Here is a 1,153,433-nt window from a genome sequence, read left to right as displayed (position 1 = left end):
CGCTTTGACCCTTGCATTCACCCCTCCCTTCTCACCCAGCCCTTTGATGCTCTGCTCGATTACTTTCACTTTCGCCGCTTTGATGTTCGATTTTTATTGCCTTTGTTTATATGACGGAGATCCATTGCATTTGGCAGAACATTTCTGGGGCTGTATTGCATGAAATACACCAGGTGGCGCTAACGTGTTTTACAGAGGACCATACAGCATTTTGTTCTGCGTTAAAAAGAAGACGCTTTAGGAGCGGAAAGGAGCTATCCCTTTTACTTGTATTAAAATGTATTTTTAAAGGTGTCTCAAAGGATCCTTAACATAGTTTATACTAACATGCTCCAATACTGTCCGTATTTCACTCCTGATTGCACTGGCCTTCCAGGTCCTAAGACTCAGACTCATGATTTTACTGTTATTTCAAAACCAATCTAACACTTGTTTTGTTTTAGGTATTACCTTAGTAAAGCATACCTATGTGATCTTACTCTCCTTGGTCAGTGTTTTATTATGGATGACAAGATGTTTTCTCATTAGGACTCGCACCATAAGCCTCTTTCATTCCAAACATCTGGAAACGCATTCGTCTCTGTAACTATATAGTAATGGCTTTCAGTTACAGCTGGCGGAAATTATGCTACACACTTATTTATTGCCTTCACCAAACTATTCTGCTTTCACTGGTGTGACCATAACTTGCCAAAATATTTTACTGATGCTTTCGGCAGTGTCTCCACTTCTGTCTGATCACTCCTCAAATGACACCTTCCTTAATCCCACCCACAAGCAAGGTAAGCCACTCAATTTTATGCTCATTTCAAACACTTTATCCAAATCTAAACCCATCATCGCTCCATCTGACATCACACATTTCACATGCAAATCAGTTCGCCTCCTTGTAGATCGCTCTCTCATGTACCCATCTGCTGTAGAAAACAGGACCCCACTGCTCTCACTGCTTTCCACGTGATCTTCATAAAGACCTCACTTCAGTCTTGCATTACAGCTCATACAACTGCTTCATTATCCACCTTGTACCAAAGATAGGCCTCAGCCATGAATTACACTTGAAATAAGAGCGCATAACAGTAAATGAGGGCAGCAGTACATAAATGGCGAAAGCACATATTCACTGCTAACTTCTTGGTTAATAAGCAAGCCCTTCATACACTGCATAATGATCTAGGAGGTGTCAAATCTATCTATTTCCAGGACCTCATTACCTCACCATCCACAAGCGCTCTGTGCAAACCTTCAGCTCTTTACTCTCGCCATCATCTTCAATTATCAGTATTCTATTGTTCATCCTTACCTGCTCATGACTTCACCCTGCTACATCTGCTCCAAGATTAACACTATAATTAGTCCACAGTGCTCAAGTCCTCACTCGCCTCAACCCTGCGCAGTTACATTATTACGATTTAACACAACATCCTCCTAACAAACGTTTCCTCTTATGAAAGTAGCTAATCCACCCTGTGCCCCCCCCCCTGTAACCATTTCATCCTCCCTTCATCAAATCTTTGCCTCTTTCATCCAACAGTTTCCCCTGCGTTTCCCTTCGCAGTGACTGCCTGTCCTGTAACCGACTACTCAACCCTCTCCTGTGTTCGGGACCCTTCATTCCACTATCCTATCCTCTCCTCTGTTCTTGTCTTTGCTCATACTCTTAGATCGTTCTGCCTCTCCTTTGATATTTCTGGTCACCCCACACTTTTCTCAATGAGCGCACGGGGCATTAGCTGGGTACCAGCCCTGATGCTCCTCAATAAGCAGCAGCAATCGTTGCAGTTTCACCAAGGTGTTTTTAGTAAAAGTTTATTTTACTACTTTCGACAACTGGTGCCTTTCGCAAACCGAAAAGGTAATGACAATGTATGGCACATTACAAGATGGCATGTTTTCATACTAGGGCTTCTGATTATATGCATAACGTTTGATCTAGCAGACATGATTGAACATATGGTGAGACCCTTAAATGAAGGCTTAGGGCTCAAATCACAAAGGGACTAATATGCAATAAAGTTACGTGTCTCTTCACTCATGGCAGAATCTCCGCACTGCACTCACTGCAGTGCGCTGGACAGAGAGGCAGCCCAGAGTGCAGAGACTCCACACTTGTACCTTTACTACACGTAAGTCCCTTTGCAAATCAGACCCTTAACCTCTACTTCTTTGTGATTTTTAAAATAAAGAGAGGGAAGCATTTATAGTAAAAATGGAAAACTCGTGTCTCTATTTACAATGCAGTTATTGGTTGTTTTTAACTTTCAAGAAAATAACACATTTGTTCTTAAACGACATCCATATCTTAAATCACACATTTTATGATTTTGACATTTGGAATTTCATGTCATACCCTTCACTTGTGCCCATTCCCGACTTCTTATACCCTTGTTATCTAGCAGTGCTTTCAACACCACAGGCCATCAAATTCTGGACGGAACGGCCCTTAACGGTTTCACCCATACCTCTATAATCACACTCAAATGCTAACAAGCATTGGCATAGCTAATAGGTCTCGCCTTTGGGACCGTTTAAGTGTTTAGTTATCCAGCACAATATCCTTGGTGCAGTAACATTAACTGTTGCATGGCTAAACACTTATAAGGTCCCAAAGGCGAGACCTATTGGCTATGCCAATGCTTGTCTACTTTGTTGAAGATGTACAACTAGAACATATTCGCTCTCCAACACACAAATAAATACACTCAGTCACCCAAACAACTGTTTCTACATGCACTCTTAAACCTATGCACCTAGTCAATCAATCATTCACACATCTATGCATAGTTACACACACCCCATCCAACCACACACAAACTCAGTGTCCCATACAAATACTCACCCAACTAATCAATAACTAATATACACACTCATGTAGTTAGTGACCAACTGGTGCAGCATGTTCTACAACAGAGACAGTGATGCACACATTCACATAGTTTAGTTACTAATCAATGTATTAAGTGAGACACTTTTAATTACTCACTTAAAAAGACAGTCAGACAGCTACTAAATCCTCCATCCAGACAGTTCTATATCCACTCAATCTTCAATACAGATTGGTATATATAGAATACATATTTAAATTTCAAACTAAACCACATTCACTGGATGATGTCATCAGTGATGTAATCAGTGATGTCATTTGAGATGTCATCAGTGATGTCACTGACCATGTCATGAATGATGCAATTTGTGAAATCATCAGCAGTGCATTGCGGGCGCGCGAGTTATAGTTAGCAGAACTAACTATAACGGAGGAATTTCTATGGTTTTGTACGAGTGAAATGGCCAGCTAACTTTAAGACCCCTGAAACCTATGGTTTTTCTGTGAATTTCTAAGATTTTTTAAATGCTAATTTCTAATGCAGACCCCCCCCCCCCCCCCCCCCCCCCCACCGTACCGACAGCCGCGTTTCGACGTTGAAGCCTTTGTCAATGTCAGTGCCCAAAACCAAGCTCTGGCTCAAGTATTCAGCCAATGGTGCATGTGACAATACCTAAAAAACAAGTAAAAAGTGGTGATGGACTAGCCGATAATTATAGCGGCCGTATTGTAACGTGCAAAGTTGTGTTAAACAATAAATTATTATAATAAAAACAAGGTATTTACAAGTCAAACGAAGGACAAAGACCTGTGTAATATAGTTCTTTCGTTAACCGTATCACACAATTGAAAGAATGTGTTTATCTGAATACGCATTAATAAAGCTTGTATAAAAACATTAGGTCATCTGTCTCTCCTAGTAATTGAGCCCTGAATGGGTATGGGTATGTGTGTGTGTGTGTGTGTGTGTATTTATGTATATATGTGTGTGTGTGTGTGTGTGTATATATATATATATATATATATATATATATATATATATATATATATATATATTCACTTAAAAAACCATAGGTTTCACACATGTTACAGTTAGCTGGACATTTCACTCGTAAAAAACCAATGAAATTCCCCCGTTCTAGTTAGTGCAGGCAACTATAACTCGCGTGACCACAATCCTCTGCTGATGACGTCAGATATTACATCACTATATTTAGACACTTATTTACCCATGTCTTCTTCCATTAATCTTTAGCTATACATATATTACAAATATTTATTTTTCATAAAGACACATATGTCATCAGTGATGTAATATCTGACGTCATCAGCAGAGGATTGCGGTCGCGTGAGTTATAGTTGCCTGCACTAACTATAACAGGGGAATTTCATTGTTTTTTTACGAGTGAAATGTCCAGCTAACTATAACGTGTGAAACCTATGTTTTTTTAAGTGAATTTGCAAGGTTTTTTAAATGCTAATTCGTAACTATAACGTGTGTGAAACCTATGTTTTTTCAGTGAATTTGTACGTTTTTTTAAATGCTAAGTTATTTATTTATATATTTTTTTTCAGGTCTTTCACCGTGCGCGCACCGTGAAATGTTTTTTTTTTTTTTTAAATCGCGATGTGCGCGCACCGAGCACCCACGGTTCGCTGTGCGTGCCGTGCGCGCACGGTGCGCGCACCTCACGATTTAAAAAAAAAAAAAACATTGTTGTTTTCTCCCTTTGGGGTCCTTCTGTGACCCCCTGACCAAGGCTAGGGGGTCAGGAACTGTCCACTCTGCCCCCTTTTCACGTTCTCCACCTTTTTTTTTCACCCCCTCAGACTGCGAGAGACAAAATGGCGGCCAACACTTCCTGGTTTCGACCGATTCGAATGTTTACCGACATCTAACAACCAATCAGAATTGTGCTCGCGCACGGCAGGGTGCGCGCACAGTGCGCGCACGGTGCACGCGTATAGATATTGATATGCTTTTAAATGCTATTTTCTCAGGAAATACTGAACAGATTTACACCAGACGTTCGGGCTGTAGCTGCGACTAAAGGTCCTATGGAAAAATGCATGGGGATAACTCGTTTTGGGACCCCCCTTTTTCTCGGCCCCCGCTTGACGAATCACCCCGAGACTTTCAGGGTAGGAGCTGAGCGGAGCGCCCCATTAGTTTTGAAAATTTTGCGAGGATTCGTCAACCTGCGCCAAAGTTATTCAAAATAGAATTTTGAGATTTCCTATGGAAACACGGTCCTAACTATAACTATCTACTGGCGACCGCCAGTAGATAATATATATATAATCTATATATTATATTATATATAAACAAGTTTTCCCCATGCATTTTCCCATAGGACCTTTAGTCGAAGGTACAGCCCGAACGGCTGAACAGAATTACTTGAAATTTGGCAAAGAGGTAGTCCTCAAGTCAGGGAAGTGCCTTTTGCAGGTCTGGTGTCAATCTGTTAAGTATTTCCTGAGAAAATTGCATTTAAAAGCACATAAATATCTATAAGCGCGCACGGTGCGCGCACCATAACCTGCGCGAGCGCAATTCTGATTGGTGGTTACATGTCAGTCAACATTCAAATCGGTCGAAATCAGGAAGTGTCGGCCGCCATTTTGTGTGTTTGGTGTGTGACAGTGAAAAAGAAAGGTGGAGAACGTGAAAAGGGGGCAGGGTAGAGAGTTCCTGACCCCCTAGCCTTTGTCAGGGGGTCCCTGAAGGGTGAAAACATTTTTTTTTTTTTTTTTTTTTTCAAAAATTCGCGGGGTGCGAACTCAGTGCGCGCACGGTTAAAAATCTTTAAAAAAAAAAAAACATTTTAAACGAGCCATTCCATATTACAGGATACAGTCAATCTATAACTATATACATAGGTAGTTTATTGTAAAATAAATATATAAAAAATATAATACATACATAACTTAGCATTTAAAAAAACCTTACAAATTCACTTAAACCATAGTTTTCACACACGTTATAGTTAGGAATTAGCATTTGAAAAAACCTTGCAAATTCACTTAACAAACCATAGGTTTCACACATGTTGTAGTTAGCTGGACATTTCACTCGTAAAAAACCAATGAAATTCCCCCGTTATAGTTAGTTCAGATAACTATAACTCGCGCGACCGCCACTCTATCACAAGGATGATGTCATCAGTGATGTCATGAGTGATGCCACTGACCATGTCATGAGTGATGTAATATGTGACGTCATGAGCAGTGGATTGCGGGCGCGCGAGTTATAGTTATCTGAACTAACTATAACGGGGAATTTCATTGGTTTTTTACGAGTGAAATGTCCAGCTAACTACAACATGTGTGAAACCTATGGTTTTTTAAGTGAATATATATATATGTATATATATGTGTGTGTGTGTGTATATATATGTGTATGTGTGTGTGTGTGTATATATATGTGTGTGTGTGTATATATATGTGTGTGTGTGTGTATATATGTGTGTGTGTGTGTGTGTGTGTATATATATATATATATATATATATATATATATATATATATATATATATATATATATATATATATATATATATATATATATATATATATATATATATATATATATATATATATATATATATTCATTCACCAGTAGATAGTTATAGTTGGGACCTATTTTCCATAGGAAATCCGCAACATTCTATTTGGAATAACGTTGGTGCCGATTGACTAATCTTCGCGAAATTTTCCAAACTTTTGGCCAGCTCCGGTCCGCTCCTATCCTGATAATTTCACGTTGATTCTTCAAGCGGGGGCCGAGAAAAAAGGGGGGTCCCAAAACACGTTTTCCCCATGCATTTTCCCATAGAACCTTTTGACGCAGCTAGCGCCCGAACTGCTGATCGGAATTACACCAAATTTGGCAAAGAGGTAGTCCTCAGTTCAGACTCGTGCCTTGTGCTTAAATGGTGTAAATCCGTTCAGTAGTTATTGAGAAAATTAGAGGTAAAAGTACATATATATCTATGGCCTCGGACGATCCGCGAACCCTCCCCGCACCCAGCACACACTCTGCCGTGCACAAGCTGTATTCTAATTGGCTGTCAACACTCCAGATCAGGTGGTGTTGGAAGGCCGAAAATAAAAAAAAAGAAGCGCGGGCTCACGCGCTTCTTTGGGAATTGGCCCCCGGGGGGGACCAAATCCTGGGGGCAAGTTATGTAAAGGGGAGCCCAGAGGGGCCCCCCAGCCCTGGGACCGCCACCCCCAGGCTTATTTCAATCGTGTGGGGGGGCTCGCAGGCCCCCCCAGCCCCGGGGACCGCCACACCCCGGGGCTTCTTGATATTCATTGGGGGGGGCTCTCAGGCCCCCCCAGCCCTGGGGACTGCCACCCCCCCCGGGCTTAAAAAAATGAATGGGGGGGCTCGCGGCCCCGGGGACCGCCACCCCCGGGCTTTATTTCAAAAAAATATATCCTGTGTGGGGGGGCTCAAGCCCTCCCACTCGCCCCGGGGACCACCATCCCCGGGGACCACCACCCCCCGGGGCTTTGAAACAGGTGGGAGGGGGGCCGCGCGGCCCACCTCCTGGAGCCCTTGATGGCCCTGGGGACTGCCACCCCCCAGGGCCGGCTCCTGCAGTGTCCTGGGGTGCCCACCCCCGGGACACTGCTGTTTGCAATGACAGGGCGGGAGCCTCGCGACTCCCACCCTGTCATTGCAATCTGGTTTGCTATTTGGAAGGTAGAGCAGGAAACCTGCTCTCTCTTCCAAATAGCAAACCAGATTGCTTTTCCACATGGGGAGCAGCATGTGCGGGGAGCCGGCTGGGACCGTGGGGGGATTGGGGACCCCCCACGGTCCTCAACGGAGTGGGCCAACCCCCGGGATGTAGTCCCCAGGGCTATTAGTGGCCCAGGAGGGGGGGCCACGCGGCCCCCCTCCCCAAAATGATTTATTTATTTTTTTAAATAAAAAAGGGCCAGCCCCGGGGGATGGGGTCCCCGGAGCCATAAGTGGCCACAGGAGGGGGGTCAAGGCAGCCCCCCGGCCCCCTTCCTGATTTTTATTGTTTTTTTTGTTTTTCGTTTTAAATAAATTTGAGGGAAGGCCCTTTGGGATGGGGTCCCCAGGGCCAATAAATTAGAAAAAGAAGGGGGGCTACACAGCCCCCCTTTTTAAAAAAAAAAAAAGAAAGAAAAGAAAAACGGCCCCTTCTTGCACCACTCTGCAAACGCGCCCCCTGGCGTGTTTGCAGCTGGGGAACACATTCCCCTTGAATACTGGGGGTCCCTGGGGGCCAACTAGCCCACCAGATACCTCCCAGTATGTGCAAGGGAGCTGTGTTGCAGAGAGGTGTTCTCAGGCCACGCCCCTTTTTACACCTCTCTGCAACGCAGCTCTGTGGTGCTTACTGGAGGTAGCTGGTGGGCTAGTTGCACCCCAGGGACCCTCAGTATTCAAGGGGGGTTAATCCCCCAACTTAAAACGTGCCACGGGACGTGTTTGCACAGTGGTGAAGGGAGGGGGCGGGGCCTGAGTTCACATGTGTGCAAACACGCCCTGTGGCCCGGTTTAAGTTGGGGAATTAATTCCTTGTCAATACTGAAGGTCCCTGGTGGTCAACTAGCCCACCAGGTACCTCCAATAAGCGCCACGGAGCTACGTTGCAGAGTGTTGTAAAAAGGGGCGTGGCCTCTAAGAACCTCTCTGCGACGCAGCCTCCTGGCGCATACTGGAGGTATCTGGTGGGCTAGTTGGCCCCCAGGGACCCACAGGATTGAGGAGGAATTAATTCTCTAACTTAAAATACGACACAGGGTGTGTTTGCAGACATATCACCTCAGGCCACGCCCCTTTCCTTCACCACTGTGCAATTAATTCTCTTTCAATACTGAGGGTCCCTGAGGGCGAAATAGCCCAACAGGTATCTCCAGTATGCGCCAGGGAGCTGCGTTGCAGACAGGTGTTCAGAGGCCACGCCCCTTTTTACACCTCTCTGCAACGCAGCTCTGTGGCACTTACTGGAGGTACCTAGTGGGCTAGTTTGAACCTAGGGACCCTTAGGATTGAAGGGGACTTAATCTCTCAACTTAGAACGGTGACAGGGCGCGTTTACACAGTGGTGAAGGGAGGGGACGGGGCCTGACAGGATGTGTGCAAACACGCCCTGTGGCGCATTTTAAGTTGGGGAAAAAATTCCACTTCAAACCTGAGGGACCATGGGGGCCAAGTAGCCCACCAGGTGCTTCCAGGAAGCACCACTGGGCTGCGTTGCAGAGAGGTGGTGCAGGCCGTGCCCCTTTTGACATCTCTCTGCTACGCAGCTCTGTGGCGCTTACTGGATGTACTACGAATTCCGATTTACTCACCTGTTATCAGGAGAGACCTCAATGCTGCATCTTTGAGCCCAGTACTGATCCTGAAAAGTAATTCTAACCATACTTACCAGTAACTTGAATTTCCTTCCATAGGCTAACATTGACTGGTTTCACTTGGAAATTCTTCTAAGTGTGGAGTTTTGGAACTTTAAAATATTCCTATAAAATCAGCAGAACTACGAATTCCGATTTACTCACCTGTTATCAGGAGAGACCTCAGTGCAGAATCTTTTAGCCCAGCAGTGACCCTGAAAAGTAATTCTAACCGTACTTACCAGTAACTTGTATTTCCTTCCATAGGAATCCGTTGTCTGGTTTTCGGCAGAAAAGTTTCTAAGTGTCTATTTTCACAAACTAAAAATATTCCTTAAAAATCGCTTGTATGACTTAAACACATTCTTTCAACTGTTTACAGGAGATGCACCAGTGCTGGATCCAGGATCCACCACTGAGTAAGAAAAAGTGACGATAACACTACTTACCTGCTAAGTGAATTTCCTGCCATAGGATAACATTGGTGATTCTATGTGAAAAAAATTCCAAGTGTCAACTTTTAAAATACAATAATATTCCTTAAAAATCACTACTGTAACCAAAACGCTTTTACTCAACTGTTTACAGGAGACGTCCAAGGACTGAATCTAGGATCCAGTCCTGTGGTTAGAAAAGTAATACATAAAGTAACTAATTGCATTTAACTAGAAATTCACATTGAGCTCAATGGTGCATTGTGTTTGAAATTGTGTTGCCCATTGCAACTACTGTAACTACTGTACTTAAGTCTATTGCCTATTTGCAAAGTATTTAAACTAAAGTAATACATTCTGAGAAAGTATATTTTGTAATGTAATGTATAATGTAATTATAATGTAATTTAAAAAATAAAATATCTAAAAATAGTTTAAAAAAATGTAGGAAATCAGTATCAAAAAAATCAATGTAACAATTAATACATTTAAAAATTGTCATTTACAAAACCTTTGAAATGCACTAAAAAACGATAGGTTTCAGGCATGTTATAGTTAGGAATTAGCATTTAAAAAACCTTAGAATCTCACTGAAAAAACCATAGGTTTCAGGTGCGTTATAGTTAGTTGGAGATTTCTCTCGTACAAAACCATTGAAATTCCCCCGTTATAGTTAGTTCAGCCAACTATAACTCGCGCGCCCGCAATGCACTGCTGATGACGTCGCATATCACATCACTCATGACATGGTCAGTGACATCACTCATGACATCACTGATGACCTCTCAAATGACATCACTGATGACATCATCCTTGTGATAGTGGCAGACCTCCTCTCACCATAATAGAAAATTTGATACACACACTCAAAAATATAAACTAATATTTTCAAATGAATGGACCAAGCAATACCACTTACAACACACCAATTCAGTAATTCCAAGATCTACACACACATCCACTCATTCACCAACAGTCCTATACAGTCACTCATACATGTACTCACTCATCATATGTACTCATACACCTATACATCCTGTTACACAGTGACACTCATCCATTTACTCAGACACATAGTCACACATGCAAACAAAGTATCAAACATCCATTAAATTGCATATATACAGTTACACACACACACCACCACACTTACTGCTACAGAAACTTACACATACTTACTCTATTAAACAATCACTTCTAGAAACACAGACTAATTTATACAGGAACTCTTCCAATCTCTCACTCTCACATATACTCACCTATATACACCAATACTCACAGATACTAGTTTAAAACATATGTAGTTGCTCATCAAGACACTATTGAGACAGTCATTCACTCACTAACACACCCATACACACACTCATCCATCCATACAGTGCTGCACACATACTGTCTTCAACACATACAAAAAGGGAGTCACTCATTCATGCATCTATGCACTATGTAATAAACCCCACCGAACCATACAGACACTCGGACACTCCTACTGATACTCAAAAAACCAACTAATAACCTAGATAGACACTCATGTAGCTACTCAACAACCCATGCAGCCACTTGTACACAAAGTGAGAGACTGATACTGATATTTACATATTTAAAGATTACTTACTAACCCATGTATTCACTAAGATACACTTAATCAGTCAGTTATTGAATCAATTTTCCCCCAAAAAATTCATCCATTTAGACACTTATATACCCATTTATTCTTCCATCGACCTTGAGATATACATATTTAAAACATATTTGATTTTCAGAAAAACACACATTCAGTGGAGGACGTCATCACTGATGTCATCTGAGATGTCATCAGTGATGTCATGAGTGATGTCACTGACCATGTCATGAGTGATGTAATATGTGACTTCATCAGCAGTGCATTGCGGGAGCGCGAGTTATAGTTAGCTGAACTAACTATAACGGGGGAATTTCAATGGTTTTGTACGAGAGAAATGTCCAACTAACTATAACGCACCTGAAACCTATGGTTTTTTCAGTGGATATATATATATATATATATATATATATATATGTGTGTGTGTGTGTGTGTGTATAAATAAATATATATAATATATATAATCTACTGGCGGTCGCCAGTAGATAGTTATAGTTACAACCTAGTTTCCATAGGAAATCTCAAAATTCTATTTTGAATAACTTTGGCGCCGGTTGATGAATCCTCGCGAAATTCTCAAAACAAATGGGGCGCTCCGTTCAGCTCCTACCCTGAAAGTCTCGGGGTGATTTGTCAAGCGGGGGCCGAGAAAAAGGGGGGGTCCCAAAACGCATTTTCACACGGTGCGCGCACGGTGAAAAACCTGAAAAAAAATAATTAATAAATACATAACTTAGCATTTAAAAAACCTTGCAAATTTACTTAAAAAACCATAGGTTTCACACATGTTATAGTTAGCTGGACATTTCACTCGTAAAAAACCAATGAAATTCCCCCGTTATAGTTAGTGCAGGCAACTATAACTCACGCGACTGCAATCCTCTGCTGATGACGTCACATATTACATCACTGATGACATGTGTCTTTATTAAAAATAAATATTTGTAATATATGTATAGCTAAAGATTAATGGAAGAAAACATGGGTAAATAAGTGTCTAAATACATTGATGTAATATCTGACGTTCTCAGCAGAGGATTGCGGTCGCGTGAGTTATAGTTGCCTGCACTAACTATAACGGGGGAATTTCATTGGTTTTTTACGAGTGAAATGTCCAGCTAACTATAACGTGTGAAACCTATGGTTTTTTAAGTGAATATATATATATATATTACCTACTGGCGGTCGCCAGTAGGTAGTTATAGTTAGGACCACGTTTCCATAGGAAATCCGCAACATTCTATTTTGAATAACTTTTGCGCCGGTCGACGAATCCTCGCGAATTTTTCAAAATAGGTGGGGCGCTACGCTCCGCTCCTACCCTGAAAGTCTCGGGGGGGATTCGTCAAGCGGGGGCTGAGATAAAAGGGGGGTCCCAAAACGCGTTTTTCCCATGCATTTTTCCATAGGACCTTTAGACACAGCTACAGCCCGAACGGCTGAACAGAATTACTTGAAATTTGGCAGAGATGTAGTCCTCAGGTCAAGGAAGTGCCTTTTGTAGGTTTGGTGTAAATCTGTTCAGTAGATTCTGGGAAAATAGCCTTTAAATCAATATATATATCTGTGACAGCTTACGGTGCGCTTACCGTGCGCTTACGGTAAGCTTACCGTACGCGTACGGTGACGTGCGCGAGCGCGATTCTGATTGGCTCTTAGATCTTAGTAAACATTCGAATCGGCCGAAACCAGGAAGCTGCGGCCGCCATTTTCTCTCTCGCACTCTGAGTGGGGCAGCATAAATGAAGCCCAAAAATGTGTAAAGGGGCAGTATATTGAGATAATAATCACCCAGCAGTGATATACGGACCATTTGTGCATGGCATATCATTTAAATGAAAAAAATAAACAAAACATTTCCCAACGATGCGCATAATATGTCCCCCATGTGCGCACGGTGCGCGAAGCGCATCGTGCGTACATGGCCCATCCCGCATAATGTGGGCACGCGGTGCGCGCAGCGCACCGCGTGACCACCATGCGTGCATGGCACTAACTGCGTAAAGTGGGCGCGCGGTGCGCGAAGCGCACCGTGTGCGCACGGAACGAACTGCGTTAACTGGGCGCGCACGCCACGAATGGCGTAAAGTAAGTTAGCATTTAAAAAACCGTACAAATTCACTGAAAAAACCATAGGTTTCACACACGTTATAGTTAGGAATTAGCATTTAAAAAACCTTGCAAATTCACTGAAAAAACCATAGGTTTCACACATGTTATAGTTAGCTGTACATTTTACTGATAAAAAACCAATGAAAGTCCCCCGTTATAGTTACTGTAGGCAACTATAACTCACGCGACCGTAATCCTCTGCTGATGACATATGTGTCTTTATGAAAAAAAAATATTTGTAATATATGTATAGCTAAAATGTAATGGAAGAAGACATGGGCAAATAAGTGTCTAAATACAGTATTAGCATCAGCAGAGGATTGCGGTCGCGTGAGTTATAGTTGCCTACAGTAACTATAACGGGGGAATTTCATTGGTTTTTTATCAGTAAAATGTACAGCTAACTATAACATGTGTGAAACCTATGGTTTTTTCAGTGAATAGATATATAGATAGATATTCTCCATATCCTCTTGTATGTATAGTGGCCCATTCCTTAAATTAGTTGGTTCACATGTATTGTTTTCTGTGTTGTGGTTCTTTTCTTATTCTTACTCATTGACACTGTCTGGCTGTCAGTACTTGTGCGGGCACCCCTGTAGGTGGCATGTTTGCCTGCTGTAGATGGCACGTTTTATCGCTTCGCCCTCCCAAATGGAGGCACAAACACGGCGAAGCAATAAAAACACTAGGAAAAGGATTTCACTCTCATAAAATGAGGTACAGAAAACGACTGTTTTCAGAATAAAACATGGGGATTTATTTGTGCAACACTCTCAAAAAGGTATTGCCAGATGTCAAATGAACATTCAAATGTATATGGATACATATATGTGTGTCTGTGTGTGTATATGTGCAAGCAATAATATCACACTTCTAAGTAGGCAAATGCAACTGTTAAATGCATGGAATAAAGTACATGAAGCCAAATGCAAGCAGATAATAATATTGACGCCCACTGCAAGAAATCAGATGATTAGAATCACTGAAGACTTGAATGTGCACACAGACACACACACATCACAAAGTCAATCAAAAATAAAACACCTCACCCACTGCAAACACTGCATCTTAGCCCACTCCAGACTGGGGGATTCATAGCTGGGTTTAAGAGCCTCAGCAAGCCGGGTTCCTCCACTGAAGTAGACGCGTCCGTCTCCATTCAGATTAAAAAATCCCGGTTTCCAAGTCCACAAACCCTAGTTTTATAATCTCAAAGCACTAGAAGTTTCCGAAAGGCCCTCCTTCGCCAAGGGAACTTACTGAAGCTGGCCACTCTTCATGCAAGCATTCCAAAGGCAAATGAGTTCTCACGTATCCTTCTATGCTCTCACATGTTCCAGCCCCTTATCTTAATGTAACTTCTCCAACAGTACAGAAAACAATCTCCAAAAATATTCTTGAATGTGAACAGCCTAAACAACTTGAGTAATCTGGGGGCCTGCCTGTGTGCGCAAAAGCTCAAGCTAGACCGAGTCAGAATTCAAGATGGCATGTCAAAGTCAATAGTAAGAACTTCATAATACTTCCCAATGTAAAACACAATGCACATTTGTGCACCACTGCTTATAACACTGCACTCCGAGACCAAGAAGTACATTCCACACGTCTTTCTCTCATGCTTTCAAGGGCATATTCCACACGTTCTGTTCTTGGCAAGGCTATTCTACTCTGTGAAAGCACTCCGCCTCTGCAGCTAGGAGACACAAAAGAAATTTTCACTGAAAAGTGCACATGCAGGAAAAATAATGTCGTACATTTAGGCTAGGGTAAAGTAAAATACCAAAAGTCAATCAAAACAATGGTAGCCAAAGGTCATCACGAGGTCCCAAAACATGGGAGTGCCTCTGGCACTACACACGTGCAACTGCTGTCTAGCAGGACCCTGGTGGCCTATCCTGCTTCTGGGGTTTCCAAGTTATGAACCGACACACACTTTTGTTGTGTTTTTAGTTCCCTTATCTTGGTTGCCACATGACAATGCTGTAACCTTACACTGCGTTTGCATGCTCTTTCTCCTTTGGAGTAATATACTGCTATGCGTTTCTCCGACTCCTTTTTCTGGAGCATTCATTCCTCTATTGGGCTTTCTATATGGCTATGCTGGTTGCTTCACCATTACCCCATCAGGCAACTGCTTCTTGCGTGCTTTCACTTTCGAGTGGTGTAACGCTTTGGGTTACCGTTCTTGCCCCCCTTTTCCAGGAGCGCAAATTCCTCTATTAGGAATTTTTCAGGCTAGGATGGTGTGCAGAACCACTGTCCGACAATAGTTAGACACGCTAGCCTTCAGATTTTTACAACTGGTTACTTCCTCCTCCTCGTCTTCTTCTCTTCTCTCATTCAGGCTCTTGCCCCTCTGGGAACGGTTCCTTTCTTGTCTTGCCTCTGCTGCCGATAGTTGGGACTTGATTTTATTGGTATGGTCCCAGTTTGCCTATATATGGCATGGTTATTTTTTTTATTTTTATTTTACAGAGTTTTATATAGCGCGAACTTGACCCGAAGCGGGTATCGGAGTGCTTTACATAGCAACAGTTGGATTACAGGAGGACACATTCATTTTTTGTTAGGCACGGGCGATTAGGTGATTTGCCCAGAATCACAGGATGTTCCGCGTCATTGCGGAGACTCGAACCCAGTACCCCATATTCGAGGTCGATCACCCTAGCCGTTAGATCAACTCCTCTTCCCAATGCTTCTGTACTGGCTGCCTTGTATTTTACATGCCTGCCAGTTCATTCCTTATGGATTCATTGCTACAAAATCAGTCTTCTGTTTCTTCTGCGATCTGGAAACATTGTCCTGCGTCATCTGGTCGCTTCTATTCGCAACATTTGTGGTCAAGTATGACTGCACTTGAGGTCCAGCACTGCATTGTGTCCTGGGGGTTCCTTCAGTTCCACCCCTTTTTCCTTTTTATGTTACCTCCTTTTTTGGCGGTTTCCATATACCTTTCTCTCCCATTCGTGACAGACATAAGGTTGTTTTTTATGTACTGTCCTACTCCATTTTGCTATGTTATCATATCGGTGCTTTGTACCATTATTTCTGTCATTCTCCATATTATTAGTATGTCTTTCCCTTGGGGTAGCGTAAGCTTTCTTGAACTCGTTTTCCTTTATTCCAGGGGGGGTGTATGTGTGTATTATTGTGATTGTTTCTACTTCGTACCATGATTACTCTGCGATATTAGTAGGTTCCTCAGTGACTTTTCAGAGGTTCTGTGTGAGCTGTATGATCACTATGGCCTTCTTGGGTCAATTACTGGCATTTCTTCTTGTCATTACTAACTTCTCATCACACTGCGGGTGTTATCTTGTCGACCCTGTGGTTGTTTCAGTTTTAGTCAACTTATATACCTGGGACAGATGCTGTCAGTGGTCGAAACTTCTTGTTTCTCCTGTTGTATTTCTTTTGACATGCTGGGCAGGTCAACAGGCATTCTCCTCCCATGGTTTTCAGTGAACAATTCTTCGACACCTGATCCCTTATGCAGGACTTTTTTGTGGCTAAGTTATTGTGTGCTGGGCTTGTGTGACTGAGTGCGATACTCTCCTCAGTCATCCCCTTTCCCCTGGTCTCTTGTTTTCTGACTGGGTTCATATTACTTGTGCATTCTTGTAGATTGTATGGTCATGGTAATTGATTCAAAAGTAAGGAATCTGCGGCTATATATCTCTATCAGATGAACAGGTTGCTCACCTTAGGTAACAATGTATCTTGTGGATAGAGGATCTAGCCGCAGATTCCTTGCGCCTCTCCCGTCCTTCCCGCTCTGCGAACTATTTTTCATTCTTCTTCCTTCATATTGAGCCTGTGTTGGGATGTATTCTTGCAGACATTCTTGTTGTATTGTAGGCTCATGGGCTGTCCTCCCTGGGGATATCATTGGTGTGTTGCAGGTTCGTTCCTTCTTCATTTCTGCATACTCCTCCGTTCAGTACGGTAGTACCTTTGGTGGTTATGTCTATCGTTTAGAGGGTCAGAAGAACATTGCTGTTGCTGTTTTCTGTCCTGAGTCTTCTTGGACCTCTTGCATCCTTGACTGCTTCCTTTTTTCTTTTGCATTCAACAGATATGTGACACATGGTGTCTGTTGTCTTGGCCCACTGTTACAATTGGCAGTTTCGGTATGTGGCTCCATGTTTTGAGTGCGGACTATAGTCCCGAAGAAACGGACGTCAGTGGAGGGGATATACGGACGCGCGGATGTCACATCCAGGGACGACGTTGATGCGGAGCCACTCTACGCCCTCTGCCGGTGCGCAGACGTACTGCTAGAGAATAATTTTTCCGGATCCAGTCTGGTACCTGGGAAGGATTCTAAAGTAAGGAATCTACCAGATTCATCATTACTGAAGGTAAGTAACTTGTTCATTACGGTTGAGTGTCTGTACTTTACTTGTTGCCTTGTCTATGTGACATGTACATTATAGTCTTTTAATGCAGGAATTACCAAACTGAGCTGCATAATATTTCAGGGATGTTTTCTTACCGTTTTTAGGGTGAAAAGGCATTTTTTCTTTGCCATTTGTATAGCGCACACAACGTAAGCATTGGAAAGTTGGTTTCTTCCTGGGAACTTGCATTATTTTCCTATTGCGTAAGCTAAATTTCTCTGCTATACTATTATCAATAATAGGCACCTAGGTATTTATACGTGAGGCATTGCACCACAGACTTTATACTATTATCAATAATAGGCACCTAGGTATTTATACGTGAGGCATTGCACCACAGACTTTATTTTATTCTTTTAAGACTGACCAAGTCACTGTGGCAAAATCTTTGCCAGACACATTATGGCAGCGACTGTGGCTTTTGGAACTGTGTAAGACATTGTGTTATAGCATTGGCGTACAACCAGCACCCATGATATCTGCAGTCGAGGTGCAATCCTTCTTTTTGGCCTAAGATATTGGCATTGATAATAGGGGGTTTATGTCCTGGAGAAAGGCACATAAAACAGCCCAAAGAGTTGCTGAGAGGTGGGAATAGCTTGTGACCCTTGCATTTGGGAAGACTGAACTATGTCCACTCAGGTGGAAATGGTGCGAGTGTTCCACTATCTTCTGCGATGAAAGTGGTACACAGTCGCCTACTTCTAGCCTTTGGGAGGGGGTGGGGCAGGAGTGATGAGGGAATGCAGCGCTTCATCTACTTCTAAATGCTGGGCTTTATCACTACAAGCTACCCAACTGCGTGGATCGAAGCCCCCCTTTTTCATATTAACTGTTGGCACTAAGGTGAAACCATATGAAGCGAGCCCCAATGGTTGTTTCCAGAGGTTAACTTGGCCTGAACTTTTTGAATTAAAAATATAATTTATAATTGAGGTCCTTTAGATCGTTGCTCATGGCTATTTTGGAATACTCTTTTTTTTGAATCCAGCGCTTCCTCCTTGCCGCTAAAAAATAAACATATTGCTATATAAAACCAGTTACAATAGAATCTAGCAGCACTTTTTCCTGCAGGATGAGCAAAGACATTCTTGCATATTATTTATGTTGGAATGCTCAGTTACTAAAACACTGTACTGAAATGGGTGTAAAGCATTCTGCTATGTATTCAAAACTTTTAACAGCCACGCTCTATAATAGAAAGGTCAAAGTGTCTGCTTTACATGCATCTTTAAACTATAATTTTTTGTTTAAATCACTCTAAACTGCTTATACTTTTATACTCTAATGTAATATTCTTACAGTTAGTTTTGGTCTAATTTAATGGTTTATTTGAAATAAATATCTTTTGTAGTGGATGTGTAATTCCGTACTAGTTGCTGCCATCCAAATATTTTCTGAATTCAGTTTGTCGCCCTCCAATATTTTCTTTTTTCCCATACTATGTTGTGATTACTGGTTAGTTACGGGAACCAGTTTTCCTTGAGCGTTCGGTTTCTCTTATCCGCATTCTATAATAAGGATTACGCATTCCCGACTGCCATCAAACCAACGATAAACGGAAAATACCTTGGATTCATGACTATCCATCTGGGTATGTATGAGGAAAGTGGTGTATTTTATGGTGTGGTTGTGCGACATCACCTTGTGGTACACTAACAATACTGACTCATGGGGGGATCCAGACAGGCTCGTTTGCTAAACCTTAGCTCAACCTTGGGTAGCTTTGTTGTCGAGCAGTCCGAATTAAACAAAGAAACCAGTTTATAGCATTTAGAAGCACCAAAGCAACAAAATACGGTGTGACAGCCCCCCAAACATTTACACCAATTTGTAAAAATAGATTTTATTGTTAGGAATATTTAGACACCAAAATGAACAAAATCAACAATAGGGTTCCTACGATATACATTTTTAAGTAAATTGTAAATCACAGGGGCCCTAGAGAGCCCATGGCAAGATGGCCACACAACATCTTCTCTTTGGAGAGCATATAATCTAGGGGGCACTCTACATTAAATTGACGGGGCAGATGGCTGAGTGAACAGGAAGGCTGTGTCGGAGTGTTCTTGCGACAAGAAAATGGTGGCGCCTAACCATTGGATCATCGTTGGCGGACATGCGGCCCCCAGTTTAACGATTAGTTCTACAGGTTGAGACAAGTGTAAACTACAATATCAGTGACTGATATGGTTAAGTGGTCGTTGGCGGCAAGAGATCTACTCCCTGCGGACTCTGCTCTCGCGCCACAGTACTCGGTTAAGCAGAACAGCACACATTCTAGGTGAGGATTGCGAAGGCCGCGTGTGTGGAAGGCGGGCACACAACTGGCAGCGAGAACAGCTGCTGCTGCTAGCTCTTATGAACAAACCCCAGATGCTCTTGATTGCCTGCCCAGACTGAGAGGAAACCTGCGCTGTGTGGGGTAGGTTAGAGCTGCTTGGCAGCACTCTGAGCTCAGGCTGGTGCGCTGGTGAAGCAGGAGTTGGACTTGAGGGTCCCAGAATATCCGAGGCTGTGCATGCATGGCCTGCATGACCTGCATGATGGAATGAATGCAGTGAGCTTCTTTCATCAAGCTGATTGTCAACGCAGCAGATTCCCCCGCATTGCTTGTGGAGAGGCATGCCATTAAGTACTGAGTGCTTCATACTGACCAACCTAGCTGAATTTGGTGTTGCAGTCTTTACTGCAGCCCTTCAGGTGGTATTGGCACTGTTGCAGTAGCTGAGTGGCGGGGAGAGTAGATTCTGACCACTGGTGCAGCCCTCTTGGTGCCTCTGGCACTGCATTAATGTGCCCCCCGCTGCAGGTGGAGGATTTGTGGGCCTGGACAGAGCTGATTGGTGCCTGGTTGAATATGAAACAACTCCAATTTGAGATGCTGAGGTGCTCCCTTATCAGGCGCTGCCCCACCCTCCCCACACTCTGAAACATACATCTCGGCAGGGCCTTGACCATTCACTTTAGCAGACAACGTTGGTGCGGCGCTTGGGACACAGTTCTTTAGGCTGCATCTGCCTGATTGACTGTTGTAGCATTCCTGGCCATGGGGCTCGCGGCTGCATCATCGCAGCGGGCCTTGATGCTGTAATATCATCAGCCTAGGAGTGAATAATATCACAGGAGCGGCTTACATTGTCGTTGTCGCTGTTTGGAATTGATAGTGACCATTAGCTTATCTGTGGCGAGGTCACATAGTCGCTCATAATAGTTACTGCCATACCTGCATCTCTAGCAAACATGGGAAAAACAGACAAACAGGCGTGATTCGCTTGGAGTCCAAACGAGCAGCCAGACCACCACATCATGTCTACAATCGATTGATGGGAAAATTGACGCTTTAAATATTACAATGGACAATATGGCAGCCAAACCTGATAAGTATGCACCCCGCTTGGCCACGGCGGAACAGCACATATCTGGTACAGAAAATGATAATAGACACTAACAACCAAACAACTAGACATGCACAAAGTATAGGCAATAATCCTGGCTAACAGCTTGCTCATGTCGCAGTAATCTTCGCATAACTAACTAGGATTCCGGAATCTACCAATCTTGGTCACCTAGAAAACAGTGTGGAATCCATGTTGAAAGAAATATTTGGATTCAAGGAACTATCCTCAGTGTTAATTGTGGAGCGAGCTCATAGAACACTGCAGGCGCAACCTCCTCCACATGGCAGATTATAGCCAAGCTGTTAAACTGTCAAGACAGCGATACAGGACTTCGCCTCTCCAGAGAAAAGGCTCTATTCAATATCAGGGCAATAATGTTGCTTTTTACCCCGATTTCTCTATGGCAGTGCAGGTTGCTAGGCGAGAATACTTTCAGGTCAAAAAGACACTGCAGGCGGTGGGATTTCCCTATTCTATGCTGTACACCATCTGCCTTTGAGTGGACCATGGTGGCACACAAAAAAATTCTTATTGTTGATAGCGGCTATGGATTTTGAACGATTGATGAAGCTTGCAATTTGACCTTCATCAATAACGTCATGTGTTGTAATGCATATGCATGTCATCTGATTTCTACAAGATGTTTAAATAATATTAGTGTCCCCAGATGTAGCCCCCCAAACAGTATATACTTGTGCTGACTGTTTTCAGATTCCTGGTCACCTCCGTCCACCTGGATGGTGTTTCGGCCTCTAGCTGCCCTCTGAGGGTGTACATCGTCGAACTACAACACAGTCCACAAGTTTAGTTTGGATTATACTAATTGTTATTTGATAAAAATGTTTGATATTTCTTCTCAAAACTGGGATGGCTTTGGCATATTTTCAAAGCTGGATTGGGTGGGTATGTAAGCTGGTTGAGATTCCATTCACAGGCCTCAGTCACGATGGCCCATGTGCCATAACCCCACGCGCCTCTGCTCATCTACATGTCCTTATGTGGTTGGATCAGTGTGAGATGGCTCATCGGGTAGGCCAGATCAACCTGCTATTATCTTTATTAATTTATATGGGCCCAATATAGATGACCCTGACTTCTTCACTAAAATATGGAAAGCTTACATAACCTGAATCCCTCTGCTTTTCTCTGGGGAGAGGACTTTAACATTTATTAAAACCCTGTTTTAGATAGGTCTGCTACTGCAGATTGGCAAGATAAACACTCCACTCAGATACTAAGGGAAGGTATGGAGGACTATGGCCTCATAGATTTATGGCTTGTACGTGTCCCAGAGGAACGAGAGGGCACTTTTATATAGACTATACATAATATGTAGCGAGACTATATTCTATACATAATATGGTCTAGCTCGGATTACTGTTAGGTGACAAAAGAGGTGAGCGCATGGGTTGTAGGTGTACGTCACCTGCCAAGAACGCGCTCAGACCACTCCCCAGTTCTGCTGTCACTCGCTTTTCCGACCTACACACCTAGGCCTTTTCAATGGCGGCTTTAAGCCTCAGCCCTATTAGATGCAGTGTTCCGGGATGCTTTACGCATGGCAATTATACAATACTTTGAAACCAACAAGGGGTCTGTAGAAGAGGTGGTCATATTATAGGAAGCTTTTAAAGTTACTAATCGTGGGGCATGCATCAGACTTTAGGCTGGAATACTGAAGTTTATCCACTCTCGCCTTCATTATCTTGAGGCCAGCTTACAAACTCTACAAACATCCTGTGAAGTTCAGCCCAACCTTGCGACGTTAGAACACAACTAACAGACTACACAGACACCGCAGACGAAGAGGTGATTTGGCATATGTCCAGATGTTGTGTGGCAAGAACGTACGGGGAGGGAGATCGCCCTGGACATAGCCTAGTAGCTAAGATCAAGGAGCCCTGGGCCTGCACAAAGGTTGTGACCAGTACTGCTCCTAATTGTAATATGTATCCTGATACCCCGTCTATTATAACCAGCTTTGTGGAGTTCTACGCTAAACTGTACAGTGCGCACTCGTCTGCATCAGAGCAAGAAACAGCAATGTATCTAAACTATGTCAATGGATTTAAACAATGTTGCACCTGTCTGGATCTCACCTGGGCACAGAGAATTCCTTGTCTAAGCAATATCTGAAAAGGAGATAAAAGATTCCGTACGCATGCTCCTAAATGGAAAGGCCTCTATGAGCGATGGGCTACCTAGTAAATTTTACAAGACGTACTCCAATCTACTAGTGCCCCACCTTTAGAGACATGTATCAGGAAGCCTATGACAAACACACGCTGCCACCAACATTAGGGGAAGCTCTACTTATAACATTTTTAAAGCCTGACAAGGCGCCTGAGAGTTGTGACTCATTATCGCCCGTTGTCATTATCAAATACATGTCAAAATTCTTGTGAAAATTCTTGCGGCCTAACTACAACCTCTACTGCCCTCGCTAGTACTGCCAGATCTGTCAGGCATTATCCCTTCCTGATCCACAACTTGCGTACACTTTTCACAGTCCTTCATCAAATGGACCCTCGGTTCGGGTGGCATCGATATTCTTGACGCCACTAAGTTATTTGATTCTATACAATGGCCTTATATGTTCAGGGTTCTGTCCATGATGGGTATGCAACAGGCCTTTTTGCGATGGATCCGTATGCTTGTATAAGGATCCAGTGGCATGTGTCCACGTTAATGGCTTTACGTCGGAAGCACTATTCATCTATAGAGGTACACAGCAGGTCTGTCCATTCTCATCAATTTAATTTGCTCTGGCACTGGAGCCGTTGGCCCGTGTAATCCGACAAAGACCTGCTGCTGCCTTGCGCTTCCGCCAACTCCCTTAAGTCATACCATTATATGCGGACGATATGGTGATATATGTATGTGACCCAGATACTAATTTGGCCCAGCGATCCAAGAGTATATAAAATACGAATGGTACTCCGGACTGAGTATAAATTGTTCTAAATTGATCATCTTTCCCTTAACCCAATCCACGAAACCCAACGTTCTGGAGTATCCACTAGAATGGTGTGCAGATTCTATGAAATACCTGGGGGTGTGGGTGCTCAGAGACCCTGAGCTAGTTATCCAACAGAACTATGGCTCTGCCATCTTGAAACTAGAGAACCAGGTGACTCGATGGACAGGTCTTCCTCTGTGCCTGGCTGTCAGATTGACCATTATGAAGATGGTTGTATTTCCCAAGTTCCTATATTTATTAATCTATATCGCAATCCCTCCGACTCGGGCCTTCTTCAAAACACTGAAATCTTGTATAGTAATGGTTGCCTGAGAAGCAACCTTGGATTCGCTGGCAAACGCTCGCGCGCCCATACATACAGGGGTTTTGGTGCACCTGACCTTTACCTATATTATCTGTGTGCACAAGTGCACTGTGCTCGTTACTGGTATCATCCCCAATGATACACACAACATACAGGGATCGAAAGTGATGCCACCCAACCTATCCTTTTACCCCATAAATGCACTGCTACTGCATCCACAGAGATAAATACAATCCATAGCACAACAAGAGTCTAGCAGGCACTTACTACACGAGCGTGTAAGACCCCACTATACGCCCCAGGGATGCTGCTATTGCACCATCTGGCTTTGTCGGTCAATCAATAGCTAAGAGCGCTTTCTATATCAAATGAGGCAGGTTGGAAGACTATGGGCGATGCATTCCCAGGGGGGACATTTATTGCACGAAGTGACTTCCTGGGCACTCACACCCACTCCGCCTTTCATAGGTTCATATATAACAGACTACAGATGGCTATGAGGGTTCTTTAACCCTTCTTTCTACAAGAAACGGCAGTTCTGAGGTCCTTGCAAATCCTCCTCCTCACCTGCGCTGACCGCAAGAAACTCAACACTAAGTTATACAATGCCTCGCAGCATGAGCAGGTCAAAACCATGAACTCTGCATTACATAAATGGAATTCTATTTTAGAAAATCCGCTGACACCTGCCGATTGGGAATTCTGCTGTGTCCGGATGAGTAAACTAACCTTAAATTGTAATTTGAGGATTATCTACTTCAAATACCTACAGCCAGGTATATTATCCCCCCTTCAATTAAAAATAAATCGGTTGCAGGTGGTCTCGACATGCAGCTGCTGCGGTGACCCTGCTGCAGATTTTTTGGTCTTGTTCTGCGGCCCTATATCCCATTATTCGAAGCAGGTCACACAAACCCGTTCTGACATGGTGATGGAGCGTGTCGATTGTGCCCCTCAGTTGTCTACTGAGCCTTAAGTCTCTCCGACCAGCCAATAGAAACTTGCTTCAGTGGCCCTGTTACTTGCCAAACTTAAATTGTCTATTCACCAGGGGCGGGCGGGGTAGACGGGATCCCTAGCCTTCGAAGTGGCTTAAAGATATGTCATATTGTAAAGTCCAACTAGATACTTATGAAGAGGAGCTCCCATGGGCCTCAAGACCGAAAGACTTTTGGGGCCCTTACACATCTTATTAACAACTCTTACGGTGGCTCACAGAGCGCTGCATGGTTTGGGTCCGGTATACATAAGGAAGCGGTTTAGCTTTTATGTCCCCAATAGAGCCTTACGATCAGCCACCCAAAACTTGAGGACCATCCCCCGTTTTTGTAGGTCCTGGCTGGGAGGTCAGTCCATTTCTGTCAAAACTGCGCTGGCCTGGAATTCTCTCCCTTTAGAAATTCGGAGTATTCAGGAGCTCGGACCCTTCAAGAAACGACTTAAAACCTTTCTCTTTAATTAGCTGATTCAAACTTCCCGATCTCTCAGGTTCTCCGATAACTGCTCGCGCCAGGACACTCTCGAGTAATTGAGCGCGCTATAAAATCCTTTATAACATAACTTCAAATGATGATCTGGCTTGAGTATTGTTTTTCGTTCAAAATTAACAGACTTCCCTTTTTTATACCCACGGGAAAGGGTTGGACAGATTCAAGGGACCCTGCTAGGGAAGGGACAGGTCTGAGGGGTGGCTACACCCATGTCCTTTGTCCAGTTTCTCACCAGAGCAGGAGCCAATGGCTCCCAGAACTGGTTTGAGCTGGACTATGCACAGGGACACCAAATGTGCCCCCAGTGCAGACTTTCTGGCACTCTGAGTGCTCCCGCCCAGCCCCAATACACTAAACCCTGTCTGGTAGGTGGTTACACGTCCCTGTGACAGGATGCCTATTGTCATGCCTTCCTCTGCTTGAGCTTGGCTCAGCAGCAGGAGAGCAGAATCGTGTCTGTAGCTGCCAGCATCCATTTTGTGCTGCCCGGGTCGAGAAAGCCGGTACCAGGTAGACCGACGACCCATGAATCTAGTTTCTGAAGGGTGGAATCATACCTCCCACACCAGTTACTGGTGTGGAGGTATTATTCCAAGGTGTTTGACACCAAACACGACATGTTTCTAAGCAGCCATTTTAAAGTTAGCATTTACCACGAGGTTATAATGCAACTTAATCTAGATGTCTGGCTGCATCACACACAACCCGGAGAATGGTCTCCGAAGGCTGCAGAGGGGCCCTACTCATGCAAGGACACCCTCTCATGTAAAACCCAGAACCCTGCCTTCAGGATTTAAAAGGCCTGCCATAGGGGTGACTGATAGGTTTTTAAGTGTAGTGATTTAGATAGATATAGTGAACCTATATCTCAGTAAGTGGTGCAAGCACTAGCTTACACAGGCTGCTGTAGCAGACCTGTTGTGTCATTTTGAATGGCCTCTCATGGGTGGCATAATACATGCTTCAGCCCATGGGAAGCCTCTGGGGTACCTATGCCCTGGATACATGTGTACCATATACTAGGGACTGATAAGGGTACCCCAGTATCCAATCTGGAGTGTACGTAAAGTACATACATTGCAATTTAAGGGAGGAAGCAGACAGACTGGGGTCCTGGATAGCAGGATCCCAGTCAGACTAGTCCAAAAAGAGTGAGACATCAACAAAAAGTGGGGGGAAACCATAAGAAACAGATACTACTTTCCTACATAAAATTTAGCCAGGAGCACCTTCACTTTGTAAAAACTGCCCTCACCCACAACAAGTTGTGGCATGCTTCATCGTAGGGCTGCTGCAAAACGCCTCAGCGCAGAACAACGCTAGAGGCGGAGCAATAGGGAGGGGTAGACGATACACACAAATAAGAAAGGAAAAGAAAAGGATCCTAAATGGGGCAGACGATGAGTGTTAAAACTGACTAAGGTATATCGTCATAACATTTTTATTCCTAGATTCTCTTGTCCGGATTAAAAGAGGGTGACAAAACACACCAGGATGGTGGTGGTGTGAGTTATGCACTCTCCACCCCTGCGTTCTGCATAGAGGTCAACCTGTTTCTGACAGATTCCGTCTCTCTACCGGCATTCATCAGCACAAGAGGGATGCCTGTACCTAATTTCCTTGTTGTCACATATACCCCTGGTGTTACCACTGTACTAAGTGTTACTCCACCTGTTAGTATGGTGCAGTCCAGTACACGTACTCATCTATGGAATCTGTAAGTGGAGAGAATAAAAACAGTGAAACCAGTCCGTACAGTAGTAAGCAGCCAAAAAACATAAATAATACAAGTGAAGAAATTGTGCTCTCAGTGATTACCTTATAAAAACAAGCAATTTGTTGCGACACGTGCGTTCTGTAAAATATGAATTATACACCCTCTTTCTTGGGAAGACAATGGCCCTATTCTATTAATTCTGAACACTCAGTGCGAATGTCAAATGTACAAACATTATGCTCTTATATCTAATTTCTGTAGTGAACACATCTGTATAGAAATGGTTGCGGTGGCAAACCATGCCCCAACCGTACACATAATCTTAGGCGTATCCTTAAATGTGCTTAGGATCATACATCTCCCTCCACTCAGCACACCTTACCAAGTTTGCTGAGATGAGCGCTAGAAATGGCACGGGACTAGAGGGCGACCCCCTGTAGTCACACTCTGTGAGTAGAGATAGTCTTAAGGTCAATAATGGTAAAAGCACCAGGCGCACGCTTACAAAACCCATGGTACATCAATGGGGAGTGCCTTTGCCCCTAGCTTAGCGGGGTTTTATGTCTCGGCTTTTGAGCAGAAAAACATCTTTGATGCTGGTAATCCATGGGCATGGAACATCCGGATCCGGAAACGCTTCATAGATGACGTCATCCTCATTTGGAAAGGAGATGAGCAATCCATGCCAGATTTCATGCAATGGTGGAATACACGTAACTGCTTCCTACACTTTGCCACCACCATCATGAAGGAGGGCCTCCCATTTCTGGACCTAGTAATTTTTCCACATGAAGGGAAGTTATCCACAAAGGTCTATTATAAACCCACAGATAAAAATGGACTGTTACTGTTTGGGAGCTTTCACCCTAAATCTCTCAAGGAGAATCTCCAGGTGGGGCAGTTTCTGCGCTTGCGCAGGAATTGCTCGGATCCTGACAGTTTAAGAGAAGAGGCTGCCCTTCTATCAGAAAAAACTGCGTAACAGGGGATACCCAGCGAGAGTGGTGCGACGAGCACAGAAAAGAGCATGGAATTGCCGTAGGGAAGCTCTTTTGTAGAAGATACAGAGACCGGAGAAGAAGAACACTGTCTGTCACTACATGCAACATAGCCTCTACCCACATAAAACGCATCATCCTGATGAAGCATGCCACAACTTGTTCTGGGTGTTTTCACAAAGTGAAGGTGCGCTTGGCTATTCAGGGCCACTTTTGGTGACCAACTCCAGCATGGATGTCACGGGGCCAGTAAGCAGTTGTAGGACAATTACCTTGTCACCAAAGCAGTCTTAAGTCCAGTTCCAGGTTCTATGGGTGTACTGCCATAGGCTTCAGCAGAGTGGTCCTCAAGCAAGTGATACAGAAAGATGCTAAGGATGATGTGCAGGTCAAATGTGGTCTTCCTGGGGCTACTCTTCGAGCCATGGTCCAGGTGGGACAACTTTGGCAACAGTGGTTAATGTCCTTCTAAGTCTTCTTCTGTCCAGCAAAGTCCAGTTTCCACTGGACTGCTGGTCTCAGCGAAACCAGCAGATCCCTTTTGCGAAGGCTAGTGGCAGTCGTGGGTGACCAAACTGCACTCCATTGACTCTCTCCGGTCCAGCGGACTCGTGTGCAACTTTTGGGCTTTGGGGACTTGGTAGTTCGGGTTGCACATCGGCGGTTAGAGACGATCAAGTGATTGTGGCTACTGACTGGCCAGAACAAGCTTAGTCCGCTTTTGTGGCCCTGGTGCTGTAACAGGAAGTCTGCCAACTCAGTCTTGTGGTTCACTTCTGTTTGGTGGCAACTTTCCCACGAGCCAGGCACCACAAGCACATGCCTGTTTGCTAGCCCAAAGATCAGCAACAGTCCAGTGGTTGGTGCAGCCTCTCTTGCTAGGGCCAGGTAACAGCAGGCAGTCCTTCGATCCTCTCTCCAGTCCAGATGTGATCTGAAGTCTGGGGGTCATATTTATGCCAGAAAGTGTCCTCTGGGTGGGGGGGGCAGGATGCAGCGGTCACTAAGCAATGGGCTTCCAGGTGCTTCCCCGCCCAATAACGTTTATATGCTGTGTGTGGCGTCCGCTATCCCAGAATGCACTATTCTGCCCACTGCCAAGATGGCAGAACCCCTCTCTGTTTGTGAAGCTTGACAGCTCACCCTAGAGGTGTGACTTCCTGGCTGCTACACACCCATGGAAAAACTGGTTTGTCAACTGGTCTGCCCTCCCTGTCCTTGATGCCAATCAGTCTAGCTGAGCAAAGACAGTCTCATGTGTGTCCACCATTTGCCCTTCAATGGCTGCTTCCCACTTGAAACTCTGCGAATGGCTACTGGAAAACTAGGGCAACAGTGTGTCAACTTTCTAACGTTGCCTTATACTTAAGTTATATTAACTTTAACTTGATCATCAAGTTGAGTTTAATGTAACAATTATTTTGATACTTTGAAGTACCAATTTCAGTAGTCCCTTTCTGAAGTTAGCACAGCTGAGTTGTCAGTGTGTAAGTAACCCTGTACTCGTCAATTAGGCTATTAACCTTTCCTCAGTGAAAATGACAATTCTGGGTTTTCACTGTGAAGACATATGAAAGCACAAGACCTACATTTTTTTGTGTTGCAATTCTTTATTGAGGAGTAGTAAGGATACACAACATGATTAGACTTCAAGCAGATACAGTAACTATATACGATAATAACATGGATGGTAAGTACATTATATTTAACAATAAGATAGGGAGTGGTGGGGTTGGGGGGGGGGACGGAGACTGGGGAAGAGGTACCCGCCTAAAATAGGGAAAGGAGCGAATATGTGGGGAGTGAGCTGGGTGCACACTAGGTTGGTGCTTGCCTATATACAATCCCGGGCGGCATTAATGACCACTGAGGAGAGGGTATGTGGTCTGGGTATTTAAGCAACCATCCGCAGGTGATGGGTTACCTGGTATACCGTGTCCATGCCTCTGATAATGGGCCGTTCTCCCATGTCGCCATCGGGAACCTCCTAGGCAGCACCTGTTCACGGTCTAGGGGACGGGGAGTGTATTTCTGGGAAGACAAACTTGTGTATAGTGGGGTGAGAATACTGGGGTAGTGGCGGTATATGTGGAGTTGAGTACTTTTGTGTAATTGTGGGGTGTGTGGTCGAACGTGGAGGTGTGGTTGATGGAGAGCAGCCACCACTGCCATGTCCACCACCATTGATGTAGGCATAAGTCAGTGCCGAAATAGGTGCGGGGGGGTTTAGGGGGGGCGGTGGGGTGTGCTATACTATCCGGCAGTGTCGGTGGTCTCCTCCGCTGTCATCAGGGTGAAAGAGGGGATCCCTTTACCAAGGGCCTGCGTGACCGGGGGGGGGGGGGGGGATTGTGAGGATTGTAAGGAGGAGAACACAGTTGGAGGTATAGGGGAGGGGAAGCAAAGAGAGTGGGGCTAATGCTAGGAATGACACAAGTGACAGGGCGACACGATGGAGGGGAAGTGAGGGGTGATAGAGGCAATCTTGGGTGTGTGGTCGGCGCTGGGTGCGCAAGGGAGGGGGGTCATGTGGAAGGGTGTAAGCTGACTAGCACGGGAGGGGGGTGGACTGGTGTTTATAGTGGCGTTTCTCAGTACGGTCCGCACGTCTTTTGGCTGTTGCTGTTACTGTGGAGGGGATGGAGGTGGGGATGTGTGGGAGAGGGGAGGCCCAAACCCCCTGGTGTTTGGCTTCCACCATCGTCATCCTCTGCATTCAGGAAGGGTGCCCATGTATGTAGGAACAGTTCGGACTGGTCTTGTAGGTTGGAAATGACTTGTTCATGTGAGGCAGTTTGGTTCATGGCCACTAGCCAGGCCTCCTGTGATGGTGGTCTCAGAGACCTTCATTGTCGGAGGATACATATTTTAGCTGTTGCCAGTGCCGCGTGGAAGAGATGGTGTTTCATCTTCAATAGCTCAGGCGAGTGCCGGTCATGGAGAAGAATAGCTGAGGGGGTGAGCGGTAGGTGGAGGGGAATAGAGGCGCCCAGGACTTGGCCTACACAGGACCAGAAGGGCTGTATCGATGGGCATTCACATAATGTGTTGTGTCGCAGCGGTTATTCGTGCATCTCCAACAGTTTGCATGTGGGAGTAGGCCTGCTCTATTTAGTTTCATTGGTGACCAGTGCCAGTCATGCAGGGTCCTAAAAAGGCAAAACTTTAGTCATGCTTCCCTGGTACCTCTGTCCAGGGCCTCTAGGATGTCCGCCCATTCATCCTCCTCATAGGAAACTGATAATCGGGCATGCCATCTGATACAGAGAGCTTGTGAGTGTCTTTTTTTTTTTTTTAAGGTAGGAGGAGAGTACACCATATAGTGCAGACATCACCCCTTTGTGTTTCCCCCCCACACATGGAGCTATGGCACCACTGGTGAGGCTGTCAGGGACCACAGGCGTTGGCCTAGGCATTTCCTCAAACAGTGTTGCAGTTGGATGAATCGCCAGGATTGTGGTGGGGGAGGCCAAACTCCTCCCTTAGATGTGTAAACAATTTGAGGTATCCATTATGGAGAATCTGATCAATATTGTATATACCCGCTGCCTTCCATTGGGGCCAGGATAGACTCTGCCCATTGATGAGTATGCCAGCATTCCCCCATAGGGGGGCTTTCTTGTGGAGCCGTAGATTCGACCCTAGCAAGCCATGTACGCGCAGCCAGGCCTTGTGCATAGCGGATATTACCGGGTCGGTGGGGGTCCTGCTGTCATGTCCCTGTCCCGTATAACGCAGAGAGACCTATGTATGTAGATAGGAGGTGCTGTTCGATGTGCACCCATTGTGGCAGGTCTGGGACCCCCAGCAGCATATAAGCGAATTGGGAGAGAAGACCTACATTTTAATATACAGCACCCTGACATAGTACTAAATAGTAGGGGTAGGTGAAATGTTCCGCCTGCGGAATTGGTGGAATTTTGGTGACTCCGCGTTACTCTTGTAACTGGGAGCTCCAGCCAAATTCAAGCAACAGCCGTGTGGCGATGTTTTTTATCGCAAGCAGCTCCAGAAAGGTAAGTTGGTGAGCGAGGTTTAGCGTCCCCTAGCGCGCTTTTGCATTGCTAAGGAGGATATCAGGCAAGATTTTTCTAACGCAGGCGGTCGTGCACAGAAGGCTGCCGCTCAAGTAGAAAATCTGCTTGAGCGGCAGCACAATCAGTTCTAGTAGCTCTGCCCTCTGGCCCGCTGCGTGGTGCAGTTTGGGAACCCAGCGCTTAATCACAGCCCAACATGCCTAGTTGCGCCCACCCCTACTCAATAGACCTGCTATAGAATAATATATTGGTTGGTTGGTTGTGTGCGTGCGTGTGTGTGTATATAGATAGATATATCGATATATATAGATTCACTGTAATAAACCTAAGGTTTTAGGGATGTTATAGTTGGGCTCAGATTTCACCCCTAAAAAAAACATAGAAATGAACAGTTACCTAAGCTAACTATAATTTACTCCCCTGCAATGCATTGCTTAGGACCTCACATATTCCCTCACTGATGACCTGGTTAGTGACATCAGAGAGTTCGGCTTCGGCGACCACATCTCCTGGGTCCTGGCTGCATTTGAATGGACGATTTTGGCCCCGTTAACCCCATCAACTGGCTCAGTCGTAATTCAATGGGGGAGGGGGCCGCAAGGCCCTTGATTTCTTTCTATTAGCCCCTGGGCGGTGGAGGTATGGGGGTGCGCAATCTCTTTACCCCTCCATAATAGAAACATAAACCCCAGGGAGGAAGTGGTCCCCGGGACATAAAAATGCCCATGAAGTCGGTAGGCCTCCAGGACCTAGCCCACCCATGGGCTTAATTTGAAAACAAGGATTTTTTTTCCATCTTCAAATTTGCTGCGAATTTGCAGATCCACTTGGGATTTCGCAGTAAAATTTAAAAAAAAATTAAATAAATGTTTGTTTGCACTTGCAAAAACACCAAATGCATTAACTTCGCATCCAGGTTCCCACACCTCAAGGACAACCCACTATGGATGAGTTGGTCAGGGATATTTGCATACGCTTTTCCTCATTACTTTTCCCAACATTACTGGACCTCTAAGAGGCCGCACGTTCTCGCTCAGAACCATGGAGAAATCAGGCACCCAGATCCCAAAATTCAGAACTTTGCAATCTGGCTCTTGAGGTCATAGAATTTGGTTACTAATATCTTCCACCTGAATGTATGACCATTCTTAAGGAGCCCGCAAGCCTACCAATCAAGCATGTTGCGTGGCTAAATGGAAAAGGTTTGTTTATTTACTATTGTCATTTAAAAAAAAGTGATTCGCTCAATGCCACAACTCAGAATATCGTCTGTTACCTGCTTAATCTACAAGTCTGTTTTAGCATTCACCTCCATAGGATTACATCTCGCTTCAATCACTGCCTACATACATAATAGGCAACACATATCTTTATTAAAAAATACTTGTCAATAAAGCCTTCAAGGAAGGGCTTAAAAAAGAAATTCCACCAAGGGTTCCACCTGCACCCACATGGAACCTTAGCATTGTCTTACACGCCTCATGGAACATCTTTTTGAGCCCATGCATAACTGCCCCCTTCAATTTCTATCCTGGAATGTGGTATTTTTAATTGCCATTACCCCACTTAGACACGTTAGTGAGCTTCAAGCATTAACCTTCATGCTCCACAGCATTTCTTCCAGCTCCACCGAGACATGGTGGTCCTTCATACCAACCCTAACTTTCTCCAGAAAGTTGTCTCACTTTCATCTTATTCAATCCATTGAGTTATAGGTTTTCTTCCCTCAACCGGACCCGGTTGCAGAAAGAACTCTATGCGCAGTAGATGTCGAAATAGCACTAATGTTCTACATTGATAGAACTAAAACGTTTTGGAAAACTAAATAACTATTTATTGCTTTTTCAGCACCTTATAAAGGAAACCCTATATCCAAATCAGATATTACCAAATGGATAGTTAAGTGCATTCATAAAAAAAGGAGCATCCATGGCCTTCCTGGGAAACATTCTTGTGGCTGACATATGCAAAGCAGGTTCATGGTCTAGACCACGCAGTTTCACGAACACATTGTGTGGATGTTTTAGCACGCCAACAAGCTAATGTAGGACGACAGTGCTGTGTACACTCTTTCAAACAACTTCAACACCCACAAGTTAGCCACTGCTTCGGAGGAGGACTGCTTTATAGTCTATGCAAAGGATGTGTATCTACAGCCACACATGCCTCGAACGGAGTAGGTTACTTAACCTATAAGCATCTGTTTGTGGCTTGTAGTGCTATAGATTTACAGGCACCCACCGTCCTCCCCTGACACTTGTGGCCAATTCAGTCTACGTCTTATGCACATGGACATCTCTTTACTTACACTTCTTCTACACTCCATTCTCACCCACCTGCGGGAGAACAATCTAACAATGGAGTTGATACCCAGGCACATTATCACCAAGAGTAGGATTTTATCTACCTAGTGACTTGAAATACTTATTCGAAGAAAAACAACTTGCACACATCTGGACACAATATTAGATGGCAGGAGTATACAAAACCTGTGAATCTACAACACTGCATGACCCGAACAGATGCTTACAGGGTAAGTAACCTATTCCTTCTGACACTTATTTCATTTCGAATCCACAGCTGTTAAAAAAAATATTATTTAAATAGTGGACGTGAGCCAAAGTTATAACTTGTAAACTGTTGCAAAATCATTACAATTTGGGAGGAAGAAGCCATATCCAGGTGAGACAGTGCTGAAAAACAAAAAACTATTTAAAAGTCATCTTTGGCTGTGGTTCAGAACAAAAATACACCCCGGAATGGGCACTGACAAACTCAAAACAGTTGCAGATCCTGAAATAACTCTCAATTACTGCTCGTAGCTCTACAGCTTGGGTATCCTCCAAAACATTGTTCATTGAAATGTACTATTTTAAGGTAGCAGCATCAAGTTACCCTCCTTTGTTTTAACAATTTGAAAGGGCGCCTTTGTTTTCAAAGACCTTACATCTAGGAAAAATGTATTTTGCCCAAGCCCTCCCTTGTAATTACCAAGTGCAGTTGAGTTGTTTGAATCTCACAGAACGTCAGTGAAAATTATTGGCATCAAGCCTTGTGATGCCAACCGAGCAGAACACTTCATACGAGAGTGCTTCATATAGCTGAATGTGGCCAAATCAGAAAGTAAACCTATAATCCAAGTAACCTGTCCGCTTTCTCACTGTACTTTGAAAGAGCAACCTGGGTTTGAACAAGGGCAATATATGCGTATGCCTGTGGGTTACAATGTTATCTGCTAGCCACTTGTTCTACTTAGTCTTGGATTTGTGGTTTGCTGTATAATGTTTGATGATCTAATTGAAGTGTTCAGTACCCTGGGGGCTTGCGGATGCTCTTTGGAAAGCACCTTCCATCTTCCGGACGTGTATGCACAATGTTTAACATTGTATTGGTTTTGTAGTGCTAATACTCTGCTTGGTTCATTAGAACTATGTTTACATGTATAAAAAGAAGTTGGGTGATATCAGAATGCACTTTTGCCATTAAAATTCTATTTGTTTGTAGAACACTGTAGCTATTATTGCTCCCGGAGCTCATTTTAATATTTCTCCTACTAAACATCCACATTTTAATGCTTTTAGAACATTTCATTTTTGCTCCTACCTACTAAAGTTGTGGAGTTCAGAATGCTTGAACCATTTGTTTCGGCATAATTTTCGCAGCATCCTGTAATGCTATGGTTACTTTTTCCACAGCAAGGAAACTTTAATAGTTCTGTTGGTCCAGATGGATACATGCTGTCGTCGCTGACATGTGGGATGTCACCAGTCACCTCCATCACCGAGGGGCTCCAGCAGGTTTGAGCCCACTTAGTTTAACTTCATTTACACCTGCACTCTCTGATGATCTTATGCTATCATTCTCTTTCTTGTCTTTTCTTGATGTGTTTTCCCACATAACTTTCAAGAGATGGGTTAATTGAATTTCTAATCTCATTTGTTTCAGCATCTTCTGTAAGTATTTTATGTTAAAGTGTACAACTGTTAGCAGAGGCTCTCTATTGCTGAACCTCACAAGGCATATATCGTCCATCTTTTCTGTTTTGCACAAAGAATTACTAAAAAATAAATTCTGCTAGCGAATGTTCAAATTAAATGCCTCCAGCACCATAGGTGACAGTACACATTAATTTAAGGTACCAGAAATTTCCTTTAAGTAAGAACGACCTCGTATCTGGGAATGTACCGGGGTACTACGAAGTATGAAAACTGAAGAGTTTGTCTTAAATGAGCCGTCATTTATTAAATTGAGCTCTCAAAGTATGAAAAATGATCTGCTCTCTTTCCAGTCCTCTTTCAGTAATCCAGTCCATCATTGGTTTGGGCTTCTCTCAAAGATGTTTTTCCTTTTTGAAATTGTTTAGAAAGATAATTTGTTTCTCCCATTTTCGACGCAATGGACGGTTGTACAGGCAGTTATCAGGCCGAGATTGGATGATGGCAACACACTATGTGGGGGCGGATAAAGCCTCCATTGGACGGTCATGGATGGGAGGGCGCTCTTTTGCATCTCTGGGTCCCAAGTTGTGGAACTCACGCCTAGAACAGTTCAGACAATGTCCCTTACTCTCACTGTGCGCTTTATATAAAGTGGATAAGGAAAAGTAGTGCCAATTTAGACAGTTTATGGTCTAATCAATTTTTTTTCCAACAGTATCAGTATACATTTTTCTATTGGATAGGACTTCCAGTGGATTGCTTACCTTATGAATTATCATTCCATGCTTCAGACTAGTCAGGAAAAGCTTTTCCCAAGCAAGGTTGCTCTATCACATCCAGGTGGTGCTGTGTGGCCCTACCTGTAAGTCCTCTTCATTACATGAGTAAATTACGTACCAACCAGTTCTTTGATGTCAGTTCCTGTTTTCCTGCATCTCATCAATGCAGGTCTTTGAGCGATATTGGTGTTTCCCTGAAATTCATCAGTATTTTAACAGCATTTTAGCAAAAGCTTCAGGCTATAAACCTTGTTGTTGGTGCTGCAAGAAGATATCTTCTTAGAATCCCCGTAACATCTGCTTGTACTGCTTGGGGACTGAAGCATAATGGCACAGCCTAATACTCTTGTTTCTCTGTGCACCCAAAAACCATCAGTAACTAGGAGGACAAGTGATTATTGGCTAAGGTCTGTGTGGAGGAGACATTGTTTTTCTCTTCTTAGAGGCGAGTCAGCCATCAGATCTTCCCATAAAAGAAACATAAATTCTATCAGAAGGAGAAGTCCTCTTCTTCCTTGAGGAAACTGTCCTGCTCTCAGGACCATTGGATGTCTAGACCGTGTGCGCCCAGCATCAGTGCCTTCCTTGCGATCAGACAGCACTCTGGAGTTAAAAACGGTGAGACTGGAATTTCAGGGTCTATCAGCTAGTTAGTGCTGTGTTTAATAAGATTCCAAGGTATGCATACACCATGGTCCTGATTCACAAACTGCATTTTGTAGTTTGGAAATTAGTACTAAAGTAGTACTACTTACTACAGCATCCAATTTACAGACCTGCGAGTGTAAATCTCCACCTTTCCTATCTTTACCATGGGGAGATAGATCCTCAAAGCAAACACAAGGAGATGAAGAACGGAGTGCTGAAACTTTTCAGACACTCACCCCCAGTCACAGATTTGGGTTGAATCCATCATCGTTCTTTAGCTCACTTCTTTAGTTCAGACCCAGCTATATGCAAATCAGTCTTGACCCTGTGCCTCATGGGAAGAGTCCAGCCCAAACTGCCAAGCCAGGTCTTCCCTGTACTGGAAAAAAGCATCCTGAGATAGATCCTCATACATGTAAACTTACTACTTTGTAGTAAATGTGGGAGGGACGAGGGTGAGTGCATGAAAACGTGTTAGTTACTACTAAATGGGAGGGGTTTAGGGTGTAGTAAGGAGGGGTTTAGTGATGCTGGGGGTGGGGGGGCTATGGAAGGACAGACAAAAAAATGAATAAGCTAATTGCAATAAACAAACTGCACTTCTGAATTTACTACAGCCAAAATGTACCGAAACCAGTAGTAAATTTACTCCAGCTCATACCTGGAACTAGTCCGGGACCATGCATGGCCAACCTCTAGTATTGCAGCACTGTTCCAAAGAAAAGGCAGGGACTTAAAATAGAACCCTAAAGGAATAACGTTCTAATTACTTTATATGGACTTCTTTAAAAAAAAAAAAATGCAAAATTAATTTAATGTTACAAAAATGATGTGTAATAGAAAATATTTTTGGGAACTTTTAATAAAAAATATTAATTTCAAAATATATGTAACTTTAATTTTTATTAAGAAATATTAATAATTATATACATAAATTAATAATTATAATACATAATAAATATAACATTTAACTTTTGGTGGGATTTGGTTTTGTTCAGAATCGGTTTATTAGGTTTTCAACAAACAGTACAATACAAGAACAAAGCAGTAAAAGGTTTGATCTTTGTGTCAGTTCATAAACCAGCTTAAGACATATATGTGCAGTATAATGGCATCCGTCTCCACCCATGCCGTAAATGCAGCAAATCAAGCAATGAGCAGCTACAGAGGCTAGGCGCAATGTGATTCAACCCGGGAAGGGGCCATGGCACACCAGGCAGTAGGCAGTTCAGGAACTAAAGGGAGACCCCCGTGTTCACTTTAATCAGGCTTTAGGTATGTGTGTTGGTCTGCTAGAATATGCTAATTCCCCTTGCAAAGTCTGTGCTCCGCACCTGCAAGGGAGCGCCACCAAAGGGTCAAGTGGGCACTGCCAAACAGAACTCACACAGGGGGTCAAAGGGCCAACGGGCTCACTCGAAAAAGAGGGAAACAAAGAACTAGCTGTGGGGGGTGGGGGTGGAGTTCTCCAGCTATGCGACATCAGTAAGCACTCAATGAAAAATCTGCAGGGGGCGGCTGGGAGTGGGCACCGCTCAAGTGGGGTGAGTGGAGGTCCCAGTCCCTGTAACTGTCCAGCAATGGCTATTGTTTCACACTGTTAGCATAGGGAACCTGTAGACCAACAGGTGGAGGGCCTGGAGCCTAGGAATCTAAAAGCATAGCTATTCCGTGTGAGACATATAGCCAGAGGCGAGCGAATTCCCATTCAGTAAATGCCAACTTGTGCAACATCTGTTCCATAGCCATAATGTGCCGTAGCAGAGTAAACTAGGTCACTGCTGAGGGGGCAGATGTGGTTTTCCAGGCCAGGGCTATGAGTTGCTTCGCTGCCCCAGTCATGTGGTGGATAAGATACTAGTCCGGGTATGTCGCTGCCTCTGATGTGACCGGTTGGAACCCCAGGATAATTATGCAGTAATCTGCTGATATGGGGAAATCCTGTGTATTCTTGACATGTCCCAGGATTTCTTTCCAGAATATAGTGCGGAATGGACACGACCACCAAATGTTCTGGAAGTCCCCAACCTGCGTGTCATGCCTCCAATAAGTAGCAGAAGTGGCAGGGAACATGGTGTTTAAGCGTTTAGTAGTATATTACCATTGTAGCATTCATTTATATGCCGATTCTTGTTGGGATATGCTCCTGTGGGTCTTAGGAATTTCGCACCAAAGGATCTCCTATTGTTTATGGGAATATGCCCAAGGTACTATCCAGTTCCCATGTAGTTTGGTATGGGTGTTGTGGGAGTAGGTAGGAGTTTTGTAGTACGCTATAAGTCTTGGAAATAAGTCCCTTGAATCCCTTGAAGCCGCGCACTAGGGTTTCAGACAGGGTAAGAGAGCGGGTGGCACCTGCTACATAAGGAGGGTTGTGGGGGGGTGAATAAGGCCTATTGGCAAAACTAGAAGTATTGATAGTGAGATTTAGCAAGGACCGCAAAATCAAGTTTACATTGCTCAGAGGGCTTGATAATCGACCCTTGGAATAGGTCCTATATTCAACCTTTTTCCAGTCTGGGAAAGACCCAGGCGGAAGGGCTGGTGTAGAGTCCAGATTACGGGTGATTGGGGTGTTTCTGAAGGGAAGGGATGAGGCTTCCCTCGATTGCCAGTCTATTCCCAATCTCAACGACTGTGCATGTCCGGGTCGCCAGATATGAGCTCCAGGGGGAGGGGGGTGGGGGGTGGTATTGCAGGAGCCAGCCCATGCCCCATAGTGACCTGCAGGCCACGACCTGGTCCATATGTAGCCAGTGGTTCTCCCTTTCCCTGACCACCCATTCAGAGATAAAGAAACTGCAGGCGAATATTAGTCCAAGAAACTTGGGACGCACTAGTCCACCACGGTTCCGAGGCAACATAAATAAATTGTTCGAGATGAGGGTTGTTTTCCCTTCCAGAGGAAGGATCGTAGATCCTTCTGCATGGACTTGATGTCGTCAATTGGAATGTGCATAGGGAGGGACTGAAATAGGTACAGCAGACGTGGGTGAACATTAATCTTTGCCATATTTACACGTCCCAGCAAAGAAATATGGAGGGGCTGCCATCTTCAAAAGTCTCCAATATGGCCCTCCGCAGCGGCATCCAATTGGTGCGGGACCAGGTCTGCAAAGAGGAAGTGATGGTGAGGTCAAAGTATTGTATGGATCTCAAAGCCCACTGGAAGGGAACAAATTCTGCTAAGTGGCAAACATGCAGGGGTGGGATGTCCAGGTTAACTATGGGAGATTTAGTCATATTCATCTTGTAGCTCAATACCTTTTCAAAGGCACGCAGACACCGGACCACCGCTGGTAGAGAAGTCTCTGGCTGCGATAGTGTTTGCAACGGATCGTCAGCAAAGAGAAGGGCCTTATGTTGTCGACAGCCGAAGGGAATGTTGGCTATAGATTGATCTTGCCTTATCCGGATAGCTAGGTGTTGCACCACAAGGGCAAAAAGCAGGTGGGATAATGGGCACCCCTGTCTGGTGCCCCAATGGAGGGCGAAGGAGCGGGTTACCTGACCGGTCTATTCTCTCTGATAGCAGCTGTGGGCGCGACATATGGGGCCATGATTTTTCTTATTGTGGGGCCCAGACCTATCTTATGAAGAATGGCTTGGTAGAGGCACAATTGGCTATGTAAAACGCCTTCTCCGCATCAAGTGAGAAAAGTCAGGCTGGGATGTTATAAGCCCGAATTTTCTCAACCAGGTGGGCGAGATGCCTGATGTTATCAGCGCCCTGTCGTTGTTTAATAAAACTGACCTCGGCAGGGTCAATAATCCTTGGCAGGAGTGTTTCCAGGCAATCAGCCAGCAATTTGATATAGATTTTGGCATCTGTATGAAGTCAAGCGATTGGCCGATAAAGGCGCAAATAGTTGGCTTAGGGATGAGCGTTTTCTCGCGGGCTGACATTGTCAGTGTGAACCCTGTAGTACGCATAAAATATTTAGAGAGTTAACCATGTACTGCTTAAATTAGGGGAAAAGGGCACTGATACGCTGTTGGGCCCGGAGTCTTTACCACTTGAAGCCCCTGAAGAGCACAGCTCAGTTCGGCTGCCATATAAGGTCCTTCAAGCTTCTGTGCAGCCTGAGGATTCAAGGGAGGCCAGGAACAATGAGGAGGTAAGAGTCGATTGCAGCCTGGTCATCCTGGTCACTGAAAGAGAAACTTAAAGTAGGTCCGAAAGGCCTCCTGTTTGTCCATTTCTTGAACAGCCCAGTAGGTGTTCGTTCCCCTGTATTTTGAAGATATTGGAGTGGACATGTTGTACCCACAGTCTGCGGGCCAAAGGGATGCCCGCCTTGTCTCCCTCGTCGTAAAATTTCTGTTTAAGGACCAGGAGGGATCTCCCTCCCTTATTAACCCTGTGAGCCCACAGTTGGCCTCTAAGCACAGCCTGCTGCTGCTTGGCGCATGCCGTGGGATGCTGTTTACGTGCCAGCTCTTAAGTCCAGATTTACTCAGTGAGGTTCGCTTTAAACAGGCAAGCTTCACAAGCTCTAGCGGTTGATATAGAGGAGATAACACCCCTATTGGTTGCCTTAAAACCATCCCAAAGCAAATGTGGAGAGGTTCCAGCAAGGTGTTGTGATCGAAGTATTCGGTGATGGCCTCTTTGATGGAGGCCACAGCCACCGGGTCCTGTAAGGGTTGCGGTTGCAGGCGTGTTGGGAGGGGTAGGGGTATTGCGCGGTCTCGGGCAGTGTCCATGCAAGATTGATACGGGCCTGGTCTGATGCCAAGATGTTGGAAATCTGAGCTGAGCCGATCCGATGTCCTTTAAGAGGGAGTATGTGAGGAATCTATAGTCCATGTGTGAGTAAGACTGATGTGCGTGGGAATAAAAAGAATAATCCCATGTATCGGGATGTAGATAGCGCCATGCATCAACCAAGCCAGTGTCCTTGAACTCCTGTCGAAGCTGTCCAAGCATGGCCCAGTGACCTGAAAGTGTGCTGTAGTTCTGTCTAAATCGGGATCTCAAACTAAATTAAAGTCCCTGCCCACTATTCCGGTAGATCCTAACTGGCTGTTGAGTATCCCGCGTTGAAACGGATCTTGTGCTTGATTCGGAGCATATAAGTTGAGTAGAGTCACGGTTGATCTCTCCCTTTCAGCCGTTGGGGTTAGGAACTGCCCTCCTGGGTCAGGAACCGCCCTCCTGGGTCCTGGGACGTTTTCAGTGACTTGGAATAGAAACCTTTCTTAAAATAGCTACCCCGCTGTTCCGGAATCGGTGTTCGCTCAGTGTTGGCAAGGATAGCGAGGGTAGGCATTTGGGTGACGGCCTTCTCTAAGCAGGTGGATTTCTTGTAAGAAAATATCAGGATCCCGCTGAAGAATATAGCTCCAGACTTTCTTCCTCTTACTGGGGGAATAAAGCCCTTTGGCATTTAGGGATACAAGTTTATTGCTGGTCAAGGACCCAATGATCTGTATGGTGTGGGTGGTGTCACTAGAAGACTGGGCAGGGCCCTATATGCCCAATATAAGACCCAGCAATCTGCCCCCCTTCCCCAAATCGCACAGGATGCGCATCTAGTAGCAAGGTGGAGAAAAAGGGGGCTAAACCTGGATGAAACGAGCAGGCCAACAGGGTCAAACGCGGTGTACTTCTCAAACCGAAGACGGGTAAGACAACTCGTCCATTCCTATAGAGGAGTCGCCCTCATTGGAGCAAGGCCCAGTAGACGTGGGGGAAGTGGCGACTGGGATAACAATGCTACAACCAAACCCTGTGGGAAAGGGTGTGAAAATATATGAGGCTAGTAGGGGCAATATTTCTGAGATGGCGAGAAATGTTCAGGAGTGTCCGACTCCATGTCTGTGCACCCTGAAAAAATAAACGGGCATCAGGTTAACCGGATAGAACCTGTGTGTGCAGTGATTATTTGACAAGGAGGAGTTCGGCAAGGAGCATCAGTGGAGACCTGTGAGCGCTCTTGCTTCATATTTTGCAGAAGCGAATTCATATCTTTGGCTGCATGAAAGGCTTTTGCTTTTGAGCAGTGATCCGGTTTGCGGCCCTGGACCATCTGCCAGGCAAGGTGCCACCCGTCTGGCCTTTCAGGTTGGGGAGGGGTGGGTTGGGATGAGGTGGGAGTGGGGGGTTGGGTGCGAGGTGCCAGAATTGGAGATTCATAAGGCGGAGCCAGCAAGCGTTTAGCTTCAGTCAGCAATCTTACAATTAATTGCCTGCCCACCATCGGAAGAGGAGACCGAATGGGTGGGCCCATGGATACCTGAGTCCCCAGTTCACAGTTTCCCGCGATTTAAATCCCTTCTCCTTTTGACCATCTGGTAGATGTCTTGAAGATCTGTACAGTGTGGCCGTTGAAGAGGTCAGCCTTTCCTCTCACAGCCTTCAGGATGGCCTACTTGTACTGTAATAAATGGACCCTAGTGAGAATGTCAGGGGCTCCATCTAAACAGCCAGGGCCACAACACGACTCACCCTGTCCAGGGTGAGTGGCTGATTCTCCGGCCTGCCCCCGCCCCCCCTTGAATGGCTCGCAGCAGATCCCTGGTAAAGATCCTGATGGCCTCCCCCTCGGCACCTCTGGGACCCCTCAAATATGAATGTTAAGGCGACTGCGGTTCTCAAAGTCCTGCTTGGTCGCAATTAGATTTGTTGCTCTTCTGGCATGACCATGTGGCGCCAGAGCAATTCCTGATCCGCACGAGATTTCATTGTGCGTTCCAGAATGTTCTCACACATACTGAAGTGGTGTCAGTGCGAAGCTTCTGGATACAGCTCTTAAAGTCAGATTTGAGGGAGCCAATTTCAATCTGTATGTCGCGAAGACATTTTTCCATGTAGTCTTGCGTGATGGGAAGAGCTGAAAGGGTCCCCGGAAGCTGCAAGGAGGATTCGTACTTGCCACTCGTATCCTCTCTTGGGGTTTTGGCCCAGAGGGAGACAACAGATGTGTCCCTGGATGCCCTGCCTCTGGGCATAGCAGGGCGAGGAGGGCTCCCAAGGCAGCAGAGTCCTCAGATCTAGGAATGTGTGGACTACCACTATTCTCTCGCAGGAGTTGTCGAACGGCTGGATGCACCAGCGAGGGGTGACGAGTACCCATGCCACAGGGTGCGTAGAGGATGGTAGTCGGTGATCAAGAGGCTTCAGTCGCATGAATGCGGGTGAATCACTATCAAAATGGATGCCTTCTGGTAGAGTCTAGCAATCGTTGCACGCAACTACCCCCGAGTTCCCTGCCAGGGCGTAGAGCAGGGCCATCTCATGTCCGTGATCAGCTCACTCTTTGGGAGTTGCTACCCTCTTGTCGCCAGTGACTCTTGGCACTTCCAAGATAGTGGACAGCCCCCTCATCACTCTGCCGAGGGCAGGGGTGTTTGCTACTGCAGTAGGAAGGGGGGCTATCAGCTTGCTGGACAGTCTTGGGGCCTGATTTAAATCTTGGCGGATGGGTTACTCTGTCACAGTGGTGACAGATATCCCATCTTCCTAAATATAAATCCTATAGGATATGATAGGATTTATATTTCTACCAATGGGATATCTGTCACCTTTGTGACAGAGCTATAATGTTTCACTCTGGCCTCCTAGCATCCCTTTCTAGTGCGGAGGGCTAGGCTGGAATTCTTGCATATGGCAGCCCTCCTAGGGTAAGGCAGGACGGGGCCCTGTGCTCTTCGGCTGCAGGCAGGCACTTTTAGGGGGTAGAGTGTGGTGGCCCACAGAGGCCAGGTGAATCACAATATCCCAGTGCCAGTGTCACCCCTATTGTAGGTGCTTCTCAGGAGAGTGCTCGAACCTCAAAATGGCGGCTGGGACCTCCACAGAGCTGCGTGGGCCTCCCAGCCTTATGGAGATGTCAAAGTTTGTTAAAAAGGGGTGCCCGCCTTGCTGGGATGGGGTTTCCACCGCCTAGGCAGAGGTCAGTGCCACCCAAAGTGCAGCCAGCCACACCATGAGGGCCGTACCTGAGCAACAGCTGCAACACGATTCTTGCAGCCACAGTCTACCGGAGCCCAGACTTGGGGGGGCAGAAGCGCTCAAGCTCTCCTGTGATGGGGGGGAGGGGGTTACCGCGCAGATCGAAGCCCCCACCATGATCACCGCCAACTGGGGAGGAGGGAGGGGGATTGTCACTGGCCACTGTGGCCCCCCACACAGCACCAACGGTGCTACAAGCAGTGTATCACGGCCCTTCTTTGCAAGAATGCGGCTGGTCTCTGGCTTGCGGGCCTCGGGCGAAATTGCTGTCAAGTCTCTCCAAGCAGCCTTTAGCCTGGAGCACCATCGATCACCAAAGCCAACCTCCTCTCATTTCCACAAATGGGGCAGCTGTGTCTCGCTTTAAAGTGCTGTAGGGCTCACTGAAATCTGGCAGAGAGTGTACTACTCCAAATCCAGTCTGTCGGATTATTTTTTCTTCATTTAAAAATAATTTACATTGAATATATTTAAATTAAATATTTAATTAAACATGTAGTTAATAGCAAAAATGTGCTGCTAAGTATAAGAGTAAATTTGCATGTGTTTAACTCGTGAAAGTTTACCTTTGTGAATAGACCCCTAGGTGTGCTTTGTAGGTGTTGTTTCTCTGTATTTCCTGCTGCGCCCCTCGGTGGGTCACGGAAAAGGTATCGGGTACTGATATCAGCACACTAGTTTGCACCCGATGTACTCCGGTTTTGCCATGTGTGGAGGTAGAATTGCAACTGGGACTGCATGGCTCCACTTGGAGCTGGAGAAACATTGCTTGGAAAAGCTCTTCCGGATTAGTCTGCAGCCTGGCAGGAGAATTTCATAAGGTGAGTAACTTTTTTCTATTGTAAGTCACCACTAACATTAGAAGTTTTCTGTCTTAAGGTGGTTTTTCATCAGTTTGTGCCAGCCCATCTATGCATCTAGAAAAACACAAATTCCCCACTGAGTTACTGATTGAAGAGGCATTGAAGACCATTATGCATGATCTGAATCACTCTGGCTTACACAAACGATAATCTCTTCCTCCCTCTTATCCAGTAAAACATTTCTCTGCACATTCTAGAGAGCACTTGGGCTCATGCAGTTGCAACTCTCCAACCAATATAATCATTAAATGCTCTTCTCTACATCATTTTCAAGGGCCCTCGTGTAAAATCAATTCTCTATAACCTTTTCAAGTTTGAAATTTCCATTTTAATTAGCTCGTTGGAGTTTGGAGCCATTGGTTGATATGCAAAATATTCTTCAGTATTCTTTCTTTTCATAGCTATGTTATCTGCCTGGTCCTCAACTTTTTTCCCACTGATTTATTTGGGCAAAGAAGTTTGCTTTCAATGGGAATGCTGCCACTATTTTATGCTACAACATAAACTGTTGTATCGATTATTAGCGGACAACAGCTCATGATCTTGTCCTTGAGACACATTTTGATTATCCCTATGTACAGGATTGAAGAATTTGGAAATAGACTGCTTATTTTATCTTGCTCCATCCAAATGGGAGCTGAACACAAAACCTTCAGAGGACCCGAAGTGCTTGTGGATCTTCCCTGTACAAAATTAGCACGTTGTATTGTGGGTAGGGGTCAGAAATCACTAAGCTGACTCTCTAGTCAACAGCTGATTGTGAGTAAACGGTGGCGGGAAAGTAAAGCATCAGAGTGATGCAGATGCTCAGTCCTATTCTAGTGTTTTGATGCTTATAGATTTTAGTACAAAAAAAGTATGAATAATATAATTTGCAACAGATTATTATACGTGCAATACCTGTAGAAAAGTAGATCTTTCTTACATGGTTGCCCCCACTTTTTGCCTGGTGTCAGTGTGGTTTTACTGTAGTGCATTGTGATCCTGCAAACCAGGACCCCACGGTCTGTGCTGTCTCCCCTAAATTGACTGGTAAGTACTTTTACACACCACAATTGGCATACTGGTGTAACCTTGTAAGTGCCTAGTATATGGTACCCATCGCATTGGTACGCCAGGGGTCTCCCATGGGCTGCAGAATGCATTATTCCACCCATGGAAGCCCATGCAACCTGTCTGCAGATATTCCATTGCAGCCTTCATGAAAGGGTACAATCACCTTTCACTTCAGATATAAGGTTTACCTTATATCCCGGTCACTGCACTTACAACCTAAAGGTCACCACTAAGGTAGGCCCATCATCCCAAGGGCCGGGTGCATTGTTCTAAGTGTGAAGAAGGATCCGCTGCAAAACTTGTCTTCAGTATCCTCCCAAAAAGACTTTTCTGCTCCTGGATACCGGACTCTGCTGTTGGCTGTGTTGAACTCAAGACAAGACTGCTTGTGGTAGAAAGGCTCCTACTGCAACTTAGTCTCTGTGCTCTGCAACCATCCTGCAACATCTGTGGCTGGGCATCCCCCAGAATCACAAGAACTCTGTGTGCATCAAGGACAGCTGGAAAGAATCTCCCTTGGAGTGAAGAAGTCACTCCCCTGCAGCCGCAGGCACCTCAACGTCAAAGACCGGTCTGTGGGCCCTGCTGTCCCACGGACTCTTTAAGGCTTTACAACACAAGTGGTGGTTTGGTAGTTCTCCTGAGGCCAGACCTACTTTATGTACAATTTGTTCGCCTTACTGCCTGTACCACTCCTGCCCAGAGTTCTCAAGAAAATCAGGAACGACCAGACCCAAGTCATTCTTGTAGCTACGGCCTGGGCTCGGAAAGTTTGGTATCCCGAACTGCTGAGCTCGATCAGGCTGCCCCTTTGGAAGGATCTTCTGTCACCGCAGCAGGGGAGGGTTCTTCACCCGAACCTGTCAATGCTCCGCCTTCTTGCTGGAGCTTGAGTGGCGACATTTGACAGCTTTCGACCGTCTGTCCAAAGACTGCAGTGTTATCTTGGCTCCCAGGCAGCCCTTCACAAAAACATTATACACCTTCCACTGGGGCACGTTTGTGGCATGGTGTGCAGAGAAACAGTTTGACCCTCTTTCTGCTTCCCTCTCTCAGGTCCTCTTTATCCTTTCCCTAGCCCAGCAGTGCTCTACTCTGGGCACCTTTAAGGGCTATCTTTCTGCTGTCTCAGCCTTTCTGCGATTGTCTGACAAACCATCATTTTTCCGATCCCCCATTGTACATAGGATCTTGAAAGGTTTGCAACTTATGCTTCCTCCTCCCACTCCCCCCCATCCATCATCCCTCAGTTGGACCTTTAATTTACTCCTGGCATTCTCGATGTGCACTCATTTTAAGCGCTTGCACAACTGTCCTCTCAGGCTCCCTACTATCAAGACTGCCTTATTGGTGGCAATAGCATCTGCCTAGAGGGTCAGTGAGCTTCAGGCTTTGATTTAAGCCTCCATATCTGAACAACTTGGTACTTCGCATTAGAGCTTCTTTTCTGCCAAAAGTGGTCACTCCTTTTCATGTAGGCCGGTCCATCACCCTGCCTACTTTTTACGCTCTGCCGCTTCCCTCTAAAGAAGAGGAGAGGTGCGACTCCACTGCCAGGACCCAAACTAAGTGTTTTCTTTGACTGCACAAGAGAGTTCTGGGTGGCCGACCAAACCTTTGTGTGGTATGTCTGATCGAAGAAGGGAAAGTCTGTCCTGAAGCAGACCATATCCCAATCGATTGTCCTTTCCATTTAAAATCTGCTACACATTGAGCACACAAGTCCTCAAGGAGTTGCTTATTGGCCAATCTGCCAGGGCCAAGGCTGGGACCTCTGCATTAGCACACGGAGTACCGGTCCTGGACATCTGTTAGTCAGTAACATGTGCCTCTCTGCACACGTTTACAACACGCTACCGCTTGGACAGTCAGTTTGTTCTGAATCAACACTTTGTCTGCTGGGTCTTGCAGGACGTTTTTTTGTGTGAAATTGTTTCGCAGACCTACCTCTGGGAAGGTGTTACTTGGGTATCTAATCTAATTGACGCTAGAAGTCTCTATCAGATTAACAAGTTACTTACTTTCTGTAATGCCGTATATGGTAGAGACTCTATCTAGCCGCAGATTGTTTATTGACCCACTCATCCTCCCTGCTCTTCTAATTGATTTCTAGAGTCAGGGCTTTTACCTTTGAGGGCCTCACTTTTCCACACAGTGTCCGTGTTCTTCGTGACCCGCTCTTCTGGCATGGAAGTCGCTAACCGAAACTGACGTATGTGCGCTGGAGTGGTGCCTATATAGGCACCATGCACATAACTTCCGGTGCAGATGATGCCTCGCAGAGCCGAACTGCACCTGCCCCTGTGCAGGTGTACTGCTCCCGAAAAAAAATACGGATTAAGTCTGACTCCTAGGGATAATTCCTAGGTAAGGATTCGGAGGCTAGAAGTCTCTTTCGGATTCTTCTGTTTAGGCACTGTCATTTCAAATGCAGTTTTGAAATGATGCCAGATTGTTAGTAAAAGAAATGGTCTACGCAACACTTGGTCAATCATTACATACAAGATTCACTGTGTTTGAAACTCAGTGGTGTTTAGCTGTGATCAATAGAAGTGTGTGTATATATGACAGTCTTTAGCACAGCAGCTGGACATATATTCACTCGACGTCACAAGAACTAATCTACAAACATTGACTTGTACTATCTAGTGTTGGCTAGTTGTTTTTCTTCGAAGAAGACTTTTAAGTCACACGGTCAGATGACTCCTCCTCTTCGTTATAGTGCGCATGGGCATTGACTCCATTGCTAGATTGTATTCTTTTCGCCGTCTGGTTCAGACGTTTAATACAGCGCTCCGGTTTGAGACCATTTTCGGGATCCTTTGTGTGTGTAATCCACTGTACCCTCGTCTGTATTGTTTTCAATCGCTTTTTCCATCCCTCACGTATCAAAAATCAGAAAACTCCGTCTGGTCAGAACACTACAATCGCACCCTTCGGGCCTCGCCCGTCCGGACTACCTTACACTCATTCGACTGCATCAATGATACTCTGCTGATGGAATGGACTCCGTTTCGATTGGGCCCTCTGTACCATTCCAAGTACCCGCAGACCAAGAGACTAGCTGCATTATCGCAAACAGTGCATCAGTGCCTTTTTCTAATAGGCAAACTTCTTTCCAACAGTACATTGAGCTCCCAATACCTCTAAAAAAAGAAGAAAAAGGACAAAGCTAACACTCCACTGCACCCTGTTCCTCCTTCTCATTCTCATATACCACCACCACTTATTCCTCCAGTACCTCATTCACCACACAATCTTTTCAACATTACTCCTCTGGTTCTCCACATGCAGACCCAGATGCAGATGTAAGAGTTGACAATTATGGAGAACCACCACCAGACCCCTGGCAGGATTATGATATCGATCCTCCAGGAAGTTTTAATTGACAAGATAGCGAGTTTGAATGATCGTAAACACATCAGGCACAGTTTAGTTTGATTGGAGTGCTACATTACTTTTAATGCCAGTGATTGGGTGCTTAGCGCTGTGCATCGATTTTGCATCCAGACTGCTTAGGCAAAAAGAAAGATGTTCTACCTCCTCAGGAAAAAAATGTTTGCTTGCATTTATCCAGTTGATAGATGTTATTCTTTGTTATGGTGCAAGCAGTTCCCTCTTGCCACTAAACATTACCCAATAATCAATATTTTGAAAACAGCAGCCACAAACGGGAACACTTGGGAATTTTGCACATAATATGTGCCAGGTAACATGAACGTGAACGCATATTTTGTTTCAAGGTGACCCATTGATTCAGATAAGCAGGATATGTCAGAAGACAAAGAATATTTGTCTCACTTGACTTATTTGACAATAGTACTCATGTAAAAAAAATTCTACACATAGTGTGGTATAGGACCATGCAATATAATTACACAATTAGATTGTCATGGCTATCTGTCAGCTAGCTGAGGATACGCTAGAGGGTGGGTCATGTTGGTGTCGCTAAATATATAAAATCTGTAGCACATAGTAGTCTGCCATGAAAAAAGATTTTGCTGAAAGCTACAGGTGTAGTTAATGTGGTAATTGTAACAAGTACTATAAAACTGAGTGCCTCCCTTAATAGGCCTTGGGTCAGTCACAGTTGATTTCTTAAGACCATACCATGTGCCCCCACAAAGTGGGTTGACGTTACATTTGTGCCAGAACACTTAAAAATTGGGTTGTTTCACAAACTCACTTAAAAGTGTGGAAAGTAGTATTATAGAAGTATTTTATTTACATCATATTACATGTCTGTCCTTTTTTTATACTAACTATATGAATATTGCTATTGTAGACCCATTTTAGATGTTTGGGGTCCAACTACAAAAGGACATGTAATCCTGGTAGAATTTGTCCACTGTTTAATCTGAGGGTGTATCTAATGATTAGAGACTTGTATAAACCGGTCATTCCATCCCTCGGATCTCTCCTGTGTTCCCATGGGAACACACCCCCATTAAAGTGTGGTCTGCTCAGATCTGTTGCGGGAACATTTTGTCAACAATGACATCGATGAATGCTGAAAGAACAGAGAAAATGTTCCCTTAGCAGTGCGTGGTAGAGTAGTGTGTGATACAGCAATGTCTGATGGCGCTGCCAATAACATTAAGGTTTGTCAGCCTTACCCCAGATTGAGGAGCTCCACTTGCACTCACAAATTCATTGTAGGGGCCAGAGAGAGTGTCAACTCAAATTCTTACATGTACCAAATGAGATATTAGTTGATGGGAGTAAATACATACCTCAAGAAATAATCACAATCCTCGTCAGGGTGAACCCTTAAAGTCACTAAATTAACCCTAGTTCAACCCTGTGGTAGTTATGCCGCAGAACAGACAGGCTTAACTTAGAAGATGTGTGTAAAGTATTTATGCAGTACTAAAACAGAAATAATGCAAAAATGCAAAATAATAAAAATACCAGAACAAATTAGGAACCGAGTACAATGTAATAAACAGAATGACAAAAATCCAACAGTGGGAACTAGATATATGAATTTGTAAAGTTTTAAGTAGAAATGGTGCCAAGAAGCTTCAAGTGCCAATGATATTCAATGGTCGTGGTAGAACAGGACCTAGGCACAATTTGATGCTGACCGCGATGGAGCGTCTGTCGAGTTCACTAACTAGGTTTATCCTGTTCAAACGTATTACTTTCTGATGCTTGTCCTTTTAGTCACAATCTACCAGAGGAGACCTCTAAAGCCCCCCAGGGCCTCAGGGAGGCTCTTACAGACTCACTGGTTGGCAGGTAGAGTCCATTCCATGTCCAGTTGGAACTGATCACCTAGGCAGTTGCACCAAAGGACTTGTGTAGCTTGATGTATCCCTGTAGCTTAAACTGAAGGTTCGCCTTATGACCCGTGGAGTCCACTTCTTTGTCCTAGGTACAAGAGGGAGAGCAGGTCCAGGCTATTCTCTGGTCTTAGGCAACAAAGTAAGTCCTCTTCTGATATTCCATAGGTCCAGGAGTGTTAAGACGTGGGTGCCTGGAGGTGCCACATTTATGCCTGGCACAAGCTGGTGGGTGGGAATGACCCCTTGGAAAGCCCTAATGAATGGGGAACGGGTTCCTGGGGCTAACCATACCTGCTTGGGGAACTTTCAAACTTGGGCTGTGGGTGTTTTTAGGGAGTGTACTATGGTAATCTTTGTGTCCTCACACATCTAATACTAAAATCTACTTTCAAGCAGCCCTGTGCCCCGAACTAACTCAGATACACACCAAGTGTTTTGATATTCTGTCACCCTCCTTTGAGTTGGGCCCTAAATGTAATATGTAAACCCAACAGGCCTGTCAAACAGGCTGCAAAACTTCAATGGTGGCAAAAGAGTCCCACAGTGATTGAGCCTGCCTGGCTGGGAAAACAACTGAAGGTCCTGCCTAAGTCAGCTAACATTTGTCTATTGCAAGGGAGGCCTCTTTGAATTGTACCTCAACTATCTTCATATTCTATCCAGTTCAGATGTGTCATCTCTGCCTATTCAGGTCCGCCTGTTGCGTAGTCCTGGGAGCAGTTCACATCTCACCACAATGGAACCATCATGCTGGCAGGTAGTGGTTGAATACTTGCAGAAAGGCCTCCAGAGGCGTTAGGCATGCAAGGTAACATTTGTAAAATACCTCTTCTGTAATAATTAGACACAATACAACTTCACTATTATGGTGAATTCTGTGTAACTATTCAAAAGATCCCTTGAAATATTTCTTTAGCTGTTTCCTAAGCTGAGATTACATTTATTAAACGTAATATTGTATCCCAATACTTGCCTATGGAACAGCCAACCCTGCTACAGTGAAAATAGCTATGAGGTGCTAGTCACTGTAAGTACGTGTTTCAGGATAAGTCAGTTCTGGGGTTTCCAACAAGGTTTTTATCAGTTGTCATTTTCCATGAATTGAATTTTTTTTTAACTTGGGCACTCTTACTTTGGGGAAGCAGATGTTCGTCCTCCAGGCATAACTTCTGCTCCTCACAGCTCAGTTTAGACCCTTGGCGGTTCCCGTAGCTAGAGGGGGTCCGCCATCTTTGAGGCTACCAATGCTCTTATCTTTAGCCTCATAAAAGGAGCAGGAAGGTGTGCCAAAGGCAAGCATGTCCGCGCCTGGATGGCGTCAAGGGCCAATCCCCCTGGTAGTTTTAACCAAGAATGCTTGTGGTACTCGTTGGATGAACTATGTTCCTGGAATGCGGGGACTAGCTCTTACTGCCGTCATTCTATAAATATAGCCTTAGGACAGGAAGGTGGCTGCCCCTTCTCCTTCCTCCTGAAATCTTGAGCGAAGATGGAGAAGCGGAGTTCCTGCAGCTCCCCGGCGACCGCCCAATGATTTCTGTTAAATTGCTGGTCCCTCCCCAAACTCAAAATTGAAATTGCTGCCCTTGTGTAGGAGCAGCAGCCTACTGCGCTCTTTTTGGTTGAAACGTGGCTCCATTCCTAGTCCGCCCGGACATCTTAGAGGCTGTCCCTTCAGGCTATGCGATTCTAAGATTAGATAGACCTTAAGGGATACGTGGGGGACTGGTGGTGATATATAAGCAACACTTGAGCTGCAGTCTGGCTGAAGTTCAGTTCTGCCGATCCGAGGCTGCCTTTTTCTCTCTCTCGCTAACAGGTTGCTGCTCTCTTAAATTCTTTCTAATTTATTGTTCCCCTGCGCCTGCTTCCCCATTTATTACAGCTTTACTAGACACTATTCCCCTTTATGCTCTGCAGTATGCTAATCTCCTTGTCTTAGGCAACTTCAATTTACATTTTGATGACCTAAAATGCCATACTGCCAAAAGCCTTAGTGAGGATTTTGGGTCATGCCCTATTCAACAGCTAGTACATAACTTCACTCACATTCAGGGCCACATTCTTGATCCCATAATTGCCAATTGAGCTTTGATCAAGGTAGCTCCCCCCGAGTCCTATCACCTGGTCATTTCACCTTCTCATTTCCTTTCAGATCCTTGATTTTGCTCTCTTGACTAGACCGCCACCGGCTTACCCCATTAAGGCCTGCAAATGACCCCTGTTGACTCCAGAGGCCTTTACGTCTGCCCTGAACCGCAGGTCTCCATGCCTAGATTCCTGCCTGCAGGTTGCTAATCAATATGTCCTGGCATGGACTGAGGAGGCCCTCAACCCCTTTGCCCCCTGAAAGACACAGAATATCACTTCTAGACCTACTGCAGAATGGTACATGGAGAGCCTTTTTTGTCTAAAGAAGGTCCTCCATGTACCATTCTGTGGTAGCTGTCATACCTCGGATAGAAGCACATATCTACAATAGCTTAGGGAATACGACAGGCAGATCAGGCTCTCTGGACTCAATTTTTCATGCAAAAGATAGATGAAGCAAATAATTCTCCTCGTGAGATTTTTAGAATAGTTAAATTTCTCACGTCAATAGATTCCATGGCAGCAGTCAGGGCCCCTACTCCTAACAACTGCAATCAGATTGCTCACTTTTTTTCAGATAAAATTTCTTCTTTGGATGCCTCCTTCCCAGAAGAAGCAACAAACTGAAGTTTTTCTCCCCCTAGAGCATTATCGGGCTCATTACCAGAAGGCCCCTTTGGCATTAGAAACACTATTGTAGAATAAATTTGCTCTCTTGCTGCAAAGGTAAAGTCTGGCTCCCTGCAAAATATGGCCTCTCCGGCCATTTTGGAATGTGGGCTTATGACTCTTTCCAACTTTATGTGCACACCTCAACCACTTTTGAAGTTGGACAACTCTGAGATGAGTGGAAATAGGCTAAGGTGGTTCCTTTCCTCAAGAAACCCACTTTGGATACTTCTAAACCTGAATACTTTCGACCAATTTCGATGCATCCCTACTTTGCAAAAATTGCTGAAAAACATGTAAACTCTCAACTTATGAAGTTCATTGATGAAAATGACCTTCACAAGACGCATTCCGGTTTCAGGCGCGGTATAGCACAGAATCCGCCCTCCTATTAGCCTCAGAAATGCTACGTACGCTGGGTGACGAAGGCATGATGGATGCATTAGTCTTGCTAGACCCAAGTGCGGCTTTCGATACCATATCACACGGTCTGCTCCTGGAACAGATGTGGCTACTAGGCATTAAGGGAAGAGCCTACAAATGGCTTGCCCATTTTTTGGACAATCGCTCGTTCCAGGTGTTTCAGAAACCACACACCTCTGATATTATCACCTTACAACATGGTGTGCTACAAGGATTGTCTTTAAGCCTGACCCTGTTCAACTTTTATCTCTGTCCTCTAGCTGACTCGATTGAATGCCAAGGTGTGAGGATCATGTCTTATTCTGATGATAATCAGCTGATCATCACACTGGCTCAAGATGACGGGAGGGCTGCAGACAAATTAAAGTCCTGTCTTGTGGACCTGGGGCATAGATGAACGGCAGCTGTCTTAGACTGAATGCAGACAAGACAGAGGTCCTGGTGATCGGGAAGCAGCCTTTGGTCAGGTCCTCTGCTTGGTGTTCCTGTGAACTGGGCCCCACTCTGGTCCCTAAACTTAAAGTGAAGAACTTGGGTGTCACTTTTGATACAGCTTTAGCAGGCCTCTCAACATCCTAAAATCTTTAGTAGTCCTGCAGGTCTATTGATTTAAATAATCTACTCGACCTAATTATAATGCTCTTAACCCATAAACTAGATTCAAATTAAGTGATCCTGTGCAAATATTTTAATTCACTGAGACTCCATTTTCTTCTTTTCACATATAAGAGCACCTTCAAATACGCAAGTTGAGCATGTCTGCTGTACAGAAAACTCTTTTGTTTGATTCAATAGACTAAACCTTTGCTCCATATATAATACAAATCTAGCCAGATATAGGGTACACATGACCGCTTACTTGCCTCAGTTCATTAACAGCATTGTCATCGGGGCAGGAATGTTTATCAACTCATGTTTAAAAACTCACTTTTATTAAATACACAACTAAAGCATAAAGTAGCAGCGCACTGTCATTTGCAATCAGCATATTTTACATCAAAATGCCCACAGAATTTCCCACTGACGTGGTTTTAAAACTATATAGAGTATGTCTGGAAATCAAGTTTCTGCAAATATTTGTTATTTGCACATCACCAAGTAAAGTGTTCCAGTTTGTTTTGCCCTTATGTAAATCTTTGTTTGCATCACACTTCTGAATTACAAAAAAAATTATTTCATAATTCCGGATATATTTTTCAATAAATGTTGAGTTAGAAAAACAACTGACATTTTACAGCCTATTGTTTCACAATTATTGCCAGATAATTCACTTGACAAAAAACACTAACTATATAATAACAGAAAGAAAATTAAACACCATTTTCCAGGAACAGATAAGCAACAATTAGTAAAAAGACAAACTGACATTTGACCTCTGTCCTTGAACAGACAGCAACTGTGTCAAGACAAAAACAAGATTTACAGGCTTTTTTTTATTGTTCATTCACTTTTTGATTGAACAGAACACCTTTTCCTTTCAGCTTAAGTTAACTCACCAGCAGAGACGACTAAATGCTGAAAATAGCTCGACCTAATAAAATCTCACTCGCAATTGCAAGTGGATTTTTCGAGGTGTGGCTATCTTTTGATAAGCAGATCTCAGCTACGGTCAGTGCGTGTCAAAAATGGTACGAATAATCTTGCAACTATTACCCGAATCCGTGAAGAAAACCATAATTCAGGCTTTGCTGGTATTTCACCTGGATTACTTTAATGTATTCTACCTGGGGGTCTCCAAAGACAAGCAGGGGATGCGTCAAAGGGTACAGAACACTGCAGCATGGCTACTCTTGAATATCCCAAACTGGGATGGCATACTGGAAAAAAGAACGATGGATTTAACCCAGATCTCTTGACTGGGAGAGAATGTTTGAATCATTCAGCATTCCGTCCATCATTTGATGCAGTTACTGTTGGGAGGCCTGCAGTCATTGTGCTACCTGCTGCAGTGATAGTGCAAACATGAGTGCTGCAGCCCACAGTTGACATTTACCTCGCAGGCCTTGTAGGGAAAGTAAATATGCCAATGCTACTCACTGACTTACATCTCTGTGCACACAGCCGGCTTCTGGTGGTAACGTTGGTGCTATGTTCTTCCCCTTGGTTTCTTGAGCTGCCATTTTTCACAAGCCTGTCTAATGGAATGTCCCTCAGGTGGTCCTCTCATCTAACTCCATTTTGTGTTGGCCATGAACCTTAACAGCAAGTCCTGTCTAACATTGTTGTGGCCCCGTCCAGGGCACCCTGCTAGCACAGGGAGCCTCTGCCATTCTATAATCCCAGAGAGCTTTGATTCAGCATGGCCAGAGGACCCATTTTGTCTGCAGCCAGAGCGACAAATCCCGGACTACATGTTTGCCGCCATGCTGGCCAAAGCCACGGCTTAAGAGCGTCATATTAGGACTTTAAATACCTGTATGCAATTCTGTAGCACTTCTGTCTTTCAGTTGCTACCTTGCGCTGCATACTCAGTGATTGGAAAATGTACTTTTTGATTATTCTGACAAATATTGTTTTATATTTCTTTTTTGTATATAACATGAAAACCTATGGTGGCATTTTCACTGTACTACTGTTCTATATCAGTAGCTTCTCGCAGGAAATACATAACCCCTACCTAAATACCACATATTTGGTCATATTCTAGTCATCATTCAAGAAAATGAACTCTGTCCTTCAAGAAAACAGTATCTGACTCAAATAATATGAAATCAAAGCCGCCCCTAGTAGTAGGGACATCCTACAAGGTGAACAATTACACCCTGCGTGTAAGATAGCATTTTAACATGTCAGCTTGCTCGACCCTTTAAAGTTGTACTTTGCACAGGACCGTAGTGGGCACCTTCAACCCCTAAAAATACTTAATTAAAACGGCCTATTTTGAAGGTTGGGAATATGCTGGGGGGGTCCGGGTGTTTTATCTTGTTTTGGCACTACTTGAGTTTTTAATTTTGAGTGTGGTGCAATTTGTGTTTGTGCTCCCACCTCCTTAATGGCCATCTTAATCAGCCTGCATTTTCGGAGCAGTTAGCGCTTCAGTTCCTGACTTCCTGCTCCCGGTCACTACTTAAGGGTGGCCTTGTTGCGAATGCGCCAAAAGCACCCGAAGTGATCCAGGGGCCAGATATGCTGCCCCTTTCAATCTTAATTAAGTTATCTTTTCTGCCAGACAGCTCAAGGTGCTCTGCCCCACCTGTCTTGAGGTATGTCTCACCTATAGACCGCTCAGAGAGATCCATGATGTGCAACTACTGAAATTGTTTGATCCCCACTGACATTATTATTCATTGACCTCCATGAAAAGTTTGTTTTCTCCCTCAAGATCCCCAGGGAGGGACTTTTCCTTCTAAGACACCAGCTGTCATTCCCTTCTTAAGCATCAAGCACACCTCTTCAACTCTCTTAGGGACAGTGCACCAGATGCACGGTTTCTCACTGAAACACAGTGAGGCCTTCTCTACAGATATCATTGCTGCTTTTCCATCTAATTACCTCTTAACACAAAGTTAGACGTGATTGGGCGCATAAGAAAGGAAGTGGCATTGCAATCTTTTTAAAGTGCATTACTAACGTAAGGCACAAGATCTTCCTATTTCAGATTGTGAAGCCTGGTTCTTCGCCCTCTGCCTTTCACCTAATTTTACTGTCAGGCAATTTGATCAATTCCCCTCCATGCTATGCAAGTAATTGGTGCTCTATCTTACTGGTTATCCTTTTCCCTTTAATCCTTAAATGCGCCAATATCAATGTGTTGGGTGATCTAAATATACACTTGGAGGATAGCCCTTGTGGCTTTGCATCCTCCTTGATAGAGGACCTTAGAGCTTTGAATCTTCATCTAATTAACACTGCCCCTACACATAATGCTAGTCCTCCTTTACTCAAATCTTAGGGGTCTTACAACAGATTGCCCGATCCCTTTACTTTGGTCGTATCATCATGCGGTACCCTTTTCTTTTTTGACATCTTCGATCAACGTTTTGCCACAGGACCACCTACTCTCTCCAGAAAGTGGTCTAAACTTGATCTTCTTTCAACTCCCAGCTCCTAGAAACTTTACCCAGTCTAGAGCAGTCTGTTGACCATGATCAACCTAAGGTTGACACCTAGATTCGGGGCTCTCTTGACTCTGATCTGCAAGCCAAACCCATCACCCCAGCCAGACTGCATACTCCCGCCCCCTGGTTGAATGATAATCTCGGGAGGGGAAAAAAGCGGTGTAAGCATCTGGAAAGGAGCTAGATGAAATTCTATGATAAGGAAGATAAACTTAAAGATCAGCACTAAAAGAATACTATATACTATGCAGAACTACTCATGCTACATTCTATTCAGATGAAATAGCTGGTGCTCAAAAGTGCCCCAAAACTATTTTTATAGTAGTTAATGAGCTATCTGACCCTAGTAAATGGTCTCCTCCACCGTTCCTCTCACAGCCACAATGTGAAGAACTGTCATTTTTCATTGGAAAAAAAGAAAAAGGTGACAGATATTCATCATGCGCTTTCTACTGCCCTGATTGTCAAGCCTCCGATGGATGTATGGTAAGACTATTGACACCTCTCTATCAATCGCTCACAGTGAATCGGACACTGTCAATCCAGCTACCTATTTCCCATAACAATGCCTAGATTTGTTTACTTATATGGATGTTTCTCTTATTTGTGCTTTATTTCAATCCAAAACGTCGGGCTCTCCCCTTAGACCCCTTTCCACGGCCAAGGTACGTAAACTTGGCCCAAAACTACTACAGATTTTGACTACTCTACTTAATTCCTCTCTACAAGAGGGTCGGATTCCCAAGTACAGAAGTATGCTATGGTCTTGCCCCTATTAAAAAAATGAAACCATCTGGATACCATCAGCTGGTCTAATTATAGTCTAATATCGCTACTTCCTCTGCTCCCTACGATCTTAGAAAAGCATGTTAACTAGCAAATTTCCTCTTTGATGGAGAAGATCATGATATTTCACAAGTCACAGTGTGGCTTCAAATGAAAAAGGAACAATTGTTGGACAGAGAGCTGCACAATGTCAAACATTCACCCCAGTACAGAGATCTGGACCTAACTCCATCGTTTTTGCTCCCCACGCCTTTCCAGTTCTGTCCCAGCCATATGCAAAAAGGTCTTGACCCTGTTCAAGATGAGAACAGTTCAGCCCGAACTGCCAGGCCAGGTCCACCTTGGACTGGAAACAGGCACCCTAGGACCGGTTTCGGCGCATCACCCCTCATCAGCCAGGCTAGCTTGACTCCAGTGTTATGGAAAGAACGGGACCCACATCTGGGCATACCCGTCCGACTCATGGTGATAAATGCAAAAAACAATTGTTGGCCAGAATGCTGCACAATGTCAAACTTTCACCCCAGTACAGATATTTGGGCCTAAACCCATCGTTTTTGTGCTCCCCATGCCTTTCCAGTTAAGACCCAGCCATATGAAAATCGGTCTTGATGCTGTTCGCAGGGGAACAGTCCAGCGCAAACTGCCAGGCCAGGTCCTCCCTGGACTGGAAACGAGCATCCTGAAATCAGTGTCGCCTACATTCCAGTCTTGCCTCATCCAGAAGCAGTTGCTGCTGGGCCAGGAGCAGCTGACGTCACACCTCCGCCCCAGGCTCGCCACGAGCCCTCTCATCCAATGCCTGTATCTGGGACTCAAGCTCTACTGACTAGTGCATCTTATGATGATGCTCGCCCACACAGAAACTAATATTCACCCCGCGTAAGGTGGGCTTAAGGGCCTCCCAGAGGACATTTCCAGAGGGACCGAGGGCGCATTAAGGGACATATATTCAGTTAACGAACAATATAATAGTAACCAATACTTGGTTCTGTAGGCGCCATGGAGGCATTCTCCAGTGGAATGGGTATCGCTGTGGGCCAATAAGTAGTGATAGTGTCACAGGTGAATGATCTGACAATCCCCTTGGCAAGATCTCTACTGCTGATACTCTGTGTAGGTAATGACCGTAGACCTGAAAATAACCCAATATGGAAAAGGACCCATGAACTGCTGAAAAAAAAAGTGTAGCCCATCAGTACTTTCAATTTGGACTCTCCTATTCCCACCAATCCGCCAGTGGCATGCCAGCGATCAACCTCTGGAGTCATCACATAGTTTCAGTCCCCTCCCACCTTGAACAGATCCCTGGGCAACTCGCCCCAGAGACGATGAAAACGGTCTATAAAAATCTGCCCTAGTTGGGGGGGGCGGGGGGGGGGGGGGGCATAAAATACTGCCCATGGTGATTGTGTCCCCATGAAGCGTTCCTGTCACTAGAGTATTTCATCCACCCGTATCCGTCCAGACGTTGGTGGGCCTAAAGGTAATCCTTCGGTGGACCAAAACGCCCATCCCCCGGGAACCTCCGGCGAACCCGGAGTGGAACACCTGAGTATATCCGAAGTGCAACAAGCACGGCACTTTTTTTGCCTAGAAAATGAGTCTCCTGTAACAACAACCTACTTGCCTATATAATACCTCACTGGCCATCTACAATGAAATAGGCAGATGTGTGGGATCTGAACCCTTGGACCTGGAGTGTGTATGCACCTGTGCCAAACTATCCCACAACAAAGAACTCCCTAAAACAGTAGGCTGCCACCCCCCTCCCGTCCCCCACCCGAATATCTCAAGAAACCTAGAAGTATCTGTTGCAGGAGATAACCCACCAGAGGCCCCGGGGTAGGTCTCGCCACTGGATCCCCATATACTTAACCCCAATAACGTCGCCCACAGAACATAAAGGACCTCAGTCATTGCTCCAGAAATGCTACCATCGAGGAGCCTTCATATCCCTCTGGGACCCCTACCAGGTGGAGGTTGTTGCGGTGGGCATCCTCCACTCGGGCCGCCAGCTCCTTGCTCACCACTGTTAGGTGTTAATTGTCTGTTGGAGGGAATTCACTGCATCCTCGGCCGTGAAAACCCTAGTCTCCACCTCAGTAAAGCGATCCACAGCCTTCCTAAAATCCTGATGCAGCAGGGTAATCTCTGAACCCACCGCACCAATCTTTGCATCCAGCATATCACAAGATTGTGTAATGGCAGGTAGTAATGTGGCGTTATCAGGACAAGAGCCAGTATTAACCCCTCAATCCTCAGCCCCTGCATTAGTATACTGATCCTTGGTGCCCTGCTTGGTCATGTCATGAGGATAGACAGCTTATCCTTTGTCACTGGCCCCAAGAACACACCCGGTCGCCGCAGAGACAGAGGCCCCAGACTTTTCTGGCCTCCCTTCTGGCACGGTAGGCCTCTTCACTGTCTCCAATCCCACCCAGACCTTGGGATGGCCACAGGCGGGCCCGGTAGCCACCACGTCATCTGGTCGTTAGATAATGCCGGAGGGCCTTGGGCAGGACAGCCGTGGCCCAGATACTTACTGTGCCCACGACGCCAACTCTGTATGCAGCTGCCACGAGAACCGGCCTCCCCTGCTCCGTGATCCCCCCTCAGGTCTGGCCGCCATAGACTTCGGGCCCTGGCTGCCAGTCCAATGTAGATCAGCTCCTCAGCCACTCCAAGAGAGGCCACAACTTGCTACTGGCACCTAGAGATCCTGTACTCTTCAGGCCTTCCGTCCAGTTCGGGAGGCCACCTCGCGGTCAATAGTCCCCCCAGGACAATTGTACACGGGCCGCGGCTCTAGTATTCACTACGCCCCCACAGCACACTCAGTGCGTGGCTGCCACGGTATACAGTCTCCTTTGCTTCATGGGTCCTCTCGGGTCCGGCCGCAACTGCTCTCCAGCCCGGGCCCGCAGTTGGACCTCGATCTGCTCCTAAGCTGCACCAGGGTGGCACAACTGTATTGCATGGGACACTTCGGGTGGCCTTCCCAACCCCAGGCCTTTGTCATGGACCTTGGCCCTCTGTAAGCCGGATGTCAGCGACCGCACCTCTAGGCCACTGGGCCAACTCCCATCTAGTGACCAGGCTTCCTCGCCTCCAAAGGATCTCCCGACACCACAACTGGGCATCAATTGGTCTGCAACCATCTCCGCAGCACTCAATACAGCAGTAACTCCAAATTAATGTGTTGCCGGCAGGATGATGCCTGATTTTGAAACTGACTGCCGGGATGCCAGCTAACACGCGTCAGCCATGTTGGCCCACTAGGCCATGGCCCCGGGATGATTTAGCTTTCATCAGAAAATATGGTATTGAAATACCGTTGTGCAAATGTAGTTTGCCAGCTGTTCCAGACATTTTTATACTCAATTTAAAGCTTTGGGCTAAAAGTGGAATGTAACATGCATTGTGGTCTTTGCACCTGTGTTACTTGATTAATCGGCTGATTCTCAACTTTTTTTTGTTAAAAAAACAAAATTCTGTACAATAGTATTTGACAGAGACTTCTAGTTGTAGATTCCTTACTGAGAAGGTCAGGGAAGTGCAGAGTGAACCACAAGGACCCACCCAGTTGAACAAATTCTATGAGGCCATGCACCTCCTATTTGGACAGGCCGGCCTCTCTGCGAAAAGCCTTTAGGCCCCACAGGCTCAGGAGGGCTGCCACTGAAACTTCACCAACAGGTTTGCCCTCTGAGCCAGCCGAGCCCTATGGATCCTATTTTGGATCCGGAGTGGAACCGCCTGCAAGACAGAGACCACCTTCGGCAGCCGTTCGTGTTCAGACGCACCACAGCGGCCCCATCCAAATTGTTTTTCCCTACTCCGCCATGGAGCCAGACGGGCATTGTTCAATGCAAGTTCAGACACCGATTTTGGACCATGCCCTCCTGGTTGGAGCCAGTGCCCTTTTCATTTGACAGGTCTGTAAAGGGAGATAAATGGTAGGACCATTTTGGATGCAGCATCCCCAAGAAGATACTGAGAGCAACTGATATGAGTAAAATGCAGACACCAATGAGTTAGACAACTCATGGGACACTGGCTTGGTCTCTTCTCACTTACGTGGCTAGAGGAGGGTGCCTCATTTGCTATGGTGGTGCGTGGGGCTGCTTAGGTCCTAGACCTTCAGTTGCCCTCTGAGGTAGTAGAGACTAACCTCTTGATAGAGATACTTCAGCCGGGAGTCACCCAATCTGAACCCTTACTCCCCTCTAATGAAGCCCTTACCCCTATCCTACTCAGGGACTGGTCCAAGCCGTGCATAGTGTCTCCTGTGCATTAGAAAATGTCCCACTGCCATCACCGTGCTCCTGGGGATCCCAGATTCCTTATCCAGCACCCTACCCCTGAGAGCTTGGTGGTCCAAGCCTCCATCTCATAGGCTAGGGTTATCCCATGTGCGTTCCCTACCACTCCACCCAATAGGGAATCCAAGAGGCTAGATACCTTTTTAGTAGAGGATTTTCTTTTCTTCCAGACTTGCGCTCCGGTCTGTGAACACTGCGTGCCTTTTGGGCCGATATTCCCATACAATCTGGAATTCGGTTGTTCAAGTTCTGCCTGTTGACTAGGAGGAAACTCGAACCATACTCTCTCAAGCTATTGCTGATGGGAGAGACACGCAAAGCTCACCATACACTGTGGACTGGACATGACAGACTCGCTGAGTAGAGCGATTTCGGTGCAGCGCCTGGCTAAGAAACACTAGCTTTTCAGGGGATGTCCAAGCCTCGCATATATACCTGCTCTTTGACGGCTCTCATTTTTTGGAAGATAAGGCGTACCAAGAGCTGGAGAACTTTAAGGATAGCAAAGTTACGGGCTGGTCCTTGGGCTTCTCCATGATCAACTCAAGTCCACCTTCTGTCCCTTTCATGGCCACGGAAGGGGCTTCCAACTGCATCCATACCTTCCCAGCCACCATGGCCAACAGACTTCACAGCCTTTTCTTGGCCGAGAACGTGGGTCCCATAAACCATGTGGGAAATGTAGCCAGAGGTTTGACCAGTCCCACCCCCGGCAGCCGAAGCATCCAGACCCCTTTAGTTTGCCATCCTGCCATCATAGGCATTGAATAACGGGCAGTATATGCCACGACCTGCACCACTGGAGGTCAGTAACATCAGGCCATTGGATTTTACAGATTGCCCAAAGCGGCTACTCCATCCCCTTTGCGACCACTGACCACCCATGGCGCCCACTTACGACTGGCTGATGGTGGACCACCTCTCCTTACTCCATCAGGAAGTGCTGGCTCTCTTGGCCAAGAAAGCCATCAAGAGGGTGCCGGCATCAGAAGTAGTTGTGTGCGATTTCTGATACATTCTAGTGCTCAAAAGGATGGAGGCCTTTGTCCTATCCTAGACCTGTGCCTTCTCAATCTCTTACTGAAAAAGGAGACATTCAGAATGCTCACACTTTCTCAAGTCCTGTCTGCCCTGGACCTGGAAGGCTGGAAGGTAGCGTTGGACTTGCTGGACTCATTTTTCCATATCCCCATCCTGCCTGCCCACAGACGTTGGCCTTACCAGCACCCCTCAGGTGTTCACCAAGGTGATGGCTGTGGTTGCAGCTCATCTATGGAACTCAGGGATTCCAATCTTCCCCTACCTCAACGATTGGCTGTTAAAGGCTGGCTCACCACAGGCAATCCTCTCCCACCTCCAGACTAGAGCAAGCATCCTGCACTTTGAGGTTCACTATCAACGTGCCAAAGTCACACCTGACTCCCTCTCAGATTCTCCCTTTCATCTGTACCTGTTTTGGACACAGTGCAGTTTCGGGCCTATCCTCCCGGTGGCGAGCCCAGGATATTCAGGCTATGATACTGATGTTTCAGCCTCTATCCTATATTTCAGGGAGAATGACTGAGACTGTGGAGTCTCATGGCCTCCTTCATCCTCCTTGTGGCACATGCCCATTGGCATATGTGGGCTCTGCAGTGGGACTAGAAGTTCCAGTGGGCACAGCGCCTGTGGAATCTCCCCAATATGGTCCAGATCTTGGAAGGAACTGCAAAAGATCTGCCGTGATTGGGTCAGTGGCAGACCCCTCTCCCTTCCCCAACCAGAGCTGACTGTAGTGACAGATGTGGCACTTCTGGGATGGGCTGGCCATCTGGGTGAGGTGGAGATCAGAGGACTCTGGTCTCCGGCGAAGTGTGGGTTTCACATCAGCGTGTTGGAGCTTCTGGCGATCCACTTGCCATTGAAAGCCTTTCATCAAGGGATGGCTGGTGCCAGTGGTCAGGAACAATACGCAACAAACAGCGGAGAGTAGGGTTGTGGGACCTTTGTCAAGAGGTCGGCGTCTCTGGATATGGCTGGTACATCAGGGCATTTCGCTAGTAGTTTAACACCTCTGAACACCAGAGCGGAAAAACTCCGCTGACGATGCCTAGCAGGTCATGAATGGAGGCTCTATCCAGAAGTGAGCAAGGTCTATTTCTAGAGTGGGAAGAGCTTTGGCTAGATCTGTTCGCCATCACCGAAAACGTACAATGTCCACAATTTTGCGTGCTGGAGTTTCCAAGGCAGCTAGCGCTCAGATGCTTTTCATCTGGAGTGGAGCTCTGGCTGCCTGTACGCCTTTCGCCAATACCACTCCTACCTATAGTTCTTAATAAGGTCAAGAAAGACCGCGCCAAAGTCATTTTTGTGGCTCTGGATTGGGCATGGAGAGTCTGGTTTCCCCATCGGTTGAACATGTGCATCATTGCCCTGATCAGGCTGCCTCTTCGAGAGGCTCTTCTGTTGCAGCAACATGGGAGTGTCCTGTGCACCCTTCACCTTCATGCCTGAAGATTGAGCTGCAACAGTTGGTAGCTTTCCTCCTTCCTCCCAAAGTCTATGATTTTATTTTGGCAGCCAGGCATCCCTCCACCAAGGAGGTATACACCTGCTGCTGGGATACATTTGTTGAATGACGTTCATCCAGGGACATCAGTCCTCTTTCTGCACCCGTTTCTCAGGTTCTACAGTTTGTTCTATCCTCGGCCAAACAGGGCTCTGCTCTGGGCACATTTTAAGGCTACTTATCGGCCTTTTCAGCATTTATGCGTTTGCCAGACCAACCTTTGAGGAGCCTAGCCACAACAGGAGACATGAACAAACGTTCGCAACATAGGTTCCCTCCCAGGCTATTTATCATGCCACCAGTGGTACTTAAACCATGTACTGACTTTTCTAATGTGCACACCCTTTGAGCCACTACACAATTGTCCTCTTGGGTTATTGTCCATCAAGACTGCTTTTCTAGTGCCCATTACATCGCCAGGAGGGTCATTGAATTGCAGGCACTTTCAGGCCCCCCTCTACACCACCGTCTCTCCGGGCAAGCTGATACTCTGGGCATGTGCCTCCTTCCTTCCGAAGGTTGTTGCTCATTTACATGTAGGCCAGAACATCACTCTGCCTACCTTCTTTACTCCGCCTCACCTTTCATAAGAGGAGAAGAGTCTACTGTCTAGACCCCAAAAGAGCATTGTTATTCTACTTCGATCGCACTAACAAGTTCTGGGTGGGCAATCAACTCTTCGTAGGGTATGTAGAGGCCAAGAAAGGGAAGAGAGTGAAGAAACGGACCATTTCAAGATGGGTAGTACCCTGCATAAAGATCTTATACACATTGGCCAAGAAGCAACCCCCTGAGGGCTTGCATGCTCTTTCCACCAGAGCCAAGGCTGTGATCACTGCTTTAGCTCACAGAGTACTTTTCCAGGACATGTGAGGCAGCAATGTGGCCATCTCTGCACACGTTTACCAAGCACTACTGCCTGGACAATCAGGTCGGTCATGACAGGCATTTGGCCTGTTAGGTCTGGCAGGTCTTTGAGGTTTAAATCGGTCTTGCAGACCCACCTCGGGAGAAGTATTGCTTGGGTATCAACTCTAAGGTAAGGCAACTAGTAGTGTATAAGATGAACACGTTACTAATCTTTGGTAATGTTTATCTGGTAGAGACTCTATCTAGCTGCAGATTCCTGGCTGACCATCCTTCCCACTCTGCATCCTGATTGTAGTGTAAGGGTTCGCCTTCTAAGGGCTTTAGAATTTCGCACCAGTGTCACACTTCATCGTGGCTGTGTGCTCCTGCCATGGAAAGTCGCAAAAGTAACGGACGTCGGGGCGCCAGGGTGGCGCCTGTATATGCACTGTGCACATCATTTCCGGTGCTACCGACACAAAGCCAAACTACGCACCTACTTGCGTGCAGGGATACTGTTAAAAAATGTCCAGATCCAGTCTGATGCCTGAGCAGTATTCTAAGGTAAGGAATTTTCAGCTACATATTCTCTAACTTTTAAGTCACTACCAAAAGTAATTAACTTGTGCTCTCTGTCTCTGGAAGTTGACTCTTATGTCTTTTCTATTTTATGCTGTTTTGTCTTTATGCACGTAAAGTTCTTCTGTTTTATCTGCCCAACTAATTAGTTGATTATTTCAAACCTACACAGACTAAATGTGATCTTCTTAATCTCTTTCCAACTTGATTTGACTATGAAGGAATTGCGTGAAAGATGGATATCTTATGTGAAATATAGCATGTCTCTTCTGTTCCTTCTCCACAACTGATACCCAGTCTACGTTTTTTTTTCTTCGTCATTTTCCCTTTGGTTACATGTACTTTTAGGTCTCATCTCGTTTTCAAAGACCTCTTGTGGTCCTATTGTCACTCATTTGTTTGCTTATGTCATGGCTTGCCTTTCACTCATTATAATTGTCCCTCCGCTGGAGTTGAGATTCAGTAGCATCCTTTGGAGTAGCTGACTTGTATCCTTCCAGTGCTTATGTATAGGCGACTCATTTTTTGCTAGTTAATTAAGCACTGTCAGAATTTGTGTTCTTGTTTGCTCTCGTGTGCTGCTTCCACCCTCTCAAACAGTTTCCTCCTCTTACCCTTGCATTCCTTTCACCCTTCCACCAACGCTCCTTTGCTCCCCTAAACCTCACAGTATTTAAAAAATGTTTAGTTATTTTAGAGGGCCCAGCAGTTTCCCTTTGATGCTAGACCACTCCACATTACAGGAAGCACTTTTGTGTGCTTCTGTTGATACCTTGCTCCCCACTTATTCCTCCATTGCTTCCCCACACCTAGCAGTCTTTGAAATAAAATGTTTTAGTTTAAATTTTTTGGAGGACCTGACACCTTCCATTTTCTGCTAGGCTGCTCATTCCAAAAAGTACTTTTGTGCAAGTTTTTTTTTCTTCTTTTTCTTTTTAAATTTACTGAGCCAAGTGGCATCTGCCATCATGGGTCTTTAAAGTGAAAAGGGAATAAAAACACACTCCATCATTCCATACGTGCACATGTGTGGTGACGCATGCATGTTCCTCTGACATGACGTGGTCGCATCATCATCACCTTTCTTTTCTTGTTCGTTTAATTTGTCAATACTGCACAGCATCTGCAAAAGGCACTGTCCTTGCCAATGCTTGTTTAACTTGGAGCTTTTTTTAGGTGGAATGAACGCTTAGATTCTGCACACCAGATAGTAATAGATAGCGGATTGTTTGGGTGCAAGTCCCTCGGGAAATATATTATGCCAATGTTATGTTTTTAAAGCTTTTGTAAGATAGATTGCCAGTGCCAGAATTTGGCTTTGTAGATATGGGGCAAATAAGAAACCAGAAAATCAATAATTGTGTTAATTGCAGAATGAAGTGCTTTGTCTTTTTACATCTGAGCATTTAATATGTGGGACATTGCCAGTCTGCTTGTGAAGTTGAAAAAACTACTTTCAGCTCAATGTGCAAATGTTCTATTTAAATATAATTATTTAATTTTTTTCAGGTTGTCACCATGGGTCTTTTTCGGACCATAGCCTTGTTTTATTTAGGAAGCTTTGACAGCATCGTTCGACGCTGTATGATACAGAAAGAAAAGCCTGAACACACACACAAAGCTGAATAAGAGCCTTCAAACCTTGAGAGGACATGACCTTTTGAACAGCTTGCTGCTAAACAGGCTGCACCTTCTTCCACCACAGACTCTTTCTGTCAGCATGCTTGGATGTCCATCAGGCTCTTTTACCTCCTCTGACAGGTACCCGACAGAGGGAGCGAACGTGACCCCTTAGGAGATTCCAACACTATGCAAAATGGAGCATGGTGGAGTCCTTTCATATGTGGTTGGAAGCGAAGGTGTTTGAGGGAACATTTGTATGATGAATACAAATTTTGAGAAAGTCCACAATAAATTCCATTGTGAAAGTGGGGAGAAGTCGTTCGTAGACTATTGTTGGTAATTTGTCAGATTTTAACCTAGGAGTGCAACTCTAAACTTGACCTGCCCGTTACACACCGCATTCCCATCCCCAAAAGAACTATACGGAAACCAATCACCAAACATATGGCACATGTGTTTTTATTAGGTGACTCTTACCAATCATTTAGTTACTTGGCAACAACATTAGATTTTTCTTATATTCCTGATCCATGCGAGGTTAAGCCAAAATTAAAAAATTCTGTATCTTCAATTTAAGTTAAAAAAAAAAAAGGCGTTCATCTTCATTTGTCCGACCCAGCGCCCTTCATTGCAGACACACATCTGTTAACCCCGTTAATTTTCGTACAGCGTCTTTAGTCTTGAAAACTGGACATGTTGTGGGTTATTGAATATTGATGTGGTTTACAGGCAAATGAGCAGAATTGCTTTTACCTTAAGAATACCAGTTTTCCTTCTGTAGTTTCTCAGGTTGTGAATAAGAGTAACCCCTCAGAAACCAAGGAGATAGGATTTTTCAAAACCAAAGAGTTAAAGAAAATATATTTAATCACAAGCTCTATGTGGTTGTATTCACAATGTTTCAGAATAAACAGCCCTGCTGGTGGCGACAAAGAGGGTGAACCGAATGCAAGAGTTAAATGGTGAATGGACAAGGCTTGTGATTAAGTATATTTTCTTTAACCCAGGGGGAAAAATCATTCACTTTGTTGTAGACCAGTTTCACCCTTGATGTTAATACAGAACAATATTTAGTCATTTGGGTGTTGTCTGCAGGCAGATGTAACACGCACATTTATCCACCAAGACTGTTAATCCTGTGTGCTAGGTAACTGAGGTTTTTGCTAAAGTTTTGTGTTGCTTAACAGTGTTTGTGTCACAATTCTGTTATGTGGATAACTGAGATGGTACTTACTCTAAATCCTGTTGTTAAATCTGCATACATGGTCTACAAACCAAAAAGGACTTGCACTGTGCTCAGCCAAATGTAGTATTTCGAAGAGATGAATCATTTGTGTTTGTAACAGTTTTTTGGGGGGTTTTAAAACAACCACACATTTTTGTAGGCCACAGAATGCTAGCTGGTCAGAGAGAACATTCTTGTACCAGTTCACGGTTTAAATAAATATTCATTAAAAACTAGTTGATAAAGACCAATTACACAGATTTCTAAGTGCCAAGCATAAAAGGGGGTACAACATGTTATTCAAAGCAAGTGCTGTATCAGTGAAAAAAATAGTTGGATTAAAAAGAAATAAGGGAATCCACCTGATGTTACGACTGACATGAATATACAGCTAGGAAACGTGACTTTTTTTTATTGATATTGGAAGTTCTGATATTTTTCAGCATTCATGGTGCCTATTGAATGAATTAGTGTAATCTAAAGTATGAGTCGCAGTAAATTCAAAAGTGAAAAGTATTTCGCTTTCATTTTGCTAGAGAAGCAGCTTTGTGTTGGGTGGGAATCTGCAAACTTGTCTTTAAACGGAACATTCTGTGGCACCTTACTCAGAACCAGCGGCGGCCATCGAAGGTAAGCGCAGTGGGCGGGGTGGAATGGGGGGGAAGTCGACGGTATAGGTATTAAATAAATAAATAATACCTATTGTGTCGCTTGTCTGCTCCCTCCGCCCCCCGCCAGGCCCCGCCCACCCCAATGTGATTATTGTGCCGGTCGCGGCTGCACAAAACTTATGTGGCTCGAGAAATGGCAAATCCGACCTCAGAACTAATTGCCTGGTTTCCTTGCTCTATGACGAAAATAAATTTTACTAAATTTCTAAGGGAAACCTCTGGATTGTCATGTTTTTATTTCTGTTTCGAATTTGTCTTAAGGGTAATTTGACTGTGGCTTTGAGAAATGCTCCAGTCTTCATTGTACTAACACCTCAAGGAGTTTTTGGATGGAAAACGTTTGTCCTGTGTCTTGGAATTAGGTTCTCAGTCTAAAGAATAAAGATGGCAGGCTGTACGAACCTCAGAAAAACGTTCTTTAACCAAGAGACCCAGTTTAACCATATATTTGAGTCTTAAAGTACACTTTGTGTGGTAGGCATCTGTCAAAGTGTTGATAGAAAGGAAGAAATTTATTCCTATGGCTAATTTAAACATGGCACCACAATCTGCCCTCTGAGCCTTTTAAGGCATGATTGGGATTTGCAGGTAAGCCTTAATTGTCGAGCTTGAACAGTGCTTTGAAAGCATTTGTGGGAAATAATGCTAATACTAGGTGCTGCTCCTTGTTCACGCTTAGTTTCTGCAGTTACCATCACCATGCAATATTAGTGTTTTTTTTAAACCATGACAATAAGTTGATACACGTGGTGTACTTTTAATAGATCTCAGTCAACCTTCATTTGTCAAATATCAGATCACTGATATGCCTGATTGCCTCCATTTGCTTCTCAATATATGTTTTCTTTATTTTATATTCCTTTTATTCTGCTCTTATCCCCTTCATACTTGAACCTGCCTTTACCGTGTATCTCAGAACTTTCTTTCTTAAACATTATTCTTCGTATCATGAATTGAAGAGCATGCAGGCTTTGTACTGGGCTTTTTTTTCTTATTTTGTTTACCCACGGACTGTTAGCCGCCTGCCCTGCAGCGTCCAATTAAACAGAACTGCAGTTGAAGATGACGAAATGCTGTAAGACAGATTGGGGGAGGGGAACAGGGACACGAAGGGGCACCACATTATAAAAATAGATAATTAATTTATTCAACAAGTAGTCCCGGTGGGACAATCACTGGTGTCAAGAGTGTTTGTTTGCCCCACATTTAAATTTCCGTAAATGTCCTTCAAGTGCCCTCTGTCTGATTGCGGACCCTCCCTCCTAACAGGTGATAGCACATCTCTTTTGTTCTTTGACAGTGTGGTCGATCAGACATGGTTGTATTACCTTGAAACCCATAGGAATGAGAGCTGCTTATCCAAATGCCCACAAGAAAATTAGAGTCTATTGTACAAGAACCGTTGGCAAAACAGAATATGCAGTTGCACACAGACTGGTTCTAATAGGTGAGCATTTTGCAATGCATTTATACTAAGAGTATATCTGTAGGGGGTTGCAAAACGACTGGGCTCATGAAGATCAAGTAGGGAGCGCAATTTGTGACCCCCTGTGATTGTCTGCTATTGCAAGGACGATGCCCTGCTAGGGATGATAGACCACCATCCTTGCATTTAGACCTTTTTTAGGTCTCGCCTGACCCAGCGCATGTGCTGATCTGGCGAGACATTTAGTAGGTGGGTTTTGAAAGTGCTACCTGCATTTTTGTGCTGGCAACAAGCTAGAGTGCACAATGGTGTGCACGCGCACAGCTGCTCCCCGCATTCCCTCCTCCCTTCTCGCCCAGCCATCTGCCTTTCCTGCGCCAGCCTTCAGCACCATGCCCCTCCCCCGCTGCTGCGCGCGCATCCCTACAACAGATGTCACGGCCGCGTTTGTTCCTTATAGTGCGCACGCGCACACACACCACTCGCGTGCCGGTTCTCCTTTTATCTTGTTTATTACGCATGTTGTCTGTCACCTTATTATTTCCTTTTCATGTTTTACTGCTAATCTATATTTTCCTCGCGTTTCATTTTCTGCCTGCTCCCCCGCCCTCTTCATTTCCCTCTCTGACAAGCACTTTTCCCATCTCCGCGCCTTACCTCCTCAGCCCGCACGCAGCCCCGGGCTCCCGCCTCTGGCAGATCTTATCTTTGGGTCTGCGCACCTCAATAGGGAAACACAACTTTAAAGGCAGGACTTCAGGGAGGCTGAGACAGAGATGGCTCATCAACTAAACGAACAACATATTCAAATTTCCGCTGAGTATAACAGAGCTGTTCATTTCATTTTTCAACTCTAACACGGGAAAGATGCGTGTCTGGTTGCGTTTAGCTTTATTAACTGTGTTGAAGGATCACTGAGTCAGCACATTAAATGGCTGCTATGGAATCGCATGCAGACATATGCAACCATACAGATGAAAGGTACTGAAAGGAAACAAATAACTCAATCCTCGTCTTTGCTGGGTTCGTTTCACGCAACCGTACTGTAATGTTAAACTTGCCTAGCGTAGTTCATTGATTTAGCCCACTCCAGAAAGCTAACTGCGCAGCTTAAAGCATATAGAATTCATGACTCATGAGCTCAGAATAATATATTACCTAGTTCTAAAAAGCAGCTGATAAGACGTGTACCTATCGGGCTCAGCATATTTGTCCTCCCCCATCAGGGTGAAAAAAAAATCTTAACTCTGCAGCAGTGCCATCCTTCACTGTCTTTGATGTATCTTCGAAGAGAATCGTTTTAGTTCTTTCACAGACTCATTTCAGAACTGAGCATTTTTCATTATTATATGCAAAAAAGCCATAGTTGTTGCTTATTTATCTTGCGCAACTAACAACCATTGCCAATAGTTTTATCTGCTATTATAGTAGAGTGCTGCTTGGTGGAGCAATTGCGAAACTCCTCGTTTTTAACTGCATTTTTATTTTAAATCTTAAATTTTTTTTTTAAATACAAGTTTATCGATGTTGGGGCAATTTCAAGGAAATTAAATGTGTTTTTAGTCAACGAAGCCCTGAGCACTTTACACAATCTGCAAAACTACTCAGTTTAAAAAAAATCTGCATTCTTATCTTTGAATCTTGGCATCTTTAAAAAATTTGCTTAATCTATTTTGGAGGCATTGTGAGGGAAGTGAATGTGGTTTTAGTTCTATAGGAAAACCGAAGCGCTAAACACTTTGGCCATACAGTCCTAATCATGGAGTTGCCTTGGGTGGTTGGTGCTCTAGTGGTGGGGACTACTCATTATCAAAATACCTTATTTCGATCACACAGATCAACAAAGTAAACAAGAATTGGCATAGCCAATAGGTCTCGCTCTTGGGACCTTGACGTCACATTGCAGGTGTTATTTGCTAATCCAGCCTGTGGTTCTGCGATGATAAGGGGCTGCCAGTATGCCGTTCCCGTTAAAGCACAATAAACATGCAGTTCTACACTTACAGTGAGATCAAACAATCCCATCTCAGAGGGTGCTGCCTCGTAAGGGTCGATAGATCTCCTCAGCCTTCTGTCAGCAGAGCCCTCGGTAAAACAATGGCTCTGTTTTGCGATTGCTCAAACAGTGAAGTGCGCTTCAGCTTAAGATGTTCAAAGCTAGAGCCGAGGTGCCGTGATTGTAACAAAATAAAACAAATAGGAAAAAATAGGGGCCGGGCATTTTTCTTCTTCTATTTATTTACTTTTGTTGCAATGGCGGCACCCGTGCTTTAGCTTTAAACATCTTAAGCTAAAGCATGGGTGCAGCGATTAGTTCAAGAATTAAAGAAATAGAAAACAAGCATTGGCATAGCCAATAGGTCTCGCTTTTGGGACATTATAACTGTTTAGCCATGCAACAGTTGATGTTGTTGCACCAAGGATATTGTGCTGCATTACTAAATACTTATAAGGTCCCAAAAGCGAGACCTATTGGCTATGCCAAGGCTTGTTTTAAAAGCTGCCTGTGTCCATTAAAGCAAAAAGATGCAACATAAAAAAAATCCTGCTTGGTAACCGACCTGGGGAGCAGACCGTGGTGCCCTGAACCACTGCTTCTTCTCTGAGGTGGTCCGACATGAGGCCCAAATGGAAGCTGTCCCACAAAGGGGACAGCTTCCCTTTGTAATTCAAAAACCACCCCCTTTAGGGGGCTGCATCTCACCAATGCTTTGCAACTGCAGTAACTTTTACAAAGCATTGATACATTTCATCGTGGCTCTCAAGTAGGAAGGGGGACCGATTTCCACCCGTCCTATTTGTATTTGTGATTCTTAATGGTTTGTAAAACCGCTTGCACGAGTTAAACACTGTTTCGACTCATACGAGGGGTTTTGTAGATCACAAAATCATCTTTTGCAGTTGTAAAGCTTGCTTTTTGCAATTTACAGGCTTTGCAATGATAGAAGGGTTTTGCACATGTGGCCCTTACTCCCCTAATTCTTTAATTGCTCAAGCTTATTACTTTTTTAATGTCTACAGGTCTCTGAGATGCAGGTACGATGGACACTGTGAAGAAAGAGGTATCAAAACCATCATTAATCTGTTCAGATTTAAAAATGGTAAGCACAAAAGTAGAGGTACTAGAAGGCTGGGTGTGCAACCTAAACTTGCTGTGGACTATAAAGCAAATCTAGAAGGTAACCAGGTCTTAAGGCATAAATCATTATGCGGCTGTGATACAAATATATCCTAATCTGAAAAAAGGAATACCAGAATCGGTCACATCTGTCATTTTACTTTTTATGAACAGCATCCTAACGGGGACCTTGTGACAAAACTATTATATAAAAAAAAAAAAAACTGAAGAACTTGCAAGCAAGATGGCAGCTGCACAGGAGATTGGTGTCTGGGCTCTCATGCAGAGAACTAGCTGCGGGTGGTATTACTTCTGCCCCAAAACTCCGTCCGTGTAAATCTGAGGGCATGGACAGAAACAAGGAGTTCTGTGACATGAAACAATGCAGAGCATCTACAGAAGGCGAGACCAGATGGAAAGATTGAGTCTGATAAGCAATATAGTAGAGATGGTCAGAATATAGGAGAAGCAGCAGAAGCTTTTTATGTGATTGGTGGGATGGGAAGAGAAGAGCTACCAAGCAAGGGTCAAAAGAGTTTCCTCAGAGATCCATTAGTTAATGTGAACATTGAGCATGCACTGGAAAAATCATTGAGGAACCTGGTATAGCTGTGCCCAGGGAGTAAGCACTTGATAATTTTTAGCACCCAATTGTATTGATGAGAATCTTCCCAGGCATTGCCGTCTTGAGAGTAGTATACACTAAGGCACTATGACAATTCTACAAACGTAATTCACTCCATCTGGTGTCTATACAATCTCTTATATACATATGGAGAATTAGAGAAAAGTTTGATCATACCACACTAGACAGAATATAAAACCAAAAACACATAATTGTTCTCACACTACCTTTCGTGTAATGACAAGAAAATTGAAATTATGCAGCAAGTAATAGAACGGCTTGTTATGCACCTGAGAGAGGTAATTTGTCCATATTGTTAAACAACAACGAATAATGTTAGATGGCACTTGCCAAGCTTTATCAGTCAACAGACCGTGGGGGCCTAGCAGTGCCTAACTTTGAGCGATACCATTTGGCGTTCCAGCCCCAGTGGGTGGCGCAGCGGCTTGCCAATTTACATTTAGCTGACACCGTCACACTACAACCTGCTTGTAACCTAACTGATATCTGCCAACTATTTCACCCCTGTGACCTTCCATTGCCGCCCCCAACCCACGTTTCTGCTGGTTGCACATTTATATTTCACATGCAGCCTCTACCTCACAAGGCTGTTGGTCCCTTATGTGACCGCTCTAGCACTGCTGGGAACACCACATGGCCAATGCATTATCGACATGGCGGAACTGGCAGCCTGGACTGCCACGTGAATTCAATCAGTGGGAGAGATCTATAGAGACTGTGTGCTCCTGCCTTATGAGTCACTGGTGGAAGAGGACGGACTTCCCCCTCTGGATAATTTCTCTTACACGCGTCCTTGATAAGGGCACTGGAGCGCAGTTGGGGTGACCTGACTATCGAGCCCCTCACACACATCACTATACAGTATCTTCACATTGGGGGCATGGCCTAGCATCATGGGCGTGTAGACACATCAGCCGGCGTTCCTGCCGACAAGCGCTGCCTCCAGCATTATCCTGAGGTTTAAGAGTGGCACCAACCAGAAGGAAGCGGAAATAATCAGGAACCTGCAGGGGCTTGTCTGCGCTTGAAAAAAACAGCGGATGGTGGCCCAGACAGTGCAGCGAACCCCGGAGTGGCTGAGGCCCTGTCAGGCAGCAGTGCTATTTTGAGAGCTGCGAGGAGGGAGGCCTAAAGCTCTTGAATAGAGTCCTGGAACCACCGGATATTCTGTGGAGGCAAAGAATCTAGCGTTTGCTAAGAGGCCGGCATAACCGTGGGCTACCGGTGAGTCCCGCTGTTGACCCAACGAATGTTTGCCTGAGAAGGCTCCGACCTGAGGAGCCGGGAACTCCTGCCTGGGGTGCACCCACAGGGATACCAGGCCTGCCGAATCAGAGGGACGGCTGGCACCGGAGAATGACTGAGGCGGGTTGCGGCAGAGTTCTTGGGTAGTGAAACCAGAAACGAGAGGGATCTGGCCTGGCGGTCCAGCCCAGAAGTGTGACGGTTGCTGTTGGGCTGTAGGAGGAGGCTGAGCGAGGGAAGAAGAACGCTTTAACCCTGCGGACGGAATACTAGAGGAAGGTCTCGACATTGCACACCGGGGAGACAAAGGAGGCAAAACGCGGCCAGAGTGAGGACCTGTAAGGTGGGGTTGTCTGGAGGTTCCCCTGCAAGACGGGATGAATGGGGAAAGTTCTAAACTGGCCTAAGAAGTATTTTTGATATCTAATTTTATTGCCATTTTGTAAAAACAAGGTTACCTTAGTAACAACTGTATCCCTGTGACATTTCTAACATTTCATTACATATCCAAATATCTCCCCCACAGTTGCTTAAAAAAGATAAATAGAAAAGGGCCCGCCCTTAGCGCTAAGAGTACTTAGTCCAAAAGTCCTGTCCATTTGCCCCATATTCGGTCGTATTTGTTCAGGCACCCTCTTGCCTCACAAACCGCTTTTTCTTGGACAGCTCACCAATCAACTCCCCTCCGCCATTTCGTGACTGAAGAGGACTTTGAATCCTTCCAGGCAATTGCAATGTCTCTTTTAGCAATCAATATGGCTGTTGCTAGAAACAACTTGTCTGCTTGGGAGCCGTCCATTCCCTCCATCACCCCCGGAAGTAGAGCAAGTGGACTAAGGGGAACCTCCCACCCCAATATGCCACTTAATTCAGCTGTCATTGACTCCCAATATTTAGATATGACTGCGCGGGACCAGACCATATGAAAGAAGTTGGCTGGTTCATCGTCACAGCCTGGACATTGCAGGGCTGGGAGAAGACCAGCTCTGTGTAGTCGTGCCGGTGTAAGAAATGCGCAGTGGAGATAATATATCTATATAAGGCGAAGCCTGGCAGATATGGTGAGAGTTCTGGGGGCCATGAGAGTGTCCATCCATACTTTGTTCTCTAGAGGACCCATCCATCTTTCCCATCTGGTTCTAAGAGGGTCTAGTGTGGATGGAGTATTGTTCATCAGGGATCGTATATTTGTGATATCCCTCCCTTCCTCAGGTCTCCCATGAGAATTTTGGCCTCTAACAGGCTGAACTCGAGGAATGATTCCTGGTTAAGGATGTGAGTGGAAAGGGCGTGACTTAGTTGGAGATAGTTAAAGAATTGTGTGTAACGTAAGGAGTATGTGCTTTGTAAGTCCTGAAAGGAGGACAAGTGTGCTCCCTTCCAGACAGCTCCTAGGTAGGTGATGCCTATTAGGTCCCATGCCTGAAAGCCTGTCAGAGTACCTATCTCCCGCAACCAAGTGCCATGCCACAGTGGAGTTTGTAGTGTGAGTCTGTTGTTCCATTGGATGTGCCTCAATGCAGACCGCCATGCTAAAAAAGCTGTACGAGTGACTACTGGTAGGGCCCGAGGGATTTGGGCTCCGTATAGCATTGCCTGGGCCTGAGAGAATCCAAGACGTCCCAATGCAAGCCGATATGCTGGATCATCCCCGTTAAACCAATCGTGGATTATCAGGAGGCGAGTGGCGAGATAATATAAAAAGGGATTCGTCAAGCCCATTCCTCCCTCTTACATGGTACATTGGCAAGTCGTGAGAAGCCTAAGGAGTATTAACCCACCAATTACAGATACACTCTGAGAACAGGGCCCAGTGTGATTGCCTGGGGGAGGCCCCCTCCGAGCGTGGAGAAACCTTGCCAGATCCACACTGAGCGGCGGCTCGAGTTAAGGGCCAGAAACTTATTTGGGACAGAAGTCCCCCTTTGGAACAGCGGTGTCTTGAATAGATCTCCAGAGGTTGGTACAAGATGGTGAAGGACAAGGGAGGTCGGACGGTGCAAACAGTTTTAAATTGCTCACAACCACTACCCCATGATCCTGGGCTACAATAGAACATGCTGGGGTATAAGAATGTGTAAGTGATTGAGACGGGGCGGCTGCCCCTCGCTGCAGGATGTACTGGCGATGATCCAGACGAGAGACAATATGGTACATAGGATAGACTCTGTGTCTATTGAGGTCATTCTCCTGCGTACGGATTTGCGCCGGGTCTCCGAGACGGTGACCACCACGGAACACACTAATGTAGACACGCTCCAGACGGAGTTCAAAACACTTCGAGACACAGTGCAGGCAAAAGTAGTGCAACATGATGACCGGGCCGAGGATTCAGAACGTAGATCGCGACGGAATAACCTACACTTCGCCACAGAAGGCGGAGGGCCCCTCAGCAGAATACTTCCTAGAGGATTGGATTGTGAAAGTGCTAGCCCAAGATGTGTTTTTTTCAACGTGGAAAGAGCGCACAGAGCCCTGGCTCCCCCTCTGAGACCTGGAGCATTGCCCAGGGCCATGATTGCCCGACTTTCCAACCACAGGGACCATGACGCTATCCTGCAGGCTACTCACACCAGGGGACTGGTGAGGTTCAAGGGGCATTCCATTGCAATATTACCGGATTATACGCAACGCATCCAAGACCAGCGGAAATCGTTTATGGCAGTCGAGCAACGGCGAAGGAACCTCATCAATAAGTACACTCTTCGCTTCCTGGCAAAAATGTGCATAGAATATAAAGGAAGGGCTTTGTTTTTCTTCTCAGTGATGGAAGTCAGTGACTGGCTGGACTCTCAGGGACAATCGGATGCATGCCTGGTGCCCTCGACTGGGACGTCCCAGGCGACGAATCTGTCCGGCCACGATCAAGAAACCACGGATGCGGCGCAGACCCAAGCAAGGTAAGAGGAAGCTCGGGTTGAGACAGTCTGCCCGGTTGGGACGTTGAGGGTGTCGGAAATGACTCTGGACCCGGATGAAACCACACAACACAAGATCAGGTGGTGGGCCCAAGCCTCTCTGAAGGAGAGGGAAGCTGAAAAGACGCTGTATGGACACACCTGAAGGGGATAGATAAGTATGCAATTAGGCAAATGTATTATTGGATAAAAAATGTAACCCCAATGTTTAGATGATACACTGGGTGTGCTAATCTGAGAATTCACTTCTATATACGCTATGTTTGTCGGCCGGAAGTTCCTTCTTAGGGAATGGGCACGGTGTTAGGGGAGCCAGAGGTCTCGGCCTCACACCCCACCAGTCGCCCAACCACTAGCATAGCATGTGGCTTATTCTACAGTGTTAACATGGAAATGTGGACGTTTGTTTTATTAACTTTTGGGTTGGGGAAGGGAATGGGGCGGTAACCACAATTCTTGGGTCAGTGTGTTTGGGAGATGTCCGGGTTAGGGGACCAGCCCAGGGGGAGGTGGGACGTTGGGATTGTTTCAGATGCATTAGTTTAGAAATGGTTTGATTTAATTTGGTTACTCCTTTGTCGAATGGTACAAAGACAACCACAGTGGGGCTCCTGGGGGAGGGTGTAGTGACTGGGCAGGGAAGAGTCCCGGGGATGGTGATGGCGTTTGGAAACATGGCTCCCCCCATCATGAAAATAATCACATGGAATGTCGGGGAATGGCACAATTTGATAAATGCAGGTGTGTGTTGGCCTATTTCAGACATTATGGGTTGGCCATTGCATGTCTACAGGCGACCCATATATGGGGGGGGGAATTTATTGCCCTGTATTAAAGAGGTGGTGGAGAGGGCAACTTTGTCACCTCTCATTCAGGCTTTGCACGGGGACACTTATCTAGGTGGCACCAGGGATCCATTTTAAACATCTTCGTCACTTAACAGACCCAGAGGGGAGCTATGTCGTCCTACATGGTACACTAGATGGAAGGGAACTATGTGTTCTCAATATATACGCCCCAAATAATGACTACTCGTTCTTCCCAGAGTTGATGGCAGTGACCGCGCCCTGTCTGGCAGCAGCTGCCATCGTAGCGGGCGACATGAACTGCATAGTGGATGGAAACCCCCCCTTGCAAATACTCTGCCCCAGATGACGGAAACTTTAACATCTCAGACAGGTTGCAACTGAGGGATGTGGGGAGGGATTGTAACCCAGGCAAAAGAGCGTTCTTGTGCTACTCCCTGGCAATGGGGACCTTTAGCCAACTGGACTATTTCATTCTCTCGTCAGACCTTACCACAAAGGTGGACGGGATAATGTACTTGCCTAGATATATTTTGGATCATTCCCCTGTCCTACTAAGTCTTGGGGGGATGCTGGAGCGCCCGGCAATACCATCCTGGGGATTATGTGCGAAAACGCTATTGGACCATCCTCTGTGCCAGTGGTTACTGAGATGCTGACGCATAATTTCGAAGAAAATTAGGGGTCTGCCTCAAGCGGGGCAGTGAAATGAGAGGCCATTAAGGTTGTCTTTTGGGGAGTTTGTATTATGACAACCTACAGTGTATGACGACAACTAGAAAGCGATATAAAAAAATCAGGAGCAGGAGTTGAGTAGATTGGAGGCCAAACTCCACATTAATCCTCGGGACATGAGGGTCTGGGGGCCGGCCTGTCGGGTCCTACTGTAGAGCTGGGGTAGGCTAGACAAATTCACATTCAAGGCCTATCGCCAACATCTGCACATGGAGGGGGACAAGATAGAACCCCCTCTGGCCCTGCTTTTCAGAAACTAATCCCCTATCACGCCCATATTGAAACTCCAGAGAGATGACAGGCAACTGGTATACACACAAAAGGCAATTATTGAAGTCCTAGCAAAGAACTTAGCCAAGATTTACGAGGAGCAGAAATCGTTTCCACCAGAGATGGTCCTGAATTTTTTGGCTAATCTCAACCTGCCACACCTTAGCCTAGAGGTGAAGGAAGCTCTTGGAGCACCTATCACAAGAGACGAGGTGCTAACGGCTATCAAGCACCTGAAACCAGCAAAATGTCCATGTACAGATGGTCTTCCAACTGAGTTTTATCAGAGGTTTGCAGTCTAATTGGTGGATCCCTGTTGGAGGTTTATTCAGAAGCTTGGAAGACTCGGACCCTCCTGGCTTAAGTGAGGCACTGGTAGTTATGATCCCAGAACCAGACAGAGACCCTGAGTAGCCCAGTTCGTACAGGCCGATCTCTTTTGAATCTTGATATGAAAATGCTCATCGGGGTCTTGGCGGCGCGTCTTCTCCCACACGTGCCCTACATGATCCATGCTGATCAGGCTCGGCTTATACCGAGACAGAATACCACTCACAACCTGCGATGCCTGGCACATATCAGGCATGCCCTTTGGAGGATGATTCTATAATGGCAGTCCTTGCTATAGAGCAGGCTTTCGATTCAGTCGATTGGTCCTATATGTGGTCGTTGGTACCAAGTTTAGTACCAGGCTCAGGTTTTCTCAGGTGGGTGCAGTTGCAGTATACTGCCCCTGTTGCCCAGGTGTGCGGTCTGGGGGCTGATCTCAGGGTCATTTAGGTTGAATCAGGGCACACATCAGTCGTGCCCCCTGTACCCACTCATCTTTGCGGCCGCCATGGAGCCTCTGGCGGCCACTCTGCAGAGCCAGTTAGCTCGGTGGGGAGGGCATCTCGGGGAGACAAACCATGTGGTATCTCTATATGCAGATGATGCAGCAGTGTATGCCAGACTACTGAGGCGGTAGGCAAAGTCCTTCTTAATATCCTGCAAGACTTTGGGACCTTCTCAGGGCTCCATATAAACCTAAAGAAATCTAAATTCGTCCCAATGGGAAGACTAGCGATGGGGCAGAAGAAGGAGCTGGCCGAAGTAGGACTGCCCTGGGCGACTGAAGGGACAAGGTATCTAGGAATCAAACTAGCATACACAGACCTCTAGTACTTGAACCGTAATATAGGTTAAGTTGTGGAGGGTCTACAAGGCTCTATTCGATTCTGGAGGGATCTGCCTCTATCCCTGATAGGAAAGATTGCAATTGTGAAGATGATTATCCTTCCAAGGTGTCTCTATACAATGTAAAATTCCCTTTATGAAATCCCCACTCGATACTTCCGGACATTGCATGGGTTGATGGTGGACCTTTTGTGGAGGTCCAAACGGAAACCGGTACGGTTGCAAACACTGCAAAGGGCATTGGGTGGAGGTGGACTGGAGATGCCCCGCTTTGAGCTTTATTATATGGCATCCCAACTGCAACATGCCGTCCACCGACTGGATGATGCTGAGAACTTTGAAAAACCACTCCTGCTGGGTACGTATGCTGACAGACTCTTACCGGAACTCTTAATACTCAGGTCTCTGGTTCCTCCCGATGTCCCCCAGATTGTGCAACATGTCACCAGGATAGAGTAAAGGGCGGTACGCAAGGTAGTGAGGAGTGCACCCTACGCCCTGTACATACTGTTATGGGTGGTGAAACCATTCAGACAGATGGACTCTATGTCGGTGCGTAGATGGCAAGAGGGGGGATGTCACCAGATCGGGGACCTTTATGACATTAGGCAATTCCTTACAAGGGCAGAGGCAGAAGCTGCCTTTGATTGAGGGAAGGGCCAATACTTGCAATATGGGCACATTTCGAAAGTGGCACGAGAACTTTGGCTGTCCTTTCCAGCGGAACCCCCGTAGCAATTTACTTCAAATAAAAGCGAACTATGGCGCATGGCTGACGCTTGATTTCACATCTGTACCTTGCGCTCTGGGATGATGACCTGGGGGAACCCCTTCCCTCTCAGGCAAAATGGGAGACCATACTGGGGGAGCCTCTGACCACCCGACCTGGAAGAAAATTCATGAACAGGTTAAAGTTGCGAACACTAATGCATGTTTTAAACTTATCCAATATAATTTTATACAGCAGAGATATCTTACCCTGTGGATTCTGCGTAGAATTTATCTGGATTGCTCAGGCTACTGTCTTCGGTGTGGAGCTACAGATGCAGACTTTAAACACAAGGTGTGAGTGTCCCGACAGCCGACCACATACTGGGAGATGGTGCTCACTAGACTGAGGAAAGCTACTGGTTGGGTAGTACCTCGAGAGATACGAATAGTGCTGCTATGACTGCTTCCAATACCCCAAAAAAATATGCAGAGCAGGAAATTTCTTCAGTTGGGATTGGTCTTGGCGAAAAGACGGGTTGCAATGACATGGTGACGCACTTCACCTCCACTTGCAGAGAATTAGTTGAAGGATATGGAGGAATGGGTTGCTGCCGAAGCGTGTCCACAAGGACGATAAATTAGAGGCTTGAACAATGATGATGGTGGATTTACAGAGCCCTCCTGCTTTAGGAGGAACAGACACCCGGGATCAGGACCAAAGGATGGCTCCCCTAACAAATAGTTCTGGATGTCTTCCAGGAGGACCCACAGGGACCCTCTCTGATCGTTAAGGGAGGGCCTACATAAGATGAGATTCACATTCACACACCTCGACACAGGAAGGGGAGGCTGGGAGGGGATAACTGAGGTAAAGGTTAAAGATTGACATGCAAATGAAAAATGAGCATGAACGTTACTGTCCCCTCACTACATGAAATATATGGTAGTGGCTTGCTTTTGGCAGGTACAAGTGGTGGTCGGCGGGAAGGGAACACAACTGCCATGCTATTTGATCCTATTATGCATATGTATGTTTTTTTTATAATTGAAATGTCAAAAACAAATTTAAATAAAATAACAGTAACTTCACATTCTCGGTTAAGGCAAACATTTAGTGTGTTAGCTGGCTGGGTCACTGCTGTTCACATGGCACCAACGCTTGCGTCCCTTAGCGGATAGTGGGAAACCGATCTCAACCGCCCATGTATGGATAGGGAATGGTCCTCTTTATTAGAGAGCCCCACCTGCATCCCACGCAAAACCCAATTTCGATTAATTCAGTTCTACATCCTGCACATTACCTACTTCACCCAGCCAACATATTCTGGTATTTTCATTGCACTGATGCCTGCCCCCTTTGCGCCTTGTAGATGCCAATATAGTACCTATGCTCTGAGCGTGTCTCTGCCTGCAGTGCTACTGGAAGAGAGCGTTGAGCTGCCTTGTTCATTGCACTGATAGAGCTCTTTTAAACACATGGGAGATATGTGTGCTAGGCCTATGTCAAAGGAGCAAGAAGCACAAGGTCACATTCGGTTTATTGAATCTGAAAGAAACACGTTAGTTAGATTCCTCACCTTAGAATATCCCCAGGCGTCAGACTGGATCCGGAAGATTTTTCGTCAGCAATACCCCTTGCGCGTCGCTAGGCGTCGTCTGCGGCTCCGCGTCCGTCGTCGGCGTCGTGCGCCGGGATGACGTCGTCGGAGTACTTAGACGCCGCCCTCGCGCGCTGACGTCAGTTCTTCTTTTTTCCGCGCCAGTAAGCGCAGATCCGGGAGAGCTACCCCTTTTAGTCTTTTTTGACTAAATCTTTTTTGATCATTTTTGATCCTTGTCTGTCGACATCTGGTGCCGGTAGGATGCCTGGGTTCAAGGCTTGTGAGGATTGTCATCGTCTGATGTCGGTGACCGATCACCACCGCCGGTGCCTCTACTGCTTAGGCCCCGACCACGACGCGGAGTCGTGCAACGACTGTCAGGCCCTGACTTCGAAGGCTAGGTGGGAGCGGTCCCGCAAGCTTCTCGAGCTTCGCCACTCGGCTCCGCGTCGTGCGCGATCCCGGTCCAGGAGGAGGTCCAAGGATCGCTCGCGGAGCCCTAGCCGACGCCATCGCTCGTCCGGCTCCAAGTCGTCGGGTAAGTCCAAACGCTCAAAGAAGTCCAAGAGGCGACATCGCTCTTCGGACTCCCCTCGCCGGTCGCGCGACTCGGCCGAGGGTCAGGGTGGTTCCACCCCCGCGGCTCCGGCGGAGCCGCAGGTGCCGCGTCCGCCCCCATACCTTCCGGTCCCTGGGGCTGACGCGGCGCCGGCGGAGATCAGTGCCTTCCTCTCGGCCATGAGGAGCCTGGCCCCGCCGTCGACGCCCGCTGGCGCGCCTTCGGGCCCCGCGGACTCGACTGGGCGACCTCGCGTGCCGGCGGCTCCGGCCCCGGCGCCGTCGACGACTCCGGTCTCGACGCCGCAGGTCCCCGCGGGGCCCTTGCCTGGGCCCCAGTCGACGCCGGTTGACCTGGTCACTCCTCCACCGGCGCCGACGCCTGAACCACCGCCGCCGACGCCTGTGACGCCGACTCCCCGGTTTAGCCCTCATCCGGACCCGACGCCGGCACGGCGTCCGCCGACGCCGCATCCGGCGCCGCTTGAGTCCTACCATCTCTACAGTCCGGTTCCGATCATTCCTCCTGTTTATCAGGAATCGGAAGTAGGAGGCGACTGGGAGGGGTTCGAGGACCCTCTGGCTGTTCAGTCACAGCTTTCTCAGGACTGGGCAGATGAACTGGGGGAGGCCAGTGGGCTGGACACCTCGCCAGACACTGGATTCACTTCTCCGACCGTGGCTTCGGAGGAGGGTGCAGCATTTTCTGTGGTGCTGCGCAAGGCGGCCGAGGCCCTTGGGCTCGAGTTGCCTGCCGTGGCTGTGAGGACTAACATCCTCACTGAGGTGCTTCAAACCTCAGCAAGCTCCACTGAGCCTCTGCTGCCGTTCAACGAGGCCCTCACTGACGTTCTGCAGGGCACCTGGTCCAAGCCCTCCACAGTTCCTCCTGTGGATAGGAACGTTGCCAGGCGCCACCGCCCTGCTCCGGGCGACCCCAGTTTCCTGTCCCAACACCCCACCCCCGAGAGTCTGGTTATCCAGGCCTCTACTTCCCAATCCTCCTTCCCGACCGCTCCGCCGGATCGGGATTCCAAGAAACTCGAGCAGTTCGGCAAGAAACTGTTTTCGTCCCTTAGTTTGGGCCTGCGGTCCTTAAATACCGCCTGTCTCTTGGACCGTTATTCCCATTCCCTGTGGGATACGGTGGAGGACGTGCTGCCCCTGTGTCCGGAGGAGGTCCGGACGCGTCTTACCCAGGCTTTGGCCGATGGGAGGGATGCAGCACGGCACGCCATACGATGTGGGCTTGACACCACGGACTCGCTGGGTCGGGCGATTTCCACCACGGTGGCGCTCCGCCGCCACGCCTGGATGCGGTCCACGTCATTTTCCGGGGATGTCCAGACCACCCTCATGGACATGCCCTTTGATGGCACTCGCCTGTTTGGTGAGAAGGCGGACAGTGCGCTGAACCGCTTTAAGGACTCCCGGGCTACGGCCAAGTCCTTGGGCCTCGCGGCTCCGCGGGCGCACACCTCCGCTTTTCGCCCCTTTCGTGGCCAAGGAAGGGGCGCCTCCTCACGTCCGCAAAGCCACCAGCCGCAGAACCAACCTGCGCGCGGTCGCGGACGTGGCTTCCGCCGTGGCGGAAATGGAGGCCGACGTGGTCAGCCCACATCCACCCCGGCAGCATCCGCCTCAAAGCCTTCCTAGTCCGAGCTTTCAGGCCCATACCACGCCAGTGGGCGGCAGAGTTCGCCATCACCTGCTCCACTGGCGGTCCATAACATCGGACAGGTGGGTGCTGCAAATCGTCCGAAGGGGCTACTCCCTCCCCTTCGAGACGACCCCTCCAGCCATGCCACCGCAGCACCACCGTATCTCGGGGGATCATTTGAATCTTCTCCGCGAGGAAGTTTCGGCTCTCTTGACCAAGGGGGCCGTCGAGCGCGTTCCGAGTCCAGAAGTAGGTCGTGGTTGTTATTCCCACTACTTTCTGGTTTCCAAGAAGGGCAAGGGGGGCCTACGCCCTATCTTGGACCTCCGGAACGTCAATGCCTTCCTCCGAAAGGAAAGGTTCAAGATGCTAACGTTGGCTCAGGTTTTAGCTGCCCTAGACCCTGGAGACTGGATGGTAGCGTTGGACTTGCAGGACGCATATTTCCATATCCCCGTCCTGCCGGCCCACCGGCGTTACCTGCGGTTCACGGTGGGCCAAGAGCACTTTCAGTTTACCGTGCTCCCCTTCGGCCTCACCAGTGCCCCTCGGGTGTTCACGAAAGTGATGGCGGTGGTCGCAGCTCATCTGCGCAGATCAGGGGTTCCAGTCTTCCCCTATCTCGACGACTGGTTGTTGAAGGCGGGCTCGCCCCAGGCAGTCGTCTCCCACCTCCAGACTACGGCGGATCTCCTGCATTTGCTGGGGTTTTCCATCAACGTGCCGAAGTCACACCTGAGTCCCTCTCAGAAGCTCCTCTTCATCGGAGCGGTTCTCGATTCGGCGCAGTTCCGGGTCCATCCACCGGAACAGCGGGTCCGGGATATACGGGCCCTGATTCCCATCTTTCGGCCTCTATCCCGGGTTTCGGTCAGGCTAGTGTTGCGGCTTCTGGGGCTGATGGCCTCCTGCATCCTACTAGTGCATCACGCCAGGCGGCGCATGCGGGCTCTGCAGTGGGACCTGAAGTTTCAGTGGGCCCAGCATCACGGCAACCTGTCCGACCATGTCTTGATCTCGGAGGGCACTGCACAACAGTTGCAGTGGTGGCTCACGGACCGCGAGTGGGTCAAGGGCAAGAGCCTCTCCCTTCCCCAACCGGAGCATGTCGTAGTGACGGATGCGTCCCTCCTGGGATGGGGTGGCCATATGGGAGAGGCGGAGATCAGAGGCCTCTGGTCTCCGGCGGAGTCTCGTCTCCACATCAACCTGTTGGAGTTGAGAGCGATCCGGCTTGCACTGAAGGCCTTCCTTCCCTCTGTCAGGGGAAGTGTCGTGCAGGTGTTCACGGACAACACCACCGCCATGTGGTATTGCAACAAACAGGGCGGGGTGGGGTCGTGGACCCTTTGTCAGGAGGCTCTGCGCCTCTGGACATGGCTGGAACACCAGGGCGTCACCCTGGTGGTTCAACATCTGGCGGGCTCTCTGAACGCCAGAGCAGACGAACTCAGCCGCCGGTGCATGATGGATCACGAATGGCGTCTGAACTCCGAAGTGGCGCAAGGCCTCTTTCAGCAGTGGGGAGAGCCTTGGTTAGATCTATTCGCCACCGAAGAGAACGCGCAATGTCAGCAGTTCTGCGCGTTGGAATTTCCAAGGCGGCGCTCGCTCGGCGACGCTTTTCGTCACGAGTGGAGTTGCGGTCTGTTGTACGCCTTTCCGCCTATACCACTTCTGCCCAGAGTGCTGAAGAAGATCAGGCACGACCGGGCCCAAGTCATCTTGGTGGCTCCGGATTGGGCACGAAGATACTGGTATCCCGAGCTACTCAGTCTGTTGACCGATCCCCCGATACGTCTGCCCCTTCGGGAGGATCTTCTGTCGCAGCAGCAGGGGACGGTCCTCCACCCGAACCTGTCCAGCCTCCACCTCCATGCGTGGAGATTGAGCGGCGGCAGTTGATGCCATTTGACTTGCCTCCTGAAGTCTGTGATATCATTCTGGCAGCCAGGCGTCCCTCCACAAAGTCGGTATACGCCTGCCGGTGGAACAAATTTGTGGCATGGTGCACAGCAAAGGCTGTGGATCCCCTTTCCGCCCCTCTTTCTGAGGTTCTCCTCTTCCTTCTTTCTCTGGCCCGGCAGGGCTCTGCCCTGGGCACCCTGAAAGGTTATCTTGCTGCCATCTCCGCCTTCTTGCGGCTTCCTGATCAGCCTTCTCTTTTCAAGTCCCCTGTGGTTACACGCTTTCTCAAAGGCATTACACACACGTTCCCTCCTGTCCCTTTTGTAATGCCTCAGTGGGACTTGAATCTGGTATTGACATTCCTGATGTGCGCTCCCTTCGAGCCTCTTCACAATTGCCCTCTTCGTCTTCTAACTCTAAAGACTGCTTTTCTGGTAGCCATCACCTCGGCTAGACGGGTGAGTGAGCTCCAGGCTTTATCTTCAAAGCCTCCTTTTCTATCTGTTCATCCGGACAAGGTTGTCCTTCGGCCTCGTCCCTCCTTTCTTCCTAAAGTGGTGACTCCATTTCACCTTGGGCAGTCTGTCACCTTGCCCACCTTCTTTCCGCCTCCGCATCCTTCCAAAGAGGAAGAGAGGCTCCACCGTCTGGACCCAAAACGTGCGCTCTCCTTTTATCTGGACCGCACAAAACAGTTCCGGGTGGACGACCAGCTTTTTGTTGGGTACGTGGGCGCTAAGAAGGGGAAAGCTGTGCACAAACGGACCATCTCTCGGTGGGTCGTTTTGTGTATAAAAATTTGCTATTCCTTGGCTAAAAAGGACCCTCCTGTTGGGCTGCGCGCCCATTCTACTCGGGCCACGGCGGCTACTACTGCCTTGGGACGGGGAGTCCCTTTGCAGGACATCTGTCAGGCGGCGACGTGGGCTTCGCTACACACGTTTGCCAGGCATTATTGCCTTGACAGCCAAGTCCGGAGGGATGGCTTCTTTGGCCGTTCTGTCCTCCAGGACTTTCTGGTGTGATCTTGGTTCGCAGACCCACCACCGGGGATGGTATTGCTTGGGTATCTATTCTAAGGTGAGGAATCTAACTAACGTGTTTCTTTCAGATGAACAAGTTACTTACCTTCGGTAACGATGTATCTGTAAGAAACATTAGTTAGTTAGATTCCTCACCGACCCTCCCATCCTCCCCGTTCTGCGAACTGACATCTAGGGTTAAGGTTGTCCTTTCAGGCCCCTAGATTTTATTTTTGGCACCAGTGTCGGTCTTTGCATGGCTCTGCGTTCCTGGCGCGGAAGGCTATGTACAAGAACTGACGTCAGCGCGCGAGGGCGGCGTCTAAGTACTCCGACGTCATCCCGGCGCACGACGCCGACGACTGACGCGGAGCCGCAGACGACGCCTAGCGACGCGCAAGGGGTATTGCTGACGAAAAATCTTCCGGATCCAGTCTGACGCCTGGGGATATTCTAAGGTGAGGAATCTAACTAACTAATGTTTCTTACAGATACATCGTTACCGAAGGTAAGTAACTTGTTCTTTGGGTCCGCTATTGGCCAAAAGACTTGTGACCCATCAATGGAAATATCCTGATCCCCTGCACCTCAAATCCTGGACACAATCGCTCATTACCTGGGCACAGAGCATTGCCCTGCACAGGGAGGATGCTTTGGGACTCCATAAACACCCAATAACTAGTAGCTGGGACGCCCTTATGGCCGACTTACACACTGACATACCTGAAGACTCCCCATTACTGGATGCCCGCTTGACCTGTGATGCGGTGGTGGGGGAAAGATCGTGAGAAGCGTTCCTGCACCATCCCCTGGCATGTCCGTTGTAGTAGTGATACATGCTCATGCTAAGCCCCGTCTCAGTGGTGAGACCAGTAGAAACGAACACAATACATTTACCCTAATAGCTGACTGGTGTTGCTAGTCGGAGGGACTGGTGTGGGGGGGGGGGAGTGGGGGTAAGGGCTAACGCATTAGTTAATGTTACTAACTCATTTTCCTTTTTTCAACTGTCTCTAATTGAGTTTGCAACTGTTTGCCTTCTGTTATTGCAAAATGTCAATTACTGTGCAGGAAACATATCCTCACTTCTTGGACATTCTCATTTATGCTGATGTACCCACCTTTGCTTGACTGAATGTATGACTTCCACTTGTTTCTCTTTGATTGATGATGTGTGGCACACTGGGATATGCATTGGATCCGTGCAATCGGCGGCTGCTTCCACAGTCTGATCTGAGGACCTTGCTCTTGCCATAGCATTTAGCCTTGCTGTAAGTTGGCATTGCCATTGTACGATATAAGATTTCATTGACATTTATATGCTTGTAAGTGTGCAAAAACAAATGAACCAAAAAGCAGGTAAACAGATTTAAACAAATGACTTGATATGACTTGGGTATTTGGGGAATGAACACCCTTAATAAATTGAATAAGGTGATTTACACGTGAGCTTCCATGCCATCTTCTATGATTCTATGACCCCAGTGGGACCTTGCCAAATATACCTATATCTTGATTGGCCAGCGGGCTCGTTTGTTATTTTATCCTTATTGAGCTCTTCTCAGATTGGGAAGCCTCCTTTAGGCATTTTCTTTTTGATTATGTCGACATTTGTGTGGTCACAATAGTTATTAGGCTACCTCGTACCTCCTTTTTTTTTCTTCTTGAAGATTAGCAGTTACCTTTTTCATTTACTGTTGGCTTTGATTACCCCCACACAGTGGTGGGGTTCTATCAGCACTCCGCCTCGCCTTTGACTGCAGTTGTAAGTAGTTTTTATTGTCACGTTTTCCATTTCCTCTTAAGAGGTCTCATTTGTCCCGGCAAAAGACAAAGCAGAGCAGCCTTGCACTGTTTGTCATCATAAGAGGGAAGGGGCTTTACCCTTGGTGAGACTCTGATGACATGAAAACCGAAACAACCACTTTTACAAATTATGTTCTTAAACACTGTCTGGCCAAATTGAGAGCTAATTTTGACAAATCGTTATCACACCTCTGTAAGAGATGTAGTTGACACAAAAGTAAATGTGCAAAATGTAATCTTAGACTAGAACAGCAGAAGGGCAGTTGCAATTGGCTGTTAGTTGCTTGGCACTGTAGAATACCGAAACACAGAAGGTCCTTTCGCCTTCCAACTCTGCATCTTCACTTGCCACACCGCCACAACCTCACCAATGACCCTTCCCACCACCGACCCCAGAACCAGCTAAATTGCATGTCACGGAAATTTGGGAAGCACTGCAACTGCCAAACCAGATGGAGTCTTCATCACCAAAACATGGCTCAAGCAAGCCTCTGCCCCGGACATAGTCACCGCAATGCCCAACGGTTGCAAAATGATCCACAAAGACAGCCCATTCAAACCCGGAGGAGGGATAGCTATCATCCAAAAAGACTCCATAAGACTCGCCACGAAGGAGGAAAACGTAACTCCCATCATGGAACGTATCAACTTCCAGATGCACATGAACACCAACACAACCGTCAGGGGCACCCTGGCCTACAGACGCCCGATCAGCATTCTGCAACACAGTCACCAGAATCATCGGCCCCCTCGCCATCAAATCAATACATTTTCCTAGGAGACCTCAATGTCCATCTCGACGAACAGACCGCCTTACACGCCGCCAACCTCCTGGAAAACATGCACATCAACAGCCTGATACAAACCATTACCAGCACCACCCACAGCGCTGGGGACACCCTTGATCCAATCTTCACCACCAGCGACAGTCTGTTTCAGCCACACCTACAAAGTCACCTGGTCGGACCACAGCATCGTCCATTAAACCATCGCGGAAACACCCCAGCACACCGCCACACCATATGTCCTTGTGCAACGCATCTGGAACAAAGTCACACAAACCCAATGGACTACCCCACTCAACTCCACACCATGAACGACGTGAACCAGGCTGCCCAAAGTTTCTCAGACTGGATCACTGCCAGCGCAGACAGCATCGCCCCCATCAAACCACCCAATACCAAGAGACAAACACGCCACCTGGTTCACCCCAGAATTCCTGTCCTCTAAAAGAGAATGCAAACTAATAAAGATGATGGCAGTCCAGCAAAAACCCTACAGACCACTCCGTGCTGAAATCTGCCCTCGGGAACTATCACAGCTCCCTCAAAGAAATCAAAAAAGTCACCGTAGCCACACGCCTCGAAACCAGCAGCAAATACTCTAAGGAAATTTTCAACATCATCATGGAATTTTCTGCCATTGAAAACACAACCCCAGCCACCTAGGACCTCTGCGACGCCTTATCTAAGTACTTCCACAACTAGATATACATCTGTAGCAATTTCGATCCTCAACTGACAGAGCTCAATCTTCCTTCGACATCCTGCCCAACCACCTTTCCAACTGGACACCCCTCAACACAGACTCTGGTGATCATCATGATCTCATACACTCTGGCGCTCTGATGGACCCCTGCTCACTCCACGCCTTCAACTTAGGATGAGACGAGATCTGCCCTCCACTCACGCACATCCTCAACTCGGCCATCAACTCTGCCACCTTCCTGGAAGCACGCAGAAGTAAGACCACTCCTAAAGAAACCCACCGCAGACCTTAATGACCTCAAGAACTACCACCCCATCTCACTCCTCCCATTCCCGGCACGGGTTTTTGAGAAAGCCATCAACCCTCAGCTCACAGACCACCTGGAGAGAAACCACTACTGAACACTCACAATTAGGCTTCCGCTTGAACCTCAGCCCGAAACAGCCCTCGTAGCTGCAATGGATGACATCAGGACCATCCTCGACCGTGGAGAATCAGCTGCTCTCATCCTCCGTGACCACTCCACAGCCCTTAACGCCATATCCCACCACATCCTGGTCAACAGATTGCATCACATAGGCATCAGCAGCAACTGAATCAAACTCATCACCTTGTTTCTCACAGGACGCACGCAAATACGCCTCCCACCCTTCACCTCCGAACCCAAAGACACCATCTGCGGCATCCCCCCGGGCTCCTTGCTCAGCCCAACCCTCTTCAATATCTATCTACGTGACTTCACTGGCCACTATCGTTCGCAGCCACGGACTCAACATTATCTCATACACCGATGACACCCAGCTCATCCTCTTACCGAAGAAATCTCCACCCCCAGAGTAAAATTTCAGAATGCTATGACCGATGTCACGAACTGGATGTAGACCAACTGCCTAAAACTGAACATAGACAAGACTGAAGTGTTCATCTTTGGTCGAACCCCTCCCCTGGGATGACTCTTGATGGCTCTCAGCCCTCAAACCTGCTCCAACACCCACCACCCCCGCCAGGAATCTGGGCATCATACTGGACTGCGAGCTCTCCATGAAGCACCAGGTGAACACAGTAACCTCCACGTTTCCACATCCTCCGAATGCTCTGGAAGATCTTCAGGTGGATCCCACCCAGTACCAGGAAAACAGTAACACAGGCCCTCATCACCAGCCGACTGGACTACGGGAACGCCTCTTCGCTGGAATCGAAACATAACTACTGAAATGACTCCAGACCATCCAAAACACAACCACCAGACTCATACTGGTCAAGCAAAACTCCTACCTCGGAGACCTCCACTGGCTTATAATCATTTTTAGGTCTCGTCTGGCGTTAGCAGCGCATGCGCTGCTCTCGCCATGCGAGGGCTTTTGGAATCCATACGGATTAAAAAGCGTGCACACAGACTGACAGAAGATGTGCACACGCGGCGTTGGATTACACGTGATTCGAGGGCGGGTACTTTGAACGTGGCTCTAGTGAGCCGTCCATGCAATGCAATAATGTCCTCTATGTGAAATGCATTTCAATACTGGTGCCTCAGACCAGACCGCCTCTATCTGTCCCTCACACCCACCCTGCACAAATTAAATTCAAGCCCTAGCAGAAATGCGTGCAAATGTCTCCCTGAAGTGCCATCGTGATCCCCACAGGCAGAATCCACCAATCACACAGTATCCTTCGGTTTCTGTGTCCTTCCATCACACAGGCCTTCGTAGGGATCACGCACACTAGCACTATCAATGAACCAGTCCGTCTCCCCCCACCCCCCGCACAGTCACTGCTCGCACAAGAGAGAGCTGCTGTGTACTCTTCATTAAGGCAGACAAGATTCCCACGACATACGTGCCCTTTGGGAGACTCATGACGTGCCCTCACACAGACAACCACAGGGTATCTGTGACTGCACACTAGCCATAAACTCTACAACACCACTGCGGTCTCCTATCTCCAAACGTTCTAATGACCCATACTAGTGTTTATATCTACCTCTGACTCTTCTGTGATTTTGCGCCCTTTTTCACACAGAAGGAAAGTTACGCCCCCTCCCATCCTCGTATTCCCTCAGTTAACAATAGTTTCTAATGAGTTGTGCTGTCTTCATCGATGGCTGTGGAGGCCGGAGAAGGAGCGCCTACTCCGCAACATGAAAAATGCGTTCTTGGGCAAAACTCTATCCTTTTGTCTCGTTATTCTTATCTACCGAAGCTTGCATCATTTTAATCTCGTTCATAGGCTCGCTCTAGGCTCTATTTAATAACAGAACGCTTACATACTTCAAGTGTTCTATGCGCCGTTTACATCTCTGCTTGAATGACTCCTCAATCTTTTCAAACGATCGCGTGCCCGATCACCCTCGCGTCAGCCCAATGCATAAATCGTATGCATACATGCTGTACAACTTAAGTACCATGTATGCATCTCTTGCCATTCGCCACTGTGTGCCCCCTGCGTACTCTTTCCAGAGTCAGTGACAGTCTTTACCCAGCAGGCACACTGGCACCGTTCACCACCTTCGTGCAAACACCTTGGCACAGAGAGCACAGTATTACAGCTCAACCTTCTCGCGCAGACACAGTTACACAGGCCACCACCCTCGGGCAGACACAAAATCTCGGTTTACCCCATTCGTGTCAGCACAGTGACACATCTCATTAACCTCACGCAGGTTCAGAGGCACAACTATGCTCGTGCACTCATGCAGACACAGTGTCATAGCTCACCTTCCTCGTGCAAAGTGTTACAGGTGACCACTCTCTCGTGGCCACATTGACATGCCTAAAATGCCTGCCTAGACCCCGCAGAGAGGGGCCTGATCCTGTGCGCACTTGGCGGTGCCAGCCAGCTCAATGTTACCACAACTTCTACTTTTTAGCACAGTTGGGTTGCTCTGCTCTTCTGTGCACACCTGGAGATATTGTGACATATAATGTTCAGATGCCTTCCAATATCGTATATCTGAAACTATCTTCACATATTGAGACGTACTTCGTCCTAACCACCTGGTCATGGAACGTGCAGTTTTAGAACGTCTCTCGGGGTCTCTCCAAGGGTCATAGCCGATGTAATTAAGGGCTTGGTTTAAAACACGTAAGGTATCAATCTATGCTAAGCATAGTGTGCTGCCCAGCTGGTATTGTGCTTCTTCTGTCATTGCATCCTTATATATGATACAAGAAACATTACACCAACTGACCAGGACTGTTGGCTTTTTCAATGGTTTTTAGTTGCATAAGATAACAAGCATTGAAAATGCAATAGGTCTCGCCTTTGATTAAGTTAAAGCCATTTGCTTTGCTAATGGTATTGTATAGCAAAGCAAAGGGCTTTATCTTAATGAAAGGCAAGACCTATTGCATTTTTAATGCTTGTTTTTTTTTGCAGTCTGTTTTTATTAGGTTTTTCAATTTTTCATCAACCATACACATATATAGTACATGGATCACTTGGCGATAGGCATGCAGTGGAAATTGCGCCAGTGAGTATTCAACATCAAAGGTACTTACAGTTGTGACCTGAACTGTGAATTACAGCATATATAAAGCAGGAATATTTATATGGGAGTAATATTATACAACTGCGACCCAACGGCGGACTGTCCAGCCTGCACCTCACGCTTTAATACTGTAGACAATAGAATGTCTTGTGCACAAATCCTCCGGCACCTGCCGTTGTTCATTGCCAATGTTCAACAGATCCTGGCTATATGAAGCATATGGAGGTGCACCAGGTAAAAGAAGTCTAATCAGATATCTCTGTCACAAATTCTTTATTTTTCAAAAATCATGTCTTTGTATTTACACAAGTTGTCCAGCCAACACGTTTCGTTCCACAAAACACTTGGAACTTCATCAGGGCTTAATTTCTTGATAAAATCAGAGGTTTCCCGAATTAATGCAACAAAGAAGCTCTAATTTCCCGATGTGTGTTGTGCGGTCTGTCCTTTTGAAAGGACAGACCGCACAATACACATCAGAAAATTGCTTAGCAAGGTATCTGACGTGTGCACCATGATGCCATTTGGGAATTTCTTATCTCCAACAAATTTGAGCTGGAGCTTTTTTGTTGCATGAATTTGGGAGACCTTTGATTTTATCAAGAAATTAAGCCCTGATGAAGTTTGCTGGGATATCTGCAGCATCCCTAAGACTTGTAGGACACTTGTGTCCCTTGATTTTCATAGCATTGCAGTCTACATGTGATCCTTCTAATCAAATGCGAAATAAACTTTTTTTTGTTAGTTTTGAGAAAAGCCCGCCTGCCAGACACGATTATGGAATACAAAGAAAGCAAAGGGCAACAGATCAAAATGTATACAAAGAAGATCTGTTCAATACGATTCCCAGTATATGTCACAGGCTCCAAATTCTAACGAATAGTCTTCTGAATTCTGTGCATAATTATATTGTTGTTGATACCAAGTCTGCATGGAGCCCCATATTGTGTTGAATTTTCCCAAACAATTTTTTTTTTTTTAACCCTTTACCTGATATAGAAAGCTTTTTATCTCCTATGTTATTCAATAAATATTCTGTAATTATTCTGCTTGTGGTGGTTCACGACCTATCCATTGTATTCGAATGCACAAGTTGGTTGAGACTACTGCGATGAATAGTAAACTTGTGATAAACATCAGGGTGTGCACATCGAAGCCCACCATAATTGTGTCAGTTTGTTTGTAATTACTACCTATTGTCCTGTTAATAAGTTGATGACGAGATGCATCATTTCAAAACGGTTTTACCTCTTGAAATTTGGCAAAGATATGAGCATATCCCTTATCACTTCTGGGGAAGTAAGTTCAGCTGCGTTTCCACTTGAAGATCTACAAGGTAGTAAAATATAAATTGTTGATAGTTTTAAAGTTTTGGAATTTCAAGCATGCAGCCCAAAACACCTTAAAGAACAGTGTTAATCGAATGTGATGTTTCATTGGAGATCTCAGTCTTCAAGTCCCCACAACTCCATTGAGATTCTAGCAATTCTATACCATTGCCCAATGTATTTATAAACATCTGATACATTGAACAAATAGTAACCGCTTTTGACCCCTTACATGGGCTATCCATTAATGATTAGATTCAAAGTTAATTCCCTCAGGTCAGATGCTTTTAAAATGTGCTTGTTTGTAGATACTTTAAAAAAAAAAAATAGTTTTGGAGGTTTTTAATTGCTTTGTAGCTCATCGAATGAGCAAAACATGCAATAGTTATAAAGATCCCCGAGAACCATAATCCCTCTGGATTCCCAGTCATATCAGTAGTTATCATAAAAAATGCTAGAGAATGACGGGTTTTCCCATAGAGCAGTATGCTAAGGTAGATTTGTGAAATTAAACTACTTCGCAAGGCTTTCCATGTGGCAGTTGCAGATTTAACCATCTTGAATTTAACTCTCTTGTTAAAGTTTAAATAGATAATCTTCCAAAAACAACCACTAGTGTCCTTTCTCAAGCCAAAACGCTACCTAGAAGGTGCATTAACAGCTGTATGTTGTGCTTCCCAAAGCGTCAGTTATTACCTATAGATTCCGAGTAATGAAACTGGAAGTCGGGGAGTGCCCATCTACCTGTCCAGTGATACTTCACGAAATCTGATCACTCACCTGCTTTTTTTTTATAGCCACATATAAAATTATTTGTAAATTAAAGTTTTGTAAAGTGTGTGGAACAAGTAATGAAGTGGAATGAAATAAGGACTTGAGTAGTACCATCACTTTGAGTTGCATAAGTTAATCAAATAAATAGGTGACAATTGTGCATAAATGTTGTGCAATCTTGGAGTAAGATCCTAGTTATTCTTAAATATTTTTTCTACTTTGACGAGTCTGAAAATCAAGATACATGGCTTCTTTAGTCACTCAGTGTGTGTGTGTATGTATATATATATATATACACACATATATATATATATCACTGCTGTTGTTATTATTGTTTTAGAAGAATTAAAGTGGTAACCGGACACTTTAACATAACATTGAAGCTGCTTCTTCGATTTCTCTAACTGCTGTCTTAGCATTACTAGTGTAAATGGCTGCATCATCCGCATATGCAGAGAGCTTTAAAGTGTACCCATTAAACAATCCTTACAGTATATCAGCATTTTTATGTGTCTCAGATAAGGCAAACAAAAGCGTGGAGAACAGGCATCCTTGTGTAGTATGTATGTGATCTTTAAATATTGAGACCTTTACATTGGGTATAATTGTAACTCCAAAATTGATATAAAGTGTATGTAAAAGCTTTATATATTTGGGACCACATTCAAATTTCTTACATTATTCTCTAGAAGTACTTCCAGGACACCTGGTCAAACACCTTTTCAGCATCTAATCGGACAATAGCAATGCATTTTTGCAATATACTGGTGACATTGAGTATAGTAATTACCATATTCATATATTCTGAGGCGTCAGGACTGGGCTGGGTATGGTGTCATTTATTACCATCACCAGACGTGTAGCTAAGTTTTTGCAGTATACCTTCACATATGACATAATTAGGAAACTGGTTGATATAAACATCTCTCTTTTTGGGGTTTCCTTTGTTTAAAAATAAATAAATGTATTATTTGCCATAAAGTGGTATTAGTAACTCATAAAAAGATGTTGGTGCAATGGAGCCAGCATTTCAAAATAGGTTTTATATACCTCAATGGACAATGACTCCTCCACTGCTGCCTTCCCACTGGGCAGAGTTTTGATTGCCCTTTAGATCTCATCTTAAGTGATTGGCTGTACTAATCTGCATGCATCTTCAAAAGAGACTTTGTAATCCATGCTTGTTGACATAAGGCTGCCAACTCTCCTGTAGTAACATCATTGTTATCCTTATATAATCTTTCATAGTCAAATTTTAAATTGATTAAGTGTGTTGCTTGGAGTTCATTCACCAGTTTTCTTTCAACTTTTGAAATAGTTCTGTTCCGGCTAATAGTTTGACTAGCATACAAAGTTAGAAAGTAACAATCAATCAATTAAGACATTTGTAGAGCGCGCTACTCACCCGTGAGGGTCTCAAGGCACCTGGGGGGGGGGAGAGCAGCTACTGATCGAACAGCCAGGTGTTGAGGAGTATCCTGAAAATCAGCAGGTCCTGGGTCTGCCGTAGGTGGGCGGGGAGGGTGTTCCCCGTCTTGGTGGCAAGGTGGGAGAAAGAACTGCCGCCGGTGGTTGTTCGGCTGATGCATGGGATGGTGGCTAGGTCGGCGGAGCGAAGCTGGCGGTTCGGAGTGTAGAAAGATAGTCGATCGTTAAGGTATGCTGGTCCGGCGTTGTGGAGTGCTTTGTGGGCATGGGTGAGGAGCTTGAAGGTGATCCACTTGTTTACCGGGAGCCAGTGCAGCTCTCTCAGGTGGGTGGTGATGTGGCTGTGGCGAGGGAGTCCGAGGATGAGGCATGCAAAGGCGTCTTGTATGCGTTGGAGTCTCTTCTGGAGTGTGGCCGTGGTTCCTGTGTAGAGGTAGGTCTTTCATAACATGCGGAGCATGTTGGAGGAGGAGACGGCGTTAACTTGCCGGGTCATAGAGAGCGTGAAGTCCAGGATGAAACCCAGGTTTCGTGCGAGGTTGGTGGGTGTTGGGGCAGCTCCCAGCGTGGCCGGCCACCAGGAGTCGTCCCATGCGGAGGGGGTGGATCTGAGGATGAGGACCTGTCTTGTCCGAGTTCAGCTTCAGCCAGCTGGTCTTCATCCAGTCTGCGACGGCCTTCATTCCCTCGTGGAGGTTGGATTTGGCGGTGGCCGGGTCCTTGGTGAGGGAGAGGATCAGCTGGGAGTCGTCAGCATAGGAGACGATGCTGAGGTGGCGTGCTCGGATGATGTTGGTGAGAGGTGCCATGTAGATGTTAAAAAGGATCGGGCTGAGGGATGATCCTTGGGGTACGCCGCAGGTGATCGTGGTGGCTTCGGATTGGAAGGGGGAGGCGGACTCTCTGGGTTCTGCCGGTGAGCAAGGAGGTGATCCAGTCCAGGGTTTTGTCTCGGATTCCTGCGTCGCGGAGGCATGTGCGCAGGGTGTGGTGGCAGACGGTGTCGAAGGCAGCCGAGAGGTCCAGGAGGATGAGGGCCGCGGTTTCGCCGGTGTCTAGTATACGTCCAACAGGCTGACAATATTCATATACTTTTTGGTGACATATACTGTGCCACTACTTTCTCTTGTATCGCTCAAACTAATTGAGACTTATTAATTTTTATCTAAGTAAAACATTTTTAACGTGAAATATTCTCCTATCTTAGGACATTGGAATGTGCCATTTCTAATAGCAAGATACTAGCTCAAATAAAGTATTCTTTTTTTATTTTATTTTTTAATTCACTGAACCTTATAATTGCCTGTTGTACTTTTGGATTTAATGAATCCCAGACAATATTAGGGTCAGCCTTGCCCTCATTGATTGTGATAAATTCTATGAACTGTTGACACGTGTACAGATTGTATTCTGGATCCTTAATTATCCCTCTTTTGAGTGTCTATGTTGCTCCCTCTTGACCTTGAACCAAATTGTAATACATAAAGAAATATGATCAGTGATTGTTTTGGAGAATGTTTTATTTATTTTTTTAGAGGGAATCATGTCAATGTGTGCAAAGGATAGATCAATACGAGAATATTGTTTGAGTGTACATAAAATGTGATACCTGGGATGTTTGCACTACTACTCCTCCAAGCGTCAACTAAATCAAAGACTTGCAAAATATGACGAATAACTTCATGGACATTTTGCATATGATATACTGAGTGGGCAATGAGTAATATCTGTTTTAGGAGTCATTATGCAATTAAAGTCACCGCAAAAGGTGATAGAACTAGACAAGCAGCAAGCTTCATAGAGTTGGTAATTAAATAAAGAGTCTATTCACAAATCCTCCACACTCCTATCATTGACTATGAAATTGCCTGTAAATGAAAAGAATCATCCACATGATTAGATCACATGGTCTGATCAATTAGTGTGACAGTAAAGAGACACTCTTTGAACATATATTATCTGCAATGCTTCTAAAGAGGAAATCAGGAGTGGCGGAACTGGACAAATGCCAACTTGGCTATTGATGGATGTTTTGTGGAGGCATGCGGTGCAAATGGAAAGGAAAATAGATATCAATTTCAACTATAGAAGAAGGCAAAGGGCATACTGAATGTCTCTGACAAGGCAAAAACAACTTGCCCCTGGATATAAATGTAAACAGACACACGCTACAGGCGATGGGAAAACCAGAAGGTTCAGAAGAGAGTAGATAAACTGCTGGGACAATACCTCTATCATTGTTAACATTTTCATTATTGAGTTTCGACATTCAAGACACATTATCTGTATTGTCATAATCCAACCACAGATCACTGTTACAACCGTTGGTACCCTGGAGTTCACAGTCTTGTGATCTTTCCATCAATGTGCATTTGGCAAACCTACTCATGTGCCAGACTTTACCATCACTTCGTTTGGCAGCATTGCGATATAGTTTACAAATCCGCCAAGGACAAGTGAACCTACTTTCACCCTTTCTATTTCGTTTTTCCAAACTAACTTTGGCCAGCTCACCACATTTAACCACATGTTTTTTATCATAACACTCTTTGTAGCACTGCTGTGCCAAAGCTATTTTTTTCTCACTGTGTCAGGTGATCTTTCAACTTGCTTTGATACAGGCATCCAACTAAGGGGCATATTTTCAAGAAACGGTGATAACATTATCGCCCAGTTGTTCTGGTGTCAACATGGGCTTCTATTGGAATTCTCTGCGGCATATTATCAAGCCCATTATCGCCGCTTTAGCTGCAGTTTTCTGCTGCTAAAGTGGCGATAATGTTAACGCCGTGCTTGATAATATGCCCGAAGATCTATCCTCAAAGCCTGTCTATTCCTCATCAAAATGAAAGGACTTTTGCAAGTGATGGCACTTGGAGTTATTCTGTAAACCCAGATTAAAAATCTCTTATTCCCAGGTGAGGTTACTGTTCCTGTACAATTGAATACATCCTTTAAGCACTCTGTTGAAGCGCTCAACAAGTCAGTTCCATTCTGGATTGTAATGTGAAGTGGTGTTGTGCTTGATACAATTTCTCTCAAGAAATGTCTTGAAGGATGAGGACGTGAATTGAGTGCCATTGTCGGTTAAAATACATTTAGGTAACCCTTCGCTCATGAATAGTATTATGTAGGAAATAAATTATGCATGCTCAATCAGCATGCCGCACTATTTTTATTTCCGGCCAGAGAAATGATCCACCACGACCAATATGTATTTTATTCCACCATCATGAGCTTTTACTGGTCCAACAATGTCCAATCCAATTCTCTCCCAAGACGTACTGGGACACTCTGTAGGGCTCAACTGAACTTTACAGGTTTTAAGACTCTTGTCTGAATGATTGCAGGCGATGCACTCCCTAACTAAGACTTCAATTTGTTTATCAAGGCCAGGCCACCAATAGTTGCATTTAATTCTTTGTTTAGTTTTCGAGATGCCAAGATGTTCTTCGTAGGAGAGTTTAAGTATCCTTTTCCTTAAACTGATTGGGGGAATTACTTTACCTAATCTGAACAGTAAATATTTTCAATGCACAACTCATTTCTGATTTCCCAAAAGATTCTTTAATCCGAAATCAGACTTTTGTAATCTGGCCATGCAGTGCCAACAAATTCACAAATGCGCTGTAAATTACAATCCCTGAACATGTGATCCTTCGATTTAGACAATGGAATCCCTTCTAACTCTTCACTGAAAAGTAAAGCAACCTTGTCACTGTCATGCTGAATTTGGTATTACCCTCATCATAAGGTAATGGTAATCTGCAACTCTGTTATTGACTCCAGGCCAGTATTCCAGATCATATGTGTAATTTAATAACTTCAGACATTTTACTAATTCTTGGTGAAGCATTCTGTAGACCAGCAGTGGACAAAACTTTGACAAGAGGTTTGTGGTCTGTACGTAACAGTACATAGTAACCCCATATATACGGAAATTATTGCTTGCCCATGCACATGCTAATTTTTCACGCTCGATCACAGAATATTTTTCTTCTGCAGAAGTGAGAGAGCATGAAGCGAAGGCTGCCACCCACTCATTATGATCATCATCTCGTTGTGACAGAACAGCGCCTAAGCCTTTGTTGCTGGCGTTATTGGTTACAATTGTATGCGTAGTGGGACCAAAACCCTTCAAAAAGGGTGCATTGCAGCTTTTTTTTTTTTATATTCTCAAAGGATATATGGCATACCAAGGACCACTCAAATCTAACCTTGTTTTTGAGGAGCTGTTGAATGTGGTAAGTTTTCTCAGCAGTTTTTTGAATGAACTTGGAATAGTATTCAGTTAAACCAAGGAAAGCTCCGACATCTTCCTTACTGGTTTGAGAGGGTGCCTTAACAATAGCCTCTACTAAACCTTGCTTAGGTTTGATCCCATTCTTACTTATGCTGTGACCTAGATACACAACCTCACTCTGCAAAAATGAACACTTGTGAAGCTCGACTGTCAAACCTTTTTCTTTTAGGATTTCAAAAACCTGCCTCACCCGTGCATCATGTTCCACCTTGCTTCTACCCATGACCAAAATGTCATCCTGGAAAAACTTCACACCAACAACCCCTTTGAAAATGTTTGATATTATTCTCTGGAAGAGGGCATGGCAGATGCTAAACCAAAGGGTACACAGGTGAAACAGTAGCAACCAAATAAAGTTATGAATGTGGTGTATTTTTTGCTATCTGCATGCAACGGTACCTGGTGGTATACAGATTTCAAATCGATGGTGGAAAACCAATGGATGTCTTTAGTGACATTAAACATCTCATTAATCCAAGGCAGCGGAAACTGATCTACAAGTAACTCTAAGGTCAATGCAGAGGCTGACCTTACTATTGGGGCGTTTCATAACAGCCAATGGTGAAACCCACGCAGAGGACTCTACCTTTTCAATTATGCCATCAGAAACTAATTTTTTAAGTTGGTTGTGTACATCTTCTCTAATGGAGACTGGTAAGTGTTTTAATGTGGGTATGCAGGGTTTATCATTGTGTTTCAATTCAATCCTGTGTTTGAAGTCGTTTAACAGACCTACGGTGTCTGAAAACACTTCAGAAAAATCTTTAAATAAATTAGAGCTATCCTTGTTTATCTCATTTATAGACAGAACTGGATCATCCCAATTGGAATTCAGAATAATGCCCAGTTCACCTTGATCACTCCAGCCAAGGACAGAAGGTCCCTTTTTGCCACAAAAACTTTACAAATCGCTGTCCTGTCTTTAAATTCGAAGTTAAGTTTTCTTGAACCAATAAAAACTATGCAATCACCAGTGTATCTTTTTGCAATAACATTGGATTTGTCAAGACATGTACCCACTTTCTCAATAAAGTGCTGTTTCCAAACGTCTTCGCTAACAATTGTAAAGGGTGATTCCGAATCAGCAACCACATTCAGCAGCACACCACCAATGTTCACTTCACACATAGGTTTCTTAATCTTAATTAAATTAACATCTAAGATGTCATAGTCTATGCAAAACACATAGTTAACATTTGAGGATTCTGAATCCTCAGATTAATCGGAGTTCACTGCATTATCCTCATGCACATGTTGAACCAACTTCCCTCGCTTAGTATTATTCTTTTTACAAACTTTTGCAAAATGTCCCACCATGCCGCATATTGCACACTTTTGATATTTAGCAGGACACTTTTTGTAATTAGCAAGATGTTGACTAGACCCACAACGATAGCATTTCCTGGCACACTGATAGTAAGTAGCTGATTTCCAAATTAGCTTCCTTTCATCACTAACATGCCTCCCGTGGAGTACATCTGAAAGAAACACGTTAGTTAGATTCCTCACCTTAGAATATCCCTAGGCGTCAGGCTGGATACGGAAAGATTTTTGTAGCAATACCCCTTGAGCGTCGCTAGGCGTTGTCTGTGGCTCCGCGTCCGTCGTTGGCGTCGTGCGCTGGAATGACGTCGTCTGAGTACTTGGACGCCGCCCTCACGCACTGACGTCAGTTCTTCTTTTTTCCAGTTCTTCTTTTTTCCGCGCCAGTAAGCGCCGATCCGGGAAGAGCTTACCCCTAGTCATTTTTTGACTAACTTTTTTGACTTCTTTTGGTCTATCGACTCGACTCTTTTGCCGGTAGGATGCCTGGTTTCAAAGCCTGTGACGCCTGTTATCGCCTGATGTCAGTGACGGATCACCATCGCCGGTGCCTTTATTGCCTGGGGGCCGACCATGACAAGGAGTCGTGCCTTGATTGCCAGGCCTTGATGTCGAAAGCTAGGCGGGAGCGGTCCCGTAAGCTTCTCGAGCTTCGGCACTCGGCTCCGCGCCGCTCTCGGTCCCGGTCCAGGAGGAGGTCCAAGGACCGATCGCGGAGCCACAGCCATCGTCATCGCTCGTCGGGGTCTTCGTGTAAGTCGAAGCACTCCAAGAAGTCCAAGAGACGACATCGCTCTTCGGACTCCCCTCGCGCGACTCGGCTGAGCGTCAGGGTGGTCCCACCCCCACCCCCACCCCCGCGGCTCCGTCGGAGCCGCAGGAGCCGCGTCCGTCCCCATACCCGCCGGTCCCTGGGACTGACGCGACTCCGGCTGAGGTCAGTGCCTTCCTCTCGGCCATGAGGGGCCTGGCTCCGCCGTCGACGCCTGTAGGCGCGCATTCGGGCCCCGCAGGTTCGACTGGGTGACCTCGCGTGTCGGGCACTCCGGCGCCGTCGACTGCTCCGGCCCGACGCCGCAGGTCCCCGAGGGATCCAGGCCTGGATCTCGGTCGGCGCCAGTCGACCTCACGACGCCTCCTCCGCTGACACCGGTTCCACCCCCGACGCCGTCCCTGGACGACGTCGTTCCCCAGTTTAGCCCCGGTCCGGGCCCAACCCCGGTGCCGATTGGTGAACGCTTCATCTACTGCCCGGCTCCGATCATTCCTCCTGTTTATCGGGAGTCGGATGACGAGGGCGACTGGGAGGGGTCTGAAGACCCTATGGCCGCTCAGGCCCAACTTTCTCAGGACTGGGCAGAGGAATTGGGGGATGCCAGCGGTCTGGATACCTCCCCGGACGCTGGTTTCATCTCTCCTCCGACTGTGGACTCGGAGGAGGGTGCTGCGCAAGGCGGCCGAAGCCCTAGGGCTGGAGTTGCCTGCTGTGGCCGTGAGGACTAACGTCCTCACAGAGGTCCTTCAACCGACAGCAAGCTCCACTGAGCCTCTGCTTCAGTTTAATGAGGCCCTCATTGACGTTCTGCAGGGCTCTTGGTCCAAGCCCTCCACAGTCCCTCCTGTGGACCGGAACGTTGCCCGGCGCCACCGCCCTGCTCCCGGCGACCCCAGTTTCCTCTCCCAACACCCCACCCCCGAGAGTCTGGTTATCCAGGCCTCGACCTCCCAATCCTCCTTCCCGTCCGCTCCTCCGGATCGGGAATCCAAGAGGTTGGAACAGTTTGGCAAGAAACTGTTCTCGTCCCCGAGTTTGGGGCTGCAGTCTTTAAATACCGCTTGCCTTTTGGACCGTTATTCCCACTCTCTGTGGGATACGGTGGAGGACGTGCTGCCCTTGTGCCCGGTGGAGGCCCGGACACGACTCACTCAAGCACTTGCTGATGGTCGAGATGCAGCACGGCACGCCATACGGTGTGGACTTGACACCACGGACTCGCTGGGTCGGGCGATTTCCACCACGTGGTGCTTCGGCGTCACGCCTGGCTGAGGTCCACGGCATTTTCGGGGATGTCCAGAGTTCCGTCATGGACATGCCCTTTGATGGCACTCGCCTTTTTTGTGAGAAGGCGGACAGTGCGCTTGCTCGGTTCAAGGACTCCCGGGCCAAGTCCTTGTGTCTTTCGGCCCCGCGGCCACAAACTTCCGCCTTTCGTCCCTTTCGTGGCCAAGGAAGGGGCGCCTCCTCACGTCCGCCCAGCCCCCGGCCGCAGAACCAACCTGCACGCGGACGTGGATTCCGCCGAGGCGGTACTGGAGGTCAACGTGCCGGTCAGTCCACATCCACCCCGGCAGCATCCGCCTCAAACCCTTCCTAGTCTGAGCTTTCAGGCCCATTCAACGCCAGTGGGCGGCAGAGTTCGCCATCACCTGCTCCACTGGCGCTCCATCACGTCGGACAGGTGGGTGCTGCAAATCGTCCAAGGGGCTACTCCCTCCCCTTCGAGACGCCGCTCCAGCCATGCTGCCGCTGAACCACCTTATGTCGGGGGATCATTTGCATCTTCTACGAGAGGAAGTTTCGGCCCTCTTGGCCAAAGAGGCCGTCGAGCGCGTTCCTGCTCCAGAAGTAGGTCGTGGTTGTTATTCCCACTACTTTCTGGTTCCCAAGAAGGGCAAAGGGGGCCTACGCCCGATCTTGGACCTCAGGAGCGTCAACGCCTTCCTCCGGAAGGACTGGTTCAAGATGCTCAGGTTCTGGCTGCCCTAGACCCTGGAGACTGGATGGTAGCGTTGGACTTGCAGGACGCTTATTTCCACATCCCCGTCCTGACGGCCCACCGGCGTTACCTGCGGTTCATGGTGGGTCAGGTGCACTTTGTGTTCACCGTGCTCCCCTTCGGCCTCACCAGTGCCCCTCGGGTGTTCACGAAAGTGATGGCGGTGGTCGCAGCTCATCTGCTCCGATCAGGGGTTCCAGTCTTCCCCTATCTCGACGACTGGCTGTTGAAGGCGGGCTCGCCCCAGCAAGTCGTCTCCCACCTCCAGACTACGGCTGACCTCCTGCACTCGCTGGGGTTCTCCATCAATGTGCCGAAGTCGCACCTGAGTCCCTCCCAGAAGCTCCTTTTCATTGGGGCGATTCTCGATTCGGCGCAGTTCCGGGTCTATCTGCCGGAAGAGCGGGTCCGGGACATTCAAGCCCTGATTTCCATCTTCCAGCCTCTGTCCTGGGTTTCGGTCAGGTTGGTGCTGTGGCTTCTGGGGCTGATGGCCTCCTGCATCCTGTTGGTACCTCACGCCAGGTTGCGGATGCGGGCTCTGCAATGGGACCTGAAGTTTCAGTGGGCCCAGCATCGAGGCAACCTGTCCGACCATGTCTTGATCTCGGAGGGCACTGCGAACCAGCTGCAGTGGTGGCTCACGAATCGCGATTGGGTCAGCAGCAGATCCCTCTCCCTACCCCAACCGGAGCATGTCGTAGTGACGAATGCGTCCCTCCTGGGATGGTGGGGCCATATGGGAGAGGCGGAGATCAGAGGACTCTGGTCTCCGGCAGAGACTCTGCTCCATATCAACCTATTGGAGCTGAGGGCGATCCGACTTGCACTAAAAGCCTTCCTTCCCTCAGGCTGGGGAAGTGTTGTGCAGGTGTTCACGGACAACACCACCGCCATGTGGTATTGCAACAAACAGGGCGGGGTGGGGTCATGGACCCTTTGTCAGGAGGCTCTGCGCCTCTGGACATGGCTGGAACATCAGGGCATCACCCTGGTGGTTCAACATTTGGCGGGCTCAGCCGCCGGTGCATGATGGATCACGAATGGCATCTGAACTCGGACGTGGCGCAAGGTCTCTTTCTGCAGTGGGGAGAGCCTTGGTTAGATCTATTCGCCGCCGAAGAAAACGTGCAATGTCAGCAGTTCTGCGCGTTGGAATTTCCAAGGCGGCACTCGCTCGGAGACGCTTTTCGTCGCGAGTGGAGTTGCGGTCTGTTGTACGCCTTTCCGCCTATACCACTTCTGCCCAGAGTGCTGAAGAAGAGCAGGCGCGACCGGGCCCAAGTCATCTTGGTGGCTCCGGATTGGGCACAAGGGTACTGGTATCCCGAGCTACTCAGTATGTCCATCGATTCCCCCGATACGACTGCCTCTTCAGGAGGACCTTCTGTCGCAGCAGCAGGGGACGGTCCTCCACCCCAACCTGTTCAGCCTCCACCTTCATGCGTGGAGATTGAGCGGCGACAGTTGATGCCATTGGACTTGCCTCCTGAAGTCTGTGATGTCATTCTGGCAGCCAGGCCTCCCTCCACAAAGACGGTATACGCCTGCCGGTGGAACAAATTTGTGGCATGGTGCACAGCAAAGGCTGTGGATCCCCTTTCTGCCCCTCTTTCTGAGGTTCTACTCTTTCTTCTTTCTTTGGCCCAGCATGGCTCTGCTCTGGGCACCTTGAAGGGTTATCTTGCTGCAATCTCTGCTTTCTTATGGCTTCCTGATCAGCCTTCTCTTTTCAAGTCCCCTGTTGTCTCACGTTTTCTCAAGGGCATTACTCATATGTTCCCTCCTGTTCCCTTCGTAATGCCTCAGTCGGACTTGAACCTTGTTCTCACTTTTCTGATGTGCGCTCCCTTTGAGCCCCTTCACAACTGTCCGATTCGTCTACTGACTCTGAAAACTGCCTTCCTGGTGGCTATCATCTCCGCTAGGCGGGTGAGTGAGCTCCAGGCTCTGTCAGCTAAGCCTCCCTTCCTTTCGGTTAATCCGGATAAGGTTGTCCTCCGGACACGTCCTTCTTTTCTTCCTAAAGTCGTGACTCCCTTTCACATCGGGCAATCTGTCACGCTGCCCACCTTCTTTCCGCCTCCGCATCCTTCAAAAGAAGAAGAGAGGCTCCACTGTCTGGACCCAAAACGTGCACTGTTCTTTTATTTGGACCGCACAAAACAGTTCCGGGTGGACGACCAACTTTTTGTTGGATATGTAGGTGCTAAGAAGGGTAAAGCTGTGCACAAGCGGACCATCTTGCGATGGGTCGTGTTGTGTATTAAACTCTGCTATTCCTTGGCAAAAAAGGTCCCTCCTGTTGGGCAGAGAGCCCATTCCACCTGGGCCACAGCGGCGACAACTGCCCTGGGACGGGGAGTCCCCGTGCAAGACATCTGTCAGGCGGCGACGTGGGCTTCACTGCACACGTTCGCCAAGCACTATTGCCTGGACAGCCAAGTCCGGAGAGATGCCCACTTTGGCCGTTCTGTTCTCCAGGACTTTCTGGTGTGATCTTGGTTCGCAGGCCCACCTCCAAGGTTGGTATTGCTGGGGTATCTATTCTAAGGTGAGGAATCTAACTAACGTGTTTCTTTCAGAAGAACAAGTTACTTACCTTCAGTAACGATGTATCTGTAAGAAACATTAGTTAGTTAGATTCCTCACCGACCCACCCAGCCTCCCCGTTCTGCGAACCGACATCTAGGGTTAAGGTTTCTCCCTTTCAGGGCCCTAGATTTTTTGGCACCAGTGTCGGTCTCTTGCATGGCTCAGCGTCCCTGGCGCGGAAAGCTATGTATAAGAACTGACGTCAGCGCGCGAGGGCGGCGTCTAAGTACTCAGACGACGTCATTCCGGTGCCGACAACGGACGCGGAGCCGCAGACGACACCTAGCGACGCGCAAGGGGTATTGCTACAAAAATCTTTCCGGATCCAGCCTGACGCCTGGGGATATTCTAAGGTGAGGAATCTAACTAACTAATGTTTCTTACAGATACATCGTTACCGAAGGTAAGTAACTTGTTCTTCTGTGCTATTAGTGCCCTTGATATCACTCTTTTTGAATTTGCCAGGATTAGATCTGCTAATGAGTTTGACTTCATTGGACTCATCTAACAAAGCTTTGGCACATCTACCTGTGACCACTGCCTTTTTAACCAAAGCTATGACCTCTTTGAGCGGAGACTCGCCATTAATCGACAGTTTATCCTGAATGTTTGGGTTGCTTGTGTGCATAATAATTTGGTCGCGGATAAATTATCTTGTAGATTTCCAAATCTACACGTCCGTGCCAAAGCTCTTAAGGCAGATACATATTCATCCACGTTTTCTGTTTTCTTTGGAAAAACTTAAATCGGTATACAGCTACAGATACTTTTGGAGAAAAATGCACGTGTGAATAATTCATCACCTTTACGTGGTTTCTTTTCAATTTGATTATAAGTTTTATGTCTGCCTGGCCCTAAACCGTATAATGAAACTTTTTTCTTTTTCTCCGGTGTAAAATCCTGATCATCGAAAGTGTCTATGTAATTGCAAAAGTATTCCTTCAACGGCATGGAAGGCTCACCCTTAGAAGGAAGGAAAGGTTGACGATTTGTTAAGTTCATTTGATTCAAGGCACACAAAGCTTGTACTTACAAACTGTTGTGAGGGGAATTCAGAAAATGACACCAAAGTTTGTGCCAGTTCAATGAATCATTAGATTGATTTAATGTAAAACAATTTCTTTTTTTTTTTTTTTACTGCAAGAAACTATTTCAGTATAGTTGAAATTTAAGTATGCCAAATTCAAGTTGTCTCAAATAGTGAACTCTGTGTCCCTTATTGTATTGATAAAGTATGCGATCCTAAAGGTCTACAAAAAAACTGTCACCAGTTCATTTGCAAATCTAGACTGTGCTTGGTAAACATCCAGGCTTAACAAGACTTGTTCAAACTGCAAATTACTCCTAGGTGAGTTACAATTGAGTTGTGTGTTGGATTCCTCACTAGCAGTGGCGTGACTTACCACAAACATTTCCAGCACTTCCAGTCATGCGTGCACATCAAATATGGCTGATGCACGTAAGTTTACTTTTTTTTCTATGGCCGGTGGGCACACACGCAGGTTACTTTTACATGCAGCAGAATCTACATATGACGTGTGAAACACCACATCATCCTTTTAATCTTGCTCTTGCCGTATGAACATGTGGGGAAACTCACGTTCAGGGTTCAGTCGGCAGCGCAATTTCTCTCTCCAACAGAAATTTACTGAACTTCAGGGCTGGAAGTGTGTCCCTTCTTCGTCAATCCGGCATCAAATATGGAACATTGATCCTGAAATTCCTCTCAGCCTGTGATAGTTTGACTGTTGTAATTGTGGGTGTTTATGTACATCGCACGCTGGTGGCGTCTTCCGCGTGGCCAGCGCGCGATACATGTTTTACCATGTTATCTTCTATGTGTTCCTTTAAATGTAGTTCCGAGCTCTAACATGGAGCGTCGTTTGGTGCAGAGTTCGGGTAGTGGAGTCAGTTACTATCCGGACGGCAGGCCGACAGGACGCTCCATGTGTCGGGTGGAAGAACATGAGAATAAACTCCTTTTCTTCACAAGACGCATCCTTCTGAAGGACGTGAGCACACTGTGGCATTCGCGTCCAGAGCTCTTAAACATTTTGAACAGCAATACAGCACGATCGAGCGTGAAGCGTTAGCGTGCGCTGTTCAGAAGTTTAAGATGTACATCTGGGGGCGCAAATTTGAGTTAATAACAGACCATAAACCTTTGGTGTACATTTTTAACAAAGTCAACACTTCTAGTATGTCTACCAGAATAATGAGACTTGTATCAAAACTTCAAGAATATAACTTTGTAGTTAAACATATACAAGGTGGGAGAAATTTCAGAGCGGACTGTTTGTCTAGGTTACTTATGGACAAGGATGATGAAGAGGACTTCACATTGGAGGATATTGAGTGTGTTGCAGTAATAGACGCAGTACATGAATATGATTCTGTGTTATCCGAGCGTAATTGGAAAACAGCTTGTGAGAATGATGGAATTTAAAAAAAAGTAATCGATTATTCAACTCATGTTTTTCCTGAATCTAGGTGTCTGAATGGTGATTTGCGTGTTTTCGCCCAAGTGTCAGACAAGCTATCCGTTGAAAATGGTATTGTTCGTCGGGGTGATAAGTTTGTCCCGCCCGCGGGGGTGCGACCTTTGATTATCAACAAGGCACACATCGGACACCTAGGTTCCACTAAGACTATAATGAAAGTTAAACTTCACTATTGGTGGCCCTCTTTGGACTCACAAGTCAAGAGTGTTATCGATAGTTGCCCTGAATGCCTCCTGTCTGATAAGCATTGGCGGACACTTAAGACACCTTTGCATCCTACTGAATTTCCTAAAGCTCCATGGGATAAAAATTGGTTTGGATTTTTCAGGTCCTTATTCTACCACAGACCAAGATAAGAAATATGTTATACTGGCAGTTGATTATTTTTCTAAATGGATGTACCACTGTTTTGTTGAGTCCCCTGATACTGAATCTACGATTTCATTTTTAAACAAAATATTTTCGTTGGAGGGTTCTCCCAAGACCATTGTAACAGATAATGGCACACATTTTGTTTCTGATAGGATGTGCAAATTTCTGAACAAATTAGACATAACACTTTAAAGTAGCTCTATATTCCCCCACATCAAACGGTTTAGTTGAACGGGGTAACAAAGTAGTGAAAGAAGGTATTCAGACTGCGTTAGCTTCAGGGTTAGATGTAGGTGAATTCATTGTTCAAAAGTTTGGAGTTATAACACATCTCCTCTCTGTACGACTGGAATACCACCTTTTACATTGTTGAGGGGTAGAGAGTCTCATACTACTTTGTTTCCAACTTGGTTAAGTGTAAGTGATATGTCTACTGGTTCAAGGGTCGATTTCGAGGATGTTTGTCGTAGAGTTCACACCAAGCAGTTACATATGAAAGAGAATTTCGAAAAGAAATGTCGTTCGAATGGTGAGGATGTTGTGGTCGGTGACTGGGTCCTAATTAAGAAACCTGCCATGGTTAGAAAAGGAGAGTCAAAGTTTTTGACTCAGGGACAGGTATACAAGGTCAGTAAAGGAGCTGCTTTTGTTCGAAATAAAGGTTGGTGGATCAAAAGACAAGTTGTTAAAGATTCTCCCAAACAAGCTAGGATATTGCAAGGGAGACGAAGAAATTGCAAAGATGAACTTGATTGGTGTCACTGGTTAGTCCCTGAAGGATCGACTAGTTCTCACAATCTGATCTCTTCACCTCAAGTCGCAAGTACGAGTCAGTTAGCTGTTAACATTCCCACTCAACCCGTCAATATCAAGGGAAACATTAGTTCTTCCAGGGGCCGCACTTTAAATGTTCCAAAAAGATTTGTGGATTTTATTAGTCCTGTTCATTGTAACTTTTGTGTTATTTTGCTTAATCGTTCATTTTTGGCTTTCTTTTAAGGGGGAAGGTGATGTGATAGTTTGACTGTTGTAATTGACGGTGTTTATGTACATCGCACGCTGGTGGCGTCATCTGCGCAGCCAGCGCGCGATACATGTTTTACCATGTTATCTTCTTTGTGTTCCTTTAAATGTAGTTCCGAGCTCTAACATGGAGCGTTGTTCGGTGCAGAGTTCGGGTAGTGGAGTCAGTTACTATCCGGACGGCTGGCCGACAGGACACTCCGTGTGTCGGGTGGAAGAACATGAGAATAAACTCCTTTTCTTCACAAGGCGCATCCTTCTGATGATTTCTACTTTTATTTCACAGCCACAGATTCACTTTCTGCTTTAGTCTATAGATGTTGTGCCTCCACTGACATCGTAAAGGGCTATTGGTCCACTTGTTGCCACATTGTAGAAATCAAGAGTAGGCGCATGGAGAAGTTGTAGAAAGTAAGTTTATTCTTAGAAGCCCCAAACACGTCTTGTACAAGGGCTGGCTCTCAGGGAACTTCCAGTTTAACAATAATAACGGAACTAATGTAATTTGGGGTATGGGGTGAGACAATGTGCCAATGGGGAGCCATAGAATATAGATGCGTCATAAAGGATGTGGCTCATGCCACTTACACATCATCACAACAGGGGGCATGGCCTGGCAAGATGGCCAACATGACGTAGCTGAGTTTGGCTCCCGTCCTGCTATGCCCGGCCTAATCCTATGACATCTCGCCCTGATGCTGCTGCTTTCAGACAGAAGAGAGTGGCATCCTCTTTCCAAAACTTCTGGTAACTGAGGGAGAAGACTGAGCCAGTTGGGGGTTATGATGGCTTTGTAATTGGCAGCCTAGGGGAGCCCGGAGAAAGCCTCGAGGTGTGGTTTGGCCTGGCGCTGTTACGTGCTGTTGAAGTAGGTCTACATGTGGCAGAGGACTGGGGCATGCTGTCACACCCGGCGGACGGTGAGAGATCATTAAGACAGAGGTAGGCCAGGTCAGGCCCGGCGCGGTGTGCCCCAGCAGAAGCGCGACCCATTTGTGGCCGGCCGGCTGGGCAGGAGGTTTATTATTTGGCCAGAGCCAGCAGATTCTGAGTCCAGAGAAGCGAGGGCTGTTGGGCGTGGAGAAAAAAGGAGAGTTGCTGCGGTGGTGTTGCGTTTACGGATTGGTCCCGAGGGCCTGCTGTCTGTACATCCTGGGTGCCACCGCTGGGGAGATCTCGCCTGTGGAGTTGGTGGCTGATGGCTGGCCTGCCAGAATGGAGTCTGTCTTTTGTTGACTGGTGCGGGCCCTGACCAGGCCCATGGCCCTTTGCTTTTGCTGCTTGGCCCCCAGTCACAGAGAGAGACGCTTTGGGAGACATCAAGGGGGCAGTTGAGCCAGCACAGCGTGGTTGGTGAGGCGAGCACTGAACGTTGAAATGATCAGGGGTGCCCCTGCTTATCTGGGCAGGATCGGATTGGGATCACAATTTGGCCTGGGCACTGATGAAAAATGTGGCCCTCATTCAAGGTGAAGATGATGTGAGTTCACAACATCACCTGGCCCCACAGCGAGAACCATTCTTCCTCACCCACCATGCCCTGAATGAGAAGGGCTGTGGGTGAGGTGTCAAATGCAAACACTGTTTCTGGGCTTCATGGGCTCCAGGGGGGCCGGGTGACAATGGCTCAATGGCCTGGGCAACACCTCGCCCCCAGGGAGGCCGATTCTGGTGCACAATCACCCACTCCCTAGTCCACCATCAGTGTGATTGCTTGGCAGGGCAGAGGGTCAAGAAGAGGCCATCATTGAAAGGCCACATCACATTGCCACCCAGCGAGGCTGCTTTACTTTCCCTGACCAGTGCCCTCTGTGGACTGGGAAAGGAAAAAAACAACAACCCACAGAAGGCACTGAGACACCGGCCCTTTGGCCAGTGCCTGCAGTACCAATCCGTCCCTGTATCTGGGCCCAGAAGATGAGCATTATTGCAGCCCTTGACTGTACGACATGGAAATCCACTGCATAGAGGGGCCTTTCCTTGAGAGTGGAAGGAGAGCAGCGGGGACAGGCAAGCTTCCAGCTCCTTGCAGGTAAGGCCTTTGGGTGGCAGGAGTGGGGGTGCCCAGGGGTCTTGGCCTGTGGGGGGTGGCCCAGTCTGGATCCAGGTAATCCCTGCAGGAAAGGGAGCTGTGCAGGAATACTAGACAGTGAGGTGGCGACCGGAAGTGGATTAGGTGGCGCAGGCGGTCTGAGAGTCTCTGGAGACCTAGTGGATACTGAACTGATCGATGGAATAATCGTTTGGGGCCCCTGTGTTGCTGGATTGGGAGCGTGCCCTTGCACAGCCTTGGGGATCCTAATGAGATTGCCGGTGCTGGCTTGGGACAGAGATCCTCAGGGACTTATTGTTTTGACCAAAACCCATAGGGACCCAGTCGTAGCTGCGGAGCATTGTGCACTGTGGGGAATGGGAAGGCTGCTCGCTCGTACACCACTAACACTATCACTGAATGCTGCACGTCGAGGCAGCTGTCCAATCGGATAGCGCAGAAGTACCTCGCCACAGGGGATGGTTACCACTCATCTGCTGACCTGCAGGTGGCAATTCAGGGTTCTCGCACAGTATTTGAGCACAAGATTGAGACAGTTTCTATTGACGTCAATCTGCTTAGAGCTGACCTGAGAAAAGTGGCTGACAAGGTGACCGAGGCAGAGGGTAACATTGAAAGTTTGCACGGGAATGTCTCACAGGTTAAAAAGCAAATAGCTAAGATGATGACTGTAACTTGTGAGTTGTAACAGAGAGTGGAGAAGGCAGAGGGTTGTGCTTGCTGCAGTAACACCAGGGTGCTGAAATTCCCAGAGAGATTTAAAGAGGTGTCTGTGAAGGAGTTTTTTGGAGGGCTGGGTGCGACAACAACTGCAGCCACAAGGACTATCTGAGTTCTTTGCGGTTGAGCGGGCCATAGGGTGCTGGCACAGATGCCTACTGGTGCCCCGAGGGTGATCATAGCCAAAATCCTGAGGTATTGGGATAGAGATTGTTTATTGTGAGCTTTAGGGAGCAAGAGGTTCCATTGTTTGAGAATAATAAGATTGCGATCTACCCTGACTACACCAGGAAGGTACAAGAACAGCACAAATCCTTTCTGGCTGTAAAGCAAAAGCTGAGAGCGATGTAATTGAAATACATGCTTTTGTACCTTTCCAAATGTAAAGTCCTATTTCAAGGAAAGGCACATTTCTTTGAACACCCGAATGAGGTCTGGGACTAGATTGAGGTATGGGATAGATCCTCTCTGGGATGCTGGATAGAGTGCAGCTGCCAACAGCCACCTGTGGGGTCTGTGCGGGGCTCTGGAATGGGCCTGCCCCACTTGAGTCAGATGACAGCTGTGTGCCAGGACATTTATAGATTTACTGTTCAGGAGGATGGAATTGTGCAGATGATGGCAAGGGTGAGCTTTCTCCTCTCACAGCTGGGCCCCCTGCGGATGATCGCCCGGGGCATGGCCATTTTCCCTGAAACATTGTTGACTGCCCTGGAGAGCTCATAGAGACTTCTGATGATAAAGGTTTCCTGACTGCAATTCTTGGCTTATGCAGGGGTGCTGGAGGCGTCTATATGAGACATGTTTACAGTTCTTTCGTTGTTAGTGGCTGCTGGTGGAAGTGTAAGGGTAGTACATCAGCTCCTGCTACAGGGCATCCTTAGTGGCATTTATGGTGTGAGAGAATGGTTGCTTTGGGCTGTGCCGAGGGCCCATACACTGTGATTGGTGGGAGGTTCTTGCCGCCCTCCATCTTGGGGAAGGAGAGTCCGGGTGTTTCATCCTTTTCCCCCTCTTTTTTTCTTTTCCGCCTTTTTTCTTAGTCTTTGTTTATAGAAGCATTGGCTAAACTGGAATGTCAGGTGTTTAATTATGCCGATGACACTCAATTAATTGTGTGTATTGACAATTCCTCTCAGGCACAGCTCAAGGTACAGAACATCCTCCGGTTTAATATGAACTGGATGACCTCTAATTCACTTAAGGTAAATCCAGACAAGACAGAGGTTTTTGCTATCGCTACAGGGGCTAACCCCATGTCAAGTCTCTTCTGGCCACAAGAGCTTGACACCACTCCGATACCGGTGCCAGCGGTGAAGAGCTTTGGGATTAGGTTAGATTCCAAGTTAATGATGGAGAATCAGGTAACTGATGTAGTGGTGAGCTGTGTGGGACTGGTGAGGAAACTGGTACCTTTGTTGTCATTTGCCACCATGCGTACCTTGGTGTCGGCTCTAATCCTGTCACGCCTGGATTATGGTAACGCAGTATACATAGGGCTCCCCGATAAACTCTTGGGGAAACTTCAGGTGGTTCTAAATGATGCAGCAAGACTGTTCCTTAAACTGCCGAGAAGAACACACACCTCACCCCTGCTACAACAGTTACACTGGCTCCCTATTAAGCAGAGGGTCAGGTTTAAGGGTCTGTGCATTGCACACAAAGCTAAGTATGGAGCAGATCCTAGTTACATCAAAGACCGTCTGAAGCTGTATGTGCCTGGTCAATGCGTTCGCTCATCAGAGACACACCTGTTGGCCTGTCCGCGTTTTAATAGAACCACCTTGTGGGGGCATGCCTTCTTGGTTGTGATTCCCCAGCTTCGGAACAAGCTACCGGAGAGTTTACGTGGGGAAGCCGCTTTACTCCCATTTAAGAGGAAACTTAAGACCATCTTGTTCACTGAGGCGTTCAGATGAGTTTACCCCAATTTTGCCCAACCAGCAAGTAATATGGGATCCCTGGGTTCATGGTCTGTAGCGCTTGGACACCGTTGGTGATTTGGCGCTCTACAAATATAAATTAACATAACATGCTGGCTGGGCGGGTTGGGGCTAAGTGTCAGGGCCCTGTCCCTGTTGGACAGTGTGAGAGGGTACCAGTGTTGTCCTAGCACATCTTTGAGTGGACACATGTAGGCATTATGTTTTACTATACTCGTGACTACGTGGTGGGCAGTTTATGGTTGGGGTTCTGTTATTTTGGTGAGTGTTGTTGCAGGTGCACAGGATGGTTATGTATTGCCAGCCGTGGGGCAGTTCCTTGTAGTACTACCTCAATTACGTATGAGATGGGTACACAGATTCTTGACTTGGAATGTCTGGGGAATGAGAACTTACACCAAGCGCTACAGGGTGTTATTTTTCCTGAAATGTCATAAAAATAATGTGGCTTGTCTCCAGGAGACTCACTTGAGTGATAAGGAAGACGAAAAAATAGCTAATGGAAAGGTCAGATGTATCATGCCTCTTACTCCACATATGCTTGGGGAGTCCGGATTCTAGTGGCCCCGGGGACTCCATTTTTCCTGACATACTTGTAGGTGGATGTCATGGGCCAATATGTGCTAATACAAGGCTCATGAATGGGCTGGACATCTCCCTCTTAAATACCTATGCACCTAATACAGATGACCATGATTTCTTTTATGGTGTTCAAGAGCTGCTTAATCAGGATGTGGATGTACCTCTACTTTTACTGGATGACTTCAACTGTGTGTTGGATGGTGATCTGGATAGGCTTTACCCCGACAGGGTGCAAAGCCCGCATGACTGCTGCATTGGAGGTGGTGATTCATAACCTGGGGCTTCTTGATGTGTGGATGTTGTATTTCCCATATCTGCAGGTTTACACTTGTCACTCCCTCACACACAGCACGTATAACAGATTAGATCTGCTGATCGCTGGGCTCCTGTTGGACGAGAGAATGTTTGTGTCCTACGTGGCTGGGTTTTATCTGACCTGGTTGCTGTGAAGTGAGGTGGCGTGTCGCCCCGGAGCAGAGAGTGTTCTTCATAACACAAATATGAATTGTATTATAAGTGATATCATCTTACTGTATTTTTAATTGATTCATTTATTTTTGTAGATTGGAAACACGAGAGTAACAAAATCCATTGTCTTGAGAAAGAAGGTTTCATATAATTATTCCTTTGAAACGCGTCAATGCTTTTTGTAACCACAAACCTGGGTGTATGAACATTTCCCCAGATATACAACAATTAGGGGATATCGGGGTTTATGTGGTTAAATAGATACACCAGTTGTGGCAAACAATGACAAAGAATATTGTCTAAGCAGTATAGTCTCATGTAAAATATGTTGTAGATAATAACTTGATGAGTTGGTTTTTAATATTGATTACATTGTAATTGTTTTACGGTTTATTGTGTTTTATTTTGATAAAATTGTATCTAATTGTGGCAAGTCTGAGGAATAAATTGCTTTGATATATTTTTGGGTGTATTAATTTCAAATATTTGTGCCAATACGTAATAGACTCAGAGAGGGTTAGTTGTATGAATGAGATACGGAACACGAGTGAGGACGAAGGTGTGGTTGATCAATTCCCCCAGAGGACACTTCTATTTCTAAAATACTATAGAGATTCTCAACAGAGGTACTCTCAGATGCAGAGGGAAGGGAGGCACTAACTCAGTCACTGACAGAGTACATGAATCATAATTGGGGTAGTACATCCTGCAGGGCCAGTGAATGGGTGGATATAAAGGCAGTACTGATGTGTCAGTGTATGGGATTGACATGCAGGGTGCAGCAGCAACTGGGGAGTAAGTAAGTATAGCATGAAGGGTGCCTTATGTACAAGGCAGCATTAAGCCACGCTAAGTGGCTTAATGCTGCCTTGTGAATAAGGCGAAGCCCGTATCGCCACCACAGCACAAAAAAAGTGACGTGCTGGTGGCGATAGGGGCTTGTAAATATGCCCCCAAGTTCTTTAACGTACAAAGTTGAGTTTAGGTTAGGTCTAAACAGTCACATTTTGGCAGAGACACCCTTATGCATTTGCTCAAGATGCCAGATTATTTCAGAAGATTAAATAAATACAATCATGATACAGTCTAGGTGGCCTATGTTGTTAAGCTTAGGAATCAATTCAATAACCAAAGCTTATTAAAAATAAACAGTACACGTAATCTTAAAGACAATATTCTTCATGTCACAAAATTTGAGTTAGTGATCCTTCTAACTGGCTGATGCGGCACCCTGCTACGCACATTTAATATTTTCTCTACTCCAGATACAAAGTGCTTTGGATAATATTTAGGACCAACATACCCATCTCGACTAAAAGAATCTTTGGTCCACAATAAAACTTTAAAAAACATTTTATGAGCTCAGTACAAAGAACTGCCATTTTTATTTCTAAAACATTACAATCACCTTTTACAGTACTTGGACTTATCATGAGATTTGTCCTCCCTTGTTCATGCACCATTTCGAGCCAATTACTTAATCTCAACTAAATCCAAAAGTTTGAAAGATGAGGTGCCAATGAGTTAAAAGCTCCCCAAAAATTCGGGTAAATTATGTCACAGTGAATCTTTTTGTGAAAACATGAGTGAACAATGACTCTCTATGACCCATTTAAAGAGGGGATAAACTTTAAAAAATATTGGCCACTCTTCTCCGTAAGAGCCCTCCTGCAAATAACTATTTGCTCAAGCTGTAGACTATGTTGGGAGATGTATCACTTTCTAAAACCCTAAATCCTTCTATTTTTTTTTTAAAACAAACTTTATTGTCTTTTACATGTTAACAGTATGTCCGCTGACCGCGGCACAAGTAGATACAAAGCATGATCATTTTAATGCATCACATTTCACACGCTGCTTGGTCTAATAACCATGAGTCCTGATTTTATCCATCGCATGTTCGGTCTGGTATCGCTACTGCACACAATCTGGAAGATCCCCCCCTCCCTCCTCCCCTTCCCCAACATATAACTGATCCCCTCCCCCTCCCGCCCCGCACTGCTGTCTCCCTAATAGAAACTAATCAAGCTAAACTGGGCATTTTGAGATACTTTGGTGGTCCGTTCTAAAATATTGTCCCAGTCCTTGTCTTCTAGCGGTCTGTCAATGTCGTCCCCCCATTTGTGTCTTAACCGGCCCAACGGTTGTATGGAGTCTCGCCCTATAGCTCTGTAGAGGCATGCAACAGGTTTGATAGTTCCCCCAGCCAGGCTTATATATTCGCAGGTGGCGTGTCATGGTGGTTCCGTCGTACCTGTTCCACAGTGTTGCCACATGGCCCTGTGACTGGGCCGTGGAGCAGAAAATGCCCCTGTGGTATTTCCCAGTCAGCGCAGAAGTCCTCGAAGGAGAGAAGCTCCCCATCCCAAAAAAGATCTCCCACTTTCGTTGCTCCTGCTTGTACCCAATCGTCTATTCCCCGCCATTATCATCCGTGGGGAAGGGCCCCCAACAACAACATCGCCATTTCTGGCGAATATGGGCATTTGTTCTAGTTTTCTGCAGGCATCTGCCCCAGCAGCGACGTATCACTCTATATTCATTACTGCGTACCTGCTGAGGCTTGGCAGTCCCGAGCAGGGTGTGGAACACACCGGCTTTATCCGGGGTGAAAGGTGGCACCCCCCTGTCCGGCTCCCTGCTCCCCGCCACCCACTGCATGAACCTCTGCAGCTGTCATGACAAATAGTAGGCCTCCACATCAGGCACAGCCAAACCACCCCCCGATGTAGGCTGTTTCAGAGTATTAAGGGCTACTCGTCTGCGTCCTGTCCCCCATATGAACGCCGACAGGCAGGAGTCCAGCTCCTGGAACCATGCAGCTGATATCCACACGGGAAGCATGACAAAGAAGTACAGCAGTCGGGGGAGAGCCACCATTTTAAGCAGTGAGATGCGACCCATTACTGAGAGGGGAAGCTTTCCCCAAAATTCCAGTGTCCTTGAGTGAGCGCAGCGCCCTCCCTGTGTTGCCTTCCTTCACATCCTCCATGGTGTGGAAGATGTGCACTCCCAGATAACGGAAGCAACGGGGTTCCCACCACAGATCACCTATGTTCCCAGGTGGCTGCATGTCCCTCACTAAAGTGAATAATCTGGACTTTTTCCAGTTCACTCGCAGGCCCGACAATGACCCAAATCGTTCCATCATAGTCTTTGCTTCTGGCAGTTCTTCCCCCGTATCGTTTAAGAATAGTAGGAGGTCATCTGCATATAACGCTATTTGGTGCCTCTGCTCCCCCAACTGGAGCCCTTGGTAAGCCCCTTCAGATCGCGCTATGCAAGCTAATGACTCCACAGCCAGAGCAAATAGTAGCGGGGAGAGGGGACACCCCTGGCGTGTACTCCTCTCCACCCGGTATTGCTCTGATATTGTGCACCCCGTGCGGACTCTCGCCACCAGATCTGTACATAGTAGCTGCACCCAGCGCAGAAACCCTGGTCCAAGGCCTATTTTGTTCAACACAGCATATAGGAACCCCCATTCAAGGCTATCAAATGCCTTTTCCATGTTGAAGGCAAACACCGCCCCTCCCTGGTCCGTTGTCGTCCCAAGTTCGATAATGGACAGCAGTTAACGAATATTTAAAGTTGTGTTCCGGCGGAGAATGAAGCCTGCCTGGTCCTGGTGCACCAGAGGCATCATGTAGGGGAGCAACCGCGTTGCCAGCACCTTACTTAAGATTTTAAAGTCGAGATTCAGCATTGACAAGGGTCTGTACGCTGCGCACTCCAAGGGGGACTTATCAGGCTTCAACAGTGGGATTACCACCACCTCCCTAGTAGTACCCGGTAAGTGGCCCTTCTCCCTTGCCTCCCCATACATCTCCACCAATTTGGGGGAGAGTTCTCCCATGTATGCTGCATAAAATTCCTTGGGGAGCCCATCTGTGCCCGGTGTTTTCCCTCTTGCCAGTTCCTTAATAGCTACCCGAATTTCGCGTTCTGAGATTTTAGCTCCTAAGTGCTCTGCGTCCTCTTCAGTTATAGTATGTAACGGGAGGTTTGCCAGGTATTCCTCTATTTTCCCTTTCCCCGAGGTTCTGAACTCTTATAAAGTCCCTCATAATAGCTGCGGAACCTGTTGTTGATGTCGTCCTGCTGGTATAGAAAGTGCCCCTCCGAGTCTGCTAATTCTATGATCGTATCTCCCCTGCGGGTGGGATTAGCATGCCATGCCAGCAGTCTACCCACTCTGTCTCTCTCAGCATGAGTCCTGTCCATGTATGCTTGATAGTCAAAGCACCTTAGTCTCTCTTCCTGCACAGCCACCTCCTCCTTTGCCTCAAGTAACTCCTGGTGGAGTTCTGGATTGTTCGGGCATCAGCGTTCTACCTCCCTCAGTGCTCGATCGGCCCGTTCCACGTCAGTCAGTAGTGTACGTCGTACCCCTATTGACTGCGCCATGCAACACCCCCTAATTACTGCCTTAAAGGCCTCCCATTCTGTCACCCTGGAGTCTGTGGATTGTCTGCAAAGTATGTGATTATTTGTTCCCTAATCTCATGGTGGAACACTTGGTCTTCTAGTGCCTCAGGCTTGAGGCGCCAGGTGGAGATGGGTTGCTGCGTGATTCCCCACCGTAGCTGAACTAATAAGGGGTTGTGGTACTACACTGTTCGAGTGAGGTATTCCACGCTGTGGAGTTGTGCGTGCATATCCGGGGACCATAAAAAGGTGTCCAGGCAGACGTGTAAGTCATGTACATGGGAAAGGTGAGAATACTCCCTATCTCGTGGGTGAGTGTGTCGCCACGTGTCCACCAACCCCCAAAGAGACTGCCACTCCCTGAACGTCCTGGCTATCCTATATACTGGGGCATCCCGAAGTGGTGGGTGGGAACGGTCCAGGGACAGATCTGCAATACAATTAAAATCTCCCCTCATAATAATTGACCCCATCATGTATGGCACCAGAGACCCAGATAATTGCTCAAAGAATGTTCCTTGGTCTGTATTCGGGACGCAAATATTTATCAGTGTGACGTCTTGCCCGTCTAGGTGCCCTGTGACCACCACATATCAGCCCTCCAGATCTACTTTGTGGCCGGTGTGCTGGAATGAGACGCCCGCCCTGATCCATATCAAGACCCCTCTGGCGAATGCTGAGAACATAGTATAGTATGCCTGGCCTCTCCATCTATGGTGTAGTGCCGCCCCTTCAGAAGCCAATATGTGCGTTTCCTGCAGCATTGCTATGTGAACCCCTCGCCTGTTCAGATGTGAGAAGAGTTTGTAGCATTTGTGCATAGAGTGCATCCCCCGAACATTCCAGGAAAGGAGTTTATATTCCCTCTGATTGAGCATTACAGATCAGCCTTTCCACCTCGGTCTGGCCCCCTCGGCCCCATCCGACTCCCAGCGCCCTATGTCGCATGGTAGGAACCTCCTCGCAGCGGTTCTTAACCCAAAGTAAGGATAGCAGTGCCCCCAACTTAAAACAATAGAACTCTCCCAACTCCCCCTCCCCAGGACATGTGAGCAACTCTCTCCCATCCAAACTGCTCTCTGGCAAACAAACAGGCTAGAGCCCAACTTTCGGGTGGTGGCTAGACTAATGCTCGCTGGGAGGAAAGCCTTCCCCTCTGCCCCACCGGGTCCCGCCATCCAGTGGTTAGCTTGCATAGTGCTCATCCTGAGCCCCTCTAGCTCTCGGTCCAGTCTCTGGTCACTGTGCCCTCTCCCCCCGAACCACAATGTCCAGAAGGTACTTGCATGTCAGGCATCGGTTAGATCAGGTCGTCCGCCATTCTGGGAGTCACCTCCGGCATTGTCTGGCTGGTCTCACCCACCGTGCTCGAGCTGGTGTCCGAGTCTCTCTGTACCTCCCTAAAAAATGTGGTCTTCTCTGCGTGTGCTATCCGGAGTTTAGCTGGGAACACCATTGAGTATGACACCCTCATTTGGCGCAGTTTCTGTTTGGCCGTAGTCAATGAGGCTCGCTGTAGCTGCACATCTCGGGAAAAATCCGGGAAAATCCGCACAATGCTATTTTCAATTTTGAGTTGTCCTTTGAGTCGCGCTTGACTCAGCACGTGGTCTCTGTCCTTGTAGAAGAGAAGACAAGCCACCACTGGTCTCGGCGGCCTCCCAGGTGGGAGTGCCCGTGCAAGAACTCTGTGCGCCTGTTCAAGGGCGAAGTATGGCGATAGACCCTTCTCAGCTACTTCTGTGCGGATCCAGTTCTCAAGGTAGGCCACCATATTTTTCCCTTCGACTTTTTCTGGCAGCCCAGTGACTATAATGTTGTTCTGTCATGCCCTATTATCAGCGTCCTCGGCTCGCAGTCCCAACACTTGAACTCGTTTTTCAATGTCTGTGAGTTTGCGGGTAGACTCGGATACTTGTGGTATCAGGTCTCCGACGTCCCCTTCCACCGATGTGACGTGGTCCGCCAGCTTCCTGTGGTCTGCCCGCACTAGGCCCAGATCCCCTTGAAGCGTGTCAATTCTAGATACCACTGCTGTCCTCGACGCCTCTATGGCCTGCAGGATGTCATGTAGGGACGGATCGTCTTGGGCTGCCGCCTTTTCGTGATGGGATCCCGTGTGTGGTCGCGCCCCTCAAGCGTCCTCTCCCTCTGGGTCCTGCTGCTCCGCCTCTCGCCTTTTGTTAACGCGCCCCATGGTGAGTGTAGCCCCCGGGGGAGGGCTCTCGGTCCTCCTGCCTTTCCCAGTCTGTGCACGCTCAGGGGTAAAGGTTCTCGCTGCGTCCCCCAGTCGGTCTCAGCTGTGATCTGTGGCTTCTGCCTATGCCCCTCCTGTTGCCGGCTGTGCTCTGGTACCCACTGTGCCCCACAACGGCCCCTTAAGAGATATGCAGCAGGCGGTGCAGGCTACAAGGTGGGTCGCTCAGGCGGCAGTACTGACTGGAGCGTCCCTTCTTGCCGTCAGGAGTATTCTAGGCTGGTGCTGTGGGACTTGGTTGGGCACCGGTGTCAGCTGGTTGGGTAGTGTTGTTCCTAATAACCCTTGCGGGTATCTGTGGCAGTCGAGACAAACCTCACAGGTGTGGGTGCCCCATAGGTCCCAGCAGGCGAGTGCAGCCCGCTCTGGTATTGCCCTCCTGAATCAGTGGCGGTGACCTTGCCGATGCTGTGGATGGCTGGGCCAGGCCTCAGGCAGATGGCCTGGGCAATAGCGCTGGGGGCCAAAGTTCCACAGCCCTCCTCCTTCAGACAGAGCCCAGGGGCACGTAGTAGTGGTGAGGGTCGCCGGCGAAGCGCCCTCCTGCAGAGGCCCCAGGTGAAAAGCACGGTGGGACGCGGGAAGCAGCCCCCTGGTCCCCAGGGGCACCCCACGCTGTCCCGGGCAGCTCCCACTCACTGGAATGGGACACCGCTCCTGTAGCGAGAGGTGAGCACTCTCTGGAGCTGACACAGTCCACGGCTGCACTGGTCCTCAGGCCGCAGTGTTCCCAGCAAGTAGTCGTTTGCGCTCAGTTAGGGAGAGTGGAAAAGTTCTCCTACACCTCCGCCGTTGGGGCCCTCCACCTTGGTACCTCCCTACACTGCTTGGTGCTCCGTTCAGGCGACAGCCCGGCTCCTCGTCTTCTCGTGCCCGCTGGCAGCCTTCGATCTCTGCTAGTGTTGTAGACCCCGGGCTGCGGGCACCATCTTGACTGGCCGCCTCACTCCCTCATTGCAGCCGATCTTTTCTACCAGGCTTGCCTTGTCGCCTGGGAATCACGAGTCCACGCCAGCCCTGTGCCCCGCCGCCTCGGGCCCTCCCCTGCCTCCGTTGCACAGGTCCGCCAGCGTCTGGTCAGGCCTCGGGAGAATGTTTCAGGTTGTTGGCGCCATCTTGGTGAGCCTTGCAGGTCCCCCGTCCGGAGCGATTATTCGGCAAGGACGTGCCTTATTGTCCCTTTTGCCCATCTTCGCTGGTTCTCTTGCCCTTCAGGGGTCAGAGGGTTGGCAATTAAATAGGGCTCCCCTTTAGCGGGCAGGATAGACTGAAATGGCGGATCACCGGCAGGAGCTCTGGTTCAGGCGCCCTGCTCCATCGGCTTCCGGCCACGCCCCCCAAAACCCTAAATCCTTCTAATTATTTCCTAATCTCAAGTTGTGGCAAAGGGGGCTGATCGATTTCTTTTTGTGGCTTGTGTATGCAGGGCAAAAGAATAAAACATGCACCAGATTTTACTTAACAAGTGGCACAAAGAACAGTCACCAGTGTCACTGTTTTCAATTTTCCATTTGAATGTGTGTGACCTGATTTCTAAGGTGTCATAGCAAAACTTTATCTAACGTCTTTTGGGAAGCTGAGGTTGTAAATCATCCAGGAATGCTTCAAAGTATGACAGAGGTTTGATGGCAGAAAATTGTGCTGACGACCTCCCCTTCCCTTTTTCGAAAGTACAATCAAAGATTGAGGATCACTCCAAAAAAGATCTTGGGCCTAGTTTTAACAAGCCATAACAACAAGGAGCTAAAGGGGAAAGAAAGAATTGGGTCATCCCCCACTCAAAGCAGTTTCTTCAACAAAAGGACCCAATCTATTGAGTACAGCAAGAGTTTTTCTACACTGTGTAAACACAAGGAATCGAGAGGTATCAAATTCGCCTCTTCAAAACCACCTCCAATTATTTAAATATGTGGGGTGGATCCCCAATTTACCAGAATCTGTACTAGTATTTTTAAAAAAGGCTCGGCAAGAACACAGTGTAGAAAAACTCTTGCTGTACTCAATAGATTGGGTCCTTTTGTTGAAGGAACCTAGTTTTAATAAGCCAAGATTCAACGTGCTGGAACCATGGGAAGCTGAAGGGACTTATCTTGCTCCAGTAGTTGCGTCATACCCTCCCTATAAGGAGCGAGCTCCTGTGTTGACCAATGTTTCACGCAACAAAGCAGAGGTCTCAGGACTGCCACTTGCTCTACTCTCTTAATGGCCACGTCATCAAACAAAGGTGTGAGAGAAGTACTTTTAGGGAGGTGTAACAGGGACCGTATAAAGTTATTTTCACCCAAAATCAACTCAATATTATTTGCCCCCCATAGTTCTGCTCCATAGAAGGCAGCTGCCTGGGCCTTGGACTTGTAAACTTCAGTAGCGAGGGAAATAGCTCTAGATGTCATTGCCTGTTGCTTTTTAAATATTGCCATAGCACTATGAAGAAGAACGGCTCTTGGACGACAGCTTAGAATCAAGCGTTATAACAAATGCTCAAATTTGGTTACTCGTTCTAATCTTTCCTGTCGCAACCCTATATTTCCTCTGAAGGTCTTGAGAGTCTTATCACCATATATTTAGTTTATTGACGTTTATTTATAATCCCTTGATTTCGCAGTAACTAATAAAGTTGTTGAGGAACATCTGTAAGCCCATTGGGGCGTGTGACAGCAAACAAAAGTCATCTGCAAATAATAATGCATGCACTGGGGCCCCTTCTACCCTGGAGGAGTCGTGATTACACTCCTGAAGAGCTTTTATGAGATCATTTACAGAGATTGAAAAGAGTGTTGGTGCAACACGCAACCTTATCTCACTTCCCTATGTTTAGAGATACGATCAGTGACTTCATCCTAGGGGCTACAATGAACTTTGGCGTCATTCCCCTGATGCAATCTTATTATCTGGATAAAGAAGTCTTCAGGAACTCATGAGGGACTACCATAAAAAGCCCCTTGAGACTAGATCAAAGGATGCCCTTATATCAACAAATGCAATGTATAGATGACTTTCCTTCAATTTTATATACTTCCACCCAATGCTAATAATCTTGAACACCTCGTCTGATGTACTGACACCTGACCTAAAGCCAGCCTGATATGGTCACATAATCATATTTTCCTCTATCCATTCAATACGTTTGTTCAAAATCTGTCTAGTGTATAGCTTCTGAAGAGTATGCAGGAAACGTATTAGCCGATAATTAGGCGGGTCGTGACAATTCCCTTTTTTAAAGATGGGAATTATTTTGGCTCCTTTCCAGGTGCTAGGGACCAGGTCTCTTGAGGCTACTGAATTACATAAAAAGTTGACATAAGGGACCCAAATCAATATATTATGCCTCAGTAAATCTCCTGCGATATTGTGTGGGCCCTGAGCCCTACCAGGTTTAATGAACTCTATGGCCAAATTGGTCTCTTCCATAGTAAATTAAGGTTGGAGTACCTCACCACTAATTGGATGACAGCTATGTTGGTTATGTGAGACCAGGTGTAATACGCTATCATCATCAGTACCATGTGAGTAGAGATTGGAGAAGTGTTCAACCCATTTACTTGGATTTAAAAAGCAGTCAATTTGTGTGTGAGAATCCTTACTCCCATGGGCTATGATTTTCCAGAATGTTGTAGTGTCGCCAGTCTTTGCTACTTCCATCAAATCTGTCCAATTGGCATTGTCCCAATTCCGTTGGGCTGATACTAATGCTTTCTTCTATTGTGCCCTACCTGCTCGGATGACCACAGAGATTTAGATGTTATGGCCTTATCTAATACATTCTTGGCCAATATGCAATCCTTCGTGTACCAAGGGTTTCGTGGACAGTTCTTATTCAATCCACATTCTAATTTGTTGGATGATGGCTTTAGTTAAGTGTGGTTTTAAATTTGTGGCAAGGATGTTATGGGTATCTGCTATAGGAATGTCAGATAGCGGAAGATAAAGAAATGAGGTCAGAACGTTCAAATAGACATTGTATTTCTTGGTTAAGGTATCCGTGTGGGCCAATATTGATGGCCACTTGATGGATTTATGATGATTTCCAACAGTTGGTATTACAGCAGAAGTATTAGTGAGCAGGCTTGCCTCCTCAACGAGAAGACCTAACATCGCTAGATATAAGGGGAGGTGATCGCTGTTGAAACAAGGGTCTATTTTAAAATCTAGCATTTTATCCCTTAAGGTGACACCAATCAGTAAATAAACAATTTTAGACCTGGATTTACCTCTCTTGGATGTATATGAACTAGGTTGTCCGATTTAGACCTGGTATTGAAAGCCTGCAGCTCACGCTCTAGGGTTAAGAGTGCCACCTGTGTGGCAGCCATGCTGCATGGAGCTGTAAAGCTTCTATCAAGGAAAAGCATACCCCGTATTATATCCTTCTCCTTTACTGTGACTGACTCAAATCCGGCTATAGGCTCGTACATAATATTAAAATCCAGCCCTATAATTATCTGAAAGTTTTTCAATAACCCTAAAGTGGGGATTCCATGTTTCTCCTCCTCAGTCCAACATAAATGTTAAAAACCATATGAGTGCCCATTTTGTGTATGTATTCCTAGCCCTAGAATATCAGGTGAGTCAATTGTGAGTACGTCTATAGTGACGTTAAGCAACATTTTTACCCATAGAACAAGCCTACCATTAAAGGAGGGTGAGTTATTTTCATATAATGTTTTATAGCCTGGTTTATAGGGTGGTTCTATTAAGCAGGTTTTCTGTAGCATGCAAATGAGAAACTGTTCAATGTAATCTTGGCACTCTGGGTCAATACATTTGTTCCTTAAGCCGGCAATGTTCCAGGAAAGTAGATATAAAGACTCACTAGGTGGTTAATCATTTTGTATAAGAGGCAGAGTACCAATTTATACATCCATAGGGAGACCTAGATGACTATCTTCAAGGCCTTGAGTCACCATTCTTGATTCCGCTGGGATAATGGGGTATACAATTGGTACAGATTGGTTAGGAAGATCCTTATCTAGGGCTTCTGCTTGCTGAAAAGGCAGCTCAGGCCTGGAGAGTAAGTCATCAGTCTCCAGGTTGACCAGAACATGATCTTTGTTGAATGTGCTAAGTGGTGTTACAGGTTTTCCGGATTGCCTTAGATCACGCTGGTGTCGTGGAGTATGTAAGTTTCATTTGAACTGAATTGGCTAATGTATAGGTGAGGGAGACCATAAGTCCATTGGACTCAATCCATCCACTATGTCTTTGGTTCTAAGGAGAAGTCTAACATTGTCATAATCTCTGCTTTCACTAGTGATTCGCTTTGCTTTTAGTACGTCAGAGCGCTCTACCAACAAGTATTGCCATTTATGCCTAATCCAGTGTATACTTTTATTTGTCAGTGATTCGCCATCCTCTCTTTGTTCCGCTTTAGTTTGGGCACACTTGTCATAAACAGGGTTTCCTATGCACAAGTGAGTACCTTTGTTATTTTTTTTCCTTAGAGCAATGTGGAGAAATGAGTCCTTTCAATGAGGGAGTGGATGGAGAGAGACTCAATAATTTCTGTAGTGGGCAAAGCATGGGGTTGTCTGTTGCGTCGAGGCCCTAAAGAATACCTGGACTTGATGAATGCCCTAGATCCTATTTGAGTTGTATAATCAGTGCCAGGCTCACTGCTGTTCATTGGGCTTCTCAATCTCTTCTCATATGCTTGAATAGTCTGACTGACTACTCAAAAATTTGAGGAGAGCTGGGAAGCCCTTGGGGGAAGGGGCAAAGCACATTTTTCTGGCACTTTTTAGTGTTCATATTATGTGATTCAGTCATCGGTGTGCATTTTGTCTGGTGACTACTACACAATTCCGCCCCGTGTCCTTCATAATGTAGTAACAGGGATTTAACTATTCTTTTTAGATCAATGAGCTCTTTTGTGAGAGAGACGACTTTTAAACTGAGATCTTCATTGTCAATTCTCCCTGGCTTCTGTTAGGCAGATTAACAGCTCTTTCGCGTGAACCGGTGGACTCCACTGATATCAAAGAAGAGGGTCAATTTGTTCAATGGGTGGGAGAATCTACTCCAGCTACACCGGGAAGCTCAGGAGGGGCTAAGGGAGAAAACCTATTAGAAAAGGTGATAGTGGGATTCACTTCAACTGCTCGAATGGCAGTTGATCCAGCTGAATATTTTGTCTTGATATGTGTGGACATCATTGCCTGGGTGGAGTGGGAAGATGCTTGCCTCCCAGACCCTCATCTTGAGAGCCGTAAAAACGTGTTATTTTAGGGTTTCGCGTACCTTCCGTTTGTCTCTTATCGCCCAACATAGTATCAACCTCTTCAATCTCCAGTATAGTACAATTATCCCGAGCGTTCTTTCTGATTTTAGGAATTTTGCACTCTCCAAGTGGTGCCTCTGATCCCTTCCGCTTTACCATTTTTGCAGATTGAGACAAACTAAGCCTTACAGACAATAATTGTTCTTCCCAAAAATACAAAATAATACTCAGTTAGGGCAAGAGTTGTTGCACTAGTTCTCTACTTTTTTTTAAATTTACAAAAACATACCAGCACTGTACCACACTATTTGCAAACTATAAGCAGGGGCCTTGCTGAAAGAAAGCCTCTTTTTCTGTTCGAATTATCTAGAGTGGGAGGGACCCACTCAATTTACTAAAATTCAATCAATATAAAACACTCATAAGTGATGTGAACGATCTGATTACTAAAAAGACATACTATCGGGAGGAGCCTAGCGCGCAACCAAGATGGCCGCGTAGGTGTGAGGCTCCCGAGGACCTCCGCGACCTCCTATCATTATCCTGAACATATCCTGTCCCAGATGAGGGGACTGTGTTGGTGAGCCCGAGCTGAGGTGGCGCCCGTTTTCCGCTTCCAAATCGGACCTCGGGCACCGACTTTACCACCGATCAAGGTTTGCGGCCTTCTCCTAGCCGAACCCCGGATTTGCGTTGTGGGGCGATCCAGTGACGAAGTGAATAACAGCGGCGGGCAGGGCTTGGTGGCTCGTGGAACCCGCACTTTCACTTTCGCTTTCGTACCCTCCTGGCTGTCTATGCGAGGTTGGGTCACGGGGCTTTGTGTGTTGGTGTGGCATCTCTGGGGGACCCCGCCTGCCCGCCGGCTGTGATCCGCCCTGCAGATCGGGGGTGGCACCCCCCCGGGGCCCGTGGACCGGTTTGCCTGCCCTTCACGACGTTGCTGGTGCGATCGGGAGACTGGGACCATGGCCACGAAACAAGATGGCGATCGGGCAAAGGTAAAATCGACCCGGCGTGGCGCAGCCCAACAGTCCAATAGCATGGATCGCTATACCCTCCAGAAGGGATCTCCTGAGGTGCCCCGCAAGTCCCCTGAGGGCCCTACTGATGCCCCCGATCTGCCTACGGATCTGACTCTGCGAGATGTCATGGGCGCCATCGCCGAGATGAAGGCCTCTGTGGGCCAGCGCTTTGACACACTGGCGCAGAAGATCGACTCGGTCCTCGTAGATGTTGGCCTGATAAGGGCCGATCTCTCCAAGACAAACGACCGAGTTGATTCTTTGGCCCACACCGCATCGGGCCTTACGACGGATGTGGCGGCCCTGCAAACGGAGGTGCGCCGACTTGCTCGGGCGAGTGCGCTAATGGATCGTCGCCTGGAGGACTCCGAGAGTCGGGCCCGGCGCAACAACATCCGTATCATCGGGGTGCCTGAGGGACGTGAGGAAGCGGCGGCGGACCTTTTCGTGGAAGACCTGATCGTCAACCATCTCCAGCCACGGGGGCTGAGTAAATTCTTTGCTGTGGAGAGAGCCCACAGGGTTCCCGGGGGACGGCCTAAGGTCGGAGCCGCTCCGAGACCTCTCATCGCCCGGATTTTTAATTTTCGGGACAGAGACGCTATCCTGCAATCCTCCAGACTACAGGGACCGCTTAGACTTGATAATATGGATATTAATTTTTATCCTGATTTCACCCCTGCGGTCCAGAAACAGAGACTAAGCTTCCTTGGTGTCAAGCGCCGTCTTCGGGACCTAAACATCAAGTACGCCATGCTCTTCCCCGCTAAGCTGCGAGTGGAGGTGGAAGGTCACACACACTTTTTTGAACGTCCCGAAGCGGCCGGGGACTGGTTGGATACTCTGTCTGGAGATCGGGATCGGGGTGGCGGGGGGGGAGCGGCCGGGGGAGAGGGCTCGCCGGATCAAGACTGAGGGACTAATATTAGGCCTCGCTCGGGACAAAAATGATGCCACTTTTTGACTATACGTCGGATTGTTTAATTTCCCCTCCTATGGAGGTTGTGTGGGGTCTCTTGGGGGTTCTCCCTCCTCCTCTGGGGGTCTAGTTAGTTTAACTATCTATGGGGCGACAGGCACACTGCACATTGGGGGGGCTGTTTGGGCTCATGCAGGGGTGCAGTGAGGGGGGAGTTTTGTTGGGGGGGGTGGGTAGGGATGGGGCGTTGTTTGTTATTTCCACAAGGCAACCCTTTTTTTGTGTAGGCTCTACTGTGCTCTTGGGGGGACAAATGATGGTCTTTGTGTATGATGGGGGGTAGGGAATTGACTTTGTTGTCTTGGAACGTTAATGGACTGGGGGACAGGATCAAACGAGGTGTGGTCCTGCAGTATCTGAAGCGACTCTCGCCTGATGTGGTCTTCCTGCAGGAGACACACCTTATTGGCAATTCCTTCTGCGCCATGAATCGGCGTGGTTACCGCCTTGTGGCCCATTCGGGCTTCACGTCAGGCTCGAGGGGTGTGGGTATCATGGTAAAGAACTCGCTCCCGTTAGAGATCGATGAGGTGCTCCATGATGACAGGGGACGTTACACTGTCTTGGTGGGGAGAATGGAGGGCAAAGTGATTGTCTTTGTGTCAGTGTACGTCCCACCGGGGTTGCAGTCGACCACCTTTGCAGATCTGGGGCGCCTCCTCCTTGGCCTTCCGGGGGGGCTTCTGGTGGTGGGGGGGGATTTCAACGCGGTGGTTTCTGGAACTGTGGATCGTCACCCCCCTAGGGACCTCCCCCGGGCACAGGCGTGGCTATCCGGCCTCTTGGATACACTGGGATTGGTGGACTGCTGGCGCCTCAAACATCCCACACAGTTGCAATACACTTTCCACTCGGGGGCCCATGGTAGTCTCTCGCGGCTTGATTATGTCCTTGTCCCGGCGGCCCATGCTGGGAGGGTGGGGGAGGTGCGCCATTTGGCACGGGGTATCTCGGACCACTCCCCGCTATTGTTGCATGTTGATGTCTTTCCGAGGGCTGAGAGCAGGGTGGTCCCAATTAACTCCTGGTACCTGCGCGACCCCACCATTCGCGCTGACTTGATTAAATCCCTCCAGCGCTATTTTGAGGAGAACGTGGGGTCGGTGCCTTCAGCTATCTCCCTGTGGGAGGCCTTCAAAACAGTACTTAGAGGGGAGGCCCTATCCCTTATTTCCCATGCCCGGAGGCGTGAGCGGGAAGAGGTGACCCGGGTGGAGGCTGAAATAGCGGAGCTGGAGGGTAATCTAGAAGATGGGGTGACGGACGCGGCACTACATGTCCTCCAGCTCAAACAGGCGGCGTATAGGGCCCTCGTTACGGAGGCGGCCAGGGGCCTTAGTAGAGAGCAACAGGGGCGGCTGTATGATGTGGGTGATAAGGCTGGTAAACTGATAGCGTGGTTGGATAAAAAGGAAAGAGCGAATCGTGTGGTCCCACTGATTGAGAAAGCGAATGGTGTGTGTGTAACTGAACCAGAAGAAATTGTCTCCTCCTTCGCGGAATATTTCCGCGAGGTGTATTCCCCGGTCTCTTCTTGCTCGGAAGAGGATTCCCGTGCCCTGCTCAGAGATATTGCACTGCCTTCCCTGTCCGAGGAGGACAGGGTGTTGCTGGACGCCGCTCCCACCTCCGACGAAATTGCCCTCGCCATACGCTCGGTCGCTTCTGGCAAGGCCATGGGCCCGAATGGTATCCCTATCGAGCTGTACAAGCTGCGACCGGATACATTGGCGCCTCATCTCCGCGCAATGTTCCTTGCGGCCCACTCAGAGGGCTCCCTCCCGCTTGACCAGCGTCTGGCTACAATCGTTGTGATTCACAAGGAGGGGAGACCTCGAGATCGGGTTACTTCTTATCGGCCTATCTCACTACTGAACGCGGAGCTTAAAATTCTCGCTAAGGTACTTGCCAATCGGCTGGTCGGTGTGGTGGGAGATCTGGTTCATCAGGACCAGTCTGGTTTCATTCCCCATCGCAATACAGCCCTTAATCTTCGGCGTTTGCATGGGGTGCTTGCGCGTGTCCCGTTCATACGGGAACCGGCCATTCTGGCGTCCTTAGACGCCACCATGGCGTTTGATACGCTTGAGTGGCCATACATCTGGGCGATGCTTGCTAAGTTCGGGTTCGGCCCAGGATTCATCAGTTGGGTCAAATTGCTGTATGCGGGCCCATTGGCACAGGTGGTCGTGAACGGAAGAATATCGGCCCCGTTTGAGCTGGGCCGGGGCACGCGGCAGGGCTGTCCCCTGTCGCCGCTTCTTTTTGCGCTCGCCTTGGAGCCCCTGGCTGAGTGGCTGCGGTGGGAGCCTTCCATCCGTGGTCTCCGTTGGACCCCCGAGTATGAGGATCGCGTATCCCTATACGCTGATGACATCCTTCTGTACCTAGCCTCCCCACGTAAATCACTTATAGTCCTAGTTGATGTTTTACACTCGTTTGGTCGTTACTCCGGCCTCGTCATCAATTGGGCTAAATCGTGTGTGTATGTTCTCTCTGGGGAGGCTCCTATTCTCCCGCGGGGCTGTCCGATCCAGATCGCCCCGCAGGGATTTCGGTACCTGGGTGTCTTCATCACTCTGGACCCGGAGGCCCGATATGAACGGAATCTGCTTCCCCCCCTCCAGCGTCTGCGGGTAGATGTCGCACGATGGCGGCGCCTGCCGCTTTCGCCGCTCGGCCGGGCGGCATTGTTCAAGATGATGTCTCTGCCGCGTTTTCTATACGCTTTGCAGAACACCATGGACTTGGTCCCGGCGCGCTATTTCCGTGAGGTGGAGAGTCTGCAGCGCCTCCTGTTCTGGGACGGGAGGCCGCGCATTGCTCTGGCTAAGCTGACGCTCCCATGGTTTGACGGGGGGATTGCCCTCCCGGATATTAAACGGTACTACTGGGCCTCCCAGCTTGCTGCCATTAACCATGGCCTCTACGGGCCCGCCCTAAACCCGGCCTTTGAAATGGACAAGATGCTCCTGCCAGGTGGCGACTACCATCGAGCGCTCTACTCTAGCGCGCCCGACGCTCGTCTGACGGGCCCCACGCGTGTCATGGTGCAAGTCTGGCACGCGGCCAATGCAGCTATGGGGTGGAAGGACCGTTTGACCCGGGCATCACCACTATACGCGTCTGAGCGGTTAGGTTCCCTGTGGACCTCTAAGGGCTTTGAGAAGTGGGACATGATAGGTATCAGTACAGTGGGGGATCTCTGGACGAGGGGAGGATTTAAAACGTTCGATATGCTGCAGACGGAATTTCAGTTGCAGGGCAGTGAATACTTCCGGTATTTGCAGGTCCGTCATGCGCTGGGTTCCGTCTTCACGGATGTTGCCTCCATCCCGGAATATTCCCCCCTGGAAGATAGAGTGCTGGATGGGCATGTCCCGGACAGCACGATCTCACTTATATATAAAAAGCTGATAAACGACCGCTCGGGCCTGTTGACTGCCCTTCGTGCGGCTTGGGTTGCTGACGGGCTGGAGTTGGACGACGAGGACTGGACCTCCGCGGTGGCCTCCCCGAAGGAGGTGGCCATACCAGCTCGCCTTCGCTTCGTCCAGCTCAAGATACTCCACCGGGTCTACATGACGGGGCCGAAGCTTCTGCGTATGGGCTATGCCGGAGATGGGTTATGTAAGCGTGGGTGTGGTGCTTTGGGGACCTTTATGCATATTTTGTGGGAGTGCCCGGAGATAGAGGGGTTCTGGCGTGGTGTACATGAGGTGCTGCGTCTGGTTACGCATGTGACGCTGTTGTCTGAAGCGAGGAGATGCTTGTTGAATGTGTGGGAACCGACTGATTACTCAGCGCCGCAGACGTGGTGGGTGACTCTGGGATATATGGTCGCCAAGCGTGATATTGCTCAACTGTGGGGATCCCAGAGGCCCCCGACGGTCTCGGCCTGGAAAGAACACATGGACTGGTGCATGTTTCGCGAAAAAGTGGTGTATGTGGCGAGGGGTAAGCCTGGGACATGGGTGAAAGTGTGGGGCCCCTGGAACGCCTACCGCGGGGGTATCTGTGCACCACCGTTGCTGCCTGATACCTCGCCAGCCCCATCCCCCTAGCCGACTCGTTCCCCTGCTGCCGGGCATTGGGTTCCCCCAGTTTTCGCTCTGCTCTCTTCCCCCTCTCTAGACTTTTACGGATAGTTGGGATCCCCCCTCTAGGGGAGCACATGCTGCTATTTTCGATTGTGGGTGGCCTTGTGGGTGTGGTTTTCTTGTTGTTCTTAATTTAAAATGAAACCGCATAATGGGGCCTGGATGATGTGGTTTTTCGACATTGCTATCTATTGAGAAATGATCCTCCTGTAATGCCACGTGTTCCATGTATATATGTCATGTGTTCCTACTATTGCTAGCGGCCGGCCGGAAGGTTGTGGGCCCATACTTGTATATTTTTAAGACCTGTAATAAACGGTTTAAAAAAAAAAAAAAAAAAAAAGACATACTATCAAAGGAGCTTTAAAGCAAAAGATAAGTAAGTAGTGTTCTGAAATATTTCAATAAAATATAAGTAAATTAAAATGAAATAAAAAGGTCTCAGAATAAAGTGGAAATAATCTAGTGGTAGATTCTGGCAAGATCAATACCCAGTATGAGACCAAATGTAAATATTATAATTAAGTAATTAAATACAGAAAAGTAGGGCAAATACCAGTCGTCCTTAAAGCCGTCCAAAGTTCAAAACCAAAGGGGGTGGCCCAGCCTCTTCCGGGCTATGACAGGAGCAGCAGGGATGATAGTGGTGCTTTCTAGTACTGCAGGGGGTTCTCGCTCCTACACCCCCTCCAAAACTGCCACTGGCGCCTCCCTTGTGCTTGGGATTGTGGGGCCTGGAGTCCCCTAGCAGCGTGACTGTCTCCTGCATAGCGGAGATGGTAGTGGTGCTTTAAAGAACTACAGGGGTTCTTGCTCCTCCTTCCCCTCTGTTGGACCTGTCATCCTTTGGGTAGTCTTCCCTCAAACGTTTTTAGCTGCTTAGCTCCTCTATTTGCTGTAGTTTTAAAGCTGTAATTCCTGATCAGAAAGAAGTAGCTCCATCATGTTTTATATCTTTAGAATGGTAATGAGAAATCCTCTTTAATGGTAACGATGGATTTAACATTACTATTTTAGGAACGCTACTTTTAGAAAGTGGGAATTGCTTCAAAACTCTTTACATCTATCCTGACCACTAGGAAAACCAATCAATGGTATACAATAAACATTGAATACCATACAGAAAATAAATGACTCAAAATGTGACCAATATATATAAAAAGTCATATATCAGATAAAACACTACATATACAAATATGTAAAATCACAAGACTGTTCAGAAACAGATATCATTACATACATAAATATGTGCCATATTAATACATAGAACACAACCCAAACATTTGACATTCACAATACCCATAGAAGTAAATACTTAATTTTGCATCCGTATAGACTTAGCATGTACATAAACACATATAGCCTTATTCTTCTGCACCGATATGTGGAATACTAGTACGGAGTGCCTGATCTGTACATCGACATTTCAACCCCTATTCAAAGAGTGTTATTACAGGACATCACCCAGGGTCTTCTTCAGGGCCATGAATATATTTCAGAGAAGACTGTAGGCCTAGCGGTTGTTACAAGGAGAGGAGGGACCCCAATAGTCTCGGAAAGTCCTCCATATGTACCTGGAAAATCCAAAGCAGATAAGTACTTCCCTGCGTGGCCTCATCAGAGGATAACTTATCTTTCTAGAAATCCGTTTGACTGGGAAATCATCACACCTCGAGTTCCTGTTTACGTTAGGAAAAAAGAGCTGAATGTGCTTCAAGAGTCCTCTAGAGTTCTGTATTGCTGGTCAGCTGCAGTGGTTGGCCTATTGGCTGGCTGGGAAAAACCTGTTTGAAATCGGGTACACCCTGGCCCAATTAGCGCGTGGTACATTGCAGTCGTTGTTGTGCCCTGGCACCCCTAGGCTATTAGACCCCCCGGCCCTCCTGAACATAGCGCTACAGTATTGGAGAAGGGCATGTAAATATGCCAAAATCCAAAATCCATATGCTTCCAATATACCACTGTGTGGCCTCCCCACGAGGCGGGGAATTCTGAGTGCCAGTCGGGTACGGCCTTGGATGCAACAGGGAGTGGACACAATAAGTGCCTTCTTCCAGGACGGCGAGCTGATATCCCACGAGGACTTTGTGAGGGTAAATATGGTACCTGATACCCAGTTTCTGCTGCATGCGGCGATCTCCCGGTATATTCGGGCACAATGGCGAGGAACACCGCTGGAACCCCCGACATTTCATCTCCTGCGCTCCCTCCATATAATGGGACATGGACGCTACCTTGTCCGTTGGCTGTACCGGGGCCTTATGGAACACACCCGGATCTCCTTGGCTCCTCTCCGGTTGCGGTGGGAAACAGATTTGTCCCGAGCATTTAGTGACAAAGAGTGGACCTATATGCTGGAATACCCTAAGAAAGTGTCCCGCAATTGTAGATTGAAAACTATTCAGTTGTTTGTCCTCCATAGGGCTTACCTTACACCCCATACACTAAGTAAGATGTATACCACAGCAGATGCGGCCTGTCCGCGGTGCCCGGCACAAGATGCCGATTTATTGTACATGATGTGGCTATACCCGGCGCTGCGGGGATACTGGGGTAGGATAACGCATGTCTTAAATATAATTACTGAACGCCCCTCCTGGGACACGGCAGAGGCTTGCCTATTGGGTCTGCTGCCGCTCCCCCTTAAAGCGAAACTGTTGCGTCGTTTTGCCAATTTGGCATTGATGCTGGCAAAGCGCCTGATAACCCAGCGGTGGAAGTCTCGAGCCCCGCCGCGGGTGGATGTCTGGGGGGAGGAGGTGTTGAGGTGGTCGGTGGCGGAGCGAGAAGCGTTGCACCGGGAAGAGAGTCGAGGGCTGCTTAAGCGTCCTATATCCCTAGAATGGGCACACCTGACTGAGCTATTTAAGGGTGAGGTGGAGGAGAGTGAGGAGAGTGAGAAGGCTGCGGGGCACAGTCCCAGGAGTCCCCCAGCATGAGACAGGGTATATGCCGGCTGATGTGTCTGGTAGTGGCTGGAACCAGTCCTCTGGTGCTGAGTGTTGAAATTTCCCGTCTGGCTGAGGCCTTTTCCTGGTGGGTGTTGATACACGCCTTTCCCCCCCTGTTGCACTTGTCCGTAATCATCAAGGTCCCCTCCTGTCCGCTGTACTCGGCCTCCATCCTTCCCCTACCGCACGCTAGAGGTGTGGTTTCCGTCCCCTCCCTTTCCCCCTCCCGAGAGAGATGATCTGCGACCCTCAGACTGAAATTCGTGGCACGTTTGGGTTAAGTGGGTGGGTTAGGGTGGGTTGGGAGTTGGAGGGTTGTTCGGGAGGCATTTCCCCCATAGATACAGAACCTTGAAGGTTGGAAATGTAACACATAGCCATGGTCGGATACATAGTAATGTGCTGGACTGATGTACTTCCAAGCTCTCGTATGTCATATTTGGGGTGCATCGACAACTCTGTGGCACCATTTGTAAGATTGCACAAGATGTCTGTGATATATCCTTAGACCTATGTATAAGTACTGTGTTTAATGCAGATTGTAACTCATTGCTCCTTCCTATGCAAAAATTGAAGTAAAATGTGTTTAAAAAAAAATAGTCCTCTTGAGTTAGAACATTTCTTCAATGACGGTGTAACCGCATTCGTCTGTCCCTGCCTCCCGACTTGAGTCTACTGGGGGATAGAACCAACCATTAGCATACACTGTTCTAGTTCCCCAGATTCTGAGAGATACTGGGTTACCCCATTAATCTTTAATACTTTTAGAAAGCAGGCATTTCTCTGCTCCTACTGCTCTGTGTGCTTGCAGGGTGCGCCAATACACGTATGGGGTGGGTGACAGCTACACTTTGTGCATTCCCACTAGACAGCCACAAACACAGGAAGGGTAGGTGTGACGGTAGACTCATCTGCATTCATTTGCTTTCTGATAGCTCTTCCTGTGCAGTAAGAGAGGGGGAGCTGACACTTACACCTGAATATGCAGTGCTCCGTTTCCCACACAAAGGGCTGATTGCCCCCTGCTTATAGTCTGGAACAACGACTGGGAAGAAAGGGACTGTGTACACTTCGAAGACTCTTCTCTAAAGTCACTCTCACTTCAAAGGCACAACTGGGTATAAGTACTGGGCCTCTGACCCTACCAAGACAGTACACTACTGGATCTGTGAAGAACTCTGCCAGGAGTAAAGGCTGCTGTGCTACAAGGATTGCCACTCTGCTCGACTGCTGCTCTGGAAGAACTGATTTTCTGCTTTGCTGTGCTGCCGTGCTGATCTCTCCCTGCTGAGGACAAGGACTGGACCCATCTCACTTGAACACAGAGTGACTTCAAGGACTTCCTGGCTTGCTCCTGTTCTGAGGTCTGCAGGCCATCAAAGGCTTCCTACAACTCTGAAAAAGCACCTGGACTCTGCTATCTGTGTGTTCTGCCCTGCCAAGAGGTGCCAATCCAGTCCTGGGTCCTTAAAAATGAGATTCTGCTGTGCAGAACTATCAAAATAGACACAGTAATGACTTTGCAACTGTTGCGAATCACCGGAGGGGGCTTGAGGACGACGTAACCGTCTGTGAAGCGCCAGAACAAACTACAATTCCCAGAATTCTCGGCGCGCTGACGTCACGCCGTCAAAACGCGCCCGAGGCGTGTAATAGAAAAAGCTTCCCGGGCAGCATAACGCTGCCGCTTACTTCATCCCTGAGGAGCCGTGCAGAGAACTAGAGGCGGGTAAGGGTGCCGTGTGCACCGCATTTCAAGTCCTACCTTTACGCAGTACGTTCGCTCAACTTACCCGAGTGGCAGTCTAGAGGGTCCGCTCTTGGCTTTGGGAGTGCTCCATTGGTGGAACCAATTGCCGGTTCCTTACGGTCGCATGTCCCGGCGTTTCCTCTATCAGACATAGACAGACATATGACTTTGGGATTACCTGGATTGCGTGCTCACTTCATCCTCCCTGAATGGGGAAAGTGATACAAACAGTAGTTCTACTCGTTTTCCCTGTTGGCGAGTCGCTTTCGGCTCTTGCAGGGGAAACCCTACCTTATTCATTCCCTGTTGGCGAACCACTCCGGTTCATGCAGGGAAAACGTTTATGGGTTCATAATACCGCTTTTCCACTGCCAAGCAGTATTGGCGGTCCTAATCTTTTATCGTTTATTTTCATTGGATGGTGATTGTGAGAAACCAAACTTAATTCGCCTCTGAACTATCCTTGGTGTTAAAGGGATAAACCCCAGTGCAAGATGTATATATTATGTTGTCTCTGCGTGTGAATACAGCCTCTACCCAAGACGTATTGGGGACGGGGGCCCGACAAATGCTCCGCTATTGCTGGTACTGTGCTATTTGTGAATGTCATGTGATCTCTTTATGTGTCCTGCAGCAGGGGTATTGAGAGGGAGCCGAGGACAGCTCTTCCACACCCCTGTCTCAAACTTCAGGATTGTTCCATGGTTGAGTTATAGCGAGCAACAGCCAGTAACCTTGCAGAATAGACGAGGCGGTGTTTCTTTCCTTACAGGTATTACAGGTAGAACTCGGGGTGAAGATACCGTGGGACCCGGGTAGAATAGGAAGGAACGGTACACACGCTCTGGTGTTTTATATTACTGTTATTGTCTTTCCAGGTCTCCCTCCCTGACTGTCCCCTTCCTTCCCTTCCCCCGCTTGACCATTCCATGGAGTCTGTGTTTATCTACATTCAGACCATGGTGGTGTCGAGAGGTGGACCATTCTGAGCAACGTACGATCCTGAGGAGTCTCGGCCACAACAGCAGTGATCGGAACCGATGCGTTGCCCTCCGAGGCTGACGCAGGAGCTGATCGATGACATGGCTTCGACAGCCTGCAAAGCTCGACGATGATGGAGAGAACGGCTTGAAGAGGATGGACGGCACGGCTCGCCGACGATGCAGCACCTGCATCGTAAAGGGGTTTATTGACTAAGCCACCATCATCTGTGCAGATCAGAACCGACACATCGAGTCTTCAACGTCAACGCTTCCTCTATCTAAGTTACCTTTTTGGCAGGACCATCATGAGTCCTGTAGCCTGCCTGCCCTTCATCGCATTCGGCCTGAATCTTTAAAAAATCATACCTTTGTTTCTACTTGTTGGATTTATGGCGTTTTGGTCTTGTTTTACTCATAAAATTATAATTTATTTTTCGAAGCCTGTGGGGAGTATTTTTGTGGTGTTTTCATTGTGTTACTGTATGTGTGTGTTGCACAAAGACTTTACACATTGCCTCTTTAGATAAGCCTGACTGCTCTATACCAAGCTACCGGAGGGTGAGCACAGGTTATTTTTTTGGGTGTATCTATTTTACCCTGATTAGAGTGGTGCTTCCTGCCTGTATAGGGTGCATACTCTGACAACCAGAAACCCCAGTTCTAACATTGCTCTAAAACTGCCACTCATGCCTTCCTGGTGCTTGGGAGTGTGGAGCCTGGAGTCCCCTAGCAGCGTGTCTGCCTCCCACACAGATGGTAGTGGTGCTTTATAGTGCTGCTGGAGTTCTCACTCCTCCTCCTTATCCAAAACTGCAACTGGCGCCTCCTTGGCGCTTGGGAATGTAGGACCTGGAGTCCCCTAGCAGTGTCACTGTCTCCTGCGCAGCGGGAACGGTAGTGGCGCTTTATAGTGCTGTGGGGGTTGTCACTCCCCCTCCAAAACTGCTGCTGGCACCTCCCTGGCACTTGGGATTGTGGTGCCTGGAGACTCCTAGCAGCGTAACTGTCTACCACACAGCAGAGGATGGTCTCGCTCCTCCTCCCACTCCATAACTGCCGCCTCCCTGGTCCGTGGGAATGTTGGGCCTGGAGTCCCCTAGTAGCGTGATTGTCTCCCATAGAACTCATAGTTGAATGTACTTATTTCATAACATTTCTTTTGTGACAATAGTAAAATCCCCTTTATTAAGAACACTAATTTTCATTCATTTATCAAAATTATGTGCACAAGAGAAACCCGATTCAAGCAATTCATATACCTCAAGTGCGTGTTCACCGTAGTGCCTGGTAACAAACGTCGTAGCATACGAATTTCAAATGAGAAAGGCGAAACTCTTTTTTTTTACCCAGCATATTGCATAATCAACATGGCTGACATCACGTGTATCATGCTCAGTGCGTGACACTATCTCCTTGCTAGTTTTTATGGTTTCTACTTATTTAACATTTTCTTCTCAAATGTATTTCTTGTAAACCCTCAACCACAATATATTTCTTTTAATCAATTAACAGCAGACAAGGATTGTTCATGAGTGTCTTAAATGCCTAAATATTCCATGTCAAACAATTCAAAATAAAAAATGTCTTCAGTACTATACCGTTCATTATAAATGGCTTCTATGTTAGATACCACCTATATGGTATAAACATTTTTGTTCACAACTACCACATCTATTACACTCTTTATAGTTAAATTCCAAAAGTGTATTTCATTGATCTGTAGAACCATTTAACCTTAGTAAGTCAAAGTATAGCAGTACATTCAGAAGTATTTTGATGGTTTTCAAACATGAATTTAGAAACATTCATGCTTCCCAACCCCTCACCCAGACAACAATATCATTAGTGATTACATCCAGTCACAGGAGATGGCTTTCTACAGCGCACTTCCTGAAATCATGCATTTTGCGGTCCTCATATGTGCTAATGAAGAAAAAGGAGGGATATTTAAATAAAACAATTACCCAGGATCCATCCCAGGTTTTCTAGTTTCACATTGTGCAATTGAGTTCAGCCACTAGATATAAATGCTTCACTTCCACTACATATAATATATCAAAAAAAGTGAAGTTCTCAGGGCTTAACAGGTCCAACATACGTGCCCCAAATAGTATGTAACAAAAGAAGGTACGTTGTTCCTAAAATGGGTCATAGAACAGAAGGGGAATAAAGTGCTATGTACAAGGACCACTATGAATACAGGTAATCCTGCTGATGTTATACTGCAGGAAAATTGTTTCCTTTGGAACTAGGGCCCTCACACACCCAGCCAGCATGTGTCATGCTTCATCATTGGGCCTGCTCCTCGTCGGGTCGGCACTGCAATACCCAAAAGGGCACCCAATGATGGGCTCTTTGGCGGAGATCTTTTGTTCCATGCCGTATGGTGTTGTGGGGGTGAGGGACCTATAAGGTGTAGATGTGATGTGTTAGTGAGTGCAGAGGTTAAAACAGGTCAGGAAGTCCAGTGCGAACCTTTTTTTTCCGTGTTGGGCTCCCTACCTGATTAAAAAAATAGAGAGTGTATGGCAGCTATATGACCATAGTGGATCAAAAATGTTTGCGCCCTACTCTTGCTATCAGGGTCCACATGTTTCATGCCTAATTGTCAGGGGGATCAGTGGCAATTCTTCAGGACCATGGTGAAAACTATCTACACACTGTGATCAGGTGGAATCACCTACCTATCACATGAAGAGACCGCGGGAAAAACATTTACCCACAGGTATAGAGGACAATCTGGAAAAAGAGAAAAAATCATACTCAAACCCTAGTTGGTTAGTACCGTATAAACATAATGGCAGTAAAAGGCTCTCTCAACACCATGAACTATATAACTATAACCCATAGTGTGCACAGATGTGCATAATAACATCACTCAACATTGATAATGTCATCAACACGAAACTATAGTAATGACTTAAGTAGAAAGGTTTAAATGAGCACATAGTCAAATATCATAAAAACGGGAGTCACAAAAAAACACAGAATGGCGAAGGGGAAGGCAAAAGGACTCACCTAGTCTTTAAAAGAGTTATGCCTCCGCAGTTGCCGGCTGATCAAGGACACACATGATGGAGTGTCCTAGAGAACAGAATAATGGCCGGAAGATCAGATGATTGAATTTATGAAAAGGAGTCTACACCACCCTATTGCTCAGGACATACCAATGGTAGATAACTGGGAAGGTAGTTGTCTAATCTGGCACTTATCCACGCACGTTGAGTTCAAGGAGGAAGGATTTAAGTGAGCACCGTAACACTGGAAGACATATCTCTCCCCCGTAGGCCTGCCAAGGAAAACCCAAAGGATAGTGAGTGAACCTAGCGGCCGGGGGAGAAGCGTGTCCCCGCGTCCATAACCAGCTCAACATGTAACTGACTCCGTGGGGTATAACGTGCCGACTGTACTAGATCAACCGTCTCACAGCCCATCCTATTACCTCCAGTGTCACTGACAGCATGGGCTGAGACCGCTTGTGCTCTCCTAAGCCTCACCTTGTTTGCAGTGGTTTCCGTACTGTGGACCTACCCTTACATCGCCGGAACCGGTCGGTGGTGTCCAACTACGTAGGGACGTTTAAGATCTCCCCCGGTTCCTGGTTAAGGCGGGGCTAGAAGTCAATTGGTTACAAGTGGGTGAGTCATAGGCAACCTGATTTAAGGGACGCCTACCCAGGGGATTCTGTGTCGGCCATCTTAGAACATGCAAAAAGCTAAAACATACTATATGTATGGCTTAATTTGAAACCGCTCAAGTGGGAGATATTAATTGAATGTATATAAAATTGCTAAACAAGGCTCATAAAGAGAACGATAGGGGAATTAACAATGGTGCCTGTTGATAGTATGTGATAAGGGCTTATCCGTTGATCAGGTCCATGATCTTGTAGCAATATTGACCATGTATATTGCAAAGCAATCCAGGTTTATCACAATGGTATAATGGCCCTGTAAGTTTGGTATACAGAATAAAAGTCACTCATTCCAAGTTGACAAAATTCAAATCAGTATACAAGTGCCACGGCAGTAAAGTACTACCGTCCCATATGTATGTCGATGTGTAAATGTGAACATGGCAGAATATCATATATCAACGTACCCAATATATAAAGGCTTAAACAAACAAGTCCATGGAGTTGCCCCAATAGCCAACCTCACTGGTTCGCTGATTTTGCTACTATGTGTTTTGGTATCCCAATTGTTAGATTGGAAAAAACAATTATTATTAAAAGTATGCATACATTTTATACATACAACTAAAATGGGCCAGTAGAAGCAATTTGACCTCTCTGGTAACCTGCTATTGTCCCACGGGGGTTACCCGTACATGTAATATATCAAAAAAAGGGGAAGTTCTCAGGGCTTAACAGGTCCAACGTACGTGCCCCAAATAGTATGTAACAAAAGAAGGTACGTTGTTCCTAAAATGGGTCATAGAACAGAAGGGGAATAAAGTGCTATGTACAAGGACCACTATGAATACAGGTAATCCTGCTGATGTTATGCTGCAGGAAAATTGTTTCTCTTTGTCTAAACACATGCTCTGGCGATTTAACTGATGCCGAGCATAAGCTTCGTGAAGTGAAAGATTTTTTTGCAAGGATTAAATTTGTTGTGAGGGTCGTCGAGCCCCCGTCCCGTCCTTTTTTTCCACCCTTGCTGTCTTTCCCGATACGAATGATCATCAACTCCGTAATATGCCCACAATGTTAGTTCCCCGAGATTCGGTAATCTGCGCATGCGCGAAGAACTAACACAGCGTTTGCAGCTTCTGCGCATGTGCAGGCATGAGCGGTTCTATCACCAAGCATACCGGCTCCCGCGAGTGCGCAGTAGGTTTGTTCTACGCTGACCAGCCCAGCTGCATATGCTTAAACATAGAGTGGTGGACTATTTAAGGCGCATGACCCGTCGTGTAGCTCACCTCCTGTGGTCGGCTCTAGACCGTGTGGAGTACCGACGGATAGGAGAGTGTTTACAGGAGCGCCATATCCTTTATACAGTTCTGGGGTTGTAATAGTCTTTGTTTTAAGGGAGTTAGCGAGTGCTGTGGGAGGGTCCCAACTTCCTGACCGTGTTTGATGTTTTCAATAACAATCTTGATAGTCTTAGCAAGAGGGTCCCTACTTCCTCACTGTGTCTGATTTTTTCAGTAACAAGTCTGATGTTTTTAACAACAACTTTGAGAGTCTGAGAAGGGGTAGTCACCATGAAGTATCCAAAATAAATCCTTGACTATTCTTGTGGTCTTGTTTAAGATACTTTTCATTTTCAGTCTGTATTGTGTCAGACTTTTTAGGTCTTTGAGACGTGCCTAGTTGGGGAAAGTATGTATTTAGACATGCCTCCATGATTTTTTATAGGAGTGATATTTCACCCATAGACATAGGAAGGACCATGTTGTAAATTTGACTATGTACACCGTTCCTTTTTAGAGCGGTGCCCCTTTCCTGAGCGATTGCCAGGCTGAGGTTGGTTTAAATACCCAGCAGAAGCGGGTAAGATTTTTTCAATCAGTATTTTGTCTAAGTTTGATTAAGTCATAGTTCACAGCTTGGAGAAATATGTAGAATATTTGACTTATTCTTTTATATTGTTTTACATTTTAGGTAGATTTTCCTCTTCATTCCAATGATTGCCTGAAGAGCGTTTTGGATATACTGGAACATTATACTCTGTATCCTTTGTTCACACTGTTTTTCACGTTTGTTGCAGTGTCACTTGGTTTGGTCCTGATGAAAGCCTGCCCCACTGATGGGCTGTTAGGCTGAAACATGTCGACCGTCTTTTTATTATCACCAGAGCGGTTTTAAATCTATACCGTTGGTGCACTGTTTTTTAATCCTGGCAAAGGGTGTATTTGAATAAATATTGGTTGATACAACCCTTATCCAGTTTTACACCACATTTTTTGCACCTTCACACATTCAAACAACTTTGTTTGTGCTGCGCCTTCATTCACACTTATACTGCTCACCTGAGGATTTAGGATATCCTATTTATTAGGTTAAAACATCCCTGTGCTCCTCTCTCGAGTTGAGAGAGTTGTAGCCCTCCAAGGAACTAGGTTTCCTTGGAGAGGAGAATCCCCATGATGAAGCATGTCACCTCTGTGGTGAGTGAGGGATTTAGTCCTTATAAGGGATATGCCCTTTTGGCCTTTATAAGTATTTTGTTTTGAATTGTGACTTTGTCCATCAAGCTTAGACACTTATCTGTTTGTAGCCTTTACTGCACAAAACATTTTTTTGAAACTTTCTCTTGAGACCCGTGGATTTCGTATTGTTATTTACCCTCACACACCCAGCCAGCAGGTGTCATGCTTCATCATTGGGCCTGCTCCTCGTCGGGTCGGCGCTGCAATACCCAACGGGCCCTAGTTCCAAAGGAAACCATTTTCCTGCAGTATAACATCAGCAGGATTACCTGTATTCATAGTGGTCCTTGTACATAGCACTTTATTCCCCTTCTGTTCTATGACCCATTTTAGGAACAATGTCACTTCCACTACACCCACTTTATACCTCCCTCACCCAGCTGGTTTCAGTGCGGCCCTCCGTCACACTAAAGACCAAACATTGCGCCCCCCGGGAAAATATTCCCATGGACTACAGACTAGAATAAACAACGTTTTATCCACTAGGCAGGTATTGTTTATTTTTACTTCTGACAATAGACCCCCCCACTCCTATTTTTCATAAATGGTATACATCTATAAGTGCTCCCTTGTAATTCGTATGTCGCAGCACGCCCCTTTCGGCAGCGGAATGGGATGGACCCGATGATGAAGCATGCCACCAAGGGCTAACTCGGGTGGGTGAGATTTATATAAGAAAACATAGCATTTTCTTTATCTTGTGGAGGGTTAGTCCATATAAAGCGGATGGGGTCTTTTCGGTTCTGATACATATTAGTAGGAGGATGAGCCCCTCTTATTCTTTTCCCTATTTCTTTCCTCCATTTTGGAAGGCGTTATTCTTTAGACAGTTGTACTTCATCCAGGTGGTGACCTTGGTCATTCAGGTGGTGAAATTTTCCTTGTTTTGGGTGTTTTGACCTCCACTTTTAAGAAGCTAACCAGCCTCCGGGCTTACTGATCTCTTTCCAAACCCTTCCATATCACAATAATCTGCAGATGTGTTTACTTTAAGGAAATGAAAATAGAAGGCAAAGTCACTGATTACCGTGTATTAAAGCCACCAAACACATGGATTCATGACATTTGCACTGCGCGCCAAACAAATCTAAATTTATGAGTTGTAAAACTAGGAAATCACAATTCAGAAATGAAGGTCCATATTAATATTATTATTTCTTTATTTATAGAAGTTTTGTATAGCGCGAACATGACCCGAGTGGGTATCAGTGCGCTTTACATGACGAGAAGTAGGGTATCAATTGGACTGGTAAACAAAATGTCACATGCGCAAGAGAATAACATATATGAAAGTAGAAGGAGTAAAAAGCTTGATGTCCATTATGGTCAGAAATAAGATGGTTAATCATTGTAAAGAGGTTAGTATGGATACATTTTCATAGGCACATATATATTGTCTTTGGGTAAAAACATAGCCAGCAGAAAAGATTTAGCTTCTTCTTTGAAGGAGGTGGTAGAGGAGATAAGGTGAACGTCCGGTGGTAGAGCGTTCCATATCTTATTCTTTCACGCAGTGCAATGTAGAAAGACAACTTGCTGGTGGTGACCAACACATTTCCCCTCCCAAATATAAACGAGCTGTTGCTTAAGGGTGGTAGGTACTTTTCTAAGCTTGACCTGAAAAGTGCTGACTTTCAGATTAGGCTACATGAAGATTCTAGAAATCTTACAGCATTTATCACCATAGAGGTTACGTTTCAGTTTACGAGGATGCTGTTCTGGTTATCCTTGGCTGCGAGAATTTTTCAAAGAGTCATGTCTGAGGTTTTCAGGGGTTTGGAAAATGTAAAGAATGTTCAAGGTGATGTTCTGGTTTTTGGAGGGTCCATTCAAGAACACAACAATATCTTGAGGGATGAGTTGGGTAGGCTGAGGGAGGCAGGCCTTATCTTGAGGAAGGACAAATGTAGGTTCCTTGTGGATGAAATTGAATACCTTGGTCATATATTTCAGGGCAGGGTGTGCGACCCAAAATTGATTTGTTGGAGGCTATTAGGTCTGCACCTGTTCCTCATGATAAAGACCAGTTCAGGTCATTTATGGACCTTATTGAGTACTATGCCAAATGTGTTCATAATTTTGCAAGCAGGACTGGAGACCCCAGAATATTGCTGTGGAAGGGGTGTACTTTTGCTTGGAGCGATGGTCAGCAAAGAGCATTTGACATGGTTAGGAAAGACATTTGTGAGGCTGGTATCCTTGCCCCATTTGACACCCAACTCAAGAAATTTTTAACTGTGGATACCAGTGTGTGTGGTTTTGGGGCAGACTTATCCCGGGTACAAGAAGGTACTGAGAAAACTGTAGTTTTGCCTCACGTTCTCTTACAGAGTGTGAGAGCAACTATTTGGTCATTGAGCATGAAGCCCTGGCAGCAGCATGTTTGGTCGAACGTTTTAGGACCTTTTTATAGGGTTTACAGTTTTGCATTTGCACAGACCATAAACCCTTGGTCAAAGTTTTGAGTCCTGGTGGAACTGGGAAGGGTTCGGCTAGACTGGATAGACTGGCTTCTAGACTTCAAGAGCATCGGTACCGGGTTGCCCACATTCCCAGTTGGAAGAAGACACAAGCTAACTGCCTTTCCTGAATCTCTTTGGAATAGTGGGGGGTAAATGAGCATGGTGTTTTGGCATGGGAACAAGAAGGAGCGATGGCTTCTTTGTGTGATGTAGAAGAGTGCATTGGTGGATCGTTCTTGTCCGAGGAGTGGCGCAAGTGTGTGGATTCGGATTTTTTCCTTAAAAGTGTTGGGCAGATGGTGGTGCCTGGTGAGCATAGGGAGAGTACGGTAGCTCCTGCTGTGAGACCTTTTGTGAAGATTTTGGATGAATTGACTTTGAGGGATTCCAAAGTGCTCATGAGAAATGATAAGTTTGCTCCAGTTAAGAGTTTGAGGTGCAAGATCATTATGTTAGCCAATGAGGGTCATCTAGGGCAAACCATGACTAAGAAACGTGTGAGAGAGAATTCTTGGTGGCCAAGTATGGATGACATATCATGTCATAGGTGGTGGATTGTCACATGTGTAAGGAAAGTGAAAAAGACTTAAGATCGGTGTCCATGCAGCACAAGGGCATATCAAAGACCCTGGTACACCTTGCAGTACAGTATGTTTGGATTTTATTGGACCACTGTAAATCCTGGATGATGGAATGAAGAATGCCATGGTGTTGATGAATGTCCATTTCAAATGGTTGGTTGTAAAATGTATGGCTGATATCACCACCAGAAGGACAGTGGAAACATGGAAGGGTGTGCTTCTGGAAGAGGCCTTTCTCACAGATAATGGAACCCAACTCCTTTCACATGAAATCTAAACATTTCTAGATAGTTGTGGTTTCACCCACCATCGCACAGCACTTTATAACCCAGCGTAAAGCTGTCAAAAACACTGTGGTGTCTGTGGGCGATTGGGTTAAGATCAAAACTCCACGCTAGGGTAAAGGGAACTCGAAATTTAGCAGACCTTTCAAGGTAATAAAGGTTTTTAAAAATGCCATCAAAACCAGCGACCACAGGGTGTGGAATTTAAATAGAGCGGCCAGATGTCTTCCCACTGATGTGTTTGAACATTCTAGTTCAACATCTGAGTCCGCTTCGCAAGAGGAGGTCCCTAGGCCTCATAGGATGGTTACACATCCTATTAAATTGCATGATTACATTTGAAATGCTATGTGCTGATGTAATTGATATTTTGGATTATTATATTTAACCTCTTCCGTGCTCATGACGTCTCCCGGCCGTCATGAGTCACGATGGGCGTGTGCGGACGACGGCCGGGAGACGTCATGACCACGCCCGCGATCGGAATGTCAGCACCGCGGGAGCGCTGCGGCGGAATTTGCGCCGCAGCGAAGAGGTTAATATGCAATGTGCATATCTGTTTCCACCTTGCAAAGGAAGTTCGTTAGGTCTCATAGGTTCAGTAGGTGTCTCGTTATATTGCATTTTTGTTTTTTTATATGTTTCAAAATGTTTTTCCTTCACTTTCTTTTTTTTTGTTAAGTATTGAGGGGAAGGTGAAGTAGTGGCTTAGTTTAGTGATGGGGTGTTGCCCTTAGTTACAAGCTGACCATTCTTGGAATGTGGAACCTGGGGGTTGCCTGGAGAGACTGGTGAACTTGTCAGTTGACAGTTGTCAGTCTTGGGTGCTGGATGGGGTCTTTGTAATCCGAGTCTTAATAATGACTATATCAATCCTACTACGGCCTCCAGCTCTACCCTTCCTGGTGTGAACTGGATCCTACATCATGGCTGGTAGCAAATGGGTGTGTGCTGGGGACTGGGTCAAAATAAGGCATGGGAGACTATGCAAAGGTTTGTCTAAATGTTGGTGCCTGTTCAAAGTCAAAGAAGTTTCTGACAGCTATGTGCTGTTGGACAATGGCAACATGTGGAGCAAATGCAAAGTGGCATTGTACCAAAAAAGGGGAGTTTGTGGCCGTGAAGTGGTGAGTCGTGAATGTGTCGGGTGGCGTGTGGGCCTGAACTGGTTCATGCTGATGAGTGATGACGGTTTGGCCAAAAATAGGGATGATGCCAGGGATGTTACTAGGGTTGAGCGTGGGACTGGTGGTGCCTGTGCTTCCATGCCAATGGCCTTGGTCCTCACAATAAGACCAGAGGATTTCACTCTACCAGGAGTCTTAGACCTCCTCATTATCTGGAGGATTATGTGGCAGTAGTCTGAATTTGTTTTACACATTGTATTCATTACTGGTGGAGGTTATTAACTTTTGTTGCAAGTGTGTTCATTTTATCTGCCTTATGTCTCCTAACGTCTTGTTATTATTTGAAGGTTTAGATATTATCGTTAATCCCCATTTTACCTTTCTTTTCTATTATGGCTTCATAGTTGTTTTGGTGGTTGGGTAGAAGGGAGGGGGGGGTGTGGTAATGGGGGCTTAGAATGTTTGTCATGTAATACTGTGATGTTTCATCAGAATGTAGTTGGTGCATGGATTCTACCGGAGTCAGTTATGCTGTGCCTGGCGAAGGTAGATTCACGCCATATCTGGTGCTCTTGAAAAAAGTTTTATAACACCTTTATTAGCTGTGTGGAGATGTCACTTCAACAAATAGCTCGAAAATAGATCATTCTATGAATTCTTTCCTAGACTGCTTGTGCAGTTAAAAATATGCATGCTTCTCTGAAATGCCTGTTGAGTTGCAACACCTAGGGGCATATCATCAAGTGCAATATCGCCGCTTTAGCGGCACTTTTTGCTGCTAAAGCGGCGATATTTTTATCGCCCTATCAGCAAGCTGTCGCTAACAGCTGTTAGCGACAGTTTACTGGCAATAGCGCCCGTTGTCAGCATGCCTCCCATCGCATCGCTAATGAGATTCAAAGGAGGCATGCCTGACAAGACTCCCCTGGGAAAATATCGCTAACCCAGCTTCGTCATATTGACAATGAGGGTTAGCGATATTTAAAATCACGTTAAGTATGCCTTAACGCAGGAATTTAACGTCTGGTAAATTCCCGACTAAGGCATACCTAACATGGGGGGTGGATTGTGTGGCTAAGATCACAGGCCCTATCATCTAGGATATCGCTGTTTTCCACCATGGAAAACTGCAATATCCCCACTATCTCTGGAATTTTAATTGCCTCGGCGATGCGCGTTGTTGATAACACGCTAACCGGGCGATAAATTCAAGAGATAGCTGGCGATAAATATGTTAAGCGCTAAGCGCGCTTTGCGATATTTATCGCCGGCCCTTGATAATATGCCCCAAAGGAGCATATTAACGAGGGCCTTATCTCTGCTTTTTTGGCCTTAAAAGCCAAAAAAACTGAGATAATGTTTTCGCCCTATTTACAAGGCAGTGCTAACATGCATTAGCGCATGTTAGCAGCCTTATTACCGACGCCTCGCTTTGCATCTCTAATTAGATGCAAAGTGGGCTTTTCCTACTAACACAACACGGGAATCAAGGAGTTACAGCACTACTCCCTATCAACAAGCTGTCTCAGGACACCAATACCGACGTTAGAATCCGCGCTAGCCGCGGATAACGCCGAAAGCTTACGTCTGCTAAAAAGCAGACTTAGCTATACATATGATGGGAGGTGGATTCTATGGCTGAATCCGCATCTCCCTATTAGCAAGGATTACCTGATCGCTTCGGTTGTAGCGCTGGATTTCCAGCGATGTGCGTGGATTTTGCCGCTATCGCCGGATTTAATATCGCCGTGGAGATATGTGTTGTTAATAACGCGACATCTCAGCGATTAAATCCGGCGATAGCCGTCATTATACTAATCCGCACTAAGCCTGCTCAGCGATGTTTATCGCTATTCTTTGTTGATATGCCCCCTAATTCTAGAGAGAAGTGTAGCGATGGTTGGACACTAAGCAAGATTGCACTACATTTCATAAAACATTATACATTACTGTTGCCGAGCTGACACTGACCACATTTTCTCCACACTTGAGTCAAAGTGCCCATTCCATCCTTCTCAGCACCTCCTCATACCCTATAATAAATAACCTCAGAAACAACAGCAGGTCAATGGCGATGTAACAGTGCATCATCGGCCTGGGTCTTTGGTGAAGCAAACATTTGGCATACTAAAATCAAGATTTAAATGCCTGCAAAAAGAAGAAAGGGCGCTGCTGCGGGGGCAAGATACAGGTTGCAAAATACATTGTTACCTGTGAATTATGGTACAGCGTTGCAACTTGTTAGGCTCTTAATCTTGAACTGTAAAGATGATGACCTGATTCTGAGGATCCCCTGACCTCCTCGTGTTCAAGATGGAGCAAGAGCCCATAAAAGAAGAGCTGGCGAAGTTGATGCAACAAACAGCTACTTCTTAGATCAATTAAACAGCATATTGAGGGACAAAGGTGGTTCGAAGTTACCTCTAGTTGACTCTGAAAAATCAGTGAGGTCTCTGTCTATAGTCACCTCTGTAAAGCTTGTGAATTATTTCCTAGTACAATTACCAGCCTCCCGAACCTTTGAGGTAAAATAGTGAGATTTATCAATTTTAAAATCCATCCTATATTGCTGACGCAGTTTATTAATCACCCCTTTGTTAAGAGTCTAGACTGGACTTGTGCCATTTAATGGTAAAGGAGCAAAGCCAACATCTAATTGAATTCACTTCCTTTGTGAACTATTTTTGGAGAGACGGCGGGCATATTTACAAAAGGATGGCGGAGCACGGCGTGAAGCCAAAATAGCTAATGCTGCGCTCCGCCATCCTGAAAATGCAGGGATGCACTGTATTTACAACAATACGATGCATTCCTGCATTTTCCCTAGCGCTGACGCTGATCTCAGCTGCATAGCGCCAACGCAGGCACCCTTGCACCCAGTGGCGTAGGAAGGGGGGTGCGGTGGGTGCGAGCCGCCCTGGGTGTCATCACTGAGGGGGTGACAAAATGGGAAAAGTATGTGTTTTAAACACATATTTTTACAATTTTGTCAAGGCGGGGGTGACAAGAAATGTTTCGCACCGGGTACCACCTGACCTTGCTACGCCACCGCTTGCACCATAGTGCAAGGGTGCCTCCATTAACCCCTTCAGCGCGGCGCGGATTTCCGCGCCGCGCTGAAGATTCCGTGCGCGGGCGGGGCCATGACGGAGCGGTTCCGTCATGCGCACAGCGCAACCGACGCACGTGACGGAACCGCTCCGTCACAAGCGTCGAACGGGTTAAGGGAATGATTGTTTGCATTGTGCAGCACACATAGAAGTTGCAAATTATAATTTTTTTTATGATTGATTATGTGCAGGAATGGGCACCTTCCTGCACCTTGAACAACCATTCATGACGTTTTGCTGCACAATGCAAACATAGAAACAGCAATAAAGCATTTCTCCTCATTTCACCATTTTAAGAACAGGTTTTCCCTGATCTTAATTTTGGCACTGCCTCCTATTTACTCCACCCTTGTAAATAGGGAGCAGCATCAAAATCAATGGGTGTTGCGATGGAACGGCCACTGACACACCCATGGCCCACCCCTTTGACGCTAAGTATAGCGTGAAAGGGTGCCTTATTTACAAGGCGGCATTAAGCCACATTAGGTGGCTCAATGCCACCTTGTAAATAAGGCGAAGCCCCTATCGCCACAGGAACTTCAATAAAAGCGACGTTGCTGTGGGGATAGGGCCTTGTAAATATACCCCAGCCTTTCTCAAGGTTCCCACGGCTTTGGTCAGTGCTAAGTGGTCACCCACATAAACCCATAGGAAGACAGCCATATCAATTGTATGCCAGGATTTTGTTTAACCCTTCTACAGTGTAGTCTGTTTTACTTCATAGCTCAGTTGACTGTGTAGGATGGCACAGTCCAAGGTTGATGCAGAGCAGGATATCATAAGGGTACAGATTATAGGTGATATGGAGCCGGCCTAGATTGTCACCCTTGTCATCGGTAGGCATATTAGTCCATTACTTGACTGCCAATGCTTCCAAATGCGTCAGAAATGATTTTATGTTGTAGTTATCTTCCTACAAATTTGAATTCCGCATAATAACTAAAGGCCTTAATTAGAGTTTGGCGGACTGGGAACATCTGCCAAAAAGTGGCAGATAGCACTTCTGGTCTATTTAAAGTGCACTGGGACCTTATACACTCTAAGTATGGGGATTTCAACATCCTCCTCTTTTTGGCGCATGTCCTACATCCACCAAACACTAAAAAGTTCCCTAAGTTCTGATTAGGACCCAACAAAGATCTCAGTTGTTCCAACAGGTCTCCATCAAAGCAAGGGTTATGTTCTGGTGATCCCTTGGTGTCAGACACACTGCTTGCAACCGCCTCAAAATGAATTAAAAATTGCTGAATTAACCTCCGTCACAGAATGATCTGTGAGTCAAATAAGGATAGCACAAGCACATCCCATCTGTCATCATACACTCTGTCTCAAGCCGAAGTAAGGACTTGAAAGAAAGTTATCCAGCTCTGGTATTTCAGGAGGCTCATGAATCACCCGCAGGGATCTGTTTACAGCATACAGAGAGAACCTTCATACTTATACGCTGTCGTCTATATATTATCAGACCTTTGATAGGCACAAAAAACATACGAATATGATTCTGGATCTATCAAGCAGATCATTCCCTGGGCCTCGGCAAACACACTGGTATGTACTATCACTATACATTTAACATCCAATCCTCCACTAACAGTTACCTTCAGTGCTTTATGAGGCTGTGCTACAGCTATGTGATATATAAATGCAAACCTTTTTTACCTTCTCTAACCCTCCACTATCCTTTACAATCCAAATAACTGACTAACATATCCACCACTCAAATCACTTTCATATTTTTACTATACTAATTCACCACTAATCCTTTATGGGTTCCGGAGTAGCTTGCTACTCGCTGAAAAAGCGCTTCATTACCCCATCAAGGGTAACAAGCACTATATAAATGCAAACCTTTTTCCCTCTTCTATCTTTCCACTCTCCTTCTCAATCCAAATAACTGACTAACATATCCACCACTCAGATTACTTTTATATTTTCACTATACTAATTCTCCACCAATCCTTTGTGGGTTCCGAAGTAGCGTGCTATTCGCCGATAAAGCACTACGATGCCTCGTCAGGGTTAGTAAGCATTGTAGACGTTTATAATGGAATCTAACCTAAGCTGCTTGCTTAAACTTGTTGAAATTTGAATCCACGCTATGATTGTTGGTTAAAGCTCGATTGCCAGTAACACTCAGGTCCCGTGACAGAACCCAGTGACTGTTCTATATATGACTGATATCAACATGGTCGTCCCCATACACGCCATTATATATTTATTCTTAATACACCTCATAGATAATTTTATGGTGAAATCTCTTGACATTGAGTTGTTTTTTGTAACTCATTATGGTTTAGGTTTTTTCAACCTTCACGAATTGTATTTATTTATTTATTTTATGGAAGATGTACATTTTGTTTTTGATGTTGTGTTTGTCATTTATGGCGTTTACCTTTGAACTGTGCAGTGAACTTAATGGTCCTGTTTCATTTGTTATAGACCCCTGAAGAAGGGTCAGATTTGATTGACCCGAAATGCATTGGGTGGATGTTTAACGTTGAACACAAAGAATGATTTACTTTGTCAGAAGATGATTATGGATACAACATTCAAGTGATCCATGAACTGATGAATTTTCGAAGTTTAACCCATGGAGGAATTGTCTGTTTCAATCAATAAATTGAACTATGTGAAGAAACCCTAGTGTTTCATTGAATACAGTGCGCACTTGTTCAGTGGGAAGGTGACACTCCCCACAACATTCTCCTCAGTTTAAGACACGGTTGGACTCCGTGTGACACAAGGGGCGCCAACACGAGTTTTTGAACCACCAATCACATTCTGAGTGCAAGGGGATAATACAGTTTTGCATAAATGCAATTACAACACAATACAATACCATAGATTCTTACCTGGTCTTGAAGCACACCTCATCTACTGTAGAGCATAAAGGGAATGAGTGGACAATTGTATTTTCTTTCACCGGTGACTCGCCAGAGGAATTGCTTAGCCCCCTTTCCCCTTCCTTTGTTCTCCAGAGAATATCCCTTTATAATACATGGGATTCTGTAGTCCCTGTATAAATGACTGACACTAATTTTGTAATGGGCGTTTTGTGACGCACCCACTCTCCGATTATAAAGAAAATACGTCAGAACTTGACTATTATAAGTCATTACAGTTGAGTTCTGACATCACAATGCCTGCTACCAGAGCTAGCAGCTGAGGTGAAATGCAGGTCAGGCTTAAGGAGCATAATTGAAGCAGCTGTTTAAAATACCAAAAATGGACCTGGATTTTCATTCTTCTGCTCTATTTTAATAGCTTGCTATAACAGGCTGAGAGATGTTTATTTTTTGCTCTCAGTAGATAGAGAAGAGCTAGACACATTCCGAGCTACTGCTGCTTTTAAAATTTTAAACTGACTTGTATTGAACTGTTTCTAATATGTGTTTGCAACTGGTTTTTGATGTGTTTAATTTTGCACTGGAGGTTTTATTTTTATTCTTCATGTTTGCAAACATGCTTGCTCCGTCATATGAAAAAGCACTGCACCAAGGTTTTAAGTGGTTTGTGGGAAAGGTGAGGGTGTGACCATGTATTATTTGGGATAAAGTACCCCCTAGCGTACATGATACAGATGGTATAAGTCACCTCAGGGTTTCATAACCTTATAAAGGAACTCGGCCTTCAGCCTCTTTCCTCCATATGGTTAATGGAACTCCTCTGTGACTCCCAATATCATTATAATGTACGGTAGGGGGTGATTTATCTCTTATATCCTAGGCTGGTGAAGAATTCATGAGCCCTGAGGCTGTGAGAGATGACTTGTAAAATGCTTCATCTCAAGGACTCTAATCGACCCTAATGTACATACATGATGGTACATGATACTGCGGAATGCGTCATTTCTGCAGGAGGTCGACAGCCGTGGTCCCTGCAGGTAACAGCGGTGGGACCGCGTGGAGGGGGGGGGGGGGGGACGATGCAGAGGGAAAAATAATTATTTATTTAATTTTCGCTATGCATCGACCCTCGAAATCCCCCCCCCCTCCCCCTCCCCCTCCACGGACCGCGGCTGGAGGTAGGCCCTACATGGGGGTTGTTCAAAAGTTAATTGTTAGAGCCTGCCCCGTACTGATCGGTCCCTCTATGCTTGCCTGCTGGCTCAATAATTCTGTATGGCTTGGGGCTTGTGTTTATCAATATGTACGCTGTCTGTGCATCACTGTTTGTTGGCTTGTTTACATTGGGTAGTGCGCTCTTCTGACATCTCTCTGGCAGTGTGCCATGTTCCCTAACTTTACATCCGGGCACTTTCTGTTCCAATCTTAAAACCCCTTGATTGAAACCACCTGTCCCCTACTTATATCGCCAACCAGACACACAGTATACTACCATCTCGATAAAGAGTGTTCCCTTTTCAAAGTCCCTAATTAATTCCCCTTCCTTTCCTGTGGCTGGTACCTTTCCACTCTTCTGTCACGCCTAGAACCTTTAGCAACCCCACATGCAGGACATACAATCATACAAGCAATCAATATGACATGATACATTTGTAGTGGTGGTGGTGGGGAGGTGCGGTGTGTGTGCGCGCGCGTGCGTGCGTGCGCGCGCTGATCCGGACGTCTGGAGGTGTGTTTCCCTGCTGTGTGTCCATTGACGTCTGTAGGTGATTGCACATGCCATCAGTGTCAAATGTGTGCGTGTTTTTGAACATTCACTGCATAACGTCAAACTTTATCAATGTATGATTAATGTGCAATTTAAAAGACAACTTCGCCCATTGGGGTGTACTGTATGTACATGAAACTTCAGTTGGCAAATGCAATGCAATTACCAAATATCAACCAGTGGGTGGCACTCGATCATACGTTTTTCACACGAACAAGGTGCCTCTGTTAAAAAGACCTGGTGAGGTTTAAAAATAAAAAAACAAGAGAGTTGTTTACATGGATAATTCTCATTGCCTTCTCTTAGTCAAAGATCATGAAAATAAATTCAAATTACAAGGCTGCACAGCTCCTACTTACGGTAGTAGGAGGATGCACTTATGTATGCTACATTGGCCTTTAGGAAAATTGTTAGACAAAATGTTCTAGTGTGTAAATGGAATAAGTCACTACAAGCTCGCCATTCCAAAACAAGAGCGCGACATTTTAGATAAACAGAACAACGCTCTTTTTTTTTTTTACAAAGGAAGCTTCGGATAACATCAATACAATTTGGGAAATTTGTAGAAGGTGGTCTTGTGTCTTCTAGGCGCCCTTGCTACTATTAGCGAATGGGACGTATTGCTGTGCATTCAACATCTTACTGGCAGAGTGGGAATGATTCACTGCTGACTGGTAGGGGGTGTGCATGGTCTGCAGTATCAGCAGAAGGAGATATCACATAGAGGTATGCGTGATCTGCTGTATCTCATGTAAGACACATCCTATGGAGTATGCATGATGTGCAGTATCACCAGAAGGGGACATCCTATGGAGTATGCATGATGTGCAGTATCATAAGTAGGTCCTATACCAAAGAGGTTTGCATGCTCTCCAGTATCATCAGTAGGAGACATCCTGTGGAGGTATACATGCTCTGCAGTATCACCAGTAGGCAACATCCTATGGAGGTATGCATGGTCTGCAGTATCATCAGTAGGAGACATCCTGTGGAGGTTTGCATGCTCTCCGGTATCACCAGAAGGAGACATCCTATAGAGGTATGCATGCTCTCCAGTATCACCAGAAGGAGACATCCTGTGGAGGTATGCATGCTCTACAGTATCCCTGTTAGGAGATATCCTATAGAGGTATGCATTCTCTCCAGTATCACCAGTAGGAGACATCCTATAGAGGTATGCATGGTCTGCAGTATCACCAGAAGGAGATATACTGTGGAGGTTTGCATGCTCTCCAGTATCAACAGAAGGAGACATCCTGTGGAGGTATGCATGCTCTACAGTATCCCTGTTAGGAGATATCCTATAGAGGTGTGCATTCTCTCCAGTATCACCAGTAGGAGACATCCTATAGAGGTATGCATGGTCTGCAGTATCACCAGAAGGAGATATACTGTGGAGGTATGCATGCTCTACGGTATCCCTGTTAGGAGATATCCTATAGAGTTATGCATGCTGTCCTGTATCACCAGAAGGAGACATCCTATAGAGGTGTGCTTGGTCTGCAGTATCACCAGAAGGAGATATCCTATAGAGGTATGCATGGCCTGCAGAATCTCCAGTATCACCAAAAGGAAACATCCTATAGAGGTATGCATGACCTGCAGTATCACCAGAAGGAGACATCCTATTGAGGTATGCATGGCCTGCAGTATCACCAGTAGGAGACATCCTGTGGAGGTATGCAAGCTCTACAGTATCACCGATAGGAGATATCCTGTAGAGGTATGGATGCACTCCAGTAGTACCAGTAGGAGACATCCTATAGAGGTATGCATGGTCTGCAGTATCACCAGAAGGAGATATACTGTGGAGGTTTGCATGCTCTCCAGTATAAACAGAAGGAGGCATCCTATAGAATTATGAATGCTTCCCTGTATCACCAGAAGGAGACATCCTATAGAGGTATGCCTGGTCTGCAGTATCTTCAGAAGGAGACATCCTATAGAGGTATGCATGCTCTCCTGTATCACCAGAAGGAGACATCCTATAGAGGTATGCATGCCCGCCTGTATGACAAGAAGGAGACATCCTATAGAGGTTGCCTGGTCTGCAGTATTTCCAGAAGGAGACATCCTATAGAGGTATGCATGCTTGCCTGTGTTACAGATCAGGGTATCAGAAATATGCCCACTACCACAGATAGAGTAATTTCACAGTTACACGCACATACATTCATCATACGCTAGGGCCCATTTCACTAACATACGCTCCAATACTCTACCAGCAGCAAACCTGTGGGAAGAAAACTCCTAAAGCACCCTGCATCTATATCTAGGCGATAGGACCAGTTTAGTGGTTGCCTAACATAATATAAACAATCTATAAACAATAATCATAAAGTCTTCAATAAACGACAAGGAAAGAAACAACCAACACCATGTTTAAAAGTTATATTGCTTTATCTAAAATTAGTCAGAGTAAATCAGAATAAATCATTTCTCATAGTTACCTATTCTAACTAGTGTCAGAACGGGTCAGGACCAGTCTCTCAAAAGTCTTTTCAGGATAAGGTCCTCAGCATCAGTCCTCAGCAACGCAAGTTCACGCAGCAAGGCGACGAAAGAAAGTGTGGGGAGAGCCCTCCCTAAGCTAACATTTTATAATGCAAAATACAATGAAAACCCACATGAATTCAACAAGTAAAATTGTAGCACTGAGCAGAACGAGAAGGAAGGGATGTAACTTTGCAACATCTTGAAATCTCCGCTCAGGAAAAGTCATAATACACAAACTTCGGAACAGGAACCAAAGATTAGAAACTATTAAAGTTCATTTCCCTCGGCAAACCGGCTTTAGCACAGAGTTCTTTCTGAGGCTCTTTGTTTACCAAGGACAAATCATTTCTTTTGGAGATCCTCCAAACTTGCTGATGTCCTCCCGGAAATTTCCATATAAGGACTACGGTCAGTTGTCTGTAACCGAATTCCAGCAGGGGTCTCCCTTGTCACATCACAGATTTCGCCTGCACCAGAGCTCAGCCAGGCTTCAAATTATTCTCAGTTATTTTCATGAAAGCCTCCATAGGCCACAATAGACCATCTTTAATTAAAGAGACAAAATAAAGATTACTACATCATAATGATTAAACAGTGTTAACCCCACTAACACCCTTATGTGTATGCATTTATCTAGCTTTGCGACATATAGAGCATTAATTCAGACAGCATTTTGTGCTCAAAATAAATAGCACACAGCAACGTTTAAACATAAAAACTTGCACGTTATTGTGAATACATAAACAGCACACACATGCTAACCCTCGTGTAACCTTCTCTTGTGTTAGGACAAACAGGTTGATTAGTGAAACACACTTGCACAAGACAAATAATTAGTTGTTAATTATTAATAAATTAATAAAACGCATAGACATGCCAGAGCTTCAAAAGCCCCAGAATTTTCTAACAGAAAACTCTGCTCCAGCAATCCCCCCTTTGGTGATTTTATCACCAAATAAACCCAAAAAAAAAATTAGTGAAAATGTAGTCCCATTTTAGGAGAAATCAGAAATGTCTTTCCCCTTACACAACATTAAACACCAGTCACTCTTTCATCATCTCTCTTAGTCTCTAAATAAACACTCTCCCTCAATTCTTCTAATTCAATCTCTTCTGGTTCTCTTTTCGAATTTTTCGAATTCTTATTTTTCTTTTCATTTTTCAATTTCTCTTTCCCTCTCCTGTTTTTACAACACACACACACTAATCTCAGTATCAGCAAAGCAACAATTATACAAGACAAGGGAAACAATATTCTACCTATAATAGTACTACCTATTTTTGCAATAAAATCCTTAACAGCTATCATCTTATTAGCTAGTTTAGTCCATAAACTCCCAGTTTCAAGTGGTACTAAATCTTCATGCAAATCAGTAATATTTTTGATATAGATCTTCAGGTCTTTACTTTCATCAGGAATGTAAGTGCAACAATGTTGAACTTTCAAAATTCCACAGACTCCACCCTCCTTGGCCAAAAGAATATCAAGGGCAAGTCGATTTTGCATAGACATGGCACGTACGGCACTTAACTCCGTATTTACCAAAAGAAATCCTCCTGCGGTATTTGTCGATAAACGATCAACCACTGTGGACAATTTCCGAATTCCATAAGCATTTAACGAAATTCCCACTGCTGGAATCAAAACCCCAAAAATATCACCCACAATTTCAGACCAAGTTTCTCTCTTAAAACGTTTTAATAGGTTAATATCTTCTACATCACTTATTTTATCTGTATGAAAAATCTTAGGAAAAACCAAACCCACATAACATGTGCCATACCAATGGTCAGGCAACTTGTAATAAGCCTTGTTCCCACACACATAGTACACTCCTGGAAAAATAGTATCTTCTCCACCTCTGAAACCCCAACCAGTCGCAACGAAGTATGTATCATGGCACTCACTAGTCCCCACAAAATACGTATCATATTGGGATTTCCTTCTGGTAATGCATAGTTTACCCTTCTGCGGTGCATCTAGAGCCAAAGTTGGACTAGCCCCATTTCTCAACTCTTTTCCCATTTCAATGTCCCAAATTGTCTCACTCACTTCATATTTCCCTGCTTTCTCATGCATGTTCACTCTCCTTTCCTCTACCATATCCAGGAAAGCTTTCTCCTCTTCTTTCAAACTGCAAGTTAAATTATTCTTAAAAATGTAATCTAATGTTAGTCCTTTTTCTTCAATAAAAATCTCACCAAAAGTGTTAGCTTCTTTAGCTGGATTCAGCTCTTTGTTCATTGGCAAGTGCCCAAAAATACTATCCCTGTTAGACATGTTATAATCTATTTTCCCTAACAAATAGAAAACACTACTTAAAAAACTACAAGAAATACCATATGTAGCTGGTAAATGATGATAAGTAACACCCTCTGAAACGGATGCAGGTAACTGCATGCAGACATAGCAATCCCTTACTTCCATTGTCTTCACATATTCATATAACAGTTTAGAAAAAACATTACTAGAAAAATTGTTAATTGACCTATCTTTGTGTATGTAACTATTTCTAATTGGAACTACTTTCTGTGAATTCTTCTCTATATTAGTCATATTTTCTGTATCCATCCCAAATTCAACCTTAAAAGTAACTAATAAAACTAAAACACCCCATAGAAGCATTATTATTCCAGTACAACAGCAGCACATCTTGCACCACCTTTTAAAGAAGGCACATCTATTTTGATTATTCTCTATGTTAGCCATTCTGCTTTAACTTCTACTACTCCACTACTGTAATTAGAACTTTTCAAATCTCCAACGTTTGTTCCAAACTCTTCAGCTTCTTCAAAGATCCTTCTGTTCACTTAGTCCAAGTGAATCCTTCTTTTACTCAGTTTGGATACTCATCATTTTTCACTCCAATTTCCTCAACATCAAATTGTATCAGATCTCCAACGTCGGAATCCTCAGTACTCGACTCTTCTCCAATGTCAGTCAAGAGTACTTTCAGAATTTCACCAGTATCTTCCTCAACCACTTTTCTCAAGACCACTTCCGGATTATCTTGAGTCACTGTTTCTTCTTTTCCTTCTTCAGACAGTGTCACATAAGACCATTCCGGTGATCTGTACTTTTGGTTGGGTCTTTTAACTCTTTTTACTTCTACTGGTTCTTTTGTTCTCTTTGATTCTTCTTCTTCAGCCTTTGAAGTTTGACTGGATACCTCATTCACTTGTTCAGCTCCCGATGTATTTGCTTTTATTATCCTGTATCTCAGTCTTTTCACTCTGTTGTTAGGCCAACGATCTCCTTTCACAACCTTTTTCGGCTTTTCTTTAACACTCCTTTCTCCAATCGAAGTTCTCTTTCTCAGAACTCGACCTTCTGTTTGTTCATTTTCATCATCCGATTCTGTTTCAATTGCCTTTTGCTTTCGTTTCTTAGCAGTTTTCTTTTCTTTCACAGATTCTTTCACCATTATTTGAGACTTCCCTACTTCTGTCCCTCCTCGGGTCTCCGACACGCAATCTTCTTGCTGTCTATTTGTCCCTTTACCTAGCTCCTCATCAATGTTCCCTACACCTCCTCGGGGGTCTTCCGCAATCTGTCCCTCTCTATCTTCTTCTGACCCTGTTTCTTCAAGAATAATCTCAAGTGGCTCTTCAATCTCCTCCTCTTCTGATTCAGGAGTAGTCTCAATGTGTTTTCTCTTTTCTTTTCTTTTTCCTCCACTGCTACTCGAAACTTCAGGCTCTTCCACAGAATCAGAATCTGATCTTCCTTCTGATACTCGCAGTGAATCTCTTGAAGCTCTCTCTGCTTCTTTTCTCACTGATTCTGTATCTTCAGGATCTTCACCATCACTGGAATCTGACTCTTCATAATACTCTTCACCAGTTCCCTCTCTCGGACTTGGAATTCTCAGAGTATGACTTGCATGTACCCAGTGTCTCACTCCAGCACACTTTACTGCAGTCGTTGTAGTCAGAATAACTTGTCTTGGCCTTCCCCACCTTGGAATCAAGCAATTTCTTCGTCTGTGCACCTTAATCCTCACCCAGTCTCCTGGACTCAGATCATGGGCTTGCTTCTTCTCAAGTGTGGTAGCTTCTTCTCCAACCTGGTGAAACACAGAATGAACTGCGTCAGCCAGGCCTTTACAGTAATCCAAAATCATGTCATCAGTTATTGTCATCAATTTATTCACAGGCACGAATGCATGGCGCATTGCACGTCCCATAATGATTTCATGCGGACTCAATCCTGTAGTTCGGTCTGGAGTAGATCTCATAGTCATCAAGACTAGAGGCAGAACATCTGGCCATTTCATGCCAGTGGCTAAGCACATTTTTCCAATTCTGTTTTTGATTGTGCCATTAATCTGCTCAACCACACCAGAAGCCTCTGGTCGGTATGCACAATGTAGCTTCTGCTGTATTTTTAATGCTTCACAAATCAAACCAATGAGTTCATTTTGAAAGTGTCTACCTCTGTCAGATTCAACTGTGACTGGAAACCCAAACCTAGGAATCAACTCCCTCAACAGTAATTTTGCCACTGTTAATCCATCATTCCTCCTTGTCGGGTAAGCTTCCACCCACCTTGAAAACAAACAGACTACCACTAGGACATACCTCAGTCTGTTCACTTGGGGCATTTCAATGAAATCAATTTGCATCCTTGTGAAAGGACCTCCTTCTCTGCCAATTGTCCCTAAACTCACCACTGTCTTTTTCCCAGTGTTAAACTGCTGACAAATTAAACACCTTTGACAGATGCTTTCCGCAATTGTCCTAAACTTTGCATTGTACCAGGTCTGTTTAAAGGACCTAATCATCGCGTCCCTCCCCAGATGTCCCTGACCATGATACATCCTTGCCATTGACGACAAAATTGAGTTTGGCATCACTGGTCTGCCATCTCTGTAGACCCAAACATGGTCTGTTTCTCTTGGAGCACATCCTGCCTTAACCCAATCTCGTTTCTCTTCTTCTCCTGCCTCATCTTGTAACTGTTTCACTTCATCCCATGTTTCTAGGACATTAGTAAACATCACATAAGGGAAAGACATTTCCTTTTTTTCTCTTTCCCTGTTAATTGATTGGTTTAGTTTTGCACAATACTGTGCCACATCGTTAGCATATCTATTGCCAACAGTGATAAAATCCTCTCCTGCAACATGTGCTGCACATTTTACAACTGCTAACTCTTTAGGCAGCTGTATCGCCTCAAGCAATTTTCCAATCAGCTCAGCATTCTTTATCGGAGTTCCACCCGATGTCAAGAAACCTCTTTGTAGCCACAGTTGGCCAAAATCATGCACCACTCCAAACCCATACTGACTATCAGTCAACACAGTTGTTCTCAAATTTTTCCCAATCTCACAAGCTCTTGTCAATGCCACTAATTCAGCAACTTGCGCAGATTTTACTCCTTTCAATGGTGATGCTTCCATAACCTCTGAAACTTTGCACACTGCATATGCTGCACAAAGCACACCATTATCATTTCTCAGGCATGATCCATCCACAAACAACACATGATCATTCTCAGGCAAGGGAACATCCTTGATATCTGGTCTTGGTTTCGTACAGTACTCAAGCACATCCAAACAATCATGATCATCTTCCATCTTTATACCCACATTCTCAATATCCGGCAAAAGTGTCGCTGGATTCACATTCGTACATCTTTCAAGAGTCACATTTGATGCTCCCAAAATCACTTTCTCATACTTAGTCAACCGACTATTTGACATATGCTGAGTTCTGCTTCTTGTCAAAAGAATCGCCACATTGTGAGGTACGAATACCCTTACAGGATACCCCATTATGATCCCCTCACTCTGTTCCAGGCTTCTGCATGTTGCAGCCACAGATTTTAGACAACCTGGTAAACCCACAGCTACAGGGTCAAGTGTCGATGAGAAGTACGCAATAGGCCTTCTCAATTGCCCATGTTTCTGGATTAACACTGAAAGTGCACATCCATTTCTCTCACTGCAGTACAGTTCAAACTCTTTTTCATAGTCTGGCATACCCAGAGCTGGAGCTTCACACATTTTTGTTTTGAGCTCTTCAAATGCTGCCAATTGTTCTGCATCTAGATCCAATGGATCTGTCATGTCACTTTTTGTCAATTTAATCAATGGCTTTGCTATAAGGGAAAAATTAATTATCCACTGACGACAATATCCCACCATACCCAGGAACATTCTCACTTCTCTCTGGGTTTTTGGAGCTTTCATTTCTCTGATTATTTTGATCCTGTCAGTAGTCACTTTTCTCAGACCCTTCTCAATATTATGTCCAAGATAATGCACCTCTTTCTTACAAAACTGCAATTTGGCTGGGGATACCTTTAACCCTCCATCTGCCAGATGATTCAGTAAAGCTATGGTATCCACTTCACAAGCTTCACGTGTCTTTGATGCCACCAGTAGGTCATCAATGTATTGTACTAGCACTGAGCTTTCAGGCATGATCAGACTTTCCAACGATCTTTTCAATAACTGATTGAATATCGAAGGACTCTCCGTATACCCCTGTGGGATACGACACCATGCTAAAATACGCTGGCCAAACCTAAATGCAAAAATTGGCTGACTGTCATGATGCAATGGAATTGAAAAGAATGCATGACACAAATCAATCACTGTATACCACTCAGCATCATGTGGAATTTGATACAGAATCACCGATGGATTCGGCACGATGGGACAACATGCCACCACAATCTGATTAACCTTTCTCAGGTCCTGCACGATCCTGAACTTGCCATTAGGCTTTTTTAGTCCCATTATCGGTGAATTACACGGGCTACTCAATAGTTCTCTTAGGACTCCTTGCTGAATCATTTTCTCAATTATAGGAGTTATCCCTTCAATTATCTCTGGTGTCATTTTGTACTGAGGAATGTTAGGATATGCAATTCCCTCTTTCACTGCAATTTTCACTGGATCTACATTATTCATCAATCCCACATCCTCTCCTGTAAAATCCCAAACTGCTCTTTTCACTGTGTCTCTCAGCACTTGAGGCAGATCCTCCGGATTGAACACTGGAAATGTACCAATTAATTCACTTTCTCTATTTTCTAAAGTCATCCGGTAGAAAACATCATCATCTGGTGTCTCAAAAGCTATTCCATCTGGTGTACAGAAAATTGTGCAGTTCATCTTACATAATAAGTCTCTACCTAACAGATTCACTGGACTCGTGTCACAGACAATAAATCTGTGCATGTCTGAAAATTTCCCTATCTGTACTTTCACTGGTTCAGTAAGACGTGTTCTGATTTGTGTATTGGCTACACCAACTACTTGGATTGCTTCATCCGAGAGAGGAAGATTTCTAACATCTGTTGACCTGACAGTTGATCTTGTCGCACCTGTGTCTACTAAAAAAGTAACACCCTCTTCATTAATTTTCCCATCCACAAATGGTCCTGCCTGGTCTATTTCTAGAGTTGCACCAAGTATGCACTCTTCTTCCTCTCCTCGGCACCGTCAATAATCACCTTCAGACTCACTCCCTTCACTCTTTAACAAGTACTGTTGTACCTTGTTAGTACGTCTTGGTTTGTTTACCTGCTCATCATTGAAGAATCCCGAATCCTGACTGTACTTTTGTACCCCTCTATTCTGCGGTAAAGGTGGTTTTGGCTCTTGACTCTGCTGCTGTCTCACAACTTTCTGCTGTTGTTGCTGTTGCTGCTGGTTATTCCCTTCATTCTGCACCTGTTGATTTAAAGATTTGCCCTCATTTAATGGTGGATTAGGACATTCCGACCTCCAATGTCCCAGTTGGCCACAGTTGTGACACGGGAACTTTTTCTTTGCTTCCTCAAGACTTCCCCTTCCTTTTCCTGCAAACCTTGGTCTATTCCCTGTATTATTTCCTGGATTATTTGCCTGTTCCACTAACTGTGCTTCCTGTCTTTCTGCAACTTTCACCTGTGCCCACATTGCTTTTTCCTTCAGCTTTCTTTGTTTTGCTTCAATTTCATCACTGAAATATTTTGCATGTCTCAGAATCTCATCTACTTTCTTACTCTGCCAATCCACTGTGTGTTCACGAATTCTCTCACTAATTTCAGGTCTAAGACCATATACAAATCTGTATACAAAATGACTCAAATCCTTGTCACCCAGGTGTTCATCTCCACTGAATTGTTTAAAAGCCAGTATCAGCCTTTCGTAAAAAGCATGAACTGATTCTTTTGCTTCCTGTTGTGTTCGATCTATCTTAACCCAGTCTGTCTCTTTTGGAGGAACTTTACTCTTCAGGTATACCATCACCTGATCGTACTTCCTCATCACTTCTGGATCTGGTGCCCCTGTTCTCGGATCTCTTGGATATTCCTCACTAGGCCAACTCACAACTATTTTACACTCAGTCCACAAGTCTGCTGGAACAATTATATCAAACAGACTATTCAGGTCAACCCACAGCACTTTTGACAATTTCACAAACCTGTCTACCTGCCTATACCACTCAACAGGCTTTTCTCTCAATCGAGGGAAATCATTCGTAAATGATAAAATATCCTGTCTGGTCCATGGAACATGTACATATCCTCCTCCAGGTATTTCTCTCATGGGAAACTGCTCCACTGGTTTCTCTTTTTCTCTCACTGGAAATGCTGAGTAAGTTGTTCTATCTTCAGATTCATCCCTTTTCTTATACCACCTATCCTTCCACTTTTCCACATCACCCCATCTACGCAATAATGCCACCATTTCTTTAATTTGTCCTGTTCTACCAGAATTATTCAAATTCTCTATGTCCTTCTCTGTGAAATCCATCCTGTACGTTTTCTGTAAAGCCTTTACTTTATCAATGTCAACTCCTTGCTCATTTGCTATCGCTCTTAGTCTATCATGTGTATTTCTTGCCCTCCATGTTATGCTCTTGCACATGAACAGTAATTCACCATCATGATGACTTTTCAGGATTTCTGTCGGAACCGTTCCTGTCACAAGCTCTTCTAATTCTATACGTAATTTAACCACATCAACAACTTGTGAATCTTTATCCTTTTTCTGAAGAACCTTCATCCAGTCATTTAGGTCATCAACTGTTATTTCCGCAGTTTTTTTCGCTGAAACTATTTTTTTCTGCGGTTTTAAAATTGGCATCCCTAAACTACTAGAATCACTAACATCCATGAATTCACTACCTGTGTCATGTCTTGTTTGTCTCAGGTCATTTCTCCCTGTTCCTTTACCTGAATCTCCTGAAGGACCAGCTGAATTATTTGCAATATATGGAACTACCAGCCCATTTTCACTTGCTCTCTGTCCATCAAACATAGGAATTACTGGACCTATAGTAACAGGCACTGTAACAGCTTCCATATTCATCGTTAACTCTCTAATTTTCTCAGTCAGTTCTGTTGTCGTCTTTGCTAATTGTCTGGCATTTCTGGCATTTTCCTCTCTGAAAGAACTATTATTTCTTGATTCAGGTGTCATTTTTTCTTTCTCAACTGTATCTCTTATCGGAGAAACAACTGGTGTACTTTCTTCCGATTCTGATCTATATGGAGGTGGTCTCTTGTACATCATATCATTCAAGACCTCATCTTCAAACTCTCCATATCTTCTCCTATCTGTCTCAGAAACCCTTTCTTCTGAAGGAGCCGAAGCTTCAACTGTTCTCATAGGATATAATCCATCTGACATGGTAGCATCTCGCCATCTTTTCATTCGATCCTGATGTGTCTCACGATCATGTCTCCTCCCAAACATATACCTGTACTGACCTCCAGTTCTCTGTCTTTCTCGATTTAATACTTCTTCTTCCCATTCCACTAAAGCCTCGAACTGTGTAGGTCTCGGCTTCGGGTCCAGATGTGCCATCTTTTCCCGTAGATTTCTCAACACGGCCAGATTAAATGAACCATGTTCTGGAAATGCTAGAACACCATCTTCTTTAGTATAGCCAACCCAATTCTGCAACCATATACAGGTATGTAATCCATATTTCGCAACCATAAAAGATGCAGGTGTTTTCGCTGGAGGTAGCAACTCACCCTCTCTTGTCTTAACCTCTTTATCCTTGCTAAACCACTTCTTAACCTTTCCAAAGAACGTCTTTTTCTTTTTCTCTTCTTGATAATACATCTTAGCTAATACTTATTAAACTCTCTACTTTTAAGTCGAAAACTCAATTCTCGTTAACGCACCAGTCCTGGAGCGTCTACGTCACTAAGCAGCTCTTCCAATCCCTGCGCGACTCACACTAACGCACCAATCCTAGCGCGAACCCCTATTTTGAGTCACTATCCAATCAGTGCGCGAACCTTCTGACGTCAGTAACCGCTGCAGTCTCTGTCTCCTGTCTCTGTCACTCGTCTACCCCTCCTTTACTAAAACTCTCAGTAGACTTCGTGTGTCAAAATTTCTACAAAATCTATTAGTTACAACATGAAAACATCTCCATTGTCTGCTTCGCTAACCACAGAATAGTAAAAAGAGAGTCTATTTCTCAAGAGTCAACAATTTTACATACATCTCATAACTGTTTCCTCTAGGACGTATCCAAAAGAGTCTTACAATCAATAAATGTATATGCATTCACGCACATTCATACGAGAAAAATATAGTACATGCACACAGAATCCTGTTTCTTGAGAACAGCGCACAATCTGCCTCTGTACAGAATTATATCTCTCAACAACTAAGCAGCTTACCTCTGCTCAGTTCTGCAAACAAGCTCAGAGAATACCTATTACTCCTCCCGCAATAAGCTTTAACGGCAATCCTTACAGATCCCTGGGACTTAAGACCAGAGTTTCACAGATAACCTTCACTATGATTCACACTCCTTATATACTAGAAATGTCTAATAGTAACATACAACAATGTCACCGATTCCGAACCCAGACAATGTGAACGCGCAACTTCTATTGTCACACGTAATTCCTTACAATCCCGTCTTTCCCGAGAGCAGCATATACACCTTCCTCTGCCCTACTACGGAACTGCTTCCAGCTTCCAAGTTCCAGAAGCACTACATATAACTCAACATTACGACTCCAACATTTAGTATTAGTACATATACCAAAAACATCAAAATAAATCAATAATCAATAAGCTAATTTACAAGCAATCTTATCTTATCAGATCAAGACAACCATCTAAACCATCCTCTGCTACCAGAGAAATTGATACAGATCAGGGTATCAGAAATATGCCCACTACCACAGATAGAGTAATTTCACAGTTACACGCACATACATTCATCATACGCTAGGGCCCATTTCACTAACATACGCTCCAATACTCTACCAGCAGCAAACCTGTGGGAAGAAAACTCCTAAAGCACCCTGCATCTATATCTAGGCGATAGGACCAGTTTAGTGGTTGCCTAACATAATATAAACAATCTATAAACAATAATCATAAAGTCTTCAATAAACGACAAGGAAAGAATCAACCAACACCATGTTTAAAAGTTATATTGCTTTATCTAAAATTAGTCAGAGTAAATCAGAATAAATCATTTCTCATAGTTACCTATTCTAACTAGTGTCAGAACGGGTCAGGACCAGTCTCTCAAAAGTCTTTTCAGGATAAGGTCCTCAGCATCAGTCCTCAGCAACGCAAGTTCACGCAGCAAGGCGACGAAAGAAAGTGTGGGGAGAGCCCTCCCTAAGCTAACATTTTATAATGCAAAATACAATGAAAACCCACATGAATTCAACAAGTAAAATTGTAGCACTGAGCAGAACGCGAAGGAAGGGATGTAACTTTGCAACATCTTGAAATCTCCGCTCAGGAAAAGTCATAATACACAAACTTCGGAACAGGAACCAAAGATTAGAAACTATTAAAGTTCATTTCCCTCGGCAAACCGGCTTTAGCACAGAGTTCTTTCTGAGGCTCTTTGTTTACCAAGGACAAATCATTTCTTTTGGAGATCCTCCAAACTTGCTGATGTCCTCCCGGAAATTTCCATATAAGGACTACGGTCAGTTGTCTGTAACCGAATTCCAGCAGGGGTCTCCCTTGTCACATCACAGATTTCGCCTGCACCAGAGCTCAGCCAGGCTTCAAATTATTCTCAGTTATTTTCATGAAAGCCTCCATAGGCCACAATAGACCATCTTTAATTAAAGAGACAAAATAAAGATTACTACATCATAATGATTAAACAGTGTTAACCCCACTAACACCCTTATGTGTATGCATTTATCTAGCTTTGCGACATATAGAGCATTAATTCAGACAGCATTTTGTGCTCAAAATAAATAGCACACAGCAACGTTTAAACATAAAAACTTGCACGTTATTGTGAATACATAAACAGCACACACATGCTAACCCTCGTGTAACCTTCTCTTGTGTTAGGACAAACAGGTTGATTAGTGAAACACACTTGCACAAGACAAATAATTAGTTGTTAATTATTAATAAATTAATAAAACGCATAGACATGCCAGAGCTTCAAAAGCCCCAGAATGTTCTAACAGAAAACTCTGCTCCAGCACCTGTATCACCAGAAGGAGACATCCTATAGAGGTATGCATGCTTGCCTGTATCACCAGAAGGAGACATCCTATAGAGGTATGCCTGGTCTGCAGTATCACCAGAAGGAGACATCCTGTAGAGGTATGCTTGCTCTGCAGTATCACCAGAAGGAGATATCCTATGGAGGTTTGCATGCTTGGTCCAGAGTGTGCCAGAGTGGTGAGTGCATGCAGGGTGATTGTGGATGGCATTGGTTGTGCAATGATCTGTTGTCGCTGATGTAAGATCACTGTGCAACAAATTCAGCCCCATCTTAATGAGCACATCCGATCAACACCACAGAACGGTGCTCAGCATGCCGGCTGTGAGCTCTTTGAATTCTTTGGCACATTGTAGCCCCAGGGTTGGGAATGGCACCTTGGAAGGGTTGCTACTTCAAATGTACTATGCTGCTCAGAAAGCCAAAGATCAGATAATTGACCGAAATTAGATGCCGTCATCAATTTATCACAAACGCTACTAGAATCTGGGCCACACTTCTCATATGAAAATGCAATCACAGATTTGAACACTCGTTTTGTACCAATAGCCAAGTCTGTATAGAGATGTTTCTTGTTATTCTTACTATTGCAAGCCAAGCGAGACTCAGAGGAGTTGATCGTCTATTTTCATGTGCGCCTTAAAGGCCTGGTGATAGGGTCACCACCAGTCGTAATTTTCATGGACTGTCCCTGAATCAACCCTAATGTCCGTGATGAAGATTTAAACGGACTGCATTTGTCTGTAATTTTAGCCTTTGTGCTAAAAGACCTAGGGCCTTATTTATGAAGACCTTGCAACACTTATGCTACACCGTTGCGTCACTTTTCTTGATTCAGCGGCGGCGTAAACAATGCATCACATTACGCCATATTTACAAGGTGACGCATCTCGAAAGATGTGTCACCCTGTAAAGCTCTGCGCCACATTATACCTGCGTCAGGTATAATGTATGCAGGGTGGGCGTTCCCATGTAAAACAGGGTCGTTTAAGTGTTGCAGTGAAATCTGTGCAATTTCACTGTGACACTTCTAGGACGCCACTGCATCAAAACCTTAAGTCTGCCTCATGGCAGGCATAAGGGTGACGCAGTGCCATAGGCACAGGCCTACTCTATGCATTGCTGGAATTGCATCATGCTTGCAACAAAACTACAGCAATGTGTGACTTTTGCGCCAACAGATACGTCAGGATTCCTGACGTATCTGTCATTCCTTGCAACATGGAGCGCCATACATTAAATACGGCACATCCATAGTGTCGCAAGGTGGGCACATCGCTGTTTTATCGCAACCCTGCAACAGTTTTCATAAATGAGGCCCCAAGGGTCTTATTTATGAAGGCCTTGTGACACATTTGCGCCACCTTTGCGTCACTTTTCGTGATTCAGCGGCAGCGTAAACCATGCGCCACTTTTTGTCATATTTACAAGGTGACGCAGTTAGGCAGATGCGTCACCTTGTAAAGCCCTGCGCCACATTATACCTCCATCAGGTATGCAGGGTGGGCATTCCCACGTAAAAAAGGGTCGTAGAAGTGTTGCAGTGAAATCTATGAGATTTCACTGTGACACTTCTAGGACGCCACTGCGTCAAAAACCTTACATCTGCCTCATGACAGGCGTAAGGGTGATGCAGTGCCATAGGCACAGGCCTACCACATGCATTGCTCGAGCAATACATGCCTTTTACGCCAACAAATACGTCAGAATTCCTGACATATATGTCGTTCCTTGTGACAAGGACTGCCATACATTAAATATGGCGCATCAATTGTGTCGCAAGGAGGGCGCAGTGAAAACTGTTGCTTCGCTGTTTTATTGCAGCAATGTGACCGTTTTCATAAATGAGGCATGTGTTACTGTTTAAATGCCTTGGCTGAAGTCGAAGGTCTCCAGTGCTGTGATCACAAGGGGGGCAGACACACAAACAAGAACCAAGCCTTCGTGCCAGGGTTCCGGCTGCCTGAGAAGAAATGTAGATCTGTGCAGTTGGTTAATTTGTAAATATAAAGGCTATGTGGGAGCCAGTAGAGGTTGCATTAATTGATGGAAACACTTTAAGCTTCCTGAAGACAAAGATTTATTATTTTTCAGATGTATTGTAGGGGGTGTTCCAAGCTGAGTTGTAGAGGGCCTGCTTTTAATGGACAGTTGTAAAACTGTTTGCACTAGGTGCAATCTCCATATCACTGAAATGTACACTTTGAAAACACTTTTCTGATTTTACCCTAAATGTATGTCCACATTTTGTAGCAGCCTATCTTATACTGTGCGAAAAGCAAATAAAAAAAATTGCTTACTGTTGGACCTGTCAGCCCTAGGGTGGTCTCCCCTTCTATTTTTGTATCGTGCCTCATTTTTTCCACCCTCATTTTTATGTTGGACTAGGTCTCCGGACGCCTTTTCATTGCCAATCAGTGTTAAGGTGCAGGTGCTCCCTTCTCCCAAGATGGCTGCCACCGACCCCTGCTACTGCAGGGTGGTCGTTTTTCATAGTAGCACCCTAGCTGCCAGGAGCTGGCTGGGACCCACAACAATGTTGCGACACCAGCCCGCCTTTTTGTCCCATAGGTAGAGTGGGGAAGCTCCTGGAACCTTCTAGAAGGGAGGTGGGGTTTTACTTTTGCCGCCTTGGTAGAGGTCACCTGACCTAGGGCTACTTAAGAGTGGGAGGGAAACTTTTGTGGTGAGTTGGCCATTGGGGTGAAGCAGAGCTGGAAGAATCCACCAGGAGTGTAGGCGGTAGGGCCTAGCCAGGGACTTATGCCTCTGAGAGTGACAGGATTTAGGTACTGCCTCTTAAGTGAGTGAGGTGCCCTGTGAATCCCACTGATCTTGCCCAGTAGTAGGAGGACCCAGAGACTCTCTGCCAGCCTGACTAGGAAGGATCTACTCGCCCTCTCCATTCCTACCCCCTGTAACAGAACCCCTTAAGGGCGCCAGATACATCTGCGCCACAAGACTTCATCTGTCCACTGGGAACTGAAACCCAACTGTAAGAACTGAGACTGCATGACAAGAGCGAGCTGTAAGCCTTGAATGCCAGAGCTGAGACTGCGTGTCCAAGCTGACCCATCAAACTAAATGCTAAGCCGATTGCCAAGCCACCGGGGATCGACCAGGTACTAGCGCTGTGACCCCCGCGCTCCCTGCCCTGGTCTGGGACCCCCGGCAGCGTGCTCCACTGAGCACCATATCCCCATCCTTAACTTGAGCCGCCCCTGCGACGACGAAGCCAGCGCACTCACCGCCGCGGCCTGGAGGCCTGGAGAAGTGCCCTGCTGTGTCGCGAGGCCCTGGAGAAGTGCCCTGCTGTGTCGCGAGGCCCAGGAGAAGCCCAGGGCCCCGTCGCTGCCGTCGCAGCCGTGTGAGGAGGTGCGCAAGGTCTGGGCCGAGTTCCCCCATCGTCGTGAGGATGGACGCCTGCTGACGCCGAGACGGAGGTAAGCCCGGAGGCCGAGATCCCCCCTGGTGCGCCCCCTGCTGGTCTGGGAACCACACCGCACTTGGCCCGGGTTGTCCCCTCCGTGGGAGTCCCCTACCCTGCCTGCGCGACGGAGAGACCCCGCCGAGGGATCCTGTCCGTGCCCCCCTTCCACGATACTGAGCGCGGTGCTCTGTGAACTGCACCGGAGCATAAGGACCCGCTCCTCAAGTCCGGTAACCCTCCCCGCTGGAAGCCGTCCCAAGTACGGACTGACATTACCCTCGTGTGGCGCTTCACACCACCGACTCCGCTTCCCCAGCCGGAGAGACCGGGACTGCGAGTAGCGTGTTATGTTATATGCTCTGCTCGAAAGTATTTACCTGCCGATGATCACGAGTAGCGTGTTATGTTATATGCTCTGCTCGAAAGTATTTACATGCCGATGACTACGAGTAGCGTGTTATGTTATATGCTCTGCTCGAAAGTATTTACCTGCCGATGATTACGAGTAGCGTGTTATGTTATATGCTCTGCTTGAAAGTACTTACATGCTAAGGATCACGAGTAGTGTGGTATGTTATATGCTCTGCTCGAAAGTATTTATATGCTAATGATCGCGAGTAGCGCGTGGTGGTATATGCCCAGCTCAAATGTATTCACAGGTAAATGATTGCGCGTAGCGCTTGGTTATATGCTTTGCTTCACAGGATTAGGGGCCATCGATTACGAGGAGCGCTCAGTTCTACAGGCTCCATGTTAATGTACCCGATGTCACCCATTACGAGTATCGTGCTGTGTTAGACGGCCTGTTCAGGGAAAGGCCTCATTTAGCGCGCACAGCGCTATAATCACCCGCACTTAGCCAACTGCCGTGGGTATCTGAATGAGGTTAGGCACTGCATAAATATCGCCAAGATTGCCGTATTTACTGATGGATGGTATTACGATGCATGTATCGCCTTGTTACTTCCTGAACTGCAACTGACCAGCTATACTTGGATAAACTTGAAGTATTTGCATAATTTAAACGGTGTGGCGTCACTTATTGTGTGTGTCCCTAGTCCATGAGGAGTGTGTGGTGTATGGTTGCTTAACACATAGACCTCTGGTTGCCCGACCGGCTCGCGCCACGTTACCGCCCATAGGGCCTGGTGACCCCAGGTTCCTACATTGTTGGCCAGCGGTGGGATCCTTGGGACCTGTGACCATACAGCACCGTTCCGTGAGGCGAAGGGCGCCACAATTAAACGCCTATTGTGTTCCAAAGCTCTAAAAACATTGATTGCTGCATTGTTAGTTCCACTGTCCAGGTTGAGAGTGCAAGAAGCCTGGTGAGCCGTTAACTGTTGCCTATACCCTAGGAATTTTTCTCCTTAGTGTCTAGGTCCCCACCTGCTAGAATGGAATTCCGGTTAGCTGACCTCGAGGGGTACACTGTGAAGCAACTAAGGGAGTTCGGGCAGGGGATGGGGGTGCCTGGGATGCGGAAGGCCAAAGGACCGGAACTCCGCACCGCCATTAGGGCATGGGTAGAAGCCCACCCAGAAGGGAGAGGGGATGAGGGGCAGGAGACGCCAGATGCACCTCAGGAGGAGAGCGCCCAGGAGGTGTTTGACCTCTTGAACGTGGATATGTCTGAAAATGTGCCCCCAGGGAGACATTCTGGGGCCAGTAGTAGGACATGGTCTAGTAGGAGCGCGTCTCCAAAGGAGTATGAGGACAGGAGGGAGGAGAGGCAGTTAAAATGGGAGCTGGCCAAACTGGAACAGGAAAGAGAGAATAAGAAATGGGCAATGGAGGAGAAGAAGCTGGCGCACGAGCTTCAGTTAAAGGAGCTAGAGCTACGCGCCCTCCAATTGAACGCGTCTAACAAAGACAATGGTGGCAGCATACCCAGGGAACCTAAAGAACCAAAATTCTATCTACCCAAAGAAGTCATAGCCAATTATACATTAGGGGATGACATCATGAAGTGGTTGGAGGCATACGAGGTAGCCTTAACGGCCCATGGGGTACCCGAGAGTAACTGGGGAGGTGGTCTCTACCGGTATATACCTCCCACTGTTAGGGACACCCTGTTATATTTGGCCAAGGCGGATCAGGTTAAGTACGCCCCCATGAAAGAGGCCTTGTTAAAGAAGTTTGGCCTTAACCCCGAGAAGTATAGGCAGAAGTTTCGTGGCAGCCATAAGCTGTCCACCCAGACATGGGTAGATTTTTTTGATTACGCGAGGAAGGCACTAGATGGTTGGGTGCGTGGCAGCGAGGTGCAGGACTACCAAGGGTTGTACGATCTTTTTTTAAGGGAGCACCTCTTGGATAAGAGCTTTCCGGAGCTGCGCCAACATCTGGTGGACCGCAAGCTGAAGGATCCTCGAGAGCTTGCGGAGGAGGCAGATATTTGGGTGAGCACCCGGGTGTCTCACAAGGGCCCCGGGGGAGATGGCTCGAAAGGCGGACAGGGTTTCCCCCAGAAGAAAGAGGGGGGAGATAAAAAGGTGGAGTTCTCGAAAGGTCCCCAAAATAAGTTTGGGAAGGGAGTAGGAACCCCACCCCCGTCCAATTCCACAAGACCCACTTACCCTGACAGGAGTCAGCAGCCAAGGATTGTGCGGTGCTACGAGTGTGGGGAGATTGGACACTACAGAGGAGATCCCAAGTGTCGCAAGCGACCACCAGCCCCATTGGGCGGGAAAAGTCCCAGGGTGAGTAGTATAGCGCTTGGGGTGGAGCTGCCCTTAGATAGGGAAGGGGAGTGGACAGGCCTGACGCTGGTTTCACCCGGGGATAGGGAAGTGGTCCCCGTAGTGTCCCTGCACCCGAACACTGCTAAATATCAGCAGAGGGTGAGAATTAATGGGGAGGAGGTGGAAGCTCTGAGGGACACAGGGGCCAGCATGACCACTGTCGTGCGGCGGCTGGTGTCCCCAGACCAAGTAGTCCCCGAGGAGTTCCATCCGGCCGTATTGGCTGACGGCAGTTTGAGTCACTATCCAGTGGCTCGTGTTCCATTCGAGTGGGGAGGAGTCAAAGGCCTACTGCGAGTTGCTGTGAGCCCTGCCTTGCCTGTGGGGTGTTTGCTAGGGAACGACCTGGAGCACACCAAATGGAATGACGTTGAGTTTCACGCTCACACTGAGATGCTGGGATTACCAGGGTGGACTTGCGTGAGCACGCGGTCCATGGCTGCCCGGCATGGAACTCACCCGGGGTTGGAGCCTGGAATTAGGGCCCAACCCACAGCCAAACGTGGAAAGAAGAAGGTGGTGGAAGACATGCCCCGTGAGTCGGATGGGGAGGCTTCAGAGGTGCCCCCGGAGTCCGCGGAGGTAGATGTCGTTCCTGTGGAGGACTTGCCGACCCTTGCTGACTGGCAAGAGGAAGGAGGGCCTACCCGGGAGGAATTTTGTCAAGCACAAAGGACGTGCCCCACTCTTGAGGGTATGCGGCGGCAGGCCGAAGCTCAAGTGGCCAGTCAGGAACTGGGAGGTTATCATATGTATTGGGAGGATGGTCTCCTATACAGTGAGCCCAGGGTGCCGATACAGGGATCTTCGAGGGCCATAGTGGTCCCCCAATGTTACCGGGCCTTCCTGCTGGAGTTAGCGCACGAGATACCCTTAGCTGGACACCTGGGCCAGGACAAAACCTTTGCACGGTTAGTCCCCCATTTTTATTGGCCCAGAATGAGGATTGCCTCAGACACCTTTTGCAAGACCTGCAAGTCTTGTCAGGCTAGTGGCAAGACTGGGACAAAGTTGAAGGTCCCGTTGGAACCGCTCCCCGTGGTTGGGACCCCTTTTGAGAGGGTCGGTATCGATATTGTTGGGCCATTGGACCCTCCGACCGCAGCGGGACACCGGTTCATCTTGGTTTTGGTGGACCACGCCACAAGGTACCCAGAGGCTATTCCTCTGAGGACCATCACTGCACCGGTGGTGGCGCAGGCACTGTTGGGAATTTTTACCCGAGTGGGATTCCCGAAGGTCGTGGTGTCGGACAGGGGCACAAATTTCATGTCGGCCTACATGCAGGCCATGTGGAAGGAGTGTGGAGTGACCTACCGGTTCTCCACTCCTTACCACCCCCAAACTAACGGACTTGTAGAGCGCTTCAATAAGACATTGAAGGGGATGATCCGAAGCCTTCCAGAGGGCTTGAGGCGTAAGTGGGACGTCCTCCTCCCCTGCTTGTTATTCTCCTATCGGGAGGTACCGCAGAAGGGAGTCGGGTTCAGCCCGTTTGAATTGCTCTATGGCCATCCCGTTAGGGGTCCCCTCAGTTTAGTGAAAGAGGGGTGGGAGAAGACTTCACAGAAGCTTCCCCGTGACATTGTCAGCTACATGCTGGCGTTCCGCAGCCAGATGGCCAAGCTGTGGAAGGCAGCCACAGAGAACCTGGAGGCTAGCCAGACCGTGATGAAGGAGTGGTATGACCGCAACGCTCGGACGGTCGAGTTGGACGTTGGACAGAAGGTGTGGGTTATGGAACCTGGGGAGCTTTGTGCCCTCCAGGACCGGTGGACTGGCCCGTTCGACATTGTGGAGAGGCGAGGCCAGACCACATACGTTGTGGATGTAAAAAAAAACCCGTCAGCCCCTCAGGGTGCTCCACGTCAACCGCCTGAAGCCGCACCATGAGCGATCGGAGCTTGCTCTCCTTATGGTGACGGATGGGAGCGAAGAGGAAGAGAGTGAAGCTCTTCCTGACCTTCTTGCGGTACAAGAGAAGGATGGTTCGGTGGAAGGTGTAGTCCTCTCCCCATCCTTGACCCCAGAACAACAGAGGGACTGTCGCCATGTCCTGGGACAGTTCGCCTCGTTGTTCTCCCTCACGCCTGGAATCACTCATTGGTGTACCCATGATGTGGACACAGGGGATAGCCCCCCGGTGAAGAACAAGTCTTACCGGCTCTCTGACCGAGTGAAGGATAGCATCCAGCGTGAGGTGGCAAAGATGCTGGAGCTGGGGGTGATAGAACCTTCCAGCAGCCCGTGGGCTAGTCCAGTGGTGTTGGTGCCGAAAGCGGCCCCACCGGGTACGACGCCAGAACTTCGGTTCTGTGTGGACTACCGGGGGTTGAACTCTGTCACGAAGACAGATGCTCACCCCATCCCGCGTGCAGATGAGCTGGTGGACCGGCTGGGAGCAGCCCGGTACCTCAGCACCATTGACCTGAAATCCGGATATTGGCAGATTGCCATGGCTGACGGAGCACGGGAGAAGACAGCGTTCTCCACCCCAGAGGGCCACTACCAATTTCGAGTGATGCCCTTTGGGCTCAAAAATGCTCCGGCCACATTCCAGCGGTTAGTGAATCAGGTACTATCTGGCCTGGAGTCCTTCTCAGCAGCCTACTTGGATGACATAGCTGTCTTCAGTAGCAGCTGGGAGGACCATCTGCAACACCTCCAGGAGGTATTGCAGGCGCTGCAACGCGCTGGCTTAACCATTAAAGCCAGCAAGTGCCAGATTGGACAGGGATCTGTCGTGTACCTGGGACACCTGGTGGGCGGAGGTAAGGTGCAACCCCTCCAGGCCAAAATTGAAACCATCTTGGCTTGGGAGCCCCCCAAGACCCAAACAGAGGTCTGAGCTTTCCTCGGCCTCACTGGGTATTACCGCCGGTTCGTCAAGGGATATGGTACCATCGTGACCCCCTTGACGGAGTTGACCTCAAAGAAACAACCTCGCAAGGTCATATGGACAGCCGCATGCCAAGACGCCTTTGATACGCTGAAAAATGCGAAGTGTACAGCTCCAGTACTAGCAACACCCGATTTCAGCAAGGAATTTATTGTACAGACCGACGCCTCAGAGCACGGCATAGGTGCGGTGCTCTCGCAACTCAACACCGAGGGCCAGGACCAACCTGTGGCCTTCATATCTCGAAGACTCCTCCCTCGGGAACGGCGATGGAGCACCATTGAGAGAGAAGCCTTCGCGGTGGTATGGGCTCTGAAGAAGTTGAGGCCATACCTCTTTGGCACTCACTTCCTTATCCAGACCGACCACCGCCCCCTTCGCTGGCTCATGCAGATGAGAGGCGAAAACCCCAAGTTGTTGAGGTGGTCCATTTCCCTACAGGGGATGGACTTTCGGGTGGAACATCGGCCCGAAGTTGACCACGCCAATGCTGACGGTCTCTCCAGGTTTTTCCGCCTTAGTGAAGAGAACTCCCTAGAGGTTGGGTAGCTCTCCCCTCTTTCGGCTGGGGGGGACGCATGTTGGACCTGTCAGCCCTAGGGTGGTCTCCCCTTCTATTTTTGTATCGTGCCTCATTTTTTCCACCCTCATTTTTATGTTGGACTAGGTCTCCGGGCGCCTTTTCATTGCCAATCAGTGTTACGGTGCAGGTGCTCCCTTCTCCCAAGATGGCTGCCACCGACCCCTGCTACTGCAGGGTGGTCGTTTTTCATAGTAGCACCCTAGCTGCCAGGAGCTGGCTGGGACCCACAACAATGTTGCGACACCAGCCCGCCTTTTTGTCCCATAGGTAGAGTGGGGAAGCTCCTGGAAGATGCTGGAACCTTCTAGAAGGGAGGTGGGGTTTTACTTTTGCCGCCTTGGTAGAGGTCACCTGACCTAGGGCTACTTAAGAGTGGGAGGGAAACTTTTGTGGTGAGTTGGCCATTGGGGTGAAGCAGAGCTGGAAGAATCCACCAGGAGTGTAGGCGGTAGGGCCTAGCCAGGGACTTATGCCTCTGAGAGTGACAGGATTTAGGTACTGCCTCTTAAGTGAGTGAGGTGCCCTGTGAATCCCACTGATCTTGCCCAGTAGTAGGAGGACCCAGAGACTCTCTGCCAGCCTGACTAGGAAGGATCTAGTCGCCCTCTCCATTCCTACCCCCTGTAACAGAACCCCTTAAGGGCGCCAGATACATCTGCGCCACAAGACTTCATCTGTCCACTGGGAACTGAAACCCAACTGTAAGAACTGAGACTGCATGACAAGAGCGAGCTGTAAGCCTTGAATGCCAGAGCTGAGACTGCGTGTCCAAGCTGACCCATCAAACTAAATGCTAAGCCGATTGCCAAGCCACCGGGGATCGACCAGCTACTAGCGCTGTGACCCCCGCGCTCCCTGCCCTGGTCTGGGACCCCCGGCAGCGTGCTCCGCTGAGCACCATATCCCCATCCTTAACTTGAGCCCCCCCTGCGACGACGAAGCCAGCGCACTCACCGCCACGGCCTGGAGGCCTGGAGAAGTGCCCTGCTGTGTCGCGAGGCCCTGGAGAAGTGCCCTGCTGTGTCGCGAGGCCCAGGAGAAGCCCGGGGCCCCGACGCTGCCGTCGCAGCCGTGTGAGGAGGTGCGCAAGGTCGGGGCCGAGTTCCCCCATCGTCGTGAGGACGGACGCCTGCTGACGCCGAGACGGAGGTAAGCCCGGAGGCCGAGATCCCCCCTGGTGCGCCCCCTGCTGGTCTGGGAACCACACCGCACTTGGCCCGGGTTGTCCCCTCCGTGGGAGTCCCCTACCCTGCCTGCGCGACGGAGAGACCCTGCCGAGGGATCCTGTCCGTGCCCCCCTTCCACGATACTGAGCGCGGTGCTCTGTGAACTGCACCGGAGCATAAGGACCCGCTCCTCAAGTCCGGTAACCCTCCCCGCTGGAAGCCGTCCCAAGTACGGACTGACATTACCCTCGTGTGGCGCTTCACACCACCGACTCCGCTTCCCCAGCCGGAGAGACCGGGACTGCGAGTAGCGTGTTATGTTATATGCTCTGCTCGAAAGTATTTACCTGCCGATGATCACGAGTAGCGTGTTATGTTATATGCTCTGCTCGAAAGTATTTACATGCCGATGATCACGAGTAGCGTGTTATGTTATATGCTCTGCTTGAAAGTACTTACATGCTAAGGATCACGAGTAGCGTGGTATGTTATATGCTCTGCTCGAAAGTATTTATATGCTAATGATCGCGAGTAGCGCGTGGTGGTATATGCCCAGCTCAAATGTATTCACAGGTAAATGATTGCGCGTAGCGCTTGGTTATATGCTTTGCTTCACAGGATAAGGGGCCATCGATTACGAGGGGCGCTCAGTTATACAGGCTCCATGTTAATGTACCCGATGTCACCCATTACGAGTATCGTGCTGTGTTAGACGGCCTGTTCAGGGAAAGGCCTCATTTAGCGCGCACAGCGCTATAATCACCCGCACTTAGCCAACTGCCGTGGGTATCTGAATGAGGTTAGGCACTGCATAAATATCGCCAAGATTGCCGTATTTACTGATGGATGGTATTACGATGCATGTATCGCCTTGTTACTTCCTGAACTGCAACTGACCAGCTATACTTGGATAAACTTGAAGTATTTGCATAATTTAAACGGTGTGGCGTCACTTATTGTGTGTGTCCCTAGTCCATGAGGAGTGTGTGGTGTATGGTTGCTTAACACATAGCCCTCTGGTTGCCCGACCGGCTCGCGCCACGTTACCGCCCATAGGGCCTGGTGACCCCAGGTTCCTACACTTACACATTCACAATGCATTCTGTCATGTGCATTGACTTTTTAGCACTAAAAATGCACAAGTCACTATTCCCTGCTGAGCCAAACATAATTCTGTTCTTTGGTCTTCTGGTTGCTCACACATATACATCTGCAGTGATCACATGCACCAACAAAGGTTTCATAACATAAAATAGTGTATTTTACACAGATTCATTTTAAACTTGCATTTACTTTTCATTTAAGGTTACATTATTTTATTTGCAGTTATCTGATGGTTAAAGAGAAAAAAATAGTCTCAGAATATTTTGTTCATTTTAGCTACAGCTATGATTCCGCCTCCACGCTTACTGACCTCATTCCCATTTCCCTCAAGATCACAGTATCCATACTTTTTTAATGCCCTTCGACCACTGCAAAAGCCAGTGATGTTAGCATATGTTGTTCAGCAGTCCCCTACCTTCACTATGTACATTTTTAAAAAACATCGGTGAATATTCACAAAGAGCTATCGCTGACTTAACGGCACTTTATCGCAACCAAAGTTGCGATAAATGTATTGCCCCATTCATAAGCTGGTGTTAGCGCACAGCACCAGTTTCCCCGCGATAGCAGTCTCAAAAAACATCATCACAGAAGACCCCCGCATCTATCGCTAATGAGATGCAGAGTAGGCGTTCCCGTGCCCAAAGATGCGACAACACCACTCCACAACGACCAGCCAGAACTGCGATAAGAACACAAAACAGACGATAAGGAGCGTTAGCAGCAGGAAAATAACACCTGCTCTGACCTGGTGCTGAGTCGGACCACAGCCTGCTCACACAAAAGAGAGCACAGCCCACAGCCACATCGGAAGGGCAACGGATGCCATGGAGCCACTGGTCATGCAGCCCGGCCACCCAAGAGGGCCACAACACCCACGGCCTCCACCCCAGGACCCCAACCGCCACAGCCCCCCCGACCACCACAGAGGCAGCGCAGACAAAGACAGCGGACCCCCAGGAAACACACCAGCCACACAGACCCAACACCTGACAATGTCATTGCCCACTACAGGCTCAAAAGGACAACCATCGTACACATCCTGACCAACAACGCCCAACAGGCCGACGGCACTAACACAGCGGACAACCAACATCCCACGCCACACAAAGCTGCTGGCTATGCTGCACCTGTTAGTCCCTGGTACCCCCCAACCAACACCCGCCACAGTCTGAGGAGTCACACAGCCAGCCACATCCAAGTCCCTCACACCTGACCTAGACATCACCATCAGCCTGTTACCCCAGTCCCTATACATCCAACACAATGCGCATGATCCGCTGGACACCAAGCAATGCCCATATGCCATAGCTGGATGCATGCACGTGTTGGGGGCAATGAACAGCACACATGTCATACCTGTGCTCCTTGCCGACACAGCACACAATCACCGCAACAGAAAGCACACGTCTCACATCAATGTGCAGGCAACAACCGAACACCGTGGAACCTCCACCTCAGCCACACACTAGCCCAATGTGGGGAGAGCTGGCAACCAGGCATGTGTGAAGGAGGCAGGAGAACCATGACTGGGAAAGCACACAATGTCAAGAGTGGCGGAGATGTGCTGAACAGACCGCAGTATGTAGAACACACCCCTATCCATGGCGACATACACCTGTGTTGTATGGAGTGTAGTGGACAGTGAACGCAACCATGTCACCCTGGCCAGTGGGGGAGTTCGCAGAAAGGTTGCGTGTTATGTCCCCCCCGTAAGCGTGAGCGGAGTGGGATGGCCTGGCAAACGCCATGCCAGCATAGGGGTGTGAATAAAAAGCACGTTTCCAGAAAGCCCAACGTCTCTGCCAGGGTGGCACCTCTCACCATGCCATGAGGCCGAAGCCGTCCTCGTGAGCGGAGTTGCCTGCGATCCCGTGCGCCTGCTGTGCCCCGGCCCTCTGGACCCCGAACCCGTCAGGCTCGCCCCTGCGCAGCCAGGCCACACTGATCACCTGCCGACACCTGCGTGTGTCAAGGAGGGTCCACCACGTGCCGGTGCAAGCTCCAAGCACCAGTTCCGTGACCTCTGCAGCCTCCCCACACCATCGCTGGCCCCCCGTCGCTGGCCCACATTACTCCTTCCTCATTCACATACTACACCGGCGTCCTCTTTGGCCCAGTAGGTCCCATATGTGAAACTGTGCCCTAGTCCTGAATGGCAGTGACCCAAAGCAGGGGCAGCGGCCACAGCACCGGACCTCCCCGATCAGTGAGGCATAGTTCCATATGGGCATCTTGTGACACGTGGTGCCAGTAACCCAGTTCAACGCCAGACGGCGACACATAGTGCCACTAACCCTGTTCAACGCCAGCCGGCGACACATGGTGCCACTAACCCTGTACAACGCCAGACGGCGACACGTGTATGAGGGACCAGGACTACCCTGCGGACCAGTAGGTCCCACATCGAGCACCTAGTCGCGAATCACGAATGGCAGAGTCCACACCAGTGGTCGCACGGAGAGGAGTAAGAGGAAGATGCGGCTCAATCCGGATGAAAGCCGGGTCACAGTCACAGAGGTGACCGAACACTAGCAACAACTGACCTGGTGCCATCAACCCTGTTCATCGCAAGTCCGCGTCCCGTGGTGCCACTGAACCTGAACTACGCAGGCCGGTGGGGTCATCCAACCTATGCCGGCAACGCTTGGTCAATAGCCCGTGCTGACCGCTGCCTCAGGCCTACACTGCGGTCCAGTAGGTCACACCTTGGTGGCGTCAGAGCCCATGGCCTGGTGGTTTTCTGTATCTTCTTCTGGCTGGACCGAACTTGGTGTCCGACATGTGTCTGTTCCATTCATCTCCAACATAGTGACTGTATCAGCGTGGGCCTGCCCTCTGCAGCCTGCCCTGGGGGTACAACTTCCACTGTCCATCGAGACACTCCGCGACAAGGCCCCTGGTCATCCCGTGAACCTGCTCTGCACCCGTGACCCTGCCCCAGTACACCGCAAGTCAGCGGCCCGTGGCGGCAGACCCATGCAGACACTGTGCAGCACAAATCATGGGGCCTTTATGGTTGTCCTTTACAATGTACACTGTTGTCGATTTCTGACCAGGCAGCCCTTGCCAGCTGGTGTGCACACACCCCACACACATCCAACACAGGTGTCACTCGGTAAGTGTGCCTGATAATAAATGTGGCCGTGCGCACGTGCCCGTAGCCATTCACACCATCTGAGCAAGTGTGTCCGTGTGTTCATTGTGTCAGCTTAATGGGCACGGGCCCTGCAACATCACAGTGTCCTGTCTTCTGCGTACGTTACCATGTCACCTCAGCGTTGGCAGTGACCCTGGACATGTAGCCCAGCACCTGCTCCCCTGCATGCACAGGCTGCATGTGCTGGTCCGGCAGGGGGGGTAGGGCGTGGTCCGTACCTCGCCCGGTGCAGGAAGTGCGGTAAGTGTGTCTCTGTTTTGGGGTGTTGTCGCCACCAGGGCCACTGTACATAATATTGCAATGTGACCTGTACCAGGAGGGCGGGCCCGCAGGTACGGGGTCATGTAGGAGCGCAAAGACGCTCAGGGTCTTGGCACATGTATGCCAGGTGTGATGTGTATCAGTCATGCTGATGCATGAGTCTGTTGCCTGGCCTCATTCGCAGCGTGATCCCAGCCAGCCATGGCTGTACACCTGTGTCCGCCCTGTCCGGACCATTGGCCTACACCCAAGTGGGCACACACCTTCAAAGGCCAGCGTCGCAGTGTTGTTGGCATGGCGCTGGACATGCACGGACAGGCATTAGATTGGTGTCCCGTAGGAGTGCACGTGATGCAACCATGCAGCGCACACAAGTGTGGGTGCCTGTGGCAGGGAGGAGCAGCTGTGTGGCAATGTGATACACAGTGAGTCCGCTCATGTGCATCGTGCTGGGCATATCATCCATGATTCCCAGGGTCGCAGACGTCCCACCACACCCACGACCGGCCTCTGTACGTCTCCTGTATGCATGCAGCTGGTGAAGTTACTGTAGGGACGAAAGGTCCTTTGTCTGTATTATCAGGTGGTAGCACATCTGCAGCTCCAAGTAGGAACTTGCATGTGCCCAGCACCCCCTAACAGATACGATAGCATTTGCTTGCGACTCCCACACTACTCACTGCCTGGCGTGAGACCAACGTGTACACACCCCACACGCAGTAGTCCTTGGTCGTAGTTGGCGTGAGAGAAATGGGCTTCACACCTACTCCCACCCCACCCAAGGCCTGCACCCGTTGCACGCAGACACTGTTCATTGCACCGAGCTGTGCCATTTCATCCACAGGACTGTCTCAGGGCAAGCCAGTGCCGCTTCAAGCAGAGCCACTGACGCAATGACAGACCATCCCAGACAGATGGTCTACTCCAGTCACGTGGAGCTGTACCATGCACGTCTGCTGCATGTACTGGGGGCACTGCCGTTGGAAGTACTGCGGATCAGTTACCGGCTGAGCTTCCACCTTGCGAACATCACCTGGGTGCAGCCTGTGTTGCATTGTCGCTCGTGCATATTTGAGTGGTCCATGGATATCTGCCTCTCCAAAGTAACGGTAGCTGACCTGGATTACGACGTGTGTGCGTCCCCTGTTGGCCCACGACCAGGAGTGTCACCAGGATGACCGCTTATGGCATGCATGGATGTTTGGCATGCAGGCTGGAAACTGGACCTGTGAGATTGCACGAGTCGTCGTGAGCACATTGAGCCACTACCCGGGCTTTGGTGCACATTGGGTCCAGTTGTTGGAGTCAGCACATCTGTCCGGGTCAGCTGATGGATTACGTCGATGACATGTCAGATGTGGTGGATGACGATCGCTCATTGGAGATGTTGGTCTACGCAGCTGCACTCGAGTTCATGGACGAGTGACAAGGTACCTGCAGCCACAACTGGATGTGAGCCATTGCACTTGTCACGACACATGGTTGTATTTTGTGGATATAGTCACATGTCCTGAGACGACAGTGGACATGGCTGCATTTGCCAGGACTCATGTTCCAGGCGCGGACAACCAACGCGGGTTGGCACTGACTTGTGTTGGTGAGGGACTCCCCTGAGGTGGACATGGGCGCTTTCCTACGTTCCTCATTCAGAAATGCTGCTGCATTTGTCTGCATATCATGGCACTTCTCTTGGCCATACTGACTCACACTTGTTGATAAAGTTTCCGCACTTTCACTTGTCTTCAACTGTGTTTTGTCTTGATTTGTATGCCAATGTGTGTGTCACGGGCTCTCTGGCTCCCTGCCATACGTGCATTGCTACTCCATCAGGACTGTGTGTTTGTACTTGTGCATTATCATGTCCCTGTTTCGTGCTTTGCCAGATGCGTTTGGCCGTTTACTGGCCACAGGCGGGTGCACTTGTGTCCTGTGTTTGGTTGTGCCCAAATTGGTGTTTGTACCACATTGTGTTGGATGTTGGGGTGCTCTGCTTCCTATGTGTGTGTGCTGCATTGTGTGTGAGATGTCCCTTCAGCTCTGATTTGTCTCACCGTTCTCCCTTTCAGGCGGTGTTGTCTTCACTTCTGTGTTTGTTCAGTGGTGTGACATTGCCGGGTTGTGTGACTTGTGCTCCTGGTTGGTGTTGTTACTTTTGGGCATGGTTTGTCTGCAGTTGTGCTGTGCTTAGTTGTGCATGTGTGCCATTGTGCCAATATCCCCCGTCCCCCAGTCCCTGCTGGTTCCTCTCCCTGTTGCTGTTGTGTCTGTTGTTTGGTTCAGTTTTCGGTCCCCGAGTCCTGCCACCTTCTCCAGACTGATGTGGTGGACACCATTTCCTCCATGTCATCCAGCTCCTGGTGTGGCGCTGGACTCCCACCTCCGTTGTGCATTGCTGCCTTCTTGTTGTTGGTATGTTTCTGCTTGTTTGTGCCTTACGCATCATTGCTGGAGTTCTGGTTTTCTGCCATTGTCCTCCTTCGCTCTCAGGCTGCATTTATCTTGTCCAAGTTGGCCTGCCATATACAATTTTTTTTGCCAATGGGTTTGGTGGGGTTGTCTGCTGGCTCGGGTTGCCTCCATTGTGGTTGGCTGTTGTTTTCTGTTTGGTCTGTCTTACTTTTTCAGGCTTTTGTTGTGCTTATTCCCGCCTGCCGTGTGTTTCGCGGTCCTGGCGGTGCGTATCCCTGCTTTCCTCATCGCGAATGGGCTCATCGCAAGTTTTCTGGTGTTGTGGTTTGTGTTTTTATCTCCGTCGGGGTGGTTGTATCGTGGACATTGGCCACGTTTTCGGCAGACTATCACATGCTACAGCCGTGTTGTGAATTCCACGTTTACACGGGGTTATTTTCCCGTGATGGGCTGCGATGTGTAAAGTTGTGTTAGCACGTTAGCATTTTCTGGTGATGTTTAGCACACGTTCTTGTGAATATACCCCATTGTATTGAGTTAACCGGTTTATTTATTTATTTATTTTATTCATAAAGTTTTATATAGCGCAGACATGACCCTTGTGGGTATCAAAGCGCTTTACAGTGTTTAATAAGATAGGGAGTATAAAGGAAAATATAAACATCAAGGACAGAACACCTTATTACAGAAGCCTCAAGAGAGACCACCACACGGTCCAAGATATACAAAAAAATATATAATCCAGAGAAAAATAAATGTGAACTTAACATGTGAGAGACAAGCATGGGTGCAATACTAAGCGCACATATCGTGTTTAGGATTGGAGAGCGTGAATTCTAAGGCAGAAATGTGTTCACCAGTATCACTTTAACTTTTTTCTTGAATGAAGGAGTTGACAGGATCAATCTGATTTTAGGTGGTAGGGTGTTCCGGATTCTTGGGGCAATCCCTGATAAAGCTCGGTTATATGTTTTCTTTTTATAGATCTGTGTTCTGTATTCACTTAACACTATTCATCTGATAGAATTGTACAAATACCCTGTCCTCTGGTGCCAAAGGATATGGAGAAAAAGAAAGTAATCTAGTCAGTTGCTTAATTGCACTTTGTGTGACCAGGAAAACTGGGTTCAACACTCCGGCTCACCTGCATGACTAAATTGTGTGATTTAAGTCAAATTAAGTTACTTTTACTTCATGTGTCTAGTCTACTTGATTGTGACATGTGAAAGCACTTTCAAGTAATTCAATTCAAGATGGATCCTGTGTAAAAACCACACTTATATATGCTTCAATAGCCTTAAATGTTCCTCCATCCACAAAAATAATATTGGCCATGACATAAGGGGTACCTGACAATTTGCAATCTTTGTTTACTCATGACTTTGTCAGGAGGGAGGGTTAACAAATATTTTAAAGTTCATGTTTAGAAAGTTTCAATTCAAATAAATGTCAATGCGATGTTATCTAATATACTGAATTGAAATTTACACATTTTAAAGTCTTTATCATGCTCTTATATTTTGTTTGATGTGTAATTTGTATCCCAAATATTTTTAAGGTTCTGCATGCTCTTTGGCACTTCGGGATGAGCCATTCCACTTGTTCAGGCTTGGCTCGGCTGCAGGGCCCTTTTAAGACATGGACAGAGTGGGCAATTGCCCAGGACCCAACATTCCAAGGGGGGAGGCCCCTACCCATCCTCCACAAGCACTAGCAATGGACCATTACACTGACAGAGTTTGCCAGGGTGGAAGGGTGATGCTTTATTTCTGCTGAGGCTACTCTACGCAATACTTTCCAGTACTTATGGAGGGCTTATCTGGTTTTAGCAACTGTCCAGCCTTGTTCTTCTCTTTCTTATTTATCTGGTATTTTGGCAATGACCCTTGGAATTCGTTGCTGAGGATCTCCCATCTGATCTTGACTTCAACCTGCTATTTACCTCTCTGTCTGGTGGTCGGGCTCCCAGTTCTGAGATAAGTATAGTGTCCCTGACGCACATCCTGATGCAACAGTTGGGCCTTATTGGTGTTGTGAAACTACAGAAAAGTTGTGGGTACCTCACATTATGACATTTGGTGTGAGACTGTCACCCACATCTGCTCTGCCTTATTCATGGGTTTAGGTTTAACATGTAGCGGAGGGTCACATGAGCCAGATTTGTTTGTTTAACTTGCCAAAACAGAAGGTGAAAAAGTCACTTACCTTAGTGTTTCCCAAACTGATATTTATATTGAACTGTTTAGAGACATAATCAAAATGTTACTGTTGCTTTCTCTCCAAGAAAGATTGGGTATATTAGGATAGGAGTGATGCCCTGGACACCGTGCTCAAGGGCATCAATTTACTATTGAACAAGAACATAATGCGCAAACTGAATGTAGCATACCTAGAAGCAATCTTGTACACAGCACAGTGAATAAGTAGTGCAATATAAAAAATAGTAAATAATTTAATTGATAAACTAGTGGGGTATGACCGCTCCTCCTTTTGTCCTGAATTTTTGTCCTGAATAGTGACCCTTTGTCCTGAATTGTTCACTGTCCAGTCCTGAATTTGGCTCCAAGCCGGGGGGTCACCCTACCTGGCAAACATGTGCATGCTACACGATCAAGCTAAAAAAAATTGCATGCAAACCATTCAAGGATGTGCCTCTGCAAAACCCAGACTCCTCATCTTTAGGGAACCTGAGATGTCACGTTCCAACATTTTAACAACAGACCACTAACTGGAACTATGAAATTCAACGGCATTGCACATCGAGCCACACTCAAGAACCCTGCAGTAAACCCTGAAGAAATTAATTGTATCTCAAAATCCACAATGAAAGCTACAACTTTAGCCACCATGCAGACTATCTGCAGTCACCACAATTGTGTTTGGCCCCCTCCAATGGGAGCCCCACACATAGCAAGAAGTGTTCAGAATGTGGGAAGATGAACATTTATGTGAAAGTCTGCAGTGGCGTAGCTAGACCTACTGCCACCCGGGGAGGACCCTACGTTTGCTGCCCAGTGCAGGTAAGAGTGGGGGGTCGCGGCTGTCAGCTGACTTGTTCGGGGGGAGGGGCTCTGGCGGCCGACGGATGGCTTTTTCTCGGGCGGGGGTATTGGTAGTCAACAGACACAACTTGCTCACATCCGCCGCCCCCACAAACAGTGCCACCCCGGGTGGACCACCACCCCCGGCTACGCCACTAAAAGTCTGGCAGTCCAACACTCCACAGCCCTCTCAACCACTGGCCACCGCTCTATATTAGAAGGTTTGTGCAGTCACATCCACACCTTTGTTGCCAGAATTGGAAAATCTTTGCAACAACCAGGTGATGAAAGAAGGTGCTGTACAAATGGAATATGTAACTGGCATGTATAAAGTCCATCGGAGGAAACTGCTAGGAACACATTTGAGGCCAGCCTGCTCATTGCCGATAGACAGCCTTTTAAGAGCTGACCTCTTGCAGAGCCCTCTGCCTACCTGGCCCGCCCTGGCAGCCCTTTGATGCCCCACAGGAGTCTGTAGAAAGCCTGTGTGGGCACTTGAACAAGCGGCTGACGTCTGGTGCTACCGGGTCTGTATTGCCACAGGATTTTACAATGTCCCTAATTAGCGAATTGCGCAAGTGGCCACTGAGGGGGCTGGAGTCCAGGAGGTTATTGTAATTCCCTATATAACATTGAGGGAGTATCAGTACCGGGGTGCAGACCTCAGAAAAAGGTGTAATGTGCACACTGAATCAATACTGGTGCCATCCAGTGCCATAATCCTTTCCCGTCTCGATTATGCAAATGCTTTGTATATGGAGATTCCAGGATACTTACACAATAAATTGCAGACTATACAGAATGCCGCGGCCAGACTCCTGTTTAACATCCCAGGTAGACTTAGCGTTAAAAAACAACTCCGCGATCTGCACTGGCTGCCTGTTTTCCAAAGAGTGCAATTTAAAGCTCTGACTTTGGCACATAGAGCACTGCACAACGCTGGCCCTCTGTATATTCAAAAGCGGTTTGCCTTGTATGTCCCGAATAGAGTGTTGCGTCGGGTGTCAATCCCACGCTTTTGCAGGGCTCGTCTAGGCGGCCAGTCTCTTTCAGTTAAAACAGCCATCGCCTGGAACGCTCTGCCCTTGAAGCTACGGGACATCCAAGATCTTAGGCTTTTTAAAAAACAATTGAAAACTTTTATATTTTTCAGAACCGCTCTAATGGCCTTTCCACTGAGTTCTTCTTCAGCTTTCTCGCCAGGACACTCTCGAGTATTAGTGCGCGCTACAAGACTACTATAACATAACATAATCAAGCCTTCTAGGGCTGTCTAAATAAGACCTGTAACAACTAGGCACCCTGTGTTTTAAAAACCTACATCAAGACTCCAATGGATCTTCCATGTGTTTACTAAATTGCCATTGACATTTGTTGTTAATTCTATCAACCTTTTGTATGTGTTTTTGGGTTTATTAAAACCGTACTGACTACTAACTCAGATAAAAGACACACCAGTGGTTGTGCTCTGTAATTCATATTTGCGTGTTTTAAGACCTGTTTCCCCTAGTAAAGTACCATGCAGAAATACCAAGAGGAAGAGTCCATTTCGGTCCTTCCCTTGGATGATGAATTCTGCGAGGCTGTGGACGCCTCAGTTCACCAGGCCGTAGCAGCAGCCATGGGGCCCTTTGTAAGACGCCTAATGAACTTGGCACATTCATATGCCAAACCCTAGGATCTGTCCCAGCTGCACCCGGTGCCCTACAGAACGCTACAACAAACAGGACTCCACAAGCGCAAAGAGGACACCTCCACGGATCTTAGTGCCTTTGAGAGGCTGAAAAGGCTTTCTTGGCGAGCACCAACCCTACAGAAGATGCTGAGGATGCCTTTGATACGCAGCTAGAAATGCGCTACCCCCATTCACCACCATTAGGGGAAGATGAGGAGTCCCATGGGGAATCTAATGTTGAGGCGGGACCCCTCCAGGCTCTGGCGCCCTTCTCCTGACCCTTCCCATGAGATCCCCTCAGACAGGCGGAAGATTTCTCTGACATGCTGGAACCTGATGATTTGGTACATCCACGGTCCGCAGACTGGTTCCCATCTGCCAAAGTAGGCAATTATGTGGCAAGCTGGCTAAGGAAACACCTAGAAAAGGAGGCTCGTGCACACTTTAAAACAGCATGCCCGTGAACCTCCCTTGCCGGCAAGGTGGCCCTTACACCTGAGATAGATTCCAGAATAGCTACTTTTCTTCAGAAATACATTCGCAACCCCAAAAAAGGGGTCAAAATATCATTGAAGTCCCATCAAGGACGAAATGCGGTGGTGTTTGACGCACATGGAAGCCTGGAACGGCCAGGCCTACTTTGGCTCAGATCCATATCTGGTCATTGAATCCAACGCGAGCTAGTCCGGATGGGGGGGCTCCCTGCGGGGACTCATTTATAGGCAGAAAATGGTCCGAACAGAAGCAGGCATTGCATATCAATTGTCTGGAACACATGGCGGGCTCATTTGAGGTCCAATGCTGGACCAAAGACAAAGTGACTTGTGTCCTGCTAAAGATGGACAACCACTCAGCAGTTCACTACATCAATCATCTGGGGGGCTCCAGATCGAAACTCCTGACAGATCTAGCCAAGGATTTCTGGGCCTTCGGCCTGTCCAACAATGTGTCAGCGACAGCGGAGTATCTCCCAGGCGCGTCCAACAGAGTGACAGATTAGTGCTCAAGAGAATGGTCACGGTTGAGGCTGTGGCACCTAGATCTGAAGATCTTCAAAAGGTTGGAGGAACGATGGGGCATGTTCACTGTCAACCTTTTTGTGTCCAGGTTAGATCACCAGGTCGCGAGGTACTCCACTTGGAAGCCAGATCCGTTAGCGGCGCCAACGAATGCCTTCCTCCAAGATTGTCTGTGGAACAGAGGTACACATTTCACCCCTTTGTGATGATCATGCGCCTCTCGACTCAGGTACGAGGTCAACAAGTGACTATGGTGCTGATCACTCCGCTTTAGTGATCGCAAGTGTTGTTTTCCGGTTCTTCTGGAACTTTCTTGGGATTTCCATTCCTTCTACGCCACGCTCGAGATCTTCTACCGGGTCCTCTGGGTAATTGTCACCCACTCATTCTGCAGCTGAGAGTGTCGCTCATGGAGGATTACATGGCATTCTGGCGAAACCAAGGCCTTTCAGAAGAAGCTGAAATTATGTTGGCCACCACCTGGGCAGTGGGAACCACAAGAAGATATAAATCTGCGTGGTCCAAGTGGGTGCGTTGGTGTCTTCAAATCTGTGAAGATCGTTTGGGGTGCGGCGTTGTCACCATATTGAATTCTTTGGCTTTGTTAAGTTCTCTGGCCTGGTTTATTGAACAATCAACTTGTATCATTCAACGATCTCAGTGGGTCATATGCCGAACCAGGGAGTGAACGTTGGAGAGTACCCTCTGGTGTGCAAGCTTATGAAGGGGATTCGGCTGGGTTTTCCGCCGGAGCCTTGCTACTCATCGTTGTGGGATGTTAACAAGGTGCTACTCCTCTTCAAGTCTTCGCAGCATAATGACTTTCTGTTACAAAATGCATTGTCTGCAAATTTGGCAATGTTGTTATGATTAATCTCCTATCGCATGGTTTCCGATGTCAGAGCCCTCAACGTTACTGGGCGGGATTTTACCCCTCAGGGAATTACCTTTAACATTTTGCAGAGAACAAACTCGAACTCCAGAGTGATATCCTATCTGGCTTTTGAAAAGTCTCCCAAGTTGTGTGTCATATGATGTTTGAAGGCATACGAAACTATGACGGAATAAAATCGCCCTAACAGGTAGCGACAACTATTGATCGCCTTAATGAAACCTTTCAAAGCAGTTTCTTCCCTCACCATTGCCCGATGGATCCGTTGGGTCATGCAAGAGGCAGGCATTGATGTTTTGTGATTTGGAGCTCACTCAGTGAGAAGGGCAATGGCCTCTAAAGCCTTTACTCTAGGGGCTTGACTAGAAGATATTCTTAATGCAGCAGATTGGTCTTCGGACTCGATGTTCCCCTGGCGCAATGCCCTGCACCATATTTACAAAGTGGTGTTAAGCCACTTTTTGTGACTTAATACTGCTTTGTAAATATGCTACCCTTTCACACAGGTATATGCGTAAAAGGGGAGTGCAATGGGTGTTGCTGTGGGTGTTCCACTGCAACACCCATTGCTTTTAGACGCTATCCCAGATTTACAAGGAGGTGTAAATCTGTGGCAGTGCCAAAAACTAATGCCATGCAAGAGTAGGCGTTAGAATGGCGCACGAGGAGAAATGCTTTTATTTTTCCTTGTTTTTGCTTTTTCTGTGTATGCTGCAGAATGAAAGGAAGAACAAAAAGCCATTAATGATTGTTTATGTGCAGGAAGGGACACTATCGTGCAAGGGTGCCTGCGCTGGCTCTAGGCAGCTAATTTTAGCACCAGTGCTAGGGAAAACACAGTGGTGCACCATATTGTAAATATGGCGCATCTCTGCATTTTTAAAAAAGTCGGAGTGCGGTGCTGGCAAATTTGGTGCAGCTCTGCGCTCCCACATTTTGTTGTAATATGCCCTTCTGCTCGCCCCTTTCATGCAGATACCTGCGTGAAAGGGTAGCATATTTACAAAGCAGCGTTAAGCCACAAGACGTTCCAGTTTTGATGGGGGCTTGTACATATGCCCCCAAGTCCTCCGTCCCCCCATCATCAGTATACGAAATGCACAGTTTCCTGAAAAAGATTATATATTGCATCAAGTTTTTGTTGAACCACTCCTTGAACTTTTTAATCCATATCAGCCTGAGAGTGGACTGGAGAGCATCAGCAGGCCTTTCAAGCAACAAAAGATGCCCTTTCAACGGACGCCACACTCCATTACTTCGATCCTAGCTATGAAACAGAACTATCCATGGATGCCATTCCCCTAGAATTGAGAACTGGCCTCCTCCATCAGAAAACTGTTGACTTGGCCCTAGCAGCATACACAAGCCAGAAAATCGACCACTGAGCAGAGGTATTCGCAAATCCATTAAGCAGCCAATGTCCTCCACTAAAGATTTTGACAATTCCATATCTATCTATACAGACCCGCCTTTGAAGAAACATCTGATCAGAAAAATGTGGTACCCACATTCCATAGGCCACCATCAAAGTCCCACCATGAATCAAAAATGGATCCTGCAGCTTCCGAAGTATTCACTTTATGTTACCTGCTGACTAGGATCTCGAAACCCAGCACATTGTGTCGCCGTCTTTAGCCTGTCACTGACCGAGGTTGAGATTGACGAAGAGGTAACAAATATGTCCATTGGGTTGGGAAGGCGTTGCTACCACTTCTGATGTCACTGTCTGACATCTAGTTAGCCTCTCCCTTGGATAACCACTTCCAACTTTCAATCCAAGCTGCCAACCAAGGTCCTTACACAACTGCCATCCACAATCAACCACCCGCACCATAGAAGCTCAACAGATTGTGTCATCTCTTCACCATGTCCTTAGGAGCTGCGGTGACTGCTAATCAGTACTCCTGAAGGGCAACCGTCTAGTCATAGCTATAGCTCTAGTAAAATTGTAGGGGATTATTCAGTCACCAAGATGCAGTGAAAATCATAGCGATTGAGAAAGGTCTGATTAGAGAGATTTTATAGTTGTCACTGATGACCACATCAAATATCCTGAAGTTGAGGTGGTATCAACCACATGGGCAGAAGAAGTTGTTTCAAAACCGGAGAAAGTTCTTGCTACTCTTGACTGTGGTTTGAACTATGCGCTGGCAGTGACCCACTTTTCAAATAAAGAATTTGCATTGTACCACAAATCAATCAAAATATGACACGAGGGTCTTAAAACTGCAGTCCGCTCCAGGAGGTTGATGTTTTTAGATTAATTTCAGTAGATTGATGAATTAGTACGCACCTCTGTCTTAATCTTGGTTTTGCTCATCCCAGCCTATTTTTATTCAGATTGTTGGCCATTAACATCCCAAACCTGATGATTTTATGTATTTTATTTGTGTGTTTTAAATAATTTGTATGTATTCTATTTCTATTTTGCACATCTTGCATGGTTTTATCGCTGTTGGCATCCGAATAAAGAGAATTCTGTTTTTGATTCTGAATCTAAGACATGAGGGTCACTTCCCCGTGACACCTAGCTAATGGCTAAGGCAAAAGATTTACACACACAATAGACAAAGTCCTTAGTATCGCCCACGACTCAGTGCACAACCCCAAAAGGGCTATCTTTTCTTTCTTCAGTGAGTACTGATACGTTCCTCAATGAACCACTGGATGCCCTCCCTTCCAGCTCTGAAAAAGGACAGAGGCTTTCACCATAACACACCCACCACCTGGTTTCCTACTCCCCATTGTGATGAGGTTACTATGCCATGGTGCAACAGCAACAATAACCACACCAGCAGTAGTCATAGCGCCAGTGCCTCAGACATCAACCGAGGCGATCAAGTGCTGGTGAAAGGCTAGAATCAAAGGAGCCCATGTGACAGCCCACTAACACCTAGAATAGATCTTTCTTCAAAGGGTTCCAAGTCCTATGGAGCCACTCAAGCTCAGAGACCATCACCCTGAGTTTGGTAACAATGAAAATGGTGGGAAACCACCATTATGACCAACACCTATAGGAGATTCTCATTTAGACAATAAACATGTCAAACGCCTATTTCCTCTTCTCCTTCAACCCAGTCTTGGGGGCCCTGCTCCCTTAACTCAGAGATACCCCAGAAGACATGAGACTCTAGGCCAATGCCTGGCACTCATTCCGAATCAATGAGGGCAAACAGGATGTAATCTGAGATCTCATCCAGGGCCCTCTCAGACAAACCATTAATGTGTGTGCTTGATTTTATTTTATTTTATATTTGTAAAGTGCGTACCAATGCTGCCCACACTAAACGGAGAGCACAGAGGCTGGAAGAGGAACAGAACACATGAGTAGGACATCTTACTGAATGAAAAGCCAGGTTTTGAGGGCATTCCTAAATGCTGGAAAATCAGAAAGTCTCTTCAGGTGGGAGGGTAGGGTGTTCCAGAGTTTGGAAGTGGAGGAGACAAAGCTCCTGCCACCCCACCTCTCGAGCCGATGCTCTGGCACTGTGCTAAACCCAACCATCTGTTTTTGAGGTTATGATGTGTTTCATTCTTTCATCTTTCTCCATAATTTGGGTATGGACTAGAATGTGGGGCTCCATCACGGTAGACCGGTTGTTGGTTTTACCTATGACGTGTTACATTCGTTAAATAAAAGGCTCTGCCCCACATGCCTCTCATTAGGAGTTTCAGAGACCGAATTGATAGCTAGTCTTCCTGTGCTCTTCATTCTAGTGATTCACCCGCTTGAACTTAAAAAAGGCAGGACTGACTATAGGTGGGCGAGCCACAGAAGGCTTGAGCCAAGCTCGAGCCTGAAGCCAGGCTCTGGCTTAACCCGAGGTTCTTTTGGAATCATGAGCCCATGAAGAGCCGAGCTTTCATGTGGCTTCTGCCTTCCACCCTCGTTGGTCTACCCTCATGTACAAAGAGGCAAAAACAAAGCATTAACATTTGAGGTAAAAAGGAGAGAAGCAGATACGCATTTAGTGGCTGATTTGTACAAAGTGTACCAAGAAAACCTGCATTTATCACAAATTCTCTGCTTAATCAAATAGTGTGATCTCCGGCAAAGATTTCGGCTCAGATTTTCAAAGAATCACAGAATGCAGTGCAACACCCAGAAATGCTGTGCAGGAGAGCACCATATTCACTGAGATATGGCACTCTTCTCCCCTCTCCCTAGCGTTGGCGCTGATTTCAGCCTACATGCGCCAGGCACACACTTTAGAGCCATAGTGCTAGGATGCATGCCTGAGTCTAACATAGGTTTTGGACAGAAGGGTCCCCAGGCCAGTATTTCATGAAAGAACGCGTAATTTTGTGAATTGTTTAGCATATCTTCAGTAAAGGGAATTACACACCTTTTTTTCCAGGCCTAATGTGAATTGTTTTGCATATCTTCAGTAAAGGGAATTACACACATTTTTCTCAGGCCTAAGCACAATGTTTGTGCCACTGCTAGACCCATAGCTCCAACAGATGACACAACAGGAGTCTGGGAAGGAAGGATAGCACGACCTGTGGCTTCGAACTACTCTCTCTACAGATGCTGGAAAACGGAGAATCTACAATGGCAAGTAAACATGGCATGGTTGTCCTGTTGCCTATTGACTGGCAGATAGCAGTGCTGCTTGAGGTACTGGTCTGAAACAATCTGAGACTTGGGGTAGGTCTCAAAGCAGATGATTAAGGGAATGGCCTGATTGAGAGGTGGGCAGTAATGGGACTAACCTAGCCATCCCATTGGCTCACCTCTGCACCCCATACCCTATTTTCAAGATGGCGCTATAGCTGCTCAGCTTTAAATCTGGCTAATGGTCAGACTACAGTGCTAGGCCATGATTGGTTACTTATGTATGTTGACCATCCTGACAAGGGGGCAAGGGTTGGGTGCTGCCTACAGTGAAATTGAGGCCCATTGGACCCCGCAGCTCTGTGTTCCTATGGATTGCCTCTCACCACTTTTTGTAATTCTCGAAATAGAGAAGTATATAGAGCCCTGAACTCACATGTTTAGGCGCTGTGGACCTCATTTACAAGGTTTTGGAGCAGGGCAGCACCTCAAGGACTCTTGCTACACTGGCAAACGTATCTATGAGATACAGCGCATTCCTGTCCTTTTCCCCTACGCTGGCGCACAATGGGCTACCAGGCCCCAATGCAGGCACCCTTGTGCCAATGCAGGCCCCCTTGTGCCATGGTGCAAGGGTGCCTACGTTGCAGGGCTGATTGAGTTTGTGCATGAAGGGACACCTTTTTCCACAAAATCAATCAATTGAGGTGATTTCCTCTTTCTATGTGTGCTGCACAATGCAGCACACATAAAAAGAGGTAAAAACGAGGAGAAATTAGTCAGAGGCTGATTCACATGCTAAAATGAACATCCACTTTTCCTGACCTATTATTCACCATACAAATGTTTGTTTGTGATAGGGATGCACATTGAATCTGCCACTTCACACAGCATCTGACATCACACTCAATCCATGCACTACACAATTAGCATTGACGACGGCACTCACTGGTGAAATTGGGGTCCTTGAAACCCTCCGCCTCACCAACTGTGTATGATGCAGGTCCACCTACAAGACATAACATGTAAAACAAATCAGTTAACTTATAACACATATATTGTACGCAACAGAAGCACAGTACATATGCATAGCTATTGGCTATGTAACCCTTCAGGTTTAAATGAATCTAATGGGACAGTTGACATGCCCTGTTGGCCAATTTGCAGAACCAGTTTTAAGCCTCAGAACTATTCTATTTCTCTATCGTAGCAGCCATTGATGAGTCTCTGCACCTACATAACTCACATACCATACTCAGCAAGGTATTGCAATATGCATGCCCTCTTCATTTTTACACCAGGAAATGGGTATGCAACATGCATCACACATTATGCGTACTTGTTCCTTAAGTTAAGTGAGATCAGTCCATGTCAGTGCTACAGAAGGCCAGTTATTATTTAGACATGTCACATTCATCCCCAATAATGATATTGGACAATTGAACACCAACATGTATGGGGTATGTTGAGATGTGTCAGATTCAGGTTGACATACCCTTGGATACAGTACTATGTGAGTGTGCTCCCCTCTGCCATACATTAGGCCTTTTTACAAGAGGCATGTACAACGGTAGTCTCATGTGTAAGGACAGCTCCAGTGGCTCTGGCCTCAAAATCACCACCACGAGGCCATGCTAAGCCAGCATGAAGAACTTGCAATGCATTCAGAGGTATGGAGTCAGGCAAGCAAGCGCAAAGCACAGCGTAGCCCTAGTGGACATCAAGGAGCCATACCTTTTAGATTGGAATTGCTGTTTAAGACCAGTGAAATGTGTTTTGCCACATTCTCAGATTAGCTAAGCTGTGTAAGCCATGGCAGCCCTCATTAATGCGTGACAACCCAGGGGAGGTATACCAAGGAGGATCATTGGCACATCACTATGTGTCAGTCAGTATGGTATGCTTGCTGTATTCCAATGCGCACATATAAAGGTTTTATACTATCTTAGCATTTCTTTGTGCTGAGAGCTGTCCCTTTCAGTACAATACCAATCATGTCAACATTGCACACACATGTGCACCATAGGTCAAGGGTGCGTGTGTATGCTACGAACACCAAAGGGCTAATTTGCAAGCCCTTTGCACCGCAAGGCCTCACTTTTTTACATATGAAAAGTTATGCACTGGCGCAGCTAGGGGCTTCAAAATAAGCATTGTAGTTGATAAGGTGGTCCTCTATAACTCAACGGACTGCCCCTTCGTCAATGACTTCTGCCCAAATCTGCATTTTCTTAGTCTTGCTGGCCAACACAAGGCAAATCCTAGTTGAGCTGTGCAGCACCATTACTTGTGATTTGCCCTCTCACAGTTTTGCTGACAATGTTTTGGGTAACGTATGTTCTGTAATGGCCTGTCACAACTGTACCTGCCAAGTGCTTATGGTGAAAGAAGCATCTCTGGAGCTGATCTGTACTACCTGATTTGTCATCATATGAGTTGTCTGGATGGGTTACAGGGATGTGCGTCAGCTCTTTGCTTCCCTGGGACTCCATTACATCACCTAATGCTACACTAACACTTGTGTGGTCCACTCAGTGTCACAGATAGCATTGGTGCACAGATCGTGCCAGTGCTATTGCCTTGGCATTTGCCTCATTTGTATGGTATGGGGGCATGGCTATTTTGTACAAAATGTTATGTGAGCATATTTACTGTTACCACTATTCATCAATGGGTAAATGAAACGCATAGGAAAACACACAAATCATCTGTACTTACCAACTTCTCCACCAACTTGGATGCCAAAGCAGTCTAGGAGGTCTGACTCACGGCCAAGCACATCTGCCCAGCGATATCTCAATTGAGGGATCGTCCGGTCGATGAAAAAGAGCCTCTCCGTCTATGCCCCCACTTTCTCCCACCATTGCCTTCGCAAAGCTGGGGGGTAGCCCAGGAGTACAGTCCACCACTGGCTACCATGTTTGGCAGGTGGAAGTTAACCAGCCACAGGAAGCTCCCAAACTCCTGGTCATTCATGGGTCATGCCCCACCCTTACTAGGCATGATCCAACCCAAACACACCTAAAATCCAAACAAAACAGAACCCCCAAAACCCTCAACTAGCCCATCACAATAATACCCCAAAAGACAAACACCTGACTGAACACAGGTCAATACACAACAAGATAGCACAAAAAAGAATTTAGGGGCATGACAGGGACGCAGACACAATTAAACAGCTCCAGACACACCAAAACACTCTCAGGTACAGCCAAGACACAACTACTTAGAAGCACAGACAGGTAAACTGTGATTTAAAGTGAAAATGAAAGCAACTTCACAGTTCCTGGATTGCAGCATGCATGATCCATGACATAATTTCCTGGGCGGATGTGCCACGTTTTCAGCAGATGCGTATTTTTTTTTTACGCTACCAGTCAAAGCATCAATTTCATACAAGGCCTGATAAAGCACCATGTGGTCATTCAGACACGTCAGCTAGGAAGGGTCATTTTCGGGTGATACAGTGGCTGCAAAATTCATGGGGCTTTTTGATGCAAATGTTTGTTTTTTTGGTGTATTGTGATGAGCAATGTATGCAACCATTTATAGGGATTGCTATGTTGGGTGTGAATAGTGGAGTAGACCTGCTTACTGTCTTTGCATGTGTTTGATGTGTGTGTTGACAGTGTTCATATGTGTGAGTTCATGCTTTTTAGGGATCATCCTACGCATATGGCCCAATCCCTCTGGTAGCACAAGGGCACACCTTTAAGAGGTGCCCTGTGTGCTAAATTAGAATTAGCACCCAATTACATTGCTTTAGCTTCCCCCAGGGATGCAACAAACAAGAAATGTCATAGGGTCAGTGCACCCACATCTACGACAGCACAGCCTACTGCCAGTCTGCGCCATGTGCCACAGTGCAGGCAGCAGGTTGTGGGGAACCTTGAGAGGGTTACATTTTCCCTTGCAGGCAAGTGCTGTGATTGGCTTCAACCACCTGGAAGGCGATGTATGGACAGCGCCATATGATTAGTTGAGTTTAGGCCATTCATATTCAAGGGTCATACTCCACAGGAAAGTGGCACTGTCATCATTTGTGGGCCACATGATTCTCACTCATGCTGATGATGCTGTGCTAGATCATTGTGCATGCCTTGGCGTGACCTCATACATATTGCTGACCGTAAGGCTGTGTTCATTACACAATAACTGCACTCTGTATCAAGGCGGTGCTGCTTGTGTGTAGCAGTGGGTGTTCACATGCAACACTCATGTAGTTTGACACTGTGACAGGTGAGGAGACTTACATGGACCTGACACAGTCCAAAACTTGACAGACATCCCCAGCATTGCCAGAACAAGGATGCATCAATTGATGTAACCTTGGCTAATCTATTTCCATATGTCCTGCATGCTGTTGCTCACATAGGCCATGTAGAAATATTGAATGGTTTATGAGACGGGAAGTGTTGAGAGAGTATTATAGCACACAAGAGGAGAGATAAAGAGCTCACGCCTGCCCTTAATTACTTCTCAATCCACAAAGAGGCGTGACGCCCTTGGATTTCGCTATAACCCCAGTTGGCTATTTAGCAAAACATAAAGGAGGACGTATTGACATCCCTGCTACCAATTGTACTCCCAGTTGCTAGGCAATTTCAAGAATTGGATGAGGATGGCTCCCATGTAATGTGACATGCTTCATCATTTGCCACCTCGTCCCACGCTGGTAAGATGGTACTACCAGGGCGGACTCAACCTCAGGCTGGGGCTGACCAAGGGGAGTTCTTAGATATTTCTTATCTTTTCTGGATAATGCTTTGATCCAGTTTGCTTGTTAAAAAAACCTTAGGATAAACCACAAAAGTGTCCTTTATTCAGGCAGTATCATAGGTTTATTAAAAAATTAACAACGGGTAAATACAGGAGGCCACTGATCTTTCTGGAACACGCATTGGTTCTAGTACTATACGATCTACACCCATGGTGAACACAAGCTCAGATCAGACTTAAGGATGTGGGAAACTCCAGCGAAAGTACCAGTAGGCGTGACATCAGAAGCATGTGCCAGTCAGGGAGTTACCGGAAACCAACCTGTCCTAGATGGCACTTTAGAGACTTGGCTGAGAAATCATAACAACAGTAAGGAAGGAGAAAACAGTGCGTCGAGTCAGGGAACGATCAAGGCTGCAGTAAAGGCAAGATTTTTGGATGTGATGAGGTTGAAGACTGAGGTAGACAAAATAATCAGTAGGAACTTGTGTTTGAAAAGATTAGAGACTTATGAGGCAGACAAACTGTTATTTGTAGCAAAGGATGTCACCCACAAAGCTAGACAAGCACATGAGAAGCTATTAGGCTCAGAGATATGATGTAGACCTATTTTCAATGAAAATGCTGCAGGGAAACCATAGGCTTAACTACAGTGAGCAGGAGCTAGAGAAGAAGAGAGTAACAGGACTGAATACGCACATCCAGACCTAATTATAGGGATACAGGCTTGGAATATGCTTGATAAGTAGGAGGAAAGGTGGTCTAAAAAGAAAAGCGTCAGGAGAATCACAGGGAAAACGCTAACTCCGGGAGAGGGCAACATGGGGAATTGAGGCTTATCCATTGCGAGAAGTACCTAGTGGAGGGTATGTGCATGTTCCTTGTAGTAGGGGTGATCTAGCTGCATTCACAAATGGTTTTCCTAGGTTGGGAGAGAAGCCTGACGAATGGTCTGTGCAAGTCGATCACTTTATTAAGATCTCGAAAGTGTTGTGGATCGATCTGAATACACTTTTTGAAATTGTGGTTCCTAGTGATCTATGGTCTGCATGTAAAATTGCAATTGATTGACCTGCTGCTGAGCCTGAGAGGGATCCTGTAACTCATGGTCCTTTGCCCTTGGTTATTAAAAAGTACAAACAGGTAATTACATGGTTGCAGTCCAAAATAGCCCCACAAGACATCGATTGGGTTGGGATAGATTTCACAACCCAGGAGCCTAGAGAGTCAGTAAATGTCTATTATGAAAGGCTTTTGCAAGCCTTCAAGTAATACAGTGGGTTAGATACACTTGACCCCAAAGACTTGGGCCAATATGTCTCAAAATTTGTCATTGGATTAAGACAAGAGATTAGCCTCATGATCCAGCAACATTTGATCTGCTGGCAAAATAAGTCAGTGGATGAAATTCTACGGTATGCCAGATATTGCAGTGATAAAGTGGATTCCAAACATAGGAGGATTAAGGATAAGTTGATGTTTGTTCAAATGTGGAATGCACAAAGGGTAGATCAGGCGCAAGCAAAAGGAGGAACAGTAGGTCGAAACCAGGAGAATGCCCAAAGAAGTGTTCAGTATGCTTTGGGTGCAGTTGGACAGGGAAGAGGGAAAGGTGTCCCTATAGATCCCAAAACAGGAATAGACATTGCCACGCTGAAAAAGACAACTGTTTGCCATTTTTTGGCATTGGAAGCGCGAGTGTCAATTTAATCCAGCTAATCAGATGCAGGAGGGAGACTTAGTGCAAGTGCCATATGTTGTAAATACAGTGACCTGGCCAAGATCCTACAACAGGGGGAACCAAAATAAATTAGTGTAACTTCTACAACCTCCGAGAATTTCGCAAAATAATTGAACATACCATCAGATGCCCTTTATGGAAGCGCTAGATGGATTCGATCAGGACTCGTCCCAATGACTGTGCCTAATGGGGGAGGAAGATTGTACTCTTGTAGCAGTCTTAGAGGTAGACCAGAGTGGACCTTATGTGGAGCCAGACGTAGGTGGTCATCTCTTTACATTCTTGATTGATACTGGTGTTACCCGTTCTATGGTGAGATCTGCAGTAGTCCCAAACGTACCCCTCTCTTTAAAGTCAAATCAAGTCATAGGAGTTGGCAACAAAGGAATGACAAACCCATTGACAGAAGAGGTGCCGGTGAAAATCAGAATCTTTCAAGTTCTTCTCCAGTTTGCGGTGTGTGATTCAAGTTAAGTCTGTTTTCTAGGGTGTGATCTTTTGTGTAAAATGTATTGTACCATCTATTGTATGCAAAAGGGAATTGAACTGCAGATGAACGACGATGACATTGCTTTCAAGTTAGCGAATCAGAACCATTGCATAGACATGTTTCCCTTACTGACAATGGAAGACATATAGCTGGGCTTGAGAGACACTGTCTCTCCAGTGGTGTGGGACTTCACAGGGTAAGAGATAGAACAGATTGGAGGAGTCGAGCCAGTCCGCATACTGGTTAAGCCAAATGCAGAATTTGTGAGAACGCCCCAGTACAACTTGACCCCGGAGGCAGGAATTACACCTGTGATTGACTCATGATTGCGCAGTCCATACTGAGGGAGGTCATAGGAAGTCCATGCAATTCATCTATAATGGGATTGCAGAAGCCAAATGGAAAGTACCGCATAGTTCAGGATCTTAGGAAAATCAATGCCATTGTGCTTCCATGTTGTCCCATGGTACCGAATCCATCTGTGATGCTGTTACAGATCCCTTGCGAAGCTGTTTGGTTTACTGTGATTGATTTGTGTCGAGCATTCTTTTCCATTCCATTGCATGAGGAAAGCCAATTTTTATTTGCTTTCCGTCAGGAGAACCGTGTCTTAACATAATCTTGTATCCCTCAAGGGTATACTGAAAGTGCAAATACAAAAACCGGTAGTGAGAGGGTCCACGTGAAAATTTTTAAAGACCTACAAAGACACTTTCTCACGAAAGGGGGTTGTAGCCCTCGGCTGTACTAGGGGTTACAGTCGGGAGGAGATCCGAGATGATGAAGCATGTCACCTTTGGTGAGTGATGGGACTCCGTTTCCCTTTTTGGGTTGCCCACTGAGGGCTTCACTTAGGCGTGTTTAGATACTGGTGAGCAGCGGAGGATGCCGTTGGGCGCCAAGCAATTCTGCAGACCTCTAGACAATTTAGTGTGTTTCATATACTGAAAGTCCATCTATCTTTAATCAAGTTTTAAAGAAGAACCTTGAGAGCTTGATTTTGCCCCAGAATTCTGTCCTAGTTCATAATATCAATGCCCTCTTAATTGCATCTGAGACACAAGAGGCTTGCAGGGACGATACTATTGCCTTACTGAATCACTTAGCTGACAATGAACACAAGGTGTCGCCAAACAACCTACAGTACTATTTGACGGAAGTTCAGTCATTGCATTGAGAAAGGTAAGAGGAAGGTGTCACCAGAGTGAGAAGACGCGATCATGAAAATGAATCTGGCTACCACACAAAAGGAAGTCAGGATGTTTTTAGGAATGGTTGGCTACTGTCGACAATGGATCCCAAACTACTCCTTGATGGTGAAGCCTTTACAGATGCTCACCCACAAACATGTGAGTAACTGGTACCCTGGGATAATGACTGCTTGATTGCCTTCTTGGATCTGAGAGAGTGCCTTTGTCGCGTTCCAGCTTTAGGAATGCCTGATTACAATTAAGCGTTTTTGCGGTTCTGTTGTGAGAGGGAAGGTTGTGCTCTTTCTGTACTGACCCAGATGCACGGGGTTTCCATAGACCAGTGGCCTGTTTTTCAGCTACATTAGATCCTGTAGCTTAAGTGTTGCCCGGATGTCTCAAATCTGTTGCTGCAATGGGTGTCAGTTTTGAGAGATGTGAAAGCATTGTGATGGGACATCCGCTTACTGTATATGTTACACACTCATCTGAGCTTCTGATGGCGAGAACCAAAACTCAGCATTTGACAAATAACAGGTTGACAAGATATGAGCAGATTTTGCTTGCAGCGGAGAATGTGACCTTAAAGCGGTGTTCTGTGTTAAATCCTGCTACCTTGCTATCTGTTCCAAATGTTGATGGGGAAGATTGTGAAGACCAAGACCACAACAGTGTAGATGTTACTAAACTTTGCATCAAACCAAGACCTGATATTGTCAATGAACCATTGACTGATCCTGACCAAGTCCTTTTTGTTGATGGTTCGTGCCAATGGGTCAATGAAGGCAGTTTGAGAGTAGCATTTGCTGTCTGCATCATTTCTGGAGTTGTGGAACCTGCTTGTTTACTCTGCACAAGTAGCTGAGATCATTGCCTTGACCCGTGCCTGCCTTGTGTCTGAGCAAATCCGAGTCACCATCTATGCTGATAGGCAGTATGATTTTCGCGTAGTTCATGACTTTGGACAGCTATGGTCACAGAGAGATTTATTAACGTCATCAGGATCTCCCATAAGAAATGGAGAATATGTGAGACAATTGTTTGAAGCGTTACAATTACCAAAGAAAGTGGCAGTTGTAAAATGCGCGGCTCATGAGAGGGGGGGATGCCTGTTCCACGTGTGCGCACTAGCCCTGTCTCCATCCCTCCGCTGCAGGTCCCAGCTCTGCTGTTGGTGCTGGTTCTCCTCCTTCCTCGCCAGTCACAGTTTACGCAGTAAAAATTAGAAAGAACGAACAGGAGAAATGAGGGATAGGAAACCAGAAAAATTCTATTACCTTGTTCTGCACTTCACTTGCCGCTCACCGCTGCCGCAAAGCCACCGAACCTCCTACTGGGGACTTCAACCCCCAGCAAGCCCTGTTGCGCGCCCAGAGGCGCTGACGCTGGTGTGTGCACCCGGAGGTGCTCAAATTAAACTCGCGACTCCTGCAGCGCTGGATGCGTGAGTGCATGCCCGGGCCAACTGTGCCCGTCAGAGCTCGGAAGGGGCTGGGCTACCCCCCTAAGGCGCATCCGTGTAAAATTACTGGCCCATGGAACTACTCACCCAGGCTGGAGTTTAAGGTTGGTGCCAATATATTTTATTTAGTATATGTCAATGGGGATAACCAATGGGCTACTAGACCCGAGTTACGAATACGGTACAGTAAAGAAGTGGTCAAGTAGCACAAATTGCTTATATCAGAAACAAACAATTGCTTGCATTCACAATACCGATGCTAGAAGTCAAATTTGCAAATTTGTGCAATTTATTTGCATTTAAATAGAGATTCTCGATAGTGGCAATGCAGTTTCTCTTTCATCTTAAGTGGAATCAAAACATTTGCAAAATTCGGTGCTCAGGTTTAGGGAATAAGGGATGGAAGGTGGTGGTGATTAAAGTGAAAACGTGGGGGTAGTGGACAAGGACAGGGTAGCGTGACATATATACATCATCAGCTTATGGTAGTACTGATCCGGCCTTAATGAAAGGTCAATTGTTCCGAAGGAAACACATAGCAGTCTATGAGCACTATCACATTGATTACAATTGTCCTGGCTTGTGTTCAGGTTGAAGTCGACGTTTCGACCCCTAATGAGTAAACTGGGTAAGTCCAGCCTTAGGGTGGGGTCTTCATCAGGACTAGCGAGGTATGGAGCACCTAGTTGTTAATGAATAACTTGCGTTAAAATAAACTACTCAGGGTCATAGGAATAATGAATGCGTATGTAATGGGGTAAAAAGTTTTACCTAATTTAACATCCAGCGTGTTCCTTAAATGCTGGAGGATAGTGTTGAGGTGGGGCTCAGCTGAGCTCCTAAGGACAGAGAGGACACCTATGTAGTCTAAGACAGTGAATGTTTGGCTATGGTAAAGGAAACACCCTAAATGCACAGTTGTCATTTACTCATAAGGTGGGTAAACGTACGGCCATCTGTGCGCGTACGAGCGAGTGGAAAATGCAGGTCAATAGATCACTGTCAAATTCTAGTTGAATCTAAAAAACGTGAAATGAAGTTGTTATACTGTGGGACTTGGGCATGAGCTGGGCATTAAAAACAATCTAGTTATTGTACGTGGCCTCAGGGGGGCCGCGCTCTCATGAAAGATACACTAAATGAGAAAGAAAGCGCTTCGACGGCCATCGAGCGTTCTAACTCATCCAATGGTACAATACACACAATTACGTTGCAGAGGCATTAGAGGTAAAAGGCCAGTCCTGAACATGTACATCGATATGGATGCAAAGCCTATCTAATAAACGCAAAGCGGGTGCCTTCTAATTTGTGAGTTGACCCGCGGGGTTTATGGAAGGGGGAATGAAAAAAGGAAACCCTTCGGTAGCCGCCGAATTGTGATATGGATGGTAGCTCCCTAAAGGAGATGACTTTACGCAGGCGGGTGCCCTGTCCTATACTTAGTGAGTCACGGACAGATTAACGCTGCCTAGCATCATGTGTATGGAAGAAATAACTTGAATGTTAAAAAACTGAACTGGAAATACAGCTTGTCATAAAAAAACAAGTATGCCTCCTAAATGTTAAAAGGGGCATTGGCGATGTGTGAGAAATCGTGTGTACATACCAAAAGGTTCTGCAAACTGAACGTATTATATTAAACGGTTGAAGGGGCATTACAAGAGGGCATGTCTCTCCTTAGCATATTCCGGTCAATAGTACTGAGGTTTAGCGTTACCTACACATGATAAAAGTACACGATAGCCTCGCACTAAGATGGAGATGGCATTTAGGAATACATCACGGACATAAGCACTCAGGGTAAAAATAGGGTTAACATTCAAGGTATTTCTTCCATACACATGATGCTAGGCAGCATTAATCTGTCCGTGACTCACGTCGCCTGACTTGCACGGATTTAGCTGCTGCACTTAACGTGCACGTATACATCCACGCTATTTAACTAAATGTCCAACCACGAGCTCACTCTCGATGCAGTAACGGAGCCGGGCGGTTGACACAAAGTGAGGCTATGTCTGTGGGTGGGCACATCCCCTAACCCACGTTTTCCACTCTGTACAGTCCAAAATTTAGTCCTAGACGAACGGACCTCCTTCCGTCCGAATTTGTTATTTTTTTCCCCGTAGACATCTCGGCTGCTCAAATGCGTAGGTTTTGGTTTTTTCAACTAAGTATAGGGCACCCGCCTGCGTAAAGTTATCTCCTTTAGGGAGCTACCATCCATATCACAATTCGGCGGCTGCCGAAGGGTTACCTTTATTCATTCCCCCACCCGCAAACCCTGCGGGTTGACTCACAAGTTAGAAGGCACCAGCTTTGCGTTTATTAGATAGGCTTTGCGTCCAAACCGATGTACATGTTCAGGACTAGCCTTTGGAACAACTGACCTTTCATTAAGGCCGGATCAGTACTACCATAAGATGATGATGTATATATGTCACACTACCCTGTCCTTGTTCACTACCCCCACGTTTTCACTTTAATCACCACCACCTTCCATCCTTTGTTCCCTAAACCTGAGCACCGAATTTTGCAAATGTTTTAATTTCACTTAAGATGAAAGAGCAACTGCGTTGCCACTATCGAGAATCTCTATTTAAATGCAAATAAATTGCGCAAATTTGACTTCTAGCGTCAGTATTGTGAATGCAAGCAATTGTTTGTTTCTGCTATAAGCAATTTGTGCTACTTGACCACTCCTATACTGTGCCGAATATATTTTAGTTGCCTTATTTTGAGCGAGGCTGGGCAGTTGCTTCTGCTCCTTCCGTCCCCTTTCTGTGGGTGCCTCTAACTGTCTGCAGTCCTTGAGTTGTTTTGGTTCTGTCCCAGCTTTTCCTTCTCCAACTGGAGTCATCGACAAGGTGGAACATGGAGTTTGCCTACTCTAACTACATTTAGCAACAATAGGGAAGCGTGTCTGTGCTGGGAAAAAACAAACTTTAATCATGCAATCCCCAACAACTCATCAGCCTACTTCTATTGACAAGATGCTTCAGATGGCTATAGGTGCAGTGTCAACTGAAATTGAACAGACGGAAAGGCGCTTATCATTAACACGGAACCTAGCCCTTACCCTGACTAACCCCGATATACAACCTACTCCGTCAATTGTGGACTTTAACTCCTCTAAGCCACAGCCTAGGACACGTGTTTGGTACACGATACACCCACCATGGACGTACACATAGAGAACATTCCTTCAGGCCCAGAAAAAAAGGGAAAACTAAACCTGTTACGAGGGTCCAAATGGAAGAAGGGCGCCACAGAACTCATAGTAAATAGCGACTTCGGGAAGGGAGGGACTGGCGGACATTCAATCGAAGGTACAGAACAGCCATCTTGGGTGTCAAACGTGATGATGGAACTCCAGTCACAAATAAGGGATATCATCAAAGACGAACTTAACACTTTAATCACCCGGGTAGACAAGCTCACAACCTTGGTAGAGACTTATGTGGGCAAGGTAGAAGCAAATCACAGGGTGGGTGACTCCCCTCATCGGCAAGTGCTACAAATTTCATCTCCCTATCGCAGGGTCGATCACACATCTGTAACCAACCTGAGCCCGTCCCTGCCAATTCAGAACAGCAAGGGGGATGTAAATAGACATGTGATTATTCCCAACAAGTCAACAGCTAAGGATAGTGCCCAGTGTCAGGTGCCTAGACGGGGGTGGGAGGTTGGTAATAAGCATAGATCTTACCCAGAAATGCCAACAGCTGGAGATAATATGCAGCGCTTGGGGTCAAAGCATAGAGTCAACGGAGGGCAAGATGTACGAACAGAAGCACCAGAGGTAAGACCAGCCCTACCATGTATCAACCTCCCCCAGACTCCACTCCATATGTCATGATTCTCACTGGAGTACCGGAATTAAGTATGGGGCAAAGGGAATCTCACTTCGAATTAAAAAATAAATGCATTTTTTGGCTGGCTAAGCAGCTTCAATTCTCGTATAAAGATGCAGGAGAAATTCTGTTCACACGAAGGGTGGGATGGGTGGGCCAGAGGCCGAAAGATATACCCTGTGATAGTATTGTGATTAATTTTAGAAACCCTCGGGTTGTAAGGGCCCTTTTATACCGCAATCAACAAAGGCAGGCGGATGGTATAAGCTCTCTCCCGTTGGGTTACTTCTACCCTCTGGGACCTGTGTCTGAAAATAGACTGTGGACTGTGCACGGGGTAGGGTCCAGGCAGCAGATAAAGCAAAGGACCATCTTGGGACAGGACCAACCAAGCCCATTACTTTTTAATTTACCACTTACAAACAGATTTGTGCCCCTTGAGTCAGTAGACTGAATAAAACCAGTACAGTCAACGATATTGGAATTAAAATCCAAGAGGGAGTCCTGGGGGGTCCCACAGAATCGATGGCACCGTCTTGGAGCCCTGTTCATCCCAGACAGGAACTAGGACAGGACACCGAGGGGGCTGATGGTCTGGGAAGTGTCCAAAGTAAGGGAGTACAAGGGGCTTTTAATATTCGAATCACATCTGGTTTACCCCCTAGGCCCACACAGGTATTTAAAGGACAACAGTGGGTGACTTTAGAACCTTCAAGCCCCACAGCCGAACACTCCACTGTCGGGAATGGCAAAAGGCCCTCTGCGAAGGAGCCCAGTTGCTCCCCTCAGCAAATCAATGGCACACCTATGTTCCAGGTATTATCATGGAACATCGCTGGCCTTGCCTCCAAACTGGACAATCCGGAGTGGGGAGCATTTATTGAGAAGAATGAAATCATTATGTATCAGGAAACCTGGGCTCGGGCGGATAGTGACAGACTATACGATGAGACCTTTAGCCGAGCAGCAACACATGGCGGCAAGGAGAGGGCCCGCAGGGGGACTGTGCAACCGGGTTGCTGTACACTTGGGGTGCACAGCAAAACAGATAGAGACAACATCTCGTGATATTCTTTGTGTGTTTTTTAGTTTTCCTGCAAAAATCAAAATTCCTCTGATCAATGTTTATTAATAATATTTTGGTGGTCCTTGGCATTGATTTCAATTGTCAGTATGAACCTCTGAATGGCCTGAATGCAGGTAACCCCAGTAAGGAGGACCAACATTGGGCCATTCCAGAGCATAATACTCCGTCAACCCGGGCTTGGACCCCACTGGTGCTCCAAATGAACACCCTCACACTGAATCATTCACTTAGGGCATGTAACGGGCGCACAAAATCTGACTCCCCGGCAAATTATAATTATAACAGACTGGGATGTGCCTCCATCTTAGACTATATCTTGGTGGACACAAAATCTTGGAACAGGGTAATAGACTTCAAGATCGTGCCTCAATAAAATAGTGATCATAACGCCCTGATTCTTGAGACAGTTTCACCATGTCCCAGGAGCGCACTTGAAGTCCAATCCCTAACCGTTCCTTGGATAATCCTGACTAGCTGCAGGAGGAGAGTCAGATGGGGATAATTTGCCAATCACAGAAAAAGTTAGCTTCCCTCTACCAAACCGCCATCCCATTCCTCAAGGCCGCAGATCAACTTAGCGGAACTGTTGACCCTTCTAGCGCCCTTCCCGAAGTTGCTGATAATCACGAAGGTTATATATCTACCATGGCAAAAATCTTTTTCCCTATCAAAAGAACAAGAGAGAAGGGACCCTCCGGGCACCCTTGGTACAGTGACGATTGTCGCAAGGCTAAGCAAGCATTTATCTTAGCCATCAAATCCAACGACAGGTCACTAATAAAAGACAATAGGATAGCTTACAAAAACACTACTAAATTGGCAAAAAGAAGTTGGGAAGGTGATAGGTGGAAGAGGCTGAGAAGTGCCTTAAGCACATGGGACATGACGACCTTCTGGAATCTAGTAAATACTGGCTGCCCAGAGGGTAAAATGGCAATAGAACCGAACATAGGGGCAGAAATCTGGAAGGCTCATTTCGAGTCCCTATATGTAAGGCAAGAGGGTGATGCTGGGCAAGTCACAAATGAGTGCCCTCGGTCCCAGTTAATTTGCTATGATGCTCCCACAATTACTCTAAAAGAGATAATGGAAGCCTTAAGCAGGGTGACTCCATCCAAGGCTCCAGGTTTAGATAAGATCCCTGGTGACCTCTTTTGTAATGAACCTAGTATTTGGGCCCTTTACCTATGGACCCTGTTTAATGCCATCCTGCAGGGAATGTTGATTCCTTCCACTCGGCTGGGGGTAGAAATCATACCAATTTATAAAAAGGGGTCACCACTCCTACCTGCCAATTATCGTCCCATCAGCCTCATAAATGTCAGCCAGAAAATATATGCCTGAGTGCTGCTGGCTACAGAGTTGGATGGAGGAGTATACTATCAGGCCGGTTTTAGAGCAAGAATGTCCACAATAGATCAAATGTTTAGGTTTCAAGTATTGCATTGGAAGACAGTGCATTTGGAGGGTGGCAGCCTCTATTTGATCTTTGTGGACCTAAAATCTGCATTTGATCTAGTGCCCAGGGACAAATTGTGGGCCATTTTATCAAACCTGGGGGCCCCTCCGTATCTCTGTTATCAGTTGAAACGGCTCCACGAATATAACTTTGCCCAAATCAGGTATGGAAAAAATGGTGAGCTTACTGATTCCATACCTGTAGACAGAGGTGAACAACAAGGTTGTGTGCTGGCCTGACCCTCTTTTGCCTTTTTATCAATAGTCTAGTGGAGGCCTTGATTGCGGGGAGGGACATAGACGCACCCAGGCTGGCGAACAGCAAGGTACCAGCCTTGATGTTCGCCAATGATACCCTCCTGCTATCAAGGTCTCCTATGGGAATACAGAGGGCCTTAGACACCTTTTTTTCTGTAAAAGTAGAGGGCTACAGAAAACCAAATATATGGTATTTAACGCAGGTAACAGCACACAACCAAACCCCCAGTTAGATGGAAAACCACTAGAGAGAGTGACCATTTTTGAATACCTGGGAATCACACTCACTGAAAAATGGACTGGGGTGTTCAAATAAAGAAGGCAAGTCTAAAGCTGGCACAAACAGGAGGGTTAGCTAAGATGCATAGGAAGTGCGCCCGTAAAACGGTTGGACCGGTGGTGGAAATTTATAAAGCACAAGCCAGGGGCGCGGCCTTGTACGGGGCAGAAATCTGGGGCCATCGGCCACCTGACCCTCTATCCAAAATTGAGAATTCCTTTGTCAGGCAACTTTTGGGTCTTTCCACAAGCACACTGCTCACTCCGCACCGAATGGATCTTGGGGTTGGACCAATTGCAGAGGATGTTGCCCTCAGACCCCTTCTATTCTGGCGACGCCTATGGAGCACTCCAGAATTAGCTGCTTACAGGGAAGAGCTGAAGGAAGTGCTAAGCTTACAGGGAGTGAGCAAAATCTCATGGCTGGCCGACATTAAAAACTATTTAGCAGCAATAGAATTGGGCGACCTGTGGGCTAGTGCTGAAGGAAGCTGTTTGACAATATCTAGGAAGGTCCTGACAAAGAGCTTCAGAGAGTACAAACTCACTCAATTACAAGGGAGCTCTGCGGCAAGTGCACTGACCGCAGTATTCTTAGCAATAAAACATCAATACAGGATAGAACCTGCCCTCTATGATATTCAGCCAGCCCTTGCCAAGAAGCTTTACTTACAGTTTAGATATGGGGTACTTCCATTACGTGCTTTCACAAACAACTGGGGGGGGGGGGGGGTACACCAACGCAGGGATGCCCGGCATGCAATAATACACCGGAGACGGTTCAGCATGTACTATTTTTCTGTCCGGGATATAAGAAGGAGAGACACCGATGGTTATTGCAGTTATGCAGAAATCTCGGAACAAACCACTGCGCACAGGCTTTTAGGATACTAAAATATGACACTAGTATGCCTATTGCGTATTTAGTTTCTCGTTATTTATTTTCCATTTGGTGTGCAAGTCGAGCTATTTTAAAGTTAGGTCCTGCCAGATCTGATCATTCTATTCCACCACTGTGATTGGTCTCTTTTAATTTCATTCTGTAATGTTTTAATGGTATAAGCATGCATTTTGTATTTATCCATTCTATTTCAATCTTTATTTTTATCAGGTTTTTATAAATAATACTGTAATGCACATGCACTTTATTAAGCTATTCGTATCGCGAATAATGAAAGTCATATTGCGATATTCGAAAGAATGAATTGTACTGTATTTTTGATCTGTGCTTTTATTGCCTTAACGGCCAAAATAAAGAATTTTTGACTGACTGACTGAAATGCGCCACTCATGGGAGGGGAGATGATTTTGTCACCGTGGTAAATCACTTGGCAGACAAAGTTGCTCGTTTTTGTGCACCACATACGTGCATCTTAAATGGGGAATATGTTGGCGAGAGAAGAGAGAAGACTGAACTCAGGATGATGCTAGCTTTGCAGATACTTGGGATGAGGTCAGGTGGTTACAATTGGAAGCAACAGATCAGGAACAAGCCAATTAGATCAGAGCAGGTTTTGAAAAGGGGAAAGATGACATTTGGATTTCAGCTGATGGTAGACCAGTGCTACCGTATTGTTTGTTGAGTCTAATAGCGAGACAGATTCATGGAGCAGCTCACATAGGGGGAGACGCAATGCTGAGGCTGTTCAGGCAGACTTGGTACAACCCGAGATTCAGTGTGATTGCTGACAGAGTGTGTCATCGGTGTGTCACATGTCAACAAATTAATGTTGGAAAGAAAACTGTGGTTGCCTTGAGTCACATCCGGAGATTAGGGGGTCCTTTCAATTGGATTCAGTTGGACTTTTTGGAAATGCCTTTGTGTACTGGATTGAGATACATCCTGGTTGTTGTGTGCATCTTTTCACGTTTGGTGGAAGCTTATCCGACTAGAAGGTATTATAGCCTCACAGAAGCAAGATTGTTGTTGAGGGAGCTTATTCCACATTTCAGATTTCCAACTACATTGGAGTCAGATAGAGGAACGCACTTACACAGTGAGATCATGAAGCTGCTGTGCACCACCTTAAATGTGGATCACAGACTGCATTGTAGCTACAGGCCAGAGGCATCAGGAATTGTGAAGCAGATTAATGGGACGCTAAAAGCGAGAATAGCAAAAATGTGTGCTTCAACATCCTTGAAATGGCCTGATGCGTTGTCTTTAGTTCTAATGAGTTTTGCAGTGTTCCTGATAGAAGAACTGGGTTATTTCCACATGAAATCCTCATGGGGAGAGAGATGTGTTTACCTGCAGTGCCGTCCACAGCACTAATTAACATCACAGAAGATTTGGTTCTTGATTACTGCAAAGGGTTGGCTGATTGGTTTGATCTGTGTCTGACCAGGTTGAAGCTGCAACTGCACAGACATTAAAAGACTTCTGCCATGACCTAAGCCCCGGAGATTGAGTGCTAGTCCGAAAGCACATAAGAAAGAACTGTCTTGACTCACATTGGCGTAGACCGTATCAGGTGATCTTGGTGACGAATACTGCTGTGAAGTGTGGAGGCCTGCCGAACTGGATACACACCTCCCACACCCGACGAGCTTCAGGGCCCTCAGAAGAAACAGCTCCTTTCCCAGAACTAACTCCATCCGAGGTCACAAGATCACCGGAGAGTGCAAGCCAAGCTGTGGGGGTTCCTGAAGAGGCTGGATACCCACCAGGTCAAGCTGAGGGGTTCAAGCTACACAAGGCCCAGGTGTAGACTCTGAGGGAGACGGTAATGTTGCAAGTGGCATAGAGTCTGACTCAGCAGAAGAGACTGGTGTGGAGTTTGGTTGTGTACTGTAAAGGAAGAAAGAGGTCGCAAACGAATCATGGCCTGTGAAACAGAAAAGACAAAACCTGAGATTTGCATCTGAGAAAGATCTTGCACCAATAACTGAATCATCTGAATCTGATCGAAGCGAGTCAGAACAAGCTCAAAGGAGCATGAGGAGATCAAAGAGAGTGAGAGTGCCTTGTCAGAGATACGCCTCTCCTGAGTGGACTTATTTAGCTACAAATGCCAGGGAGAGTGAGGTCCAGGACATCAATACTGATTATCGAGATCATGTTGAGTGTTCCTGGAATAGAGGCAAATGCAATTTTGTCATTGACTGTGCCTTATTCACCAAGATTGAGTGGCTTACGGACTTCGATTTTGGAAGACATCGAATTCCCGAGCTTTGTAAATCAGCCACCGCCTCAGGAGATTGCAGCATTCCGGGCTGAATTGTTACAGCGAGTCATCAATGAAATTGGCTCTGAACTCATAAAGCATGTAAACTGAACTTTGAACTGTAAACAAAATTTCATGCTTGAAAGAAGATAACCTAGGCCAGAGTGGAAAAAGAATAAAAATAGGTATTTTTCTTTAGAAGAAGAAAGAGGGCCGGGAAAGTCTTCCAGTCTGTGCAGATATTGTGCCAGAGACTGCTAAAGAATTTCGAAGATCCCAAAGAAGCCATTCAAAGACTTTGTTGTAAAGAAATAAGAAGCAAAAGAAAGAGACTTTTAGTTGATCCTCTTCGAGCTACAATCCTAGCCAATATGAAAATGGACTCTGGAAATTCAAACCATAGGCACAAATGTATAATAGGGACACTTATTGTAGGAGTAATTTTAGTGATAGCTGTAGTCATTAGTGAGTCCATTATAAGAGAACATAAGGCTGAGGTACTAGGACTGGGGGTACATGGGACATCCACACCTACCACTACCACCACCACCTCAAAAGAGGGTACATTAGGTTCTGAAAGAGGCTAAATCGAGCAAACTAGTTGCTTGCTATGTGTAGATTTGTCTAAAGGTCATTACATGCTGAATGCTTATGCGAAACTGTTGTATGAGTATGTGGACACTATGGGTGTGAGAAACTGCTATGTATGTATCCAATTGCCTGCTGCGGTTGAGAAGGGTATCAGGTACCATCACCTGCCCTTGATGTATGGTATTAGTTGCAGTCTGTTTTTTAGTATGTTTTATGGAAAAGGTCACTACGAGTACTATTTCTCAAATTATGAATTGGTGCTTTCAGAAGTTCCAGTTTAAAAACATCTGAACAAATATGATTATTACAGGCAAGAAGAGAGAATGGGAAAGTATTTTGTACCCACAGTTAAACTAGACATTGCTTATGTGCATAGACAAAATTTAACTTGCACACTAACAGATATAGAGAAGAAGTTTATAGATCAAGTAGAAGATAGACACAGGGGACTAATCGTTAAAATTAACAGTAGGGACGAAACTTTGGAGTGGACTAAGGAAAAATTAGCTCACAAGGCTAAGGGAAGCTATAGTCCTATAGCTCTAGATTAGGAACAACCAGGCAAACTTTGCATTTGACAAGCACAAACATACAATGATACAATTTTTGTGGGACAGAGTGCGTGCAAACACACATTTCTGATTGATGCTTCTTCAAAGAAATTCTTAGAGGAAGCTGTTCAAGTACTGCTAAGTGTGTATTTTTTTATTGTTTTATTTAAATATTTTATTGATTTTAAATTTCAATAATTACAGATCGTAGTTTGCACGTATTCCAATCCAAATATAACAATTTCTTACAACATAACAGTGCACAATTACTCAGTCAATCATTTCAAATAAGTGTCCCTCCCTTCTTGGCATTTCCATCTCCACAGTTGGAGAGACACATAATTCCCCTCTATGCGTATTCCACCCGCTCCATTTTTTGTCCCATTTCTTGGGACAGCGATTTATACACTTTTTTTCTGCGATCATACATTTGTCCATTTCCGCTGCCCAAACCTTAATCAATGGTCTTTCCGCTGCCCCTCATTTAATTGCAATTGCTCTTTTGACCAAAGTGTAACCCAGGGTGGGTAGTTGCTGTTTCACTTCGGTAAGATCAGTGCCCTCCCAAATATTGAGAAGCCCCATAGGTGGTGTTAAAGTAATTTGTTTCCCTAGTGCGTCCTGCATCTGCGTTGTTGCCCTGTCCCAGAAGGGTCATATTTGGCAGTCCCATAGAATGTGATAGAAGGTTTCCTCTTGGTGACAACCGCGCAAATAGAGCGCGTCTTGTCTCGTCCCTATTTTAGCTAGGGTAACCCCGATAAGGTACGTCCTATGTAAGGCCAAGTGTGTATTTTGAGTGACGGAGAAATTAATATGATCGACTCCTGAACAAATGGTATGGTACTTGTTATGTAGCTGTTGTGTTTCCAAAGATATACCAGGTGGAGGATTTGAAGAGTTTGGAAGGAGAGTCACCCCATATAGAGAAATGTGGAAGAGTGCTGGTGAAATTGGGGGGGTATATTTGGAGCATTGATACCTAGTTTGGGAGAGGTCTTGATTGACAGAAATATTAGAAGGTTTCAACTATTGTGGATAAGTTGCAGTTAATATGGCTCAGTCACTATTGCTTGTAGATGGAGAGATGGTTTCGATTGGTAATGCAAAACCGTCTTGCTTTAGATGTGTTATTACCAAAAGATGGCACAGTCTGTAAAATGCTGAAGGTCCAACAGTGTTGTACTTACATACCTGATAATAGCAAGGATTTGAGGAAATATATAAGCAACATCACTGAGATACACCATGAGATACACAATCTGGCAACTGAGGGAATTTGGGATAAGATTGGGAAAGGATTTGGAAAAGTTGGAAGTTGGTTTGCAAATCTTGGAAGAGGAAATCTTGGATATATCTTGAAGCCAATAGTAATTGTTGTGGTCTGTGTTATCATCCTGTTGGGCATATTGAGGACACACAAATGGCACAAGTCAAGACAGTCGGTGAATTCCATTAGAGAGAGAGAAAGGAGAATGGAAGGATAGTCACTATGAAAACCTTAAGCGTTTGGAAGAACTTAGACAGAGGAGATTAGCTATGACATCCGTTTAGATCGGTCTACTCTACAGGGAGTTAGAGTATTGTGATGACACAGGTCATCAGAGGGGGGACTGATGTAGAGCAAAATCCATTTTTCATTATAGGGGTGCATTATAATCACACGCGTAGACTGCATGCTCTTATAATGTTTTGTTGGGTTAACCTAAGTGTTAGGTCTTGTAATTTAATAACATGCTTGTGATGTGTGTAGGCCAAAATGTAGAATATGTGAAGAAGTAACGTCGAAGATCAAATGTAACCAGCGGAAAATATTAACTGAAATGTTCGTGTTTTGCAATTGACAATCATTTCATTATTGAATGTGCTTATTATAATCATGCCTATTTATATGTAGATGAAAATATTAACTGTATATGTCTCAATTTCTATATAATTGCGTAAAGCTCATGTTTCATTTCGCCTATGTTAGCTGAATATTGTAGGCCTGAAATGCATTTCCTTGGTAGCTCTCACATTTTAATTAACAGTCGAATTTCATGTGCATGTTAGATTCTGTTCTTTCTCACGTTTATGTTGCAGGTGGAAGAAGCGCCCTTGTTTGTGAGAATAATGTCTTTGTTTTAGGAGTTAGGCAAGGAGAGAAGAGGATACGTTGGGAGCAAATGCCGATAAGGAGAACTGTTGTATTTTCTCACCGGAGAGGGCCTGGGAATCAATGTGATTGTGTTACTGTTTGGGAGTAATCGTTGTCCCATGGAAAACTACCTGTGAGAATGTGGCCTGAACTGATGGTGTGACCTGAAAGAAATCATGGGAAGACACCTGTGATATTTGGAGTATTGTAAGTAGGGAAACAACCCACTTCTTCTCTGCCTTTGGGAGAGAGATTATCTTAGAATGAGCTCTGTCTAAGTAGCTTTATGCTACTTGACCCAACTGAGTTGAAGAGACTTCTGAGGAAGACTCCACACGCTGACACCTTAATCTATCCCGCTCTGAAGAAGGTTTAATTAGGGATGTCATGTTAGTGCTCGTGTAGGTATAGCTTAATGCTTTATGACTTATACCCTCAATGCAGGGGAATTTGGATTCCTATTTCCTGATCTTTTGCATCCTAATTCTTGAATTTTTTGTCTTGTGTGTGTTGCAACATCTCAATCTTATTCGTAGATGTGGCTTTATGTTGGTTCCAATGTACTGCTACACCCTCGTTTGAGGTGTCTGTATGTCCAGTTGTTTTTGGCTTTGAAATAAATCAACTAACCTTATTTAGTAGTCCGTGATTATTGTGTGCCTAGAACACTGGAATCTAATTGGTTGACATTGTTAATGAATTTCTCTCTCCTTCACGCTCTCACACTGAGAAAAAGTACCATCGACTTCAGGTTCTAGAGCAGATCTCGAACATGCTTTTCTGGCTCCGTCACTAGGTAGACACTGTTGCACTGTCAAAGTATAGTATGTAACATTTTTATGTGTGATATGAAATCTCCTAATTGATTTCAAATGTGGATACAGTTTTTGATGTAGAAAATGCAGACTGTAGGTTTGGAACTGTGTTCTCATGCCCATACTATGTGGATCACTACACAGTCATCATACTAGGAGTTGACTCTATCGTCCACAAGTAAGAGGCCGTACAAATGGCTAGCTGTATGAGATACACACACACACAGTCATAGCACACTTTCTACTTTACCATACCATGTTAATTGTGGTTGGGAATGGAGGTCTATTTGCTACAGGTAGTTGGCATGCACATTATTTTGTTCATACCAGATGTTGTTCAGTGCTGTTTGCTATACTTAGCTACATACATTTTCTGTGTGGCAATTAGCAGGAGTGATGTGAACGTTTTGATGTTTACTCGGACTATGAAATCAAACAGCATAACCAATGGTAGTGCTCATATATTTATTTACATATAAATGTACACAGTTCCATATAGTCATCATTTTGTGACCTCATGTAAGTCACTCATCTATCAGTGAAAAAAGCTGAATGATATGGTCCCTCCACCGTGTTGCTGCTACTGATGGAACAGTTTGTTGTGGCTCCCCATTTTCCTCATCCTCCGGTAGTTCCTGCTCCTCATCGGCATCAGCCCATGGTACATTTGTCCACACACAAATATTGTGCAATATACTGCAAACAAGTATTATTTTGCATAACTCTGGTGGCGAATAGAGCAATCAGCCCCCAGGCATATCTAGACTTCTGAAGCAGGATTTCAGTATGCCAAATTTAAGCTGTACTATGGAGCAGGTCCTGCTTAGGGCAGGATTGTACCTCTGATTGGGCTCCGACTTTATTTTTTAAGAAGAGGCATCACCCATGGCTGCAGAGCATATCCTTGGTCAGTAGCAAAGACAGGAGGGGTAAATTTAGTTAAGAGTCATGACAAGGGATGGCCCCACATTCAAGTACATTCTGTATGTGTCCTGAATTACTCCTACACTTTGCCTACTGTAAGAGAAGTGCTATGACATTGTGTGGCATACACACAAGTAGGAATTGGATATGATTGACACTGTGCTACACATACAGGTGTGCTGTTCTCTGTGATTCACTTATAGTTTGTCATACTTGTGAGCGCCAGTGCAATGAAGGCGATGTTTCACCAGTTAGGAGATTCAATTAGCCATTGAGTAGACAAATCTCTCACACTCGTCTATTGCGTCTGTTATTGACTACTATTGCCATTTCTGAACTGATACATGTCCGATGTTACAACCTGTAGATGAAGCTGTTGATGTTGCGTACTTCAGTCACACATATTTGGCAGTGAGATTTGGAGTTAATGTTGTTCAATATGTACCTCAATGGGGAGGGTAGTGAGTGGATATCAATGTGGGTCATGACAGTGTACACATGGTAGGCACAGTGTCAACTATGTTGACAGTACACAAGGTGTTTAGGTTATGTGGGAGTCTTGCGCTGTACAGTGCAACAAGTACACTAAACACACTACACTGCCACACTGCTTGGGGACAGTGTAGACATATTTTCTACATGATTCTGTGTCCAGGGTTTGGTGCCTGCACTGGCTGAAAATGTACAGCATTGCTCCAAGAAAGGCACATTATTCCCAAGATGACTGTGTTGTTGGCTGTCATGGGAGATGTAGTTTGTGCATGAGGCTGTACCTTGCTGCACAGTCTGGAGCCTTGGAGGACTGAAAGATTGATTTGTGCACTGCACAATGGTGTGCACATAGGATGGGATGTGTATTTGATGAGTAATGTAATGTAGCATGGTATACATGGTCTTGCAAGGTTAAAATATGATAACATTTCTCAGTTTCACGGGTCTGGGATATATCACATGCCTCATGACCATGGTATTTGCCTGTGGACACACAGACTAAAGGAAGGGAATCGCTTACTTCAACACAGTGTTTGGACACAGCATTTCACATTTCCAAAATAACTTTTTTTGATTTGACATAGCAAATCACAAAAGTATCAGATCATAAAAGTACAATCAAACAGAACAGAAACATCTTTAAAAATATTTCATAAAAAGTTAAAACAATCACATTCAAGAATGAGCGTGAAACACCCCTGATAAAAAACCATGACAAATAGCCGCATACATTTGGATGCTCTAAAAACTGCTAATACAATAAAGCTGGCCTTGCTTGTTTAAAGTTCAGAGGCAAAAGAAGAGGTTGTATGAACTTATATCATGATTTCACCCACTTAGGGACGGAAAATATCATATGTAAAGTGTTTTGTGCAGTAATCCCATCACATGAACAAATCGGAGGATGAGAAGCTTTTGCCATCCTGCTAATAATTGTGTAAACAAATTCAAACGGAAATAGGATAAAAGTGTTCTATTCTGGACCGGCATATCCAGTGTTAAATATAGTTCTATATTACTTGAGAGTTTCTCCAATGCATAATGGGCACATATGTTTTTAGACACAGACTCTAGCTGTTTCTTCTTGCCTGAGTGCCAAAAAGGCCGCCTTAACTCAGGCTATATCTTCTTTAGAGATCAACTCAGGATCGAAAAAAATTGTGGTTTACCGATTTCTCCCAAAGTGGTTTTTATATACTGCAGCCAAGATATAAGTACAGAATAATCTAAGCTCAAGCAATCCCTCAGGATCTTTCTGTTCAGTTAGAGATCTCCTTTTATCCAGACTGAAAACCACAAAAGTACAGGGCGGATTCGAATAAAATCTTCTATAAAACCCACACCCAATTCAGCATTTCACATAGTGTTGCATTAGTAAGGCTCTTTCAAACAACTGAAGGCACACACAGGGCCTTATTTAGCAGTTGTTGACACAGGGCAGCACTGAACGTCATCTGGCTGCGCTGACCTGCATCCAAGGTGAAGGGCTGGAATGTTCCATATTCCTAACAGACAGCACATCCATGGTTCGTCCGCATGCGCACCATCACATGCTAGTGACTAGCACCAACACCCTCACTTTGCACCATGGTGCACGTGTGTAAGCATTATAGCCTCAAATAACTTAGGGGCATATTATCAAGCCAGGCGATAAAATTATCGCCCCTTTAGCGGCAGAAAACTGCCGCTAAAGCGGCGATAATGGGCTTGATAATATGCTCTATGGAATTCCAATTGAAGCCCATGTTAGACGTCCTTCACATTTAACATGGGCTTCAATTGGAATTCCATAGAGCATATTATCAAGCCCATTTTCGCCGTTTTAGCGGCAGTTTTCTGCCGCTAAAGCGGCGATAATTTTATCGCCTAGCTTGATAATATGCCCCTAAATGCTTTAAGGGACACATTCCTGCCCCAAAAGCAAACAATCTATGCAATTTTCTCATTCTATGTGTCCAGCGGATGCAGGAAACATAGTAATGGGACATGACAAACAGAGATGTAATTATGTATCCTCATTTCACATCCCCTTGGGAGGCACACTATTTGAAGACAGTCCCAGGGTCCCTAAACATTGGATGTGTCGAAATGTGTGGGATCTTCATTGGTGTTGCATGAGAAAAAACACCGCAATGCCCATGGAACACATTGTTAACGTAGGGTGAATCAATGCTGAACTTTCCTCTGGCTTGCCTTACTGCAAATCTATGAGGCCATGCAAGGGCACGCAGGCTGACTTTGCATTGCCTCATTGATATGAGTTGGAGACCTGCTCCACCAGAGCATCATGAACAGTGATGCTCCAGCAGCACAGATCCCTTGTACATGCGGCCCACAGTGGCGTAGGTGGACTCAACATGTGTGACTTGTAGGGTTGTGTTGCACATATGACATGTAGCATGGTTCAGGTATATAGGCCTACACCTACAACGTATGCACTGTCTCATTCTGCCCATCACTAATACGGCAACGTATTCCAAGATATTTGACTGCCATGTGGTCTGTCTTGTGCTTCAGAAGTTCTTACCAACCAGTAGGCCATTCCCATATGTTCCATCTTGGAAGCGCTCATTGATGGAGGAATGACGGAAGATGAAGGAATCATGAGCACTGCCCGGGTGCTTTGCAAGGACATTGATGAAGAGGACCAGATGGTCCACGATTGTCTGCAACTTCATGGAATGTGTGTGCTTTCAATTGCGGTACAGGTGTGATGTAGCCACTGGAGGCACAAGTTGCACATGTGTGCAGTCCATTGCCCCCAGCACGTGGAAAACCTGAAATGGCATAAAAGCTTTGCTTGTTTTCCTGTTGTTTCTATGCTGCGTTGGGGAAGATGAGGTACTGGGGTGTGAGGTGTATGAAGGTTTCCAGGGCGGACGGGAGGAATGCTGAGAAGGATGGCTGGGATTCCCTTGGCACCATGCCTGTGGTGGATGGGAAAGTTCCAGCATGTGTAGGACAGCCAGTAGCTTGGCCTGCGGAGGGATGTTGGCCTGCGGAGGGATGTTGGTGCACCCCTGTGATGTTGGCTGCAGCCTTGGTGCAATCTGGTGCAGGAGGCAGACAATGGACTCCCTCCTTCCTGAGCCTGTAATGGGCAATGACATCCTCCTCCCTGAGGTCAATGAGGGTCATCCTCTGCAGGTATATCCGCTTCCTTCTCCTGCGCTGCCTCCGTGGTGATGGTGGTGGTCTTCTTGGTGCTCCGAGTTGCAGTAGCAATAGGTCCATGGTGCAGTTGAGCTTGCCAGAGTGATCTGGGTATGTTCTGCTTTTATACCAATGGACATGCGTAAGTTTTACACCTGGTTTGGCGTAGTGGTAAATTTTTGTTGCTATTGACACTCTGCGTGTCTTTTGCCAAAGCAGTGTCATTTTCCCAAATTGTTGTAAATACAGCAGCGTCAGTTTTATGTCGCTTTTTAAGGGGGAAGGCCTACCTTGCATATCATTATCGCTATCTGCCACATCCGGATCTGGAGATTTGAAAAATAGGTACAGGAGTGGTAAAAGTGATGCTAAAGACCACTAGCGTCACTTTCTAAATATGGTGCCAAAAGAAATGACGCAGAGAGAGCACTAGCTCCTTCCAAATATGCCCCATGGAGTGAGGCAATTCGGCGCAAGTCTTTGCATTGCCTGACATTGAGATGGGCAGTGGTGCCATGGGTGTTAATGTGGGTGTTCCCACGTAACACCCATCTCATTTGACACATTCCCAGATTTACAAGAATCTGTAAACTTGGGAATGCATAAAACTTTCACGCCTCCCCATGTGAGGTGCAATTAGGAGAAATATCTGTATTTCTCCTCATTTTTTCTTCTTCCTATGTGCGTTGCCTTCTGCAGCAAAGAATAGAAAAAGGAAAAAACCTCCATGGATTCTTTTTGTGCAGAAAGGGGTGCCTTTCTGCACAGAAACTATCCTGTCTGCGACGCAGGCATCCTTGCGCCATGGTGCAAGAGTGCCTGTGTCAGCCCTAGGCAGCCCATTGTGCACCAGCGCAGGGGGAGAGAACAATGATGTGTCGTATCTTGCAGATATGGCACATTTCTGCCCTTTCCCTGTGGTGCAGGGTAGCGCAGCAAGATCACTTGCTGTGCTGCCCTGTGCCACCGGGCTTGTAAATACGCCACTTATGTCTTTACTTCCGCTATGTACCAGCCAAGAGTTCAGTCCCCCTGCAAACGGTTTTAAACAGTGGAGGCAGGCATTTCTTAAGAAACTAAGATACACTTGGTCTGTATGACAGTTCTTCAAGCTCCATCTCTCCTCTCAACCACTGCCTCTTGATCTGGCAAACTCCCTGAATTCAGACTATTCACCTTAGCAATCAAGAAGAGTGATATTGAGGCCCACCTAAGAACTTCAAGCTGTACTCCATAAGTTGCTAGGGAGTGCTGAACTGCAGAGGAATAAAACTAGCACTCATTCTTTACGAAGATGAATCAATTCTATTAGACCGGACACAAAAAAAAACCTCCAAGCAGGGGCGTAACACAGGCCCCCACAGCCCCCGCAGTGCGGGGGGGCCCCCAAGCTCCACGGGGCCCCCTCAGGACAGCACTCTGGCTGCAGAGCTCCTGTTCGAGCCCAGAGGGGGCCCCTCCACCTGCATTGCAGGGAGGCCCCCTCCAGTTTTGTTACGCCAGTGCCTCCAAGCCGAACTGAGAGATATGGAATATTACCACAAAACGAACAAGCGGAAAATCAATTCATCCAAATCAAAAATCATGGTATGGGGCCCAAGGCAAAGTAAACATCTAATGAAACCATTTCTCCTAGGAGGACAGCCGATAAAGAAAAGGAGCACTGTCAAATATCTGCACGTAACCAGTCTCAGGTGGAAACCAAATATGGAGGTGTTCAGCGAAGCAGAGGTTGTGGCCAAAGCCATTGTTTGCTTCCAATTGAATAATTCAATCCACACCAAATCAAAACAAATCTTCTAGGACACAGGAAGAAGTGTGGAGCTGAGATGTGTGGCCAGTGCATTGGGACCATGTCAATGGGAAGGCTTAAACACCGTTTTGGTGCAAAAAAGCCAGGGTTTCCACAATCTAGTAGCATATGCATCTTAGAGGATGCATTGGGTTGGGGCGTGGCTTGATGCCCAATGAAGATGGCGGCTTCCCTGTAGTCCGCGGAGAGGCGGGCAGGTTGCCGACTTTTTTTTACAGACCCTGCTATCTACTGGCGAGCCGGCATATGGGTCAGACATGGCAAGGCACCCTGCGCTCGTCCTGTGAGGTCCGTAATCCTCTGCATGCAAAGAGCAGTGTTCTTTTAGCCTTTGGTGTCCCTTCCTCAGAAGCGGCCGCCATTTTGGGATGAGGCCGTTTCGTATTAAAGCAGCAAAGTGCTGAGGAAATGCTCTTGAATTTATTCACAGGAAAAAATGCCTGAAAACTTTAAGTTTATTAAAGATACACTCGCCTTATTATTTTAAAAGGAGCTTTTCATTCTCTTTTCTCTTTTTTTGGTCTTGTTTTCGTGCTCTAAACATTCTATCAGACTTATGGTATCTTTAATCCTATAAACCATATGTCTGCCACATCCAACTTTGTTTTCTTGTTTCTCTTCAATGTTTAAATAGAGAGTTGATTTGACACCTGTATCATTCTTGAATGATACTGGAGCTTCCACTTTAGTGTTACAACAGTAGTGGTCCAAAACCTACCCCTCTCAAGACAACAAGTCCAAGTTATAGGTATTGCAAACCAGCAGAGCACAAACCCAGTTTAAGCTAAGGTCTGGTACAAATGGGGCCTCTTGCAGAGGACCATCAGTTTGTAACATGTGACTCAAGTTCAGTCAATCTGTTGGGCAGAGATTTATTTCACATCGGGTGGTGTAGAACTCCAGACACACAATGATGATGTAGACATTAAATTAAAATCACAAGAAGCAGCAGTTGGGGGGTTCACAGTCCTAACAAAGGAAGACTTAACTCCTGACTTAAGATGTGGGGTGAATGAGAAAGTCTGGAATTTTACAGGCAAAGACATTGGTCTGATTAAAGATGTCGAGTCAGACAGAATCAGAATAAAGCCTATGGAGAGTATCTCCAAACATCCCAAAAAAACCTAACACCTCAGGTGGTGGCTGGAATTATGCCTGTGATTAAACCTATGCTAGAGCAGTGCAACATGAAAGAATCATTAGTAAGTCCCTGCATCTTACTTGTGATGGGTTTGCAGAAATCAAATAAGATAGTTCAAGACCTGAGAAAGGTGAATCAATTTGTCCCATCTTGTCCCATGGTACAGAATCCAGCAGTGGTACTCTTCAAAATTCCATGTGATCCTGAGTGGTTTTCTATCATCGATCTGTTACAAGCATTCTTTTCCATTCTCTTGCATGAGGATAGGCCGTTCCTTTTAGATTTATTACTTTTAGGGAAAACTCTGGCATGTTGCAGAGTCCCACAGTGGTATACAGAGAGCCTCAATCTTTAATCAGCTACTGAAGAAAAATCTAGAATCCATACAGCTATCATGCAACTTGATTCTGGTTCAGTACAATGATGACGTACTGGTGGCATCAATAATGCAAAAAGCTTGCAAGCAAGACCGATTGCATAATAGAATCACTTGGCAGAGCATGGACACAAGGTGTCCCTGCCAAAATTGGAGTGCTTTCAGAGGGAGGTTCTATATATGGGACATCACCTTGAGAAAGGAGCTAGAAAAGTGTTCCAAAATGTATCACTATAATTCTGAAGATAAACCCCTGTTTGACACATATGGAAGACAGGACGGTTTTGGGAATGGTGGGCTACTTTTATCAGTGGATTTCCAACTTTTCCCTGGTGGTAAAGTCCGTACAGAGACTTACACAAAATGATGTATCTGATCCGCTATCCTGGGACAACAACTCGTGAGTGCCTTCCTGAAGCTCAGAGAGAAACTCTACCGTGCACTAGCCCTAGAAATGCCTGATTATGAAAGAAAATGTATTATACTGTCATGAGCTTGAAGGGTGTTCGTTGTCTGCGCTGACTCAGAGGCATGAGGAAGCAAAACTGCAAGCGGCTTGCTTCTCTGCTACACTTGATTCAGTGACTGCTGTACTTCCTGGATGCCTCAAGGCAGTAGCTGCAGAGGGTGCCAGTATCCAACAGTGCGAGGACATTGTTATGGGCTACTCACTCGATGTAATAGTTTCACATTCAGTTGAGATCTTGTTGACACATACTCATACTCAGCACATTACAAATTGCAGATTTAGTAAATATGAACAAGTGGTTTTGGCTGCAGAAAATGTGTCTTTAAAATGGTACAGTGTATTGAATCCTGCTACACTTTTGCCATTTCCAGAGAATGATTCAGATGGTGATGACTGTCTATATGTTACTGAATTGAGTACCAAGCCAAGACCTGACATTCAAGATTTCCCCTTGGAAGAGCCTTATTTTGCTTTGTTTTTGGACGGTTCTTGTGTAAGTGATGGACAAGGAATTCTAAAAGCAGCTTATGGTGTATGCATCTTAGATGGTGTCATGGAAGCCTCATGTTTGTGCAATGTAACGTCCACACAGATGGCTGAACTGATAGCTCTTAACAGAGCATATTACATTTCTAACAGCCTGAGTATCACCATTTACAATGATAATCAATATAGTTTTGGTGTGGTCCTTGGGTTTGGATAGCTGTGGTCACATATGGGCTTATTTCTTGATGTTCTCTGGTTCCCATAAGAAACAGGAAATATGTCATAGACCTGCTTGAAGCACTGAAACTGCCTGGAGTTGTAGCTGTTGTACAATGTGCAGCACACAGGAGAGGATGGGATGTTGTGACTGCTAAAACCAACTACACAGATGAAATGGCAAGGTACTGCACTTTTGAATCCTGTAGATTCAATCAAGAAGACCCATGTGAATCTGAAAATGATGCTGTTCCTAAAATGATGTTGAGCACTATTGATGCTTGGGAGGAAATGATATGAAGCCCCTGAGAGAAGAGAAGGAAAAGGGGATGAGGTTGAGATGCATAAAGAACCAGGTTGAGATTTGTGATTCAACAAATGGAAGACCAGTTTTAACTGATGCTATGCTTTCACACATGGCCATGCACCTCCATGACCGCAACCATATATAGAGAGGTGCTATGATCTGTCTCTTCAAGACCTGCTGGCATAATCCCCCTTTCCATGTCACTGCACATAGTTTGCGTCACAGGTGCATTACTTGCCAGCAGTTAAATAAGGGCAGGAGAACAGTTGTGACCATGAGTCACCTGGAAAGATCAGGTGGTCCCTTTAACCAGATGCAGTTGGATTTTGTAGAAATGCCTATCTACAATGGACTACATCTTGATGGTGCTCTGTCTTTTTTCCTGTTGGGTTGAAGCATATGCAATCTGGAGGTGTGGCCCCCTCGCGGTGGACAAATTAATACTGAGGGAATTGGTCCCTTGCTTCGGCCAACTGTTTTTTGTGGAGTGAGATTGCAGAATGCATTTTAAGAATAGCTCATGAAGCTGTTTTGTGTGGCACTATAGGCTGAGCAAAGATTTCACTGTAGTTACAGGACTGAAGTTTCTGGAGTGGTGGAGCAGGTCAATGGGACTCTAACATCTCAATTAGCTAAGGTGTGCATGTCTGCTTAGAAATGGTACGATGCCCTTGCCTTCATTCTGATGAGTGTCCAAAGCACTCCAGATCAGGTGACCAGACTCTCCACATGAAATACTCATGGGGAGAGCACTAAGACTCCCTTTGGTGCCTGCAGCTGTAGTTCTGAAAATAATGGATGATATGATTCCTGAATACTGCAAGGGATTGGCTGATGTGGGGTGTTCTGTCTCTCACAAGGTTGACTTAGTGATTCCGCTACCATTGCAAGAACAATGCCACAACGTAAGTCCTGGAGATTGGGTTCTGGTGAAGAAACAAGCTAGGAAAGTCATGTTTGAAGCCACGTTGGTGAGGTGATCCTGATGAGGAACACTGCTATGAAGTGTAGGATTCTGTCAAACGGGATTCATGCTTCCCACACAAAGATGGTGAGACAAGAACCACTGATTGGCAGAGTCAAACTCCAGTGCAGACCAAACATTCACAGGGAGGAGACGATTACACACAAGTCTCAAAGTCAGGTCCAGACAAGAGCACAGCCTGTGCTGAATGAGCAAACAGGAATTGCAGTGAACCAAGCAGCTGAAACTGAGGGTGTATACCTCAAGCAGGAGGAAGGTGCAAGCACTTCAGCCAAAAGAGAGTAGAGGAGAGAGAGGTGACCGAAAACTGGTAGGAGACTGAGAGCTGTTGTGTCAGAAGAATGTATCCCAGAAATGATCATAGAGGAACCAGAGCCAATCAAACAAAGTAGCGTTGAGCAGCCGGAATTCAGAAGAACAAAAAGGCAGAGTGCTCTCTCAAAAGGCTTCTGACTGGATCTACTTTGCTAAAAGCAAGTCTGATCTGACAGCTTATGAGACTAATAGTCATCAACGAGTTTTCAAAAATACAAATGAATAGTGCTACCACAACAAAGATTAATTGCTATTTTTCATTGACTGAATTCAAGTAACACGTCCAGACATACAGGTCCATTAGCTTTATGAATATTCACTGAATATATTAGGTATATAGATTCCAGTAGAGCCCTAGGATGTCTGTCCCTTTAAAGTATCCAACGGTAGATGATAGGTTTCAAATCCTGAAATCAATTGAACTAACATTCTTACACTGAAACGGACTGATAGTTTTGCCAATTGCACAGTAGAATCAAGGAATAGATGTTCGATTTTCTTTTTCTTTTCGATCAAACTTGAGAGAAAATATGGTATCAAGTATACTGAAAAGTTTCAGAGTTCCTATGATGGCAGTAGTATTTACCATAGTCATATTAATGACTGGATTACTAGTAAGTCTTAACTCTTCTATTGAGCATGCTTCAACGGAAACTAAACATAACCTTTTTTTATTGAGTGGAGTTCCATCATTACAATTGTTACAGAAAATAACAGAAAAAGAAAAACTACACAGTTACATAGAACAACTCTTGTTCAATATATCAATCAATTCATAAATATATGGATAAAGTGCTAGTGTGATGAAGATAAAGTGCTAACAATAGAATCAAGATTGTAGTGCAAATATTGCAAAATTTGGAAAAGATCTGCATCCATTGTCAATTACATCGATAACAACAATTTACTTTATATCACATTTGAATCAAAGCAATAAAGTGCGTATTAGTGAAAAAAGGTTTGTTCCTATCTACAATACAAACTACATGGTAGAAAAGCTATATAAAATCCTAGGGGGTGTGGATATCAACAAGCATTTTCAAATAAATTATTAGAAAAACCCTGACCAGGTCGCTGCGAATCTACAAAGAGATCCTATGCTTTTTGCATATGCTTCCTCCCAAATATATGTCTTAGCCATCTTCTCTTGCCAATGCTGAATCGAGGGTATCTTATCGGACTTCCAATTCTGAAGAATTAGGGACATAGCCACTGCTATTGCTATAAAGCAGAAATATTGCTGATACTTTGACAAGTGCTGTACCTCTATTGAACACCCAAATAAAACTAATTTAAGAGAGGGGATAATATGAACTGCTAGTGCTAGTGATTGATTAATCCTTTGAAAGACGTCAGCCCAAAATTGGTGTAAGTTGTGATAATTATAACAAATGTGGTTCCAAGACCCTATCTCTAGATCCCCACATATAGAACAATACTTGGAGGAAGTTGGGAACATCTTATTTAGTCTTTTCGGTGAATAGTAGGCTAGCCATCTTGACAAAAAAGCCATTCTTTTATAGTTGGCTGCAAAATAATTTAATCTTTGGCATTGCCGCTAACAGAGGCACTATCTGATGATTGTTACGATTTTTTTATTGCCAAAGGTTCTATGAAAAGAAGAATAAAAGAGGGGACAGCGGGCATCCCTGTCTAGTCCTACGCCGGATCTTAACTATGCCTGCCTTTTCCTTCTTTATAAGGATTTTAGCCTCTGAACCTATATAAAGCTCTTTTAACATTTTAACCAACTGCTCGGGGAAACCGAACTTTAACAATATAAAAACACAAAGCCTGCCAGTCAACAAGGTTGAATAATTTTTCTGCATCAAGAATTAAGATCGTTGCCTTGACCTTGTTGGCTGAGAGGTAATCGATTGCTTGCGTCAGAAAGTATGTATTAGAGGCCATAGATCTATGAGGTATAAATCCTGTCTGATCCTGATGGATCACTTGTTGTGCTAGCTGAGCCAACCTTGATGCCCAGATTTTCATGAATATTTGATCATCTATTTTTAATAGACTTATAGGTCAATATGAGCCAGTAACAGTAGGATCTTTATCTTTCTTAAGAAAACAAACTACCACCGCTTCTTTGAGTTTTTTAGATCTAGGCTCACCGTTTTTATCGGATTATAAAACTTAGTAAGGAAGGGCAAAAGCAAGGGCTCAAAGGTCTTAAAAACTTCAACAGGGATACCATCATTACCTGGAGCTTTTGCATTAGCTATGAATTTCAATACATTACTAACTTCAATTTGTGAGATAGGTTTATAGAGGGAGTCACCCATACTCTTTGAGATAGAAGGCAATTGTAAAGATTCAAAATATTGTGTAAGTGAAGCTGGAGTAATTTCCTGAATCTCCTCATACATAGTTTTAAAATGTTGAAGAAAAATCTTAGCAATTTTATCCTGTGAATCTACAACTGTACCCGTATCCGGATCTCAGATCTGGGTGACTGTATTTTGGCTATTTTGGATTTTTGCAGCCTAGGCCAAATGTCGTCCTATATATTGACTCTCCTTTTATAGTTTTTGCTTATAAGCCTTACCTCCCTTAATTTTTTGTAGATTAAAAAATTGTCTCAGCTTGTCTTTAGCTGCTGCTGAGTCTTGAAGGGAAACCATTTTTTGAGATTCAAATCTAGCCGTCCTTAAGTTAGCGTTAGCTTTTTAGACCGCTAGCTGTAATAACAGTATCTCTTGGTATTGTAGTTTATTTGCCAAGGATGTATATGCTATTACCTGACCTCTGAAGGCTAATTTAAAAGCGTCCCAAGCAGAAATCACCGGAGCAGAACTCTCCTCGACCTCAAAGAAATGCTTGATAAAAGGCTGCATTACAGAAATACAATCCACCTCTTCCAGGAGGGATTTATCAAAATACCAGCGCTTGATATTTCTAGACCGTGTTTCATTGATCTGAATTCTAATGGAAGTAGCTCAATGATCAGACAAGAAGTTGGAAATAATATCAGACTCTCCTCTGGATAGCAAGTTGTCAATCAGGAAAAAATGTATTTGGGAGGCAGTCTTATACCTAGAAGAATAACAAGTATAGTGTGACTGCCCTGGAAGACTTTTACGCCAAAGGATCCAGTAAGGCAAATTCTTGTTTCAGCCTGTTAATCAATTTACTTGATTTAGGTTTTTGTGGCTTCTAGGCTGGATTTGAAGTATCTAACTGGATATCCTGAATAAAATTGAAATCTCCCCCCCAAAATTATTGAAACCTCAGAAAGAACCAATAAGTCATAAATTTGGAGCAAAGCCGAAGTGTCATCGAATATAGGACCATAAGAATTCAAGAGATCGAACACTACACCTCTAAGGTTGATTTTTAAATAAATCCATCGGCCTTGAGCATCTCGACTAATTTTTAGTACTTCACAGTTGCAGTTATTAGAAAATATAATAGCCACCCCACGAACAGACACATTTGCCGAAGCAAAATAAGCTTGATTATACCCCTTAGGAAAAACCAATTTAGGTGAATTTGATTTAAAATGAGTTTCCTGCAGGAGCAAAACCTGTGGAGAAAAGGAAAGCAGCCAAGTCAGCATTGTGCTTGTTTTTCTTGAGTTCAACAATCCATTTGCATTGCGCGAAATAATTGTGATACTATCCGTTTGTTATAGAAATACCAACTTTCATCACACTAAAGACACATGAGCTTAAATAGCGAAAACAGACAAGAATAGCAAAAAATATCTTTGATCCACTCGTTTTTTTCTGCTACCCCAACCAAAGCCCCACCCAGCCTACCCTACCCATCCACGTGGCGGGAGACCCCTTGCAACATGCCACACGGAATCCCTATCTGAAGGATACCATGGAACTGAATCGCCTCCCCCAACCACCACCCTGATCCGCCCACACGGCCCGCAGAGGAAAAAGAGAGAAATAAAAGAGGAGAGGTGAGAAACAGGAAAAAAAGAGAAAAAGGAGTTAATGTAGTTTCTAAATACATCTTTAGTTTTTGATTGATTTTACAAAGTCCTGGGCTTCATAAAGAACATTAAAGATCTTGAATTGTCCTTTCGAAAGAATCTTGAGTTTTGAACTAAAGAGGCTTGTGCGCCAATTGATCAAAACTCAAAGACTAAGTGTTGAAACGCCTTTCTGAGCCTAGCTTAAGTCACGGAAAGATCAGAAAAAATCTTCAAGGAGGCATTTTGCAGGACTGTAAACATTTTCTGCTGGATTGCTCTTGAGAGACCTTGTTCCCTGATCCAAAAGTCCGAGAAATTGACCAGAATAGTTCTTGGATATTTAGCCCAAGGTGGCTGATGAAAGGGAACTCTATGAGCCCGCATAATTGTCAAATCCTCAGGAGTAGATGGTAGGATATGATCTTTGATCAACATATTGATAAGCTGCGGAACTGACTGTATTTGATCCTGGGATTCACTCCCTTTCGGAATCCCCATAAATCAAAGATTAGAACATATTGCGTAGTTCTTCTGTGATTCTAATTTTATCTCCAATTCTGCGATTTTTGTGAATTCAGGTGTGGAACGAGATTGCAGAAGCATCAGTTTGTCTTTTAATGTCTAAAATTATTTGCCCTGCTACCTTTAGCTGCTTTGGAAGTACCAGCAGGGTCTTCTCCATCGTCAGCGGCCACCGGGCGTTTCCCCGGCGGGTTGCCATGATGGGGGCCGGTTCTGGCCCCTGTGGGCCGTTTTTGTTACTGACAGCTCGGCCGCACTCTCCCATCCCCTCCAGGGGGGCAGCCGAGCAGTTTGCCAGGGTTTTGGTTCCCAGTCCGGCCCTGTCGATCTTAGTAAGTCTTTGGTTTATTAACATAGGGCCAGATGTAGGTAAATTCAATTTTGCAAGTCCTTAATAGAGATTTTTACCGAATTGCTATTAAGGACTCGCACAATTGAATGTAGGTAGGAATCGCAAAGATATTTGCGACTCCTTATTATTCCTTAATTGCGAATTGCAAATTGAGATTCGTAATCAAGGAATTCCATCCCATTCATTCCTATGGGCCACGAGGCCCATAGGAATGAATAGGATTTGCGCCCGCAATTTGCGAGTCACCAAGAGGCACTTGCAAATTGCGGGTGCAATTTCAAGGGTGCAAGGGTTCCAAAAGGACACCCTGTTGCGCCCCTGAAATGTGCATGTGTGCACATGTGGCGCACATACATGCCCAAGGGCATGTATTTGTGCCACATGGCACTTTGTAAAAAGCCAAAAAGTGCTTTTTGAAATGAAATCGCAAAATACCACCAACTTGAAGTTGGTGTTATTTTACGATTCCTTAAGGCAAAATCGCAATTTGTGATGCCTACCAGCATAGCATTTAGGGAATCGCAAATTGCGATTCTCTAAATGCGTGCGCTAAATAAGGAATCGCAATTTTGCGATTCCTTATTTTGCGAGTAGGTTTAAACGTACCTACATTGCAAGCAGCCAAATAGCGAGCGCAAACGCTGACATTCACAGAATTTCAGCGTTTGCGCTCGCTATTTGGCTTCCTACACCTGGCTCATAGTGTCCAAAGCTTGCTGGACCATTAGGCTGCGAATCTTCACCAGAATTGTATCGAGCACCTTTTTAACAGACTCTGGCAGAAGCTCCTCTGACTCACTGGAATTTTTAAAACAGGATGCATTCAGAGGAGCATTGAGTTCAAAAGTAGCAATTTCTTGAGAGCTAGAGCTTTGTACTGCAGAGAGCCAGAGGAAGATTCATCAACAGTTGAAGCGCTACAGCTTAGCTTCTAAGTGTACCTAGAGTGTGTGTAGGTGTAGAGTCAAGAATCCCCCCAAAGGATGATCCAACCTCATTACCTGGTGCGAGAAAATATGGACCCGATCTTGGTCACGAACTGGACACCCCTCACGAGATGTCAGACTGCCGCATGGTGAATTCTCAGCATCCACGGACTTCTGGTGTCAGCTGGAGTGCCTCCTCTGCTAATTTATCGGGATGCTCCTCATTTATAATAGAAAGCAGCCTTGCGATGTGCGTATAGATTAGGGATGTTATGGATATGTAGATAGACCTGTGGATGAAGTTAGAAATGACATTTGTATATATTGCGAAAAGAGACCTTGTACTTTATGTTCATGGCATTGTGATAATGTTGTGCGAAGCTGGATGTGTAAAAAAGTTTAGTTTCAGTGAAACTAATCCAACATTGTCGCATACGCAAATATGTGCAAAAGGTTACTGCTGAAAAATAGGACAATATAAGAAATAAGCTGCTTTGTTTTATGGGCCTAACTCGGGAATATAACAATTGGGCTTATCAAGCTCCTATATACTGCACCACTATCCCACGCCAAGACAGACAGGTATATCTACAAGCATAATCGTGCAGGTTACAGCACCCTTCAGGGCTGCCCTCCTTACTTACTGGCTGTGGAACCCCTAGTGCATAAACTGAGAGCACAAGGGAAGAGACTGGTGGACCAAACAAACTAAATAATACTTATGCTCTATAGGATCATCGTCTCCTATTTTAAACTTTCACTCACTACACTACACACTCCAGCTCACATACCCTCACTCACCAAATGGCTTCATCAAAAGATTCCTGCCAAAGAGCCCCTTTGCAGGTGCTCGTCGGGCATTGTAGCGCCGGCTTGAAAAGGAGCACGCCCAATGATGAAGCAGGACACCTCTCGGGGTGTGAGAGGTCACTTCTTCTATTTGGAGGTTATTCCAGAGACCTGACCACCACTTATATCCTTAGGAACTGCACACCCACCTATTGAACTATTATTATTACCAGGGAGTACGTGTGCTGGACCTGACCAAAAATACCTGGTTCCTCTTTTTCAAGTACACAGTTTGTAAGTGCCACGTTGATTTGGCAAGTGCACACACTTGCCAGGCCCCAACCTTCCCTTTTCTTATATATAAGTCCTCCCTAAGGTTGGCCCAAGGTACCCCTGTGAGCAGGGTGCTGTGTAGGTTAAAGGTAGGGCATGAGCTAGTGTGTGTGACATGTCCTAGTGGTGAATTACAGGGTATCTCGTTTTTCACCACTGTAAGGCTATCTGTCCCATAGGGAGGAATGGGAGTTTTACTTATAACATCTTATAAGCATAACTTCCCATTGGGACAAAGTAGAGAAATGGAGTTTAGTATGCCTAGAGTTTAGTAGGCCTGGACTCAGAATGTAAAAATGCATCTTTTATCGCACTCCGCACCGCCTCGCTTCACTTCGCCATCCTGGTCTCACTGACGCCATTGCTGACTTCAACACCCGTGACTGCATCATGGCTGGGGGCACCGCTTGTAAGTTTCACAACGCACCACCTCGTCCCACACTGCAGTCTGGGCCAACCGACACCAGCTCCCGCTAACCGGCTTTGTCGCTTGCACCGCAACCTACCAGCACCGCCTCAAGCACCGCCTCACCCTACACGGTAAGCCTTGGGCTCATCGATGTCATCTGGATGATCGTCAATGAGCCTCTCCCTGCACCGCATCGGGAGATCACCGCACCCTGCACCGCTTCCATTTTACAACGTAACCGCAACGGTTGCCATGACTGGTTCGCACTAAAGTGTCAGCCGCCACAAGAAAGCTACTGTTACCGAGTCTGTCCACACTTTTGCATATACTGTGAAATGGTCATAGGACCTCGAACAGGGCATATCTGAAAGTACATGGATTTTAATTTGCAACAGGACAGGTAAGTTCTCCATTTGCACCCACTGTAAAGCAAGTGCATATAAGATTATTCCACAATGGTACTTAACTCTGATGCGTCTGAAGGTGATCTATAGAGGCTTGGATGAGAATGGCCGGGTTGTGGCGAGAGGGCACCTATGTGAAAATGTGATGGGAGCAGTGCTTAAATTGAAATATAAGGGCTGGTGCCAATCATTGTTTCTCAGATGCTGCAGCTAGTGCTGATGAATGTTGAGATTACCAAATACTAAGGCCCTGGAGCCTGGTTTCCACTTCATGCCTCTTTCTTCCCCAACCATCCACTCCCCTCCTTTTATTTAACTCTTGCATGCTCTTTTCATCCGTACTTCCTCTTTTTGTCTCTGGTTTTCTTTGTCTGCCCCCGCTTTTCGTCCATTTGTGTTTTTATCTCCATTGCTCTTGGTCAATGTCTGGTCATGAAAAGTAAGTGCTGGTCCCCAAAAATGACTGCTGGTGGGCCCCACCTGCAATCACTGGATCAAATTAATCACTGGGTGAGAGTGTGACTGTTTGAGGGCCTTATTGGCTGAGACCTCTCATGCATCAAGGATAGGGCTTCCGGTTTTATGATATTTATTTTTTTAACAATTCCATCTGTATTTATCCATATTTACTTTTTTAACGTCTCCATCTGTATTTATCCATAGTTATTTTGTGCTTTGGGAATAAATGGAGCTGTAAAATTGTATATTTCCACGTTTATTTAACTTTCGGAGATGCACTCATACATGGATGCCTGTCATGCTTTAGCAAATTAAGCAGCCACGTATAACAAAAGACTACACTTACTAGTGTTATGCTACAAATATATGTTAGAATATGCCTGTATTTGATGAAATCTCATCCTTTACTTTTAAACTCTCTGTGCTGTCTATCTGCTCAGCTGTTGTCTGGAATTCATGAAAGACAGCATGGAAAGTCTCTCAAAAGAAGCACCATTTTCAATATTTATTTGTCTGCTTTTACAATTAAATACAGACAGGAAACACATTGTTTTCTGACTGTATTTGTCTGTAAAAATCAGTAAAAACGGAAACCGGAAATCAAGGACAACAATAATTGAATTATAGATGAACCCTTTAACAGCCCTATTGGGTCTTACAAACAAGGAATGTCTTTTACTCTTTATCAACACCAATAGGTAAACTCATCACCCAGCTTTTGTTGGCAGCCAACCTGACCATCGCTGGGAAATGGAAAATTGCAGACTTTCCCACTCTTGATTGATGGTGGTCTAAGATTTGGAATCTATGTGATATGCAGAAGCTTATTGCCACTTTCACGGATAAAATGGCGAAAGCTGAACAAGATCGTAATTCCCTTTAAGACTTATATAAAAAGGGATGTATCAGTGATAAGAATTCATCAACCACATTTCCTGGTTCAAATGGCAGGAGTTTGTCCCTCCCCGGAAAGGACGTCTGACTGACGTGTCGCTTTGAACAGTGTATATAAGAGGAATTTCTCATGGACAAGGGTGTTTGGGGCTGCTATGGGAGACATAGGGCCGATCTAGGAACAAAATGTAGGATTTCGTTGTCATTTATGTTGTTAAGCGTCTACTTTCTACATTGTAATGCTGAGACAGCAATAAGTGTTCGCCTTCTCCCCAGTATAAGTTTAAATAAAGTTGTTAAAAACAATTGGAACTGAAATTGGATGTTGAACTGCTATGTCATCCCCTGGGCAGTTTATATGAACTGTTTTTACTGCCATGGCAACATGACAAATCTAAATCAGACATACATGGCTTATGAATCGGACATTCATAACTTATGACTAGGCACAGTATGCAAACTCCATATACTCATTATGTTACTCAAAGGTCATTCAGTCAGGAGGTGAATTAGACGACTCCTGGCCACTAAGCATGCAAAATGAGAAAAAAATGGATCGGTTGTGGAGGAAATGAAGGTGAGCATTGATGAGAGCGAGGATTCAGCGTCTTGTCAGGGGTATAAAGCGGTATATACATGCAACTACAGTACAATACAATACAAAGACATCCTGGGAAGAGTCCTGGTTTATTCCCACAAAAAGTGAGAATTTTTAAACTGTGGCCTAAATTGACCATCCTTCAATTATGAAAGTTCTGAGTGAAAAACTGCCTACGCTCACTTGAAAAAAAATGCACAAGTGTCACTGTGCCAGATTTACAAAGCAGCGCTAATCGGTGATGCCATCTGCAGCACAGGCATAAAAAAATCCTCTTTTGCTTGACGCAAAACCTTGCGCTGTCGCACAAAGGCAAATCATTGGTCTCCAGCATGGGATTTGTACTAGAGGTACACCCTCTAACACAATTTCTGATGCTCAGACATAGGCACAAATGTAAGCCCAGTGAAATGTGTGATTTGTGATTTTTGCGTAAGTTACAAGTAAGTACTTCACGCAATATACCACTTACCCCATGGTTTGAGCCTGGTTTGGGTTGATGTAAGGTTTTGAAACATATCAAGGCCAAGCTCCTTTAGCTTATCTGGCTTTGTGGCAAATGCAAAGGTTGTTTGTACTGGTCTACCCGACACATGACCCTTTTGAATAAATTAACAGCGGACTGACACTTGCACACACAAGTTTAATACTGTACAAGGGTCAACTTTGGTGCTAAAAAAGTAATATGGCAGGGAATGTAGTCTATCCTGCTGTTTGTGCTGCAAACACAGCTTTCCGTGGCTCACTCGCACAAACCTTCAGTTGATCTTGGCCCATGTCTACATTGTGATGACAAAAAGTTGGAATACCACGCACTCCGATTTACTCCAAAATGTAGTCAATTATCAAACAGATAATGGCGTGCTGGAAGAGGAGCGACCTCTAAACCAAGGTGGATAAATGACAATGAACGTTGCACTAACCCGTCAAGGGTAGTGTCCCTCTTTGAGCACAGCGCTGATGGGTAACGAAGTTACCAAATTCAAAATGTTGTAACACCAATGAGGTTTAAATCATGTTGGTTTAATCACAATAGAGCATACTTTGTGCTTAATTTGATATATCACATGTTGTTTCAAACGATAACGATTGTTATCGTTTGAAACAACATGCTACATTGTGATGACCCAACCAACACTATACTGAACTCAATCAAATGCAGGGTTATTGATAGAGCAAAGATGCCTTCCTTTTAACCCATTAGCAAATTAGCAGAAATGCATTACACAACATCTGAGTTTGTAAAAAACATATCCAGCTTAAAAACAAAGCCCACTCTTTTCTTTTTGAACATATTTGCAAATATTGCTACTCTTTGGCTGCAAAACCCTCAGGCGATCTCACATGTAATAATAGTGTTTGTGTTCTTGAAAACATCAACAAAAAGGAATCATAAGCAATAGCATATGCATTTTTTAAAAATCACATGAAACAGCATGTGATTTCTTGAAATAATAGTACCAGGAACTAGAGGAAAAAAATCTGGATGAGCTAACAGAAGAAGATGTTAATCAGGAACGTCTCAAGGATTTTGTAAGTGAGGGCAGGAATGTAATAAACATGGTGAAATAGGGCAAGGTTCTGTGCAGGTCATATGCGATATCAGGCGAGTCTAGAGGCTTCCAAACCAATGCCCAGATTTACTATGATTTTGCGTTGGATGTGCGCCACTTTTGTGAAAGAGGCATAATGAGGCGAAATGTCTTATTTATTTCTTATTTATTTATGTTTTTTGGTCAATAAAAACCATTACACAATCATTGATTCATTACATTTCATAAAATTTGATCATAAACTTATATTTATGACAAATCTTTTAGGAACGGTCATATAACTCCAAATTAAATACGAATAGATAAAAATTACATTAATTCAGGTCTTGTGTGGCCTCAATTTGAGAAGCTCGCTACTCAGTGCATTACAGTTTTTCTCAGGGCTTTCTGCAATTCCGTTATTCAATGTGCAGGAGCTGATGTTTAAAGTGCTATTGCGCTGAGGTACTTTTTAATTCAAGTGTCATCTTTCTCGTTATCCCGGATTTTAAAATGCATTGTCCTTGTTCTTTGGTATTAATTGCTCTTTTAACACTGATTTCTCTAAATTTGACCTTCAGTTCTTCAGCTCAGCGAAATTATTGTTCTTCCCTTGGATATTACGTAAACCCTTTGTTAAGGTGTAGATTCAATATACTTCCCAGTTAACGTACTTTATCAAAGTGCTAGTGCCCTAAATTAATTGCTGTAATGCTTTCATTATTACTTTTATACATTTTACTCCCTGGCATATAAGCGGTATAGAGTAGTCACCCAGCCAATGGGTTGCTGCTTGCCTGCAAGTTCGAATTTCTAGTTCTCTGAAGATTCTTTTCAGCATTATCTTTCTTTCTGTCAGGTGATTCGGGCAAACGCAGAATATGTGTGCAAGAGTTTCTTCCTTATATTTGCATGTCTGATTCTTCCATGAGGGCATTAGATCTTTTGTTTCCCATTTTCCAAACCGGTACTGCATAAACTGGAGTTTTATTTTCAGTGAAAAATGTGCTGTAAGGTAATCTTGGTGCCGTAATTTTTTATAGGAATTAATCAATGTCCAGGCATGCCATCTGAGTGCAAGGCTTGTCTTGTCTATTAAATATGAAAGATGCTTGTTAGCAGCTTTTATCACTTTATAAAAAGCCTGTGTCCCAATACTTGCAATCTGAGTGTCTTCTATTCCAAGATCCTCAATAGCCTGTTTTAGATATAGCCCCCAAGAATATTTTTTATTTTGATGTAATTGCTCCTCTATTTCCTTCCAGCACATATGGTTAATTGACCCTCTTTCTGACGCACGTAATCTCCAGCATAGGTTTATAAAGGCTCCTTTAAATTGGTATTTTTGATTCAGCAGCCCAAACTCCAAACGCACGTGTGGTGGAGATGCAGTTTTCGTGATGCTGAACACCGATTCAGATACTCTTGTTTGGATTTTATTTAAGATGCCTTCTGCGCGTCATTTTAATGTTTCCATGCCATAAGTCACTGCTGGAATTAACTGAGCAGTCATCACTGGTAAAAGATGGTCAAATGAAGGACAGTTGAGTTTCATTCTTAACGTTCTGAAGCCATAGTTTAAGGATTGCGCTTTAGCCTGTATTGTTTCTATGTGTTGTTTGCCTTTCATTTGATGCTCCACAATGAATCCTAAGTATTTGTATATCTTAACTACCTCAACTCTGGTCCCTTTCAAGAACCAGGTGTACTTCTTGATTTTTGAGTTTACCAACCGAACCACCTTGGTTTTCTTCAGATTTAGCTGTAGCTCATTTCTATCCATGTATTTATTTATTTATTTAAGAGTTTTATATAGCGCTGGCCAGACCCGAAGGTATCGGAGCGCTGTACATCATGATCACTTGTAAGATACATAGACATACTGTTATGTACAATGGCGCCAGACGTATCATAATAATATCGTCTAGAGCGCACAATGACACTCGCAGGGTATGTTATCACAATAGTATGTATACGGCCTTGACGTCAGAGAGAGCACAGCGACTCGTGACGGGATTGGCCTGGGAGGGTATGGGGGATAGTGAGGTAGAGTTCTTAATGTCAAAGGGTCTTGTGAGCTGTTGTGGGCCTGCTTCAATGGTTAGGTCGTGGCTATCCATACGAGAGAGATCGTTTGAGGAAGAGTTCTTTAAGCTGCCTTTTAAATTGTAGGTAGGAGGGGTTGGTCTTGATGTGGACTGGTGTGGAGTTCCAGATTTTGGGAGCATTTCCTGCGAAGGATCAGGATGCAGTTTTTTGTTTGCGAGTTCTTAGAGGGATAAGGAGTAAGATTTTGGTACTCCTTAGGCTTCTTGTCTGACCAGCCTTCTGGAGTTTGGCCGCCAGGTAGGCGGGTTTGCCTGTGTGCAGCGCTTTGTGCGTGAGGCAGGCGGTTCTGAAGTTGGTCCACATTTCGATTGGGAGCCATTTGAGCTCCCTGAGCGCAGGGGAGATGTGTTCATATTTCTTTACTTCAGTGACCATTCTGGCTGCTGTTTTCAAAGTTGATCTGAGGGGAGCTAGGTGAGATTTAGCTGATCCTGTGAGGGTTGAAATCCCGTAGTCCAGTCTGGACAGCACCAGGGATTGAGTAGCTTGTTTGAGGTTCTGAGGGATGAAGGTTTTTATTTTGTTGAGTAGTTTCAGGTTGAGGAAGGCGTTCTTTGTGGTGCGCTGATGTCCTATTGGCGTTTGGCTCAATAAGACAATATCGTCGGCGTACTGTAGATATTCCATTTTCTCTTGAGCCAGTATAGGCGGGTAAGTGTTGATGTTTCGTATGGTTTGTGCTAGGTCTGCTAAATATAAATTAAAGAAGAAATGTCTTTATTTCTCCTGGTTAGTCCCTTTTTCCATGTGTGCTGCATTGTGCTGCTCACATAGAGGAATATGCCTGTAAGGATAGTTTTTTGTGTGCAGGAAGGTGTCCCTTTCTGCACAAAACAATCCTGCCTGTAATGCAGGTACCCTTGCAAAAAATTGAATTTAAATTAGATGCTGAACTGCTACTTTACGATAATACTGGGCTTGGAGTTTTCAGATGGGTACGTGGACTTCTTCACAAACAGGCAATGGGACACCCTAAAATTCACTATGAATGTGAAAAATATAATACAATGAAGAATTAAGGGTCAACAATAAGTCCATGGGACCACCATGAGAAAAGAGGCAATGCGTCTACCAATCAGACATCAGAGCAACAGAGACAGGAAGTCACCGTGCTTTCGTTTGTGGCTTCCCTGGGGACCCATTGGTCGAAAATAGCCCTCGTACCAATGCTTATGGTTCCAGAATTCTTTATCCCTTCTATAATCAGGTTATCAATTGTTGCACATAAAATGTTTGTCACAGGGACGTTCTTTTACCAGGACAAGTCATTGTGATATCTGTGGGAAATCAGATATTTGGAGAAAACTGTTTGCACTCAATGTTAGATTTGACTAGAGCAAAACTACTGCTCTTCCTGTGTTCTTACTTCCATAAATTCTCCCGTGCATAACCTGGAGAAACGTGTGCAGGGAAAACAGGTTGGTAATGGTAAAAATGTATGCTTTTTGGGTGTGGTGAAAGGGCACCTGCACGTTATTTGCTAATCTGACCTATAAACTGGGAATGGGGTGGTTAATCAGGCAGAAGAATAACTTCAAGATGTGGTACCATGCAACAAATCCCTCCATTACTGATCACATTCCAGGGCCATCAACATTTAAATTACTGACCGGTATCGCTGCAGCAAAGTCTGTCCATTATGAGTATTATGAATCAAAAATAAAGTAAGATATAATTACAATTCCTAACTATAATGGCACTTTAACCTTTGTTTTTTTCAGTGAATTTCTAGTTTTTTTTAAATTCTATTACCATACATAACATTTTATTCCTTTAGTGTTTTATGTATACATAATATCTAAAGAATAGACAAACCTTTCGTAACAACCAAGTTTTGCATGTTTGACAATGCCCAAAAAAGTTATATTGTATATATTAATCCAGAAATTGTTCCAGGCTGCAAAATACTACCTAGTAACAAGCCTGAAGGCACTATTGTCACTATTATGAACCAATTATGCACAGCTACAAATGCCACCTAATAACGGGAGGTGGTGCTGCACCCTTGAAATTTAGTAACATTGCCAGCCAGATTTCCAATTAGTAAATACCTGCAATATTATATCTTAGTTATCCAGTGATGCAGCAGAATGCCTCCTAGTAGCAGCCTGTTGTAGTATGCCCTTGCCAGCTACCACAAAGTTAGGTCAAATCAAGAAGTAAATGCAAACAGGTCACATAGATCACAGACCCAAGACAGTTTCTTCTGTTAAAGTTGATTTCTTTAGTCACGATCTTCTTTCATTTTAAAAGCTTCTTCTTTAAAATAACATAGCCAACAAGTTTCGTCCCATCAGGGATGTCTTCAGGGCTTATTTAAATGCTCCTGCTGTGTATCCCGATGGCAGTACATATCTCCCAAAAGGAGTAAGAACAGAGTGCCTTGAGATTCCTGTCAATCAAAGGTATTTCTTAAGATGCTCCTATTGCGCAGTCCTCCATCCTGTGTTAAGGTCCAGAGAGTAAGATAAATCCAGCGTGGCATCTCATACCAAGAAAATCAGAATAGGTGCAATAGGAGGTTCTTAAGAAATAAACTTGATTGACAGTAATCTCAAGGCACTCTGTTGTTACTCCCTTTGAGAGATACGTACTGCCATTTGGATACACTGAAGGAACATTGACAGACCTGAAGAGGTCCCTGATGGGACGAAACACGTTGGCTACGTTATCTTAAAGGAGAAGCTTTTAAAATAAAAGAAGATCATGAATAAAGAAATAAACTTTTAAAGAAGAAATCTTCTAGAGTCTGTGCATTATGTGACCTGTTTGCATTTACATCTTGGCTTGACCTAACCTTTTGGTAGATTATTATGTAATACTTTTCATATTGGGTGCTAAGTCATTTATGTTTGTATAATAGTCATGGAGATTTTCCTGTGAGGAGGATTAAGAGATTAGTATTTGGACTCCAGTGCCATTTTTACCATCATAGGTAATAGGTGTGATATCTCTGAGCCCCAGTATCTCTATGTAAATAACTTGACAATACATGTTTGTATAAACGCTATCAAGACTCTTACCAGCACTATTCGTGCCATGATACCATTTATCTGACCATAGATTATTCCATTTCTCCTCCTGTCTTGTTCTCACCTTTGCCTGCTTCTATCAGTGTGTGACTACAGGAGAGTATCTCCCTGATCTGCCCAGTAATAACTGGAAGCACCCTAAGTTAAGGGTACATGCATGCTACACACATATTTATGAATATATACACCTAAGCATGTTTAAGAGTGGAGTGTGTGTTTAGGAGTGATCTTGCACGTGATTCACTTTTTCACCAAGATTGGTTCAACAGAGATTTGAATGGGGTTTTTAACTGCAGTATTTAATGAAACAAAAAGAAAGCATTGCAATGTCTACACACCTTGGGTGAGTGTTCTATCCCTATAAAAAAAAAAAGTCTCTTATGACTCTCCCTGTGTTGTAACGATTTTTTTCACATGTTTATCCCACTGAAGAGATCCAGAAAGGTGAGTGCATTAGCCTCATTTCACTGCATGGTATGAATGTGTAGTTAGGCAGGGATCATAGCAGTTCTGATGAAGGCTGGAAACTTGAATGGGCTTTATACACAGCCGAAACATGTGGGTGTAATTATAACAATGGATGAGTAATCTCATCCTATCTCCGTAACTGTAGTGTTTTTAATAATTTCTGTGATACCCACGATAAAGGATAAAACTCCCAGGTATACCACCAGCAGCAGCAGCCACCACTAGAGGCCACCAGGGCGCCACCCACCTAGATTTCAAAGTTATTTGGATGGTAATTACCAAGAGACATTACCATCCACATACGTTGCTTTTCAGTCAAATAGAGGCTTTAAGCCCATTCTGGGTGCTACCCTCAGTGCCTGACTGCCACTCGTCCTTGCGGAGATGAGAGCCAGGCAATCACTCTCAAAAGGGACACATGCTGTAGTGAGCATGTGCCACACGGCCAGCAGTTTCTTTTATTGTTTTAATTTCTAAGCAGACTACGGTCTGACCTAGCGCCAGCCCAGGCCTGCATTTTTTCTAAAACGACCTCCCGTAAATGACGCGCAGCAGCGTCATATTAAAAAGCAGGGCATAAGCCATGTATTCTTTGGACTGCCTGTCAACACCCCTGTGACAAGTGGGTAATGGGTGTTGCTTGCAGCCTCTGAAGGAGCAAATGGGTTGGCTGGTGCATTCAACGACATTATGATCCCATTTCAACTCATCTATTTCATGTTATTAACTATCTTTCAGAATTGTTTACATCAGGTCTATCTTATAGAATCGTTAACATTTATAGATCTGCTATTTCAGCTGCCCATTCTTTAATTAACGGTGTCTCCGTTGGCCAAACTCTTTTGACTAAAAAGACAATGAGAAGTATGAGAGTTATGAACCCTCTTTTTGCTAAATACACTACCCTCTGGGATGTTAATCCTCGTTCTATGGACTCTTTCTTCTTGGGGAGATAATACTTCCCTCTCCCTTAAACGCATCTCATATAAACTTACCGTTTTATTATGTCTAGTTTCTTTCAGAAGAACTTCAGATGTTAAAGCTTTAGATGTGTCTAGCAGGGCTTTCCAACCAGAAGGTGTTTGCTTTTATCTCAAAAAAAGAACCAAAACGATGTCTTCTTCAATCTTTTACCCTTTTTTTCCTCAGAATGAGAGACTGTGTGTGGTTAAATGTTTGAAAGAGTACGAGAAAAGAACTAAAAATCTAAGAATGAGTGAATGACATTTATTGATTTCCTACAGATCTCCTCATAAAGGAGTCTCTTCCCCAACTTTAGCTCGTTGGGTTAAAGATGTCATGCATGAGAGCGGTGTAGACATATCTGTTTTTGGAGCTCACTCCCTCAGAGGTGCTTCGGCTTCTAAGGCCTTTTTTCTAGGAGGTGGATTACAAGATATCCTTAGGGCAGCAGACTGGTCAAATGATAGTATGAGGTCACTGAGTTACAGTTCCGACATGCAGAGATCATGCGCCGAGAATGAGAAGACAAAAGCCATGTCACACCTACCAGGCAGGCATTTAAAAGCAAACCGTAAGTTTAAATGCATGTCCTGGAACATCATAGCTAGCTTATGTGAATGTATACGCTGACAGGAGGGAAAAAAGATAACAGAGGGAGAAAAAAAGAATTTGCTGTGCCCCAAATAAGCAATATTACATCTTACACGCAATAGGCATATTGCACAGCGTGCTCCATCGTTGTTTGTTAAAAAAAAACTATCATTTTTCTTGTTCTGTGCATTTTCAGTTGGAAGCGTGGTGGTAAGTGAGGCAGCATGCCCCTCTGAAGTGCGTCAAGTCAAAGGCCAATCAAAATACATATTTTAAATGACAATTTCTATAGCGCAAACCATAAAGTAAATTGTCATTTAGCACTATACTATTTTATGTTCATGTCAGCTAAGTCATTAACACTAATTTTTTAACAATAGTGGGAAGAAGACACTCTGAAATTCGAACCTATGAAATGCAGGTGACACTGAGGTCTCTACAGCAACAGGAAGAGACACTTTAGGGGCTCTGATAGTCCAGTTTTTTATTGTCCTGTCTGACAGCCCGTACAGAAATCAGAAATGTTTCTGAGGATGCGAATACAGCGTCTTGTATTTTATTTGGCGAAAACGGCAATGGAATGCACCATATTGTGAAATTCTTTGGAGTGTGTCTTTCAGCCCACAAAGTAGATGTTGATATGCAATTTGTTCTGCTTTTATAAACACATCAAGAACGGGCACAAAATGCACATTGTTGGAGTTAATTTTTAAACTCTTCTTTGGGAGCCATACCTCAGCTCTATGCTCATTATATTTACTGCTCTTAAATGATTGGTGAGAAAAAAAACTTTGAACGTTGAGCTCATACCAACAGAGTAAAACAAAGAATTAGATCAGGCCTCCAAGATGACTAAACTGATCATGTTTTTAATAAACTGGTCTGCAAAATGTATATTGCTGACCCATATAACTGCCTCCTAGTCCTTGTCGGAATGCGCATATTTATTCCTGAAGTAACCACAAGACAGCATTGATAAAAATAAAGATGAAAATAAAAATCATCCTTTCACTATCTGTCTCATCCTTCCTCTCTGACTCATCCTTAACCTCCAAACATCCTGCTCAAACTTTCCCCTCCTTTTTTTATTTTACCCATGTCACCCAACTAACATGGACACACAACCATTACTTGCAAAAACAACTTACTATTTCGCCTTCCAAATCCATTCCCATCACTCTATCCCTACTCTAAACTCTACTAAACATACAAGAAAAGAGGAGCACTAACCTAACAAAACTAATGCAGAAGGAAAATAAAAAAAGATTATTAATCTACTATTAACCTCTTTTCTTGGGTTTCGGAGTAGCGTGCTACTCACCGCAAAGCGCTTCAATGCTTCATCAGGGGTAGTAAACGCTATGTAAATACAATTTACAATTACAACATCCACATAGCCAGAGCTTTGATCACCAGCAAACCTTCAATTACCCCTCCCAATCACAAAGGGATTCCCCACAGGTTGAGGACCGATGCCATGGTAGAATAGATCCAGTCATTGTTGTGGGTGAAGGGTAACCTGCTGTGGGAGGGATGGGGACTGGAAGAGATACTCTCCAATTAAGTGTGTTGCAGCAGTGTCTACAAGTGCAGGTACTCTTTTATGTTTAAATCGTTTTTATTCAAATTATTTTAGTCAAACAGTGCCATTGAAAAAGGAGCAGAAATAGCAGTAATACATTGCATGGCATTTAAGAAAATTTAGAAAATAAATTTCCAATAAGAGTCCCAACTCCCTCCCTCCCATCCTCCGCCCTGACAGATGAAAAGGAAAAAAGGAAAATTCTATTGGGTTCAATTATAATATATGTCGCCACTTCCTCCCCCCCAATCTTTCACACTAGCCCGCCTAACATGGAATCTCAGCTAGCAGTTTGCCGCCTCTCCGCCTCCATACCTGGAGCGGCGGATGGAGCGGGGTCCTGTGTGGTTTCTAAAAGCCGCAGCAGACGCAGGTACTTGGGGCTAGTTAGTTCCCTCATCTCCGTACTAAGTATAGATAAGAATGGGTGCCAGTAGTCCGCAAACGAGGCTCCGTCACCCTGTAGTGTAAGCGTAATGTGCTCCATGCCCAGCACAGTCCATAATCTACCCAGCCAGACTTGGTGTGTTGGAATCCTATCTGTGCCCCAATGGGACAGTATGCTCTGAAGTTCTGAAGTGCCGCTCCCAGGGCCAGTCCCATTTGCCTGCCTTTACGAGATTTAAGAGAGAAAGTGAGCTTGTTGGGTAGGCCTAAAACAATGTTTGCTGGGAACCATGGAATTTGCGTGTTCAAGTTATTGTCAATGTCAGATAAAACTTTTTCCCAATATGCGGAAAGACGTGAACATTCCCACAGTAAGGGAGTCAGAGTGCCCTCCGCTACACATTGTCTCCAGCAATGTGAAGGGCGGCTGGAGTTATAGCTGTGCATTCTAGGTGGAGTAAGATACCAGTAGGTAGATATTTTAGTCATGGTCTTGATGTTCGAAACATTCCGTGCTGTACGGCGTGTGCCTTTTCGGCATTGATCGATATCATGACCCGGTCTGTATTTTGACACTGTGCTTAATCAAGGAGATGAAGTAGCCTTCTCGTATTGACGCTACACTGTCTAGTGGCTACAAAGCCAAACCGGTCAGGGTCTATCAACCCTGGCATCATAGGGCCTAGGCGTGCTGCTAATATGCCAGTGAAAAGCTTTAGATCAACGTTCAGGAGGGATATTGGTCTATAGAAGGCACAAAACCTAGCATCCTTACCCGTTTTGGGAATTACTACAATTGAAGCTTCGAGCATTGTGGGAGGGATGCCCCCTGTGTCTCCTATCAAGTTAAATAATCGGGGCCAATGATGCACAGAAAGTCTTATAAAAGATCTTAGAGAAGCTGTCTGGGCCAGGTGATTTGTGTAGTTTGAGGCGAGCTATGGCAGAGATAACTTCTTCTTTTCGGATGGGATCATCTAGACTAGCTGCTTGCTCCGGGGTAAGTTTTGGAAGATTAGCTCCTTGCACATTAGAGAGTGAATCTTGCTCTGCTAATTGTTGTCCGGCGTACAGTGTAGCATATAAATCCCTAAACACCCGTGTTATAGCTATATCGTCAGTGCACTCATTACCAGCCTCATCACACACTGTATGGACTGTGATCAACTGGCGTAGTGCCGGGGCTTGTTGGCTAGGAGGCGCCCGCACAGATTGCCCCCCACAAAGTAGGAGTGATGCAATCTCAGCGCAGCATATTTTGCTCTGTCTAAGGTAATGTCTAAGTTGTCGACAGGCTGCCTGTAACAGTTGCCGCACTTGTGAAGCCCCGGTCCGCTAGTGGATGCGTTCTAGTTCTTGTACTTGACGGGTGAGATCCCTTCATCTTTCCTTCCTGATTCTGTTATCAGCCACAGAGATAGTTATGAATTCCCCCCTGGTGTATACTTTAAGTGTTTCCCATAATGTGATAATTGAAGTGTCAGGGGTGTAATTAAAACTGAGGACTTCCTTTACGGCGTTGTCCTCGCGTTTTATCACATCCGAATGGTGCAACAGGGTATCATGCAGCTGCCAAGTGAATGATGGACTTTCTGGGGGGGGGGGGGAGTGAGAGTCACAGCCACGTGGTCTGAGTGTGAGTGCGGCTTGATGCCTGAGGCTTGTGTATAGGAGAGTAAGGAGCGGGAGTCGATAAAATAATCAATCCTAGCATACGTTTTATGTGCATGTGAATAAAAAGTGTAGTCTTGGTCTGTTGGATGAATGGAATGCCACATATCTACCAAACCCAAGTCTTGCAGCCACTCACCCCCCGCTCGTGTAAGGGCCCCAGTCGCACCATGATGTTGTGCCGAGTGATCTAGCTGGTTGTCGAACACTAGATTAATGTTGCCACCCAGTAGAAGTATCCGGTCAGGAGAGACAGCAAGGTCCATCACTGCCCTCTTCAGGAATGCCTCTTGACCCTTGTTGGGCACGTATATAGAGCCGAGGGTGTAATCGTGTGCGTTAATGGTGATCATGAGAGCTAGAAGCCTTCCTTTGATCTCTGCCTGCTGCGCCCCAACGTTGCCCCTAAAAGAGCGCAAAAAAAGAATAGCCACACCTGCCGTTTTAGTAGTATGTGAGGAGAAATATTGCTGAGGGAAAGCCCCCGATCTAAGCCGATGAGTGTCTTTGGCTAGGAGGTGAGTTTCTTGCAGAAGACAAATTTGTGCTGTCGAATGCTCTAGATAGGACAGGACGGCCCTTCTCTTGATCAGGCCGTTCAGACCCTTCACATTTAGGGTGAGGATTTTAAGCTCATCTAGCGCCCCTGTGGGGTTCCTGAAGATTCTGCATAGTGAACTGGTGGTCCCCCATATGCTCCCGTCTGGTGTGTTCACCTCGCAGGCGACCACTGCCTAAAATAGGACCAAAGAGGTCCACTACCCAGGAGAAAAAGCAAATTAGACAAAGAGAAAGTAGAAAATCCCAACAAGAAAACTCCTATAACAAAGTCCCAGAGGCCTAATGTCCAACATCTTGGAATGTGTGTGATCCGAGGCCTATGCCCCGGCTCGAAACATGGAAAGGGAAGCTGGAAGGAGTGCCCATGGCCAGTGTCTCTGAGCCCCCGACCGGACCCACCCGGTCATCTTTGTAGGAACTAAGCAAAGGTGTATGCACAGTGTCCGCTTGTTGCCTCCAGTTACTCCGAATGTCATTTGCCTGATGGCTCCCCTGTAAGGGACGCCAGGACTGCTTGGCGCTCCTTGGTCATGGTGGCTGAGTCTGGTTCCAGTGAGTCTGTTGGAGGTTTGATCCGAGTCCATCCGTGGCTGCTTCTCCTGTTTCTGTTTGGATTGCTTGGCGGTGTCTCCTCTTCCGTGGAGTCCGCAATGCTAGGAGCCTGGTGGCCTCAGCAACCAATCGTATTTGACGAAGTTCACAGTGGAGAGGGAAAATCAATCTAAATGGATGACCTCATGAGTGCGACACCCCAATGGATCGTAAGTGTGTAGTGATGGGTCGGAACGCCTTTCTTTTCAGTAGGTTGGAGGCAGCTAAGTCCTGATATAAAGTAGGTCTCTGATCTTTATATTTGAAGGTGGGAGCGTCTCTGCCTGCTCGTAAGATCTGCTCTTTCAGTTGATAATCATGGACGCAGGTTAAGATGTCGGCTGGAGGGGCCGAATTGCTTCTTTGGGGTCCTACTCTATGTGTACGATCAAGCTTAATGGGGAACTCTTCCGGCTCGCCAAGCAGCGCGCAAAACATGTCCATCACCATGGCCTCGATGTTCGTGTCCTCCAGCCCTGTTGCAATGCCTCTAATATGGATGTTATTGTGATGCAACCTGTTTTCAAGGTCCTCCGTATGCGCTGGGAGATCCAGGTTTTGCTCCTATAGGTGGATGACTTCCTGCTGTAGATTCTCAAGCTCTTCTGTCTTGTCCGACTCGCGGTCATCCAGGGAGTTAACCCTCTCTCCCAATAAGTCTGTCACGCCGCACCTCTCTCAAATCTGCGGACAGCTCTCACTTCATGGTAGTGAGGTCCTCCCTCAAGGAGGAGAAGAGGGACTCCAAAAAGGAGTGACTGACTGGTCGCTCTGCGTCTCCTCCCCCTGCCATCTTCGCAGAGGACCCCTGGGTGGGTGGGTTCTCAGACTGGGGCGTTTTTAAAAGCATGACCTTGACCGACCTATCTTTCTTTGGTCTGCCGGCTGCCATGACTGGGAGCACCCCAAGGGCCTCACCCCGACTCTCTTCGTCTTTTATAGTCGTAGGTCCTGAAGCTCTCCCAGCGAGCTATGGGCTTCGGCATTTGTATCCCGATCTCTTATGTGTCCAGCCTAGATGGGGGGCCCCGTTGCCTTCCTGACGAGTCCTCTAAATTCAGAGGTCCGCTGTGTGCTAGGCCGCTATTTCTCCTCCGCCACCTCTCCTCTTTTCACGTCCTGTGCTCTGACACTTGGCTAAGCAGGGCCCTGAATATCGTGGCAGGGGCTCAGCCCCACAGAGCACAGCTGCCTGCACTAGATGGAAGAGGGATCGATAGGCAATGGGTAATAAGCAGGGGGGCCAGTCCGCACCACCTCGCAGCACCAACCTCTCTTGCTGCGGGCCCCGACCCCTGGCACAACTCCACTCCTCGTGCTGTGTGCTGCTGCAGGGGGGGCGCACTGGCTCCAGGATTGCTTGTCCGGGGGTGCACTGCTGCTCAGCACAGTTTCCCCCGGGGGTGTGTTGTTGCAAAGCCCCCTCTGAGTGCTGTATAACTACCAAACTTGGCCAGGCGGGAGTGACAGGAGAACGTGTCCTACCGCTCCGCCACCTTGGCCACGCCCCGTACACTCCCTTTTAATGGAAAAACATGCAGGCTCTCAGAGCACCTAATGCACATTTAAATGATTCGGCTCCGAGGCTGACAATAGAGCCAAGGGAGCAGCTGAGTCCAATGGGGTTATGAGCTTTTCTCTGTGTGTGTTTTTAATGTTTCCTTCACACTTGTGAATGCTATATTGGGATCCCCTTTTTTCAACAATTTGCAGTACATATATGGTGTAAAATACACCATTTGAATGATTTTTTTTCAAAATGTTCATGTGGGGGGAGTAGCCCCCACCCCCACCCCCACCCTCCTTTTGTACTTCAGGATCGCTCATTATACTCAGGTGTAAAACATCTACCTCACCACTTTTAAAATTCACCAGCCGTCACTGACTGACAGATATTTGTATTTATAAGTGGTACCTACTTACCATGGTGTGGAAAATCCCCTATAATGAAACATGCCTCCAGAAGTTGTTAGTGAAGAGGTTTGCCCAAAATCTTTTGTTGATTTAGGTACAGCACTCTCCAGACTAGTTCCATTTTCTATGGATCTGGCCATTCTTAGTGTATGGTGTGTTTGTGTTCTGCTGGATGTGTGCGCAATGTTGGAGTATCTTGCGGAACTGAAGTTTTAGGTTGTAAATTCAGTCTCCATGGATACTTTTTGACATCCGTTTACATTTTAAGGTACTCCAGGAGATAAGGCCTGTTTTGAATTCCCAACAGGAAAGACACCTGTGCCTGCAGAAGGGCAGTAAAGCAGAGCCTTACCACTCTGCAGAGACCATAGTGCAAAGGAGATTTTTTTGCAGTGTGCTTCGCCACATGTTGGGAATTGACAGCAACAGATAAAGCAATGAAGGGGGCACACAGGGTTTTGGACACAATCACAGACGCTGGGCACAAACAAGTAAGAAGTGTTTAAATTTCTGAACCAGAAAATGTAAAATACCTCTTTTCTCCCCAAGTAGTGGAAGAGCAGTGGGTTACATCAAAAATAAGACCCCCCCTGTTAGTCTTGCTCATTAACACCTTTCAGGAAGCCCCTTGTGCTCTCTAGTGCCAGTCCCATGGGAGAATCTTTCCCTAGTTGCTTTTTGCCAAGCTTGCACGCACAGGCAGTTATATCATTGGTTATTGATAGATCTCTGTGCCTGAAATGACTCACCCACCCCACATTCACGTGCATCCTAACTTCTGTGAAGAGAAGCCAGGTATCCTTCACTTTTCAGAGCCACCGGCACTTTGGGTTCTTGACTGTCCATAGTACCTGTGCACTCATGCCTCGGCTACTGTGAATTGCTCCACACTCTGAAGGCCAGTAGCTGCCAGTTGTGAGGGAGATACCTAAGATCTGCCACTCTGAATTCCCCATCTGCCTGCAACATATTTCCTATTTGACGTCTTGCGACTTCCAGCGTTTTGTGCTCCAGGGCCAGCAGAGGCACCAGCTGAGCACCAGGGATGTTAGGAGCCACCTCTGGCTGTTTCAGAGGGTTCCTGGGGTGTGTTGGGGCTTGAGTTTCTTGTAAGCCCCATCTCTATTGGGGATCTCACAGCGTCATGTGTGGGTATGCTGCCCCCTTTTCACTAATGTACTTGTTGAATTCTGTAATCAGCAAGGTTACGTGGCTACAGCTACATCTTCTCCTTCCAGAGTTCACCTTACCCGATTCAGGGAGTTAGAGAAGCCGAGGAGCCCCAACTGGGACATCTAGGGGCTTCCCCCTTAGGAGATCCCACCCCTCGCTCCCTGCGCCAGAAGTGTTGAGAAGATCCGTGCCAATAGACAGCATTTTCAGACACTGAGGTAAGACTTTAAAAAAGTTCCTCCTACACGCTACACTAGCGTGTCAAGGGATAACTACTTTCTCTGCCCCCATATATAATCACATATAAAGCCATACCACTCCATTTGAGGGAAGTCTAACACCTTCTGTGCCATTACTCCTGGTTGTAATAGGTTTGGAGAATCTGCAGGCCTAAAAACCTGACTACATAGCCATCCACAAAAGTGCTCGGAGCTAAGAAATCCTTATTGACATCTTTACCATTGTTCTGATCACGCTAAGCCCTGTCTATGGCGAATGACCTTTACAACGCAGTCGTTACACCGCAATACATTTACATCGCGGTCATTACAATGCAAGTCGTTACAATGACTTGCGTTGGATGGCGCTATACACTAAGGAACAGTATGATTTACTATTCCAACACCTTCCCTACTGTTACGTAGCATGGAGTTGGAATAGTAAATCATACTATTCCAAAGTCCAGCGCCCTCCAGCGCAAGTCGTTGTAACGACTTGCGTTGTAATAACTGCGATATAACGTACCGCGATGTAAATCATCGCGTTGTAAAGTCACATATTCCCTGTCGATGCATGCTTCAAGTGTCGCTCTTGCGTATCACTGCACATCAAGGTGCAAAATATGTTCCTCATCCAACTAATGAAGTAGCACATCTATGGTCTAGCCTGTGTTTCCGAAACTCTGGTCCGCAAGCTGATTTTTGGTATGTCGCGAAAGTCCAAGCAATAATTAAAGATGTCTTTACATTCTGTATTTATCTTGTCACATTTGCTGCACTTAGAAGACAGAGGTCAAATGTCAGACTATGTCTTCTCACAAACTGCTTATTTTTTAACATGGGGTTTGATTTTTATAAACTCCTCTCACTTTGCAGTGAGAGTGAAAGGAAAGGCTGTAGGATGTCATTTTTTGTAACACACAACTAAATGTAAATACCTGTACACATTCGCATTTAGTGGCTATTCCAATGGAAAATGTGCTTTCTGGAAATGACAGTGCACTACCACAAGAGCTTTCATTACATTAAAAAAAATTCCCATCTCATGCCCATTAAAGCTAGGTGGGTGGCGAAAGTTTGTCCTTCTAAAATTTATGTTGTGATTCTAAATATTTAGGACTCTCTGGTCTGGGAAATTCTGGGCCTTGAGGGTGTCACCTGGCACTATCCCTTCAAGATGCTCAGGATGCTGCTCGGATCTTCCAACTATTTAATGCACTTATTAACCAGCTGCATGTTATGGTTGGTGGGCTCAATATGGGTGCACTACAGAAATATGCTGTGCATAAAAAGAAGGAACCATAAAAACAACAAACTTCTAAAAATGCTCAAAACTGAGTTATGAAACTGGATATCAAAATATAAAAGTATAGGCAATAACCCTCTTCAACATCCAACAGGCATATCTGCCCAGAATGTACTAAAGTCCTTGTAGGTGCTCTCGAGCTGTCATGGCTGAGTCTACTGGGTACCCATCATTGTTAGATGCAAGATAAGGACTTCTCACCATTGCAGCCAGATAAACCCTCAGAAGACTAATCAGCCCTTCATAAGCTCACCCAAGTGGAAGCTCATGTGACACAGTTTCAAGCCCCACTGTGTCCCTATGAAGAAGGAGGTGGTTGACAGGCGTGTGAATGTTATTCAGGAACTCTCAGGATCTAATTTCCTCCCATAAATGCCATTGGGCATGTTCAACCATAAAGTCATCAACTTCTGTGAGGATCATTTGAAGTGACTGAGATAATAAGCATGAAGTCCCTGCTCACTCTGTTCTTCTGCCTTCCATTTTGTCCTCTCAAGGGAAGGTGGGTTTGGGGCTCAAAAAGGGAGATCGGATTAAATAGAAAAGGATATTTGGAAAGGCGTAAAGGAAGACTGATTCTTATGAGCAAACAGAAGCTCGGCGAGCTGGCTGCTTACACTCTTTAGGCCATTCACTTGCTTGATGCATTCCTTATTTGGCAATGGGTATATTATGAACATTGCACTAGCCTTTTTCTGATGTGGACTGGATAAATATTTATTTTTACATATATTTGCCTATATTTTGGTTGCGTACCTGGTGTTTGCGTTCCAAGTTGAGACTATGCATTGAGGCCTACCGCTGAAGATTCAGCGTTGGTGTTAATGGGACACGCTTCACGTTTGTCAACATTGTCTCTGCTTCAACTAGAAGTATGCTGGGAGGTTTCTGATGGAAGCTGTCGTCTCGTGCAGGATTCCAGCAGTGCCATCGACAGCTCTGATAAACATCACAGATGATTTGGTCCTTGACTATTGCAAGGGACTGGCTGACATGGTCCATTCTGTGCCTCACCAGGTGGAAGCTGCAACTGCCTCGACCTCGAGAGACCTCTGCCACAACCTGTGTCTGGGTGATTGGGTGCTAGTTCGTAAGCACGTGAGGAAAAGTTGCCTTGATGCCCGTTGGAGAGGTCCTTACCAGGTGATTCTGTTGATGAATACAGCGGTGAAGTGTGGAGGCTTGCCGAACTGGATACATGCCTCCCATACTCGCAGAGTTTCAGAACCCCTGGAAGAAACAGACCCTCTTGTAGAGGGAAATCCAGCTGTGGCAGAGAAGCCACTTGAGAGGGCAAGCCAAGCTGTAGGGTTTGCTGACGAAGCTGGTCCACCAGAACAAGCTGAGGAGGGTTACGCTACACAAGACCCAGGTATTGACTCTGAGGGAGAAGGTAAGGTTGCGAATGGTATAGAGTCAAACTCAGCTGAAGTAACTGGTGTGCAAGTTGGTCAGGGGTAGAGGAGAGAAGCTGATGCCATAGAAGATTCGTGGCCTGGGAGACAAGGAATGCTGAATCTGAGACTAGCTCCAGAGAGGGATCTTGCTCCTGTGTCAGAGACTTCAGAATCCAAACTGAGTGAATTAGAGCAAGCTCAAGAGGGTCTTAGAAGGTCGAGGAGAGTGAGAGTGCCTAGTCAAAAATACGCCGCCCCGGAGTGGACTTATTTGGTAACAGATGCCAGGAGTGGTGGGGACCGGAAGACTGAGGTCTTCACGAGTGATCAGCAGAACGGCCAAACTGAAAATCGAGGTGGGATTGATAGTTCCTGGACTGGAAATAGAGAGACTGTTAACAATAACCGCTACGAGACCTCCACTATTGAGCAAAGTGCGGATTCTTATCCTTCAGATATTGTCTTTTCCGACTTTTCCTTATCAGCCACCAGTTCAGGAGATTGCAGCTCTTCGTCATTAAATACTGCAGCATGTGCTAATCGAAATTGGTTCTGAGCTTGTAAGAGACTGTGAGTGAACTGTGAACTGTAAATAAATGTCTCAAAGAAGATAACCTAGGTCCGAGCGGAAAAACAACAAATTTAGGGTCTTTTGCCTGTAGAAGAAGAAAGAGGGCTAGGGAAATCTCTTTGGACTGTGTAAATAAGATTAGAGGAACTGAACTGTGAACGAATTTCCGGAACTTTGATGAGCTGTGTTTGAACTGTTTGAGCCGCAATTTGAGGTGGAGAGAAGAGACTCTTGTGTATCCTCTTATTGAGCAGAACCAACAAGTTGAAGCTGGAGTCCGGAAGTTCGAACCGTACGTCTAAGTGTGTGATAGGTACATTTATTGTAGGAGTTATAGTAGCAATAATAGTAGCTGTTGTATCTGTAATCATTTCACACGATGCAGAAGTTGGGGAAGTGGGGGTACCAGGTACGTCCACACCTACTTCTTTTAGCACAAAAGAGGGTATCGTAGGAGCTGAGAAAGCTATGCTAGATCAAACTAGTCGTATGTTGCATGTAGATTTGTCTAAAGGTGATTATACGCTTAATGCATATGCGATGCTGCTATATGAGTATGTAAATACAATGGATGTGAGAGACTGTTATGTGTGTATGCAGATGCCTGCATCTGTGGAAGAGGGTATCCGATATTATCATCTTCCTTTGACGTATGGTATTACTTGTAGTTTATTGCTTAGTATGTTTCCTGACAAGGGCCATTATGAGTATTATTTTTCTAATTATGAATTATGATGTAGTGCTTTCCGAAGTCCCAGCTTATAAGCATTTGAATAAGTATGATTATTATAAACAGGAAGATGGAATAGGGAAGTATTTTATACCTACTGTAACCCTACATACAGATTATGCACACTGACACAACTTAACCTGTTCACTAACAGATGTAGAAAAGAAGTTTATTGACTAAGTAGAAGATAGACATAGACAACTAATAGGAAATCATTACAATAAAGGAGGTAAGGTTGAGTGGACCAAGGAGGAGTAAGCTCATAAGGCAAAAGGGAGTAGTGGTCCAATTGCGTTAGATTTCGAGCATAGAGGAAAGTTATGCGTGAGACAAGTACAGACTTACTATGATAAGGTCTTTGTGGGAGAGAGTGTATGTGATCATATTTTCACCATTGAGGCCTCAGCAAAGAAGTTTTTGCAGGATGCAATACAAGTGGTGCCGAATGTGTTTTTTGTGTGTGGGAAGAATGCCTATGTGCGATTGCCATTGAATTGGTATGGTACGTGTTATGTGGCAGTAGTGTTTACCAAGATATATCATGTTGAGGATTTGGACAATTTGGAAGGTGGATTACATCCTAGAAGAAAGCGAGGTGCGAGTGCAGGAGAAATTCTAGGAGCTGTTTTTGGGGGCGTTGATACCAGGTTTGGGAGTGGTGTTGAATAACGTCAAGATTAGAAAGTTGTCGACCAATATTGGACAAGCTGTCAGCAAATACAGCTCAGTCGTTGTTGCTTGTAGATGGAGAGATGGTGTCGATAAGGGCTATGGTGATACAGAACCGTCTTGCTTTAGACGTTTTACTAGCAAAAGAGGGTGGAGTCTGTAAAATGCTGAATGTCCAACAGTGCTTTACTTATATACCTGACAACAGTAAAGATTTGAAAAGGTATATAAGCAACATTACTGAGCTACACCACGATGTGCGTGACCTAACCACAGAAGGAATTTGGGACAAGGTGGGAAAAGGATTAGGTAAGGTAGGGAGTTGGCTTACGTCCCCAGGAAAGGGAATTCTTGGTTACATTTTGAAACATATTATTATAGTGGTGGTTTGTGTGATTTTGTTGTTGGGACTGGTGAGGATTTATAAGTGGCATAGGGCGAATAGAGTTGAATGATCTCTTAGAGAGCAAGAGCGAAGGATGGAAAGACTGCAGGACAGTCACTATGAGAATATTAAGAGTCTAGAGAAGTTCCAACAGGGAAAGATGGCTACCTGCTCTGTTTAGGTCGGTTCCTTCTCCAGGGATGCCACTAGTCATCGAGGGGGGAACTGATGGAGCGTGTTGGTGCTCTGACGTTGTAGGGGTGTAACATAATCATGGATAGTCCGCACCCGCATATATTCTTATGTTGTATTAACATGTGGTTATTAGAAATGTGGTGTAATAATGATGTGATATTTAACAATAGGAATGTATTTGTGCCATGCAAAGAGAAACAAATTGACATTTATGTCTAAATTCATAATCCTTGCTATGTTGCAGTTGCCTAATGAAAAGCATATGTGTAGTAAAATGCATTTTAGTTAAATGTGCACCAAGATGAAGATTGCACGAAGAAATAATGAGAGATGTTTAACGTGCAATAATTGTAGATGATTATAGTGCAAAGCATTAATAATTCAAGTGCCTAATTTGATGTGCAAAGGCCTAAATGAAATATTCACGTTGTAATATGAAAGGCCTATTTGTTTATTCTTACGTTGGCCAAAATTGTGTAGTCCCGAAAATTTATTTTCCTTGGTGTGCTCTCGCATTTAGAAATAGTCAGCGAATTCCATGTGTGTGTAAGGATGTTCTGTTCTCACGTTTCAGTTGCAGGTGGAAGAAGCTAAGCTGCCTTTGTTAGTTAGAACTAACGCCTTTTGTTTTAGGAGTTAGGCATAGAGGAGATGTGCAACAATGTAAACAGAGAATCGATAATTGGGAACCAGTGATCCTTCTCACTGAGGAGGCCTGAGAACCAAGGTCAACGGAATACACATGGAGAAGACGGTGGAAAATTACCTAGGAGAGATGTCCGTTAGCATGAGGTGATCTGTTGGCGTGTTCTACATTTTTGCATTTTGTATTAGGGAAAGTACCCCGAGAGAGGATGGTCAGAAAGAAACAGGATGAGTTAGGAGAAGGGGTTAGAGGATTGATTTGGGAAGAGTATCTTATAACAAACTCTTTAGTTTAGTCATCTAATTTTCATTGTGCATGTGCTTCTTAGGAAGTCTTCACAAGCTGACACCTTTAACCGACTTTGTCTGGGAAATGCTAAGTAGGGATGTCACTTTAGAGATAGTGTAGGGATAGTCTAATGTTTTCCACTTTCTTGCTACAGATGAAGTCTGACTTAAATGTTGGAGCAGTTCTCGCTTTTGTTCTATTTTTGGAGCTGTTTATACTTTTCATGATCCATCGGAGCAGACTACCCCGTAGGTTTGGTTTTGTATTAGTTCCTATGTATTTCTACAACCTCGTCTTAAGGTGCTTGTATATTCAGTTGTTGTTAGCTTTGTAATAAACCCCCTAAACTGAAGTTGGAGTCTGTGATCTGTTTGTCCTGGTTAGTACTGGAAGATCAATTGGGATGATGGACTGTTTCTCCCCTTTACACTTCTCAGCAGGTAAAAAGAGACAGCGACCTGAGATTCCTTGTTAAATTTCTGTAGTGGAACCCAGCCTTATCAGAATTATCAAGGCATGCGGTTCATATCTGCGCTTTAGAAAAACTATTATCACCTATCTCTTTTCTTTTCAAGGCATGCGGTGCGCGTCCGCATGTTAGAAAAACTGCTTTCACTTATCTGTTGTGTTTTCTTTCCTTTTCATAGGTATTGAGAAGCAGGTCCAAGACCAGCAGTTGCAGCATCGGTGAGGAGGCTAAGAATAGGGTCCAAAGGAAGGCGACTGGAATCCTGGTAAGCGGAGTTCTCGGGGATGCGATGCTTGTGTGGGAAGGAATGAGGTCAAGAAAAGGGCGGTGGCTGGGGCGTGGTTATATATACGTGCCTCCATCAAAATGGCTGCGAAGATACATGACCTTCTGTTGTCCCGCGAGAATGGCTTAGAAGCAGAAGGTGAGTGGAGAGGCACGGGGCAACATGGTGGTAATAATAAGCTCCAGACAATAATATGCACAATGATGGCCACAAGGCAATATTATGTACAATGATGGGCACAAGACAATATGGTATACCATAATGGTTTGCAGTATATTTACGTGTGCTATAATCAATCACAAGAGATGTGCAATGGTCCGCTCAGTCTCACCGCTCAGACCCTAAATGCTAAAGGTGTTCCACTGGGACCAACAGGAACGGGGACTGTAGGGACCCCTGTAAATTCTGAAAACTGGTAAAAAGCTTAGGAGCTACATGATTCACCAGGGAATCATGGGGTAACTGGCAGACAATACATGAGATGACGTGCATCATCTTGACAGCCAGCACTGTCAATGATGAATTTTATGGACTGTCCGTTCAACTCCAGGTGAACTACAGGACAGGTGCGGATAGGTTTCGGCAGGTGCAACTGGTGGATATAATCTTAGTCTTTGAATGTACATGCATGAGTCCCAAACTGGTGGAAGTGGGTAGGCAGAGGACTTTAGGGACTGGTGCTTGACAGTCTGGGATACAAAACATGGTGGGGGCACAGAGTCTCCTGTAAGTGAGGGAGGCTGTGAACTTCCCTATGCAGTGCATTGGTGTATCCTTGGCCCACACGTAGCTTATTCATCAAGTATCAGTGAGTTGCACACAATCCTGCAGCTCAGTTAGATCTTGCCTGCTGGTAACATTGACCAAAGCATCACTGGTGATGATGATCTTCATGGCGCGACTATTCAGTGCGAAGGTGATGGTGGGTTGCGGGATCACTCGTGTGTATGTTGACATCATCATGAGGTAGCCATCCTCTTCATTATCACTGAATGGTATGCATTGGATTGAGAGAAAGGCAAGGTGGGTGGCTGGCCTTTGGGCGCTGAGGTGACGTTCCGCACATGAAGTCTGGGTCTATTGGCTGATTTGTGGTGGTGTCGGCTCTTGCCGCTTGTTTTATCTCTGTGTTTGGGGCTGGGGACTCCCTTGGCGTGGCAGGCGGATTTCAAGTGGTCTTCCTTACCACAACCTATGCACACCTGTCCAATAGCTGAGCATTTCCCCTTGTGGAACATGTAGCATATTCTTACCGTTTTCAGGGTCCCTTTCTTGTGCGTGTGTTTGTGTGGCTGCTTCCTTTGGTCAGCACAGTCTCTTTTTAGGTCAAGCCATCTTCCATGAAAGGTGCTTGCTTGTCAGCGCGCTCTTCCATGTGCTCAGCATCTTATCAAGAGAATGGGTTTCTCAGAGCATGCGTTTTCTGAAGAATTCAGATTAGCAACCATCTATGATCCTGAGATGTATGGCTTCCTCATTGGAAAATTTGTTGAAACAGCAGTACATGATGAGGCTTTCCACGCACTATATGAAGCTGTCCATTGACTCTCCCGGTTTCTGGCGGGCTTTTCTGAATGTGTAGCGTTCATTGTCCACGTTGTTGGCAGGATCAATCTTCTTGGTGAGTTTGTCTTTCACCTTTTGATATGTGATGGCCTCTTCTTTTGGGATCTTCTTGAGGGCTTCCTTGACGCCATCTTCTGCAAGGTTCTTGAGGTATTGAATCATCTTGGTTTCATTGGGTTCGTCCAAAGCCTCAATAAAGTGATCAAATATCTCGATCCAGTCAGCCCACTAAACACCAATTTTGTGCTTCAAAAACATGGCAGCGTCATACGTGGACCATCTGTCAGTGGACATGGTAGCTGAAGATGTAGTGCGCACCTTACACCTTCAGTGCAGGTGAAGGGTATGCGGACAGTCACTGTGTCTGTCACTCACCTAAGTAAAGTGCTACCAGTGGGGTGCGGGCTCGAGGCAGGAAGCAATCAATAGGCCGTCCAAATCCAATATGGCTTCCAGGTGAGGACAGCTCAACAAGGGAATGGGAAACATCGTTTACAATGCACGCGTTACAACGCGTGTCATTACAACTAATGTTTTACAACGCGAAATCCATTACAACGCATGTCATTACATCGCATAATCCATTACAAAGCATTCCCCAAAGTAACGCCGCAGCGGAGTTAGAATAGTAATTGCGTTGTAATGGATTATGCGTTGTGATGGATTTTGCGATGTAAAAAATGTGTTGTAATGACACGCATTGTAACGCGTGCGTTGTGAAGTGTCATATTCCAAGGGAAGGCCTTCCCAAGCCAAGATGGCCACCAATATCACATGACTAACTATAGAGCCACTGCCCTATATAAGCCTTACACAGCTTCTCAGTGTCCTCTTTCTTTGTTCAGAAACAGTTAAGTCAATTCAAACTTACAACTCTGTAGAATCATTAAAATATGAGTCATGGCAAGGTAAATTAACTTTCTCCTATGATCCATAACAAGACCCAACAGGAGCCAAGCTTGAAAACTCCACCTGGGACCTGCTCTTCACCGAAGCCAGCTTTGTATAAGCCAAGAACATCCACTTCATGGAGACCACACTTGCCTTCCGAACCTGGGAGGAAACAAAACAAGGGAGACCATAACACTGGTCTCCCCACCCATGTCACAAATCAGTGATATTAACAAGAACTGGTGGTAAAATAATTAGAATTAGATTTATTATATCAATAAATTGTAGAACATCTTAAACTGGGTGGGATAATCCTCGCCTCCGTGTCCTTAATAGAATTGAAAATTCTTGTCACAAATGTTTGCAGATTTTTAATTCTATGTCAGGACCAGAGGCTCCAATTATGCTTTTTTTACAGCTTAGCCACCACAACAGAAGCCACGTTGACAATAGGTTCACAATAGAATGTTTTGAAAGTAGACTCTGTCGACCAGTCTGCTTTCATCATGTCAGTGAGACTGGTACCCAATGCAAAAGATTTGGAAGCCATGGCTCATTGAGCCGAGTGGCCCCCAAACAAAGAGACATCAATGCCTGCTTCGCTCATAGGCCAACGCACCTACCTCGCCAGAGTGGCCGAAGTCACTGGGTGCAAAGGCTTCTGTAATGCTATCAACAACTGACCATTCATATATGTATGAAATTCAGCGGTACTCACCCCATACGCCTTCAAACATTGGAACAAACATAATTTAGGATTATCCCGAAAAGTCGGATAAGAGACCGAAGATGTATTGCATTTAGTACGTTTAGAAATAGAGAATGTAACCCCTTCAGGTGAGAAAATACGTCCGCCATATCTAAGGAGCGGACATCTGAAACTCTTTTACAAGAAACGAGGCAAAGCAACATGGTCAGTTTGGCAGACAACTGTTTTCTCGAGAGATACTTATTGACTGGCCATGCTTCCAAAAATCGTGGAACAATGGACACGTCACATAGCACCAAGTACTTCAAACACGGAGAGCGGACAAGACGTGTGCCCCTCAGAAGTTTGCACACCATGGGGTGTTCACCAACCGGTTTACCATCCACTGCATCATGGCCTGCCAAAATGGCCGACCTGAAATTATAGACAGTCCTGTAAGCCATTCCCCTAGAGGCAAGTGATGACAGAAAGTTAATTACCAGCGAGTAATATGGTCCAATGGGATTAACGTCCCATTCACGGCACCAGCCACACCATTGTTTCCAACAGGAGGAACATCGTTTGTGTGTATTGGTTGACCAGGCCTCACTAATGAAGTTGCTAGCTTCCTTCGAAAGTCCAGGGACGCTCCATCTGTCCCGGAAACTCACCAAGCCACTAGGGCGAGTTGTCCCGACAATCTCAATGGATGTGGAAGGCCTCCCGGATCCAGAAGGAGATTCCACTGAAATGGGAGGAGGATTGGGGAGGCACACGACAATTCCAGGAGTACTGGGAATCATGCTTGCGCTCTCCAGGGTGGTGTTACCAACACCAATTCTGCTCTTTGGCGACAAACCTGCGCTAGTACCCTGGGAATCATTAAGAACGGGGGAAACGCATACGCCAGATTGGAGCTCCAGTCTTGGAGAAAGGCATCTGTGGCCGAGGCCTCTGGGTCCGGACGCCAACTGAAGAAGGATGGGACTTGACAGTTGTGGCGTGAGGCAAAAGGTCTATATGGCAGGGACCCCAGGGACGATTAAGCGGGTGGAAAACTCGTGGGTGAAGTCTCCAATCGCTGAAATCCCATAGATGCTGGGACTGCCATTACGCCACAGAGTTGTTGCTACCCTGTAGATACTCTGCCACCACCGAAATTCGATGTTGCAGGCAAAAATGCCAGAAATCCTTGGCTATCTCTGCCAGCACACGGGATCTTGCCACCCCCCCCCCGCTTGTTCACATAGCGAACCGCTGAGAGATTGTCCATTCAAAGCAAAATGCAGGAGTCCAAATTTATCGGTGACAGGCTGCGAATCACAAACGAGCCAGCTAGAAGCTCCAGACAATTGATGTGCATAGTCAGTTCATCCTGAGACCACCGTCCCCCATGAAGATCAATCCACACCTGGCTCCCAAGCCCCAGCGGCTGGCATCTGACTCGATCACTATCTCCAGGGTGGAGCCAAAGATGGCCCTGCTGCTCCAGGCTTCCATGTGGTCCAACCACCACGCCTTCTCTGACCTCGCATCCTCTGAGAGGAGAATATGCTGGGCATACCTGAGGCCTTTATGGAGATGCCGAATTTTCAGTCTTTGAAGTGCTCGATAATGTACTGGACCGGGGAATATCGCCTGTATGGAGGAGGCCAGCAGACCGACTTCTCGGGCTATCGATCGCAAGGATACAGTCTGCCTGCTCAAAATCAACCTTAGTTCTCTTTTGATAACCCTGACCTTCTGTGTTAGTAGCATCAACTGACACAAGAGTGAGTTGGTCGGGAACCCCAGAAATGTTATCGTTTGAGCTGGGATGGATCAGACTTGATTTTTGAGAATTCACAATGAATCCTAAACTCTGAAGGAGCGTAATTGACCACTTGAGATGAGTGACCACCGGCCAGGGACACTGCGCCATGATGATTATGTCGTCCAGATAAATAATTAACCGGACCCCCGAGCCCTCATGGACTCTACCACTGCACGTAGGAGTTTCGTGAAACACCAATGAGGAGAGACCAAAGGGAAAGACTTTGTATTCGTAATAAATTCCTTGCCAAAGCATTGGCAGAAAACGGCGATGGGGTGCGAAAATGAGAATGGAGAGGTAAGCGTCTTTTAAATCCAGACGTATCATCCAGCCTCCCTCCTGGAGGAGATTGCGGAGCAGATGGATGCCTTCCATCTTAAAATGTTGGTAAATGACCGAACCATTTAAATCTTTTGAATTCAAAACTAGTCGTGCTCCGCCCCCTTTCTTCTCTACCAAGAATACACTACTGAGAAAACCTAGGGGATGAGGTTTTGTGACTACTACTGCCCCTTTTTGTAGAAGGGTCTGAATTTCTGAGGAAATAAAGTTTTGATGTGGAAGGGAAAAAGAAATCCTTGGGGAAGGGAACCTTGTCTGGGGAGCTGTACAGTTCTATGTTGTACCCTTGCACTGTTTCCAGTACCCATGCATCCTGCAAAATCGTCTGCCAAACATGAAGGACGGACTAGATCCTGCCCTCCAACACCACCTCTGAACAGAGAATGAGTCTCCAGAATCCTGGGTGCTTCCTTGGTTTCCACCGTATCTACCCTTTCTGAAAAGGTTTCCATTGGAAAGTCGGGTAGGGTAGCGAGTGGGCTTGTTAGGGTCCTTGTAACCCCCACGTTGTTGCTGATAATAATTTCTTTGGAGGCCTTGCTGGTAATCCCGGCCAAACAAACACCCTCTAAATCATCCAGACCTTCCATAAAGCAGTTTGAAGGCTTTCCGGAGGGATCCTTGCGCTTTGTCTAGTCTGCGATTAATTTTGTCAGTTCTTTGAGAAAAGGTTGACTAAACGAGAGTCTTTCGCCCAGGGGGCCAGCCTCAGAAGTGGACAGCTCAGTGAGTTTGGGGTCCATCTCAAAAGGATAGATCATCTCCTCTCACTGGACATGGCGCAGTTAGCGTTCCCTAGTTGGCATATGGCCCTTTGCGCCCATCCTATTAGCTCTTCAGGATCAATTGCCATGGCAGATTCCTTTGCCCGGTAACCCAATTCTAGAATTTTAGTTAAGGGGCCGGTCATGTCAAGAAGTTTGTCCTGGCAGGAGAGCCAGGCCCTATCTAACCCTTTCTTAGGGTCTTTGGAATATTTTTTAAGGTAGGTAACCATTGTGGGGTCTACTTTTGAGGTGTCAGCTACCTTACCGTGGAGGTCCAGTGTGGGACATCTTGAGCGCAATCTAGCGCATGCCTCTTTATCAAAGGCCGGGCGCAAGTGATCCTGCACATACTCGGCCACCGCTTGGGGTGGCAGCCAGGTTGTGGACTTAGGGTGAACAATTTTCGGGGGTTTGAAGGTGTGTAATGTAAGTTGTGTGGGAGGGTCCACATGGCACCCTTCCTGTGTTTGCTCTGTCTGACAGTGTCTTCCTGGTTCGAGCTCTAGTGAGAAGCAGAATCCTTATTGTCCACTTGAAGTGGGTCAGGTACCGCAGCCTCCGAAGAGGCGCTGTAATCATGCTATGTAGCCATGCTACTGGCCAATTTGTTAAAATCTGCTGCTTGAGGTTCCTCGGGGGACTTCCACTTGGGTCTGGCCCGCAATGGAGGGGTAGGTATCCAGCCTTTTTGTTCTGCGCAGTTGTTCTGAGGTGGACGGAGCCGGAGGGCTTGTCTGCTCCTCTAGGCAGTGCCTATGCTATTATTATACAACCCTGCAAAGTCAGATCTACCGGGTGTCAAAGGGAGCTGCCTCAAGGATCAATCAGGATGGAGCAGTTATACGCAGCTCCCTGTGTTTGTCTAAGCCTCTAGGACTGTGAAAGGCAAAGTACGATGGCTGCCGCACATGCGCGGTGCCAAGTGCTCGAGAAAAAATAAAAAGAGGGCCGCACGTCCTTTAGACGCGCGTCCTTGCTCCCCTCTCCCACTCCACACTTAACAGGACGTGGGTGCCAGGCCCCCGGTCGGGAGGCGAAACGCTCCGAGTACACAAAGCAGACGTGCCGACCATGCAATGTCAAAGTGAAACTCGCTCAGCGCCGCACCACACAGGCTTGTTAAATGAATAAATAAGCACAGAGGTCAAACAAAGGAATGCACAATGACTAAAACAATATGGAGCGCGAATCACGCTGGTAACCTTAACAACAGACTAACACCAAACCGTCAATAAAAAAACAATTAATCTCTTAATCACAGATAAGACTGCAAGTGTACTTAACTGGCTGCGGAGCAGCAGAGAAAGAGGACACTGAGACACTGTGTAAGGCTTATATAGGGCAGTGGCTCTATGGTTAGTCATGTGATATTAGGGTATCATTGGAAATGTAGTAATGTTTAGACTTTTGTAATTGGCTGCTGTGTTATAAGTAGTAAAGAAAAGAGAAGCATAATGGGAGCCTCCGGTCATGACATAGAATCACTGCTGGCTACTGCAGGACATTTCAACAGCATTGGCCATGAGGTATTTTGGTTGGGGAGCCTGGGATAGAGGTCTGGACTGAGAGCTCAACACAGCAGTGGAATTTTTATTAAAACAAGCACCATACTGCAAGTAGCGAGAAATGCAAGCTAACCCAACCCTCATTAAGAATTTTTTTTTAAGGAGCTAAACAATTCATTGTGCTACTCAATGTTAAAAATATATTAGCTTAAAACTAAAAGCATATGCCACCCATTGCCCCTGCCAGCCCTGCCAATAACAGTACCAAAACAACTACTGGGGAGAGGAGTTGGCCTAACGGCTAGGGCGGTCAACCTCGGATCTGGGGAACTGGGTTCCAGTCTCGGAAATGATGCTGAACATCCTGTGATTCTGGGCAAATCACTTAATCTCCCCGTGCCTAAAAAAAATGAATGTGTCCTCATGTAACGCAACTGATGCTTAAATTTTTAAATTTTTATTGAACAGGCTGGTGAGTGAAAACATACATTAATACATATGTTTGTTTACAAAAAAGGGAGAAGAAAGAAGAGAAAAAAAAACCAAAAAAAAAAAACCAACCCAGTAGACAAAATTAAACACGGAGGGGGAGCAACACTATTCCATAAATGATCCCCAGTTCTTTACGTGTTTCATCAAAGACCGAGTCCCCCTAAGATTGGCTAGTGCCGCCTCCATTGAGTAGATCTCAGTTACCAGTGTCCACCAATCCCACACTGATGGCGGATCAGAGCGAGTCCAGGCTCTGGCGAGAGTTAATTTGGCACAAGACATAAGAATTGAAGCCAGAGCAGCCTGGGGAAAAAGAGTGGGATGGATATCTAGTAAAACCAAGGAAGCAGTAAATGGAGGGAGCTGAATTGACCTGATTTCGAGAACCTTGCGGATGTCAGACCAGTAATCCTTAAGGGTGGGACAAGAAAACAGCATGTGAACCAAGTCAGCTGCATGGGCAAAGCATTTGGGGCATTTAGTGTGATCATTGACAGAGTTGTTAAGAGACCATCTAGAGATGATTTCCGGTGTATAATATAGCATGCAAGTTGTTCTAAATTGCTGTAACCTCAGGCTAGAGGAGTGAACGCTGTTATTAATATTCGATGTGGAGCGTTCTATATCTTTTGATGTAACGTTTGGGCCTAATAGCCTACCCCATTTGACAGCTAATTTAGAGCAATCGTTTGGTTTAAAGTTGATTAAAAGACTATAAGTGTTACTTATTGCAGATTTAGTTGTTGAAGAATAAAAGTGTGCCCAGATATCGCAATCAGTAATCTCGAATAGTTTTTTTTTATTCACTAAATAATCATGTATCTGTCGATGTTTAAATCTCATAGCTTCGGGGAGGTCATAAAGAAGTTTAAGTGTGTTAAAATCTAAAAAGCCTTGCATGCCATATAAGTCCCCTAGCTGCCTAATACCCCATCTTGTCCAACTTTGGGAATTATGTTCGTTAAAGATTCCGGGAAGACCCGGGTTGCCCCACAGCGATAGTTTAGGGTGAAAAAAAGTAGTTTTACAAAAGGTGAGTATGTTATCCCAAATCTTTACTATGTCTCTTGCGGTCTTGAATTTGACTCTTTTAAAGTAGTTGGGGTCGTTGACTCGTAGTAAGAACATATTGGAATCATGTTTCAACATAAAAGAATGAAAGAAAAATGCTCCACCCTGGTTTAATAGAGAGCGAATACGAAAAACAAAAGCAGACCAAAAGTATAATTTAAAATCAGGAAAGTTAAGCCCTCCCAAATTGGTATTATTTTTCAAAGAGTTCAATGACCTCCTCGCTTTTTTGTAGCCCCAAATAAAACTACTAAATGCACCGTCTAGGTGTTTGAAAAACAAATTATTTAAAGCCAACGGAATGGAACGGAATAGGTACACGAATTTGGGTAATACCTACATCTTGATTAAGTTGATTCTGCCGATAATATTTAATGGTAGTCTGTGCCATTTTTTTAATAGTAAGATAGTAGATTTAACTAATGCACTATAATTTATGTTATTGATTTCTTGGATTTTAGCCGTTAGCTTAACTCCTAAATAGGTGGCACTTTTGCATATCTCAGGGACTGTGACGGCAGGAGTATGATTGGCTATGATTTGGGTCTTCTGTAGATTGAGTTTATAACCGGAAACAATCCCAAATTTTTCGGCCTCAGAGGCTATGCCTTGAAGTGCCACCACAATATCCTGTGAATAAACCGCAATGTCGTCGGCATATGCAGTTATTTTTAGCGTTTGAGTGCCTGATCTAAAAGGAACAATTTGAGTTTGTAACTGGAGGGCATGCAGAAATGGTTCCAATGATAGGGCAAATAAGAGAGGCGAGAGAGGGCAACCCTGGCGGGTACCCCGTAAAATTGAAAACTCTTGAGAGGACAAGCCCCCGTAAGATGTATAAGCTGTTGGATTATCGTACAAGGCCTGTATAGCTCGTAGAAATTGTCCCCCGAAGCCCAGCTTAGAGAGGACACACCAAAGGTAATCCCAACCCACTCGGTCAAAAGCCTTCTCGGCATCTAATAAGATCATGCCGAGTGGGGTGGATTCTATTTCTGCTACATCAAATGCCGTAATAGCCATGTTTACGTGTGCTGTTGTGTCCCTCCCTATTATAAACCCGTGTTGTTGAGGGTTAACAATTAGAGGAAGGAAGGGGGATAGTCTTATAGCTAATATTTTAGCAAATATTTTAGCATCAGTATTGATCAACGATATAGGTCGGTATGATCCTCTCTCCTCCTTTGGTTTATTCTTTTTCAGAAAAAATATTATTTTAGCCCTATTCCAAGATTTAGGGGCCTTTCCATTACGACCGATAACTTGCATTACCTCCAGTAACAAAGGTCCTAATTCAGCTATGCAGATTTTGTAAATCTCCAAAGGAATTGTGTCCTCCCCTGCAGCTTTCCCTACTGGTAATAGTTCTATTGCCCGATGTAGTTCGGCTCCTGTGATAATATCTGACATCGATTCTTGCATTGTGTTAGACTGTGGTTTGGTTAAGAACTTCTCAACATAGTCTTAGATTGCTTCTAAGTTGGAAATGCTTTCTGGGGTGTATAATGTGCTGTAATAATCCGCAAATTGTTCTACTATTTCTTTCTGCTGATTAAACATTTTACCGTCGCTACCCCGGATGCTTGTGATCAGTGTGTGGGCTCTGTCCTCGGCAACCCTATAGGCGAGGATTTTGACGATTTTATCTCCACTATCATATTGTGAGATCTTATACTTATGAATATTTGCGCTGCTCTTTTGGATAAATTTATTTTTAGCCTCGTTCTTAAGTGAACAGAGTTTAAGGCCAATCTCTGTGATCCCAGGTAAATTTAATCGGAGTGCAGAAGCCAAAATTTCTTCTTGGGTTGCAATTTTAGAGATAATCTGTGCCTTATGCTTTCTGTGTTCAATATTTTTCCTGATCACGTATGCTTGAGTGAAGCCCCTGATGCTCGCTTTGCAGGTGTCCCAGACCGTAAGACAAGGAGCAGATTCGACGTTAATATACAGAAATTCAGTCAAATGAGATTTAAGTTGTTTCACAAACTGTGCGTCTGAGAGTAAGTGTCTGGGAAAAGAAAATGGTCTGGGAGGGGTCCTAATATATGATGTAGTAATTACTAGAATTATAGCATTGTGATCAGATGAAATTCGAGGGCATAGGATCATCGTGCTATGTTTTAATAGATTGTCGCTAATTAATGCCATATCCAGCCTAGAGCAAGATCTGTGTGGTGCCGAATAATACGTATATCCTGGAGTGTTCGGATGTAGGTATCGCCAAGCATCCTTGATGTTGTGAATACGACAAATGTCGGATATGGATGACCTGGTTTTACGCATCCTGTAAGAATTTCCTGGGTGAGTTGAGTCTATTTTGTCGTCCATTATACAGTTGAAGTCCCCCATAATGATGGGTTCTCCATCCCAATCCAAGAGTTTTATATTCAGTTGATCAAAAATGCTTGGATCGTCTATATTGGAGCCGTATACTACACATAGGACATATGTATGATTTTCGAAGCGGAGTTGTACCAACGCCCATCTTCCGTCTTGACTGTGAAAGGTCTGCAATATTTCAGATTTGAATCTTTTGTCTGTAAGGATAGCCACCCCTCTTATAGAGAGCCCCAGAGTAGAACAAACCAGAATATGGTAGCCCAGTTGTTTAAGTAGTTTTTTATCCTTGCCGGCAATGTGCGTTTCTGAAAGAAGGGCGAAATGTGGATTATGTAGTTTCAGTTCTTCTGAGATCAGCATTCTCTTGTTCTTACTGTTAAGCCCTGCTACGTTCCAAGCCAAGATCTTTATTTCATGCATTTATAAATATTTAAATTTTTTAGCCTAAAGACGGGTATCTTAAAGTATTCGTTGTTGCTCAAAAATGAGGTCGTACATAAAGGCCGAAAGGCCAGAACTGGTTTGTCCTCAAAACATTCTTCCTCATCAGCCTGAAACACATTTTTATTGATTTTTCCCCAGCCAAAACCCCCCGCTCCTTCCCCCCACCCTGATTCTTGCCCCAAATGAGGAAGAACCACCCCTGAGTAACAGCTGCCGCTGGAAGGGCAGCGCACAAAACAGGACACCTAGGAATACCCCCCCCCCGAACCCTCTCCAAAGAAAAGAAGAAGAAGAAAAAAAGATAGCATAATCAATGTTTCTTAATACCAAGCCGTGTGGCCTGTAACATTTCTATACAGAGCGAGGCACAACTGGTGCCGACAAACTTGCTAGGGCAATATAAGATCTAGGCCGTGCCAAGTCTAGAGATATATGCTTCAGCTTCTTTGGCATCGTTAAAAAAATGAGTATGGCCGTTTTTGATAATCTTGAGGCGAGCCGGCTCCTGTAGGAATGCCTGGCCCCCGCAAGATTTAATGGGGTCTATCAATTTACGTAACATCCAGCGCCTGTCCATTGTTTCTTTGCATAGATCTGATCGAACAAAGAATGAGGACTCCCCTACAGTTACAGGGGCATTAGGACGGGCTCTCTGCCAGACAGCTTGGCGCAGTAGGAAGTTACCAAAAAAGATTATCAGGGGCCGAGGGAACTGGTTTTCTCTATTTCTATTTCTCATCGCCAGAGGGAGACGATGAGCGCGTTGGATTTGTGTATCCCAGTCCCAGTCTGCTAAATCTGGAAAAGCCTTTTGGAACACCCCCACTAAATAAGACCTCGGGTCAGACCCCTCAGAGCCCTCCGGAATTCCAAAAAGTCTCAGATTAGACCGTCTTTGTCGGTTCTCCAAGTCCTCAACTTTTGATTGTAGTGCCAACAGCTGGGTGTCGTGTTTCTCTGTTGCAGCGACTGTGTTTAAATTGGCCTCCTCAATCAAAACCAAACGTTGCTGAAGTCCCTCGATGTCTTGGGTGATCCCGCCTAGCTTGGCAGTAAGTTCTTGTAGTGAAGTGTGAATTTTGCTGTTATCCTCCCTCAATTGAATATAATGTTCTTTAGCTTCAGCACGTTGGTCTCTTAGTATCTGTAGTATAGTATCTACTGAAGCGGGGTCCGCTGGCACTTGCCCTGGCCCGGGCCTGTTTTTGGGAGAGGCACCGGAATGTTCCGTTTGATGAAGTAGAGGAGGGGCGGAAGTGGTGATAACAGAAGGGCTCTCAGTAGAAGGAGGCAGAGTATTTTGTATTAACATAAGATTCGGGGTTGGGCTAAATGTTGTATCTGCGCCCACTGAAGAGTCGACCCCGGGTATTTGAGTCAAAATTGATTCTTGATGAATTAGCCCTACTGATGACAGCTTAGGTGGAGCAGTTGGAGCATTGTTCTCAGCTGGGGCGAGAGTATCCGGAGAGGGGTGCGTTGCTGGTACAAGAGAAGAGTCTGGGGGCCCTGAAGCTTCGATTAAGCTGGCCCCTGATAGTCTCTGTGACAAGTTCTTGACCAAGCCTTTTGCTACAATCCAGTTTCTTAAGGGACTCTTGTCCACAGAAGTCTTCTTTTGAACCAAAGTGTTGTTTGTGAGGGGCCGGGTTAATAGAATTGTTTTGCGACCTCTTTTGACTCGAGTTTTATTTTTGAATTTATGGCCTTTCCCTGCTCGAGGTTTTATCTTGGAGTCACAGGGCCCATTTGATGATTTTTCCCCTAGGTCATCTTCGGACCTGGCCTCATCCTCTGTACTGATCTCAACATCAGAATTCTCAAGAGGATCAGTAATTGTAGTAACAGGCAATGAGCCCGTAGTGGGTGACGCTGAATCTAAATTACATATGGCTGCCAAAGTTTCTGGTGTAGCCCCGATCTTGGTTTCAGGCGCGGATTGCATAGGCAGCAAAGATAACTCAGTCAGAGAATTAGTGGATATCATGTTGCGATCCGTGGAAGTATCACAGATTAAAGATTTTCGGTGTATCAGTTGTTCAGCCACCTGCATGTTGTGGATTTGTTTGCTACTGGAGAATACCTCTTTAGGAACGGAAGAGGCGCTCTGAGCGGTGTATTCTAAAGCTGAGGGAAGTAAATGTTATGTTATGTTATGTTATAACTTTTTGTATAGCGCACAGATGCCGCAGCAAAGTGGCGTCCCGGCGCTGAGAAGACGGTAAAACATAACGGTGAGAAAATACTAGTCATAGATGAGCTAGAGGACCTAAGTAGTGGCAAACAGGAAGGTTTTCAGACATTTCCTGAAAGGAAAAAGGTTAGTGATAGAACGAAGCGAAGGGGGGAGGGTGTTCCAAAGTGAGGCGGCTAGCACCGAAAAAGAACATCCACCCATTCTAGCTCTTTTGAAGCGGGGAACAATTGCCAGGTTTGATCCCGCAGAGCGAAGCGCTCTGTTCGGGAGATAAGGGGATATTGTCTGGGCAAGGATAGGAGGAGTAGACAGCTTTAAAATTTTAAAAGTAAGGCAGAGTGCCTTAAATTTGATCCTCTGTTCCACCGGGAGCCAGTGCAAATTTTGGATGGTTTGACGGGCAGAACAAAATCGAGGCAAGCCAACCAGCATCCTGGCCGCCGCGTTTTGGATACGCTGAAGGCGGAGAAGCTCAGCTTTGTTCAATCCCAGTAGAAGCGAACTAGCATAGTCCAGTCTACTTAGGACCATAGCCTGAACTATGATTTGCCTGGTGGTAGGGTCAAAAAATTTAAAGATTGGTCTGAGACACTGTAGGGTGCCAAAACAGATCCCGGCCAGTCTTTTGGTGTAGGGAATGTAGGACAACTTATTGTCGAACCACACCCCAAGATTCCTGACCTCGTCAGCAGGCGCCGGAGCAGGGCCAAGCTCCGGGGGCCACCACTGGTTGCCCCAGAGGTCGGTGTTTTTTCCGAAGATTAAAACCTCGGCTTTTGAGGCATTCAGCTGCAACTTGTTGTCCGACATCCATTCCATGATCCCTCGCAAAGCGACCTGAAAGGCAGCAGTGTCCATTGCGGACTCACCATTAAGTGCCACCGCCAGCTGGGTGTCATCGGCGTAAGACACCATGGTGAGACCGTATCTCTGGGCTACCTCGGCCAGGGGTTGGACGTATAGATTAAACAAGGTTGGGCTGAGAGCCGACCCCTGAGGAACACCTTGCAAAATGGAACGAGAGGCGGAAACAAAAGGCGGTGTGGATACCTGAAAGGATCGGTCAGTAAGAAAAGACCGAAACCAATCGAGTGCAGTCAGGCCAACCCCAGCTTCAGAAAGCCGTTGAAGAAGGATGGAGTGGGAGACGGTATCAAAGGCAGCGCTGAGATCCAACAGGATCAGCGCTACCGTTTGGTCTCTATCAAGCAGCTTTCTGATTTGTTCCACTACCGCAAGGAGAGCGGTCTCAGTGCTGTGATGCGCTCGAAACCCGTTTTGAGAGGGGTCGAGGATGTTAGCTTCCAACAAATGGGAAGACAGAACGTGGTTGGCATGAGATTCCGCTAGTTTGGAGATCCAGGGGAGGAGGGAGATGGGACGGTAACTCTCAGGAAGAGAGGGGTCCAGGGAAGGTTTTTTCAAAATGGGTACAACGGTTGCCTGTTTCCATTTGACTGGAACACTTCCTGTTTCAAAGGATAAATGAATAAGATCAAGGATCGCCGGAAAACAGCACTCTTCGAGCTCTTGAAATTGTGTAGGGCGCAAAGGGTCCGTAGGGGAACCTGACCTAACTTTCCTAGTTAGTTCTTTAAACTCCTCTGGATTAGGGCCACGAATGGAAAAAAGTTGTGGGGTGGTGAGAAGCTTGGTACTAGACGGACATAGAGCCCGAGATTCTTGGGAAAAAGATCTATAAATTGCCTCAACTTTTTCTACAAAAAAAGTGGCTATTTTTTCGCATTGAGTCAATGTAGCTTTAACAGGAGTCGCAATCTGTTTACTGGTTAGCTCCTTACAGATTTGAAAAATGATCTTAGTCGGATTTGGGCTATTTTTAATTTCCATCGCATAATAGGTGGCTCTAGCTTTACAGATAGCCTGATGGTAGTGCCTCGTACAAGATCTGTAGGCTTTTTTGAGCTCAACGTCATACCTTTTGCGCCAGGCACGCTCCGCTTTTTTACAGGCGGATTTGAGAATTCTGAGCGAGTCCGTATACCAAGGACTCGAGGGACTAGATCTAATTTTAGTCCACCTGGCAGGTATGAAGGAGTCAAGAGCTGACGTAAGCCATTCACAGAAGCTATCGTAGCTACAAGTAATTCCTGTAGAAAAGGGAGCGCGGTGTGTCAAGAGGAACTGCCGAAATTCCTCTAATTGAAGCTTCTTCCAAGGGCGTTTAAAGACGCTTAGAGAGAAAGGTTCGAACACAGGGGACGATAAAGTAATATGACCTTGTACTAAGAAATGGTCTGTCCAGGCCATGGGTGTAGGAGCGCTAAGTAGAACATTCGGAATGTTCGTAAGAAAAGGGTCGAGTATATGTCCTCCGCTATGAGTCCCCTGGTCGACCAGCTGGACAATTTTAAGGGCCTCCAGATCGGCTAGTAAGGTACCAACTGAACTGGTGAGTGGTTGATCCATATGGAGGTTGAGGTCACCGATAATCGTAAAATTGGCTGTCTTCAGAGCTAGAGACGCCACTACCTCAGGAAGACTAAGGCGGAAGATTCCATCAGGACCAGGAGGTCTGTAAATAAGTAGTCCAGACAGCGTAAAGTGAGGGGATAAGGTAATACTAAATTGCGCGCTTTCACAAGCTGCCACTGAACTTTTCTGCCAGACACACGGGTAACAAGATTTTACAGCGGCTGCTATGCCACCTCCTCTGGAATTTCGATGTAGGGTATACATAGTATACCCTCTAGGTAAAGCTAAATTAATAGACACCATAGCCTGGTCATGTAACCATGTCTCCGTAAAGAAGAAGACGTCTGGTTGTTCGTCCTCTAGCAAAGCAAAGACTTCCATACAATGGCAGACGAGCGATCTGACATTTAGGTGAAATACCTTAAGAGAGGAACAGCTTGTGCCATCGGTAACCACTGTTCTCGCCCTAGACGCGTAAATGACTATTTTTGCCTATTACAGCTGCTCCGCTTTTGTCCGGGGGCTTGGGCAGACTCGAAGCAGGGTTTCGACTAGACCCCTTGGGGTAAGAATCAACAAACAACATCGACGATCTCGGTACCTGTTTGCTTGCGTTCTCCCTTTCGGTCATTGCAAACTCCGAGATGGGACAGCCGTTGCTTGTAGATCCATCGACGTCAGCGTTGATCATGGTAGCTTGGGGAAGCTCGGAGAACGTCGCTCCTGCCTCCCGAGCAGCTCCGGCCCCAACTCCGGCTGGAGGAGCTCATGTCGGTTGCTTGTTATGTCGGGTTGTACGAGGTTGATTTCTCGAGGGCATCTTGCTCGTCTGAGAGGTCGGGGAGTAAGGACGAGTGTCAGTCCGAAAATACAGGCTCAACCAGTTGAGCCCCGAGCTCCGAAGCAGTCCTTGTGTGATCCGCCGAAAGAATCGTGTCGTCCCTAGGAGCTCTAACATGAAAGACAGCCTCTGTTTTTTCTCCCGTAGCTGTGTAACAATGTTGCGGTGTCCACGAATACAGTATATGCAGGTTTGAGAGCGCTCTGCGTTTAGTCTTGAGTATGCGCTACGCCGAGTAGAAACAAATTCGATGAAAGTTTACAGGCATTTCGATAGAAGGAGAGAGAAAGAAGGGGAGAGCCTCCCGGTATACTGCTCGGCACAGATCCTCACTCCGCCATCTTGGATCCCACCCGTAACGCAACTGATGCTATGTAAAGCGCTCTGATACCCGACTCGGGTCAAGTTTGCGCTATATAAAACTTAGAAAAATAAAAACTACTGATCATCACACTGCTACAAGTGTGACAATTCTGACTATTCCAGTCCCCAAAGCTATAGGAATGCCTTGGGAGGCAGGTATTAGGCATTTTGAACGTGTATTGAAATAATAACCAGTTGTTGTTGTGTTCATCTCTAAATTAGACAAACATCGCCACCATGTGTCAGCCTGCCATAAATGCCGGTGCTGACAATTATGTGCCGGTACCGAGCACCGGAAAACACCAGCTCAAATTAAGCACTGAACTCGGCGGGAACAAGGGTGGTAAATGCTTATGATTATGGGATTTGGGGGGATAACATGGGGTATTTGATGTTTCTGAACCAATTACAACATGTTTCTTTCTGGAATTTAACCTCGAGATTTTGACTATTTTAGCAGACAAACTCTCCATGTAAAATACTCCTGATCTGAAGAGTAATTACCATAGATACATATTTTTTGGGGGCCAGTAACTCCCATTTCCGGCTCCATTGTGATTTCGGGCGACTTCAAATGGGTTCCCGACTCGACTACCTGAAAGAAATATGTGCAAATATCAGAACACACAACCCGGAAAACAGCGCTGCATCTTCCGGCCAATCAAAGGCTAAATGGGCAGCCAGCCAAGCCTTGCAGATCTCCAAAACAATATGGCTGATATACTCAGTCACAATTGGGAGGCTGCGTTCTCATACTGACTATTAAAAAATATATGTAAAGTGCCTGGTAGTGAGTAATACTTCAAAACACAAAACTGATGCATAAGAATTCAGCTAACAGAACTGCAACCCATGTGTCCGGGAGTAGAAACTTAACACCTACTCTGCTTCTCATACCTCAGCTCTGGGAACTCTACACTGCTAAATCTTCGATCTCACCTACACATACTCCTTTGAAACCAGTTGCCGGGTTACCTTAGGTTGAGGAAATACACTCTTAGCCTTCTGTGATCAAACCTATTGTTCATTGGCTATCCTGCTGCAGCATAGTGCCAGTTCAGGAGACAACATACCGTCCTACCTGTCGTGCAACCTGGTGGTAAATGCAAAATGGGGGATTACGCTGATTCACAGACGAAACTCATTTGAGGTTGAGACTATTAAATATCTTAATCCAGAAGACTGACAAGCAAAAGCACAACCTATTGTAAACCTCAGACGTGGAAGGAGAACATTCGAAAGCATGTAAAATCCTCTGTACGTTTTGTCAATAGTTACAGATGGGATATTTTACCTTAGTATACTTTCATGCCCATCTGATCACGTGACTAACCTAGAATATGAATTGAAACGTTTAAATAATGTGGCAAGCATCTCTTCACATAACATTGCCCACTAAAGAAATACTAATGCCCTTGTGAGGTTTAAAGCAGATTCCAAACAACATTTTAAAGCATCCACATAGAAGTTGATGTGAGGATTGGAGCACATATTCTAGCCCTCTAAAGCTGCACAGATGGCACTGGGCACGGTTGGCCATTCCAGAGGTACTTGGTGGCAGGCCAGGCCCCTCACAACCCTTACTTTGGCGAGAATGCTGGCATCTTTGTACTTCAACATGCATGGGGTTGAGTGCGGTTCCAAGTGCGTGCGTTCTTTGTGAAATGGCATGATCCCACACCAAATCGTGCCAAATTCCAGAAGAAATAGTTAGTGGCGATTTCCTCTCTTATTCAAGTAAAAGGGGAGTACTTTCTGGGGTGTATCTATTGTTCAGTGCATACAGCACCTCATCCTGTCTATTTAACATGGCGGAAAGACCTAACTAACCAATTTCGGATGCAATGCACAGAAAGTCATTGGTAGCAAATGGAGTTTAGAAATGACATGAACTGTTGTAAAGAAAATTCCTGTTGCTTACAGCTGTATCTTGCAAGAGGTTATCGATGACCAGTGCTGTCTTTTGCTTCCTGGATTTTTCTGATTTACACATATAGTCCAATGTTAAAAAAAAACTATATCTGCAACTGGATCCAGTAACAACTCAGGTACAAATTGAACAGGGACATCTTAAGGGTTCAGAACAGCTTTGAATTTATGATCCATTTTCAGCTCTTTCATTCCTTCTTTGGCCAGTCACTGGCAGTGCACAGGGACACTCGTCCAAATTCTAAATGTGCTTGCGTGTTATTGTTAGGGAAATTTGATGTGTGTTTTCAATATTCTAACACAGCGGCACCTCACCAATATTTCTGCAAATAATCTCTGTGGCACCCTTCATTTCTCATATGTGAGGTTCAGTTTTGATTTAAAATAAACTTTTTATAGATGTTGCATGAAAGAAACACATTTCTCTGCAAAATGTCTGGACTGGACTCTCACACATTACCCACATTAAAAGTAAATTAAAGGAAAACAGTATTTAAAACAAACTATTAAAAAAATATTCAAGGTCATTAGGGCAAGACTGTGCAGAACAGAGCTGGCTCTATTAGGGGGCCCTCTGAAAGGCTGGGTCCCTGGGTCAGAGCCCACTTTGCCCATGCATTAAAAATTGAATGTCTAGAGGGTAATTTCCCAGAGGACAGCTGCAGGATACCAGAAGAGATAATATTACCAGCTCCCAGTTGCAGGAGGGACAAATACAATATATTAAGGAGTTTTTTTACAACCCTTGTATCATCTGATGACAAAATTTCCATCTACCGAAAGCTGACCCTTCTGTGTCCTATGCTTCACCACCAGTTGTAGCAACTACCTCACTAGCTTACTTAAGTCTTCTTTGCTAACTCTCCACAAACAAACCTTTGTCCTAACTGAATTGTGGTGTGGTGGTAATGACAGAGACTGAAGTTACCGGGGAATGCCATGGACGCGATTTTTACATGGATCGTGGGCCAGCAGCTGTGAGTAAGATGGTGCGGTCTTCATCTCTGCCTTCCTTTGATAATCAGTGCTTCGCGTGTGCACTGCTGATACAGGCCAATCGGCAAAGCCATCTTTTATCACAGGTGAGTGTGCGAGACCAAGATGTAGCGCAGCATTATATAAAAGGATCTAGGTTTGGGCAGCTATGGTATGTTGTCCGAACACAGCAGTTTTGATTACAACATGACAAATCGCCTTCCTGGTTGCCCCTTTGTTCACGTTTAGCCTGAAACACTAGAGTGCACACGCAATCTGTCCTACTGGAAGTCTAACTGTCCCTTGACAAACAAGGGCAGCCAGCTTAATTGAGGAGACTTTGGGCCCGATGTAGGTAAAACAAAATAGTGAGTTCTTAATAGCGAAATTTACAGATTCGCTATTAAGAACTCGTTATATGCGATGTAGATAAAAAATCGCTAAAAGTTAGCGATTCGGTAAAATTCGATATTAAAAATACTGAATCCTCATTACCGAATCGGTATTACGATTCCATATTACTGAATTGGTAATTAGCTAATCCAGTATTTCATAAAATCGCAACGCTGTGAATCAGCCAATCCTGTGCTTTCTGATGACCTCACAACCGGGAAGTGGCCACACCCATGCAGCTACACTGTTCCTGAAGCTGTTGGAGAGGCAGGGAGCAGGAGCAAAAGCACAGGAGCTGCACAGCTACCACCTAACTGATACCCCAAAACAGAACCATGGACTCACAGGAGAAGGGGAAGGATGCTGGAGAAAGAAAGCGTAAACACAAGTTCAGTGAGAGGGAGTTGGAGGTCCTAATAGAGGAGGCGGTGAAGGATCACGACCAGCTCTTCGGGAAAAAATCTCTGCATGTCCCTGAGTCACAAAAACTGACGATTTGGCTAATGAACCAGCAGAAAATCAGTGACATCGGCGTCCCCCATCGCTCAAAAGAGGACCTCAAGAAGCGCTGGTACGATCTCTGGAAACGTGCCAAGGAGAGGGTGGCCGAACGGCTCAAACAAGCCAGAAAGACAGGTGGGGGGACATCAACAGCGCCTGCGCCGACTGTATTGGAACAAATGGTGGAGTCCACCCTCCAGCCGGAGAGCGTCAGTGGCATTGAAGACGTGGACAGTTGAGCCACAGGGTCCAATAGACAAGGTAAGATGCATGCACAGCATGCTGTGCCCCCCTCCCTAACCCCAATCCCCCTGCATGAATCCCACTCTAGACCATGTTTTGCCTAAAATCAGCAATACATCATGAGAGATGTAGTAATAGCATATCAGTCAGTCCACAAAAGGCATATGCATGTCACACACATCAATAGATAATATAGCGGGGGACAGACAGCTAGATTGGCAGTCATGAAATGTATTTGTAGGCAAATGCTGCCAAACAAGCGAGTAATAGCACATCCTGTATCCACAGGCGAAACATCGCGCCAGGCTGCAGAAGGGGAGACAGAAGAGGCTTCCAGGGAGCAAAATACACTGGAGGAGGATGTCCAATCACCTACTGACGTCACACCACCATCACCACGAGCCAGGAGATATACAGTGGGTAGCCTCCAGGAGATGGAGGGCACAGAGGATGAGAGCCAGGGAGCACAACAGACCCCGCAGGATGATGATGTACACGCATCTGTAACACAGTCCCCCATGGAGGTTGCCAACACAGCTGCACAAAGACACCGACAAAGGGCACACAGTCCTGAGGCAGAGGAGTCCAGTGTCTTCTCTGGTCTGGAGTGGAAGATACTTAAAGTGCAACGCCAGATGGTGGCAAACAATAAAAATATTAACGATATGAAGGAGGCCATATACTGCCTCAACAACACCGTGGCTGAGGGCATGAGGGAGATGTCTGATGCTGTTAGGCTGCTATGCAGCAAGATTGATAGCGACCATGGTGCAAGGCGCAGGACCAGACAGAGACTGGAAGGGTACACTAAGGCAGTTAACAGGCTGTGCAATGCCACCCATGTTCTCAACAGGCGCTCGGTGGCCATGCAATTGGAGATGGCCAAGTGCAGCTGTGATGTCACTCAGGGGTTGGTAACAGTCACCAGTGCCTTAGAGGTGCTTCAGACCAACCAAATTGCTGCCACAGGATTGGGGGATGGGGCTGAGAGTGAGGAGGCAACCAGCCGCAGCAGCATCACCCCCCATAACAGGAGACCAGGAGGCGCAGGACACAGCCGCAGGACACAGCACTGGGGAGGACAGTGTGCCTGCTGAATGCAGCAGTGCTGCGCGTGGGCGCAGAAGATAAGCACTGCCATCACATTCCATTGTGTGGTGGGTGACGTAACCCATTTGACACAATGATGGGAGTAGGGATGTTGCATGGTGGAGTTACTATGCCATGTTTGGCTTGACCAGGCACTGCGAGGCCATCATAGTGTTGCGGTGTGCTGTCCAATTGCCTGACTGAAGGTCAATTAAACGTTGTGTGTGATCTCTGCCCGTCTCTGTCTCCCATCTGGTGCAGCTGCGACACCTGCAGCGCTGTGCTGTGGCTGGGGACATTCCTCATCCTCATCCTCTGATTCACTGATTTCCATGGGTGTCCTCCTCTTTGTGGCAAGGTTATGCAGCATGGCACATGTAGCTATTATTTTGCAGCAGATCAGGGGCCGGTACTGCCGGTACTGCCTGCACCTCCACTTTTGTGGAGGCAGCGGAACCTGCTTTTGAGGAGTCCAAATGTACGCTCCACCACATTGCACATAGATTTATGTGCCACATTATATCTCCTTTCACTTGGGGTAGATGGGTTGAGGTATGGAGTTAGGATGAAAGCACGCACCGCATATGAGCTATCACCTAAGTGTAAAAGAAAGGAAAATTATTCACAGTCAGCAATCGTTGCATCAAATGTATGCTTCAGGGTGTGTCACATGGATTTACCTAGCAGGTAGCCTTCTCCAAATTCACCCCCAACAAGACGGGTATAGATCCCACTGTTCCTGAAGATGTAGGAATCATGCGTGCTCCCTGAGAATTTTGCAACTATGTTGGTGATGATGTGAGAAGCATCACATATAACCTGTACATTGATTGAATGTGTGGATTTGCGGTTGCGGTAGATGTACTCAGTTGCAGAGGGGGGGCAGGTTGGTATATGTGTCCCGTCAATGCACCCTATGACATGTGGGAACTGGACCTTCCGATAAAAGTCCATCTTTGTCTTATGCAGTTCTGCCTGTGTTCTGGGGAATTGGATATAGTGTGGCATCCTTTGCAACATGGCATCCAGGAATGAATTGAAGAAACGTGACAGGCAACTCTGTGAGACTCCACCTGCCGCAGCTATTACCCCCTGGTAACTGCCGGATGCCAGCAGGCGCAGGCAACAGTGTACCTGTACATGTGGAGGTATTGCGTGTGCCCTTGATATCTGGTGCTCCAGGATTGGGTGCAGGTCCCGTATCAGGTCCAGGATGGTGTTTGGGTGAAGCCTGTAACTCTCATGGATTTCAGCCTCTGTGAGTTGGAATAAGGTGATGCGCAATCTGTATACGCATTCCTGTTGTCTCCAGATTCTTTGTGCTGCAGCTCGTATCTCTAACCGCCTTACAATGACTTAGAGGGCTGCCATTGTGTTCAGGCTGATGCATTCTGGGGCTGTTTATATGCTGTGCACCTGGTTACCACCTGCTTTGAGTTCGTGGTAATTTGCAACTCTTAATTTGCGATTTTTTAAGGATTCGGTAATAACGAGTTTATGCACATTGCTTAGCGAATTCTTTTAGTGATTTCTTATTTGCTAATCGCTAAATAGTGAGTCGGTGTGGCATTTTCACTACATAAGGAACTGCTAGTTGTTTTCCGTTGTTTTTAGCAATTCCTTATTTAGCAAATTGGTGTTTCTGCCTCTACATTTCACATGGTTTATTAGCGATCGCAAACACTGAAATTCTGCGAATTTCAGCGTTAGCGATTGCCATTTGGTCACCTACATCTGGCCCTTAGTGAGCTCCCTGCTCGCTAAACTGTGTAAACTGTTCACAGTCTAATGAAAAACAATTTCATGGGAATGATTGATTTTTAAGTCAGTAACTACTGCTAGGTGGCATTGTGTGTATTCATTCCTACTCTTCAAACAACAAAGGCAAGTGCTTTAAAACTAAGGCAAAGTGTCTTTACTCCTTAAATGTGGAGTGCCTGAGGGCCATTATCAATATGAATTTGGAGCACAGGCGGTATGCACTGTCGGTGCTGGGGGGCACTACAGAAACTGAACAGAGCCAGGTAGCGTAATAGGCAGCAGCAGTGGTCGTGGTGCCCTAAGTACCATGGTGGCTGCAAAAATCAGCGTTAGGACCTTCCAGATTCTGATAGGAACAGATGGGCAGGTGACTCGACTGCAGTACATGTCGTTTGAAACCTAACCTGCAGCAGGTGCTATCCAAAAGCCAGGCAGAGGAGCATGGTCACATGAGCGCGCGTCAGTTGGATGGCGATGGGTGCTCTGGGCACACCATGGCATCACCTGGGGGAAATATGCACAAGCAAAGTCCCTCAGGCCCACAATATGGAGGGCAGATGGAGAGGCAAGAGGCATTGTTCCATCTCACCAGCGAGGCATTCCTTTGCTTCTTGTGGCTACTCAGGCAAGAAAAAGGAAAAATGGCATCAGTCATGATGACTGACAATTTAAGCACTCAATAGCCATCCTGTGGACTGACTGAAAAACGTGAACAACACTTCCATCAAACCAATGGCAGAAGGTAGATGGCCCATTGCTCCTCTCTATGCTGAAATGAAAGCTGGTCCAAAAAGTGCCAGACATTTCCAACAAGCAATGGCTTTAAGGAACTGACCTAAACCCCTCTCTATGTATGTTCCTCCTTTGCTGACAGAGCATTCACTGTCACTGCGAGGGTTAATATTTACTATAAAGGGCTTTGAGCCCGCCCATTGTTTATCATTCATAGGTTTCATTGTCACTTTTCTTTGCTACCTTCTAATTGGCCAGCACATGCCAGCTGCACTTCCTCTTCTTTTGGAGCATGGACCAACTACTGATTGATTTAGCTTGATTAGTGTCTTTCCGCTGTCCATCCACTGCTTACACTGTGATTCAGGTACTATTTTCTTTATTTACTTCTTCCCCTTCCCCTTCCACCCCCAACCCGTTAACCGTGTAGTTTCTTTCCCTCCCACCCCACTCCTGTCCATGTTGATTCTTCCCCTCCCATCCCCCTGTTCATGTTGCTTCGTACCCTTCCACCCCTGCTCTGTGTTGCTTCTTCCCCTCCCATCCGTGCTGTGTTTCTTCCTTCCCTTCCATCCCGTGCACCTGTTACTTCTTACCCTCCAACCCCACTGTGCTCTTGTTGCTTCTTCCCCTCTTACTCCCCCCACTCCTGTTGCTTCTTATCCTTGGACACCCCTGCAACCCTGTTGTTTGTGTTGCTTCATTCCTCTCAACCATATCCTCCTATTGTCTGTGCTGACTTCCCCACCATTGCAATAACAAAAAAAGAGCTATGATTCGGCCAGTACTGACCACATGATAGCACTTTTTTTTTACCATCCCGTTACCTCCCTCCCACTCTCTCTCCCAATGTCTGTTTTGCCAGTTCCCTTCCTCCACCATCCCGTAGTCCATCTTGCCCAACCCCACCCCCCAGAAGAAAAAAAAGCACTATGGCCCATCCAGGGCTGACCGTTTCATAGCATTTGTTTGTAACTTTAGTTTTAGCCATGCTGCAAAGCCACACTGCCTACAACATGGCTATAAGACATTGGCAAAACTAATAGCTCTTGCATAGGCAAGACCTTCTGGCTTAATCAATGCTTGTTAGACACAGTGACCTCTAACAGTAGCGTAGTGTGGGTTGGATCACAGGGGCGGTTTCCCCATGTGCAAAATTCTTAAGAGCGCAAAATTTTAAAAGACAAAAAAATTTGTACTACAAATTTTGGTTTTTACATTTTGCTCCAAGAAGTGTGAAATAGGGTAGCCGTCACACCACAAAATGTCAAGATTGCTAATATGGTGTGCCTCACGGACGACTTCAGCAGCATACCAGCCGTGTCGCGAAAACGTCAGTCACAGGGTGCCGCTTCTGGAGAAAGGGGGGAGTGTGCAAGACGGGGAGAGAGAGAGTCTGACAGGACGCAATGACGCAAGAGATGAGGAGTCCCGGGTTGGTGATATTCAGTGTGAGGTGGTGTCTTTACCGGTGAAAACCAGAACCGAGGAAGAGAGGAGCAATACAGCGGAGTTGCGGCCAATCTTCCCAGCAGTCCCAGGACACAGGAGGATGCTGAGGACACCGACACCATGCTCCAGGAGGGTTGTGACCGAGGGCAAGTCATGAGAAGGGCAGGGGGCATCTTGGGGTGGTGGGCAGGGCTACGCTCATGGCACGATCATGTGTAAACCCTTACACCTCACTTTTTTTGTTGCCACTTGTACATGGCACTGGGTAATCTGAGCACGGTGACGTACACTAGAGAAAGGGGATTGATCCCTCCCACAACCAAGAACTGAATATCATTTAGCCAGCCCTCAGGGCACACCAGTTTCCACACTCACTCGTAGCTAGACTAACCCTGGGCATTTCACATGGCCTGGGCTGCATAGCCTGGTGCGATTATTAACACACACCATAATGGAATAACACCGTATCTAGAAGCCCTCCATGTTAACATTAAGCATGTCTGATTACAGAGAATGTGCGTAAAGTATCAACCTGACTGTCATGTATTACTATTGCCATAACTGTTCACACATTTTGCTGCCAACAAGTTATGTGATGACTTACAATTACTCCCAAGAATGTAAATACTTGATGATATACATAAAGTTTTTCAAAGTGGAAAAAAACAAAAACAACAGGGGATTTAAATTATTGGTGAGCAACACAAAAATATAGCCACCGGGCCCTCTGCTACTACTTCCTTTGTTGGGTTCGGTGTGACATAACGGTTGAATATCAAACCCTCTCAATCACTAATTCGCTCTCAAGCAAGTGCGTTACAAGTCCTGTTCCAGCGAGACTGCTACCTGCAGTCACTATTCAGTCCACAAAAAGACAGTGCAAGAAGCTAAAAAAAAACCACAATAAACAAATTGATAAAAGCTCCTCAAAGGTACCGATTAAACAAGTCTATTTTATCTTTAGACTGCCTACTAAATCTCAAAAGGTTTGAGTGAAGAAGAGGGCTTGCCTGGAGAAACAAATAACGTCAAAGAAACTATTGTTCACTCAGGAACTCCCAAACCATTACCACATCTTGTGACAGGCTTTATTAGGACTCTGGGCACTTTATCACTGCTAATCAGTGCTAAAGTGCATATGCTCTCTGTGTAAATTGTGATATGGATTGGTGTTTCCATGACTGGACATTTGATTTACTTGTTAGTCCCTAGTAAAGTGCACAGAGTGTGCCAGGGCCTGTAAATCAAATGCTACTAGTGGGTCTGCAGCACTGATTGTGCCACCCACGTGAGTAGCTTTAAAAAGGTAACTCCGACCTGCCATTGCAGAGTCTGCGCGCAGTTGATAACTCACATGTCGACTTGGCGAGTGCACCCTCTTGCCAGGCCCTAAACTTCCCTTTTCTATATGCCAGTCACCCCTAAGGTAGGTCCAAGGTACCTCTGTGGACAGGGTGCAGTGCATGGGAAAGGTAGGACATGCCCTGGTGTGTGTGGCATGTCCTGATAGTGAATTACAGCCCATTTCGTTTTTCACTATTGCAAGGCTACCTTTTCCCCATAGGACAGAATGGGAAGTTTGTTTATAACATCTTATAAACATAACCGGCCCTGGGAACTAGGTAGGAAAATAAAATGTAGTATGCCTGAACTCAGAATCTAAAGATGCATCTTTTAGTAAAAGTGATTTTTACATTCTGTGTTTGAAAATACCACTTTTAGAAAGTAGGTATTTTCTTGTTGAGTCATCCCGTGTGCCTCTGCTGGAATGTGGATTGCCTGTCTGGGTTTTGGATGACAGAAGGCTGGGCAGCAGGAGTGGCTCCAGATAGTCTAGGTGGGTCAGGAAAGGGCTGAATAGACCTGGGCTGCGATGGGGGAAGGGGGAGGAGATTTCCTTCCACCTCAAAGGGCCTGGTCTGCCCCTGACAATAACGTCTCCACATCCTGCCAGGAAATCACACCAGAGAAGGCAGAACTGGTTCTGGCTGGGCTCAGACACACTCTGCCTAAGAGATCAAAAGATTTTGGGATATAAATATTGGGCCCAGATCCCTGAACTTTAGAACTCTTTTGGATCAAGAAGACTGCCAAGAAGAAGAGCTGGAGAAGCTGTGAGGAGGACCTACCACTTTGCTGTGTGCTTTGCTGTGCTGGCCTGCAGTGGCTGCTTCTGACTGGACAGAACTTTTTGCAATCTGCTTTTTGAGTTTCTCCAAGGGCTTGAGGTAGAGCTTGCCCCCTGTTCACGAAGTCACAGAAACAACAAAGACTTCAAGCTCTTCTGCCTGCAGCACTAGGGACTGTGTGTTTTGTTTTGCAACAGAGGAAAAGCAACTCGACGATGTCTACGACGCCGCTGCCGACTCCGTGTCCTGACAGCAACTCAGAGGGCACTGTTGCAACGCGACCTTGGTCTCACCGCCGCCGCCTGCTGACGCCGCCTCCAAGCCGCTGCTTGCACTGCGACCTGTGGGCACCGCACTCCGCACCACCTGGCTTCACAACGACACCTTGGTATCCCCGACAACGCCGCCCCATGCCGAAATCGACGCAACTGCTTGCACCGTGGTTCGAGGGCACTGCTTGTAAAGTTACACAACACACCGCCCTCATCCCACACCGCAGTCTTGGCCTACCGACGCTGGTGCCATTGACTCCAGTTCGTCAGCCGATGACAGCGCTTCAGCAATAAGGACGACGCTGCTTGCACCGTGACCTGCCAGCACCGTGACGAGCACTGCCTTCATCTCGCACCGCTACCCTGGTCCCACCGACGACGCCATCTGACGCCGCCACCGAGTCGCCGCACCGCTGCACTTCGCACCGCAGCACACGACGCTTGCCGACGCCAGCGCTCCTGACTCCAACAGAGAGGAGATCGACCTGCAACGCGTGTGTCTTCGAGGGCCCCGACGACTCCTGCACCGACCTCCGGAACCGACGCCGGCGGATGCAGTGTTTTCGGAAACTCAACGAGAGGTCGCTGGCGCCCAGTATTTCTAAAAGGTACTGTTTTGCGGGTCTTCCCGACACTGTAGCTGGCCCTCGACTCTGCGGTCAGCCAGAACTGTTTGGATTTGTTTGCTCACGACGCCGTGATAGCCCCGGACGGAGCTATCGACATCAAGGAACTGTTTTTAAAGCGTATTTTGATAACTGTAGATTTTTAAGTACTGTATTGTAGATTTTTATTGTTTTTGGTCTTGTATATAAAAATATTGGATATTTTTCTAAACTGGTGTGGTGTCGTTTTGTAGTGCTTACACTGTATTACTGTTGGTTATGTGCAAATGCTTTACACACTCCCTCTAATATAAGCCTGACTGCTCGTGCCAAGCAACCCAGGGGGTGAGCAGGGGTTGTTTAGGAGTGTAACTCCCTTATCCTGACTAGAGTGGTGGTTTCTGCCTGGCTTTGGCACATGCCCTAGCCTGCCAAAAATCCAATTTCTAACAGTCTGGGCATAGTCTATCCTCCAATCATGCATGACATACATGCCCTTAAGATAGACATTTATGTTGTGGAGGCCACAGCAGGCACTGTGTTTTGTGTTTAAATCAAATTAGAGCTCCTGAATGTCCTTTGTCAAATATTTGACAAGGTTTCTGGAGAAACAACTCATGTCTGATTTAAAACTTGGCAGAGGGTCACAAACATGACGGACATCCAGTCCGCCATATTACGATCGTAATACCGCAGATGGCATATCCGTCATATATGCGACGGAGTAATCAATTCGCTGAGATATAAATAAGACCCTAAGTGTTGGAAAGCCCTCTCCTGCTCTTTTTCAAGGCATTGGCAGATTAAACTATTGCCAAATTCAACTTCACATTGATGAGACTGACTATCTTGTCAGTTGCCCAGCATGTCTATGACATTCCTTTCAGCAGACAAAAGCACGTTGAAGAAGAACTCCAAAACTTTAAAGAAAAAGCACCAATAAACTGGTAAAAGGGCCCACCACTTAAGTGTCACCAATTGTTCTGGTGCCAAAATTACAAGCAGGAGGCAAGATCTGCTTAGGCATAGATATGCGCCAACACAGACAAGCAATTCAATGTGAAATACACCTTATACAAAGGATCCAAGATATGATCCATTAACTCACAGAAGTCATGGCTGTACCCAGCACCTCTGTACCACACCCAGCCTTAACAAGTTCTCCTCCACATTCAGTTTCCCAGCAGTATTACAATTAGACTAAGGATATTTATCTGGATAGGAATTCAAAGAGTTTGCTACTAAACTGGGCTTTAAACATAGAAAATCATACCCTTCTGGCCACAAGCCAATGGGATAGCTATGTGCTTATGGATGCCCTCAACAAAGCACTCCAAGTCCCTAAAGCCACCAACAGCCCCATCTTTGAAGTGCTATGCCAAACTCTCTGTGACTACAGAGACACTTTTATAGTAAAACTAATGGATCTCCTGCTGAACTTATGGTTGGAAGGAAAATCTGCACAAACATTTCACACTTTGTAAAGGATCCTGGTCCCAAAATCAATCACGACATTCAGTTCTATGACACTACTGCCAAAGAAAATAAAAGCATATGCTAACAAAAGGCTCAATCTTCACAGTAGTCTCAAGGTAGTTTGGACTTTTTAAGACTTGAGGCCAAACTAAATTATGACCCACAGCCATAAGTGATCACTGACAGCACTGGCTCAATGGTCCCGGCTTGATGAGATGGTAATACAATCTCTCAAAAATCTTCATACTTTAAAACAGTTCACAGAGATCTCTGTAAGCTGAATGAGGACAGCAATCGAGAAGAAGAAAAGTTTGAGATACTAGTGTGGCCGAGGAATGTCTTATGAAATTTGCATTACAGTAGCGAGCCCAAACACTGGGTGGTTTGGAGATGGTGTTAACTTCTAGGCAGAGGCAGTGTGCCCCTAGAGATAAAATTCAAAACAGCATTTCAAATTACAATCAATAAGAAAGGACTGGAGCTTTGATATTGGAAATTTGAAAATCATGACGGTTTATTACAAAAGTTATAACATGTAGAGGTACAATACAGAGAATAGTACATTTTAGAGGCAGCAGTAATCTCATTAAATTACATAAAAGATATTTGCCCTGAAGGCCATCAGATTCAAACATAAATGTCAACTCTCAAGTGTACAGCAAAATCAGTAAGACGTTGGACAGCATCCCTAGAGGCCCAGGAAAGGTCTCTGGCTCACCCCCAACTTCAAGGGTTTAAATACAGTTTTCTTGCATACAAATTGTACGAACTGCAAAGCCACGGGCTGTGATCATTGCTCAAAAGCATATTTTTTCATTTTAAATTGTCACATTTCCCTATCACCTTAGCACTAACCCACTAAATGAACATTGATTTGTCCCTTCTGACCTAATATCGTCCGGAGGTCTTAGAACAAACTAGTTACTTGGGCAACAGTGAGTCATTGTGAAAGGATGCAATACAACGTGCAGACACAAAAGACCTTGTATAATGTAGCAAAAGGGTTCACCCTACCGGGCTCTTCGCAAACAACGTAATTCAGAAATAAACAATCCACATCTTGCTGCACGTGGTGTCTGGTGAGAAATAAAATCACAAAATGAATATCATGATACAGCATCCATTTTGAACAAGATGGCCTCCAGACTTAACTGATGTCCTGTTAGCCTAAGCCAGAAAAACATACTTTAACACATCATAATGATTTTGTTTTAATTGTAATAGCCCCATACCGATATGCACATGTGAATAATTGTGCAGAGTGACTCATATTAATGTATATTGTATTCTAATAGTGTAAAAGCTGCCTCATTTTCTACCCTTATTCCATCATCACTAATACCCAAACTATTTATAATACAGTATACATGACTTTCTATCTCTTGCGTCGCAATTCTTTTAACATCTTATGTCGATCATAGACCAACTCTCTGATATTTCACGACTCTGTTTTCTTTCTCTTCCTCTTAGAAATTGTTAACTCCTTCTACTTGCACTCACAATTTAGACCCATTTTAGAAATGATTAGTTCAAAGAATTTAAACAAAAGAAAAAGAACTATTAGAGAAATTAGCACAATGATTACAGGAGTTAATATTACAAGCATCATGCCTCCCACCAAACCACCATCCTTTCTAAAGCCCTTTGCAATCACACCAAACCAAGAACCCATTGATTCCCACAAGCCATACTCCCCAAAAACGTTGCCTTCCTGAGAAATGTCAGTAATGTTATTAACATGCGTGTTCATACGTTTACTGCTAGCCACAAAGAAGGTACAGAACTCTTTTACCCTCAAACCCGAAAGACTCTGCCTTCCTTCGCAAGAAGGATGTCTAGTGCAAGGTGGTTCTGCATAATCATAGCTCGTATTGCAATTAACTCATTATTTGTGTGGGTTAATGCTCTGGCAGTACTAGAAGCAAGGCAAATTACAAGCACGGATAATCTTCAATTCTTCACTTAATTCACACCCACTCCAATAGACTAAATCATAGCAGCAAACAAATCTAACACAATTTGTCCAAATCCATTCTATGCTCTTTTCAAACCAACATAATCATTCATCTTATTTACAAAGTGAACCCTTTGGAATACCAAAGCAAGGTAACAACTTCCCACCCAATTATGAGGCCCAATAACCAGTCTTACAACAAACATAATTAGGCTATCTTGTTTTAGGTATAAACCTATAATAACTGATAAATCCCCACCAAAAGGGAAATGGCCCTCATCAGTATAAGCATAATAACACTGATAAACACCTGCACAATCACAAACTAAAATGCCATTCAAATAAAGGAAAGTGAGAGAAAATTAGACAATTTCATTTTTTTCTTTCTGAAGGGGCCAACACAAAGTAACTTTATTATACAAGGAAGTAGCAAGAAAGACCAGTCTCAGATTAATTTGCTTGAGTTTTTTTGTTTAGGAATGTCACTTTTTTGCTCCAGTTTTGTGTGCTTGGAGTAAGGTTGCAGGATTTAAGACAATGTTTTAGGTCTGATCTAATTATTTTATAAACTAGCGAATCTGGAAATATATGGAATATGGAAACAATTGTGGCCAATATGTACCATCACATTTACCCACAGACACAGACACAGAATGGGTCAAACATTTTGATACCTCAACTCACTTTTCTAATGGGTCAAAATTGATAGCAGGTCACCTGCCGAACACACCAGACTTTAAACATTCAGTGCAAGGTATAGTTACAGGTACCTGGGAAAAGAGTGCCGTCGCCATGCAAATAGGACCAAAGTGAAAACATGACACAAGAAATTCCACTTATCAACAAAATGCATAGCTGCAAGGAGTTGCATTGTTAAGTGTGATACCTTCAGCTAATCCTAGCTTTTCACCCAACTTCAATTTACTGCTGGGGTTTTTGAACCATAGACACAATGTTAATAGCAACATTTCAAGTCTCAAAATACAATGTGATGTCTGGTAAAAGATCAGGACTGACTTAAAGTGAGACCTTTGCCATGGGGATACTTGGCAACTATGAATGTCCACAGAACAGTAGCACCACCTTAATCTAGCCAGGCAAAGAGTGAATAAAATCAGTGGTGAGCATGCTTAAAGCATTAAGTTTCAGGTGTCTTAGAATTAATTTTAAACGTTTTGCAAGGTACTATGCTGTTGGCATAGTTTACCCCATCCCACCCCCCACAATGTCATAATATTCAGTAAAGAGTCAGTGAACTATCCTACCTGTGTCCTGGAGTGTATTTATTAAAACACTTAAATATAGTATTCTTACTTTGTAATCCTTTAATAGTCCTGTAAACCTGACAGAGTGACTATGAGAGGTAATGAAATTTAAGAAGGAGTAATGAGATGTGAGTTTCCAATCTTCATCTCCTATAGCACCCAGATCAGATTCCCAGTTAGTACGTAACTTATGCATCGGGTCAGTGCGATTATTTACCAATTGTTTATACGTTAGGGAGATAGCCTTGTGCTCCACTGGATCTAATATTAACCGATCTTCCAATGGGGAAGAGTCAGGGAGAGGGGTTCCCTTAGGTAAGGCCATGGAGATGGCATGCCTGATTTGGAGATTCCTAAACGTCTCCGAGGGCTCTAGGTGGTATTTAGTCTGGAAGTCAGAGAATGTGGCCAGCTTTCCCTTCACCCACATGTCCCCCACAGTTGAGATTCTGATAGTGTCCCACTTATCAAACCCAGGGGTTCCCATAACGGAGTTGCTTTCGTTAGACGGTTATGCCACCCAGTCTCCTCATAATTCCGTGCCATATTTCAACCGTACGAGCCATCGGCACGTCAAGTGAAGTCTGCAGGGGTTGGTATACAACGCCCTGTTGTAGCTCCCTCATCCCATGAGCCAATGGTCGGTGCGGAAATTGGGATTGCCATATGGGCCAAACACTCAACTGTTAATTGCCGTCATTTGGGATGCCTGGAAGTAAAGCCGTAGGTCAGGCAAGCCTATCCCCCCGTCGTACCATCCCATGGTAGGTTTCTTCATAGCAATTTGAGGCGGACGGTCCTCCCAAAGTAATCCACGCACCACACTGTTGATTTGGGCAAATAAGAGTCTGGGATTGGGTATGGAGCATTTTGGAGTGCATAGAGAAAACGCGGGAGGGTGAGAGGGAGAGAACGCCAGTGTTTGGCATCTGATTTTAGAAGCTGGAGAGGCACCAAAAGATTTCGCTCAAAAAAGATTTGAGTGTCTGCGGTTACAAATACACCTAAATATCGGAAGCCGTGAGTGGCTACTGGTATCTCGTATCCCCTTGGGCTGGGTGGGGGCTCGCCCCACAGTACGTACATCTGGGATTTGGACCAATTTATCCGATACCCCGAATGCGCTCTGAAAATATGAAATATATGAAGTACTCTCCGCAGCGAACGCGCTGGAGAAGTTAGGTAGAGGAGGATATCGTCCGCATAAAGGGAAATGCGATCCTCGTGATCATGTGTACATTTAAAACCCCGCACCTCCGGGTCTCCCCTGATCCAAACTGCAAGTGGCTCTAATACTAGGGCAAAAAGAAGTGGGGACGGTGGGCAGCTTTGTCCTTTGCCCCGATGGAGGGGGAAAGTGCCAGAGCGATGATTGTTAACAGTGACGTATGCAGTGGGTAGAGTAAACAATAGTTTAATCCAGCCAATCAGCCGGGGACCGAATCCTACGCGACTCAACACAGCAAAGAGGAAGTCCCATTCGATGGCACAAACGCCACGGTGGCATCAAGGGATAACAGGATTTCTTCCTCTTCTATAGAATCGATTCTCCCCAGGGCCCCATGTACTCACCGTAGGTTTCTGGCTGTATTCCTACCTGGCATAAAGCCGGACTGGTCTGGGTGAATCAACTCGGTGATATAAGGAAGGAGTCGATTGGCCAGGAGCTTGGCGAGGATTTTAGCTTCCACTGTGAGTAGGGACATTGGGCGGTACGATTTGCATTCTTCCAGTAGTTTGTTGGGCTTGTGTACAATCACTATAGCCGCAGTACGAATTTTCGCAGGAAGGAGCCCAGACTGGTAGCATTCGTTATATAGGCCCATAAGATGGGGTGCTAATTTTGCAGACATGGGCTTGAAGAGCTCAATGGGAAGTCCTTTAGGGCCCATTGCTTTACCGGAGCATACCCCCATTATGGCTTTTTGAATCTCTGTCACAGTAATGTCTGCCTCCAAGGCATCCCTATCCTGCGGGGAAAGGCACATCATATTGAGTGTGGCAAGTAATCAGCCGACAGCGGGCCTGAGAAGCATCGGGACCCTATAAACGTCTTCAAAATAAGAGGCAAACGTATTTGCGATACCCTGAGGAGCAGTAATGAGCACCTTATTGGGGCCAGCAATCGCGTGGACCCATCGTGTCGCCTGCTCTTTACGCTCCAACCAAGCCAGGAGTTTGCCTGTACACTCACCCTGCTCATAGATTAGATGCGTGGTAGTCAAGGAGCGCATTGTGTCTTCCTCCAATAGGAGCTGTCTGTAATCTTGTCGCTTGATGTTGAGAGTATGTTGTGTGTCGGGATCTGGGGCCTGCGAAATGGCTGCCTCCAGGGCTAGTATGTCTGTTTCTAATTCGACCACCCTTCGGGAGCGCTCAATTCGATGCCCCACTGTCAAGGATTGTGCTCTGCCCTTAATTACCGCTCCAAACGCCCCCCAGATCGTCACTGCCGAGGTTACCGACCCCACGTTCTCTTCGAAATAATAGTCAGTGTCCTGCAAGAGGGCCTCCCTAATGTGAGGAATTTTGAGCACCCATGGCTGTATCTTGATAGAGCCAGATTGCCTGGTCCGTGACAGGCCGAAAATCGTTAAAAGGGGTGAGTGATCAGAGATTCTCCGTGCCAATCAGCGGGCCTCGTTGAAATAGTGCATCTCTTGGCCGTGGGTGAACATATAATCAATGCGGGAGTGACTTTCATGTGCTCCCGATTGAAAAGTGTAGTGGGTGTGTGTGGGGTTCAACCACCTCCATATGTCTACCATACCCAGGGCGTTGGCAAACTCTTGGAGCTGCGAGCCTCGTGCCGGGTCATCTCGGGGTGGAAGACGATCCCTAGAGCCATCCATCGTTAAATTGAAGTCCCCTCCCAGTATTAATGTTCCCATGGGTAGTTCCATTAACAGCGTCCCAATGTCTCGTAGTGTACACCGTTGTAGACCTGGGGGGGCATAGATGGAGACTATATTCAGGGTGCGCCCTTCCCCACATGCCTGTAAGGTCGAAAACCTGCCCAGAGTGTCGGTCCATGTGTTGTGCGTAATATATGGGCAACCCCTTCGGAGGAGGACACCCACTCCCCTAGATCCAGACGAAAACCCTGAATGTACCACCATAGTGTATTCCTTCCTATTCAGGGCCATGCACGAATTTCCGACCAAGTGAGTCTCTTGCAACATTACCAAATCAAGTTCTTGCCTTTTAACATATCTTAAAACAATACCCCGCTTGATCTTGTCCCCCAGTCCATTCACATTCCAAGTGGCCACTCTAAGTCCTGTACCAGGTGCCATCAAACACTTGCGATACAGAAATCATACATTCAGATAGCCCCACCCCGAAAGGACAGTAGGGGACCCCCCGCCAGGCACGGCACAGGGCAACAATTTGACTAGGGCAGCACCTACAGTGTCCATATGTATAGCAAATTGTAGGGACATGCATGATATTGATATGCCAAGAGGTATGACGAACCAATGCGAAAAACAAAAGAAACATGAGAAACAAACCCCCCGCCCCATCCAACCTGGAAACCCCCCCACCCTGCCTCCCTCCAACTTGCAGAGTGCCTGTCGCCCACCCTTATCAACATCGGGAACGTGAGCAACCCCAGAAAATCATTATGTTCAAGACCAAAAATCCGTCCCGGCCACTAGACCCTTTGGGCATAGCTTTAGCAATATATTGTTCTTGGGGTACAAATTGTATTTAATACGACAAAACCATATATAACCATGTTGTCGAAAGCTCAAAATCGTGTGGCATTCAGGGGCTCCAGACAGGCACCAAGTGTCTAACTTAATACAATCGAAACCACGATAGCACCCAATTAGGTAGGAAGAACCAGTGGGCCATCAATTAGTGTATAATCACAAATCAGTATTCATAGTCACCCCATGGGTCCCTGAGAGTCTGAATCCGAGTGTGGATGGGAACGTCGTTGTTGTCGGCAGTCGCCCTGTCCGGTTGTTGCAGGCGGAGACTTGAGTTGTTTCTTGCCAGCGGTTCGCCAGCCTTCGAGCCTGTCCCAGGCGTCCTCCGGCCTTGTGAAAAACCATAGTTTGCTCTCAGATTCTACCCGGAGTTTAGCTGGAAACATCATGGCATATTTGATATCCTGATCTCTGAGGGCCCGTTTCACCTCCAAGAAGCTATGCCTTTGCTTTGGACCCTCGATGTGAAGTCCGGAAAGAATGTGACCCGGCTGTTTTCGATTGTCAAAGGGGGGGCCGTCCGGGCAGTCTGGAGGATCACATCCCGGTCACGAAAGTTAAATACGCGAGACAAGAGTGGCCAGGGGGGTGGGGGGGCGTCCCCGGCTTCGACCTCCCCCAGGCACCCGATGGGCCTGCTCAATGGAGAAGCACCTGGACAGGCCACGTGGCTGAAGCTGCTTCAAGATGAGTTCCTCTACGAAGAGATCCGCTGCTTGCCCCTCCGCCCGCTCCAGAATTCCAAGAATACGGACATTGTTACGCCCCATCCTACCTTCATAATCATCCAGTTGTAGGGCCATGGCGTCATGACAGGTGCGTAATTTTGAAACCTACTCTTTTAGGAGGGCGGTGTCAGTCCCCAGTTCAGCCGTAGTAGCCTCAACATTGCTTACACGCTCTGCCATCCGTCTCATGTCCTCCCTTATCAGGGTCACCTCAGTGGCGACCGTATCGATCCGAGTCTCTAGGGAGGTACGCACTGCGGTGATTGCTGCAAGGAGGTCTTTGTTCGTGGGTTCGGTCATGTCAGTATGAGCCACAGCCGCTCTGTGGTCATTACTCTGCTGTTTTTGCCACGCGAACTTGTCTAGTTTGGACTGAGTCGCCGGTCTACCACTGCGGCCCGTCGCCATGTTGTCTCCCACAGGGGGCAACATGGGAGATCCAGCCGCACCCACTACTCACTGCCGCCTGCGGTGAATTCCTCTACCCAGCCTGTCGGGTTTGGTGGGTGCAATCCCAATCGTTTATCCAATATTACTGCCAATGTTGCCCAAGTTAGGCGCGATGGAGCCAGAATGTTTGCCAGGCAATCGCTGGGGGTACAGGACTGTGCCGTATGTCCAGGGTCAGATGCGGCCTCCTCTTGACCGACGCTGCAGTGACTTTTAGGGGAATTGGAGCTGGGACAGATAAGAGCGTCTGCTTGGTATGTGGCCGAGAGGCGCCACCACGCTTTTCCTGTACTCTTAAGGCCCACTTCTGAAGTCACCCTTTCTCATGGGTCGTGTATGGCCGCCCATTGGTTTCCACTCCCGGCTGCAAAACGGGACCAAAGTTCCGCAGGATCCCCCGTACTACACTCGCAGGAGAGGTTCATCTCAGTCTGAGCCCCCAGTTGGGCCCCGCTGCTCCCCCGAGGCCTCTGTCCAACTTGGCGGGAATCTACTCCCCTGATTGTCCGCTCGACCACACGGGAATCACTCAATCTGGCCCACAGGTGCTCTGTGGACACACTGGTCCTCTGGTCCGTATGCTTCCCCCAATGGGCCCCTCAGGGATGACCAGCCGTGATGAGGAAGGGCCGCGGTGTAAATCAGTGCCAATGTCGGAGTCCCGGTCGAATTAAAGCAGGGAACCGTCTCGGCTCGTACTCGGGCCTCACTCACCCCTCGCCGTGCACTCCTTGGTCAGGATCTCAGGTGGCGCCTGATCAACACACTTTCAGGGTTCGCAGCGCCGCCCGCTCTCACTTGCAGGGTGGTCGCGGTCCAGGCCGCAACCGCGGCCTCGTGTGCCGTTCCTGTGCCGGGAAGCGTCATTTTTCTTCGGCTCGGCCCCAGCAGTAAGAGCCGGCGCTGGCTGTAGCTTTGATCGGCCCACTACGAAATCGCTCAAACTTCGTCCGCTTGTAGACCACACACTATGAGGTGTCTTCGTCCCCTCAGGAGCGAGTTTTGGCCAGGGCGGATAATATTGGACGCATGTTTGCGGGAGTGGCGCAGCGGAGCTCGGCTACCCTATGGCCATTCCTGTCTGCAGTTAGCCACGCCCTCTCCTTATCCTCCATTCTTAATGTCGGATGCACATTTGAATTTCTAAAATTTCTTTTCACCTCCAATTTTTTCTCTAATCTTTCAAAATGTTCACTCTCTCCTCATTATGTTCCCTAACAAACTCTTGCTCTTCTTCACCAAAACTACATTTATGCCCACTTTAGGTTTGCTATCTTCCAAATTAATTTGTACAATCTTTAAATATTTTGAATAAGTCATATGATTCCCTGAATTTTTTTGAAAAAGGAGGTTATTCTGGCTTTGAAATATGATAGATATGGTGACAAAAACTCTTGATTATGAAAAAGACTAACAAAAGCATTGCTGGATAGACTATAAGACAATGTTAACTGTACTTCTCTCAATGGGAATTCAGTAATCACACTAGTTTCAGGCTCACTTACACTCATGTCTTCTTCACCTTCCCTTGCTGTCTACTTCTTGTTCACCTTTCACTCCTTCTTTCTTGGTCCATTGATCCATGAATTTCTTCAACTTCCCCCATTCTCTGGTGCCATTCAGTAATTCTTTAACGTGCAGTCTTAAACATGGTAATTTCATCTCCTTTATTTCTTTATTATCCTTTACCATTCTGAAATGTGTTTGCAAATCTTTCCTCTTATTTATGTAAATTCCTCACTCTTCAGCCAATCTTTTAAATTTGTCATGAGCTTCGCATGCCTATCTAGCTGATTCTTTACTTAAATATCTCATCTCAGCCTAATCATATGTATTCAGTTTCTCTTTGTCAATCGTGTTCCTCAAAATGTCTTCAAGTGGTGGTGTAGCTTGTCTGGCTCCAAGATGGCTGCGACTGAGTGAAGCTCCAATAGCCCGTCCAACCATTCATAACAATCCTCTCATCCAATGCACTAAATAAAAACAAGTGGGCTGCCATACACACGGTAGTGCTGGGGACTGGCCTGCTGAGGCAAAAAAAAAGACCTAGCAACGCTCCTCGAATCTGCAGTGAGGCCAGCTGTATGAGCCGGGCCTAGTGGTGCAGTCATCGCAGTGCGCTGCATATGTGATTAAGCCGCTATGAGCGGTGAGGCGGACCCTGTTGCCGCAAACCGTGGGTGGGAACCTGACTCCCAGAGACAGCAGCATGGTAGGTGGATGGGACCACCCCAGCGAGAGACAGAGGCACAGTGGCAGACAATGGGGCACCGCGGCAGAGGGCAAGGGTGCTGCGTGGCTCGCAGTGCCCACCACAGAAAGGACCGAAGTGAGGCCTGCAGCGGGACCCTGGGAGCTCTGTGCAAGTGGCTTTGGGGTGGCAGAGTGGCTTTTATGGTTCAGGGAGCATTGTGATGGCAGGGCAGTGTGCGCACTCCCCGATTATATAACTCCTGCGAGTGGAGCCACAGCTGCTCTAGCGCCATTGAAGTTGACATAGCGGAGAGGGCTCATGGTGAGTGCATCGTGTGCATTTGGGGGTGAGCCCACCGGCCCATCAGATCAAGGAACAGGAGAGGGCAGACTTGCATGGGTAGAGAGGAGTGGCTGGCTGTCTGGTGAGGGTGGTGAAACAGTGTGCCAGAGGCCAGCGGCTCCTTAATAGCACCACTCCCCAATGTTCCTCAACTCAGGGAAGTGCTGCTGCCATAAACTAGACTGAAGCAGAAACCTTTGCGTATCCCGCTGATACCATCTGTAATAACAACGATCAGGGGTGACTGTGGTGCGCTGCACTGGTCATCATAACGCTATGAATATTGTTCAGTCGCTCTGCCCCACGCTTGCAGATACCAAATAGAAAGGGTGGCCTCATATAGACTGAGAGGTGTGACTGGCTGACTGGCGACGGTAGCGAATTAGTGGGCCAGTGGCCTGCGGCTCCTTAACCGTTCCACACCCCAATGTGACTGTGCTTAGAAAAGCGTTGGTGCCATAAACTAACCTGAAGCAAAGTCTTGGTGGACCCATTGAAACCTGCTTCTGTAGCAACAATTGGGGGGGACTGCGGTGCACTGCACTGGTCACAACACGGATACCAGATAGCCAAGACACAATATGGGCAAGACGGACAAGACCCAGCCCAAGCTCCACTTTGAATCATGCAAGACTCCCAAGCTGCGAGGGGCTGACACGAATGCCACAGAATCGGGATCAGAGACCAATGATCCCTCCATGGATTCTGAACTGAAGAAGATACTCGCAGCTATGCAATGCAGCCTGATAAAAATAGATGGGACAATAGATGCCTTCTCATTCAGAATGGATAGAATGATGGAGAGGCTGGCCAAAATTACAGTGAGACTGGATACAGTGGAGAGGAGAGTATCCGATGCTGAAGACATGATAACTGCAGAATCGACGGCACATAAGAAGATTGACAAAATACTACACTACCTACAAGCGAAGGCAGAGATTTGGAAGTGTGATCTAGGAGAAATAACATCCCATCATCGCAAGGCTTTTAAAATATAGGGATCGGGATGCTGCGCAAAGCATGAGACCTGACGATCCTGCAGTATGAAGGGACTGAACTGTCCATATACCCAGATTTTACACAACAGGTTCAAGAGGCACGATTGCTATTCGTTCCGGCTGTAAGAAAGTGGCTCTGTATATACTGCACCAAAGTAAGGTTCAGTGTGCACAGAGTCCACAGTCCCCAGAGGTTTGGCAGAGGCTAAAGTTAGATATAACCTTACTCGCCAAAGTGGTAGCTTGGTCGAGCAGTAAGGCAGTATCAGAGGACAGTGTAAAGCATTTGTTGTACACACTCAGTCAGTAAATGGTCTCACACACTCAAGAACTGAACTCTAGGCCAATTGTTTTGTATATAAAAATATAAAATTGTTTTATTTTAGAACCACAAGTAGGTATCAAAATACTTTCTCAGAATGATATGCTTTAGTTAAATACTTTCAATAAGCAATAGACTTTTAAATGCAATAGATACAGTTGTTGCAATAGGCAACACAAGTTAAACACAATTATAACATTGAGCTCAATGGGAATTTTAAAGTAAACACAATATCAATTGCTTTGTATAGGCTTTTCTTACTCAGGGCTGGATCCTGGATTCAGCCCTGGTGCATCTCCTGTAAACAGTTGAAAGAAATCGTTTTTGTTACACAGGCGATTTTTAAAGAATATTTGTATGTTTAAAAAATTGACAGCAGAATTTCTGGTAAAAACCAGGTAATGTTATCCTACCGAGGAAAGTTTGGTTATTGAAAAATCACAGTTGTAATTGCTTTGTAGGGTCAGTGCTGGGCAAAAAGATCCAGCACTGGGATCTCTCCTGATAACAGGTGAGTAATTTTGTTTTCGTTGATCGGGTGATTTTTAGTGAATATTTCAAAGTTTCAAAACTCAACACGTAGAAGAAATTCCAAGTGAAAACCAGTCAATGTTACCCTATGGAGAAAAAGTGAGTTATCGACTTTCTGGTAAGTACTCGACTGGAAGAGTTAAGGTTCTGGGCATAGACTCAGGGGTCTCCCAGGGTCAGGTAGGTACAGTTGTTACACCCTCAGTGGCACAGGGGCAGCCGGGTGCAGAGAGAGTAGGCCCAATGTTAGCCTATGGCGGGCTGGGGGCCTTTGGTTGGTGGCTGCTTGCAGGCAGGCCACGCGGCTGTGGGAGCTGAGCTCCTGGTCACTTACACAGGGCAAGTGGGGAAGTAGAATAGGATAGATGCTGCACTTCCAGGGGCACTCTGGCGGCTGGGTGCAGGGTGCTTTTGAGCCGTCGGGCGCTCAATGTATTTCAATGGGAAAACTGCAAGACGAACAAAGGCTGCAAGCTCGGGGACGGAGATTCTTCAGGTGCGACCACCACTTCGAGAGGTAAGTTGGGGAGCTGTAGGTTAGGTAGGCACCCAGGAGTTGGGCACAGGGGGCCGGAGGGCGCCGGGTGCAGGGGTGTCTTTTGGCATCGGGAAATCTTACCCTCAGCTGGTCGCGGTTGGGGAGGTCCCTGGTTGTGAGGCTGCAGGCGTCATCAGGAGCGTCGAGGTGGGTCCTTGGGTGCTCAATACTTGGTCACAGTCGCTGGGGGGACGTCCTCATGGTCTTTGTTCACTCAGGCACAGGCCGGGCCTCGGCGGGTGCAGAGTGTGCTGGATTCGCGGTTCCTGGCTTGGCGCCAGGGGTTGTTGCTTGTTTGAGCAGAACCACTGCTCGTGGGAGTCCCAGTCTTTTTAGAGGAGCAAGGCAGTCAGGTCCTCCGGGGTTTTCAAGGTTGCCGACCACTGGAGACACCAGGGTTTAGCAGGAGCAGGTTCGAGGGTCGACAGGCCTGTAGGGCTGGGGCCAAGTCAGTTGGTGTCGTCCTCTTGTTAGCAGCTGCACGGCAGGTCTTCTTTCTTCTTGTTATTCTTGGTAGTTTCGGAATCGGGATCTGAGGAAGGAAGGTTCAGGGTGCCCCTAAATACTAAATTTAGGGGTGTTACAGGTAGGTGAAGGTCAGGGACCAATGGGTCCCTTCCCGGGGTGGGTACATCCCCTATCCTGCCACTCTCCAGTGGGAGGGGGGCAGGAGCCTAGTCCTGATTGGGTAGGGCTCCCCATCCTCAAGATGGAGGGGGCCCGGAGTTGTGCTTCACCTCGCCTCCCCCACCTGAGGAGTGGGGTTGGCAGAGGCTGGCACTCCCCCTTTCCTCACTTAGGTTTTCCCGCCGATCTTCCCGGCAGAGTGGGGGTCAGAACCGGTAGGGGGCAGTTGCTGAGTACAGCAAGTGACCTGGAGAAGCTCGCAAGGGCGGCATGCCTTTGAAGCTTCCCCTGACCATCCTGGGGGAGGAGACCTAGCACCTTGCCCAGGACGTGCATTGTTGCAGACCCACGAGAGCGGATGGCTCTCTGCCCAGGGGTCCAGCAACATGTCTGCTGGGTGGCAGCCTAGGCAGCCTCTCAGTCAGGACGCTGGTTATTGGTTAGGTTCAGGGAGCATCTCTAAGATGTCCTCTGTTGTGCATTTTACATTAAATCCCACACTGGCATCAGTGTGGGTTTAATGTGCTGAGCAGTTTGAAATCAAACTTCTCAGTCTTCAGTGCAGCCATAATGGTGTTGTGGAGTTCGTGATGACGACCTCCCAGCACCATGTACTCTTAATGGCAGCACTGCACTTACAGTGCCCAGGAATGGACCTGGGTACTGTAGGGGTACAGGGTTCATGCACCTGTACTCACACCACTGGCAATGGGCACCCAGCTAGAGGGGTGACTGAGGTATGCCAGGGCAGTGTGTTTTGTGGGCATGGCACACAGGGATGTGTGCCATGTCGACTCTCTGTTTTGTTCTGCACCAAGACACTCAGCCTCAGTGTGTGTGTGTCAGGGTACAGGACCTCTAAGGGTGGCACAATAAGTGCTGCAGCCCTCAGGGGCCTTCTCTGGTCACAGGGCCCTGGGTACCTAGGGTACCATTTACCAGGGGCTTACATGTGGCCAGAGATGCCAATTGGGTTTTGGCTTCAATGCAGTTTTAGGGAAGGGACACAGGCCATCATCAATTCAGCAAAAAGTGGGGGCATACCATGCAAGAAAGATGGCACTTTGTCACACCGGCTAAGAGGAATCTTCACGAACTCCAGCTAAAATACAACATGTTATACCCTGCCAAACTGCGTATTATGTCGGAGGGGAAAGCGCACTTTTTTACAGACCCGAAGCAAGTACTCCATTTCATCAAACAGAAGGAGGGAGGTGGGAGAAGACAAAGATCTCCATGTGTCACGTGTGACGCGGAGTAACGGTAAAATAAACACTTTGAACCTGGGATGTGCTGGAAGTTAATGGAAACAGAGATTAAGGACTCCCATTGTGATGGTACCGCACCGGCGGTGGTCAGGATGCCCTCCAGAGACTGATACTGTACCTATCATTGTGGTCCATTGCCAGACCGCAGCTGTTGGGGACTTGAGGTGATGCTTCTCCACAATGCTCCAGAGCACAGGAAGTAGGTAAGACTGTTCCAATTGCACCATAGAGGAATCCCCCTCTGACATGTGTAATGCATATGGACATGGTACACAGAGTGCTGCACTCCTTGAACTGTTGGACCGGGACTAATCAATGTTTGATTCCCACTCTGGAGGCGGAGGGCCTGGATAGTTGATAGGGAACGACCCAGGGTTTTCCTTTTCCTTTTTTTTATATGAGCACGGGAGCACAATCATGTTTTTATATCCTCTTAAGAGTGGCCGGGACTGTTGAGGAATTTGGGAACCGCTAACATCCACCCCCATGTGTGCACCCCCACATGCAAAGTGTAGTTTTTGGTTGTTTTTCGTAGGGGTTTATTAAAGAGGGCGGGGGTAGACTACTGTTATAAGCCACGGATAAGGTTTCTTATGTATGGGCCTTAATGATCACATAAAAATCTGCAAGGTGGTGGTTTATCTTAAAAGGCGTAAAGTAGACATGGCAATTTTGCAAGAGATGCAGCTAACCCCTGACAGAAGTGCACTGATGCAGCGGCGATTGCATAGACATTACTGTGCCGCTGGATTCTCCTTGCACACTCGCGGTGTCCTTATATGGGCAAACAGTGGATCAGGGATACAAATGAAAGAAGCTTTTGCAGACCCGGGGGTGGGGTAGGTTTGTAGTGGCCCTCTGTCGTAAAAATGAGCTGTAGGCTCTACTGGTAGGGATATACGGCACCAATCATGATGACCCACAGTTCTACAGTTCCCTTTGTGCTCGCCTGCTTCTGTGGAGTGATTTACCACAAATCTGGGGGGGGAGATATCCACTGTGTACTAGGCCCACAACGGGACTGATCGAAGGGTCCACCCCGCCGCCCCTCTGCGACTGCTAAGGCACTTATGGAAAAAGTGAAACACACAGAGTTGGTGGACATATGGAGGTATCGCTGCCCCAATGGTGTGTGGTACAAGCACTACTCCGCCGTACATGATATCCACACCTGTATAGACTTCTGGATGGCATCTAGGAGTCTAGTGTCCCTCACTACTGACTGTGGGCCGCTCCTGTGCACCTACTCTGACCTTTCACCTGTGATACTGGAGCTGGAACTCCATGACCAGAGGACCGCTGCTTTCACCTGGCGATTTCCTCCTTATTCCCTACTAGACTCTGGTTTTAGGACCAAATTAGCACAAGCAATAGAGGAGTTTTTATCAACAACGTGGGTCAGTCGACAGTTTCTCCACAGTATGGGAGACTTTTAAAGTTTACATTAGAGGTATCACAATCTCTAAAAATGCAGGAGTCCTTAGAACAGTGAGGAGCAGACTGATGCATCTAGAAAGGGAGATAGCTGACATGGAATCAAGGCACCAGAGTCCTGGGGATGACCGTATATTGGGGGACATCAAGGCTAAAATGGAAGATTATCATGAAATGGCCAACAGTGAGGTCACGCATATGGGTAAATATGCTTTTGCAAGGATCTATGGGGAGGGGCAGCGGCCAGGGGACTCTTTGGTGGCCCGATACACCCAAAAAGGGAGACAGAGGCGATCATAGGCATTAAGGACGATGAAGGGCGACTGCTGTATGATACAGACCACACTGCAATCAGGTTTCGAAGATATTATGCCGACTTGCATTGTACGCCCATTACATCAGATGGAGCTGCCACTAATGATTACCTAGAGCACATAGCTATGACGTGGCTCACAGAAAAACATAGAGAACACCTGATGGCGCCCCTGCGCCCCGTGGAGATATGCACTGAACTTGCAAGTATGCAGGCTGGCAAAGGCAAAGGTAGGCCTTCTATAAGACCTACCAGGACCTACTTATACCACATTTGGTTAAACTTTACGAGGAAATAGTAAAGACTGGTGTGATTCCCCCCTCGATATTGAGAGGCCATGATAGTTACTACCTTAAAACTTGGCAATAGTCCCGATAATTGCTCCTCTTACAGGCCCTTATCTTTATTAAATGTTGATACTAAACTATATGCCAAGGTATTGGTGAATAAGCTGGCCCTTCTGTTGCCGGGGGTGGTGCATCCGGAACAGGCTGAATTTGTGGCAGGCTGAAGTATAGCTTATAATCTCTGCACATTGTTTGGTGCTATGCAGAGTATAGATCCGAAAGGGACGGCAGCCGCTGTATTTTTAGACGCAGGAAAAAGTGTTCAACTCCGTTAAATGGGCTTTCATGCGGTGTGTCCTCTGCCGGATTGGAGTGGGAGAAGTGTTCCTACGGCTGACTGAGGTTTTGCATTCTGAGCCAATGGCCCGGATCCAAGTGAGAAATACTGTGACATCCTCAATTAAGTTTACTAGGGGCACCAGAAAAGGATGCACCTTGTTGCCCTTGCTGTATGCTCTTGTGGCAGAGCTGCTGGCGTACGCCTTCAGAGAGTACCACGGGAATAGGGGCCTGTGTTTCCCCAGATACAAACTAGTAATTTCGACACATGCAGATGACAAGTTATGTCCTTAGCCCAGAGAGGAATCTCTCGCCCATACTAAGAGAATTAGTGAGATTTGGGGGGCTCTCGGCCTCAGAGACAATTGGGACAAGTCCATAATTACACTCGCCCCAGCTATGACACCAATAAGACTGGAATATCCCCTGCATTGGATGACTAAGTCCATCCGGTATTTGTGGATACAGAGCCACATGCATCCAATGCAAGTCCTAAAGGACAATTATGGCAAAGTGATACAAAAACTAGAAGAAAATGTTGAACGCTGAATCAAGCTCCCACTGTCGTTAAAGGGACGAATAGCAATCATGAAGAAGGTGGTGCTCCCGAGATTTTTATTCTTGTTTCAAAATATCCCAATGCTCCTGCCGCGATCACTGGTTGTCACATTGTGATCCCTGATGCTCTGGATAGCCTGGGCGGGAAAACAGCCTAGGGTGCGGTAGGAGGTCCTCACATTGCCATAAGATCAGTCTAAATGCACCGGACTTAGAGTCATATTACAGATCAGGGCACCACGGCATATCACTGGCTCCACAGTCCACCCAACTTGCCACATTTATATATTGAAAGAGACGCTGCGAATCCTCATACACTTCCCCAGATGCTATTCCGTAACCCGGCGCGATGCCATGGCATATTCAATTCTCTGAATGCCATGGTGTACGCCTGGCGGCATTTACTACGGCTCTAGTCCAGCTCCCTGCTATATTCCGTGCATATCTTGGTAGAGTGGTGCTCCTTTTTTCCGTTGGGTCAGGAGAAAAATGTGGCGAAGACCTTGCAAGGCTTGGGGATAATCACAATGGGAGATCTATTCCAAGGGCGCGAGGTGAAGGGATGGGATGCTTTTGTCGTGTAGTTCCTATAAAACATATACAGGATCTGCGCGTTTAGACAACATACACTGTAGGATTGGTGTCAGACAAACTCTGATCACCCCCACTGTGTATGCTGGCCTTCATGTACCAACTAGCTCACCATGCCACTTGAATCTCCTCTTACCAAAGAGAGAATAGTTCCTGGCAACCATCGAACATGAAAACCCTGATTCCTCAGGACCGTGTAAACAATATACTACCTTTCGCTCAGTCACTCATGCTTACTTAGTCTGTCTCAGAGAAATACACAGAATAAACAGGCTGGGCGTTTTCTATAAGAATTTATTGAACGGTTGGTTTTCTGGTGTAGAATACATGAGGTGCAACAACCGTTAGACAGTATAAGATATAAATGATGAGCAGTATGATAAAGGTAAATGGATGGTATAGCTCTACCATCTTACTACAGTCATGAATACATATGAATATATAAAACACATGATAAAAGATGCGTTCTCCTATGATGCCTCCCTAACTAGATGTACCTAAGTGTACCTAGCATGTATATAGGTGTTAAGCCAAGAATCCCTCTAGGGTTTAGTCAACTCCATTACCTGAAGTGAGAGACTGTGGGACCCCGTCCTGGTCTCGAGTTGGACACCCAGCGAGGGATATTAGACCACTGCGAGCTGGAGTGTCTGCATGCAGGAACCTCAGCGTCTTTGGTCAGTGTGTTGGCCGGGAAGTCTTGGTCTCCTCTGTCTATCTTAGCAAGATGTGATGTATATATACCTATAGGTCTCCCCAGGGGTCCTACAGTGCTGTATTACTGTGTCGGCCTAAGGATGACATTCGGAATAAACTTTGTACATATATTTTATACAGGATATGGCAGTCCTGTTGTGCTTCCAAGAACCCTAATGCATAATGTATGAGATTTCGAACTAGGGAAAACCCACGTTCTGAATGAAGTGTAATATCTAGGTAAAAGGTCAGTCCCTGTAAACCGTGACAAGTGTAATGTAGGGAGACAATATAGGTGGCGGGTAATGAGATTACAGAGGCCTAAGTTATGATACCTATATGGAATATAACACTTTCCAGAATGGAGCGGAAACAGAGACACCCCTCACCCGCTTTCAGTACTTTAGAGTCAGACATACATTACGAGATCTCTTAGAGGACGACATGCAGGAGCCCTCAATGTTGCCAGCGCTGTCTTCTCTTATAAAGTCAGATACTCTGGAAATACTGTTGTTCTGTGACCAAAACAGTATAGTTGAATGGACGGCATAGACTAATAAATTTTAAATATGTCAACCGAGTATCTCACACAAAGAAGGGTTAAAGGAAGGACTAGGCTACTTACAACAGAAGTTGTTCTATATATCTTCCCAAATGAATGAGTCTCACATATGATATAGGGTAGGGCACTTAGAACTAAGAACAGACCATTGTTAAGGGCATGTGCCATTTATGGACGAAAACCCTCACTCACCCGAGGGTGACATGCTTCATCATTGGGTTCCTCCAGCATACGGGGACCGCATGGTGCCCCGTATGGGCTACGGCTTAACCCGAAGAGGGAAGGAGCAGGAGTGCAAGAAGCACACGTTGGATCTATCAACTCGAAAGGTAAGGAGGGGCAGAGTGCGAAATAAAGTGAAAAAAATGAAAAAAGTGAGGGCTAAAAACTATCTACTTAGGGGCAACCTTTTTATTATTCCTGCCTAAGTGATAGTAGTTAAAACGCAAGTGAATTTAGGGTTACAAAATATATACCCTATCTACTGATCAACATGTTTCTGCCCTGGTGACATAGCTGTTCGGGGCATTCATCAGGATCAAGAGATAGTCACTCTGCTGTATCAGTGCTCAAATCATAAAAATTATCTATACTCAGGCCTCAGGATCTTGACCTTCATACACTCAGTCGATCAACATGATAGGTCAGGGGGCTCTGTAAAGACATCAAAATGTATAATGATACACTTCAAAATATATATTTTTACCCTTGTGACCATAGCCCAGATTAAATGGTGGAAAATTGTTTAGTAACATTTTTTTTTATCTTACCTAAAGCACATTAATGTGTGTCAACTCAACCAACTTCAGAGTCTGTACATCACGCTTGATATACTATAAGGAGATACAAACAATGAACTCCTCTGCAAGTTCAGTATAGCGAATAAAGCAGACACCAAAGTATTAGGCAAAACTAATTAAAACAGACTAATAAAATGTAAACTATAACTTCAAAAAACGAGGGAGGTTACTACTCCTTCAAGAGTTGTAAAGTACAGAGTATCACTGATTTAAAAGAACATCGTATTCTTGCTCAAAGAGTATTAATAGACTTACAGAACCCTGTTAGACAGACAGAGGTCTTGTATTTCGGCAGGAACGATATTAAAAAAAACGATAGTGCAAGTGATCGTAACCAATGAGATTTATAACAAGCAGAATGCAGGACAGAGTAAAACTAAATAGGAACTATCGTCATGCTTGATATGACTTGTCTTACTTGGTCAAAGCTGAGATTCAAGGCCTGTAACATCAGTAACAGTAGTTGTGTTGGATGCATCTGTGGATGTTTCTGGAGTGACCAAATGTCTTCCTCTTCCAGAGCACTCAGCTGAATAGACACACTTGCATTCTCAGTCGCACCAGCTCTTAATCCTCCAGACCTCTGGTCCTGTGGTGGCGATCCTCCAGGAGGGAGTACAGCATTATACGTAGGTAGTCTGGAATTCAATAAGTCATGTAATAAATGCCTACACCTTCAATCATACTTTCACACCATGCCTGCTGTCTCAGATATCATCTTGCATCCATCCAATTTCTAATTGAAGGTTTAATCTGAGTCTTCATCTTTTTACGTTCTTTCTCATGCGCAACATGCTCGGAGGCATTCAGTGCTTCAAACTGGGCAAGTCCGTGTTGGAGCCTCATGTCATTCTTCACTCATCTCAAATTCTCAACCGCTCTCACTTTAAAAGTACCCCGTCAGGGGAAATTGCATATTCTTGTCATCAGAAGTGATCCCCTTTCAATCTTTATTCCAGGCTCAAGCGAGTAAACCCTTGTTGAGTGCCATGTCATAAGCAGGTGTGTCTTCTGGAGGCATTTTCTTTCCCTTGCAAATGGGAACGGAAGGTTTACTAAACGAAACTCTCATTTTCCTTTACTAAACTCATTCTACTGAACCACGTTATAAACAGCAATGCCCCAATCTTAACACAACACTTAGTGATAACTAACAAATCCCAGACTGACTCCTGACACCAACCAACCAATCCTAGCATGGCACCCAATGATTTAATCAACAAATCACAGTGTAGCTAACAATACAACATAACAATTACAGCGCGTCTGGTTCAAGCGTTAACCAACTTCAACACAAGTCTGCGCTTCACCCAACAAGCAACCAACAACAGCACGGCTTGCAGCAGTGTGATAACTGAGTTCCACACACCTAAACAATTAAATGATTAACAACCATTGTCTGCAAAAGGGAAGGTCAATCTTTCCTAAAAGATGGAACACAAACAAAATTAAAGCAGGTTTTCGACCAGAGGTAACCTACTCTTGATCAGTGTGTTTACTCTTCTGCACCAAAAAAAAATGCTTGCCAACCTGGATTTATAGGCATTTGCAACTAGACCTTTAGTAAATCTATCATGGTGTGGCGCCTCACAACACACACATCAGCTTGAGCAAACAATTTCAATAGCAAGCTTATATCTCGGGATCTTGGATTGTCAACAAAATTCGATAACCAAATGTAAGAAATTGGAGTTTTAGTTGAGGAGGTTAGAACCCATCTAAAAAATAATACCAAACCATACCAGGTTGAAACACAAACGTCACTGAATAAACCTGTGCTTACCCCTCTAGTATTTTAGCACCAAGCATACAAGATTGACTGCAATGTGTAAAGTGTTTATGCAGTACTCAAACAGTAATAAAGTGAAAATACGACACAAGAAAAATCCAAAACCGATATAGAAAGAGTAATTTTTAATACATAAAGTGATACTAAAATGACAAAAATCTAAAAAGTAGAACCTGAAATATGAATTTTACAGTATAAAATAAAAATAGCACTAAAAAGCACCCAGCGCCAACCACGATTATTTGGCCGTGCTAGACTGGGTCAAAGTCAAAAGAAAAGGCTGGTTGCGAAGGAGCACGGATGGTTTACAGAGACTGGGTTCATCCCAGAGAAAAGTTTACCTTCAAACTTAAAACATTTTTATGCAGAAAAAATGGACGTTGACGAGTCATCAGCCGGACAAGCTGCAAGCTGGATTCGAAGTGGGACTCAACTGGGGCAGGTTGCTGAAGTACGGGATCACGGTGAGACTGTTGATAGAGGTGGGAAAGCTCTCAGGGGATGAAGTCCGAAATCTGAGCCCAGGCATGCCCTGATGTCTATGGGCTACTGCTTGGTCCCCATAAAGCCCTCTACGTTCGGACATAGAAACTTTTCTGGAAGTCAGATCTCCTTCAGATGGAAAAACCAGCAAGCTGACTACTGATTTGATGTCGATGCTACGTCTTCAATGATAATCCCAGTCTCTGTCGGTTCTCCAGTCAGAAAGTTGGCAAAACGCTTCTAAGTCCCAGCTTTTTCAGCATGGCCAAGAGCACACTCTAACACAAACCGAGAGTCCAGGAAATGGGATCACCATTTGGGGGTTAGGATTCACTCTAAGAGAGGCCAGCAGCAGGCTTCAGGGCAGGCCCAGTTGGTACTGATCAGCTGGGCAGTTCCTGGAAAAGGCCTCTGGGAGCTTGTGTCCCTGTAGCTCAAACAAGAAGTCAGCCAACTGACCCTTGGAGGCACTTCTTAGGTTCTAGGTTCAAGGCAAGCACTTTCAGTCTTCCTTCAGACAGCAGGTCAGTCCTTCTTCTGATTCTCCACAGGTCTAGGAATGTTTTGAGGCGAGGTCTGCAGGGTTCACTTTTATGTCCAGGGACATCTTGTAGATGGAGGGCACACTTTTGTTCACCCCTAAACCAGTTCTGGCCAGGTCCTCTACCCCAACTGAGTTTGGTGCCAGCCTGACTGGAGAGACAAATGGGAGGCTGGATTAGGTGTGAGCTTTATCTGTCAGGGCTCTTTGTCCAGATGTGTATGGCCGGAATACACATCTCACCACAAGGGAGCCATCTAAAAGCCATTTGGTTTTAGTAATGTAAAATACAACTTTACCATTAGGTTAGATTTTAAATTACTATTATAGTGAGTCCTTTGAACATTTTTCTAGCTACGCCCTAGTTTAATTTAGCACTTATTTAATGTATTAGTGTACACCAGCCCATGGCCAGCCTTGCCACAGTGAAAAATAACACTGGAGGTTTTTCACTGCCAGGACAGGTAAAACATTAAATATGCATGTTCTACTTTTTAAATTTCATGCACCCTGCCGTATGGGCTTTTAAGGCCTACTTTAGGGTTGACTTATATGTTTTAAAAATGAAAGTTTAGGTCTGACAAAAGATATTGCCACGTTGAAATGACAGTCTAAAACTGCACATCCAGGCTGCACCAGCAGGCCTGGGGACGTTTTATAGTGCTACTTTAGTGAGTGGCACAGTGAGTGCTGCAGACCACTGGTAGTATTTAATTTAACAGCCCTGGGCACATATAGTATCATATACTAGAAATGTATAAGCAAATTAAATGTGTCAATTAGATATATATGGCAATTTTAAAATGTTTAAAAGGGAGAGCACAAGCACTTTACCACTGGTTCGTAGGAGTAAAGTGCTCAGAGACCTAGAGGCAACAAACACAGGTTCTGCAAAAGAAGTCAAACATGTGGGGTGACCCTACTGGCAGGGCAAATTTCCAACAGCAAACCGTAAAACAAAAATATGTTTCATAACAATAATTAAAAATGCATTTAATAACAAAAGTGACGCACAACTGACAGAACAAATTCATATAGGACACACTTAATAAACACTGACAAATTAAAATATGACAAACAACATTAAAATTGCAATAACTGAAATCCTACCATTCCACAAATCAAAGCTACAGAGCCAAAAAGCTCACAAACCTGCATATGTTTTTCATGACACCGGAAACCAGAAATACAAGTCCCATAATGCTCTGTTCAGCATACAATATATCGCTCTCAATGACCTACTCAACCACAATGCATCACCCTATTTATGATCACTTCTCCTTAATTCAGGGACCAGCTTCAGAAACACGGAACACTGCCATAAATCCAAACAGGATCCTCGGAATGTGGGAGCACAGCCTTAAGTAGGGCAATTTAGTTTCTGGGCCTAATTATCTGTAGTATCAAGATACCGTTTCAGACTATCCAATTTCTAACGATCGAGACCTAGTCTCAAACCATCTAGGTCCAGTTTCCAACCATCCTCTGTTACCAGTTCTGTTAGCACTTTTTCTACTAGTGTCAAATTTAAACCACTTCTTATGGACTAGGAGTGGTTTTAATCACCTAAGGATTGTGTTGCTCCTCAACTGGACCTGAATACCACATTTCAATGCAAATTACAATGTTAATAGTAGGCTTTACCATGAAAACTAGGCAAATTATTAGAATTAAATCATGAAGGTTCATAAAAGGTTTAAGTCATTACAGAAATGGTTATAAGTCAGTCAGTTGTCATTTAAAACAAATAACAGCATGAATATCAGAACAAAATGTAAAATGATATAATGGCAGAACAAAATATAGTTCAACTCAATGAAAATAAGTAATAAATCAGAGGTTAGACAGATATAGTGTTGCCTCCCAAAAATCAGGGGAGAGTGAGCCCAACACGCTCAGGAAAGGGCTCATTTTATAATGCAAAAAACAATTAGGATTATACAACAACACTTGCTTGTAGGAATCCCATGATTTGAACGAATCAGGATAAAGGAAGAACAATATAGTTTCAGAAATCACATTAACCAGCACTATCTCACAGATTACCATACTGCAGTTCTCATCCCTGGTCGCCTCCAGCCACCTCCATAATTTAGGGTGACCTGATGTTCTGGAATACCCGGGCAGTTGGGTTTTTTGAAGACCAGCCTGGCATCCTTGTGGGAGTCAAACCCCAATATATCACTGAACCCCAATAATTAAGACCCCCGAAATTTAACTTTGCTGGCTTGGCTTCAGTTCGGTTGCTCTTGTGGCAAGAGTCAGCACCCACTACACCATTAAATCCACAGATGCCAGAGTATAATCAAATAGTAACTGAGACCACTAAATAACTGAATTCCAGATCAAAAATAAGTTTAAAGATTTATTACAGAAATCTTAATGTAAGCAATGCAGAGAAATGCAATTAAAGCCATGAAGGCTCAAAAGTAAAATACAAAATCAGAAATCAGAAGTCTTTAGATTCTAATTTAGTAGGAATATCCCTCAATATATCTAAGTATCAGGCTCATAAAGAGAACTGACAGCATCCTAAGGGAGTAGGAAAAGTCTCAAGACAAAAAGTCTCAGGAGGAAAATGAGAAGTCACCCTCAAATCTCCAAAAGCAAGGGTTAGTATACACATTTTACACATAAATTAGCAAAACACAGCAGATTCAGCATGACGTGATCATCGTTTGCTAACACTGGACAAATCAAATGCAAGATCATCATTCCAAATGTAGTTAGCGCTAACCCATTTTCTAAGGTAGACAAACTCTTCCATTGCTTTTTCATCAACAGTACCCCAGAGATGTTAAACATTTCCAAACAAAGCTCATACATTAATGTTCTTCTACAGGCCTACATTGGAACTACCACAGGAAGTTCTTCAAAATTATACATTGGGAACATGATGGAAAGCTTTATTCATAATACATGCTCTCTTAGGGAAGTTGCTATCTATGTCACAGCACACTGTGCTTCGCGGAAACTGTGGTGAGAGAAGACATGCAGTGGGGTCACTGACTAGGAGGGGAAATAAGAGCATAATGAGCAAAACACCAGAGAGCTGCATCCATTTTAATAAAATGGTATCTCACATGAAAATGTGGCATAACTATTCTACATTAACAATCAAACTTCTAAACATTATAATCAAATTGTTTCAAATGCAACATCATTAATTCATCGGTTAAAACTATATGCATCTTAAAAATCATAAATTTTTACAAATTATTATTTACCCATAATTGCACATTGTATAAAGATTCTACAAACACCCCCCTTGAATATTTGTTAATAAACACTAAAAACCCATGAATAAACTTTATTAATTAGCCATCAATTTGTAATAGATTTGTCCAGGTAGATGAACATTGTTTTCCATCATCTTTAACTGGTTGTAGACATAAGCCCTAAAATCCTCCATTTACAAATTCACTAATATCTTCCTCTTCCTCAACTTATCACATTTAGCTCTATTTTTATATCTGCCAATCATACACTAGCAATTTTTAAAAAAGAAACAGAACAATTGCAAAAATCATTTTGATTATTATAGGAGTTAGAACTGACTGAAGAACACCACTACCAATGTTACCTAGCCACTCAGCAGCCTTACCAAAATCATTCAACAGCTCACTAAGCCAAAAGCCTACAGGTTCCCATAAGCAAGGTTCCTCTGGAAATCTAATCTCATGACTCATGCATTAACAGATTCATTTTCAAATGGTACTGGAGCTTGAACATCACTGCATTTCAACCTTAACAAAGGCTTTGCAATAAAGGAAATGTTTAGAATCCACTGATGACATTATCCAACAACTCCAAGAAACATCTGAACCATGCCTCTGGGTGGTTGGCTGACTCAATTTTTCACACCCTTCTTAATATGGTGTTCGAGGAGGTTGACTTCTTTTCATCAATACTGCATTTTAGTTGGGGAAAACATATGCCCATCTTCAGCTAGACAGTTCAATAAAGCAATTGTATCAAGTTTACAATCCTCTTTTGTCTTGGATGTGACCTGGAGGTCATCAATGTATTGTACCAAGCCTAAATTGCATGGCAATTTTAAACTCACTAAATCTTTCTTCAGTATTTGCGAAAAAATTGAAGGAATTTTTGTATACCCTTGTGAGATCCTACACCAAACAAGAACTTTATAAAAAACTGGAACACAAAAAGGAGTTGCAACTTCTTAGGAAGAGGTATTGAGAGAACGCTTGGCATAAGTCAATGACTTGTACCATTCTGCTTCTGTTGGAATTTCAAACAAAATCACTGCTGGATTCGGTATCACTGGACAACATTGAACAACAATTTTGTTAATCTATCGTAGATCTTCTATGATTCTCAATTTGCCATTCGGCTTTTTAATTCCGATGAGAGGAGACTACCAAGCACTTCTTGAAGTATCCCCTTTTCAATCATTTTTTCAATCACTGGCTTCATTCCCTCCTCTGCCTCTTTAGTTAGCCGGTACTTGTTCGAGGGAATACTGCATCTTTATTTTAACTGGCTTTGCTAATTTAACCAGTCTAATCTCTTTACCAGTATAATCCAATACATCATCTCTCACAGTACGTCTTAAATCTAGAGGCAGGTCTTGTTTAGTCAAAATTGGGAACAGCTCAGCTCCCGAAACTTCGGAACTGAGTTTAAAAACTGAATTTTCATCTTGTGTTGCAATTGTGACACCATCCGGTGTACAATAAATTATACAATTCGTCTTAAAGAGGAACTCTTTCCTGAGTAAATTCACTGGACTCACATGAAATAAACTACTGTTTATTCTCCATCTGATCAATTTTAACTGCATTTGCTTTAACCTGATTGATAATGTGTTCATTACTGATGCCTACAACTTGGGCTTCTATTTCTGAGATGGGTAGATTTGGGACTTCCACAGAACGAATTGGCGAATGGGTAGCCCCCTGTATCAATGAAAAATGAGACAGGATGGGCAATGACTTCTCCTTCAATATATGGGCCGCTTTGGTCTACCTCAACGAATGCTCCAAGTATGCAATCCTCCTCCCGCCCCAGGCACAATCATTTTGAACTGCTCTCTGCCAACACATCATTCAGAATCATTGGATTCTGTTGATACCCTGCATTATCAGGCATCTGCAGGCACATGCATCAAAAGAAAAAACGGTATTTTTGCATTTGGGATGCATCATCGTAAATGCAAAAATCGCAATTTAATTAATATCTAAACTGCGATTACTTAAATTGCGATTGCATTTAAGGAATCCCAAATTGAGATTCCTTAAATGCAATGCATTAAAGTAAAAAAAAATAGCGATTTCGCTAATAGGGTGCGCAAATTACCATGAAGTTGAACTTCATGGTAATTTGCAAAACCTTTGAAAAAAGCACTTTTGCATGTTGCGCACATACATGCCCTTAGGGCATGTGTGCGCGCAACATATGTGCAGAGGTCAATACCCGGGGTGCAACAGGGTGTTCTTTTGACACCCTTGCACACTGAAATTGCATGCGCAATTTCCCATTCATTCCTATGGGCCTGCAGGCCCATAGGAATGAATGGGAAGCTATTCCTTATTTGCGACTCGCAAGTTGCGAGTAGCAGATAAGGAATGTGTAGGAATTGCAATTATTATAGCGATTCCTACATGCATAGGATTTTGCGAGTCCTTAATTGCGAATCCTTAATATTCGCTATTAAGGACTTGCAAAATCCTAGCTTGATGCATGTGCCAGCTTATTTCTCATGTTGTGTTGCATTACTGGAGCTGTTGGCATGGGCACCTGTAAATTGTGCTCTGAATTCTGCATACTCGACATCATGTTATTTCTTTGTATCTGCAAACTTTGTACTGCATTCACCTGAATTATGTTAGGAATCTGTCGACACTTCCTTTTTTAATGCCTGATCTTCCCACAAAAATGATGAGCTGTACTCTTTTTCATCATGTCTACATTTACATTCATTCCATCACCATTACTACCTTGCATCTGTCCCTGATTCATTCCATTTAGCACAAAACTCATATGTGAACCCATTTGATTCTGGAACCCTTTCTCAAACTGCCTTGTCTGAGCAATCTTCAATTTTTCCTTGAGCTTCTTCTGCTTTGCCTCAAAATAGTCACTCTTATTTTTCGCCAACATCAAGATCTCATCGATGCCCTTCATCTGCCAACATAATTCACTCTGTTGAATATGATTATCAATCTTCAGTCTTAATCTGTTCCCAAAAGCAGAAATGAAACCACTAAGTCCATCTTTCTCTGGGTTTTTGACTCCACTTTGTTTCTTATGAATGTGCATCAGCTTTTTATTATAGGAATGCAGTGAATCTTTTGGCTCCTGCATAGTTTTTAGAATTTTATGCCAATGTATTACCTTCTCAGGAACTTGTTTTTTCAAATACTCAATCACAGCCTCATATTTGACTGCTATCTCTGTAGCTGGTGCGTTATTAGGGCCAATTCTATCTGGTTCTTTGTTTCAGTCGCCCAATAACAACCTTACATTCTAACTACAAATCTCCAGGAACAACAATTTCAAATAGCGAATTTAAATCTGTCCATAACATCGGAGAAACTTATATCAGCTTGTGTATCTCATCATACCACTTCGCCAAGTCCTCTTGCAATTACTGAAAATTATGTGTAAATGCATACATATCAGCCCATATCCACGGCACATACACAAAATTCCCTCCATGAATATCTCTCAACAGAAACTCCAAAATCGAACCTGCTCCTACTTCTGAATCACTTGCAACACTCCTCACCTTACCCTCAATTCCTTTCATCTTTTTATTTGCTGTCCCTTCCACTTTTCTTGCTATTTACTCAAATCACCCCAATCCAATGTTTTCTCAATTAGATCTTTAATTTGAACTCTTAAAGTAATCAAGCCCATCTCTTTAATTCCATCGTTTGTCAGATCCACTTTATAATTTATCCTTACATTTTTCATCTTGCCATTGTCAACATCCATTTTATCAGCTAACTCCATCATATGCCTCATTCGCACATCAAGCCGCTTCTTTTAGTAAATACCTCATTTCATCTGCATTGTAAGTTACTATATTTAAATCCACATTGCCTTACTACATTTTGCCAATTCGAATTTCAGAATACCAATACTAAACTCTTTAGGTGGCTGCTCTACTATAACTGTCCTCACGTGTGAGGTAGCCTGTGTCTAAGCCTCTGGCGGTACATCTCTACTTGTACTAGGAACTGTGTGAAAAGAAGACAAAGGGCTCTAAAACAAGTAGGTATTTTTCAGGTTTATTTGTAGATAATGACAACCACGACCGAGGGCTCCCGATGTGTGCAAAGGTCTCTGTCGACTGACTAAACGTGCACAGCGCCTTTGCGCACCACGTTCCAGACTCGGTCGTGGAACAGTATTTAAGTGATACAATATGTTTGTTACACGAGGCGCCCACGCACCACGGTGAAGGGTGAGGTGCCTTTATACAACAACTTCTACCTCCTTTTGAATGCAACAGCCACAAACAATACCATGAGCAATTTCCTCTGGTGGCTACCTACACCAACATTTTGCAGAGAACCAACATCCCTTTGAACACACTCCTTTGTGACAGGAATGGTGTCCACACTACCAGGTGGGGTGATGCACTAAGAACCAGTAATTTCCCCAGTGCCATCTTCACCCGGAGACAGTGCAACACCTGACATTGGATGCTGCAACAAGATGGACCAATCACATTGCGCAACCTCCCGTTTTGTCAATTTTATCAAGGAGCACGCCTGAGAATCTGAAAGACGCACAAGTGACCTCTTGTTCCACCAGCCCTTATTCCCAAGGAGTGCTGAGCCTTTGCTTACATTTGGCACTTGAACTGGAGAGGAAAACGTTGACGAACCTGTAGAAACATTTTTAGGATTTTTGATAAGGACTCAATCCTTTATTCCCATATCCATTTTAAAACTTTTCCCATCATCTAGCCTCAGCTTCATGGCTTGCTGCTTCTGCATCACCTGAGACGCAAGACATTTACTTTCACTACTTGCACTCTCAACACAATGGTTGTTCTTCAACCATTCAGGACATAGATCTGTGTGTACTCTCCGTCCTCTTAAGAGAGTAAAAGGTGGCACCTGAGTAGTGCAATGAGGTGAAATGTTATACGACCACACCTTGGCATCAACAAATTGAACATCCTGGCATGATGACAGAGCTGCCTGTATCCCTTCCTTCACTAATCCGTTTGCCCTCTCAACCAACCCATTGGAAGATGGGTAATACAAGGCAACTTTGAAGTGTCTTACGTCGTTACCTGGCAAAAATGTGCACATCTTGTGAGACAAAAAATGTGTGTGCCGTTGTCTGTCACAATAATGGAGGGCGATCCTCAGTTGCAAAAACCCTCTTCAAGAACTTGATTGCATTGTCAGTGCTAGGCGCATCACAAAACATATAGTATATCCATTTTGAATGCTAATGGATCAGCAAAATGAGAAACCTGATGTTATCAGGTAAAATATCATATAGACCTTAAAAAAAATCCAGCACAGCCTTGATCCAAGATTTGTCCGGAAAGGGAACAGGATCAAGGGGAGTATCCATTAACTTCCACCTTTTGTCAGTCATGAGACATTTGGCACAAGAGTCATCCTAAAACTTAACCTAAGCCTCTAAAGAAGGCCACCAATGGTACAACTTAATACGTTTAGATGTTTTAGAAATACCTAGGTGGCTCGATGTGCAGACTTGATAATGTCTCCTCTGAGACTTTCTGGAGAGACAAACAAGTCATGACGCATAACCATGTAATTGACAAGGGAAAACTCAGGAGCCACCATCAAAAAAGCCCTTATTTCACTAGTTTACTTTCTACTCTCCGGCCACCCCTTTACAATGAACTCTTTGACCTAGTTGAGATTGGTGTCCTTGCCATAAGCTGCCAACCAAGATTGCTCCGTTACGGCAGCACACTCTTTGACCATATCCAAGGCTGCCACTACACATTCGGTGTCTCCAACATCACCAGTATCACACTCCTCAAGTAAGGCCATGCGTGAAAAGCAGTCCGCCCTGAAATTTATTCCTCCTGGTCTTTGCTGAAAAGAAAAGTGAAACTCTTGTTGTTTTGACAACAACCTCACAAGCCTAGCTGATGCCTTTCCTGAACCAGTTCCATTAAGTATGTTCATGAGGGGTTTGTGGTCAGTAAAAACTTATAACTCTCATCCCCAAATGTAACTCCTAAATTTGTCAATCGCCCAGACACAAGCCAGAGCCTCGTGCTCAATTGTGCTATAATGATTTTCAGACTATCTAAGCATCCTGGAGACAAAGTCAATGGTGTGTTCCTGCCCAGCAGCCCACTGTCCTAGAACTGCACCTAATTCAGTAAGATTTGCATCCAACACAAGGAAGCATTTACAGTTATCCTGGAAAGCATTCAAAGCGGGTGCTTCAACAATTCATTTCTTAACTTGGCCAAAGGTCTGAGAAATTTCATCCAACCAAACAAACTTTGAACCCTTCCGCAGCAGGGCACGCAAGGGCTCAACAGTCTGAGCATAACCCTTTACAAACCGTGTGTAGTACTCTGCTAATCCCAAAAAAAGATCGAAGCGCATCCTTATCCTTGGGACACGCAGCATCACTAATAACTTTAATCAAGGATAACTTGGGTTTGATGCCCTATGAGGATAAAGTGTGCCCCAAATAGTCCAATTGCTGAGAGACAAACTTGCACTTATCCATCCTAATGGTCATACCTGCCTTGTCCAACTCACCTAAAACCGCTGTCAAATTCTTCAAATGTGTTTCCCAATCGGCTGCGAACACCAAAATGTCATCCTGATAGGCCTAGACCCCCGGAATGTCTCCGAAAATATTGTCCATCCATTTTTGGAAGACACCGGCTGCGGAGGCCAGACCAAATGGCAATCTGGGATATTTATAAACTCCAAAAGGAGTGACAAATGTGGTGAATTCCTGAGAATCCGGCGTTAGGGGTATTTGATGGTATTCTGAATGTAAGTCTATGACAGAATTTTTTTTAGCACCCCCAAACCAGCGAGGAGGTCTTAAATTTTGGGGAGGGGGTGACAATCAATCAAAATATTTTTGGTCAAAGAACGCAAATCAGCACATAACCTGACCTACCCAGACTTTTTCCTAACTATGTCAATGAGGGAAACCCACTCCGAAGAGTCACATCGTGCAATGACACCTTCATCACACAAAGATCTAAGAACTGACTTAAGTTCATCTCTCGCACTTAAGTGAAGGGGACGCACCTTATGAATGATGGCTTGGGCATCAGCTTTAACTCATATTTGATGCTGGAAACCTTTAAGAGTTAGGCCTGGGAAATGGTCTAACACCTTCCTGATGTCCCAAGGGTGTTTTTCGACCCCTAGACAACCCACCTCAGTTTCTTCATCAAAATAGCAAACCTCAGTATAACCCTCAGGTACCTCTCCTACAGCAATGGGATTATCCAAATCTGGAACTAAATATAAGCCCATTCGCGCTAGGTCTTGTCCCCCCCCCCGGCAATTATGTTGCGCCCTTTGACCGCAACATAAACCTTTGTACAAATAGATTTTCCCAAACATTCCAACCTGGACATGAAATATCCCAACATGTCTATATCGGATTCACCGAATGCTTTGGGATTTGCGTTGATGTTAATTAAAGCAACAGTTCCTTTCCATTTGTCAAGAAACAACATTTCTGATAAGATTGTAATAGGTGATCCCGAATCTGCCATTCTACCAAACAACGCATTACACCAAGGTCCTTTAACCTTCTTGGTATCGAAAACAGTGCATTGCATTACGCAGTCAACATACCATTCAATTGCTCTGCACACCCTTCCACGGCCTCAGCAATCTGAACACTGTTCACTCTTGTGGTTCTTCTTCCAGATCAACACGTCCCTTGGAAATGGCCCATTTTCTTGCAAAGCATGCATCTCCTGCCAGAGGCAGGGCAAGTAGGCTTATTGCTAAAATGCGATTTTGATCCACACCTAAAGCAACTGGTGCTACCTTTCCTAAAACGTGGCTTAACTGGTCTAGATACATTCACCCAGTCTGCAGTCTCGTTCCCAGTAATCTTCACCGCATTAACAGACTGTTCATTGAGAAGTGCCCTTGAAGTGATCATGGAGCGCTCGATGCTCTTTGCAATATCAATTGTTTCCATGAGTGAGGGTTTTCTGCAGCTAAGTAGGCGTTCCTGAATCTTCTTGGAAAAGCAGGCAAAGACAAATTGATCCTGAATATAAATGTCAGTGTAAGCCTCAAACTTGCATGTGGATGCCAAAATTTGTAATGCTGAAATATATTCATCCACACTTTCATATAAACTTTGTTTCCTCATAAAAAAGTTATGTCTTTCCAACATTATGCTTGGCTCCTGATCATATTGTTTTCAAATGCGGGCAATGCCTCCTTGTGATAGCCACCAGATGACTTTCAAACATTTCGACCCATTGCCGCCACCTGATGTTGGGTTTTCCTGGATGTTGTAAAAAAGGAGAAGGCTGCGCAAACTGCTGTGAAGTTGTCATAGTGTGAAGGACAAAATACAACCAATATTACAGTTTGGGTAAAAATGATAAATTGCAAGTAATACTAATATAAAAATGTTCACTTCACAAACTAAACTAGTTATTAAATTTGCAGGCACAGCAGTTGAGTACAAGTAAGCCTGTCACTGGAAATGCACACTCAGGAGGAAGATTCATAAGAGATGTGAGATGGGTGTGTCTATCACTGTAAATTGCAAGTAGTTAAATAATTTTAAGGTGAGCCTGTCACCGAAAGTGTAGGCTCCAAGCTTGAAAGCAATAAGTATTTTAAGGTGAGCCTGCCACCAAAAGTGCGGGCTCAAAGCTTCAAAAGCAGAGAGAAATAGTCACTCAAAATAAGTATGGAAGTTGTGCCTGTCACGGCGAGTACAGGCAGGCTTAGATCCTACCTTAATTTGCAGCCGTCAGCAGTGCTGTTGCAGGGATTCTGCTTATGCACAGAACTATGCACAGGAAACCAGGACCTCAGTGAATTGTGGTGTACCAAAAACTCACCTCAGAACCCAGAACCCCTTATCCGACCAGCATCAGTGTCCCATTCGTTATCCGAGTTTTATCTCGGCGGTCCCAATGTATAGACAACCCAGAACAAGCGATGGTGGGAATCAGAAATACCTGTTCGTAATTATTCTCATATCAGTCCACAACAGAATAAACTGAGACACGGTAAAGTTTAAAGAGTTTATTTTATAAACCTCGTGTCCTAAGATGCAGTACTTTGGCTAACATAAGCAGACAAATGATTAAAATCAAAACCATCAGCATAGTTACAATACCATAGAAGATGAAAGGAGAAATCATAATAAAATGACAGTGGATGACAGCCACCTTCCTTTCGCTAGTAAACTAATATTATTATTATTAGACTAATAGAGGGTCTCTAGGCTTAACTGGGGAACCCCATACCGTAAAGATCAGCTTAGTGGAATCACATCACAGGATCAGCTAGACTCTGCTCCTGGGAAAGCTCTTCTTCCGAATGTGTCTAAAGCATGCAGCCTGCAATATTAAAAGCACTCGCCTTTCAGGTATTTGCAGCTGCGTGCGTGTTATGGCTAAATAGTGGGCCGATCAACCTGAACCCAACAACATGCACCGTCTAGCGACCCAGACTGTTTCTTTACACAATGTTCAGACCAAGGTCGCAGCCCACTGTTAGGGACGTGAACAACAGAAAGTTCTCATGTGAAGCAAAGGCGAGCAAGCATTTCTTAATTAATAACATGTAACTACAGTGTCGTGTGCAAAAGCAACAAAAGTGGCAAGATGGCTTTCTAACATCAAACGCGGTTGTGCTAACTTAGCATTGTACGTATATAAATAGCAGTCTTTACTACACCCCCCCTTGATCGGACCACTAACCAGTAGGGGCGCAATTTCAAGAACACAGAGTTTAAGTTCGATAGGACGGAACTAAGGGCACAAATTGTGGATCCATATAAGGTAAGTGAAAAGTTCGAAGAAAAAAAGGAGAGAAAAAAAAACATTTAAAGGGGGAAAAAAAATATATCATCGATGGATTTTCAACGAGAGAGGAAAAAAGAAAAAAAGGCATCCCACAGGAATTTCGGATGACTTCCAAGTTAATCCATCAAGGTATAAGCACAATAAGTTGCAACGGCTTCCAAGAGGAAATCATTGGAACGTTCTGCAAAAGTATCTGCCATCCAATTCAGCAAGGGGAATGAACACACATGTTCATCGACAACCGGAGCTGCTAGGACCATCAGAGGACAACTGGTGTGTTCTTCAAGATAACTTCTTGCCAAGAATTCAGCTGCAGCCGTTCCGATGTCCCAATTCCCTAGAACTCCATGTGCTGCTCAACAGGCTATAATCCTGACACCAGAACAGTCCAACTCATGAGCCACTAAGGGGCTCATTAGCCGATCATAATCCGGGGCGGGAGACACCGAGTTCGACAAGCACAAATCCAGAGCCCATTGGAACGGACACTCTAGGCAATGAAAGACAGGCTGTACGCAAGTAAAGTAGGGAAACCGGAAGGACAACCCATAGGCTATGCTCAAGGTTGCCAGCGGTAATGTTCCATAGTATTCAAGCATCCGGTTACGAAGATGGAGCAGCCGGGACATGCTGTTGTGTGACGCAAGTTGTGCATCCATAGCGTAGTAGGCAGATCAACAAAAGTACCCCAGCCACGAGGGCGAGAATCAAAGGGAGACCTCCGAAGAAGCTGGAAAAAATAGAATGAAAAAATGCCGGGATCACACCAAAAATAGTTTGAAAGGAGGTCACGAGGCCGGAGCCCACAATTTTGAAAAAATGTGCCAGGCCACTTGTTGACGAGGCGTTAAAGATAGTCTGAATCAGGGCCCCAAAATGAAGTGGGGGATCAGTATTCAAAAGCTCCTGCACCTCTGTGCGCGTGTTTGCTACGTGAAGAACAAATGTTTCCCGGGATGTAGTCAACGCGACTTCTTTTTGAGACAATAGAGCCCTTATTCTGCTCATCTTGTTGAACTCTGCTTTCAAGGTTGGAATGGAAGGCCAGATGGATACATCGAGCCGTCCATGCGGGGGTGGCAAAAGGATGTTATTACAGCAGACTACTCTCTGTGATACAGTCACTATGGAGGATATTCCCACTAACATCCCACAGCAAGCTTCATTATTTAATAGCAAATATCTACCGTTAGCAAGCAGCGTAAAAGACGGTGTTATAACTGGCACTGGGATCCCTTTGAGGACGCAAGCTAAATTAGGGGCGTGCACATTACATGCACCATGCAATTGAATGTGCCGACACACCACAGAGTGATCTGGGGTGGAAGTGCACTCTTCACTTTTTAAGTAAACCTATTTTCAGTCCCTCACACATCTGTACATGAATGGGAGTGACCAAACTTCGTGCAGGAAGGCAGTACCCAGTTTTTCATATCTACCAAGGGCATAATGTTTCATGCACGAACTGAACTTAAACAGGGGGAACGGTAATGTGATCAACCCGTGGATAAGCCACACAGCGGAGTTTAATTCGGCAACAGAGAAAGGTAAAGGTTCTAACTTTTCAATGTGCAGCAATGAGTATGTTGCATCCTTCATGGACATGAACTGTTGTTTTGCAGTTAAATTAAAAGGAAGGAACAAAGATTAAGTATTCATGTAATCCCAAGGGACTTTCCCAGCCTTTAAGGTTTGCAATGTCCATGCAAACTGCATGATGGAACGCAATTGATATTGACCATGCTACAACACAGACAAATCATCCTGCACAATGTCAACCACAGATGAAACAATATTATCTAACGTATAAATTCTGGAAGACAGGGTGTTAATGCTATTATCTATAACAGCCAATACTTTCTCCATATTGGCTTGATCAATAGCTCGTAATCTGGATGCAGCTTCAATCTGTGATAGCTTACAAACTTCGTTGTAAACTGCATATACCCATCTTTTGGACCTGCCAACCGCAGGACCTTTAACAAAATCATTCAAATCTATTTTGTCGTTCAATTGTGATAAATTAAGTTTAACAGATGCTAAGGTGGAGTGGTGCAGCCAAGATTGGCATAACTTCCCTACCGAGTAGGTAGTTACAGTGTGAGAGGATTCAAAACGAGGGTCTACACGAACTTGCGTATACCCCGGCGCCAAATCCAGAAACCGATGTTGACAGGAATCTGAGCTTGTTTGCCATATTAACCACCCTTCCGGATTTAATTTGGAAATATTGAAGGATGTGTTGGAAACGTATGACTGCAACGTAGCAAGGGACAGATCCGTATGATTATCCCAATTAGGATAAGCACCCAGACCTGGAGTGGAGGGAGAATTTAATTTTTTAGAAGTAGCCAATCCAAAACAGGTGGTCTGAAAAATTGACGAATTAAAAAATAACATGTGGTTCGGGATGAGGCAGGCACGATGCAAAGCTTCTGTTCCCTGTACCTGCCACGGTTTAGAACCCCAAACCGATTTTAGATCGATAGTAGCTTTCCACAGATCATAACCTCCGATTGCCAACTTGTCCTTAAAGGATTTGGAATACAACAATTCAGTGTGTGTCAGCCTAACCTTAGAAGCAGACTCAGCCGCAACCTTAAAATAAAAGGAGGCTGGATTCGACACACTGAAGTCAGAAAAATATGTGAATTTGTCCACTAACGTGGAGGAGCTGCCCAGCCTAGGGGCTGGACAGTGTTCCCACTGCGTATAATTTACAAAGTTTCTAAACGTATTTGCTTTGTGTAGGAAATGCGTGCCATAATGTTGATAGCAAAATTGCTCATCATAATTAGCAGTGTCTAAATACAAATCCTCAGCATCAAATGCAGCATAATATTTCAAATCAGAAAACAGTGCTTCTATGGCTTGAACATCCCAATCATCCGAGCAGATGTTTTGCTTAACTACATCACCCATAGAACCACGAAATACATTTGGCACATTGATTACTTCAGTGGGACCATGAATTTGAAATTTAACAGCATCCCAGGCGATCCCATCCAGTACAGGCCAGGCAGTAATGTTCACAAAAGTCTGGTCTCTTTTCATGATATGTGATGAGGAGTGGGGGGCCAAAGTTCCATCAATTAGTCTAATTGTAGATCTTTCTTTCAGGTGGTGTCCATTTATAAGTCTAAAAAACACTACCACAAATCCAATGGACATAAACAGAAAAATACATATTAGCACCAGCCAAATGTAACTCCAAGAGGGAATTAAAAAATGTATTTTAAACCAGGCAACAAAAATTGAAACTTTTGATGGGGCAATGGAAGTCATTGAATTAGTGTCAAAGGAGTAGCGCGACTGGTTAACTGTGGTGGATTGTAAAACAGGCAACGGAACATCCGCAGGATAAGTATACTCAATATCTTGAGGTAGACCACCAGCTGTCGGTGGCAACAAAGGACCAGTAAGTGTATGCATCTCGACGGCAACATCAGGCAAGGTGGTAGAAGCCGGGCCAAAACAGAATTTCTCAGCATCGCAGGGCAAGAAACCGCTGGAGTCATACTAAGAAGAATCGGCCACTCGATGTAGCTTGACATTGTCAATAGAGATGTACCTGTTATCCATGCGACCAGGAAGTGGAGGTAAAATGACTGTACGTGTACCCTGTACTCCAAGCACCGGAACTGGTGCACGATAAGAGGGGCCGAACTCCTTCTTGTTCTCCACCTTCTCACGGACCAGATCACCAACTCGAGGTAGCCAGCTGACTACCAGAATCTGAAGCGCAGCATCAGATGTGGAGGGCACGTGTTCCTTCGCTAGACTGTCTCTGGCTTCTTGTAGATTCTGCAATACAGCACAGTGATCATCTACGTCAAAGGGTGCGGCCGACGCCGCCATGTCTAGACCATCAAGGTCCGGGACAAACATTTGTATGCCAAAGAGCATCATGTATGGGGTCCGCCCACCCAGAGACCTTCTAGGGAGATTATTAAGTGCACGTTGTACATCATACAAGTGGGCTAGCCAGTTTCGGCCAGTACCTAAAACCCTAGCTGTCAAAGATTGCTTTAAGTCACGGTTCATTCGCTCCACCACACTATTACCCTCCTGTCGGTAGGGAGACGAAAATTTGACTTGGACCCCCAAATTTCTCATGGCTTCTTTGTACGCCTTAGAGGCGAACGCAGGGCCCTGATCAGAATGAAAGGTACCACATGCAAAACTTCCAACAAAGACACGCAAATCCCTGATGACAGTACGGGCATCAGCACTCCTTTGTGGCCATACCCACAGAAAACGTGTGCACGAATCCACTGCAACCAAGATGTACTTGTACGTAGTATCAGAGGTGAAAGGACCGCAATGATCTAAATAAACACACCCCAGTGGTTTATTAGATATGTACAACTGAGTCTGTGGTGGGCGCGCCGCAGTTGAAGGTTTTATCTGCTGGCAAATGTCACAATTAAGAACATAAGCGCGAGCTTGTTTATATAAACTGCACCACCAGTAACATTGTTGTAACAGAGATACAGTAGCTGCAACGCCGGTATGGGCTGATGCCATGCCCTCGTGAGCTGCTAATATCAAAGATGGTCTGCAGTCCGCGTTGGGAATCAATCTGTCACCAACGTCGTTAATCCTCACTAACGGGACGTTATCAGGACTTAAGCGATAATGGTAACGAGAAGGGAAACATCTCGGGTAATTTGTTCCCTTCTCTGTAGCAGCAATAGCTGCCAAGATGTCATCATCGATCTTACTTTGTGATCTTGTAACTGCTGCTACTAAGTATGTCGCCACTGCTGTTTTTGCTGCCTCGTCAGCTAGGCTGTTGCCGACAGCATGGACACCAACTCGTTGGTGACCAAAAGTGTGAATAACATTCACGAGAGGCAGATGTTCTTTAAGTTCTGCCACTCGAACCCAAAGCATTTTATGCTTAATTGTGCTACCTTTGGAATCACGGTAGTCATTTTGAGACCAAAAATGTAGATTGTCGTTGTAAGATTGAACACAATAGAACGAGTCACTCACGATAAGGGTAGTGACTCGAGGATCCGCAAACTCCAGTGCAAGCACCAGAGCACGAAGCTCCGCCAACTGTGCGGTACAATCACCCAATGACTGCGTATGCACGACATCAGATTGGAATTCACCATTCACGAAAGTACCGACCACAATTGCGCAGGCCGCTGAATAGGCATGCTTCGATCCAGTCGCCGGTTGCGCAGAACCGTCAGTGTAAATGACACAATGGTAATCCTCTAGCGGGCGCAAAGACAGAGGAGCTGGATGAACGAATTCATACTGTAAGAACTCCTGAGTCTGTAGAGCTGCGTCAAAGATATATGTGACGTCGGGCGATGTCAAGGAAGTGGTCCATTGTATCCACCGTGGATGCAAAGCTTTAGAATTTGGTACACTTGCTTTTGTCACCGCCTCAAGGGCAGGATATGGTGTGACCACCAACATGCGTTTTCCTTGCGATAGCGCTCGTTCTTTCAGAATCGCCATCTGCACTGTCGTCAAAACTTTCTCGACAGCGGAAAATCGCAGTTCAGCCGAAGTGTACAGGTGCGATTTGTAGGCAATGGGGACGGTGTCGCCCTCATTGAACGTTAAGTACGTGAAACCCACTGCGCCTGGCACAATTCTTATGACCAGGTTAGTGTGGTTATCACGCGTCAGTAAGTATTGTGAAGCAAGAAGGTCAGCTTGCAAAGATTGCAATATAGCTGAATGCTCCGGCAGCCAGCATGATTTGGAAAAAGTAGGTTGTACCAAGGCATAGAGCGACTTGATACGCTGGGCATACTCAGGAATGTACGTGCGACCGAAATTCAGAAAGCCCAGCAAAGATTGTAATTTCTTCAGTGTCGTAGGAGCACGTAGGCATGCGCATTTCTCTAGGAAGTGCGGAGCCAATCCTCGACCTTCATTGTTGAGTTTGTATCCCAAAAACAACACTGTATATTCCACAATGTGAGACTTCGCAAAGTTGAATCTGTAACCGAAGTCTGCAAACAAAACAATAATGCGATCAACGCGACACAGATGCGGCCATAACTCGTCATCTGTGAGATAAATATCATCTACATACGAGTACGCATCAGGGTCAATGCTCTCTAACAGAGAGACCACACGAGCGGCAAAGACACTAGGGCTGTTGTTATAGCCCATCGGTAATCTTTTGAAATGTTTTTGTTTGCCGCCCGAGGTAAATGCTGTCCATTCACTACTAAGAGAGGACAGGTTATGGCTGTAAAAGCCGTTATAAATGTCAAGTGTGGTTTTAAACCGTTTTCTCACGAGACTATCGACGAGAGCCGAACTGTGGGTATTCTGTACTGCGCATGTCCGGCAATGAGAGTTTAAATGCCGGTAATCCAAAACCCGGCGGTACGACACATCAGGCTTCGTCACAGTGAATAAAGGATTATTCATTGGTGACACACATGTTTCAATTACACCTTGATATTCCAATTGTTCAAGGATAGCCGCGATGTGAGGTCTTGCTTCGCGACGCATGGTATATTGGGGTTGTGGCTGGGGCGTGGACCGCAACGGAATCTCATTGCTGGGGGACAATTTATCCCAGCGTACCTGATTACAATACAAAGCCGGTGCTAGCACCAGAGCCCACTCCTCTGCAAACTTCTTAGCTTGGTCCTTTGCCACTGTGTGCGCAAAGGACGAGAGGATCACCTCCTCCCCTCTAGGAGCATCTAAAATGAAAGCCGGGGGCCAGTCTGCCTCTGCCAATAGAATATCATACGAAGAGGTCAGATTATCCCAAAAAATCTCTTGAAGCGTGCGTTGTATGTCACCTTCAATTAAAAGGACTATATTATACAGTCTGTCAGGGGGAGCCACTCTAGTGTCAGCAGTTTCTACAGTTATGAACGTATCAGTTGCTGTCGCCACCAGATATGGACGCAGTGTTTGTCGCACTACTTTAACTTCCGCCGCGCTGTTGAGCAGCGTTAGTGCCCATGTCAGGTTCTGAAACTGCGTCCGCACTATCTGTGGCATACCTCGCTGTTAGCGCAGCAACTTTCTTCTTCCGAAACGGGGGTCGTTGACGTGCAGACTCGTCCTGCTTGCCTTTGCCGTCAGTCTGACGGGGTTGCTCACGACCTTGGGCACCCCTTCCTTTCCCACGATCTCCGCCACCGGACTGTGAAGCCGATGTTTCCTGTGAAGAACGAGGAGAACGTTGTTCAGAAACCTGAAACCTATCAGGTGACTTAATACTAGATCGATCGCGCAAATCATGTGTGCGTTCACTAGACGACTGTACGGGTGAGGCAGGACGAGACCCCTGTTTCTGCTGCTGCTTCCCCTGTTTCTTTGCCCGCCAATTTTGTTTAGGAAAATTTGGGCGTTCGTCTTTACCAGATGAGCTCACCTTAGTTTGCTGTACTATATCAGGACTTATTACAGTTGGTTTAACACCTAAGGCACTGCGGCCTATGGTCCTATAGGCTTCCGCGATTATTTTAGCAAACTCCTTAGGCCTGTCGAGTTCATCCACGCGGTCCAGCTTATTAGCCACTTGGAACTGCATGGCATCGCCTTTGAGGTTGCCCATTACCATGGAAGCAACCACATCGAACACTCCGACAAGCCTCATTCCCAATTCAACAGCAGCCTCCGCTCCGTGATTCTCTTGAACACGTTTAATGACGGAGGGTAGTACAGACATAGACGGAGTGCCGAAGCACTTCGAGTAGGTCGCGGCAAAGACCTTGCCCCAGTTTGCACATTCGGCCATATCGGGGACTAAGTCTTTCGGCAAACTAATGGTGAGTATCCTGTGTTTCTCCACAGGAGTGGTATGCGGAAAAACCGCCTCCAGTTGGTCATATTTCTCAGCAAGCCAATATGGCAAATCATCCTTATTTTGGGGGCGCTTGCCCATTACCGAATTAACCATAACAGGACTAATAACCACCGCGTGGTGGTCCGTTGGTTGTCCCGCAACAGCAGGTGCCCCCACCTGCACGTTGCGTGACACGTACTGCACCAACGCCCTATGCACTGTAATCAGGGCAGTGTGTAGTACTCGCAACTCAGCCACCGCCACCGTGAGATAGCGGGGATGAGGCGTAAATCCAGCCAGCACCGGCCATGTGGCCCCTGCAATAGACAACGGGCCCATTCTAGCCGGTGCAACCGCATGGGGAAGGGCGCCATTAAACCAAATGGTATGCTGCCAGGCAGAAATAGGAATTTCTTGTGTCCTATACGGCGTATAGACTGCAGGTAGCTGCTTGGGAGTAAAGGAATGAAACGTATCATCGTCTGCATCCACCGCCGGAAAAGTTACCCAAGAGTAAAACAACTCATAAGGGTAGGACGCATCAACGCTCACCACAAAAATAACAGCCATCCCATCATCCGGCACCCCATATGTCGTCAAATGACGGCACAGAGGTGTACGACTATGTGTGGCAATGTCAACCGCCATAAGGACACACCAAAGAGTAACAACGATATCAACAGTAGCACTGGGGTTCAGAAAAAAACCTTTTTAATCAGATAAAGCTTGAAAGAACCTATTAGTCGAAACACAGGTAGGTTAAACCCGTCACTCCCGTTAACCGGAATCAAGAGTGAGGGTGTTGTGGACTAATATAAGCACTACTAAGGCGTTTCAAATCAATCGACCAAACGTTAGGTGCGCCATGTTGCAGGGATTCTGCTTATGCACAGAACTATGCAAAGGAAACCAGGACCTCAGTGAATTGTGGTGTATCAAAAACTCACCTCAGAACCCAGAACCCCTTATCCGACCAGCATCAGTGTCCCATTCGGTATCCGAGTTTTATCTCGGTGGTCCCAATGTATAGACAACCCAGAACAAGCGACTTAGTGTATTCTCAGGAATTGTGGGAATCAGAAATACCTGTTCGTAATTATTCTCATATCAGTCCACAACAGAATAAACTGAGACACGGTAAAGTTTAAAGAGTTTATTTTATAAACCTCGTGTCCTAAGATGCAGTACTTTGGCTAACATAAGCAGACAAATGATTAAAATCAAAACCATCAGCATAGTTACAATACCATAGAAAATGAAAGGAGAAATCATAATAAAATGACAGTGGATGACAGCCACCTTCCTTTCGCTAGTAAACTAATATTATTATTATTAGACTAATAGAGGGTCTCTAGGCTTAACTGGGCAACCCCATAACGTAAAGATCAGCTTAGTGGAATCACATCACAGGATCAGCTAGACTCTGCTCCTGGGAAAGCTCTTCTTCCGAATGTGTCTAAAGCATGCAGCCTGCAATATTAAAAGCACTCGCCTTTCAGGTATTTGCAGCTGTGTGCGTGTTATGGCTAAATAGTGGGCCGATCAACCTGAACCCAACAACATGCACCGTCTAGCGACCCAGACTGTTTCTTTACACAATGTTCAGACCAAGGTCGCAGCTCACTGTTAGGGACGTGAACAACAGACAGTTCTCATGTGAAGCAAAGGCGAGCAAGCATTTCTTAATTAATAACATGTAACTACAGTGTCGTGTGCAAAAGCAACAAAAGTGGCAAGATGGCTTTCTAACATCTAACGCGGTTGTGCTAACTTAGCATTGTACGTATATAAATAGCAGTCTTCACTACAGTGCAAGTGAAGCCAGGTCCTATGTCTGCAGCCCAATCCAAGATGGCCACGTACGTGCTGACGCTCACGTTCAAGCGTGATGATGTCATGATGCTTCAGGTGCAGCCTGCTCCCACAGTATGACGTCATGTCGCGGTCAGGCAGGCACCTGGCCGAAGACAGGAAAAGCAATGCTGGGCGTAGGATCCAGGAACCAGCAGGAAACCAGGCGGAGTGCAGACGCTCCCAGAAGAAGATCGAAGGGCCCTGTGAATATGGCACAACATGGTACAGATGCAGGCCGGTGGGTGTCAGGCGCGCAGGGGAGTCAGGATCGTCGCCAAGATGTGGAAAGAAGACGAAGGGCTCCAAAACAAGTATCTATTTTTCAGGTTTAGTTGGTAGATAATAAATACCCACGACCGAGGGCTCCCGATTCGTGAGAGGGTCTCTGTCAACTGACAAAACGTCCACAGAGTCTTCGCACACAAAGTTCCAGTCCCGGTCTTGGAACTGTATTTAAATGATACAGTATGTTTGTGGCATGAGGCGTCCATGTACCGCGGTGAAGCGCGAGGTGCCTTTATACAACAGCCTGCTGCTTTCATTGCCACCTCTGTCTGTGCACTCAGTACCACTTCACTAGGTGTGTACACTATGACAATGTCCTCCTCCGCACCTGTGTCAAACCCAGCAGTAGTAAGGGTTGTGTCTGCTGGTTTGTCCATATATGTAGGTGGTCTAAAATTCAAAAGCTCACTTATGACTTCATCATCATCATAATCAGTCTCATCAGTTTGCTCATCCTTTTCATTTTATCTTTATCCTGTTCCTCTTTATCAGTAACTATAGCAGGGTATGTTTTTACACATCACAGTTAATCATATCCTCCTTCCATCTCTTCTCCTGACGATCCAATTTACTCTCAAGCCAATGTCCAAATGAACTCCACCTCTTTAGAGGCTCTCTTTCTTTCTCAATAGCCATGCGACCCCATTTATTAAGTGACTAAAACTGTGTAGGTCTGGGCATCAGTCTCATGCTGTACATGGTTTATTAGCACTGACCCATTCTAACTCTTCCATTACTTCCTCAGCAACAGTAGTCCGCTGACATAAAATGCAATATGAAACATTTCTCAAACAAAAGCTCATACATTAGTGTTCTTCTACAGGCCTACTTTGGAACTTTCTACAGAAGTCCTTCAAAATTATACATTAGGAACATGATTGAAAGCTTCATTCACAATACATGCTCTCTAAGGAAAGATACTATCCACATTACACCACAATGTGCTCTGAAGAAACTGTGGGGAGAGATGACTTGCAGCAGGTGACTGGGAAGGAGAATGAGCAGAAGCAGGATGAGCAAAACTCCAGAGAACTACAACCATTTTAATATTTGTGGCATAACTATACTCCACTAATAATCGGGAGACTCCTCAGGGGAGGAACCTCGTATCTAGGATCGCACACTCGGCACCACACGGCAGAGACACCACACGAGGAGTTCTTAAGAGCAAATCTTTATCAGATCGGAGTGGTAGGATCTTTATGATCAGCAAGGCAAAATATATACAAGTAGAGCGCGGGCTCGCAAAGTCTTGGAGAGGGGTTAGGAGGTAGCGGGACAGTCTTTGGGGATATGGATCAAATGCAGGAGCGTACCCGGCGCACAGCTCACAATCCTCGAGCTGGGGGATATGCTTGTCGTCGTGGGGTCCGGCGGGACCAAGAGAGTCTGTGGGCGCTGCGAGATACTCAGCAGGGCTCGAGCACGAGTTCGGAGGTCTTACGATCTTCCGGGAGCCGCGAGTCACTCAGCAGGGCTCAAGCACGAGTTCGGAGGTCTTATGATCTTCAGGGAGCCGCGAGTCACTCAGCAGGGCTCAAGCACAAAGTCGGGGGTCTTACGATCTTCAGGGAGCCGCGAGTCACTCAGCAGGGCTCAGGTACACGTTCGGAGGTCTGACGATCTTCAGGGAGCCGCGAGTCACTCAGCAGGGCTCAGGTGTTTCCAAGGCGAATCTGCCGGATAGTCCCAGAGCACCCCTTGTTATAGGGCGACTCCTCTTTGATGTCCGGAGTCTGTGCAGGCAGGGGTCTTGTCACCTGGGGGTCGCTTGTTGGGGGTTTCCTGCCATTGTCCTTTGATCCTTTCAGGGCCGGGTCGGGAGGAGCCCCAGACACCCAGCAGGCGTGGAGCCAGCCCTCGAGGAGGCCGGCGGGTCGATCGAAACCCACCTTCCCAGGGAAGCGCAGAGGTGTGAGGGAAACTGCTCCTCCCTTTCTCATCCCAAGGGGAGCGCGATGTCCTCCAGCCGGAGTGGCGCCTATAGGTTAGGGTCGCGCTGGGGCCGGGCGGCCATCTTGGTGCATGAAGTGGGCACGCGGGCCCGGGGTGGCCGAAGGAGGAAGGCCACGGACGGGGGAAGTCCGGGTCGGGTGTGTGTGTTCTGGTGGGAAGGATCGGCTAGGCCGTGGGCTCGGGGCTGGTGTGAGGTGCAGGGGTCAGGTCTGTCTATGTTACGAGGGCCGGGTCTAACAACCACTATGGGACACATCCATAAGGTGTGAAAGAGAGTCCCCTCCTGTCCGCATTGTCGAAGACATAATGGTGAGTCTGTCTGCTTGAGTTTGTATAGGAGAGTTCGGGTATAGTACGTGCGGTGTAGTATTTTCAACTGTATCAGTTTGAGTTTTGATGGTATCGCTACCTCTCTGGGGGAAGATATGCCCTCCCGCCATTCCGCCTCGTCAAGGTCTCCTAGTTCTTTCTCCCACTTCGCTTTAAGGGCTACCAGGGGGTCCGGCTGATTGTTTATAATTTTACGATATGTCTGAGATATGGCTCTTTTGGTGAGATGGTCTGTAAGGAGTCTATCCTCCAGTGGGGAGGCTTCCGCCAGCCGTGTGCCTGGTGCGATCTCTGCCATTAGCGCGTGCCTGATTTGTGTGTAGCGGAATCGTTCGGTGTCCGCCATGTCGTAAGCAGTCTGTAATTGATCGAATGTAAGCACCTCTCCCTTCTTCCAGCGGTCCCCGACTCGCGAGATCCCTATCAGGTCCCACTGCCTAAATCCTTTAGTGTTACGCAGCCTACCCAGCCTTTTTGTGTCCCATAATGGCATAGCCTGCGTTATCTTTCATTCCCATCCCAGGTTCCTCTGCGCCTCATGCCATACTTGTATAGTGTGTGCCGTCGAGCCCGTGAGGTTGTGTCTCTTACTCTTGTTATATAATGCCTCCATGACTCCACCCTCGCCCAGCAGTCGTCGGTCCATACGGTACGCTGGATCATCTCCTGGTGTGTGGAGCCACTGGTTTATAACTACAAGCTGTGAGGCCCAGTAGTATACTTTTATGTTAGGGAGGGCAATGCCTCCGTCATAGCAGCCTTTTGTTAATTTATGAAGTGCTATTCGTGGTGCCTTTCCTTCCCATAATAGGCTGATGACTTCCGCGTTTATTGTTGTAAAATACGCGTGGGAGACCGGAAAAGGCGTGTTTTGTAGTGCGTACAAAAATCGGGGGAGAGCCATCATTTTGAAGAGGGCCGCTCTGCCCAGCAGCGTCAGTGGCAGGGAGCGCCATTGCTTGACATCACGACGGAGCCGCAAAAGGGGCTGCGTGAGATTCTCCGCGATAAATTGCGCCCTGTCAGTTGTGACATATATTCCCATGTATTTGAAACCCTCCTCTGCTATCTGTATCTTACATCCCCCTGGAAGCCGTGGTGGGGAGCCCTGGAGTACATAGAGGTGCGATTTCGCCCAGTTAATAGTATATCCGGACGCTCAGACGTATGATGTACATATGTCTAAGAGGCAATTGATTGAGCGTGCTGGGGATGCCAGGTATAGCAGGATATTGTCTGCATATAAGGATATGCGATCCTCCCATCCCCTGGCCCATTTCAGACCACGGATAACCTGGTCCTGTCGAATCCAGGCCGCCAAAGGCTCCCGCACCAATGCAAAAAGGAGCGGTGAGAGGGGGCATCCCTGCCTTGTTCCCCGCCCCAGCGGAAAGGTGGTCGATATGTGGCCATTTACTACGACCTGGGCTAGAGGGCGTGTGTAAAGCAATTTGATCCAGGCACAAAACTTGGGGCCAAATCCCACATGCTGAAGGACTGCAAAAAGGAAGGGCCACTCCACCAGATCACATGCCATTTTGGCATCCAGCAATAGAATAACAGCCTCCTTCCCTATAGTGGGTTTGCGTGCAAGGACACCGTGAAGACGCCGTAGATTCAGGGCGGTGTTTCGATTGGGCATAAAGCCAGATTGGTCCGGGTTCTTTTTAAACAGACTTGGTACAACCCAAAATTTAGGGTTATAGCTGAAAGCCTTTGTCAAAGATGTCTTATATGTCAACAATTGAATCCAGGAAGGAAAACAGTAGTGAGTCTGGGAACAATAGGATGAGAGGGAGGTCCTTTCACCAGAATGCAACTAGATTTCATTGAAATGTCCCCGAGTAACAGATTAAGATATGTCTTGGTAGTTGTCTGTTCGTTTTCTCGTTGGGTGGAAGCATATTCAACAAGAAGGAATGATGGAGTTACTGTAGCTAAACTTCTGCTGAGAGAATTCATTCCTAGATATGGTTTTCCAGTCACGATAGAAACAGATAGAGGAAGTCATTTCCAAAATGAGGTCATCCAGCATGATATGTGAAGCATTAGACATTCAACAAAAGCTGCTTTGTGCCTACAGACCAGAGGCTTCTGGGGTGGTTGAGCAAGTAAATGGTACAATCAAGAATAGGCTAGGGAAAATGTGTCTCGCCACAGGACTCAAATGGCCAGATGCCCTACCTCTTGTGCTCATGAGCATGTGAAGCGTACCAGACAGAAAAACTGGTTTGAGTCCGCATGAAATCATAATGGGACGAGTAATGAGACAAGCATTCGTACCTGTCAACAAACTGCTGACTTTAACTGATGATCTTATTCTGGACTATTGCAAAGGGTTGGCTGATATGGTGCATTCTGTGTTTCATCAGGTTGGACTGGATGCGATCACACTTGAAAGAAACCCAGCTCATGATCTGAGTCTGGGAGACTGGGTCCGCATAAAAGTCTACCGAAGAAGAAATTGCCTGGTTCCTCGCTGGGACACACCACGACAAGTGATCCTAGTGACTAACACAGCAGTAAAGTGTGCAGGTGTGAAAAATTGGGTTCATGCCTGTCATACGATAAAAAATCCAGATCCTGGAGATAGACCTGTGAGCCGACATCTGGAAATATCAGACACCAGTTCGGCATCTGAGACAGAAACTGAAACAATCAGAGTTCCAGATCCTGAAGATTGACCTGTAAGTCGACATCTGGAAATATCAGATACAAGTTCGACATCTGAAACAGAACAATCGGAATCTGGTGAAAACCAAACTGAGGACATTGAAAAGCAAACAATTGATATAGAAACAGGAGAGACAGAAATACTTTACAGTGATGTTGAACAACCAAGTCCAAGTTTTGAGGAAATCCCTTCAGAAGTAAACAAAGAAATCAAAATTCAGATGGCGAATTAGAGATCATAAAGTTCAAAATTAAGGAGAATGACGTAAGATCTGAAATAGAATCAGAAGAAAGTGAAGAAGAACTAAGACAAAGGAGAGGACCAAGAAAGAGAGCTTGGAAAGTGGAACGAGAGAAAACAGAGGATGGACTAAAAAGGCCACAAAAAGGAGATAATTGGCCCAACTAATATAAAAGACTGAGATACAAAATAATAAATTTGAACAAAGAACAGGAAGACCAAGTGAATGAAATATCAAGTCAAAGGAATCAAATAAATTTGGATAAAGAACAATTGCAGAGACCGAAAAGAGTAAAAAGACCTAATTTGAAATATAAATCACCTGAATAGACTTACATATCACTGCCTGATATTGAAGAGATCAATAGCAGTCAGGAGGACTCAAAAGAAAACTGTAAACAGGAGGGTGAAAGTGAATTGTGCCCATCCTGAAGAGACTGAAGAAACCAGAATAAGGACAAACTGATGAACTTGAAAAAGATTTGAAAGGACCAAACAGTGCGCCAAGGGCAGTTGGTTCAAAGGCCATATACTTTCTGAGTGTGGAGAGATACATTTTTCTGTACATATCTTAGATTATAGTTTATCATGGCAGAGATTAAAAATAGAAGAGCTAGGTGTAGTTTTCTACACAGATGGTGTAGAATGTTTTTATCTGTATAGGTTTACTGATGCTTATTTTGTTCATTTTAGCAATAGTCATCCCACTTAGATTAACTACAGAAAATACGTCTGGGATGAACAATAAAACAAATAATGATAAGGCACATAACGCAAAGGATACTGCAATACTGATAGATAATACTGAGTCACATAGAGACAGGTCAATAAATGTTTTTTCTAAGAATGTTTTTACAAAGCTTTTATATGAATATGTAGAAACAATGGATGTTAGGGATTGTTATGTCTGTATGCAGTTACCTGCGTCTGTGACAGAGGGTGTGACATATCATCACCTTCCCTAGACGTATGGAATAACTTGCAGTGTGTTGGCTAGTTTATTTTATAAGACAGGCAAACTAGAATATTACTATACTGATATGGATGCTGTTTTTGCTAAAGTTTCTGTAGTTTCTGAACTAAACAAGGTGAAGCCTGGTAAAGTATTTGGAGAATTTTTCCTAGAAACAAAAAGAATTAACATTAGAGTATGCATTTAGACATAACCTCACTTGTAGATTAAGAAAAGAGGAAAAAGTATTTTAGACATGGTAGAGGATAGAAGAGTTAAGTTTCAAAGAAAAGCGGCAGGAGAAAAGATGAAAACACCACCTCGGGGTTTTGAGGAAGGAAGTTATGATAAGAGCGATACTAATGTAGCAATAGGACTGGATTTGCCTCAACAAGGGAAATTGTGAATTCGTAGAGATAACACTATGTACGATAACTATTTCGTGGGTACTAGTGAATGTCGAGATACATACAGAATTATAGGGGGATGGGGATTCAAAGGTGGTAAAGATCCACTATTTCCAGGGATCTATTTTATTTGTGGAAACAAAGCTTATTATAGGTTGCCGGGCCATTGGTACGGAACATGTTATCTAGGTCTTGTCTTTCCAAAGATATTTCATGTAGGTAGGGGAACTAAAAGAACTCATGAAATAGGTAAACCACTAACACATAGAAGAAGGGAAAGTTTCTCTGAAATAGTAGGTGACATTTTTGGAACATTGATACCAGCAGTGGGTGTATCTTTTAATGCATATAAGATTTGGAAAATGTCAACAATAGTAGATCGCTTATCAACGAATACTGCTGGAGGGTTCTTGATGGTAAATACCAAGATGGTTGCCATGAGAGCTATGGTGATGCAAAATCGACTTGCCCTTGATATTCTTTTGGCAAAAGAGGGAGGAGTCTGTGGAATGCTAAAAGTACAAAATTGTTGCACTTACATTCCTGATAAAAGTCGGAATATACAAAAGTTTATAAAGAATATTACTGAATTGCATAAAGAAATTACCTCACTGGAGGTTGATGGTGCTTGGGAGAAACTTGGTAAGAGTTTTTCCTCAGTAAAGAAATGGTTTGCAGAAGTAGGTAGTTTATTAGTTGGGAAAATATTAATACCAGTGACAATAGTTATATTAATGACATTAATATTGAAATTAGCATGTGTATGTATTAGAAAAAGAAAAGGAGAAAATAAGGTAAAAAGACAAAATGAGAAAAATAAACAAAGAGAACGAGAAATGGGAGAAATTGAACTAGAAGAATTTAAAGAGAAAATGTACAACAAGACTTAGAGAGAGAATGTGAAGAATACAATTGTTTGAATTAACAAAATAAAAAGGGCAAGAAACATGATTTCTGATAAATTGGTAGAGATGGTTTTTGTGGTGATATTAAAAATCACCAAAGGGGGGAATTGATGGAGCAGGGGAAAATCCAAAATGTTTGTACCCCCTTCGAAAGTAATGACCTCATAACCTTAAAATTACTAATTTCACTGGCACATGGGAGGGACAACACTGGAAACAGTAGAGGAGTACAGATACCTGGGGGTAATTTTTGATAGAAAGGGCTCATTGAACCAGCAAAAGGAAGCAATAAAACGGAGGGGCACCAGCACTAAGGAACCTCAAAACAAAAGCAGTCGTCCGAAGCTTCACACCTCTGCTTCAAGTGCTACAGGCAAAACTAACATCTGCCCTGACATACGGAAGCGAATGCCTCCGAGGAAGGGACGCCCAGCAACTGAACAGCACAATAGCGAAGGCCATGAGAATAATCTCCAGTCTACCCAACTACACCTCCCAGGCACAAATTAGGCTGGAATTTGGCCTGAGAAACCAAACTCTAGAGCGAATGGGCGCCTATGCCAAAAGATGGCACAAGATACAGAGAGGGGAAACCACAAGCCTAAATCACCACCTATGGAAAGAGATGGAAAGCAAGAGTAAGAGCGCGGCTGCGCTATATCTCAACCACTCTTTAAAGTCCCTGAGCCTACAAGAAGCCTGGATGAGCAGTGGATCTCACAACACCTTTAAACAATCAGTTAACAAATCAGTTAGATCCATGTCGTTAATCGAGGACAAAGCAAGCCTAGCAACCCGGGCCCATGGTTGGACAGTTATCCAAAGCTATACAACCAGCCTCTGCCAAAGCTACCTAGGAGTCGGGTTCACTAGGCGCACAAAGGAGAAGTTCCTACGTCTACGGCTGGGCCAACTTCCAGTACAAAAGCACCTCCCCCCATGGTCATGGCCCAAAGAAACAATCAACTGCCGAGTTTGTGGGAACTCAAAGGAAGACATCCTGCATCTACTATGCACCTGCAAAGGTCTGGACGCAGAGCGCAGATCCCTTCTAAAAAAGCACTTCAACAGGCTGGGCATAAGAACACGCCGGCAGGCAGTAAAGGCTTGCTTGGACGGAACGAACATTCAATTAGCAAGCCACGTCGTCAAATTCTTGGAGAAAGCAGGAAAGAAACAAGAATGACAGAGGGCCAAAATAGGCCGACGCCAACTAACAAAGTGAAATCCAAAATTGATAAGGAATCATTTCATTCGATATGGGTAATGGCCTGACACCCGAATGGCAAAATAGGTCACAATAACACTGCAGGAGACTGTTATGATCTAACAGACCCAGCAATAAATACCATAGCTCGGCTTAACGCCCAGGTGCAAAACAATAGACAGTCCTTCTTTTAAATTCTATGCTCAGTCCGAAATAAGTATAAATTTCTGCACCCATTATAATTATTCTCTTTCTATTACCCGAAGCTAATCTCGTTTTATACATATATTTGTCATTTTCTTTTTTTTTTTTCTTTAAACATCAATTGTATTTAACTTATGGTTTTTATATGCTAACAATTGCAATGGTTTTAATTAACTGAGCAATAAAGACTTCTTCTTCTTCTTCTTCTTCTTAAAATTACTAATTGTTTGAATGAATGTACTAATCAATCAATGCACCTTTAATTAGACACTACACATGGGAAACTAACTGGCATATGCAAAAATCTAACTTACTTACAGATGTGAAATTAAATTAACATAGGTTTGTGTTTCATGTAGAAAATAGAAGTAAAATTGCATGTATTTCATTTGTAGTTAAATATTGTGGCAAAGAATGCAGATGGTAAGTAAAATGGCTTTAAATGTCACCTACGCTTGGTAACGCCTAACACGGGTCATTAGACTGCTGGGTGGTAAACAAAAGGGCTTATTTTCTCTGTCTAATTTCTGCTATGTTGTTTTCACATTAGTTCCATTCAGGCCTGCTAGGCCTCGCTGAGAAAATGGCCGCTGCCAAGAGATGTGATCACGTGTAACCAAGATGGCCGCTGCGCATGAGCAGAATGGAAGTTACAGTCACGAGTGTGGCCTATGCCTGGAGTGAGAGATGTCAAGGCCGCACTGGCCTAGGACAAGAGTGGATGCCACGATTCTCTGTACAAAAGCACGGGAATGGATGAAAAACTTGGACTGCAGCATTTATTAATAATAGCAGTTGTTACAAATGTTGGAACATGACAATTCACGAGGATATGCATTAATATGTAATTTATAGAAACCGGTTTAGGCAAGGAGGACAATGAGGTGACCATCACCACCCCTCCAATGGACCAATAGAAATGAATACAGCCCCTAAAAAGTTTCAATTCTGGGTATAGCAAGTTAGTGAAAGGGTATAAAATTGGTGCTTATGATGACGTTGTGGCACTTGCTTATTTTTCTATTCAGCACAACATGCTGTCTGTTGAGACGATTTTTCTCCCAGATGCTGAAAAGACTTTGACAGATTCTGAACTTCGAACTTTGATGGGGAAAACGAACAAGACCGTCGCGGGATTCTATCCTGGGAGGGAATACGTCCTAGGAGGGAAGAGGGACAGTCAGTCAGTTTGGGAACCTATCCTGTGATCTGCGGTTCATGCTCTGGTGAACCATTCTCGGCATCGCCCTAAGACCAAGGGTAATGAGTATTTTCTGTTTCTATTTGAATCTTTACTTGAAACACTTATGAAATTAATGATTATAATTGTGTCTAATAAATTTTACTTATTCAATTTATTCAATGAATCTAGATAAAATGTCATGTTAACTCAAACGGAGTCTGTGGTTATTAGAATTAAAGTTATGATCTATAAAAGTTAAAGGTCTAATTGTGATTGAGCTGGACTTAATCGCTTTCAACTGATTTATACTAGTTGGTCCATCGACCCAAATTTAACGGAGTACCTTGATGTTTAATCCAGAAAATTCTAGAGTTAAATGTATATAATGTATATAGTTATTATTTAGGGGAAACTAATATTAAGGTACCCCGTGTGTCTTGCAGCTCGCCAGCTTGTCACTTATCTGGAAAACTGAGTGAATGTGTGTTTTCGGTGTTATGGGCCCCACCGATAAGTAAGTGGTGTGAGAGTTTTCCTGGGTTGGGTGACGTTTGTAAAGGTTTGTTTTGGCCGCTCTGCATCAGTCCCGATATGTGAGGCTTCTGGAACATTCACTCACAATGAAACAGTGTGCTACAGAACTCAGAAGGAAAGAAACAGTCTGGACCTAGTAAAGGGACACTGCACTTCAAAGCAGTGTTTACATAGTTATCAGTACATGAACTGTCAGTGTGCACTGCAGTGTGAGACAAACCCGCACAAAAGATGGCAGCAGAGATCAACAGAATCTAGACCTGCATTAGCAAATGTTAGCATCAACACAGTTCCTTCTACGTTTTTATTTCAAATAAATGTAAATTTGCTTTCATCATGTCAATACCATTAAGCATATAAGTTTAAAACTCTTTACTAATAGTTATTAAGACTTGGCTGATTGAAAATAAATATTGTATTTCACCATTCCCACTGAGAGAAGATGGAGATGGAAGTAGCAAGGTGAGCCACGTTTTCCTCTCATTTTTGAATGCATATTAAAATTAGACAAGATATAAGAAGCAAACCATATGCTTTAAAACATAAATTTAACCGTCACAAAAAGAGAGAGTACGCGACACGACAACACCGCCTCGAATGAGAACTCAAACCTGCTCAGCGGAAAAGAACGAGCTATGTGCTCAGTAAAAATTGAGGTAGGATGTCACGTGACGAATTTTGACGTACGCCGTGACGTACGCCAGAGACGCTCGCTTTGGCATGTGGTGCACGAATAGGTCAAAGTGGCAAAACAAGCGCAAGAAGGGTTATTACGCTCATCTACGTACTGCGTGCCTGAAAAGGTTGCAGCTACTGATTTAAACGTATCCTTCCCTTGACTTACAGAACCCTCTCTTCCTCCACCATGGCAGCCGAGGCTGCCGCTGCGCATGCAGCACACACACCCCCTCCAAGCTTCCAGGCCGGCCCCTTCCTGGCCACTCCCCTCGCTGACTGCCAGCAGCGGCCACCCTTAGCGTTCCACTCAGCCAGTCCGCCAAAAATAAATAAACACGGGCCGACGAGGGCTGACAGGAGGCGGGGCGCACCCACAGAGCACCCCGGAGCCGTGTCCCCCGCTCTCAGCCGTAGCCATCAGAACGGGCTCTTCACTGCTGGAAAGTTTGGCTCTGATGACAATGAATGGCTGCCGCCGTGCTGGGGAGGCGGTGAGAGGGTGAGACCCTGCTGAAGATTATAGGGCAGAGAGGGAGGACCAAAGCAATCAAAACACACACAAGCCTGCCTCTGGCTGAGGTACGGTCTGTATCCCAACCCCTGCCTGCACGGGGTGACCCTTCTCCCCGCTCCCCGTAGCTGTGAGTGGAACCTGTCGCTAGGTCCCTCCTCTCCCTGGTCCTGAGGCTGGGACCCCGCGACTGAAGCCGTCCTCCTTTCTCGTCACTGGTCCTGAGACTCTACTCATGGAGCCCGCCTCCTCTTCCTCTCTGGTCCTGAGATCGGCATACTGATACTGAAGTCCTCACTGGTCTAAAGACCTCCCTGGAGTCGAGGCGTGGAGCCCGCAGCTGGTGCCCTCTACGCTGGTGCTGAGACTGGGATTAGAGGGGCTGTGGAATGCATTCTTTTCCTTCACTGCGTAGGATGCTCACAGTCCTCATTCCTGCTGCTATTGCCAGATGTGCCTTCATGCCGTGAACTTTACAGTTCTAGGCAGCAGAGAACAGTGACTGTATTCCTGCTGAGCGTCCCTATTGCGAACAGAAGTGCATCGAGCCGTTTCGCTATGAAGGCAAAGCCTTGTCTGGCTGCTGTACACTTTCGTCATGCAGTAGCGCAAAGGCAAATTGGCAAAAAGCTATGCTGAAAATTTAAAGCGAGAAACCACAGTTGCAGAAGTTCTGTTCGAACTGGAGTCTGTGGACTGAAATTTCTTCTGAACTGGAACCTGAGGATGTATGGCATGGTCAATCATTGTGCAAGGCATGACCTTTGGCTCCCTCACCTTACACAATGGCAACTGCGCCTCCTAGAATAGTGGATATCTAGGGAATACTTTTCTTTTAAGGGACACATCTTTCTGGAAAAGAGAGTGTTCTCCATCACCATGGAAAGAAGGTACGATCACAGGGAGATCGTGGCGAACTATCTCCACCACAAACTTGCGCAAAGGGGGTATGAGTGGAGGTACCAGGAGTGGAGTGCTCACGAAGAGGAATCTGGAGGAAATGGGCCACCTCCAGGACTTCCAGATGAAGCTGCTAACCCTGGCACTGCTGCTGATGTTTCTGTAGCTACTGGTCAAAGTGTCGTGCCCACTGCTGCTCTACCAGCTGTCAACATGGTGGACCACCTACCACGGGAACTGCCTGCTGAGGTCCACCGCACTCTGCAGTGGGCCACTGATGAGTTCTCCCGGCGGTACTGCCGTGACTTTGGCCACCTTTCTGAGCAGCTGCTATGCCCCACACCTTCTGGCACAGCGCGGGCACGCTTCAACACGGTGGCTGAAGAGCTGTTCCGTGACGGAGTCAACTGGGGTCGCATTGTGGCCTTCTTTGAGTTTGGTGGAGCCCTAAGCCTGGAGAGTATCCATCGTGAGATGGCACCCCAGCTGGTTGATGCCATTGCCTCATGGATGACCGAATACCTTGACCAACACTTGCAGCGCTGGATCCTGGACAACGGCGGATGGGTAGGTGGACAGCTCCCTCGCTTAATGGCATCTGTGTTTCTCAGTGTGGACATTCATGCTCTGGAGAATTTACCATATGAGTGAATGAAGAGACTTGTGTAGTGCAATACTGTGAACTTAATCAATTCTATGCTCTACCTTGCTAAAGAGGTGTAAGCATGATAGAAGAAATGCTTTTTCAGTTTCTATGTGATGGGCAGGTAGGGAATTTGGCCTCGGATGTTGCCAGTGTGGAATACCATGTAATAGGTTAGCTGTGGCAGAAATGTGGTAACCAGCTTTCCTGATTGCAGCGAGAGGTCTCCCTGCATTGTCATCACTTTCATGAAGACTGCTTTACCTGTCAACGCAGTCAGCAAGGCTTTCCGAATGCCTTTCTGGAACATTTTTTCAGTTACCATCAAATTAGCTTTCTGGAAGCCTAAATGAATGTGAATTGCCAAATACTTTAAATTAGCACTTAATCTGGTATTTGGAACACTTCTGAACACACCCATTTTACCCATTTGAGGAAATAAAATACACAGAGAGCGTGCACTTTTTGTCAAAGATTGCACAATTTTGGTCAACTGAGGAAGCTGAGATTGAATTTCAGCCTTGTATCAACAGTCAAACGTGTTGTGTGCTCACAAGTTCGAAATGGTGACAGGTAATACCAAAACAGCCTGTTTTATTCCGTTTGAAATTCTTCTGTTTTCAAGCCTCAAGGTCAAAAATCAACATTATCAAAAACATGACAAATATGCAGCATGCATCTCGTTTTGAGAGCGTATCTTTCATCTTGTAGCAATATATTTCTGCTGCAGCGACCAAATATGCAATAACCAAGGGAATTAAGCCTGTCTTCTTGATTGAAGAAATAGTTAATGATTTGTTTAGACTTTCGGAATAATGCTGCATGCCACCTTTCGTTTACTTCAAAGCGCAGATGTTGACAAAAAGTATTGCTTTATGTAGAGAGAGAGAGGAAATTAGAGTCCATTCAAAGTAGCTGGGAAGCCATGACAATTGACCTTAAATCTCACGCTGTACTGAATTAGCTGTCGTTTGAAACAACTGATTAAACTGCTTCTCCATACTTGAAGACAGTGTTGTTTGACTGGTACCCAAAGTGGCATGCTCTGACTTTCAACTGAAAAGGGAATTCTATTTATTTGGTCTATTCATATAATGAAAATCTCTCCGTTACGGCAACAGTAAGCTAGCAACGTGCCAAGCCAAGATGCAAATAGATGGATGAAAAGGAATGTATTGATTACGACGTGAAGGGCTGTGTTGAGCATTCTGGATTTATTAGAGAGGGAACTAAAACTGTAGTCCATTTGGTGACTACAATGTGTGTGTTTGTGCCTGTGTTTTGCCCAATCCCCCACCCCTAGTTATGCACGTCGCATGGCAAGGTGAATACATTCCCCATTTGAAGCCACGCCATTCCCTCCTAGGCACGTTAAAGCTTAATATTCAAGTATTTTCTAAATATTTTAGTAATCGTCGTGAGAACAGGAAACTGACCCATTCGCCCTAATGACCGCACAACACCTCGGAGCCTAATCAGACTCATGTCTCCATTGAAAACTTTGGAAGACTACATAAAGATGCTGCGCTTCACAAGAACTAATTAACAATAACAGTGCAAATCTTGCACGCCTGTTTAGATACATAGGGGCAGATTTATGTAGCACTTGCGCCACTTTTGCGCCGCCGTTGCGTCACTTTTGTGACGCAGCAGTGGCGCAAATCCTGCGCCATGGTGTGGGGTATTTACAACGTGACGCATCTGGGAGATGCGTCACGTTGTAAAGCCCTGCGCCACATGTAGGCGTTCCAGGGCAGGTGGGGGCGTTCCGGCGCAGGAACGCCTCCTAAAAGTGGCTGAGTGAAATCTACAAGATTTCACTCAGTCACTTTTAGGCCCATGCTGCGTCAAAACCCTGCGCCTGTTTGAAGCAGGCGTAAGGATTGACGCAGCATTGTAAAGATAGGGCCCCCCAGAGCATTGCTGGAGCTGCGTCGCGCTTGTGACTCAACTCCAGCAATGCGTCACTTTTACGGCACAGATGCGTCACGCATCTGTGCCATTTTTGCCCCATGGTGCGCCGCATTATAAATGCGGCGCATCCATGGTGGCGGAGCTGGGGCGCAAAATAACTGGCGCATCCCTGCTGATATGCAGGGATGCGCCAGTTATTATAAATCTGCCCCACAGTTGGTAAACAAAGTATTTCCTTTGAAGTAATTCATAAAGTAAGTCGTGGAATGGAAACGATCAGCATGAAAGGACACAATTCTGGCCATTCTGTCAAACGGAAAATGTATTCTGACACTGGAATAATTCAACAGTTGGAAGTACCCTTCTTGAACCATTGTAAATTACGTACAAGCCATGCAGCTGAGGAAAGGCTGAGCAACGTGGATGGAGATTCTTGTATGAAGTCTCTGCACTACCCCCTTCCCCCCGACCCCTAACCGAATAAAGGGGCATATACCACAAGGTTTGTGATTTAAATTTTTTTTATTTTTAAATAGATGCGCTTTGGCACAGCTTTACAGGCAGAGCCTGACCTCTTAGTCGTGCATCGCGGCTACCGAAGCAGCCACCTCCTCTGGAAGACAGGTAGGCAGTCGTGGAGACTTCAGAGACCGTGGAGAGCCCTCTGCAGGCAATTATTGTGCAGTACGCGTATGCCTCGTGCCAAGTGAACGTCACGGGAATGCAAAAATGTTCTGTTTATATAGCTCGCTATGCTGGTGATCGGCCAGCTTGGAAGTGTGCGCAATTTTGGCAGATAATAGTTTATCTGGATTCACAGTCTTTGGGAGTTCAGGAGCTCGGATTTGTAGGAGCCTTCCACATTTACAGCGAATTAGTTTCAGCCCCTCTCTCGATATCCCCCATCCTCCAGTCTCATCTCGCCTGTAACACGTTCCCGTGGTGTTTAAGCTCAGGCATGCAGAACCTCCCACGCTTGCTCAAATGTTCCTTCGCATTGTTTTCACAAGTCTGGTGCAGAGTGCATTACGTTTGGAAGAAAGGACCCTCGGTACGGATCCCAAATGAACTGTGTAAAGGAAAGAGCTTTCCGCCGCATCTCCTCGCTTGCTTCAGTTTTTACGACCCTGGGCAGCTCCAACTCTCTGATCGGCATTGTAGCTGCACTGGTCTTGTTTCCCCTGTAACGTCGGAGCATGAACAGATAATTTAATACTGTATTTAAGGTGTCTCCCATATGATTGTTCCAATTTTCAGTGCAATTCAGTATTTGCTAATTTCATTTCTTTTGTCTTAGTTTTGGTAGTTGTAAATAAATTTTATTCACAATTTAATTTTGATAGTTTTTGGAGGCGCCTAGTGGTTGACTACTCTGCTGCACTCCACGTTTTGAGCGAATCTCTTCCTAGTTTTTTTTGATTACATAATTCGCAGAACAGCCAAACAAGAAATTTGTGGCCACTGCTGTAACTGACAAATGAATTTGGTTGGTCTCAAAGCTAGGATGACTAATTCACTCCAGGTCATTATGGACGCTGTCTGGAATTTACACATACAGATCATTGTTTTCATATGCGTTACTCTAATTAATTCAATTGAAGCAATCATGACTACAACACCTAGACTGCAGTAGCCTATCACACAAAAGTCCTGGACTGGAAACACTGTCTGCAATCACCTGAAAAGATGTGGTCCCGCTACTCAAAGCTGATTCAGTGGGGAAAAACTCAAACCTGACTTGGTATTCCGGGGATGTCAAACGTTTAGCCACGAGGGCTAGATCCATGCCAGATATTCAGGATAACCAGTATGTAAATAATTCTGATTATATTCTTTGAATGCCCAGTTATGTCTTGTGGATTTAATGAAAACCAGGTGTAGATCATACATTGTCGATCAGTAGTGAACACTGCTGTGCTGTCCAATCTTTGTCTTCAGTTCATCAATCAAATTAAAGGAATTGTGTCCTGTAATGTGCCCTTAAAATATGGTGCCATAGCACTGTAGTCTTTCAATAAACAAAACTATTAACTAGATTCAAGACCTTTTTTGTGTAGTAATGGAAAACCTTTTAGTTTCTTCACCAAATGCTAAATTTGGAGGAGAATCCACAAGTGGAATTTCATCCTCCCTAGAGAAAGTATGGTGGAGAAAATTCCATTGATTAGTTCTCCACCCGATTTATCTCTTCTTCGGGAAATCATTAGATATGTAGTTAACTACAAACTTTAAACCAGGACCATCATATTTCTACTTTTCTCTGAAAATTACAGTAATACTTTACTTTTTAGTCATAGACATGTTGAGCTGAAAGGGACCTCAAATTATCTCAATCTCTGTGCTATGATGCAGGAGTGACAACAACGCTGATGACCATGTGGGGTAGATATAGTGGGGGTAAATCAGAGAACATAAGCTAGTAATGGGGAGCTTGTTTGTGTAGCTTGCCTCAAATCTAAATATAAATCCCATAGGATATAATAGCATTTATATTTCGGCAGACAGGATATCCGTCACTGTTGTGACAGAGTAACTCGTCCGACCGATGTAAATCAAGCCCTAAGTCCCAAGACGCTCACTCATGACAGAAATGCATCTTTAAAGGATTAAACAAAGAGCTAACACAAGTGCAAAGGAAGTGACTGGAGCATAGCTACAATTCACCACTGCCGTCTGAAGGAGTCTGGGGGATTCTGAATACTAGTGCTTTGTACAATTGTTGCATGTTACCTTTAGTTAGTTCAAATAAAGGTATTAAAAGCTGGTGTGTTTTGATGTTCAGGTAGATTCTTAGGATATAGCCTATCTTTGCATTTTGCATTTTTTGTTTTATCATTGATTAGTTGGTATGCCGGGCCAAAAGTACCTCTAGAGCTTGGTTCTTTAAGATAACCATTTTTTTGAAAATTTTAAGCAAGCGCTACATTGCTCCTAGTTACTGTTGTTTATAGTTAATCCGTTTTTCTGCATTCATGACTTAATATTTAATGCCTGGTGGATGTAAGCTTGTAACCACGTCCGTGTTGGGTGTATAACCAGCAGTTAATGGCTTTAGCTGTTACAGATTTACTGAACTCTAAAACTTAATGTTCTAGGTTTTAACTTTGTTTTTAGAATTAGTATGTTTTTTTTTATGGAATTAGCATTTCCCTTTGTTAATTCAAATCTTGCTGCCAAATAGCTATGTCTCTAGCTTTTGTTGTCTCCTTCTCTTATGAACACTTCGGTTACTCATCACACTTAAGTTTACTGCCCTTCTCGGTATTTCTCATCAAGAACAACCTCTGTGGGGAAGTAATTCTTCGTGTGGCAAGGAAAGCTGGGCCATCCTGTCTGGTTTACATTTTTTCTGTCCTGCCATTTGTTTTTCCTAATTCATGTCAAAACTCAACAAGTCCTGTGAGGGTGCTACCTGATATCGAATTTTCGCCAACAGGGTACAGGCCTTTCCTGGCCAGGCAATACACCAATAGTGTATTTGAATCAATGGTAGATAGTAGAGGATTGGACTGCTACCCCCCCCCCCCCAACCATCTTTGGGGGTGGGGATGCTAATGTTGGGTGGCAGCTGAGATCCTAGTTAGAGGACTCGGCCCTTTTTACGTGCACTGCTGGAAAAGCAATTTACCGACCTCCTGTGTGCAAAATTATACAGTTACACTTAATTGGGGGTCCTTCATTTCACCCTATATATCTGTGCTATGTAGTGCAATATGGCATTTGTGTTGTACGCATTTGTTGTGTGTTACATGACTTGAAGTCCATGTGCTGAGGGAATGTTGCCTTCGACAAAGACTGGGTGGCTGCAGCACAGAATCAAGGTTCTCTTTTTAGTTGCCTTGTGTAAATGACAATATGCATGTAGCTTCATGTTTCAGAACCTGATGGTGCATCTAGGAGGATCATAGGAATTCACAGTTACACCCTGCCATGGCAAAGCTCTTCTTGAAAACTATGATCTGACTAAAACTCTTTTTGCAGCTTCACTAGAGTAGCTCTTCATTCATATCAGCTGAGATATAGATTTCTGCTTATTGGGACTCCTTCATCTTCTCTTTGTGTTTGCTTTATTCGCCCTAAGTTGGCAGGGTATGCCCAGACATGGGTTACTTGCTCACTTTGCCACTGATTCAAGCAAGCCTGGCTGATGAGGGGTTTACCCCAAAACCGGTCACAGGATGCTTGTTTCCGGTCCAGGGAAGACCTGGCTTGGCATTTCGGGTTGGACTGTTCCCATGAGGCACAGTGTCAAGACTGTTTGCAGATGGCCAGGTCTGAACTGGGGTGACGAAGTGAGCTAAAGAACGATGATGGATTCAACCCAGATCTGTGACTGGGGGTAAGTGTCTGAAATGTTTGAGCACTCCGTCCATCATCTCTTTGTGTTTCCTTTGTTCGCCCTAAGTTGGCAGGGTATGCCCAGACGTGGGTTCCTTGCTCACTTTGCCACTGGATTCAAGCTAGCCTGGCTGATGAGGGGTGTTACCCCGAGACCGGTCACAGGATTCTTGTTTCCGGTACAGGGAAGACCTGGCTTGGCAGTTCAGGCTGGACTGTTTCCATGATGCACAGGGTCAAGACTGATTTGCATATGGCCAGGTCTGAACTGTGGTGGCAAAATGAGCTAAAGAACGATGATGGATTCAACCCAGATCTGTGACTGGGGGTGACTTTCTGAAAAGTTTCAGCACTCCGTCCATCATCTCTTTGTGTATGATTGGGACATCTGACCATTATTCTCCAGTACTTATCCTCTGACCATCTGTGGCCTTCTCCCTTTGTCCTTCCCTGACCATTATTCCCCAATACTTATCCTCTGACCATCTGTGCCCTTCCCCCTTTGTCCTTCCCTCCAACTCAGGAAACCTACAAGTCCACGTTGAAATAGACATTCCTCTAACTCGCAGGTGTGTCCCCATTCCTTAAGTGTGTACAAAGTCTGTAAAAATGGGCCCAACTCTAACCAGAGTTGGGACATATGTATAGAATTTGTACTTGTCTGAACTTCTAGATAAAACCTTGCAACATGAGGTGAGTGTGGGTTCAAAGATGCGTGCTTCGTTGCCCTGCAGAAGATATTCCAGGATTTTGAGAATGGTAAGCCTACACTAGTTTCACCTGCTGCTTAAATCCCTGAGTGGTTTAAAGTATCACATTTTCAGCCACAGAGGTACACAAGGGTTTCTCCCTTTCACCATAAGTCTGAAGGTGGTGTCCCTTTGGTTAGTCGGGTAGTCCTAATTCTTCAACAGTTTGATCCATCCTAGACCCTTACGGGACAGGATATATAGTGGTTTAATATGCAGTTGGATCTTAAGCCCATAGGTCAGTTATGGGCTCCAAATAATTGTTATTGTATCCAGCTAGTGCAACAAACTGCCTCTACACCTGGCCCTCAAACGTTAAGGCTGCAATCAAGTGTTCACCTATTAACTAGACACTTGAACTTTAACTTGATACCAGTTTTTTATCTGCCATCCAGTAACTTCCATTTTTATTGCATTGGGAATCCCAGGTTACCTTTGTGTAGTGCCTTTTGAGTATTCTAAGTATTTTTGTGCTTTGGCAATTTTCTTCTGTGTTGCCAGCAGCCTTGGCTCAAGTAGCAAGGGCAGCTGTGAAATTAGGACCAAGGACTATATATAGGAGATCTATAGTAAGTAGCATTTTATGCATTTGTCACATTCTGTAGGGAGCCTCTGTTCACTGAGAACACTGCAATATAACTAAGATCAATGTAGCAACAGAGTTGAGGGCTCATAAATGTAGTCCAATAGGAAAACATATCCCTAGGCCCCCATGGTATTAGTAGTATAGGTTTCAACCACAATAAATCTGTGATACTATTCTGAACCCGAACGTGCAAAAACCGTTCAGTCTTAGTATAGATTATTCTTGTACCTATTTCATATTTTCTATATGTAAAAGAAGATCCAGGAGCCTACTTAAGAACCAGATGGTGAATTTGGTGAAAATCGCAGCAGAGATAATAGCATTACAGGCAGGTATTAGAACTGTAGTTAGCGGGCACCTATATATTTTTTGATACTATACCATTGGTGGTCATTTCTGCAAACTTTTGAGTTTCATGATAACTTTGTGGAAATTTCTTGGATTATTGTAGTTTTACCAACTTCAATTTATGTGACTTGAGTGTGCATCAAATGGCCTCCATTCAGCAGTCGTACTGCTTGTCTATGTACCTGCCTGCCAGAGTGACTTAATTTAAACATAGATCATCTCATGTAGAGAACCTCCACAACATATATGGCTTTGGGGCACCAGGTGTGATGTTCTTCTCAGAGGTCCGACTGCTCCTTTATCCCAAATCTTTCTGCAGAGTCTCAGTCTGAGCGAGAGAACTATCCATCATGTAGTTTACTAACATGCCCTACAAATGGAGATCCTGGAGGAGTCTATCACTGCACAGCACTCCCTTTAATGAAGACTCCATTTAGTGGAAGCCAAGTCTCTTGCCTGTGGTGGTGGTGTTTGGAGCAGCTGAATCGTAGAGCTTTCCCAGTAAACTTTTTAAAGTTTGTTTGAAAGTGGATGTTTTTAACTCTTTCCACATACTCTTCTGCGTGCTGTTAATCATTTAGCGCATTTTTATTCATCATGTTGTTTTATTTCTATGAAGGATATCTCTTAAGAGATGTATTTCGCTGAAAGGCTTATCCCACGATATAATTAAAGAGAAAAATCAGTTTCCTTTTATAAAGTGACTAGTGTGTGTGTTTTAGTTCTCCATTTTGCTTTGAGTGCAGCTGTACTGTAAAAATCAGGTTTGGGTGACATATGCTAAACTTTTCATATCTGCTCACTGTTCCCAAATTATGCTAAAAGTCCCATGTCCCTCAGTGTCTTAATAGTTCCATGATGATGTCAGTGAATGGTTTGAATCCTCAAAATCATGATTACACAGCAGGGGCTGAGACTTTCAACAATAAGAGCAGGGAGATTTCTTGTGGCTTTTTGTTGGTGTGGAGAATTGGTAATAGCTGGATACCTTTGTGTGTGTGTGTTGTGCCCAGGATTCCTAGAAAGAACATCCCTTAAAAAAAAAAACCTTTTGGATGCAACAATAGGGAAGCCAATATTTAGTCACTGTGCCTAAGAGACTGCAAATGCGGAGTTCTGATATATCCTCAAAGAACAGAGCTCTAAAAAGGAGTCGCAAGATTCATTTTACGTTGTAAGTGGTGAACCTAAAAGGCATTCATAGCAAAACTGCATAGTATATACTTTTGACAAAGGGCCAGTTTTTATGTTGGATCTTCAGAAAGACAGCAAAGCAAAACCATAGCAATACACAGTGATGATTAGTGATCTGCACCTTGCATATGTGACCGGTTAAGGCATCAAAACAGCGCACACTTCCTAAACAAAAAAGCCATAACTCAGCAATACTGGGTCACCGGGAGGGGGCCTACTCCATGTACTTTGCAGGGGGGCCGTCTTAAGTTTAGTTACGCCACTCAATCACCAGTTACTTGGCATGTTTTATCTGCTGTCTCACCTAAGTCTATTCGATGCCTCATCACCAAAACACAATTAGGACAATGCTACCATCCGTAAAATGTCATGGCCTTGATGAACAGCACAATCAAGCACTGACGAGCCATGGAGAAAAAAACCAAGGGCTGAATGGAGCAGACCCACTCTCTGTACTTATTGTACTTTTTTGAAGAATTGAGACATGAGGATTGCCTGAAAATAAAATATGTCCTTAGCCAGACCTAAAAAGCATGATTCTATCGTCAAGGTGTTAGTCAATGTTTTTCCTTTAAATATCAAAAACCATAGCACCTAAGCCCCACCAGGGAGCCCATCAGGGGAAGCTTGTCCATCTTCTATAACACTAGAAGGATGATGTTGATATAGTAATCAACATTAAGACAGAACTCCATTAGCATTTCCCCACAATGTGAGCGTGAATTTGAAAAAGGTATTTTTTTTCCCGCCACAGATTATGTGTACATACTAATACCCAGTTTAAATTCTAATATGGCAAAGTGTGTGGAATATGTACACTCCTTTTACAGTCATCTGAGCTGAGTGAAAATCATCGGTATCCTGGCGTAAACAGTTCTACACAGCAGTGGAAGTACTAAGCAAAAGGAGCTTTTTTAACAGCTGTGGAGTGTGGTTATGCAGACATGCCGTTCTAATTTTGGTTACACTGCCCACAATCCGAGGGAGATGTTCAAATTAATCGTATCTCCTGCTAAGTCTTGTGGATATGCAGATATCCTGCTCAGCTCTGCAATAAAGCCTTTTTCTGTGTATTAAGAGTTCAAGTTCTTTGCCAAAGTTTGGCTTTCAACAGTTCAAATCTGTGCAGCATTTAGACTTTTTGGAGCTTAATGTTGTAGGGGATGGGTGAGGGTGTTTACATTTTATGGGGCCATGTGGTGAATGATATCGAAAGCCAAACTCGCATCATCACCGAAGTAATTTTCTAGAATGCTTATTGTTAGGGATGCAGGATTGAGCAAAGAACACTGCTTTGTTGGCAACAATGGAGGGCCTTTTTTGGTAAAAGTAGATTGTACATTTTATTCATATAGCACTTACCCCCCTGACGAGGTTTTTGAATCACTTTAAAGCAAATGACAATAAAGCACATTTGTCTGGCTGAGCTGTAGTTAAACTGTAGACTGCAGTGCTGCTCCAAAAAGTAAACATTTGACTCTCTGCGACTTAAATAATAAAAAAGAAAAATAATTATTCAAATGCATGATTGTTAGAAATGGGGGTCCTTAGTTGGCAGAGGTAGCTACCTTTGACCAAATAGGGACCCTTGTTTCTAGTCCGAGTAAGGGGGATTCACACTTAAGATAACCCCTGCTCACCCCCTTGGTAGCTTGGCACGAGCAGGCAGGCTTATCCCAAAGGCAATGTTTAAAGTATTTGTACCAACACTCACAGTAACACAGTGAAAACACCGCAAATGGACACCTCACCAGTTTAGAAAAATAAAATATCTTTATTTAAACCTAACAAGACCAAACGACAAAAATCCAACATACAGAAACTCAGTAGAATGTCTTTAAAAAGGGTTGTTGCAAAAATAAACTTTTAGATGATAAATGCGACACTTTAGTCTCAAAGTACCTGGGATGCGTAATGCAAAACAAACAAATGGGGCGCAGAGAAGGCGATGCATCAATTCTTCCTGCGCTCCGGCTCCAATGTGACAAAATGGTGCCTCGATGCATTGCAACGATCTGGTGCGAAGCGACAAAATGGTGCCTTTGTTGCGATGCGACAACGTGAAGGCGATGCGTGCACGCCCTACCGCCGTGTGGCGAACGCCGTGTTTTTCTGAGCCGGACAGGCCCTGCGACACGCTACTCCGGTGACGGCGACACGCTTCTCTGGTGTTGCTGCGGCGATCAGCGGTGGCGCGCTTCCTCAGCAGTGCGACGAACCTGCGACGCGCTTCTCCGGTGATGCGACTGCACCCTCTGTGGCGGCGGCACGCTTCTCCGGTGATGCGACGGCGAGCAGCGGCGATACGCCTCCTCGATGATGCGACGGCGTCGCGCTTCTCTCTTGTTGTGTCGCGCTTCCAGCTGCCAACAGCAAAAAGGCCTCACACACCGTTACATGCCCTCCTGGCAGACTGGAACTCCCAGCAAGGAAGTTCAGGGAAGCTGGGGGTGAAGTTCTTTTGTGCCTGGGACTTCAGAAACAGGAGGCCAACTCTTCTCAGGCCCTTGGAGACTCTTCTTCAGATGGACACAGCAAAGTCCTTCTTCAAGCAGGGGACACCGCACACAGCAAAATCCCTTGGTCCTCTCCTCGGTGGAAACAGCAAACTGCAGGCCAACCCCAGTCACACCGCAAGGGCAGTACTTCTCCTCAGTCTCTTCAGCTGATCTTCTTTGGCAGGGATTCCTCTTGATCACAAAGTAGTCTAACTTTCAGGGGTTTCAGCTCTCATATTTATACCTCAAAAGTCTTAGTTCTCTATGTGAGAGGGGTCCTGGACCCAGTCCAAACCAGTTCTGGGGGCACTCTGCCAGTGCACATCTTCTTCCTTTGTGAGTGTGGACCAGGGCCATCAGACACACCGCAGGGGGGTGGAGCCAGCATTGTGGAAGGCAGGCACAGCCCTATTTGGGCCCAGGTGCTACTACTCCCACCACTCCAAATGCATATAGGTCTATTCAGCCTAATGCTGACCCACCCAGACTCCTGGAGCCACCCCAGCTCCTGTCACTCTCAAACCAAACAGTCAATCCACAAACAGGCAGAGGCACACCAAAAGGTTGAACAAGAAAATAGCCACTTTCTAAAAGTGCTATTTTCAAACACACTATACTGAAAGATGTGTTATTAAATTCTGAGTTCAGGGATACCAGATTCCAATTTTCTATCTTGCATCAATGGGAAGATATGCAGGTAAACATGTTACACAGCATTCCCCATTCTGTCCTATGGGCAAGATAGCCTCCCAATAGTGAAAAACGAAATTGACAGTATTTCAGAACATGTTACCCACACTAGTACATGTCCAACTTTTCACATACACTACACCCTGCCCAGGGGGTACCTTGGGCCTACCATAGGGGTGTCCAATGTGTAAGAAATGGGAAGGGTAAGGCTTGGCAAATGGGTACACTGGCCAAGTCAACATGGCAGTTAACAAACTGCGCACAGGCACTGCAGTGGCACGCCTGAGACCTCTTTTGAGGGCTACTTATGTGGGTGGCACAATCAGTGCTGCAAGCCCACTTGTAGCATTTGAATTACCAGCCCTGGCAGACTTAGTGCACTTTACTAGGGACCTACTGGTAAAACAAATATGCCAATCATGGATACCCAATCACAATAACTATTTACACAGAGAGCTTATGCACTTTAGCACTGATCAGCAGTGGTAAAGTGCCCAGAGTCCTATAGCCAACAACCACTGGTCAGGAAAAACAAAGGAGGAAGAAGCAAAAAGTTTGGGGATAACCCTGCAAAAAGGGCCATTTCCAACAATGATTTATTGGGAATAAAAATACATCTAATGGTAGATGTATATGCCTTTATTGTAAACAGGATATTTAATTATAGAAGTGTATATTTGTCTCATACATGGATGTACCACGTAAAATAAACAACATTTAAATGTGAAGACGCCCGTAAACGCAAGTGTGCTAGAGCATTATTTTGTACTGCTCATCTCAGCAAGACATAGAGGGACAGTGATGTGCCCAAGATCGCAGTAGGTGAATGGGACTTGATGTATGAAAACATACGTCACATGTGTCCTTCTGTTAGATTGATTTTTTTTCTTGTTTATATTTTGTGCATTAATAATGGCAATTTAATATAACTTTTCATGTTTGTTTCTGTATTTATAGTCTGAATTAAAATTGTTATAATGCACACAAGTGCGTTTATTAACATCCTATAGTTATGCTACATTTTCTCCATAAAACCATTTTCGATAAGATGAATGCCATCTCTGTCACTAATTCCGGTTTCCCTCCTGCGTGCAGTTTCTCCCCACAGGTTCTGCAGAGCACAGTCAGGCTGATGTGTAATGCTTTTTTTTCCACTGTTATGATTACATTGCTTTCGATAAACTTTCTCCTGTTCCCTATGACTTGAAACATTATCAAGGTCTCTTCCGCTGCCTTCCGTTGTGCATACTAGTTAATTCGTTTGCTGAAAGTTCCATTGTTTAAATGCTTAATATTAGTTGGAACATCTCCAGATAGTATCAGCATAGAGGGTTCTGAATACATTTTTTTAGAAATGGGATGGTGCTTATGTGTTAAAGCAACGATATGTTACTTTTCTTGTGTTCTGAGTTGCTAAAGAAATGATACTTGTGGTCAGACCACAATGATTTCACAGTTTTTCTAATTTGTTATACGAGCCTTGTGTATAAGAACCCCTTGATTTTGGGGGTCAGTCAGAAGACTTTCTTGTTCTACTAGGGATGCTGTCTGAGTTATTTTTGCTGCTCTTTTGGGACTTAGAATAATTCAGACTTTACATACTCTGTGTAACCTTGCATTTGAGAGTCTTTATGGGATTACACTGTATCGCAATTAAAAAAAAAAAATTGTAATAAAATCCTTTACCTTTTTACTGATCTAGAACTCAGTTATTTCTTATTTGAACTGTTTTACTCAGCTAATCAATGTTCAAGCATGTTTTAACAGCTAATCAATACCCAAGGGGTGCTTTAACGCGTAATTCAACCTGTGCGAGTATTGGGGGGCAAAATTTTAGGGTGTTCAGATTTTGGAGTATGGTTTAGCCCCCACACTTACACTCTATTCATCATTTCAGCATTTCCAATTGGTATACTTTCTGTACACAGTGTATGCTTTCATAGCTGGATGAAGGATAAGTGTGAAGTGTGCATGTATGAGTATGTTAGGTCAGGTTGTGATGTGAGGTAGTTGTGGTTCAAGGTGGATTACAATTTGGGGGTATTTCATACAGATTATATACAGAATGTATACCAATTGGAAATGCTGAAATGATGAATTGTATATAATAATATAGTACACAAAAAACCAAAAATATTTTTTAAAAATCCTTATTTAACTTTTGATAAAATAAATTCAATAAATAAGAATGGATTTGAATAAATAAATTGTTGTAATCACTATGACAACACAGCAAAGGGGAGCCCAATGAGCTTTTTCAAGCAACTAGTGAATCAGACATAGGTCGAGTGGGAGTTCTCTTGTAGCTTTTGTAGTTGGAGTACATGCATGTATCCAATATCACACAGTACAGCATCAGTCTAACAGATTAGGGGGTCAGTCAATCAGACCAAATAGGACCTGAGTGGGCTCCATATGTCCCGCGGACGGGCTGTGGGGTGTACCTCTTCGGCATTCATTTCAGTCTGATTTGTCCAATAAATCATGTCTTCAAGCCAATTAGCCATTATGGGTGTCTTCTACATGCATGACCTTTGCCACTTTCATTATAGCTAGCATAAGTGCCATAGAGACTGATCAGTGCGCGCTCACAGGAAGAGCATACACTACCCCCTCCCCTCGGTAGTGCAAGTTGCGGCGAAGGAGTTGGGGTTAGGTGATACTGCAGGATGGCCTCTTGCTGTTTATTCTGCCCAGTGGTTAGTCCATCCAAGCAAAAACTCTAGTGGCAATCTCCATGCTCTAAGTAAAATGTCATCCTCTTTCTAAAGTAGCATTTGGGTCATGACAGGAAATCTCCTATTCTCAGAATACTTATGTAGCATTTCTTTTGATACTATTTTAAACACCAAGTATAAACTTTGTGTTGCAGAAATCTGCTAGTGTGGACTAATGTATGCTCTATGCTTTGTTGCAGTATAACATTCAAACACTGTTTTCCAGAAACCTTTACTGGACTACCCAGGTTACAAAGGTGAGATCATGGAATGAAACTTTAATGAATAGTACAGATACCAAGATTCGGGATATTTTCACAGAGTAGCTTTGGAAAACTTGACACATCAGAATTTCCACTTCACCTTTTAAAAGACTGACAGCGGAAAAGTCTTAGCCATGTCCTTTTCAACCTGGAAAACTAATGTTTCCCTACATTTCTATCCTAGTTTATGGATACCTTGTATGGTAATGTTAATAATACTTCTCATGGCACACTTTCATCTGGCTGAACATTTTTCCTAAACTAATGCAATTTTACTATTGAAACACTTTTTGTTTCCTATGATATATCAAACTTTGAACGTGTATGACCCTATGGCATGACAGCACATCCTTTCAGACCAGTGGGAGCCATCATAACTCAAGGAAAACACAGAGGGCTGTTATCTGGTTATTGCTCCATTTCCCTTTTCAAGCATTTTTATATAAATACATTTGCCTCACCAGTTTCACCGTTGAAGACGATTGTATCGAGAGACTTTGCTTCTATTTTAATTATTTTTTACACACTAAGGATTCAGATCCCTTTAAGTATCAGTTCGGTCACATTTTTCAACATGCATGTCAGACTTGCATGTGGTAAGATAATGCACTGGGCACGCACATTCTGATCCCAATTCATTAAGTTAGAGTCCGTGAAATTTTGCGTTCATTATGTTGGTTATGACTGCCAAAGCTAAGCCGTAATGCAGAGTTTGACATACATTTTCTTCCTTTCCCACGCTTGCATGCTATTCTAATCTCATGCGCAGTAGACCCTGGTGTAAGTGGCACTAACCTCTGGGTAAAGAGCAAACTTCACCCATGTTTTTCGGCCTGGACTAGTGACAACAATATTGTCCAACCAGTCTCATGTAAGAAAAAAGATATCATAAAAATAAATATTAATACACATACTTAGAAGCGCATAAAGTCAGCCCACTGCATCTGTTGTTATGGTCAACTGTCATCTACGTTTTGATTGTGCCCTCCCTAGCATAGAGCATGGGGAAATGTCAGCCCAGTTCACACTCACACACACTGGCCTTCTTGCCCTTTGAGCAATGCCATTTCTTTTTTACCTGAACACAAATGCGCATCTGCCTTCAAATAAGTACATTTCCGTGCCAGTGCTAATGGGCCAATATTTTACTTTGCCAATGCTTTTTTTCTTTCCATTCTCTTTCTTTTTAATTATTTTAGTCACCATACATGCCAACATACCCGATTCAGGTGGGGACACTCACCTTGTAAAGCCAAAAATTGATTCATTTTAGCTGTCTCACGCCTAAAATTCCGTCTATTTCAGTGTTAGTCAATTAGGAAAATTAATACTGCTGATTTAAAAAAAAAATCATTATCTTTCTCTTTCTTGTTTCGAAATGTTGGCATGGATGAGTCACTCTTGTCTACTTAAACTATGACTTTAAATTATATCATTCAACCTTTGGTTTGAGTTATTGGGAATCATGATTTGCTGTTGCATGAAAACTAAAGGGTGTTTTTTTCTACCTGTTCTAAGAACGCTTACTGTTTGCTTAAAATTATGTGGGATGGTTATTATTTTTTAAATGTCATTTTTTTATTATAACGATATGGCTGCTACGTGCAAGCAGCAGTATTTTTCCCTTATTTTCATTTTTTTGGAAGCTGATTTAGCACCCGGTTGCCAATATAGCAATATATACAAAATATCTCACGCCAATTATTGATGCTTTGAAATACGTGTACTTGGATGTACGGTTATTTCCCTCACAGGGAACACTACTACCTGATCTTTCCTTCAAAACGTATTTAGAGAGTTGTGAGGGAAAGGAATAGCAGAAAAGTATTTCTCATGTGAATAAAGAAAAACGAAAATGTGAAATCACATATTTACTCTACAGATTTTGTACATATGTGATATATGACACATGCATTGAGTATGTAGGCAAACATCAGTGAAGTTCACAAGGCAATCAATTTAAGAAGAAAATGAGAATTTTGAGTAGAAAAGTCAGCAACAATGGCCATACAGATGAGTCAACCAATACAATAATCAGAGAGGATATATTACCATATTTAATTTTATGGAAAAAAGTAGGTCAAAAAGTGCTCAAGTGACCACATGTAGCTGTAATTTGAAACACGATACCGTGTATATACAGAGATTGTCAAAGAACCATATGTTACTTGCCTGTTTTTCTGATGGAATACGCATACCTTTCCACCCAGCCAACTTTCTACAATAGAAGCCCATAAAGTTACCATTCCCGAAGGATGATTGGGCTCCATAAAAGGATTTGGATTTCTTATGGGTTTCCCAGTGCAATGCATCAAGCACAAAACTAGTTTTCCTTGCTCAGCCTGGAAGAAAGCCCTTTAATCTGTTCCTTTACTGGATTGTATGACACCAAAGCTTTCATCATGTTACAAAGCCTGGTCTTTCTGACATAGAGGCCTTAATGATATTGCAGAGGTAAGAGTTGCCCCACACCTTCAATTTCATATAAGCATACCTTTCAAGCTGTGATTTATCTGGAGAGCCTGCTCTCTTTGTTTGCTACTGTACTGGTGATCTCTGATTGAACTGGTATTAAGTACAAGGCAGTCCTCTATTCCCCGACCTGGGTGCAAGAACATTATTTTGTGATCCAACCACTAGAGTGACTCCCTAAAGGACTCAGCATATTTCTATCTGTGAGGAAATCTCCTATTGCTCTGGGAGACTCAAAGAGACATTTAAAATGTTTAGGTCACCTAAGCCCTAATCCAGTTCTAGTCTTGTACCTCTATATTTTCTGTGCCACTGGATATTTCGTCAACCGAGATTATTATTTGGAGTTTTGTACCGCGCACGGTTACCCTTGGGCATCCCAGCGCTGTCAGTAAATCGGAGCATCGCCCAGCGCACATCATCTCAAACCGGAAACAGGTGAGTTTTTAAAAGTTTACGAAAACGCAGAGTATCGGTTTCTGCCCGGAGTCTGAGTGGCAGGGAGTTCCAGGCAGAGGCCGTATTCACTGAGAACCGTCTTCCACCAGTGCGGGCTCGTCTTACTCTATAAGACTGGAGAAGAAATTTATGCTCAGAGCGAAGAGCCCTTGCTGCTTTGTAAGGTTGGATCATATTTCTCAGGATCGCTGGGCCCTTCCCCTGCAGACTCTTCTGCGCCATGCAGAGAGCCTTGAAGGTTACTCTTTCCCGTATCGGGAGCCAATGCAGTGCCCTCAATGCTGGTTTAGCAGACTGCCTTCTGGGGACATTAGTTAGCAGTCTAGCTGCTGCATTTTGCACCTGCTGCAGCTTCTTGAACGTAGATTCCGGGGCGCCCAAGAAGAGAGCATTGCTGTAATCCAGCCTGGAGATAATGAGCCCCTGTATAAGCAACTTGCGAGAGGTATCAGGGAGGAGTGACAGAATCTTACGGGCTGACCGGAGCATACCAAAGCAGACGCCCGCGGTCTTTTTGGCGTGAGTGCTAAACGTCAGGTCTTGCTCCAGCCACACTCCCAGGCTCTTAATCTCCTTCTTTGGGCTGGGAGGAGCTCCCATGCAGTCAGGCCAGCAGCTGGGAGAAAGGGAGAAGGAAGACTGGCCTAAGATCATGAGCTCGGTCTTAGAGCCATTCAGTTTCAGGGATGAGTGACACATCCACCCGAAAACTGCCTCCAGGCAAGAATGGAGCGCCGCTGGGTGTTTTTCTACCTGAGAGAGCCCCACCACCAGCTGTGTGTCGTCCGCATAGCTAATGATGTTGAAACCGAACGGAGACACCACGTCCTCCAGGGGGGCCATGTATGCATTAAATAGTGTAGGGCTCAGTGATGAGCCCTGAGGAACCCCCCACTGGAGGGCGAAAGGGGGGGACTTCTCGTTTCCTTCCCAGACTTCAAATGACCGTCCACCTAAAAAGGAGGCCAGCCATCCCAGAGCCTTCCCTGTGACACCCAGCCCTTCCAGTCGCTGGAGTAATACCTGATGATTCACGGTATCAAAGGCCGCACTCAGGTCCAGGAGGATCACTGCCACTGACCCCCCTGAATCCAGAATGCATCTGGCCTCCTCCACCACGGCCAGAAGGGCGGTGTCTGTACCCTGTCCAGGCCTGAATCCTGTCTGGGAGTCCCGTAGCCGGCCATTGGACTCCAGGAAGTTCGAAAGTTGGTGGTTAACCAGCCTTTCAGCCACCTTACTCATCCCAGGGAGCAGGGAAATCGGCCGAAAATTAGCCAGGTCAGTGGGATCAAGGCTCGGCTTCTTCAAAAGAGCTTTTACAACTGCTTCTTTCCATCCAGGTGGCACCACCCCCTGTGAAAGCGACAGGTTGATCAACTCGGTCACTGGGGCCGCAATTGTCGACGCGACTTGTTTAAGATATCGCATCGGGACAGGGTCTTTGGGAGAACCACTCTTCAATTTTCCGAGCACACTCAGCACTTCCTCCGTAGTCACGGGGCCAAAAGAGTCCAGCTCAGCGGCTCCTACCTTTTGCTGAGCAATTGGCTCTGCTACTGCAGTTGGTTGAGGGAGTGAGCGTAGGATGGTCTCGATTTTTGAGTTAAAGTAGGTAGCCAACTCCCGGCATTTTCCCTGGGGATTGTTGTGTATAACCGGTGGGTCGGGAGTTTTTATTAGCTCTTTCATTACTTTAAAAGATTCTCTAGAGGAACAGGTGGCTTTGCAGATTCTTTCATTGAAGTGTTGGATCTTAGCTTGCCTTATCGCGTTCTTATATGTTCTCATTGCTGAGCGGTAGTTGTTCCTACTGACTGTCCCCCAGTCCTTCCTCCACTCCCGTTCCAGCCTTTTACAGCTCTTTCTCAGAGCCCTCAGTTCAGGAGAGTACCATGGGGCCGAGCCCGCTCTCTTATCCCTAATGAGCATCTTTTTCATAGGGAGAATGGCATCTAAGGAGCTACTCAGCCAGGTCTCTAGGCTGGCGTCCGCCGCCACCGGGTCAGATTCCCCATGGGGGCATGTTGATTCCAAGAGAGTCGCCCATTTGTCCATAGGGAGCCTCGACCAGGCTCTATCCGTCCTGAACGTCCTCAGTGGGGGAGAATCCCAGATCCCCGGGGCCCAACTGAATAAGACCAGGGAGTGGTCTGTCCATGGGAGGGCAAGGGGAGGTGGGGCAGTCAGGTACTCCATATTGGAAAAAATAGGGTCGAGCAAGTGACCCTTTACGTGGGTCGCCCCTGAGTTGATTCGTCTCAATTGCATAGCATTCAGGTCGCATTGTAGGTTAGTGGCCGACACGTCCATTAAATCGTCGAAATGGAGATTCAGATCCCCTAGTAGGATAAAATTCGTCGAAGAGGAGGCTATACAGGTGACGGATTCCATTAATGAGTCAATGAAACCGGCCACTGCCCCCGGGGGGCGGTAAATCAAGAGGCCTGAAATAGCGACCGTGGGGGAGAGCCGCAGGGAAAATTGACAGCTTTCGCAGTCCTTAACCCCGGCTTCTTGTGTTTTACACGTGAACATATCACGGTACAAAATGGCCATACCCCCTCCCCGTCCCATGGGCCTGTCAAGGTGCAAAATGACATATCCCGGTGGAAGGGCACGGACCATATCTGGGCCTGATGTAGACATAGTCCATGTCTCTGTTAGAAATAAGACATCAAGGTCCTGGTCCAGGATTAAGGAATTAATTTCTGTGGCATGACAGGGCAGTGACCTGCAGTTCAGCAGGCCGCATGCTAAATGTTTACTAGTCTTATGGGCCCCAAACCCTGGACGACACCTCTTGCAACTGACGAAAGGTTGCCCATCCTTCACAAGGTACCCACATGTATCCACTTTAAGAGGACGTAATGACAGGAGCTCACTTGCTTCGTACCGACGACGAAGCAAGTGAGCTCCTGTCATTACGGACCAAGTAGCCTAATGTGACCCTTGGCCTCACCCATAAATTACTAAGAGAGCCATGTAGCTTGTGGACCCAAATAATATGATCAAAACCAGTAGAAGCCCAGATGACACGAGTTGTATTCTATTTTTATCTCTTTTTAAAAAAAAAACTTTGGTTTAGTTCAAGAAAAACCCTGAAAAGCCCAGGCAGACCCCGAAAAAATAAACCATGGACTGTGTCAGCAGGATCTGCCTTGTGATAGCAGTGGACTGCACTACTAATGGGACACCTCCATAGATTTCAATGTTCACACCTTTAGCCTTGTACATATCCCCGGAGCTATCCATGGTCCTGAACTGTCACAGGACAACATAGGGTCATTATGAGAGGAGTACTCCAAAATAAATTATGCTATGAACTACTAACCTGTCCACAGTCCGTGGAACATGAAGAACATTTTTATGGTTGGTTTATATGTGGTTCTGTCTCCATCGCCATTTGTTCTATATTTCTGCCCTGGATTATTAAAGACTTATTCCTTTTTAAAGGTATGTCCCTGACAGGGCATTGGTGATGTATGTATGTATATTTGTTGAGATATATAAAAAAAATTGGGCTACAGTATATACATTTTTTTGGGATAGAGTTGGCAAGAGAAAAGGACAGTGAGAAAACCAACTCTTGTAGCATACCGGATACATTTAACGGCTCTATGTGTCCATTATGGTGAACCTAACCCCACTAACCTTCACTGATATGGCAAGTAAATAAATGGTAATATCATCCTTCATAGTGCGCAGAATTTTTCGCATGAAAATATATACAGCTTCCACGCAGCCGTTTGCCTAATTAATCCCCAAGGCACTGGCACAACTTGTGGACATGCAGATTTCTCACTGGGAAAGCGCGACTGTTTTGCTTTAGATGTTCCAGGCGAAAGCCCATAGTAGCATCCTGTTGTAAAGGAAGAGTTTGTTTAAAATGTCACACTGACAGCCAACGGCTGACATTGCCCCAATATGCTGACCAACCACGTATATATTTTTAAGGCCCGTCAGGGTGATGTGGATGACATACTTCAAAGTAAGGAAGCTAAACTTCTGTGCATCGTTGATGTGGAGACAAAGAACTGTTCCAGATACAAGGCTGCATAAACCATATATTCTGTCATTGTCTTGTGCATTCATAAAACGGGACGCCACTGAATTTCCCCCCAAAATTTTTTATATCCTACCAGACTTTTGATTCTGAGAGCTCTATTCTAAGCTCTTCTGTCAAGTTAACATATTTTCACGTATATCATAGGTATCCTGAGTTTTGTACTTGTCATGATTCTCTCAATTTCATATTAAACACATTGCACGATCACTCAAATTCGAGAGGAACAAATCCCATGCAACCATCAGTTCCATCGAATCACATTGAACACAGTGTCATCCTTTGGTTGAGAATCTTTCAGGAACACAAATACCTTATGTGAAACTGAATTTTCACCAGTGATCATACCAATTAAATGTGGCCCTTGGCCACAAAATAAGAATTGATCACAGTAGTTCATTCTTACCTAATCTTGAGTAATAGTCAGAATATGGGCTATTACTTTGGGGAAGGGGGTGAGCATGCTAACTTAATAAAACACAATTTTGTTAGATTACAGCACATTTTTCTGAGACACTGCCCCACCCCAGTTGGTATGGCACAAGAAGTAGACGATTCTACAGATTCCACATAATATAGAATCAAGCAGTGCCAAACAACATTAACTTTACAAACCCCGAGCTAAACCATTTTATTGAACACATATGACATCAAAGAGTTGGGATAGCGCTATGGGAACCATAGATTTGGATTTTAAAGTTATAAGTAAAAAATATCACATGTCCATGGAAACAGGGGGGGGGGGGTAAAAGTAACATTTAGTCTATATACATTTCCCCAAAATTTACAAGAGGCCACTTATTTTTTTTTGTATTTAAACAGACTCTATTGAGTTTAAAACAGACATTCAATAAGGAATCTCAATATTGTATATTTTGTACATACAGGTGTACTCCTCCATGAACTTCAGTTACATATGAAGGTGGTCTGGAGTGCCGTGCCAGTGGACTAGGGCCTCTACTCCCGCTACCCAATTAATAAAGATATTACAGTTTACTTCACATTTAGTCCATCAGGGTCCCTGCTATTAGTTGGTAGTGTCACTGTTCAACATTGTAAACCACCTCCAACTGTACCCACCTCCCTTCCCACCCCCTGGCGTGTCACATGCAACTAGTCACTTATCGGTCGGATGTCCTACTCTTTGCTCTGCTAGTTGCCATTATGGGTCTATACCACAAACCTAACGGTGGACGAGCAACTACCACTGCATATCTGCTCTGGTGTTCAGCGTACATCAGGGTGTAAAGTGTGGAGTTCAACCTTCACCGTCATGGGCCCTTCCTGCTGGGTCCTTTTTTCTCTCATCTTCTGTTTTTTTAGCAATTCCACTAACGCTGCCCATGCCCTAGCTCTTTCCAATGCCTTTTCGCTCCGTGTTTTTTGGGCTATTTGCAATCTGACTGCCCCCTCACATTCTGCCCATTTAACAAATTATTTTTTTTCCATCTGTGTATGTTAGGGCCACCCCTCGATTTCCAATGGCTGGTGATGTCCCTTTTAGCTAAGACCAGTCCCAAATCCAGAAACTTACTTGTCACCTTATTTTTTGCCGTGTGGGGGAACGAGTGTAGCAGGCAATACCCAGGGGTTACTGCTATCTCCCTTTCGGTCACATCCGCCAATAGTGTGGTTACCTCCTCCCAGAAATCCCCCAGGTTCGGGCAGCTCCAGAAAATGTGCAGGAATTCTGCTCCTTCCATGTTGCAGCATGGGCAAGCGGCTGCATGCGGGTCAAAATATTTTTTAATCTTGCCCGGAGTGAGGTAAGCTCTGTGCAATACATAGAAATGTACCAATTGGAACCTGGCATTTCTAGTGCTCTTCAATGCCCTTTCCACCAACTCCCCCCATACTATCTCAGCCATAGGTTCGCTTAGAGCAGCTTCTCATTTTTGATGCAACTCACTCAGGGGGGAGAACAAGAGGCCACTCTTGCTCCACAAACGAAAAAAATGAAAAAATTGCCGGCAGATTGTTCTGCCTTGCAGAGACTGAGTAGTTGTGGGCTATTGTCAATTATCTTTCCTCCTAGTGCTCTTCTGTGGGGCTGCAGCCACTGCTCCAAGTATGAGAAAGACCTCTTGGCCACTATTTCTTGATACAGCCAAGATTCCCAATTTGTTGAACAGACACCACATACAAGGAGTGAAGAATGGTACTCTATAATGGCATGTAACGTCAACGACCTGGGCCATGAAATCAAGAGGGGGAGGTGGCCAATTAAACGCACCTCCGGGCACCCATTGCACCTTTATTGGGAGAGGGACATATACAACTCTTGCACATGTTGGATTCTCCTTGGGATCCAGGGTGGTTGCCATCCTAATTAAAAAGACACCACCCTTTTGTGTACACAAAACCTTGGTATATCCAAATGGCACATTCACTGTGGTGAAAGGGATTTGGGGATGACGAGAATTCACCCTGGTCAGTGTGTACGCACCCCCAAGACTACAACAGCAGACCTTAGATAAGGTAGCGGAGATTCTATGGGAATCCTGCTCTTCAACACACATAGTGGGAGGAGACTTCAATGATGTAGCGGATCCATGTATGGAACATACGAGTAATAGAACTGAACAACGGGGAACACACAGTTAGCCAGGTTCTTGCAGACATTAGGCCTGATCGACCTCTGGCGGCAACATCATCTGGCAGACCACACCTACGCATATTTCTCGGGAGCTCACAAAGCCCTCTCTAGACTGGACTGTCTTCTGGCCCCGGCCAGGGAACTAGGGACGGTGGTCAAGGGGCACTTTCTGGCAAGGGGCCTGTCTGAACATTCCCCCCTCTGACTTAAAAGAGGACGGCCCCAAAAAACACAAAATGGATGGAGACTTAACGCCTGGGACCTCCAGGACACAGAAATTGCCTGTGACATTAGGATAGGCTCAGAACTATACTTCCACGAAAACGAGGGCTCAGTGTCCTCCGCAATGGTCCTCTGGCAGGCTTTCAAACCTGTACTAAGAGACAGGGAGCAAAACACAACAGCATACAAAAGGAAGAAAGAGGTCCAGAAGGTTGAAGCCCTGGAAAGTCGGCTCCTAGAGCTGTAGAGAGACGAGGGCCCGGAAGCGGACCAGTTCCCCTTAAGCCAGATATCAGTCACACGTAAGGAGTATCTGGCACTGGCCCATTGAGACGCAAAATCGCTCCTCCTGTCTACACAACATCGCCTCTATGAGACTGGGGATAGGGCGGGGAGACTGCTGTAATGGCTTGGCAGGAAGGAGAGATCAACCAGGTGGGTGTGCGGCATACATAAGGGAGACAACACGCTAACAACAGTACAAGATATAGTGGATGCCTTTGCAAACTATTACAGTTCAGGTCTGCTGTGTCTGCCTGTTTCTGACGCACTTGTTTTGTTATGTCCGCCTCAGCCCGAGGGTGGTAGAGGGCAGCGTGCGTGGCTGATGTGAATAGGGATTTCTACCTGCGAGGGGTGGGCTGGTTGCTGCGGAAATCTGGAGACTTCTCAAGAGGCCGATGAACCTCGGTCAGACGCAGTGACGTGTCCAAGTCGCCAGTGACTGGCAGGGCATGGGAACTATTAGTAGGAATAGCAGGGCAGATTCTGAGACATGTCGCTCTCCCTGGGGTCTGCAGGCACGAGGCACAGTAGTAGTAAAGTACCTGTAGAGCAGTCACCGAATGTCCCATATGGCTGTGGCAATTAGGCACGTTCAGTTCTGAAAGCCGTGAGGAGAGAGGTCAGTCACGTGTGCAGGCTTCACGGTGAAAGAAAGTCCAGAATGACGTCGGTAGAGTCAGTGGCCTGTTAGCCGGTGAACAGTTCAGTGTTTATCTGCTGTCTCTCGGGGCCGTGGCTGCCAGCCATGTGTGGTCAAAAAACATGGATGCCTGGTAAAACAAGACAAGTCCGGCGGAGCGTGGCGCGCGCGCTTGGAAGGGGCGGGGAAGCGCATTCCAGGCGGGGGAGCAGACCCTTTGAAGTGCTCCCCCGCTGATCTCACTGCAGGCATCTAAGCTTGGTTTGCTAACGTGAGGAGTAAACAAAAACAAATACAATGGTGGGATGCATATTAAACTCAGTCCTGCCAGCCATTAACAGTGGGGCGCTCGTGGAGGGAAGGCCGTGTCCCGTGCCGGGGTAGAATGTATTATGAAAGAACCGTAATTGCCTTTGATCCAAAATGAAGGAATGTCTTTTCAAATTTAAAGACCAGTATGAAATAGTGAATGCATGCTGTTCTCATTTTGTGTTTGGCATGAGATCGTTTTATGGTTTGCAAATAAAGCCGAGTAAACCCATTTAAGCATGCAAAAATTTGAGAAAAGTAACTCATCACAACACACAAACCCACAAAATTTAAATTGAATGGGGGAAATGCTAAAATAAAGCTAATAGGTAAAAACGCCTTAGTGCACTCTATATAATGTCTCTAGATAATTCAAACACCCGACATGAATCAACGATATGTGTCCTAACTAAATAAAACAAGTGCGAAGCGAAACCAACCGCCGCAATTGAGAAGGAGGGTATGGGGGGTTGAGGAAAGCAACATAGAATACAGTCAGTTGCATTTGGTGGTATTGTAATAGGAACATAACCAAAGTAGGAAGCACTATTGAAGTGCTTAAACATAAAGAAGTGGGGTGGGGGAGACGGGAGAAAAAACAGATAGGGGTACGAGGGTAAGACAGAAGAAGCAAAAGGGATGGGGCAGATAAGATGTGCGTGTGTGAAACTAATCGCGATCACATCAAAGCGGCCGTGCGGGCCGCGAAAGTGAAAGGAAACTAGTGCTTTCAGGCCTCCAAATGGTGCGCGCGCCCGGCCGACGCACATGCACTGTATTTGGAGGCCTGAAAAGCCACTGTTTGCACTTCCAAAACTCGCTTACTATAAGTCTCGCCAGAGCAGCGCTAAAGCGCTGTCTCAGGCGAGACCTAATAAACCAGGTGGGTGTGCGGCATACATAAGGGAGACAACACGCTAACAACAGTACAAGATATAGTGGATGCCTTTGCAAACTATTATACAGATCTATATAGAGCCAGGGCCTTGGCAGAGGACCCTCATATTCAAAACTATCTCCGCACAGTCGATCTTTCCTCCCTATTCCTAGAGGACCGGGAGGCCCTTGAAAAAGAGCTTACCTTAGAAGAAGTGGTGACAGCAATAGGTAAACAAAAAACTGGAAAGACCGCAGGGCCCAATGGAATACCGGCAGAATTCTTTAAGGCAAATTCTAACTTCCTCAGCCCCAACTTATTGCAAATGTACCTAGAAGCGCAAGCTGAGGGTTTATTCCCACCAGATCCCCGGACAGCAACAGTGGTAGTTATTCATAAAGCCGGGAAATCTGCTAACTAGTGTGGCTCCTTCCGAACGATATCACTTCTGAACATAGAAACTAAAATACGTGCCACCATCTTAGCGATTAGATTGATGCCTGTTATCACCTCCTTCATCCACGCAGATCAGTTAGGCTTCATGCCAGGGAAATTTACGAGGCTTAATCTACGTCAGCTATCCAACTGGCTAGATAGAGTTAAAAATAGAACAGACCCAAATGCACTCCTAGCCCTAGACGACGGAAAGGCATTTGATGCCGTACACTGGCCGTTATTGAGATTGGCGCTAATGAGCTTTGGATTTGGGCTGGTGTCTTAGGCACGGATCGAACTACTAGACACCTCATAGCTGGCAAGGGTGCGGGTTAACGAAGCTATGTCGGCTGCCTTTCCAGATGACCGGGCTGCCCTCTGTCGCAACTGATATTTGCGCTAATATTAGAACTGCTAGCGTGCGTAGTCAGGGCTCACCCAGACATAAGTGGATTCGCTATGGACAGTGAGTCAAGTCGAGACGAATGGATCTCACTATATGCCGACAACATTGTCCGATAGGTCACTAATCCCATTGTGACACTCCCAACCATACTACACATATTTGAGGAATACGGATGGCATGCGGGATCACAAATTAACTGGTATAAATCCAGTCTATACCTAACTGGGGACCCATAAACACACAAGGACTCCCCAGCCACCTGCAGGTTGACCACAAGGGATTTAAATATTTAGGCATCTACATAACTACCAATGGTTCGATGAGCCTCGCTCATAATATCCAGAGGATAATAACAGAATTTCACGGTGAGGCCGAACGATGGAGACAAATTAAACTATTAGGTAGAGCAGTTATGTTCAAAATGATTACACTCCCGAAGTTGCTTACGTTCTCCAAAACACATATACTAAGATACCAGAGGAAGCTTTTAGGAAAAATGACACTGAGGTGCGTACACTACTGTGGGATCGGGGTCAAACTAGAGTCGCACTCCAGACACTCCCAACGCAACCAATACAATGGCGGGATTGCTCTCCTAGACATACGATCTTACTATTGTGCAACCTATTTGATAGCTATAAATGAATGGGGACACCTCCCAGGGGACCACCCGACGTATGCACTAGAGAGGAGTCCATTTGAATCACACACCTACCTTCACTATTTATACGGGGGCAAGGGACTTGGACAGCTCTTACCTGCGACTCAGAGAATGATAGAGGCATGGAAAGGGGCAGAGAGAGAAATGAAATGGGATAAGAAACTCACAAAGGAGACCCCAATATCGGGAAACTGAAGGGATTTCGGTCCTGGGATGTAATCGGAATATCCAGGCTGGGGGACCTCCTAGAGAAAGGGTCTCTGATTGCCTTCAGCTCCTTTCAACAGGAGTACCAGCTAAGCGATAATCAAAGATACCAATCCTGCAACTACAACACGCATGGAGGGCCGAGAGGGTTGACACAACCAACATACCTGAATATGCACCACTAGAGGGAAGACTCCTCATGGCAGAAATACCGGAGAAAGCCATCTAATGGACGTATAAAACGCAAATAAATAATATTCCAGACAATCTGAAAGGCCTTAGGATGCAATGGTAAAACATTCAGGGAGAACTAGAGGACGTAGACTGGAAGGCCTCTTTAATGTATCCAAGAGAGGTGGCTATTAAATTAAGACTACGGCTGATACAATTCAAAATTTGCATAGGACCTACTTTGATAGACACCACCTCCACAAAATCGAACGAACGGAATCCCCACAGTGTTTGCGATGCGTTAGAGACTTACATTCACACCCTGTGCAAGTGCTCCCACGTCCAATCATATTGGGCCAAGATACTTGAGAAATTTAGCAGGATTATCGGGACACTACTAGAGAGAGACGCCAAATATGTTTTATTGGGTATACCCTCAGATGTGGATGTACCCAGACATACCCTTACTCTGTGTAACCTAGGATTAGTGGTGGCCAAAAGGGATGTAGCAAAATATTGGAGTGCCCCAAATATTCCAACGGTGGCCGAATGGAGAACGTGGATGGCTTCTATATGGGGGCAGAAAAGGTGACCTATAAAGCAAGAGGGTGCCCAAAGGTATTCCCCAAGACCTGGGGCCCCTAGTTACGATAATACGGATTAGAAATGGGTGGTGAGTCAGGTGAATCGCGACCGTCATTAGTAGAATAATCAAAGGGGAAAGGGAGCTCCCACCCACCTGGGCATATTGTGATGACACATACAATAAAGTATAACTGTCAGATGTGGACCGTGCGAATATTAATCTGTAACTGTGTCACTCATGAATTGACTATGTGTACTGGTTACCTTATGATGTCACTCGTTTGCACTGTAAAGCTATGCATTTCTAAAAAAGTATTAATAAAAATATTCCCAAATAAAAAGATTCCCAATTTGTTGTTGGTTGCTGGAAATATCGCTCCTCTTCGCTTCTAGAGCTCTTAAGAGCTTAGGTTAGACTTTCAGGGTCCATTTCTCTCTCCAATCAAGGCTCCCACCGGATCCAATGCAGCCCATTCTTAACAGGGCAGTTGGTTCGTCCATAATCTTGAGGCAAGTGATGAGAAGGGAGAAATTGAAAGCTGTAAGAACAAGCACATGCAACACCAATAGGTCTCTCTGTTGTCAGTGTTTAAAGTCAGGTGTGTACAGCAGCATGACTGAAAGTTTAAAAAAGAAAGCGCTGTGATGCAGCCAGTGCTGGTCTCTGACAAAGCCAATACCCCGTGCTGCTGTACAACATGGTTAAAACCAATGTCAAAGCCAATAACTTTCCTGGCAGACGGAGGGAGGCAACACAGAGAAGAGGGCAAGTCGGGGGTGGCAACACAAACAACGGAGGGTGTGGGGGAAAAAGTGCTGTGACAAGACAAGTACTAGTCATGTCAGCACGTTTTTTATTATTATGGTAGATGGGGCAACACAACAATGGAGGGGTAGCTGGAGGGAGTAAACATGGATAACAGAGGGACGCTGGGTGGGGGCAAAACACATAATGGATGTACGGCAGGTGGAGGGGTCAACCTGACGGACAATGGAATGTCGGCAGGCAGCGGAACATGGAGAACAGAGAAGATTACGAGGGAAACAGCTGAAAAAAGACACATTCTGGTATAGTGCTTAAACGCTAAGAAAATAAGTAGTGCCTAAAATATGAGTAGTAGAAGGTCACAAGTAATGTGTCCATGCTCCATTGGAGCATGAGGAGAAAGGAAGCCTATGGCAGCTTAGCAACAAGAAGCAAGAAAATGAGTGACAATACAGCCAACCAAGGGTAAGCAATGGGCAGCCTCTAAGTACAATATTATAAAACAATATATTTCACAAGAGACCGCACATGCGCTGTCTTAGGTGAGACCCAAAAATGGTGATGAACACTAAGGTAAAGGTCTCTACTCTATCCAACAAACTTCCGGGCTTCGATGTTTTAGGTGATACCCTCTCACGTAGACACAGTCCCATCCTTTAACCTGCCTGTTACAAAAGAGGGGACCTTCTGGGGTCTTTGTGACTCTTTCTCTGTGCTCATTGTGGCTGAGGATTATAATAGGTAAGGGCCATTTAATGCTGAAGCTACAACCATAATTAGCTACTCGGAGTTTCATCCGTAGCCTTTACCTCCTCCCTTCCTGCGCCTTCCCTGGAGGGATGGAGGAAGAGTGGTGCGGCGTTAATTCATCATCCAACGCTGTGAGATGTTTCAGATAAAGAAATTGAGACATGGTTGAGGTGTAACAAATGCAATGTGATTTCGCTAAAAACATACATCGTGATATTTGAACTGTTTATTGTGTGCTTCCAATGTTCAAATTTTAATATAAAAAATGTAACATTCAGTCTTCTCAAATTCAGGTGATTATATTTCCCGCCTCAAAAATGCCTTGGATAAAGCGCCAGCAAAGAAAGCACCTGAGGTATCCTAGAGTAACTGTTTGAAGAGTGTCATACTGGCCAGTGTTACTATTCCAAGCTACATCACAGCCTACGATTATTGTGCCAAGATGAATTTGTGCCCATCAAACTATTAGATTAAAGTAACTAGGGACAAATTAAAATGCTGTGCGGACCATAATCTGCCCTCTTTAGAATTGTATGATGTTCTTTACAAGCATCATACTGATTTTTTTGCCAAGGATATCATGAAATATGAGAGTATTGATACAAAACAAATTTTCGCCCATTACCTGTAGGTGCGACAACTTACATGTTGCTTAGTAGTTTAATGCAAAATGATGGGTAGCTCCTGCAGAAGGTGATGAGGGGCCGTGAGTCTCCCATATCTCACAGATATTCATTAGTCTTGACCTAAATGAGGCCCCCTGAAATATGGGTGGGTCCCCTTTGCTGCTGGGGCTGCGTAAGTCTGCGGTATGCCCCTGATGTAGCTAGCGAGTCTACGGCAAGATGCATACGCAACACCAAAATGCCAGTACCAATGTAATATGTATCTCAAGATGCACAGTTTCTTTTTTGGATGAACATCACTTTGCTTTGGCTTCTCTGTATTAGAAATGTTAGCTTGACAAATACTTTGTTTTATCTTTTTAATAAAGACTATAATTCTGATGTTTTTATGATGTGCTTTTATTAATATTTTTTCTTAAAAGCTTTCATTGTATGATGTGAGCTGTTTTGACTTTTTCATGTGAATGATCATTAACTTATCGAATAAAATTACTACTATTAGTATTGTGTTATAAGGCAGTATGCAAGCACAATAGAGTATGTGTACAGTGGGCTGACTTGAATGCGTAGTCCAAAATTACACGACTGAGATCAAGAAGTTGTGTTAGTTTCAGTGCTTTAAATGGGCGGGCACTTATTTTTACCAAGCTGAGTACCGGCACTTCTCGACTGCCAACGAGAGTATCAGTACTCAAGAAAGGTAAGCTCTTAGGTGCTAGTGCTGCTGAGCTCTAGATTGTCCTAGTGGAGCCTACCTGTACAGCACGCTGACAGTCAACGCGCCTCTCTAGCCCTTTGAACCATTCAGCAGAGGCTTATTTGCATTATTCGAGGGTTGTCCTGGTCTAGAGAATTACGCCGTCCTGCCGTGTCTGACAGAGTAAGGCCCATTCAGGCCCTGCTCTGTCAATTACATTCTCTGCCCATGTGCAGCAAGTCAGGAATAATCCCAAGTAAGCCTGTTGTGAGTATTTGTCTTTGTGTGTGTTTACCTGTGTGTTTGTTTGTTTGCCTGTACCTGTCTATGTTGGTGTGTGAGAGAAAGCGAAATCAGAGGAAGAGAATCAAAACACTCTCAGGAGGTATTTAAAAAGAAAGGAATACTTGATTCTGTGTGTACACTCCTGAATATATATAAGGATTGTGCCAAATGTAAGCAAGTAGTAGCTGTATGACCTTAAGAAGTTGCAAATATTACAAGGCAAGGAAACATTAACATTTTGTGTTTGACCTTCATTTTGTGTAATGAGTTAACACGTCTTGTTTGTATTGATACATTTCTCACATGTTTTGGTCTGTCCTGCAACTGGTGTACAACTCATTATTAATGATGCTGTGCCAGCGTCTCTTTCGTCCTGGAGTCGCTTACAAGCCTGAACAGTGGCGGCTGGTGAAGTTTGAGAGTGGTGAGGCTGGGGATGGAAAAGGAGTCACATTCGGGTGGGACTGAATTGTTTGCGAGGCCGGTCACGATTTCCTGTGCAAATTTTGTTTTTGTTTTAAAACATGGGATTAAATAATGTATTTTCCAGAAAACATTTTTTTTAAATAAAAAGAGCAAAAAACAATAGCTGTTTTTAACTTCAGTGGTTCGCAGCTTAATGGAAGTCATTAATTTGGTAGATTTCTGTGTTGCAGAAAAGAAATCTAAAGGAACTCAGCAAGGAATTGAGCACAACAATATTCGTGGTGAACAGAAGCAGAAAAATCTCAATCAGCCTTGAAAATACGATGCAATGATGACGTAGCAGCCTTGAAAATACGATTCAATGATAGTGACACAGTTAGCCTTGAAAATATGATGCAATGATAGTGAGATAAGCAGCCTTGAAAATACGGTGCAATGATAGTGACATAAACAACCAGATAGGGTGCAATGATAGTGACACAATCAGCCTTAAAAATACAATGCAATGATGGTGACACAAACAGCCATGAAAATACGATGCAATGGTAGTGACACAAGCAGGCTTGAAATAACAATGCAATGATAGTGACAGAAGCAGCCTTGAAAATACGATGCAATGATAGTGACGGAAGCAACCTTGAAAATATGATGCAATGATAGTAAAACAATCAGCCTTGAAAATACGGTGTAATGATAGTGACACAATCAGCCTTGAAAATATGATGCAATGATAGTGAGATAAACAACCATGAAAATATGATGCAATGATAGGGACACAATCAGCCTTGAAAATACATAGCAATGATAGTGACACAATCAGCCTTGAAAATACGATGTAATGATTGTGTCATAAGCAAAAATACAGTAAAATGATTAAAGCGCACAACTCATTTACCGTAAGGGGAAAATAAATCCACAACTTGGCAAACTGCGTTTCTCGTTGATTTGATGTATATTTTAGGGGGGCATTTCATTGTTTTGCTACAGAACAATTATGTTTTAATTAAACTTATTATGACAGTTAATATCTTGTTTTAATAAGCTCTTTTTGAAGAGGCTTGACACATTAGGATATTTTTAAGAAAGTTTATTCAGTAAACAGGAACGACCCCTGAAAACACCAGCCACTCTCCACAGCAACTGCTATCTCTCTCTATTGCCTACATTACAGAACAGCATCAGAGAGGACAGGTTGCTAGGGAGCAGAAAGCATTCCAATGCATTTCATAAAAATACATACATAACATGTTAATGAATGAGAAGAATATAACACATCTCCCCTCTTTAGAAATTTTCAAACAAAATAAGTTTAACATTATGAGCATATGAAATCATCATATTTTTTTGGCATTACTCTGATACTTCCAGAACCGATTCTGACTTTAGAAGAAGACACATCACCTGAACAAAAAAAAAGGAACATGTGCATCGGCATCCAGCTGGGCTTTTGATGACACTGCCACTTCAGTACCAGAGCATGGCGCCACATTTCTGGTGTTCCACCATTTTCCATCTGATACCGTCACACAATTACCCTTCACAAGAACCACCTTCTTATGGCACGACGATTTCGAACAACCCTTTCTTGCCTTGTCACCCAAAAACACTCTCACAAACATGCCCTCTGTGAACAAACGCTTGGATTTCACAATCTTCTTATTGTGCCTTTGACAGTAAGCTTTTTGGTACTTGTCCACTCTACATTGTACAACCTTTAAATCAACATCACATTTCCCTGCTCTGTTCATCCAAGCTGGTACCACTACTTAGCATGGTATTCTGCCCTTGAGTAAAGAAAAAGGTGTCTCCTTGGTCACCGAATGAGGAGTGGTGCGATATGACCATAACATATCCTTGACCTCTGGCTTCCAGCCCTCTCCACTCATGCACACTAGTTGGACACACTCAACCAGAACTCTATTAAAGCGCTCAACAAGGCTGTTGCCCATGGGATGATAGACAGGTGTTCTAGTATGTTTAATACCCCATCTGACTAAAAATCTTTCAAATTCCTCTGAAATAAATTGAGGACCAATTATCCGTGACAATCTCAGCAGGGCAACCCTCTCTCCTGAATATGTCCTCACAAAACGAAATGACTCCACTGGATTTAACTTCTCTAACAAAAGCGACCATGACTATGGCAAATCTTTCACTCACATTCAAAGTATCAAATGGTCCACAAATATCAATAGCCAGTTTATCCCAAGGACCCTTAGGTATGGGCGATGAAACAATGGTGGTTTCCTGGGAAGAATGAGTCTTGTCACTACATGCACACGCTATGCAGTCACAAACATATCTCTCGATTTGGATATCCATCCCAGGCCACCAAAAATCCGCCCTAATCCTCCTTTTCATAGCAGACATACCACCATGTCCCTCATGCATGATATTTAATAATATTTCCCTCAACGTCTCGGGCACCACTAACCTACATCCTCTCCTCAACAAACCATCTACAACATTTAACTTAGACCAAATTAACTTAAATGACTCCAATTCCTTGTGCAGTCTCCACCCATGTTCACACCCTAAAACACCCTTGATTTTGGTAAACACAACATCATCTGTAACTGCTTTTCTCCAATCTTCTTCACTGATGGCACTACACACATCTTTCACCTCCGCCACCATCCATTCGTCATCATCTTCATCTTGTTCAATATCCAATGGTAATCTGGATACACAATCCGCATTTACATTTTTGGCACCTGGGATATATTTTACTTCAAAGATATACTCCTGAGGACGGTGCAACCACTTAGCGATCCTAGGTGTTGCTTTGCCCGCACCTCTAGTGGAGAAAAGATCAACTAAGGGCTTGTGGTCGGTACGTAACTGGAATCTGGTTCCCCACACAAAAGTACGAAAATATTGCACACCCCACAAGCATGCCAAACCTCCTTCTCAATAGTGGAATAAGTATGCTCTGCACCCTTTAATGTTCGGGAAGCGAAGGCTACTACTCTCTCATTCACTTTGTGTACCTGAATGAGCACAGCACCAAGACCATGATTGCTTGCGTCAGTGGAAATGATGGTTTCATCTTCAGGATCAAATGGCTTCAAAGGGACTGCGCTGGCAATGTTTTTCTTTATCGCTTCAAAATTGAGTTGACAAATTTCAGACCATTCGAATTTGACCCCCTTTTTCATCAATTTCCTCAACTCATATACTTTTTCAGAAAAATGGTGCAGAAATTTAGAATAATATTTTGCAAGGCCAAGAAATGACCTGAGTCGGAGCAGGTGCTTTTTCTATGGCTTCAACCGAGCTCCGTTTGGGCTTAACCCCATCACATGTTAAAGTGTGACGTAAATATTCGACTTCACTCATACCAAACTTACACTTTTCCAAAGCTATGGTGAGGCCTGTATCCAAAAGCTTCTTCAATACCTCTTCCAACATCTCATGCTTGATATTATTGCACCCCCACACCAGAACGTCATCTTGGAATACCATAACATTTTTCAAACCTGATACAATAGCTTGCATAACTCTTTGAAATATGGCCGAAGCCGATGCCAGAACAAATGGCATTCAAACAAAATGAAAAGCACCCTCCGGAGTGATGAAAGATGTAACATGTCTTGAATCCTCATGCAACAACACTTGGTGATAAGCGTTGGATGAATCCAACGTGGTGACATGTGTATCCCCCTTTACACTTGCTAGCATTTCACTAATGCGGGGAAGGGGACGTCGGTCAATCCAGATGTTGTCATTTAAGTCTCTCAAGTCAATGCACATTCTAATATTACCAATAGGTGTTCTGGCTAAAACTATTGGACTTAACCATTCGGATGCCTCAATGGACTCGATCACTCCCTCATTACATAGCCTCTCCAACTCATCTTTGAGTTTGTCCCTTAATATAAACGGAACATTTCTAACTTTGTGTACCTTGCGTACCGCATCCTCCTTCAAAATAATGCGGTGTTTGAACTTTTTTAAACACCCTAGTTTTTTGCTGAACAAACCAGGAAACTTGGTAACCCAATCGACAGTGTCCCCAGATGATGTCAATAGGACTTGTTGTGGATGATTTGGGTTTAACACAATATCTAGAGCCCTTTGTTCTTTCCAAACAAAAAAAGAGCTACCTTTGTGCACAATATATAATTTGGCTGTAGTTTTTCTATTAAAAAAACACATTTCTGTTTCCACATATCCCAGAACAGGTAATTTCTCACCGCAATATCCTTCAGGAATGACATCAGTAGGTTGCAAATCATCTAACATGCCACCTAAACCTTCCCAAATGGATTTATCGATGATGGTGAATGGGGAACAAGAATCCGCCCAGACTTGTACCTCCTTGCCTTTGATTTTAATTACGTATTTGGGAGGGCAATAACTATCATGCTTCCCCCCCTTCGCATTTAAGAACTTGATTAGTCTCTATCACCATCACCTCCACATTGTCATTGTTGTCATCACTGTCACACGAAACCTCTTAGTTTTCAGACGGTTCAATCTGCTTTACCAGATTAACTGATTTAGGAGAAACAAAAGATTCAGAACTTTTACATAATCTTGCAAAATGCCCAAACTTTCTACACTTATAACATCACTTTTAACAGCAGGCCAATGATTAGCATTCGCAGTGTGTCTTGTACTACCACACCTAAAACAGGACTTAGGCCAGAATTTTACACCTCCTGGTTTCTTTTCAGATGTTACTTTTTCATCAACTTTTTTAACGCCTTTCTTGATGTTGTGAACTGTTTCATTTTGACCAACTTTTTTAGAAACTGTGCTAAGCTCCTTCACATATCTGGAGGTATTCTCTATTCTTTTAGCATCCTCCTCAATGTCCGATCCCTCCACGACAGCACCACCCCAGATGTAGCGTTCTTCACTGAAACATGGACCAACACCACCTCTGGACCAGACATCGCCATCGCCATTCCCCAAGGATACAAGATCTCCAGGAAGGACCGCCCCACCCGCCCGGGAGGAGGAATTGCCTTCGTCCACAAATCCAACCTCCGCCTGAGCACACTCCCTGACGAGCCCACAGACCTGATGGAACACCTTCACTTCAAGATACTGACCAGCCCTACCACCACCCTCCGAGGAACCCTCATCTACCGACCCTGCAGACCTTTTGCCTACTTCATCACCGACATCATCTCCCTGCATGCCATCGCGTCCACCAACTACACCCTACTGGGAGACCTCAACTTCCACCTCGACAACCAACTGGACCCCAGCACCACATCCCTCCTGGACAACCTCCACAACATTGGACTCTGCCAGATCGTGACCGAACCCACACACTCAGCAGGACACACCCTCGACCCCCTCTTCACAACAGGTATCTCCATCACCTTTAGCCACACCACCGAACTCCCATGGACTGACCATCGATGCGTCCACTTCACCCTTAGAACACCCACCATCCACAGACACCTGCATCTGCTCACACGAAGAAATTGGACCAGAATCACCGACGACCAGCTAACCTCATCACTCAGCAACTCCACCCCAACCATCGCGGAAAACGACCCCAACACCGCAGCCCAAACCCTGCACAGATGGAGCTCCGACAGCGCCTACACCATAGCCCCCCTCAAGAAAAACAACAACACCCACGCCAAGAAAGCCAGATGGTTTACCACCAAACTTCAAGAGTCCAGACGCACTTGCCACTGCCTCGAAAAGGCCTGGAGGTACACCAAATACACAGAAGCCTACAACAACTTCAGAGCCGCCATCAACGCCCACCACCAACTCATCAGAAAAACAAGGAAAAAAACGATTGAAGACAGAATCTCCACTCACGCACACAACAGCAAAGAACTCTTCAACATCATGAAGGAGTTCGCCAAACCCACCAGCGAGTCCACAGACATGCCTCCCTCACAAGACCTCTGCGACAAACTCAGCACCTTTTTCCACCACAAAATCAAGAGCATCTACAACATCTTCGACGAAGACATCCAACACACTGAACCCTCACCAACCACCCCAACATCCTGACTCCAGCGATTGACAACTGGACAGCCCTCACCACCGAAGACACACTGAAGATGATGAAGTCAATCCACTCCGGGGCCCCCACGGACCCCTTCCCCACCTCATTTTCGACAGAGCTGCCGACACCATTTCACCCATGCTCTGCCACACCATCAACCGCTCCCTGGCAACCGCCACGTTCCCCGACGACTGGAAACACGCCGAGGTCAACCCCCTCCTGAAGAAGCCCTCGGCGGACCCCACCGACCTCAGAAACTACAGACCCATCTCCCTGCTCCCGTTCCCAGTGAAAGTCATCGAGAAAGCCATCAACAGCCAACTGGCCACATTCATCGAAGAGCACAACATCCTCGACTCCTCCAAATCCGGCTTCAGAAAAAAACCACAGTACGGAAACCGTCCTCCTCGCTGCAACAGATGACATTGCACCCTACTGGACAAAGGAGAAACAGCAGCCCTCATCTTCCTCGACCTCTAGCGGTGTTCAACACAGTCTCTCGCCGCACCCTAATACGCAGACTCCACGACGCAGGGTTCCAAGACAAGGCCCTCAACTGGATCTTCTCCTTCCTCTCCGGTAGAACGCAGTGGGTCAGACTCCCCCTTTCCTCTCCGACCCTACACCTACCACCTGCGGAGTACCCCAGGGGTCCTCCCTCAGCCCTACACTCTTCAACGTCTACATGGCTTCACTCGCCCCCATCACCAGAAAGTACAGACTCAACATTGTGTCATATGCAGACGACATCCAACTCATCCTCTCCCAATCCAACGAACCCAATACCGCCAGACACAGTTTTCGAGAAGGCATTGAAGCCATCGCCAAATGGATGAAAAACAGCTTCCTACAACTAAATACCAACAAAACAGAAGTACTCATCATGGGCCCAAACCCCGACGCATGGAACGACACCTGGTGGCCCCAACGCCCGCCCACCCCCACGGACCACGCACGCAACCTGGGAATCTTCCTGGACTCCGAGCTCAAAATGGACCGCCAGATCAACTCCGTCTCGTCCTTCTGCTTCCACACCCTCCGCCTCCTACGTAAGACCTTCAAATGGATCCCTCTCGAACACAGAAAGACCGTCACTCACCCCCTGGTCACCAGCAGACTCGACTACGGCAACGCACTCTATGCCGGAATAAACAAAAACCTCACCCGCAAGCTACAGAACATCCAGAAAATCCAGAACGCCGCCGCAAGACTGGTCCTCGACCTGCCAAGACACTGCCACATCTCCCAGCACCTGCACACACTCCACTGGCTCCCCATAGAAGCTAGAGTCACCTTCAAGATGCTGACCCACGCCCACAAGGCCCTCCACGACACCGGACCAGCATACCTGAACAGCCGACTCAAATTCCACGCACCCCAGAGGACCCTATGATTTGCCAAGCTATCCTACGCTGTGGTCCCCCGCACCAGAAAGACCAGATCGGGAGGCCGCTCCTTCTCCTTCCTCGCAGCCCGACCCTGTAACGCCCTGCCGCTCCACCTCAGACAGACACCATCGCTCCCCATCTTCGCAAGAAACCTCAAAACCTGGCTCTTCGACAGACTCCCCCTTGATGGACTGGAGCCTGCTAACCCCCCCCCCCCTCCCCCCCAGCACCTTGAGAACCTTACGGGTGAGTAGTCGCGCTTAACAAATGCCTGATTGATTGATAGAGTTCTTTCTAAAGAAGGATCTTTCATGCCAAGTAATTTTTCTTGAATTTTAAGATTTTACATTCTATTGATTACTTCATCTCGAATTATTTCATCTCTCATGTCATTACACTTACAAGTGACAGCCAACATCCTTAAATTAGCCACATATTGCTCAATAGTTTCCCCTGGTGACTGTGTGCGTGAAAAGAATTTGTCTTTCTACCACTACACTGACTTTTTCCCCAAAATTTTCTTCCAAGGCCTTCAGAGCAATTTCGTACACATCAATATTACTGTCTCTCCCCCATAGCACCCCCCCAGCCTCTCCATCAGTATTGTCCTCTATACTGATAGCCTCCACCATGGGTAAGGTTTTTAAAACATTCCTGCCCTCCAACCCTAAAAATTGTTTAAGAATTGCTAATTTCCTTTTTGACACATATACATCTCCACCTATGGCTTCTAAATACGTTTTGAATGTCTCCTTCCAGTGTTCCCATGCCATACAAGGTTGACCTGGACTTTGTAAAAAATAGGGTGGCGCAGGAATGACTTGATTTGTCATAATTGAAATGTAAAGTACCTTTGCGTGCAATTGAGATTTCTCTTTAAAAAAAGAAAAATTGACTACAAATTGTCCACAGCACTGTCAAAGATAATGCTATAAAAGTGTTAATGTCTGCCGTTTTATATATATATAAATCCAGATACAGTACCCTTGAAAACGTGCAGGACAGACTGTTCAACACGCTGGTTAATCGCTGAGGACTATGCAAGAAGCAAATTGACCAAAGGTGTGCGTGTCACCGATGATTTCAAAACCAAAACAGGATTGTCTTTGATACACAGGATCCTCAATATGGTGGAAATAATGTGAAGTACCAAAGTTGTACGTGTCACCGATGCAAAAACACTCCGACCAGAGTATTTTTTTTACTCCCAGTATGGCGGCACGCAAGATTTGATGAAAACAATGCAAAACTCTGTCTGAATTTACCGAACACGCAGGATAGTGGTGTGCGTGTCACCGAAGTTTGCCTTTTTTTAAATGACAGGGAAGTGTCTGGCAGATTCGTGGAGGCTCAGCACTAGAGTATATTGGGTTTTAATGCAGTGGCGGCTGGCATCTACGAGGAGGAGGGACACGCATGCGCAAAAAATATAAAAGTAATAAAAACTTACTTGAATGCGATGTGTCGTAATCCACTGTGGTTCGCTTCTCACCACCAGAACTGAAATTAGCAACTCGATTGACCAATCAGGGTGCTGCTCTCATGCAGCATTAGAGTAGCGCCCTGATTGGAGGGAGCGGCCTCACTCGGCGCTCCATAATGCTCTGGAGTCTTTGGCTTGCTCTAGCCCAGCTGTCTGAAGACAGCTGGGTTAGAGTTATTTAAAGTGCGCATGTTTAGTTGGCCATTGCAAGACAGCCGGCTAAAAACACAAATGCACACTTTAAACAGTGCTTTGCCTCCTCCCTGCTGAGTGACATGCTGCTGTCATTCAGAACCAACCTTGCCCTGTCCTGACTCTCTCTTCGGGACGGGGAAGAAAAAGAAAATGGTAATAAATTACCATTTTATTTTTCATGGGCTTGGGGGGGGGATTTTAAGTGGGGCGGCGCTCCACCGCTCCAGCAGAACGCAACACAGCGCCCCTGTAAGATTAATGAGGCACATGGCTCATTATTGCGACCTCTGTACAGAATGGGTACACCAATGCAAACATAGCCCCTAGAGAATTTTTCTTTTTTTTGCTGCTGCTTTTTAATCACTAAGTGCATCGCAGTATATACAACACACGATGCAGGTTGTCGAAGTTCTGACATGATTTCGCTGAGAGCCTGATATGTAACAGGGACCCCCGTGTGTGTTGTATGTATAGTTAGTTACCCTTCCCCACTTACACCCCAGGACATAGTCTCTCTCAAAAATGCTTGTCTGTGAATACCACTTCTTGTTTCAAAACTTGCTACATCAATATGCCTTTTTGTGGATCGCTCTGTAGCTCCTCAGAACTAGGTTTGTGCCAGGCACTATATTCATAAAATATGTCAAGCACATGAAAGTAATACTTGTCATGAGCGGAGTGACTCCCCCTCCCGATTAAAAAAGAGCTTACAAAGTGCACATTATGAAGTAAAGAGTACACCTTGAAGCAAGTAAGCTAAAAAGTTAGAGCAAAAAACGCTAAACACTAAGTTAGAAAGGGCAATAAAAAGGGAAAAGACAGATGAACCATGTATTTTTGTTCTCCTGGTTGATTAGGAGAAAGAGATTCCTTTCCCTATTAGGTCATTGCACAAAAGGTTTGTAGCCCACTGGTCTAGACAGCATTTAGTATGTTAGTGAGCTCTTTGCAATTGAAAGTGCATTTGTATATTTGTAGCTGCAGGGTATTATTGGGATGAGTTTTAGAAAAACAGAAATACATGTTCCCCATCACACACACACATTACCCCACACACTTTATATATTGTGCACACTTTTTTACTTCATGTATACCACAAGTAGGGTCTTTCTGTGTACTGGCCGTGGCGGGCCAGACTAGGTGACTGCAGAGGCAATGCACGCACTCTGACCTCTCGTTTGCTGCTGAACGTTTTCTGATTCCTCCCATCGATACAGCCATTTGAAGTCCATAGATTTCCAATACACATCAGTTTGTGCATCGTGGTATAGGAACTAGAGGAAGTTGAGGGTTAGCAGGAATTTCCTTCGTTTTTTATTGAATATTGCATTATGGTGGGTTGATGTGTTACTTAAGATGTATTTCTATACAAGCTCAATTTTACAAAATTGCTTGATACAGCGAAGTGGCTGCAGACGAGCTACACCCATGAGACAGGCGTGAATGCAAAACATCCTCACAGACTACAGCCAAAGAACCAGAGTTGTTGAATGTGCTGGTTTTTTTCAGAAATCTGCAGGCAGGAGAACTGGTTTGGGGTGACTTTTGTTTCAGTTGCCTCTACAGTGTTGTGCAGACACAGCCTTTGTGTGGGGTGACACTCCTCACACCAGGATAGTAGTTTCCAGCCTGAAGCAGCCACAACAGAGTCACACAAAGAGCTGTGAACTACTTGCACCTGGCTATGAACAGAAACTGCAGCTCCCTTCACCCCCACCATCCACCAAGTGGCAGTGCTACAGAAAGATTAGCCAGGAGCCACTCTTAGCAAAAATATCTAATTTCTAGAGGAGCCTTGTCTCCTTTGTCCTCACTTAACTGTCTAGGTATTTTCCCTCCTGCGTCTCTCCTGATACACTTCCAGTGTCTGGGAAAACAACATCACCCCATCTTGTGCATGGGGATTTCAGAATGGAACCGACAAGCCTCCGTCACTCTGCTTCGCTTATGAATACATTGCATATGCTACCATGGCCACTCACTCAAACACACACAATATAGATTTCGAGGGAATTGGATGACAGGGTATAAACCTGACAAAGCATTGGCATTGCTCTCTCAGCCAGTGCCAACTGACTCATTTTTACTGAGTGAGTGATGCCAAATAACACATTTTTACTGAGTGAGTGAAGATCTTTAAAAGAGACATTTTTTTTTTTTTGGCGCCAACTTCCCTTTTGCAGCATACAGACACTGTAGCAAGGTTAGGATACTCCAGACTACATTTAAGAGGGCTGTCCTAGGCTTGGATCACAACAGGCTAGGGCTCTTAATGTTTAAACGTTGTGAACACATTGCATTTTAAGCTGTCTGACCTGGATATGGTGCACTATGTATAATGTTTCTTTCTACAACTTGCATCCTCCGATTGCTTGGCATCTCACTCCTAAATGCCTTCTGTGAATACCGAAAGTCTTAAAGTTAGGACTCCTATCTTTACTACTCCTAAACTGAGAAAAATCCTAACTTTTTAAGACTTTCGGTATTCACAGAAGGCATTTATGAGTCCTAAAGTTAGGACTCCTAACTTCTGTGAATACCGAAATGAGTAAGTGCCTTCTGTGAATACCGAAATGAGTAAGTGCCTTCTGTGAATACCAAAATGGTAGTAAGTTTTGGATTTTGTCTAAAGTTAGTTCTGTGAATCGGGACCTATGTGTTTATGTGCGTTTCGTCTGTGCGCTAATACAATATGCGCCCAAACGCACATATACACAGAGCTCAAAGTCTGCGCCAACATCACAGCGCATTACAAACTGATCCTCTGTAATGCAATCGGGCGCATACTCTGGCGCACATTGACAACTAGCGCCGGTTCAGTCATGCGTAATACGGCCCCAGATAAGAATATAACCCACAGATTTAACAAAGGAGAACCGATTCTACGAATCACCTCACTTTAATAACCCCAAATAAAAAATGAGTGAGATAAAAACAGATGGTAGGTGATTTTAACATTTGCAGAAAGAGATAGGCCGGCCTAACTTGATTAAAATTCATAGGCAAGAGGAGTGGGCAGATAAATATAAAACGCAGATGGTTGAATCTAGGGCATATTATGACAATGTGGAGAGACCAGGGAGAGAAACATCATCACAGTCGCAAGACGGAAGATCTGAGACTTTGCACCAGGACCTTAGGTAGCAGAAGTTGATCTAACATGTTGCACCTGAAATATGTCAAAAGCCTTCGATAATAATTAGACATCTTCAGCGACAAATAGAGCTCCATTCTACGTACAGTTTTCACCATAATAAAATGAAGCATAGAGTGTTTAGTGAGAGGCAGTGCCTCCCTTAACTGTCAACCAAAATAAGAGGGTACAGGGCGATCAAATCAGTAATGTACCCAGATCCCACTTCCTCGTGAAGTATCGAGGAGGGGGGTGCTCACTGGTACTTATAGAAGGCATCTCAGAAAAGCATTTTCTGTGACCTAACTCTGAAGGCAGGACTCAGCCCCAGATTTCACAGCCATAACTCGCCCGTTTAGACACTTGGCCTTAAAAACTTTAAGCATCGGTTCTACGTTAGTATGACCCATGCGCCTTGCCAAAAGACCAACCCCATTAATTGCTGCTTTAAACCTTGTAGTATTTTTCTTCAACAGGGGTTGCCAAGAAAATCTTGAATCCAAAATGATCCCTAGATGCAGAAAATCCTCCACCTTAGAAATGGGGTGGCTCTTGACCACGTAACTTTTGGATCTCGTGGTCCTAGGGCCCACCTGCATAAAGTGAGATTTAAGGTAGTTGGTAGTAAGATCAAGTCCATCCAGGTAGGTGACAGAAAGATCTAACAATCACTGCAGGCCCTTAGCAGTTCGAGACATGAGAAAAGCGTCGTCAGTATATTAAAGAACAGGCAGACGACCACCCCCCACTGTCAGCATATCCACTTCTGGATCCTGCAAGGCTGTATCTAGGCCATTGATGTTAAAGAGTGAAGAGAAAGGGGCCGTGATCCAGCCCTGGTCGCACCCCTCTCTTCAACTCCTGGGGCAATGTACATTCACCCTCTGACCCATATCTGACCGAGGTGGAGAGCCCATCATGTACAGCGTGTCAGAAGGAGAGCAGAGCTCGTTTTACTTCCATGGACCCAAGAGCCACCCAGAGGAGCTTAGCTCTGTTGACTCGGTCAAAGGCTGAGCTTAGATCCATGAAGGCCAAATGAACCCCCCCCACCCCCTCTCTCACCCTGGTGTATTTAGTGTTAAGCATAAAAAGGTACAGAGTCTGAGCCATGGTGCCCAGACCAGGACTAAACCGGTTCTGGGCTTCAGAGAGGATGTTCTTATCAGATGCCCATGTACAGAAATGATCCAACTAGACCCTACACAACATCTTGACCTCTGCAGTCCACCAACAAAGCTGGGTCAGCCCTGCTGCCCTTCTTGAAAATCAGAATGATGACTGACCATTTCCAGCTGGGTGAACCATCCCTCTGGCAGCCGTATTAAAATGCTGTTTATGCTAGGTGGCCCACAGATCCAACTTAGATTTAAATAAATCAACCTGGATGCCAACAGGGCCCAGAACCTTGCCCTCACCTCCTCCCATTGTAGGCAAAGACTCTGTGAAACCGCACCACTGGCAGAGAACCATCACTAGATTCAAGATCATAGATCACCCTAAAATGATCCCGCCATGCCAGGGGGGTACGGTCAGGTACCGAGCATTCGCTTGGTCGGAAGTGAAAATCGGATGATTCACTACCCTCCAATTCTCAGCAGAGTCGTGCAGATCACAGGGCCCCAGCAACTTGTCCCAGAGTTACCTCTTGAGCAACTTCTTCCTCTCACAAAGAGCCATACGATAACAGGCTCTAGCCCTCCTGACTTCCTCCCTATCATCAGGAAGCCTGTGCAGGGCAACCATGAGTACTCTATGAGCCTTAATGCATGTCTTATCAAACCATCTCCTGGGTGGTGGCGGATGGGTGGCTCGAAGGGCAGTAAGGGCAGACTTTATGTGGCCAGCTATGTTGTCAAAGGCAGTCAGAATATTTGAATCGGTGGTCCCTTTGTCTAAACAAGTGCAGATCTCCTGTTAGGTGGAAAATAAAGAAAGCCCACTTAAGCTTTTGTCCTTGTGGGACTGAAAGAACTGGTCCCAGAAAAAGAGAGTCATACCTAGCCTCCGACACAAACCATCTAAATGAGGCAAGCAAAGGGATGTGGTCTTTCAAGGAATGTATCACTACCTTAAAGTCAATTTGGCTCTACCGTGTGATGAGGGTAGGGTAGAAGATACAAGCGAAGCAAAGCCATCTAAGACAAAGGCACCATCTGTGAGCCATGTCTCTTGAAGACTTATAATGTCGATCAAGCGTAATAAGTCAGTCCACTCCTTGCCCCTCTAACTTCCCTCTGGTACCAGCTATATTCCAACTCAAAATCTTGAGTATGTTTGAATCAGTGATGGAGGTTTCAGGCAAAACTGGGGGAGTAGGGAGCAAAAGGCCAGAGGATTCAACGCTAAGTCAGTCGTGGATGTCTAGATTACTTAAAACAAGGTTGTTGGCCACAGGAGGCAGGGTTGTGGAGACAAGGCAGAACCTGAAGCCAGAGATCCCTGAAACAATGGCCTAGTCAACCCTGTCCTTTACTGCCGCCATTCCTGAGTGAGATATGAAAGTTTGTAAAAATAACCCAAGGGGAGTAGTAGAATGTGCCCATCTTGCCCAGCACCACACCTAAAATGATCTAAAAAAAACACCGGCCCACCAGTTATTTGAACAATTGATTACCACGCAGTCCCCAGCGTAAGACTTGGGAAGATGACGACCCATCCAACCTAATCTCCTCACCATGATTATATCTCTAGTGCAGAGATGGTCAATCTTTATCCTTTTAGAGAGCCAGTGCAGAACTTTATATTTCTGTTGATGATAGCTCTCTGTTATCAGGTTTTTTAGAGTAGGAACGTTGGAAACAACATAGGGAGCGGCCGCTGAGGAAAGTTGAATGGTCACCTCACTGGGGTATAGCCCATGTGTGGAGTGAGAGAATTCATCTCAACTTTCTCCTGTTGTGAAACGATGGTCCTGATTTCAGGAATGGGGGGGGAGGGGTGTGGGGTGGAGCAAAAAAAGGGGGGAGGGTGTTGGCAGTCGAATTTCAGATCTAACCCCCACTGACCAGACGAGAAGCGTCCAGCTTAGCTGGGCCAGCGTCAGAAAGAAGGCCGGTCATGCTCACACCTTCCCCAGAAGACTCCCCAGGCCCATTACAGACAGTCAAGGATGAGTGAAATGCAGTCATGGAGTCCCCCACCTGACTAGTAAACTTCTCCTCCTTTCCTATACGGGTCATCAGATCATCAAATGCCTTAGTAATGAACCCTTTCAACTGATTGAACTGATCAAGAAGGAAGCCTAAATCAATTGCATGCCTGAGACGGAGGATCTGTCTACACTCCCACACTTACTACAGCAAAGATTTTCTTGGCTGCTCCCAATTTTCCTTGTGTTCTTATTCCTAGGGCTAGCCACCAGACTAGGCTGTTACACCCCCCTCCCCCCTCAGAGCTCTTGGCCAGAGCGACCCCACCCCTGCATTGAAGCATCAGTAAAGGAGGAATCGACTTGATACACCCCTGATCACACGCTAGCGGAAGGATATGGGACCCCATGGGGGTAGAAGTGCCCAGCTGGACACTAGAAGCAATGATGGAGGGGGGACAAGGCCGTCCCTAGATAAGTCAAGTCTTCTTTCAACCAACTTTATTTCTTTAGACACCACGCTAACGGCACGTGTCAAAAACTCCTCCATGGTTGACCTGCAGGGGGTATGCTGGGGGGGGTCCTTGTGTGGGCTTAATAGACCTCTTTTCCTCCCATGGCAGATAAAGGGAATATTCAAAGGAGCTAATTCCCCATCTGCTGCCAAAAAATGACAGACCCCTCACAAAATAAAACACAGCGAAAAGACTAAAAACCAATAAGGTAAAATGAAAATGGAAAAATATGCGACCCTCCCCCTCGAGTCAATGTGGGCTACTGCGAGGAAAAAGTGGAGGAAAGGCAGTCTTAGGAATATAAAGCAGCTACATAGCCACAGACATGTTGTGTGCGCCAGCCTATCAGAATGCAGGAAGACACAGTAGGGGGCGTATGGCAAAGAGAGAGTCACAAGTTCGAAAATGTCCGCAATAAGAAAGGCGAACCATTATCGGCCTCACAACAATAGAAAGTCTTGGAAGCCCCTCGAGGAATCCAGGTCGGGAGGAAAGTCGAGCATCTAAACTCAAAAGCGTCCGCTACAGAGGCGACAAAATGAGCAAACAAACATTGACAGGGCAAAGGGGTGGTGACCCCGCCTCTTCCCTGCTGTGACGGGCCCAAGTCAGGCCCACCCTTGGACCGGGCACGACTTGAGCCGCGGCAGAATGCGATGCACAGTGCTTGATGGTTTGCAGGAGCGATGAGCACCAGAGACTGTCTCGGGGGGCCGAGGCTGCTGGATACCGTAGTTCACTACAATGCGAGTGTTAATGGCCTCCCGTTGGGCTTCCACATAGCGAGACGGCAGAACGCGCTTTATAGTGCTGGATGGTTGGCAGGTGCGATGAGCACCAGAGACCGGTCCCTGGGCTGCTGGATACCATAGTTCACAAATACAATGCGTACGTGAATGGCCTCCCACAAGTCTCCCACTTGGGATATGTTGTTCATATATGTATCAGAGTAAGGCAGAACCCACAAGCAAAACTCAGTTCTGAGTGGATGATGGGGTCGTCCTTTGACCCTAAGAGCCATTCAGCAACTGCATAGCCCACTAAGCCATTCCCAGACCACTATCATACACTGATTAGACACATCTATCTTAGAAAGACCTCGGTTGCCACCCCTCCCCCCCACACTCCAAAAGACGTACAGACACATGTACTGTACCAGGTTGAATATTTGATTGGGAACTTCGTAAAACAACCTTCCTAATTTAAAAAAACAAGAAGTCCTTTCCCACATTTCAGCCCAGAAGGGTGCGAAATTGAGTTCCCAGCACTGCTGTCAATTGACCGTGATATGCATGGCCAAGTATTTGAAGCTTTAGTCTTTGCACATAACAGGATTCCCAGTTGATCAGGCGTTCCCCACCTTGCACCGCAAGGATGATGGGCTTACACCAGTTTACTACTAAGCCCGAGGCCTCCCCCTAGGTGTCTAGGATCTCCATCAGCCTCGCCACAGTCATTCAGTCAATCAATCCGTAGATTTGTAGAGCACTTCTTGCCACCTGTGAGGGTATCCAGGTGCTGGCAGGGTCCAGTTGATTAGATATATAGCAGGGTCTTCGGGGACTTTTGGAAGATGAGGAGGCCTGTAGATGAAAGGGTAGCTTGTTCCATGCCTTCGCTACTAGGTAGGAGAAGGAGCGACCCCCGCATCTGATAAGTCGGATGCGGGGGTGAGAGTTAGAGAAAGGGACATGAAGCGGAGTTGTCTGGTGGGATAATGGAAGTTCAGGCTGTGGTTTAAGTAGGCGGGTCTGCAGTTGGGTAGAGCCTTTTGTTTCTGACAATCCGTACCCCTGTCTTGTTCAAGTTGAGCTTCAGGCAACTGTCTTTCATCCAGTTGTTGATATCTGTCATGCAGTTGCGGAAGTTGTTGTTGGCGGTGTCTTCGGAGAAGGAGAGGATGAGTTCAGTCTACCGCAGATAACGAAGGAAGAGGCACCTATTGTCTTTGTAAAGCTACATCTGCTGTCCAGTTTCCTTCCTTTTGAAAGCCATGCACCAGCCCATCAACAGATCATTCTTTTATACCCAAGCAGCTAGAGGCTCAGTTGCTAAAGCAAAAAGTAAAGTTGAGAGTGGCACCTTAACATAGTGCCTCTCTCAATTAGGAATGGGTCAAATCAGATGTCGGTCACACAGACCTGAGCCTAGAGATTCCTTTTCTACAGAGCAAATAAACACCCCAAATTTTGGCTCGAATTCATCCTCTGTGAGACTTACCATAGACTTTCCCATCTAAATGGAATTAAAGGATTTTTCAAAACTAAGCAGTATTAGTGTGCAGGTGGACCAGAGAATCAATAACCATAATCAGCTTGTACGCCAAAACCTTTGCCAAGATGTTAGACTCAGTATTAATCAGCTAAATGGGTCGAAAGGAAAAGCAAAGGTCTGTGGGGTCGCCCAAGCATCAGTAGGACCAATATCACATCCCCACAGAGATCCTGTGGAAGAGAACTCACCTGTTGAATAATTGTAAGAGGTGAGGGCTCAAGAAGGCAACTTGTCTCATGAAAAACTCGACGGGGAAGCAATTGGCTCCAGGTGTCGTGTCTGCCTGCATTCCAGTCAAGATCTCCCTGCTCTCCTATCCCGTCAGTGGAGGAGTCCATTAGTTCATGCTCTGAGTATGGCATTCTTGAGTCAGAAAGCAAACAGATTTGTGGTTGGAAAGGGAATGGAATATTCAGAATCTAATATTAGCTGCAAGCATCTATGATCAATATCCTGGACAAGTCCCTGACTTCCACAATTGTTCTAGCTGCCATGCCAGGGTTGACCAATGAATAAAGGAGTGTGCCAGTTTTGTCACCTAATTTGTATAAACATTTCTGTGGTATTATCCAGGTCCTCCGTGCCATGTTGAGGACTTGATCTTTTAGTTCAAGTGTTATCTCCTCAAGTTGATGGTGCAGGAAATCCTCCTTGGACAGGGCAAACGTATGTTCCAGTTACAAGGATTTACCCTAGATCATGGTGGAGTTCTTGTCTTGTTTTCTGCACTTGAAGGACCCCAGACCTTCCCACGGCATATCGCTTCATATGCCAACCATAGTATACCCCACCTCGAACCAGTCCCTTCTTTCAGCTCCTAATAGCGCTTCATTTCTTTGCACATGTAAGTCGGAAATTCTCCATCCATGACCCACCAAGCATTAACATGTCAGACTCCTTGTGCCTGACCTAGGGTTGCTTCTAGTGAAAGTGATCAGATAGATCCCTCAGTGTGTGTACGGTCTCTTTCATGAGCGGAGGCAAACTATATTCATTCACAAATGCCAACAAGCGACCTCCCAAGAGTCCGAAGATGAGGATGTAACAAGATAACTTATCTATATGTACCTGTGAGACGTGATTGGAAAAGTCTTCTGTAGCAAGATTGCTACTTTTCTGAAATCATTGGTAAAGTCACTGCGGTACACAAGTAAACCCATATCTTCCAAAAAACTACAGTTGTTGCCCAGAAGGTGAGTTTCCTGCTTCAAGAGGGCATCGGGCGAGTGCTGTTTGGCATATTGCAGCACAGCCTCCCTCTTGACTTTCTCTTTAAATGTATTGGCATTACAGGAAATAATTAATTATACCGCATTTTAAGCATCTCCTCCAACGGTATCATGGGGTGCAGTAGGGGACTATAGCATTGAGTGTCCCTAATGGCTAAGACCCATATGGAAAACTTGTCATAGGGTATATACTACCCACGGGGTAGCCATGTTGTCTTGAAATGCCTGTCCGCATCATGTCATCAGTCATGATAGCATTGCCAAAACCTGAACTTAAACATGTTAATGAACCCAATCTCCCCTACTCTCCCATAGTCTACACCTCTACCCTTGGATCAGCTATTGTCCTCTAAAAGCCTGGACTGGCTCACTGAGCGTATGGAAATTGTATCCCAGTTGCCACCTGCCCCATGCCCTCCCTGCAATGTACAAAGAGTAACATGAAATAAGCAATTTTTGAAAGAGTGCAAGTTAAATGGGCAACTTCCCTTTTGTGACTAAATGAAAGAGGTAAGCCCGCACCCCTTGGCCCAAAGGCTAGAGTAGGAACACAGGAGAGGACAGCAAATACATCCGTGACCCACCATCTGAGACAGGCAGGAATCCAAGAGCCAAGGAAAACAGAGGGACAAAAAACCCAGCACAGCATTTCAATGACAACAGATCATCAGGCTTAATCCTGGTGACATCCTCGTCTCCCTCCTTGGGATCTACAATACCGCTACCATTCCAGCTAAGGATGCTCCACGAAGAGTTTGTTGCATGTCCACGCTGGCATCTTTTGCTTCTTTTTTCTCAAGGTTTTGCCATTGAGGTTGCTGCAAATCATGGTTTGGCCCTTCCTCCTTGGTAATACAGTCTAAAACCTGGAGGAGGAGAAGGAAAATGTCTGGTTGAACTTCATCAATTCTTCATTCAAGGGATGTCGGAGTGTTCTGGGTAGCTTTCAGGATGGTGTGCTATGGGGAACTCGCAGGCGGTGATTCATCTCCAGCACTCACCCAGATGCACAGAGCTGTGTTTTCACACTGTGGGCTGACTTAGCATACTTCTCCGTTTTGGTTTGCTGTGTAGATGAAGGCCCTTGTCCTTGGCAATGACAAAGCAGCATCCGTGAGGGGAAGGCCAGGTAGTCAGATGGACCCTAATCGCAGGGACCAATGTCCTGCTTTGGGTGCCAGAGTGTTCAGCAGGACATACACTGTTTATCCAGACAGCAGGGATCGCTGAGGAATTTTGTCACGACAGGGCAACACCTTGTCACATAGGTTAGCCTTGGTCGCTTGAGCTCAATCCTTAGGCCCTTTATAGGAAATCAATCCTCATCAACTATAGATGTCTTGCCTGTGACTTATGACTGAACATCCATCAACTCTGCTGGGTTGGGGACCATGAAGAACATAGCAGCAGTGTGCAGTTACAGGTGTATGTTTTTGCCAGTTGCTGCAGTGTTCATGAACCACTCAAGAAGAGCAAATCTTGGGATCCTAATGCAGCATCTGACTTGCTGTGTGCCACAGATCAATTGGCCTGATCCATGGGAGCTCCAAACTGGAGACAGCTGCTTCGGAGTTTGAGCCCCACTTGGATTTTCCCCACATGGGGACCTGCTGCAGGTGTCCTAAGCTGCACCAGGCAGCCGGATCCAGGATACCCCTGTACGGGGGTCAGTTGCCAAGCCTGTCATCGCCAGTAGGAAATGTGCAGTAAAATCCACCTTTTTGCATGAAAACCCTCCCATATTTTGGATTAATGCTGCTGGTTTTTCGACACTGAAGTGCACTGGGACCTGCTGCCCAGGCCCTAGTGCGTGTGCTCTGACCACCCAAAGTATGTGTACAATTGACTAATCCCTAATTGGCATATGTAACTTACCTATAAGTCTCTAGTAGATGGCACAAGAGGGACCCTTGGCTGGTACATTAAATGTCACTAGTGGACAATGCAGTTAAGTGTGCCACCACTGCAAGACCGGACTGGGAACCATAACCGGCCCTGGGAAAGCGCCCGGGTTGGGGGTGCGGCAGAGCTGTTTGCCATGGCCGGTTTCTGCCAAGTTCGTTACAGCGGCCGATATTGCAGCTATGCTGCAAAAACGGCCTTGTAACAAAATCGTTCCCCTGGGGCACAAAACTGGCCCCCAACCCTGGGGGCCCACTGGGTGAATGCCCGGTGCCCGCCACAGCCAGTCCGGCCCTGCACCACTGCAGTGACCAGGTGAAAACGTTATCTGGGCCTTCCACTGCAACCTAGTTGGACACCCTTAAACTGCCTACTAGACATGGCAAAATAAACCCTTTTGCTAAGTCAACACCTTCCTTTTCCTTTCTAATATTAATAAGGCACCCTTAGGAAAGTCCTTGGTAGCCCACAGGCAAGGTGCTATATATTAAAAAGAAGAACATGTTCCATTTGTTTTTAACATGCCCTGACAGTAAAAACTCGAAATTGCCGTTTTTACTGTAGCCACCACGCTAAGCGCTGACTTCCATTTGGGACCACCAAAAATATTACACTAAGGTATCAAATTAATTGTTACATTAAACCAAGTCCATTGCTTAGATTGGATTTAAGGTATCTTTTCATAGGAGGAAGACTTTAGAAAGTCCCCACTTAATTGCCTTAACCTCTGGAATCCCTTGCTGACTCTCCACAGCAGTTGTCACCCGAGATGATAGGCTGCCCCCGCTATGAGGTCTGAAGTTCTCCCGGGAACAAAGAGAATTCCTGGTGGGAGGAGGTGTGACCTCCTCCAGTAGGATGCCTACTGAGTGGTGGCCACATATGGACAATCTTCAAAGCGGCTACTACCTCAGTGAAGCAAATGCCAGTCACACCTTAGCCTGCCGGCTCCATTGTATAGGCAGACAGACTGGCATCTCCTCCAAAGGGAGAAAACCCAGTGTAGGCCCGTTTTTCCAAGAGGAGTAGCTCATTATGCTGGGTACACCCTCTTGAGCCATCTTGGAGTCAGGCAGATAAGGCTAACTCTGGGATTGTTTCTGGCCAATCCCCCAGGAAATTATGTAAAGTGGGTAGGTTTGCCTTGTGAAAATTGTTGCCCCATTGGCTAGTGAGTCCTCCCCTCCTACAAACATGAAGTTGGCTTAAAAATGGCACTCCTGGCACACAGCCTTCAGATCACTACTGAGGTGGCTAGTCCCTGTTAGGCCTCAGGACTATAAAAGCTAAAGAAGCCTGCACCCTTGAGAGCCCAGCTGCCCAGGAATGCCTGCACCGCTGGATTGCAAAGTGCAGCTTGCAGACCAAGTCAGTCAAGACGACTCCCAAGGTCGTTGGACTAATGACATAAATCAATGTGGACTCTGGGCCCTCAACAAGAAAGATTTGCTTACCTGCAAGAAAACCCTGAGACCACTGTAACCGGGTGACCAGTTGCTACTGGATCTGCGCTAGACTCCACAAGCGTATCATGGGAGATTGAGTCCTGAGGCCTAAGACAACCCCTGACACTCATGGGTCTCTGTATGGCCACAGGAAGACTTACTGCTCTTCACAGCATCCTCAGAATCCTGTATCCTTAGCATTAGCCTCCCCAACATCAGGACCACGTCCTTGCCGGACCTCAGTAAATGTTAAAGATACAGGAGAGGCCCTGACACTGTTGTACATGAATGCTAACTGTCCCTTTGGACTTGAATGGTCCCTGTGACTGGCTCCCATGCCGTTGTGGCCCATCCTAGAGTGTTCTAGTATCCTTTCTAGCCAGTTGGCTAAGAACCGGTAAGCTACTTTCAAAGATTTATAACTTTCTTAAGAGTGAACTGCAGTGATTTATTTTTGCTTCTAAATATATTTCCGGTTCCCCTCAATAGATTTTTGTAATCTTGATGCCAATTTAAAGCTACCAATATACGCAGTTTGTATAAATTAGTGTCGGATTTTTATTGAGTCATTTTTTAGGTCTCGCCTGAGACAGCGCTTTAGCGCTGCTCTGGCGAGACTTATAGTAAGCGAGTTTTGGAAGTGCAAACGAGTGCTTTCAGGCCTCCAAATACAGTGCATGTGCCCCGGGCGCGTGCACCATTTGGCAGCCTGAAAGCACTCGTTTTCTTTCACTTTCGCGGCCCCTTTGATGTCCCGCACCACTGTGCCCGCCCCCACTCCCCCTCCCACTCCCTCCTCGTCAACTTCAGTGCGCGCTTGTTGTTTGTTGTTCGCTGTGATTTATTGTGCGCATAAACATCGGCCGTTTCGCCCTGGACGTATCATGTTTTTAAACCGCACCTTGCCTCCATGCTACATTGAAGCCAGCATTGCAAGTTGCAGGCAGGCTAACTACAAAGTGCTGCGAGGTTGCGAAGTTGCCTTCTCCGTACGAAAAAGATGAGGGTGCTGTGTATTTCAAAGTTACTCTCCCATACAAAAAGATACATGCATGAAATAGTGGTGCTTTTGTATATTACACTCTTAACAATAACACGGTTTAGGAGCGGTCTTTATTGCAGGGAAGGGAAAAACAAAGGTAAAACATAAATGTGGGTGTTAGGAATCTACTTAAAGCTCAGTTTTACACTGAACAAGAAAGAAACTACATGCATTTACATAGATTTATGCATGTTTATACCAAACGCTTAGCCTACAGCTGTTTGACAAATAAATACAAATAATAAAACATACATATGTACATATCCAGGCTAAGGCAATCCCTGCAGCTAAAATTTTTAGGCTTAAACCACTAAAATGGGACAGAATACTAAAAGCACTTCTGAAAACTTTAACTCCTTTAAATGCCTGGGTCCAATAAAAAAAGACGAGCTAAAATCCCTGAAAAACAACGTTATTTTACTTCCAAAAGTACCCGCTCATAACCAAGCTTCCAAATTGCTGATGACAATACAACCACAATTCTATTTGTATTTTTAGGCAAGCAAGAATACATTTGGCTATCTAGAAACGTTAGGTGCCCTTCGCCAGCTATTTACAAACTCCAGAATCGCAAAAACCATTTCCTTTTTTATGTCGCTCTACCCCCATGCAGAGGGAGAAAAAAAGGGAGTCGCAGTCCCTGCTGACTCGTCTGCATCTAATTTTTGTGTTAATAATTTTTTTTAACGGGATCTAGAACCGACCCACCCTCCTCCCTGTAACCTCTCCCAACCACAATCACCCAGTGTTCAGGCCTTTAGAATCCCCAGCCTTTCCTAGTCCGGCATGCCTGGCCCAGTGGCTCCCCTCCCTGCCTCGCTCCCTCCCTCTCACGCTCCCGTTAAACACACAACAGAGAACGAGGGGGAAAAAAGGAAGCAACGGCAGAAAACAGCACCCTCAAAAAATCCCAGAACGTAAAAACGAAATCAAAACAAAAAGCAGCACAGGTTGTCCTTGCAGTCTCCCCAAGTACATTGCTCCTCCTTGGGCTTTTTTTTCTCCTTTTTTGTGTAGTGCAGATTGGGAAGATAAAAAAAATCACAGGGCTTTTTTTTTTTTTGGTTTGCGGCTGTCTCTCGCTCTCTCTCAATCCCCTCCTCCTGGCAGCAGTTTCCCCTCCCCCTGGGTGAACACGACATCGAGAGGGACTGACCACGGCCTGGCATAAACACAAAACACACACTGCTAGAGGAGGAAAAGAGGCGGACCCTGCCGTCTGTGTCAGCTAGAGCGGCATCCAGGGCTCTCTCGCCCCCTCCTCCTTCTTCCATCCCCTCCTCCTGCTTTTTTTCTCCCTTCCAATCTCTGTCCTCCTCCCTCCCCTTCATAAGAGGGGAAGGAAAGAGTTTTAATTGAAACAAGCATTTGCAATGCAATAGGTCTCGCATTTATACGAGTTTGAGCTATTGGCATTGTAAATGACAGTGCCTTTTATTTATGTTTAAAAAAAAAACTGGGTGGATTGTGCTTTGTCGAGTTGCTGCTGGCTTTCATTGCTCAGATTTGGGGTGTTGGATATGCACGCAGGGATTCCACAGTTTGCATTCCTAGCCTTTCATTTACTGTGCTTTTCCCCTGGCCCATCGAGCTATCCATCGCCAACCCTCTTGAGTTGCACCTTTTTTCTTTGATTGTATTAAATGTACCCTAACCTCCTATCCCCCTCCCCCATGGTTTGTTTTGTTTCAATAAAAACGTTTTAAACATAAAAAAAAAAAACTTAAATAAAAAGCATTGTCATTTACAATGCCAATAGCTCAAACTCGTATAAATGCGAGACCTATTGCATTGCAAATGCTTGTCTTACTCGTTGACTTTTTGGATACTTCTAAATATTTTACACTTGTTCCTTTGATTAAGCCTGACTGCTCTGTGCCACGGCTACCCAGGACTAAGCTAAAGGTTTTACTAAAAGACCTAACAGGACCTAATAGAGATTGTGACATTATTACATGGTGAGGTCTCACAGCTAACCACATAACAATCTACAGTCCTACAACCCGTTTCTCTGGTCTCATGAGGTGGAAAGTATCAGAGTCCACTGCCATTCCTTCAGGTGCTGTACTTAATTTCCAGTGGGCTGCAATGAACTGTGTGCCATTGCTGCAAGCCTACTCGCTTGTTCCCAGTCCCTAAAGCACCATTCAGGCTGCTGCAGTCCATAGTCTGAGGTCGCTGTCACCACCGCAGGTAACCAGCTGTGACGCAGCCTCAATCTACTTGAAAGCTTGCCCAGAGCTTCACAGGCCGTTTCTTTGCGTGAGGCCCTACCTAACGCAGCCACCACCCTCTTTAGCTGACAACTCAGCACCACAGACCGCCTCGAGCCACTGCGACTCTCCACAATCCCACGGGGTTGGCTCCTCTGAAGGCATAGAGAGCTCTGCCGGGCCAAAATAGAGCTCCAAATCTGATGAGCGGTACTCTGGCCAAGTAGCAGAAGTAATGATCTTCGCTAGCCTGTTTGATAGCGAGCCACTCCCCAAACTCTAATTCAGTCCCTTATTTTTCACATGATATTTGTCAATCAATGTTATGCTCCTATTTACTGTAAACTTCCTTTTCCAGGTTTATTTATTGTGTGTGGCTCAGTGTTTCTGAGTATAATAGTCAATGAGGCTGAATGACAGATAGATACAATTGCACTCACAGTACTCACATGCTCCATACCTAATAAGCGTGAATTTCATCCAACTGGAATTAAGTGTTTTGAAACATTAGCAGACAAATCTCCATATTGCCACTGTATTATTGACAAGTGTGTTGATCCCATCCCCACATGCCAATCACACAGTTTAGTTGTGCTTCTATTTGTCGGAAGATGTGACCAATATTCTGATTTGCTGCTTTAATCACTTAGCCTAATTATTCTTTTGTTGGGTTGTGTTTTTCATTTGTTAATTGTTCAGCAATTTGTTGAATATATTTTATCATTAAAAAAACAAACAATATAGACCATTTTTTTTGTGTTGATCTCTTCCATCACACACAAAAGAAACCAAAGGCTGCTGTTCTCCATACCGTAGCTAAAAGCAAGAAAAATTGTGCTGCGCTTTATGACTGGATTTCTTAGTGAGGGACTTCCTGCATCGACCTGTATCTCATAGGTTTACTCAATCTAAAAGAGCTTGGGGGATTTCCAAGGTCATATCTCGTCTGAGAGCTGATGTTGACACCGGATGTAGGCAATCTAAATACTGGCACTCCACACCTTGGTGGCCTTGTAGACAGGATGTCATAAGGGTATTTTCAGGGATATCATGATATCAGTTAATGTGACCATACAGAACAATATCTTTAAATTCCAATATGGCGTGAACTAACTGCTGTGATATTCATATGCCCCATCCTAAACATTTGAGATTCATGTCACTGTTTAATGAAGTATGTGTATATTTGTCAGATGTTAAACGCCCCCACTGAAGGATGTCTCAAACAGGATTTAGTATTTTGGTATTTACAACTTTTGACAGGTGTACTGTTAGTCAGAACAATATACAAATAGAGTTCAGAGCTTAGTGAATGGCAAATATCTTTAATGTTTTAACCTTGGAGGAGGCCTTAAATGATGAAGAGGAGAAGGAGGTGGAGAAAATAAGGTGATACAGTGAAAGAAAGGTGAAGGGAAGGGATGTGAGAGAGTGTAGGGCTGTAAGTATTGCAGAAGAGAGAGGATAAATATAAGAGGCAGGCTGCAGAGGTAAAAGTGTCTGATGGTGGGAAGGAAGTTAGAGTGCAGGGCACACATTTTGAATATGACTTTAAGGCGGTGAGTCTGAGTGTTGGAGCAACATCAGTGCACAGGGAAGAAACTAGAAGAATACAACTAAATTATATCAACAAAAGTATTGGAGTTTAGAACTTGTGACAAAAAATCATGAGTAGATAAAATGCAAATGACTGTGTAAATGCATTCGTTATGGCACTAATTTGAGAATCTGTTGTGCCACGGGTCCTTTCCAGTTTGGGGTGGAGGGTGGTAACGATATAAACAAGGTAGTAGGAAATATAATTGACAGAAGAAAGATGGCTGCGCTAGCGCACTCCAAGGTATGACAGCACCCCCTCCCCAGTCTATATTTGGTGGTTGCAAGTGGCATCATGCATACGTCTGGAGGCCACGTCTCCAGCTCTGGGGAGCTGAAGGGTTTTAGAGTTCACTGTTTGAACGGCAATTACCCTCGCCTCTACGACAGAACAATAAATATTCATTCTTACTTTGTGTCCATGGAATTGCACACCTCATGAATTGATAGGTTTTATTTAAGTGCTTCAGTAGCTTTTAACTTTTATCAAATTTACCATGCGTTTTAGCCACAGGCAAGATATACTACGTGCAACAGTCTAGTGACCTGCAAAGAAACACCACGCGGTATGGTGACCCACAACGTGCAGTTGTTCTGTTCACTGTTTAAGACAGAATCCCCTCTGTTTCATAAAAATGAAGTTAAATTGAAGAAAGTGATACAAAACAGGCAGGGCATTGTGAGTTAATGTCCAGGCCTACAGTGGACTCTTAAACAATCTCCATTGGTTTGCCTGTAAGAGTGACATCAGCTGGGAAACTTTGAATCCTGCTGACCAGCACCGCCATGTAAGAGTGGTTACTGACACTGAAACCGAGAAACCACGCGTCGCCGGTGCCCATTCGGCAGCAGTATCATCGCCCATTTCTCAAATCCACATTTTAAGAACTTCTGGGGTTTCCCTGTTTAGTAATTTCTTACTCGCAACACGCTGTGTAAATTTCTTTATGGTGAGTTAATTGTCTGTTAAATAAGAAGGAAATTCAAGGCCAGTGCCACTGAGCAGGATTAAGAAAGGGCTGTAGTGAGTGTTCACCAATTACCTATTTCAGAGATGGAAATATAGCATTTAAGCATTAAGAAGTCAGGCAGTTGAAGTGATGCACAGGGACCCAAAAGGGGATGACAATGACATAGGAATCCTACAGAATAAAACAAGTGGATATTTAAACTGGGTGTGTAACCAGAGGTCTTAACTAACACTGAGATGCAATTTTTTTCACATTAGAGTCTGAATTGGTGGCAGTTTGACATTTTACTGAGCTCTTTTTTCGTTTTTCAATATTTTCATGTACATGTTCATTATTTTTATTATCTATTTGCATATGCAATTCGAAAGTCTATCTGATTGTAACCTTAATTGGTTTATTCATAATCCTCTGACCGGCTATCAGTAGATGTGATTTTTTTTTAACGACTAGAGATTGTTTTATAAACGGAAAAGGTGGATGCTTTAAATTGGACCACTGACATATATACTGTTTATGACCTAAAACTTTGCCTGTTTGGTAATTCAGAATTCTGTCATCCTGTAAAGATGGGCTGAGTGAGGAGACAGATTGTGTGGTAATTTAGATCCGAGTACAAAGGTACTCAATTCCTTAGAAAATACTGTCAATTTGTCGGATGTCTGTCATAGAGAAGAGGGGACTACTTGATTTTAAGCAGCCAAAAATGTTGTTTTTGTATGTGAAAGATGACTGATGCATGATAGACAGAGCCTGGGGACCTGTCTGTACTTAAGAGAAACTGTAGGTGTGGCTTTATGTATAGTAGACACCTAGAATTGAGGTACTGTACACTGCTACACCTTTATTGCCTTCCCCTGTATTGTTAGGTTTTGATTTTGCATGCCCCCCTGCAAATAGTAGAACACGCACTACTAGAGTCGAGGCAAATTTACCGGAATTCTTCAGGCAATAGACCCTTGGCGCACATCTGCAGTGTGGCTATATTGGCCTAGCTGCCAAGACTCCAGGATCATTTGGAACTTTGAATTGAGATTTGTTGTAAAGGATGATACAGAGTCCATCTGTTCATGTAGGTTACTTCTTTATTAGTAGCTAGGTTCCAGCATAGGTGGTCATGATAGTAGGATAAGATAGATGATACAAAGATAACCCCACCAGGAGCAAGCTCCTTACAGCTCAGCCTGAGTAGACCAACTGACAATCTCACCCAGAGAGGCACCCAGGCATTTTATGATGTCATGCAACATTCTAACAGAGCAGTACAGTGGTGAATAGCTGACAAGTAATTTACTACACATCCTCTTTCCTTAGGGAACAACAGAAGTAAAAGTAAAGACAAATAAGATACCCCAATAAATCTTTAGCAAGAAGGTGCAACAATGAGGTGCACATATCCACAGGTGTATTGCATGAGGTATCATGAATTCCACTGGCATGAACAGAAATGTGTTAAGATGTTAAACATTAAAATCGCAAACAACATTACTACACGCCCCATCCCCCTCCCTTAGGGAAAACACAGCAGCTTAAATAAAAACACTGCAACAAAGAAGGGCGGTCACCCACACAACCTCCCCATACTCGGGTACACCACAGGGCAAATACCCTGTTAAACAAAAGTGGGTGTAAAACACAGACCCTTGGGAGAAAACAACATCCCCAACAAAGAGATACAAAAGTGGCTAGATATACTCTAGATAACAAGAAGAGTGCCACCACAACAACAAATATACTCCAGAGAGGAAACACTCTGTAAAGAAACACAAGGTCCCTTGGTAGAAGGCATGCTGACACTTAAAGAGGTCTAAACACTAACAAAAAAAACTTCCCACTCAAAGTTGTACAAGCGTGAAACCCTTGGCCACGAATTCCACGCAGGTAGGCTTCGACCGGAGCATGGTGTCCACATGAAAGGAAGACCCAAGATAACATTAGGAACCAACCAAAAACTTCACCAAGGAACACGACAGGGTACTAACCCATGAAAACAAAACAACCTCCCCTAGATAACAGAGTAATAGCTCTGGAAAATAACACAACCTCCCCTAAAAAGGGTACACCACAGGGTAACAACCTTGGAAAACTGAAAACTAAATTAGGGGCATTGCCTACCCCCACAACCTCCCCAAAGAAATGGGTACACTCTATGTACAGAGACTACGGAATTAAAGGCATTGACTACCCCCACAACCTCCCCAAAGAAATGGGTACACTCTATGTATGAAGACTAATAAACTATAGGCATTGACTACCCCCACAACCTCCCCAAAGAAATGGGTACACTCTATGTTTGAAGACTGATAAATTAAAGGCATTGCCTACCCCCACAACCTCCCCAAAGAAATGGGAACACTCTATGTTTGAAGACTGATAAATTAAAGGCATTGACTACCCCCACAACCTCCCCAAAGAAATGGGAACACTCTATGTTTGAAGACTGATAAATTAAAGGCATTGACTACCCCCACAACCTCCCCAAAGAAATGGGTACACTCTACGTATGAAGACTAACAAACGAAAGGCATTGACTACCCCCCAGGCCCAACTTCCCCTAACTAGTTCAAACCTAGAAGGATACACCACAGGATAAAAACACCGTGGAAAGACTGCATCTGCGCACCCTCCCCTAGGTGGTACACTCTAGATGAACAACCAAAATTAAGGCAATTAAGGCAAGACACCATGAACCCTCCCCACCACGACCATAAACCAAACAGGACATGCATTATGTCAACCCATGACCCCTCCCCCACACGATGAAAGCACAGACCTATAGAGGACACACATAATGAATACAGATGTTGTAATCACAAGGCACTAGTCAAACACCGGTGAGCGATTTCTCACCCGAGATCCCTACACGCAGAGCATAAACCAAACAGGACATGCATTATGTCAACTAGTTCTGTGTCCCGGTAGAAGAGCTGCGAGTCCATGTATCATCCATGTGTTGTCCACATAGCCACCACAGCTCCAAGAACATTGCTCTTGCCCCTACTTGGATAGGTAACTCCTCGCAGACTTTGACAGGAGTACACTGAACTGCAACAAGCAAGTCCAGCACAAACTCGTCAAGAACTTTAAAGCAGTCACCACAAGAATCAATCTCACCTTCATTCTCCTGGTGCACGTCAAGTAATGCCGTTACTCGTGTCACATCATTGATCCGCTCAACAACATTGTTACGTGTAAGCATCTGTCAGACTGCGAAGACGGAAGTCTGCGAGGAAGTGTTGAAGCCGGTAGGAGTAAACCGAACGTGGTTGGCAAAAAGTAACGGAAACAGCATGCAGTGCCAATTCCAAGATGGCGGCACGCTGCATCACGCCGAGCCGAGTGGCTCACGGCGCGCTACTGCAGGCGGGCGTCACAAAGCAGCTTAGAAGCATGAAGGGAGAAGGACGTCACCATAAACGAGGATCCGCGCGACGCTGGAGAAACGGTGAGAAGCGCGAGCACGGACTTTGAATTTAAACGATGCGCTGCTGTAAGGGTCCACTTTAAAAGATGAATCCTGGAAAATAAAGTGCCCCATTTCACCAGAAGATGCACGGTCTCACACAAGGTGGCGCCACTCGTACAGCAAGTCACTTGGCCAACTCCCACGAAAAGGTTGCTGAAAGCCGTTCGATGTAATAACAGTCCCCAATAAAGCACTGCCCCAAAATTACACACACGAAAAGTGCTTGTCATAGTCGTTCAGGCTCCACAATGTTCAAAAGACCAATCTCGCTCCAGGCACTGGGATACTCTCACTGTAAACAGTGCAGACTTTGTTTAGAAACTGCTGTCAGACTCAGACTACCCACATAGATTTGGGCCCAAGTCAGACAGGCAAACACAACAAGAAGAGCAAACCTGTTGAGGCGCAGGAAGGCTTCTTGCTGGAGAGACTGTTAGGAAGTCATCCAGATGACAGCAGTGTTCTCAGTAAAGTGAAGACAGACGCCCTGGCTGCAGGCTGTCCAGATGGTACAGGACACTGGTGGGGCTGACCAGGGCGTTACCCAAGTTTCAATTGACGTCTTGAAAATTATTAAAGTCTTTAGTTCCTTGTGCTTTAGTTCCTTGGTTCCTCAGTAGTCTTAACTCCTTAATGCACGCATCAGTTCTGCAGATCGTCGCCAAAATTGTTGTAAAGGAAGATACAGAGTCCATCTGTTCATGTAGGTTACTTCTTTATTAGTAGCTAGGTTCCAGCATAGGTGGTCAGGATAGTAGGATAAGATAGATGATACAAAGATAACCCCACCAGGAGCAAGCTCCTTACAGCTCAGCCTGAGTAGACCAACTGACAATCTCACCCAGAGAGGCACCCAGCCATTCTATGATGTCATGCAACATTCTAACAGAGCAGTACAGTGGAGAATAGCTGACAAGTAATTTACTACAAGATTCTCAGTTTCACTTTAGCTTTTTACTTGTTGGTGAAAAGGCTAGGGCTGGCTGGAAGTGTCACTTTTGACATGGGCCACCCATCAGCTTTCCATGAGCCAACCCATACGCAGGTCCTATACTCTTCATATGTTGATTGGGAGCAATGTGCTATTTGTTCAGCAAGTCTAGACAGTGGCTTCCTTCAGATGATATTTGTACTCTGTTATTCCTTTAGCTGGGGAGTTCCCCACTATAGTTGCTAATGAAAGTAAAACACTTATGAGTGGGCTAAATAAAAGTACCTTTATGGTGGTTCTGTACTCACTCGAACAAAGCGCTCCTATTTCCAGCACTCTCTTGTTAATCCTTTTCCCATTGTGGCCAGGATTACACTGATCAGTTCCTTTTCATAAGGGCATTGGTGAGAGCTAACACCACCTCGGGAGGGTTTTGTGGGTGCATTGAGCCCATGTATGCATACTTGTCACTGACCATGGTGAGACCTTTAAGAAGATTCTGCTTTTTCCTCTATATGACGTAGTAGCCCCTGGCTGGGAATAGGCGAGAGTTTTGGCCTCGGAATAATGGAGTCATACTGTCTTTTTTCATGCTCAGCATTCACAGTGTTTATTTATGCTCCAGTACCAATTCCACCTCATTTAGAGTTCAAAGCAGCTATACCAATGCCTGTTTCCTTGCTCGTCGTGCACATACATTCAACACAAATATTTCTGCATTGTATACATTGAGGGCATAGGATCCCATAAAGTGAACATTGGGAGTGATCATTTTAGACACTGTCTCTTCCACAGTTGTAGCTGGTGTGAGTGTTAAGTAGTTGTAGAGATGGAGCAGTGAGATATTGCCACTTTAAATGATTGTTAGCATTGGAACATTAAAGAAATGTGCTTCTTATAGTAACATTTACTGGCATCCCTCAAATAACTACAGACCCAAACACTATCATATAACTTAAAGAAAAGTAACAACACCACAACAAGCATTTGCTATTTTTGCAATGCAATCGGTCTAGCCTTTGGGACCTTATATGTATTTAGCCATGCAGCACATTAGCCTGGGTGCTGAAACATCTACTGTTCTTTAGCATGGAGGGAAAGTAAGCACCAAACTGCATTACACGCCAGGTATGGGAAGACATGGAGAGAAATATTGCCTTTCAGCAGGAAATGGTGTAGTCCAAAGCTCTGTTTTTAATATAAGATTAGGGCCTTTGGTGGTCATATCACTGAAAATACAAGACTTTAAGAAAATATTGTCTACGGGTGTTCATGGAAGACAATTTCCATGGACTGGAATTTAGAGAATGCTAAAGTGATTCTGGTATTTTACTGACCTCTGCTGGTCGTTTTCTATCAAAGTGAAATGGAGGCAGTTGCCAGAAAAATTTAAAAAATAAAGTTCCTAAGCAGAAAGCAATTCTGGTATTTAACTGATCTCTGCTGGTCGTTTTCTATCAAGACAGTTAAATAGAGGCAGTTGAACAGAAAAAAAGTACCTAAGCGGAAGCAGATCAGTCCTAGAGATGATCTCCAGAGCCCACAAAGAACATACACATATAAGTATATACTAAAGTATATACAAGAGGTCTTGAATGCTCGACCTAAAAACATAACGGGTCAGACACAACATTCAAAACAGAACACAGGACAGCAACCACAGTGCAACACTACAATCACACAATCTAATAATGTGGCTTAAAAGTACAACAGCACAATAAACAACACATCACCACCACAACCAAATGTAACACAGCAAGTATGCACAAACATTCATATCGCACATTAACACCTCTAAAAATCTGCTTTCATAATGCAGTGATAACAGGTGTTTGCACAAAGTACTGCCCAAGTTACCACCAAGGATAAGTGTTTTGTGTTCCATCCCATGCTCTTTATTGCTCTCATCACGATCACAAACTGCTACTCTGTTTTTTGTACAAATCCCTCTTTTTTTTTAATATCTTTATTCAATTTTTACAATCATACATATGGTAGGGGGAATTACACAGCAATTTTCAGTGCAGAAGTCTGCATTGGAAAACACAGGACCTAAGTGTGCAAGCTTGTAATTAAGGCTCCCAGTTTTATGTTTTTTACTGATAAATGCAGATAGAAAACAATGTGCTCCCAGTCTGTACTTACTTTTAAAAGTGGAAAAATACCGAAAATTGAGCATCTTCTCAGTGACTTTGTTGTTGTTCATGAATTCCCCAGCCAAATGTCCTGCAGATTAAGAGCACTGGAGTGAAAAACACCTTACATGTCCTTAAATAACTGCATATCTCAACATATGTTTGTGTTAATATGCACATCATTTCATGTGGCTTTATAGTTTAAATATATTTGGCTGTTTAATGCGCTAAAACTGGGCAGGCATCAAAGTATGAGTGCACATTTATTGGTTAAATAATTGTGGAAATCTACGAGTTACTGCTTCATTTATTCACAAAACATAAAATAAATTAGATAAATGCCGATAAGATGGACAAAAAATAAATATGGATAAATACAGACGGAAATGGTAAAAAGAATAAGTGACCATATCTGCCTATTTAACAAAAAAACAAAAAAAACATTCTATTGTTTGTTAGCCAGCATTACATGGTATGGGGTTTCAGACCATGTCCTATACATTTCCAAAGGCACTGTGCAAGCTTTCTTAATATGTTGCCTACAAAATCTGTGTTTCCAGTTCACATTCCAATGTAATGGCAGACACATAAATAATTACATTGAAGAAGTCCTTCAGGGCCTTATATAACTGGAGCGTTTCTTACAATGGGAACTGTTAAGAAGCTTTCCTCTCACTTAACTTGAGTATATTTAGAGGGAAAGGACTGCAAAATCCTATTTTCGGTTTGAAAAAATCTTGAAAATCAATCTCCGTGCAAACCAAGCAGTGACATCACCCCCTGTGCGACATGTCAGTACTGAATGTTCTTTCCTGTGAAACTGAAGCTCAGTGAATAGGACCGTATTGATTTCGTTTAACCAAGATACTCATTTAAGGCTTTGAAAAAAACGACATATTTCGAATTCTTGTTTTCTGATTAAGTTACAGCCATGTTAATTTTGCCTATTAGAGGTAAGCTTAAAAACAGAGTGGAAAGACCACCTTCCCATGATTACGCTCTGCTGCTCATTTAGAGCATTGTGGTAAATGGTCAGATTTGAAGTAATGTAATTTCACATTTTGAGTGCATCTGATTATTATCGAAACACCTTAAGAAATTGGGCACATCTGCAGAACTTTCACATGTAGGCAAAGACAATAGGTCTTGCTTATGAATGCACTGTGAAGCCAGACCAAAAAGTCCATGTAGGATAATGAATCCCTTCCTCCCTTCTGTTCTGCGGGCAGAGAAGAACATAATAAATTATCTTGTTGCGATTTTTGATTATTGTTGTTAGATAGGCATTTCTTCATTACAGGTCCTCATGAAGGAATGGCTTCCGTCTCTAATTATCTGAGTCCCTATTAGCTCTTACAAAGATCTATCAGAGGACCTCATGATTTGTAAGTGGATGTAGGGTTTCTATGGACCCAAACTCAGTGTCGTTGTAAATTATATTACTGAGGTTAGAGTTTATGGTGTGGTGGGTAACCTGTGTCTGTGCCCACAATTTTACACCGCTTCCGCTGGATCAATAGCATTACAATGTAATTAATGTTTGTGCCCTGAAAGTTCAACCTCAGTCAGCTGGAGAAGTTGAAAAAATGATCATAGCTGCGTAGAGGGCAAGCACTTTTTTGTGGAAGTACACAACTTCTGCCTAGTAAGAACATGTACTCCTGGTTCCCAAAGTGTGGGAGGAGCCAGAGCCTCTCTCCTGTTGTTTCTCACATAATTGTCTGGCAACAGCTACACTGTCAAGCCAGACCATAAAAATGAGCCCTGTAAAGGACCTGGTGTGCAGTAATTTCTCCTGCAGAAATCTGGCATTAACAGTTAACCATTTGTAATCAATAACATTTAAATTATTAAGGGTCTACATCCTCTATAAGCTTTCAGTACATGACAGCTTTACAATTACTGATGTACATGTTTACTAATTGCTGCTATACATCAGGTGTGGTCAGATTTACCACCAGCTGCACCTCATGTTATGCAACATTTTTTAGTGCCGCCCATGCAACAGCCTCATAATATATAGGTATGACTGCACTTTCCAGGTGCTCCAGTGGGATTATCATTTTATTATGCAGGACTTATTTATCAATTGTGGTCGGTGTTTTGGTAACATTGAGAATTCAACGATAATGGAGTATCTCAATTAAAGATACCAATATGTTCCCCTAATTTCCCTCCTTCGATATGGTCCCACTCTGGGAATTTAAAAAGTGATGCCTTTTTCTACGCAGATAACCTGCTGGTTTCCACTGATAACTTACTGCACTGACTCGTGATGCTGGCCTGAATATTCCTAAGATAAATTATGATAAGAGTCAAGGTAGGGCTGGAGTCACAACAAAAAAAGAGTAAAATTAGGGGTAGAGGTATTTCTCCACCTGAAACTATTCATACACTTTTTTCTATTTACAAACATTCACAGAAATACCCTAGAAAACTGCAGAGGGTGCAAGTTTTCAGGAGTCACGTGACATCTTCTGAGGACTCCTGTTCCCCCTGTGTAGCAAGTTACATAGTGTAGATTTCAGCACAGGGAGAATATAGCAGTAGCAGTAGCGGCTGCTACCGGATCTGGGTGGTAGAGCGGGTAGTGGGTATGCAGGGGAGGGAGAGACACTGTAAATAGAAAAAAATAAAAACACTTAACTGTAACAGCCGGCCGCCGCCTCTCCTCCATCCTCCATCATCTTCCGTCTCTTCCTGCAGTCCCGGCCTGTAGCAAGAAGCACCGGGCCCCCAAGCTCCCCTGAGCCAATCACAATGCTGCAATGCTGTGTTGTGATTGGTTTGAGCAGCGTGGTTCGGTGCTCACACAGGGAATGGGAGGCTTGGCATGTTCCTCACCAGACGGTGTAATGCAACCTGGTGAGGAAGATGCAAAGTGCGCAGGACTGTTTGGCCGGCTCAAGAGGGCCGGCCAAGCAGTTGTGCACACATAGGATTGTAAATCACTCCTCCCGCTGCTCTGGCCAGCCCCGCCCGACCTGAGAGACACTGATGAAATAGGAAAACTAAAATGATAATAACAACAGTTATTATCATTTTCTTTTTCCTTTTTTCAGTGGGGCAATGCTCCTCCGCCTTAGTGGAATGTAGCCCACTGTGTAATTGCATTTTTTTTCTATTTTAAGTCTCGCCTACTAATCAGCACATGTTGAAAGGCATATTGTTAACTTATTGTGGTCTTAGAGCCTGCCCATTGCTTTCCATTAGTTGACTTCATTGTTACTCACAGTTGCTTGTTCCTTATTTGTTAGTGTGGGTGAGCTTTCCTTCCTCTACTTGTGTGTTGTCCCTCCACTGGAGCATGGGTGCATTTCTTGTGTCCCTCCAGTGCTCACTTTTCAGGTGCTATGGGTTCGAGCTGTCTCCCTCTTACACTTCTGTCCCACTCTGGTGTTCCTCTCTCTCTCTCCCGTGTACGTCTCCCACACAACTCCCCCTTACTTTCTCGCCCATGTGCTTCTCCGCGCCAGCTCCATGTTGCTCTTTTACACAGTTTACAACTCTATTACTCTCCATTTTCATCTCTGTCCATATCCTTTCCCCTTCCCACACACCATATAGCTACCACCCCCCCCCCACCCATGCCTCTGTGTTGCTTCTCTCTCGTTCCTGCTCCCGCTCTGTTGCTTCTGCCCCCTGGTTCCCTGTGCCACTTCTGCTGCCCCCTGGTCCACTGTGTTGCTTTGCCCCCATGTTGCTTTCCTCCACCAGTTTTTTTTTTTTACTTTTAAACCAACTTGTATTAGTAACCAAAAAGAAAAAGAAAGCAGCTCCATAACTTTTGCAGGTGCACACATACATGGTGTGCACACCTACAAAAATTATGCAGCTTTTTTTTAAAGCTTTTATTTTTAATTCTTTAGCCATGCTGCACAGTATTAGGGATGCTGTACAGCATGGCTAAAAAACATTGGCAAGGCCAGGAGTTCCAAAACAGCGAGACCTATTGACTTTGCCAGTGCTTGCATTTGTCTTCTTTGAGAAAGCCGTTCCCCTGCACCCACACCAAATGTGGGCCTTATTTGTTCACCTTCCCATTTAGGAATGGCAGTTACTCGAGCCCAGACCTGGAGTAACTTTCCAACCATTTCCAGGATGGGAGGAGGTCAGATTCAGTGGTTAATTTGTAAATAAACATGTGCCGGGGCTTTTGTCAGGAGCCAGATTGCACCAGCCCATTTCTTCTGATGACGCCGCCTAAAACAGAACCAACTACAATCCATGAAATTGGGGAGCGGATGTGGCGTAATGGCCAGAGCTGCCGACTTCAGAGCTGGGGATCTTCTCAACATCCTGCGATTCTGGGCAAATCACTTAATCTCCCCGTAAATTAATGTGTCCTTAATTGGTGCTCATAAAAACGCCAGTTTTGATGAATAGGTGCCCGTGCTGAGCACCAGAAACTACCGGCTCAAATTAAGCACTGGTCAGATTGGAGTTTGTGAGTGCCCACAAACACACATATTATGAGATGTTCACAAACTTACAACCCGCCGGCGGTCTGCGTTAGAAGTACTGAGGTAATCCTGCGGTGTTCGATCTTTGAAGAATGTGTGACTACAAGACGGCACCACCCGCATGAACCGCATGACCCTTGGAATAAAAAAACTAGAGGAATATCATCCGAAAAAAGATCAAGACAGGTGAGAGCATTAGGCCTCACAAATGTGCATGGTATGCGTGCCGAAGAGAGAGCAGGGATACACCAAATTTAGCCCTGACGAAGGCCCCAGACCCGATCGGACTCCTGGAGTGGGCTGAAGGGTATAATTGAACAATTATATTCAATAGAATCCTAAATATTCACGATTTTATATACCCCAGGTACCCTCAAAATAAAGAATCTTTGGGTATACCTAGAGGTATTTTTAACTAATCACTCTTCTGGATCCCTGCATGTCCAGCTTGACTTTATCTAAGAACTCCCATTCCATTTATGGTTGAGTCTGCCCTGGTGGTACCATCTTACCAGGGTGTGGAGAGGTGCCGATGATGAAGCATGTCACGATAAGTGAGTGAGGCGTCTATTCCAATATCTTTGGATATCCCAATGTCTTTGGATACGGCAGAGGCGAATACCAACTTCCTGATAAGGGGGAATCTCTTTTTTTCCCCATTTAGAATTCTTATCAATCAGTTGCTTGTGTGTGAGAGCACAAACTTACATGACAAGCTACACCATGTAACTCCCACTTACCGCTCCTTGCATGAGTTATACTACAGCATACTTCCCTGCACTCAAGACGAAGAAATGGCAGTAGTAAATCCATTAATACTTGCCAGATAGCCTTTTGTGAATTCCTGATGGGCATAAATGAGGTGTTATCAGCCATAAACGTATGTTTATAGCTGACCATATCTTTGTGAATAAAGCCCATGGTGTTCATCAACAGCAAGTAATGGGACAAATACCTTATTGGGTTGGGGGTTTTAAAGTTGTGAAAAATAAATACTACAAATAGTTTGGCATCTTGTGGTTTACCTTTTGCCTTTGTTACAGTTTGATATCACCCATTAAGGTTTTTCCTTGTGCCTGCTCTTTCTATTGTGCCATACCAAATCCACACCTCTCTTGAATTGCAGTGCTCAGACTTGGTTTTGTGCAATTCCAACCCCCTTCAACTCCTTAAAAGGTTCAGTGTTGTGGAAGTGATTCCATTTAAGGAGTTCCACTTCTTTGGAACCAATTAGGGTACAGTTGGAGTTGAAATCTACTTAGGTTGTTGCTTTGATACAGGTATTGGTCCCTTGCCTCAGGATGAGGTCCACCCAATGTCTTAATGAACTGGATATGGGATGAGCTACTAACTGCTACCCATGGGGTATATATACATTAGTAAGACTTCTCTATGCCATGGATTTATTATCCTGACCTCAATGTAATCATTTTCACTTTTTTTACTACTGTTAGAAATGGGGTCTCTAATTGGTAGTGGTTTGCACCCTGTCCAAGTAGGGACTCTCACTCTAGTCAGGGTAAGTAAGGTACACACTAAGAATAACCTGTGCTCGCCCACTTGGTAGCTTGGCAAGAGCAGTCAGGCTTATCCCCTGAGGCAATGTGTAAAGTATTTGCACACACACACCGTAAATCAGTGAAAACACCACAAAAGCACTCCACACCAGTTTAGAGAAATAGCTAATATTAATCTGAGAATAACCAGACCAAAACTCAAAAACATCCAACATACACGAATCAAGTTTATGAAGTTTTCAATATTAAATAAAGTTTGTGTTCTTAGAAAACCATAGCTCTGATTGGGGCTATTGGGTCGTGCTTGACCGGGACAGACCCACAAGTTCTGCCCGACCGTTGGGGAACACGAGCAGAATACAGGAGTCATGCAGACCCCAGCGCAGTACCTTGGATGGGTTGAAAAATCAAAGATGGTGCGAGGCGCAAGGGAGCTGAGGCGTATCAAAAGCAGGTGATGCATCAGTTCCTTACTGCTGGACAGGCATGTTGGCGCTCAGGGGCAGTGTGTTGCACAAAAGAAGTGGCTGTAGCAAGTGAGAGATCGGTTCACGGAGTCGGTGCAGGGTCGCCGAGCCTCTAACGCCCAGGGCTGATGCGCGGCGCATGGGAGGTGATGCGGCTGTTGCAGGTGTGATACCTCAGTTTCTTACTGCTGTACAGTATCAATAATGAAGTTGGCGGTCAAGCTGGGAGACTTCTGTTTCGCAGCATTGAAGTCGGACCACTGGGCCACGGCGCCGGAGTTGGAGTGGTGCGCCACAGACATCAGTGGCACAGTGCTTGGGATTCCCTCACTGGTGGTTCGTCAAAGGTGCTACAGCTTGTTTAGAACGCACGTTGTAAATTGCGGTCGTTGCATTGAGCGGGGACCATGGCTTCGTGTAGAGCCTTGCAACTGTAGTTGGCACCATTTGGCAAGTAGGGCTCTCAGCAGATGAGCCCAGGTGCTACAGGTGAAGTCTTTGATGGCCCCGAAACTTCCAATAGGAGTTAAGCTCAACTTAAGCCCTTGGAGAAACTTTAAAAAGCAGGATGTAGAGAGCAAAGTCTAGTCATCTCACTCCCAGGACAAAAGCAGCAGGCAGCAGCCCAGCACAGCAAAGCAAACAGCAAAGTGGTAGTCCCTCCTGGCAGCACAACAGCTCTTGTTCCTGACCGAATGTCCTCAGCCCAGAAATGTTTCGAGTATATGGTGTCAGAGGTCCAGTACTTATACCCATTTTGGCCTTTGAAGGGAGACTTCAAAGGAAGGTCTTTGTAGTGCACAAGACCCTCTCCTTCCTTGTCCTGGCTCCAGGCACACTACAGGGAGTGGAGACTTCCTTGTGGTGGGACAGGCACAGCCCTATCCAGGTGTAAGTGTCAACTCCTCCCACCATTCTAGTTAAGGAAAACACATTAGCCTGGTGATGGGCCACCAGGATATGCAGGACACACATCAGCTCCCATTGTTTGTGACTGTCTAGATTGATTTGACAAAACCCAACTTTCATCTAACCCAGACGTGTATTCTTGGGACAGGCAGAGGCAGAGAATGGTTAAGTAAGAAAATGCCAATTATCTAAAAGGGCATTTTCAGACCTCCAATTTAAAAACCAACTTCACAAAAAGATGGGTTTTAAATTGTGAGTCCAGAGACACAAAACTCAAATTTTCTATCTGCTCCCGAATTGGAAGATACCCTTGTAGAATGTTACAAGGCAGCTCCAATGCTAACCTATGAGAGAGACCTTGCTGTAGCGAAAAACAAATGTAATACGTTTTTCACTATTGGGACATGTAAAACTCACAAGTACATGTCCCACCTTTTGAATACACTGCACCCTCCCCCCTTCCCTTGGGGCTACCGAGGGCCTACTGTAGGGGTGCCTGAACATGTAATAAAAGGGAAGGTTGGGCCTGGCAAGTGGGTGAACTTCCCAGGTGGACATGGCTGTTTAAAACTGCACCCACAGGCTCGGTAGTGGCAGGCCTGAGACAGGTTTGCGAGACTACTTAGGTGAGTGGCACAATCAGTGCTGCAGGCCCACTAGTAGCATTTGAGTTACAAGTCCTGGGCAGCCATGGTGCACTGAACTAGGGACTTACTAGTAAATCAAAGATGACAATCACGGAGAAAACAATTACCCTCAGGTTTTAGACACAGAGCACAGAGCACTTGCACTATAGCACTGGTCAGCAGTGGTAAAGTGCCCAGAGTCCTAAAGCCAGCAAAAGACGAAAGTCAGCACACAGTCAAAAACAGGATGTCTGATGAAAAAAAACAGGGCAAACCATGCCAAAAGATGCCAGGTCTAAAAGTTACTAATTCTTTCAAATATAAATAGAGTGTACTTTGTCTCAGCCCAGGGAATATTTCTCTCTTCATCTCCTCTGGAGTGCCTGCACTGCAATACATGAGCGACTGTTTTACATCTCAAAAGTACACCAAATCATCACACAATTCTTTATCTCATAATTGCATTGTATGCCTTAAAAAGCTTTTTTTGTTTTCCACTGCAGCAGTTCTTTTTTTTTTTTTAAGTATTTTAGTAAGGACTCAAAACGCAAGCCATTGCCTTGACCATTAAAAAAGAAAGCGTATTGCAACCATTTTAACCACTGTAATGACGATTTCTCCCTTGCGTGTTATGGTTGAACATACCTGTGAAAGTTCACAATGCTGTAATCATTAGATTTCATCACCAGTTCCTTCTGGCGACCTAAATTGATCTCCCGGCAACGGGTAGGAAGTGCTGCCTATGCAAGTAATCAACAAAGGCTTTTGAGTATGTGTGGGTGTATATATACATATATTTATTTATTTTAGGCAGAACCTTGCATCACAGTTAGACTGAAATATGACGTTCCAAATGTTTTTAATATTTTAGAACTGTAGATCTCTACTGTTACCAGTAACAATTAATATTTTGAGGAAGAAAAAATGCACATCAAAAAACACACAAACAAAACATTAATTTGCGTGGGATTTTGTCGAGAACGTTATACCTGCGTCCCTGGCAGGGTGGGAATCGCGCATGTACAACACCTTGCTAATAAACCACTGGGTCGGGCATCCTCGCTCTATTCACACCCTGTCCCCAGTGCTTCTGAAATGGCATTCATTGTAATGATATACAAGGCACACCCCAGCCTTTGCTTGTGTCTGTACCTTTTTTGACGTTTTATGGACTATAGCGCAGTTTCTCATTTCTGCTCTCTACCTCGTGCCTAATTGTATTTCCTCATTCCTAATTGTGCTTTTTCCGTTGGCGCGAAGATTCCCCCTATTGCTATTTGCGTCAGCCGTATGATGCCCCTTTTCCTACCCTTCCCCGCTGTGCTGTGACGTGAAAGGCACATTGCTGGAGTGCTTCGCTCCACGGAATCCCTCGGGACCCCTCAGATTTGGCACGACGTCTACAGTGAGTCATACGCATGGCTGGCTTCAGCAGCCCTGATTTTGTACACGACGGGAATGTGAAACAGCGGAATAAATGTGAGTATTGGCATCGCGGTGGTCATTGGTTCATATTCCTCTCTGTGGTGACAGCAGAATGTTTTAACGCCGTCACGTCTGTACGGGAAGCTGCCTTCCGTGCTAATGAAATCAGAGGTTGGGAAAACATGGCGGCTCAACCATTATTCATTGCTTCTGCGCGTTGTGCTGTGGGAGACGAAACCCTCTGCGCGTTGCCGTTCCATAGCTACTACACCTTTTCGAGGGCGTAACTCTAAAATACCGACCTCACTGCCTCTGCAAAATCTGGTTAGGGCTCTTAAAAAATTCACTGATATAGGCCAGCTTACAGAGATGCAAAAACTCTGGCCGAGGTGAGGGTCCTCCCTTTCCAACAGATGCCAGTGGGTTTCAAACCTTTTCATGTGGACACCCACCACCCATGCGTAAAATATTGTAGTTTGGGCATCCCAAAATGGTATAGTAGTATTTTCTCCCAATATGTGACACACACAAAAAAGACAACACCCCTCTCCCTAAACGCTTCATCAAAGACCAACACGCTACATCAGATCCTCACCACTTGATACCTCAACCTAAGAGAGTTGGGGAGAGGATGTGGTCTAACGGCTAGGGCGGTCCACCTCAAATCTGAGGAACGGGGTTCCAGTCCCGGCAAGGACGCTCAGCATCCTATAATTCTGGGCAAATCACGTAATCTCCCTGTGCATAACAAAAATGAATGTGTGCTTATGTAATGCACCTGGTGCTCGTGTAAAGCGCTCTGATCCCTGATACCTTCGGGTCAAGTTTGCGCTTTATAAAACTCTAGAAAAAAAATGCTCCCTTACCTCACCACACCATGCAGAAAAACAATACTTCTCTTAACTTCACCAGTCACTACTGAGCCCTCAGTTCACGCCTTCCCCAAAGGTCATCCTTCCTTAACATGCAACATCCACTGACACTATATGCCACACTCTACAAAAACACACCTCACTGATCCACAGCATACCTCATTACACCATACTCCAGACATGGCAAACCCTGGAGTAGGACAGTTGTTGGCAGTGGGTGGTGCCTTGGCTAGGGTGACTCCTGGACTTAGAACATACTCAGGGTGGGGCGACTCTTGCACTTTGGAGACGAGAGGTCAGAGGACACATGGCTAGGGGAGGTTTGTCAGTAAGCACACACAATGCCAGGAAACCACACACAAGTGGACAGTGCGGCAGGAGAGGGTGTCTGAAATTGAGGAGGATCTATGCCACACAATTAATAGAAAGGAAATCTCTTAGGGAGGAATGAAGATACTTATATGGGCTTGGAAGACTCCAGGCTGGAAGTGTCTCTAGCGAAGCCCTCACAAAATTAGAACTACAAAAATGGGACATTCTAGCCTGAGATATTCATATTCTTGAATTTTAAAGAAAAGATGCAACAAACTCATTTAGTCATAGCACTAGTTTTCTCCGCTGCCAACCAAGCCAATACTATGATTTTATCTTGTCTATTCAGTGTCTAAAATGCATATCGCTACTTCAGACGCAAGGTATGATGGGACATAGAACAATATGGGGCCTCCTTATGAGGTCTCCTCATTTAGGTGTGGCCATACCGGGGGAAAGGAAATCTCTGATTTCATTCAGGTCCATCACACAAGCACATGTTGTTCCTCTGAGAATGGGGAATTAAATGTGTACCAAAGAATCCCGGAACAAATTTGCAAGTTCTCCCTCTTCCAGGTTGGATAATGGGTCAAAATGTTTACCAGTTTATCACCTGCTTGCGGTAGATGATAAATGGCTATGGGGTCTGCTTAGAGGCTTCTTTCAGGAGAATGAGGGAGGTGCATGGCATGTAGGGTTCAGCTGGGATGACTGTTGTGGTGTCCTGCCTGTAAATGGAGGCCCTGTGTCCCTTGGGCCTCTATGTATCACATGTGGTTGTTCCTGCTCAAAGGGGTGAGGGGTGATGCCAATTGTGAGTCCTTGGCCCTACTAATGCATGGGGCTGTTCCTACAGAGAACAAGTGGTCGGTTTGGGGTCTTCTGAATAGAGAATGCTGAAGGGGAGCATTGACACTGCCCAGTGGAGCCTCAGAGGGTGGGCTGTGCTCTTACCTATTGCCCTGCCGCCACCTCTCTTCTCGTTTCACACACTGTGAACCTGAGTCTGGTGTTTTCCGGGCCCAGGATTAGCTGGTCCAGCGCTTGCAGACTCTGGATTACTGGGTCCGGTATTTGTAGATCTGATCCTTCTGGGCCTGGAATCACTGACTACTTAGAATGGCCCACAGTGATATGTCCCCCTTTAAAGCGATGCGGGCTGCAATTATCTATACAATTGGCTATAGGGCATGGACCATTGTTGGGTATAATGCATACCTCTGGAGCAATGAGTATTTCCCCCAGTGCCCACAGCCATATTCACAGAGCAGAAGCAGTTCCTTAAGGAGAACTGACACTCCACGCATGAATATGACCGCTTTTGGAGGTTGGTATCCGGTCAATGGTTTGCAGTTGAAATTGAGGTCGCAAACCATTTTTACAGTCCACTGCAAATTGCCAAGGGCGGGAGGGGGAGTTCCCATTTCACGCCCTCATTGTCAAACGATTTGTAATGAGTCGTAAAGTGTACATTGCGGGTCGCAAAGACATTTGCGACTCACAATGTATCCAGGAACCATTGCAGCTGCGGATTTTGCGGTTGCCAAGCGTGCAGTTGTGGGTCATAGAACCAATGTCTAAACGGTTCTCCAAAGTTGGTCCTGGAGGGCTTGATCCAGGCCAGATTTTTAAGATATCCCCATTTAGATAAATGTAGTTATTTTACAAATCTGTCTTGGATCTGGATATCCCCATTTAGATAAATGTAGTTATTTTACACATCTGTCTTGGATCTGGATATCCCCATTTAGATAAATGAGGTTATCTTAAAAATCTGGCATGGATCTGGCCCTCCAGGACCAACCTTGGAGAACCCTGAATTTGTACATTGGGGCCTAAGCAGTTAGGCCCTCATTCCCAGAAGCATGTTTATGGTAATAAACTAAACCTGGTACAGTTCCTATACCCCTGGGCATCTGCCGGTGCGGTATTACATCCCCATTCCGAGTTCCTCACCTCGGAGCGGGAGATAATGTGTTAAATATGCTATCCTTCCGAATCCAAATAAGTGACTAACCTATCCACCACTCAAAATGTACTTGCATGTTTCACTATACTAATTCAACACTAATCCTCTATAGGTCTCGGAGTAGCGTGCTACTCGCCGAAAAAGCGCTTCGACGCCTCGTCAGGGGTAGTAAGCGCTATAAAAATGCAATTACAATACAATACTAAACAATACCACACATTTTCTGAGTATTACGGTTATGAGATTTAGGGGGAAAACGTATTACTCAAGTAACAGCATTTCAGGCCCTGCGAGGGTGCTTACAGCGGCCTCTTCCCTGCTTTCTAGAATGTTGTTCATGCTTGCCAGACAAGGGGGGGGGGGGGGGGGCGGGGGCGGGGGCGGGTTTCACACAGCACAAATGTCATAATCACCCCCTGCCTAGCCATATGTTTGTAACAACAGCGTGTGCTGCTTCGCTTGGTTTATAATCATCAAATACGCTGCAACCGTGTTTTCAGTTTTGCATCGCAATTACACGGAATTTCACAACGACCAAAACAAGATATCATTCTATTCAAAGGTTGCGATATCCGTATTGCAGATTACGCCGTTGTCGCCTAAACGTTATACAGCGACGTTAATTCCTTGTCAGACTTCGAGCTGAGCAGTTCCTATCCCAGGTACCCCAGATATATCAGCCAATGAATGCCTGTGGAATTTTTTTTATTATAGGTTAATGTTTCTGCATATTTGTTGTGTAGACTGTTCAGCCATGCCAAGGCCAGCGCCATTTGGCATTGTCTAAGCAGCTGCCAATTTGCCATTCCATTGGCACATAACGCACTTGTTGTTCTTGTCAGAAGACACATAATTGGCCCTTTCTTGAAAAACTACGTAAAGATGTGGCACCCTGTCGCAATAATTTTCTTCATTTCTGTCCCAGTTTTGTTTTTGAACAGCGAGTTCCCCCTTTTATCTCCTGTTTCAAACAACACACAAACCATATCGAGGTCAAATGCCAAGGCGAGGATTTTATTGTCGTCGCGTGCATTGCATTTCAGGTGAACACAGTTTCATTTACGAAACAACCTTGTGCTCTAGACAAGTAATGCAATTCTTAATTTTTTTTATTTTTATTTCTGAATCTATTCGTAGTTTTTTTCTAGTTGGGGGGGAGAGGAGGGAGTGAGGTGTACAGGAGCATTTACAGAAATGATGTAAAACACAATGACAATACATCGATTCCTGCAAAAGTCATCTGCAACTTGCAGTACTGCGCAGATGGAAACGTATATGACTGTTATCTTTAAATATTTATAGCTAGAGAGAAAGTTACACTGATTTAAAAAAGTAAGTCACTTTAGGAAATCTTAGCAAAGTTTTATTTCAAGAATTAATAAATTGGTGCCCTACTGAGTGTGGACGCTAGATCATTTGATTGTCTTCTACTGACCATCTGCATGCCAGTTTCTAATGCCAGATTCCTATGCATGGGCACAAATAGTGGCTTTCGAACAGTAGGTGGATTTGTGTTGCTAGGTTACCCATTCTTTTTGAAGATAGAGCACAAATGGGCACTACAGGGTCGTATAAATGAAACCCAGCCTCCTGTATAGGTATTCAGCGTGTGGCACAAGTTACAATCCGCTGACTCGACTCCAGTTCAAGGCGCTTTGTTTCAACAGCTTTGGGACCGGCCAGTGGGGCCTTTGAAAGGCTCACGACACATGGGTTGATATGCATTGGCCATTTTTAAGAGGACAATCGGAAACAGAACCTCATTAGCAAAGCCACTGAATGTACGTTGCACGCTCCAAGCAGTATCAGTCTAAGACCAATGTGGGTTGGAGGCATTTCCGAGCAGTGAATTTTGGAGTGAAGGGATTGAAGAAGGGTTGAGCTTCAAAAAGGTAGTGTTATGTTGTTCTCAGCTGCTCCATTTAATGATTAACGGGAGGCTCAGATACACCTGTGTGCCATGTGCACATTGATGGATGGAGAAGACATGCTCGGCCTGTAGGTGTTCCTGGGGCACCAAGTAGACGTTAAACAGACCAGGTGGCAGAATTTGTCTAAGTCTACTCCAGGCTCGCTTGTGAATGGATTTGAATGTGCTGCCAGAGGTGGGTGACTGGGCGCGATCCTCACGGCAGGATCTTAGTCTGTCTACTTCCAGGCCATTCATGCAGAGCTGTACTGGATGCTAAAACCAGCATGTAATTTGTCAAGCAAGCTAAACTCTTTCAGTTACAGGATTTCTGCCCCCAAATTTATCAAAGGGATTGGTTATCAGGCAGTAGGGGAAGGTGATCTTATTGGCAGCTCCTAAGGAAATCCCATGACAAATGTTCAAATACATCAGTGTATGCACAGTAACCAGGAAGATCATTTTCCTCTAGGGTGAATCATGTGTGTGTTTATAAGAATATTATTTTCAGTATGCTCCTCCAGTGAGGGTGGCGATCGGAGGCCCCCCAGTCTTTTAGCCCTTAAAGTTGTCGAATACCCTTCAGCCTACTAGAGGATTTGTCTGTGTCCCCATCCTCCTAGCACACTACATACAACACATAGTAAGTGTCCTCTGTAGCGCCACACAGTTAATACCTAAAGCAGTAGCGAGACATGCAACAGACTCAACACTTTAGCAGAAGACACTGGTCAAGGCAGTGGGAGACAAATTGTTTATTTGTCTATGCCAGTGGTTCTTACTTGTGGTCTGAAGACCCCTGGGGTCCGCGAGGCTTACTTAGGGCGTCCTCAACTGTGTTAACCAATAACAAATTAAATAATGAAATGAATACACTAAAATTATTACAGTACATACCAATATAGATGCAAAAGTGAAAAAGTCTCTATGTTTGATAGTGAATTAAATAAATGTTTCAACATTTGAGCATTTGTTTGGTGCATTCTTGGGTTTTGCATTGTTTTGAAGTTCAAATCATAGAAATTGTTTAGGCCGGGGATTCCTAGCTTCCAGTAAAAGGTCTTAACACAGTTGGTATTGTCTGTCGGAGCCGAGGAGATCTCTTTTCAAAAGCCAGAAATCTTTAGTCTTTTAGTCCAGCTGATCTGGAAAACCTGCTTCCCAGAAAGGGCAATAAAAAAGCTACTCCAAAATGTTCTTCCCCTTAACATTTTACCCAGGATGACCCAGGTTTGAGAATCCCCTCCTCATACATAGGTTCTGTCCCTAGCCGAGTTCCCTTTTCCCCCCTGTCAGCAGGGTACAAGTAAGCTCTTCCCTTGAAGCTTCACATATTTGGACATTCATTCATGTTTGCTGTCTTCCCTTGCTTGAGGGAGCATTAGTCAGATTGGGCTTCTGGTTTTGCATTGTCTAAAACATACTTCCTTCTTCTTGCATGTTGTTGAAGACTAGCCTCAAGCAAGGCAGATAGGATAGGGCTGCTTATGTCACCAGCTGCTCGTCAGAAAGTCTGCTTATCTTAGTTAGGATAATTTCATCTGAATAATTGCTGTTCATTCTGTGGAGGAACTCAGACGATTTCACTTTAGGATGTGACTTTTGTCAATTACTTTGGAGTGTATTACTTTGTGGAAGAACATCACTGGCTACATCTGAATAAGAGGAATTAGTAACCTGTTATGGTACCTGTGTCGGGATTGCCTATTGGTACCAGTGTGAGGGTTCCAGTCACTTAATTGCCCATCAATTAGTCTAAGGACCAAAAAGTACAAAAATCTATTTGTAGGAAAATATGAATGTTATCACAGCAGAGGGGTGCTGGTAGCTTGGAACGCCTCCTAACGTGCTTGGAGGAGTCAGGGGATGGTCTCTCTCTCCATCCAAAGCCCACCGATAGATCAATATATTGCATGCTAACCCCTTAATTTGGATACTGAGCTCAATTCCTTACAAAGACCTGGGTTCAGTAACTTTGCACCTCATAACCCCAAAAAATCAAACCTCACAAGTATCTCTGTCAGGATTGCTGAAGGAGGAGCAATGAATAATTATCCGTCACATCATTGCAGAATATAAGATCTCCGATCCAAGCTCCAGCTGTTGGGTTGGGACCTTCCACCCAGCAGATTGCCACTCTGCATTTAGCTAATATGATAGCTAGCGCTATGTAGCGCTGTTTCGCAGGGGGAAACCTCTGTGTCAGGGATGGGCTTTTCATTCTCCAGTATGGGAATGCAGGCCATGGTGTCTTTCTTTGTTGCTCTTTTTTCTGCATCACCAGAACTCTTATCCCTCATTGGATGTGAGAGGTTGAACATAATCATTTACAGCTGAATGCTATTATTTTGCTTTTGCGTCCACGTCTGATCGGGGTTTTTGAGCCTCAGATATACTTTCCAATTTCACCTGATAACCATGTTAAACTTCACAGAAGAATCCTTATACTCTGTCGCCTTGTTTTTACATAAGCTAGCCAGATCTTTGAGTTCTAAATTCTTGCCCTCCTCCACCACCACCCGTGTTTTTAATGAAGCCCACAGTGTGCCCCATTTACAACAACCCTGTGAACATTTGTCCTTTTTTGGACCCTCACAAGCTGAATCTATAGTAAACACAAGAGTCTCAGCAGCATCCTCCTTGAATAAAGTAATTCATTGAGGCCTTGTATTCACTGGTGTGAACATGGCAAAAGTCCTTGTTATCTTGCTCCTCTCTAGATGACATGGACAAAGGTTCTGCAAACAGACATGCTGGTTTCAGATTTGTTCCATCAACACTATTGAAGCAGAAGGTGGTTATAGAGCAATCTGTCTATCAGCAGCCAACTTCTACACAGACACTTCCACATTGTGAGTCTGCACTATCTAAAACATTGGATGCCGAATACAGCACCATAATTGAGGAGCCTTTGCGCTGATGGGAAATCACTCACCTCACTCTGCTGCAGTATAAGCAGCACCAGATACAAGACAAGTTCTGGCACCTCTTCATTCCTCAATCCTAGAGGAGAAAAGCAAAAAAGTTGCATTTCTAGCGACCTCAGGCTTTACTAGAATTTGCAAGGCTGGGGCACCATTGGAACAAGCATTTGCAATGAAATAGGTCTTGCATTTGTGAGAGTTTAACCTATTGGCATTGTGAATGATAATGCCTTTTATTTATCTGTTTTGATAATTAATACATAAATTACAATACAATAGCTCATACCCTTGTAAATGCGAGACCTATGCCATTTCAAAGAAGCGGCTGTCATTGTCCTAGGCAGCTCAGAAAGTGAAAGCGCGCATGGTGCGCTTAAAGTTGCAGGAAATATGTCATTCCAGCAGTAGGAGAAACGCATTAAAGAAAATAGTGCTTACAGACTAAATAAGACATACCGTGTAACAACTGAAGTAAAAGGGCCAGTCCTCATGGGAGGTTACAAATGAAGACAAGGCGATACTAAGGAGGGGCTAACAAGCCTATTAACGAATCAGAAGCCAGCATTTACAAATGACAATGACTCAAGCTAATGAAAAATATGGGCGGAGCTTCAAGTCCATTCCCCAATACAGCAAAACCTCACAGAGCAGCACATGCACGACCTAACAATGTGCTGTCTTTCTCTTAACTTCTATAGCTTCATACTAAGAACGATTTAGTGCAACTGTGGCCGGAGCAAGTAATGGCCCAGTGTGTATATGCAGGCACACCCGACATCCCATTTTATATTCTGATACACAGGACAAGGTGGTAGATTTAACCTGTCATGACAAAAACTTCTCATAATAAGAGAAGGGCCAGAATAATGTCAAAACAATTCATGCCTCAAACAAAGTGGAATGTAACAAATCTGTATAAATATATTACTGTAAATATCTTTTTGCCTTTTTCAATCAAAAACAGCGAAAAGCCTGTGTAAAGGGGTAAATGAGAAAAATGTACAAAATCCCATATGTAGCTAGGTAACATCGCGAAATGCAAAAGGAATGCAAGGAATATACTTGGAGGGCCTAAAGATTTGGAAACAGGAGAAGCTCCACGAACAACAAGCATAATTTACAGAAAATAAAAAAAAAGAGTCTACACAAATATCAGTACTAAAAATAGTACCTGAGTGGAATGGCCCTTCCTATTTGCGGTCCTTCGGCATCTGGGCTTCGGTCCTAAATTTTGTGCATGGGTACACCTGTTATACTCGAAACCACTAGCACATGTTACCGCCAATGGTCACATGTCAGAGGACTTCCAGCTAGGACGCGGTACTCGCCAGGGATGCCCCTTGTTGTTTGCCCTTGTGTTAGAGCCGCTGGCAGCATTGATCAGGTGGGAACCGACCATCAGGGGACTCAAGTGGGCGATGGGATGGGAGGACCGTATCTCCTTGTATGCAGATGACGTTTTGCTGTATCTGGCCTCCCCCAGGCGTTCCATTATGGTGCTACTGAACGTCTGTGAAAATTATGGGAGAGTGTCTGGCTACACTATTAATTGGTCTAAATCGGTTTTGTTTGTGCTGTCTGGGCCGACACCACACCTTCCTAAAGAATGCGATCTCCTAGTCACGACGGAGGGCTTCAAATATTTGGGTATCTATGTGACGCCTAGGTCTGAAGAATTCTTTAAAAAAAATTTAATGCCCCCCCTAGACCGGCTAAAACGGGACACAACGCACTGGCATACATTGCCGTTGACGCTGCTTGGGAAGGCAGCACTCTTTAAAATGATGGCGATCCCACGGTTTCTCTATGCCTTAGAAAACACTCTGTTTCCGGTTCCGGCGAGCTATTTTAAAATGATAGCGACTGAGGTATCTAGTATACTATGGGGAAACAAGCCAGTGCGTATTGCAATGGACAAACTGGTTAAGAGCTGGTATGATGGGGGTATTGAACTTCCCAACATACAACTGTACTACTGGGCTGCACAGTTGAAAATCATCAATCAATGGATTCACGCCCCACAGACCGACCCTGCGTTTCAAGCGGACAGATATGTGCTAGGAGCCGGAGGCGTCATGGCGGCCTTATACAATCGAAAACGAGCTAACCCACTGATTGGCCCGACGGCACACACAGTGGACATATGGTACTCGGCACAGAAAAAATTGGGATGGCATGGGGTTATCACACAACTTACTCCACTCTGGGATACGCAGCGGCTGGGAAGACTCAGAAAAAGCAAGGGATTCAATAACTGGGATGTAATAGGAATCTCAACGGTAGGTGACCTATGGGTTAAGGGCGGGGTGATTACGTTCGAGCACCTAAAGGACCAATACGAACTCGCACCCTCTGAACGATTCAGGTATATGCAGATTAGACATGCATTGCAAGCAGTTATACCGCCAAACACCGCATTACCAGAGGCATCCCCCTTAGAAGATAGGCTTCTAACTGACTACATGATGAAAAAGGCCACCTCTTTTACTTATCGTAAATTAATTAATAACCTACCGGACCCAACGCAGGCACTGAAGGACACAGACTGGCAGGCGGCACTCTCATCACCGCGGGAAGTTGCAATACCCTCAAGATTAAGACTAATACAACTGAAGATACTACACCGGGTATACTACACTAGATTAACCCTGCATAAAATAGGGAATGCCCTCCATCCGTATTGTCTGAGGGAGTGCGGGGAGGAGGGTATGTTTTACCACACTCTATTGCAATGTCCGAAGATCATGACATACTGGGTGGCAGTGATGAGGACCATATCACAGACAGTGGAGGTGTCGGTGGCACCAGAGCCTAAAAGATGTTTGCTAAATATATGGGAACCTAACGATTTAAATCACCCAGCACAGGATTGGGCGACTTTGGGTATGATGGTTGCCAGGAGGAATATAGCTAGACTGTGGGGCTCCAGAAGCTTACCAACGATTAGTGACTGGTGTGGGGACATGGACGAAGCCATGGTGGCAGAGAAGGCTGCATATGTTAACCGGGGCTGTCCCCAGAAGTGGGGGAAGGTGTGGGGAGCCTGGAATGAGTACAGGGGCTTTCTCTGTGAACCACCGGAGGTACCGAGTGAGAAACACTTGAGCTGAAAGGGGGAGGAGATGCGGCCGCGTGAGAGGGATGTCAGGTGTGAGCCATCATGTAATAACTGTAACAGAGACATGTACAATGGTAATAAGAAACTGTACCAACCAACTGCACTATGTGTTCATAGGTATGAATCTGTTTTGCTCTATCTTTAATAAATAAGTTAAAAAAAAAATAGTACCTGAAATGATGCTGGTATGTGCATCATTAATCTGATACAAACAGCCCAACAACGTAACAAAACAACATTTAGTCGTGCAGCAATTGTTTCCCTTCTGTTCAAATCAAACTTGGCGTTTCTGGACTTAGTCTCTGAAATCAAATATCTGCACGAACAATTGGTTCCTATACAAAGCCCAATTCCACACCTTCAGAAATGAGTCACAACCTCACCAACCAACCTGGCGTCCTCAAGACTGGTGAACCCAACAACGTGGATTCTCAACAATCGACTTATAATAAATGAGAAACAGCAAGGACCCTATGTCTCAAAGCATAAATATTGGATTGAAACTACAACTCAATTCACTTCTCAAATACAACACTCCGTAAACGTAAAACAAACATCAACCCATGAAAAGTAGGATTCATTGAGAGTGGGTGACCCAAATCCAAGCGAGCATCAACTCGATTGGGGGTAAGAAAGCTACATCACTCTTGTGGAATGTGACTGGTATCGTCCACAAACTAGGTAATATTGAACTAATAAACTTTCTGAATGAATATTAAATTTAAGCCTTAGAAGAAACCTGCACTGATACTCATTTGGAGATACGTAGACATATCAACCAGATTGAATGGGCCGCATAACATGCATGCTCAAGAAACTGTGAAGGACTACAGCCAGCTTGCAGAATTGAACATTGTTTCAAAACAAAAGTCTAGGACTACCTGCATGAACATTTCATAATGTGTGACATCACTCTATTGGGCAATTTCACTCTGAGAATAATCAATGTTTATGCACAGTAAAAGAGAGTGCAAGGTTTCTTCAAACTTCTGAATGCACTCAGCAATGCAGTATCTAAACCAGCTGAAACAAAGCTCTATACTCTCTTTTTTCAATGGATTTCAGCTGCAAAAGTAGAAACTGGGAAAGGACTCAGATGATGATGCCAAGTTGAAGTCTGCCCTTGGTATTCCGTCAGTCAAACCCCAATTCTCAAATGTAGATGCGAAAGGTTTACAACCAGCAAGCCTCTGTACTGGTCAAGGCTTAATTTCTGGCAGGAACGCCTAAAAAAAGTTGGATAATTTAATGCCAACATACAACGCCTCTAAGGTGCAATCTGTCATTTATTGCATCTTTCTTAGAGCAGAGTGCTGGTGCATATTTGAAAACGTTCAGGTCCTTTGGAAAGTAGAAAGCGATTACAATGCTTTATCTCTGAAAGTTAAAGAATATACCAGTAATGAACTCAGAGAATTTCAAGACGTTAGCACCATACTGGGAGCTGGAGGAACGGTAAGGGCAAGATGGAACCAATAGATAGAGTCAAAAGTAGAAGAATGGCAAAAAGAAGACACCATGGATTCAGTTGCAAACCTTACACACACATTTATGCATGGAAAAAATTGGGGGACAGGTAACAAGATTCTGATGAGCTCACTTGGGGCCAGATGTACGACGTGATTTTGCATGCGCAAACGGGTTTGCGAACCCGTTTGCGTGTGCAAAATCACTGTTGGCCATGTACAATTCCTAAATAGCAAGTCACAATTTATTTGCGACTCGCTATTTAGGAATTGCGAGTAGCAATTAGGAAGGGGCGTTCCCTTCCTAATTGTGTCCACAATGCTATGTGTGAATGTTTTGTGACCGCAATTGCGGTTGCAAAACACTCACAAATTACCACCCTCTTCAAGAGGGTGGTAATGCAGTCGCAATTTGGAAGGGGACCCCAGGGGACCGCTTCCACTTTGTGACTGTCTCTAAAAATATTTTTTAAGGGCAGGCAGTTGCCCTTAAAGAATGAAACAAAAGCGTTTCATTTTTTTTTTTATGCATCCCGTTTTCCTTTAAGGAAAACGGGATGCATTTAACAAAAAAAAAAACTGCTTTAATAAAAAGCAGTCCCAGACATGGTGGTCTGCTGAGCCCAGCAGGCCACCATCCCTGGAAGGGCTGGCATTCCCAAAGGGCTCGCAAATTGCGAGAGGCTCATTAATATTAATGAGCCTTGCAATTTGCGAACCCATTGGGAATCGCAAAACAGTGTGCACACGCTGTTTTACATTTCATTTAGCACCTCGTAATTTGCGACTCGTAAATTGCGAAGGCGCTTAATGAAAGGGTTGTACATCTGGCCCTTGGACCCTTAGTCTCAATAAATGAAACTACGAAGAAATCTACAGAGATAGGATGGTTTGATGAGGAATTTAGGTTCTTAGAGAGCAACTACAAGCTGTAGTCCTCTCAGAAGCACCAGCGGAGGCAATCAGAAAAGTTAGTAGTGGCTATAAATTACTGATCAAAAACAACAGGAAAGCAGCACTCAAATATAATTGTCTTATCCTGGAAAAAGCTACTCTGGAAAAGGACCTTCGAAAGCTCTGGAGGAAAGTAGGAGAAAATTAAGGTGCCCAGAAAAATGTCTTGGAATCCAGCATCTCTGAAGATGCCTGTGTAAAGCATTTCACCAAAGTCTTTAGTTAAAAAAATGTTGCAGTTAGCCCCTGCCTAAGCATAAACACATCAGGAATATTGTCAAGTGACCTCAGTTCAGAAGACAGAAGAAATCTTTGTGAAATTATCGTCAGTGAAGAACGCCTACAGATCACTACCACATTGATCAAATTGTTGTTTTTATTCCCTTAACGCAGAAATAGAGTACCAAAAGATGATGCCACTGTACATAGCTTTCTTAGACCTCACATCTGCATTTGACTTGGTGCCAAGAAACAGATAATTGAAAAAACTGCATGATATATGCCCAAACGTTGTAATTTTGTCTTTAGTACATAAGTGGTCCTCAAATGCAACTTCTCAGATCAGGCTAAATAAGAAATCCCTCCCCAACAAACATTTTGAAATCACCAGTGGTATAAAATAAGGCTACCTACTTGCACCCCTTGTGTTTTTACTATACACCAACTATCTTTATGCTGTAATCTGAAAACCTCACAAGATGTACCTGCTATAGAGGATTTCCAAGTTCCCGTCCTGGTATATGCTGACAATTTCACCTTGAATGCACACACTCTGAAGGGCTTACGAGTCCAAAATTTGTCATGGACAAGTACTGTAGAGCAGCGCTTCCCAAACGTTTTGGAACCACAACCTAATTTTCATAACAACAAACGTCCACAACCCACTTAGCTTTAATGGATATGAGGCAGACGAATATTTAATGTGACTATTTTTTTAATACTGTTTTCTACATTGATTATTGAATAACAATATCAAAAATCTGATTACCTACATATACCATGGCTTTCACAACCCACCGGAAAATTGGCTTGTGACCAACTCATCAGTGAGTTATGACCCACAGTTTGGGAAACAATGTTTTAAAGTAAACATATATATAACGACAATAAAAACCATGGCATTTGGGAAAACCTGTAAAGACAAAAAAAGTGTTCCTGGTTGGTGATATGAAGCTGGAAGATGTAGACTTGTTCACCTACCTTGGATTGGTCATCACAAATAAGCTCTCATGGAAAGGCCTTATTAACACAGACATACGGGAATCAGAAGCCTCTCTGAATGCCACCTGTTGACTGGCCCTTAACCATGGAAACCAGTTTTCGTCACACATCGATTAAGTTGTTTAGGCCAAGGTCAGTACTCCAAATTCGAATGGGGCTCGGCTTTAGGATTTGGACAAAAAGGCAAACGAAATAGGTTGCCACATAAGAAATTCAGGAGGACTCTACTGATGCTAGACATAGGTTTCCTCTCCATTGCCTGGGAATCAGATATTGGCTACTCTTCAGTCCTACATAGGAGCCAAATGGCACCAATAAAATATCGCTTGAAAAGTTTCAGGCCTGCTGACTCCAACTTGGTTGATAAACCCTGGAAAGCTCCAATCAAAGCTCCAGGTCAGACTTTGCAATCAGCTGGGAAAAAGAAGCAGACCACCTATCACTAAACCAACATTTGTCTCACTCTAGCTTGAGAATCACTTCTGGAAAGAACAATTAGAGGACAATGAGAAATCTACTTTCTTCATATTAAGCAACCTTTCAGAGAAAGCAACAGAACTCATGGGAAGATAATTGGTGGAGTTGGAATATAAGGACTACCATGAAGCAACTTCGCTCTAGAGATAACTCTGCGTTAAGTCTTGGACAAAATGAACACAAATGAAATACTCAACATTCTTATAGCAGACACAGTAGATAAAAAATCGGAATGATCTATGAATGACTATTGTTTTATTTTTATTTTTACCCACTAAACTGAATCTGAATTTGATTTCACTTAATTAACTTTGATTCACATTGTTTGATTCATTTTCATTAAGACTGTTCTTTGTGCGAAATTCACATGCACTATGCTGAAAGCAAATTTTTACATAAATTCAAATTCAATTCGCTCTTGTAGACTGTATTTCACCCCCTGCTTTTCTCTCTTTCTGACTCTTATATATTTTGCTTCCTTTTGTATTCTCCCGTTTGACTTTATCTCTCCAGCTCTAAATTAAGGTATGATTATGAAAAATAACTTCTGGTCACAGAAATGATTGCTTCTGCCCACCACTTGCAACCAGGTGCAAAAATTAAATACTAACTGATGTACACAATTCATTATACATGTACAATTATTGATCTGGAAATGCTTATAGTGAACAGTAATATTTTTAATTCTTAAACATTGCATAAAACTCAGCAGCATTTGCGTGGTCTACATGGATTATTTTCCAGAATGTGGCTCCAAGGATAGGCAACAGCTAACAGCATAGTCTTGTGTTTTTGATTTTCCCAAATATTAACTGTAAGCCCCACGCTTGAGTTTGCTTAATGGCCAATAAGTATAATTTCAAACTATGCATGCTATTCGTTGGGTTGTTTTTTTTAAAACTTATTTTTTCAGGTATTGTTTGTCCTGGTAAATTGTACCAAAACATAGAGACCGATGTCTTAGCAGAATATATCAATTGTACAAATTTTACTTTTCATCCATCTGTGATGTAAAGCAACCATTCTGCAGTTGAACTCACTATAATCTTACTTTTCTGTGGCAGATTTATCAATTCTGCTCCATGTTTTTCTAGAGCATCTCCTGTGGTTCGCCAGCTCCTCTGACCTCCTGTAGGGTCAATGGTTGGTTTAAAACCCTAGGCCTAGTGCATCTCTGCATTCAAGGCGGTGGGTGCTCCACCCTTGCCCCAGCACATCCACCCTCATGTTTGCTACAAGAACACTTCGCTTGCCTATTCTTTCTTGGTGAAGGGTCCCCACTTCCGTAAGTCAACATTGGGAGTTCGTTCTTTCTCTTATTTTGCATCTTACGATTGGAAAGCTTTACCAACGCATATTAGAACTATTCTCTCTTTTGTGGCTTTTTGAATATGCTTAAGGACCTACCTTTTTACACTTTATGTAATCCATCCTTTGTTTTTCTCAGTAGCGTTTCCAATGTATTATTTTTTCCGTGCGCCAGGAGAGACCTCTGGGTAAACGTGTGCTTTGTAAAACCCCTCCCCCATGACATAAAAGCGAGCTTGTGTGATCTCCATCTAAAACCTCAGGTCACTGAGTAAAAGTTTAAGTCCATCAGGCCGTTCCTTTGCTCAGATGATCTGAGCACAGTTGTCAGGTATGGGGCAGGCTCTCTGGCAGAAGGCTGAGTGGATGGTATTCTTGAGAAAATTCAGATTCCAGACTAATTGATATTGAAGACTAACCAAACCCAGACACCACACTAACATCTTTCAATCTTTTACTTGTTCATCAAAATCCCATGGCCAGATCTAACAAGGGAAAAAGCCATTTGGCAGCAGTGGCTGCTGCCAATTCGACGTGGGGGGCAGGAAAAATAAATAAATATAGACTTACCTTTCCTGCTGGCCACCGTGAACTTTTGATCCAACGCTGCATCTCGCTATTCCTCTGCTCCTGTCCTGGCACTGCAAATTCCCATGAGAACAGGTTCCCAGACCCCAAGCAATGCAAGCACTTCTCTCATGCCATTACTCCCAGCATGAGAGAAGCGCTGGGATTGGGCGGAGCGGGTCGGTTTTGTGCTCCAGCAAGGACTGGGATCCTGTGCCCCTGGGCACCGCAGATATCTCCAAGTCACAGCCTGGAGATATGGAAGTGCGCATGTTTGTTTGGCTGTCCTAAGATGGCCGGCAAAACCGACATGCGCACTTTCAGTGCCTACCGCTGCTCCTTATGCTGCGGCATGGCCTCATCCTGCCCTAGACTCCCGACTGGAAGTGAAAAATAAAGTGACAGTAAATAGTTTTATTGTCATGTTATTTTTCTTCTGTCTCCTGCACACCAGTGGGGCGACGCTCCTCCGCCACAGCTGAGGAGCCGCCCCGGCATTCGGTTTAAAATGTTACAGTGAGTTTTAAGCTCAATTATTGCCTCAAAGTTGACAGAGATGCAAGTGATTTTCAATCGGAAACAATGACATTTAAAGCATCTGCCCGCTTTTATAGGTGTAATGCATAATATTTTTGTTATCACAAAATGGTCAGGCAGTCAGAAGGCTCACTCACAGTGCTAATACAAACTTAAATTGTGTTCACAAATCTCATTTAGGATGCCACGCACGCTTTATTTTATATACCATCCTCCATTTGAGGAGTTTGAAATATTGTACAAATGAAATCAAAGAGCGTCTGGCTTCTTAGTTCTTAGGTACTAGTCATTAATTTGTGTTTTATCACAGCCTGACAGGTATACCAGTGGGAATAGGGGCAGCCGCCGGTAAGGAGTTATGAAAACTGCATGTACCTTGCAAAATGTATTCTTGCTGATGATTCACATTGAGGCTGCAATGTATTTGTTAAATGAATAGTTTGCTGATTTGTGTATGTGTGTGAGCCCTTGCAATGCTTGTGTACCAGGGACAGGGAGGAGGGATGGGGCGCACCCCGGGCATTTTTGCCTATGGCGTCAAAAATTCTAGGCGGGCTGTGAATATCTGAGAAACAGTAATTTAATATATAAGGGTTTTAGTCTTTTAATGTCGAAAGTTTGGGTTCAAACTCAGTGACGTGAACCACAAAGAGAGCAAGGGAGTAGCCAGAAAAATAAAACACCCCCCACTTTGAACCAAAGCTCTGATGGGACCAAGAAAGTGAAGCACATGAGCGTGACCTTCCATAAAAGAGCTACTTTGTCTCTTCCATCCAAACATCTATTCATGCCTCCTTTCACCCTTGCATCCACCCACTGATAGCCACCTTTTAATCTTTAGATTCTTTCATCCATCATAGTCTTTTACCATTTCATCTGTCCATTCTTCCATCCATCCTTTCGCTCATCAGTTCCCACATCCACCCTTTCACCCATACTTTCACCCATTCTCCAATGCATATTTTCACCCTGCCACACATCCTTTCACCCATTCATTCACACATCCTTTCATCCACCCATGCATCCTTTCACCCATCCACCATTTCACCCACGCTTTCACCCATTCACTGATGCATCTTTTCACCCTGCCACGCATCCTTTCACCCATTCATTCACACATCCTTTCATCCACCCATGCATCCTTTCACCCACCCATGCATTCTTTCCGCATCCATCATTTCACCCATCCTTTTATCCAAGCATCCTTTCACCCATCAATGCTTTCACCCATCCTTTAACTCACCCACCCCTTTACCCATCCACCCTTTCACCAATCTTTCAACCCACCAACGCATCCTTTCACCCAGCATTTCACTCATGGTTCCTTTCAGTCACACATCTTTTCACCCATCCACACTTTCACCTATCCTTTCATGCATCCACCCTTTCATCCATACTTTCACTCACCCATGCATCTATTCACCCACCCATGCACCCTTTCATCCACCCATGCATCATTTCATCCACCCATCATTTCACTAACCCATGCGTCTTTTCACCCACCCACCTTTTCCCCCCTTTCACACACCCATCAACCCTTTATCCCATCCACCCTTTCACCCGTCCTTTCTCTACTCACAAATCCTTCCACCCATTCACCCACCCTTTCATCCATCCTTTCACCCACACAGGCATTATTTCACCCATTTTTTCTCCCACAAATCCTTTCACCCCTCTGCCAACACATGCATCCTTTCAACTACTCACCAGTTCACCCACCCATGCATCCTTTTACCCATCCACCATTTCACCCAATATTTTACCCACACAGCAATTTACCCATCCGTCCTTTCACCCAATCTTTCATCCACACACCCTTTCCCCTATCCACTACTCTACCCATTCTTTCACTCACCCATGCATCCTTTCACCTATCCTTTCATCTACCCATCGCATCCTTTACTTTAATCCACACCCTTTTACCCATACACCCTTTACTTTCACCCACCTACACATTCTTTCACCCATCTACTCTTTCACCCATCCTTTCATTTATCCACCCTTTCACCCATCCTTTCACTCACCCATTTATCCTTTCACCCATCCACTCTTTCACTCTCCCATCCACCCTTTCACCCATCCTTTCTCCCACTCACACATCCTTTCAACCATTCACCCACCCATGCATCCTTTTACCCAACAACCCTTTCACCCATTATTTCACCTACCTATTCTTTCACCCATCCATTCACACACATTTATCCTTTCACTAATTCCCCCTTTCACCCATCCTTTGACTCCCATGCATCCTTTCACTCTTCCTTCCTTTGAACCTTTTAACCTTACATCCTTCTTTCCCTTTTCAATGAACTAATCTTCCATTGGGTAATTATGAGCTTTTGTCTGTGAGTTGCAGACAGAAGATGCCCATAAAAACGGCACCCCGCTGCAGCCGATAAAGCAGGGGTTCACAACGAACGTCCCTGCAAGAGCTGATTACAAATCTAATATTGAGGGTTTTAAGTAGTTTATGAATGACATAGGATACAGATTTATACAGCGCACTAAAATCCGCAGGTGCCAAAGCGCTAGAGCGAGACAGACAAGTCAACAGGAGCAGAGAAATCCAGAGTCTGTGAAGAAAAGAGCCAAGTTTTCAGATGTTTTTTAAAAAATATGCAGGAGCCTGCATAGTCACGTGCACACAATTCTACCAGCCAAGAAGAGAAGGCAAGCAACTGCAGTACTCTGTTACTTACATCTTGGGACATACCAATCCCACGAGTAGGGTGGCACTACAGGGAGAAGGAAATGTGCTGAACAGTGGCACGTTCGAGGAGCTCATGCTGGTTTTAACGTTAATCTGGATCCCCTTGAAATCTTGTGCAATACTCCTTGTTGGAAGGGGGTGCTACTGTACAACAGGTTTAACAGCAGGTTCTAATCCTGAATGCACCCCAGACAGATATACACCACGAGGCCAGTGGCTTAACGTCAAATGAAGGCCCCCCCATGCAGAATGTAATGGGGGTCCCAAAGTCTCCTGTATTTCACAGACATTTGGATTTGGTCTAAATGGTGGCTCCATGGATGAGTGACACCCCCCCCCCCCTCCCCGGCACCGCAGGCACATGCGTTACTCCCCTCAAGATGAACCATGAAAGTGAAGGACCCTGCTGTGGCAAAAGACGTACCATTCCTCTCCTGGAAGCTCAGGGTTAGCAACAAAGTAGTAAAACTGGGGAGTGCATTGAAACAACGTAACAAGGCACCATTGTAAAATGCAATTCTAAAGCACAAAAACAACTCTAAAGTTAAAAAAATAAGCATTTGCAATGCTTCCAACTTCCTAATTCTAGGAGATCTCAACGTCCATTTTGACAATAGCAATGATGACACTGCCACTGATCTGATCCTAGACCTTGCAGCCCACCAACTTCACTTACAAAACAATCTTCCCACGCATAATCTCGGGCACTTGCTTGATCCAATATTTTGCAATTTTTCCGACCTCAGGGTGGGAACACCTATACCAGTGCCCTGGACCGACCACCGGCTTATCCCTTTCAGCTGGCGGATCCAGACCTCCCCTCCTCCCAACCAAGCACCGGGCAGACTCTCTCGCTCCTGGACGAAACTTGACCTTGATAAATGGAAACATGCACTAGAGCATACCAGGCCACAGCTTGAAAGTAACCCTCATCCTGCGGACGCGCAGGTCACGTCCTGGATTGAAAACTCCCTTGATTCCGTTCTGCCCAAAAAACCGTATCTAAAACTCAGGAAAAAAGCCACCTCCACGTGGTTTTCACACGAGGTCCGCCTTCTAAAGAAAAACTGCAAGAGAGCGGAAAGAGCATGGAGGAAAGACTTCGATCCCAACAGCAAAAGTGAATATAAACGGGCTATTCGCAACTACAAAAAAGCCCTCAAAAATGCTCAAACAGCCTTCTTTAATGATAAAATTAGTAAGGCATCCTGCTCGTCCAGAGAAACGTTCCAAATTATGAAAAAACTTTTAAAAACCCCAGAACCATCCTGCTCATTTAATTTCTCGGACAACCACTGCAATGAGTTAGCCACGTTTTTTGATCAAAAAATACAAAACATCCTCCAACATCTCCCCCCCCCTTCCTCCTGATGACCCCCCACTTATCCACTCATGGCAGACCCAGAACCCGAATACAGAACTTAATATGTTCTCTCCCATCTGTGAGGAAACCTTAAGGCCCATCCTTCAATCCCTCAAAAGCGGGTCCCCGCATGACCCAGCACCAGTCAGACACCTTAAACAAGTTGCTCCTACCATTCTCGCACCAATGGTGAATCTGATAAATTCCTCTATAGAAAGCGGATTGGTTCCGCCAAGCTGGAAGAAGGCGGTAGTCAAAGCCTTAATCAAAAAACCCAATTTCGACCCCAGTAATCTTGCCAACTTCAGGCCAATTTCCCTTCTCCCATGCGTTAGCAAGATAGCTGAAAAGCTTATCAACAGCCAACTATCAAACTACCTGGAAATCAACGAATTGCTAAAACCGTCACAGACAGGATTCCGCCCGGGCCAAGGTACGGAAACAGCGATGGTGGCGGTTGTCGAGGAGGCTAGGAAGATCATTGACGCAGGAGGTTCAGTGGCAGTGATCCTTCTGGACCTCAGCGCGGCATTCAACACCGTCAACCACAATATCTTGGCTCAGCGGCTCAATGACCTTGGTATCTCGGGGCCGGCCCTGTCGTGGCTAAAATCCTATCTTCACAACCGCTCTTTCCAGGTGGCGGAGGGCGACTTCATCTCCAGGGAGACTCCTATACGTTGCGGAGTGCCTCAGGGCTCCTCATTGAGCCCGACGCTCTTCAACGTGTATATGTCGCCACTGGAAGGGATTGTCATCCCGTATGGTATCAAACTCCTGACCTACGCGGATGACACCCAGCTGGTTGTCTCCCTCAGCCGGCAGGATAATCCCACCATCGATCTCTATTCCTGCCTGGGGGACATAGTCAGCTGGATGAACTCATCCCACCTAAAACTCAACGGCGACAAAACGGAGATAATGGTGATGGACAACCAGTCCCATTTCCGCCCGGAGTCTCTGTGGCCCCCATGCATGGGCCCGCCTCCAACCACCAAAGCAGAAATCAAAAGCTTGGGGATTTGGCTCGATCACAATCTTACCCTAAACACCCAGGCAAGAAAAACTGCTGGAACCTGCCTTGGTCTCCTACGTACCACCCGCAAGATCCTTCCCCTGCTCCCTTTTCAGTCAAGAAAACTTCTCTTACAGGGTCTAATCTTGTCCAGACTGGACTACGGTAATGCTCTATATCTCGGCGCACCTAAGAAAGTTACAGCCAGGCTACAGGTTGTGCAAAACGCTGCTGCTCGGATTCTTACCAACACTAAGATCCGCTGCTCTGCTAAATCAGCGATTAGAGCATTACATTGGTTGCCCGTGGAGCAAATGGTGCATTTCAAGGCCTTGTGCCTAACCCACAAAATCCTTCAGGGAAAAGCCCCGTCAATCCTTAAGGACCTTGTTGTCCCGCATACCACGTATAGAACTCTCCGATCTTCGAACGCCCATCTAACCCAAATTCCCAGGATAAAGAAAGCTCGCTCCGGAGGCCGGCGCTTTTCCTATCACGCGTCCAAGCTGTGGAACACCCTCCTGCTTGACCTTCGGGCCCAACACAATCTGCTGCCTTTCTGAAAGTTACTAAAGACATGGCTGTTCCCATAATCATCTGCTCCGCAATTGGCTGATCTCTCTGGTGCATCTTTTAGCGCTGGGACGCTCAAGGGCAGCCATCATTATCTCATTACAATTACAATTACAATAGGTCTTGCATTTACTCGAGTTTGAGCTATTGGCATTGTAAATGACAATGTCATTTATTTATGTTTTGGTTTTTAAAACGCGTAAATGCGAGTCCTATTACATTGCAAATGTTATAACGTTGTGCCCCCCCCCCCTTGTTGGCCCTAACGAAAGCGGCCTGCAGTATTAATAAATTAAATAAATAAGCGCGTACACTATAGTTAAAGCGGACGTGCTATAATTTCAATAAATACATTAGGAAAGCGTCCAGCGCTAGGGAAATAGATAATTAAGCGCGGCCCCTATAGTTAAAGCAGATGCGCTATAATTTAAATATATACATTAGTAAAACTAGAGGGCCTGCTGAGATGTCGTGGGTGGAATAGGGAAGATCATTAAAGAAAAAAGTGCTTATCGGCTTATGAAGGAGACCATGTAACGCCACAAGTAAAAAATCCAGCCCTCATGGGAGGTAACAAACGGCTACAAAGCGGTAACAAGGAGGGACTAACAAGCCTCATATTCAATCCGAATGCAGCATTTACCAAGGACAATGACACCACCCAATGAAAAATATGGGAGGAGAGTAGGCGAGGCTTCCACAGCATACTCGACTACTGCATGCCTTGCAGAGAGAGCAGTGTATGCACGCTGCCGCTAGGCTCGACCTAAAAACTCCTATGGGTCACATGAGTCTAGTAGGAGGGGGTGGCAATCATTCTACATCTAACTTATTAATGAGAAAGCCTCTTAACTGACTAAGATAAAAACTCACCAGTTAGAGGCTCCAGGGCCAACACCTTGGTGTGTGTTTTTTTAGATTGCATTAGCTCAACACAAACACCCCCTACAGGAGGAAGCAAACAACAGGTTAATATTGTTGGCACATTGTAATTGTAATTGCATTTATATAGCGCTTAATACCCCTAATGAGGCGTCAAAGCTCCTTTTCGGCGAGTGGCACGCTACTCTGGAACCCATAATGGATTAGTGGTGAATTAGTATAATGAAATATAATATATTCCTTGTATGCCAGTGAGAGCACAGCTCTGTAACATAGATGTAACTTTAAATAGGTCCAGCCTGCAGGTATAGACACTGTCCAATCAACAAAAGGCATTAATTAATTGTAAACACAACACGTGATGGCTCAAGTTCGGATGGAAGCCAAACCGCAGACTTGGGAATACACCTTTTATTCATGAGGACCCAAGCGACACTATAGGTAGCCACTTTTAATGATAAGCCAACGTGTACCAAATGACCAACATGACCCACGAACCCAGGATGAACTCGCTCCCTTTTATAAAAGCTAATTTCTTACCTTTACATCACGCAGGAGACCTGCTTAAAGACCGGAAGTTGATATAGTCCCTCTCATAGCAGTCGCAGTGGATTCAGAGATAATGCTGATAATGTTTATTATCTCACTAAAATGCTTGCTTAGCAGAAAAAGAGTGACTATTAGAAAACTGAGGCAGATTTCATCAGCCTGGGATACATTCAAACCATAGTTGAGAGGCATCTGTCGAGACTGAGTGAGTGAGCAGGACTTGAAAATGATTGATAGGTAGATGGAATGAACTAAAGTCTGAAATTCAAGGCGTGTCTCAGGATTTTAGGTTTAACAGTCATGGTGACACATTGCATATATTGTAAGGGAAGCATTTGGGACTACAGGAAGACTTGGATGAAAAATAATAACAAACACCCTCAGCGACATGGGGAGACACACCTAGAAATCCATAAGGATGGCTAAATAATATGGAGAGTGAAAGAGACCCCAACGACAGGCTTTCTGCATGCCGGACTGATTACTGACTCAGACTCATAAAGGGCTTTTGTTTGCGTCCTATAGAGGTATGTTTGCTGTGGTTCAGAGAATGCATTTGACTCCTAAATGCATCAAGATCAAAACACATTGTACACTTCAAATGGAATATTTGTGCTTACAAAATATGGTATGTTGGAACCCTTGTAAAATCAGTGAAGAAATTAATGGGGAATCTGTATTCTATATTTTTTACTAGATACATGCAAAATAGTGTCCAATTCAAGTGCATCATGGATATACCCGTTTGATCGTGATATCCCAATATCTGTATGTAACCTGCAGAAGGCAATATAAGGTATTATAAATGCAATGGGACTATTTGGTGACTCCCAGGGCTCATCAACAAATACAACAAATTTAGACCAAGATCTGACATGCATACGTCTTCAATATCCTAATCTTTCCTCTCCTTAAATTATCGATGAGTATAGGCACACACAGACCCTAGACACCATAGTTAATGGACACACATAAAACTCTATATTGGTCTTAGTGAAAGGTGCCCACTATTACTGATGGGCCACCTTATTTCATTAGCATTATTCATGTTAGACTGTGCTTTACCTTCTGTGTTGATAATTCTGCTCTAGTCATGTAGGAGTTTACTTTTATAGGTCCTTCATTCATTGACAGAAGTTGTTGATAAGGATTCATTTCAGATTGAAAATAGCACTTACATTTTTAGGTTGAGTCTGGGCAGCGCATGCACTGCTCTGCGAGGTATGCCATATTGAGTTAGGGATTTGAAGCGCAGCCCATATTTTTCATTGGCTTGTGTCGTTGACCTTGTGAATGCTAGCTTCTGATTCATTAATCGCCTTGTTAGTCCCTCCTTAGTACCGCCTTGTCTTTATTTGAAACCTGGCATGAGGACTGGCCCTTTTACTTCTGTTGCAGCATGGTATGTTTTATTTCGTCTGTAAGGACTATTTTCTTTAATGGGTTTTGCCATACTGCAGGCATGACCAGCTTTCCTTACATTCAGCGCGCCATGCACGCTTTCACTTTCCAAGCAGCCGGGACAATGGCGGCCGCTTCTTTGCAATGCCATAGGTCTCGCGTTTAGGAGAGTTTATAACATCTATAACAAGCATTTGTAAAAGCCCCCATGCCGCACTGTCACATGCATGAAGGCCGTGCCCCTATCTTTAGAAGAGCTGTGTCTAAGGAAAGGTGCGCGGCCGCTATTAAAGTGAAACCGCTGCATGGGGGCTTTCACAAATAACAAGCATTTGTTTGACAAATGCTTGTTATAGATGGGGCTGCAGCAAGGCCCTGAAAAAGACATCCCTTTGCTGAGCTAAAATAGAAAAAAGAGACAACGGCCTATTAGGCAATGATCAATAAGAAGAGATTTTGATGAATATAAGAACAGTATTTATTAATGCTGGGTCTTAACTGAATTCTTTAGGATTCAGCATAGAATATTCAACTCAACCATAAGGCTTAAATAAAAGAGGAGTTCTGAAGCAATAGATGCCGTCAATATGAAAGGAGCTAAATTTATTGATACGTGCGCTTAGCTTCATTTCTGTAGCTGTTGGGAGATTTTTAGAGGACAAGACTGCCAGAAGATGTATTCAAATTATAATCTGCCTAGCACTGAAGGTGGCAAATTAATATATTATGCAAAACTGTAAGCCATCTGCTAGACCGTCAAAGGTACTAATGATAACATATGATTAAATTGAGGTTACCTAAGGAAAAGCCACTCGCGCCCTGAAAATAATTCACATTAAATGTACTTGTTGTTTCGGTGGTGGAGAAATTAAGTGAACTAGTAGTTTCTCTCAATAACAAAAGTTTTTTTTCATATGACATCACTCAAATGAACTGTTAATGTTGAAAAAAGTTCGATCTCTGTGACCAGAACCCTCAAACACCTTCTCCTTTGTCTTTCTCTTCTTTGTTCTAAATAGTTTAGTTTAATCCGCTCTGTTAGTCGGCCCAGCAAAAACATCTTTTCGTGGATAATATTGGATGTTTTTTGTTTTTAGAAACATTTTACAAACTAATAAAATGTTTCTTACTAACATCATTGCTATGTAAAGGCTGCAGTGGCATTCATAGAACACCATGTTCATTATTTCTAAGACCTTTTTTTGTTTACATCTTTTTTTATTAGCATTTTGCACATTTTTAAAGTAGACAATCCGAGCAAAGCCCGTACATCATGAATAAATGCTTGCCAGTAGTACAGAAACGAGCTCTCAACAGGAGAGGGTGTAGCAGACAAATTGTATAACAATGACTACAGGAAGTCCAATGACTGCGCCTATCTAGAGGCGCTTCAGGGGCAAAAAGGTCGTACCACTGATCGGCAAATTCTAAGACCTTCTTGACTGTCTTTAAATAGCAGTATTTTTGTTTCAGTGGGATGACTATACTCCCGGAAAAGGACTTAATGCTCATATATTTTGAGTAGAAATGGGTCCTTCTAACTTTGAGAAAGACTCAAAGATGGCACACACACAGCTCATTATTTGTGTTAGATGTGTGTAATGCATCAACCATGGCCATATGGAGCCTCCCATACATGGGGGCTCCCTCTGAGACACCCACATGCCTCTGGAGGTCAGGGTGTGCTCATCCTGCCCCACCTTTTTACTTTTTTTATTGTGTCTTTACTCATACATGCTCCAGGTTTATGACATGGTGACTTTGCTCTGCCAGTTAACAGTATAACAACAGCAATCTGGAGTGGCAACATTAATGCAGGAAAAAACATTATCCATTACATTGTATCACAGGAGCGTCTATTAGCTGCTGATGGTGCCTTTCTGGAGCACAGCAGTTAAGGAGGGAAGAAACAGGATAACAACTATAATGAAACTATAACAGTAGGCTGCTGTAGATGGTTACATCCAGTAAGTTAGGCAGGAACTAGGCTAACATCACAGCATTGGTCATAGTAAGAAGTAAATGCTATACAGGAAGCGCACCTGTGCTGTCACTGATAATATGAACGGGAAAAGGGAGTGTCCTATGGCTCCTACGAATTAAGTAGGACTGTGTATCCAGACAATATAATCAATAAAATATGGGGACTGAGTTCACACACAATCAGAATATGTTGGCCTAATTCCTAGCTAGCTCACAGTGCGCCATCTGGACCCCAAACCTTACAGGGTACCAGATGGTATCTCCAACCTCTGAACATGACCACTCTAATTTCCCCAGGAAATCGTGGAAATAAATCTACCCTTTTCTTGTTACCCAGGCATGCCCAAGGGAGACACAAGAGAGATACAAACTGGCTTTTCAAACATCTATTGAAACAAAGTGTTCTTTGTGCAAAAAGTTTGAGCTGCAGTTATTAGTAGGATGAAACATAGCATTGCAACCAGCATTACAATGGTGAACAAGAAACACAGTTCAACCATTCTAACATTATTGTGTGATTATATAATTATATTCATACTTATAGTCCTACCTAATTCTATTCATGCTAGCGAGATCATAGAGTGAGTACCCTCTGCCAGATCTCTTGGGACAACCCAACCCCCATACCTGTGTATGATTTGTCTGGAAGCCGATCTAGTGTAGAGCAGGCTATCGTCCTTTGCAGGATCAAGATTGGAGTCAGCAGGGTTGCATCTCAGTCACAGTGCACAGTGTTCCAGGATAATGTCAGCAGAGGTGCTCCACTACTGAAATGTGGCACAGAGACTGTTTATCTAATAAAAGCGATGTTCGAAACTGATGTGATTGTTTGTCTTGAGACTTGGAGCTGCCTCCCCCCGAATGCAAGGGCATCTTGTTCAATGTTCATAGCCTTGGAAGAGAATATGAGCAACACAATAAAATGTGCTGATTGCAGAATAATTTCTAAGTATGCTATTGTGTAAATGCAAAGCATGTAAAAAGTCACTGTTCTAAAAAGATGTCAAGTTTAAACGTGTAGCTAAAATAGAGATTTGTGCGCAGGGCCTGTTGAACCTTACAAGAGGACATGCAACAGATGCTTGGCACTGGGAGGTGGGGAGTAGGGAGGAGAGCTGCAGAGTCCTGCAAGAAAGGTTAAGGGCCCTTGGTGGCATACTGCGATGAAGCTGAAGTGACGCACACTTGTCATGGTATCTGGAGCAGCAAACTCAGGGTTCAAAATGGATGGTATCCCATTCAGGGTGGTAGGGGTCATCCTTGATCACCACTTGGAAGCGGAGTAACAAGTCTTCCCAGCGCATAGAAATAGGATGCTTCCAGAGCCTCTGGCTTTTTCTACTCTCTGGGTGGTACCCTCTGTGGTAGCCCAAGCTAGCAGCAATTGCTGCCGTGCATAACTGCAGGAGCTTCCATCCAACAATGTGTTATGGCATGCTTGGCTGGATCAACAAATCGGCTGTCATTTTGTTTTTCTTTGTATGCGAGTATGACCCTATGGCTTAAGCCTCCCAACATTGTAAATTGGCCAATGCTGTTGCCTTTGCAAGCTGCACAGCACAGCAATTGCTGTCCAGTACTGGGATAGTTAGAGGCATGACCACAGCAAATGGCGAAGGTCGCATTGAAGGTGACAAGTATGGCCCTGGGAAAAAATTGTTCATCTTAGCAGGAGATAAATACGCTCCATGCAGCACAAAGAATTGAATGAGCTTAAACCTTGCATTCCAAGTGAAAGTGGCTCGGTAGGCCAGCACTCTATCCTACTCTTTGTTGGGAAAGGCCTGCCCAAGTTCGGGCTCCCACAGGTTTCAACAAGCATTGGCATAGCCAATAGGTCTCGCCTTTGGGACCTTATAAGTGTTTAGCCATGCAACAGTTGCATAACTAAACACTTATAAGGTCCCAAAAGCGACACATATTGGCTATGCCAATGCTTGTTTTAACTGCTGCAATCTATTGAAGCCTCACGGAGAACATCAAAGCGGCCGTGCGGCCCCGAAAGTGAAAGTAATCGCGGTAAAACGCGGCGCGCGCGCCCGCGCACATGCACTGTGGCTCTAGGCTGGCCTGATAGCACTTTTTGGAGCCCTCTCAATAAGTCTCGCCAGACCAGCGCATGCGCTGGGTCAGGCGAGACCTAAAAATGGGTGACAGAGACCTGAGTATACTCTCCAGTAGCCTTAGCAAACCAGCTGATTAGTCCCCGCCCAATGCTCATGCTATGGAGGGATTGTACAACAGCATTGTTTGGTGGTTCTGCCACTACAGCATTCCATTCAATATGCAGGATACGGGCCAGTGTGAATTAAATTAGCAACTGCCCTCTGTTTATGTTGTAGTGATCTAAAAGCTCATCAAAAGTCATCAAGTTAGCTTCCCAAAGTACTCACCCTGCCCCCTTACATGTTTTTTTCCCATTCATTTTCATGACGCAGTGAACATATCCCTAAGTCCTGTAATGGCTGCCACAAAATATTTTTCATGCTTTGCCAGCCAATCACGAGTGGCTACTCCCTTTTAAGTGACCAACCTGAGTATATCTGGACACCAACAGTCCAGATATACCTATTGTTTAACTCCTTCATGACCACCCAAGTACCTCTTTAAATACAAATTTCCTAAAAAACGCTGAATGGATTTACACCAAATCTCAAACAGCACGCTTTCTGACCAAAGTTGTAACTTTTTGCCAAATTTGGTATCCTTCAGTTCAGCTATTTTTTCTTTATCTGCAACAGGACAGAAGTTTCCTATGGGAATTAACATGTGAAATCAACTTTTTGACTCTCCCCATACTTTTTCTTAGCCCCCTCTTGACAGCTCACCTCGAAACTTTCAAGGCGAAAGCTGATGTTGATGAATTTCTTTTTGAAAATGTTCTTGCAGATTTGTAAAAGGGTGTCAGAGTTATTAGCTAAACAAAAAATACCTGCTCTTCCTATGGACACTCTGACCTAACTATAAATTGGAAGTACTTTGCTTTCTGTATTCCATCTGTGTTGTCTGCTTGCAAAGACTTGTTGCAAAAGTGAGTATTTGAAAAATGGACAAAGCTGAAACGTGATTCCTTCTAAACTCGTTTTTACTGTCATTGAGCCTGATTCACAGAACAATGTGTAACTATAAAAATGATGGTACTTCTGTCAAACCTGGGTGTAAGTCTCTGCATTTTTACTGATTTGAAGAATAAAATCAGTGTATGCATGTTGATCTTTGAAAATCCAGGCATACACCCTTGTCCAGTATGTTTGCTTTAGTGGAAATTATGCATTCCGTAAGTCTGAGTCAGAGAAATTCCACCTGCAGATAAGTTTTTTAACACGCACAAAATCCAATTGCATGTGTTGAGAACATTTGTGAATCTTACAGTGTGACATTGCAGGTGTTTGCCAACCATGAAGGGGATTTCAGTGATGTGAACACCTAAGATCATTCACATATTTCTCAAAGAGCACCAAATCCGGTTTTACACTTTTGCTGGACAGGTCAATCGCCCTGGTATGTGCTTCTGATAGTGAAGGTCACAAGAGCAATGATTACTAAGAATCACACACAAGGAAATACATTTCAGTGATCTGTTAGATCTATGAATATGTGGTATGAGTGTCCTGAGAGATATTGTCCTGTTTGTGGCTGGTGGGAACTCAGATGAGTAATGCCATGCTTCAGTGTAGAGGTGGTTTCATTCTTGAAACAGGAAATTACAAAGCATTGAGGTAATGCAGATCCTTTTCTGCTCAAATCATACTAAAATGAGTGAATACACCAGCTCAAACCCTAAGAGTATGATGAGAATGTTATAAATAGCAGTCACACAGAGGACTGAAATGTTCCAATTTATGACTGTTAGGCTTGGCCCTCTCTGTAGGGTAACCCCCAAATGTTTTGCCTTCACCCCTCCTGTTTTCTGAATTGGTTTTTGATGGCTTTTAGGACGCTGTGCACTTTATCACTGCTAACCAGTGCTAAAGTTCTTGTGCTCATCCCTAAAACATGGTACAAATGGTTTACACCCATTTGGTACATTTAATATACTTGTAAGTGCCTCATATATGGTACCACGGGTACCCAGGGCCTGTAAATTAAATGCTACTAGTTGGCAGCAGCACTCCTTGTGCCACGCACTAAAAGTAGCCTTTTGAACCATGCCTCGGGCTTGCCATTGCAGCCTGTAATGCAGTTTTAAACTGCAAATTTGACCTGGCAAAATAAACCCTTTGCCAGGCATAAACCTTCCTTTTTAATGCACTTAACCCACCCCTTAAGTAGGCCTGAAACCGCCCATAGGGCAGGGTGTTGTATTTAAATTGTAGGACGTGTGTTTTTAAGTTTTACATGTCCTTGTAGAGAAAAACTCCCAAATTAGTTTTTCACTACTGTGAGGCCTACCCCTCCCATAGGATCACATTGAATTACCTTATTACATTTATTAAGTGCCAACGTTTGATTGGGAACAGGTAGAAATGTCATTTTGGGACTCAAATGACTTGTAATTTAAAATCCTCTTTAATGGTGAAGTCAGATTTTAAATCATAATTTTGAAAGAGGCACTTTTAGAAAGTTGCCATTTTCCTGCCCTGTTTTTTCCGATGTCTTCTTGGAGTTTCAAGCTGCCTGGACTTGTTAATTGCTTCCCCATTAGGAATGCGTGTTGGGACCAGACAGTGAACAATAGGCTTGGAAAGTAGCTGTGAGAGGGCCAGGACGGGAGAGGCGGAGCTTTTTCCTGGCCCACTTACCTTGAAAAAGGGATGCCTTCAGCACACTTATTAAGAAACTTGACACCAGCCTTTTGACACCCTAGACCTCTTGGAGCCTAGCAGGGGAAGAAAGGGGAAGGATGGAACTTTCCAGAATAAGATGTAGAGGTGGACTAGGCGTTTTCTCCACTTCAAAGAGTGGCATCAGCTATAAACATTGGACCTACTGAGCCACTCATTATTACACTCCTGGACCTGTGGACATTATAGAATAAGGACTGCCTTGTCCTCCAGAAGACTTCTCCACTGCTTGAGGCCTGCCTTGTCACCCAGAGGACTGCCTTTCTGTTTGAGGCCCACCTTGTTCTTCAGAGCACTGCCCTCCTGCTTGAGGCCTGGCCTGCTCTCTGAGAAGGAAGACTGGACCGGCCCCCTTCATTCCAGGCTACCTGAGTGACTCCAACAGTCAGTAGGCTGACCACCTGTTCTGAGCTACAGGGACACAACAAGCTCCTGTGGCCTCCCCTGCAACTGCCTATCTGACCTACTGCAACTGTCCCTGCTTGGACCTGCAACTGGCCCTGCTTGAACCTGCAACTGGACTTGCCTGCCCTCTGCTCGAGTGAGTTCCTGATTCCCCATGAGGTGCCCCTCCTCCTCCAGGGCCTGTACCTTTCAATGGCATCAGTAGAGCTTCCACAGGGAAGATACCCTAGAACTACGCAAATACCCAATCTCAGCCTCCTGGAATGTATTATTAACGACGCTCCAACTAGAATTAGCCCCAGGATTTACCATAGACATTCCCAAAGAAGCGTGTTCATGATACTATTGAAGTCCTCACAAAGTCTGGTCAAGTGCACCTATCAAATACCACATACAACATGGTTAGGTGCAGGTCTAAGGTAATGCAGTCGTTTACTCTAAGCCATGGGAGAAGCACGGCGGATGCCAGTACACCCCCCCTCCATCAGTTAGGCCCACCCCTTTTCCCACTTTGTTTTCTGTGTTCTGGGCGTTTTGTTATGACACAATTGTTTTGTCAATGGCCACTGTATATACAACACAGACACAAGAGTGCCCAAACCCAATACTCGCACATTTGGACTGGCAACTTCCTCACAAATAGAATGGTCTGCTGTCATTGTCACAAGTCAGATTTATTGTATAGGATTTATTCACTTTGATGTTCAATCGTGAAGCTGACACATGTTTGTATGCATGCTATTTGTTAACCAACAACTGCAATGACACATATAAAATGTTTCTTGCTACTATTATGTTCTCTTGAAAACCACTCAAGTCTGTAATATGCATAATCTCTCAAAAAGCCAATAAAACAGATCTAACAAAAACAATGGCAAGATTCTCATATGGATTATGTGCAGTGCTCTTAGTCCGCCATGGTCTCATTTAATGACATCTCGTACCAAACATCTGTGACACAGCTGAAGTCATAGAACTACACTCATCCTATTGCCTGAATTAACAAGCATTGGCAAAGCCAATAGGTCTTGCCTTTGTGAACTGCAGGCTTTGCCAATGGTTTTTAGCCACGCTGCACGGCGCCCCTGATTCTCTGCAGCATGGCTGAAGTAAAAACAACAAACCTTTGAAGTGGCCACCCGAGTTATTTTGCAGGCACGTGCACCATGTATGCACATGCCTACAAAATGATAAAGGCGCTTTTTGTAATTCTTTTAGTTACTGATCCAAGTTGGATCAGTAAATAAAACAAAATAAAATGTGCAAATGTGTCACATACCAATCTGCCCTTTGCCTTCCAATTCACTAGAAGCAATCTGCTAAGAGATTAGGGAAACAGTAGGTATCAATTACTGTCAATAGCACTATGTCAAACAAATGGAAATATTAATGTGCTCTGAAAAGACAGAGCATGCCTGAAGAGAGTGTTTCGCATGACTATACATTTAGAAGCTAGAATTGCATGAGAAGTCAAGAGATCTACCTTTAGAAACACATTAAATGGGAGTCTCTTCTGAGTCAAAGCTGGACTCCTGGCTCAGCTGACCCATGATTATTATTATTTTGGAAGAATTGACTTGGATGCCATTTTTTTATATTTGTCGCAAAAAGGCTTTTTCAAGATAAGGACATAACAATTCTTGAGCATATTTTGCATGACGTTGAAAAAATGATCAATCCCAGAAAAAAGATGGGCCAATTTGCATTTTTTAAGAATTTAACCTATTTATTTCAATTACGGCGCGTGAGAACGGGAGGGGACGGGAGCAAAGGCAACCTGACAATTGTAGCGCTCGCAGAGATAGGAGCAAAAGATGCCGATTCTTTTACTGAGAGGATCTGGCATTACAGGAAGAGCTGATAACTTTGTATGTGGAGAAGTGGGTTTGAGTCTCGCATCCACTCTCCTGTGCCTATGACGTGCCAATTTTTTAAATTTTTTTAAATTGAATTTTATAAAGATTTAAACAAGGTAGCATGAGTTCGAACCAGTACATTCGCATTAAACCTTTCCTTTCTACATGAAAAGCATGAGGCATTGATTCCCAGACCTTTACATAATAATGTGTGGACAATAAAAACGACATAACATCTGGCAAGCACCATACTTCTCCCAGAATATGTCGTGCCCATCTTAAATATAAATAAAACCATGCTTGAAAGTTTATATGCTTAAAGGGAAACAAGAGCAGCTGCGGAGGAGCAAGAGACATGGGGGACCATTCCATACACATAAAAGAGTGCCTGAACAAACAATAAATGAATTCAAGGGTAATGGCATTTGTAACAGGGGCAGTCACAGGCGCGCAACGCCCATTGGGCTCACCGGGCTTCAGCCCCCCCCCCGTCATGTGTGTCAGCCCGGCTGAGACAGCCTCGCGGGCTGGCGTCCATCTAATTGCAGCCGGACCCGAGTACTTCACAGGTCTTTAAAAGACCATTTACTCGTTATTGAGGCTTTTGTTGTGGTTTCACCCCTTCTTACAGCCACTCTGCCTATGGCTCGAAGACTTAGCCCCCCCCGAAATCTTTTTCAGCCCCCCCCGAAATTTGGCTTTAGTTGCCCGCCTGGGCAGTCACCACGAAATTGAAAACACACCCAAAGGCGGGACAAAGAGTAGTGTTCTACCTGTAAATAGAAAGGACTACAGAAAGGCACATGAAGGAACAAATAGAAAGAGGTGGGTGTGGTCTAACATCACAGATGGATTACTGCATGCCTCGCAGAGCAGCGCATGCGCGTTGCCTCTAGGCACAAACTAAAAACTGAGGTTTGAGGTGAGCCGCGGGTTCCCTCACACTTCTCAACTTCTAAGGGAGGCAGAAATACCCCAAAGATCTAGCCGTGGACTAAGTAGTCTCAAGATATCAACAATGAGTATTTTTTCCCCAATTAATTCCTGTAAAATACACCAAATTACTACTGTTCCACTTAGACACATTCTATAAAATTCAGCGACTAGTTGAAGATATTAAATATCTGTTTATGAACTAGTCACAGATTTGGCTTTCCAAATGGTGGAACCATTCAAGTTTGCAGTCTTAATCAAGGTATTTACTATGTGGTACTATGCGTGGAATAGCTGGCTTTGTGATTGATTCAGCTGCCAGAAAAATGCCTCAGGAAATTAGTTTTCCTTCATTACTATATTCTTTAACAGCTTTTGCATTATTCATTGGTTTGGGAAAGATGGAAAAAAAATATGTCCTTCACAGAAATATTTTGAGTCAGTGCACTGCCTGATGGCATTATGGTACATTCAGCAATCCTCTGTTATCTTTCACGTGTCCCATGACATGGATTTATTGCACAAGACTCTTTGTGTCCTGGAGCAAAATCTTTCACAGGAGCACAGAAAATGGAAATACTTTAAAATATTGCTTAAACTGTTTGTCAAGAATATGGGATCCATAAAGAGAATGGAAATCCTTAAATTAGTTTTACAAAATGTAATGAAAAGAAAATGTATAATCCTAAAGTGGGGGTTTGTTTTTTAAAACAAAAACAAATGTCCCTGACACCCGAGTTTTGGCAGAGGGCTTGGGGGTCATTTTCTTTTGTGTTCTGGACCTCCAGGGTTTACGTGGCGCTCCTGCATTGAAAAAAAGTACATCAGACCATCCACTCTAAATTATGGTCTGGTGCTATACTGACAGCACTCACTCTTTCGGGCCACAGGTGTAAGGTTTCCAGCATTGACACATGATGGTCCACCCAACTCTAAATAGAGCGGACAGACTGTCAGCTTTGCAGACAAGGTACTCCGCCACATTTGTCGTGGACTACCCTGTCTCGTAGACTCTCAATAAGGCCCTACGTTTGTTATTTGAAACTTTCGGAGATTGCGGTGGGCTCCTTGAAACACTTACTATCAGCCCACCATAAAGAATAATTGTCAGTGGCTCTTGGTTCAAGCAAATGTGTAGAATTTTGAGTAGAAACTCTTATATTGTTTGAACAGTGTCTGCCAGTCGTTTTAAGAAACGTTTGCTAATTAAACAAGCAGGTGAAACCAGGCCTCACCTTTGATCTACACAGATGATAAAAAGAGCACTGGCGTTTCAATTTTAATTTCCAGAATGACCATTCCTGCATTTAGTTTTTCAACACAAGTATTTCTTGCATTTGCATAGATTCAAGGAGCATCAAGAGAGTATTAAAAATAGACACAGATTGTTATGTTTCACAGTCATGTTCACATATTTTTTTAGAGTCATTATCAGTAATGCAAGCTGACTGTACTTCTTACTGAATGTCCTTAAACCGCTGGAAATTATATTAAAGTTCACATCAGCACCAACCATCTCTTGCAAGACTACCGATCTGGCTTCAGATCGTGATTTAGCATGGAGGCAGCTACCCTGCAAATCATAGCCAATGTCCTCGAAACTATAGATCAAGGTGACCCCTCTCTCCTGATATTCCTGAACCTTTCAGTCGCCTTTTACACAGTCGACCATCCCATTCACACCCTGAAGTCTCCAATAAGATGTATTGTCAACGTCCTTCACTGGTTCTCCTCCTACTTTTCCGACTGACACCAGTTCATTCACATGAGCATCTCCAAGAACCAGAAGATCCTGAAAAATTGTTCGAGTTTCCATCCTGTCCTCAGTGATCTTTAGCAAACAGTTTTCACAAAAATCACTGGCCCAACTAAGCATCTGCCTCAAACATGCCTCCAGGTGAACAAGTTACATAGTTCCTCCTGGTGCTCTATTCACTGGTAAGAGCGTCAAATGTCACCAATATGCTGAGAATACAAAACCCCGCTTTAAAGACTCCTTCATCTCATGCATCCAGAGCTTCAAACACTTTCTGCACCTCATTCCAACCTGGATGTCCAGCACCTCCCCGAAGCTGAACCTCGCCAAGATAAAATTCCTGTTATTTGCCAAGATAAACAAGCAAGATTAGTCTAAACATGTCTCATTGACCCGAGGCATCAAATCCCAACTTTCACACAATGACAACTCTTTTGAATTCACCCTGCGTACTAACTTCAACCTCCAAGGACTCATTTTACAAAGCCCTCACAGCCATCTGGCTAACAAGCACACCATCTCTCGTACTTCTCTGTACATCCCATCAGTCTGGAGGCAAAGAAGTGTATTAATGAAAAAACCCAAGGTAAGAGACCTTTTAAATCTAAGGACCTTGAATCGGGTACTGTATTGCAGTATTTATCTGGACTGTCCCAACCCTGCTCCTTTTGAGGAAAGATTTGAAGACGCACCTCTTTACCAAGCACTACAGGGCGATGCAGTAACGGTGCACCCCTGTTCCCAGGAGCCAGCTACCTTGCCAGTCACTCGGTGACTGAATCCTTGGCTTTTATCATGTACATCTCTACTGCCTTTTGGCTAGGTTTGCTTTAGACAAATACCACGTACATACATACTTGATTTAAAAATCATATACGCTTAGGAACAACTTGTAAGTATGGTTCTCTATCTTGCTTTGCCACAGATGCTGATCTTTCAAATAGCTGTGTGGTAGTACAGTAAACTGGCAGCGGTGTATTTATACTGCAGGAGGGTGTTGTCCTTGATCCCAAACTGTGTTGTGTTGTTCATGTCGATGAAGACCTTGACATCTCAATGTTAGTTTGACTGGCCTCTGTGCGTCCGAAGATGACTGAGTAGTACGATTCGGGTGTGGAACGCCAAAATATATGTACTGGGTGTCGGGCAGTAGAAATTACACAGCCCTGATAGTATATTTGAGGCCTGCACCAAGAATACAGTATTGACAGGTAGAAGGCTATGTGGGCTGGGGTCTGTAGACCATGAAACATAGGCGTAGAGTGTGCTGCATGTCCGCGCCCTGTACTTAGTAACCCCTGTATTTATTGACCGCTGGTCATGGTGCGCACTGGGGACTATGGGTAAAAAGCACTTGGCGGAAGGAAAATCGCTGTACGTCAAGCGTGGAACGCCAAAATATATGTACTGGGTGTCAGGCAGTAGAAATTACACAGCCCTGATAGTATATTTGAGGCCTGCACCCAGAATACAGTGTTCGAGGCATGTGGGCAGCTGAATTCATATCTGTGCATAGATCGCCGCCTAGTGTTGGGTCCGGATGATTGCATATTGTTGTCCTGGAAGAGTCTTCGAAGTATCACGAGATAGGTGGCTCCTCCCCTGGACTACAGTGCGCATGGGCATGCCCTCCATCCTTAGATTGTTTTTTTCCGCCATTGGGTTTGGATGTCCTAATCTTAGCTCTTTGAGTATTTAGGCCTGACTCCCTTTTTGGCCCCGAAGTTGACACCACCCTAGAAAAGATCAAGAAAGATACAGAGACTGCAAAGTCTATGGGGGCTCTGCAATCACAGCAGTTTAGGAGTGGGTCCTTTCGTCGCTCTACCAACAGAGGACCATCTAGAGGCCAGAACTCACAACAGTCGCATTACACTAAACAAGGTACACAGACCACCTATAATAAGAATTACAGAGGTGGATACCGTGGAAACAACGTCAAGGGCAGAGGCCGAGGAAACAACAGCTCCAGGTCCTCCGCCACCAACAAACAGTGACGCCTTGTCACTGCCCCCGACCACTTAACACCTGTCGGGGGGAGACTCCAAGAATTCCTGCCGGTCTGGAAGTCCATCACTACGGACAGGTGGGTGAGAGACATTGTCCAGTACGGTTATTGTCTGGAGCTCACATCCACTCCACCAAACATACCACCAAGACACCGTCATATGTCCGCAGAGCACTTGCACTTATTACACCAGGAAGTTCTCAGTATGCTCCAAAAAGGAGCCATAGAACTAGTGCCAGCAGACGAACAGGGATCAGGGGTGTACTCACTGTATTTTCTAATCCCCAAAAAGGACGGGTCTCTCAGACCCATACTGGATTTAAGACCTCTAAACCGTTACATTCTGTCAGAGCACTTTCACATGCTCACCTTGCAACAGGTGCTGCCGTTGCTCAAGCAGGGAGACTTTCTCGCAACACTAGATCTCAAAGATGCGTATTTCCATATACCCATGCACACATCACACAAAAAATATCTCAGGTTCACTGTTCTCAATCAACATTACCAGTTCAAAGTCCTCCCTTTCGGAGTAACAACGGCACCCAGAGTGTTCACCAAGTGCCTGGCAACAGTGGCGGCGCACTTAAGGAGACAGCACATACATGTCTATTCTTATCTGGACGACTGGCTTATCCAGGGAAAGGCGGCCCAGCAGTGTGCCAACCACTTGACCCACACCATTCACCTTCTTCACAGCCTTGGATGCTCCCTGAATTATCCAAAGTCCCACCTTCAACCCACCCACGTACAGCAGTACCTAGGCGCGACCATAGACACTCTGGCAGCCAAGGCACAGCCCAATTCAGTGCGGATCAACAGCATGCAGTTGCTCATAAAAAAGTTCAAACCTCAACACTCACTACCGGCACGAGTGTTTATGCAGTTGATAGGCATGATGGCCTCCTGCATCTTCATAGTCCCGCACGCGAGGTTACATATGCGCCCGCTTCAGGAGTGCTTGGCACGTCAGTGGAATCAGGCTCACGGACAATGGTGAGCGGTCGGGCATACAACTCTCTGAATTGGTGGAATCTACAAAACCTTTGCAAGGGCCGACCGTTCCGAGAGCCTTTCCCACAAATCATACTGACGGCGGACGCGTCTCTCCAGGGATGGGGAGCTCATGTACTCAATTACACAGTGCAGGGACTATGGACGACACAGCAAAGGAGAATGCACATCAACCTTTTGGAACTCATGGCAATCTTCCTTGCAATGAAGGCATTCAAAGTACACTTGTGCAACAAAGTCGTGTTGATCCGGACGGACAACATGACTGCCATGTACTACATACAGAAGCAGGGAGGAACACACTCCCCACAGTTGTCTCATCTGGCTCAGAGCATGTGGAAGTGGGCCATTCAGAGGAACATCTTCCTCATGGCGGAACACCTCCCGGGCAAGGACAACCAGATGGCGGATCTGCTCAGCAGACACAGCCACCAAATACACGAGTGGGAGATACATCCATCAGTACTCCAACCGTACTTCCAACGGTGGGGTCATCCAGAGATAGACCTGTTCGCCACAACGCAAAATGCCAAAACTTTGCCGCCAGGTTCCCACATCCAGTCGCAGGGCAATGCAATATGGATGAACTGGTCAGGCAGATTTGCGTACGCTTTTCCCCCAGCACCATTAATACCGCTGGTGGCATGCAAACTGAGGCAACACTCAATGACGCTCATCCTGGTTGCGCCAACGTGGGCACGCCAACCATGGTACACCACGTTTCTGGAACTCTCCGTGGTACCGCATCAACGACTACGGCTAACACCCACGCTTTTAACGCAGAGCCATGGTGAGATTCAGCACCCAGATCCGCAACAGCTGAACCTGGTGATCTGGCTCCTGAGATCTTAGAATTTGGCTACCTAAACTTGCCTCCAGAATATATGAATATCATCAAGGAGGTTCGGAGACCCACTACCAGAGCCTGCTACGTGGCTAAGTGGAAAAGATTTGTCATTTATTGTAAAAATAAGGACCTCAATCCGCTGGATGCATCAACGCAAAACATTATCTGTTATCTATTACACTTATACCGATGCAATCTAGCATACAATTCCATCCGTATACATTTAACCGCACTGGCAGCTTACCTTCAGAACCGCCAGCACCTCTCACTGTTCAAAGTGCCTGCCATCAGAGCTTTCTTGGAGGGACTCAAACGTGTCATTCCTCCAAGACACCCTCCTTCACAAGTCTGGATCCTAAATGTGGTCCTCACCAGACTGATGGGACCACCTTTTGAACCTCTACACTCTTGTGAGCTTCAATTTCTGACATGGAAAGTAGCTTTCCTGGTTGCCATTACTTCACTAAGAAGAGTTAGTGAACTTCAGGCACTAACCATTCAAGAGCCATTTATACAGGTTCATGCCAACAGGGTCGTACTACGCACCAACCCTACTTTCATGCCCAAGGTAATTTCGCAGTTCCATATGAACCAATCCATAGAACTACCAGTTTTTTATCCTAATCCTGAGAATGTCGCAGAGAGAATGCTCCACACACTTGATATCAAAAGAGCTCTCCTGTACTATATTGAAAGAACACAAAATTTCAGGAAAACAAAACAACTGTTTGTTGCCTTTTCTCCACAGCACAAAGGCAACCCCATTTCCAAAGCAGGAATAGCTAGGTGGATAGTTAAGTGTATACAGATTTGCTATGAAAAAGCTAAGCGCACACTAACAATTTCTCCAAGAGCCCACTCTACACGAAAGTTAGAGGCCTCCATGGCTTTCCTGGGAAATATTCCTTTAGAGGAGATATGTAGAGCAGCCACATGGTCCACTATACATACATTTACCAAGCACTACTGTGTAGATGTACACTCAAGACAGCAGGCAGCTGTAGGACAGGCTGTTCTCAAAACTCTTTTTCAGACTGCTGCAGCTGGCACCGGAAGCCGCCGCTAAATGGGGGGACTGCTATATAATCTATGCACAGATATGAATTCAGCAGCCCACATGCCTCGAACCGAATATGCTACTTACCAGTATGCATCTGTTCTTGGCATGTAGGGCTGCTGACATTCATATCGCCCACCCTCCTCCCCGGCGCCTGTAGCAGCTGTAGCATTCAGTAATTACTAGTTAGCATGGTCATCGTTCACTGTATTACACTCCATCTATGCCACAATGGCGAAAAACAATCTGAGGATGGAGGGGATGCCCATGCGCACTGTAGTCCAGGGGAGGAGCCACCTATCTTGTGATACTTCGAAGACTCTTCCAGGACAACAATATGCAATCATCCGGACCCAACACTAGGCGGCGATCTATGCACAGATATGAATGTCAGCAGCCCTACATGCCAAGAACAGATGCATACTGGTAAGTAGCATATTCGATTGACAGCTAGAAGGCTATGTGGGCTGGGTTCTGTAGACCCTGAAACATAAGCGTAGAGTGCGCTGCATGGCCGCGCCCTGTACTTAGTAAGCCCTGTACTTACTGACCGCTGGTCATGGTGCGCACTGGGGACTGTGGGTAAAAAGAACTTGACGGAAGGAAAATCGCTGTACGTCAAGCCTGCTGTGCGTTGTTGAAGGCTGAGAAGAAGCGGGTGGCTTCTGAGCCCACAATGGCTGCGTGCAGGGAGTGGCCAGCTGCCATGGCCTGCACCCGCAGTCCACTTACAGTAAGTCGAAGCCTGTGGGTTCTTGAGCCACGAGGGCTCAGTGGTAGGCATGGCTGAAGGTCACACACTGAGCCAACAATTTACTGTTTATGTCTGAAGGCGAAGCGCAGGATATTCTATGCTACAGAAGGAACAGGATGAGGTGATAGGGCACGGCTCGGTCCAGTGCCCGATGTGGCCCTGCACTGCAGGCTGTGGGGCATGGGGATTTGGTGTAGTACATGGCCAAAGATCATGCTCTGTTCCAAAAACCAGCTGTGCATAGTCAAAAGTTGTGTGTTGCAAAAGTATATAATTACAAACATCTCTCTTAAAGAGAAGTAATGGTTATTTTTCATATGAGAAAAGAAAGGCTGATATTAAAAAAAAAAAAATCCTGTAAAAAACATTTGTGGAAGGGGCGTTTTGTCAACACTTCATTCTCCGTTTATGGCAGGCTCCTCAATCCCAGCTCTCACCCTGCATTGCAATGGTCATCACAGACACAATCACACGGCCTCGTCGAGAACATCACTGACAGCATCACTAATGACATCAGCAATGAGATCTCTGTCGCACCTTCCCTGCCACGATTCTTTCACCTCTAACCATCTGCACTCACACATGCTCCCTCATCCCTACTTGTCTCTCAACTTCCTCTGTATCACCATCTCTTCTTCCTCGCTCTTCTCCCCCCTACTCTCTGCCACTTCTGACAAGATCCCACCTTTATCACTATCTGTTTTTTCGTGCGTGCCCACCATCCCCTCCTTTCTGCCATCATCTTGTATGTTTTAAATCATCCTCTTTCACATCTTACTCTATCTCACAACTACCTTCACACTCTCCCTTTTTACAATTCCTCTAAGTCGTGCACTCTTCACGCCCTCCTCTGCCCCTTCCTCCCTCTCTCTTTACTCTGTATACTACTGGATCACATAATTTTCTTATATACACAACCTCTTCTCATTTCACCTCTCATACCATCCTCGCTTACACATTCTGTACACCCTCCCTCACACCCTTCTCCATCGCTCTCACCTTCTCTGATCCCTCCTTTCACACAATAGTCTTTGTCCAACACCATCATTTCATTCTCAATGTGCTCTCTCACACTCCTGTTTCTCCATCTCCTTCCCTCACACGCCTATTGCTTTCAGGGCCCTCCTCTTTCTTTTTCGATTCTTTGCACCCTCCTCTTCTGTCTTTTCAATCTATCCCTTCCTTCTGTATATATCACTGTCCTCTCCCTGCAGCCAATAAACCGCTGACTCGATGGAACAGAATCAACTTTATAGGGTCTCCTTGGGGCTTGGGAATGGGGTGGTGATAAAGGTGGGTTGTTGACACAAATAGGGCTGGTAAGCCAATACTTTATTTGTAAACTGATAAGTGCAGGGGCCCAATAGTTTTCTTAGGACCCCACCCCTGGTGTTGTTGCTTGCTAGGGTTGCGGAACACCAAGACTGCCTAGGGTTGAGTCTTTACACTTCTCACAGCATCCTACACTTCTCACTTTATTTCACCCTTGCCGGTTCCTTTGTATCCTTGCTTCCTCCCACAGTGTCTGATAGCCCAGGGCAAAGTCGAAAATGGGTACCCTGGATCCTGTTTCAAACGTGAAATACAGCAATAATCAAGGTTCAGCGGGCATTTCTAGGCCCTGGTGTCACTGCACCTGCTGCACCAATGGAAGCTATGCCCCTGCTTTCTAGCTTGGTCACTGTTTCCTTTCTCTTTCTTTCAAACTTTTATCCCTTTCTCTCTCTTGCTCTGACTTAAAGTCAGGTGATGAAAGTAAGAAATGGTGCCATTGCCCAGTTCCTGCGTCCACCTGCACAAATGAAGCACTGTGGGAAATCACGAATCTGCTCAGCCCACTCCCACCCCTAACTTTAACAGCCTTGTGGGTGCAGCACCGCTTCCCTACCCGCTCCCTCACAGGCGCCCACTCTGCGACCCCTAGAAATGGCCATGGGTGGTCCACATTAACATCATTGCCAAGCATTGTTCGTATCTCCTCATTTTAAACTTGATTTGAAGTGTGATTGCAGTTGCCTTGTGACATCGGCTGTTAGTTACTCGAAAGAACACTCTATAAAACAAGAACTGGCTCGAGGCTGTGTACAGCATGTACTGTACACAAACTCTGGCATCACGTTTTGGTTGAAAATATCACGCTGCAGAGGCATTGTTTTTGTCCTTCCAATTTCCAAACGTTCAAATTCCTGGGGATACGTGATCTCTCGGCAGATATGTATAAACTCTTGGAAATATTTACACTTATAGCAGCAGAATGAGGAAGTGTCCCAGTCAGGCTACAAGTAGCATGATGCTTCGTCAGAATTCAAACTCCTACTTCCGGCCTTCGAAACCTAGGATTTCACCATCCTGTTCACTGAACTTGGGAGAGTGCTTTTGGTGTGATGGAAGGCACTTCAGTGGTCTGCATCCATTCTGAGAAGAATGGAAGAGCAGATGAAGTCTGGAAGCTTTTTGTCCACGCCAGCACCAGTAGAATGAGTGTGTCGCAGGATTACCCATGCCATTTGATCATGGGTTTGATCATGGTGTCCGAGGTAATGAAAGAAGTTTGTATTATAGGAAGCTTCTCGAACGAGTAGCTCGTGAGCTACTGGTAGCTCTGCAGCTGCCTAGAAGGCGCTCTCCTCTGCGCATTCCAGCCTAATATATAAGAAGCTTTTGCTTGGTTGAATTAATTAATATATATAAGTGCACCAAAATTGAAAGGCATGCATTCAAGATGTAAGTGTGTGTATCATGGTCAGGCTGTCGGAAAGTGACTTTGGGGGCCCTGGGTTCTCCTCAAAGAAAATTGTGATAAATGTGGTAACATTTTTTATTTTACATCACAATTTTGGAGTAAACGGTCTCAAAAGAAATAGAATTTACAGGCATTTATGAAAGGGATACGCATGTCGAAAAGAGTGATCTGCATATGAAGGGAAAATAAATTGACACCCAACACACACCGGTTTTTCAGGCTTTTTCGAGCACCAAAGTTTTACTTATGAAATAAAATAAAAGGCGAAGCACCCAGCAGGATATCAGGGGAGCCTTCACTTTTGAAATCCTGTTGACTTAACAACGCATTTTTCAGCAGAGTTCCCTGAAAATTGGTCAAAGAGTCATACTTTTGACTCCTACTTAAAATAGACTAGATATACAATTTGACCTTTTAGCTTACAAAAAGTATTTAACATTTTTTCCAGTCCTACCTTTCACTTCATTTCATTTTTACATTCCACCGGTTCGAAATAGATTGTCTGTTTATTGTGACTGCAAAACTACCTGGAGTTGTCAGGGTGGGAAGATGAAATGTTACACAGGCCCAGTCCCAAGTTGTAAACAGAAAAGATGTCCTTCGGGTTATAAAGTTCTTAGAAGCTCAGGGACAAACGCCTACGCTGCAAAGAGCCTACGGAATTAGACATCAGACATATCCCCGAGGGTACACTGATCTTAGAGGCTCGTGCTGGAGACTGCAATAGCAATGGTGTTGACATAAAACACTTTAAAAACTTTGTTGATAGAGATGATGAAATGTTTACTTCTGAGCCATGAAACAACAGTCCTAGCAACCAAGGGAAAAGTTTCACCTGTAAGAAAACCAAAATCTGCAAGAATTTCATTAAACATTATCGTTTAATATACTATGGAAATTCTATTAGTTTGTCTCCAAACATCAGCTTGCAGTTTTCTTAAACGCACACATTTTGGCCTTACACAACACTTTTCGGTATGTTGCCAATTTTTCCTCAAAACCTAGCTTGAGATTGGCTGAAAATGCACATATTTTGCTTCTCAATACATGCATTGGGCTGTGTGGAAATAAACTGAGTGTCTTCAGAAAACATAAGTTTTTTCCCTAAAATTAGCACTTTGTCCTCAAACACCAGCTTTCACTGTTAGTAAATGGCCTACCATGTTTTCCTCAAATGCCAGTTTTTCGGTTTCATCCTGTAATCATGGACAAATGCCATATCAACATATACCGTCTCTCTTGCCCATGTATCATGAACATTTTTTGAAATGTCTACTGTAGTCCAATGGTAGCCATTAGATGACAGGTATTTCCATATGAAACCAAGGAGTGCCGACATATGTCGGCGGTGACCATTTTAATGCCACTGTAGGCATCATATGCCAGTACGGCCGTCATGCCAGGGGAGGCTACAACATCCTAGCGCCCCGTTATGCAAGGGTGATAACAATTATCCCAAGCAGGACCACCAAGATGCCAAGAGGGGATATTAAAATGCTTTCATGGAGGTGCAAGCAAGGCCAAGCACCCAACAGGACAACGAAGGAGCCTTCACTTTAACAACGCATTTTTCAACAACGTTCCCTGAAAATTGGTTCAAGAGTCATACTTTTGACTCTTATTTAAAATAAACTAGATATGCAATTTGACTTTTTATCTTACAAAAAGTATTTAGCATTTTTCCCACTCCTGCCTTTCACTTCACTTCATTTTTACATTCCACCATTCATAATGAGTACCTTCCCCTTTGCCGTTGGCCCATACATTACCCCTCCTTTATGGAAGTTATTCCATCATAGAAATTCTCACATATGAGCATACATGTCTGCAACTCTGTAAAGTGGGGCGTCATGTGCCCCGACCAAACTCACTGCGAAATATGCCGCGTTGGCAATTATTAGTTCCTCATAAACCACTCTTTTCTTGTTTCATTCATCCTTTTGCTCCTCTTCTTTGTGTTTCTATCTTAACTTTATATACATGTCTGCAACCATATTATCAGAAAGTGTATTCATAATGGGTGGCGGAATTACATCTATCGGACTCGGCGGAGCTGACCCTAGTACTCTTTGGACAGGATTCTTTCCATGTTCCACCCCTGTAATAGGTCTAATGAGCCTCTCCCATTGCTAGTCTTGACGGCACGGAAGTGTTTTCGCAGGGCGACGCGTCTTACTAGACACTTTACACCGTATGTGCCAGCAGTGCCTTTATTAGGTATGCCGACTGTGTAGGGACGCGTGCGCAGCACTGATTTGACCGACTGGGAAGGAGCAGGCATCACCACTGTGGGATCTCTGAAGAGGGATCATTGCGGACCTTCTTAGCTATTATGGATGAAGATGGTGTTTTTCCAAGCCAATTTCTAAATCATGCCTCCTGGACAGCCGCAATAAGGCGCTGGTGGGGCGACGTTACGCAAGAACTTCCGACACATCTTATGGTGCAATATGTGCACGTTTTGGGTATGGGGCACCACCTGGTGGAATGGTTTACAGAGTCAATTAGGGATCATGCTCTGGCGGACTTAACGCCGTTGAGCGCAAAGTGGGAGATTGACCGAGGGAGGCCCTATTTGGAAAAAGAATGGTCTATGGTCCTGGAAAGCCCCAATTAGGTCCCCAGAAATGCTCGTTTTCAATTGATATAGTTTTACATTGTCCATAGGGCTTATCGCTCTCCGGACAAGATGAATCGATAATTCTATAGACGAGATGCGTGTTACCCACGCTGCATGATGGCAGATGCGGACCTCCTGCACATGCTCTGGGCCTGCCCAACTTTGCGTGCTTACTGGGAGGGGGTGTTTGGAGCATTGGCCACGTGTACAGATAGGGAACTGACAAATACATGGGAGACATCCATCACTGGCGTCGTTCCCAGAAACAAAAAGCACAAAGCATCCACCCGGTTCGCGGATCTGGTTTTTACAGTGGCCTAGCAATTGATCACCCGCCGTTGGAAGGAGGCAGAACCCCCGCTGACTAAAGCCTAGTTTCTCTCCATGTTAAACTGGGTGAAAGCAGAAGCGATTTCATTGGTTCGGGAAGACACTATGGGACTGTGTATATTCCCTATTTCCGCTGCATGGAATACCATGTTGTGTGTGTTACAAGGGATGTTGCTGCCGGATGACCAAACAGATGTCCCCACATTGGACACATTGAGCGTTATCCCTGGGTGGGTCTGTGACCTGAGTTTCGAATTGCTGCGCGGATGGAGTCCCTCCCACTCCTCACTGGATGGTCATGTCTCCTAACAATCTAGATGTGCATCTATAGGATAGTTGATGGGATCCCCCTTTGGATTCACAGGGATCTGTATTTTCTCCAACACCTCTTTGCGGCCCCTATTTCCCTTTCCGACCCCTTTTCTGGCAGTTCCTCCCATGTTAGGGGTTTGTTTTCTAAAATTGTTTGGCTTTCTGAACAGATTAATGTGAAATGGCGGAGTGAAGCCATAAGTGTCGTACATTTGTGATTGACAAGTATTGTTCAGATACAGTTTTTTATTGAACCATAATGTGATGACGCAGCATTCTGATCGGCGGGTGAAGATTATATGATTTATGGGAAATGCCATATGTTAATCTCAGACATACAAAATTGACAAATGTAAAGATGCCAGTGTACAGCTAATTTACAATTTAGACTTGATTATTTTTTCTCTACTAGCCTTGTATGGTGTTTTATACGATGATGTACTTTATCCTGTATATGTTCATAACAACAAAATCTTTAATAAACAGATCAAACAAAAAAAATCAGAAAGTGTATGCATCTGTAGATGGTGACACTCCATGTCTATTCAGCATCCAAACCAGTTCCCTCACGTTAACTCTTGATGAGTTTTCACCAAAGAAATATGTTTCCTCCCCACATACCTGGACATCTTTGTTGCCTTGCCAGCATCGGGTTCTTCCTCTTGTAGTTTTCCCACAGAAGCCAAAGTGTCCAATATACTGCAAGTCCTGCTCATTTTTGTCTCAGCTACCTTAGGCCAAATATGCAAAGAGCGTTGAATGCACCGATTAAATAGTAAACAAATGTAGAACGTCAAACCCTTTACACTAGAGAGCATCAACTTCCTTAAACCAAGATTGAAACCTATGGAAATATAAAGGCCACACATGTTTATGTTTCTAACTTTAAGAAATAAATTAAGATAAATCCCTTTAACTGCCATTAATGTTACCAATCAGCTTCTGCCTTTTCTAACTTTGGTTGATCAGTGAAGTTTTAACTGCTTTCAGTTAGCCATGGCTAATAGGTAAGGACAATCTGAATCTGCAGCGTAGATTCTCTGCGGAAACGCGTTTTTAATTTCTCTACTGATTTTTGAATTTTTTTGCAAATTTTGGACATTTCGGAAATTTCATGAAGATTTTCTCTGTGTCTGCATTTCCAGGCAGACAAAAAGTATGCAAGATTGCCTGAAAAGAGTTAATATGAGGAAGGTCCAAAGGCTTATATTCCAGTATGCAACACTGTATGGGGTCCCTGCGTATTACAATTTCCACTGGGTTAGGAGTTACTTCACCCATGTGAAGTTCCACCTGGATAGCTCATGGGCATACTTTTTGGGGCTTCCCTTTCACCTCTGCACTTACCAATCGCAGTATGTTGATATCAGCCATCACTTATTTCTCTGGAATTTTGGAAGTCAGTCTCAGATTCAAGTTGTTGCTACTTGGAGCTCTTATAACCGAATTTGATTTGACAGTTTTTGTCCAAGGCTCCTGTTTCAATCTTACACACATTCTTAGTATTGGGTTCCCTACACTCATAACTGAACCACATCTCTACAGTTCATCAAAGGCATTTGTTGGGTCATCAACGTCATGACCTACGACCTTTCTGTAAGCATTGAAAGAGTTTGACAAGAAGGAGGAACAGTCAGCTGTGAAATTGTCTACCCTTTAATAATACCTTACACTAGTGACAACCACTGTTATTGGGAATACTTCAATGTTATTTTAGTTCATTACTAAACTATTTGTAGGAATTGTTATTTGGGCTATAAACAGTTGGGTTCCACCCACTTTCTGTATAAAATAGTATGTGTGCTGTCCCAGTGCTGTAGGAACTTGTTAGAAAAAAAATGATGGCTGGGCCGAAGAAGGGGGGGGTCTACAAAAGTTAGCGGGGCTGGGGGGGGCCTACGCACCTGCAAAGAGAATCTGTGGAAAAAAGCACACACGCCTGATTCATTGTCATCAAGTGGAGGGTCTATCTTACCTCTCATGAGTGATTATGGCGAGCACGGCTGTGTTCTGTGGGGCAAGTCACGCAAAAAGGGGTGTGAGACAAGATATATAAGGGAGCAGAGAACCTTTTATATAAATTTAATTGTGGCTTCCACTGATTTCAAGGGTGACATCACAGATTTTCTTTTTCTTCCACCCCACACCAGAAATGTAACAATATTACAGCGGGTTTTCACGTATTTTTCTGAAGATTTGGACTACCGCTAAAAATAACAATGTCTGCAGGCAAGGTCTTCTAATACGTTCTGTTTATCCAATGTCTATTCAATTTTACTTTCCTTGTCTCATTCCTTTCACTTTCCCGCAGCCTCATTTTTCACGATGAAATATTCATATACCACTATATTCTTGTTTTAATATCTTAAATACACATTCTAAGTCATTTCCCCCTAAGTCCAGGAGCCTGAAACAAGTAGGATATTGCTTTGTTTTATGAAAATACATTTTTCATGTTGGCTTGTGATGCAGAAGTTATTTGATTGTTCCGTGATTTATGTAGCGAGTTTGTGTAGCTCCTCCCTTTACTTACCACTAAAAGGCGCTTGAAAGTCTAGTCCAATGTACAGAGCAGTAGTTTGCATCGGGCCAGATAAGAGGTGTGACCCCCTCAGTACGACATTCTTGAGTCGCTCACAATGCTGCTGGTTAAATCTGCTGCAAATAATCTGTCGTAATGTTATTTAACATGGCCTTGTGTGTGTCAGCCATTATGTACTCTGAGGCGTTAGTGAGGTTTATTGTGGTGTTCATTGGCGTACACGTGATGGAACACAACTGCTATTGATTATTTTATTGTTTAATTGTTAATTGTGCTTTGCGAATTGACCTGTGTGGCATGGCACTGATCCTGTTCATGGTGGCATTGTGTTGGATTTGTTTGCTAAAGCTAATAGAATGCTGTCCTATGTGTTTCTTGATATAGGTCTCATATATATCTCTGAGTAAATCATGAGAGGTTTTCATTTTCAACTTCTGTCCATTTTGATAAGCCTGGGTGGCAGCCTAGGTTCATAAGATGATTTCGAGTATTTGGCAGTCCTTCTCTTAGTTGGTACAAATGCCAGATTGGCAGACTTAGAGGGGATTGCATTTCTCTTTGATTTGGGTAGTTGATGTAGGAGGCATATTTCAGGTATATGCTACTGGCCCACTCAGGGCAAGAAAGCAAAAGACACACAATTGATGGACCGAATGCAGAACAAATCAAAACATTCACCCCCATTCAAGAGATCTGGGTTAAATCCATCATTCTTTTGCTCACCATGCCACCCAAGTTTAGACCTGGCCATATGCAAATCAGTCTTGACCCTGTGCCTCATGGGAACAGTCCAGCCCGAACTGCCAAGCCAGGTCCTCCATGGACCAGAAACAAGCATCCTAGGACCAGTTTCGGGGTTTCACCCCTCTTCAGCCAGGATAGCTTGATTCCAGTGGCACAGTGAGCCCAGGACCCACGTCTGGGCATACCTGGTGCACTTAGGGCGAGAAAGCAAAAGACACACAATTGATGGACGGAATGCAGAACAAATCAAAACATTCACCCCCAGTCAAGAGATCTGGGTTAAATCCATCATTCTTTTGCTCACCATGCCACCCCAGTTTAGACCTGGCCATATGCAAATCAGTCTTGACCCTGTGCCTCATGTGAAAAGTCCAGCCCGAACTGCCAAGCCAGGTCCTCCTGGACCGGAAACAAGCATCCTAGGACCAGTTTCAGGATTTCACCCCTCTTCAGCCAGGAAAGCTTGATTCCAGTGGCACAGTGAGCCCAGGGCCCACGTCTGGGCATACCTAGCGCACTTAGGGCGAGAAAACAAAAGACACACAATTGATGGACGGAATGCAGAACAAATCAAAACATTCACCCCCAGTCAAGAGATCTGGGTTAAATCCATCATTCTTTTGCTCACCATGCCACCCCAGTTTAGACCTGGCCATATGCAAATCAGTCTTGACCCTGTGCCTCATGTGAAAAGTCCAACCCGAACTGCCAAGCCAGGTCCTCCTGGACCGGAAACAAGCATCCTAGGACCAGTTTCGGGGTTTCACCCCTCTTCAGCCAGGAAAGCTTGATTCCAGTGGCACAGTGAGCCCAGGGCCCACGTCTGGGCATACCTGGCGCACTTAGGGCGAGAAATAAAAGACACACAATTGATGGACGGAATGCAGAACAAATCAAAACATTCACCCCCAGTCAAGATATCTGGGTTCAATCCATCATTCTTTTGCTCACCATGCCACCCCAGTTTAGACCTGGCCATATGCAAATCAGTCTTGACCCTGTGCCTCATGGGAACAGTCCAGCCCGAACTGCCAAGCCATGTCCTCCCTGGACCGGAAACAAGCATCCTAGGACCGGTTTCGGTGTATCACCCCTTTTCAGCCAGGATAGCTTGATTCCAGTGGCACAGTGAGCCCAGGACCCACGTCTGGGCATACCTGGCGCACTTAGGGTGAGAAAGCAAAAGACACACAATTGATGGACGGAATGCATAACAAATTAAAATCACCCCCAGTCAAGAGATCTGGGTTAAATCCATCATTCTTTTGCTCACCATGCCACCCCAGTTTAGACTTGTTCATATGCAAATCAGTCGTGACCCTGTGCCTCATAGGAACAGTCCAGCCCGAACTGCCAAGCCAGGTCCTCCCTGGACCGGAAACAAGCATCCTATGACCGGTTTCAGGGTTTCACCCCTCTTCAGCCAGGATAGCTTGATTCCAGTGGCACAGTGAGCCCAGGACCCATGTCTGGCCATACCTGGCACACCTAGGGGAGGAAAGCAAAAGACACACAATTGACGGACGGAATGCAGAACAAATCAAAATATTCACCCCCAGTCAAGATATCTGGGTTAAATCCATCATTCTTTTGCTCACCATGCCACCCCAGTTTAGACCTGGCCATATGCAAATCAGTCTTGACCCTTTGCCTCATGGGAACAGTCCAGCCCGAACTGCCAAGGCAGGTCCTCCCTGGATCGGAAACAAGCATCCTAGGACCGGTTTCGGGGTATCCCCCCTTTTCAGCCAGGATAGTTTGATTCCAGTGGCACAGTGAGCCCAGGACCCACGTCTGGGCATACCTGGCGCACTTAGGGTGAGAAAGCAAAAGACACACAATTGATGGACGGAATGCAGAACAAATCAAAACATTCACCCCCAGTCAAGAGATCTGGGTTACATCCATCATTCTTTTGCTCACCATGCCACCCCAGTTTAGACCTGGCCATATGCAAATCAGTCTTGACCCTTTGCCTCATGGGAACAGTCCAGCCCAAACTGCCAAGCCAGGTTTTCCCTGGACCGGAAACAAGCATCCTAGGACCAGTTTCGGGGTTTCACCCCTTTTCAGCCAGTATAGCTTGATTCCAGTGCCACAGTGAGCCCAGGACCCACGTCTGGGCATACCTGGCGCACTTAGGGCGAGCAAGCAAAAGACACACAATTGATGGATGGAATGCAGAACAAATCAAAACATTCACCCCCAGTCAAGAGATCTGGGTTAAATCCATCATTCTTTTGCTCACCATGCCACCCCAGTTCAGACCTGGCCATATGCAAATCAGTCTTGACCCTCTGCCTCATGGGAACAGTCCCCAAACTGCCAAGCCAGGTCCTCCTTGGACCGGAAACAAGCATCCTAGGACCCTTTTCGGGGTTTCACCCCTCTTCAGCCAGGATCACCCCCCTGCCCCCACCCCTCAATCCCTCACTCGTAATCTCAGTTTTTTATACCTGCTTTCTATTTATTTTTTCACTGTGTTCTTATCTCTCTCTTCCTACTTTTTAATTCTTTATCTGCCTTTCTCTCTCATGCTCGTCGTCAATGTCTGATGAATAAAAATAAGTTCTTCAAAATTGTGTTCGAGTGCACACCATCTGCAACCACTGATACAAATTCAGCTCTGGGTTGCTCTCGAATGTTGTTGAACTCTCATGGAGGGAAAGTATTTGCATGCTTCTGTCAAAGCACCTTTGTTACATGAAGGCTTTGCTAAGTGGAATAAAAAGAGAGGGGGGTGCTTGTAACTTTCTTAGCACAAGAAAGTACTCATTCACCTTGCCACCTGCCATTGTTTGCAAAATATGTAGCACGTTCATGCCAATTCCTGCACAATCGCGGTCAGTCTGTACATTCAGTACATTTGTAAAAGCGCACAGATACTTCCAGTAATGTTTGTAAGATTATTATTTGTTAGCAGCTACTCTGTGACGTCAGTCTGATTTTCAGTTAACACCGCCATCTTTCATGCTCTTGTGAGACCACTTGACATTATAACCCATAATGTCTGGCCGGTACGCCCTTGTACTTACTGTACATCACATGATTCACCTGAAAAGGCCTCATTAGTTCTGTGGGTAGCTGGGATCGTATATTTAATTTCACAGTTGGTCAACGGAAATATGTTTTTTTCCAGCTGGGTATTTTGGGCCCAGCTACTACGCTAATTTTCCTGGACGTGTTATAGATTTCTCTTCTCTGAATTGGCTGCTGTAAATTCGGCCTTAATAATTCAGCAAATTCTCAAAAAGGCATTTAGACTGGTGCAAGTGTTCAACAGGGTCAGGTAACCTACCACATGAAGTAAGGATCACCGAAAACTGCTATTACAGCCGTAGAAATGTAAAATCCTATGAGAACTGCCTCTTCACCCTCTGTTTGGAAGGACTTTATCGTTTCTTTGCATATATCATTATGTTATGCAATAAAGAGGTTTCGTGTATTGCAGATGGCCTTTTACTTATTCGGCGATAATCTTTCATAATGACACCTTGGGGCATATGTACAAGACCCTATCGCCACCACAACGCCACCTATAGTGACGTTGTGGTGGCGATTGGGGCTGCGCCTTATGTACAAAGGAAGCGTTGAGCCACTTAACGTGGCTTAACGCTGCCTTGTTGTACATAAGGCCCCCTTTCACGTTAGGTTTAAACAAACTTTTTTTTAAAATACCATTTGTCACTTTCATGTGTGCTGCATAAAGCACCACAGAATGAAGTGACAGAATGGCATTTCTAGGATTGTTTATGTGCAGGAAGGGACACCTTCATACACATATACAATCCACCCCTGCACACAGACACCCTTGCACTCTGGTGAAAGGGTACCTTTGTTGGTGCTAAGTTGCTAAACATAGCGCCATCGCAGGTGGATTCTTGTAAATATGGTGCAGCCTTGCGTTTCCGAAGTGGAGGCGAGAGGCGTTAAGCCAGGAAGGCTAACGCCTCTCTCCTCCACTTCCTTGTACATATCCCCCCTTGTTTTTCTGTGTTTTCTCTAATTTCATATAAGCATGAGAGCAGACTTGCCCAGACTTGCCCAGAACCTAGTTCTCCTGTTGAATCAGTTACTCTGTACCTCTAACTCTTCCCCTAAACACTCAATGTGACATCCAAGCAACCCATGTGAGACCAGAGAGAGAACAAGATTTCAGTTCCTAACCAGATGAAATATTACTACTGATATTAAAAAATAAAAAGCCACCCTGGATACTAATCTGCTCCAAGTGCGGAAGCAGTATGCAGGAAAGACTCACCTCAAATCAGTGGCGAAGCTCGATTTTGTGCTGCCTGTGGTGGTCCCTGCATTTTGGGGAGTTTTTTTTGCTGGCGATTCCTGCAACGGCTGCAGGTAAGACCGGGGATGGGTGGAGGGGAGGTGCGTCGCTGCCCCCAAAACTAATGCCGGCCAGGGCGGATGCTCCCCCGCCCTTCCCTTGTTATGCCACTGCCTCAAATTGCCTTTGGAAATGTTGTTTGCAGCTGTGTACTGGCAGTGTGTTGATATTCTGGCATCTCTGGACACTTTAGCATGAAATGAATATTACCCTGTCCCTCGAGTTGCAATTTAGTGGAATATAACTGTGCTCAATAACAATCTATTAATTTATGTGAAATTTGATATAGTCTAACAAGGACAAAGCAATGACGCTCCTTCCACATTCACCAGAATTCCAGCCTATACATAAGACATAGTGATTTCACAAATAAACTGCTAGTATTGTCAAGAGTTGAATCCGAGAGAAACCGGAGATTGGAAAATTAAGGTTTCCTTGCAATTTCTTGGCTACCTCACCCAGTCTTTTGTACTACATAGAAATGTCCTTCTTCTGAAGCTGACTGAGACGAGACCGTATTCCTTTGTGTATCCTACTTGATTAAGAAAACATAACATTTGAATACACTTGAACCTGCTCAGTGGTTCATACAGTTGTTGGAGGAATTACTATGAATGAATGGATAAATTATAGCATGTCTTATGCTCCACCAACGATCGATCTCTTTTCTTGTGTCCTCACGTATGCCACACAAAACAAGTGCATCTTGAAGACCTTCTAAGAGGACAGAGACAGAATATACTGTAAGCTATAATAAGATATCCCTTCATTAAACATGCCTTAGCCTCGCTTTTTAGGTTTCTGGGAAGATGGTAACTATTTCTGAGTTTAGTTGCAAAAAGTTGGCATATATATAGAGGAGCATGTAGTGGTAGGTCAAAGAGTTGTTGTCATGTGACCGCTTGATATATACTTGTGTCACTTCAGCATAGGCTTGAATGTCCTTGAGGGTATTAAAAAGGCAGGCAATGTACATATTCAATAAGGTGAGAGACGGCAGGGAACACTGTGGCTTTCTGAGAAAGGAATGAGCCTAGATGATACTCGCTAAGAGCGACTATGTCGAAATGACTGAAACCATTTAAGAATGTTACAATTAGTGTTTATCACTAATACTAGTCTCTTCAACAAGACAGGGTGATCCACTGGGTTGAAGACAGTAGATAATTCCTGCAGGACCAATAGACAGCCCACAACTGTATGCATGACCATCAATGCATCATCCTCGAATACCGGTAGAACGCTTTTTGGTTAGTGTCTTGGTGTGAAACCAGAACGCAAGAAGGAAAGGCAGTTAAATGGAATACACCTACTTTTTGAACACCTTGGGTAAGACCAGTATGTGTGTTATTGGTTTATAATTGACCAAAGAAGTAGGAACTAGATTGGGCTTTTATATATACGGAGAGCAATAGACCCATTTCTAATTGTTTGAGACAGGCCTTTGTTGTACTGAGATACCGAGTAGGTGGAAGATGGCGGGAGAAATGTCTAAGTAGCTGTGCTCGTTTGGGGCCAATAGGGGAATCTAGACGCTTAAGAGAGATCAGAATTCTAGTAGTGCGCTCTAGTGTAAATGGCGGAGGGAGGTCAGAAAGGTAATTGGGCAGTGAGGGGAGTGTTTAACAGGCTCTCCCATCTCTTGTCGTAATTAATTACTTTTTCACAGAAAAAAGAGCTTAGAACCTCACTGAGTTGGCGCTTTGGCTGGATCCTTAAGCAGCAATAGATAAGCAGAGAGACAGAATTTTTGTTAGCAAGTTTGAAAAAGTCTCTGGGTTGAAACTGAGCTGCTGCCACACACTCGACCCAATACTGTTTTGTTTTTTTATTAGTCAATTTATATGACATAATCATGGAGCGGTACGTCTCTATATCAACTACCTGACTCTGTTTTCTCCAGGTAGACTTCATTCTACGATTGGCCTGTTTCATGTGTTTCAGCTGGGGGTTAAACCAGGGAGCTGAACGCAACTGATCTAAGACTAAGCCAGTCAGGTGAAGTTTATTGTATTTCACTACTTCTTTCAATATAAACAATATAACTTGAGTCATGCCAACTTTCAATATTGGTCCTAAAGACACATTACTTAACAAAGCAGGATTAACTGGAGAAAAGTGCAAAACCTTTTCCCTGATATAGTATAGCAATCTCGTACATGTTATGATATCGCTGAGTTTCCTCTCATATGCCCCCACCTTCTTCAAATGTCTTTACATGAAAGGGATTGGATGTGAGTATTTGTACGCTATGATTGTAGAGGTGTATGATCAGCCCTGCCCTTTTATAAATCCAAAGGTCTTTCTTCTAGCGTGTTTTTTTTTTTAAACATACTTTATTGAACGTCTTTACCATTTGCATCACAACAATGTGTACAGCTTGCACCGTCTTTTACATCCAATCATGGGTACATATGTCCGCCGCAGTTCTCCACTACAACTCAGGTACATATAATATCTTAATGCAGCTATTTAACAGTCTGTGAATGAACTACAAGAGATTGATCATTTGCGACAATCATATTTCCACCGTATTATTTCTAACTGTCCCCAACTCCCCTCTCCCCACCCTCCCCGGTCTCACACGTACTTCTCTTTCCTGCCTTGCATGCATAAGAATCAGTTTAGGCTTGTTACCTGGTCGCTTGCATGTATCTTAATACATCCTATGTATGTTTCGTCGGCAGGGCATGGATATCCTTCTGTGCACTAGGTAATGGCACTCATAGCGGGACTTAAACTTCGGTTATGGACTTTATGGCTTCTAGCAGAGCATTCCACTCCAATTCTATTGGTACTTTTCGTAACCCTCTTCTAGCGTGTTTCTTTTCCTTGAGTTAGATTATATACCAGTGTAGATCTGGGAGAACCTAACGTCCATTTATGAAGCCTTTTCCAAGATATTTTGTGACTTGGATTTCTGTTTAAATGCCTTGTTAGAGCCTCTGCAGCCATTGGGTTTGGACAGTAACAGTGTACTGTGTCAAATATTAAATTGAATGTGGACAGGAGAATCAATATTATTGCTGTGTGTCTGGCCTACTAAAGTTATTGGGCGCATTCACCATTTTGGCCTCTTTTACAAACCTCTCAGAGTTTGCTTTATATACATTTTCTATTCTCATTGTAAAGTGTATTCAATAATCTCTTATTCAGCTTGTAACTTCAAATACACTGAATTGACTTCTCAGGTCATTAACGTGAGCTTTTGCCTTTTCTTTTTATAACCCGAAACGTTCCATACAGACTACAGGGGGTTACATTATCATTGTCTGCAAACAAGGTAAACAGTTTGAGAAGAAGTATTTCAAGGTTAATGGAACAATACCATCATGCTGTCTAATCATCATAGCTGTGAACTCTTTAAGAGACCTCAAACAAAAGGGAAGAGAGCGGGAACCCTTGCTTGGTTTCACTCTTTAACTTTTCTAATGAGGCAGTTGAGACAACCATAAACGTTTGACCAAAGCCATAGCCTGCTATTAAGGACCGGGTATACGCCCAGCTCACCCTGCAAATTTCCTTTTCAGTGTCTAGAGCTGTATCAGATAAAGAAATCTTATGGGCTTGGACTGAGTGTTTTACACTGTAGCTACTAGCGATTCAGTAAGATCTGTCATTAATCGGCAGGCACACATTTCTTTTGATTATCAACCCCTCAGCCAATAACGTTATTAAGCTAGCCCGTGACACCATGGTTATAATTTTATAATTGTTATTTAGAAGAGAGATTAGGCAACTCTAGTCATATCAAGTTGGATATTTACCAGATTTTAAAATTATTATAATCGAAGCTTGACTGTATGGGGAGATGTCATAGCATAGCTGATGTTGGTAGTTTGTTGACTAGCATTGAGAGCTTTTTTGACATTGACATCTGAACATATGTATACTAAGTTATCCAAATAATCTTGAGTCAAGAGGCTCTTTCAGATTTGTGATATGAAAACAGCTACAACCAGATGTTTAGTATGTTTCGTCTCAACATGTATTTTTCTTTTGTACCAAGCGTTGGAAGCTTGACTGTTTTAAAAAAAGCATTAATCTCAAAGTTGTTTTGTTGCACATTTTCTCTGCACTGATTCTTGTACTATTTACAGTATTGTTTACCTTCTGTTTCACTAGTCTATCATTTTTCCAACGTACAAGATCATTTAGACTTCTGCAGGCAAGCCGCCAGTTTGACAAAGATCCTTTCTTCTGCTATATCAGTGGAGGAACGCCTGCTGAATTCAGATATCCCCATTGGGTTGCCTGAGATACTTTTGTACTCTTATCAGCCATGTGGGGGTAATTTGGTCAAAACAGCAAGGCTGTGAGCTGCCACAGCCGGATTGCATTTTTGGTTTTTAAAACATAAAAAAGGGGTTTTGATATATATATATATAAAACAATTATTAACCCTGATGTGCAGGGAATTTTAGCCCTGCTTCTTGCTTGGGTATTCCATGCATTCCATCGCAGTTGCGGAAAGGAAAAATATAAATAAGTAGGCTCACTTTTTTGCAGAACTAGCCTTCAGATGCTTCAACTTGGCAGTCCTGTGGTGGATGGGCTGCCGTGTCATATGGTTCTGATGGTGAAGCCAGTTGAGGCTCCACCATCAGATATCTAGCAGTTCCCCACCTCTAACGGAGGCAATAGAACCATAAGTTTGGCTGGCGGCAGGCCTGTTAATTTATAGCGCGGTTCCTGCTCTGCCAAACTATATTCACCCACTAACTTGTAACTTAATTTTCAATTGTCCCTAAGCTATCATATAGCTCTAACCTAATTGTTCTGCAACATGTATGCTGCTGTCTTATGAAAGGTCTTCCATTATTTCTTTTAACTCTTTTCACTACATTGTAGTTAATTTTTTCTGAGATACTTAGGAAAACTGAAGGTTTATTGACTTTTCTTTTCTTCTAAATCCTTTTCAAGACATTTGGCTTTCATTGCTTTCTGAATGTGGGGTCTCGATTGTCAAATTGAGCGATTAGTAAATAAACTCTTATGCAATCCTTAAAAGAGTCCAATATTATTTTAGCATTTGCTGTACCTTCATTTTGTGTAGATATTTCTTTCAAATCAATGTATCATCTGTCAGATGTCCATCACGCTGTCACGCGAGAGGTAGCCTCCAATTTCTCAAACATCTTTAATGTTGAATGGTTCCAGGCTCATGATCAACATACTAAGGCTATGAATTTAGCATCTTCTACTATGCTATAGTCCATTATTACATGTTTATATTTCCCTGAGTAGAATTTATATCCCCTTCTTTTCATATACTGCTTTCTTCTTAAACTCATAGATGGCATAAGGTTTGATATTGTAGGCTGACGTTGCATACAGTCTAGAAATGAGTTGTTTTATCAGTTACTGAGTTTAATGAGAAGTTGAGATTTTCTACTATAAATATTCAGGGATGGTAATTATTCAATACTGATTCATCATCAGAACTAGGAATCTAACATTGCTATGGTTTGTGGCAAAATTGTTACTTCTCATACTAATGTTGTGCAAAGTGAAAACTAAATCCGCTTCCAATTTGATATCTCTTGCAGCCTGGTTTTGCATCTACAAGGAAGGAAGACCAAACTGACTTTCAAATGCAATCCGCAACGATAACATCTGCATGCACAAATCTTGTCTAGGGGTGCAAGTATGTGGAACTTGGGCACAGATGTACAAGGCAGTTTTACAGTCGCAAAAGCTTCTGACTGAATAACTGCTTTAAGCAATGTACTAAGCCTATTTTAGGAGCCTGTAACTTTTTTCCGACTTCTAAAATGGACTTATAAATAAATAAAGAGTCGGTATTTGGAAGGGGTGTGTTGTATGTGTTCCTTCTGAATCCGTATGTAATAATGATTGAACACCAAAATAGTGTTGTAAACCATTAAAACGTTACTGACCCCCAATTTAGGGATTGTAACCCATTTGCAAAAGGGAAGGGATCCTTTGGGGACCCCGTCCCCTTTGTGAATGTTATAAAAAATAATGTTTGTTTGGGAGTAGGCAATGGTCCAAGGGACGACTGCAAACTCTCAAACAAAAAAAATAACCTTTTCTTTTTAAACACAGCCTGGTTTCCTTTAAGGTAAAAGTGGCTTCATAAAAAAATGTTTAGGTTTCTGAAATGTGATCACAGACATGGTGGTCTGCTCATCTGCACAGGCTACCATCCCTGTGATGGCATCTAATCGTACTGAGTCTCAATTTGCAACCTACCACATTAGGCAGATCGTATATTTCTACCAAGTACAATTTGGATTTTTAAGAACTCACCTATAGTAAAGAGGTTATTTCTCATAAAAATATTTATCACAATCTGCGACCAGTGTTTCATGACCAGATGTTCATACATTTGACCCCTAGGCATGGGGAACAATATGGGAAGAAAAAAAGTATTCACAGACGCCAAGAAGTGTGTGTTTACAACTGGCCTGTATATAATGAGTCTGTGGAATATTCCTTATTAACAGTGGATCGGTTTTGTATTTGAGCATTTATTTTCCATTTCAATAGTGGAGGAGTGCAATTTGAAGCAGCTTACTGTAATTTGTGGTTTATATGCCTAGCCTGAGAAAACACAAAACATTTGCGGTTGAACTCTGTTGTAAGCGATTGGAACTTGTTGCCTAGAGTATCCAGAAGCCAAAGCAAAATCCTAGTTCCTATTACTTTGTAAAAATAAGAAACAGCACAATCATATGCCTGCATGATAGAAAAATATGTTGAACTCAAATCTGTTATGCTAGCCTCTTAAAACAACCATGACATTACTGAGAAATAGACGCCATTTTTCATCTATAACCATCAACACTTGGCTAGCATATATGTATGAAACGCCTGTGAAGGCTGCATTTTAGGAATTGGAAAAACTTTACATTCTCCAAAAATGGGATTAGCGGACTAAGAAAAATAGTTTTGTCGAACTGCAGCGTTTGCGACTGTTAAAATGTGTAGGACATCAGGCCTTAAACGTTTATGACGTCAATCATCATTCGCAAGTATTGTCCCAAGCCCTAATGTGCATACTATTACCATCATAAACTACAGACCACTCATCAGACTCACCCATGGCTCATGCAGTTCGAACAGAGCTTCACACAGTGATTATTCCCTTGAGCGTATGCATGCTCTCGCGCTCTCTCTCATTCTACTAAGGTAGAAACAAATTACTGTAAAGCAAACACCGGCAAAGGCAAAAAGGTCTGGCATTGGCTTCCAGCCCATTGGTTACTTCAATCCTTATTTTGCCATGGGTTTTGCAAAATTATAATGTTGGGGACTTTGATGGCCTATATCAATCTAATAAACTATGGATAAAAGCAAAACTATTCTTTGGTCTCAAAATCTAACCAATGCCATAGTAGTCGCTGGTACGGAAGGGGACTACTTTGTGTGTGAATGTGATCCTTGTCACAGAGTTGAATGCAGCTACTCCCATTGGAGGTGGCTAATTGCTGAAGCAGGCTGATGCATTAATGGCCCCAGGCTGTCTGTTGCAGTGGGTGGAAGGAAAATGTGGATGACACAACACCCAACAATTGGATGGAGAGGGCTGCTAAAACCCCTGTAAGTAAGTTTGTCATACTTATCATTCTAGTAAAATCAAAAGCTCTTGGCTAATGTCAGCCCTAAACAGAGATTGACTTTAATATGGGGCGATTGTTTTCAAACAGACTTCTATGTATACACGCACCTCAAAATCTCCATTAAAATGTAATAGATAACATTATGTGTACAATGGTAACCGTGTGTAACGTCGTTAGCCCTGAAGAAGAAAAACATTAAAATGACGTCTCACTCTGGACCAAAACAAACAGTGCAGCTGCTTTAATTATATCGTTGTGGGAGAATAATATTAGATGGCTGCCAAGAACCCACAACAACAATGGAGCAAGGAAAATAATGAGGTTGTTCCTCAATGAAATCAACATCAAAGACAAGAATTAACACCAGTGAACATAATGAACCAGGTTACCAAGCAGCAGCTCCTCTGTTGACGCCCTTGCTAGACGACTATTAGCATTTACCAGTTCTAGAACGTCTAAGAACAGTTTACCTTCAGTTGAAAAAACTTTTTTTATAACAAAATATAATTACATTTAATTTATACTATGTTCAGAGTCAAATTCTAAAAGGCTAGCAGTGAAATGTGAAAATATTGAAGGAAAATGAGCAATATTTTTGTTTTTTTGGTATTGCCCTTTCAAGGAAAATGGAGTGGATAATGAGAGTCCCGAAGCAGGTCAGGAGCAATGTTGGTGAGGAGAACAAATGACCAAGGAGGAAGGAGAAGGGCAAAAGCGAAAAATTTGACAAACAAGACACCATGTAACACCACACAGTGACACAGGGCCACCGCTGATATGTACTACATAGGAAGGAAGGGTGCGCGAGTGCAAGGAATCTGGGGGGAAAGGAGTGAGTGATGGTGAGCTTGCCCTGTATTACGCTGGAATATGACGTTTCCAGCAGGTGTGCCAGGCGCAAACAGGGAAAGTGTGCCCTAATACATAATATGGTCCCAGGGAGGATCAGACTTGCTTATTTTTAAGGGAAGATGCCCGAGTCTCATTTGGGAATTGGGGAGGTTAGGGTGATTATTTGCTTTTTTTCACTGCAATTTGAAGTATTCATGTCACACCAGTTCAGAAAGCTCATCGATCAGCAATGCTTGTGTCTTGAGAGAATACAGATTACTTACAAAGCCTTATTAATAAATCCAATTTACATAAACACTTCAAGGAATGAAGTAGTGGGCACGAACACGCAGGAGTTAATAGTGCATAGGACGGTCACATAATTTGTAAGAAAAATCTAAAATATTGACTAGCAAAAAGTCAAGAAAGTTACTGAAGTAAGCCAGTCACACTGACACATAATGATATTGAATCGTAAATTTTGATTACCAAGTCTGACTGAAAAGCGCTGTTCATCCGCCCCTCTTTAAATCTGTATCCTTTGTCGTTGTTTATAGCACCTATACTGATGTTTCAGTCTGCATCCCAAGTGGCGACTTCTGATGAATGTGGTCCTGAAAAATCTGTGCGTAGCTCCATTTGTGTCTTAACTATTGCAGTATGTGCCCCATAAGCAGTGCTTAATTTGTAAAAAAAAAAATAAGTTCCAAGGCCCTCGCCAGGAGGCCACCGCAGCTTGCACCACCAATTGCCACTGCCAATGACAGTACCTACAGAACTACTAGCCATCGCACTGCTACAAGTGGTACAATTTAGTCTGTTCAACGCACCCATGGCTATAAGAATGGCCTGGGTGGCAGGTATTATTTGTTTTTAATGTATATTAAATTAATAAACAACTGTTGTTCTGCACATCTCTAAATTATACAAACAGCGCCGCCATGTGGCAGCGGCCATAAGTACCAGTGTTGACATGTGCCAAGTACCGGAAACCATCGGCTCAAATTAAGCACTGCCCTCAAGGATCCCCTCCGACTTGAGAGGAGGCTAACTGTTTTATTGTTCCGGCATAGGTGCTTCATATTCATTAGGGGTGGCATACTTTGTCTTTAAAAGTTTCATCGATTGTCCCTCTTCCTTTTATTGTCTATCAAGAGAAGCCTTTATTGGAAGGCAATTATCTAAGGATGTCTCACCTCTGTTTTTCCCATGCTACTACCTTTTCCTATTATGACCCTGGTACACATCATTTTCATTCTCCCCTCCACACCTGGTATTGATTAGTCAACCTTATAAAATGTACAGAGGGCTACTATCCGTGCTCCTCCCCTCAAATCTAATAAATATTCTGGTTGTGAAAAGAACACCACTTTGTTTTCATGCCCATTTGTCATAACGAAAGAGTACTTATGGAGTTAGAAAGGGTTGTTTTACCCTATGCTTCGCACAGACAGGAAATGGTCAGTGCCCCACCCTATTCTATTCCCACACACACAGTCCAGAATGTTGCAGCTTCCCCGGTGGCAGACTTGTGCATCCAGTTCACTCCAGCTCATTTGCCCGAGTGGCGTAACGAAACTTGAGGGGGCTCCCCTGCAAAGTACATGGAGGCGGGCCTCCACTCTCCAGATCCAGTCAGGAGCTTTCAGGCAAGTGGCCCGCTGCCAGTGCACAGTGCCGGAGGTGGACCCCTGCAGCTCGGGTTCCACCCGCACCGTGGGCACTGCGAGGACTTTTGTTACGCCACCATCTCATTAGAGCTCGTGCCAGAGGAGAGATGCATAACGAAACCATAGGCTAAATCACTGAAAATGAAGCCAGCTAGGTTTTTGGGTTCATTTTTCAATACACTGTCATAATCGTTGACATAAGGAAAGCTTAAATCTATCCCATTTGTCATAATCGTTGACATAAGGAAAGCTTAAATCTATCCCATTTGTTTAACATCTGGCTTTTGAATGACCAGACAGGACATGGGTGCTAACTAAATATTGAGCTTGATAAGCTTTATTTTTCTTCCAGAAATTTCTGTGTCCTGATATAAATTTATAAGTGATCAAATGCCCTATTGTATATATACAACATAGACTTAGTGAATTTGCAGGTCCCTATTGGCAACGTTGCTGCAGGGAAGATGGTTCAGTGAGTTAACCATTCACCACTGGTGTGCTTTTATCTCCAAGTAATCACATCTAATCCCTGGCAAGGCTAATGTAGTCCTCCCCTTTCTGAAGTCAGTAAAGTGAAAAACTGTAAATTGGGGAGTAGTATCACCGGATATTTACAGCATTTAGGGCCAGATGTACGACCATATCATTTAGCGACTTGCAAATTGCGCTCAATTACCCCTTCCCATTTGCAAGTGCTTTACCACCCTCTTGAAAGGACGGTAAATTGCGAGTGTTTTGCGGTTGCAAAACATTCTTACATAGGCCTCTGACTCGCTATTAGGCAGGGATGCCCTTGGAATGCCCCTTCCTAATAGCAACTCGCAATTCCTATTTAGCGAGTCGCAAAAAAATTGCGACTCGCTAAATAGGGATTGTACATGGCCCTATTAGATTTTGCATGCGCAAACGGGTTGCAAACCTGTTTCTGCATGCAAAATAGGGTCGTACATCTGGCCCTAAAAGTATAATGTGAAATATAAAAATGTTACTTAGTTCCCTTTTGCCTACAAATAGTATAGATGCCCTTTTAAAAACTGCTTTTGATGAGGACAAGGATTTTAGGCCACATACATTTATGAAGCATTCTCTACCGTGAGCATTTCAGACTATTGGATGTCGGAGCAGGTTCTGTCCACTGCTGCTGTAGCTTGCTGTCTATGTTCATGAAAAATTCATTTAAATTAAATATTTTAAGGCCTTATGTACCTGCTCACAAAATACTAGGGCCTGATGTCCCAGGTCACAAACAATGGATTTGTGAATTGCACATCGAATAGGTTGTGAACAAGGGATACAACTGGTGATGAAACCTATGTACCAGTATGTTACATTGCAATTTTCATGAGGGAGCAAAGAGCCTCCCTAATGAATATTAATTAGGCAGATCGCATTTTCCAAACCCCAGTGAATGAATGCCAATGATCTGATGGTGGCCTGCCAGGGAGAGTAGACCATCATCCATGCATTTGCTTTTTAGGTCTCGCCTATGCAGCGCGCATGCGTTGCTTAGGAGGAGACCTCCTGGAATTGATTCGCTTTTTCGCCCAAAAACGTGCACGCTTTGCTTTGCTTTCAATGGCAACGTGTGCACGTGTGGCGATTCCCTTGCGAGCTGTGGCGACATCTGTTTGTAATTAACTTTCAAACAGATGGTGCCCATGCTCGCTCCCGCAAGGGAAACGCTTTGTGGGTCTGTTTGTTTTTTTATCTTAAACACAGCGAAGATCTCCCAGAGACTTCTTCCAGCAAACATAATGCTGGCATACAGACTGCTTTGAGCAGAGGAGAAATCCCCGCGGCAGTCACTGCAAAGCAGGGTATGTTTAGAGGTATTAAACGAGAAGTCATATGGAATGTGTAACAAAGACTTGTGTTTAATCCCTTAATTCTTTTAGACGAAACTATGCTTATAAAGGCATTTCTAAACAGCAGACCCTACTGAGATACCGTTCGGGAGAAGTACATTTTAATGCCGCCGCACTCACTGTTGTGGGAATTGTCGCATTCACATCTGCGTCACCGGAGCAGCCATTCATCCTCCTGGCTAAAAATTCACGGTCTAATCGTAGAGCAAACTTCAGCATCCGCGGCACACAATAGCCAAGCTGTAGGCAACATGTCACTCCACTGCTGCGTGCAACAAACACAGGCAGCCCGAGTGAGATGAACACAAATCACCACGTGACGCTACAACTGCCTGTAGAGCTCCAGCGACTGACTGCTGCTTTCAAACTTGGGGGAGCCGCACTTTAAGCGCTGGCAACACTCCTCCGAAAAGAGACGTCTGTGTTTTGGTTTTTCAGAAGAGGAAGGGGCGACGTTTCTCGTTACGTTTTTTCCCCCTTTTTGACGAAACAGCTGAGTACATTGTGAATATTTGATGCTTGGTTGACTAATTTCTCTCTTTGGTCCCAGGACTAGGGCAGTCCAGTTGACCGACATGGCACGTTAAGCTAACAAACAGTTTGATGGGGACGTTTCCTTAATCAAACACTGACTCCCTGACACCAGCCCGCTAGGTGCTTCCGAGAACAGTCATCTGGCATTTGCTCTCAAGCCACGGGGGTCCCCACTCCCCAGTCATTTTCATTCTGATTTGAGCTTCTTACTCAGAGTGCGCCTGAAACGTACGTCACAGGCCATAGCAACAGTCAACACCCAACCGACACCCACCCCCATAAAAAAAACGCAACAGTAGACCGTCAGACTTGAGGGAACTACTTTAGGAGTTATTAGCATATCCCTGCGCCCTGGCTGCATCGATGCTCTATCTACTGTGTTGTGACTGCATCCTTAGAATCAAAGGAAAAAACTTTTTTTTTTTAAATTTGATGGAGGTGAGTGTATTGGAGCACATAGAACATGCTGGTTCTACGGCTGTGGCAGGTCAGTGCACAAACCGGGTCTGAAGAGAGATGCAAAGGTGAGAACATTTAATTAAGTCGATATGAAACCCAACCTCAATAAAAAAAGAAACACAACATACTATAAACATTGGCTACTAAAAGGACATAGACATGCGTATATACGTGTATTAAATTTCATGCTTTCCTTATATTTAATTTTCTAGTCACAGGTCGAAAACCTTCAGTGAACAATGATTTGAGCGTGTTAACTGAGGATATTTAAACAGGGCGAAGAGTCATCATTACAGAAGGTGCCATCTCCTGGGAGACAAGCGTTGGCATGTGAGGATGTGCCTGAAAGTGTCCCTTTCAGCCAGTTAGTGAAGGTTGGCGGTGCCCTGGCTTTCTACCTCAAGGAGGAAGCCGTTTCCAATGTTACTGTCCATTTTTCATCTGTATAGACCATGGGTACTCACAAGCTTTCTCTCGAGGGCCAAATTTACAGTGTGGTTTGTGGCTGAGAGCCGCACCGGTGGGGGCGGGGTCAGAGGGGGAGGGGCGGAGCTAAAGCAAAAAACAATTGTGACCATGAGGTTGAACACAGGTCCCTGCAGCAGACGCCTTTTTCCACTGAGCCACCAGATCCGGCATACACACATCTCTCTCTCTCTCTCTCTCTCTCTCTCTCTCTCTCTCTCTCTCTCTCTCTCTCTCTCTCCCCCTCCCCCTCCCTACCCCCTCCCTCCCCTCTCCCCCTCCCTCCTCCTGTCTCCCTCCCTCCCTCTGTCTCTCTCTCCCCCTGTCTCCCTCTCCCCCTGTCTCTCTCTCCCCGTCTCTCTCTCTCCGTCTCTCTTCCTGTCTCTCTCCCTGTCTCTCTCCCTGTCTCTCTCCCTCCTCCGTCTCCCTCCTCCCTCTGTCTCCCTCCTCCCTCTGTCTTCCCTCCTCCCTCTGTCTCCCTCCTCCCTCTCTGTCTCCCTCCTCGTCTCTCTCTCCCTCTGTCTCCCTCCCTCTCCCTCTGTCTCCCTCCCTGTCTCCCTCTGTCTCCCTCCCTGTCTCCCTTCCTGTCTCCCTCTGTCTGTCTCCCTCTCCGTCTCTCTCCCTCTCCGTCTCTCTCCCTCTGTCTCTCTCCCTCTGTCTCCCTCCCTCCCTGTCTCCCTCCCTCTGTCTCTCTCCCTCTGTCTCTCTCCCTCTGTCTCCCTCCCTCCCTGTCTCCCTCCGTCTCCCTCCCTCTGTCTCCCTCCCTGTCTCCCTCCCTGTCTCCCTCTGTCTCTCTCCCTCTGTCTCTCTCTCTCCCTCTGTCTCTCTCCCTCTGTCTCTCTCCCTCCCTCTCCCTCTGTCTCCCTCCCTCCCTCCGTCTCCCTCTTTCTCCCTCCTCCCTCCCTCCCCGTCTCCCTCCCTGTCTCCCTCCCTCCCTCTGTCTCTCTCCCTCCGTCTCCCTCCCTCCGTCTCCCTCCCTCCGTCTCCCTCCGTCTCCCTCCCTCCGTCTCCCTCCCTCTCCCTCCCTCCGTCTCCCTCCCTCTGTCTCCCTTCTTCTGTCTCCCTTCTTCTGTCTCCCTTCTTCTGTCTCCCTCCTTCTCTCCCTCTGTCTCCCTCCCTCGCTGTCTCCGTCTCCCTCCCTCTTCCTCCGTCTCCCTCCATATCCCTCCCTCTCCCTCCCTCCCTCTCCCTCCGTCTCCCTCCCTCTCCCTCCGTCTCCCTCCCTCCGTCTCCCTCTCTCTCCCTCCGTCTCCCTCCCTCTCCCTCCCTATCTCTCTCCCTCCCTATCTCTCTCTCTCCGTCTCCCTCCATCTCCCTCCCTCCCTTTCCCTCCCTCCGTCTCCCTCCCTCTCCCTCCCTCTCCCTCTCTCTCCCTCCCTCTCCCTCTCTCCCCCTCCCTCTCTCTCTCTCCGTCTCCCTCCCTCTCCCTCTGTCTCTCTCTCTCTCTCTCCGTCTCCCTCCCTCTGTCTCTCTCTCTCTGTCGTTCTCTCGGTCTCCCTCCCTCTATCTCTCCCTGTCTCTCTCCCTCCCTCTGTCTCCCTCCCTCCATCTCCGCCTCCCTGTCTCTGTCTCTCTCTGTCTCCCTTCCTCTCCCTCCCTCCCTCTCCCTCTGTCTCCCTCCCTCTCCCTCTGTCTCCCTCCCTCTGTCTCCCCCAGACTGCGCCTCTCTGTCTCCCTCTCTCTGTCACCCTCTGTCAACCTCTGTCTCCCTCCCTCTCCCTCTGTCTTCCTCTCCCTCCCTCCATCACCCTCTGTCATCTCACCCCCTGTGTGTGTGTCAGCCCTCAGCCCGGGCTGAGACAGCTTCCCAGCGCGCACACACAGCTGCACTGACAGCCGCGGTCGGTAGTGGGAGTAACTGCAGGGCGGTGACGTGGGGAGGGGGAGGGTCAGGGTGGGGGTTAGTAACCTATGGATTACGGAAGTTTACAGGTAAATTAACATATACATTAATAAAACGAATTTCGTTGCGTGCACTGCATCGCATTTGGGAATGCAGTGCACGCAACGAAATTCGTTTTATTAATTTATATGTTCATTTACCTGTAAACCTTCGTAATCCGTAGTTTACTATCCCCCACCCTGCCCCTCCCCCTCCCCACGTCACCGCCCTGCAGTTACTCCTACTACCGACCGCGGCTGCGCACTGAGACAGCTTCCCAGCGCGCACACACAGCCGCACCCGAGTACTTCACAGGTCTTTAAAAGACCATTTACATGTTAATAAAGCTTTATTGTATTTCACCTCTTAGGCCCCTGCATCTCCACTTTCACAATCACTGGAATCCCCCGGCCCCTACAGAGCAGAGTCTCAGAGTCCGGGCTGCTGCACCCGGCAGTGTTTGCAAATTCTTTTTTTTTTAAAACACAGGTAGGATGTCTGCAAGATCTGCGGGCTGCCAAGGAAGGCTTGCCGGGCCACTGGCGGCCCGTGGGCCGTACTATCAGTAACCGTGGTATAGACGGAGCATACAACATTCGATCAGACGCATCACTTCTGTCAGCTCATCAAGAACGTCTGTCCAATAATCTGTTATGGCGGGCCAATGCTACAGCATGTGTTTTAATCCCACTTAAGGTGAAGGACAGCCCGTGTATGAATAAGGGAATATTTTGTTAATTTTACCAGGTGTGAGGTAGGTCCTATGCAATATGTTAAACTGAATATATTTAAGCTTTGCACTGCGTGATATTTTTTGATGATATGCTATGACCTTATCCCACTCTGTCGTTTAATACTCGGTGGCGACTACAGTAAATAAACAAGCATTGGCATAGCCAATGGGTCTCGCCTTTGGGTTCTTCACTAAATACTTAAAAGGTCCCAAAAGCGAGACCTATTGGCTATGCCAATGCTTGTTTAAATGGGAAACATTTTTTTTAAAACAGCCCTTGTCCATTAAAGGCACATGCTGCTATAAAAAAAGATTTCCTGCATGGAAGACGTTGAGGGCAAGCAGGCAGTGGTCCCATGGACTATACTGCTTGCACCCCCTGAGGCTATCTGACGCAATAACCAAAGGCAAAGCTGCGCCTGGGGTAGCATCCTCTTTGTAAATTGGTGACCACTTCAACTTGAGAGGTGACAGATTTTCAATGATTTCCAATCGCATTTGAGGTCACAAAACATAAATATCTTACTTAGCAACTCACAAAGAGGAGGGGAACGCCTCTTTCACGTCCCCCGTTTGCGATTTTCAAATTGGTTTTGAAATTTGTGTGCAGGTCACAAGCACAATTCACAAGCTTTGTCCCCACAAAAAAACTCTAATATGAGGCCACTAAACTCAAATGTGCTCACACCATGAGGTATAAATCTCAAAGTGCCAGTGCATGGGAAAATGAGTAAACCCCTGAACTCAGCTCACCTTGTTTATACTATTTACATATTCATGGCACCCACATAAGACAAATATTTTGTAGGATTTAACCAACATCTGTGTTTTCGAATACGGCGCCAAACCTCTTCGATTTCTTCCTATCATAGTAAGGATGCCGGCGAGGAAAACAAAAATAAGTTATGAAGAAATCTTGCTGTAGAGGACTGTGTGAGGGGTTAAATTGCATAAAAGAGGCCCACTTCATGGGATTGTAGTGAAAACAAATGTGAAAACTTCTTCCCTCACAGCTGCAAAGCATCATCTGGTATCTGTGGCGAAACTCCTTTTCCTTTTTACCTATATTCTTGCATTCTAAATTTCCATTGACGAACATAAAATACAAGGACTTTTCCTGGCAGTCTACAACTCAAGAGCTCTTTAGTGATCTTCCTTACGCATTTAGAGTTTTAGCTCCTTTTCTGCTTTTGTTGAAGACCATTATTTTATTCTGTCCTTTTTTAATCAACTCAATTTTCTACCTTTTACTAACTTCTTGTAAATTGATTTTTAACTAAAATTGGAAATTGTATTTGTATGCATTGCTTCATAGTTTGAAGATATGTAGAGTTTAGAATAGAAGATGGAAGAAATTAGTTTCTTCCTGTAGTCCAAAGCTACTGTGGATGTAACTCTTTCTCATAAATATTAGCATAGGCAAAGCTGATCCAGCACAATTTTGCTTGTGTAACCTTTCTGAAAAAATTTCAAGAATCATTTACAATCTCAATTAAATGTTGTCTAAATCTTGCTGCTAGAAGGATGATGGTTCTATTTAGGAATTGTCTGAATGTCACTACTATGATGGGCCATGCAGGGCTTCGAGCATACGAAGCGAGCGTAAGGGTAAAGCTGGACTGGAGAAAGAAGGCTGCCAGTTTCCAGAGGCAGCAGGCGACGAACATTCACTCCGGAGCTGCCCCCCTGTTGAACGGAGGTTTGGATAAAAAAGGCCATGGAATATGATGGAATATGACAAGTACTAAAACTCCTTTGCGAAGGTTGTCTGCTAATTGGCTTCAGACAATCGTAATACTGACACTCTTCGATCATTATACCCCTGTATTGAGCGGTGGATTGAGTTACATGATATATATTTTGGTCCTGAAGAGAACCCCTTAAGAAGTGGGTTCGAAACGCGTCGACCTTGCGTTTTTTGTGCCAAACAAACTTGTGCTTAATTTTGTTGCTTTCGTGCACTGTAAATTGGATGCAAATTCTAAAGGGTTGTGTTTTCAGTATAGTAGTGCACTTGAAAGACTACTGTGTAAACTTTTTTGTGGTGTTTGGTTGTTACCCCTGGCTTTTAAAATTGATTTAATAGATGTATTTAGCCAGGTTGAGGTTGTGGTGTATGTCTGGTGCTCAGTGTGGGTTGTAAATGCTTCCGGATGGGGTTTGCGAGTAGTATGAGGGAATGTTGAAGAGAGTGTGGTCAGTTTGTATCTAATAATGGTCTGATTGGTTGTATTGAAAATGTTTTTCATTGTCACTTTTCTATAAAGTTCTGATGTATATTCAAAAAGTAATCGCTTTGAATTAAAAAGATAAAAGAATGTTGAAATACATTTGAAATAAGTCAATCATAGTATAAGGTTGTCATAGACTTCATTTCTATGCACCAGTGAAGTAATGTTTGATGCAATATCAGTATTGGCAATTCTTTGTTGTCTTGTATGTAAAGCAAAGGGACACATACTCAATAGCATGATGCTTTACAAAGCTTAGTCTTGATAAAATCAATTGAAAACCTAGGCTCTGCCAGCGCACTCTATGCAGATTCATCTGTGGATGCAGTATTATTGGCAATGCCTAAGTCATAAAATCCTGTTTATAAGCTCTGTCAATCCTGCCCATCTTTCCACTACCTTGAGCAGAGGTACTGGGCACTTCTCAAATCTACATTGGTAAAGCCTATAATCTGGGAGTGCTCTTTAATAGTGATGAGGCATTCACTAGCCAGGGTCTCGAAAACAGCAAACTACCATTAATTTCCTCTCAAAGGGGTTCTGCCGATGGTCATCTATTCTCACAGAATCGCGCAAGGCAATTCAATAACCCAAGTGATACATGACCATAGCAAGCACGTGATTATTGAAATAGTTTATGCACTGGTCTTCCAAGTCCATCGCTGTCAAAACTTCAGAGAGTTCAAAACTATGCATCCTGCCAGTTGTCTGCTCTCAAATGAAATAATATCATCAAACTGGCTCTTAAGTGCAAATCTTTAAAACACTTTGCCTCATACACAAGATGCATCATGGTTGCTCACTGAACTGTATTTCCAATGACAAGCAACGGCAAGCCTCATCTCTGCCACCTTGCGCCTTATGCTAAACTTAACTTTTAGATACATGTGAAAGAGAGGTCAATCTCTCCATGTCCAGGGTTCTTCCATGGGGTATTCCCCACTTCTACAAATGGCACTGGAAAATGACTACTTCAAATCCAGAAACTCTTTAGCTTTTGGATTGTCATATCCTCTTTAAGACAGCCCCATCGGAACAACTCCGATTGAAAACGAAGGGTGGTGGGACGAAGAGACTTGAGGTGCAATGAAGACAAGTACACACAAAGACTGGACAGTGGACCAATTTGTTAACAAAAGGCACCAAAATCAGAAATATTGCCAATATATTTTCAAGGACAACGTATTTCCGTGTGCAAACCTTAACAGCGCTCTCTGTCCAAGAGCACCACCCTTTCCTCAGGGTCAAACGTATTTGTAACTTATATTAAAGTTGCACCACTTTTAGATTGTATATTATCAAATAAGTTCATATTAAATCCATCTGATAAACGAAATTCCTTCTTTATTGCTTTTTATTCTTCTTTTTCAATGAACCACAGCCAACGCATTTCGTTCTGAAAACAGAACTTCTTCAGGGCATTTATAATTTCCACGGCGCGGGTATAGTGTTTTGGTTAGTTCAATTCATCTCCAAATCGATGATTCTTATTAGTAATGATGTAGTCCTATGTCTAGCAAATTGTATTTATATTTTCAGTCCAAAATCGATTCCCTTTGCAAGTATAATATCCTGATTTGATAGTCACTTTCAAAAATTGCTGCCTGTATCTATTTCAGACTCATCATTCGTCGTGCCTTGCAGAGGAGCCCATACGCCCGACTCAGCGATACGTCCTTTCAAAAGGGAATTGGCGGGTTTTTTGAATAAAGAAGGAATTTCATTTATCAGATGGACTTAATATGAACTTATTTGATAATATACAATCTAAAAGTGGTGCAATTTTAATATAAGTTACAAATGCAATGAAGACAAGGGTGCCTAAGTATTCATCTACCTCTTCATGAGGCTGCACTGGTGGTGGGCTCCTATGAACATCTTTGGGGCCCTGTACTTATGATTTACATATTAAACACTGTAGTTTTGTCACTGGAGGTGCAAGGGGCAGTTTAATAGTAAGTGCACTCAGGTACTGCACCCAATACTCACCGTCACAAAATTAACTGACTTGTGTTTGCTTTATCAGTTGGCCATAGCACTTTTTACGCAACAAAGTAAACAGTTTGTCATTTCATATTTTAAAAGTCAAAGTACTACAAATATCATTAATAACACAGTATTACAGGGAAGGCAAGTCAGCCCTCCTTTGGGCAGTATATACATAAGCCAATAGAGAAGGCAGTCATTTTGATATATATTATCTACTGGCGGTCGCCAGTGGATAGTTATAGTTAGGACCGTGTTTCCATAGGAAATCCGCAACATTCTATTTGGAATAACTTTGGCGCCGGTTGACGAATCCTCGCGAAATTTTCAAAATAGGTGGGGCGCTCCGCTCTGCTCCTACCCTGAAAGTCTCGGGGGGATTCGTCAAGCGGGGGCTGAGAAAAAAGGGGGGTCCCAAAACGCGTTTTCCCCATGCATTTTCCCATAGGACCTTTAGTCCGAGCTACAGCCCGAACGGCTGAACAGAATTACTTGAAATTTGGCAGAGAGGTAGTCCTCAGGTCAGAGATGTGCCTTTTGCAGGTCTGGTGTAAATCTGTTCAGTAGGTCCTGAGAAAATAGCATTTAAATCAATATATATATCTGTAAGCGCGCTCCGTGCGCTTACGGTAAGCTTACCGTACGCGTACGGTGCCGTGCGCGAGCTCAATTCTGATTGGTGGTTACATGACTGTAAACATTCGAATCGGTCGAAATCAGAAAGTGTCGGCCGCCATTTTCTGTCTCTCGCACTGAAAAACAAAGGTGGATAACGTGAAAAGGGGGCAACGAAGAGAGTTGCAGACCCCCTAGCGTTTGTCAGGGGGTCCACGAAGGACCAAAAAGTACGAAAAATACATTTAATAATTTTTTTTAAAAATCGCGGAGTGCGCGTACGGTAAGCTTACCGTGCGCGCACGGCAAAAAAAAATAATAAAAAAAGAAAAAAGAAATAATCACATTTATTAAATAAATTGAAGGACCCGCAAGGGAGAAAAAAAATTGTTACTGTGTAAAAAAAGGCGAGGCGCGCACGGTATGAACTGCGCAACGTGGGCGCTCGGTGAAAAACCAGAAAAAAAAATAAAAAAAAAATACATAACTTAGCATTTAAAAAAACCGTACAAATTCACTGAAAAAACCATAGGTTTCACACACGTTATAGTTAGGAATTAGCATTTAAAAAACCTTGCAAATTCACTTAAAAAACCATAGGTTTCACACATGTTATAGTTAGCTGTACATTTCACTCGTAAAAAACCAATGAAATTCCACGTTATAGTTAGATCAGGTAACTATAACTTGCGCGACCGCAATCCACAATGTGTCATTTCAGATGTCATCATTGATGTGAAGAGTGATAACACTGACCATGTCATGAGTGATGTAATATGTGACGTCATCAGCAGTTTATTGTGGGCGCGCAAGTTATAGTTACCTGATCTAACTATAACGTGGAATTTCATTGGTTTTTTACGAGTGAAATGTACAGCTAACTATAACATGTGTGAAACCTATGGTTTTTTAAGTGAATTTGCAAGGTTTTTTAAATGCTAATTCCTAACTATAACGTGTGTGAAACCTATGGTTTTTTCAGTGAATATATATATATATATATTCATATATATTTGCACATACAATTATATGGATATAGTATACATTTTTCACTAGAATTAATTTGTTGTGTAGGCATAGCAACTAACTCCATACAGTGACGCCCATCAGCATAGGGAGGGAAAACACCCATGGGCAAGTCTGACCACTTCCCTTCCAGCCAAAAAATTAAATGCAGCTGTGAGCGACCCCGGGGTGCGGCTAGAATGCCAGGCAGCCTTCAGGCCAACCCAACCTTCCAGCCAGCCCAAAACCCACATCAACATTAATTAGGACCCAACTTTGGATCCGTGTACAGCGTCATATATTTGTCCATCTAGATATTACTTAGGGTTTTTCTGGCTTCTTTCATCTAAAACTTAAAGGGGGTTGAAAACCCTGTATCTGAGGCTTGGTGGGTGGGAAATTGTTGATCTCAGAGAAGGTGATTCATTTGATGGCAGGAAGAAAAGGTGGAGGGTGCACCGGGCACCACTTAGGTATATAAAAGCAGACCCCTCCTTCCGTATTCCCTTTAGGAATCCCCTTTAACCTATGTCCATTCCCTGGAGCACCAGGCCACTGCTCACTCGCCTGGCGAGAACTGGACAAAGGAAAGGTGGGATGTGTCCTACTCAGCAAGGTAGAGGGTCAACACTACACTGTGCTGTATCATACCGAGGGCAAAATGGTGAAGCCAGCAGGCTTACTGGGTGAACCCCTGGCACCTGCTATTGCCTCCCCACGCTATTGTGCTCGGTCGAAGCGCATTCTAAGAGATGAAACAGTGGTTTTAATCCCTCTCCACACATTGATGAGCCGGAATGCGTCATAATTACGTAATGTGCATCAACTGGATTTCCATCTAACAACAGAAAGAATTATGATTCTAACTGTGGTACACATTCCGTGTTTGCTGCATGCGAGAGATTGAATATGTGCCTTACACTTATATAATGCCTATTTGCATTTTGGTATCTGGACACACAACTCTACTCACTCCGGTTTATGTCTCAGTTGGTATGTGTTATCAATGAGAGCAGTTCAAAGGGCAATGATTGAACGGTAGTAGTGGGGACCCGTCTGCCACTGAGCTCTGAACATGTCTGTCCATACTTAAATCACTGACTGATTCATTCACCATTGAGCCTTTATTGCTTAATCAATCATGAGCACGCAGGATCCATACTAAACAGGTTGAGCATTTCAGGCAACCACGCTTGTCGGAACCTGTCTTCTGATGAATAAAAGTGAACAGCACATCACTTGAAGTTGTGTGAAACCCACAACACAGTGTCTTTCTAGAGCCACAGGCCTGTTGACCTCCTCTATTTAAGTAGTGCCCCATGTGGGGCTCTACAGTGAGGTTTAGCTATGTTTGGAAATCAGGTGGGAATGTTTGGGACTGTCTGGTCTCCATTACCTTTGTGGTTCTGAATTATCGTTACCAGTTGTTGGAGGACATTGTCCTCACACATGCTGTTCTGTGAGGACACAAACCTCCATCTATTACAGGAGAGGGTGATATTGTTTGCCCCCCTAGGTGCAATACTAATGGTATTAACCTCTAAAAGGAGGTGGACACACCATTGACATCCACTACGTTACCTCGGTAGTGTGGTGGATGTGAATGGTTCGTCCACCGCACTCTAGGAGAAAGTTCTTCCTGTGGAAACACCAGAAGGATTTTATTTTTGAAAGAGAGTGTCTGGAAGAGAGGGAAGAGCTTTTATCACTGCCCGAGTTTATTTCCTTTTTAGTTTTTATGACTATCAATGAGAACAGCACACAGACGTCACACAACTGAAATGGAAAACAGTCCGCACCATTAGGCTCTGACTGCTTTTACTTTGATCCGTGCTCGGGAGCATAACTTTGCTCCCCTGAGCCCTAATCAGTGTGGCAGACAAACTGTTGGAAACCAGACAATGTCCCATGAAATACCTTCAACTGTTCAATTTCAGTGATGTTTTTTAAGGTTACAATTTTGAGTTTAAACTGACATTTTCCATCTCATTCTAACTCCACTTTAAGCTTTGTGTTTTTTTAAGTCTGTCTGTTTATATACAACATATATTACAGAAATGATATATATGAATATATAAATCAGATATATAATTTAAAAGTTGAAATAATTACAGCATTTTAAGATGATTTCCAATGTGATGTTCTATACACCTCCTTACCCCTCCCTAACCCTCTCCTTAAAATTAGCTAAACCCATCCTATTTAGTAGTATTTCCCATTTTCCCGCCATTTTCCCTGTCCCCGCCCACATTTACTAAAGAAACATATATCTACATGTGTAGAGATCTCTGCCACGTTGGCAGGGATCTCCATACAGAAAAAATAGGAGAGGCAGAGGTCTCCACAAATAGGTTTGTAAATAGCATTTTGCCGTACATGAGTAGAACTACACATAATGCAGTTTGAGGAAAGGCCCCTCAATGTCAGGAAAGTCTCACCTGTCTGGTTCTGACTTTTTAATCAAATTATTTAGACTTTACCTGTCTGTGGTTAGTCTTTAAATGAACTCAAAAGATGTTTTTATTCTGTTGATAATGAAGAAATGAAAATACATTTTAATGGATTACTATAACTACATGCCTTAGATTTAGTCCCAATATATTTGAGTCTCGAAACAATGTTATGTTGTTGTCATGTTGCAAACCATTTGAACCTATACCTCTAGTGACATAGTTTTGACATGAAAGATAACCTTTTTTTTTAGGTGTTAAGTTTGCTAGTTGATTTAGTAGGCTGTATCTATTGCCGATAAAGAAAACTTGTACGAGTTGCCCCTTTAGACTCATCCGAAAGGTTTCACAAATAGTTTGATCAGACGCTAGTATCAATTAAGAGATTATCCTTCTTTTATTTTCACCAAATCCTTTCACAATCTTGACATTTGAAAACTTATCCATGTAAATCTAAAGAGAAAAGAGAAAGAATCTTTTCTCTGACATGTATTTTGTCACTATAAATCCCTAACTCTGTCAATGAGTTTCAAGGTCATCATTGCTTCCTACACAGTGTAGAATTCCTAAGTGCTGTTCTGTTTAGGGAATTTTTCTCCTACAGAGACCAATAGGTACAGTTACTTTCAAGGCAATATCAGTGGCTTTTCAAATCACATTTGGGTGTTTGGAGGTTAGCTCTAGGGTCAGTACAACCCTTATGAGTTTTGATATTTACTACCTGCCCCTCAAGGTTGTACAGAGGCACGCATGGCTGAACCACGCGTGCCTCTACAACGAGGTCCCAACCACGAAGGAGTCTTAACCACGCATTTCTTTACCATGCATGCCTTTACTACGAAATTTTGCTGTAAAGGCATGATGATTGGTAAAGGGATATGCGTGGTAAAGCTCACCACTACCCCGACCCCTCATCCCCACCATAAGCCCTAAAATCCTATCTCCCTACCTCGCCCCCCGCCCTGAGGCCTAAAACCTACCCACCTTGCCCTTAAAACTACCCCTTCCCCTCCCCCCACCCTGAGGCCTAAAACCCTGCCCCCTTCCAAAAACAACCCGACCCCAGCCCCCCTGCACTGAGCCCTAAAACTTCCCCTGCGCTCTCCTTAAAACTACTCCTACACCTTCCCCTTTCCTTAGAACTACAACCATGCCCCCTTTAAAAAAAAGATACCCTGACCCCTTCCCCCGCCCTGAGCCCTAAATCCAACACCCACCCCTAAAAACTCCACCCCCCAAACCCGGCCCCAGCCCTTAAAACTACCACGACCCTCCCCCCACAGCCCTTAGCCCTGAATCCCTGACCCCCTTCCAAAAAGACTATCTGACCCCTCTGAGCACTAAAGCTGATCCCCACTCCTAAAAACTGCCCCACAAATCCCAGCCCCAGTCCCCCTTTCATGTCCCTGTCCGGAGATTCCTGTTCCGATGCTACCTCTTCCTCTCCCCGCCCATCCAGACACTAGAGCGCTAGCTGCCTTAACCATGCATTTAGGCAGATGAGGGGTTCATGCAAGCATGGTTACGCTTGTGGGGAAAACGGCTTGCGTGGCTCACTCCACGTTGTAAAGGCCGCCCCCCCCTTTAATCACTTCCTGCCTTTGTTGTCCTATGAAATGATCTTGTTCATTGGAGGAATGGAGACTGAGGATTTACTAGTAAGTACAGCCGTGAATTATTTACTACCAGTACGGGATCCCTATCTTTGTGTGTTAATATTGAGCATTGTTTAGGTTGAGGGAAAAGCAACAGAAGGGGAGCCCTCGCATGCACTCGGCGGTCTGTTGCCTCCCTTACTACGGGAAGTGCCTCCGGTCCATTTCCCTGGTGAGGACAACCTCTCAAGTGTAAGGGAGGAAGAGGCAGATAGAAGTATAGAACTGGGCGGTAAACTTGCACTTGCATTGATCTCATTGGAGTTACAGAGCATTATTAGTGAGAACAGTCGCCTGGTTCCCATCGGCAGATGTTGAGTGACCAGAACAAGTGTTCCGCAGGGCTGTCATTGACTTTTACAACACAAATCGGAAAATTAAATGCCTGTAAGTGGTAAGATGACAAATGACATATGACAAGCGAACATTGTTAAACATTAGCTCCAGTTGTGAAATAGGCACCCATAAACCTAATGCATGAAAATTGGAAACAAATGGCCAGTGCATTTTAAGTCCTTTAAGTAGCTCCTAGGCTACCCTCCCCGCACTTAAGAGAATTCCCTGTATAGAAGGGGGTTAAGGACATAAAGCCAACTTTAATTAAAAAGAGACAGACAGTCTTCGAAGAAGGCCCAAGCTGTTGTTTCTTAATATTAATTTTTGGACTGTGAGTCGGGGAGTGTTGCTTAACAAGTATGCAATGAAGTAGTCTAGACAACATCCCACAGGAGATGGTGGTGCAAGCGGAGCTGAGAAAAGGAATTTCATAAATAAAGTTATGGAGGGTACATTTTCTGTCAAAATGTAAAATATTGGTCAAGGGTCAAAAAGGAACCTCTGCATGTAGAAGCAGAGTATCTCTTTGCAATTTAATGAAAAACAATAGAGGTTTCCTTACTTGTCTAATTGGGTTTGAAGAAATGACCTTTAACTGCTAAGACATTTATCTTGTACAGTTTTTAGTGGAATTTTAAGGGAGGGTTTGTTTGCTTCATTAATGTTACCAGGTCATTTCCTTCAAGATTATACAAGTCTTTTTTGCTTCATTAGTTCGGGAGTAAACCAAAGATTAATGGGTTTGCCTTTGATTCTCCTCCTTAAGTCGGATTGCGAGTTCTTGGGTGCTGACTGCTATTGGACGGCCTTGGGTTGATTGCATTGCTTGTTGACAGCAGGTTAGTCGTTTCAAAGATGGTTAATTGGGGATCTTGTAAGCAAGTTTGTCAAGGTGAAGCATCAGGAGAGCTTCTTCAGAGATTAGATATTGCCACAAGAAATATCAGTTTCTAATGCAATAAAATGATCTGTTCCAAATGTGCTTTGGCAAAAATTTGGTCTGCTGAAACATAGAACTGCCACTCTTGGGAATGTCTCATAAAATATTGGACAGCAAGTCTATGAAATATCTCTGGGACAACCAGGCTGAAAGTCTATGAAACCTCTCTAAGGATACAGGACAAGGCATCTAAATATCTTAAGAGTCTCTCAGAAAACATTAAATCACAAGTATATGGAGTATCTATAGAAGCAGGAGAGACTATGGAATATATCAGGTACTGCGAACCTACTCAGTACATCACGAAACACCCCTCTGCAGGCCTACAGAATGTGTCCGTAAACCATAGGCTAGAGGCCCAGGAAATAACGCTGGGAACACTTGGCTGCAGTGCTGTGGCATCTATTAGAACAAGCACTTGCAAAGCTGGTAGGTGTTGGCTCTGGTACCAATCGTCTTTGCCAAGGGTTATTTGCGATGCTGTACAGCCTAGTGGGATGGGGGCAACAAAACGCTTTCCCTCAATTCTGTGAAAAAAAAGAATTAGGAAAGAAATGGTGCGAGGACAAGACTTGTTGTGTTGACTGACGCATGCATCACAACACATGAGCGCACCTGCAGAGGAACATGGGCGCCATTTTCTTTATTTTTTATTTCCCAATTGAAATAAATGAAGATTGTTTAGTTTGAAAGTGCAATTTATTTTTTTTAAAAAGGACCACAAGGAGGGCAATGGAGGAGCGGGTGTTGGGGGGAGAAGAGGAATAGCAGCACAGGAGGGGGAGAGCAATGCGGGGGATGGGAGAAAGAACAATGGGGAGGGAGAAGCACACAATGGAGCGAGGGACAGATGGACAAGAACAGAGCATGGGGATGGAGGGAGAAGCACTCGGGAGCGAGCAGCACACAAGGGTGAAGTCAAGACGGGGAGCTCATGAGGGAGAGGACAGCATGGAGCGCCTGGGAGCGGAAGGAGAAAGTACATGAGAGAGAAACACAGAGCACTGGGGCATTTGAGGAGCACACGAGGGAGAGAGCTGGAAAACACATGCACTCATATAGTCCTTAATCAAAAAGAAACAAGTAGTCCTCTAAAAATGAGCAATGGAAGGACACAAGTCAGTCAAATTCAGAGGATGATAAAGAAGCTATGATTCAGGGGAGGGGCAAACAAGAGGGAACTAGATGGACAAGGCAAGCCATTGAATAAGAAGAAGCAGGAAACTGAGAGTGGCAATGGAGCCAACCAGTGGCAAGCAATGGGCAAGCTTTAAGCCCACTGTAAGTTCTTGGTTTGCTACACCGCCTGGTAGGCCCGACCATAAAAGGAAGAACACTAGGCTATGGAGTATTTTAGGAAGACAGTAGACTGCAAGTCTGCAGAATATGCCAGGAGGATAGGATTGTAAGCCCAAGGTATATGTCTAGAAACATGGGAATGCACATCTTCAGAATGTCTTAGACATTGGAGTGCTGCCTTGTGCATTATCTTCAGAAACAGGGAGTCTTAGGAAAAGCCAGACTGATTGTAGGTCCTCCCTGCAAATGTAGGAATGCAAGCTCTCTTAATAACTGGACTGCATATTTTCTAAATATCTCAGCTATCCTAGGACCACACGCCTATGAAATATTTCAGAAAACAGGACTAAAATATTTTAGTAATCTGGAAACCTATGTAGCATCACAGGAAACACAGGAAGTAAAATCTATGGAATATCGTCAGAAACACTGAACAGCACAAGTCTCAGGCACCCTGGTAGTCAATAGTTGTACAATATCTCAGTCAAAGGGATTAAGGGTGAATGAAATATATTGTGAACATTTAAGGAATATCTCAGCAAACATAAGACTGTAGAAATATTGAATATTTCCTGAAATATTGATATGTACCTCCATGGAATACCCGATAAAAACATAGGGCTACAACCCTATATAATAGCTAAAGAAATATTTTTAAATGAAAATGTATGGAATATCTCAAGAAAGTGAAAGGCAAGTGTACAAAATGCAACAGGAAACATGGAATTTAACTCTGCTAAATAGCTACACGAATATAGAACCGGACTCCAGATCTGTGGAAGTCTCAAAAGATACAAGAGGTATTACCTCTATGGGTCTCCCAGATAGCAGACTCTTAAAATGGAGCAAGGCCTGCATGTGTTGCAAATTGGATTCAAGGTTCAGAGTCAGCGAAATTAAAAAAGGCCTGGGAGCACTTGAGGAAAGCTTGATCGATGATTCATGCATTTACAGATCAAAAGGATCGGTAACTACATGGAAGCAGCTCCATGCTTAGGGTTCAAGATGCTTAGAATGTATAGGTAAGTGGCTTCTATTTAGTAACATGCTGCTTACAACACAGCCGCTGATGATCAGCCTTGGAATGTGGCATCCTCAAGGCTTCCGCCATTTTCGCTGACCCTACACCCGAAGGTGCGGACAATGAGAACTTAGCAAGTGATCCTCAACAGAATATTTTAAATTGCCACTTACCGTAGGAGTGAGAGAGCTTATTTGAAACCTACTTTTGGAAATCCCAGAGATTGTATGTTTCTGTGCAACGTTCGGAAGCCAACATGCTACGGGACGTCATGTACTGGTGGCCACAGTGTCATGCACTGTCATGCTTTGTGGTGCAGAGGAGAGGGATAAGTCCAGAGGCAGATAACAGACTCCAGTATCTCCTTGAGGTCGCATCGACAAAAGATCAAAGCTTAGAGTCCAACGGGCCCTCAGGATGGCCACAGCCTTATCAGCTTATCGGGAAAATGTGTGCGAGAAATACCAGGCAGCTGGTGCAGAAGCCCCAGCATGCACTCTGGGCAATGAGAAATATGACATTGAACAATGAGTGCCACCAATGACTAATACTGAACGGTCTCGCAGAAGTCGCTAAAACAAGGGGGTGCTGTTTTCATGGCTCATACTCCAAGATGGACATTGTTGGCCAAGTGAAAGTAGTCCTCAAGGGTTCCCTTTGTATTTATCGAATTTGTTTGGATCGAGACCATTTTTTAGCACGCCTGATTGATTCATGTTTAACTGGAAAATACAGAAACAATAAGTAGGAACTGGGTCTAGTAAAATTGCATTTCAGCATATTAAATAAATGCTATTGTTATCAATGAATTTTTGAATTATTGCAGGCTGTTGAATTTAATGGCTGCCATTTCACCCTGGATTATCATTGACATTTTGTTTACTGCCATTTTTATTTCCTTTTTTTAGATGTAGATATAACGTGTTCATCAGATGGGATCGATTCATTGTAGGTGATGAAAATATGTTTAATGGCTTTATTTAATTAGGTGCAGTTGTATGTTTTACTGTTTTCTTTTATTCTTATAGCAGACACAGACCCGTTTGTGTTGCCTAACTTAATAATGGAAGAGGCGGGAGAAGACCGGAAGTGCAGAGGGAGGTAAATAATGCGACCGGCCTCCCTTAGCACACCGTGGCCCACACTAAAGTGCCTGTCAGAGAGGGTTCCTAATGAGTCTGATTTATGGGCGCCTGCTGTAAAAGTCATTTCAGGAATCCATTGCAGATATCTTCTTGGAGACGCATTATGCCCATTAACCTTATTTAGCGGATAATGACTGCATGAGGGAGCAATGAAAGCCCAAGGTTGCCTAGTTAAAAAGGGCCGGATTCACAAAAAGGGAGGAAGACCACAAAATCGATGCCTCACATCTTTGATTTGCGGGCCATTATTTATTTTTAATTCAGGAAGCTGACAGCTTGTATTTGAGGATACTACGACTTTCGTGGTTTTGCAGGAATGCACTTCTCAGTCCGAACCTATGATGGCTGTTATATCCCACGTGGCTGAAAATCCCCTGTCCCGCAATTGGCGTCAGTGCATGTGTTTCTCCTTCTTTCTCCAGAGGGAATCATCTTTCCGTGTGGATAAACTGTTTCTCCTTCATCCCCACAAAATATGGTGGTGGTCATGCCCTTTCCCACCCTAATTGCGCCCCTTATGCCCACCTTGTTTGGCCCATCTTGTTTGGCTGTAACTGAGTGTCATATTGGATGAGAAATGCATCCCAAATGCCAGTAACGTGGCTGCTTTGTGGCTGTGGATCTATCTATCTATCTCTCGATCTATCTCTCGATCTATCTATCTATCTATCTATCTATCTATCTATCTCTCTATCTATCTATCTATCTATCTATCTATCTATCTATCTATCTATCTATCTATCTGTCTGTCTGTCTGTCTGTCTATCCACACACACACACCTCTTCTCTCTCCTCTCTTCCCTCTTCTCTCTTCCCTCTCTCCTCTCCCCCTTTCCTCTCTCTCCTCTCCTCTCTCTCCCCTCTCCTCTCCTCTCCCCCCTCTCCTCTCCCTTCCCCACCCCTCCCCTCCCCTCTCCTCTCCTCTTCTCTTCTCTTCTCTTCTCTTCTCTTCTCTTCTCTTCTCTTCTCTTATCTTATCTTCTCTTCTCTTCTCTTCTCTTCTCTTCTCTTCTCTCTCTCCTTTCTTCTCTTCTCTCTCAGAAAATCTGCCCATAAACCGGATATTTGTATACTATAATCTCCCTCCCTAGATATTTGCAGATCCTGGTTCTGCGAATTTGGATCTGCCATTCTTGGGCCCGGATGACAGACCGCAGATCTCAGCGCCTCCTTACTGTATTCCTCTGCATCCTACACTGCAGATAATAAACATGTGCATCTGATTAATGAGAGGCTGTAGATGACCGCATGCTTATTATAATTCATTTTCATTAAATCGTGTCCTTGCCGGAGTAAATCAAGGACTCCTATACCCTGAGACGCTTTTCTTCCTATTAACACATCTTTATATGTGCCAGGAGTTCTTATGTTTTTTTTCTCGCATTAACCATGCCCCACTTACGAATTGTGCCACTGCACAGAACGTTCCCTTGTCCCTTGGCGCCAAGGAAAACTAAACTTGTCTCTGCAGTACTTTCTTCTGTACTTGACTACCAGCTACATGCTGTCGTTTGGCCCTTCAGGCCTTACACAGCGGACATGGCAGGATAACAGATGCCAGTGCCTCAGTACTGTGCTTATTGGAACTGCAAATTACAGACAGCACAATTTTTCTTCAACTCTTTGACAACAGTAATCGCGGGTAGGTGATGTAAGCGTCACCTGTAGACAGGGCGAATTGAATTATGCGGCTACTGCGCTTTCCGCATAAGTATGGATTTGCTGCATTTGCCACATAATGCATCCATCCTCTGCTGGATAATCTGCAGATTTTAACAGAAAAAGTTTTGTTTCTATCTCAACCTGATCAAAAGTTGCTAAAAGCATGATAACACATGTAGCCGCGAGAGGCCCTTTCCATTAGTTTCTTATTGTGTATTTGGGTGCTAACCTGGTTCTAATGATTTGAAACGTTTCCTCCGACAGTGCTAATCCTGAGTACAATGAAAAAATAAGGAAGTAATGCTATCACAAAATGTGCCGCATTGCACCGCATAATTAGCCTTTTCTTGCCATATAATTAAGTCAACCGCGCTGCTTGATTTAGTCCTCCCCCGCCACATAATTCCAGTGGCCCTTCCTATAGACATTTCTCATTACAGACACTTGCTCCTAAATCAGATGTGTCTGATAGCCAGGTCTGCTCTTCTAGTGTTTAAAAAACATAAGTTTTAGGACCTGAAGACTGAATTTATTATCAGAACTTAAATGCTTCAATTGTGTGAAAATTAGCTGCTGGACCATGCATCCATCAACCAAGCCAGGGGCTTTCAGAAAGCTCCTGATTTTCGAGAAAAGGTGGAGAGCTTGAGAAGATAGTTATCTAAACAATCTATAGGTTCATCCTGTTTACAGATCAGATGGCGCTACAGATGTGAAAGATAGCTACGTGGAGCTGTAAATATAAAGAAAGGGAATCTGCTTTTCTGACAGCTGCAAACAATGCTGGTAACAGAGAGTCTTTATAAGTGGACTCTATATTGGTACCTTACACCTGAAATTGGCTTAACGGTAAGGGAAGTCATCTGGTAGATGCTGGAGGAACTGTGACGCTACGGGCATACCTTTTTTTTTTTAGAGTTTTATATAGTGCGAACGAGACCCGAAGACATCAGGTATCAGAGCGCTTTACACGAGCACCAGTTTTTTTTACGGATGGACACATTCATTCTTGTTAGGCATAGAGAGATTAAGTAATTTGCCCAGAATCACAGGATGTTGAGCGTTGTTGCTGAGACTCGAACACGGTTCCTCAGCTTCGAGATCGACCGCTCTAGCCGTAAGGCTACACCCTCTCCCCTAACCACCCTACCCTATACTTTCTCACCTTCCATGGGATTGCACAAAACTGCGTAGATTCTGGGATGAAGTACTGAATGCAATAATCAAGTAAGCATCCCCTACGACCCAGGAGTGATAGTACTGGGGCTTTCTGATTCAGCCACCATTTGAACACGCAAGCGGAAACAAATACATGTCGCCGTCAATACTGGCAAAATGGGACGAGGTGGGAAAACCGACATGGAGTGATTGCATATCACGTACTTGGGCACTGTTAGCCATGGAAAGACTGATGATGTTTGTAAAAATTAAAATCAAAGTGCTTGACGTAGACTGGCAACCAATCCAAAGAAATGCCCTGCAAAAGAGTAGAGGGAGGGGTCTTGTCCCAGATACTTGGAAGGTTTATGAATATAATTCCTCATGAGATTTCACAACGACCTGTGCATGAAATAGAACTGAATCAAGTAATGAGGGATAACCATAAGCCTTGGTACCCACCTCTTTCTCTGACCATCTGCACCATCACACATCTTACCCACAATTATGTAAATGGTTTAAAATGCATGGGCAGGAGCGGGAAGTGGGGGAAGGAAGGTTTGTTTGACATTCATTGCCACCTCTCCAGCCGAAAGGATGTGGGCAATGGTAGGTGTTCGAAGGATACCAGAAATAAAGAAAATATAGTTAATCCTAAAAATAAAAAAAAAGTATCGGGGCCCAAAGCTTTTTCTAAGGAGTCCTCGTAGTTTCAAAATACTAATGCTGTTTAGTTTTCATTCCACCTCATGCCTTGTCCTTCCAGCAGCCTACACTTCTTGTCTCTTTACCGCCTTCTTGGAATTTTTTTTCCAACCTGCTCTCTGCTGCTGAAACCTCAGATTTTCCACAAAAAGAAAACGTGCAACAGAGCCTTTTCGGGTATCGCCCCAAAAATGTGGAACTCTGTGCCTCCGGAAATCCACCTGATTTCGTTTACCACCCCCTTCAGAAAAGAAGTGAAAACACTGCTGATGAACCCAACTTTGCCTTAAGATCACTCCTTTTGTCCCTTGATCTTATCCATGATTATCCTCATTTTTTGATCATGACTACTATTTTGCTAACTTACTATGGAGGTCTAGTTTATCATGTTGTTAATCTTCTTTGTTTGCACCCCTCATGTATATGTGACCATTTGCGCTTGACTCTTACTTACCCATCTTGTAAAGTGTTCCAATACCCTCACGGGTCATGTTCGGCTATATAAAACTTTATAGATAAAAATAAATAAATCCTACTTTCTAACTTTGGCACTGTTTTCCCATCAGACTCTTCCAACTTCCTTCCACTTTTTCTATTTTGCTCTGGATCAAAATATGACATTGAAAAATACCTCTCGGTTCAGATAAAAATTACCGCTGCCTACTACCTGCAATCACTGGAATGTTAAGCACTGGCTTTTCGTATGAAGTATAGTTCTGTGTAAAGCCTGGCTCTTTTGTAACCTCCTCTTCCGTCAGTGTAGCACATTTTGGTTTACACGCTCATTGTTCTTGCTTTAGAGATCACTGCCGCCACTGCTTTTATTTTAAATACTATTAATGCAGCTTTATGCTGTATCCTACATGCTTCTAAATGTAGTGTTCAAAGCCTTCAACCTACCACTTGAGAAGTGTTACTTTACTCTTTATTACCCCTCTTCATCCTGCAGGTCAAATTCTCTCGTTTCCCTATTACTTAAAGGGCTACAGTCCCCTTCCCTTTACATCTGCTATTAACCATCTCCTCATCAGGGCAAGACACTCTCTCACTGTAGCCAACATTCCAACCCTACCATATTGATTGTCACTTACCATTTGTAATGCATTCCTATGTCATTTCCTTCTCTGTTTCTCTTAATAAATCTTTTAGTTAGATTTGGGGCATCTCCAGCCTAGAAAGCCATCCAGTTAAACATTAAAGCATATGTGATCCAAACTTCTAAACACAAAACTTTATGAACAGCATGTACTGCTTCTTACACAAACTCTAACCATCCAAGATGGAATTCTTTCCATCCCACTCAGGAAAATAACCCTCTAAACATTTAGATGCACTACTTGAGATCCCACTTTTTATTATGGTCTGGCTTGACAGCACAGCTGTCACCAGACAGTTATGTGAGAACACCAGGAGAGGGGCTTTGGCACTGCCCACATGTTTTGATTGGGCATGATTTGTGTGCTTCCACAAAAAAGTGCTTGCTCGTGACACAGCTGGGATCATTTTGTTTATTAACCCAGTTGCTTGAGGTTGAACTTTCAAGGGCATAGGTGCCATTAAATTGAATTGTATAACTAGATCATTTATGGTGTTTTTCTCTGGCAGCAGCACAGGCAGTCATTAACCTACCTGAAGTTTTAGGTCTGGCTTAACAGTGCAGCTGTCACTTGACCTTTTAACCTACACCAATATTATTCTACAGTTCTTTGCTTCTACGCAAATACATATCCATTCACACACTATCTACGTGTAATACTTCATATTACCATACAACATTCTTTTAAAGCCAGAGTATTGGCATTGTCAGTGCTGTTAGTATTTCTGAGCAGGCCTCATCACTAATCGTTCGGGCCAATAGATGCAAGATACCTGACATATTGTTTTACTTGATGTCAATGTTAACTATGTTTTACTTGAAGTAAATGAACCTCCATTTTAGCTTTGGACATGGTAGGATAGAGTTCTGCACTTCCGCTTTCAAAGTAGCTAGTCCGTGTTGCCTTCAGCTGACCCTGTCACCAACTACAGCACCATACACTTCACGATTGTTGTATTTTTATTAGATTCTTGTTACTGCTTTTTGGGGTGCTGCATGCTCATGTCCTAACTAGGCCACATATGCAAAATAAATGTAATTATCTTCGGCTTTACTCAGATAATAGAACCGTGATGTGTTCTGGGATGAATACTTTTCGTAAATTAGATTATAAAAGCATGTCGCTCCCTGCGTGTCGTGTGAGGACTTTTAATTAAAAGAGTCTCTTCTCCTTCCTGACGTTATGCAAACGAAAGCATAGTGAGAAGTTTCCGTCCAAATTTTAAAAACGGAAGTAGATTGAGAAGTCTCTGTCAAATTTTAAACAACAGAGGGAAGTTTTTCAACTCTCTACATGGGGTTTTACTGATATTCATCCACTGCATGGAACCCGTTCACAGATAGTCGGGGAGTTTTGGACAATGGGTGGAGTATAGCCAGCCCACTCACTAACTTTATGAAGGATCAGACGAACCTCTGAAATCCGGTATATGAAGATACAATAAATTCAACATATGGACTAGGTTAATGTTTGCTTTCCTGTATTTATTTTAATCAGAACGATGTCTCATCGATTATCACTTAGCGGATTTAATGAAAATATTTAGAAGAGGAGAAGAGATATGTTTATTGTCCTGAAGAAGGTGGTTCTATTCGCTTTAACCCACCAAAACGCGTCAACGCTTTGTTTGTTGCTAAATTTATGTAACATAGATCCACATTCTGACAAAGAATCTGTATTTTTGCTATGTGTTGTTTCTACGCATTTTCACGAATTAACGTGTCTATGACAAATGTGATTGTCTTTTTAGTGTGTTTTCCAATTTATGTATCACAAAAGTTGTTAGATTTATGCTTTTAAGATTTTTGTCTTTATTTTGTAACTTGATGCATACTTTATTGAAGGATTTTATTAAAGTGAATTCATAAGTACTTTTGTAATTTGTGCTCCCTTCAGGACTGTTTTCATGCATGTAAATATATGTGGAGTGGTTGAAAGATAAGTTAACATAAAGGGAATTATACATTTGAAATTTAATTCTTGTAAGGTGCTCTGTCCCTTTGGTTTGAGGGGCCCCTCTCTTTGTATTTTATATACAATAATTTTTTTCTACCATATTACTGGATGAGTGGCATCTTTTGGAAATAAATGTGTTCCTTGTAGGTGGGAGTATAACAATTATTTGAGGCTTCTAGGATACAAATGTTGCATATCAGAGGAAGGAAGGAAATGTCATCATTATTTTACTCTTGCTGTGATGCCTTTAATTTTACAGTGTCAAATATACATAGGTACTTTGTGTCAATGTATCCCCAACTTCATTTATTTAACACTGTAAAGACTGTTTTTACAATCCATAAATAGAGGCTAGACATATCAAATGGTGTCCAGCTGAGGCTAGATATCTCAGATGGTTTCCAGCTGAGGCTAGATATCTCAAATGGTGTCCTGCTGAGGCTAGATTTCTCAAATGGTGTCCTGCTGAGGCTAAATTTCTCAAATGGTGTCCAGGTGAGGCTAGATATCTCAAATGATGTCCAGCTGAAGCTAGATATCTCAAATGGTGTCCAATTGAGGCTAGATATCTCAAATGGTGTCCAACTGAGGCTAGATATCTCAAATGGGGTGCAGCTGAGTCTAGATATCTGAAATGGTGTCCAGCTGAGGCTAGATATCTCAAGTGGGGTCCAGCTGAGGATAGATATCTGAAATGGGGTCCAGCTGAGGTTAGATATCTCAAATGGTGTCCAGCTGAGGCTAGATATCTCAAATGGTGTCCAGCTGAGGCTAGATACCTCAAATGGTGTCCAATTGAGGCTAGATATCTCAAATGATATCCAAATGAGGCTAGATATCTCAAATGGTGTCCAGCTGAATCTCGATATCTCAAATAGGGTTCAACTGAGGCTAGATATCTCAAATGGGGTCAAACTGAGGCTAGATATCTCAAATGGTGTCCAATTGAGGCTAGATATCTGCAATGGTGTCCAATTGAGGCTAGATATCTGAAATGGTGTCCAGCTGAGGATAGATGCATCAAATGGTGTCCAGCTGAGGCTAGATATCTCAAATGGGGTCAAACTGAGGCTAGATATCTGAAATGGTGTCCAATTGAGGCTAGATATCTCAAGGGGTGACCAGCTGAGGCTAGATGTCTCAAATGGTGTCCAACTGAGGCTAGATATCTCAAATGGGGTCAAACTGAGGCTAGATATCTGAAATGGTGTCCAATTGAGGCTAGATATCTGCAATGGTGTCCAGCTGAGGATAGATATCTGAAATGGTATCCAGCTGAGGCTAGATTTCTCAAATGGTGTCCAGCTGTGGCTAGATTTCTCAAATGGTGTCCTGCTGAGGCTAGATTTCTCAAATGGTGTCCAGCTGAGGCTAGATATCTCAAATGATGTCTACCTGAAGCTAGATATTTCAAATGGTGTCCAATTGAGGCTAGATATCTGAAATGGTGTCCAACTGAGGCTAGATATCTCAAATGGGGTGCAGCTGAGGCTAGATATCTGAAATGGTGTCTAGCTGAGGCTAGATATCTCAAACGGGGTCCAGCTGAAGCTAGATATCTGAAATGGGGCCCAGCTGAGGCTAGATATCTGAAATGGGGTCCAGCTGAGACTAGATATCTGAAATGGGGTCCAACTGATGCTAGATATCTGAAATGGGGTCCAGCTGAGGCTAGATATCTGAAATGGTGTCCAATTGAGGCTAGGTATCTCAAATGGTGACCAGCTGAGGCTAGATGTCTCAAATGGTGTCCAATTGAGGCTAGATAGCTCAAATGGTGTCAAGCTGAGGCTAGATGTCTCAAATGGTGTCCAATTGAGGCTAGATATCTCAAATGGTGTCCAGCTGAGGCTAGATGCATCAAATGGTGTCCAGCGGAGGCTAGATGTCTCAAATGGTGTCCAATTGAGGTTAGATATCTCAAATGGTGTCCAGCTGAAGCTCGATATCTCAAATAGAGTTCAACTGAGGCTAGATATCTCAAATGTGGTCAAGCTGAGGCTAGATGTCTCAAATGGTGTCCAGTTGAGGCTAGATATCTCAAATGGTGTCCAGCTGAGGCTACATGCATCAAATGGTGTCCAGCGGAGGCTAGATGTCTCAAATGGTGTCCAATTGAGGCTAGATATCTCAAATGGTGTCCAGCTGAAGCTCTATATCTCAAATAGGGTTCAACTGAGGCTAGATATCTCAAATGGGGTCAAGCTGAGGCTAGATGTCTCAAATGGTGTCCAATTGAGGCTAGATATCTCAAATGGTGTCCAGCTGAGGCTAGATGCATCAAGTGGCATCCAGCGGAGGCTAGATGTCTCAAATGGTTTCCAATTGAGGCTAGATATCTCAAATGGTGTCCAGCTGAAGCCCGATATCTCAAATAGGGTTCAACTGAGGCTAGATATCTCAAATGGGGTCAAACTGAGGCTAGATATCTCAAATGGTGTCCAATTAAGGCTAGATATCTGCAATGGTGTCCAATTGAGGCTAGATATCTGAAATGGTGTCCAGCTGAGGATAGATATCTGAAATGGTATCCAGCTGAGGCTAGATATCTCAAATGGGGTCCAACTGAGGCTAGATATCTCAAATGGTGTCCAGCTGAGGCTAGATATCTCAAATGGTGTCCAGCTACGGAGACCATTTCACCTCTAGATTACCAGTCTATATCTGTATTATGTGATTGGTGACCAAAGAGCTATCGATGAGCTGATGAGGCAGCTCGGGAAGTATATGTGGTGTGGCGGCCTTAGAAAGTGGAGTCCTAGGTTCAAATTCGGCCCTGGCACGTAACCACAAATCTACTGATTCTGTGCAAATAGCTTAATGTACCTGTGCCTGAAAATGTAAATATATGAAATGCAATTGTAAATATAAGTAGTGGAACTGTGTAATTCAAAGATGTAAATCACCATTTGACATGTACTACATCCTCCATAGTCTACAGTGTTCTTCTAGAAGTGTGAATAAATACCATTACATAACACATGCAGTTCCCCTGCTGTTCTCAGGAGAAGGTAGTTGGTCTAATTCTTGGCCCTTATTGGGGATGTTCTGTCATCACGCCCAAAATCCACCATCACAGTTTGGCAGGAATTGACATAATTATTGGCGGCTTTGCCTGAGTGGCCATTCACATAATAGGCGTTCCATCTAAATGGTCATCTACGTTTGATGTTTCATCCCTCCGGGATGCAGAGGGCTCGCAGTGCTTGCCCTCCTATTGCCTGGTTGCGAGCAATCTTACCGAAGACTTTGGAATTGACTATCATTCAATACCATTCATTCAAATTCAGGATGTCGCAGTCCTAATTCAATCCTTGAGTGTTATTGTAACTCTTGTTTCTTGGGCACTCGAAAAAAAGGGGTGTCACTTGACTATTTTTGTGCTGCGCTTGGCTTTTTGGGTGTTATTTCTGTCACATATCCCTTCTTTTTCTTGCTGCCAACAGCCTCTTGACTTCTACTCTTTGTCAATAAACTCCAGCATTACCGCCTCTACTGCGATTAGACTTGATGTACATTACTCCATATGTGATTAACAAGTCAGATGTTTAAATTCAGACATACATGCTCTACTTATATGCTCTAAGCTAAGTTTGTTATGTGTTTCAGAGTAAGAACTGCTACTGTGCTCCTTCAGTTTCATATACGGGAGTCTCATTTTCAATTGAAATCCCAATTTTAACAATCTGACGTAATAGGAGCAATCATCTCTTATTACTGTTACAGTCAACAGGTTGCTCCCTCTTATCTTAGACAACAAGGTTGCTTGTATTTTATTAACCTCCCACTTATTATCTCTTTAGATTGTCTCTTCTAATGGCCCCTGGTCATCATCTAAATGCATGTAATTAGATTTTAAATACATATAACTTAGAGCCAATAATAGCTTTTGAGGATTAAACTAAAAGATGTTGCATTATTACAGTCAAGCATTTCCCTGTTGCTGACGTTTCAGAGGGGGCGGGCAGAGCCTTCCTGCTTACAGCTCCCTAATAAGAGAACCTCACGTGAAAATTGTATACCGAGGTTCAAATGAACAAAGCATTAATGCTACTTATAGGTACTTGCAGCACTTTTGTTAATTGTCAGATTAGCGACCGAGAACATTCCACTAAGGTTATATGAAACTGTTGTTTTATCTTGCACCAGGCTTGCTAGATATGCCTTAAATCACTCCTACATTTTTGGAAACAAGCCTTCTGCAAGCAAAAGGCAACAAGCCTGCGGCGAGCAGCTGACAACAAACCTTCAGCAAGCAGCGCACAACAAGCCTCCTTCAAGCAATCAATACAGCAAGATGGAAATACTTCAGTTTAGTGGCTTAAGGAGCTTTAACAGTGTCAAGGAGGCAGCCGAGCGGGACAGGTGCCATCTAGATACACACAACTTGATCAAATGTGGCATAACCTTCTGTCACTGGACAGTTTAGTCCCATCTGTGGGAGGTCTGTCACTGGGGTTGAACATTTGATGCAAAATTCTGAAATATTGGGGTGGAATTACGTATACAACTTTATGAGGAGTAAATCCTATGCAGACGTGTATAGTGTATCACATGCAGAGCCATATATCTATTAATGGTGAATAAGCCAGGGATTTCTGGATGTAAGTGGGTGGGTGATCCATATCCCAGCGAGCTCTAGGTGGACAGGCATCAGCAAAGACCACATTTTACACTCTGCCGCACAATATTGATGTGAGTGGCTACTCACTGGTGGGGCTTATTTACAACTAACCTACATCTTGTAACCAACTTGAATAAATCTACTTGAAACTACTTCCTGGATGTGGGCTTGATTACTACAGAAATCTTGCGTGAGGAAGGGAATGGCAACCACATCATCGCCAGTTTACTTCTCACCTGGTAATACTGGAGAAGAAGTTTCGCATTTCCTCTAGTTTTCTCGACAAAACGCTTCCCAAATTGAAGATCCATCAACTAGTTCCATCATCTAACCTCAAGTCTGCACCATATCCTAATTGTAAAGAAAAATGTATAACCTGGAAGTTTTTACATACCGAGACTTAAAAAGAACTCTTTTGCATCTCATGCACCTCTAACAAGCTTGAACATCAGTGATTCCAGGTGCGTTAGTTATGATTTTGACAGGAATATTGAAATAGTTAGAAGCAAACAGAGCAGTGTGTGGATCACAGTGATTTTCATCAGGATACGCTGTCAGTGGAAGAGATGAAGGCGAACCGATCTAAGAAGCTTACTTACAGAGGCTCCCACAGAAAGATTGTTGACAGCAGACTTTTTCCCTTGATCCCAGCAACCAGAAACCAACCAAATTCTGAGAGTGTCTGAGTTCATCTGAACAGGAGAGCCACGCCGCACTAGCCGATGCTTTCATCGTTGGCTCTCTCTCTGACATTTCCCAATAATTTTCAGACAGGAGTGAACTTCAAATATGATTACATTGTTTCCAATAAATTAAACAGTATCATCGTGATCTCATCCATTCAAAGAGCAACATATCTTCTGCCTGTAGCAACATTAGTGCCTCAGACGTTTAATGCCTCACTGTATATGTCTTCTGGATCAGTCGCGGCTGTCATGACTTGCGGTGGGGAGGTCAGGGGGTCTTGGGGGGACTGGGTCGCGCGGGGGGTGGGTTTAATTTAAAATAATTTTTTAAAAAGAAGTTAACTTACCTTTGCCAGCCCGTTCCCGCGTCATGTCTGCTCCTATCCTGCCACTGGCAGGAACAGGAAGCAGGCAGCCTCTATCCCCTCCCCTAAGCGCGTTGTGATTGGTCGGTACGCCGACCAGCCAGCCTCCTATGTGGAGGCCATTTTCTCTATGTAGGCTGCACGCACACGGAGAAAAGGCAGAGTGCGCATTACTGGTTTGGTCGGTCCAAACAGTCAGCGCCCTCAGCAGTGGGCAAGCCACTCCTCCCCTGCCCTAGAGCAGCCCGGCCCGCCCCCAGCCAAACACTTCTGCTTTCTCGCAGTGCGAGAAGCAGAAACATAAAATGGTAGTTTTACCATTTTATATTTATGCTTCTCGCACTGCAAGAAAGCAGTGGGGCAACGCTCCTCTACCCTAGGGGAGGAGCCGCCCCTGTACTGGATAACCACTGCCAAAGGAACTAGCACTAGGGGGATGCAGAACCGGTGATAGTGATTGAGCCTTGGATATGTCTTCGATCCAACAGACTCTAATATTCCATTTGTACACATGTTAGCTATAGGGTGAATATATTAAACCACAATGTGCCTTCCCACACCAATTTTTGAGGCACTTCAAACAAACATTCCCACTCAGCTAAACAACACCCCATTACCTGCACCCACTTATAATGACATGGTCAAGTGCGCAAGTACACAAGTGCGCAGTTACACTGAACAATCTAGCCAAGCTGAATTGACCATAGTGTCCAGAGAGAAATACCGATCAATGAAAATATATAATGTCAGGAACCTACTTAAGATCATGTTATCGGGATTGCGTAGTGAGGGTGACCTATGGGATCCACATATAGAGATGTAAGCAGTTGAATTGTGGCATTGTTTCATCTCTCCCCCGCTAACAGACAAAATGGACAAGTAAATGTTCAAGGCGTTTGGGAGCAGATTGCAATCATTCCTTTAGAAGTAAGAAGAAATGTCTCAAACTGTTTGAGTTAAATAGTGGGCGGATTTACTTTTTTGTATTTTCACTGCCGCGTCTTCACCCCCCATTGATAACACATTTCAAATGGATTAGCTTGCCCCTCCCTGTTATCCCCTTAGCTTGTTGCCTATGAGGCAAATTCTGTTTACTTGATTGTTTTTAGTGCATGTATTTATTACACGTCACATGTCCCAGCATCAAGATTAACCCTTGCATTATGGCTCTGAGGCAGATCTTTGCTGCCTCATTTTCAATTTTAAAATTCAGCCTATTGATAATGGATTACTTTGAACACATGGTGGAAGACGTAACCACTTTATTGACCTCTGTGGCATGGCTCAGGGTTTCGGGCTAGTTCTCTAGCTGGAAGGAGACTGCTTCTCTATTTTCCATGTCATCGTAGACACACATCTGCTCTAATATGCACAGGCACTCTGCCAAAACAGGAGACACATTTTGAGGGAATCTTTCTATCATGTAGGGAACATCTGTGTGGTTGTAAAACTCATGTGTCTACCTAAGAGGAGTAACCCGAGCTGCAGATCCCCGCCTGCCTTTCTTGCTGAAGAAATGGGGTTCCTTACTTAAATTCTGTAGGAAGAGAGGACCAAGCTGGAGAACAAATCTGTGAAAAAAGAAAGTGTAAAAATACACAATTGCAAAAATTCCCTAAAATAAAGGCATGCATTTTGATGCTTCCTTAAGTGCTGGATTATGCGTGAAAAAACTCTTAGACGTTTCTGAAACTCCCTTACTGGACAAAGACCTGAGAATGTACTACCAAATGCATTGCACCCAGAGGGTGGGCAACATCACATGCCTTGATTTTTTTGGTTTTTTTTACAACCAATTTTATTGAGTAATGTAGGTAAGAACAAACAGCACCATTCAGAGCCACATATGCATCATCAGAATAGGGAGAAAAACACATCTCAGTGACATCAAGATTACAGAAGGAATTCGCTAAAAGCATATCCACGTGTGCCTGAAGAGATGCCTTGATTTAAGATATTAACTAATGAACAACAAAATGCCAATACTGATAAACAATTTTCCTCTTACAAGCAACACATTGAAATCAAACAATGTGACCGCAGGACCTTTGTTTCCATATGAATCAATCAGAATTTATTTATCCACATAATCATTTCTATGGATTAATGACATTTTTTGAAAAACATTAAAAACAATCTTAACACCACACTCACTCTAAATTTTACTTGTAGACATATCTCTCACCACCATCACTACACATACTCTACACACTCATTACTTGCAAACTTTCACAGTCATACCATATTCCAACACTCATTCCTGCAGCCTAACAACCTCACCCACTTCAAAACCCAAACACTCGACAATTAACACAAACAATTTTTGACAACAGACCAAAAGTGAATCAATTCGCAAAACATAATACTAAATTGCACTCAGTTTACATAAATTATAAATACTCAATTGGCCACAAGTAGGTCGACGCGTTTCGAACCAATGGAGCAATGGAGGGAACTACTTTGTGTGCAGATATGCTCCTGAAAGAGCAGAGTACCATCACTGGCAGTAAATGTAGCCAATGGCTGAAGTGGGCTGACACACTGTCTCTTGTTACATGCTGAGGTGAGATGAAGAGAAATGTGAATGACACAGCAACAGACCAATGGTTAAAGAAAGGTAGTTGAAAGCCCCAATAAGTAGGTATTTTAAATCACAATGTCTAGGCTAACAATAGATCTAAACATGTCAATATTCTGGGAATATTCATATACATTTAGTACAAATAGAGATACTTTGCCCTCATTGCACTTCTTCTGATAGGGAGTTGGTCATTTCACAAAGGCATTTATGAGTATGTAATGTGATACTTGTGTACTATTACATTACCTACTAATACATGCTTTTGTAAATCAGCCAATTGGAGCAGAAAGTGTTTGAAATGCTGCCTGGCACATTTCAGGATCAAGCTAGGGTGATCCTTTGTTTTAACTTTCTAAGGGAAGCGTATAGATCAAACATTTTGTGTATACTGAGCGTTTTCAGCAAGAATGTCCCAAAATACCTTGGATAGTGTGGGATGATGGGAGTGGGCCGTGTCCCCATTACTGGGTATCCTGTCACCCTGCCACTCTAACTTTGCAACAAAAATTTCTTGTGAATCTATAATCAATTAAAGGAAGGTCTGGAAGAGGAAGCTGTCCATGTGTCTAGTGGCCCATGTGCATAATGAGACATAGGGGTTTAGATACCCTCTATATCCCTTGGAAGTTTGAGACACATAGAAGAAGGAACCACAGAGGTTTGTGAGTGCAAAGTGAAGCTGTAGCCTAGGAACCACTGATATCCCTGAAAGAGACAGAGTCAAGGAGGCATAAATCTGAGGTATTCCTGCCTGCTGAGGGAAACCTGAGGTTGAGGTAACCATAGCATTGGGAACCCTACATATTTAAGTAAAAAGTGAGACTTGTTGATAGTGAAAATGTTGATATTCATGTGTATAGTGAAATTCCAAACCCAAGGTATCATTGAGTGTGAACTACGAAGTGAGACTTTAGTTCTGTTGTTTCTGGAGAGAACTTTGCTGCTGGGAGGGTTGAAACAGATTATTGGATGTTCATGCCATGCTCATGCCATTGAATAGAATTGAGAATAAAAAATTAGACCATGGCCTTAACTGTATTTGCAGCACACAGGATGTTTTATTTAGTTCAGTGCGAGTGTCTGTAGTGCTTCATAAAGTAGTGCTGGACAGTGCCTAATTAGTTTTAAAAAATATATATTTTTGTCCTCTAATCAATAGGTGTACACATGGCATGTGAAAACCCTTTTTTATTGGAATGAAGAACTTGCCAAGCCTAATCACTGTCACTGGTTCTGTATCACTATTTCCGGTTCTGTATCACTATCGCCTGTTCTGTACCACTATCACCAGTTGTTTATCACTATTACTGGTTCTTTATCACTATCGGTGGTTCTGTATCACTATCACCGGTTCTGTATCACTATTACCGGTTCTGTATCACTATCGCTGGTTCTGTATCACTATCGCTGGTTCTGTATCACTATCGCCGGTTCTGTATCACTATCACCAGTTCTGTATCACTATCACCGGTTCCGTATCACTATTAACAGTTCTGTATCACTATCGCCGGTTCTGTATTACTATCACCGGTTCTATATCCCTATAGCAGATTCTGTATCCCTATCGCCGGTTCTGTATCACTATCGCCGGTTCTGTATCACTATCGCTGGTTCTGTACCACTATCGCTGTTTCTGTATCACTATTGCTGGTTCTGTATCACTATCACCGGATCCAGATCACTATCACCGTTTCTGTATCACTATCACCAGTTCTGTATCAGTATCACCGGTTCTGTATCACTATCACCGGTTCTGTATCACTATCGCCGGTTCTGTATCACTATCGCCGGTTCTGTATCACTACCACCGGTTCTGTATCCCTATCGCAGGTTCTGTATCCCTATCGCAGGTTCTGTATCACTATCACTGGTTCTGTATCACTATCGCTGGTTCTGTATCACTATCACTGGTTCTGTATCACTATCGCCGGTTCTGTATCACTATTACTGGTTCTGTATAACTATTGCCGGTTCTGTATCACTATCACTGGTTCTGTATCACTATCGCTGGTTCTGTATCACTATTGCTGGTTCTGTATCACTATCACCGGATCCAGATCACTATCATCATTTCTGTATCACTATCACCAGTTCTGTATCAGTATCACCGGTTCTGTATCACTATTAGCAGTTCTGTATCACTATCACCGGTTCTGTATCATTATCACCGGTTCTGTAACACTATCACCAGTTCTGTATCACTATCACCGGTTCGGTATCACTATCGCCGGTTCTGTATCACTATCACCGGTTCTATATCCCTATAGCAGATTCTGTATCCCTATCGCCGGTTCTGTATCACTATCACCGTTTCTGTATCACTATCACCGGTTCTGTATCACTATTACCAGTTCTGAATCACTATCGCAGGTTCTGTATCACTATCGCTGGTTCTGTATCACTATCACTGGTTCTGTATCACTGTCGCTGGTTCTGTATCACTATCGCTGGTTCTGTATCACTATTGCTGGTTCTGTATCACTTTCACCATTTCTGTATCACTATCACCAGTTCTGTATCACTGTTGCTGGTTCTGTATCACTATCACCGGTTCTGTATCACTATCACCAGTTCTGTATCACTATCGCCGGTTCTGTATCACTATCATCGGTTCTGTATTACTATCACTGGTTCTGTATCACTATCACCAGTTCTGTATCACTATCACTGGTTCTGTATCACTGTCACCAGTGGTTGCCGACAGAGATAAAGATCGGTGGGACGGGTAGAGGGGCAGCGGGGGAGAGGGGCCTGTCAGGAAGTGTGCTGGGCTAGAGCGCAGCGGGGATAAAAAAAAGACTTACCTGGTGCTGCCACCCACCTCGCGTTCCTCTGTTCTTGGTCCCAGCTTCCCCTGGGACAGCATTGGATGTTTGGCCGGCCTGAGACGATGGACCAAACTGACATGCTCACTTAAAGTGCACATTTACCATTCCTCCTTCCCCTCCCATTGCCCGGCCCGCCCATTCCTACATATGCTGGCTCAGAGCCCGCAAATGAAAAATAAAAAGATGAGAGAACATTGGTTAATTTGTCAGCTGCTGTCTCTAAGCCAGTGGGGCGACGCTCCTCTTGCCAGGGAATCCAGACACACTGTCCCCACTTCTCTATGCTGTGCATTGCTACTTATTCTTCTCTCTCCCCCTTTACCACCTTCATCACCTTCCTCCTCTCCATTGTGCTTCCTACTCTTCTCCAATCTGTCTCTCTCTTCCTTATTCAATCTTTCACTCGGTCTTATCTCTTACTGCCGTTCCTCTTTTCACGACCTTTCTCTAACCTCTTCCCTCTTCTACTTCCTCTCTCACTTCATTTCTCTGCTTCACCACTTCTCCTTTCTTCTCTTCCTCTGCTATCTTTGCTCTTTTGTCCTTGCTGTTGTCTCTACTTTCCTCTTCTCACACCCTCCCCTTTTTTGTCTGGATCGTCCCTTCTTCCCCTCTTTTTGTCCTTCCCTCTTTCTTCCCAACACATCACTTTCCCTCCTTCTTTTTTCTCTCTAAACTCCTCCATCCCCTTTCTTTGGCCAAATACGTGGAAAAGATTAAACTAAAAGTTGTAGCACAGAAAGAGCTGTATTGGTATGTCATTAAATGGAGCCCCGCCGTAATAATGTTGATGTTTCCAAATTAAATACCATTTTACAGTCCAGCAAACACCCTGTTTTCATTTTCAGGTAGCCAGATAAGAAATACTGAGTAACAGAGGAAGTGTCTACATTTCAATGTTGATATATTGTAAGAGACTTTGGTTACTAGTCGCATTTTAACAAGCCATATTGTGACACAATACACTTAGAAGATTCTTACTCCACAAGATGTAACCAAGCAAGGATGACCGAGACTAAGTAACTGCCGACCCTCTCGAAGCCAGGGAGGTGTTTATGAACCTGGCCCCTACCTGCAGCCTCCTGGCAGTGGATCTTTTGAAACTCACTTTTAGATCGAAGCCTACCAGAGAGCACAGCTGTCTGGTTTGCAAAGACATCTTGGGGACATTCTGAAAGAGTCTCTGTGAATGCCTTCCTCCTAATGCTTACCATTGGCTTTGTGGTTTGTAACTCACATTTACTTGCTTTCTTTTTGCTGGCTTTATTTGCATTAGGCTTCCCAGCCTACAGTCAAAACCAATCAATTCTCTTGGTGATGCCATTTCCACACATTATCGTTTGTGCACTGTATAGTTTATCAGTAAAAATGTAGGTGCAAATGTAATGATCATTTTAATTGAAAATGTGTTGTCTGTAATGGCAGTGCGCTATCACACAATGCATAGTCCACTTGTTGAAACTCCACTCTACACCACTCTACCACAGTTCATGACACTCCACTCCTCTCTACGCCACTCTATGCCACTCCACGACACTCTCCAATTCTCCACAACACTCCACTCTACGATGCTCTTTAACACTCTATGCTACTCCACTCTAAGACTCTCTAAGCCATTTTACTCCACTCTACGGACCCCACGCTAAGCAACTCCACTCTTTGATACTTTAATCCATTCTAAATGATGCCACTCCACTCTACGGCACTCCACTCCACTTTGCAACACTTTACTCCTCTCTATGCTATTCCACTCTACACCACTCTACTCCACTCTGCTTTACTCCCATCTATGCCAGCCTACTCCACTCTATGCCTCTCTACTCCATTCTACTTCACTCCACGCCACTCCACTCTACAACCCTCTACTCCACTCCACTCTGACACACAACACTCTCCTCCACTCAACTCAATACTACTATATGCGACTTCCCTCTAGGCCACTCCACTCCATGACACTCTACTCTACGACACTCCACTATATGACCCCCCCACTTAAAAACCCTCCTCGACCTTCTATTCCACTGTAGGACAATCTACACTTTGACACTACACAACACTCTATGCAAATCCACTCTACAATTCTCCATGACACTCTATGCCACTCCAATCTATGACACTCTATGTCACTTCATGTTATGCCACTCCACTCTATGCCACTTTACTCCACTCTACACTATGCCACAATACTCTATGTACTTCACTCCACTCTGCTCTACTCAGTGCCATTCTATGGTACTCTATGCCACTCTATGCCACTAGGCCATTCTACTCCACTCTTGGCACTTCACTCCAATATACTCCACTCTATGATCCTCTAATCCATTACACTCTGCTCCACAACACTCTACTCCACTCTACACCACTCATTGACAGACACTCTAGGCCACTCCACTCTGTGCCTCTCCGTTCTATGACACTCCATAACACTCTAAGCAACTCCACGCCACTCCAGTCTATGACACTCTACAACACTCTATGACACTGTATGCCACTCCACTCTATGCCACTCTATGCCACTCCACTCTATGCCACTCTATGCCACTCCACTCTACTTTACTCCACTCTATAACACCCCACTCTATGACACTCCACTCTGACACACTACTCCACTCTATGATACACTGTGCTACGCCACTCTACGCCCCTCCAGTCTACGATACACTACTCCACTCCATGTGTTGGAACTGTACTCTTATGCGGATGACACACAGCTACTGCTTTCTCCTGACTGTGAGTCAAGTGCAGTGAAAGAATGCTTTGGCACTGGCTTGAGAGCCATTGCTGCCTGCATGACTAAGAAATGTCTCCAGATTACTGCTATCAAAACAGAAATTATGCGATTTGAGAGGGCCCCCTCTATATGGGCTCCCGGCTGGTGGCAATCTGAACTTGGTCAAGCTCCCCATCTAAAAATAAGCATAAAAATCCTAGGGATGTACTAGGATCAATCCCTCACTAGGTTGGGTTCACTAGGGATTGTATCAAGGTGGCCCTTTTTTCTTGCCGGAAATCTTTACCTGTTATCCCCCCGTACTTACGATCTAGTACTGCCAATATAGTCCAAGTACACAGAATAAGAAAAGCCGGTTGGGGTGGGAGAAGCTTTACCTACTTGGCAGCAAAATGGTGTAATTTACTGGCAAAACATCTATGAGCTAGCTCAACCTAATCTCTTGGAATTTCTTTTTTTTTTTTTTTTTTTTTTTTTTTTTTTTTTAAACCGTTTATTACAATCTCAAATATATACAGGTATGGGCCTACAACCTTCCGGCCGGCCGCTAAAGTGACAGAAATAAATGACATATATACAATAAGGCACTTGGCGTTACAGAGACGCTAAAGCAGGAGGTATCAACGACGTGGGCCACATGACTCTGAGCCCACAATACGGTTTCGTTTTATACAACACAACAACATAAAACCACACCCGCAAGGCAACCCGAGAGCGAAAGTGACAACATATGCTCCTCAAATGGGGGGACCCCAACCATACACTAAAATCGAAGGAGGGGAAGGGGAATAGGTCCGGGACTGGGAAAACACTGTGCCCGGGATTGAGGGAGGGGGTCATCTAGGGGGACGGAGCTGGTGAAGCGGGAGGCAACAACGGTGGCTCGCAAATACCCCCGCGGTAGGCGTTCCAGGGGCCCCACACCTTCAGCCACGCCCCAGGCTTACCCCGCGCCACATACACCACCTTCTCTCGGAACATGCACCAATCCATGTGTTCTTTCCAGGCCGACACTGCCGGGGGCCTCTGGGATCCCCACAGTTGAGCGATGTCACGTTTAGCAATCATATAACCCAGCGTCACCCATCGCGTCTGCGGAACCGAGTAGTCGGTCGGTTCCCACACATTCAGCAGGCATCTCCTCGCTTCAGGCACCAGCACGACATGCGTAACCGCTCGCAGGACCTCATGCACACCACACCAGAATCGCTCCACCCTCGGACATTCCCACAGAATATGTAAAAAAGTCGCCAATGCACCGCACCCACGCTTACACAGTCCATCCTCGGCATAGCCCATACGCAGAAGCCCTGGCCCCGTCATGTACACCCGGTGAAGTATCTTAAGCTGGACGAAGCGAAGGCGAGCCGGGATGGCCACCTCCTTCGGGGAGGCCACCGCGGAAATCCAGTCCTCGTCGTCCAGCTCCAACCCATCGGCAACCCAAGCCTCGCGGAGCCCAGTCAGTAAGCCCGAGCGGTCATTAATCAACTTCTTGTAGATGAGGGAGATCGTGCTGTCCGGAACGTGGCCATCTAGCACTCTATCCTCCAGTGGGGAGGACTCCGGGATGGCGGCCACGTCTGGGAAGACAGAACCCAGTGCGTGACGGACCTGCAGGTATCGAAAGTATTCACTGCCCTGCAGCTGAAACTCCGCCTGCAGTGTCTCGAATGTTTTGAATCCTCCCCTCGTCCAGAGATCCCCCACTGTACTAATGCCTATCGTGTCCCACCTATCGAAGCCCTTCGAGGTCCATAGGGAGCCCAACCTCTCAGACGCATACAACGGTGACGCCCGGGTCAAACGGTCCTTCCATCCCATAGCTGCATTTGCCGCGTGCCATACTCGCACCATGACACGCGTGGGTCCCGTCAGGCGGGAATCGGGCACGCTAGTGTAGAGCGCTCGATTGTAATCGCCACCGGGCAGGAGCGTCTTGTCCATTTCAAATGCCGGGTTTAAGGCGGGCCCGTAAAGGCCGTGATTAATTGCAGCTAATTGGGAGGCCCAGTAATACCGCTTAATATCCGGGAGGGCAATCCCTCCGTCATACCACGGGAGCGTCAACTTTGCCAGGGCTATACGCGGCCTCCCGTCCCAGAACAGGCGGCGCTGCAAACTCTCCACCTCACGGAAGTAGCGCGCCGGGACCAGGTCCATCGAGTTCTGGAGAGCGTACAGAAAGCGCGGTAATGACATCATCTTGAACAATGCCGCCCGGCCGAGCGGCGAAAGCGGCAAGCGCCGCCAGCGCGCGACGTCCTCCTTCAAGCGCTGGAGGGGGGGAAGCAAATTCCGCTCGTAGCGGGCCACCGGGTCCAGCGTAATATAGACGCCCAGGTAACGAAACCTCTGCGAGGCAATCTGGATCGAGCAGCCCCGCGGGAGGACAGGAGCCTCCCCGGAAAGCACATAGACACAGGATTTAGCCCAGTTGATGACAAGACCTGAGTTACGGCCGAAGGAGCGCAGAACATCGACCAGGACAATCAGTGATTTACGCGGGGAGGCTAAGTACAACAGGATGTCGTCGGCATAGAGGGACACGCGGTCCTCATACTCAGGGGTCCAACGGAGACCACGGATAGAAGGATGCCACCGCAGCCACTCCGCCAGGGGTTCCAAGGCCAGTGCAAACAGGAGCGGCGACAGGGGGCAACCCTGTCGCGTGCCCCGTCCCAGCACGAATGGGGCCGAGACTCGACCATTCACCACCACCTGCGCCAATGGGTCAGAGTACAACAATTTGACCCAGCTGATGAATCCCGGGCCAAATCCAAATTTCGCCAACATCGCCCAGATGTACGGCCACTCGAGCGTGTCAAACGCCATGGTGGCGTCCAAGGACGCCAAGATGGCCGGCTCCCGCACGAATGGAACACGCGCGAGCACCCCGTGCAAGCGCCGCAGGTTAAGGGCCGTGTTGCGATGGGGAATAAAGCCGGACTGGTCTTGGTGGACCAGATCGCCCACCACGCCGACCAGCCGGTTGGCAAGCACCTTGGCGAGGATTTTAGGCTCCGCATTTAAGAGCGAGATCGGCCGATAGGATGTAACCCGGTCTCGCGGTCTCCCCTCCTTGTGGATAACCACGATGGTAGCTAGACGCTGGTCCGGCGGGAGGGAGCCCCGCGAGTGGGCCGCAAGGAACATCGCGCGGAGGTGAGGTGCCAGTACATCCGGTCGCAGCTTATACAATTCGATAGGAAGGCCATTCGGGCCCATGGCCTTGCCCGAGGCGACCGAGCGTATGGCGAGGGCGATTTCATCCGAGGTGGGAGCGGCATCCAACGAATCCCTGTCCTCCACTGAAAGCGAGGGCAGCGCGATGTCCCGCAGCAGGGCATGGGAATCCTCCTCCGAGCAGGGAGAGACCGGAGAATATACCTCGCGGAAATAATCCGCGAAGCAAGAAACAATGCCTTCCGGCTCAGTAATTCGTACACCATCCATCCTCTCAATCAGCGGGACCACACGACTAGCTCTCTCCTTCTTATCCAACCACGCAATCAGTTTGCCAGCCTTATCACCCACATCGTACAGTCGCCCCTGTTGCTCTCTGCTAAGGCCCCTGGCCGCCTCCGTGACGAGGGCCCTATAGGCCGCCTGCTTAAGGTGTAGAACATGCAGCGCCGCGTCAGTCACCCCACTCCCCAGACCACCCTCCAATTCAGTAATTTCGGCCTCCACCCGGGTCACCTCCTCCTGTGCGCGTCTGCGGGCATGGGAGATAAAGGAGAGGGCCTCCCCTCTGAGAACTGTTTTGAAGGCTTCCCACAGGGAGATAGCCGACGGGACGGACCCCACATTCTCCTCAAAATACCGTTGCAATGATTTAATCAGGTCAGCACGAATAGTGGGGTCACGCAGGTACCAAGCATTGATTGGAGCTACCCTGCCCTCTCCCCTCGGGAAGACACCCAAGTGCAACAGGAGCGGGGAATGATCTGAAATACCCCGCGCCAGATGGCGCACCTCTCCCACCCGAATGGAAGGTGTACTGCAGCTGGGTGGGATGCTTTAAACGCCAGCAGTCCACCAATCCCAGTGTGTCCAAAAGGCCCGCTAGCCACGCCTGTGCCCGGGGGAGGTCCCTAGGGGGATGACGATCCATAGTCCCAGAAGCCACCGCATTGAAATCCCCCCCAACCACCAGAAGCCCCCCCGGGAGGTCAAGAAGGAGGCGTCCCAGATCTGCAAAGGTGGTGGACTGTAGCCCCGGTGGGACGTACACAGAGACAAAGACAACTACCTTGCCCTCCATCCTCCCCACCAAGACAGTGTAGCGTCCCCTCTCATCATGGCGCACCTCGTCTATTTCTAGCGGGAGCGAGGTCTTGACCATAATGCCCACCCCCCGCGAGCCTGATGTGAAGCCCGAGTGGGCCACCAAGCGAAAGCCACGGCGATTCATGGCACAAAAGGAGTTACCAATAAGGTGTGTCTCCTGCAGAAAGACCACATCAGGCGAAATCCGTTTCAGATACTGCAGGACCACACCCCGCTTGATCCTATCACCCAGTCCGTTAACGTTCCAGGACAACAAAGTCAAATCCCTACCCCCCATCACATAACGAAGCCATCATTTGTCCCCCCCAGAGCATCTCGAAAACAACAATACAATAACGGGTTTGCCTTGCGGTAGAAACGAACCACACCCCACCCCAACCCACCCAACCAAACAGAACTCCCCCCACCCTGCACCCCTGCATGAGCCCAAACAGCCCCCCCAAAGTGCAGTGTGCCTGTCGCCCCATAGATAAGAAAACTAACTAGTCCCCCAGAGGAGGAGGGAGATCCCCCAAGAGACCCCACACGACCTCCACAGGAGGGGAACTTACCCTAACAGTCAATAGTGACAACAACGCAGTCCAGAGCAAGGCCTACCATTAGTCCCTCAGTCCTGATCCGGCGGGCCCTCCCCACCAACCGCACCCCCCCCACCCCCCCGGCCCCGATCTCCGGGCAAAGTGTCTAGCCAGTCCCCGGCCACCTCGGGACGATCAAAAAAGTGCGTGTGGCCATCCACCTCCACTCTCAGCTTAGCTGGAAAAAGCATCGCATATTTGAGATTCAGGTCCCTTAGGCGACGTTTAACTCCAAGAAAGCTCAGTCTCTGCTTTTGGACTGCCGGAGTGAAGTCAGGATAGAAATTGATGTCCATATTGTCAAGTTTGACCGGCCCTTGTAGCCTGGAAGTCTGTAGGATAGCGTCTCTGTCCCGAAAATTGAAGATCCGGGCGATGAGAGGCCTCGGAGGGGCTCCAACCTTAGGCCTACCCCCGGGGACCCTGTGGGCACGCTCCACCGCAAAGACTTTACTCAGCCCCCGAGGCTGGAGATGGGTGAGAACCAGGTCCTCAACAAATAGATCCGCCGCCTCCGCCTCGCGTCCCTCCGGCACCCCGATAATGCGGACGTTGTTCCTCCGGGCCCGACCCTCGGAATCCTCCAGCCGACGATTCATCAGGGCGCTCGCCTGGCCAAGCCTGCGCACCTCCTGTTGGAGGGCCGCCACGTCCGTTGTGAGGCCCGTGGTAGAGTGGGCCAAAGAGTCGACCCGGTCGTTGGTTTTAGACAAATCAGCCCTCACGAGGCCCACGTCCACGAGGACCGAGTCAATCTTCTGCGCCAGAGTGTCGAAGCGCTGGTCCACCGAGGCCTTCATCTCGGCGATGGCGCCCATGACGTCTCGGAGGGTCAGGTCCGTGGGCAGAGCGGAAGCATCAGTCGGGCCCGTAGGGGACCTACGCGGCGCCTCTGGGGATCCCTTCTGGAGGGTGTAGCGGTCCATACTGTTGGATTGATGGGCCGCGCCACGGCGGGTCGATTTTATCTTAGCCCGATCGCCATCTTGTTTTGTGGACATGGTTTCAATCCCCAAGACGAGTCAGTCTCCTCAAGAAAGGGGGGGGGGCGACAATCCAGTTCAAGGGGTCCAGGGGGGAGCGACCACCGCTCCGCAGGACGGACCGCAGCTGGCGGACCGGCAGGGCACCCCAACGAGACCACACCACCGCACACCGCCCCGCAACCCAACCTCGCCTGGCAGCAAGGAGGGCGCAAAAGCGAAAGTGAAAGTGCGGGGTACGCGAGTCACCCAGCCTTGCCCGCCGCTGTTGTTCACTTTGTGTCCGGATCGCCCCACAACTCCAGTACGGGGGGCCGGTGTGGAGAAGGCCGCAAACCTCAATCGATGCTCCTGCCGGTGTCCGAGGTCCGATTTAAAAACGGAAAACGGGCGTCACCTCTGCTCGGGCTCACAAATACAGTCCCCTCATCTGGGACAGGATTCTGTCAGGATTTATGCAGGAGGTCGCGGAGGTCCTCGGGAGCCTCGCACCTACGCGGCCATCTTGGTTGCGCGCTAGGCTCCTCCAATCTCTTGGAATTTCAAAAGGATTTTAAAACCTGGCTTTTCTCTTTAGACCAATGGGCCTGTACTCCTTAAGTTTGGATTGCTTTTGTATATGATTATTGACAATGCTTAGGGTTCTTGCCAATAGTGCCAAGACGCATATTTTGGTATAAGCACGCTTTATTAATTCATTAACATTAAATATGAAAGAACAGGTTTGCCATATCATGAGGTTGTCCTTTCATTTGTTACAATAACTAAGGAGGGCTTTTCCTCTTCCGCTTTTTACAAGCGTAACCTTAGTCCAGGCCTTAGTTGTGAGTCGCCTGGACTACCTTAATGCTTTACTTGCTTCTATCAGTGAGTCTCTATCAACTAAATTACAGGAGATGCAATATATGGCAGCCCGCTTCATTTGTAATGTCCATACAAAGTCGTCATCTGCCCCGGTTTTACCCTCTCTACATTGGTTATCTGTTCGTAAAAGGATCCTTTTCAAAATCTGTTATATCACTTACAAAGCGCTCTTGGGAAAGGGGCCTCGTTATCTATCTTCGAAGCTTACTCTTTACTGTCCAGGAAAAGCTCTAAGATTGCGCGATAAAATGTTGTTGACAGTTCCTTGGATGAAAAAGTCTTGGTCTGGGACAGATCTTTCTGTTACCTGGCCCCCACTTACTGGAATGATCTACCTGTTCAAATATGTCAGTGTTCTGATCATTTTAAATTCAGGATGCTACTTAAAACGGAATTATTTTAGCAGATTATTTGTGACTGCTTCTTCTCGGATGAGTTGTATGCAATATAAATAACAGTAACAACATATGCACCTCCACTCTACACCCGTCCTCTCTAACCCACTCTACATCACTCTATCCTACACCACTCCACTCTGCTCCACTCGACTCTGCTCTATGACACTTCACTCTATGACACTCCACTCTACTCCATGGCACTCCACTCTACTCGACGACATTCCACTGTACAGCACTCTATGCCAATCTATTCCACTCTACGATACTCGACTCTACGCCACTTCGCTCCACACCACTCTACTCCAATCTACACCATTCTACTCTACGCCACTCCACTCCATGCCACTCTCCTCTGCACCACAAACCTTTAGACATGCTAAAAAACAGCAGTGCTGATCTACAACTTGGCTAAAAAAAACCTGGGCAAAGCCAATGGCTCTTGTATAGGTGAGACTTAGAAACCTTTTGGCTTCGCCAGTGCTTGTTTTCCCCCCTCCTTTTTTCTTTTTTTTCTTTTGAGTCCAACCGACTTCAATGTACGTGGCCGGGTACACTGTAATACAGATCTCGGTTGGTCCCTAAGGAGCTTGATGGGTCTCAAATTTCTCTCTCCATTGTAGGGGGCAGTCGGTCAGTTGCAGTGGTAGTGGGGTGATTTTGTGATGTGAAGGACTAATCTGAAAGGAAGAGAGCATATCTTGACTTCATTCGCTCACGGTTCGAGAACAACCATCATAGCTGTGTGTGCGGCCACTTGGCAGAAATCAGGAGAACGGCGGCTGCCAACATGTCTGTACCATTACCCTGACAACCATGTGACCTCTCGTTGACCCGGACATGATCTCAGAGCGGCAGCAGCAGAGAAATGCTGGACTGTTAAGTCTTATGCCCAGTCATCGCTGACAATTAATTTACACTTGTTTGCGCTTTATTCAAGAGAAAATGGTGGAGCCCTGAGCGCCACCATTTTCAGAATGTCCATATAGCAAAATTGAGAGAGTGTATTTGAGATTAAAAAGTCTTTTCAGAACTCATTAGCTGATGTTCCAAGGAAAATGGCAACATTTTCAGTGCATGTTTAAAGCTGATATTTGAGTGATAAATAATATGGCATTGTACAGACTTATTAGTAATATCAGAACCTTGGTTCCAGGGGCATTGCAGCTATCGCTGCCATGTCATACTCCGGCTTAGGCATTTAAAAATGGTAAAGCCTTTTTTTTTTTTTACAATGCTGCTGGCAATCCTGCCTGTCGTACTGAGGTGATCACAGGTGGTATTCTTGCATATGGAACCACTAATGGAATATTGTCTGATGTGGTCACTAATACAACGCTGATAATATTAGTAGCTCGGGAGGATTTTTACTGCACATAAGTAGCTCTTGTTACAGAAAAGGTTGGAGACCCCATGTCTAACCTGAAGAGAGCCAACACCGCGATGCGCCACACGTTCCCCATTCCTCATTGCTACTAGTGCCACTAAATGCTCGGACATGTGCCACAGTCTTGCAAGTTGTTCCTCTTTGGTGTTTGCCTTTACTTCGGGAAACAGCCTTTACAATATGGTTTTTACCACGTTGTACCTTTACCGTGCATGTTTTACCACACATGTTTTTGGAACCCATATGCTTTTACAAGGTATGCCTTTACCACGCATTTAAAGTATGTTCGGAGGTGTGGGGGGACTCCCCGCACAAAAACATTGTTTATATATATAAATATATATATAAATCTATATATATAAACAGTGCGTGGTAAAGGCATCATTGTAAAAGCAAATGCAATCTAAAAAATGCATGGTAAAGACATGCAGAGTATTTCTCTGTGTTATTCCCTCATTTACTTCAACACATACCTGTCAACTCGCCTGCTGCCTGGTAGGTGTCACCGACGTTTTACTTCTATTCATCTGCATGACAAACATGGGGGCATATCAGCAACAACCGGCGATAATTATCGCTAAGCGCACTTAGCGCTAGGATAATTATCGCCGGCTAGCGTGGATATTTATCGCTGAGATAGCGTGCTATCAGCAATGCTTATCTCAAAAGCGATAAAAATCCTCACGCTAACTGCCTAACGTGAGATTATCGCTGGAAACCCAGCGATAATCTCACGCAACGTGGCGTTAGCTTGATGATAGGAACTCACAAACTTAGCCATGATATCCACCTTCCATAGGATATCATGGCTAAGTCAGTCCTGAAGCAGGCGTAAGGAAAGTAGCGATAACAGGGGTTATCGCTACTTTTCTTGCCGCTATGTTTCATAGCGTGGGGCTTGATGATAGGAGAAATGTCGCTTAGCGACATTTCTCCTGTCATGTCAGGAACGCCCACTTTGCATCTCTTTAGAGATGCAAAGGTGGGCGTTAGGAATTCCTATGCTAACGCAAGTTTTCACGCGTTAGCGTGAGCTTGCTAATTAGGCGATAAAATGATCGCCTCTTTTCGGCCGCAAAAGCGGCGATAATTTTATCGCCTCGCCTTGCTGATATGCCCCAAAATGCCTCCATAGAGTCACCCACTTTTCGAACCCTCCAAAAAATAGTTAATTCCCCATTGACCTTAATGGAACACCCTCTTAAACGCCTGATGTCTCCTGCAACTCGGGTTGTGAAGAACACCAGCACAGCGTGACTGTAAAGATGCTCCCAGGCGTATGTAGGAGATAGATTTATTTGAGCAAATAAGTAGAACAGGTGAGCGCCCGTTAACACAGCTTCTTCTCCTGGACGCCAGTGACGTATTCTTGAAGTGTTAATCCGTGGGGCACGTTCAAGGGGCATCCTTCTGTTTATCAGTGATGTTTTCAAGGCAGAACATTCTCAAGTGATAAAAGAACGTTACACAGGCTAAAACCCGGGAGGTGCAGCCCGGAGGTTAAGCCTGCGTCGCTCTTTTCATTCCATCACAATGGAGTGTATGTACCGTGACCTTTAAGTTATTGTATTCAAAACATGCACACTGGCAGCCCGGAGCGTTTACAGGTCGGTGGTTTCCCTCTTCTACAAGTGTGTACACTTCCCACCGGTAGATTTGCCGTTTCCCACATGCACGGCGGCAATTCGAAGCCAAGAAGATTATGTGGAAAGAAGTGTTCCTTCACTTCCGGTCTCTGTGAACAGTACACATTTATACGTTCTTAAAATACACGTATTGTTGCAGTAATAATCGCTTTCGTCATTCTGATGCCAAAGACGGCGCTCTTTGAATGCCCTTTCTCACAAACCATGGGTCATTTCTGATTATGGCCCTTGGCAAAGAAAGTCAAGACTTCGGTCTGTGCATATTCATGTGGCCTTTCAACCGAATAAGATTTTCAAATGACGTTCTTAGCACACATAAGTAATTAACATAATGCATGTGTGTACTAACATCATTTAAGAATTGGTGCGCGTGATTGGTGCAGTTTGAAATCCGCGCCATTTTTAACGGATTGAACCAGATGCAGGAAGTAAGCCGCCATCACTGAGCATCATTACAGTGGCTCTGGTATTTTTGCACGCTAATACTTCCACGGGTCGAAATTACCGGTTGGCTATCAGTTGGGGAAGCCAGAATGAGGCCTAACATACGCTTTTGCAGTTTACAAATTTGGGGGCATATCTACAAGGCGGCGATATAAATTATCGCCGCTTTTGCGGCCGTTTTCGATAATTTTATTGCTATATTACCAAGGTCACGCTATGGCGTGAAACCTTGCCTTAGCGCCTGAATTCCTAACGCCCATCTTATCATCTCTAATGAGATGCAAAGTGGGCGTTCCTCCCCAGGATAAGCAGAATAGCGACAAGAAAAGTAGCGATAACCTTTGTTATCGCTACTTTCCTTACGCCTGCTTTGAAACTGACTTAGCCATGATATCCTATGGAAGGTGGATATCATGGCTAAGTATGTGAGGCCCTATCAGCAAGCTATCGCCAAACTTCGTGGGATTATCGCTGGGTTTCCAGCGATAATCTCACGTTTGGCAGTTAGCGCTAGGATTTTTATCGCTTTTGAGATAAGCGTTGGTAATATTACGCTATCTCAGCGAAAAAATCCACGCTAGTCGGCTATAATTATCCTAGCGCTAAGTGCGCTTAGCGATAATTATCGCCGGTTGTTGCTGATATGCCCCCTGATTTCTGCACATTTCTCTTCTTTCAAGTGTTTCATGACAAAATGTGCACCATAACAACTCCAGAGTGCAATTTACAAGTTTATTTAAATAATTGCTCAGTTACTTAAAACCATTGCAATAAAAGTTATACATGATATAAATACGCAAATACGTGGTATAGATTAAAGTAGTGTTTCTAAATTTGAATTTTTATAGTCGAATTTAAAATTATCATGTGGTAGGGAAAAGGTAAAAAAAAATGATGCTTCAATGAAATGGAGGTACTATTATAACAGGTAAGTTATTTTCCCGTGGGACAATGTCACATAGAAGAGAAAACTGATTGGAGTTTAATTTCAGGCATATTTACAGCTCATGAGTTTTAGTTCAAAAGTAAAAACAGATTTGCCCCAGTGTTGGCGGTCCTATTATTCCTTAAGAATGTTGCAACCATTTAAGTAGCAATTTATGTCATCAACGCTGAACAAATTACATTTCTGTAATCTTTGCTCCACCCAGTGCTTAATTTGAGCCGGGGCTTTCCGGTGCTCGGCACCGGCACCAAATTGTCAACACCATATTTAGAACAGTCCACCACATGGTGGCGCTGCTCATCTAATTCAGAGAGGTGCAGAACAAAGGTAGTTTAAGCATACAATATACATTAAAATTGCTAATACCTGTCTCCCCGGCCATTGCTTTAGCTTTGGGGACCTGGAATAATCTGAACTGACTCATTTACATGCAAAAAAGATGGATAGTAGTTGTTTTGGCAGCCATGACAAGGGCGATGGGTGGTGCAAGCAGCAGTGGCCTCCTAGTCAGAGCCCTGGCACCTAATATTTTACAAATTAAGCACTGGCTCCACCTTAACTCCAGAGTGTGTTAAACTGGTACTAGAACTTGGAAGCAAACTCCTATTTCACCCAAATCGGGAGGACCAAGGACAATCACAAAGATGACCTTTGCATTATTATGTTGTCTGCATCACACAGAACATTTTGTTTGAACAATAGGGCTACAACCAACCTTTTTTAGTTTAACATAATTTTATTTGAGGTTAAAGATCCATAAAATCATCACAGTTAGGTTAGCTCTTCAGAACTTATGGTACACCAAGGCAACTAGGCAATTCTTATGATAAGTATTGCTTAATTTGTGAAAAATACATTGCAGGGCCCTAAAGCTATCTTAGGAGCTCATTGCCAGTGCTGTGGTTGCAGAATACTAAGAGGCTGGTTTACAGTTTGGCAGAGAGGGCGATGATGAAGTACTCTTTACACCTGATTTAGAGACTGGCGAACCTTAAGTATGTCGATGACGGAGCCTACTTTGGCTTCATTGCTGAAATACTACTCCGATGACTCTAAGGAGTGTGGGCCGTCGGAGTTTAGCCATCCCACTGACTGCCTGCCCAATTTAGAGGAGGTGAGCAAATGTTTTTTTTAATGTCCTGATTACTAGTTTTACCTGACGGTAAAATGACCACATACCTTGGGAGAAAACTCTCATAGTGTGGAGTTCCATTAGTTGTTCATTTTTCAAAAACAAACCCTTGCTTTGGGAGTTAACGTTTGAAAAAAGAAAAACTATGTAAAGGTTTAACATGCTGCTGTCCTGTTTGACGGAGTCATCTGCCCAAATATTTTTGGCCTGTAGAATCCCTTGAGCGTGTGCCCACCTGTGGGGCAGAGTCATCAGACCCAAGGATTCAGAAAAGTTTACACTTTTCTGATTTTTATGTCTGCCCGAGGTTTGGAACCTGTTGTAGCTGTGGTTCTCAGTGTAAATGTTGTCTACTAAGTAGGGATAAGTCTTTTCTTTGTTGTAATTTTTTATGTCTGTGGTCCCTTATCAGCTTTTATCTTAATTTCAAAGGTGTTAAATTCCTCAGTTGTGTTATTCAGGTTCTCGAATGCCTGTTTGGCCTCCGATATTAGGTCAATTTCTAGTAATCGTTTCTCAAGCTCGGCTATCTCCTCCAATTCGTTTTTACCTATTTCTAAGACAGTTTCAATGCTGAGCACTATGGAAGGTGGATATCATGGCTAAGTATGTGAGGCCCTATCAGCAAGCTATCGCCAAACTACGTGGGATTATCGCTGGGTTTCCAGTGATGATCTCACGTTTGGCAGTTAGCGCTAGGATTTTTATCGCTTTTGAGATAAGCGTTGCTAATAGCACGCTATCTCAGCGATAAAAATCCACGCTATCCGGCGATAATTATCCTAGCGCTAAGTGCGCTTAGCGATAATTATCGCCGGTTGTTGCTGATATGCCCCCTGATTTCTGCACATTTCTCTTCTTTCAAGTGTTTCATGACAAAATGTGCACCATAACAACTCCAGAGTGCAAATTTACAAGTTTATTTAAATAATTGCTAAGTTACTTAAAACCATTGCAATAAAAGTTATACATGATATAAATACGCAAATACGTGGTATAGATTAAAGTAGTGTTTCTAAATTTGAATCTTTATAGTCGAATTTAAAATTATCGTGTGGTAGGGAAAAAGTAAAAAAAAATGATGCTTCAATGAAATGGAGGTACTATTATAACAGGTAAGTTATTTTCCCGTGGGACAATGTCACATAGAAGAGAAAACTGATTGGAGTTTAATTTCAGGCATATTTACAGCTCATGAGGTTTAGTTCAAGAGTAAAAACAGATTTGCCCCAGTGTTGGCGGTCCTATTACTCCTTAAGAATGTTGCAACCATTTAAGTAGCAATTTATGTCATCAGCGCTGAACAAATTACATTTCTGTAATCTTTGCTCCACCTTAACTTCAGAGTGCGTTAAACTGGTACTAGAACTTGGAAGCAAACTCCTATTTCACCCAAATCGGGAGGACCAAGGACAATACAGAGATGACCTTTGCATTATTATGTTGTCTGCATCACACAGAACATTTTGTTTGAACAATAGGGCTACAACCAACCTTTTTTAGTTTAACATAATTTTATTTGAGGTTAAAGATCCATAAAATCATCACAGTTAGGTTAGCTCTTCAGAACTTATGGTACACCAAGGCAACTAGGCAATTCTTATGATAAGTATTGCTTAATTTGTGAAAAATACATTGCAGGGCCCTAAAGCTATCTTAGGAGCTCATTGCCAGTGCTGTGGTTGCAGAATACTAAGAGGCTGGTTTACAGTTTGGCAGAGAGGGCGATGATGAAGTACTCTTTACACCTGATCTAGAGACTGGCGGACCTTAAGTATGTCGATGACGGAGCCTACTTTGGCTTCATTGCTGAAATACTACTCCGATGACCCTAAGGAGTGTGGGCCGTCGGAGTTTAGCCATCCCACTGACTGCCTGCCCAATTTAGAGGAGGTGAGCAAATGTTTTTTTTGCTGTCCTGATTACTAGTTTTACCTGACGGTAAAATGACCACATACCTTGGGAGAAAACTCTCATAGTGTGGAGTTCCATTAGTTGTTCATTTTTCAAAAACAAACCCTTGCTTTGGGAGTTTGCGTTTGAAAAAAGAAAAACTATGTAAAGGTTTAACATGCTGCTGTCCTGTTTGACGGAGTCATCTGCCCAAACATTTTTGGCCTGTAGAATCCCTTGAGCTTGTGCCCACCTGTGGGGCAGAGTCATCAGACCCAAGGATTCAGAAAAGTTTACACTTTTCTGATTTTTATGTCTGCCCGAGGTTTGGAACCTGTTGTAGCTGTGGTTCTCAGTGTATATGTTGTCTACTAAGTAGGGATAAGTCTTTTCTTTGTTGTAATTTTTTATGTCTGTGGTCCCTTATCAGCTTTTATCTTAATTTCAAAGGTGTTAAATTCCTCAGTTGTGTAATTCAGGTTCTCGAGTGCCTGCTTGGTCTCCGATATTACGTCAATTTCTAGTAATCGTTTCTCAAGCTCGGCTATCTCCTCCAATTCGTTTTTACTTATTTCTAAGACAGTTTCAATGCTGAGTACTTCCCAGTGCCATAGCAAGTGGTGTCCAGATGGCTAAATCCGCCTCTGAATTTTGTTATCTTCTCTGAAGATTCCAGGAACATTAGGGACCTACAGGGCTAGTGGGATAATTCTGTTAACATGCGTTCATGTAACTCGTTCCAAACTTCTTTATTTTTGCGTTTTGCGAATTTCTCTAATGTGGTGAGTTTAGGGCTACAAACAAGATGTTGCTTCAACGCAACTGTGGTTTTAGTTCTGTTGTTCACAAGGGCTGCCCACTTTCTACATAGGTGCATTCTCTGTCTCCTTCGATAAAAGCCCACCTGAGTTCCAGTTCTCTTATAAAACAATGACATGGATTTTATTTTGGACCATATGGGGATTAAAGCTCTAACCTTAACCTCAAGGTTCCCCCAGAAATGGCCATTATGTGCTGCCATATTTTTAAGACGTTTGCCTGCCTAAGAAAAGGCTGTTTCAACAGCTGGAATTCGAACCTCCTATACAATGCATTGGGCTAAATGTATCCAATGTGGCAGTTCACCGGGAAACTCATCATTGCCCTAAGATAAAGTTGGCATTGACTTGTAATAATGTTCAATATTGGAGTCAGCAGAGCTTCAAGTGAGTTTTTTGCAAGATTTAAGATTGCCCGACAAAGAGACAAACGTCTGGCTTTCATAATGGCACAATGGTCCTGATGCCCTACCTTTTCATAAAAGCAAGTGCCCAAGTACTTATATGTGTGTTCACTCTTTAGTGTTTGTCCCACCAAACACCACTGACCGGGATTTTTTAACTTGTGCTGAATGTCATTTTTTTTTTTTGGCAGTTTTTATGTTCAACTTACTATGTTTGCAAAAGGTCTTGAGTGACAGGAGCAATCTTTCAAGCCCAATCTGTGTTATACTGAAGTATTATAAAGGCACCATAGCACTGGACCTCCCATGCTCTCCCTTTGGGTGGGTGCCCATTAATTTAATAAATGGAACTGCCCAGGTCTGCTACATATAGTTTAAGTACATTGTAGGACTTCCCTAAGCTTCACCCATCCCTCTGGGTTGCAGGCTTTGTCACTAACTACATGGTTATTGACATATCTGACACACCATCTGTAGTACTGAACTTAAGTAGTGGTCAACATCAACTGCTGGTTTTTAATCGACCTCATGTGGTACCATCAGGATAGAGGGCTTGTCTGATACTGCCAATCCACCACATTACAAACCAGCAAACAAATAAACCCGAAACCACCGCAATGAGGCATTTTGTGCTCTGCAGGACTAAATAATGACCAAAACGACTAAGCATCAGATGTTTGAATTCTGCAACTATTGTTATGCCATGACTTGCTGTTGTCTACAGACCTTTGACACTGTCATTTCTTTTTCATGGAATCCAGGTATTGGAAAAGCCTGTAGCTGGATGGGTATATTGATTAAGCCTTGGATGTTTCAGCAGTCATTGAACATATGGCTTTGACTACTTCATTTACCTATGACTGCTCAGGACCATAAACTTTAAACAAAATATCTCAGAATAGACAACCTAGTGCAGTACCCAGCTAAGTGTATATGAACATAAGAAATACCATAAAGCGACCTGCAGAGCTGTTCAAAGCTGCCAGCTTACCAAAAACGATAAACAACGTCCCTGTATTTCACAGTTCTTCATCCATCACACTGTGTCCCGCAACACGATAACTGCATCTCGGTGGGCCTAACGCACGGCACTGAAACACTCCTCACACAAGATTAAAACAAATACAACACACTTCCAACCACTCACCATGCTACGTGTTGCGTGCTACCCACGTAGGCAAGTGCTTCAGCGTCTCCTACATAGGTGTAGTAAGTGTTATGTAAATATTACAATACACTACAATACAATATACCAGCTACTCCTCAGCAAACTTTAGGTTGTATTTTACAGAGAGGAAGCGCAGGCTTCCTCCTCTTATTCACAAAGGTTTATAATCTAAAGGTGCATTTAAAATATGTGCTTCAATGGACAGCAGGGCTCAGTTCCGTGCTTTTGTCACTGCTTACAGCTAACACATAAAGTTGTAACTTTTATTAAACAACAACAGTTTCCTTCAACCTCATCCCATCTGTCCTCTGTGACTCATCCCAAACATTTCTGACTACTATGAACTCCCAAACATCCTTTTCACACTTGTCCCTACTTTTTATCCAATTCACCCAACTAACAGGTGCACATGACCGCTATTCTCAATACACAACTCACGTTTCCTTTTCTGATCCACTTCCATTATTCTATCCCTACTAAAAACATTACGAAAAGCACAAATTTACCACAACTACATATTAGTAATCTAAATATTTAACTCTAACCTTGTGTTCCAAAGTATTGTGCCACTCGCAGCAAAGTGCTTTATCACCTTGTCAGGGGTAGAAAGTGCTATATAAATACCTCTTACTCAGGGCCGGACTGGGAACCACAACCGGCCCCGTAAAAGTGCTCGGACGGCCACCCTCCCCCCCCCCCCACCTCTTCGCCCCCCCCCCAATGGGGGTGCCGCCGATGTTTTTGCCAGGGCCGGTATTCAGCAGATTTTGTTACAGGGCCGATTTTGCAAAAAAACGGCCCTGTAACGAAAATGGCCCCCAGGGACCCAAAACCGGCCCCCACCCGGGTGATTGCCCGGTGCCCGCTACGGCCAGTCCGGCCCTGCTCTTACTGTTGCAGTTTTACAATTACATTTATTTGTAGGAGTTTGCAAGCCTGCCTCCCTATATTCTCCTGTTTGTGCATTCTGGTTTATGAAGGGATGTCAGCAGGAATCCACACAGAGCTGAGAAGCAGCCGAGTAATGCTACAATTGTGAATAGAAACAGCCTCAGCCATTTTTAGTGAGCTCTTACTGTATGCTCTTTGCCCTCAAAAAGTAGATTTAGGGTCTCCAACAACTTCAAAAACTTTACTTTCCTACACTCCTTCTCGAAATGCATTAAGTTATTAAGGGATTGGTGTTCAAAGGGAGCGTAGCAGTATTTATTTGACTCTTCTAAAATTAGTTTATTTCCTCCTCGAGCTGACCTTGCCTTAGAAGTTGAGCAACTAAGTGCATGCAGTGTTTCTCTTTGGAAGGCAATTGTTCAGTATCCTCCATCTCATTTGAAACTTTGTATTATTTTAATTTTGCAAGAGGATAAGATCTTCCTCTTGAAGCTTTGAAGCAGTGTCTCCTTGAAGACCTTGTTCTTGGCATCAAGATGAAACCCTTTCTTAATAGAGCAGTAACACTTACAACAAACTGGTATTCAAATGTGGGTTTGTCAAAATTACTGTTTCCAATAAGGTACCCAGCAAAGTAATGCAATATATATTTTTTTATCTGTGTTTCCATGTTTATCGAAATGTTGCTAGGGAACAGGACGAGAAACCTGGAGGCGTATCAGACAAACCTACCTATACATTTCCAGAAAACATGGATGTTTATGATAGTGTTCCAAAAACATAAGGCGTACAGTGTGTTGACTTCCTTTGTTGATGTAAACAATATTAGAAGCTCTTCGCTGCGGCGCAAATTCCGCCGCAGCGCTGGGGGGGTTTGGGGGCTGGACGGCGTCGCTGTGCTCATGACGGAACCACGCCGTCATGAGTCACGGGTGAGCTGTGCTCATGACGGCGTGGTTCCGTCATGACTCCACCCACTGCGCTAATCGCCCACACAGACGGGGAATTAGCACCGCGTGGGAGGAGCGGCCGCCAACGGCCGCAGCATGACGGAACCACGCCGTCATGAGCACACGGCGCCCGTGGCTCATGACGGAGTGGTTCCGTCATGAGCGGGGAAGGGGTTAAAAGGCTTAAACTAAACAAGACAAGTTCTGGAGACTTGAAAGAAGTGTCAGGGTAATATTACCCAACCAAAAAAGGAGTCTCATCTCCATTTATCCCTATCTCCAGAGGTAAATGAAAATGTTTTCTGAGAAGAAGGTCACCAACCTAACCAGAAAGTCAGTGCGTGGGAAGCTGTGCAGCTATAACTAAGCACAGGCCCGCTGTCGGAATGTCAGCCCGCGGGATGGAATTCAGGTGGAAGAGGTGCAAGTGGTTATGAATCACAGTTGCAGTCGAATGAGTGGGACATAGTAGAATCAGTTACACCTGAGAGGGTGACGATTCACAAGCGACCGCTCAGGACGTTGTATTGTCTGATGTTGGGTTGATGATGCTCCTGCAATGGAAAGGGTTTCAGTTCTTTTCTCAATCAGAGAAGTGACTGGGCGAGTCCGATGGTCATTGGGAGATCATTCGTAAGTCTGCAGGTCTGCAGGCTCGTGGTAACCCGTTGGTCATTGAGACGTTGTCTGGCAGGTAGACTAGCTTTTTGGTGATGATGATTTTGTACACAAGACTCATTGGGCCTGATTAACAAACTGCACATTGTAGTATGATTTGTAGCACTGCAAAACATACTACAAAATGTATGTTTTGCATATTCTTATCTGTGTGTAGTTCTAAGCCCCGACTGCAGAGTCATAGCACACGTAAGTATAGGTTTTAGCAGCAAATTGGGTAGGGACACAGGGATAGACTTTCTCCTAAAAGGGATGGGAGTAGGAAGGTGTAAGATAAGTTTTCAGAAGGGTCATGGAGGGGCTTAGGGAGGGATGTCACTCATCCATACAAGAGTAAGCCAAATGCTTTCCTCTTGGGGTAGAGACATTTAAGTCTCTTTTACTTAGTTTACATTCGAAGTTTGTCATTACTGAAAGCAGCAAACTTACTCCAATGTGTAAACTTACTCAAAGTGTCAGCTACCTTTGTGAATCAGGCCTATTGTTTTTAACCAGATCCATGGGCACTGGCATGGAAGGAGTGGCATAACCTCAATGCTTTGGGCTAGTTAAGAGGACATGTACAGTTATCTGAAAATTGGACCGAGGGAGCAGTCCACCAGAGAATAAGCCTTCTGGCCAGTTTTCCTTCCTTTTATATGATAAATACCCACAAAAGAAAAAATAGGGAGTGACAGATATGTAGGAGTCTCTATAACTATCCATCCACTCTATTCTATTGGTATGTCCCCATCATTGGCATTAGCGTTGATGTGCCACAAGAAGGCACTGCACTTATGTCTGATGTGAAGATGGACTTTATAGTGAAAATACAGCATTTAACGTGTTACCTATACAGATATAAAGAATGCATTACTTATGGCACGATTTATTCATTGTTTAAAATAATATATTTGTTATTGCATTTTTTCTGCTTAAAAACTAGACTTTAAACGATTATTTATTTTTCACTCCTATTGGTAATCACGTTTACTCCTGTCTCCTTTAAGTTAGGAGTTAAGTACTCTTGATACGATTCACAAAGAATTTTCAAATGTTCCACTTACATTTGGGTGAAGATTTTCATAAGCCTGGAATCCTCTCAGGTTGCCAGGAGCTCACTATGGAAACTGCAGCAATCACATTCTCCACCTCTGATTGATCGAAAAGACAGTAGAATTGTATGTTTTCCTCCATTTGGAATTTCAAATGTCAGAATGGACAGTATTTTCCTTCCAAAATGTCCTCCAGGTTTTACCTGCTGAAATGTGTGCAGGGGGTGTGGGGGGAGGGGCGGGATATATTACCACCCCAGCTGTGATCTCGATTCAAGCGCACATTTTCATTTGCGCCTGCATGGTGATTTGCACTGGACTCAGAATCAGGCCCAAAATGGAATCATTTGTGCACAACTGCAGTGCGGGCAAACCCTTGTCACTGGCCATCCCTGTGGTTTTTAATCAACTTTTGAGCAGAAACACACCTCTCAAACATTTACAGCAGCTTTTCTGGTGAGATGTCAGCATGTGCTATTAACAACTCGTTGGGGGATTAGTCCCAATTTTTGAAACCCCCAAATTACATTATTTTACCTTTCTGAGCATAGTTGAAACCCTGTGTTTAAATGATACTATGCTTTGCTAAAGCGTGGCTTGACAGTGTGGCTCTCTGCTCACCCTATTGATACCAATGCTTTAACATGTACCTAGAGTGGTCTTAGGCTCATGCTATTGGCTTTTTGGGTGCATCCCTTCCTTCGCAATGCATAATAGGCTATTTTTCCATCTAAAAAGCACACTCAGTGCTCTTTAAGTTCTTTAGGTCGTAAATGCATTGTAAACATAAAGCAATCCTTTTTTCTTTGATTTTTAGCTATATTAGTTTCTATTGTCATTTCCACACCAGGACTCGCAGGCGTGCACACATAACAACATTGAAACGATACCTCTTGCCTTTGCCAGTGCTTGTTTTTACAATAATTTCTAGGTTACTTAATTTTGTGAGTTGCTGTCTTGATCCATGACTTATTTCTGCTGCACTTAACGCTCTGCTGTCAAACTACCAGCAGACAGCCTGGTCCTCCAGGTCCAAGCCTCAGAACTGCATCAAGATTCTGTAGAACACAGCAGAAGTCGACACAGGCAGGTGAAAAGGGCAGGCTGGCGGATGTAACACCCCCACAAGGGCATGTGTCACCTGCCAAAGAAAGATTAGTTTTGACTTCTGGCAGAAATCCGGCTACCCAGAAACTTGTCAGGCCAGGAAGTAAGATTTGGCAGGGATGCCATTGCTTTTACATTTTTAGGCCGAGCCTGTGCAGCCCATGCGCTGCTCTGCGAGGCATACTGTATTCAGGTAGGGACTTGAAGTTCCACCCACTCTCCACCCATATTTTTCATTGGCTTGTGTCATTGTCCACTGTAAACTGTGGCTGTTCATTGGTCAATAGGCTTAGTAGTCCCACCTTAGTACCGCCTTGTCACATTTTGCAACCTCCCATGGCGACACCACCTGTTACGTGTGTTGTTTCTTGGTAGACTTTAATTACAGCCTCCGAGCACTATTTTCAGAAATAGCTTTGTCCTGCTTGCTGATGCAGGCAGGACACGCTCTCACCTAACGCTTAAAAAAATTTATAGCACGCATTTGCAATACAATAGGTCTTTCATTTGTGAGAGTTTAAGCTATTGGCATTGTCAATGACAATGCCTTTTATTTATCTGTTTTAACCCGTTAACCGCGGCGTAAAATCCGCCGCGGTGCGGGTGAAATCTTGCGCGGGTGGGGCCACGTCAGCCAACGGACGTGCGCAGCACTACGGAGGTTGTGCTCGCAACGGCCGTTGGCCGACGCATGCATCGAAGGGGTTAAAAACAACACATAAATAAAAGGCATTGTCATTTACAATGCCGATAGCTCAAACTCTCGTAAATGAGAGACCTATTGTATTGCAAATGCTTGTTTATTTGATACAGTTACAACCTTCAGAATTTCGAGGTGTTATGTCGAAGGGTAATGCTGCTGACCGCTTCAGGCAAACAGGACTGAAGCCAACGGTCGTTCTATCGAACTCTCCTATAACAGTGTTCCAAGAGAACGTGAACAATCTAATACTAATAACACAACAGGGAATAAAACATTACTACAGTACGCCCTAAGATCTCTATAGTAAACTCGATCCCTTCCCTAAAAAAATTGAGAACTAAAGCCAAAATTTGCTTGTAACATATAAAAAGGTCAGAGGTCACCAACATAAGGCACAATATTGCATTTGTTGTATTTTCATCACATAGTTCTGATTAAGTTTATCAAAATGTATGCAATCTTAATTTGGTACCCATTCCGTTTTCATGTCCAGAATATTTCTGTGTGCCAAATTTGTGGTAGGTGGGTTGAACAATTTTCGGAGGCCATATGAGTGCACGTTTGAAAAGTAGCGACTGGTCTCAATAAAGGCCTATGTTGGGAATACTAAATCATACATTTGATAAATCAAATGCCTTAGTTTAATTAATTTTAATGTGCGTGCTTTTTAGAAATGTTATATCATAATGTATTTGATAAATAAATTATGACTAGTTCTCAAATCCTGTGTAAGCCATAACAGAAGAGTTACTTCCACGCTTCACTCGCGCTAACATGCATAGCAGGCTTGACTGCCAGAACTGAATTTCTTCACACAATAGCGTATCACATTTAAAGTTGACTCATTTACTATAATTGAAGGGGATGGGACGGTGAGAGAGAGAGAAGCAAAGTACAGAGCAATTAAAACAAGCATTGGCAAAGCCAATAGGTGTGACATTTGCTGCCAGCGTCTGACTTTGTCCAGGTTTGTTTTGATTTGCCATCGTTTTTGTAACACCTTATTGTTAGTGGGACTGCGGCACACCTGACAATATAAAAAAAATGGGTAAAAGCAAACATATTTTTGGGTCTGGCAAAGCACCCATTGCCAAAGTAGTCCGGGCACTGAATGGAACTACTTTGAATGTGAATGTGCCTCTTGTGAAAGAGCAAAATGCCTTCACCACAGTGAAGTTAGCCATTGGCTGAAGTGGACTGCCCCACAAGTCCCATGCTTTAGCGGGCGGAATTAAAATATGAAGGACACAACAACAGACCAATGGATGAAGAGTGCTGGCCAAGAGCTCCTCCTATAGGTAAAATATAAATATACTTTTAGCAGAATCAAACGATCTTTTGGTAATGCCAGACATAAATAAAAATCCTTTTAAATACCCTTTTATTTTTTTATCCTGGTCAAAATTAAGTTAATCTGACTCTTTCTTTCACATGTCTCAACCTGTACTGGCTCTTTTCTGCAGTGATTTCAAACATTTACATATGCGGGGCTATGGAGGCATCATATTACATTGTGTGGTGTGATAATTACCTTATGCTTCAGCAAATTAGAAACACTCAGGTCTGAGCTCTTCCGCTACACTAAGGATGGTGGTAGTCCAGAGTCAGTGATGTAACACAAAATGACCCCCCACCCCTCAGAATGTGAAGAGGAGCCAATTAGTCAGTCATATCGCACAGATATTCTTTGGGTTTAATGAGCCCAGTGCTTAATTTGAGCCGGAGCTTTCCGGTGCTGAGCACCGGCACTTAATTGTTTTCCGGTGCTCGGCACCGGCACCTAATAGTCAACACCACACTTAGGGCAGTCTGCCACAAGGTGGCGCTGCTCATGTAATTTCGAGAGGAGCAGTATATCAGATGTTTAGAGAAACAATTTACATTAAAAAAATGACTAATTCCTGCCTCCCCCAGCCATTCCTTTACCTTTGGGGACCTGGAATAATCTGTACTGTCGCATTTACATGTGAGAGAGATGGTTAGTAGTTGTTTTGGCAGCAATGACAGGGGCGCTGGGTGGTGCAAGCTGCATTGGCCTCCTGGTCAGAGCCCTAGCACTTAATATTTTACAAATTAAGCACTGAATGAGCCCCCCTGAATAGATGGGGTCTTGAAGGGTTACAGCCCCGCCTGTGCCGCAATAGCAGCAGGGGCCTGTGTTATGCCCCTGAAAAGAGAGTAGAGCGTCTGTGGCCCTTTCCTCATAGCGTGTAGAGCGTGATACTTATTCCACTGCCATCGCTTCATATATTGTGTATTCCTAGGAATAAACAAAGGACAATCTATATAAATTACCTGTAAAAGTGAAAATGTTATCTGCAGTAGGTTCTCTTTTTGAAAGAGCTTTAATATGTGATCCTCTGGCTTCCAATTAGGTCTACTCTATTCTGTGCATACCATGGCACACCCCTGCACACTCCTGTGCTCATTGCTTGTGTGATTTCCTGCTACTTATTAAAAAATACTTGATTATTGTAATCAAAAAAACCCTATCACCCTACTCCATATTGGTGAGGAGAACTGCACTTCAAATTAAGTTATTTCGAGAAACTGCACCTATTTTATGCCATTTACGGCTGTTTTTCTCCTTTTGAGTTTTGAAAACTGTTAGCATATCTTTACATGTTAGCAAGAAACACAAAGACCAGGCTCCACGGTTCCAAATGGGAGAGGCGCGCATGACTGTGTGAGATGGGGTTTGTTAATGTTAGGTAGGAACAACCCCTCTTCAAAAATAGATCCTACAAGTAGTCCAGTAGACAACACTTTCCAGGATAATACTGCTTTTATGCTGAGAGTTGGAGACTTTTTGTGCACAACACAAAGTTGGCAAGGCTTTTTGAACTGCCTGCACACCTGCAAGAAAGATGTTTATATAAACAGAGCAGATGGGATAATATGTTGTTCAATAAACAGCAATGAACTTTGGCAGATACTGTAGTTTAACAACAGTGAAAAAAAGATATCTGACGTCACACTCGTTAAATCGTAGGATGCTTGGCGAAAATGAATAATAACAGTGTCCTAGCCTTTGGAGTAGGCATGTAATGGTGGACCATGCAAACCCCTACCTGCAAGCTGATGTAAGAAAGAATGCACCCTCCTCTTTTTAGCCATGACATGTGGAAGAGAGTGTATAGGTGACCAGGCAGCTGCCAATAACAAATGTAAAGTCCCCATTGAAGAGAAAACCTTTGTCACGCCCCCTGCTGGCCAAGTGAGGTGGAATAAATGATTGGGGCAAACAACTACCTTTTACAGTAGCCGCCCCAGCTCACATGGCTGATGCCCAAGACATCCACATAGCATCATGTTTGTGGAATCGCCAATACGTGGTTTGCTGTGTGTGAACCGACTCTGGACATTGAGAGTGGTAGCGAGATGCGCTTGTGCAAAGAGAATGTTGGCTCATCTCTTGCCGATGAATGTCACATGATGGGAACATTGCATCAAACACCAGAGAGGTAAATATGCTAAGATCCACTGGTAATGGGGAGTTAAGAATTTCCCAAATTTCAAATTAATGGTAAAAGATTTGGTAGCAAATATAAATTGTAAGTCTAGCTATGCTGACTTTAATAGTTCTAAAGGTATTTCAGGACGGTTAAATAATATTTCAACACAACAAGCCAACGCCTCTGTGCTAGCAACCAATAAATCAAGTCATACACAAGAGGTAAGTTAAATCTCACACTCAGCGGGTGAGATGATCTCAAACTACAGCTTGAAAGCATGCTTGTTTGAAATTGTTTAATAAACCAGCAACATGTATTTGTCAAACACTATTCAAAGAAAACGCTGTTGAACAGGCACATAACACGTTTAATAATGGCAAAATCTTTACAGAATCCACCATTCAAATTGCACAAAAACAACTAAAGAACAAGAAACATCAAATAAGCGTGCAAAAGAAATCAGAAAGTTAAACAGAAACCATAAAAAAATAATAAGCCCGGTGTCTCTTTGAACAGACATATACGTCTGATTAAGGGGGATTATTTTCTGGAAATAAGACTGAAATGAAAGAATGACTAGTATGACTATTAGCTGGCATTAGGCTCAATCAATAAATACTACTCTAGAAAGGCAGTCTGAAATGTAAACCTCGATTATGGTGTCAGAATTTAAAATTGGCCATAAAACCTCTTGACAGATTGGGTACATGGAGGAAACAAAATTTGATATTGAGCTTTTTTCCATGTAAACCAAATTCCTATGTAAATATGTTGCTCAGAACTACCAAGGAATCTCTGGTTGGGCCAAAAAATGTAGCTTTTGTGGCATTTTTATCAGATTACAGGAACTGCAGAGGATTTAATTTTAGGATCTGATTTTAGATTCTCGGCTTGTAATAAATTATTAGTGTAAGTGATATTTTCAGTGACGTGGTAGTAGATGTATTTATTCAGACTCATGTGTGCATCAGACTAATTTAATATTCAGGGATTTTTTTTGTTATCTAATTTTTGGACGATTATTTTATTTCTCCAGTTTTCCCCATGCCAATCCACTAATTCACCCCAGGATTGCTCCATGTTTTCCTACCGGTTTTCTCCTTGAATTAATCTACATTTTTTCTAGGGTTGCAGTACAAATAAAAAACAAATGCCCACAGCCCAATCCTTTCCTCTCCTATTCTTTTTTTGGTGAAGGACTGTGTCTCTACAAACTGATTCAGTAGTGACTGATTCAAAACAAAACGTAATACTTTGGGGCTCATTGCGATGTTGGTCGGTCCGACACCGACGGCTCGTTGGTGTCAGACCCATCAACATCTCCCCCTGCAGTCCGCCCGCCACATTATGATGCGGCCGGAGGAGGGCATTGGGTGAAGGGACCATCTGCGGCGCTTCCTACAGGCTCAAGGAGCCCGTCGGTACGTCAGAGGGTCAGTAATCCCTACAATAAGGGCGGTGCCTGCTCAGGCACCGCCGCTGGGATTACAATGTCCCTTTCCGCCTGCCCTTTCATGGCGGTTCACCTGCCATGAGAGTGTCCTTGAGGGACCCTAGCAGGGCCCCCTTCTCTCCTTGCTCTCCGTTATGGGGCCTGGTGGGCACCTCTGGTGCCCTCATAACCATCTCTGCACCATGTTTCAGGCAAGGTGCAGGGATGTTCTTAAAGTGTTATTTTCTCTAGGGGCGTGTGCTGCAGTATGCAGCACACGCTCCGATAAAAAATATACACATTACGACCGCCGTGAAGGCAGTTGCATTGTAATCAGGGCAGCGGGACTGCCGACTTCTAGTCGGGCAGTCCTGCTTCTGCTACGGTACCGGTCAGACGAGAGTCCGATCGGCATTGTAATCAGGCCCTTTGTTACTTGTTGGATTAACTTGCACATATATCTTCTTAAACAGGGGGTCAGAAAGTTATAAATAATACATTTCTGTGCGGAAAGCTGTATAGGACAGTGATTAGTTAAAACAGTGATCAATAAAGATCAGGGAATCCTTTTGAGACGTATACCCACAGCAGTGTTAAGGTTGTATTTTACAAAAATGTACAATCCCAACTCAACAACTGTGTTTGAGACTCTCTGGAATAAAGATATTGAGCTGACATGAAGAAGTATCCAGTGGAATCTGAATTTGTTGCACGTATTAAAGTTTTAGAATATAAAAAGCAATGCTATAATGCAGGAAGCAACTAATGCTGATATGTTCCGTAGTACCCGACCGGTGGGGAAAAGCAATTATAGTTATGATAAAAGTGTTCTTGTCTCTTAGGAAGTCACTGAATCTTGGAAAAGTGGGCAAATAATAGCATACTTTTATGAGCTCGGAAATAAATGTTATAGACCCATATTCCAATTACATTTACATTTTTGGTATTTTATGAAGTTAGTTTTTAATAAAAATCGCCGAAAGTATAGCAGAATTAAAACATGTCACAAATCAATTAATGACATTAAAATTTGTGATTCAAGAATATATCTTAGGGAGTGTACATATGAAGCACTTCTAGATTTAATAATATGTTAATTCTATAGTAAGAATTGATGAATAGTGCATTCGATGGAGGCCATGCAGGTTTCTTCACTAGAGGATGCAGGTAGTCTGCAATTTCAATGAGTAATGCAAGGAAGAAACTTGATTCAAATGGATTTGATAAGAGACTTTTAACTTTAATACAGATAAATTATCCCGAAAAGAAAGATTATTTTTGCTAACTCATGATTTGTATGTGAAGAAGGATCTTCTATGTCCTGAAGCTTAAATGAACAGCTATAACAGTGGTATATTTCTTGTTTTGGTCTATCAGAAGTTATCAACATCTCCAAAAGTATGAGACTTTGCCCTGCTCGTATGTTGGAGGAAGGGGCGATTAAGAATATAGTTTACCGAACAAAAGTTTAAAAGAAGGTGGCTCCCTGGCCCTTCTATTATTTTTCATTTGCAGCCACGGGGACTACATACATCTCTATTGAAGTCAGATGACAAAACTTCCAAATATTATTATTTAGTAATTTGTTACAAAAATGATCTCTTGCGAAATAAACCCAAATGAACAAAGAAATGGCTGGCAGCTATCCTCTCAGCTAATCTTTAGCTCGAAACAAATAAATAATTCTTAGTGACTAACTTTGTAAGGTTTTCTCTTAAGAGTTCAATTCACATAAATCTTTTTTTCAGAATAGAAACACAAAAGTAAACAAAATTAAATTGTTTTACCTCCAATGAAAAATAAGCATCAAAAACTAACACAGCTTGAGGATTCTTGAGGGTGTTGTTTGGGAAGCAAGGAATACCATCTCCATACCGGCTAAGTATCCAGAACTATCCATAGTGACGAATTACATATCACATATTACATCTTTACATCATGTGATCCACTGGTTTGTTTTCAGGGAGTTCTGCTGATACCGTATGGTGACTCATATTCTCTGCTGAGTTGAGAACAAGTTGAAGTTTTGAATTGTATTGACATTTGTATAAAATGACTTATTTTTCCTTTCGTAATATTATTTTGTCATTTCTGTCCATTTCTACCCATGGCACTATATGTGACAAAACCTTTCTTCTGTTTCTCTTCTTGCTTTTTTGTGAATACAATAGCTGGTGTGCTTATAATCCTGACAGTGTGCTTATATATTGTTAGCGCCCAGAACAGTGGGATTCTCATTCTCTATGTCTGGTTTGACAGCACAGCTATCTTTAAGAACTGTTCAAACTCCATGAAATATACATAGAGTGAACTTTGACTCCGCCCTGGGGAGTATTCCTCTCTCACCTCACACAGTTGTCTGATTGGTCTTTCATTTCGCCTCTATGGAGTGCTTGCATTGCAATGCATAAGAGGCTATTTAAACCTCAGAAGTGCACTTAATCATTGCACATTCAATTCATACCTCACCAATGCACCGAAAACAGATAGCAATCATCTGTTTTTGCTGCCAAAGTCTTTTTAAAAATGTAAGTGAGATCTCAAAATATAAGCCAGAACTCTTCATAGAAACAAATGTTATTGATTTTACAAGATATACACAGCCCAAAAGGCCAACAAAGAAAATGAACACAAAACGCATAAAGAAGAAATGCAAAGTAAAAAAAAACAAATGCCTGCACATTGCGACACACCCACATTCTAGCAGTATAATTCAAGTATGTCAGTAACCAGAGCACCTCGATCACTCCCTTCCGACCCCATCTTATTCCATAAACTGACAAACCTCATTATTCCACAATTGTCGCATAGAGCCGACAGGTTCCAGCACAATGCCTCTGTAATCTGCCCATGCCTGCCATATCTTTTGGTGTTTTTGTGGACCGCCTGAGCCTTATACACCGCCACCTCAAACCTCATACAGTAATCAAGACCACTTTTCCATGCCCTACTCTTTCTAGCTATATCTTGTTTTGCCAGAGTCAGACCCAGGAACAATAAAGACAGCTTAAATCGATTACCTCCCAATGTATCCGTGATGCGAAGTGGGACTTCGGGTCCAGCGCGAATGTGCAGTTCAATACCCCGCCCACAAGTCAGACCTTTTTGGTTTTGCCAGTGCTCGTTTTTCAAAGCCATCATATTGACAGAACTAGATTTTAAAGTGCTAGAATGGCTTCCTGTTGGTCAATGTTTATGCCAGGAAGAGGCACAAAAGAAATAATGATGAAAAGGTAAGCCCTTGGTGGACGAAAAACCTCTTGAAAAGCCTGATCATGGACAGTTAGTGATGGAGTTAAGAACAAACTAAAGCAAAATAAAAATGAAAAAAATTGTGTAACGCTTTTTTAACATGTTTATTAATTTCTCATTTTGTAGAAAATCAAACTGTAGTATTAGCGAGATTTGCCCAATCTTTATTTGGATGGAGTTCTACATTAATAAGTCACTTGGCTTTTAACTCACTTTTCTAGAGCTACCTACACATTTGATTTGAATAGCTCGCCGAAGGTGTTTATGTAAGTTTGTTTTTGAACTAAGGAATTCCTTTCAGTCATCATGTGTTTTTGTTTTAGAGTAGTCACTCTGGAAGATTATAGTTGTCATGTAATCTATATTTGTATATCGCAATATATGTCAGGCTGAAATACAGGTGGGCCCCACTCCATTTTGCCAAGATGAAGCCTGGATTCCTGCATGGTCTCTGATTTCAGAGTATAATATTGTAACCTTCTTTGTTTTAAACTCTTGGGTCCAGATTCCAGGTTACGAATTTAAAGGTCCCTCGACACCAGAAGGTCCCTAAAACCCTAAGTTGCTAGTGTGGTCAATAGCTGCTCTGGAATATGCAGCCTTTTCCCAAAAGCTTTCGAGGCAAAGTCGCAAGGACCTGAGTGAATGCCCGCTGGATCATCTAATTTCTCTTTATGCAGGCACTGCTGCTATATTGATCCACTGATTGATTTTCAATTGCTACAGGCCTGCTTACAATGGCATCTAAGCAGCATGATCAACATTCTCATGGCCAACTTCTGGTGGCTCTGAGGGACAGGTTGTGGTTTAAGACTATATGTCTGTTATTTAGGTGTCTTCACCAATCTATCCCTGGCTGCCTGTCAAGTACGACCCTTCGTCATGTAGCTGTGAGTAACTTGCAATCTTCCAGCTAATATCTTCTGTCTGTAGTACCTTGAAGACAGGTAACACTTGCAGAGGGCTCTGAGGAGGCCTATAGTTGGATGTAATGGCTTACAACCTCCACTTTTCCACTCTCCCAGAAAATAAATATAATCGATGATCCTGAAAGAGTGCATGGATTTAGAGACGCCTACTCGAGCGATTTATTTTTTGGCCATTTTTCAGTAAATTAGTATCACTACTAGGTGGAGACCTAAGGCTCGTGACTTACTTGGCCTTCGAAAACCACCGTACCTCCACAAAACCTTATCATGTGCTGTAACCTTTTGTTTTCATTGTGAACTGCTGTGCTAACCGCCTTTCACATTTCTTTATTGAATAAAGAAATGTTTGTGGAGCATCCGTATCCTGTTCTATTGCTTCATAACTGTCTTTTTATTGGCTTTTATTGACCATAATAGGTTTTCTTTTCCGCGTGTTATCGTTAGCCTTTCTATTTAGGATCCCTGGTGCTGCCTTGAGGGAATGTCATGCAACAGTGACATAAACGTTGAATCATTGATCGAGAAGAGATTGAGAAACCATGATGTCAACATATTATATCTTATTAGAGGCACCAGGGCCATTTTAAAGCATGAAGTAACCATGGGTGTCATGTGCATGGTTAGTATCCTTAAATTTGAAAGCTTGTCTCAGCACCTTCCTTACAAAGAAATATATGGCTTGCAAGGAAGTACCTGAACATGGTTTGCAGAACAACATCCAGATAGACAGTGATGACGGAGATGCAGAAAACTCTGATTTACATTAGGTTTCTACTGAATGTGGCATTCAGAGTGTGAGTTAAAAAATGTAGGGAGTGGCGAGAATTGCATTAGCTGCGCATTTTCAGGAAAAAAGAAAGATGAATAGTCACAACAGATAATAGCCACGTGCAAGTGCACTCTTCTGGATTTCCGGTCTCTTGTAATAACTGTCTAAACTCTAGTTTGTCTCCAGCTCTGTCTTTGCTCTTGTACTATGATTTTCCTCATACGGCTGCTCCATTCCTCTTTGAATCCTGTTACTGAGTCTGCCTCCACACCTCATATTGGAAAGTGGCACATACAGTTACCACAATTTCTGTGAAGAGCTGCCTTAAGTTACACCTGAGTCTCTGGGCATGAAGTCATTAATCAGTTAAGGCGACTTGACTTCTATCAGGGTTTCTCAAACCAATGAATGAGTCAAGTTGGATACTGTGGCATGGTCGCCAGATGGGGAAACAGCCTTTACGGCTGAGCCGCGCGTGCCGTTTCCCCGTAAGCGTAATCATGCTTACCGGAACCACGCATCATTAGTAAGGCAGAGAGCACTCTAGTGTCAGGATGGCCAGTGGGAGGAAGAAGAACTGTCGGAACAGAAAGTTCCGGATGCGGACAGGTAATTCGGGCAAGCTTTGGAGGGGGTAGTTTTTAGGGGTGGGGTCAGGTTTTAGTGCTCAGGGAGGTCAGGGTAGTTGAAAGGGGCAGGGTTTTAGGGCTGAGGGCGGGGGTGGGTTGATCAGGGTAGTTTTAAGGGCTGAGGTCAGATTTGGGGGGGTCATTTTTATGGGTAGGGTTAGGTTTAGGGCGGGAGGGGTAGCGTTTAGGGTGGGAGGGGTCAGGCAGTCTTTATAAGGGGGAAGGATTTTAGGGCCCAGGGCGGGGGGTCGGGTAGTTTTGAGGGCTGGGTTTGGGGAGGGAGTTTTTAGGGGTGGGTGTCGGATTTAGGGCTCAGGAAAGGGGATCGGAGTAGTATTTTTGAAAGGGGGCAGGGTTTTCAGACTCAGGTTGGGTGAAGGGGTAGTTTTAAGGGCAGCGAGAAGTATGTTTTTGGGCTCAGGGCGGGGGATGGGGCCAGGGCAGTTTTTTGGTAGGGGCAGGGTTTTAGGCCTCAGGGAGGGGAAGGGGTAGATTTAAGGAAAGGGAGGGGTAGATTTTTGGCCACAGAGGGGGGTGGGGTAGGGGAGAATTTGTTAGGGTTTAGTGCGGGGAGGGGAGGTCGGGGTAGTGGTGATCTTAACCATGCATAGCTCTTTACCAATCTTACTTTTACAACGAAATTGTGTCGTAAAGACATGCATGGTACAGGAATGCGCAGTTCAGACACATTCGTGGTTGGGTCCGCGTTGTAGAGGCACGTGTTGTTGAACCATGCGTGCCTCTGTCATACAACCTCGCCAGATAAAGTTAAAGTTGGAAATGGAGTAAGTGGGGGTGACAGCCAGTGACTTCTTGACTCCCAAATGTAGTGACAAAGATCAAGGTAAGAGAACAGAGTTACCTACAAACCTGCACCCTTCCAACCAAGCACGACTTACAGACTACCGTCTGCCAAAGCGCATCAATGCCTTTGCCCGGGGGTGTGAAGTGCTATATTAATGGACTTACAGTTTATTAAACAGTTTACAAAACAGTAAGTTACTGGAAACGTAGCTGGTCGCCTTTTACAGCTACAATAATAACTCTAGACAATCGACATCACCAAACACCTCTCCTCCACCCCCACCCACCAGACTGCACATGACTAAAAGCGTGGAAAGGGAATTGAAAGCTGCACAGACTGACAGGCTGGTTGTGGCGGCGTGACAGACTCTTCTGGAAAAGCAAATATTTGCTGTTTTACGGAAATCCGGTCCAGCTAAAATTAAGAGGGAATAGAAAGGGAACACTGTTCTGATTGAACTTTGTGGTTTCACTGAGGTTGTTTTGCTTGCAGAACAAGCTGCACTGCTGTTAGAAGGGATCCTGCATCTCTATAATAAATAAAAGTAAACATGTATGATACAAAAGAGGGACTGAGGGATTCACAGCACAATCATTAACAAGCATTTGCAATGCATTAGGTCTCGCATTTACGCGAGTTTGAGCTATTGACATTGCAAATAACCATGCTTTTTATTTTTGTTTTCCTTTTTAAAACATAAATAAAAGGCATTATCATTTACAATGCCAATAGCTTAAACTCGCGTAAATGCGAGACCTATTGCATTGCAATAGGTCTCGCATTTCCAAGAGTTTGAGCCGTTGGCATTGTAATTAACAATGCCTTTTATTTATATGTTTTGAAAACCTGCAAGGGGTGCGTAAACACACATTTTGTACTTATAGTCATTGTTTACAAAAAGCAAGGCTGGCAGTAATTGAGCCTCTTACTGCCAGCCTTGCTTCTCATTAGCAACGACTATAAGTACAAAGTGTGTGTTTACAAATACGCACAACACATGATATTGTTGGACTCTAATTAATACACATTTTTTTAAAACATGAATTGCGGCATATTTCGAATATGCAATGATGTCATGGATAATAGGGTTTGAAAACAGCAGAGAGAAAATGTAAGTACAAAAGGTTTTGTGTCTGTGGTGGTGTGATGGAAACGTTATGTGGTGGTGGCATAAGTCGTTTGGTGTGCAATATAAATAAGTATTGCACCTGTAGAGGGGACACATTTATGTATGAAGACCCATGTATCATTACCAACGCATGAATGAAAGCTGGGGAGCAGGGCATCCTTAACAAGTCTTTAACTTGCACACCCACATTTCATACTTGTGCTGCCTTCCGTGCGTGAAGTACGAGTCTGTCCTCTATCGTCGCGCGTGTACTGCAACCTGAGCAGCATGACGTCACGAGCACCGTGGATGGCTTTCGTTATTGTGCAGCGCAGTGACTGTGGATGGGTCAGCTCTCCCAGCATTCTAGTGTCTGACCCGTGATTGTGCTATCAGAATAACACATTTCACACTGAAAACAAGCTTCACCAGGGAACATTTTGCATATTAAATGACTTTTCTAAACCGAGGAATAGTACAAAATTCTGATTTTTTACCAAGGCTGTTTTTTTTCCTGTAGAATATCCAATTCTTAGGCTGAAGTGTTAAGGTGCACAAATGCAGCTCAGTACAGTGAAGGCCCATCTTATATCAGTGTTTGTTCTGACATTCACTGTATCCAGGCTTCCTCGGTGGATCATTGCGTGCTTTAAAGATCGTTAAAAAAAAATAAAAAAACAGAACTTCCAATATCATAATGCACTGCATTCACAGACCAATTAGCAGACACAATTGGACCCGAACTGTGAATGAATCAAAACAGGCTTAAACTAGTCTCTGATAACGGAGGCGCAGTGTGCCCCATCAACGATCTACAATAGCAAATGTCAAGATAACAGCTTGCCACGGACACGCGGTGAGGCCTATCATTGAGGAGAACCTTTAAATCTGTACAATAGTTCGGCGACTTACAGCTCTTAGCAACGACATGTGGGTGGAATGAAGCACTATATAAAACAAGTTCTTGTTCCAAACATTAAAAGGTGACTTGCATGTATGTTGCAGAATAGTACAGCCAAAGTGTGGGCGGGGGGTGGGGGAGTGTGTACACAGTTTTTGTAGCTCAAACAAACTGATTTGAAGGTTGATGAATCCCTTTGAAACGCGTCACTTCCTGGAGTTCATGTAGAAGTGGCCCTGATGGTGCCATTGCTAATTTCGGCTTCTTCCAGAGCGCCGCCCCTGGGTGCTTGGCTGTCAAGCTGTCTGCCACGTGGAGTGGCACGAGGCCATGATATGGTCTTCTCGTGCAGCTGGAATGGCGGCCACGCCTTCCTCTCTCCCGGATGTATTGTGTAAAGGCTCAGTCGAGGAAATGTAGTGGGTTTTTCTTCCAGCCTGGTTACCTCGGCAACAGAGGGGCGCTTCCTCATCGTACAGAGCAGTGCTGCTTGCGACCAACGTTCCGAGGCGCTCTGTTATCTTTCGCGTGTTTAATGATTAAACTTTAATCCTTGTGATTGCACGCAGCGCCCGGGTGCAGTACTACTATTTTCAAAATATAGCTTTAGGAGAAATGCTATTGGGGCGCCGCCGGGATTTACAGAGACGCTCAAAAACATACATTATGGGCTACGTCCATGACGAAATCTGTACTGAAAAATAGAGTGGCCACATTACAATAGTGTGAGAAAATCGTACTGTGTTGCTCGGACTGTCAACATGACGTTAGTAAGTCAGATCAAACGATGGAAACGAAATGTCTCCCCTTTTGGCTTGTGTTGGATAACCTAAGAGAGATTGCGAGTGTCATGCATGGTGAATGTTGTGCAGCAGTTAAACAATGTATCTATGTCCGTTTTCCATGCAGGGAAATATAAACACCAGCTAATGAAAACGAAAGACAAGTGGTGTAAAAAAATCTATCTCTGGTGTTTCAAAATAACAATTTAGGAAGCTGAATTAAACCCCTTGAAAGGAGAATAAAACAAGAGGCGACGCTAGGACCGAAAGGCTCTGCGCATGCTCACATCGCACAAGCGCTCACCATGATGTACTTGCTCGGCTTCTGCCAAAAGGTTTCTTGTCTTTATGGGGCCATGTGTTTGGCCCCATAAAGATAAGAAACCTTTTGCGACCAACGCAAAGCAAGCGAGTCCGTCCAAATGGGACGGCTCGAAAAGCCAAGCAAAAACATAATCGACACCTCTGTTCCAATGGCTGGCCACCGTTTAGCATAAACGGTGACACCAGCCAATGGAACAGAGGGGCGGGGCTAAAAGCCCCTTACAGAAAATACCCTGTTAACACTAAATCTCGCCAGCGAGACTGCGCCTGCGCGCAGCTTACGCCAGGCGAGACCAAAAAATGACTAAAGAATGCTCCCTCATGACCTGCATTGCTTCCTGAGAGGCTAACTAGAGCTCTAAGGGCTGTCCACCATGGAGCTAATTGAGTCATGCATGGAGACACAGTAATTCATGACATGTACGAGGTCAGAATGGTTGTGTGTGGTTAAACATTTAGGGAGTATATGTCATGTTAGTACCACTGTTGTTCCATCGTTGTATATATAGTTCCAAAAAGGATCTTAGCATGAGATGCAAGCCATATTTGATGCATTACAATGTAAAGTAATGAGTATATTTGCAACCATGAATTACTTGTGATTCATAAAAATGTTTTTAACTATGTATAATTCAGGAGAAAATAAATATTTTGTATTACTGTTAATCTGAAATTTTTAAAAAGTATGTAAAAAAATCTTTTTGTATAAAAAACACAAAAAATATACAAATGACTGCCCTTAGAGATCTAGTAACCCTCTCAGGAAGCAATGCAGGTCATGAGGGAGTATTATTTCGTCTTTTTTGTTATTTCCCCCTAGCTCTCTGACCTTTGAAGTAATTCTTTAGGGGGTACCTTTGTCTAAATAGCGATTCACAGCACAACCTAGAGCACATAGCAGTGTTCTCAGACTGATGCCCGGCTCTGGGGATCGCAAGCTATCCACTGTTCGGTGCATTATGTCTTCAACCTCATTAAACAATGATGGCAAAGAGAGGTGGGTATCTCTTATACTGTCATTATGCAGGAAGTAGACCTATTTATATGCCTAATGACTATGGCACACATTTTAAGGTCCATAAAGTTTAGGGAAACTGTACGGCTACGTAACATGTGTTGGGCTCCTTCAATCTATGGGTCAGCCACTTTTTTTTGATAAACAATTTTTATTAGAGTTTTTAAAACACAGCAAAGGAAAACGTTGATCCTGACAACCATCACTGTACAATCGCACTGAGTGAGATCACCCCCCCCCCCCACCCCCACCCGAAGTTCGGATGGGTCAGCCACTTTAATTTTATATTTGATATATGTTGGCATTAGTCATCGTCTGTAGTTGGGAAAGATGCCAGATGTACTCAACTTGTTCTGGACCAGTGTGGCAAATGGGATCTTCTGAAGCCTTGCACAATAAACACCATGTAATTGTATGACGTGACTCGTAGACCAGGATTGACCGCTCATCTCATCATTACAAGTGTCCTGCAAATCCCAATTCGGACACAAAAAGGACTTTGCTCTGCCCATTTTTTACAACAATCCAATGACAGGGAGTGGAGTGGGTCAGTGAGGGAGACCTGGTTAGTTTTTTTTAAGAGAATGCAAGATTGCAAACTTATCTAAACCGAACAAAGACCATTCAGAGTACAGGCCATACTGACTACTCTCATTGCTTATGTGCCGTAGAAAAATTGACAGGGGTATTAGTATCTAGCAGATTGGAAAATGTAAATCTGTTACAACCCTCCTTTGGAGCACGGTTTGTGTTAGCTAGAAACACCACCTAGAGCCTTCAATGCTGGATGACGGAAGTAGAATTGAAGTGGGAAAGGAGTTTTAACATGATCCAGAGAAGGCTTTTGATGTCCTTAGCTGGGTCCTGCTCTGTTTGCTATTTAAGGGTGGACTCGTATAAAGGATGAAACTGTTGCTTAATTATTTGGCCGTGAGGGTTGAAGCAAATGTTGTAATATCTGCTTAACTTTCGACCCCACAGTGGTACGAGACAGGAATGTTCAATGTCACACAAATTGTGTGTCTTAGGAATTGAACTTTAAGGGGGATAGCCAGACAACATAATAGAGAACAAGCCATCTGGATATGTGGATCTAAAAGGTTAATTAAACGCTATACTATCAATAGACTTCTTATGCATTTACGCCCCACACTTTCAGTGCAATCTCTGAGATTTACACGACTGATGAATTTAGACCTGCATGAGGTGTAAAAATGAGTTGGGCTACATGAGACTCTATCCATTGACTGACAGCGTGGTTAGGGTGGATCTTACAACACCGCAAAGTTGGGCACCATAGAGACATGGGTACTTGGGTGTGTGTGTCACAACTGGTGAAGCGCTGTCCTAGGCATGCTACAATCTTTAGTGAAACATAGTTGTTCCTAGAGCGCCACACCTGGCTGTCATTGCCATAGATAATTTGAATAGTAGTAGTTAAAATGGTGATCCTGCCTAAATTCCTAGACATATTCAAAACATTATTTATCACATACAGTGTATCTTCCATCAGGACTTGGATGAGTCGCTACGTAGTTTTATATGGGCTAGAAAACCCCACAGTTTGACTGCTGAGCTAGGAAAATGGGAAGGCTAGTCTTGCAGACCCTACTATGACCCTGTATCTCGAGCACCTGCCAGGTAGGTTTAAAAAACAGGCACAACTTCCGATTGAAATAATGGGGGCAGGTGGGGTGAAACCGTAGGCAGTGCTTTTCCTGCTGTTTCAAGCACAAATAGGATCTATACAATAGCAGAAATAGGATCCATACAATAGCAGAAATAGGATCTATACAATTGCTTACGCCATGAGAGGCAATTGTGCATATGAGGGCAGTTGTATGAAATGTTTGTGACACTTTTTTTTTTAGCAATGTGCACTAAACTGCAAATGTATTGTCATGCTTTGCTTGTGGGTTACAGAAGGTATCTGGCTTACTCTGAGATGTGCTGCTGTTGGACATGCAAGACCTACCCAATTGGTCTTAATGGTAAGTGTGCATAGCCAAAGTGTGTATGTATTTATGTGTTATTTGTATTGCCAAAAGGCAGTAGAGTGCTGTACTGGGTCAAAGGCAAGTATACAATCAACTAGCAGCAGGTTGGAGAGATTGAGGTATATTTTACCTCAGTTTTGCTACAGTTTCCTGGAAAGAAGAGGATAGTTAAGTGTTGCTCACTATGTTGCAGGTCGCTGCTAGTAGGAATGTTCCATGCTGAATGAGGAATCTGCAGGACAATGACTCGGGTACCAAATACAAGCAGCAGCGGCGGCCCCTCCATTATGGCGGAAGAGTACCGCCCCACACCACAACCCTCAAATAAAACGGGTTTTAAACCAGTATTATTATCATTTTATTTGAATCCCCCTGGACCCAGCGCCAGGACTCTGAGGAGATCCCCTTGGACCCACCGCCAAGACTCTGATGAGTCTTAGGGGGGGGGGGGCTAGGGGATGACACTGCTGGTAGGCACTGTTTTTTTTTACAGAGTTTTATATAGCGCGATCTTGACCCGAAGGTATCTGGTATCAGAGCGCTTTACACGAGCACCAGTTGCGTTACATGAGGGCACATTCATTTTTATTAGGCACGGGGAGATTAAGTGATTTGCCCAGAATCACAGGATGTTGCGCTTCCCTGCCGAGATTCGAACCTGGTTCCCCAGCTCTGAGGTCGACCACCCTAGCCATTAGGCCAACTCCTCTCCCCATGTGCGCATGACAGTTTGGCCAACTGTCTCAGGCTGGCCAAACCTTCATGCGTACTGATGCTCTCTCCAGCCCCAGCTACGTTGCTGGGGCTGGAGAGAACAGGCACAGGCTCCCAGTGTGCCTGGGAGCGCAAGTTGACAGCGCTCAGGCCAAATTCTGATGCTGCTTTCATGCAGCGTCAGCATTGGTCGCAGTGCAGTCTGGGAGCCTGTGCCCAGAAGAAGAGCAGAAGTGCACAGTGTGGCAGGCGGTGGCGTTGTATGGGTATGTTATTTAAAAAATATATTTTACTTTTTTTGTCATTCACATTTTTCCTTCACCCCCACTACAGTGTACAGCATGGGGTCATTGGTCAGCCCACTTCAGCCACTGACTAACATAACTAGGACTGATTGAATTCTGCTCTTTCGCAAAGAGCACACCCATGCACGAGATAGTTCCCTTCAGTTCCAGAAACTACTATGGCAATGTGTGTTTTATGAGACTTAAAAACTATTTTGCTTTTCGCCAATTTTTTTTTTTTTTTTTCAATTGACAAGGGCCGGCAGCTTCCTCTAATATAAAGTTTTGCAAAAACCATGACAAAACAAAACAAACATTGACAAAGCCAAAAGACTGACATCCAATACTAGGCCTAGGGGCTTTGCTAACGTTTACATAAACGGAGATTAAGGGATTTCCCAGAATTACAAGAATCACATGATCGTTGGTAAAGATTTAAAGTATGTATCAAACCTGATGTCTTTAAGTTGCAAAGTGAAAAACTTAGGTAGTAGACAACATATCCATTGATCCCTTGACAACTCTAAGTCTACATAGTAGTATGTATTTTTAGTTGGGCTAGAACAGACAAATTATTTTTTTATTTTCGTTTTTTAATGTGTTTTTTATTTTGTACTATTGTCCCGTTTCTTGTTAGGACCTACTTATCCTTACTGCTCAATGCAGGGCGGGCGCTTCCATAAGGTGGGGTAAGGCTGCAGCTTTAGTTCTCCCCTTATTCATGGCATCAAATTACTGCAAGAGGCACATTTGTTTCTCATTGTATGAGAAATACGCCAAATCATCACAGCATTCGTAGGACCAAACCACAGGTAAAGGTTCCAGGAATGCGTATAAGTGTAGAAGATGAGAATGGGAGTTAGCAGAAAAAGGGGGTAGGGTCTGAGACAGCTGACAGGTGACTACTGTGGATGCACCGAGCTGGACTGCAGGTTCTTGTTATAGAGGCAAGTGAAGAAGCAATGGGGCAATTTGGAGATGTGTGTGGCCCTAACTCAGGAGAGGGATTTTGAGCTGTTGATTCACTTTAAAAGTTATTTTCCAGTGAGGTGGCACACGCCTATGGTCTGTTTGTCTCTGCAGTAAAAGAGGACACAAGGAGAGGTGATGCAATGGAATATGGCTGCTCCACGCTTAGGGAGGCGGAGTCTGGCCAAGAGGCAGTTTAATCAAGGGAGATGCGATTGTGACCTTGGCTGATGATGTACTCAGTGAACTTTTACCACATGTTGGGCGGCGGGACATGAGCGAGATTACTATAACACTGCGAGCCTGGTGACAGATGTTTGGGATGGCTCGATGAGCCGAACAGCCTTATCGAGGCATGGTGATGGGGAGAACCAAGGTGGCGCGGGTGAGGATCCATGAGTAGCCTAGAAGCGAGGTGTGGCTGGCTTGGTTAGCTTCTGTGACATCAACCATGAAGTTGATGTGTGGTCCTCAGACGGACTTCCAACTCTTTGTTACACTGGTGGCTCCTGATTCAGGAAGCAGCCAATGAAGGGGTCAATTAGAGTCTGTGGTCCCCTGTCAGTGTTTCTCTGAGTCTTTGTCGTCCATTCAGGCTGCCGACTCTGAGGACCCAAGGTAAGGAGATTTGCCCGATGATGAAGTTGGCCGCCAGATGGTGGGGAGCCAACATTGATTTCTAAGCCTGAGGTAGCTTCTCACGGAGCATTGCATGAATGCCAGTTCACCGAAATGCCAGGGGTAGCGAAAGTGACATCACACGCCCTTTGACCTCCACTTTCACTCACACACACATACTTACGCATACACACAAATTCACACATATACACTCTCTCACACATAAATACACTCTCACCTGCAAGCACGCACCCAACATATATTTAAAAACATTTTTTACTTACCTCAGCTGCCATGGAAGGGCATATTCCAGCTTATTGTACTCCATTTTTATTTCACGATTAGTGAATGACATATTTTATTTGTTCAATATTAGTGTAATAAAAAAATTGACAGAAAATTAAGAGTGGAGCCCCAGCTGCCTCAATGTTGCTGGCACTGAATTTGCCACCTCTGAGGCCAGCGGTCGCAAAGGCAGTGCTAGGGGTAACAGAGGGCAAGCCAGGGGTCGCAGCTCTGCGACCCTGACCACACCTTAATGCCTTTTCGCCATCTTATACATACGTTGAGCACAAGCGTCGCAGCGTGAGCAATTCATCTCCAGTTTGGCAGAGCAATGACGAATATGTTTTCCATTTTTTTTTTACTTGTTGAGGAATGGCTAAATGCTTTCGTTTTTTTCTGCCGGGCTGGATAATGTTGCCAAGCGTGCTGCTGGCTTGGCTGTTTACATTCTACTGGCAGCAGCAATGAGAAATGAACAGTTTGAATTACAAAGCATGCGCATTTTGTAAGCTATCCGGTAGGCAATAGCTTAGTAGTTACCTTTAGCAATGAGCTGCATTCAGCATAAAAATGAAACGAAAATAAAGAATAAAAACGCTTGACCTGCAACGAACAACTGACTTGCATTATTCGGTGAATGAAATGAGTCAGCCTTCTGTAATTCCTAAGAGACGCTTCTCTTCTTTAACTTGCATGGCTCGGATCTAGTTTTGAGGGCCCTTGCTCCCCACCGGTGCGTCACTTTTAAAATGGGAAAAAGTGACGTAACGGCGGCGCAAGGGGCTTGTAAATAGGCCGAGTTCCATATCCCGCAAGCAGCTTGTGTTTTTTCTGGCGCTTTCTGCGACAGTCGGTGATTGTGCTCCGCTGAAAGCTTTTTGTGGGGTGAACTCACGTCTTTTCTTCCCACATCACTGCATTCCTCGCATACTTTTCACAGGCCTTCCCAAGATCATCTGACAAGAGCCCCGGGAGTCACCGAACTTGCTACATTAATTAAACACTCAGGGGCAGGGTGAATGGATGATTCCTCTTCTCGCTTGAGAAAGCCCAGAAAGGGATTTCTTCGGCGCAGCGCGAGCCGCCATTACAGATGGGCTCCGCGCGCAGCAATCAGGCGTGCATCGCATGATTTACTGCTCTGCACAGGGTAAGAAAGTGATTGCATCCTTAACAGGGCCTCACAGAATGGTCACCACCCACACTGTTTATTCAGACTCGGCTGAGGGCGAGCCAGAGGAGTCATTTTCAATTTCCAGCTCGCGCACCAACCTCGCAGTGCACAGAGAGCTACAAGGAAGACCGCTGAATATAATCACAAGGGGTCTCAGTTTCTGGATCCATGCCAGATTTTCGGGATAACCAGTGATTATGTAACCTTCATTTTAGATTGAATGTAGGTATGTGTCATCGCCCAAGGGGTCTTTTCGCCTGCCTCTTTTGCATTTTTTTTAATCGCATAAGCTCGACCCTAATGTATTGGAATGCTTTACTTGAGCGCTTGTTACATTACACAAGGTCACATACATTTTCCCCCTATTTTTTTACGCAGAGGAAGATGAGGTGATGTACCCAGAATGTAGAACAAGAAAGAGGGGGGGACCTAGGAGCTATTTAAGGTCCAGTGTCCATGCTCCTGATGCATACATTTTAAACCAACGAAGGACACTGTTCCTAAAGCAGGATGCAAAAAGTCACCGATACTTACGGGTGCAAAAAGTCACCCGTGCATTTAACAAGAAAAGATGTGAACAAAGAAACCTTAGGTAAGAGGTACCCACAAGTGAGGGGAAAACAAACTTTTCGTCCTCTGATGCCCTCACACACCCCAAGAGGTGTCATGCTTCATCATCGGGCAGTTGCTCCTCGTAGGGCCGGCGCTGCAATTCCCTACGGGTCCCCCGAAGGGTCGCTTTGTCGGACATCTTTTATAGGATGGTGTATGAGGGTGTGTGGGGAGTGGGTTCAATGAGGGTAAAAAAGAGAATGTGCGTGCAAGATAGATAACGAGTAAAAGGGTCAACATGCAGCGGCAATGTAACTGTTGTACCCTTCGCAGTCCGAAAACCGCTCAATAAAAACATTGCCCCAAAGGCTCACTATGCCTGGGTGTCATAGGTCATAGGTCCCCGCACACCCTCATGCACCACTGCCCGATGATGAAGCATGACACCTCTTGGGGTGTGTGAGGGCATCAGAGGACGAAAAGTTTTTTTTCCCTTCACTTGTGAGTACCTCTTACCTAAGGTTTCTTTGTTCACATCTTTTCTTGTTAAATGCACGGGTGACTTTTTGCACCCGTAAGTATGGGTGACTTTTTGCATCCTGCTTTAGGAACAGTGTCCTTCGTTGGTTTAAGATGTACCCAGAATCACAGGATATAGCGCCTTCACCGAGACTAGAACCTGGTTCCCCAGTTACAAAGTGGACAGCTTTGTGCGTAATGTTGCGTCCTCTTGTCGACTTCCTTGATGACGATGCGTCCGAATACAATAGAGCTCTGACCAGCGGCCATAGTGGAAGACCATCATCCCCCGCCATGAGCCTTAAACACGAAAAATAAAACAATAATAAACTAGGTTTCTCATTGTTTTTTATTTCCTACCCACAAGTTTTGAGGGCGGGCCGAGGGGGCGTGGGGGGGGGGTTTCGGCGCACGAGAGGAGGTGTTTAGCACTGCTATTCAGTGTGCATGACGGTCTGTCTGGCCGTTTCAGGTCGGCCAAAAAGTCATGCTCAGGGGAGCTCTTTCCAACCCAGTTGCATTGGCGGGTTGGAGAAAGCAAGCACAGGCTCCCAATCTCACTGGGAGCGCAAATCATCGGCGTCCAGGCCAGTCCTGACGCTGCGTTCATGCTGCCACCAGCAGCGTCAGGCTTGACCAGCGGAGCCTGTGCTCGCGGAGATGAGGAGCCTGGAAGAGCGCAATGCTGCGATCCCAGTGACGCGGCAGGTGAGTTGTCTTTTTTATTGTTTATTTGTGTCGTTCGTACCCCGCCCTGCCCCCACCACTCTTAGGAGATACCGGCCGCCACTGGCTCTTACCTGCTTGCCTTACATTTTCACAGCCTGGGGATAAGAGTGAAACACAACGGACCGAGGCACTCTAGCTAAGCATAATGTCATTTTTTGGCTAAAATACCCACAATGAGTGTTGACATTCAATAAACGAAATCCTTAAATCGCAAGCTGCTCCTAACGGTTAAAAGTTCTGTTGTATGTAAATTACATTTCTGCACTTTTCTCAAAAATCTGGCTTGACTCTGAACATGCCAGACACACACTGAACCTTGTTAGACCCGGTCTGTGGGCCATAGAGGCTGCTGGGTCCCCATCTTAAAGGTTGAGATAATTTGCTGGTGCAATCTTGCGGTCCACCCTACTATGGCTCTGCAAACTGGACCTGTAGAATCCTTTCTGCTCTTGACTGTCAGGGTAGTGAGGGCAAGTAGTCACAGATTTCTCAGGGAGGCAGTATTGGGGGAGGTGGGGTTGGTAGGGGGTGGTCAGGAGCTCAGAACTTTACAGCCTGCCAACGAATATAACGTAGTGTCCAGCCCAGTGCATATCTTCTACTAAAAAAGAAAGAACTTTAATCACACATCAAAACTAAATACTGCATGCATAACATAACATGTGCTTAATACAGGGTTGTAAGCTGTTTCATTTTATAGTGAATCACCACACCCTCTTCACCCTAGCACCCGACTTCTTCGTGCTTTGGCCATTTCTGCTGCTCCGAATCCCAACGCTATAAGGAGTAGGCAAAAATTAGGCACAGCTGCCATTGACTCAAAGCAGTCTCACTTATTAGCGGAACAACCCTGTTCAATTTATTTTTCAACCCTTTGTTAAACAGTCTTAGGTGGCAATGTGTGTTCTTACCTGTATGCATAAGTTGCTGTCCCCGTATTCACGCTAGGCCCCACATTTGCCTGCTCCTGGTAGTGTTGCAGTACAGGCTGCAGGATGCACGTTGGATGCACTACCGCACTTACTATGCAGAACCTTTGGGGAGCCGCAGCGGCAGCCTTGTTGGTCAGAGTTTGCAGAACACTCTCGATGGGCAGCTCGGTGTGGTCACTCCAGTCTTTAGTTGCAGTTGTCCTTGTGGCTTGCAGCAGACCAGTGATCTGATCCAGCAGTTGCAGAGTACCAAACAAGTTTCGTCATGACGATGCCAGGGCATTTGCGGCCTCCCAGGCTAATCCAGGCTTTCCACTCCGGCAGCAATGCAGCTTTCATTTCATCTGCCAACAGTGGCAGTACCAATATCTCAAGCCTGCAGCAGGCTGCCAGTTGAAGCAGGAATCTTTGCTCTGGTGCAATTGTGAAAAAGTTCCTGCAGGAACTGGATGGAGAGACTGGGGGACCAATTGCAGCATTGCTCAGTCCTGGCTTTCTATCTTTGTCCGTCAGCTTCCTCTGGGTGCTCCACATGCTGACCTCCTCGGGAGTCCCTCCTTCTGCCAGATCAGGCACATTCCTCCCTCTCTCAAACAACATGCTGGCTTCAGGGCTCTGTAGGTTGAACCTCAACTCTTTCAGCAGAAAGCGAAGACTTCAGGTAATGACCCTCATCTCTGGGAGACTGACTGTCGGGCCGACACCAGCCGTGGTTACACAGCTGCTCTTTGAGTACTGTCCAGAGCACTCTCTTCTTTGTCAAGAAGATCTTGGGACTGGAACCAAGTAGGGTGGTTTGTATCCCACTTCTACAAACATTTACAAGACAGGGATGTGCATCCACTGTCTACAATTCAGAACCGCTTTGGGATGGTTCTCTTTCAAATGTCATTTCCAAGCGTCAATCCAGACCTAGCTTTTGTGTAAAGTGCAGTGCTTAATTTGAGCCACTGGTTTCCGGTGCTCGGCACCGGCACGTAATTGTGAACACCGGCACTTCTGACAGTCTGCCACATGGTGATACTCGTTGTCTAATTTAGAGATGAGCACAACAACAGATGTTTATTAATTCAACATACATTAAAACGACTAATACTTATTATGACAATTTTTCGGAGCACTCGTAACCGAAAAGGTAAAGAAAAGACATTCATCTAAGAATAATGCAAATAAGTAGATTAATTTCTTGTTATTCTTCTTCTTTAATTTCCACAAATCCCCCACTTCCTTGTGCCAACGCGTTTCGTCGTTAACGGCAATAGGCCTACGACTTTCTCAAGGCTGGAAGTAACACAAAATCCAATGTTGTAATGTAGAACAAAGTACAATTTTCATAAAACAAATAAACCCCAAACAAATATACCCAGTGCAAAGGGCTATTCAAAGGGACTGTTTGTGACAATATAAGATATCAGACAAATATTTAGTAATTTCTTCAACATGATGATTGAAGCAATGACGCATTAAACTCATTGGCATCCAATTCAAGATTACAAAACACTTACTTATTCTAAATAATTCACTCGATTTGGCAACAATAAAATTATAGAATAAATCACAGCCTACTTAATATATAGTAATTCTTGTTGTAGTGACATTGTGATAATCATAATTGAACCCAAGAATTCCACAATGGGCAAATTATGAGTATAAAACCACTGTGTCCTTAGACTTAAGTATCATAAATTCAGAAAGTACCTTAAAGATCCTATTTAAGGCTCAATCTGTAAAAACCAAAAGTGAAATTGCTTAATAGATAAGGCAATGGTCTTTCATGGTGTCTGTTTTGATAAAAAATGACTGCACTCTCAATAAGTAAATCTTACCTTAATCAAGGTAAAGTATGTAGGTATTAATTGTCCGAGAAGCAATGATTCTACACATATCCAAAGTAGGACTTATGATATTTAGAACTGCCCAAAGGATGCAAAGAGTTTTGTCAAGCTAACACAGCAAGCACCTGGCACCAAATACCACTTTTGTGCTCTGTCTTTCTGGATCATCTCCAAATGTCAAAGTGATGGTCCTTTGTTTCCAGAAATGTATACTTACAAGGAATTCAAATCATCAATAATAACACCTCAAATGCGGTGGGTTGGAAGGTGGGTCTTAATCCGTACATTAATTAAATGAATTTGTAATGGGAGGTCTTTCCTAGAACTCACTGGCCAGCATCCGTGTTATTGCTGCAAACTGCACCGGGATGAGGCAGGAAACCATCTCCTCTCAGCAGTCTGTGGTTCATTGTAGTACTTAGAATGGTTTCTTTTTTTCTGAGAAAACAGCTCTTTCTTTTGTGTTTCAGAAGAGCACGTGCCGTCTGTCACTTGTCTGTATCAGGCTGGAGGCGATGCTCACCAACAGCTACCTTGGCATTAACCCAGAAAACTGGCTCACCTCCCACAACATCCGACATTAACTGAAATAACGCGGCTGTAAACAGAGCTTTAATGCGGTGAACCTCCTAGCAAGATCCTGATGCCGGCTGTGCTCATGCTCCGACCGTTGCTTATCGCTGCCACCAAACAAGTAGTCAGAGTGCCAACATTTTGGAATAGTAAGTGCCTAGAGCATGGGTACTCGCAAACATTTCCCCGGGGGCTGCAAAGTACTGTCTGTGGTATGCCGGAGGGCTGCACCAGTGCAAGCATTGGGGTGATAAAAGGTGGGCGTAGGGGGACCGGAAGCAGATGCATGGTGTGGACAACAAATCGTGCCTTCACGTGACTGCTGTTTGCCACCGCCACTCTATTCTCATGCACCAAGAATTAAAGTCAAAGCATTAACTTCTAATGTAAAACGCAAGAGGGAAAGAAATACTCGCCAGGCGGCTGAATTGCAAAATGTGAAACCAGAAAACCTGGCTTCAGTCCTGGCTTCCTCACTTGATCAAATTGTGTGACCTTAGGCAATTTGTTAATTTCACTTTACCTCCTATTTCTTCGTTACCACTTATGAGAGCCCCTTAAAATATCCGAGTTCAGAATGTGTGCTGTTCAAAACCTCTTGTGTTTTATTTAAGAAACTGTAATGTTGTTCCAAATATATATCAAAAAAGGCTACACACAGGGTGCACCTGACAAATGACTTGCCTCTTGGTTCACTAATGGCTTTGTATTCAGAATGGGGGTGGCATGAATGTTTCCAAGATCATGTTTGAAAACTGTTACTGTTAATAAATGCCTCTCAATGCAGTGATGTAATCTAATTTGTTAAGGTAAAATGCTCATGCATTGTATTAGACTTTTTTGAAGCTTGCAGAGAGTTTATCATGTTTTTCCATGTTTAGTACAAGTTGTTTTTAAAACTAAAGGTGTTCCTAAAGTTATCTAAGACACCTTCTTTTCTTATTTACCATTATTTTACTTAACGTGTAAATAAAGTATGCCCATTTGTTTCACAGCTTTCTCAATGTTAGTGCTCTGTCAAGTAAACAGCAGCAGTCCAGTGCTGCTGTTAACCAGGGGGCCGCAATTAAAGGTCAGGAGGGCCGCATGCAGCCCTCGGGCCGTACTTTGCGTATCCCTGGCTTAAAGAGCTTTCTTTGTAGCCATCTGGCAAAGTGTATTTGGTGTCCAAGGAACTCTGCAGCCGGTGCTTTTAAACCCATGTTATTTCTAAACAGAAAGCCCCCTGAGGGCAGCACCATTTGTGTCTGCACTGGTCAGATCCCCTCCTAAAGTCGGTCCTAGCTATCCCATAACATACCACAGTCAGGTCTGCGGGTTGCGGAAGCCATTTAAGAGAGCCTGAACTTGCGACGCTCCCCAGCACCTCCCAATCCTTAGAGAGAAGAACATGGATGCTGGAGGGGTCTTTCAGGCAGCAGATACACTTCTTTCGTCCATAACCCACCCCAATCTTGAAAAAGGATGTTAGTGCACTGAAATAAATTGAAAGCTGGGCCATTACACGCTCTTAAAGGAACTGAATTTTTTAGAAGAAAAACCAGCTATGGTTGATGTCTTCAGAGAAATGAGCCCTAGTAGGCATCTTACTACCTCCTGAATAATTCTAAATAGGCCATATAATGATTCGACCAGGGACCTACAGAAAAAGAAAGCATTCTTTCTTTGGTCACTGTTTTGTGTTGACTAAAACAACAGAAGTTGCACCCAATGGACAATACATTTTGAGTTTTCAACTGTAATTCAGTATTTGTAGACATCCTGCAAACACCACCCTTAAAGGTCCATTTAGGTTTTGGAAGACATCTTGGGTGGATTCTTAGAATGCTGCACCATTCAAGAGCACAGTGTGCTGATGGATATTATCAGCATACTTCTCAACTCACCCTTTTTCAGCCTTGTCGCTGATGGATGCTACTGGATACCACCCATAACTTATCTTTTATACACCTCTATATATACTGTAGATAATAGATGTTCCTATGTCCCAATTTACGGTACACGTTTTACCACTTTTGGGAGAACGCAAGACTGAATAGGCTGGTCTGGGATTCAGATTTGGGACCTGCTGCTTAACACTCTGTTCAATGAGGGAGAGTTCAACTTAATGAGCTATTTCTCCAGCACCTTGATGGTGTCATCACACTAGGAGATAAGAGAAGCACAACAGAGCCCATGTTTAACAAACAACACTACTTTGTCAACAAAGACATGCTGTTAAAAATCTTTCCATTCTAGTGTTTTAAATACACAGATCAAAATACATGATTCTGAGGTACAATAATCTCATACTTAAAAAACAAAAACAAATCTGGAGTTTACAACTAAAATTAAGAGTCTTACCCACTAAGCTGATGCAAAAGGTCAACAAGTATGGATTCGTAAAGGCTAGGATTGCATTAATTGAGATATTTGAGGGAAAGTGGGAAAATGTGTTACAATACAAATAGAATGGTTACATAATTATAAAGAATTCCATTCTGTCACGGAGCTGTGATATCGCTCATTGAAGCACTCCTCCTTTTATATCTTCCCAAACTTCACTTCAGATGTCATTATATTCAGAAAGTGGTGTTGTCCCTTTGGAACCTCTGTGTGGTTCAATCTGACCCTTCTTCACAGCATTAAGGGCCAGATGTATGACCCTTTTTAGCTGTCGCAAATGGGAAATCAGCCCGTTTGCAATCGCTAAAAGGGTTTTGGAATGTAAAAACCCTATTTAGCGAGCCGGTAATCTAATTCCGACTAGCAAAATAGGGTTTGTGAGACGTTATTAGGAAGGGGTTTGCCAAGAGCATCCTAACCGCTGCCTGCCTTTAAAAAATGAAAAGAACACTTTTCATTTTTTTCTTTTAAACGCATCCCGTTTTCCGTTAAGGAAAACGGGCTGTATTTGAGAGAAAAAAAACGTACTTTATTTGCTGCAACAAATGATGGACGGAATGCTGAATGAATCAAACATTCACCCCCAGACAAGAGATCTGGGTATCGGGGTAACACCCCTAATCAGCGAGGCTAGCTTGAATCCAGTGGCACAGCGAGCAAGGGACCCATGTCTGGGCATACCCATCCCACTTAGAACGAATAGTGCTGCAGCAACAAATTATGGGCGGAATGCTGCATGAATCAAACATTCACCCCTAGTCAAGAGATCTGGGTTAAATCCATTGTTCTTTTGCTCACTACGGCACCCCAGTTTGGACCCAGCCATATGCATATCAGTCTTGACCCTGCCCCTCATGGTAACAGTCCAGCCCAAACTGCCAAGCAGGGTCCTCCCTGGACCGGAAACAGGCCTCTTGGGACCTGTTTCGGGGTACTTCAAATAGGTGGTAAGCCAGTCGCAAGCGGGAAGGGGTCACCAGGGGACCCCTTCCCATTTGTGAATGTATGGGAAATATTTTTTAAGAGCAGGTAGTTGTGCCACACACCACTGCCTGCCTTTAAAAAATGAAAAAAGACTTTTACTTTTTTTCTTTTAAACGCATCCGGTTTTCCTTTAAGGAAAACGGGCTGCTTTTTAAAAAAAAAAAAGTTTCTTTATTTAAAAAGCAAACACAGACTTAGTGGTCTGCTGTCCCCCGCAGGCCACCATCCCTGTGTTCTGTGAGGTTCCTAAGGGGCTGCAAATTGCTCCCTACCTCATTAATATTAATGAGGCAGGTCTTTAGCGACCCAATTAGGAACCGTAAACAGTGTCTGAGACACTGTTGTACATTCCATTTTGCGAGTCACAAAACGTTGCAATTTGCGACTCGTAAACTGGAATGGTTGTACATCGGCCCAAAGTGCATAATATAAACAGGGGCACTGGAATTATCAAGATGGTTCCTGGAATGTAGTGTAACTTTGCCATAAGGCTCCATCAAACATGCAGGAGCCGTACAGCAGTTAAACCTTTTTTTATTTTCAAAAACAAAACCCCAAAGTGAGATTTTGGTTTTTAAAATTAAAAAAAAAAACAATCCCACTCCATGGCAGTTATTTGACATGGCGAGAGATGCATTTTGCAGTTTTCAATACCCCTTACTGCCAGGGTTTTCTTGGTGGTGAAAGGCAGTAATAACTGACCTGTATGTCTGACCATCTAAATTAGGTCGACGGACATACAGGTCAACCTCCAATGGCTCTTACTCTGTCGGCTGTCAGAGGGGTGTAACCAGGGTGGAGACAGAATAGTCTCCGCTGCCGTTCCGCCAAAGTTCCGCCCGCATTTAAATAGGGCAGGCGGACCATTATGTTGGTGGAAAGGGTCCCCTGTACTCTGCGACGAAGTACCTATCCCGACAACATATAAGTCAGCTCCAGAATTTGTTCCACCTTTCAGTTCACTAGTGAAAACTGGTTGAGATGTTTTGGTATGTACCGCGTTGAGTGGCATGACATCCATCACATGACTACTTTGGAGATCAGTGTGAGATTAGCCCTTCCAGACATAGGGCAGCAGATGATCATTTTTTTATTGAGATCTCTTCGTTTGTGTGCCATCAAAGGGCCATTGATAGCTCAGAAGTATCGCAATCCAGATATGATATCCCCTGCCCATCCTCTCCATGGCTTTTTTTTTTTTCTTCAACGTCGAAGACTATAGCACAAGTCTCCTCTTGGTAGCAGCTGCACATTAAGAACACCAGCCTGAGGTGCCCACGTTCAACTGTACTATCATTTTACCTCACTAATCCTGCTGCGAACAGTGCTTATTTGTAACGCACCCATCAGTAAACATGAACTACCTTGCAGCTTTAAAACCATTCCTTGATTCAGTTTGCACAGATATCTATCAGATGAATGCAGCCAGTCATATCATAAGCGTGGGAAAGAAAGAACTTCCTTGTTTTCTGTGAATGGGGTACTACACCTTTAGATTCATCAGAAGTCTTTCTTGTCTACCTGGAAGTAGATTATACCAGTGTATGCCATGTTTTAGAAAACTGCATCAGTTCAGCTAGAGCACCCTTGACTTAAAGAACAAACATTATGATAGCCAGTGGGTCTGGTCTTTGCATTCTAGTGTGATTCTTATTCGTGTCATTTTTATGTAAGCATATACCACAAAATAAAAACAATATGGAAATGGAAAACAGTGTGGGGGTTTCCTGGCAGGCACGTGTATTTCAAAGAAGCATAGAAACTATATTTTAACTTTTAATGCTCATCGCAGGAAAGTATGACTCCTATTGTGCAAAGAACATTTACTGTTGCCTTTGAAATACTGTAACATAAAGATGTAATATGAACACATAAGGATGGCTAAAACTTTACAGGCCCAAGACTGGAAGATAAAGCCACTCTGCTGTACAACATGGTTAAAAATACAGTGCCAAAGCCAATACTTTGCATAGGCAAGACATATTGGCTTTGCCAATGCTTGTTTTTGTTACAAAGGGACATGCACAGCAGTCCCTTAACTTATTTTCTGTATATGTAATAGGCAAATCTGTTTCGTTCCCGAAACAACCAGAAACCTTTCCTTTTTGGTAGTGATCGCTAGCCTTTGACCAATGCGCTCATGCTTTTTCAGTCTGAGGTAAATCTTGGTTTTCAGTGGTTATCTCTCTGTACTGTAGGTTCTTGTGACATTAGTGCTTTATTATTATATTTTTGCTGAAAAAGTTGCGTTGTATGCATGCAGTGGCCCTGATTATGATATGTTTAATTTCCTGTAGCATGGACGAACCATTACGTTTTTGTGTTGTTAGCTGAGTAAACATAGTTGGGTTCTCAGAAGTGTTTAAAAACCCCAGATGAAATGAAAATGTAGATGCATAATTAGCAAGACACTACAATCTTTCCTGTTAAACACAGTACTTGTGTTTATTATATATTCTCCTTTCTTGTTGTGTTATTACTTGTTTGGTAATAAACTGAAACAGGGTTTTAGGAAAATCCAGCTCAGACCTCCACTAAACTATTTTACCCAACATTGATTAAAATTAGATTAATCAATAAAAATGAATACATTGACATTCTTTACTACAACTTAGTACTGAAGTAATTTTAATATTATTTTTTTTTAAACTTTATTTTTTATACAATTCATTAACAATATTGACAGATGGGAAAAGAAGTCTTCAATGCAAAGTGTATGATCAACATTAGGTATGGAGGTACAGCAATAATCAATGAATCTTGCAGAAGGGTCACTCAAGAGAAAGCGTTTATACACATCAACAGTGACAATCCGAATAGTACATAGGACCATTCTACTAGAAGTCCATTCGCAAACAGAGGGCGGGAAAGCGTTCCTTATAAGCCAGTACCAGACCTCGCGTGAGATAATGTAAGGGCTCCCCCTTCTACATCCAAATCGAGCTTGTAATACTTCAACCATGGGGACCAAACTTTTCGGAATTTACGTGGTCAGCCCCTTGCTTTATATACCACTTTTTCCTCGGCCATGTATAAATCCATATTGGATTTCCATTCTGTAAATGTAGGAAGGCGTCGTGCACCCCAGTGCTTGGCTATGTCAGTTTGAATTCCCAATAGTAGGAATTTCACATCCATCTCAATGGTTGACCCAAGTATTTTATTTAATTCCCCCACTATTGTGCGCCAGTAGGGCTGAATGTGACCGCGCTCCCAAAGAGTGTGAATGTATGTGCCATGTTCCATACGGCATCTGAGGCATGCAGGGCCCTCCACCCTCCCCATCTTGTGCAATCGTTCCCTATCATAGTAGACCCTATGAAGGATCTTGTATTGGATAAGACGCAGTCTTAATTTGATCGACACCTCACGTGGGTGCATGAGGGCTGCTTCCCAGTCTATATCCTCAAGGGGTCCTGTGGTGAGTTCCCACTTTGCGCGAAGTGGGCGGAGACCATCCGGCAAGTTATTGAGCTGCGTTTTGTATGTCAGCGATATCGCCTGAGTCGGGATCTCCTCCTGAAGGAGTCTGCCCTCAAGGGGGGCGTATTCCGGCAGCGCCCCGTCGTCCAACCCTTCCGCCCGCCAGGCATGGCAAAGCCTAAGGTACGCGTAAGCTTGAGAACTATGCAGCTGATATTTGGATTGAAGGAACGAGAAGGAGGCCAGGGAGCCTCTCTCCAGGAGGTCTCCTATCTTGGAAATGCCAATGAGGTCCCATTGTTTGAAGCCCCTCAGTTTCCTGATCTCACGCAGACTAGCTCCCTCCCATAATGGGGTCTCCCGTGTAGGGTTCCCCTCCCATCTCATCAATTTCCCTGCAGTTTTCCAGGCCTCTATTACCCATTGGGTAGCGGGAAGGAGTTGCGTTGTGCCAACACCCCCCGTATAGATAGTGCAGGTGGGAGCGTTCATGGAACTGAAGCCTTTCCAGCCTATATGCCGGATGGTCCCCTGGTGTGTGAATCCACTCGTTAATAATGACAAGGTGGGCCGCCCTATCGTAGGCTCTGACATCTGGTACTGCCAATCCCCCGTTGTAAGGATTACGTTGCAATGCTATCTGTGGATGAGCTCCATCCCAGAGGAGGAGGCGCAACTCACTATCAATAGAAGCGAAAACTGTATCAGGTAATTTGTGATAAGTGTTCTGAAGAACATAGAGAAGCTGAGGGAGCGTCACCATTTTGTACATGGCGGCTCTTCCCATGATAGTGAGAGGAAGTTTCCTCCACCGCTTCCCATCTGTCTGAAAATTCAGCGGCACGCATCGTATATTGCACTCCACGCGAAGCATGGGGTCAGTGGTAATATAAAGGGCCAGATAAAGAAAGCCCTCGTCGGCCAACCGCAAGCAGCTGGGATAAGTATAAGATGTGGGATCACCACTTACTGGATAGAGGGTGGACTTAGTCCAATTAATCCTGTAGCCAGCGTAGCTGCCATATTCTACAAAGATGTGTAGAAGACGGGGGAGCGTGTCATCGGGCTGCGTGACATAGAGCAGAATATCATCTGCATATAACGATATGCGTTCTTCCTCCAGTGACCCGGGAGCGTTTAGGAAGCCACCCAGGTCAGGTCGGGAGCGAACCACGCAAGCCAGGGGTTCCAATATGAGGGCAAACAGTAGAGGAGACAAGGGGCAACCCTGTCTGGTGCCGCGTTGTATCGGCCAGCTGGCGGAGAGAATGCCATTGACCCGTACTCGCGCCTCGGGTGTATTATATAACAACACCAGCCACTCTAGAAAAAAAGGGCTGAAGCCCATTGCTTCCAGAGTGCGCCACATGAAGGGCCAGTGAATCGTGTCAAACGCTTTCTCCGCATCAAGCGAGAGAAGCAAATGGGGAGTGTTGCGACCCTTTACTGTGTCCATCCAGTTAGCTAGGCGGCGTAAATTAAGACGGGTAGCACACTTAGGCATAAAGCCAGATTGGTCTTGGTGCACCAACGGAAGAAACAGGCGATGTGCAAGAATCTTGGCCAGGATTTTTGTTTCAATTTCTAAGGAGGGATATGGGGCGATAGGACCCACAATCATCTGGGGGTTTCCCGTCTTTATGAATGACCACCACTGTGGCCAGACGAAGGTCTTGAGGGTGACACCCCTGTTCCTTTGATTCAACGAACATCTTTAGGAGATGGGGCGCCAGCAATGCAGTGTTAAGTTTAAAAATTTAACTCGGCAGGCCATTAGGGCCGGGATTCTTACCTGCCTTCTGATGACCTATGGCCTCGGTAACCTCCGCCTGCATCAGGTCGCCCTCTAGGCTATCGCATTCGTCGGGTGTAAGGGTGGGCATGTCAATACCTTGAAGGTATTGGCGTATCTGAGAGTCTCCTGCTTGAGTACGGGCTCCATAAAGAGCCTTGTAATAGCGCTCAAAAGCTCCCGCGATATCCTTTGGAGTGGTATGACTAATCTCTTGCTCTTTTATAGACAGTACCCATCGTGACTCAATTTCTTTCCGCCCCAGCCAAGCCAACAGTTTCCCCGCCCGATCTCCTGTTTCATAAAGGCGATGTTGAGTTGCTAGTTGGTATGCTTTTAACTCATCAGTCGCAAGCGCTAAGTATTCATACCTAATTATTTCAAGCCGGCGCAGATCCTGTTCCGTCATTGTGGCCTGGCTTGTCCCTTCCAAGTCCAGGAGGGTATGTTCTAACTCTTCCAGCTCCTGAGTCGCACGTTTCTTCTTGTGGGCCAGTACATTCTGCGCCCTGTCACACAGTACCATCTTGTAGGCCTCCCACAAAGTAATTGCAGATGGGACTAAACCTTCATTTTCAGTGAAATATAGCTGGGAGTCAACACGGAGCTCTTCAGCAACTGTCTCATCACGCAGCTCCCATGCATTAAGCCTCCATTGCGGAAGTCGTCGACCTCCTCCACCACCCATTTTCATGAGCAGGGGAGAATGGTCTGATATTCCCCTAGCCAGGTAGTCTATGTCGGCCACCCGCTGCATCTCCCCTGCTGGAGCGAAAAGATAGTCCAAGTGGGAGAACACCTTATGGGTGCCGGAAAAGTAAGAATATGTCCGCCGGAGCGGATGGTGGCGCTGCCATAGGTCAGACAGGCCCAGTGACTCTAAAAAACGTGCCAAAGGTGTGATATCTGGGGTGTCCCCTCGGGCTAAGGAGCAGTCCAGTAGGGGATTCAGTACATCGTTGAAGTTTCCTCCAAGGAGGTGTATGGCGGGGCCAGAGTGCAAGAGGAGGTTAGTCAATTTGTCGAACGTGCGCTGTTGGAGACGAGGAGGTGCATAGACACTTGCTAGAAAATAAGTCTGGTGTTTCCAAACACCCCTGACCACGACATATGTTCCCTCGTGGTCCACCTATGTTTGTGTGACATGGAAGGGTGGGGACTTCCAATAAGGATCGCCACCCCACGGGAGCCCTTGGTAAATCCAGCGTGTGCCAGAGTGGTGTAGCACCCCTGTCCCAGAAAGGAGCATGTTGTTCCCAAAAAGTGCGTCTCTTGCAGAAATATTATATCAGGTCTATGTCTCTTAAGATATTTGGTTACCAATCCCCTTTTCACCTTATTACCCAAACCACTGACCTTCCATGTCATTACTGTATATTCACCGTCTGGCATAGTACTACAACTGTGAAATCTGTCCCGGTGTCTGCTTTCGACGGGAATGTATCCCCCCTCCTCCCCTGTTCTGCGCATCAATGTGATCACAAGCCTGAATCAAACGAACTCCGTTTCCATCAAATAACACTCAAAACGACCCCCCCGACCCTACACTCTTCTGGCGATCTCCCCACCCACCCTCTCGTCAACATGACAACTTTGGAGTGAATCGTCCGTTAAGAGGACTGTTATCCCCCCACCCCTCCCTCCCCAATTAACTACACAATATCAAAACCCACACAAACACGCCAACTACTTTCCCAGCTCAAATGTAAACCAGTGGATAACCACTGGAGCTCAGGAAAGTCTTACTGTCCGGCAGCGGCCAGCGGGCCCCGCCTCTCAATTCTCTTCGCCCTCCACAGGAAGTTGTCTGGGTCAGTCATCAGGATCTTGGAGAGCATGGTCCGTCGCTTCTAGTCGTAGGATACTGTTCAGGAGCGGATGGGCGCTGGGTGTCCCGTCAAAGTCATCCCTCTCAGACAAGTCGGTGTGACCCTTATCATCCAGTCTTTGCAGAGGATCATCTGATCTCGAGCGACACACCTCTTCTCCAGAGTCCGATAAAAGTGCATCCGTGTCTCCGGATCTCAGGGTACTGCCCGGTGTACCACCCGCTAATGACCTGGCCTGCAAACCTCGCCTCCGACGCTTATCTTTGAGCCTGTCTTGAGACCGTACCCCTCGTCTGAGTGGGGAGTTAGTGGAGCCTGTCAGTGGTGGCTTTCGAGGTTGCGGCCGCTCCTCCACCCAGGACCATGCCTCCTCCAGAGTAATTTTAATATTATTAATAATATTTTTAATTATTACCCTTAAAATCAACTTGTGTGCCTGATATTCCACATAGTGCATAAAGATATTGTAAATCATGAAAAGATGAAGGACACCCCTCACTGAGAATCCCCTGTATACTGTACATCATACAAGCTAATGACCAGAACCTAATGAACGACAATAACGATAGGAAGCAATCATTCTGTCAATGAAGGCACCATAACGCTCTCCATAAACACTGTATGCACCACCCGGTACTCTCTTAAAAATTCAACACCACATGTGAGATTTTACTGTTGAAAGTGCCTCTGGGTGAGACTTTCCTTATGCTCTGTGTAAAGACCTTCTTGTCACTTAAAACTGAGATTCTTCAACCCATCCGAGTGTATAGTTACAAACTCGTAATTAAATTCATATATATAACCCTTAACACTACACAATACAAATACAGAATTATCACAGCTCGTCCAAATCTCCCTAAAAAATTCAGTCAGACTAAAATCATACAAACCAATAATTCAGTTAAAGCTATACAGAGTAGTAACATTAGAATATGTTGGCCAGATACTTCCATATTTAGATTCCTGCACCTCTTTAATACTCAATTTGAATGCACAATCAATAATTGAAGTTGAGTCATAGAGAGACAGAAACAGGATTGAGGATGGTTTAGTTTATCAGTAAAATTTAAGACGAGTAACATCAATATTAAGCATTAAGAGTACAGAATAATCAAATTCTTCATTTATGGTCCTTAGATTACGAGATTTCTAGGAAATTTCAGTACAATGCATGAACAATCTCAGCTCAAAAGTTCTCTCCCATGAAGGAAAGAAGTCTGGAAATAGTGCACACATCGTATGTGTCAGCCAAGGGAGTTCCCTAGTCTGCAACTCTACAGGATCTCCAGTAAGAAGGAAAAGGTCTCTGACAGCCACTGCAGTTTCTTTGTCAAATAGCGTATAATAATCCACAAATTACGGGTTGACACCTCTTGGGTCACCTTATCTGGTCAGACCACTCAGTCCATTGGCCAGTTCGCATAGGATGATTCTCATGCAGCATAAAGAAGACACATTTCATGACAAAAAGGTGGTGATTATCACGTAAGTCATCGAAACATCCAGTGTATGTTGTCTCTAACAATGGTTCCTTTGCAGAAGCACAAGAGTGAGTTCAAGAGGACATTTTTCCCACAGCAGATGTTCCTAATGTAACAAGAAAGTTGCAAATAGTCCCAGTATGTGCATGGGAACACTGTCTATGAAACATAGTTTCAGTCCACATTGAAAGCTTACGAGCCTCTCCATGAGAACGATATGAAGCAAGCACAGGAAACAAATGCGGGCTCAAATTAAACTTAAGTTCATGAGAAAGAGAATATAAAATAATGAAATACACATTTACATTTAGAGTCTGGGTATCCATATATCTCCTTTAACTTCATTTGCACTCATAAGCTGTTTCTAATTTCATTGTAATTGTCACATGTAACTATGACATATTACTATTCAACGTGTAAAGATATTTCAAAGCATGAAAAAATAATATTGTTTCTATAAATTCTCATTAGTACATATATGAAGATCATTCTCTGATAGTTTCAATACATTTAGTCTTATTATAAACGTGCAGCATCTTTTTCTCTTTCACTATTTGGTGCACGTTTTCACGTATGCAAAACATGCAGTTCAAATATGAAACTCTTAAAATACATACATAATGTCATCTAGATCCCATTCGTTTTCATGAATTCTTCACACACATTATTATTTATGCGAGGATGGTTAATAAACCCGGTATAATACGTGGGTCATTGCTTTCATTTTCTACTACACGTTAAAATATACTAACACAATTTAATAAATCAAGATCCTATATTATTCAAATGAATGGTTTTAGCTAATTGTTGCAAAGTAACTTCTCCCCACGAAGAAAGATGCAGATGCTTGGAAAGTGAGTTCAAGTAGATTTATTCCAAGTTGTAGGTTAACAGCTCATCCACCCAACCGTCAGCAAGTTAATCACCACACTCCCTCTAACATTCTACTCTCTATCATACAGTCACTTAACATTCTAGAACACTAGAGATCCCACCGAGATGCAGTGACATGTAACCAAGAAAAGGAGAAAGCCTTTACAACATATCTCCCTCCTTTACACAACACAGAAGAGAACAAAAACAAAATGAAGATAACATATACATCCCAAAACATAACACATTACATAACATAATCATTCAAGTAAGACGGAGTGCGTGAAACCCTGTTGGGCCTCATAGTCGCCTCCAGAGTCACTTCCCCCTTTTTGATAACATGAGAGGAGTTTAAAACCTTTGCATTACATGGAGCAACACGTCCCAGATTCCACACCCTATGATCGGAGGTTCTTATAGCATTGTCAAAAACTCTTGTAACTCTTATAGGCTTTGAGAATTTGGAACCAGAGACACAAAACCCTGGTCTTTTGATCCGAACAAAATCACCAACCTCAACCTTTGTGGACTTAACGGCGTGACGCTTGTCATAGTTCTCTTTACTCTTTAAACATTTCAAATCTTCTTTCTCTTGCCATGATGTAGAATCCAACCTTACACCTTTATCAGAAAGAAACCTGTTCACCCAGGGAGGTTCTAAAAAAGTATCAGGATCCCTTCCCCGAAACAACAGAAAAGGAGACTTGCCTGTAGTGGTATGGGGTGCAAAACGATACACACAAACTCTTTTCGAAACTTCATCCTTCCAATTGAGCCCACTTAATTTGGCTAGGGACACAGTTTCTTTTAAAACCCTATTGAAGCGTTCAACAGTGCCATTGGATTCAGGGTGATACAAAGCACACTTTTTATGAGTAATGCCACAATTACTGAGAAAAGACTCCATATCACTCGAGAGAAGTTGTACCCCATTGTCTGTGAGTAAGGTTTCAGGAATTCCTTCTTTAGCAATGAGATCTTTAAGACAATTAATAATAGTGCTGGTGTTAACATTCTTCACAAAAAAAATTTCCGGCCACCTTGAAAATAGATCGATGACAACAACAATAAAAGTGTCGGACCCATCGCCATGAATGGGACCTAAAATGTCAAGGGCTATGTCCTTCCAGGGACCAGTAGGACGAGATCTCTTCTCCATAGGTTGTGTCCTAGTCTTCAAACTCTTTTCGCTAAGAGAACACTGGACACACTCTCTAACTAAATGTTCTATTTGAGAGTCAAGCCCTGGCCACCAGTAACTGGAGCGTACTCTCTCTTTGGTTTTGGAGATGCCTAAATGTGCCTCATGTGCTAGATCTAATATTTCCTTCCTCAGGGATACCGGAGGAACTAGCCTATGACCTCTCAACAAAAATCCTTCACAGCAGGAGAGTTGGTCCTTAACTGACCAAAAATCTTTAACCGAGACTCCGCCTTGTTCTCTATAACTCCAACCATCACAAATAAGTTTCAAAACATGTTGGATTATGGTATCATTCTTGCAGGCATCCAACCAACGCTCTTGAGAGATTACATTGTAATCCACCCCACAAACAAAATCATGAGGATGACCAAATGACGGATCACCATTCTCACCAGATACATCAGATTGGTTAGTAGGAACTAGCCTTGACAGAGTATCTGCTACAAAATTATCAGAGCCAGGAACATGTTTGACAATAAAGTCAAACCCCTGCAAACCAACAACCCATTTCGAGATCCTAGGAGATACGGAGTCAATGCCCTTGTTCGTCAACACCTCACAAAGAGGTTTGTGATCAGTTCTCACAACAAAAGAAGTACCCCACAGGAACTTTTTCAATTTTTTGATTGCCCAGTGTACCGCAAGAGCTTCACGTTCAATCACTGAGTATCGACATTCCGCACCTTTCAAACACCTTGAAATGAACATGATAGTGTTGTCGGGGAATGTACCACCTTGATACAGGACTGCACCAATCCCTTTTAAACTTGCATCGGTTGAAATAATGGAGCTTTTGTTCGGATCAAAATTCCGGAGATTTGGTGCATTCTGTAATCTGAGCTTTATGTCATTAAACTCTTTATTGCAAAGTTCATCCCAAACAAACTTTTCTCCCTTTTTTAGCAGACTTCTCATGTTGAAAGTGGCTTCAGCAAAATTCTTAATGAACTTGTTGTAGTACTCAGCCATCCCAAGAAAACGCATGAGTTCTTCTTTAGAAGAGGGAGCCATTAAACCTTTGATGGTGTTCACCAGATCAGTTTTAGGAACTACACCATCAGCACTGATGGTATGTCCTAAATAATCAATTTTGCTAAGACCAAATTTACATTTCTCTCGTTTAATAGTCAAATTGTGTGTAGTGAGTCTGTCTAACACTTGCCTGACCCTCTTGCCATGTTCAGTTACGTCTGAACCGTATACCAAAATGTCATCCTGGTATACACAGACCCCAGAGATGTTAACTAAGACCTTTTCCATGACACGCTGGAAGACTGAGGCAGCAGAAACTAAACCAAACGGAAGTCTTATGAACCTAAATGTTCCAAAGGGGGTGACGAAAGCTGTTAAATCCCTTGAGGACTCATCAAGTAGAATTTGGTGGTATGCCGAAGTAAGATCGATAGAACTGAAAATCTTAGCGTCACCTACCATGCTCAACAACTCGGATATGTTTGGCAGAGGATACCTGTCCACAAGTACACACTTGTTGAGTTGTCTGAGATCAATACAAAGTCTCAGGGATCCGTCAGCCTTCCTGGCGGCCACTACCGGAGCTAACCATGATGTCCCCTCTACTTCCTCAATGATGCCCTGGGACTTAAGTTTGTTTAATTCCTTAAGCATGTCTTCCCTGACAGTAAAAGGAACATTGCGCACCTTACTAGATACTGGAACTGAACCTGGAGATAATTTAATTTTGTGACAATAGCCCTTAAGACAGCCTAATTTGTCCCCGAACACCTGTGGATATTCTCTTATTAAAAGAGATTGTAAGGATGCATCATCAACAGATTCAACAGCTTTCCGCTCTTTGAGAATGATGGGGGGAGAATTATTAGGATCTAACATGACCCCTAAATCTTTTTGATGCCACCAGCTGATGATGCTATCTCCTTTCTTCGAGACATAGACTCTCCCTGCAGTGAAACGACCCTCATATTCTATGAGCCCATCAAAATACCCTCTTAGTTCAATGGGATCACCTCCATATGCAGTTGGACGAATGTCAGGCCTTAATAATTTAATTTTCCCACTCAAATTGTCATCAAAGAATTTACTCGAGACAATGGTAATCTTTGCTCCTGAGTCAAACAATACCTTGGTTTTTTGACCTTCCACTGAAATGAAGTCCAATGGTCCATCACCACCAACTTGGACTACAATCTGCCCACACTCGAAATCATGCTGGTCAGACACGTTTCCATCAGAAACTTCACTGACACTCTTTTTTGAAACTTTGATCCTACAAGCATTGACAAAATGACCCTTCTTTTGCAATAAGAGCACACAGCATTTAAGGCAGGACAAGACTTGTCATTGGCCCAGTGAGAAGTACTGTTACACCTGTAACACTTATTCTCTTTATTAAAACTGGTTCGAGACTTATTACTAGTTTTCTGTTTGAATTTTGAATTAGTTTGAGAGTCTTTCGCTTTTGAGTTTACATCTGTATTGACCACAGAAACTTCTTTGTTGAGATCTTTGTTGAGATCTTTTTTGATCTCTGTTACACATTGTAGAGAGTGTTCTATCCTCTTTGCCACTACTAAAACTTCATCTAAAGATGGTTCATCCTTCATCCAGAGTTCATCACGCACTTTTTCAGAAACACATCCAAGCATGAACTGATCCCGTATCCTTTCCTCCATGTGAACATCAAATTTACAGGAGGAAGCTAGGCGCCTAAGATCAGTTACGTAATTCTCTATGTTTTCACCTTCTTTTTGCATACGCTTACCAAAATGATAGCGTTCTAAAATGGTGCTGACCTTTGGTAAATAATGTGCATCAAGTTTATAAATACACTGTTCAAATTCGTTCAAACCAGATGCAGCACCGTCAGGGACGTCCGGAAGATGATCGAATACATCCTGCCCTTCCGAACCAAGACAGTGCATGAGTAAAGCCGTCTTCCTTTCAACACTGAGAGAGGTGCCACACACACGAGCATATCGCTCAAAGACTTTTTTCCATTTGGACCATTTGATAGGTGGGTCACCTGGTGACTGCAAAAAAAATGGAGCTGCTGTTACATTCTGCATTATGAGATGTTTGTAAGGTCAAAACGAGAACAGAGAAATGCAAATGTGAAGTAACACGAATAGAAAAAAAAAATATACTTAACTTGGGCTGATGAAATTGAACAATTGTAAATTACCCAAGTTTAGAAAAATGATTGTATATTATGTGTTTCAGTAGTCTGTTATTTATCAATAATAATGGATGTACAGAAAACGCTGTTTGATATACACTACCTGAGCTATGAGAACATCAATGCACGTGTATCTGGTATGTAAGATGAGACTAATACATTTATCACACCATATCATAAAGAAAAATATATGATGAGTACTAACACAAAACACTAGAAGTACTCTTTCACGAAAGAGCAATAAAAGAAACGGAGGTGTTTTCACAACAGATATTGTAAGCTGTGAGCTGTGCGCATCAGCGCAGTGCTTTTAAAACGTTTTGACACGCTTTAATCAAACTTGTAACTGTGCGTGTCAGTGTAGTTGTAAGTAGAATTCACTAGAAGAGCTGACAAGCATACGGCTGTGCGTGTCAGCGCTGTAACACCGGAGTCATTTGACACACTCAAGTTATGTAAATTGAGACTGTGTGTGTCAGTGTAGATGTACAGTGGATCCACTATCAACCAGCTGAGCAAAACAAGAAGAGTTGGCAAGGAAGAGGCTGTGCGCGTCAGCGCTGTGACATCGAAGTAATTTGATATGTTCAACAGAATATAGTAAGCTGTGAGCTGTGCGCATCAGCGCTGTGCCTTTAAACAGTTTGACACGCTTTGATCATCAAACTTGGAACTGTGCGTGTCCGATCCCTAAATCTTTTAGCACTGTATCGGCATGACGACAAAGTCCGAGTGACAGACTTGTTGACTGGTTGCTTAGAAACCATGTATTCATCAGCCAATCATATGCGGGATGCAAGCGTTCCAAGCCTCCTTTTGTCTGACGCTGCTGTAGATGCAAAGCGTTTTGGTGTGGGGCACGTCAGGCGTAAGACGTCACCGTCATGAAAATGGAGCTGAGCACGGAGAAACAAGAATTCTGAAAAGACGAAACAGCGCGTGATAGCGCGAGTGTCGAAGTAAGAGACATTCAAATTTAAATAGTCAGTAAAACGTACGATGAATGAATTTGGCCTGTATATTTACTGACAAAACCAACACTAAAGGTTGGAGAGGCAAAACAGTAGAATTAAACGGATTTAAATGTTAGAGACACACGGAGGTTTTTTTTTAAGTCAATAAATAAAAGCGCGGTGAGGCCACGATGCAGAGTTGAAGTTGAATAGTTTGTCACTAGTTTTTTTGTGATAAGTATTAAATAAGGAACATTCTTACTTGAAAGTTTAGTCCTGTTCACAGTAATTGAAACAGATTGGTCTTGAAGATGTAGATGAGGGTTGGAGTTGAGCTGATGATGATCCCAGTCGTCGCCAGTGTTGCAAAGTAACTTCTCCCCACGAAGAAAGATGCAGATGCTTGGAAAGTGAGTTCAAGTAGATTTATTCCAAGTTGTAGGTTAACAGCTCATCCACCCAACCGTCAGCAAGTTAATCACCACACTCCCTCTAACATTCTACTCTCTATCATACAGTCACTTAACATTCTAGAACACTAGAGATCCCACCGAGATGCAGTGACATGTAACCAAGAAAAGGAGAAAGCCTTTACAACACTAATCTCCTCCTTTCTGCATGCTTTTACGATGCAATAACTAAATCTTTTCATGATCTGTTTCTCAGGTTTCTCCAACGTATAGTAAGCACTTATTGTGCATGTTTGTCATTTTGTCTCAAAAGGAGTCAAAATCGGTTTTAGGTGTCAATTAAGCAGTTCAGCAGTTTATCTGCTTCATCAATAGTGTGTTTACATGTGTCTGTATGGGTCGTGGTAGCTCAGCCATGTAGTCCATGTTTACCTACACAACGATCAGCTACTCAGATTTGACCCTTTTAATGTACCAGTCCATGACAACATATGTGGGAGACACACTGCTTTACAAATGTCTTACTCAGAATACCAAATACACATTGTGCCATCTCTGGCTAGTTATTTCCTACCTGCCGTCCACCTTTAAGTAGAAAGACAAGCTGAACCGTATAAATGTGACCACAGTTGTGGTAAATTGGGGACGCGAATTTCAAAGAAGGTATGACTCTGCCCAGAGCTTTCTGCTAGTGTCCCTAACCCAAGACTTTTGTGAATACAGACACCAAATGGATTGAAGATGTTCTTTATTTGATATTTCCAGTACGGACCCCCAGACGTGTCCACTCAGCTCCTCAGCCAAGCTTCCTCTGAGGTCTCTACAATCTAGATTCCTCAGAAGAACCTTGTTGCTAGGTGCCGCATAACCATACTTATTTTAAAGGAATACAACACATCCCTCCGTGTACAACTACAATTACAATTAAATATAACAAGTCAAATGCAAACATAGATACAAATAAAATCAAGAGCATATATGATCATCCAATTTTTTAGGTCTCATTTTCAGACGTTCACTTGGAATTCTACTAGTCATATCAAAATAATTGCCACTAGCCGAATCTTCAATCCTTTTTGTACTGTTGTCCAACCAATATTTTGTTTTAACATCATTACATTTGGCAACTCTAGAAATGTTCCACCATTTTCCATCTGAAGTTTTGACCAAATTGCCATTGACTTCCACTACCATTTTGGGATCAGATAATTTAGAATGACCTTTCCTTACAAGACTGTTAGGACAAACTCTCACGTAGTCACCTTTTAAAAAAATTCTCTTACTATTTGCAATTTTGTCATTGTATCTTAACTGATAACCTTCTTGATACTTGATTACTTTTCCCCTGATTTTTCCTTCGTCTATCGTTTTCTTAATATATGCTCTTGATTTTATTTGTATCTATGTTTGCATTTGACTTGTTATATTTAATTGTAATTGTAGTTGTACAAGGAGGGATGGGTTGTATTCCTTTAAAATAAGTATGGTTATGCGGCACCTAGCAACAAGGTTCTTCTGAGGAATCTAGATTGTAGAGACCTCAGAGGAAGCTTGGCTGAGGAGCTGAGTGGACACGTCTGGGGGTCCGTACTGGAAATCTCAAATAGAGAACATCTTCAATCCATTTGGTGTCTGTATTCACAAAAATGGCGACGCAGGATGGCGGATTTTAAGGACATTTAAGGACATTTTCTATCTATTAATCCCTTGAAAACTCGAAAACTCGGAAAACCGAAAACTCGAAGACTGTGGACCCCCAGCTGAACAAAGAAGGTTAGTCTAGTGTCACAATTTGGATATATCATAAATGGATGGCTATACTTTGAAGTAAGGCATATTTAAAAAATACGCTCACCTGAGCACGACGGTTTGTCTGGCGGTGCTCGAGTCAAACCGCGCGCTTGATCGCGACCTTGTTTGGCTGTGTTGAATCGTGTCACGCACCTGACGCTGGTTCTGCGTGGATCGGAGCCGGCTGACTTGCGGCTGATTTGCAGAGTTTGCTGCGAGTGAACGAGTTGATCTTGCACCGGCGTGTGAGCCAAGTGTTTTGTACTGGTTTTCAGGCCAGCAACAAGTGGCAACGTAATTGACATACTCCCGTAGTAACGTGGGAAGTGGTCCTGGAGTGCAAAGATTGTCTCTAGAAAAAGGGAAGAATACTAATAAAAGACACAACGAGGCGGAGTGCAATTCTTGTGGGAACGTGGGAAGTGTTCCTGGAGAGCAAGGATTGTCTCTAGAAAAAAGGAAGAATACGGATAAAAGACACAACGAGGTGGAGTGCAATTCTTGTTACATTACAAGGCAACAAAAGGAAAAAAGAGAATTTGGAACAAGAATAAGTATAAAGATACATAATTAACAACAGCTAAAATATGGCAACACAGTCATCGATCCCCATTCCACCTACCTTTTTACACGAACCAGGTCCTCCGTGTATGGAATGGGAAGATTGGAAGGAAGCCTTCACTACATATTTAGAAGCTATAGGGGGGATGTATTTATATCAAAAAGAAAATTAGCCATATTAAAAGTATGTTTGGAGGTGGAAGGGAGAAATGTTCTAAGTACCTTACCTAATTTTCAACCTGATTCCACAAATGTTAATAATTCGTCCAACGAAGAAGAAGATGTATATGTATTGGCTTTGACAGCCTTGGCTGACAATTTTGGTAAAAAGTTGAGCATTGTGGTTGAAAGACATACAGTTTTTTTCACGCGCCCAAAAGCAAGGAGAAAAAATAGAGCAATGTGTTGCTGCTTTAAGGAAATTGTCAATAACTTGTAAATTTAAGGATTTGAGGGATGAAATAATTAGAGATCAACTTATAAACAGAACCAATAACAAAAGAATACAAGAGAAATTACTTGATTTAAAAGACCCATTGTTAGATAGACACATAGAGATTGCCAGACGCTTAGAAAACACGTCGCAATATGTGAAGGAGTTATCTGAAACTAATTCAAAGAGTGAAACAGATGCTAACAAAATATGTGCAGTGAATTTCAATTAAAAAAAAATTATCTAAAAATGTTAGTGATGATAAGATGAATTTCAAGATAAAACAAGAGGTGAACAGTAGGAGATGTTGTTATAGGTGCGGAAGTTATAGACACAGCGCAGATGCTGTACATTGTCCTGCACTCAAAAGCCGTTGTTATAAGTGTTAGAGGATAGGTCATTTTTCAAGGGCTTGTAAAACCAATGACCTTCCAAATTTTTAAAAAACGATAAACACGATAGATAATGCGTACTTGACAAGTAATACGGATGCTGAAAGTGTGGATGATGAAAGTGATGTTGAAGTCATGGTAATTGAACAAGTTAATTCAGTCATTAATGATCAGTCAGCGTTATATGTTCCTCCTAAATGTACTATTTCTATTAATAATACGGAGATACAAATGTGGGCCAATTCATGTTCCCCGTTCACTTTGATAGACAAAATCAAATGGGAAAAACTAGGAGTTGGCAAATTATTTGCTACTGACGTTGAACCTTTAGGATATTGTGGGAAGAAACTACCTGTTATAGGATATTTTAATGCTAAGATTCATTTTAAAGATCGAGAAACTTTAGCGAAAATTTATGTCGTAGAGTCAGGCAGATGCCTTTTGGGGTGGATGGAACAAACAGGATTGGGTATAATACTTAACCCGAATCATCCTTCACAAGTGCTTTTAACAGATGTGAGCAAGGCGAACAAATGGGTCAATGATTTTCCCAAGCTTCCTCTGAGGTCTCTACAATCTAGATTCCTCAGAAGAACCTTGTTGCTAGGTGCCGCATAACCATACTTATTTTAAAGGAATACAACAAAGGCGTGTGCTGCACACATGCTGACTGTACGCTTCATGTACTCTGATTTTGATCAAACTGTTCCCAGCTGGCTAAGTTTCAGGACTGAGGCTGTGTCTCTGGTCTCCACGAGATTGGAGCCGAGCCCTGCAAAGTTCCTGGAGATCTGTCTGTGTGCAGTGGGGCTTGTTCGATCCAACGCGAAGAGGACATCAACCCCACAGCAATTACTGCACTGTGACTGCTGCAACGTGTTAGTTAGTGTTATCCCAGACAAAGGATAGACATGGGATGGGTCTGGAAAGGACATCACTATGGGCAGAGGTCCATCTTCAATGATTTGAGGATATGAAGTTGAGCCTGGGAGCAGTGGCTTTGCCTGCAGATCTGCTCTCCTATACTATCCCTAGAACTAAATAACTCACACCACTGAGTCAGTAGCAGTCTCTGGGCCTATGACCCAGTGGGAACTGGTAGAGTGGTCTACATTTTGCTTGATATGCTTCAAGTTTGTAAGTTGAAAACAATGTACTTTATGGCTTCGAATTACCATTGCTGAATTAAGGACTACCCTATATGAACCAGGACTTGCAGGATTATAGAATGCTGATAAACTCTGAAAACTCTATGTGTATCTAACGAGTATGGAACAAACAACGTAGGACTTCGGTAGGACTGTGACACTTACCATTTGTAATACTACTGCTATGAGAACAATACTACCCTGAAGAAGCCCATGCTTGGGCGAAATGTGTGGGCTGCGTTTGGTGTGTTTATCCTTAAGATGAATGTAAAGAAATAAAAGAACATACAAGCACCAACAGAAATGTTGTGTACTTCAGAAAGCAACTTTGGACTCTACCTGATGTTTTTTTGGTAGCCTTCTCATTGCTGTGTTCTTAGTTGTTTAATTTAGGACCATTTGGTAGCTGGTCATTTGAGGTGGGCAAGACTGCTGCTAGTATCATACCTGTGACTACGTTAGGTGGTGCAGTGACTGATATTTCAAAGCTGACACTATTTTTCAGGTTGGTATAAGTTAAGAAGGCATCAGTGGCACAGGGCCACAAGGAATACGTGAGGGGAGCACTCCACCTGGGAGGGAAGGTTTCACACAGCGGGAGGACCAGACATGGCAAATACAAGGACGCATGCTCTTAAACTATTAACATGGAATGTAAGTTGATTGGTGGGCCAAATTATGCAAGGCTTGGTGACTAAATCGCTGAGAAAATATTCATCAGATGTGGTGTTTCTGCAAGAAACACACCTAAAAGGCTCTAATTGTGGAGACTTGGAAAGAGAGTAACTATACAGTAGCTAACCACTCCAGTTATACCACAGGTCCCAAAGGGGTTGCAATTAAGTGAAGAAAACAGTAGCATTTGACGTAACACAGGGCAGATCAGATGGCCTAGGACGATATACGGTGGGCTTGGGGAGCTGGGAGGGGGAATCTCTAGCATTAGTAAATGTGTATGCCCCACTGGGATTACAGGCTGATACCCTGCAGCGCTTGGGACGCTTACTCCTGGATCTGCCACAAGCTGCAACTATACTAGGTGGAGAATTCAACATGTAAACGCACCCAATCATGGACAGATCTAAAATATCACAGGCATGCAGTCCACTGACTGGGAAACTAGAGAGCTTCACACGTACACTGGGAATGGGTGACATCTGGAGAACACTGCATGGGATATGCAAAGACTACTCCTAAGGACCTTGTAACCCCCCACTAGGATAGATTACTTCTTTACACCGCTAGCAATGCTCTGCAGATTCACAGAGGCTCAATATAGAGCAAGGCAAATTTCAGATTACTCGCTACCAAGCTCCACCCTAAACACGACACAGAGAAGGGGGAGAACGGAATGGAGAATGGCAGTCTGGAGACTAACGAACATGCCTTAACAAGCCCACGGAACACTACTTCCAAGAGAATAGCACCACAGAAACAGGCGCTACAAAATGAGGAGAGGCCCATAAAGCCACAATACAAAGAGTGATTATATTAGATAACATAGGGAACAAACGAGAGAGCACCAAACGATGCCTTGCATTAGAAAAGAAGATAAATGATCTTGAGAATTCTATAAACTGCATCCATCAGACGAAATGCGACCTTGCATTCTCCTCGGAACAAAGGAGTACCGTACAGTGGCCACAGACGAAGTTAAAACGACATACATAGTTAGGCAGAAACGACTATTCGGAGCTGGTGACAAGGTGGGGAAGCTTCTGGCATGGCTAAGCAGTTAAGAGTCAGACCAGAGCCATATCAGGGACATCATAGCCCTGAATGGCTTGAAAATGGTGTGTAGCATAGGAATAGCAGCTGTAATGGCAGACCACATACAGGGATTCTATGCCAAACACTTTATATCCCCAGTCAGGAATTGCGGGCCTTTGTCCGTGTCTGCACCTGCATGCGTTTGGACTGGGACAAACCCCTAGAGTTAGAAGAGGACCTGATGAAGGAAAAAATATCCTAGGCCTTACACAGATCCACTGTGGGAAAACTCCAGGCCTGAATGGGCTACCGGAAGACTTTTTCAAAAGGATGGCAGGCAGAGTTGCAGCCACACTGCACAAGATGTATCTGGGAGCGCACTGAGTTTGGAATCTCTCTGGGGATCTGCGTACAGTGACAGTAGTCATTATTCCCAGAGCATGTAAGCCCAAAGATAGGTGGGATTTATACTGGGCAATATCGCTCCTAAATGCAGACACTAAAATATTGGCCAAAGCATTAGCAAACAGTCTTTGTGGCATGATGCGGGACCTGGTCCATCCAGACCAGAATGGATTCATACCCCAAAGGTTGACTAGGCTAAACTTGTGACACCTTTATAATAATATCACAGCGGCAGAGAGACTCAGGATATCATAGACAGTGTTGTTGTTGAATGCTCATCAGGCATTCGATTCAATAGACTGGCCCTTCATGTTCGCCATCATGGAGAAAATGGGACTTGGACCCAAATTCCTGAAACGCATCAGGCTCCTCTACATAAATCCCAGAGCCAGAATTAAGATTAATGGAATCCTCTCTAGAGAGTTACCTATTCGGAGGGGCACAAGTCACGGATGCCCCCTGTCACCAATGCTATTCGCCTTGGCAGTAGAGGCCCTGGCAGAAGGGATCCAAGTTGGAGTCCAGGTGTAGGGTTGGCGCTAGGGAGATGCTGGGGAAGAACGTATATCATAGTACGTTGAGTATATCCTGCAATATCTAGTGGTACTGGAGACCTCCTTTATATGTTTTAAAGAGATCTTTGCAGTCTATGGGAAATAATCTGGCCTGGGAATGAACTAGGGGAAATCCCAGATCTTTCTAGTGGGCGATTTGGAACCTAGGAAAGCCATGCCCTTACCATTGAAGGTGGCCAAACAGCATTTTAAATACCTTGGATTATGGGTCTCACAGGATAAATGCATACACGTATGAAGATAACTTAGCTCCACTACTAAACAGGCTGGAAAAGGATATAAAACACTGGGTGTTACTAATTTCTCTCATGGGTATGCTTGTGATATTCAAAATGAATGCTCTACCCCGCTTCAACTACATATTGCATAAGGTTCCAAATGCCATCCATGAAACGTTCTTCCAGATGGTAAATATGTTAATTCGATCAGTGCTATGGCGGGACGGGCCTCTACGGATTGCCCTATCCACTCTCCAAAGATTGGGGTATCGGGGGGCATAGCACTACCGGTCATCTGTAAATATTACAAGACAGCCCAGGTTAGTATAGTTAACGACTAGGCATATGCTCCGCTAAACGATCCAGCATTTAGGATGGACCGGTAGAAACTAGAAAAGCGGGGCTACCTTCGAATATTATGTGGAGGAAGGCTAGCAAGGGGCACTAACTAAATCGAAAATTGGGGTGGAAGAAGAGACTACCACCAAAGACCCCTCTATGGCTGGGCACGAGATTCAGCCCGGCGACAGAATTACCAGGCTTCACACAATGGGTCGCCATTGGGCTTGCTGAACTAGATGTGTGGAACGCAAATGCCATGGTACTATTTACACAGGTCCGGGCAGAATTTAAAATGGCCACAATGCAAATATTAAATTTATATTTCTCGAGCGGAGGAAACAAAGGACGATTCCTCCCTGAGGAGGAGACTACTGGATGGACACATGAATAAAAAAGCTATCTCCCTCACATATGTTACACTGATGAGAAATGCAGGGGGACCTTGAGCGGCTAAGGGCACACCGACAGAGAGACATGGGGCAACTGGACGATGATGACTGGAGGGGTGTACTACAATTCCCCAAGAGAAGTAGTGATAAAGGCGAGGTTCCGCCCAATCCATTTAAAAATCCTACATAGAATATATTACACGCGAACAGTACTACATCAGATAAACAGAGCCAAAGATGACCAATGCCTCTGACAATGTGACCAGAGGGGCACATTCCTCCATACACTGTGAGACTTTTTTAAACTCCATCCCTTTTGGGAGGGAGCTATGTATAAACTACAAGAAGCCAAAGGAGTATCAATTGGGACGAACACAACCTGACTTTACTGGGAATATGGAAAGAGTCTGGTGCAACATCTTATAAGAGATTATTGATTAACCTAGGATACATAGTGGTGAAAAGAGAAATTGCCCAGAAATTGAGCAGCAAAGCAGGCTCAAGATGCCGAGGACGAGGGAGAAGATGGTGTATGAAGGAAAGAGATGCTTCTGTAAATATGAGAACATATGGGGAGGATGGTGCACAGAATCATAGAGAGAGACAGAGACTGAGTGGTGGAAGCAACAACTATCGACTAGAGGGTGGTCGTGAAGGGCACAGATGAAAGTTAGGATCCAAGAAGGGTACAGGACATAGTATCCAGTTCATGGAAATTCAGACTTCGAGGGGGAATTGACGCCAATATGACAGATGTAGTATACATTGCTAGTGAGGGTGGTAAAGGGAGGGAAGGGTGGCAATGGGGGGAAAGGGAGCACAAATAGCTGCATTTGTTTGTTTGTCTTTGATCATTTTTGTTTCAATTGCAAATTAAGTAAAAATATATTTTAATAAATGATGGGGCCTGCAAAATGTGTTGAGGGGCCCACACCTCACAGAAATGCATAGACCTTAGGTTCAATGGGGGCACCTTGGAGGGCAGGTGAATCCCTGCACAGCAAGGGTTGCAGGGTCTTGTTCTACACCCTTGGTTTAACTCACAAATTGCTTATTCAGTGTATAACTGAGAATTGCGTGCGGAAAATTAAACCTAAAGTATGAGTGACATGTTGGTGATTTACAAGGGCGGAAACTTGCATGGGTGTCCTTTATGTCTCTAGGATGTACGCAAAATGTGAGATATCTCTGTGAGTGCCACCTTGATGTGGAGAGATAGGGGTTGAAAGTCAGAACGATGGTGTCCAAAATATTGTCTACAAAAGTGTCATCCAGTTAGTGTAGATCTTCTATTACTTCTCAAAAGCATTTGTGAGCACGGGAAGTAGTACCGGAATGCTTTTTGTTGCGTACTCTTACATGCCTTGTGAATCAGCACCAAAACATCCAACTCACTATTTGTAAAAGTGCAAAGTTGGCACTGTCTTTACAGTTTTACTAACTGTATAGGAATATTCCCTGAATGTATTCACATTTTAGATGCTAGTTAAATTAAAGAGGATTTATTGAGCACACAGCTACTCCAAGGAGTGTCCCGGCGCAGAGCAATGCAGTACGGGCAGAAGATAAAGCTGAGCAAAGAGCTACTGGACAAAAAGCTGGGTTTGAGCATTTTTCTAAAACGTCCTTCATCCTCAATAAGCCTAAATTCTAATGGAAATTTATTCCAACCCACTGGCCCCAGGAGCGAGAAAGATCGCCCTCCCTTAGCAAGGCAGTCTCTTAGAGCCATGGCCAGATGGTTATTAGAGGATCGCAGTTTTCTCGAAGGAGTGTAGTAGGAAATCCTTGAGGACAGATAGCCGGTTCCAGCGTGGTGAAGCACTCTGTGAACCAAAAGAGATCTCTTAAATAGGATACTCCTCTGCACAGGAAGCCAATGCAAATTGTACAAATGAGGAGAAATATGCTTTCTTACAGGCAGACGAAGAGCAAGCCGGGCAGCAGCATTCTGTACTGATTGAAGTTTTCTGACAAGATAGTGCAGCAGACCAGCGTATAAGGCATTGGCATGGTCCAGCCTGGATATGACCAATGCCAAAACAACTGAAATCCTACTTGGGACCGACAGGACGTGCAGGAATTTCTTGATCATGCACAAATTGCTGAAGCATTTGCCTACTACTGAATTAATTTGATCAAGGAAAGATATTTTTTGTCAAATTTCACACCCAAATTATTTACTATTTCCCCTTCTGGCTTCTGTACTTCAAGCAAGGGGTCGAAGTTATGTCCCACACTGGGCACGTCCGTCTTTTCTGTGTTACACTTCAATTGGGAGAAACTCAAAAAATGGAAAAACAATAGCATCTTGTTCGATATGCACTCCCTTGCCAAAGGAGGAAACAATCTGGGTGTCATCAGCATAGGAAATTATTTTAGCCCCAAATGACTCAACCAACTGACGTCGGCTGCTCGATGAATAAGGAGATAACTAAACTTCTTTCTGCCTGTCTTCTAGGAAGGATTTCATCCACTTCCAAGCCTTGTTTCTTCTGCCAATCTCCTGAAGACATTCGAGCAGCCTGGCATGCGGGAGCGTGTCGAAAGCTGCTGACCGGTCTAACAATACCAGGACTGCCCTACCTCCCGCATCGATGGTTCCTTTAATCAGATGTTGTGGGGCCAATTACAGGAGTACCACTGTACATACTCCAAAATGCCTTTGTGAGAAGACCTGAATCTTTCTGTCAGACGATATTTTGATTAGGATACTCTGAAGTGGTTCAAATTATCCACATGGCATCAGAGAAGTGGTCAGGGAAGTATAGTGCAAGTGAGGTGAGCACATATACAACTGTAACTTTGTGGTTATTCGCAAACATTTGCAAAGCATTTCCCATACATTTCTACGCAACTAAACCAGCTCCTCGTGTATGGTAGAGGTATTTCAGAAAGAGTGAGAAAGTGCATTTATGTACCTAAACATTCTAAGGTGTGAGTTGGACAAATGGCATTCCAAGCAATATGGGTGGGGGGGGGTTGTGGAGGCAGCAGTTCGGATTGAAATTGACACCATGCATCCATCTATTTGCTGGACTAATTTTGCAATGCAGAGCATAAGCCTGCTCCATCTTCAGCTGTGTGCCTTCTGTTTCACTGTTACTGCCAGGTGTGGCTAGGACGGGTTGGGGGCTGGGAGGGTATCCATCAGGTAGTATTAAATGGTTTTCCCTTTCATAGAAGTAAAATTGGTGATATAAAGGACGCAGCCTTCAACAAAGAATATGAATAAAGGAGATTGTGAAGACAGGCCGCCTTTTTTTTTATAATTATGCAGTGACTCTCGGAGTCTTCTGTTGTTATGGTAACATAACGAAGGATAGCTCCAGCATTTATAGTCAAAATATTGAAACACTATGAACTTTCTGAGTAAATTGCTGCATTTTTAACATTATCGCTGTAACACTCGTATCCCTGGGTGATATTAAGCAGATACTGCCTTGCTTCAATACCCGCTGATACATAGCGTACACATGTTTACACATAAATGTTTTTCCACTACTTTCCTCTCTAGCTGTGCTTGGAGTTTGTCTTGTTCCATTTGGAGCAATGAATGAACAGTACATTTTATTATGTGTTTATGCTCAGCATTTCTAGGCACTATAGAACCGGTTGCCTGCTGAATACTGACCCTTCTTCATATCCTACTTTCACTAATCTACTTCAATGAATCTTGAGTAAAGCGCTTCAATGCCTCTTCAGGGGAAGTAAGCGCTATATGAATGCAATTTACAATTGCTTATGTTTGTGCGTGTAATGCAGCTATGTAAAAACGCATGTATAACCATCCCTTTTATCTAGATGTTCTTAAAGTAAACGTACTGTTCATCGTGTGCTTATGAATACACTAAGGAATCCAGAACGTGAGATAAACTAAAAAAAATCCTATAGAGAACAATAGTTATTGAAATGGATGTCAGTGCCCTAAGATTGTACGGAAGAGGTGTGGCGCCGCGGCCAGGGCGACTGACTCCGGAATCTGGGGAGCACGGTTCGATCCCCGGCGCCGGCGGCAGATTAGCCCAGCACCATGTGACTCTGGGCAATAGCTTGCTTAGTTTTCCCGGCGGCCCCCAGCGCCTAGAGACCCTATACAAATGTGGATATTTTTTTTTTTATTATTATAAACAAACAAGTGTAATCCATACAGCATCATGTTGAAAAACTCAGACGATTTATGAGGATAAATAATTTTTAAATGCTGAGGCATTAATGATTGAAATTCTGTACGATGCTTAAAAAGCCCCTTGCTCCTACTGAAAATGTAAAACCGATTTGCTTTGTATGGGTGACACATAACTCTGCTATTGTTTTGACTGAAAAAGGTTATGTTTTTGCTGCTCTGCAATTTCACATACCAGTAGTTTTTTTGGGTAAAGTCTAGACTCTTCTAAGGAAATACAGGCTGTATACTTTGTGATGTTGCAAACACGGTTAGCTTGCCAGAAAGTGCTGGCAGAAAGTGTTGTTCTTGTTTTAACAACTTCAGTATTCAGAGAGTTTAGCTCTTGCTGTTCATGACAGCATTGAGCATCAAAGAAACAAAGGGGCCTATTCACAAACTGCATTTTTTAATATGTTTATTACTACTAAAGTAGTACCACTAATGTACGACAAACAGCGGCGTAGCAAGTGGGGGCAGTCCGCCCGAAGCGGCACGGGTTTTGGGGCGCTCTTACCTGTGGTGTCACAGGGCGGCTGAAGGAGGGACAGTCCATATCCCTCCCCCCCATCTCTCCTGCCCCAAACTCCATGGGCGGGAAAGGGCCTAGCTACACCACTGACTACAAAATTGTATTCAAAACGCTATGTGCAGAGGCCTGCGTCTCCGCCTCTTCTTCCTTTTATGTGCGTAGATCTTGACCCTGCCTGCGGAGATCTCCGCACATGTAGGTGAATGTTTTAGTGGTAAATGTGGGAGAGACATGGGGGTGTGGCTGGAAAATAGATAATACTTCTGAATAAATGTGAGGGGCTTAGAGATTAGTGGGGGGTGGTTAAGTGAGAGCTAAGGAAGGGTTTAGAGAAGGACATGCACCCACCCAAAAAGAATGTTCACAAACTGCACCTGTTTAATTACTACCAGAGCTTAATTTGTGCCAGTGGTGTCTCGTGCTCGACACCCACACTTAATTTTTAGCACCAGCACTTATGACAGTCTGCCACATGGTGGTGCTGTTTGAGTTATTTAGAGATGAGCAGAACAATAGTTGCTCATTAATTCAATATACATCAAAAACAACTAATACCTGCCTCCCACGCATTCCTATAGCTTTGGGGGCCTGGAATAGTCTGAATTATCACACTTGTGGGAATGTGTTGGTTAGTAGTTATGTGCGTACTATCGTCGGCAGCGCTGGCAGGGGCAATTGGTGTTGAAATCTGCAAAGACCTCCTGACGAGGGCACTGGCACTGATTTTTGTCTCAATTCATGCACTGGTTACTGCAGCCATAAAAAGACCCAAAACAGTCATAAATGTACTCCAAATCAGAGATGAATTAAAGTCAGCACCACTCTTGGCCAACCACTAGAACTGCAACACCATCACATAAAAAATAATGGAGACAGGGACTTAAAATAAAAGCACACATGAACTAAAGTTAAATTAAATTAACTTATCTTAGTTTTTTAAAAATACAAATACATTTAATGTTAAAAATATATATACATATAACGTATATGTTGGTTTACTATAAAACCTGTTGATAACCTTTGTTCAAATTTAAACATAAATGTAACTTTTTAAATTAAGAGATTAATTTAACATAACTTTAAATATGTTCACAATATAAATATAAATGTTATACTTTAGGAGGGATTTTATTATAATTCAAATCTAAATCTTAAAAAAAATATTTTAATGTAATAAATATAATTAAATATTTAATTTAAAAAATCAGTTGATGCAGTAGCAGTTTTTTACTTTGTTCAGTATTTATAATACACATTTAAAAATAATTGACATTACTATGCAACATTCAAATATTTTTGCTAATTTAGGTTTATGTTTAATACACTTTTAAACTTTCTCCTATACTTTACCATTGGGAGATTCCGACCACATGGCAAAGACCTCCGCCTACATTTGAAAAGTTATAAGTAGTAACTTTACACTTGTAAATTAGTCTCCACTCCTAAATTCAGGGGTTGGAGACATGTACACCTACATTTCTTTGCAGTTTTACTCTTGTAAATAGTGAGTAACCAAAATTAGTAAAATTATTCAAAAGTATAAGGGTAAATTTACACATGTAGATTTTACATTTGTTAATAGGCCCCGCAGTGTTGCTAATACTAAGAATAGTAACATGTATAATATCCTCTACATATACAGGAGAAGGAGGAATACATAGATGAAGAAAAAAAATGTAAATAGATCAAGGATGGTATAACCATACAACATCACTTCCAGTGCGTTGCCTGACCACTCTATTACCTCCTCTACGTAGTGGGGCTTTATATCAGCAAAGAAAAGCAATAATAACATAGTTAAGGGTAATCATTTAAAAAATATATATATATAAGTCAAGAGTTGCTTAATTGAATAGTTTTACAAAAGGAATTGGCCTGAAAGCTTTGCCCATTCCCCTATTTCCCTCAATATAGTGGAGGAGATGTGGTGGTCCTGAGATATATTGGCAAACTAAAAGTAACTTAGAACCCTACTCCTCCTCCCATATCATGTATCTGTCACGTGCATGCTTAACTATGTGTTGCGGCTGTCATGTTGGATCCTACCTGGAACCAGCTAGTCTGCAAATATCATCCTTCCTTTGTCGTCCGTTCAGACAATATGCTGAAGATGAGAATGTGAAGTAGGTTACCTTGCTGCATACCATCCATTGGTTCTCACCTGTTGATCCTTGAAACTCCAAAGATTTCACCCCCATTGCAGACCCCAATGCAGGCACCAAAGAAACACAGTGTGGCACACACTACCCTTTTGGTTGAACAGGAAGGCAACAACCATCACCCTTAAGTGTGGCAAGCACGTTATCCTCACGCACATTAGAATCTAGAAATCTTTTATTATGCAGGAAGTTATTTAGTGAACCCCACACCAATATGAACGCACACCCTAATCAAAATATATGCCGCAGGCTACCATGTTGGATGACTTTTGAGAGGAGCAAGCCTATCTTTTTTTTTTTTTTTACTTTATTTGTAAATTTTCACATTAAACTGAGTGGTCATATACAGAATCCTTTGAGACAATATCAATTGACTTATTTCCATTTCACGCATGTGAGTCCCAAGCACATAGCACAGTTGAATACACTTTACACTTTTCATGACTTCAGCAGCAAATTTAGCATCTTATACAATTAGGGTTGCCCCCTGCACCAACATCTACATACTATTGTCACCATCAGACTCACCTGTCTGTTCACTACCCGGCCCCGTTGGATTCAACAATTCTCTACATAACTCTCTCGAGCAAGCCTATCTTCTACTGTGCTCACACAAGAGTGTCCTTCACATTGTGACTAAGTATGGCTTGCTGACAGAGTCCTCTGCCCCGCCCCGGTGCAATGACCTCTCCGTTTTTTTTAAGCTTCTGTGTTTTTATCCTAGACTCAATGGAGCTTTTGCTCCGGATGCTTCAGAAAATTAAATTTGGTTAAAAAGCACATGCATTGGATGTGTTGAAACATGTTGAAAGTAAAGGAAAGATAGTGTTTTATGAATTTTCGGGCCCGATTCACAGAAGTAATCCGAGACAAAATGCTAAATTTACTACTTTTGGTATTCACAGAAGGCATTTAGTAGTAGTAAAGTTAGGATTTTGTCTTAAGTCTGTCTTAAGTCTGTCTTAAGACTGTCCTAAGTTTGTCTTAAGTTTATCTTAAGTCTGTCTTAAGTCTGTCTTAAGACAAAATCCTAACTTTACTACTACTAAATGCCTTCTGTGAATACCAAAAGTAGTAAGTTTAGGATTTTGTCTCAGATCAGTTCTGTGAATCGGCCCCCTCATGTCTTACTTGGCAATGTATTCTCCCACATATGGGGGAAATCGCTTTGATATGTTATGCATGTTTCTTGAGAAGACATTCAATGTATATTAGGACTCGCCCATTGCAGGAAAAATCATATTATTCTAGTCTCTTTCGTTAGAAAAATATTTTTTTATTTGAGAGAGATGTTATTGACCAAAACCTGATCCATAAAATTGGAATGCCACATATTTGCCGAACATTGAAAAATGGATAAAGAAAATGAGCTAATAGTCTTCTATGGCGAGAGTTTCATTAAATTGAGATTTGAATTATTTAAGCGTAAGCAAATGTGGTAGTCTTTCTTGGAAATGTATTGCTAAGTGTGCTCTGGCGACATTGTCAATACTGTCTACTAAAATGCTCAAATAATTTTGTATTGTGATACTAGCATAACCGAATACTTTTAAAATAGTAATCATATTGTATGATCCACGTAGTCTATATGTAGTCTTTCTTAGGTGCTGTGTGTTTTAGTTGAAAAACTTTGATTATTTATGAATTTAGAAGGTTATTTTGTCATTTGCTTTGTGGATTATTTCAATAAAAGTTGATCAAAAGAAAAGAAAAAGCCCATGTTCCCCTGTTTTACAAGGGAAAGAAACATGGGTGCGTTCCCTTTTTTCCTCCAAATGCACAGGCGCCATTAGATTATTAAATTTGAAAGCAGGATGGGTGGCAACAGTTTCTCCAACAGATGGCCAGGGTCATTGACACTGTATTTCACCTTATGCAGATGGTGTTTCCAAGGGGCCACTTTTCAGTCGAAAACACAAGGTTGATCTGAAATATCATACCCGTTATTATATCTTTCTCCAACTCTTCTGTAGGGTTGCCTTTATGTATAGATAGGACTTTCAACATATTTTAGTGGAAACTGTGTTCCTTATTTTTAGCTGTTTCTGGATTACTGCCATATTCCTACTGCCAGGAATGCAGTCGGTGGTCTGATTCCTCATGGGTTTTTGTTTTCCACAGGTTGTCATTTTCTACTCAGTTTTTTTTGTTGCTAGTTGTAGCAATACTTTTAACTATGGGCCTTAATTCAACAAACTCTACTTTCTGATTGGTGATTTGGGCAAAACAGCTTGGTGAGAAGTCAAAGTTCCTCTGGGAGCTATAGAAAGTGGTCCAGTAATCAAGAACATCCATCTTTTTTTTTACACAGGTGTTGTTGTGTACCCTGCCAACTTGTCAATTACTTTCAGGGCAGATGCGGGGTAACTTAGAGTTTGACAGATGCAGAGCACTTACTACATCTGCTAACCTAGAGCTCTTCCCACCGCATTTAGAGCTGGGGAACTGCTGGGTTTCTATTGGTGGAGCCTCAGCCAGTGGAAACCCTTGGCTCGCCTATCAACCCACAACAGGACCACCAGGTAACACTGACGGTAGGCCCACCCTGTTCAATGTGGGCTGCCTATGATGAATTTTCCTGCACGGGGCCACCAGGTAAGGAAATGAAACATTAACCCTGATGTACAAAGAAAACTTCCTAGTGTATCGCAGCCACTGTTTTTTTAAATACATTTTTCTTAAACAAATGCCTCTTCTAGAAGAATGTTAAAAAAATATACTGATGAGCTGGGCTAAAAAAAACGTGTTTTCACTCTCTGCATTCTGCTTGCCCTTGAGCACATCCACTACTGTGGTCGATGCACTGAAGGTTGAGAGATCCCTTCCTGGCAGTTGGGGAGCTCTCGGTATAGCAGCTGGCTCCCCGCCAGGGAGGAGGAGGCCAGGGCCTCCACTGACCCAGTGGACTAGAAAGCCACCCATTAACCTCTAAATGAGGACTTTGATGTCAGAAGAAGGACAAGGCCTGGTCATACACATCCTTTTCTCGTTCAGAAGTTCCTGGATATTAAGGGGGGAATATATGAGGACTAGTGCAATCCTACTGTATTCCTGTGTCCATAGCCACTACTGGGGAATGACTTGTTAAAAGTGTGAGTCACACAGAAGCCTTTGAGAAACTACAGTGTTAGAGACATTATCTCACACTGAGATGTGGACCATAGGTAACATGTAGCAAGACTAATGTCATCCGTATTTACAGCTATGCACAATTAATTTTGAGCAACCCAGATATTGGACATTGATTCCCTAGTGTGGCAATCTGGGAATTGTGAAATAATAATTGACCCGAGGGTAGGCCATCTTTCTACAACAACATCTCGTATGTCGCCAAGGTACCATCCCTGTACAGGTCCCCCATTGTGTGCAGACCCGCAGTGTGCCAGGTGATCAGTTCAGTTGTCTATGAGGGCTCATCAGTCATAAGCTTTCCTAGTAATGCCAACCCTGGGGCATGGGGATCTTGCGCTTAGTGATGCGGAGGCATCTACGATAGCAACCTCTAGCAGTAGCGAATCAGGTGCATGGTGAAATAGATGCAGAATTACTGGCAAGCTCCATCCAGGTGAAGATGAAGTTATGTCTGACAGGTGCAAACCCGCCAGCCATTTGGCAATCCATTGGATTTGGGCAGCGAGGTAGTGCTGCTTGAAATGCGGAGCTGCTAGACCCCTTTTGTCCGTGGATAAGCAGAGTTGTGCTAATGCCACCCTGCACCTCAACTTGGTCCAAATAAATTCTCAAATCTGTTGATCAAGCACACGAAAGAACTCAACAGGGATGTGATCACATCTGCACCTATGATAATACAAAGACAGACCCACCAGGTATTTTTTGAAATTATGAGTAAAACTTCCAGTTGCAAAGTATTGTTTTTATGGCTAAAGTAATTATACAGTCTAATAAGTATGTACTTTAAGGGGAAAGGGTTTCTGCTCACTTATAACAGGAGATTCCAGACATATTAGATCATTGAGAGACAACGTTACCTGTGGGATATCACAACAGTAAATGTGGAATCCTAAACTTCCCTAGTAGGGAGCAGGATGTTTAAAAGGCCCTACACATCACACCAGCATTTTTAAGACAACTTAGACGAGGCAAGACACAATTTATACAATTTGTTAGGATACCAAGATGCCCTATGTCATATAATGAGTTTAGTTTGTGCTAAACTGGGGAGAGTTTGGATATTGAAGGTAGTTTTCAGAGAGATAGTCGCCTGTCTTTACTGAATTGCTCCTTCCAAAGTTATTTTGCATTGGTATCATGTTGTATATTTTTTTATGCAATATGTCCTTGGGAAGTGAGAATTGTCGGAAACCTCAGATGAACAGTTCAGGATCCAAGCAAATCTTTGAGATGGCGATCTTAAGTTTAATAACATTTTGCTCTATTCAAAGTGAATTTAGATTGGATATTAGTAAATGAAAGCAAATTTAAGCCAGACCCTATACCCTTCATCCACATAATGCCTCAAGTTTACTATTCCTCCAAGGCATCAAAGAGGCGTTGATTTCAATTATTTTATTAAACCCTAAAGAAGTCATTTTATTTTCTACTTTCGAGTCTGGTTTTAGGGGAGCTCTCTTGTATCATCCAAGATCACCTTCACAGTTCAAATAATTTTATTGAGCAATATTAGAAATTAAACAGGGTATATAATACATGAACGTTTGTAAATTGGTGACGATACATAAGAATAAATGAATTGAAGAATATGATCCATTGCTAGCACTAAAATTTGAAGAGCATTTACCAACATACAGCACATGATACTACAAAATCCATACAAAAACAAACAATCAATGAAAATAGGGACAAATGAAAATAGGGACGAATGGGTGGCCTGAATGTCTATGAATCGGATAAGGAACCGTTTGTTATACAGAAATGAGATGAGGGAATATATTGTTAAGCGAGCGTGGGTTAAAGCCCCGAGCTTGTTTGTGTAAATGCATATGTGTAGACCAGCGTAAGCGGAGACGAGAGAGAAAGGGCGTAATTAGAGGTTGCATAGGACATCATGGTGGTTTATTTATGGCAAAATAATTATTCAGTTTGTCCCATATGTGTTGCACAGACGATTTCCAAGGAGAGTGTTGAAGGGCAATATTGTCCGCATCTCTAATATGTAGGATCCAGTTAATCCAATCTTTAAAGGAAGCTTTGTGGGTGTCTTTCCAGTTATTTAGGTCTATTTTTATTGCAGAGGTGAGAAGGAGATCCAATAGCGCCTTATCTGCTTAGGATTTTATTACTGTATTAAGAAAGCCTGCAATTAGAGATGAGAATTCTCTTTTTAGGTGACAATCAAAGAGATTAGATAAGAACTTGAAAATCTTGTCCCAGAACTTTGACAGAGTTTTGCATTGAAGGATAAGTTGAGGTAAGTCTCCTAATCCTTCCTTGCAATTCCAACAGGTCGTGTCTGGACGGAGGTTTTGTGAGTGTAAGCGTGCCTGTGTCCAGTAAGCTTTATGGATGAGCCATAATTTTGTTTGAGATAGGACAGGGGAGATTTGACTCTGGGTGGTTGATTTGTAAATGTGGGTCCACTGTGATTCAGACAGGGAACTAGTATAGTGTTTTTCGCAGAATGTGGTAATATTTTTGTTCAAGGAGGAGGTTTTTGGCCGTAGAAGTTTATAAATGTGAGAGACTTGGTTCCCCAGCTTGTTGATATTAGAGGTGAAGCTTGGTAGTGATGGAGAGGATTTATGTATTTTAGATTTTGATAAGGCCGTTTTGATTTTAAGAAAATTGTAGAATTCTGTATTATCTAAGCCGTATTTACTTTGGATTTCCATGAAAGATAGGGGATACGAAGAATGTTCTAGTTGATTGGGAAAGAAAATGCCCTTGTTGAGCCAGGGTTTAAAATGTAGGGGTTTGCTTTTGTATTTGATATTACGGTTGTTCCATAGCGATTCTATATTTGAGAGTTTGATGCTGGAATTGAGTTTCTTTTCCAGTTGTAGGAGTGAGTTTTTTGTACTTTTAAAATAGATTTAGATCTACTTAGTTTTATAAAGTTGGAGGTCAGTAAAGTGAGTGGGTTTAGATCGTCTAGTATAGCTTTTTCCACTTCTAACCAGACTGGAACTTAGTTATTGGGAGTAGAGAACCAATATGAACCTTGTTTCGCTAGGAATGCAGTTTGGTATGATTTAAATTTGGCTAGGTTAACGCCCCCTAGGGTTCTATCAAGTCTGAGTTTTTTTAGGGAATATTTCAGCTTTTTTACCCTGCCAGATGAATTTGGAAATGAAAATGTCTAGTTTGTGGTGAAAATCCTCTGAAAGAACAAGGGGTAACATGTTGATGAGGTAATTGACTAGCAGAGAGATCATCTTTATCGTTTTGATTCTGCCCCACCAGGTGATGAATTTGAGGGACCAATTGTCAAGTAGTTTTTTGATTTTCTCTAGGGTAGAGTTTTCATTGTGCAGCAGAGTGTCAATGATGTTGCGTCCGAACTCAATCCCCAGGTATTTTATGTAGCCAGTTTGCCATGCCAGACCTGATGATCCTAGGATCTCTTTTGAGCAATGAATGTTTAATGGTTTTACTTCTGATTTATCTCTATCCAGTTTATAGGCTGCGTGAATAGAATAGGTGCTTATTGTCTTCATCAGGGCTAAAATAGAGGATTCCAGGTTTTCTGTAACTAGCAGGATGTCGTCTGCGTAAGCAGCTAGTTTAACCCTGATTTTCTTAAAGTTCACTCCCGCAATATCTGTATTCTGTTTTATATCTTGTAGGAGGTGTTCTAGAGCTAGTAAAAAGAGAGAAAGGGATAGCGGACAACCTTGTCTAGTACCTTGCTGTAGGGTCAGTGAATCGGAGAGGGAACCGTTGATCGCGATGCATGCAGAGGGCTTCGCATAAAGTGCCATGACTGATGAGACCATACCAATCAGGTAATTTTCTACTAGAGTAACCTTCATCTTGATTGTCTGGATTTTATGCTACTATAAGGTAAATTGGGTGGCTTTCCATATAATAGAACTGACAATTTGTCTAAATTGATGTTCTCATTGTATTCGACCAATTCTAATAAGTCATCTTTAAACCAGATGCCTACAATTTTCACAAATTTGGATTGCCAACAAAGGCCTGTATTATTAATCATTTGAGGGACAGAAGACATTAAGAGGTATAAACTTTGATGTGCTTCAGTTTTGTTTATATCCTTGAAATATTGCTCAATAGTTTTTAGTGGAGCTGTGGTAGATTCCTGGCCATTTTCTGCTAACATAGAGCACTGTATTACACGAAGTGACTCGGGTCCAACAGGAGTTTCTGCCTTCTTTCCGTGCCCTCAGATTATTTTTATATTACAGAAGGGGCAACAAGTGCTTGTACAACTCCTTCTGCTCAAGTGCGATTTCAAGAGGGCAGTCCCTCATTTACATGAGGACACTTTGCCTCTGCGCCCAGGCTGTATTACAGACTCAGCAGCAGAGGCAAAGGAGCTGTTGGGAATGCACTGTGGCACAATTGGTGCTTTCCCCAAGGGTACTCCATGAAAGGTGGAAGTTGGTATCATGGATGCTCAGACATCACCCTTTAGTCACGTGCAGTCTCTCACGTTGCTCAACTTCAGAGGAATACCTGCCTCCCTTTAAAATAAACAGTAAAAGGCGGACCAGTGGCCTCCACCTTTCAGTAAGGCACTGGCCACAGAATTGGCATGAGAGTGCAGTGGTGTTAGGGGAAACTTATTAACTGTAATAGGGCACACAATTCCATTTTTTGCATGGAATATCAATTGGAAGGTGTCCCAGATTGCAAACAGGGACAATGTGCCTTCTTTGTAATGCATGCCCAGTACATCAGAGCAGTGCTTAATTTGTAAATATTAAGTGCCAGGGCAATTACCAGGAGGCCACTGCAGCTTGCACCACCCATCGCCCCTGTCATCGCTGCCAAAACAACTACTAACCTGTCTCACATGTAAATGTGACAGTACAGATTATCCCAGGTCCCCGAAGCCAAAGGAATGGCTGGAGAAGCAGCTATTAGTAATTTTTTTATGTATATTGTTTTCCTAAACAACTGTTTTACAGCTCATCTCTAAATTACATGAGCAGCGGCACCTTGTGACAGACTGCCCTAAATGTGGTGTTGACAATTAGGTGCCGTGCCGAGCACCGGAAACCAATTAAGTGCTGGCGCTCAGCACTGGAAAGCTCCGGCTCATATTAAGCACTGCATCAGAGTATACTTTCTTTACAAGTACCAGAGTTTACATTTATTCCATGTATTTGTGGGTTGGATCAGATGGATTCCAGCAGATATCTCGGAAAATGATTACGCATGGCTTGAGCATATGCCCTGGGTTGTGGCAGGAGTGGTGAACTTGTTCTAACCATTCGAAGGGAGTGACACCCCCAAATATGCATTACCTGTTTTCCTACACATACTTTTTCACTTTACAAACTCTGCTGGGGGTACATTCTCATTTGGTCTAGCCTCAAAATGGAATATCGATGGTGATGACATATTTCTGCAAAAGGTGTTGAGGTTTGTGACATTTCCGGCAAAATGATTTTGGAATTAGCCAGCGGGATTGTAGTGAGGAAAGAATGTTGCCAGGTGGGGTTTATCGCGGAAAGAGAAGGGTCCAAGGCCAAATGTAGCTTGTACTCTTCTTACATGAGATTGATGGAAGAAGTTGGCTTTCTCTATTAACAGCAGAGGAGAAAATGGTATTGTCTGCTCAGATAGAAAGGGTAGTAGAGGAAATAAATTGCCTTGGGGCATATTATCAAGGACGGCATTAAAACTATTGCCGGTTTAGCGGCAGAAAACTGCAGCTAAAGCGACGATAATGGGCTTGATAATACGCCCTGGAGAATTCCAATAGAAGCCTAGGTTCACACCAGAACATGGACTTCTATTGGAATTCTCCAGGGCAAATTATCAAGCCCATTATCGCCGCTTTAGCGGCAGTTTCCTGCCGCTAAAGCGGCGATAATGTTATCGCCGTTGCTTGATAATATGGCCCCTTGTTCTTTCTAGGGCTGACGTGTCTAACACATTTCGATATCGTTGAATCAGTGTCTCTAGCTTTTAATGTAAGACTTTGGTACGTAACTTGCTTTTATCAAGTGCCAGAGATTTACCTGTAGCAAATATGTTTAGGCAACGTTATTGGGGGCTACTATGTGTCCTTTTTCTGTTAGCACGAAAGTGTATCATTCTCCACTCACATGTAGACTTTAAGGCTTCCGTAAATTATAAGATCTTGTGTGGAATCCATATTATTTCCCAGTAATCTTCTTATCAATTGGGTATCACATCTATCGGGCTTTTTCCTTTAGAGTACATGCATCCCGTTCCAAAAGTACTTTTGGGGATGTTGCCTGTACATGTGATGAAGGATAAAAGAGTGAAGCATGATTTAATATAACAGTCTTGACCATAATGCCCTACACAGTATTTGGTTTTAGATGACTGGGTTACAGAAAAGTATATTTTCCAATGAAATAAAAATAATAACTTGCTTTTTATGTAGTGCCTCATACTGCACGTCTGCATTTATAAGCGCTGTAAATAGCAAGTGTTACTATTTCCCAATTTAATGATACTTAATCTACCAATCTCAGAAATATGAAGGCTAGGGAGTGTGAGTATAAAGTGATTATCAGAAGAATGAATTAAGTCATTACATGATCCTACAAATGTTCTTAATTTGTCACTCTTTCATTTGTTGGTGGTAGGGTTTGGATATATGTCTAACCTGATAATGAGACTGAGATAGCCTTCCATCATCATGAGGTCATCGCCTCACATATTGTTATTTTCCACTTATGAGGTGCACAATGGGCCATTGGTATGGTATTGCAGCATATTTGAAACGCCTGGTTTCATCGTCCCAGAAATAAAGATTTGACAGTTATTGTAACTTTAAAGCCCTATCCATGGAAAAAAAGAAGTGGAAGCTTTCTGGGTGAATTATTAAGGCGCTTTAATGGCACTGGAATACAGTGTAGTGCTACAGGTTAGAGATTCAGCCGCATGCTCCTGGGATGTGTTAATGCATATATTTAAGAGTGCCTCTCAGGCAGGTATGCCAAGTGGCCTCCAAATAATGAGATTTGATGGAACACTCCCACACTTTCCCAGTACCAGTTCCTTGTTCAGAGGTCCTTTATCAGTGGTCTATGGGTCCTTAGTGGTCCACAAAGCCTCCTCCAGATGTCTGCACTATTTAGAATACTAAATAATATCAGCAGATTAGTAAAGTTTAGTTGCTTAAAGAAGAGAATGTAAATTTGAAAATTTTAACAAGATTGGTAAAAATGTCAAGGAATTTGAAATTGGTGGGTAAAAATTGTCAGCATCATTAGTTGATTCGTGGGAAGAGCTCGAATCTAGCATAACGCTTTGGCTTTTAGAAATAAAAATAAACTTTGAAAAGCTTCAATCTTCCCCTGAAAATTAAAATTTCGATTTTTGTATATTTTTTTTATTTTTTTTTAATTTTTTATTGTGCAGATAAAAAGGGTACAAGCACGGGCCTACAACCGCCTGGGCCGGCCGCTAGTATGCAGAGATGATCAAGCAGTTCAAAAACAATGACTGGCCCGCAGGGGCTCCGCTAAATGACAGGAGATCAGGCTGCACATAAGGAAAGTCAGGATACACCCTTTTACATAAATATCAACAAAAGTAAAGAAAAACAAAAAGCAAGGCGAGAAACATTGAAAGGGCGTCTAACCACAGCAGAGGAACTCCACACAGGACCACCCAAGGGTGGTCGATAAAAAGGGGATCTGAGAGGGAGGGGGGGGCCACGATTTTTGTATATTTTTTGTTTCTGAATTAAATATTTCGTAATTTGCATATTTGTTTGATGTATTCTTGTTTCTAGATTTTTGCGCATTGTTTTGAGATTTAAATCACAGACATTGCTTAAACTGGAGTCCCCGGCATCAAGCAGTGTTTGGGTGGGGTTCAATGAAGTCAAAAAGCTAAGAACTGATACCCTAGAGCTAGGGTTGCTGCCGCCTTTCGAGGCAAATATTGGTCATTTGTGCAGGTTTTGGGAGAGGCAGGAGTTAGTACTTGAACAACAGTATAAAATGTACATTATTTATTTTCAACACGACATTTATGCCCTGTTTACTTTAAAAGTGATTGAAGAATAGTCTAGGTTGCATCGAAATCCGTTGGAGTTTTTTGTCTTATATTTTTGTACTTGAAATGTATATTTCAAAGTGAAAAACTTACTAGATTTGAATAATTTTGTTGCTGTTATTTTAACCTATTTTAGCATGAAAATCCCTGCAAGGCGGGTAAAATACCGGTCATGCGGTAACCCTTCGCAGTACAAAAGTGCAGGTACGACTGGCACAGGTAAGAGCAGTGGCGCCGGATGGGGTGGGGGAGTCGACAGACAATGGGATAGGGAAAATTAAATAAATAAAACCACTTACCTTGTGCTTGCCGCATTGTCAACTCAGCGATGTGGCGAGCGCAAGGTAAGTGGTTTGGTTTATTTCTTTATTTAATTTTACCTATCCTGTCGTCTGTTGACTTCCTCCCCACCCGCCCCACTGCTCTTACCTGCAAAGGTGTCCAATGTAGGTCCAGGAGTACCGAATCCATGCTTGATTTTCAGGATAAACACTAATTTTGTATATAAGTTCCACTTCCATTCATTGGAAAAAAAATGTATCTTATGTGGAAATCCTGAAAATTAGGCCCGGATCAAGCCCTGCTGAACCAATTCCGGTCGAACATGCGGCTAAGTGTCACAGTTACCCCAACCTCACTGGGGCATCTGAAGGACCCTGGCCCTTAATCTTTATTGTTCATTATTTTGGCATGCCACTTCATTTGTCACTTGTATGCAATTTGAGTGATATTTATGGTTGATTGTCAGTACTAAAATAAATAAATCAATTAGTGCAAGAACAAAGTTTGTCTTTGGAACCCACTGCGGAATGATAGGGTTGCCAAGACTTCCTAGTCTTGATTCTACCTAATTTCCACCTCATGCCTCGCTCTTCCATCACCCTACACATACTTCTTCAATTCGCTCTTGGAGGTTCTTTTTCATCCCTGCTTTATCTCTTTGCTGCAGTTTTCCTACCTTTCCTTTCCTCCTGTATCCCTTTTCTACCTTTCTCTTGGTTGCACTGAGTGACGATCTGATGATGAAAAATAAGTTCCAGTCTCCAAAAGTGAGTGCCGGTGGTCCCCACTGGCAAGCACCAGTACAAATCAAGCAATGATATATCTCCTTTACATATACATCTTTTTGATAATTGGGTGCAGGTTTCGCTGCATGAATTCATCTGGCAATGTCACAGTCGAGTGACAGCCTTCAACTAGGCAGTGTTTACACAATGGGTCACACGCGGCTGCATGATCGCCAAAAGGAACATAACGCAGCTTTGGGGGGCCTCACATGCACCCACGATTACTGAGTGGGAAAAAGACCTTGATTGGTGTATGCTACGAGAAAAGACTGTGTATATGGCACGGGGCTGTCCCCGGGAATGGTCTAAGATATGGGCTCCCTGGAATACCTATCATGGTGACATCTGTACTCCTCCCCGTGCCCTGGACAGCGATGACCCCCCCCTCCCCGTGATTTCCAATTAACTATCCTATTGTATTTATATGCATATTTGTATCTTCTGTACCCTCTTTATTGACCTTTGTGGCACTGTACCCGATGTCGAGTCTGTTTAATAATAAGATTTACAAAAAACTATGCACTGGTCAATGCTGGGATGTTTGCAGTCGGTATCCCTGCTTTCCAGTATCGTCTAATTGTATGTTTCGTTTTGGCTGTGAATCTTGCTATATTTTAAATCTTACCATCAAAAATAATGGGGTTACCCTGTGTCCCCGAGGACCTGGGTCTATATGGTATGAGCTACAATGTGTTCTGTCAGGTTTTAGCTTGTTCAAGATAGTGAGCCTTCCCTCTCTGTCAGATCTTGGCTGGCTTGTGAAGTGGGTTAATTTCTTGAAGTGCTTTTTTCAGATGCCAAAGGCAGAGAGGTGGCAGTTAATATACAAAACATAGAAATGTATTATTGATAAAGTTTAAAACAAATTTGGTAAGAAGTTTAGTTGTGTGCAAATAGAAGGGGGGGAAAGACCGTGAGCATCTGCTTTGAAACATTGGTAGGTGGAAGGAGACGAAGCACGTTTTGTACAAGAATCACAAGGGTATTTTATGGTTTTATGGTTTAGTGAGTCAGGCATTGTGTTGGCTATCAGGAGTCATGACACCAGACTGGCATGCCATGTGCTAGCCCTTTGTTAATGTTAATGTTAGTGGGATTTTGTAGAGCGCACGTACGCCGATTGGCTTCATGGCGCTAGGGCTCAAAGTTGACAGAGAGGCAGAAGCTAACCCTGTGTAAACAGCCAGGTTTTCAGGAGTTTCCTGAATTGGAGAAGGTCAGTGCAGGATCGAATTTCAAGCGGAAAGGAGTTCCACAGTTTGGGAGCGAGAATGGCGAATCTGCGACCTCCTGGACGTACCCTTTTAAAGTCCGGGATAGTGAGAAGAGATAGATGACCGGACCTTAGGTAGCGTGTAGGAGAACACCTGAGTATCAGATTATTGATGAACTCCGGGCTGGTGCCAAGCAAAGATTTAAAAATAAGGCAACCAGTCTTGAAAACACAGCGCTGTGATATTGGAAGCCAATGTAGTTTCCTCAGCAATGGGGAGGCAGAGTGCCATTTAGGTTGGTGATAGATCAATCGCGCTGCCTGGTTCTGAACCAACTGAAGTCGCTTGAACAAGTAGTGGTGCATTCCCAAGTAGACAGAGTTGGAATAGTCCAGATGAGATAGAACCGTAGAGATCATGGCTTGAATCAAAGCGTCATGGGTGAGGAAACGGTGGATTTTCCTAAGTTTGCGCATTTGAAGGAAGCACTTGGACACCACAGCTCCGACCGGGGTTTTCAATGACAGATCACTATCCAGAAGTACTCCTAGCGTTTTAGCTGAACTGGAAGGGGTGGTGGAGGACCGAGTTCTAGGGGCCAATAGTGAGGGCCCCAGTGCTTATGGCTATCACCAGTAAGGACTATTTCTGTTTTTCCAGCATTCAGTTTAAGATGATTGAGATCCATCCAAGTTTGGATATATAACATAGTATCCTGGAATTCTGTAATAGAGTTGTTAGAACTATCAACCCTAAGAAGGAGCTGAAGGTCATCAGCATAGTTGAGGACCAGCACGTTTCTGTCTTTGAGTGACTTGATCAAGGGAGCCATATAGATATTAAATAGATGATGAAAAATAAGTTCCAGTCTCCAAAAGTGAGTGCCGGTGGTCCCCACTGGCAAGCACCAGTACAAATCAAGCAATGATATATCTCCTTTACATATACATCTTTTTGATAATTGGGTGCAGGTTTCGCTGCATGAATTCATCTGGCAATGTCACAGTCGAGTGACAGCCTTCAACTAGGCAGTGTTTACACAATGGGTCACACGCGGCTGCATGATCGCCAAAAGGAACATAACGCAGCTTTGGGGGGCCTCACATGCACCCACGATTACTGAGTGGGAAAAAGACCTTGATTGGTGTATGCTACGAGAAAAGACTGTGTATATGGCACGGGGCTGTCCCCGGGAATGGTCTAAGATATGGGCTCCCTGGAATACCTATCATGGTGACATCTGTACTCCTCCCCGTGCCCTGGACAGCGATGACCCCCCCCCCCTCCCCGTGATTTCCAATTAACTATCCTATTGTATTTATATGCATATTTGTATCTTCTGTACCCTCTTTATTGACCTTTGTGGCACTGTACCCGATGTCGAGTCTGTTTAATAATAAGATTTACAAAAAACTATGCACTGGTCAATGCTGGGATGTTTGCAGTCGGTATCCCTGCTTTCCAGTATCGTCTAATTGTATGTTTCGTTTTGGCTGTGAATCTTGCTATATTTTAAATCTTACCATCAAAAATAATGGGGTTACCCTGTGTCCCTGAGGACCTGGGTCTATATGGTATGAGCTACAATGTGTTCTGTCAGGTTTTAGCTTGTTCAAGATAGTGAGCCTTCCCTCTCTGTCAGATCTTGGCTGGCTTGTGAAGTGGGTTAATTTCTTGAAGTGCTTTTTTCAGATGCCAAAGGCAGAGAGGTGGCAGTTAATATACAAAACATAGAAATGTATTATTGATAAAGTTTAAAACAAATTTGGTAAGAAGTTTAGTTGTGTGCAAATAGAAGGGGGGGAAAGACCGTGAGCATCTGCTTTGAAACATTGGTAGGTGGAAGGAGACGAAGCACGTTTTGTACAAGAATCACAAGGGTATTTTATGGTTTTATGGTTTAGTTAGTCAGGCATTGTGTTGGCTATCAGGAGTCATGACACCAGACTGGCATGCCATGTGCTAGCCCTTTGTTAATGTTAATGTTAGTGGGATTTTGTAGAGCGCACGTACGCCGATTGGCTTCATGGCGCTAGGGCTCAAAGTTGACAGAGAGGCAGAAGCTAACCCTGTGTAAACAGCCAGGTTTTCAGGAGTTTCCTGAATTGGAGAAGGTCAGTGCAGGATCGAATTTCAAGCGGAAAGGAGTTCCACAGTTTGGGAGCGAGAATGGCGAATCTGCGACCTCCTGGACGTACCCTTTTAAAGTCCGGGATAGTGAGAAGAGATAGATGACCGGACCTTAGGTAGCGTGTAGGAGAACACCTGAGTATCAGATTATTGATGAACTCCGGGCTGGTGCCAAGCAAAGATTTAAAAATAAGGCAACCAGTCTTGAAAACACAGCGCTGTGATATTGGAAGCCAATGTAGTTTCCTCAGCAATGGGGAGGCAGAGTGCCATTTAGGTTGGTGATAGATCAATCGCGCTGCCTGGTTCTGAACCAACTGAAGTCGCTTGAACAAGTAGTGGTGCATTCCCAAGTAGACAGAGTTGGAATAGTCCAGATGAGATAGAACCGTAGAGATCATGGCTTGAATCAAAGCGTCATGGGTGAGGAAACGGTGGATTTTCCTAAGTTTGCGCATTTGAAGGAAGCACTTGGACACCACAGCTCCGACCGGGGTTTTCAATGACAGATCACTATCCAGAAGTACTCCTAGCGTTTTAGCTGAACTGGAAGGGGTGGTGGAGGACCGAGTTCTAGGGGCCAATAGTGAGGGCCCCAGTGCTTATGGCTATCACCAGTAAGGACTATTTCTGTTTTTCCAGCATTCAGTTTAAGATGATTGAGATCCATCCAAGTTTGGATATATAACATAGTATCCTGGAATTCTGTAATAGAGTTGTTAGAACTATCAACCCTAAGAAGGAGCTGAAGGTCATCAGCATAGTTGAGGACCAGCACGTTTCTGTCTTTGAGTGACTTGATCAAGGGAGCCATATAGATATTAAATAGATGGGGAGAAAGAGCCGAGCCCTGGGGTACCCCACAGGTGGAAGTATGTGGATGTGATGAAAACTGACCCAGGCGAACAGCTTGTGAGCGGTCCTCCAAAAAAGAGGTGAGCCAACGTGCCGCGGTCCCCCGAACTCCGGCCCTCCTCACACGGTCGACCAGAATACTATGGTCGACCATGTCGAAAGCCGCGGACAGATCCAACAAGACCAAGGCTCGGGGACAGCCTTTATCAGCATAATCTCGCAGGCTATCCACAGCCGTCAAAATCACAGCTTCGGTGGAGTGGGCTGGTCGGAATCCGGCCTGATGAGGGTCCAAATATTTTGACAACTCTAAAAAGTTAGAGAGACATTTTGCTATGTAGCCCTGCAAAATTTTGGCCAAGAAGGGTAGCAGAGAAATCGGACGGTAGTTGGAAAGGAGCGCAGGATCAGCTCCCAGCTTTTTCGAAAGAGGGACCACTATAGCTCTTTTAAAAGCCAAGGGGACTGTGCCTGATATAATAGATTCATTCAGTAATGCGAGTGCAGGACCAGAATGAATTGCAAGGCACTCTTTTAGAATGCGAGGGGGGCAACAGTCAGAGGGAGCGCCTGATTTAGTTTCCACTAATAGGTCTTGAAAGGCCTTATCACTAATGATAGGGAAGCAGCTTAGGGTTCTGTTATTGCAATGTGGACTAGGGGAACCCAAAGGAGAGAGATGAGTAGGAATACTAGCTTTTATTAAGGAAATCGTATCGATAAAATAGTCATTCAATGAATCACATAGGCCTTGGGAGGGGGCAGCCTTCAAAAGGGTACGCTCAGGATTGGAAAGTTAATCTATTATAGAAAAAATGACTTTAGAATTTTTGTTAGATTTCAGGATGCGATCAGAGAAGAAGGCTGCTTTGGCAGTCAGAATACTTTTCTTGTACTCTTTCTGAGCAGAGATATACTGTAATCTTTTTCCTGGAGAGTATTGCAGACGCCATTGTCTCTCAAATTGACGCACGGCCAATTTCTGGGCCTTAAGATCATCCGAGAACCATCTGTTTGCCTCCGCCCGGCGTACTAATTTAACTTTTTTAAATGGGGCGTGTTTATTACTGGCATCAAGAAGCCATTTGGATACTTTATTTTCCGAGGTATTAACATCATGGTCAAGAAATGGAGCAGTGTCAGCTAGTGTATTGAGAAAATCTTCTTTATTAATAAGATTCCATCTTCTAGCAGAACCTCCTTCCGTCGCCTTTTGACTCACTTAAGCCAATTGGATTTACAGCTTAAAAACTAGGTGCTTTTTGCCCAAAGAAATGTAAAAAATCTGCATTTTGGGGTTTATATGTAAGTTTTGGGCTGGATTTTCACATTGCTGGAATCCTAAAAGGAATTCCAGAAGCACTCCCGGAAAGCTCCAGCAGATTCAGTTATACAGGTGTATTTGCGATCATAAGCAGATACTCACGGGTAATTGTACATAGAGTTCTACCAGTTTTGTGAGTATACTTAACAAATGTGCATTTCATTGGCTTAACACAAAATGACAAGCCCCCCTCCCCCGCAGCATGTTTATGAGAGGCCACTGAGTCTCCTATATCTTGGATATATCAATCGACCTTTTGCTGTACATGGGGCCCCTTGAAGTGTTGGGGGCCCCTTTAAAGGTTGGGCCCCACCTCCGCTGCAGGGGCCTACATTAAGCCTCTGGTGCATTTACACTTACTTACTTTTTTCTAAATTCACAAGATTTTTTTTCCCATTGTAGAATCAACTTCCTCTACACGTTCCTCAATTTTGGGGGTGTTCCCTTTTGTTTCAAAAGCTGGAAACTGGTGTAAGCCTGCCATTCTCAGATATAAATCTCTGGCTGTTTCATTGGTGGGATTGGGTTGAGAAAATGTGTATGTGTATTCCCATTCTCATGAGTTGTGAGTGAGCACAAACTTTACAGGGTAGTACAGGCCTTGAAAGATCACTCCCCACCAATGGAAAACAAATTAGTTGTATACAATACTGTTGTAAAATTACATGTCAGAAAATAGATATAGACATACACATTGATGTGTTGTGAACAAATGATGTGCATTTGTACTCAGAAATCAAGCCATTTGATTATGTAAATAAAGCTTGAACATGCAACATGAATGATTCTTGACTCTGGTCCTAGTCGCATACCTTTGCAAGCTCCATTCAGTGCGCTATCTTAGCTCTTCAACAAAGTGTGCAATCAAAACAAGAAACAAGTCGAATATCAACTTTGTGGTTTACTATATTTGGTCGGCGAGACGGTTGCCTTAAAACTCTAAGAACACCGGTTGTGGTATATACTTTCATTCTGAGAAGTCAGGACATGGGGTTTGTTTACAAATAGATCATCCTATCAAATCGTTGATACTTCCTGCAAAGCAAAAACAAACTGAAAATGTCTGTGACCTAAAAAAGAAAAGACTTCTTATTGCTAATACGGTTTTGATAGCATCAATTATAAATGTATCAAGCATTAAAATAAATAACTGATCTACTGTTCAAGCCTGTCCTTTGTGGCCAACCCTTATAATTGGGATCCCCATCAATGGAGCGATCCAATAATGGAGGCTGAGATCCTTCAGTTGTATTTTATGTTCATAATGTCTGCATGAATATACAGCGTGTGCTAGCTCAACCTCTGTCAGTCACTCAAATGAACTGATATGGCGCTATTGTTCTGAACCGGGAACCCCAAAATAAGTCTGCCCGGTGCCCCAAAAATCCATAAGATGAAACTGCACATAAAGACTGGCCTAGAAAAAGGAAGGCTTTAAGATTTGCAAGACTCTGATGCCCAAATTAGGACATTTCTAATACAGAAGCTAACTCTGGGAATGGTAGTTAATAATTATTAATTTAACATAGGAGGTAGTAGATCTGCATATCCATTTTTATGTGATTTCTTGGTCAGAATTTACTACGCAGTCCAGGAATAAACTATATTAACCTGTGCTTAAGTATCCAACAAAACTAAAGGGGATGATGGACGGAGTGTTGAACATTGCAAGCACTCACCCCCAGTCAACTGATCTGGGTTTAATCCATCATCATTCTTTAGCTCACTTCGCCACCCCAGTTCAGACCTGGCCATATGCAAATCAGTCTGACCCTGTGCCTCATGGGAACAGTCCAGCCCGAACTGCCAAGCCATGTGTTCCCTGGAACGGAAACAAGCATCCTGGGACCGGTTTCGGGTTCATAACCCTCATCAGCCAGGCTATCTTGAATCCAGTGGCAAAGTGAGCAAGGGACCCACGTCTGGGCGGACAAAGCAAAACCAAAGGGGATGATGGGTAGAGTGTTGAACATTGCAAGCACTCACCCCCAGTCAACTGATCTGGGTTTAATCCATCATCATTCTTTAGCTCACTCCGCCACCCCAGTTCAGACATGGCCAGCAACGAGGCATCAAATTAGAGCACAGAATTTGAGTTGAATCATCTAGACTCAAAATCCCTGAATTGCCATTTACTGGGTTAGCAGTCAGTGTTTGCCAAATTCCTTGACTTGGATCTTGTGTGTACATCTGAATTAGCTTCCTCGACCAAAGGGGCCTGGTGCTTGTTTGGATGGGACAGTACTCATACTTTTGCTGTCTAATTGTTGAAATGAGCTGGTACATATTCTTGTGGCTGAATTTGGGAAATAAGAGCCTACTTTGTATACGGAAACATTGTGGATTTATTCTGTCTTGTACCTGCGTTTTCAGGGCATTGTGGGTATCAGATTCAGTTTCTGAACAGTCATTGGTTTTCTCTGGGTTTCAACAGAGGCCGCCTCTGTAAGTTTGAGCTGTTAAAATGGCGGCCTAGAGCTCCTCTCCAAAATGGCTGAGATTCAGCTCAATGGTTCCGCCCCCTTACAGTGCATGAGACTGAAATATGTGACCTGCAAAAAAGGAGGGATACTCCACTAAGCAACAAAATGGAACAAATAAGAAAATAAAAACTACACACCCTACAAAGATAAAAACAACAATAACAATTGGGACCAATATGGAAGCAACACACGTTATATGCTGGGAGCATTAATAATTAAATCAAAACACCTTTCCAGTACAAAGAAACTCTAAGTGCTAGATGAAGGGAACATTAAAAAATTTAAATACATTAGCCATACACAGCATTATCAGAGTTACACAATGTGACAAAGTGGGGGAAATCACCTTACCAGTACCGCACCACCAAGACCTACATTGGGTCAGACTCCCTAAGTCATTGGCTTGTTTGGGTCCGGCCTGGTCAGCCATTGCCTAAAGATTTTGAGCCTGGTTTATATATTGGCGGAGAGGGAACGCTGTCGCAACGGAGAACTCTCCCTGCCCATATAGTGGTCCGTCTGCCACATATACATGTGGGCGGACCTTAGAGTTAATCATGGTGGAGACTACTCTGTCTCCGCCATGATTAATCCTCTCTGCTGGCCATGGGAGGACAGGGCTGTCGGAGAAATGGCTACATGTCCGCCTGCCCAATTTTTATTGGCTGACATGTAGTAATTTTTTTTACTTTTCCTTTCCACCAGTTTTGATCTGGCGGTAAGAAACAGTAAAACCATTCTAATGCTCTTCTCTCCAGGGCAGAATCCTCCCATAGAGAGGGGAGCATGACTTTTTTCTGTTCAAAAAGAAGAAAAGAATACTGTTTGCTGCAGGGCTGTTTCCTTCCAGTGCAGCACCTTTGTAAACAGTAAGATGCATTGAAGGTAACAGTAAAATGCATTGAATGCCGTGAAGACGGTTCCTGCCAATGCCTTTATAAATGACTGCCATCTAGGCGATCATTTATAAATCTGGCGGGCGGAGTAGTCTCGCGTGACAGACGTAAAGTCCTCTGCTAAGCCAAGGGAGAATAGTCCGTCCGCCAGGAATAAAATCTTTGCTCGATCCTGAGGGGTGCACATCTCGCACCTCCATCTGTTGACTGTTTGGTGCTTCATTCAGACGTATATGAAGAGGATACATTGCAATACATGAAGGACTACTTTACAAGTGAAAAGTACACTCCATCATCCCATGTTTAGTTGCATTCAGTTCTTTATCTCATATATGTATATACAAAAAACAGTCCTTTTTGGAATTGTTTTAACTGAGGTATGGTTTTTTAATGCTTACAATGCTGCTCCTCCACTTTTTTTTACCGAAAGGCCAATGTAATCATTGGAGTCACTATCTGTCTCCCATGTTCCTAAGTATGTTATTCAAAAGTTCCCCGGGCATTTCACCTAACATAGTGGTACACAGTAGCTGGGGCCTATGTTGATCTGGTACTTGTTTTTGTATTCCGAGCAGTATAAAAAGTTAAAATATTTGAGAAGGCATGTTTGATTTCACTCTTTAGGAAGATTGTCACCCAGTGTAACCGTTCTTTAATCTTCTTGATATGCTTCTGAGGTTGAATACTGAGCGGCCACAGGCAAAGAAGATAAAGCTGGCTTTAAAGTGTCAATGCCTGTACACAGCATGTGTTCATGTCTCGGATTGTGTTGGTCATCACATTAAAACCAGACCTCCTGGCTTTGCCAGGGCATGTTCCATGCAACATCTTTCCAATCCTATAATAGTTGAGCTCTTGACGCACAATGCAGGATCCCTCTTGATCCTTACAGTGTCTTTGTTTCACCAGGCCTATGTCATGTTCCACTACTCTTATATGTCTCCCGAGCTAATCCTTCATTGTACCAGTTCCAAGATGGAGTTTCTCAAATTTGATCATAAACAATAATTTAAATTAGCCTCGTTGCAGAGTAATGTTTCAAGCAGTTTTTATTGCTTTGGTTGTAGTTATTTTGAATAGTCTCTGGAGGTTTAAGCAGTCACCTCTTGATAGTCTTTCCAGCCACTAAATTGAAATTTGCTTTTAAGAGCAAGAATTAAATTCCCCGTCTTGTGCAACCAAGAGTATGAAAGACATTGTGGTTGCAGTAATGCGCGTGCATTAACCCTTATCTGATCCACTCTGGAAAAACAGAATACACTGTGAATTGAGTGGTGATCTCACTGAGTGCTGGAAAAGTCGTGGATATTTTCCACGTAGGAAATTTTCCCATACTGTAACCTTTAGTTTGCTACTGCTAGAAGGAAAATGGAAACATCTGAGAATTGTCATCTAACTCTGGAAACCAATGCAAGGCTTCTCAGGCAATGCCAGAAGGATGGATTCTCATGTGCATAGTTGACTTCGCTGTTAGTTGATTTTTTACAGCAGGATTAAATTAGGGGATTAGGAACTGTTTTTTCAGGTGGGCATGTGGATGGTGAACCGGCTATATAGTTTTTCATGTTGATAGGAAACCGGGTATCTAATCGTGGACCTGTATGGGATATTGCTCATGCACCCCAAAGGGGAAGCAACGACAGATTTTCTTCCACTGGCATAAAGTTGTGGTTGTAATGCGGGAATGCCATTCATTTTTTATATGTAGCCTCCCTCCTCCCGACACAACCCAATTATTAATTTTAATGTAAGGGAGTGGATTCTGGAGTGCTGTTTCTGATGTGGTTGGGGGTCACTATATCATAACCGAAACTAAAACTTTTTATTTGGAAATTCTGAATGCCTTTCAATCACAGACGTACCCTTCAAGAGCAACTAACCTTAGAGCTGACTTGGGTCAGTAATGGAACAAAATCTTAACAACGTCATTTTGTTTTGAGCCCTCTCTCGCCCTCAAGTCATTCTCTTCATCACAGAAGGTATGAATAATGTGATACCCTGAGACGTATGCTCCCACCATATTGATGAATTATACTGCGTGACAATAATACTTAATTGACTACATCAACCTAACCTTTAACTTGTAAAGCAAGCATAGGTACGTATAATAGGTGTATGCAATAGTTAATTGGATTAGGCAGATAAGATAAAGTTAAATTAATATTTATCATGACTATGTAGTAGTAGGCGATGTACCAGATGCAATATCATTGACCTTCAAAAACATGATACAACCCACAGAGACAGTGAGATGAGTAGACATGGACACTGAAGCACAGATTTAGCATATCTGAAAAAGATTTGATCTCTAGAAGCCCCAAATCCAAGCAGAACTACATAGTGGAACTCAAACAGTGCTGCAAGGCCATAAGAATAGCAGATGTGTGCTATACAATTAAAAAAGTAATATAAAATAATAACTAACGCTATCATAATGACATAAAGTAATTAATACATATCACCATTGGAGACTTAATAACCCTCTTACTGGTCCATATTATTCCATTAACATGTGTAACTGAGTGCATGGCTGGTGACAACAATGGTTAACTAGACATAACTACATACTTTATATATTGGGCTCCCGGTTTTATGGTATTTATATTTTTGTCATTTCCATCTGTATTTATCCATATTTATTTTTTGCAAATTTTAACTGTATTTATCCATATTCATTTTATGTTTTGTGAAAAAATGAAGCTGAAATGTGCAAGTTTCTGCATTTATTTAACTAGTTAATGTGCACTCGTGCCTGAACGCCTGACAGGTTTCAATGATATATACACACTCAGGGGGTAAAATATGCACTTGTAAGAAAATATATACATTTTAGTATCAATGTTTTGGAAATCTACTGCTGTTTAAGGCTCTTTACTAAAATCCCTATATTTTTTTCATCCCCTTGCCTGTCAATCCGCACAGCTATTGTGCTGGCAGTCATGATTGACAGCATTTAGAATCACTCAAAAACAACCCAATTTCCGTTTTTATCCACATTTAAAAATAAATGCAGACTGGAAAATAAATGGTTTTCGGTCTGTATTTATCTGTAAAAATCAATAAAAACGGAAAATAGGGAGCCTTATTTATATATCTATTTGCTCCATTTATTTTCTTGAGTGTAAACTCTACACCGAAGTGCGTTAATATACCATACTATACAAAATGATTATTAAAACGCATCCCAATATTACAGGACAGCTTCAAAAATTCTGAAGAAAGATACAAACCTAATAGTGCCTGAGCAGGGGGAATAAATTAGGCTCCCATGAAAGAGAGGCAGAAAATCACAAGACCCACACGAACACCCCTTTCTGAGAGACTCACAGAAATGTGATTGGATCCTTTCCAAAATTGACTGAAAGCTAGTTCCATTTCAAAACAGTTTGAAGTATTGCAAAATTTTGCAGTCTCCAAGTGAAGCAGTTAATTAAGGAGAAAATGTTCCTTGCATACAATCTGGATGAAAAAAAGAAATAGTATCTAAATCTGCTTCTCTTACACTCTTCAAAGAATTAGGGTTCAAGGGTTCTAACCAGTGACGCTTATCCTTAAAAGGGCATTCAGGAATAGTTGCATTTCGATGCTTCCCCTGAAAATTAGAGGAAACATATATAAATAATGCCATATATTTAAGTAATAGAGAACAGTGGTTATCAAAGATTCACGCTAGATGCTACATCCAGAAATGAAACGTTCGCGGCCAAGGAGTCATGCAAAATTTTAAATAATGAAAAAGTATGCAGATTTTCAAAAATATCACTTGTTCAGTACTCGTAGAGGTATCATATTGATATGCAACATTCACTAGCAGACAATGAAATACATTTCAAGGGCAGTAACCCGAGTTGATCAACTCATCACAAATGTATTTGGAATGACTGCTGACCTCCTGGGCATCTTTAAGACTTCTTTGCTCTAAAAGTTCCCCTCCTGAGGAAAGTTGCCAGACCACATGGCATCCACTCTCTCACCTAACCTTTTAAGTCTGAGCAGGCCGCCTGTTTAATAGAAAGTTGGGAACGCTTTTTTTGGCATTGTGTCATGGGAATTCGCAGTGTAAACATTTATGTAAGCCACTTGAAAGAAAACATTTTGGAACGTAACGAAATGTTGGTCTGAATGAGATTTTTTGGAGGGAACATAACAGTATCTGTGCCTCTTTGTGATGGCCAGCTCTCAATGCCTGTTTGGAGGCTTGCTACAAGGAGGCCTTTTAACCCCTTCAGTGCCACGCCCTTTCCCCCTCCTGTGCCGGGCGTTGCACTAGTGGGTGGGGTTCATGACGAGATAGTCTCGTCATGGGCACAGCGCAACCGTGCTCCATGACAAGACTATCTCGTCATGGGCACTGAAGAGGTTAACCCCTTGTGTGCCCCGCCCTTTCCACGCCCTGTGCCGGGCGTTGAATTAGCGGGCGGGGTTCATGACGAGATAGTCTCGTCATGGGCACAGCGCAACCGCGGCCCATGACGAGACCATCTCGTCATGGGCACTCAAGGGGTTAATAGAACATATCTTCCTTCATCGTTATTTAGGAAGACTTTCATTGGGGTCTTTTTCTAAGGCACTTTGGAGGAGATGCACATATTTAAATAAGCTCCAAGGATAGTTCTGGAAGCCCTTGTATGCTTTCATTTTTTGATTCAGGTACTGAGGGCGGGACTTCCTCAAGTGGTAGTTGGTGGTGTGTGAAGTGCTAAAAATAAACAAAAATAAAATAAACCACTATAACATAGGAGTGACTGCTGCCCGTCCCACCAAATGCTTTTCATTCGAAGGGGAGACAGAGTATGGGCCTGTGAGACTGCGACATGTTTTGCCCAATGTCAAGTTAAGAGGTAAGGCAGGGGCATCATAATGGCCGTGCTTATTTTTCTGAACAAAAGAAAAAGAGGACACAACTTCTGTTGGCAACATAGTACAGACTTTAATATAAAAAGCAAGCGGGCACGCGGAAGTTCGGTCAGCTCTGTGGAACTGGAATCTGAGCTTCGACTTTACAATGCGATGGACAACTTCTTTTATACAAGTCTAGTCATAAATATGTCATACATTTGCATAGTAAATGAACATCCGCTAAAGCACAGCATTATTATCAAAAGATTATACTTTCTGCAAAAACAGCTAGTCACGTGTCTACGAAACAAGATTCAGGTGCACATGTTATTGTCAGTTACTCTTCCACACCACCGCTACACTACTGGTGTCCTCGGCTTGTCTAGTACTTGAAGCCTAGCAAAGCTATACTCCCGACACATCTGATGCTTGGCAAAGCCTAACCTCCCACCTATTCTGCACCTCTGTGCTGCCTCATCTACATATTTTCTCAGATATGCATTCTTGCAATGCGGGCTTCTGACCTTCCATTTGTTCCATGCCTCATTATATTTCTCTATTCTACCGAATGCAACTTAGACCTGTATTCCTCCTTTAAAACTTAACACTGAACATGTCTTTCTGCTGGTGCTTTCATTGACATGAGTAGGCCTTTTTCATGCTGATGTCTGCCACATACCTTTCATTTTTCAGTTATTGCCAGCCGCCCTAGCAATCAAAGGCAATTACTGTCTGGGGCTATGGCAGAATGGTGGTGGCGTTAGGGCCTGGTTAGCAGCAGAACCTCTGCCCAGTTCAAATGATGGCCTTAGATTTAAAGTCAGATACATGGACACATTGCTGGGTTGATGGAATTATGTGATTCTTTGGTTACTACTTTTTCCACATAATTATGGATTTTGGCGTGTGTGCCAAATAACCCATCATCTGCTGCATAATCTGCAGATTTTAACAGAAAATGTGGTTCTATCTCAAACAGATTAAAAGTTATTAAAAATATTGCCACATATGTTCAAGCGCAGTGGAACGCTCGTCCCAAAGATTATTTGGTCATCTTTCAGTTGCTTATTTCTATATTTGTTTATTGAACTGGAACTCATGACGCAAAATCTTTGACCAGACAGTATTTCCAAATGTAAAAATTACAAAATATTGAAGTAATACTATCAAAAAATGTGTGCATTATACTGCATAATTTTCCCTTTCTTGACGCATAATTTAGTTAAACCGGCGACTTAATTTGGTGCTCCACTGCCGCATAATTCCAGTGGCCTTGGCTATATGTATTTCCCTTAGCTAATCTATCTGTTTTCTTTGACTCACCTGCCTAATGCCCTCATTACAATTAGTATGCAGGTGATTTACCACATGGTTTTCAATGGTAATACCTCTCCGCCCGATATGGCATTACTGTGTGGCCATACCACACCTTTTCAATTCTATTCTAAAAGCACTTATAAAGAGTATAGCTACTGTAAGCATCCCAGCTCTGGTAGTGTAGCACAGAAGAGTTCATTTGGTCCATGGGGGGAAATTACAGGGACCCATTCTGGTAGACCCACGTTTTCAGTGCTTTTACGGAACAGAAGTTCCTTTTCAACTGATCAAAGAGAGACCGAAAGGCTGTTCCACAGTTTCGCAGCATTATATGAAATGGCACACCCTCCCTGTTTCGTTCTCTTAGTGAAAGGGAGCTTAGCCAAATAGGGATTAGAGGAGCACATGGATCTCCCAGGTGTGTAGAAGGATAGCAGAGACCGAGTAATCAAAGCAAAATGACTTTTGTCATTAATTGCAATTGTTGTTGAATATTCAAGACCACTGAACTAGCCATTGGATATGTTGGCCTCCAGATGCTGTAGGTTACATTATGTTGTATTTATACAAAGAAATGTCCACCATTTTCAGCAGCCTTCTAGTACTGGTCTCCAATGAGTTGACTCAACCCTGAAGAATTAGCCTTAAATATTAATCTTGTTCTTGGATCCCATGAGCACACTGCCATATTAGTTCTTTCTGTATTACTTGCTTCTACTGTTTTTGTCTTTGTGGTGGTTACATGTTCTCCCTATAATTTCCATGTGCGCCCTGTACTCTTTATTTAATCATTTCTGGGTGTGTGTTATCACTAGTAGGTAAGTGTCCATGTCCATGGGAAGTCTGATCTTGCAAAATCTCATGAGTTAGTGAAGATGAGCGATGCGTGTTGTCCCAGTTGCTTAACGGATGGGATTATATGTGTGTGTCAGTATCAAGTAGTTCATTAATGTTACTGGGTAAGGCAGTCTTGTCCTGAGATCTACTGTTTAATTCCTTGGATCGCTAGTCCTCTTTTGCTCCCACTGGAGTTCTGGGGTTGGTGCTGTAGTGCATCTTTGACCTACTGCGCTTTTCTTTTTATCTCATGGCGCCCCCTCACCTTGTTTCAGCTCAGATTCTGGTCTTGTGTTAGATTGAGACTGAGTTGTATCAAAAGAGTGTCTGTGGGTGTGTTCCAATCACGGCAGTGCCAAGATGTACCTGAGGCTTACCCGAGCTGCTCCCACCTAAAGCCACCTAACTCAATCACCAATGCCAAGAGTTGGAGGAGGTGGAGCTGCCAGTCTGCCCACCAGGAGATGTGAGCTGGACCACTCGCCAATGCTTCGGTTACCAGATGGTCCGGGTGCTTGTGTGTTCCAAGCACCCCATCCATCAGGTAACATGAGCCTCATGAACCTGAACAATGACAGTTTCCCACTGCGAAAAGTCCAGCATGTTATTTAACCCAGTGGGACTGAATTGCCTTTAAGAACCTTAGTGGTGAGAGCTACATGAACCAGACTACGGATCACAGAACCAAGGAAGATGCTAGCACCATACTGCAGTGAGCTCACGCCTGTGCCAAAGTTACGCCTGAATAGTTCTATGTGTTTAGAACCCCTTAGCACTTAACTTAGCACTGTCTAGCTTATTAACATTTCCTATGTGTAGCACTACATTTTGGTGTGTGATTCAAATACTTCTCTTTTTACAGGCACATGGTGGTCAGGCACATTGTGGTCAGATTAGCTGCCATTTACTGAGGTCTTAGAATGATTCGGCTCTTTGGCTTGTGGTGGAAACTCAAATGGGGCCAGGAGACAATCTTCAGTTTTGAGTCTGCACCGGTTACTCACCCAGCTCAGTATGCTTTTTTTTTTATAACTACCCTACACTCTGGGCACTGCAGCAAAGTTTCTTCCCTTCAAGCAGTTTCTTCCTGGAGGATCAGATGGTCTTACTCGTTTTTAGCAGTCCAGGCTACAAGCAGACACAAAGTTCTCCAGCAAGATGCGCATATGTCTGGCGATGTTCCCGCACCTCTTGGAGACTGGCTGTCAAACATCAATCTCAGCAGTCTTCAAGTACTGCTTGCAGTACTTGACGGACTGCAAGCAGTACTTGAGGAGCACTTCCTCCCTGAGTCAGTGATGAACATGGAACTGGATGGAACCAAATAGGATAGTTTGGGTCACACTTTTGGTTCTATACATTTCCCAGACAGGGGGTGTTGATCAAATTGTCATTGTCCAGGAACCATTTTGGAGTGGTTGCTTCTCATGGTTCATTTTCCTTCTGGAGAACAGACACAGACTTCATGAATCCTGATGGATCTTACTGTCAGTAGTGACAATGCTGGCTTCAACTGAAGCACCCAAAGCAAGAGTACAATGAAGTGTGAAGGCTCTGCAAGTTGCCAGTATCGCCCTTCTGGAGTAGCAGCGAGGAGAGCGAGACAAAGGGGCAAGAGATAATTCATTTCTATAATTAATTAGTAGGTAACAATTGAATGACAAAGATACTAAGACAGTACTATTTCCCATCTTCCCAAACATCTTTGAGGCTACACCCTCCTGCTCGGGAACGCAAGCTATACACTTCCACTGCCTGAGGAGTCTGCACCTGAATCTCCATCTTGTGGTATGTTTTGCCAGGGGTATCCAAAATGGAGCCCTCTAGTGACTTCAGCCACACTCTCACAAACAAAAGAGAGGGTGTGGCTTAACGGCTAGCACGGACGACTTTGAAGCTGGGGAACGAGGTACGAGTCTGGCGGGGGGCTCAAACATCCTGTAATTCTGAGAAAATCACTTAATCTCCCTGCGCCTAGAAATAAATGTGTCCATCTGTAATGCAACTGGTGCTCATTTAAAGCGCTCTGATAGCTTCAGGTCTAGACCAAACTGCGCAATATAAAAACTGCAATAACAATAAAAAATGGAGTCCTGTTATCAGCCACCAATCATACAACGAGCAAACAACACACATATGTAAATGCAGGGACTTGGCATTACATTCTAGGGGATAGTTGCACGAGTGGGGCCTTTACCTGTGTGGGGTCTGTAAGCACCACATTTATCCTTGAACATAAAAAAGGTCTGGTCAGTACAATCAATTGGAAAAGCAGTATTCTGCCACCAATGTATGTAACCCAGGACATGGACAGTAGTTCTATGTAGACTAGATAGTGCACCCGCCCAAACCACATAACTAGGATTTGGGTATGGAAACCATGATCAAAAGAGTCAGTGTGCCCGCATGATTGTTGTGTGTGCTGGGACAAAAAATATCAGAATATCAGGTAACCTTTATTTGGGATTGCTCTGGGTAGGGATGTAAAGCTGTAATATCATGTGGGGGAGATTACTCTCTCAGCAACACAATTTTACATGCATTCTATACATATATGTCACGGCATTGACAATGTTATAGCAGCCGACAATCCTTTACTTTCAAATGGACATTAGCTTGACCTGCCAAGGCCATGGACTGGCAGATTTGCTCTATTGCCATTCCTAGAATTTGGTTCCTTGAGTCATGGTGATGTCATAACGGCAAGACATGCTGACATTCATTTCAATGTAAGGTTTTATCACTGTGAAGGTCTGACGCCTAAACAGCCATCGATTTGATGTGAGTGCCCCGTCCCAAGGGGTGCTATAGAATGTTCATCTCACTAGGGCTGCAGCAGCCCAAAGGGGATGGGGCCTTTTCAATGACACTTATGACAGCCAATTACTAGCCAACTCAGAAAACCATTTTCCTTGCATTAGGGCTCATACCACCCTTGTATCTCTGAATCCCATCTGTTACAGGAGGTCAAAATATCATATTATACATTTATTTTTTTTAAACTTTATTTTATTGATTATCCAGTTGTACATACCCAGCATAGTCATTATTGATCTCTACAAATCGCACATTTTGTCAACATGAAGATATCATGTTAATATTGCATTGAAAACAAACCGCCTGGTCCAACTTTGTATAATGAAGCAATATATACATTAAACCAGCTGAATCAAAGGAAGCATAATTCTAATAAGTCCCTCTAAAATGTCATATTATACTTAAGAGAAGTAGCCCAGGAATGGTTATGCTGTCAGACATGGACGGGGACTGGCCCACTCGCTGGAACAGGTCGCTGTAAAGATGGCGACAAGCTAATGGGAGACGCAACGTGGGAAACCTTGCACTGTGGCGTCTCCTCTGTTGATTTGTGGTTTCATTACTGTGTTTTCAGGTCTCAGAATTGTCACACGGTACTTTCTAGCGCACTCACCGTTAAACTGACGGAAAAACACTGGCTCTATGTTTTACAGGCACTACCAACAACTTACTAATTTACATAGTACTAAAAAATACCCAGACTTCAATTAAAATTTCCAGTTCGTTGACTGTAATCTCCATGCTGAGTCATAGGACTACTGTAAAATGAAGTGACCGCGCATTTGCCACATAATGAGGGACATGATACATCGTCAGACATATGCCTCGTATTCTGATGATTGTAGAAAAATGTAAATTATCGGTAAAAAAGTAACTAAATGCGTCATAAGCGAACCAGATAGCTTAATAGAATCATTATGGTATCTTACATTAGTCCACTTCACTTTTTTAGTTTTGTCTTTTTCTTTGTCAGGCAAAAATGAACACTTATCAACAGTTACGAAAATAAACATGTTAAAAATATAAGGAAATGCCTTTTTTTGCTTGATCACCCAGAAAGTCTTGGACTGATGCTGCTGGTTTCTCGACTCTGAGGGTGCACTGAGGTCTGCTAACCAGGCCTCAGGGCCAGTGTTCTGACCCTACAATATGTTTGATTGGTTTACACCCCATTTTTACTTACTTACTTATAAATCATTAGTTTATAGTACCAGTGGTACTCTGGGCATGTAAGGTAAAGTGTCCCAGTCTGCTGCACTTATTGTGCCACCTTGGAGGTGACAACGTGAAAAGCATGTCTCCCAACCTACCACTGCAGACTGGCAGAGCAGTTGGAAACTGCTAACTCGACTTTGCCATTTAAACTAAGGGCAAAACCCAAACCATGCTCATTAATAAATATAAGTTACCCCTACAGCAGGCCTATCGAGTCCTAAAGCAGGGTGTAATGTACTAAAAAGTAGGACATGCAGATTTATATGTCCTAACAGTAAAAACACCAAATGGTCGTTTTTACAGCAGAAACGTTAGTAGCCCCAATGACGAGTACAGGGTTACATGCGGACTACTCAGCTGTGCTAACTTCTGAATGGGACTACTAAAGCTGATGCTTCAAGGTATCAAAATGATCATTGTATTAAACTTGACTTGATACCCAAGTTGAATTTGATGTAACTTGTTATTATTATTATTAGTGACTTGCAAAGCACATGGCTACCTATAAAAGGTTTCCCAGCGCTAGCCTTTTCACTAAACCAAGGACAGTCAAACAGTTACGTTAGCAATTATAGAGATGGAAACAGCCCTATTGTAAGCTGCATCTGAAAAAATGGGAGCGATTTGCAGGCTCTCAGCTAATGTGGCAGGCTATTGCGAAGCTTCAGGCTGAGATAGGCAAACGCCCGGCCAACCCGGCGAGACTTCTTAATTCTACGAACCATTTCCGGATCCTGATGGCTGGATCGTAGTGCATCGTTTGGGAAATATCCAGACATCAGTGGTCTCAGATACTTTGGCCCTGTATTAGCAAGGCACTTGTGCATATAGTATAAGGTCTTACATTGTGCTCATAGTTCAATAGGCACCCAGTGCAGAGTATGTAGCAAACTGAGGAGGTGAACATAGGTGGGTGAACAAGTAAATGAGCTGCTGCATTTTGGACAATTTGGCGCCATTTGAGCAAGGATTTTGCTACACCCAGATACAAAACATTGTCGTAGTCCAGTCTGAAAATCACCAGAGCCTGGACCGCTGTAGGTTGAGCAGGGTTTGGGAGGCATGCCAAGATTTTCTTTAGCCTTTTAAAGATGCCGAAGCAAGTGGCACCTATTTTGTTAATACGGTGACTGACTCATGGACAGCTTGCCATCTAGTCATACTCCGAAAACTTTTTACCACCTGAACTGGCAAGGGGGTCATACCCATAGTAAATGGCCACAGATGAGGCGCCCTAAGGTGGGGTCATTTCCCACTAGCAGAACCCCTGACTTGTCCCCATTAATTTTCAGTGAATTGATGTTCATCCAGGCTGAAATTTAGGCAAGATGGGTATTAAGGGCTTCTACATTGCAGTTATCCTTGGTGGATATGGATACCACAATTTGAGTGTCAAAGGCGTATGAGAATAGTATAAGCCAATGGGATTCCACAATCTAGGCAAGAGGCCTTACATAAAGATTGAACAGAAGTGGGCTAAGGATAGAACCCTGCAGCATCCCGGGGCTAGAAGGTGTGGTTTGGACCGGTATTGATGTGAAAGCACCTGAAAAGTGTGATTATACAGGAAGGATCTTAGCCAAGACAAGGCTGTGCCCTGCACTCCCATTCATTTTAGTCTGCGAAGCAGAGTGGAAAGATTCCCTGTGAATGCGGCACTGAGATCAAGAAGGATCAGTGCTGCAGTACTGCCTGAATCTAATTGACCTCGGAGATATTCCATGACACTTAGGAGGGCAGATTCAGTGAGGTAGCCAGCCCTGAAGCCAGATTACGATTAGTGTAGTATCCCATTAATATTTTTATTTTTTACAGAGCTTTATATAGCGCTAACTTGACCCGAATCGGGTATCAGAGCGCTTTACATAGCACCAGCTGCATTACATGAGCATGGATTAATTTTTTTTGTTAGGCACGGGAAGATTAAGTGATTTGACCAGAATCACAGGATGTTCAGCGTCATTGCCGAGACTCGAACCCAGTTCCACCAGGTTCGAAGTCGACCGCCCTACCCGTTAGGCCAACTCCTCTCCCCAATATATAATGTAAGTTGTTGATTGACTTGTTTTTCCAACACCTTTGCTAGGGTAGGCAGGAGCAAAATGGACGTATATAGTGTGACCATACGAGAGGGTCAAGGTAAGACTTTTGAGTATAGATGTGGCTAAGACTCGCTCCCATGCCAAGGGAAGACTGCCTTCAGTCAAGGAGACATTCAGAAGCTGGATGAGTTGTTCCATAATTGGCATAGCCAGCTTACCCAATACAAAAGGGGGGCAGGGATCAAGTGGGGAGTCTGACCTAGTGGCAGTGAGGAATGAGATAAATGAAGAAACCCCTAGTAGATTAAAGTATTCAAGGCGCCGGACAAGCATGGAGGAAGTTCATCAGAACAGGATATGTAGTCTGAATATTTTCTATTTTTTTTATGGAAGAAATCCGCAATTTTGTCACACTGGGCTTGAGGGAGCGGAGTAATAGGGAAAGTAATAGCCTTGTCGGAAAGTTTCATTACTACCCTGAAAAGAGATTTCGGGCAGTTATTTGCCACAGCAATATCATCTGAATAATAATTAGCCCTAATAGTCCAGCATTCTTTCTGATGGTCCTTTAAGGCCATCCTATAACTTTGTTTATCCTTGTTATTGTAGGTTTTGAGCCATGTTCTTTCCAGGCATTTACGCTGTTTTTTTCAATTGTTGCAGTGAATCATGGTATCACGGGGCAGCGGGGGAGAACTTTATGATGTTTCCTACATGTAGTGGGGGCTAAAACATCCAATGAAGAGCTGATCCATGCACCTACGCTGCACGAGTCCACTTCCATAGTGTGACTTAGTACAGGGCAATTAGCTTCAAGTGATGAGGTAAAGGCAAGGAGATGCAACTTCGACCTGTTCCTGCCAGTGGAATTCATCTGGCAGTCTCGAGTACGAGCTCCTGGAAGGGAAGGAGCAAGAACGGGATTGCGAAGTAGTCAGCCCATGCGAGGGGCTGGTCAATCTGAATATTACTGAGGTTCGTAAAAATAGGATCCAACAAATGAGCAATGATGTAGGTGGGGGACTTCGTAATAAGCTGAATGTCAAGCACAGCAAGATCCTCTATCACAGATGTAGCTGTGTTACAGACCGCATTATGAAAATGGATTTTGAGGTCGTCCAAGATAGCGAAATTGGTGCATTTTAGAAAGTTGCCACTCTGTTGCCCAAGTCTTCCTGTGGCCACTTGAGATTTGGGTCACAAGGCAGCCTTCAGCACTCCTGGGGAGAAGTGTGAATGACTGCCCGGAGTAAGAACAATAGAGGCCTTCCATTGGAAAAGGTGTCTATTTTCCCAGGCAGGAAGCCACACAGGGTGTGAGCCCAAAAGGCAAGCTTCGAACAGGAAGCCATCTTTAAAAGGCAAATGGTGAACAGAAGTAAGAGTGGCTTCTTTATTGTTGAGGTAGACGAGTTGGAGTTGGGGACAGGGAGGTGAGACCAGTTGCCAAACCGTTTTTTCTATGGGCGTGTAGCCCTCGGATAGCCACTCCTCAAGGGTGGCTACCAAGCTTCACACACTGAGAGAGGGGTCCTGCCATCTTGGTAGTGGGCAGAATAGTGGGTTCTGGGATAGCTAGATGCCACACATCCCAGGAGATCATCACTAGGCAGTGACGGTCCTAGTAGCCCTTTGGCTAGTAACCACTGCCTCTCTGAGGGCTTTTTCTGGGCATAAATATGGCATCCCTGGCACCCTGACCTTAGATCACATCAGGACTGGAGAGAGGACTGAAGAAGGGACCACCCTGCTGACCCCTGGACCTGGCAAAGAGAGACTGCATGGAAGACTGGACTGCACCTGCTGATCCTTGGGTTAGCAAAGAGAGGACTGTGCCTCTGATACCTGGCTCATGCAAAAATCACTCTGAAGACCCAGATCGAAGAGGTGAACTTGAGGAGTCAGTTGGTTGACTTCCTGTTACAGCACCACTGCCACAAAAGCTGAAGAAGTCCCTTCTGGCCCAGACAGTAGCCACAATTGCCTGATCACCACTGACCTACGACACGAAGCCTCGGCAGCCAAGTCCCGTCACTCAAAAGTTGCACTCGAGTCTGCCAGACCTGGGAGAGTCATTTGAGTACAGTTTGGTCACCCAAGAGACACTAGCCTTCACTAAAGGGAACCACTGGCTTCGCTGTGACCGGAAACTACTAGTCCAGTGGCAACCAGACTTTTGCTGGACCAAAGAGGACTTCGATGGACATAGACCCTTGGCAAAGCCACCCAACATGGACCGTGGACAGATGAGTAGCACCAGGATGACCCCCCCCCCCCCCCCCCATCCACAGCTCAACATCTTTAGCATCCTGTATCCCTTGCATCTGGACCAGTCCATTGAAGTCTATGGTGGTTCGCCCATAGCACCTGGAAATGGACTTGAGACTTCGGTGCTAAGGTAGCTGCCTACTACTCCTCACTGCCCCCTTGGCCTTCCTCCTGTCAGATTCGGTCACCCAAATCGGGACAGAGTAGCCGACCCACAACTCATTAAATGTTTTCAAAATTTCCAAACATTGCAGTTAACAATGCTTGTTTGCGCTTTTGAGTGAAATGCTGAGATTCACCTTTTACTTAAAAATCTGTACCTCCAGATCCCCTCCAGATGCCTCCAGTGGATTTTGTTTGTTTTGTTGTTTAAAACTGTATAAACAAATAAGATCTATTTTTCTAAATTGGTGTTGGATTTCTTTAATGTTTCGTGTCTTTCTTATTTTGTTGTTATGGTACTTCTAAATGCTTTACACTAGTTCCTTTTATTCAAGCCTTACTGCTCTAAGCCTTAGCTGCCCAGGTTTGAGCTAAGGTTTAGCAAACAAGCCTGACTTGACCCAAGTTGGTTTCATGAATGTATTCCATGGTGAGGTCCCACAACCACACCATATAATACACCATAGTGCCTCATAAACAGTCAACTGAAAACAGCAGAATTCAGGAAGAAAGTGGCTGGCTATAAAAGGGTTAATCAGATGGAAGTAGCCAAAACAGTTCCATAGTAATTAAATTACCAGTGTGTATTAAAATGTGTATTATATTGAGTCCCAAACAAAATGGAGCATACATCATTGGTGTGTGAAGGTGAGGAGCACTAATTCAAATGAATCTAATGAATACATGCTTTGATGCGTAAAGGCAACATTTAAGATTTAAAATAAATGCATAAAGCATCACCTTGTGACTTGTGCCAAGTGTGTGCTGCATATTTTGCCAGTCGTGTGCTGCATAATTCTTTTAGCAGTGCTGCCCACATCCTCACTAGTGTCCTCTATAATTTTAGGGGACACGCTATAGTGCATGTTTTATTGCGGACATGGGGGCCAGAGGGCCTACAGCAGTGGTTAATTTTAGCCAGTGGTTTCTGATGCTTAGCACCTGCACTTATAACAGTCTGCCACATGATGGCGCTGTTTGTCTAAATTCGAGATAAACACAAAAAAAGTTTTTTATTTATTAAATATACATTAAAAATGACTAATGCCTTCTGCCCAACCCATTATTTTAGCTTTGGGGCCTGGAATAGTTTGAATTGTCACACTTTTAGAGTGTGGTGCTTAGTAATTGTGTTGGCTCTCTCATAGGGCGCTGGCAGAAGCAATGTGTGGTGCACGCTGCAGTGGCCTCTTGACGAGGGCCCTGGCACTTATTCTTTTATAAAATAAGCCCTATCCTACAGAAAATAATAAGCAATACAAGGAAACACCTGAGTTGGGGCTGATTTTACCAGAGTTCTGTCACATACAGTGAGTAAAACACCACCATCACAATAAACTATAACAAAGAACACGCTTCTGTTCACTCAAACCTCAGCCTCCTGGATTCCGAGAGTGATGCAGCAAAACTTCATTAAAAAAAGCCATAGCTGTTCCACAGCGCAAAAAAACACGAGCAACCAAGAGGCCATATTATTGTCAGACGATGTACGCATTATAGGAATTTGAACATAGCCTAGGATGTGAACTAGGACAAAAAAACTGCAAAAAAACGACACATCTCAGGATCTACAGGGCTGATATTCGAGGATTTTGGGCCCTTGTTAACATTTCAACAGAAAAAAAGATTATTCTGATGAGGGAGAGACCATAAAAATCGATCAGATCATTTCCCCACATTACAAGCGGCTCGGAATTCCCGATGAGGCCTTTAAAGGGCCAGTAACGCCCCCGGTTACTGGCCTACTCGGGAATGGCAAGACAGCCGTACTGCAGAAGTGGGAGGACAAGTGCGGCTGGCGCGAGAGCCTGCCATCCACAGTGACTGCTCGGCACACAAGCTTTCCTCTTATCCTGTTTGTTTCGAAGAGGTTAGTTTTAAAGAACATTTCAATACTTGCCCCATGTTAAAGATGGCGTTCTCTAAAGCGGAATCCGCCTGTAAATTAGCAGAAAGCAGCAGAAAGGTTCACCTTCAGGGGAGCGCTGAGCGGCTCAAGGTCGATCGGCGCGGGCCAGATTGGGCCTGCTCCTGTGGAACAGATTGGCAGCGTGTCACCGGATATCTGTGTGAAAACATATCCCTCCTGAGAGCCATTTCCCTTTAATAAGATAACACAGCAGGCTGGCAAAATGTTACCGTTTCTCCTTTTGCTTTTTCTGGATTCACAGTATTTGTACTGGTACACTGCTTGCTGGCGGTGTCTCCATACAGCATCCACAGACTACTTAGCAAGTGATTCCTGGTCGAAGGAGCTATTTTTTTAGGCATGCATTTTGTTCCATTCATTGATGTTGTGATTGTTTGGTTTTCCCAGCAGCTGAGACGCATTCGTTGTCGTAGTTATAGGTGCTGTAGGTAGCAGTATAACGCTTTTAAGACATAATAGCAGTGGCGGCTCCACCTCCAAGGCAGAGGAGCGTCGCCCCACTGCTGCAAAGCAGTGAAAGATTGAACAAATAACATGATAATACCGCGAGGTTATTACCATTGTTTTTGTTCCAGCTGCGCAGCTTTGTGGGGCGGGCGGGCCGGCTCTGCTCTCAGAGCAGGGCAGGAGTAGTTTGCCCACTCCAAGTGCGCAATGACTGTTTGGTTGGCCCTCTCGGGCCACTCAAACAGTCATGCGCACTTTGCATGTTGTCCATGCAGGCTGTATTATAGCCTGTGCGGAGAACATGCCCAGGCCCCCATTCCCTGGCTGAGCGCCGATCCACGGCGTTCCGACCAATCACAACGCTGCTTTGCAGTGTTGTGATCTGGCTTAGGGGAGGGAACCTGGCTGCTTCCTGTTACGCAGATACTGAGACGACTTGGGAGAGAGCGGCAAGGAGGTAAGATTTTTACTTTTTTCTTTACATCCCTCCTGCCCTGCCCGATGCGTGCCGGCCGCTACTGCATACTAGCCCTTCTTTATAGGCGAAGCCATCAGAGGGTGAGTGTGGCAGCTGGGACTTTTTTCTGTGTCTCACACACTTCTCAGAAACTTACACTTCTAAATACTAAATGTATTTATAAAATAAACAAGTATTGGGAAACCCAATAGGGCTCACCGTTATAATGTGATTGATAAGTTATTGGCTTTACCAGGGCTTGTTAATAAAGAAATGTTTTTTTAAAAAAGGAAACGAATAAAACAAAAAATCAAGATTCTGATGGAAAAGCAAACATATCTTAAGGTATCTCGAAACTTAACGATTAATTCAGTATTTTAAATCTTTATAAACTGCATGCTTTATATTTCCAATTTCATACAGGAATCTGAACAGAATTTAAAAAAGCCAACTGCACGTGATCCTGCTTAAAAATAACATAGAGGACTAGAAGAAGGTACATAAAAGAACATAATAGCTGCCTGCGGAAGTGTCAGAATTTAAAGGCAAATGCTTGCCATTTACTTTCTGCACGACTAGGAACTGGACAAATGCTTCTGCCATTTGGTGCTCTACAACAATCTGAGGAGCAAATTTATTGGCCTTGGGGAGAAGAGACGCCTTTCCAGTTAAACTCTTCTTCCTCAAATGCAGGCTGAGTAAGTGCAGCAGCCTGCCTCTCTCACAGTGCCACAAATGTTGCCTTAGTCCGCCAAGGCCTGAGCTTTCATGCATTGTGTGGAAGGCAGGTGATTAAAGAAAAACAACCTTATAAAGTCTACTTCTTAGTCAAAGCTTGCAAAAATATACCTGTTGCTGTGCTTTTGCGGACGAGCTGCAACGGGGTGAGGGAGCAGCACTCAGAGTGCAAGGGGTGGGGATTTGAGGGTGAAGCAGTACAAGGGGTCAGAGCAAGAAAATAAATGCACTTCCGTGGTGTGCTCAAAGAAAAAAAAGTTGTTTCCTGATGTGAGTTGTGGAAGGATACAAGGCATTCAATCAAAAGGATGACAAAGAAGCATTGCTTCAAAAGAAGGACACAGACAAGAAGAAAAAGGAAAGTAATTGAAAAAGAAGCAAGCAAATGAGATTAGAACACCAACGAATGATCAGCAATATGCTGACTGAAAGCCAACTTTAAGTATTGTTATTGTACACAACAGGTCTTTGACAACAGACAGCTAAAAACTGTCTGCAGGCAAGACCTAAAAAGCAAGACTGGCTGTTCAATCACGATGAAGCAGCATGGTGGCCGGTGCACTGGTATGTAGCTCCAGATGACCTCCATAACATTTTGACCTGGGCCCTCCAGTCAGTTAACATTTTTAATTAGTTAACATACTTTTTGTGAAAGTTGCAAAGCAGTAATTGCAAAATTTAAAAGGTGTCACCCATATTTGAGGCAAAACTTGAAAAATGACCCGGCTTGCAAACAGCTAGCTTGGCATATCTTCCTGTTGGGAAGGGAGAAGAGAAAAATTGGACATGTGTTGAGCTTGGCTAATCAACTCAAACGCGGGTGTGGACTCTTTGGTGCGTAGATTCCTTATTTTTGTTTACACCACCTTGGCGATTTATGAAGACAACTTGCACCACTCAAAACATTCTGGCTCAAGGAAAGTGTAAACACCAACACCACACACCTCCCTTCCTTAGACCGTGGCTCGAGTCAGCCGTAACAGATCTTTTCTGTCGCAACTAGAAGTAGAGGAGGCCTTCGAGGGTTGAGGCACCCAACAGTATCACTGTCATTGGGGGTCTCGTGAGGTCCTATAAGGTTCTTTTGAGTATATGGCCTAGTTTGCCAACATTTCATACAAGGGATGAATGCAAATCTATGTGTTGAGTTGGCCAGCATCAGTGAGCCAACCTGGGGAGAGGAGTGTGAATGTTAGTGTGCCAACCAAGTGCGGAGATAATCACCTATGTATAACGAGCATTCTTGATAACCCCGAGTTGTCCATAGTGTTAGCAGTGGTGAGCAATGGTGAACTCAAAGAAAGGGCATTTAGCCCCACCCGTTGTCTCTCTTCCTTTTTCAATGTAGGGTCACTGATGTCCTTTTCCAATGCAAGTAGAAGTGTAGCATCATTCTTCATGGAGCCACTTGCCATAGCAGCCAGAGCGGGGCAATCATATGAGGGCCTGAGAATCAAGCAGGATTGTCATCATATAGCATTATATGCTGACGATCTGTTGCTGTTCCTAAGAGGGCCCGAGATCTGATGGAGAGGTTTGGCTCCATATCTTGGCTCGAAGTGAGCTGGCCAAAGTCCCGACTCTTCCCAGTGGCGCGAACGTGCCAGCCCCCGCTGGACCTGGCACGATTACAATGGGAGAATAGATACTTTCCATATCTGGGGGTCCACATCTACCACGACTGGTTGGACCTCTATGAGGGGAATATAGGAAGGGCATATTGCAGCTTATGTACGGCTATGGACTTCTGGCGGACTCTACCGCTATCGGTAGCCCGCCTCCTGTATTACTTTAAGGCACTCCCGCTCTGGATCCCAACAGAGTTTTTCAGGGACCTTAAGTCCCAGATCCGAACATTTATCTGCGGCAATGGCTGCCGCAGAGTGGCCCTTACACTACTACAAAGGCGGGTGATGGAGGGCGGCTTGGCGACCCCGAACTTTGAAACATACCACATAGCAGCCCAGTTACAGTGGCTAATGCGCAGTGTAGCCTCAGAGCGACGGCAGAGGGACGATCCTGGACAATCTAGAGTATTACTGAATGACCTACTGAGTGTGTTTCTCAGAGTGCACAGACCCTCCGGAGAGGACCCTCAGGAGCTCAGAGTGCAAGCTAAATGCTGGAGCCAGGGACTGCAGAAGATGGGAGTGCGGACCCCATACTCACCAGACATTCTTCTGTACATGCTGAGGGCCCTCCCACATGGTGGGAACTGGCGGGACCTGGAGATGTGGATGGAAATGGGGGCGACAAAAATGGGTGACCTCTACAGGGACTCAGAGATGGTGTCATTTGAGGTGTTCCGGGCGGAGTTTGGACACTTTCTTACGTAGGGCACTACGACAGCCATTAGCAAGCACTGGCGGTCGGGATCAGTAGAACCCCCACCACAGCAAACTTGCCATTACATGGCCTTATCAGCGGGTACTATCAAAGCAGTGTCCTGCCTATAAAGTGGTGCACGCAGATGGACCACGACCACTGGAGAAGCTTCATCTCCAGTGGGAGGGAGACTTGGGCATACCCATACCGACCAAGGACTGGGATAACATACTAGCTGGGACACCGAAAGTATCCAGAAATGCATGCTTCAAACTGATAAACTACTATGTCCTGCACAGAGCATCCCTGACCCCCGAACGCATAAGTAGATATTTTCAGGTGGAGGACGCGACCTGCCCGCGATGCGACGCGCCCCAGGCCCGCATGCTACTTATGTTCTGGGATTGCTCACAGTTGCAGGAATTTTGGAAACAAGTAGTGCAAACAGTGAGCGAGGTTATAGATAAAGAACTGACATGCACTCCGGCTTGGTGCCTCCTGGGCTGGTTCCCCCACTCGACTAAAACTAAGGTCACTAGCAGATTTCTAGACCTAGCACACATTTTGACAAAACGGAAGATAACCTGGAACTGGAAGGCAAGAGGAGGTCCTAGAATAACAGCCTGGCATAAGGAACTCCTGAAGTGGGCGGGATGTGAAGGCCGAGTACTGATGCGGGAAGCTAAAAGAGGGGTAAGAAAAAACATAGAGTTAGCTAGAGCCTGGGAGACCCTAGTACACGACCTAGAATACCCAGAAACAGAGCCTCCAGACGACGAGAGCGAAGCAGAATAAACACGAACACTTCTGACATAAGCACATCAACAACAAATAGCATATGCATAATCACCAACCACCACAAGACTTCCTAACGTCACACTTCATTGGCATCGCCCTACCCTGCGCACACAACTAGGAAACTAATAATAATAGATAATACACATGACCCAGCACTCTACGAGACACCTACTAACAAGATGACTCAAGAGAAGGGTGGGAGAGGTTTAGTTACTGTTGTCAACTTATTGTCACTTGGACATTCCAATTGACCACTTTTGTGGCAAGTGAAAAGAATATGAGAAAACTAATGTCAAATGAAACAATTTGCCTTATGATTATGTATTAAGCTGCTGCAGCGGAGATAATCAATAAAATTTGTTTACAAAAAAAAAGTGCAGCATCATTCTTGCCTCTATACCTACGCTACTTGTGTCTACATTTTACGTTTGCCCTGGAATTCGCTGTACTTGCTGTATCTTTATATCAGTGACCTGGTGATGGGTTGTCGCAAAAGGGATGGTGCTCCATTAACGACTACGTCGAGGCTTCAACCTTTGTCTGTCTTTGCCCCTGATTCACTGCTGACTAATCATGGGGGTGGAAGTTATTATTGCGTAAGTGTGAAGTTCTTGCAGCTGTTGTTAAGTTGTCCTTAGTGGTCATGTGTTTTAGCCCTCACTGTCTGTGTGCTCCCTGGCACCCCGGCTGCTAACTTTTGGATGTGGATTGTTATTAAGAAGATCCTCAAGAGAGGCCTGATCCTGCGGCTTGCCACTATCTCGTATGTGGAGACGTGCCATTGTGCCAATGGCTTTGTTACTGGGGTGTTAGGTTTGTTGTTAGGTTCATTAGGGGTACTCTCGCTGGCTTTGTGTTGAGTTGGGCCCATGTCTCTTTACTTAAACACTTTCTAAAACTATTAAAAGTAAACACTATTATTCTTATCGCCTACTTATTTCCTGCCTGTTCACCACACGTATGCTTCCTGTGGTCTTCTCGAGGTTTATAGCTGCCTTTTCAGGGCAATTGTTCACAGGTTTGATTATGAAAACGCTTTTTGAGATAATGGACTTGTTTTCTGCTACTTGTGCTATGGTAATATATACTCATTATCCTTTTGATGAAACAAAGTTCTAATGATTCTCCCAAACACAATGTACTCCTCTATATTGTGCTATTTATGTCCTGATCTGTTACATGTAGGAAATCATTCACCAACCCTTGGCCTTTTATCAATCAGACAGTCTTGTAGAGTGTGGTTTGTCACCCCGGGGGGTCTCCAGGCACTGTTGGGCTGTATGAGCCTCGTTTGAGTGGCGCAGGTGGTAGAAAAGCCAGCTCTTGAGCTGTTTCCTGAAGTCCTTCAGAGACTGGGAGGTATGCAGGTCGAGGGGGAGGGCGTTCCAGGCTCTTGAAGTGAGAAAGAAGAAGGAGCGGCCTCCACAAGTGATGCAGCAGATGTGGGCCTATGCGAGGATGGAGGATCGCAGCTCTGTGGTCGATCGGTGGAATGTCAGACGGTTGTTGATGTAGGCAGGTCTGGACTTGTGGAGGGCTTTGTAGGCGTGCCTGAGGAGCTTGAAGAGGCATCTTTCTTGGACACGAAGCCCGTGGAGAGCTCAAAGGTGAGGGGTGATGCTGATTATTCTGGGGATGGCGAGGATAAGTCTTGCCGCTGAGTTCTGGATGGTCTGGAGGTGGCCCTGGAGTTTTAGGGGGGTTTTAGTTTGTGAGCAGGCAGCAGTGAATTTTCTGATAGAGTGTCCCCGTGATGAGGAGGGGTGTCAAATGACATTTATGTTCAGACTCCTCCTTCTTCTTCTTATGCCACTCCATCCTAAGCCATGTGAATGTCAACTGTTTCACTAGGGTTGGCTCTTAGGACCTGTCACCAACCCATGTCTGATTTGGCAGTGAGTTTCTGTTACTTGAGGAGTACTGGCTGACCTTGATTTGAGAGAAGAGTTTTGCGATCTGCCAACAACAAATGTGGGTGCATGCCAGAGGCTTTGCATGGTGGTGTTCGTAACTCTTTTAAGTCTTTTGTGGAGAGTTTATTGCTGAGCTTGGTTCTGATAGAATTTGTGACATATTCAGTTCTCGTTTACTGTCTCCTAGCTATTGGGACAGATCTTTCCTCTGTGTGTCTTGTTTCTCTTATTGGTTTGTCCTTGGTCCGCCATTTACTGACCCAGTGTCTCACTGCCAGAGCACCTGGCCTCATGGATCCTCTCCCAGGGTAGTCCCTATTTTAGTGTTAATGTAATCCTTTTGTCTGCCTAAGAAGTCACTGCTAACAGCTCTAACTGGTGCCTTTGTCTAAAACATTCGACCAGTGCTTAACTTGAGCCTGTGGTTACCGGTGCTCTGCACCGGCACTTACTTGTCAACACCGGTGCTTGTAACAGTCTGCCACTAGGTGGCTCTGTTTGGCTCATTTAGAGATGACCACACCCAACAACAGTTAATTATTAATTAAATGTATATTAAAACGAGTATTACCTGCAGCCCAAGCCATTCTTGTAGCTTTGGGGGCCTGCAATGGTCCAAATTGTCACACTTGGAGGAGTGTGATGTTTTGTAGTTGTGTGTTACTACCACTGGCGGCATGGCCGGGACAATGTGTGGTTCAAGCTGCAGTGGCTTCCTGATGAGAGCTCTGGCACTTATTTTTATTTTTTACAAATTAAGCACTACCTATAGAACCAAATGTTGGAGTAAGAGCAGATGGGAGAGAGTGTTAGAGGATTGCCAATTGTACCATTCCTCTTTTCTGCAGGAGCTTGGGGTTTGTGGAAAGATTGGGACATCAGAGTTTCAAGGGAAATCCCTCCCAGGGATGTCAGAACAGGCCATGGCACTCGAAAAGTAAATGTTAAAGTGGATGTCGGAATTTGGAGTTTAAAAACTGACTTTGAAAAGGTCAGGGTGGTGGGGGCACAAGCTGGATCTGTTGTAAACGGAGGTGCCCACACAGCAGTTATGGCCCAAGCCTAGGATTGGGACGCATAATTAGGGGAGTGGGCAATTAACAGATGTTCACCACGGTCGGACTGGGAACCGAAAACGGCCCTAGCAAACAGCTTGGCCGATAGAGGGGGGGCTTAATTTGAAATACCACTTCCGTCTCACCGCTGCACCTTTTGTTACAGTGGGCCGATATTTCCCCCGGTAACAAATATGGCCTCCCAGGGGTCCAAAGCCAGCCCCAACCCTGGCTGCCCACCGTGGAAATACCCGGTGTCCGCTACGGCCAGTCCAGCCCTTATTTTCATGCCCAGCAGCGTATGGGCAATAAGGCTATTCACACATGTCTTCCTCGCCAGACTCACTCTCAAAGGCAAACAGACAAGCCCTCTATCCCAGTCTGCTTTCTGCTTCACGCTCTCACTGGACTCAAAATGCAGGAAAATAGCGACAATTAATGCTAGTATTCGAGGCATTCCAATTGGCTGACCTGATGTCTGCATTCTATGCAGCTTGCTAACAATAATACCTCATTCAAAGGGTGTTAACTCTAAATCAAAGACTTGGGGACAAGAGAATGGATTTTCCTATTCCCCTCCTGATTCTTCCTTTATATACACCATAAGGAAGTAGGCCGAGCCTACCCCTGCTAAGATTCAAACCTGCAACCAGGCATTTGAACACTTTTCTGTGCAGCGGGCTGCTTACTCCTCACAACTATGTTACTATCTTGAAGGAGTTTGAATATCATTCAGGCCAGCCACAGTTCAGTTCACCTCTTTTCTCAGCGGCTAGCCCTTAACCCACAGAGCCATCCTGCTGGCACAGGGCATTTAGAAACGATAGAGACCTCATTGTGACAATACTGTCAATTTTAGACATATCTCCTTTACTCAATTGTTAAATGGTCTGTGATTGCACTCGATTTACAGTTTTATTCATGCCATGTTATGTTTGAATGCCCCGGTTACTTACCGGTAATCTTCATTACTCCGAGTCCTAGTCTTCCTCGCCACAGTAATATATATGAGCCTCCGGCTCCACACAGAACTCCAAGTAAATAAAAGAGCAGCGCTCTAGTCTCCCATCCCTCCTCCAATATGGCCCCCAGTGGCTTCAGCCAATCCTATAAAAGGATACAAACAAACCAGCATGATCTGATAACCAAGCCGCAGACATGAAGCCACCACCAGGGCCGGGAGGGAAGGAAAACTATACTGTGGCGAGGAAGACTAGGACTCGAAGTAATGAAGATTACCGGTAAGTAACCGGGGCATTACCTCCTCGTCCAGTCTTCCTCGCCACAGTAATATATATGAGCCGATACCAAAGCAATCAGCTTCATGTAAGGAAAATAGACCACACCAATAGTGCAATGAAAAACATAATGCAATATACAGAGGCACCGCAATCAAAAGAAAAACCTCTCAAGTCACCCCCGCAGACAGAACAGAAGAGGCAAATGAAACAGAACCCCCACCCCCAAGCTGGAGGCGGTAATGGGACGTGAATGTATGAGGGGAAGACCAAGTTGCAGCCTTGCAAACATCCTCCATGGACACCCCTTTGAAGGAAGCCCAAGACACAGCAACAGATCGGGTGGAACACCCCTGAACAGGAAGTGAGGGAACCTCAGAAACCGAAGCATACGCCAACATAATGGCCTCCTTAATCCAGCGACTGATCGTCGAGAGGGATGGTTTCAGGCCCTGACGCGATAAACCATAATTCACAAATAAGTTGTCCACTTTGCAAAAGGAAGAAGTGCGTGACAAATAGATCAATAAGGCACGACGAACATCCAAGAGGTGCAAAAGGGATTCCTCAGCCGAGGAAGGATCAGGACAAAGAATCAGAAGAACCACTTCAGCAGACCTGTGAAAATAAGAATCCACCTTAGGAATAAATGTAGGAAGAGGTCGCAAGACCACACGGTCCGACAAAACCAAGAAGAATGGGGCAGAACGAAGGAAGGCACCCAACTCATCCATACGTCTGGCAGAAGCAATCGCCACAAGAAACACCACCTTGATTGTTAAAAACTTCAAGCCCACCGACTCCAATGGCTCGAAGGGAGCCAACTGTAAGGAACGCAAAACCAAAGGCAGGTCCCAAGGAGGAGGACACATGATAGGACGGGGGCGTTTGAAAGAGAGAGACTTAAAAAGTCAAGTAACCAATGGCGAAACAGAAACCAAAGGGAGGACATGGAATGCCCGAATCGCAGCCCACTGAGCCCGAAGAGTCGAAATGGCCAAGCCCAACACAAAACCATCATTTAAAAAATCCAGAATACGAGCCGGGTCCAAAGATTTCGCATCAACGAATCCCTCTCAAGAGCCAGGCCCGCAGACCCAAGGAACGGAACACAGGCAGAGGAAGAAGAGGACCCATTAGAGGATAAGGAATGAATGGCAAGGCCCACCCCGGAGACACAGCCAATTCCAACAGCAGGGGATACCAAGGGCGACGCATCCAACCCGGAGCAATTAGAAGCACAAAGGATCCCTCCCTCTTGACCTTCTGCAAGACCGCCGGAATCAGGGGAACAGGCGGAAAGGCATACAACAGACCCGTCGGCCAAGGGAACGACAGGGCATCCACTCTCCAGGCATCCCGGCAAGGCATAATCGTGCAAAAGCAACGGATCTTGGCATCTTCCTGGGAAGCAAACAGGTCCACAATCGGATAGCCAAACATCCTCCGCAACCTCCTGAACATCACATGCGTCAGTGACAAAGACCCCATGGAAGGAAACACCCGGCTCAGACAATCCGCCACAGTGTTCACCGCGCCCGGTAGGCAAATGGCAGAGAGAGACTCCAGATGCACCTCCGCCCAACAACATATCCGACGGCTGAGGCAACTGAGGGATCGAACCTTGCACCCCCCTTGATGGTTCACATAAGACATCACAACCTGATTGTCCGTTCGGATCCGCACATGGTGACCCCGAACAAGATCCGAGAAATCCAACAGACCCAGAAGGACGGCCTTCAGCTCCTTGTAGTTGGAGGAACATGACAATACCGACTGAGGCCAAACCCCCTGAGTAGTCGAATCCCCCAGAGCAGCACCCCACCCCAGCAGGCAGGCATCGGTAGTGACCACGCGGGTGGGAACAATCAGAAATGGGCGGCCCCTGGACAGATGACCTTCGTCTAACCACCAACTCAGGACCACCCGAACATCTTCCGACATAGGAACCAAAACACCCATATCTAGGGAACAGGGGTCCCAATGCAACAAAATGTGGGACACCACTGGGTACATGTGGAGGCGAGCCCACGGCACCGTCAACAATGACGCCGACATTAGACCCTGAACCCTCAACCATAGGCTCACAGGAGGAGAAAGCCCTAACAACAGGGCACGAACAGCAGACACCAGGGACAGAATCCTGGGAGGGGGCAGGAACACCATCCCCAACTGAGTCTTGAACAGAGCCCCAATGAAAGTCAATTTCTGCGCAGGAACCAGGGAGGACTTCGGTACATTCACGAGGAACCCATGATGCTCCAGGACATGGCACACTCTCTGGACATGCAACTCCGCCTTAGAAAGAGAAGAAGCAGAAACTTAAATGTCGTCCAGATAAGGAAAAACACTAATGCCATCCCCATGCAAATAGCCAATAAGAGGAGCTAGAACCTTAGTAAAGACCCTGGGAGCAGAGCAGAGCCCAAAGGGCAGTACCTGGAACTGGTAATGACGACCCAGCACGCAAAACCGGAGAAATCTCTGAGAGTCTGGATGAACAGGGATATGCAGATAAGCATCTCTCAAGCCTATTGATGCAAGGAAGTCGCCATGAGAAATCAGAGGAAGGATCAACGGAAGCGAAACCATTTTGACCTTCTGGCGAGGTATGTAAGCACTCAACCACTTTAGGTCCATCACTGGCCGAAGATCCCCAGTGCGCTTGGACACCAGGAACAGGATGGAATACACACCCAACCCCAATTGATCTATGGGAACAGGAATCACCGCACTTTTGACCACCAGGGATTCGATGCCGTCCAAAAGCGCCAATCTCCTTACAGGGTCTCTGGGACAAGGAGTGGCCCTGAAACAGTCTGGGGGAGTCTGGATAAATCCAATACGCAAGCCCTCTGAAACCACCTGCAGCACCCATTTGTCCGATACAGTCATTCTCCAAGAATCCAGGAAGAAACTGAGGCGACCCCCAACCGGACCCAAACCAGGAGCGATCCAGTCATGACTTTGGTGCAGGAGTGGAGGAGGAAGATGAACCGGAGAACCGGGTTTTACCAAAGGAAGGAGCACCCCGGCCATGCCCCCTGCCACGAAAGGGCTGACCAGCCCGACCCCTCCTAGAAGGTCCAAAAGCCCGCTGAGAACCAAATGAACGGAAGTGACTCGCCCTCTCAGGAGCCAGGAGTTTACGGTCCTCCGCCGTTTTCTTCACCATGTCATCCAGAGGTGACCCAAAAAGTTTAACCCCAGAAAATGGGATCTTCATCAGGAGACTTTTCTGCGCAGCATCGGCCTTCCAGGAACGAAGCCATAACTGGCGCCTCGCAGCCACCGAAGACCCAGCCGCAGAAGCCGCCGCTCCTAAAGAGTCAAAGGAGACATCCGAAGCAGCCGAACCTGTTGTTACATCATAGCCAGGGTAGAAGAAACATCCTCTCCCTGGTCCAACAATTCCGACAGAGACTGAAAATCCTTAAGCAAGGATTGTATAGCGTAAGATGAATAGGCAGCAGCCCTGATGGAAAAAAATTGCAGCCGCAAAAGTGCGTTTCACCGCACCATCCACCTTACGGTCAACCGGGTCAGCAGGAGAAGAATCCTCCGAAACCACAGTCCCATGAGACGACATGCTAGCCAACAAGGAGTCAACCTTTACCGACGAAGGGAATTTCATAGCAAAATCCTGCAGCGGGTACCTCTTACTTAAAAATCGTGGAAAGGAACCCTTGTCCACATCCTTCCATTCATTCTCCAAGACCTTCAAGACCGAAGAGTGAAGAGACAAAGAATCAGGTTCAGGATGTTGATACTGTGCAAATAGATAGTCCTCCAGAGGAACAACAGAAGCAGGAAATACCAAGTTCTCGCGAATGTGACCCAGCACCTCCTTCAGGTCGGCACCCTGCACAAAGCGACCCCTGACATCAACCTCTTCCTCATTCTCAGAATCAGCAGCAGCGTCATCAACCTTAGCCCTCTTCGCAGGAGGAACATGAACCTGACCCTGTATTGCAGCAGCCACAGCAGAATTGATCATCCGCTGTAACAAGTCCATAGACGGGATCTGCATACCAGAACCAGAAGCCACAACCAAGGGATCAGGAGCAGTATCATCCATAGAACCACGCTCCATCATAGCTAAACACAAGTGGACGAGTGATTCAAACACAGGCAAGAAGAAGACAACACGCCTGGAATAAAAGGCCCCGGGGTTGCCAGGCAACCATACAAGCCAGCCCATGCATGCCTAAAAACAACATAAATGCCGGAAGAATAGCCGCGCGCATGCACATGGACAGTCAGAGACCGTCGCGTGAGGTCGGAGTCAGATCCGAAAACCGCCCCACCGCAGCTAAAGAACATGCCCAGAACCGCAGCAGAAAAGGAATGCGATCGGGAGCTACCTGCCCCCACAGCAATCTCACTCGGTCCCGGCAGCAGGTAGGAATGCGACCGGGAGCCTCCGGCCCCCAGAGCAAACGTACCCGGTCGCGCTACGTCCGCTCAGCAGGACGCGCGGTCGGGAGATGAAACAAACAACCGGCAACAGGGAGGAAGCTTCAGCCACAGGCATAGGAGGACTCCAATAACGAGTCCAAAAAGCGACCATATCAGAAACAAACGCCACGAAAGTCCGCTCAAGCAGGACCAGAGGCGTGAAGGCAGAAGAAGGGGGAAAGACAAAATTTATGAAAAACAATACAAACTACTTCCCCCAAACTTGATACCCTAGGACAAAACAGGGCTGCTCAAGCAGGACCCCAGCCCCACTCACCTGACCAGCAGGTACACAACACTCGGAGAAGTGCAGAAAAAAAGAACAGATCGTGCTGGTTTGATTGTATCCTTTTATAGGATTGGCTGAAGCCACTGGGGGCCATATTGGAGGAGGGAGGGGAGACTAGAGCGCTGCTCTTTTATTTACTTGGAGTTCTGTGTGGAGCCGGAGGCTCATATATATTACTGTGGCGAGGAAGACTGGACGAGGAGGTAATGTTATACTTAGACATTGCGGACCATTTGGGGTCTGTCCCTGATTGCGCATTTGAACTTTTCTTGTGTAATCCAACCTAGTAAAGTACCTTTTGTAACTGTTTATGGAAGTTTGTTATACTGTTTTACAAACCAATGTATTGTAGTTTAATTTGCTTTTGTGTTATTTTAATGGCCTATGGCGTAAATAAAGTATTTTCAATGTATGACGGAATTCCGCATGCGTTTTTCACGCATGACTTTGGATCTCTGTCATTTGAACGACTGCGTCTTTAGTACGCATTCGTTCAGTACACAAGTAATTTTGACCACTTGCCTTAGGGGGGTGCTGGATATTGGAATAGTTTTATTCACTTTTCCAACTCCAGTCTACGCAACAATAGGGAAGGTTTTGGACTTTAATTCCAACACCACTCCACCATTCCGGCCCCCCTAAAGCAAGTCGTAGTAACTACTTGTTTGCAGAATGATTGCATTCTAAAGACGCATTTGTTCTGTTGCCGGCACTGTGAAGGCACATTATGATTCCGACTTCGTCCTGAAGGACATATCCCAGTATTTTACTACTACGTCTTGCCACTTAATAACAAGTTGTTGCAAGATCTGAACCATAGTCAAGATTAGTAGTTTGTTGTTGATGACTGTCGGGAGGCTGATGGTGCCCACTGCCCAGCCAAGGTAAGAATATACTGAAAATGTCAGGGTTTGTTGTGTAAAAAAAACCCCGAGGGACCCTCAGCAAAATAGATTGCATTTTTAGAATATCCAACACACAAGTACTTATTTTAACACATACACAGCCGCATTGTGCATTACGATTTTAACCCCTTCTGACAAGATGTTACTGTTAAATAAAAATTCGGAAGCACTGTGCATGGCATCGTCATGCAGTGAGAAATATATCTTAAATTAGAGCCTGTCTCACACTGTCTGCACAGCCCTGTAGGGTGTAATATGAGTTATCAGCTGAGGCGAAGATTTATTTTCCTCAGCTATGAGAGTTCTGGATACATGGTGTAGAAAGGTGGGGGAGGTGTTAATCTTACCTTTATGTACTGCATTTGCCAAAGGGTCAGAAGCAACAAAAAAAAATGCTTTGCTGTTGTCATGTCTGTTTTTTGGAGATAAAAAGCAAAAACCTTACAATGTGCATTATCTGGGATTGCTGCGGATGAAGACGTGTATCATTGGGTTTAAAGTATTGAAACACGCTGATGTTTAAATATCAAAAATCTGAAATTAAGATAAACTGAAGGGTAATGGTGTATGTGAATCCATATGACCTTAAGAGTGAGGCACTAAAAGAACTTCATTGGCTGCTGTAGGAAGCAGACATTAAATTCAAAGCTCCCTGCATGGTTGACACGCGTTGATGTCAAGGTTCCTTCCAGCCTTAGCTCCCGGATCAACAAGCACATACTGTCCAGACCTCCCGGACCACGTCACGTGCAAGGAAGTTCCAATATTTTACTGGAAAGATGGGATGGATAAAGCTGCACACACCTGGCCCTTACTCTTTGGAAGAGTCTTCTTGCTGCTCTTTTAGACATTCACAGACCCTTCAACTTCAGAAAAAGCTGAAGGACTTCTTCAGTAACCATGCCCGATCCCTCCCCATTACAGCCTGTCTTTGCCCTTAGCAATGTTTATGTTTATGTTTATGCGCGGTTGAATATGTTCAAGGCGGATTTGCAGGAGCAATTAACAATGATCCAATCAAGGCTGATAGAAATATTACATCCCAGGGACGCATCATGTAGAGAGAGACACACAGCCTCCTTCTGACATGACCCTAACAAAAATTGGGGCAGCAGTAGAAAGCAAGATTAATATTCCCGTGTTAACTTTTGTCAGTGCTTCGATTTGTTAATATTTTAGAAGGGTGTGAAAGATTAAATTCTGTTCTTAAAATACATAACCAGTAGCATCATCATCATCATCACACTATTAAATATTATCACGTATCAGGCTGGACTATGTTCCATCATGGCACCTAAGGGATGTACTCCGCTGCCCTGGCAGAATACAGCTCACCATATTTAGAGATGCATGGCTTGCCTAGCCATGCTCTGTGTGTCTTCAGAAGAGCCGCTGCTAGGACACTCCCCTAAAGGCACTGAAGCTTTTCTGTGCAGGCCATCTGCTTCTGCACATCAAAAAATTCTGTTTTTCAAATACAGACTCCCAAAAGCTTGGGTTTATTTTTGAAAAACTAAAAATGAATGTCAGCACACTGAGCATTTTCTCCCAGCGTGTGGACTTCATTGATTTGTTTTCATACAAATCAATGAACATTAAAAAGTACGATTGGATATCTATCTTAAGGAGGGTGCACGCTTTGAAGTACTTTGACCGACGGCCCAAAGCTATTTGGGCCATCAGTGAAAGATTTACAGGGGCAGAGCCGATGGAGAGTGCTAGCCGAAACATGTTGGATTATTCAGCTCTAAATTGAGCAGGCAGATTGGGAGTTTGTCGGAGAGGGTACACCACAACTTTTGCGGTTTTATACGCTATTCCCCGAACTCTAAATAAGCCAGCAAATCTGTTGAGTAAGTCTTGGTTCTAGGGACAGTTTGAGAAAAAGTCAATGATGCATTGTGATGGTTAAGTATACAGATGCCGACAACTGTCCTATCCAATATAGATTATTGAGCCTGCCAAGTATTTGGACGTTTGTGAATTTGGGAAGGAATGGTCCACAGAATGACAATATGTATAAGACAACCCCCATTTTGTGAAATGAACTGAGCCATAAATTGACAGATCACCACTCGTATAGATGGCAGTGGTTTGTTTCTCATGCTACTAAACTGAAGGCCCAAGTGCAGCTAATATGTCTCTGCATTGTCATTTCCGTGGTACTTGGCAAGATGTTTTACTCAGTACACTGTCCAGGGCAAAGGAGCTTTGTTGGAAATGGCCCTTTTTGCAGGGTTATCCCCAAACTTTTTGCTTCTTCCTCATATTATTTCCAGACCTACTGTTTGTATTAGGACTCTGGGCAATTTACCACTGCTATTCAGTGCTAACGTGCGTATGCTCTCAGTGTAAATTGTGTTATGGATTGGTGTTTCCATGATTGGCATATTTGATTTACTTGTCAGTACCTAGTAAAGTGCACTGAGTGTGACAGGGCCTGTAAATCAAATGCTACTAGTGGGCCTGCAGCAGAGTAGCCCTGAAAAGGTAACTCAGACCTGCCACTGCAGAGTCTGCGCAGTTTGTTATGTCGACTTGGCAAGTGCATCCACTTGCCAGGCCCTAACCTTCCCTTTTCTTACATGTGAGTCACCCCTAAAGTAGGCCCAAATTACCCCTGTAGACAGGGTGCAGTGTATGTGAAAGGTAAGACATGCATTTTGTTTTTCACTACTGAAAGGCTATCTGGCCCATAGGAAAGCATGGAAGTTAATTTATAACATCTTATAAACATAACTTCCCATTGGGACCAGATAGGAAAATAAAGTTTAGTATGTCTGGACTCAGAATGTTAAAATGCATCTTTTAGTGAAGATGATTTTTGCATTCTGTGTTTGAAAATACCACTTTTAGAAAGTAGTTTTTGTCTTGCTTAGCCATCCTGTGTGCCTCTTCTGGGGTTGTGGATTGACTGTCTGGCTTTGGGATGGCAGGGGCTGGAGAGGGGCAGTGGCTCCAGAGAGCCTGATGGGTCAGGGATAGGCTGAATAGACCTGGGCTGCATTTAGAGTAGTGGGAGGCGATTTCCTTGCACCTGAATGGGCCTGGTTTGCCTTGCACAAAGCCGTCTCCAAACCCTGCCAGGAAGCTGCACCAGTGAGGACGGAACTGGTTTGGGCTGGGTACAGACACACTCTGCCTTCACAGAACAAAGGATTTGGTAGTATAAATATTGGGGCCCAGACCCAGAACTTTAGAACTCTTTTGGACTAAGAAGACTGTCAAGAAGAAGAGCTGGAGAAGCTGTGAGGAGGAACTACCACTTTGCTGAGTGCTTTGCTGTGTTGGCCTGCAGTGGCTGGTTCTGTCGTGGGCAGTGAAAGGACTGGACTTGAACTTTCTGCAATCTCTTTTTGTGAGTTTCTCCAAGGGCTTGAGGTAGTGCTCAGGAACAGCAAATACTCCAAGTTTTTCTGCCCTCAGCACTGGGGACTGTGTGGTTTGTGCTGAAACAGAAGAAAAATCAACCTGACGCCGCCTACGATAGTGCTGCCGACTCAGTGTCCTGAAGGCACCGCAGAGGACACCGCCGCAATACCACACAACAACCCTGGTCTCACCGACGACACCACCTGACGCCGCCACAGAGTTACTGTTTGCACCGCAACCTGTGGGCACCGCACTCCGTACTGCCTCGCTTCATGCCGTCGCCTTGGTATCCCCGATGATGCCGCTTCACACCGACATCAGCACCGCTGGTTGCACCGTGGTTCGAGGGCACCACTTGTAAGTTACACAACGCACTGTCTTCATCCTGCACAGCAGCCTTGGCCTACGACGCCGGCACCATCGACTCCATTTCGTCAGCCGACGACAACGCTTCAGCAACAACGACGCCGCTGCTTGCACCGTGACCTGCCAGTACGGCGACGAGCACCGCATCACTTCGCACCGCAGTCCTGGTCTCACCGACGCCGATGGGCAACCGGCATGAGTCACTGCCTGCACCGCGACCTGAGGGCACTGCACTTCTCACCACTGCACCCAACGCCTGCCGTCACCGGTGCTCCTGACTTCAACCGCGAGGAGTTCGATCTGCACGCGTGTGAATTAAAGAGCTCGATGACTCCTGCACCGACCTCCAGAACCAACGCCTGTGGACACCATGTTTTTGTAGCTGAACGAGAGGTCGTCGAGGCCCTGCATTTCTAAAGGTACTGTTTTGCGGGTCTTCCTGACACCGTAGTTGGCCCACAACGCCGCAGACCGCCAGAACTGTTTGGAATTTGTTGTTCATGACGCCGTGATAGCCCCACACGGAGCTATCGACTTTAAGGAAATTTATTTCAAGTATATTATGATAACTGAAGGTTTCTCTAGTACTGTATTGTAGATTTTTAATCATTTTTGGTCTTGTCTTCAGTATATAAAAATATTGGATATTTTTCTAAACTGTTGTGGTGTCCTTTTGTAGTGCTTACACTGTGTTACTGTTGGTTATGTGCAAATGCTTTACACACTGCCTCTAAGATAAGCCTGACTGCTCATGCCAAGATACCAAGGGGGTGAGCCGGGGTCATTTTAGGACTAGAAGGTGCAAACTCTTGCCGACTAGAGACCCCCATTTCTAACAAGCCTTTAATTAAAAAATTGCAATTTGGGCAATCGAAGGGAAATCATGAAAAACATTATTGCACGATTAGGGCTGTATGTGCCACTTTTCCTCACCTTCTGAACCACTTTCAGATGTTCTCACTGGATATTATATGCCTTATTTTAAGCCCTCCTTAGTTCAACAATCCCGTAAAGTTAGACACATTCTTTTTACCTTTTTTAAAAAAAATTGTGCTAATGATTTCACAAAACATGCCCTAATTTTTCTGTAGAAAGCTTTGTAGAATATTTTATTTTCTGCAAATGTGTTAGAGAGCCACATCAAGAGTGAGCGATTCCCAGTTTCAGTTTTTTTTGTGAGTCAAATGAAGAATCATTGGCACCTTTTTAATTTGTGAACACTCTACGGATGCGGGATGCATGGCTGAGCTATCTGTTTTTAGTATATCCTCTGCCGCCTTCCAGAGGTATGTCTGAACTGATAATACGATTCACAGCACATATCTCAAAAAGTTCTCCCTTGGTGTGCCTGTGCGAATGATACTTTACACAACAGATGAGGTGTTTTTGCTGGAATATTCTTCAACTTTTTTTTGTAACTGTGCCATTTCTAAGGGTCCTTCACATGATGGTAGCTTCACAAATTAATGCATTTCAAAAACCCTTTCCGGAGTCTGTGCAATATTCCCTGTTTTTGGTCTTCAAATATCGTTTCCCCAAGGGACTCCATAGCCGTTGTTACACACTGGAAGGATAAGGGAAGATCCCCTTGGGTACACAGCATAGACCAGTGATAGCTGGAATGCAAAAATAACTCTATATTTAATTTTCCTATTCACATACTCAAATTTAACTTTACTATATAAAAGGAATAACTCAGACAGACAGTGGCCTCTATTGTGAAATATATACAAGAAGACTATTATCATTAGTATTATTATTATTGTTAAATTTCTAAGGCGCACAGCTACCCGGAGGTTTCCCGGCGCCATCGGACCCACGCAAGAAGAAAGAGCTACCCTATTGGTTAAATAACCATGTTTTTAGGTCTTTGCAGAACTTGTAGTAAATAGATTCATGCCGGAGTTGTAAGGGAAGAGAATTCCACAGTGAAGGAGCTAAGCAAGCAAAAGACCGACCATCCATATGTACTTGTTTGATCCTGGAGACTTGAAACTTTGCCTGAGTAGAGGATCGAAGAAGACGCGTAGGGAGGTAAGGGTGTACCAAAGTACTGAGATACTGTGGAGCTGCACCTGATTTATTCCTATGCATATAGCATAGGGCTTTAAATTTAGTGCGATTCTCCATCCTAAGCCAATGAAGGTCGCGGAGAGAACTTGAGATGGAGGCCTTTCTAGGTAACTGGCAAAGTAGTCTGGCCGCAGAATTCTGGACTACTTGCAGCTTACGAACCACCTCCTTGTTGGCTCCCAAATATAGGACGTTGCTATAGTCCAGTCTGGACACAATCAAGGCCTGGATAACTGTTCTTTGTGTAAACTTTGGCAACATCCAAAGTATTTTTTTGAGCCATCTTAGGATGGTGAAACAGGTTGAGGCCACCTTAACCGCTTGCTGCCTCATAGAAAGTTGGTCGTCTATGATTATGCCAAGATTTCGGACTGATTGAGACGGTTGGGGGAGATCACCCATTTGAGGCGGCCAATGTTGGGGACCCCAGAGATCTTTGTTTCTTCCGAGGATTAAAACTTCAGTTTTCCCCCCGTTTAATTTCAAACTGTTGGTATGCATCCAGATAGCTATCTTCGGCTATTGTGGCCAGGGGGCTAACATATATATTGGCTTAGGATAGATCCCTGTGGCACTCCATACGGGGAAGCATGTGCCTTAGAACTAGCGGACGGAGACAAAAACCTGAAAAGTCCTGTCAGACAGAAAGCTCGACAGCCACTTGAGTGCTGATCCGATGATAACCCGAGAATGTAAACCTTGTAAAAGGGCAGTGTGTGACACAGAGTCGAAAACAGCACTCAAGTCAAGCAGTATGAGTGCCACAGTTTCTCCTATGTCCAGACGTTTGCGAAGAGTTTCTGTGGCGCCCAAGAGCGTGGATTCTGTAGAGAAGCCAGCTCAAAATCCTGATTGAGATGTGTGAAGAATTTTTGGGGAGTCCACAACCTGCGTCAGCTGCTGATTGATATGTTTTTCTAAGATTTTAGAAAAGGCTGGGAGTCATGAAATTGGACGGAAATTATAAGGTTCCGCCAGATCAGCATTCACTTTTTTTAGCAGGGGTAGAACCACGGCATGTTTCTAAGTCGCTGGTACTATTGCTTCACGTAGTGATGCTTTAAGCAGTTCCACAATAACATTGAGTACAGGTAATTCCAATTTTTGAAGAATGGGAATGGGGAGAAGGTCCTTGGGAGAGCCAGATTGAAGACTAGTTATGATGCGACTAAAAGATGGAATATCTAGAGGCAGCCAGTTTTCCAGCGACTTGCCAGGGAGGAATGGTACAGCCTGATTTAGATACATTGATCTTTAATTGCAACTCCAGATTAGTTGCCATTGGTATTAAATTCTGTATACATTTTTTATATTTTATCAATAAAGCATCATTTAACTCAGGAGGCGTGGGTTGGCAAGTTGCGTGAGACAGCTCTTTCACTACTTTAAATAGGACTTTAGGATTGTTATACGCCAATGTAATGATGCTATTTACATACTCAGCACGAGCAACTTTACACAGGTCATGATAATCTTTTTTTGCCAGTTTATAAGTTCATCTAGATTCAGGTGCATAGTCCTTCCTCCACCGTCTCTCCAAGGCTTTACATTCAAAAAGACCATGGAAACAACCGGTACTATATTATCTGAGCTACTCGTTTTCTCAAATGTATTCATTTATTTAGTTGAAACACACATAGTCACACCTCCAATCTGACTGTGAGTACTTTTGGCATTACAGAGAGAAGATTGCCTTTGCAGGAGAGGCCTTCTTGTAGAAAGCAACAGCTGCTCTGTCCAAGGATGAATTTGATATTCCAAATGGTGAAAAAGATGGGGGGGGGGGGGAAAGCTGCACCACCTAGTTTTGTGCTCTTTGGAACTTTACAAGATCACCTTTAGGAAGCCGTTGTGGTTTCAGCAGTTGGTTGGAAGATACTAGTATAGACACAGGAGTGGGAGAATACGTTAGAGTAGTCGCAAGTGATTGAACACATTTTTAGCGACTCACTTGACTTGCGGGGAGATGAACGGTCGCTGTGAGAAGTTGGCCTGGTATATGCTGTCCACTAGTTGTAGTGGTCTCCTAGCATCAGTCCAAACAACCCTTTTTGATGATTAGGTTTAAGACAACCTTTATTGAAAGCTATCCTAGTGGTAGCTAAGTCTTGAAGGAATGTAAAGCAGCTTGGTTTACCAGATTATAATCTCTTGAATGACCAAATGAAAGAAGAACCACACAAGGTATATATAAAATATATGTATTTATTACTAAACACTCTCTACTAACCTCTTTATGAGATTAGAGAGCAAGGCACACAATATTACAGTTCTAAAACAACAGTAAATAGCACAATATACAATGGGCCCCATTGAGAGGCCAAACCATTTATTAAGAAAGTGGTATAAGAACCACGACTTGACTAGACACAGTGCCTAGAGCATGTAGAATCGCTGCGACCCCAAGGAACCACCCAAGGTAGTGACACAGGGGACCCACAGGGGACGCGTGCAGTGTGAGAACACAGCCACTAGTTCCGTATAATCCTATGGGAAAGTCGCGGTTGGAATTTTAGTGATTAAGGACACTTAGGAGAAGACTTGGAGCAAACCCTTTTAGACTTAGAAGGTTCTAAGGCCAGCACCCATGTGAGCACCGGAGTACTCGTATTACCTAACCCAGGGAAGCCGGGTGCATAGGTGTGAAATGGTGTCGGGAATCTTTGCTGTCTTCAATGGAAAGTTGCTGCAAAGTGCTGCTGCAGGAGAAAAGAAAAGTGTCCAGTGTGATCCAAGCCTGGATCGAAGATGTGAAGAACCTGAAAGCAGAGGGGACAGAGTCTGGGTGACTTGCCAGTGACCAGGGGTACGATAGACGAATGCCCACCGATGTTTTTTTTTTTTTTTTTTTGGAAAACCTTTATTGTTCACAGTGGTATCTTTACATAGTGTACATGCACCATCCATGGTATCAAATCAGTTATGCAATAGGTGAGTGCTTGTTTAACAATATGACACAGCCATTCAGCCGACAACCCTGGGGTCCGGCGGCGTTGTACATGGTGGCATTGTTGTAGCCCTTGGACGCGCACCTGAGCAAGTGATAGGTCTATTTTGTTGTGTGCGTGTGCTTGGTGTACCTGATTCGCAGTGGTGTCAGCAAGGATGGCGTTGCGTCCCAGCCCGCGCCGCAGCCAGCGCCCAGACCCCAGTTAAAGTCGCGCAGAGCTTCATTAAAAACCTCAGGCTTAGGGGTCCCTAGTCGGTACAGCACCAGCGTCATGTCCGCAGCGCGGGACGGGCGCGGTGTTGCTACTTCAGCATAGCTCACTACGACATAAAGGAAGAGCCTTGCATTTAAATCAAGCAATTCTAGTCTGTACTGCCGTATTCGGGCCCATGTGTGTGTTGTGTGGTGCGCGCCCAGTCCCCGAGTGCTGTATCTCTCAATCCGTTGGTCATCGGGGCATGCCCAGCTCTCAACCCTACGCGCCCTCGACAAGAGGTTGCCGCAAGCTTCGGACGCTCCCATCCCTGGCAGGACAGATAGGTCATCGCCGCTCCACCGTCAGAAAGCAGGGCACGCAAAGTAGGGCAGCGCTCCGGGGATGCTAGACAGCGCAGCTACCGTGTGTTATCTGTGACAAATCAGGAATCTAGTCGGGAAACACAGCCGATAAGCAAACCGCTCCCGACGCTTATACGGCAATAGGGGCAATAGGGATGAGGGTTATTAACTCAAACCGGGTCAAGGGGGGGGGTGAGGGAGGAGATCATTTTGTGCCAGTGCGGAGAGGTCAACAGCCGCCCAGTGGGGCATAGCGGGCCCGTGCGCCGTGCGCGGGAGATAGCGGCCGGGAGGGGGGGGGGGCTGGAGGGGCCCCCGGTCTTGTTGAGAGTCCAAAGCATCTACGCAACGCCCACAGTTGGAGTTGTGGAGCGCAGGGTGCTCTGCTACGCTGAAGGGGGAGTGGCAGGTCGATACGGAGTGGTCGCATCCTCCCGCCTGGGCCCCCAGCTAGGCGCTATTTGCACTGCTTCAAGACGGGGCGGCAGTATGTAGTAGGCGTGTGTGCTATCCGTGTAGCGCTAGGCCTCAGGTGTCGGCCTCGCTGAGAGTGGGAGTAGAGGGTACCAGAGGCAAGTGGGGGGAGCAGGAGGTGGCGCCGCCGCAGCTTTAAGGCCGCCTCCGTCAGTCCACAAGGAAACGGCAGGCGTTAGTGATTCAGGTTACCCCTCTTTCCTGGCAAGTCATCTGAAATGCTTTGAGAAGGTCATCCCAGAGCTGGGCGATGGGGAATTTGCGGAGCAAGACGAATGCCCACCGATGTTGGGTGTTTCGATGAGGTGAAGCTTGACTCCACTGACACGGGAACCAGGAGGCGTTGATGATGATCACAGTCTGCAGGCGAGCTGTCCCACGAAAGATGTCGATTGCTGGGGGATCGATGTCCGGATTGGAGACCAACAAGCCTTGGCAACGGCAACCCACGCAGTGAGAGTCAAGTGATGGAGAGTCAGGGCACGTCTGGAGCAACCAGATAAGCCCGTTGAAATTCAAAGTACCCTTCTCAGGGACCCACAAGTCAACGGACAAGGGATTGCGAAGGAACTTCAAGAGGAGTCACTAAATACCAGCCCACGAGTCACTGGAGGAGTGTAGGCCAGTAATCTTCGGTTGAATGACTGCTCAGGGTCTGGACTACAAGTAGCCCAAAGCACAGCCTCAGGGATCGCCAAGAAGCACATGCTGCTGCAAATGTGTGTGGTGTCCAGGGGTTCGGTTTGTACGGTCCCCATGAGGGCTTTGGATCTCAGGATTGCTGAGAGCACGGATCGGCCTCGGGGAAGCTTGGAAACCCACCTCCTGTGTTGCAAAGTCTTTGGAGTCCTTCAAGAGCTGCGTAGTTGCAAACCGAGCAGATGCCTCTTTGGTGCCTGCCTTGCAGGGGAGTAACTCCTTTACTCCAAGGGAGACTCTTCGGTCATCCAACGTCGTGTAGATAGAAATTCAGGGATTCTGTAGCAGAGTTTCGCCCAGGTAAATCTAAAGTCCTGTAGTCAGGGGTTCCTACTTTATACCCAAGGAAGGGGTGGGACAAACTCTGGGGACCCACCTTTGGGAGGGTCAGGACAGAGCGGTGGTTACACCCATATTCTTTGTCCAGTTTCACGCCAGAGCAGGGGCTGGTAGCCCCTGCAACGGGTTTGAGTTGGACTATACACAGGGACACCAAATGTGCCCCCAGTGCAGACATCAAAGCACTCTTGGGGTGCACCCACCCAGCCCCAATACACTAAAGCCTGTCTGGGAGGTGGTTACACCTCCCTGTGACAGGAAACCTATTGTCCAGCCTCCCCTGCCAGAGTTTCGTCCTGCAGCAGGAGGGCAGACTCATGTCTGTGGCTGGCGGCATCCATTTTGTGATGCCAGGGTCTGTGAATCTGGTACCGGGTGAACCGGTGCTGTCATGTGTCTCCCTATAGTAGGGTGGAATCATACATCCCACACCAGTTACTGGTGAGGAGGTATGATTCTAAGGTGTTTGACACCAAACACGACATGTTTCCATGCAGTCATTCCAAAGTTAGCATTTACCGCAAGGTTATAATGCACTTAAAAGTATATGGTTTGGCTGCATCACGAACAACCCCGGAAAAAAGGTTCTGAAGGCTGCAGAGGGGCTCTGCTCATGCATGGGCACCCTCTCACATAAAACCCAGCACCCTGCCTTCAGGATTGATAAGGCCTGCCATAGGGGTGACTGATAGGTCTATATTTGCACTGCTATGGATAGATATAGGGAATCTATATCTAAGTAAGGGGTGCATACACCCCCTTACACAGGCTGCTGTAGCAGACCTGTTGTGTCATTTTAAATGGTCTCCCAGGGGTGGCATAATACATGCTGCAGCCCTTGAGAGGCCTCTGGGGTACCTAAGCCCTGTGTATATAGGATACCATATACTAGGGACTTATAAGGGTACCCCAGAATCCAACCTGTGATGTACCTAAAGTACATGCAATCAATTTAGAGAGGAAGCAGCTAGGCTGGGGCCCTGGATAGCAGGGTCCCAGCCAGACTAAAGTCGAAAAACAGTGAAACATCAGCAAAGAAGTGGGGGTAACCATAAGAATCAGATCCTACTCTCCTACAGTCGCTGTCAAACAATATTCGACAGTTGCATGTCTTCTGTACTTGGATTGGTGCGAGGCCATTTTAACACAAGCTAAGTGAAAGAGCGAAGAATCCCTGACTAGACCAAGAAGCAGGATCTCTGTGTTCTGATCATTGAGGCAGAGCCAATGCAAAATAGTTTTTAAATTGTGAATCAATCACCTGTATGAGAGGAAAACTGCTCCCACATTCTGTGCTGTGATTTTCCTTTAAAACATGCCGGTTGAATCAAAAAGTACATTCAGATTTTTTCACCATTTGCATAACCAGTACGTATAAGCTAATTTAGATAGCAATTCATTGCCTTCATCAGTTCAAATCTAAATTAAAAATATACACTTCACAGTATTCTTGGAAACTTGAACTATACTTAAATACATTAATATGATTACAGAATTCGCATAATTGATCACATTGTAACGTTGGCCAAAGGACACCCCGTGTAAAACTTCAGATAAATAATAGGGACATGGCTGATGTCTGTTGTGCAAACTTGCTGTAATTCGTGTAGATGGAAATTGCCACTCTGCCCCAAACAAGGCTTGTAACATTGTTTCAAATTTGCTCTCATCGCTGGAGGATTGGTGAAGTGAGGCACAGGTGACCCAAATCTGAAGTAGGAAAGGGTGACAATAAGTGCCTCCTGAAGAGTTTTAATCAGGGTTCTGAACAACTGTATTAGATGCATGTGGAGGAAAATTAACCCAGTCATGACAATACACATATCTTATAACTATACTTATCACAATTTAAACTATGGGATATAAACAAACACTCCTTACATGTAGTGAAAGAAGGGTTTCAAGACAAGCAAGAAATATTATTATGTTCATCAAACACATTCCAATCTAATGTCTAAGCCTGGTGGGATGGAAATTGAGATCCATGGAGGAGGTGGTGGTACCTTGAGATGTAGAGATTAGTGCTGCTATGTACTAGGCCCTGAAGGCACTGTTGTGGTGGAAGGAGTAGCTGAAGGGCTGCAGAACTAGATGCCCCTGTTGATGCAGCAGCCTCGCCTGCGAGAGGGCAGCCTGACAGACATGGATGGGGCAGAGATGGAAGGATGGGCATCATGGCACCTGCTCAAATGCTTTGAGAAAATCTCAAGTAAAATTGTTGCATGATATATCACTCAAGTATCATCTTTAAATATTTTTCATAAAGTCTATCATTTTTCTCAAATCATAAGCTTATGAGTTCTGAAAACATGCACATTTTGAGCTCAAATACACGCTTCAATTTCGATATACATATATTAATTCAACCTCTCAAAAGCTTCTAATTTGTTACTCGGGCTGACCACATGAGAGCTACTTGTGGGTAGCTAGAGAGCTACTTGTTGGAGAAGCCTGCCATAGAGCCATTCACACAGCCACTCAGTCACCCATACAGCCAGTCACACACACACTCATCCACCCAAGGAGACACTTACACAGCTACCTCAATCACTGATACAGCCACTCCGACACACACACTCACCAACCCAAACAGCTACTCACACACCCACTTATTTAACCCTACAGCTACTTTCACACCCACTTATTCATCCATACAGCCACTCAAACACCCAATCACACACCCATACAGCCACTCCAACACCTAATCCCACATTGATACAGTCAGTGTCACTCAGATGATATATGTTAGAAACAGTACCACTCATTAGTAGTACAAAAAGAATAGTAAGTTAACTTATGCAGTAACATAGTATATATCTTTAACTCTTAGAAACTTTTACGAAACAATACCACTCACTGGATGATGTCATTTGAGATGTCATCAATGATGTTACTGACCATGTCATGAGTGATGTAATATGTGAGGTCATAAGCAGTGCATTGCAGAGCGTCAGTTATAGTTAGCTCAGGTAACTACAACTGCTGAATTTCACTGGGTTTGTATGCGTGAAATCTGACACTAACTATAATGTCCCAGTAGCCTTTGGGTTTTTGAGTGAAAAAAAGAAAATTATATATATATATATATATATATATATATATATATATATATATATATATATATATATATATATATATATATATATATTCACTGAAAAAACAGAGGTTAAAGTAGCGTTATAGTTAGCTGAATTTCTCAGTGACAACCTTAACATTTTGAACTAAAAAAGAACTCAGAAATTCAGTAGTTAGAGTTAGCAGCACCAACTATAACTTGCACCCCCGCCATGCACTGCTTATGACCACACATATGACATCACTGATGACATCTCAAATGACATCATGGATGACATAATCCAAACTTTGTTTTCCTGCATGCAGGTGTATACATTACTATAGAATTAGAGGTCTGACAGTAAGTACAAAATAGCTCAGGAGAAGATCAGGCATAATTTCTACTAAGACAGAAACTATTCCTTTAGGTGTTAAAAGCAAGCTTTATGTGCAGCATTGACCCTATACTATATACTTTACACAAAGCAGAGTTCTCATTATCAATCAACCACAGATATATGGGAAATCCTAATTGCACAAGGTGTTCAATATCTATACAACTGTTCAAAGAAAGCTTAAATAGTGAATGCCAATTCGAAAACAAATTCCGTACCTGGGACAGCGTTTATCTGTATCAAACCTAAGACACACACTGAACCTACATTAAGAATTAAAGTTGATATCAGTCGAGAACTGAGCAGTGTGAACAGTTTTTACTCCATGAACAGAGTTTATTCTTTACCACACTGTTTACAAACAGGGAAACTCTCATGGGAAATACACCAGAGATTTTCAAATAAATCTACTAAGAACAGTGTACATTCTATGCAGCAGTTGTAAAAAAAAAAACACTACCTGTAAAGGTGCTAAAGATCATACTACCTGCACCTTATACTGCATACTTTACAGATAGGCCATCTTCAACAAACATACATAGTGTCTGGTGCACGCACTCTTTTTTGTTAGGTATAAATTATTATGCTGACACAATTCTCTCTTATAACTCAAGGATGCTTACAGAAATTTGTATGTACTTTGTAGAGTGTTTCTCCTGTTTAAAAGTTTTTCTGCAGAACCAAAATGTTGTGTAGGCCATAATGAATACAGCTCAACTGTTCCTTGCAAACAGACTTACTCTTGACTGCAAAGATTTTTAATGTGTTCAATACCTTTGCACATCTATGTTGCAGGAGGTGCACATGCGTTTTGTACACACTTACAACCATTAGCTGGACCTAGGCTGTACAAAATTAGGTAGAAAGGTACTATTGTAGTAACCTGTCACTATGTAAACTATAAAACAAACTGCAACACTCATTGCATGATGTCATCAGTGATGCAATCAATTATGTCATTTGATATGTCATCTGTGATGTCTTCAATGATGTCATTTGAGATGTCATCAGTGATATCATGAATGATGTCATAGAACATGTCATGAGTGATGTCATATGTGAAGTCATAAGCAGTGCATGGCGGTGGCGCAAGTCATAGTTAGTCCTGCTAACTATAATTGGTGTATTTCTGTGTTTTTATTTTAGCTCAAAATGTTAATGTTGTCACTGAGAAATTCACCTAACTATAACGTTACTTAAACCTTTGTTTTAAAAAAAATAAAAATATATTTATAAATAAATAGAAACTAACTACTCCAACGATGTTTGTGCTGAGAAAGTTCATTTTCTTCGTTTTTGTAACTCACATATTGAGAAATGTTTCCAGCATAGCTTTCAAAGTTTTTGTATCTATTTTTAAATAAACTTCATATTTATATTTCAAAAAGACACTGATCAGTTTTTACTGTACTGTAAACTATGGGTTTTCACTATGTACATCCATTTTTAAGGTGTGTTTGCGGGAGGCTTGCGAGATCGTAGAGTTATCAATTTCATTCTAATCTATTGTACAGAGTTCTCTTTCATGTGGTGAATTATTATTGAACGCTAATCTGTAATAATTGAGTCATTGCAGTATCTATATTTATTTATTTATTTTGTTTACAAACTTACGGCTACGCCTGTTAGGAGACAATCGTGGGAGTGGAACACACAATCCCTTGCATGGACTACAAGGTTGTACTTCCTGTTTGGCTTTTGCGATCCGCTCGTGAGAACAAGCGTTTAGAATTAGGTTCAGAACAGTGTATGTTTTTATAATTCTGAAGAAAATAGGACAAAAGAGTTGTTTTAGGATTGAACTACTCTTGTTGCATTTGTGATATAAAAAAGTCCTCTTTTTTGTACGTTTTCGCGAGCCTCTTGCGAGACACCCACAAGACGCCTGGGAGGGGAATGACATCCCAAGGAAGAACTGCGATTGGTTCATATGGATGTCTTTATTTAGAAAAGAAAGATTCCTTCCTTGTTGCTTCATTTGGCTATTGGGTTTTGCTGTGGTTATAACTTTTTGGCTACCTCTTTGACATTGCTGATTTTCTGTCACCAGAATGTCATCCTCAGATTCAGATGAATAGCATAATGCTGTTCCTACAACTCAGCCTCCTCAGCCACCCAAGGAGTCCTTGGTGTGGCAAGGGTTCGAAATGAGGCCAGGCGGGAAAAAAATATCCTTGCAATATGTCCAATGTAAAATATAAAAAAAGGAGTTCAATAGGGGCAGCCTGAATAGGCAATACAGCATGAGTACCACTTGGATGTGGCAATATTTGAGAGTTATGCACCATCAACCACTTGCTCAGGTTAAGTTAGCCTGTGCTGCAGAGCTTGATAACTCCTCAGGGGAGTTCACGTCTTTTGAACCTGGTGACGCTGTGCCTGCCTAGGTATTCAACACTCAAGCAGATAAAAACCCTGCTTATTTCAATAGAACCATTTCTTGCTGCTTAGGGAAGCAGATGATGTCTTCTTCTGAGACAAGCAGGGCTGCACATGACAAACTTGTCCAAGATCAAAAATGCCCACTTAGGCAGTAGTTAAAAAAAAAAAAATCTTTCTAGTTTTTTCTCCTCTTTGTTTTGAAGAAGATGTTCTTTTTTGTTTGTTTACTCCCAGTTTCTTGTTTTTATTCTACCCTTTAATAAAAATTACAAAAAGGGAAACATTTTATAAACACAAACAAATACAGTTGTTCAAAAATATTAATTAAAAAAGCTCTTTTCAGAGCTGGCCTATACTTTCCTCTTTTATGTTGTTTGTACTATGTTACTCTTTTTTTTCTTCTTGAGGACACTTGCGAGCTTCTTGCGAGAGCCAGGTGCACAACCCTCAGTGTCCACTGCATGGAGACAGTGTTTGCTGCTTTATGCACTCGATTTTCTGTACCCATTTTTTTAAATATAATCCTGCGAGACTCTTGCGGGATCGTAAAATTACTTTAGGGTAAGAATTAAAATTTTCCTTCATTACAATACTCATCCCTTATAATTCTCACTACTAGACTACGGGTAGGGACTGACGTCTCCACTGAGATCTTGCATATAGTGAGCCAGTGTATAGAATAGGGTGTTGAGACACTGCCTTTCCAATCATACCTTTCTCCCGGCTCAGTAGTATGCATGGTAAGGTGGGGAAGGTACTCACCTCACATGTAATATCTCACTATTACATAGTAAGTTCCAACTACTAGCCTCCCTAGTGCACCTCTCCCCAGGGATATAACCATATATGAGCATGTAGGAATGGATTTCCCTTTCCACTCACACTCTCCCCAGCCTGATAGACATATACAGTAGTATGAACATTGTCTTCTGCACTAACACGTATCTCCAGGACAACATAGATGTGCAGTACGGTGCAGTGAAGCAGTGGCATCTGTGCTCCTTAGAACAACAGCGATATACCGTGCTGTCTGGGAAGGAAGGGACCTGTCCGCTAACACATCTTATCAGAGTTAGAGGTGTCTGTAGTTGGGTTTGAGAAAAATGTATTTCTCTATTCATACCTCTTCCCATGCTGAAAGGTATGCAAGGTAGGCTGTAGGGAGGAACTGTCCCATTTTCAAAAACATCTCTCTTTTATGATAAGGCTTCGTAATACTGTGTGGGACAAACTGGTCTCTCTATCTTGTCACCTGTGTGTTGGATGATGGGTGTGCAAATTAGGGAATGAAAAGGTGCTTACCTTTCTGGTCACAGCTCTCCCCGTGATGACAGATGTACAAGTAAGGTGTGGGGATGAAATAACCTCTATGCTGAGAAGTCTGTCTTGCATAACAACTATATAGACTATGATATGGAAACACACTGCCCTATCAGCTGACACATCTACCTAGAGTAACACATGTGTTAAGTAGGCTGTGGGTAGAGGTTGCTCTCGCTGCACATACCTCTCTTTATAGTGATGAATGTCCATAGTAGAGTATAAAATGGAGTATCCTCTCTGTTGAGAACTGCCTCGTTTAGTCACTATTGCAGTACTATAATAAAATTAAAATTTATAATAAATGTTAAAAAAGAAATTAAAATAAAGTTTACACGTTTTTATTACAAAAAAACAATTTAACAACAATACAAAACTACAACTATGTTATCAAATTGTATGAATAACTATAAAACAAACAAAACACACAACTTTAGAAAAATATAACTTTTTCTCTGATGCTCATCAGCAGGTGATAATGTCTCCCACTATTTTTGCTTTTTTTGCTTACTGGATTTTGATGTTGGTAGCTCTTCTTTTCTAGTCTTTTAGCCACCTTAGCCTGCAAAGAGTCTTTAATTTCCTGCTATATCATAGCAGGCTAGGTGTCAATAAAGTGTCACCAAAGCAACACATCTGTAATTTACAGCTCACAAAGCCTAGCCCGCATGCTGCTGACCTGCACAACAGTTCAGGTGCTTCCACATCTTTCCAACCTGAAAACAGGTTCAAGATATAGTTCTTGCTGACCAGCACAATAAGCCTGTTTGTCTTAACAAGGCTCTTCTTTGCTGCTTATGTACGCAGACAATCTTTCCTCAGAGGTAAGTTTCCATTTTCCTCCTAAAAAAGACAAAATAACCAAAATATTAAAAGTTACTTACAGATCAATAATAGATAACAGTGATACATCTGTATGTTTTCTAAACCTTTCTACATTTTTCATCCAAAATCACATATTCACATGTAATGCACTAGTAACTTATTTTTTCTCCTGAAAAATTCCACACCCTCGCCCAGTGTGCTTTTTTCACAAATAAATTTTAACATGCCATCAACCCTAATTTCATAAACCTTTATAAAGTAACACATTCCTCTTGAGACACTTTTGCTAACATTAACCACAATTTTCTCTCTACAAATAGCAATATTGGTACTCAAACATTTTATTGGGCTAATGTTTATGGACAATCTGACTCATAAGAACAGTACAACTTGTATTATTACATTCTTTGTTTTATAATTTCAGAAACGCAGTTTGCTTAACTTACAAGTGCTCAAAGTTTGTACAGTTTATTTTTAACACAGTTTGCAAAGTTTGCTCACATCTCTCCACATTATAATGTGTACCTCAAAAAAGCTTTATCAGCACATCTACACCTCCCCAAACAAGCTTTTTGCTCTGTAAACATAGTGTAGAATATGTTTACCTATGTTAGTTTGCTTCCTGACACTTCACAACAAAGTTTATTAAATATATTATTAAATACCTAAACCTAAAGTTCTTTCTTAAATGCAGATGAAGACCTGGTGTCTTTCAGCTTCAAATAACTTCACTTCTGCTGAGCACAACTCAAACAGACTCCCTTCTCCACCAAACCACAAAGGACAAACTGAGCTATCTCTAGTTCTGCAGCCAATCATACCACAACATTTCTTCAACCATGTAATAAGAATGATAACTATTGATTGAGCCTTGGCACTTTTTTACACTTGTCTCCATACGATCTCACGAGGCACTTTCGAGATCATACTTAAAAAAAAAAATAGGAATTAACCATCTACTCATCACAGTACTTATCTCAAAAACAAGAACCACAGTATCCATTCCTACTAATAGAATGTATTGTGAACTCATATACTCCTTTTTACTATTCACAATCTGCGAGAGTCCCACGAGATCATAAACATTTGTTAGAAACATTATAATCTTTACAGTAGTTTTCCCTTAGACATCTCCTCTCTAAATCTAAGGAGACAGTGTGCCCTTTTTCTGCCCCCTTATATATATATTTTTTCATTTCCACAAAACCTCCAATTTTTCACAGTAAACAGTAATGGCGGCCTTTCCATTTCTAACATTCCAACTGCCAGCCAATCAGAGCGCTCACGGGAATCTCTCGCTTATGTGAGAGTGTTGAAGGCTCATAGGAAAACCCAGCCTCTTGATTAATCATAGGGCTCCATTTCTAATTTTACGCTCTCGCAGGAGGCTCGCGGTACTCTCGCGAGCCCAAATGTCTAAATATACAATTCATTCTACTCTTAATTTCTAAAAAACTACTGAACTAATATACACCAAATCACAAAAAGCACAATCTGCGGGCCAAGATCCAGCTTTCTACCAAATTTGGTGTCATTCTGTTCAGCAGATTTCCCTGTAACATGTCTTAAAGAAGTCTGTGGAACATGCATGGAGATTTTGCGTCTCAAATTCTGGTCACCCTAGTGGGTGGGTGCAACATGTGCAAGGTTCACCTTTGTAGCAGAATTTCACAGCTGGTTTTACCCTCCTCCTAATTTAGCTAGGGCACAGTGAGCATGGAAGATATACCTGCTGTTAAAGTGCTATAATCCCAGTAATACAGCAGCGTGGCAAAGGTGCCATGATATGTAAAGCAGGGAAAGAAACTAGAAAATACCCAGTGATGTATGGAATTTAACACTGGGGGTAATTGAATACTCCTTAAATCACCAGCCATCAGTCACTGGTTTTATTGATGCATGAGTGTGTTTGGCACTGTTTCTTGTATGGTTCTGTGTAGGCATTAACTCTGTACATCTTGCTAGAATGTGAGGCTATACGTACTCAGATGTTTTGTTGACCTGTTGCATCATGCTGGCACCAAATGCTCATATTGGCTTGCTGTTGGATTGCTTTTGTTTCTATATTCATTCTTTGTTGTGCATAAATAGGTGTGTACTCTTTAATTGCCCCTGTATCCAGTGTTGAAAAATGTTCGCACCTGGGGCTTCTTTCAAAATGTATTCTTTTTTTTTGGGCTTCGAGCATGGCTAAGCTTAAGGAGTGGGTTCTTTTGATGACAAACAGCGTAGGAGCTCCAGACATTAACATCTTGAACTGTGTTGAAGGGACTAATTCGGATCTTTGCACAGTGGCCAAGTTGTAGTGTCAGATTCCCCACTTGATCAAATGATGTGATTCCGGCCAAATTACATCTACGTCCAATCAAAGGAAAGTTGGGAGTCGGGACAATGGTGGTCCCTAGTGATTTCTTTAGACTATCTGTCAGTTTTCATCTGTTAAATTTGACTTCAAAACAGATGTATTCCATTTGTGACCAGAGGCCATCAACCGGTGGGTGGAAGTTGCGGGAAGAAAGAAAAGCATTGGCCAAGCCAATAGATTACGCCTATGCTAGCTTTTTGATATATCAATGTTTTTAGCAATGCTGGACATCAGTGTAGATGCTGTGCAGCAAGGCTGAAAGTAAAAAAGAACAACTTTGTGACATGGCCAGTGCTAGCCATGTCACAACGCTTTTTTTAATTGTTGGCAGGTGCAGGTGGCAGGATTCATCTCGTAGAGAGAGAGGGCGTAAACACAGAGGGTGTTGAAGCCTCCAGTCCTCCCTCCCACCAGCAGTAAAAAAGCGCTATGACACAACCTGCTCTGGCCGTGTCATGGCATTTAAAAAAAAATACCATCAACCATACTGCATGGTAGCTGTGCTGCTGTGCAACATGGTTAAAAACATTGACAAAGCCAATAGGTCACGTAGGCGAGACCTATTGGCTTTGCCAATGCTTGGTTCAAACTGTGGACACTCAACAAAACTTGATGTCTTTCTTAAACTGTAGACTTTAAGCCACAGGACTCAACAGGATGGGTGGGGCAATTAACGGGATGGAAGGGTTCAAATAACAGGACAGAGAAAGTTGGGAATGGGAATCTACAACACAAAGAGAAACTGAAGGTTGGAAGGGGCCAGGCAACAAGATTGAGAGGGTGGGAGGGGACAACCAACAACATAAGAGGGCGGCAGGAGAGGCAAGGTAGGCAATAACAAGGGAAGGACGGAGCAGGCAATGGGAGTTGGAAAGCAATAGCGTGGAAGTGGGGCAGGGGAAAGTAACAAAGTAACAACACAGAGTAGGACAGAGGGAGAGACAGCCTGCAGTCTCATGCACTTTTTATAGAGTGCTGCAACTAAAAGAAAAAGTAGCTCCTAAAGCCGGAACAGTGGAAGAACACTAGGCAAGGAGCAGTACTTGAGCCATGCTCCAGGGGAAGGAGAGACGGCTTTTTGTAGCCCTCTTCTTTCACTCATTGACTGTTCGCGTCATTCATATTTTGCTTCTGCCACCACAGCATATGCCAGGATACTCCATTGGAGTAGCTGCGTGCTTTCTAAATTGCTTTAATTCATTTATACACAGACTTATGGGTCAGATCATTTCACAGTGAATAACAATATTTTACGTATGCACATCCACCTAAAAAGTATCCCACTTCAGTGCGCGACCTGTGGGTCCAATCTCCAATCTCTGCTTTCATTCCATGTTTTTTCTAACTTACTTTTGTTGTGGGCTTATCTTCTCTGTTTTTTTCTAATATATACCTGCCACCTTTTAAAAAGTAAAACACACAAGATGATGGACGGAATGTTGCACAATGGCAAAACATTCACCCCCAGTCACAGATCTGGGTTTAATCCATCGTTATTTTGCTCACCACGCCACCCCAGTTCAGACATGGCCATATGCAAATCAGTCTTGACCCTGTGCCTCATGGGAACAGTCCAGCCCGAACTGCCAAGCCATGTCTTCCTTGGACCGGAATCAAGCATCCTAGGACCGGTTTCTGGCTATCAGCCATCATCAGCCAGGATAGCTCGATTCCAGTGGCGTAGTGAGCACGGGACCCATGTCTGGGCATACCCTTCCCACATAGGGTGAACAGCAAAACACACAAGAAAAGTGTCCTTTTTTTTTGGTACTATTTTCATTTATAATTTAAATGCCTATTGCATGTCTTTGCCCCCAAAAATAAAACAAATTTGCACGCTTGCCAGGGCAGACCTATTAGCTTTGCCAGTGTTTGTTGTCTATGCTCTTGCATCCGAGGTGTGTGGGTAAATGCATCACCTCGTGTCTTGGTCCATGCCACTATGCAAATGAGGAATTACAGTAGGGGAGATGCAGAACTCCTTTGCCCCTCCTGTTATACCGAATAACTTAGGGGCACAAAAAAGTGAACAATGGTGTGTTGCGATCCAGAGCCAATTTCATTCATCTGGGCCCTGGTTTCAGAGACCCTCCACCAGCATCACTACAATAGGTGCAGCAAACACTGCACGAGGTGGCATGAGACACCCTTGTATGTAACGAAGTTCTGTCAGCAATACAAACTGACATTGAAACAGAACCGTACTGTGCCCTATATTCATGTCCTTTAAAGGCAAAATACTCTGATCTCTTACTCAACGAGTGTGAGAACCCTATAATGAATCAAAGTCCGCAGTGCAGTTCATGATTACCTCAGTTTGCATTGTCCCTATTGCTTAAAAGTTTTTTTCTTTTGCCTGATGTGTTTATGTAGTTTTTTTCATGCAACATAATGCGAATTGAATCGCCTCTCTGTGTCTGGGTGAGTTCAGGGAGTTAAAGGGCTTTCATGATGGGCACTTTGAGAGCTCTAGATTTGAAGCTGAAGGTTGTGGGTGTTTGTCACAGTGCCTGTCACCTGGTGTTCACACTACATGCTCATCCAATCCTTGGCCTCTCTGCAGAGCGCACAGAGTTGTGATCACATTTGTGCCAAATGAAATTATGATTTTATGGTAGAGTGTGTGAAGAAGGTTTGCAGCTGTTAAAATATTGACAGCGCCAAAGGAAAAGAAAATGCAGTGTTTACTGATGGGGAGGGAGTGTGCATATGTCGTGTCACTCCGGAATCTTCCCCTTTTTTAGACCTTTGTAACGTTTAACTCTCAATGTGATGATTTCCGAATTTCTCAAAATCTCATATTTTCAGAATAGAAGCATTTTAATTGTAATAATTTACAGCAATATCATAGTCGTTACTCAGTTATCCATTGTTGAATAAAATATCCACTAACAAACATTGGGAAGTCCAAGGTCTGGCTTGTTTTAGGTATAAACGTTTGTTGTATGATTGCAGAAAATTCACCCAGATGGAACTGAAATATTATTCTGGTGGCAGGCCGGATCTCGCAATGGACTCTGGCTCACGTCTTAGGCCATTCACTACATAAGATATTTCTACATAGCTTTTTTTTTGGCATGTGAGAGATCCCCCCCCGACCCCCCCAGCACCACCACGTTTTTCATTCAATCCTACTGAAAGCACTTGTTCTGTAAAAACACAACCAACCAGTTGCCAGCAATCCCGTTCTAGCTACTTTGAGGCTTTTTGTGACTCAGTATCAATTTATCCCCCGGAAGCCTGGCAAGCGTACATTTTCTTAAAACGCCTCTCCCTGTGCTGCCTGGGAGCTGTTCCCTCGCTGTTCTCTGTCGTCACACCTGCTCCATCCATCGCGCGCGCCAGCGCGAGGCATGTTAGTTCCGCTTTCTCCCTGACATTTCCTCTCTTATCTGTTTGCACAGTTATTCGTTTGTTTAATTCACACCGCGAGAGGACGGTGCCAAAATAGAAACTCGAACCTGCTTCCATGCCTAATTTACGAGCTCGGGCAACCTTGACAGATTTTGATTTCCTTCCCTTCGTTAGCAAAAAAAAACATGTGTGTCAAAGATACGTTTTTTTTCTGTCCAGCATGCACACAAGCAAAGGCATGATGAGTATAAATGTTTACTTTACAACGGCCTGTGAGATTAGGCCTTGTTTAATGAGTTTAGTGTTTGCCAAGCCGTCTCAGATTCAGCCCAGGGAGGGCGGCTCGTACAACAGCTGCATGCACTGCTTCTGCCCCCAGGAGTTAACTATTCTGTTTTTTTATTGCCCAGTGGCAGCTGGGTACCGAGGCACCTGAAGCCCACAGTTGATGGACTCGGGGGCATCAACTGCCACTTGGACTCCAGCTGCCGAAGGCCTCCGAAGGGCAACTCGGAGCCTGCCCTTGGTAAAGAACCTGATCAGTTTTTAAGAATATTGTCCTATTCATACTCTGTTAACCCCGGATCACAAAAATATTTGTACCAACATTGAGTTGAGTGGTTTGATTATTTATTTATAAAGAAACATTACAGCATCTATAGGTTTCTTGACTCTATAGACAGCTAAAAGCAGCCGAAAAAACTGCATTAAGCTCAACTGCATTAAGCTCAAATGCAACACCTAACAAGCATTGACAAAAACATGAAGTTTGATGCTAGTTTCGACAAAACAAAAAAAAATGTCGGTTGCGAAGCAAAACAATGAGTAAAAGCATTGCTTTGTGTATATGATGCATTTTTGATAAAAAATAAATTATTGCTTGCAATGGTGGTGGACGGATACTACCAAATGGCCAATAGGAAACAGGTGTGAGTGGAATAATCCTTTGGGCTGATCCAAGCATGTCTCAAGCTAATGACTGAAGGTTCCTGAGCTAAAGAAGCTAATGGCTTACGGAGACTGAATAAAAGTCCCTTAGAGTATGCATAGAATATGTTTACTATAAATGGTATAAGTGCCATTGTACATCAGACCTAAAACGAAACATCGCATTCCTACAGGGAGATTCCTTTAGATCTCAGGCCCTAGGAACTGAAAAGAACATACCCCAAAGCGAGCTCTTTCCTTTTGGCAGCTGCAAAAGAAGATTTCCTGACTTTAATGACATTTGAGGAGGCCACCACAGCTGAAGATGACCTGCAAAGTCTGAGTGATCCAATCCATAAAACAATTGATTACAGGACCAGACTAGGCTATTATCCTGGTGTCAGTAGCATGATCAGATTTATTCATCTTAAAGATGATTGGAGTAGAACATTTTTGTTGTTTTTGTAACCTCGCTTATTGGTATACTGGATGACAGTTGCCAATGTATAGTGGTGTCAACATAATACAAGACAGTCGTTGCATAAAATTCGAAGGGAGGAAAGGGCAGCATTTTCCTTATCGAGCCATAACGTAGAATGCAAGCACTAACTACCGCATAGATTTGGTGAGGGAAAGTGAGCTTCTGATCAAGGTTTACCCCCTCAGATATTTCACTTTAACTGCAAAGAGCCTGCGCTGTAGCACAAATTCTATGTGTTGCTACACACCTCAAATTCTTGGCCATCCGAGTGTTAGGCAAGACTATTGGTTGCACCAAAGAGCCCTCAGTGAAGTCATCTTTGGTTGAGAATGGAACTTCACTATTGTTCCTAATTATAACTTTTGAGTTTCTGCTCATTTGCATTACAGTGGAGGTTATGGACTTGTGGCATTCTACAATGTCATAGCTTTCTGCCCAAGTTTTAAGATTGTAGTTTCTGCCAAAAAAGTTGCTACTCCCTGAACTCCAAATAGATAAACACATCAGCCCCACTTTCTTCCTGGTCCCTTCCACATTAAACAGTAAGGCACAGCGCTGTGTTCCCCGACATTGTCCCATACGATGGTCCAGCTCTCAGGCGCATAGCTACTATTGTTCATTGACCGCGGCATAGTGCACCCTCTCCCCTAGTTTATCTATCCCCAGTTAGTTGACGGTTAGTTTAATGGCTGCAGCCCTATAACCTCTATGATACACCTCACAGGGGATTAATCACACTGCACAGCCCCCATACAGCGCAGCGACCACCGTGCGCTCCAATAGGGCACACCCAGACGCAGACCCCGGTCACTTACTTGAGGCTAAATTCAGAATAGAGACGCGCAGCCCGTGGGCCCAGGAGATTGAGAGCCCGAAAAGGACGTGAATGGGCGCTCCTGCTATGTACGCCTATATAACAATTGCATTATCATTCGTGCTTATGTGTGTAATTGTTTATAAATGCCAATAAAAATGTTTTATAAAAAAAAAAGGCACTGCGCTGTGTTATGTTTGTTCAACTGTCAGAAACCATAGTTTCGTCACACTAAACTAAACTAAACTAATCTCTTCTTGTCCCTCATCAACCTCCCTCTGCTTCCTTTGGCCTTCATGGGATGGTTATGATTTATTGGTGGTTGTCCTGAACACCAGCATTCACACCCTAGATGTCTGGGTATCATTCCTAACCGCATCACATCACAGTTTTTTTTTGTAGACTGCACAGAACATTTAGCTCAAGGACTTTCTTGTGCCTTTGACAAATGACAGATGTTTATTATTAAGGGCACTGATTTGATCGACTTCAGGAAGAAACAAGCATTTAAATGCAATAGGTCTCACACTGACATTATTTTGAAATGTTGACATTGTAAATGACATTGTTTTTTTGTTTTGTTTTTCTTTTGTAAAACAAATACAATGCATTGTATTTAATATGGCAATTGCTAAAAAAAGTCGATCCTGCAGTAGGAAAAACTATTTAATGAAAATAGTGCTTATAGACTAAAAAAGACTCACCGTGTAACAACAGAAGTAAAAGGGCCAGTCCTCATGGGAGGTTACGAATTAAAGACAAGGTGGTACTAAGGAGGGACTAACAAGCCTATTAACGAATCAGAAGCTAGCATTTATGAAGGACAGTGACACAAGCCAATGACAAATATAGGCAGAGAGTGGGCGGGGCTTCTGTTCCATACTCCAATACAGCATGCCTCGCAGAGTAGCGCACGCGCAGCCCGAGCTCCAGCTAAAAAATCTGACCTAGCCCCTTGGTTCACACCAAGCAAATACTCACAAACACCCTTAACTTAGAAAGGGGTCAGTCCCCTGAGGGATCGGTTGATTGTACTTACTCACATGCAATGGTTTACACCAGCTTGCATCATTGGAGCACCACACTTAGAAGAGAACCATCAATGAGAGGGCAGGCTGGCAGATTGTAGTTTCTGCTTTATCAGCAGTGGAGAGAAGCAGAGGTCTAGGAGCTGAAACTGCTCATATGACATCCCAGGAGTATATATGGTGTGGGGGTAAAGAAGACTGCTGAAGTTCACCTTCAGAAATAAACTGATCTGGATTTTTGTGGAGTAAATCACAATGGCATATCTATAGTGTTTCTTAACGGTAAACACAGCAGACATAGTGGTATAGCACATACATTTGTTAGGGCCTTGCAGAAGAGGTCCCCATATTGATCATGGCAGATATTCCTGATAGGAAGAAGAGACAGAAGTCACCAGAATAAGCCCAGTGACAAAGCAGAAGCTTCTCCAATTAACATCTTCAAAGGGCCCTTCAGTTCTGACAGTGGGACAGCAGGCTTACATCGACAACTATTATCTAGGAGGATAAAAGGAATAACAGGCACTTCCTTCCAACATCCATAAGCCCACTCTATTCCCCCCATCCTTGTCCCCCTCTCTGTCCACCTAAAGCCCCACTCCCACCTTGCTGGGATCAAAGTGACCCTTGGGCACCCCACAGACTATACTTTGTAGCCCCTGGGAAGAAATTTGCGAGCACCCATGACATAATAGAACAAGTAGAGGGTACAGAATGACTCTCCCCTTATAGTCATATTAAAGGGGGGGGCAAGCTTTGTTTTTGTATCAACATGTGCACAATAAACAAAAATATATAATTGACAGCTGCACTCAATCAAATATAAACGAGATTTTAACACCTCTTGAAGGAGTCAGTATTCAGCAATTTGGACTTAAAAATCAGTATAACACCAAATTCAGTAACATCCAGCATCGAAGAACATCAGAGGATTAATAACTTGTGAGAGAACATTCCGGTTTTAAAGACTAATATTTGAATTAGCTACAGCAGCGCCTAGGCTTCAACGGTTGATGCGCAGTTTGTTCAAGGAGGAAAAGCAGGTACAATATTTTCAAGACAATACACTAGTCTACAGGAACAACAAACATGGCAAGGAATTGGAGAAGGTGTTAATTATATTAAAAACCACCTATTTAAAAGAAAAGTTCAAATTTTGATTAAGTGAATAGGAGTATCTAGGTTATATAATGTCTGGGCATGGAAACAGACCTAAACAGGATTTATGGAAGGCTGTAAGGTTGATTCCTGAACCTGAGAATAAATAACATATGTTCAAATAACTGAATATTATGCCAAGGTTTTGTATCACTACGGTGGAAAAACACTAGTAGAAAAACAGTTTGCACATGGTCACTACAGTGGTATATTCCACCGTTTACATACTTGTGAGTCTCTTACAGAACTCAACCCGTCCTCTTTGCTTTTACGCACCAATTTCATCCTCGTGGTGCACTTTTGGTAGACCATCCATGCAACTCCTACACTATGGGGCTACTCACTATGACTTTGTTCACCAAATCAAGACTTCAGCGTATTTATCAACAATTCACTCCACTCCGTAGACCCGCCTATGCGCTAAGGACCATGCCCTCAGCCTCCCTACGCCCTGTCATCCGATTCTCCCACCTATCCCCACTAGAGTTCCACCAGATCATTACCCCTTCCTCCTCCTCCTCTGAGCCTGCCTCGTCGGGCTGGTCCAGGTCGATGTCAAACACGCCAGCCATGTCCTCTGACCTGCGCAGGCCCCTGGCACCTTCCCCAAGAGCCGCCACTACTGCCTGTGCCCGCCTCATGAGCTCTAACACATAGTCGCCATTAACCGGCTGCAGAGGCCTTGGACAAAACTGCTCCCGCACCGCGGAAATACGGGCCTTCCCTCTCGCCGTCCACAGACAGGTATGGGCACTGAGCAAGCGCACAACGGCTCTGTATCCGAACCGCAAACTCTGGTCTTGCGCACTCAACATATCTTGTCAATGCGGTCCTGCGCACGTGGTGAAGCAGCAAACTGGGAAAAGTGAAAGGTGTCCTTAACCCTCTTAAGACTCCATTAGGCTAGATATAAAATGTAAACAAACGTACAGTTAACACAAAGAGAACAAGCCATGAGTCCTAAAACAAATGATGCAAAGCATAACAACAAATAAAATGGTAATACCTACCTCTATTCGGCAGAGGAGGGGGGCCACTCGAGGCGGGTGGCGGTCGTTTTGTTCACTAACTCTTACTTGTGAACACGTGTGATCTGGGGAATTGCTGCTAGCAAGGCAGGAACGTTCTTTGTTACCACCCTGTCTCCTTTTGGGGCGGCTCATCCGACTGGATCCTTTCCTTCACGGCTTGTTTATATAAAACGCCCCCTTTAGATAAGAAATTGCTTCACGACAGCCGTGAAGCAAACAATCCAGTCCGGATGGGCCGTCCCAAAAGGAGAAAGGGCGGTAACATAGAAGCCTCATTTTCAATCGAAGGCCACCATTTACCATAAACGATGACGCCATCCAATGAAAATGAGGGGTGTGGCTTCAAGCCCCCTTCTGAAATCTCCTCTCTCACAATATGTCTCGCAGAGCGGGTAGTGCATGCGCGCTGCAACGCTAGGCGAGACCTAAAAACGATGAATTGGACCTCCTGAGCAGTGGCAGCCATCACAACACGAAAGAGGGGGTAAGGAAAAATAATAATTTTAAAAAACATACCTTTTCCCCGCAGCCTTCGATGCCAATGGCCACCGCGGCCTCAGAGATCTTCCAGCAGTTTCTGGGAAGGCAGAAGCTGCTCAGCCAATCCTGGCACCGCTCTCCTGCTAGGATAGCAGCACCAGTATTGGTCTGAGCAGCCTACTCTACTGCTCAGATATTGCCTGTGAGCCTGCAGCATTTCTCCAACCCGGCTGAGAACACAGCTGGGTTGGAGAAATAGAAGAGCACATGTATGTTTGGCCGGCCTAGGACGCCCGGCCAAACATACATGTGCACTTCTAAATGCCACCACCTGCCTTTTGTGGCCCAGCCCGCCCTGCACGCATGTCATAATCAGTCAAAGAAAAATAAAATTATATTTTTTCATTATCATTTTATTTTTCTGTGGCTCACTCTGACGAGTGGGGTGACGCTCCTCCGCCATTACAGAGGAGCCACCCTTGCTCCTGGGATTCAAATCTCTGGCCAACAACGTATTCTTGCATTTAGATGCATTAGTCCTCTGAGCCACAAGATCCGAAATCACTTGCTGCTCTCAATTAAGATGTGATAGCTTTACAAAGCTCTTGAAACTCTTACACTTTTTTTCTATTATTTTGGCCGGCATTTATTCTCTATGAAATTCACTCTGTGACAAGCCCCACACTCTTTGAAGTTAAAAAAGTGCCTTAAGCCTCTTCTGTAGATTGCTTATGCCATGTCACAGTGTACATTAACACATTAATTTATCAGTACTGATCCATCACACACAAGCCAGCCTGTTGAATGAGTCATGATGGCAAACAGGAACAGAGACTCAGGCGCAGCACTGACCCACCTGCACCTGTTCCGACACCTCGGGTTGGCTGTTTTTGAGCTGCACTTCTTGGCTCAGCTGGGACACGGAGAATCCTGCATTGCAGCCCAGATCCAGCATGTATCCTGGCCACCACTGTGTGCATGCCCACCATGCCTTACCCTAACCCTCTTGGAGTAGGACTTAGACAGTTGGATGGATCGGCACTTATAACAGGTGAGCCGGTGCCACAGCTGCTACACCCTAACCCATGACCAGCCTGGCATACATTTGCAATTAGTGGTCCAGATGCCCATAAACAAATATCCACTCAGCAACACCAGCTCCTGCTTTGAAAAGAAGACTGTGCAAACCCATTGGGTATGTGGGTGTGGTGAACCACCAGTGGAACCGCAAGTGAAATTAGGAAAACAAGTCCCTGCACTACATCCTGTTACCCAGGGAGGTGAGTGAGACACTCGATTTACACCCAGTACCCTGGCATGTGTGCCTGCATTCACAGCACCCTGAATATTCAACTTCAAACCACACCTTTTAGCATTTAATGATGTGTAAATGAAGACCCCCCAGAACATGATTTTGAAATGGTAGTGGATATTTCACACACACCTCTGAAGGAGAGCTTATTAAAGTCACCAACACTACAACACATTGCTCCTGCCAACCTTCACCACTGTCTCTCAAGGCTGTAGTGCACTGGGCGCAAAATGGCCTTCCGACAGGGAGGGGTCAGTAGGGCCAGTCATGCACACAAGTACAGGGGTTGTATGGCCAGACACATCTGTACCTGCGTCAACATTTATTAGAAAGCCCCCAGATGTGTTTGATGTTATCACTTGAAGTGCGAGTAGGACTGGGAAGCAATGTTAAATTCTCCGTTAAGTTACCTTTCATCTGTATCAACATCAAGAGATAAGCTACACCAAATGACACTAGAAGCTTAATTACAAATGCAAAGAGACAACACTGGAAACTACTACGGGCTTTTAAAAAAACAAACCTTGCTCTCTGGAGCGTAACTTCTTGATAAAGACTGCTAAATTATGTGTGAAATCAAGAATAAAAGGCATTATAAGGGATGCACTGGAAATTGGCTCACCAAAAGTAGTTACTGCCATAAGGACAAACAACACAAAACAGTTCTGGGAGTGGATTGGACTAGGGCCAGGAGCATATATACCAGCAAATGATCATTTTATTTCGAATGATATCTGGAGATCCCACATCGGAACACTATATTCATGCCCCACTGAGGTTATTGTACCACATCTCATTACGCCTACTGCAAAAGAAATTATTTTATTGATAAAAAAGATCTCGCCCCTCTTGAGCTGTGGACCCCAATGGGCTACCAATAGATGTTTTAAAAGCAGACCCTGTTATGTAGAGTTCTATGTTATTTAAACTTTTTTCAGAAGTGATTTTAGGAGGGTCTATTCCTGACTCTTGGAAAGGCTCTATTATTCACCCGATTTCCAAAAAAGGAGAGAGATCTGACCCTCTGAATTGTTTAATAGCCTTATTGGATTATGAAGGGAAATGGTTTGCCTAATACCTACTCAATTTACTGGGTGCATAATAACCATCTAATCCCATTCACCCAGAGAGGATTCCAAAGTGGCTGTTCAACAGTTAATAGCATTGCAGCATTGATCATTCTGGCTAAAGGGCAAAGAAAAAAACATAAATCTCTATGCCTGTTTCATTGAGTAAATTGCTGCCTTTGATAAAATTAATAGTGACAGACGTTGGAATAAACGGCTTTGATCAGTCCCTACTTCATATTTTTATTAAAATACATAAACACATTTGGGTCAGAGTAAAATTAATGTCAACAGATACCTTGTCATCAAAAAGATACACCTCAAATGATCTTAAACAAGGTTGCATTTTCGCCCCTTTACTGTTTTCATTGTATAATGCCGACCTGCAGAGGTGTCTGAATGAAGTTGAGGGTTCGACCTCCAAAGCTAAGTTAGTACCCGTGGTGTTTCTCATTAGGCGTACGCTGATGGCATTGTTTTACTTTCCTTAAACAGTAAAGTTATTGAAATTGGAACACCTACAACCTAGAAAGCGACTTGCGTATCAATTTTTGAAAAGCTAAAATTGTAACATTTGGCAAAAAAATAAAACCCACTGCTTCGGAGCTTGGCAATGCAATCATAGAACTAGACAGTTACGCATATTTGGGAGTAACCGTTGATGCAAACCTCTCTTGGTCAGTGCACATGGATATCAAGTAGTAAAAGTCAACCACAATTACAAAAACCATGAGAAGATTTTCAAAACTCTCTGGAGGAAGAGCAGTCAGCCAGTCTATTACAGCATTAACATCAAAGCTTAATCCATTTCTGCTTTATGCATCAGTGGTGTTCAGCAGAAATATATTAACAGAGCTGGAAAAAACATGTATCCAGAGCATAAAGCAGCTCTTAAATCTGTGAACTTCTCCAAGAGTAAAATACGGTTGGAATTAAATATAAAATCCTTAGCAGCTTTGCATACTATCTCAATATTAAGCTATATATGTGACTATGTCAATGCCAAGTCTCTCAATAAAAAGTTTAATCTTTGAGGACCTGAAGAAGAACAAGAATTAAAATTTCGCCTTTAATTTGGATAACAGTGAAGTAATTAGACAACACAATCTCCCGTACCTGGATTCATTCCCATCTCTGCCTCGTTCCAAACGGAAGCAACTGATAAAAAAAGGAACTTTGAATCTGTATTACCTTTACAAAGATTTTGTATCATTATCAAAATATAAACACAGTGCAATTCCTATTTAGATTACAATAAACCCTATCTTGACTAATTTAGATGCCTCAAAGAAAAGGAAATACTTGAGGTTCAGACTACTCTAAATTCCTTTGGTTCAGTTTGAAAAACCCTGAAATCCCAATCTTAACACCAATGGATTGTGTTGCCTAACTGGCTACAATTTTTAAACAAAAGAACATATCATGTATATCTGTCGTAAATTGTTAAATCTACGAAACTATATATTCGGAAATATTTAAACAAGTCAAATTTTAAGTCTACTAAAAAAGCAATTGAATTCTGTTATTCTAATCAAACAACTTCTTTTCTGACATCATTTCACCAGCTGTTTGGATTTAGTGTACAGCTTTTTAATTATTTAATAAATCAATGTGTTGCTTTCTATTCGCAGTTTGTGCATTGTTCATGGCTTATACTACCACAGAAAATTAGCTTTTTATTGCGGCATAATTTTATTTCATTTAATGTATATTTATTGTATTCCTTTTATGATTAATACAATAGTAAACTTGAACTCTTGAAGCATGCATTTATGCAGTCTAGTGATGCATCCTACAGCTATATCTTAACATATCTCAAATGCAAGACCTGCTGCGAGCTAAATGGATGTGGTGCGGTGTTCCAAGCTGCAGTGCCAGAGACAGAAAATCTGTCGATGGTGGTCTGCCAATGACAGTTTTGAGGAAACCTTGCGAGCATTAGGTAGGAAGAGCTGTGTTGTGGTTATGATTATTGTTGAGTAGAGGGTCAGTAAATGCATGTCCCACTGGGCATTAGAGACTTTCCACGCACCTCATACATGGCAGAGGATGTCTCAATTTAAAGGTATGAATGTACAGTGAGATGGGCAAGAGATTAGCGACTCCCCCAAAATAGACTGGTCTAGAACAAACTTGAGAAGTGGGAACCACATCAGCATCCTGGCACTTGGCATACTAAATGGGCACTACTCATTGAGAAGTACTCGAAAATGAAGCAGTGACAAGGAGAGCTGAGCCCATCTTACAACATTGTCACATGCTATTGATATTCACAAGTACAGTGACAGAAATGACAGACTCTAAACTACCATTCGCAAGATATCTTGTAACAATCAAAATGAGACCTATCTATAGAGCTAGATTAATTGAGCTCCTTGTCCTCATATCCCATCAAAACTCTTATCCATATCCCCCAACCAATATTCCACTGAACTGTAATACAGAGCACCTGGACCTCACAGACATTTCTAAAGAGAAATGTGGCTACATGGCCTCTCTGATGCCAGCCCTTATATCACAACAGTATGTACCTCTAGTCGAATGTCACATCCCTGCTGTTGCTATATCAGAATTGCCTTCATCTCTCTTCATTACCCTCATTCCTTATAAGGTTGGTATGTCTGACCACCTGCTGGTCCAGTACCATAAATGACTCAAAACCCTCTTAGTTTTGACCAGCACCCATTCTCCTGCCTTTCAGTATCACCATTCATGCACAGCTCTGCCCATGAACATTTGTACGCATCAGCATACCAAGCCACAGTTCTGGCAGTGCACCTCTCTCCTGATCAGAAAGCTTGACCCTCAGATATATGAAGTCTCAAGACTCAAGCTTTGCACAGAGTGCTTCTCCACACACTCCAGCACTTGCCTTCCTCCCAGTCCTGACCACTTACAGGCATGGTAGTGCTGCCACTGAAGGCTGCGAGACGTGTTCACTCTGACGGTCAGCGGCACAAGTGGTGGGAGTGTGCTACCCTAGCAGGAATAGTGTACAGCACTATCCTATTAAATACTTTTTTTTAATAAAAATGTCACTTCTAATTTGTCCATTATGTGCTATGGTATATGTGCCCATTTTTAGGGTAGTCAGGAATCTTCCATTAGCTTCCACAGGAACACCAATCCGGAGATGTAAAATACAATATGAAACATTCTCAAACAAAGGCTAATACACTAATGTGATAGCAAACCTGTATTGAAACTTCCAGAATGATAAAGCAGGGACACAATGGAAAGTTTCATTCACAATGCATACTCTAAAAAATAGCCAACTGCCTTATAGTGTGCTCTGCTTCTCAAAAATTGTGGGGAGATAGGACATCCAGTGGGACTTTGATTGGGAGGGGGAATGAGTAGTATTAGCAAAACACTAGAAACTGCATCCATCTTAATAAAATGGTATCTTCACCAAAATGGCATAGCTAAATTACATTAATAAACATACATCCAAACATCAAAATCGAATAATTTTAAGTGCAACATCATTAATTCATCAGTTATGAATATATTCATCATAAAATCATTAGTATGCAAAAATTATGTATCACCCAAAATTGCACATTTAACACAAAGTTTAACAATCCCTACTTAATAGTTTTTAATAATCACTTGCAACCCATTAATGAACTTTTTATTAATTGGCCATTAATTAATAGACGTCTTCATCTTCTTAGGTTGTCAGTCATTTTTCTCCATCACCTTTAACTAGTTGTAGGAATGATCTCGAAAATCCTCCACTTCCATTGATCTTTTCCTTTTCCTCAATCTACTTTCCCCTATACTTTTATTTTTCAATCTATTAAATATACACTGTACCAATTTTAGCAAAATAAAAAGAACAATTACACAAATCATTATGATTATTACAGGAGTTAGTATAGTCTGAAAAACATGACCACCTATATTATCTAGCCACTTTCCAACCTTACCAAGACTGTTTCCCAATCTGCTAAACCATGATTCTACAGCTCCGCATAAGCCAGGTTCCTCAAAAGACTCAATCTTATAAATTAAGTTAGTCATAGTAGTAATAAAATAATCAACTACTTTCCTATTATCAGGGATATAGGTCCAACACCCCTTTGCCTTTAATACTTTGCTGACTCCGCCCTCTTTTGCCAACAGAATATTTAAAGCAAGACAATTTTGCATAACAATAGCCCTAATTGGTACTATTGCTACATTTACTAGCTTAACTGCCCAATGGTATCTACAGCAAGTCCATCTACCACTGTGGACAAACACCTTATTTTCACATCATTCATTGCCACGCCCATAGAAGGAATAATTCCACCTAATATATCGAAAACTAAATGTCCAAATCAACGTCTCACTCTCCTCAAACTATGTTAATCATGCAATTCAGCCATATGATAAACTCTAAGAAACACTAAAGCTAAATAACATGAGCCAACCCAAATTGAAAGAAGCAATCATCCCACAAACGTAATAAATTCTCCTGAAAATAGGTTCTTCACCAAGTAGATCATGTCCACTTACTTTATAAGTTCTATCACATATACTGTCCCCTACAAGTTATACCCTACTTCCCTTTGAGGACCTATGCCTTACCATACCCAACTCACCTCTCATTTCTTTCTCTATTCTCAATCTGGGATGCAAACCTGACAATCTAAATTCTCTTCTACCTTTATTTCCTCCAATGTGATTTTCTGGTCTCCCCATTTTTTCACCTCTTTAACTCCTCCTTCGTTATATGCTCTAATGAAACCATGCTCCTCTCTACTCAAAAGACACATAACTTTTAGCCGTGGCATTATCATACCAGTTTTTGCATTCACTCTCAAAAACTTACAATATTTAATTTCTCTATTAGCTGAATATGAAATCGGGAACTGCATGTAAGTAGATTCCTATCCAGCAGACATAGGAAGGTAGGCGCAAACATAGCATCCACTAACCTCATTATATCTACATATTTTCTTTTTTTTTTTATCATACATATTTTTTTTAACCACTAGATACGTGTTCTCTATGTACTAGTACATCATATTTCAATTCATTTCTTTAAGTAGTAATCACAACATTAACATTATTCACACGATCTGAAGCATATCGTACAGGAGTCAGTAAGCACAACAACAGTCCTCTAAAACATCAGTTGCAGCTGTCTGCTTCACTACAGAACAGAGTGAAGGGATTGTGGTGAGGTTATACTTTGATTGTTTATGTCCCTCATTCAATTGAGAACCTTTTGACAAGGATGAGGACCCAACACATGACAAACAGTAGATTGGCTCGTTATGAGCAGATCATCCAAGGACCATTTCCATTCAGAGATGCAATGTTTTGACCCCAGCAACACTGCTTCCTATTTCAGACATGAGTTGTGAAGACAGAGAAAATGATGATGAAATTGATGACAAATTAGACCATAATTTCATAGAGGTGGCCGAATTGTGCACAAAATCAAGACCAGATATTAATGAAACCTTTGGAAATGGCTAATCTCACATTGTTAGTTGATGGATCTTGTTTAAGAGACCAACATGGAGTATTGGGTGCTGCCTACGCAGTATGTTCAATTTCTGAGACGTTAGAAGCATCTCTTTTGCCAAATGTAACTTTGGTACAAGTGGCAGAACCGGTTGCCTTAAAGGGAGCTTGCTGCCTATCAAAGAATTTGAATGTGATGATTTAAACAGATAGCCCATATGGTTTTAGTGTTGCTCATGTGTATGGACAGCTATGGTCACAGAGGGCTTATGACAGCTTCAGAAGCTCCCTTATAAAATTGTCTGTACATTTTGAATTTGTTAAAAGCCAACAAAGCTAAAATAAATTGCTGTCTTTAAGCGTGCAGCCCATAAGACTAGCAAAGATATGATTACTCTTGGGACTAGATGAGTAGATCAGGTTGCAAAATATTGTGCATTAGTAAAGTCAGTAGTACAGGAAAATGAAAACAAAGAATTTGGAACTAATTCAGTACAAAGAGCAGACAACGTGAATTGTTGCTTTATGGGTTTAATGCAGACTTCTTTGAGTGAACTGAGGGATTTGTAAAAAGATGCACCAGAAAATTAATTCTTTTTTGTTTTAAGTTTGAAAATGCTTTATTAAATTGAGAAGCAAAATGTCATGAGTAACAACAATTGATAGAGGCATACAAAAGCACTTATAGATTACAAAGGAGCAATCTAAATCTGGGGCGGTATAAAAACATAACTCTAAAGAAAAAAATGCATTTTATGAGAGAATTGTGTGTTAGGGAAAGGGAACGAGAAGATGAAAGAAAACGAAAGAAGAATAAGAGGGAAAGTGATACTCATTAAATTATGATGTGATGTTGGTGCAAGGGATAGCCAGATTTGTCTAAGTGTAAATGCAGATTGGTATTACTAGAAATTAGGGAAACTGACGTCGCCACTGTCTTTAGACTGTTGTAACTTGGCTAATGATACGCGAGCTTTCCTTTTATTCCATAAAAATCATGTTGATAAAGTGTTAAGAGATTTAAAGAATATCTGCGGGAGAGTAATAGGGAGTCTGGATAAATAAAAATTAACAATGAGTAACATCATCTTTTTGATAATTGCTAACCTGCTTCAACCACAATAGAAATATAGGAGACCAACGACATATCCGCTATTTTTGTTTTCACTGCATTAAGATTGGTGCGGATAGTATCTTTAATAGAAGTAGAGTATACAATACCCAAGCATTTTGTGTTTGGAGTTCCATGAGAAACCTGAGTTGCGAACATTTCTGGAAAACAGTATTTATTTAAAGGCATAACTTCCGATTTAGAAATAATTAATTTATGCCCTGAAACTTCAGAATAATCATGCAGAAGACAAAAGAATTCAAGGATGGTATACTGAGGTTCTGAAATATAAAAAAAAAAGATTTCTTCATAAGCAGTAAACTTGACTTGTACACCATTTTGTTTGAAACCCAAAAAGGCAGAAGAGCATCGGATCTTTTCCAAAAGAGGTTCCAAAGATAAAATTTAAAAAAGAGGGGATAAGGGACAAGGGTCTCGGGTGCCCCTGTGTAGTTGAAACTACTGAGATTGCTTATTGTTCACATAGACAGAGGTAGAGGGAGAAGGATATAATAAACACATTTATTTAATTATATGAGGATTGAAGCCATGCCATGCCAAAGTAATGTTCCAAGCATAAAATCCCAATTTACATGATCACATGCTTTTTCTGCATCTAATGTTTTTGTGGCCATAGGGGAGATAGATTTGGCTGTGTAATGGATAATATTTAGAAAAGTTCTGGAATTATGATTATGTTTATGTGATTTGTAGAGTACATAGCTGCCCAAGGGCTTCCCAGCGCTTCAGAGAGGGTGGCGGGTCGGCGTGGAGGGGCAATCATGGAAAGAGGCAGGTTTTGAGTTTATTCCTGAAACTACGTAGGTCCTTTAGAAGTTGCAATTCAGTAGTCATTGAGTTCCAAAGTTTTGACATATACCTCACCATAGCAAAACCCGACTGTTCCCTGACAACAAGAGCTGGAATTACTTGGTTAATACATAAGGCCAATACTTTTTCAAACATTTAACAGCCGGTATTTATTAAGAAAATAGGTCTGTAATTCCAGCAGAAGGACAAGTATTTATCTTTCTTTAGAAGCAGACAGAGCATGGCTTAAATTTGTTATACTTGAGCCCTATTGTGGGAGAGAAACTATTGAATGAGAAGCAATAAACTTAGGGATTAAGCTATGGGAACATTTAGAATAAAACTTCACAGAAAACCCATTGTGAGTCAACCCCGGTGGGACCGTATATGTTACATATGGAGAGTGGGATATCATGTATCTTGAGGTGTAGAAAATGCAATATACCCCTATCATATCGAACCTCTTTTTTGGCTTGATACTGTACGTTTTTAAGAATGAGGATTTGAACCCCATTCTTATTATTAACAGCATAAGAGACAAAGGTGTGCCCCACCCAAGTTTTGTGAAGGGATGAAATGTCTTGTTCCTTAAGGTGAGTTACTTATAAGAGTGCAATTTGTCACTTTAATTTTGAAGAGTCAGTGAGAACTCTTTGTTTCTTGATGGGGTTGCGGAGACCCTTATCATTCCAGGATATAACATGCAAATTGCTCATTGTACAATAAGTATGAAAATACAGTCACAGGCATTGTATGTTAGGCATTTAGAGGATTCATTATTATTACAAAAGAAAACATGAGATGCACGTATGTGTACATAAAAACATTAAAACGTCACGACTATGGAAACTCCTCTGCTTGAAACGAATGGCGGATATATTCCACGATGACTATAAGGGATTCGAATATAAATGGGGTCCCTTAGTTACCTTCCTTACAAAGGGCCTGCCCCTAGCGGTGTGCCCCCCATCGATCAGAGACATGCACCTATTCCAATTTTAACATGCTACACGTTTGCCCAGCTAAGCGCGAACAATTCTTACACAAGGTCACCATCAACCACCTAGGTAAGGGGGGGGTGGAGGGAGGGATAGGGAATTAAGGATTCTTAAATTGCGTAGATTAGATTATATTCTTTCCAAGGAGTGCCTTCCTAGTTAGTGGGTCCACATGTAAGCCGGTCATGGCGCACTGGTTCTTGATCACGCACCTGGGGGCCTTTATCATGCTGTATCTGGGACTTCATAGGAAACTGTACGACTTAATAGTGCCTTTTTTTGCAGCAGACGGATACTGCACTCTTTGCACCATCGCCCTCTAACTGGCTATTGTGTGTAAATGTGTATTGTATTCTGTGATAAGGATATTCTAGTTGCTGTGACCCTAACGATGTTTGTTTTACGAAATGCCAATAAACATATGTTTTACAAAAAACATTCAAAATGTTGCTGGAATAAAAACATGTGTAATGAGGAGAGAAAAGAGGGAAAAAGGGAAAAAAATGTGAAGGGAATGGAAAGAATGAAGAGAAAAGGGGGAAGACAAAAGAAAAGAAAGAGGAAGTACCAAGACTCCCCAGTGATGAAAGATAGAAGATGACAAAAAGCTGAACGACTTTAGCCATAAATATTGAATATGGGATGCAAAAAAGGCAGGAGGGGTGGAGCATGATCGAACAAACTGACCTGAAACAGACCCCCAGAAAATGAGAAACTTACGAGAGATGCAATGGAGGAAGAAACGCTAGAGCATATGAAATAACAAAACTATGAAGAATAACACGGGCCATGGAATCGAGATATGAGAAAGACTTACCGACATGGACATAACAACAATCTGGGAAGTAGGGGTGACGTAGACAAGAAGACACAGGAACAAAGAACACTGTGGTTCAACTGAATCAACGTATTGCATAGCCCTATGAGGGAATAAAAAGGGATATGAGTAATCAACGAGCATGACATATAACCAATGTGTAAATAATTAAGAGAAATTCAAATTTTGCCATGGTCTATCGCCTCTCCTTTGTGAGTGTGAATAAAGTATCTTAAGTCAGCAGGATGCTCTCAAGTAGTTGTTTTGTCTTTATAAGTAACCTTGAAGAGGCAAGGGTGGAAGTGACCATGTCTAGCATTCATGGAACCTAAAGTTGGTCGTAAGTCTAGAAACTCTAATCGTCGAATAGCTGTCACTCTGGCTACGTCCTGACTGAAGAAGAGCTTATGGCTGGACCACATTATTTGTTGCATTGCTTAAAGGCGAAAATAACTTGTGTAAGTTCAGAATATATTAGGAAATAGGCAATGACTCCTTTTGGTTTGACTGAACTTGACGATCGTGGATGTAGATGACCTATACAATGGGCTCTCTGGCTATTAAGGATAGAGGTTGTCTGCAAACCTGCGATGTTATCATTCAGGAAGGAGATGACGTCAGACCCCTCCGAACCCTCTGGAATGTCAAAAATGTGCATGTTGTTGCATCTATTTAGGTTTACTATGTCTCTGTCTGCTTCTTCAATGTGGTGACCTCCTTAGAGAGGGATGTCACTGTACCTACCATAACATCTTGTGCATCACTAACTCGCTGTTCAACTTCGGTGAGTTTGGAGTCCAAGTGTGACCATTTAGCTTTGATTCTCTGGAGAGCCGCATTAATTTCCACAACAAATGGTTTCATATTTTTTAACGCATCCATAATGTTTTTCAATGTTAGGGGTAATGGTGACTTTGTGGGAGAAGTCGGATCTTTTTTAGCAAGTTTATTGACATTACCATAGGTTTCCTTGTGAGAAGTATTGAGGAGGGAGGAGTGCCGAAGGGCCATGAAGAGGAGAAACCTGAGGCGTCCATTGTAATTTAGGTATGGAAGGACTGTATTGTCTTAGAAATCATTGGAAACACCAACTTTGAAAGCGCAGAGGAAGAGAGGAAGTGAACTGTGAAGGCAGTATATGGTAATTGTATACTCCTAAGCAGAATAAGTCTGTTCTGCAGGTAAAATTCCCAGCCTTCAGAAGTTACCAATGAGGCAAGTTTATTAAAAGGTCCCCCAAGGATTACAGGGAGGGTTTTAATATTTGCCCTCCTGATAAATAAAGTAATTTACTTCCTGCCAAGAGAAATGAGCTGGTGTGATGAGTCGCTCTCCCAGACTTGCGTGAGCGGTAATTAAAATGTCTGCCGCTGGACACTAGGAAAAGCATGCAGCAGCCAATTAAGGATGAAGGAGTCTAACAAAAGTATTGGAAAACTCATCCTGCCACTCTCCTTCGCTCCCGCAGCACGCTTTAATTGTCTGTAACCACAAAAATGGGGCGGGTCCTCTTGCCCTCCGCCGAAGAAGCCTGAGGGAGCTGAGAGGATGGAGATCAGGCAGCCATCTTGCGCTGCTCCCGCATGCGCTTCATTCAAAATTATTTCAGACTCTGCACACTCTGTTCTGAATTCTGCATATTTGGAACCATCATATTATTTCTCTGCATCTGTAAACTTTACTCTGTATTCCACTGAATCCTGTTAGGATTCTTACAATACTCCATCTTCAAGTTCCCGATCTTCCCACAGAAGTGAAAAGCTGTATTCTCATCATATAAATGCTCACATTCCTTCTATCACCTCTACCACCATCTTGCAAATGCACTTGATTCATCCCATTCATTCCAGTTTGCATAAAATTCATATTTGAACCCATTTGATTTTGGAATCCTTTCTCAAACTGCTTTGACTGAGCAATCATCAGCTTTTCCGTTTAGCTTTTTCTGCTTTGTCTCAAAAAATGACTACTTTTTTTTTGCTAACATCAAGATCCCTTCTGTGCCCTTTGTCTGCCAGCACTCTGTTGAATGTGATGTCTAATTTCTGGCCTCAATCCATTCATGAAAGCAGATAGGAAACCACTAACCCCATATTTTTCAGAATTTTCGCCTCCGCTCTGTTTTCTTCTAAATATGCATTCATCTCTCATAAAAAAATGAACCTACTCTTTTGGTTCGTGTGAGTCCTCAAAATTCTATGCTATTTTATATCCCTTTCATTCATTTTTTTAAAGTATTCAATCACAGCCTTATATTTGTCTGCTACTTCTGTATCTGGTGCATTGTTAGGACCAATTCTAGCTGATTCTTGTGTTGCCCATCCAACCACAATCGTCCACTCTAAGCACAAATCTCCAGGAACCACAATCTCAAATAATAAATTTAAATCTGTCCACAACATCTGAGAAATATGTATCAACGTACGTACTTCATCATGCCACTTTGCTGCATTCTCTCACAACTTTGGGACGTTATGTGTAAATTCATATAAATCAGCTTGTACAAGATTCCCTCCTTAAACCACTCGCAAAGGAAATTCTAAAACTGTCCCTGCTCCAACTTTTGAATCACTGGTAACACCTCTCACCCTGCCATTAGCCCCTTTCATTGTCTTTTTATTTGCCATCCCTTTCTTCCAACTTTCCCGATATTTCTTCAAAACACTTCAATCTTAGGTTTTCTCAATAAAATCTTTAATATGAGCTCTTAGGGCGATTAAGCCTATTTCTTAATTTCATCATGTGTTAAATCCATTTTCTAATTTTGTTTCACAGTTTTCATCTTACTGATGATCGGTAACTGCTAATTCCTCTAATTTATCATGTGTCTTGTTAATAACCATGGTAAGTCAACAACCTATTTAAATCCACCTTGCCCTGAAGCATCTCACCAAATTTAATTTTTAACATACCAGTGCTCATTTCTGTAGGAGGATCCTCAACCACCACTTTTCCTACAGGTGCAGCAGCCTGTGCCTGATTTTCAGGCTGTACATCCCTACTCATACTAGGTACTACTGTCATCACCAACTCTGGCAGTGCACTTGGTACCACCACAGTAGGAGTTTGCACCACTGCACTATCTCGCCCCAGCACCTGTGTCCACCCCCACAATATTAGGAGTAATATCTGCTGCTCTTTCGTTATATGGAGGAGGTCCAGAAATCAAAAGCTCACTTCTAAATTTTTCATCATCGTCAGACTCATCTGCTTGTTCAGTTTTCTTTTTTTAAAACTTTTTATCCTGTTCTTCTTTCTCAGTAACAATAGCAGGGAATGTTTTACACATTCAGTCATTTCCTCCCTCCAACATTTCTCTTGTCCATCTATTTTTATCTCAAGCCAATGTCTAAATGAACTCACCTGCTTTGCAGCTTTCTTTCTCTTTTTCTCTGTCAGCATGTAATCTCATTTATTAAGCAGAAATCCATGTCACAAACTCATACTTCAATGCACACTCACAAAATGAATTCTCCCTATTCATTATTCCACTATGAATTATTCTTCCTGGGAAGAAATAGTGCCAACATTTTTGCCCTTGGACTGGACATGCAAGACAGAAATCACTGGAAAATCTTTTGGGGGGGGGGGCAGTTTCTCCTAATAAGGAGGTGCTCTTGTGCATCCATCCTCTGCTACTAACATTATGGGAGCCCGCCACCAATACGTCACTGACCTCCAGTATTTCGATCACTCCAAAATTTACCTCTGGCGGTTCAGCTCCAGCACCCTTGATCTGACGGTAAGAGTCACCACCCTCCACTACATCAGGTCCAACAAAATTAGCAAAGTAAAGGGGCCACTCCATAACTGAGTTCTAGCTCAATATGGTTAAAGTGCTGCATTATAAAATCTCAAAATAGGCAACACACAAAAATATAGTAAAGGGCATGATGGCTCAAATGCAAAGTACATAGTCAGAAATTAAATCAAGACACAATAAAAAGCACATTTCATAAATAGAACAGTCAGCAAAGGCCCTTTAATGTAACTGTCTGAATCATAAAGACACCAACAGCATCTGTAGTAGAAAAGGGAAGTCATCGCTGGCTCTCTCCCAAAACCAAGGGTTTTTTAACACGTTATGCATAAAGAATTCGGAAAAGTGCAAATTCAGCATAGCATGACTAGTGGTAGCCCATATTGGACAAATCGGAAATAAGATCGGCATTGAAGGTTTTATAACACTGACCCATTTCTAAGGTGGTTAAAGAAACTTCCATTATCTTCCACAGCAACAGCAGTCAGGAGATGTAAATTATAATATGAAACATTCCTAAATACTAATACACTAATGTGCTAGCAAGTGTCCTTCAGAATGATACAGCAGGAACACGATGGAAAGTTTCATTCACAATAAATTCTCTCTAGGAAAAATACCCAATTGTGTCAAAGTGTGCTGTGCTCCATGAAACTTGTGGGGAGAAAAGACTTGCAGGGGGAACATTGATTGGGAGGTGAACAGACAGGAGCAAGATGAGCAAAACACTATAAACTGCATCCATCTTAATAAAATGATATTTTCACCAAGTGTGGCATAACTAAACTACATTAATAATCACACATTCAAACGTCAAAATGAAATTGCTTTAACTGCAACATCATTAATTAATAAGTTACGACTATATTCATCATAAAAATCATTAGTATGCATAAATTGTTTATTAACCAAAATTGCACATTCAAAAAAAACTTTAACAATGGCAGTTCAGCAGATTGGCTAAAAGTTCATATTGTTTTAGCCATTATGATTGGCTGCATTTATTGCACAGTTTCAAGGTTAGGAAGGTAAGGGTGGCCCCACATGAGAGATGTAAGTTTGTTTGGCCCACAGCACTTTGTGCATTGCAACAGGACTTTGGGCCTCATTTACAGTTTAAAGGGAGCTGAAAACCATACAAATTCTGGAGGACACTCTAAATACAGAGTTTAAACCACTGGATGAATCTTCTCCACAGTAGTATCCCTATGGTGAAGGAAATTGACTTAGTGGATTCTCCTCTGTATTTAGAGTTTCTTTAAAAAATTGGTGGATTTTCTGTTATCTCCAAACTCGCAGTAAAGTGTGGTTTCATCCTACCCGTACAGTTAATGAGGACCACAAGTTTATCTTAACCCTACTTGCATGTAGAGACATGAACAGCCCCTTATAATCTTACTGGTAAGGCCATTGCTCATTGACTGATCACACAAAGAGGAAACAGTTTTGGCAGCCTATATTTTTCCCTCCACATAAAAATTCCACAATTTCTTGTATCATCCCATCTCATTGGAGGGTTTAATATAGTGATATATAACTACTGCATCTTACTAATCTGTGTAGTGAAACTGCAGTGCAGAGAATTTGAAGTGATATGAAGGAGTGGCACTTATTTCAATAACATCCAGTACATTTTAATGCATTATACAGGTTTCATTTGATCTTGGTTATTTTGTACATTTCTCCATCATGCTTGTTTACAATATTTTTAATAAATTGTTTTGTTCATTTCCAGTGTATGAATAGTGTTACACTGTAGTAAACCTGTCATCTTACTCTGAATTTAGTGGGGTACATTGTTTCGATGCGCTGCTGTTGAATGTAATGGATATAGACAGTGCCACATTTTCAATGGCAGAAGAAAAACACAAGTGAATTGATTCTTAAACCATCTGCCAATCCATACCCAATAACAAGGTAGCAATGGTTTATCGGGCACAGAGTTCCATACCAAAAACGCAGCCAGTAACCAACCTGTAAACCACGAGGCAAGTCGAAAGAACAGAAGAATCCTAAAAAGATCCTGAACTTCTATCTGCTTTGCGAAAACAAACTTTCCAAAAATGAGCAGTACTTCTCAATCAAATCTTATGGCATTGTTGAAACACTGCTCAATTCTCCATTTGCTTTGTAATCTATAGTTTAATCCATAAACTATCTCTTTCTTGTTTAGTTCAACAAAATAGCGTAGATCAGATTATAAACAGTTATAAACTTGTTGTGTTTCAGACATTCTTCAAAAAATCCATCTACAGCAGGATTCACCCCATTTGGCAATACTTATTGCGACCATCAAGTCTGCATTCAGACAGCAAGCAAAACTGATCAGCAAGTCAACTGTGGTGTGTTCACTCAACTGACGTTTATCCCAAGACCTGCCATTTTGGACCACCATCAGCTGCTTTGACCTTCATTATACTAAAGAGAATGATCATCAACTTGTGAGAATGATCATCAGATAACTAAAACTATTTGTGATTAACAATCTGAAATGCCAATTCCAAGGAAAGAGTCACTTAGGCATTCTCACTCTAACACTTTTGTAGACCAGTTGCGTTCAGAAGGCATGAATGAACCCATAAGAGCACAGAATAACATAATGGAAAAACCTGTCATTCATTGGACTAGTCTGTGGCTTGAATGAACTCTGATCTGTTAACCATGCTGTCAAAATGCCAGGAAAGGCTTCAGATCTACCCTTCAAGGAAGCTTTTGTGGTATCCAAATCAGAATGGGGCAATTGAAACGTGCTCTCTCTGGAGTTGAACCAATGCACACACCATATGTCAAGCCATGACCCTCAGCTACTTGGATATTATGGGATTCGAGAGGACCTGCTGCTGCCTTCAATTCACAAAGTCCTGGTCTTTCTTGCTCAGGGTTCATCAGAACAACTGCCGAGAAGACTTCACTCATTCAAGAGAACGAGAGGCACATTATATATTAAAGTCAGGGTAACATTTTAGGCCCCAGATGACGTGTATTAGCGTTAACTAAAACTACTAAATAAATACACATATGGGTCTATTTACTAAATTCTCACACAATGCAGAGCAGCAACCAAAAATGCTGTTCTGCGTTGCATGAGAAGGAGAGAGCAGGCCAGCACCATATCTACAGGGATATGACTTTCATCCTCTCTCCGTAGTCTCGGCGTGTGTGAGAAGTTGGCCTGGTATATGATGTTCACTAGTTAAAGTGACCACCTTGTACCATGCCAAGCAACCCTTATGGTGTGGTTGTAAGTCAACCTTTTCGGACTAGCTGCCCTAGTGGTAGCGTAGGCTAAGCAGTCTTTGAGGCTAAACTCGTGAAACGTGTTAAGCAAGCTGTTTTACCAAATGCAACCCCCTTTTATACCAATGAAAGGACACCACACAGATATATATTCAAAATATATATGTATTTATTTCTCAAAGTAACCCCTAGTCTCTTTATGAGCACAGGAGCACAAATCGTCAAACAAGATTACAGTAGAATACACAGAAGTTGCACTTTATATGGATAGGCCCTGGTGGCTGCTCAAACCATATACTAAAATAGTGGTATAAGTACCACAAACAGAAAAGGGAAAAGGCCTAGGGCCTCTAGAATCGCTGGGCCTACAAGGAGCTAACTTCAGTTAGTGACCAGGAGGTCCACGGGTTGCGTGTGCAGAGCAAATAGTCACACGCGAGCTCCCATAGGTTTTCAATGGGTGTGTAAAAAGTACAAAGTTACTGCAAAAGGAATCTTCCGGATGGACTATGAACTCAAGATTGGAAACACAGACACTAGAGATGATACTCTACACTTGGGCACCGGAGTGCCAGCTTTACCTCACCCACAGGAAGCGGGTGCGTAGGTGTCGAAGTGCGTCGGGTTTCTTCTATCTGTTCAATGGAGCCTGTGGACAAAGATGCTGCAGGCGGTCGGTCCGGAAGGGATGCGGTGGATCCAAGGGTGGATCGGAGTTGTAGAAGACCTGTAAGCAGAGGGGACAGTATTCACAGTCACTAGCCAGTGACCAGCGTGGCACCAGGTGGGTACCAGGCGATGTCGGGTGCAAACAGGAAGGAAGGTGTAGCTTGTCTCTACAGCCACGTGGTCCCTGAAGGTCGACGACGTCCAGGAGTCGGTTCACGAGCTGTCCCACGCAGGCTCTCGCTGTCGGCGGTGTCGGCGACTTGATCGAAGCAAACAAGCCTTGGCAAAAGCAATTGTTGTGGAAGACGAAATAAGCTGATGGTTCTGACCAGCAAGGTCAGAGGGATTGCTCCTTTGGAGGGGAGCAAGGGCCAGTCTGGAGCAACCAGACCAGCGGTGTAGTTCTTGAAGTTCATCGCCAAGATGGCCACTAGCCAGCGGGCCAGCAACCGGTTAGGCGCGTCGAGTGGCAAAATGCAGAAGGGCCCCACGCAGATCGTGGAGATGCTGGAGGGCTCACCTTTGGTGCAGATGCTGCTCGAGGGTTGGGCTTCTCAGATCCCAAAGCACAACTTGGAGGGAGCCTCGGTTGTTGCGCTTGCAGCTTGTCGTGGTCTTTTCAAGATGGCTGGCTCCACGTGTCTCGGTGCCTCCACGGGTCTCCTCTTTTCAGGGACTGTGGATCGGGCGGTGAGAGGTCTGGAGGTCCAGGTCTTGTCAGTCTCTGGGCTCGGGCTCCGGCGGGAGGCGGCGGCAAAGCAGATGTTGATTCGCTGGATGGTGCTTGCGTTAGCAAGGTGGTCACTCCCTGACCACAGGGGAGATTGTCTTCAGTCCTCTGTGCGGCAGAGCGTCGAAGATCCCGTCTTCTTCTTGTAGTTAAGTTGATTCCAGGATGTCTGAAGTCTTAGGACACAGCTCCTACCTTTAAGCGGATTCTAGGGGCCGGACTACCTGCTAGGTCCCTCCCTAAGGGTGGGACCAGGAAGGGGGGTGGTTACACCCCCAATCCTTTGTCCAGCTCGCCCCAGGCCCGGGACTGGTGTGCCCCAGGACCGGATTGAACTGGCATATGCACCGAGGCTCCTTGTGAGCTTCAGGCATGTCTGGTTTCTTTCAAGCCCTACCTGACCAATACACAAAATCCTGTCTGGGGTGGTGCTCGCACCTCCCCTGGCAGGAAACCCTTTGTCCACGTCTCCCAAGCTGGAAGGACTCCCAGCAGCAGGAGGGCAGACTTGTGTCTGTGGTGGCAGCATCCATTTTGTGGAGCTGAGGCTATGTCTGATTTTACCCGGGTTTCAGGTACTGTACATGTCGTGTCCCTCTAGAAGGGTGGAATGCTAACCCCGTTGCCAGAATTGGCGAGGGGTTAGTATTCCAATTCGTATGACACCTTACTCGACATGTTTTGATAAAGCCAAACCAAAGATAGCATTTAACCGCGAGGTTCATAATGCACTTAAGAGTATATGTTATGTTATGTTATGTTATTCTTCATTTATAAGGCGCACAGATGCCACAGCCAAGCGGCGTCCTGGCGCTACAAAGGACAAGCAACACAACCAACACATGTAACAAGCTAACCAAGATCGCTAGACCAAAGGAAACAAGAATGTTTTGACCGCTTTCCGAAAAGGAAGCAAGTCCGGAATGGATCGAACACTGAACGGCAGTGTGTTCCAAAGGCTGGCCGCCAAGACACCAAATGAGCGTCCGCCCATTCTGGCTTTTTTAAAGCGAGGGACTGTGGCCAAAAATTGACCGGTTGAACGAAGTGTTGTAGCCGGTGTGTAGTAGGAGATGGTCTGAGACAGAATAGGAGGGGAGGCCAGTTTCAGAATCTTAAAAACCAGACACAGTACTTTAAATTTTATCCTCTGCCTAACGGGCAGCCAGTGAAGATCTAAAATGGCGCTCCTAACTGAGCAAAATTTAGGCAAGCCTATCAGCAAACGGGCAGCCGCGTTTTGTACGCGCTGAAGGCGTGTGAGTTCTGCTTGATTGGTGCCCAATAAGAGTGCACTGGCATAATCCAGTCTGGAAAGGATCATGGCCTGCACTATAAGGTGCCTGGTAGAGGCGTCAAAAAATTTAAGGATAGGCCTGAGGCTCTGAAGAACGCCATAGCAGGTGCCCGCAACTTTCTTTGTGTGGGGGGTGAATGAAAGATTAGCATCAAGCAGAATTCCAAGATTCTTCACCTGGGTGACTGGTGTGGGAGTTGGACCGAGCTCTAAAGGCCACCAGTCGTCTCCCCAAAGATGGATTTCCTTGCCAAGCACTAAGACTTCTGTTTTTGTGGCGTTAAGTTGGAGACGATTGTCGGTCATCCAACTTGCCACCTCTCTAAGAGCTTGTTGAAAATTAGAGGAATTCAGCGTGGTAGAGCCATTAAGAGCCACAGCTAGTTGGGTGTCATCGGCGTAAGATACCATAGTGAGACCCCATTTATTGGCAACTTCCGTCAACGGTCTCACGTACAAATTGAACAGGGTCGGACTGAGTGCCGAACCCTGCGGAACTCCTTGGGAAATCGGGCGAGGGGAAGACTCGTAAGGGGGAATACAAACCTTGAACGTACGCTCGGCCAAAAAAGAACGAAACCAACCCAAGGCAGTGCCGTTTATACCCGCTTCTCTCAGTCTCTGGAGCAGGATCGGGTGGGAGACTGTGTCAAAGGCGGCACTGAGATCTAGCAGAATCAGTGCCGCCGTCTGACCAAAGTCTAACATAGTACGAAGATGTTCAACCATAGCCACCAGGGCTGTCTCAGTACTATGTCCTGCTCTAAAGCCATTCTGGGAAGGATGAAGGATACCTGTATTTAAAAGATGGCCAGATAGGATGTTATTGACGTGAGCCTCAGCAATCTTGGAGACCCATGGGAGCAAAGAGATGCGCCGGTAGTGCTCTGGCGTCGCAGGATCTAATGTAGCCTTTTTCAGTACCGGCATCACCATAGCTTGCTTCCATTTTACAGGTACCGACCCAGTACTGAGAGATAGCTTAATGAGACTGAGAAGAGACGGAAGACACAGCTCTGGCAGATCCCTGAATTGTGCGGGTCTCAGAGGGTCCATTGGAGAGCCCGACTTGACCCTCATCACCAGGGAGTCAAATTCTTCCTGAGAAGGCGCAGGAAGCACCAGTAGTGGGCTAGAAGAGTCATTCATTGACGTAACAAGGTAGGAAGAAGAAACAGGGGAGGGGAAAGATCTATAAATCGCCTCCACTTTTTCAACAAAAAATGACGCTAGTTCATCACAATGAGCCTGAGAACCGTTACCCAATGTAACAGCTTTTCTGCTAGTTAGCTCTTTAAAAACTTTTTATGGTATGACGATATCTGGAAACAGTAGAAAGAAGTTGTTCCGACCACTGCAGACAGGCTCAGCTCATGCCAGAGCACCATCTCACATGGAACCAAGCACTCTGCCTTCAGGATTGTTAAGGCCTGCCATAGGAGTGACTTATAGGTTAACATGTGTCCCATTTAAGGTTAGGTATAGGTATACTACACCTAAGTAAGAGGTGGTTACACCAACTTACCCCAGCTGAGTGATCAGCCAGTTGTGTCAAATTTGTTAGGCCAAGCCTGGGGTGGCATAATACATGCTTCAGCCCCTGGCAGGCCTTAGATACACCAATGCCCTGGGTACCTAGTGTACACTGGTACAGGGGCTGACAGGGTGATCCACTTCCAATTGGTTATGCACCTAGGGTGCATAGTTTTAATTTAGTAGAGAGAACAGCAGGCTGGGGGTCTGATTGGCAGGCCCACAGCCTCAATATGTCAAAAACCAGTGAAGCAAAAAGCAAAAATTTGGGGTGACCATAGGATAGCAGACCCTACTCTCCTACACAACCCAAACGCTGGGACATTAAACTAGCCTTGACCAGTCTCGTCTTCATGTCCTAAGTGGAAGTACCTGGAGAGACCATCTGCATTCCCATGGTCAGTACCTGGCCGGTGCTCCACTGTAAAGTCCATCCCCTGTAGGGAAATGGACCACCTAAGCAGTTTGGGGTTTTCACCCTTCATCTGATTTAGCCACAAGAGGGGCTTATGGTCGGTCTGAATCTTGAAGTGAGTGCCAAACAAGTATGGCCTCAGCTTCTTCAGGGCCCACACCACAGCAAAGGCCTCCCTCTCAATAGCTGACCAATTCTTCTCTCTGGGGGTCAACCTTCTGCTAATAAAAGCAATGGGTTGGTCTTGACCATCTACATTAAGTTGTGACAGCACAGCTCCCACACCCAACTCAGAAGCATCTGTTTGGACAATAAACTCTTTGGAGTAGTCAGGACTTTTCAGGATAGGTGCAGAGCACATGGCCTCCTTCAGGTCATCAAATGCCTTTTGACAGCTTACTGTCCACTGAACCTTTTTGGGCATCTTCTTGGATGTCAGATCATTAAGAGGAGTCACAATGGACCCATAGTTCTTAACAAACTTCCTGTAGTACCCAGTCAAGCCCAAGAAAGCTCGAACTTGAGTCTGGGTGGTTGGAGGAGACCAGTCCTTGATGGATTGTATCTTACTCTCCAGTGGTTGAACTTGGCCTCCACCTACAAGGTGGCCCAAATACACAACCTTACTCTGCCCTATCTGGCACTTAGTAGCCTTGATAGTGAGGCCTGCCCTTTGCAGAGCCTCAAGAGCCTTCTTCAGGTGATCCTCCCAGGTGGAGCTAAAGACAGCAATGTCATCAAGATATGCTGCACAAAAGTCATCCAACCCAGTAAGGACTTGGTTCACCAGCCTTTGGAAGGTGGCAGGTGCATTCTTCAGACCAAAGGGCATCACCACAAATTGATAATGCCCACCTGGGGTTGAGAATGCTGTTTTGGCCTTAGACTCCTCAGCTAATCTGATTTGCCAATAGCCAGCTGTCAAGTCAAATGTGCTCAAAAACTTAGCAGAAGCTAGTTTGTCTATGAGCTCATCTGCCCTTGGAATAGGGTGTGCATCTGTCCTGGTGACAGCATTGAGACCCCTGTAGTCCACACAGAACCTCATCTCTCTCTTGCCATCTTTGGTGTGAGGTTTGGGGACCAGAACCACTGGGCTAGCCCAGGGGCTCTCTGAGGGTTCAATGACACCTAATTCCAGCATTTTATGTACCTCAGCCTTTATACAGTCCCTGACGTGGTCAGGTTGCCTGTAAAGTTTGTTCTTCACAGGCAGACTGTCACCAGTGTCCACCACATGGGTACACCAGTCAGTTTGGCTAGGTATTAGGGAAAACAGATGTTGAAATGATTGTAGAACTTGTCTACATTCAGTCTGCTGATGGGCAGTGAGGTTGCCTCCAAGGGTCACTCGTTCAACTGAGCCATCTTCAGGGTTCTGAGACAACAGGTCTGGGAGAGGGTCACTCTCTTCCTCTTGTCCCTCATCTGTAGCCATGAGCAAGCCCATGTCTGCCCTGTCAACATATGCTTTTAACCTGTTAACATGGAGTACCCTGTGGGGACTCCTGGGAGTTCCTAGGTCTACCAAGTAGGTAACCTCTCCCTTCTTTTCCAGGATTGTATGGGGTCCAGACCATTTGTCTTGGAGTGCTGCTGGGGCCACTGGCTCCAACACCCATACCTTCTGTCCTGGCTGAAACTCAACCAAGACAGCCTTTTGGTCATGCCAAGCTTTCTGTAAGGCCTGGCTCGCCTCAAGGTTTTTGGATGCCTTCTCCATATACTCAGCCATCCTGGAGCGGAGACCAAGTACATAGTCCACTATGTCTTGTTTAGGCTTTTTGAGAGGTAACTCCCATCCTTCCTTCACTAAACACAGTGGGCCTCTCACAGGGTGCCAAAACAACAATTCAAAGGGGCTGTAGCCAACTCCTTTTTGTGGGACCTCTCTGTAAGCAAACAGAAGGCAGGGTAGAAGGATGTCCCATCTTCGCCTGAGCTTTTCAGGTAATTCTTTGATCATACCCTTTAGGGTCTTGTTGAATCTTTCAACAGGCCCATTGCATTGTGGGTGATAAGGAGTGGTGAACTTGTAGTTGACACCACATTCCTTCCACATAGCTGTCAAGTATCCTGACATGAAGTTGGTACCCCTGTCAGATACTACCTCCTTAGGAAACCCCACTCTGGAGAATACTCCCAGCAGGGCCCTGGCCACAACAGGTGCTGTAGTGGTCCTAAGGGGAATTGTCTCTGGATACCTGGTGGCATGATCCACTACCACCAGTATAAATCTGTGCCCAGATGCAGTGGGAGGGTCCATGGGACCCACTATGTCTATTCCCACTCTTTCAAAGGGGACCCCCACCACAGGTAGTGGTATTAGGGGGGCCTTTGTTGTGCCACCTGATTTGCCACTGGCTTGGCAGGTAACACAGGAGCGACAAAACTCCTTTGTATCTTCATTCATGTGAGGCCAGTGAAAGTGAGGGACAAGCCTGTCTCAAGTCTTGTTCTGGCCTAAGTGTCCTGCTAAAGGAATATCATGGGCCAAGGTAAGAAGGAAGCCCCTAAATTGCAGAGGTATAACCAACCTCCTGGTTGCACCAGGCTTGGGGTCTCTAGCCTCTGAATAAAGGAGCCCATCATCCCAATACACTTTATGGGTACCTTGAGCATTCCCAGCAGCCTCAGCAGCAGCCAGCTGTCTGAGGGGTTCAAGAGAGGGACAGGATAACTGAGCCTGCCTCAAGTCAGCCCTGGAAGGTCCCCCTGTCCCCAGAAACTCAACCTGATCAGGTTCAAGCTCTTCAGGGACAGTTCCTTCAGGGTTTTCTAGATCAGCTTCCTGGGAAGGCTGATCATCACTCTGAGGCAGGGGGGAAGGCACAGCCTTGACCCTCCTGTTCTTCTTCTTGGTAGGTGCTTGGTCCATTGTTCCAGGATCCAAGACCTGTGGTTCAGTAAGGCACTTGTTGGCCTGTGACCTGGTCACAGCAAGGACATGTGGTGATATACCTAACATCTCTGCATGTGTCCTGTACTCCACTTCTGACCATAGAGAACTCTCTAGGTCATTGCCCAACAAACATTCTACTGGGAGGTCTGCACTAACCACAACCCTTTTGAGGCCAGTTACCCCTCCCCATGAGAAGTTAACAACTGCACACTATGTGAGGTAGTGGCATTGCTGGCATTGGTCACCAGGTAATTCTCACCTGGTATGTACTGTCCAGGGTCCACAAAGCCTGGTGTCACCATGGTGACACTGGCACATGTGTCCCTGTAGGCTTGAGCCACTTTTTCATTAATTAAAGGAGTCTGTCTGTACTTGCCCAGGTTACTGGGGCTCACAGTCAGGGACAAATCAATGCCCCCATCACAGATCAGGACTGCCTGTGTCAGGGTTCTGTCTAAGTCAGAATCTCCTTCAGTTCCCATAGTGATTCCCACTACACCCTTTGTCTGGGGACCAACACTGCTAACAGTAGTACTGGGAGCAGGTGCCTTAGGGGCAACAGTGTTGGGGGCTCCACCCTTTTTGCAATCACTAGTCCAATGAGTTGTATTTTTGCAATGATTGCACCAGGGTTTCTTTTGACCTTCTTTCTTCTTTTTGGACTATTGGGACCCACCCTCCTTAGCAGTAGTTTGGGGCCCTGTTGAAGACTTCTGGTCTTTAGGTTTCTGATCTCCACCCTTTTGGTCTGTTTTCTTCTGATCACCCCCTTGGCCCTGGTTCTGGTTCTTTTGCTTAACCCTGGTTCTGACCCATTTGTCTGCCTTCTTTCCCAATTCTTGGGGAGAGGTCAGATCTGAGTCAACCAAGTGTTGATGCAGTTGCTGGTTTTGACAGTTATTTAAAATCTGTTCTCTCATCATCAAATTATACAATCCTGTAAAATCAGATACCTTACTTCCCAGCAACCAACCCTCCAAAGCCTTAGTGGCACATTCAATGTATTCAGACCAGTCTTGAGTCTGTGTCTTCTGGGTGTCTCTGAACATTAACCTGTACTGTTCAGTGGTTAAGCCTAACCCATCAACTAGGACACTCTTCAGGACTCTGTAATTTCTGACATCCTCTTCTCTAACAGTGAGGAGTCTATCTCTGCCTCTCCCCTCAAAGGAGAGCCATAAGATTGCTGCCCACTGGTCTTCAGGAACCTGCTGTACTTTGCAGGCTCTCTCAAGAGCAGTTATCCATTTGTGGATATCATCCCCACTTTTGTAGGGGGGCACAACCTTAGACAGGTTCCTATTATCAAAGACCCTATCTCTGTCCTTAGGGACAGTGCTGCCACCAGTGGGCATAGACCCACTCTCTCTAGGTTGCCTAGCCTTGTTCAGTTTCTCTTCCATCAGGGCTACTTCTAGCTCCTGCTTCCTGATCCTCAGCTGGGCTTCCTGCATTCTGGCCTCATGCTCTCTCCTCTGAGGGGTGGTCATCCTTCTCCTGGAGTGACCTTGAGAGCCTCTAGAGGTATGAGAAGCATTAGACTCACCTGTGTGATTCCTCTGCCTCCCAAGCCCCTGGTTAAGTCCACTGGGGAGATCCAATGGGATGATCCCATTGTCAGTCCCTAATAGCCTTAAGTTAGCTGTGCCACGTATAACACTTGGCACTGGGCTAGTTCTCCCTTCATCCTCACTACCTTCTGTATCAGTACCCTTATCACTTTCATCCTCTTTGGTATTAACCTCATCTAAGGGGTGACTATTGGGAAGGGGTACCTCGGTAGCATCTTCAGAAGGGGGGCCTCCTGTTCCTGTCCCTAAGGGGGCTAACTGGGAGGCTTTTTCGAGAGCTCTCTGATCTTCATCAGCTTGTAAGAGTTCTCTGAGCTTAGTAGAGGTAGGATTCTTGGGCTGTTTAAGGCCTCTGATGTTAGCCAACTGCCTAAGCTCATTTTGGTTCAGGGTAGCAAAGAGAGTTGGTGCCCTCTGGGGGTCACTCTCGACAGAGATGGGTACCTTGGACCCCTCTGCCCCCTCCATTGCTCTTAAGTGTGGGTGGATGTGTTGCAATCTACCTACACTTGGGTTTACCTACTAAACCTATCTAGTAGTTGTAGTCAGGGTGTGCTACTCCCTTTGCTCTACAACAACTATGTTCAGTAGAACTTAAGCATATCTAATCTTGTTTTATATGTACCTACAGGTACCTATGTGATCTTTCAATTGGTAACCAAGAGATTACAATGGTAAAACACAGCAAGCTCAAATCCAACCGCTGCTCACCAATGTGAGAAGTTGGCCTGGTATATGATGTTCACTAGTTAAAGTGACCACCTTGTACCATGCCAAGCAACCCTTATGGTGTGGTTGTAAGTCAACCTTTTCGGACTAGCTGCCCTAGTGGTAGCGTAGGCTAAGCAGTCTTTGAGGCTAAGCTCGTGAAACGTGTTAAGCAAGCTGTTTTACCAAATGCAACCCCCTTTTATACCAATGAAAGGACACCACACAGATATATATTCAAAATATATATGTATTTATTTCTCAAAGTAACCCCTAGTCTCTTTATGAGCACAGGAGCACAAATCGTCAAACAAGATTACAGTAGAATACACAGAAGTTGCACTTTATATGGATAGGCCCTGGTGGCCGCTCAAACCATATACTAAAATAGTGGTATAAGTACCACAAACAGAAAAGGGAAAAGGCCTAGGGCCTCTAGAATCGCTGGGCCTACAAGGAGCTAACTTCAGTTAGTGACCAGGAGGTCCACGGGTTGCGTGTGCAGAGAAAATAGTCACACGCGAGCTCCCATAGGTTTTCAATGGGTGCGTAAAAAGTACAAAGTTACTGCAAAAGGAATCTTCCGGATGGACTATGAACTCAAGATTGGAAACACAGACACTAGAGATGATACTCTACACTTGGGCACTGGAGTGCTAGCTTTACCTCACCCACAGGAAGCGGGTGCGTAGGTGTCGAAGTGCGTCGGGTTTCTTCTATCTGTTCAATGGAGCCTGTGGACAAAGATGCTGCAGGCGGTCGGTCCGGAAGGGATGCGGTGGATCCAAGGGTGGATCGGAGTTGTAGAAGACCTGTAAGCAGAGGGGACAGTGTTCACAGTCACTAGCCAGTGACCAGCGTGGCACCAGGTGGGTACCAGGCGATGTCGGGTGCAAACAGGAAGGAAGGTGTAGCTTGTCTCTGCAGCCACGTGGTCCCTGAAGGTCGACGACGTCCAGGAGTCGGTTCCCGAGCTGTCCCACGCAGGCTCTCGCTGTCGGCGGTGTCGGGGACTTGATCGAAGCAAACAAGCCTTGGCAAAAGCAATTGTTGTGGAAGACGAAATAAGCTGATGGTTCTGACCAGCAAGGTCAGAGGGATTGCTCCTTTGGAGGGGAGCAAGGGCCAGTCTGGAGCAACCAGACCAGCAGTGTAGTTCTTGAAGTTCGTCGCCAAGATGGCCACTAGCCAGCGGGCCAGCAACCGGTTAGGCGCGTCGAGTGGCAAAATGCAGAAGGGCCCCACGCAGATCGTGGAGATGCTGGAGGGCTCACCTTTGGTGCAGATGCTGCTCGAGGGTTGGGCTTCTCAGATCCCAAAGCACAACTTGGAGGGAGCCTCGGTTGTTGCGCTTGCAGCTTGTCGTGGTCTTTTCAAGATGGCTGGCTCCACGTGTCTCGGTGCCTCCACGGGTCTCCTCTTTTCAGGGACTGTGGATCGGGCGGTGAGAGGTCTGGAGGTCCAGGTCTTGTCAGTCTCTGGGCTCGGGCTCCGGCGGGAGGCGGCGGCAAAGCAGACGTTGATTCGCTGGATGGTGCTTGCGTTAGCAAGGTGGTCACTCCCTGACCACAGGGGAGATTGGCTTCAGTCCTCTGTGCGGCAGAGCGTCGAAGTTCCCGTCTTCTTCTTGTAGTTAAGTTGATTCCAGGATGTCTGAAGTCTTAGGACACAGCTCCTACCTTTAAGCGGATTCTAGGGGCCGGACTACCTGCTAGGTCCCTCCCTAAGGGTGGGACCAGGAAGGGGGGTGGTTACACCCCCAATCCTTTGTCCAGCTCGCCCCAGGCCCGGGACTGGTGTGCCCCAGGACCGGATTGAACTGGCATATGCACCGAGGCTCCTTGTGAGCCTCAGGCATGTCTGGTTTCTTTCAAGCCCTACCTGACCAATACACAAAATCCTGTCTGGGGTGGTGCTCGCACCTCCCCTGGCAGGAAACCCTTTGTCCACGTCTCCCAAGCTGGAAGGACTCCCAGCAGCAGGAGGGCAGACTTGTGTCTGTGGTGGCAGCATCCATTTTGTGGAGCTGAGGCTATGTCGGATTTTACCCGGGTTTCAGGTACTGTACATATCGTGTCCCTCTAGAAGGGTGGAATGCTAACCCCGTCGCCAGAATTGGCGAGGGGTTAGTATTCCAATTCGTATGACACCTTACTCGACATGTTTTGATAAAGCCAAACCAAAGATAGCATTTAACCGCGAGGTTCATAATGCACTTAAGAGTATATGGTATGACGATATCTGGAAACAGTAGAAGGAAGTTGTTCCGACCACTGCAGACAGGCTCAGCTCATGCCAGAGCACCATCTCACATGGAACCAAGCACTCTGCCTTCAGGATTGTTAAGGCCTGCCATAGGAGTGACTTATAGGTTAACATGTGTCCCATTTAAGGTTAGGTATAGGTATACTACACCTAAGTAAGAGGTGGTTACACCAACTTACCCCAGCTGAGTGATCAGCCAGTTGTGTCAAATTTGTTAGGCCAAGCCTGGGGTGGCATAATACATGCTTCAGCCCCTGGCAGGCCTTAGATACACCAATGCCCTGGGTACCTAGTGTACACTGGTACAGGGGCTGACAGGGTGATCCACTTCCAATTGGTTATGCACCTAGGGTGCATAGTTTTAATTTAGTAGAGAGAACAGCAGGCTGGGGGTCTGATTGGCAGGCCCACAGCCTCAGTATGTCAAAAATCAGTGAAGCAAAAAGCAAAAATTTGGGGTGACCATAGGATAGCATACCCTACTCTCCTACAGCGCGCAATCAAGCCGTTGAGCACCACAGACACATCTTAGTCTAGTATAGGTTTTGCAGAGGAAGGGTACTGTTTCAGTACAAAATGCTATGCTTAGATTAACTTTATAACTTTTTCTACTTTGTATGTGTGCTGTACGGCGCAGCACACATTCCAAGTCAGAAAAGAAAGGAAAAATAAAAGCATTTCTCCTTAATAGCACCTTTTTCAAAAGGCCATTATTTTTTAATGCAAAACCCGTCTACCTTTTTAGTAGATATTGTTTTGCATCAAAAAAAAGCCCATGTACTTCCCATCGTACGCTCCCTTGGTGCTAAGTAATGCAAAGCAGTGCTAGGTGCTGCTTTCAAGTGAATTCCCAGCATAAAGCAAGTTTTGAACTGGAAAGTATACTGGCAAAAAAAAAAAGATTGTGCGTTGACACAAACACCGTACAAAATCTTAGTAAATATACTCCTTAGTGAATGCAATTGGAACCACATGTCACATCCAACTCGCCAGGCGGCAATATCAAACATGGAACCAGAAATCATACGCGACCTTTGTGTATCCAGTCAAGATTAGTATGATCAGATTACATGGAGAGATTCCACCAACCACGAATTGAATTTCCTGGTAAGGGAGACTCTGCCTCATTTGAGTGCGATTTTGTCATATATGCATTTGTGGTCATCTTCCCTATAGATTGGTGCAAATATGTACCAACTAAAAGCTCCTTTGACCAACTTGTAGCCATTTTCAATAGGTAAAGAGGCATCCATGGTCTTCTTTTTCTGTAAACAATTAATCAGGCAGAAGCCAAGTGGTACCGGGGACAGGCCCTGACAACTTCTGTTCCTGTACGTGTGTATCCCAGCCTGCCACACAGCCTACCCACCCGTTTAGTTATCTGACTTGTTAATGGGCAAGCAAGGCTCCAGGTGCAGAGTATCACGCGCCAGCAAGAAAATGAATGACGTAATCGGGGATAGAGAATGGTAGTCGAGGCCAGACCACACCTCATCAAAGTGGCTGTTACCCTTCTTGGGGCCAAAACGTAAGGTGATACCAACGGCCAACATTTCCAAACTGATTTTATTTTTATTTTCTTACAAATATTCAAGACAACCGTGCGGCACGGTGGCTCATATACATTTGTTAACCATTAACGTGCATTCACACAACGTGCAGGTTATGGCAATCATAAGATTAATTTTATATTTTGAAGTTTCCAGAGGTTTCTGTATTATAGACTGCATAATTCAGGACAGTACAGACCAGACTATGGTAACAGGCACATCAATCAGTAAGAATAAAAAAAAAAAAAAATCACTTGCTATAGTTTTATGTTTTCTTAGCGGTCCCCAATTGGGTGCACATTTTGCTATTCTGAGTGTTCCTGATGCATGAAGTGTTATCAGTAACACTCCATACACCAGCCCACGCCTGCCTGGTTTTCGCAGGCACCAGGCACTCCAGGGCTTTTGTGCAATGCAAGCAATTATCAACTACAATCTGTTCACCTAGAGTCTGCTGCTCATTTCATGTGAAAATTTATACTGACCTGCTATCAGTGACAGACCGACCATATATGTGTGTGCTAACTTTATATTCAATCTCTCGCTATTCTCCTTAGGCAGACTTTTGTCCTACATTATCACGGTCCCTTATGTGGATTGCACAGAAATATATATATGAGCGCAGTGACGTTACATGTAACTTGGCTGCCTTAGGCACCGAATGGCTAGCATTGAGTCTCAGATTTTAACCAACCTGTTGCATCCGGAATATTGATACACAAAATTTAGTTCAGGATTATTTGCTCAAACAAGAGAGACTGGAGGTCCTTGTTTCATTTGTGTTGTGCCCTATGAATACCTTTGATCTCGCATGGACATCTTTTTTTAATCAATACAAGAAGGTATGCAGTTCCTAAGAGTAGGGGAGGGAAAGGGCAATAGGACTGGGTGGTCGTTAGTCCCAAGAGTTGCAGAATGGATGAGGAATTCCTCCTGTTGGAATTAGGGCCCTCTCACACCTGGCAGGGTGTCATGCTTCATCATAGGGCATGCTCCTCGTCATGTCGGCACTGTAATACCCGAGGGGCTCCCTATGAGGGGCTCTTTGCCGGACATCTTTTATTCCAAAGAGCCGTTGGGTGCCGTGGGGGTGAGGGGCCTAGATATGTGGATGGATGTGGTGCAGGTGAGTGCTCCGAGTGAGTATTAAAACAGGGTATGGAAGTTCTCCAGAGAAATATTTTAATCAGCGAAACTTCCAACCTGATTAAAAACAGGGTGGCGCACTACTGAAATAATGTTTCAGGGATGGCGCACTATCAAGTGGTCAACATGTTTCTTGCCTGAATTGTCCTCAGATCTAGTGGCAAATTGTCAGGACCAACGTAAAATGCTATCTACACCTTGGTTGGTTGTCTGGTAATGTGACCCTGATTAACCAAACCTAAAACCTACAGTGTGGTACCTGAAATTCGAAAATGGAACTCACCCCATTGGGGTTGGTAACAATCGTCAACAACTCTTGGCAGTAAGGATACTTGGAATTACCTAGTGTCCTGAACGGAGTCGTGCAGGAAATAAACACAACATAAAGTGAGTAATTTGCAATGAGAGAATGTGGGAAGCAAGGAACAGGAAAAAAGGAAAAAACGGCAACTGCCGCAGAGGCTGGATGGGTAGCAGGGATACCCAAGCTTTCTAGTTGCTCGTTTTCTACTCCGTAGTCAGGAGGAAGTGGGTGGAGACTCTTTACAGTGAAGGCTGGAATGTGTGAAGGGACACACCCGGCTGCGGAAACGGCCGCCAATTTAGAGTGTGTTTGAGATACCTGAAGCACAGTGTAAACGTAAATGTGTAGAGAGACCCAGGGGTGGAAATGGCCGCCATCTTGGGGTGTGTTGTGGAATATCGCTGTTAGTCAATAATCAGAGTGATAGCAGGATATTTCTATACTGCAGGATGCACAGTGTATTGTGGGGAAACACTCCACCCACCCGATTATGGAGATCAAGGTGGAAGTAGTATAGGGCACATGTGGATGGCTCTCCACATAAATGTGTAGAGAGGCACAACCAGAGGTGTAAATGGCTGCCATCTTGGAGTGTGTTGTAGAATATTGCTGTTAGTCAATAATCAGAGCGATAACAGGACATAATGAGGTGATATTTCTGTATTGCAGGATGCGCAATGTATCGCGGAGAAACACACCACCCACCTGATTATGGAGATATGTGGTGGAAGTAGTGTAGGTCACATGTCTGTCTAACAAGTATTCCCATGTATACAACAAGAGTCACACAAAGATGTCAAGGAAGGAGAAGTAGAAATAATATCTTTATTTAGATTTTCAAACATCCAACATCATTTCAACATAATCAACAATAATATCATGGTCACACTCATACATAGAAGTCATTTTCAGCACCGTCGACATTGACTCAACACTGTACGTTTATTAGCATGCACAAGGAAAGCTGGACCATGCTTTACACCCAAGCCACCTCTCACTGTGCTTACAACGTTCTCCACTGCATCTCCTTACCACACCGTTATTAGCAGTCAGTGTTTCCCCTACCACGCAACAATTGTGTATACCCTAGGACCGGCACCCAACATCACCGGTTTTGGCGCATCGGATCTTTCAGATACATCACCCAGCAACACACACCTCAAGCATCCCCATCCTCTCGTTAGTCCAGGAGATCTCGTATCATAACTGCCCAATCTCTCATATTCTCATCTGCCCCCTCTTCTCTTCTAATTCTTTTCAGTCATACCCCCTCCACTACAGCCCACTCCACTACATTGCTGCAACTCTTGTGACAATCTTAGGTATTTGGTTTAATATTTTTCTAAGCATGAAACCACTAATCTTTGCAGTCTCACATGTATACATTTTGATTTAGATTCCTGAAAATGTTGTTTTTATGGTATTCACACAGTCTTACATTTGTAGCTGGCCACCGTAAGAAGTAAATTGAAATGGTTGGGTATAATTGAGAAATGCATTCATGTCATGGTACCAATTACCTTGAGGTAAAAAATGTGAGAACTTATTCTTAACATCCCATGGAGATTGTTCTCCAGAAACTGTTGGCATTTTACTGGTAAAGGCCCTACTTTCTAAACCTATTTTCCACTAGGATAAACTTTATGTCTATGACTCATCCTTAATGCCACAGTAGATGTAAAATCAGGCAATAAGATTGTTTGAGGTTTTGTGCAAATTAGGCTGAGTCCTAGGTTTTTGAACATCCTTTTTCTCTCTCCTATCTGTAGGAAATTCTGCTGGCAAAACAGGATGGTAAATATAAGTACCACACAGAAAAACAGTTATAAATAGTATTTGCTCATGTAGTTTCCTATTGTCCAGCATAAAAGTTTGACTCAGTAGCAAAAATGTGGCATGATACTGTGGACAGACTCTCCTGCAGCTTTCAGAATGTGGGCACTAGACATCTAAAGCTTCAGCTATAAACTTAAATCACTAGTTTTCTAATTTTCTGTGGACTGTTTAGCTGATCTCAAGGTTTGGGCAATCCTGTGCCTCTAGATGATTTAGTACACAGTGTACACTAGATAAAGAATAGTAAAAGTTAATCAGATTGATTGACATTTGTGAGGATAGGTTTATTGTGGGCTATATCATTTATCACTAACTGTGGGTGAATCCCAAAGAAATCCCCAAAGTCAGCCTTCCTTCTGAATGAGGACCAACATTGCTCAAAGCAAAGCGGATGTCATAAAATAGCAATATTAATAAGCCGGGTCTTTTCTTGGTACAGGTGCACTGTTTTGTAATGAACGACAATACATATTAACATGTTCCAGATATTAAGATTATACAGACATTGATGGTGCATGGGAATGAGCAAGATGCGCCTGTAATTGTAGCTCTAGAAGTCTATGGGTTAACCCACGGAGGATATGCACATTATGCTGGAGCCAAGCTGTCTAAAATAAATTTTGTGTTATTATTCCACACTGGCCAGTGTAGATCACTGTGGCAGCCCTAGAATGCTGATGTTGTTTCACTAGGATCTTCTTTCGAGATCCTCTGTTTGGTCTGTTGACACTTTTGCCCTCTTACTCATTTTAGTTGTTGTCGTCATTTTCTCTAAGCATCTGTTCCTGGGCTTTCTGCATCCTTTCAGTTTATTCGCTCTTAGCTGTGCAAAGTTCATTATTTTATGCAAAAACAGCTGGTGCAATTGTGCAGATTTTGTTTGGGAGATGGAGGGGGCATTTCTTCACCTCAAAAGAAATTTACCAGTGGAAAAAAGAAAGTTTAGGGGACAGTATAGTGGTAGGCACTTGCAATCTGTGACTTGCAATGAATGAGATGTGCGAACCTAGGGCTTTTTGTGAATCCATATAAAGCAGTTCCTATAAAGCAGTACAGCCAGAAATGATTAGGCTGCAAGTCTTTGACTAGTCAAGTAATTTCTTTGTGAATTGGTAGCACTATTATTATTGCCTTGTGGAGGTAAGCTCATACCTTTTATTAAATAGACTTGCACTGTTAAATCAACCAGCAGTGACTAGTCATCCTTTGCCAGACTCCAATTTTTTACACAGTTTGTTCTCAGCGTTCTCCCTTAAGAGGCAGGACATTTTAAGTGTACCCCCCCCGCCCCGCGACGTACTAATAAATCAAGTAGTTGCACTTTTGTTTATGAGTTTAGAAGTATTGCCCGAGGATAATCCGTTCAGTGTTTACTACAATGAGCCCTAATTGGATTCTAGAAAGTTCACACGGCTGCTTTTAGCAGCTGACCTCATCATGAGAGACCGAGGGGATGTTTTGTACTAGATGTGGCCCAAAACAGGGATTTCACCCAATGCAAATGAACAACCTTGATGAGTCAAAATATCCTCTGTTTTCTGTGAAATGGCGGGGAGGGGTGTGGGGGGAGGGGCCGTAACCGCATTGTGTTCATCTTCTGCTGGCCTTTGAAGGTCCACAGTAGCTGAAAATAATAGCGAGGAGCCGTCTGGAACATTATGTGGGATGAAGCCTGCAGCAAATAATGATGTGGCATATTGCCCATCTAAGTGCCTTGATTTATTGATAAGGCGGCTAATACTCAATGCCAGGGCTTTATATCAAAGCACCTCCTTATACCATGGGCTGGTAATACTGAGAGGGCAATTGGTATATCTGGGGGGAGGGTGTGCAACCTCTGCTTGAAGGAGAGGTGTTTGCTGCTATTGCTAGAACAATGAGTGGAACTTGGCTCCATTGAGTGCGGGAGAAGCGTTCTAGACATATAGTTTTTTCTGGTGGGGTTAACCGATGCAGGTCCATATATACAGTTGTTGCAGATCCAGTATAAAACTGAATACGCTACCCTTCAAACAATACTTTACCACCAGTTGCTCACACATTAGATTACATTAGATTGTAACAGCCGAAGAACCCCCACTTGCTCATATACCTTCTCCATTCACTTGTCTCCCCTAACAACCACAACCCCAACCCCAACCCCTAGCACCTTTGTTGTTGCCCTTGCCTTGCCCCCCTCCATCCCCTGTCTTATCCTTTGTTCAGTACTCCATTTTATATCTCGGGCTGTGCTGTACACCTTACTATTAAAGTTACAAACATGCTATGACATCACATCGGATATGTTTTCGCACAACTTGTGATGTACAAACCTTGTGGTAGTATACTATTCTCTGGTCAAAGACTGGTTCAGGTTGGTCTCCCTATGGTGAGTTATAGCCCAGAAATGTTAAATTGAGGTTCTATTAAAATGCAACATGGTATTGATCCAATATGATGCTGCTGTGTTAACAGTAGCGGTGGGTCCCCTGTTAAGGCGGGGGAATGTCGCCGCCCATGCTGCGAGCGCAGCAGGTACACACAGAATAATAAAATGGTCATTACCAATGTATTATTCTGTGTGCTGCCGGCCGCTCTAGTGCAGGCCTGATGATGGTGGGGTGGGGCAGACAGATTACTGCGTACTGCAGGATGACTGCCCAGTTCGCATGACAGATTGGCCAGCAATCCCAGTGCTGTAAAACAGCCAAAGGATTGCAGGCATAGGCCCCCAGCCTCAAACTGAGCGCTGGGTTAGCCTGCTTTCAGCAGCTCCAGGATTGGTTGGATTCGTATGCAGGAAGTAAACCACCTTCCTTCCTACTTCATGTTTGTCGTCCTTGGGAGAGGAGAAAGGCAACATAGTGAGTTTTACGGCGTGCTGCCCCCCACCGATTTCTTTTCACAGTTGCTAGCCCTTCCTGTTTAACAGGGAGGTGGGTGTGTTAAAGGTATGGGTGGTTCTGAGCACCATGGAAACCAGGGTTTGCTGCTTGTGAATCGAATCCCTGGGTCAGCAAAGGTCTCCACTGTAAGGAGGCGGCCCAATAAGGCCCACCTCCACATTGAGATGATCAGCTCCTGCTATGGGCAGTGGTTTTTTGGTAGTTCTAGCAAACATTCAATGCCTAGACCTATGGTCTATTACCAAAGGGTATTGACCTCCTTCGTAAAAGTAGATGTACGATTTACTCCTGCATCAAAAAAACATCACAAGCTGATGAACTTGGGCCGCATAATTATGACAATCATTAATTTCGGAGCATTACAGTCTGACTAATCCAAACCAGCGATTTTTCAATTTGGAGAATTGTTAGGGGGACCAGTTGGTTCATTCACTCTCTTCATTGGATTTCAAAGACAAAGAGATCTAATAGTGCGTGGAAGCATAATTCGCCAGTATGTTGATACACACAGCTGTATCTCAGGATTAGATTTTGTAGCTTGGCCCTCTACTTCACTCGAACATTCCTACGTCCATTGTGTCTTTTGCAAAACTGAAGATGTATTATTTACCAATTGTTGTAATCTCATCGCTTGTGTTACTCTGGGTTTGTTTGTTTGGGCTCTCTAGATTTCTTCGGGCCCTAGCTGAATCTGCCACCAGCATTCAGGCTTCCTCCCCGGTGGCTCAGCTTGAAAGGATGTGCATTTTCTTCAACGCAGTATAGCTTCTGTTTGGGTGGGCCTTTCAGATTTTATGTTGAGGCACTGGGTAAGCATGAGGGACTTGCAAACTGTAGTAACTGCACACATGTCTGACATGAAGAATGCACAAGACCCCTGTTTCGTACCACTGGGACCAGTTTGGAGGCTGCGGAGCTGAAAAATAAAAAACGAGCATTAACAAACCAAGCAGGTCTCGCTTCAAATTCAGACCAATTGGCTTTGGCGTTACTATTCATCATTGGTAAAAATAAAAAATAAAGATGTTTGCAGATACTATGCAGCATTAGTAAAAAAAAAAAAGCGCAATGACTTTACGTGCATCATGCATGTGTACATACAAACTTGCATACATACATACGTATGTTATGTTATACAGATTTGTAGGGCGCACATATCACCCAGGAGGGTATCCTGGCGCCTGAGGAGGAGATGATCTTGCCTATCTGAGGTGAAGGAGTCAGGTTCTCAGCTTCTTGCAAAATTCGAGGATGGACATGGAAGTTCTGATGTGGTTGGAGAGCTCGTTCCAGGCTTTGTGGGTGATGTAGAAGAAAGGGCAGCCCTCAGCTTTAGCTCGCTATATGTAGGGGATGTGGGCTAGGAGTAGGCTGGCTGCACGGAGGTGTCTGGATGGGTTGTGAAGAAGGATGGGGGCTGTTGAGGTAGGCTGGACCTTGGTTGTGTAGAGCTTTGTAGAAGTGTGTGATAAGTTTGAAACAAGAGCACTTGTGGATTGGGAATAAGTGATGGTCTTTGTGGTGATTGAATATTTGAGTGTGGTGGGGTAGGTTGAGTGCCAGTCTGGCAGCTGCGTTCTGTATTACTTGGAGTATTTGGTGAATTGGGCTGTGATGCCTAAGTAGAGGGCGTTGCCATAGTTGAGTCTGCTGGTGACGAAGGCTTGAGTGGCGGATCTGCAGGTGTCCAGTAGAAGTGTACTTCAATGTATGCATATGCATCATGCCACGATGACCCAGTATGAAAATATATAAAAGCGCATATTTAATGTTCCTAGATGGTGGATGACAATCTGTAAGCTGTAAGCATGGCTTGGAAAAGGTGTGGCTTGGCATCAGCATTGAATGTTTTTAAATACCGTGATGGTATGGCAAGAGAGCAATGCAGGACTGGGTGAGGGAGAAATGACAGTGTGGGGAGCAAAAACATTTGAAAAAAAAAACAAATGGGATAGGCAGAGAAGCAATGTAGGAGCGGGTGGGGGAGCAGGAGTGCACAGGGAGAACTTGACAAGTGGTAGAAATATATACAAATAAAGAAATAAGCAAAAAGAGTTCTGGCAAGGAGGAGTGGGCGAGCGGGAAGCAGAAGCAACACAGTGTGTGTGCGCTATTTGCAGGGTAAAGCATCAAACGAGGGAGGAGGAAGAAAATATGCACTCCCCTGGAGTAGAAAAAGAAACGAGCATTGGCAAAGTGTATCGGTCTTACCAAAGCATGAGCTATTGACTTTGCTAATATCTTTTAACTATGTTGTACAGCAAGGTGGCTACTATTAAACATGGCTAAACAAGTAGTGGCATGGCATAAAGTGACACAGAGGAGAGAGGAGTAAAGTAGCGTAAAGTGGAGTGGCATAGAAAGTTGTGAAGTAGCATAGATTAGAGTGGCGTAGAGTGGAGTGGCATGGAGTGGTGTCGAGTAGTGTGTGTAGTAGTGTAGAGCGGCCTAGAGTGGTGTGGCACAGAGTAGAATAGGTGAAGTGGCACAGAGTAGAGTGGAGTGAAGTTGAGTGTTGTGGAGTGATGTAGAGTAGTGTGAAGTGGATTTCGGTAGAGTAGTGTGGCATATAGTAGAATGGCATAGAGTGGTGTGGAGTGCCGTAGAGTGGAGTGGTGTAGAATGGTGTGGAGTGGAGAAGAGTGGCATAGAGTATAGTGAAGTAATGTGAAATGGAGTGGTGTGGAGCAGAGTGGTGTAGAGTGAAGTGGAGTGGAGTACAGTGGAGTAGCGTAGAATAGAGTGGCATGGAGTGGAGTGGCATGGCATAGAATGGAGTGGTGTAGAGTACGGTGCCATAGAGTGGAGTGGTGTACAGAGAAGTGTCGTAGAGTAGAGTGAGTTGGAGTGGTGTAGTGTAGAGTGGACTGGTGTAGAGTATAATGGAGTAGAGTGGCTTAGTGTTTGAGTAGAATGGTGTAGAGTAGAGTGGCGTAGAGGAGTGGTGTGGTGTAGAGAAGTGTGGCATGGAGTGACCCAGAGTTCAATAAAGTGGCATAGAGTTGAGTGGCATGGAGTTAAGTGGCGAGCAGTGGAGTCTAGAGTAGCATAGAGTAGAGTTGAGCTGTGTAGAGTTTTTATAGAAATCTTTTTTTTGCATTTTCAAAAGGCAAGAGCTGTGTAGAGTTACGTAAAATGGAATGGAGTGGCATAGAGTGACATAGAATGTAGGGTGGCATAGAGTGTAGTGGTGTAGTGTGGACTGGAGTGTAGAGTGGCATGGCCTACAGTAGAGTTTGTGGAGTGGAGTGGTGTAGCGTGGCATAGAGTGGAGTGGCGTAGAGTGAAGTTGAGTGGCGTAGAATAGAGTGGCATATAGTGGAGTGGAGGGGCGTACGGTAGAGTGGAGTGGTATGACATACAGCGGAGTGGCAGAGTGGTGTGGTGTAGAGTGGAGTTGCATAGAGTGGAGTGGATAAAGTGACATGTAGTGGAGTGGCAATGTTGGTGTTCAATGGAGTGGCGTAAAGCGGAGTGGCATTGTTTGGGGTGGAGTGGCACTGTGTGGAGTGGTGTGTAGTAGAGTGGCGTAGTTTGGAATGGAAGTTGCCTGAGTTGCTGCTGAATTGCCCTATATCACTTCACAGCTTGGTCATGGCAAGTGATTGCTATATAAATGCAATTATCATACAATACAATAGACTGCCAATTATATCTACTAACAATCTGTATAAACATCTAATGCCTTTGATGCAATGCAGGAGCTTGTATGAACAACACTTCTACAAGAACCAGTTTGTTTACAAATAAATGTATTTTAGACCAGGAGGGGCTAGTGGGTGAGGGAGCAACATAGATCATACAGGTTGGGAATAAGGGAAATGGAGCCAGGATGCGGTAGTCAAAGAAATGGTACCTAAATCAGAGTTTGATCAACATCAACACATGGACACTAATTAAGTAGAATCAATCTGTGTTTGGTCCATGCTCCACAGAAAGATAAGGAAGTAACAGCTGGTGTTTCCTGGCCAATTAGGAGGTAGCATAGTAGAGAGACAATGAAGTTAACAAATGGTAAGCAGTGGGAAGGCTCCACCCCATTTATTGTAAACAATGCCCCTCCAAGCGCAGCACATGCACTGTTCAGGCAATACCTAAAAAGTAGCTCCCTGAATGGGAACAACAGAAAAATGCAAGCCATCGCTTCAGAAGGTGAGTAACGTGAAGCTATGCTCCAGGGGAAGGACACAGTTAAGAAGAGGAAACAGGGCCATATAGTTATAAGTAAGAAAATGGAAAGCCTAGTTGTAAGCAGTTAAGAGCCCACTGTAAGTGTTGGTATTGTCCACAATAGGCTTTCAACAATAGAAGGCTAAAGGCTGTGTGTATGTGAAATCGAATGAAATGTACAAAGATAGCTTTGCACTAAAGCATGCATGTATAGGGCCTGTCCTCCATGTACACAAACATAAATTAGTCTTACTCACTGTTGGTACTTTGGTGGTAGCTAAGCTGTGGATGACTCAGGCTCCATCCTAAAATTGCCATAACTCCTTTAATGTTGTTTTACTGCAATATGGAAATGCAGTTTTCCAGTCCCATTATGTGGTTAATATGTTAACAATATCTTTTGCAGGGATAGTGGAAATCCACTCAGCCTACAGAACCTTTTCTACAATGAGGCAGTTTCCTGCATTCAAGGGGAGTGCAGTTCAGGTTCTGGGGATGAGGACAGAAAGGGAACTTTGACAGTGAGTGTGCTAAGACTGTGTGTGAGCAGGCCATTATCACCTTGTGCATGATAAATGTCAATGCTCTACTGCATATGGAATGCCTCTTTTGATGAGCCAGGAAAATTGAGTTATGGGAGAGAGTGGCTGAGTAATTTACCAAATCTGAATTGATTTTGCTCTTACATATGGCTGCGCGGTGAGGGGTAACCATTGCTGTTGCTTATGCAAGGTTGACTCTATAATCAAGGGAAGGGGAGAGCAGACTGCTACTATTGGGGTCTTGCTAATAATGTAATATCTAGCACAAGAAGACTTAAAGTTTGAGCCCTTGCGGGCCCATCCAAGTCCATCCTTTTAGTAAGTATTGCTGTAGGACCAAGCCATTCTTCAAGTGTTAAGTCAATCATAGAATGAGTGTCTTGTCCAATGTAGCTACATAACTTGAGACCACAAGGTCGAGTTCAGCCATAAGTCACACATAAAGATTAAAGGCATAAGGCAAGATAGCAGAGCATTGGGTAACTTTGAATGAGATGTTATGGATCTGAGCTGTAAAAGATCCTAGTATAATTGGTTACGTTCTTCCTGTTAGAAAAATGGCAAGCCATTCGAACACTTTGTCCTCAATCCTGTTCTTCCTGCGCGGATCAATAATTAAATTATGGTTGACATTATCAAAAGTAGCAAATACAGACAGTCAGACCAGAAACACTCATGACTACATGACTACAGTATCCTGACCACTCGCATACTCACAGCTACTCGTGCGCTCCCTGGTTTGCATTCCTGGTTACGAATCGTGACTACTCACACATACTCCCTACAATGTGCTCCCTTCTACACGCACCCAGACTCTGATCATTCAACAGTCAAGCGAGGCAGTAAACAAACAGTTGTTGGTTTCTTATTTAAAATTTTGTGTTCGCCCTTCTTTCATAGTTCTACTTCTCCTTCTTAGATTTGCAACTACATTGATGATGAACTTCTGTATTTTATTGTAATAAATTATCTAATTAAATGTTTTGCCTCCAACAAAAACAACTATATCAACTTAGCATTTCTTTATAGGCTGTTAAATTTTAGTACTATTAAAGGGGCTGCATTATTTACAGTGGATAGAAATGGAGGATAGGTACTTTGAAGTCCTATATTAAAAAAGGTTGTTAGTATGATCATTCTAATTCAGTCAGACATTGGTACCAAGAACTCTTCGTACTTCATCCAACCAATAACAACAGAGTAGGTATGGTGGCGTTCAAGCTAGCTTATATACCCCAACCCTATCTTCTTGCCAGGGATTCCCCAATGGTTTAACAGGATGGGTGCTATGTGGGAATGAATTGCCCCGTCTGGCAAGGATAGCTGTATCATCTGTCCCCGTATGACCTTTACTGACCTTCTGTCTGGCTTTTCCAACCACGGGACATGACATTCCACAAGTCTGATGGAGGTGCTCCAAGTTTTGACAACTTTTCACTAGCTTTTTCTGGCCAGTCAGGTCCACTCAAGCTACTCCTCCCTCATCCAAAGCAGCCTAGAGACTGGTTGTTAATGGCAAAAGACACTAGTTCAGGGGCACATATCTTTTTATTGGCTGACCTTCTTAGACACCTGCCGCCTCATGCAACATGTGACTGTTCCCTACAAAATGTGACATGTCCTTGCTATAGTGTGTGTACTATATTTTGGCTGTATGTGTGTCATTTTGCAGGTTTTCTGTCGCTAGTAGACAATGTGAGAATGGTGTCCATTGGAGCATAGATTCAATTGTACACACATTCTGGTTGTCTTTCTCTCTGCGTTGCCTGGAACTCTTAAATTCTGCTGCCCTTGGAACCTTAGCTCAGAGACCGCTGATAGATGTTTGGATGGCTTAGGGCCGATAGAACAGTCTAGGATCTAGGCCCAGTCTAAGACCTCTGCCCAGCCACATGTCTGTGCTTCTCTGCTCCCTGTCTTAAGGTCAGGTAACCTAGCACTGGAGGAATGTAAACTGAAAAGTCTGGCTGCACTCTGCCTTGAATATAAATACTGATCCTTTGCTATTTATCCTGCAAACACCTGAGAAGAATACCATAAAAGGTGTAGTCAGCTGAAGTAGGCTGAGATTTAAAATGATAAAGAAAACCTGGACTTTGGTTGTCCCAGTCTTCTTGTCAAGCTCCAGAGGCTTTGCCACAGGTGTTCCTAAGTGTGATGTCCTTTTTAGGTCGAGCCTGGGTAGTGCATGCACTGCTCTGCAAGCCATGCGGTATCGGAGTATGTACTTGAAGCCCCGCCCACTCTCCGCCCATATTTGTCATTGGCTTGTGTCATTGTCCTTCCTAAATGCTGGCTTCTGATTCATTATTAGGCTTGTTAGACCCTCCTTAGTAGCCCCTTGTCTTCATTTTTAACCTCCCATGAGGACTGGCCCTTTTACTTCGGTTGTTACACGGTACTTCTTCTTTAGTCTGTAAGCAATATTTTCTTTAATGAGTTTCTCTTTCTGCAGGAGGGTTTCTCCTGCGCAGTTGTGACAACCGGAATGTTTATTTAACTAGTAGTAAACGGGGAGCTTTTCAGGGGCCATGGAAGACAGAAGGTGGAAACTCAAGGATTTTGAATGCAATCGGTCTCGCATTTGGGGGAGTTTAAACTATTGCCAATGTAAATGATAATGCCTTTTATTTATGTTTTAAAAACCAAAACATAAATAAAATGCATTGTCATTTACAATAGCTCAAAGTCGTGTAAATGCAGGACCTATTGCATTGCAGAGGCTTTTTCTGTATCCTGGAAGAGTCCGTGGTTACTGGGCAGTATCTGTAGTGATTACTGTCGTAAACCACTGGCATCTGAAGGTCGCCTGTACCATTGCTCTCTAATTGGATAGCCACATTCCTCACTTGTCAACGTCACTCTCCAAGGGCAGTAAGAATGAGAAGGAAGCACAGGCTTACTCTAGAAGATTGTAGATACAAGTAATTGAGTGCTCTTGCTGAAGAATTTATTAAAAAATGGGAGACTACGGCAGTAAAATTAGAACCAGCACAGACAACATATCCTAGCACTAAGAGCACGCCCCAAAGTACACTACGTGTGCCTATGCGGCAAAGCACTATGCTTGAAATAAAACAAATCCTAAGGCTAGTATTACCTACTGGGGGTTGCAAAAGTCAAGGAGAGATCATCTGAAATTTACTAGGAGCTTTGTTTACAATCCTTAGTCGGTGAGATAAATATGTGAAACACAATGTTTTCATCTTATACCCGCTGCTATGATTTGTCTGACCTGTATGTTAGTTTCTCAGCATCTTTGGATTCTTGTCGGGCAACACGGAGAGCCAGGGCCCTGATAGCTAAAAGCTGTCCAGAGTGTCCAAATACCTATATCCTAGAGGCCATCCTCACAAAAGGGAACTGGTCCAATGATCAATCTTGGAGAAAATAAAATCTTGTAGTCTGGCAGGGGAGACTGGCTGATTTCCCACAGAATCAAAGATCTCGAAGTCTATAGTTTACTGCACCACTACAAGCCAGGTAACCAGTGTTTGGGTGAGCGCCAGTGACAGCTCAGAAGACTAATTTGTAACTTTAACTGGCCTCTTACTCAATGTTCCCAATGTGGATCTTCTAGTGTTCAACCCAGCCAATTAAAACACCCTGGAAAAACCAAGGTTTAAGGGCCTTTATCTCAAAAACAGTTGATTTTAAGCAAATTGTTGCTTGGTGGAGATAACAGCAGATCTGGAGGCACCTGCTGGATCATTCCCCCAGTTCCGAGTCAGAACCGGGGAATTTGGATTTTTGATGATGGCCCAAGTGCGACTTAAAACAACTACATACCCAGAACCATAAGGACTAGAGTGATGGTTCCAGAATCAGGACGACCGACCTTGGAACACACCCTAAGACTGAATAGGACAACACACTGTGTCCATCTTGGGTTCTAAAAGGAGGGATTAGTCAGGTACTGATACAATGAGGCTCATCACACATGTAATCCTGTAAAATCTCTCCCAGATCCTTAACCCTCTTACAATGCAGATACCCCTGAGGTGGCTCTAACTTACTGAACTGCAAGGTCCTCATGGCCCTTTGGAGGCTCAATTACTTGAGATGATCTGCAGAAAGGCTTTTGTCCTTTTGGCCTTGCTTTTGACCTCTTGGTTATCAGCCCGCTCCTCTCCAGACACAGGTCCGCACAGCTTCTCGTTCTTCTTCCAGAGTCACATTTGTGCTTGGCATAAGAGACACAACAACACACAGACCTGTTCGGGACAAATATCCATCTGTGCTAATGCAGTCCAGCTTATATTTTAAATCAAGGCTAAATACTGTGATGGAATCAACAGGTAAAAGATTTTCCTCACGTTGAGGGCTTTGGTAAGGAGCCAAGGTGACCCAAAAGTCGCACATTCTGTGAAAATCAAACTGTCTGTCATGCTGCTCAGAGTCCATCTTTGAAGGCTTTCATCTCCCATTTTCATGTGAAGGAAGGGGGTGGGGCAGGCATCAACTTGTAAAGGTTTGTGGATTCCATGGAGAGGCAAGCCAGGCGCTCCAGACCATGTCTCTTTATTGATAGGTGATGTCCTACACAACACAGTGGGGGGGAGGGGGCAGGTGCCCTGGTGATTTGTGTGGGCAAATGTCCTGTGCCTTACCAACCCAGACATCTGAAGGTTCTCCAAGGTGCAGGCCTCAATGACAGCAACATGCAATTTATCATACCTGTAGCAAACCCAACCAAAATGTGGTCCAGTGCCCATAGTCTCCAGCCGGCCAACAGGTCAGACACCCCATACTACACACACCTGTAGCACATGGAACAAACACAGAGGGGGCCAAGGACCCTTTTGAGGGGCTTCATGGATTTTACCAGAGAATACTGGTAAGCCTTATGCGCACCTTGGTCTGTGCCCCCAGAACCAGCAACCATAGACTATTGTTCAGGAATATAAGCTACCTTCGACTTTGAGTCAAGGATATGCAGTGGGTCCACTCTTTGGCCAGCAGAGCCTCTTGCTCTGCTTGAGAAAAACAGCAAAATATGGAGATCCTCAAAGGTTATATAGTGCACTAGGTCAGAAACCACACAGCCAGTTTGGTGAACATTTCTCTACAAGATGATTAAGACTTCATGTGCCGAATAATGCATTGTGATTGAATTGCGCCCGGCGCACCTTTTAAAAGGTGCGCCGGGCACAAACAATCACAATGCGCCCTATTATGTTGTATGCACTGCCCCCAGGGCAGCCGCGAACTCACGCTGCCCCCAGGGCAGCGCATTCATGTGAAAACACGGAGCAGTTGCTTCGTCTTTTCACTGTGCAGGCGGCATCTGCCTGCACTTTCAAAGGGAATTCGAGATCCCCTTGCAGTGGGTGCAGTCAGTGACTGCACCTGCCCGCAAGGTGATGTCTGGGGGTTCCATGGGCCCCCTCAACCCACTGCAGAGGGCTGGTCTCAGTGCGCCTTCGGAGGGCTTCTTTGACTCTGCACCTGCGTCTGTAATATGGCGCGGGCGCAGAGTCCAAGGAATTCCCTTATTTGCATAGGGCACGCCCCTATGCAAATGAGTGAACACCCTCCGTTGATAGCTATCGGTATTATAGAAGGGGACGCACAAGCGTCTGCTCCCCCTTCTATAATACCAAAGAGCCCTGGGGGCGAGCAAAGCGGGCGCAAACGCCCATTGTGCCCCCGGGGCACTTATTGTAATACGGCCCCTGGTTTTTCATTTTTATGGATTTTTACAGATAAATACAGACAGAAAGCAATATGTTTTCTGTCTCCATTTATTTTTAAAAGTGGATAAATACAGAAAACTGGTCTTCTTTTAAGCGACTCTCCGTGCTGTCTTTCATGAATTATAGCCTAACAGCTGAACAGATGGACAGCATGGGAAGTTTAAAAACAGGATGACATTTCTTTAAATAATGGTATATGTCCGCATCAATTTGTGGTATAAGGCTGAGATTTAGCAGTGGATGTGGTGTTATGTAATATTTGGCAGTTTAAATAGCTAAAACACGACTGACATCAAAGTATGAGTGCGTGTCTATCAGTTAAATAAATATGGAAATGTACAGTTTTACAACTTAATTTATCCGCAAAACAATAGGTAAATATGGATAAATGCAGATAAAATGGCCATAAAATAAATATGGATAAATACAGACAGAAATGTTTGAGAGAAAAAAAATACCCTATAACCGGAAGCCCTAAATGTGATTAGTGTGGCCCATACACTTGGCTGAGACTCAGTGGCTGTCGGAGCTCCTCACCCCTCAGAGTAAGGGGACAGGATTTCAGATGCTTGCAGCAGGTTGGAGAGAATGTCTGTTTTCAAATTAAATCTTATGTTTGCTGTAAATATTATACTTCGCAAACAGCAGACAAAAAAACCTCACAAACCTTGCTCAAACGTACAAGCAGCTCTTCCTACCTCAGTAAATAACTGTAAATAAAGGGTGCGTCTGGGGCGGGGTGTCAACAAAAGCACCTTCTTCCTTCCAAACCTCAAAGGCAACAGCGCCTAGGCGACAAAATATCTGAAGAATATTCGCCAATCAAATGGGTGTCGAAACCTCTAACCACCCCATAGGAGTACACTAGTTTCACTTACTTTATTTCTCTACCACACTTGGTTATTTTGATGAAGTGGGAGGGAGTGGGAATGGACGCTTGAGCGGTTATGTGTATTTAGGGGTTGGGGTTGACTTGTTTGGGTGCGCAGGGGATTCCCAACACATGCACAACGGGGCGTGGCTTCACGTTCTCAAGGCAAGTAAACTGGAAATGAAATAAAGAGGGGCGCTTTGAAAGTTAATTGCATTTTGGGTGTCCAGGCTATATTTGGGAATTCCCCTGGTTGCTAAGATTTGTAAACCGTTCACGGAGGGATTTTTTTTTTTCTTTTCAAACAAGCCTATTTTTAATCAGCTCATCATGAAACTAGATAGAGGGGAATGAGCAGGCTGAGTGGGGCTGCTGGAAAGTCCCCTTTTAAAAGCAGCACCGGCTTTGTTGTTGTGATCAGGGTGTATTTCAAGAATCTCGATTTAAAGAAACAGAATTACAATTTTGATTGAAGCAGCTGTGCTAAAACACCATCGAGGTTTGTTCAAGACAAAACAACTCTAAAATTGGAAACTAAATAGTAGGTGAATTTAAAAGCAGTGATTGGATGTATTGGAGGAAGGCGGCCGGTTAGCGCCATAGAGTATGTGGGTGAGTGATGGGGTTTGCCTGAAGCAATGAGCTAGTAACTACTGGCACAAGTCCATCTGAAAAGCCCCATGCCATATCCAGTAAAAGGAACTATCTAAGGGTAAGGTGATTCAATACTGCATGGATGGGGCATCAAGTGCTGGAGCGGGGCCAGAAGGGCATGTCTGCCCTCCTTGTCATCCAGCTGGAGTTTTCCTCCTTCCCACCGCTGCATATCTGGATCAGGCAGGTGACAACACTTCAGGACCCCAAAACAAAAGAATTACTAGGGGACTCTGTCGGATTATCGGAGTGATGAGTCTTTTAGTGACCTGATGTTTTGTTGGGTGTTGTGGAAGGCGCGAAGTACAGAATAGGATATATCGCAACGACTCTTTCAGGTTTAGCCCTTCTTTCGGTCAAGCTTCAGAGGAACTGGACACCATTAATATGAGAGATCATGTCTTCGATGCGAGGTGTCAGTTGTCGCCTTGGATGGTCAGTTTAGGATGTCTGAGGTCCACGCAGATCGTTGTTTGACCACCAGATTTCTGTGGTAAATGAAGATGCAGGGTAGCCAGGAGTAACAGTGAAACAGGATGGTTTATTCTTTAGGATCAAGGTTACAGATAAAAGATGATAGGGAGGAAGCAGGAATGCCCTACCGGGAGCAGCATCCTTACTGCTCAGCCCAAGCATTCTCTCCACCAGGCACACATCAGCATTCTGTTACCTCACGCTCACGCTGGCTGAGCAGTAGCGTACATATAACTAAGAAGAGAAAGCATGGCAAGGATATGAAGATACCACAATGGCCTCTTGGACACAGGACAATTAGGGAACCCGAATGAATCGGCCCTTGCCTAGCTTGGTTTCTTGTCTCAGTAAGCTGTTTTTTTCAATGTATTTTTATTTTTAGAGTTTTATAGAGCGCAAACCAGACCCGAGAGGGTATCAGAGCGCTCTACAGGATTGAACAGGTGGTATACAAAGTGCTTAGGAGGGGTGGATACAATTGGGATAAAAACAGGTAGATACATTATACAAGAAAAACAAGCAGCCACAAATCCTGGATACATTTGGGATCAAAACAGGTAGATACATTATATAAGAAAACAAGCAGTCCCAGATCCCGGGTGGGATACACAGGAGTGCCTGGTAGGGATCACCCGTAAAAACCAAGGATAATGTTTCTGCATTTCTCTGCTGTTGTGTACTATAATGCAGCCGGTGCATTCTGATACCTGAAATAAATCTCAGTAGATGGCCTTGTTATGAGGCTGTTTCAGTCGCATCAAAGGGGTTCCCATGATGCCTTCATTAATGAGGCAGGCATGATCCTATACCTTTCAATGGAATGGAGTGTGAGAGGCCTAGATCTTCACATGGGAAGGCTGAGCATCTGTGTCTTGTGGTAACTTTGCAAGTTCAACGTCGGTCATCACGTTAATGGTGGCCTCAGTGTCTGCAAGAAAAAGATGGATCTTCACTTCCATAAATATTTAATATAGTGTATTTTTCATATGGCTTAACCCCTTCGGTGCCCTGGCCGTCATGCGTCAATCCCGCCCACTATTTAAATCGCCCGCACAGGGCAAAAATGTGCACAGCGCCAAAGCGGTTAACAGACTGCCTGGAGTGTGCCTTTCGGTAACCCCAAAATGCATTTGGGCACGTGGCGCTTGAAATTGTGCTGAATCTGATCATGTTGATTTTATAACCCTTAAGAGGAATACAACTAAGAAGGTGTCAAGGCAACCAGAAAATAATCTACCATTCCACAAAGGAGTGTTTAGTGTGTTGTTTGATTGTGGTTGCAACATATTGTCAAAGAAAATCTGCACACTCGGCAATCAAACTCTGAAAGGGTTTATTAGCCAAGAAAAATGTAATATTTGTGAATTCCCAGAATTGGTCGACTGGGGGTCCCCCAGCAAAGAGAATTGGAGCGAACTCAACAAGCAAAGGCAAAGAACACAAAAGGTTTTTGCACATATTCTTCCAATTGTGGTTACATGACTTTGCAAAACAAAGGGAGCGCACAAGTGCCAGAGACTGAAGTCATGAGAAAGGAAGAAGACGATATTCAGTTGTAACAAATATGAACACTTTTTTGGCTGAGCAATCTAATCAACAATTTCTCGTCTCAGAAGCCAAGATGTGAAAGAGGAGGTATAAACATCACATCCTTCCGTCATGGCTAGCATTAGACAATAAAACGCACAGTATGTTGAAGAGATTGTCTGACCAGGACACGTGGAGTCATACTAAAGTTTTACAGCCCAGCAGTGTTTTCATTCATAAGATCCAGAACTTGGTGGGGGGGAGGGGTCACCCCGTAGCACGCAATTTAAGAAAGATTTTTATTATCTAAACAAGATCTGGAGTAAATATTATAGGGCTTACTCGGAAATACAGTGTCCCGGCGCTTGCAGGAGATCCCAGGAGCACAGCCCCATTCCCGGAAGAACTACTTCTCCCCAGTGAAAATCCAAGTCTTAAGTTTATTGCGGAAGAAGGGCTCAGAAACAGTTCATCACAGCTCACAGGGGAGCTCATTCCAGACCTTGGCAGCCAAAAAAGAAGAGCCCTTACCACCCCTTCGAACCCACGGTGCATAAGGATCCCTTATTTGCTCTCCGAGATACCTATGGCAAGAATGAGGATTCCAATCGCTATTATCCATCCGCTCCATTGAGGTCTTTGAATGTTCTAATCGCCCACGTTGAATGGGCATGGCAGCCCCAACAGCAGTTCTGTAAGATGCTGTCGCAGCGCCATAACTGGAGCTAACTGACTCCAACGACATCCTGACCAGTTTTGGATTGCTTTGGTTCAATTATGTTTTAAACCAATGAATACGTTTCAAGGATGATTGGATACCACCTTTAGAAAAAGATGGATCGACACACATGGAGAAGAACCCCCGCATCGCCAGATTAATACCTCAGTAACTACTAACAGAATTTCAGCTGAACAACAACGTGCTTTGGTCACTGCCAAGATCTGCCAACAAACAAAGTAAATGAAAACCAGGTGGCTGGAAGCACCGGCCTCGGCCCGTGTCCGAGCTTTGGGCACCGGCACTTATTATTTTACAAATTAAGTACTGCTGGTTACTACCATCTCTGCAGCATTAGTATTCACCTTTAAAATGAACTAAACAAGGGGTGTGGGCAGGGCCAGACTGGCCGCAATGGGCACCGGGCGTTTCCCCAATGGGCCACTAGGGTGGGGGCTGGGTTTGGGCCCCCGGGGGGCCGTTTTTGTTACCGGGGGTCGGCAATATCGGCTGAAACTGTCCCTCGCAAACTGCTCGGCTGCATCCCCCCTCACCGCAGGGGAGGCCAGCCGAGCAGGGAAACAAGAATCTCTTTAGTGTCCTGTCTAGGAAAATCTGGTCAACCCTATTGAAATCTTTCTCTGCATGTGACTGAAGGGCAATCATTGGAGTGTCTTCTAATATGTTAATATCCATTATATCTAGAAGCACCATACCAGTTAAAGAATCACAGGGCCACACGTAAAACATGGGTTTGATGTATGATTCTGTATGATGTTTCCACAAGTTAACTTACATGCAAACCATTCAGGTAGCATGCACTCAGGACAAAGGCAGGGTCTGAATGGGACAGAAAATGGTCCCGGGGACCAAAGCAAAAGTGGCACCCTAGAGAGCTAAAAAGAAAAGTGGGCCACGTTTGTAAATCGGTGCCATTTTGAATTTGTAAATACATGCTGGATAGCTGTTTTACAAAGTGTGGGAGATTGCAAGCATTTGTACTTTATGCAGGCAATGTCTGTGATAATATCAGGGAAATCAACAGAAAAACCGGTCCACCAGAGCATAAAACAGGCCAACAAACAGCAAAAAAAACAGGGCTCACACGCTGACCTGTCAGACGAGCCCTCCAGGCACTGCCAGGTTGCCCTATAGGCCAGTACCCCCTTAGATGAATGTAGTGTCTCCTGAGCTTACATCAGTCTGTCTCAGCAAGGAGCGTGTCAGCAAACCTGCTCATCCTCCACACATTCTACCAATTAATGTCATCCACCTTCAGTTTCAATCTGTAATGCCAGGGCTCAGGAAAAAGTTAGATACATTTTCTCAAGGGCTGTGATTGTGACATTGTTGCTTGGCTCTGAGAGGTTAGTGACTATGGTGACCAGATTTTCAGATAAAAAACTGGGATGGGCACAGTTATGGAAATAGGACTAAATGTCCTATTAGGTCTCAGGCATCATATAAACACACAGAGATATATTTATTTAAATATTTTCACATTCCCTCCCCCTTCTGTGAAGAGCTCCATGAACTTCTGTCCACAGTTTCTAAGAGGACTGGTTGAAATATGAACATGCACAACACTGTGATCAATGCGCAGGTTCACCCGACTCTCCTTTAAAAACCGGGACTTTTTTTGTTTTAGGAGAACGTGTCGGCACTGCATTTTTTTGTTGGATCCACGTGAGGCACATGAATGGTGTTCTGTCACAACAACTCATTTTTTTTGTCAAACCATTTTTATTGCAGGACCAAGGATATTGTACAGCAACCAGAACGCTTGTCAGTGATGCGGGTTTCCCGTCCCCCCCTTAACCATTTATCCGTGCAGCATACACAGCCGTACTGCCCACATCCCGGAGGCCGGGCGGCATCACTTATTCATATGGCACATTGATACAGTACTGACAAGAACGAACTTCTGGTGGGGAGACCCACTGCCCGCTTTTGAGCCGTCACAACAACTCATAGCGATCTTGTCATAGGATCCCCATATGGATGTCTGTACCCTTATAAGAAGTGAAGCGTGACCCCCTATAGAGCCTACAGAGCACAGCACTTTCAGTATGTGTTTCTCTCAATGAACGTGATCAATAATATATATATCTTGTATAATAAATTGATTATTTTCCTTTGAGCCAACATGAAATCTTGTGTCTGGCCCTCCTTGGGGCAGAATATCTAATTGTCATATTAAATGAAATATTCAAGTTAAGCACACAACCAGTTGTGTTTGAGTGTTAAGTTGGAACTAACTTATACATGACAGAGTCGGTGTATTTGCATGTATGCGTTGTATCCTGGGCCCTCCCTACACAGCCTCTCATGGTCATTACTTGAAAATCTTCAGTATCTCCACATTGTGTCTGGAGTGCAAAAATCCTAAAATATATCTCCTTCTTAGGCAATAAAACAGTAGTTCGTTATGTGAGGATCTGTATTTATATGAGATTATAACTCTGTGCACTTCCACAGCCGCCCAGAGCTCCTGGAACAACATGCGGAGGCATACCTCTCAGGAAACACCTCATCACTTGCACTCTCTTAATCACTCTAGTCCCTTGGGTCTTGCTCCTTCTAAAAAAAGGTAACCGGGGTAGCTTGCAGAATCTTCATCTTCTTCACTGGGGTGCTGGACTCCTCATTCCTAACGGTGACCCAGAAGTATAGATAGATAGATGGATGGATGGATGGATGGATGGATGGATGGATGGATGGATGGATGGATGGATGGATGGATGGATGGATGGATGGATGGATAGATAGATAGATAGGTGGGTAGGTTGGGATAGATAGATAGATAGATAGGTAGATAGATAGATAGATAGATAGATAGATAGATGGGATAGATAGATGAGATAGATAGATAGATAGATAGATAGATAGATAGATAGATAGATAGATAGATAGATAGATAGATAGATAGATAGATAGGTGGGTGGGTGGGTTGGGATAGATAGATAGATAGATAGATAGATAGATAGATAGATAGATAGATAGATAGATAGATAGATAGATAGATAGGTGGGTTAGATAGATAGATAGATAGATAGATAGATAGATAGATAGATAGATAGATAGATAGATAGATGGATAGATGGATAGATGGATAGATGGATGGATAGATGGGTGGGTGGGTGGTTGGGATAGATAGATAGATAGATAGATAGATAGATAGATAGATAGATAGATAGATAGATAGATAGATAGATAGATAGATAGATAGATAGATAGATGGGTGGGTGGGTTGGGATAGATAGATAGATAGATAGATAGATAGATAGATAGATAGATAGATAGATAGATAGATGGGTTAGATAGATAGATAGATAGATAGATAGATAGATAGGTGGGTTAGATAGATAGATAGATAGATAGATAGATAGATAGATAGATAGATAGATAGATAGATAGATAGATAGATAGATAGATAGATAGATGTTCTTTATTGTGTGAATATTTGAAATCATTACAATGAGACCCATGGTGGCATGTTTGTATAAAATACAAAACAGAATACTAATATTACCCTAATACGAGGCATAAAACCTACACAAGTTAGAAATTGCTAAAATTAGGAAAGGGAATGATTAAGATTCCATTACATTTTAATAATACACAATTTTAAGGTGCGTAGTGGTTTATTCTTCTAGGACCCTGAGGATCCTTCTAGGGTAGGAGAGTCTTTCGAGTCCCCTGTTGAGAAAAAAGGATGCACCTAGCCAAGGGTCAAATTCTTGAAGGGCCCACCACATGTTCTGGGGTGCTGGGCTACTACGTACCCTATCTCTTCCATCAAGGTTGGTAGCCCTATGCACGGTGACTTGCTGCACACCGCCAAGTTACTGCCCAGAAGGAAGCCATTGGGTTTGGGTTCGTCTCACTCCTCTCTGTCTCCTGCACCTCATACCTTGACAGGATGCTTGGAAACCAGGAAGGCCAGAGGAATCTTCTTGACGGTGACTCAGCCCTGGCCTTGTGCCATACTGTCCAACCCTTGGGTCACCAAGATCCAGTCCATGCTTCAGTAGGGGCTCCTTACAGCGCCAGGCTCCTCCCAAAGGGAATTCTCCTTCTCCAAAGGATTTGGCAGAAAGACCAAAGGCCTGCGGTCTATGAGCAGATTTAATGCGTACTGTGCAGGTTGCATTTGTGTTCTTATTCTTTTCAACCAGGTTAAGAAGTACAAATTAGACCCAACCATATTGCAGTACCAACTCAATCCTCATAAAACCTTCTTGCAAAGGTGCATTCATTTAGGGTTTTCTAAAGTTGAAAAAGGCAGCTTGGGAACCCTTATGTGTCCCACGGAAGCACTCATTTCTGTTAATCAGTACTTACCTGCAGCAAGTCCTATTGCAATGGGTTTAGGTCAGCAGCTCTCTGATAAGCCCAATTCAAAGTTGTTAAGCAATCAATCATTGCCTCAACCCATTCAATTACCACCCTACATATATAACATGTGCTATCCAAACTGCCTACATTGAGACTGTCACATTATATTATAGCATTTATATAGTGTTATATACCCCTGACAGTGCTGCGAAACACTCCGATTTTCATCGGATTCCTGGCACTTTTTCATAGTGCAAGGTTTATAGAGCAGTGGCTGTAGTTTGGCTTATACAGCAAGTGTTGTTTAAGCGGTGTGAGGTTCGGATTTGCTGCTTCAAACATAATGTGGTTAATGTTGTATCCACAAGCATATAAGAGGTGTAGCAAAAAGTGTAAGAATACCTAAAGCTTCACACCCTACCATTTTAGGAGTGGTCGTTATCCTAATTTTGAGGCCTTCATATAGAAAGATGCCACCTTGGAAAATCTCAATGTGTCCTACATACGCACAGGCGGAATGTACTAGGGATTTGTTATAGGGAGTACACAGAAGCAAAAGTGACCCGTTAAACAACAGGGACGTATACATTGGTGGGTCCACCTAGAAACGACAGCTGCACAACCCCTGCAGACACTGTTTAATAATAAATTTAGGCAAAACATGTGATGTCTGCCCATACCAAACAGAGACACTACTCTTAGAAGCATTGTTAAGCAACCAGGGTATTTAGGACTGCAACAAATGTATAGGGCCTACTGCTGTACATTTCTTCCCCGTGTAAATCATTAAGTGGAAGAGCAATCAAGGTTAGCAACCTCAGCAGAAACTGCAAAACCTATTAAAGGCCCAGATTTGATCTATTCCTCCTATATCAAAGAAGGCCATAATTTGAGTATTTATGCCATCCGCTCCTGTCACCCTCCCAAAAGTGGGTGAACTTCAGTCGGGTGAGTTCTAGTCAGGTCAAGGCTCATATCCCACCCAGATGACTACCCTACACATGAGACTGTGAGACAGGACCCAGTTCAAATTTTGCTGAATCAGTCCATCACCTGTAACCCTCCTGTCATCAGCCCTCACATGAGAGTCCAATCCAATGTTAAGCAAACTTTTCTAACTTTATTTATTTAAAGTAGTGCAAGGAGGCATGCAGCTGAAGGAACAGCAGTGTTGGAGTTTAGGCTTATCAGAGGGTAGTGTTAAGCATTTGTTTTACACACAGAGCCAATAAATGAAACGCACACTCAAGAAGAAACTCGAGACCAATTTAGAAAAATAACAGATTTTTATAAAATATTATTTTAGGCGTTATCAATTTTTACAGTAATAACAGTAGAAAATGACAACTGTCAGATTCGAGGCATAAGCTTCGAAGGTGGTAATGTTATCCTATGGGAGAAACATTCGCTGCATAAGTACACTTGAAGACGACTTACCGGACTGATCTTCTAGACTTAAGGTAAATAGCGGTCAAGGTCCAAGAAAGCACAGTTCATGTTTACCTGCCCTCGGGTGTCCGGGTGCAGAGATGCTTTACGAAGTGGTAGCCTTGAACGATACACGCTAAAGTCAATGAGAGAAGTACCTGTAAGAAAAAAAGGCTGCAAGTTGGGACTAGAGGACCAGTCTGGCAGAACCCAAGAGGGGGTTTGACTCTTGAGGGCCTCAGAACCACAGAGACACTGTCAGTTTATGTGACCCCAGGCTGGGGGGCTTGGGTGCAGAGATCTTTTGTCTGGCAGGTTGGTGAGCTAGAGGCTTTCACGGTTATTGGTGTACCAGCAGAAGAGGGAAAAGACACACAGTAGGGCCTCTCTCGGTGTGGAGCTGGCCTCTCTCAAAGTCTCTTGACGTGCAGTTAAGTTTTGGCGTCGGTGGTGTTCCAAATGAACACAAACAAGCCTTGGTGCTTGCAGCTGGCTCTAGAGTCTCGGATATTGGTGATGGACAGCTCCTGAGTGTCCTGGCATCTCCAAACTTGGCAGGGAGACATATCTGCCTCCTGGAGCAACAAAGACCTCTTTTTGGGGTGCTGCTCCCTCGGTGGGCCTGGGGGCCACAGAACACTGTACCCAAAAGATGCAGTCTGTGCCTGCTGGTGCAGGGAAGTGGCTTCCCCACTCCAAGGGAGATGCTGGGTCGATGGAGTGCTGGGCACACCTCCAAGGGTTTAGGGAGTCTGTTCTGCTTCTGGACGAGTCAGTGTCGGTGATAATTAGGAGAGCAGCATCCAGGCAGGGTTTTGCGCCAGGATAGATGCTGGTCCACAGCTCTCACGTCTTCGGCTCTTCTTTGTCCTTCTTCTTCTTTCAGGGAGACAATTCTGAGTTCCTGGTGTCAGAGGGCCACCTAAATACTAAATTTAGGGGCCTTAAGTGGAGTGATGGGTAGTAGCCAATGGGCTACGTACCCCTATATGACGACTTCCTGTGGGGAGTGGTCATAACCCTGTCCCAAAGTTCCTAATTCCACCAAAAACAAGATCATGGAACTCTTCTTTCGTGGAGCACATCAGCCTAAAGGTGCAACACTCCTACTGCAAAGCTAATTTTCCACCTGTTCTGGTGCCATCTCCGGGGTCTGGGGGAAGCTTGGGACACATATCAAAGGCAGCAGGAGCTTTAAAACCCTTGGCCTTTATATCCTAAATCACTAGCCATCCTTCTGGAGGATGTGTGAACACCTTCCTCTGAAGAAGGCATTGTTTCTGACCTCAGAGAGCGTGGTATGTCACCCACAGGAGATGAGAAACTTGTCTGTGGTGGTAGGCTGGACGATGCCAGTCAGCCATCACACTAGATACTGGTAGGTTTTTTAGGGGGCACCTCTTAGGTGCCCTTTGGTTGCATGTCTTAATAAATCTAGTACTGGTACCAGTACAGATTTATTAAGGCAAGGTGGTTGATACCAAACACCATAGGTTTTAGTAAAGCCATCATGTAGCTGGGGAACTCGTAATGACCAGTGCCCAGTACGTATACGTAAGATAGCTTTCCCTGTTCACTTGTACCTTCAAGTTATTGGAATAGACAGCACAGGGACATAGCTGCTTATGTGGATATGTCCTCACATGTAATATAATGCACACTGCCTTAGGGCTACAAGGCCTGTTATAGGGGTGACTTACATATATTATATTCAGTGAGTGTGCCATATCATGTTTTCACACATGGTTTGCACCATGTCACGCAGCCTGCAATGGCTGCCTGCATGCAATTCGTATGGGGGTCCCTTAAGGTGGCATAATACATGCTGCAGCCCATAGGGATACTCTTTTGTACCCATGCCCTAGTTTCCAGGGGTACCATTAACTAAGGACTTACGGGGTGCTAAAGTGTGTACCAATTGTAATACAATTAGACTATTTTACCTTGTTTTTAGGGAAAGAGCACTGGCACTGGGGCCTGGTTAGCAGGGACCCAGTACACATCAGTTCAATAACATCAGTACCAGTGGAAATAAGTGGGGGTGACCATGACAAAAAGGGACACTTTCCTGCATTGAGTCCACTCAATGGAGGTTAGGGCAGAAAGGTAATGTGAGACTGCAGTCAGCGATTTTGTTCAAATGAGAGAACTGCCTGCTGCTATTTCCACACAGCTTAATTTGGGGAGATCGAGGCATGGAGCACCTAGGGTTGGGCTTATTTTTTCAGTCACTCAGGCTAGTAAGTTGTAGACCTTGATTGATTAGGAAAAACTAAAGCAAGAATTTAGTTCTTGTTTAAACTGTCAAAAATGAAAAAAACGCACTTTGGAGACAGTGCTGCCAAGTTGTCAGATGTTACACATGACTCTAAGTAACTCTTGACACTTTAGTTAGCACCTCTATGCATTATGGGATTTGAAGTTTCATTTTAATCATTATAAGTCAGAACTCCAATATACCAACATATTTTTGGATAAAAAATGTATTCAGCCACTTGACGTTTTTAGTCAGACTGCCAGGTCCTGTTTTCATCAGAGATTTTATATGTGGGGCGCCTCCCAGTGCCTTGCAAGATGGGCCCCCCAAGGCTTTGCAGACTTTAACCCTATTTCACCGAGGATCCCTTCCCTGGATCATCTGGTACCCGGGGACTTTAGGTCTTTTGTACAGAGCGCCTCCATATAAATACAAGCTTTAAGATATCGTGGGCTTGGTACCCTGGTCATTTGTGTAAGTGCTTGGAATTGGGAGGCATCTCTGGAAATGGAAGAATCATCTTCCACAAAGTTCTGCACAGTCTCTAATATAGAAAGGTGTCTTGTGGCCTGTGTCACCTTTGGCTGCATAAGATTGCTCCAGCCTCATAGAACACCCCTTTATAAAGAGATTGCCCAAGCAAGACCCCCAACTTGATTAGATGATGTTTCCCCTTTGGTTATGAAGTAGGAGAAACCAGGGATTGTCCTACAGAGTCTAGTACTTTCTTATAGATTCCACAGGCCTTTGCTCTTTCTAACTTACATGAGTAATCCTCCTCCTACCCTTATGAAAGAACTTTCATTGTTTGTAAGGAATGACATTTTAGTCCAAAAGAGAAACAATGTGTCGAAAGGAGACTTACCCTGCTTACATTGATCTGGATAGAACACATACATGGAATAGGTTTGGTGTGGGGCTCATTAGGTCTCGCCTGAGCCAGCGCATGCGCTGCACTGCGAGATATTTAGTCAGTGGCTTTTCGAAGTGCTACCAAAGACTTTTGCCGTCCACTACCTTGCGGTTACGCGCACAAGCGCGCGTGCCTCGCTCCGCCTCTCCAATCATTGTTGCGCACGCATCCCTCGCGTGCTTAGCACAGAGCGCGTCATCGCGATCACTTTCGCTTTCACCGCGATGACTTTCGATTTCACGGCCGCGCGGCATTACTTTTACAGCCGCGCGGCCAATGCTTGTTCGCTATGGTATCATTATTAGCAACCGTTATGTTGCACTCACTGCAAACAGAGTTGACAACTTGCCTCAGACCTCTTAAATAATACGTGGATTATTAAAATTAGAATTATGTAATAAACATGCCATAATTAAAACATTTGTGTCCAGCAGTTTACAACTGATACCTACATGGGCCTGCTAAGTTACCTGCTTGTCACTTCACCTATTATATCTGTATTCCGTTGTTGCAGTTCTCGAATTATGACGTGTCCGTGCCCTCTGCTGCGAGTGAATAACAACTGTTATTTCTCACACAAACTGGTCCGAATCAACAAAGCTGAAGGCACGAAACCAGAGGAAGGAGCCGTTAACCACATCGATGCGAGTGACGGAGCGGTTCCGTCATGCACGTCGGTTGCGCTGTGCGTATGACGGAACCGCTCCGTCATGGCCCCGCCCGCGCAATAGAACCTTCAGCACGGCGCGGTAATCCGCACCGTGCTGAAGGGGTTAACAGCAATTAATGCCCGGCTGCTTTTGGACAGTGTGTATCAGCAACCATCTCCCCAACCTCAATCCCCTCACACAGTCACACTTGGCCATCGTAAGCAGACCCCATCGCTCACGTTAAATAAGCTCGATAAGATGGCCTCTTTGTGGCTTTGTCCCGACCTCCCCAAAATGGCCAGCTTGGCCTGCAACCCTTCACACTGATTCTTTCTTACTCCCACACACACACTATCCTTGAACTTGGAGCAGCAACACAAAACCGCTACATAGTTTTAGCGCACTGCTTTCCTGCGACTAATAGTTTAACGAACACATAAGGGCACACGGTGGTGCAGACCGGTTTTGAAAAAGGTGATGAGTGGCTGTTAATAATCAATTTACAGCTGCATGTTTGCCTTTATGGTCTGACAACAAGTCCCATCTCAGTACCTCTGATCAAAACGTCTAATGCATGTTAATGATGCACACAGTACTGTCACTTTAGAAACCCTTAGTCTGTTTTTGACTGGGTCTGATACTGAGGTACAGAATATCCTTTTTGGCTTCACTTTTGTTGCTATTGCACTGTTATCATGACAGAAATCTGTCTCTTCTGAAAGGTGGACATCTCTAGACATTAATATGCGACTGTTGTCTTACAAACCTCCTCGGCTGGTCAGTTGCTGGCTAATGTTTATTGAAAATACATGGTGAAACCATTGTGCATGGCTGGCAACTTGCATAGGGTGTCAGTGTATTCGGACCTCAGTTGGCCTTTCTGCGCCTCTGCGGTGCATCACGTCTCATCTTGTGGGCACCCAGGCGGTATTGCAGCTCCAGGGTAGGGTCTTAACTCGGCAGACACTGCTGCTGCTTTTGTTATTTTGTTACTGGGGGCCGGTTTTGCAGCACTGCTGCAAAACCGGCCCCCAGTAATAACAATCATCGGCATAGCCAATAGGTCTCGCCTTTGGGACCTCATAAGTGTTTAGCCATGCAACAGATGATGTTGTTGCACCAAGGATATTGTGCATGCTTAACTAAATACTTATAAGGTCCCAAAAGCGAGACCTATTGGCTATGCCAATGCTTGTTTTTATGTTCTGGCTTGAAGGGCAGCTGTCGCCAAACATTTATGTGAGCATCTCTTGAGAGGGGCTTTGGCTCCATCCACATGGGATCCAGGAGTACATGTTTTGATTGGACAGACGTTGTGTGCTTCCCCCTAAAAAAGGGCTTGCCCTCTATGCAGCTATGATCATTTTGTTTATATATGCAGGTGCCTAAGCTTCACCGCATGGGGCATACACATGATGTTGGAATGTTATCAGAGTATCTCAGATAACTAGATAATTTATAACGTTTTCTCTGGCACAAACACAGATGGGAGGAGGGCAGCCATTAACTTACATGACTTTTTAGGTCTGGCTGGACAGTGCAATTGTCATCTAACCTTTAAACTTAGACTGATAAAATTCTACAGTTCTTTTCTTCCACACAAATATATGTTTGATCCCATGCTATTTACTTGTGATGCTTCATATTACCATACCATATTACTTTTAAGACAGGCCTATCAGCATCGCCAATGCATGTTCAATCTTAACCCAGCTGGATCTGTGAGTGTTGCTAGAAACAGCTTTTACGTGCATCTGTGGACGTGCGCTGTTATTCCCCTCTCGCAATTATCTCAACTCTCTCCTCTACTGAGAGGCTTTTGGTTCATAGTACACTAGTCAGGGGCGGGCGGCTCGACTCGCGGGTGGGGAGGCGGGCACGTGGGGGGAGGGGGGAAGATGGTGGGCTGCTTTTTAAAACAAAATATTTATTATTAAATAAAACTTTCCTTGCCGCTGCCGCTTCTGGGTCCTGCGTATTCTCCCCTGCTCGCCTGTGTTCTACTCCAGGTTGGAACAGGAAGCAGGCAGCCAGCCACCCACTCCTAAGCCAATCACAATGCTGCAATGCAGCGTTGTGATTGGTCTGAGCGCCATGACACTGCACTCAGCCAGGGGCTGTAGGGTTTGGCATGATTTCCATGCAGGCTGTAATGCAGCCGGCATGGAGAACAGGGGAGTGCGCATGACTGTTTTGGGTGACCCGAGAGGGCTGACCAAACAACCATTGCGCCCAGTAGTGTTCTACCACTCCTCCCCAGCAGCTCTGCCCCACTCCCTTATGCACTACCGCATCAGGAGGAAAAAATAAAACGATAATAACATTGCGTTATTATCATTTTATTATTTCCTTTCTTTGCTGCTCTTGGCAGTGGGGGCGATGCTCCTCTCCTTAGTGGAGGAGCGCCACTGACACAAGTCACCTAAAGTTGCTACCTTACGGCATCATTTCCTGTTCCAGACAAACGTTGAATCTGCCTTTCTGAATGCCTGCTTCTGCCACCAAAGTGTGTTGAGTGTGTCTTCCGGACAAAGCAACTTATGCCTGCCCAAGGAGACAGTGGCCTTAAGCACACCTTGTTAATTCAAGGACTCTGGTTGTGACGACTCCAGAGACTTTTTGGGTAGGAAATTAAACTACACTCTACTCATTTAGGGGTGTTCACATTGTCTTGGGATAGGTTTGCTTATTCTGGGACACTTGGTTGCATCCTACTAACCAGTACCATAGCAGAGATGTCACCAGAAGACTGCTTTAGATCAACATTTGAAGGTTTAAGGTTCTGCTGACCCAGCTGGTTAGGAACTTTAAATACTTATAACTTTGGTATTAGGTGTGCAGTCTGCTGGGTAGTGCAGCTCATGCCATGTGAATATAAACAGAAAAAGGTTTTTAAAAGGCACCTGCAATACAGAGTAACTTACCATTTTGTCCAAAAGCCATTCTAAAAAGAAAGGACCCACTTGATATGAAATATGTCTCATTACTTTCCCAACCATTGAGTTTGATTGACAAAAAGAACTCTTAAATGACTGGATGTGGCAACTCTCAATATGCGTTGTGGAGACTTGCTGCTGTGTACACGAGTCACAAGTAAGTCGGGCAGACGTGTAGGGTTACTAATTTAGTGACACGTCACTAAAATATTCTTCTTTACCTGGGGAATATGATTCTATGTAAGTTTTCCTCTCATTCATATCCTATGTGAAAATTGGAAATTCCATGCACTTTCCACAATATTTGCACTACTTTAACTTTTGTTGTTGCAGTTTTATATATCGCAAACCCTGCCCAAGTTCATTCGAGCGGTCTGCACGAGGACCAATTATATTAAACAAGATCAGACCCCTTTTTTCCAGACAAGGAGAGATTAAGTGATTTGCTCAGAATTACATGATGTTGCGCCTACAGCAGGTCTAGAATCTGGTTCCACTGCACCATAGTCGGCTGATCTGGTTGGAATGCCAAAGATGGCCCAACCACTAGATGTCGGAGAAGAGCCACTCTTGGTAGACTTTCCAAACTCATAAATTACGTCTCTGGATGCAAACGTACCCCCATTCAGCCTTGGTGAAATAGGATTAAAGTCTGCATACTAAAACCACCAAGCGTAATCCTGGTTGGCGCTGAAAATATTTTGTGATTTGGACCCAGTGTGTGGCGTAGGGTCGACGGAGCCGCCGTCCCCCGCATCCGAAGAGCCACCACTGGAGGAAGGTCCTTCTCCTACCTGGCCGCCAAGACTTGGAACTCCCTCCTGACCCACCTCCGCCTGACCCAGGACCACCTTGCCTTCAGGAAGCAGCTCAAGACCTGGCTGTTCGAGCAGTAGCGGACCCCCCCCCCAGCGCCTTGAGACCCTCCGGGTGAGTAGTGCGCTATATAAATGCTCTGATTGATTGATTGATTGATTGATTGATTGATTGGTAAATATGCACAACAGCAGCTTCAACTCCAAGCAGCAAAGAGTTTACTGTAGTAATTCTTTCTCCCAATGATGCTTTTCACGTAAAATCCGCTGCGGAAAATCAAGATATACCGCACTTATGAGATTCACGTGAATTAGGGTTTTTGAAGAAGGAAAGAACCCTACACCCTGGTTTAAACAGGACGAGTGATTCATTCTCTATTGATTATTTGCCTATCGGATGGAAGCCGAATGAATTTCAGGTTCTCTCTCCCTCATCTGATTACGAGAGTAATTCTTTCTCCACCTTTACTTCCAGCCTGCATTGGTGTAGTTCGTGTTAAGGTGAAGGGCGTGTTTGGGAGCCTGCAATCCTTGTATAAAAACCTTTCTCTCGAGCGCGCAACCAAGATGGCCGCGTAGGTGCGAGGCTCCCGAGGACCTCCGCGACCTCCTGCATAAATCCTGACAGAATCCTGTTTCAGATGAGGGGACTGTATTTGTGAGCCCGAGCAGAGGTGACGCCCGTTTTCCGTTTTTAAATCGGACCTCGGACACCGGCAGGAGCATCGATTGAGGTTTGCGGCCTTCTCCACGCCGGCCCCCCGTATTGGAGTTGTGGGGCGATCCGGACACAAAGTGAACAACAGCGGCGGGCAAGGCTGGGTGGCTCGCGTGCCCCGCACTTTCACTTTCGCTTTTGCGCCCTCCTTGCTGCCAGGCGAGGTTGGGTTGCGGGGCGGTGTGCGGTGCTGTGGCCTCGTTGGGCTGCCCTGCCGGCCCGCCGGCTGCGAACCGTTCTGAGGAGCGGTGGTCGCCCCCCCCCGGAGCCCTTGAACGGGATTGTCTGCCCCCTTTCTGAGGAGATTGGCTCGATTTGGGGATTGCGACCATGGCCACAAAACAAGATGGCGACCGGGCCAAGGTGAAGTCGACCCGTCGTGGCACGGCCCAACAATCCAATAACATGGACCGCTACACCCTCCAGAAGGGATCTCCAGAGGTGCTGCGTAGGTCCCCCACGGGCCCGACTGATGCTCCTGTTCCACCCACGGACCTGACCCTCCGGGACGTCATGGGCGCCATCGCCGAGATGAAGGCCTCGGTGGACCAGCGCTTTGACACTCTGGCGCAGAAGATCGACTCGGTCCTCGTGGACGTGGGCCTCGTGAGAGCCGATCTGTCTAAAACGAATGACCGGGTCGATTCTTTGGCCCACTCTACCTCGGGCCTCACTACTGACGTGGCGGCCCTCCAACAGGAGGTGCGCAGGCTTGGCCAGGCGAGCGCCCTGATGAATCGTCGACTGGAGGATTCCGAGGGTCGGGCCCGGAGAAACAACGTCCGCATTATCGGGGTGCCAGAGGGACGAGAGGCGGAGGCAGCGGATCTGTTCGTGGAGGACCTGGTCCTCACCCACCTACAGCCTCGGGGGCTGAGCAAATTCTTTGCAGTGGAACGGGCCCATAGGGTCCCCGGGGGTAGGCCTAAGATCGGCGCCCCTCCGAGGCCTCTCATCGCCCGGATCTTCAATTTTAGGGACAGAGACGCTATCCTGCAGACCTCTAGGCTCCAAGGGCCAGTCAGACTTGACAACATGGATATTAATTTCTATCCTGACTTTACCCCGGCGGTCCAAAAGCAGAGACTAAGCTTTCTGGGTGTCAAACGTCGCCTACGAGACCTGAATCTCAAATATTCAATGCTTTTTCCAGCTAAGCTGAGGGTGGAGGTAGATGGCCGCACGCACTTTTTTGATCGTCCCGAGGCGGCCGGGGACTGGCTGGACACTTTGCCCGGAGATCGGGACCGGGGGGGCGGGGGGAGTGCGGTTGGTGGGGAGGGCCCGCCGGGTCAGGCCTAAGGGACTAATGGTAGGCCTTGCTCCGGGCTGTGCTATTGTCACCATTGTCACCATTGACTGTTAGGGTAAGTTCCCCTCCTGTGGAGGTCGTGTGGGGTCTCTTGGGGGATCTCCCTCCTCCTCTGGGGGACTAGTTAGTTTTCTTTCTATGGGGCGACAGGCACACTGCACTTTGGGGGGGCTGTTTGGGCTCATGCAGGGGTGCAGGGTGGGGGGAGTTCTGTTGGGATGGGTGGGTTGGGGTGGGGTGTGGTTCGTTTCTACCGCAAGGCAAACCCTTTATTGTACTGGTGTTTTTGAGTTGCTCTCGGGGGGACAAATGATGGCTTCTGTATGTGATGGGGGGTAGGGACCTGACTTTGTTGTCCTGGAACGTTAACGGGCTGGGGGATAGGATTAAGCGGGGTGTGGTCCTGCAATATCTGAAACGGATTTCGCCTGATGTGGTCTTTCTGCAGGAGACACACCTTATTGGTAACTCCTTTTGTGCCATGAATCGACGTGGTTATCGTTTGGTGGCCCACTCGGGCTTTACGTCAGGCTCACGAGGGGTGGGCATTATGGTCAAGACCTCGCTCCCGCTAGAAATAGACGAGGTGCGCCATGATGAGAGGGGACGCTACACTGTTTTGGTGGGGAGAATGGAGGGCAAAGTAGTCGTCTTTGTCTCAGTGTACGTCCCACCGGGGTTACAGTCCACCACCTTTGCGGACCTGGGACGCCTCCTTCTTGACCTTCCGGGGGGGCTTCTGGTGGTTGGGGGGGACTTCAACGCGGTGGTTTCTGGGACTATGGATCGTTATCCCCCTAGGGACCTCCCCCGGGCACAGGCGTGGCTGTCGGGCCTTTTGGACACACTGGGATTGGTGGACTGCTGGCGTTTAAAGCATCCCACTCAGCTGCAGTACACCTTCCATTCGGGTGCCCATGGTAGCCTTTCGCGGCTTGATCATATCCTCGTCCCTGCGGCCTATGCCGGGAGGGTGGGGGAGGTGCGCCATTTGGCGAGGGGCATTTCAGATCACTCCCCGCTCCTGTTGCACTTTGGTGTCTTCCCGAGGGGGGAGGGCAGGGTAGCTCCAATCAACGCTTGGTACCTGCGCGACCCCACTATTCGAGCTGACTTGATTAAATCCTTGCAACGGTATTTCGAGGAGAATGTGGGGTCAGTCCTGTCGGCTATCTCCCTGTGGGAGGCTTTCAAGACAGTGCTGAGAGGGGAGGCCCTCTCCTTTATTTCCCATGCCCGGAGGCGCGCACAGGAGGAGGTGACCCGGGTGGAGGCCGAAATTACTGAATTGGAGGGTGATTTGGGGAGTGGGGTGACTGACGCTGCGCTCCACGTTCTGCACCTTAAGCAGGCGGCCTATAGGGCCCTCGTCATGGAGGCGGCCAGGGGCCTCAGCAGAGAGCAACAGGGGCGATTGTATGATGTGGGAGATAAGGCGGGCAAGTTGATTGCGTGGTTGGATAAGAAGGAGAGAGCGAGTCGTGTGGTCCCGCTGATTGAGAGGACGGATGGTGTGCGTGTCATTGAGCCGGAAGGCATTGTTTCTTGCTTCGCTGATTATTTCCGCGAGGTATATTCCCCGGTTTCTCCCTGCTCGGAGGAGGATTCCCATGCCCTGCTGCGTGACATCGCGCTCCCCTCCCTTTCTGTGGAGGACAGGGAGTTGCTGGATGCCGCCCCCACCTCGGACGAAATCGCCCTCGCCATCCGCTCGGTCGCTTCTGGCAAGGCCATGGGCCCGAACGGCATTCCCATCGAGTTATACAAGCTGCGACCGGATGTACTGGCACCCCACCTCCGCGCAATGTTCCTTGCGGCCCACTCGCGGGGCTCCCTCCCGCCGGACCAGCGTCTGGCTACCATCGTGGTCATCCACAAGGAGGGGAGACCTCGAGATCGGGTCACATCCTATCGGCCTATCTCGCTCTTGAATGCGGAACCTAAAATCCTCGCCAAGGTGCTCGCCAACCGGCTGGTCGGCGTGGTGGGCGACCTGGTCCACCAAGACCAGTCCGGCTTTATCCCCCACCGCAATACGGCTCTTAATCTGCGACGCCTGCACGGCGTGCTAGCGCGTGTTCCGTTCGTGCGGGAGCCGGCCATCTTGGCGTCTTTGGACGCCACTATGGCGTTCGACACACTCGAGTGGCCGTACATCTGGGCGATGCTGGCGAAATTTGGCTTTGGGCCGGGTTTCATCAGCTGGGTCAAATTGTTGTACTCGGACCCACTTGCACAGGTGGTGGTGAATGGTCGAGTCTCGGCCCCATTCGGGCTGGGACGGGGCACGCGACAGGGTTGCCCCCTGTCGCCGCTCCTGTTCGCACTGGCCTTGGAACCCCTGGCAGAGTGGCTGCGGTGGCACCCTTCTATCCGAGGTCTCCGTTGGACCCCTGAGTATGAGGACCGCGTGTCTCTCTATGCAGACGACATCCTTTTGTACTTAGCCTCCCCGCGCAAATCACTGATTGTCCTGGTTGATGTTCTGCACTCTTTTGGCCGCAATTCAGGCCTTGTCATCAACTGGGCCAAATCCTGTGTCTATGTGCTTTCCGGGGAAGCTCCTGTCCTCCCGCGGGGCTGTCCGATCCAGATTGCCTCGGAGGGATTTCGATACTTGGGTGTCTACATTACGCTGGACCCGGTGGCCCGCTACGAGCGAAATTTGCTTCCCCCCCTCCAGCGCTTGAAGGAGGATGTCGCGCGCTGGAGGCGCTTGCCACTTTCGCCGCTCGGCCGGGCGGCGTTGTTCAAGATGATGTCACTGCCGCGCTTCCTGTACGCTCTCCAGAACACTATGGACTTGGTCCCAGCGCGCTACTTCCGTGAAGTGGAAGGTTTACAGCGCCGCCTGTTCTGGGATGGGAGGCCGCGTATAGCCTTGGCAAAGTTGACGCTCCCGTGGTACGACGGAGGGATTGCCCTCCCGGATATTAAACGGTATTACTGGGCCTCCCAGTTGGCTGCAATTAATCAGGGCCTCTATGGGCCCGCCCTAAACCCGGCATTTGAAATGGACAAGATGCTCCTGCCCGGTGGCGACTACAATCGAGCGCTCTACGCTAGTGTGCCCGATTCCCGCTTGACGGGACCCACGCGTGTCATGGTGCGAGTATGGCACGCGGCTAATGCAGCTATGGGCTGGAAGGACCGTTTGACCCGGGCGTCACCGCTGTATGCGTCTGAGAGGTTGGGCTCTCTGTGGACTTCGAAGGGCTTTGAGCAGTGGGACACTATAGGCATCAGTACAGTGGGGGATCTCTGGACGAGGGGAGGATTTAAAACATTCGAGACGTTGCAGGCGGAGTTTCAGCTGCGGGGCAGTGAATACTTTCGGTACCTGCAGGTCCGTCACGCGCTGGGCTCCGTCTTCCCAGACGTGGCCTCCATCCCGGAGTCCTCCCCCCTGGAGGATCGAGTGCTAGATGGCCATGTTCCGGACAGCACGATCTCCCTCATTTACAAGAAATTGATAAATGATCGTTTGGGCTTACTGACTGGCCTCCGCGAGGCCTGGGTTGCCGATGGGCTGGAGTTGGACGACGAGGACTGGATTTCCGCGGTGGCCTCTCCGAAGGAGGTGGCCATCCCGGCTCGCCTTCGTTTCGTCCAGCTTAAGATACTCCACCGGGTGTACATGACGGGGCCGAGGCTTCTGCGTATGGGCTATGCCGAGGACGGATTGTGTAAGCGTGGGTGTGGTGCTTCAGCGACCTTTTTGCACATTTTGTGGGAATGCCCGAGGGTGGAGCGATTCTGGCGTGGTGTGCATGAGGTCCTGCGAGCGGTTACGCATGTTGCGCTGTTGCCTGAAGCGAGGAGATGTTTGCTGAATGTGTGGGAACCGACCGATTACTCGGTTCCGCAGACGCGATGGGTGACTCTGGGCTATATGGTGGCTAAACGGGACGTTGCACAGCTGTGGGGATCCCAGAGGTCCCCGGCGGTGTCGGCCTGGAAAGAACACATGGATTGGTGCATGTTCCGAGAAAAGGTGGTGTATGTGGCGCGGGGTAAGCCTGGGGCATGGGTGAAGATATGGGGCCCCTGGAACGCCTACCGCGGGGATATCTGCGAGCCGCCGTTGTTGCCTCCCGCTTCACCAGCTCCATCCCCCTAGTTTGCTCCCCCCCTTAGTTCCGAGCACAGTATTCTCCCGGTCCCAGACCTGTTTCCCTTCCCCTCTCGGGGGTTTTCAGTGGATGGTTTGGGGTCCCCCATTTGAGGAGCACGTGCTGCCACTTTCGATCGTGGGTTGCCTTGCGGGTGTGTGTTTATTTATGTTGTTGTGTTGTATAAAATGAAACCGTATTGTGGGCTCAGAGCCATATGGCCCGCGTTGTGGATACCTCCTGCCTTAGTGTCTATGTAAAGCTAAGTGCCTCATTGTATGTATATCATTTGTTATCGTCACTTTAGCGGCCGGCCAGAAGGTTGTAGGCCCCTACCTGTATATATTTGAGATTGCAATAAACGGTTTCAAAAAAAACAAAAACAAAAACAAAAAAAAAAACCTTTCTCTCATTTTCTTATTAAAGGTGACTTGGGTGTCCCAAGTGGCCTGCAATAAAGTAATGACGTAGTGTCTCTACTGCAATAACTTATTACAGTTGAGTTCCGACATCACAATGCCTGCTGCTAGGCCAGCAGCCAAGGGAAAGGTTGCTCGCAGAGCATAATTAAAGCTGCAGTTTAAAACAAACAAAAGCACAGCTTTTTCTTTTTCTACTGTGTTCTTCAAGATAAACAGTGATAAGCAGCAAGAAAATATTAATGGCAACATGTCTATCTTGCAAAAAAGAACAATTGATGGACAGAATGCAGAACAATGTCATACATTCACCCCAGTAGAGAGATCAGGGCTGAAATCCATCGTTTTTTTGCTCTCCATGCTATTCCACTTTGAACCCAACCATACGAAAATCAGTCTTGACCCTGCTCCCTATGGGAACAGTCCAGCCCGAACTGCCAGGCCAGGTCCTCCCTGGACTAGTAATAAGCATCTTAGGACCAGTTTTGGGGGTTTCACCCCTCAGCAGCCAGGCTAGCTTGACTCCAGTGGCATGGGGAGCACGGGACCCACGTCTGGGCATACCAGTCCCACTCGGGGTGACAAATACAAAAAGAAGATTGATGCACAGAATGCAGAGCAATGTAATACATTCACCCCAGTACAGAGATCTGGGCCTAAATCTATTGATTTTTTTGCTCCCCATGCCATTCCAGTTTGAACTCAGCCATGTGCAACTCAGTCTTGACCCTGCTCCCTATGGGAACTGTCCAGTCCAAACTGCCAGGCCAGGTCCTCCCTAGACTGCAAACAAGCATCCTGAGACCGGTTTCTGGGTTTACATTTGTCGCCCTAAATGGGACGGGTATGCCCAGACGTGGGTCCTGTGCTCACTGCACCACTGGACTCAAGCTAGCCTGGCTGATATGGGGTGATACCCCGAAACCGGTCCCAGGATGCTTGTTTCCGGTCCAGAGTGGACCTGGCTTGGCAGTTCGGGCTGAACTGTTCCCACAAGGAACAGGGGCAAGACTGATTTCCATATGGCTGGATCCAAACTGGAGTGGCGTGATGAGTAAAAGAATGGAGTAAATCCAGATCTTTGTGACTGGGGTGAATGTTTGCATTGTTTAGCATTCTGTCCATCAATTGTTCAGTTTGAACATGTCTGTTTTTCCACGCTTTAGGGGATCATAGGAAAGATCAGTGGCGGATGGTGACATTTGAAAGTGGTGGGGCGTAAACTTTCTGTCGGAGTGCACCGTGGCGAGCGAGCGCAGCGAGCGAGCTCGACCACCTTCGAGGGGGTTCGGGGGGGTTTTTCCCCCCGAGAAAATTTTGAAAAAAAAGTGGGTAAAGGGTGCATTTTCAAGCAAATTTGAGAAGCACAGAGACTAGAGCTGCAAACACACATAGAGCCCACTGCAGAGGGTATGTTCTTAGGTGAAGTCCTGCTGAAACTAAAATGCATTAACATTATAATCTCAGTTTCCCCACTTAACAAAGAGAGTCATCCCCAGAAAATGAGTTCCCCATCCTGTTTCTTCATTACATTTTCAGACAAAATTAGGAACATTCATAGACCATCCACACATGCATTAAGCACATTGTAAAAACAAAAAAAAGAATCACGTACAATAAAGCACAAATACACACACACACACAGTCGCACATACAGACATACATACCATAACACACACTTACAGACATACACAGGCACATCTTGAGACTCAACATAATGAAGAACATGACAAAGAGACAGAGGGAGCAAAAATGTTTTGTGCTGATGGAGAGTTAATGTACTCACATCATGCCAGGAAATGGGAAGGCAAGAAACCAGAACACCAGCCAAATGCTTCGACAAGAACGTTGGCCACAGCAATAACACTAATCGACCTATCAATGATTAAAAGACAACTGCAAACAACAGCAGAACCACCAGACACCGGTGATATGACAGCTCTTAGGAAGGAAACTCCATGACTGTGCAGTCCTGTCTCCAGTTGTTCAGCATCTATTTAAATTCTGCTTCAGTTCTAAAGATAGTAAGTGACAACAAAGGAACCTGGCATATACTAGTATCCAAGCGAAAGAAGCATTGTCCAAGTCATAGTCAGTATACCAGAAGCTCTTAAAATATTTTTTACCCTCGACTTCTAGTGCTAAGACCATAGCAGTAGGAACAAAATACCAGCAAGTGAAACATGTCGCTTCTACTGGCCACTTCACTTACTTCGTTTTATGGATAAAGCACTGTTTGACTAATGACACCAGATGTTTTAATAAAGCACACATTTGCCTCAGGCTCACACATTTTGCTATCACCCCACTTGGTGGTGCTCATTTTATCTGTAAGCATCAACGAATAGGAGAAAAGCACCAAACATTAAAACAGATAGTACGTTAACCCAAAACCTGTTACAGAAGCCTTTTCTGCGTAAACTAATGATTAACTCGGATGGGAAATATATAAAAATGAAACCGTCTATCTTTGCTTGCCGTGGTTCTGTTTACATTTTTCTAACATCTGCTTGCATGTTCAGCACTCTCGCCATAAAAATAGTCTGTGCCCTGGCCTTACTGGTCAGCAATGTGTGCTGCTTAAGTTCCCATGAAATGAGGTAAGGCTGGTACTCTTGCTTACAGACCAAAAAGAGTATTTATGCTGAAGTTGTGCACAATCAAGAAATCCTTTATCAACTAAAATGATATACATTAGTGAAGGGTCTATATACAATCTACTGAATCTAGGGTACCTAGAATGGGAAGAAATATATAGTGATAAACACAGAAATCTACACATATAGAAGTGCACATAGGTAGTTAACAACAAGGCTGTGTTGTGTTATCCACTGTAGGGCTGTGAGTGTCACCATAGACAAGGAGACCAAAACAAGTAGATGCAACATCGTGGACTGATCATGGAAATTGCCACCACGGTGGACAATCTACTTAAATTATTGAAAATAGAAAGCTGGTATTGTCTCAAAGTGTAAACTACAATAACTACAGCATGGGCTCTTTACAGAGTGACACATTGGGAGCTCGACTATCAAAAGTAATGACCTATCAATGAGCCAGTACGTCTGTGTGATTTCTTTATTTCAGTTGTATTCCTTCTAGCAAACATTCTTTAGTGTGTGTTTCCAGAGCATACATCTTAAGAGGTATGTTTAATACCAGGGTAAGTCCAGACCAGCATTGACACTCCCCCTGTTTCTTGTAGTTTCACTTCACCACTAGGAGCAATGGGCACAGGGTTTTCTTGGAGCCAACATGTGTAGGGGAATTTCTGAAATAACGGGGAGGAAAACTGTAGGGTTATTTGTGCAACGGCATTGTGAGACCCAGAATAACCAGTCTACGATTTCTTTCACGAATATATCCTAAAACACAGAAAGTAAAATGTAATGGTTGAAGTATGTTGTGCAGTGGGTGAAGCAAAACGCCTCTGTTCAACGCAACACAGCAACAGAATGACACAAGAGACTCGACAACATCACAGACCAGGGTGAAACATTAATTCCTATATAATGTAAAATAACCAGGTAGTTTTGAAGTTATGACCCATCAGCCCAGGAAAAAGATACACCATACTTCCTTCTTACTACAATGTAACAGAACATAAAATAACCTCAACCCATCAATAACGCACACCACAGAATATGGACACTGCAAAAAGGCGTCTTTCAACCTCTACAAACGGCTGCCTTTCAGCCCATGAGCTCAACAACAGCAGAACAGATATTTCAACCAACACAAAAAGTAATATGCAAAATCGAGAGCAGGCTTGCTGCATAGTGCGGTGTCTTATAGTCTAAACTGCCCCCCCAGCCCCTCCCCCTAAAAAACAAACACTCTTGGTAAATTCGTCGCTGTACTTCATGATACAACACACTCTCAGTCGCGGCCTCGCCTCCACAAGTACCGTCACAAGTGCCTACGGCCTCTATCTCCAACCCCAGGTGCCCACAAGTTGGTCTTACAGTCTTACAGCAACCCCTTGATGAGGGGGTGCTGTGAGTGGGGGAACGTTGACAGTCACCTGTTCTGCCCTTTTCACCACTGCTCCACTGGTCAGAGGTCTTAGAAAGTTTGCCAGAATCACCCCCCATCAGAATACCACCGTGCCTACCCTCCGCATGAAGCGGTAAACTCGAGCACTCCTCACGCACGTTGGGGAAGATTTCAGGGAGCGACATGCCAGTCACAGGAGTAACACCAAGAAGGTGAAGACCAAAAAATGAAGGGAAAAGCCATGACACCACGTGTGCTCTTCTTACACTGGAATCAGCAACTCTATCGTCACCCGCACCCTGCAAGCTCCCTCCCTCACTGCTGCACCTCAGAAGCAGTGAAACCACTGCCCTGTTCAAGCAACACCTTACCCCACCCAACCCTCTGGTGATGGAGCCCATCGGGTAACCTCCTTGTCCAGCCTGCAAGCCCCCCTCCCCGCTCCCTACACGAGCTCTTATGCCCTGCTTTCAAAAGACCCACATACACACGCGCAGGCAAGCATGCACACACACTCACACACCCTTACAGTCGCCGCGCGGCTCGTGGGGGGGGGGGTCGCGCACGGGGGAAATTATGTATTAAACAAAAAACTAAACTTACCTTACAGCCGGTCCACGCCACCTCTCAGACCTCTGCTCCCCTTGGCGCCTTCACGAACGGCACTGGAGGGGCCTGCCAACCCCTCTCAGCCAATCCTGGCGCTGCCAGCAGTGCCAGGATTGGCTGACGGCACAGCTTACGCTACGCCCGCCGCCTGCCCATTAGGAGACCGAGGGGCTCCTAATGGGCATGCGCAAGCCAGTGCAAATACAAGTGCGCATGACTGGGCACGGGTGAAAATTCGCCCTCCGTCCCCACTCATGCGCACTTGTGCTGCTGCCTGTTGTCCCTCCCTGGTCTGACAAGCATGTCAGTCAACATGACGCCAGACCGCCCACCCCCTTCAGACTCTGAAGGGGGTGGGCGGTCCGACGTCATGCTGACTGACATGATTGTCAGTTGGTTCTCCCTCGGTGTCAAGTGTTTACTTAAGACAAGTTTAGAAATGCCGAGGGAGCTACGGGCGGGAGCTGGGCGGGGGGGCTACGCCCCAACGCCCCCAATGGACGCACCGCCACTGGGAAAGATGGAGTCTCCCTGCATGTCTCTACATATTCTGAACTAGTGAATTTTTTAAAAATCTGACTAGTATTAAGATAATTGTATTATTGTTTTGCAACGCATATCTTGTTGGTGTGTCCAGTTTTGCACTAGAGATTCTTACTTTTTACTTCAGGTTTATAAACATCCCCTGCCTTGTTCCTTTATATGGTCACAGAACTCCTCGGTGTCTTGCTATATCCATCTGGCGCATGGCAGGGGGTACTTTATCCCATGCATGAAGTGCCTTTCTTACAGCGATCCCATTAACAACACATTAGGGTCGACCAGACCAAAGATCTTTCCCTCCCTATGCCAAGTGACAATTTCCACCCCTTTCCTGCCAATGAAGCATACTTGCTTGGGTTACCAGGTGTCCTAAATTTGCCAGGACGATCCCGTTTTTTTCACCAGCGGTCTCCGCAGATTTCAGGATATTTTGCTCACGTCCTGGTTTTTAGATAGGATCGGCTGAAAACGGTGGGAGGTGCTTTTTTATGTTATACAAAGCAGGGATAGTTAGCAGTTGTTTCAAGACAGTAATTGAATTGACAGACACGCTAATGGGTTTAAACATTGCATTTTCTGTATGTTCTAACTGCCTGTTCTGTAATTCTCTGCTGAGGAGCGCTGTCATTCTGTGCACTCGCTTGAAGTGAAATGTAGTCCTCCTTCTATTTCTGTGAAATGTCACAGTTTTTGGCTTTAAAATTCTAGTAACTCTAATACTTGCTGGCATATGAGGGCCACGCTAAGGCAACCACCTAGTATTGCCTCATCTTAGAAACTGAGGGGCAGATTTACAAGACCCTTGCGCCACTTTTGCGTCACTGTTCCCATGTTAAATGTGACGCAAAAGTGGCGCAAGGGGCTTGTAAATCTGCCCCTGACTGTCAACAATATCCGTTAATAAAACAGGACCCGAATAAACTGAAAAAAATATTTAAATAGCCAGAGCAGGCTTTCAGGCCCCCCAGAATTTAGTTTTTGATATCGCTTCAATCGGCGGAAGGCCAGCGCCTGCTATCAAGGTAAAAACATAGCAAGTCTGAGACAGTTTGTTCAGCAGAAGTTCCAGCGATTCTCATCTGCCACGCTTTATTTTAATTAAGGTTGACATGTTTAGTGAAGTCACGTGCGTTTGCAGAAGACAGCCGCCCAATAATATTTAAACATGAAAGCTTGGGAAGAATAAATTACCCTGGCGGTAGATGCAGTCTGTGAAACGGGCCAAAGATATTCACTTGTTTTAGATTATCTTGTATGAGCACGTATTTACTTAATTTCATATCCGCTAGCGCTCTAGGCATGCGCAGTATCGACTGATTCTTATCGCGTTTTGCCGGTGCTCTGGGCTTCCATCTGGGCAGAGCGTTGTACTCCTGTGTGGTGCCAGGGAGACGCCTCTTTAACAAACGGAAAGACGGCAAGCATTGCGCAAAAGTATTGTTGGCGCCAAAATACTGCAAAAAGCCCCAAACCAAACTTGTTTCAGTCTATGACAGGCATTGTAGCAGTGATTTCGGGTGCTCATGGCTAAATTACATTTTCAAGAACTCAAAAACTTTGTACCGTTTTTGACTGTTGACGCTCTGCAAAAATTAACATGCACGTGCTAGATGCAGGTTTTACAAAGGATGATTTTGTGTCGGTTGGATGGTAAACAAGTGGGGGCGCTCAATTCTGCAACCATCATTGCCAAATCCATGTATAAAAGATTGTCTAACCCAGTACTTGATTTTCAAAAAAGTAAAGTATGTTTTTTAGACTCTAGGATTAAATACCACAGAGTCCAGTGCTTAGTTTGAGCCGGTGGTTTCCGGTGTTGGCACGTCACTTCAGTGTCAACACTGGCACTTATGACAGTCTGCCACATGGTGGCACTGTTTGACTCATTTAGAGATGAGCAGGCAAACCGTGGTTTATTAATTTAATATACATTTGACTGACTAATACCTGCCTCACAAGCCACTCTTGTAGCTTTGAGGGCCTACAGTAGTCTGAATTGTCACACTTGTAGGAGTGTGATGGTTAGTAGTTTGGCTGTAACTGTCATTGGCAGGTAAGAGAATGGTACTTTTTTTTTTTGTTTTTTTTTTTAAAATAAGCACTGCTACAGACAGATATATGGTGCGAGAGTCCATTGGTGCTCCTTCGCCCTGTGGCCTCGGGCACCCCTGGTGATTCAGGTGGACCTCTTATACCCACTCTACGCCATTAATAGCGCACAGTCCTTAGTCTTTGTACAGTTCTTCAACTAAAACATAAGTGAGGCTGCTGATTCGGCTGAGTCCTCCTGGCTTCAGTGTTCCCCTTCTTCTGGGGCTGAGCTCGAGGCGGTTGTCCCGGTCGGGCCTTCCTTGGAGTTGCATCTGCAGCTGCTCAGTTGGATGAAGTCTTCTCTGGAAGGTGCTGGAGCTACGCGGTGTCGGCTTTGTGCTTTGCAACCCCACCCAGCTGTACAGGTCTCAAAGGTTTATTTGTTTATTTTATTTATAAAGTTTTATATAGCATGGACTTGACCCTGGAAGGGTATCAGAGCGGTTTACAAATTGTAGTTGTTGGTAGGCTCGGCGCTTGCAGCAGGTGGCATGACAGGGAACCCTCATTGGGTGCAAGGTGTCCATGGCTCATGTCACCCTGTGAGCGGGTACTTATTGGTAAAGTGGTGCCGGTCATGCCACATTCGATCTTTTTGTACAGGGCTTAGGTCACGCCGCACACAAGTATTTGACACAGCGGCAGAGGTCACCCAGCACTCGTTCATTTACCTAAGCTGCTCAGGTCACGCCACACTAGATCACTTAGCACAGCGGTTCCATTCACATTGACTCCGCCAACTTCAGGCGTAGTAGCACGGCCCATGCCACGTCTTCAGTAATCAGACCAGTAGCCTGATCACTATTGTCACCGACACATGGGGAATCAGACCACTCTCCGTAGTCCTCTACTCCTGCAGTCCCACCACACCAGGGTCATGTTGCAGTTCCCTCCTCCTGGTCAATCAGTCCTGCTGTTGGGAAGGTCCTTCCCTCTGTGAGCAGGAAGGCTGGCTTCTAGGCACTCAAGATGGGAGATCAGCTCTTTCAGCAAGGGGTAGACTTTAGGTGACACCCTTTCCTATGGGAAGCTGGCTGTCAGGCAGACACCAACTTTGGGTGCACAACAGTTCTCTGAGTGCTCTCTGGAGACTCCCTTCCTTGGTCAAAGGAAACTTGGAACGGGATCAACATGTTAATCTGTGGGTCAGACCTTTATACAGTCAATGCAGACAGGAAACATGGATCCACTGTCTGCATTTTGAGGAACTGGTTTGGGGCGGTTCTCCTTTCCTGTGTGCTGCTCAGGCTACTCGCCAGACACAGCCTTTGTGTAGTGTGATGCACCTCACAGCAGGGTAGTCTCCAGCCTGGAGTACCCAAAACAGACACACATAAAGGTGTGAGCTTTCTACACCTGATTGTCATCGGACACACTGCTGACTGATCAGGGAAAGACAAAAGGCTGGGCTCACCTAAGGGGGATTTTTTTTCCATGAACAGCGAATGCAGTCCCACCCTTCACCCCACCAAAGTACCAAATGGAAGTGCTGCAGGAAGGCTAATAAGTACCTGTTCTCAGCAAAAGGCCTAATTGAATTTCTAAAGGGACCTTGTCTGCTCTCTCGCTACTTGAGTGTCTAGATCTTCTCCCTCCAGGTTCAGGAATGTCAGAAATACCCTTCCACTGTCTGGAAAAACAACCTCTTCTGCATCGTGTCCAAAAGGTTAGGCCAGGGCCAATTAAAATGGTTCCCACAGGATTCCATTTCTCTGGTTCACTCTTAGGCAAAATGCATGTACCACATCGACCCATACAAAATACTCACAGCATATACTAGGGATGTTCGCACTAGGTTTTGAGTAAGTGAATAGAAGCAGAACTTTACATGAGCTGGTCAGTAGACCTCCACTCCAGTGGCACAGATAAAATGGTCTGGCCACCACTGTCACTTTACAAAACATGGAATGCTTCTGTCACTGCTCTATGTACTAAACCCACGACAGGGACAGTAGCTCCCTAGTAGAATAAAGAAGTCACACTTGGTGAGCCCCTCTAGGTCAAAGGACAAGTCCAGGACTTTACCGATGGCAAAGGACAGGCCAAGACAACTGTGCACATGTTAGATTAGTAGGAGGCTAGGGTTAAAAAATCAAAAAGAAGGATACCAGATAGATGCAGTCGGGCACTCAGTGTGAAGGAACACAACTGTACAGCGTGCAGAGAGCATTCCCTTCCCAACTATGACCCAACCCATTTTGCTATCATTGTCTGATCAGCTCCTTGTTGTGTTACAGACATGAGCATGTGTTTTAGCTCATGAGGAACCACCTGGGGAGACTTGTTGTTCAATTTTTCCCTGCACACCAGTTGCTCAGCGCATGTGGTGTAGCCTTATTTAACAGCACACTTGTGTCGTGGATAAAATCAACATTGAAACATCTTGGGAGTTCACCTGTTTAATAGAGATGCACAACACTACATTCTCCAGCTCTCTCCTCTTGGTCAGCCTCAGATAGTGATCAATAAATATGTGAAAGCTCAGCCCAAACCAAGAATCTTTCTACACTGGCCTGTGTATTCATAACTCTGCCACCCTCTGCCCCCCCCCCCCCATTCCCGGAAGTAAATCATTTGTAGCAGCCTCAGAGTTGGGTTGGCGCTCATCATTTGCCACAGATTGATCGGTTTTAAGCGGGGTCCTAGAACTGCCTTTCTTCTCTAAATGGTGTATTGACGCGGATATTGGTGGTCCATGTGTTTTTGAGACGAGGCCTGCCGCGACTGAGAAGCCTGGGTGATGATTCCTTTGGGATAAGTGCCCGTGGAGCTCTGTGACATTTCAGAAGTTACTACACTTTTCCTTTCCCGGAACAGACAGGAGACTTTTTTAAGGAACTTTTATTTTCGAGTGAATTCACCCCTTGGAGTCAGAATTCTAGGAGTAAGGAACATAATTGTGATGGAGTTCAAGAGTTGTATACCACATAGTGTTTGGCTGTCCTGCATACGTGTACATGTCTGGCATCACTCTCTACCATAGCCTTCTAGGTTCTTGGGTTGGGATTATTTCAACGTGTTATCTCCCCGTAGTTCTCATATCCCAACTACATGGAAGTCTCCCTAAGACCTTCTGGTATCCAGCATTCCCTTAGGATAGATCCCTTAGTTAAACCCCAGAAGTCCAGTTGAACTAGGATCTCTGTTACATTTCTTCATCCCACTAAGGAAGTCGGAGTACTTTTGCTTTTCCAGAGTCTTTGTCCAGTCAGCCAGAAATCCAAGTGTGAGACACGATGCGACCAGCTTAACACCCGCGCAGAGTATGACGACTAATCCTGTCAAGCAGAAAGCCTTCCCCTCCAAGAGCACAGCTTTGGCCTTTAGGTGGAGCCTGTCAGAGAAAGTCTGGCTGGTCCTATTCATAGGGCTTTTTCTTTCACATGTAGCCTGGAAAAGTAGGCGGTGATTGAGGCTACTCTCATTGGCTCCAGGAACAGGGAGGTGAGCAGGTGGATCCTTCCCTTCCTGTCCCCAGGGGTTACCACACTCTTCGCCTATACGGACTACTTGATCAGTTTCAGAGGTGCCTTATAGTGTCGTGAGCTACCATGGCCCCAGGTCCGAAGAACATATCTCTCTTTTTCAGTAAACAGAGGATGGGGCTCCCAAACCGGTGTTCCCTGGCACTGAAGTGCACATGGGATGTAGCAATGATGGAGTCAGAGGCACAGTCGAAAGAGACGGATAGTATAGGGGCAGATGGTACAGCTCAGCAATAAGATGGCGGCGTATTGCAAGAGTTAAAAGTGGAACAGAGCCTAGTGAATTAAGAGTGAATTTGGGAGAGGATTATATTTCCCTTTTTGAAGTTGTTATTTAGTATTCGCCTTCATTTTAATAAAGGTCAAGGTTAAAGGTCAGCATCAAAATGTGGCAGAGAAGGACCATCTATTTGTACAAATTGAACAACCTCTTCTAGAGCAAATATTGGTGCATTTAAGCTGGGTCACAGAATCATTGGAAAACATGTACACAAGAACACTCCCCTGAAGAAGGGGAAAGAACGCATCTGGACAGGTCAACTTGAGACGAGCTTACACTTCAGCGTTATAGCTTCCACTACTAGGCCCATGTATGCGGCCCATTCTTGCATGACCTTACATTTTAAATCTAGTGCTCGTGTTTCCTAGTTTGTGAGTCTCAGATACATTATGCAGACTGGGTAAAAATGCTAATTTATGTGCATGAGACTCAACTTTCTGATGTTTTCACTTAGGTTTTGTACTTGACAACTCCTGGGTTTGGCACTTATGGTATCCCACCAGCCTTTGGGAAGTGCCCATTAGGTCTGGTAGTATATAGAGCGCCACTAGTTGAGTCTTCTCTGAAGCACACAACAGACGTCACTGCACTGATTTTTCCTTGGGGAACTTTTTGCCCCATTTGGGAGAGGATGTGGCTTAACGGTCAGAGCTGTCGACTTTGGAAGTGGGGAACCAGGTTTGAGTCTTGGTATTGGCACAACATCCTGTGATTCTGGGCAAATCATTTAATCTTCTTGTGCCAAAAAATAATGTGCCATTGTGTAATGCAACTGGTGTCCATCTGAAGCGCCCCAGTCTTCGGGTCGAGTATGCGCTATATAAAACTGCAAACAAAAAAAAAAGGTCTTTCGTATTTCTGGGTTAAGGAACATGTACTATTTGGAATGATATTTTATTCAGTCTGACTGAGTTGTAACTCTAAATTGTAATCTGCTCACTGTAACAAATAAAAAAGGTGATTTATGGTGTACGCCGTGTGCTGAAGTTTGATTCTAAGACCTGTGAGCAGATCAAAAGAAAAGATTGGCATGAAAGTCTTTTGAGATCAGTTTGGTTTGAAGGTTTTTTTTTATATACTGGACATGGCTGTGGTTATTCCTAAATTACAAAGGATTTCAAGGAGCCACAGATTCCCTTAAAAAAGACGCAATTATCTTGCGATACAGGGCTAGTGCGAGCAGTTTGGATTTTTTGGCTGCCCATGGAGAGTTGAAGGTGTAAAGTGGTGTGGAATTTTATGGGAGTACACTAAGGGGGCAGACATTTGTTGTCATTGCTGTGCTGGCTGAGAAGAGTTCGCAGTGACCATCCTCTGCTTCCAGAGTACAGTGCAGAGTCACAGTGACCTCTCCTTGTATCCTATACAACTCCTGCCAGAGTGTCCACCATTCTGGCAAGGCTGGGAGAGTGGGCCGGTAACAGACCACCGCCTATCAGAATTGGGGTAAAAGTGCTAATTAGGTACGGGTGAGACTCAGAGCACAATTTTTAGGTCGAGCCTGGGCAGCGTATGCGCTGCTCTGCAAGGCGTGCTGTATTAAGGTATGGACATGAAGCTCCGCCCAATCTCTGCCCAGTTTTTTTTCATTATCACAAGTTTATAGGCCACTGCACACCTCAGTTTCACAGTTCCTGCAAGATATTTCTGCTCAAAACACTCCCCTGTTGTTGAAAATTGCACAACTAACTGGGAGGGGATCAAAAATTATGTGAAATATATGTCAAGCTCAGCAGTTTCCAGTCGCACAAGATTTTGCCCGCTTCACATATATTTCAGCCCAGAGTGCAACTCGTGAGTCACAAGTGCGCTCTAAATGCATGTGGTGCTTATTCTGTCCTGTCCTGTTCCACATGCGGGGCTCAGATCAGGTAAACTATTCGATGTAAGTGGTCTCCATATTTGTTGGTGGTATTTATAGATTCACGTAAACCGTAATAGTCATTTTTAGGTCGAGCCACAGACAGCTTCAGCTGGATGACAAGACCTTATGTCACGCCAACACACTCTAGGCAATATACAGCAGCACACACTGCATAACATCTTGTAGAACACAGGCCTTACAGAAAGGGGCTTTGGGGCCTTCCTCTTCATCAAGTGGCTGCTGTGCCGCATTTTTAGGGTGTGTACATGTTTCTGCAGTTGCAGCTTGCAGTGGAGGGATTAAAAAAGTAGTTCCTTTTTAAAATCTATTTATTTGCAATTGTTTTGATTGGAGCATGATGTGCTCTATTTATTCATTCCAGTATTCATTTATTTATCCATCTTTGATTGCCCTTGAGAAACTGATATACCACCCCTATTTTCCGCTAGCACGCTGACATGCTCCCTCTACCTTCCGCTGGGTTGCTTTTTTCCCGCAGACGAGTGCCCAGTGGAAGCTACATGGTGCTTCTTTCTGTGGAGCCACTGATCTCACACATGAGAGCTCTGTGGGGCTGGCATGCTGCTCACTTTTTTCTGTGGGGCCACTCATCTCACCCATGAGAGCTCTGTGGGGCTGGCATGCCGCTCCTTCTTCTTTCTGTGGGGCCACTCATCTCACACATGGGAGCTCGGTGGGGCTTGTATGCGGCTCCACCTTCTTTCTGTGGGGCCACTTATCTCACACAAGAGAGCACTGGGACTGGCGTGCAGCTCCTTCGTCTTTCTGTGGAGCCACTGATCCCACACATGGGAGCTTTGTGGGTGGGCTGGCATGCTGCCCCTTCTTTCTGTGGGGCTGCTCATCTCACACGAGAGCATTGTGGGGCTGGCATGCTGCTCCTCCTTCTTTCTTTGGGGCTGCTCATCTCACACGAGAGCTCTGTGGGTGGGCTGGCATGCTGCCCCTTCTTTCTGTGGGGCCACTCATCTCACACATGAGAGCGCTGTGGGGCTGGCATGCGGCTCCACCTTCTTTCTTTGGGGCCACTCATCTCACACATCGGAGCTCTGTGGGGCTGGCATGCTGCTCCTTTCTGTGGGGCCACTTATCGCACACAAGAGAGCACTGTGGGGCTGGCATGCTGCTCCTTCTTCTTTCTGTGGGACCTCTCATCTCGCACATGGGAGCGTGTGGGGCTGGTATGCTGCTCCTTCTCCTTTCCGTGGGGCCACTCATCTCACACATGAGGAATCTGTGAGGCTGGCATGCTGCTCTTTCTTCTTTCTGTGGGGCCACTCATCTCACACGTGGGAGCTATGTGGGGCTGACATGCTAATCCACCTTCTTTCTGTGGGGCCACTGATCCCACACATGGGAGCTCTGTGGGGCTGGCATGCTTCTCCTTCGTCATTCTGTGGGGCCACTCATCCCACACATGGGAGCTCTGTGGGGCTGGCATGCCTCTCCTTCTTCTTTCTGTGGGGCCACTGATCCCACACATGGGAGGTATGTGTGGCTGGCATGCTAATCCACCTTCTTTCTGTGGGGCCGCTCATCTCACACAAGAGAGCTCTGTGGGGCTGGAATGCTGCTCCTCCTTCTTTCTGTGGGGCCACTGATCCCACACATGGAACCTTTGTGGGGCTGGCATGCTTCTCCTGTTGCTCTGTCCTCTCCTGAGCACATGGCGGAACTGACATACTGTTCCCACTGCGCCTCTATCTTCCACCGGGCTTCTCTTTCCATATATGATCTCACAGATGAGAGTTTATAGATGCCCTACTGCCTTCAATTAACCTTTTGCCATAACATTTAACAGGACAAACTGTGCCCTTCTATTTATTCTTAGTCCATGTAGCCCAGCAGCTCAGGCTCTGTACTCACGTTGCCTTGCACTCAGGGTGGTGGGTTCGAGCCTCCATTAGATAGCACATTTTGGGTTTGGTTCTTTTAAATATAATTTGAAATGTTGCAGAATCTCCTTTCATTAATTCCGCACTCAACGCTTAAATTGTGTTTAAAAGGTTGCAATTTGCAACGGCTCATTTTCGCTTCCCATTATAAGACTTGTATGGTTCGAGAACAGAGGACACAGCTATAATTATACCACATTTTTTAAGCGCGCCTTTGGGATTGTGCCCTGAGCACCATATTATGGTCAGGCTACTTTTAGATACTTCCTTTGTACAGCAGATTGCGTTCATGACATTTAATATTAACAAAGGAAACGGTGCCATTGTTTTCCCACATCATGGTATCCGAGTGGTTTAAGGTTCTGCATTCAGGTGGTTGCAGTGTAATCTGCAGACCTGGATCTGAATTCTCTTTCTGACAGCATTTTTTGTTTTCTTGTTTTTTATAATAGTATTTGAAATGTTGCAAAATAATATTTGAAATGTTGTAGAGGTTTCTTTTCAGTAATTTTACCTTCAACTAGTATAGTCTGTTTAAAAAGATTCTATTTGGAATAGTTCGATGTCACTTTTCCTTTCATTAAACATATTATACTCACTGCACTTATTGTTAACATGGGAACCTGAGCCACTCCTAGATGGCCACTGTGAATTCGGGTGCCTTCCTGACTACCGTTTTTAAAAAAATGTTCAAAACATAAGAAAATACATTAATTGCGCAAAGGCCATACTGATACGGCAGCGGATGGAGGGGGGATAGATAACTCTTTAGACATTTATTGGTACTACTTTGTTTCTTGGATTTTTGTTGATCCATGTGTTTTCAATTACCGGAAAAACAATAAAAAGAATCTGAAACTTGGAAAAAACATTAAAAGAAGGCTGCTGCAGATGCGTGCACTACAAGGGGAAAAAAGGTTGTAGCAAAACCAATAGGTTTCATGCACAAGACCTATTGGCGTTACCAATGCTTGTTCTTTTTTTATTGCTTTGTATTTATTTAAAGCGCTGCAAACCTGCTAGAGATAGTCTGAGGGCACTTTTTGATCAGTTGCACAGACAAGGGAGGATAAATTGAGTCAATCAACAATAAACCATAAATCAGAGGTAGTAGTATCTTATACAAGGTGTGGCGTCGCGGCCAGGGCGACTGACTCCGGAATCTGGGGATCACGGTTCGATCCCCGGCGGCAGATTAGCCCAGCACCATGTGACTCTGGGCAATAGCTTGCTTAATCTTCCCTACGGCCTCCAGCGCCTAGAGACCCTTACGGGTGATTGTTCGCACTTTACAAATGTGGATTATTATTATTATTATACAACAAAATCAGGGTGGGGGGGAATGGACCACTTGTCCTGTGCACCAGGGTCTTTTGGTTTGCGTGGTTGGACGTCCTTAAAAAACCCTCATATCGGTACACTGGCGTAAGGCAGTATATCTTGATTCTCCGCCGTAGTGTATCGTGATAGCATGATCATTGGGCTTTTTATTGTCCAAATGCTAACCTCCCCATGGAGGAAGACCAACTGGTTGTGCAGTAGTGGTCAGAAATAGTAGTACGAGGGTGTGCTCGTGCTCTGTGAACTGTGGTGTTTAAAATTCCTAATGTCAATTCCCGTGTCCTTTATTCTTGGGATACATGACAGAGGGAAATTAAAAAATGGTGGTCGTGCAAGTGAATAAACTTGATTATTAGTTTACTGCACTGGTATGGGTCTAATATTATCTGGTCAACATGTTTCAGCCCCATGCAGGGTCTAGAGGCTTTCGTCAGGACCAATAAAGGAAATGGAGAGCAATAATTAGCTCTCCACAGGTGTTCTGAAGGTGGATATTCGTACTCACCACCTTCGTTATCGGGGAGTCAGACCGATTGTATCTGTTCCTGTAAAGACAATCATGAATTATATGACAGCCTAACATAATACTAGTATTGAGTACTGTGCTAAAACGATATTAAAGTGCTATTGACCCCGTTTACACCAAATTATTAATCGAGTGTCGTGCGCTGCAGTCGCGCCTTTTATATTATTATACACCAGTTTTATTGTTAGAATTTAAATAGAATTTACTATCAATACACACTGATAAAAGGTGGCGCAGTCTTAGAGAAGAGTCGACATTGCTACAAATATTGTGAGAAATGGACAGTAGCTGGTGTGTGTTTCGTGTGATGTGTCTTTGTCTTTGATTCAGGCAGAAAGGTGAAGCCTCATAAAGTGGTGGTACTCAAGAATGTAAAAATCAGAGGAAGGAGGGAAGAGGGAAATGGAGGTCGTGACTCTCCCTCCTGGTATACAGTGTCATAATCAAGAAAGAGTCAATCTCGAGTCATCTAGGGTTCGGCCAGTGGAAGTAGAGGAAAGACCTTTTTCTTAAAGGAACTCTCATTCACTGAATGTTATCGAGTGACTTTATCATCGAGCTCTTCCTGACCATCTGAGGGTCGGGCATGCTGCAACCTCTTTCCTAACAAGGGAGCACTTTTTAAGGAAAAAGGGTGTGGGATCTATATATGGTAATCTTTAAAATTGCCTCACAACTCAAAATGCTTGGAGCAGCAGCAATAAATAAGTTCCCAGCCAAATACTCACTTTTAGGACAAGTATTTTATTTACTACTGCTACCGACACAAATGAAAAAGAGAGCATTCACAAACAACTACAGAATTCCCCCTGAGGGCAGGGCTCTAGTGTTTCCTTGAGGTTTCCTGCCCCACTTCCTCCTCACTTTAGCGATAGTGGTTATTCCCCATTCACTATTAGCAACATCCATTCCACTGGTAGTCTGAGTCTCAAGAGTCCACTATGACTCTATTTTTAAAGTCAACAATGTTCCAGCACCACGGCACAAATAACCAGTTAGTTCACCCTGTGGATAACTGCCGGACATCAGTCTTACCCACACTTCCCAGGATCAGAGCGGCCAGTGTTCCAAAGCGTGACCCTTCCACAGGTGCTGGAGCGGGAGCTGTCAATTCAGGTGAGCTTGCTGCGCATAAGCCAAGTGGGTTGCATTCAGCGCTCAGAGAGTCTAAACATGTGACCACACATCCCCAGTGATCGGAAGTTCTTGACAGCTGCTCTGCGTAGTGTAAGTCTCTGGGTCCTGCCGTGAAGGGTTGATACATATCTCCTGGTGTGAATACTTCGTCCTGGGCAGGTGCTTACGGTCCACATCTGCCTCACTCCTCATTGCAGCGACTCCAACCAGGTCACATAACTTGCTGGTCCCAGTGATTCCCTCCGGCATGCGGGAGTCACCGTATCCTGATCCGGCTCGATCAGCACATGATGTCCTCAGCGGCGGCCCCTACTGGCATATAGGGTTGCGGCCTGCTAGCGCACACAAGCTACAGCCCTTACCGTATGACAGTCTTCTCACGACGGCCCCTCCTGACACACTGGGTCACCACACTCCCACCACGCACAGGCTCCGGCCCTGTCATTGTGATGCACACTGCTCAATTCTCAGCGGCCCTCCTCTGGCATAAAAATGTTGCTGACTTCGGTCTGCTCACAGGCAATGACACAATCGGTGCAGCAGCCATCTCCTCACACCTCACAAAGGGAGTCCACTAGATAGGGCTCCCCACTGGACCTTGCTCCCTCCAACGCTCTCCTCTTCCTCACAGGGTACACTGGTCTTGGCAAGCAATGCTGATGCTCCAGGGCAGGTGGTCTTGGATTTCCTCATTGAGGACCCCTCACCCATCAGGGAGGCTAGCAGGCCTTAGCACCCAGTCCTGATCACAGACAGAAGACTTGCAGAGCTTCCCCTCCTCACACAGCCCATTTGGCTGCTTGGCACATGGCAATTTATTTTTGGTGTCTCAAGCTCCCCTTTTTATAGTAAATTTCCAGACATCAAATGTAATGTAGAGTCTGAGTCTTTGAGGTTTATGTTGGGTGTCTGCTTCTTTTGAAGTGCCTACTTCTCTGCCCGGCCCTCCCTTTTGACCTCTCACTGAATCAAAGTGCACCCTTTGAAGTGTACAGGGGAAGCCTGGCTCTTCCCTCTCCAGTGTGTGATCCACTCAGCTTACAGGAATGCAGCAATACACAAATCTGACTGGCGGGATTTCTCTACCTCCTCTCCATGTTTCGCCATTCAGACCTGGGTCTCCCAAAATGGAATCCATGGCCCTCTATTTATTGGACCATTCTCAGTCACACATACACCAAGAACATGTAAACAACCCACATACATTGCTCAGCACTGTATCCCTCATGTACTGTATCCTTCATGTACTCTACCCCTCATAGGTACACATACATCCATCACATACATTTAACAGGCACATCACTTTATCTTCATGCACTGTACTACACATAGGTTTCCTACATCCAGCACATGCATTTACAATGCCTGCACTGCACATCACTAGATCATTCATGTTCTGTGCCACTCCTACACACAAATAAACCCAACACAGACACACATACACCCAGCGCAGATACACAATTCCTGCGCTGCATACCACTTCACAACAAACCGATGTAGGCCAAGGGTGAGTGAAGAACACAGCAGTGGAACTTAAAAGATGAGTGATCCTACAGGCCTCACTCCAGTGACACAGGTTAAATAGTACCTGTTCACTCCTACTGATCACTACACGGTATGCTGCCACCACCTCCCTCGTGCTACTTAACTCTTTTGAAGGCAGCAGTCTCTCATCACTATGAGGGTAGCGCTTTGGACGCCCCTGCAAGAACAACAAAACCTCAGTCCAGAAGACAGTCCTGTGTCATGCGTACATGCACTATCCATGTTTTGCGTGCATGCATGATCCGCGTTTGCCAATGACAACAAAAATCAGCATCAAGGATACAGACATCGGTGCAGTTGGGCACTCAGGGCAGGGGTGCAAATCCATTACCATGCAGAGGATTTACAATCCCAACATTGTGTGTGAAATTTGTTTTTGAGTAACACTGAAAAATTCCACAAAATGCAAAACAGGTGATTAGCGCTATATTCTAGAGCAATTGCATCATTGCGTCCTAAATCATTTTGCGCTTTAAAAAAGTACAAAAACATCTGGTGTAAGAGGCTCTTAAGAGAAGGCACTGAAATTGTACATTGTATGAGTGTTGAGGGTTGAATAATTAAAGAGATTAGTAGCTATTTTTTTTTTATTTCCAGTGCCAGAGGACCAAGATCACACGGTGTGTCAAATGATGTCGGTGGATATGTGGTCTAGGAAAAAGGGACTGCCAATGGCTGGAAAAATTGATAACTATACTCGCTGGCCTCCACACGTGGTACACCTCCGTGAAGGCACCTGTACATCCTTACAAACAAGAGAGAACTGTCCCTTTTGATCTGAAACTTGACCATGCACTATACTGCTGGCTGGCACAGATTCAAGAGGTCGCTTTCAGACAAACCATAAAACGGCCCTTTAATTTGTCCTTGGACTAAATGTAGGAATGGGATACATTTGCATAATTTTACGACAGATAAACAGGATTTAAAACAGCTCAAAACATCAGTGCCACTTTCTTAATTACAAGCCCTTCATGTCAGACAGAATTTTTACGGCAAACGCCTATCCGGCATAATTTAGATTAAGTTGATTAATTATCATGCTTAATTAGTTCCACGGGGAGTCACTTTGAATCCATTGATTCCTGCTGACACACCCTGGGCCATTTGTGCCCTGCGCAATGCAATTTTGTGCTTGCAGTTTGCTTACCTCAGGTGGAGTGAGGGAGAATATGGTTCGTGCTGTGTGTCCCTTTCCTGGTTATCGACACTGCTCTTGCCCCCACTTATTGCTTAATTTGTGCCGGTGGATGCAGGTGGTGGAAATCGGCACTTAGTTGTGGGCACCGAAATCTTAAGTATTTTCATAATCAGACTTTGACTCAGTGCAAGAGAGAGGGAAAGACAGCAAAGGGGACAAGAATTAGGAAGATAAATACAGGAAAACAGTGACTAAGTGAGAAATCAGGGGTCAAAAAGAACCTTCAAGAGTGAGGAAGAAAGACGGGAAATTCGGGGGCAGAAGGAATCACTTGTCTCGCTTAATTTGTACAGATGTTCGGGCAATGGCACTCATTTTAGTGGCTGGGACTCATTATACTTCATCAGACTTTCACCCAGAGGAAGAGAAACAAGCAGATAAGAGAGCGAGGAGGCGAAAGACATGAAAACTCTGACAGAGGACGAAAGTAGGGCTGAAAAAACAAGTGCTAGAGTAAGATAAAGAGACAACATGTGCATGGTGGTTGAAGAAAGAAGCCATAGATGAAATAAAAACTAGACAGCCTTGGTATCCAGCAACCATGGCATTGAGCCTAATAAAATAAATCTAGCCCCCTAACGTTCTTTTTTTCAAATTAATCACAGAATGCACACCCAAAGCATGTGCAGGGGATTGCTCCTGGTAACCTAACTGCCCCTCAGGGTTGGAACCATTAGGAGTTGGCTATACTGGTCACCCTCACACTCCTGACTTGCATGAGAGACCTATCACATCACTCATGCAGGTATCCCTGGAAGGTACTGCTTAGACAAAGCGGTAGAGCAGTGGTTCTTAATCCGCGGTCTGCGGACCTCCTAGGCGGTCTGCAACGCCTGCTCAGGGGGTCCACAGCTGTTTAGAAAATTAAATAATATTACCTTATTCATACATTGCATACACATAAAAGAGGTAAACTGAAATGTTTAAAACGCTTTGTAAATATTAAGGAATTTGAAACTGGTGGCTAAAACTGGTATCTTTAGCTTGATTTGCAGGAGCAGCACAAATACAGAAAATAGTTATACGAATGATCGGTGACTTCGATTGAAGCACTAGTATACAATGACAGAAAGAGAGAATGCATTATGAGCAAAAAAAGGAGAGTGATTAAATAGAGACTAACATATCGCATTGTCTTTTAGAAATAAAATCAAATTTCGAAAAGCTCCAACCTTCCCTTAAAAATTAAAAGTTCATTTTTTGTATTTTATTGTTTTTTAATTAAAGGAAATACATTTTTTTAAATATTTTTTAATGTATGCTTGTTTCTGTAGCTTTGTATATTTTCTTGAGGTTCAAATCGTGGAAATTGCATAGGGGCTTCCAAAAGTGATTCATCGGGGGTCTGAAAAAATCACAAGGCTAGGAACCGCTTCAGTAGAGGATAGACGTGTTTCTCAGCATTAAATGTTGCACAGAAGAGTGTAGTTGTATTTTAAGGTGTTGTTTCCTCTGCAATAGAGTGTACCACTTCAGTACATCTTTTGCTGTGAAGTAAACTCTACCAATTTGTTAAAGTTTAATATACAGTAGAGTAGAGTTGAATCCAGGTTCCAAACTATAACTAATAGCGCGTAGAGTACACCACATTATTACAACATTGACTGGGGTGCAGTGGAATGTACCACGTTTTCATAGTAGAGGAATGTACTGAAATGTATCGTTGAAAAATGAGATGATTTATGATATAATTAAACTGGCTTCTGTATGTCGAATGGTCTAATATAAGTGAAATTAACCGCATACCAGTGTTCACATAAATCAGTAATAAGCATTTGAGGATATTTATTAAACTTTGACCATAACCATAGGCGGGACTGTGTCTCTTTCTCCTCCCTTTGTCAGGAAGAAGTCAGTGCACCATAAATCTCTCACAGAGCTCTTCCAGCCACTGACTGTGAGGCCCGAGTCAGTGGCGTAACACAAAATGATGAGACATCTCCTGCAGAATGTGGTGAGGCAGCCCACCCAAGTGTCACGCATCTAGAGTTAAACTAACACATATCAGAATATTTTGCTCATTACTGCAAGGTCCAAAATGATTCATGCTTATAAGATGAGCTCATCTGACAGTCTGAAATCGCATTCATTTAACCTCTCCGTGCCCTTTACGAGCACACTAGCTGCCTCCTCCTCCGGGCACGTGACTGAGTATGACTGTGCTCCCTTAATGAGGCTCATGTGCGCTGCTGCTCCCGTCCTGATGTGTTTTACTATCACTGACAGTGCATGCTACAGAATGGCATCTTGACGCAGAGGCTGTCACTCACCACTGTAGCTGATGTATCTGGTCATCACTGAGGCATTTGGCAGCCATCTTAGCTGAGTCGTCCATGCCAGATTCCTGAAAGTAATATTCTGAGCCCGAGTGCAAAGTGAGGCATGCTCTCTGCTTAACAGAACTGCAGAAGACTTCTCTCAAGTATTCCACCCTCTACACCCAGTGGCGTAGCAAGGGGAGGTGTTACCTGGTTCAGAAAACTTCTTGTCACCCCCGGCTTGACAAAATTGGCAAATATCTGTGTTTAAAACGCATATTTTTGCCATTTTGTCACCCCCCCCCCCTCCCTCAGTGATGACACCAGAGGCGGCCCGCACCCACTGCACCAACTTCCTACGCCACTGTCTACACCTGCCTCTCTCCCTGCAAGCCTGGAGACAAACTTGATCATTTTGAAATGAACTGCACATCATCAGAGAGATCAACCGGCAGCAGTTAGCTGTTCAGTGCGAAAAGCTGTTTTTATGTCGCAGTTGAATTTACATCACCTTTTGTAAATGATTTTAGGTAATTATACAATAAAGATTTACTTGCTTTCTTCAGTTATCGTAGTTGCCAGGGGGTTGTGCTACGTCTGATACATACACTACATATATGACTGGTTGATACAACTATTCGAGCAAAGGTTTTTCAGCTGGCATCACTTTGTGCGTTGAGTATTTAAACTCAAATTCCTAATTGGAAAAGTCAAACTACAAGTCCCAGAATGCAACATTATGCGTATTGCAATGCCACAACTGGCAATTGATGTCATACACAATAAATGACCACTTGCTAGCTAAACATTGCAACTTAAAAATACATTCTGATTTATTAGCAACATAAAAGAGACCAACAAGAAATTAATTAGCTACAGCAACAGAAGTTTCATTACCTACTGCAGAATGTTATGCATTTAAAATGACTTTCCAAATTTCGAAAATATCAGTTGTCAGTGACACCAAAGGATCTAGAGGCCCTTGAGGAAAGACACTGAATACATGTTTTTACTAGGCGGGTTATAGTGGCAGATGGCATTCAGGAAAATGTTAGCATCAGGGGAGTCTTGCAGAGACCACACTAATGTCAATTTGTATTACTAGGGTCATTCGTGCTGCTGTTAATGCCAATTTCTATGCCAAGGGGCAGTGGTTATACTAGGAGGGGAAAATGTTGCTACTGGTGGCCCAAATGTCACTGCTTGGGTCATTGAGTGTGTTTGCAATAAAGTGTTATCCAAAGTGTCACCCCTGGGAGTGGGAAATGTCACACATTAGCAGATTAGAAACATATAGTCAGGTCAAAATACTTTATTTCCAAGAAATACATTCTTATAGAAATATTAAGCACAGTTCCCAATTCATAAAAGTAGATCATTTTAAAATAGCCTAAAACAACAATGCATAGTTGCATCATTTAACCTTACATACTTACAAATTATACAATTAGAAGAATATAAACATTCAATTTTCTCTAAACTAAGACTCAATACAATCAACTGCCCAAAATCTCACCTATGTTTAAAATATTTTAGAAAGAATAATACGAATTTAGCCAATAACAAACAATTCATTTCACCGCAATAGGCATTTATAAACTTCAACGTGCATAGCAGCATATTACAACCTCAGCAATCTCTCCTAATCATGCTTCTGTTAGAGGCCTATTTCCTGTCTCCTAAGCATAGTCCTATTAGGACATCCTCTCATTGCACTTAGTACTTCCTTACTAAGTAAAAACACACCCATGGCAACCTAGATCTTAAGATCCAAGAATAGGGTAATATCACCTGAGACTTAATGATCTTACTCAAATATTGGCCAATGGCAATAGCTGCATCCTGGAATTTGAGGCCATGAATCAAATCCAGACCCATTTCCCTAGTTTCAATCCCGTATTTTTTAAATACATGTCGGAGAACCTTTTTCCTTTCCTCAATGAAGAATACACAAACGATCGGTATGTGGTTCACTGAATATTTCCTATCTCGCTTACAGGGGCACGATCTTTATTCTTAGCAACTTCTATTTGTAATCCCTTAATACACCACCGAGGGTCAGTCCCCACCCTAAAACGCAAGACTTCATTACGTAGACACTTGTCGGGAAAATTATACAGGTAAGGGAACAGATACGTACTCTCCTGAGAGTTTAAAAGAGGTATAACTGAGCTCTTAATTTTAAGATAGGCCAAATCCTCTCTCCAACTAGTTTCTAAAGCACTTTGCGTAAGTATACACTTCATCTGGATGGTTCAAATTACTTCCCCTCTTTCGGTGCACATGTACGGGACCTCCAAATGCTTTAGCATCATTGCCACAGGGTTCTTTTTACCAGAGTAAATTAACATTATCTCTGGTAGGCTTTGCACCGACAGTTTATCGCCAGGGACCCCAGCTTTAAGAGAAAAATTGAAAATCAGGGCTCTGGCATCCGCCAGCACACTTCAGGCTGCAGTTCTCAGTTCCCTCCTTACAGCTTGAATCATAGCATTTTTAGGGAGATCAAGAAGCAATTTTAGAAGATAATCTTCTAAACCTTCCCATGAGACCCGCCTATCCCAAGCCAGCACTTCTGCTCCATAAACGACCTAGGGGATTAGCTTACTCTGTATAACTTTACTTAGTGGCTCAGAGGTATGGCTCCCAAACTTGCGCTCAAACCTTTTCAGCCCATTCACTACAGTAGCTAGAACAAGTCTCTGAGAAGCCACAAGCCGTTCTTATTCGCAATTTTCCTGGTCAGGCTTCCGACCCCATCAAGGTCAATCTGGACCTAGTTACCACTACTGAGCTCCATCACCAGGCCCAACAGGACTCCAGATATCTTCTACTGCTGTAGTTTTTGCCAAAGGGTATCTCTGTCTACCCTGTCGAAAGCCGCTCGGAAGTCAACGAAGCAGCAGCAAAGGCCACCTACCGACTCTATTGACTTGCCTGCGACTCCTCACAGCGTGAAACAGTGGTCCATCATAGAATGTTTCAGCCTAAACCCTGTGCTCCACTGGGATCAATCCGGTATCGAAGGCCCAGGATGCTAGATGTTTTAACAATGTTTGGACATAAAGTTTGGATGGGATATCTAAAAGAGAAATCAGGAGATAGCCGGCCGATCTATTTGACCCTTTTGATGAATAGGCTTCATGATAGCTCCTTTCCAAGACTCAGGGAAGGAAGCAGTCAACGTTACCCATTGAAAGAACTTGCTCAAAATGGATCCACATTTCCTTGGGTCTTCTTTGAATAGCACAGATGGAAAGCCTTCTCGACCACCTGCCCTGGAGGCTTTCATATTGCAAATTATTCCAGACAGGATTACTGCAGTCTGCATATTAGCAATCCCTTCAGTATTCAACTCAGAGCTGGCCTGCACCACTAACATATTGTCAGGTCTTCCACCCCTATATAGAGAGGAGATAGAAGCAAACCAATCTTCCTCACTTATTTGGGCCTCAAGAGAAGATGGCGAAGAGAGGGTTACAGAGTTCTCTAGTCGCCAAAACTGTTTGCTATCCCTGTCAACCAAGATAGATAACATTGCCTCCCAGTTTAGCCTACAGAACTCTCTTTTTTTATGAGCACATAAATTCCAGTAAGCAGTTTTCAGGGCCATCATTACTGTTCTTTTAAACTGGTATCATCTGGCTTTAGCCTCGAGTAGCGGTGACTTCTGTTTACCACCCTTCTACCCCTTACAAACATAGAAATGCCACACATAAGCATGCTAGAAACTTGTCAGCCCTAGATGAGGTGCCCTTCCGGCCTATGCATTTTGCAAATATCCAAATGCCTTAGGCTGACTAGGGGGCTCCTGATGGGTGAGGGGTCCCCCTGCACCACATAGGCTGCAGGGATTTGTGTTAAGCCCCAGGCAAGAGGAGAGCACCAGATTTTCTAACTCAGATTGGGCCTATGGGTGTTTTGTTTTCTAGTTCCAACTGTAGGCTGTGTTCTGCTGTTCTGCCCACACCACAGATGTGAGGCGTACAAGAGAACATTCTGGTCAGGATGATGTTTGTGAACTGCCCAGACATCCAGGTCTCTTCGGTACAGGCGTTTAGCTATCAATAGTGCAGCAGGTGCAGTGACACCAGGGCCCAGGTGAGCGAGGGGCCTTCTTTACCATGATTATTTTTTCTTGCAAAACCAGAGGACGGGGGCTCACATTCCTTGCATGAAATTGTGCCCAGGGCACTCTTGCTATACCGTTGCTTCCTCGATCTCCTCTGTACCTTTCTCCAATGCACCAACTGCTCTAATGGCCGACCAATTTCTCTCTTTTTTGTTTTTTTATTGTTCATTCTGCACATAACAAATAACACAACAGAAAGTCAGACATTACCACAGAGCAATATAGGGGAGGTACAATTAGTAATTCCGTGCACCATGAACGCACGAGGGAGCACAGTATGTCACAAACCATGAGTTTTCAGCCATGTGCAATCCTTAGGTGGTGTCTGGCATGGTGAGCAAATACACAGTAGTGGGGGCCCAGATCTCCCTAGCCGTAATGCTGCCGAAAGCTCTTCAGCGTACAGATTCAACTGTTCCATACATAGGCCATATCCGAGAGCCACTGTTGACTGGTGGGAGCAACACATGTACCTCAACACATCGCAACCCATCTCTTGGCCAGCAGGAGTGCCACTGCAGTGAGTCTGAGCATTGCTAGTTGCAAGTCTCTTACCAGACCTAGAAGATATGTGGCCGACAGGCCACAGGCTCCAATATCATAGCCGAAAGAGCCTCAGTGATGTGTCTTCAGAACCGCCACACTAAGGGGCAGCAGCAGCACACCAGGTCTATAAAATCAGCCTCAGGCCCCCCACACTTAAAACAGTGAGGTTCTTCCCACTGACCAAATCGATAGAGCTTGGCAGGAGTTGTTAGAATCCGGGTTCTCTGGTTGGCACAGGTAGGTACTTGTGACAAGCAGGGAACCTTTCCTCTAGTCAGGGTAGGGGGATACACTCCAATAATAAACCCTGCTCACCCTCTAGGTAGCTTGGCGCAAGCAGACAAGGCGTTATCTCAGGGCGTTTAGGTTAAGCATTTGTAAATACCCACACAGTAATACAGTGACCCTCCACAAATGGACTCCACACAGGATATATATCAAAAATACTTTATATAGAATAATCAGGCTTAGCACAAGACCAAATAATGTTTAAAACAGTCCACAATACTTATTTTTAAAGAGTTCTTAGTTTTAGCGTACTTTTACAGTTCTGTGCGCGTCGTCCCTTTTTGTACGCGTCGTACGCGGTAGACACAGGCTTTGGGACGGGTCGTACACGCACTGCAGGCGCTTCGGGTGAAGCGTACACCCTACGGTGCGAACGGGCACAGTACCTTGATGCTTGGTGAGTAGGGGTGGGCGGAATTTGCGAAATTCACTTTTGCAAATTATCGCAAAATTGTTAAAAATCTCCGCAAACACGCGGAAATATCACGAAGATGCAGAAGTTTTTTTCCCGCCCGTTCGTGGTATTTTCTGCATGGTCGCGGCTCGCCAACTTACCCATGTGGTTGCTCGCGGGCGCGGCCATCTTGTTTTCAGTTGTCTCGCGATGCATGATCGCGAGAAGAAAGACCTCACTGCGGGTGCGAACTGTCGCGAGACAGCGCAAATGTCTACCAACAATCCAACATCTCATGGAGAACGCAACCGGATCGGGAAAACTTGTCGGCGAACGCGGAGATTCAGGTAAGGCGATCGCGCGCACGCGAGAATGTATTATTTTACAGCACGAGCAAGAAACAAATTATCGCTAAGCTGCGGAATGCGGAACTTTTGACATTTTCGCGCTTTCCGCGGAACGCAAAAATGTCAAATTATCGCAATTTCCGCGACCGGAACGAAATTTTAGCCCAGGCCTATTGGTGAGTTCGTCAGACACTTCCTTGACAGCAGGCGTACAGTACGGTGCAAAGTCCTCCGGGTGGCGCGTACTACGGTACGGGAGACCTTGGGTGTGCGCGGCTCAGGGGACGGGGCGAAAGTACAGTCCGTACTGCCAGACGTTCGGGTACGCGACGTACCGGGATCGCTGATCTTCACTTGGACTGCTGAGACAGGCGAACAGTAAGCTCCGGACGGGAGACGTACGCGACCACCACACGTACTATGACCTTTCCCAAAGCAGGGGAGAGGCGCGTACAGTGATAGTACAGTCCGTAGGGGGGTGCGAGCTGGTACGATGGTGTCCTTCAATTACGGTGCGAGCTACGGCTCGTAGGGGCAATAACTTGCGTTGCTTGGGCTGGTAGTACCTTCCTTCGCGGTGCAAGCTACGGCTCGTAGAGGGGCCAAAGACGCGTTGTTCGTGCCGGACAGTGGGATATCAGCTCACAGGGAGTACGCCGCGATCAGCGAGGCGTACACAGCAGTTCGCCGTGAAGATGTGAGGAAAACGGTGCGTTCTCCACGGCGATTCCACGGCAGTGAAGTCCACTGTTCCTGGGACTTCGTTCAGGGGGCAAGCTCACTCACAAGCCCTTGGAGATCTTCAGCACAAGTCAGATAAAAGTCTCTTTAGTCTTTGTTCCTCTTCTTCAGCAGCAAGGCAACCACTGCAGGCCAATCCCCCAGGTCAGGGACAGTACTCCTCCATGCAGCTTTCCCAGTTACTTCTCGTCGGACAGAGGTTTCTTCTTGGCAGGACCGGATCTAATTTCTTGGGAGCAGGGCTCCTACATTTATACAGCAATTCTTTTGTTCTGCCAGGCCAGGGGGGCCCTTGCCTAGTCCAGTCCGGTTTCTGAGCACTTTGTTTTTGCGATGCAGGCTGTTTCTTTCATGGTGCAGGGCAGAGCCATCAGACGCTCCACAGGGGGCAGAGCCAGCATTGTGGTGGCAGAGCACACTCCTATTCAGAGTCCAGGTGTACTTCTCCCACCCATCTATCTGCCAATCTTCCTATTCACCACCAGGCTAACTAGCCCTGCCCATCTGGGTTTCCCCAGCCCTGTCACTCACACAAGCCAGACAGCAGATACACATCACGCAGAGGCGGGCTGAAATGGTTAGGCAAGCAAAGGCCAACTTTCTAAAAGTGGCATTTGCAAACGCAGAATATTAAAATAAACCTTACTAAAAGATGTACCTTACTATTCTGAGTTCAGGCATACCAAACTCGATTTTCTACCATGTTCCCTGGACATGTTAGGATCATAGGGTGTAACAATCTTACAGCCCATTCTGGCCTATGAGAACAGGTAGCCTTACAATAGTGAAAAACGAAAATGGCTGTAATTCACTATTAGGACATGCCACACACATCAGGGCTTGTCCTACCTTATGCTTACAATGCACCCTGACCTTGGGCCTACCATAGGGGTGACTAATATGAAGTTAAGGGAAGGTTTAGGGACTGGCAAGTGTGTGCACTTGCGCAGTCCGCATAACAGTACCAGACTGCATGCAGGTTCTGCAATGGCAGACCGTAGACATATTTTACCAGGCCGCTTCTGGGGGTGGCACAACCAGTGCTGCAAGCCCACCAGCGGCATTTGTATTTACACGCCCTGGCACTCCTGGTGCACTTTACTGGGGTCTGATAGTAAACCAAATAAGCCAATCATGGAATCCAACCAACATATACATTTTACATAGGGAGCACTTGCACTGTGGCACTGGTTGACAGTGGCACAGTGCTCTGAGCGGCCAACACCTAAAAACACTTGAGGCACAGCGACAAAGAGTGGAAGGGAGACTCACGCCAAGGTGCCAGGTCTAACAGGAGTGTAATACATTTGATGCAGGTATTTAAAGTTGATTGTACGTACATTGCAATTAGGTGTGAGCATACAAGTTGGTGCACAGCAAAATACCCAGTCTTACACTGTCAGTGGGAGCTCTAACACCACATTCCACTTCTCCATAACCAAATCAGGGCCTGCAGGTCTATCCTTTGCATGGAGGCCTATAACCTGGTTGATCCCTGTCAGTTAGGTTATTCTACCCCCCTTCGATCGATGCAAAGTTGTAGTCCTACTTCTATGTTTGTAAACTGTCCTGGTTTGGGGGCTTTAAAATCTGGTCACCCTATCTTACAGGTGCTCTCTCACTTCTCACTCTTTCCACCATCGCATTCCCACATTTAGTAGACATCCACATCAGCCCCTCACAGCAGTATCCTGGCCCTGCATCTCCAATGCCATTATATCTCTCTGACTTTATGTACCTATACCTTAATTTGTGGTATGAGCATAATGTATGCCACCTTTCACTTTTGGTTTACGTATGACTTATGTCATGTCGGTGAGTTAGCGTTACTAAGATTGTGACTGATTCACTATGAATGAATTGGTTACCATTTTTAAAATAAATCCAATGCTCTGAATGGCTTCTACCACTTTTGTTGTGTTCAGCCGCGGCCCGTGCCGGTAAGAGCGGTCAGGCGGGGTTGGGGGGGATTCGACAAACGACCACGAGGGAAAATGAAATAAATAAATAATTTTCCCTCTTCGGCTGTCGAAACCACCCCCACACCCGGCCCCACCGCTCCTACCTGCACGGGCTGCGGCTGGTTGTGTTTTGTTGCTGTAAAGATTTTAAAAAGTGTTGACAATGTTCATTTAGGTTTAACTCAGCTAACAATATAGCATATGTCACAATTTTAATTTTTTTTAATATTGCCTTTTTGACTACGCGGTTCGGGTGTTTTCCTCCTCCCAATCTAAGGTGGGTGTCCTCTGACCTCTCACCGCTAAGAATAGCATACATCTAACTATACTAAGAGTTATCAAGCATTGGCAAAGCTAATAGGTCTGATCTTGACAGAGCATTCTGTGTAAATCATATTCTATTATATTATGAAAAATGACATATTAATCCAAAAAGAGCAACAATAACAATAAAAATGAGACATAGAACTAAATACAGAAGAAAAAGTAACCTCTTTTAGGTGAATGTGAACAAGAAGCAAAGTGTAGCCATTCAAAGTTTTTGTTACCAGCTTTTTGTTGCAGTACAGTATTCGCCAGTGGAGCTCTTGACCTAGAATTCAAGCACTGCAACATCAATCAGGAGGGGGCCATCAGGATAGTACACCTCATTCCATTGGCAACAGGTCGTAGTGATTATAGCAGCGCCCCCTGCTTGGGTCACACTGTAGTGCAGGGGATAGCAGATCAAAAAAAGCAAGGAGTAGTGATCCATAAACAATGAAACATTACGAGATCTCACTAATTCCAAAGCATCTATCCATATTAAGGTAATTGCCTTGTCACCTCAGGCATGTTCCTGGTGGTAAATGGGGTTGCCGTTCCTGTGAATAGGATCTTGTCTGTGTGGGTGCGGGAGGTTCAATGCCCTGCCCGTGCTTCATAGACATTGAAGAAAGATGTGAGTGTCTCATGAGTGGTAGAAGTCTGTGTCCAAACGCTGTAATATCCAGGAGGATACATTACGGGACAAATGTGCAAGCCAGGGAAAAGAAAAAACATTTGCATGAGAAGCAGTGTATGTTGCAATAATTTTGGTTGGGCGGACAGTTTGACGCCCCTCAGGGTAGGTCTGGTCCGAAACGGGCGCGATTGCCGTCCAAGGGGGTCGCTCATCCGTTTAGCCTCTACTGTTAGTATGAAGGTTTCCCAGATCTCGCTCCCTGCTCGGGAGTCACCTCTCACACTGAGCAGTCGGAGCATGTGTTCAGCCCAAGTCCAAGTCAGCCAATCACACAACCACCGCTGCGTAGCTGGAGGTGCGGGAGACTTCCATCCCATGGCAATGTTGTGTTTAAATAATACAAAAGTCAGATCTATAAATTGGTGTACATGTTTATCACCATGTGTTTGGGGGCGCAATCCCAATAGGCAAATTTGGTTGTGGGAGTGAGATTGTGTATTGTAATGTCAGCAACCAGCACAGTTACCTTTGTCCACGAGAAGTCTGCATTGCGCAGTTTGTATCTGGGACAATCTGGGGGGGGGGGGCGGGATTGGAAACATTTGTTGAATGCGGTGTGGAAAGAGATACGTCTGGTGTATAAAATTGATGACATCAGGCATTACGGACAACATTTTTATCAATTGGAAGACCTGCGACCAGGCCCCGTCGGATAGCAGTTGTTGGATTGTTTCATCCCACCGGGTGCGTGCTTTCATGCCGTGGTTCGTCGGGGTAGGGTGCAGCGCTGTGTACAAAGCCGTTATGGCGTGGCGGGTACAGGTGGCAGATAATAACGTGTAGCATCGGGGAAGTGTGGTGCTCAGATTCATCTGCATCCCAAGTGTCTGATAGCGGTCTGGAGAAGCCCGTATGTTAGGAGCTGTCCGTTGCTTAAACCATATGATTCCATCTGGTCCTGAGAGGGCATGACCGAGCCCTCTTTGAAGAGGTCACCCAGCAGTGTAAGTTCTACCTCATACCAGCGAGTCGGGTCAGGGTGTTGTGCTGCCCTACGTAGTGTAGGGAAGTCACAAATAGCTATCACTGGGGAGTATGGGAGCACGGAGCCCTTGGAGTGTACATATCTGCGCCAGCAGGCATGCGCCACCACCATCTGTCTGAACTTGTGTTGCGCACCTGGCTTTAAGTTAGACAGCCAGATCTAAGTACTTACTTCCTTCAGTTCTGTGTGTACCAGGACGGTCTTGGGAAGATGCGGGTTGCTAATCACACCATTAGCCACTGTAATTGTGCAGCGGCATAGTAGAATTCAAAGGGGAGCGCCCCTAAGCTGCCCTCAGTAAGTGGGCGCTGTATTATGTTCAAGAGACCCAACGACGTCCCTATCCCCATATCAGGTCAAGCAATAGCCCATTCAGCTCCTGGAAAAAGCTCTGAGGTAGCAAGAGTAGAAGGGCCACAAAGAAGAACAGTAGTCGGGGGAGAACCAGCATTCTGGATATAACTACCCGACCTGGCGGAGATAGATGCGGGCCCCAGAAAGGCAGGGAGTGCCGTATGGGGCCCACAGCCCTATCCAGATTCCCCTCCTTAAGATATTTCTCAGTGTGATATATTTGTATACCTAGATATTTTAAGGTGTCAAAGCACCGTTTTAGACAGAGCCTCTTTTCCCTCAACCAAGTCTGTGTACCATATGGAATACACATGACTTGTCCCAATTTACGTATAGCCCAGAAATCTCACTGAAAGTATCCAATAGTTCCATGAGGCCTGGAAGTGACACAGTCACCTCCCTGAGAAACATTAAGGCGTCAGCAACTTGGAGCGATATAATATGGTATATATCTTGTTCTCGGATGTCTCACTCATCCGCTCACCAACGAATTTGGCAGGCTTGGGGTTCTATGGTCAATGCAAACAAGATGGGGGATAACAAACACCCTTGCCTCATGTAGTCATTTAAAGTTAAGGTAGCAAATCGCTGAAGTTGGCTGAACCATTTTCCCATATGGCTTGCTGTGGTAGGCGTAAGCAAAATGAGAATGACAATTTAACAGACTAGTGAATAAAGTGTGAATCCCACTATGTATGATTGTTGGGGGAGGATCAGTAGTCTGGTGAAACAACCAAGCTGTCTCAAAGACAGACCTAAAAACACATGTCTTTCATTAGACCAAGTTTTTTGCTCTGTGGTCTGGCTCTCTCCTATGTCCAACTAGTGAGACCTGCAATCACTTATTTGCAGGAGGTAAAACTGCTTCTCGAAGCGTTCCATTTCCAATGTAGTAATTTCACCGGTCCTGCCCTTCTGCAGTCTTGGCCCAGTTGGCTAAGCATCCTGTATGCGCTGGAAGTTTGTTTCAAATTCTTCTGCTGAGAAGTAAAGATTGAAAACTTTTTGGGGTCAGTTCTGGCTGTATGATTTTTAGATCTGGAACATGTGCCTGTTTTATTTTTGTTCGCAAGGTTTCCTACTTGTGTCACTTTAAAACATATATATATATTACTTTGTTTTAGGTAAGTAACTAACAGTTAATTGTATTGCTCTACAACGTAAGTCATCTTGTGGAGTGTGTAGTGAAGCTGGTACTACTTGATTTAGACGCAGCCTGGAGGAGGGTGAAGGGCAATTTTCAGCCTCCTCCAAGATATTTGGCATTGTCATTCCAAACACGACAGAAAACATTGAGCCTTTCTTCTATATTTAAGGTCATTTAGACCTGCATATATGTTTTTCACAGAAGTGCAGTAGGAGTTTGAGGTCTAGGTTTGGATTCAGATACTCAACATCATAAGAGAGCAGTGATTCAAAAAACAAAGGGCCCGATTCACAGAACTAACTTAAGACAAAATCCTAAACTTACTACCATTTTGGTATTCACAGAAGGCACTTACTCATTTTGGTATTCACAGAAGGCACTTACTCATTTCGGTATTCACAGAAGTTAGGAGTCCTAACTTTAGGACTCCTAAATGCCTTCTGTGAATACCGAAAGTCTTAAAGTTAGGATTTTTCTCAGTTTAGGAGTCCTAAAGTTAGGAGTCCTAACTTTACTACTCCTAAACTGAGAAAAATCCTAACTTTAAGACTTTTGGTATTCACAGAAGGCATTTACGAGTCCTAAAATTAGGAGTCCTAACTTTACTACTCCTAAACTGAGAAAATCCTAACTTTAAGACTTTCTGTATTCACAGAAGGCATTTAGGAGTCCAAAAGTTTGTACTCCTAACTTCTGTGAATACCAAAATGAGTAAGTGCCTTCTGTGAATACCAAAATGAGTAAGTGCCTTCTATGAATACCAAAATGGTAGTAAATTTAGGATTTTGTCCTAAGTTAGTTCTGTAAATCGGGCCCAAAGATTTTTGCGAAACAGTAATTTGAACAATCTATAATTGAATTGATATAGCTCTGACGGCGTGTTGAAGCGCTTTGCTACACTAGCTTCAATAGATTAAAACAGTTAGAATGTTCAGTTTTGAGGTAAATTACTGTTTTCGTTACTTTGCATTTAAAGGGCGATTGAAGATATCCCTAATTTGCCATTTATGCCATGTGCAACCATTTAAAGTGTGAGAGTTTAACTGTTGATTTGCAGAATTGGAAATATCCTTGGCTGGGGGTCTACAGGCGATGCATGGTTAAACGTCCCCATTATTTGAAAGTTGCTTTTTTAATTGAGGTACAATCTGTAGTGTAATTGTATGTGTACATTGATATAATAGCCTCCACTATATTTCAAATTTGATTCTAATCTATGTATCGCTGTTTATACCTGAAGATCGTTTTGAGGCAACATCGAAGTAAAACAAATTGGATTTGAAATTCTACTGCTATAGTAAATTGTTGACTCTTTCGGCGTTTGCTTTTAAATAGAAATAGGCAAGGAACCACTTCATTACCAAAATTGTCATCACAACTCCCTTACCAACAGTGTTACTTCAAAAATTTTAAAAAATGTCAACAGGTTAAAAGCACACTGAATCACCATGACTAGCAAGGCTTCTGAACTAACTTAACATTCCAGTGGCAACATATATTCCTCATGCAGGTATCTGGCAGGGCCCCGCAAAGGCCTTCCAAGGCTTATTTGTACAAATGGTTCTGCTCTGGAAGAAGATAAATAGGGTTAAAAGCTCCTTGGGGTACGTTGGGTTTCTCTCCAGTCATTCCTCATCTAGAGCTTCTACTGATGAAACTATTTCTGATGCATTTATTCTCTGTAGGCAATAGTCAGGTCAGCCATTGGTATTTTGTTTTAATATTGTTAAGGGTGGGGTTTATGCAAGAAGAGATAGCCGGTGGACAGTCACGGTGAACGCTAGACATAGCGGAGCGGGATTTGCTTGCATATGATCATACTAGTAAATCATAACCTCTTATGAGCTGTGGGCCATACTGATGCACAATCTTGTCCCACGAACAAGATAAGGGTGTACTAGGTGTGGGTTGAAGTGTTTCAGGACCAGCTCGTGAGAGCAGCAGGATTGGTTGGGACACTCCTTGAGGACCAAGTGGTAGGCCTCAGGGTCCAAAGGTTCTCCAGTCCGCAAGCACTCTTCCATGTGTGGAGATGTAGATGTTCAGCCTGGCCTTGTTGCCCTCCCCTTGTGACACAGTCCGCATAACAACCCTCGCCTGTGCTCAATGAACAGGGCCAACAGCCGATTCCAGGTCCCTTGACGGCTCACCTGTATGGTGGGTGGCATACATCGTCCTTAGAGGAAGGATCGGGAGCTGTGAAAGCGCTCCCATGCCACGGAGCAACAGGTCTTGCCTAGAAAAGTGCTTCCCACTGTTTACCTCATGCCTCCTTGTCTGTGGAGCTGCCGCTTGTGATCTCCCACCCTCATATCCAAGAGTCCTAGGAGCGAAGGGACTCCAGATTCAGTAGACATGTCAGAACTTAAGGAATTCTCTTGTGAGGAATCCACTTTGACCCTGAAGTGATGAAAGAGTTTTTTCAGCCATTCCTTACCATCTAATTTCTCAGTGCTTTGGGGTTATTACATGATCTTTCATAATTAATCATAAGTAATCTTTCTCACCAAAGGAAATGTTCATCATCACACTTTTGATTGACTGTTACATTTGGTATGTCACTCCAACTAGGCTCAGAACAAGTGACTATGCTAAGTCAGTAACTTGGCTTTGATGATTATACCATGTGTCACTGAGACATACAAAAGCCACAATACCTTTCAAAATAGCTTCTCTGTGGGCTGAGATTATCTCATGAACTGTATACAGCAGACCTCTGCTGAGGACCTGTTCACATCCCAGCTTCATTTCTTGCACTCTACGTCTAATTGGGCAAGGTGATTTATTAACAGTGTCATAAAAATCAGAAGAAATTCACACTTCTTGTCGCTTTTGGTAGACCTGAATGACTTCCAAGCCTCTGGGATGCATTTAACTGCACTGTGATTTTTTCCAGGTTCATCTAAATGGATAGCATACTAATGTAATAAACGAGCATTGGCAAAGTCAATAGGTCTCACCTATGCAAGAACTATTGGTTTGGCAATGTAATTTAACCATTATGTACACCAATGTGACTGCTGTTCAACATGACTAAAAGTTAGTGGCATAGCGTGGGGTAGATTTGGGCTGAGTGGAATGTGGTAGATTGGGGTAGAGTGGAATGGGGTAGATTAGCGTAGAATGGAGTGGTTTAGAAGGGAGTGGGGTGGGCTAGATTGGAGTGGAGTAGATTGGAGTGGAGTTGCATAGAGGAGTGTGGGGTAAATTGGAATGGAGTTGCATAGAGTGGTGTGGGGTAGATTGGGATGGTTGGTGTAGATTGGGATGGGGTAGATTGGAGTTGGGTAGATTGCATTCAAGTGGAGTAGATTGCGGTAGAATGGAGTGGGGTAGAATACAGGGGCGGGGTGGATTGGAGTAGGGTATTTTGGGGAGGACTGAGGTAGGGTAGATTGGAGTGGGGTGGAGTGCGTTAGATTGGAATGAAGTGGGGTATATTTGAGTGATATGTGGTAGATTGGAGTGAAATGGAGTGCGATAGATTGGAATAGAATGTGTTAGATCGGGTAGTGAGGAGTGGGGTAGATTGATTGGATTAGATAGAGTGGAGTGGGGTAGACTGGAGTGGAGTAGGGTGGAGTGGAGTTGGACAGATTGAAGTGGAGTCAAGACTAGGGTGGGGTGAGATAGATCTGGGAGGAGTGGTGTGGGGTAGATTGTAGTGGAGTGGGGTAGATTGGAGTAAGGTAGATTGGAATATCTGAATGGAGTGGGGTAGATTGAAAAGGGATGATTGGAATGTGATAGATTGGAGTGGAGTGGGTTGGATTGGAGTGGGGTAGAGTGGGATGGGTAGGTTGCAGTGGGGTGGGGTGGGATAGATGGGAGTAGATTGGAATGAGGTAGATTGGAGTGGGGTAGATTTTGGGGGGGTACATTGGGGTGAGTAGATTGAGGTGTGGTAGGGTGGGTAGATTGGGGTGGAGTGGGGTGGGTTAGAATGGGGTGGGGTAGATTTCAGTAGAGTCTGGTAGATTGTAGTGAAGTGGACTGGAGTAGTGTGGAGGAGAGTGTGGTAGAGTGGAGTGGGGTAGATTAGAGGAAGATGAATGGGATAGATTGTGGTGGAATGGGGTAGATTAGAGTGGAGAGGAGTTGGATAGATTGTAGTGGAGTTTGGAGTGTAGTGGAGCGAATTGGAATAAAGTGGTGTAAATTGGATTGAGATAGATTGGAGTAGAGTGGAGTCGGGTAGATTGGAATGGAGTGGTTTAGGGTACATCGGAGATGGGTAGATTGGAGTGGATTGGTGTAGAGTGGGGTAGATTTGAGTGGAGTGCGGTAGATTGGTTTGGAGTGGGGTAGATTAGGGGTGGGGTTGATTGGGTTAGATTGAGCGGAGTGGGGTAGATTGTAGTAGGTATATTGTAGTGGGGTGTGGTAGATTGGATCGTAGTGGAGTGGATTGGGATAGATTGGAGTATAGTGAGGTAGATTGGGTTAAAATGGGGTAGATTGGCATGGAGTAGGGTAGACCAGTTGGTGTGGGGTAGGTTGGAGTGCAGTAGATTGGGATAGATTGTAGTGTGGGGTAGATTGAGGTACATTGGAGTGGAATGGAGTGGGGTAGAGTGGATTCGAGGGTTTTGATTGAAGTGGCATGTTGTGTCATGGAGTGAGTGGCGTAGATTGGAGTGGCTTGGAGTCGAGTGGCGTGTCATAGAGTGGAGTATTGTAGAATGGAGTGGCATGGCATAGAGTGGAGTTGAGTGGCAAAGTATGGAGTATGCATGGTGTGGTAGTGCACTGCCATTAAAGACAACACATTTTCAATTCAAATGACCTTTACGTTTGCACTGAAATACCGTTTTATTGCACAAAAACGATAATGTGTGCAAATGTCATCACCTAGTCTATTGATTTGTTTTGATGGCAATCAAATATTTGTTTCCAGCACACTTCAGAGTTACAAAAACAAATTGCTTCATTTGCACTCATTATGATATATTGTGAAACATCAGCACAGTTCTTTTTTTTGTGTGCTAGAAAAAAAATCACACCCTCTCCTCTTACATGGATACTCAGGTGGTTTGTCACATAAATTATCTCACTTTGAAGTCAAAGAAAGTAAAATAAACACCAAATTCCCGGAAAGCATGACATTTGACCTCTGTCTTTGAATGCAAAGCAATTGTGACAAGATAAGAACAAGATTTAAAGGCCTGTTTACAGAAAACAAGTTTGTGGAAGAATACAGTAAGCAAGGTTTGGGCAAAAGGAGAGACAAACTCAAGCCGGACAGCCTAAAGCAAATAAAGCCAGCAAATAGTAAAGCTAGAAAATGTGAGTTACATACCACAAAGCCAACGGTAAGCAACGGGAGGAACGCATTCCTAGGTCAGCTTTCTGAATGTCCCCAAGATGTCTTTAGCAAACCAGAAAGCGCAAGCTACGACCTAAAACTGGATGTTCCTGCGTCCTCTTCCCCTCCCCATCTCCTCGGACCCTGATATTGTGAGGTACAATGGTGTCTTACAACAATTGGAATGTGTACACCACCAAGACTGGAATGACATGACATGCAATGTACAGCTACCTTGATTACTCCCCTTATGTGCATGGGACACGCCACCGCAGGGCCCCACCCTGCAGCACCAGTACACACCCAAAAAGCAGTGCGCTAGTCATGCAGCCCAGCCAGCATAACCAATTTCCCATCACATTGCACCATATAAGCACTAGACTCAGTAGACGCAATCACAAACTTTGCTTTTAGGAGTGGCGAATCAGGAACTATGTGAAATGAGTCTTGCGTCCCTCAAATACTATCACATTTTTGTCGTGGGGTTTCCTCAGCAGCAGTATGCGCTTTGTCTGCTGCATGACGTTGACGACAATGCTTAAAAAACAGCAAGCAAGGAATGATGGAGCAGGGACATGGCTCGATGGGCCACAACCCTTAAAGTGGCCTCCAAGGCCAATCAATATCTGCTATATGGGTGACTCAAGGGGCCCTTAGTTGTGATTGTGAATAGAGAAGTAAACTAAGGGATGGAGGAAAACTAACTAAGGAAAGGAGAAAAGTCGTGTGGAAGATGGAGAGAGATGGAGAGGGCAAAAGAGAATGATGTAGGAGGAGTTCGACTAAAAAGATTGTGTGAGAGGAAGTGAGTGAAGATGGAGAAAAAAGAAAGCGTGGAGACCACGTGTGTTAGAAGATGAAGGATGAATGATTAAGATGGATTTAAGAGAACGAACGTGTGAGAAACAAGATGATGTGAGAAAGAGTTGAGGGCTTGGCTGTTTCCCGGGTAAGCCAATACTAACTGGATACTGGATGCTTAGGGTGACCCCAACAGGGGAGAAGTCGTGAAAATGTTCTTCACTTATTTAAGCAAAACTCTGGAGCTAGGAGTCGGAGTCAGCGGAGATAGGTGAGGAGATATGTAAAACACAGGAGTTCGAAGAAGAGGAGGGAAATAAAGGAGGTGAGAGACTGGGAGCAGGTGTAAACTTAATATGGGTGAGAGAGAATCACGTGTGAATGAAGTGTGAGTGGGGCTAAGAGAAGAGCGTCAAAGGAAAAAAGAGATGACGGTAAAATGAGGAATGTGAGAAGAGAGGAAGGAGAGATGTATGAGAGGGTCGGGCGACAGAGAAATTAGATCTGAATTAGAGAGAGAAAGAAAGTGAGAGGAATGAGAAACAAGAAAAGGGCGCGGGGCGGAATAAGTACTGAGAGGCACATTGTGAGTGCTTGCCCTGTGGAACATTTTGTCCTGAAACAGTCTTCCTAGCTGCCGGCCTGTTCTTCCGATCCCTTTTCACCCCAAGTAAGGAAGACTTCTGTACAACCAAACAGGTCTGTGGCCATGGAAGGATGTATATGTATGCTATTGTGGAAAACAAAAAAAGGTTATGGTGGAGTACTTGAATGAATGCAGTCCACTGGTAATTACTCTGGGTTGCACTGAGGAAAACAAAATTGATTTTGGTGGAATGATTCAAATGAATGTCAGCCACTGGTATTTTTTATACAGTTTTATATAGAGGGAACTCGGCCGAGGGCACTGGAGGCCTTTATATCAGCACCAAATTAAGTTACACAAGACCACTTTCACACATATTTCTTTTATAGGCACAGAGAGATTGTGTGACTTGCCCAGAATAACAAGATGTTGAGCCAATGCTGGGACTCGAACCCGGTTCCCCAGTTCCAAAGTCAGCAGAAGTGGCCATTATACCACATCTCATACTACTATCTACTCTAGAACCCAGCCTGCCACTTTGAGATGGACTGTTCCTATTGAAGCTGGGCCAAGTCTGTTTTGCTTATGGCTGGCCTTAGTCTGGAGTGGCATAGTGGGCAAAAACACGATGGACTGAGATTCAGCGTCAGTACTAAAATTCAGCAGTACCTTTGCAGGTTCGAGACTAGCCTCTGGCAGTAGTGGTGTACCGAGAACGCTAAAGGCCCTGGTATGAGCAAGGAAATAAGTCCCTCTCCCCTCTTGTTGGATGGTAAAATAAATCCATAATTGATGTCCAGTGGGCCCCTAAAACCTGGGGATGTCAGTGTCACTGCACCTGCTGCTGGCTACACCTGTCTGACAGTGTCATTCAAAAGTGTCACTCAGTTAACGAAACAGTATTTAAAACAGTTCAAATTTAACAATGCAAAAGCCCGAATAACTATGTTCTCTAAAAAAACAACCCACATCATAGGCTGGTGTTGTGCGGCGGTCTGACTGACTTGAAGCCCCCATTATAAGTGCAACCTTTGTGCACTTAGGTACACATCAAGGTTGTACTTTAGGTCCGTGGCCGGTGGGAGTAAGAAAATTAGGGATCCATGCGACTGTGTGAAGGAACCCTGATAGGTAAAGTAGCCTAGATTATTTTTGGGGTGTGTTTTGTTGCGTCTGGGAGGGATAGTGAGGGAATTTATGTCAGGCGAACTGAGGGCTAGACGAGGTTTTAAATTAAATGTAAGGTTATGGGGAGGATGTGGTAGGGAAGCTATGTTAGATCAACTAATGAGTAATTCTTAATATATTTTTGGGATTTTAGTTTTTAAGGCAGAGTGTTTTTAATTCTAAGCACAGGAAATTCTAGCATTTTGACACTGCTTTTCAAGGTTGTATTTTTTTTTTCAGAAAGTTTTTTGATTTTAGAAATCTTCTCCGTGTGACATAGTTGTTGAAATATCCTTATCAGGATGAATCGTCAAGAGCAATAGAACAAGATGACACAAAATGGCCAGCCGTCTCAAACTAGGAACTATTTCCCCTAATTGGGAGAGTGCGGATGTATATTATAGCTCTGCGACTTGGCTCCCAGTGTTTTGGTATCACAACCAGTGCTTAACGTATATATAATAATAAATCTTTGAGTCCAAGGATCTAACGCTTTTCTTGGGAACTTGCCACTGTCGCTGGTCGAGGGTTGCCGGATGCCAAGGCTGGTTAGTTTTGATTCTACGCCACACCTCTTTCTCCACAACACCCTTTTCTCCACAAGCATATACTTCCTGGATCTTTATCTCACTCGTATGTACATGCTTTCTCGTTCTTTCACTGTTTTCCAATCTCTCTCTTCCTTATCTTTTATATATTTTCTGCCTTTCTTTCTCTGGTGGTAAAAAAAAATAAGCCCTGGTCCCCAAAAACAAGAGTGCAGGTTCCAACCACTGATTATAGCCCTGTAGAGTAGTAAATAGCATGTGGGAACCTAGCCAGGAAATCATTTACTAGATTGGTATGTACCAATATACCTGGAGGTTGACATAGTCGGGGGATACTTACTATGATGGATGATTTGGCTTTTTTTCTTCCAGAAAGGTATAAATTAAAAAAGAATATGCGTGTATAATGGTGATGTAACATTACTAGTGAGCATAGCAGAGATGTGGTTAATGGACTGGCTGTGAATGACAATTTAATTCAATTCAAAACTTTATTTGGCAGCATGGTGGCAGCCATAAAAGTTAATCACTCTTTTTTTTATTCTTAATACTGTTAGTTTATTTTTTAACCCCTATTCTAAAGAACTACTGTTATGGCCTAAATCACTGCAGACCCTCTTTTAGATTACTGTTACAGAATGATAATTCCTGTTTGGGATCAGGAGCAGGGATGCTTCCCTAATTGGAATGTACGCACATTACACTCATGATCGTTCAGAGCACTAGGCAGAAATCACATTGCGTCAACAGAACGAGGCACAGTTGGCTGTTGTGGGGGGTGGGGGGGGGGGTAGTGCATGCGCATCAGACTAACAAAGTGAAAAGAACAAAAATGGAACGAGTTGGCGCAGGTTGCTCTGTCAGCTGAGCAGCACGCGGCTCCAGTCATGAGTCTTATGCCGTTCACCTTTTAGCACTGATTAAGAAATACTTCTACCCTTGTCTTGCTTGAACTTGACCAGATGTGGCGTTTGAATTACTTTGACTGGCCAAGCCTCCTTCCTCTGGCTACAGCTGCCTGAAACCAGTATCTGACACCGCTGAGCTACAGAGCACCCTGTGCCGGGGCCCTTTTCATACAGTTGGCACCGCACACACAGAATTGTGAGGATTTCAATTTAAGAAAAGCTGTTGGCAGCTTTTTTAGAAAGTAAGGCATGTGCACAAAACCTGAGCCTGTGAGACCCCTGGGTGCTTGGTGAAATTGTACCCTGAGACTGTTCAGCCATAGCCAGAATTTCTGCTGCACTGCAGTTTTAATGCAATAGCGCAAGGGGAAATTAAGATACCCCATGTGAATTGGCACCCTCAAACCAAGGCATTAGCCATATTTCCATTCAGGAATCCCTGCTTTCTTTTTAGCGTTAGAGGTTTCAAGAAAAATATGGCCATCTCTCAAACACCTTCAACAATAACAATGATGCTTAAACCTTTTTGAGGTTCCTTGTTATAAAGAAGTTAAAAAGGTTCGAGTAGGGCGCTTAAGTGATGGTTTTTAAAAAACATGTTCAATAATATAGAGCATTAAAAAAGAGATCTGCACCAAAGAAGCATTTTCCTTCCCTAATTGCAGGGATTCACATGCTTGGTGTGGATGTTCCTCCATTGCCATTTTGCAAAGTTTGAGGTTTTGTAAGGCTGCTGCTGCTACTCTGAGCTTTGATAAGGTGGATGTGATTTATGATTGATCTGGGCGCACCTGGTGACTCCTCTCATGATCTTCCGCTAACCGCACTGAGACCCCAAACCATGAATTTAAAAAACCTTGTTTGGATGGGATGGTTCAACAGGTGACATCATCAGAGAGTTCACTTTCTATTAATTTATCCTTTGCCGTTTCCTACATTGAGGTGATCTTCCCTTTAGGTCCTCATTACAAGTGACCCCAATGCAGTGCTGTTAATTCTGCTCTTCCAGAGTTAACAACACCGAGTCCCGTTAAATCTTGAGGTATGGAGCTAATGGGGATTCAGCGCTGAATCCTGAAAATTCCATGAGAAATGGGAAATTACTAGGAAAACTGGTCATTTTGGTTTGGAATCACCAGACAATTCCTCATTTTACCTCTACTTTTACCCTTTCATCTACAGCAGCCAAAATCTCCTGATGAAAGTAAACAGAACTGTGGTGTTCCGGCGGATCTTATAAATGGTTGGAAATCAAGCACGAACGCAGTGTAAATGATCACAAAAAAGTCCAATCTATTTAAATTATGGTACACGCCTTGCAGGAGCATAGCTTGGTCAGTAAGATTAGGGGGGTGTGAGCTTCAGATTTCCTCACCATCACTCTGGCACATAATGTTAAAAGACATTATAGGACAAGCAGGTTACATGAGAGGGGCCAAGTTGCAGTGGAAAGGGGGAGGAATGTGAATTGGTAGGGGTACTACGTAAGGGATAGTACAATGTTTTGTAAAATAACCAACATTTGTGAAGTCTTTCCAGAGTGAGGGAGCGAGGGTGTGTGTGTTTTTGTCTGTGTGTGTAAAAATTCCTGGTGAAATCCGACAGACACCTCACCATAACGGACTGAAAGCACCTGTACCCAACTATTTATCACAAAATACACTTATTGTCCAGTGCTTAATTTGTAAAATATTATGTGCCAGGGCTCTGACCAGGAGGCCACTGCGGCTTACACCACCCATCGTCTTTGTCACCGTTGCCAAAACAACTACTAACCATCTCTCTTGCATGTATATGCGACAGTTCAGATTATTCCAGGACCCCAAAGCTAAAGGAACGGCTGGGGAGGTAGTTGTTAGCAATTTTTTTGAATGTATATTGTATTCCTAAGCAACCATTGTTCTGCTCATCTCTAAATTAGATGAGCAGCACCACCATGTGGTAGACTGTTATAAGTATGGTGTTGACAATTAGGTGCCGGTGCCGAGCACTGGAAACCAGTTAAGTGCCAGTGCTGAGCACTGGAAAGCACCGGCTCAAATTAAGCACTGTTATTGTCACTCTTTTTTCACGCGTCCCTAATTGGCTAGTCCAGCCGAAACTTTACTTCCAATGATTGTGGTGGAGCACGGACCAAGCATAGATTGATTACATTTAATCAGTGTCTGTCCACTGGACCTAATGTTTGATCCACTGCTCCCAAAGTGATTGAGGTATTATTTCTTCACACCCTCCCACTGCTTCCTCTATAGTATTTTCTTGCTTGTTTTCCCATTCCCTGTGGGCAATATTGAATACATTCTCAGATGGGATGTCTCGTCCTACAGGTAACTCTTTCCTTCTCATCGCGATCCTATTTACACGCATTTCCCTTACAAAGAAAACATTTGTTCACATTATCATGTACTATTTTTTAAAGAAGAAACGTTACTCAATATTACTTTTATTTTATTTTCGTAATACGACAGTGCCTTTTTTATTGTTCTTCTTTGTTGTCTAATAATAATGTGTAGCGTTCACTGGGAAAGTCTTCCCTTTTAAGAAGGCATGTTATTTAATGGCCAGAAGAATGATTTCCAATGATTTGTCCTTCCTCTGCATCGTCAGTTGTTTTGTGGAAAAACGCGCACAGGCATTTTTCTGTTTTTCTGCGATTCTTCGTTTGGTTCCAAGACTTTCTCTTTCTGCATTTATGTTTTTTGTATAGTGGGATGTAGGGTAACTTTGTTTTCTTTTTTGTATCGTTTTTTTTGTGAGTGCTGACCTCAGGTGTGATGTGATTCTTTTTATGTTCTCTACTGCTATAGAAACCCCAAACCAGCGATTGTGTTTTTTTCTCTCATATCATGTAGTAAATGTATGCTGACTGCAAAGACATTTAATGTACGCTTTCAAAATTACTGAGCAAGAGTGTGAAGTTCCGCCCGCTGTAACTGTAGTGTTTTGTTTTGTGAGTCCTTGCCTAACGGGTGGTGTCATTTTTGTCCGTATTTTCTGGCGAAGCAGACATATTCAAGTTACTTTTAGGTCACCTATGTTCTCATTAGGGCTGCAGGTAAAGTGTGTGTTGTAATTAGTGCATTACAACATTTTACAGTATTTTTGTCAACACAGGGGGCACCTGTGAAGTTTAATGAACAGGACACAGCCCAGGATGAAGGTAGGACTTCACAAAACAGTCCATCACCAGAATTCCTAGAGGCCATGAGAATAGGAGAATGTACATTGGACACATAGTAAATACAGAAACATTAACAGATATATACCCAAGTGAGAACATCACAGTACTGTACTGAACTGAAGTAAAAACAAAATTGCGCGCTTATTTTGTATTTGTTGACAGGTAACAAGAAAGGCTAAAATCCCAGCTTCCCCATTTGAGCACACTGCCTGATCCTCTGCCGATCATCTTATCAACCTTCGCCTCTGTCTCCTTGATTGTGATGATTTGGGGTGCTTAGAAAGAGACCCATTGGAAGAGAGCTTAATAAATAGAGTCCTGCACATTTAAATTGAAACAATACTAATATTGAATGCTTTGTAATGTACAACACCATCATTTAAACACTGTTGGTAACAACATAAGACAGGACTATTTATACTTTTATTCTGGTTCGATTAGTATGAGGGCCCTTTACATTGCAAGAATGTTAATATGATGGGGTGGCATAGAGTTCCTGGAGGGTTAACAGTCATGAACATATAACTCATGACTGAGGACCTGAGTTAGAGCTTGGCAGACTGGATACTCCATCACAAACCTGACGGATATCCCGTCCGTCATATTACAAGTACATAACATCCGATGGCACTAGCAATACGGCAGACGGGATGAACTCTAAATATAGTAGTACATTACAAAGCCTTCGATATTAGCAATGTTTACATTGAAATACGCAGGACTCCATAGTTTGTTGGTATTGATTGGAGTGGAAGTTACTTTGCACGATCTTAGCTGAACACTCACAGCAAGTAAATAAAATATACATCTAGGATTTGCTACAGAATTATAGCATATGAAACACGCCTTTGCAAAGCCAGTAGGTTGTGCTTTAATGAGCTAATGAATGCCAATGGTATTTGAGCATGCTCGTGGGTCACTGCATTACCACATTAAAGCCAGACCTATTGTCTTTGAGAGTATACTCATGCAACAAAAACATATTACTAAGTGTGAACCTCAAATACCTAAATCTATGAGGGGATACTTCAATGGTAAGATAGAAAGACAGCCATCCTGTGCTACAGAGGGTCTCTCATTCATTTTTATGTTTTCATCGTGCCTTCCCGCATCATATCGCTTTTTAAAACAAAAAACCTTTATAGCATTCTTGTTTGTTTTACTTTTGGTCATCCTGCACAGCAACCACGCTGCTTTACAAAATGGCTAAAAGGCATTGCCAAAGCCAATAGCTCTCATATAGGCTAGACCTATTGGATTTGCCAATGCTTGTTGTTCTACTGCATTTAGCATCAGGACTGGTGTTTTGGAGGAAACTGACAGTGAGACTGTCGCTCCTGGTGTTTTCTGCAACCTGTCTGAAGCAAAAGCTGCCAGAGGCTTCTCGGTATTACCATTGCAGCGCCTGGTAATTGGTAGAGGTATTTACCTGTAACACTCGGGAAGGTGCCTACCAACACAGTTAAGCAATACAATCACCATAACCTAGATCATTCACTTCTGCCTGAGGGATGTGTTGTTTTCATTGTGCCTACCTGTACTTTTCATGAAAACCTTATGCAGAACCAGTGGTGTCCTCTACAAGGACAGATTGCATGCAGTATAAAATGGTCAGACCAGGCACTGGACCTAGACCAGTCCAACTTACCTGTCCTTGGAGCAGCTCTGTGTCGACATCTTAGAGAACATTTGGCATGTTTGTCTCTGCCTGGTTTCTGGGTGATATCGGCTTCCAGGCCAAAGCTCCCGTAACACAACAAAGTGACCTACACTGGTTTGACTACCTTACAGATCGGCATGCAGATCCGTCTGGGAGCAGCTTACCCTGCTGAGAATGTTTGACTTGTGAGAGCTCAATGCTCATCCCAGTGGCTCTCAGTGTTGAACAGCTCAGATGTGTCTGGGGATAGGAGAGACTCCACTTGGGAAGCCTGGCCTGTTTCTACTAGAATTTGTATTCCTTTGATCAGACGCTGTTGCCATTGCGTCCGTTTTGTGGAAATACCTGAACATACACGATCTCAGGGTGAATTATGATTTTTGTAAAAGTGGTACACTATTTCATTGGCCCTGGCTTATCCTTAGGTCCCACCTGAAGTGGGTAACTGTTGGTCCTTGGGGGCAAGAATGTTATATACACGTTGGACTTGTACTCAGCTCTTACAGCCGTGCTCAGAGAAGGCGTGTTACTAGGACACACAGCATTGTTGTACCCCCTCAGTCTAGAAGCAAAACTAAATCATTAGAGTACCCCACTGTTGTACCCTGTCCTAGAGGGAAAGCTGTTTGATTGTCCTGAGAGAAGAGGAGCACCACTGACTGTGAAGACAATGGGAAAAGATCCATTTGGCCTCAGGTCATTGTGATTCTGCGTGTAGCCATTAAGGCTTTGCAGCTCAACAGGTTAGAGGTAAACAAATGGACATCTGAGCATCCCGAGGTTTGCGAACATGAAGGAGATATTCCGTGACGCTGCTTGATCGGTCCTAAAGACATTAATTTTATAGGTTGGGTTGGACCCTACTCCTACATAACCAGTTCCGCAGTTGCAAGGGGAAACTAGTAAGTTCAGTGTGGGACCCCGGGGCTCTGCCGACTGCTGCCAGCCAATGATTTAATATGATTCCAACCGTTTGGATACTAGACCTAATGTTTGATTCTCCAAGTGGAGAGGGTACTTCTAAGGACGTCCCATCATGACCATCTTGAGTAGCTTGCCTCTTTGAACTTAAGTTTTCAAGAATATCGGTCTACCTTTGATCTGTGCCCGGTGCGCCTCTATCAACGACTAGTACAGCCTTGTTAATTGGATACTGTAACTTGAACTTTGGGTCCATTTTTCAACACCCTAAATCCATCATTAAGTGGGATAACAGTTCACCCTTAGGTGGTGAGTGTTTCAGCGTGTACCTACAAACTACCCAGGAACAGACAATAACAAAAAGGTTTTCCAAAGAGAGAGTATGGACTAAGTTGCTAAAAACTTGGCAGCCAAACAGGCTGAATGAGACACTGGAGATGTCTTGTTTCCTTTAAGCAACGTTATGTTTCACATTAATCATATTTGACTTTTTGGGAGATCCTGAATTTGTATTTTTGGTTTAAATTAGAATATGTGTAACGTTGCCTAGGCAGGGTGCTTGCAATGTTGGGTACTTGACTCCTTATTGTTTACAAGATGGCACCTGTTTTACGGTTGATGATACATTTGTTACATCTGTTTTTTTTCATTTGCACTTTCCTCTGTCTCCCAGTTATTTATAGAGCAAAAGAATGTAATAGTGTTTAAACTCTTGATTGTTTGATATTTGCTGTATTCTGGTTATATGGGTTACTTGTTCTTTGCTCTACTAATGAGTCTTTAACTAGTTCAAGATAGCACTCTCTTCTTAACACACTCTGGTCACAATTGTTTGTCTTCCAGATCTTGTTCACTTCCGGGTTTTTCTTGATGCATTGTCAGCTTGTGGGTGGCTTTATGCGGTAACCGCTCATTGAACATCATTGAGAACAAATTCTGAGATTGACTGTCAGTGGAAGGTAGTTATTCTGGATAGCTTGATTGTTTCACGGTTGGTTCTCCTGTTGTATTTCATAACCGCTGGCTATCACGTTTCATTAGGTCATCGTTCACGTTGCACGGGGATACCAAAGAGGTACATCTCATCGCACATGTTTGTATGGAGCTTGTATTCTTGTGCTCATGTTGTCCTGGTTTACTTGTGATTGAACATTAAACTTTTTGATTTAGGGTACTCACAGTGCAACGACATTATTTCTGAAATAATATAGCGGAAACCTTCTTGCTGCCTTTTGGAGTGCTGCAAGGCTCTTCATTAAGTCCAACTCTCTTTAATGTTTATGTGTCTATTCTGGCAGATCCGATCATACAGTTCTGATTTTTGCCAACATCTTATGCCGATGACACTCAAATAGCTGTTTCCCTGTCAGAGAAAGATGTTGACCTTGACTCTAGGTTTTGGGACTGTATGCTGGCAATTAATAAATGGATGGCCAACAAATGTTTAGAGCTAAACTCTGAAAACTGAGGTCATTTTATTTAGGAACTCATCTTCATTCTGGTCCCATTCCTGGTAGCCACCTGAGCCAGGAACCCTTCCTGCCCTAGTCAAGAAGCCACACAATCTTGAAGTCATCATGGACGAGTAACTTACCTACAGTGATCACATAAACTCGGTCTCCTCATCCGTCTTCTATACCATTAGGACGCTAAAAGGTCCTTCCTTTCCTTCCATCCTCCTTGCAAAAAACGTTTGTGACTCTGTTGTGTACTCTCGAAACTTGATTAATGTAACAACCTATATTCCAACCTGCAACAACATCATCTTAGCAAACTAAAGACTTTGCAGAATGCAGCTGCACGCCTCCTTCTAGACATCCCCAAATTCAAATCAGTGGCCAGGGGAATAAAGCAGCTACACTGGCTGCCAACAAGACAGAGGGTATTGTTTAAGGCCCTCTGCACTGTTTTTAAAGCCCTACATGGCAGTATACCTGATTACTCAAGACGAAATTAGCCTGGTATAGGACATTGAGAATCTTGAGATCATCCTCGGCCAACTATGTAATTGTCCCCAAATTCAGATTTCACTCTTGGGGAGACAGAAGTTTTGTGAATAACGCATTACAATCCAGGTACGCTCTGCCACCTCATCTAAGAAACATGGATAGTCTCTTGGCTTTCAGGAAAGCCTTAAAACCTGCTTGTTCAACTCTGCTTGATTCTATCAACTGATAGCTATTGCTATTAGATTCATTTTGAGCTCAGATAAGGCTGCTGTTCTAGCTAGCGCCAAGACACCACCGGGTAAATGTGCACTTTATAAGCCTATTTAACATAACATAACATTCAATCAGATGACACTGCATGCATGTAAGCTGACATTAAAGTGCAATAGCGATTGTTTGTTTTCTGCTTTAGGGTATTTTTCAATTATGTTTTTGTTCATGTTTTAGCATTCTTTTGACAAAGGGTCTTTGGAACTCAAACTGCATTGGGAATTGTTATGCTTTGAAGCCATATACTTGTGATTAGCCAGTGGCGGCCGGCACGGCTCACATGTGGCGAGGCGGGGACGGGTGTGGGCACGCAGGTAAGGGGCACGGGGGGGGTGCAATGTAAAAAAAACTATGCCACCGGATCCCGCGTCTCTGCTCCTGCTCTCCTCTGTCGGACTGGGAACCGGAAGCACAGCCAGGCTCCCTGACCAATCACAACGCTGCAATGCAGAGTTGTGATTGGTCTGAGCGCTGTGGTTTGGCGCTCAGCCAGGGACTGGGGGCCTGGGCATGTTCTCCATGCAGGCTGTATGTACTGCAGCCTGCATGGAGAAAAGGGAAAGTGTGCATGACTGTTTTGGGGGGCCCGAGAGGGCTGGCCAAGCACTTAGGAGGGTTCTACCACTCCTCCCCTGTTCTGCAGCCCCACCACACCCTGTCATGCACGCTGCCGCAGCAAGAGGATAAAATACAATCATAATAACATTACATTATTAGCATTTAATTTTTTCGTTTATTTACTGCTTCAAGACAGTGGGGCGACGCTCCTCCGCTTTAGCGGAGGAGTCCCCCGGTTACCAGCTGTCATAAAGCACCTGAAATTGGACAATTAAACACACGGATGTAAATAGATGGTTGATGATATATCATTAACGATGCAGTTGTCACATTTCGGATAAATTACAATTTACTTTGTTAAAACTGCTGTAGTTTGCGGGCAGCTCTTCAACAGTGTGTCTTGGGAGCAGCTTCAATGTTTCAGTGTGTAAAACATGTTTGTATGTTGTGACATTCTTTGCAGATTCTCAGCTGCCTGGGCTCAGACCCAGTGAGCTGAAAAACTAGGTCAAAGAGCAGATGTGTCAAATCATACTTGATACATCTGTATCATTCTGTCCGACATCTTTGTACTGTTCGGACGTGACTCTAAACAAAGTTATTGTAATGAACTGAGCCTCATATATATTCCCACGCTGGAAAATATAGTTCATACAAGCCCATGTTTTTCTAAAATTATTGCGCCATACTATGTAAGAGCTACAAAACTCTTTGGTATCCTGTCTTTGCCCCCAGAAGCAATACTCATTTTATTTTTTGCCTGTTGTAATTAATGGCCTACACTCTTTTAAATGTATAGTTCTGACTGTGGCAGTGATCCTTATTGAGTGTTAATACTTTGTTTTGTATCATATGTAAGTTGGGAACCTTAATGCCTAACGTAACACGTGACTGTTTGTCCATGCTACACTCTGAATAGTGAGAAGAATTTAATCTAGGTCGGGTGGGCTTTAGAGTTAATGCCCAGTATTTGTAGTGGGTAATATTGATAACCATGGGAAGAGGATGTGGTGTAACGGCATGAGCGGTTGACCTCGAAGCTAGGAAGCCGGGTACGACTCAAGGCAGGGACGCTCAACATTCTGTGATACTGGGCAAATCACTTAAACTCCCCGTGCCTAAGAAAATGAATGTGTCCATCTGTAAGACAACTGGTGCTCATGGGTCGAGTTCCCGCTATATAAAACAAAAACAAAAAAAGACAGTTTGTGTCCGAAGTTTCCATGTAACCAAGGTACTCACTCCTATTGTACCTGTGGCTCGCACAGGGTAGCGTGGGTGACAGTCAAGGCTTACACCAAAGGGACGTATAGGGCGTGGAACTCAAATAGTGTATGAAACAAGTATTTGAACTCGGTGAACTCAATGTCCAACCAGAGATTTATCTTCAAGAATGAACAGGTCTGGTAATTATATGAAGAAAGGTACAGCAGATAAAATTTGGAGTAACACAAAAACCTAGATTCTCCTGAGGCCGCAGTACATTCCTCCTTGACAAATATGTAGTGCTTATGTCATAAGGTGCTATAATACAATACCTGGAACGCATCTTCAGTGTTAGCTTCTGGAAAAAGGATTAGGCACCCTCAACAGCTTGGTTTACTACAAGTTCTGTTTCATGGAACAAGTGAGAAGGTTCTATGCAGAATGCTACACTGATTTGTTTGCCTTCAGTCCTAGCTTCTAAGCAGCCTAGGGTGCAGAGCTAGACAATACAGTTGGATTGACTATTACAAGAGGTCAGTGGTTGCGAAAGCATTTTTTACACACAGTAAGCTCTGATCTCGGTTGTGCGCAAGGTAAAGGTGCTAAACTGTTGGGTTCAGCCCAGGTGCCTCAGAATCCAGTAAAATTGTGTTAAAATCCAAATAACTATTCTATCACATAAGGGTAGAGATACAGGGTATTAATGGGTTCACGCCTGCCCTTAGTCACTAGTCAGAACACAAAACTGGTGTGACACCCTAGTGCTTACCTAAGTGTGCCACTTTAGCGAGACATGACAACAATGTATTGGCCTCCCCGCTACCGCTCCCTACTTTACTCCTAAATGGTTAGGCAATTCCAAGAATTGGGAGAGGATGGCTCACTCATGTAATGTGACATGAAGTAACTTTTTAATTTACCAGGGATACCGCCAGAATTTTTGTGGTTTAGCCTAAGGTATTTTTAACCAATCAGCTGGATCACGATATTTTCCAGACAAGTTATATCTAAGAATTCCCTCAGGTTAACCCCAGCCCGAGGTTGAGTCCGCCCTGGTAGTATCATCTTACCAGGGTGGGACAAGGTGGCAAATGATGAGGTATGTCACATTATGTTAGTGAGCCATCTTCGTCCAATTCTTGGAATTGCCTAACAATTTGCAGTTTCGGGAATGCCAATACACCTCGTTCTCATGTCTCGCTAAAGTGGCACACTGAGGTAAGCACCAGGGTGTCATGCCATTTTTGTGTTCTGAAAATCCAAATAACTCACATCCTAAAATTTACAGAGAGCCCATCCACTGTCTAAAATGTGAGATAGGTTGGCCATGGGCCACATCACCGACTCTTGGTGTCCTGTTAGCGGGGCTTGTGGGGATCCAGTAGTCATTGTGCACAACAGGGCACATTTCAGGGGAGACCAAGTTAGGTTCAAACCTATCCAGCAGTCGCAGTACAACACTGGGGGACTATTGTACTGGAGCTAGGCTAGCACCCAAAGAGCTATCTGTGTCCTCTGGAATCTGATTCTGTACATTTAGGACAGCTCTGCTGACCCATCAATGCAGCCCTCGGTTTGCTTTTTCCTGGTACATTTCCAGGTCCTCGAGTGAACGCGCGAAAGATGCAGCAATATGTGGAATGAGACGGCTCATCCTCTTCTGTTGCGTGGCGAGTAGCATCGCTGTGTACGGCAAATGCGGACGAGGCTGACCTTACTTGTGGACTGGTGCTGAAGTGAATAAAACAGTGATGGGTGGAATGTTTAAATTAATCTATGTCACTGGTACTTATTTGCCGTACAGCCCAGTCCATCATTATTTTGCCCACTATGCCATCTCAGATTAGACGCCGCCATATACAAACCAGCCTTGGTCATGCTCCAATCGGAACAGTCCAAACCGAACTGCCAAACCAGGTCCTCTTTGAACCAGAACTGAATGGAAAAGAACTCAGGGAATTCAAATTTTAAAATTTGGGTGTAAACTTTTAAATATGAATATTTTTCCTTAAAAAGCGATGCTTAGACACTGATTTATGCCACTTTTATAACCTAGTCATATGGATGTTTCTCTGTTTAAAATGCAAATCTTATGTTTTTTGCACACACTCTCTTGGGAACTTATCTCCATCAATGTTATCTATCTGTGAGACAGTTGTTGTAGAGTTTTTTAGTCTTTGTACGTTTAACACAACTGTTAAGATCATGTGATGGCTGAAGCAGATGCCTTTACGGGCAGCATGAATATGCTGTGTGACTTGAATTGATATGACTGGTAAATCCACACTTGCAGGCTACAATATATTACATTGTTGGGGTCAAAAAACACTCTTCCATAGTGCTTGAGAGGTGTGGATGGCTCACAACGAAAATCTTTGGTTGCAAAAGAATTTCTACCAATGACAGCTGTGATATAAGGTGTATTGAAAGAAAAGAAGGGGTGCCTTGCAGATCTGCATAGAGAAGCCGTCTTCGTATGCAAACAAAACCCCTGTCTTTTGGGTTGTATGTTAAAATTTCAATGCCAGAAATACCCAGGGCACGAGCGAGGGGTACACGCAGGTGGACGGCGTCCACCCACTATTTTCACAGGGTGAACGCCGTCCACCCTGCCAAGAATTGGTCCCCTCTAAATAATGTGCTGAACTCGTCCTGGTGTAATTTCCAAACACCAGGACACCTTCAGCAGCGCCTGCATGTTGTCTGCTTCCCATCTGCAGCAAGCAACAACGTGCAGGTGGGGACCGGCCTTTCTTATTTTAGACTCCTGCTGGGCCCATAACAAATGGCGAATTTGAGGGGTCATCCGGCCTCCTTTTGTTGGAGTCTCTTGGCTGGGAGCAGGCAGGAGCCTCACACCTTGAAGCAAATGCAGCAGAGGGGAAAACAAAGGTTAGCACTTCACACATACTTAAGAGAGGCAGCTTTTTACACTGTTCAGGCTCTGTTTACTAGATATGCATGCACTGTAAGAATGTCAGATGCGTTGGTCTCCCAGTATTTACACAAAATAAATGTAATTTATATAGCACTTACTACACCTGAGGAGGCATTGAAATAATTTAGGTACCACAATTTTTTCTTGTATAGCGCTACTCATCCAACCCAAAGCAGAGTGTCAGAGCACTTTATATCACAAGTACATATTAAGTTCGTGGCTTGTGATGCCACTTCCTATGATGTCAACTCCTGTGATGCCACATGTAATGTCTTGCGCTGTGATGTCATGTGCCATGTTGTCACGCGCCATGATGTCATTTGCGTACTGCCTAACTAGGTTAGTCCCCCCACTTCTCTTTTTAGGACTTGTGCCCTGGTAATACCGATCTGAAGTATATCAGTGCTTAATTTGAGCCGGTGGTTTCCAGTGCTTAGCACTGGCACTTAATCATCAACACAGACGCTTTACACGAGCACTAGTTAAGGCCACATTCTTTTAAGGGGTATTGTGAATTACCTTGAAGTGTTTGGAGCCCATTATTCTTCATTGCTCCAACATGTCATTGTCTGAGGGGCTCACTGCTCTGAACTGAATAGAGGGACGCGCAGAGAGTCCTTTCTTTGTGTTTATTCCGCCGCAGCCGAAGGCTGAACAAGGTGAAAACCAGCGTTCCGACATTTTACTGAAGCTTGCAGCCACAGAACTGATGAAAAGTGAACACATTTAATCATGGGGGGCCACTGAGGGGGATTATCGGGGTGGGGGGATTCACTCTTTTTGATAATTTCCCCAAATTAAGTTCCTGCGACGTGAAATCCCTTTTCCCGCGAAAGGAAGAGGTGAACATGTGCCTGTGGGTTTACTGCCTTTCTCTGTGTTGTGGACGTTGACAGAACATCCTGGCAGTATTTTGATAAGAAGTACAGGAGGTTTGTGGTTGGACTAATGTAATCCCCCCTCTCAGCTTCATTTGCTGAGCCACAGTTGATGCCTGTTTGTTTCTAGAATTTTCCACCCTGGTGACTATTTTGCGTACTTTTTGTGTGCTGAACGCCCTCTACCGCCTTCAGGTGTTAAGTGCAGTTGTAAACATTAATTCGCTGGGGTGCCTCATCTGACAGGGATGCTGGAGCGGTGGAGCCCCTGTCGAGCACGTGACTGCCATTTCTTGGTTTTCCATGAATATGTGAGCAATGGTTTGGTGGGTTAACGCACCCATTAACAATCACCGTTTTCTCCTGCAGTTCTCTGCACGACAGAACAGAATGTAGGCGTACGTATTTCTCAGGTATGCTTCACCACGCAGTAAATCATTAAGATCGATCATTCTGGAACCCCGAGGCCCAGGGCTTTAAGTGTGCCGGGTCCTGCCTGTGCTCAGTACTGACAGTTCTGTAACGCATGTGCCGAACCGGGTTTCAATCGGGCCCTCCATTTTTTCCCTGGGGTGGAAAAAATCTTAACTCTGCAGCAGTCCCACCCTTCACTGCTTATGAGGTACCTTCAAAGAGACCCGTTAGAGTTCTTTCATTCTCATCATGTCAGAACGGAAGCATTTTCAATGTTATATATACAAGGAAGCCTTAGTAGTTGTTGCTGATTTATTTTACACAAACAACAACCATTGGCAAAGCCAATAGCCCTGGCTTGTAGGTGTAATGTTACTTGTTGTATCAGTATTATATATCAGTATGTAATGACAGAAGCAGTAAAAGACCAGTTGGGCGGCACACCATGCCAAGCACAGATTTTTAGCTTGTGTATATTTAAGCCACGCCCTTAATAACATCAGCCACGCCCCTTTGAGAGACCCTCCAGTTTTTCCATTCCACTTAAAGCCCTGCTGAGGCCAGTCACTGCCCTGTGGCTTTCTCTTTGCATTGGATCTGCAGGTAGTAAGTGAGAATAGGTGGAACACTTACGTTCTTCTCCCAGTGATGGACAAAGGTGCCATGGGCCATAATGCAGGTCAGGAAAATGCCTTGCTCCCTGGATGTAAAAGAGAGCCATACATGTCATACGATGGGCCCTCATTCCCCTGGGCCCGGGTGCGACTGCACCTGCTGCACTAATGATAGCTAGCCCTCCGTCCACTCTAGAATAAGGAGACATTATACCACCTTTAAGGATTGCACTCAGACGTGCAGGGGATCCCAAGACAGAATGAGACTTGAGACCCCAACCTGTTCTCTTCCTGATTTTGGCAAGCCATGTTTTATTTTTTCCTGTTTTACATTCCTCTTGGAATTCTGGTTAAAAGCATTCCAGATTCTGCATCTCTTGTAGGATATCTTAAGGCCATTTTATTGTAGGGACTTAATTTCTTTCTTAGTTGCTTGAAATCAGTGCCTTGAGTTGAGGTGATGTACTTGTAGCTAAGTTCAGGTATTTTTTTCCTGTTGTCACTGTTGTCCCTTCGATTTTCTACACTTTCCCAACTGGTCAATATTAAGCTAATTTCCGTTACACATGCAGCTCATATATTTCACCTAAACGTCAAACTGTTGGGAATTTTTACTGTTGAGCTGTATCTGAGTGGTCTTAAAGGACTGAACACCATTTCGGATTTATCTTCCCCTTCCGGTTAGTACGGTTAGTAACAAGGCCGTCTTAACAGCGTTAAAGGCCCCCGGGCAAAGTAGTGCGCTGGGCCCTTCCTACACAACCACTCATAGGAATAAAAATGTTTAATGGACAATTAGTGTTAAATTCTGGTCTGTATTGGGCCTCTATGCTCGTGGGACCCCTGGCAACTGCCCAGCGTACCCACGCGTTAAGACGGCACTGGTTAGTAGTATTCGTTAGGTCACTGATTCCAACCCAATAGCGGGGCATGTAATATAACTGATCCTCATACAGCTGGAAACACAAGTCCATTGGCTGTATAAAGGCCCTGTGCTGTCATTCACTCTGAGGGCGTGATGCAGGGCCTGCGTTGTGGCGGAACTTGGAACCAGGAGCAGCTTGAGTGTGGTGTGTCACAGTCAGGCATCAGAAGGTAAGTATTAGCAAATGTCTGCACTGCTGTGTGTATGTGAGTGTGTGGGCCTGCATGTGGCTGTTTTGGGATGGACAAGCAGGTGTCGGTGCGCACACACTTGCACATAGGTATGTGTGAGGGCATGAATGTGATGTGCCCATACCTGGTGTAACGTTGATCGTAGCATAAAGGTGGACATTCATTGCTTGTTATGAGCTTCCAGGGCGTGATGGGTTATGGTCTTCCAGGGCGTGATGGGTTATGGGCTTCCAGGGCGTGATGGGTTATGAGCTTCCAGGGCGTGATGGGTTATGAGCTTGCAGGGCGTGATGGGTTATGGGTTTCCAGGGCGTGATGGGTTATGGGCTTCCAGGGCGTGATGGGTTATGAGCTTCCAGGGCGTGATGGGTTATGGGCTTCCAGGGCGTGATGGGTTATGGGTTTCCAGGGCGTGATGGGTTATGGGCTTCCAGGGCGTGATGGGTTATGAGCTTCCAGGGCGTGATGGGTTATGAGCTTCCAGGGCATGATGGGTTATGGGTTTCCAGGGCGTGATGGGTTATGGGCTTCCAGGGCGTGATGGGTTATGAGCTTCCAGGGCGTGATGGGTTATGGGCTTCCAGGGCGTGATGGGTTATGGGCTTCCAGGGCGTGATGGGTTATGAGCTTCCAGGGCGTGATGGGTTATGAGCTTCCAGGGCGTGATGGGTTATGGGCTTCCAGGGCGTGATGGGTTATGGGCTTCCAGGGCGTGATGGGTTATGAGCTTCCAGGGCGTGATGGGTTATGGGCTTCCAGGGCGTGATGGGTTATGGGTTTCCAGGGCGTGATGGGTTATGAGCTTCCAGGGCGTGATGGGTTATGGGCTTCCAGGGCGTGATGGGACGTGTTATTGTAATACTGGCCCTGGCAAAGATTAGATTATTCATGGCGTTGGGGCCATCTTGGTTTCCCCCGCCCCTGGTACACTGCCAGACGTGGTGGACCCATTCCAAATTTCAATTATATGTTTTGGGGTAAGAAGTCCCCTCAGGGAATGGTACAAAAGTTCCAGGGCGTGATGGGTTATGAGCTTGCAGGGCGTGATGGGTTATGGGTTTCCAGGGCGTGATGGGTTATGGGCTTCCAGGGCGTGATGGGTTATGAGCTTCCAGGGCGTGATGGGTTATGGGCTTCCAGGGCGTGATGGGTTATGAGCTTCCAGGGCGTGATGGGTTATGAGCTTCCAGGGCGTGATGGGTTATGGGCTTCCAGGGCGTGATGGGTTATGAGCTTCCAGGGCGTGATGGGTTATGAGCTTCCAGGGCGTGATGGGTTATGGGTTTCCAGGGCGTGATGGGTTATGGGCTTCCAGGGCGTGATGGGTTATGAGCTTCCAGGGCGTGATGGGTTATGAGCTTCCAGGGCGTGCTGGGTTATGGGCTTCCAGGGCGTGATGGGTTATGGGCTTCCAGGGCGTGATGGGTTATGAGCTTCCAGGGCGTGATGGGTTATGGGCTTCCAGGGCGTGATGGGTTATGGGCTTCCAGGGCGTGATGGGTTATGAGCTTCCAGGGCGTGATGGGTTATGGGCTTCCAGGGCGTGATGGGACGTGTTATTGTAATACTGACCCTGGCAAAGATTAGATTATTCATGGCGTTGGGGCCATCTTGGTTTCCCCCGCCCCTGGTACACTGCCAGACGTGGTGGACCCATTCCAAATTTCAATTATATGTTTTGGGGTAAGAAGTCCCCTCAGGGAATGGTACAAAAGTTCTTTGGGCGAACAGGTGTGGGGAGGAGTTGGGTGTGTGCTTATGGAGGAGGTCAAGGAGTAACTAATTCTGTGTTTCCTGCGGCATTTTCTCATTAATTTCGTGGGATTTCATTGCCTTGTTTCATTCACTGTCAAACTGCAAAAATTACATACATTTTTATCTCGGAAAATGTACAATTTTTGAATCTGGAATGTACAATATTTCCATGATGTACATTCTGCACATTTCTCTGCTCATCAGCTGAATATTGGGAACGCCAAGGTCATTTTTTTTCTTGCTGTGTAGCTTGTGTGGGGGCTGAAATGCTGCATTAGATGCGCATGACACCTTTCCTCATCTAATCTTTTTAAGATCTGAAGATTTCATTGCAGACCTGAGATCAAAGCGGGGAAGTTGGTTCTTTCCCGTAGCGACTGCCTTCAGCACACACGACCTTAGCAACAAATAGAATCACAACCATCACAGCGGTTCTTCAAGTGCTGTCTTCCAAGTGCTGCTCAGAGCAGGGCCCCCGACTGCGAACACAGTTCGCCATAGCCAGGGGCAAAGAGAGCGGATCAGCCTCATTTATTTCTTAGCAACCAATTAAAGAGCACGCTGCACCCACCAAGCCTCTGCCTACCCTCATGAACATGTCCACACACTCATTTCGTGTGCATGCAAGATTATAGGACTGGGTTTCTACCACAGTATATAGAAGATTTGTTATCGACATGCACTTATGTTGTGTGCCAAGATATCGGTAAGGTCGGTAAATGTGGACTTAAGAATCGTAAATCTATACTTCCATATATATGCTTACCTTGATGATATTGTCGAATCAATCCACGCAGTGGTTAATTTGTAAACAAATAGGTGCCGGGGCTACCGTCAGGGGGCAGCTTGCACCAGCCCTCCTGTTAGCACTGCCTATAACAGAATCAACTACTAACCATGAAAGTGGGGAGAGGATGTAACGTAATGGGCAGAGCTGCCGACTTCAGAGCTGGGAAACCAGGTTCGAGTCTCGATGTCGGCTCAACATCCTGTGATTCCAGGCAATTCACATAATTTCCCATTACAGGAATGTGTCCTTAACTGGTGGGCATGAAATGTGCCTGTGTTGATGATTAAGTGCCGGTGCACAGTACTGGAAACTACCAACTCAAATTAAGCACCGAATATACGTGCAGATCAATATTACTGATGTTGAAATTGTAACATACAACTGTACTGGAAACTTCCAACTCAAATTAAGTACCGAATATACGTGCAGATCAATATTACTGATGTTGAAATTGTAACATACAACCCACAAGACAGGGTTTTTGTTTGCATACAAACATGGCTTCTCTAGGCAGGTCTGCAAGACACCCCTTCATTTCTTTCAATACACCTTATATCACAGCTGTCTTTGGTAGAAATTCTTTTGCAACCAAAGATTTTCATTGTGAGCCGTCCACACCTCTCGAACAGTATGGAATTCTGTTTTTTGACCCCAACAATGTAATATATTGTAGCCTGCAAGTGTGAATTTACTAGTCATATCAATTCAAGTCACATAGCATATTTATGCTGCCCGTAAAGGCATCTGTTACAGCCATCACGTGATCTTTTCAGTTGTAGTAAATGCGCAAAGACTATATAACTCTACAACAACTGTCTCACAGATAGATAACATTGATGGAGATAAGAGCTCGAGAAAGTGTGGAAAAAAATGAGAACTGCATTTTTTTTTTAAACCTTTTATATTATTACAATTAGAAAGGCACACACAATTTTGATAATTCGTATTATAAGTACATTCCAGCGACATACATTACTACAGCATTTTGCCTACTGTCAATATTTAGACCATAACCATTGACAATACCCCACATATGAATCTTACATTTCTCAACCATTCTCTTCCTCTGATGCCTCGTCCAACTGTACCCTAGGAGGTTCACATATGTATCCCCGGAATTTATTCCAAGCCCCCCACACTTTATTCCATTTTCGCGGACAACCTCGGTTAATGTATACTGCTTTTTCAGTCACCATGGCTGTGTCCATGTCTTTACACCAAGCTTTGAGTGTCGGTATCTCCTCCGAGCCCCACTTTTGTGCGATGTTACGCTTTGCAACCATTATTCCGAGCCGTTTGTGCCGAGTGTGTAAGATCATTTGGCTCCCACACATTTAACAAACACCTCTTGGGCTCCGGCACCAGTGACACTTCCTATACTTAGTTATTGTCCTCATTACCTTAACCCAGTATTCAGCGATTTTCGGACACTGCCATAGTGTATGGTAGAATGTCCCCTCCTCCCCACAGCTCCTTAAGTAATACGGGTGTAAAGCTTTCCCTATCCTGCAGATGGTGAGTCTGGTATAGTAAGTACGGTGCAATATTTTGAGCTGCACCAACCTAAGCCTTGAGGGTATGCTCACCTCCCGCGGAGATGCCATTGCTTCCTGCCACTCGGTGTCATCGAGTTCCCAACATCTCGAAACCATTTTCCCCTGAGTGCCCTCGTAGGGTCCGGTAAGTAGTTGACCAATTTTTTGTAGGTGAAGGAAGTGGCTCACTTTTGCATATAGTCTGTAAGTAATCTATCCTCCAAGGGGGTGGCTTCCGGAACTTCGGTACCCGCTGGCAGGGCCGCTCACAGCGCATGTTTTACCTGCAGATAGCGAAACATTTCCGAGGTCACCAGCTCGTATTGTTCCCTAAGACGTTCAAACATGATTATCTCCCCTTTGCACCACATGTCGCCCACCGTGGATATGACTATTGCATCCCATTGGGCAAACCCCTTACTGTTCCTGAGCCATCCCAACCGTTTGGTATCCCATAGTGAGGTAAGTAGGGTTATGACTCCCCGCCAACCCAATTTTGCATGTGCCTTATGCCATAAACTGATTGTGTGTTTTGTGGGTCCAAGCAATGTGGGGGGTCGTTTCTCATTATACAGCGCTGACATCATATCTTCTGCCCCTAGTCCATGTCTGTCTGCCTTAAAAGCGGGTCCGTTTTTGGGACGTGTATCCACTGATTGATAATCTTTAATTGTGCTGCCCAGTAGTATAACTGTATGTTTGGAAACGCTATTCCCCCGTCATACCACCCTCTAACCAATTTGCCCTGCGCAATACGTGCCGGTTTATTCCCCCATAGCAGTCTGGAAACCCATGCCTCTATCGCTTTGAACTAGCTTGGGGGTACCAGGAATGGTGTATTCTCCAGTGCGTACAGGAACCGAGGGAGTGCCATCATTTTAAAAAGTGCCGCCTTTCCTAGGTGTGTCAGCGGTAATGTGCCCCAATGTAACGCATCCCGTCTAAGACGCTCCAAAGGAGGCATGAGATTCCGCGTATAGAAGTAATCCGGGCTTGCGGGTATATAGATACCCAAATATTTGAATGTGTCGTCTACAACTTGCAGTGGGCAATCTCTGGGTAACCGAGGAGGCGGACAACACAGTTTGAATAAGACAGATTTGGACCAATTTATGGTGTACCCAGATGCCCGACCAAAAAGTGTACATATGTTGAGGAGAACCTCTATAGAGCGACTGGGAGAGGCCATGTATAATAGCACATCATCCGCGTATAGGGAGATGTGGTCCTCCCATTCTTCCGCCCATCTGAGTCCCCGAATCATCGGTTCCCATCTGATCCATGCCGCCAGTCTCTCCAACACGAGAGCAAACAGCAGTGGCGACAGTGGGCAGCCTTGGCGCGTGCCACGTGAGAGTGGAAAGTCTTTGGAAATGTGACCATTGGCCGTCACATGTGCCACCGGGTTAGTGTACAGTAAACGTATCCATGCGCAAAATTTAGGACTGAAGCCCAAGTGATTAAGCACAGCAAAAAGGAAGGGCCACTCCACCATATTGAACGCCATCTGAGCGTCCAGGGAGAGGCTAACTGCTGGCTCTTTCATATATGGCACGCGGGCCATCACGCCATGTAAGCGTCTTAAGTTTAATGCCGTACTTCTGCCCGGCATGAAGCCGACTGGTCTGGGTGTATCAGGGTCCCCAAGTCCGGTGTCAGTCGTAAAGCAAGGAGTTTTGCGAGGATTTTTGCCTCTGCATTAATTAAAGATATAGGGCGATACGAGGTACAATCTTCGGGGGGCTTTCCAGGTTTTTGGATCACTACTATAGTGACCAATTGCTGATCTAATGGCAGTTCACCGACCTTTAGACTATCACAATACTTATGTAATAGGTGTGGGGCAATTGTTCCAGCTACTTTTTTATATATAATTCAACTGGTATACCACTAAGTCCCACCGCCTTCCCCGATTGCAGTGAACCGATCGCCAATTGCAGCTCAGCGATCGTAAGATCGGCTTCGAGCGCAAAGGCCACATCTGGTGTGAGTTTGGGCATAGCAATATCTTTAATATAAGACTGCGCCTCCTCCATAGTCATAGTGGATGTCGATGTGTATACCTGCTGTAAATGTCGCGCTAACGTGTGTACTATTGTACGTGATTCGGTTACCATCCGACCATCAAACGTACGGAGTTTAGCTATACATTTCTTCCCTAGCTCCCGTTTATCGAGCCATGCCAGGAGTTTCCCGGCCTTATCACCGGTTTCATAAATCTTATGCTGCGTGGCTGACATGCGTGACCTAACCACTTCTCTGAGATATTCCCTGTGTTCTTGTTGTTTAAGGGGCAGGCGCTGGGTCGTAGCTGGGGTGGGGTCGCGGGTGCATTGGGCTTCTGCCTCGTGTAACTCTTGTTCCAATTTATTTAGCTCCCGTTGTCTGTCATGCTCTTGACCTGTGATAGCGGCAATGGCCTGTCCTCTGAGCACGGTTTTGTAGGCTTCCCACAGAATGGTTGGGGAGTTGACCGAGGAAACATCTTCTTGAAAGTAATGTTGTGTGGTAGTGGTGAAAACTTTCTTGATCTTAGGGACATGTAAATAAGAACTGCATTTTAAACGGAGAAAAAGTTCACATGACACAGTTATGAAAGTGGCATGAATAGTGTCTGTGTAAGCATTGCTTTTTAAATAAATATATTCATATTCAAAAGTTTACACTTAAATCTTAAAATTCTTATACTCCTTGAGTTCTTTTGTATTCAGCTCTGGTTCACAGAGGACCTGGCTTGACAATTCAGTTTGGACTGTTCCTATCGGGGCATGACCAAGGCAAGTTTGTATTTGGCTGAGCCTAATCTGAGGTGGCATGGTGGGCAAAATATTGGTGGACTGGGATGTGCGCCAAGTAAGTACCAGTGGCATAGATTAATTTAAGCATTCCACCCATTACTTTTTTGTTTACTTCAGCACAGTGTCCACAAGTAAGCAGAGGAGTTTGTGGTCAATCCCAACAGGTGGCTAATGACTTACACCTCCAAAACCTGTGGGCAGATCAATTTGTTTTGTTTCAATCTTTCAGTGCTTAGTTTGTAAAATAATGAGTGCCAGGGCCCTGACAAGGAGGCCACTGCAGCTTGCACCACCCATTGCCCCTATCGTCGCTGCCAAAACAACTACGAACCATTTCTCTCACCTGCAAATGCGACAGTTCAGAATATTCCAGGTCCCCAAAGCTAAAGGAATGGCTTGGAAGGCAGGTATTAGTAATTTTGAAGGTATATTGTATTCATAAACAGCCGTTGTTCTGCTCGTCTCTAAATTAGATGAACATCGCCACCATGTGGCAGACTGTCATAAATGCGGTGTTCACAATTAAGTGCCAGTGCCGAGTACCCGAAACCACTGGCTCCAATTTAGCACTGCACTCTTTTCTTATGCAGTTACATCATTCCTAAATTACTTGTCGATGCTTGCATTGGAATCAAAAATGTGTCGGCAGCTCACAGAAAAATGTCTGTCTGTATTGCCTCTACTTCCAGCTCCATTTTGGTTATGTCATTACACATAAGCGACAACAGGAATTAAACGTCACTCACGGGCCGTGATAGTCACATAATGTTCTGCACAGTTACTTTTAACCTTCCTTATCAAAGTCAGATATTCCAGTCCCGTTGTTCTCGCTTTGTTAAAGTTTTTGTGTTTTTTACAGTGTGTGTGTTGTTTCTCGTCTGATTCACAGTATTTTAGTAGAAGGTGATACAGAGGACTCTAAGCAGAAGAGTGTAGTGGTGAAAGTGCAGATCACAGTTTGCACTTGCCACAATAGGCGAGGCTTCTTTCCTCATAAAGTCTGCTTTGAGTTAGGGTGGCAGTGTCAGTGAGTTCAAATGTGTCGAGTTTTGTGAGTGAAAGTAGCTTCCATCATGGTATTGGGCCTCTGACTTTATGCTCTGGCTACTCTTGTGAAGCCATCAAACAGCTTTCGACAGGGATTACAACATTCAAGTGAATTTAAAGATTAGTAAAGCTTGAAAATTGTTCACACAATCTCATACCAATTCCAGGCCGAAAACTAATAAACATAGCCTTCCCGCGCTCGGAGACTGGTGTACCAGAGTGTTTACATTTCTGAAATTATTTATAAGTATTTTACACCAGATTCTTCTATATGAAGATTTCTAGTGCAGATGTGCAATGCTACATAGCTTTTCTTCTCTCCATCTACATTTATGTCTTGTAGGGTGTTTTTGAGCCACATTTTGATTGGAGGTCCATAGCTTACAGTTCATGCTATGTGCAGCACCAGTTTTGTTAAAGCAAAGAAAACGGGATGCTTTAGCACCCAGGGGAACCCATGGGACTGTTCTAAGAAAAGCATTTGACTTTTATTTAGGGTATACACGAATGTCTTGGTCTACCGAAATGACTACATTGTTTAGCCTCAAGAATCCAGGCTGGGCGGTGATCTTTTATAAACTTTGTCACCTCTTGTAGTCGTTTGGCCAAACCTAGTGTTAAAAAAATAAAATAAGTACAGTACTTAACAAAGCTGCAAAGTTTGTCACAAATCTGGGAATTTAAGAACACACCAGTGTTGTCCTCTGGCGAAGAATGTATCCTAATATTGAGTTCTAAAAACTTCTTGTGGCCGCTAGGGCCCTTTCTGGTGTGACTTAACAACTACATACATTCTGTCCAACTTTAGCGTACAACCCCTTCCATTAAATGCTTTTCTGTAGGTGTTAGAAAAGGGCTGTCATCAGAAGTCCCTTTCGGGTTGCCACACTTTGTCTGTGTTTTGAATTTCTTGAAGGGGCCAAGTGCTGATTATTGATTAAAAGTGGTGCAGTTCACCATGCCCTCATTTTAGTATGTACTTTCTGGACCTTCTTCAGAGTCTGATGGGTAGAATACCCGATCACCTTTTCTGCACTTTGTCTGCCCCCTACCAAGCTGATGCAGGACAATCTGCCATATTTAGAGTCTCCATGAAGTTGTAGAGTTTTGTTTGCCAAAGTAGCTGACTCCACTGCTGGACCATCCGTTTGGGGGCAAATCTCTCTGATGGAACATCTCCCAATGCCCATCTCTGCTGGCAGAATTTGTGCCGGAACATTTAAGCTCTTTAAATGTACCACCAAAGGGAGGGTACGTGGTAGGTCCAGACATATCATCATTATCGGTGCATGCATATATACTCTGAAGAGGTGTTTCTCAAGATGTTAGGGGCATTTACATTTTTATGGAAGTTTGTCACCCAATGCTTAGAGATTCTCTAAAGAGGAGACTGTGGATCAGGCAACGCTTCTGTCACAGCTGTGCTGCATCTGCATATTGGCAGGACAGACAGCAGAACCGGAGATGTTTCTGCTAGCGGGTTATCTGTAAACCCCTTTCCGATAAGTATAAGAGAAAGGCCCAGTAGGCACAGATGGTGACTCTGTTTGTTTTATTGCAGATTCCCTGTTACCCTCATATTTCTATATCAGCCTTAGAACAGATTTAAAAGTGGTCTATAAACCTCTACAGTATTCATGGAAGTTTTGCCACTTGTATTTCCTTGGTTGGGTATTTATTTAAAAAAAGATAAACTACATGTTCTGATTTTCACAATTGTTATAGTGTTCTTCACATAAAAATATTTGACATTCTTTCTGGTAAATTCTGTCTAGGTGGCAACCTGTTTTTTGACAGAAGGGGCCTGATTCATAGTTTGGCAGATGGGTACTCCACCACAAATGTGACGGATATACGTCTAAGTGCCATAGGATATAATGCCCATGTAATAAGGGGTAGGTGATATCCATCACATATGGGACAGAGTAACCAATCTGGCAAACTCTAGATCAGTCACCAAGTCTCATTGTAGGGGAGGAGCTGTAGGTCTGAATGGCTTGAGCTCTGTTCAGTTACAACACGATACAAAGTGTCCACCCATACACGTTTGCCTTCACCAGGTTTATCTCCTGGAAACGAAGAATATTCACATTTGTGTATTCAGTCATTAGGGTGAATGGGGAGCTTGGATTCCAATGTTTTTAATGTAATCTGTGAATACTCTCGGAGAAACATATTAAACGCTGTTGGCACTATGGTTTCTCATAAAATGATTAGATAGCGTATGGTATATCGTGAGGACATAAGTTACTGTATTCGTACCTGCTCGTCCTACTGCATAACATCTCACATAAGAGTGTAGATCTAGGTAAAAACGTCCCATAGTCAGAAGTGAGTAGTATGTTTGTGAACTAAGAGTTGAGTTAGACCTACTCCATTACAGTAGCAAGAGAGTGTCTGTTGAGCAGTGCATGCAGTATAGATGACTACTGCATGTTATGATAGGTCACAGGTATGTGCCATATGAAAGACCTGCTGAAGACGGGTGGCTCTGCAGTGCAACTGGCAGACCTCCCTTTAGGGGCATTAGATAAAGACCTAGAGGGATGATAGGTACCACAAAGCCATCTCTGTGTCTGAGTGGCAGTATACAGATTAATTCCCTCATCATGAGCAGCTTAGACATGTGAGGTACCTTCTACTACAGCACATATTGCAATTATGAGTTTTGTGATAAATATCGGCAGGTCAAATATACTTAAATCTATTCATAAGGACGAAAATGCCAGGAATTGTCTAGAACATGTAGATTTTGGTCCAGTAAAAGCGAAAAGTCGGCATGTTATTTCCTAAAAACCCGTAATTAAGTGGTATTTATTGCACTGGATAAATTGCGACTCAGTGGAGGCGGATTTGATCTGTTATGACAAATTTCCCACCAATTAACTGGCTACTCATAATGAGGGCCTTCATATTTTGCCAGTAATTTCATGGAAGAACAGTAAGTCTGTGAGATTTTGATTGTTGATTTATTTGACAGCCATACTATTTCGAAATAGAATTCTGTAGAAATTTACATACAGTACACAGGACAACATACTGAAGTGGTGGTTAACGTGGACCAAAAAGTTTGTATTTGAGGTATGGATCTCTGTTGTTGTTTCGAGGAAAGACAGTGAAGATGAACAGTCATTTAGGTACAAATGTATATATTTACAGTTCAAATTATTGTAAATAATGGTTGTACAACAGACAGTACTGCCAGGATTTTTCATTTAAGCTGTTTTTAAAATAGTCTTGAGTCGGTTATTGTTCTAATGGGGCTTTATAGAGACATTCAAAGAGATAGAATGAGCAAAAGTGATGATGTCCGCAAGAAAGTTTAGACATTATAAGCAGGCGATGGTTGGTAGGTGATGGAGATTTGTATAGGGTGTAGCGGGAGATCATTTGACAATGTAGGGAGTAGGCTCCAGATTGCTTCAAAGACCAAGGTAAGTCGCCTAAGCTGGACATTTTAGTTTGGCTGATAACTTTCCCCATTTTAGCCAGCAGGGGGGGTGGGGTCATTCAGTGGAAAGTGACAAGCACTCGGGTTGCAAAGTTGATGACTTTGCCAGTGAGCGAGAAGGCATATTTGGGGAGACCAATGAACAAGCTATTGCAGTTGTACAACTTTCTCTTGGCCAGTGTATTCATGATGTTTTTTAGGTCTCGCCTACGCAGCGCGCATGCACTGCATAGGAGGGCCTTTAGCTGTCGCTTTGCTCTTTTTTGAAGCACATACTCGTGCTTGTGGCGGCATCCACCTTGCGGGAGCGAGCAGCGGCACGCATGCTAATTGGCTGTTGCTCGCTCCCGCAAGGCGGATGGCACCACAAGGACGAGTGTGCTTGAAAACAGCTGCTGTTACTCCTCCTCTCTCTCACAACCCTCCCTGCCATTCCTTTCTTTGATGCGTTTTAACTTTCACCGCGAGGCGCGCGAGTGCTTGTTTGCTTTTGCTGTAATCGGTAATTAATCTATGTTTAATTCATAATTGGATTGTATCTTCTTAAATGCGAAATTGAGCACTTCACCAATAATGTTACATTACACTAAGACTGTTGATTCCTCTTGAATTCTATCACCGCAAATCAAGCATTTTAGAAAATAGGTTCGTCCACCCTTAATCACTTTTTCTTATCTGAATGCCCACAACTCGGTCCTCCCGTAAGGGTCAATCGGCATTCTCGAATTACCATAATTATTTTTGAAGGGAACGTCTCTTTCTAACCATAAGCGGCATGTTATTTGGGTCATATTTTTATGTCCGAATTTTGTTGTGACTCAGTAACTCTTCAGTATCAATGATACTGACCCGTGCCCTCTCCAGTATCAGTTTACACAGACAACAGCATTTAGCTGCTGTCACGGGCCGCGCACTCTTTCAGCGTGGAAACCGTGACATAAACCATTCACGGTATTTCTACTGTGGGCTGACAGCTTCATTCAAGACAGCAGCTGACCACTGTTACATAGAGCGAAACTATTCAGGTAAGCGGGTTCCCTGACACTTACATTCTACCATTGTAGAGTGTTTCATTCCCTATGCACACCTTCGATGCCGGCATTCTTTTTTAGAATAAAATTGTAATCACTGCGCCACTCTCTCTACCTCTTTCTCTCTCTACCTCTCTCTCGCTCTACCTCTCTACCTCTCTCCCGCTACCTCTCTACCTCCCTATCTCTCTACTTCTCTACTTCTCTCTACCTCTCTCTCTACCCCCTCCCTCTCTCTCTCTATCTCTCTCTCTCCCTACCTCTCTCTCCCTACCTCTCTCTCCCTCTCTCTCTACCTCTCTACCTCTCTCTCTCTCTCTACCCCCTCTCTCTCTCTCTACCTCTCTCTACCTCACTCTCTCTACCTCTCTCTCTCTCTACCTCTCTACACCTCTCTACCTCTCTCTACCTCTACCTCTCTACCTCTATCTACCTCTCTACACCTCTCTACCTCTACCTCTCTCTACCTCTACCTCTCTACACCTCTCTACCTCTCTACCTCTCTCTACCTCTCTCTACCTCTCTCTACATCTACCTATCTACCTCTACCTCTCTCTATCTCTCTCTCTCTCTACCTCTCCACCCCTCTCTACCCCTCTACACCTCTCTACCACTACCTCTCTCTATCTACCTCTCTACCTCTCTCTCTACCTCTCTCTACCTCTCTACCTCTCTCTACCTCCCTCTCTACCTCTCTACACATCTCTACCTCTCTCTACCGCTCTACCTCTCTCTCTCTACCTCTCTCTCTCTACCTCTCTCTCTACCTCTCTCTACTTCTCGCTACCTCTCTACCTCTCTCTACCTCTCCCTCTCTCTCTCTCTCTCTCTACCTCTCTCTCTCTATATATACCTCTCTACCTCTCTCTACCTCCCTCTATTTCTCTCTCTCTCTCTACCTCTCTCTCTCTACCTCTCTCTCTCTACCTCTCTACCTCTCTCTACCTCTCTACCTCTACCTCTCCCTCTCTACCTCTCTACCTCTCTCTCTCTCTCTCTCTCTCTCTCTCTCCCCCTACCTCTCTCTCTCTCTCTCTCCCTCTCTACCGCTCTCTACCTCTCTCTCTGCCTCTCTACACCTCTCTACCTCTCTACCTCTACCTCTCTACCTCTATACCTCTCTCTGCCTCTCTGCCTCTCTCTATCTCTACCTCTCTACCTCTCTCTACCTCGCTCTCTACCTCTCTCTCTCTACCTCTCTACACCTCTCTACCCCTACCTCTCTCTACCTCTCTCTCTACCTCTCTACCTATATCTACCTCTCTCTCTGCCTCTATCTCTCTATCTCTCTACACCTCTCTACCTCTCTACACCACTCTACCTCTCTACACCTCTCTACCTCTCTACACCTCTCTCTACCTCTCTCTACCTCTACCTCTCTACCTCTCTCTACATCTACCTCTCTACCCCTCTACCCCTCTACACCTCTCTACCTCTCTTTACCTCTCTACCTCTCTCTACCTCTCTCTACCTCTCTCTCTACCTCTCTCTCTACCTCTCTCTACCTCTCTCAAAGATGACTGCAGCATCTACGTGGGATGCGGTGGACTAAGTGGCAGCCGGAGCCTGATAGCACTGCTTTTCCTTTTTAAAAAAACAAGCATTGACATAGCCAATAGGTCTCCCCTTTGGGACCTCATAAGTGTTTAGTTATCCAGTACAATATCCTTGGTGCAACTGTTGCAGATCAGGGCATATAAATTCTCCCTACTTCCACGGATAGAGTAATTTCACAGATACACGCACATACACTCACCATACACTTGGGCCCATTTCACTAACATACACTCAGATTACTCTATCAGTACCAACCATGGGAGAGAAAACCTCCTAAACACCCTGCATCTACAGTGAGGTCAATGAGACCAAATTGACAATGTCTTGAGTCATGATTTAAACAATAATAATCACAATAGAGTACTCAATAAAGGACAAGAAATAACCACCAACACTGTATTTAAAATTATGGTACTTTATCTAAAATTGGTTCAAATGAAAAGTCAATCAAAATAAAATCATTATTCTCATAATTACCTATTCTAGCTAAATGTCATAAATGGGTCAGGACAGGTCTCTCAGTAGAAGTCTCCCAAGTCGCCGTCCTCACAGCATCGATCCTCACCAACGCAGGTTTGGGAAGAAGTGGCCTTAGACCCTCTCTAGTCTAACAATACTTATAGTAAATCTTTCAAAAATAACGCAACATAAAATGTTCTGAATTTCCGTTGAGCCGCTGAGCAGAGCGAGCAGGAAAGGATGTAGCATCGCTACATTTGGAAAATCTCCGCTCAGAAAAATCACAAAAATAAAAAAGACGGAAGAAGGAAACTCGAGTTTGCAAATGTAACTTTTACAAATGTTCTTCCTCGGAACCATCACGAAAACCACTACTGTAATCACAAAGTTCATTGTGGCTCTCTTTTCCTCCAAGGTTACTTGGACGATTGCCTGGAGTCGCTGTCATCACGGAAACTTTCAAAACTCCAGCAGAAGCCATAGTCAGATGACTTTCAACAAGGCCTCTCGTCATCCATTTCACTCGAGCACAGGCTGTAAACGGCAGCCATTTTCTCTTAGGCCAAAACGAACCATCTTAATCGAAAGAAATACAAACAACGTTACTACATCATCGCAATGATTAAACAGTGTTAATTCCCACTAATACCCTTATGTGTATGTAATTAACTAGCCATCTGCAACATATTTAAGCATTAGTACACGTTATTTCAAAAGCGTTTTGTGCTTAAAACAAACAGCACTTAGCAACACTCATTTAATAAAACCTGCACATTATTATTAAGCAACATATATGCATTCCCATGTGTATTTCTCTTGTTAATCATGTTGGTTAATCAAAATTTTCACACAAGACAAATTACTGATTACGAATTAGTATTTTAAGTCAACACATATAGACAAAACCGGAGCTTAAAAACCCGATAAATTTTCAACAGAAAACTCTGCTCCAGCAATCCCCCCTTTGGTGATATTATCACCAAATAAACAACCCAAAAAAAAAATAGTCAAATTTAGTCCCATTTTAGGAGAAATTGAAAATGTCTTTTTTCTTTTTCACAACACTACACACCAGACTCCCTTTCATCATCCCTCTTCGTTTCCAAGTAAACACTCTCCCTCAATTCTTCTAATTCTATTTCTTGTGGATCTCTTTTTGACCTTTTATTTCTCTTTTCAATATTTCTTTTGATTAATTTCTTTTTCCCTCCCCTGTTTTTACAACACAAACACCCCAATCTTAGTATCAATAAAGCAACAATTACACAGGTCAAAGGAAACAATATCTTACCTATAATAGTACTACCTATTTTTGCAATAAAACTCTTAACAGCAACTATCTTATTAACTATTTTGGTCCAGATACTTTCAGCTTCCAGTGGTACTAATTCTTCATGCAAATCAGTAATATTTTTGATATAGACCTTCAGGTCCTTGCTTTCATCAGGAATGTAAGTGCAACAATGTTGAACTTTCAGCATTCCACAAACCCCACCCTCCTTGGCCAATAAAATATCAAGGGCAAGTCAATTTTGCATAGACATGGCACGTACGGCAATCATCTCCGTATTCACCAAAAGAAACCCTCCAGTGGTACTTGTCGATAAGCGATCCACCACTGTTGACAGTTTCCGAATTCCATATGCATTTAAAGAAATTCCCACTGCTGGAATTAAAGCTCCAAAGATATCACCAACTATTTCTGACCAAGTTTCTCTCTTAAAACGTGTTAGTAAATTAATATGTTCTACATCTTCTATTCTATCTATATGAAAGATCTTTGGAAAGACCAGGCCCACATAACACGTGCCATACCAATGGTCAGGCAACCTGTAATAAGCCTTGTTTCCACAAACATAATACACTCCTGGGAAAACTGGATCCTCTCCTCCTTTGAAACCCCATCCTGTTGCAATGAAGTATGTATCATGACACTCACTAGTCCCAACAAAATATGTATCATATTGGGATTTCCTCCTTGTAATGCATAGTTTACCCTTCTGTGGTGCATCTAGAGCTAACGTTGGACTAGCCCCATTTCTCAATTCTTTCCCCATCTCAATGTCCCAAATTGTCTCACTCACTTTGTATTTCCCTGCCTTTTCATGCATGCTCATTCTCCTTTCCTCTACCATGTTTAGAAAAGCCTTCTCCTCTTCTTTCAAGCTGCAAGTTAAATTATTCTTAAAAATGTGATCTAATGTTAATTCTTCTTTCTCAATAAAAATCTCACCAAAAATGTTAGCTTCTTTAGCTGGATTCAGCCTTTTGTTCATAGGCAATTGCCCAAAAATATTATCTTTGTTAGACATCACATAATCTATTTTCCCTAACAAATAGAAAACACTACTCAACACACTACATGAAATTCCATACGTAGCTGGTAAATGGTGATAAGTAACACCCTCTGAAACGGATGCAGGTAACTGCATACATACGTAGCAATCCCTTACTTCCATTGTCTTCACATATTCATATAACAATTTTGAAAAAACATTACTTGAAAAATAATTAATTGACCTATCTTTATGCATGTAAGTATTACTAATTCTAGTTGGGACTACTTTCTGTGAATTCTTTTCTACATTAGTCTCATTCTCAGTATGTATCTCAAATGTACCTATTGTAACTCTAAATGTAACTAATAAAGCTAAAACACCCCATAGTAGCATTAATAATCCAGTACAGCAACAGCACATTCTACACCATCTTTTCAAGAAGGCACATCTACTTTGTTTATTTTCTATGTTAGCCATTTTACTACTTTGACCGTGTCTTTTGACTTAGCCTCTACTACTCCACTACTGCAGTTTCTATTTTTCTCTGGATTACTTCAGACAATTAAATTTCAGACTTTCTTCTTTTCACTTTTCTCCAAGTGATTGCTTCAGTTCACTCAATTTGGATACTCATCATTCTTCACTTCATCTTTTCCAACATCAAATTGTATTAGATCTCCAACAATATCCTCAATATCCGACTTTTCTCCAATGTCAGTCAAGATTACTTTCACGATTTCACCTGTATCTTCCTCAACCACTTCACGTAAGGTCTCCTCTGGATTTCCTTGACTTTCTGCCTCTTCACCTTCAGACAGTACCACGTACGTCCATTCCGGCGACCTATACTTCTGGTTAGGTTTTCTTATCCTCTTAATCCCCTCTGGTTCTTTCGACTCTTTCCGCTTTTCACCTTTTGCTGGATTTTGACTCGACACCTCATTCACTTGTTCAGCTTTCGAGGTATTTGCTCTTATCGGTCTGTATCTCAGCATCTTTACTCTGTTGTTAGGCCAAAGATCTCCTCTTACAACTTTTTTTGGTCTTGTTTCTTTATTATTTCTTTCTCCAATCCAAGTTCTCTTTCTCAGAACTCGACCCTCTGATTTCTCATTATCACTTTCATCCGATTCTGTCTCATATGCCTCTTGTTCTTCAGCAGTTTTCTTCCGCTCCACAGTCTTTTTCACCACTGTTTGAGACTTCCCTATTTCTTTCCCTCCTCGGGTCTCCAACACGCAATCTTCTTGCTGTCTACTTGTCCCTTCACCTAGCTTATCAGGAATATTCCCTACACCTCCTCGGGGATCTTCCGCAATCTGTCCCTCTCTATCTTCTTCTGACCCTACTTCTTCAGGTGTAATCTCAAGTGGATTTTCAACCTCCTCATCTGATTCAGGAGTAGTCCCTGTGGAACTGCTCTTTTCTCTTCTTTCTTCTTCACTGCTTATTGGAACTTCAGGCTCTCTCACAGAATCTGATCTCCCTTTTGAAACTCTCAATGTTTCTCTTGAAGCTTCTCCTGGAAAGAAAGAATCACCTGACTCTCTTTCTCCTTCAGCTCTTTCAAAATTCCGATTCCTTCTCACTGGTTCTGTTTCTTCATCATCACTGGAATCTGACTCTTCAAAATACTCCTTACCAGTACCATCTTTTGGGTTTGCAACTCTCAGAGTATGACTTGCATGTACCCAGTTTTTTACACCAGCACACTTCACTGCAGTTGTCGTAGTCAGAATGACTTGTCTTGGCCTTCCCCACCTTGGAACCAAGCAATTTCTTCTTCTGTGCACTTTAATCCTCACCCAGTCCCCTGGACTCAGATCATGAGCTTGCTTCTTCTCAAGTGTAGTAGCGTCTTCTCCAACCTGGTGAAACACAGAATGAACTGCGTCAGCCAGGCCTTTGCAGTAATCCAAAATCATGTCATCAGTTATTGTCATCAACTTATTGACAGGTACAAATGCATGACGCATTGCACGTCCCATCAAAATCTCATGTGGACTCAAACCAGTAGTTCTATCTGGAGTAGATCTAATAGTCATTAGCACTAGAGGCAAGACATCAGGCCATTTCATTCCAGTGGCTAAACACATCTTACCAATCCTGTTCTTGATTGTGCCATTTATCTGCTCCACAACACCAGAAGCCTCTGGTCTGTAAGCACAATGTAGCTTCTGCTGTATGCTCAATGCATCACAAATCAAACTCATGAGCTCATTATAGAAGTGTCCACCTCTATCAGACTCAATCGTTACTGGAAACCCGTACCTAGGAATCAACTCTCTTAACAGTAACTTTGCCACTGTTATTCCATCATTTCTCCTAGTCGGATAGGCTTCCACCCATCTTGAGAACAAACAGACTACCACTAGAACATACCTCAATCTGTTCACTTGTGGCATTTCAATGAAATCAATCTGCATTCTGGTAAAAGGACCACCTTCTCTGCCTATTGTTCCTAGACTCACCACTGTCTTTTTCCCAGTGTTAAATTGCTGGCAAATCAAACATCTTTGACAAATGCTTTCTGCAATCATCCTGAACTTTGCATTATACCAAGTCTGTTTAAAAGACCTGATCATCGCATCCCTTCCCAAATGTCCCTGGCCATGATACATCCTTGCCATTGCTGACAAATATAGAATTTGGCATGACTGGTCTACCATCTCTATAGATCCAGACATGATCTGTTTCTCTTGGGGCACAACCTGCCTTGATCCAGTCTTTCTTTTCTTCCTTTCCTGCCTCATCCTGCAACTGTTTCACCTCATCCCATGTTTCTAGGACATTAGTAAACATCACAGAACAAAAAGACATTTCCCCTTCTTGTTCCCTATTAATCGAGTGATTATTTTTAGCACAATACTGTGCAATATCGTTTGCGAAACGATTTCCAATTGTCACAAAATCATCTCCTTGTCCATGAGCAGCACATTTTACAACTGCTAATTCTTTAGGCAGCTGTATCGCCTCAAGCAATTTTCCAATCACTTCAGCATTCTTTATTGGAGTCCCACTCGACGTCAAGAAACCTCTCTGTAGCCAAAGCTGGCCAAAATCATGCACAACTCCAAATCCATACTGACTATCAGTCATTACAGTCACTCTCAGATCTTTCCCAATTTCGCAAGCTTTCGTCAATGCCACCAATTCAGCAACTTGAGCAGATTTCACTCCTTTCAATGGCGATGCTTCCATAACTTCTGAAACCTTGCACACTGCATATGCTGCACTCAGCACACCATCATCATTTCTCAGACATGATCCATCCACAAACAGCACATGATCACTCTCAGGCAATGGAAGATCTCTTATGTCTGGTCTCGGTTTTGTACAGTAATCCAGCACCTCCAAACAATTGTGATCATCTTCTGTCTTTATACCCACACCTTCATTATCTGGCAATACTGTTGCTGGATTCACATTCACACATCTCTCAAGAGTCACATTTGATGCTCCCAGAATGACTTTCTCATATTTAGTCAGCCGACTATGTGACATATACTGAGTTCTGCTTCTTGTCAAAAGAATTGCCACATTATGAGGTACAAATACCCTTACAGGATATCCCATTATGATTCCCTCACTCTGTTCCAGACTTCTGCATGTTGCAGCTACAGATTTCAAACAACCTGGTAAACCCACAGCTACAGGGTCAAGTGTCGATGAGAAGTACGCAATAGGCCTTCTCAGTAATCCATGTTTCTGGATTAACACTGAAAGTGCACATCCATTTCTCTCACTGCAGTACAACTCAAACTCTTTTTCATAGTCTGGCATTCCTAAAGCAGGGGCTTCACACATTCTGCTCTTCAACTCCTCAAATGCTGCCATTTGTTCTCCATCTAGTTACAATGGGTCTTTCATCTCACTCTTTGTCAGCTTAATCAGTGGCTTTGCTATCAGGGAGAAATTAATTATCCACTGACGACAATAACCCACCATCCCCAGAAACATCCTCACTTCTCTCTGGGTCTTTGGGGCTTTCATTCCCCTGATAATTTTGATCCTGTCATCAGTCACCTTTCTCAGACCCTTTTCAATATTGTGTCCAAGATAATGCACCTCTTTCTTGCAAAATTGTAATTTGGCTGGAGATACCTTTAACCCTCCATCTGCCAGATGATTCAGTAAAGCTATGGTATCTACTTCACAAGCTTCACGTGTCTTTGATGCCACGAGTAGGTCATCGATATACTGCACTAGTACTGAGTTTTCAGGCATGATCAAACTCTCCAATGACTTTTTCAATAACTGATTGAATATCGAAGGACTCTCCGTGTACCCCTGTGGGATTCGACACCATGCTAAAATACGCTGGCCAAACCTAAATGCAAAAATCGGCTGGCTGTCATGATGCAATGGAATTGAAAAGAAAGCATGACACAAATCAATCACTGTGTACCACTCAGCATCATGTGGAATCTGATATAAAATCACTGACGGATTTGGCACAATGGGACAACATGCCACCACAATTTTGTTAACTTTTCTCAAATCCTGTACAATCCTGAACTTCCCATTAGGTTTCTTTAGCCCCATTATCGGTGAATTACACGGGCTACTCAGTAATTCTCTCAAAACTCCTTGCTGAATCATTTTCTCAATTATAGGAGTTATTCCTTCAATTATTTCTGGTATCATTTTGTACTGAGGAATGTTAGGATAAATAATTCCCTCTTTCACTGAAATTTTCACAGGATCTACATTATTCATCAATCCCACATCCTCTCCAGTAAAATCCCAAACTGTCTTTTTCACTGTGTCTCTCAGCTCTTGAGGCAAATCCTCTGGATTAAACACAGCATATGTACCAACCATCTCACTTTCTCTATTATCTAGAGTCATTCGGTACAAAACATCTTCATCTTGTGTTTCAAAAGCTATTCCATCCGGAGTACAAAAAATTGTACAATTCATCTTACATAGCAGATCCCTGCCCAACAAGTTCACTGGACTAGTGTCACAGACCACAAATCTGTGCATATCCGAAAATTTCCCTATTTGTACCCTTACTGGTTCAGTAAGACGTGTCTTGATTTGTGTATTGGCTACACCAACTACTTGGATTGCTTCATCCGAGAGAGGAAGATTTCTAATATCTGCTGACCTGACAGTTGATCTTGTCGCACCTGTGTCTACTAAAAAAGTAACACTTTCTTCATTTATTTTCCCATCTACAAATGGTCCTGCCTGGTCTATTTCTAGAGTTGCACCAAGTATGCACTCTTCCTCCTCTCCTCGGCACCGTCAATAATCACCTTCAGACTCACTCCCTTCATTCTTTAACAAATACTGTTGTACCTGGTTAGAACGCCTTGGTTTGTTTACCTGCTCCTCATTGTAGAATCCCGAATCCTGATTGTACTTTTGTGACCCTCTACTCTGCGGCAAGGGCGGTTTTGGCTCTTGGCTCTGCTGTCTCACAACCTTCTGTTGTTGCTGCTGTTGATTATTCCCCTCGTTCTGCACCTGTTGATTTAAGGGTTTACTCTCGTTATTCGCTAATGGTGGATTGGTACATTCAGATCTCCAATGTCCCAGCTGGCCACAGTTGTGACAAGGGAACTTTTTCTTCGCTTCCTCAAGATTCCCCTTTCCTTTCCCTGCATATCTGGGCCTATTCCCTGGATTATTTGCCTGTTCCACCAACTGTGCTTCTTGTCTTTCCGCAACCTTCACTTGTGCCCACATTGCTTTCTCTTTCAGCTTTCTCTGTTTTGCTTCAATTTCATCACTGAAGTACTTTGCATGTCTCAGAATCTCATCTATTTTCTTACTCTGCCAATCCACTGTATGCTCACGAATTCTCTCACTAATCTCAGGTCTCAGGCCATATACAAATCTGTATACAAAATGACTCAAATCCTTGTCACCCAGGTGCTCATCCCCACTGAATTGTTTAAAAGCCAGTATCAGCCTTTCATAAACATGAACTGATTCTTTTGCTTCCTGATGTGTTCGATCTATCTTAACCCAGTCTGTCTCTTTTGGAGGGACTTTACTTTTCAGGTATACAATCACCTGATCGTACTTGCTCATTACCTCTGGATCTGGTGCTCCTGTTCTCTGATTTCTTGGATATTCCTCAGTAGGCCAACTTACAACTATTTTACACTCAGCTCACAAGTCTGCTGGAACAATTATATCAAACAGACTATTCAGGTCAATCCACAGCACTTTTGACAATTTCACAAACCTGTCTACCTGCCTATACCACTCAACGGGCTTTTCTCTCAGTCGAGGGAAATCATTCGTAAATGATAAAATATCCTGTCTGGTCCATGGAACATGTACATATCCTCCTCCAGGTATTTCTCTCATAGGATAAGCATCCACTGTTTTCTCTTTTTCTCTCACAGGAAATGCTGAATAAGTCCTGTCCACTGATTCTTCCCTTTTCTTATACCACCTATCCTTTCATTTTTCTACGTCACCCCATTTTCGCAACAATGCAATCATTTCCTTAATCTGTCCTGTTCTACCAGCACCATTCAGATTTTCAATATCTTTGTCCGTAAAATCCATCCTGTAAGACCTCTGCAATGCTTTCACCTTATCAATGTCAACTCCTTGCTCACTCGCTATTGCTCTTAACCTGTCATGCGTATTTTTAGCTCTCCAGGTAATGTTTTTGCACATGAATAACAATTCTCCATCATGATGATTTTTTAGAATGTCTGTAGGAATTGTCCCTACAACAAGCTCCTCTAATTCTATGCGTAACCTGGCCACATCAATTGCCTGGGAATCTTTATTCCTCTTTTGAAGGACTCTCATCCAATCATTCAAATCTTCAGCTGTTATTTCAGTAGTTCTTTTCACTGGAGCCACCTTTTCTGGCATCCTCTGTGGTTCTAAAATTGGCATCCCTGAACAACTAGCATCACTAGTATCCAATCTCGAATTAGACTGTACCTCTAATCCTCCACTGCATGTGTCACGTCTGGATTGTCTCAAATCATCATTACTTTCTGTCCTTTTTCCTGAGTCTCCTGAGGGACCAGCCAAACTTGTTATCTTATTCCCAACATATGGAACCACCAAACCATTTTCACCCGTCCTCTGCTTATCAAAAACAGGCATAACCGGACCTATGGTTACAGGCACCGTAACAGCTTCTAGATTCTTCGTCAGTTCTCTAATCTTTTCAGTCAGTTCTGATGTAGTTCTGGCTAATTCTCTCGTATTCTCATCACCACTTCTTTTCTCTCTCTCTTTTTCTCTAAAAGGGTTACTACTTCTTAATTCAGGTGTCACAACTTCTGTTTCAATGATACGCAATGTATCTCTTATCGGAGAAACAACTGGTGTGCTCTCTTCTGGTTCTGGTCTATATGGAGGTGGTCTCTTGTAAATCATGTCATTCAAGACCTCATCCTCATAATCGCTAACTCCATATCTTCTCACTTCTGCCTCAGGAACCCTCTCCATACCCTTCCTTTCTTCCTTCTCGTCAACTGTTCTCATAGGATATAATCCCTCTGACATACTAGCATCTCGCCATCTCCTCATTCGGTCATGATGAGTTTCACGATCATGTTTCCTCCCAAACATGTACCTATAGTTGCCTCCAGACCTCTGTTTTTCTCGCTCATGTACTTCCTCTTCCCATTCCACCAAAGCCTCAAACTGTGTCGGCCTTGGTCTAGGCTCTAGACCCATCATTTTCTCCCGCAAATTTCTCAACACGGCCAGATTAAATGAACCATGTTCTGGGAATGCTAAGACACCATCTTCCTTAGTATACCTAGCCCAATTCTCTAACCATATACAGGTATGATACCCATATCTCGCAGCCATGAAGGATGCAGGCGTTTTCGTTGGAGGTAACAATTCACCTTCTCTTGTTTTAACATCTTTATCCTTGTCAAACCATCCTTTAATTTTTCCGAACAAGGATTTCTTCTTTTTCTCCTCTTGGTAATACATTTCTGCGTTTACCAAAACTTTCTAATCCCTTCCGTAATACAACTGTACAGTACAATATTTTATCCAATAACAGCGCGACTCACACCAACGCACCAATCCTGGAGCGTCTACGTCACCTTGTACCCCTTCCAATCCTTGCGCGGCTCACACCAACGCACCAATCCCAGCGCGAGCACTGTTCTGATCTACTACCCAATCAGAGCGCGGTCTGTATTACGTCAGTAGTCGCTGCAGTCGCTCCTGCTCCTGTCTCCTGTTACTCGTCTACCCCTCCTTTACAAAATCTTCTCAGTAGACTTCGTGTCAAATTTTACAAATCTATTAGTTACAACATATAAACATCTCCATTGTCTGCTTCGCTAACCATAGAATAGTAAAGAAAATCTTTTTCACAAGAATCCCGTCTTTTCCCTGAAACAGCACTCACTTCTGTTCCACAACGGAATTAATACTCTCGTTGACACAGTAGCACATCCCTCTACTCTGCCCTTCTAACATGCATCCATTAACTGTTTCCTCTAGGACTGCTCCAAAGAGTCTTACAATCAACTAAATGCTCATACATTCACGCACTTTCATACAAGAAAATATAATACATACACACAGAATCCTGCCTTCCCGAGAACAGCGAACAGTCTGTCCTACTACAGAATTATAACACGCATTAACCAAGCAGTGTTTTCCTCTGCCCAGTCCTTCAGACAAGCTCAGAGAATACCTATTACTTCTCCCGCGATAAGCTTTAACGGCGAACCTTACGGATCCCTGGGACTTAAGACCAGAGTTTCACAGATAACCTTCGCTATCATACACACTCCTTTTATACTAGAAATATATCCCTAATAGTAACACACGACGATGTCACTGATTCCGAACCCAGACAATGTGACGCGCAACTTCAATTGTCACACGTTTCTCCTGCATACGTACAGGACCAACAATCCCGTCTTTCCCGAGAGCAGTATATACTTCCCTCTGCCCTACTACGGAACTGCTACCAGCTCCCAAATTCCAGAAGCACTACATAAAACTCAACATGACGACTCCAACATATAGTATTAGTACATATACCAACATCAATCAATAATCAATAAATCAAAAGCCAATGTACAAGCAATCTAATCAGATCAACACAATAATCAAAACCATCAAATTCTGCTACCAGGAAATTGTCACAACTTGTTGCATGGCTAAACACTTATAAGGTCCCAAAGGCGAGACCTATTGCCTATGCCAATGCTTGTTTCATTGTGACCTCGAACAATGGAGGCCAGCTTTCTTTCTAGGAGCAGTTGTCCTGCATTAAAAGGATTATTGTCTTGTTTGGGAATCAAGAGGTACTCCAAGGTTTCTTGTTGTGGAGGTAGGCATGAGTATGTCCATGGGGACGGGGTTGAGGGTTGATGGAGGCTGGAAATCAGATGAGCACAGTTTTAGTAGAATCAAGCACAAGTGAACAAGTGTGGTGGTGCATGAGCTCCTGTTGTTGAGAGTTTTTTTAGTGTAAATAATTAGAAAAATCATTTCCTCTTAGGGTCGATGAGATAACAGTGGAGTGAGCATGGGACAATAGTTACCTCTCTCTCTGCCCCTATCTCTCTACCTCTCTACACCGCTCTACCTCTCTACACCACTCTACCTCTCTACACCTCTCTACACCTCTCTACCTCTCTCTACCTCTCTACCTCGCTCTACCTCTCTCTACCTCTACCTCTCTACACCTCTCTACCTCTCTCTACCCCTCTACACCTCTCTACCTCTCTCTACCTCTCTCTACCTCTCTCTCTCTCTCTACCTCTCTCTACCTTTCGCTCTACCTCTCTACACCTCTCTACCTCTCCACCTCTCTACCTCTCTCTCTACCTCTCTCTACCTCTCGCTACCTCTCTACCTCTCTCTCTCTACCTCTCTACCTCTCTCTACCTCTCTCTACTTCTCGCTACCTCTCTACCCCTCTCTACCTCTCCCTCTCTCTCTCTACCTCACTACCTCTCTCTATAAATACCTCTCTACCTCTCTCTCTATTTCTCTCTACCTCTCTACCTCTCTCTCGCTACCTCTCTCTCTCTACCTCTCTCTCTCTACCTCTGTCTTGCTACCTCTCTACCCCCCTCTCTCTCTCTCTCTCTCCCCCCTACCTCTCTCTACCTCTCTCTCTCTCTCTCTCTCTCTCTCTCTCTCTACCTCTCTCTCCCTCTCCACCTCTCTCTACCTCTCTCTCTACCTCTCTCTCTACCTCTCTACACCTCTCTACCTCTCTCTACCTCTACCTCTCTACCTCTATACCTCTATACCTCTATACCTCTCTCTGCCTCTCTACCTCTCTACCTCTACCTCTCTGCCTCTCTCTATCTCTACCTCTCTACCTCTCTCTCTACCTCTCTCTACATCTACCTCTCTACACCTCTCTACCTCTCTCTACCTCGCTACACCTCTCTACCTCTACCTCTCTCTACCTCTCTACATCTCTCTACCTCTCTACACCTCTCTACCTCTCTCTACCTCTACCTCTCTACCTCTCTACCCCCCTACACCTCTCTTCCTCTCTCTACCTCTACCTCTCTCTCTACCTCTCTCTACCTCTCTCTCTCCACCTCTCTACCTCTCTCAAAGATGACTGCAGCATCTATGTGGGATGTGGTGGACTAAGTGACAGCCGGAGCCTGATAGCACTGCTTGCCAATAGGTCTCCCCTTTGGGTCCTCATAAGTGTTTAGTTATCCAGTACAATATCCTTGGTGCAACAACATCAAGTGTCGCATGGCTAAACACTTATAAGGTCCCAAAGGCGAGACCTATTGGCTATGCCAATACTTGTTTTATTGTGACCTCGAACAATGGAGGCCAGCTTTCTTTCTAGGAGCAGTTGTCCTGCATTAAAAGGATTATTGTCTTGTTTGGGAATCAAGAGGTACTCCAAGGTTTCTTGTTGTGGAGGTAGGCATGAGTATGTTCATGGGGACGGGGATGAGGGTTGATGGAGGCTGGAAGTCAGATGAGCAAAGTTTTAGTAGAATCAAGCACAAGTGAGCAAGTGTGGTGGTGCATGAGCTCCTGTTGTTGAGAGTTTGTTTAGTGTAAGTAATTAGAAAAATCATCTCCTCTTAGGGTCGATGAGATAACAGTGGAGTGAGCATGGGACAAAAGTTATTGCAAGTTTTGCTGCAGGAGTTGTAGTTGTGGCTGGGGAGAAGAGATTACGTTCTGGTAGTAGCAGGCCTTGACTTTGTCAAGGGCGAAGAGAGTAGTGAAAGTTTGTAAGCTTGCATATGCTTAGGTGTGTGTGTAACTTAGTTAATTGTGTAGTTGGGATAACGCCCCATAATGGTTTCTGGGATCGAGTGTCCGGGGATAGCTAAGGTTGTATAGCCATGTGCTGTAGGCTTGTAGTGGGAAGTGATAATCTAAGACATACTGTAACATGTTGTTGACATAGTCAAGGAAGTTGGGGGCGAGATGGAGTGAGGCGGTCCTTGGACACATGAAGGTATGTTGGGATTGAGTCATTGTATATTCTTGTTGGAAGATGGGCAAACTGGTACTGGTTGTGGTAATGAAAGAGTCATGTGGATGAGGTCATAGTGATAGGTAATGGTTAATATTAGGGTTTGATTGATGTGTTTTAATTTGATGTAAGTCGAATCATGTCTTCTCTTGTTCCATGTACCTCATGCTGATACCTATGGAATGGGTGTGCTATATAAGAATGCATAAATAAGTTACAAAAAGTAGCAAATGATAACCTGATGTCACTAAGTTTTGTGGGGAAGGCAGTTAATGCCATCTTCTTCAGTAAAAGGCCAATTTCTCCATTTTTCCAAGAAGAGCCTTTAGTGAAGAAGGTGGCATGGTTAGTGTGAAGTACTGCAGGTGTTGCAGAATGCAAGCGGTTGAGCCATGTTTTAGTGATGGAGACAAATTGAAATTAAAGTCTGTGAGATTTAAAATGGAGGGTTATACAGGATATTTTTTTGCAAACCAATTTGGCAGACTACATGATGTTAGTGTTTTTACAGCATTTGTACAGGCCACTCGTTTATGTAGCGTTAAGGCAGGGTAAGTGCAATGGTTTTGGTTTCTGGGTGTTGGTGGACAATCAATATGGGAGAAGTGGCTGAAAATTGAGAAATTTCAAGCCTAGCAGAGACTTTTTCAGAAGTATGGAAGCGGAAGAGGCCCAGGATGTTTGGCATCTTGAGCAGAACAACACCCTCTATGCCTCTACTTTCTGCTCTACACCACTCCACAACAATCTATGCCACTCAACTCTGACACTGTACTCCACGCACTTTAACTCTATGCTGTTCCACTCCACAACACCCTACTCCCTCCACGGCACTCCACAACACTGTATGCTATTCCATGACATTCCACATCACTCATCTTCTCGACACTCAACTCTGCTGTATGCCAGGGTCGGACTGGGATCACAATTAGGCCCAGGCACTCCCAAAAAAGTGGCACACATCCGCAAATCATAAGTATTTTTTTTGTAGCTTTATATTTCGTGAACACGGTCCACAGGAATAGAGCTTACTATGAGCACCAGCTACAAAATCAAATTCATTTTTATTTTAGGTAGATTAAGTGATTTTCTCAGAATCACTGGATGTTGAGCTGACGCCAGAACTCGAATGTACTTCCCCAGTTCCAATGTCAGCAGCTCTTAGACCATAATGCTACATCCTATGTCTTCTTTTCCTCTGGGAAAGGTGAATTTACAGCGAGGTTTAGGCAAACACTCCCTGCCCCTCCACCGAGGCCTAAAATACACTGGGACCTAGTTGACAACACCTTGCCCCAATGAGGCCACTTCTCTTTCTCCCCACCTACCCATACTATTATAGCCATAGCGTATAACCTGGCAGGGGAGGGGGGTCAACACGGCTGATGCTGCTACTCCAGGGGGGCTTAGGTGAGAATGTCCCCCCTCCAAACCAACTCTTCAGCCTGCGAGGCCCCTGCATACTCCCACCTTCCCCATGCCTGAAATTGGCCTGAAAATGATGGTCCAGCGGGAGACTGACACTGCTTTCTGGCCGGTCGGCCACATGAGGTAGGGGGCCGAGGTGAGAATGCCTTAAGGGCCAGAACAAAGCCTGGCCCCCAGCCTCAGTTGGATAGCATGGCAGGGGAGTGCGGTGATACTGACAACACTTCACAGTGGCCTGGCAGGACCGGGGAAGATAGTAAGTTTCTGTGGTCCGTTTTTCAGAGGCCGGCCCACAGATGACCATGAGGCACCGGCCCATCACCCAATGCCCGACTGCCCGCTTTTCTCAATCCGATCCTGCTGAATGCCACTCCATAACTCTCCACTCTACTCCACTCTATAACACTCCACTCCATGCCAGTCTCCTTTACCCCATTAACTTTTAACCATGCTGAACAGCAGCCACTCTGGTGTACAACGTTGCTGAAAGATATTGGCAAAGCCAATAGCTTTACACAGGCGCGACCTATTGGCGCTGCCAATGCTTGTTTATGAATGTGCCTGCTTAAAAAATTTATTTAACAATCATTCAGTAGAGCATTCCTCCCTCCGTAAGAAAATAATTCTCGCCCGTTAAAAAAAATGCTGAACACGCATCTCTGCCGCATCATTTCAAAACTTTAAACCACCAGCAGCCTAATTCACATAGTTTCTGTTCTCTAATTTTGTTATTTTTCACAGTTTCTAAAATGCCCGCATTTAATTCTTTATTGTGCTGAGTTCTGCAAATTCTACAGCATAGCCACTGTTGTTTCCTGAAAAAGCGAAATTGCCTTTTTTTGGCATTACAGTGCTACAGCAGACCGTTAAATACAATTTGGCACGTGGTGTTTCATTCAGCAAAAGCGGCTGAGGAGGATTTCCTGCTGAAACGGTTTTAAAGAGGGAAGTCCCGCCCCTCGGCAGCTGTTTCACTCAGGTAGTGACAGGAAGTCACTACTTCCTCGTGCACGCTTTGTTCACCGTCCACTCACAGCCCGTATTAATTGGAACAGCCTTTTCCACTTTGTCAGTTCATAGAAGACATGTAACTTACTGTATCTGCCCTGCAGATTCTTAACTTTTTATTTGCTCTACATTGATTGGTCAAATGGCGCTTTGCTCCAGTCCTTCTTTACAGGTGTAGTATTGCCGTTTGTAGTATACCATATGTATGTTCGTCAGTAGGGGTTTGTTTGCTTAAGGGCGCACCCAAATGCGAGCCTGTCATAAAAATCTCGATCAAATGCTTTTATTAAACTTATTGTTTAATTACTGTCTTTGGAAGTAGACTGACAGACTGTGAAGTCGGTATCAGGGACTCGATGATCAACCGCATGATCCGTATTTATGAGAACCAACTAGTATCAACGTTTGCACTGACAATCTTATGCAAAAAATTCTGGTTTTTGTTTGCACAGGGCCAGGATCATGAAAAGTTGCACTGGCTCCGCACAGAGCGTTGTGCTGGATTGTTTGGTACTTGTGATGTCTAAAGTTCATACATATAACTCAGAAAATACTCAAAATACTACACAAGTCGGGAACAGTGAGTAGAGACTCTCCGGCTTGTGCTGTCTACAGTTATTCACTTTGAGATTTTCCGAGTTATGTATGAATTTGAGATAATTCAAAATAAAAAAGAAACAGTCCATGGCTTGTCATTGTAGATGATGCACTTTTACAAAAAGTCTACATTGCATGCAGTATATGCGGGTGAAACAGCTTTGTGTAAATGTGACTCAAAGGTGCATTGACTTCTTTTTTAACATTTGTGTTTTACTACATGGAAAAAATATATTTATTTTGCTGTGAAGAAACCCTGTCCTCTACATCCCCCATTACATTTAGTGGTATTCCCTTCCAAACGCCACCATGGAAACATCCTTTCTCCTGCCCTTAAGAGAGGAGTACATTTGCAAACATTTCAAGAGTTGGAATGCTCCCTGTAAGAGGTATCTACTCACCTACAAGCTTACAGGTTTGTATAGCATCAGCTACATTTGCTGGTGGGCCCACACACAAATGTCCACAATATCTCCATTCCTAAATTGGGAAGTGTGGAAATTCCACACAGTCGCAAAAATTCATCGATCGCAAATGTACTTTGTAATTGTGAAATTCTGTCAGTTGTTATTCTATTAATGTGGATATGTTACAAGTACAAAACGAACACCAGTCAAACCTAAAATGACTTTACATAACCAAGAGGCTTTGTGAATTGATTCCATTGTAATTCTTAAAGACCCTTATCCCGTTATACTGGGTTTTACAAACTTTTAGGTGGGGGGGGGGGGGCACAGAGTTTGATCCACATAAGGTTGGTATGGGGTTAGCTGGTGGGGCCACATCATTTATTGATTAGTCATAGGCAACTTAGCCAGGATGAAAAGTAATATAGTGGGGTTACAGCATTGAAATGTTGACCACACTGCTTTAGAACCACCTTGTTTCTTATATCATCTTTAAAAGAAAAGCCGGCATATACAAAAATACGCAGAATCTCCTCCAAGGTTACCTTCAAATTGGAAGTAAAAAGATTCCTCATGAACAAGTTCCTACCTTAAAAGGGTCTCGGATCCTCTGCTCTAATGCTTGGACATACACCCTAAATACCGCGTTTGGTGTTATTCTGCTTTACTGTTCACTTGCTCCCCTCCCAGTTCACTAGGTTCCAGTTTTTTTTTCTTACCCTTACTGTCCCTTTCGATTGTAACCTCTTGTTTGATATGCGTATGTGATTTGTCCAGGTTGGTACCCCCTCTGTCGATTGTATTGCTACTATTACCATCCTCTCCCCCAAAGTGTAAAGCGCTCTGATATCCTTCGGGATCATGTTCGCGCTATATAAAACTTTATAAATAAATAAATAATTATACTAGCTTGATGACTGTATCTGAATATTATCTTTTTTCTCATTACAGGAGGCCTTTGTGGAATTGTACGGAAATAGTTCGCGGCCTGGATTTAGTTCCTCGTGGATCTCAGTGAAGATGTTACTCAGCCTGGCTGTCCTTGGAGCTTGCATCACCATTGGCGCCTACCTGGGGCATAAGTGAAGCCAGCATCCTAGAGGAAAGATCCTTCCAAGTGCAGCAGAAAATAACTCTTTCTCGTACTGACCAACAGTCAACGCTAGATACCAGCTATTACTGCCAAAGATGTATTTTTATATGTTTTGTTTTACATTTCATTTATTTATTTATTAAGGTTTTTTTTGGCTTCACATCGAAATCCATTGGGTCTTCACCGAAATGCAGCACAGAAATATTCTGTGCGTCCTAACCTTCTCATTGTGCTCCTTTTAGAGTGCCGTGTCATAAAATCTTTCATGTGCATGTCTAGAAAAATTATTATTTAGGATTCCTTTAGCTTGCAGACGATATTCACATGGCCCACCTTCTGCAGTGAGTTGGTTTTGTAGCTGAAGCTAGGCTGTAGCTACTGAAGTGAGAATTTTCAGATTTCTTCTTGCCTCTGTCATGGCACGGACTTCAAGAAGCCAAATGGCAAATGATGAAAGCTGGTTCATCTCTGCAGCCGGTACTTCTTTCAAGCAAACAATCCATACCAGTATTCAAAGAAAGATACCACTTGTTTGCCAACAGCACCATCAAACCCCATCATGTCATCTCAATTTCCACATGGACTCAGAGCTAGAGCACACAAACACAACATCTAGATCCTAAGGAATAGAAGCTGCTACAATTTCACAGAGTTAATGCGGAGAACATTTCCTGCTAGGATGACATTCAAAAACTGCTACTGTTTGTAATCAGATGCAGCCTAGAGTCCTGGCGGCTGAAAAGTCACACTGACATCCAGGAACTGATCCCTTTTGTTTGGTATTCTACATATGCGCCTTCTCAAGGTCACATATTCTCAATGTTACAGTCGGGTTGCTTCAACAACTGCTATGGACATTCAAGTCTGATACAATTCATCTAAGTGAAGTATTTTTGGTACATCCTCAGTAAACTAATTTCAGTATCTCCTGGGCACTGAGAACAAATTTATCAAGCCAAATACCTTCTCTCATCTATTGCATCATGTTTCCTCAGCAGAGGAAATCAAGGGGCTGTTTGCAGTCTAGTTATCCTTATAGATGTCGTAGAACTCCATCATAACTGCGAACAAACCAGGTTTTATGAAGAAGCCAATTCTGACATAGCTTCATCTAAGAAGTGAGATGATCATCAAACTTTATGAGCATACTGATACTGTTGGAAAATGTGCTCAAATAGAGTCTAGCAAGTTCGTATTCCATATCCAATGTGCGACGACCTTCCATTGTATCATTTTAACTCGTTCTTGGATCCAAAAATTATATTTGAGGTCACGCATCATACTGTGGCTATGCAACGCCTGTAGACGCAAAGTGACTAAAATCACTGTCAGACTTTGGTTGAATGGATCAAGCAAAATTCAGTATTGTAGAAGTGACGATTGTGTACAAATATAGATTCAAAATGGCAGACAGCAACTTAGCCATTCACAGCAATGTCTCTATAAAGTCCTGGGAACATAATGTGGTTTTCACATTTTTAGGGACAGAAGTCAATAATGAAAGAGGTGGTGCCTGGGGAGGGTACATAATTTATGCAAATATACGCACGCATATTTCGCTTATGATTTTTTTGTGGGGTTATTTTTGATGTCTTTAGTTTCACAGCGATTTTGCTTCTATTTTGCATCGTTTTTTCAAGCCCACTCTTTTTCCACATCCTGCCCCAGGACCCACTTTAAAACAGTGACGGGGTCCTGTTGTGTCCCTGGTCCCACTGGTTGAGTACCACAGTCATCCACAAAATAACTGACTTTCTCTTTTTAAAGCTGCTCCTTAGTTTAGAACTGTGCATATCTATTGTGCTGTTTAACTGGGACACATAACCTATTCCGAGTAAGCATGCATTGTCACAGTTTTACCAGAAAATATTTTTGTGTTGGAGATATTTATCAAAGTTACATTGAGTGCTCTACTAATACATATTCAGTCTTTCAATGTATTAGTTGCTAAATGAAAAAAAATAATATGTGGGAAGCAGGGTGAACGCTGGTGGCTTCCTATTTGATGGCACTTCTTTTCTTTAATTTATTTTAGCATAGTCACAGAGTTGTAGGACTGTCGCCGAGTTGACGTCTCACCGCCTACTACGACACGCTGCGAAGACTGGCATCTCTGCAGTTCATAGCACATTGGCATCTGTTGAAAGTAACTTAAGACTTGTCTCTAACTTGCGCTATTCCTATATGGAAAATTATTTTGTGGTAGGTTTACATAACAGAAAACTCTTAACAATGCAATATAAATTCCTCTGCTGCTACACTATCAGGATAGATTTAAAGGAGTTTATTTTTGTAGTTTGCTCCTCACGTTGAGTAACAAAAAGCTGCTTTAGGGATGACACAAAGTGTAGTCTTAATAGCCTGTGACATGGTTGCCTTTCAGTTACCACAGGGTGGTTCCATCCTATCTTGTTCCCCATCCCTTCACCCACTTCCAACATTTGTCAAAATGGTGTAACCTTAAGTTGTGTATTTTTTTTTTTAATTAAGCTTTCCTGCAGGTATCTGTTCCTCTATGCCCATGCTTCTGTAAGGAAAGTCAGCATACAGTATTGTTGCCGATTTATTGTCAGCATTGATTTTTTCCCAACACTTATTGGAAATGTTGAATGTAAACAAGTTCTTTTTGTGACTGCATGCATATTAAGCTGTGTTCCTCATATGTTCAAATGATAAGTGTTGTTGGTAGTGTAATATATGCAACCCCTAGCACCATGGAGGGTGAAAAAGCAACCAATGTCCGATGGTTGGCGCAAACTCGAATGAAGAGTCTGTTGAGGATATTGGGCCAACAGAGATTACAAAGAGGTGGTACAGGACAGTAGATTTTGAGGGCTCTCTATTTTTATGTTGATGGATAAACCATAGTTATCCATGTTTTTTTCCCCATGGTCAAATTTGGATGACCGCACTTTGTCTGTGTATTTTCCTGTCACTTGTACAATGGTTCGAATGTACTTAGGACATTATCTACAAGTCGCAGGCTCCGAGCCATTCGATACAGCTTTTAAGCGATTTGCAAGGTATCCATTTAGATGATACAGATTGGCCCATTGAGCATTGTGGGCATCGTGCACATGCAACCAATTAAACATACTAACAGCATATCCCAGACAACACAGATAGGGTGAGGTCATTCTTTCCTTGAAATTAATGTTGCGCTGACCAACGATGGGGACTTTTTTATCTCTATTTTTTAATGCAATGAATGTAAATGGTTCTCCCATGTAGGCTGGTGTATGATCTATGATAGAGATTTCATCAACCAGACCATTGCACCATCATATCACCTAATTCCTGCTTTTTGTGCTCCTGCCCTTTTCAACTCTATGAGGTTCCAATACCAAGCAGAGCAGGAAAAATGTAAGCGATCTCCCGCAGTCACTGTCTGCACAACCCAGAAAACTCTCTCCCGTGTTTCCAATTCCTGACAACTTCCTTCCTCTGCAGCTATTGCAGTCTTTTTTGATTAAAGCAGAGTTTGATTATTTCTTGTAATGCTTTCCAGTTTTTATTTAGCCAGCAGCTCTTGGAAGGAGAAACTCAGTAATTGGAATCATATAGTTCACAGCAGCTGCAAAATGGACAGCATAACATTTCAAGGGATTTTTGGCACTCCATGACCCATATCCACTTCTTGAGTATTAAGTCTGGTGAAATCAGAACCATGAGCTGCTTCAGCGCGATATCCAATAAAAGGCAAAACAAAATGGCTGCTGGAGGTGTTTACAATTGTTTTGTTTACTGAGGAAGCTTACTCTTAATGCTACATTGTTCACCTGTTGGAAGGGCACAGTAATAACATGAGATGTGGAAATCTTTAAACTTTGAAGTACAAACTAATTTAAGTGCAAAAGTCAAAAACTGAGCCAAGCCTCTGGCCTTTTCCACAAGCAGTGACTAAAATTATGTGCCTAAAGTATGCCATCGCAAACTGAAAGTACTGGCTCTTCGACTGAACCCCTGCGCCCAGATGGATCAGCATCCCCCCTCAGCACCTTGAAACCTTCACGGGTGAGTAGCCGCGCTATACAAACCTCTGATTGATTGATTGAAAGCAATAAAGGGAATCTAGTGATGGAAAATTCAATATAACAGTGCAAATTGATTGATTAGAAAACTTTAAGTACATTTTATCTGCCCGCTCTGCTCCTACAGTCTCAGGCATCAGTGTCTCAATACTCCTGTTTAGTGGGGTAGTTGTTGTTGACAGGTGGGAGTTGTAAAGCTGAGTCTGCAGATACGAACAGACACAAAACAAGTATTGGAAACACCAAAAAGGTTAGGCTTCATTGTGATGTGTGCACACTGGAAACATCATTTACCCCGCATGCGAAACAACACATGCCATTACAACGCGGTCTTTACAACGACTGCGATGTTACATCGCATGCCAATACAACGCAAGCTGTTACAACGACTTGCTGAAGCGGGCAGAAGGTGTTGAATTTTAAATCCAACACCTTCCCTATTGTCCGCACAGACTGAATTTGGAATAGTAAATTATACTATTCCAACATCCAGCGCCCCCCTACGCAAGTCTTTGTTATGAATTGCATTTTAATGCTATGCGATGTAACAACGCAGTCGTTGTACTGACTGTGTTGTAATGGCATGCGTTCTAACGTGGCCTATTCGTGCACACAGCCAGTCTGGACAAGGAGGTAACTATGCCAGTAAAAAATAATGACTTCGTGGAGAAATATTTGGTTTTGGTTTACAATGAATATATGACATAAAGAATTGAATGTGTAGTGACTGAATGTGCTTTATAGTTCAAACGTAGTCTCTCATTGACTGCAGTGAAGGGGAAGGATACCCCCAAATAGCCAATAGCATGAACTGAGAGAATACTGCTCCTCTGGGGCGCAGCCAAAACCCACTCTACATATTTGTTAGAGTATTGGCAACAGTAGGTTTTTCAGAGAAGTGCACTGTCAAGCAAGACCTAAAATACAAAGGGCTAGCCACATAGATAGGCATCTTAGAGGAGCATAAAAAACAAACAGCCTTTGAGCCCTGAAGAGCCCTTAGATGGTCAGTGGCACACTTACAAATGAAATGCTGCAAGAGTGTGAATCCTAATTAAATTGACTGCTACTAATCGAATTAATTGGCAAACAGACACACAAAGGAGCGAGAGGATACATCTCTGGTGTTTAAATACTTTGGTTTCCAAGCCAAAGGGTAACAAAATATAGGGCAGTTTGAGGTCAATTTTCTGGGACAGAGAGAGGAGAGATTTTCGGGGTGAGCTGTTATTTTGAAGTGAGCAAGGTTAGTCTTATTAGAGATGGGGGAGGGTCTGTGCCCAATAAGGCAGTGAGATCTCCTGTTGGAATGTCAAAAGAAGGTATGTGCATGTGCTGGCCGGCTAACCAAGTGACAACATGGTGCTCAATTTGAGGACCAGGCCTCGCTTTGAGAAGCAGTTCATAAAATTTAAGCACATCAGAAGTGGAGCACCTTCATGCAACCACCCCCTTAGACTTTAGTACTGGCACAAGGCCCTATCTTGAGTTAAGCAAGACCATGGAACAAGTTAACCAAAATTGATAACAAAAAATAAGTAGTTCTATTGATTTTCGGTGGCAAAACATCCAAACTGCAATTAAGCTCACATATTTGTTTTTTAAAGAACTGAAGGTAGTGCTGATGTTGCAGACTTTTTTTCTCCTCTGCACAGGGAGAGAGTTGTGATATCAGCCCTGTCGAAGGTCCTGAAGAAACATGTAGTAACCTTTGTCATACATGTTGTAGGCACTCCAAGTATAAATTATTCGCACAGGAGCTATGTTGTATGATCAGCACTGAATTTTATAAAGCAGAGGAACGTGAGGATCCTTAAATGAATATTTCATTTGTAAGATGATACTAAATGTGTATTTAGATTACTCCCAGTGGGCATTAAGATTTGCACCATAATGAGTTTCCATTTTTGTGTAAAGATGTACACCAAAGGAGTTTTTTAGTCTCCTGTTCCCCCTTTGAGACTTTCAGCTCTTATTGGAATGGACCCTGCATGGGCCACAGTTGGCAGTTGCAGGGGGGCCATTATAATTTCTTGCTCCTCAGATAAAACTGGCCATGCTTTGTTGCCAGAGGAAACTTGTTTAACCTTTCGGCCACACTAGTGGCCCTTAAGCCCCAAAAACACGACAGGGCTTGTCTCCAATTCTGATATTTTTGGCCTTTTTGCCTATTCTGTGCTAGGAGGTTCCCGGCTCCCAAAGTAAAAAGTTAAAGCCTGGGCTGACCAAAGCCTTGTTAATCTAATTAAGGCGAAGATTCTTCTACTTAACAATCTCTGAGAACTATTATGCAAGTTAAGTTCTTTGGTACAGGTAATCCTGATCCCAAGAGCTTTCAACAGAGGGCGACTTGTGGTTGTGTCTCACTTTACCTCATTCAGTTGCCATCATCGTGGCCAGTGAGTGAGCAGTTTCAGTGGTGGTCTGGAAGGAACTCAATTACCTTCTTGTTAGAAATGGTTCACTTGACAGGGATCAAATGTTGTGCCAGCTTGACGGGGGTCAAGGTTTCACTAGGGTTGTACCCTTTGGGCCACTATAAAATATTGGGAAAGTCCAAGTAGCCAGGCCCGATATTGATAGATTTCAAGATCTTTCAGGCATTAGTGATCAAGAGAAACAGATTATGTAGTTCACTTTGAGAGTGTGGCTTATTTTATAAGAAATATAGTAGCCATCTTTATAGCACTGCACATAAGTGGCCCGGAACAGCACTGTAAAGAAGATGCATCAGCAGGGTATTGAACTCTATAGAGTACAACTGGAAGGGCAATAGGCAAAACTTTAAATGAAGTTCTCCAAAACAGATTAGGTAAGCGAAAAATCATGAACAGTGGCATGTCCAGTGGAGCTCTTGGATCCGTTCTTTCGAATGTTGAAGAGGGCATATCTGCTCTTCCATCTGCATAAATGTCCGCTGCTAAATATAATTTTAGGAGGGTAATGCAGTGGCAGCTTCAGAGAGAAAGTTGGCTGCTTAGTGACAACTTTTTTCAACCCTCACTTACAAGTGCAGCCGGGCTGCTGCTACGACTTTCTATGGGGTTAATGTGCCAGACCAAGTGAAAATTGTAACCGGATGGAGTTCATGCAAAAAGTAGCTGACCATCTGATATGTTAAATGTTTGAATGCATGTGCAAACAAAATTACTTGCTAGTTTACTTTTTTCAGTCTCACACAAAACATGTTTTCACCATGCTCCATGCAAGGACTGAGTGAAGTGTACAAGAAGGCAACTGGATGTTTGGGTTTACCTTAGTCAAACCCGGGTGAAATAGATTGGGAAGCCAGGCATAGGGTTTGCTGGTGCCTCAACACGTAACCAGGCAGCAGTTCATAGCGGCTAATCAGAACACCCTGCTTATCATTTGTTTGGGCCACAACAATCTCATGACAAAAAAAGCCTGAGGCTGTTACTTTTGGAACTAAGCCCATATTGGACTATAGGATGAATCACTGAAGATAATGAAGTAATTTATATGTTCTGATTGTGGCAGCAGTCCACCTTTCAAATGAAGGGGTTCATGAAGCAGTTTAGTATGGGTATGGTGGAGCATGCCGTAAGCAGGGATACAGGACTCACCAAGTTTCATCTGACTCCCCTGGTAGCATGATAGGGTTTCATTATTAAACATGGGCATGTACATACTTGAGGGGCGTTAACCCGAATCCGGTCCCAGGATGCTTGTTTCTGGTTCTGGGAAGACCTGGCTTGCCAGTTTGGGTTGGACTATTCCCATGGGGCACAGAGTCAAGACTGATTATCATATAGCTGGTTCTGAACTAGGGTGGCGAAGTGAGCTAAAGAACGATGATGGATTCAACCCAGATCTGTGCCTGGGGGTGAGTGTCTGAAAAGTTTCAGCGCTCCGTCCATCATCTCTTTGTGTTTGCTTCATAGTCCTAAACATACAGTTGTCCCAGAAAGGGCTGCATGGTAATAGGATCAAAACAGAGCTCAGGATAAGGATGGCAAAGATGCATGGTGAACCAGAAAAGGAAGACCAGTTAATGAGAAGAGACCTGCTCCTAGTTTCAAAGACCACTCAGGAGTCAAAATACAGGAACGGGTGATGGACCATCAAGCGCAAAGCACTCTGACCAGCTCAAGATGTCAGTTTGTAGCCGCTGGGTAAGAGCTGGCTTCCTAAATGGAAAACAGTGAAGAAAAACTGGAACAAAGAGATATTCTTGGCTATGAATAAATCACCTGTTCACAATATTTTAATTCAGAAAACAAACAGTCTTGTATGTCAACAAATGTGTTGGCTGAAATAATTTTAGCGAGCAGTTGTTAAAAATATTAATGCCATGGTGTCACAGTGATATGACTAGGTTGTTTGGGTAGTCCTCACCAGCGGCACAAATTGAACTAACATTTGAGGTGATCCTCAGTCTGCCCAAAGGAACTGGGTCCAGGAAAGCCCTCCTCTCACAGAAGCCTCCACCCACCTTTACTATCTTCTCACAATTTAATTAAATTGAAAAAACCTGATGAACAGCCAATCTGATCATGGAGGTTCCTTTGAGGGTCACCTGTGTTTAAACCTCATTAAAAAACGTTTTTCACACATAAGGGAACTACACCAAATCTCTGTATTTATAAGGTTTATTATGCCGTGAGTTTATAACATAAACACAGGAAAGTGCAGCTACCTTACGCTGCGGAGAGTTAATTGCAAGGTTCAGGGATTAATGAGTGACAGACGATTATGTGTAACTGCATCTCTTACGGATCAAAACAAAGAGTTTGTAGAAACTCTACAACTAGGAAGTTGCTCACTGGACCCAATCTGTGCATAAACTCAACAAAGAATGTGACCGCCGTGAAATGAGATTAGTATTGAAACATTGTGTCGAAGAATAATAGATGGTTTCAAAGTTATCATTGCTAAGCTAACTTCTTTTATACTTATAAACATGTGGCTATTTTACGTATGACCAAGCAACGTTTTTTGCTGAAATAATTTGAGGTTGTGACATTGCTATAGGCGTTATGCCAAGATAAAGAATCTAGGAGTGCAAGCTAGCCCAGGTACACTGAGAAGTCTGGCAGAAAACTGCCAAGGTCTGAACCGTGCAAAACAGATATCATGGAGTCGCAGTTCAAGAACCGCAGTGGGGAAAAACACAAAGGCTCATAGTTGTTAGCACATTTGTTTTACACCATTCATTGATAAGTACACATAATGCACCGTTCATTGTGTTGTACATTTAGCTCCACTTTTTATGCCCGAACCCTAAATCCTGAGGTAATACTGGCTAGGACATACAGTAACATTATTGCAGTGTTATCCCCCACCCCTTCCCCCCAGTTTAGTAAACAACTGCAAATGTGAACCTGAGCGGTGGAGCTCTACTAACTTCCTGCTTGCTGCTTCTGAAGCTAGTTCTCGACCAATTGATCTCAACTCCACCCCCTTCCATGACTCCCCTCATTCAGAACAATATGTGAACTAGCCTTACCTTGAAAGCATTGATTTAAATTCTTTATTGTACTTAAAATCTGCTCAAACTACCAAACTGATATACCATACCACAATCCAAATATGAGAAGAAATAGCACCTTGCAGTGTGTGCCTTACATCAAAGGATTCCAAGTAGTTTTACAGAACCAATGTCATGCGTTTAAGCCTACTGAAACTGAAGGAGAATGAAGAACATGGGAAGAATTCTGATATAAGCTAAATGTGTTGCTCAGTGCTGATATGCAAATCTCCATTTGTCTGCTGTTTTGTTTTTGTGGGTTGATATGCATGTATATGCAAGTGCTTTCTTGTCATACTTTTGTTTGTATACTGTAGTCCATTTTACAATGTAGAGGATTTTTTGGTCATGCTTTACTAAATTAAAAATGCTGCTGTGTCTGAAGTATGTTTTTCTTCTTATTAATTAGACTTTGTTGGTACCCACAAAACTGAGATATGGGTTAATTAGCAAAAACTTTTGCTAGCATAAATTTGAGTTTGCACCAGCCCAATGCGTAGTTTCCAACATTAATTTTCTTTTATGGGACACTTTGCAGCACAGCTATCAATTACTTACGTGACAATTTGCCAAACCCACTGCCCCAAAGCTCCACCCACTCCGACCAACCCACATAATTAGCATAATTTAACTCCGCCTACTTGAACATTAGGTTCTGTGATATGCATGATACGCATTCTTTGCAGCAGGCACAATTAACGATCTGAGCTACTGGTGAGTCAAAATTTGCACTAGAGAAAACTCAGATCTCTGTCCAGCAAGAACATTAAACAGCACATTCTCTTTGACTTACCAATGAAGTCACTAACATCCTGGGAAAATACCTTCTCCTGCTCAGTCTGGCCGCTGTAGCACAGCTGCAGTCTCTGGAGTCACTACTGCATCGATCTAATCTGCAGCTGAGCTGTAGACTGAAGTCAGGGTGAAGAGGGCAGAAAAGGTTGGAGACCCTTGGTCTACAGGGTGTTTCCATCATTTTACTATCAGAATAGCCTTTGGTCCCGGCCTTCAAATCTCACTCCTGTGAGCTTTAGAACGTGTCATCTCTGCATCCAGCACTTGTCCCTCCTCCCGACCTTTCCTGTATGCCCTTCGTACTTGGATTAGTACCTGAAGCCGTCCCACAGTGCCTTGCGGCTTCCACCGGCCACTGCAACCGTCTGGAGAAAGCCAGCGGACATCATGCTTCTAATTCTGACTCCACGCTGACCTGGACGGAAATAATTCTTTAGATGGAAGAAATCACCTGCCATCTTGAAATGGGTCTCAATAAGAACACAACCAGGCCAGGGGCGGAAAACCTATGCACTGAGAGCGAAATCCCAATCTCTGCCAAGAGGTATCAGATTTCGAAACAGCATATTTTTTAAATAATCGTTCGCTATCAAGGAGGGCATTGTTTAGAAAAATCTATTTATCGAGATTACAGTACCTGTTCCAAGATTGAGTCAGTATTAAAACAGAAAGTTGGAATCAAGGGCGCCTTAGCTGAGTTAGTGTGTATGGTTTGTGGAGCTTTGGGCATGTGTACTTGTTTTGTAGTACTGTACTTGTAGTTTCTGTTCTTTGGTGAGGAGCTGCTTTTTTAAAAAATAAACCAAAAGCAGTCAAGCATAGCCTCCCCTTTCCGGGCTTCATTACTGGCTTTGAATTGCCGGGATTGTCCCGGGTAATTCACTATCCCGGGACAGTCTCCAGCTTGCCAGTACTGTCCCAGCAAAAACGGGACAGTTGGCAGTTATTCCAGGGGACTAATGATTCTCAATGCATCAGTGGTAAATCATTAACGGCCTGATTTAGATTTTAGCGGATATGTTATTCAGTCACAACGGTAACGGATATCCCGTCAGCCGAAATATAAGTCCCATAGGATATAATGATATTTATATTTCGGCGGACGAGATATCTGACAGCGCTGTGATGGAGAAACATGTCCGGCAAGATCTTAATCAGGCCCTTAGTCAGTTTGACTTGGTTTCATGCATATGTGCAAAGTTCAGCATATGTGCGGTAGCGCAAATGCATGTGGGGTTAAGAGAGCAGCTTGGCCCATTAACAGACAGGAGGGGCCAAAGCATTTTCACTTACCCCGACTTAAGGTTGGTGCTTGTGATGGTTTAATTAATATAGGGGCTGCTTGTGTTAACACCACGTGGAGTGCTGGTACATTTTGGATCTAAATCTTATACAACTCTACTATAATCATGGCCCAAAGAAATGAGTGTTACCAATAACTAATCGGAGCTTTACTAATTCATCTTTCTTCATCATCACCTTACTTACTTTATGAAGCTATCTAATGCAGTGCCACATTTTCAGCCAACACCTCTGGAAAATTGTCCACAAGTCCTGTACCACTCAAGTGAGTGAGACAGAATGTTTAAAGAGATTAAGGGAAATAGGCTAGTTTCTGCCTCCAATAACCAATAAGACAGATAGTTACCTAGAATTGAGAAACGTGTGTACTCGGACCTAGGTAACAATGGAATTGGGGAGAGGATGTGGTCCGTCGGCTTAAACTGCCGACTTTGGTGCAGGAAACCAGGGTTTGAGCCTTGAGGTCGCGTCCACATCCTGTGATTCTAGGCAAATCACTTAATCTCCCCGTGCCTGAATGTGTAATGTAAATACGGTACTCATGTAAAGCGCTCCAATACCTTCGGGTCGAGTTTGCGCTATATAAATATGCAAAAATAAATAAATGGAAGAACAATTTCAGAAGAGAAGTCTGATAACAGCCAGCCAAGAAATAAACCAGAAATAGTCTTGAGGAACCCCCAGCAGCCTCAAAAAACAGTTCCCCCTGAAATGCCCCAAACACAGTATCGTAGAAATGTGACTGTATCCTCCAAATAAGTCTTGTTGAATGCCCCCAGAAGCGTTACTCAAACCTCAGAAGATATGAACCTCCTAGCACCCACCATCCACAATTGTCTACCAAGTGTAATTTCTATAGCCGCAAAGAAATGGACCTTTCCTATACACCTGGGAAGGCGCCCTCAGTATGGAGTGATGACGTTAGAGGTCCATCTAACCAGAAACGTTAGTCAGTTGTAGAACGGTGGAACGTGCCTATCCGTTTTGTAGGCACCACAACATCCACCTCCCTCCTCACCAGCTCAGGATTAAGCTGTCTCTGTTGGGAGCATTCAGTGCCTTTAACCGATTTCACAAGTGTCATGGTGTTTAGACTCCAGACCTTAATGCACTGAACCCGATCATCCAATGACTCCCAGGAGTGCCTGGCCAGAACACTGGCAACTAGGTTATTACCATACAAAGAAATGATGCAAGGAAAGATACTCATTCAACATTCAGGACACAGTTGCTGAACCCAAGCCCAAATTAGCAATAAAAAGAATTTTCTGTATAAGGCACATCCACACCAATCACTGGCATCAGGGTGTGAGTCAATGACACTGTATACAAAAGAGCGCAAGTCACATTGGAAAGAATATAAAATTACCAGTAACCCAAAGGATGTGGTATACATGTCGCATTATAATAAAATAGAATTCTTCAGGATAGGGAAAAATAACAGATACATGCAGAATACCAACTTGTGGTACCCTTGACTTGAGTAGAGTGGTAAACCCAGAACCTTGAAGTAAAATTCGAAGTACTAATATGTATTAGACGCACCAAGTAAACATAGTGAATATGTTAAGTGACTAGTTGTGTCAGTCACAAAGAATTAAAACGAAAGGGAAGGAGATTTTGTGGACAGTAAACACCCTAGGAGGGAAATTTGAAGCAAAGGCACTGCCAAAATCCCATTACCGGCAAAGCCTAGTTTCGTACAAAATAAAGTCTCAGTATACAAGAGGAGTATGTTAGGAAAATCTGACACCGAAGGTATGAGATCATGCAGGCATACACTTCTAGATGAAAAACAATGGTAACAGGAAAGGTTGAAACAAAGTCTAATGGTCAACTTTCTGTCCCAGAATGTAGACAGGGGCAGAAGTGCAAAACAAGCAACACAAATGGATGTAACCATGCCTTGGAGCACTGCAGGACACTGCCAATAGCACCATGACTTACCTCATTATTCATGCCCAGGTTTGCATGGAGAAGGACCAATACTGTTGCCAAACCCCAGGCATTTAAATGGATTTGGTGGCAGAGAGAATATGTTGATGAAACAATCATCTGTATTATGGTCAGGAGACATATGGTGTTAGTTGGAGTATGGAGGAAGAGGTGAACAGCTATACAATGGCAGTTCACCTGCACCTCGAAACTCATGGTTCCCCTGCATGATGTAGTGATAGGGAACTGCAGGTTTTTCCACTGGTACAGCCTTATCTATCTGCACCAGGGGAAGCCTCTTGACAAGGTGTCCTGTGTCCTGGGAGTTTTTCTTTGTTTTGTTGAGCATGGCCGAAACAACCTGACACCTTCTCATACAACTCCTCTGCCTTCAGAGCAACCAAAGCACCATCGCTTATTCGGAAGCCTGTGATATCCCACCCAGATGGTCAGAGATCTCAAATTAGGGCGGTGCTCCTTGTTCAGGAGTTTTCACTGGCCGGCAAGCAGGAAACCCGTCAAGCTGTAAACGAGCCTCTTGCAACTTAAGATCCACAGTCCAGGTCCCACGATTCCAATATTGTGACCTTAAAACCAAGGGACGAAATTTCCACTGAACACCTGAGAAATACAGTTAGTATTGGAAAAGGAAATAGTCACAGAAATCCAGTAGATCATAACAATGGTAGGCATAAAATTTGGCTGTATCACCTGAGCTCCACCACATGATCAAATACTATATTCTGGTTTTCACATTCATATCATATTGTATTTTTTCTGTTGTCCGAAAAAAAGCTGGCCATTGAACACAAATCATGGATACCAAGCGAATTTAATGGTGAAAAAAGAAAGTTACACGCACTCATAACACGAGCAGCGAGAAAGTTCATGATACACCTGGTCCGAGCACTCGATATAGGAAGGGTTAGACACTAGGGGCAGATTTACAAGAACTGGCGCATCTCTGCATATTTGCAGAGATGAGCCAGTTCATTTGCGTGACGAAAAAATAGCCTTGCACCACCATGGATGCACCGCATTTACAATGTGGCACACCGTGGCGCAAGGACAGACAGATGCGTGACGCATCTTTTGTCGGAAAGGCAACGCATTGCTGGAGTCGTGTCATAAGCACGAAGCAACTCCAGCAATGGTTAGGAATGCATATTCCTAACATGCTGCATCACTCTTTACACCTGCTTCAAGACATTTTGACAGAAATATTTCTTAATTTAGGGGTAGATATACAAGCCCCTTGCGCCAACTTTACGCCACCCTTGCGTCACTTCTGTGACGCAGCGGCGTCGTTAACAATGCGCCACGATGCAACATATTTACAACGTGACGCATCTAGGGAGATGTGTCAGGTTGTAAAGCCCTGCACTACATTATACCTGCGTCAGGTATAATGTATGCAGGGTGGGCGTTCTGTCATAAGAAAGCCTCGTAAAAGTGACTCAGTGAAATCTACAAGATTTCACTGAGTTACTTTTACGACGCCCCTGCATCAAAACCTAAGGAGTGACGCAGCTTGGTTGGAATAGACATTCCTGACCATTGCTGAAGTTGCGTCGTGCTGACAACACGACTCCAGCAATGCGTTGCATTTCCGACAGCAGATGCGTCAACCATCTGTCTGTCCTTATGCCACGTTGCGCCACATTGTAAATGCGGCGTATCCATGGTGGCGCGAGGCTATTTTACCGTCAAGCAATTGAAGTGGCGCATCTCTGCAAATATGCAGAGATGCGCCAGTTCTTGTAAATCTGCCCCGTATGCTTGTGAGAGAGGTTTACTAGTACAAATCGCCTGCTTGTGTTGAGAATTAAAATGTGGAAACGTTGGACTGTAGGATCATTAGAGGGGTTTAGAAAATGCAATTGACTACTAATTAACTGTCAAACTGTTATTGATACTTAAAATTCAAGTTTGTGGCGCATGTTTACACTTAGGCTGCCATCGCAAGTTGCCCTTAAAATGCCTTTTTACCCCTTTTTCCATTTATGCCATTAGCGGGGATGCTGGTAATTCAAGGTGGGAGGGAAATACAAGGTTTTAGTGAATAAAATGCAGAAATTGGTTTTACCGTGCCAATTTCTGCATATTTTGTCCAGCATTCCACAAGGAGACTTGACCTACTCAAAGAAGGTGAAATCTCCCTATGGAATACTATTTAATAGCATGTTTCCCCTAAACTGGTAATTCCAGCGGTCCTGGTAACTCCAGTTACTGGGTGCATCGGAATTAACAGGCCACTCGTCAATAGGGAATTAGTCTCAACAAGGCTGTTAAATTCTTGAAACATGGAACTACGTCATCTTTTTGACGTATATTGACACTGAAAAACACCAGTAACTTCTTGAATAGTAACCTAAAGAGAGAAAATAAATATCTGAAGAGAGCCAGAGAAACAGCAATCCAGAGGCAACCACGAAGTATCATCAAACTTCCTCAAACAGATGAGGACTTTGAACTATAGAGGTAGGTGTCCCATTCCATAAGGCTTAGCTGTAGCCACAGCAGAGGACAATAATTTTCCTTGGCCTAAATTAGAATTTCTCACACCTCAATAACCGGTGTCCTCATCGGGAGGGCATGAGAGCTCTGAAATAAATGTCATTATAAACATTACTGATTTTTTTGTTTAAAAGAAAGGTAATTTGCTTCAAGAATGGCGGAAAGTGGAACTAGGATGCCTGTAGTTTCCCTCCAAACCTGTATGTTATTGAAGCCGGTTTAACTTTAAAGAGTCGCTGAACAAGGCTAGCACCATAGCCAGATGACGTTTGGCGGCATTCTGATTTAATCCAATGGTAGTTTCCTACTAATGGCTCATCAGCCACTGACCTGCACCAAAAGATTGATTCAGATATGGTTGGTGGATTTTTCGGCACCATGCCTGTGGTTTTGAAACTTCTGGTAAGGTGGCAATTGAAAATCTGCCATTTTTTTTTTGTCTGCCAGAGATGTTCCGAACAGGGGGCCCCCAAAATAAGTTTGGCCCAGGGCCCCCAATATCCTTAAGATATCTCTGAGCACCCTGTCTGACAAATTGTCAGTCCACCTGCCTCACTTAGGGACAGGCGGACCCTAAGTTTTCTGTTGACTTAGTGGTGAGGGGCAGAACAAAATAATGACCCAGACACCTTAGGTGAGACTCCTAAGGATTGGGGGGGTCATTTCCTTTTTTTTTTTAACTAACTCCAGCTTTGGGAGTTTGTGTAAAAAAACAAAAATGTTTTGAAAAGTTTAGTGGACGGCCATCAAAAACAACTGCGACCATCCACCAAATGTTTTGTACCTCGAAAGGAACCATGACAGTGGTTCCTTTCACTGTACAGAGATTACCGTTGGGCTGGTGGTCATTTCTAAATTTGATGGATCGTTGTCCATCAGGATGGCGGAGGTAATGTCCTCTGCCATTCTGATAGACAAGAGTACCATCCTTCAAATGCTAAATCAGCCCTAAATCATTTTTTAGCCCGATTTCTTTTGTAACCTAAATAAGGGTCTCTGTAAAGTGTGTATAGAATTGGACTTGCACAGTTAGACCTATGCTCCAATTTTATTAAATCAAAAACACAAAATGTTTGCCATTTGCCCTTGTAAAAATGGGTTTGTTATCAACAAGGTAAGGCTAGCATCCTTAGGAGCAATACTGGTCGCAGTTGATACTGAGAGAGCATTTTAATGCAGGAACATCTTAAGGATATTAGGGGCCCTGGGCCATACGTATTTTGGGGCCCCCTGTTCTGAACAACTTTGAATTTATGATTCAGTTTTAGCTCTTTCATGCCCTCTTTGGCAAGATCACTAACAGTGCACAGACACGCTTGTCCAAATTCTAAATGTGTTTACATCTAATATTCAGGGATAATGATGTGTGTTTTCAGTATTGTAACTCATCAGGGGCCGTATTACGGTAAATGAGCATTTTCATTGTTTGCGCCGGGTGCACCTTTAAAAAGATGCGCCGGGCGCAAATAGTGAAAATGCGCCCTATTACCATGAATACGCTGCCTCCAGGGCAGCCACGAACTCGCACTATGTGAAAAATGGAGCAGCTGCTTTACAGCCGCTCTGTGTTTTCACAGTGCAGGCGGCACCCCACTGGCACTTTTGAAGGGAATTAGAGATCTCCTTGCAGGTGGGTGCAGTCAGTGACTGCACCTGCCTGCAAGAGGATGTCTGGGGGGTCCATGGGACCCCCCGCCAGAGGACTGCGATCAGGGGGCACACTGACAGTGCTCCACCACCTTTTAGGTGGCACATTGTCAGTGCGCCTCCTGAGGACATCTTTGCCTCTGCGCCCGTGTCTGTAATACGATGTAGGAGCAGAGGTAACGGGATTCCCTCATTTGCATGGGGCAAGCCCCCATGCAAATGACCCATGCAAATGAGGGAATGCTCCCTACGCTTTATGTTCGCCAACGATATCAGTATTACAGAAGGGGGCGCACAAGCGTCTGCGGCCCCATCTGTAATACCAAAGTGCCCCGGGGACGCACAGAGTGGGCGCAAAAGCCCATTGTGCCCCGGGGAACTTTATGTAATACAGTCCCTGGAGCTCAATAAAACTGCAAATAATCTCTGTGGACACTTTCTCATTTCTCATATGTGAGGTCCTGTTTTGATCTAAAAGACATTTTTAATAGCTGTTGCATGAAACATAAACAACAATTGTCTGCAACATATCTGTAATAGACTCCCACACACTACCCACATTAAAAATACATTAAAGGAAAATGCTATTTAAAGCAATCTGTTTAAGAATTATTCAAGGTCATCAGGGCGAGACTCTGCAGAACAGAGCTGGCTGTATCAGGGCACCCCCCCTAAAAGGATGGGGCCCTAGGCCAGAGCCTACTTTGCCCATGCCTTAAATGTCTCTTTTTTAATGGTAGAATGGCAGTTGCAGGAGGCAACTTTAACTGATATTATCAATAACTTTTTGTTATGGATGCTGGCAAAATATTGGTAAATTGAGTTTCATTGTTACACAGCACAGTGTATAACATGCACAGTGCACACGGTTATAATATTATAGCTGCCCCAAGTCAATGCAAGTACTAGCAATAATAGCACTCCATCACCAGGCGTCTGATCTCTCCCCACCGCAGCTGTAGCAAGGTGACCGAAACTCAGTGGTCACAGGCCATCACCACCTTTCAACCTGAGGCCTCAACAGACCTCGACTAGGCCGTCCAGAACTTCGACTCCTCGATCACTGACCGCACCAACAGAGTCGCCCCTCTGGAACATACAAAATCCAACAAGACCTCCAAACATGCCAGGTGGTTCACCCCAGAACTTAGGACCACCAAGCGCAACTGCCACCAACTAAAGAAACGATGGGGCACCACTAAGAACCCCGCAGACAGAGCAGCTCACAAAACAGCCCTCAGCAACTATCACCGGCACATCAATGAAGCCAAGAAAGCAGCCATCACCACCCGTATCGACTCCGCACCAACTACACAAAGGAACTCTTCAAAATAGTCAAAGAATTCTCCAACCTAACAGCCACAGAGAACACCATACAACCTCCCATAACTCTGTGACACCCTCTCAGACTACTTCCACTGCATGATCACCAAAAATAATTTCAACCTACAACCCTCCACCCTCAACCCCAACTACCTCAACCAACCAGTAAATATTAGGCAAACCGTTACCACCCGGTCTTCGCTCCCTGCCCTGACCACTTCAGGCATCATGTTTAGCATCCACTCTGGGCCGCCCACCAACCATGCCCCTACCTCCTATAAAACCTTGCAACAAACCCAATCAGCACACAACTTACCAGCATCCTCAACACATCCATCTCAACAGCAACCTTCCCGGACACATAGAGATATTCAGATGTCAGACCCTTCTAAAGAAAGCCTCCGTCAACCCCAGCAATCTCAAAAATTATCCTCCTATCTCCCTGCTCCCCTACCTGACTCAAATACTCAAAAAATCCATCAACCAGAAGCTCACCTAATTCCTGGAACAAAACCACCTACTGGATGCCTTACAATCAGGATTTCCTGCTAACCACAGCACAGGGTCAGTCAGTAAATAATGCAGCTGTACTACTTACCACCTAGGAGTCCAGGTTGGCCCTAGAGACAAAAATTGGGGAAGTTGGAGCGGATGTCTCGCTCCTCCATCAGGATTGGTGCAACACGACAGGCTTAGTCACAGAGGCAGAGGGGCCTGTCTCATTTCTTTAAGATAATGGTACAGGCATTGCAGCGGTCGATCCATACTTTGCAAGTCGATCATGGCACTGCGTATTGATGCGCTGAGGGTTGCACCCGTCACAACAATCTACGTTTCGTGGGCTTCCTGGAGGGAGATGAGGGGCCTAATGCAGCGACATTCCTAGAAACTTGGCTGAGGAACTCCCTACCGGATGACCAGATAACAACATGTTTTCTTCCTGAACGTGCCATTAGAGCACTTTAGCGATGCCCGCTACCTGGGGCCCCGCTGAGGGCTATTATTGCCAGATTTCTAACCTACACGGACCAGGACCTGGCCCTGCGCTTGGCATGCCTGGCGGGAGACACCCCCTTTGACTATCCCAAAATTGTTATTTTCCTGGACTATACCAAGTCGGTCCAATCCCAAAGGAAATCCTTTGACCCAGTTCCTCTTCCTGGCCAAACTGTAGGTACTTTTTGTAGGGGAAGATATTTTTCTTCGATCACCCAGTGTGAGTGGATTGAGGAGCGGGCCCCACGTATGAACCCTACCGGGGAACGTCCAGGCGGCTAAGCTGGCCCGGGCAGCGACTGGCACATGGTGGACCAGAGCTCCCACAGGCGCAGGAACAGTAGAGGTGGATCTCATAGGTGATGGTCCCATACAGTCTCGGCATCCCAGGAGGCTCGAGGGTAGCCGTATCCTCCGGACTTGGCCTATAGCGGAGGATCTATGTGGTCCAAGTTGGACCATGCAGGGGTGGATCATTCTTGTCAGCGGCGACTGGAAGCCACAATTAATGATGAAGAGGTGCACCCCACATTTACATTGTTTCATTATTTTGTTATTTCTGAGATAGTTAGTAATGTCTCATGGGTGACTGATGCTTCCAGTTGTGGTAGTGCAGGGTGGGTGGTAGTTGTGGGGAGGGGATTTTGTTATGTTCTGCTTGTTCTTTTAAAATTTGTCGACTGTTTTCCTCCTTGCAAGTTACGTGAACGTGCTCCACCCGTGTGTAGCTGTCACTCGTCATGAGTCCTATCTTCACTCTTCTGATGGGCCCCCGTCATAAAGTATTAACCTGGAATGTTAATGGTCTCATTGACAAAGTAAGGAGAGGTGCAGGTTTGTGCTGCATTAAACGTCACTCCCCGGGCGTGTAGTTGCTCCAGGAGACCCACCTGTTGGGAGCCAACTGTCCCTCCTTGCTTGCTATGGTTATACAAGAGTTTTTCACGCCGGCTTCACCAGGACTGCGAGAGGGGTGGCAGTACTCTTACACCATTCATGTTCACTTATTGTCTTTGACTCCCATTGGGACACACAGGGTCCTTATCTTCTTCTGGAGGGTACACTGGAGGAGCGGCTGTGGACCATAGGCAGTGTATACATGCCCCTAGCGTTGGTGAACGCCACACTGGTGGACCTTTCTGGAGTGCTGTTGCAGACACAACTGTTCACTCTCAAAGTGGGGGAGCAAACTTAACGCAATCATGGACAGGACCCTCAATAAAACATCTTCTGTACACCCCTTCTCAAGGATGCTGGCATTCCAGCGATGGTCACACTCCCTGGGCCTTGTAGATGTTTGGCATAGATGGCAAACCTGGGATCGAGCCTTCATGCACTGCTCAGCCTTGCATAAAACGCACTCCTGCCTTGACTATTTCTTTTTGCCCGCAGACTCCCTATCACTTGTGCTACATACACATATCCTTCCCCGAGGGCTGTCCGATCATGCCCCGGTCGAGCTGCAGTTGGGGTTAGGGTAGGGGTGCTGGCAGGGGGAGTGGTGTCTGGAGGCTCAATACCTGGTGGCTTAGGGTTGATGTACTGGTGGATCTCCTGAGAGTCACCACTGCGGAACACTTTGACTTGAAACACCACACAATTTTCCCCCCACGAGTTTGTGAGAGGCATTCAAGACCGTGATCTGTGGTACAGCATGGTACAGCGGTCCTTAGTCACGATAGCGAGTGAGATCTTACACCCTTGGAGTCCCAAAATGTCATGCTGGAACATTCCACAGGGGTATTGCCGTCAGTGGCCAATGAGCAGTGGCTGGAGGACCTCCGTGAGACACTGAGGCGCAAATTCTTGGATTCAGCCCGTCCAACCGCCTCCTTAACTCGGTATTGGCACTACGGACATGGTAATAAGGCAAGCAAGTTGCTATACTGGCTGTCCCAGGCGAGGAGGGCCCCCAAATTGTCCTGGTGATTCAGTCCCGGGAGGGTTGTCCCACGTCTGACTCAACCGAGATCGTTGCCACATTCACGGAACATTACCGTCTTCTCTATAGTTTTAACCTCCCGCCGATAATACAACAGACCCACACTACTGTGACTGGCCTTTCAGTCCATTCTCTGTTGCGGCCCCTCCGCTCCACACTAAAAAACCAATTTACAATGCTGGAGGTGCAGATGGCCATCTCTGCCTCTCCGTTCGGGAAAACGCCTGGCCCAAACGGCTTTCTGGTGGAATTCTTTAAGAGATTTTCTCCTCCTTTCTGGCCATTACCTCCTCCTCCTTTTTGAAGTAGCTAGGTGTACCAAAACTCTGCCTCCTAACCTCCAGTCGGCCACGATTACAACCCTCCTTAAGCCAGGTAGGCCACCAATGATTTGTGCCTCCTACTGGCCTATTTGCCTGTTAAATATGGAATCCAAAATATTGGCAAAGATGATGACCACGCTGCTGGTTACTGTAGCATGGACGTTAATCCATGAAGAACAAAATGACTTTATGCCAGGTAGGAGCACACGTCATTGTCTGCGTAGACTCCAGACAGCTCTTTTTCACATTGACAACTTACCAGGCCCGGATGCACTCTTCCTTGTTGACTATGAAAAAGCCTTTGATACGATCCTCTGGCCTTTTCTATTTCAAATTCTCTGCCATATGAACTTTGAGCCCGGGTTCTTTGCATTAATTGAGGCATTATACAGCAGCCCCATGGCAAGGGTCTGGGTCAATGGGACGTTTTCTAAGCCATTCCCTATTTAGGGAGGCACAAAGCAGGGCTTCCCCATGTCCATGTTGCTTTTTGCTTTGGTGTTTGAACCTCTGGCTAACTGGATTACAACAGATGCCCAAATCCAGAGCTTCTCTTGATCCACGCAACAGTAGGATAGATTTGCTCTCTATGTGGATGATATGCTGCTTTACCTGCAATTTTTCCCTACAACTTTGCCACACCTCATTAAAATGTTGAAGATATATGGTGATGCGGCAGGCTGCGGGTTAATTGGGGCAAGGCCCGATACATACACTTGCAGTTTCCCCCTTCTTCCACAACTCTAGACCCGATTGAGGGTTACCTTGGGCCTCTTCAAATATCTCTTACATCCAACCCACAGATAGCATTGGACCCCAACATTGCACCAATCCTGACACGCACATGGGCAGATCTTGCTAGTTGGGCTACCCTTCCCCTGAACTTGCTGGGTCGGATTGCCTTGTATAAAAAGTTGGTCCTGCCCAGATTTCTCTATGTGTTATAGAATTAACTTTTTGTTCTCGTCACCTTTCTTTATCGATCTGCTATCCATGGCCACGAAGTTCTCCTGGGCTGCCAGGTCCCCCAGAGTCTCCCAAACGTCCTTCTCTGCCTCTTCATATGAAGGGCACCCCTGACCTCTGCCTATACTATTTAGCCACACAAATGGTGCCAATTAACGACTGGCTGTTCGGAGATCGCCAGGACTATTCCTGGCTTTTAGAACTAAATATGCCAGAAAACTAGGGTGTTCACAACCTACTGTATGAGAGGATGCTCCCTACTTCCCTCCCACAGATCTCTAAAATCCCTCTCCAGTGTTGGAAGGTGGCATTTTCGCACATCCATTGCCTGGGTGTACCGACCCCCCTGTAGGACGGGACTTGGCTGGAGCATGTGGCAATCCCAGAGGGGTTCTGGGGTTGGAACAGGATAGGGATCAGTACGCTAGGGGGTCTTTGGGAGGAGATCACATCATTTCCTTTGATTTTCTCCAAGCCAAATATGACCTTCACATCTCACAATTCTTCTGATACTTGTTGCTGAGGCACGCCCTTGACACTTATAAAATGTTGCTCACGAAGGTTCCTGAAGCTTAACCCCTTTGAGACAAATGTGACGATGGAACCCTTGGGTCAACAGGAAATTTCCCTTTTATACCACTCACTCCTTAATGCTCTGTATCCTCTCCTTAAACTCAGAGAAAGCTGCTCGATTGACCTGGGGGAACTGGATGATGATGACTGGCACTGTGCGAAGATGGCCTCTCGCATGTTGACAATACCCTCTAATTCCCAGCCCAATCAGTTCTCCTATTTTCACTGCAATTATTAAAGCCCTGATAGGCTCTGGAAGATGGGGCATGCGGGCTCACCTGCCTGCGCATGCTGCGGCGACCCCGCTGGGTCCTTCTATCACATTATCTGGTGAGCAGATTACGAACATGCTGCAGGTAGCAGCAGAGTTGGATCCTAAAGTGGTACTTCTTGGGATAATGGATGGCAGGCTTGGCACTTACATGCCATAGGTTATTGGCAGGTATTGGGTACCCAATGGGCCAAACGGGACATTGTTAGGCTCTGGGGGTCACCGACTCCTCTGCCGCTATCTACCTGACGGAGATGTATGAACCTCTGTTGTGATGCCCAAAAGGAGATACACAAGTGGAGAGGTTGTGACAAAAAGCAGACGAAAGTCTGGGGGGCATGGACCTCATAGTGCAGGGGTGCAGCTTATTTCATGTTGTGATCCTCTTCATTTGGACTGTGGTGACTACATGTGTGAGGGTAGGAGGGAGGGAGGGATCCGTCATTCAAATGTAGCTACAATATCTGTGCTTGTCCCTTGCTCTTACGTAACCTTTTATTGTTTTTGGCTCTGTTTAAAATCAATAAAAAGATTTATTTAAAAAAAATAAAAATTGGAAGTCACAGACCTTCCTTAGTAATAGAGAGCATTGTGGCTACCCTTCGCCTCTTTCTTCTTCATATATGGTACATCATTAGGGTATTTAGCTCGTCAAAGAATAGTCTGGGGAGTTTCACCAGTAGGTTGACAAATGTATATAGGTACAGTAAAACAAGCTTTATGTTAAAGCAATCAGCCTCATGACCATGAGGAACGATGCCAAAAAAATGACAATGAACCACGTATCCCTGACATCATAGTTTTGAGATTGCCCTAAAAGGTAAACTCCGCCATTTAACACACTCATACACACAGGAATTTAACAGCATTGAAGTCTTATTACATTTTTAAAATTTGATGTATTAAGCTTGGCCAGTGCAATCCAGGACTCAGTGGAGGCAGAAAATATTTGTTCCCTTTTACATGTTGGCCCAGTAGTCAGATAAACTTATCAACCATTTTCAAGATGTAGTCAGTTCTATTGTGGGGTTATCAAGGTGCAGTAATGTGTTACCAGCATTCAGAGATATATTGAATGCATTTATGTGTATCATGGTATTTCTATAGCGCAAACCCAGCCAAAAGGCAGTGCAGCACTGTACATGGTCAAGGACAAGCATAAAGTCAACGAATAATAGGAGAGGAAGATGGATTCAGCGGCGGCTAGCACGGATCGGAGGTAGGGGGGCGGGAGCAGAGGCAGGAGGGGTGAGGACGCAGGCGAAGCGGGTATTAAAAAATAAAATACAAAACTTGCCTTCTCATTGCTTCTTCGCCACGTCTGTCCTCCATAGCTCTCCCTCGCTGGCCTGAATAGGAAGCACATTTAGGCTCCCAATCAGCTAATCACAACGCTGCCTTAGAAGCATTGTGATTGGTCTGAGATCCATATTTCGGCACTCAGACGCTGACTGGGAGCCTGGACATGTTCTCCACGCAGGCTGCAATGCAGCCTGCATGGAGAACATGCGAAGTACCCAAGACTGTTTGGCTGGCCACAAGCAGTCATTGCGCACCTAGGAGGGTGCTACCACTCCTCCTCTACCCCTGCGCCCTCACACAAAGCTGTGGAAGTAGTAGAAAATAAAATGATAACACAAGTTATTATTATTTTATTTTCCCTTTAATTCACCGCTAAAAAGCAGTGAGGCGACACTCCTCCGCCTTAGCGGAGGAGCCGCCACTGGCTTGATTGTATATGGGTTATGCAGTGTCATAATGAGTTCTTTAAAGAAGTGAGTCTTCAATTGTTTCTTAAATTGGAGGAGCATTTGGGCGGTCTTGATGGATATAGGGATGTTGCTCCAAATCCTGGGTGCTTAGATGGAGCAGGCCTTATACCTTGTATTTTTTTTACGCTTCTTAATCTGCAGTCTGATGGTGTCCTGAGCGCCCAGAATCTGACATTGTAGTTAATGAAAAAATAGAAAGAAATGGAGATGAGGGAGACATTCACGCCTGAGAAGGGATAAAAAGTAGAGAACATTTTTTTTTATCCATAAAAGAGTAGAAGAGTCAAATGAGAAGAAATAACGGGGGCAGACTTTCAACAGGGTTGGCACCAGGACAGTATTTTACCAGACGCAATCATCATTTTCAAGTGAAAGCTTGTAAAAAAAAAAAAAACAATGGAAAGAATCACTAAAATATGTTTTTTTTCCTGTTAAAAGCAAAAATGCAAAGAAATATCTCCAGAAGTATTTTAGAGCTGTCCAAAAAAGAATTAAGAGGATTTTACACAAATTCTTAGTTCCTGGGGGAGATGACAGGCACATTTAGGGCCTGTTAGATAGAGCAGCACTCTCGATTTGCACTCATGTTCTATGTTATTGTAGGTTCCTAATAAACAAATAATAAACAGAATAAACCGATCAATATACTACTTAACTCCATGTCTAGCTGACACATTATGACTATATTTTATTGTTTCATCTTTAAAACGCATTGATTAAATCCATTAGCCCGGCCAGAGCCACACTCTGACCTTTTCAGCAACTTCGGACAGGCTGCATTTTACATATCATGTAGGTAAAATGTTGCTTGTATTTTATGGTCAAATATTTATTCATCAATAAGGGCATTCTTAAATCTGACTTTATTCTCTACAATAATAAGGCCAGATGTTGCATACATAGCTATCCACATTTGTCATCATACGAAAGGTCCATTTAGCACTACTTCTGTCTGCACTATTTACAGTCCTGTCAGCTATTTTTAATACTTTATTTAAATTGATTTTAAAACGATTCAATACAAACTAGGGTTTGCCATTCTGACGTTCAGTGCATATAAGTGATACAGTGTCTCATTGCGGCACACTCTTAGAAAGACTAAAACGCCTCCACAGAGACCCTCACAAAAAACCCTCCACCTCATGAAGCTGTAAACCTCATTGCAAACAGCTAATTACAGCATAAAGCTAGACATATAGGTACATCAGCGCCCATGACCCTGTCAGTCACCTGTCTGCTCTAATATGTGCTAGGGAGTTTACAGAGGGATCAGAAGAATAAGGCCCTAATGACAATTGGTGCTTGAAATTTGGGTATGTGCTGTAGGTAAACATCGTTTACAACAATGTTTACACATCGCATGCCATTACAATGCGGTCATTACAACGACCTTGTTACATCGCATGCCATTACAACGCAAGCTGTTACAGCAACTTGCTGTAGGGGGCAGAAGGTGTTGGATTTGAAATCCAACACCTTCTCTACTGTATGCACAGACTGGAGTTGGAATAGTAAATTATACTATTCCAACATCCAGCGCCCCCCCTACAGCAAGTCGTTGTCATGACTTGCGTTGTAATGGTCTGCGATGTAACAACGTGATCATTGTAATGACCGCGTTGTAATGGCATACGTTCTAAACGCATCAGTTGTAACGTGGCAAATTAATGCTGTACTAGGGGCGTAGCTTGGTCTGTAAGATTGGAGGGGTGCGATCTTCAGATTTTCCAACAATCAGGCTGGCATATAACGTTAAACTGCACGATACCACAAGTAGGGTGCATGAGAGGAGCAGTGGAAAGGGAGAGGAATGTGGATTAGTAGGAGTACTAAGAGATAAAATACAATATTTTGTAAACAAACCAACATTTTTGAGGATTTTCAAAACAGAGAAGGACAGAGTGTGAGTGCGTTTTTGTCTGATGCGTATGTAAACATTCCTGGTGAAATCCGACAGGAATCTCAGCATACCCAACTGAAAAACTGAAAGCACCTGTACCCAACTATTTATCAGAAAATACATTTATTAGGGGGGGTGTAACACCACATACACCCCTTGAAGTTACGCCACTGTGCTGTACCTGCTGTTACAGCACATACCGGAATCCCGAGTTTTGAGGCAACTACTCAATTTTCCTTTGGGAAAGTTCTGCATGTCAATCCTGCCAATTTTTGCAGGGGTAAAAATGGCAGAGAAAAACATGGACATTCACACTTTGGCGCATTAGGTACCAGCATCCACATGCTATGCCCTATGTTGCCAGAGTGAACTCTGAATAGGGGATAATTATTATAGCAGATAAATTCGGATCCTCGCTGTATCAAAATTTAACAGATACGCTATTTATCGCATCTCAGATCAGGGTGCTCATAATGAGCATGTAAGTATCACAGGTGGGATGTATTAAAACAGGGCCAAGTGACCCACTGACGTATATTTTAACAACGGTTTCCAGACTGCGTCAGCTTTTCTATATCCTCCCATGGCATTAGCAGTGAGTCGTTCCAACGCTGGTATATTCCAGAGTCTTGAATGCCACTGTGTGAGTCAGGGAGATTCTGTGTTCTTCCACCAAGCTAAAATAGTGAGTTTCACTACCCCTAGACATTGTCGAATTAAAGATAGTTCCGGGAGCGCTAGGTGGCGCCTGACCGGCATGGACGCCTTTCACTGAGGCTCCCGGCATCGGTCCCCGCAAATCCTGCTGACTCCTCTCCTGGACTGCCCTGGCCGGCTCACTCGGAGTGCGGGGGTCCGTGAAGCTGCCCTGCCGCCCCACACCGAATCCTGGGGCGCTGCGGGCTCTGGGAGCCTCCCTAGCCGTCGCGGAACCAGACCGACGGCGGGAAGTGGCGGCTGTGGAGCCGCGGCTCGGGCAAGTTGAGAAATTTAGCCCGCGGCGCCCACGAGGGGTGCAGGCCTGAAACTGTTGGAGTGGAAGACGCGGTGGCCGCGGGGCTGCCGCGGGTGCTGCTGGCACTGGCCGGGTGCTGCCCTGCTCCGCTGACGCTGTCCGGAGCCCCGGGGGTGCTGGATCGGACCCCCCCACGTGGCGCAGAGCGGCAAATCAGGCGGTGAGTGGGGCTGGCCGCGACCGCTTCACCGGGGCAACTGTGGGGTTGGCTGTGCAGGGGAGCCCCCCCCCATCGGGCCGTGTGTCGGCGGCTGGGGGGCCCGGGCCCCCAGCCCCCCCCCCCCCCCTTCTCCCTCCCTTCTCCTCCTGGCTGCAGCACGGAACCGGCTCCATCGGCCCCAGACTGACTGCGGACTCCGGGTGCGGGGGGGCCCTCACTGATTCGGGCCGCATACCGGCGGCCGGGGGGGTGTACGTGCTGTCCCCCCCCTCTCCCCCTACCCCCCCTCCATCGCTTGGACTCCCGGCTGCGGACCCTGACGAGTGACACCGTGCCCCCCCCTGGGGACTGCGGGGAGATTGACCTGGCTAACTGTCCCCTTGGAGACGTGGGCTGCGCCGGAGGTTGCGGCCCTGCGACTGCCGGCTGGGGGGCCCCCGAGTGGCGGACCAGGGGCCTGGAACTGGGAACTACATTGCTGGACCCCGCTTTGTTGAGAGGAGCCTGCGGACGCCCTTGCACCCAGGGGTGGGACGGGCGGTCCCACTGAGATGCCCGGCGGGGCTTGACCGCTGAGGCTGGTGCTACCCAGCCGTTCCCAGCCGGGGGTCCTCCCGGACGGGCCTCCTGCTGGTCCCGCGACAGCCCGGCTGCCCGTTGCCGTCCCGCAGGTGTATCGCCAGCCCGTTGCCCTCCTCCGCTGACGGACGCCCCAGAAATGGGTAAGGACAGGGCCGCCAAGCCGGCGTCCGGGGCCACCCAAACCAGGATGGACAAATTCACGACCTCCGACAAGGGGCCCGGCCCCACGGGCGAACAGGCCCCGGCCCCCGCTGCAGACCTGGCTGCCATCCTGCAGGCCATCAACTCGTCCCGCGCCTCGCTCGAGGGCATGGTGGGAGAGGTCAAAGTGGACGTCGCTCTTCTCCGGCAAGATCTGAGGAATGCCACCGCCCGCATTTCGGAAGCCGAGTCCCGGATATCCACGGCTGAGGACGACATCCGCCATCTGCAAGATCAGGTTCGGGAGCTGACCACCCACTCTAAGGAGTTGCACCACCGGGTCGAGGATGCAGAAAACCGCGCTCGACGCAGCAACCTGCGCTTAGTGGGATTCCCGGAGGGAGTTGAATCGGGCCGGGCGGACGACTTCATGGAGCGCTGGTTCCGATCCTGGATGCCGGCGGACAGCCTGTCGGCTTCGTTCGTGGTGGAGAGAGCCCACCGCTCCCTGGCCCCCAGGCCCCCAGGGGCTCCACCCCGGCCGTTCATCCTCAAGCTCTTGAACTTCCGTGACCGAGATGCCATTCTCCGCGAAGGCCGGCGCACGGATGCCCTCCACTATCAGAACCACAGAATCATGGTCTTCCCGGACTACACCCGCGAAGTCCAAGAGCTGCGCCGCTCCTACACTGAAGTGAAACAAAAGCTGCGCTCCCTGGGACTCCAATACCAACTCCAATTCCCGGCCCGCCTCCGGGTCGTCTTCCAGCAAAAGACTCTCTTCTTCGATACACCGCGGGCGGCCTGGACCTGGTTGGCGGAGGAGCACCCCCTGCAGCGCTCTGGGCGCGGATCGCCTCTGGGTGCACGGGGGAGACGGGGGAGACCCCGGACATCGAAGACCCGTCGGCGGCATCGCACATTACCCCGGGAGCGCACAACGGGGGAGGCGATCACCACGCGCTCTGGGGGCCGGCCACGCCAGAGATCGAGAACCTCCTCGGCCTCATCGGCCGCACACGCCAGTCCCATGGCGGATGGGCAGCGGGCCGCGTCACCTCGGCTCACAGGCCCTGCAACCCACCCGGTCGAGTCGGTGGACACTTCGGACCTCTCTCGCAGCCCTAACATTTGACTTTCTTTGCCTACCTTTGGGGTGGAGGGGGTGGGAGATGCCTGGGCGGGGGTGGAATGCTCCGTTGTCAGTGTTGCTCTGGGCCAGGGCAGGTAAATCAGGCTTGACTTTTGATGTATCAGGGGTCCACTAGCGCTCAAGCCTAAGCGTTTTAGTTTGGTGGTTCTTCCATTTGGTTCGGGCGACAGATGCTTCCGTTTTTGAAGTATAGGGCGGGGGGTGGGGGGTTGGGGCTGGTTTGGGGTTGTTTCTTCCTCGTTGGGGGGATTTTGTTGGTGGGGGGTGACTCCCTCTTATCTGTTGTGCTAAGGTATCATGTACTGTTTGTTCCGCTCTCTCACCCGATGCTCCGCTGTCCTTCCTCTCTAGGAGCCTGCTCAGACGCGCCTCCAATGGCCCCCTCTTCTGTCCTCGACTATGGATGACCCACCTGTCCCTAGGGCCGCCATGCGCATACTTTCCTGGAACGTCAATGGCCTCCTGGATCGTTTCAAGCGCATGGCGGTCCTCAAATATACACAACGGGCAGAGATCGATGTGCTCCTCCTCCAGGAGACTCACTTGTTGGGTAACAACTGCCCCTTCCTTGGCCGTTACGGTTATGACAGGGTATGGCACTCAGGTTTTGCTCGGGGATCCCGGGGGTGGCCATATTGCTTCGCAAGTCCTTTCCCTTTGTCCTGACTCAGGTGCTTTTGGACCCCCAGGGTATGGTAGTGGTGGTGTGTGGCACTCTGGAGGGCCGACCCCTTACCCTGATGTCCCTCTACGCGGCGCCATCCCTCCTGCCGTCGGCCCTCTCCCACGCAGCGGATATCCTCCCGACACTTCCTGCCGGTGCCCTCATACTCGGCGGGGACTTTAACGCTGTCTACTCGCCCCACCTGGACTCGACGGGTCCGGTCTCCTTGACCTGCGTCGCCCGTGCAAAACAGCTCTCATCTTGGGCGGAATCACAGGGCCTCTGCAATGTCTGGAGGATCTGGCACCCGCAGACGCGCCAATACACCCACACGTCGGCGGCCCATCACTCCCATGCCCGGATCGACCTCATCTTCGTGCCCTCCACCGACTGCGCGGGGGTGCGGGACGTACGCATTCTCCCGAGGGGCCTTTCGGACCACTCGCCGATGCTCCTCGCTCTCGGCCCTCCCCCCCTCTCTGCCCGTCCGATATGGCGTCTGAACGCCTGGTTCCTCCACGACAAGGCTTTTCGGAAGGCGGTCGGGGGCGAGATAGCCGACTACTACTCTAATAATGAGGGCTCTGTCATCTCCCCCGCCGTCCTATGGGAGGCCGGCAAGGCGACTGTTCGGGGCGCCGCTAAAGGGCACCTGCAACGCCAACGGCGGGCTCAATCCCAGAAGCTCGCGGAATGTGAGGCCCAGGCCTTAGAACTGGAGCGTAGTCTGGGAGACTTAGATGATGCCACACGGTCTCGTCGCTTGGCCTTCCTGCGGGAAGAGATTCGCCTGCACTCCCTGGAGGCGGCGAAGATTCTATGGCACTCCTCGGTGGCCCGGGTGTACGGTTGGGGAGACAAAAACGGCACTCTTCTCCACCGCCTGGCGACCTATCCCCGGGCGGGCAGGATCATTCCAGCCATCGCGGACCCTGCAGGTGGCGTCCACACGGTCTCAGTGGCGATAGCCCAGGCATTCGCTGACTATTATTCCCAGCTGTACCGTCTCCGTCCGTCCACGCTCTCCCTGGAGGAGTTGCTGGGAACAAACGGGGCGACACTTGCGCGGCTGCAGCCTGAGATTTCTGAGACCCTTGATTCGCCGATCGAGCTGCAGGAGATTGAAGAGGCGATCGGCCGCCTGGCACCTGGGAAGACCCCGGGACCCGACGGGTTCCCCCAGGAGTACTACGCTCACTATCGTGAGACTCTGGCCCCGAGGCTTCGGGACCTCTTTGCGGCCGTGGTGGAGACGGGTTCGTTCCGGCCCGAAACGGATACAGCAACCATAGTTGCCCTCCCCAAGACACAGCCTCCCTAGCGGTCCTGCTCCGACTACCGGCCGATATCCCTTATTAACACCGAACTCAAAATCTATGCCACGGTCCTGGCACAGCGGTTACGCCCATCGCTCGCCTCCCTGGTCCACCCGGATCAATGTGGCTTTATGCCGGAGCGGGGGACCAGACACTGTCTACGGCGCCTCCACCTCGCGATGGCGCACCGCGGCCGCCTTTCCCCCTATCTGGCCCTCCTCTTGGTCGATTTTGAAAAAGCCTTCGATTCCGTGGGATGGGCGTACTTGGGTGATGTCCTGGAGCGTATGGGCTTCGGTCCCCGGTTCCGAGCCATGGTAATGGTCCTCTATGCACACCCGCGGGCCCGTGTGTTGGTCAATGGGGCACTTTCTCGCCCGTTTCCCATAGGTCGGGGGACGCGCCTGGGTTGTCCGCTCTCGCCCCTCCTTTTCGCTCTGGCGATGGAACCCCTGGCGGTGCTGATTCGCGCGGATCCCGTTCTTCGCGGATGGGAATGGCCAGATGTAGCACCCGACAAGATCGCCCTATACGCGGACGACGTCCTCCTCTATCTCTCGGACCCAGCGACCTCGGGACCCCGGGTCCGTCAGATCCTCCATCGATTTGGCCAAGCGTCGGGTCTTCATCTGAACCCCAAAAAATCCGTTCTAGTCCCGCTACACCCGTCGCGGGAATGTTTCGATTGGCAGTCGGACATTCCCCTCCGGAGACTCTCCTTTAAGTACCTGGGGATCTGGGTCACCCTCCTTCCGGAACTCTGCTGGGCCCTCAATGTGGCTCCAGTAGTCAACAAAACCAGGTCAGACATGCTCCGGTGGCAGTCCCTCCCATTGAATCCGCTAGGGAGAGTCGCTCTATATAAGATGATGATCCTCCCCAAGTTTCTTTACATACTACAAAATACTCCATGCCCTTTTCCGCGCCCGTGGTTCCGAGACCTGGATAAAATGGTGACCAAATTCCTTTGGGGCGGCGGTAGGCCTCGGCTGGCCTTGGATCGATGCAGGGTCCCCTCCTATGACGGCGGCCTGAGCATGACCAACCTATATCTTTATTATCTGGCCACCCAGTTACTGGTGATCCATGACTGGTTCTCGGGAGGCTGGGGCGACCCGGCTTATCGTCTCGAGGTGCAATGCCTTGGGTTCTCCTCCATCCAAAACATGCTCTATGGCACAACGGTCCCCCTATCACTCCCCGACGTCGTGCGGGCTCCCTCCTCGCGTGGCGCGCGGCCCTGCGGCACACTAGATGGTCGGGGACGTCCACGCAACTCACTCCGCTTTGGCACGGGACATGACTGCGGGAGGTGGTGGGATTAGCGGGCTTTCGGCAGTGGGATCTTCTTGGTATCTCCTGTCTGGGCGATTTATGGCGTGGGAGCCGCATGTGTTCCTTCCAGGAGCTTCAGACCCGCTTCTCGCTGCAGCCCTCCCAATTCTACCGCTACCTTCAATTGCGCCACGCGGTCCGGGCTCACGTCCCTCTAGACTCCAGACTGCCTTCCCATAGCCCACCTGAGGCTCAGGTGATGCTGGGGTATCTGGGAAAGGGGGGTATATCCCGCATTTACAAATCCCTGATTAACAATACCCCGGTGGACTGGAGCGGGCTCAAACAGCGATGGGAGGCCTGGGTGGGACCCCTGGATGAGGCGGACTGGAGGGACGCCCTTATGGGCCCTCGGTCGCTTACCACCTCCGCTAGGCTGCGGCTCATCCAAATCTACTACCTCCACACCACCTATCTGACTCCGGACCGCCTGTATCGGGCGGGCCTCCGTGTGGACGCCTCCTGCACCCGTTGTGGGGTGGCTCCGGCAGACTTTTTCCACATGGTGTGGTCTTGTTCCCGTCTAGAAGATTACTGGGCAGCGATCGAAACCGAGCTAGCGGAGGTCTTGGGTTGGGAGGTTCCCCATGAGCCTAGAATGGCCCTGCTGGGCATCATGGACGGGATGGACGGGTCCCGTAACGAAAAGTACTTCCTCACCACTGCCCTTATGGTGGCTAAGAGAGATATAGCGGCAGTGTGGTCACAACCGGACCCGCCCAGAGTGGCTACCTGGAGTAGAGGGGTGGATTGGTGTGCGGCCCAGGAGCGGTCGTTGTGTGCTGCACGGGGCTGCCCCAAAAAATTCCGCAAGATATGGGGGAAATGGCTGGGGGGCATGGTTTGAAGGGTGGGGGCGCAGAGGGTGGGGACGGAGGATGGGGGAGGGTGGGAGGGTCTTTGCAATGGTTTATTGATGCTTATCCGAATGCAGTTACTGATGCCTTGTTCAATGCACTGCTGTATATCATTCTTGATACTGTTCTCTATGCCGCAAAACACAATAAAAATTTGTTTATCAAAAAAAGATAGTTCCGACTGCCTAATACCTGCTTATACAGGTGCTCTAAATCCCAATATTACCACACCAGTAACTTTTGGTATAGGATAATCCACAATTCCCTTGATCATAACCAGTATGTCCTTTCTGACAGTGATAGGTATAGGGTCTCTCCACCAAATGTGTAAATGTCCCCTCTGTGATGTAACTCCGCCAGCAGTTAGGACTAGCTTCAGGAAACGTGGTGACGCCTATACTGTACCAGATATACTTCAGTTTTTAGGTCGAGGACTACCGGTCTGCCGAAAGGCAGAACCGGAAGTCGGAGATTTAATGACTTGGAGAAGAGGGGCTTGATCCAGCCCCTCTACTCCCCTGTTCTCCATTGGCTGGCCTCGTAAATGCTGGCCAGCCACTGGAGAAGAGGTCAGTCACTCCGATCAGGCCCCGTCCTTTTCGGATCGGGGGGCGTGGTTTTTGCGAAAAGTCTCAGGGAGGAGACAACAGCAAAACACGTCCCCGAATCCGAAAACGACGCTGCCTTTTCGGTGGTGTGTGCTTGCTCTTGTTTCTGCTCTCCTCGCTGCTCCCCCTTACATACCCCCACTTCCCATTGTCCCTTTCCTTCTCCCACGAGGGCTCCACTTCGTTTTCTGCCAGCTGTCCCTGTGCGACTGCCCCCCCCACCTACCTCGTGACTCCCCTTCTCTGAACCCGTAATTCATGGTATACCAGCTGTGCATTGATGCCGCCCCCCACCAAAAGAACCCACGTTCTGAGGCTGCCACATATGCCTCCCCTTTGTTCTGTTCGAATCCTCCTCGCTTCCTGGTGCGCCTCTGTGCCCTCCCCCTCACTCCTGGGCTCGGGCTTCTTTGTTTACGAGTCAGACGCTGGATGGTTTGTGGAGGACGGACTGCGGGACTTGTGTAGTCTCTTTTCTTGCCTCTGCTGCACTCTGTTAGCTGTCTTTTGCGCGCTATATACGGCCAAGGATGTTACTGTAGATGTAATATTAGAGTTGTTTGCATTTGTGCATTGCACACCCCGACCTGATGAATTTCAAGATGCTCTCATGTCAGTATGAAGATATAAAAAAAGTAATTGCTCGGGTTCACACAATGCAGTGAAATCGAAGCCGGGATTGAGGCAGTGTTTTCTCTCTGGTTTCACGTTGAGCAGTTTCTCAACAACATAGTTCTATCCTTCTCTGTTCCATTTCAGATCAAAGCCTAATGCTTTGCATTAAAATCTTTGCGGTGCTAAATCAGTGCGCTGTGTTACATACATCAGGGCGCTGTGTTACATACATCAGGGCACCGGATGTTTCACAAGGATTGGCAGTGGTAGTGTTGGGCAACATTCGAGAATGACATTTTAGTGCCGAACCTAAGATGAAAACCAGCGCACCTCCCTTTGGTCAGTGCATTGAGACCATTTGCTCCTCATAGCCAAAATTATTTATTCATTGTGATCGATTCTTGAAATATTTCATCCACCCACTCCTCACCATTCAACTATCCAATCATTCATTCAGCCATGCAGCCCTGTCTCTCGTCTCCATCCAGTAATTCAATGATTGGGCGACGTTTTATAATCGAGAATTGTTGTAAAACGAAGCACGATTGCAACTTTTTCATGTTTTTCTTGGGGGAGAAGAAGTCGCCCTTGCAGTGGTCAGGCTCGCTCGCTGTATGCAGTGTGTGTGTGTGTGTGTGGGGGGGGGGGGGGCTGGTCTGACAACGTTTGCTTCTTTTGGCTCCCAGTGTGGCCATGCCATAGAGAATATGAATACTAGAGAACTCGTGAGAGGGAAGGCGTTGGAATACGCATCATTGTTTACCTCATACGCAGAATAAACTCAAACTGGATTTCCGACGGTAAACACGCACATTTAACGGTCAAATCGTTCCACTTGACATGCCCAGCAAAAAAAATCCTTTATTATATTAACACAAACAGTGGTTTACAAGTGCATATCTCCCAAAATCATTAGGCAGGTAATGAAGCATTTTCACAAATGTAATTGCATACAGCAATTCTGACAGGTCATACCGCTGCATTAATAATCACCACAATTAGTCCCGATGATGGAAGCAATTTACAACGCTCACGTTTATGCAATGCAATGGTCTCGGCATTGGTAAAGTTAGAGCTATTGGCATTGCTCATGACATTATTTTTGTTTATGTTTTTGTTTTTAAAACATTTAAAGAAACGGCATTGTCATGAGCAATGCCAATAGCTCTAACTTTAACAATGCCGAGACCGTTGCATTGTAAATGCTTGTTATTAAACCTCGCTGTTTCCTAATCAGATCGAGCTCTTGTTTGTATCTTTCCAGAGGGTTCTCCATTTCTTCTAAATAACATCCCCGTTCAGATTTTTCTCCCATTTATTCCTGTTTAACCCCTGGGAAGAGGGATTAGATTCCAGTAGGACTGTTTATGGTACATGCGAGATCTCTTCAATAAATAGGAGTGATGGGAAGAGACTTTCAAAGGTGGTCCTCTCTGTTGTGGCAGCTTTGAGATGCATCACCTAATGATGCACTTGTGCATTGAGTAGGCTCTCGGATTCATCTAACATGTACTAACATGTACTCCAATATGCCCTGCATGAAATATTTAATTGTGTCCTTTTTAAAGATATCAGAAATTAATCTGCTTTTGCTTTCTTTCCCACTATGAAATGGACCACAATTGATTGCTGGATAATAATCCGGGGTGAAGTGGACTGGAGTATATGGGGACAGAAATGAAGTAAGCCATTGTTTGGTTGCTACCCTTTCAGGTTGTGAGAGTCATTTGTACTGGCATGCTAAGAGGGGTGCTAGGTGGCTTCTAGTCAATCCTCAGCCATTTCATATCGCATAGGGACCTCTGCATCACTGCAATTTCCATTTGCAGCGAAATTGTATCAGATTTGAGCCATTGAATTATTACCCTCAACCGTGGAGCCTTGTAGTATATGGAAATAATCTGCTATTACCAGTCCCCCCCCCCCCCCTGGAGTTCATTCAATTTTTTACTTTTAGTTCTGAATCGACCTTGTTCTCTAGTCCCTATATTCACTGAAAAATATGGTACTCCAGAACTAGATATCTTTAATTCTCATCAATAGTAAAACCCTGAACCGGTGTAGGAATAGATGTGCAGATTAATTACCTGGCACCACTATTAGAAGGATCCCTTTAAAGTAACAAAACTACCTGGAATACCTTCCTTTATTGGTTTTGGGACTTGGAACCTCATGCACACACTTCCTATAAGACAAGTTATGTTATGTGTATTTGTGTAAGGCACAACTCACCGAGAGGTTATCCTGGCACTGAGGCACAAGCTCTGTGGGCCGAGCCAGGGTTGGGGATTGGTGAAGAGCCAGGGCGTTCGTTGCTTGCAGTAGAAATAAGGAAGAGGCTCTGATGTGCAGGGACAAGTCGTTCCAGCCTTTAGGAGCGAGGTAGGAGAAGGCACAACCGCCGGATCTGGATCTGCATATGCGGGGGTGGAGGGGTACGAGTAGGAGTCCGGCTGAGTGGTTGGTCGATTTGTGAAAGTTTATGCTGTTGTTGATGTGCGTGAGGCCAATGTTGTGTAATGCTTTATATGTGTGCGTAAGGAGTTTGAACAGTGCTTGTATGTGGATTGCTAGCCAGTTGAACTCCTTAAAGTACAGGTTGCTGTGAATGTGCGGAGGGAGGTTGCGAGTGAGTCAGGCCACAGAGATTTGTATGCCCTGAAGTCTTTTGGTCACTTGAGCGTTGATTCCAGTGTAGAGTGCGTTGCTGCAGCCCAGCTTGTTGGTGATGAGGGCTTGGGTTCTACAAGCTTTGGTGGGGAGCCCTTTGAAGATATTCCTGAGCTTTTTGAGTGTGTGAAAGCAGGAGCAGCTCCTCCGTGAGAGCGGAGGAGCGTCACCCCGCCAACTAAAATGACCCCAAAAGCCCCAGAGAAAAAACATTAAATGGTGACAAAGTTAATTTATTACCACTTTCTTTTTCATCCACCCATCCCGAACCGAGGGCCAGGATGGGGCAGGGCTTGCTGAGTAGCAGCAGCAGGAAGGAGAATGGGCTGTCTGGGCCCTTCAGTTCAAAGTGCACATGCCCCTTTGGCTGGCTGTCTTGCGACGGCATCTCAACATGCACACTTTGAAAGCTCTAATCCAGCTATATAAAGACAGGTGGGTTAGAGCAAGTGCAGGCCTCCGGTGCTCTTGGGAGCGCCCAGACTAGCCGCTCCCTCCAATCCTGGCACTTCTCTCATGCTGGTTAACAGCATGAGAACAGCGCCGGGATTGGTTAAGGCAGTTGGCTGGGCCCTGTGCTGAACACCACACAGCAGCATCAGGAGGAGAACGTGCAGTGAAGAGGAGGACGTGCCGAAGACAAGTGGATTTTTATTATTTTATTTTTACCCACCACCCATTTGCCCACTCCACCACTTCCCATAGTCACCACCTAACTAAAATATTGATTATCTTTAGAGAGCACCATTAAAAATCAGAGCATAATTAAATGTTAGCAATTAATGTTGCAAGCTTGACACTGTGCTATGTATGTGCACATTCATATTACAAATCATAACCAATCTTTCGACCCCCAAATCTCATGATTCTTTCTGTATGCTAAGTGCTTTTATCCATGCTGTACCGCATATTGTGCTATACATGCTTTTTAGGTCTCGCCTACGTAGCGAGCATGCGCTGCATAGGCAAAAAGACCTTTTGCAATCGCTTCGGCTTTTCAGCCGAAAACGTGCACACGTTCCATTGCCTTCAATGGCAACGCGTGCACGTGTGGCAATTGCCTTGGGGGAGCGAGCTTCACACCAAATGTTTGTAATTAGCTTACAAACACATGGTGCCCCAGGCTCGCTCCTGCAAGTGAAACGCTTTGTGTGCTGTCGCACTCCCCCCACCCCTCCCACTTTTAGCACGAGGCGCGCATGCGCTTGTTTTTAGTGGTTATCGTCTTTGAGGCGGGTCAGCTATTGATCAAACTATCTTTTAAAACATGGCAGCTTTTGCGTATGTAACTTCCTTCCTGTTGCCTTAGCAGTTTATATTTGTAGCTTGGGGCCTTTTTTTGCTTAATGACTGACCTTTGCATTTTGTAGTTGCTGGTGAGTCGTGTTCAGGTTAGCAAGATTGTATTGACCCACTGTGCTGAGACTTTGGTGGCATGCTTTGGGAGACAAGGTACCCCTGGCAGCCATCTCTTCGAATACAGTTTGTAGGGCGTGTTTGAGGTAAAAAGCAAGGACTGTGTGCAGAGTTTGACTGCAGGGGGGCAAAGTGTAGCTTCCTTTTCACAGCGGACAGAGGGTCATGTGTCACGTGCGACACCCTTAGTCCCTTCTGACTTTGCATGGCGGGATATGTGAGCAGAGCACCTACCACGTTTAGTTAAAGCCACACTACAAGTCCCACAGTGCAACATTTTGTTGTATAAAAAAAGCAGAGGGGATTTATGATGCCACGCATGACAGAGCTTCGTGAAAGTTACGCATTTTGCATGTGCTGGCATTTTTCAACAGAACTTTTGCTTAAGCTTTTCAAAAATAATGTATTGAATTGACATGTTCGGGCCTCACTCTGGCAAGCAGCAGGCTGTCAATCACCTGGCAGGTTCGGTTCCTGGTCCAGCCTCTGCTGCCCGGGTTCTTTGCGTAGTACGCCGTCTCTCCATCTTTGGCTTCCAGGGTGGGGGCAGGGTGGGGCCTGTTGCCAGTCTTCGTGTTTAAACTCTCCGGCGGCCTTTCACTCGCTGCATTTTAAGCAGAGGGTGGGGCCACCAGAGCTAGGCAACCGGTGCCGAAAGTGTCACTTATCTCGGCCTACCACATTCCCTTCATTTTCGGCCCTGCTGGCGTCATCGGCCGCATTACCCCTGGCCCCACACAGCAATCGGCGCGCCTCGTCCTGCGTCCTGCCGAGGTAAGCGCTACTCACTACTGAGCGCGGAGTGTTTATAGCTCCTCCCTGGGGGTCTTTGGGGTGCAGGTCCCGCGAGTGTTTCATAAAGGGGCACCGTCTCGGCCATGCCTTAAAATCTGCCGAGTTCCAAACTGCTTTTTTCTTCTCGCAAGATGCTCGGTCATGACTTTCTGTTACCGGTGCTGTGTGTAGAGTGCTGAGTGTGAGTCTCCGGGGGTGTCCCAGCGGCTGAATAATAGAATGTTTCTCCTGTAAGGTCTGATGGGTGAACCTACAGATGTTGGCACCTAACGAGGAGGCTATGTTTATATCCAGACGCTTGACTGTGTCATGATGACTTACACCTTCGTTCTTTCGAGCCGCATAAAACTGGTGCCTTCGTATGTCGGTCACAATAGTTATGTGGCAAACTCTGAAGGAGTGTGCATTGGCTCTGGCGGCCGGATACTGTGCTATGCCATTACAAGTAGTATTTATATTTTTATTTTCCCGTGAGTAAACGCGACAGCAATCTGTTAGTAGGTACACTGTTTCTGAGGTATAATCTAGTCAGAACATTAGTTGGTACTTCTCACTAGGCGGCCTTGGGCTATTCCTTTGGAAGACAATGGTTACATTAGCGGTATTGAAGTTTAAACTCACTTTTACATCGACACTAATTCCACTAGTATCTTTTTTCCTGAATGTTAACTGTCTGTCTTATCATCCAGTGGTACTCGTTTTATATAAATTGTTAATCTACTTACATGTATACAATGTATGTATTAAAAATCCAAAACACACATTCAAACATAATTTTTTGTCTGTGACAACTTTAGCCATTAATTGAGTGTATGTTTAAGGTTTTCATTTTTAATAGCTCACCTACCACCAGTTGCTGGGCGATTTTGGAGTAACTACATGTAATCACAAGTAGGAAAGTGAGAAACACTTTTAGATCAAATTCTTACTAACAAATAAAACTTAGATTGTTATTAAAGGTAGATTGGTTTAAAAACGAACCAAAAAGCGCAGCTTGCACTTTCTGGTACTTCATAAATACGTTTGGGGTAAAGCATCTGAGTCCTACTTTTCTTAATTTATCCAGTTTGAGCACTAAAGTACTTCTCACAGTAAGCTGAAAATATTTGTACTTCATTAAATATAGTGTAACTGGTGGGCACTTCCCTCTGCAGTGAAGAGCCCCAAAATGACTCCCTCCGTGGGCCATACAGCAGCAAAACAGGTTGCTGCCAGGAAGAGTACACAAAAAAAACCCACACCTTGTGAGGCCACATTTGCATGCAAACTGGTGAGATCTTTGCATGACTCCTTCAATAAGTTCATATCTTTCATCACTCCCCAGGGCTCAGTGGGAGGGGCGTCCCTTCTGTAGAAATAGTGGATACCGTCCACCTGCTTCCTCGCCCTACTAGACCCACTGGGACTAGAATACATTTACTAAACCTCAGTCTGGTGGAGACCTTGCATTAGTATATTGTAAAACGTGTACTAGTGTTAGTCCATTGCAAAGTCAGAGTGGTATTAGCTGAATGTAAAACTCTTGATAACCTGAGGGCGGCAGCTATTAAAAAATTCCCACTCTATGGGGCTGTAGGTTGTATTCTGGTGTTAGTACGAAAGACCTTATCACAGCTTGGAAATGTTTTGCTGTTTTACCTATTATTTTTCTTTCCAAACTATTCCTGTATTTGCTTTGCCCCCCTGTGAGCTGAATAGGGGTACACGCCCATTGGAGATGCTCCATTGTGTGCCCCCTCCACTCCCCTCCCACCCTTGTTCATAACTAGGTCTGTGCTTTTACTGCTGGAATCCGATGACTGTGTAACACCCCAGTCTGAATCATGGTACCTAGTGGACTACCAACCCTGGCTATGCAGTGACTAGTGTTGGTTACAGTGGATAAATCATCCATGATCTCCCTCCTTCTTAACTTTACCACTATGTACAGTTTGTCTTCTGGCTCTCCCTAGTCAGCTGCTCTACCAATTTCCCATAGCGTGAATCTTTACCTTCCTCAAGCGTGGGAAATGTTTGTAGGGTGTATGTGCATGTTGCCAATTACTTACAAATACTGTACGGCTGGTGGGGTGTATATGCACCCAGGAGGTCACTGTATAAGATGGCTGCTCTCTTTACCAGGCTGGCTTGGCCCTGGTGGACATGCCGGACTGTGTGTATTTTTTCCATTTTACAAAACCCCTCCACATGCATAGAAAAATCTAGGTGACCTGGTTGGACGAGGAAGGGGCCAGCCCAATCCCAGTATGAAGGGTTGGTTTTCCCTCTGCTCAAGTGAAGCATTCTCTACCCCCTTATTACTTTGTTGCTGCTAGTTTCGAGGCAACCAGGATCCCTGCCGTACTCTGACCTGGAATCCACAAAACCACCTAAATTAGTCTGAAAAGTGAATGGGAAACAACTTAACCTATAAGGCGATTCACATGAACAAACCTATTACCTAGCTTTAAAAACATCAGAATCTTGTAGTAATAAAACTTTAAAAGGTCAACTTCCGCTCAAGCTGGACAGATTCAGAAAGTGTTACACCCTGAAACAGCCATACTCTGGAAGGGCCCCAGTGATCATATTCGACAGGCCCCATCAACCTTTGCTTTTAGAAGGAACTTTCAACAGCAATTCTGAAAGAAACATCTCTCGTAATCTGTACTCGCCTGTCGTAATCTGTACTCTACTCACCTGCTCTGGTCCTTGAAACACGCATTACACAGATCATAATGTGTCCTTGAAGCCTTAATCTCCAATTTTTATATCCTAGTTTTTTATTTGTCCACTGTTATATCAATACCAAGCTTTGTGAATCGCTCTGCCATCCCGTACACAGAGTCTTGGCATGCCGTGCTGTGTCTACAACCTAAATACATAAAACCAATATCTTTAGACCTATCTAAATAAAAGGGACTACTGGTCACGGCGAGGGGGTAGAAAGGTGTAACCTGTTTATGGGGTGGGGCTGACTTGATTTCAACCAGAGAAAGCATCTTTAAACCTATGACATGACGATATGACATATAATTACACCCAAGAACTATTGTCCAGAAGGAATAAAAAAACAAGCATTGGCATAGACAATAGGTCTCGCTTTTGGGAGCTTAAGTGTTTAGCCATGGATGAGGTGATGTTGTTGCACCAAGGATATTGTGCTGCATAACTAAATACTTATAAGGTCCCACAAGCCATACCTATTGGCTATGCCAATGCTTGTTTATTTTTCTACGGCGTTTTATATAGCACAAACTTGACTCAAACATATCAGTAGTAGGTTTCAGAGCGCTTTACACGAGCACCAGTTGCGCTACATGAGGACACATTCAGGTCCCACACCCTCCGAGAGTAACCTGTAGTCCTGTTTCCACCCAAGTATGTGTGCTTTCTATTGCTGTGGTCCTTAAAAAAACCCACTTAAGGACTTTCATCCTTTCCTAGTAAAAAGGTTTACAGAGTTATCAGGAAAACATAAGTAATAATGCTTAATAAAACACTCATTTTGAAGCCTTTCTGTCGTATTCCGAGGAATTTGATGGCTCCTGTTTCTTCCACTCTGCCAAACAAGACATCCATCGTGGTACATCTAAAATCAATATATCAGGAAGTAAGGAAGGGGTGAGAAATATCCTCAAAAGCATGGTCTCCTAATTATTGATTCTAGTGATTACAAGTCTCTCCTTTTCCAAAGATTGTGCATTACATTCACAGCTGTCTTGAGTGATTTATGGCAGTTGAGGAATCACCCCTTCTATGCAGACCTGAAACACCACTTCTCCAACAGTGACGGCAGAGGCATGTGTCATCTGCAAATTGAATTTACTGGAACATCCGGTCTTCTTCCTGCCACACATTTTGCATGTCCCGTCATTGACACTTCTGACATGCAGTACCTTTTCCAAAGCAGCGGTCTGTCTGCCCACACACAAGCCACGCCCTTGCACACAAACCCGCCTATGTTCTTCTCCACATCATGGGGCTAAATGCTTTTCACATTCATGCTGAAGTTTTGTCTAAAATGCTTCCTTCTACATGAGTTGTTTGGTATGGAGCATTTCAGTCCCCTTTTAGGGTTACTCGTGTCTTGAGAACTACTTAAATATCACAGGTCTGGGGCTTTAGGGAACAGAAATTTTGCCATTGATATAACACTGTGGGTTACGCACACACCTGTTGGGATTTGAGGGCTCATCATGTGATTGCGTTGAGGGCCGGACTGGCCGTAGAGGACACCGGGTTTTTTCCTGGTGAGTCGGAAGGGTGGGGGCCCTTTTTGGTACAGGGGCCAGTTTTGCAGCAGTGCTGCAATATCAGGCCCCCTCTACCAAAAGCAGCTGCAGTGTTTTCCCTGTGCCCAAGCCCTCTCCCCACATCTTCCCCGCAGCTCCGACTCAATTGCCAGGGCTAGTTTGCGATCCCAGGGGCATATCAGCAAGGCGGCGCTATGAAATTATCGCCGCTTTTGCGTCCGTTTTCGGGCAAAAAGCGGCGATAATTTCATCGCCCTATCAGCAAAGACACGCTATCACGTGTTTTGCTGATTTAGCGCCCCTTACAACAACGCCCAGCTTTGCATCTCTAATGAGAGGCAAAGTGGGCGTTCCGTGCCAGAATAACTGGAGAAATTTCGCTAACCGACATTTCTCCAATTATCAAGCTGCACGCAAACAAGCAGAGCGATAAGAAAAATAGCGCTAACCACAGTTATCGCTACTTTCCTTACGCCTGCTTGTAATCTCATTTAGCCATGTAATCCAAAGGGAGGTGGATTACATGGCTAAGACCACCCTGCCCTATCAGCATGGTATTGCTGGTTGCAGTGCGATTATCGCTGGATTTCCAGCGATAATCACACTGTTTTCCAGCTAACGCATGGATTCCTATCGCTTGGGAGATAAGCGTTGCTGATAGCACGCTATCTCTGCGATAGAATCCAGCGTTAGCCTGCGATAATTATCTTCGCGCCAAAAGAGCTGAGCGATAATTATCGCAGGCCCTTGCTGATATGCCCCCAGTCTGGCCCTGATTGCGTTCCAGTGCTGGTGTTAGAGAATTGCCGGTCAAACCAACCAGATATTATGTTGCAGCCTGTGCTTATTTGCACTGCATGAGAAATTAAACCGTTATCCATGCTATTTTAAATTACATATAAAGTGCCGTAAAGGTACGATCTTATTATTGAATGATTTCTTCATCATACTGATGCCTTTTAATACCTGTTCTTAGTGTTTTTAAAATGTTTTTTTTCAGTTTATGAAGTTTAATATAGCCTTATAGCCCGCCGTAGCGGGCTATACCGGCTATTAAAGGCCCGCTGCAGCGTTAAAGGCCCGAGCCGAAGGCGAGGGACTTTAACAAGAGCAGCGGGACTTTAATAGCGGTATAGCCCTGCTACGAAGGGCTATAAGGCTATTAGAACATTCTGCCACTAGAGGGCAGAATGTTCTAACAAATTAAACAAAGGCTTCTCGAAGCTCGAGGGGATTTAAATCCCCTCGAGCTTCGAGAGGCTTTTGTAAAACACTGGAATGTTGCTCTGCGGGCCTTTACCGGACCGTAGAAGCATGGAGCACTCCATTGTCTACAATGGAGTGCTCCACATTCCAATGTTCTAATACTGTATATATATATTTTTTTTTGCTCTGCCTTTTATGGCCAGTGGAGCCGAATAAAGTATTTGATGATGATGCTGGATGATCCAAGCTTGTTTTCTGGTATGCACAACAGCAGGGGGTCTGGAATTTTCACAAAAGGAAGAATAAAGTAGTTAGCCTAATATCATTCAGTATGCGGTATGTGTGGACTGCGCTTTAGGAATATGTCTTCTGCCTGGATCTCCAAACGCTGGGGATTTTCACGAAATGCCTCTTGGGCTTTACAGCAGGGTCTGTTCTCTTATTCGTACAGACTGGTTTTCTTTGGAAGCTTGCTTCAAGACATAGCACAGAATGAATGAGACCAGAACATGTTCTAAAGAAACAGGATGTTGGTTTTCCACCAGAGGTAGCTCTCCACTGGAGGTGTCCCAGAAGGTTTGCTACACTCTTTCAAATTACTCTCCTAGGTCTTCTCCGAGTCTCCTTCCTCATCTTGACACTTGCACTGCATGATCAGGTTGATGGGAAGCTGAGACCCTTGCACCCCATTCCTCTATGTAAGTGCATAATCTACTATGCAGAGAAGAATAACATACCATAGTTTCAGTAGTTATCAGGTGGAAAATGTGCCAAGTTCCAAATCTCTGTCCTCCTACCTTTCCTTAACGCTCCCTCAATAGTCAGTGCTTTACTGGTCACTGAGGATCTGCATCTCGCCCAAAACTCTTGTGGACCATTCATCAGGTCCTCCCACTTAACCTTTGACTATTTTGGCTTCTCACGTGGGGCCAACAAGCTTATGTCAGGCTCTGTGGCAGGAGCCTGGCCAGATTGGGTAGTGCCTGATGCCTACTGATTTTCCTTCCTGCCTGTCAGCGAAAACTCCAAAAGTGACATTGGCAGGGAATAAGACACAACCAGGTCTTTTCTGGGAGTCCCACTGCCTCCTGACCCTATGCCTCATACTCAACTGTCTTTACTCTGGGGCTGGAGATAAGGAGTTGGGCTATGAGGGCAGAGTTCTATTATTCACCTTGGGCCCACTTCTGCTAAAGGATGAAAGTTTGGCTCCTGAGGTTTTTCCCTGGCTCCTGTTCAATTTCAGGCTGAGGCTCATTTGCTGAGACTTTTGCAAACCATTACAGAGCAACCTATCATGGCCGCATTCCTTAACTAGCTCTTACTTAGTTTGCAGCTGGTCGCCTCTGTGTGCTCCTCCCCATCTCCTGCAATCTAGTGTCATCCAGCACCTCTCTGGCCTCAGTACCTCTATCAGTTACTACTCCTCCACTAACCCCACCTCATCCACTTTCCACACATGTCATTCCAGTATCCGGTCCAGAGCTTCCAGCTCACCAGGGGCCTGCAACTGTGCTTCTCATGATGCTACTCTCCCTATGGTGTCATTGGATGTACTACTGAGGGGAGTGAGGATAATGTGATAGAGTCACTTGCTTTTAAGTCAACCGAGGCCTCTGCAGCCAAAAATTGCATTCTAGCTCCCATTTTGTGCTACTTGGGCACTAACGCCCTCATTATGAATGGGTTGATAGTTACCGATATGTGCGGTAACGCCTGTTACTGAACATATTGGAATTCTAGTCTGATATGTGAGTGGTATTATATTCTGATATGTGGTGTGATCAAAAAAAGCATCCCCAGTTAAATGCCTGGAATTATCCGGGACATCCGGATATTAGTGCAGTTAGCACCAAAATTTGCATGTGAAGCAAAACTTGTTATAAGCAATAATTATTGCATTCAATAAATTCCAAATACCTCGGTGCCAGTAAGTACACATTTGATAATTATCTCCTCAAAAACTGGGCCAGCTTATAATGAGCGCCTCAGAGAACTTCCACCCCCTTAAGAGAGGACCTTATCAAAGTGGCTATGGAGGATTGACAAAAGCTTGAACCCATGGGCAACTCTATGAAGAACCAGACCTGAAAGTTTGAAAACTTTTGGTATGAATTAAAACAGTGAAAGAACCTTCTTGAGTTTCCTGGCATAGAAACAGATGTCAACAAGCTGCCAAGCCTACCGAAAAAAGGAAGCAACTCAGAGGCTTCAACTTTTTCTCCACTATTTTCTTTTTGGTACAAAATTGAGTTTCAGAGATCAATGCACAAAGTTCAGAGCATTCGTAACTCTTGGGGCTTGCTCTTTGTGAGCTATACTTTCCTTCTTCAGAAACCTCGGACCTGTTTGGATCCACAAAGTCTGTAGACCACCCTTTGATATAAGCTCTTCCATTGGTGTAATCCCACAAATGCACTTGAGTGGCATGAAGCTTGCCATCCTTCCAGAGCCACCTATGGACTCACTACTATTGATGCAACACCAACCATGTATTCACCCTGTAGAGCCACTACAGGCGATCCACCATGGACAGTAATCTCTACTAGGGCACACAGAAACTGAACTGCTCCATTACCACCTTTTATGACCAAGGGCTGTTTAACCTTACTAAGAATTTGGTGGATGGGATAGTCAACAATGGAGTCAAGCTAATTGCACTATTCTGATTCAAGATGAGAACAAGGTAGCTTTGCGCAGATGTGCACATGAATGAAGCACAGGAAGTCCATGAAATACTGTATCCTGGCTGTTGTTAGCAGGCAGCTTTCTAAGCCTGATGTATTATTATTATTATTATTATTACTACTACTAATAATAATAATGATATATGTATTTGTAGAGTGCAGTAGCTGCCTGTAAATCTGTTCTGGCTCTGAGTTTTCCGCTAGAAGAGAAGAAGAGCTGGACAGGTTACTCTGGTAGCAGGTGTAAAGCCAGGTTTAAGGCCTTCCAGAATTGCAATAGATCCTTGATGGAGCGGAGATGCTGTGGAAGGCTGTTTTGCAGGTAAACTGCCTGAACAGAAAAAACTCAGCGACCAGATCTCGCTCTTCTTAAGTGAGGTTTACAAAGTAGATCAGATGATGCCAAGTGCAGCAGGCGACTGGGTGTATAACTCTGAAATTTATGTTGGAGGTATAAAGGACCATTGCCATGAATAGCCTCATGAACCAGACTCAGTGATTTAAAAGAAATTCTTTTTGGCACCGGAAGCCACTGATGGAAATCATAAACTTTTGAAGCAGAGGCCTGCCGCAGCTGATGGAATACAGAATAACCTTTTGACTAAGTAGTCTGGAGCACCCAAAAAGAGTGCATTACCATAGCCCAACCTTTTCAACACGTTGGCCTGGACAACCAGGGGGAGCATATGACCTGGAGCGAGTGGGAGGATTTTACTTAGTAGCTTTATAAGAGAGAAGTAGGTGGATGACAGGTTTGTCACTGATTCGGGAGGGTAAGATCATAATCAAAATAAAATCTAAGTTCTTGTGTGAGGTAGAGAATGAGGGGCACCTGGGTGTTGCATGATCTTTGCCAGACAGCTACGGTTAAAAGCCTCAAGACGACTTGGGCAGATTGATCCCCTGAAATGATTAGCTGAGTGTGATCAGCATATTTCATCAGGTCAGTCACAGGATTGTGGATCAACTGGGTGAGTGCTTTTAAATCCATTTTACAAAGTGTGGAGATCAGCAACGATCCCTGAGGGTAGTTTCTCCATTTTATGTGGTCAACGAAAGGAGAGCTGTTGAACTTTTATAAGTTTCCGCACAGCTCAGAAAACATTAAATATATATCTGATGAAAATAACAATGGCGATCATATATGTTCAATGCAGAGACCTCCTGAAATAGACCCACAACACCCCCCACGTCAAGAAGCTCCACTGGGTCTCCATCCAGAAAAGATGCCAATTCAAGATGCTGACACACACCTACAAAGCCCTTCATGACCAAGGATCAGCATACATCAATCACCGCTTGAATTTCCACCAACCCTTCAGACACCTGTACTCCGCCTCCCGTGCTCTCGCTCACACTCCTCCCTGCATCTGCCAAAGCAACAGCAGAGGACACTCCTCCTCCTACCTCGCTGCCAAGTCCGGGAATTACTTTTCCCGACCTCTGAACCTCATCCTCTCTCCCGGAACTCAAAAAGAGACTCAAGGCCTGGCATTTCAACTGATCCCACATATAGCACCAAGAGCCCAGCACCTGGATACCTTTGCGGATGATAAGCCACGTCCTACAAATCCCAGTTGGTTGATTGATTTAGAGATGCAGATATACTCACCAAGCTGCTATACAAATACACCAGGTATGACATTACATAAAAGGTCTTCAGTTTTCATGTATACATTCTGTCTCAGAGTGATAACAGCACACTTGATAATGTCATTGAAACCACAAGTATTTCAAGATTTTTTTTTAATGTCTCAAGGGAGGGCTTTGTACAGATCACAGAAGTAGAGGGATGGAGTAGATTTTGGAGACACTCCCTAAGAATGATTGAGTAAGGGCTTTTACTTTCTTGAAGGCAGGTATTTCCTGAAGAAGAGAACTATAGCTCCTAAGTGAGCGACTTTCACCTGAAATACTCCCTTTTGTGCCTGTATTTCAAAACACTGGATTGCATGGCTTTGTGAATAATACGGGCCATTGTAAAAAAGACTATTTTCTTCCAAAGAAACCCAGGTCAAGGTGATGTGAAAGAATGCTCTTATATGTGGTGTGATAACAAATCCCCATGCAAAATAATTTCTATATTTTTAATCAAAACAAAAGGTACCAAACACTGAGACATGACCATTATGACTGAAAAGGGCACCATCTTGCCAGAGTCCTGTATGTACTACATCTCATACTTAGGTTTATACTTTCATGATACCTCTTGGACTCAGATGAGCAGGTGGGGCTGGGGCTGTTGCCCCATTCGGCCCTCTGGATTCTGTTCCCCCTGGTCAAGGGAGGCCCTTGGAGGTGGATGTGACTGGTAATGTACTGGAGAAGAAACTATATACTCTAGTAACTCTCTTCCCCCAATCAAAAGGATCAGAAAACACTTCTGAGTGAAAGCTATTTGGTGTAGCTACAGTTCTAGGAAAGGTCTTTGCTTTGTGGAGGACAGAGAAACTCCTAAGCCTCACCAGGAGCTCTGCGTGAACAGACGAGGCAGACTGGCTGCTTGCTCTAGCTTGGACCTTAGAATCATATGATTTTGTAAACTCACTAAATTCCTTCAAAACAGAGGAGACTGGGCCCATCCATGGAGTCAGGTGGTCTGCTGACCTCACTGTAAAACTTTGTTGAGGCGAGGAACTCATGTGAGCACCCTCTAAGTGTTTCCATACTAAAACCTAGACTTTTATTTCACATTTCCAAGTCAATACATGAACGCTAGCCAACACATATTTTGTCTAGTTGTAATTACCATCATGACTTTATGAATGCCTACATTTACAATACCTGATACACCACAGATGTCAATCAAGGGTACCGCTTCCCTGGGCCCGATCATCTATAAAGCCGGACCTCAGTGAAAATGAAATAAACCACATTTTTGATACAGTGTCCATCCAGTTTTCTAGCTAATGCTACAGCTTATATTTTACGTACTTTTGTCTGCCCTGACAAAGTTATTGGGACAATTAACGATAGACGAAACACGTGTCGGCTGGAGATCATTATTATTTGGAAGTCTGTAATACAAGAACACCATTTAAGTTTCTGTATGGATTCACTTTTAACTATTTTTTTCTAAAGGGGTATTCCACTATTTGATTATTGAGGTACGAGCAATTGTCAGAATAAAATATACAAGCTAACGTAAAACAACATAGCATAATTTTATGCCACAGAAGGACCAAGCACTGTGTGTAGTATGAGATTGGAAATTCTTGGAATAAACATGAAGTCCTCAATTTCTCAGATTTTCTTATGAATATTATTTCAATATAAAATAAACATCCAACACAAGTTGCAAGGACTATTGTGCGCTGCTTGCGTTCTCTGGGCTCTTAATAATGCGAACCTCCTAAAGTAACAGTATGAAAGATGAAATGAAGAGCTGAGCCACCAGAATGTTTTCAGTAGACCATCATCTGACTAGATCCTATAGTATTCTTTATGTATCTTGAAGCTCTACGACAACATAGCATGGTATAACATAAAACAGCATGGCATGGACTTATTTTCAACAGTTTCACGTTGGAATTTTAAGTCTCCTAAGTGCAAACAAAAAAACCTTTGAACCCTCAAGGATTTAGGTTGCTCTTTAGGTCTGGCATTAGCCAGGACTTTTTGATTTTACTTAAATTATATGAATAATATAGGTTTTGGGTCTTTCAGCTTGCCCTCTCCATCCCTTGATCTGGTATTGTGGCAATCACATTTTTGTTCCACCTGCTACAGCAAAGGGAAGTGGGTCAGCTCACTTCAGCCAAGGGCTAACTTTACTGTTAGTGGAAGCATTCTGCTCTTTCACAAGGAGCACATCCACACACAAAGTAGTTCCCTTCAGTGCCAGGCAGTCCTATGGCAATGTGTGCATTCTTAGCCAGTGTTCGATTTTTGATTGAGGAGGACCAGTATCTTCCCCATGAGTAACGTTTACAAAAACCATGACAAAACAAAACAAGCATTGACAAAGCAACTGGGGAAGAGGAGTTGGCCTACCGGCTAGGGCGGTCGACCTCAAATCTGGGGAATAGGGTTCGAGTCTTGGAAAGGACGCAAAACATCCTGTGATTCTGGGCAAATTACTTCATCTCCTTGTGCGTATCAAAAATTAATGTGTTCTCATGTAACGCAACTGGAGCTCGTGTAAAGCGCTCAGATCCAGATACCCTCAGGTCAAGTTCGCGCTATATAAAACTCTGTAAAAAAAAAAAACTTACGCCAGACCTGTTGATTTTGCCAATGCTTGTTGAAACTGCACTGTAAATCTTAGTAAACATCCAGGAGCAGAAAGGGACAAGCTGGGGAGGCAACATACAGAGGAAAGCTCTTTGCTTGCAACCCAGGAATTCACTTCACATTTCAAAATGGGAACATTCCGTTCTTAAAGCCTAACGTTAAGGCCTTAAAAGACAAGGCGCCATCATTCTTTCATACACAGAGGTGTATAATGAGCCTAGCAGTTTGACAAGAAACAGATTACTGTCTGGAGAGGTTTCACCCAAATCTCAGCTGCCTGCGTGGTGACCATACAAGGTGTGACCCTCTGCGCTCTAAACACGCTCAGAAATTATAAGTTATTGGTTGTGTCTGATTGGGATCCGGAGACACGTCTACTAAAAGCAAGAACATTCCAGAATCCCAGAAAACACAGAGGGGCGCCACATTAGAGAGGCAGCAACAGTAAAAAGCTGCATTCTGCTTTGTTTTTAGGGCTGCAGTTGTAAACAAATGCAAGCCCGGTATTCTTAGTTCCTCCAATATTCTAATTTTACAGCTCCCACAGAATACAGATTTCATTGTCACAAGGAGGCAGCCCACGTACAAGATATATCAGAGTTTTACTGAAAGGCGTATCTAGTTCTCAGATTGATTGATCGTACAGTCAGGAAGGAGGGAATCGATGCTTTTGTTATTACTGCGTCCTGGCTTTCAGGATCCTCCAATCCAGGCTTAGATCGATATCGCTCTTGTTCTAGTATTTTATGTGACGGCCGCTCCTTGAAAAATTTAGGCTGTGTTGCCATAGTTCACAGCACGTCTGTATTATGTCCAAAATAGAGTAGCCGCTCCCTGAAACTCTTAAATGTCGTTGCTGGATATCTCCTTTGTCCCTTTGGATGACCACTCTACAATACTGCCCCCCTCCCCCCGGAACTGACACCAAAGCCCATATTTATCATTTTTTCACGCAAATCAATGCGGCAAGTCATTGGGCTACGCTGCGTGAAAGGGAAAGGGCAGGAATGCACCGTATTTAACATTATATGGTGCATTCATGTCCTTTCCTATCGCTGGTGCACTGATGGCTGCCTAGCGTCAACACAGGCACACTTGTGTCATGGTGCAAGGGAGCCTGCGTTGTAGGCAGGATTGTTTTTGTGCAGGTAGGGACACCATCCTCTTTCTATGTGTGCTGAAGAACACAGCACACGTCGAAAGAGGAAAAAGCATGGAGAAATAAAGATATTTATCCTTGTTATGCTCGTCTGGGGAGGCATATCATTTTGGTGTATTCCCAGGTCTACCACTGCTGATTAATCTGGAATGCGGCAAAATCCTTGGATGGATGAGTGGGAACACACACGCTCCACCCATGGAACACCTGCCCGGTGCAGAGTAACGCAAGGCAGCGATTTGCGCTGACTTGCGTTACTCCTGATTTATAAGCCATGCAGGGCCACCCAAGGTGGGCTTGATGAATCTCACTAAGGTTTTGCTTCATCCTTGAGCCCTCATGTATGGCTCAAGGGTGATACAATACCTTGATAAATCTGGCCCCACTTCCTTGACTCTCTAGTACACCTGCATTTAGGCATCTATATCTGTACATGGTTTTTGTAAAGAGTGAACCTAGCCAAAGGCAGTGGAGCTCTGCACAAGGTCAAAGGTAGGAGCACGGTCAACAAATGATTTCATAGGTAACAGGTGTGGACTGGTATTGCGTCATGGTGTGGTGTTCTTTAAAGAGGTGCATCTTCAACTCTTTGCTGAAGTAGAGCAGGGCTGGGACAGTCCTGATAGATATAGGACTTTTGTTCCAGATCCTGTTCCTGAGACCTTTGTGATGCCATGGCCTTGGCTGTTGGCCAGATGAATGGTGCTAAGTGATGTCATTTTCCAGTTTTGTGACCTCCATGTTTCTAGTGTTGGTCTCCTGTCAGGAAACCTGGAAGCAATGACTGACTCTTAATTAACTTTTTAAGGGTGCGGCACATACTGGTGGGCACACCCTGGATCCGTTCTACACAAACGCTGATTGGGATTCAGGTGTTGCTCTTGACCCACCGGGATGGTCTGATTACTTCTTAGTCTTGTTTCTTAGGACCATTTGTTATTGAATTCTCAACCTTGCCCCATCCCCACGATAGGTGTCTTCAGAAACAGCACTACTTGTTGTGTATTTCTGCGTTCTATTTACCCACTTGCTCAATCCCTTGATGTAGGGTATGAGCTGTCATCTTTCAAAGATCTTTTGGAAGCAGTAGTTGACCACCATCCTCCCAATACCACTAGTCCCACTGCCTCGCCAGGTGGCCTGTGCCTTAATAAATTGTTTATTCCTGAGCTGGAGAATCGTAAGTATGACATGAGACAGGCTGGAAGCTTAAGACGACGTGGATACTCAGAGGAGTCAAGCACTATTCAACTATCATTAATGATTCTCGTGTAGGTCATTATGAAGGTTGTCTACATGAAGACATGTCTTACTTTAGTGCGTCTCGTGTAGTGTCAACATTCAATGTCTTACATGAGCTCTTTTCAACCACAGCACCATCCATTCCTTTCCCGTTTCAGCAGCTGTGGGATCAACTTGCTGCTTTTATTTCGTCTAACTTCACAAAAATTGATGAGGACATCAAAAGGCTACTCTCCTGAGAAGTCTAGCACTGCTCTCAACCTTGTACTCAGGTCCTAGGCAACTGTTTCCAATCCCTTCCAACTCAGAAGCCGAGGTTCTACAGACATTTCTTTGCCTGAGATCTGGCTCCCCTGGTGAACCTTGCACAGTTCTTATCCTCCACACACTGGCTTCATTCATCTAGGGGGCCTGTATGCGAGTTTATCAACCTTTCACTCACCCCAGATGTTGTTTGTAAGGAAAGGCCTCTTTTTGCATGATCACCCCCAACGTTTTGGACTGATGCTGCTGGTTTTTAGACTCAGAGTGCACTGATGCCTGCTAATCAGACCTCAGTGTCAGTACTTTGACCCTCAAAAGTGTAATTTTAGATTTGCTTATACCAATTGGAATAGCTTTACTTATAAGTCCATAGTATATGGTACCAGAGGGACCCAGCGCCTGTAAGTTAAAGTGTCCCACCAGGGATGCAGCACTGATTGTGCCAGCCTGGATGTGAAAACGTGAAAACATGTCTACCAGACTGCCACTCAAGACTGGCTGAGGAGTTTTAAAATGCTAAGTCGACTTTGCCATTTAAGCTAATGACCAAGCCCACATCTCCCTTTTTACTATATATAGCATGTCTAAAACAGGCCTATCAAGTCCTAAGGCAGAGTGCTGTATATTAAAAAGCAGGACATGTAATTATATATGTCATAACACTAAAAACCCAAATTTGTCATTTTTACACTGGAAAGGCTAGTAGCCCCATTGGCAAGTACAGAGTTACACACTGACAACTCAGCTGTGCTAACTCTGGAATAGGACATCTAAAGTTGGCACTTCAAGGTATCAAGTTAACCTTCACACTAAACCTGACTTGATGCCCAAGTCAAGTTTAATGTAACTTTTAAGTAAATGCAACTTTTAGAAAGTGTCCACTCTGTTGCCTACAGTTTCCAGTGCCCATTCGCCGATGCTTGCCACATGTATTATTATTTCTCTAAGCCACAGAGTAGACCACATTCCATACAAACTTACAGATTGCTTCGTATACATTGCTGAAGATACTATAACCTATAAATGTTGTAATGAGGGCCTTTTGACGTTGACATTTTTTGCAAATGACACATTTCCTTTGAATTTCATAGGAGCGGATGAATATTATTTTGTGCCAAAGCAAGCAACTGGCCATTGTGAGTAACCATTAGGGTAAAATCAGGGCCATGCTCTCTATTTGAGGTACACTTGGAATAAAAGTGTATGCAATCAACATTACTGACAGGTTTGGATCAGCAAATCCACATCACCTTAAAATGTATTATCATATTTCCCACATAGCACTTTTTAGCTCGGTTTTGCCACATATAACCACTTCAATTAAGGGGTGCTGATATTTCTGACCTGTGAAGGAGAGAAGAGTGAGTTGGCCTCAGTAAGATTCAAACGCGTGTCCTCTTGTCACAGCAAAGGGCAGCAGCGAGTATTTAACAAACTCAAATTCTTCTGAATTAATTATTCATCTTATTTTTCATTAAAAAGAAGAAGACATGTAAGAGACATGCTGCATGGAATTACAAAGAAGGTACACTGGACCTGTATGTATTTAATTATTGATATATTTACATTTATATAGCAAAGGCACATCATCTAAGTCACTTCGGACCACTATGTCAATTTGGATATACATATTTAGGGGCTTATTTATGAGAGCCCTGCGTCACTTTTCCACCACGTAAAAAGGTACATGCGTGACGCAAGCTCTCAATCAGATTTATGAGGCCACGCAAAGCCACCCTGCTTGAGCAAATCGCTTTGTTGCCCTACTCTGAGCCTGGGAGGTGTTCCTTGGGCGTTGGGGTGGGTTTTTCCATGCAACACCAATAGATTTTGATTCTGTCCCAGATTTACAAACTCATGTAAACCTGGGGAAGCGCCAAATCCGTATGCCTCCTGAGGTGAGGAGTGCAAGGCAAACAAATGATGGATTGACTGCTGAATAAATCATACATTCACCCCCAGTCAAGAGATGTGGGTTAAATCCATCGTTCTTTTGCTCACCATGCCACCCCAGTTTAAACTCAGCCATATGCAAATCAGTCTTGACCCTGTACCTCATGGCAACAGTCCAGACCGAAGTGCCAAGCCAGGTCCTCCCTGGACCGGAAACAAGCATCCGGGGACCGGTTTCTGGGTAATACCCTTCATCAGCCAGGCTAGCTTGATTCCAGTGGCACAGTGAGCAAGGTGGGAGTAACGAGGAGAAATATGTTTATTTCTCCTCATTTTTTCCTCTATGTGTGCTGCATTCTGCAGCACACACAGAAAGAAGAAAAGGCCTATTAGGGTTATTTTTGTTCTGGAAGGTGTCCCTTCCTCCACAAAAACAATCCTACATGCAATGTAGACAACCTTTCACCATGGTGCAAGGGTGCCTACATTGGCACTAGGCTGCCGAAACAGCGCCAGCCCAGGAAGAAAAGACAAGAATGCACAATATAGCATAAATATGGTGCATTCCTGCCCTTTCACTTTTGCATAGGGCAGTGCAGAAAGGTACCTTACTGCACTACCCTACGCCACAATCCCATAAATGAGGGCCTTAGTGGTGATGTATGTAGCTGTGAGTGAGCAAGGGGTAAAATTACTATTAAAAACATAAAAAGGCTATCAATGAAGCATGCTCATTTATAGTACTAGTGACACAGTTTTGAACACCTATGTCACTGGGCTCTCCTTTACTGGTTATCAAGCCATGCTGTATTACTACACCATATATTCTTACGTGGGATAATGCTCCAGGTCATACCTGGAGAACTTTGTCCTCAGTACAATGATTGCAATTATGGGTTCACTTACAGCAATCAGTGTCGAAGCACTGATTCCAGCATGCTACTCCCCATTATTTAGGGGATTTACAGGGGTCAACTTGTGATGCCCAGGTAATGCCAGAGCCCATATTATAGATACGCCAGGTATCAGTATTTCCGGGTACAGTACTACCACACAACACCGGGCCACTCTTAATGAGGGCCTTAGACAGACGTGGTTGTGTAAAAAAAATGGATAGAGGGACCAGGTAGGTTCATAGGGGGTTATTTACAAGCTACTTGCGCCGCTGGTGCGTCATTTTTAATATGGGAAAAAGTAACGTACAGGCGGTGCAAGGGACTTGTAAAGCCACAAATCCTCTCCCTCTGCACATCCTGAAGGGCTAGCATGAAAACATCAACAGGAGGTCATAAAAAAAATCCTTCCCACGCGGAGGTGTATAATGAGCACTGTGGTACAACAGCCAACTGTCTAGAGGGAGAGAGTGTGTTTACCTCGCAGAACATGTCCAAATCTTGGCTCTCTGAGAGGTGCCATGCAAGGTGTGACTCACGGCTCCCTAAATAGAGTGCGAAAGGAGGAGCTGCAGTCAAGTTCAGATTTATATATTTTTAGGATCCAGACATACTTCTGCAGCCCAGACGTGAAAATATCAGCATCATAATAACAGTGCAATCACAACTTTAAAATAGCAGAGCAGAGAAGGCTCTTTTGCTCTATTGCTGTACTTGTAAACAAGTATCAGAATTGAAAATTAGGCTTCTTATGCTACTTTTTATCACTTTTACTTTGGACATGTTATACTTTTCCTGCAGGACCAAGCACTGAATGCACGTGTACTGCATTCTACAGCACACATACAAAGTGGGAAATGCGGTATAGCATAGTTTTTGTACTGTAAAGGACCCCTTCCTGTACAAGAAAAATACACTATGGCGCAAAGGTGTCTGCGTTGGTGCATGGTAGCCAAAAGTTCCCCAGCACAGGTAGAGAGCAGAACAGCACCACGTCTTAGTAGATATGTCGCTGTTCTGGCGCTGTTCTGGTTCAGTTCTAGTCAGTAGCTAGCTAAACCTTTTGCCGCTCCGCGACGGCCACATGTAAGAGTGGGGGGCGCCGCCTCCAAAACTTGTGCTGCCTGGGGCGGACCGCCCCCCGACCCCTATTTTGCTATGCCACTGGTTTTGCTCACTCCCTTTTTAAAACGCAGTACAGCAGCTTTACTTGCTGCACTACGTTGAGTAATTGTTTGTAAATCTGGACCAGAATTCTAAATAGTGGCCTTCAAATATGGGCCCATATTAACTAAAAGTTGGGCAGCACAGCACTGCGTGAAAATCTGCTTCGCTGTTTTGCACAACAATGATGTCTTCGGTTGCACGGAGGCAAAATTTGCGGTTTTAGCACAATACTAAGCAATGCCACAAAAGTGAAACAGGGAGTCTTGAAAGACATTTATACTCGAGGTACACCCTTCAGTGCAAATTGATATCAAACGACAACTGCCTGAGGTTAAGCAGAATAAAATGTGCTATTTTGCAGAAAATTCACCGGGGAATATTATAAGATACTTTGCTTGCCGGATATTTGTTGATGGGTTCATTTGGCTTTGGGATTTCTGTGCAAAGTCAATTGGCATTGCGGTGAATCAGTTTTCAGAAAGTTCACCAACAAAACCATCTGCGGCTTTGTGCATCATGTAGCGTAATTTTTCTTTGCACGAGTGCTACGCAAACACATAGTGAACTTGGGCCGTCAATATCAGGCTTGTCTAGCACAAGCAACACTGGGTGGTATGGAACAGGTGGTTTTCAGTGAGTAGTGCAAAGAAAGGGAGATGAGAGGAAAGAAAGCACAATCAATGCATGAGAGATAGGAGGGTTGGAATGGAGAGGGGAATACTGTGCAAGGCATACAGGGGAAGTCTGAGCAATGAGGTGAATTTCAGAGGTAGGAGTAAGAGAGGAGGGGACAGGGTGCCAACCGAAAGGGGCGGGAATAGAAGCCAGGTGGTTCAATGAGATGCGGCCTTGCTTGAAATGGTCAGTTTTCAGCTCTTTGTGAAGGTGGAAAAGAAAAAAAAAGCCTGGTCTCAAAATGTGCAACACGTCCTGCCGCAGTAGTGTAACTTATAGTAGCAGCTATTTGTTATTTACCCGACCGCTGGCTAAATAATTAAGAACTACTTACCCGCCCTGTGGCTAAATAGCACACATTATGTACTATTTGACCTATGGACAGGCATATAGTAAAGAAACCTCACTGTTTAACAGACTACTGCCTAATTAGCAGAGATTTAGAAATTATGAATCAGGTATTTTGACAGGTTACCCTGCAGGTTTAAACTGTTGCAGTCAGGCTACAATGGTAGGCCTGAAGCCATGTTTTCCTTTGTCACACTAGTAGATGGCACACAATTGCTGCAGTCCGAAGGTGATAGTTAACTTTCCAAAGCAAAACCAAAGGAGATGATGGACGGAGTGTTGAACATTGCAATCACTCACCCCAGTAAACTGATCTGGGTTTAGTCCATCAACATTCTTTAACTCACTCCGCCACCCCAGGTCAGACATGGCCATATGCAAATCTGTCTGACCCTGTGCCTCATGGGAACAGTCTAGCCCGAACTGCCAAGCCATGTCTTCCCTGGACCGAAAACAAGCATCCTGGGACTGGTTTCTGGCTAATCAGCCGTCATCAGCCAGGCTTGCTTGAATCCAGTGGCAAAATGAGCAAGGGACCCACGTCTGGCCATACCCTGCCAGCTTAGGGTGAACAAAGAAAAACCAAAGGAGATGATGGACGGAGTGTTAAACATTGCAAGCACTCACCCGCAGTCAACTGATCTGGGTTTAATCCATCATCATTCTTTAACTCACTCCGCCACCCCAGTTCAGACATGGCCATATGCAAATCAGTCTGACCCTGTGCCTTATGGGAACAGTCCAGCCCGAACTGCCAAACCATGTCTTCCCTGGACCTGCTGGGCTAGTTACACATAACACTCTTTAGAGGGTGCATTAACGCACTGAGCTAGTTGACCAGTGCAATTCAGCAATACAGATTTTTACATTGCACACTTGCCAATCTTTGGGAAGTAGAAAGAGGTATATTTCTAACAAAATAATCGGGGGACTTTATTATCCCAGGTGACTTCCATTGAAGGGAATGCAATTTCAGGCGGGAGGCAACTAAAATAAAGCCATGTTATTGCTTTAAAATCCGTGAATCTCCCGTCTGGAGCGGGCGCGTTAGCACGTATGTTGTGTTTATTTTTTTGCACTGCTATATAGCACAAACTCGACCCGAAGGTATCAGAGCAATTTACATGAGCACCAGTTGCATTACAGAGGTACCAATTCGATTTTTTATTTTGGCACAGGGAGATTACCTCATTTGCCCAGGATGTTTGAACCTCCCACCAGACTCGAACCTGGTTCTCTGGCTTCAAAGTCGGTTGCTTTGACCTTAAGCCAGAAGACGATACAAAGAGCTGTTATATCCTGATTGTATTAGTAAATGTTTCCCAGCCAACTGTCTCCCTGCTGCTCACCCAGAGTGAGAGTTGGTATTGGAACGTTGATGTGACTGGGATGCATGGAATGCTTGGTGGGGCCGGTGTATGAGCTGAAGAGGCTGGAGTATAAGGATAACCAGACTTATAGACTGACATATATATGTACCATCTTGCAACAAAGAAGTTAATAAAGAAACGTACAAAACTCAACTCGGCTACGTCTGGTAAGACACAACAGAAGCTGTATGCTAAAACAAATGTTTCCACACCACTTGCAGAAGATGTAAATCCTCGTTCAATGTGGACTGACACCTGATGGACTGCTGTTCGTTTTCTGAAATAACTCTCCTGTATTGAGAAAGACATTTTTTAATGGCAGTCTGCTAAATGGGCATCTCCACTGTACTGACCAATTTATATTTGTAATTCATTTTCTTGATATCAACATGTGTTAGGGCCTCATCAAACATGGACATGCTGGCTGCACTGAGGAATGGTCAGTCACCCCTGTATTAAGTTCCAGGACCGGACAGAGTAAGGGGCATATGTACAAGCCCCTATCGCCACCACAATGACACTTTTCCGACATCGTGGTGGCAATTGGGGCTGCACCTTATGTACAAGGCAGCGTTAACGCTGCCTTGTACATAAGGTCCCCTTTCACGTTATGGTTAGTGTGAAAGGGGTGTGCAGTGGGTGGAACGCCCATTCATTTTGACGCTGCCCCCGATCTACAAGAGTGGCATACATAGGAGGCAGAGCCAAAATTAAGACCAGGGAAAACCTGGTCTTAAGTTGGCGGAGCAAGTTGAAATGCATTATATCTCCTCATTTTTGCTTCTTCCATGTGTGCTGCCTTGTGCAGCACACATGGAAAAAGCAAAATGCCATGGTTTGTTTATATACAGGAAGGTGTCTCTTCCTGCACATAAACAAACCTTCAAAAAAGAAATGCCATTTTGTCCCTTTCATGTGTGCTGCATCAAGCAGCACACATGACAGTGACAGAATGGCATTTTAGGATTGTTTATGTGCAGGAAGGGACATCTTCCTACACATAAACAATCCTCCCCTGCACGCGGACACTCTTGCACTATGGTGCAAGGGTGCCTGCGCTGGCGCTAAGTTGCTAAACTTTGCACCATTGCAGGGGAAAATGCAACGCTACACCACATTCTTGTAAATATGGTGCAGCCTTGCGCTTCAGAAGTGGTGGAGAGAGGCGTTAAGCCAGAACGGCTAAAGCATGTGGATGAAAAACATTTATTGAGACTCAGATGCGGGGAAGTTGAACTGGAGCCTAGCGCGGCCTAGTGCAACCATGGAAGATGGAGCAAGAAAAGCTGTGCTGTGCCTCAAAGAATACATTACAGCAGAACTGGTAAGAGATGATGGCCTTAGTCTGGTTTTCACCAACAAGGCATATAAAGAGCAGGCATGGTTCCGGCGGTTGGACCACCTAACAAACTGCTGCACCCAAACACTATTGAGGCCTGGACTGGAACAGCCATATGGAGCTGTGCTGTCAGGAAGGCATAGACAAAGTCCAATGTTTGCTGGAGACAAAAAAAAGGAAAACACAGGTAGTGGTAAACCTCCAGTGGAGCGACAGCAATAGTGTCTAGCCTACCACGGGACAATGGGGAAGCATATAGTGAGGCCTAACCTCTGTTGCTCAAGAACATCATGCCGTGGACTGGAGTGTACAGGATGGTATCAGACAAGAGGCAAAAGGTGCAGTTCAATTGGGCCTAACTGTGATTCCAGACACATCCTGAGAGGCCACAGCAGACGGAGCAGGAGGTGGTTGGAGAAGAAATCGGTCCCTTTGGCAACAGAGGTTAGGCTGAGCCTTCCCCAGAGGTACTGTGGGAGAAGCATCTGGCAAGTAGGTTGGAGGCCGCAGGGACAGGGGCCTTGAGTGCATATATTAAATCCCTTTTGGAGAATAAGGGTGGACCCTGCTGCTCTCCTTCTTTCCTGGGGACCTTAACCCAACCACACAAACAGGGAAATCAACAAGTCCATTGAACGGGGGGGTGCTAGACCCTGTCTGGCCAAAAGCCAGAACTAAACAGGGGCATAAAGACCTGAGATCTTGTTTGTGCAAACACACCCCAGCAGACAGTGACATAAAAAGATTAGTTGTGCCTGACTTCCCCCCTCCTCTTTGATCCTATACGGGAGCCCATTCCTCCCAGCAAGCCATGAAAAAACTGTCTACAAGACTCACAACTAACTAACTTAAGGCTACAGTTTGTCCAGCAAAAGTAGGAAATACAGATTAAAAACATGATTGTGATTGTGTGTGCACTGAGTCTCGTAAGACCTCAAGATACTGAATATGGTGGAATCAGAAGCCTGAAATAGACGTCCCCGATGTGATACCTCCTGACCTAAAAATGGACAGACTCAAGTCACAACAAGCTGAAATACCACCCAAGCGCAACATAACAAAGAAGATAGCTATTTCATTAGCAGATAAGGCAGGACCATGGACAATGATACTAATGTACAGCAAGATAAACTTGACAGTTTTAACAACATTGATAAATGATACCAGAGAAATTCTAAAACATAAAAGACACTGTAGCCACAAGTTACTTTAGTCAGTACCAAACAACCACTACACTATCAGACAGGGTCAAACATAATGACACTGAAGAGCAGAGGTACAGCTTGCAATTTGGGACCTCCAGGGACACGTGATCAGTATGACAGAGCACATTTGATATTTAGAATACAGGGCCAAGGGTGCTGAAGGCTGTCCTAGACTGAACAATCTAAGGACTGTAGGTCTACCTGAGAGAATAGAAGGCGCTCATTTGGAATTGTTCTTGGAAGAATGCTTTGTATCTACAGTAGCCCTGAAGAGTGTCCCGAAGAGTTTCTCAAAGTTTTTTCTCCGATGAAAGAGCAACAGTGTTGCGAAGAGGCAACCTTCTGAAGCTGCTTGCTGAGCAGAGAAATGAGAGGCAGAAAATGTCAAGACCGAGGCGCAACTGAGCATGATGCAACCAGAAGACAGTGCCACTGCATAAGCTGACAGATGACCAAGCCAAAGTGGAACACAATGAAGCAATTGCTAAAGTGACTGCATGGCGTAGAGGGTCCCAAAAATCCAATGAGGAAACATTAGATTGGAAGGTACAGTCAAGTGACTCAATGGATGACAGCGATGTCCCAGAAAAAGAAGACACCAAACTACCAGTATTAACACCAAGATCTGCTGATGACTTATCTAAAACAACATACACATGTCTGAGAGTTCATGCTGGTTTAACAAGCTGTAGATAAGATTGTCACAGGTGAGACGTTGCAATAGGATGAGAGTAAGTTGAAGATAATGTCAACAAGAAACATAATATAGTAATGAAGTATAATATGACAGTAATGTAAACACAGGCTGTGTTTCAGATGTGCAAAAAATGGTTCAAAGAGTTCACTCTTGGGGGATATTTTACTCTTTACCTAATTACATATTTCAGCCAGGGATTCAAAGTTGGATAAAAATCATTACATGCAAACCTGTTTGCCAGGGCTAAACAGGGCTATTGGGGTCCAAACCAATTAGAATAGATACGGCTACACGTTAAGGGTGACTGCTTTGCCCACTTCTATTTGCCATTGCAATGAAACCTTTGACTGTGAGATTTAGAGCAATAGGGAGGGCAGAGAGCATTCAAATTAGCACCAAAATACACACCATATTCTGCAATATTTCCATGATACAAAATGGGACCTGGGTGCTGCATTGGAAACTCTATAGACATTCAGCAATATGTTGGGCCTGAAATCCAATAGAAAAAAATCATTCCTCTTCCTGATATAGCTAGAGCCAGAACGTAATGCTCAGTACTTTCCCAGCCTCAAATTGCACTAGGAATTAATCACTTTGAACTATTTAGGAGCTAGAAATTATCGCAAGAAAGAAGAATTAATTGGGGGCAATTTGGCAAACGCACTTATGAGTATCCGATCATCAGTGGCATTCTGGAACAAACTCCCCCTCTCTGTAATGGGGAGGATAGCTATTGCCAAAATGATTGTGTCGCCTAAGCTACTGCATTTTTTTGCCACCATGCCATTAGTCCCATAGAACAGTTTCTCTAAAGAGGCTGATATGGTCCTGAAATACTTGATATGGAGAGGGTGTAGCCATAAAGTGGCACTGGCCAAGTTACAGGGCCCTTTTACAGCAGGTTGGCTGGCTGTATTTAACACTAAAAACTATTTTTTAGCAGCACAACTGAGGTGGGTGGCCGATGGGCAGGAGGACTGCCTCCATTAGAAGTAACCTACTTCCAAGTGCAATTTGGGAACAGCCTCCTGCTGACCAGATCATTTTCACAGTGTTGAAGGTAGGGTCTACATTGTTATAAGGGTTAAAGAGTTTTGCAGTACATGATTCAGTAATATTACTGATAAATCATATTCAAAATGGAGATTGATGACAACAGAACTTTAAAATGTACATTCTTCCTTTTATTATGCAAAAGTCCAATAAAGAAATTTAGTGGGGATTTGTGGGGAGCCCCGACGGGTAACGTCCTGTTTAAGGTGAATGTCCCCTTATACTAGTCAAATTACAATGTGACTTTCTGAAAGACTAAAAGGCTCCAAGTGAGGGGACCCGGGACTGTGGTGAGTCTGTTAACACTGCACAGAGAGGATGATGTTTGATCATGCAAGATGTGCTCAGTGTTGTGGCCTGCCTTATTTTGTGAGCACCTGTTCTCCCACAGAAGTGTGGCCATGTGGGGTCAAGTACCACCCCGTGTGGAGGCCCGTGACTCCAGTGAGCTCCCTGTGACCTGATCTAAAGCTGGACCCGACACCTAGCAAGCCCTCACCGGCGTCACCCTTCCCACTGTCTCCTCTCCATGCCCACAGCCACCACAAAGTGCAGCTTGACTCTATCTTCAGACAGGGCCGCTTTAGCGCTGGTGGCTCCTGGGGCGAAAGTGGGTTTTGGCGTCCTCCCTGACCCCATGGCCCCCTCTTCGGATTCCCTGACTACCACTGGGCAAAAGTTCCTCTTATCTCTCCATAGCCCTTCTCTCACATACATTTAATATGATTTAAAATACTGGTAACAGCTGGCTTTACTAATAAGAATATATATCTACCAAAACTAACCCTTTATACCAACATTCGAAAAAGATAATGAAAGACATAATGTTCTAACTATTTTATGCAGTTTGCACTGAGCTTTTTGATGACAGTTTGTAACAGTCACTTTTCTGTATTAGGGATGTTTCTTATGTACTGTGGTAACACAAGGGTCTCTGTGACAAAAGCAGTAGTCCACTTAGCTATCTATACAAAATACAGATTTGTGATCTACATGGTACGTGTTCTTTGCAGCAGGCACATTAACCTTCTGTGCTACATTATGTCACTAGCCAAAACTCTGATCTCTCTCTCTAACAGGAACATTAAACACAAGAGTTATCTCGACATTTTTATTGCTGCCTGAAAGCTGGCTGCACAAGGAATGCTGTAGAAGGTATTTTGAAATCGGAAGTTATTGTTAAGCACAGTGCCCAGTCTGAGGCCAGTGCCCCCTTCCCAGGTCAGCGCCCAGCGCGGCTGCACCATTCCTAAAGCCAGTGGTGGCCAGCACAGATTGGGGCTGGCGGGGCGGGGAGGAGGAAGGGGAATGTAAATATAAAACTACAGCGCGGCGCCCCCCCGTATGGCAAGGACACTCACTTGAGTTGAAATACCTGACGGGGAGAGAGGACGCAGTCGTGTGCTGCATTAGGAGTTTGCCAGATGGGATTTTTCGAAACCATTGTTAATGCCGGGACTAAGTGCAAGCCCTTGCCAGCAGGACTGGGAAGCCATTTGGCGTTTCGAGTGAAGAGTCACTGTATTTTTTCACTCGCTATGGTATGCACCAAAACCCGACATGAACCAGATGGAAGCAGCGCTATGGGGAGGCTGGCTCAACGCACTACACCAATCAAAGCGGACTATCCTTTACTTTAACCAGCCCCCAAGTGTTACTACATTCACTGGAAGAAACGTGGCACTGAGGAAAGCCGACAGGCTGAAACGCGTCTGCCTTGCGTTTCATTCATCTAAATGGAAGCGCTTGATTTTGGAATAAAAGCATGTGGCAACTCTGAGCATGTGTCGGCCCCGTTTGCTCTTCGGATAAATTGGGGATTGGAGTGTATATATATATATATATATATATATATATATATATATATATTTAAAATATTTACCTTATGGCTGCAACCCACGTTTCTTCTTCATCTCTCCTCCGTCGGACTCAGGCCAGGAACAGGGTCAGGAACCAGGAAGCACACCCATATGGGACTGGGGGCCTGGGCATGTTCTCCCCACAGGCTGTAGTGCAGCCATCGTGGAGGACATGCAAAGTGCGCATGACCGTTTTCCCATCCCCAGAGAGCTGGCCAGGGCAACCCACTTGTCCCCTACCCTGCTCTGAGAGCAGAGAAGCCCAGCCCACCCGCCAGCCTGCTGGCCCGCAAAGCAGCTGGAAACACTACAATTATAATAGCATTGAGTTATCATTTTATGTTTTCTTTATTTACACTGCGTAAAAGCGGTGGGTGACACTTGTCGGCCTTAGCAGAGGAGCCGCCACTGCCTAAAGCCAGTCCTGTCTGGAGGTATACCCTTTGGCCTTGCCCATTCAGGAAGAGTGCGAGAGCTTGCACCACTACAGAATGACTGGCACCTCCCAGCCTGCTTTCCACTGCAGAAGGACTGTGTGCAGCTGCCTGCAGTTATGATATGTCTCGATATCTCCAAGGGCCCAAACAACATGTGGACTTTGAACTCCCCTGGGAGCCTGACCTCTCATAAGAGAGTTGTAACTGTAACACACACATGCACCTGTGCAAATATAGCAAACAGACTGTGTACTCAAATTTGAGGATAGAATTGCAAAACTGTATCCTAGATTTCCTGCACGCTCCGCCACTCATTTTAGCGAAAAGACAGTAGAAAAACTGTAATTACTGTGAGAGCCCCAAGTAACTTGTTGCTTAATATAATACAAGATGTGTTCCCTTTCATTAAAAAAATAACCCTGTATACACAATTTATTGTGAGTGATACTTGTGCTGCCTGAACTAGACGCACTACCTCGACACCAACACCAACTTCTAAAGGTAAGTCTTGGCGTTAACCCGTGAAGTCCAAGCCTAAAATGGAGGCCCTTAGGATTTTGGTGAGTTAGCATGCCCCAGAGAACTTGACTGTCCTAGATTATGTTTTTCAGTGTCCTCCACATCAGTCACGCTTCTTGGCTAGGCGGCCTCCGTTCTGTAGTTAATGGAGTCTCCCTGGTATTTACTTCTGACAGCGACTTGTGGAAGAGAAGCCCAGTCCAGGTCCTTCCATAGTAGCTAGATGTGTGTGTGTGTGTGTGTGAAGATAGAGAGATGTGCACAACTTGCACTGAACCTGTTGTTTAAACAGCAGTGGTGGTGTAGCAACTGAAGAATGGAAACAAAGCAGATGGAAACCATGAAGATATTGGGAAAAAAGCAGCAAACAGACAGGAGCAAGAATACAGGAGAAAAAAAGCAACGGAGGTAGGAACTGAAGGCAGGACTGGCAAAATAATTCGAAAATCGAAGCAGGCTCCCAGAAGCTTCTAGACTCCTTAGTAAACAGTTTAGTAATACTTGTACAAAGTTGGGAGCTGCTTTTATGGTGAGCACTTGAGGGATCGCAAAATGTTGCTCAAGACATGGGCAGGATTATGAATCTGTGCCCTTTGAACCACTGGATGCAAACAGTTTCAAACCTCTCTCGAATAACATTAATGTGATGTTGAAACCTAACAATGTACAAGCACGTGCGATTTCTGTATTGTATGGTAATTTGAGCAAAGTTAATAAAAAAGATTTATAAAAAAAAAAAAGGACATGGCAGAAAAACAGCAACACTTTGAAGATGATGTTCCTCCTCTGTGGTCACGATTGCCCACGTGACTGTCCCAGGGCCGCGGCAGTGTCCCACGTAGTTCAAACCCACGCCTGGGTGGAGATCAGGAGGAGATGCTGTGAGGAGCATCCACTGGTGGAATGTGGGATGGCTCCTCTGATATCCCGGAGGTGGTACACCTGTACTGTGACAGTCCTCACTCTGCCTTGTGACTCTACCTACCACTAAGAGCTTGTCTTTCACTCAAATATTATATGGTGTCTAAGCCCTACATTGTATGTGATGAATTTGGAAAAGCCCAAAGAGATTTTCAACAGGAACCTTAAATTAGACAAGACCGTCGGTGAACTGAGAATGTAATATAATTCTTGATCATGTGTTTCCAGGTTTGTCTCTCACAAAGTATTGCTAGAGCACTGCGTTTGCTCATAAATGTAAGTTGTCTGGATGGATTGTCCAAGCTTGTTCTTAATAAAAAGATTTATAAAAAAAAGAAAATAGACAATACCAGGGAAGGACTAGGGGTCTCAATTGCATACAACTCGAATGTGCCGTTACCCAGTGGCGTAGCTAGAGGTACTGCCACCCACGACGACCCTTAAGTTTGCCACCCAGGTGCAGGTAAAGAGGGGGAGTCCGGCCGATAGACGACTTGTTCTCGGGGGATGGTTTTCCCGTTGCCCCCAAAAACAGTGCAGACCGGAGCTGACCGCCCCCCCAGCTATTCCACTGCTGCTCCTGGAAAAGGAAAATGTAATGTTCCCGTAGCAACCGTCGCTATTTATCACTGTTGCCGCAAGGTGGCATCCACTAACGGTTACATGCATTTTTGACTATTTTGTCTCAGAGAGCTAGGATATTTAGTGGAGCTTAGAATCAGTTCAATAGAAGCTACGTTTGAGGTGATCAAAATGATTAAGAAGAACAACCATAGTTAAGCTTTTTGTTTCATTATTTTATGAAGGATTGTGTAGTATACTGCATTTATATTGTAAGGTATTGTACCACCCCGGCTCAGCCAGTGCCTGTGCTCTGAACTCAATAGAATGCTGGAGTCTGATGACGCCTCAGAATGTTGGGACTCAGAGAGGTGAAGTGACAGTTGGTCATGGGCTGAGCAGCTGACAGGCAGCTCCTGGTGGGGCTCTGACTTACAACTTAAGTACTTGATGCTCTGAACTTTACTACCTGTTAACAACTTGAATAAATCCTACTCTATTACATCCTTCCTGTGTGGACCTTCATCACTACATTTTAGTTAGCAGATCATGACTGTGAAGTTATGCGGTGAGAGGCATGGATCAAGAAGGATTTACTGCAAAAAAAAAGTAATGTTTTATCACAGGCTGTGGTGATTACTTCTCACCAGTACACTTACCCTCTGGAATCAATTTCTAAATATCTCATCATAATAACTGTGAGTGCAAACATAAAACGATTAGCAATTTGCCCATCATGCAGTGCCCATGCCAGTGTCATAGAGACCATGATGGAGCTGGTAGACTGTGACAGCTCATGCTGGTGCCATGCTTGCTCCTGGCTTTCCCTTGAGTCGGACTGGCAAGTTAACGCCTTAGCACAGCCTCCCTAGAGTCTGCGGTGGTCAGGTGTGCTATAGAGGGTGACATTTTCTATGCCCAGTTCTCACCACATCCTGCCACAAATCAGCCAGATAACTGCCACAGCCAAGTTAAATTAGCAAATGGATGAGGGTACAGAAGTAGGCTTACAGATGATTTTTCTGTTCCCTGTCATCTGGGCTTCATCGATGAACACATAAATTGGCTACCTTCTCGGACCCTGGCAGGCCACGTTCAAGGTGGGCATAACACACAAGCAAGGCATCTTCTGAAAAAATAGAAATCCAAGGAGGGAAAATCCCGCCAGCCTTCTGGTTCCAAGTTGAACAGAAGATGAGCCAAGCTAATCAATAACTCTTCCCACCCTAGGAAGTGCTTGGGTGACGGAGAAAAGCTTGAGTGTAAATCTCGTTGCCTCCTTCAGAGGAAGAGACATCTAGTTATGCTCCTGGTCAGGTTGTTGAACTAGCTGAGGTCCCATTTTGTAATGGTGAAAAAATCTGATGAGGCAAAAGGCTGTGATGCGGGTCTTTGTGATGAAATCGATCCACACAGCATTGGAGATGCGTCAGTTCAGCTGGATCCACAAAGGGTGGCAGAGCACTTTAGGCCCACTTCCAAGGGTCCAGGCTGGGGTGACACAACTTTGCAGAGTAGATTCACAGATGACAAAGTACAAGTGCTGGGTTCAAGGTTGTTGAAGCCTTCTGTCCATGAGGCTTTAGTCAGGAAACCAGGTGACTAGCCCTTGGAGTCACTTGGGGGTCCTGGGTTCAACAGATGCAGGTCCAGTTCTTCCCAGCCAGGTAAAAGGTCAGCAGGTCAGCACCACAGGGCAGCAGTTCTTCAGAGCAATAGTCTAGCAGAGTGCCTGTCCTTTCAGCTGCTCAGCAGTCCTTCTTCCTGGCAGAGTATCCACAGGTCCAGAAGTGTACTGAAGAGGTGGTGTCTGAGGTTCAGTATTTATACCTGGTGCCCTTCCTCTGGAATGAGGGAGAAGCTTCTAGAGGTCTCCCTTTGAAATCCCCAGCATTCTGCCTCCAGACTAACTACAGGGTATATGCAGCCCTTTGTGTGGAGGCTGGGCACATCCATTTTCAAGTGTATGTAGGACTGTGTCCATCTATGCCCTCCCCCTCCTGACAGTGATGGCCTGTCCAGGCACACCTAAGCTTGTGTGGCAGTCTAGGAAGAATACACAAAGCCCAATTGTCAGCTACACCCAGTCATATGACCCAGGGACAGGCTACAGGCATTAAATGGCTAACACAGAAACAATGCCAACTTTCCAAAAGTGGTATTTTCTAAATTGTAATTTAAAATCTGACTATAATAGATTTTTCATTACAATTCCAAATACACCAAACATGAACTGGTTACCGGCTCCCGTTTGGAAATTACAGCTTATTAAAAGTAATAGGATAACTCCAATGTTATCCTATAGGAGAGGTAGGCCTTGTATTAGTGAAAAATACATTTAAGAGTGTATCGCTACCAGGACATGTAAAACTTGACATTGCATATCCTACTTTTTAAATAGCCTTCACCCTCCCCTCTGAGCTGTCCAGCTCCTACCCTTGGCATGACATATGTATTAATAAGGAAGGTTTGGGCCTGTAAAACGTTTTATTTTTACAGGCCAAACTGGCAGTTTGAAAACTGTACACACATGCTGCAATGGCAGGCCTGAGACATGTTTAAATGGGCCACTTAAGTGGGTGGCAAAATCAGTGCTGCAGGCCCACTAGTAGCATTTCATTTCCAGTCCCTGTGTACATGTAGTACCATTTTACTAAGGACTCACAAGTAAATTAACAATGCCAATTGGGGATATACCAATGCTACCATGTTTTAAGGAGTAAGCACATGCACTTTAGCACTGGTCTGCCATGGTAAAGTATGCAAAGTACTAAGGACAGCAAAAACGGGTTCAGCAAAGAAATGGAGAAGGAAGGCACAACGTTTGAGGTAAGACCTCTCTAAGACAGGTCTAACATAATTTCTCTTATTATTCAGTGATTAGCTGTCAGTTATCTAGATATGTAGAAGCTATAATAAGCCCAGAGCCTTAGGCTTGGCTTATCCTGAGGGATCTGGCAGAGGGAGTGTAATTGCCGCTGCATTCTCCTTCTGAGACCTGAGTCAGCATATTGCCAGCTCTCAAAACGGTGACTGAAGAGGGTCAGTGCCTTTTCAATCTGTATTGGTTAGCTTGCCACTGAGAACGACTTTTGGTGGGAGGCTGGACAACATCTGCCTATCCATACAGCCAGCACTATCAGTACCTGCTGAAACATAATTACTGAGCCTTTTATCAGCTTCTGTCCTTTGAAAGAACACCAGACATACCGATAGACTGTTGGAATTCTTTTTTTTTCCTTGGGAGGATACGACACCACTCACTGAGGAAGAGGAGAAATTCCTAGTGAGAGTGAGCAAGTTAATTAGTTGACAAGCTCTTTCCATTGGTCAATTAAGTAGCTACTCTGAATGTAGTGTATGGTTGTTGGACAAGAGTGTTGGTTAAGGTGTCACCTATGAGTAGTGTCCCTTGTTGTTGTGGCTAAACCAAGAGATTAGTTCCTGGCTTGGTATTGTGGCATGAAAAAGTGTCATATGTGTGTCTCAGAATGCACTGGGAATGTCAGGGATAGCTACGCAGGTTGCCTACACAAACCAGTATGCCTTCTAGTTTGAAAGTCACCTGAGTCACGGTTTTGAGAAAAGCCTGATCTTCATTGCATTTCTGAAACCTAGGTAACTGTTGATGGTCCTTATCCTCTTTGGGGGTGTGTTTAGTCTCTTTGAGGGTGTGTTTCAGGGCTTGAATTAAAGTGAAAGTTGAAGTTCTTCCACAAAACAGTGACAGAAGCCAAGGTCCGAGGGCCACGGTTTAGCCACCAGTTGGTATTATATGGATCAAACCATAAGCAAAAGCACCCCAATCCCCACCCCATGAGGGCTCTGTAAAGCCGCCAACCAATTCTGTGTGGAGTCCACTCAGAAGCAATATAAAGTAACCCCTGGAATGCTTTTAAACTGTTGGTAAGATTCCCCTTCACACTAATGATTGCTTGATTTTGGATTTTGTAGAGTGTGGGTGTCCTGGTGTAAAGCAATACCAAGATGAAGGGAAAGAGCTTAGAGTTCAGAAGGCTTGGCAGAAATAGAATGTTTTTAGTTGTCCAAAGAAGATCAGAAGCAAAGGAGCTGATGGGGAGTGGAAGGTCATTCCATGCTTTGGCTGAGACTACAGAGAAAGCACTACTACCAAGGTGGATACTCTTGCAGCTAAGTAAGCAAAGTGAGGAGGCAGATGATAAACAGAACATGCTTATGGGTTAATATATATTTTTAAAGATTTTGGTGGTTCAGTGGTGAACAACTATAAAGTGGTTTGTAGCATAGACAAGGATTTAAAAATACATTATTTTGTTATAGGAAAGCAGTGAAGATAGGAGGAAACGCTAGAACGTTTGCTGATCCAAAGAATTTGGTAAGTGGCAGTATTCTGAATGATATGTAAGCGGATGTTCATGTAATCTGGTATTTCAAGGAACAGTGCGCTGCACAAGGCAAGCTTTGCCAGGATGAGGTACTGTCCAAGTGTTTTTGGATTAAGCAGCAGACAGATATGGTAACACTTTCCTGAAGACTTTCAAAAGGGCAAAACAGGTGGAGGAAACCTTAGACATCTGAAAAGAGAATAAAAGTGTGAGATCAAAGATTACTCCTAAGTTATGTGTGGCTGTCCTAATTGAAGGAGGGTTGCCAAGATCTAAAGGCCACCAATGGTTTCACCCGCAAAAAAAAAAAGTTAAAATGGAGGACCTCAGTTTTGCGGAACTTCTGGTCCATTCAGGTCATAGTTGCAAAGATAGGACTTGAACTTGATACAAATGCTGCTGTTGTCTCCAATTAAAATTAACATTCTACACTTTTTTAAACGTTTTTGTAACTACTATTATGGTGCATATATAAAAATGTTTTTTTTAACTTGGAAACTAAATAAAGTATAAACAAATACAATTAAATAGGTCTGCATGTAAATATTTGTTTTAAAAATCATTTCAATACATATGTACATATACATTTAAATCATTAATAACACTTTAATAAATGTATTAATTTAAAAAATAAATACAAATAAAACTTAACAAACCCCTTTTTTTACAATTTTTACTCACAATTATTCTAGTTCATTAAATTGAAAAATAAAAAAGTAAATGAAAAATATATTTAGAAATAACGCTTTTCATAAATAGCATATTTTAAAAAACACACTACCAACCCAATTACCCAATAAACCCCAGAACCCATTAAAATAAAAAAAAATTATAGCAAATGAAAAATAATTAACTATATTAAAATAAATGAAAAGAATAACTATAAATTCCAAAACATACATGAATTAATAGGTGTTAAAAAACCCACCCACCCAGTCCTATAATAAACCTCACAACCCGAAAAGTACAACATTCAAAGAATATAATAGAATATAATATAAAAAGCAATAACAACATATATTTCTGTATTAATTTATAGCAAAAATAAACACAATCTAAAACATTTAAAACAACATTAAGTACCCCGAAATTCTTATTAACAATATTTAAACATTGTTATTGTAAGAAATGTAAAAAGATGTACTTACCCTAACTATTTGAAATCTAATTTTTTTTAAACTCCAGATACTTTGATCTCAATATTATAGTCAAACAATATTCTGGAGTCGATTTTCAAGACACATACCATCTTTTTGTAGCAATATCCTGGAACCGATAATCAAGACACATACCATGGATTTTGAAGTCCACTAAGGAGTCGCACCTTGCAAGCGGATCATGGTCCTTGCACCAAAAGTGTTCTAGCTTCTTACAGGTGCAATTAACTTCCCTGAGGTCCTCCGTTGACCACAGAGGAAAGGTGGTGGGCCTATGAGAAGCGATGGGGTTTATTGAGATAGTAAACCTGAAGACATTGCTGATAGAAATATTAAAATTCTCACAGCCTAAGTTTGGATCAGAAATGGTCTGTGATGTCAACTTTGATGTGGCGACATAGCATTATTAAAATGCATACAATAGACAGTTGAAGTACAGCCTAGGCAGTAGATGGTCTTTACAGTAGATTGCCTAAGGCTAGGGTTTATTCAAGATCAGCTATAGACAACACAGGGGTAATTGAAACAAACAATTCTGGAATCCTTGAGTTGTAAGCAAATCACCTCTCTAGTTAGGCTAAGGACAACTGTAGAAGGAAAATCTTAGATTAAGCAAAAAAAGGAATTAATAAGCAGAGTAAAGAACACTGGTCACTATAATTGTTCTGGTTCAAGGCTGTTTCAGGTTCATAAGAGATCCAAACATAGACATCGACCATTAACTTCTCCTCCTTCTACTAAAATCCCTGCCCTTGATACCAGGGATGAGACGTTAAGGAGGCTAAACTGGCAAAAAGTGGGTTACCAGTGCAAGATGTCTCTGGGAGAAAGAGAAACCAAAATCCAAGATGGAAGGAAGGAACATGTAGCCGACCATGTGATACGGAGAGGTCAAGTTCACCCTGTTAATTCAAGCCCAGACCAAGTGAACCCAAAATAATCACAGTGCATTGCATATCAACATTATAAACCGAAGACAACATACCCTTGGGAGCAGTTGCCTCTCGGCTTCTGTTGTCTGACAAGAAAACTCCATGATGGAGTCAGGCAGCAGGAAGGAAACTACTTTTATGTCTACTCCTCCCTTTGACCAGCTCTACACTGTCAAGCGATTGGAAAGAATTGTTTGAGGCTCCATGAATGAATTCCTACTGTGATTATTATAATTGCGTGTGGACTTAAATTGTATAGAAATACATTTCCTGGCTTGTGCTTTGCACTATGTGATAATTATATAGATTTATTGATCAAGGATTTAACGCAAGAAGCACAAACATACCCAATGAGTCGTTCTCTTTATTATTGGTGTTAAGGTTGTACTAAATTCCCTAATGCAGCCTAACCGACTTTCATCTCTCCATCTGGCACCAATAATATTTAGACAATATATCAATTCAGGGATAAAATTTACCTCACTTGCTGAATTTTTGAATCTGAAAGGAACCATTCACCATTAGTTTGCAAATTATGCTACGACATGGGCACGGTAGCCAAGAGATCAGTAAACGGTAAGTGCAACTCTATAAGCATGAAGAAGCATATAGAAAAGAGCTATATTTGCTGCTTTTTATATATAGATAATTGCACATGTCCCATAGAGTTCACATCTCAACGTCAGATGTGTTGGAAAATTGGAGGATTACTTGCCAAGCAGTATTAAACGTTTTTGCTGCTTCAACTCCTATGTATGGGGATAACTCTAATAATTTGAAACTAGATGCAAATATACCTGGGATTATCGCAGACTGCAGAAAGGCATAAGTAACCCTGGCTAAGAGTATTAAGGAAGTGTAAAAAGGTCCTAAGAATTAATGCAAATAGCAGTGAAGAGATAGAGAAAATTATTTAAATGTTCTGTTAAATCAGCGAACAAAAAATAAATATATGAAAAGTGGGTTCAATATAACTAAAAGACGAGATAATAGATCTTTACAAACTGGTCCGCCAAGGTTCATTGGGCTCTAGGAGAGAATTTGGTTGTCAGTGGCGGCTGGCATCTACAGGGGGGTGACACGTGCAAAATAAAATAAAAATTAATAAAACCGTGCCTGAGATCAATGTCCTCCGCTACTCTTCTCACTGCCTGAACTGAATACAGCAACTCCGTTGAACAATCAAGGCGCTGCTCTCATGGAGCATGAGAGCAGCGCCCTGACTGGAGCAAGCGGCCTCACTCTGCGCTTTACAGTGCTCTGTAGACTTGCACTTACTCTAACACAGCTGTCTTAACATAGCGGGGTTAGAGATGTTTAAAGTGCGCACGTGTGGCTGTCCGTTGCGTGACGACCGGCTAAAAAGACATGCAAACTTTAAACAAGTGCATTAGACAGCCCACCCTCCTCTCTGCTGCTGTCACTAAGCAGTGGACCCGCCCCCGTCCTGACACTCGGCTCGAGAAAGGGATGAAAAATAAAATGGTAATAAATTACCATTTTCTGTTCAGGGGTTTGTGGGGGTTTTAAGTGGGGCAACGCTCCTTCGCCCAAACGGAGGAGCTGCCCCTGTTGGTTGTAACATCCGCCTGATAGCTTTTTAATGAACCATTTTAATGCGTTTATTCTTGAATAAAAATCCAACAATCAGCGTATGAGGCCATACAATAACTTTTCATTTGCTGTTAGTATACTGTACATGGGAGAACTCATGAATCGTCAACATTTCAGTCAGTATTTGAAGGGAGATAGGTTGCAATATACCTTAGCATAAAAACCTCAATTATTGCCATTTGTCAGACACAATAATATTAAGTGAAATCTTTGTCAAAGGACCCAGGTATGTAAACCATGGTGTGTTATGTCAATCTACTCAGTTCCCACTCGCTACACCCAGATCTGTCACATTTTCTCAAACTTGTTGGGACATTCTTGGCTGCAATGAACCACCTGTTTGGCGGCCATACACTAGTCCATACTCTTGGTCCAGCCAGTCTGTACTCCTGGTCCAGTTTCTGAAAGTATTCACCGGGAGACACATGGGTTAAGATACTTCACATATGAAACAAATTTATTAAATGTAATTTTTTTTGGTTTTTTGGCGGTTGAGTTTTAAATAGTGCGCTGATGCCCAGAGGTGTCCTGGGAATACATTTGCTAACAAAAATAGGAAAAGTACCTCTTTAGAATTGGAATCTTCATTTTTTCATGTCTTTCTGAACTACATGTAGCTGTTCATGGGGTGCATATCAGTGGGTAGAGAGTTTCAAGGGGATGCCACGTTGAAGGAAAAAGAGCAGCCATTTTGGTGAGATTTCGTAATCCTAGGCACACAAATGAATGAAGCATGAGTAGAGCGTAAGGGACCGGGGGAGAGTTGGCACAGTGGGAGGTAAAGCAATTATATAGTTTACAGTGGAGTGTTTTGAAGGAGAAACACAGACTTTTTAACATGACTTGTTTTTAGAAGCCATTGGAACTTTCCAAATCATTTTGAATGGGGGTGGTGCGGGGAAAGTTAACTAATAACCGAACGGTTGCGTTTTGTACTAGTTGCAAAAAATAGGTGGTGGATGTGGCCAAACCTTAGTAGATGACATTGGCATAATCCAAATAGGAGCCACCTATAGACTGAATAATACTAAACTTGGTAGGTTTGGGGAAAAAATGGAGACTGGGCTTCTCACGTATACTTATTTTAAATATAACTGATTGCTGTAGTGGATATCAGCTGTTGATTTTGTGACACTGCTGAAAAAAGTATTGCACATAGTCTGATTGCACGCCTTGGCCTAAAATCTGAAAAAAAACACAATTCCCTGATTATTTTTAGGACAAATTCAGCTTGTATAATAAATGCTGTGTCCAATTAAGTATGAGCTATGGTTCCAACATAATATGTTTCAGAGTTGGTAGATTTCTTAAGGAAGCTCATAGACTGTTTCAACAATCAAAAATGTGTCACACCACGTGAATATATTGACTGAAACTAATTGTCTGTGGTGTTATTTTTAGGTCTGGTGTTATCCAAGACCTTTTGATTTTTCTAAAGTTATATGTATGGTATACCTATAGGGGCCTTCAGCCTGCCTTCTTCATTCATTGGCAAGGTGATAGGTCATTCACATATTTCGCTCGCCCACTCCATCATCCAGCTCAGGGGAGTAGGTCAGCCTAATCGAGCCGTTTGCTAACTTTACTATGGCTGACGTAATTCTTCTCTTTTAGAAGGCCCACGTCCACCCACAACGTAGCTATTGTCTGTGACAGGGGCTATTAAGCAATTCTATAACAGGTACTACTATGGCAATGTGTTATTTTTGAGAGTATAAATATATTTTTCCTTTTAGTCAATGTTTTTCTTATATTGGCAAGTGCCCAGCAGCTCCTCCAACAATAACGTTTTACAAAAAAAATGATAAAAACAAAACCATAATTGCAAAGTCGAAAGGTCGGCAACCGATGCATGACCTGTTGGCTTTGCCAATGATTGCTTAATATGGCTATGTCTCTTCTGCGTGCATTTTGACAGATATCTGCCCTCACTACCAAAATGATGATGAACTTTATGTGTGTTTTAACTCATTTAGAATAACTTAAATGATATGCTTGATAACTTAGAAAATTATCTTGTGAGGCTTTTTTATGTGGCAGGGATTAATGTAGTGTTCAGTCTTTGAAGTAGAAGGCCCGCCTGACACCTGAACGAAGACAATTTATATATTGTGGCATGGTTAGTATGTGCTTTATAAAAGTGCCAAATAAACTTTGAACTTTGAACATGATAGGGATGAGCTTCTGTATTACAGCATAGATGTCTTCTGTGCAGAGAGGTATGTAGTTGTCCTCAGTTTGGTGGGCTGGTCGTTATCCTACAGCCTGGCTTAGTTGGGTGGCTGGGTAGCGGGCAAGGGGATTGAATGTATTATCTTTTGCAATTCAATAAAAGTCTGTTTAAAAAAAAAAAAAAAGAAAATGATAGGGATGAGCTTTTAAAATAGCAGTACAACACAAAAGAAAATTTATTTTGTCCGGTGGTTCATAAACCATAGTATCTCAATGCAAAATCCATCCGAGTTGTCTTTTACAGTCAGGAATTTTCCTAATTTTTCTCACACAAAAAAACTACAATACAGGATATATTCTGTCCAGTTCAAAAACTATGAGCCTGCCCCCCCCCCCAACTATTTTATTAGTAGAGAAATGTTGTTGCTGAGCTGAACGGTGAAGTCAAGGTTAGGAAGTCTTAGCACACTGTTCTATGAGAGTCTAGAGCATTCTGTGTGTACTAGACCTGATGGTGTCTCATTCCTCTGTGTAAAGGGAGTGGGGGCACTACTGTGTTGTGAAGGTACTCCTCTTGAAAGGGCAGCTTCAGAATTACCCATTTGCTCTGGAGCTGCCATGCATCGGTCTGCCATCTTAAGCTGCCTTGACAGTCAGGGGTGCTGAAGCCTACTCTCAATGCCCTGTATGTCATAGGTTATCCCCTGTACCTTCTGCTTCTCTTTCTTTCTTTTGTAAAGCTGCGCAGTGCGAGGTGCTGCAACCAGAGCCGGACTGGGAACAGCAGCCAGCCCTGGCAGATTGCTGCTCTACCGGCCCTGGGAGCCGGTGGGGGTTTTTGGGGGGGCGGTGCTAGCAAGAAGCACCATTTCCGCTTTTGTTACAAAACCGGCCCTAGTGGCAAAACCGGATCCCACAGGCACAAAACCGGTCCTCAACCCTCCGGCCCATCGGGAAAATGCCCGGTGCCCGCTACGGCCACTCCGGCCCTGGCTGCAACCTGCGCTCAGACCCCGGTAGTTCATAGGTCATAGTTTTCTGCTTCTCTCTCTTTCTTATTTAAAGTTGTGCTGCCAGAGGCGCTGCAGTCTTTGCTCAAATTCTGGTAGTCCAAAGGCTATTGTTTGCTGCTCTCTGTCTCCCTTACGTAAATTCCTGCACAAGACCGCATTGCTTTGATAGACAGACTACTGCTCTACTGTCACTCTATCCAGGTCATAGTGTGTCGTCAGGTAACCATATCCGGGTGGAGGTCATTGCTGTTTCTATTGGCATGTATTGCAATGCTTCTAAGCTCAACAGTAACAGTGGATGATGTACACCTCTGTGACACCACAAATCATCCCTCCCTGGCTCACAGGCAAGATAAGGATCTTCTCAAGAGAGTAAACATCAGGGCCAACATTTAGTATGGCCTGCACCGGTGTAAAGTGACACAAGGCAGAGCAAGGTGGAGCATGATATCTATTTTTCAAATCGAAAATGTTTTGCACTGTAAAGGTGACATTTTCTCAGCACAAAAAAATGCATGTCTCTGCTTTGGTTCTCTATGGAACACTTTGTGTCATGTGGCCGTCACCGAAGCAGATCACCACAAACACCCATAGGTTTTGACACAACACCCGACCTACTAAGATAGCCAAGTGGGCTTCGCATAGAAAACTAAAGTCTCCTTTAAGTTGGTGCTAACAAGGAGAAATGTTTTAATTTCTCTTTAAAAACCATGCATTGCATGTGCACAACACACATCCAGTGCCTGGGATCCATCCTTCTGAGTGTGTCTGGGTATAGACATTTTAAATTGGAAGGGTTTCCTTCTATTAGAAATTCTACAGTAGACAGCACAGACTTACCTGGTGCACATGCGTGCAACACCCAAGGCAGCATATTTAGAGTGCCAGCACAGAGGAGGACAGCAGCATGCCAGTTTTGGTGCATAATGCTCGACGCTGTGTCTTCTCCTCATGCGCAATGCAGTACAGCAAATTTGGTTGCAAGCCCAGGTGTTTGACTAACGTGGTTATCCAACCTGGAGGGGCTGGCGTCCTCTATGCTTCTATAGTCCACAGTAAGAGGCGGTTTCAAAGGTTCAGGAAGGTCGATAGAGGATGTGTTGTAATCAGGTTCAAGCCTTGAGCAATGGCTAAAAAACCTGTGATTCTGGGCAAATAACTTAATCCCCACATGCCTAACAAAAATTAACGTATCTCTCTGTACGCACCCGGTGATCATGTAAAGCGCTCCAATACCTTCGGCTCGAGATCGCGCTACATAATACTGCAAAAAAAATAACGCATCAGGTTAGGCCCAGGGGTGAGAATTGTTACTGCTAGTGAGCAAGCTCTCTTCATTCTTTAATCATCTTTTGGAAGAGTCAGTGATTACATCACACCACCCATCATGCGTGAGAATGCATTTCAGTGCGGTGATGCTGAGAACCACACTGAAATGCGTTAGTCGAACGCCTGATGCGCGGTACTTGGCAGGACTGCTTGGTGGCTGGAAACCATCTTCCCAAGACAGCTGCGCTCGCCAGAATTTTGAATTCACCCCCTTTAGCCTCAAATGTTCTCTTCCGTTTCTGCCTATAAAGTGTAACAGTGCCTTGTTTGCTTAACTAACTTGCTGATGAATGGTGTACAGGTAAAGTCCCTGGAACCTTCGAGTGCATGAAACACGCCCCTCCTCCTTCCGGATTCTTGAGGAGCGGTGTATTATGGGTGATGCATCGTTTCATGAGCACTTGCAGGTTCTAGCAGGAATGTGGTGTGGTAAGCATTAATATTCTTGGATATTGCATGTATGTTTGTGTTGACATCGGTTGATATGCATCCTAAACAAACCATTACTCAATAGGCGCACACTTTGCCAGCTTTTAGATCTATAGATAGAACAGTGTGCCTACTGTGTGGTACTCCTGCCTCCACGGAAACAAGACATAGTATTGTTATATTTATTCCTTGTATCATAGTTACCAATCCCTACAAGTAGCCAAGACACATTTATGCCACCGTAAAATATTTTCATTGAAAATAAACTTATCCTTTACCTTCCTTTGTTAGGGCTCTGCTGTTCACCCTGCTGTCATGTGCTATTTGGGTGGGTCATGGCACTGATGATGCCTTTCCATAGACAACATCTGTTGTACGGCGGTTTAAGTAGACGCGTAAGGCAAGCCCGGCGATCCCTGTGGCGCAGGAGGGGCCCTCAAGGGGGCCCCCAACCCTCAAGAGGGGCCCATTCAGCCCAAGGTCAATGAATATCTGTGAGATATGAGAGACTCAAGGGGCCCCTCATTAATTTCCCCAGGGGGCCCCATCCTTTGGCATTACGCCACTGGGTTCAAGAACAACATTATCTAGAGATAATTACCCCATCTATTTTGAGTTTGGGGTTTTCTAATATGGAGCATGCCTGACGTCACACATTTTTAAGGTTGCTATTTACTCCTGTTGCTCTTCCGTTTTCAGTAGGTATCCTGTTTACGCCGTCCTTTGCTGGCGGATGGGCTAAGGAACTTCATTCAGGTTTCAGAAGTATGCTATGGATGGCTTCAACACAAGCTGTCTTGTACATCTTGTATGCCACTGTATCAAGGTTGACAATATTGACTTACAATAATATCGCATGTGACATAGGGACCTACCACTACATTGCGAGGTAAGTGTATTAGTATTCATAACACCGCTTATACTTACTTTGAGAGGTAAGTATAGTTGGGTGGTAAGCATCAGTGGACTTAAGAATAATAATTATTCTTACCTAACAATGTTGTGGTAAGTTGATGTATCACATATGATATTATTGCCATGCGATATATCAGATGTAATTTAGTGACCCCGCACCTACATCATGGATGTCTACTTGCGTCACCACATCCAAGCTACCGATGAGGTCCAACAGCTACTTTCTGATGCCTAAGATAAAGAAATCCTCATTTTTCAAGTTTGGAAGCATGCCTATAGTATATTTTACCCTTACTATATCCATCTTGAAGATTGCACCCCTGGTCTCCTAGGATGTTCACTTTGATGCCTATCTATCTATGTCATCTCATTTATTTTTTTAAACCCAGGTCTGCAAGTAAATTTACTTAGTACTCTTTAAGCTATTATTACATAATAGAGCATGTGCAGGCAGATGCTCGCTTTAAAGATAACAAAAAAGTAAATAAAACAAGGGGATGAAGGGGAATTAGGGGACAGAAGGAATGGGAGATTGAACCTTACAATAAACGTGTGAGGTATGAAGCGAGAATTTAGAAATGTTACAAGATTTTGCAGTGGTCATCATAGGGTCAGGCCGTCCCTATGTGAAAGAGAACCACAACATAAGTCTGCCATGTTAAGGCTGAACGTGCACTCTGGTCATGACACATTCATTGAAATATGCATGCTGCACTAAAACTGATGATTCTGTTTCTGTTTTGAATGCATGTATGAGAGAAATGATTGAATGTGACAAAAGTGTGATGATTGTACTTTTAAATGTAAATAGTCCCTCATGCATTGCAGTGAAGGCACTTCCAGGGAGGTAGCATGATACACCAAATAGCCAGTAGGATGCAGTGAAAGGGTAATACACCACTCTAAAAAAGTAACAATAGATCTTAATAGAGAGCCATAGCGGCCTGTAGCCATACCTAGTAATAGAATGCACCACCCCACCCCTTTCCAGTTTACCCACTTTATTTTTTAAAAACACTAAGGGGCATATTCACAAGGAGCTATCGCCGAATTACCAGCACTTTTTCGCAGCCAAAATCGTGATAAATTTACCTCTCCATTCACAAGCTGATGCTAACAGCCCATATCACCAGTTTACCTGCGACACTGTCTGCCACCGCACCCTATGCACATGCCTCCACAACGCAGGGATCCGAGAAAAGGCTCTGGAATGGACCACCTCCTTCCTCTCCAGCAGAACCCAGAGCGTCTGCCTCCCCCCATTTCACTCCGAAGCCTCCAAGATCATCCGCGGCGTACTCCATTGATCATCCCTCAGCCCGACATTGTTCAACATTTACATGGCACCGCTCGCCCACGTTGCCCGACTGCACGACCTCAACATCATCTCCTAAGCCGATGACACCCAGCTGATCCTCTCCCTTACCAAGGACCCCCTCACTGCCAAAACCAACCTCCACGAAGGAATGAAGGCCGAGTGGATGAAGATCACCCGACTGAGGCTGAACTCGGACAAGATGGAGGTCCTCATCTTCGGCTCCACCCCCTCAGCCTGGGACGACTCCTGGTGGCCTGCCACACTGGGAGCAGCACCGGCACCCACCGACCACGCACGCAACCTGGGGGTCATCCTCGACTCAACACTCTCCATGACCAAGCAGGTCAACGCCGTCTCATCCTCCTGCTTCAATACCCTTCGCAAGAGCTATAGGTGGATCCCCACCGAAACAAAAAGAACGGTCACTCAGGCCCTCATCAGCAGCAGGCTGGACTATGGAAATCCCCTCTATGTGGTACCCTCGGCCAAACTCTTGAAACGTCTGCAACACATACAGAATACCTCTGCACACCTCGTCCTCGACATCCCTCGCCACAGCCACATCACAACCCATCTGAGAGACCTGCACTGGCTCCGTGTCAACAAGAGGATCACCTTCAAGCTCCTCACCCACGCACACAAAGCACTTCACAACACCGGACCGACATACCTCAACAGACGACTTTCTTTCTACACCCCGAACCGCCAGCTCCGCTCCGCCGACCTCGCCCTTGCCACCGTCCCCCGCATCGGAAGAACGACCACTGGCGGAAGATCATTCTCCCACCGCGCCGCCAAGACCTGGAACACCCTCCCCATCCTCCTACGGCAGACCCAGGACCTACTTACCTTCAGGAGGCTACTCAAGACCTGGCTGTTCGAGCAATAGCAGCACCCCTACCCCCCCCCCGTGCCTTAAGACCCTCACGGGTGAGTAGTGCGCTTTACAAATGTTCTGATTGATTGATTGATTGATAGCAGCCGCAAAAAACATCGCCACAGAGGACCCCCACAACAATCGCTAATGAGATGCAGAGTGGGCATTCCCGTGCCAAAAGCCGGGACAAAATCACACCTCAATATTCTCAACGACCAGACAGTTAGGCGATAAAAACACAAAACAGGCGATAAGCTGCGTTAGCAGCAAGAATTCTATGCCTGCTCTGACCTGGTGTAAAGTCAGACGGCAGCCAGCACCCCAAAAGGGAGACCAGCCCAGGGCCACATCGGAAGGGCAACAGATGCCATGGAGCCGCCCATCATGCGGCCCGGACACCCAAGAGGGCCACAACACCCACCGACACCATAGCCAGGCCCGCAACACCCACCCCCCTCCTCCCACCCAGGACCACCCCCAACCCCGGACTAAGAAACTGCACACCAACACCACGAATCCCAATACAAACATATTGCCTGATGTTGCACGAGCAGGAAAATCAATAGACCTGCGTAGCAAGAAAATGGAGACCCAGTCAAACAGCAATGCGATCACCAACACAAAACACCATACAAACAAAAGCCGAGACAACCCTTAGGATGAGTCCTAGCGGCTCCTCACTGGACAATCCGTAGCACACAGCCTGGAAGACCAAATGCAAGAGAAGAAGGTTTGCCATGCTCCCAACAAAGGAAAGAGAGGGACTGAGTGAAGGAGAGAGACAGAGTGAGATTGCACAAGCGGCGCAAGGCCTCCCGGCCACCTGGCTCCACATACCAACGTGTGTGTGTGTATACCCATCCGTACACCATGAGCCCAAGGCTGTTTCCCAATCTCAGTGCCAAACCCACATCACATTCCGAAAACGCAAGTAGTAGTCAGACAAACATTAGGGATGAAAGCTCAATTGTTCCAATGCAGAAGGCGGCAGGACACCTGCACCTCTGACCTTGGTCCAGAACGCGCCTGGAACACCCTGAGTGAGAAGCCATGGCAGATGGGGACGACTCCCACACCACGCATTCCGCAAATGAACTATCTGACTCATCCACACCCCACACACAGAAGCCCCTGCCTGTGGTACCCCGGCATGGGATGCCCTTGACACACACGGAAACAGAAAGCCACTCTCCCCAACGTTGCACAGACAAACAAATCATTGCACTGAGCTGTGGCATATCCTCCACATAACTGCCGCAGGTCAGAAGAGTGCCGGTTACACGAGATGCACCAAGGCAATGGCAGGCCATACCGGGCACATGTACAACCCCCGTCACGTGGAACAGTACCATGCACGTATGCTGCATTTACTGGACGAAGTGCCACTGGCAGTGCTGCGGATTAGTTACCGGTTTAGCTTCCGCATTGCCTACGTCACCTGCGTCCAGCCCTGGTTCCACTGCCGAACATACACATTTGAGTGTCCCATGGATGTCTGCCTATCCAACACAACTGTTGATGAATTGGACTATGACCTGTGTGTGCGCCCCCTGTTGAATCACGAGCAGGAGTGTAAGCGAGACAGGCATGCATGGGATGCCCTGACATACTGCATATGTATTGGTAGTTGTGCATGGGAGATTGCACAATTCCTCGTGTGCAGTGACTACATAGAGGCGCTACCCCATTGGGCTTTGTTGCGAATTGGTGAAACGGCGTGGGCTGAGCACACCTGCCCGGACCACTTAGTGAATTGGCTCAGCCTGGTGTTCCTTGAACACGACAACAACGTACTATTGGAACACATTGCACATGAAGCTGCATGGGCATTCATGGATGAGTAACTACGTTCCTGCAGCCACATCCGATTGTCACCCACTGCACATGTCCCAACAACTCGTTGCATCGTGGGGACTGCACACATATCCCACCACAACAGAGGACACGTCTGCCTTCGTCCGGGCTCTAGATGCATGTGCGTGGAACTACGCGTGTGTACACACACTTGTGCAAGGTGATTCAGGTCCATACTCGGTGCAATACAGCGACGTTTGGCAACGTTGCCAATTCGGACACACTGCTGGGGGAGAGCACACACATGGCAATGTAACACGACATGGGAACCTGTCGGACCCTCACACCTAATCAGCAGAGCAGACTATCGGCGCACTCCGGAGGCAGAGCACCATGCAGATCCCATGGACAGTGAGTCGTGCCCCCTCACACTGGGCAATGGGCAGGCGCCAAACAACACATGACTCATGCAGCAAGGCAAGGTGGGCTGAGAGCGTTGCCATCCGTGATGAATGTTGCCCATTTTAGCCCCAACATTTCCTGAACCTCAACATGTACCCCATGCTGCGTGTAAGTGTCTCAGGCATGTCCCTGCCTGTTGTGGCCCTTGCCTCGTCCGTACTGACACGCACATGCCAATAAAGTCTATGCAACTCCACTGGTGTCTGTGCGTTGTGTTGTTTGGATTGTCCACTCGTGTGCCACAATGAGTATCATCCCTACACAGGGAGGAACTGACTGACGCATGCGCAATGGGGTGGTGTCCCTTTGGCAAGCTCCACCTCTGTGCGCCAGACAGTGTTTTTGGATTGGAGCTGGAGGACATGTGCATGTATGTGACTACAGCAATGTGAGTATGGTGTCCAACCTCTGACCATGTGGAGCAATGTCATATATCATAACAGAATGTGTCCACACAGATGTGTGTGAGTAGGTATGCGACGTGAACTTCTGGTGTCACATGTGGTGTAGGACACCACTCCTGGCCTGCTGTCGTTTGGGTCAGTCCTACACACAGCCCTATTCAATACATGGACATGTGCCTACATTTGGGGTTGTGAGATTGTTGTTGATGTACAATGGGGACACAGTTAGTACTCACCTTCACAGTCATCCAATTGCCCATGTGTCTCAGGGATACACATGCGCATAGATGTCAGTTATCAGGGTGTACCTTCATGTGCAATCACTGTCCCTTCATCCAGCCATACCTCCATACGTGAGTGAACAAAGTGATGACACATCTGTGTGATTCACAATGTTTTATTCACTTTCAGGTGATTGATGGAGCTGGGGCTGTACATGGCCATCCAAGACCACATCACATTGAAGGCCAGTGGTGAGCCAACCAGAGTCCTTTGGGGATTGCACAGTGATTGGGAAGAGGGAGAGTGCAGTCCGCAGCAGTATAGCTGTGTAATTGACTAGCGGTGATGAAATGGCAGTCCATTTCGGGGTCCGGGTGAAAGTCTCAGAGTGTTCTGGGGGTCAATAGGAGGTGTTTCCCAGGCCATGATGCATAGGTCATAACCAGGCAGGGACAGGCCATACGGTGGTGATGGCTGCTACTGCCTCCTTCCTCACACAGTAGTTTACATCCCCTTCTTACTCCCCTGATATGGGTTCTGTGCCCGGTGTGTCCGGTGTGTGTGGCGGGGTGATGGCTGCATCACTGTGGGCCACTGACACATCAGACTGCGTAGGCGATTGGCCAGCATCACTGTGTGCCATGGATACATCAGACTGCGAAGGCGATTGGGCAGCATCACTGTGTTCCATGTACACATCAGGGGTCGAAGCTGTGTGTGTCGATATTCCAGCGGCAGTCATCTGTGAACGGCTCAGTGGCAGCAATGGCAAGATGAAGTACTGCAGGGCATTGAAGTCCACAGCTACTACTCGCTGGTGTCCATCTGTGTCAGACATCCTTCCAGCATGCATCTGCTCCATGGTCTCCATTGACCTCCGCATCTGTGCCAACTCTGTGCTGTCATGGCTGGTGCCTGTCTGCCCACACAGTCCTTGGGTATGATTCATGGCACCTGCGAGGTCAGCCAGGGTCTGTGGCAGAGCAGGGTGTGGACAGGGAGTGTCTGATAGGGACTGTAGGTGGTCCCTGATGGGACTCCGACACCCTCATATGGCATTGAGTTTGGCTGCCATGAGCTCGAACCCCACTCGCAGCTGTTCAGCCAACTCCACCTGGGAAGACCACACACGTTGTATGTGCTCCATGTATTGTTCATGGGGGTCCTGGGAGACAGCCGTGGTGGTGTGTGTTTCCTGCTGTGTGGTCTGTGCAGGTGGTGGGGTCACCTCGAGGCAGCTGGCCTGCCCGGCTCCTGGGGGTGGGGTGCAGAGGCTGTCCAGTATTCGTTGGATGGTATCTTGACATGTGTGCAGGTTGTCCTCTACATCATTAATGATGGGGTTTGTGTTCTGCTTTGCAGTAGGTGTTGATTGTCCCTCCGAAATGTTAAGGGGAGATGCAGGTTAACAGAGTTTCACATGTATGTTGTTGATTTGCAGATGTTTACATTCAGACTACATGCCAATGTACATTGTGACTGTTTGGGGAGAGCTGGCTATTTGATGGCAGTCAGGGTGTTTCCCGCATACATGACGGATGTGTGGTAGTACCCATTCATTATCATCACACTGGGTCAGGCAATGCCGGATGTGAGTGGACAGTTACTACGCACGAGCGGAACCTGTTGTGAGCTCTGTTCTGTGGTGCTGGTGGTGCATATTGTACCACATTGCCATCATTGCTGATGTTCTGTGATTGCTATGTGTGTGTGCTGCATTGTGGGGGAGTTGCTCCTGCAGCTCTGATTTCGTGTGGCCTTCTCCCTCTGAGGCGGAGTGCCTTTGAATTGTGTGCTTATCGGGGCCTGATTTGCTTTTGACTTGGGTCATATGTGCTCTCGGACAGATTAGCCTGATGCATTGTTCATCTGCTGCGTGTTTCGTACGGCATGGGTTGTGTGTGCACTTGGACATGTCAGAGTGTGACCTGCTCCTTTACGGATGTGATCCGCACTGGGCTACCTCCATGTCGATTCGTGGGCCACGTCATTGTTTTGGACAGCTGCCATGCTATCGGACATGCAGTGTTACTTGCATCGTCAGTGTGGGTCAGTGCTTTGCTGGATTCAGCACATGTGCGTGGGTCAGTTGGGATATTGGTGATGGGGGGGGCCCTCTGTGCACATTGTGGATGGGGGCCTACTTGGCATTCCTATGTGTGCTGCAGTGTGCCAAGGCAATCAGGGACATGTTGCAGTGTGCTACGCATACTTGTGTATGTGTGCCATTGTGCCCATCTCCCCCTGTCCCTGGGCATTACTCACCCTGTTGCTGTAGGGTCAGGTCTTATCATGCTGTGTCCAGTCCCCTAATCCTCCCACTGTCTCCTCACTGCTGACTGTGGCCACCATTTGCTCTAGCTCATCCAGCTCCTCCTGTGTCGCAGGAGGCCCACCTCCAGTAGCCATTGCTGCCTCCCTGTGGGCGGCGAGCTTATGTTTGGTCTGCTTTTTCAGATCATGCCAGCGCCTCTTGACGTCCTCCAGTGACCTCCTCAACACTCTGACTGCATTGACGTTGGTAAAGATGGCCTGCCATATTTGCGTTTGGGTGGCCAGTGCCGCAGTGGAGGTGCCGAACAGTTGTTGATGGTGTTCGGTCAACTCCGTGACGAGGATCCAGTCTTCCTGCGGACTGAACCCCGTCTTCCTCTTCCTCTTGTCCTTGCCCTTCCCCGAACGCTGGGTTCCTGGCTGGTCCTCCGTGGGGCTTGTGGTGTTCGGCTTGTTCTCTGCACTCGGTCCGGGTGCATCCATGTTGCTACGCAGTTTGAATTGTTTTTTGGCTTTTTTTTTTCTGGCTTGTATAGTGCATTGTTCCACCAGACGGGTGGGATTTGCAGGCCTGTGGCTGGTCTTCGCTCATTTCTGTACCGCGATTGGCCTCATTGCATGAATTTACGAGTTCACGTATCTTATTTTTGCTGTGTGGCATTGATTTTGACGCTGACATTTGGCACGTTATCTGGTGACTATCGCATGCTACCGCCTTGTTGTGAATTCCACGTTGACACGGGGTTATTTTCCGGCGATGGGCTGCGATATTGAAAGTTGCGTTACGCTACCCTTGCGGTAGTTATCACACGTTCTTGTGAATATACCCCTAAGGGGCATATTCACAAGGAGCTATCGCCGAATTAACGGCACTTCTTCGCTGCCATAGTCGTGATAAATGTACCTCCCCATTCACAAGCTGGTGCTAACAGCCCATATCACCAGTTTACCTGCGATAGCAGCTGCAAAAAACATCGCCACAGAGGACCCCCACAACTGTCGCTAATGAGATGCAGAGTGGGCGTTCCCGTGCCAAAAGCCGCGACAACATCACACCTCAACAATCTCAACGACCAGACAGATCGGCGATAAAAACACAAAACAGGCGATAAGCAGCGTTAGGAGCAGGATTTCTACACCTGCTCTGACCTGGTGTAAAGTCGGACGGCAGCCAGCACCACAAAAGGGAGACCAGCCCAGGGCCACATCGGAAGGGCAACAGATGCCATGGAGCTACCCAACATGCGGCCCGGACACCCAAGAGTGCCACAACACCCACTGTCACCACCCAGGACCCCAACTCACACTCAGAACACCCCCCCCCGGACCACCACAGACGCAGCGCAGACAAAGACAGCGGACCCCCAGGAAGCGTACTAGCCGCACAGTCCCAACATCTGACAATGTCAACGTCCACCACAGGCTGAAAGGGACAACAATCCTACACATCCTGACCATCATCGCCCAACAGGCCTACGGCACCAGCACCGCGGACAACCAACATCCCACCCCACACCAAGCTGCTGGCTCAGCTGTACCTGTTGGTCCCTGGCACCCCCCAACCAACACCCGCCAGAGTCGAAGGAGTCTCACAGCCAGCCACATCCACGTCCCCCACACCTGTCCTGGACATCACCATCACCCTGGTACCCCAGTCCCCATATGTCCAACACAATGCGCAGGTCACACTGGAGACCAAGCAAGGACCATCCGCCCTAGCAGGATTGCACGCATGTGTTGGGGGCAACCCACAGCACACATGTCCTACTGTGCCCCCTGGTGACACAGCACACAATCACCGCAACAGAAAGCACACGTCCCACCCCAATGTGCAGGCAATAACAGAACATCCTGGAACCTCCAACAATGTCGCCTTCAAATACACAGGCAGTGTGCATAATTCCTTCATCCTCCGACCGTCCATTATCAACCAGCGTACCCAGGATGGCAACAAGGGAAATGCACAGCCCCTTGGCAAGTTCCAAATGAACACCCCACTCAGCTCAACTCCACAACCATGCAACTCTGGCAATGCACATGTCACAAAATCACAACCAACATGCACAACAACATGCCCACCCACCAGACACGACAGAACAACTCACAATGGTTACCTGGCCAAGCCGTGAATGTAAGCCATCAAAGGCATGGTACCTCAGCCACACAACTGCCAATTGTGGGGAGAGATGGCAACCAGGCATGTGTGAAGGATGCAGTAGTTCCATGATTGGGAAAGTACACAATGCCAAGAGTGGTGGAGATGTGCTGGACAGACCGCAGTATGCAGCACACACCCATATCCATGGTGACTTACACCTCTGTTGTATGGAGTGTAGTGGACAGTGAACGCAACCATGTCACCACAGCCAGTGGGGGACCTCGCAGAAATCTTGCTGTTACGCCCCCCCCTAAGCGTGACCGGAGTGGTATGGCCCGGCGTACGCCATGCCAGCTTAAGGGTGTGAATAAAAAGCACGTAGCCCTGGGCGTGGCCTCTTCCGGAAAGCCCAACGTCTCTGCCAGGGTGGCGCCTCCTTCCCCGCCACGAGGCCGACGCCGTCCTCTTGAGCGGAGTTGCCTGTGACGCTGTGCACCTGCTGGACCCCGGCACGCTGTACCACGAACCCGTCAGGCCCACCCCTGCGCATTCAGGCCTCAGTGATCACCTGCCGACACCGGTGTGTGTCAAGGAGGGCCCACCACATTCCGGCGCAAGGTCCCGGGCCCGTGTTCCGCGACCATGGCAGCCTCCTCAGACCATCACGGCCTCCACGACACTGGCCCGCTTTAGTCCTTTTTCGTTGACGTACTCTACTGCCGCCTCGGGCCTACTCTTCCGCCCAGTTGGTCCCATATGTGAAACTGTGTCCTGAGTCATGAATGGCAGTGACCCCAAATCTGGGCCAGGGGCAACAGCACCAGGTCCCACCCGATCAGTGAGGCATAGTTCCATATGGGCTACTTGTGACACGTAGTGCCACTAACCCTGTTCAACGCCAGCCTGCGACACATGGAGCCACTAACCCTGTTCAACGTGAGCCTGCGACGCGCGGTGCCACTAACCCTGTTCAACGCCAGCCTGCAACACGTGGCACCACTAACCTTGTTCAACGCCAGCAGACTACATGTGGATGAGGTACCAGGACTACCCTGCGGACCAGTAGGCCCCACATCCAGCACCTAGGCACAAATCACAAATGGTAGAGTCCACACCAGTGGTCGCACGGAGAGGAGTAAGAGGAAGATGCGTCTCAGTCCGGAGGGTAGAAGATCATTGTTACGGAGGTGATCGAACACTACCGACAACTGCCCTTGTGTCACTAACTCTGTGCCTCGCCAGCCAACGACACGTGGCTGTGGGCCACTGCTGACCGCTGCCTCCGGCCTACACTGAGGTGCAGTAGGTCACTGTCTTGATTTGGAAATGGTGGAGTTCATGTATCATCGCAGACTGCATCCCCACTCAGCACCTGTGCCACTAAGTCTGTTCCCTGACATTCATGGACACTTCATGGTCGTACATTGGTGGCGTTTGAGTCTATGGACTAGGGGCTAGTTTTCATCCTCATGTAGCCGATACCGATTTGGCGGTGGCAATGAGGCTGTCGCATTCCACTCCTCCATTTGCTGCTTCTGGATAAAATCAAACCTTTTGGCGTCTTGCCCTGGAGGACACCTTCCACTGTCCCCCGAAACACTCCGCAACATACACCTCGGACATTGATGGGGACCCACCCAGGTCGCATGGCCCAACTGACTGCACCGCAGGTCCTCGTCCTGTGGCTGGTTGCCTGTGCTGGACGCAGTGCATCCGGGGCCACTAACTCTGTGCTGTTCAGGTCTGGGACCCCTTCTTCTGATATATTGGATGACCTCTGTGACGGTGGTCTTGGGGGCATCAACGCCATTTGTCTGTGGCTCAGCGCTGTCTGTAGCCTCTTGCCTCAACTGCGGGCCACCAGGGCCCACACATAGATTCAGGTCCTGACCAGCCCGTACGTCGCATCACCGCAGAAGGCACACGCCACCACCACAAGGACCTCCTCCGACTGCCATCTGCCAGAGTAGACCCTGTGGTCCTGACAGACGTACGCAGTTGCTCAGACCAGTCGTGGATGCCATCATCTGCCTGATACTCTGCTCAGCACTCCAGGTGCTAGTGACACAGTGCACCGCAAGCCATTGTCCGTTAGTGATTGAGTTTTGTGCCATGGAGATGAGGAAGTTGATGCAGGTGTAACACACCCCTCTGCATCAGAACTCACCCGAAGGGACACAATCCTAGCAATTCCTTTACGTGAGCGCGCTCATCTCTAGTGCCCCTACCTCAGTGCACTGCAACTCAAGGAACCTCCTGACTGAATATTGGGTGACCTCTGTCCTTACTCCGGCTCCCTCCATGTTGCTGTGCAGTTGACTCTGTTATGCATGTGTTTGCTGTTTCCATTGCACTGGTGTCCAATGTTCAAGTTGTTGCCTGCACCATGCATTCGGTGCGGACTGGCTTACACTCACCCCACACACATCCAGCACAGGTGTCACTGTACATGTGGCCCTGCCAATAAAGGTGCCGGGCGCACGTGCCCGTAGCCAGTTCAACATAATGTCTACGTGTGTCCCTGTGGTCTTGTTGTATGCATGAGGGCCCTGGGCCCTAGGACATTACAATGTGCTGTGTACATCGAATGCAGACATGTCACCGCGGGCAGCAGGTTGGAGCTTGGACATGTAGCTTTGTCGTCACCAACTCAATTGGTAAGGGGAGGGCCAGGGCCGTCGTACGCCGCGCCAACGTGGGTGTGTGACTGCTATTTGTGCGAACCTGGGCATGGTTCTGTACTGTGAATGCGCATCTGCATGTGTCTTAATGGCAGTGTGGGTCTCCTGTGTGGGGTGTGGGTGGTGCCTGAGGGTGATAGACACCAACGTATGTGTTCTAGCTCGCCTAGCATGGGATTCGGCAACAACCCCCACCTGTTGGGCCATCTCCTTTTGGCATGATGACACATGGCATTGGGGTGCCATGTGTGGGTGGGTGAAGTGTCGTGACCCAGCTGTGCTTGCGGGTGCTTCCTGCTGTGTGGACTGTTGCAGGGGCTGTGTTCTCCTCTGAGTAGCTTGTCTGCCCTGGTCCTGGGGGGGGGGTTGCGTGGGATATCCATGTGCTGTTGTAGGGCATCGGTGTCGACGGTGTAGTGGTCCTCTCCGGCATCACAGATGTGTTGTCTTCTGTGCTCTGCTGGAGGTGTTGTGTGCTGTGTGCAATGTGAAGAGGAGATGCATGTTGACATTGTGTTGACATGTATGTTGGTGCATTGTTCTGGTTTACATGCAGACTGTTTGGCAATGTACATTGTGACTGTTTGTGAGATGCTGGATTTTTCTGCGGGACAGTGTACATTTGGACTACATGACTGATGTGAGGTCGTACGCGTACATTTCCATTTCACAGTTTCCGGCTCTGTCAGATGTAGTAGGCATGTTTCTGTGCATGTGCGGAGCCAGTTGTGTCCCCTGTTCTGCAGTGTCGGCTATGCGCATTGTACCATGTTATCGTCGATGTGGGTGTGCTGTTTGTGCTATGTGTGTGTGCTGCAGTGTGCCAAGGGGATCTGGGCCATGGACATGGGTGATTGTGGGTGTGCAGTGTGCTACACCTCATTGTGCATGTATGCCATTGTGCCCACTCCTCCAGTCCCCCCAGTCCCTGTTCGTTGCACTCCCTGTTGATTTTGTGTCAGGTCCTCTCGAGCTGTGTCCGTACTCCCTACTCCTTGCACCGTCTCCACACCGATGACAGTGGCCTGGGTTTCCTTCAGCTCCTCCGGTGGTGCTGGACTGCCACCACCTGTTGCCATTGCTGCCTTCCTGTCGGCTGCGGGTTTGTACCTGGTTTAGGTTGTCACGTCATGCTGGTGCCTCTTGGCCTCCTCTGTTGGCCTCCTCGGCACTCCGGCTGCATTCACGGTGGTCTGCTTGTGGGTCAGTTGGTGGTAGTGTTCTGTCACCTCCGTGATGCTGGTCTTGTTTTCCTGCGGTCTGCACCCCTTCTTCCTCTCCCTTTTCTCCTTGGCCTTCCCCGGACCCGTTGTTCCTTTCTGGTGGTCTGTGGGGGTTGTGGGGTTCGAGTTGACCTCTGCTTTGGTTCAGGGTGCATCCATGTTGCAATGTACTTTGGCTTGGTTCTGGTGTGTTGTTTCTGTGGTTTTTGTAGTGCATTGTTCCGGCAGATGCGTGAGATTTGCAGGCCTGTGGCTGGTCTTCGCTGATTTCTGTACCGCGTTTGGCCTCATTGCATGAATTTTTGAGTTCACGTATCGCTTTTTTGCTGTGTGGCATTGATTTTCACGCTGACATTTGACGTGTTATCTGGTGACTATCGCATGCTACCGCCTTGTTGTGAATTCCACGTTGACACTGGGTTATTTTCTCACGATGGGCTGCGATATTGAAAGTTGCGTTACGCTACTCTTGCCGTAGTTATCACACGTTCTTGTGAATATACCCCTAACCCTTCTCTTTAGATGTTTTGTCCTTGAGAAATGTAAGTCATATCAACCCGTCCATCACCTCCCTTTGGTATTGTTAGCTGACCAGCGTTGCTTGATTTTGTGGAAAGTACTTGGGTCATGTTGGGTGGGAAAGTTTATCATGTGGCATTCGTGCTCCTCAAATTCTTAAAATGTTTAACTACTTGATAGGAAATGTAATGCCCTTAATAGGGATGAAATTATACTCTAAATATCTCTCCTCAACAAAAGGCAAACAATAATTTTTAGTTTGGAAGGTTGACATTGTAATGTGGCTCTTGTACAGGAATCACACTTGTTTGCCTAGCATAGTCACAGAATGAAGCTTGAGTGGGCAGAGGATTCAGCGATGCCCTTTAAGAAGCCAAGAACCTTAATCCTTCAAAGGGAGAGAGCAAATTTAGTGGATGATACGTGACGGTGGTCGCAGGCCGTGAGCACCAGCACTCATTATTTGGGAAGGGGACTTATTTTTCAGCCTTTAACCCGGAGCAGAGGGAGAAAAAAGAGAAAAAAGGAAAGCAGTAACAAAAAAAGAAAGCATGGATGATAAAGAACCTGCAACTATGAGATAAAGAAATAGAACGTGTAGGGGGGTAGGGGAAAGAGGCACAAGGTGCAAGCAGTACTAGGCAGCCTTGGTATTTGACAACCCTGGCATTCAGGATTGGTGGCACCAGGCTCCTAAATGTTTGGGTCTGGTTTGGTTAAAAATTAAGTAAGTTATCCCTAAAATCCCACCGTGAAGGCAGTAAAGGTTTCTGGATATGCACTCACCTATTGGAAAGATAAGACTGCTACATGCCCTTAATAATGAATATTTCTGCACCATCAGACAATCAATTGCATGGCTTGTCTGATCTAGAAAGATTTTTACTTGAACTAACTCAGAGCATTCCGTTGGTAGGGTGTTAGAATGTCAATTGACCTGTTATCTGCTAGTCACGCATATGCCAGGGTTCGTCCTTCCGAAGTGCACAGGAGAATGAAAAGTGCTGAAACATTTAGCGCTGATTGGCCTTCGTGGGGATTACCAATGAAATGTGAGAGAATAGTAGTTATTTTTCCACTCACACAGGTCCTTCAACTCAATATATCATCTGCACCAGATTCATAAATCAATGCCTCACACAATAAACAGACAAATCAAAGATCCTTGGCAAGACACTGAAACATTGTGATAGTTCAAGGTAATGTGCAACCACCCCCTCACAAAGGGTGGTTCAAAGGTCGTGTGCTGTTGGATAATGAGGCTGGCGCACAAGATATCTAACTTTATTCTTTATTCTTTAGCACACCATTGGAGTAGTCCCAAATCTAGGATGTCAATCTTATCCTTTAATGCTTCATGATTCTATAGTCTTTCCAATTTCCAGCTGTTTTTGTTGGTTATGTATAAATGACGCTGCAGTTATTCTAAGTGTTATATGCACAGTTACCATGTTCACTTAACTATTGAACTGAAGATGCGGGGACAGGCGTGACCTAAGATTAGGAGAGCTGATGATGATGAATTGAATGAGCTGTGCTCACACACCACATACACACATATACATACACATATGCACACACATGCACTCACCTATGCGAACATACACACACAAACATACATGCACATGCACACAGATGCACATACACACATATGTGCGCACACACACACACACACAAACACACACACACAGGGAAGAGGCAAGCAGGGATGGAAATTCATGATGTGGAGAAAAACAGGGGACAGGTACAGCCAATGGTGCTTTTTTTTTTTTTTTTTTTTTTTTTTTTGAAACCGTTTATTACAGATCTCAAGAATATACAAGTATGGGCCTACAACCTTCCGGCCGGCCGCTAGAATGACAGGAGCATATGACATACGTTCATAAACACTTGGCGTTACAGAGAAGCATAATCAGGAGGTATTGACGTCGTGGGCCACATCAGTCAGACCCCACAATACGGTTCCATTTTTTTGTACAAACAACAAGAAAACAACACCCACAAGGCAACCAGCAATCAAAAGTAACAGCGCGTGCTCCCCGAATGGGGAACCCCAGCTATCCACAGAGGTCGAGAGAGGGGAAGGGAAACAGAGCAAGGACTGGGGGAACCCTGTGCCCGGGGCTGGGGGAAGGAGTCAGCTAAGGGGACGGGGCAGGTGAAGCAGCAGGCAGCAATGGTGGCGCGCAAATACCCCCGCGGTAGGCGTTCCAGGGGCCCCATACCTTCACCCATGTCCCAGGCTTACCCCTCGCCACATACACCACCTTTTCTCGAAACATGCACCAGTCCATGTGTTCTTTCCAGGCCAATACCGTCGGAGGCCTCTGGGATCCCCACAGCTGAGCAATATCACGTTTGGCCACCATATATCCCAGAGTCACCCACCACGTCTGCGGCGCCGAGTAATCAGTTGGTTCCCACACATTCAACAGGCATCTCCTTGCTTCAGGCAGCAGCGCCACATGCGTAACCACTCGCAGGACCTCATGCACACCACGCCAGAATCGCTCCACCTTCGGGCATTCCCACAAGATATGCAGAAATGTCCCCAGAGCACCACACCCACACTTACACAACCCATCCTCAGCATATCCCATACGCAGAAGCCTTGGCCCCGTCATGTAGACCCGGTGGAGTATCTTAAGCTGGACGAAGCGAAGGCGAGCCGGAATGGCCACCTCCTTCGGAGAGGCCACCGCGGAGATCCAGTCCTCGTCGTCCAGCTCCAGCCCATCGGCGACCCAAGCCTCTCGGAGGCCAATCAGCAAGCCCGAGCGGTCATTGATCAGCTTTTTGTAAATAAGGGAGATCGTGCTGTCCGGGACGTGGCCATCGAGCACTCTATCCTCCAGGGGGGAAGACTCCGGGATGGAGGCGACGTCTGGGAAGACGGAGCCCAGTGCATGACGAACCTGCAAATACCTGAAGTATTCACTGCCCTGCAACTGAAACTCCGTCTGCAGCGTCTCAAACGTTTTAAATCCCCCCCTTGACCAGAGATCCCCCACTTTGCTGATGCCTATTGTGTCCCACTTCTCGAAGCCCTTCGAGGTCCACAGGGAGCCCAACCTCTCAGACGCGTACAACGGTGACGCCCGGGTCAAACGGTCCTTCCATCCCATAGCTGCATTAGCCGCATGCCACACTCGCACCATGACACGCGTAGGTCCCGTCAGGCGAGCGTCGGGCGCGCCAGAGTAGAGCGCTCGATTGTAGTCGCCACCGGGCAGTAGCATCTTGTCCATTTCAAATGCCGGGTTTAAGGCAGGCCCGTAGAGGCCATGGTTAATTGCAGCTAGCTGGGAGGCCCAGTAATACCGTTTAATATCCGGGAGGGCAATCCCCCCGTCGTACCATGGGAGCGTCAATTTCGCCAGGGCAATACGCGGCCTCCCGTCCCAGAACAGGCGGCGCTGTAGACTCTCCACCTCACGGAAGTAGCGCGCCGGGACTAAGTCCATAGTGTTCTGGAGAGCGTACAAGAAGCGTGGCAATGACATCATCTTAAACAACGCCGCCCGGCCGAGCGGCGAAAGCGGCAGGCGCCACCAGCGCGCGACGTCCTCCTTCAAGCGCAGGAGGGGGGGGAGCAAGTTCCGTTCGTAGCGGGCCTCCGGGTCCAGAGTAATGTAGACACCCAGATACCTAAACCCCTGAGAGGCAATCTGGATCGGACAACCCCGCGGGAGGACGGGAGCCTCCCCGGAGAGCACATACACACATGATTTAGCCCAGTTGATGACAAGGCCTGAGTTGCGGCCGAATGAGCGCAAAACATCAACCAGGACAATCAGCGATTTACGCGGGGAGGCTAGATACAAAAGGATGTCGTCAGCGTATAGGGACACGCGGTCCTCGTACTCGGGGGTCCAACGGAGACCACGAATGGAAGGATGCCACCGCAGCCACTCCGCCAGGGGCTCCAAGGCCAGTGCAAACAGGAGCGGCGACAAGGGGCAGCCCTGTCGCGTGCCCCGTCCCAGCTCAAATGGGACCGATACTCTTCCATTCACCACCACTTGCGCCAATGGGCCCGAATACAACAATTTGACCCAGCTAATGAACCCCGGGCCAAATCCAAACTTCGCCAGCATCGCCCAAATGTATGGCCACTCCAGCGTGTCAAACGCCATGGTGGCGTCTAAGGACGCCAATATGGCCGGCTCCTGCACGAATGGGACACGCGCGAGCACCCCGTGCAAACGCCGCAGATTAAGGGCCGTGTTACGATGGGGAATAAAACCGGACTGGTCTTGGTGGACCAAGTCGCCCACCACGCCGTCCAGCCGGTTGGCCAGCACCTTGGCGAGAATTTTGGGCTCCGCATTCAAGAGCGAGATAGGCCGATAGGATGTAACCCGGTCACGAGGTCTCCCCTCCTTGTGGATCACCACGATTGTAGCTAGACGCTGGTCCAGCGGGAGGGAGCCCAGCGAGTGGGCCGCAAGGAACATCGCGCGGAGGTGGTGTGCCAGTACATCCGGTCGCAACTTATACAACTCGATCGGGATGCCGTTTGGGCCCATGGCCTTGCCGGAGGCGACCGAGCGTATGGCGAGGGCAATTTCGTCGGAGGAGGGAGCGGCATCTAACGACACCCTGTCCTCTTCCGAGAGGGAGGGCAGCGCGATATCCCTAAGCAGGGCATGGGAATCCTCCTCCGAGCAGGGAGAAACCGGGGAATACACCTCGCGGAAATAATCCGCGAAATAAGAGACAATGTCTTCTGCCTCGGTTACACTTACACCATCCATCCTCTCAATCAGCGGAACCACACGACTCGCTCTCTCCTTTTTATCCAACCACGCAAGCAGTTTACCAGCCTTATCTCCCACATCATACAGTCGCCCCTGTTGCTCTCTACTGAGACCCCTGGCCGCCTCCGTAACGAGGGCCCTATAGGCCGCCTGCTTAAGCTGTAGAACATGTAATGCAGCATCCGTCACCCCACCCTCTAGATCACCCTCCAATTCGGCAATTTCGGCCTCCACCCGGGTCACCTCCTCCTGCTCGCGCCTCCGGGCATGTGAGATAAGGGACAGGGCCACCCTCTGAGAACTGTCTTGAAGGCTTCCCACAGGGAGATAGCCGAAGGGACGGACCCCACATTCTCATCAAAGTATCGCTGCAAGGATTTAATCAAGTCAGCACGAATAGTGGGGTCGCGCAGGTACCAGGCATTGATTGGAGCTACCCTGCCCTCACCCCTCGGGAAAATATCAAAATGTAATAGGAGCGGGGAGTGATCGGAAATACCCCGCGCCAAATGGCGCACCTCTCCTACCCTCCCAACATAGGCCGCAGGAACAAGGACATAGTCGAGCCGTGAGAGGCTACCATGGGCACCCGAGTGGAAAGTGTACTGCAGCTGCGTGGGATGTTTTAAGCGCCAGCAGTCCACCAATCCCAGTGTATCCAAGAGGCCGGACAGCCACGCCTGTGCCCGGGGGAGGTCCCTAGGGGGGTGACGATCCACAGTCCCAGAAACCACCGCATTGAAGTCCCCCCCAACCACCAGAAGCCCCCCCGGAAGGCCAAGGAGGAGGCGCCCCAGGTCCGCAAAAGTAGTCGACTGTAGCCCCGGTGGGACGTACACTGACACAAAGACAACTACTTTGCCCTCCATTCTCCCCACCAAGACAGTGTAGCGGCCCCTATCATCATGGCGCACCTCGTCTATTTCCAATGGGAGCGAGTTCTTCACCATGATGCCCACACCCCGTGAGCCCGACGTGAAGCCCGAGTGGGCCAACAAACGGTAGCCACGCCGATTCATGGCACAAAAAGAGTTACCAATAAGGTGTGTCTCCTGCAGACAGACTACATCGGGTGAGAGTCGTTTCAGATACTGCAGGACCACCCCTCGTTTGATCCTATCTCCCAGTCCATTAACGTTCCAAGACAACAAAGTCAGGTCCCTACCCCCCATCACATACAGAAGTCATCATTCGTCCCCCGGAGAGCACCTCAACACCAATACAATAAAGGGTTTGCCTTGTGGTAAAAACAAACAACACCCCACCCCAACCCACCCATCCCAACAGAACTCCCCCCTCCCTGCACCCCTGCATGAGCCCAAACAGCCCCCCCAAAGTGCAGTGTGCCTGTCGCCCCATAGATGATTAAACTAACTAGTCCCCCAGAGGAGGAGGGAGAACCCCCAAAAGACCCCATACAACCTCCACAGGAGGGGAACTTACTCAAAAAGACGAACAATCAGAAGTGACAGCAATTGAGTCCAGAGCGAGGCCTAATATTAGTCCCTCAGTCCTGATCCGGCGAGCCCTCTCCTCCAGCCGCACCCCCCCCACCCCCCCGACCCCGATCCCCGGGCAAAGTATCCAGCCAGTCCCCGGCCGCTTCGGGACGATCAAAAAAGTGCGTGCGGCTATCCACCTCCACCCGCAACTTAGCTGGGAAAAGCATCGCATACTTGAGGTTGAGGTCCCGTAGACGACGTTTGACTCCGAGAAAGCTCAGTCTCTGCTTTTGGACCGCTGGGGTGAAATCAGGATAGAAGTTTATGTCCATATTGTTGAGTTGAACCGGTCCTTGTAGCCTGGACGTTTGCAGGATAGCGTCTCTGTCCCGAAAGTTGAAAATCCGGGCAATGAGAGGCCTCGGAGGGGCTCCGGCCTTAGGCCTTCCCCCGGGAACCCTGTGGGCCCGCTCCACCGCAAAGAATTTACTCAGCCCCCGGGGCTGGAGATGGGTGAGAATCAAGTCCTCCACAAATAGGTCCGCCGCCGCCTCCTCACGTCCCTCCGGCACCCCGATGATACGAACATTGTTCCTCCGGGCCCGACCCTCGGAATCCTCCAGGCGGCGGTCCATCAGCGCGCTCGCCTGGCCAAGCCGGCGCACCTCCTTTTGGAGGGCCGCCACATCCGTTGTGAGGCCCGATGTGGTGTGGGCCAAAGAATCGACCCGGTCATTGGTCTTGGATAGATCGGCCCTTACCAGGCCAACATCCACGAGGACCGAGTCAATCTTCTGCGCCAGAGTGTCAAAGCGCTGGCCCACCGAGGCCTTCATCTCGGCGATAGCGCCCATGACATCACGAAGGGTCAGATCCGCGGGCAGAGCAGGAGCATCAGTCGGGCCCTCAGGGGACCTACGCGGCACCTCGGGAGATCCCTTCTGGAGGGTATAGCGGTCCATGCTATTGGATTGATGGGCTGCGCCACGTCGGGTCGCTTTCACCTTTGCCCGGTCGCCATCTTGCTTTGTGGACATGATTCCAGTCCCCAAATCGTGCCAATCACTCCGAAAAGGGCAAACAAGCCGGTTCACGGGCTCCGGGGGGGGGCAACCACAGATCTGCGGGGTGGATCACAACCGGCGGGCCGGCAGGGCACCCCAACAAGGCCACACCACCTCACAGTGCCCCGCAGCCCAACCTCGCCTACGCAGCAAGGAGGGTGCAAAAGCGAAAGTGAAAGTGCGGGGTACGCGAGTCGCCCGGCCCTGCCCGCCGCTGTTGTTCACTTTGTCTCCGGATCGCCCCACAACTCCAATCCGGGGGCCCCGCGCGGAGAAGGCCGCAAACCTCGATCGGAGCTCCCGCCGGTGTCCGAGGTCCGATTTGGAAACGGAAAACGGGTGACACCTCAGCTCGGGCTCACCAACACAGTCCCCTCATCTAGGACAGGATAATTGAAGGATAGTCGTAGGAGGTCGCGGAGGTCCTCGGGAGCCTCGCACCTACGCGGCCATCTTGGTTGCGCGCTAGGCTCCTCCCCTGCTGTTGCTTTGTTAACCTCTTCTGTGCCCATGACGTGCTGGACACGTCATGGAGCACAGTCGCGCTGTGCCCATGACGTGTCCAGCACGTCATGAGGCATTCCCTGGGGGATCCCTCTGGTGCGGGCACCAGAGGGATTCCCTTTCATTCAAAATAGCCTCGGGAGCTGGGGAAGAGCTTCCCCAGCTCCCGAGGCCCCCCCCCCTTTAACTGTAATGACGATCGGCGCGCACGTCTACCTCAGCCCCCTGAGCACGTAGAAAGACGGGAGAGGTATCGTTGGAAAGGGGATAATCCCCAGTGGATCCCTGCTTGGGGATCACCACAGGAGGGCGATCCCCAAGCAGGGATCCACCCACTAGACACCAGGGAGGGGGGAGCAGCCCCTTGGGCAAGGGCCTTTGCTCCCCCCAATTAATTTTGGCAACATTTAGTCTTTTTGCCCACCCTGGGGGGCAGATGGGGGCAGTAGCCCCCAATCTGCCCCCCCGCGGGGTCAAAAAGCCCACTAGACACCAGGGAATTTAAAAAAAAATAAAAATAGGGGTGGAGGACGCCCAAAACGGGCAGGCCCATGCCCCCACCCCACCCCCAATTACTACAGTCTTTCAGCCCCCCCCCGGGGGGCAGATGGGGCATTGGCCCCTAATCTGCCCCTTCGGGGGGGCAGAAAGCCCACTATACACCAGGGATTTGTTTTCATTTTTTTTTTAGGGTGTGGGCTGCCCGAAACGGGCACGCCAATGCCCCCACCCTCCCCCCCACAAAAATGACAGTCTTTCTGCCCCCCAGGAGGCAGATGGGAGCTGTAGCCCCCAATCTGGCCCCCCTGGGGGGGCACAGAATGCCCACTAGAAACCATGGATTTTTTTGTTTTATTAGTGTAGGGGTAGGGGCTCCCCAAAATGGGCATGACAAAACCCCACCCCACCCCCAAAGAAATTCCAATCTTTCTGCCCCCCCCGGGAGGGCAGATGGTGGTAGTGGCCCGTGATCTGCCCCCTGGGGGGGCAGAAAGCCCACTAGGCGCCAGCGAGTACGCAGGCTTTTTTCATGCGTGGGGGTGGGGGCTGCCCAAAATGGTCATACCAATGCCCCCACCCCCACAAAAAATAGCCACAGTATTTCTGCCCCTTTAGGGGCATATCGGGATGAAACCCCCTTCCCCGATTCCCCCCAGAGCGGCAGAAAGCCGACTGGGCTCCAAATTTTTTTAGCAATGTGCATACCTGTGGATTTTAGGCCCTAGCACAGTTGGCACGTAGGCAAACCTAGCAAACCTGTACATTTTTGAAAACTAGACACCGAGGGGAATCCAAGATGGGGTGACTTCACTGGCTCTCACCAGGCTCTCACCAGGTTCCCACACGAGTGAGGCACCGTTTTTATCGGGAGACCCGGGGGAACGCTGGGTGGTAGGAAATTTGTGTTAGCCCGCTGATGCCACAACTTTCCCACACAAAAATGTGTGAAAAAGGTGATTTTTCCAGCTAAATTTGAGGTTTGCAGGGCATTCTGGGTAAGGAAACGTTGGGGGATCCATGCAAGCCATACCTTCCTGGAATCCCCCGGGTGTCTAGTTTTCAGAAATGTGTGGGTTTGGTAGGTTTCCCTAGGTGGCTGCCGAGCTCCGGGCTAAAAACCCAAGTGACCCCCCTTGCAAAACCAGGTCGTTTTGAGATAGGCAATTTTCATGTCGCCTCACTACGTTTTGGGCCCTTGCCTGTCGCGGGTACTTGGGCCTCCCACACGAGTGAGGCACCGTTTTTATCGGGAGACCCGGGGGAACGCTGGGTGGTAGGAAATTTGTGTCAGCCCGGTGATGCCACAACTTTCCCACACAAAAATGTGTGAAAAAGGTGATTTTTTTCAGCTAAATTTGAGGTTTGCAGGGCATTATGGGTAAGGAAACGTTGGGGGATCCACGCAAGCCATACCTCCCTGGAATCCCCAGGGGGTCTAGTGTTCAGAAATGTGTGGGTTTAGTAGGTTTTCCTAGGTGCCGGCAGAGTTAGGGTTCAAAAACTACAGCTAGGCACTTTGCCAAAAAAGGGTCATTTTTCACAGCGAAATTGAGGTGTGTCCACGTTGCGTTTTGCGCCGTTTCCTGTCGCGGGCACTAGGCCGACCCACACAAGTGAGGTACCATTTTCCTCGGAAGACTTTGGGGAACGTGGGGTAAGTAGACATTTGTGGATCCACGCAGATTTAAGATCTTTCCACCAGAGAAATGTGGGGAAAATGTGTTTTTTTTGGCAATTTTTTAGGTTTGCAAGGGATTCTGGGTAACAGAACCTGGTGGGAGGCAGTCAAGTCACCCCTTCCTGGATTTCCCTGGGTGTCTAGTTTTCAAAAATGTATAGACTTGCTAGGTTTCCCTAGGTGCCGGCAGAGCTATGGTTCAAAAACTACAGCTAGGCACTTTGCTAAAAAAGGGTAATTTTGCATTGTGAAAATTTCCTGTTGTGGGCACTATGCCTACCCCTACAAGTGAGGTACCATTTTTATCGAGAGACTTAGGGTAATTCATATTTGTAAAGGAACTGTTATTACCTATTGACTTTCGATGCATTTCTGCCTTCCAAATGAAAGACATTGTGTAAAAAAGAAGTCATTCTAAAAAATGACTGATAATTCTCATGCTAGTATGAGTATTCCCAATTTCGGAAATGTGAAAATATCTACTGTTTCTAAACTCTATATTTTGTTCCCATTTCAGAAATACATAGGTGTCTTTCATACCGATTTTTCCATGTACACATTTTTACAGAATAATTACTATATACCCGGTACATAATAAAAAACCATTGCAAGTTGCTGCTCAGTTTTTGGCTCTGGGTTCGTCGGGTTCTTGGTGAACCTACAAGTCCTATATATCCCACAACCAGAAATGTCCAGCGGATGTAACGGTATATTGCTTTCAAAGAGCTGTCATAATTAGAAGAAGTTACAGGTGAAAACGTTGACACAAAAGTTTTTTTTATTCAACAAATTTTCAATTTATCCTATATTTAACTGTTAGTTTCTATAACCTTGATGGATCTACACAAATGACCCCTTGCTGAATTCAGAATTTTGTCTACTTCTCTAAAATGTATAGCTTTCCAGGATCCATTATTGCTTTTGTACCCATTTTTACCATTAACTGGAAGGAGGTCGAAAGCACAAAAAATTGCAAAAATAGGCTATGTCCCAGAAAAATGCCAAAATTGTGTAAAACATTTTGGGTTTCTGACAAAAGTCTGGTATCCCCTAAAAGCTGGGGAAATGGTGATTTCAGCCCCACGAACCCTTTTTTGATAACACTTGCAGGGAAAAACCCAGAAGCTTTCATTTGCAGCCCGTTTTTCTCATTTCCCCCAAAAAACCTAAATTTTGCTGTATTTTGGCTCATTTCTGTGACCCCTCCAGGGGAATCCACAAACCCTGAATACCTTCAGAATCCCCATGATGTTGGAAGAAAAGGACGCAAATTTGGCGTGGATACCTTATGTGGTCAAAAAGTTACAGGGGCCTCAGCGCACACTACCCCAAATAGCCAAAAAAGGGCGTGGCACAGGAAGGGAAAAGGCCTGGCAGCGAAGGGGTTAATGCCAGACGCCGCAGCCAGTTAATAGCACTGCCCAAATAACAGCAAGATTACACTCATATGAGACGGCAAGTCCACTAAAGGTAAAATACCTACACTGGCACCCCCACTTGTCTGCCAGCAACACTAGGCAGTAATTACTGTGCCAGAATTTCCTCCTTTGCTTAATGACAAAAAGAGGCTTCACTGTGTGGACAGGTAAAGAGCACAAAGAATCCACTGCGAATCCCTCTCTGTAGGTAAACATATATGAACAACAAGCATATTGTTTCAGAATAAGCAACATGACATTGTGCTATGGATCTAAACAATTATAGTTTTGCCAAGACACAAATAGTTCAATTTCCTTTACAGCACATACAAGCCTGTCTGGGAGACAATGTGTTGGTCTTTGATAACCAGAATATTTCTAAATTCAGTACTTCTTCTTGTAGGCTCTTCACAGTGAGGTACACAAGACTGTAGTACACTTTTGAGGTGAAGAACTCTTGCAATGTAAAATCTGAGGGCCAGGCTAGATTAAGGTGGGGTGTTTAAATGATACCAGACTGAATGCCCCTGGTCTTTCTGACCACCTGTGACATCAACAACTTAAGGCTGATTTACAAAAGGTTATAATCATCACCTCAAAACTGGCTAGCGACAGATGGTCTGACAGGTTGTCAGGAAACTGCAGACACAATCTAACACCAGATACTAACTTCTACACTAAGCTTTCATCTCCCCCTTCAGTCAAGGGATTATCTCCGACCTATGCGTCCCCCAATGGAGAACCATACTCTACCCGACCGCTCCTTCTAGACCCTCTAGATATAAGAATTCCTTCACAGTGAAGGATATCGTCTATCTCCTGCATTCTTATAATGCCTCTCTCATGGACAAGCTAGATCACCAGGCACACATTCAAGCCATTCCCCCGAACCTGCTCAGATGACCCAGACACAACACCAACGCTCTAAACACCTCCAACTTCAACTATCACACAGCCCACTTCCACCGACGCCATTCCACACTTGAAGTGCATGCTCATCAATTGTGGATCAGCAGTGAAACATGCCACAGACATCGCTGAACTCATTCTGGCTCAGGATCTTGACATCCTTATACTTAGGGAAACTTAGCTAAAGGATTCCTTTGGTCCGTTCATTGACATACTAGTCCCGCCGAACCATAACATCATCAGACTGGACAGATCAGACAGACCTGGGGGAGGCATTGCCTTATAGTGAAACAGTCACACACCGATGCTGTCCCCTCTTGCGAATACCTGTGCATTGACATCACTAGCAACCACATGCCATTATGAAAATTGCACATGTTTTACCATCCGCAAGGAGATAACCTCCCCTTCGTTGAACAAATCATGGAAATAATTTCTTCCAATGTGGGTCAACATTGTCCCCAAATCTTCCTCGGAGACTTCAACATTCACTGGAATGACTTGAAGGACCCGGCAGCAATCACTCTCAAAACCTTCCTAGCTGACCTTAGCCTAATTAAAATCTGTGATAGCCCCAGTCACATTCTGGGCTCGATCCTGGACCTAATTATAGCTAAACTAATTTCTATTAAACTGGATTTGTTTGCCCCATGTGACTGGTTTGATCATCATTATATCTCCTTCCACATCACTGAACCTTGGTCTAAGAAAAGTTCACAAGCTAAGAAACCCAGGCACTGGAAACGATCTTTCAGAAACACAAACACGAATTAATTGATATCCCTCATTAATAATTCCTTGCTTCCACCTATTGACATGTCTGAGGTTAAGGACCTCACGGAGCATTACAACAACTCTATATTGAGTATTCTAGATACAATTGTCCCCTTACAACTAAAAAGAAGGTCAACCAAAGACTCCAAACTTTGATTCAATGATAGTTTAAATACTGAGAGACGCAATCTGAGACTAGCCAAATGATCCTGAAGAGGCTCCCAGTCCCTTGAACACCTCATGCTCCTCGAACGTCTTCAGAAGCCAACTAGATAATGCCAGAAACAGACCTAAAATGTTTTGAATTAATCAAACTCCAATCCAATTTTCTTACCACTCTCCCGCCAACACAGTCCAGTACACAGCCAAATTGTGAAGTGTTTTCCTCCTTTTTCCTTGAAAAGATGATTAAGATTGAAACTGATCTCCGAACACTGCAATGCAACCAATTGATTGTCCCATTCCCTACTAACTCCACATCCACTCCTCTTCCTTAGCCTCTATCTGCTCCAGCTTTTACCCCCAAAAATAACACCTTCTGGAGCCAATTCACACCCTTTGATGACATCTCTATACTCAACTTTCTTATTACTTTGAAACCCTCAAACCACTTCAAGTTATCCTCAAGTTTCTTCAATGAGATGAACTGGTCCTTAGTCCCACTGTGGACCAAAATAGTAAATGCCTCCCTACGTCAAGGTATGATCCCGTATTGTCTAAAGCCAGGGCAGGTCACGCCCATCCTCAAAAAACCCACAGCGGATGAAGATGACCCTAATAACTTTCTTCCAATCACTAGCATTCCAACTCTATCGAAGCTCCTAGAGAAATGTGTTCATGTCCAACTATGTAACCACATTGATCAATTCCAGCTTTTAGATCAATTCCAATCGGGTTTTCATTGGGCCATAGTACTGAAATGGCCCTCACTCACATAGTAGATGACGCTCTAAGAATGCTAGATTGGAACAAAGGCTGCTTTCTAATCCTCCTTGACCTATAGTCAGCTTTGGATACAGTCAAACATGACAACCTCTTGGACTTACTGGAACGCAGGATGTGTCTATCAGGTTCAGTGCTAAACTGGTTTGCCTCCTTTCTTAACAACATAACACAAAGATTTAAAGTCAATCAAACCATCTCTAACTCTACGCCATCCACAGTTGGGGCCCTCAGGGGTCTGCACTCTCACACACGCTCTTCAACTTGTTCATGGAGCCTCTAACGAAAATGCTCAATTCATCCAACATTCTCGATCACATGTATGCAGATGACACCCAACTGTACCTGAAAATCTCCTCCTCGGAAGACATCAGGTCACTCAACTCAACCCTACTCAAAACACAACACTGGCTGACTTCCCAACATCTCAAGCTAAACTCCTTCAAAACGGATTTCCTCCTTATTGTGCTACCTAAACAGGCTCCCGTCATTGTTGAATAAATGAAACACCTGACGGTTCTCAACTATACTCCACACATCATTAACTCCACAAGGTCTCTTGGAATAATACTTGATAATACCTTGAGTATGCAGGAGCACATCAGCTCAGCCACCAAAGGAGCTAACTTCCACATGAGTATCTGAGAAAGATAACCCCCCCCCGGACAACTTCAAGACTGCTGTTCAAGCGCAAGCAATTTCCCGGTTGGAGTATGGTAGTACAACACTCCGTGGGCTACCCAGCTAAATGTTGGCACCGCTCAGGGCATCCCTGAATTCGGCTGCAAGGCTTATCACGGGAACCAGAAGAAATAACAACATCACACCGGATCTGAAATCCCTAAACTGGCTGCCTTTCGAGGATAGAATTCATCTTAAAACTGCTTGAATGACACACAAGGCCCTTCACCATAACACCCCTTTGTACCTAGCTCAAAAACTGGAACGCTCTAGTGGTAGCAGATCTTCTAGGAGTTCGAACACCTTGTTGCTAAAAGCTCAAAAATTCCAAAGAAAGAAAACCTATAATCGAGCGTTCTCAGGTGTTGCCCCGAGAATCTGAAACTCCTTGTCTCCGGCAATCACACTGAATCCGTCAACGGCATCTTTCAAAAACGAAGTTAAAACACTACTGATGAATACCCCTTGATTTGAATGTACCTACTCCCACTCTGTACCATTTGTGGTTGGTCCTTCAACAAGCTGGTTTCTCTCCTCCTGTACGGACTCCCTTGCAGTGGCGCTGCTACAATGTGTTTCGCACTTGATCCTATGACCCTAACTATGACCTATGACTGTTCTCAACATCAATATGTGTTTTTTATTTATATATGCTCATTTATATCCTTTTTGCTATGTCACCATACATTGTTCCTCTTTTATACACCAGTATCTTCTTATCACTGTTGTTGTTACTGACCCACTTGCCTAACTCTTTTTGTCCTTGAGCATTTGCAAAGCGCTCTGATACCTGTGTGGGTCATGTCCATGCTATATAAAACAATAAATAAATAAATCAGTGGAACAGGTATGAAGGCATACGGCACATACACTTTTTTCTGAAATGATGAAGATAGATCTTGTTCAAAGGGCTCTGGCCCTTTGCCTTCTTCGGGTGGTATATTGGGAACCTGGAGTTGTCTCTAGAGGCAATGGGATCTCCTTCTGGATACCCACAGCAGTCAAAAGTATTTCCGATGACCCAATGATGGAGCTCCCTTTCATGAAATACCAGTGTTCAGTGACTTGGATAATTCTCCTAGATAATGGCATAGGCTGCTGTGAACCTGGTGATGAATAGATGTTCTAAGGTATAGGTCTTTGCACAAGAGTCAGAGCCGATATTCCTGTGCTTGATTATGTAGAACATGGCAGGTCTAATATATGTTGCGATCACAGTATGCGTTCCCAGAACCTGAGCAAGGGAGGCCTGGAGAACAAGGCAAGGAGTCCCCGGTATTGAGACAGACCATGGACCTCTCTAGAGGCCATAGGCAACTGACAGGAAGGTCTTCAAAGTGAGCAAGGCCTTTCACTACTAGAATTTTTTTTCTCACAAGTTCATGAAAAGGTCTGAAAGTCATGCAGGGGCATATTTACAATAGAATGAAGGAACGCAGCGTTCAGCTAAAAATTGCTAACGCCACGATCCACGAAGTCTGAAAACACAGGGATGCGCTGTATTTACAATGATACAGAGCACCCCTGCATTTCCCCTAGCGCTGTCGCTAAATTCAGCTGCCTAGCACCAACACAGGCACCCTTGCACCACAGTGCAAGGTTGCCTTAGTTGAGGCAATGATTGTTTATGTGTAGGAAGGTGTCCCTTCCTGCAGATAATCACTAACGGTGATTTGTACCTCCTATGTGTGCTGCATTATGCAGCACACATTGAAGTTGCAAATATTAATTGTTTTTACGATTGTTTATGTGCAGGAAGTGACACCTTCTCAGAATGCGGGTAACAAGGCCTTCACTGCATCTTGCTTGGCCCTCGCCTCAGTGTGAGGGTCATCTGAAGATTTTGATAGCAGGTCAGGTTTTGTAACTAACGGCCCAAAAAGCTCCTTTTTGATCTCATGTTGTGAGGTGGGCATCTTCAACTAGAAATGCCTGCTCAGAGTGACTGAGTGATGATTCAATAAGCAGCATCAACAAGCTCAAACGATTGTGTTAGAGAATAATTTGGCATCTCTAAGCCCTTTTTTGGCTGTATACCTCTGCCAGCCCCTCTTTGACATCAAAAGGTGGGTTCACTGAAAGACCTTACATGGAAGACCACCCATTTCATTTCTAATTAACCTCAATCACTTCATTATTGGCCATTCTTAGAAGCAGACATCTGTTGACTAAGTATGCTTGGCTTAGTTGATCAACATGTTAGATTTGTTTTCTTAGAGGTAATACAAGGAACCTTTGGGTCTGCCTCACTTCACAAACCCATGGTGTTAAGTTGTGAGAACCAACTTTTTCAGTGTCTGGGAGATTTGCACTTCCTGTTGGTTCTTTATACTGGCAGTTTGGAGATGCGGAGGGGCTAAATGCTCTGATATATCCTACATACTTGGCTGAGCTCTCTCAATGACTCCTTACCATACGATTAGGACATAGGTAAATCTCTGCCATTGTCGAGAAACACTCTCAACAAAAGTATTGAGCTAATGTAATATCCTGCCCAGAAGTTTTGAATCGAGTAAGGAATTATTGGGTTCAACAAGGTGACTCTGAGTTAGTAGAGGCTTTCTAAAATAATAGACAAAAACCATGTACATGCTACTGAGGACCAGAGTGGAGGATATTTATTCTCAAAGGCATGGAAATAGAGCAAATGTTTCACTCAAGAGAATAAACCAATGGTCCAATGCTTTGAAGATAACAATAATTTTATTGGTTACTGTGTCCTTAGAGTGGGGTACTGGAAGATACCTGGTCACACCTTGCTTTACAATATGGGCTTGGGCTTCAAAATCAGATAAACCTTGCCCTTAAAGCGAAATGGATAAAAACATCAAAAGCTTGCTGCCACCTCCAAGGCAATATGCTGGAATGCGTGCAGAGGGTGAGGTGGATTTTCAGAGTCCGAGGTGGAATTAGACATTAAATGCCCAGTCTGTAACATTAACCAGCTTTGTCCCTCCTTCTATGAGTACTTATGGTGAGTGACTCCAACTAAGGTCCTACTTTGACCCCGCACTGTAACATTAGGACATTTACTGTTCAGCTACGAAATGAATGCAATTCCTAAGAATGCAGTTCATGAGCATTACAGATTTCCAAAATCTCATTCTCAATACAGCCCTGTTTAAGCTCTTGGAGTGAGTAGAGCGGTAATTGCTGCAGGTAGACAAAGTGGGAGGCTGAGGTCTAAATCATGTATTTCATATTCAGTTCTGGTTATTGTCTCATAGATTGCTTGTGTGCCTTTAGCTGCACTTAGCCCATACGGTTGTTAAGGATCAAGGGCTAGTGTTCTTGATTAGTTTTCAGTAGTAATGCTGCAGCACAGATCACTTTACCTGCAAATGTCCTGGTGGTGCTCAAAACAGAACTGGCCTATATTATCCTGGAGGTAGAAATGCCCACAGAACCCAATGGTGAGGGCCCACTGAGATCTGGCTCTCTGCTTATTGTGGACTTTTGCCTGGATGCGGATTGGGAGCAAGTTAATACTACTTTTAGCCCTTCCCTCCACTAGTGCATCCATATTTGACAAGCTGCTCATGAATTTTAACTACAACAGGACATTCCGCAATCCACAATGAGGGAGGTGAAAACTACGCTTAACCGTAACCCCTCTCACCAACATATTGTCTGCTCAAGCCTACTGTAGGGCACAGAAATATCTGCCACCATGCTGGTGATAAGGACTTAACCAGCCCAAGCATGCTTCATGAGGATACCTCATTACTTGCAAACTGGTCAGGACACTTTACGGTGTGAGAAAGTATGGGATACCGTAATGGTGATTTTATTAGGGTTTTTTACTCTATGGAATAATCTATAGCCATAATAAATTCATACATAAAGCTGAAAAAAGTCCCAGGTATTCCCAAACAATCTTCATTCCAAAGATTTCTCTTTGACCTTTTCTGGTCATTCACAGAACAAAAGGACCGGTTGTTCACCCCTTGCAACAAAGTAAGGCACTAATTAGGTGTGAGCTGGGCATTATAGGACTTTAGGGAATGAGTGATAGGTTTGATGGAGTGACGAAGACACCTTTGAAGACGCTGTAATACACATAGAAGGGAAAGTCAACTAAGTGCACTTATAAATCAGTTCATCCCTAAGTTCTTCACTCTTTGGCGCCATCTAGTCTCCTCCGCCGCTCAATGTATCTAACTACCTTTTCGCTTGTCCAATCTTACTCCTGCCCAATACAACAAAGTTCTCTGCATTTACTTTTTGTGATATAATGGGAGCCTAGGTTGTGGAGTTCGGAGACGTGACGGATATATCCCGTCCGCTAAATTACAATTCCATTATTTCCTATGGAATTGGAATTTGGAGGATGAAATATTGGTCACATTTGTGAAGGAGTAGCCCTGTCCGCCAGGCCCTTAGTTCCTTGCTCTGTCCAGTGGCTGTGTCCTCTTGAATAGCAGTGATGTCTTTTTGTAGGGTCATGAACACCGTTCCCAATAAGGTGCGCGCGTGCGCTCTCGCACACCTCTAATACCTGTAGTGCGCAGTGCTGTGTGTGGAGCGCGCACACACTGCACATTCAGCAAGAGCGCCGCTCCTTTTAACAAGCGAGCGACGCGAAAAACGGGTGTTAACTGGCAGAGGGAGAGGCAGGAAAGTCTTGGGCACCTTCTTTTATGTGTAGAGCCCGGCTGCGGTGCCTACTGTGTGCTTTTGTTAAATATTCATGTTAATTGCAGGGCCATCAGGAGCTGCGATTAACATGAATACTTTAACAAAGCACACAATCAGCCCACAGCCGTGCTTATGTAACAAAAGAAATTCAGTAAGTTTACAAACACGGCGTCTAAAGTTCACGCCGTTTATGTAGACTTGCTGAATTTCTCTTCTTAACAGAGCTGGGCTTCGGGGTGATTGTCTGACTTTGTTAAAGTTTTCAGGTTAATTGCAGCTCTAGACGGGCGCAGTGATTAACCAGAAATCTTTAACAAAGTCCCACAATCACCCCTCAGCTGTGCTCTATAAATAAAATAAATGCATCAACTCTACAAACACGGTGTGTAAAACACACGTCGTGTTTGTAGCAGTGGTCGAAGTGGGGGGGATTGGCAGGGCACGGCGTGCCCCTACTTTAATTTTAAGGATTCCGTTCCCCTACTTTTTTTTCTGAAAATGCGTCCCAGGACGCAAGAATTCGCCACCGCCTATAAATAAAGCTCGGGGTTCCTGGCGTTCGTGACGGGCGGGAAGTCAGAGAAGTAACAGGACTCTGTCTTTTCCTTCTTGCCCAGAGAAGAAACAGACAGTGTCCACTTCTGCTCTGCCGCTTAAGCTGCACCCACTCTTTCCTTCTTCCCTCTCTTTCTGTCTAGCAGTTCTTCTCTTACTGAAAACCGTGATTTCAAGACGGGGTTCTCATTCTCTTTCCTCTCCTTTCTTTTATTTGCTCCCTTGTGAAATGGATCCAAAAAAGAAAAACACTTCTGCTGGAAATGCCGTATTTTTCCGACATTTTAATTCCAAAGTGCAGCATCAGGAATAAAAGGTTAAAAATATGAAAAATAACTAAATAAAGTGAGATAGAGTGGGAGCAAACTGGCCAGATTGATTTTATTCACATCCAAACACATTAGCGCCACTTTTACAGAGTTTGCCAGTGAAGCGCTATTTTTGTTTTCTTGTCTTTGTTTTCCCTGGGCTTGCAACTAGTGCACCAATCCTGGAGATACTACAATGTGTGGATTGGAAAACAAAATGTGTACTGCGGCTCTGCGTCCAGGGATGTGGTCTTTTTACCATACTGCTTACGTTTTATAAGGATATAAGCAATGGACATTGAAAAGGGTCCATTCAGGGCCCTATAGTCATGTCCTTACCTTTTCAGGCAAAAGCACTCACTGATTTCTGAAGAATAGTGAGTGTAAAAGAGTTAAGGTAACCATGTTGTTCCTGCTTACATTTCACATGGTTTGCTAAATTTTGCATTCCCTATGAGTGTTTGCTTTTTCCATGATGTTGTTACTTTTTTTTGTAGGCCGCATATTGTTCTTGTCTAGTACGTAATTTAAATTGAGCCGCATCCAGGTGTTTATAGCCGGCAACAATTGGGTTGTAGTTCAAGGCAGTGTGAGTTTTCCTCAGTAGGGCAGTATGGTGTTCAGTGGGATAGAGGATGTGGCTCTAAGACCAGAGCTGCTGAATTTGGAACTGAGAAAACAGGTTCAACCTTAATAACCAGTCCACCAGACCACTCTCCTGAGAGAGCACAATCCCATGCTAGACCTTAGTAGGCTTCGCAAGACCTTAGAAGCCCTGGTGTCTTAGCACCAGCAGGTGGACCCTAGCAGGGCAAGTGTAGGTTAACCTTCAAGGCTTGTCCACCACAATCCATACTGAAGTTCACCTCTAGTCTTGCGGGCAGGCCTATGCAGCAGCAAACTCTAGAGCAACAGTGACTCTGTCACTGAGGTCACAGGACCCTTGAGAAGGGCCAGCTCTAGGGCGGTACAACCGGTGTGACCGCACCGGGTGCTGACTTTGGGTGGAGGCATTATGTTTGCTAGTATATTATGGTATTTAAAGCACTTGGTGCCTCCTTCTTGGCCTCCAGCAATTTTCGGCAACAATAAAAATGTCATTATGACTCTAGTGATTAATGTTCTTCCTAGAATTTTGTTTAGTGGAAGTTTTGACTCATGGAAAGGTCGCTCAGAGGGTTAATGTGCCTGCTGCAAAGAACATGTACCATGCAGATCACAAAGTGCACATAATGTAAATAGGTCAGTGGGCTACTGCTTTTGTCAGAGAGATCCTTTTGTTACTTGCAGTTTATACGTTAAAATTCTAACATAGAACAGTGAACTATTAACTGTCAGCTAAGAACTGCTTACAAACTGCAAGGTATAAATTAGAGCATTATGTTTTTTCCCCTAGTCTTTGATTATCCTAATGTTGCAAAAAGTGTTCTTTTGGACAGAAATCAATTCTGATTATTAAAGAGAACCCCCCCCAACCATGGTATTACGTTTTAAATTCTGAGTTTGTGTTTCTCCAGACCAATCACTATTAAACTATACGGCCTACTAGTATGGTTGTCATGTGACTCCTACACCTTGTAGTCCTTAGAATTATGTACCATTTTCTATACAGTGATTTGCACACATATTGATTGTCTCTGTGTAATGTGTGTGATGCAAATTGCTCTGACACCCTACAATGGTATTTGTGGTGCTGTAAATCAAATTAAATGCATCCGAGAGAGAATGTGGTTTATGGAGACTTGAGGGGCACTGTTAAAGGGTGGTAGTGAGGGAATCCATGGCAGATGTGGTCATTGGGGGGGCAATAACAAACATTAATGCACAGGGCACCACCAGTGCTAAGGCCTGCCCTACCCTTGAGGCCTGTCTGCCTCACCCATACGTACCTCCATTGGCCTTGTTTCAGCAGTAGTAGCTGCAACTCACCAAGGATTGGCTATGCAGGATTTGCACGCACACCAAACTAAGTTTGCAAACTTCACAGTCTCTCTGCTTCATTCACAAGCACTTTTAACATGTGCTGCCTGCTGTGGGGCCACTGGAATCAATTATGCAGCAAAGGAGGACAAAATTATGCCGCAGTGTTGACTAAATAATGCATTTTAAAAAAAGGCTGCAGCGTAATGCAGTATATTTTCTTATATTTTATTATTTAGACATTTGTAAACATGCTAACAGTCCCTGAAAAGATTTTGCCTTATTTGTACCAGTGTAACATACACATGCAGCAGTGAGAAAGGTGATCAGTCAACCTTTGCAAGGTGCCCTCCACTTCGCGGCAACACAAGTTACTTTTTTTATTAACTTTTGATACGTTTGAGCTACAAACAATTTATTAGTTTAAATGGTCAGATCATGCCGCAGAACTTGCATTATGAGGAAAATATGGCAGAGCCATAATTATAGAGAACATTTGCAAACTAGGATATTTTGCTACACATGTTTGAACTGCTGTTGTGGAAAAAGGGAGAAGTGCTTAAGGCAGAAACTCCATGGCTTGGAGACAAATGGCTTGTGCTTCCACATTTTACCTTATTTGGGACATTCGGTGAGTAGAAACATATCCCATTTTGTGAATGTGTTTTACTGTCAATAACTCATTATAACCTTAAATAATCATGTGTATTGATTGGTTGATTTAACTGGGCAGTGAAATGCCAAACAAATACTAAAACATTGGGATGTTTGCGCATTCTGGCCACGCCTCTGGCTTGGCCCAGTGATCCAATCCTTGGGTTTTTCCCGCCCTCTGATTCTCCGCCCACAGTTCCCCTACTTTTTTCCCCCCACTTCGATCACTGGTTTGTAGACTTGCTGAATTTCTCTTCTTAATAGAGCGCAGCTGAGGGGTGATTTACACTTTGCTGTTCTTGGCAGAGTAGCCACCCGACTGGTATTTTCCTGTTTCTGTAATTGCATCCAGATATATGATACAACAAGTAACATCATACACAGGGCTTTAAGTGGGATGACAAAACTGTGGGGGGGTCTCGCAAAGGGGGTGGCTAGTGTAATCAAGGGCTTAGCTTTAAGACACATAAGCTAAAAATCTGTACTTTTAGCATAGTGCACCGCCCAACTTGTATTTTGCTGTTTCTGTCATTGCATCCAGATATATGATACAAGTAGTAACATTATACCTACAAGTCAGGACTATTAGCTTTGTCAATGGTTGTTAGTTGCATAAGATAAATAAGCAGCAGCTACGGCTTGTATATAATATTGAAAAAGCTTGAACTTAAAGCCCTGGTGACACCAGGACAATGTTGCTGTGCCTGAATTTCAAAAAAAGAAGGGAAATCCAGAGAGAAAATGACTCTCTTTAAAGGATTTCCCTTCCCCTACAAGGCTTACCTGGTATGACGTCATGCCCTAATTTCTCTTCTAGTGAGAAGTGAGCAGTGTGAGCAGCGCACATCGATGTGCCTACTCTCACTGCAGTCTGAAAAAAAATGGACCACCTGTGCCAGGGCACAAATAGAGCCCGCTAGAGACCCGGTTTGAGGCCCCCTTTAAACAAGCATTGGCATAGCTAATAGGTCTCGCCTTTGGGACCTTATAAGTGTTTAGCCATGCAACAGTTGATCAATCAATCAATCAAAGACATTTATAGAGCACACTACTTACCCGTAGGGTCTCAAGGCGCTGGGGGGAGGGGGGTGCCGCTACTGCTCGAACAGCCAGGTCTTCAGCTTCTTCCTGAAGGAGAGGTGGTCTTGGGTCAGGCGCAGGTCGGTCGGGAGGGAGTTCCAGGTCTTGGCGGCCAGGTAGGAGAAGGACCTTCCTCCTGTAGTCGCTCTTCGTATGCGGGGGACGGCGGCGAGGGCGTGGTTGGCTGATCGGAGGTGGCGTTTGGGAGCGTAGAAGTTGATTCGGTTGTTGAGGTAGCTCGGGCCTTGGTCGTGTAGGGCTTTGTGTGCGTGGGTGAGGAGGCGGAAGGTGATTCTTTTGTTGACGGGGAGCCAATGTAGGTCTCTCAGATGTCCGGAGATGTGGCTGGTTCGTGGGATGTCGAGGATGAGTCTGGCTGAGGCGTTCTGGATCCGCTGGAGTCTCTTCTGGAGCTTGGCGGTGGTACCGGCGTAGAGGGCGTTGCCGTAGTCCAGTCGACTAGTGACGAGGGCCTGGGTGACGGTCTTCCTGGTCTCGGTGGGGATCCACCAGAAGATCTTCCGTAGCATGCGTAGGATGTTGAAGCACGCCGAGGAGACGTTGTTGACTTGCCTGGTCATGGAGAGGGAGGAGTCCAGGATGAAGCCCAGGTTGCGTGCATGGTCTGTCGGTTTGGGTGCGGTGCCCAGGGCGGGAGGCCACCAGGAGTCGTCCCAGGCGGAGGGTGAAGAGCCCAGGATGAGGACCTCCGTCTTGTCTGAGTTCAGTTTCAGGCGGCTGGTCGTCATCCACTCGGCTACCTCTTTCATCCCTTCGTGCAGGTTGGCTCTGGCGGCGGCGGGGTCGTTGGTCAGGGAGAGGATCAGCTGGGTGTCGTCGGCGTAGGAGATTATGCTGAGGTTGTGTTGGCGTGCGATGGCCGCGAGGGGGCTCATGTAGACGTTGAAGAGGGTGGGGCTCAGCGAGGATCCTTGAGGGACGCCGCAGATGACTTCGGTGGCCTCTGACTTGTACGGTGGTAGGCGGACTCTCTGTGTTCTTCCGTCGAGGAAGGAGATGATCCATTCCAGAGCCTTCTCCTGGATTCCGACGTTGCTGAGGCGCTGTACTAGGGTGCGGTGGCAGACAGTGTTGAATGCCGCGGAGAGGTCTAGGAGGATGAGGGCCGCTGTTTCTCCGTTGTCCATCAGGGCTCGGATGTCATCGGTGGCGGCGATGAGGGCGGTCTCGGTGCTGTGGTTGGCTCGGAAGCCAGACTGTGAGGGGTCGAGGGATCCATTCGTCTCAAGGAAGGCGGCCAGCTGCTTGTTGACGGTCTTCTCGATGACTTTGGCTGGAAACGGGAGGAGCGAGATGGGGCGGTAATTCTTGAGTTCGGTGGGGTCCGCTGTGGGTTTCTTGAGTAGAGCGCTGAGTTCGGCGTGCTTCCAGCTCTCAGGGAAGGTGGCGGTGTCGAAGGATGTGTTGATGATGTCTCGCAGGTGGGGTGCGATGACAGCGTCGGCCTTGTTGAAGACGTGGTGAGGGCAGGGGTCGGTCGGCGATCCGGAGTGGATGGAGTTCATCGTGCGGATGGTGTCTTCGGTGCTGATCGGAGTCCAGGCGTGGAGGGTGGTGGTGGGGGGTGGTTGTTCGGTCGTGGTGTGCGTTGGTTGGTTGTTGAAGCTGTTGTGTATGTCCGCGATCTTGTTGTGGAAGTATGAGGCGAGGGAGTTGCAGAGGTCTTGCGATGGGGTGATGTCGTTGCTTCCTGCGCTGGGGTTGGAAAGCTCTTTCACGATGTTGAAGAGTTCCTTGCAGTTGTGTGCGTTGTTGTCCAGCCGGTCCTTGAATGCAGTTTTCTTGGCGGCGCGGATCAGCTGATGGTGCTTCCGGGTGGCAAGCTTGAAGGTGGTCCTGTTGTCCGGTGTTGGTTCCCTTCTCCAGACTTTCTCGAGGGCTCGGCAGTTCTTCTTGGGGCTCTTGAGTTCGTCGGTGAACCATGGGGCTTTCTTGCTGCCGGGTCTGCTGGGCGGGGTCCTCAGCGGGGCGAGCTCGTCCGCGCAGTTGCTGATCCACTTCGTGAGGTTGTCGGCGGCCTGGCTGGGGTTCGCTGAGCTGGCAGGAGGGTGCTGGCTCAGGGAGGTGGCTAGCTGGTCGGCTGTGATCTTGTTCCAGCTTCTGCGGGCAGCCTGTTGCTGGTGGTGGTGGGTCGTCGTTCTTTTGAAGGTGAAGTGGACGCAGCTGTGGTCCGTCCATTGAAGCTCTGTGGCGTGGCTGAAGTCGATGTCTGTGCTGGATGAGAAGACTGCGTCGAGTGTGTGTCCGGCGAGGTGGGTGGGGGTGGACACCAGCTGCTTGAGTCCAAGATTGGCGAGGTTGTCGAGCAGGGTGCTGGTGTTGCGGTCGTTGTTGTTCTCCAGGTGGAAGTTGAGGTCCCCCAGGAGGATGTAGTCAGCGGAGGGGAGGGCATGCGGGCTGACGAAGTCGGCGATGTCCTCGCTGAATTGGGTGCGTGGTCCCGGAGGTCGGTAGATCAGGGTGCCTCTGAGGGTGGTCTTCGGGTCGGTGTGGATCTGGAAATGCAGGTGTTCAGCGGTGGTCAGGGTGTTGTCGGTGCTGGTCGTGAGACGGATGGTGTTCCTGTGGATGATGGCGATGCCTCCTCCCATCTGGTTGGCGGTGCGATCCCTCCGGGTGATCTTGTAGCCCTCTGGGATGGCGATGGCGATGTCGGGAGCTGAAGAGGCGTTCATCCAGGTCTCCGTGAGGAAGGCAACGTCTGGAGATGTTGCTGCACCAAGGATATTGTGCTGGATAACTATAAGGTCCCAAAGGCGAGACCTATTGGCTATGCCAAAGCTTGTTTCGTGGAAGACACAGCTTCCCCCAAACGCGTGGACAGAGCCAAACCCCCTCTCCTGGTGATGAGGGCATAATTGTCGTGCAACAGCTGCTCTGTCGAGGCACACCATTCAAGTTCTAAAATCAGATTGGATTAAAACAATCTAATTTTAAAGTACGAAATTCAAATTGTTCGCCAGTGCCTGGTCGGTACTGAAGGGTCAACCCAGACTGGGGTAGAATCAATACAAGTAATGATCGCCTTAAAGCTAACTGCTTCAGCAGGAGGATCTAAGCCACTGGTCGGTTGTACTAAGATGAATGGCGAATTAATGCACCTTACGCGGAGATCTTTATATAATCTGCAGAATCCGGAAATTCAATACAAGTATATTAATGAGAGGAGAAGAGATTGATTGGAAAGAGAGGGCAACCACGACCGGGGAGAAAGAGAGAGAATGAAAGAGGTTGAGAGAGGGAAACAGAGAAGGTGAGATAGAGACAGAGAACACAGAGGAGAATGATCTAGAGGAGAAAGAGAGAGAAGTCAGTGACAAGAGAGGACGCAAAAAACAAGAAATAAGTACATATATAGTGGGCTAGATAAAGAGAAATACAATTGGAGAAAGGAGCAGAGAGAAGGAGGGGAAGATAGGCGGGGCAGACGGAATAAAAGCACGAGATAGAAATCTAACAAGTAGGAAGCTCGGATGAGTATTAAGTGGTTTTCTGCGTATGCAGCTACTGCGTGCTTCCTGAATTTATTTCTGTTGTTTGCCGAGAATGGTAGAGGGAACTCAAGAGAGGGGGTTGAGGAGCATGGTTCAGGCGCTGTAAGGCTTAATGAGCCATTACAAAAGCCAGATTGCTCCTGTGCACGTTCACGACGCGCGTAACCGCATGCTGGTGGCTGGGAAAAGCCTTTGGCAGCACTTTGAAAAGCCACTTCCTAAATGTCTCGCCTGAGACAGCGCATGCGCTGCCCTAGGCTCGACCTAAAAACTGCTTATGCTCAGCACTGTTGAGACCCGGCCCACTTAAAGCCCTGATCATACCTACTATTGACTTTGCAAATCCTCTGGTTGCCTTTCTCTTTCTGTCCCTCTCTTACCAATTTCTCCATTACTCCATTATTGTCATGACGTGTGTATCCAAATTGCAAATCTGCCTTAAGCCACCTAACATGGGTTGTATGTGTGGAAATGCACCGTCTTTTCAGTTTTGTAACCAAAAGTTTGGAGTGATATTTGGCGCTGCGCACGAGCACGGTCTGATTCCTGGCGCACATAGCCATGGCTGCAGCGCACAGAGACCCTACACTGCCGCACACAAAGGAAAAAAATTAGAGGGAACATTGGTCATGAGTGGCCTTTGGTTCCCCCTAGTGTCAGTATCCTCCAGTAATGGAGGCTCTGGGCTTTCTTTTTCCTGTTTTTGTTCTTCTGGTTATCATTCCCCATGATTGACTCCACCACCCTCTCCTCCCCTTTCGTTTCTCGAATGCAGACATTTATGGTCTCAAATGCTACATACTGTCCCACCCTTTCAGTCTATTTTGGACACCTGTTGCCATAATTCTTGGGTCCTTCATCTTTCTCTCTGTTGGCAGTTCTGTGACAGGGGAAAACCATTCCAAGTAAACATTAGGAATGGGGAGACTGCCACCCTATATACACCATGCAAAAACAACAATTGATGGACAGAACAATGTCATACATTCACCCCAGTACAGAGATCTGGGCCTAAATCCATTGTTTTTTTGCTCACCATGCCATTCCAGTTTAAACCCAGCCATATGCAAATCAGTCTTGACCCTGTGACTCATGGGAACAGTCCAGCCCGAACTGGCAAGCCAGGTCCTCCCTGGACTGGAAACAAGCATCCTAGGACCGGTTTTGGGGTTTCACCTCTCTTCAGCCAGGATAGCTTGATTCCAGTGGCATGGAGAGCACGGGACTCACGTCTGAGCATACCCGTCCCACTCGGGGTGACAAATGCAAAAACAACAATTGATGGACAGAATGCAGAACAATGTCATACATTCACCCCAGTACAGAGATCTGGGCCTAAATCTATCGTTTTTTTACTCACCATGCCATTTCAGTTTGAACCCAGCCATATGCAAATCAGTCTTGACCCTGTGCCTCATGGGAACAGTCCAGCCCGAACTGCCAAGCCAGGTCCTCCCGGACTGGAAACAAGCATGTTCTGCATTCTGTCCAACAATTGTTGTTTTTGCATTTGTCACCCCGAGTGGGACGGGTATGCTCAGACGTGAGTCCCGTGCTCTCCATGCCACTGGAATCAAGCTATCCTGGCTGAAGAGGGGTGAAACCCCGAAACCGGTCCTAGGATGCTTGGTTCCAGTCCAGGGAGGACCTGGCTTGGCAGTTCGAGCTGGACTGTTCCCATGAGGCACAGGGTCAAGACTGATTTGCACATGGCTGGGTTCAAACTGGAATGGCATGGTGAGCAAAAAACACAATGGATTTAGGCCCAGATCTCTGTACTGGGGTGAATGTATGACATTGTTCTGCATTCTGTCCATCAATTGTTGTTTTTGCATTTGTCACCCCGAGTGGGATGGGTATGCTCAGACGTGAGTCCCGTGCTCTCCATGCCACTGGAATCAAGCTATCCTGGCTGAAGAGGGGTGAAACCCTGAAACCGGTCCTAGGATGCTTGGTTCCAGTCCAGGGAGGACCTGGCTTGGCAGTTCGGGCTGGACTGTTCCCATGAGGCACATGGTCAAGACTGATTTGCATATGGCTGGGTTCAAACTGGAATGGCATGGTGAGCAAAAAAAACGATGGATTTAGGCCCAGATCTCTGTACTGAGGTGAATGTATGACATTGTTCTGCATTCTGTCCATCAATTGTTGTTTTTGCATTTGTCACCCTATATATACCAAGCAGACTTTAAAAAAAAAAAAAGCCTTGACTGCTTTCTAAGCATTTATCATCTACGACCAAGAATCTGTGTTCATTTTCGCTCCCACCGACACACACAGGGTGCACTAGAAATAAAACAAATTACTAATCAAAGCAACAGCATGGCATGAGAAGATTCACTGAGAGAACATGGATGAATTTGAAGCAATTAGAACATAGAACTAGCTGTGAAGGAAACCGTAGCTGTGGTGGATTATGAAACCAACAGAGTGCACAAATGGTGTTCTCCTTGTAGGCAATGGTTTGAAAACCCGCTAGAGACCCCTAGAGGCTAAAATGAGATTAGCCTGGGAAGGCAAGACCCCTGTCCAGAGTGCTGAATCCGTAGCATCATGCTCTGGACCTTGTTGTGATACATTAAGGTAAGGGGCAATTTCAAATCTGCGGATATGCTGGTAGGGTGTAAAAAGGTCATAGAAGGTCATGAAAAATAAGAAAGGAAACAAAGATCCTTTTCAATTATCGATTTGTACTTATTTAGTTTTATATGTACTTATCTTTTATTAATATGATGCATAATCGAATAAAGATTCTTCTTCTTCTTCTAATTATCAGTCTGAAAATTTGATTTTACAAACTGTGTGGTGTCTACACTGCACTGAGTATCAGTGGTGGAGTAATTTCACAGTTAATTTGCTGTAATCTGCTTCTTGTCTTCCTCCGCCATCAACTGATTCTTGTGTCAGTCCACTCTCGTCTGTTTTTGAGGAGGTTTCCCAGACCTGCCCTGCCATGTACCCTTTAGTATAGTTTTCATCAGGTGCATACCAACACATGCTTCAAGATTTCACTGTCTACACTTCACTCAGCAGCATCGGGTGTCACCAGACTCCTTTGAACATGAGTCAGGTTTATCCAGTTTGGGCATGCATCTACCTTAACCGCAGAGTGGGAAGTTAGTAGAACCTGGCAGGGTGCACTCCACCGTGGCTCGAGGCAGTCCTTCTGTCGGAATTCTCTCATATAGACCCAGTCACCCAGCTGCAGAACATGGGCAAGGACTGCAAGGCGGACTGGTAGGGCACTTATAGTAAAAATCTGGAAATTTGGTCAAAGCCCTTTGCATCCTTTGACAATACTGCACCAAGCCCTCCTCCCCACCCTTGAGAGAAACATATGTCAGTTTAAAATGCTCCGGCTGTGAAAATGGTCCCCAAAAAGGATCTCATAAGAAGTTTTTCAATGCTTCTTAATGAGGCTGAGTATAATTCTCAATAATACCACAGGGAGAGCTTCTGGCCATTTGAGTCCTGTCTCTTGACATATTTTTGCCAGTTTGTTCTTTATCTGTCCATTCATTTTTTCCATGGTTCCCAAAGACTGAGGGTGATAAGGAGTATGCAGACTCTGAGAAATCCCTAGACACCGAAGAATGTATTCAAACACTTAAGCTCTGAAACAGGGCTCATTGTCTGAGTCCAGAGACTCTGGGACTCCAAAACTTGGAATAACATCACCCAAGTTTTTTGCTGTGGTTATTGCATCTGATTTCCCACACGGGAAGGCCTCCAGCCACCCAACATTTTACTAACCATCACAAGCATGTTTGTACCCTTGAGAGGGGGTAAGGCCATGAAATCAGTTAGTAGATACTGCATTGGCCATTCTGCTCACTACCTGGCTCCTTCCCCTTGCTGCCTCAGTGTCCCTCCAGGATTATTTCTCCTACATGTAATGCTGTTAAGGGTCACTTACTTTGCTATCTAGTTTATCATGGGGCCATACCAATCTTTCAGTATCTCCTTAACAATTCCCCCCTTGTGTAATTTTGAATGGAATGCATGTGTAAGCTGTCATTGGGACACAGGAGTAATGGCTGGTCTGCCATCACGGGAAACATACAGTTGAGAAGCGGGGTCTAGTGTAAAGGCTTGTGAAGTCCAATATGACATAAGGTCTGGAGTGGCCAGAATATCAGAAACCGAATGAGACAAGGGTTTCTGCAAAGCACCTAGGTAAGGGAGGGTGGCGGGTACCTCTTGCCGCATGGCAACACATGCTGCAGCATCTGCATGGGCATCACCATGGGCCGAATATGTGATGTTACAACGCGTGGTGTTACCACGTGGTAGGTAACAACGCGGTTGTTACATCGTCCGCATTGTTACCGCGCATGGCATTACATCGCAAGTGATTTCAACGACTTGCGCTAGATGGCGCATTGGACTTAGGAATAGTATAAATTACTATTCCTACTCCAGTTAGCGCAACAGCAGGGAAGGTGTTGGAGTTAAATTCCAACACATTCCCTGGTGTTGCACGCCACCTAGCGCAAGTTGTTGAAACGACTTGCGATGTAATGCCATGCGTGGTAACAATGCGGACGATGTAACGTCCACGTTGTTATCAACCCGCGTGGTATTTCCAGCGTTGTAAATGCTGTCTCCCCCATGGGCCACATCTGACTGTTCTTTAGTGTGTAATATGTAACAAGGACAACCCTTTGCACCCATGGGGACTGGGGTAAGCATTATATATGTATACAAAGTGCCACAGACACTAAGTTGTTTGCACTTTGTAAATAGTACACTGATGAATTGAGAAATATTTTGAATGAGTCATTACATTGGATGTAGGGCTCACTGACTCACGGTGTGATTCCCACCTACTTAATGATGCCCACAGCACTTTGTTCTATAGTGTGGGCATGACAATGAACAACTGCAATTTCTACATGAAAGTGGATTGCATCAAACAGAGTCTTAATCAACACAGAGTGAGCAATTGTAGAACTGGAAGACATGAGGAACCGTCTCATCTTCCATAGCTGACTACTAGCATGACGAAATATTAACGGCATAATGAGAGTCAGTGTACATGGTGACACGAGTTGCAGCAGACAACTTGCATGCCCTAGTGAGAGCAACCAGCTCTGCAACCTGGGTGCTTGAGGGAGGGCGGCAGCTTCTAACACAGCGGATTGCCAACACACAGCGTAGCCAATGCGCAAAGCACCAAAATCATCTTGCAAAGCAGAACCATCAGTGTAAAGGATAGAGTCAGCATTAGGTAATGGTGTGCCAATAAGGTTTGGATGTGAAGTGGTAGTAATGGCCACAACTTTGGTGCAATGGTGAGGCTCACCATCCTCTGCAGTGGGAAGAAGAGTGGCAGGATTGAGAACGGTGCACCTAACTATAGTGAGATTTGCGTCTCCAAGAACACTGTGCTCCAGGCTTGCACCACTTTCATCATACCACCTTACCGTAAGAAATCTGTAGAAGGTACTGCTTTCTGAGTACAAACTGCCATTTTCTGGAACTAACTACGAGACAGCATTAGAAGCGCTCAGGAGCCTATACACTTCTCAAGACAGTTGAAAACTTTGCTGGCTATTTCCTAGATAACTGCAGCACCTGCATCCTGGCAACATAGCCCAGAAAACACAGCCACACCCTCAGGTGCAATCCTCAGCCTACAACCCATGAACTGTAACCCAACCCAACCCAACCAGCAAACTGCTTTTATAATGCAGCTATGCAAAAAGGGACGGCCTATGGTTCTCTGTGGCATTATATAGTTATGTATATCCATATATAACTGTTATGGCCCACAATAAGACCATAATACCCATAATACACAGCGGTCAGCAACAAATTGTAACTTATACCCATTAAGTTCACATAATACAGATCTGTTGTCTATCACCAGCACTGTACAGCCTAAAAACCAAACAAAACATCACCAAATGAACAGGCATGGAATAACTGAAGAGATCTGTCACACATTACTGGACAATTTTGGAGGACTTTAATATAGTCTGTTCACTGCAGATCCAAAATATCTATACAATCTGACTGCTTCTTTACCTCTCACAAAGACACTTAGATATGAGATGATAATAAAAATGCTCAACCCTACAAATCTCTCCACTTCTCTCTCCCTCGAACCATGCCAGCTCAGAACCACAACTATACAGAAAATCTTAGACTGGACAACCCTATGCAGTAATCAGCTAAACAGACTATATCATAAAGGGACCTGCAAAGCTATTCAAAACCGACAACAAACTGGAAACCATAAAACTGTGCATCTGTCTCTTATACTTCATCATCCAACCCACTGCTACATGATGTGTCCCATAACAAGATACCAGCTTGGTAGTCATCACGCACTACATGGAAACACTTCCTACATAAGATCAAAACAAAAACAACATCCTTCAAACCACATGGTGTAGCATGCTACTGATGTAGGCAAGTGCTTCAATGCCACACATAAGAGTAGTTACCGCTATATATATGCTGCAAGACAATACAATACATGTTAAGAGGGGATTTCATAGAGTGGTGAGACCTGGAAAGGTGAGTTCTAATGAAAATTAATTCCAGCTGGTTCTTCTTTCCAATACAAGTGATAAGAATGATGATAAGCTAATTAGAGTAAGTTATTTTTTCTTTGCCGTATTCAAAAATCCGACTATGATTTGCATGAATTTCCCTTTTTTCAGGAATCATAACATCCCAAGAAGTACCACTCTGAAATCAGTGCTAGTTGTAGATTTTTAGTTGCAGTTTCACAGCCGTACATTAATCTTGTGAATTATGTGCAGAAGTAAGTGTGGTAGGGTGGTTCAGTTCAACGAGGAGGAATACCTTTATTCCTACTCGTTTTTTCCTATAATGCAGCACGCATAGAAAGAGTAAAATGCAATCAATGATTGTCTTTGTGCAGTAAAGTGTCCTTTCCTGCACAAAACCAATCACTCCAGCAACACAAGCAGCCTTGCAACATGATGCACAGTTGCCTGCGCTGGTGCATGGCAGCAAATTGTGCACCAGTGCAGTGGAAAGCACTTGGATGCTTTGTATTGTTGTTAATACTACACATCCCTGTGCTTTTAAAACGCTTGGCACAGCATAATGACACTGCGTCACTTTGTAGTAATTGAGGCCCTTAAGATGGATTAAAATTCAAACTCGTAGAACCAAGTGATATAAGGTGTTTAAGAACAGAGCTGGCCATTGCCAATAAAATCGTCTTCAGAGAATAAATGTGTTAAAATCTTGGGTGGATGCAAAAAAACAACATTAGCAAAGTGCCAATGGATACAGTTTTATTCTAGAAGTGCTGATAAAGTACAAAGTGTCTGTCGACAGGGCAGGGCCAAGCAACTCCTGTAATCAAAATCCATTCGCCTCTCATCACTTTAACTGTGGCCTAATTCAAAATCCTTCGACAAGTTAATGAAGGGTTTTTAAGACAGAGCGGGCCACTGTCAATAAAGTGGGCTTAAAGATACATATGTTAAAATGGTGTCAAGGCATACAAAATAACATTAACAGACAAAAGGATTTCATCTTACTTGGAGCTGCCAAAGTCAAAGAACGCTTTATTCGATTACTGTCATAGATAATCATACAAGCACATACAACCTAATACAATAACTTTTTAGAAACATTACTACTCTCCAAACTATATGTTCATTTTCCAAAAACCTTAATGCAATGAGCGCAGGATGACATTGTCTGATACCCCAAAATTAAAAAATTGGAACAATCACATTTTGCTAGCTCCATCATAAAATCTACAAAATAAAACAACATGTAAAGTTGATTGTTCTGAATGGTCATCCCAGGGACATAGATGCATCGTTTGTGACCAGTCATTAATTTCGGGGAAACTTATAAGTCTATGTACAATCCCCATTCTGAGTCTGGTTAGCAAGAACCTGTCAAACCACCCAGTACAATATTTAAATAAGGTTGAATATTAAAAGTTATTAAAATCCGTTGGTTGGACAGTTCAGTAGGCTTCGTGATCCCTGCCGATAGCCTGATTGTTTCTAACAAAATTAGGCCCTCTTTTTTTTAACTCTTTCCTTGTGATGGTGGACATGGTACTTGGCTTAGTGTAAGAATTTAGGTGGCCCAGGTCACACATAAAATTCCAAATGTACCTTAGCCATGGGATGGTTAAGGCCCCTTCCAAATTAAAACTGTCCTTTAAAATATCCTGATTGAGTACAGTTTTTGTCGATGTCCATATTTTGTGCCATAAAAGAATGGGTTCCATTTTTATAAGATCTGCAATGTATGGCATACCCAATTCTGAGAGGCAAACATAAGAAGATATGCTATTCGGGCCTGCTAGAATATATCTTAAAAACACATTTTCCACTTTTTGTATCGGGTGCAAATCAACATAACCCCAAACTCCCGCACCATACATCGACGTGTTATCAAATGCTGTGGTGATATTGATGTAGGCAGCATGCTTCAATCAACCCTTTTCAGACAAAGTTTGATCTACCAGTGTGGCCAGGACCAGAAAATTGTCCTTTCAGAAACCCGGTTTATAAATATGGGATCAATTGATTCTCAGTTACCCAGTGCTCCAGATCTTTTAGCCTCACCTTTCCAAAGAGCTTACCCTCACATCCAGATGGGCAATTAGCCAGTAGTTCTCTGGGATTGTTGAGATCTTTTTTTGTAAATTGGTACCAATAGAGATCCCGTTCAGCCACCTAGGATAGAATTTGCCCAAAAGCAATGATTGTAAAGTGGAGACAACATGGAGGCCCATATGGACTATGCTTGCTTGAAAACAAATAGCGGGATTCCACTGTGGCCCGGGAGCCTTTACTTTGTATTGACTTAAGATCACTTATGACTTCCTCACTGGTGGTATATTGATCTTCAGCATGTACTGGCTCTTGGTGCATACATGTGTTTATCATGTCAGAGGGAATTGACTTAATGGCGCTATCCACATTCAAAAGTGTATTTGCAGATTTTTCCCTTTCTCTCCAAGGGAATACATTTTTCCATATGGTTATATGCGGTGAGATTCTTCTCTTACATCTACCGAATATACAGGGTCGTTTGTGGCACGTGCCCACTTTCTGCAACCTATTTTAGAACTAATGTTACATGTGCAGTAAGGGTGGAAAACAAGTCATTGAGGATGCTTGTGAACACTCACAGTGGTATAAAATGTTGAGATGGCCTTCCTCATGGAGCACTCATTTTTCCACCCCTTGACCAAATTTCCTAAAGCCAACATTTCTTCCACCTTGGTGGAATTTTTCTCAGTAGTAGTGGCTGAAATCTTTCACAAATCTTGAGTCTGTGAACTAGATCTGAGAATTATACTGTAAATTACACTTTTGGCATTTGAGAGTTGCAATAGTTTTGTGGATTGTGCACTATTGTGGTGATACCATATATCAGTGTTGCCAGATTCTGACTAATGCAAGTTTAGCTCTCTCTCTCGTAGAAATCCGTCTGTTCTGCTCTTGTCCTCTGGTTTAATGAGTATAGCCCTTTATTACAAGTTAGGCTGAATAGGTGATGTATTTACCACATAGGGTAAATACCATTACCTCCTATTCCAACTTTTTAACTTGCAATTGAGACATAACAAGAGGAAGTGGTATTTAAGACACCAAAGTCCACATGTTTTGCCTTTTTTTTAATCGCCCTTTTCCCCCTTGTAAATCTTGGCAGGTTTGACCTGCTGGAATTTATCAGGGGAAAAAAGTGGAGGTGCCATATCTATCCTTGTTCAAGCACATGTTTACACAGGGATCAGAATTTAGCTTTGCACTTGTAATCAGCGTCTATGGCAAAGGTCACAACAACTTACCTATTGCTTTAAGCCAGTTTCCACCTACACAGTGGCACTAAGTCATCTGTTTTCACCAAGTGAGATGCTTCAAGACCAATGTAGATGGTAATGTAAATTCCACTCTCATAACCTTTGACCTTTTAGCTGCGTTTGGGATTTTTTATCACACCACCCTCCTCCAAGACCCCTGTGACATATGGGGCACGCCAAAGCCTTGGACTGACCTCTTCTTTCCTCTCAAATCACCTTAAAATCATCTTGACTACACCAACCTCTTACCTTGTAGTTCTCTCACCTCCCACATACTACAACGTTCTGTTATTGATCAGGTCATTATCAGCATCTACCTTAGACCGTGGTCCTATGTAAATGAATGTTGTTATCTAAATTGGTACAGCCTTGTTGACAACAGATGCTGCAGGAACTGGAACGACAATTAGACACTGACTAAAAACATTCTGGCCTTGCAAACACATGCTCCTGCACTACCCTATAATGATCAAGGAAGGAAATGATACACTCAATCTCCTCACAAACATCTCCTTACTAACACCAGGGTGGAATCAGATGCTCTGTGCAAGTTTCCACTTAAGTATTTGTTGTGTGATAGGCATTTGTCTACATAATTTTACATAATTTGGTGTACTATGCTATCTGTATGAATAGCAACTTATCCCCCCATGGGGGTAGTAAGCACTATACAAATGCTCCAGTGTAATATGCTGTTCCAGAAACATATATTGTTATCTATTTCTACATTTTTATATTCACATGTTACCTACCCTAAGGTGCTCCAACACCTCCTCAGGAGTTGTAAGTGCTAAATTAATTCAATGGGAATATGCAATAAAATACTCAGCTCTCAGATGCTGTTTCATTGCCACCCATGGCAGGATGACTTTAAATTACCTAAAACTAATCACCCTTAAAACATAAACTATGACCAGTCGATCTTTTTCATGTGTGAAGCACTCGTGTTTTTGGCCTACATCGATGAGGTCCTTCTCCTTCAATGAAAAACCTAGGAATCACTCTGGATTCAGACATCAGCATTGTACCCCAAGTTAACACGGTTTTCATGGCCTCCTTTCATTGTCTGAGAATCTTCTGGGGAATCTTCCCTTTAGGCTGATTCCCTCATGCTTATCCATGCAACCATGCAACCACATGACCTTTCCACTGCATGAAAATGGTTTACGGTGACTTCCTATAGCCAGGAAAGTCTTCTACAAGGATCTGTGCATTTGCTACCACCCACATCATGGAAGAGTGACCATTCTGTGTCCAAGAGTAAGTACAAACCTCAGGCAGGTGTAGCTTTGGATCATAGGAGCATTTCTAAAATTAAACTCAGAAGATGACAATTTTTGATACTTGACTTCCTTCACACAAACAGCCAAACTACTGAAATTGCTCCTGGTTCCTAAAGGAAATAATCAAGAGTGCCTACCCTTGTGTAAAGCACTTCAAAACGAGGCTGTTCCCATACGACCAAGCGGACCATCAAGACATAAACCTTGAAGGATTATAGATGATGACAACAAAATTACTACAAAGCTCCCTGATCCCTACACATATCTGGTCCTCAATCATGGCACCTCTACATACACAGAGGTCTACCTAAGTAATTCTTCCTAAAATCACAACCAAACTCCTCACTACTCCCTCAACCGCTATGTAAGATTTCCGCGTTCCACCTGTTCACTGGTTGCCGTGCCACAATCTGAACACATCTCTGTGCCTCACTGATGACACCAACAAATGCACTTAGCTCAACCATAAACACTTAAACATTTGAACAACAACCCCAACATTGCTACTTCTACCTCTGACCACATATCCTTTCCTAGATCCTCTGTCTCAAAACTGTTTTATTCACATTCACTATCTTGAATATCTAGCCCATGGAAGCCTGATTTCAGCGCCTCCTCAACTATCACGCAACCAGCACTTTTTGTTCCATAGGTCACTCCACCCAAAACCCTTCAAGTATGTACAATTAGGCACTTGCATGCTTACAAGGGAGAAGGCAACAGAGCTTTAGTGACATAAATGACAATGGTATGTCTAATACAAATATTATCTGGTGGTGAATGAATCTCACTAATTCTGCAGAGATCACAGTTTCAGTCAAATGCGGTCAAATGACAAGCTGAGAAGCTTCTATTACAATACATAATGGCATTGTTTGCTCCATGAGAATAAGACTGCGGGCCCAATTCACAGAACTAACTTAAGACAAAATCCTAAACTTACTACCATTTTGAGTAGTAAAGTTAGGACTCCTAACTTTAGGACTCCTAAATGCCTTCTGTGAATACCGAAAGTCTTAAAGTTAGGATTTTTCTCAGTTTAGGAGTAGTAAAGTTAGAACTCCTAACTTTAGGACTCCTAAATGCCTTCTGTGAATACCGAAAGTCTTAAAGTTATGATATTTCTCAGTTTAGGAGTCCTAAAGTTAGGAGTCCTAACTTTACTACTCCTAAACTGAGAAAAATCCTAATTTAAAACTTTCGGTATTCACGGAAGGCATTTAGGAGTCCTAAAGTTAGGACTCCTAACTTCTGTGAATACCAAAATGAGTAAGTGCCTTCTGTGAATACCAAAATTAGTAAGTGCCTTCTGTGAATATCAAAATGGTAGTAAGTTTAGGATTTTGTCTTAAGTTAGTTCTGTGAATCGGGCCCTGCGTTTGTTATGTCTTCTGCATTTATATAGCACCTACATCCTTTAGTGTACAAGTGCTTGTACCCCTTGTTGTGTTTCCTGAACCTATTCCAGATGGTTTTTGTGTGTTTCTAAAGTAGAAAAGTATTTAGATGTTTCATAGACGTGAGGATGTTTTCATTTAGGGTCAAGATTAGGAGAAGCATGCTTCAAGTTCATTTGACAAAGCAAAAATATTATCAACAAAGAAGTGTAGAAATGTTTTTCAGGTTTATATTTTGTGCTTCAATGATGACGCATTTTTACACATGGCTTTACATATGTGGGCTGAATTAACATAATTGCAATTGAAACAAATTTCCTGTGATGTGCAGAAGTGTCCCTTTTAATAATGCCACATCACTGTGTAAAACACCATTTTAGACAAGGTGGATATCATTTCAGTCACTCATGGCTGTTCCCCCCCTCCTGAGCACATCCTTTCCCCACTGACTCCATAGTACAGGGACAGATTGAAATCATATTAGTTTATTTTCATTGCTGTATTGTTTTGCTCACATATTTCACAATGAACTTCAGATGTAAGATTGCAGCAAGTATCTATCTCATTTGTCCCTTCAATGGATTTATTAATTGGGAGAACGTTTTATTGCTAAATGTTTCGTATTTGTATGGACATCTCCTGATGACATTAGCAAAGAGTCTCTGTGTTCAGCTTGGTCACATTTTGCTTTTGTGGTTTGCTGTGTAGCCATGGAGGATGCAAAGTAGTGAATGCCCTTCTTCTCTCATTCCCTGGGAACTCCATCTAAAATTGGACATTCAGGTCCACTCAGTTGTGTGTATAGTACTGTAAAGCCAATCATACCCTTTGTTTGTGCCAGGAAGGATCATATTTCCTGTGATGTGCATTACAAGTAAAAAAAGATTCTATACCTGTTCTAAATGCACATGCCTGCTGGGAAACACACACACGCACACACCGATATATAAACATATACATATGAATGTGTGTGTGTGTGTGTGTATATATTTAGATGTGTTTGAATAACCATTACAACAGCTTGCCAAACCTATTGGCTTTGCAAATGCTTGTATTTTAAATGACTTGGACACAATAGCAATATTTACCTGTTATTAATGGACTACGGTATAGATTTAGTTATGGTTACGATGACACTTGTGCAGTGCTGTGCACTTTTGTGCTTCACCCGCTGGCCTTTTTATTGATTTTCAAAAGGAACAGGTACAAACACCGGCCACATCATATAGTGTGAGAAGTCAATCAAAAACGTAATACAGAAGGAGAATCACACATATTGCCCATATCACAGTACATGGGGCCAGCATGAGGAGGAGCCTAGAGCGTCAGAAATGAGGAGACAGCCCAGTCCAAAAGTGTAATTAGGACGACATTAATATGGTGCATCAACCAAGCCCCACTTATAGCCTTCCTCTTAATATAACAGCAGATTGTGAGCAAGGCAGATAGCGATTTACCCAATATAAACATGGCGGCTAGAGAGGAATCTCTGATTAGCATGTGCGCACAGCTCGGTCCTCTACTGAGCGATCTTGGAAGAGAGCAACAACACCAAATTGGGCCACAATGGCGCCTGGGCCAGTATCATCCGAAACAAAAACCGTGGGTAACAGGGAAAAAGGAAATGATCTATTCTTGCTGAACCAAGAAGAGTGGCCCGCCAAAAGTGCAGAATTGAAGGCACGGCTGGACAAGAGAGATATCGGTCAGGGAAGGAAGAGAAGGGGTTTGGAAGCATTGGGGGCGGTCATGAGCATCCCTGGCAATAGTTAGGCCAAGAAGCGGTGAGGGAGAAAACCACCACACAGGAACATCAGTCAAAACAGGTAAAGAGCACGCAATTTGGGGGGCTGAAAGAAGAGGTGTTCCATCCATGCCATGTAGTCAAGTAATGGTTGAATATCTTGTCAATGAGGGAAAGCTTAGGTGATAGATGTGCCTTCGCTAGGGAATGCCAAAGTCTAGTGAACCAGGAGAAATGGGAGGGGAGGGGGGGGGGGAGTCTTCAAGACCAAAGCTATCAGTTGTGTGGATGCACCTGTCATATGATGGCTTAGGTACCAATCGACATTGGGTCAATACTTCAAGTGTGGTCGGAGGAGGCCCAGGATTATCGTGCAGTAATCTGTTGGAATCGGAAACCCTAGAGTGTTTCTGATGTGTCTGGACGAAGATGCTTGTGGAGAGGTGTGGCTCACCGGTTAGAGGTGGCAGATCCGTAAGCAGAGAATCGGCCAGGGACCAGGGTTCAATTCCCGACGCGGCAGGGTCGTGAACCAGGGTCAAAACGGACTCGATAATTCTCGCCTCGGTACCTACTCTAACCAGGAACACACTCGGCAACTCTGGGCATTAAGCTTGCCTCATCTCTACAACGGCCCCCCACAGACGCCGGGGATGCCTGGTTTCACCTTGGAGATACCCAGAAAGGGACCATCTCACAGGGATAGCCAGGACGGGTTCCCCAGCGGTCTATAGCGCCGGGACACTTCCGAGTAGCTGTGCGCTGTATAAAATGAAAATAACATAACATAACAAAGATAGCATTAATGCCTTAATGGCAATAACAAAGGGGGCGAAGGAGAGTCTTTTAGTTATCAGCAAACAAAAAAAAGAGAATAAAGGATAGTTTGACCAGTATGTACTAAGGCAAATAAGAGCCTGGAGGATTCATTAAACAAAATTCCTAGATGCAGATACGAGGTTCAGGATTGTAGATTAGCGTATAAATAGGCAGTGAGACAAAGGAAAGTACATCTGAGAGAAGAAGCATGGGAATCATTACATCAAGCAAGCACTATTAATGATAATAATTCATTCTGGGGGGGTAGTCAACTCGGCCCGACTTAAAGCAGATAAGGGACCTGGGATTGTGGTCGCCATGCTGGAGGATGACTGGGTAAAACACTTTTCTGATATTTACTCTTCTACAAACGCTATACTGAAATATGATCAGACCCATATACATAACAACATTGTTCCTTTAACTCAAATTTCCCCAATTTCCCCATTTAGTGTGGAGGAAGTTAATAGGGCAATTACTGCTAGCTAAGGTTGAAAAGCACCCTGCCCTGATGCTGTCCTAGTTGACTTGTACAAAGTTAATTACACCTTATGGGGACCCTTATTAACCACTGTATTAAGGGCTTGTTGTAATACAGGTTTTTCCCCACATGGCCAGTATCAATAATTGTACCCATTTAAAAAACGGGTGATTGACAAATTCCAGCGTGTTATAGGCCGATCTCTTTGCTCGACTCTTTAGTGAAGATAGCGGGACCTATTATCCTGAACAGGTTACAGGGTTGGACAGAATCAAGGGAAATTTTGTCAGACCTTCAATATGGGTTTCACAGTGAGGTCGGGACAATTGAGCAGGTTCTTAATTTAAGCATGTTAAAAGAAAAATATATTAAGATCAAGGATGGGAATTTATTTTTCGATCTCTCCTCTGCATTCAATTGCGTCATCCAATTAAAGCTATGGACAATTATGACTGACATGGGAGTGGAAATATCGATTATTCATTTTTTAAGAGACATTTATACAGGTGCAAAAGCCAGGCTCAGGTACGGAACTAGGGGAGAATGCACCCAGCATTTTAGTGTGGAGAGAGGTGTCAGACAGGGCTGCGTTTTAGCACCCTTTTGTTTCTCTTCATTTATAAATAATGTAGGTGCAGCGTTGGTCTCACAAGCCAAAGACTTCCCACAGGTGGGGCATCGCCCAGCGCCGGCCCATCTTTATGCGGACAATTCTGTCCTTATGACCCACACCCCTCTTACTTTGCAGTCTCTGCTTAATACCTTTGTTAAATTTATGCAAGATCTTCACTTGATAGTCAATCAATTAAAAACATTTATAATGAAGTGTGGCAGAAGAACCACTGGCTTTCGTGACATAAAAATTAGGGATACCAAGATTGCTTTTACAAATAGTTTTTCATATCTGGGTGTCATGTTCGATAAGGAAGGTACATGGAATGGTGCCACATCTTCGAGGGCCGTAATATTCAAGAATGTTACCATGGCCCTATGAACATTTTGCCAGTAGATTAGGTACAAATCCACTTTGGAGTTGATTAAAATGTATAAGGATCAGTGCATCAGTGTAGCACTATACGGGGCAGGGATATGGGGGCACACAAAATGTACAGCACTGCAAGTAGTGGAGAAAGAATACTTGAGATATTTTCTCGCAGTCCCCAAAAGTGCTTCTTCATATGTCTGTCACGCCTTGCTGGGGGTCTTGTTTCTAACCGATCTTATCGGGATACAACCCATATTACTATGGCATATAGTCTGGACTTCAGAATATACTGCCCTAAACTGTGCGATCATTGAAGATTGTTTAAAATCATCCCTATTTACCCGTAACTTGTGGCTGAAATATATTCAACGCTTTTGTCATGACCTGGGGCAACCAGATTTTGAGAACCCTAACTCTCTGGTAGCTATTAGTAGAACAACATTAAAAATAGAATGTACTGTGCACCTAGAGAACCTTAGGTTGACTACTGAATTACTAAAACCCTCTGTTTTAAGAAATCACGTTATTTTAACTAGTTATGATATGCAGTTATATCTGAAAGCTGTATCCATTTCAAGACATAGATTTGTCCTAACTCAATTTAGAATGGATATTTTCCATCGGCTAGTCAGTTTTCTTGAAACAAATGACTGGTCACTAAATTTAAGTAACTGCCCATGTGATGACAAGATGCCACAGCATACCATGCATGTTGTACTTTTTTGTAAATTCTATAACCAATGGAAAAAACGTTATATTTTACCAATTCTAAGGACTCTACAATTTACACAATGTTGACCTGCATATCTTTACCTGCAAACCCTGCCTACTGTAGAGCTTTGCTGTGGAACGTCAAGCTTTTTGTGGGCTGTCGTTGAGGCTAGAAAGAACATATATAGATAATCTGATTAACGTTTATTAATGATTAACTAAGATACATTGTTTTATCAATATGGACTTACAATTATTGTTTAAAAATATACTATAAATCATTATTCTTAGTACATTTTAAAACTTTTATTATGAAATAGAATAGGATTGCTTGATAACGTTTCATTAATAGGATTGTACATTCATTGTATAGAAATACATTATAAATCATGAATTTTAGTAATATAGAATAGAGGATTATGCAAAAAGGATAGGCAGTCATGTAGAGCGGACCCTTATCTGAGGTTTTTATATGTCATCTCCTCCCCTTTTTCTCTGAGTTTAATTGATTATGTAAAAGCATTTTATGAATGTTACAATTATATATTATCAGTGCTTAGTGATCATATGAAATGATTTTAAAATGATTTTAAAATGCATTATTTCATTTTTTGTGATTTAATTTGTAATCTATTTTTTACACACGTTTATGGTCTAATTTATTTAGATCGAATAAAGTTAATAAAGAAAGAAAGATGTGCCCCAGAACTTCCTTCCAGAAGAGAGTGAGATGGGGGGCATGTCCATCAAATATGTTTGAAGTCACCCTCCTGCGCCCCAAACCTCCAGCAAGCAGTGGAAGCTGTGGGAAGCACCGTGTGCAGGCCGGTGTGGTGTAATACCATTGGAACATCAGTTTGTAGGCTGATTCCTGATGTAAGATGCTCCTATGTATTTTTTTGAAGAATCTCGTACCATGAAAGTTCCTATTGTTTCTGCGTGATAACTGTTGCACCATCTGACTAACATTTCATCTGGTAAGGGCGGCAAGGGGGGAGGCAAGACTGTTTAAGAGCATTATAAGTCCTGGAAATCAGACCCTTGAGCCTTCAAATTGTCGAACTGTCTAATCGAATTCTGTGAGTGGTTGCATCACTCTTTCAGCATTAGGGGGATGAAGCGCCCAGTGGCCCCAAGCCTAGCCCTGGTGTAAAGTCCGAGTTACACGCAATTGGTGTATTCAAGTAGGGGAACGAGATCAAGCCGTACTTAACAGTCACCTTATCCCATATCTCCAGCATTGTTCTAGTAGGGGTCACGAGATAAGCCCTGTGAGGGCAATGGCACTTCAGTAACCAGGCCAGGTCCCAGAAAGGCCATCAGATCACCGCTCGATCCATATGGAACCAGTGCTTCTTGCTTAACCACCCACACAGAAATAAACAGTAAATGAGCTGCATGGATGTAGTGAAGAAGGTTGGGACAAGCCAGACTCCCGCAATTTCTAAGAAGCATAAGTAGGGTGTTGTAAATGCAGGGTTGCTTCCTGTTCCATATAAAGGTACGGAGATCCCTCTGTATTTGATGGGTATCCTCTGCTGACATAGAGGTCAGGAGAGCCTGAAAAAAGGTAGAGTAAGTGGGGTGAAATATACATTTTAGCCTCATTCAAATGGTCCAGCCAGGAATTGTGCAGTGGTTTTCACCAGCCCAGATCCTCTAAGATGGCCCTACAACAGGTGAACCAAATAGTGTGGGTCCAGGTCTGCAAGGACCCTGTGATAGTATGCCCTAAGTATCGGTTAGAATGCGTAGCCCATTGAAAAGGAGCCAATTCTTCTATAGCTGGGTCAGTTCAGCCTTACCCCCAGCCGCTCTCAGTATAGCTGCTTTCTACTGAAAAAAATTGGCTCTTATTAGGATGTCAGGGGGGCCCGCCATAGCTTTGATGCAGTGAGCTCGTTCCAGGATCAGTGGCTGATCCTCTGCACCCCCTTGGATAATCTAGAGTGGTTCTCTTGTGAAGGTCATAATGTTCTCCGCACCCCGAGGAACGCCCTGAATGGTGATATTGTTTCTGCAACTGCGATTCTCTAAATCCTTCTGTTTGTCTTGGAGTTCAATCTGTTGGTCTTCCAGGGCCTCAACACAGCTCATAAGCATCTCTTGATCATCAGTGCGAGAGTCCATTGTGCGCTCGAGGTCCTCCACGCGTGTGCCCACCTCTTTAGCGTATCTGCCAAGATCCTGCATGCAGATTTTGAAATCCACTTTAAGGGAGCCATTTTCTTGTTTAATGTCATTCAAAAATTGGGCCATGTAGTCCTGAGTGATCGTTTGAGCCGCAGCAGCTTTAGGAGTCTGTGTTTTGATGGTTCTCCCTTAGTAGAATTGGCCAGTGAGGAGGACTTGGGCCTTAAGGACACTACAGAGTTGTCTCTGGAGGGCTTGCCCCTCGGCATATTGTCGGGGGTTCAAGCGAATGACAGGCATCAAGGAAGGGATAGAGGATCCAGAGCAGGTCAGGCATCACAGAGCCATATAGGCCCACAAATATCAACACAGGAGTTCGTCTCGGGGGACTAAAAGGGCCAGAAGAATGCAGAATGTAGAGATCCTTTTTAGAGCGGGGAAAAGCAGAAGTCCAGGGAAGAGGCACATCACAGGGTTGGGACCATTACTGCCCCACAGTGTCTTTTTCACTCAATGAGCATGCATGCAAATCGACGCAGGAAGCGGTATATGGGGATCCCCACTGCAAAAAGCCTCAGTCAGCGGGACCCCTGCCACTGGGTGCAGAATTCAGAGGGGCCAGGCCCAGGGACCCCCCCAGGGACCAGCACCAAGATAATGAGATTCAGGGATCCTTCAGGAGCCCGGGGACCACACTTTCCCCGGTGTCATCAGGAACTCCTAAGAAGGCTCCCCTCCTCCACGCTCGTTGTCAGACCTGCCGCTACATCATGTTATTACTCATAGAGGAAGGCGTTATTCGGATGAACTCAGTCTGAAGGGCATCTCAAGCTTCTAGGCCCATACCCCGTGTCTCCAAGCTCGTGCGTGGCCCACAACATCATGGGTGGATCAGAATTCGATCAGGGGGTCTTCAAGTGCTGAATCATGTGGCATGACAGCACAGAACACCCTGGAATGTAGTGCGGCAGGAGCTTCAGTTACTCACTGTGGGTGCGTACAATAATGGCATCAGTCTGTTGTAGGAGAAGGCCCCTCCCCAGATCACTCAAGCCAGGGGGCGACGCCAGCCACAGGGCTCCCAACAGCTTCCCCCATTACACATGGGGCCCATGAGAGTAGAAGAAGACCGTTGTTTCCACAGATGGATCAGCAGGCACCTCGAGGACAGCAGGGCAGTGTACTGTCCATGCACCCAGGAATGCGGTGCAGCTGAGGCCCCAGCCATTTACCACGAGTTGCGGACAAGATAGTTTGCCAGAGAACTGCAGCTCAGCCAAAGGGAGTCACAGGCAGCAATCTGGTCACCTGCAATGCTCCCCGCTCCCATGGCCGGAGAGCGACTCCGGTCATCAGCCCCCACTGTGTGCCAGCAGCACCCCTCCAGCAACCGCTGCAGAGTACTCCTCTAGCTCCACCTTGGTCTGTAGTTCAAAATGGCGGGAGCTCCTGGATCCCAAAAACAGATTTAGCTACCGCTTCGGCCAAGAGCTGGGTCTACGGACTATAATCAGTCGACCCACAGGGTTGTTTGTTCCAAATATACAATCCCCAACCACGCATGGCTAAACAACTAGGTCTTAACAACGACCGCATTTTAGCCATGTATGCCTTTACCAGGCATGCCTTTACTATGAATTTAGTTGTAATGACATATTTGGTAAAGGCATATGCGTGGTTAAGTTTCTGCCCTAACCCCCACTCTACGTCCTAAAACCCAGCCTCCTGTCCTGACGTATGACCCCAGCCCTAATAACACCATAGCCCCCCGCCCTAAATCCTAAAAGCGGACTCCAGCCGTAAATACGAAGCCAATCCCAGCCCCTCCGTGCCCTGAACCCTAAACCCCTGCCTCCCGCCCCTAAATTCTTCACCCAGAACTTGAGCCTGACCCCCCCTCTGCCCTGAGCCCTAAAACCTTCACCCCATAACTAAAAAAGACACCCCCGCCCCCCGCCCTAAGCCTTAAATTCATCCCCCAGCTGTAAAAAGTAGAGTATCCCCCATCCTAACTACCCAGCCCCCATCCCTAGCACTAAAACTGCCCCCCACCAGCCGTAAAGTCTGTTCTAAAAATAATCGTACTCACCAAGTGCTGCGTCCGGGAAAGGAAGTCCCCTCCGACTCTGCCCAGTCCTCCCCCACCCCAGTCTAGAGCGCTAACTACCACGGACGTCTAAACCACGCATATGTGTGGTAGAGGCATAAGTGTGGTGTAGACATCCATGGTTACGCCTGTGTTGTCAAGCCATGCGTAGTTCAGACTGCGTGGTTTAGGTTGTTTCCAGACCCACAGGCTCCAGGCGCCCAGGACAATACAAGCATTTGAGTCAGGTAGGATCTGGAGCCGCGAGACAGGCAGAGACAAGCTTAAAGGCCTGTGAGGACTCAGAGCACATAGTAGCTGCACCCTACTCCATTCCCAGCCAGGCCATGCCCCCCTCCCCCGCTGGCCTTTTAAAGGGTAAGTAAATCAACGATATGTTTTACACCATATGAGTGCCCACGCACAACATTAGTAGATAACTCCCTTAGGGTTTTGACATAATGTATTTTATTTAACTGCGTTAATTACGGGAGCAGCCTGGATTTTTATTTCCTGACTATATAGTACTCTCCAGTTCTTCAAAATAATAAATTGAGGTAATTATATATTCATATCTGCTTGCATGTGTTTTTCATCTTTGTATCTGTTCTTATATTGCTCAGTCATAGGACATGAATCATGCTCGCCGAGGTAGGGGTGGTTTCACCCTTAAATTGGCAAATCTTTAGGAGTTTATCCTGCCAGTGTACATTAGTAAAAAAAAAAAATCATTACACGGCAACATTCTTTAAACTAATCCAATTGGAGCAGAAACATAAGAATTTGTAACTCTGGCAGAAGGAAAGCGACATCACTCCCCTCATACAACCTATAAGCAGTTCATTCTCACAGAAGGCAAAACTCGTCCATATCACCTCCTTTTTCAGGCTACAAAACGGCAGAAATGCTGTCAGATACCTTAAAGTCGGGTGTAAACGCAGCAAGGTCCTTATGTTCTACTGATGGAGATTTTTCAGGACAAGGTCTGTGTATCCACGCTCACAGCACAATGCGCGCATTTCAAAGCATTCCACTTGCCATGACATATACCTATGTGTTTGTGTTGGAATAACAATCCACAGGAACATTTACATTCTGTAACCTTGTACATTATTGTACATGGCAGAAATTGATGTGTGTTTGTTTATTGCGGAAGATTTATAAAGATAGATATATGCATAGTATTGTCAGTATGTGTCAAAATGTTCTTGGGTGGATACAAGAAATTGTGAAAATAAGATTTCCCTGTCAACCTCGTAATGCAGACTACGATTCACAATCATAAGCAAATTCTTCCATTTATTTTTCCTGAACCAAGCAATCGCGTGCCCCCCCTACCAAAAACTTTGTGACCTTCATCTTTGACCCCTGCCCTGCTAATCTTCCATTCTACTGTCAGGTGCAGAGTATCCAGCTTAGCATGTGCCACCACGTGCATAGTTACACATTACAGCCGGTTAGGTGATTAGATATGTATCAGTCACTATTAGTGTTGTGTATGAGTAATATAGGATGACTCACATGTAGCATGATCATTTTAGGTCAGGTTTCTCCATTGTGCGAGGAAATTCCACAAGTAACCCCATCCCAAACCATGGGGCAAGGCGTTCAGTGAGTAACTGTAATAAAGGAAATACTGGAACTAACACTGCCGTGAAAATGCACACTTGACTTAGTGACTTTGTACATCTCCCTGCCATGTTGTGGGCTGTGTAGGGGACCTAGGGCATCAATGAAGCTGCACTGGGGCAGTAAAGTATGTTCGCAGAGCATGTATGTGGGCACAGGTGCCTGCAGCAGACATTTGCTATTATCTAAGTCTAAGCAGTGCAGAGAGACTCGGGCATATTATCAAGACAGGCGATAAAATTATCGCCGCTTTAGCGGCAGAAAACTGACACTACAACGGCGATAATGGGCTTGATAACATGCAATATGGAATTCCAATTGAAGCTTAGGTTAGATGTCCTTCAATTGTATCGCCTGTCTTGATAATATGCCCCAAAGCTTCTATACTACATTAGATCCTGTAATCTGCGATTACAAAAAGTCTTTAATTTACTATCTCTAGTTGCCTGTAATAAAGAAATTAAGTAGTTGCTCTGCTGTAGTATGTTATTGCAGTTGAGTTGTCACGTTATAATGCCTGCTGCCAGGGCCAGCATCCATGGTGAAGGGTACGACACGGAGCAGCTGCAAATTAGAAAGAGAATATGAAACCTGGGGGCATATTTACAAGCCCCTCGCATCACTGGAACATCACTTTTTTGGACGCTCTGGTGGCGCTCTATGAAAGACCATGTTTACAAGGCTGGGCTAAGCCACTTTGCGTGGTTTAACAGGGCCTTGGAAATATGACCCGCTGCAACACAGTTTTCTGTGGTAAAGGGGCATGCAATGGTGTTGTGTGGGCATTCCCAACAGCACCCATAGCTCTTTGACACTGATGCAGATTCACAAAGATCTGTAAATCTGAGGCAGCTCCAAATACTAACGCCTTTCAAAAAGATGCGTGAATGTGGCGCACTCGGCAGCACACATAGAAAAAGCAAAATGCCATTAATGATTGTTAATACGGCTCATCCCTGCATTTTAAAAATAACTTTGCTCGCCGCAGCAAAATTGCTTGTAGCATTTTGCTGTGCCATTTTTATGTAAATATGCCCCCCTAGCTTTCCCTTCTTATATATGTAATTTTGGCACAGTTACATAACTATAGGAAAGATATTCTCTGTATATTTTGTACACAGTCTGAGCGTTAAACTGATTCTAATATCTTGTTGCAACATATATGCTTTTTGGTGTGTTTCATTTTGATTCTACTTTTATTCTTCGTGTCTGAAATCATCTTATCTCTTTCACAGTATTGAGCAACACCAAGGAATTAAGCTGGTAGTGGGAAAGGTGATGGTGTGACCATGTTTTGGTATGTTACATTTGCAGTGCCCTAAATTCCATGTGTTAGATTTACCATGCCGCCTTTGCTCCACAATGACATTTACAGCGTAAGGCTTTGCCATGCATGAATTTACAGTGGTGGATTTTACCAGGTAAGTATTTGGGGGGGTGTACAAATCGAAGAGGGTTTTGGGGGGATCCCCCCCCATAATAAATGGGAGGGTAGCAATTTAAAAATTGAGGGAAATTATTAAATTCATCTTAATACTCTTGTACTTTTTCTCAATTAATGATATATATTTTTTTTTATTGTAAAATATGACATAAAAAAACTATTGATACATTTAAGAATAGGGTGTGAAGAGTACAGGGGCCCAGTGTTGGGAGTAATTCAATATGGAGGAACGTTATTATTTCAGATTAATATTTTAGCACTTTTTTCTTATTTAATACTCTAATAATTCCTTTTTTTATATGCTAATGTAGGAAATTGGGTTATTAGATGTGTGGCTGGAAAAATTAATAGGTCCACAATTGTTCTTACTGGGAACCAATCACCCCATTTTAGCGCTTGACTCTCTCAGGGTAGCAAGGCAGAGCAGTCCCAAGGCCTACTCAGGGGCCTGGGCTAGTAATCACCATTCGCTGGAACGCAATAATAACACTTGGTAAATAATTATCCAGTCAGTACTTTTTTCTTTAGAAAAAGGAGAAGCACATTTATTACACACACACACTACTAAATACTACACAGTAGTTTACAAATATATACATTGGTAGATGTAAAATACCACAGATGACATTACATAATTACCTTTGACTCCCCCTAAAGGGGTCATTCAAACATATAAGGAAAGTCTATTAACTTGGCCAAAGGTTCAAGATTACAAACCACATGTGAAATATATCACTTTTTGCAGAAATGCAATCATCAATCATAATAATCAGGCGTAAATAAACTTATTACTGTTAATATAACCAGAAAGCAGCCCCTAGAGGGCATTGCAGTTTGAATATATTATATGCTACCATAGATATAGCCCCCAGAAGGCACTTCCATACATGTATGTCCCTTATATACTTTCAGGCCACAATAACTGTAACCAAAGAGTAAGCACCTAGAGAATGCTGCACTCCCACCAGAGAAACAAACACTACAGCCTTGGGAGTGCTTGAAAAATGAATGAAAATTCTATAGGGGTCCTCGATTCCTCACCCTGCAGATCTAGAGTCAGTACCATTCTAAGAATTCTTTAGTGGGCGCTGCTATGCTCCTGCAGCCCCTCCATGCTTCCTTGATTACATTGGTCACTGCCATCCTGGGGCCACAACGAGAGAAACACATGTAAATTGAAGAGCCCCGCACGGCATTATGGGGCGCTCCTCTGGGTGCAGTGAATATTTGAACAGCGATTCTCCACTGTGCTGGAAGAGCCACAAAGTCTTTTTTTTGTATTTTCGATTTTGGGGAGGGTGGTCCCTGGTCCCACCCGACACCCCCATGCTTCTTCCTATGGGAGAAGCTGAGGGAGCCCACCCCTGGCTGGCTCGTCGGCTCCGCCGCGGCATGCACCTCTCAATGTGGCTGTGGGAGTCGGCAGCATTTCTCTCCGTGCCTGCTCCTGCAGGCAGGGTTCAGCTGTTTTCAGTGGCCGCCTTGCCTACCACAGACACAGGCACAAGGAGCAGGGGCTAAGCCACAATCATTGGGGGGTGCAACTGCACTCCCCCATCATACCTTTGCTATGGGGGATGAGGTCCCGGCCTCCCTTTCAGCAAACGGCCCAGGGATAGCGTCCCCAGGCCACTAGAGAGTCTAGGGAGGGAGCACCACGCATGCCCCTCTCTGACAAAATTAATTAAATAAATTCTGCGCCAAACCCCTAGTCCTTGACCCACCCCAGGGGTATTTTTCAGAGAGGCAGTAGATCACATGCTCTCTGTTGTTGGAGAAAGCTTGCCAAACTTGAAAATACCATACTCAGCCCTGTTGTGCTGATTTTGACTGTCTTGGGCTCATTTTACTCCTGGTGTCGAGCTCCAATCACCAGGGCAAATCCGGCAGATCTCCTCACCTCCAAAGCAGTGCATTCCTGAGGGAGCTGGTTCTCCTGGCTCCCTGCACCAGCCATCCTTCTGGTCTTGGTTTCTGGGCACAAAAGTCCAGGGCTTTCCCCCATCTGTTCCTCCGGGTATGTAAGGGTGCCAGCCTCACTGGCCCTTGGGGAGACCCACTAGTCCTGAGGTCAACTGGGCGGAGTCCTTAGTCCCTTCTGGGCATCGGGGGTGGGGTCCTGTTTCTAGTTGTCCATAGTGGCAGTCCTAGGGTCTAGCAGTGAAGCACAGAAAAATCAACAGGCAAAAGAGAGTCTCTCCTAGTGCAAGAGTTTGTAAGGGTAGAGGAAGGTTCCAGAAGTCAGGCACCCAGTCACATCCTAGGGTGCCACATCACCTCCCACGCCTGTCCCAGCCCTCCAGTACAGTATGCTGGGACAGTTCAGAAAGGCGCAATCCAGGAGTCAATAGTCACATCTGCTCTTGGGATCTCAGCTTCGCCCCATGCTGACATCACTGCCAGGGTTCTGCACACCAAAAGTTCAAAGAGGGCCCCCTCCTGGATTGGCTCTAGTTGTCTTGACTTCCTCCTTTGTTCAGTGTGTTTGGGCTGTCCCTAGCCCTTGGGGCAGTGGGACAAGTAATTAATAAATGCAGATTTCCTATCACCAACCTTTCCTGAGTGTAGCGTCCTCCACAGCCTGGGTACCCACCAATGACTACGCCACACCCGTAGCTTACTATTAGACGTCTTTATTTATCTGCTTGCAACTGCGAACTCAGCATTTTAAGCCAGCCTTCACTGCATTCCGCTCTAACACTTATGTCACCATTCTATGGTGTCCATCAGGAGCCAAAAGGGTTCAATCATTTCTAACTTGCAAGACACTACACCTCCCATTTCTGTTAAATAAAAATATAACATTTTTTTACAAAAGATATATATAGACAGACATGTGCAATTAAATCTCTTCAATCAATATTTTTGGCGCTTTATTTGTTTGACCTGATCTTGTATTAGGAAACTGGGAACTGTCATCACCAATGCCCGGGATCTGCGTCAACAGTGTAGAGGCAGCAGCAGTCACTGATGTTTCAGACCCAGTCTCTCCTATAAAAGTTAGATCTGATGAATGATTAATTAAGTGCCTAAAATTAGAAAAATCTCTGGTAATAGACTTCCCAGGGCGCTGGCAGTCACCATGCGTCCCTTTGTAGACACCACTTGAAAAGGTTCTGCATCAAATGGAGCATCAGAGTTTCTTCTCTGTATTTGTTGTGTGGGCAGTGGAGCTCCTTTCGTACGATGGGGCATATTAGCAAGAACCTCGTTAAAATTATCGCCGTTTTAGCGGCAGGAAACGGCAGCTAAAATGGCGATAATGGGCTTGCTAATATGCGTTATAGAATTCCAATAGAAGCCCAGGTTAGATGTCCTGCACATCTAACCTGGGCTTCTATTAGAATTCTATAACGCATATTATCAAGCCCATTATTGCCGTTTTAGTGGCAGTTTCCTGCCGCTAAAACGGCGATAATTTTAACGAGGTTCTTGCTAATATGACCCAATGTTTTTTGCATGTAGTCTTTTGTTAATATACACTTTCTTCTTTTCTTTGTTAACCAACTTCTTCTCAGGAGATGCTTTCTCATATTTCTTTCTCTGATTGGTCCATTGAGGTAACTTGGTGTTCATTGCTCTACCGAACATCAATGTCGCAGGACTTTCACCTGTGGTCGAATGAGGTGTTGGACGATAAGCTATCAAGGTAGAATTCAACATAGATTTCAAATTGTGCTTCTCAAGAGTAACATGCTGCGCTGCTTTCTGTAGCATACTCATAAAACGCTCAACAAGTCTGTTGGCCTGCGGCTACAGAGGTGTGCTCTTCTGATGACGTATATTCAAATGCTCCAAGAAATCTTTGAACTCTAACTATTGAAAGGCAGGCCATTGTCAGGCTTCACTATGGCTGGAAAATCCCATGCCACAAATATGGCATCAAGTGTTTCGAAGACTCGTATTTGAGTTATAGATTAAAGCATTGCTCGACTGTCCCCAGTCTGGGAAGAAACCCATATTGGACTCTGGATAGGGCTGTGGTTTCCCCCAGCCAAGCCTCCAATTCACTTGCCAAGATTCTGCCAAGGGTCTTAAGGGAGCTGTCTAGGAGGGAAATAGGTCGGTAGCAGCAGAGATCATGACAAGATGGGTACGACTACTGCTTCCTTCTACATGTATATGAGGTCACCCCAATGGAAGTCTGAAAACATTTATCAGCGTCAGGACCTACAGTGCAATGTTATCTTTGAAGAGATCGTGGGGTACACCATCGGGCCGAGTGCTGTCCCCGTCACGCTCTGCCTGAGGGCAGTGATTACATCCTTGACTTCAATAGAGTCTGCAAAGTTGGACTACAGCTCCAGGTTACCATTAACTAGCTCTTCACCTTCTTGAAAAGGGGCTCTGTTATCAGGATTAAAAATACTAATGTAATGGGCAACCCATGCCTCCACTGGGATGACAGTATCTATGAAGGATTTCTCATACCCTGTAAAGAAAAGTCAGGTTAACATCCTTTCAGAACAGTGTAGGGTCCTTCAAGACAGAGGCTCTTGACAGCTCCTACCAGTCTTCTTTCCTCAGGACAGATCTCTTGGTTTCGAGGGTAGATTTTTAGCTTCTTCTGGCATTCACTATGCCACTTTTTGAGCATTGGCTAGTAGAGAGAGACGGTTTCAGTTTCTTGTGGGCTGCTGTACAAGCATGATTGAACCAGTCTATAGCTGGGGGATTCTCTGAGACTTTAGACTGCCTTAACCTCTTATCCACCGCAGAGCATACAGTTCTAAAAGCATTAGAGACGTTTTCTGGTGCCGCCCTCCCAGGTAGGTACTGGGAATGTGTTGTGATCTTGCATCCATTCCATCATGGTGACATGTCATTGGAAAGTAGAATGTACTGTGAAAGCTTGTAGCTCAAGGATTCCAGATTATACTGTTACTCTGACTGCAGCAGCTGTGGCTAATAAACACACGTCTTGAAGTATCCCTGTCTGATGTCCTGCATAGCATTATACTTCACCACAGAATGCCTCACTGTTCTCACACACAAGTTCACCCAGAAAGGCATCCCTGTCCACCCACTCCCATTTTATCCGGGCACCTCCATTCTGTGAGTAAGAGGGAGCCTAGTTCTCCTGCTGTTCCTTTTTCCCCATCAGTGTAAGGTCCAGCACTAAAGTAAGAGGTTTGTGATCACTAACACATGCGATCGAAACATAATGGTCAAGTATTAGCTTGGCTAGGTCCTGTGACACAAGGATGTAGTCGCTCTCTCAGCCCTTTTGAGGGTCGTTAAAAGTATTGAGGAGAGGGGCACCCAGGGCAGTGAATTCTTTGGCAAAAACCAGGAATCTGGAGGTCAGCAATCTATTCAGTGCCTCCCCAAAAGGTGTATGCTGAAAATGAATATACTCCTCCCCCTTCGATGTCTCCAAGCCACAAGAAGAGGAATCAGCCTTCCTGCAGAGCCCCGTGTTAAAATACCCCCCCCCAAGCCAATTAGTACATTTTTTGTTATGTCTATCCAGGAAAGGCACAAAGTTGCTCTCTAAATCATTGACAATAGAGGTTATGCGAGATTCAAAGACATTATTGTATAAATTGATCAAAACCAAGTCAAAGCGATATAAGGTCTGCAATACAGACAGGATAGTTGGTCCTGGTAAGGGTTGTTCTTCATGAAGTACCTGTTAATCTGACAGAGCACAGAGTTGCTAATCCCCCCTTATCTCTGCCTGCGATGGAACAGCAAGACTACATAATGTTTGAAAACCATTTAGAGCAAAATCTTCAGTTGCCCATGCCTCCTGCAATAAGCCAATATCAGCACTATTTATAGTAGACAACCAGTCTGGATTCAGGAGTTTAGATTGGACACAAGTGATGTTCCACGACATAACTCTCAGACCTTTCCACCCTGACCTCCCTCTCCCCATAAAAAAGACTTAAGCTTGGGGGGGCATATGAGCAAACCTCTTTAGAGACCCACCCTGCTCCACCTGCCTAAAAAGTCGTTAGACTTGCATACCCCATTACGAATGCATCTGTAAGACCAAACCTCAAAACCCTCGGGGCGGAAAGTCAGTCCAGCTCTTCCACAGAGGTGAGCATTTCAAATTAGTTCATCACCTCTACATTGTAGATTGAAGTTGCAGTCCTCTGGTCATGGGAATTTGCTTTTCCGTGTCTTGCAGAAAGAACCTCCGGCCTGTAGAAGTAACCTAATGGTAATACCTGAATAGGGCTTGAGATTTGAAACTGCTTGTTAAAAAAAACACAAAATCATCTGACAGTGTGGGTGACTTAAATTTAACTATTATGCAATCCCCATTTACTTCCTTCGAATCCGAGCCCACCCAGAGGGATCTTCTGACCATAATAACCTCCCTTTAGAAGTCATGCAGCCACCTCATACCTGACCCAAGCCACTGGGTTACTTTATTTTTTAGTGCCAAGTGATTTTCTCTTTGAGGGGGTATAGGGTCAGTACTTTCTTCAGAACTATCACATTAGGGGTACAATCCAGTGGAATCTAGGGAATGGAATGATCTCTGTGGACGGGGGTATTACTCAATTGTCCTATAACCCTCTCACCCCCCACATTTTCCTGTGAGATTGGTGCCCTAACTTCTTGGGCAGTATGACACCTGTTGTTAAATGGAATTACCGAACTAGGGGGGCTGGAGGCTCAGATTGATGAGACAAAGAGCTAATCAAAACAGGCCTTGCATAATAACCTCCCGCTGGCACAGCCTCTGACATCTGGGCAGAGACCACTGATCCCAACTTGGATATTTAATTCTCAAACCTCCCCAAACGAGCTATAATGGGGTCAAGCTTATTATTTAAGAACTCCAGTACTTTCTGGCATATCTACAATGATGGCGATAAATAAACGCAACGCGCGCCTAGCGCTTTGTTATTTATCGCCATCTGTCTCTGGAATTTCTCGCCCTGGTAACGCGTTATTAACAACACGTTACTCCAGGGCGATAAAAATTCCAGCGATAGCGGGGGAAATCGCCGTTTTGCAGGGAACATCGCTGGTCTTCCAGCGATGTTCCCTGCAAAATGGCGATAACCTTGCTGATAGGACCCACAGGGTCCTATCAGCATAATCAACCCCAATGTTAGGGATAGGTAAGTCTGCTTTTTAGCAGACGTTAGTTTTTGGAGAAAAAAGCAGTTTTCTCCTAAAACTAACGTGTGCTAAAATGCTGGGGCAGCCTTGTAAATATCGCGATGTGAACATCAGCAATATTTACAAGGTTGTCCTGCCCAGTAACGCCCACTTTGCACCTCATTAGAGATGCAAAGGGAGGCGTTGGGTAAAAGGGTGCTAACATGCGCTAATGCATGTTAGCACCCTCTTGTTAATAGGGCGATAGTTTTATCTCCGCTTTTTTGGCTTTAAGAGCCAAAAAAGCGGAGATAAAGCCCTTGTAAATATGCCCCAACGTTACAAATGGCATCCGTTATGTCCTTAGTTTTGACCCTTTCTTCAGTATTCCCCTGTAAAGAAATGAGCGAAGCTGACAGACTTAACATCTTAGAAACAGCCCAAACATCAGTTCTCCTTCTTTCATCTGCTTTGCTCCTGGTTTTAGCTTCCCGGCAAAGTTCATGTGATGACCACTTCAATATTACACTCAACAAGGCAAGTGCCGGGGCCCTTGATGAGCCAGCTATTGGCCCCGCCTCCCCAGTTTGTTCGTTTGATGAACCAGAATAGGACTTAGACCTATACTAGTGGCGTCCATAGTGGCCCTGAGTCACATGGTAAGGAGGAGGGCGGAGAAGACAGCGATAAACGATGCTCTGGTAGCTCAATTTCTATGTTTACAACATTAACAGATCTATGCAAGAACCCATCCAATGTGTTCTGGGAGTTCTCAGGGGCGGGAGTTGCGCATCTAGTAGGGACCTCCAGCACCTTGTGCTTCACCATTGAAGGAGACTTATATGAAAGGGGTGGCACAGCTTATACCAATGCACTTATAGCACTACACAAGCTGTGTCAGATGGCAGCTGGACACAAAGACAGGGGCCGCCTCCTGGGCCCCGCTAACCCGTGCGGCACTGCAACCTACTCCAAACAATTGACTAATTAAAGACTATCAGTCACTTACCTCCTCCTCTGGTTGTTACTGATGGCCGCCTCCACCCATATGTTCAAGGAGCAGGAACACTCAAATGTGCTTCCAAGACACTTTTCAAGGCACTTTGATTTCCTCCAATATCCTTCCACTGACTCCCCACAGATCATGAGAGATGGTCATTAAACACCAAACAAGGCAACTCTTGCCCATATTTCTTCTTGATTGCAGGTTTCGGTTAGTTTGGTTGGAATGTCTATGTCAGAAAATGTTTTGTGCTGAGGGGTAATTGCTTTACTTACCTGTCCTTTACGGCTAATTAATATTTTTTTAATTTGGAATTTGAGGCATTTCTGCCTCAACATGTATTGGGATACTTTTGGATACTTCCCTTAGAACTGAACCACAGGGCTCACGGCATGTGGATGTAAGACATTTTATTTGTTGTACATTTCCCCTAACTTCAGTTTTGTTGCAGAAGTAGAGTGATTATTTTCAGTGCTACGTCAAATATATGTACCCAGAGTAACATTTTATATCTATATTTAAAAAAAAAATCAGAGATAAAAAATATGTTTTAGAATTACAGCAATGTTTTGTTTATTTAATTGTTGGTTTAATTTTTATCCCAATGTTCATTTAATAACTTCTTTTTATGGAGATGTTCACTTTGAGGTTTGCTTGGCTCGTTCTGGATTGGGGCCTTGATGCAATGGAGAATATTATGTTCTTTGGTTGTAATCTGTGAGACAAAAAATCACTTCAAAAGTTAAATCATTGGGGGGAGGAGCCTAGCGCGCAACCAAGATGGCCGCGTAGGTGCGAGGCTCCCGAGGACCTCCGCAACCTCCTACGATTATCCTGAAATTATCCTGCCCTGGATGAGGGGACTATGTTGGTGAACCTGAGCTGAGGTGGCACCCGTTTCCCGCTTCCGAATCGGACCTCGGATACCGGAGTGAGCACCGATTGAGGTTTGCGGCCTTCCCCTCGCCGGACCCCGGATTTGCGCTGTGGGGTGATCCAGTGACAAAGTGAACAACAGCGGCAGGCAGGGCCTGGCGACTCGCGTACCCCGCACTTTCGCTTTTGCTTTCGCACCCCCTTGCCGTCTCTGCGAGGTTGGGTTGCGGAGCCCTTGGTGTTGGTGTGGCCTTGCTGGGAGGCCCTGCCTGCCTGCAGGCTGTGATCCACCCCACTGCTCTGAGGTGGCCCCCCCCGGAGCTCGTGGCCCTGCTTTCCTGCCTTACACGACGTGGCTGGTGCGACTGAGAGATTGGAGGCCATGGCCACGAAACAAGATGGAGACCGGGCAAAGACCAAATCGACCCGGCGTGGCGCCGTCCATCAGGCTAATAGTATGGACCGCTATACCCTCCAGAAGGGATCTCCCGATGGACCGCGCAAGTCCCCTGAGAGCCCTCCTGATGCCCCCGACCTGCCCGCAGATCTGACTCTGCGAGATATCATGGGCGCCATTGCCGAGATGAAGGCCTCGGTGGGCCAGCGGTTTGATACACTGGCGCAGAAGATCGACTCGGTCCTCGTGGATGTTGGCCTGGTGAGGGCCGATCTTTCCAAAACCAACGACCAAGTGGATTCCTTGGCCCACACCGCATCGGGCCTAACGACAGATGTGGCGGCCTTACAAACAGAGGTGCGCCGGCTTAGTCAGGCGAGTGCGCTTATGGATCGCCGCCTGGAGGACTCTGAGAGTCGGGCACGGAGGAACAATATCCGCATCATCGGGGTGCCTGAGGGACGCGAGGAGGCGGCGGCGGATCTCTTTGTGGAGGACCTGATTGCTACCCATCTCCAGCCACGGGGGCTGAGTAAATTCTTCGCTGTGGAGAGGGCCCACAGGGTTCCCGGGGAAAGGCCGAAGGTCGGAGCCCCTCCGAGACCTCTCATTGCCCGGATTTTCAATTTTCGGGACAGAGACGCTATCCTGCAAACATCCAGACTGCATGGACCGGTCAAGTTTGACAATATGGAGGTAAATTTTTACCCTGATTTCACCCCAGCGGTCCAGAAACAGAGACTGAGCTTCCTAGGCGTCATACGCCGTCTTCGGGACCTAAACCTCAAATACGCCATGCTCTTCCCAGCTAAGCTGCGAGTGGAGGTGGATGGTCGCACGCACTTCTTTGATCGTCCCGAAGCGGCCGGGGACTGGCTCGATACTCTGTCCGGGGATCGTGATCGGGGGGGCAGGGGGGGGCGGCGGGGGGAGACGGCACGCTGGATCAGGACTGAGGGTTTAACATTGGGCCTCACTCAGGACGAAAATGATGCCACTTTCGATTCTGCGTCAGTCTTTGTAAGTTCCCCTCCTATGGAGGTTGTGTTGGGTCTGTTGGGGGTTCTCCCTCCTCCTCTAGGGGGTTTAGTTAGTTTAACTATATATGGGGCGACAGGCACACTGCACGTTGGGGGGGCTATTCGGGCTCATGCAGGGGTGCAGGGAGGGGGGAGTTCTGTTGGGGTGGGTGGGTAGGGATGGGGTGTTGTTCGTTTTTATCACAAGGCAAACGTACTTTTGTGTTAGTTCTAAAGTGCTCTCCGGGGGACAAATGATGGCTTCTGTGTATGATGGGGGGTAGGGAATTAACTTTGTTGTCTTGGAATGTGAATGGACTGGGGGACAGGATCAAACGAGGTGTGGTCCTGCAGTTTTTGAAGCGAATCTCGCCCGATGTAGTCTTTCTGCAGGAGACACACCTCATTGGCAACTCCTTCTGCGCCATGAATCGGCGTGGCTATCGCCTAGTGGCTCACTCGGGCTTCACGTCTGGCTCAAGGGGTGTGGGCATCATGGTGAGGAACTCGCTCCCGTTGGAGATTGATGAGGTGCTCCACGATGACAGGGGACGTTACACGGTCTTGGTGGGAAGACTGGAGGGCAAAGTGGTTGTCTTTGTGTCAGTATACATCCCACCGGGGCTGCAGTCGACCACCTTTGCAGACCTGGGGCGCCTTCTCCTTGGCCTTCCGGGGGGGCTTTTACTTGTGGGGGGGATTTCAATGCGGTGGTATCTGGGACTGTGGATCGTCACCCCCCTAGGGACCTCCCCCGGGCACAGGCGTGGCTACCCGGCCTCTTGGATACATTTGGGTTGGTGGACTGCTGGCGTTTAAAACACCCCACGCAGCTGCAGTACACTTTCCACTCGGGAGCCCATGGTAGTCTCTCACGACTAGACTATGTCCTTGTCCCGGCGGCCTATGTTGGGAGGGTGGGAGAGGTGCGCCATTTGCCACGGGGTATTTCGGACCACTCCCCGCTCCTACTGCACTTTGATGTCTTTCCGAGGGGTGAGGGTAGGGTTGTCCCAATCAATCCTTGGTACCTGGGCGACCCCACCATTCGCGCTGAATTGATTAAATCCCTTCAGCGATATTTTGATGAGAATGTGGGGTCCGTGCCTTCGGCTGTACCGCTGTGGGAGGCCTTCAAGGCAGTACTCCGAGGGGAAGCCCTATCCCTTATTTCCCACGCCCGGAGGCGCGAGCGGGAGGAGGTGACCCGGATGGAGGCTGAAATAGCCGAGTTGGAGGGTAATTTAGAAGGTGGGGTGACGGATGCCGCATTACATGTCCTCCAACTCAAGCAAGCGGCCTATAGGGCCCTCGTCACGGAGGCGGCCAGGGGCCTCAGTAGAGAGCAACAGGGGCGACTGTATGATGTGGGTGATAAGGCTGGTAAACTGATAGCGTGGTTGGACAAAAAAGAGAGAGCGAATTGTGTGGTCCCGCTGATTGAGAAAACGGATGGTGTGTGTGTAACGGAGCCAGAAGAAATCGTCTCCTGTTTCGCGGATTATTTCCGTGGGGTGTATTCCCCGGTGTCTCCCTGCTCGGAAGACGATTCCCGTGCCCTCCTCAAGGATATCGCGCTGCCGTCCCTTTCCGGGGATGACAGGGTGTTGCTGGACGCCGCTCCCACCTCCGACGAAATCGCCCTTGCCATACGCTCGGTCGCTTCCGGCAAGGCCATGGGTCCGAATGGTCTCCCCATCGAGTTGTACAAGTTGCGACCGGATACGCTGGCACCCCACCTCCGGGCTATGTTCCTGGCGGCACACTCGGTGGGCTCCCTCCCGCTGGACCAGCGTCTGGCTACAATCGTGGTCATCCACAAGGAGGGGAGACCTCAGCACCGGGTTACATCCTATCGGCCCATTTCACTACTGAATGCGGAGCCCAAGATTCTCGCCAAGGTACTGGCCAATCGGCTGGTCGGCGTGGTGGGCGATTTGGTTCATCAGGACCAGTCCGGCTTTATTCCTCATCGCAACACAGCCCTTAATCTGCGGCGCTTGCACGGTATGCTCGCACGTGTCCCGTTTATACGGGAGCCGGCCATTTTGGCGTCCTTAGACGCCACCATGGCGTTTGACACGCTTGAGTGGCCATACATCTGGGCGATGCTTGCCAAATTTGGATTTGGCCCAGGGTTCATCAGTTGGGTCAAATTGCTGTATTCGGGCCCATTGGCGCAGGTGGTGGTGAACGGAAGGGTATCGGCTCCGTTCGAGCTGGGCCGGGGCACGCGGCAGGGCTGCCCCTTATCGCCGCTCCTCTTTGCACTTGCCATGGAGCCCCTGGCGGAGTGGCTGCGGTGGGAGCCTTCCATCCGTGGTCTCCGCTGGACCCCCGAGTATGAGGACCGCGTATCCCTATACGCTGATGACATCCTTTTGTACCTAGCTTCCCCACGTAAATCACTCATAGTACTGGTTGATGTTTTGCATTCATTCGGTCGTAACTCCGGTCTTGTCATCAACTGGGCTAAATCGTGTGTGTATGTTCTCTCCGGGGAGGCTCCTATCCTCCCGCGGGGCTGTCCGATTCAGGTCGCCCCGCAGGGATTTAGGTACCTGGGTGTCTTCATTACTCTGGACCCGGAGGCTCGGTATGATCGGAACTTGCTTCCCCCCCTCCAGCGTCTGAAAGAGGATGTCGCGCGCTGGCGGCGTTTGCCGCTTTCGCCGCTCGGCCGGGCGGCATTGTTTAAAATGATGTCGCTGCCGCGTTTCCTGTACGCGTTGCAGAACACTATGGACCTCGTCCCAGCGCGCTACTTCCGCGAAGTGGAGAGTTTGCAGCGCCGCCTGTTCTGGGACGGGAGGCCACGTATTGCCCTGGCGAAGCTGACGCTCCCATGGTATGACGGGGGGATTGCCCTTCCGGATATCAAACGGTACTATTGGGCCTCCCAGCTAGCTGCGATTAATCAGGGCCTATTTGGGCCCGCCTTAAACCCGGCATTTGAAATGGATGAGATGCTCCTTCCAGGTGGTGACCATAATCGAGCGCTCTATTCTAGCGCGCCCGACGCTCGCCTAACGGGCCCCACGCGTGTCATGGTGCGAGTGTGGCATGCGGCCAATGCAGCTATGGGGTGGAAGGACCGTTTGACCCGGGCGTCACCACTATACGCGTCTGAGCGGTTGGGCTCCTTGTGGACCTCGAAGGGCTTTGAGAAGTGGGACATAATAGGCATTAGCAAAGTGGGGGATCTCTGGACGAGGGGAGGATTTAAAACGTTCGAGATGCTGCAGACGGAATTTCAGTTGCAGGGCAGCGAGTACTTTCGGTACTTGCAGGTCCGTCATGCGCTGGGCTCCGTCTTTCCGGACGTTGCCTCCATCCCGGAGTGTTCCCCCCTGGAGGATAGAGTGCTGGATGGACACATCCCGGACAGCACGATCTCACTGATCTACAAAAAACTGATCAACGACCGCTCAGACTTGTTGACTGCCCTTCGTGGGGCTTGGGTAGCCGACGGGCTGGAGCTGGACGACAAGGACTGGACCTCCGCGGTGGCCTCCCCGAAAGAGGTGGCCATACCGGCTCGCCTTCGTTTCGTCCAGCTCAAGATACTCCACAGGGTCTACATGACGGGGCCAAAGCTCCTGCGTATGGGCTATGCTGAGGACGCTTTGTGTAAGCGTGGGTGTGGTGCGTTGGGGACTTTTCTGCATATCCTGTGGGAGTGCCCGGAGGTGGAGGGGTTCTGGCGTGGTGTGCATGAGGTGCTGCGAGTGGTTACGCATGTGGCGCTGTTGCCCGAAGCGAGGAGATGCCTGTTGAATGTGTGGGAGCCTACCGACTATTCGGTGCCGCAGACGTGGTGGGTGACTCTGGGGTATATGGTTGCCAAGCGTGATATTGCCCAATTGTGGGGATCCCAGAGGCCCCCGACTGTCTCAGCCTGGAAGGAACATATGGATTGGTGCATGTTTCGGGAAAAGGTGGTGTATGTGGCGAGAGGTAAGCCTGGGACATGGGTGAAAGTGTGGGGCCCCTGGAACGCCTACCGCGGGGGAATTTGTGCTCCGCCGTTATTGCCTGATCCGTCGCCGGCCCCGTCCCCTTAGCCAACTCATCCCCCCGGCACCTGGGCGTTGGGTTTCCCCAGCCCTAGTTCTGATCTCTCCCCCCTCTTGAGACTTCTATGGATGGCTAGGATTTCCCCTTTAGGGGAGCACGTGTTCGCTATTTCCGATTGAGGATTGCCTTGTGGGTTTGTTTGTACTTGTTGTTCTTTAAGTTTAAAATGGAACCGTATAGTGGGGTCTGGATGGTGTGGCTCGTAACGATGTTAACTCCTATGCATGCTCTGCCGCAGCACCATGTGTTTTATAAATGTATATCGTATGCTCCTTTCATTGCTAGCGGCCGGCCGGAAGGTTGTAGGCCCATATTTGTATATCTTTGAGTCTTGTAATAAACGGTTTCAAAAAAAAAAAAAAAAAAAAAAAAGTTAAATCATTTATCTGGAAACTAATTTTTAGGAATGTGACTGCTGTCTCTGACCTGAAATAAAATTATTTTGTTAACTTACCTTGTGAAGGATGGCCGATTTTTGTTTCATTAGGTATTTTTGTTTTCGGTAATGTGTGAGTGCAAATTAGGTATTAAAAAAGGGTAATTCTTCTTCTTTATTTTCCTCTTTCTTTATATGTTGAGGATTTCTTTTCCTTCTCGAAATGGGGGTATTTCCCATTGTCATTTGGCGGGTTCCATTGTTGTTTCTTTTACGCGTTCCTTGGTTTCAATGTACATATCTAGAAAGATTAATTTAAAAAAATGCATAATTATAAATCTGTGTTTAAATCTGTTTAATCTGAAAAGGAAAAATATGATTATTTTTAAAATTTGTATCTGATTTGAAAACGAATCAATTCATTATTTATAAACACTGTAAAAATTACCTGTCAAATGATGTTGAGATGGTTAGCTGAATGAATTATGTGAAGTATTTAATCTTCTTTCATGAATTTCACAATGCAGAAAGTTTTCCTTCAAAAAATAAAAACAAAATGTTACTAATCTGTAGTTTATTATTTACTGTTTTTGAAAGAAATAACGTATGGTGTGATTACACGTGTACTGACGTAGGTGACTCTCTTCTCCCTCTACCAGTGTGTCCTCTAGACTAAACTGTCACCAGGGAAGTGGTGATAAAATGGAATTCTGTCACCTTTTAGATATTTTCTGTCAATGTCTATTTTTAAAAAAAAAATAGAATTTTAAATATAGTTCTAAATGAAACCTTTTTCAATGTTATAATTTGTTTTTCGGAACAATATGTTGACCTCACTGATGTAAAGGGAATATTACATTATTCTCCTTACATTGTTATCCTCTTTTATTTTAACATTTTATATCTTATGTCAGAAGAGTTAGGGGGAGATTTGCGAAGATTTTGCGTCGTTACTGCATCTCAAAAGTGATGCAAATCGGTGCAAAATCTTTTTTTTCCAATTTACTTTCGAAATAACTGTAAAGTAATGCAGAGCAGCGCATGGCGCTGCTTTATATTACTGAGCGCCACAGAGATATGTCAAGGGTGGAGCATGGGCGTTCCCATGCAACCACCCAAGGTTTCTCATGCTAAACCCAATTTATTAAACAAAGTAGATTTAGTTTAGCGCGAGAAAACTGTGCCCTTTTAAAGTAGGCGCAAGGAAGGAGAAATGCTTTAATTTCATTTCTCCTTCCTTTTCTGACTTTCAATGCGTGTTGCACTGGGAAAAGCTTTGTATCTTGTCTAGGCATAGTATTTTGTACAGGAAGGCTACCCTTCCTGTACAAAACCTATGCTAGATTCACACACACACCCAAGCACTATGGCACTAAGGTGTGTGTGTGGTGCACGGCAGCTGTAATATTCGCGGGCACAAGGGAAAGGGGAGGAGAGAGACATATCTCTGAACGCCTCCCTGTCACGCAACACAGCGCAGCCTTGCAGGGGCTGCGTTGCGCAACTTTTATGTTTAAAACGTTTTTATTGAAACAAAACAAACCATGGGGGAGGGGGATAGGAGGTTAGGGTACATTTAATACAATCAAAGAAAAAGGTGCAACTCAAGAGGGTTGGCGATGGATAGCTCGATGGGCCAGGGGAAAAGCACAGTAAATGAAAGGCTAGGAATGCAAACTGTGGAATCCCTGCGTGCATATCCCACACCCCAAATCTGAGCAATGAAAGCCAGCAGCAACTCGACAAAGCACAATCCTGCGTTGCGCAACTTTTGATAAATCTGCCCCCTTTGTTTGGATAATTTAGATATATGTGTGATAAAATGCGTCACAGTTAATATAATTTACATAGGGTTATATTAAAATGTGTGGTAAGGTCCATCGTTGTAAAAACTGTGTGGTAAAGTCTAATGTAGTAAAAAGTTGCATGGTAAACTTTGATATTCCATGTATTAAAAGGAATATCGCAAATCACCTCCATGTTCCATGCCCTTATAAAGGAACTTGGGTTCTGGCCACATTACTCTATATGGTAATTTAACACCTCTGTGACTTGCAACATCCTTATAATGCACTGCAGGGGGTACTTTATCCCATATATAAACCACAGCTTAAGTATGGCTTTAAGTTTAGTAGAAGAATGGAGCCCTAATTTCAATCAGCCCAAGTACTACCAACCCAGAGTACAACTAGGCCCCAGGTCCATTGACCAAAAGACACCATAGCAGACATTTTCAAACCAGCCCCCTATCTCATCCTCCCCTCTTTTTTCCCATCCATTCATTCTCTGACTCTCTCCTTCTGTGCTCATTGTCTTTTCTTTCTTTCTTTCTCGGATCTTGCTCATCCTCTCTTCCTTTCTGCTCCCATTCCCTCATCTCTTTTTCTCTCCCTCTGTCTGCCTATGCCCTTCTGTGCCTGCTGCACTAAAAACTGGAGGGCTGTAAAGAGTGACGTGACAGAGGCACCAGAGGCCTTACACATCGGCCTCCAATTTTTCAAGCTACACAGGGAAATGCCAGATGATGTAAGTGACCAGTCTGCGAGGCCAGAGCAGCAATGTTGTGATTGGCTGCTGGCAATGTTATATTTCTCCACATTGTAGACCCCTTGCCAATACCATGGGTCTTCAAGGTCTGTAATAGAAAAGCTAAGATTAGCCATCACCTTATACCATCCCTACATAACACCAACTAGACTCCATAGCTTTGACCTGAGCAGGGGAGCAGGTTGTCAACGCTGTGGGGAAGATGGGGCCACATTCTTACATCTGGCCTGGCACTGTGGGATGGTTCATAATTTGTGGCAACTAGTGGTAGATCTCTGCTGGGGTGGGCATGGTTGTCCCCTTGACCCCTGGTGCTTGTCTGTTGGGGGGGAATAAAAAAATCCAGGGGGCGTAAGACATCATACAAGCTACTCCAGTTGGTGTCACTCCTTGAGAAGCGGAAGGTTGCAATGAGCTGGATGGGTCCGAGAATCCCAAGTGAGGGTTTGTGGATAAAAGATGTGTTGGAATGGATAATTTCTGAGGAACAGCATATGAAACTCTCCCATCCTGATGATAAAGCAGTTGATGATATGGAGGCATTTGGGCAATGTTAACCGCCTTTAATGAATATGCTGCAGCTGACAGGACTCTAGATCGGGAAGACCAGAACTGAATAGAACATTGACATCTGCTGTGCTTATATATCTGAACATTATAGTGAACCTGGGTTGTGAACTTGTGACTCATTCCACTAACCAGTGCATTATGTGTTGGGAATCTGTAGACCTGCTTTGGTCTGTGGAATGGATGATTGTATGCTTGTATTTTCTGAGTATTATACTGACACCTATGACCATGTACTAAATAAAATGCAAAAATCAAAGTAAAAAAAAAAAGATTCGCCATCACCATTCCTTCTCAATAATAATTTCAATTATTTGAGGGAAACGCAACAAATCTGGGACAGAAATCTGAGTAACTGATGGCGGCGCTGTATAGCCTATGCCTCTTACATTTGGTCCTCTTGATCTGGCTCATGAAATACTCCTGGTGCATGGTGGGAAAGCTTCTTCCAGGAACCGTCTTAATAAGGGCTTTGATAAGAGACTTCTTCTTCTGGTCTGTGTTGTGTCTCTCTCACTAAATGCCTGGTCCATTGGCATTATGTTGGTAATCTTCCTTCAAAAGCTTCTCCCAGGCACCATATGAGTAAGGAATTTGACCACTAACTTCTGTATTCCAGTAAGTGTGTCTCTCTCACTAAATGCATCCGCCATTGGTGCAAGGTGAAAGGTCTTCCTTCAAGAGCTTCTTCCAGGCACCATGTAAGTGAGGAATTTGATCAGAGACTTCTGCCTTCCAGTAGGTCTTGTGCCTTTCTCAACAAATGCCTTGACCATTGACGACTTGTGGGATATCTTCCATTGAACGACTATGAAGTAGTGACATGGAGACCATATGGATTAAACAAAAGATGTATTGAATAGTTGAACCTCAGCTGCAAGGGCGTTGTGTCTTCCTGCAGGTTCTGCAACGCAACTGTCAAAACCGCTAGTAGAATGGAATGTCACAGTTGAACGGCACAAGCACAATGGAAAAGCAAACAAGGAAGGGGAATGTGAGAAGGAAGGATAAACAAGGTAAGGCAGCAAGGGGAAATGATGAGGAACAATAAAAGAATAACAGCCATGTACAGTGCATCTTCCTCCTGCAATAACAGAACAACAACAAGGCAAGTGTATACATGTAAGTAAACAATGACAAAGAAGAAATATTAAAACTACGAAATCCTAAAACCTCTTAGGAAACTTAATATTGCATCCCGACTTCCTGATTGTCTCTTCCAAAGTGTTCATTTAAGTGCATCATTGAGATTGAGAGATTCTTCATTATCGTACTTACAGTAAACTATAACATTAGAACCTGAATGGTCATTAATGGTCTTTTCATCCATAACTTTACCTTGGTTGCTTTCTTGACTGACAACTTCTTCTGAGCGCATCGTAGGATGGGCAAATGTCTGCTAGAATTGAACCTCAGCTCGAAGAAAATAAATTAGGAGGACAGAAGTCATTCTGCAGAGAATTAATATCTCCTGAAATACTAATAGCAGAAGCTAGGTGAACACACATAACCTCTTTCACAAAACAGGGAACCCAGAAAGGCCGCTGGGAGGGTAGAGAGGTCCTCACTAAAGAGGTAGGAGGGGATACATCCTCCCTATGGAATATATCTGAAAACAAAAAAGTATCCCTTCTCTTCTGGAACAAGGCTGGTCCCTTCCAGACAAACAAAAATACAGGGGGCACCACGGAAGTTTACGCCAGATTATCACCAACCCACTTAGGTGGGTGGGAGGGGAAAGGGGCACTTTTCTTAATATAGTCCTCACTCACTCTAGTAGTGACATGCTTCATCATCGTGGTCACCCCAACTCCTAAAGGTCGGGTGGGCTCAACAATATTTCAGGGAGCACTTATGAAGACTTGGCGTATTGGGGGGGTGTAACTTTAAAGATAAAATTCCTCACCCACTCCTAAAGTATACTTTATTGATGGAGTGGGAGGGAAGGTTAAAAAACAAAAATGTAGGACTAGAGGATGTAATGGTCCTATGACCCTAACTGAGACACCAACATGTTCCAGCCCTTTCTAGTGACCTAACAATGCGATGAAGTCACTTCCCCCAAAGACGTGAGTGTAAAATGAGAGAGAGTGGGTATGCAACTTGCATGAGTGATTTTTTTAGACAAAAACATTTTTGGAAACAAGCCTAATACTTGCCGCTGCTTCTAAGAGGAATGATCCCACATTACCAGGGCTTTTGCTCCCAACGTGGGCATGAGACGGCTGCCTTGTAGTCACACATTCGTCAAAGGTCAGTTCCTACTGCAACCTACGGTTCGTCAAAGGTCAGTCCCTACTGCAACCTACGGTTCGTCAAAGGTCAGTTCCTACTGCAACCTACGGTTACGGTAGGAACTGACCTTTGACGAACGTGTGACTTCAAGGCCGCCCTCTCATGCCCCCATTTGTTCAGGTTCATCCAGGAAAGCAACAGCACAGTAAAGAATATGCCATTAAGCATACGTTTCTGGTACATGTTGCACCTTGATTTGGAGTGCAACTTCAAGCAGTACTTCGAGCACATGTTGCTCCTCGAGTTAAAGTGCAACTGCTGGAGCAGAGTTTTCTGTTGAAAATCTATTGGGTTTTTAAGCTCCGGTTTGTCTATATGTCGAAAATTAAAAATATTAATTTGTAACGTTAATTATTTGTTTTGTGCGAAAATTCTAATTAACCAATACAAACTAACAAGAGAAAACTACACGTGGGGATGCATTCGTGTTGCTTATTAATAATGTGCAGGTTTTATTAAATGAATGTTGCTAAGTGTTGTTTGTTTAAAAGCATAAAACGCTTTTGAAATAACGTGTACTAATGCTTAAATGTGTTGCAAAGGCTAGATAATTACATACACATAAGGGTATTAGTGGGGTTAACACTGTTTAATCACTATGCTGTGGTAACGTTGTTTTTGTCTCTTTTAATTAAGATGGTCTGTTTTGGCCTATCGTAAAATGGCTGTCGTTTAAAGCCTACATTCGAGTGATGAAATTTTGATGAGAAGGCCTTGCTGAACATGGTCGAGAGTCACCTGACCACAGTCTTCGCCTGGTTTAAAGTTTTCCGTGAGGACAGCAGTTCTGGGCGTTAGTCCAAGTCCTTGGACAAGAATAAAGTACAATGAACATTGTCCAGTTTGTGGTGACTCTGCTAGAGATATCAAGGAAGAGCGGCTTTCGAAAGAAACATTTGTAAATTTGAGTTCCTTCTTCCGTTTTTATTTTTGTGATTTTTTCTGAGCGGAGATTTTCCAAATGTAGCGATGCTACATCCTTTCCTGCTCGCTCTGCTCAGCGGCTCAACGGAAATCAAGAACATTTTATGTTGCTATTATTTTGTAATTTCTGTTATAAATATACTAGACTAGAGAGGGTCTGTGGTCATTGCATTTGGATTTCTGAGGCCACTTCTGTCCGAACTTGCGTTGGTGAGGATCGATGCTGTGAGGACGGCGACTTGGGAGACTTCTACTAAGAGACCTGTCCTGACTTACTTATGACATTTAGCTAGAATAGGTAATTATGAGAATAATGATTTTATTTTGATTGCATTTCTAATTGAACTAATTTTAGATAAAGAATCATAATTTTAAAATACAGTGTTGGTGATTATTTCTTGTCAATTATTGAGTACTCTATTGTGATTATTGTTGTTTAAATCATGACTCAAGACAGTGTCAATTAGGTCTTATCGACCTTGATGTAGATGCAGGGTGTTTAGGAGTTTCCTCTCTCATGGTTGGTACTTATAGAGTAATCTGAGTGTATGTTAGTGAAATGGGCCCAAGAGTATGGTGAGTGTATGTGCGTGTATCTGTGAAATTACTCTATCCGTGGAAGTAGGGAGAATTTATATGCCCTGATCTGCACCAATTTCCTGGTAGCAGAATTTGATGGTTATTGATTATTGTTTTGATCTGATTAGATTGCTTGCATATTGGCTTTTCGATTTATTGATTATTGATTGATGTTGGTACATGTACTAATACTATATGTTGGAGTCGTCGTGTTGAGTTTTATGTAGTGCTTCTGGAATTTGGGAGCTGGTAGCAGTTCCGTAGTAGGGCAGAGGGAAGTATATGCTGCTCTCGGGAAAGACGGGATTGTTGGAATTACCTGTACGTATGCAGGAAAAACGTGTGACAATTGAAGTTGCGCGTCACATTGTCTGAGTTCGGAATCAGTGACATCGTCGTGTGTTACTATTAGGGATATATTTCTAGTATAAAAGGAGTGTGAATGGTAGCGAAAGGTTATCTGTGAAACTCTGGTCTTAAGTCCCAGGGATCCGTAAGGTTTGCCGTTAAAGCTTATCACGGGAGGAGTAATAGGTATTCTCTGAGCTTGTCTGAAGGACTGGGCAGAGGTAAATGCTGCTTGGTTAATGTGTGATATAATTCTGTAGTGGGACAGATTGTTCGCTGTTCTCGGGAAAAGCAGGATTCTGTGTGCATGTACTACATTTTCTTGTATGAAAGTGCGTGAATGTATGAGCATTTAGTTGATTGTAAGACTCTTTGGGGCAGTCCTAGAGGAAACAGTTAATGGATGCATGTTAGAAGGGCAGAGTAGAAGAATGTGCTACCGTGTCAACGAGAGTATTAATTCCGTAGTGAAACAGAAGTGAGTGCTGTTTCAGGGAAGAGACGGGATTATTGTGAAAAAGATTTTCTTTACTATTCCATGGTTAGCGAAGCAGACAATGGAGATGTTTATATGTTGTAACTAATAGATATTGTGAAATTTTGACACGAAGTCTACTGAGAAGATTTTGTAAAGGAGGGGTAGACGAGTGACAGGAGACAGGAGCAGGAGCGACTGCAGCGACTACAGACGTAAAACAGACCGCGCTCTGATTGGATAGTGAATCAGAACAGTGCTTGCGCTGGGATTGGTGTGTTGGTGTGAGCCGCGCAAGGATTGGAAAGAGTCACCTTATACTCTTGTGACGTAGACGCTCCAGGATTGGTGCGTTGGTGTGAGTCGCGCTGTTATTGGATAAAATATCGTACTGTACAGTTGTATTACGAAAGGGATTAGAAAGTTTTGGTAAACGCAGAAATGTCTTACCAAGAAGAGAAAAAGAAGAAATCCTTGTTCGGAAAAATAAAGAGATGGTTTGACAAGGATAAAGATGTTAAAACAAGAGAAGGTGAATTGTTACCTCCAACGAAAACGCCTGCATCCTTTATGGTTGCGAGATATGGGTATCATACCTGTATATGGTTGGAGAATTGGGCTAGATATACAAAGGAAGATGGTGTCTTAGCTTTCCCAGAACATGGTTCATTTAATCTGGCCGTGTTGAGAAATTTGCGAGAGAAAATGATGAGCCTAGAGCCTAGACCAAGGCCGACACAGTTTGAGGCTTTGGTGGAATGGGAAGAGGAAGTACATGAGCGAGAAAAGCAGAGGTCTGGAGGAAATTATAGGTACATGTTTGGGAGGAAACATGATCGTGAAACTCATCATGACCGAATGAGGAGAAGGCGAGATGCTAGTATGTCAGAGGGATTATATCCTATGAGAACAGTTGACGAGAAGGAAGAAAGGAAGGGTACGGAGAGGGTTCCTGAGGCAGAAGTGAGAAGATATGGAGTTATCGATTATGAGGATGAGGTCTTGAATGACATGATTTACAAGAGACCACCTCCATATAGACCAGAACCAGAAGAGAGCACACCAGTTGTTTCTCCGATAAGAGATACATTGCGTATCATTGAGGCAGAAGTTGTGACACCTGAATTAAGAAGTGGTAACCCTTTTAGAGAAAAAGAGGGAGAGAAAAGATGTGGTGATGAGAATACGAGAGAATTAGCCAGAACTACATCAGAACTGACTAAAAAGATTAGGGAACTAACGAAGAATCTAGAAGCTGTTACGGTGCCTGTAACTATAGGTCCGGTTATGCCTGTTTTTGATAAACAGAGGATGGGTGAAAATGGTCTGGTGGTTCCATATGTTGGGAATAAGATAACAAGTTTGTCTGGTCCTTCAGGAGATTCAGGAAAAAGGATGGAAAGTAATGATGATTTGAGACAATCCAGACGTGACATGCAGTGAAGGATTAGAGGTACAGTCTAATTCGAGATTGGATACTAGTGATGCTAGTTGTTCAGGGATGCCAATGTTAGAACCACAGAGGGTGCCAGGAAAGGTGGTTCCACTGAAAAGAACTACTGAAATAACAACTGAAGATTTGAATGAATGGATGAAAGTCCTTCAAAAGAGGGATAAAGATTCCCAGGCAATTGATGTGGCCAAGTTACGCATAGAATTAGAGGAGCTTGTTGTAGGGACAGTTCCTACAGACATTCTAAAAAATCATCATGATGGAGAATTGTTATTCATGTGTAAAAACATTACCTGGAGAGCTAAAAATACACATGACAGGTTAAGAGCAATAGCGAATGAGCAAGGAGTTGACATTGATAAGGTGAAAGCATTGCAGAGGTCTTATAGGATGGATTTTACAGACAAGGATATTGAAAATTTGAATAGTAATGGTAGAACAGGACAGATTAAAGAGATGATCGCCTTATTGCGAAAATGGGGTGACGTAGAAAAATGGAAGGATAGGTGGTATAAGATAAGGGAAGAATCAGTGGACAGGACTTATTCAGCATTTCCTGTGAGAGAAAAGGAGAAAACAGTGGATGCTTATCCTATGAGAGAAATACCTGGAGGAGGATATGTACATGTTCCATGGACCAGACAGGATATTCTATCATTTACGAATGATTTCCCTCGACTGAGAGAAAAGCCCGTCGAGTGGTATAGGCAGGTAGACAGATTTGTGAAATTGTCAAAAGTGCTGTGGATTGACCTGAATAGTCTGTTTGATATAATTGTTCCAGCAGATTTGTGGACTGAGTGTAAAATAGTTGTAAGTTGGCCTACTGAGGAATATCCAAGAGATCCGAGAACAGGAGCACCAGATCCAGAGGTAATGAGGAAGTATGATCAGGTGATTGTATACCTGAAAAGTAAAGTACCCCCAAAAGAGACAGACTGGGTTAAGATAGATCGAACACATCAGGAAGCAAAAGAATCAGTTCATGCTTTTTACGAAAGGCTGATACTGGCTTTTAAACAATTCAGTGGGGACGAGCATCTGGGTGACAAAGATTTGAGTCATTTTGTATACAGATTTGTATATGGCCTGAGACCTGAGATTAGTGAGAGAATTCGTGAGCATACAGTGGATTGGCAGAGTAAGAAAACAGATGAAATTCTGAGACATGCAAAATACTTCAGTGATGAAATTGAAGCAAAACAGAGAAAGCTGAAAGAGAAAGCAATGTGGGCACAAGTGAAGGTTGCGGAGAGACAAGAAGCACAGTTGGTGGAACAGACAAGTAATTCAGGGAATAGGCCCAGATATGCAGGGAAAGGAAAGGGGAATCTTGAGGAAGCGAAGAGGAAGTTCCCTTGTCACAACTGTGGCCAACTGGGAAATTGAAGGTCTGAATGTACTAATCCACCATTAGCTAATAACGAGAGTAAACCCTTAAATCAACAGGTGCAGAACGAGGGAAATAATCAACAGCAGCAACAACAGAAGGTTGTGAGACAGCAGAGCCAAGAGCCAAAACCGCCCTTGCCGCAGAATAGAGGGTCACAAAAGTACAATCAGGATTCGGGATTCTACAATGAGGAGCAGGTAAACAAACCAAGGCGTTCTAACCAGGTACAACAGTATTTGTTAAAGAAGGAAGGGAGTGAGTCTGAAGGTGATTATTGACGGTGCCGAGGAGAGGAGGAAGAGTGCATACTTGGTGCAACTCTAGAAATAGACCAGGCAGGACCATTTGTAGATGGGAAAATAAATGAAGAAAGTGTTACTTTTTTAGTAGACACAGGTGCGACAAGATCAACTGTCAGGTCAGCAGATATTAGAAATCTTCCTCTCTCGGATGAAGCAATCCAAGTAGTTGGTGTAGCCAATACACAAATCAAGACACGTCTTACTGAACCAGTAAGGGTACAAATAGGGAAATTTTCAGACATGCACAGATTTATTGTCTGCAGGGATCTGCTATGTAAGATGAACTGTACAATTTTTTGTACGCCAGATGGAATAGCTTTTGAAACACCAGATGAGGATGTTTTGTACCGAATGACTCTAGATAATAGAGAGAGTGAAATGGTCGGTGCATATGCTGTGTTTAATCCAGAGGATTTGCCTCAAGAGCTGAGAGACACAGTGAAAAAGACAGTTTGGGATTTTACTGGAGAGGATGTGGGATTGATGAATAATGTAGATCCTGTGAAAATTTCGGTGAAAGAGGGAATTACTTATCCTAACATTCCTCAGTACAAAATGACACCAGAAATAATTGAAGGAATAACTCCTATAATTGAGAAAATGATTCAGCAAGGAGTTTTGAGAGAACTACTGAGTAGTCCGTGTAATTCACCGATAATGGGGCTAAAGAAACCTAATGGGAAGTTCAGGATTGTACAGGATTTGAGAAAAGTTAACCAAATTGTGGTGGCATGTTGTCCTATTGTGCCAAATCCGTCAGTGATTTTGTATCAGATTCCACATGATGCTGAGTGGTACACAGTGATTGATTTGTGTCATGCTTTCTTTTCAATTCCATTGCATCATGATAGCCAACCGATTTTTGCATTTAGGTTTGGCCAGCGTATTTTAGCATGGTGTCGAATCACACAGGGGTACACAGAGAGTCCATCGATATTTAATCAGTTATTGAAAAAGTCATTGGAGAGTTTGATCATGCCTGAAAGCTCAGTACTAGTGCAGTATATTGATGACCTACTCGTGGCATCAAAGACACGTGAAGCTTGTGAAGTAGATACCATAGCTTTACTGAATCATCTGGCAGATGGAGGGTTAAAGGTATCTCCAGCCAAATTGCAATTTTGCAAGAAAGAGGTGCATTATCTTGGACACAATATTGAAAAGGGTCTGAGAAAAGTGACTGATGACAGGATCAGAATTATCAGAGAAATGAAAGCCCCAAAGACCCAGAGAGAAGTGAGGATGTTTCTGGGGATGGTGGGTTATTGTCGTCAGTGGATAATTAATTTTTCGCTGATAGCAACGCCACTGATTAAGTTGACAAAAAGTGAGATGAAAGACCCATTGGAACTAGATGGAGAACAAATGGCAGCATTTGAGGAGTTGAAGAGCAGAATGTGTGAAGCCCCTGCTTTAGGTATGCCAGACTATGAAAAAGAGTTTGAGTTGTACTGCAGTGAGAGAAATGGATGTGCACTTTCAGTGTTAATTCAGAAACATGGATTACTGAGAAGGCCTATTGCGTACTTCTCATCGACACTTGACCCTGTAGCTGTGGGTTTACCAGGTTGTCTGAAATCTGTAGCTGCAACATGTAAAAGTCTGGAACAGAGTGAAGGAATCATAATGGTATATCCTGTAAGGGTATTCGTACCTCACAATGTGGCAATTCTTTTGACAAGAAGCAGAACTCAGTATATGTCACATAGTCGGCTGACTAAATATGAGAAAGTCATTCTGGGAGCATCAAATGTGACTCTTGAGAGATGTGTGAATGTGAATCCAGCGACATTATTGCCAGATAATGAAGGTGTGGGAATAAAGACAGAAGATGATCACAATTGTTTGGATGTGCTGGATTACTGTACAAAACCGAGACCAGACATAAGAGATCTTCCGTTGCCTGAGAGTGATCATGTGCTGTTTGGGGATGGATCATGTCTGAGGAATGATGATGGTGTGCTGAGTGCAGCATATGCAGTGTGTAAAGTTTCAGAAGTTATGGAAGCATCACCATTGAAAGGAGTGAAATCTGCACAAGTTGCTGAATTGGTGGCATTGACGAAAGCTTGTGAAATTGGGAAAGATCTGAGAGTGACTGTGATGACTGATAGTCAGTATGGATTTGGAGTTGTGCATGATTTTGGCCAGCTTTGGCTACAGAGAGGTTTCTTGACGTCGAGTGGGACTCCAATAAAGAATGCTGAGGTGATTGGAAAATTGCTTGAGGCGATACAGCTGCCTAAGGAATTAGCGGTTGTAAAATGTGCTGCTCATGGACAAGGAGATGATTTTGTGACAATTGGAAACAGATTTGCAAATGACATTGCACAGTATTGTGCTAAAAATAATCACTCGATTAATAGGGAACGAGAAGGGGAAATGTCTTTTTGTTCTGTGATGTTTACTAATGTCCTAGAAACGTGGGATGAGGTGAAACAGTTGCAGGATGAGGCAGGAAAGGAAGAAAAGAAAGACTGGATCAAGGCAGGTTGTGCCCCAAGAGAAACAGATCATGTCTGGATCTATAGAGATGGTAGACCAGTCATGCCTAACTCTATGTTGTCAGCAATGGCAAGGATGTATCATGGCCAGGGACATTTGGGAAGGGATGCGATGATCAGGTCTTTTAAACAGACTTGGTACAATGCAAAGTTCAGGACGATTGCAGAAAGCATTTGTCAAAGATGTTTGATTTGTCAGCAATTTAACACTGGGAAAAAGACAGTGGTGAGTCTAGGAACAATAGGCAGAGAAGGTGGTCCTTTTACGAGAATGCAGATTGATTTCATTGAAATGCCGCAAGTGAACAGATTGAGGTATGTTCTAGTGGTAGTCTGTTTTTTCTCAAGATGGGTGGAGGCCTATCCGACTAGGAGAAATGATGGAATAACAGTTGCAAAGTTACTGTTAAGAGAGTTGATTCCTAGGTACGGATTTCCAGTAACGATTGAGTCTGATAGAGGTGGACACTTCTATAATGAGCTCATGAGTTTGATTTGTGAAGCATTGGGCATACAGCAGAAGCTACATTGTGCTTACGCTTCTGGTGTTGTTGAGCAGATAAATGGCACAGATAAGAACAGGATTGGTAAGATGTGTTTAGCCACTGGAATGAAATGGCCTGATGTCTTGCCTCTAGTGCTAATGACTATTAGATCTACTCCAGATAGAACTACTGGTTTGAGTCCACATGAAATTTTGATGGGACGTGCAATGCGTCATGCATTTGTACCTGTCAATAAGTTGATGACAATAACTGATGACATGATTCTGGATTACTGTAAAGGCCTGGCTGACGCAGTTCATTCTGTGTTTCACCAGGTTGGAGAAGACGCTACTACACTTGAGAAGAAGCAAGCTCATGATCTGAGTCCAGGGGACTGGGTGAGGATTAAAGTGCACAGAAGAAGAAATTGCTTGGTTCCAAGGTGGGGAAGACCAAGACAAGTCATTCTGACTACGACAACTGCAGTGAAGTGTGCTGGTGTGAAAAACTGGGTGCATGCAAGTCATACTCTGAGAGTTCCAAACCCAAAAGACGGGACTGGTAAAGAGTATTTTGAAGAGTCAGATTCCAGTGATGATGAAGAAACAGAACCAGTAAAGAGAAATCAAAATTCTGGAAGAGCTGAAGGAGAAAGAGAGTCAAGTGATTCTTTCTTTCCAGGGGAGACTTCAAGAGAAACATTGAGAGTTTCAAAAGGGAGATCAGATTCTGTAAGAGAGCCTGAAGTTCGAATAAGCAGTGGAAAAGAAAGAAGAGAAAAGAGCAGTTCCACAGAGACTACTCCTGAATCAGATGAGGAGGTTGAAAATCCACTTGAGATTACATCTGAAGAAGTAGGGTCAGAAGAAGATAGAGAGGGACAGATTGCGGAAGACCCCCGAGGAGGTGTAGGGAATATTTCTGATGAGCTAGGTGAAGAGACAAGTAGACAGCAAGAAGATTGCGTGTTGGAGACCCGAGGAGGGAAAGAAATAGGGAAGTCTCAAACAGTGGTGATAAAGAGTGTGGAACAAAAGAAAACTGCTGAAGAACAAGAGGCATTAGAAACAGAATCGGATGAGAGTGAAAATGAGAAATCAGAAGGTCGAGTTCTGAGAAAGAGAACGTGGATTGGAGAAAGAAATAATAAAGAGACAAGACCAAAAAAGGTTGTAAGAGGAGATCTTTGGCCTAACAACAGAGTAAAGAAGCTGAGATACAGACTGATAAGAGCAAATACATCGAAAGCTGAACAAGTGAATGAAGTGTCGAGTCAAAACGAAGTGAAGAGAAAGGAGCAAAAGGAGTCAAGAGAACCGGAGGAGATAAAGAGAATTAGAAGACCCAACCAAAAGTACAGATTACCGGAATGGTCTTATGTGGCACTGTCTGAAGGAGGAGAAGAAGAAGAAACAGTGAATCGAGACAATCCGGAGGGGATCTTGAGAAAAGTGGTTGAGGAAAAGGAAAAGTCTGTTGGAATCTTAAAAGTTATCCTGACTGACATTGAAGAAGAGTCGGATGCACAGGATGTTGTTGATGATCTGATACAATTTGACATTGCTGAAGAAGGAGTGAAGAGTGATGAATATCCAAATTGAGTGAACTGAAGAAATCACTTGGTGAAAAGTGAAAAGGAGAAAGTCTGAAATTTAGCTGTCTGAAGTAATCCAGAAATAAAGAATTGCAGTATGAAGTAGTAGAGGCTAAGTCAAAAGACACGGTCAAAGTAGTAAAATGGCTAACATAGAGAATAATCAAAGTAGATGTGCCTTTTTGAAAAGATGGTGTAGAATGTGCTGTTGCTGTACTGGATTAATAATGCTACTATGGGGTGTTTTAGCTTTATTAGTTACATTTAGAGTTACAATAGGTACATTTGAGATACATACTGAGAATGAGACTAATGTAGAGAAGAATTCACAAAAAGTAGTTCCAACTAGAATTAGTAATACCTACATGCATAAAGATAGGTCAATTAATGATTTTTCTAGTAACGTTTTTTCAAAATTATTGTATGAATATGTGAAGACAATGGAAGTGAGGGATTGCTACGTATGTATGCAGTTACCTGCATCCGTTTCAGAGGGTGTTACTTATCACCATTTACCAGCTACGTATGGAATTTCATGTAGTGTGTTAAGTAGTGTTTTCTATTTGTTAGGGAGAATAGATTATGAGATGTCTAACAAAGATAATATTTTTGGGCAATTGTCTATGAACAAAAGGCTGAATCCAGCTAAAGAAGCTAACATTTTTGGTGAGATTTTTATTGAGAAAGAAGAATTAACATTAGATTACATTTTTAAGAATAATTTGACTTGTAGTTTGAAAGAAGAGGGGAAGGCTTTCCTAAACATGGTAGAGGAAAGGAGAATGAGCATGCATGAAAAGGTAGGGAAATACAAAGTGAGTGAGACAATTTGGGACATTGAGATGGGGAAAGAATTGAGGAATGGGGCTAGTCCAACGTTAGCTCTAGATGCACCACAGAAGGGTAAACTATGCATTACAAGGAAGAAATCCCAATATGATACATATTTTGTTGGGACTAGTGAGTGTCATGATACATACTTCATTGCGACAGGATGGGGTTTTAAAGGAGGAGAGGATCCAGTTTTCCCAGGAGTGTATTATGTTTGTGGGAACAAGGCTTATTACAGGTTGCCTGACCATTGGTATGGCACGTGTTATGTGGGCCTGGTCTTTCCAAAGATTTTTCATATAGATAGAATAGAAGATGTAGAACATATTAATTTACTAACACGATTTAAGAGAGAAACTTGGTCCGAAATTGTAGGTGATATTCTTGGAGCTTTAATTCCAGCAGTGGGAATTTCTTTAAATGCATATGGAATTCGGAAATTGTCAACAGTGGTGGATCGCTTATCGACAAGTACCGCTGGAGGGTTTCTTTTGGTAAATACGGAAATGATTGCCGTACGTGCCATGTCTATGCAAAATCGACTTGCCCTTGATATTTTATTGGCCAAGGAGGGTGGAGTTTGTGGAATGCTGAAAGTTCAACATTGTTGCACTTACATTCCTGACGAAAGCAAAGACCTGAAGGTCTATATCAAAAATATTACTGATTTGCATGAAGAATTAGTACCACTGGAAGCTGAAAGTATCTGGACCAAAATAGCTAATAAAATAGTTGCTGTTAAGAGTTTTATTGCAAAAATAGGTAGTACTATTATAGGTAAGATATTGTTTCCTTTGACTTGTGTAATTGTTGCTCTATTGATACTAAGATTGGGGTGTTTGTGTTGTAAAAACAGGGGAGGGAAAAATAAATTAATCAAAAGAAATATTGAAAAGAGAAATAAGAGTTCAAAAAGAGATCCACAAGAAATAGAATTAGAAGAATTGAGGGAGAGTGTTTACTTGGAGACGAAGAGGGATGATGAAAGGGAGTCTGGTGTGTAGTGTTGTTAAAAAAAAAAAAGAAAAAGACATTTCCAATTTCTCCTAACATGGGACTAAATTTGACAAAATTTTTTTTTTTTGGGTTGTTTATTTGGTGATAATATCACCAAAGGGGGGATTGCTGGAGCAGAGTTTTCTGTTGAAAATCTATTGGGTTTTTAAGCTCCGGTTTGTCTATATGTCGAAAATTAAAAATATTAATTTGTAACGTTAATTATTTGTTTTGTGCGAAAATTCTAATTAACCAATACGAACTAAAAAGAGAAAACTACACGTGGGGATGCATTCGTGTTGCTTATTAATAATGTGCAGGTTTTATTAAATGAATGTTGCTAAGTGTTGTTTGTTTAAAAGCATAAAACGCTTTTGAAATAACGTGTACTAATGCTTAAATGTGTTGCAAAGGCTAGATAATTACATACACATAAGGGTATTAGTGGGGTTAACACTGTTTAATCACTATGCTGTGGTAACGTTGTTTTTGTCTCTTTTAATTAAGATGGTCTGTTTTGGCCTATCGTAAAATGGCTGTCGTTTAAAGCCTACATTCGAGTGATGAAATTTTGATGAGAAGGCCTTGCTGAACATGGTCGAGAGTCACCTGACCACAGTCTTCGCCTGGTTTAAAGTTTTCCGTGAGGACAGCAGTTCTGGGCGTTAGTCCAAGTCCTTGGACAAGAATAAAGTACAATGAACATTGTCCAGTTTGTGGTGACTCTGCTAGAGATATCAAGGAAGAGCGGCTTTCGAAAGAAACATTTGTAAATTTGAGTTCCTTCTTCCGTTTTTATTTTTGTGATTTTTTCTGAGCGGAGATTTTCCAAATGTAGCGATGCTACATCCTTTCCTGCTCGCTCTGCTCAGCGGCTCAACGGAAATCAAGAACATTTTATGTTGCTATTATTTTGTAATTTCTGTTATAAATATACTAGACTAGAGAGGGTCTGTGGTCATTGCATTTGGATTTCTGAGGCCACTTCTTTCCGAACTTGCGTTGGTGAGGATCGATGCTGTGAGGACGGCGACTTGGGAGACTTCTACTAAGAGACCTGTCCTGACTTACTTATGACATTTAGCTAGAATAGGTCATTATGAGAATAATGATTTTATTTTGATTGCATTTCTAATTGAACTAATTTTAGATAAAGAATCATAATTTTAAAATACAGTGTTGGTGATTATTTCTTGTCAATTATTGAGTACTCTATTGTGATTATTGTTGTTTAAATCATGACTCAAGACAGTGTCAATTAGGTCTTATCGACCTTGATGTAGATGCAGGGTGTTTAGGAGTTTCCTCTCTCATGGTTGGTACTTATAGAGTAATCTGAGTGTATGTTAGTGAAATGGGCCCAAGAGTATGGTGAGTGTATGTGCGTGTATCTGTGAAATTACTCTATCCGTGGAAGTAGGGAGAATTTATATGCCCTGATCTGCACCACAACCTCAGGCAGCAAAGATGGCGGCACGTTGGAGTGAGCAGCGTCGGCAGGTTCACGCCAAAGACGTGCTCCCCTGATGTCACAAGACCGCGCAACGTCGTGGAACAGCTCGCGCTCCATAAAGGTTTCACACGAGCTTTAAGCCATTCTCTCAACTCGCGTCTCTACAGCAACAGGCTGGATACTTCATGGATGCATCTTTTGAAAATCAAGGCGTGCGTCCCTGCGACAGGTACCATTTTGAATAATAATAATCAGTCTGTAAAAGCTTCTTGGTGTATAAGAGCCTGTGCTGTCCTAACGCGCTGGCTTCACAGTTCACTCGTTGGCTTAAAAAAACATTTTTAGAAGCACACTCACCATTTGTGGATATACATGCCACAGGAATCCTTAGCTTAGACCTTAGTGCACACAGCAGCAGCTCCACAAGAAGCTTGGTAGAAGTTTAAACAAAATGTCCACAGAAAGTAGCTGGACATAAGGCTCTAATCCTGTGCAGCAATTCCTAGCAGTCACCGTATGCCACAATATTGTACTTGCATGATGAGGCTGTTGGCTCACGTTACCTAAATTCAATTCATGCCCAAATCATGCCAGTTAGTGGGTTGTTTGGAGTAGTGCCAGTCTTTGTAAATGCCAGGTCCACCCATTGGTAGAGAAATGTCTGGAGGTTTGTCTCTTGACTTGTAGTGGATGTAACCAGAAGCAGGAAGCATACGCCCTGTCTATGGGCTGTCCAGTGAAGCTGGACACTGGTGGGGCGGCAGGGCGTAAAATCCTTAGATAGGCTCTTATTTGAGCAGTATCTTAAGTAGAAATTTCTTTGGTAAAAGCATAAAATAGATCCTCTTGCGTAGTTTCTTGATCCAACTCGTCGCCAGTTTATGTTGTATCGTAGGAAGGAGTTCCAGTAGACGTGGTTAGGTTAAAGATGAATACGTTTATTGTTCTTAGATGTTAAGTAGGTTTTCCATTAAAGATGTAAATAGCCCCACTAGGAGCAGTCTCCCTGCTGCTCAGCCCAGGATCCAACAGACAGTCTCTCCCACAGCAATCCACACATTCCATTACATCATCATCCACACCAACATTCTACCCAACACATTCACACTGGCTGAGCAGCAGAGGCAGAGAAACAGAGAAAATGCATATATTGAAAACCTTAGATATAACATTTACCAACTGTATGACAGTGGTAGAAGACTAAGTGCGAACCAACTGCTTGAGGCTTAACGCCGATAAGATGGAAATACTGGTCTTCTGTAACAAGACCTCCTCATGGGACTCCACCTGGTAGCCGTCAGGGCTAACAGCAACACCCACACCCACAGACCATGCAAGAAATCTAGGGATCATCCTAGATGACAAGCTCAACATGACGGCTCAAGTCAACGAAGTATGCACCTCCTTCTTCCACATCCTATTCAAAAGATCTTCAGATGTTCCGCTCAGAACACCAAATGTACAGTCACATAATCACTCATCACTAACAGGCTCGATTATGGCAACACTCTCTGCACTCGAAACAACTCCTACACAGATTCTGGACCATGCAGAACACCACTGCAAAACCCATATTTGATGCCCCACGCCACACCCATATCACACCGCACCTCAGGAAGCTTCCCTTACCCCCCATTCACAAGCGCAGCCAATTCAAACTTCTCATGCACACATACAAAGCCCTACACATCAGTTTGTAGGGGCCTGCGTCACATTATACCTGCGTCAGTTTTATGACCAACTTCAGCAATGCGTCACTTTTGCATCAACAGATGTCTCAGAATATCTGACGCATCTGTTAAATCCTTGCGCCATGGACCCCTCCATTATAAATACATCACATCCATGTTGTCACAAGGGCATTTGGCGCAGGTGCAAGGAAACTGATGCATCTAACCTGATGTGTCAGCTTCTTGTAAATGAGGCTCTCTCTTTCTGTAGCAGAATAATACTTCTCCACATCAGACAAGCATCTCAAGGCAAATGATATGTTTTTTTCAATCATCTAAACAAGGCATCTGCTGAGACCACACAGTGTACACTATGGGACTACAGTGATAAATGAGGTGCATAATAATAGATCATTTTAAGTTGTTAAGTTCAGGGGTTTGTTCACTATCCCATGAAAATGTGACACCTTATTGAGCAAACTCCTAAGGGGTGCTGTGAAATCCTCCATAAATCTAGAGTACATGTAACACTGGCCAAGATAAGATCATAATTTATCTTTGTTAGATGACACTTTCATGCTCTCAATTGCTCTGAGAAGGTTATTTCTTGATGAATACCACTCTGGTCAATGATATAACCTATATCTTCACCTTCCTGAGTCAAGAATCTACATTTGTTTATCTGAAGTGTTATATACCTCTCACTTGAAGAACGCTGAGAACCTTAACCTGTGATTGTGCATTTCAATGGTTTCTGCAAGGACTAAAATGTTCCTGCAGAATCCATTCTGCTCAGGTTCCATATTGTCTTTCTTTGCTTGGATTTGGGCTAAATAAATTACAACATCTAAAAAACACATATTAGCTAAAAGGTGAATTGCAGATTGTTTTGTTACACAAGAATACTTTAAAGAATAGGTTTTAAAAATTTCTTGCTGGGAGGTTTGGGGGTTGGCCAAGATGGCAGACAAGTAAGATGTACTTGGCACTCCACTGCCTGCCCGCCAATCACCATCAGAGATAGTGGGCCCAGAATGCATCTGCAACCCCGACGATCAGGGGGAGACTTTGAAGACCCCCTGACATAGAGTCTGTAAATTCTCTGTACTCCCCTGCCGCTTGAAGTGACATTGTATCAGGGAGTGGGCTGCATGGCATCCAAAGTGGCAGCTGCTTCTCTCCGGTGGTCCCACTGAGTTCACAAGTGCAAGACCACAGTTATCCCTACTGACAACAAAGCAAGGGTCTTTGCTTGCCTTGGCAGCTAGGAGCTGCAAGAGTTATCGCGACCCAACCCGCCTGGCTGGCACGTGAACCAGAGTCTGCGGGAAAATATTAAAGGGGATGGGAGCAGCCTCCTCAAGCGTCTGACCGGTTTCAGCACACTGCCGACCACAACAGCAAAGGAAGCCTCAGCAGGAATTCATTCCTCGATTGGCAAGAGGACTCTCCCCCCAAGAACTCGGGGAGAACGAGGCTGGGCCCTGAAAGCACAGCAGATCCCAGCTCCCTGCCCCCCACATAGACTTTAAGACCACCTCACTGGGTAAGGAGTTTGGAGGAGCCGTAGGGCCACCGTTCATCGTGCGTGGCTATTCCCAGAGGACAGCCAAGAACACCAGCACACTGAGGTACTCCAGGTCTAATCGGAGTCTGCTACAGAGTAGCTCATAGCAGACCTGTACCCTGCCGGGAGAGGGAGGATCTTGACGCGGCCCCAGCACGTGATCCCCAATCCTTAATAAAGGTGCATCACAGGGGGGGCCATGCAGAGTGGATGCTGAAGGGGGACAGCACTCAGCCCCTAGAAACTGGGATAATTGTGCCCCGCAACCACTGGGCTACCAACTGACCTACAGCTAACTACCCTGAAGCATTCTTCTGTACTCAGCATGAGAAGCAGGACACGGAACCCCTAGTGGATCCACCAGAATGGCTTCCAGCAAGAGCAAAAAAGATTAAAATGTCTGCGACATGCTGACTAGATCCATGAACAATGAAGGAAAGGTGCGCCAGTGCAAAGGAGTTCCCCACGCAAAGACCCCTGCGAAGATCAGGCCCCACTCACAATGGAATTCCTAAATAACTACAACAATTGGTTCTGGTCTGCAGATGACCAACAGGCGCCCCTTTAATCATTTAACTGCCACAGGAGTTATCCATCTGCCCCTTGGTTTTCTGGAAAACTTAGGCAGCAAATACAAACTCTGCCGCAAACAAGAGCGTATCTGGTGTAAAAATTATGATCTCAGTGAAAGACAAAAATACAAACAATGCATACTAATAAATAAAAATATGATTCAGGAAGAAGAATCTTCTCATTTCTTGAAAAACATTACATCGGCAAAAAACTCAGCCAAAGCCTTCTTTCAAACAATTAATTATTTGACCAAACCTAATAATGCCAACCAACCGATCAGCAATCAATGTTTCTGTGACAAACTTTTAGCATTTTTCCAAAACAAAGTTTGTGTCAAATGAAGACATTAATCAAAATTCCACAGTAACTTTTTGGGTTCCACAAAGATTCAATACATTAACTAATTTTTATTTTAAATCTGGTTCACCATCCAATCCATGGCCTCCAGCAACACTTCAACGCCTGTAGCGCCCCACCTCACAAAAATCTTCAATGAGATGTTCAAGGTGAGGTATTTCCAAAAACCTGGAAAACTGCATCCATCCTGCCCCTCCTAAATAAACTTTCACTTAACCCCCTAAACACAAATAGCTACCATCCAACATCTCACTCCCATTACCAGCAAAAGTGGTGGAAAAGGCAATAAATAGGGAAATCACCTTTTGTTTGGTGAATAATCTTCTCCCGCACAATACGCAGTTTGGCTTTAGAAGTAGGCATTGTACAGAGACAGCCCTAGTTGTTGCCACTGAAGACATTAGAGCATGCATCGATCAAGGAGGGAAGGCAGTCCTGATCCTTCTAGACTTATCGGTGGCCTTAGATAGGTAAACCACAAGGTCTTATTTAACCGCCTAAACAGCATTGGAATAAAAGACATAGCACTGGCCTTACTCAGATAACTTCTTTCCCATAGAGAACAATCAGTATCCTTAAATGGTTTTGTTTCCACCCCTTTCTCTTTGGCTTGTGGTGTCCCACAAGGATAATAGCTAAGTCCAAACCTTTTTAATATTTACGTCACCCCGCAATCAAACCTGATCAGATCTTTCAGTTTCTCCTTGGTGTCATACGCCCAGGGCACACAAATCATCACCTCAATCTCTAGTGGTATATTGAAACTGTAGATAGGTTCCGTAATTGCACGGAGGAAATGGAAAGGTGGATGAAAGGAAACTGCCTGAAATTAAATTCAGGCAAGACAAAGGTTCTCCTTTTTGGAAATAACCCTGCTTCTTGGTCCCCCATCTGGAGGCCACAGAATCTGGGTACACTTTCAACCCCTGTTAAAAAGGTCTGAAACTTGATCTGTATTTTTATTTTGTTTGAGTAATAAGTATGTCTGCGTAATTTGGATGTGAATGTATGTTTTAAAAAAAAAAAAAAATTATGTTGGCGTAACTCTCCCACAGACGTTTTCGATTTGCTTTCTGAGCTGCTTTATTTCCCGTGCACCCCATGATTGTGCAATGTAGAAAATCAGATCTGGATTCTTTTATTACTTATGTATGGTATTTTATTGTATCGTCCTTTTTTGTTTTGTGTATCATAATTTTGAAAGAAAAAAAAAATAGAAAAAAAAGAAGGTCAGAAACTTGGCTGTCGAATCTGATGACAAACTGACTTTCATAGCACAGGTGAACATGGTCACCTCATCCTCCTTTATAAATTTTCCTTTCATCCCCCTTGAACTCCAGAAAACAGTATTCACTCGCTCCGAGGACAAGAGGCGTTGTTTGTGTCTTCGGACAAAGGAGACTTTGCTGCATATCCTCCGCCTCTGCTCTAGTTTTCCTATGGTATTGGGGGACCTGATATGTAAAGAATTTCTAACCATAGGAATAAGAACCTGTAGGTCAATCCCTAAGTCCACGAATTCTCAAGCTGACTATTTAACTGGTGCAGTTCCCCCAAATTTTTAAGGATCAGATTAGGGCGCAGGTTTGCTCTAACTAGGGTCCTACTATGTTTTATCCAGGAACTGCGCTATCAGCCTGGCGAAGCTGGGCCAAGCAGTCTCCCATCAGACAGGCTCCTGGGGGTGGGGGGGAGGGGGGGAGGATTACTGCCTCCTATTCCTGTCTACTGAGTTCTACAAAAAGCTCAAGTTGAATAATCGACTGGTGTAGTTCGTTATTTTTAGACTAGTGTAGGGCACAGGTCTGTTCCAACTAGGGTTCCACTAGGTTTCTATCCAAGAAGGGCTTCAATAGCCTGGTGAAGCTGGGCATAATGGGTCCTCTGTTTGATCGATTGCTAGGGGGCGGGTATTGGGCTATTGCCTCCTCCAGTCTGTGGGGTTCCCAAGATCCAAGGTTGAGCTCACATTGTACATTGATTTCTGCCATGATTGGTTGGATGCACACCAATTCGTGTTTATGTTTATGCCTCCGTAGATTAATAATTTGAGTTAGGAGGGGAATTGGCTGTACCTAGCACTTTGCCATGCACTATGCACTTTAATGAATGATGTCTATATAGCTATGTTTTAGGTTGAAACTTACTGCTACCTTGGGGGGGGGGGCGTATCAATTTGATATTTGCTAAAACGTAAGTGCAGTGTTTATGCAAAGTAGTCTTTTGCCTCGACCAAGTACCAGTTGAGGTCCCTAGAAAGACATAAGTAGACCAAGAGTCAGCAGGGGAAATGGTAGTTCCTAGCACTTGGACACATACAATGCACTTTGGAGCAAGATATCTCAGGTTAAAACCTGCTGCTATTCTGGAGAGAGGTATAAGACTAATTAAATCCTAAGTTCAGTGTTTATGTCACCCTGCCAGGCCCAGAACTTTGTACCTTCCATATGTTACTATGGTCACATGGATTTATAGCTGTCTACAACTGTGCTCGTTCTAGGTTTTGTGGTCCTCTTAGCATTATGTGGTTTGGTAAATATATGGCTATGTTTCAAGTTAAAACCTGCTACTATTTCGGCGAGAGGTATCCACAAGAGAGTACTCAAATCCTAAGTGTAGCGTTTGTGCCACCATACGATGCCCTGAAATTGGTACCTTCTATATGCACTATGTTCACACGGATTTATAGCTGTGTACCTCCAAGCTCGTTCTAGGTTTTGTGGATCTTTTAGCATTATGCATTCTATGGTTTGGTAGACATATAGGTATGCATTAGATTTAAAACATGCTATTATGTGGGGGGAAATAACTATAGGAAACCCTGAAAAAAAATCTGTGTATATCTTATCATGTGATGATTTAAATTTGGTGAGGTCTAAAAGTTGTGTTCCTCGTATGCTGCTTGGTTTACTTAGTTGCCTATTTGCAGCTATGGTTATACTGATTTTACAGCTGATTATGCTCTTGCTTGCATTTTTCTCTTTTGTTTCATGCACTATGCACTTTATAGTATGACATTTATATGGTTATGTTTACGTTTCAAAATCTGTAGCAACCGTGGAGAGAGGTTGTAAAAGAAGACTTGTCAATCTACTATTGCTGTCCATATGTCATCATTAGATGTTTTGAATTTTGCGAGGCCTAAAGGCTGTGCTCCCCTACTTACTGGCCAGGTCAATTTGTTTTGTACGGTCTTAAGCTTTTGCTTGTACTTATTCTTCTCTTTTTTTAATTCTTCTATATGGATATGATATTGTGGTCAATGTACGTTAAAAGTAGTATGTTTATGGTTTTTATTAACCAATAAACTAAAATAGCACTCGTATCACTCAAGTTATCGTTATTAATGCTGGGAGGGTCTGGTGCAAGGGTGGCAGTCCTGCAGGGATGTATATGTTCAGTTGTGTGTAGGGACTTCTTCATTCTTTATTGTTTGATTACTTAAAATCTTACAATGTAAAACCAGAATTTATATTAAAAAAAGTAAAAACAAGTAGGAGGTAAAAACATGAATAAATTATGCCTTATTTTTAAGTATATTAATTTTGATGATATCAGTTTCATAACACTATTTACATATTAATATACGTCATACAGTACATATCAATTTAATTCTGCTGGTCTAATTTTGATTCAGTACTTATTAAAAACCTTACAAAGGCTGAGTTCAATGTTATATCGTCAAATTGTAAGCACTTTATCAAAGCTTGCCTGCAAGTCCGAACTCCTTGTGCGTTAAAATGCCCCTTAAGAATAGTTTTCTTTCAGTTTTCAGTTCTGGGCATAAATACAGCAAGTGGATAATGTTTTACTCTCCCATTTTTCATAAACGACAATGCGACGGTTCCTCTGTTCTTAGCCACGGCATAAGATGACATATGTTGGGAAATGCACCAAAACGAGCTTTTATGAAAATACGCTTGTGCTTCAGTGACCATGGGGTTTCCAGGTATGGTTGTACTTTCACCTTTGTGAAACCATTCATTATTGGCCAAGCATGTTTCCTTTTTACAAAAGAGTATTTATCCATAAGCAGTGATAGATGTTATGTTATCTTATTAATAGATTTTTTGAATGATTCTGTTTTTATTGTCGTGTTCCAAATAGGAGTTGCTGAGGATTCATCAAGTGCAGCATGTAAATATTTCTAGGCGTATGATTTACTATTTATATTTATTTCCTGCCATAATAGTTCGGACATTTGATTTACGTTATCATTTCTTATTCTGTTCCATACTTTTAATGATTGGTTAGTTAATCCAAATTCTAATCTTATCTGCGCCGAAGATGCATTGTGAGGAAGATGAAAGAGGGTTTTAAAAGTTTTTGTCACTGCATTATTGATGGTCTCAGAGTCTTTCCCACACAGCGCTTCACTACCATATGTTAAAGTTGGCAATAGTTTTGCCGATATTACTTTTAAAAATGGTCAGTAACTCAGCTCTCCTAGCGTTTTCAACAAGATTTTAAATGCAGCTATCAAGGTATTTGCTTTCCTTTGCATATCAGTCTTATGTGGGAGAAAAGATCATTTGTTGTCAAATATTACCCCCAAGTATTTATAGGAATCTACTTGTTCTAATTGATTATTGTCAAGGAACGATTTATGCTTATGTTTTGACCTTGAATTTTTGTTAACCTCCATGATTTTTGTCTTTTTTTCATTTATAATCAGTCCATTTTCTTTTGAGTATAATGATATCCTATTTATCAGACGTTGCAGACCCACTTTTGTTTGACTAAGTAAAATGACATTGTCTGCGTATAGTAGATTTGATATCTGAGTATTAACTAATTTGGGTGGATATGCATTTACTTTGTTCAGTGCGACAGTTAAGTCTGCTAAAAAAAGGTTAAAAAGGAGTGGGGCCAATACATACCCTTGTTTTTTTTAGCCAGACGAGGTCGGAATTTCCTTCGTTAACATTGAGTATCTCCCATTCAAACTCTGACCCAAGTATCAGAATAGAGGAGTTGGATTGATGTTAAAAGGGAAACTGGGATACCTTGTCCCTTCAATTTTTGCCATAAAAGTTGTCTGTGTACACAATCGAAAGCCGATCTAAAATCCACAAAGCACAGATACAGGGGTTGTTTCATTAAACTACATTTATCCATTAGCATTGATAGAGCTATCATATCTGTTGTGGTACCCATTCCTTTGATAAATCCTGTTTGGTTAGGTGGAATTATCTGTTAATCCTTTGCCCATGCCCATAAACTTGATAATAAAACTCCTGCAAATAGCTTGGCATCTGTGTCCTGAAGAGTGATTAATCGGTAATTTTCAGGCTGGGCCCAGCATCCTTTTTTTTAAATTGGCGATATTAATGATCCCCTCCAAGATTCGGGTATGATCGATGTCCTATCAATTTCTTTAAACACTATTGTAAGATGTTCTGACCATAGGTTAGGGTCTTCTTTAAAAAGTGCAAATGGTATACCATTCATACCTGGTGCACCATCTTTTTGTTTCCGTATTAGTTTACATAAGTGATTTTTTGATATATCCATTTCGTGGGCAGATCATTTCTTGTCGCCTCAATCATATTCTCTTTATAGATCAGATGTATTGTTTCAATGTCTGAATTTAGCTGTATTGTCAGATAACTAATCCAATCTTTTTCACTCAAAGTTGATGATACTGCTGTTTTATTCAGTCGTCCTAAACCATTTATCATTTTCCAGAATTTCTTAGAGTTCGTTTGGTTACTAGCATGGAGAACCTTAGCCCAGAGATGATGGTTTGACTTGTTTCTTTCATTCCAGATTAACTTCTGCAGATTTTGATTAATACTTTTTAATTTAGTAGGCAATTCCATGTCATATGGGGATTTTTTTTATCTGTCTCCTTAATTTGTTGCGAGACCTTTTCATAGTCTGAGTTAAATAGGATAAATTAATTTTATTTTATTTTCCAGCTTCCTTCTTTTGATTTTTCTTCGGCTTAGATGCAGGCTCATAAGTTTTAATACATTTTTGTGTAAAGTATACCCATTGTTCAATTACAGATAAAGATTTTTCTTCAAAACAATCTATAACCAATTTTTGGGCCAATTTATTTGTTTCGTCTTTGGTGAGTGCTTTTCAAATAAGTCTCCTGTAATTGATAGTTCCCGTCTCTCCCGGAGTGGTTAAATATGTTTGATGTTTTATACAGGATAGATTTGTAGTAAGTGTTTGCTGACAATGATCACTTTCAGACACCTCCTTAATTTGGAACAAAGTTATATTGCTAAAAATGTTTAATGAAACCATTGTATAATCAATTCTTGATTTATGGGTCTGTGAGTGATATGTCCATGCTGGTGGTGAGTCTTGAGGGAGTCTCCTATTTAGTACTCTTAATCCCATTGCTTCAATATCTTTGACAAAGGTTGTACCTATTTTGCTTTGCCCATGGTTCGTTACTGTAGGGACACCTTCCAACTAAAAGACAATGACAAGCTATTCTTACTCTGTTTCTGTGTGCTGCTGATTTGGGCTACAGGAGGGACAAACTCAAGCTGGACAGCCTAAAATAAATAAAGCCAGCAAAAGCCAGAAAATGTGAGTTACAATCCACAAAAACCAATGGACCACTTTCTGAATGTCCTCAAGATGTCTTTAGCAAATCAGACAGTTGTGCTGTCTGGTAAGCTTTGACCTAAAAAGGGCTATGAAGGGAACTGCAGGCAGGGGTAGTGGAAGGGGGAAGAAATAGTCCCTGAATCATCACTTCGGGAGCAGCGGACGGAGATAGGTAAAGTTGAATCAATATGTGTTTAGTCCCTGCTCCTCATCAAACATTGGAAGTAAAGTTTCGGCTGAGCTGGCCAATAAAGACAGCTGAAAAAAATAGCGACGCTGAAGCAGATGAGTGTTAAGAAATGGGTGAGCTCCAAGACCTTTTTGTAAACAGTAGTGTTTTACATGTGAGATGCATGCACTAGTGCATGCTCTTGCAGGTTCGACTCTAAAAATGACCATATTGGCCGCACTCCAGTTCCTGATTATGGACATAAAAATGGACTGCTCCTGGCGCACTTCCTATTTTATATTTTTGTGCTGCGCTTCAACTGTTTAACCCTGCCTGCTGAGTAAATTTTGTTATTGAGTTAAGTTAGGCTTTGCTTTGCAAGCCTTATGGTTAACTGAAACATACCACTTCCTCACAGTGCGTTGTTGCCAAGCGGGCACACTGGAAAAGCGGGCACGTGCTAAGACCAGCTATAGTGGTCTGGCTAAGTGGGGACTTACTGCCCTTGGAACTATCAGATCAATCCCTGGTGGCTGTGGTCGTCTACTAGTAATAGCACATACCCAAGGCACAGCTATTAAAGCTGATTGCCTCACAAGAGATGCAAAGGTCTTTGTCAGCACGTTGCCTAGCAGCAATATAAATACAGAAAGTTTGTTGCTGGGTATGAGGAGTGTGTGTTGTAGAGCATGCTCGTCCATCAGGCCATTATTTTGGTAGCAATTTTGAATGGATATTGGTTGCTATTCTATAATGGAAGCAAAGGCTGACAGAAAATGTTGCTATATAGAATCTGCTTCCACTGATGAGAGGTTCAAGAGACTACTCCTCAGTCTGAGGATTAAATGACTCTTCAATCTAGAAGATGATTGAGAAAGGAGTAGAAACAGTAGTTGTGGCAAGGGTTGGGCATTCCTCTAAGATGCCTAAGATATTGATGGGAGCCAGATCATGATGGGACAGGCTGCTCAGAGGAGGAAGACACTAGGGGCCAGATGTAGGTAATCCACAAATACCGAATTTTTTATACCGAATTTTACAGATTCGGTATTAAGAAATCGATATTTCTTATGTAGGTAATGAATCGGTAAAAAATACTGATTCCTTAATATTCCTTATTACCGAATCGGTAATACCGATTCGGTAATAAGGAATACCTACCCATTCATTCCTATGGGCTTGGAGGCCCATAGGAATGAATCTAAAGCCATTCTGTATTAGCGATTCGGTATTACCGAATCGGTAATACCGGGACGTATTTCAAGGGTGCCAGGGTGTCCAAAAGACACCATGTTGCACCCCTGAAATGTGCCTGTGTGCACATGTGGCGCACATACATGCCCTAAGGGCATGGATGTGTGCCACATGGCACTTAAAAAAAAATTCAATAGTGAATTTTTAAAGGAATTCGTTAATTACCACCAACTTGAAGTTGGTGGTAATTAACGAATTCTTAAAGCACATAAGCACTCTTTTATGTGCTTTCTACATTGCATTTACCGAATCGGTAAATACCGATTCGGTAAATACAGATTCGGTAAATACAGATTCGGTATTTACCGAATCATCACCTACTTTAGGAATGGCTAAATACCGGTCGGTAACCCTGAAATTTACTGAATTTCGGGGTTACCGACTGGTATTTAGCCGCCTACATCTGGCCCTAGATGTCTATCACACACTGCTCTCTTCTTCTTTCTTTGGTCTCATTACATTGTGGCCTCGTGCCACACTTCTTCCTTTTTCTCTTCTTTCACTTCACAACGCGGTCTGGTTCCATCTTGTCTTACTCTTCTTTTTTCTGAGCTTGCCTCTCCATGTGATGTGCACTTCACACGGGTCTCCCTGGCCATGTCCTACCCCTAGGACAATGCTTTCTCCTTGTCCAGCGACCAGACCCCTCGCTGTGACCATCTTCATTTCATGACCTCTCCTAGGTCTTCATCCTTCAACGTCTCCCATATCTTCTTACTGACCTCTCACAGGTCATCTCCTCTGACCTCTCGTAGGTCATCCTCTCCGACCTCTTGCAGGTCATCTTCTCTGACCAGTCTTGCCTCCTGTGCTTGCAGCACTCTCTTTACCGGCGATTGTAGGATGTCTCAGGTGGCGAGATACATTGAGCTGGGTGGCAGCTTTTACTTACGCTGCAGTCTCTGCCTCATGCCGTTCCTCACACTTGCTGCAATTTCTTCCCTTTACGCCATCAGCGCAGCCCTCTTTCTGCATCTTACCTGTGTGGGGTGGAGTCCACTTTACGACAGGCACCTAGGGGCAGTCTTGTTCCCCATGGGGTTACTTCCAAAGGTCCGACCACTTCCTGGTCAGACCCTCTGGTTCACCTCTCGCCCATCGGGTCACTGGGGTCGCCTTCAGGTCTGCCACTGCTTCTCCGCTGCATGTGGGGGTGCCCTCAGGTGCAGCTCACAGTTTCCCCTCCCATGCAGCATATCGGGGCTACAGCCCTCCTGCACGTGAGGCGATTCCCACTCGTCGCCAATGTAAAGTGTCGGGGCCCTAGTCCCCCATGTCCTAATAGTACTGACACAGACCCCGTAATATGGTCACTGGAACTGGCCCAGGGCACGTGCGCCCAGCCCCTTTTATTAGCAGGGTCACATGTCCTGTGACACCTGTGATGGATGGTTATGGGGTGATAATGTAAGTCAGTCCTGGGGGGAGGGGCTGGTATGAGAAACAGTAGAACAGTGGCCAGCCGGTCACTACTGAGCTCCCTCAGAAATCTAGAGGTGACTTTTCACAGTATGCACTATACAAGAGCCATAAGATGCACAGACAAAATACAGAACCCTAGCATCTGGAAAGGCAAATACTATTAGGGAATGCAAGATTACATAAAATATGAAATGTAAAACGGGACTGCATCACTGACATGGAGCACATTACGAGTTTGTAGTTCTTGTGAAATCCATCAACATCTATGATGAGATCTGCACCGTTGATGTAAGGCCTCGGAGTGCCTCCAGTCTCTGGGTGGCAGGAAGATAAATAATGCCCATAAAGCCTGGCCCAGGCTGAGATGACTAGGTATCCATGGCAACCAGTCACCTCTCCTTGACCCTGAGCCCCGCTCACACTCAGACAACTGATTGGAGCACCGTGCACAGCAGAGAATAGCAAGCACAGACTGTAGCAGAGCCCTGAGCAGCAGCGCCTTCAGCAGCAGGATGTTTAAATGCAGAGGCGTTTTAAGGCATGGGTAAAGTGGGCAATGGCCCAAGGCTCGAGCCTTTCAGGGGCGCCCTGAGAGAACCAGCTGTGTTCTACAGATCGTCCTGATGACCTTGAATGATTCTTAAATATGATTGCTTTAAATACACTTTCCTGTAATGCATTTTTAATGTGGGTACTTTGTGGGAGTTTATTGGAGCCATTTTGCAAGGAAATTTTGTGTTTATGTTTTTCATCACCATGCAACATCCATCAAAAAGTTTCTTTAACATCAAAACAGGACGTCACATATGAGAACTGGGGCGTCACGGAGATTATTTGCAATACTATTAGTGAGCTGTTGCTGTATTACACTATTGAAAACACACATTACAGTCCTTGAATGTTAGATGGAAACATATTTAGAATTTGGACCAGTCTGCCTGTGCACTGCCAGTGACTTGGCCAAAGCAGGCATGAAAGAGCTGTAATAGGATCAAAAATGTAAAGCTTATCCGAACAGGGACCCCAAAAAGAAGCTTGGCCCAGTGCCCTCAAAATCCTCAAGACGTCACTGTTTAAATGCATGCAACATTTTAGTGTGGTAGTGCAGGGACAGCGACTACAATGCATTATACTAATCCTTGATGCATGGCACTTGGCACGGCTGCTGCAATTCATAGAAGATAAACAGCTTTTGGTGAACCATTGGTATAAGGCACAGGCTAATTTGAGATCCATTCACTCACTTATCTGCTTAGCAATTTGCAAAGTTTGGTGATTGTTGCAGCATTTAAGATAGTCAGCCTTCTGTGCACATCCATATTCTGAGTTCCCCTAAAATAACAGAATGTCTTAATTCTAATTTACCAAGGCGATGGGGTCCTTGGACAACGAGTATCTAATAGTTACATACCGTATCATAGTGTCCAGGTCCAGTGGTGTAAGAAAACTTGAGGGGGGCCCCCTGCAAAGTACATGGAGGGGCCCCCTTCTGGATTTACTCAGGAGCTCTCAGGCTATGGTACTGTGCTGAGTGGGTCCCCTGGAACTCAGGGGCCCCGCACTGCGGGGTCCTTTGTTACACCACTGTCCAGGTCCCTAATAAAGAGATGTAGGCCTGTTACAGTAAGTAGGTGGCAAGTATAGTGACACAGGCCATATCGCAGTATCCAGTATGGGTGGTCCATATAGTGATTTCATACATGCTAAAGTGTAACTGATGACGGACTACTGTAGTGATCGGGTTTCATCACGGTATTTTGGGCAGATCACTTCTGCCCTTTTACATGTTTTGGAAAAATGTGAATGTTACTATAGACCTAAAGTCCCAGACTGACTGTTCTGGTCTCTGAAAGCATGTAGATCTTATGTGGGACATTATAAACATTCAGCTCTTGGTGAACTTTTCTGCGGGTCGCTATAGGCATACAGTGCTTGTAGCTCAGGCATCACTGCAGCCCTAGTGGTAATTGGGTGAATACGTGCTTTACTTTAGCATGGGTGAGCATAGGAAATATGTACTCTACTATGGCATCTTGAAAATGTGACAGACATGCACATTACTGGGGCATTATGCAGATGCATCACAATGGGGTTTATATTGTGATCTTGTATTAGGATATCGAGGACAGTATACATTATGCTTTTCTGACGCCGACCATCCTAAGCACTAATAGCACGCAGGCAATCACTTGATATTTGCATACAGTATGTTGTACTGATGGAATGGGGCAAAATATTGGTTATATCAGGAATATTATTTGCTTGAGCGTATTTGTAGGCATAGGAGTATTATATGCCCTTATGGGATACTGGATGCCACTGAAGGGTGTTGATGCATTAATCTCTTTCCAGTTCTGACCACGGTGCTGTCCCCAGTGTGCCTAAAATGCATCATCTGTCACATTTCCTAAGGATTACTTTGGAGAAAACCACCAAACCTACTGAAAAAAACTGTTTATTTTTTCAGTTTTAACCACAGATTTTGGCCCTGTGTGCTTTAACCCCTTCGCTGCGGCGGAAGTTCCGCCGCAGCGCTGGGGGGTGCGGGGGGGCAGCGCGGTGGCGCAGTGCTCATGACGGAGCCACTCCGTCATGAGCCACGGTTGGGCTGTGCTCATGACGGAGTGGTTCCGTCATGACTCCGCCCACAGCGCTAATCGCCCGCACAGGCGGGGAATTAGCGCCGCCAACGGCCGCAGCATGACGGAACCACTCCGTCATGAGCACACGGCAACCGTGGCTCATGACGGCTTGGTTCCGTCATGAGCACGGAACGAGTTAAAAGCACAGTCTGCAGATCTTTTTTTAAATATTTCCATGGCTGAGACCACCTCACCTCCCCTCCCTTCTATTTATTTTTTCAAATAATTTGCGAATCCTTCCAATTTCATCAATCTCACAGCCCATTCTGCCTTAAAAGTCACTATTTGACATAAATGTTCTTAAAAAAGATCTTCTGTATTAATGCAGTTTGCCACTACTTTCCGAAAATCCCCCAAGGCTAAAACTCCCTTTTAACTCCCATCTAAAGATTTTGCAAACCATTTCATGCTATTTGAGCTATTCACCCAATATGCTTTAAATGACATCTTTTGACAGTTTCTGGACCAAAAGTTTCTTCAGGGAGACTCCTACTCAACAAAACCCTCTGAAGAGGTCCTTCCAACTTTCCATATTCTAACCATTATTATTATTATTGTGGCTAGAATGCACACTGCAAAACAATCACCTAGAAAATATGCTGATCTGATTAAGTTGTGAGTCATTTTATCTCTTGGTAATACTTGCTTCATTACTGGTGGTGATTTCTTAAGTGGTCCAGTAAAAAGGTGTTACATTTATGTGGAACTGTTAACACAATGCGCATGAGCGTATGCATGCTGTTTGCAATTCTTACAAACAGTGAATCACTACTGGTTTCAGAGAGCATTGATAGGAAGCCCCTTGGTCACGGCAAAGGCCAACTGACCTTTAAAGCTATTGATGGACATAAAATGTAGACCAGTGACGCTGGAGCACTAATCAGCTCTCAGCGTCCCCCAAGCACAACATGTTACCAGTTTTTAATTTTACCAGGTTAATCCCTGAATAGAGCATTTGATGGTAAATACCTTTAGTAATTGCAGTTTTCTCACCTGATCCCTAGCAATATTAAGGGCTCCCTCAGGTAGGTCGCGTCTAAGCATTTGTACCTTCATTTCTGCATGAGGAACTCTGTGATGAAGCATACCACGAACAATCCATGAGGTAGAGTCCCTAGAAAAACCTGGTTTCGTTTTGCTGTGTACTGGGGCTGTGTACGGTCACCCCCCAGGGCACCTTATTGATTGTGTATACACATTTTTCAACAATGACACTTTCCTTGCACTGGTCTCATCTGCATTGGAAGCCGGTGGCATAACGAAACTTGTGCCCCCCATACCACCCCCTACCCCCGGCAAAGTGCATGGAGGGGGCCACCCACGCTCCCGACCCAGTCAGGAGTTCTCAGGCCTTCCTGTGCACAGGGCTGGAGGGGGCCCCCTGGTATTTGGGGCCCCCATGCAACGCCACTGGTGGAAGCATCCCTGTAGGTGCGTTTATTGCTAAGGGCAGGTTATGAGAAGCTGAATTTGTTGACGTTTTGGGACATCAACAGTACAGGGATCCTATTTTCTAGCTTGCTTTAGGGTCCATGGCAACCTTGCTAAGCCACTGAATGGTATTCTACCTTTACTACACGGTCATTACTTCGTATTACCATTACTATGCATATTTTAGTTCGCAGATGCAATTACTTAGCATGAATTTACTACGCATGTTCCATTACTTAGCATGAACATAATGGAGTTACTGTGCAAATTAAAGTTTTGGGGTACAGGGGTACTTAATATATGGTATGGCCGCTGGCACGTTGGGAGCTTTCTCCTCTTTAGATTGCCCAAAGGATACATGGAAGTGGAAGAGGTAATATAAAGAGCGCACTGGCAAAAAAAAGTCTACAACCCAGCTATTTCTATAAACTTGCATTTGTAAGCACATTTGAGGGTCCAACCAGCACCTTTTATAGAAACGGGGTATCACCACATGCCTCCTGTGGCTGTAAGAAACAAGTGAAGGTTTAGCTATTATCTCTTAACAAAACAAAACAACAGACTCCTGTCATAAAAGGTGGATAGAGGTTTTGTGACTTTTCACGTTCACGGGGAGATGGGGTGTTATGCAGTGGTGACTCGCTTCTGAGAATCTGGGTAGAGGCCAACACGTATCTGAAGGGACAGGTTGGCCAGTAGAGCCAGATTGGCTGTGATGAATTCAGGGCTTTGCGGACACTCCCTTACTTCTGCTGGTAATTGTAAAGCAGGTATTCACATTCCACTTAAGAACGTCTGTAAGGAGCAAAACCTGGCTGCGGCCAGGACCCTCCATGTTCCACATGCTCTGATATTTGTAATTTTTTTGTGCTGATAATTTCAGATCACACACATTCGCCAAAAGTAGCTATTGTGCCTACGTTTGAAACATAAATTGAACCCCCCTTTAGAACCAATTTGGTTGTCCCAAAGTCAGAAAATGGGGTTGAATAAGGATAAGACACAAAGGTTCTGTAAAGACAAAGAAGGAACACAGCCAATGACGATAAAAATATTGCTTTGATCACTTTACCATGTATCTATTGCCTGGAAAAATTGTGATCGAGGTAAGAATTTCTAGCTCTTAAATGTCTTTGCCTAGTAGAATAGAATTGTTCAGCAAGATAGAGAGGCCTCTCTTATTTTCCACAAATGTAAGACCAACTTAATAGTAAAACTACTGCAAATCCCCAAAAGAACTGCATAACTGTCAAATTCCATCCAAGCACATCCTACTAATGGCTAGTAACAACTTATTATTTCCAGTGGTAGCTCCTCCAATAAGGTGGAGGAGCATCGCCCCACTGCTCCGCAGCAGGAAACATAAAATGATAATAATTTGTGTTATTATCCTTTTAAGTTTCGTTCTGCTGCTGCAGCTTTCTGGGCAAGCGGGTCTGCTCTGAGGACAGAGGAGCAGGGGAGGAGTGGTTTGCCCACTCCTAATTGCGCAGGGCCTCCCAAAACAGTCATGCGCACTTCCCATATTCTCCATGCAGGCTGTATTACAGTCTGCATGGAGAACATGCCCAGGCCCCCATTCCCAGGCTGACCACCGATCCACGGCACTCAGACCAATCACAACTCTGCATTGCAGCGTTGGGATTGGCTATCAGGAGCCTGGGAGCCAGGTGTTTCCTGCTCCTTCCTGTATCCTGCTGCAGGATGGAGCAGGAAGACTGAACAGAGGAGAGGCAGCAGCCGTCCGTCTGTCAAAGGTAAGTAGTTTTTATAAAAAAAATTTTCGCCTCTGACCCCACTTCCGCCACACCACCCGAGTCCGGTAGCAGCCGCTACTGATTATTTCAATAACTCCTCTTCTTTCTTTGGAACACTCGAGCCGTTCTGGCTGGATACCCTCGCTGGTGATAGTGCACTTCACATATACACATAATAGGTTTTAGCCATAGGGGTGTCTGTAAGCATGTGTGCTAATTATATTCCTTAAATGTGGTTTCCTATTTAACGTTTGTTTGTGACTGAACTATAGTGGTTTGGCCTTATTTAAGGGTTTTTAGTCACTGGGGTTCCTTGGTGAACCGGTGCGCCAATGGCAATTCCCCAACCCTCCCAGCCGGCCTCTATGCTCTGTTGCAGCAACAGCCTCTGAAGGCCAATACGAAGGCAGTCTACACCAATACAAACACGTACTGGGCCAGGCAATGAGCTCTTGGTAGCCAGGTGAGGTGGATTTGGACCCCTCTGTCAGGACCTTCAACCTGGTCGAAGCATCTAGTTAGGTCAGTGTAGCATAGACAGTGGTCGAAGTACATTAAAAAATGTATGGGAACTGTGATGCTGCATGCTATTGGGACGGGATGAGTGAGCGAGGGGGCGTGTCTAAAAAAACTAAATAATCTAGCGTTTTTCAGTCGTTCACCTTCAGCTAAGTGCATATAAAATGGCACACAGATTAAATTAAAATGTAATGCCAGTTATGTTAATATGTGAAAAATGCACTATTGTACATTATGAAACCTCAATTAGTTAATGCACTACTACAGAGAGCCACAGAATAGAATCCTTGTTGGTGCAGTGTAGAATAGTGACTTGTGTATGTTTAGTGCTACATGGTCCCAATCTGTGACAGAAAGCACCGTGAACATGTAAGTCATTATTTTAAACCTGTATTACACACAGTTTAAGATAAGCTTCTACAAAATGCACACAAGGTTTAACATAAAAAGTGCTTACAAAATATTGTTTTTAGTAATACCTAGACTGTATGTAGTGCAAATAGTTTTTATAATTGTATTTTAAAAGCACACACTTCACAGCTTAGCTGGTATCTCCTTTACATTACCACTCAAAACCAATAAATGTGTGTTATCAGGAAGCAATTTTTTATAGCTGTCTTTTAAAAGCACTTACTTCACAATTTAGCTTGCAGCTCCCTAACAATACCTCTCAAAAAGAATAAATGTGTGTCTTCAGGAAGCTTCAAGTGAATCCATCAATTAAAGCCAATACCGGCTTCCAAGCACCCTTGACATTTGCAGATTGACCAGTTTCTCACATTTGCATTTCTTTCAGAGAAGCAGGCACCCTGGCAAGAAGACTTGTTTAGCTATCTGCCCCTGCCTCTGTTTCACAGCACAGGAGAAAGTCCCTGCCTTATACTTCCGTTGAAGCATTTCAACTGTTGGAATTGACAATCACGGGATGGTTGTCTGTTCACAAAAAGTAGGAGAACTGTTTTTCCTAAATTAAAAAAGTATGGGAACGGCGTACCCCTCAGATCCCCCCACTTCGCTCACCGAGCATAGACCACGGTTAGGTGCTTTGTACACTCCAGTCTTTTTCATTGTTTTGACCTGAGGTTCAGAGGGCCCCAAGAGAGTGCAAAGGTGTAGGGCTATCATGGCAGAATGTGGGGTGGCTCGTGCCCGAAGGGCATGGATTTGGACATATTGAGTCCAGTGAGACCTGTGTAAAGCAGGGCCGGCAGGAACTTGCACATGCAGCCCCTTGTCTGGAAGGGCTTTGAAAGTGGCAAGGAGATAGCCCATATTCCTAATTTTGGGCAGCAGCCTGCCTGGAGTACCACGACATCAGGAAAGATACTAGTGTAACCAGAGGTGACCACAGTCGGTGTGCCACAGCCAAAGAGTTCAGAGCCCTATTGAGCACTTACCATGCTGAAAATGCATGACACGCATGCCATTGCATTTCAGAGGAGAACCTGACATTTTGAGACGAGTAGCGGACTGACGCCGTTGCTCTTTTTGAACTCAGTGACTAGCTGTTGGAGTTTTTTCTTCTGTGCTACATCCTCCCAGATCCGCTCTGGATTCAAACCCTTGAGAAGGGGAGTAGACCTTTGAGGACTGTCACTCTCCCTCCCCCCCCTTTGGTCTGCAGCTTCAAGCAGATGATAGAGGTCTTCCTAGAAGATTCAGGAGAGACTTCAACTGTTGTCATGGAAGATGCCTTGCCCTATACCACTGCCTGAAAGAGAAAGTAAGAAGGAGCTGTGTTGAGAATTAAAGAGCAATACTCTGCACACAAGTGCTTGATCTATAACTAATATCAAGAGGCTGTAGTTGTTAAGGGCCGACTTTGGGGCTAGGGCCAAAGGTCGCACACTGAAAGCTCTTTGCCCCATATGATCAGTAGAAAGATGCTAGCAGAAGGTTTGCTACAGCTAAAGACTCCTTTCGCAAGGTCCTCTGGCCAGAATAATCATAAACGTGGATGATGGTGTATTGCCAATGAAACAACCAAGTGTGGTATCAGTGGCACTAACACATATGATAACGTTACCTTGACCGGCCCAGAATTGAACATCAACACTGAGAGATAGTATGACATCTCTGTCAGGCCAAAAAAGGGATAGACTGCAAAAAAGCACACCAAGTTCAAACCAGAACACTGGACTTCAGAGGACTCAAGCATAGAAAACAAGGAAGATGTTGGAGCACATTTTATATCCCTGATCAGCCCAATCCAAGAGGATGGCTTATTATCTCAGAAAAAGTCTACAGAAGCCACTGGAGAGGGATAATAGATTTGAGAGTGGAGCGCCCAGAACCTGACATTCCAAGCAAAGTGACAGTAACACCAGAGGTGCACTCCAAACTACTCATATTCATGTCAAAGTATGCTGTACTGGAAGAGTCTCTCTAGTATGCCAGGATAGTCTTAGCTGTAAGAGCACCCCGATGAAGACACCGAGGGGTATATTTCTAGGAAATGTTGGAGCACGGACTGTGCCAAATTTTGCAGCACCATACTCCAACATTTTCAAAATGCAGGAATGCGCAGCATTTACTACAATACGGTGCTGGTTCTAAAATTAGCTGCCTAGCGCAATGCAGGCACGCTTGCACCATAGTGCGAGAATGCATGTGTTGCAGGGAATGATAGTTTATGTGCAGGAAGGTTTCCCTTCCTGCACATAAAGAATCCATAATGACTACTTGTTACTTCCTTGTGTGCTGCATTCTGCAGCAGACATGGAAGTAGCAATTTGTGATTATTTAATGATTGTTTATGTGCAGGAAGGAACACCTCCCTGCACATAATCAATCATTAATGGCTTTTTGCTCTTTCTATGTGTGCTGCAGAATGCAGCACACTGAGAAAAAGCAAAAACGAGAAGAAATTAAAGCATTTCTCCTCATGCTCCATTCTAATGTCTGCTCTGCATGGCGTTAGTTTTTGGCCATGTCACAGACTTACACCTCCTTGTAAATCTAGGGCAGAGTCCAAAAGCAATGGGTGTTGCGGTGGAATGCCCACTGCAACACCCATTGCTGCAGAGGATTGCGGTGGAAAGGGGCATATTTACAAGGTGGCGTTAAGCCACGCTAAGTAGCTTGTAAATATGGAAATTGCCGAGATGCCACTGAAGCATCTAAAAAAGTGACGCTTCGATGGCGACAGAGGCTTGTAAATATGCCCCTCAGTATTGCAAAAAAGGCAAAGGAGGCCAAAGACCTGGTCGACATGGCAGTGTTGACTGAACTGGCAAAGAAAGTTGTCTGTCTTTTGCTCAGTAAATTGTGCTGTTGCCTCTGAACAACATGAGCATTTTCTCTCGGAGACAGACTTGGACTTGGGAGAGTTAGCCTCCTTGAAACCAAGAGCCAGGGTGTAGGTATTTCTTTTTGTTGGCTACTTTATTAAAGAGATTACCATGTTTTGTGGGCACGTGTTCAACACTGTAGGAAGTCTCATGAAGAATGTTTTTTTTGCCCCTATGGTTTTTGCCTAGGCTAGCCTAGGCATGAACTATTTCAGTGATGGAGCTTCAAGTACACAAAGGCTTTGGGAGAGGAGTTATTATAAAAAATGGCAGGCAATAAAGGAGTATAACTGTTTTACCCCCGCAACAGCCAGGGTAGCACTTGGAGAGATGCACAAAGCAAAGACAGGATACTTTTATAGGTGACAAAAAAAGTGCAACTGATGCCTTTTTTTGAGGGCAGTATGGCCCTTACAGAAGATTAGCTGAGGGATTTGCGGTATGCCTAGCTACTCAAGACAGTACAGGGTTACATGTTGGATTCAGGGGCCCTACGAGGCAACACTTCTCCCGCTTTCTGATAAAAATTTAGTGGGTGGATGCTGAGGTTAGGAATTAGCAGTGCTTAATTTTAGCCGGTGGTTTCGGGTGCTCCGGGACTTAATTGTCAACACCGGTACTTATGACGTTGTGGACCATGGTGGCACTGCCTGTCTAATTTAGAGATCGGCACTGCAACATATGTTTATTAATTCATGATACATTAAAAGTGACTATAACCAGCGCTAAAGCCATTCTTATAGCTTTGAGGACCTGGAATAATCTGAATAGTCACCCTTTTGAATATGATGGTAAACAGTTGTACCGGTACTGTCGCGGGCAGTTTTTTTTTTACAAATTAAGTACTGGGAATCAGGGGGAAAGAGACCAATATGCGACTAGCATACAACCCAGCTGATTTGTGAGTGCTATTTTACTGGACAAAAAGAAGGGGGGGTCGAAGGACATGAGACCAGTAATAAAAGTAAAACAGTTGAACTGTTGGTTTTAGCATTGACAGTCCAAGATAGAGAGAATAAAGCTCTCCAGAGACATGTTGAAAGGAAAGAACTGTTAATGCCATCGGATATAAAAGACACCAATTTTGTGGTTACAAGTTGTAGATGCATATCAGTTGTCTCTGGTTCACACTGACCAATCAAACCACTGACTATTGGAGGTTGTCATTTTAGCTCTCCAAGGCCGATTGGTGCTTCACGTAGCATCTGAAGCCAGTGGGGTCATTTTTAAGAGACAATATGATTTTCCTTTCAATGGAAAATAAGTCCTGTCACAACAGGTTCTCATGGCAGTAGAGATCCTACAGGTTTGAACCGAGAAAACCAGCAATAGAACTGTGGAATTTCTTGTTTTCTTGATGAAATTGGTTCAGATAGTTCTGCAATTCCAGATAAGGAAAGTCCAAGCCACCAAAAAAAAACTATATTAGGCAAAGGTGAGGGATCTGTTTTCTTCAACGAAGTAGCCCAGTTTGTGAGCACTCTGTCTTTATTAAGATGACCTTCCTGGGTCACCTACAAATCTATCACTTGCAACAGTGCCTGTGATGCTTGCACATGCTCTTTGGTCAGCAGAGACTCAGAACAAATTCAGGTGATGTTTTGGACACATGGATGCCATTTGCGGAGTGACCCTGGATCTGGTGCCCCAGTAGGATGAAGTTTGGTCAGATAGTGGGTATGCAGCAAAGAGATAAAGACAAGGGGCCATATTCACAAAAGTTATCTGAGACAAACTCCTAACTTTACGACTTCCGGTATTCACAAAAAGCATTTAGGAGTAGTAAAGTTAGGATTCCTAACTTTACTACTCCTAAATGCCCTTTTCACTATGGTAAGCTCACCGGACAGCAGGGGTTGATGGCTTCAAAAGTCTTTGCATTACATATCCATGTGGTGAAGAGGAATGGACCTTTGCTGTGCAGCAGAAAAAGAGGCCTATAAATGGTGAGGCTGTGTCAAGAAACCTTGTAAGATATGGGGAAATTGGCACTCAGACTTCATATATGCACTTACCAACACGGCAGGGATGTTGAGGGGGTGGGATGCCATTCAATGTCGTCTGTACAACTGTCACTGTTGTATGATGCAAGGTACCTCTGTGTTGTTATCATATATGTATTTCAAAAGCAATACAAACAGTGTTATAAAAATACGCCTTTGCATTAGGGGCTATGTTAGAGGATATCATGAGGACTGTAGACTGGTTGAAGGATTCAGTATTCAAGGAGTTTTATTTCAAACCAGTAGAAGTAAATAACTCACAGTTGCTGAGGAAGCTCTAAAATTGTGTGATATGTTCCTCTGTGTCATTGAAGACTATGAAGGGGTTCTGGGCTCATAATAGCTGGTTCAAACCTTCCGCTTCAACATTCGAAAGTTTGTCTTTTTGTTTCTGTATTTTTAATATACAACATTCTACACCCCATGGGTGGAATATTCTAGTAGTCCTATAGCCCTTCTGCCTGGGACTATAACCTCCATTACTAATGCTATTTTGCTTATGTGTTAGTCCCAGAATGAGGTTCTACATTTATACTGACATTGTTATGATCACTTCACCTTTCAGTGCTGGTACTATTTTATACTTTAACGATATTAGAATGGAACCCTGAGATGGTTGATAATGAAAGTCTGTTAATTAATACATTTAGAAAAAGAATTGAACCCAACCATGAACATCTTTGAAACAATGTTTAAAGTCAACTTGCCAGCTAGAATTGCTTCTCAGTATTAGCCTAAGGTACACATTGTTTACAATGCAAGAGGATATCATCGGTTGAAGTTAGGATTTTTTACTCATCCCATGCAGTCACCAGGACAAGCAAACGCAATTAAAGGTGACAGTGCTGGTGCTCTCCTCAAATTTGGAAGTAAGAGGAAAGTGGTGTATTATATGGTGTGGTTGTGCGGCCTCACTGTGTAATACACTCATGAAAGCGACTTGGGTTCAGTCAGGCTGGTATGTTAAACTTTAGCTCAACCCTGCGTAGCTGTGACTTCAAGCAGACAGGGTTAAACAACAGAACAAGGGTAAAGCATTTAGAAGCATCCGAAGCACCAAAAGAATGAAACAAGAAAGTAATGCAATATAAAAGAAATTCAACACCAATTTATAAAAAAAATAGATCTTATTTTTATGAATATTTAGACACTAAAATGAACAAGATCGACTGGAGGGTTCCAGAGACATAGCTTTTTAAGTACATTTTAATTTGCTACTTTGCACACAAAATTCCAACAAGCATTCGTAAGTGGAAAGTTTGGAAACTTTGTAAAACGTTTATAAAGTTGTGTTCGGCTATTCCGGACGCTTTGGGCGACAGATTCCAGCAGGAAGGAAATTAAGGAGGCCAGTAAGGAGTTTAGGACAGTTACCTTGTCACCAAAGCAGTCTCCAGCACAGTTCTATGGGTGAACAGCCGTAGACTTTAACGGAGTGTTCCTGATGCAAGGTAAACAGGATGCTGAAGATGCTGTAAGATGCTGAGGATGCTGTGCAGTCGATGTGAGGCTTCCTGGTGCTGCTCCTTTCTATGGTCCAGGTGAGGCGTCTTTGGCCATAGAGGTTGGTGTCCCTCGAAGCCCAGCAGAAGACCAATTGCCACTGGACTACTGGTCTCCCGTCACAGCGAAACCAGCAATTCCCTTTGGTAAACACTAGTGTCCATTTTGGGTGACCAAACTACACTCTGATGACTCTCCCAAACCTGAAAGACTCAGGTGCGACTTTGGGACTTGGTCTTCACAGCTGCTCGTCGGGGGTCTGTGGGGAACAGGCAATTGTGACTACTGACTAGCCAAAATGGGCTTCTTCAGCTTTTGTGGCCCTGGTGTTTTACCAACAAGTCAGCTAATGACTCTAAGACTCCCCAAGCCAGGCACCACCGTCAAAGTTGTCTCTTTGCTACCCCAAGGATCAGCAAGTGCATTCCTGCAGTTGGGGCAGCCTGTCTTGCCAGGTCTATGGAACAGCATGGCAGTCCTACTTTAGTCCTCTCTCCAGTCCTGAAGTGGTCTGAGCTCTGGTTGCCAGGGGTGCCATATTTATTCCCAGAAAGTTCCCTCGCAGGATCCCAGAGTGCACTTTTCTGCTCCCTCCCAAGATGACAGAACTTCTCTCTCTATGTGGGGATGTTGGTAGCCTGCTTTAGAGGTTTGTCTTCCTGAGGACTACTCATCCACGGAAAAAAAGGTTCGGCAACTGGTTTCCCATCTCTGTCCCCGATGGCAACCTGTTTACCTGAACAAAAGAGCAGCCACTCTCGTGTATCCCCCCACCATTTTCTCTTCAAAGGCAGCTTCCCCTTTGAAGCTTGCCTTTTGGTCTTACACCATTTGTGGTTTCCTGCCAATAGAGGCAGCAGGCCTCTTTTCTTACTTCTCCTTGGAATGGTTCACACTTCTCCCCACGAGGGGAGAAGGCTGTCTTGTGACCAAAATCTGTGAATGGTCACAGGAAAACTTGGGCAACAGAGTGGCAACTTTACAAACATTGCATGTACTCAAAGTTGCACTAAATTCGACTTGGGCATTAAATCTGGTTTAATGTGGCAATTATTTTGACGCCTTGAAGTACCAACTTTAGTAGTCCCATCCAGGAGTTAGCACAGCTGAGTTGTCAGCATGTAAGCGTGTAGTTGCCAATGGAGCTACTAGCCTTTCCACTGTAGAATTGGGTAGAAGCCAATCAAATGTAAACCTTTGGGGGTCAGAGCACTGGCACTGATGTCTAGTTAGCAGGTCTCCATGCACTCCCAGGGCCTGATTTATGAGGCCCCTAGCTGCATTTTTGCGCTGCCGGAGGATCACTTTTTTGACGCTCCGGTGGCGCATGCCACAGCATATTTACATGGTGGCGCAAACTCACTTTGTTTGGCTTTTCATGGCCTTGAAAATATGTTCCATGGGTGTTGCTGAGGGTGTTCCAGCGCAACATCCATGGAATCTAAAGGATTGCCAGATTTGCGAGGAATAATAAACGTGGGAATGCGTCAGATTGTAGCACCACCCCAATGATGGTGTCAGGAGGCACAACAAGGAAACATATCCTTATTTCTCCTAGTTTTATCCTCTTTTATGTGTGCTGTATTCTGCAGCACACATAGAAAGAGGAAAACACCTCTTGTGATCGTTTTTGGTCAGGAAGATGTCCCTCCCTGGACAAAGACAATCACCCCTACCACGTAGACACCCTTGCACCATGGCGCAAGGGATCTGCGTTGTAGCATGGCAGCCCATTGTCTGCCAGCACAGGGGGAAAAGACAGGAATGTGAAGTATCTCATGGATACAGTGCATTCCTGCACTTTTCTTCTGACGTAGGGCAGCGCAATAAGATTCCTTACGGCGCTTCCCTGCACCAAAGTCTTGTAAATGAGGCCCTCAAAGTAAAAAAACTAGCAACATTAGTCCAAACCTTTGAGGGTTATCATGCAAAAAGAGACTTTTCCTTACAGGGAGTTTTTTTCTCAATTTTCAATGGTAAGTTGGCTTTCATAGCCTTTTTGTCTCTCTGCAAAGTTGTGGATGAGGAGTGAAAGCCTAGTTTAAGGGTACTGTTGTAGGGTGAGTCGAGGCACTGTGCAGCACGATTGCTTTGAATGTGTAAATGTAGATACAGTGTTGTGAGTCCACAGCCCTTTAATAATATCTTGAAATATGTTAATATATTTATAACCCAATAGCCGTCAATTTAATAAGGACTATAAAAAATAGAATAAAGGATTAAAACAATTATGCCACACAATACAGTGGTAAAACCAAGACATCTTATTGTCAACACTATGGGGCCGATATGATCTCGTAAGGAAACCCTTCCGACCGAATTGGTTTCTGAATCGTTTCAAAACGATTTGAGTTTTGCGAGACTGACCGATTTCAATGCATCTGGCTGCTTCCGGATACTATTCAGTTGGACTCTCATTGACTTCAAAGGGAGCCTGTGTTCCGAACGAGAACACAGGCTCCCATTGAAGAAAGGGGTGGCTGGGGAAAATCGTGCACCCTGTGGCAGGAACCCCATGGTGCGATTCGGAAGGCCCCAGGTAAAGGGGGTCCTGCTACGGGCCCCAAGAGACAGATTCTGACAGCCGTTTCGTTTCGAGCAGACTGAATCGGAACGGCTGTCCGAATCGTTCATCATAGTTGCTCGCTCGGAAACCGTGTCCATAGAGCTGTACGAATCAGCTCCGAAAGACGCGAAGTGTTCGAAAACAATTTGGTCAGTTCGAACTGTTTCCGGGCATTGTAATCGGTCGTTGGGAACTGCGTACGATTCGGTCGGAAACAAGGGTTTCAAATCGGATTCGGCAAACCCGATTCCGATTCAAAGCCCTTCTGAATGGCATCCTAATCGACCCCTTTGTAATGTTCCAGATTACTAAATGATTGTGAACATCAACACAAACCTAAAAGTAAAATACATACATTCTAATATTTCAAATATAGAGTCCTCTAACTAACACAATCCGCGCACCAAAACTGAGATTCGTTGCAACAAGTTTGCAAAACTATACCGTTGATGAATCCATTATTTGTTAACACTGAAAATAATCACCATGCCAAATAATACTGCAGTGTAAAGGCAACTTGCAGGACAAAGGAACAGTGTCTCAAGTTTGAGAAGCAGTGTTTCTGTTGCCAGGAAGATACGGGTATCGTCTGGTCTAGAGTTAGCTAATGTTTCTACATTAAAATGAGGATATTTGTGATATGCGGGGATGGGTGGGTTTAGAGGGTCTAGGAGAGTATCCCCTCACTACAGGTGTGGCAGTATATATGATGAAGAAGAAGACTGCATTCTAGCTCACAACAATGGATCGAAGCCCACAGCCACACACAACTTGCTCTAGACTACCGTTCTCTCTAGATGTGACTAGTTTACAAGCCAACCAAGTCCTGGAAACCTGCCAAAGCAGCAGGGTCAATGATGAGGGAAATTGAAAAGGTGGTGACGATAGGGAGGGCTCTCCAGAGTCATCACTCAGCTCTCTAGCACTTGCAGCAATAGTTTCTAGGGCAGAACTCCAGTCTCAATTATGGGAAGAGACGGCATCAAGGCCCTGTGCCTTCAAATCTGTGGAAGGGTTCCCTCACAGAGAAGGTCAGCAGTTAATAGTCCCAAAAGAGATTCACCAGGAGCCTTCAGATGTCCTCCTAACAAGAGGAACCAAGCAGAATTCAGCTCTATGTTCTGGAATCACCAACAGCAGCAGGGTCATTGCAGGTCTGTGTCCAAGACATTGTAACTAGCCCTCAAGCCTGTTTCTATTAATTTTGTGAGTCCTAACTGAATTGGAATATAGGCAATAAACCTATACTCTGTGACCTCCCAGGTGCTTTCAATACTATTCATCACATCACCCTCCTCTTAAACCTCTGTGACACTGCAGTTTATAAAAATTAATTGAATTGGCAGTCTTCTTTCCTCCAGGGGAGGCTCCTCCCCTAAGGTGGTGGAGCACCGCCCCACTGCTCTCTGAGCAGTTGAAAAAGGAGAAATAAAATGATAATAACGAACATTATTATAGTTTTATTTTTCCGTGGCTCAGCTGGTTTGGGGCGGGGTGGGGCTGGCTCTAACAGGAACAGGGGAGGAGTGGCAGGCACTCACTTAAGTGCAAAGGACTGTTTGACTGGCCCTCTTGGGTCGGCCGAACAGTAATGTGCACTTTGCATGTTCTTCACCCATGCTGTGCTACAGCCTGGGGTAAGAACATGCCCAGGCCCCCAGTCGCTCTCTGAGCACCGAACCACGGTGCTCAGACCAATCACGACGGTGCCTGGGTGCTTCCTGTTCCTGGTTCCTGCTCCTGGAAGCTGGCAAAGAAGACTGAGAGGCAGCAGCCGGCCTGCAGGTAAGTGTTTTATTAAAATGTATTTTCTTTTGTTTACCACCCCCACCCTAATGCACATCCCCGTTAAGTTGAGGCCGCAACTGCTTTCCTCTCAAATTGCCTCCAAATCATATTGACTCGTTCTCTTCCACTTCTTCTCATTCTATGAACTCTTGGGTACCAAAATACACTGTCACTATTCCAGTCTTTTTTAATATCTATCTTTGGCTGCTGCCTTTTTGATTCAATGTTGAAACTGAAACCATGGTTGCATGTTGACTGTACAGGGCTCAGCTCTTGTTTCCATCCTAACCATGATTGGATAACCAGAAATCCTTTTAAGCTAAACACCACCCAAAAAAAAATAACGCCCTCTTGATCTTTATGTACTCATCCAACTCACACCTCTGCCTTCAGTCAAAACCCTGGAAATCATTCTGTATTCAGACTTCAATGGCAGACCTCAGTTAAAACCAGGGCAAACAATACAGGGATCTTCCCTTTCATCACTTCCTCAGTTTCCCTCGCCTGGTTCAGGAGTATATTGCTCTGATACGTTCTCATCTGAACTATGCCAAAACTGTCTACTTCAGTGCCGGTGAATATCTTTTATGCAACCTCCAACAGATCCAGAACTCTGCAGAAAGATGACTTCTGCTTTTTCAGTCACATGACGATATCAGCCAAATACTGTACACTGCTGAACTGGATTGCTGAAGCCAAGACAGTCTCCTTCAAGGCTTTCTGCATCACTCACCATAGACTGCATGGAAGTCAACATTCAATCCTCAAGAGGAAACTGACTCACCATAGACTGCATGGAAGTCAACCTTCAATCCTCAAGAGGAAACTGACTCACCATAGACTGCATGGAAGTCAACCTTCAATCCTCAAGAGGAAACTGACTCACCATAGACGGCATGGAAGTCAACCTTCAATCCTCAAGAGGAAACTGACTCACCATAGACTGCATGGAGGTCAACCTTCAATCCTCAAGAGGAAACTGACTCACCATAGACTGCATGGAAGTCAACCTTCAATCCTCAAGAGGAAACTGACTCACCATAGACTGCATGGAGGTCAACCTTCAATCCTCAAGAGGAAACTGACTCACCATAGACTGCATGGAAGTCAACCTTCAATCCTCAAGAGGAAACTGACTCACCATAGACTGCATGGAAGTCAACCGTCAATCCTCAAGAGGAAACTGACGCTCTGTTGAGCTGGAAACAGCCTACGATCAAGGTTCATTTCTGAATAATAGTCACAAAATTCAACAGTTAGTCACTTGGTGACTCGATGTTCTCTGTAAAAACAGAATAATTGTGGAACCCCCCCTCCAGCCTGCATCATAAATGTTCCTTAATGTTCCTTATCTCCTGGTGTTTCAGAAAACTCTCAAAAACTGCCTGTTCCCAAACACCAAACCACTGTGACACAAACTTTAAGAAGACTGTACGTGTGGACTACAGCTAAGTTTGTGCAACCACAATCGGTATGTACCAAGGTTCAAGCCTTATAATTTTAGTTGCACTTGCTATGACACCATCAAATCACATCTGTAGCCTCATACACAGCACATACGCACACATGCATGTAGCTCCACTTTTGTGTTACTGAACACAAGCCTGACTAGATTCCACACCGCTCTTGTTGTCTCTCCATAAGAGTTTCACTTCTTCCAAGCTGTACCCACTGCTTGACATGCCATGATCAAAGCACACCTTTGTCCTTCATGTAGAATATCTGCACATCCACATTGCTCTACATCCATACTGGTACACCTATGCACAACCAATTTGTGTACTTCTCCCTTTACCACTGTTTTGAGACCATTGCATGGTGCCTTCACAGCACTCTTTCACACGCACCAACCTCAATATGCTGCATCATATGTACTGTAACTTGATGTTGCAGTCTCCAAAGATGCATTCCAACATGCTAAAAATGGTTCTGCTGTTTCTCCACTGTTCACAGAATATCTCTTTAGCCCTCACCATGCTCATGTCCTACCTGGAGTACTGCAACAGCATTTACAGAGGTCTTCCAAATATTTCTCTATCAGAACACCAGAGAATCAAATGTATGCAGACTGTGTTTTATTTGGTTTTAAATTAAACGGTCACATCACACTTTCCTTGAAATCCTTCCTTTGGTTCTAAGTACAAGAAAGAACTCCCTTCAAAACTCTCTGCCTTGTACAAAAGGGGCTACTTGGCTGAGCACTGAACTACCCACAAAACCTTTTGATCCTTTCCCACCATCCAGAAGTCTCAGATCTCCAAACAGATGTCGGTTGATCATCCATTCTACCAGGGCCAGACTGGCTATCGGTAGTCTGGAAGGGTGGGGGATGGTTTCACTACCGTGCCCGCAGGCCAAGTTTCTACTTGCAGCACTTCTAAATAAACAATTAAAAAACAAATGGTTTTAAAGTGTGCTTAAAGCGTACTGTAAAACCATTTGTTTTTGCATTATTTATTGAGAACAAATGGCCTGGTAGACAGTCTGGCCCTGCATTTTAAAAGATTCCCGATATTTGGGGGGGGGGGAATTTAAACCTTAGCAGTTGGCGCACTAGCACCAACCGCCATACTTAGAGATCCACGTCAGGTAGGTGCGGATCTGTCGGTCTTCAGCAGACCCACCACTGTGTCAGCAGCTCCACTGACGGCACTAATATTTGACGAGTGGGGGTCATGTTCGTTTTTTGAGAAACTAACAAAGTGGGAGTTTCTTTCTTGAAAATACACAAAATAAAAAAAACATTGGCCCTGATGTGCAGGAAGTAATTGTTTGATTTCCTTGCCGGGGGCCGCCAGGCCCTACTAAGCCCTGATAAACCTGTGATGAACTGCCCATCAGGTTCTGGTGGTGCAAACCCTGTAGTTCTGCCACTTCTTTGTGGGTTGGGGGGCCCATAAGTAAGGAAGGCAGTGGTGGCTCCTCCGCTATGGCGGAGGAGTTTCACCCCCGCAAAAACAGCAGGAATGGAAAAATAAAACAACACTTGTTTTATTTTTCCTTTCCTGTCGTCTTGGGGCGGAGTCTGGGGAGTGAAAACACTAAGGGGAGTGGTGTGTGCACTCCCTTCACTGCACATGATGTCTGAGGCCGGCCAAACTGTCAAGTGCCGTGAAGCTCTCACCAACCCCAGCTGCATTGCCGAGGTTGGAGAGAGCAGGCACGGACTTCCAGTCTTTCCAGAAGTGCTAATTGAGAGCGCTCAAGCCAATCGTGAAGCTACTTGCATGCGAAAGCAGCTTCAGGATTGGCCGCAGGGCAGGCTGGGAGCCTGTGCCTGAAGAAGAGGAAGGAGCAGAGGAGCGAGACACAAGTCGCAGCCGGCTGAAGATAAAAAAAATTTATTTTGTAAATTATTATTATTTTTTATCCCCCCTCCCTTCGCGACATCTATGCCCCTCTCGCCCCCACCCACCTGCCCCGTCACCCGTAGCAAACACTGGCTGCTACTGAATGCAGGTGGAAGCACTGCCACTTGATGGTAGTGTTAGGGCTTCACCAAACTCTAAATTACCTTACTGCTAATGAACCTTTCAAGTTCAGGCTCCAAATTGTGGAATTTCCTACTGAGACTTGAACATGATTGTCAAGTTCAGAAAGTTTTTAAAGAGCCATGTATTCTCTCTGGTATCATCACAACAGGCAAGTTTTTTTCATCCTTGGCTTTCAGAACTCCATCCTTTAAAGCTTTGTCATCTTTTGGGACATATTCGATGATGCCACATCCAAGGAATGCCTTACCGTAGCCTGTTGGTCGAGTGAGCCTGTACATATTACCCTGGCACCCACTAATCTTTACATGTACCCTCACTTTGAAGCAGTGCTTCAAATGGGAAAAAATAAGTGCAGGTACTCATCAATTTAAGCAGTGAATGGAGGAGGGGCAATTGTGGGCGGGGCTAGAGGCCGAGCTTGGAGGCAGACTTTTAACGGAAGCCACATTTTCTTGGTGCCAATTGTGCTTGATAATACATAAAGATTTCTGCTATCTGTAGAGTATTTGGTTTTTCCACCCATGTGCAAAAGGTTACGTTTATTATTGTGGGAAAGTCATACGAATGCATATTGTCTCTGAGCCTATGCACATATGAAACATAAAAGTCATGAATTTTCTTATTGTGCACAACAACAGCTATTGTAGGCAATATGACTAAGAAACCTGGCTAACGATAGGCCTATTCCTTTTGGCCTCCATTCTTTAGGGTACACCTTGCACCTTGCATCTTTGCATCCTTTTCCTCCCTGTTGCCTCCTTCACTTTTCACACAGTAAACGTCAAAAGTGAAGTCACAGAACCAACCCAAAAGAAAGGAAACATTTTCAATCTGGTCTTCAACACAAATCAGACTACAATACTGTCTCAGCCATCATCTATTATAAAGCAAGCGCCCACTATGGTCAATCAGAACCATCCACAGCTCGTTCAATGGGAGCACGAGGTACCTAATGTGAGCAGAGGGCAAGTGAATTGATTACAGGGAACTAAAGTGGTGACACATGTGATGAATGGCTTATATCGATGGCTGAAATGAACGCTATGGGATGAGTTGAACTAGCATATGTCAATGTAAAATGAATTAAATGAACAACAAGAGGCACCAGGGTAAGCAAGGCAAGCACAGAGCAAATGTGCCTTAAGTTGTCTGGGTTAGGTGAGAATTTTGAGGAGAGAAAGGATGGATCAGTTAAGGCAGCTTGAAATCAAACACGGTTTGTCAATATAGAGTGGAAGAGCCAAGCACATCTTGCATGATGTAAGCAAGGGTTGGCAAGGAAACTACAGGATGGGTGAGTCAAGCACAGGTGAGCACATGGTAGTCTAGATGATGACCGGTTGAAAGCAAGTAATCTGGGTCTGTGGGACAGGCAAGCACAGCTTGCATAAAGCAAACAGAAGATGTGCAAGGAATGTAAAGGCTGGATAAATCCAGCACATTGTAGGTACAGTGGGCACCCAAAGGTCAGGAGACCATGGGATTTTAAAGAAGATTTTGTAGCATAGACCTGGCCTTCTGGGCATTGGAGAGATGAAAAACTGATGTTAGTATACTTTTCTAGCATTTGGGTGTTCCCTATAACATCCCTCCAGATAGCACAAGCGTAGACATTGGGAAAAAACATTTCGGTTTCAGAAAATAGCTTCATATGGAAGGTGCAAAAAACAAAGAAGGTTCCACCCCTGCTTCTCTTCTTTCCAGAATAATGGATCAGCAACAAAAGACTTTATGCGCGGTCTGGACTTTATGTGCAGTCTGGACTTTATGCGCAGCCTGACTTCCTCAAACAACAGAGACTCTGTCAGTAATACTAGCCCAGAATGCAAAGGCTGTGTTGATTTTCAACAAATGTAATTAAAGCTTTGCTTTACTGCAATATGAAACACAGGCAAACTCACCTTTGTGTCTTGATACCTCTCATTGAAAAACACACAAACAAATTAAAGAGGCCATCTAATGAATACTGTCACACTAGATCTCAAAACCCCGTCTGACATCAAACATTCTATCGTACCTTTTTTAGAGAGATGCTGGCCTTGGCTAAGAGGACTGTGTTTTTTCTTAGACTGGAGAGTCCTTTAAGGGGTATGAGTTCATCAGTTTTTCAAAAATAGGACGACACCCCACCCAATGCATAATTTCACCTTTTCAAGATCACCTATGTTGTGAGAGGCTCAGTAAAGACACATTTTTTTTTTATTTAAAGGGATTGAGGAAGTGCCAGAACAAGAAGACAGAATGTGAGGAGGTTACACCTGGACACAATCACACTACTCATAAACATTGAAGTCAGTACATATCATGAGAGTGTGCGTTATTTTGAAGACCATTCTTTTTCAAGCCACTCATTTCCCTTTGTTTTTTTGGCCATCTTCTTCTGTGTCTCAAAATCCATGAGATTTTATTCAACACCTCTTTCTCAGTGCCAAGGAAACCTGTTTATTATCCACAGTCTGTTAAACCCCTAGCATCCATGTTTGAACACCACCCAACCTCTTGCTTTCTCACCTGCAGAATTCATTGACTGCCTGCTCTCCCATGCCTGGGGGATCTTTATCTTGTGTTCTGTGGATCATCTGCCTCTCACCCTGTAGTATGGACTTATGCTGCCTCTGGTTCACACAGACCCGGCTGGACTCCATTAGGTGGTTGCGAGCTTGTCTTCCCAGACTAAACATGTTTATACACATATTCACCCATCACAAAAAAAACTCACACACATTCACGACCACTCATACACAATTTGATTCAGATAATTAGCTTGCACATTTACCACATTTTAATAGCCAGACAACCTGAACTCGAACTGGCCCTTCTGAACCTATAGTGGACACCCCTTGTCCACAATAATCTCTCAAAAGTCAGAAAAAGCAATATTCATGCACACAATAAAAGGCATGCAAACATGAGATGAGGTTGCAGATTACAAAACTGATGATGGAGTTCATTTTTTAATGGGCAACTAAACTAAAGACATTCAACCCTGAACTTAAGGGCAGAAAAATGTAATTAATTGTTGGTAGGTGGATATCATTGATGTTTGTAGTGTACTCGCTGCCCGAAGGGGGCCTTTTGGTATTTTCAAATCTTTTTATACTACAAAGGATTAAACCCACAACTATAGAATCAGTTTTTCCTCCAAACGTCAAGTCTGTCTAAATTACTCCATCCCAAAGTTCTGTTAGATAAAAATGTAGTGGATTCCCAGTTTTCTTGCTTTAGCGCTCTCTCAAGCTGCATGCTGCTGCTCACAAAATGGCTACAGCCTCTGGGGCCCTGTGCTGATTACCACAATTACCTGCCCACTGTAGCATCTCCTTGGCCGCACCACACCTATACTTTAGCTCTGCCTGCTTGCGTTTACCTATGTATAATTTAGCACATGAGGACTGCAGGATTAACGCTCAGCATAGGAGACTATGTGGCCCAAACACGCACTCCACGGTCGCCATTCGTAAGGCATCCCATCTTTCTGATGAGGATCAGGCTTCTTTACACAACTCTTCTTCAGCCTCCCTCCCACCAAAAGGATTGAAGACAAGAACGATGGGTTGTCCCACAATCTGCAGACTTTAGAATCTGTCCCTTCGACCTCTCCTCTCACCACTCTTGACCTGGGGGCGAGCGGGAGGACGATGTGGATGGCACTTCCCAGTAAAACTAGGACCAGTGTTTTTCATTGGAACTATGACGAGGCCTATTGGGCGGATACCATAACTGTTTTTTACTTACTACGGAGACAGAGCAACCTTGGCCGATGCCCGGTGGAGCTGTCCTATGCAGCTATAGAGAAGTTTGGCGTTGGTTTACCCCCTCAGCCGTCACCTACCCAGCCGGACATCTGACATTGTTTTTCCGTGTCTCCCCGTTGTGTTTCCTTCCCTCACCCGCCTCCCCCTCCATGATTCTTGGGCAGCCTCCACTTTTCCAGCCCTGCTTGGAGCCATGGATCTCAGCTACCTTGATTTGATTTTGTATTACCCACCCTTTTGGGATACCTGCTAGTGGCGTCTGTGGGTCCTCCAACTTAACAGTTTTTGAGCTATCACCTGTTTGTCCTTTTCTTCTAGTCTACTACTCCCCCACCCCCCCTTCGGCTTCTCACACCTCTTCCCCCATATATTGTCTTTTACTTGGATTGCCTTGACTATTTTGTTTCCCCTGTTGTACTTCTCCCCCTTGCCGGCCTGCCTGACTCTATCTGCATTCCTTACCCGTTTACCATTCCCTCTATACCTTACCTTCCTTTTCCCCATAAGATGTGCGTCTTGGCTTTTCTACACGCTAATACCTCATATTATTGTGTAATCTCATGTCTTTTGTTTTCTCCTATTGTCTATACTTGGCTATTGTAATCGATGTAATTATGTAACCTGTAACTCGCTGATCCTCATGTAAAGCACTCTGATACCTCCGGGTCGAGCCAGCGCTATATAAAACTTTGCAAATAAATAAATAAATAGCGCATTCTGCCCCTTGAAAAGTCAATGGAACAATTGGAGCATGCGCATCACTTAACCAGATTAATACTGCAATTCGGATGAGTATTTGAAACTTGTCAAATGGACACAGGTGGGCTGGGACGTGTAGGGACAGTGGTGTGCATGCTGATGGACTGTTTGCCAGCCCTACAATGGACTGCCTAGCTGAAGGATATTCGTCCAATATATGGAAGCTGCAGCGTCAGATTGGGATCACAATTCGGCCGGGGCACCGACAAAAAAGTCACCCACATTCCCGGATCACGCCTGTTCTTGAAACAGCAAATCTCATTGGGCTCATTTTTAGATAGATGTTCAATAAATTATGTATTGTAAAGCTCATAGATCCAGAAATATCGGCGAAAACTAGAAGCACTACATTTTGGCCAGGCGGGCAAGGTGAAATAGAGTGGCCGCAACTCCTGATCTGGCTATGTTTGACACCAGCCGTTTTTTTTACCGGCATTACCAGTATTCGAATGTCCTTGCTGGTATAAAAATGAAGAAAATCCCCTAAAGCTAGTACTTTCTCCTCTGATCGATATGCACTTTAAAGTTTAAACAGTAAACATAAGGTGAAAGCAGTTTAAAATGTGGTGTATAGCTGCTTTAATGACCCGTCACTGTTCGTTAAAGCTAAAAAAAAAAGGAAGAAAAGCCATGTTGAAGAAATACAAACTTTTGTATCATTGTATAAATAATCCACTCTCATTATTATGTAGCAGCCTTTGCAGACTCTGAAAGCATGAACAAACAGAAGATTTTTTTTTTATTGTACTATTATTTATGCAAGGTGAACTAGGACCAAGGGCAGAGATTACATGAGCACCAGTTACATTACAGAAAATCTAATTCATTTTTATTTTAGTCATTGGACAAGTAAGTCATTTGCCCAGAATCACAGGAAGTTGAGCTGTAGCTGGGTCTCAAACCTATTTCCATAGTTCCTTATTCGGCAGCCCTGACCCTAACATTACATCCTCTCAATGTTCCTATGTGGGAAAGATGCCTCCCAGCCTATGCAAACATAAACCCCCCACCTAGGCCTGAAAGACACTGGAGCGAAGGAACTAACAACAGGTCCTCAGCGAGGCCAATTCACTTACGCTCCCCCTTTCCCAGCCAACTATAGCTTCAGGGCACTAGCCTGGATGGGGAGCAGTGAAGAAAAGCAGAGACCCCTTAGGCACCATCCCATCTGTCCCACTACCCAATCCAATGCTGGTTAGCGTGTAATACACTCCCCCCAAACCTCCCTGCAGACTGGTGCTGAGAGGTGCATTCATCTCTGGAGTCACGCTGTAAGTAAATTAGATTGCAGGGTAAGGGATAGGCTCAGAGTCCCACACCTACAGTGTGATTGACTGGGCAGGGTCTGTTTGGACCCTTAACTTTCATTCACGGAGGGCCGCAGGGCATCCACAACCCTAAACAGCCCTTTAAGTGATGCAAATGAGCCGCTGCTGCTGCTGCGGGATGCTCAGCAGCAGCTCCATTCAAAAGTGACACTGCCCCTCCCTCCATTCTGCCATCTCTTTTTCGGCAGCAGTTGTACAGCTGCACAGTTCCCAGTAGGGTGACCAACTGGCATTGGTGCAAATTCAGGACGGTGAGTGTAAAAATTCAGGACAAAGGGTCAAAATTCAGGACACAAATTCAGGACAGGAGGCCAAAATTCAGGACAAAACTTCAGGACAATAGTTAAGTTTTATAGACACATCAGAGGAGGTCGTGCAATAGTATATAAGTAAGCCCACATATTCAACCATTTGCAAACCTATCCATCATGTATCCTTCCATCTATCATTTCACTCATCCATCCCTCCATCCATCCTTTCACTCATCCATCCATCATCCATCCACCCTTTCACCCTATCCATCTGTACACTCATCCATCCACTCTTCTACCCACCCATCCATTCACTCATCCATCCACCCAGTCACTCATCCTTCCACCCATCCACCCTTTCAGTCATCAATCCATCCTCCCTTTCTCTCTCCATCGACCCTTTCACTTAGCCATCCTTCCTTCCATCCATCCACCCACCCACCCATCCATCTACTCATCCACTCATGAATCCATCCATTGACCCTATCACTCATCCATCCTTTCTCTCATTCATCTATCCTTTCACTCCTTCATTCATCTATTCATCCTTTTGTCCATCTACCCTCCCTTTCACTCACTCATCCATCCTTACATCCACCCTTTCACTCATTCGTCCATCCATTCACCCTTGCACTTATCAATTCATCAATCCATCCATCATTTCACTCATCCATCCACCCACCCACTCACTCATTATCCACCTTTTCACTTATCCATCCTTTCACTCATCCATCCACCCTTTTACCCATCCAGCTACCCTTCCGCCCATACATCCAGCTATTTACCTTTCCTCTCATCCATCCTTCCACTCACTCATCAAACCATCCACTCTCATTCTCCACCTATTCAATCTTTCAATCATCCCTTCACCCTTTCACTAATTCATCCAGCCATCCACCCATCCCTTCACTTACTCACCCGCCCACCTTTTCATATTCATTTTGATCTGAGCCTTTTTGAGAAGAGGCCCATCAAGAACTTCACCCATCCAGCTACCCTTCCACCCATACATCCAGCTATTTACCTTTCCTCTCATCCATCCTTCCACTCACTCATCAATCCATCCATCCATCCATCCACTCTCATTCTCCACCTATTCAATCTTTCAATCATCCCTTCACCCTTTCACTAATTCATCCAGCCATCCACCCATCCCTTCACTTACTCACCCGCCCACCTTTTCATATTCATTTTGAGCTGAGCCTTTTTGAGAAGAGGCCCATCAAGAACTTCACCATCGCCGCAGGAGCCATTCCAGGACTGGGGCAGAAGCCACCCAGGGCGGAGACAGGATCCACCACAGGGGGGACAGGAGCCATCACTGGGGGGGTGGGGGGCAGGAGCCATCACAAGAGGGGGAACAGGATCAACCAGGGTGGGCATGCAGTATTCAAGAATGATCTTGGCCCCTCCAGGGTGGGGTAGGGCTCCTCACCCCCTCCTGGACAAGACAACGAGAAGACAGGCTCTCTTTCCAAAATGTTAGTTTTGCCATCCCCCACTGTGATGTACAGTACTTAAAGGAGATACTCCAAGAGAACTGATTTAACTGATTGTCCTCCATACTTTGTTAATCAGTGTGGGTGCGATTGTGCCATTTCTTTATTTTATTACATTATAGACTGCATGTTTGCAGAACCCAGGTTTGCTTACAATTTAGTGACAGTAATTAAGCTCTGTGAAGAGAACCAAGTGCTGCCTCGGTGTAATCAGGGCCAGTTCTATCATGTTTGGGGCCCTGGGCAGAAAGGGAATGTGTGAGACCCCTCTAAATTGCAGAGACATGACACATTCAGGGCTGTTTGCATCTGAAAAGATGCCCCTGCGCCTGAAGCTGCAGCTCCTCCCTCTCAGTCACCTTCAAGCACCTCTTAACAGCTCATCAAGGGCGGAAGGTGTGAGGGTTGCCATCCCGCTGTGCCTCTCCAATGCTGCTGGGTATCTGAGCTTTGGTACTGCATCGGAGTCTGTTACACCCGACCTCAACAGCATCGGAGGCAAGAAGGGAGGTGGGTGGAAGCTGTGCCGGCTTAGGGTGGTGCGACCGGTGCCCGGTTAAAATTACGGACAAATGGCGTCTGTTAAAGAGTCCTTCACGGACAACGGACAGATGGCCGAAATTACGGATTGTTCGTGAAATTGACAGACGGTTGGTCACCCTAGTCCCCAGTGCCTTCGAGCCTGCCCTGCCTGACTTTCCCCTAAGAGTACCGGAACTCTCCTTGGCCAAGGAAAAGTTCCGGTACTCAAAGGGAGAAAATAAAAAAGTGGCGGTACTCCATACCGGTGAGTACCGGTCCATTTAAAGCACTGCTTTGAAGTGTTCTGAGGACACCAAAGGGCGATCAGTAGCTATTTAAAAAATCCAAAATCAAATATATCACTGAAGAACGTCTCCAGCTTTTGCTCAAACCTGCCACTACTCATAAAGGTGTCTGCAACCAGCACTCTTCCCATCCATACATGCTTGTGCTTTTTGCCAGTGTGTTCTTGCATACAACATTATTTATGAATGATTGGTGTTGTCATTAAATGCCAAGATGATTATTTTCCTTTGGGGGTCTATATTAGCTTTCCAGGAATTTGCACCAATATTGTTAAACCCACTCCATGGTGAAAATGATAACAATGTGCAAGTGTCTCTTATTTCTGTCTTTGTTCTGGTAATTTTGTTTAATCACAAATTAGCGAAAACTTTGAATAAGTCACCATACTTTATGCCGGATTCTCTGGACACATCTAGGGATGCTATTATTGGTAATCACAACGGTTTACCTAAATAACATGAAACTGCCTTTATCCTGGTTCTTAGTCAGTTGATTACAATTATTTACAGCTGTCTGCGTGGCCAGTTTCCTACTCGAAAAGTACAAACAGATTTCCCAGAAAACCTCTATTAATGATTGATTTTCGTGAACGAGGTGTCATTTAAAAGTCTGCAACCCGTGGTTTACAGAAATTGGTCCGACATTTCAAAATGTTTAACTTTTAGCCTACAACATGAAAACAATATTAAAAGCTACTCTCAGTGCATGGTAAAAGAGCTCCTAAAATGCTGGATTCGTTTGAAAGGGTGAGTGTTTGCTGAAATCCCAAGAGGAAAGATAACGAAAAGGTCAAACGTTTACAAAAGTACACCCTGCCTTGTCCCCCAAAGTGGGAAGAGAATGTCACATATTTTCATACGCCATCTGATTTAATAATTAAGCAAACAGTTGAAATGCCAGCTGAATGCAGCTCGAGTTATTACACAGACAACGAACGGGGCGTTTGCCAGAGAGCCGACGCAGTGTTAGAAGACCAAGGCGCCATGTTCAGCTCGCCGTGACGTGCCAGTCACGTGGCCGTCTGCCGTACTATGAACAGCTGCGCTGGCTCCGGCCAGAGCCGAGCGCCTGTTTTATGCGTAGCCAAGGTCTACAGCACGCGCGTATAACTTTGAATTTCTCTGAGTTAGTGCACGCACTGTACAGCAGAGTGCGGAAACAGTGAGAAGAGGGTGCCTCATTTTGTTTCCGAGCTGCGCTGTCTCAAAATCACGATCTAACTCAGAGCTATCCTAGTTCATAGCTGCTAAATTTTCTTTTTTCTAAGGAGTGAAGTTTCCATGCTTTCACTGTGTGCAAGTGCTACATTTCAGTGCGTATGAGGGACACTTGATCACGAGTAACACGCCTGAAGTGCTTATCAATGTCACAATCCTACCCCCTTTTTAACAAGATCATTCTGGAAGAATTTCTGCACGGACAGATAAGGACAGGGGACCAATCCTCTGTGAGATCTGCCTAGGCAACTATGCTACCCTCCTGCTGCAGCTATAAAACAAAACTGGGTCCTGGCTCAAAAAAATCAGCTGGACTGAGCCCAATTAACAGAAAACAGCAAAACAAACTGTCCAAGCTGAGGATCACTGAAAACAATCCCTTTTATATCTCCTATCATGAGAGATAAAACGTGAAAGGAGGGCTTTATGAATTGCCTTTTATTCAGAAGAACATTTATTGTTTATTTCTCATTTGTGCGCTCAACAATTATTCATTGCGCATTTACATTTTACAAAATACATCATAATATATACACAAATACATTAAACAACAGAAAACAATAATCGTGATCCCCTATATGGAGGTTTCAAACTACATTCATTCATCAAACATTCTTGGCCAATTCATTCATACACACAATCAACAAACACTGGACAAAGCGGTCCTAATGACACCTCTCCTTTTTAGTGAAATGACTTCCAAACTCTATATATGTCATAACATTTTCTCTTTTGTTACACAATGAAAGTCCATAGGAACGTTTTTACTTAGAGCCTATCAAATGGGTGCAAAAAAGGACCGGTCTGGTCGACGCGTTTCGAACCTCTATCTTTTTGAGGTTCTCTTCAGGACCAACCCATTTCTGAAACAAAAAAACAAACCCTCTTTAGATGATTGGAACCTACTCAGGACCTCTAGAAAGCCACCAACGACTGAGCATACCCACCTTAGAGAAGTACGTCAATGTGGAACCTTAACTATCCATAAATCATCCAGCTTAACCTGGGGCAGTAAAACAAATGATTCCCAATCACATCATCCTCCTTTCTGCCAAAAACATTTAAATGACAAACATAAAAACTACATAAAGTGTCTATTTGGCTCACCCTTCGAAGTGAATCTGTTGCCTTAATGGGACAGCCTGAGTCCTATAAAAGATTGTAGAATTGCGTCAGCCGGAGTATAAATGGGTCCCCAAAATCTAACTCTTTTAATGAATATAATGTAATATTGGCTTACCCATTTAAGAGACGGCTGTCTCCTAAGCCGGCTCCTTCGGTGGACAAACCTCTTTTCTTCCTAAGGACGAAAGGAACACTTTTGGGTTTCCTCTTATGGCCGGACCGGACTAAGGGTAAATGAAGCCATTGCAAACCGGAAACGGCCGCTTACCTATGTGAGTTTACTAGATGTGTAATCATGCCTCGTTGGAGTCCCGTGCCGGCATCTGAAACAAGAGGCGCAGAATGTCGCCATTAGTTATACTCGGCTTGCAATACCCACGGAGTTTGCGGAGATGTTGCAAGAGTGTATTGACCGCTTACCGAGAGTTTTCCACTTATACAGCGTTCCGCGGCTCCGTTAGTCTGTCAGTGATGCTTCAACAATGCACTGGTTCGTATTCCGGCTGATTTATCCCGGGTCATGAAATCCTATTGACTCATGGGAATTGTAGTTTAGTGTGCCGATGGTTCAAAGCGAGATGGGATATGAAGTTCCGTGATGAAAAGCTGATTAGCTAACTTTCCTTGTCAGTTTCTCTATGATAGGCCACCATCATTGGTTCGGCAAAAGGCACGCATGGTGGTGAAAAGCCTTTTAAACTTCTGTGGTCTGGTCGGACGGGTGTTAACGTGACATAAGGGGAGGGCCTCAAATGGGGGCAACATCATGCTATAATTTACACGGTCTATATCAATGGTCTAAAGATCTCTGCTATCTCATTAAGACCATTGGTTGTCGTATTGAATTTCATAATGAGTAATGCTTCACGCTGACTCAAGTGAGCCTCCAAATCCCCTCCACGGGGGTCTCTCTCAATTTTAGACAGCACTGTCCACTTGAAATCTCCCTCGCTGTGTGTTTTTGTCACCCAATGGCTGACTAGTGGAGCATTTTCCACTCGTCGTCGAATCCTCGACTTGTGCTGGGTGATGCGCTGCCGCACTTCCTGGATAGTCTTTCCGATATAAAGCTTTGGACATGGGCAGGTTACTGCATAGACAACATTCCTAGTTTTACAGTTTGTGAACGCATTATGCTTCCAATGGGTGTTGTTAAACATAAAGACATCTCCTTCAATAGTTTGCTCACAACATGTACATGTCCCGCATTTGTGATGCCCTACAATTGGTGGTAGGTCTAGCATACTTCTCAGAGTCGGGATCTGCTGTTTCGGTAAAGCCGCTCTAACGATATAGTTGGCTACACTCTTCTCTTTTTTGTACGCGAAAAGAGGAGGAATGGAAAATTCCTCATGGAGATCTTTGATCAAATGCCAATTGGTGAGGATCAGTTTTCGAAGTTGGTGTGTGTTAGGGCAAAACGTGGTAACGCAAACTGGTCTATTGGCCATTTTCTTTGTTTTTTGCTCCAACAATGTTTCCCTTGGTGTCCACCATGCTCTCTTGAGGGAATGTTTAAGTAACTTTTTTGGATATCCCCTCTCCATTAAGCGATCTTTCAGTTTGTTCGCGTGTGCAAAGTATTCCTCTTTGTTTGAACAGTTCCTGCGAATCCGCAGGAACTGGCCATACGGCAGATTCTGTCTCAGACTTCGAGGATGGTTGCTGGTATAATTGAGCGCCTTGTTCCTATCAGTTGGTTTCCTGAAAAGTGTGGTCTCTAAATGCCCATCCGATGCCTCCACTTTCACATCCAAAAATGTGATTGATTCATTTGATGCCGAACAACTAAACTTAATATCATTAGACCGTCCATTAAGCCATCCTACAAACTCATCCAGTAGTTGTTGTGTGCCCGACCAAATTAGAAAGATGTCATCAATGTATCGCATGTAGCTAGAAATGTTTGCCGAGTACGGGTTGTTATTATATATGAAATTATTTTCATATAGGCCCATGAATAACACCGCTAATTCTGGGGCGAAGGGACACCCCATCGCCACTCCTTTAGTTTGGAAGAAGAACTGTGAGTCAAATGTGAAATAGTTCTTAGATAATGAAAATTTGGCAAGCGCCAGGATAAATTCCATAGGGACTTGGGCCGGTTGTTCTCTTTTACCCAAGAACCACGCTAAGGTCTCTAATGCTTGTTCCTGGGGTATTTGAGTATAAAGCGATACCACGTCCAGTGTGACCATCAGTTGTCTTGTGTTGTCAAACCGGACGGGTGCTATTCTGTTTAAGAAGGCAGTGGTGTCTTTGAGGTGGGCCGGAATTTCTCCAATGAAAGGTTTCAGGAAGAAGTCAATATATTGCGCCACTGGCTCAATAAGTGACTCACAACCCGACACTATTGGTCGGCCAGGGGGGTCCAGTTCACTTTTATGTAATTTAGGCAGGACGTAGAAAACCGGTGTTCTAGGGTTCTTATTCTGTAGAAAAACTCGTTCTTTTGGTCCAACGAAACCTTGTGTGAACCCTTCTTCGATGATTTGGAATAGTTGGTTTTGTAATTCCTTTGTCGGATCCTTGGAAATTTTTCTATAACAATCTACGTCCTCCAGCTGGCGTAACACCTCTTTCTTGTATTTGTTCACGTCCCAAATCACAACTGCACCTCCTTTGTCCGCCTGTTTGACTACCACCGATCTGTCATTTTTAAGGTCCATTAAAGCGTCTTTCTCTTGTTTGGCTAAGTTGTACTTAATGTAGCCTCTTTTACCTTCCATTGCCTGTATCCCAGATAGAATGGTTCTTTCAAAGGTACTTATTTCCTTAGGGATTTTGGGGCCCGTTGGACAGAAAGAGGATTTCCTCCTCAGTCCTGTTATCTCTGTTGTGGAAATTCCAGTGGAGTCCGCAAAGAACGTTTTAAGACGAATATTGGGGTCAGAACTCCATTGTTTCCAACTTCATTTCACAAAGTCTGTTGGTCTAGATGGAACAAAACTTAGTCCTTTCTCTAGTATTGACATTTCGGCTTCTGTTAGAATTTTTTCAGACAGGTTGAATACCGGCGAGGGAACTAGCTCCTGTAGTACTGTCGGCGCGTCCTCATTTCCCATGGTTGGGAGTATCGTAACCGTCCTCTGTTTCGCCGTTGGCCTCGGGCTAAAAAATGTACCCCTTGGTTTGATATTTGCTGATCCTGATTTTGTTGAACAATCACCAAACCAAATGCACCACTTAAACACTGTAAGTTAAATCATATTCAGATTCTTGAGTAGTTTTATGTTTTTACAAAAGATCCACTTTTATTTTGCGATAATTTTTACACTTTAAAAGTCAAAGTTTTCCAGAACAGCCGGAACAGCCGACGCGTTTCGTCCACCAAAGGACTTCTTCAGGGCTGTAACAGATATATACAAAGACGTATTGAAAACTTTGTTTTAACAAACAGACAAAAACACAAGTTGACATTACAAAAGTGCTTAGGATAACATCTAAGTGTTATCAGGCACATATAAAAATATTTTCTTAAAAAGGTTATTTAAACCCATACAAAACAAACATGACATACTAGGAATGAGCAATTACATGTGGAAATTTATAAGTTTACAATATGCAACAATAGTTTATATTAAAGAGAAATGCATAGAATCAGTATACATATAATCATCTGTGTAGGGCTTATGGTCAAGAAACATTTTTTATGTGTAAGAGCACTCCTCTCAAAATGTCTCGACCCCAGTATGGTTAAATTATCTGCCAATACGAAAAAAGAGATGACCCAGGGAAGAGAATGAAACAAAATAACAGAAGTAAGTATAAGAAAGTCTGAAAAAGGAGAGGGAGAAAGGATAGGGAGGTAGTGGAGAGGTAACGCAGGAGAAAACAGCCAAATGTTGAAATATCCAAAAGGTCAGGCAAGCACGACGAGAATATAAAATATATACACACCAAGAGAAATTAATCAGTGTGACGTAAAAGGTATCTCAATCGATAGTTCTTGATCTTATGTTTTCATCACCAGTGCCGATATCCCCGGTGATGAGTTTTAGCGTCAATATATCTAAGGAAACAAGTACAATATATGTACGTCCATAATTAGATCAGATGCCCGATAGAAAAATGCACAATCAAAGTGTAATCATGTCACTCAGGCGAGCAGTACTTACTTCATATCTGAAAAATCAATGTCATGGTGACAAAGCCAGTTAATATATGGAAGAGCACATATCCAAATTTGGATCAGAAAATGAGGATCGATCAAAGTCAAGTATCATCCAATCAGTTGGGCTTATGTAGATAAGTGAAGATACCTATGATGGAAGACAGACAACATATATGTATCCTAACGTGACCATGATTATGAATATACAAGAAATAATAATTAAATGAAAAGTCTTGTCAATTGGTGAAGATGCATATGCTCTAAATGAGGGAGGGGAGAGGGGAAGAGGTAGCAAAACAAAAAAGGAGATCCCTAATGCTGAGATCGCCATCATGATACGATCTATGGGATATTTAACGCAAAAAAAGCGGTCCTAGTATAACGGCCGCCATCTTGGAATGGTATACAATACCTTTGTCAGTACATCTATAATCCAAATTTACCTCATATTAAACTACATATAGCGCCTCTATTCGGGAATGTTCGAAAAAGTCGATGGGGGCACAACAGGAAGAACCTACAAACACCACCTATAAGCTCATGCATACCTTAATAATGTTAGAAGAAACGCGCTAAGGGGCTGGGGTTATATCAAACGCTATGACAGTGTAAAGTGTAAGAGAAAGTCGTTGTCTATGGCTACACAAATACACAATCACTCGTATACTCATTCGAAAACGTCTACTCCATTTTGGCTGATAGGAGTTCACCGAACGTTACTTGTAAAGGCAAAATGAAAAAATAGATCCTAAACCATCATACATCCAGTAATTGAAGGTAAAAGAGTATCTACTGAAAGAACGAGCGCTTACCAGAATCCGTATCTTCAGAGGAGGGTCAAACATCCACCCATCCAATCAGGTAGCCGTTAGATCTCCAATGGGAGGGTTCCATATATATAGGCCATGTAATTGGGCAAAAGTGAACGCACCTGGTTATGCAAAATCCCACCCAAAGGTTGCCGGGCGACGAAAATAGCAAAGAAGGCACCAATATCATGGGCGCCATCTTGGAGATATCGGAACGTAATGAATGGTGATTTGTTTGTTACGCAAATGTTTAAAATTATAATTTCAACATAAATCCACACTCCACCGGGGAGATTTTTATTGTTAAAAAACGTAGGTCAAACAAAGTGAACGTACCCCCAGTGTGTTAGCTAGACAAGCAAAAAAAACCCATTAAGGCAAACCACAGCGCGCGAAATTATAAACAATTATAACTAAGCGATGAAGCCAGTTAATAAAAACGTATGAGTGGAGATGAAAGGGGAAAGAGAAATGGGTAATCACTCGTGTTGTGATCTCCATAGTAAAGACGGTCTGTGGACCCAACGGAAAATTTTCCTAAATACATGCCGCCATCTTGGAATGGCAAGCGGGTCCCTTTGGGTAAGAATATAGCCCGTGTTATATTGCCCCTCCTTGGCCCCTCAATTAGGCAATATCAATTTAAGAACAGACCATATCCCTCAATACAAAAAGTTGCGGTGTATTCATGAAAATGCTGAGTCAAAACGTGATGATTAATGTGTGAAAATGCGAGATGCCTGGTAACAAAAATATATATACGACGGAAGGGTCCAAACTAGGATAAACGGCGTGACCCATCCCCGCATAACTAATGTAGTATGGTCAGCATAGGGAAAGTTCGAAACCCAATATCTCTTCAGATCCACCCATAAGGATAAGATTACTTCCTCATGTGTTTAACGGTGTATTCATGAAAATGCTGAGTCAAAACGTCATTATCAATATGTGAAAATATGTGATGCCTGATAACAAAACATATCCATATGTACGACGGAAGGGTCTAAACTAAGTTAATCGGCGTGACCCATCCCCGCATAACTTAATGTAGTAAGGTCAGCATAGGGAAAATTCGAGTCCCAATATCTCTTCAGATCCATCCATAAAAAAAAAAATTACTACCTCATGTAAAGGAAGAGAGAAAACCCCTCCCAAGAAGAGAGGTGAAATAAGTTCTTGTAAGGACAGGTGATAGAGCGTCAAAAAAAGTGGGGAAGGGGTTGAATTTAAGGACGAAAGAACAGTATAGGGGTCCAAATAATAAGCGCCCAATAGGTGGGGGGGTAAATATCAGGTTGCAAAAATTGCATGGGGGTTCAATAGTAATAAAAATAAAGATCAGGGAATGTGACATGTAAAGAGAGGAGCTCTTTAACAATATAGAAACGATCCATGTTTTCAAAAAACACACCAACCCACTGCAAGAGAGCGTGCAGACATATCACTCTTATATATATCCTAAAGGGGAGATGTACCCAGAATAATGATATCCAAATATGTGCTCCTAAATCCTCTTGAGATGTTAGGGTAGAGGTGTCTCCAGAATGAACAGAAAAGGTCTGAGGGCATTTAGAGAAAATAGTGCATCTCTGATTCGCTATTATGGCCCATCTCGACACAGCGGAGTTTACAAATCCAGCCGGCCTCATTCCTTCTCAGGGCAAGTTCCCTGTTTCCTCCTCGGGGTGACACTGGTATGTGGTCTATGCCAAAGAACCATAGTTCATTGGACTTATGTTGTCTTTCTTGGAAATGGAATGTAAGGGGGTAACTGGAGTCACCGTTGTTTATTGCCCTTTGGTGTTCCTGAATTCGGATCCTAAGTTCCCTTTTAGTACTGCCCACATATATTATGTTACAAGGGCATCCTAAAATGTACGTGACAAACGTGGTTCTACATGTTATGATGTGTCTGATCTCATATGTCCTTTCACTGTTGAATTGGAAAGTGCGCATTCTTTTTTTTCCAATCTTACAGACACAGCATTTGGTACATGTGTAGAAACCCCCTTGGCCCTCTCTCATCCAGTTAGAATTGTTTGGCGATCTGATCAAGCTCGGGCAGAGCATATTTCTCAAGCTACGATATGCTCTGCCCGAGCTTGATCAGATCGCCAAACAATTCTAACTGGATGAGAGAGGGCCAAGGGGGTTTCTACACATGTACCAAATGCTGTGTCTGTAAGATTGGAAAAAACAGAATGCGCACTTTCCAATTCAACAGTGAAAGGACATATGAGATCAGACACATCATAACATGTAGAACCACGTTTGTCACGTACATTTTAGGATGCCCTTGTAACATAATATATGTGGGCAGTACTAAAAGGGAACTTAGGATCCGAATTCAGGAACACCAAAGGGCAATAAACAACGGTGACTCCAGATACCCCCTTACATTCCATTTCCAAGAAAGACAACATAAGTCCAATGAACTATGGTTCTTTGGCATAGACCACATACCAGTGTCACCCCGAGGAGGAAACAGGGAACTTGCCCTGAGAAGGAATGAGGCCGGCTGGATTTGTAAACTCCGCTGTGTCGAGATGGGCCATAATAGCGAATCAGAGATGCACTATTTTCTCTAAATGCCCTCAGACCTTTTCTGTTCATTCTGGAGACACCTCTACCCTAACATCTCAAGAGGATTTAGGAGCACATATTTGGATATCATTATTCTGGGTACATCTCCCCTTTAGGATATATATAAGAGTGATATGTCTGCACGCTCTCTTGCAGTGGGTTGGTGTGTTTTTTGAAAACATGGATCGTTTCTATATTGTTAAAGAGCACCTCTCTTTACATGTCACATTCCCTGATCTTTATTTTTATTACTATTGAACCCCCATGCAATTTTTGCAACCTGATATTTACCCCCCCACCTATTGGGCGCTTATTATTTGGACCCCTATACTGTTCTTTCGTCCTTAAATTCAACCCCTTCCCCACTTTTTTTGACGCTCTATCACCTGTCCTTACAAGAACTTATTTCACCTCTCTTCTTGGGAGGGGTTTTCTCTCTTCCTTTACATGAGGTAGTAATTTTTTTTTTTATGGATGGATCTGAAGAGATATTGGGACTCGAATTTTCCCTATGCTGACCTTACTACATTAAGTTATGCGGGGATGGGTCACGCCGATTAACTTAGTTTAGACCCTTCCGTCGTACATATGGATATGTTTTGTTATCAGGCATCACGTATTTTCACATATTGATAATGACGTTTTGACTCAGCATTTTCATGAATACACCGTTAAACACATGAGGAAGTAATCTTATCCTTATGGGTGGATCTGAAGAGATATTGGGTTTCGAACTTTCCCTATGCTGACCATACTACATTAGTTATGCGGGGATGGGTCACGCCGTTTATCCTAGTTTGGACCCTTCCGTCGTATATATATTTTTGTTACCAGGCATCTCGCATTTTCACACATTAATCATCACGTTTTGACTCAGCATTTTCATGAATACACCGCAACTTTTTGTATTGAGGGATATGGTCTGTTCTTAAATTGATATTGCCTAATTGAGGGGCCAAGGAGGGGCAATATAACACGGGCTATATTCTTACCCAAAGGGACCCGCTTGCCATTCCAAGATGGCGGCATGTATTTAGGAAAATTTTCCGTTGGGTCCACAGACCGTCTTTACTATGGAGATCACAACACGAGTGATTACCCATTTCTATTTCCCCTTTCATCTCCACTCATACGTTTTTATTAACTGGCTTCATCGCTTAGTTATAATTGTTTATAATTTCGCGCGCTGTGGTTTGCCTTAATGGGTTTTTTTTGCTTGTCTAGCTAACACACTGGGGGTACGTTCACTTTGTTTGACCTACGTTTTTTAACAATAAAAATCTCCCCGGTGGAGTGTGGATTTATGTTGAAATTATAATTTTAAACATTTGCGTAACAAACAAATCACCATTCATTACGTTCCGATATCTCCAAGATGGCGCCCATGATATTGGTGCCTTCTTTGCTATTTTCGTCGCCCGGCAACCTTTGGGTGGGATTTTGCATAACCAGGTGCGTTCACTTTTGCCCAATTACATGGCCTATATATATGGAACCCTCCCATTGGAGATCTAACGGCTACCTGATTGGATGGGTGGATGTTTGACCCTCCTCTGAAGATACGGATTCTGGTAAGCGCTCGTTCTTTCAGTAGATACTCTTTTACCTTCAATTACTGGATGTATGATGGTTTAGGATCTATTTTTTCATTTTTTCCTTTACAAGTAACGTTCGGTGAACTCCTATCAGCCAAAATGGAGTAGACGTTTTCGAATGAGTATACGAGTGATTGTGTATTTGTGTAGCCATAGGCAACGACTTTCTCTTACACTTTACACTGTCATAGCGTTTGATATAACCCCAGCCCCTTAGCGCGTTTCTTCTAACATTATTAAGGTATGCATGAGCTTATAGGTGGTGTTTGTAGGTTCTTCCTGTTGTGCCCCCATCGACTTTTTCGAACATTCCCGAATAGAGGCGCTATATGTAGTTTAATATGAGGTAAATTTGGATTATAGATGTACTGACAAAGGTATTGTATACCATTCCAAGATGGCGGCCGTTATACTAGGACCGCTTTTTTTGCGTTAAATATCCCATAGATCGTATCATGATGGCGATCTCAGCATTAGGGATCTCCTTTTTTGTTTTGCTACCTCTTCCCCTCTCCCCTCCCTCATTTAGAGCATATGCATCTTCACCAATTGACAAGACTTTTCATTTAATTATTATTTCTTGTATATTCATAATCATGGTCACGTTAGGATACATATATGTTGTCTGTCTTCCATCATAGGTATCTTCACTTATCTACATAAGCCCAACTGATTGGATGATACTTGACTTTGATCGATCCTCATTTTCTGATCCAAATTTGGATATGTGCTCTTCCATATATTAACTGGCTTTGTCACCATGACATTGATTTTTCAGATATGAAGTAAGTACTGCTCGCCTGAGTGACATGATTACACTTTGATTGTGCATTTTTCTATCGGGCATCTGATCTAATTATGGACGTACATATATTGTACTTGTTTCCTTAGATATATTGACGCTAAAACTCATCACCGGGGATATCGGCACTGGTGATGAAAACATAAGATCAAGAACTATCGATTGAGATACCTTTTACGTCACACTGATTAATTTCTCTTGGTGTGTATATATTTTATATTCTCGTCGTGCTTGCCTGACCTTTTGGATATTTCGACATTTGGCTGTTTTCTCCTGCGTTACCTCTCCACTACCTCCCTATCCTTTCTCCCTCTCCTTTTTCAGACTTTCTTATACTTACTTCTGTTATTTTGTTTCATTCTCTTCCCTGGGTCATCTCTTTTTTCGTATTGGCAGATAATTTAACCATACTGGGGTCGAGACATTTTGAGAGGAGTGCTCTTACACATAAAAAATGTTTCTTGACCATAAGCCCTACACAGATGATTATATGTATACTGATTCTATGCATTTCTCTTTAATATAAACTATTGTTGCATATTGTAAACTTATAAATTTCCACATGTAATTGCTCATTCCTAGTATGTCATGTTTGTTTTGTATGGGTTTAAATAACCTTTTTAAGAAAATATTTTTATATGTGCCTGATAACACTTAGATGTTATCCTAAGCACTTTTGTAATGTCAACTTGTGTTTTTGTCTGTTTGTTAAAACAAAGTTTTCAATACGTCTTTGTATATATCTGTTACAGCCCTGAAGAAGTCCTTTGGTGGACGAAACGCGTCGGCTGTTCCGGCTGTTCTGGAAAACTTTGACTTTTAAAGTGTAAAAATTATCGCAAAATAAAAGTGGATCTTTTGTAAAAACATAAAACTACTCAAGAATCTGAATATGATTTAACTTACAGTGTTTAAGTGGTGCATTTGGTTTGGTGATTGTACATGTATCTTCCAGTTTTTGGAACGACATTGTGCTGGCGGGTGTCTACCAAGTTTGCACACTTGCGGTGATTGAATTATATCACCATAACTGATATTGGGTAATTTTCAAAACCGGTGCTGTTCTAGAGGGCCACCGCTAGCCTTGTGTTTGGTTCCTGATTTTGTTGATTTAACCTTGGATTTTGGTTTGCCCTGGTGTTGGCGTCCGTTTCCTCACCCGAGGACGATGATGTTTCCGAAAAGATGATGAATTTATTTCGCGACCGGCCTCGGTAATTCTGAAGATAATTTCTCAAGTCGTTGTTAGTATAGAAATCTTTGTTTAAATAAGGATAAGTAGATTCCAATGAAAAATTCTTTTTGTCCACCTCAAACTTATTGCTTTTTTGAATGACTGTATAGTCTTTAAACTCCGATATCTCCTTTTCAACCTTTTCCAATAAAGCTTTTGCGTCAGTTAGAAGTGGATTATTTTTGATTTCTGCCTCCAAGTCCGCAATCTCTTGTAATTGTATAAGTGACAGCCTATGTGCTGTCTCAATAGTTAGCACCATTAAATCCCTGCTGCACTTCGTCCAATGCAGCTGTATCCCTTCTTATATACCGGGTCATCAATGAACACGGCCGGGATGTTACGTATCTGTAGTCCCGATGGAATTGTCCCTTCCCTTAAATGTTGTAGCAAGAAGTGCCCATGAAGGTCCGTCCTAATTTGTTTTTTACTTAGTCTAGTCAGCTTGTCCGATTCATTCTGAGTTTTCGCAGTGACACTTAAGGTGGCTGATGCAAAGACTGGTGGTTCTCGCATTAAATTCTGAATATGTTCCTCACTATATGCGAAGGCATCTTTTTCTGCCATCGCACACTTACACTGGGGATAACAATGACTAAAACATACAATGACGTGTTAGACAAATAACAACAGGACAAACAATTTCACGCAATAGTCCAACACATGCACAACCCATGTATTTAACAACAGAAGTCGCTCAACACTCGTGGTCCCTTTTCAACCACTCGAACAACCTCGCGGGCCTATGCCCGCTCACAAAGCTATAAAACAAAACTGGGTCCTGGCTCAAAAAAATCAGCTGGACTGAGCCCAATTAACAGAAAACAGCAAAACAAACTGTCCAAGCTGAGGATCACTGAAAACAATCCCTTTTATATCTCCTATCATGAGAGATAACACGTGAAAGGAGGGCTTTATGAATTGCCTTTTATTCAGAAGAACATTTATTGTTTATTTCTCATTTGTGCGCTCAACAATTATTCATTGCGCATTTACATTTTACAAGATACATCATAATATATACACAAATACATTAAACAACAGAAAACAATAATCTTGATCCCCTATATGGAGGTTTCAAACTACATTCATTCATCAAACATTCTTGGCCAATTCATTCATACACACAATCAACAAACACTGGACAAAGCGGTCCTAATGACACCTCTCCTTTTTAGTGAAATGACTTCCAAACTCTATATATGTCATAACATTTTCTCTTTTGTTACACAATGAAAGTCCATAGAAACGTTTTTACTTAGAGCCTATCAAATGGGTGCAAAAAAGGACCGGTCTGGTCGACGCGTTTCGAACCTCTATCTTTTTGAGGTTCTCTTCAGGACCAACCCATTTCTGAAACAAAAAAACAAACCCTCTTTAGATGATTGGAACCTACTCAGGACCTCTAGAAAGCCACCAACGACTGAGCATACCCACCTTAGAGAAGTACGTCAATGTGGAACCTTAACTATCCATAAATCATCCAGCTTAACCTGGGGCAGTAAAACAAATGATTCCCAATCACATCATCCTCCTTTCTGCCAAAAACATTTAAATGACAAACATAAAAACTACATAAAGTGTCCATTTGGCTCACCCTTCGAAGTGAATCTGTTGCCTTAATGGGACAGCCTGAGTCCTATAAAAGATTGTAGAATTGCGTCAGCCGGAGTATAAATGGGTCCCCAAAATCTAACTCTTTTAATGAATATAATGTAATATTGGCTTACCCATTTAAGAGACGGCTGTCTCCTAAGCCGGCTCCTTCGGTGGACAAACCTCTTTTCTTCCTAAGGACGAAAGGAACACTTTTGGGTTTCCTCTTATGGCCGGACCGGACTAAGGGTAAATGAAGCCATTGCAAACCGGAAACGGCCGCTTACCTTTGTGAGTTTACTAGATGTGTAATCATGCCTCGTTGGAGTCCCGTGCCGGCATCTGAAACAAGAGGCGCAGAATGTCGCCATTAGTTATACTCGGCTTGCAATACCCACGGAGTTTGCGGAGATGTTGCAAGAGTGTATTGACCGCTTACCGAGAGTTTTCCACTTATACAGCGTTCCGCGGCTCCGTTAGTCTGTCAGTGATGCTTCAACAATGCACTGGTTCGTATTCCGGCTGATTTATCCCGGGTCATGAAATCCTATTGACTCATGGGAATTGTAGTTTAGTGTGCCGATGGTTCAAAGCGAGATGGGATATGAAGTTCCGTGATGAAAAGCTGATTAGCTAACTTTCCTTGTCAGTTTCTCTATGATAGGCCACCATCATTGGTTCGGCAAAAGGCACGCATGGTGGTGAAAAGCCTTTTAAACTTCTGTGGTCTGGTCAGACGGGTGTTAACGTGACATAAGGGGAGGGCCTCAAATGGGGGCAACATCATGCTATAATTTACACGGTCTATATCAATGGTCTAAAGATCTCTGCTATCTCATTAAGACCATTGGTTGTCGTATTGAATTTCATAATGAGTAAGGCTTCACGCTGACTCAAGTGAGCCTCCAAATCCCCTCCACGGGGGTCTCTCTCAATTTTAGACAGCACTGTCCACTTGAAATCTCCCTCGCTGTGTGTTTTTGTCACCCAATGGCTGACTAGTGGAGCATTTTCCACTCGTCGTCGAATCCTCGACTTGCTGGGTGATGCGCTGCCGCACTTCCTGTGTAGGCTTTCCGATATAAAGCTTTGGACATGGGCAGGTTACTGCATAGACAACATTCCTAGTTTTACAGTTTGTGAACGCATTATGCTTCCAATGGGTGTTGTTAAACATAAAGACATCTCCTTCAATAGTTTACTCACAACATGTACATGTCCCGCATTTGTGATGCCCTACAATTGGTGGTAGGTCTAGCATACTTCTCAGAGTCGGGATCTGCTGTTTCGGTAAAGCCGCTCTAACGATATAGTTGGCTACACTCTTCTCTTTTTTGTACGTGAAAAGAGGAGGAATGGAAAATTCCTCATGGAGATCTTTGATCAAATGCCAATTGGTGAGGATCAGTTTTCGAAGTTGGTGTGTGTTAGGGCAAAACGTGGTAACGCAAACTGGTCTATTGGCCATTTTCTTTGTTTTTTGCTCCAACAATGTTTCCCTTGGTGTCCACCATGCTCTCTTGAGGGAATGTTTAAGTAACTTTTTTGGATATCCCCTCTCCATTAAGCGATCTTTCAGTTTGTTCGCGTGTGCAAAGTATTCCTCTTTGTTTGAACAGTTCCTGGGAATCCGCAGGAACTGGCCATACGGCAGATTCTGTCTCAGACTTCGAGGATGGTTGCTGGTATAATGGAGCGCCTTGTTCCTATCAGTTGGTTTCCTGAAAAGTGTGGTCTCTAAATGCCCATCCGATGCCTCCACTTTCACATCCAAAAATGTGATTGATTCATTTGATGCCGAACAACTAAACTTAATATCATTAGACCGTCCATTAAGCCATCCTACAAACTCATCCAGTAGTTGTTGTGTGCCCGACCAAATTAGAAAGATGTCATCAATGTATCGCATGTAGCTAGAAATGTTTGCCGAGTACGGGTTGTTATTATATATGAAATTATTTTCATATAGGCCCATGAATAACACCGCTAATTCTGGGGCGAAGGGACACCCCATCGCCACTCCTTTAGTTTGGAAGAAGAACTGTGAGTCAAATGTGAAATAGTTCTTAGATAATGAAAATTTGGCAAGCGCCAGGATAAATTCCATAGGGACTTGGGCCGGTTGTTCTCTTTTACCCAAGAACCACGCTAAGGTCTCTAATGCTTGTTCCTGGGGTATTTGAGTATAAAGCGATACCACGTCCAGTGTGACCATCAGTTGTCTTGTGTTGTCAAACCGGACGGGTGCTATTCTGTTTAAGAAGGCAGTGGTGTCTTTGAGGTGGGCCGGAATTTCTCCAATGAAAGGTTTCAGGAAGAAGTCAATATATTGCGCCACTGGCTCAATAAGTGACTCACAACCCGACACTATTGGTCGGCCAGGGGGGTCCAGTTCACTTTTATGTAATTTAGGCAGGACGTAGAAAACCGGTGTTCTAGGGTTCTTATTCTGTAGAAAAACTCGTTCTTTTGGTCCAACGAAACCTTGTGTGAACCCTTCTTCGATGATTTGGAATAGTTGGTTTTGTAATTCCTTTGTCGGATCCTTGGAAATTTTTCTATAACAATCTACGTCCTCCAACTGACGTAACACCTCGTTCTTGTATTTGTTCACGTCCCAAATCACAACTGCACCTCCTTTGTCCGCCTGTTTGACTACCACCGATCTGTCATTTTTAAGGTCCATTAAAGCGTCTTTCTCTTGTTTGGCTAAGTTGTACTTAACGTAGCCTCTTTTACCTTCCATTGCCTGTATCCCAGATAGAATGGTTCTTTCAAAGGTACTTATTTCCTTAGGGATTTTGGGGCCCGTTGAACAGAAAGAGGATTTCCTCCTCAGTCCTGTTATCTCTGTTGTGGCAATTCCAGTGGAGTCCGCAAAGAACGTTTTAAGACTAATTTTGCGGCAGAACTCCGTTGTTTCCAACTTCATTTTCACAAAGTCTGTTGGTCTAGATGGAACAAAACTTAGTCCTTTCTCTAGTATTGACATTTCGGCTTCTGTTAGAATTTTTTCAGACAGGTTGAATACCGGCGAGGGAACTAGCTCCTGTAGTACTGTCGGCGCGTCCTCATTTCCCATGGTTGGGAGTATCATAACCGTCCTCTGTTTCGCCGTTGGCCTCGGGCTAAAAAATGTACCCCTTGGTTTAATATTTGCTGATCCTGATTTTGTTGATTTAACCTTGGATTTTGGTTTGCCCTGGTGTTGGCGTACGTTTCCTCACCCGAGGACGATGATGTTTCCGAAAAGGTGATGAATTTATTTCGCGACCGGCCTCGGTAATTCTGAAGATAATTTCTCAAGTCGTTTTTAGTATAGAAATCTTTGTTTAAATAAGGATAAGTAGATTCCAATGAAAAATTCTTTTTGTCCACCTCAAACTTATTGCTTTTTTGAATGACTGTATAGTCTTTAAACTCCGATATCTCCTTTTCAACCTTTTCCAATAAAGCTTTTGCGTCAGTTAGAAGTGGATTATTTTTGATTTCTGCCTCCAAGTCCGCAATCTCTTGTAATTGTATAAGTGACAGCCTATGTGTTGTCTCAATAGTTAGCACCATTAAATCCCTGCTGCACTTCGTCTCAATGCAGCTGTATCCCTTCTTATATACCGGGTCATCAATGAACACGGCCGGGATGTTACGTATCTGTAGTCCCGATGGAACTTTTATCCTACAACATGAAAACAATATTAAAAGCTACTCTCAGTGCATGGTAAAAGAGCTCCTAAAATGCTGGATTCGTTTGAAAGGATGAGTGTTTGCTGAAATCCCAAGAGGAAAGATAACGAAAAGGTCAAACGTTTACAAAAGTACACCCTGCCTTGTCCCCAAAGTGGGAAGAGAATGTCACATATTTTCATTCGCCATCTGATTTAATAATTAAGCAAACAGTTGAAATGCCAGCTGAATGCAGCTCGAGTTATTACACAGAACGAACGAGGCGTTGCCAGAGAGCCGACGCAGTGTTAGAAGACCAAGGCGCCATGTTCAGCTCGCCGTGACGTGCCAGTCACGTGGCCGTCTGCCATACTATGAACAGCTGCTCTGGCTCCGGCCAGAGCCGAGCGCCTGTTTTATGCGTATCCAAGGTCTACAGCACGCGCGGCGCGTATAACTCTGAATTTCTCTGAGTTAGTGCACGCACTGTACAGCAGAGTGCGGAAACAGTGAGAAGAGGGTGCCTCATTTTGTTTCCGAGCTGCGCTGTCTCAAAATCACGATCTAACTCAGAGCTATCCTAGTTCATAGCTGCTAAATTTTCTTTTTGCTAAGGAGTGAAGTTTCCATGCTTTCACTGTGTGCAAGTGCTACATTTCAGTGCGTATGAGGGACACTTGATCACGAGTAGAGTAACACGCCTGAAGTGCTTATCAATGTCACAATCCTACCCCCTTTTTAACAAGATCATTCTGGAATAATTTCTGCAGGGACAGATAAGGACAGGGGACCAATCCTCTGTGAGATCTGCCTAGGCAACTATGCTACCCTCCTGCTGCAGAGCATAGATCATCTAGGATCCTATCCATGTACCACTTCTACTGATACTGGATTATCAAATGGAGTTGGGCATGGAGATTGATTCATCAAAATGCCAGGGGTAGCCAAAGTGATATCACATGCCATGTGACCTCTGCCTGATCTCAGAGGAAGTGACATCACATAAAGTTTGACCAATCGACATGACATGAAATTACTTTGGACCCCCATGAAATCAAAGGAAGTAACATTGCATGACCTTTGACTTGGTGTTATCACAGGAAGTGAAGCATCTAACTTCTGGTTACTTACATCACACACAGAGGCTGGAAAATCTCTACAGGTACAAAAGAAGTACACTATAAATAGATATACTTCAAATCCAATTGAAAATGCAGCTGCATACATTGTTTCGGGGAGTATCTTGAGATATACAATTAGGATCATGTAGCATTGATTAAGAATCTATCAAACAGTGTGCACCAATGGAGAATACACTAGTCAAGTTGAAATCAGTCAATATCAATATCAAATAACTTATAAAATGGGAAGATCGATGAGCATATAATGTTCAAAGCAAGTTCACTTTATCATTGGTTTTAGAAAATAAGGGGCATATTTACAAGCCCTTATCGCCAAAGGAATGTCACTTTTAGTGACGTTCCCTGTGGCGATATGGGCTTCGCCTTATTTACAAGGCAGTGTTAAGCCACTTTTTTTTAATAAATGAGTTTTATTGATTTTAACAAGCTAACATCCAGAGCATTTGCATGACAATTGGAGCATACTGTTAACATTGTAGATTAGCAATAACATTGAATGGCTTAGGTAGGGGCATAAGGAAACTCTCAGTCAAATAGCATTTTCGTGTCTACTACGCTGGGTAGCTTACTGCTTCACTCCGCAGCGCCGCACAGCAGAACGTAATCAAATTACAATGAAATTATCAAAAGGAGAATCAGTCATTGCTCCGCAAATCCAGTTGCTCCGCAAATCCAGTTCTACGATGTACCACATACCTCTGAGAGATACAGCATAAATTTAAACATGAGAAACACTACATAATAGAAAAATAAAGAGAAAATTTACATGTAACATGAACAAGAGCTCATTTCTGTATATAAAGATCATCGCAGGTACGTTCGCCGGTCTGGTGTGATAGGGTGTGACGTGGACATAAACATATGGGTGTGATGGGGGTGTACTGTCATGCACCTCAAGGATAAGCATAAGAGTAAGTATAAGAGGGGGGAGAGTAGGTGCGTGGGGAGGAGGTAGTAAAACAAGTGGGGGAAAATAACCCTGCATCCCTGCCAATGTAGGAAAATTCAGGGAGGAGGAAAGCCCCTTAGCGGCTCTAGCTTCGATCACTGCTAAATATCCCTGCCACTGTGCAGGGGTTTGCCACGAGGGGAATGACACCCATACCTCAGCCTCTTGTTGATTTATGCATTCCGAGACCAGTGCCCTCCACAGATCCAGTAACAATGCAGCAATCTTGGGGCCCGCCTGTGCCTTCCAGGCCATGGCAATTTTACGGTTAGCCAAGCCAAGAGCGAGATCCAGGAATTTGTTCACATTCTTACGAGTCGAGTTACGTCTCGTGACTCCCAACAGGAAGTGGAGGGGTTCTACCTCCACCTGCGCATCTGCCGCCACTGTAAGCACAGCAGCCACTTCCAGACAAAATACGCGAATGGTGGTGCAAGCCCAGACCATGTGTTTAAAAGTAGCTCCCTGATCTCCACATCTGGGGCAGAGGTCCATGGCAGTAGGGTACATGCGTGCCAGTCTGTGGGGGGTGAGGTACATGAGATGAAGGTAATTAAATTGAGTATACTTCACCCTGGCATTAGTCGAGATAATTTTCGGTTGGTTAAGACATTGTTGCCATTGTTTATCCGACACGGTAGTGGACAGTTCGCCATCCCAGTACGCTCGCTGTGTTGTCAATGCAGGAGGATCGTCTAATCTAATGGTGGTGTATATGGCTGTTATAGCTTGTCGACCACGGCCATGTGTGAGCAGTGTGTGAAATAGGTGCGAGGTAACAGGTTCCACCCCGTCAGTATCCCAGGCCTGCAAGGACAGGCGAGTCAGTAGGGCATGTAAGAAAAAGGAACCCTGTGGCACTCCATATGCTTCCACTAAGCTGTCAAATGTCAGGAACTGCGAGTCCGCATACAGGTCCCCGTATGTGTCCAGTCCACTCTCCTTCCACACTCCCAACTCTGGACGTCCAAGGCATGAGTACGTGCCAGGGAGCAGCTCCATGGGTAAACTGGGAGCGTAAGGCGCTGGACGACCTCTGGGCGTCACATACCTAACCCAATGCCGTCTGGCTGTTGTCATTAACAAGTTACCTCGCCGCTTCTGGGTTGGTGTAGCCGTTCCCGACAGCCACGCCAGGAGTGTTGGGGGGTCCCAGGTCACGGCACCAGTGATCAACTCAGTGAGGTTGCTTTGTGCAAGCCACTGCATTGGCCACTGCAGCAGCGCCTCTGCATAGTATCGTTCATAATTTGGCACGCCCATGCCACCGTCCAACAATGGCAAGTATAATTTATGGAGCGCCACTCTAGCCTGTGAATTTCCCCTTATCAAAGATACCAGTAGTGATTCTAGGTCTCGGAAGAGTCTCCGGGGTAGGCGATATGGAAGTACGTAGAAAAAATATAAGCGACGAGGAAGGACTAACATCTTGGATATTGCCACCCGGCCCATTGGAGACAAAGGAAGGCACGTTCAAAACGGGAGGGTCGAGCGAGCATGCGTTATAGCTGGGCCTAGGTTCCCATCAATCGTGTCTGATTCCAAGTGGTAAATATGAACCCCAAGGTATTTAAAGGTATCGAGCGCCCACTTCAGCAGAATAGGTGGCGCCAATTGTCTTTGTGTTGTTGCCATTGGTGTCATTGGATTACAGGAGACAGTGGTCCCTGAAAGCAAAAGAATATTAGCGAACAACAATGAATATAGTCAAAATTGGTACTATATTATAACCTATGTCCAGCCGGACAAGGCAACTTTAATAAGAAACAGTAATTAGCAATGATCAAAAGAATGCAAGCAAGGTGTTGGTGGGACACAAGCCTGTATCCTACGGCTTACATATCAAGAGGGCATAAAGTTTTGGAAAAACATACAGGCAATTGTAGTGATGTTTCTATGTCAGAGAATAATAGGTAGTGAAACATCTTGGTATAAAACTTGTCACCTTCACAACATTTCATACACATAAATTGTTAGTGTGTAAGGTGAACTACATAGTCGACGACGTTTCGATCCTTAACGGGGAGATTTAGGATCATCATCAGGACTGATTAGTATGAATTGCCCATTAAAAATGCCTGATTTGACAACATTTAGTACAAACAACAACATAAATAATGAAGAATGAGAGAAATAGGGGAAAAAGAAAAAAGGAAACATGGTGGTTAAGGGTTAATTTAAAATAAAAGTACAGTATAAGACAATGGTGTCAGAACACGGGCCAGTCTATATATCGGAAACCGTAGTGGATTCAACATAACAGAATTATGGCATTTAGTTTCATGAACGTTTGGAAGTAATTGAAAAGCTTAGAAGTAAGTGGCGGTGACCATGGTCTCACGGGAATACGTGCCGGAGAATAACCATTAACGCGACCTGCAGACTGAAGTTCTCAGGTTCTTCCGGAAGATTAGACTACAGAGTTATTTTTTATTTAATCCTCTCCCACCTAAAACATCTAACACCCCCTTGAGACCTCCATCCACTTTTTCCCCATCGGCCAGCATGGTGTTCTGTTGCTAGATGAGAGAGGTCATTTAGTACCAATTTCTCAAAGGAGGAAACCTCAGATGGAACCATGCTGGCCAATGGGGAAAAAGTGGATGGAGGTCTCAAGGGGGTGTTAGATGTTTTAGGTGGGAGAGGATTAAATAAAAAATAACTCTGTAGTCTAATCTTCCGGAAGAACCTGAGAACTTCAGTCTGCAGGTCGAGAAAGTTGGTCCTAGTTGTGGGTACAAATGAGAGGCCCTTGCTAAGAATGGACAGTTCGTAGTCATTCAATTGATATTTGGTAAGATTGAATATGGGGAGTAGAAGGTTGGTTTGTGTCTGGTTAGAGGAATTACTACTATGTAGCTCTGAGGGACAATTTACCATTAGAAGGGGGTCTCGACCCAGTTTTGGTAAGATAACCAGCGTCGCTTCCCTCATAGTAGGCGGTAACTCTCCTGCCTCAAAGACCTCAGCATACACCTTGGCCAGTCTAGGCACTAACTGTGCATTAAAGGTAGAATAAAATTCTGCTGGCGACCCATCCGTCCCCGGCGTCTTGCCCGTTGCCAGCTGTCGAATGGCATCCGTGATCTCATCCAGTGCAAGGGGGCAAGCAGGGGATCATTTTGAATACACTGCTCGTGGCTCTGGATCATGGACTCATGTGTGGCAAGCGTCTCAGAGTTTATTGTGCCCCATACGTAGTCTTGATGGCATGCCCTCTAAGAACAGACTTGAAAGCGTCCCATTCCACCCACACCGAGGTGGCAGTCCCCTCACTCTCCCCAAAATAGGAGGTGATGGACTCTAGCAGGGTGGCCCGGTAGGAGGAATCAGCAAGTGCTGCCACAGGCAAGCGCCAAGTCGAAATCGCAGGACGTTGAGCACCCCAGGTCAGATTCAGTTGTAAGGGAGGATGGTCAGAAAGCACGCGTGCCAAATAAGCAGCATGTACTACACTGTGTAGAGCATTGTCCGAACAGAACACCACGTTTATCCATGTATGGAAATCATGCAGTGTCGAATAATGAGAATAAATGCGCTCCTGCGGATGTAATCTGCGCCATACATAGTGGACCTGCATTTGAAGCGCCCATTCCTGCATGTGGTGTGCTAGTTTGATGGATTGTGCCCCTGTGAGAGGGGGGCGGGAGCAATCCAAGGCGAGATCCCATACTCCATTAAAATCACCTCCCCAATATGTTGGGACTTTAGGGTCCATAAGCAGCGAGGGTGTGAGCGTTCGTATGAAATTGGATTGTCCCGAGTTTGGGGCATACAGGGAGACCAATGCCAGGGGGGATCCTTTCAGCAGGCCCTCCATGGTAACATAACGGCCCTGCGTGTCCACCCTGGAGTGTGTGATTTGTAAAGGAGTTCCAGGAGCTACCCAAATAAGCACCCCCCCCCTGGCATAACCAGAGTACGTCGTGCCCAGGACTGTGCCCACCAGCGCTTGCGGAGCGACGCTAATGTCTGTGTCGTGAGATGTGTCTCCTGGAGCAATGCAAACGTGATCCTATGATGGCGCATCCCACTAGCCCCCTCACATTCCCGGTCAAAAAGGAGTAATCCCCGTGTGCCATCTGCATAGGTGTGTTGAACAACATTGCACAGAGCCCATCATTGTGTGACAGTCCGTACTCCCGCTGTTACACTCACAGTCCCATACTACCGGACTCAAATATGTTTCAGCACCAGAATTCGTGTATTGCAAACATGAAAAGAAAAGAACAAAATTATCAAACATTCTCCAACTTCCCACCCCAGGCCTGGTTGCCAACGAGAAATGGGCCATTCGCACTAAATTGCAAATCCAATAACACACTAATTAAAACATATGATAAAGAAAGAACCAAGAAAGTTGCTGTATCAGCTACTTATCGCTTGTTGGGGAGGGTGTTGCAGAGTTTGTGGACAGCGTCCATTCCGCCTCCCGTGAGTCAGTCTGGCGCTCAGCGGGTGTGTGCGGGGCGTCGGACCCCACAGCAAAAAACAGGCCCAAACTCGATGTCTTCAGCCCAGTGCGTCCACCGTTTGCGGGGTGAGGGCCGGGCTGTCCTGCCAATGCCTCGACTTGTGAGTCCGTGAACAGCAGTGTGTAGCTCATTTGTGCATCGGGGTCCGAGTCCTGTGTAGGGGAAGAACCAGGAGAGCCCAACTGTTCCACCATCCTGATGTCCCATGCCCGTTCCTGTGCAACCTGTCTTTGTTGGGCGCTGTGTCCGATCCCTGCCCTGGCCCCTACGTGCCGCTACCAAGGTCCACGGCCATGCAGAGCCCGCCTGTGGCGTAGGAAGATCATGCACCATACCCTGTTGGTCAATCCAAGCCCATACTTCTTCGGGCTTGTTACAGAAGACTGTGCCCTCCTTGTGGCGAATACATAGGAGTGCTGGGTACTGTATGGAATATTTGACATTGTGGTCTCTCAAGTACTTCTTGGCCTCCAAGTAGAAGGAGCGGTGGCGCTGCACAACCAAGGTGTAGTCCGGGTAGATGTGGACTGTAGCGTTGTCGATCTGCCAAGAGCCCCTAGCCCTGGTGACCTGTAGCACGTGGTCCCTGTCGCGATAATTGAAGAATCTGGCCACCACTGGCCGAGGAAACACACCTGGGCATGGAGGGCCCCCCGGGACCCTGTGTGCTCGTTCAATTGAGAAAATCATCGACATTTTGCCCTGTAGGACTTCACGTGGGAACCAGTCTTCCAGAAAAAGCTTCATGCTGGGACCCCTCCTGGTCCTCCAAGTGCCGTAAGATAGTCCACCTCTTGTTGGAGGGCCTGCAGTTGGGTGGTCGTTGTGGTCACTGTAGGTCTTATGGACGCCAAGGCGGATTCAGCTTCATCGACTTGTCCCATGAGTTTCTTATGAACCTCACGCAGATACCCCATATCGATACTGAGAGAGTCAATTTTCGCTCCCAAGGTAGTTTTGATATCCAGTATCGCCACTAGTAGTTCATCATAGTGATGTGATTGGGCATGGTGTTTCCCTTGGGCGGAAAGCCGCGGGGGTCCGCACCCCCGCAGTCCAAGGACGCCGGCTCCATCTCCGGAGGCTGTGCCTGGGACCTATCTGTCCTGGGTTTGCCCATTATGCCGCCTGCAAGAGATCACAAGCTGGTTGCTGGTGTATGTACACCTCCAGAGGCCAGGAATAGCTAAGTAGGGAGGCGTGGAAAATGGTGCGTGGATTGAGCTGCCTGAGATCAAGGCGCCCCATTTCGCAGGTCGCCACCACTAGGCACCTCACAGTCGTATGATGTCTGCAGCATCTCACACACCGTGGTGGTAGTGACAATTCCAGAGTGTCAGGGTCACACAAGACTTCCCAGACGCTACACACACAGGCGTTTATTGGTGCACCCAGTGTTCTCTTGTGCACCTACTTGCAGAGCACAGGGGGGATGCGGAATGTCCACCCCAAGGCACGCTCCACCAACAAGGCACCTCCATGCGCACTACAGAGCACACATAGGCTTGGCACCGATATATGTCCCCCGGCAGGTCCATAGACAATGTTCAGGGGCTCAGATATGGCTCCACTTGCCGTGGGGGGCAGCGCACAGCCAGCCGGTTGGTCCCAACCGCTCCAAGGGTCATCTCAAGCCAGGCAGCCCAAGGAGATTGCGCCCGTTGGGGAGCGAGGGTCCCTGCAGCTTCGCGCGCCACAGATCAATGTGTGCTGGTCCAGCAGTCCAGCCACAGCCCGCTCCGCACTCACCAGGGTCGTGAGGGAGCCGGAAAGACGGGGGATTGCAGATAGCCACTCACTGCATCCAGGGCTCAGCCGCTGCGTATCCGCTAGGCACTCCGATCGCTTGTCCTCACTGTGGTGGGCCCGGCTGTCATGGGCTGCCCGATGCAAAATGGTGATTCCGAGAGTGTCGCCCACCGCAGGCCGATAATCACAAGCACTTCCAGGGGGGTACTCAGGGCACAGCGTCTCAAGCACCCAGGCATAGCGGGGGACGGGCGCACACACCGCACCACCGATACACGCTCCGCGCCGAATCACTCCAGCCCCGCGGAAACGCTCCGGGCCACGTGAGCACACCCCATCACGAAGCCAGAGACCGGAGCTCACAACAGTCTCAAAGGACCCCGAAGAGGTACGATTTCCACAGGATCAAGGGGCCGGTCGCTATCTGCGCCGAGTACACTGCAGATATTCGGCCAAGCAAGTGAAATGCAGGATATTTACGACAGGCACAGAGCTGAGCTCAGGGCTCTGCGTCCGCTCTAGCCGCCATCTTGGCCATGCCCCCGTGTTAAGCCACTTAATGTGGCTTAATGCTGCTTTGTAAATAAGGCCCCTTTTCACGCTATACTTAGTGTGAAAGGGGCAGGCAATGGGTGTTATGATGAGCGTTCCACCGCAACACAAATTGATTTTGATGCTGCCCCATATTTACAAGAGCAGCGTAAGTATGGGGCAGCGCCAAAATTAAGACCAGGGAAAACCTGGTCTTTAACAGGCACAACAAAGAGAAATGTTTCATTTGCAGCACACATAGAAACAGCAAAAGGGCATTTATTGTTTATGTGCAGGAAGGTGTCCCTTCCTGCACAAAAACAATCAATAAAAAAGGACATTTTGCAACTTCCTAAGCTGCACACACAGAAGTTCCTAAAAGCCATTTCAGTTTGTTTATATGGAGGAAGGGACACCTTCCTGTACATAAACAATCTTCTCCTACACCGCAGGCACCCTTGCACTATGTCACAATAGTGTCTGCGTTGGTTCTAGGCACCTACAATTTGCAACAGCATAGGGGGAAATCAGGGCTGCACCGTATCCTTGTAAATATAGTGCAGCCCTGCATTTTAGAAGTAGCAGAGCACGGCGTTAAGACAAGGTGGCTAACGCCGCGCTCTGCCACTTCCTAGTAAATATGCCCCTAAGAGTGCCATGTAATTAAATCTAAGTCTTGGTATGTAGATAACAGCGCTATTTAATGCAGTCCAAGTTCCTTTTGATGACATGGTATACATACTTCTAATCTTGTGAAATTGATCCTTTCTGCAGCGATCTGTGTGCCCTCGCACAGCATCCACTTCGCGCACAGAGGGACATGGCACCACCAAAGAAGTAATTCTTCAAGATATTAATTTATTAGGTATTTCCATAGCACCAAGGTGAAATGGCCTATGCATTTCAGCCGCAGTCTTCGATAGGGCAATGAATCCTATGGAGCCATTGAACCTTTCCATGTTTACCATAGTTAATTTGTTCTACAGAAAAAATGCACATCACTGGTACAGTACACTTGTGTTGATCATTATACCTGCAATAGCAATTTAAAGATTGTTACAAAAATGTGGGCAGATTTTATTCACATGGACGAAGATACTGGCTGTCATGTTGATACTGCATTACTGATAAGAGGAGATGCTGCTGCTCAGCTTCATTGGAAAGAAGAAGGCTCTTACTGGGCGGATAGAAAGAGTCCAGCAGTTCACATGTCCCCATCTAGAATTATATCTTCTGGTATGAGCAGCAGCTGGTCCTAGTGATGATTGGGGCATCCTCCTATGTAGAGACTGACTAGAGTTGGTTGATGCTCAGCTAATATGAAATCCAGAATAGGCTGACAGTGCCACAGATATAGTATACAGATCTCTGAATATGGTACTGGCTGGTACAAAGAATAGGTGCTGTACTGATGATTGCCAGTCTTGATGAGAGAACAAATAGGTGGACAGCAAGCACTTGACTACAGGAAATCAAGGTGGCTAACAGTGCTTTGCAATACTGGTTCCATATTTCTACGCATGACAAGCTGATGTGATGAGGCTGCATATCCACTGTGACAGAAAGAAATGAAATGGACAGCAAGTTGGTGCTTTGCCAATAGTCCTTAGAAGCGTGGTGGCTGCTCTCTTCTTGCCCCTGCATAGGTTACTGCCTTCTGCAATCACTGGAAGATATCTTCAGGTGGCATAGGCCTCAAGGGAAATAGAGACTGATAGAGGAGTAACCGTTGTTTGCCTGGCAAAGTGTGAGGATGCTTCTCTGCTTCTCTGAGGTTGCTTCTCTGAATGAGGGAAAGTACCAGCCCATTTCTTAACAGAATACCTCTGGTGGAGCATTCCAGCAAATCTGTTGATGGCTAAATTTACATTTAGCTGCTTAACCTCATTAGGATCACAAGAAATTATAATTAATTCACTGAGTCACATTTATTGTGCAAATATTTTTTTATCCTTTCCATACAGAAGAAGAATCTCTCATTTGTAGCAGTAATAATAGATAATGTAAGAACTAGATGTAAAGATCAAAAAGCCTAAGGAAACGCTCCTGGTAGATTCATGAGATACTGCCCGACAGAGTGACTACATGGCACATTCTTGTCTGAAAGATAAGATTTTGCAGTTTCCAGTTCGGATTGTAGAAGACCTCGGCCTCCTGCAGCCTCTGGATATTTGTCAACAATAACTAGTGCAGAGGAAAAGTAAAAAAACGTGAAGCTTTTGGATTCAACATTCCAACAGCAGACATGAGGCCCATGTTGTCTATAAATTGAGCATCAAACTCATTTCCAAATCTATCCAAAGTAGAGAAATAATCTTCCCGCTTTAAACGCTCAGAAAGTGGAGTTTAACTTTCTGAGACATCAAAACGGCAGGATCTTTTCCCTACAGAGGTACTGAGAAAATAATCTGTCAGTTTGTTACTCAATTTATGGTGTCTGAAAAGCGGAGCTCTTGGATTGGATTTTTATTGAATCTCAACTCCATACTGCTGGGCTAAGTCCTTAGCCTGACTTCACAATTCGATCCACTGACTGTCTTGATGAAGTTTCACTAAATCACTTCTTGTTGACTTAATTAGATCACATGCTCTTGGTAAGTCACGGTCTTTGTTCTGTAGTACTTTGGATAAACTGTGAATCTTTCTGAGAATGAATGAGTTCCATACAATGCAATGTAAGCAGGAAACCAAAGTTTTTAATGTTCTTTAGAAGTCCTTTGGCTTCGGAACTAGCCTATTTGTCACGTTTGTGTGATTCTATTACATAGAGAACAACAATAATAGGCTCAAATTACATCTGTACTTTTCTAACACAGTAGTACCAGTAAAAGCACCTCGTACCTAACAGTCTTTCTAGCTCCGTTACATACAGATTACTCTCTGAGCTTTCACAAAGAGCTCATGCCTTGGTGAACTTTGTGAAAGAAAAACTAAACTGCTTGCAATGTTGAAAATACATGTTTTACTGGTTTTGTTAGTTACTGTTTACACTAACGCATGGTGTATGTAATGGAAATGACAGTATATTAATTTGCTGGTGATGCGATCTTTCTTATTATTGCTTGGACATCATTAAAAAAGCCACTCATAATAGATGCTCCATTGTAGCACTGTGCAACACATTTCTTCCAGTCAACTCCAGCTTTCTATAGCGCATCAACAATGGCTGCAGCTAGGCTGGAGGCATCTAACTTCTCCACATGGTAACACCCTAGTGCATTCTCCTGAACATTTCCATCACCATCAAGAAAGCGGATAATAAAACTCAGTTGCTCTTTATGTGAGACATCCTTGGTTTTATCAACTAGCCCGACAAAATATTTTGTCACTTTTTTGCCAATATGTTCATCATGGACAAGCACTGCCACCTCAGATATCATGTCATTTTGGTAATCAGAAGAGGCATAGTGCCCATACCGCTTGCACATTTTTTCTTTTAATGTCTCATCTTGATCAGAAATCAAAATTCAAAAAAATGTCCCCTATTGTAAAAATGCTCAGTTTCATCCGTGGCACAGAATGCAAGCCCTTGACAACCCAAGAAACATATTACCTTAAGCCGCTGCTTATACAAAACAATAAACAGCATCTTTAAGGACTGAATACTCTACCAAAGGATGGGTTCTGCAATCTCTATTAAACCTATGGTTCTGCTATGGGGAATGTTTGTAGTTTTGGTTGCACTGGGTCGCTATATTGATTCAGTGACAAGTCATCTGCCAAGAATTCACTTGCCGGGTGGGATTTTGATGTTAGCGTTTGACTAGTTTCTTTAATTCAAGGTGCCTCTATTATGCCACTCCTCAAAAAAGAGCTGACTGTATCAACATCGCAGGATGATGAACAGTCAGCAAGGCCAGCTAGGAAAGTACTGTTGTCTAAGCTGCCAAAATAAGAAGATGACTCTTCAACCTCAGTGTGAAATGAACACTCTACACTGTCAGCATGTGAAGAAATAACAGTAATGTCAATAAAGGCAGAACTGTCATCAGCACAGGGAGAAGCAGCTGCAATGGCAGCAGATGATGATTCAGGGATGTCATAAGAATGTGATCCTATGCCTTCACTGCTAGATGGAGAGAGCAGCATCAGATAACTCTTTTGTTCTCTTGTCTTGATAATTTTATCAGGAGGGATCTTGGAAGGCAGAGGCCTTTGCAATTGTCCCCATAGCTCATTCCTGAAAACGTCTCTGGCTGTTTTCTTGCTCTGGTAGGCTGGAGAGTGAGGAAGATGGCCCAGCCATAGTGAGGTGAGGCGGGAAGCTTAAATGTCCCTTACTGCTGCAGATGGGATGAGAACCACAAGCATCACCCAACATTATTAAGAGCCTTATTAGAAATTCAAGAATTGCCCCATTAAAGTATTACCAATGTGTTTAGAAGTGCCCTTACAGTCCTCCTATTAAAAGTCCCTTTATAGCGGCAGCTACTACTACCTCCTTTGAAGTGATAGTACTCATTGAATGTATTATATGTTTTATAAGCAACCTAGTGTGCTCCAATGTTTGGGGAAAGGCCTTCTTAGCTTGGTCCTCTGCTGAACTCTAGGACATAAGCAGCAGTGAGTGTGGGGGCCGCGGCAACAGCCCCACAAAGGCTCCAAGGATAAGTTGGCTCTCTTACTAGTGATATGCTCCTGCAAGAGTGCTCAATGAGTTGTGACTGCTGAATGACATCTCTGCGACCTGCAGGTGAAGTGTTTTAATGAAGGCAAAACTAAAGCATCCTTCTGAGGTTGGAATATTGAGTACTTTTCAATTGGGTTAAAGTGACACTTCTACAGACAGTGCTTACAAAATGCAAAGTGAAGTGCTGTATAAATTCAACAAAGCTTTATTCGACAGATTAGTCATAAAAGCAGATCATATACAATAAAACATTCATAATAAGATTATAAATATACTGCATCTAAAACATTTAAAAATGCATTAAACATAAGTACTGCCGAGTAAGTTGATTCTAAAACATTAAAACACGGGATCATTCAATTTATATCAAGCGATTTCATATCTTTGGGACTAGAGGCAGTAGTGTCAAGAAACCTGGTCAACACCCTAGATCTTATGACCCAGGCCCAACCTAAAAACTTAGCCATTGCAACAGCTATAGGCTGTGAGGGGTCCGTTGTAAGAATTCTTAGGGCCTCCTCATGTTTACTAAAGCCTAAAAGCTTGCAAATTGGAATTACCCACTTAGCCCGTGGTTTTTTATACAGTGGGCAAAAAAACAAAAAATGGCTAACCGATTCATCTTTATCTGGACAATTAGGGCAAACTTTCATGGTAGCCCCAGCCCAATTGCCGGTAAACAATCTAATAGGTAGAGATCCAATCCTCATTTGGAAATAAAGCTTTCTGTCTAGGGGTTTCTCTATAAGGTCCCAATATTGTTCTAGTACGGGCTTTGCCTTAAATTCAAGAACACGACCTGACAGATGTTTTGATGCATCCTTCAGACAAGCGGATTCCATTATCATCACCCAATACATCTCTTTCAGTATCTTTTTTGTAGGAAAAGAAGCATTTTGAGGGTCAGCCCATAATTCTGACAGATCTAATTTAACCAACAATGACCTTAACTCTCGTAACCATTTGATCCTATGAAAGCAGTCTAAGTCCATTACATCTTTTACCCCTTTAGCGTAATGGGAGTGTTCAGCCGTGCACCACAATCTTCGCCAGTATAGTAGAGGGCGAAGTTTAGCCAAATCTCTAAGTGCTTTCCTTCCCAGATCAAGGAATAATGGGCATATGGGGGTGCTTTTTGGGACGCCGATGACCTTGCGCAAAAAGGAGTTTTTGGCAACGATTATTGTCTGGAGGATCTGGAACCCCCATAACTCCGCACCATATAAGATGGAGCTTAGTACTTTCAGGCCATAAATTTCCATCAATGGGCCGATGGGTTTATTAAAGGAAGTTTTAAAGTTGTCTTTAAGAATCCCCGCCTGTTGTTTATGTTTTAGGGTGGCTAAATTAATTTGTTTAGACCAGCTCATGTCTGATTGAAGTGAAACCCCCAGAGACGTGAAAGCGTCTACTCTATCAAGGGGTACATCATTCATGAATACCCTACCTCTAAAAGATTTATGCTCGTTAAATGTCATAAACTTTGTTTTTTCTGTATTTATTACAAGACCCCGGGTTACACAGAAGGACTCAAACCTGCTAAGGGCTTTTTGTAAACCACTAGGGGTCTTGGAGATTATCAAAGTGTCGTCCGCGAACATGAGGATTGGTATATGTTCTTTCGCCAATACAGGGGCGTCGGTGGGGGTCTCAAGGAGGAATTCGGCCACCCCGTTCACGAAGAGCGAAAACAGGGTAGGCGCAAGCACGCAACCCTGGCGCACTCCTCTCTCAACGGGGAATGCTTCAGTAACCTCACCCTTAACACCCCACCGGACCCGCACATGGTTATCCTCATGTAAGCGGACGATCAGGGACAACAGTTCAGCCGGCATCGCCATTCCGCTTAGGACATCCCACAGCCTTCGTCGTGGCACCAGATCGAAGGCAGCCTTCAAGTCAACAAATAACGCATAGAGGGCTCCTTTCCCCAGTATGACTGTCTTCCAATAGATGTTAATAAAACGGAAGACCTGGTCAATAGTGCTTGTAAGGGGGCGGAAGCCCGCTTGCAGTGGGGTTAGGATTTGCTCATCATCCATCCATAGTTGTAATTTTTGTAGAATCATTCTACCCATGATCTTTTGGATGGAGTCTATAAGACTTATTGGTCTATAATTAGCGGCAACAGATTTTTCCCCCTTTTTAAAAACCGGTATTATCTCGGCCCCTTTCCAGGAGGCCGGGATTGGTGCCCCACATGCAATGGCATTTGCTAAATGTTTTATGTACAGATGCCATGAGGTTTTATAATTCAAAAACACATCTCCGGGAATCTTATCCATTCCAGGAGCACGATTAGGGGTGATGGTATCCAAGGCCCTATCTACTTCCCCTAGCGTAAACATCTCGCCAGAGGAAAAGGTTAGCTCAATTGGGCCCAAGGACTGTTCGTCCCCAAAGGAGGCATACTGAGGTTTGAAATATTCCACCCATAAATGGTGTGCAACATTATTCTGCGGGGGGTCCGGATTCCCAACCCTGTCCCACTTGAATATATCCCAGAATGCTTTTGGGTTATGTGACTCACAAGCTTCTTTGAGCTCAGACCATCTTGCCTGATCCCAAGATTTTTTTGCGGCTTTGACTGCTCTTTTATAGGAGTCCCGTGCCAACCTTACTTTCACTGTGTCACCCCCTCGTATAGCTAGGCCCAGGTTTCTCCGCAGCTGTCGACAATTATTAGTATACCATCGAACTGTGTCCTTTTTCTTGCCCTGACTTTGCTTGGCAGGTTTACAAAAAAACAATTTCAATTGTTCGAACAGGGCTGTGTGCATCTCAGTGAACTGGGTCAAGGGAATCTGGTTGCCTTCACCCGAACCCCAAATTTCTAATACCCTGTCCACCTCAATATTCATTGCTGACAAAACCGTCTGCGATGTTGCAACATTTTTCCATCATAGATGTCGAACATCATTTGCCAGTACCAGGTCATCACTTTCTACCACTGGGCTAACTTGCATGGCCTCTCCAATTAACACGTACATTGAGACAGTAAGTGGGTCGTGGTCACTTTCCAACCTGGTAACCACAGTCATATCCCTCACACAGTGCCACAGGTCCAGGCCTACCAAAACATAGTCAATACGACTTGCCCTGCGTCCATTGTTAAAGGTATTGGCCCCTTTCTTGTCAGATGTTGTACGCCCATTTACGGCTCTCAAGCGATGCCCAATACACAGCCATTTCATTTGTATGGCCGCCTCAGTCCATTTTTTAATTGGCTCGGCCTCAAGGGTGGGTATACCCCACTTTAAATCCTCATCCTCCGTTAGGTCATGGTCCTGTAGCCCAAGGGGTTCAAACGTAGTATTGAAATTCCCCACGACCACTGTACTAAATTCCCTTGGAACATTATCCAACAGCCTATCCAGGTCAGCTACAACATCAGAACGTCGTCCACCCACCAAACCTCTAGCATATACATTAAAAATGTATAGGCTAGGTCTTTTTTCTGGAATGATTTTTATTGCAAGGATGTCAATGCTGTTTGTGGGAGCTTGAGTAATTTTACACTTTAATGCTTTCCTTGCCCAGATAATCAAACCCCCCATTGGACGGCCCTTCTCCTGTCTTGCTGCCGGAATCTGAAAGGTAAGATACCTCAAACGAAACAGGGGCTCTATTGCCCATGTTTCTTGAAAAAAACATATATCATGGGTTTCAATAAAATCCGACCATTCGGAATGTGTCATTTTAGAACCTAAGCCTGCAATGTTCCAGGACAGGAACTTCAGGGTCCGTGGTCCCTGAGTACAAGGATCCTTAGTCATAGGGCTGGCCAAATTGGGAAAGGGAGGACCCAAGGTCGTAGACATCCTAAGTTGCAATGAGCAGTCATTACTCCTATTTTCCCCAGTTCTTTTCCCACTGACATGGGTAGGGGTTTTATTTACTAGATTCCTGTTCAGAGGGTGACTAGATGCAATCCAATTTTTATATCCCACATCGAGCATCTTCGAGCTAAGATCTGAAGAGTATGTACCTTTTGGGTTGTATTCCAAATTGTGATGATTAATTGTGGCTTGTTGTCAATCACCCTCCTCTAATCCAGATAGAGCATCAAATCTATTTTCTAACAGAACTCCTTGCTCACCCCCAAAACCCCCAACCATACCATTTCGTCTTTCACTAACTTCCCAAGGACCGGAAAGGGGGGCAGGGTAGAAATATGTTAGGGGAAGGGGTAATATCCTAGAAGCCGTGCCTTGGTGATATCGGCCACAAATGTGCTCCCTAGCCCTTGTATCCCCAAAATTGATAATAATACAGTCACCCTTGATCGTTTTCTTTGTTGGCCCAACCCAATCCACCCTCCTAACAAAAATAATTTTTGCCAAAACACCAGACGGTAATGGTCGGTTCGCGTTGAGCCAGTGAATACACTTATTTTTTAGAACGATATAATCCTCTCGTTGACCCTTCCTCAAAGCTGGTACACCCGTTAAAATACACACAAATGGGGTAGATGCAGGAGGGAGGTCTATACATGGGAGTCTGACTAGGGATAAATCACTTGGCACCCTACTACCCCTATCACATACTGGAGGGATTGTGATAGGACCACCCAATGGTGCATCCACTCCACATTAGGCCTGTAAACTAGTTATAGGCTGAGAGGAGGTCACGGGATTAGAAACACTCGCATTCACCGTGAGTTTACTCTTGGATACAACAGACTGTGGGGGCTGTGCTAGGGATTCTAGTCTTAGGCTAGGCCGAGAGGAAGTCTGGGCATTAGGAGCACTCACATTCAGGGAGGGGTTACTTATAGATGCAACAATCTGAGGGGGCTGTGCTAGAGGTTCTGGACTTGGGCTAGTCTCAGTGGACCCAATTGTATTCTGCCCAGTACTAGCACTAACCATGGTCTTGACATTATTAGTAGTTTTTACACTTGCGCCTTCGAATAGGTCGAGTCTTTCCTCTATGGAGATTAATCTTTTATAAATAGGGATACACATTCTATTGAATATCTGCTCAATTTTATCCCATATTGACTGTGATACTTTAGTTGGAGTAACTATACCAGGCAATAATTCTTGACCTATCTCGACCCACCTTGGTAACGAGAACTCAGCACTATTTACTACGGGCGACATTCTAACTCCAGGATTTACAATTGAGTCATTTGGCTTCAGGAGCTTAGCCTTCCTACCCTTCTGTGCCAGGTTCCCACGTTTCCTTTTGGTTACTGGCAGTGGTAGCGCTGGTTTTACACTACGTTTATAGCGAGTCCTGACATTATTCTCTACAGGATCAGGCGATATACTACCCACAAAAGAACCTATTTGGGCCTCAGATGGAGATTCTAGTGTTGTAGCGAGTTCCAGCCCCCTATGGGGTTCACTGTAGGCTGTGTGCACTAGAGCGGTGTAAGCATTCTGGACCATTCCAATACAATCAACTGGATGGATTTCTGTGCCACAGGTGGTAATAGGGATGGAAGAAATGCTGTTAGAGGGAACAGGGGACAATGCACCAGCTAAGAGACCCATAGAGGACCTTCTATTGGCCGCAATGTCCAATGATAGTCTTTTTTCCGTACAGTCAATTTCATAAGCCAAAATAGATGATGCACGAACGATAAATTGGTCCAGTGTACCCATAACTGAACCTGTGGGGACCGCTTTCCCCCTCTTCCCCAGCTTCCCCGACTTTGTTGTCATTTCTTTCTGCGGAAAACACTTTTCGTTCCCTATTGGATCAGAAGTACACTCCAAGCTCCAAATATAAATGCTTGTAAATATTTCAAAATATTGTAACGGCGGCACAAAAAATCTAATTATGCAGAGCTATATCCGTTACTAACAATAATAGCTTGGTCCCTGGTTACAGGGATAACAGAAACAAATTGTGTAGCCCCAACAACATCAATAGAACCAATACCTTGAGAACCCCCTCTGGAAAACAGCGTTAGGGGGTTAGCCCTGCCCTGGCGAGTCCTGGCGATGACGGGCAAGGACAGGCCCGCCCTTGGCCCGGGCTTTGCCCAGGCTCCTCCCACGCCACGGGACGACTACCGTGCTTACATCCCTCCCCGGCGCTGCCTGATTATGTTATTGGCAGGCGCACGGGGCAGGGAATGCTGGGAGGTGTAGTTTGTTGAGCCGTTCCCCTCACGGCAGGAAAAGGAGTTCCGAAGTTTTGGCAGCGGGACCCAAAAGGCGAAGTGAAAAGCCGTTCCCCTCACGGCAGGACAACGAGTTCCAGAAATTCAAATGAGGTAAGAAGCACAACCCGCGCTGCGGGACGACTACCATGCTTGAATCCCTCCCCGGCGCTGCCTGATTACGTAATTGGCAGGCGCACAGGCAGGGAATGCTGGGAGGTGTAGTTTGTTGAGCCGTTCCCCTCACGGCAGGAAAAGGAGTTCCGAAGTTTTGGCAGCGGGACCCAAAAGGCGAAGTGAAAAGCCGTTCCCCTCACGGCAGGACAACGAGTTCCAGAAATTCAAATGAGGTAAGAAGCACCTGTATAAAAGCCGTCCTCTACAAATACACACTACAGATAAACAGGTAAGAGTATCAAGTCTAGTCCCAGCAGCAGACCTTGCATCACCAACAATTGAAGCAGACTAGTTGCACACCCCCAGGAAGCACACCTAGTGAGGCACATGGCCTCACTCCTCTTTCTCTTATTTCTCCCTCTCCCTCTTTTATGCATGTATATTCACAACATTCTCTACTTCTCACATTTACTCACTACTTCTCTTTCTTTTTGTTCACCTTTTCACTGTCTCTAATTTCTTGATCCCTCTTCCACTCACTTATGGTACTCCTTTCTCTTGCCCACTCCTTTACCACAATTTTACTCTTACCATCCAACACTTTCCTTCTAATCTTCACTTCTTTATGTGCTTCTTACTCTTTTCATAGCCCTAGCTCTGTCCTTTTCTCCCTCCTAATCCTCACATTACCTGCTCTATCTCTTCTTCTCCAGTGGCCCCTCTACCCTTCATCTGCTCCCTCACTTGTTCAGTTTTCTCCTAGTTCTCCCTCTTTGTCCCCTCCTCCGGTACTCCCAAGGTCCATGGGCTTGCAGGGACAGCACTGCTGCAGGACATGTGCAGAGAGGCTGATGGGGCAAGGACATGTGCAACATAAAGCCGGATCAGGCAAGGAGATGAAATTGTGAAATGGCTCACCACACTTGTACTCCTGTGAGGCCACTCAGGATCGCAATGCCAGTCTATCATGAGCTGGCGGGGCAGGGGATGGGTCAGAAGAACGGCGATGCTGGCCTCATACAGTGAGGATTGGCGTGAAAATGGCTCTTCATATCTTCCTTTTTTTAATCGAATGCTCCTTTGAAGCCTAGTGGAAGGGCGAATGTTTCTACTGAAACACATCGATGGGAGGCGTATCTTGCACAAACTTTAAAA

At 44.8% G+C, this 1,153,433-nt stretch overlaps 2 protein-coding genes across 2 annotated transcripts in view; both read left to right on the top strand.

Annotated features, from left to right (window-relative positions):
• KDSR (3-ketodihydrosphingosine reductase) overlaps nucleotides 1-73,291 on the top strand; it is a 310,571-nt gene extending 237,280 nt beyond the window's left edge. The window contains exons 9-10 of the mRNA XM_085606936.1: nucleotides 36,396-36,497; nucleotides 71,067-73,291. Coding sequence (XP_085463062.1) covers nucleotides 36,396-36,497; nucleotides 71,067-71,186 — 222 coding nt within the window. The 3' untranslated portion in view covers nucleotides 71,187-73,291. The remainder of the gene's footprint in view (nucleotides 1-36,395; nucleotides 36,498-71,066) is intronic.
• Nucleotides 73,292-367,660: 294,369 nt separating this feature from the next.
• On the top strand, nucleotides 367,661-896,432 carry BCL2 (BCL2 apoptosis regulator). Its single transcript, XM_085606935.1, has 2 exons — nucleotides 367,661-369,430; nucleotides 886,388-896,432. The coding sequence occupies exons 1-2, from the start codon at nucleotides 368,843-368,845 to the stop codon at nucleotides 886,520-886,522; spliced, it is 723 nt and encodes a 240-aa protein (XP_085463061.1). The 5' UTR covers nucleotides 367,661-368,842; the 3' UTR covers nucleotides 886,523-896,432.
• The last annotated feature ends 257,001 nt before the right edge of the window (nucleotides 896,433-1,153,433 follow it).

This window comes from Triturus cristatus, chromosome 5_2 (assembly GCF_964204655.1).
Source record: "Triturus cristatus chromosome 5_2, aTriCri1.1, whole genome shotgun sequence".
NCBI lineage: Eukaryota > Metazoa > Chordata > Amphibia > Caudata > Salamandridae > Triturus > Triturus cristatus.
The sequence above is the reverse complement of the archived record's forward strand: the minus strand, read 5'-3'. Positions and strand labels throughout refer to the sequence as shown.

What these genes read in the sequence shown, in the direction of transcription:
- BCL2 (XM_085606935.1), top strand. Translation starts at nt 368,843, where the DNA reads ATGGAAAGAAGGTACGATCACAGGGAGATCGTGGCGAACTATCTCCAC. An exon ending in TCCTGGACAACGGCGGATGG is followed by an intron (nt 369,431 to 886,387) that starts GTAGGTGGACAG and finishes TTCTCATTACAG; the next exon opens with GAGGCCTTTGTGGAATTGTA.